Below are 1,031,474 nucleotides of genomic sequence, written 5' to 3' on the forward strand. Positions count from 1 at the left end.
TATATATAATATATATAAGTAACTATATACTTGACTAGCTGTATGATTTAACTTTTATAACTTCTTAATTTTAAAACAAATTAATTTTCAAAAAGTGTTAATTCAACCTTACAATTTTCAATACAATTAAATATTTAGCAGTTAAAATGCAATAGAAATCTCAGATACCTTCATAAGTCGGTCAGACAGTATTAATGAGCCAACTTTGTAGGATATAATAAGTGTTAGAAATGGTACAGTTTCCACTAACACACTTATCTGAACAACTCTTTGGTATTAGAGAGTTCATGTCTGTGACTGATGCGTGTGCCGGCACATGCACTCGACCACCACTCCCGTCAAAGGGATTCCTTACTCAGTTCTCATCAGTTTTCCCATATAGGAACATGAGTACTAAGAAGCCAGATTTTTGGACTGTTCAAAAAGCAAAAATATAGACTTCTGAAATCTTTGGATTGCTACTTTTTGGAACTGAAAGTGTAAAATCCAGGGCCTCAAGTAATGACTTCATAGTTCTAAAACCTGTTTGTATCTGATTAGGGAACTAAGGGACAGTAAGTAAGGCTAAGAAATATATCTGAGTTTACACAGCATCAAACTCGACTGCTACACTACTGTTCATTACATCAGAGTAGCTCAAATTTATTAAGTTTAAAAAAAAAAGGCAAGTGTCACTCCTTATAGCATTCACTTGAATAGAGAATTTACAGAGTAAAAATAGTCTTGGGAAACAAGTAAGTCAGCACAGCATTAACGTGTACTAAGCAGGAGCTGGCAAACTATACGACCTGCTTTTTTATGGTGGTACAAAAGCATATCAGTAGAAACTATGCAGTTTGGATTTTGAACTGTGATCTTTTCCCAGGCTACTGAACATTAGTACAATACTCTCAACCCAGGGCAATGGCAGCTATTAGTCAGCCATAGCATCACAAGGGTAAACAAAAGATACTTAAGTGTACTATGTTCCTATGATATTCCATAGTTCATTTCTATAAACTGTGGCTTTGACACATAATTTCAATTTACTTCAAGGTTACCTCAGGGTAAACCATTGTAACTCCGTCATAAATTAAAGAACATCTTTACTTCAAATGCCATGCTCTTAATGCTTTTAAGGTGGTGTGTGGATTACTTTGTTATTGAGTTAAAATAGTGAACTATTGAAGTATGCAATGACACTGTAGTTAAAGTAGAAAAAAATACACCACATTATGCACTCATAGAAAAGCTTCTATCATGAGAGAAATGAGGAAATGTAAAACAAAGTATCTTATCACAGCAGAATTTCTTCACAAAAATGAAAATGAAGCTGCAAAAAAAAAGTTTCTGAGTGGCTCATTTATTATCCAAACAAGGAAAGCTTTTTACACATGGTGAGTTAATTAAATATTTGACTACAACAACCAATATTTCTAGAGAAAATAAACTTGTTTAAGAATAACCTTTCAGGGAGATTAGCTCCTCCAGGTAAGGATACTGGAAGCAACATCATCAACACTACAACTAAATCAGAACGCAAAAGACTGAGAGGTTTCCTTGGCTCTTGATGTATTGACAGATACTAATGATACTGCATATTTTTTCAAGAAGTCAATTCCAAGTGACTGAAAAATCTGCCGCTATGAAGAGTCTACATAGGACAATAAGAATATTTTCAAAGACAGCTGGGTGTGGTGTTGCACACTTGTAATCCTAGCATTCAGAAGGTGGAGACAGGAGGATCACGGTTTGTGGACAGCCTCAACTACTACTTAGTGAGGCCCTTTGCAACTCAGTGAGACCCTGTTTCAAAATAAAGAATTAAAAAAAAAAAAGGGCTGAGGGGGTAGCTCAGAGGCAGGCTATGCCTGGGTTCCATCCCAAGTACCACACACACAAAAAGAATATTTTCAAAGATGAGAAAATGCCAATTCCATGAAGAGGAATCTGCCAAGATGTATTACCACTGACGGTACAAAACCCACAAAAAAACAAAAAGAGGCTAGATGAACAAATTCAGTTTGTGAAAATATGAGGTGTTTAAAGCCTATGGTTCGTATTCTTTTACTCATCAGTAAGGGTTTGTTGCTTTCTGTTTTGTTTTAATATGGGAGGCTGAGCCCTAGGAGTATTTTACCTCAGAACTATACCCCAGACCTGTACTTTGAGACAGAGACTCAGTAAATTGCTGAGGATCCCCCTAAAATGCCCAGGCTGGCCTCAAACCTGCAACACTCCTGCCTCAGACTCCCAAGTAGGATTACAGGCATGTGCCACCATGCTCAGTTCCTTTTTAGAGGGAAAATATTGTAATCTATCATCTGTCAATGAATCAGTACCATCACCAATGCACTTCATCTACTTTCTCAGATAGTTCTATGCATTTTAATCAGAAACTGAATATCCTAATTTGTCATATCACATAAAAACTGAATAGCTTAACACTTGTAGGATTTTACTGTAGCTTTCTGTGCTCAGGGCACAAATGAAATTTTCTGAACAAAAAGAAATGCCTTCAACCACTAGCATCAAACGATAAAGGTCTTCAAAATAAATTTTGCTGTAGATTTGATGTTTCTACTGAATCTAACCTAAAATTCAAGGCAAAACAGTGCTTATATGAAAAATTTATCTTATGATAAAGTCGTGTGTGTGTGTGTGTGTGTGTGTGTGTGTGTGTGTGTGTATTACCATGGATTGCACTCTACCACTGAGGTACACCCTGAGCCCTACTCTCTTTATTTTGAAACAGGGTCTTACTAAGTTACAGCACACTGGCCTTGAGCCTGCAATCCTCTTGCCTCAGCCTCTAGACAACTGGGATTACAGACACGCACACTAGGCCCAGCTATGATAAATTCACTAGAACGATGTTCAAATAATAATTGGTCTGTTTTATATACTTCCTATGTTGTCAAAAATTAAAATAAGATCTCCACTTATACACCAATTTTTCTCAAATGTATTATGCAAGCTCAGACTACAGTTTCAGCATTGCTTTTCAGATCATACTGCAAGTACAAAGGAAATTTCCACATGCTAAAACCCACTGAACCATCCAGTTTAGGAGCGCCCACCTAGCATTCTGTTAGAAGTGGCTAATCTGCATGATAAACAGCAAATTATGAGAAGAATCTAAAATAATTTCATAAATGCCTATCAAAATTTAATGAATATGCTTAATAAGTGATATCTCCATGGTAGAGCACTTGCCTAGCATGTATAAGGCCCTCAGCTAACCATCACTACAACCGTAACTACAAAAACACGTAACCAACTAGCCATAACTATCTGTGTGAAAAAGGTTTCAAAGATGAAATTCATAAAATTGCATTACAGACCTACATTGGCAGATGAGCATCTACAATCAATTCTAAATTCAATATTCTGATGATTACTGTGAACCATAATTAAGTAAAATGTTACCCCTCCCAAATATAATTCTGGTCTTCTCATTTGTATTACAATAAACTGCGTTCAATTAATGTTTTCATGTCTTGAATCTGGTAAAAATGTGTAGAAGCAAGGCATCCCTAATAATCCCCATATTTGGGAGACTAAGACAACAGGATTGTATGTATGAGGCCAGTCTCAGCAATTTGGTGAGAGCCTGTTTTTAAAACTAAAAATAAAATGGGCCAAGCTGGGCATGGTGGTGCATGCTTGTAATCCCAGCACTTGGGAAGCTGAGACAGGATGATTGTGCAGGTTCGAAGCCAGCCTCAGCTACTTAGTGAGGCTCTCAGCAACTTAGTGGGACCCTGTTTACTAATAAAATATAAAATAGGTCTGGGAATGTAGCCCAGAGGTAGAAGGCCCCTGGGTTCCGTCCTCAGCACCACAAAAAAACAAAAAAAAATAAATAAAAATAAAATGGGCCAGCATATAACCCCAATACTTGGGAGGCTGAGATAGGAGGATTATAGATTCTCAACCTAGTTCTCAAAAACTTAGTGAGGCCCTCAGCAATTTAGCAAGAACCTGTTTCAAAATAAAAAATATAAAAGGGCTGGGGATGTAACAGCTCAGAGGTAGAACACCCCCGGGTTCAATGCCCAGTACCACAAAATAAAGTAAATGAATGAATAGATAGATGCCTGGGGATGCAGCTCAGAGGTAGAATGCCCCTAGATTAAATCCTCACTATCAAAAATAATGTGGTTATTTGTTTTCTCTCATCATGAATTTTTTTCTGTATAATACCCGATTTTGCCTTTTGCCTGTACTATTTACCATCTGGTCCTTTATGGAAAAGGTCTGTTAACCTCTGCTTGATGGTGCTACCAGTGCAGCATCACCTGAGAACATCTTAACAATGTAAATTCTCAACCCACTTTACGTGTACAAAATCAGAATTTTTGAAGGTGGGCCCAATAATCGTTTTTTGCGTGTATGTGGTACTGGGGATGGAACCCAGGGACATTCTACCTCTGAGCTACACTCCCAGACCTATTTTATATTTTATTTGTTTTTTCTTTTTTTTTTTTTTTTGGGGGGGGGGTTGGGGATGGAACCCAGGGGATTTAACCTCCAAGCTACACCCCCTGCCCTGTTTTTCTTTATTTTGAAACAGGGTCTCACAAAATTGCAGAGGGCCTAAGTAGCTAAGGCTGTCCACGAACCACGATCCTCCGGTCTCAACCTCCCAAACGCTGGGATTACAAGCATGCGCCACCACCACGCCCGGCTATATTTTATTTAGAAACAGGGTCTCACTAAGTTGCTGACAGCCTCCTTAAGTAGCTGAGGCTGGCTTCGAACCCTTGCAATACTCCTGACTCAGCCTCCCAAGTACTGGGATTATAAGCATACAACACCACACCTGGCTTTAATAATCTTTTTAACAACCCCTCCACATGATTCATGTGCAAGCTCAAGTTTGAAAATCACTGCATTAAATAGAAATTTTAGAGTGTTAGTTGTCTCCTTGAATTTCTTACTTTTTTGAATCAGTAAGAAATTGGGAGTTACTCAATTCATAGAAAACTACTGAAAAAATTAAATTACATTCTAAAAAAATAAGAAAGTATAGCATGATAACTGACAAATAATTCTTAACAAAGAGTAATTATTAACTCAATGATTTTCTGAAGACTCCTGTTCTAGCCCATGAAAAGTGATTATTAAAGTCTTAGAAGTTTTATGAGTTATTAAAACCATATTAAAAATTAAATTTTATCCACCTTAAATTAAATGTATTTATTAAAAGATTTAATACTCAAAACCACCATTAATTACTACATTTTATTATTATCTGTATCCATGAGATTATTTCTATATGGTGGCTATATTATATAATAGTGTGCTGGATCTCATCTCTTCCCAGCTCTGTATTTGATAATACTTTTAGTAGCTTGAAATTGGCCATGGTGAGAGTATTTATAACACAGGAAATTCACAACTGCCACAAATCAAAGATTTTTGTGGAGAAGGGCTTTTGGCTAAACATTTGCCAGTCTACCTCTGGTTATCATTAATAAAATTATACAATAAGCTCAGTTTTAAACTTACTGAATTTGAATTATGTATGCAAAAAGTCTAATAATCTGCTAGATAAAAAGATGCAGACCAAAAAATATATATATACCTATAAATACCTACAGTCATTCTTTGAAGAAAACTAAAAAAAAAAAAAAAAATTAGAATAATTTTGAAATTTACAAGAACAAATAATCACAGCTAGCTGCTTAACTTAACTATTTCCATTCATCACTATCCTAGTCTTTGGTTTTAACTCCTGGGATGTTTGTAGTAACAACTGTATAAACAGATGCGCTGAAAAAATTATTTTGCCGTTTAAATCCAGCATCCATACCTTAACCAGAAGGGTAAATGGAGTTTTAGGCTATTTATTGTGACAAAGAAACTGGTTCAAAACCTTTAAGTTTTTACCTCAAGTAGAGATGATGTGAACACTAAAGAAAAAAATTATATAGAAATGAATATCACACATCAGTGATACTATGTCAACTTCAAACTTTAGTGTCAGTCACAGAATTTTGAAATCAAATTAAGACTTTATAACTGGTAATATATAAAGTTTTTGTTCACACCAAAGCTTGTTTTGAAGCATAATCATCAATGACGGATATTACTACAGAAAGAAAAAATTGTTCTAGGCTAAGTCACAAAGACATAAGAAAGTAGAATGTCAAAGAAATGTGAGGCACTATGGTGAAATTACAAATTGTTCTCAGGCAAGAAAACAGCACCTGTCATTCCCTATAAAGTGCAAAATTTTACTGCATAAAAGTGTTTAATGGTTTCACAATAGACAAACCCAAACTCTTCTTCAGCTTGGCATTTATGATGTTCCAGTATCTAGTTGTTATCTGAATATTTTCCCCATCTCTGTCACCCACTGTCACCCTTTGCTCTAGCCAAACATGGTTAATCATATCCTAGAAACTCCTCAAAGGATCCCTATCTCTCTATCTTCATGGATATTATTTCTAACCCCTATTCAAATTAAGTCTCATTTCTACCTTTCAGAAGCTTACCTGATCTTGCATTCAAACAGTATTTCTCTAAAACCTTCTCTCTAACCCCCAAATCTGTAACATATGCAAAGGTTTTTTTATATATTTCTTTCATTTATACCTTTGCTCCTATTACAATTATTTGTGTATCTGTCATATTGTTCCTGTTAAGATTCTAAGAAACTTGAAACATGAATGTCTTATTCATCTGTGTCCTCCCACAGTACATTGCATATCCTTGACATTAATAAATAAATGTTGAATTTATAATAAAATATACTCATAAAAAGTAACAGATCCACAAGATTAATAATTTCCTCACTTTCTTGTGGAGAAATCACTGCATATTTTTTTAAATCACCTTATTTTTTGAGAAGATAAATTAAGTGATTTTACCCTCGTGATTAACCAGTATATCTTATAAATTGTTAAATTTATAAGTTAATTAACTTTTCAAGGTCTCAACTCAACATTATTGTATGTACCTACCAATCATACACAAAACCACCTTACCATTGAAATCAGCAGTTTAAAAGGAAATGGCTTGCCTGAGGTTAACCTAAAACCCATACATCTGAGACAACCCATTTTTTTTTAAGTAAGGTCACACTGAATTAATTGCATTTCTCTGTTCCGGCTTCTTCTATACCTCCATAATAGCTACCAACCCAAATGTTTGTTCCCAGCTTATACTTTTCAGTTGAAAAGATAAGACTTCTGAATACCAACCGTGGAATAAAGCACTATGAGAGACACAAAAATATAAGACAGAATTTTCATATTCTGGAACTCAAGTGCACAACGTACACATAAGCAACTCAATGTTGAGGTAGACTATGCATTAAACTTCTAACGAGGTTCAACAGACTACTGAGGAAAAAGATTAACTTGAAGAGTTTCTGAGAAGCTTCAAGAGATAGGTTTCTATTTCTTTCTAAATCAAGCAATACATTCAAGATTTTCAGAATTATTTTAAGTAGATAATTTTATATTTTAGACATTTTATTCACTAGATTTGTAACAACTAAAAATTTTTTGCACTAAAAAAGTAATGATTCGACTTTTAAAATTTTGGTTAAATGAATTTTTAAAGCTTGCCTTGAAATGTGGAGAAACGTATTTTGCTGGCCAAACTTGTGGCTTATCATTTTAAAAACCTGTGCATGTTCAAAAGGAAGAGTATGTTCAATAATTTGATTTAATATTAAAAATTCAACTCCTAGAAAAAGATACATAAATATATGGATCATATTTTTACAGAAATTTGTTCAGCATATGAATAGTAATCACATTAAAAGGAAAACAATAAAATTCAAGGCCCTGGAGCATTTTCCATACATACCCGCTCCTACCACACAGTCATCTTCCCACTACATGGCCAAAGATCTGAATCAGAATTGGAGCACTGGCTTTTTCAGGAAGCTTCACACCATTTCCAGATTTAGATACTTCCTTGAAGGTTCCGAATAGCTGTGACCCAACACTGGACGTGTTGAGCACTGAACTGACAGTTCAAAGGACCACATTCATCTCAAGCCTGAAATAACTTGCACGAGAGTGGGAAAAGTCCGAGTGGACAGATGCCAATGAAGCAATTTTTAGAAAGAGGAAATTATGATAGGAAGGGAAGCAAACGGTGGGGGGGGGCATGCAGAAGTAAGGTGTTCCAAGTTGCTCCTATTAAAAGAAACTTTCGGCTCTTTAATTACAGTAATCACCCGACGTGTTTGTAACTCCTGAACAGCTAACAAACGCATGATGAAATTTTTTAGGTTAAACTGTGTGTCGTTTAATAAAAACACGTTTGCTTTTAAATGTCTCATCCCAACCACTCTCTCGAGATTAACTATAAATACAATGGAACTAAAATCAGATTATGCAGATTTAGGCAGGGGAAGCTGGGAATGAATAACTAGCATGTAAATTCGGTAACAATATGTTGCAGGGGGCAGTTTCCTGCTACTGTAACACGGACGGAGGAACCTAGAAAACCGGCTGAGGACAGGAAAACTGCTCGCTGTAGTCCCCGGCGCCAATTCAACAGGAGCGGCTGGACCCCTCGCCGCGCTCCCGGCCCCGGGCTCGCCGTCCTCGCGGCCGAGGCCGCCCGCCCGCCCGGGGGTCGCAGCTTGAACCCCTCGCAGTCCCGCCCGCGCGGGTGTCGGGCGCGGTCCCCGGCCGGGGCGGGAGGTCCCCGGCGGCTCCCGGGCGCCCTCGGGCGGGGACGCGGCTCGCCGGGGTGGAGGAGGGGAGCGCGGCCCGCCCGCCCCGCGCCGACCCCGCCCGGCCGGCGTGCGCTCGGCTCCCCGGGGAAGAGCCGCCGCCCGGCGCCCGGGGACCCGAGAAATCGGCAACTTTGCGCGAGGAACGCCCGCCGCCCTGCAGCACGCGGGGAGAGGGAAACATGTCAGGCGACGACGGGGGCAGGACGACTCACCCATGTTCCTCCCGGGGCGCGAGGACCGGCAGGCAGGGCGCGGCGAGGTGTCCGGCGCGGCGCGTCCTCTCTCCGCCTCTCGCCGCTCGCTCTCCGCAGCAGGGAGGGACCGCGCGGGGCGCCGCGGGAGCAGCTGCGGCGGGGACGAGCGCGGGGGCGGGGCGGGCGGGCGCGGCTCCGGCCCAGGCCCCGCCCTCGGCGCTGCGCGTGCGCAGTGAGCCCCGCCGGCGCGGTGGGCGTGGACGGGGCGGGCGCGGCTCCGAGCCCAGGCCCCGCCCACCGCGCCGCGCGTGCGCAGTGAGCCCCGCCGGGCGCGGTGGGCGTGGACGGGGCGGGCGCCGCCGCAGCTGCGGGACGTTGTGGCGGGCGGCGGTCTGCGGGGCGGTTGGCGGCTGGATGGCGGCCGCCGGCTTTCCCCGACACCGCGCACTGCAGCCAGGAGAAGCCTCCGCCCGTGGGGTGGTGGGAAGCCGAGCTAGTGGGCGCCCCGCGGCTGGGCGCACGTGTCGGCGCCGGCGCTTCTGGGGACACCCGAGGGCTCCTGCCGCGCACGGGCGGGCGTTGCCGAACGGAGCGGTGGTCCGAGCCGTGAGGGTAAATCGGATCCCCGCAGCAGAGGAGACCCGAGGGGGAGTCGCTCTCCCCAGATGAGCGCGGCCCACGCCCCGGCCGTCGGGCTCCACGCGCAGGGAGGGGCCGGCTCCGCCCCGCTGGCTTCCAGCGCCCGAGGAACCACCTCCTCAGGCCAGAAAATACAGGTCCATTTGGGTTGGGTGGGGCGCCCTGACCCTGGGGACACCCACCGGCCCGGACGCCTGTCACCCCGTTGGTAGCATAGCGCCTGGACCCCAGCGGGGACGCGCACTCCGACGGCCACCGGGCATGCGCGCTGGGTTTGGGTCCTCTGTCCTGGAGGAAGAGACTAGAAGAAACCCTTGATTTCCTTGCCCCTGGTCTTGCCCTGAGCCCGAGATGATTGGGATAAGGAATCAGGATATTCTCCCGAGGCTGCAGTGACCACCGTCCTTCAGGGCAGAGTAGCTCGGGCATCAGTCCAATCTGTAGGAGGAAGCAGAGCTGAATCTAGGTGTCTTTCAACTTTTTCAATTGCATGTTGAGAATGATCTGTGGCTCATGCCCAGATTAGTTTCTGCTTATACCAATGTTACAGGCCACAAGTCCTTAATTTGTTAAGTTTCATGTGATTTTTTTCTAAAGTAAAAAAAAAAAAAAGGCAAAACAGGAAAATGAAATATACAGAAGCCAAAGAATTGTACTTTTTGAAGTGTAAGTCGTTTAGGCTTCTCACTCTAAGAATGCTCTTCCTGTTTACCTCAAAATCATACTGAATTAGTTTTCTAAGGCTGTTGAAATAAAACAAACCAAGTGGTTTAGAACAATTAGTTATCAGTTCTGGATGCCAGAAATTTGAAATCAAGGTGTTGGCAGGGCCCTGCTCCATCTGAAATCACCAGAAGGACCTCTTCCAGCCCTCTTCTAGTTTCTTGTAGTTCTTTAGCTCGTGGCAGCATAGTTGCAACTTCTACGTGGTCATCTCCCTGTGTGCTTGTATAATCAAATTTTCCTTTACTGTAAGGACACCAGTTATTGGATTGTGGGCCTACTCCAGTATGACCTCATTAACTTTGATGATATCTGCAATTACCCTATTTCCATGTAAGGTCACCTTCTGAGATACTAAGGGTTGGGACCTCAACATAAAAATGGGGACGGGGCACAGTTCAACCTGTAAGGCAGTAATGCAAGTTACACACACACACACACACCTTGCCATTGTTCTGCGTTCATTATGTCTCCAAGACTACCTTGGTCCTTTGTTTCGTTGTTGTTCAATTTTTGTCCCTTTCTCTTTCCTGAACCTTGACTAATCCCGTCTGGATTCTCAAGTTCACCTGCTTCATGTTTTCCCCTGCTACTTTTCTAATGATATAGTAATGATATAGTAATTACATAAAGCATCTTTCATTTATATGTATCAATTGCAAAAAAAAAAAAATCAGCTGAAGTAACTTTGTGAGCACCCACCTGACACTAATTTAAGCACCTTTTTGTGTTGCTTAAATCCATAAGCCCCCCCTTTAGCCTTGCTTGTGGCCCACATCTGTAGTACCTGCTATTCAGAGGACAAGGCAGGAGGATAGCAAATTAGAGGTCAGCCTGAGCAACTTTGCAAGAAATTGTTTCAAGACAAAAAAGAAAAGAAAAAAAAGAGGGGGCTATGGATGTTACTCAGTGATAGAGCACCACTAGGTTCAATCCCCAGTACTGAAAAAAAAAAAAAGTAAACCACAGGGCTGTTCAGAGGTGCATAACCAAAGAAAGACTCAGTGCTGACTGCTACATGCATAAGTGGATCACGTATGGACTCCTATCATTCCCACTTCTTGAACACACAACATAGAGAACGTAGAACATATTTCTTACCCCTTAATAGAAATATAACTTTTATTGTCTCTTTTCCAAAGTTACCTGTTTGAGGCCTGACCTGGCAATCTTTTCTTAAATTTTTTCGCTTTCCCATTTCATATCCCCACTTCTTCTACTTTATTTTTCCATAACACATCATTTCGATAATTTTGTATCTACATATACAAATATAAAAATCCTTTTGGAGAAATACATACGTGTATATTTACCTTATTTTCCACTATACCCCCAGTGCTGAGAACAATGCTAGTACAATAGAAAATACTTAGCTATATGAATAAATCTTTTCATACTTTTTATTCAGAGATTGATGCTGAAAGAGAGCAAGAATGGTGTTAAAATTGTCTTTACAGGCTATATAGTACTTCATTAAGTAAAATTAATTATTCAATAAATATAATGATGATGATGACAGCTACTCTGCATTGTTTTTGTCTTAAACTATGAACTCCCTCGTGGGTGGAGTCTTTGTACTAATTTGTTCACTCACTCTGTCCATTGAGGTTTACTGAGTGCCTTTTACATACCAGGCACTACGATAAACACTAGTGACATGAAATCAAACTGATCTCTGCCCCAGCTCATATACTAGAAAAATTGTTTTGCTATAACTTGTGGTCATTGACTACAGAAATAACAAAAAATCCTGACACCAAAAGACCTTTCTAGAAACTAATCTACTAGTGCCCGTGCTGTAGGTTAGGCAATGATCAGAATTTGATTAGGCCTGCTTCAAAATAAAGAAATTCTGGCTCCATGAGGAAGTTTTCAAATTCTATCCATGAAAGACTATATTCATAAAATATCATGTATTTATTTGAATAACAAGTTATGTTGAAAATTGGTTTATGGTTTGCTAAGTAGCTCTCATTTGGGGGAAATTATCAAAGAAAATGACTATTAAAGAAGATCAGAAGCAATACATTTTGGCAAGGCTTATAACATAATTTACTTCATTTGCTGCATATAACCTCAAAGAGGTTAGGAGGTGACTTAAATTCTTTAAAGGAAATATGCTGAAAGGGACAGTGTAAAAAGAAATGAGAAGAAAGAAAATGTCTTTAAAAGAATAATAGAAATCTGATTGCCTTTTCTTTGCCATGATGATCTGAATATCATTTAAGGGAATCTTATTGGAGTAGTGAACTGAATTTTGCAGTGATGACTGATTTGGTAGTGAACTGTCTTCCTACTATTTAAACTATTTTTAAAAAGCCTCATTGGTGAAGTTAGGTCTGTCCAGGTTGAACAACTAAACATCTTCACCTTGCTTAACCCCTCTACCCACTCCATTTACTTAATATATCAATTTTGTACATCTTGCAAAATTTAACTTTTCTTTTTCTTTTTTGCGGTACTGGAGGTGGAACTCAGTTGCATTTTACCTTTGAGCTACACCCCCAGCCCTATTTGTTAATCATTTTATTTTTTTTATTTTATTTTTTAAATTGGTGCATTGTATTTATACATCATAATGGGGTAAAAAGCTTGTGTAGACATAAATGCACACATCACCCAGCCAGCCTCCAAGTCCCCACTCCATTCCAGTACATGCTGTGCTTTAAAGAGTTTCCTTCTTCCCCCTCCCATCCCCACAGTTAGGTTGCCTTATTTGCTCCTGTATAGGATCTCCTTTTTAACCTGGAGTTCCTCCTATGAACCATTTCGCCTTAGCATTCACATATTAGTGAAAACATCTGATTTCTTACTTTTTGCGACTGACTAATCTCGCTTAGCATAATATCCTCCAGTTCCATCCATTTTCCTGTAAATGCTGCAATTGTGTTTTTTATGGCTGAGTAAAATTCCATTGTGTACATATCCCACAGTTTTGTAACCCATTCATCTGTTGGTGGACACCTTGGCTGATTCCATAGTTTGGCTGTGGTGAATTGTGCAGCTATGAACATAGATACACATGCATTAGTTTGGTAGCTTGGTTCCCTTTCTTTTGGGTAGATACCTAGAAGTGGTACTACTGGCTCGAATGGTAGATTTGTTTCCATTCTTCTGAGGATTTTCCAAACTAAAAGGTGAATCAGTACGTGTGATTGCATGAAATCGAAGATCTTCTGTACAGCAAAGGAAACTGTCAAGAAACTAATTCGAGAGCCAACAGAATGGGAGAAGATTTTCACCATCTACTCCTCCAATAGAGGACTAATATCTAGAATATACAGAGAACTCAATAAACTCAACACTATAAAAACAAATAATTCAATAAAAAATGAGCAAGTGAAGTAAATAGACACTTCACAGAAGAAGAAATTCAAATGGCCAATAAATGCATGAAAAGCCAGGTGTGGTGGCACACACTTGTAAGTGTGCGCTTGGGAGGCAGAGACAGGAGGATCACGCAGGTTTGAAGCCAGCCTTGCTGGCTTAAGAGACTCCGTTTCCAAATAAAAATATAAAAAATGGGCATGGGGTGTAGCCCGGAGGTAGAAGGGTTTCCAGGAACCCCAGTACCAACATGAATATATATATATATATATATATATATATATATATATATATATATATATGTGCTCAGCATCATTGGCAATCAGAGAGATGCAAATCGAAACTACCCTCAGATTTCTCCTTACCCCAACTAGAAATGGCAACCATTCAAAACACAACAACAAATGCTGGTGAGGATGTGAAGAAATGGGAACTCTAAAACATTGTTGATGGGATTGCAAATTAGTGCAACCACTTTGAAAAACAGTCTTTTTATTTTTTGAAACAGGGTGTCACTGAGCTGTGAAGGTCTCGCTAAGTAGCTGAGGCAGTCCCTGAACCGCGATCCTCAGGTCTCTGCCTCCCGAATGCTGGGATTATATGCATCCCACCACGCCCAGCCTAATTTTTTTTTATTTTTACCTATTCTCTCACCTCAAACTAATGTCTACATATTTCAAAAGCACTAAACCTAGATTATATACACATGCGCGCGCACACACACACACACACACACACACACACACATACACACACTACATGCATATATATTTAGATGAGACATAACACCTCAAAAGTCAGTCGATTAGCCAGGCATGGTGCCACACACTTGTAATCCCCGCGCTTGGGAGGCAGAGACAGGAGGATCAGGCAGGTTCGAAGCCAGCCACGCTGGCTTAAGAGACCCAGTTTCCAAATAAAAAGTATAAAATAGGTCTGGGAGTGTAGCCCGGAGGTAGAAGGGCTTCCAGGGATCCCAGTACCACACACACACACAAAAAAAAAATCAGTCGATTAGTTATTGACCATCTCCTTGTAGCTCAGTACTGTGCTAGAAATAACCATTGGTACATATCACACAAAACAGAATAAAACCAGTCTATTTTTAGTTTCTTCCTATCAAAAAATCCTACCAGCATTTGGGAGGCTGAGACCAGAGGATCGTGGTTCGCAGACAGCCTCAGCTACTTACTAAGGCACTCCGTAACTTAGTGAGACCCTGTTTCAAAATAAAGAATTAAAAAATATATATGGTAGGGGGTGTAGCTCAGAGGTCAAATGTTTCATCCCCAGACACACACACACACACACACACACACACACACACACACACCTAAATCTGTGAATGAAAACATCAATAAAAGTAATCAAGGAAGTAAAAACTTGCTGTATAAGGAGAGATTATTTAATGGATGGGTTAAAACCTTTTGGAGATTATGGGGTGAAAAAATCTGTTCAAAGACAAGGAAACAGCATGAGATATGACACAGATATGTCATATTTATCAGACCATAATAAGAGTAATATTTGGGTAATAGGATTAGAAGTTTAGTAGAAAGATTGTGAAATTAAAAATATAAAACGAAAGAGCCAGGCAGAGGAATTTAAACTTGATAAATAAGAAATGGGGCACCATTGAATGGTACAGAGAAGTAAAATATCATGGTTAAAACAGTATTGAGGAAGAAGTACTGGACTAAAGAAAAAAACATTTAACAAATTTTAACAATATTGGTAGTACGTGTCATTCTAGTAGGAATTAGGTGCGCAGAGATGTGGGCAAAGGGAGGTCATGAGACAGGAGTGAGTGAGTAAGAGGGATCACGTCTTGTAGGACCTTGATGTCTGAACCAAGATCTTAGCTATATTATCCTGAGGGCAATTGGGAGCCACTAGAGAGTTGTTAAGTTTGAAAATGATATTGTTAAGTTTATATTTTAGTAGCTATAAAGTAAAAAATGTCTAAGAATGGGCTCTAGACTTTAAGCTAGGGACGATTAGAGAAATTCTTAGAACAGTGTGTCCTCGACTGAAGTGAAAGCAATAGGGTTAAAGCATAATGGGCAGTCTTGAGAAATATTAAGTATGGTTTGGTGATTTATTAGAGGTTGTATAGGATTATTTGTTTTTAATAATAAAACAGCACTATATGTTAGATATTATCTCAGCTTTAAAAATGAGTTTTAAGAAGCCGGGTGTAGCAGTGCATGCTTGTAATCCCAGAATTTGGGAGGCTGAGACAGGAGGATTAAGGTTCACAGCCAGCCTCAGCTACTTAGTGAGGCATTTGCAATTCAGTGAGACCCTGTTTCAAAATAAAGAATAAAAAATAGAGCTTGGGGTGTAGCTTAGAGGTAGAATGTCCCTGGGTTCTATCTCCAGTACTGCAAAAAATAAATAAATAAATAAATAAAAATAAAAACATAGTCGGAGGTTAAATTGTTTAACTAATGACATATCACTAATAAGTAAAGGAAATCAAAGCCTCTAACTAAAATCCTCATTACAATCATGTGTAGATAAATATATTGCTTTATATTTTGTGTGACATCAAGTGATTAATAAAACAATACAGCCGGGCATGGTGGTGCACACTTGTAATCCCCAGGCTTGGGAGGCGGAGACACGAGGATCGCACAGGTTCAAAGTCAGCCGCACTGGCTTAAGAGAGCCTGTTTCCAAATTAAAAAAAAAATTATATACATATATATATATGGTCTGGGACTGTAACCCGGAGGTAGAAGGGTTTCCAGGAACCCCAGTACCACCAAAAAATAAATAAATAAATAATAATAATAAAAAAACAATACAATGTTATAAAGTTTTTAAATTTGTATCAAGTTTTATGTCTTCAAAATTATTTTTGCTCCTGTTTCTCTGACATTCCCAAATATAAAGGACAGAATCTCTACATCACTATTATAATATTTTATTTATGGATATTTAACATAACTACTTTGGGTTAGGATATAGGTTGAGTTATTCTTAAAATAACAGATGTCTTACCAAGTTGCCTAACTTCATTTTATCTTCTGCATTCCATAATAACAAAGTTTTGCCAAAGTAAAGTAAATAAGTAGCTTGAGAACACCAAGAGACCTAGTGGTTGAGAACATTACCATGGAAAGAAAGAGTTCAAGAGATAAGAATGCTGAGTCCTGTCTCATCACCCCTGTGGCAGTTAACTTTGTCTTTCTGGACAGCTTACTTGTCTTTCAAATTTCCTTCTTGTAAACACTGTGTGAATTATCACTCTGTCAAGGGTCAAAGTCATAAACTATCTTTTAAATGTAAAGAATATAGTTTTTATCAAGTTTGTTCTGCAGGAAGCATTTAGCTCTACCACCTAAAATTATCTTCCCTCCCCACCCCACCCACCCACATGTAGACATCCTCACAGGCTCACTGAAGAAATCCTCCAAATCTTAAAACACCCATTCCAACAGCAAAGCTGGGAAGTAAGTGAAATTAGTTCTTGACACTCTTAGTGTTATGTATGTGTCAGAAACTCTCATGTAATACTAACCATATGAGTTGGGTGTTTTACAGATAAGGAAATGGAGAATCTGAATATTGAATTCATTTGCCCAGTGTCATGTGACCAATAAAGGTAGAGCTGGAATTTAAACTGGGCCAGTTTGATTTCAAAATCGATGTTCCTTCCATTTTACTACAATGCTTCTTATAAATTTGTCTCCTCACCATTAATCTCATCTCCACTGTGACATTCCATGAGCAACACCTCTAGCTTATCTTACCTACTTCTCTATCCTGCCAAGGATATCTGTCTGGTTTGGTTTCTATCTAAAAATTCTTTCCTTTTCAGAGTGATAGGAAATGAAGTGATCTATGCCAACAGATTCATAACTATACTTTCCAAATTCTTGTGATATATATATATATATATATATATATATATATATATATATAAGCATTTAGAGTCTCTATATAAAAATAAAATAATTCAAAACACTGTTCTGCTAAGATTATCTTGCTTTATATATATGTAGTCCAAGTCACTGGTGCTCTTTCTCCCTACTCTTAGGATTTTTCCAGCGTGTGTGTGTGTGTGTGTGTGTGTGTGTGTGTGTGTGTGTGTTATTGGGGATTGAACCCTGGGTATTCCACCAGTGATCTACACCCCCAGCCCTCTTTAATTTTTTTTATTTGCTGAGGGCCTTGCTAAGTTGCTGAGGCTGCAACCCTCCTGTCTCAGCCTCCCAAGTACTAGAAGTATAGGCATGTACCATTACACCATCTTCTTTTCAAGAGTTCTCTTTTATCTTCTTGAAAGTGCACCTAAATACTCACTTCCTTTGGGAGACATTTTCTAATTTAATTTCATACAGTACTGATTAAGGAATTCTAAATATTTTTAAAGCTTCTGGTATAAAAATTGGCTCATTCAGCCTTCTGAATAGAAAAGCTCAGCTGGATGTGGTGTCACAAGCCTGTAATCCCAATACGTGGGAGGCTGAGACAGGAGGATTGAAGATAGTGAGGCCTTTAGCAATTTACCAAAACACTGTTTCAAAATAAAAAATAAAATTGGGTTGGAGGCATAGCTAAGAAGTATAATGCCCCTGGATACAGTCCCCAGTACTGGATGGAGGAGGAAAAGAAGGAGGAGGAGGAGAAGGAAAAACCTCATTAATCAGCATATCTGTTTACTTATAGTTCACTAATAATTGCCTTTTATCATAACCCCGAGGGACTGTACCCTGAAATACTAAAGGATGAACAAAGTTTGCTTAATATAGTTGTATTAGTTTCTATGGGTGTTGTAATAAATTATTCCAAATTTGTGGCTTAAAACAACACAAATTTGTTATCTTATGGTTGTGGAGGTCAGAAGTCTAAAAGAGTTTCTCTGGGACAAAATCAAGGTGTGGACAGGACTGCATTTTTTTCTAGAGGCTTTGAGGCAGAATTTCTCTCCGCATCTTTCCCACCTTCTAGAGAGTACCCACGTTCCTCGACTTGTGTCTGCCTTGTAGCCAGCAATCACATCACTCAACTCCACCCCTGCCATCACCTCTCCTGTCTCTTTCTTTTCCTTTTAAGGAGTCTTGTGATTATACTGAGCCCGCTCAGATAATCCAGGACAATCATCCCATCTCACGGTCCATCTGCAAAATCTTTTTTTGCCACATAAGGTTCCATATTCACAAGTTCCAGGGATTAGAACAATGACGTAATCATATTATGGGTGGGAATTATTCTGCCTATCTCAGTAGCTAATATTAAATTAATTTTGTTTCATTAAAATTTTGAAAATTAGCTGGGCGTGGCGGCACACGCTTGTAACCCCAGCATTCAGGAGGCTGAGACAGGAGGATTGCAGTTCGCTGACAGCCTCAGCTACTTAGTGAGGTCCTTTACCACTCAATGAGAACCTGTTTCAAAATAAAGAATAAAAAATAGGCTGGGGTGCCTCTGCCTCTCCGAGTTAGAATGTCCCCTGGATTCTATCCCCAGTACCGCAAAAAAATTTTAATTAGTAAGAGTCTATATGTATAGATAATGTGTATGTGATATGTATATGCAAATTTACTTGATAAATTGATTAGCTCTCTAATGCTCCTTAAACCACTATTATTAGTTTTTGTGTTATATATGTACTTTAGCTATTTCATTGATCTAAATATTTTTCTTCCCAGATTGATTCATTTTTCATGTCCTTTTTTCCTTCTGTATACTTTCCTGTTGTCCCAGGCAGAGCTGAACTGCAGGGTCCCCCACAGGCCCACACAACCTTAGGGTTGGGGTTGGAGAGTCAAGTTACTAAATAGCTAAGAAAATTAAGACCAGGAGAAAAGCACAAGAAGAATATGAGCCATACATACTTAGTTTCTGTTCCTCATCTCACTGAGAGAATTTTCTCTCCTTGGCAGAGAAAGAGGAATTCCAGGGGAGGAGAGGAGAGTAGGCAGCTGCTGAAAGAGGCCAGGAGGTTTCTATGATTTTCTTCCTGTGGAGAGAATGCTTTCTCCCCTCTATGACATTTGTGGAGTGGGGGGATAAATATTACCCTGACACTCCCAACCAATCGACCTTATAGGCGGGGGTCTGAATTTCATAGTAAGTATAAGCAGGAAGCACTGAACGCTGCTCAGCAGTAGAACTACCTAGTCTGATTTATGAGTTGGAGCAATCACTTTGGCTGTGGTGGAGACAAGTGGAAGAAAAGAATCCTAGGAGGCTGCTGCAGTCAGTGTGAGATCCACCACAACAACACCAGAGTAACTGAGGTAGAAATGAAGAAAAGCAAGGGGTGTGCAGCTCTACAGGAGCGGGATAGGTTTCTGCTGATGAATTAGATTTAGAAGAGAACATCAAGGAGGAATTCAGACCAAGTATGGGATTTCTGCTTTGCTCGACTGGATGGATAGAGATGCTATGCATTGAAAGGAGGAAAACTGGGAGAAAAATGGGATGGCAACGATTCATACTCCTTGGGTTTGGCCATGTGAAGATCATTGGTGATTTGGCAGGAAGCATTTTTACGAGTACTGGAAAGGAACATAGTATTAAAAGAAGTTTGAAGATTGCTTGTACACATTTTTAAAAGACACTTTTCTGTGGAAATAAGCAGAGAAATGGGATAATAAGAGAAACGTGACTTTAAATTTTGTTTGGTTTTGTTTTTACATTGAAGGGAAGGACCCACTGATAAAAAAAAAAAAAACAAGATAGATAGAATAACTAGAGATACAAAACCTTTGGAAAGGCAAAGGGGGAAGTGACCTAGCCTTAGTAGGGTGGTGGGCCTGGGGGAGGACCCCTGACATGAACTTTTATAATTGGACGAAAAATGAAACCGATAGAGATGGGCAAGTAGATGTGATGATAGCAAGCTCAGAGTCCCACTGAGTAACATCTTCTTTATTTCTGAAGCATGGAGAATTTTCATTAATGGAGAGAAAAAGAAAGGGAAGAGGAGAAAGGAGATCCGAGGAGAGAGGAGAGCATGACGTACTTATGTCCAAATATGTAAGTTTAAATCTAATTGTAGAAATTAAAGCTCTCGCTGGACATCATTGAATGTCTATTTGAATTTGAGTGTAATTATTGATTAAAAGCATAAAGATGTCAGCCTGGTTGTGTAATTTCCCTCGAAGACATCTTCTTGCTTATTTTTAGACCTGTCGTGTTCAGAGGATGGCTGCAGCACAGGCAATAATAGCTCAAATGAACTGAGAGGACCAAAGGTTCCACGTGTGTATCTCAGAGATGGTTTACTTTATAAGTTATATGGCATGACATGGGAGCAGGTGGCTGAAAAGGAGAAAAGAAACAATGATGTCAAGAAACTGAGAGGAAGGACATAGGCTGGGGCATTCCCATGCTTGTTGAAATCACACAGAGTGCTGGAAAAAGTAGGAGTGGAACAGGAGCCAGGTTATTTTGGAGTAAAAAGGAATGACCAAGAGATCTGCAGATGGCAGCAACAAGATTTAGAGGCAGCCAGATGGCATGAACTTCGAGAGAGCAGAGGTCTCTGCGAGAAGACAGTGGGGAACAAGGAGAAAAGCTACTCTCTCCAGTGCCCTGTAATAGTGAGCTGTGAGGGAAAAATCAGGCATCATTTGGGAGAACTATAGGATAAAATATTGTCCTCCAGTTGGGTGTGGTGGTGCATGCTTGTAATCTGAGTGCTTGGGAGGCTGAGACAAGAGGATCTCATGTTCAAGGACAGCCTCAGCAAGTATTGAGACTATCATCAACCTAGCAAGACCTTGTTTCAAAATAAAAATAAAATAGGGCTGGGGTGTGGCTCAGAGGTAGCCCCTATGGGTTAAATCCCCAATACCAAAAGAAAAGAGTCATCATCTGGTGAAAATTACTCTACAGTTAAAAAATGGGAGAAGTTCACAAAAGATGGAGTATGTGAGAGAAGATTTTATTTATTGCTGCTTAATAAACCATGCCCAAACTACTCAATGTCTTAAACATTTTGTTATCTTTCAAAATATTGTAGATTGACCAGACCCAACTGGGTGATTCTTTTGATTTCATAGGACATTGGAGGTGACTAACATCTTCTGGGGCTTTGAATGAGTTGGAATATTCCGGATGGCTCATTTCCATATCTGGTACCTTCTTAGAAGTATCTAGAGAGCTGGGCTCAGCCAGTAAGGATAGCACATGCTCTCTCCCCCTCTTCCTCTCCCCATCTCCTTCTCTTTATCCTTCCCTCTACCTCTCTCTTCTCTCTCCTCCTCCCTCATTCCTCAGAGGCTCTCCCTCCCCGCAAGAACTTTTCAGTAGTGTTTCTGGACCTTTAATTGAAGTTCAGGATTCTTAAAAGTGTAAAAGCAGAAGTTCCTGGGACTTCTTGAGGTTCAGATGTAGAATTGGCACAGTATCCCGTCTACTATATTCTCTTTATTAAAGTGAGTTACAGGGCCAGTCCAGACCCAAGGGGGTGGGGTGGAGACTCACAATAATCTCAGTACCAGGAAGTATGACCTCCCTGGGCCAGATCCATGGAGATTAGCTACAAATTGAAGTTTATTAATTCTAGACCCAGAATATTTTGAGTAGAGTGAAAGCTTGAAATGGAAATGGGGATTCAGTTAGTACAAAAGATTACAGAGCAGTATTGGAGGTGTAATAGATGACTAGGGACTTGTATGCCTAAAGATGACTAGGTTAAACAGGAATTTGAGGCATAATGAGACTGGTTCTACCAAAACAGTGATTGTCAAATATCTCTTTGATAACATACCTCTAATAACAACAAAAAAATTTAATGCTTTTCAAGTTTAATAGTTATACAATTATTAATCTTATATTTATTAATGTTCTACTGTAATAAGCACTTTGTAAAGTAAAAATAAAAATAGAAGTTAAGGATGAGGAGATAAAGTTTAAATAATTTTGAATTATTTTATTTTGTTCATCAGTAGTTTCATATGTTTGCCCTGTCTGATGAAAACAATTTGGTTTAAGATGCCTAATTAATTTAAAAATCTTGTCTTAACACCTTGTGATATAATGGCCAGAGATCTGGTTCTAAGTTCAGGATATTCCCATGTTGGCTTTAATAGATATGTTAGCTGAGAGATCTTACAAAAATAAGTATAACCAAGTGGAAGTACTCCAGCATTGTGCTTACTAAGCCATGACACTTGTTTTTCAGTCCCATCCCCAATTATGAAAAGGTTTTGTTGAAATTTACCTACCAAGCCAGGTGTGGAGGCACATGCTTATAATCCCAGCATTTGAGAGGCTGAGACCAGAGGACTGTGGTTTGTAGATAGCCTCAGCTACTTAGTGAGGCCCTTTGTAATTCAGCGAGACCCATTTCAAATAAAGAATAAAAAATAGGGCTGGGGATATAGCTCAGAGGTAGAATGCCCCTGGGTTCCATTCCTAGTACTAAAAAAAAAGAAAGAAAGAAAGAAAGAAAAAGAAAAAGAAAAGAAAAAGAAAAAGAAAATGAAAATGAAAAGAAAATGAAAAAAGAAAAGAAAAGAAAAAAGAAATTCACCTAGCAAATATATAGCACTCCCAATATCAGCTGTCCTTGCAAACTGATAAATTATTGCAGTTTTAAAATACAATTGTATTTTTTTTTGAAAAAAGGAGTTCAAAACCCATTGAAACTACTCATTTGGAAGATTTCTTGAAATGGTTTTTAAAACTCCATTTCCAAATTTTTAAGTGTCCAGATATTGGGAGTTTTTACATATAAATTGTTTTTAGTCACAACATTACATAATAATGGAACATTTCCAAGTATCTATTTTAAAAATGATCTCTCCATAGCACAAATGTCCTGAAGATCAGTCACTTTCTCCTTTGTTATTAAAAATATTACCTTTACCTTGAAGGAAATGACTAAGCGTACTATTTTCTTTTTAAAAAATAGTCTGACAGTCACTTGTATTCATAGAAGAGGTTAGCATTTTGGGAACATTTGTCAACTTTTAAAAAAATAACAGTTATTCAGCTTTTAGTTTGACAATCCTAACTAGCGAATGTATTACTATGTGGTAAAAAGGTTTTCATGTTCAGCCTTTGTTTTATTATAAAGGCCCTATTATTATTTGAAATATATTTTTTAAAAATTAACCACAATAATAATGTTCTGTAGTACATACACTTTGGCACAACATTGTACATGGAAAAGAATGAATTTATGAGGTCTTGCTGCCAAGCCCTACTGGAGCAGATGTTAGTGCACTAAGTCACATTAAAAAATGAATCCTTTCATATTTTAGACACAAACTAAATATGAGAAAAGTCTAATATTTTCCTTGCCCCCATTGTTTATTTTGCACACCCCATTTTGGAAACCATATTCTTTGAGGAGGGTGAGAGAGGGTGGTGACTGCTTTGCTCTGGCAATATTGCTGTAACTAAAACAGCAGGATAGAAACTAAAGGGTAATTAGTTGGGTATGGTGATGCAAGCCTGTGATTCCTTGTAATCGCGGTACATGAGAGGCTGAAACAGGAAGATCGCAGTTTTGAGGTCAGCCTCAGCAACTTAGGTTCTCAGAAGCTTAGACCCTGTTTAAAAATAAAAAAATAAACCGGGCGTGGTGGCGCATGCTTGTAATCCCCACGCTTGGGAGGCTGAGACAGGAGGATTGCACAGGTTCAAAGCCAGCCTCAGTTCCTTAGTGAGGCTTTCAGCAACTTAGTGAGACCCTGTTTTCAAATAAAATATAAAAAAGGCCTGGGAGTATAGCCCAGAGGTAGAAAACCTCTGGGTTCCATCCCCAGTACCACCAAATAAATAAATAAAATAAAAAATAAAATAACGTTGAGTGTATAACTCAGAAGAACACCCTTTGGTTCAATCCCCCTAGTAAACACACACACACACACACACACACACACACACACACACACATAATAAAAGAAAAGAAAAAACTTTGGGGTGATCATTCCTTCTGGTGATACCTACAATAGTAGAGTATTCATGCCAAAAAGTCTTACTATAGCACAATTGTTAGGTACCAACTATAGACAAACAATGGTTTTAGCAATGATTGTGACACTGAGACAGAAGAATTAGAAAAGAGAAAGATTAAAAAATTGATACTAGTGGTTTATTTTTCTCACACAAAATTCTTGACCACTAAATCAGACAGAATAAAAATTATTAGTGTTGAACTAGACCTTGGATTGTAAGGAGATCTGATAGAATTTGTAATCTTCCGGTACACACATAAGCATTTATAAATGTACTCATTCATGTAACGTTTTTTTCCTACAACTTTTGGCACACATTCTGGAAGCGAAGCAAATTAGTTTCACATTAATGGTCAGTGGTGAACAGGAAACTAAGCACCCAGGTTTTCTATCTAAAACACTTTTCTTAAGAAGCACTTCAGTTACTGAGATGGAATTTAATCAAGCAAGAACTGCTAGAAGAAAAAAAAAAAAAAAAAAACCACACATACATGCCCTCCAAACAAAAGGCAAGCCAGAGACTTTTGCCATCAGGGTAAGCATGAACATCCAGTTGCTGAAATCAGGTAACTGTATGCGGAGTTAAGAAATGACTGGTGGGCAGTTTGCAGCACAAAACGGATCAGTCAAAAGGAAGTGGTTAGAAACACTTGTCTTCTTAGAACAAATAAGCATATTGGACTAGTGGCTCATAGGCAAATCCTGGAATTTCTACCAATAGGAAAATAAGAAAAGGGGATTTTTGCTAACTCTTTGGGAGTGATGATAAAATGGACAATGGATGTAGGAGTTGAAATCAGTGAATAGAGTTCATGCTCTGAGTTTCCTTCATAACTCAAAAGCTCATATTCCTCTGATGAACTCAAAAGAACAATAGGCCCTTTTCTCTTCCTTTTTTCTCTTCTCTCCTCTACAACTCTGCTGAATATCTTTAGTCCCAAGGATAGGTCATAGCTTATCTTAACATTTCTTTCTATATGTCATAAACTATTCAAATGTTTTCTAGCTGAGACAGAAATTTGGGTTGTTTTTCAATCTCTAATCTGCTCCTCTCCTGATCTTAATCACCTCATTTTGTTTAAACCCAAATCCTAGAAGTCATTTTTGATTCTTCTCTTTTCCTCTCTGTTGTCTCCAACCCCAACCAATATCCCATCCATCCCTGTCGTCTTCCAAAACATATTTCATATCTGTTCACCTCTACCATTACATAACCCTGGGCCAAGACACCATCTTCTTATGCCTAGACTTTTTCTTTTTTTTTTTTTTTAATTTTATTTTATTGGTGCACTGTATTCATACATCATAGTGGGATACAAACTTTTGTAGACATACATGCACACATCGCCCAGTCGTCCCCCACCCGATCCCCACCCCATTCTCTCCCCATCCCTCCCTCCCATGCTTGGCTTAGTGGTTGACATCTAGTATTATAGCAATTTATCCAAAATTAAAAATGATAATCTCACATAACAGTTTCATTTGTCTGATACCAAGCTTTTGATGTCTTAAAGATAACATTTCAATATTTCTTTTTGCTTTCTTTCTTACCAGAGAATATTTTTTTCTTTTTTTTTTTTAGGTGAAACTATCTTATATTTATTTTTCAGAAAAAAATCTATCCTGATATGGAATATGGACTCTAGATACCCAAAACAATCTCGAAGCAAAAACAAAGCTAGAAGATGTATATTTTTTGATTTCAAACCATATAAAGCTACAATAATTGAAACAGTGTAGTACTGTTCTAAAGGCAGATATATAGACCATTGGAGTTAAATACAAGCCTAGAGCTAAATTCTTCCCTATATTGTCAAGTTATTTTTGACAAGGTTTCCACGAACATTTGGTGGTGGAAATAATAATCTTTTAACTAAATATTGTTGAAAAATAATAATTACATGGAAAAGAATAAAATTGGACCTTTACCTAATCCCATATACAAGTATTAACTCAAACTAGATAAAAGACCTAAATATAAATCTTAAGACTATAAACTTTTAGGAGAAAATCTGGGTCATAAAACCTCGCAACATTGAAATTGGCAGTGATTTCTTGGATATGATTTCAATGGCACAGGCAACAGAAGAATATACAAACTCCCTAAAAAATAAAAGAAAATATTGTATATCCAAAGACAATGTAAACAGAGTTAAAAGTTACTAATAGAATTGGATAAAATATTTCCAAATGCTATATCTGAAGGTATATTAATATTCCAACTAGAAATCCTAAAAATTAACAACAATAAAGGCAAACAATACAATTTAGAGATAGGTAAAAGACTAACATAAATAATGAATCTCCACAGATAACCAATCTTAGTTGTCTGTTGGATGGAAACTCTTGTTTCTCTGGTTCTGGTGGGTGTTACCTATTTCTTCTTTGTAGTTAATCTCTTTGAGTATTTTCTCTAGCGCTGGTTTTGAAGACATAAATTCCTTCAGTTTCTGTTTGTCATGGAAGCTTCTTATTTCTCCATCTAATTTGATAGAAAGTTTTGCTGGATAGGAAATTTTTGGCTGGAAGTTGTTTTCTTTCAGAGTTTGGAATATGTTACTCCAAGCCCTTCTGGCTCTCATGACTTGGTTTGGGAAGTCTGGAGTGATTCTAATTGGTTTGCCTCTGAATGTCACTTGGCCCTTTGTTTTTGTTGCCTTTAAGATTCTCTGCTTGGCTTCCACATCGGTCATTTTGACAATTATATGGCGTGGGGATCCTCTTCTCGGATCCTGTCTAAAGGGAGTTCTATAAGTTTCCTGGATCTGTGTATCAACCTCTTGCTCTATATTTGGAAAATTTTCTGCTATTACTTCCTTGAAGAGATTGTTGATCCCTTTGGTATCACTTTCTTTTCCCTCCTCTATTCCAATTATTCTTAGGTTAGCTCTCTTAAGATGGGCCCATATTTCTTCAATGTCAGATTCCTGCTGTTGGATATCTTTTTCTAGATTAGAAACTATGCATTCATTTTTGGATTGCTCATCTTCTAAGAGCAAGATTCTGTTCTCCATGTGGTCTAATCGGTTGTTTGTGCTTTGAATTGAGGCCTTTACTTCATTAATTGCATCCTTTATCTCTTTTTGGCTCTCTCTGAGTTCTTTTCGAAGCACCTCTATTATTTCTACAGTTATTTTCCTGATTTGATCTTCTAGAAATCTCTGATTTTCTGTTTTATCAGGTTCTGATGTTGTGGGGTTGTGCACATTCATTACTCCAGTGTTATTCCTCTTTCCCATGATTTCGGAGGTTTGTGCCTTCTCTGGGTTCTTCCCTTGGGTCACTATGGCTTCACTTAAGGTGCTCTGGATCTCGAGTCTGTATTATCTCAGACCCTACTACTCCTTTATTGGGTTGTATCACAGAGTTTCCGACCCAGGGAGTCAATAGAGGCTGCTTTAAACTATGGGGGGGTGCCAGGTTGCACACTCTCCTATGGTGTGATATCTCTGCCACCACCACTCCCTCACTGGGTCAAGTCCCAGGAGGCACAATACTGGGATTTCTCCTCTGTGGCCCGCAATTTGACTCACTGTTCTTGAGTACGTAGATGTAGCTGTACTGGACTCGGTGAATTCACTGCTGCTGCCGCCGCCGGTGGCAATATGGCGCCTCTGCCACGCCCTCGGCCATGAGGCTGGCGTATTTTTTCTTCTCTGGTTTTTATTTCCACTCTGAATCCCTGCAGCGTGTGCTGAGCTCAGCCACTGGGAGCTTTAAATGCTGTCTGCGCCGAAAGATCCCGCCTGGCTGTTCCGCATCGGCTCACCTCGGCTTGCTGTAGCCGTCCGCTGAGTTCGCCGCTGCTGCCGCGTCCTCAGGCGCGTGTGTCTCCTCTGTGGCCCTGAGCTCTGTTCTCAGTCCGCTTTCTCTCTGGAGCCTGGTGGTTTTTTTGTTTTTCTGGTGATGGTGTTTTCTGGCTATGAAAGGCGCTCTTTTTGTGGTAATGGAGATTGGTTGTTAGCGGGACTCTTAAGCCCCGCTTTTCTCGGTCGCCATCTTCCCGGAAGTCCTAGACTTTTTCAAGAGTGCTGTTTTCCTTAATTTCTTCTTTTCCTCTTTTACAATCTAATCTGCACACAGAATTAGAGTCATTATAAAATATAAATTAGACCCATCCTTTTTGGGATTAAAATTTTTCCAAATGCTTCCTGCCTTACTTGGAAGAAAATCAAAACTCCTTGCTCTACTTATAAGACCTCAAGTATCTATTCCATGATTGCATTTATGAGATCATTTTATTTTTATTGTTTATTTTTTATTTTTGGTGGTACTGGGGTTCCTGGAAGCCCTTCTATCTCCGGGCTACACTCCCAGACCTATTTTTACATTTTTATTTGGAAACAGGGTCTCCTAAGCCAGCGAGCGCGGCTGGCTTTGAACCTGCGCGATCCTCCTGTCTCTGCCTCCCAAGCGCGGGGATTACAAGCGTGCGCCACCACGCCCGGTTATGAGATCATTTTAAATAGTTTTTCCCTTATGCCACCTTTCTATTTCCCTCCCTTCCTTCCTTCCTTCCTTCCTTCCTTCCTTCCTTCCTTCCTTCTTTCCTCTCTCTCTCTCTCTCTCCTTTCTTTTTGAGGGTCTTGGGATGGAACCCAGAGGCATTTGGCCTCTGAGCTACACCCCCTGCCTAATGTTTTTATTCTTTATTTTGAAACAGGGTCTCACTCAGTTGCAAAGGCCCTCACTAAGTAGCTGAGGCTGTCCGAGAACGGTGATCCTCTTATCCTCCTGTCTAAGCCTCCCGAATGCTGGGATTACAAGCGTGTGCCACCACAACCAGCTTGTCTTTCTGTTTTCTGAACATACCAAACTCATTCCTGCCTTAGAGCTGCTAAAACTGCTATTTCTCCATCCAGGAATTCTCTTTCCTCAGATACTTCCATGGGTACCTCCTTATTGTTCAGGTAACAAATCAAGAATTCCAGAACTTAGTTACCTCACTTCTATAATGCACACAAACAGATCTAAAATAGTCCACTACAGCACCCTGTTTTATTTTCTTCTCAGCTTGTTATCTGATTTTTTCTTGCTTTATTTAGTTGTTCATTTTCTCATTGTACCAGAATGTAACAACAACAGGAGCAGAGATTTTGTGTTTCTCGTTAATTGACACTGTAAGGACAGTGCTGGGCATGATTTTCTTTTAAACAGCAGTTGCATGTCCTAATTTGCTGCAATGGAATAGAGAGCTTTAAAGATAGAATGTCATGGGCCTCATTATAGCTGTCTCATATCTAATGCTATTTAATGGGGGAAAATGCCATATCCAACCACAGTTCTTTGTTAGCAGGAGAAACGTCTAATGGAACAACTGTTTCTTAAAGAGTCCCAATAGATTTAGACTTTGGATCAGGGAATGAGTGGTTTCAAGGAGCTCTCTGAGCATGTGCTATGCTGGTGACAGTGATAGGATTATTTAGGAGATAAGATGGTGGAAGGGAGCCAGCTCATTTGTCAGCTGATTGTACTGTGAGGGATTTTGAGGAATAGAACAGAGAGATGGCAGTTGTAAATGTAATACAGGATAGAATTCAAATCAATTTCATAAACAGAAATCAGTTACTATGAAATATGATTCATGCTCTCAAGAAAATTTACAATATGAAGGTTGGAGGCAAACATATGCATATTAAATGGAATCTAAGTTTTTTTTGGTGGTACTGGGGTGGAACCCAGAGGCTTTCTACCTCCAGGTTATATTCCCAGACCTATTTTATATTTTATTTGGAAACAGGGTCTCACTAAGTTGCTGAGAGCCTAAGTAGCTGAGGCTGGCTTCGAATCTGTGCGATTCTCCTGTCTCGGCCTCCCAAGCGCAGGGATTACAAGCGTGCGCCACCACGCCTAGCTTAAGAATCCAAGTTTTTGAATTGACTTCATCACACTTTCAGCCAGGTCATTCAGGTTTAGCCCTTAAATAAGTCCAACTATGGGAGTATTGCTGAAAAATGTAGGCTTTATGAAAATATAATGGAAAATCGGAGGAGGGAGTTATATAGAAAAACAGCCTAAAACTCTATTCTTTCTAAGAAGTTTTTCTTATAAATTGCCTTATTCCTTCTGGTTGTTGCTCAGAATATCTTCAGAAGTTTTTCTAACCATGTTGCTCAGGTCTTCTTCTGAAAACATAATCAACTTGCATGAGCTTCTTAGCAAAGCAAGGTCTAATTGTCAGCCAAACAATTGCTACCTATTGTCCCTGAAGTGCATCATAGAATGGTCAGTGCAGAAGTGTAGGTGGGGAGAATGGCTCAACTCTTCTGCCTTAGATGTGTTTGGAAAATGGAAAATACGGTTAAAGTTTCATGATGGGGTTTAGTTGGGGAAAAATAAATCTGAAAATGTAGTTCAGGCATCATTAGTCCTGAATGCTACTCCAAATAATTTTGCTTCGTAGATCAATGGGGAATCTCACAGTTCTTTGAAGAGAGATGTTTAATGATCACATCTGTATTATAGGAAGATAACTCTGATATAAATTAGAAGAGAAATAGCTAAGACAGGAACACACGTTGCAACTATTATAGTGTATCAGAAATGCCACAGCAGAGACAATTTGTAAATACATTTTAAAGTCAAGAATACTCAGAACGTTAAGTTTGGCTGGATGTAGATGGTGAGAGATTCCCCTGTATCTGGTTTTAGCAACCAGTGGGAGAGGATACAATTAGCTGAGTTAGGAATGTAAACAATGAAGAGCTGTACAATTTTCGGGTATATTTTATGACTTGTTTTTGTGGGCAGAGATAATGATTTAGATGTCAAACCAGGCAAGCGTGAGTAGGAAAGCAACATGCCCACGTGAAGACGTACAGTATTTGGAAATGCAAGCACGCAGATGTGGAGTTTGAAGGAAAGGTTAAAGTAAGAGGGAGTAAGTCATATGAATGATGGCGAAAGCTGTGAAAGTAGAAAAACAATGCATGAGCAAGTATGCAGCCGAAGAAAGAAGTGCTTAGAACATGTACAGTGGTACAGTTAAGAAATCTGTGGAAGGGGTTGTTAATCACAGAGTTTAATTACCATAAACAGTTTTCAGTCATAAGCCCTGATTTCAGTGAAGTCGTGGGGAGGGGAGGCCAGGAGGATAAGTGAGAATTTTCAGCTGTGAGGGTGGGAAAGAAGTAGCCAAAGAATTCCTGTTTTCAGGGCCATTTTGTACAAGTCCACAAATTTATTCTTTATCCATATCTTCTTTACTAGGTAGGACTCAGCAAAGCTTTTATGGAAAGGGCCATACTAAAGATTGCCATACTATCTTTGTTTAGACTGCCCAACCCCATTTTTGTAGAGCAAAAGCAGCCATAGACAATGAGTAAACAGATGGGCACAGCTGTGTTCCAATAAAATTGTATTTATAGCAGTGAGGATGGACTAGATTTGGTCCACTGCGCTGGCTGAAGTTCTGTGACCGTTGTTTCTGATCAAGTAATGCCTGTGAGATCGCCATCTGGTTAGGTCAGGCGTGTTTGATCCTGGTATATGAATTACTTAACTATAAATCTCCTACAGAGCCGGCTCAGTTTTGTCCAGATGAAAGGCATTTTTTATAATTACAGATTTTGATTTAGGTGTGGTAAACACCAATCTAGTGATCTTTGAAGACCCCCCAAAACATTAGATGATATTTTTAAGTAGCAAGGTGGCTTTTGATTTTGCTGAGCTAAAGACATGTGTGGTTAACAATAGACACAGAACTTTCATTGTTCTTTGGCATCTTGGCAGCTGTATGTAGTTTCTGTAACTTCATCACTATCTCTTTATTCCCTAATTTCATAGATTACCCAATATGTTAACTAAAAGACCAACCCCATTGAATAGTAATGGGATTTAATATATAAGATCATTACTTGTCTTATTTGTTTGCATTAGTCAATATAATTTGCTTATATGTGCTTAATAATCACTATAATCAAAATAGATTCAAAATATTAAAATTGCATTAGTTACTTTTTATTAGACTAATATTTCCTGTGTGGTTTATTCAATTTGGTTTTCTACTGAGTCACGGTTTAAATTACAATATGTATTAATTCATTTATTCATTGAAATTTCATTGAGCACGATATATCAAGCAAAATGCAATGTGCTGAAAGTACACAGATAATCCTGCTCAGTCTTTGCCCTCAAGATGTTTTCTGTAACGGGATGGTAGAGCTTTTGTAGAAAATAAATAGTTCACATTGTATTTTGCAGAAACGTTAACCTTAAGAAGGGACATATGTCATTAGATTTAGCAGTAAGAAAACCCTAGAAGGCCTCAGAGAGAGGAGTTTCAGTATAAGTGGACATAAATGGATTCTTTACACTGACAATGATGCTATCATGTTGAGATTCCCAACAATATAACATGAGGGGCAGAGTTTTGTTTCTCAACAGAGCTTGTATATTAAAATCTTTCCTTTTTTGCTAGATTGGGATTCAGAGCTATTATCAGTTAGGATTCTTATCTATAACCAATAGAAGCCAACTCTGCTAAGCATAATCTGAAAAAGAATTTAGTAAAGGATATTGGTTACCTTTCCAGATTTCCAGAAGGACAAGAGATCCAAGCTTGGCAGCTGTATAGATAACTACATGTGAAGTCCCAATCTAGTTCCACAAGGGCCATACAGCCCAGATGTTGCATCTTGCGTAGATGTCAACAGTGATAAGAAACAGTAGGTACTGTTGCTCAGACTGCTGCCACCAAGCTTCTGGATTAGGTGTGCCACAGTCCCTGCTTTCCTGTCTTACAAACTCCTGAGTCAAAGTAGAGCTCAAGAACATTGTATCCTACCTATAAAGGAGACAAGAAAAGGGAGTATCCAGCTTCTCTATTGGGCAGAGAAGCTTTTTCTCCTATCAACATTCTTCTGGTGTAGAATGCTCCGAATCCAGGAAATGACTCAAACGCCAAGCAGTCAAAAGAAATGATCAGTGCCTGTTACCCTACCACAAGAATTCAGAAAGAAAAATCCAGGTATCCTTTACTTCTTTGACTTAAACCTAAGGCTTAGGATAAATCCCAAACAATTAGTTCTCTACTTTTTCTTTCTTTATACTTTTGAGAATTAGAATTATCCAAAAAGACTCCCAAAGGCCCTCAATCTCGAAAGATATAACCTTAAAACTCACAGATTAAAATGTTTAAAGGCACAAAAGAAGGAAGACCCAAAATCCACAGCTTCCCCAGTTTTCTTTAATTCTCCTTTAAAGGGCTATAGTTCGGGTCTTCGAAGTTCCCAAAGGCCCACGTATTGAAGACTTGGTCCCTAACTCGTGATGTTATTGAGAGATGGTGGACCTTTAGGTAGGACCTAGTGGAAGGAAGCTAGATCATTAGGGGCATGTCTTTTAAGGAGATATTTTGACTCTGGCCCCTGCCTTGACTTTTTGTTTCTTACTTTCCAGCTGCCCTGAATTAAACAGGCCTCTCTGCCACACTCTACCCACCATGATGTACTGCGCTGCTACAAACCTCAAACAATAGGGCCAAGTGACCATGAACCAAAAACTTAGAAGCCATGAGCCAAAATAAACCTTTCCTTCTTATATATTTCTTCTCTCAGGTACTTTGTGGCAGTAGCAAAAAGCTGATAAACACAAAAAGTTTTACCCAAGAGATAAAGTAAGAAGAAAAAAAGAGGAAAGAATCTTCTCTCTCTCTCTCTCTCTCTCTCTCTCTCTCTCTCTCTCTCTCTCTCTCTCTTTTTGCAGGTCTGGGGATGGAACCCATGGGCATTTGACCTCCGAGCTACACCCCCTGCCCTATTTTTTATTCTTTATTTTGAAACCGGGTCTCACTGAGTTGCAGAGGCCTCACTAAGTAGCTGAGGCTGTCTGTGAACTGCGATCCTCCAGTCTCAGCCTCCTGAATGCTGGGATTACAAGCATGCGCCATTACAACTGGCTCTTCTTTATCTTTTAAGCAATGTACTCGCCCCAGTCTTTTTAGGGTGTGCTCCCATTTCTAAGGGTTCAACTGTAGCACTGTCCTAGGATTGATATATATATTGATATATATATTTGTGCAATATATATATATATGTACTGGGGATGGAACCCTTCTACCTCCGGGCTACACTCCCAGACCTAAATTTTATATTTTATTTGGAAACAGGGGCTCTTAAGCCAGCAAGGCTGGCTTCGAACATGCACGATCCTCCCGTCTCTGCCTCCCAAGCATGGGGATTACAAACGTGCGCCACCACACCCGGCAGATTGGGATATTTTTATGATGGCTCCATGTTCTCTTCATGACTTCTTCTAACCTGTCTTTGTAATGCTACCTCCCTTTGTATTTCTCTGAAGTTAATGCAAAGGGGGCAGGATGTCAGCTAAATAGTAACCATGAATTTTAGTAACACAAATTTTTAAAAAGGTATACAGCATATGTTTCCCAGATTTTTAATCCTCTTGTGGTACAAAGTGAATTAGATTGGATTAACAGGATTTTTTTTGTTGTTTCATGTCACATATAACTAACTTATAGATGGAAGTTTGTCATTGCTTTGTATGAAAGGTTCTAAATTGGCATCCCTCAGGTAAAATTCTGCTTGCAGATTTGCTTTGTGCAGCACCCATGACTTTTATTAGACATTTAAAATCTGAATACTTTCAACTAGCGTAACCTCTTCAGCTCTCTGCAGGCTTTACCATTCTCTACAGTTTCATATATTTATGTTTTCTGTCTTGATCTTTGAAAACATTTTCATTGAGCTCCTTACTGATGCTAACCTACATGCATTCAATCTTCTACATTTTTGCAGTTAGGCTTAATTGCCTTTAGGTGTTAGTATATAGACAACTTGATTTTTTATTACCCTTCTTACTCTCTGAATAATTTAGCAACAAGTATGTAAAACTGTTATTTTTTTGTTATGGTTTTTAATAACAGTTGATTTACTTTGGATTTTTTTATTCCTTTTCCATTGAATCCAACTTGGGCAACAACTTGGGCAACTTTGAAATTTCTAAAAAGTATTTTTATTTATCCTTATTGTAGATCTCCTTTTCTGCAAGATAGAGATCTTCATTCCTCGATAAACTGCAGGAAATAGGATGTATTTGATTGGACGTCATTGGTTCTTTCCCGTAGAGCCAGTGAGAGGCCTGGGCTCAACCTGAACACAGGTCCACCTGTTCCTGGAGGCTGTGCTTCTTCTGCAGTACCACTGTTTCCTGCAGGCATCTTGTGAGCACTTGTGATCACATCTGCCAGCTTTGCCACCTATCTTTAGATTTTCAATGAATTCCTTCCGTTTGGCAGTTCCCAAAGCCTTCTAAAAATGTGGATCAGCTATAGTTATTTTCATTGATTTCAGAAGAGATATTTGAAAGTAGATATATTTTGTATTTATTAATGATCATCATCATCACCATCAACAACAACAACAAATCATTTTCCCCTACTCTCTCCCTCTGCCTCCAAAGAAGAGGAGGAGTTTGCATATGGTCCAAGGATTTTAACAGCCCTGGATTAGAGCCCATGTGTTCCCAGCAATCCTCTGCATCTGCCCAGGCTCCTCCCTTGTGCCGACCATTTTTCCTGCCATGTTGTTTGAATAATAAGATGGCGGCTGGATGAGTTTTTAGGCCTCCCTTACCCTGGAAAGCAGCGTGAAACCAGATGCTGGCTTGTCTTTGATGTGGGCCTTAAGATAAAGAAGCAAAAAGAGTCCTTGAGACTTTGGTGTTGATCCAGACTATTTCATCAGAGGGAGAAACAAAAGAGTACATGCTAGAGAGTGACTGCCCGTAATGCACACTGGGATTTGAACACAGCAGCTGGCTAGGAAATAGGGCTTAGGATGCTGACCATATGTTTTCTTCAGAGATGCATCTAAAAATATATTCTGCTTTCTGAACTTTCTGTCATGGTTGATTTGCTTGCTATAAAAGACTCGTTTTGTCCTATTATTTTAGACTTTCTACTCTGCATTTCTAATTTCTATTATCAAATGATAAGGTAACTTCACCATAACTCCAATAGTGTCCTAGCTATACTATAGAGCACAATTTTCTTATCTGCTATGCTGGCATTGCAATAAAATCTCAGTGAGGCATAGACTGTTCCTTTTATTTTCTTTTAATTGTCATTATCTACATTTCTTTCCCTTTTAAAATTATAAAGGTAAGGTATTCTATTTAACATTTTTTACTTTCATGCTAAATTTCTCTTTCAAAATTGGACTTTAGACCTTTTATTGCACATTTTATATTAATCCATCTCTTTTAAATTTATGGTTTTTTTTTTATTACTGTAGGTGACCAGTTATTGTATATGAAATGATTTGGTTTTGGAGACAATTATTAGATGCATACAACTAGATTTTTTTATTGTACAAGACTCCTGGTTTAAGGTCTTTTTTTTTTTTTTAACCTCAAATTCTTTAGAGAAGCTGGGCATGGTGATGCATGTTTATGATCCCAGTACTTGGGAGGTGGAGACAGGAGGATCCAGGTTCATGGCCAGCCTCAGCAATTTAGTGAGACTCTATTTCAAAATAAGAAATAATCTACTTAGTGAGGCACTCTGCAACTTAATGAAACTGTTTCAAAATAAAGAATAAAAAATAAGGCTGGAGATGTAGCTCAGAGGTAGACTTCCCCCTGGGATCAATCCTTAGTACCACACACACACACACACACACACACACACACACACACACACAGAGCCGGGTGTGGTGGCGCATGCTTGTAATCCCAGCTCTTGGGAGGCTGAGACAGGAGGATCCCACAGGTTCGAAGCCAGCCTCAGCTACTTAGTGAGACTCTGTTTTCAAAGAAAGTATTAAAAAGGTCTGAGAGTACAGTTTGGAGGTAGAAAAGCACCTGGGTTCCACTCCCAGTACCACCAAAAAAAAAAAGAAAAGAAAAAAAAAAAAAGAATGCTCCTGGGTTCAATACTCAGTACCAATAAAAGTAAAATAAATTCTTCAAAGATAAGAGTCCTTATGGGGGATGTGAACTATAATAACACTGTCTAATAGAGTTTTCTATGGTATGAAAATCTGCCATAGCTGTGTCATCCAATACAGTAACCACCGGCCACATGTGGTTAGGGAGCATTTGGCTTGTAGCCAGTCCAACTGAAGAACTGAACATTTAACATAATTTAATTTCAATTACAATAGTCATATGTGGCTCGTGGCTTATTGTTAAGTAAAGCTGACTAGAATATACTTTCTAACATTAGTCTTTTTAGTTTATGCCTTCTGTTTCACTCCTTCCCATTTCAAACTTGATATATATAATCAATAAAATATTAACACTGTATCACTCCTGAGCCCTATAGATGATGAAGAGCAAATATCTAAGACTCTGAGAGATTAAAGGCTATCGTCTAGAAGACAAAGTTCAGATCTGAATAGGTTCTTTTGTTTCTCTGGATCCCCAGGAACATTCAGCTTCAATTGAATTTAAAAGCATGAATAACTTCATTTCAAAGGCGAGTGATACAATCAGGGTTTCAATTTTCATACCAAATCAGCATATATTTTATTTCAGTGCATTCTGTAGTGGAAAGAAGGCTGGTTGAGTATCATAAGAGTCACGTTCTACTTGCAGCTGTGCCATCTAGTAAATAGATGACTTTGGCCATATCTCTTACTCACCTCAGTTTCAGTTTTCTTTTTTAAATAATAAATCTATTTTTATTTTTATTTTATTATTTTAATTAATTAATTAAAAAAAATTTAAAATGTGGAACATATTGAAAATGGCATACTTTCAGACTGTGCTTGGTGCCCTCTCCCCTCCCCCTGCTTCCCCTCCCCCTTCCCAACAATGAGTTTTCTTTTTATCTATAACATGGGGATAATGTTACCTGTCTTGCCAGAATTCTAAACTTGGTGAAGTATTAACTGCTAGATAAACATATTATCAACATTGTTTACTATTTCTTTTCTAGTTATTGTAGTAAATAAATCAGTCTAGGAACTTTAAGGCTCTTAGTTCACAGCTACTGAATTTTCTTGGGTATTTCTCAGTCTATCTGTGGGGATAGCCAGATTTTTAAAAATTTAAGCAGTTGTAATCCAAGAGAAATGCAACAGAAATGAACTGCTAGAGAAAATAAACATTTTTTTTTTTAGATTCTAAAGACATAAAATTATTGTCAAATTGCAATAAATGTTCTCAAAGATATAGTCTTGATTTCTGAACTTACTAAGCCACGGACCTGAGCTTACTAAATCATGTACCACCAGTAACAGGTTTTTGTTTTTGGAGTGATTTGTTTTGTTTTAGCAGCTTCAGTCCTCAGGACTTTCAGTGGCACTATTCTCAGCAATCCAGGGATTTATATAATTAACAAAGTATTTAATATAATATTTTATTAAATTACTCATTACATTTAATATACTATATTACTTAGCACAAAAGTAAAAATTATAGATGAATTAAGAATTTTTATCCCTTTAAAAATAATCAATGCTTAGTGAAGTCAATTTTTTTTTTTTTTTTGGTGGTACTATGGTTCCTGGAAACCCTTCTACCTCTGGGCTACACTCCCAGACCTATTTTTATACTTTTTTAATTTGGAAACAGGGTTTCTTAAGCCAGTGCGGCTGGCTTCAAACCTGCGTGATCCTCCTATCTCCACCTCCCAAGCATGGGGATTACAAGCGTGCGCCACCATGCCCAGCATGAACTCAAATTAAAAATAATTTTTTTTTTTTGTAATAGGTATTGAACCTAGGGTCTTGTGCATGCTAAGCACACATGGATCCAGAATCTTAAAAAAAAAAAAAAAAAAAAACTTTTAAAATGAAATTTGTCACTGAAATAGGGCCACATGTATGTAAAATGAAGAAAAGTGAAATCAATAGAACTTTGGGAGCATATAGGTACTAAATATGTGATCTTCTTATTTACTATTTGTTTTAAACCATACAATCATGCCATATACAGTATTATGTTTGGTTACACAGATATAAATATGCTCAATTCATAATTTTTTTTTCTTTTATGGTGGTACTGGGGTTCCTGGAAGCCCTTCTACCTCCGGACTACACTCCCAGGCCTATTTTATATTTTTTTATTTGGAAACAGGATCTCCTAAGCCAGCATGTGCGGCTGGCTTGAACCTGCGTGATCCTCCTGTCTCTGCCTCGTGTGTGCCACCACGCCTGGCTCATAATTTTTTTTTTTTTTTTTTTGATGCTGTGGATTGAACCCAGGGGTGTTCTACTTCTGAGTGAAACTCCATCTTTATTTTATTTTGAAACAGGGTCTCACTGAGTTGCTAAAAGGTCTTGCTAAGTTTCTGAGACTGGCCTCAAACATGTGCTCCTCCTGATTCAACCTCCCAAGTATTGGGATTACAGGCATGTGCCACTGTGCCAGGCTCAATTCATAATTTTAGGCAATTGTTTGTGTAACTATTCTTAATACAGTTTCTGTTAGTTTATTAAGCAGTGTTACTTCCACCTATATTTTGTAATTCTAAGTCTAAATGAGTATTTTTATGATTAAAATTTGTAGCTGCTTTAAAAGCTTATATTTTTATTAATCATAATATAGTGGATGAAGCATATATGTATTTTTGACAGCGTGTTGATTACTTGTGAAAACCCCAGTACCAATGATTGGGAATACAAACGTTCTTTATAATTAAGATTGATGAAGTGGATACAGTTGGAGGAAATGATGCATGTGATTAATTTGAATGTTTGAATTGCTCAGTAAGTCATGTGAGTGGACGAGTTCCTTTCCTTAGATCCTCCTAGTTTTCTATCTCTAACCCTTTCTGCAAATAGCTTCTTTAAAAGGCTGCCTCTCACAAAAAGACATGTGCCAAGGTGCAAACTGTGTGGTGACCTCAGGGCAGGTTCCGCCTTCTCACATTTACTGAAGGGGGATAAGGAGCAGTAGCACATTAAGGACCTTAGCAGAACTCCAAGTTTAGCTGAATTTTAACATTTTAAAAAACATTTAAAAATTCTTTTTATCTGTGTAGGCCATTCTTCAGAGAGATTGCAGTGCCTGTTTTGTTGATTTGTAACACTATAGTTGGTAAACACTGAATTTAAATGAGAACTGCATTCGATGGCAGATACAACTAACCATCTTGTAAATAGTTTTGTCCATCAAGTCATTTTGCATATTATTATTATTATTACCCATTTACTATTCTTTTATAATGACACATTTCAAACATACAAAAACAGAGAATAACCTAATTAATACCCTCATATTCACCAACCAGAGTTCTATTTTATTTTATTTTAAAAATTCTAACATTTTGGCATATTGTACTAATTACTTTTAAACACCACATTTAAAGCTTTCTGTGAGCCGGGCATGGTGGCGCACGCTTAAATCCCCGCGCTTGGGAGGCGGAGACAGGAGGATCACGCAGGTTCCAAGCCAGACGTGCTGGCTTAAGAGACCCTGTTTCCAAATATAAAATAGGTCTAGGGCTGTAGCCCAGAGGTAGAAGGGCTTCCAGGAACCCCAGTACCACCACCAAAAAAAAAAAAAAAAGCGTTCTGTGGTCCTTCATCATCTCTTTCCTGATCTTTTCCCCTAGAGATAACCACTTTTATCCCTATGCCTACTTTTATATTTTCACTGTTGTGTCACTAGTCAGTGGTGTCCCCTTATATATTCCTTTGGTGAATTCTACATGGGCCTGTGGCCATACACATAAATTACAATTCTCAGTCTCCCTTGCAGCAAGGTGTGATTAAATTAGGGATTATTACAAGTAAGTTGAAGCAATGATACTACTTCCAGTAAACCTCCATAAAGATGGCCGCCCTCTAACTATTTCTCCATTTCACTAGCTAGAAATGCACTAATTAAAACATCTCTATGAAGCCAATATTACATTAGTACCCAAACCAAATAAAGACAGGTCAAGAAAGGAAAACTACAGGCCTCTATCATTGATGAACTTGGATGAAAAACTGCTAAACAAAATACTAGCAACATGCATTCAAAACCACATCAAGGAAATCATACACCATGAGCAAGTACCCTGAGATTTCACCTAACTTCAACTAGAATGGCAATCATACAAAACACAAACAACAACAAATGCTGGCAAGGATGTGGAGAAGTGGTAATTCTACTACATTGTTAATGGGACTGCAAATTAGTGCAACAACTTTGGAAAACTGTATGGTGAATCCTCAGAAAAATGGAAACGAACTTACCATAGGATCCAGCAATACCACTTCTGGGTATCTACCCAAAAGAATGGAAACCAAACTACCAAACTAATGCATGTGTATCTGTTCATAGCTGCACAATTCACCATAGCCAAACTATGGAACCAGCCAAGATGTTCATGAACAGAAGAATGTATTACAAAACTATAGGATATGTACACAGTGGAATTTTACTCAGCCATAAAAAACACATCATTTACAGGGAAATGGATGGAACTGAAGAACATTATGCTAAGTGAAATTAGTCAATCACAAAAAAATAAGAAATTGGACACTTTCTAATATGCAAAAACTAAGGAGAAAATGGGTCATAAGAGGAACTCTAGATGAAGGAGATAATATAGATGAACAACTAAGGTGACCTGAGGGGATGGGAGGGGGAAGGAAGAAAGAAATTCTCTAATGTTCATGATGTACATTAGCAAACATATCAAAGTCAATCATTAAGCCAAACATAAGAAGGAGGGGGGATAGGAAATGGGGCGGGAATTGGGTAAGGGCTAAATGGGTGATGTGTGCATGTATGTCTCCACCATATTGTACTCCAATAAGAAGTATGACTACAATGCACCAATTAAAAGTTAAAAAAATTAAAAATTAAAAATTAAAACATCTCTGGAAGGCATGTGTCAAAAAAAAAAATACCTCGTCAGTCTGTATTCTTTAGTAACCTCCTGGAGCAAAGTGCATCTACATTCCTTGGGCTGTTATAGAGACAGAAATAACCCCTGTTTTCCTTTTTCTTTTTAAAATTATTTTTGTGGTACTGGGATTGGAACCCAGAGGCATTCTATCTCCAAGCTATACCCCCAGCCCTATTTTTTATTCTTTATTTTGAAACAGGGTCTCACTAAGTTGCAGAGAACCTCACTAAGTAGCTGAGGCTGTCCACAAACCACAATCCTCCTGTCTTAGCCTCTGAAATTCTGGGATTACAAGGGCACACCACCACGCCCGGCTTATAGTGAATAGTTTACAGAAGCATGTGAAGACTTCAATGAGCAACTCAAAAGTCTGAAACAAGCTGGGCATGGTGGAACATGCCTGTAATCCTAGTACCTGGGAGACTGAGACAGGAGGATCACACGTTTGAGGACAGCCTCAACAACTTAGTGAAGCCCTTTGTAACTTAGCAAGAACTTGTTTCAAAATTAAAAATGTAAAAATAGGGCTGTGGTGCAGTTCAGAAGTAGAACATCCCTAGGTTCAATCTCCAGTGCCCCCCCCACACACACACACATCTGAAACATGGACTGCATAGCAAAAGGTTTTCATTAATGGAGAGGGGTATCCATGGTGCATTATCTGCTCATAAGCAAATCTATGATGGACAAAAGGAACCAAGCAAATCACCACGGATGTATTTCTGAAATTTGATATGTCTTTAAGCCTCAGGAGAGATTCCACACCAAGATATTGGTCTCATAGGAGCCAGAACCCTCTATGCATGTTTTCACCCTTGGAGAACTTCCTGTGGGCCAAGATGTGGAGACAAAGTACGTTGGTATGCTTATGTTCCTCCCTTTGTGCAGGCCTAGCCTAATGTGTGTGCTGTCTTTAGTCTTTTAAAAAATAGTATTAAAAAATGTTTATAGATTAAGGATGTAAAAACAGGAAGATATTTCTGTAGACCTATACAATGTGTTTCTGTTTAGCTAAATATGATAAAAGAGTGAAAAGTTTAAAATTAGAATGTTTGTAAAGTAAAAATATATGATAAGCTAAGGTTAACTTACTACTGGAGGAAGACAATTTTTTAAATTTTTGTGTACATCATACTGAAAATGGTATACATTCAAACTGTGCTTGGTGCCCTCTCTCCCCAACTTCCCTTTCTCACCTCCCAACAATGAGTGTCCAGGTTAACCATGCTACATTCATACTTTCACACATATTCAGATGTAGCTCCTCCATTAATCAACCTCAGCCTTCTTCTCCAGTCTCCTACCCTTCCATTTCAGCTTTGCCGAGGTTTCCCCTCCATTATTTGGAGTCCCTTTCATATCCCTACTACTCCCTCACTTAACATAATGCTCTCCAGGTCTTTCCATCTTCTTGCAAATGATATGATTGTGTTCTTCTTTATAGCTGAGTAGAATTCCATTGTGTGTACCATAATTTTGCAGTCCATTCATCTGTTGATGGAGACCTAGGTTGGTTCCATATTTTGGCTATTGTGAATTGTGCTGCTATGAACATGGGTATGCATATGTTACTATAGTTCTCTGATTTCAACCCCTTTGGAAAGATACCCAGGAGTGGTATAGCTGGATCTTATGGTGGATCCATTTCCAATTTTCTCAGGAATCTCCACACTGGTCTCCATAGTGACCTAACTAGTTTGCACTCCAACCAACAGTGTAAAAGAGTTCCTCTTTCCCCATATCCTTACCAGCATTTGTTGTTATTTTATTTCTTTATGCTTGCCACTCTGGGGTTAGAAGGAATCTCAGCGTAGTTTTGATTTGCTTCTTCCTAATGGCTAAATGATGTTGAACATCTTTTTATCTATCTATTGGCCATTTGTATCTCTTTTTTTGTGTGAAGTGTCTGTTTAATTCAGTTGCCCATTTCTTGATTGGGTTATTTGTTTTGCTAGTGTAGAGTCTTTTGAGTTCTTCGTATATTCTGGATATTAGCCTTCTATCAAAATGGTAACTGGTAAAGGTCTTCTCCCATTCTGTAGGCTTTCACTTTAGGTTCTTGGTGGTTTACTTTGAAGAGCAGAAAAGAAACTTTTTTTTTCTTTTTTGGTGTTACTGGGGTTCCTGGAAGCCCTTCTACCTCTGGGATACACTCCCAGACCTATTTTATTTTTGGAAACAGGGTCTCTTAAGCCAGTGCGGCTGGCTTCGAACCTGTGCGATCCTCCTGTCTCCCGCCCCCCAAGCACGGGGATTACAAGCGTGCACCACAATGCCTGGCGATGAGCAGAAACTTTTTAGTTTGATGCTATCCCACTTGTTAATTCTTCTTTTAATTTCCTGCACTTTGTAGGTCTTGTTGAGAAAGTTATTGCCTGTGCCTATATGCTGTAGTTCTGAGCCTTTGTCATCCTCTAATAACTTCATAGTCTCTGGTCTAATTTCTAAGTCTTTAATACATCTTGAGTTGATTCCTGTGCACGGCGACAGGTAAGGATTTAGTTCCATCTTTCTACAAATGGATAGCCAGTTCTCCCACCACCATTTGTTGAAAAGGCTGTCTTTTCTCCAGCATATGAGTTTGGCCCCTTTGTCAAAGATTAATTGACTTTAGGTGTGTGGGTTTGTTTCTGTATCTTCTATTTTGTTCCATTGGTCAGTATGCCTGTTGCTGTGCCAATACCCTGCTGTTTTTACTACTATTGCTCTATAGTATAATTTGAAGTCAGGGATTGTGATGCCTCCTGCCTGGTTCTTGTTGCTGAGAATTGCTTTGGCTATTCTGGGTCTTTTCTTTCTCTCTATAAAATTTATGACTGATTTTCTAGGTCTATGAAGAATGTTGTTGGTATTTTGCTAGGAATTGCATTGAATCTGTAGGTCACTTTTGGCTAAATGGCCATTTATTTTTATTTTTATTTTTGGTGGTACTGGGGTTCCTGGAAGCCCTTCTACCTCCGAGCTACACTCCCAGACCTATTTTTACATTTTTATTTGGAAACAGGGTCTCCTAAGCCAGCCTGCACGGCTGGCTTCAAACCTGCGCAATCCTCCTGTCTCTGCCTCCCAAGCACAGGGATAATAAGTGTGCGCCACCATGCCCGGCGCGCAAAATGGCCATTTTGATTATATTTATTCTGCCTATCCACAAGCACAGGAGATCTTTTCATCTTCCAAGGTCTTCTTCAATTTCTTTAATTTTTTAATAGTTTTGACTGTAGATGTCTTTTATGTCTTTAAGTTTATTTCTAAATTTTATGTCTTTAAGTTTATTTCTAAATTCTAAAGTCTATTTTTAGTAGCTTTGGCGTTATAGTGAATGTAATTGTTTTCTCTATTTCTTTCATTGTGGATTCATTGTTGGCATAAAGAAAAGCAACTGATTTCTTTAGATTGATTTTGTATCCTGCAACTTTGTTGAATTGGCTAATCAGCTCCAGCAGTGTTTCGGTTGAGTTCTTTGGGTCTTGTAGATAAAGGATCATGTCATTTGCAGATAAGGATAGTTTTACTTCCTCTCTTCGTATTTGAATTCCTTTGATTGGAGGAAGACAACTTTAAAATAGATTTAGTGTAGCCTAAGTGTACCATATTTATACAGTATGCAGTAGTGTCCAGGAGTGTCCTGGGCCCTCACATTCATTCACCATGATTGACTCACCCAGGCAACTTCTAGTTCCACAGGCTCCATTCCACATAAGTGCTCTATGTGGATGTGTCTTTCTATTTATTTATTTATTTATTTATTTATTTATTTATTTATTTATTTATTTATACTGGAGATTGAACCCAGATGCATTCTACCTCCATGTTATATCTCAGCCTGATTTTATTTATTTAGAAATAACGTCTCAATAAGTTGCGGAAGGCCTCACTAAGTTTGCTGAGACTGGCCTCAAACTTGTGATTCTCCTGTCTCAACTTTCCAAGTACTAGGATTATAAGTATGTACCACTATACCTGGCTTACTTTAAAAAAAAATTATTTTTATAGTTATGTGGAACATAGCAAAAATGGTATATATTCAGACTATGCTTGGTGCCCTCTCCCCCATTCTGGTTCTCTTCCACCCCCCAAACAATGAGTATCCAGATTAACCATGCTATATTCATACTTTTACACATATTGGGATGTAGCTCCTCCATTAATAAACCTCAGCTTATCATTCCTCTCCTATCCTTCCATTCTAGCTTTGCTGAGGCTGCCCCTCCATTATCTGGAGTCCCTCTGGTATTCCTAATACCCCTAGTTTGGAAATATTAGAGAAAACATATGGTCCTTCTCTTTTAGTGCCTGACTGATTTCACTTAATATAATGTTCTTTTTATCTTTATTTTTATTTAGTTATGTTTTTTGCAGTACTGAAGATGGAACCTAGGGGTATTCTCCCCTTGAGCTACATCCTCAGCCCTGTTTTGTATTCTTTATTTTTATTTTATTTATTTATTTTTAAATTTTATTTATTTATTTATTTATTTATTTATTTATTTATTTAGTGGTACTAGGGGTAGAACCCAGAGGCTTTCTACCTCCGGCCTATACTCACAGACTTATTTCATATTTTATTTTGAAACAGAGTCTCACTAAGTTGCTGAGAGATTCACTAAGTAGCTGAGCCTAGCTTTGAACATGTGTGATCCTCCTGTCTCAGCCTCCCAAGCACTGGGATTACAGGTATGTGCCACCACACCTGGCTGATTTTATTTATTTAGAAATAGTGTCTCTCTCACTAAGCAGCTGAGGCTGTCAGCAAACCACAATCCTTCTGTCTCAGCCTCCCAAATGCCGGGATTACAAGTATGTGCCACCACACCTACTTTTTATTTTTATGCCATGTCCGTAGTCCTCGTCCAGGAGAGACATACCTTTAATAAAAGGGGCCTGGTATTATACTCCTTTGCTGGATTTTGCCTCCTTTGAGACTTCCAACTCAATTTAAACATTGCATCTGGTGCTGAGACCCAGGAGGGTTTATTTATTTATTTATTTATTTATTTATTTATTTATTTTTACCCCTCTTTGAGCTTCTGTGACTTCCAGTGGTTCCCCTGAGGGGAGCCCTTCTCTTTACTCCCAGGAACCTGGACTCTCCAACCCTTAATTGGACTGATTGCTCTCGAACAGGATGAGTTCCCTTCCATTCCTCTGGTCAGCAGTCATTGCCTCTGGCTTTTTGCCTCTGGCTTCTCTGTCCAAACACTTGGTCACAGCAGGGTTGCTCCAAACAATCAGGTTGTCTTCCTCTGGACTTGAGAAAGGACTGGAGACATCCCTCCCACCTTCTTGGTTCCTCCCGCCCTTAGAAAGGAGTGGAGACATCCCTCCCATCCTCTTGGCCCCCATTCCTGGATATTGATCAGGATAATGGGGACTCCTGTCTCCTGTTCTTCATTCTCACCCGTGGACCAGATATGGGAAATCAAAATTCCAAAAACTGGGTTATAGGTTTTGGTGGCCCAAAAATGGAACTCTGGATTTTAATATTTTGACCAATCTCAGCAAATGTTGTACATGGTCTGGTAAATGGTCAGAAGTCTTTTATCTCCAGGCCTTCTTTTCCCTCCATTTGTTCCCACTGTTCCACTGCCCACGTCCTACTGGCTAGGGACACCTCCCAAACTCTCTGACCCCTCTCCCCCATCAGCTGCCATTTTTTTTTTCTTGAGGGTCTGAGCTACATGCCCTGCCCTATTTTTTATTCTTTATTTTGAAACCAAGTCTCACTAAGTTGCAGAGGGCCTCACTAGGAAGTTGAGGCTGTCCTCAAACTGAGTTCCACTGGTCTCCGCCTCCTGAATGCTGGGATTACAAGCCTGTGCCACTAAGCCAGGCTTGCTGCCATTTTCCAATTCTGCTGAGTCACAGTAGCCATCTTGTGACTTTGTCAAGTTACAGGCACCATCTTCTGATTCCACCCCTTATCCTCAGGATCTCTCCTCACCGCCCCGACCACCACCCTACCCTAAGATAGAAGGAGCCCTAACCTGCTCCTTCCCCCCTGTCATCCTCCCTTAAGGGACCAGCCCTTACCTCCCCCTTGCTTTCCCTTATAAGCCACCATACTTTCTCCAAGGACCCCACCTTCTCTCTTGGCCCCACTCTGCGAGGTGGCCATTGCAGAGGGCATGATCCGTGTCCATGTCCCTTTCTCCCTCCCAGACCTTGCTCAAATTGAAAGAAAACTGTTTTTGTTCCCCCTCCAATCCATCTGGTTTTATTAAGGAATTCCAATATATTGTTCAAGAGTATGATCTCACATGGAGAGATCTTCATGTTATTTTAACCTCTGCCTTAACTTCTGATGAATGGGATTAGATCTTAAAGGCCACCCAAGAACAGGCTGACTAGGCCCATTTGACTAACCCTGCCCACCCTACTGGAGTGGCAGTAGTACCTTCTGAAGATCTCCATTAGGATTAAAAAAGAGAGAGAGATTATATGACTATGCCCATCATGCGGCCAGGAGGGCCACTGGAAAAGTGATTGCCCTTGGAAAAGCCGTGAGCCCCAGGTGCCTCAACACGGGGGAACCAGCCTTCCAGGTCAAGCCCTGCTGCTGGCCCTACTCGGCCTGGCTGAAGACTGACAACTCCCAGACTTGTCAATCTGATTATCCTTGCAGAGCCCAGGGTAATTCTCAAGGTAGCAGGTAAGCCAGTCTCCATTTTGGTTGACACAAAGCTACCTACCCAGTTCTTTCATCCTTTTTGGGTTCCAGTTTTCCTTTTTCAATCTTGGTACAGGGGATTGATGGTAAGCTCTCCTGCATACACACTACAGGCCCTCTTTTTTGCCATTTGAAAAACCTTATGGTTGCCCATACATTCCTGATTATCCCTTCCTGCTCTACCCCCTTTTAGGTAGAGACTTTTAACCAAAATTGGGGCCAAACTTTCATTTCTTTTCCCCATTGCTTCCACCTTTCCCAGTATACTTTTAATGGCTGTTATTATAGACAATGACCAGGTAGCTAAAGGAAACAACAAAGCTGATTATACAGCAAAACAGCTGTCACAACAACCCCAACCAAGCCCACCGGCCCCTGTATTATTTTTAACTCTTCCCACAATGACCTAACTACAGTCTGGCTGAACAAAAACACCTGACCAAATTTGGGGAATCTTGCACAGAGGATGGATGGCTTATGATACAGAACAAAATTGTCCTGCCCGAGTTTCAGGCAGAAGCAGTCGTTAACTTAATACATAATTCCCTACAGGTTGGGCCTACGGCACTTATACGTTTCCTAAACCCCTTGTTTTATTCTCCCTTCTTGCAATAGTTGATTAGTAAAGTCAGTGCCTCTTGTTCTACTTATGCCACTATGTTTCCTCCTTTATGCCCCTCTTTTCCTATCTACCAAATGAGAAGACATTTGCCAAGACAGGACTGGAAAATTGATTTCACCCATATACCATATCACAAAAAACTAAAATGTCTTCTTACCACGGTCGACACCCTAACAGGCTGGGTAGAGGCCAATGTTCTATGCTCAGACATCATCTCTCAGTTTGGACTCCCCAACTCCTTACAGTCTGATAATGGACCAGCTTTTATTTCTAAGGTTACTCAGTAGGTAGCACAGGTCCTTGGCATTTCTTGGAAGCTCCACATCTCCTATTGCTTGCAGTCATCAGGAAATGTAGAAAAAACAAATGGGATTCTTCAAAACCATCTAACAAATCTTTACCCGGGACTGTGGGTGTCATGGCTTGAACTCCTACCACTGGCTCTGGCCCACATACAGGCCACCCCTTGAAGCCCCACTTTCATAAGCCCCTTTGAATTGCTGTATGATTGTCCTTTTTTGCTTAATCACTCTTTCCCTTTGGATCCCCCTCCCTTGGCTTCCTATCTCCCTTACTTGTCTTTTCTCAGGCATTTCCTTCAGAATACACTGATTGATATCTTCCCCAACCTGGATCCGAAGAAGTGGTTTCTACACCCAGCAGCCAAGGCCCTTAAGCTGGGAGACCAAGTCTTCCTCAAGTTGCTTCAACCAAATAATCTCCAGCCATGGTGGACTGGGCCCTTTACAGTGATCCTCACCACACCCACTGCAGCCAAACTGCTGGGTGACCCTAACTGGCATCACCTTACTTGGCTAAAAAGAGCTCCGTTACCACAGCCTCATGACAAATTCTCCTGTACAGTGTTGGGGCCTACTAAGCTCCATTTTTCTCAACATAATTCTCTTTAATGCTTTTATTTAAGCAGGTCCACGTGTTTAAGTCTGGAAATTCAATGCACAGGAGACCTATTTGCCCCCCTCCACAAAACGTTGGACCAACCACAAGGTGGGATCAGTGCAGTGCTCTCTCGCTCTGGATGCCAGTCAGCCATAAGTATTGAACTCTTCCTAAAATCTGTTACTGATGCTTCTGACCCAATAGCACATTTTCTATTTGACCAGACTGACCCATATTGCCTAACCCAAGTAGAGGAGACTTCGAGTGGTTCTTGAATCTACAACCTCCTCTTTGGCCTTTATTCAGTGACAAATTACCTCCCTTGCTAAAGTAGCCCTCCAAAATAGATGGATTTGCTCACTGCTGAAAAGGGTGGTGTTTGTCTCTTTTTCAGGAAAAAATGTTGCTATTACATTAATGAATCTGGTCTAGTGGATGAAAAGGTCCAAACTCTCACCAAGTTAAGCAAGGATCTAAAAACATGATATTGACAATCTACCTCATATCTGGAATGGTTCCTAGGGCCAGTAGCTGCTTGGCTCCTTCCCCTCCTGGGACCTGTTATCATGATTTACCTTTTCTTTTTGATAGCCCCTTATCTGCTAAAAGATCATTCAAACATGCATTACCAGGCTATCCAGGGTAACCTCCAATCAACTCCTGCTGCAGCCATACTCCTGCCTGCCCATTTCTCAATGACCCAACCTCTCCTGTCCAAGGGGCCCCTATAACAATGTCCCTTCTGACAGCAGAAAGTAGTTATTTACTCGGTCATCAACCAATATCACCAAAAGCCCAGGATGATAAGTCAGGTCCCTCTCCCTCCTCTCATGGTGCCCTGCAGCTGGAAAAGAAGTGGAGATGGGACAGACTCCAGATGTTGTGAGAGGGCTGGCATTCTCCTGCCTTGCTAGCCCCACCCCAAGACCCCGGTTACATAAATACCCTCACTTCCTCTCTGTGGCGCAACTTTGCTGACTGAGAGCCCCCCCCAATATCGGTCCTCAGACCTTGTCTGGGAGCAACAGACCTTTAATAAAAGGGTCCTGGTACCACACTCCTTTGTTGGTTGGATTTTGCCTCCTTTGTGACTCCGGACTCAATTTCAACATTACAGGGGTGACTTGCTTTATTTCAGAGTTAAGGACCTAGGCTTTTATTCTCTCTGCCTAAGCCCAGGGCTTTGTGTTGCTCTGAGCAAAGCAGCATAGAGAACAATGATTTTGTCACTTGATTTTAGGAGATGAGTTCCATCTCAGGCCCTCATGTTGAACGGCTGATGTGGTTTTAGTCCTCCATCTTGTGCGGTGTGTTTTTTGTCCCTGTTAGCCTTCAGAAGCTGAATCCCAGGCACCACTGTTTATTTTTGGATTTAGAGACGGGCAGAGCTTGTGGCATTTCTCTTTTTCTTATTCCTGATTATTTATCTTATGCTTGAGTCTGACTAGGTCTTTTTGGTTTTCTCTCAATAGTTTCATCTATTACTAATACATTTTTGGTGCTGCATGGATGTATGAAAGCCTAAATCTGACTGAAAATCACTCAACAGTCTTTTCAGGGCTAATATTTCATATTTTCTCTGCACCAGAAAGATGAGATAGGAAAGATGGCACATTTAGAAAGAATTGCTCTGCTTAACCTATACTTTTTGTTGACATGAGCGGTTACTCTGCCTAACCTTCATGAGGAAGAAAAATTATATATTCATATACTACTGAGGGTATAGCTCAGATGTAGGATGCACCTAAGTTTATTTTCAGTACAGAAAACAAAACAAAAAACAATAAAAGAAAACAAAGCACAGCTGGGTGTAGTGGCACATACTTGTAATCCCAGCATTTGGGAAGCAGAGACCAGAGGATCACAGTTCACAGAAAGCCTCAGCTACTTAGTGAGGCCTCTTACCACTCAGTGAGATGCTATTTCAAACATAGAAAGATTAAGAAGTAGGGCTGGAGGTGTAGCTTGGAGGTAGAATGTCCCTGGGGTCCATCCCCAGTACCACACATACACACACAAAAATCACATAAACTAAATAAAAAGTAGACAAATAGAGATATCAAAGTAAGCTTATAATGCATCAATAAAATTTTTTTAAAAATTAAAAAACAAAGCTAGGAGCTTCTGCATAGCAAAGAATATACTCAACAGAATAAAGAGACAATACAAAATGAAAAAAAATTGCAAGGCTATTCATCCGACAATTAATACCTAGAATATATAAAGAACTTAAAAACTCAATTACAAAACCCAAAATGTCCAATTAAATGAGCAAAGGATGTGACTAGATGCTTCTTAAAAGAAGGAACTCTCGCCGGGCGTGGTGGCACACGCTTGTAATCCAAGCCAGCACTGGCTTAAGAGACCCTGTTTCCAAATAAAAAGTATAAAATAGGTCTGGGAGTGTAGCCCAGAGGTAAAAGGGCTTCCAGGAATCCCAGTACCACCATAAAAAAATAAATAAATAAAAAAGAAGGAACTCTAATTGCCAAAATTTTTTTTAAAAAATTGCTCAACTTCATTAGCCATCAGGAAAATTTAAGTCAAAATCAAATTGAGATATCACCTCATCCTGGTTAGAATAGCTATTATCAAAAGGTCAAAAAATAAATGCTGGCAAGGATATGGAGAAAAGAAAATCCTTACAAACTGTTGGTGAAAATGCAACTCAGCACCGCTATCATAGAGAACAGTATGGGAATTCCTAAAAAAAAAAGAAAATAGAATTAGCATACCATCCAGATATCCTTCTTCTGGAGATATACCCAAAGGAAATTAAAACAGCATATCACAGAGAAACCTACATTACAATGCATTTTATAGCACTATTCACAAAAGCTAAGATATGGAATCAACGTAGATGTCCACCTATGGATGAATGAATAAAGAAAACATAATACATATGCACAATGGGATATTATTCAGCCACAGAGGAAAACAATGTTCTGTAGGTGTTGGAACTGTAGGCCATTATGTTTAGTGAAATAAGTCAAATACAGAAAGACAACTATTGTATGTTCTCTCTCTTATGTGGTTGTTAGGAAGTTGATTAGAAGATAAAATTGTGAAATACTAGAGGATAAGAAAAAGGAGAAACAGAGGGAACTGAATTATAGATACCAAAATATGGAAGTAATAAATTCTAGTGTTATGACATAGTGGGGTGACTATAGTTCACAATAACCTAGTATTTATTTTATGAATATCTAGAGGAGAGGAGCTTGAAGGCTCCCAAAATACTAATAATACAGAAATGTTAATTACCCTGATATTGTACATATTGTAGACATGTATTGAAATAGTATACTGTACTACCTGAATATGTGCAGTTATTACATGTTAATAAATTTTTTAAATATGTAAAAAGAGGAAAAATTTTAACTACCTGAATTTCTTATTAGACACTGTATGCATGTATGGAATTATGATACTGTACCCCATAAATTTGTACAATTAAAATATAAAATAGAAGAAAATGCAGGTAAACATTTTAAAGAACAACATGAAAATTAGAAGGCATTAAATACACAGTTCTAAAGCACTGTATAGAGTATTATGGGAAAAATAAACTCATAGATAGTAAATTGCAATCAATTAACTGCAAACTAGAAAAGCATTTGCCACACATTTGCTAAACAAAGGACTGCTATCCGTTGTAAACAAAGAGTTCTTAAATCATTGGGGAATAAAACAACATATACAACAGAAAAATAGGTGCGGGCAAAGACAAAAATGTGTGAATAAAAATTAACTATATAATATTTTTCTTCTACTTCCAGCAAGTTTGATTTCATATTTCAAAATGAGTTTTTAAAATAGGCTTCCTAGGAAGTATCTTAAAAGAGTTCTTCCTGTTCTAGCAAGGCTTCTGAGTTTTTGAAGTACTCTGTGAGAATGTTTTTTAATCAGTATAAGAAGATAGTATATAAGTATTGAATTATGCATAAGAATTTGAACTACAGAAATTATCACCAGCTTTACATATTGCTAAATTCATAGAACTAAATTTTTTACTTGATACAGTAAAATCAAGAAACAAATATCAGAGTGATTACTTTCTACCAGTAACAGAAGGTAGCCTAATTATCACATATTAACATTTTAAATTGTAAACTAAAATTAGGGTGAGGAATTTTTTAGACTAAAAAAACCTACTTAAACAACTACTTAATTTAAAAAACAAAATTAAAAAAACTACTTAAAATTGAAAATTAAAATTCTTTTTTCCATGTTAACTAGTCAATAAGAGAATTAATATAATGATTTGCTAAGTATTCAAGAATTATATTTTGGGGACTTCCGGGAAGATGGCGACGGAGAAAAGTGGGGCTTACGAGCCCCGCTAACAACCAATCTCTATTACCACAAAATCAGCGCCTTTCATAGCCAGAAAACACCATCAGCAGAGAAACAAAAAATGTAATTACAAGGGACAGAGAAAAAGAGGGCTGAAAAAACAAGACACCAGAAAGAAACCAGACCGCAGTGCTGCAGCCGGAGCCGTGGCGTGGAACGGCAAACGCCATCTTTTTTTGCAGCACCAGGCCCCAGAGAGGAGGGAGACTCAGAACGGAGCCCAGAGCCATAGAGGAGATACACCGGCCTCACGCCTGAGGATGCGGCAGCAGCGCCTTATGCCTTACTGCCGGCGGCAGCAGCGAGTTCACCGGACGGCACCAGACCAATGCTCTCAACAGCCCACCAGGCTCCAGAGAGGAGTGGCGGACAGCGAGCCGAATGCACCAATAAAAAAAAAAAAAAAAAAAAAAAAAAAATATATATATATATATATATATATATATGAATTACATTTTGACAAAATGTTTTGAATAAGTTATTTCTACCTTATTTACATTTTTGCTTTGTTATATGCAGTAGAAAAATTCAACTATTTTCTCATAGAATCTTTAATATCCAAACTCATCAAATATTTTCAAATCCAGTGGGATTCATTATGAATATTAATCTTGCTTTAATATTTAGATGAGTGAATCAAAAAAGCTATGTAAATAATATACTTTGGAGGAGTCTTTCATTTTATTATTTTTCCTAAGCAATATGTTGTTATTTTTTTTCTTCTTTTTGGTGCTTAGGATTAAATCCAGGGTCATTCTACCTCTGAGCTACACCTCCAGCCCTGTTTTTCTAATTTTTATTTTGAAACAGGTTCTGTTTAGGTTGATAAGTGTCTCACTGTTTGTTGACGCTATCCTTGAACTTCCTGTCTCAGTCTCCCAAGTACTGGAATTACAGGTATGTGCCACTACAAAGGGCTTAAAATGCTATTATAAAAACAATATTGACATCGGGCTTGGTGGCACATGCTTGTAATCCCCGCGCTTGGGAGGCAGAGACAGGAGGATCGCACAGGTTTGAAGCCAGCCGTGCTGGCTTAGGAGACCCTGTTTCCAAATAAAAATACAAAAAGTAGGTCTGGGAGTGTAGCCAGGAAGTAGAAGGGTTTCCAGGAACCCCAGTACCACCAGAAAATTTTATATATAGCTTTCAAGATTCAGATAAAGGATGTATTCTTGTAATTACCACAGTCCCCAAATAGAGAATAATTTAACATGGTAATGTGAAATCATTTTATTTTTATGATCTAGTTTTGCTTTTAGTTTTAGCACTTGGTTTTGGATTCTTGAACACAATTCATTTGATATGCTTGTTTTGTAGATGTTTTTTTCCCTGGAGGATTTTTTAGAATATTACATCAGCTTATGTTGTCCAGTTTCTCTTATCTGAGAATTTACATAAAACCTTCCAAAGAGCTAAGAGCGACCTCATTATCTAAATACATTTATTTGAATATATGCCTTAGGATATGAATCAATTTGAATCCCTTTTCTGAATCAAATTATCAAGATAGTTTAATATTTTCCACTGTCATAATTTTTAGTAATAGTAAGATATTTTTAAAGGCACACCTACCATATCAAAATGCAACTAATTTTAATTTTATTGGAACTGTAATTACATAGAATAATGGTGACGTGCTTATCTATTTGTGCCTTTACATGTTCATTATATTACTTATTAAAAATAATTGGAGTATTTTAGTACATAATTTTGTATTTATTTATTTATTTATTTATTTGTTGGTATTGGGGTTCCTGGAAACCCTTCTACCTCCGGGATACACCCCCAGACCTATTATATATTTTTTTAAATTTGGAAACAGGGTCTCTTAAGCCAGCGAGGCTGGTCGAACCAGCGCGATCCTCCTGTCTTCGCCTCCCAAGAGTGGGGATTACAAGTGTGCGCCACCACACCCGGCCCATGATTTTCTAATTAGACATCAGCACAAGTGAATTATCCTTCTTTAAATGTTTGCTAGACCCTGCCAGCTCTATAAAGAGATGCATGTATCTATAGTTTTCCAATAGTCAATGATGATAGAAAAATAGCATATTATAAATGAAAACAAAACTGTCTTTTTCATTTTGGAGAGCACTTCTATTTAATTATGATTCTAGCTGAGACAGGAGGATTGCAGGTTCACGGCCAGCCTCAGCAAGTTAGTGAGGCCCTTTGCAAATTGGTGTGACCCTGTTTCAAAATAAAATAATAAAATAGGGCTGTATCTCAGAGGAAGAATGCCTCTGGATTCAATTCCCAGTACTGCAGATAAAAATAAATTCCAAACCTTTAATATTTCATAGGCTTTCTTAACATAGCAACTGTGTGTTTATACAATGGTTGAGAGCATTATGAATTCATGTATTTTTTAGCTTTGAGATATTTCTAAAATGCAGGTAGATATTAAACTTTTTATCTCTACATTAGTCTGGATTACAGTATTTACATTTCTCTAGTAAATAAAAGCGGAGTGTGCATATATTATCATTTGGGTTATAGGGGCAAAATCCAATAATTTATCTTGATTCTATCCCTTCCAAATCCATTCACCTGTCACCAAATGTTCCCCGTGTTAGGAAAGTCATTAGCTTCCTAAAGCTCATATCAACAGCAAAACCTGACAGTAATCCATTTCTCTTTGCCTCACATCCCCGTCAGACCCATCCGCAAGACCTAGTGGTCCTACTTTAGAATATATATGCAATTCCAACAACATTTGACGTCTCCACTGTTATAGCTTTGTCTAAGCCTTTGTTATCTCTCACATTACAGTAGCTTCCTGACTGGCCTCTCTCTTTCCACCTTCGTCTCTTCTAGTCTATCCTCTATACAGCACCCAGAACTATTTACCTCATGGGTAAATCAGATCATGCCGCTCCTCTCATGCAACTCTTCAATATTTCCTCACTGTAATCATAATAAAATACAAACCCATTACTATGGCCTACAAGGCCCTATATCTTCCAGCCTCTGCCTCCCCACCAATATCCTCCTGGTTCACAGTGCTCTTCTCCCCTTCAGATTTTTCCCTAGTTCTTCATGCGCAGACTCATCGCCATTTGAGATTCATCTCTGCTGTTAAAGGGCTGGATGTGTATTCTCCCCAGACTGGTGACCATCAGAGATGCACGTTAGGTGGTGATGAGGTGGTACCCACTGCTAAAGCCTGGCTATTTCCCTGCACCTTACAGCCCTCTCACAAAATGTCCTCTTTAGCAACCTCATGCCAGGCTGCTCTGCTGGCATTCTCAGTCAGGTTTTCTTCTGAAAGCATTCAGGAATCTTGCAGATCTCTGTAGAACGGTCATCAGCTGTGAGGGGCCAGGTTCAGTTTTGTGGCCCTCATCTCCCCCAACTCCACACTATGGTTCCTATACCATGTTAGACATCACTGAACAAAAGGGCAAGAGTCTTCTAGGCCTGTGGCCTCCCCAAAACTGCTCTTACCAAGTGAGCCCCTATATTCATTGTCTTTGGCCTTTGTCATTTTTATTCTTTTTTGTACTAGGAGTTGAACCCAGGGACATTCTACCTCTGAGCTATACCCCCAGCCCTTATTTTTATTTTTTATTTGAAACAGGATCTTGCTAAGTTCTGAGGTTGGCCTCAACCTATGATGCTTTCGGTCTCCAAAGCACTAGTATTACAAGTGTGAACCACCACCGGGCTGATTTTTGTTTTGATTTTTCTAAGTTTCCTTTCCTTTCATGTTCCACTCTCCACCTCTAGGGCTTCTGAAGCTTCAGTGCATGAGCTGGAAAAAGAGGAGACATTCCCCTGAGGCTTGCCCTCTTTGCTCTTCCCATTTCATTTCTTTCTGCTATAACCCTCAAAGACTGAAAAGAGCAGCAGACTATTCCAATTTAGCTTTCCTGTAGGCTAGCTTTTTAAACATTAAGAGATAAAGGAACTTAGTAAATCCTTTTATCTCTCATAAAACCTGGATCTCTCAACTACTATGTTAAAAAAAAAGTTTGTTTAGAGACTTAAAACTAACCAAAGCTCCCTTAATTTTATAGGTTTTTTCCCTTTCCTGGGATGATAAACTCTATGGCTTGACTTTGGAAGTGAAAGAATGTAAACAAACGTGCTTTAAAAGTTTAAAATGCGCTAGTTTAGTATTTGTAAAACATTACTCTGATTACTTAAATTAAGTACCATGGCTGGATGTAGGGTTGAAAAGAATTTCCAAGATGAAAGAATAGAGCAACACACAGGTTTATTTATGTAAGCAAGACATACATAATCAAGAGAGAATGCAGGCCATCTCCAGAGAGAGAGAGAGAGCGATGCATTTGGGGGTTCATGGCTCCTCTTATAGGAGACTTTTGTGAGGAGTGGATAGGAGGAGGCATATGAAGAGGACATCAGTTTGGTAGTCACAAGATGATTGAGGGTGTTTTGATGATCTCCCAAGTCCTACAGGACATGTCCTTGGGGTTGCAGCACAATAGGTGGGGCTCATTAAAGTATGTGGCCAGATACTTTTTCTTGGGGCTCTCTGAAGCCTCTCCTGGATGCCTCCCAAGTTTAAGCAAGGTACTACACAGGCACATCATAACCTAATCCCAATCTTCTTTACCATCTTTGACTCATTTTGTACCTTTCTTCATCTTCTGTACAAACCCTATTCTTTAGGTATAATAAATTTCTTATCATTTTTCTGAACACAGAATAGTCCATGAATTAACACAGCTGTCTGTTTTGCCTAGAATATCCTTTCCTGACTTATTCTCTGCTTGGCAAAGTCTTTTCCTTTCTGATTTATTTCAAATGCCACTTCTAGTGAAGCCTTTCACAACCAACTTGTCTTCCGTAATGTCATAGCAATATATAAATATCACCACTGCAGCATGTACCACATTATGCTCTTTATATTTATGTTTGCCACTAGTTTGTTCAGCACTTAATAGCAGGGGCAGAGCTTTTTCCATATCTTTGCCATTAGCCCTAGGGTTCTGGCTAAACATGTCTTCTCTGTTTTTATTATTTAATTCAGACAGCAGAACAAATTTGATCTTATATAGGAAAAGGTTACTGAATTCCTATAATGATGGAATTTTTCCTTTAATTTGCTATGTGAAAGCAACAAAGAATAAGATGTTTTATAAATCTAGAATCTTTTCTCACATTAAGTCCCTTTTTATGCAAATGATAAAGAATTCATGTTAGGGAAAATGTGATAAATTTTTAAAAACCCACCATTTTATATAAACCTCAAAAAGAATGATAAACTAGCATTTTAAAAGCCTCACACATTCCATTCTACATTAATAAACAATCAGCATGTTTCAGATAAAGTAAAATATTCTGATCATGCCTGAATATGCTAAACTAGAAAAAGGAAAGATGAAGATAACAACTAATTGTACAATTTAAACATCAATTAACAATAAAATAAAAGGTTTTGTTTTATAAAAGAAGGAGTCAGATAACATGCCTGTGGAGTTGTAGTCTATCTTCCTTCTTTTTCTCTATTCATAATGAAATAAAAGCAGGACTTGTCTATTACAAGTACAGAAAGGCACGTAGGTAGACAGCATGTAAAAATCATTACTCAAGGGAAGACTGTTCTCAAGAGGTTGGAGCAGGAGAACTTGGGTACCTTGACTTTTCTTTAATGTGCTGTGTTGCTTTATTCAGTTCAAACATTTTTGCTCTAATCTATCCCCTCTGGAGTCTTATGGCTGTTATTTTCCTACTTGAGCCTCAGAATCAGAACACACTGCTTCTTTACCTTTGCAAAACTCAGCAACTGTAAAATTGTAGCATTTTCTTTGAGAAACATAAAAGCGGGGCTATGACATATTCTGCCCCTCCAAAAAAAAAAAAAATACACCCACCAAAACTTCCAAATATACCCTTATTTGGAAATAGAGTCTTGGCAGACACAATTAGTCAAGGATCTTGAGATAAGGTCCTACTGCATGAGGGTAGGCCCTAAATCTAATGACAGGTGTTTTCATAAGAGGGAAAAATAAGCTGGGTGTGGTGGTGCACACTTGTAATCCCCGTGCTTGGGAGGCGGATACAGGAGGATCACGCAGGTTCGAAGCCAGCCGCGCTGCCTTACGAGACCCTGTTTCCAAATAAAAAGTATAAAATAGGTTTGGGAGTGTAGCCCGGAGGTAGAAGGGCTTCCAGGAACCCCAGTACCACCACCACCAAAAAAAAAAAAAAAAAAAAAAAAAAAGAGGGAAAAATACAGTGAAACATACAGAGAAGAAGTCTATGGAAAGATGGAGGCAGAGATTGCAGCTGTGTACCTATAAACCAGGGAGCACCATGGATTTCTTGAAGTCATCAGAAACTGGGAAAAGCTAACAGTGATTCTTCCTAAAGCCATCAGAGAATGCATGACCTTTGTGACACTTTGATTTCATATTTCTAGCCTCTAAAACTGTTATAAAATACTTTTCTTTTGTTTAAACCACCAAGTTTGTGATGATTTGCTATGGCAGTCCTAGGAAGCTAATATAGCACAGCAGATAATTCTTATTCCCCATAGTTTATTAGAAAGCAGAGAGGCTCAGCTATTTGACGGAGAGGATTCTTTCTTCTATGATCTTTCCTATCACTGTTCACAGCAATATAATTTGCCTGTCTTCCCTGCTGTTTGGTAGCCAATATATGGATGTCTGTCTCCTGGGAAATTAAAGAGTCCCTGAAAATCATCCCTAAAGGCATTTTGAATGAGATGATAGCTGAGAACTGAATAAATGGGGTTTCCTCAAGTTTTTTCAATTGTTTCCAAAGATATGTAGTTAGAATGTGGCCATGGCCACTGTGCACAGTGGATATGCTGTGCACTGCACAACTTCAGGGATAGCATTTATATAAAATTCAGTATGCGAAAGAGTCAAAGAGTGCACAATGTAAATCAACCTATAGCTGTTGTGACTCATAAAATAAAATTTTACCTGCTGGGTGTGGTGACCCATACCTGTAATCCCAGTACTTGGGAGGCTAAGATAGAAGGATCACAGGCTCAGCTCAGCCACAGTCAGCCACAACAACCTAGCAAGACTCTTAGCAACCTAGTGAGACTCCGTTTCAAAATAAAAAATAAAAAGGCCTGGGGGTGTAACTTAGAGGTAGAATGCCCCTGGGTTCAATTCTTAGTACCAATGAATAAATAAATAATGGAATTTCACCTAAAGGCATTAGTGAGTTAATGGTAGTCATTTGTTATTATATGTTTTCTTTTTATTTTTTAAAATCATTGGATTTAAAAATTATAACTACTATCTTCTAAGAGGTCATGATTTTCTTAAAAAGATGTCCTTGTGCCACAAATATTGTTAACTGCTACATTAATATCTTTTATTTTGTGTTCTAGACTGGAAATATCTTTTATTTTGTGTTCTTATTTGTCACCCATCACACTCAGTTCCCAAGTTTTGCCCATTCCTCATTTGTAATATTTCTTATATGCTACTTTGGTATAGTAACCACTTTACTCCAGGCATTCAGGACCTCTGGCCACAATGACTCTGCTCATGTTTCCCTGCCATTTGGTTTTCCCAGCTCTTAACTCCTGTTTATTTGTGACAGTTGCAGTTAATCTATACAAAACTATATATTTTGTTATTATGTTAGTCCTTTGAGGAGGAATTTCCACTGATTTCCTTTTTTTTTTTGTAGAATTAAAACCCAGTTTCTCGGTTGTATTCAAACTTCTGTTTACTTGTTCTATCCAACCTCTTTTCTCACCAGTTTCCATCACTCTTCTTTTGAAGTTGGCAAATTGACTCTACAACACTATTAAATAGCAGCATAAAAATTTTAATTTCTCTCTACTGCTCCCCTTTTTCATCTTTTGGCCTGTCACCACTTCAAAGGAAGTTCTAGAAAGAGAACATATATGAGGCATACGGAAAAAAAAAATCTGGCTCAAAATTATTTATTCACTTATAGCTTTATAAAACCACTTTAAAAAGGCATTTGAGAATAAGAAACCAAATATGATCTAAGTAATTGTTCATTGTCAGGGCTGATAATGTGATATAACTACTACAGTGGCAGAAAGCCAATGTTACGTATCTATTAGCAATTAGTCTCTATATTTGATCACAAAACATGCAGGTAACAAACCAATTAATTTAAATCAAAGTTTCCATCTACATTACAAATACATATATCTTAAATTTAAGAATCTATTTTTAAAAACCATAAAAGTATTTAACTTCTCATGCAATCATATTTTTTAGACTTTATAAAGGCAATAGCATTATCATCTCTTCCCAATGTTATAACATGTAAAATTTAAGTATTTTCCTTTTACATCTCAGATAAAAATAGATCTTTACATAAAAAGCAATGATAGAAAAGAATTAATATTAGCATACCCATGTTTATTACAGAACAAATCACAATAACCAAGTTAGGGAATCAGTCTAGGTGCTTATCAACAGATGAATGGATAAAAAATGTAGTATAGACACACAATAGAATTTTCTTTTTTTCTGGTGGTACTCGGGGTGGAACCCAGCGGCTTTCTACCTCCGGGCTATACTCCCAGACCTATTTTATATTTTATTTGGAAATAGGGTCTCACTAAGTTGCTGAGAGCCTCACTAAGTAGCTGAGGCAGGAATTACAAGTATGCACCACATGCCCGGAGACACACAATAGAATTTTATTCAGTTTTAAAGAAGAACAAAATTATGTCATTTGCAGGAAAATGGACTTGATGAGAGATCGTAATTTTGAGTGAAATAAATCAGACTCAGGGACTAAAGTATTACTAGGTTTTTTTTTTTGTTGTTTTTTTTGTTTTTTTTTTTGTTTTTTTTTTTTTGCATGTGGGAGCTGAAGGGATAAAACAGGAGAAAAAGAAGATGGCACGGAAGTAGAGAGGAACCATTAGCGAGACAGGAGGAGGATTCTGTGTCAATCCTAAATATAGTCAGTCAAAACAAACTTCCTAGGGTTTTACAAAGGAAGAAAATAATGAAAGGGCAGATCATGAAATAGGGGAGGTCTTTGCTAAGACCTGCCCAAATGATCAAAAACTGAAGGCAAAAGTTACTGATTACCAGGCACAGTAATGATCCAGAATGCTTTATCTGACAATGTCTAGCAAACCACAGTAATAATCACCATAGTAATTGTTTTAGTCAGTTTTTTCTGTCACTGTGAAAAAAATACCAGATGAGCACAACTTAGGAAAAGAAAGGGTTATTGGCTCACAGTTGTAGAGGGTTAGTACATAGTCTTCCAGCTTCTAGGTAGAAATCACTTGGCAGCAGGGCTTTATAGCATGGTGGAGGAGGAAAAGCTGTTTGCACCTCATGGTGGCCAGGAAAGAGAGGGAAAGAGGGATGAGAAACAGAGAGGAGAGAGAGAGAGAGAGAGAGAGAGAGAGAGAGAGAGAGAGAGAGAGAGAGAGAGAGAGAGAATGAATATCTATCCAGGGACAGATATAGGTCACAAGGTCGTGTCCCTAGTGACCTACCTCCTCCAGCTCTGCCCCTCCACCACTCCTCTGAACCTAGCTGAATTATTTAACACATGAGGTTTGAGGGGACATTTCAAATTCAAACCAAAACAGCAATCTTTCCTTTCTGAAAGTGTTTGACTCAACCAGTTGAAGAATTTGTTTTCCATGGCACTATCTTTCAAATTCTATAATTAAAATATGAAATAGGATTTTACCAGACTACCTCAATTTCATACAGTTTTATAGGAACTCATCAATCCTTAAAGAGCAAAGTACCTGAGTAACTATTTAATGCTCTTTTAATACAATTACTAGAAAAAATAAAAAATGTGTCTTGGCAGCAACAATCCACATTTATTAACTGGAGCTGAAATACTACTACTGATATTGGCAGAGTAGGAGAAAAAAACATATGTTATTTAGTCTGGTTCTGAATAGCTGTTTTTTCCTCTTTAGTGTTTATATGATTTGAGCTCAAGAAAGTATAAAGGCCAAGTGGGAATCTGACAATTATTCAGCCAGAAGATGTCAACAAATCAGAAGGTTTTTTTTTATCTAGAAAATTGCTCAGAAATAAATGTTAGAAACAAAGGCAAAAAATAAAGGTTAGAATAAACATGAAATGAGGTTGGAAATAAAAAAAATGACAGGTACACCTCTATACATTGTTTTATTCCTTGTGAAAATGTCAGACATGCCATCCTTTATTATTGGCTACATCTTAACAATTCAGGGTAACCTATTTCAGGAGAGAGATGACAAACACTCAACTTAGACTCAGGAGGTAGGAATGAGTATTGGTCAATAATGTGGTATTTAAGACTAGCGAGAGGAGTTGGGCCTGGTGGAACATGTCTGTGATTCCAGTGCTTGGGAGGCAGAGACACGAGAATCGCAGGTTTGAGGATAGCCAGAGCAACTTTGTGAAAACCTCAGCAACTTAGTGAAAGCCTGTTTCAAAATAAAAAATAAAATAGGGCTGAGAGTATAGCTCAGAGGTACAATGCCCCTAGGTTCAATCCCCAGTACCAAAATAAATAAAATAATAAAAGAAAGAAAAGGAAAAGAAAACCAACCACGGGGTAACAGATGGATAGGAAGTTACTTTTTACAAACTACATATGGTCTCAAGTCAATCTGAATATGATCATGCATTATCTGACCTAGATGGCATTCAAAATAGCCCTAGTAAAGGCCAATAGCAAAAATATTTACCAACTTCATCTACTATTTTGCAATTATGTTTATTGCATGGTACAAGCTAATCTTTTGAGTTAAGTATGCTTCTGTTTACATGGCCCTAAACTACATGAAATCCATAATAAATAATTTCATAATAAAAACATGACAACTACCACCAGTTTTTATCATTAACTCTGAGTAGGATGCAATACAGTTATGGAGTATCTTAATAAAGCCTATTTCAATTAAATGTTACAATAGCATTTTCGGCAAAATAGTGCTGCTTATACTTGCCAGTTCTATGAGACTTTGGAGTGATTTCTTTTGTGGAAGGCCAAGTTTGGGAGCTAGGCAAATAGGCAGAAGGACCACAGGTTAGATTACATAAGATGTTCACTTGAAATGCTAGGAGGAAGAAGAACCTGAGTGAAGGCAAGTGGAATCTTAGAGAAATAAGAATAAAACCCAGAAAGAGGGTGTATGCTTGTAATTCCTGGCCGAGGCTGAGACAGGAGGACTGCAGTTCTTGGACAGCTTCAGCTACTGAGTGAGGCCCCTTGCAACTCAATGAGACCTTGTTTCAAAATAAAGAATAAAAAATAGGGCTGGTGTGTAGCTTGGAGGTAGAATGCCCCTGGGTTCCATCTCCAGTACTGCAGAAAAACAAAAGAAAACAAAACAAAACAACAACAACAAAACCCAGAAAGATCAAATATGTTGTTATGTGCAAGAAGTAACAAGAACAAGAGACAGGCCCAGGAGACAGTTCACTGTCTTAAGTAATGCTGGTTTAGGTAATGCTCATTGAACGGCACTGGATATTCAAGAAGATTCTTTTGTTTTAATTTAAATTATTAATATAATTGAATATAGGCACATGACAAAATATCAACTAATTATGTATAAAATATACATAAATTATGTATAAATTATGTATAAATTATGTATAAATATACATAAATTATGTATAAAGTATAAAATTAAATGTAAGATATCCTACTCTTTTGCTTCTACTTCCACTCTCAACCATCATTAACAGTTCTTCAGTATCCCATCTAGGAACTTTCTATCTATATGGAAACATGGAATCTTTACTTTAAAATCGTTGTTGTATTTATTATAAAATTCTACTAAGATATAAGGTCCGTTTTTTAATATTTATTTATTTATTTATTTATTTATTTATTTATTTGGTGGTACTGGGGTTCCTGGAAGCCCTTCTACCTCCGGGCTACACTCCCAGACCTATTTTTATATTTTTATTTGGAAACAGGGTCTCCTAAGCCAGCGCGTGTGGCTGGCTTCGAACCAGCGCAATCCTCCTGTCTCTGCCTCCCAAGCATGGGGATTACAAGCGTGCGCCACCACGCCTGGCTAAGGTCCTTTTTTAGTATGTTAAAAAAGCAAAGTTCCCTCAGTATAAATCTACAAAATAAGAAAAGTTCTAAAAATCAAGCATCCAAGAACAAGTCATTGTTCTTTTAGCAAAAGAACAAGTCATCAGTAAATATTTTTATTATATTCAATGAGAATTATAAGGAACAAATTAGTTCATTAAAACCAGATACAAAGAACATGATTTAATACCTAGTATTATTTTCCTTAGATTACTTTTGGAGATATTTATACATCAGCTTATATAGATTAGCTTAATGTTTTTTTTCCTGATGCTGGGGAATGAACCCAGGAACAGTTTACACCAACAGCCCTATTTTTAAATTTTTATTTGGAAACAGAGTCTCACTAAGTTGCTGAGGCTGACCTGAAGCTATGATCCTCCTGTCTCAGCATCTCAGCTTCTGGGATTACTGGCATGCACCACCTTGTCTGGCTGTATTTGCTATTTCAAACAATGATGTAATCAGTAATTTTATGATGTTTGTGCACACATATGTAAGTAGATCTATATGTTAAGTTTCTTTTTAAAGGCAATTACTGAATTCATTTTTAAATTTTAATAGGTATTGACAAACTGTCCTCCAAAGTAGTCGTACCATTTTACATCCATTAAAAGTAATGGAATGTAACTATTTCCCCAAAGATTCACCAGCACTATGTATTTATTTCCTCTTTTCTTTTCCTTCCTTCCTTCCTTCTCTCCTTCCTTCCTTTCTTCCTTTCTCTCTCTCTCTCTTTCTTCCATATTTTATTGGTGCATTCTAGTCTCACATCATAATGTAGTTCAGTGTGATAGTGACATACATGCACACAGCAGTTGGTGGCTTCCCCTCCCTCCCAACTCTCCCCATTCCCCATACAGGGTGTTGAGATTGACATTGGTAATCTCTCATATGTGCATAATGTCAACGGAAGTGATTCCTTTATTGATCCTCTCCCCCTCTCATCCCCTAGACCACCTCCCTGGCTCCACTGGAGTTTCTCTTTCATTATTTGAAATCTCTCCGGTATTCTGATTACTTCCTTGTTTCCACTTATGAGAGAAAACATGACCCTTCACTTTCTGTGACTGGCTAATCTCACTTAACATAATGTTCTCCAGGTTCTTCCATTTTCCTGCAATTTCAACTTTTTAATCTTGCTAAGGTCCCAAGTGAAAAAAGCGATATATCAAATTTTTAAAGTCCTTTGAATTAATTATAACAAAAGTTGAATAGTTTTTAACAAGATTCTTAGCTATTTTTACTCCTTTTGTTTTTCTGTTAACATAAGATAGATCCTACCAGTCTTCTTTCAAAACCCTCCTCTGACTTTTTAAATTTTATCCAAAAGTAATATTGAAATTTCTAACTGTGGCCTGTAAGATCCTATAAGATGTAGCTCTATGTTTTCTCTCTGACCTTATTATCAATCCCTTTCTTCCCCCTCCTCCTTCTTGCTCTATTATACTGGCCTTGTCACTATTCCTCAAGCATGCCAGGTACCCTCATGGTTCAGGGTCTTTGCCCTTGCTATTTCCTCTGACTGATATTCCTTTCTCTATAGCCGCATGGCTCATGCATTTCAGTTTTCTGCTCAAATGTCTTAGCAAAGAGCTCTTACCTCACCACCAAACTGAAGTGCTTTGCCTCCCTAATTCTCTTTTCATCCAACTTTAATTTTCTTTATAAGGTCTTATAATACTATACCTGGAATGATGTGTGTGTGTGTGTGTGTGTGTGTGTGTGTGTGTGTGTGTATCAGTGGATGTCAACAGACAGGCAGGCATTTGGCAAAATCTAGAAACATTTTTTATTGTTACAACTGAAGAGGGAGGATGCTTCTACTGGTACCTAGTGGGAGAGGCCAGAGATGCGGTTGAGCATGCTACAATGCCCAGGACACCCCCCCCCCAAGTAATTATCTGATCTAAAATGTCAACACTACAGAGATCAATAAACTCTGATCTATTTTTATTAGCTTATTGTCTCTGTCTACCCTGACTTGCAAAACTAATAGTTAAAATATTTAACAACTAGAACAGAAATGAAGCTAAGCAATGAGATTTTTAGTTAAATAAATTAATTAATCAACTATATTTTTCTGTTTAATATTTACACTTCCATGGAATCAGTATAACTGTGATCTAAGTTTTATACTCTGTATAGCTTATACTCAGGGACACATCCATGTGACTTATATTTAGAGATTCAAGAGAAAAGCGAAGCTGCCCAAACTCTAAATATGAGCAGAGCTGGAAACCACAACTTAATTCATCAGCTTGGCATGGGTCCATTAGCAACCTCATTCTCATATTTGCAGCAGTGCCATTATCTCTCTTTTGTGGTCTTCCCACAACATAGTGTCCACTATGGTCAGTTCAGTTCCAGAAAGAATGGAGGAGAGAGAGTTCAATTCTCTAGAAGCGTTTAGCATTAGAGATTCTGTGTCATTGCATTTGGTATCTTTCAACTATTCACTACTGCTGCAATATCCTTTCTTGTCCAGATGTCTTCAGTGCTGTAAAATTACACCATAATTAAACTTCAAGTTTCTACTTAAATGCACCCAGCCATTGACTCCCCACTGACAGTGTGCTTGGTGGGTAGGGACTGAAGTAGCCCCTGATTCTCACATGCACTCTGACAAAACTGTGTTTATTTGGATGACTAGGCTCTTGAGTAGGCTGGGTTTTGAGCCTAAATCCTCAAGGGAAAATTCTACTTCAAAACCCTTGGTGCCATTTTCCAACTAAAAATCTTGGGTAAAATCGTTTCAAATCATTAGAAATTTTCAAACAGTATTAAACCTCAAAAAGAAGTTGTTCAGATACTGATTCATTATTTCTCCAACAGGCTTCTTCATTAGTAAGCTTACCTTACTCACCTTACCCCAAAGGCAAGCTCTGTATACAAAAAAGACTTGAGGGAAAACATCAGGTTATGAGACTTTCCCCCAGGAGAACAGGTGCCTGAACATCTTACACAACTAAGAGCAAAACAAAGATCTCCAGGGGGATGGGGCAGCAGGCACCCAAGCCAAGAACTGCTGCCAACTTGTCACTCAATGTTCTAAATTCAGCCTCACCTGGAGCTCTGTTACATATGCAGATCAACAAAATCCAAAGCAGGCCAGAAGGAGGTGTGAGAATTTTGGGAGACAGGAATGGGAAAGTAGGAGGTAATTGTCTAAAACTCTGAAACTTCTCTTGGTGCTTTTGGTGTATCTGAGATGTGTGGGTGGATCAGCCAGGTGTTAAAGACTACAAACAGAAGAGACATTATATAAATCTGAGTGCAGTATGCAAGTCGTTAAGAGTCCACACAAGCTCTGTTATGATTGGAATACAAATACCACTTCTCTTCAACATTAACAAAATTATATTCCATACCCATACATTGCTTTAGGCATCTCATTTACCAACACACTTGGACTTCAGATAGGTATAAATTAAAGCGAATAATTTATGGTGCATAAAAATCACGGAAATGTTTATTGATTTCTAAATTAGGATAATATACTTTAACTGGTGCTATCTTTATCGAGAAATCTTAATTGAATTTTCAAGTTAAAGCTTGCAGGGAAATTGTACTCTAGCTTGTTTTTTTTTTTTTTTTTAAGGTTTCCCAAATGTTGTGAATATTTCCTAAGTGTAAATGGATCACTTTGCAACAAAGATGAGTCAATCCTCTTAACTTGCTCAAATAAAAATCATTCACATATTTTGGGCATAAGGTTTTCATTTACTCTGTAAAAGTAATTAGCTTTTCTTGTAAACGACATTCCAAGCAGTAGAATATTACCAAATATTACTCTCCCTTCTTTAAATGCATTCTCAAATTTCAGCACTATTTGCAGTGTGATCACACATTATACCTTTACCTCTGGGATAAACAAAAATGATGATGTATTAAAAAAGACTATTCTCTACAGGGAATTTTTTTAAGGGGGTCTTTTTGTTTTGTCTGACTGGGCAGTGCACTTGCCAGGCAAGCACTTTGCCACTGAGCTACATCCTAGTCTGTCTCTATAGGGCATTTTGCCAACTTTTTTTTGTAAAGTAAATAGCTTATGCCCAGTACACTGATGGCACAGGAAATTATAGGAAAACCCCACATTTTCAAATATAATATTCCATATTTTATCAGCTTCATTTGAAGAAAGCAATAGTTGAGGCATTACTTTTAAATGCCTCTTTTTCTGGGAAATGTTCAAAGTTAATGTGCAGTTTATTTCTTAAAATTGGGCTTCCATCAGCATGTGATGTTTTCAGTGGGTTGCCTTAAAAGCAAATGCAGATAGTGTATTTGGGAGATGATTTTATGTGGCAGGCAAATTGAGATAAGGAAGGGGGAAAGCCAATAAAGAGAGCATTATTGAGCACAGTGTAACAGAAGGCTACTGGGGATTAATTGTGTTGGGACTCCCAGAGATACTGCATATTCTGTGTATGAAAATAAACAAAGGCTAACAAACGAAGAGCAGGCAAAGGCTGTATTCAGAGGTTGCCATAGCAAAAGAGTCAGGCATCATCACTTGCGTTTGTAAGAGGCAGGCAGAGAAGAGGGAAAGCTTTATATGGGGGTTAAAGGAAGGCTTAGAGGATGGGGAATGAATCCATTGTATGACTCAGCTATACCACTTCTGGGTATCTTTCCATGGAAATTGATGTCAGAAAACTATAGTGATACATTCATATCCACGTTTATAGCAGCACAATTCACAATAGCGAAGTTATGGAAGCAACCTAGTTGTCCATGAAGAGATGAATGGATTACAAAATTATGGGATATACACACAGTGGGATTCTACTCAGCCAGAAAGAACAAAATTATGTCATCTACAGTAAAATGAATGGGACTAGAGAAAATTATGCTAAATGAGATAAACCAGTTTTAGAACGTGAAGAGTTGTATATTTTCTCTCCTATATGGAAGCTAAAGTGAAAATTGAAAACAAAAGGGATTTCAAAAGAATGAGGAGAAGCTGGGTGTAACAGAGCACACCTGTAGTCCCAGTACTTGGAAAGGTGAGACAGGAGGATCACAGGTTTGAGGTTAGCCTCAGCAATTTCGCAAAACCTTTTTTCAAAATAAAAAACAAAACAGGGTTGGGCATGTATCTCAGAGTTAAAGTGTCCCTGGGTTCAATCCCCCAGCATATAAATAAGTAAATAAGTAAATAAGTGGGAGATACCAGTAGGACAGTGGAGGAGACTTGGGGAGATGAAAAAGATTTGATGAAGGAAACAGATTAAATAATGTTATGTACATATGTGAAGTTACTTTTAGGTGCCCAAGTAGATATTTATTAGTAATCATTGGCATGGTGTTAGGTATGGGTAGCCTGTGGACTGATTATAGCCCATGTTTAAAAACCAAGGCATTTCCCATAAATCCACATTTTCAGCTTCTTTCAGCAGGGATGTTTGGTTGTTTATCGGTTCTGGTTTCCTCAGCCCCCAGTACACCTTGTCCCTTAGCTGCCTAACTCCTGGAAGCACTTGAGCTTATGGTCTCCAGGTTAGATGCAGAGGGAACCACGTCTGCTTCCTCAGCTAAGGCATGGTTCTGGTGCTCCAGAGCTCAGTTTCCTCCTTGGGAGAAACACCTCATTTAAAAGGCTGCAGAATCCTTTTACTGACCCACATCTCAGGTGGCCACTGAGAAGAAATCGCTCAAGCCCCACCTTGACCAGATCTTCCGTCTTTCCTCTTCTGTTCTTCCCTTTGGCTCTCTGGTCAGTGTGGACTCCAGCTCTTTCCTCCTTTGGTTGCTGCTGCCTCGTCTTCTTTCCTCTGTTTTGTTTCCCAAGTCCTGCCATCCTCTTCTCCACTGCTTGCATCTAAGACCACCTTCTCTTCCAACACTGCTGAGTTTTCTTCTTGCTTATTCTGTCCCCATGTGTTCTTTCTGCTTCTCTGGTCCCATCGCCTAAAGCAGTCTAGTCCCCTTCTTCATCCTCTGTGTTGGGGTCTTTGTCACACTGCTTCCTCCTCTTGTTTCTTCTGCGTGGGTTGGGGTGTGCTCTTCTATTTGCCCCCTTTTCCCTAGCACCACCGCAGCCTCCTTCACCCATCACAACATCCTCCTCCTCCTCCTCCTTCTCATGGTGCTGCCTCTCCTTTTTCTTCCTTTTTATCAGGGACTGATGGGACCGCTCTCTGCCATTCAGTTCCCCCAACCCGCTTGCTCCTCATGCTCCCTCTTCTTCACTCCCCTGCAGTTGGCCCCATTCTCTCCTTTAATGTCACCTTTTCTTCTTTTTGCTTTTCCTGATGCTCTGCTCAATGTGTTCTGAGTGCTCTTCATCCACAGTCTTCTCAGTTGCTCTAGCCTCTTCCTCTTTCTGCTTTCTTTTCTTTTTCTTTGGGGGGGGGGGCTTGCTATCACACTCTGGTTGAGGGGCCACAGGGCCTGGCCTTTAAGAAGAGCCAGGAAGGCCTGCTTCAGGGCTTCTAGCCAAGCAAGCTTGGCCTTCATTTTGATCCCAAGATGGGCAGCCTTGTGTGCTATTCATACCTTATAGGCTTGGAACAGCATCTCATCGGTCAAGATCTTGGCAGGCCTGGGCTCCTGGTTGTCCTCACTGCCACTCTCTGAGTCTTTTTCTGGCTTCGTTCCGTGTGGCCATCTTCACAAACCACAAACTTCGGATACAGCAAGTTTGGCTTGGGACAGTGAGTGTTCTCCTTGGAAAGGCAGCATGTCTGTAATCCAGTCTGTCTGGATTCCATTACTGAGCCGGCCACAGTCATGGTGAAGAACTCATTCTACCAGTGGTCTGGGAATTTCTTGGCAAGGTCCTGTCTCACCCCATGAATATGTTGCTTGGGTGTCACCACGAGGGCCTCAGTGATTCCGTTCTTTTTCCAGCCCAGGCCTTGACACCCTCCATTCTTTAGCAGTTGCTCCTTAGCAAATTTCTTGGTCTCTGGAGTGATGCTCATGGTGGACAAGAGGTTCTGTCGTCAGGCTCGCCAGAAAGCAGAGTGACACCATCCTTATGAAAGGGAAGGAGAAAGTGTCCAAGGCAGCATCAAACCCTACCTGGTTAGTCAGGTAAGAATTCTCTTTCCTGAGTCCATTATTGAAGGGTCCTCTCTGCAGAAACATGTGGCACATCAAACCTGGGTACCACCATCTTTCTGGAAGTTCCCTCAAAACCAATATCAATAATGTGTAGAGAGGGGAGAAGGAGGGAGCAGAGTGGGATCTAGAGGTAAACACACCAAGTGCTGTGTACATGTATGCTTTTATCATTCTGAATCTCATCATGATGTGTAACTAAAATCCACCAATAAAAGTATATTTATTAAAAAGATATGCTTTGATTGGAGGCTATTGGTATGGGGAAACTGTAGAAAGGCCAACTGCAAGTAAGGCATCCTATATGATTGGGGCCCTACGTCCCCTAAGCAGGAAAAAAAAATTAGGGAAGCTGTCAATTATTGAGTTCAGGCCATTTTGGGGCTAATTGTTATGAAGATTATTATTTGATTTCTTGGATTGTTTGATGGAGATGGCGGTCTGACTTCCTATAAGTTTAACTTGTAGAGAGGTAGGCTGGCTTTCTGTAGATAATGAGTTGGTTTCCAGGGCTGGTTGCTCCATATTATAGGTCAGAGGTCTATTTTTATGTATGATCTAGCCATTTATATATATTCAGCCTCTTGCACACTATAGAATTATGCTAAATTCTGAGAAGCCTGTGGGCACTTATTAACCTATTTCAGCCCTCATTGATTGGTGTTGCTTTGAGTAACTACAGTAGAAGAATATCATAGTATTAGAGAAAATCCTTGGATAGAAAAGAGAGACAGAAGCACTTGGCATGGGAAGCTCTCTGCATGTTGGGACTGTCTTCTACAGTTGGCCTCACTGTAACTTGATTATGACTGCAAAGCCCTATTTCCAAGAGAACATTCTGAAGTTCTGTGGATAAGAATGTTGGGGGCATACTATTCAATCCATTCCAAGAGGCAAGGATAAACTTCCCCTAAACTGATTAACCTGTAGGCTGGCTCCAAGAAAAGGGAGTTTGCTTTCTTCAGAGTTCCCTAAAAACTGGCCACAACTAAATCTTAAGGCACACATTCCTGGTCAACAGAAGGCCTACACTTGAACCCCTGGCCATATCAGGACAAAGGCTCATGCTCTCTAGGTAGATCAGGAGCCAAGGTTCTGCCATGCCATCTTGTTAACTGTATTCTAGTCCATGACTACCCGAGAGCAGGGGCTAATACTTTCTTGATGCATCTTAAAAACTCATACAACAGAAATTAAGGTCCCTCTTCCACAGTGTGACATCAGACCATGCTAATACTCTTTTCTACCTTACAACATAGCAGGTTACCTACATGCCTATTACCGCTCCTGTCTCTATGATGCTTCCCCAATAGATTTTGCTCTAATAGGTCTTGAATGTATGCTATTAGCCCTTTGTTAATGTGCCTTTATTGGTGCATTATAGTCTCACATCATAATGTAAATTATGTTAACAATGATACACAGTACTTGGTGGGCTCCCTGCCTCCCCATTTTCTCCCTTCCCAATACAGAGTACTAAGATTGATGTTGGCATATATATATATATATATATATATATATATATATATATATATATACACACACACACACATATATAGTAGATGGTAGTATTTCCATGAATATACCTCAGTCTTCTTCTTCCCCTTTCCTTAGACCTCCTTCTTGGCACCATTGAGGTTTCTCCTCCCATTAGTTCTTTTTCCATGACAATATAGTATTTTAATTTAATCCCAATCCCAACTTTCTGGTGTTGATATGCAGTCATCACCCTTAACTTTAAGCATCACTCTTAATTTCAAGCAAACAAACCTAGCTCACTTTAATTGATTGTATAAAAAAAGGAACTTTTTTTGGTGGTACTGTAGGTGGAACACAGGAGCTTTCCTATCTTTGGGCTATACTCCAGACCTATTTTATGCTTTATTTGGAAACAGGGTCTCACTAAGTTGCTGAGAGCCTCACTAAGTAGCTAAAGTTGGCTTCGAACCTGTGCGATCCTCCTGTCTCAGCCTCCCAACCGCTGGGATTACAAGCATGCGCCACCACACCTGGCGGAACTTTTTTTTTTTTTTTAAGGAATATTGGTTAGCTCATAGAAGTGTTTGGAGGCCTGAAGGATCAGTCTTGAATTCAGATTCCTAGGAACAGTTTTGAAAACCACATGGCAGGGTTGCCTATAGGGGAAATTGTCCCACAGATCTCCAGGGAGAGTGATGCCAACTCTCAGCTCTACCTAGGCCACTTCTGTGCCAGGGACTTGACCTTGAAACCACTGAGAAGACGCATGTACCATTGCTGCTACTACCAAAGGAGGTGGTGTTGCTGCACCATGCCAGAAATGGATTCTGACTGGGTCTCCTTCCTTTTGTTGCTCACAGTCTAATTCTCACGTGTATGACTCTGGCTGAAAAAGCCAAAGCCACTGTCGTATTTGTGGGTTGGCTAAAAGAGAGGCTGTGAACTTGGTTTTATTTGCATTGTACATTGAGGAAACAGGACTCTTGAGACTGGAAAATTTCCAACATAGTAATGATGTTTTCACAATGTGCTTGTTAGTCAAAATACATATCCATGTTCAAGAGAGTAAACAACCGTATTTTACCTATGAAGAAATTGCAGATCAAGATATTTCAATGCCATGTTTAGTGCTCTCACTCACTGTTCCTGTGCTATCAGAAGGAGGAGAATCAGCCTATAAATTCAAATCCTTTAATCCTATTTCTTTCTTTTTCTTTCTCTCTCTCCCTCTCTCTTGTCCAAACTAAAAACATACAGAAAAGTAAAAACTCTCATATATAGAATTTTAAAAAGAAGAACTGTTCTGTTTATTATTACCAAAGTTTGTTGACAAAGTGGTTCAAATGGGAATATGTTGTGGGTACCTGTTTGGGCACCTGTTGGTGTCTGTTTTTTTGTGTGAGTTGTTTTGCTGCGGTTGTTTTGTTCTACACACCATTTTACCCCCCTGTTGACAACACAGGGTAGCTATCTCATTTTCAAATTTGTAAAATATAAGAAAAATGAGAGTATAAAACAAATTTCTTTTCTGTTTTGCACATTGGTAAATGGATTAACTGAGGAAAGAAGAGTGTTTGGGGAACAATAAACAATATAATAGCTCCCTTAAGCAAGTAAAAGCAAATGTCAGAATTTCAAACTAACAAAAGAATCCTTCAAAAATAAAATAAGATGAATCACAGACCTCAATGTGAAAGTTAAATATAGTTTTAAAGTTATCTTGTCAACATTAAATTTCTAGACTAAGTAATAAGAAAACTATCTTCATGGTCTTAGGGTTAGCAATTATTTCTTAAACAGAACATTATGTCTATAACATAACACTGAAAAAGAATTAGACCTATTTCTTTTTTTTTTTTTTTACGAATTTAATTGCTTCTTTTTAGATGGATCTTTAATATTGACTTGACCATAAGGACAGTGTCTGCAGGCGGAGCCGCAGCAGCAACCTCTCTGCAAGTGGGTGAGCCGTTAGCACCAAGTAGCCGGTAGCTGGGTCCACGTAGTTCAGCTGATCTGCCTTGCCTCACGGCAGGCTCCAATCCGAGAGCACCCTCTTCACCCAGCAGGTTGTCTCACATTCCTGAGGTGCGTTGTGGTAGTATTCCACCTCTGAGGTAATTTCTTCAAAAGTTCCAGGTGTATTACGTCAGATCTCTGCCTTCCCTGAGTACTTGCCGCTGCCATGCGACTGTCTCCACCATTTCAAATCTTTCCCAAGCTCTTTTCCCATACCGCATAATGTCCAGTGTTCCTAAGCATGCGGGACAGTAGCATTCGACCTTTGGGGTAATTTCTTCAGAGGATCAGGGTGGGTTGGATCAGATGTCTGCCTCTCCCAAAGACAAGTCTCCACCGCCATCTCAGTCACTGCTACCGCCACCGCCTTCCTCCTAGGTCTCTGCTAGACTCTCTCCTTACAGGTGATGTCCAGAAATCTTCAAGATGTAGAGAAGCCTCAGTCCTCCTTGGAGGGGAATTTTTCCAAAAGTTCCAGTTCAGATGTATATGTTTTGCCTGCATCTCCAATATTCTAGCTGCCGCCTCAGCCATCTTAACCCCTCTCAAATATTTCTTTCTTTCCCCTTTTTTTTTTTTTTTAATAGAAGAGAGTATATGTGGTTTGGGGAGGATGTGGTGCCGAAAGCCAGCTAGTCCAATGGGGCGCGAGTTCGCTCGCGGTTGAGGGTCTCAGTAAAGGTGGGGAAGGACAGAGTGATTTTCTACAGATTCTTATCTGTAGCGGTTTTTTCCTAGGAAAATAATCCTATGATCGGCGCTTTAAAAAGAACCTGACATGGATCGATGCTTCTTGTGCAATCGAACATTTTATTTTGGACACAAGATTTTTTATATATTCCCCTCTCCCAGTGAATTTCTAGTAAAAAGAAGTGCAAAACACCCAAGGTACAAAAGAGAGATACACATGCAAATTACGAACCCTGAACAAGACAAAAGTAAAGCCTGGGATATTCCAGGTCTTTGTGTTTGAAATCAGTCCCATTATCTCAGGTGGGCCTTGGGCTTGGGAGCCCAGCCCCCTTTGGCCTTGCAGCTGCAGAGGCTTCTATTTGGCTAAAAGTCACACCCAAAATCACTTGAAGAATTTAGTTTTTAAGATCACTCGAAGAATCCAGTTTTTAAGAGTTTTCATTCCTAGGGCTTAGTCCAATGTCCTCCTTTATATATAATGGGGGACGAAGTCCGAGATTCCAGCTTTCATATAGTTATCGTAAGGAAAATCCGTGTTCCTTTATGATGATTTAAGGAACTTCGATGAATGTCTGCTGGATTTTGTCTGCAATACTATCCGCTGTCTGAAAACTTAAACAAACTCATGACACAGTTTAAACACCAAGAAATAACATGAGGTCTTTAGATTTAGTTGTCAGAAATATTTCTCTAGCAGCTGAGCATTTTTCCTCTTTTAATAATCCATATCCCTATCACTAACCTTCTGCAACTTTCTTTTCTTTTCTGATTACCCTAATTCTCTCTTTCCCATTCGGGCCAATCTCAGGATAAGCTCTTCTTCATACAAAATACTTTCTTATTCTCACCATATTTTCTTTCTTTCTTTCATCTTTACACATCTATTTTTATCTGTCCTTTGTTTTGACATAGCTATTTTTTAACCAGGTGGTGTCGCTGTATTGAAGGTCGAAGGTGGACTGGAATGCTGCTTCTAATTACCATTTGAACAAGGCTCATCTAATTACCATTTGAGCAAGGCTGAAAGTTTACTGGAAGGACATGGATTCAATTTTCACTCACAGTCCTGATCTTTTTTCCACCGGAGCAATTTCATGTGGAAAGTTAAAAGAATCATTACTAAAAGAATAATAGTTATGAAAGAATATCTAAGAGTGGAGGAGTTTTTTGGCCAGAGACCATGACCTCTCTCGGGGCTAATCGCCGATGACTACATGGATTCTCACACATGTAGATGCCGAGATGGAGTGGGCAGCAAAGTCTTGGCAATGTGGGATCAGGCACTCGGTAGCGATGAAAAATTTTTTTCATTCCTGGTGTGTGGGGTGGGGGTCGCCTTAGGGTGCCCCGCCCACACGCCCAGGGTCGGGGCCTTGCAGCCTGGACCTCAGGGTCCTTCCGGGTGGGGAGGGGGTCGCCTAAGGGTGCCCCACCAGCGCCTGCAACCCGCCCAGGGTCGGGGCCTGGCGGGCCCCTAGACCTAATTCTTTTGATGAACAAAAGTCATCAAAAATCACCGATAAGAGTAAAAGGGAAACCAGGCGTGGTGGTGCACACTTGTAATCCCCGCGCTTGAGAGGTGGGGACAGGAGGATGGCATAGGTTTGAAGCCAGCCGCTTTGGCTTAAGAGACCCTGTTTCCAAAAATAAAAAAGTATAAAATATGTCTGGGAGTGTAGCCTGGAGGTAGAAGGGCTTTCAGGAACCACCAAAAAAAAAAAAAAAAAAAAAAAAAAAAAGTAAAAGGGAGAGAATAAAATTGCTGGGTCATGTAGTAAACATTCTAATAGATACTGCCGAATAAATTTCCAAAGGGATCTTAAAAACTAATATTGACACTAGCACAACCACTTTGATATGTATTATGTCATATATCCCCCCAAAGATTGTTGTCCACCAGATAGCTAAGAATAAAAAAAGCTGAGTATAGCAAAATGTTAGGGAGGCTGTGGAGAAGCTGGAGCTCTCATACATTGGTGATGAGAACGTTAATTAGTACAACCCTGTCAGCCGTGGTAGCACAGGCCTGTAATCCCAGCACTTGGGAGGCTGAGACAAGGTTCAAGGGCTGCTTCAGCAATTTAGCTAGACTTTCAGCAACCTAGAGAGATCTTGTTTAAAAGCAAAAAATAAAATATAAAATAGGGCTGTGGGTATACCTCAGAGGTTAAATGTCTCTGGATTTAATCAGCAGTACCTGAATAAGTAAATTAAATTAAATGCAAAAAAATTAGTACAAGCATCTTGGAAATTTATTTGGTAGAATCTATTAAAGGGTGTGACCCAGCAATTTTATTCCTAATAGAATGAGTGCTATTTTCACCAAATATATTTACAAAAACATCCTTAGCAGCTTTATTCATAATTGAAAACATTTGGAAGCAACCCAAATCTACATCAATATAATGATGAAGAAACTAACTGGTATATTCATGCCATGGAATGTTTTCAAGAAAACTACTGCTCCATGCAACAAAATGAATTTTCACAGATATATTGTACAAAATAAACTGGGCATGACAGGTGTAGTGGTGCATACTTGTAATCCCAGCATTTGGGAGGCTGAGACAGGAGGATCACAGGTTCAAGGCCAGCTTCAACAACTTAGTGAGACCCTGTTTACAAATAAAAAATAAAAAGGGCTGGGAGTGTAGCTCAGAGGTAGACTGCTTCTGGGTTCCATTCCCAGTACCACAAACAAAACAAGGCAAAACAAAAAACTGGGCACAGAAGAGTTAACTTACATAAAGAACAAAAGAAACAAAACTAATTTATAGTTATAGAAGTCAGGAAAGCTTTACCTCTGGGGAAGAACTGACTAGAGAGGCAGAAGGAGCCTTTGCATTTGTGGAAATGTTTCATCTCTTGATCTGGATTGTGGTTATGAGCATATTTGTTAGTCAGCTTTCCATTGTGGTGACAAAAATACCTGCAATGAAAAACATGAAGGAAGAAAGCTTTGCTTCAGCTAATAGTTTCAGAGGCTTTAGACTGTGGTCAGATGGCTCTGCTGGTTCTGGGCCTATGGTGAGGCAGTAGATCATGATAGGGAGTGCATGGTGGACAAATCTGCTCATCTCATAGCTACTAGGAAGGAGAGAGAGAGGGAGAGAGGGAGAGAGGGAGAGAGGGAGAGGGAGAGGGAGAGGGAGAGGGAGAGGGAGAGGGAGAGGGAGAGAGAGAGAGAGAGAGAGAGAGAGAGAGAGAGAGAGAGAGAGAGAGAGACAACCCTCAGAAAAATGGGAATGAATTTACCATATGATCAAACAATACCACTTCTGGGTATCCACCCAAAAGAATGGAAACCAAACTAGCAAACTAATGTATTCATATCTATTTTCATAGTTATGCATTTCACAATTGCCAAACTATGGAACCAGCTAAAATTTCCATCAACAGATGAATGGATTATAAGACTATGGGATATGTACACAATGAAATTTTACTCAGCCATAAAGAAGATCAAAATTACATCATTTAAAGGGAAATGGATGGAACTGGGAAACATTATGCTAAGTGAGATTAGTGGGTCACAAATAGTAAAAAATCGACGGTCTCCCTAATATCTAGAAGCTAGGGTGAAAAAAGAGTCATAGGAGGAACTGTATACAAAGAAGGAAAAACCATAGATGAGCAAATAAGGTGACCTAACTGAGGGGGACAGGAGAGAGGAAGAGAAAAATTCCCTAACGTACATGAAGTACATGCATAAACATATCAAAGTCAATCGGTAAGCCAAACATCAAAAGGAATTGGGGAAGGGCTAAATAAGTTATGTGTACATGTATGCTTCTACCATCTTGTACCCCATTAAGATGTATGACTACAATGCGCCAATAAAAAATTAAAATAGAAAAAAAAAAGAATGAGTGACATTCAGGGGAAAAAAATCAAAAAATCACTGCAGACTTCACAACTCAAGTCATGAATGCCAGGAGAGACTGGTATGAAGTACTCCAGGCCCCGGAAGAAAACAACTTACAACCAAGACTGTTATATTCAGCAAAAATATCATTCAAAATTAATGGATAAATAAAAACATTTCAAGATAAGCAGAAGCTTAAAAAAATTCATGACTTCCAAGCCACACTTGGGAAAATACTTAAAAGAAATAAATTATAAAGAAGAGAAATGAAGCAAATTCCATAACCAGAGAAGAGGCAAATTCAAAGAGGCAAATAAAGGAGAAATAACAGTACATCAAACAGAATATAGGACACAAATGACAGGAAACAAAAGTCAATTTTAATAATAACACTGAATGTCAAGGGGCTTAATTCCCCAATTAAAAGACATAGACTGCAATTTGTTTTTGTTTTTTGTTTTGTTTTGTTTTGTTTTTGGTGGTACTGGAGGTGGAACCCAGAGGCTTTCTACCTCCGGGCTATACTCCCAGACCTATTTTATATTTTATTTAGAAACAGGGTCTCAATACGTTGCTGAGAGCCTCACTAAGTAGCTGAGGCTGGCTTTGAACCTGTGAGATCCTCCTGTCTCAGTCTCCCAAGTGCAGGAATTACAAGCATGCGCCACCATGCCTGGCTGGCAATTTGGATTAAAAAACATAATCCAAATATATGCTGCTTGCAAAAAACTCACCTTACAGCCAAAGATATCCATAGGCTAAAGGTGAAAGGATGGACATATATATCATGTAAATAGAGACTGAAAACAAGCAGGAGTAGCAACGCTGATATCTAATAAAACAGACTTTAAGCCTAAGACACATCAGAAGAGACAAAGCGGGGAACTTCTTATTAATTAAAAAAAAAAACCCAGTCAGCTAGAGCTGATTAACCAATTCAGCAAAGTAGCTGGATACAAAATCAACCTAAAGAAGTCAGTAGCTTTTCTATTTTCTAACCATGAATCCACAGAGAAATAAATACAGAAATCAATTTAAATCACAGTAACCTCAAAACCAATAAAATACCTAGTAATAAGCCTAACTGAAGAAGTAAAAGACCTCTACAAAAAAATTATAAAACACTAGAGAAAGAAATTGAAAAAGACCTTGGAAGACGGAAAGATCTCCCTTGCTCTTGGATAGGCAGAATAAATATCATCAAAATGGTCATTTTAACAAAAGTGATGTACAGAATCAATGCAATCTCTATCAAAGTACCAATGTCATTCTTCATAGACCTAGAAAAATTAGTCACAAACTCCATATAGAGGAACAAAAGACCCAGAATAACCAAAGCAATTCTCAGCAATAAGAACCACGCAGGAAGCATCATAATTCCTTATTCAAATTATACTGCAGAGCTATAATAATTAAAACAGCAGGGCATTAGCACAAAAGTAGGCATACAGACTAATGGAACAGAATAAAAGATATGGAAACGAATCCATGCACTTATAGTTCATTGATCTTTCACAAAGGGGCCAAATACATATGCTGGAGAAAAGACGGCCTTTTCAACAAATGGCGCTGAGAAAACTGGTTATCCATTTGTAGAAAAATGGAACTACATTCTTACTTTTCACCTTGTATAGGAATCAACTGGAGTTGAATCAAAGTCCAGAAAGTTAGAACAGAGACCATGACGCTATTAGAAGAGGGCCTAGCTGGAGCAGGGCGTGGTGGTCCACGCTTGTAATCCCCAAGCTTGGGAGGCGGAGACAAGAGGATCGCAGGTTCAAAGCCAGTGTGTGCTGGTTTAAGAGACCCTGTTTCCAAATGAAAAGTATAAAATAGGTCTGGGAGTGTAGCCCGGAGGTAGAAGGGTTTCCAGGAACCCCAGTACCACCAAAAAAAAATAGAGAGAGAGAGAGAGAGAGAGAGAGAGAGAGAGAGAGAGAGATTGATTGATTACAGGCATGTCCCACCACTCCTGGCTTTATTTTATATTTTGAAATAGAGTCTCATTAAGTTATCGCATGCTGGCCTTCAACCTGCAATCCCCTGACCTCAGTCTCCCAAATTCTGAGTTTAATTAGTATTTTAAGTCTCATTATTCTTTTCTCATTTTATTAATTTTACACATCTGAAAGGAGTCATATGAAAATTAATAGCACTAGATAAACTGGTAGAATATCTGAGAAATATAAAGATTTATATTGTTCATGTTAGTTATAGGGTATTTGATTTTTTTCATAGTATTTTAGTTTATTGGGTTGACTTAGCCAAATTGTAATCAATACATAAATTGTCTTATAAATTTTTCATTTTATATATTTTTTTTTTTTTTTTTTTGCGGGTCTGGGGATGGAACCCAGAGGCATTTGACCTCTGAGCTACACTCTCTGCCCAATTTTTTATTCTTTATTTTGAAACAGGGTCTCACTGAGTTGCAGAGGGCCTCACTAAGTAGCTGAGGCTGTCCGCGAACCGTGATCCTCCTGTCTCAGCCTCCCAAATGCTGAGATTATAAGCATGTGCCACCATGCCCAGTTTTATATATTCTTATAAAATATAAATCCATACTTTTTGAGAATTAAATTTTATTTGGGGTACTGGAGGTTGAACCCAAAGATATTCTATTTCTGAGCTCACCCCCAGCCCTGTTTTATTTTTTTAAGTAGCATCTCACTAAGTTGCTAAGGGTTTTGCTAATTTCTGAGGCTGGCCTCAAACCTGTGATGCTCCTGTCTCAGCCTCCAAAGTATTGGGATTACAGGCATTGGACCACCATGCCCAGCTCTCCTTTTGAGAAATAAGAGTAGTAAGTACCCCCCAATAATGAGCCAACATAAGAGATATAACTACATAATATCAATAAATCATATAGTCAATTAAAAGGCCTATTTTATACATACCATGTATCTATGTGCTAATAATAAGTAAGCAATAATTTAGTAAGCAGTGGGTTATATATTTTATTATGTTATTTAAATTTTATCTCATTTTAAATAACTTTGGGAGTTAGGTATAATGTCCTTATGTTACATATAAGTTAACTGAGGTTCAGAGCATTTATACCCAAAGTTATATATTCTGTATTTTAACATGATTCTCTAAAGCAGATATTTTAATGTCAAGACTATTTTGGTGAAGCCTATAAAAGCAAATCTTTAAACTTTCTGTTTTACTCTGCAAAATAAAAATAGGTTTTACTATGCTCCTTTCAAATAAAAAAAAAAACCACATGTTGAAAACAATTCAAGCAATTCAAGAAGATATAAGAATCACCTATAATTTTGCCACTGAAAGGTAGTCACAGTTAATGTATCTGGTAAATCTAAACACCAGCAGACACTTCTAGTTGCCTATTAAATACTCTTTCTTTCCTTCCTTTCTCTTTCTTTCTTTCTTTCTTTCTTTCTTTCTTTCTTTCTTTCTTTCTTTCTTTCTTTCTTTCTTTCTTTCTTTCTTTCGGTGGTACTGGGGTTCCTGAAAGCCCTTCTACTGCCGGGCTACACTCCCAGACCTATTTTTTATATTTTTATATTTGGAAATAGGGTCTCCTAAGCCAGCGCACGCGGCTGGCTTCGAACCTGCGTGATCCTCCTGTCTCCGCCTCCCAAGCGCAGGGATTACAAGCATGCGCCACCATGCCCGGTGCCTTTCTTTATTTCTTAATAATAGATCAAGTTAAAATGCTCACCTCTCCAAATAAGCAGTGGTCCTCTGAACTAGATCTAGCCAAGGAGGTTTGAGCAGAGATTTCTGGATAGGCATTTGTTGGCAAGATATCTGACTTGTCTGGCAATCACCTTTTGCATTTTCCACTTTTCTTTTCCCCTACTACATGGATAACAAATATATTGGGTTTAGCCATTGTGTGACTTAAAGGAAGAAAATTGCTAGACTCTGGCATAATGAAGCCCAAGCCCCTGGCAGCATCTCGGAGTCATTCTTTCAGTACTGAACTGCTTCCTTTGTAAATTTGTTATAAGGGAAGAAATAAAGACTTTTTTTTTATTAATCTATACGAATCTTGCTTCTGTTGCATATAATTAAATACAATCTTAACTGATACACTTTTTCTGGGATTTTTAATTAAATATTAAAAATAACATAATGCTTATAAAAATTAAGCTTATTTTATAAGTATAATTTTTATGTCATTCAGGTTGGCATGGTTGACTGCCTGCCCAACTATCATTTCTCCCAGTTTATTAACAGATTTTCAATTTTGTTGAGTTGGCATTTTTCCAACTCCTGAGATGAATCTTGGTATTTTTCAAATTATAGTTATCCATTCTCTTGTCAATAATTTGTCTAGAAATTAAATTGTGATGCCGTTCTGGCCAATAAGACCTAAGAGGAGAGTGTACTGAATACATCTGGAAATATTACCATCCTAAAAAGAGACATGTGAGAAAAACATTATATTTTTCCTCCTCCACAGTTTCTTCTGCTAAGGATACTGTTACATGAAGACATAAAGTCTGTAGCTACAGTAGCTACTTGCAAACAACAAAAATAAGAGGGGAGATACCAAATGATGAAACTGTGCATAGAGTCTCTAACACTAACCAAGTTTTCCCAAGACAGACCATATATGTATATGTTTTAAGGTTCTATTTTTTTTGTTTGTAGACAAAAGCATTACTAATGGCATATTTATTTTTTAAAACAATTATGCACCTTCTTTGTGTTGGTGCTGGTTTATGCAGTGGGAATATGGCAGCAAACAAAACAGTCACAAAGGGATGCTCCTATTTTGGAATTTGAGAGTATTTTGGTATTTGTGAGTTTTTGTTTTGTCACAATGATTGGGTGGCACTACTGACATTCAGTGATTGGGAGTGAGACTTGTTAGATAGTCTGTACTATGCGAGATAGTCTAACTCAACAAAGAACTGCATTGTGTTTTGCATCACTTTTATTTTATTTTTTATTTATTTATTTTTTTGTGTGTGGTGGTACTGGGGTTCCTGGAAGCCCTTCTACCTCTGGGCTACACTCCCAGACCTATTTTATATTTTTATTTGGAAACAGGGTCTCTTAAGCCAGCATGGCTGGCTTCGAACCTGTGTGATCCTCCTGTCTCCGCCTCCCAAGTGCGGGGATTACAAGCGTGTGCCACCACGCCCGGCTTTGCATCACTTTTAAAGATTTCACTGCATATTCATTAATTGGAAAGCCTGTTTATAATTTTCTGAGCCTGGAATCCAACACAATTTTACATATGAACAAAAGTATTTTCAGAAGGTTTTTTTTGCTTTGAATTTTTTTTAGGAGTGTAACTACTGGACAAATTTGTGGTAAACTACTTTTTTCTTGTAAACTTTACCAAGAGTTGTAATAATTGTGGAAAATCATGTCACTGACACTGAACACTACTCATACATTTAAATTGCTAGTATAATGTCGGGAATCCAGCCCGACAGCTGACGTGGCTTGAGGAGATGATGAGTACCGACGACTCGAACACAAACCCACGAGCCGGGAGTCAAGTCAAACAAGATCTCATTTATTTCTCTTCAAGCAGTCCTATATATAGCTCCAAGCCACGAGGGGAATTTCCATGAGAAATAGCCTATCCTATCCGGGATAAAGATCACTAGCACGTAGTTTACAGTCAATCCCAGGCCAGTACATGAGCCATTCATGTGTGCAGGAAGCTCCTTTAAAGGAAGAAAGGGAAAAACCGCTCAGTCTCCCCACCCATAATGAATGGGAAAACCACGCCTTCCTAGCTTCCTCCAGGCGCCATCTTTGCCCCTTTTTTGCTGAATCACTTTACTTAAAGTTTTGCCTTAGGCCGTAGGCCGCTCAGGCCGAATCTCCTTAGGCGCTGTATGGACATACCCCATCAGTATAACTTACTCTAATTGGTTCACATTTGTTCTTTTCGTGGTGATTTCAAATATCAAACAAATATAAAGAAAAGTGTTCATAATATTCTGCCAAATATTCTCTTATGTCTTTCAATTGCAAACTATCTAGTTTGTACCTAGTAAGTAGGTGCATGTATCTACTTGCTTTATATTTTTTCTTGTCTAGTTGTGTTCATACATTTATGACAATAAAATATTCATTATTTTATTTTAAACTAAGTTCCTTTTGTTTTATAGTTGGGAGAAATTATGTATTTGTTGGTCATGCCACAAATGAATTGCATTTTTTTTTTTTTTTTTTGGTGGTACTGGGGTTCCTGGAAGCCCTTCTACCTCTGAGTTACACTCCCAGACCTATTTTATATTTTTATTTGGAAACAGGGTCTCTTAAGCCAGTGCGGCTGACTTTGAATCTGCGTGATCCTCATGTCTCTGCCTCCCAAGAGCGGGGATTACAAGTGTGCGCCACCACGCTTGGCCAAATGAATTCCATTTCAGGATGATGATAAAGTGTTCATTTCAGAGTATTTGTTCTAAAGAAAGTTTTTTGGTTCTGATAGGCTTAAGAACCGCTTGTGTAATTACTTTTTCTCTTATCGCCATCAAGAGTTCTAAATAGCTGAGCAGGGATGTGTGGCTCAATGCTAGAGTGGTTGCCTATCATGCATAGGGATCCTGGGTTTGATCCCTAGCACTACAAAGAAAAAAAGTTCTAAATAATCTTAATATCCAGTCTCAATTTAGAATTATCTTATCATAAATACAAAACATCTTAATGTATGAATACAGTGCACCAATAAAAAAAAACAAAAATTTTTTTTTCAATATATTTGGGTAGGTAAAACAAAAACATAGAACATCAAACAATAATGAGTGCTAACTGATTCTTATCCATGATATCTACATTTTTTAAATAACTGTGGGCAGATGATTATGCAACATGAAGAAAAAATTGACAACCAAGATTTCAGAACTAGCACATGGAATTTGCAAAAGTAAATTTGACGCATACTTAATCATAATGTGTAATTGTTGCTGCCCTGGAATGATAATTAGATATCTGTGGTAAGCACTGTTTTAAAATGACTGTAATTATATTACTGTTACAGAGTCAAACTGTTTTTTTCTCCATGGTACAAAAGTATTTAAAGAGAGACACACTAGTACAGAAAAACACAGAGCGTGTCATTTATCCTTTAAAATCTGAATAGCCAAGTGAAAGTCAATATGTATTATTTTTATTTACAAAATCAAGTTTATACATTGGAATTGAAGTACTATATTTTTTCTTCTTTACAGAGATGAAATATATATATATATAATACATATAATATATAGATGCATAACATAATATATAATATATATTGCAGAGATGCAATATATATACATTTATATAGTGTATCTCCCATCACTAATATTTTACTGAACATTGTGCTAAACCATGAAGCAGAGAGATAATCAGATAAAGCTGTTCATTCTGTTCTACTCATGCTGAGTTATCCGAGTTGAATACCATATTGACAGGAGCAATTATGATGAAAAAAGAAATACAGAGTCCCTACCTACCCAACAAAACTGGTTTATACAGAAAGAATTTTAAGCAAATGTGCACAAATACACTTAACATGCTATAAGATCTAGGCAGCTTTTAGCTCATTTCTAGCACACAACACAGCATTCGCTCATTGGTGTCCAGTCGAATAGAAAAGACAATGTAGAAAATATATATTTTTTATCTTCATAGCACTAGCAATTAAAAAACACACAGCATACAACACTGATCTTTAAGTGCTGGATTAGTCAGTTTTCCATAATTACTGTGACAAGTACTTGAGGTAATTTTCTTAGGTTTATTTTGGCTCACAGTTTTTGGAGGTTTCAGTTCATGATCAGTTGTTCCTGTTGCTTTTGAGTGAGGCAGCACATCATGAGGGCCACAGTGTCCTTTATGGGCATGTCCCCAGTCACTTAAACATGTCCTAGTAGGCCCACTTCTTAATGGTCCCACTACTTCCAATAGTACCACTGAAGAGATAGAGCTTTTCACACATGGGCCTTTGGAAGCCATTTAAGATTCAAACTATAGTGAGCCGGGCGTGGTGGCGCACGCTTGTAATCCCAGCATTCGGGAGGCTGAGACCAGAGGATTGTGGTTCGCGGACAGCCTCAGCTACTTAGTGAGGCCCTCTGCATCTCAGTGAGACCTAGTTTCAAAATAAAGAATAAAAAATAGGGCAGGGGGTGTGGCTCAGAGGCTGAATGCCCCTGGGTTCCATCCCCAGACCCGCAAAAAAAAAAAAAAAAAAAAAAAAAGATTCAAACTATAGCAAGTGGTTATCACAGAAGTTCCCAAACCATATCCACTAGGTTAGCCTGAGTAATCTATAAATTAAAGTAATCTATAATCTGAGTAATCTATAATCTGAGTAATCTATAATCTGAGTAATCTATAATCTGAGTGATCTGAGTAATCTATAATATGAGTGATCTGAGTAATCTATAAATTGAAAAAAATGACTTTAAGCCAGGTACACATCTATAATCCCAGTTACTTGGGAGGCTGAGGCAGGATAGTCACTAGTTTAAATCAAGCCTCAGTAGCTTGGTGAGACCTTATCTCAAAATAAAAAGTGCTAGGAGTATAACTTGGTGATAAAGTGTGGAAAGTTCTGGGTTCAATCCCCAGTAGTCTCCAAAATTAAAATAAAATAATGCTTAACGGAGACTTCTAGAAGCAGTAGGACTACATGGAGACCACAGTGATACAAGGATTGTGAATGTAAGATTTAAGAGGTGATCTTCCAATGCAGATTTTAGGTTATGTATATCTCGTCTCTCTCAGTTTATATCTACAGTCAAGACAAGCTGCGATTATAGGTAATCCAAGACTCGAGGACACATAGAATCGCAGACTCGAGGACCTCAGCAATTTAGTGAGGCCCTCAGCGACCTGGAAAGATCCTGTTTCAAAGCAAAAAATTAAAAAGGGGTGGGAGGTGTAACTCAGAGGCAGAATGCTCCAGGGTTCAATCTCCAGCATACACACACACACACACACACACACACACACACACACACATATAGTATGCAAGCAACAACAATAACAACAACAAAAAAAGACATCTGCCTTTAGTAACTCCTGAGATTAATACTCCCAACAAAAATTCCATTGGGGCTGAAAGACGGAAACTCCGATGCAGGTATTAAAAGAGCTTTTTGAGTACACAAAAGATTCATATAAAACCATTGTTAACAGAGAGGTTTCCTGAAGGTGGGTTATCCTACACTGTTGACACAAAAACGTCTATACTGGGGGAAGGGTCCCCCAGGTAGAATGCTTGACTTGGGCTTGCTCCAGAGGAGTCTGACGCAAAAGCACCTGAGAGACAAGTCTACTCTAGGAGGGGAGGAATACTCAGGTTACTGAACATAAGAAGTTGTCTCAGGAAAAACAGGTCTAAGGAGGGTTAGGTTACTTTGTTTTTGGCCCACAATGCTTAACATAAAAGACCGGAAATGTAACTAAGTGGTAAAACACTAGCCTAGCATGTGCAAAAATAAGTAAGTAAATAAATAAATATAAAAACAAAATGAATGAAGAGTCGTAGAACAAGCCAGGCTTGGTGGCAAATACCTGCAATGCCTATACTTGGGAAGCTTAGACAGGAGAATTGTAGGTTTGTGTCAGCCTCAAAGACCTAACAGACTCTCAGCAACTTTGTGAGATCTTGCCTCAAATAAAAAAAAATTAAATAGGGCTTGGGGGGGGGGGTGTAGCTCAAAGGTAGAATGCCTTGGGTTTAGACCCCAATTTACCTTTCAAAAATAATTGTTGAACAGAGTCAGTCTTTACCAGTGGATCCTGTCATTAGCTGAGATCTCTCAGCCTACTGGGACAGTGACATCCACAATGATTCCATTTGTTGCCTAGAGGTGAGCCCTAGTGCCACACATAGTTCTGGAAAGCCGATGTACACAATGAAATCATTATGAAACTAGTGGAAGCATCCAGCCCCCCAGCCTTCTTTTTATGCTTGTAGAAAAGAAGAATTAAAATTATCCTTGTTTGCAGATAACATGATCCTATATCTAGCAGACCCTAAAAAACTCGTCCAAAAGACTGCTGGAGCTGATTAACCAGCTCAGCAAAGTTGCAGGATCCAAAATCAACCCAAAGAAAGGGCTTATCTGACTCTATAGGTAATTTAAACTTGATCACACACCAACACATTTTGAAATCCCAGATCTTGGATTTCTATTTTACAGACTTATAAGGATTAAAGGGGCCAAGTCCATGATGTTGAAGATAATTGTGTCCCAAAAATCTCTTGTTTTTGTGAGCCACATCTCAGGGCAGACAAAATCACATGGCTCTTACCTGTGTCTGTTGATACAGGTGACCACCCCAAACAAAGAAGAGTAGCAAGGAGGACAAAGTAGCTGCTGCGAAGGTCCAGGATTAGGAAAAGATGCCTCAGGATTTTCATTTATTCTTTCACTCAACTATTTGTGGGCTCTTCTTAGTGCTAAAGTTTGGGCACCCGGACAAATCTACTCCTTCTTACCTAAAGGACTTGTCTCACAAGGCTGCACAGATGCGGCCCTGTCTCAGTCAGCATTCTCACCACTGTGACCCGAATCCCTGATATGCAAAACCTAGAGGAAGAAGGGTTTATTTACTCATGGTTCTATAGATTTCAGAAGTCACAGTCCGTTTTGGGACTGGCTTCTAAGTAGGATCCCAGGCTAAAAGTACTTAGGGCATAAAGGTGGGATCAGAGAGCAAGGAATCAGAAAGACAAGCTCAGCTGGACAGGTGGGACACACACTGTACCCAGCCACCCCAAGGGATTCATCCCCATCAGTCCTACCCCACTCTGAGCATGGTTGTCTCCAGTCCATGAGAGCTGGGGGATAGGTATATGTGTATATGGCCAGGAGGAGGGGGTGGGTACTGATTGAACCCAGGGGCATTCTACCTCTGAGTAACACCCTCAGTCCTTTTTATTTTGAAATATGGTCTTGCTAAGTTACAGTGTGCCAGCCTTGAACCTGTGATTCTATTGTTTCAACCTCCCAAGTACTGGAATTATAGGTACATATCACCACACCCAGTTCAAAGAAACATTTTATTTATTTTTATTTTTTTGGTGGTACTGGGGATAGAACCCTTCTACCTCCGAGCTACACTCCCAGACCTATTTTATATATATATATATATATATATATATATATATTTGGAAACAGGGTCTCTTAAGCCAGAAAAGCTGGCTTTGAACCTGAGCGATACTCCTGTCTCCGCCTCCCAAGCGCGGGGATTACAAGCGTGCGCCACCATGCCTGGCTCAAGGAAACATTTTCAATACAAACCAGAGCAGGTCCTGAAGCTGAGGATATATGCCCAGAACTCAGATCTAAGTCTTACTCAACTTTTCACATAACGCAAGTGCTCGGTATTGTTTTAGCTGCCAAATATGCTTAGCCAGATTACCAGCCAACTCCCATTCCTTCTTCTACTGACAAATTTCATATCCCTGTGCATGTGGCTTGGACCAGGTCCTTGAAGACACTTAGGTATCGTCTCCTTAGATGCTTCTTCCTCTGCTGAGGGAGGCTATGTGACCCTCTTCACACTATTTCACCAGTCTTGTTATGGATGGAGCTAACCAGGAAGGCCTGGATTTTAGATATTAAAGTCAGAAGTTTGTAAAAATAGATGATAATGGTCCCATGGTTCTATATCTTGGTTTTGTGGAGAATATTTGCTCTCAGTAGGAGATAATAAAGCCACCAGTGGTGGCAGATATTAGAGAAGGAGAGAGAGAGAGAGAGAGAGAGAGAGAGAAAGAGAGAGAGAGAGAGAGAGAGAGAGATCTGAGGTTCTAAAAGCTGACAAGGCTCCTCAGGGGTGTTAGTTGGTGAAAGATTCTGTGCAGAGGAGGCCGCCTCCTCGACTCTGTGACCCTTCACCATCTGGAGTTCAGAGCAGCCTTGTTTCTGCCCAGAGCTCAGAATGTGTCATCTGTAAATGGTTCCTTCAACCTCTGCCCCCTGGTTCTTATTTTCTGCCAGTGATGTCCTCAACACACATCTTCTGAGAAAAGCAACCATATTAAGGCATAGAAAAGCCATAATCTCTAGGGAGACATTACTTCAAGGAAACAAATTTGTGGAAATGTGACTCTTCTCTACCAAGCAAACAATCTTTCATATAATTAAACAACACCCCCCCCCTTTGTAAAAACTGCAGTCTTTGCTGTTTGTTTGTTTGTTTATTTATTTATTTATTTATTGGTGGTTCTGGGGTTCCTGGAAGCACTTCTACCTCCGGTCTACATTCCCAGACCTATTTTATATTTTTGAAACAGGGTCTCTTAGGCCAGCACGGCTGGCTTCGAACCTGCGCGATCCTCCTGTCTCCGCCTCCCAAGCGCGGGGATTACAAGCGTGCGCCACCACGCCCGGCTCCTTGGCTGTATATTTAGATAACAAAAGCATTCGAGAGGTTCAATTAGAACAAAGGAGAAATTTGTCTCAAATTTGTTTCCATATTTTTGTAGGAAAAAAAAAGCGCTAGCAACTTCTAAATGGCAATATTTTTAGGTCCTAAATTTCTAAATCCAGGAGCCAAGATTTAGTCCAGACTCAAGCTCAGGCACCCTGCACCTTTCTTATTAGTTGTCCGTGCAAGACACTCTTCCCAGTTTATGTCCTACAAATGTTTCTGAGCCCACAGGGACGGCAGCACGGGTGACTCTCTTTTTTATTTTGATCCAAATTTTAACTCTAATGTTCCTGTGAAGATCATAAATATCTGAGTGGGGTTATTCTGTGACCATTTAGAAATTTAAGATTGAAACCTAGTGAAATGCCAAGGAAAGAGATAGAAATTTAGGAGCAACTCCAGTGCAGGCAAGAGTTGACTTAATCTGTCATGTAGTGGGTTCAGAATGCTGTGACTTTAAGAACAATGGTGGCGTGTTTCTTGGGGGAAGGGCTAGAGTCTACCAAAGAGACCAGGTTAGAGCATAACATAATCTTTTTTTTTTTGCGGGTCTGGGGATGGAACCTAGGGGCATTCGACCTCCGAGCTACATCCCCTGCCCTATTTTTTTTTTTAATTCTTTTTATTTTGAAACCGGGTCTTAACTGAGTTGCAGAGGGCCTCACTAAGTAGCTGAGGTTGTCCGAGAACCGTGATCCTCAGGTCTTAGCCTCCCGAATGCTGGTATTACAAGTGTGCGCCACCACGCCCAGTTTAAGAATAACATAATCTTCATAGCTCTAATTGGTTGTACTTGAAGCTCTTTTAAATCCTTGCCCCATCTCTTTACATCAGTGCCAAATAACAGATGTAGTTTCCATCAGCCCTTTTCAGCTTGAATTCTCACAATAGCTCTCTCCTAAGTCATAATGCTTTGCCACCTTACTGGGTTCCTGAACTGGCTCACCTGTTATTTCTGCTTTTATTATTGGTATTAATAGTATAAAGGGGATTTTGAAGCTGGGCATGGTGATGCATGCCTGTAATCCCAGGGCTTGGGAGGCTGAGATAGGAGGAACATAGGCTTGTCAACAGCCTCAGCAATTTAGCAAAGCCCTCACTAACTTCGTGAGACTGATACTGTTTCAAAATAAGAAATAAAATAGGGCCGGGCATGGTGGCAAACGCATGTAATCCCCGAGCTTGGGAGGCGGAGACAGGAGGATTGTGGAGGTTCAAAGTCAGCCGTGCTATCTTAAGAGACCCTGTTTCCAAATAAAAATATATAAAAAAAGTAGGTCTGGGAGTGTAGCCTGGAGGTAGAAGGGTTTCCAGGAACCCCAGTACCACACACACACACACACACACACACACACACACACACACACACACACACACAATTCTAGCTGGTTCTGGTGGCACACGCTTATAATTCCAGCATTCGGGAGGCTGAGACAGGAGGATTGTGGTTTGTGGACAGCCTCAGCTACTTAGTGAGGCCCTTTGCAACTCAGTGAGACTCTGTTTGAAAATAAAAAAGGGGCTCACCTGCTGCATGGTCGGATTTTTATAACTCCCAGAAATTCTACTCCTTTTGTGTGTGTGTATGGTACTGGGGGTGGAACCCAAGAGGCTTTCTACCTCCGGGCTATACTCCCAGACCTTTTAAAAAATATTTTATTTGGAAACAGGGTCTCACTAAGTTGCTGAGAGCCTCACTAAGTAGCTGAGGCTGGCTTCGAACCTATGCTATCCTCCTGTCTCAGCCTCCCAAGCACGGGGATTACAAGCGTGCGCCACCACACCTGGCTTCCTTTTTATGTATAATAACTTTGGTTACCCATCATGGTTTAGTGTAACTGGGTAAGATTGTGTCATGTGAAAAATCTAAAGGTGCAATGTAATAGGCTAGAAGTCTCTGACCACAGCTGGGTGGGACATTCCTGTACTTCCTTTTGGGAAGGCTTTTCTGTGCCCTGTTTGTTTCTATATAGCTACCTAATACACTGACCTATTTCTACCAATTAGTCCTACCTCCTAAATTTTTCTCCTCCTCTCACTAATGTCATCAAATTATTAATTTACCAATAGGGTAATCTACTGATGAGGTCGGAGTCTTCATGATACAATTAATTTCCAAAAGCTCCTCCTCTGTATGTTACTGCAGTGGGAGCTCAGGCTTCAGCACATGAGCCTTGGGAGACATTCCAGAGCCAAACTATGGCAGAGGATCTGCTTTATTTGAACTGTTTCCTTTCTCTATCCTCCTTTCCTTCTTCCTATTTATTTCCCCCATTCTCCTCTACTATTCTACTGGTCTATCTCCTCATTTATTTAAATTCCTTTTTGTTTCCCAATTTCTCTCTAGAACCCAGGGTCTTTTCTACCTCCGGGCTATACTACCAGACCTATTTTATATTTTATTTGGAAACAGGGTCTCACTAAGTTGCTGAGAGCCTCACTAAGTAGCCGAGGCTGGCTTCGAACTTTTGTGATCCTCCTGTCTCAGCCTCCCAAGTGCTGGGATTACAAATGTGTGCCACCACACCTAGCTCTGAAACATTTTTTTATTAACCTCTATTAACCTTCTATAAAATGGACCCCTTCCCCCAAAACTATGCAGACAGTGGAACAACATCCAATACTTTTTGTATCTGACACAATTCTAAGCTGTATCACCCATTCCCCAGTCTTCAGTGCTACCGTTTAAGAAAACCAAATATCTGCTAGATAACTGAGAAGTGACTATGATACAAAGTGATTACAGTTTTTAAGAGACTTTTCAATAATATATTTTTGGTTTCAATAGTGAGAGGCCACTTAAAACCTAAACAACAAGAAAAATAAACATTGCTCTCTGGGGAAGCAACTCCCAATGGCTATAAACAAAACCCCCAAAGACAGAAACTGTGCCTGCCTAGGTAGTAGGTTCTTCCCAGAGTGTCAGATAGTGCTTCATATAGGGTAAGTATTCAACTATTTGCTGAAATGTGTGAGTAAACTTGGACAATGTATAGAATTGCAGGACTAAAGTCTTTGGGAATATCCTAGATTCCAATCAAAATCACCTGGGTACCATAAAAAGAGGCAGGTCTGCAATATGATTACAATTTAATAAGTAAAACCCTAAGCGGCAGTATTAAGCTTTACTTAGAGAGTTTATGTAAACAAAAAGAGTATGGAAAATAAAAACCTCCAATAAAAAGTTGCTAATATCCATCTAAACATTGTCCAGACAAAGAATATTCAGACTGAAGAAAATGGCCTGTGGAGGTGAGAGCTCCCAGCCTTAATCTGATTCCTTTAGCCATTTGAATTGCATAATTAATGTTCCTATTCTAATTCCATGCTTATTAAGCAATATTGTAACTCTAATTTGCCTTCCTGTAGCTGTCCTAGGAAGAAATCTTGGATGTAGTGAGATTTGTATTGTCTGTATTACTGTGGCCGAATTGAACTGCAACCATGCATTTAGCTATTTCTTTACAGCTATATCATTAACTTCTCCACCTTGGAAACTGAGCAGCTGAGAAACCCAAGCACTAATTTGGCTATAATTATATTTTAGAAATATATCCGAAGCTTTAGTGTGGAGACAGGATTTAAGAAATGTAAGAGTAGGATCAGGCAAACAAGATAGAATTGAGTTCCTGAGATTGTCTAGGCAGGAGATAATGGGGACATTAACTAGGGGTGTGCAGGGCTTTAAGTATGTGAAATAGAAACAGGAAACATTTCTCTGCACCCTCACCACTATTGGGTATTGCTTTCTAAATCTGCTCCCTAATAGGTGACCAATATACTCTTGTTTAGGTTTTAAGGTCTCTCATTACTAATGAAGATGAAAATCTATTACTTGGTTAATTCTTTTGTTTCACTGTTTTTTAATTTAATTCATTTTGTTTGCTGTAGTGGAGATCAAACTCAGGGGCTGGCACATGTTAAGCATGTGCTTCTTCCCTGAGCTACATACCCAGTCTCCTGTTTAATATTTTGAAGTTAATTTTTTATAAAATTTTAGACATTAAATTTATTAGAGATTCAAACTACTGAGAATAACTAGAACTGACAATAGAGGCATTTAAAGATATAAAACCAAATAGAACAAATTGAAATGCAAAGCATTCCTATTTTAGTTTAATGTAATGCATTAACATTGGTCTGACCTTCAGCTTTGATTGACACAAAGTTGCTTAGGAAACAGAATTTACTGACTCAGCATAGAATAAGACTCCAAAAAATTAATTCTAAGGAACAGAGTAAGGTCTTCCAGAATTCAATCAGTTTTAAGACTCAGGAAAATAATTTATTAAGTGAGACTAGAACCATTCGTAAGAGCAAATTCCACTGAAATAATTTTCTTCCCGGTGTTTATTTATTGCAAACATAATGACAATAGTCAAAGCAAAAATCCTAACAATAAAGGACACTTTTAAATAAAAAGTTAAATTATCCACCTTCCCATCACCATGTCTGTCTTATTTTACTTTTCGTAAATGTCCGTTTTTATGTTTGTGTAGTTGGTGTGAGTTTGATGCCTCTCTCAGTGTTTGAGAATTCATTCAAATGGATTTCTTTCCTGTTAAGTGTCTCTTAAATGCTTACCTACATTAATGCTTAAATGCTCTACAGAAGCTGCTGGATTTCCTGGAGCAGTAATAGCCCTTATTCCATTACAATTGCAGTGGTATGTGGAACAATTTCTTTCCTTGGACCAAAGATTTTTACAACCCAAATTTAAGTTTGAAAGATGTGCAAATAACATCTTTAATCACATTACAAATCATTTGCCCTTAGTCATTTCCTTTTCTTTTGTTGCTTTCAAATACTTGTTACTATAAAAGTAATGGCTGCAAGCACTGTAGCATTGTAAAAAGGATTCTTGAATCAGATTTTAGTCCTACAACTTATAAATCACACATTTAGAGCAACAATTTTGAACTTCAGTCTTCTCTTCATGTAAATAAAAAATTTACATTCTTCTTCTAAGGATTAGATGGTGCCGAGTCATAGATTATGCATTCAGTGAATCTTAATTTGCTCTTAATCTTTGAGTTATTTTAAAATATGATGTTCCTTTATACTGAATTAAGATTGACTTTATGGAGGTAGCCAAAGAGATCAATGCAGAGAAATTTATTTCTATTTTACACATAAAATAGACATAATGTGAGACTGTTCTTTGTTTAATCCTATAGTTAATATCTAAGATACTTTGATCTTTATTTTTTCAGTACTGCATCCAACTCCTTCAACTCAATTGCTTGATCAACTGAAAAGACTAAAAAATAAAACACAAGCAAAGAGGAATTTATGAAGTTACAAAAATCTTTAAAGCTATGAATACAATACCAGTTATCTTTAAAATGTATGAAAGTGTTCTCATTTTATAATTCCTTTGTTGTTTTCTAGCACCGTGCTCTTCCCAACACACCAGATATAACTTAAATGCTATTTAGCGCATTGCATAAAGGAAAAGGGGAAAAAATATCCAGCTTTATTTGCAGAACTGGGTGCCGGCAATCTGAAATGGATTTTGGTTCTACTGCTGCTACACCCAATAGAATGCCTACTCCCTTGTAGACATCCTCTTATCTGAGCATAAACCACATATGGGCCCCTTCTCAACTTGGGTTGGGTTCACGTCAACCTTGGACCTGTGGTCACCTGCTTTTTTTTCTTTTTTTTTTTTAACTTTAAACCTCAAAACTTTTAGGTTCATCTTAAGATAAACACTTAGTTCTAACATTTCTTTTATTCTCTTTGTTTTTTTGAGTCTATGTTTTTTGGTGGTACCGAGGTTCCTGGAAACCCTTTTCCCTCTGGGCTACACTCCCAGACCTATTTTATATTATTTTATTTGGAAACAGGGTCTCTTAAGCCAGCATGGCTGGCTTCAAACCTGCGCGATCCTCCTGTCTCTGCCTCCCAAGCGCAGGGATTACAAGCGTGTGCCGCCACGCAGGGCTTTTTTGAGTCATTTTTTTGCAATGATGACAATTGATTTAGGCAATCAACTAGATGCTAAAGCTATTCTAGTGATAAAGAGCAGGATCTCAAGGTATCTAATCACATTACTAATTAACCACATAAAGAAAACAAGGAACTGTGCAGTGATGAAACCCAGCAGATACCACCTTCATTGAGTGATCAAAATTAACATCAATAATAATGAGACAAATAGACATTAAGTACCTCCTGTTAGAAATACAAATAAGAACATAGTAACACTTCCAAAGTATTTCTGCCAAAAGTGCATAACCTGAATTAAATCATGTGAAAACATCACTAATGAATCTAAAGTGAGGAATATCCTACAAAAATATCAGTGTTATTAAGGTTAATGATTATTCCAAATTAAAGTAGGAAATAAAGAGACATTAAAAACTAGGCATAAGGCTGGACTATAACTCAGTGGTAGATCACTGATCTAGCATGCGAGGGGCCCTAGGTTCAATGCCCAGTGCCACAAAAACAAAACAAGAAAAAAAAAACCCAAAAAGTGAAAGTGTGACCCAGGGCTGGATATATAGCTCAGTAGTAGAGTGCCTACTTAGCATGTAGAAGGCCCTGAGTTAGATACCACTACCACATAACAATCAAAATACACACAGAAACACAGGAAAACTCACACACCAGAGCATTCAAAGGCAATGGGGCATGATTGCACCTTTTTCTCAAATGGTTCAAAAAAATTGTGTGTGTGTGTGTGTGTGTGTGTGCATGTGTGTGTGTGTAACTCACATGTCACAAAAGATTAGTAACCATATATACATATGTATATGATTACAAAGTATATTAGATTTTTGTACTGCACTTATCATTTTTCTGTATATTTGATATTTCTAAAAACTAGAAATATGCCAGGCATGGTAGCGCACACTTGTAATTCCCGCGCTTGGGAGGCAGAGACAGGAGGATCGCGCAGGTTCGAAGCCAGCCGCGCGCGCTGGCTTAGGAGACCCTGTTTCCAAATAAAAATGTAAAAATAAGTCTGGGAGTATAGCCCGGAGGTAGAAGGGCTTCCAGGAACCCCAGTACCACCAAAATAAATAAATAAATAAATACATACATAAATATAAAAAAAATAAAAACTAGAAATATACTAGTAATATTTAATAACATCAGTATGTGTGTGTGTGTTACTGAGTATTGAGCCCAGAGGCATTCTACCCCTGAGCTACATGCCCAGCCTTATTTTTTTTTTTTTTTGAAACAGGGTTTCACTAAGTTACAAAGTTTTTCACCAAGTTGCTGAGGCTGGCTGAGAACCTGCAATCCTCCTGTCTCAGCCTCCCAAGTACTGGGATTACAGGCATCTACCATGGCAATAACAATATTTTTAAAAACCTGCGCGATTACACACTGTGTGCCACCACACTTGTAATCCCTGTGCTTGGGAGGCGGAGACAGGAGGATCGCGCAGGTTTGAAGCCAGCCTCCTTGGCTTAAGAGACCCTGTTTCCAAATTTAAAAAAGGATAAATAGGTTTGGGAGTGTAGCCTGGAGTTAGAACGGCTTCTAGGAACCCCAGTACCACTAAAATAAATAAATAAATAAATAAATAAATAAATAAATAAATAAATAAATAAATAAAAATAGCAGACACAATTTCCATGGTGAGAGCATGGAACCAAGAAATTATCAAGCCAGGAACTAATAGGCTTTTGTGTGTGAAGAATCGGATAGTACATTTTAGGCTTTGCAGGCCCTGTGATCTCTGTTGCAGCTATTTTAACTTGCTGTTAGAAAGCAGTCATTGACAATACAAAAGCTAATGAGCATGGCTGTGTTGCAGTACGACTACTGGCAAAAACAGATTGTGGAATGAATTTGACCTGAGGACTGCTGTTTGCCAACTCCTGCATAGACTGTCAGATGCTTTCTTCTTATTTATCTCTGCTTCTCTAGTGCCCAGAACAAGGCCTGGCACTCAGGAAATCCTCAACAAATGTTTGCTAGCTAAATGAAGAAGTCCCTCTCTAGCTTGGCTCTAGGCCATTGATTCTAGTAGAGGTAAAACCCTCACCAAATCACTTTCTACTTCATTTCCTGGCAGCAATATCTTACCTTTAAATAGGAAGAGTAAAATGATATCAGCTGTGCTTACCTTTAAGCCGGCTGGAAAAAAAAAAACAAAAAAAAACAGTATCCTACTCATGTGTAGACACAAACTGGTCATGGAAAGGGGAACATTCCCTCTTTGCTGGTAAACATGAACATTTACTTATAATCCCTCTATAGAACATGTAATTTTGAGATTTTCTTTTTCATTATTATCTTATTATGGACCCCTGACCAGACAGAATTTGGTAACCTAGCTGGGAAGATGAAATATAGAAATTAAAAAACAGTAGCAAATTCTTTCATATATCTGAAAATATATATTTTCTTCCTTCCTGCCTCAAAGTTCATGTGTTATTGATTAATTAGAAATCATTTTCATTTTCTCTTAATAGTACTCTTTTCATTTGATTGAATTTTATCCCTGATAATCCTAACTCCAAATGTGATTGTGTTTGGAAGTAGGAGGTAATTAAAATTAAATGAGGTAATAAAGTTGGAGCTCGTAAGAAGAAAACCCTTCTCTTTCTCTCTCTGGCTTCTTCCCTCCACGCCCACAAGGTAAGGGTACAGTGATTCGGCAGCTACCATGGGCTGGGAGGAGAGTCCTTGCCAGGAGCAAAATAAACAAGCACCGTTTGTTTTTTCACTTCCCAGCTTCCAGAACTATGAGAAAAATTTATTGTTAAAGCTACTCGATCTATGATATTTTATTATGGCATTCTGTGCAGACAGACACATCTGCCTATTCCTGGAGATATATAGATTCTCCCTTTATCCACACGGGATACATGCTAAGACCTCCAGTGGATACTTGAAACTTCAGACAGTATCAAACTCTCTATATACTATGTATTTTCTTCTATGTGTACATACCTATGACAAAGCTTAACTTATAATGTAGGCACAATAAGAAATTAACAATAACTAAACAATTGTTAACTATGTGCAATAATAAAATTATGTGAATGTAGTCTGTCTTCCATTTTTTGTAATTTTACATTTAATACATTTAAACTGTGGTTGATCTCAGGTAACTGAACAGCAGAAAGTAAAATCTTAGATAAAAGAGGACTCCTGTAATAATTTTGTGCGTATATATATATATTTTTTTTAATTAATTTATTTTTTAAATTGGTGCATTGTAGTCATATATCAATCACATTGGAGTACAAGATTTGAGAGGATATACAAGCACACATCATCCAATTAGCCCTCCTCCAGCCCCCGTCCCATTCCCTCCCCCTCCCTCCATCCCACACTTCTTTGGTGATTTACTTTGATACATTTGTTTATGTACCTCCTGCGTTTTAAAGAGGCTCCGTCCTCCAGTATTACATACCCTCTGATTGGTCACATTAGTTGCTTCACTATAGGGCCCTTTCTATAGCTCAACCTCTTCCTGTTGCCCTTTTCCTCCTAGTTATTGCTGATTAAGAGAAGCGTCTGATTTATATTTTCTGCGATATTTCTCTGTGCATGCTGCGTTGCAAGTACCAATCCCACTCTTGATGGTCCCAGTAGTGGCCTGGCTACTCAGTGGACTGATCCAGACCTCGCTGGCTCAAGCAGCGGCCTTGCCTCATGGGAGGACCCAGTTCTGGTCTCGCTGGCCCCTGAACCGGTCAAACCCCTAAGCTGGCTTTGGTCCCGACCTTGGAGGCCGCAGGAGTGAACTTGCCTCACGCCAGGCTCCGATGCTGGCCATTGGCCCCTGCACCGGTCTAACCCTTTGGCAGGATTCCAATCCCGGCCTCGGAGGCCCCAACACTGGTAGTGCCTCACGGCAGGCTCCGATGCCGGCCTCGCTGGCCCCAGCACCGGCCTAACCCCTCGGCAGGCTCCGATCCCGGCCTCGGAGGCCCCAGCACTGGTCATGCCTCAAGGCAGGCTCCGATGCCGGCCTCGCTGGCCCCAGCACCGGCCTAACCCCTCGGCAGGCTCTTATCCTGGCCTTGGAGGCCCCAGTACCGGCCTTGCCTCACGGCAGGCTCCGATGCCGGCCTCGCTGGCCCCAGCACCTGCCTAACCCCTCGGCATGCTCCGATCCCGGCCTCGGAGGCCCCAGCACTGGTCATGCCTCACGGCAGGCTCCGCTGCCAGCCTCGTTGGCCCCAGCACCGGCCTAACCCCTCGGCAAGCTCTTATCCTGGCCTTGGAGGCCCCAGTACCGGCCTTGCCTCAAGGCAGGCTCCGATGCCGGCCTCGCTGGCCCCAGCACCGGCCTAACCCCTCGGCAGGCTCTTATCCTGGCCTCGGAGGCCCCGGTACCGGCCTTGCCTAACGGCAGGCTACGATGCCGGCCTCACTGGCCCCAGCAGCGGCCTAACCCCTCGGCAGGCTCCGATCCCGGCCTCAGAGGCCCCAGTACCGGCCTAACCCCTTGGCAGGCTCTTATCCTGGCCTCGGAGGCCCCAGTACCGGCCTTGCCTCACGGCAGGCTCTGATGCCGGCCTCGCTGTCCCCATCACCGGCCTAACCCCTCGGCATGCTCCGATCCTGGCCTCGGAGGCCCCAGCACTGGTCATGCCTCACGGCAGGCTCCGCTGCCGGCCTCGTTGGCCCCAGCACCGGCCTAACCCCTCGGCAGGCTCTTATCCTGGCCTCGGAGGCCCCAGTAGCGGTCTTGCCTCACGGCAGGCTCCGATGCCGGCCTCGCTGGCCCCAGCACCGGCCTAACCCCTCGGCAGGCTCTTGTCCTGGCCTCGGAGGCCCTAGTACCGGCCTTGCCTCAAGGCAGGCTCCGATGCCGGCCTCGCTGGCCCCAGCACCGGCCTAACCCCTCGGCAGGCTCTTATCCTGGCCTCGGAGGCCCAAGTACCGGCCTTGCCTCATGGCAGGCTCTGATGCCAGCCTCGCTGGCCCCAGCACCGGCCTAACCCCTCGGCAGGCTCTGGTCCCGTCCTCGGGGGCCCAACACTGGCCTTGCCTCACGGCAGGCTCCGATGCCGGCCTCGCTGACCCCAGCACCGGCCTAACCCCTCAGCAAGTTCCGGACCCGACCTCGGAGGCCCTAGCACAAGCCTTGCATCATGGCAGGCTCCAATGCCGGCCTCGCTGGCCCCAGCATCGGTCTAACCCCTCTGCAGGTTCTAATCCCGGCCACGGAGGCCTCAGTAGTGGCCTTGCCTCACAGCAAGCTCCGATGTCGGCCACTGGCCCCGGCGCCCGCCTAACCCCTAAGCAGGTTCTGATCACTGTCTCTGTGGTTATTATTTCAAAGGTTCCAGTTGTAATGTATCAGATCTCTGCCTCCCCCGAATATTGGCCACTGGCATTGCCACTGCCTCCACCGTTTCAAATCCTTCCCAGGCTCTTTTTCCACTCTGAATGTTGTCCAGTGTTCCTAAGCATGCGTGATGGTAGCATTTGACATTTGGTGTAATTTCTCCAAAAAAATAAAGTTGGTAAGATCCGGTTTCTGCTTCTCCTGAATACAAGTCTCCACCACCATCGCGGAGAACTCTTTCAACACCGCATTTCTCCTTGGTCTCCGCTAAACTCTCTCCTTATATGTGATGTCTGAGATTCTTAACAATATAGAGAAATAGCAGTCCTCTTTCACAGCGAATTTTTCCATAAGTTCCAGTGCATTTAGATAAGTTTTGTCTGCATTCCAGTGTCCTGGCATCCATAACGGCTTTCTTACCACCTCTCCGATATTTTTCTTTATCTTTTTCTGTTCTGGGCCCGGTTTCTCCAGGGGTCTGGCGTGCTACTCGCAGTTCGGCCTGGGGCCCTGAGTCCCGCGACCCGGGCCCCATCTGGCGTGCCCAGCCCGCGACCCCCGCCCAGAACCCAGCGTCTTACTGGGTCTGGTTTCTCCAGGGGTCTGGCGTGCTACGCGCAGTTCGGCCGGGGCCCAGAGTCTTGTGCGTATATTTAATGATAAATTTTTATGTGTCAGCTATTTGGTCAAACACTATTACATTATTTTAGATATGTTTGTAAAAACTTTTTTAGATAATGTAAACATTTAAATTAGTAGACTTTTTTTGTGGCCCTACAGGTTGAACCCAGAGGTATTCTACTTCTGATCTATAATCCAGCCCTATTTATTTTATGTATTTGTTTGAAACAGGGTCTTCTAAGTTGCAGGTCTTGTTATGCTGCTGAGGCTGGCTGTGAATCTCCAATCCTCCTGTCTCAACCTCCCAAGTACTAAACTCGATTACAAGTGTGTTCCACCATGCCTGACTTAAATCAGTAGACTTAGACTTATGCAGATTCTCTTTGTAATGTAAGTGGGCTTCATCCAATCAGTTGCAGGCTATAAGAGAAAAAAGACTAAGGTCTCCTGAGGAGGGAATTCTGCTAGCAGAGCCAAAGACTTTAGACTAAAACTCTTTCTGGCAATTCCTCCCTGAGTCTGTGGTCTACCCTACAGATTTTGAATGTGCCAGATCACACAGTTCCTTGGATAGGTCTACATGCACATCCCATTGGTTCTGCTTCTCTAGAGAACCCTGAATAAAATAGGTCTTCCAATCAGAATAGCCCCACCAGTGGGAGAAACTTACCCCTGTGCTTAGGTCTGCCTATCTGGGTGATTCTCCTTTTACTCTACTTCATAGTCAATCTACCCCTCCCTTGGCTTGTATGTATCTTTGATCATTAGTTATGCTAATATATCTGATAAGGTATAGTCAGAACTTGCTGATTTGTCTTGGCAGGAATTCTTTCAAGTGACTTTGCCTATAAATCGATTCTATGAAAGTACATACTTTAACTCTTAGAGGACAGTCTTATTTACCCAATGTTGAAATTCTTGTGGAACCACCCACTGCAGCATTCTGTACTGACAAATGTATAAAGTAAATAAATGTGTTGCTTATACTGCACTTGAGGTCTGTGTATCAACCATTTCCTGAACATCCAGAGCTATTTGGATTGGGAAAGATAGTATTTCAGGAAATCTCTTCAGTATTTTTCTTCCTTATAATTATTTCACTTGAGCGTAGGTACCCTGCTGTGGTATTATTTTCATGTGCCCACATTTGCGTATTTCCATTGTGATAAACATCTGCACTCATCCTTACTTCCTCCTCTTTTGTCTCACAAGACCAAGTGTCCCTCCTACTGCTCAGCCCCTGCAATCTGGCTGCTGCTTATTCCCACCCTCTTCACCTCAAGAGTGAAGTTGTCTTTACTGAAATAAAATAATACATTAAACGGGCCAAATTCAGAAGAGCCTTTTTATCTTTTTTTCTTTTTCTTTTTCTTTTCTTTTTAAAAAATTTTTATTGGTGCACTGTATTCATACATCATAGTGGGATACAAAAAAACTTTTGTAGACATACATGCACACATCGCCCAGTCAGCCCCCACCCGATCCCCACCCCATTCCCTCCCCATCCCTCCCTCCCATGCTTGGCTTAGTGGTTGACATCTAGTATTATAGCAATTTATCCAAAATTAAAAATGATAATCTCACATAACAGTTTCAGAAGAGCCTTTTTAAATCTTCATCTTACTGAATCCTTTTCTACTTTAGATTTTTAGATAGGCACTTCTCAAAATTCTATCTGCTCTCAGCTTCCCTGACATTACTTTCTCTGTTTCTAATCACATAGGCCCGTATGACTAACTAATTTTATTATTTTTATTTTTTACGACAATTTATTATTGTCTTTAGATGCTGCTCTTCTCTTACTATCTCATGTCAAATGATCACTAGCATATTTTTTTTCAAAAAGACTGGGGATGGAACCCAGGATCATTGAACCTCTGAGCTACATCCCCAGCTCTAATTTTTAGTATTTTTATTTTTGAAACAGGGTCTTACCGAATTGTGAAGGGCCTCACTAAGTAGCTGAGGCTCTTTGTGAACTGTGATCCTCCCGCATCAGCCTCCAGAATGCTAATTACAAGTGTGTGGCACCACACCTGGCCCTATAACATGGTCTTTGTTATGGTTTGAACTGTTATGGTTTAGGGGGAAACTGTTCCTGGGGACCTCTGTTAGGCTCCTGGAGACTAGTCCCATAACCGTGGGTCTTTGTCCAGACTAAGGATAGATATGCAGTTGTCTGGAATCTTGCTGAAGACTTAAATGAGCTTATTATTAAAGAGTTAGAAATAAGCCGGGCGTGGTGGTGCACACTTGTAATCCCAGCATCTGGGTGGCTGAGACCTGAGGATCGTGGTAGTGAGGCCCTTTGCAACTCAGTGAGACCCAGTTTCAAAATAAAGAATAAAAAATAGGGCTGGGGGTGCAGCTCAGAGGTAGAAAGCCCCTGGGTTCTATCCCCAGTACTGGAAAAATAAAAAGATAGAGATAGCCAGGCATGGTGGCGCACGCTTGTAATCCCCATGCTTGGGAGGCGGAGACAGGAGGATCACTCAGGTTCGAAGCCAGCCATGCTGGTTTAAGAGACCCTGTTTCCAAATAAAAAAGTATACAAAATAGGTCTGGGAGTGCAGCCCGGAGATAGAAGGGCTTCCAGGAACCCTAGTACCACCAAACAAAACAAAACAAAAAGATAGAAATACACAAGACAGTTACAGCCCCATGCTATGGTGGCCAGAACAAAATCACTAGAATACAAAGTATAAAACAGCCTTTTATAGATACAAAGTCCTCCATCTTGCTCAACTACGTAATCCTATGACCCAGGAGTAATTTGTCCCCTTAACTTCCCAACTAACCTAGGTTTCTTTGTTCTAAAGAACAATTCACAAGGTCAAGGGCCATGTGGTATCTACTTTCCTTTCACAAATTTCAATCCCTTCCTCTCATACTCTTGGGGACTCCTTAACTCCTTGCTAGATATTCTTTAATTATGCAAATCTGTTTTGTTTTTTTTTAGAATGTGAAAGTCATTGGTCCCATATCCTCTATCCATTTTCTAATTACTTTTAGCAAGGGTACTTTCCATTATAATGACTCCTGGCAGTACCTAAACCCTAACCGCTCTTCCCTTTTATAGGTCTGCACTCCACTTTCTATAAACCGATATATTTTAATAACCAAAACTTATTTTTTCGAATCTTTTTAGGCCATTCCTAATACTGGTACAGTTTTTAATACCTCTTGGGATATGAGGGCGATCTGGCTGCAACATCTGTCACCCCATTGATTGCCAGGTTTGAATTGGCTGATCTGGCTGGCTAGGCAGGTGTCCCCTTCCTCCCTCACCACTCCATGTGTGTCCCTCCCCAAGCTGTGACCCTCTCGAAGCTGTGCTCTTGGTTGAGGACGACTTTCTGCAATAGACGAAGACTGGTCTTTGGTCAAGGACATATGAATAGCTGCGCTTCCCCACTAGAACCTTCAAACAAGCTCTCAAGGTCCAGTTATAGGAGGTAGGGTAGTCAAGCTTCCAAGACTCCAGACGTATCCAAATGAGACACTGCACATGGCAGTCTGCCTTTTTTTTTTTTTTAAATAATACCTCTTGTATTGTGACTTCTAAATCCATATCTCAACCCTGATCTGTACTCAGACTTATGTAACTAACTAGATTCAAATACCTAGTCTTGCAATGTTTTGACGTGTCATACTATAAAAACAAAACATTTGTTGAATAAAGTTTACATTTCTTGGCCACACACATTAACATTAGGTAGAACATTTTCATGCCATCACAGACATACATATTCCACATAATCTTCTTTTGAATTTTTTCAATTTAATTAGGAATGTGGATTAAAAAAGGGAAAAATTAGACACTTCATTTTTTTTGGACTGAATATTGAACCCAGTTGATTTGACCTAGGGTCTTGCTCAGTTGCCCAGAATAGCCCCGAATTTACCACCTTCCCATCTCCAGAGTAGCTGGAATTACAGTCATGTGCCACCATGCCTAGTTTAGACACTTTATTAAACTTGTGATAAATTAAATATATAACTATGGCTGGATACATATAGATTTAAATAAATTACCCAAGATAAAAGGAATAATAATTCAACTCAAGTATATATTGAGATTTAGGATTAAGCTTATTATTTTTGAAAAGTATTAACTTAATATTGTACCAAACACCTGAGAATACAATTGATAAAATGTGACTACCTAACATTATCATTATTACAAAAGCAATTTTTTTCTTTTCTCTTAAAAGTTTATTAAATACCAAAGAATAAATTTGTATGTCATATTTTAGTTTGAAAATTCCTTAAGGTCAGAGAATGTGTCTTAGTGTTATGGGTTGAATTGTGTCCTTATCAAATTTGTATATTGAATCCCTAACTCCCAGTAACTCAAAATTGACTTTATTTGGAGAGAGGGGTCTTACGGAGGTAAATGAGTAAAAACAAAGATCATCAGAATCAGAGTTGTTTCTGATCCAGTATGATTGGGTTAGTTATAAGAGGAAGAAATTTGACATAGACCCATAGGGGAAAGATGATATGAAAAGCCACAGAGAGAAGATAACTACAAAAGGAGTGGAACAGACCTCAGAAGGAACCCACCCTGCTGGCTCCTTGATTTGGGACTTTTAGCCTCAAGAACTATGAAGCAATATATTTCTGTTGCATAAGCCATCAAGTCTGTGGTACTTTGTTATAGTATCCTTAGAAAATGAATATGGATAATTGGGGCACATACTAATCTCAGTTCTTGAAGCAGAATTGTTGCTTTATAATTGCATTTTATAGGTTGAAACCTCACTTTTTAATCTCAAAACAACAAGTGAAGTTTTTAAAATTTAAGTAAGACAATCAGACAAGATGATGGAAAAATAATCAGTTGATATAAATTAATTGCTTTGTTGCAGCCTGTATCTATGATTTTAGTATATTATTTTCTCTTTTTCTTAACATTGAAATTTGTTTCCTAACAAATAGTACTTAAACATTTTCTCTTTTTGATGGTTTGGTACACTTTAATAGTTAACCATATTAGATAATGTAACTATAAAATTCTGTTATTTTGCTCTAATATTTAATAGCAATCCTTTACTATAGCTTAAAAATTTTTTAATCTGGGTGTAGTGATGCACACCTATAATCCTGATACTTGGGAGGCTAAGACAGGAGGATTGCTGGTTTGAGGCCAACCTTAGCAACCTATTGGGACTTTATTTCAAAATAAAAAATACAAAAGAACTGGGGGTTATTCCTCAGATTAGAATACCCATGGGCTCAATTCCTAGTACAAAACAAACCCAACAAACAAACCAACAAAAAAACAAAAACAAACCCCAACATTTTTGCATTTTTTTGATTGACTTTTTTCTCCCTGAACATATTTTCCTCTTTTGCTTTATATTTTACTTGGGAGGTAAAGGCCTCATTGAATAATTGAATAATTTTTGTACTTCAAACACTGTAATTTGCAGTATAACTTACTATTTTATGTCATATTTAGTTTTTACAATAACCCAGTGAACTGGTTATTGTTTTCATTCTCTGTGTGTGTGTGTGTGTGTGTGTGTGTGTGTGTGTTACTGAGGACTTATCCCAGGGGCATTCTGTCTTTGAGCTGTATTCCCAGGCCTTTTTGTTTTGAAACAGGGTTTCACTAAGTTGCTAAGAGTATTACTAAGTTGCTGAGGCTGGTCTCAAAACTGTGGTTCTCCTGTTTCAGCCTCCCCAGTACAAGAGGCCTGTGTCACCAGACACAGAATTGAATTGAATTGAAATGTAATTTCAATCTTTCTAGTGTTTTCAGCTAATATGTATTTCTAGATATAATTATACTCGTTTTATATGAAGCAACCTACTGGTTAAAACACTTTACCTGTAAGTGAGAGCAACCTTGACTCAAACTGATTTAACCAATAAACACATTTATTATTTCACTTAACAATAATTCCAGAGGGATGATGGGTTTCAGGATGAATCTCTGCTGTGGCTTATGAGGACCTAGATTTTTTTCCAACTTCTAATCTATTCATGTCCTACATATTATTACCATACAGGGTTATTCTGTGTTTATAATTACAATCTAGTTTTCAAAAATTCCATCAATGTAATCCTTTACATCACAAACCAGCCATAGCCATGAAGTCTAGACAGAATCATCCAAAAAGAGGCATTATTTCATCATGTGGCTCTTTCTTAGGAGTAAAAATTTTCCCGTAATTACTATCAGTTTATATTTCAATAGCTTTTTGGCCACTGTATTGGTTTTCTACTGCTGTTATAACAAATTACCACAAATTTAGTAGCTTTCACACAACAGTACTCAGTATCCCATAGTTCTGTAGGTTGGAAGCACCAGCAGGCTTGACTGGGTTCTCTTCACAGGGTTGAAGTCAAGGTGTGGACTGGCCGGCCTTAGCTTCTATCTGGAGGACTGAGAGATAATTACTTCTTAGCTCAGCCAGGTCATTGACAAAATCCATTTCCCTGTGGCTATAAGACTGCAGTCTTTGTCTGCTTGCTGGTTATCAGTTGTGGGTTACTGGAGCCAGCTCCTCTGAGCTGAGTGCATTATGCACCAAGTGCTCCCCCTGAATCCTTTTTATGCTTCAAATCTCTCTGGAATTACCTTCCTTCTGTCATCAGCTTAGAAACCTCTCTGCTTTCCAGTGCTTTCATGATAAAATTAGGCCTACTTGCCAGGCGTGGTGGTGCATGCTTGTAATCCCCGCGCTTGGGAGGCAGAGATAGGAGGATCGAACAGGTTCGAAGCCCGCCTCGCTGGCTTAAGAGACCCTGTTTCCAAATAAAAATATAAAATAGGTCTGGGAGTGTAGCCCGTAGGTATAAGGGTTTCCAGGAACCCCAGTACAACAACAACAACAACAACACCAACAAAAATTTAGGCCTATCCACATAGTCTCCCAATTAAAAGATCAACTGTACCTTATAACTTAGTTTAATCATCAGAATGACATCTTTTCATGTTCATAGTTTTCAGGGACTAGGGTGAAACATTATTGGGGTAGCATTTTAGATGTGGGTACCACAGCTACAAATGGATCACATGCCCTTCTCTGAGCTCATAACTGGCAAGGGGAATGAATTACTGTAATTTGCTTATACAGTCTTCTAGGATGGAATGGGAACATTGGGAAATAAACAACAATGTTTATTACATGCCCACATAATGCTTCTCTTAAAGAATGCTATCTTCTAGGTAGTTTTCTATTTTTGCTTTCATATGTCATAATGCATAGTATATGTTGGTTAGGGTATTGGTTAACCATTATTTTAGGGAATACAAAAGAGAGACTTTTGATGTTAAGCCTAGTCTTCGATAACAAAAAACATCTTTCCCTGTCCTATCATAGTCAATTATCTTAAAAAGAAAGAGAATTGATTAACTGGTTGATAGATGATAGCATTATGATTAGAACTTGGGGATTGGACTGTCTGCCCAGCATGGTGGCACACAGCTGTAATCCCAGTAGGAAGGAGGTGGAGAGAGGAGGATCCCAGGTTCAAGGCCTATCTTAGCAACATAGCCAGACTCAACAACTTGGTGAGCCCTGTTTCAAATTAAAAAATAAAAAGGATTGAGGATATAGCTTGGTGGCAGAATGGTCCTGGGTTCAAATTTTTTTTTTTTTTTTTTTTTTTTTTGTGTGTGTGTGTGGTACTGGGGTTCCTGGAAGCCCTTCTACCTCCGGGCTGCACTCCCAGACCTATTTTATATTTTTGAAAAAGGGTCTCTTAAACCAGCATGGCTGGCTACTAACCTGCGCGATCCTCCTGTCTCCGTCTCCCAAGCGCGGGGATTACAAGTGTGCGCCACTATGCCTGGCTCTCCTGAGTTCAATTTTAAGTACACAAACAAATACACAAACAAAACAACCCCATAAACAAAAATCAGAAAAAGATACCACTGTCCACCCAGCATTTGCTTTGGGAATCTACTTATAGACTCTTCTAGCACTGCTTTAAGAGTTGGTCTGCAGGAATTGACTGACATCTCTCCCTCCCTCTCACCCACTATTCTGTTATGTCTAGTCTGTGGAATGAAACCTGGCTATAGCTTATCACTCTATTAATATCCAGTGTGGCTTGGGAAGTATAGCTGGCCAGGTAGAAGTAATTTTTCCTACTTCCTTCTTCATATATGATCTTTCAGAAGCTGTTACTTTTGCCTAAAATGATGACATTCTTTATTAGGCAAGAGTATCTTTTCTTGAAGCAAGAGTTTCTAAGTCCGGGCATTTCTCTCTCAGAATCTCTTATGTAATAATCTACCACTGTTAATTGTACCACCTGACTGGACTGGTCATCAAAACTAGGGGTGGGATTTAGTATAGGTGAGGTGTGCATTTTGCTTGCTTGACTGATGTACTTTGACTTATATGCCAAAATGTAGCTCAAGAGCTGGTGAGCTTTCTGAAGTATAGATAATTTCAGGAAATGAAGGGATAGTAAAAACATCACAGACATTTTGGGGACTTTGGCAATAAGCATGGTAATTTTAATGAATAAGAGGTGAACTAGATGCTAAATCTGGTAGATTTTTATTAATCTCTATTGTTTCTGAATTAATTTTATTCTTTATTAAGCATAAGAAAATTTTGGTCCTAATTGGACATAATTAAGTTAAGCAGTTAGGTAAAAACAATTTAGATATTTGAGCTCCTAGTCTTTTTAGTACCTGGTATTAGGCATTCATTGTCAGCAAAATCATTAGTTGGATTTATTCTTTTTGTTTTGGGTGGTACTGGGGTTCCTGGAAACCCTTCTACCTCCAGGCTACACTTCCAGACCTATTTTTATATTTTTATTTGGAAACAGGGTCTCCTAAGCCAGCGCGCGCGGCTGGCTTCGAACCTGCGTGATCCTCCTGTCTCTGCCTCCCAAGCGCAGGGATTACAAGCATGCGCCATGCCTGGCTGATTTATTCTTTTATAGGGTTTTATTATGTATAAGTAATACTATAAAATGTACAATTGATGTATATTAATTTAATAACTATATGCTTTGATTTTATTATATAAAGACCACTATTTTCTTTGTGTTACTTAAATTATTAATTCAGTTTTGGAATTATTATTACTGTGTTCAAGAATAAGAATATAAAACATAGCATATTAAAAATATATTCTTAAGAATTTTTCTATTAATTTTGTATAAGTTTCTTCTTGAATTATTTAGGTGTAACTATTATAAAGATAAATTATTTTATATGTGACTTAAGTGGATAAATGCCTTATTAGCATAAATTGGTGAAATTGTGCCATCTAGTGCCCTTTACTAAAAAGCATTTATTTTATGATTTATTTTTCATTTGCTATAATCTTAAACAGATTAAAATGGTCTAAAACAGATTAAAAGGGTTCTCCATAACCTTATAAAACAGTTGTGCAATAACTTAATGAATTCCTTGTAACCACAAATATGTTATAAATTTCTACATCCTTGGGGCTAGTTATCATGCTTGCTCAATTAGTACTAATTAGGTTATCCAGTAACCTTCATTTGAATATTAATCATTTACTTCTATTGTTTTCTTTACATTGAATTGCTGCATAACTTATGTTGGGGGGACTTGCATCAACAACTGTATATGCGTAACTTTAGATCTAGAAAAATGTGCTAGATACTTCTCAGTGTCTTGTCTTAGTAGGTATATACTTGTTATTTAGTAGATACATACTTTACCCTGGTAAAGATAGGTTGTCAATAAGTCCTTTATCTTATAGTCAAAAAAAAGAAAGTGCACTTTATTAAACACATCTGAGATTTCACAAAGCAGTTGTATAACTTAAGATAATTATTTTATTTTTAGTTGTGGTAAAAAAAAAAAAAACATGAAATTTAATGCCTTACCCCTTTTACTTTTTTTCTTTTGTGGTACTGGGGAATGGAACTCAGGGCATTCTACCTCCAAGCTACACCTCCAGCTCTATTTTCTATTCTTTATTTTTGAAAAAAGGGTCTCACTGAGTTGCAAAGGGCCTCACTAAGTAGTAGCTGAGGCTGTCCACAAACTCGGATCCTCCTGTCTCAGCCTCCCAAATGCTGGGATTACAAGCTTGTGCCAGCTTGCCAGGCCACTTTACCCATTTTTAAGAGTACGGTATTGTTAGCACTATTGTATTGTTAATGCTATTGTACTATTGTGCATTGGATCTCCAGATATTTTTTAAAATTGTGAAACTGAAACTCTCTAACCCCTTAAACAGCAACTCCTTTTCCTTTTCCTCAGTCCCTAGTGACTGCCATTGAACTTTTTTGTTGTATGAATTCGATTCCTTTAATCCAAGTTATACTTTATGACAAGATTTCCTTCGTGTGTGTGTGTGTGTGTGTGTGTGTGTGTGTGTGTGCGTGCACGCAACTGGGGATTGAATTCAGGGTCATTCTACTTCTGAGCTACACCCCCAGCCTTTGTTATTTTGAATAGGATCTTGCTAGGTTGCTGAACGAACGTCTCATTACATTTCTGAGGCTGATCTCAAAACTGTAATCCTCTTGTCTCAGTCTCCCAAATACTGGTATTACAGGTGTGTGTCATTGTACCTGGTGATTCCATCGCCTTTCTTTTCTTCCCTCCCTCCCTCCCTCCCTCCCTCCCTCCCTCCCTCCCTCCCTCCCTCCCTCCCTCCCTCTCTCTCTTTCTTTCTTTCCTTTCTTCCTTTCTTTTGTACTAGGAATTGAACCCAGGAGCATTCTACCTGAGCTACACCCCCAGCCTTATTTTTTTATCCTTTATTTTGAAACAGGGTCTCACTAAGTTGTGGAGGGCCTCCCTAAGTAGCTGAGGCTGGCAATGAACCTGTGATCCTCCTGTATAGGCTTCCCAAGTACTGGGATTACAAGTGCACATGTACCACCACGCTCAGCTGATTTCTTTCCTTTTTTAAAGGTGGTACATGCCTATAATCCTAGTATTTGAGAGACTGAGACAGGAGGGTCCTAGGTTTGAGGGAAGTCTCAGAAACTTGGACAGGCCTTAAGCAATTTAGTGAGATCTTGTTCCAAAATAAACAATGAAATAGGGCTTAGGGTATAGATCAGAGTTGGATGTCCTTGGGTTCAATCCCCAGTTACACACACACACACACACACACACACACACACACACACACACAACCTGAATAATATTATTCAAGGCAATTATTTTTAAAATATTTAGATTGTAGCCAGAAGAATTATTTTAATCACTAAGAACTATAAATGACACATATATGCAACAGAAAAATATAGCTACCTCTATTTAGTAAAACTTGGTACAATGCTGAGATAGAATTCCAATAATCTAAAATGTAAAAGTATAATAGACTCCTTAGGGACCCTTGTCAAAGACAATTTTTTTAAATGTCATGAAAAATGCTCTTAAATTTTTATTAACAATTTATAAGCCACACGTGATTTGAGCCACATAAGATTTGAACTTAATCCCACACAGCTTCCATTTTTAACATACAGAATTTAAATAAGTGTCAAATTTACCAGTTTTCTTTCTTTCTTCCTTTCTTTCTTTCTTTCTTTCTTTCTTTCTTTCTTTCTTTCTTTCTTTCTTTCTTTTGTGGTACTGGGGATGGAACGCAGGGAATTTTCTACTTCCAGGCTATGTTCCCAGAATGATTTTATACTTTATCTGGAAGGAGGGTCTCACTAAGTTACTGAGAGCCTCACTAAGTAGTTGAGGCTGGCTTTGAACCTGTGCAATCCTCCTATCTCAGCCTCCCAAGTGCTGGGATTACAAGCGTGCACCACCACGCCCAGCTTACCACTTTTCAATTTTTTAAAAGCACATGCCATATTTTCAACAGCATTTCATTTAGTCTTCATTTTAATTTCTTAGAAGGGAAAATAAAATGTTGTATCATTCCATTCACACATTTTAAAAGAACTAGTACTTTTCTTTCCAATACATTGATTTTGGTAATATAATATGAATAAATTTGGTATTATTTTCCTTCAATTCATACTATAAGAAGTAAGTAATTAGTAAACTGAACTGGAGCTACCTGGCCTAGGAGGACCTAGCCCATAATAACTCATGAGATGGGCAGGGGGAACAAATAACAAATCAGGCTGTTGCAGCTGCCTGAATTTCCAATCCAGTTTCTTCAGGGCACAGAACAGAAGAACTAGCCAGCTGCCATTTCTCCCAGTAGATGATTTACTATATACATTGATTTTGGTTCAAGTTAGTAAAAGAAATATATGCCTTCTTTGAGCCACTCCTATGTGTACAAACTTCATTTAACTTTTTATTTTTTTAATAAAATGAATTGTAGTTCCCTTCATGACCTTACATTTTCTAATAAAACCACTCCTAACCACTTCTATATATCTTCCTCCTCCAGGATGAATCACATGCAGCTCTGCCTCCAGATACTGTTAACTTCATTTGGCTTTGGGGTTTTACTCTCAGAGTCCTGTAGATCAGGCAAGTGGGATGAGATGTTGTTTCTCAAATCAGCCTAAAGGTGTCTGCATACACGGTGCACCATTTGTTGCGTACTCTACCTGATCTGATTCTTGCCATTGCTCTTGCTTTACCTCGTTCATGGCAATGAAACAATACTAATCTCTACCTGATTTCATTCCCTGTTTTGTTTCTTCTGACCAAAGTGTCACACACTAAATTTTATTAATCCTGATGAATTTTTCCCACTTTATAGATAGCACATAATTGTGATTATTATTTATTCCTTTCTCACTGTCTCCTTCCCTCCTCTACCCACTTTTTGATAACTGTCTTAGGTAATTTATATTAATAGCCTAAAATATGCATCCTTCCATATTTTCTCCATGCTTATATCATGCATGCATATGCACATTATAATTGATATGCAGGAGTTGCTTTTAATTTTTGTTCCTGGGTCCTACAGAGTTTGCATCATACACACTTCTCCATCACCCCAGAACAATATCTCGTGAAATCATGCTTATTAACTATAATGACTAATTCAATCTTTAAAATGTCTACAATAGTGTTCAGTGCTGAGTAATTCCCCTTAATAATAGGTATTTTATTCATTTTTCTCTTTTTGACACTTTGCATGAACAGAAACAAAAATTGTGTTTAAATTATGGATACATGTATACATGTTTATCATTTTATGGTTTATATATGGGATATTCACAGATAACTTGCCCCAACAATAAAAATTTACATTTAAATTGTATGTAATTGTAAACTTCTAATGTTTTTGCATTCTTCCAGAAAGGAGATTTTATTAGCCTTTTTAAATCTTAGCAATTTTGTTGAGTAAAATAGCTATATTTTATTGTAATTCTGATAAAAATTTTCTTATGATTAGTGGGTTAAATATCTATTTTTGGCTATTTTGCTTAGTTCTTCAGTAAATTCATCTTTATATTCTTTCCCCTTTTTTCTATTGGGTTTTCTTTCTCTTTTTGACAATTTGTGAGATGGTTTGTACTTTGGGTTGGATATGTTTTGCAATTTTATGTACTTGACGCTTGGTCCCTGCATGGCAGTGTTGGGGTTGGTAGAACCTTTAAGGGGTGGGGCCAGCTGGGAGGTGGTGTAGCCATTGGAGACTCTGCCTTGGAAAGTGATAATGTTGTTCTTACAGGACTCTAGTCAATTTTTGTGAGAGTGGGTTGCTATAAAAGGAACAAGTCTGGTCCCTGAAATCCTCTTGCTCTGATTGCCCTGTGACTGCTCTCTAAATGTATGTGTTCCCACCATGATACTATTTGCCATGTGATGACCTGGTCAAAAAGGCCCTTGCCAGATGTAAGCACATGCTGGTGCTGTGCCTTCTGGAGATTTAAATCCCCACAATTGAGATTTAGCTAAACTTCTTTTTTGTGTGTGAGGGCATTCTAGATCCGAACCACACTCCTAGTCATTTTTTTTTTTTTTTAAACAGGGTCTCTGTAGGTTGCTAAGAATCTTGCTAAGTTACTGAGGCTGGTCTTGAACCTGCAAGTCTTCACAGACTCCTAAGTACTTGGATTACTGGCATGTACCGGCATTCCTGGCTCTAAACCCTTTTTATACAGTACTGCCCTTGATTACCTTGTTATAGCAACAGAAAATAAAGACAATGATACAGTACAGACATTAAACTTGTTTCTATCCTCTGCATTACATATATTCTTTTAAAGTTTTTGCTTATCAATTTTTATTTATGACATCTTATAAAATGCAAAGCTTTAAATTTTTTTAATTTTTTTTTTACTGGTGCATTGTATTTATACATCATGATGGAGCAAAAAACTTATAGACATTAATGCACACATCACCCAGCCAGCCCCCACTCAGTCCCACCTCATTCCCTCTCCATCCCTTCCTCTCATGCTTGGCTTAGTGGTTGACTATAATATGAATTAGTACATCATGTGCTTTAAGGAGTTTCCTTCCTCCCCCCTCCCATCCCCTCAGTTAGGTTGCCTTATTTGTTCCTCTATAGGATCTCCAGTTTCACCTGGAGTTCCTCCTATGACCCATTTCACCTTAGCTTTCACATATTAGGGAAAGCATCTGGTTCCTTACTTTTTGGGACCGACTAATCTTGCTTAGCATAATGTCCTCAAGATTCGTCCATTTCCCTGTAAATGCTGCAATTGTGTGTTTTTTTTTTAATGAATGAGTAAAATTTCATTGTGTACATATCCCACAGTTTTGTAATCCATTAATCTTTTGATGGAATATCTCTGTCTGGTTTCGTGCTCTGCTCTGAATCCCGGGAGAACACGAAGGGCTTGGCCACTAAAAATTTTAGCTCGTCTTCTCGCTGAAAAAACTGCTGGATTACATCCAACTGGACTGCAACTGGCCACTTCAGCTCCTTTGCTTTTCCTCTCTGGAGTCTCGTTCTGTGATGCAAGATGGCGGCGGCGGCGGGCTTGTTTCTTTTCTGCTTCTCTGGTTGTTCTAGTCTTTTTTTCTGTCTCTTATATGTATAGCTTTTATTTCTCTATTGATAGTATTTTCTGTCTCTGTAAGGTGTTATTTTTGATGCTATCGAGATCGAGTGTCAGCAGTACTCGTAGAAGCTCCTTTACTCGGTCGCCATCTTCCTCTATCTTCAAACCTTTAAATTTTGATATTGTCATATAATGCTCATCTTTTCTCTTAAAGCTTCTACATCTCCAGAGTTAAGAAACTCTTCCTTGCCAATACATGTAGCTTTCTAGATTTTACGCATGCATTTTATTATTTTGTTTTTATATTTAAGTCTTAAAGCATGTAAATTTTTTCTAAACATACAATATATAGGTGAATTCTATTTTCTTAAAATGGGTAGTCAGTTATGCCAGCAGAATTATTGAAGAGTTCATTCTCTTCCCACTTAATAAGAATATCATGTCTTATATTAAATGTTTATATATACTGAGAAACATTCTGGATTCTTCTATCAATGTTCCTGATCTCTTTATTTCTACGTTGACAGTGCATTAATTTGATGATAATGGTTTTATATATCTTTTGATACTTAAGAATGTGAGTTCTTAACCCTTCTACTTTTTCAAAATTTTCTCTTTCCTCACACTGATTATTGCCAAAAAATAAAAATTAACTGAGATTCTAACTGAAATTTTGAATTGTCTAAGATTATATATTGATTCTTAGTGAAGTTGTTTAAAACATTGGAATATATAAGATTTTGGCATTTTTTGAAAAGTTTTGGAATTTTTTGATATTTTATGACATTGTTTTACTATTTACCTTTGATGTCTTTCTATCTGCCTATATTTTCCTTATGTTCTATGTCTTTTATATTATATAATTTTATGTAACCATTTTTATTATCAATGGGCTATTTTTCAATTTCATTTTTGAGGTAGATGAAGTGACTGCTTTTATATATGTATGTTGAATCCAGTCACTTCATTAAGTTTTCTTATTAATTCTAGGGTAATTTTGACATTTTTTTTTTGTTGTGCTTCTTTGGTATTCGATCACATCATAAGCAAAAAGAAATATTATTTAATCTGTTTTCCCATTTAATACTAGTTGCTTTATTTTGTTATATCAAATAAACACAAAATGGCTCTTTTATTTTATAACACAATTACAAAATTGTTAATGTAGAAGATTATGACAGTGGTTTTCCGAAACTGAATCACTCTTTCAATCAAGAACATATCTGTTTGATTTTACTCTTTTATCTTTTTTGGGGAAGTACTGGGGATGAAACTCAGGGGCATTCTACCTCCAAGTTACACCCCTAGCCCTATTTTTTTATTCTTTATTTTTGAAACAGGGTCTCACTGAGCTGCAGAGGGCCTCACTAAGTAGCTGAGGCTGTGGGTGAACAGCAATCCTTACGTCTCAGCCTCCCAAATGCTGGGAATTATAAGCATAAAATAAAAACATCTTTGGGATATGGAATATTTTAAATTATAGTTGAATTACCTTTTTAAAGTTCACCTATTATTTTTATTTCGTTTTTATGCCTCTTTTTAAAATAAACTTTTGAGCTGGGTGTGGTGGCATATGCTTATAATTCCAGTACTTGGGAGGTTAAGATAGAAGGATTGGAGGTTTGAGGCCAGCCTTGGCAAAGAGACCCTCTTAGCCAGACTGTTTCAAAAATAAAAAAAATAAAAAGGTGTATAACTCAGAAGTAGAATGTTCATGGGTTCAATCTCTAGTACAATAAAATAAAATAAAAGCTTAATATTAGAATAGATTTAGATTCCCAGAAAGGTTGTAAAGTACTGAGAGATATTTTGTTTATACCACATATACTCATTTCCCTTATTATTAACAACTTACATTAGCATGTTATATTTGCTATAATTAATGAACCAACATTAGTACCTTATTATTAATTAAAGTCCAAGCTTCATTTGTATTTCTTTAATTTTTATCTATTCTCTTTTCTACATTAATAAGGAAAAATGGAATGTATAATCAGTAGGCAGAGACCTGAAGACATCGGCTGGGTTTCAGAAATCCTTTTTTTCTTTCTTCTTATTCCCCTCTCGTCTTTATTTTTTTCACATGCTTATTATAGGCATATTAGTTCTTCTGGACCTATCTTCCAATTCTGTTATTTCTTCCCTTAGATTTTTCTGTGCTTTCTGTTTATTGCTCTCTATTTTGATATATTTCTTTCAGCTGATCTTCCAAAGTAATTTGGGTCTCAACAATGAATTTCCTTCGTTTAATCTGTATAATTGTTTTTCCGGGCAATCATATGTTTAGCTACAGAATCTCTTTCCAGTACTGCACTTGAACCTTCTTATGTGTTCTTTTTATTTTGTTAATTCTCATCTGTTTCCTCTAGCAACTTTATTTCATGTTATAAACTCTACTTGATAAGACCTTTCTGTCTTTGGAAATGGTATCTATATTAGGAAAGGAGTCAAGTCTGCTTGTTGGCAAATCTTCAGTGGCAGCCATTTGAAAGTGGTGGAAGGTAAAGTCTATCCTATGTGGAAAGAAGCTTTCCTCTCATCTCACTTAATGGGAACATCCTTAGAATCCAGGGCTTAGCTTCTAGAAGGGCATAGTTTCTAGAAGCCTCAGAAGCTGTTTTACTTAGGACAGTTCAATATATTGAAATTGGCATAATGGAGGGGAGGAAAACCATATTTTAGTTACTATATTTTCAGATTCCCTGTATAAGATTGTTTTTTTTCACTTAATTTTTAAAACCATATGATTTCATTGAACTTCCTGGAAATTCAACTCAATTTAATAAACATTTATTAAGTTTTCTCTTACACTTTAAGATTCACAATGACAGCATGATGATAAGTTGATATCATCAGTTGATTCTCTAATACATCACTACTTAGACATATGACCTCATACATTTTTAGATTCTTGGTAGTAGTTATAAAAAGTTGGTTTCCTAAATTTTTCCAACTTTTCTTCTTGGTTTGTCTCTTTCTGTGTGACAGAGCAAAAATTGAAAAAAGGTAACAGAAACTATTGGCAAACATGAGTGATTAATTACTGTAATTGTGATCCATTCTTTTCTTGAAGAATAGCTACTAATGTTTGGTTGTTCCATTTCTTTTTCCTTTTTTTTTGTGGTACTGGATAGATTGAACCCAGGGGTTTGTGCATGCTAGGTAAGTACTTTCCACTGATTTACACGCCTCTCCTATCCCATTCCATAACATTTTAAAGAACTGGTTATTTCTCATAAAATTTAAAATACTAAGCTGGCATCAAAAGCAGTATTGTTTGGGATACTATACTTCAAATATTCCAATAAGCATTAAAAATATGCTATGCTAACTACTATGAGTATTTAAATATGATGTTCTCTAGAATTCAGCATTTGTAGATGAAAAGTAGAGAGAGGGCATTTCCAAGCAGAGAAAAATCTTGACAAAAACAACAACACCAACAACACAGATAGATGGGAAATGCAATGTTTGCTTGACCAATATATTATATGGATAATTGGAGATAGTGGACAATACAGAATAGAAATGCAAACTGTCTTGTTTTAAACACTCAATGCCAAACTTGTTCAGTAAGCACAGATTTCTGAGCAGGAGAGCAACATTCTCAAAACTGTATTTGGGATGATTAACCTAGCTGCACTGTGTGGGATAAACTGCAGTGGAGAGATTGGAAGAAGAAATTCCAATCGAGATATTAGAATAGAGCAAATTCTCAGGGTTGAAAGTATCAACAAAATGACAGTAAGAACAGGGTGAGGAGGTAGATTTCAGAAAGATTGCTGAGGTAGAAACAGTAGAACTTGGCAACTGTTTGGATGTGGGAATAAAGGGAGGAAGAGAAGTATAAGAGGTTTCAAGTTTTATGTATGGGAAAATGCTGCTCTTTTAAACAGAAGTAGGGAATGAGAAGGAGGATCAGGCTTTTCAACGAGAAAAATGAATTAAGGTTTGGGCATATTCCATTTGAAGTGGTAGTGGGGCACTTATTAGGTGTTAAGCAGATCGTTATAAATGCATACATCTCAAAGAAAATATATGTATTATAAGACTACATAAAACTATCAAGGATAGAAGAAAGGATAAGAAATAAAAATTAGATCAAGAAAAAGGAAGTATTTTTTAATTTGTGGTACTGGGAATTGAACCCAGGGGCATTCTATCTTTGAGCTACACCTCCCCATCCCAGTACTTAAATTTTTTTTTCATTTGTTTTGAAACAGGGTCTCATTAGGTTGCTGAGAGTTTTGCTATGTTATTGAGGCTGTCAATGGTTCTCCTGTCTCAGGCTCCCAAGTACTAGAATTATAGACATGTGCCAACATGCAGGGCAGAAAGAGGAAGTCTTCCTTAAGGGAAAGAGATCACTTATTCTCCCTTCCTGCTGCCTATAGTGACTGGAACCCAGCAGATTACTTCTGGATTATGAAATGATCTCAAGAATGAAGCCACACATCAGGATATGGCACACTGTAATGAGACATCTGGGTTCCCACTACCCTCAAAAGACTACCTCTAAACGTGTGTGTGTGTGTGTGTGTGTGTGTGTGTGTGTGTGTGTGTGTAATCCCGGGGATGGAACTCAGGGGCATTCTACCTCTGAGCTACACTCCCAGCCCTATTTTTTATTCTTTATTTTTAAAACAGGATCTCACTGAGCTGTGGAGGGCCTCACTAAGTAGCTGAGGCTGTCCACGAACTGTGATCCTCATGTCTCAGCCTCCGGAATCAATGCTGGGATTACAAGCATGCACCACCAAGCCTAGCCCCCCAGATCAATTTAAAACATTTTTTTAAATTTGCAAACAGGGTCTTGCTAAGTTACAAAGAGACTCGGTATAATACTGAGGTTGGCTTCAAACCTGCAATCTTCCTGTTTTAGCCCCCCAAGTACTGGCATGCACCACCAAACCTGGCTTTTGTTTCCCAGAAGAATAAATAAACCCAAAGAAAGTTTCAAATTCAAACAAGAAATTAGGAACAACATGATTTGGTATGTGATTAGAGCATAGGTAGAAATATTTTTCTCTTAATGACTCTGAAGAGAAGTCAAACTGATGGGCTTTACATCCAGGCCCATCACTCATTTACTGTGTGACCCTGAGGAAGACATTTAGTGGACTTTATGCTTTAGTATATTTCTAGATAAAAGAGAGAGATTGGGTGGGGAGTGGTGGTGCATGCCTGTAATCCCAGTACTTGGGAGGCTGAGATAGGAGGATCACGTAGATTCGAAGCCAGCCTCAGCTACTTAGTGAGGCTCTCAGAAACTTAGAGAGACCCTGTTTCCAAATAAAATATAAAATAGGTCTGGGGGTGTAGCCCAGAGGTAGAAGATCCCTGGGTTCCATCCCCGGTACCATACACACACACACACACACACACACACACACACACTATATATATATATATATATATATATATATATATATATATATATATATAGAGAGAGAGAGAGAGAGAGAGAGAGAGAGAGAGAGAGAGAGATTGGTAGAACTTACTCTATTGTGTGAGAAATGAATTCAATTATTCATGTAATGCTTCACACAATGCCTTGCCCTTAGTTGGAGCTCAATAAATATATGTGAAAAAAGACTGAGGTAGTCACTGATGATACTGTGTACTGATAATAAGGCCTAATTTTTAAAACACATTTCCTGAAATCTGGTGATTTCAAAGTCCTAGTAAGTCTATAGTTTAGAGAAACACAAATTTATATTAAACAAAATGACATGAAATATCATTTGAGATATGAAATATGAGATATACCTTGCAACCTTCAAATCATTATATAAATTTTTACCATTTTAACTTAAGTGTATATTATTTTACAATGTGACTTCTGATAACACTAAAGTATATTTATTGCGTTTTTTTTACTGCCAGATAACATTATCACTTTTTTTTACAATGAAATATTTTATTTATTTATTTATTTTTTAATTTATTTTTTAAATTGGTGCATTGTAGTCATATATCAATCACATTGGAGTACAAGACTTGAGAGGATATACAAGCACACATCATCCAATTAGCCCTCCTCCAGCCCCCATCCCATTCCCTCCCCCTCCCTCCATCCCACGCTTCTTTGGTGATTTACTTTGATACATTTGTTTATGTACCTCCTGCGTTTTAAAGAGGCTTCGTCCTCCAGTATTACATACCCTCTGATTGGTCACATTAGTTGCTTCACTATAGGGCCCTTTCTATAGCTCAACCTCTTCCTGTTGCCCTTTTCCTCCTAGTTATTGCTGATTAAGAGAAGCGTCTGATTTATATTTTCTGTGATATTTCTCTGTGCATGCTATGTTGCAGGTACCGATCCCACTCTTGATGGTCCCAGTAGTGGCCTGGCTACTCAGTGGACTGATCCAGACCTCGCTGGCTCAAGCAGCGGCCTTGCCTCATGGGAGGCTCCAGTTCTGGTCTCGCTGGCCCCTGCACCGGTCTAACCCCTAAGCTGGCTTTGGTCCCGGCCTTGGAGGCCGCAGGAGTGAACTTGCCTCACGCCAGGCTCCGATGCTGGCCATTGGCCCCTGCACCGGCCTAACCCCTTGGCAGGATTCCAATCCTGGCCTCGGAGGCCCCAGCACCGGCCTAGCCTCACGGCAGGCTCCAATGCCGGCCTCGTTGGCCCCAGCACCGGCCTAACCCCTCGGCAGGTTCTGTTCCCAGCCTAGGAGGCCCCAGCACTGGCCATGCCTCACAGCAGACTCCAATGCTGGCCTCACCTCACGGCAGACTCCGATGCCGGCCTTGCTGGCCCCAGCACCGGTCTAACCCTTCGGTAGGTTGTTATCCTGGCCTCGGAGGCCCCAGGACCGGCCTTGCCTCACGGCAGGCTCCGATGCCAGCCTCGGAGGCCCCAGCACCGGCCTTGCCTCATGGCAGGCTCCGATGCCGGCCTCGCTGGCCCCAGCACCGGCCAAACCCCTCGGCAGGCTCTTATCCTGGCCTCGGAGGCCCCAGCACCGGCCATGCCTCACGGCAGGCTCCGATGCCGGCCTCGCTGGCCCCAGCACCAGCCTAACCCCTCGGCAGGCTCTTATCCCGGACTCGGATGCCCCAGTACTGGCCTTGCCTCAAGGCAGGCTCCGATCCCGGCCTCGGAGGCCCCAGCACCGGCCTTGCCTTATGGCAGGCTCTGATCCCGGCCTAGGAGGCCCCAGCACCGGCCATGCCTCACGGCAGGCTGCGATGCCGGCCTCACTGGCCCCAGCACCACCCTAACCCCTCGGCAGGCTCTTATCCTGGCCTCAGAGGCCCCAGCACCGGCCATGCCTCACGGCAGGCTGCGATGCCGGCCTCACTGGCCCCAGCACCACCCTAACCCCTCGGCAGGCTCTTATCCTGACCGCGGAAGCCCCAGTATCGGCCCTGCCTCACGGCAGGCTCCGATGCCAGCCTCGCTGGCCCCAGCACCAGCCTAACCCCTCAGCAGGCTCTTATCCTGGCCTCGGAGGCACCAGTACCGGCCTTGCCTCAAGGCAGGCTCCTATGCCGGCCTCGCTGGCCCCAACACCAGCCTAACCCCTCGGCAGGCTCCGATCCCGGCCTTGGAGGCCCCAGCACCGGCCTTGCCTCACGGCAGGCTCCGATGCCGGACTTGCTGCCCCCAGAACCGGCCTAACCCTTCGGCAGGCTCTTATCCTGGCCTCGGAGGCCCCAGTACCGGCCTTGCCTCAAGGCAGGCTCTGATCCCGGCCTAGGAGGCCCCAGTACCGGCCTTGCCTCACGGCAGGCTCCGATGCCAGGCTTGCTGGCCCCAGCACCGGCCTAACCCCTCAGCAGGTTCCGGACCAGACCTCGGAGGCCCCAGCACAAGCCTTGCCTCATGGCAGGCTCCAATGCCGGCCTCGCTGGCCCCAGCATCGGTCTAACCCCTCGGCAGGTTCCAATCCCGGCCATGGACGCCTCAGTAGTGGCCTTGCTTCACAGCAAGCTCCGATGTCGGTCACTGGCCCCGGCGCCCGCCTAACCCCTAAGCAGATTCCGATCACTGTCTCTGTGGTTATTATTTCAAAGGTTCCAGGTGTAATGTATCAGATCTCTGCCTCCCCCGAATATTGGCCACTGACATTGCCACTGCCTCCACCGTTTCAAATCCTTCCCAGGCTCTTTTTCCACTCTGAATGTTGTCCAGTGTTCCTAAGCATGCGTGATGGTAGCATTCGATATTTGGTGTAATTTCTCCAAAAAAATAAAGTTGGTAGGATCCGGTTTCTGCTTCTCCTGAATACAAGTCTCCACCACCATCGCGGAGAACTCTTTCAACACCGCATTTCTCCTTGGTCTCCTCTAAACTCTCTCCTTACAGGTGATGTCTGAGATTCTTAACAATATAGAGAAAAAGCAGTCCTCTTTCACGGTGAATTTTTCCATAAGTTCCAGTGCATTTAGATAAGTTTTGTCTGCATCTTCAGTGTCCTGGCATCCATAACGGCTTTCTTACCTCCTCTCCGATATTTTTCTTTATCTTTTCCTGTTCTGGACCAGGTTTCTCCAGGGGTCTGGCATGCTACTCGCAGTTCGGCCCGGGGCCCAGAGTCCCGCGACCTGGGCCCCATCTGGCGTGCCCCGCGCGCGACCCCTGCCCAGAACCCAGCGTCTTACTGGGCCCGGTTTCTCCAGGGGTCTGGCGTGCTACGCGCAGTTCGGCCCGGGGCCCAGGGTCCTGCGACCCGGGCCCCGGCTGGTGTGCGCCGCGTACCAACATTATCACTTTTTAAACAAAAAACAAAACAATGGAAAAAGCAATAAGTCATAATGGGCCAAAGAAATTAGTTTTAAAGCCAATTTGGAAAAAAAATTTTTGCTTTATAATACTTATTTATAAAGTGTTTAATAGCTATTTAAGGCAGAGTTCCTACCCTTCATTTGATACTCTAGATGTCATCTGTTACCTGCTCAATCTTCAAAGTTTTATAAAGAAAAGTTGATATCTATAGTTCCTTATTGCAACTAACATATGTGATAGATACTGAATTCTATTTCTTGAGGCTTTTTCTTGTTCATTGTAAAGTTTTTTTTTTTTTTTTTTTTTTGTGGGAGCCAGAATGTAGAAATGTAGAAAACCCCAAATATGAAGTCAAATAAAATCTTAGATCAAACATAACTTCCATCTCTTGCTAAGACTGTGTAAATTGTCAGCTAGTATGTACTTAGTATTAAAACTGACAGGGATTATGAAATACTGAACTCACATATTTGTGTTTATAGATAATTAAGAGTTTGTGTTAACATATTAATTATTTTCTTTAGCAGCACACTCATCCCAGACTATTCAAGAGATAATTTATTACAATGAGAAACCATAAAAACGATTCACTTTTTTCATTTACAAATATGTTTTAGTCCTGAAATACTGTGTACTGTTCTGGTTACTGAGCCATAAAAAGGAAATAATAGCTCAGTAAATGTAGAGGAGAACAACCACAGTGTTCAAGTAAATAGATATTTTTATACTGAACACTTTTAAAAGACTTTTTGTTAAGAATGTAGAATTCTGAGAGAATATTAAAAAATTATGAAGAATCTGTAGGTTGTACTTTGGTACAACTTTGGAACTTGCTAGATATCCCAGAATCACTGGAGTTCTGCCATTGATCAGCACTAAAGTCCTTGTGGAAAGAACAGTCACTCAGAGAGGCAGGGACAGTAAAGAAACACTGCATTCCCAGTTGGCACTTCAGATACAATTTGCTCTTTAGAGATTTATAAAGGAACTGGGAGAGATCCTATAAAGAATTCCATTCATCTAAGTGAGGCACAAAGGCCTCCAAAATCAAATTAGACTGAAAGTGGGTAAAGCATTCTACTATCGTTCCCAATTTTAAACTCAAGCCAAGCGTGGTGGCACAGGCCTGTAAACCCAGAATTTGGAAGGCTGAAACAGGAGGATTGCAGGTTTGAAGCCAGACTCAATAACTTAGACTCTGTTTCAAACTAAAAATAAAAAGGTCTGGGTATAGCTCAGAGGTAGAATGCCCCTGAGTTCAATCCCAAAAAGCAAAAAACCTGCCGGGTGTGGTGGCGCACGCTTGTAATCCCCGCACTTGGGAGGCGGAGACAGGAGGATCGCGCAGGTTCGAAGCCAGCCGTGCTGGCGTAAGAGACCCTGTTTCAAAAATATAAAATAGGTCTGGGAGCGTAGCCCGGAGGTAGAAGGGCTTCCAGGAACCCCAGTACCACCAAAAAAAAAAAAAAAAAAAAAAAAGCAAAAAACCAAAACAAGCAATAAAGTCTAATGTATCAAGGAAAAGCAATCTAGGATGTTGAAGAGAACAGAGGAGGGTGTGAAAGTCGACACCAGTGTCTATGGCAACCATGGCCTTGATACGAACTTACTCCTGGGTTGATATCCCAGTTTGGATCAAGGAAAAATGATATTCTAAGGAATGTCCAATAGGAAGCTGATACAAGCACTACTGGGTGATCCTTTAACATATATATTTTTTTCTTCTTTTACCTCTGTGACTCTTTTCTTTCTCATATGTCACAGTAAATAAACTTTCAATCTGAATGGGTATCCGTGGAAGCTTGAGAAATTAAGGTTAAAATGAAACTGAGAGAGCACGAGGGTTTTTGTAAGAGTGCAGGGATAACTGAAGATAATTGAACAAAGGGTTATTGATCATTATCTAGTTTCCCAGTAGGAAGGTTTCCAAAATACTCCATTATTAGATCTCTATTTTAAACATCTCACTCATCACTTCTTGTTCTGGATAGATATTCATGCATTTTCCCACTAGAAGACGTCGGAGGATTCCTATCTTTGTATTCTCATAACTTATCTGAGTATGGGACCTATAGATACAGCAATAAATTTGCTTTAAAAGTGAATAAATAAGTATTCAGATAGCTATTGAATAGGAAAATTTAAAAAAATTAAGAGACACATCCTTAAGCATATAGTCTTCTTTGGAAATACTTTTAACAGATACAGTACAATTTAAGCCGCAGTAAATGACGCACAGAATTGAGTAGCAAATCGTGCATTAAAGAGTAAAAATACATTAAAGTTTGTAGTAGGGACTAATTAAAACACTGTCGCTCTCTAGGGGGCAAGGCATGGTCAAGATAGGGTTTGTCTAAGCCTTGAATGATGTTTAGAAGCTGGATAGGATTCTTGATGAAAAAACAGCTTAAGCCAAGCAGAGGTAGTCTGACCTTGCAGACATCTTTTGCTTAAGTTTGACTCATTGCTTCAGAGGGGTAGACTGGGGCTTTTCTTTTTCTTTTTTTTTTTTTGGTGGTACTGGGGTTCCTGGAAGCCCTTCTACCTCCGGGATACACTCCCACGGGCTACACTTCCAGACCTATTTTATATTTTTTATTTGGAAACAGGGTCTCTTAAGCCAGCGCGGCTGGCTCCGCGATCCTCCTGTCTCCGCCTCCCAAGCGCGGGGATTACAAGCGTGCGCCACCACGCCCGGCTAGACTGGGGCTTTTCAATGGCTTCATTTTGTTTTATAAACAGAGATGAATCAATATAGCCTTTGCCTCGCATCTCACAACAGAAACCTTGCCTTGCTGCATCTGGTGAACTTTTCTCTGGCTTCAGATTTCTTGTCACCCAGACCATCCAACGCGGTTCCTCTTAGCACTTTGGACCACCCGCGGCTCCCTTCAGAGGTGCTTTTTTTTTTTTTTAATTATTGGTGCATTGGTACATTGTGGCCATATATCTTAATGCAGTACAAAATGGTGCTTTTCCTCACCTAAATTCGTGGGTGAGAACTTAGCTATGGCAGGAATGGAGGGAAAGCTTGCGAACCCAGGCTTTGCCCTCCCTTCTTTCATGGTACTGGGGACTGAATTGGGCTTTTCCATCATAATTTTTGCTGTCTCTCTCCTGACACCCTAGCTGATTTAGGGTCGAGTCATCCCTCATTCCCTTCTAACGCGTTTCCTTGGCCTCTGCGCGGGGTGAACACACCAGCAGAAGCTGCGAAGCCCAAAGGATCCGCCACTCCGGCTGGACCGGAGCTCAGCACAGGCGCTGCGCTGAGTGCGCATGCGCCGAGGAAGTCGGGGCTCGAGGGCCAGGTCCCGCCCCCCAGCTTCCGGTGTGCTAAGGAAGGGGCGGGGCCAGGGCCGGAAGCACCTGGGCGGGCCCCCACTTCCTACTGTCCTGACTGGGAGGAGCGCTAGAGCTCTTCCCTGGTGAACTGATGTTTGGGTGGGGTTTCTCTGGTTGTTGTCCCTTCCACTTTACCCTGGGGCTAGAGATTGACCCTGGGGAAATCTGACTCTAATTAGCGGGCCGTCAGGTAGTTCCTCCTCTAGCTCTGGGTTTAGGCGAGTTCTTCTCAGGCTTCAGGTTGCTGTCGCCTGTCTTTGGCTCCACACTTCTGTAGCTTTATTCCTCTGGTTCATTGCTGTTCAGCCTCGCCCACCCTCGCTATGTATGATCGGCCCCCCCGCCTGTTCAGGTGGGCAGAAGGTGGCAGCACTGGGGAGCTTGTGGGTCCTGGGTCCTACCAGGTACCTTCGCCCAAGCCGCGGGCAACAGGTAAGGGGTAGGAAAGGCCCCTTTACTAGGACGGGCGCCTCTCCTTCAGCCTGCCCTGATGTGTGAGGTAAAAATAAGGCGAAATAGTGCCACTTCATAAGTAGAAGAAAACACGAAGTAAGCAGGGAAAATGATAGGTCTAGGATTTTCATTTCTTGGATCCATTGACTATGTAAAATCCAAATGCTGTGTACTTCTAGAAGGTCCTGCTATCTTTTTGTAAATAATCCTATGTGCATCATACACCTTTCTTTCTATTAATCAGAAAGATATTTGCCAAGATGTAATTTTTATATTTATTTTGCAATATTATTTAAGTATAACCCCATCAAAATTTTCAGGCAGATACTTAATCCGATCACCACATCTCTTCAAAAATCCGAGAACCGGGCATAGCGGCACATGCTTGTAATCCCAGGATTTAGGCGGCTGAGACATTAAGATCGCAGGTTGGAGGACAGCCTCAGCAAGTAATGAGACTCAATAACCTAGTGAGACCCTGTTTCCAAATAAAAATAAAATCCTAGGTCTGGGGACAGAGCTTGGAGGTAGAATTCTTCTGGGTTAAATCCCCAGTACCCAAAATAATAAATACATAACTTCATGAGAACATGTTAAGGTTATGTTCTTGAGAAGTGAAATGAGGATGGATAATTTAAGTAGTTATTTGTTCTTACTTGTTTGCATCTAATGACTTAGACCAAACTTTTAATAAACATTTCCAGTTTGCTTCCTACTTTTTCTATTCTGATTATTTTTCTGGAGCTTAATGACACACAAATTAAAGTTTTTTTTTTTAACCCCGTTGTTAACGTGCAATTTGTGTGTGTGTGTGTGTGTGTGTGTGTGTGTGTGTGTGTGTGTGTGTGTTAGGTATTAACCTAGGAGCAATTCATCTCAGAGCTACCTCCCTTGCAGCTCTTTAAAAAAATTTTTTTTTTTCTGAAACAGGATTTTTCTAAGTTGCTGAGCGTTACTTAGACTGGCCACCAACCTGTGATCTTCCTGTCTCAGCCTCTCAAGTACTGGGATTACAGGTGTGTGCCACCACGCCTTGCTATGTCTGTATTTTATAAAAAGAATGTCAAGATTAATTATTCTGTTGACATGACTGGTCAATTCGGGTCTGTTTAGGGTTCTTTAAGTGTAGTAGAATTTATCATTTGTCAGTGTTTTAAATCTTGGATTTTACTGCTTTTCAGCATGTGATCTCAGTATTTTGGGAGGTTTTTATTGGCTGTATTTTAATCCTGTTGAGCTAGTATAATTATACATTTACTCCTCAACAACTTATTGGGCACCAGTGACCACCTAAAATGCTTATGCGCATGATATTTTTGATCCTTATTTTATTTTGATACAAATTACCACTTTTTAAAAAAAAATAGAAACAGTTCTTCTACTGGGAGCTGTTAACAGCATTATTTACTCCTGGCTCTTTTTTTTTTTTTTTTTTTTTTTTTTTTTTTTTTTTTTTTTTTTACTGTTGTTTTGGAGAGTATCTGACACGTGGTTAAATGCTGAATCAGGGAATCACTTTTCTCTCTCTTGTACCAACTCTTTGTAGATTTAAAAAAATATATTTTTCTAAATACTTTAAAAATATTTAGATACTGTAATTTCAATCCCTTGTTTGTTGTTCTTATTGTGGTTTTTCCATTCACATCTATCACTTCAACCATTTTTTATATTCTCATTCTGATTATTCCCAGGTGAAAATTTTAGAGATTTAGGTAATTTCTATGCCCAAGGTAAGCTTTTTCCTGATCTTAAGGCCTTCAGCATTGTTAAAGCTTCTTTTTAAAACGTCTCAATCTGGGTGGTCTTTGGCGCCTGAGATTCCAAGGATTTGAACTCATCGTTTTTCCTACCAATACTGGTTCCTTAAAAAAAAAAAAAAATTCCTTTCAGTTTACCAGACACTTTAAGCTGTGGAGTGATTCTAGCCTCCTTCTCTGCCACGTCTTTCCTGCTGATCAATATGCTCATTAAATCAATCCTCAAAATATTTCTGAAATTGATCCCTCTCCACTTTTTTTTTGGAAACAGGGGTTGCTGCTGAAAGCTTCACCAAGTTGCTGAGGCTGGCTTCAGACCTGTAATCCTCCTATCTCAGCCTCCCAAGTTCTGGATTATAGTCTCATGCCATGACACCTAGCTTGTAATAAGTACTAACATTTAGTGGAAAGTCCCACTAAAATGTGAGCTGTTTGAGGGCAATAATGATTTTTACTCCATTAGTCTTAGTTTTTTTTTTTTTTGCCAATACCATAACACAAAAGTATGCAATTAAAAAGCTAATCTTGGCCCATCAGGGTAGCGTATACTTGTAATTCCAGTGCGTGGGAAGCTGAGATAGGAGGATCATAGGTCTGAGGTCAATTTCAGCAACTTAGCAAGGTCCTTGGCAACTTAGACCTTGTTTCAAAATAAAATGGGGCTAGGAGGATATATCAGAGGTAGAAATCCCCTGGGTTCAATCCCCAGTACCACCCCCCAAAAAAATACTTTACAGAATAACAACAAAAAGTAAATTTAAAGTCTAATGAACCACATATAATGAATTAAAAACCGCTATAACTTGTGTTAACTCTGCTTAGAGGGCAATAAAAATAACATGACTAGGCCCCTCATATACTGTTTTAAAGGATTTATTAAACAAGGAAATTCCATGCTTGTGAACTCTGAGCAGCTTCACTGTTTCAATGATACTCAAGGATGACATGCTGATAACTGATAGGAGGAGTAGCTATTTCCTGAATCATTTCTCTGCTGGATTCCCTGGCAAGATAATGTAAAAGCAGCTACTACCCCTTTCCTAAGTGTATTCTATCTCACCTGTCTTGAAGACCACAAAACACTGGGCTATGTGGAAATATGCACAGTTACCGGGCGTGGTGGCGCACGCTTGTAATCCCCGCGCTTGGGAGGCGGAGACAGGAGGATCGCGCAGGTTCGAAGCCAGCCGCGCGCTGGCTTAAGAGACCCTGTTTCCAAATAAAAATATAAAAAATAGGTCTGGGAGTGTAGCCCGGAGGTAGAAGGGTTTCCAGAAACCCAAGTACCACACACACACACACACACACACACACACACACACACACACGAAAGAAATATGCACAGTTATTTTAATTAAGGACCAGGTAGATTGTATAAAATATGATGTTGGAAGAGCACTTGTTGAGGCATTAACTTTCTTGTTATGTTGAATTGCACAAGTGGAGAGGACCTTAGAGCTTTAGATGCAGACACTCTTCATTCCCAACCTTTCTCTTTCTCCTAACTACTCCACTCTTCTTCCAGCACCCTTCTTGGTCAGCCTCCAGTATAATGTCTCCACATTTTACTCAGGAAAATCTTCCTACCCTCATTTGCGAACTCCATTGCCTTCACAAGGGAGAGTCTCTTCCGCCTGGGATTTGCAACCTCAAAGGCCCAGGATTGAGCTATGCTTTCATGAGTAGGAAAAATAATGGATATTCAAATTCTAGATTAGTGAGAGCTGTGTCTGTTTTCCCCACAGGTATGTGGGAAGCCAACATAGCTTATCAAAGTAAATTTTTGCTGGAGACAACTAGCCTAGTACGATGTGATAAAACATATTGTAATAAGGTGATTGCTTTTGGCATTATTGTACTAATGAGTATGTCACCACTTTTAATGTTTATTTACATAATAAATGGAATCCTCATTAGTTCTATATTAGTTATCTATATTGCTTCAACAATCTGAGCTTAGTGATACCATCTCCTAAATATTTTCTTTCTCTAATTTTTTTTGATGGGGGAACTTTATCTGTCGCCGAAGCTCTGGGGATCCACAGTCCTGTATGTGCCATTGTGCTTATGCCAATGGTGATCATTTTTTATCTCATTAGCAAATCAGGGAGGCTCCAGCAGGAAATGAAATTTACCTTAATATAGTTTCAGTGATATGTATATGATTGCTTTATAGGTTGATATTCCTAATGAGTACACATTTCCAAGACCTCGTCATTTCTCATATGTGAAGAATGCTTTTGTTTTGTGGTGGTTGTGGCTGTAGAACTTGATTATTTATCACATACTGCCCACCTTGTTTCTCAGAGTGAACTTTATTGCTTCATGCCAGTTTGATTTGCTTTTGCTTTGAAGCTTCAAACTCATTCTTTCTCAAACTGAACTCAGTTGTTCTTTTCTCTCAAATCTTTTCCTCTAACATATTCCTTTTTTAAAAAAATATACTTGAGTTTAAACCCAGGGGCATTCTACTAAGCTACAATTCTAGTCCTGTCTCATTTTTATTTTGAAACCGTTTTCTTTTTCTTTTTTTTTTTTTCAGGGAAAATATATATTTTTTTTTATTGGTGCACTGTATTCATACATCATAGTAGGATACATACTTTTGTAGACATACATGCACACTTTTCCCAGTCAGCCCCCACCCAATCCCCACCCCATTCTCTCCCCATCCCTCCCTCCCATGCTTGGCTTAGTAGTTGACATCTAGTATTATGGCAATTTATCTAAAATTAAAAATGATAATCTCACATAACAGTTTCATTTGTCTGATACCAAGCTTTTGATGACTTAAAGATAACATTTCAATATTTCTTTGTGCTTTCTTTCTTACCAGAGAATATTTTTTTCTATTTTTTAGGTGAAACTATCATATATTTGTTTATTTATTTTTCAGAAAAAAATCTATCATAATATGGAATATGGAGTCTAGGTACCCAAAACGATCTTGAAAAAGAACAAAGCTAGAAGATATATATTTTCTGATTTCAAACCATATAAAGCTACAATAATTGAAACAGTGTAGTACTATTCTAAAGGCAGATATATAAACCATTGGAGTTAAATAAAAGCCTAGAGCTAAATTCTTCCCTATATTGTCAAGTTATTTTTAACAAGGTTTCCACGGACATTTGGTGGTGGAAATGATAATCTTTTAACTAAATATTGTTAAAAAAATAATTACATGGAAAAGAATAAAATTGGACCCTTACCTAATCCCATATACAAATATTAACTCAAAATAGATAATAGACCTAAATATAAATCTTAAGACTATAAACTTTTAGGAGAAAATCTGGGTCATAAAACCTCACAACATTGAAATTGGCAGTGATTTCTTGGTTATGATTTCAATGGCACAGGCAACAGAGGAGTATACAGGCTCCCTAAAAAATAAAAAAAAAAAATTGTATATCCAAAGACAATGTAAACAGAGTTAACAGTTACTAATAGAATGGGATAAAATATTTCCAAATGCTATATCTGAAGGTATATTAATATTCCAACTAGAAATCCTAAAAATTAACAACAATAAAGGCAAACAATACCATTTAGAGATAGGTAAAAGACTAACATAAATAATGAATCTCCACAGATAACCAATCTTAATTGTCTGTTGGATGGAAACTCTTGTTTCTCTGGTTCTGGTGTGTGTTACCTATTTCTTCTTTGTAGTTAATCTCTTTAAGTACCTTCTCTAGTGCTGGTTTTGAAGACATAAATTCCTTCAGTTTCTGTTTGTCATGGAAGCTTCTTATTTTTCCATCTAATTTGATAGAAAGTTTTGCTGGGTAGGAAATTTTTGGCTGGAAGTTGTTTTCCTTCAGAGTTTGGAATATGTTACTCCAAGCCCTTCTGGCTCTCATGACTTGGTTTGGGAAGTCTGGAGTGATTCTAATTGGTTTGCCTCTGAATGTCACTTGGCCATTTGTTTTTGTTGCCTTTAAGATTCTCTGCTTGGCTTCCACATTGGTCATTTTGACAATTATGTGGCGTGGGGATCCTCTTCTCCAATCCTGTCTAAAGGGAGTTCTATAAGTTTCCTAGACCTTTGTATCAACCTCTTGCTCTATGTTTGGAAAATTTTCTGCTATTACTCCTTTGAAGAGATTGTTGATCCCTTTGGTTTCACTTTCTTTTCCCTCCTCTATTCCAATTATTCTTAGGTTAGCTCTCTTAAAATGGGCCCATATTTCTTCAATATCAGATTCCTGTTGTCTGATATTTTTTTCTAGATTAGAAACTATGCGTTCATTTTTGGATTGCTCATCTTCTAAGAGCGAGATTCTGTTCTCCATGTGTTCTAATCGGTTGTTTGTGCTTTGAATTGAGGCCTTTACTTCATTAATTGCATCCTTTATCTCTTTTTGGCTCTCTCTGAGTTCTTTTCGAAGCACCTCTATTATTTCTACAGTTATTTTCCTGATTTGATCTTCTAGAAATCTCTGATTTTCTGTTTTATCGGGTTCTGATGTTGTGGGGTTGTGGGCATTAATTGCTCCAGTATTATTCCTCTTTCCCATGATTTCCGATGTTTGTGCCTTCTCTGGGTTCTTCCCTTGGGTCACTATGACTTCCCTTAAAGTGTTCTGGATCTCGAGTCAGTAGTATCTCCGACCCCACTACTCCTTTACTGGGTTTTATCACAGAGTCTCCGACCCAGAGAGTCGATAGAGGCTGCTTTAGACTGTGGGGGGTGCCAGGTTGCATGTTCTCCTATGGTGTGATATCTCTGCCACCGCCCCTCCCCCACTGGGTCAAGTCCCAGGGAGTACAGTACTGGGATTTCTCCGCAGTGGCCCGCAATTTGACTCACTGTTCTTGAGTATGCAGATGTAGCTGTACTGGCCTCGCTGAATTCGCTGCTGCTGCCGCCGGTGGCAATATGGCGCCGCTGCTACGCCCTCGGCTATGGGGCTGGCGTTTTTCTTCTTGATTTTGATTTCTACTCTGAATCCCTGCAGCGTGTGCTGAGCTCGGCCACTGGGAGCTTTAGATGCTCTCTGCGCGGAGAAATCCCGCCTGGCTGTTCCGCAGTGGCTCACCTCGCCTTGCTGTAGCCGTCCGTGAATTCGCCGGTGCCTCCGGCAGTATGGCGCTGCTGCCGCGTCTGCCGCGTCCTCGGGCGCAAGGCCGGTTATCTCCTCTGTGGCTCTGTTCTCAGTCCGCTTTCTCTCTGGAGCCTGGTGATTTTTTGTTTCACTGGTGATGGTGTTTTCTGGCTATGAAAGGCGCTGATTTTGTGGTAATGGATATTTGTTGTTAGCGGGGCTCTTAAGCCCCGCTTTTCTCGGTCGCCATCCTGAAACCGTTTTCTTAATTGCCAAGGGTCTTGTTGAGTTGTGGAGGCCAGCCTCAAACTTGTGAATCTCCTATCTCAGCCTCCCAAGTTCTGGGATTATAGGCATGCACCACCATGCCTTGTGTCCTCTCCCATATATATATATATATTTTTTTTTGGTACTGGGGGTGGAACTTAGGGGCTTTCTATCTAGGGGCTATACTTCCAGCCCTATTTTATATTTTATTTGGAAACAGGGTCTCACTAAGTTGCAAAGAGCCTCACTAAGTAGCTGAGGCTAGCTTCGAACCTGCGCAATCCTCCTGTCTCAGCTTCCCAAGCACGGGGATTACAAGTGTGCGCCACCACGCCCGGCATCTCTTCCATATTCTTAATGCCTTCTCTCAGTGATTTATCATTTGCAGTTTGCGTGTTATATGTGAATTTATTTATATATTTAAAATCAAACTCTACTAACCCTAATCCCCCCGAAACCTTTTTTACATTTTATGTCATAGTTATTGGCAGCATTATTTGTAGTTTATTACTTATTTGTCTTATTTCCTCACTATTTAAAAATCTATCTTATTTATTATTGTACCTTTGCTGCCTATCATACATGCATATTATATAACAAAGCATACAGTATTGTGGAATAAATGACTAAGTGTTTAGAATATTAGTTATAAATTATATATATATTTTTTGGTGGTACTGGGGTTCCTGGAAGCCCTTCTACCTCCAGGCTACAAATACTTTTATTTAGAAACAGGGTCTCTTAAGCCAGCGCAGCTGACTTCGAACCTGCGCGATCCTCCTGTCTCCGCCTCCCAAGCGCGGGGATTACTAGCGTGCGCCACCACGCCCGGCAGTTATAAATTCTATATCTGTTTATTGTTTACTATGCAGAACACTGTGATAAGGTGACAACCATCCTGGTTTGTCTGAAACTATCCTAGATTTAACTTTAAAAGTCCCTTGTCTAGTTGGTCACTCTAATTTTAAGTATTTAGGTATAGTTTAGCAAGTCCCTGTCTCAAAATAAAATTTGAAAAGGGCCTGAGTAGCTCAGTGATAGAGCTCTTGCCTAGCATGTACAAGGCCCTGGGTTCACTCCCCAGTATTGCTAACATAACATAACATACATATGATACTGTATGATACAATGAAGTATGGGAAAATATACCATGTGTTCAGGAATGAAAGAAAGCTAGAGTGACTATATTAAACAGACAAAAAAGATTTTAGAACAAAGAGTAACAGGGATAATAAAAACAATTCATAATGACAAAAGGATTTAACAGTCCACACAGAAAAGCAAGTAAATGGTTACTGTACAAAGGAAGACAGTGATAACCTGTAAGATAGTGCTTGCTTGTGGAGGGAAGAGGAGTAAAAAGGAAATTTTGGCAATATTCTGTTTCTTGACTTTTATTTTATTTATTTATTTATTTATTTATTTATTTATTTATTTATTTTGGCAGTACTAGGAATTGAACCCAGGGGCATTCTACCTCTGAGCTACACCCCCCACCCCAGCCCTTTTTCTTATTCTTTATTTTGAAACAGCATTTCACTAAGTTGTGGAGGGCCTCACTAAGTAGCTGAGGCTGTCCTTGAACTGCAATTCTCCTAAGTACTGGGGATATAAGTGTGTGCCACCATGCCCAACATTGACTTGACTTTTAAAACTCTTAAGACTTTTAGAATTCTTGACTTTTTAAACTTTACATTTATATTTATGTGTTTTTATGTACAACAATGATTGCATCTCACAGCTTTTTATGTTTTTAAAATTCTTGCATTCAGCCAGGCGTGGTGCCACATGCTTGTAATCCCCGTGTTTGGGAGGCTGAGACAAGAGGATCGCGCAAGTTCGAAGCCAGCCCCAGCTGGCTTAAGAGAACCTGTTTCCAAGTAAAATATAAAATAGGTCTGAGAGTGTAGCCCGGAGGTAGAAGGCCCCTGGGTTCCATCCCCAGTACCACCAAAAAAAAAAAAAAAAAAAAAAAAATCACGCATTCATTAAAGTTGTATGAGATACATGATATGAAAAGCGAGAAGCTAATCTCAGGTCAGTTCTGAGGCAGTTGTCATCAGAACATGGCAGAGTGCCTAACTGAATTTTACTTAAAAGTGGAAGAAATAAGCACACAGCCCCCATGTATTCAACATATTATTGATGGAGACTAAATCTATTCTATACAAGAGAAAGTGGGCAACAAAGAAAATTGTGAAAGCCAGAATTCATAAAATCTTCACGGAGGTATTCCAAAAGAACAGACTCTTCTGACAATAAACTGAAAGTGTATGTGAATATACTGATAAAGATGAAATATGTAAGTGTATATGGATTAACTAAGTATATACCAAATATAAATACAAATTCTGATCTTATAATAGAATTTTTTAGATATAATAACTTTTGTGGCTAGCCATTAGCTCTGAAAATATAGTTTCAGTATTGAGGGTACTAAATAATTATGTATATTTTGAGTGTTTTTTCCTGGAGTCCTATCTTATCTGCTAATGATATGATTCTTTTTTATAGGCGGCTATGCACCATTTCTATCTTTGAGTATCAGAGAAAGTGCTTTTACTATTGACTGTGACACTGAAAAATATGTTCCAGGTCCAGGACACTATAATGTTTCAGAAGCACAGGTACATTTATAAAGTTATTATAATTGCCTTAGTTAATAAAAATCACATTTTCTTCCTCTCATCATCCAAAATGTTGTTTGACATATTTTATTTCCCCCTTGTATCAGCTTATTGCTCTTTTCAATCTATATTTTATAATTCAAATAATAGAAAATGAGTACATTTGATATTGATTGCATGATTGGGTATTCTTCATTGCTCTATAAATCCTGTCAGACACAAAAGATTGTTACATGGTGCATAGACCATGGGAATAGGAGCACGGGTCTCTTGAATGAATTATGGGTCCTTGAAGATACTCTGTTTACAGATTTTTGAGACTGTGTAGAATTAAGAGGCAGATTGTGTGGAGAAGGTTATAGCTTTAGAGTAGAGCACAGAAACCAGTTTCTGGTTAAGATATGTAGAAGAGGATGGCAGCAGAATGAAGGACCTGGTTTTTGTGCTCTAATGCTGTAGTCGTTGCCCTTGTCTTATCTGTCTCCTATTTCTGTGCAGTCTCAAAAGTCAGTGACAAGAAGGGTTCCCTTTATGTTTAGAAATGGTGGATATATTTCCATAATTATGAATATAATTTTTTGCTCTTTGGTAATTTTGTTTTAATTAACTGGCTGTTAGTTGATAATTTTCTGATTCTAGAGAATCCAGACATGTGCATGTTGAGTCATGGAAGATTCCTTCCATTGTGTTCTATGCAATAAATAAAGTATAAAACTAACTTGAGTACAAAACCCAGTGTTATCAATAAGCCTATATAAATTTCTCTGGAAGTGACCAATATGTTATTTGTGAAAATAACTATTCCTAAGTAGGCTTAGAAGGTTTGATTTTTCACTGCAATACAAATGCCAGCCACTTTAAACCTCATTTTAGAAGTATAAATTTTTCCATGGCCTGCAGAGCACACAGAGCTTTGGGAATTCCTGACTTTAGTTCTGTTTTTAAATTGCTTTTTATTATATTCTCTGACAGGGCCCTATGTAGAGTAAATTTTAGTTTGAGTTAAAAGTTATGACTGACAACTATCTTATTATCTTTTTTTACTAGAACTGTGTGTGTGTGTGTGTGTGTGTGTGTGTGTTACTGGGTATAAAACCCAGGGCCCAGCACATGCTAGACAATCACTCTTAACACTAAGCAACATCCCCAGTCCCCCCTCCCCCCAGGTTGGGTTTTAAAACTATTTATAATATTTAATATTTATCAAATAGGAATTAATTACAAAATACTTCTTTTAATTATTTTACAATTTTTAACTTTCCTATTTAGTATACTATAAAAGGAGGCCAGAGTCTACAAAACCGAGAGAAACGTTTTAAGAAGTTTAATTCAGATAATCCAGGCCCTGCAAGCTATGATCTGTCTTATCCTGGAACGCTAGAAAAAATGAACAGAGAAATTCTAAAAGCTAAAGAGCATCTTCAATCAGTATGTTATTATTTTAAATTATGCTTCTAATGATATTTATTTAAAATAAAATAGAAAAAGTTTAATATCATGTGTGATGTTAAGTCCATTTAAAAATCCATACTCTAAAAATGAGTAGTTTGTATGAATTTTGTAGCTAGTTTATCATTGAGAATATTCACTCAGTGATGTTTATAAACTTTATTATTGTTTACTAAAAATATTTTTGTGGTTTTGGGGATCAGTCTCAGGACTTCATGAATGCTACCAAGTGCTCTACCACTGAGATGCATCTCTGACTCTAAACTTTAGTTTTTAATGTATTCGCTTCTGACTTCATGTTTTTTTTTTTTGCATTAAGCAATTCTTTTATTGCACTTTAACACCTTTTGCTTAAAACTTCAGCTATTGTTTCATTCCAATATTCTCAATATTCTTGGTGCTAACACTTAAGTCTCAATCTATATTTAAAAGTAACTATATATATATATAGTTACTTTAAAAAAAAATATATATATATATTCCCCCTCCCTTGGACAAAATAACCAAAACCAAAAATAATATAAATATAGTTAATTTAGGAACGAGGCTTCTGCAATGAAAAGTGCCATGCAGTCTTGAGCTCAAGCCCTCAGCAGAGGAAGGCTGTGGGATAAACCCAGTAGGTTCCTGGTCAGCTGTGGTCCTTTTGCACAGAGATGGGTGGACAGCATCACTTGGAGTACTCTACCTGGCAATGCAGCACTGTAGCCACACCTGTGGGGCCAGTGGTCTAGTAGCTGTATCCACACCAGTTCATAATCATTAGCCATAGGGCAAAGCTATGCTATTTTCTTTTGCTGTTGGATCTCAACTGGGCTGCTGGCTTATGACAGGTCATCCTGGCCAGCGATCACACAATGAGCAGGTTCACAGTCACCTTCCTGCCCAAGGCCTTAACAGTTCCTTACTGGTGCTTAGTTTCCAGTGGAAAACTCCCTGTGTTATCAGTGGCTCCAGTAGCCTGACTTCATTTTTGCTCTTAATAAATCTATAATTGCTTCTAGTGTGGTGAATAGGAAGCAAAGGAGGTCTTTAAAAAATACTTTTGTCAGCTGGGCATGGTGTTGCACGCTTGTAATCCCAGCATTTGAGAGGCTGAAACAGGAGGATCGCGGTTTGCAGACAGCCTACTTAGCCCTTTGCAACTCAGTGACACGCTGTTTCAAATAAAGAATAGCTGGGCGTGGTGGCTCACGCTTGTAATCCCCGCGCTTGGGAGGTGGAGACAGGAGGATTGCGCAGGTTTGACTCCAGCCTCACTGGCTTAAGAGACCCTGTTTCCAAATAAAAATATAAAGAATAGGTGTCTGGGAGTGTATCCCGGAGGCAGAATGGTTTCCAGGAACCTCGGTACCACCAAGAAAAAAGAAATAATAGGGCTGGGGGTGTAGCTCAGAGGTAGAATACCCCTGGGTTATATCACCAGTACTGAAAAAAAAAAAGGAATTGTTGCTTCTTATGATAATTTTAATATATGTATGTGGTGTGTGTGTGTGTGTGTGTGTGTGTGTGTGTGTGTGTGTGTGCCTTTGGTCTATAATATAAGTTGAGACATGAATTCACCCCTTTAAGGTGCTTCTACTTTTTGGTTTATATTGTAAAATTCACTAAGTCAATATTTAATAGTTGCCTTCTGGTAAATTTTAATATTTGGTTTTTATTCTTTTTCTACTTGCCTTTGAATAAATAACATAAAGTCTTTTCCTTACAGAAAATTTCAAGAGCACCTACAGTAAGCAGAAGTGTTGATGTTCCTTCCATTCCTTCTTGTGGACACGCATATGGTTATCATATTAATGAGGATGACAGTATTATAAAATGCTTTCCACCTGATATTGACCACACACTAGGTCCTGCATACTACAAACCTCAGTTTGTAAGTGGAAGACATTTCATAATAACAATTGTGAGCCTGTGATTAAATATGTTTTCATTCATGTAACACTAACTTCAATAACAAAAGATCCCCAAATTTCAGTAGCTTCATATAGTAGAATTTCTTTTCCTCATGCATATGGACATCTACACTTAGTGGGTGGGAGAGGATGTAATATTATGAGTGAGAGTTTTTTTTCAGGTCATGCTGGGTTTGAAATTTAAGATCTTTATGAGATGAATCTGCTTTACTGTGTTTAGTATTACAATCAAACTCCTCATAGTTTTTTGTGGATTAAATTATATTCACAAATTTAAATTCTTTTGTAAATAAAATCCTTATGTTTCCTTTTAAACTCAGGGAAAATATTGATGTATTTCCTATGATTATTCCCTGTGAAAGGGATTTGTAGTAACTGTTACCTGTTTCTTCCTAGATATGTGAGACTGTTTGTAGCCTCTTTGTTAAGTCTGGCCATATGACTGAGCTTCAGCTCTCAGGCCTGAGAATGCCTATTCTTTAGCCAAACTGAAGGGACATTATTACTATACTATAGTTATTTGTATTTGTCTTTGGATGTAGGTCCAAACACCTTAGAAACCATTTAGTTTGTGGCAGTTTATACTGAGGAGTTTCAAGGTCTTTGATCCTTTGTATTGTTAATATCTTTTTTTCTTAAAATATTTTTATTGACCAGGCATTTTTATTGATGACTAGTGGTGTACACTAGTAGTCCTAGTACTTAGGAGACTGAAGTACAGGAAGATCTCAGATTCAGGGACAGCCTCAGCAATGTAGTGAGCTTCTCAGTAACTTAGTGAGATCTTGTTTCAAAACTAAAAATACAAGGGCTGGATGTGTAATTTGGAGGTATAAAGCCCATGAGTTCAATCCCTAGTACAACACATAAACATTATTATAATTTACATGCTATATTGAACCATAGATAATTAAACAATAATAATAGACACCATGTACCCATCAGAAAATACATATTAAAATTTTGTCATGCTGAATTAGGTATATTTAAAAATATATTATTATAACGTTTACTCCCCCTGCCCCCTCTCTACACTAAAAAATTAACCTAATCAAGAAATGGGCAATTAAACTAAATAGACATTTCACAAAAGAAGAAATGCAAATGGTTAATAACTACATGAAAAAATGTTCAACATCATTAGCAATCAGGGAATAATAAATGCTGGGAAATAGGAACTCTTCTACACTGCAAATTAGTGCAGGCACTATGAAGATGAGTGTGGATATTCCTCAGAAAACTGGGAATAAATACACTTATACATTCCAGAGTATCTTTCCAAAGGGTTTGAAATCAGAATATTATAATGATATATACATATTCGTGTTTATAGCAGTACAATTCACAATATTCAGATCATGGAAACAGCCTAGGTATCCATCAACAGATGTATGGATCACAAACTTATGGGATATATACACTGAGGAATCCTTCTCAGCAATAATGAATAAGAGAATTATGTCATTTGCAGAAAATGAACAGAGTTGGATAACATTATGTTAAGTGAGATTAGCCAGCTACAGAAATTGAAGGATCATATGTTTACTCTTATATATGGAAGCCAGGGAGTATTTGGGATATAAGAAGGACTTTAGATAATGGAGGAGAGAGGGAGGGGTTTAGGGAAAGGTGGTTGTAGGTGGAGAGAGAATTAATTAAAGAAACACATAAAATCCATTGATTTTATGTACAGGTGTGAAATTATAAATGCCAATCTCAGTATCAGGTATGGGGAAGGGGAGGGAGTGGGGAGGGAGAGGAAGGGAAGCTTACCAAGTGCTGTGTGCATATCACTCATATCCCCATCACTCTAAACTACATTATGATGTAAAAATACAGTGCATCAATAAAAGTATATTTGGTGGGTGTGGTGGCGCACGCTTGTAATCCCCGCTGAACCCATAGCATTCTACCTCTCAGGTATGTATACCCCAGGTATTTTTATTTATTTAAAAATAATTTTTTTTGTGGTACTGGGGGTGGAATCCAGAGGCTTTCTACCTCCGGGCTATACTCCCAGACCTATTTTATATTTTTTATTTGGAAACAGGGTCTCACTAAGTTGCTGAGAGCCTCACTCAGTAGCTGAAGATGGCTTCGAATCTGTGCGATCCTCCTGTCTCAGCCTACCAAGCGCTGGATTTATAAGCATGTGCCACCACGCCCGGCTATTTTTTAAAATTTTGAAACAGGGTCTCACTAATTTGCTGAGGGCCTTGCTAAGTTGTTGAGACTGGCCTCAAACCTGGAATCCTCCTGTCTCATCTCCAAGTTCTGGGATTACAAACATGTGCCACTCAGACTCCCTGATTCCTCTTAATTTAGACCTATGAATGCAATTCTTACTTTAAGATTATATTTTATACATAAAATATGTCTTTTTAAACTTTTACTGGTGCACTGTAATTATAGCTCATAATGATGTATATAGAATGATAGGAATATACATACAACACTTAGGGTGTTTCCCTCTGGATCCCACTCTATCCACCCCTGTTCCCCTATATGTCCCCGTTCCTCCTCTTTCTTCCTTTAAACCCCTTCGACCACTTCACTGGCATCTCTACTCCTTTATCTGAGGTCTCTTTTATTACTAAATTTCTAGATTCTAGACATGAGAGAAAACACAACTATTTGCTTGCTTTTTTTTTTTTTTGTGGTACTGGGGATGGAACCCAGGGCTCCACCTCCAGTCCTACTTTTTAAAAAATTTTTTGTTGATGCACTGTATTTATATATCATAATGGGGTAAAAATCTTGTGTAGACATAAATGCACACATTACCCAGCTAGCCCCCACCCAATCCCCACCTCACTCCCTCCCCATCACTCTCTCCCATGCTTGGTTTAGTGGTTGACTATGATCTGAATAAGTATCTCCTGTGCTTCAAAGAGTTTCCTTTCTCCCCCCTCCCATCCTCACAGTTAGGTTGCCTTATTTGCTCCTCTATAGGATCTCCTTTTTAACCTGGAATTCCTCCTATGGCCCATTTCACTTTAGCTTTCACATATTAGGGATAGCCCTATTTTTTATTCTTTAATTCGAAACAGGGTCTCACTGAGTTGCAAAGGGCCTCACTATGTAGCTGAGGCTGTCTGTGAACTGGGATCCTGTTTCGGCCTCCTGAATATTGGGATTACAAGTGCGCCCCACCATGCCCAGATATGTTTTTGAGATATTACTTGCTTTCTGGGTCATGCTAAGCTCATTTAGCATAATAGTCTCTAGTTCTGTCCATTTTCCTGCAAATGATATATATTTTTTTCTTTTTTTATGGCTGAGTAAAATTCCCTTGTGTGTATTTACCACAGTTTTGTAATCCATTCATCTGTGGGTGAAAACCTAGGCTGGTTCCATAACTTAACTATTATGATTATGCTGTGGATATACATGTATTGCTATAATATTCTAACTTCAGTTTCTTTGGAAAGATACCCAGGAGTTGTATAACTGGGTCATATTGTGGTTCCATTCCCAGTTTTCTGAGAAAATTCCATACTAATCTGTGGAGTCGCTGCACTATTTCTTTGTTTTGGAATAATATATTTTCTATTAGAAGACCAAATTAATGTCTCCAAGCTTTCCTAGATGTGTAAAATCTTCACTGGGTATGATGTACCATTCCAATAATCCCAGATACTCTGGAGGCTGAAGCAGGAGAATCAAATTCAAAGCCAGTTGGGCAATGGATGTGGTGGTTTACACGTGTAATCCCATTATTTGGGAAGCTGAGACATGAGGACTGCAGGTCCCAGGCTAGTCTCAGCGACTTAACAAGGCCCTCAGCAACTTAATGAGACCCTCCTTCAAAATAAATAAAATACAATAGGGCTGGGGTGGAATGTAAAGCATGCTTGAATCCAATCCTCTGTCTGTCTGTCTGTCTGTCTGTCTCACACACACACACACACACACACACACACACACACACACACACACTGGGCAACTTAGACCCTATCTTAAAAACAAATAAAATTTAAAATTAATAAAAAGGGCTGAGGATATAGGTCAGTGGTAAAGTACCTCTAGGTTTAACCCCTGTACTGGGATGGGGGGATTAGAAAAGTATCAAACAAAAATCTTTTATCCATTTGACTATAACTTTGTTATATAAACTTTATATCTTTCTGGATGAATTATTCATAGAAAACAGAAAGAAGAAAGTTCATCCCATGGGGCCTCCGAGGCCAGGACAAGAGCCTGCCGAGGGGTTAGGCCGGTGCTGGGGCCAGCGAGGCCAGCATCGGAGCCTGCCTTGAGGCAATTCCGGTACTGGGGCCTCTGAGGCCAGGATAAGAGCCTGCTGAGGGGTTAGGCCGGTGCTGGGGCCAGCAAGGCCAGCATCGGAGCCTGCCTTGATGCATGACCAGTGCTGGGGCCTCCAAATACGGGATCGGAGCCTGCCAAGGGGTTAGGCCGGTGCTGGGGCCAGCGTGGCCGGCATCAGAGCCTGCCTTGAGGCAATGCCGGTACTGGGGCCTCTGAGGCTGGGATCGGAGCCTGCTGAGGGGTTAGGCCGCTGCTGGGGCCAGTGAGGCCGGCATCGGAGCCTGCCGTGATGCAAGGCCAGTACTGGGGTCTCCGAGGCCAGGATAAGAGCCTGCCGAGGGGTTAGGCCGGTACTGGGGCCAGCGAGGCCGGCATCGGAGCCTGCCTTGAGGCAAGGCCGGTACTGGGGCCTCGAGGCCAGGATAAGAGCCTGCCGAGGGGTTAGGCCGGTGCTGGGGCCAGCGAGGCCAGCATCGGAGCCTGCCTTGAGGCAATTCCGGTACTGGGGCCTCTGAGGCCAGGATAAGAGCCTGCCGAGGGGTTAGGCCGGTGCTGGGGCCAGCGAGGCCGGCATCGGAGCCTGCTATGAGGCAAGGCCGGTACTGGGCCTCCGAGGCCAGGATAAGAGCCTGCTGAGGGGTTAGGCTGGTGCTGGGGCCAGCGAGGCCGGCATCGGAGCCTGCCTTGAGGCAAGGCCGGTACTGGGGCCTCGAGGCCAGGATAAGAGCCTGCCGAGGGGTTAGGCCGGTGCTGGGGCCAGCGAGGCCGGCATCGGAGCCTGCCTTGAGGCATGACCAGTGCTGGGGCCTCCAAATACGGGATCGGAGCCTGCCAAGGGGTTAGGCCGGTGCTGGGGCCAGCGTGGCCGGCATCAGAGCCTGCCTTGAGGCAATGCCGGTACTGGGGCCTCTGAGGCTGGGATCGGAGCCTGCCGAGGGGTTAGGCCGCTGCTGGGGCCAGTGAGGCCGGCATCGGAGCCTGCCGTGATGCAAGGCCGGTACTGGGGTCTCCGAGGCCAGGATAAGAGCCTGCCGAGGGGTTAGGCCGGTGCTGGGGCCAGCGAGGCCAGCATCGGAGCCTGCCTTGAGGCAAGGCCGGTACTGGGGCCTCGAGGCCAGGATAAGAGCCTGCCGAGGGGTTAGGCCGGTGCTGGGGCCAGCGAGGCCGGCATCGGAGCCTGCCTTGAGGCAATTCCGGTACTGGGGCCTCTGAGGCCAGGATAAGAGCCTGCCGAGGGGTTACGCCGGTGCTGGGGCCAACGAGGCCGGCAGTGGAGCCTGCCGTGAGGCATGACCAGTGCTGGGGCCTCCGAGGCCGGGATCGGAACATGCCGAGGGGTTAGGCCGGTGCTGGGGCCAGCGAGGCCGGCATCGGAGCCTGCTGTGAGGCAAGGCCGGTACTGGGGCCTCCGAGGCCGGGATCAGAGCCTGCCGAGGGGTTAGGCCGGTGCTGGGGCCAGTGAGGCCAGCATCGGAGCCTGCCTTGAGGCAAGGCCGGTACTGGGGCCTTGAGGCCAGGATAAGAGCCTGTCGAGGGGTTAGGCCGGTTCTGGGGCCAGTGAGGCCGGCATCGGAGCCTGCCGTGAGGCATTACCAGTGTTGGGGCCTCCGCGGCCGGGATCGGAGCCTGCCGAGGGGTTAGGCTGGTGCTGGGGCCAGTGAGGCCGGCATCGGAGCCTGCCTTGAGGCAAGGCCGGTACTGGGGCCTCCGAGGCCGGGATTGGAATCCTGCCAAGGGGTTAGACCGGTGCAGGGGCCAATGGCCAGCATCGGAGCCTGGCGTGAGGCAAGTTCACTCCTGCGGCCTCCAAGGTCAGGACCAAAGCCAGCTTAGGGGTTCAACCAGTTCAGGGGCCAGCGAGACCAGAACTGGGGCCTCCCATGAGGCAAGGCCGCTGCTTGAGCCAGCGAAGTCTGGATCAGTCCACTGAGTAGCCAGGCCACTACTGGGACCATCAAGAGTGGGATTGGTACTTGCAACGCAGCATGCACAGAGAAATATCGCAGAAAATATAAATCAGACGCTTCTCTTAATCAGCAATAACTAGGAGGAAAAGGGCAACAGGAAGAGGTTGAGCTATAGAAAGGGCCCTATAGTGAAGCAACTAATGTGACCAATCAGAGGGTATGTAATACTGGAGGACGGAGCCTCTTTAAAACGCAGGAGGTACATAAACAAATGTATCAAAGTAAATCACCAAAGAAGTGTGGGATGGAGGGAGGGGGAGGGAATGGGATGGGGGCTGGAGGAGGGCTGATTGGATGATGTGTGCTTGTATATCCTCTCAAGTCTTGTACTCCAATGTGATTGATATATGACTACAATGCACCAATTTAAAAAATAAATTAATTAAAAAAAAAAAAGTTCATCCCATAATATTAATAGGTCCAATTTATTTGATGACTGATTTTATTTAAGTCTAGTTAACTAACACGTACTAGAATAAAAATCCAAATCTAATCTTCAAAATTAGTTATGTAGAAACATAGATTTTCATATAAAATAAAGGCATAATTTAATATTCAAGATTTAGAAAAGTTTATTATGATTGAATTATGATTTTTATGAAATCTGTATCTTGAATTTGAGAGAGAAGCCAGAGGTGTAGTGGCAAAGCCTAGGTGCTGAAGACTTTTATTTTCTTCTGTTTTCCCTGCAGGAAAACAGATTTTTCAAAGACTACTGCATAAAAAATTCTGTAGTATGGTTAAATCATATATTCTCCATAGTTCTTATAATTCTACATAGTTCTTTAGCTGTGTTTTGAGATAGTACTATATGTGGGTTCAGTTTCTAGATGTGAATATTAGTAGAAAATAAAAAATCTAAAATAATATAGAAATATAAAATAAATATATAATATAAAATAAACATTTAGTTAACAAATATATAAAATATAAATAAGTATCTAGATGAGTATATAAAATTCAAACAAAAATACAAATATAAAATAAAATAATCTGAAAGATGCGTATGAGTAATTATGTGATTTTGTCCTAACTGGTGATTCACATCTACTGGAAGTATCTGATAAAGCTTAATATAGAACTGAGAGTTATATAGCAGTCTAGCTAACAAACTTTAGCTAAATTTAATCTTTAAGAGAAATTTTCTATATAAATTATTTTGTGTAACATTTTGAATGATACAATCCAGGTATTCTCTATTAGCTGGATGTGGTGGGCTACACCTGTAACCCCAGTACTTGGGAGGGAGAGACAGGAGGACTGCAGATTCTAGACTAGCTACAGCAACAGTGATGTAGTAAGATCTTGTTTAAAAATAAAAAAATAAAGTTGGGCGTGGTGATGCATGCTTGTAATCTCGGTACTTGGAAGGCTGAGACAGGAGGATGGCATGTTCAAAGCCAGCCTCAGCTACTTAGTGAGGCTTCAAAATAAAGAATAAAAAATAGGCTGAAGGGGTAGCTTGAAGGTAGACTGCCCCTGGATTCAATCCCCAGAACTGCAGAAAAAAATAAAAAATAAAAAGAGCTGGGGTATAATATAGAGGCAGAATGCCTCTGGGCTCAATCCTAAATACCTTAAAACAACAACAACAACAACAACAACAACAACAACCACACACACACACACACACACACACACACACACACACACACACACACACGGAACTGTTAGAAGTACATCCCCCCCCAGAGGTAGATTTCCCAAGTAAAATTTGCAGTTGGAATTATGATACTGACATATTTGGTAATGATAACATGCTGTGCACTCCCTGTGTGCTGCCATACTAGAAAGCAGTCCATTAGTGTTTAAAATGATGCACTTTTGGACTTTGGACTTTTAATTCTTCACAAATTCTACTTCCATATTTAATTATAGAAGGATATTAGGGGAAAGGTTACATAACTTCTTCTTCATTCATTTGTCAATTAGAGTGGCATTTAAGTAATTTTTCTTCAAGTTTTATTACAGCATTCACCTAGAATAATGCAGCACCATGCTGAGTTTGCTTCAATTAAGTCATATTTTATTTGCTAAAGACTTTCCAAGTTGACAGTGACCTTGAAGGTGCTATTGTCAACACTCCTGGCATAATAAAGCATGTAATTTAGAAATTAAGAATTCATCAATTTATTCTTCATTTGATCTATATTTTTATAAAGCTTTTATTTATTTTTTATTTTACTTTTTTGTGGGCATGGAATCCAGAGGTATTTGACCTCCGAGCTACACCCCATGCCCTATTTTTTATTTTTTATTTTTTTATTTTTATTTTTTTGGTGGTACTGGGGTTCCTGGTAGCCCTTCTACCTCTGCTACACTCCCAGACCTATTTTTACATTTTTATTTGGAAACGGTCTCCTAAGCCAGCACACGCAGCTGGCTTCGAACCTGCGTGATCCTCCTGTCTCTGCCTCCCAAGCGCGGGGATTACAAGCGTGCGCCACCACGCCTGGCCTTATTCTTTATTTTGAAACAGAGCCTCACTAAGTAGCTGAGGCTGTCTGCAAACCGTGATCCTCCGGTCTCAACCTCTCCAGTGTTGAGATTACAAGTGTGTGCCACCACGTCTAGCTTTTATAAAGCTTTTAAATTAAATTTTAGATTGAATAATTCACCTGAGTACTATAGAGGTTAGTGGTTAAATAATTGTTAATCCATATCGTTTATATTAAGTAAATTTTATTGTATAGAAAGGAAAAGGATTTTGATAATGTCCTGAAATTTGTGTTTATATATGCACATATGTATGCACGCATACATAATGTTTCCTTTTACCAGATTGCCTTTAGAATTGTTCAATAGTTGAACCATAAAAATATTAATAATATAAGCTCATCTTAAGAAAGCTTCTTGGTCATAATTCTCTTTAGACCCTGAAATGCTATGTTGAATGCTATGTTACTATAAAATATTAACATGGAACTGGATGGGGGGGGAGTTCTCAGTGTTAGAGCAATTTCCTAGCATGTGAGAGGCCCTGAGTTTAATCCCCTAGACTGGGAAAAAAAAATAGCTTAACATAATGTTTTAGGCTAAAAAAAAATGATGTAAAAGAGGACTTATCAAAATGATCTTTTAAAATATTGAATTTTTTGATACATCCATAGGATATAGTAAATAAACATGTTCCTGCATGTAACATGCAAAGTGTTTAATATATTTAGCATGGCTATATTGAAGAACAATAGTAAAACAAATTTGCACAATTATGAAATTCTAATTTATTTTTAGGTAAAAGTTAAGTATAACGTAAATGAAAAGTGTTTTCTTTCTACCATCAAAGTTGCCTGTGTACTTTAAAATCCTTGTATCTCTCAAGTACTTTCGTTTGAAAGATGCCCAGAATATTTTAGCAAAAGAAAGGCTTGTATGGAGAGGCATTCCTATTTTTTTTTTTTTTTTTTTTTTGTGGCACTGGGGATGGAACCCAGGGACATTCTACCTCTGAGCCACACCCTCAGCCCTATTTTTTATTCCTTATTTTGAAACAGCACTGCATTACAAAGGGCCTCACTAAGTAAGGCTGGCTGCAAATCAGATCCTCCTGTCTCAGCCTCTCAAATACTAGGATTGTAAGCATTGACCAGTTGCTCTCTTCCTCAGCTCTGTGAAATGTAGTATCTTTGGAGTTACTAGTGACCCTATAGGAACTAGTTGCTTTTTGGCTTCTCTAGTGGAACCTGGTTTGTGCCAGTAGTCCTCTATTGGCATCTGCTACTCTGTTGGACATGCCAGGCTTTGCCACTTCCTTATGTCATTCTGTTACACATTGTGACATTTGTCTCTGTACCTTAAATGCAAAGACTTTGGTCTGTTTTATTTCCTTTTATGTTATACTTAGAAGTCCTAAAGCAACATATACATACCTTATGTCTTAGAGAGGTTGGTGGGATAGCTCTTTGACTATATATTCATAGCTTTGTTCCTTCAAGGATGCAACATGGGGTGGAGCTTCAAAATTGTGTATTCATTAGAATTTCTACTTGTAATACTAATAGCAACAATAATATATTACTTTAACACAGTGCTTTATAGGATTAATTTGCCTGTTACCCATAGTGTTCACACTGATTATATTAATGAGGAGATTAAAATGCCACTCTACCATTTGTGTTATAATTTATTAGAATGGATCTGCAGATCAATAATCCAAGTACACCGAGACTACATATAATACTGGACTTATTCCCAGAAGAAGTAAGGATTAATCCTTTACATTTATGTAATAAGTTTTCCCAGGCTTCACTGGATTATAGGTGCTAAAGAGAATAATAACAGTAAAAATAATGTTTGTAGCACAAATATCAATGCTTCTTGTCTCCACTTATCAATATAGAGCACCTCCAGCCTTCTGTAGTTCACCTTTCTAGAAGTCCTCAGGGGTTGTCTCAACTGTGCTCCTCAGCAAGTTTGTTTCTGTGGAGCACAGCAGCTGCTCCACCAGGAACGTGTCTCTTGCCAGATGGTGCTCTCTGCTGGGCATTCCACTGTTCTCCATCACAACTGAAGCTGTAGGATGAGCAGGGGTAAAGGTGAGGGGGACAATGCCCTTATGTTATCCTCTACTAGAAGGGTCTAGTAGATTTTTACTGGTGCTTTTTTTTTTTCTGTATTGGGGATGGAACCCAGGTGCATTGTACCGTTGAGCTATACCCCCAGTCCTGCTTTTTAGTCTTTTTATTTTTGAAACAGGGGCTCGCTGAGTTGTAGCTTTTTTTTTTTTTTTTGTACTGGGGATGGAACCCAGGGGAATTCTACCTCCAAGCTACACCCTCTGCCCTATATTTTATTCTTTATTTTGAAACAGGGTCTCACTAAGTTGCGGAGAGCTTCACTAAGTAGCTGAGGCTGTCTGCAAACCGGGATCCTCCTGTCTCAGACTCCCAAATGCAGGGATTACAAGCATGCACCACCACACCTGGATCTTTACTGGTTCTTTTAACAAAATTTTATTTTCTTAGATTTTTTGTCATAGCCCATTTGTACATCACAAAACATAGGTATAAATCTAGTGGGAATTGTCTGTAGTAGGAGGCAAATTCAATCAACAGAAAATTCTCAGTATTTGACATCACCATCTTTTTTACATTCACCTTCTGGCTGATTTGTTCTATTAGTTCCAAAACATCCCAGTAAATATATGAATCCTACCTGGGCTTACCTGGCGACTCCCTGTTTCTCTACCTTTAGCATCCAGCTATGCTAGTTTCTATTTACATTTTGTTGTGATATCCCTAAGCTTTTTGGAATGTTGCCTCTCTAACTAGAAACAATTTGCCTACTTACTACCCTAAGAGTCTTTTGTTATCTCCAATTTCTTTCTCTCTGGGGATGTTAATAAGAGTTTAGCATAGGATCCTCTCAAAATGTATAGGCTACTTTTCTGGTTTTAGTCTCTGTTTCTCTGTTCTATATCTTCCAGAAACTCTAGTGTCTGGCATGTGAATGATACCTTGTAGATTCTACCACCACTAATATTTGTATCTATTTTATACATTCCTTTTGAAATTTTGAGATAAGGAAGGGAAGATATGATTTTGATCTGAAACTATGCTTTTTATTACTAATATTTCTATTTATTGCATTATATTATTTATAATAGTAATTGAGAGAAGTGGATTACACTGCTATTAAACAGTATGTCACCTAAAACACCTAATACACTCTTTTATATAAATTATACATTTATGTTATTAAAATTTTACTCAGTATGTGTTAATTGTTTAATAAACCAAGCTTATTTTAAAACAACATACACACTGTGTTAGTGGGGATTGAACCTAGGGCTTTCTTGTGTATGCTAGGCAAGAACTCTACCACTGAGCTATACTCTCAGCCTCTAAAACTGTATTTTTATAAATATATGTTTCAAATGACTTAAAAGTAAGTAAACTAGAATTTATCTTCTACCATTAGTTAAAAAGGAGTTTTAATGCTGGGGTGGTGGTCACGCTTGTAATCCCCATGCTTGGGAGGCGGAGACAGGAGGATTGCACAGCTTTGAAGTGAGCCGCGCTGGCTTAAGAGACCCTGTTTCCAAATAAAAATATAAAATAGGTCTGGGAGTGTAGCCCGGAAGTAGAAGGGTTCCATCCCCAGTACCACACACACACACACACACACACACACACACACACACACACAAAAAGAGTTTTAAAAGTTTAAACAATTAAGTATGTACTAGATCAAGAGAAAAGAATTTCAGTAAGAGAAACTACTGTTATTGTTATACTTCATTATTTTAGTTTCTGATGAAACCAAGTGCTTTAATTTTTTTAATGGCTGATGCTTGATTTTGACATTTATTATAGTGGATATAAAAGAAGAATAATGGTTGATTTCTCATGTCACAAATAATTTGGCATCAAAAGACTAATTCTATCCTCAAGTATTAGCAATAAAATGGACTGGGGTAGTGTTTAACATATTGTTAGCTATTTGTTACTCTTTAAAAAATTTATATAAATTTGTTTTTAAATACCAGGCAATTAGAAGTGATTTAATGTCTGTTGATGATGTTTACATTTTCTCAGTCTGTTTAATTAAGCTAATTTTTTTTTTTTTTTTTGGTGGTACTGGGGTTCCTGGAAGCCCTTCTACCTCCGGGCTACACTCCCAGACCTATTTTTACATTTTTATTTGGAAACAGGGTCTCCTAAGCCAGCGCACGCGGCTGGCTTCGAACCTGCGCGATCCTCCTGTCTCTGCCTCCCAAGCGCGGGGATTACAAGCGTGCGCCACCACGCCCGGCTAATTAAGCTAATTTTTAATAGATTTGCCTTTCCCTAAATAATATAACTCTTTCCTTTTTTTAAAAAAAGAAGAGAAGCTAATTTCATTGCCCTCAGTATTTTTTACATTGCTGATTATGCTCCCAAAAGTAAAGCTATTCATATGTTTTGAGGATATACTAATGGTACTAAGATACTTCTCTGAGACTCCTGGCTGATTAGTGGCACAGACACTAGCTTTTACCAGTAGAACCCTTTTGACTGAGGTTGTCTGTACTTTAGATTTAGATTTAAGTAAAAGGTAAACATTGTTTTATGACTTATATAAAATATGTCTCCTCTTCATTTTTTTTTTAGGATTCCAATGCAACTGTAAAATACAAAGGTATACATTTTGGCAACTCTTTAGGAAGACTAGAGTTTCCTACAAAGTCAGGTCCTGGTCCTGGATATTATAATATAGTCCAGTAAGTAGATATAAAGTAGTCCAGTAAGTAGATATAAAAATATACATATACATATCTTTAATGTAGTTCTTGACTATAAAGCGTTCTACTAATTTAGACTAGGTTATTCTGGTAAGAAGGAAAAGTTAGTGTGAAAGCTCAAAGAAAACTTGCTTTTTTGTGATCCTGATCTTTGTCACCTATTTTTTTAAATTTTTTTGGTACTGAGGATGGAACCCAGGGGCCTTCTATTTCTGGGCTACCCCCATGGACCCATTTTATTTTTTATTTGTAAACAAGGTCTCACTAAGTTGCTGAGAGCCTCACTAAGTTGCTAAGGCTGGCTTCAAACCTGTGATCCTCCTGTCTCAGCCTCCCAAGTATCAGGATTACAATCATGTGTCACCACACTTGGCCTGTGTCACCTATTTTATATGTATTACCTCATTAATCTTCACAAGTTTTCTGTGTAGTTATTATTGTTATACTTATTTTATTAGTAAAAATCTAAGGACCAAAGAGGATAAAGAACATACTAAAGACCATGTGGCCATGTAAATGGTAGAGCTAGACCTTAACTGAGGCCTGTTTGATTATATAGCTTTATGTATCTAAGTGCTAAAATATACTATGCTTAATAATAAAGTAGATGAAAGGTTAGCGAAAATATAAAATTCAGACTCTCCCATTTTGTTTCTGGCTCCTCTCACCTAAATCTACACAGTAGTTTTATTTATTTATTATTGTACTGGAATTTGAACCCACAGACATTCTACCTCTGAGCTACACACACAGTCTTATTTTATTTTGAAAGAGAGTCTTGCTAACTTGTGAAAGGTCTCAAGTTGCTGAAGCTAGCCTTGATTCAGTGATCCTCCTGTCTTGGCCTCCTAAGTACTAGAATCACAAGGCATGTGCCAGAATGCCCAGCTATGAAAAGTTTTAGAAAGCATTCTTAGTGTGAGTCAGAGCTATAACATTAGGTTGGAGGTAACAGTTACAAAGGCTAACTGGTAAATATATTTCTAGTAAAATAGCTCTTTCTGCCTTTATTTTCCCCTTCCTCTACCTACAGTAAGTCTATAGATATGAATCCATAAAGGTAAAGTTAACCAATACCATGATGTCCTTATAATCTGCTATTTCTTCAGTGATTAACTTTTTCAAACAGATACCAGCTTATCTACATGATTATCCCCCATAGTATGAGTTTTCTCCTTAGAAGTCCCATAATGATTACATACTCAATTCGATTTCTAGACACATTTAGACATTTTTATATACCATCAATGGACATAGTTTAAGACCTTACTTAGGCCCTCTGGTTAAACTAATTCATTACACAAACATTGAATTTTTACTATGTCAGTGCTGAAGTTAGTAACAGAATAAAAAGAATAAAACATGGCCTGTTTGGGGGTATTTCTATGCAAGTCCAATATCCTCTGCATTTTTTTCTATCTCCTAGTATGGAAAGTAAAACTTTGTTTTTTTGTTCTTTTAGTAGTTATCCTAGAAACTAACCATGCATATTTAGCTTAATGTAGTATATATTTATATCATTATTATTGTTCCAAATAAGATAATGTCTATAGACTATTCTAACTCTGAACACAACCTTTCTGATATAAGCTTTTGCTGTTTACTTTGATCCTATTATTTTCTTCTCCAGATTGGCTTGCGTGCTAAGTTCCTACTCCCCTCTGTCTCATTTAAGGTTTAATAAAATAAAGCAAAAGATAAAAAAAAAAGGACCCTACTTGGTTCTGATTTTGCTTGGTAGTTTTTCCTATCAGCCCTTTTTACTTTCCTAATCTGGACCTACTTCCATTTTCCCCATTTTTATGCTATTCCTTTCTCTGATCTTTTTAATTTCCCTATTCTCTTCTACTTTTGCTTGCCAGAATGAATGAATTCATGAAGACTGCATTACTGACTGCTTCAGTTACTTCTCCATTTTCATAATTATCTACTCTTTAGTTTGGCTGTCTTTATTTCTTATTTTGGAGTTGTCTTGGTTCCTTCTGGCAGTTGACATTTTCTCCTTTGACTTTTTCTTTTATTGGTTGTGTCAGAATTATTCTTTTTTTAAAATTTATTTTTATTGGTGCATTGTAATCATACATCACATTGGAATACAAGAGTTGAGAGGATATACAAGCACACATCATCCAATTAGCCCTCATCCAGTCCCCATCCCATTCCCTCCCCCTCCCTCGATCCCATGCTTGTTTGGTGATTAACTTTGATACATATGTTTATGTACCTCCTGCTTTTTAAAGAGGCTCCATCCTCCCCTATCCATACCCTCTGATTGGTCACTTTAATTGCTTCACTATAGGGCCCTTTCTATAGCTCGACCACTTCCTGTTGCCCCTTTCCTAGTAGTTATTGCTGATTAGGGGAAGCATCTGGTTTTAATTTTCTGTGATATTTCTCTGTGCATGCCACGTTGCAAATACCGATCGCACTCTTGACGGCCCCAGTTGTGGCCTGGCTACCCGGTGGACTGATCCAGACCTCGCTGGCTCAAGCAGTGGCCTTGCCTCATGGGAGGCCCTGATTCTGGTCTCGCTGGCCCCAACACCGGCCTAGCCCCTCAGCTGGCTCCGATCCCGGCCTCGGAGGCCCCAGTGCCGACCTTCCTCACAGCAGGATCCGATGCTGGCCAATGGCCCCGGCATTGGCCTAACCCCTCCGTAGGCTCCGATCCCAGCCTCGGAGGCCTCAGTAGCGGCCTTGCTTCATGGAAGGCTCTGATGCCGGCCGCTGTCCCCGGCACTGGCCTAACCCCTCAGCAGGCTCCGATCCCAGCCTCTGAGACCCCGGCACCAGCCTTGCCTCGCGGCAGGCTTCAATGCTGGTCGCTGGTCCCAGCATCGGCCCAACCCCTCAGCAGGCTCCGATCCTGGCCTCGGAGGCCTCAATAGTGACCTTGCCTCAAAGAAGGCTCCGATGCCGGCCGCTGGCCCCGGCACCGGCCTAACCCCTTGGCAGGATCCAATCCCAGCCTCGGAGGCCTCAATAGCAGCCTTGCCTCACAGAAGGCTCTGATGCCAGCCACTGGCCCCGGCACCAGCCTAACCCCTTGGCAGACTCCAATCCCGGCCTCGGAGGCCCCGGCACTGGCCTTGCCTCACAGCAGGCTCCAATGCATGCCGCTGGTCCGGGCATCGGCCTAACCCCTCGGCAGGCTCTGATCCCGGCCTCAGAGGCCCCAATAGCAGCCTTGCCTCATGGCAGGCTCCAATGCTGGCCATTGGGCCTGGCACTGGCCTAACCCCTCGGCAGGCTCCGATCCCGGCCTCCGAGGCCCCAGCACTGGCTTTGCCTCATGGCAGGCTCCGATCCCGGCCTCGCTGGCCCCAGCATTGGCCTAACCTCTCGGCAGGCTCCGATCCTGGCCTCGGAGGCCTCAACAGCGGCCTTGCCTCATGGAAGGCTCCGATGCTGGCCGCTGGCCCTGGCACCAGCCTAACCCCTCGGCAGGCTCTGATCCCAGCTACGGAGGTCTCAATAATGTCCTTGCCTCATGGCAGGCTCCAATCCCAGCCTCGCTGGCCTTGTCACCGGCCTAACCCCTCGGCAGACTCCGATCCCGGCCTCGGAGGCTCCAGCATTGGCCTTGCCTCACAGCAGGCTCCTATGCCGGCCTCACTGGCCCCAGCACCGTCCTAACCCCTTGGCAGGTTCTGGCCCAGGCCTCGGGGCCCCAGCACCGGCCTTGCTCATGGCAGTCTCCAATGCTGGCCGCTGGCCCCGGCACTGGCCTACCCCTCGGCAGGCTCCGATCCCGGACTCGGAGGCCCCAGCACCGGCCTTGCCTCACAGCAGGCTCTGATTCCAGCCTCACTGGCCCTGGCACCGGCCTAACCCCTCGGCAGGCTCCAATCCCAGCCTCGGAGGTCCCAGTAGCAGCCTTGCCTCACGGCAGGCCCCGATGTCGGTCATTGACACCGGCACCGGCCTAACCCCTCAGCAGGCTCCGATCCCGGCCTCAAAGGCCCCAGCACCAGCTTTGCCTCGCGGCATGATCTGATCCTGGCTTCACTGGCCCCAGCACCGGCCTAACCACTCGGCAGGCTCCGATCCCAGCCTCGAAGGCTCCAGCACCGGTCTTGCCTCATGACAGGCTCCAATCCCAGCTTTGTTGTGTTCGTCACCGGCCTCACCCCTTGGCAGGCTCAAATCCGAGCACCCTCTTTGCCCAACCATTTGTCCCACATTCTCGAGGGTGCGTGGTAGTAGCATTCTGCCTCTGTGGTCATTACTTCAAAGGTTCTAGGTATAATGCATCAGATCTCTGCCTCCCCTGAGTACTGGCCACTGCCACTGCCACTGCCTCCACCATTTCAAATCTTTCCCAAGCTCTTTTTCCACTTTGAATGCTGTCCAGTGTTCCTAAGCATGTGCGACAGTAATATTGACCTTTGGTGTAATTTCTCCAAACAAAAAATAAGGTTGGTAGGCTCCGATTTCTGCTTCTCCTGAATACAAGTCTCCACCGCCAATGCGGAACCCGCTTTCAGCACCGCCTTTCTCCTTGGTCTCTGCTAAACTCTCTCTCCTTACAGGTGATGTCCAAGATTCTTAACAATGTAGAGAAGAAGCAGTCCTCCTTAGTGGGTAATTTTTCCAATAATTCCAGTTCATTTGGATAAGTTTTGTCTGCATCTCCAGTATCCTGGCATCTGCCATGGCCTCCTTGATCCCTCTCTGATATTTTCCTTTTTTCTTTTTCTTTTCCTTTTTTAAAGGGTCCTTCCGGGTTGGGAGGGGGTCGCTTAGGGGTGCCCCGCCAGTGCCTGCCCACCCGCCCAGGGTCGGGGCCCGGACCACAGGGCCCTTCCGGGTGGAAAGGGGGTCGCCTAGGGGTGCCCCGCCAGCGCCTTCCCACCCTCCCAGGGTCGGGGCCAGAGGCCCAGACCACAGGGTCCTTCTGGGTGGAAAGGGGGTCACCGAAGGGTGCCCCACCAGCGCCTGCCCACCTGCCCAGGGTCGGGGCCGGACCACAGGGCCCTTTCGGGTGGGGAGGGGATCGCCTAAGGGTGACCTGCCAGTGCCTGTCCACCCACCCAGGGTCGGGGCAAGAGGCCCGGACCACAGAATCCTTCCGGGTGGGAAGGGGGTCGCCGAAGGGTGCCCCACCAGCGCCTGTCCACCCGCCCAGGGTCGGGGCCAGAGGCCCCGACCGCGTCAGAATTATTCTAAGAGACTTTAATACAGTCCCAAAGTAGAGATAATTGGCCTCCTAAATGGAAATATAATCCTATCTTATTTTTCTTAAGTATCAGACTTCAGTGATATTAGACATTAGTGATATCCAAAATATAAATTTGTTTTTGATAAATACATTTGAGGTTTTGAAAAAATCCATTTGTTGAATTTTATTTGAATAATACTCCTTGAGCAAGTGATCATTTAATAGTGAGCTGTGTGGTAAATGCATATTTAAATTATAGCACTGCTGAACAAAGAAAACAACAATTATTATGAAATTTAAATGGTTTATGTTTTTCTATTATCTATTTCTAATCTTTGTATGTTTATTTGTTGGAATGTTGGATTATCAGATTTCTTTGAAAACATTTCTTTTTTCTTTTGGTGAATTGAACCCAGGGGCATTCTATCTCCAAGCTCCAGCCCCAGCTCCAGTCCCAGCTCCAGCCCTTTTTATGTTTTGTTTTGAAATAGGGTCTATCATGATAGGTTACAGAGTCTTTCTATGTTGCTGATACTGTCACCGAATCTGGGATCCTTTGTCTCTGCTTCTCAAGCACTGAGATTCCAGGCATGTGCCACCTGGCTGAAATTCTGTTTAATAAATGGAGAACATTATGTTAAGTGAGATCAGTTAAGCACAGAAAGAGAAAGGGCATATGTTTTCTCTAATATGCCCAAACTAGGGAGTATTGGGGATACCAGAGGGATTCCAGGTAATGGAGGGGAAACCTCAGCAAAGCTAGAATGGAAGAGTAGGAGAGGAAGAAGGTTGAGGATGATTAATGGATGAGCTACATTCAAATATGTGTATAAATGTGAATGTAGCACGGTCAACCTGGACACTCATTTTTTAGTGGGGGAAGGGGAAGTGGGGGGAGGGGGGCACCAAGCACAGTCTGAATGTATGCCATTTTCAATATGATCCACATAAAAATTTAAAAAAGAAAAAAGGAAAAGAAAAAAAAAGAAATGAAAAAAATAGTGTAGTCAGTATAGGCTGTTTAAATATTTTTAAAATAATTTATAGTTAACAGTTATTGTGGTATTATTATGGACAATGTGTGGCACTAACCATTTTACATATATTGTCTACTTTAGTCATTGCATCTATGAGAGTTGGCTATTAGTATTTCCAATTACAGATGAAGAACCTGAAATGTAGAGAAGTTGGATGAGTTACATAAGGTTACACAGCTAAAGGTAGCAATGCTGAGATTCCTCTCAGGCTGGCTGGCTCCAAAGCTTGGGCTTTTAATCACTGCTAAATTCTTTCTTGAGTTGTTTAAATTTCAAAGAAAGTAAGATTCCCTTTTATTCTCAAAAATCTTTATGTTTTTTACTTGGTGTTTTATGATATAAATAGTAGAGGGGTGGTTTTCTTTTATTTTAGTAGTAATTAAAACACCAAGAGATTTGGAGTTTAAAAAACTTTTACAGTAAATAGAGTATAGAAGAAAGTTTTTGATAGTTTTTAATTTTAGTTCATGATATAACTCTCACATCCTATTTTCTTTATAGAATCATTATTAGAAGAGGTGATAATACTTTGACTAGAAATCAGAACTAACCAAAATAAAAATACATTTTTATAAAATTTTGAGTATATTAGTCTAATCTAACCTATTGATCCTATCACATATTTCTAAAGGAGGAAACATTGCTGTAAAAATATTCATTTTGCTTACATAAAATATTTATATATATATATATAATTGAGAACTCAATTTCTTTTTGAATTTTCTAAAGGGAAAAGAAAATACATTATGAAAATATTAACATCAAGAAAGATCAGCAGCAAAATTATTGCTTATTTCTCCCAAGATTTTATGATGTAATACTATTGCAGGAGGAAAAAAAGGTAAGTTGAAAAGAGGCAATTTCATCTCTTTTCCAGATTTTAAGGTCATTGGGTTCCTTGTCACAAGGTTGTGAGTTCTTTTAGACCTACTGTACCTGACAGCTATGTTACTTAATGAACATTGTAGAAAGAACTGTATTAAGTATCTCTGTCAAGTGGTTGCTGTCTGCTTGCTTGAATACTTCTTGTCATAAGAAACTCAACTACTTTTAAGTTTTTTTGTTTCTATAGAAGACATACCTTTTCTTAAAATGCCCTTCTTAAACTGACCCAAATTTCCCTTCCTCCTGCCTTCTGCCTACTTATTATTCACCCTTTCTTATTATTCCATTTTCAATCTCCCTTTTTTTTTTTCTAGTAAGGATGAATGGTACAGGTTCCTTTCACTGTTATTTGACTTCAAGGTCACTTATTTTCCTTTGAAGTCATACAGGGACCTTCTTTAGTTTGTGAGTCTCTCTCACTCTTTAAATACAGTATCTACAGTGAAGCATAATACTCTGGGTGTAGTTTATTTGTACATAGTATGACTCTTCATAGTTTTTAGAGAATAAGAATCGTATATCATGTTTGTATACCTATAATTAGTGAAGTACATATAATTTATAATGTTTTTGAGTAATTTATTGAAGATATGAACAGTTTTATTTTAAAATTGGAATTAGGGAAAGAATACTTAGGGTTTCTCTCCAGTTTATACTATTGCATAAATAAATTTTTTTTCTTTTTGGTGCATTATAATTGTGTATAATAGTGAGATAACATAGTTATATATCAATATATGCATATGACATTCTTTGGTCTGTTTTATTTGTAATTTAAGCTTTAAATTAAGAAAATGATTTAAAAGTTCTATTAAGTTTTGGATTTAAGCATTTTTTGAATGCACAACAAAATATAAGATGAATATATTTTAATGAATGATGAGTTTTTAATCACCATAACTATATTTCTAATCTATTATGAAACAAAATATGTTTCAACACATATTTTGAAAATATGTGACATTCTGATCTACTGAGAACTTCTGACTAAACCACAATTATATTAACTTTTATTCAACCTGAATATTTTCCTCAAGTGTTTGTCTTGCTTTTGGTAATGAAAACAATTTTTACTGTATTTCTTAATAGTAATGAAATTTTAAAGAAAAAACTCTTTACTCTGCCAAAACACTTAGCAACTGTTTCCATTGAAGTAATACAAAATGTGTGAAATTAACTTTACATAAATTTTTCAAAATATTGAGGAAAATTTCACTAGGTGGCGCCAATACGTTGGATCTTTACCAAAAAAATACCTTATTCATTTATTTCATATATTTATTAAAACACACGTTTAAAAATTACATGGCAAGATATGAAAATTTTCTTTGCAGTTCATTTGAGTTTTTTTTTTTTTGGAAATTCTATCCAATGAAAATAGCTTGCAACTGTTTATTTTAAATTTTATTGAAATTCTAGTTGCAAACTAAGTTATTTCCATCAAACTTTTGTGATGTTAAGGATTAAATTTAGGGCTTCACACTTGCTAAGCAAATGCTTTACCACTGAGCTATGTCTCCTGCCATCTTTTAATTTTTTTTCTTTTGGTGGTATTGAGGATTGAACCCAAGGGCGTTCTACCTCTAAGCCATACCACCCATACCACCAACTCCTTTTTTTTTTTTTTTTTGGTGGTACTGGGGTTCCTGGAAGCCCTTCTACCTACGGGATACACTTCCAGACCTATTTTATACCTTTTTATTTGGAAACAGGGTCTCTTAAAGCCAGCCAGCGCGACTGGCTTCAACCTGCGTGATACTCTTGTCTCCGCCTCCCAAGCGGGGATTACAATCCTGCGCCACCACTTCCGGCTTTTTTTTTTTTTTTTTTTTTTTGTTTTTAAACACAGGGTGTCATTAATTTCTGAGGGCCTTGGCATCTATTAATTTTTTAACATAATTTATCAAAATTGTTAGATTTTCTTTTTTATGGCACTACAGAGTGGAACCCAGGGGCTTTCTACCTCAGGGGTACACCCCCAGGCCTATTTTTATAATTTATTTGGAAACACGGTCTCACTAAATTGTTGAGGCTGGCTTCGAACCTGTGAGATCCTTCTGTCTTAGCTTCCCAAGTGCTGGGATTACAAGTGTGAGCCACCACGCCCGACAATTGTTAGGTTTTCAAAGCTACATTTTAATATGAACTAGGTTTTTCTCTGGATTTATATAAGATTGCCTAAGAATAGTTTATTAATATTAAGTAGATCTTAGGTAGAAAGTTATGTATTTAAATTAATATTTTGCTTTTAGAAATATTGATGGTAAGAATATAAAAGCAGAAAACATTTATAGCATTTTATTGTATTTTTGGTTTACTATTCTGGGTGGATTGTTTCATTACTTCAAAACTGCAAAAATTTTACCTTTTGCTTATCATCACTAGCTTTTAATGCTTACTAAATTACCTGATTGCTTGGCTTTATAACAGGCACTTAGACATTTATTGCAGTTAGTAATTTATGGTGGTGGCCTTGAAAAGGAGCATGGCTTTGAAAATAAATATTTAAAAAGACTTGTATACAATTAAAAATACTTTTCCCCACCCACAAATTAGTTGTTCATATTTGAGTTATAGAATCTGAAAAGTCCGAGGGATACTTTTCATTTTCTAAGAAAACTTTTCCAAAAGAAGTTATGGATTTCATATAGGAGAAAAAGGTTTTTAAGACAGATAGGAGGAAAGGATTGAGTTATTAAAAATAAATGAACAAGTTTATGATGAGAAGGAAGAGGTTGAAAATATTTAGTTATTGAGCTGGGCTTGGTGGCACACACTTGTAATCACAGTACTTGGGAGGCTGAAACAGGAGAATTCGGGTTTGCTGACAGCCTCAGTTACTCAGTGAGGCTCTTTGCAACTCAGACCCTGTTTCAAAATAAAGAATACAAAAGTAGGGTTGGGGGTATAACTTGGAGGCAGAATACCCCTGGGTTTCATCCCCAGTGCCACAAAAAAAGAAAATATTTAGTTATTGATTAAACAAAGATTCAGTATCCTTTGGAAGAGTACCAGATGTCTTCAGGTTAATCCGCTAAATAGTTTGTCCTATTATTGGTGAAGTTAATCTGGGGAAGTCAGACTTATTCATGAAAATGTTAGGAGCTACATAAAATACATAAAGATAGGAGGGTCACCTGTGAGTCAAACGGATAGGATCTGGGAAATGGTAGAAAGGTCACTAGTTGAGGCACAGTGGCTCACTTAAGCCAATGGCTGTGTTGACATAGTGAAATGAGACTGGAAACGAAGGGAAGGTAGCATGCAAATAGTTGTTAGCATTGATTTTTATCTAGTGATTAATTTTATGTGTGTGAAGGAAATATTGTTATGCCTCATAAATTTCTAGCTAAGAATAGTAGATAAAAAATATGGAGAGATGGAGAGGGAGAATAGAGAAAGCATGCCACATTGTTTATGTACCACTGGGAATCAAATTATTTTAAGCATTTATTTGTTATATAGGCAGAAATATCAGGAAGGAAGTCAGAAAATTGGAAATATGGATAAGACATTTAGTATCTGTTTTTGCTATACATTGAATAATCGAAATAATCTACAGGGAGTGATGACTGACTCTGATATACTGGCAGTATTCAATAGTAGATGGAGGAAGGGAAAGCAAAGAAAAATTGAGGATAAATAAGTGACAGGATTAGAATGAAGATGGCTTGATCACACAAAAACCAGAGGAGGACTGAATTCAAGTTGTTAACTGGGAGTGATGGTGCAGGTCTGTAATCCCAGGACATTAAAGGCAGAGAGAGGAGGAATGTAGGTTTGCGGCCAGCTTTAGCAATTTAGTTTCCAAATAAAAAATAAAATAGGGCTGGGGTGTAGCTCAGATAGAATGACCCTGGGTTCAGTCTCCAATACTACACATACACACACACACACACACACACACACACACACACACACACACACTGGTTGCCATCTATTTTATTACTTTGGGTATGTTATGAATGAAAAATGATAATAAATGATAATTATCCAATGAATGATGCCAAATTTTGAGATTCTTGGCTTACTTTAGCATGGCCTAGGTTAACGCTACTAGGTGGCAGAGAATATGCTCTTGAATGGCTAGATTTTTCTTCCATAAAAGAGTGTCTTTATAATCCTTGCAAGTATAATCTTGTATATGTGTTATTTATCTTTTGCTAATTTAAGATTGTTGTAAAAATAATGTACAGGTTAATGATTTTAAATAACCTGATAATGATTAAGTTAATATTTCAATTCAAGAAGTACTAATTGATGTGAGTACTGTGTTTTCAGTATTATACTAGGTATATTAGGAATTTAGAATTAAAAAAAATAGAACCTGCTTTTTGTCCTCTAACTTGAAATGCAAACCACACAAAGAACACAGAGAAAATACATGGTGTCTCCCCTAAAAATTGCTGAATAAATAAATGATGTAAGTCTGTTATAGTAAAAAATAGCCATCTATGAGCTGGATGTGGCAGTGCCTGCTTATAATCCTAGTGTTTGGAAGGCTGAGACAGGAGGATTGCAGGTACATGGCCAACCTCAGCTACTTAGTGAGGCCTTCTGCAACTTAGACTTTGTTTCAAAATAAAGAGAAAAAATAGGGCTGGGGTTATAGCTCAGAGGTAGAATGCCTTTGGGTTTAATGCCGAGTAACACACACACACACACACACACACACACACACACACTGAAAAACACATGTATGTGAACTCTAGGGATAGACTGAATGAATAAGTCAGAGAATACTTATCATGACACAAAACTATTGTAATCTGCCTTTTTTCCTTTTTAACTTCATGTTTCACATTTCTTCTGTTTGCATTTCTAGATTCTAATCATATTGAACAATTTCAGTCTCCTGATTTCATTATTCTTTTCCCTCATCCATCACCTTTATCCCTCTGTATAGGCCAGTGCTTTTCCTGGAATGTCCCCCTTCTCATCATGTGGCTAACTCTTACTCATCCTGTGAGATTCAACCCATGGTGGTTTATGTATACTTTAATCAGGGCATCTATAAAGTTGTATTTATCATGGTTTATTTCTTTGTTTTTGCCACCAACCATGCCATTCTTGAAGTTGAAGATTATGTCTTACTATTTTAAATTTCTAATATATGCTAGATTAAGATAATTATTGGATAAAGGAATAAAAGTATTTCAAGCTGGTTTTTAAAGGAAATATTGTATTGGTGGAGATAGTAGAAGAGGGCATTTTGAGTAGAAGTTGAAACAAAATATATTTATAGCTGGCCGATTAATTTTAGTGGCCAGTGGGATTGTCTCCATGAGTACAAAGAACTTGTGCAGGTTCAAAATAAATTTTGATAGTCATTCTTCCTTTTTTTTTTTTTTTTGGTGGTACTGGGGTTCCTGGAAACCCTTCTACTTCCAGGCTACACTCCCAGACCTATTTTATACTCTTTTTTTTTTTTTTTTAATTTGGAAACAGGGTTTCTTAAGCCATCGCGGCTGGCTTCGAACCTGTGTGATCTTCCTGTCTCTGCCTCCCAAGCAAGGGGATTATAAGCATGTGCCACCACGCCTGGCCTTTAATAGTCATTCTTAAGCAGGAATATGTGAAGTTTTCAGGTTACTTATTCTAATAGTAGTTCATTTTACTGAGCTCTCTTGATTAAATCTAATCCATTCTTGAAAAGATACTGGAATGTGAAGATTGGAGTGGCAGATTCCTGCATTATGTTAACTTATGTGAGAAAATAATAATGAAATAATAATGTAAAATCCTAGAGTAACTTCTAAAATAAAATACTCTTCTACATATTTGTATAATAGTTGCCAAAGGATTTCTGCAAAATATTAAAACACTAGTTACTTAATTTTTCTAAGACATCTAGAGCTTATTAGTATGTTTATGGTGAATGATATTGTTCTAGACCAATAATAATCATGCTATATATCAGATATTACTTTTTAATTTGCAAAAATAATGTTCTATAATATAAATAAATAGTGATATTGTATGCTATGGATTCTAAAATATATCAATTGTTTGGGTTGACTGCATTCTTACCCCCTGGCAGAAATGAAAGTTGGGACCAATGAAGTACTAAGCCTGAAATGGGATGCATGGGAGGAGATGGGAGATGATAAGATGGTGCAGCAATGCATTGTACTTAAAAAACCAGTTGTGATATCTGAGATGAGACTGCAAACCACTTTACATTCCTTAGTCAGATTTATTAAGGTGCTTTGTTTTCCTAGCATGTAAAACAGATCCATTATTGTATATTGAATTTTGAATAAGAAGTTTCACAGTTTATTATTTAAATATTTGGACTTAGGTAGTGAGAATTTGGATAATCATAGAGACCTATGTTTAATTATATTCTTCTTTTAGTGGTACTAGGGGTTGAACCTGGGGGGCATTTTATCACTGAGCAACGCCCCTGTCCTTATTTTATTTTAAATTTTGAAACAGGGTCTCATTACAATTCCCTTGTCATAGCCTCCCAAGTACAGGGATTACATGAGTGTGCTACTGTACACAGCTTAATTATGTTCTTTAAAAACATTAAATGCTTTATTTTTTTCTGGAATTGTGGGGTTTTATTTTTAAGAAGTTGCTATAAATCTTGTTTTTTTTTGTGTGTATTTGTGTGTGTTTGAATTTGTGTGTGTGTGTGTGTGTGTGTGTGTGTGTGTGTGTGTGTTACTAGGGATTGAATTCAGGGGCATATTGCCTCCAGGCTATAGCCCCAACTCTTTTTATTTAAATTTTTGGTTTGAAACAGGGTCTTGCTAAGTTGCTGAAAGTCTCCTGAAGTTGCTGAGGCTGGTCTCAGACCAGTGATCTTCCTGTCTCAGCCTCCCAAGTGCTACTGTGATTATAATACTTGTGTACCACTGCTCCTGAATTCAGATTTTGGGTTCTGCTGTGTTTGGTAGCCAGGGACCCTTTGGAAAATATTTACCTTAAAAGCCTTTTCTGTAAAATGAAGACTACTTTATAGTTTGTTGGGAGAATTAAACAACAATGCAGGACAATGCAGGAGATGTGCATATAATAGTGCTTATTATATTAACAAATATATAATATTCTACTTGATTATTTTCTAAAATACCCAAAACATAGTATGTTTATTTTTTAAATTTTATTTATTTTTTTGGTGGTACTAGGGTTCCTGGAAGCCATTCTACTTCCAGGCTATACTCCCAGACCTATCTTATATTTTTTTATTTGGAAACAGGGTCTCTTAAACCAGCACGGCATTCTATCTCCAACCTACACCCCAGCCCTAGTTTTTATTCTTTATTTGGAAACAGTGTCTCACTGAGTTACTGAGAGCCCCAGTAAGTAGCCGAAACTGGCCCTGAACCTATGCAATCCTCCTGTCTCAGCTTCCAAAGTACTGGGATTACAAGCATCACCATGCCCGGCAGACTTTCACTTTTTTAAAAAAATTATTGCATATGTGAGGTTTCTGAGATGGAAGAGTAGAATTTATACTGTTTTTTTTTTGTTGTTGTTTGTTTGTTTTTGAAACAGGGTATCTTAAGCCAGCGCGGCTGACTTTGAACCTGTGTGATCCTCCTGTCTTCGCCTCCCAAGCACGGGGATTACAAGTGTGTGCCAGCACACCCGGCTTGGAACAGTAGGATTTAAAAGAAATCAGAAAGACTGCAAGTAAACTATCTAATGATGCATTTCAAGGCCATAGATAAACAAAACAAAACAAAAACTAATCTCAAAGCCAGTAGAAGGAAGGAAATAATTAAAAGCAGAGCAAAATTTAGTGAAATAGACATATTGTGCCAGTACCATGCTGTTTTTACTACTATTGCTCTATAGTATAATTTGAAGTCTGGGATCGTGATGCCTCCTGCACGTTTCTTATTGCTGAGAATTGCTTTGGCTATTCTGGATCTTTTCTTTCTCCATATAAAGTTTATGATTGATTTTTCTAGGTCTCTGAAGAATGTCGCTGATATTTTAATAAGAATTGCATTGAATCTATAGATCAGTTTTGGCAGAATGGCCATTTTGACCAGTGGATTAGAATAGAAGATACAGAAACAAACCCACACATCTTTAGTCAATTAATCTTTGACAAAGGGGCCAAACTCATATGCTGGAGAAAAGACAGCCTTTTCAACAAATGGTGCTAGGAGAACTGGCTAACCATTTGTAAAAAGATGAATCTAAACCCCTATATCTCACCATGCACAGGAATCATCTCAAGATGGATCAAAGACTTAGAAATTAGACCCGAGACTGTGAAGTTAGTAGAGGAGAGCATAGGTTCAACATTACAACATATTGGCACAGGCAGTAACTTTCTCAACAAAACCTCCAAAACTCAGGAAATTAAAGCAAGAATTAACAAGTGGGATAGCATCAAACTAAAAAGTTTCTTCTCATCAAAGGAAACTATCAATAACCTAAAGAGGAAGCCTACAGAATGGGAAAGATCTTTACCAGCCACCACTCTGATAGGGGGCTAATATCCAGAATATACAAAGAACCCAAAAGACTCTACACTAGCAAAACAAACAACCCAATCAAGAAATGGGCTAATGAACTAAATAGACACTTCACAAAAGAAGAGATACAAAGGCCCAATAGATACATGAAAAGATGTTCTACATCATTGGCCATCAGGGAGATGCAAATCAAAACCACACTGAGATTCCATCTAACACCAGTCAGAGTGGCAAGCATAAAGAAATCAAATAACAACAAATTCTGGTGAGGATGTGGGGAAAGAGGAACACTTTTACACTGTTGGTGGGAGTGCAAACTAGTTCAGCCACTATGGAGATCTGTGTGGAGACTCCTAAGAAAGTTAGGAATAGATCCATCATATGATCCAGCTCTACCACTTCTGGGTATTTTTCCAAAAGGGTTGAATCCAGAGAACTATAGCAACATATGCTTACCTCTGTTCATAGCAGCACAATTCGTAATAGCCAAAATATGGAACCAACCCAGGTCTCCATCAACAGATGAATGGATTGCAAAACTCTGGGAAATACACACAATGGAATTCTACTCAGCCATAAAGAAGAACAAAATCATATCATTTTCAAGTAGATGGAAAGTCCTGGAGAGCATTATGTTAAGTGAGATTAGCCAAGCACAGAAGGAGAAGGTATATATGTTCCCTCTAATATGCCCAGACTAGGGAACGCAGAGGATACCAGTGGTACTCCAGGTAATGGAGGGGAAATACCAGCAAAGTTTGAATGGAAAGATAGAGGAGGAGGAAGACTGAACTTGATTAATGAGGGTCTACATCCGAATATGTGTAAAATTATGAATATGGCATGGTTACCCTGGACAATCATTGATGGGAGGGGGGAAGGGAAAATGGGGGCGGGGGGAGGGCACCAAGTATAGTTTAAATGTATACCATTTATGTTCAATAAAAATTTTTAAAAAATAAAATATAAAATACAAACGATCAATAAAATAAAAAGTTGTTTAGAGAAATTAAAGAAGATTGATAGCCAACCTAACCAAAAGCTATAGAGAAATGACCTAAATTACCAAAGTAAGAGATGAAAAAGGTGATGTCTTCACAGACAGCATAGAAATCTAGGGGATTATTAGAAAATATTTTTAAAATTTATACTCCAATAATCCAGAAAACCTAGAACAGATACAGTCTACCTAAATTGAACAAAGAGGATATAGAAAACCTAAACAGATCACTATCAAGCAAAGAAACCAAAGTAACAATTAATAATCTTTAAAAAGGAGCCCGGGATCAGACTTTATTTCTTAATTCTATATGACCTTTAAGAAAGAACTAAGTCCAATGCTACTCAAATTGTTTTTATGAAATAGAAAGAGATAGAGTATTCCCCATTTTATTCTACAAAGCCAGTGTCACCTTGTTACCAAAACTAAATAAGGATATTTTAAGGAAAGAAAATTATAGACCAATATCCTTGAACATAGATGCAAAGATTCTTAATTACTGGCAATTTTCATTTAAAACCACATCAAGAAGACTGTGTACCATGATCAAGTCCTGGTTTCATTTCAGGGATGTGAGGCTGGTTAAACATACACAAATCAGTAAATGTAATTTTCACATAAGGAAACTCAAGGGCAAAAACTACATGATCTTCTCAATAGATGCAGAAAAAGCATCTGAAAAAAACTAACACCCACTCATATTAAAAACACTGAAGGCCGGGCGTGGTGGCGCACGCTTGTAATCCCCGTGCTTGGGAGGCAGAGACAGGAGGATCACGCAGGTTCGAAGCTAGCCGCGCGCGCTGGCTTAGGAGACCCTGTTTCCAAATAAAAATGTAAAAATAGGTCTGGGAGTGTAGCCCGGAGATAGAAGGGCTTCCAGGAACCCCAGTACCACCAAAAAAAAAAAAAAAAAAAAAAAAAAAACCACTGAAGAAATTGAGTATGTAATGAATTTACCTCAACATCATAAAGGCAATATGAAATAGCCCCAGGTCTAACATCATATGGAATAGGGAAAAACTGAAAGTATTTCTCTAAAACCAGGAACAAGACACGTATGCCTATTGTCACTAGTCCTATTTAATATATACTTGAAATTTTAGCCAGAACAGTAAAAGGGATACAAAGGGCAAAAGAAGAAGCAAAATTATCTTTGTTTGCAGATGACATGACCCTATACTTAGAAGATAAAAGAAAACTCAGCTGAAATATTTCTAAATCTGATATACAAATTCAGCAACATAGGTACAAAATCAACTTAAAAATCAATATTTTTTATACTCTAACCATGAATCTATTGATAAAGCAATTTCAAAAACAGTTCCATTTAGAATAGCCTCAAGAAATAAAAAAAACACAAAACAAAAACAAATTTAGGAATAAATCAAATGAGAGAAATAAAGGACCTCTACAGTAGAAATTACAGAACCTTGAAGAAAGAAATTGAAGACTTTAGAAGATGAAAAGACTTCCCATATTCTTGGGTAGCAGAATAAATTTTGTCAAAATGGCCATACTAACCAAAAGTGAATCTATAGATCCAATGCAATCCCTACCAAAATACCAATGTCATTTTCAGAGAGATAGAAAAAAAAATTCCTAAAATTCATATGGGGGAACAAAAGACCCAAAATAGCCAAAGCAATTCTGAGCAATAAGAGCCATGCTGGTGACATCATAATACCCTATTTCAAATTAGACTACAATTCTATAGTAAGTAACAAAAGTAGTATGGTATTGGCACAGAAAAGATACATAGACCAATGGAATAGAAGATACAGAGCAAAATCCTCACACTGATAGCCAGTTGATTGTTTTTATACAAAGGAGGAAAAGACATACACTGCAGAAAATATATTCTTTTCCATAAATGGTTCTGGGAAAACTAGATAATCATATTTAGAAGAATGAAATTAGACCACTATTTCACAAGAGTCAACTCAAGATGGACTAAAGTTTTAGGAATTAGAACAGAAACTTTGCAATTACTAGATGAAAACATAGGACAAATTTTTCCAACAAATAGGCACTGGTAGACTCTTCCTTGATATGATTCCCCAAGTTCATGTAATAAAACCAAGAATCAATAAATGGGATGACATCAAATAAAAAAGCTTCTGTATGGCAAAGGGAACAAGAGTCTAAAGAGAGCCTACAGACTGAGGCTCTCTTTCTACCAGTGCCTATAATATATATATATATATATATATATATGGAACATTATTAGTAGTCAGGGAAATGCAAATCAAAATTACAGTGAGTTTTCATATAACTCCAATTAGAATGTCAATCATTAAGAATGCAAACAGAGCTTGGCCTGTGGCACATGCTTGTAATCTAAGCATTTGGGAGGCTGAGACAAGAGGATCCTGGTTTATGGAGAGCCTCAGCTACTTAGTGAGCCCTTTGCAACTCAGTGAGACCCTGTTTCAAATTAAGAATAAAAAATAGGGCTAGGGGTGTACCCCAGTACCTAAAAAAAAAAAAAAAAAAGAATGCAAACAATAATACATACTGGCCAGAATATGGGAAATAGGAATTCTTAAACAGTGTGGGTAGGTTAACAAATAAGTACAACGACTATGGAGATCAGTTTGGAGGTTCCTCAGAAGACTAGGAATTAAACCACCATATGTCCCAACTCCTTGGTATCTATTCAAAAGAATCTCAGAATGCTATAATGAGACACGCATATTCATGTTTTTTAACAGCATGAGTCACAATTACCAAATTATGGAGGCAAACTAAAGTGTTTGTCAACAGATGAGTGAATAAGGAAAATGATACATACACTGGAAATTTACTCAGTCATAAAGAGGAGCAAAATATGTCACTTGGAGATAAATGAATGGAACTAGAGAATATTGTGCTAAGATCAACAAGTCTCAGAAAATCAAGGGTCAGGTTTTCTCTCATATGTAGAAGCTAGAGAGAATGTAGGGAAAAAAAGTCTAGATAAAAGAGAGGAAAGACCATATGAATGGTGTAAGAGAATTGGGAGAGGGAACTGGGGAGAGGAAAAAGAACTGGTGAAAGGCACAGTTCAAATAATGCTATGCATATGATGGCATTACTACCAATCCCACTGACCATGTATGCGGGGGAAGTAGGGTGTGAACTTGGGGGAAACACCAAAAGTTCTGTATGCATGTATCCTTGTATCATTTTGAACCATGCTATGATGTATAATCAAAATGTACCAAAAAAGTATATTTTAAAAAAGAAAGTCAGTGGAGCTGGTGTTCAGTGAGGGAGGGGGAATAGTTCAGAATGATGTTGGGGAGGTAGAGGGAGGCCAAATTGGGCAGGATTTATAGGCCTTGATATGAAGTTTAGATTTTATTCTTAGGGCTTTAGAGTATTTCAGGTATGGGGTAACATGATCTTTTTGCCATAGGGATGCTACATTAGAGAGAGCAGGAGTGGAAGATCATGTAAATGTGACAATAGACGTGAGTAGATTTATTTGGGATCGACTGAATTGTGACAGAGAGCTCTGCATGCCAGTGTAAAAATCGACTTTAGTATTACAAAAAGGAATCAACAAAGAGTTAATCAAGGGAGTGACAGGATTAGATCTGTCATCTGATCATGACAAATCATTTCTGTGTTAGTCTATAAAAATCAAATTTTGCTGGGTGTGGTGCTCATGTTTGTAATTCCAGCACTTGGGAGGCTGAGGCAAGAGGATCCAGGTTTGCGGCCAGCCTCAGCTACTTAGTGAGGCCCTCCACAGCTTAGTGAGATTCTGTTTCAAAATAAAGAAAAAAAATCAGGCTGGGTATGTAGCTCAGAGGTAATAAGCCCATGGGTTCAATCTTCAGTACCGCAAAAAAATCAAATTTTTATTTTAGCTTTCCATATTTTGATGTTTTTCATTGGAGGAGTTTTCGCCATGCAAACTATTTTCAAGATTGAAATGTTTTTAAGGGTTAAGAATATTGACTTTTGGACAAAGAATCTAGGCCTGTTGTCCAAGATGCAGGGGATTTTGACTCATGAATACAAGCTATGCTCCTAGAATAAATTGTTTAAAGACATTGTTAGCTTTTAATAAAGTGATGCCTTGTTAGAAAAGTAGGTCTCATATAAATGAATCAGAGTTTTCAGAAAATTTTATGGTTATTACCAGTGCTTTATTTTGAGATTCTTGGAATGGCAGTTTTCCTTCAAGTGTGTTTTAAAAGAATTAATTATAAAGACATATTGATCATAATTTCACAAGGTTATTAAGTTATGCCTCTCATTTTACCTTGCCTCCTTGCATCCAGAAAGAGAAAGTGAATGGACAATGACTACCTTGTATGGGGGGAGGGGGAGGGCTGTATCTTCTGACTTTGAAGAAACTGCAGTTTCAGAAGAAGGGCTCAGCACCCACTGATATTAAACAATGACCCACATACAAAAGTGTCACGAAGAGACTTAGTGTTTGATCAATATGGTAGTTCTTTTTTAAAAAATGTAATGTTTCAAGCTTTTAATATAGAACCCCTAATTCTATGTGAATATCCTGTCTCAGTTTTCAGAGTACTCTGACCTTCACAGAACACCATTCACTTCAAATGATTCTTTAATCTAAGAGCCTTGCAATCACTTATTTGATACTCCTCTCAGAACTGAAGAGATGTGGTGTAGGGCAGGAGCTTTGAGAGCCAGGGAAAAGGCACAAAAGTGGCCAGGGTAGCTTCTAAAATATAGATAAGGAGGGAAGGTAAAGTCCAAAGGTTGAAACTGATTACTAGGTCTGAGGAGTGAAGTTAGATTATAAGTAAGTAAGGAAATGGTTTATAGTATCCAGGAAGATCCATAATCAGAGTCAGAACAGAGATCACAAAGAGTATAAATAAGTGGAGACCCATTTTAACACACTGCTGCCTGTATGTTCTAGAGATGGACATAATGTCTTAAAGGCAAGACTGCATATCACTCTACTAAACTTGCCCTTCACCTTTTTTTTTTTTCAAAATCACTAATACACAACCTACTTTCTAATGTTTCCAGCTCCATTTATTACTTGAACTGGGCCTTTCTTGTGAATTATTTTCTATGCATGTACCCCAGTGCTTAAAATTTACCTATGCCTTTCAGTGAGTAATTAGAAAATATCAACATCTTCCAGTTATTTTCAGACTTTGGCTAGTCTTTCAGCCAAAAATTTGTCTTGAAATATAGTTTATTATAAGTTGAGATTTCTGTGCATAATGGAAATGTTGTCCTAGCAATACTGAAAGTTTCAATTTTGTCCTGCCATTATAGAGGCTAACTGAAAATTCTACAACTCGTTTGAGTCTTAAAACTAATGGCTTCTTACACCAACTCCAAGAAAGTATACTTTCCCAATCTGTAAATTCACCAAGGAGTCTCTTATCTTTAGTCGACTGCAGCAGTAATAAAACAGACTATTTAATCTTTGATTTCCCCACCTTTGAAAACTTGCTCCTTCTCCAAACTAATTTAATGATCTCCGTAGAAAGGAACCGTGGAGTGTTTTTGTTCCTATTGATGCTCATCTCAAGGAATGTCATTACCAAAAGAAAAACAAATCATAGACATTAACTTTATTAACCCTCTTTCCTACCCTCTTCATTCCCTTCTATCTTTCTTCCATTTTTTCCTCCCTCCCTCTTTCCTTTGTTTTATTACTTTTTAAAATTGACAAATAAAAGTTGTAATGAAGCTGGGTGTGTTGGGACATTTCTGTAATCCCTGTAATTGGGAGGCTAAGAAATGAGGATGGCACATTTGGGACCAATCTGAACACTTAGTGAATCCTCCAAAACTTAGTGAGACCTGTTTCAAAATAAAAAATAAAATAAGGCTGGAGGTGCAACTCAGATGTAGAATGCTTCTGGATTTAATCCCCAGAACAACAAAAAAGTCTATTAATGGTGTTAATGATATTTCAACATTGTATAAATATGTATATAGTGCAAAATAGCTAAACCAAGCTAATTAACATCTACATTATGTTATATACTTGCTTGGACAATTCCTACTCTGCAAGATTGTAAAATAAATGAGATAATGCATATGAAAACATTGCTTTTAAGCCATATAAGTAGCAGTTGTTATTTGAAAAAGTTTATGTTTACTTTTCTAACTGTAATACACTAATATTATTTCAGTGACATAAGCAATTATGTATAACTTATCATGGTACATTGTTTCTAAAAATAAAATTTGTGAGAAAAATATAGCATAAATAAAATTAATATTATTGCATTTAGGGTTACGGTTACATGATTACTTTGATACTTTTTTAAAAATTGCACCTTGAATTTGCTGAGCTTTAAATTGAGTGGCATTATTCCATTTTTATTTTCAAAAATTCATATTTAGGACTTTTTTTTACTGAATAATTTAGATTTATTAGTCTAAAGGAACACTTTTCTAAAAGCATTTGTTGAGAAAGAGTGTGTGTGTGTGCATGCACTCCTGTGTGCATGCCTGTGGATGTATGTGTATGTATGCTGTGTACATGTATTCATGTTGAATTATAACTGTTAAGAATTGCCAGGCTGGGTGTTGTGGTGCACACTTGTAATCCCAGTGCTTGGGAGACTGAGACACAGGGATCACAGGTTCAAGGCCAGCCTCAGCTACTTAGTGAGGCCCTCTGCAACTTAGTGAGACCCTGTTTAAGAATAAAAAATATAAAATAGGACTGGGGATGCAGCTTGGACATAGATGCCCCTGGGTTTAATCCCCAGTACTGCAAAAAAAAAAAAGTTAGAAAATTTTAATGAAGTTCACAATTGGTTGCCCACTCTAGAAAATCAATTTGCTATAAGAATAAATAGCACCTTTGTGACTGAAACAAGTTATTTTAAATATCTATATAAAAAGTAAAGTTTTAAAAAATTTATTGGTGCACTGAAATCATACATTTTTTTTGTGGTACCCACCCAGGGCAGGATACAAAATCAACCTAAAGAAATCAGTTGCTTTTCTATATGCCAACAATAAATTCATGAAGAAAAAAAAAACAATTCCATTTACAATAACCTCAAAACCAATAAAATACCTAGGAATAAACTTAACCAAAGATGTAAAAGAACTCTATAATGAAAACTGTAAAACATTAAAGAAATAAATTAAAGAAGACCTTTGAAGATGGAAAGATCTCTTTTGCTCATGCATAGGCAGAACAAATATTATCAAAATGGCCAATTTGCCAAAAGTGACCTACAAATTCAATACAATTCCTATCAAAATACCAACGACATTCTTCATAGACCTAGAAAAAAATCAATCATGAATTTCATATGGAGAAAGAAAAGACCCAGAATAGCCAAAATAATTCTCAGCAATAAGAACCATGCAGGAGGCATTACAATCCCTGACTTCAAATTATACTATAGAGCAATAGTAGTTAAAACAGCATATTGGCACAATATGCTGGATCAAAGACCTGGAAATCAGATCAGAGACTGTGAAGCTATTAGAGGAGGGCATAGGTTCAACACTTCAACACATAGGCACTTCCTCAAGAAGACCTCCAAAGCTCAGGAAATTAAAGCAAGAATTACAAGTGGGATGGCATCAATTTCTTTCTTTCTTTAATGTTTTACAGTTTTTTTTATAAATTTACATTTATTTCTTTAATGTTTTACAGTTTTCATTATAGAGGTCTTTTACATCTTTGGTTAAGTTTATTCCTAGGTATTTTATTGGTTTTGAGGTAAATGGAATTGTTTTTTTATTTTTTTCTTCGTGAAAAAAGTTTCTGCTCATCAAAAGAAACCATCAAGAATCTAAAAAGAAAGCCTACAGAATGGGAGATGATCTTTACCAGCTACCACTTTGATAGAAGGCTAATATCCAGAAACAAAGAGCTCTACACTAATAAAAAAAAAAACACAATTAAGAAATGGGCAACTGAATCGGATAGACACTTCACAAAAAAAGATACAAATAGTTGATAGATACATGAAAAAATGTTCAATATCACTAGCAATCAGGCAGATTCAAATTAAAACTACACTAAGATGCAAATTAAAACTACACTAAGATTTCATCTAGGCCCAATCAGAGTGGCATGCAAATAGAAGTCAAATAACAACAAATGCTGGTGAGGATGTGGGGAAGTAGGAAATCTTTTATACTGTTTGTGGGAGTGCAAACTAGTGTAGCCATGATGGAGATCACTGTGGAGATTCCTTAGAAAACTGGAAATGGATCCACCATACGATCCCGCTATTTCACTACTGGGTATCTTTACCAAAGGGGGTGAAATTAGAGAACTACTGTAACATATGCATACCCAATGTTCATAGCAGCACAATTTACAATAGCCAAAACATGAAACCAACCTAGGTCTCCATCAGCAGATGAATGGATTAACATAATGGATCTCATGTTAAATGAAATTAGCCAAGCACAGAAAGAAAAAGGATATATGTTTTGTCTAATATACTCAAGCTAGGGAGTATTAGAGATACCAGAGAGACTTCAGATAATGGAGGGGAAACCTCAGCAAAGCCATAAAGGAAGAGTAGGGGAGGAAGAAGACTGAGGTTAATTAATGAAAAAGCTACACTCAAATATATGTACACATGTGAATATAACATTGTTAACCTGGACACTCAGTGTTGAGAGGGAGGGAAAAGGGGAAACATGGGGGAAGGGCACTAAGTACTATGTGAACATATGCCATTTTCAACATGGTTCACATTATTATGTGAGACTATAGTGCACCAATAAAAAATTTATCTAATTTGTAGTCATATATCTTTTATTTTTTTGTTGGTACTAGGGATGGAACCCAGGAACATTCTACCTCTGAGCCTCAAACTTAATACAATATTTTACATTAAACAATATTTATTAGTTTTATTTATATATAAGATGTGCATATGTTTTTAAAGGTATATGTTTTCTTTTTTAGATTGTATATATTTGCATTTCATAAATACTAGTCTTCTAAAAATGAATTTCAACATTATATTTTCTTAAAGGGCTTAGATAAAAGTAAAATATATTTTTATTCTGAAAAACAACAGCATAAGTTATATTCCTGAGTCTTATCCATACTATATTTTAGAAAGTAAAATGATCTTCATAAGTTTTTATAGATACCAAATATTTCATAAATTGGTCCCTATTAGTGAGTATTCCTTTTAGAATCTGGAGTGAAATAACTTTTTTTTTCAAAAAAGCTAGTGACATTTGATAATATTTCAATAGTAACATTATAGGGAGATAGATATTGATTATAAAATTATGTGTAAATATACCTAAGAGTTTTATGAGAGGAAAATATCTTCTGTGTTCCATGTGTATAGTATTTATGTATCTTAATATAGAGTTGATAGCTTGTGAGTTAATGGAAAAATTTAGGAGGAATTAATTTCTTAGAAGTACTAGCAAGGTTATTTTAAAAGACTGAGTCCAATAAGTAATAATACTATTTTCTAAGAATTAATAAAGACAAGCAGTGAAGAGTGAGCATGCAAGAGAAAGTAAGAGCAGTGTCTTGGTAAGACTAATGAATACCTGAAGAACTTATCTTTGCTTTTCAAACTAAACCTTATAGGTCATCAATCAGTCAAGAATGACAGGTAGTGACCATTAGGTGGACTCATTAACACCCTGCTGCCTGCTTGTACAGGGTGACCCACATCTGTCTTCATTAGAAGTTTTCTAGTTGCCAGTAGTGAACAGATGGGTCATTATTGCCAACATTGCCCTCTGGGCCTACCTGGAGGACACACAAAGTCATCCCATACAGAACACATATCCACATTTACCTACTATGATGAGAAAAAGATTTTGAGTAATGGTGATGCATTAAAATATTTTATACCAACAGGCTGCCCATGTAGATTTATATTTGTAAATACTTTATGGAAGGATATTATTTTGGAGGAGAGGGAAATTATTTAAATGTATATTTAAAATATAACTATTGTGGATATGTAGAAAAGATAGGCTATACTCAAATGGTAAATTAGGTATAGGTTGATTATAAATTTATGTTCATATTATTTAAATTTAACAGTATATTAAAAGAAAGACTAGTGGATCATAAATATGTAATAGGATGGTTATTATTGATGGCATTTCTACATAAAAACACTTAGAATTTCAAGATCTTGATCTAATGCACTTCAACTAGGACTATACCTTGTAAAATCTGATATTAAATTCCAAATTTAAGACATTAAAAGCTTAAAGGTCTCTATATATGATTCATCTGATTTATATTGTAGCAATCACTTTTGTAAGAGCAAAATAATTATATTCATTGTAGCATTCTAGGTATAAATGACAAGATATTGACGGTGCATATTTATCTTTCTATTTGTTTTATTGGTGCACTGTATTCATACATCATAATGGGATAAAAAAATATTTTGTAGACATACATGCACACATCGCCCAATTAGCCCCTACCCGATTCTCACCCCGTTCCCTCCCCATCCCTCCTTTCCATGCTTGGCTTAGTGGTTGACATCTAGTATTATAGCAGTTTATCCAAAATTAACAATGATAATCTCACAGAATAGTTTCATTTGTCTGATACCAAGCTTTTGATGACTTAAAGATAACATTTCAATATTTCTTTTTGCTTTCTTTCTTACCAGAGAATATTTTTTTTAGGTGAAACTATCATACATTTATTTATTTATTTTTCAGAAAAAATCTATCCTAATATGGAATATGGACTATAGATACCCAAAACGATCTCGAAAAAGAACAAAGCTAGATGTATTTTTTTTATTTCAAACCATATAAAGCTACAATAATTGAAACAGTGTAGTACTGTTATAAAGGCAGATATATAAACCATTGGAGTTAAATACAAGCCTAGAGATAAATTCTTCCATATATTGTCAAGTTATTTTTGACAAGGTTTCCACAAACATTTGGTGGAGGAAATAATAATCTTTTAACTAAATATTGTTGAAAAATAATAATTACACAAAAAAGAATAAAATTGGACCCTTAACTAACACCATATACAAATATTAACTCAAAATAGATGAAAGACCTAAATATAAATCTTAAGACTATAATCTTTTAGAAGAAAATCTGGGTCATAAAACCTCACAACATTGAATTTGTCAGTGATTTTTTGGATATGATTTCAATGGTACAGGCAACAGAAGGGTAAAAAAACTCCCTACAAATTAAAAAAAATACTGTATATCCAAAGACAATGTAAACAGAGTTAAAAGTTCCTGATAGAATGGGATAAAATATTTCCAAATGCTATATCTGAAGGTATATTAATATTCCAAATAGAAATCCTAAAAATTAGCAACAATAAAAGCAAACAATACAATTTAGAAATAGGTAAAAGACTAATATAAGTAATGAATCTCCCCAGATAACCAATCTTAGTTGTCTGTTGGATGGAAAATCCTGTTTCTCTGGTTCTGATGTGGGTTACCTAATTCTTTTTTGTAGTTAATCTCTTTGAGTATTTTCTCTAGCACTGGTTTTGAAGACATAAATTCCTTCAGTTTCTGTTTTTCATGGAAGCTTCTTATTTCCCCATCTAATTTGATAGAAAGTTTTGCTGCGTAGGAAATGTTTGGCTGGAAGTTGTTTTCTTTCAGAGTTTGGAATATGTTACTCCAAGACCTTCTGGCTCTCATGACTTGGTTTGGGAAGTCTGGAGTGATTCTAATTGGTTTGCCTCTGAATGTCACTTGGCCCTTTGTTTTTATTGCCTTTAAGATTCTCTGCTTGGCTTCCACATTGGTCATTTTGACAATTATGTGGCGTGGGGATCCTCTTCTCTGATCCTGTCTAAAGGGAGTTCTATAAGTTTCCTGGACCTGTGTATCAACCTCTTGCTCTACGTTTGGAAAATTTTCTGCTATTACTTCCTTGAAGAGATTGTTGATCCCTTTGGTTTCACCTTCTTTTCCCTCCTCTATTCCAATTATTCTTAGGTTAGCTCTCTTAAGATGGGCCCATATTTCTTCAATGTCAGATTCCTGCTGTCCGATTTTTTTTTCTAAATTAGAAACTATGCGTTCATTTTTGGTGTGATCATCTTCTAAGAGCGAAATTCTATTCTCCATGTGGTCTAATCAGTTGTTTGTACTTTGAATTGAGGACTTCATTAATTACATCCTTTATTTTGTTTTGGCTCTCTCTGAGTTCTTTTTGAAGCACCTCTATTATTTCTACAGTTATTTTCCTGATTTGATCTTCTAGTGCTCTGGATCTCAGTCCCCACTACTCCTTTACTGGGTTTTATCTCAGAGTCTCAGACCCAGGGAGTCAAATGAGGCTGCTTTAGACCATGGGGGGGGGGTGCCAGGTTGGGCATTCTCTTATGGTGTGATATCTCTGTCACTGCCACTCCCCCACTGGGTCAAGTCCCTGGGAGTGCAGTACTGGGATTTTTCTTCTAGGGGCTGCAATTGGACTTACTGTTGAGTGCGCCGATGGAGCTGTAGTGGACTCAGTGAATTTCTGCTGTTGCCACCGCCAGCAATATGGCACTGCTGCCACACCCTCAGCCGTGAGGCTGAAGTATTTCTTCTCTGGTTTTAAGCTCTGCTCTGAGTCCCTGCTGGGTGTGCTGAGCCCAGCCACTGGGAGCTTTAGATGCTCCCTGCGCCAAAAAATCTGCCAAATTCTGCCCGGCTGATCCGCAGCGGCTCAACTCGGCTCGCTGTCCGCTGCTCCTGTCTGGAGCCTGTTGGGCTGTTGAGTGCTTTGGTCTAGTGCCATCTGGTGAACTTGCCGCTGCTGCCGGCAGTAAGGCGCTGCTGTTGCGTCCTCGGGCATGAGGCCGGCGTATCTCCTCTGTGGCTCTGAGCTCCGTTCTGAGTCCCCCTCCTCTCTGGGCCCTGGTGCTGCAAGGGGAGATGGCGCCTGCCGCTTCATGCCGCGGCTCCAGTTGCTGCACTGTGGTCTGGTTTCTTTCTGGTGTCTCGTTTTTCCAGCCTTCTTTTTCTCTGTCCCTTGTAATTACATTTTTTGTTTCTCTGCTGATGGTGTTTTCTGACTATGAAAGGCGCTGATTTTGTAGTAATAGAGATTGGTTGTTAGTGGGGCTCATAAGCCCCTCTTTTCTCCATCGCCATCTTCCTGGAAGTCCTTATCTTTCTATTTTTGATTTTTCTTTTTTTAAAGTCTATGGAGTAGAATTTTGTTAGTTAGTACTAAGAATCACCAAAAGTACAGGTTACTTGTATTTACTTAGAACATTGAAATTATTAAAAATATTCTATGAAATGGACACATTTCATACAATACGGTAAGACCATGGTTTTTTAAAAATCTAGTATTCTTTTTTTAGAAACTTGGAGGCTAGGATTTGAGGAATTGGGGTAGTTAGCAATTCTAGAAATTTATTATTTGATTAAATATAGCTAGTGGTAAATTTAGTTTCTTTCACACAAGTTTCCAAGAGAAATAAATCATAAGGACTTTCAAACAACAACAACAACAACAACAATATCAGAGGGCTATAAATTCATTCAAAATATTCTTAGATGAAGATACTCCTTGATTAAGTAGTCTCATGAAGATATAGTAGCAATACAGTGACCTGCTTTTTGTTAAAATATATTTTTAGCTGGGCGTGGTGGTGCACGCTTCTAATCCCCACGCTTGGGAGGTGGAGACAGGAGAATTGCACAGGTTTGAAGCCAGCCTTGCTGGCTTAAGAGACCCTGTTTCCAAATAAAAAATATAAATAGGTCTGGGAGTGTAGCCTGGAGGTAGAAGGGTCCCATCCCCAGTACAACAACAACAACAAAAAAACCAAAAAACAACAACAACAACAACAACAAATATATATATATATATACCAAATTACTTTACAATGAAAGAGAAAGTGTTTTAAGGATAATATCTGAAGTGATACTCAAACTACATATCTGAGATAATGTTTATTTTATTTTGTGAAAACAATTCTTGCACACAGTTTCAAGCTACCCAATATTCAGAGAGAATTAAAAGCTGAGAATATGTTATGGGCCACTTGCACAGTATATTTCTTATACAATCATGACTCTCACTGAGATAGCTGAAAAGGACAGATATCAGATTGTTAATATGGATAATTTTTGTTTAATATTGGTGAAGTTTGCTTTTTTAGTTTTAAAAAATTTTTTATTGGTACATCGTAATCATACATCTTAATGGAATACAAGATGGTGGAGACATACATGCACACATTACCCATTTAGCCCTTACCCAATTCCCACCAATTTCCTCCCCCTCTTTCTTTCTCATTTTGGACTTAATGATTGATTTGATATGTTTGTTAATGTGCATCATGAACATTAAAGAATTTCCCTCTTCCTCACTTCCATCCCCTCAGTTAGGTCACCTTATTTGCTCATCTATAGTATCTCCTTCTTAATCTAGAATTCCTCTTATGACTCATTTTCTTCCTAGCTTCCACATATTAGAGAAAGTATCCAATTTCTTATTTGTTGTGTCTGACTAATCTCACTTAGCATAATGTTCTCCAATTCCAGCCATTTTCCTGTAAATGATATAATTGTATTTTTTCTTATTTCTGAGTAAAATTCCATTGTGTACATATCTCATAATTTTGCAATCCATTCATCTGTTGATGGACATCTTAGCTGGTTCCATAGTTTTGCAATGGTGAATTATGCAGCTATAAACATAGATACACATGTATTAGTTTGGTAGTTTGGTTTTCATTTTTTTGGGGGGTAGATGCCCAGAAATGGTATTGCTGGGTCATATGGTAAGTTCTTTTTAATTCTTCTGAGGATCTTCCATATAGTTTTTCAACATGTTTGCACTAATTTGCAATCCCACCAACAGTGTTTTAGAGTTCCTACTTCTTCACATCCTGGCCAGCACTTGTTGATTGTATTTTTAGTGATTGACATTCTAGTTGGAATTAGGTGAAATCTCAGGGTAGTTTTGTTTGCATCTCTCTGATTGCCAGTGATGTTGAGCATTTTTTGTGCATTTATTGGCCATTTGAATATCTTCTTTTGGGAAGTGTCTATTAAGTTCACTTGCCCATTTTTTGATTAGGTCATTTGTTTTCTTAGTGCTGAGTTTCTTGAATTCTCTGTATAATGTAGATGTTAGTCCTCTATTGGATGAGTAGGTTGCAAAATCTTTTCCCATGCTGTTGGCTCGTGGTTGAGGTTCTTGATAGTTTCCTTTGCTGTAAAGAAGCTGTTCAGTTCAATGAAATCTCATGTATCGATCCACCTTTTAGTTTCTTGTGCCTCTGGAGTCTTGTTGAGAAAGCTTTTACCTATGTCTATGTGTTGCAGTTTTGGACCTATGCCCTCTTTAAGAAGCCTCAAGGTCTCTTGTCTAATTTCCAAGTCTTTGATTCATTTTGAGTTGATTCTTGTGCAGGGTGAGAAAGATTTCCATTTTTCTGTATATAGTTAACCAGTTTTGCCAACACCATTTGTTGAACAGGCAATCTTTTTTTCCACTGTATGTTTTTGGCCCCCTTGTCAAAAATCAATTGGCTGCAAGTGTGCAGATTTGTTTCTGAGTTATCTATTCTTCTCCATACATCTATGTATCTGTTTTTGTGCCAGTACCATGCTGTTTTTAATTACAATGGCTTTGTAGTATAAATTCAGGTATTGTTATTCCTCCTGCATGGTTTTTGTTGTTGATAACTACTTTCACTATTCTGGGCTTTTTGTTGTTCCAAATGAATGTAAGGACTGATTTTTTTGTATGTCTGTGGGGAATGACCTTGGTAATTTTTTTTTTTTGTGTGTGTGTGTGGTACTGGGGTTCCTAGAAGCCCTTCTTCCTCCGGGCTATACTCCCAGACCTATTTTATATTTTTGAAACAGGGTCTCTTACACCAGCTCAGCTGGCATTGAACCTGCACGATCCTCCTGTCTCTGTCTCCCAAGCATGGGGATTACAAGCGTGTGCCACCATGCCCGGCAACCTTGGTAATTTAATGTGGGTATTACATTGAAACTGTAGATATTTTTTGGAAGTATGGCCACTTGATGATACTTATTCTGCCTATCCATGAACATGGCAGATCTTTCTATCTTCTAAGGTTTTCTTCAATTTCTTTTTTCAATGTTTTATAATTTTCTTTGTAGAGATCTATTACCTCCTTGGTTAAGTTTATTCCTAAGTATTTTATTTTTTTGTGGGCTATCCTGAGTTGAAGTGTTTTCTGAATTCCTTTTTCAGTGGATTTACAGTTGGTGTACAGAAAAGCTTCTGATTTTTGAAGATTGATTTTTGTATCCAGACACTATGCTGTATTTGTTGATCAGTTCTATAGGTCTTTTGGTTGAGTTTAAGTATAACATCATGTCATCTGCAAATAGTGAAAGTTTGAGTTCTTTTCCTATTTGTACTCCTTTGATTTCCTTTTTTTCCCTTATTGCTCTGGCTAGAGTCTCAAGTACTATATTGAAAAGAAGTGATGATAATGGACATCCTTGTCTTGTTCCCATTTTTAGGAGGAATTCTTGCAGTTTTTCCCCATTTAATATGATGTTGACTGTGGGCCTATTGTAAATTGCCTTTATGATGTTGAGGTATGTGTTACAGTGGTAGAGAAAACCTGTACCCGCGTGAGATGTAGCCCTGGGTTCTTGTTCTGAGTTATTTTAGAAAAAGAATAGCCTGAACTCTTCTGATGTAAACTTAAGTAATTTTATTATTACAAAGACAGAAAGAAGGAATATAAATTAGATTAAAGTACTATACTAGAGGGGGTGTAGTAGAGTAACTTGAAAATAGGTTACTGAAGTTTTTTGATATAGAACAATTATTATAAAGAAATTTTTTCCCATATCTTTGCTAAACCAATCATCTTTCTGACCTGACTAGATCTGCCCCTACTCCAGGGCAAGTCTTTGATGTGGGGATTCACTATCTTACATCTTGTTTGACCAAAAGTCTTCTTCCTATAGGTGTAAGCTCAAATATTTAAGACCCCAAAATATGTTACTTTGATAAACCCTGATTTAAGGCTTATGCCCTCCTACCACATCCTAGCTGTCTGCTAGAAGTTACTTGTCTTTAAAATGCAAGGCCTTGGGATACCTCTATAGTTTTCCTTGGTGCTGGGAACTCTCCAGGGTTCCTTTTCTGTCTGAGTGCCTGCCCGCACCCAAGCTCTGACTTTCTAATACCAAAGCTATTTTCAAATACATTTTGAAGCCATTTCCAAATACCAGAACAGTATATTCCTTCTATTCCAATTCTCTTCAGTGCTTTTAGCATAAATTGATGATGGATTTTTTCAAATGATATTTCAGTGTCTATTGAAATGATCATATGATTTTTGTCTTTTTTCTGTTTATGTGATTAATTACATGGATAAATTTTTGTATGTTGCACCAGCCTTGCATCCATGGGATGAATCCTACTTGGTCATGGCATATGATTTTCTTGATGTGGATTTGAATGTGTATTGCTAGTATTTTGTTTAGTAGTTTTGCATCCAAGTTTATCAAAGATATAGGGCTGTAGTTTTCCTTCCTTGAGCTGTATTTATTTGGTTTTGGTCTTAATGTGATGTTGACTTCACAGAATGTATTTAGGAGAGTCTTTTTATTTCATGAAATAAATTGAGGAATATCAGTATTAGCTCTTCTATAAAGGTTTTTATAAAAATCACTTGGAAAGCCATCTGGTCCTGGGCTTTTCTTTGATGGTAGACTTTTTATTGCTGCTTCAATATCTTTGATTGCTATTGGTTGGTATAAATGTTCTATATCTTCCTGACTCAGTTTAGGAAGATTGTATTTATCTAGAAATTGTTGATTTCCTCCAGATTTCCATTTTGTTGGAGTATAGTTTTTCAAAATAGATTCTGATAGTCCTCTGGATTTCTTCACTGTCAGTAGTGATATTTCCTTTTTCATCTCTTATCCTCCTAAAATGGTTGATTCTCTCTTTTTCTTAGTTAGGTTGGCTAATGGTTTATTTATTTTATTTTTTACAAGAAACCAGTTTTTAGTTTTGTTGATTTACTGTATTTTGTTTTTGTTTTCTACTTTGTTGACTTCTGCTCTGATTTTTAATAATTTCCTGTCTTCTACTGGCTTTGGAGTTAGACTGTTTTTTGTTTCTCAGGGACTTTGAGGTGTGTCACTAGGTTATTTATATGGTGATTTTCTGTTCTTATGTGGTCACTCAGTGCTATAAATTTTCCTCTTAATATTGCCTTCAAAGTGTCTCAGAAGGTTTGGTACTTTGTATCTCTATTTTCATTTGTTTCTAGAAATTTCTTGATTTCATCCCTTACTTCTTCTATGACCCATTCATCATTCAGCAGTGTGATGTTCAGTATCCATATGTTTATGTGGTTTCTCTGGGTCTTCTTTTTTATTTCTTTTTTTTCCATTTTTAAATTGTTTATTGGTACACTGTATTCATACATCATAATGGGATAAAAACTTGTGTAGACAACCATGCACACATTGCCCAGTTAGCCCCAATCCCCACCTCATTCCCTCCCCATCCCTTCTTCCCATGCTTGGCTTAGTGGTTGACATCTAATATTATAGCAATTTATCCAAAATTAACAATGATAATCTCACATAACAGATTCATTTGTCTGATATAAAGCTTTTGATCACTTAGAGATAACATTTCAATATTTCTTTTTCCTTTCTTTCTTATTTTATTTTATTTTATTTTTTAATTTATTTATTTATTTTTATTGGTGCACTGTATTCATACATCATAGTAGGATACATATTTTTGTAGACATACATGCACACTTTTCCCAGTCAGCCCCTACCCAATCCCCACCCCATTCTCTCCCTATCCCTCCCTCCCATGCTTGGCTTAGTAGTTGACATCTAGTATTATGGCAATTTATCTAAAATTAAAAATGATAATCTTACATAACAGTTTCATTTGTCTGATACCAAGCTTTTGATGACTTAAAGATAACATTTCAATATTTCTTTTTGCTTTCTTTCTTACCAGAGAATATTTTTTAGGTGAAACTATCATACATTTATTTATTTATTTTTCAGAAAAAATCTATCCTAATATGGAATATGGACTATAGATACCCAAAACAATCTTGAAAAAGAACAAAGCTAGAAGATATATATTTTCTGATTTCAAACCATATAAAGCTACAATAATTGAAACAGTATAGTACTATTCTAAAGGCAGATATATAAACCATTGGAGTTAAATAAAAGCCTAGAGCTAAATTCTTCCCTATATTGTCAAGTTATTTTTGACAAGGTTTCCACGAACATTTGGTGGTGGAAATAATAATCTTTTAACTAAATATTGTTAAAAATAATAATTACATGGAAAAGAATAAAATTGGACCCTTACCTAATCCCATATACAAATATTAACTCAAAATAGATAATAGACCTAAATATAAATCTTAAGACTATAAAATTTTAGGAGAAAATCTGGGTCATTAAACCTCACAACATTGAAATTGGCAGTGATTTCTTGGTTATGATTTCAATGGCACAGGCAACAGAGGAGTATACAAACTCCCTAAAAAATAAAAAAAATTGTATATCCAAAGACAATGTAAACAGAGTTAACAGTTACTAATAGAATGGGATAAAATATTTCCAAATGCTATATCTGAAGGTATATTAATATTCCAACTAGAAATCCTAGAAATTAACAACAATAAAGGCAAACAATACCCTTTAGAGATAGGTAAAAGACTAACATAAATAATGAATCTCCACAGATAACCAATCTTAGTTGTCTGCTGGATGGAAAATCTTGTTTCTCTGGTTCTGGTGTGTATTACCTATTTCTTCTTTGTAGTTAATCTCCTTGAGTATTTTCTCTAGCGCTGGTTTTGAAGACATAAATTCCTTCAGTTTCTGTTTTTCACGGAAGCTTCTTATTTCCCCATCTAATTTGATAGATAGTTTTGCTGGGTAGGAAATTTTTGGCTGGAAATTGTTTTCTTTCAGAGTTTGGAATATGTTACTCCAAGCCCTTCTGGCTCTCATAACTTGGTTTGGGAAGTCTGGAGTGATTCTAATTGGTTTGCCTCTGAATGCCACTTGGCCCTTTGCTTTTGTTGCCTTTAAGATTCTCTGCTTGGCTTCCACATTGGTCATTTGGACAATTATGTGGCGTGGGGATCCTCTTCTCCGATCCTGTCTGAAGGGAGTTCTATAAGTTTCCTGGACCTGTGTATCGACCTCTTGCTCTATGTCTGGAAAATTTTCTGCTATTACTTCCTTGAAGAGATTGTTGATCCCTTTGGTTTCACTTTCTTTTCCCTCCTCTATTCCAATTATTCTTAGGTTAGCTCTCTTAAAATGGGACCATATTTCTTCAATATCACATTCCTGCTGTCGGATATTTTTTTCTAGATTAGAAACTATGCGTTCATTTTTGGATTGCTCATCTTCTAAGAGTGAGATTCTGTTCTCCATGGGCCCATATTTCTTCAATATCACATTCCTGCTGTTGGATATTTTTTTCTAGATTAGAAACTATGCGTTCATTTTTGGAATGATCATCTTCTCAGAGCGAGATTCTGTTCTCCATGTGTTCTAATCGGTTGTTAGTGCTTTGAATTGAGGCCTTTACTTCATTAATTGCATCCTTTATCTCTTTTTGGCTCTCTCTGAGATCTTTTTGAAGCACCTCTATTATTTCTACAGTTATTTTCCTGATTTGATCTTCTAGAAATCTCTGATTTTCAGTTTTATCGGGTTCTGATGTTGTTGGGTTGTGGGCATTTATTGCTCCAGTATTATTCCTCTTTCCCATGATTTCAGATGTTTGTGCCTTCTCTGGGTTCTTCCCTTGGGTCACTATGACTTCACTTAAGGTGTTCTGGATCTTGAGTCTGTGGTATCTCAGACTCCACTACTTCTTTACTGGGTTTTATCACAGAGTCTCTGACCCAGAGAGTCGATAGAGGCTGCTTTAGACTGTGGGGGGTGCCAGGTTGCACGTTCTCCTATGGTGTGATATCTCTGCCACCGCCCCTCCCCCACTGGGTCAAGTCCCAGGGAGTACAGTACTGGGATTTCTCCTCTGTGGCCCGCAATTTGACTCACTGTTCTTGAGTAAGCAGATGTAGCTGTACTGGCCTCGCTGAATTCGGTGCTGCTGCCGCCGGTGGCAATATGGCGCCGCTGCTACGCCCTCGGCTGTGGGGCTGGTGTTTTTCTTCTTGGTTTTGATTTCCACTCTGAATCCCTGCAGCGTGTGCTGAGCTTGGCCACTGGGAGCTTTAGATGCTCTCTGCGCAGAGAAATCCCACCTGGCTGTTCTGCAGTGGCTCACCTCGGCTTGCTGTGAATTCGCCAGTGCCGCCGGCAGTATGGCGCTGCTGCCGCGTCCTCGGGCGTGAGGCCGGTTATCTCCTCTGTGGCTCTGTTCTCAGTCCGCTTTCTCTCTGGAGCCTGTTGATTTTTTGTTTCACTGGTGATGGTGTTTTCTGGCTATGAAAGGCGCTGATTTTGTGGTAATGGAGATTTTTTGTTAGCGGGGCTCTTAAGCCCCACTTTTCTCGGTCACCATCTTCCCGGAAGTCTCTCCTTTCTTTCTTACCAGAGAATATTTTTTTCTCTTTTTTTAAGGTGAAACTATCATACATTTCTTTTTTTATTTTTCAGAAAAAAATCTATCCTAACATGAAATATGAGCTCTAAATATCCAAAACCATCTCAAAAAAGAACAAAGCTAAAAGATGTACACTTTCTGATTTCAAACCTTATAAAGATACAATAATTGAAACAGTGTAGTACTGCTATAAAGGCAGATATATAAATGAGTGGAGTAAAATAAAATGCCTAGAAATAAATTCTTCCATATATAGTCAAGTTATTTTTGGCAAGGTTTCCAAGAATATTTGGTGAAGGAAATAATAATCTTTTCACTAAATATTGATGAAAAATAATAATTACATGAAAAAGAATAAAATTGGACCCTTACCTAACACCATATACAAATATTAACTCAAAATAGATAAAACACCTAACTGTAAATCTTAAGACTATAAACTTTTAGAAGAAAACCTGGGTCATGAAACTTCACAACATTGAAATTATCAGTGATTTCTTGGATATGATTTCAAGGGCACAGGCAAAAAAAAGAATAAACAAACCAACTTCCTAAAAGAAAATATTGTACATCAAAAGACAATGTAAACAGAGTTAAAAGTTCCTGATAGAATGGCATAAAATATTTCCAAATGCTATATCTGAAGGTATATTAATATTCCAAATAGAAATCCTTAAAATTAGCAACAATAAAAGCAAATACTACAATTTAGAAATAGGTAAAAGACTAAAATAAATAATGAATCTTCAGAGATAACCAATCTTAGTTGTCTGCTGGATGGAAAATCTTGTTTCTCTGGTTCTGGTGTGTATTACCTATTTCTTCTTTGTAGTTAATCTCCTTGAGTATTTTCTCTAGCACTGGTTTTGAAGACATAAATTCCTTCAGTTTCTGTTTTTCATGGAAGCTTCTTATTTCCCCATCTAATTTGATAGATAGTTTTGCTGGGTAGGAAATTTTTGGCTGGAAGTTGTTTTCTTTCAGAGTTTGGGATATGTTACTCCAAGCCCTTCTGGATTTCATGACTTGGTTTGGGAAGTCTGAGTGATTCTAATTGGTTTGCCTCTGAGTGTCACTTGGCCTTTTGTTTTTGTTGCCTTTAAGATTCTCTGCTTGGCTTCCACATTGGTCATTTTGACAATTATGTGGCATGGGGAACCTCTTCTCTGATCCTGTCTGAAGGGAGTTCTATAAGTTTCCTGGACCTGTGTATTGACCTCTTGCTCTATGTTTGGAAAAATTTCTGCTATTATTTCTTTGAAAATATTATTGATCCCTTTGGTTTCACCTTCTTTTACCTACTCAATTTCGATTTTTCTTAGGTTAGCTCTCTTAAAATGGGCCCATATTTCTTCAATGTCATATTCCTGATGTCTGATTTTTTTTTCTAAGTTATAAATTATGTGTTCATTTTTGGAGTGATCATCTTCTAGGAGCGAGATTCTATTCTCCATGTGGTCTAATCGATTGTTTATACTTTGAATTGAGGCCTTTACCTCAATGATTGCATCCTTTATTTCTTTTAGACTCTCTCTAAATTCTTTTAGAAGGTTCTGTATTATTTCTACAATTATTTTCCTGATTTGATCTTCTGGAGATCTCTGAATTTCTGTGTTATCAGGTTCTGATAATATGGGGTTGTGGGCATTCATTGCTCTCTTGTTCCTCTTTCCCATGATTTCAGAATTTTGTGCCTTCCATGGGCCACTACGACTTCACTTAGGATGCTCTGTATCTCAAGTCTGTGATAATCTCAGCCACCACTACTCCTTTTCTGGGTTGTATTGCAAAGTCTCAGACCCAGGGAGTTAATCGAGGCTGCGTGAGACTGTGTGTATGTGGAGGTGCCGGGCTGGATGTTTTCCCACAGGGAGCTGCAACAAGGGTATGTTAACTCTGCCACTGCTACTCCTTCACTAGGTTGGACTGAAAAATCTCAGACCCAAGGAGATTATCAAAGCTGTGCAAGTCCCTGGTAGTGCAGTACAGGGATTTCTCCTTTAGGGGCTGCAATTTCACTCATGGTTATTGTGCGTGCTGATCAGGAGCTGTCATGGGGTGTGGTGAACTCACTGTCGCTGCTGGCAATATGGCGCCACTGCCACATCCTCGGCCATGAGGCTGGTGTATTTCTTTTCTGGTTTTGAGCTCCGTTCTGAGTCCCTGGAAAGTGTGATGAGCTTGGCCACTGGGAGTTTTATGCATTCTTTGTGCTGAAAGAACTGTTGAATTATACCCGAATGATCTGCAGCTACTCACTTCAGCTCCTTGTTTACCTTTCTTCTCTGGAGCCTGGTGCTTTTAGAGAAGATGGTACCAGCGCGGCTCTGCCACCACATTGAAGGCTTGATTTCTTTTCTGGTCTCTGGTTGTTCTTCTAGTCTTTTTTTCTCTGTCCCTTGTGTTTACATTTTTTATTTCTCTGTTGCTAGTGTTTTCTGGCTATGAAAAGCACTGATTTTGTGGCAATTGAGATCGAGTTTTAGCAGGACTCATAAATGCTGCTTTTCTCGGTTGCCATCTTCCCAGAAGTCTGGGTCTTCTTATAGTTGACTTCTAGTTTCATTCCATAATGGTCTAAAAAGACAAAGGGAAATACGTCACATTTTTTGAATTTGCTAGTGCCTACTTTGTGACCCAGGATGTGATCTATTTTGGAGAAGGTTCCATGAGCATCTAAGAAAAATATAAACTCTTCTGTAGTTGGGTGGAATATTCTATATGTGTCTAATAGGTCCATTTGGTTAATGGTGTTATTTAGATATGAGGCATTTTTACTGATTTTTTGTCTAGGAGATTGGTCTAATGGTATGAGAGAGGTGTTGACATCTACCAGTATTATTTTATTGGGACTTACGTGTGACTTAATGTCACAAAGAGTTTGTTTTATAAATGTAGCTGTACCTAAGTTTGGGACATAAATTTTGACCATCATTATTTCCTTTTGTTGCATTGTTCCTTTCACCAGAAAAAAAAAAAATGACCTGCTTTGTCTCTTCTAATAAGCTTGGGCTTGAAGTCTAACTCATCTGATATCATAGTTGCTATTCCTGCTTGTTTTGATTTCTGTTGGCATGGATTACCTTGCTCCAGCCGTTTACCTTTAATTTTTTTTTTTACTATCTTTACTTGTAAGGTTTGTTTCTTGCAGGCTTATATAGAATGATTCTGGTTTTTAATTCAATTTCCACCTTATGTCTTTTTATTGGTGAATTTAGGCCATTTATGTTCAGTGTGATTATTGAGAGATTGTTTTTAATTCTTAACATATTGAGATTTAACTTCTTTTTGAGGTAGCATTTGTTCTTCTTTGCTTAGATTTTTGCTGAGTGGAGATTTTTGTTTCTCTGATTCTGGCATGTATTAATATTTCTTCTTTGCAATTAATCTCTTTGAGTATTTTCTCTAGTGCTAATTTGAAAGATATAAATTCCTTCAGCTTCTGTTTGTTGTGGAAGATTTTTATATCCCCATCTAATTTGAGAAATAGTTTTGCTGGGTAGAAAACTTGGGGCTGCAATTTGTTTCCCTTCAGCGTTTGGAATATGCCACTCTAGGCCTTTCTGGCTTTCATGACTTGGTATAGGAAGTCTGGAGTGATTCTAATTGGTTTGCCTCTCAATGTCACTTGGCCTTTTGTATTTGTTGCCTTTATGATTCTTTCCTTGGCTTCTACATTGATCAGTTTGACTATTTTGTGGTATGGAGAACCTTTTCTCTGATCTTGTCTAAGAGGGGTTCTATAAGTTTCCTGTACCTGTTTATCGACTCTCGTTCTATGTTTGAAAATTTTTCTGATATTGCTTCTTTGAGAAAATTGTTGATCCCCTTAGTTTGACTTTCTATTCCCTCTTCTATGCCGAACATTCCTAAGTTAGCTCTTTTAAAATGGGTCCATATTTAACTTTTATTATTATATAATGAATTTTTGTTTCATTTTACATTTTTTACTTAAATTTAATTTTATTTAATATAAGTATAGCTATTGCTGTCTTCTTGCATAAATATCTTTCTCCTTTTTTTTAGATTAATTCTGTGCATTTCTTTAAATGTCCAATGAGCCTATTATAGGTATCATATAGTTAGGTTTTATTTTTCTATCTTTTTGGGCCACTCTATGTCTTTTTACTGGATACTTTAATACATTTACATTCAAAATAATTATTAATAGTTAAGGACTTATTGCTAACATTTTGTTAATTATATTTTGAATTGTTTTATAGACCCTTTATTTCTTTTATTCTTATGGTATTTCTTTGTGATGAAATTATTTTCTCTGCTAGTTTATTTTGATTTTTTTTTTTACTTTTCATTTTGAGTGTATCTACTAGGAACACCCACTGGACATTTGTTGACTTTTAAGCTATGGAGGCAGGATGCCAATAATGTAACAAGAAAATGTCAGTTAAAAATATAAGCTAGAATTGTCAGTCTTACGGAGCTTTGTAAGAGATATAATGTGAGGGGTATTACTCAAAAAGGGTCTGATAAACAAGCCAGAGTTTCAGGAATAAGGAAAAATATGAAATACATCAAACTTTACAGAGATTTAAATTTAGTCTCAAACTTTCTCAGTCTTTGATAGACCATATATGTTCTACACAATTTAACTGCAAGATAGAGATAGAAAAATTTTCTTTGGAAAAGCAACATTATTCAGAGTTTATATGTTTTATATGTAATATCTAGCATTCAATTATAATTGAAGAGAATATCACACCCCATACTTAACTAAGATGTTTGACTTTTTAGAATTTAAATAATTTTTTCAATATGCTGAAGAGAGGAATGAAATGCAGAAGTTAACAGAGAATTGAGTTTATAAAATAATCAAATGGACACTTTAGTACTAAAATATAACATGAAATTAATAACTCAGTTGATGGTTTTAACAGAAAATTAGAAATGGAAACTACTTTTTCATTTTACTAATCCTAGAGAAAAAGATAATTAGTAAGCTTGGGAGCCAATTGAGTGGAAAATATTCAGACTAAAACCAGAGAGTACAAGAACTAAAGATACAGGAAGAAGTACAAATGACATATGAACATGTAAACATGTGTATAATGAGAGTTCCAGAAGGAGAGAAGAAAGAATATTTGACAGAAGCACTATGTGTAGAAATACTGGATGGGAATTTTACCAAAAGTGATTAAGAACATCGACTCATAAATTCAAGAAACTAACAACTTCAAGCAGGTAAACATAAAGTAAATCACATTAAGATACAACATGTTAATGTTGCCAGAAGCCAGATTCAAACAGAAATTCTTACAAGTGATGGAAGAAAAATACCTTCAAAGGAGCAAAGACAACCTTCAGATGATTATTCAATGGGGAGTAATGGGAAGCTAGAAGACAATGACATATTTTTAATGTGGCAGAAAGAACCCCAACTGGTAAACTTTTATGTGTGTTCTGAGATAAAATGAAGATGAATGAAGATATTTTTATTTTCAATTACATTTTTAAATTTATTTTTTAATTGGTGCATTGTAGTCATATATCAATCACATTGGCTAATTAGCCCTCATCCAGCCCCCATCCCATTCCCTCTCCCTCCCTCGATCCCATGCTTGTTTGGTGATTAACTCTGATACATTTGTTTATGTACCTCCTGCGTTTTAAAGAGGCTCTGTCCTCCACTATTCTATACCCTCTGATTGGTCACATTAGTTGCTTCACTATAGGGCCCTTTCTATAGCTCAACCTCTTCCTGTTGATTAGGGGAAGCATCTGATTTATATTTTCTGCGATATTTCTCTGTGCATGCCGAGTTGCAAGTACCGATCCCACTCTTGACAGCCCCAGTAGTGGCCTGGCTACCCGGTGGACTGATCCAGACCTCGCTGGCTCAAGCAGTGGCCTTGCCTCATGGGAGGCCCCAATTCTGGTCTTGCTGGCCCCGACACCAGCCTAACTTCTCAGCTGGCTCCAATCCTGGCCTCGGAGGCCACAGTATTGGCCTTGCCTCACAGCAGGCTCCGATGCCGGCCATTAGCCTCAGCACCGGCCATTGGCCTCAGAGGCCCCAGTAGCGGCCTTGCCTCCTGTCAGGCTCTGATGCTGGCCATTGACCCCAGCACCGGCCTAACCCCTCGGCAGTCTCCGATCCCGGCCTCGGGGGCCCCAGCACTGGCCTTGCCTCATGGCAGACTCCGATGACGACCTCGTTGGCCCCAGCCCCCGTCTAACCCCTCGGCAGGCTCCGATCCGGCCTCGGAGGCCTCAGTAGCAGCCTCGCCTCACGGAAGGCTCCGATGATGCCGGCTATTGGTCCCGGCACTGGCTTAACCCCTCAGCGGGTTCCGATCCCGGCCTCGGAGGCCCCAGCACCGGCCTTGCCTCACAGCAGGCTCTGATGCTGGCCATTGGCCCCGGCATTGGCCTAACCCCTAGGCTGGCTCTTATCTTGGCCTCGGAGGCCCCAGCACTGGCATTGCCTCACGGCAGGCTCCGATGCCGGCATCGCTGGCCCCAGCACCGGCCTAACCCCACGGCAGGCTCTGATTCTGGCCTCGGAGGCCTCCATAGCGGCCTTGCCTCACAGAAGGCTCCGATGCCAGCCACTGGCTCCGGCACCAGCATAACCCCTCGGCAGACTCTTATCCTGGCCTCGGAGGCCCCAGCATCAGCCTAACCCCTCGGCAGGCTCCGATCCCAGTCTTGGAGGCCCCAGCCCCGGCCTTGCCTCACAGCAGGCTCCGATAACGGTCTCACTGGCCCCAGCACCGGTTTAAACCCCTTGGTAGGCTCTGATCTGGCCTCAGAGGCCTCAGCACTGGCCTTACCTCACAGCAGGCTCCGTTGCTGGCCACTGGCCCCGGCACCAGCCTTACCCCTCGGCAGGCTCTAATCCTGGCCTCAGAGGCCCCAGTACCGGCCTTGCCTCACGGCAGGCTCTGATGCCGGACATTGGTCCCGGCACTGGCCTAACCCCTCGGCAGGCTCTGATCCCGGCCTCGGAGGCCCCAGCACCAGCCTTGCCTCACAGCAGGCTCCGATGCTGGCCTCACTTGCCCCAGCACCGGTCTAACCCCTTGGTAGGCTCCAATCCCAGCCTCCGAGGCCTCAGTAGTGTCCTTGCCTCATGGAAGGCTCTGATGCCGGCCATTGGCCCTGGCACTGACCTAATCCCTTGGCAGGCTCTTATCCCGGCCTCGGAGGCCCCAGCACCGGCCTTGCCTCACAGCAGGTTCTGATGCCGGCCATTGGCCCCAGCACTGGCCTAACCAACCCCTCAGCAGGCTCTTATCCTGGCCTCGGAGGCCCCAGCACCGGCCTTGCCTCATGGCAAACTCTGATGCTGGACTCACTGGCCTCAGCACTGGCCTAACCCCTTGGCAGGCTCTGATCCTGGCCTTGGAGGCCTCAGTAGCGGCCTTGTCTCATGGAAGGCTCCGATGCTGGCCGCTGGCCTTCAATTACATTTTAACAAAATAATCTGAAGCATTATTATAGGTATAGTTTCAGTTGTAAATTTGGGGTCAGTGCTTTTTAGTAGGAGGTGGGAGAAATAAGCATATTATAATGCACACAGAAAGACCCCTTGATGTGATATTGGATAGGGAGAAGGAAAATCTTTATAAATAACATGCAAGAATTAAAAACACAGCTTTCTAGAGCTACTGATCATGGCAGAGGAATTCACTTATCAGTCATTTCTGAGATAATTATTATTCAACATATACAAATACTTAAATACTTAAAGACAATTACATAAAGGATAATTTCAATTATTCAGAAAATCTGTATGTACAATATGACATTTTCTAATGAAGAAAAATAAATTAGATATTACAGTGCATGTGCTTTTTTAAAAGTTATGATTGCTGGCCATGATGACACATGACTTTAATCCCAATACTTGACAGGCTGAGACAGGAGGATTGCAGCAAGACCCTATTCCAAATACAAAATTGAAAAAAAAAGAGTTTTGGAAGAGATTCAAAATGGTGACTATGGGAAATAGCACATCTCAGGAGCTGAAACAAATAAAGTTCAGCACTCAGAAGGCAGTGTCTTAATAAACAAAACAAATATAGCTCAGGACCCCAAACAGATCCGAGAACCATGGCAGCAGGAATCCAGTAACTCTGAACTGCGGGATTCACTGCCAAGAAGCCCGAGCATGTGATGAACCTGCTGCAGACACAGCATGGAAACTGAATGATACACTATTGAACAACGAGTAGATAAGTAGATAAGATTGGAAACGGGAGAAATAAATTTCTGGAAATAAATGAAAATAGAGAAACAAATTTACGAAAATCTATGGAACACTAATTTTTTTTTTTTTTTTTGTGGTACTGGGGTTCCTGGAAACCCTTCTACCTCTGGGCTACACTCCCAGACCTATTTTATACTTTTTGAAATTTGGAAACAGGAACTCTTAAGCCAGTGCGGCTGGCTTTGAACCTGCCTGATCTTCCTGTCTCTGCCTCCCAAGCATGGGGAATACAAGCATGAGCCACCATGCCCGGCTTCTATGGGACACTTTGAAGGCAGTGTTAAGAAGAAAGTTTATAGCATTGAGTGCCCATATAAGAAGAACATAGAGTTGCCGAGTAAGCAACCTAATGACACAACTCAAGGACCTAAAAAAACTGCAAAAGTCTAATCCCAAAGCCAGCTGAAGGAAGAAAATTATTAAAATCAGAGAAGAAATAAATGAAATAGAGAACAAAACAGAAAACAAAGAAATAACAAAACAAAAAGCTGGTTCTTTGAAAAAGATTAATAGGATTGACAAACGCCTGGCCAAACAAACTAAAAGAAAGAGAAACTAAACTAAAATTATTAAAATCAGAAATGAAAAAGGAGACATCACCACAGACAATGGGGAAATTCAAAGGATTATCAGAAACTATTTTGAAAATTTATACTCCAATAGAATAGAAAACATGGAAGAAATAGATTTTAAAGCACATATAACCTACCTAAACTGAACCAAGAGAACATACCAAGCATAAACCATCCAATAGTAAGCAAAAAACAGAAACAGTAATAAAAATTCTGCCATCAAAAGAAAAAAGCCCAGGCCCTGATGGGTTCCCAGCTGAATTCTACAAAACATTCAGTGAAGAACTAATACCAATACTTCACAAATTGTTCCACAAAATCAAAAGAGATGGAATTCTTCCAAATTCCTTCTATGAGGTCAGTATCACATTAATCCCCAAACCAAATAAATATACCTCAAGAAATAAAAATTACAGACCAATATCCTTGATGAACATAGATGCAACAATTTTAAATGAAATACTACTATACAAATTCAAAACCACATCAAGAGAATTGTACATCACGACCAAGTTAGTTTTATTCCAAGAAAGCAAGGCTGGTTTAACATATGCAAATCAATACATGTTATTCACCACATAAATACAACTGAGAACAAAAATCACATGATCATATCAATAGATGCTGAAAAAGCATTTGATAAAATTCAACACTCATTTATGTTAAAAAAAACTGCAGAAAATTGGAATAGAAGGAACATATTTCAACATCATTAAGGCAATATACAATAAACCCAAAGCCAACATCATATTGAATGGGGAAAAACTGCAAGCATTTACTCTAAAATCAGGAACAAGACAAGGATGCTCACTATCACCACTCCTCTTCAGTATAGTCCTTGAGACTCCAAGAGAAGGAAATCAAAGGAATTCAAATAGGAAGAGAGGAATTAAAATTATCCCTATCTGCATATTACATGATCCTTTATCTAGAAGACCTAAAGAACTCAACCAAAAGACTTCTGGAGCTGATTAACCAATTCAGCAAAGTTATAGGATACAAAACCAACCTAAGGAAATAGGTTGCTTTTCTTTATGCCAACAATGAATTCATAATGAAAAAAAAATAAAGAAAACAATTCCATTTACAATAACCTCAAAACCGATAAAATATCTAGAAATAAACCTAACGAAAGATGTAAAAGACCTCTACAAAGATAGCTATAAAATATTCAAGAAAGAAATTGAAGAAGACCTTGGAGGATGGATAGATCTCCCGTGCTCATTGATAAGCAGAATAAATATCATCAAAATGGCCATTCTGCCAAAAGTGATCTATAGATTCAATGCAATTCCCATTAAAATATCAACAATATTCTTCATAGACCTAGAAAAATCAGTCATGAATTTTATATGGTGCTGGAGCCAGCCAACAAGAGTACGGGTTCTGAAGTGAGGCATGAGGATGAAGAGTTTTTCACCCTAACATGGGAGAGCCGCCAGCCTACTATCTCTACTGGTCTACCCCTGTTCATGGGTCAATATTCCTATGGGTCGACGACTATGCCTGGGTCAGTATTCTCTATTGCACGGACGCTCCTGGCCAATGCAGTTTCTGGGTCAATCTCATCTTTATTGTGCTGACGCCGACCTCGGGTTTGTTTTTCCAGAGGTATATATACAGCTACAGGTCAATCAACATTCTCATGCTACCACCACCAGAATACAATAAAGACCAAAACAAAACACATCATTACACATAGGCCTATCAGTACCCTCGTGTCATCACCACCTGATCCTCTCTCAGACCTCTTTGAACTTTCCATAACCCCAAACCTTGTTGACTCTGGGCGAAAGACAATCAGCTGAGTTAGAGACACCAATCTAGGGGAAGGCCTTAATGGCTCCCAACAATATGGAGAAAGAAAAGATCTAGAATAGCCAAAGCAATTCTCAGCAACAAGAACCAGGCAGGAGGCATTACAATCCCAGACTTCAAATTATACTATAGAGCAATAGTAGTAAAAACAGCATGGTATTGGCACAATAGGCAGACTGATCAGTGGAACAGAATAGAAGATACAGAAACAAACCCACACATCTTTAGTCAATTAATCTTTGACAAAGGGGCCAAACTCATACGCAGGAGAAAAGACAGCCTTTTCAACAAATGGTGCTGGGAGAAATGGATATCCTTTTGTAAAAAGATGGATCTAAATCTGTATCTCTCACCATGCCCAGGAATCAACTTGAGATGGATCAAAGACTTAGAAATTATACCTGAGACTGTGAAGTTATTAGAGGTGGGCATAATCTCAATACTACAGCATATAGGCACAGGCAGTAACTTTCTCAATAAGACCCCCAAAGTGCAGGAAATTAAAGCAAGAATTAACAAGTGGGATGGCATCAAACTAAAAGTTTCTTCTCATCAAAGGAAACCACCAAAAACCTAAAGAGAAAGGCTACAGAATGGGAGATCTTTACTAGCCAGGACCCAGGTAGAGGGCTAATATCGAGAATATACAACAAGTTCAAAAGACTCTACACTAGCAAAACAAATAACCCAATCAAGAAATGGGCAACTGAACTGAATAGACACTTCACAAAAGAAGAAATACAAATGGCCAATAGATGCATGAAAAGATATTCAACATCATTAGCCATCAGGGAGATGCAAATCAAAACTATGCTGAGATTCCATCTAACCCCAACCAGAGTGGCAAGCATAAAGAAATCAAATAACAACAAATTCTGGTGAGGATGTGGGGAAAGAGGAACTCTTTCACACTGTTGGTGGGAGTGCAAACTAGTTCAGATGCTATGGAGATCAGTGTGGAGATTTCTTAGAAACCTGAGAATAGATCCACAATATGATTCAGCTCTACCATTCTTGTGTGTATTTCCAAAGGGGTTGAAATCAGAGAACTACAGAAAATATGCATACCCATGTTCATAGCAGAACAATTTGTAATAACCAACATATGGAATCAACCCAGGTCTCCATCAACAGATAAATTGATTGCAAAACTATGGGGAATACATACAATGGAATTCTATTCAGCTATAAAGAACAAAATCATGGAATTCACAAGAAGATAGAAAGTTTTGGAGAACATTATGTTAAGTGAGATCAGCCAAGCACAGAAAGAGAAGAGACATATGTTTTCTCTAATATGCCCAAACTAGGGAGCATTGGGGATACCAGAGGGACTCCAGATAATAGAGGGGAAATCCCAGCAAAGCTAGAATGGAAGGATAAGAGAGGATGAATGCTGAGATTGATTAAAGGAGGAGCAACATCTGAATATGTGTAAAAGTATGAATATAGAATGGATAATCTCTGGACATTCAGTGTTGGGAGGAGAAAGAGGAACTGGGGGAGTGGGAGAGGGCACCAAGCACAGTCTAAATGTACATTATTTTCAATTTGTTCCACTTACAAATAAAAGTAAAAAAATACTGCAATAAATGTCCATCAATTATAACATAGTATTATAAACTAGTCTATCTCCATTAAACAAAATGATATAGGGCCAATTTTAAAAATGAGAAAGAGATATGTCTACTGTCCTGTAAACATACTGTTATATTGATATTAAAGTGTATAGAACATTAAAAAAAGAAAAAAAGGGTTTTGGGTGTTTCTTCGTGGTAGAATGCCTCTGGGTTCAATTTCCAGCACCACTGAAATAACAAAAGAAGAAAGAAAGAAAGAAAAAAGAAAGAAAGAAAGAAAGAAGTAGAGAAAGAAAGAAATAGAGAAAAACAAAAAGATGATAGACACATATAGATTGCAAATTATAGTAGAACAAACATTTCTGCATATACAATTAAATTTAAAGATATTTGGTACTTACATCCATAAGTGCAGCAGCATGTAATGGTTGCCACTCTTCTTACACACATACACACAATGTCTGGAATTCATTATGAGCCTGGATCCCAAGAACCAATAGATATCAAATAATTTTTCTCTTGATTTTGTTTTAGTATTTTTATAAAACTCAAGAGCCATTCAGGTTAGTGGCCATTTTTAAATATTAGTGCTTCAGTCAATGATTTATTCAACAGATATTGAATAAGCATCTACCAAATTAGAGATGCAATAGTAAATAAAAGTATGGGTAGCCTCTGATCTCAGGAATTTTATAGTCATTCTAACAAAAAAAATCATAGAAATAAGTGGCAGGGAGGAGAGATATCTGGCATTTTGAGAGTTTAAATAAAGGAATTTGGTTAGCCATGGAGATGAGGAAAGAAACGTTGTCCATTAGAAGAAGTGTGATTAGAGCTAAGCTCAAGGGGATCATAAAATAGAAGAGGTATGGAAATTATATTCTAGGCAGAGGGAATGTCAAAGACCCTGTGGTGACAAGAGGCATAAGGTAATCAAAAGGTCACAGTCTAGATGTTTCTTGATGTACATATACATAAGGAATATGAAAAAGATTCTGAATTATTTCATACAACAAACACCTTGTGAAATAACAGGTTTAGACAACCTTGGTTTACTAGAGCACATCATCAGGAATACTTTTATCAGAGATGTGGAAAAATCTGCTTTTGTTTTCTTCTAATTTAGTGAGAAATAATGGTATTCTGGATGATAAAAAATATGAGTTTAAGAAAAAGGTTAATTTTAATGTACCACTGATTTTGTCTTTTAATTAATTTTTATCGAGGCATTGTAAGTATATTTAATAGTGGGATTCATTATGACATATTTGTACATGCACATAACATAATTTGCTCATTTTCATTACTCAGTATGTCTTATTTCCTCCCCTCCTCTCTTCTCTGCTCCTCTTCCTCTTCTATACTGGTCTCATGGATCATCCTCCATCTTATGAAACTTGTTTTTTTACAGGTCTGGAGATGGAACTCAGGGGAATTTGACCTCTGAGCCACACCCTCTGCCATATTTTTTATTCTTTATTTTTGAAACAGGGTCTCACTAAGTTGCAGAGGGCCTCACTAATTAGCTGAGGCTGTCCACAAACCACAATTCTCTGGTCTCAGCCTCCTGAATGCTGGGATTACAAACATGCGCCACCACGCCCAGCTATGAAAAGGTTTTTGTATATAATAACCAATAAGATTAAATAAATAAAATAGAATATTTGTATATAACATACAAATAAAATATTTACAAATAAAATAAATTTGTAAAAATTTACAAATATAATAACCAAAAAGGCTAAATAACCCTGCTTGACAGATTGAATTAATTTTTTATGAATTGAATATTAGAGGAGGTATTTTAAAAATTCTACTATAAGTTGATTTCAGGATCCAAAAATTTCTACAGTGTTTATGTTGTAAAATTTGAGGCTTTTTATAAACACTTGTTTAAATGTATTTTCAGTATTGTCTTCTGTGAAAATTGACCTCTCAGCCAGCTATAGTGGTGTATGACTGTAATACTAGTATTGAGATAGGAGAATGAGATAGGAAGATTTCAGGTGTTATATGCCAGCCTTATCAATTTAGCAAGACCCTTAGCAAATTAGTAAGACCCTGTTTCAAAATAAAAAATAAGAAGGGCTAAAGGTGTATCTCAAAAGTAGAATGCTTCTGGGTTTAATGGCCAGTGCCAAAAAAAACCAAAACAAAATACAAAACACAAATGAACCAAAACCTAACAAACTTTCTGTCTCTAAAATCAAATATAGTTTTAGCTTTCCATAGTATAATTGTTTTTATTTGAGGAGAGTGATTGACTCTTTCAGATCAAGATAAATTGTTTAGATTTCTTAAAAAGAGAGGTGAGAGGGAAATATTTTAAAATGTCATTAAAATTGATTAGTTTGAATGTTGAATTTTCTGCAGTTTTAAATGCTAACCTCTTTACAAATAAATTTAATGTCTTCATGTTTTGAAATATATATTATACATTTAATAAAAAGAATTATAACTGATATTATCAGAAATAATAAGCCTGTGAATAAAGGAGTCATTTGTATGCCTATAGCCAGAAATAATGAATTAAGTAATTTGAGTACATGCAATACATTTAATAGTGAAAGTGATTTATGGATATTTCATCTTTCTGACTCATGATGACCTAGTGGAAAGGAATATATATTTGCTGTCATTTCTGCTGTCTTTTATCAGTTCCTACAGATGAAGATTAATATTTCTTGTTAGATATGGGGAAGGAAATGTGACATAAACTTCTTTGCAAATGGAGTATATATTAAAGTATACGTTTCTGTTTATATTTTGACAAATAACTTCTGTGTTACTGTACACCACATCTCATACTAGATTTGGTTTTATCAGTCAGGTTGGATTAAGTTTCCGCCAAATATGCAATTTTGTAAAGCTCTTAGCCACTAAAGTAATTATGTGTTTAAATAGATTATATATTTAAATATATTATAAACACTGCTTTTTAAATTTATTAACTTTTATTAATTTTGTGTACATTTCGAGAATCATTAACCCTTCCATTTAGAAGAAATATGAAAGATACTATCTTTTTTTTGTTTTATTTTTGGTGGTACTGGGGTTCCTGGAAACCCTTCTACCTCCGGGCTACACTCCCAGACCTATTTTATATTTTTATTTGAAAACAAGGTCTCTTAAGCCAGTGCAGCTGGGTTCGAACTTGCGTGATCCTCCTGTCTCCGCCTCCCAAGCGCGGGGATTACAAGCCTGCGCCATAACGCCTGTCTAAATACTGCTTTTGATATCTGAGACAAATTCTCTCAAATCTGATAGATGTATTCAAGTTTATCTCATTTTATTTTAAGAAAACTGAAGACTCAGATATCAGATTATTGAGTTATGTTCAAGTCATAGCATAATTCAGTAGATTTTTTTATTGGTCACCTTATTTTGTCATCTATATTTTTCTTTATCTAGTGTTCCTCCTATGACCCATTTTCTTCCTAGCTACCACATATTAGGTTGTGTGTGTGTGTGTGTGTGTGTGTGTGTGTGTGTGTGTTTTGGTGGTACTGGGGTTCCTAGAAGCCCTTCTACCTCCGGGATACACTCCCAGACCTATTTTGTATTTTGGAAACAGGGTCTCTTAAGCCAGTGGCTTCGAACCTGCGCGATCCTCCTGTCTCCGCCTCCCAAGCGCGGGGATTACAAGCATGCACCACCACACCCGGCCACTTCCACATATTAGGAAAAGCATCTGATTTCTTACTTTTTGTGACCCTTGGCATAATTTCCCCCAGTTTCATCCATTTCTTTATAAATGACATTATTGTGTTCTTCTTTATGGCTGAGTAAAATTTCATTGTGTCTATATCTTATAGTTTTGTAATCCATTAATTTGTTGATAGACATCTTGGCTGGTTCCAGAGTTTGGCAATTGCATGTCTCTGATTGCTAATGATGTTGAGCATTTATGTTTTCATACATTTATTGGCTATTTGAATTTCTTCTTTTGTGAAGTGTTTGTTTAGCTCACTTGCCCGTTTTTTTTTTTTGTTTTTTTTTTTGTTTTTTTTTGGTGGTGGTGATACTGGGGTTCCTGGAAACCCTTCTACCTACAGGGCTACACTCCCAGACCCATTTTTAAAACTATATTTTTATTTGGAAACATGGTCTCTCAAGCCAGTGAGGCTTTTTTTTTTTTTTTTTTTTTTTTTTTTTTTTTAACCTGGGTGATCCTCCTGTCTCCACCTCCCATGTGCGTGGATTACAAGCATGTGCCACCACTCCCGGCTGTCACTTGCCCATTTTTGATGGGCTATTTGTTTTTCTTAATGCTGAGTTTCTTGTGTTCTCTGTATATTCTAGATATTAGTCTTCTATGAGAGGAATAGTTGGCAAAAATCTTCTCCCATGCTCTTGGCTCTCTGTTGAGGTTCTTGATAGTTTCCTTTGCTGTACATAGGCTCTTTAGTTTAATGCAGTCTCACATATTCATCCTCCTTTTAATTTATTGTGCCTTTGGGGTCTTGTTGAAAAAGTTTTTACCTGTGCCTATGTTTAAATGTTGGACCTATGCCCTCTTCAAGGAGCTGTAAGGTCTCTGGCCTGATTTCCAAGTCTTTGATCCATCTTGAATTACACTTGTATAGGGTGAAAAAGTGGGGTTTATTTCCATTTTCTGCATATGGTTAACCAGTTTTGGCAACACAATTTGTTGAAAAGGCTTTTTTTCTTAGTGTATGTTTTTGGCAATCCAACACCAATTTATGCTAAAAGCACTGCAGAGAATTGGAATAGAAGGAACATACCTTAACATCATAAGGCCAGTATACAGTAGGCCTACAGCCAATATCAGAATAAATGGGGAAAACCTGTGAGAAGTCCCACTAAAAATAGGATAAAGACAAGGATGTCCATTTCACCTCTTCTTTTCAATATAGTACTTGAGACTCTAGCAAGAGCAAAGGCAAAAGATGAAACTCAAATAGTAAAAGAGTAAAAATAGGAAAAGAAGAATTAAAACTATTCCTATTTGCAGATGACATAATGTTATACTTAGAAGACCCAGCAAACTCAACCCAAAAGCCTATAGAACTAATCAACAAATTCAGCAACATGTCTGGATACAAAATCAATCTTAAAAAAATTAGAAGCTTTCCTGTATGCTGACCATAAATCCACTGAAAATAAATTCAGAAAACACTTCTACTCAGGATATCCTGCAAAAAATAAAATACTTAGGAATAAAGCTAACCAAGGAGGTAAAATATTTTTACAAAGAAAAATTATAAAACACTGAAAACAGAAATTGAAGAAGACCTTAGGAGATGGAAAGATCGTCCGTGCTCTTGTATAGGCAGAATAAATATCAAAATGGCCATACTTCCAAAAGTGATCTGCAGGTACAATGAATTAAATTACCAATATCATTTCTCACATATACAGACAGTCTTTAAATTCATTTGTAACAATATAAAACCCAGAATATCTAAAGTAGTTCTCAGCAACCCAGAACCATGCAGGAGGCATCACAATACCTGACTTTAAACTATACTACAAAGTCATAGTAATAAAAACAGCATGGTATTGTCACAAAAAACAGATACATAGACCAATAGACCAGAATAGAAGTCTCAGAAACAAATTGGTAGTTACAGCTAATTGAATTTTGATGTGGTTTTTGAATGCATGTTGCTAGTATTTTATTTAGAAGTTTTGCATCTAAATTCATCAGTGATATTTGTCTGCAGTTTTATTTCCGTTAGCTGTCATTATTTGGATCTAGTTTTAATGTAATGTTGGCTTCATAGTATGGTTTGGGAGAGTCCTGTCTCTCTTTACTTCATGGAATAAATTGAAAAGTACTGGGATTAGCTCTTCCACTCTTCCATAAAGGCTTTATAAAATTTAGCTGGGAAACCATCTTGACTGGGGCCTTTCTCTTTCTTTCTTTCTTTCTTTCTTTCTTTCTTTCTTTCTTTCTTTCTTTCTTTCTTTCTTTCTTTCTTTCTGTCCTAGAGATGGAATCCAGTGGCATCCTACCTCCAAGCTATACACTCAGTCCTAATTTTTATTCTTTATTTTGAAACAGGGTCTCACTGAGTTGCAGAGGGTCTCACAAATTGCTGAGGCTGTCCTTGAACTGGATCATCCTGTTTCAGCTTCCCAAGTACTGGGATTACAAATGTGCACCACCATGCCCAGCTTACTAGGGCTTTTCTTTGATGGTAATCTCTTTATTGCTGTTTTTATCTCTTTGACTGTTATTGTGTTTAAATGTTATATATCTTCTTGATTAGATTTAGGAAGGTTGTATGTGTCTAGAAAATTTTCAATTTCTTTTAGGTTTTCCCCATTGTGTTAGAATATAGTTTTTTAAAGTAGTTTCTGATAATCCTCTGGATTTTACATGCTATCTGTGTAATATCACCTTTTTCATGTTATTTTAGTTATTTATGTTGATTCTTTCTGTTGTTTTTGTTAGTGGTTTATCTCTTTTTTTTTGAAACGTAGCTTTTGGTTTTGTTGATATTTTGTATTATTTTTTGTTCTCTATTGATTTCTGTTCTGATGTTAATATTTTTTTTTTTATCTTCTACTGGCTCTGGGATTAGACTGTTCCTGCTTTATAAGGGGTTTGAGATGTGTCATTAGGTTATTTGTTTGTTGATTTTCTGTTCTACTTATGTGAGCACTTGATGTGGTGATTTTTTTCTGAATACTGCCTTCAACATATACCAGAGATTTTGATAGGTTATACCTATATTTATATTTTTATCACAATTTATTTTTTCCTCTCATTTTTTGTATGACCCATTCCTCATGAAGCAGTTTGGTGTTCAGTCTCCATGTATTTATGAAGTTTCTCTGGTTCTTCTTATAGTTGATTTTTAGAATCATTCTCCTATGGCCTGAAAAAATGAAGGGTTTTTTATTTTATTTTATTTTATTTTTATTTTTTGCAGTACTGGGATGGAACCCAAAAGCATTCTACCTCTGAGATATACCCCAAGCTATATTTTGAGTCTTTATTTTGAAACAGGGTCTCACTGAGTTGCAAAGGGTCTCAATAAGTAGTAGGCTGAGGGTGTCTGCAAACCCAGATATTTCTGTCTCTGCCTCCCAAATGCTGGGATTACAAGCATGCATCACCATGCCTGACTAAAGGGGGTTATATTTTACATTTTTTTGAATTTGCTAGTCTTTGCTTTGTGGCCAATGATATGATCTATTTTGAAGATGGTTCTGTGAGCAACTGAAAATATGTGTATTCAGCTGTATTTGAATGAAATATTCTGTATATGTCTGACAGGTCCAGTCCATCAGTGGCGGGGCTGGGAAGATGATGAGTACCGACAGCCCCAAACAACAACACACGGAGCTGGGAGACATGTCAAGCAGGATGTGGTTTATTTTTCTTTAGGCAATCCAATTTAAAGCAAAAAACCGCAAGGGGGAGTTCCAACAGGAAACTATTCTAACCTATCAAGCTAAAGGTCACTCTTACAGCCAATCATTATCCAGTGCACAAGGGGTTCACGAGCACGAAAGCATTAGTTGAGCCAATAATGCTCAACATTATCAAATTGAGCTAGTGGGGGCAAGGAGAGTAGTTACGCCCTCTGTATCGACTCGGCACTATTTGTTGCAGGTTTATTCATTGGAAGTTCTGGCGGTTGTGTAGACCCATGCTCGCCACATGTAACTCATTGATTGGAAGTTTTGTCAGACGGTTATGCAGATGCCAACGCACTTTAGGCGGTTATGCAGATGCCAACGTGCTTGGCGCTACATGTCATCAGGCGGTTGAGCAGACCCCAACATCTCCCCCTTTCTTTTTATGTATGAGGGTGAAATGTATGGCCCCTGTCTTAGGTTGTCCTCTTTTGAGGATCTTATCAAGCATGAGGTACTCATGCTTGATAGCCGCTCATAAGTCACCCCAGCCCATGTCTTAGGTTGTCCTCCTCTGAGGATCTTACCCGTCATTGGGTGCATGGGGGACAGAGGAGGGATGTTTATGGTCAGAATGTCAGTCATATTGGATCTCTACTTTATGTATTTTAATTGCCTACAAACTGAACTAATCTATTGAGGATACAGGGGCCCAGGGTACAAACAATCAGGAGAGATCTTGTCCATAGTGGGTTGTTTTGTAGATCTTGCCGGCGTTATCTAAGGTCTTCTTGGAGTTGCTTTATCTTGTCCTGAACTAAGCCCGATTTCATAAAAACAGCATCTTTCCTGTAAAAATAAGCAGATGCCTCCCTTTTTGGCTGTTAATAAATCCAATCTCCGTCCTTTTTGTAATACCACATTGGCTAGAGAATCCAATTGGGCTTGTTAAGTCTAGGATGGTTTCTGAGACAGCCTTAATATCCTTGATCATTTGGAGGGAGAGTTTCCTATGTAACTCCAAGGCCATTCAAAGTCAGCCGCACCCAAGGCAGTTCTGGCAGTAATCCCCAGGCCAATTTTGGGGATCGAGTGCCAAGTTCCCTCTGTTGTCGGGCAGAGCTATGGGATGATAATTTACCTTAGGGTATTGGGAAAGGATCATTTGTTTAATTTTTTTTTAATTTTTTGTTTTTGAACCTCATCTTGGACTCCACTACCATCTGTAAAATGGATAGCGGGGGCAAAATTCTCCCCAAGGGTTATAAGGAATGCCCATGGTATGGGCAATTTTCCAGCGTTGCAAAAAAGCAATAAATTGTCGGCTGACAAAACATGGGCCATTATCAGTCTTAACTTGATGAGGTAGGCCTAAAATAGCAAAAGATTGTAGGAAATGGCTTATGGCATGTTTGGTCTTTTCTCCAGCATGGGCTGATGTCCAACATACCCAGGAGAAGGTATCAACTGAAATAAAGATATATTTTAGTCTGCCAAAGGAGGAATAATGGGTAACATCAATTTGCCAAAGATTGTTGGGGCATAATCCTCAAGGGTTGCTGCCTGAGATTTGTAGGGGAGGTATTTGAAGGAAGGGTTGGCAGGATCGACAGGCACACACAATCCGATGCCTGTGGGTATTTATGTTTTAAGCCCCTTCAATTGACGTGAGTAAATTGATGGAATTTGATGGTCTCTGTTATGGAGAAAATAGAGGAGGCTAATTTGTCTGCAGTTTGATTGCGTTTAGGGAGAAGGCCCAGTATATTTTGGTGGCCTTGTAAATGTTGTAAAAATATAGGATGTAAAATTGTTTGTGTTTGAATCATTAGAGGGGTAATAGGATTGGAATTTAGTTTAATATGGGCCTCCGCCAATAAAGGTAACAGATTAGCCACATATTGGTTATCTGAAAATAAATTGATGGGTTTATGAATGGCATTTAATATTAATATTTTTTTGAACTGGGGGGAGCCTTCTATTGGATGGGATATTGTTTGAATTGGCTGTGGGTCTTGTCCATTGACAAATGAAGGATATATAACCATGGCTGCCCCCATATGCCCCCCATTGGTAAATACCGTCAGGAAATTTGGATTAGGCTCTCAGATAAAGATTTTGGGGGGCCTCCACTCTAATCTAGTAAAAGAGCTTATCCATTTATATGGACAATAATGACAATCAACATTACCCAAAAATCCCTCTAAAATTACATTATTATTATTATTATTATTATTATTATTATTATTAGAACCAGGTGAAATCAGATAATTGGTAGGGGATAATTATATCATGAGGATCCATTTTAAAAAGCCGATTTGTTATGTCTCTTCCTTTAATAATGTAATCTGTTACTTGATCAATTATAGAATATACCTGGGGTGCTCCTCCTATGGAGAAGTATATCCAATGAATGGGCTCTCCCTTCTGGGCCAAAAGAGCCATGCATAGGGTGCTTCCCATGAAAACACATAAAATTAAAGGCAGCTTGGGATTAAATCACCTTACGGATGCCGTATTGACTTTTGTATTTTTGCCTTTTGGGTTATCCCAGCAATAGGGGCTTCAGTAGGTCCTTTATCTAATTTCCTCCATGCTGTCAAAGTGGCTGTCTGTACCTGGTCTTGTGGTTTCCAGGGGTCCCAGGCGGCTGAATGGTTTCTCCCCAGATTTATGTTGATAGTTCCTCTGGCTCCCGCTTCGCCCGCATATGGCAGCGGAGCAGAGGGTACGGAGAAGGAATTGGCCAGGGAAAGGACTGTGGGGAGTCCTTAGCGTCCCCAAAGGGATCAGAGGGATCGGGAAGTTTCTTAGGGGCTTTGGGACCAGAGGAGGGTGTATGTTTGGCGGCCCCTTTTTTGCTGGCTTGGGGCCACGGTCAGCGAGTTTTGTTTTTTTTCAGGGGGTTGTGGGGGAAAACAACTTTTAAGCATGGAGATGGTTAACCCCCCCAGGGTTAACGGTCACAGGGAAGAGTTGGGTTTGCTTCCCCTCATAGTTAACTCCCTGATATAGGGGAGGTGCTGAGGGAGTCACGGGGTGGGGGCAGAAGGGGCTATGGGAGGAGAAAGACACCGGGGGATCCTTTTCTTCCAGGGGGCAGCCCCAAAGGGATCGAGAGAGGGATACAGGGGTGGAAAATTGGGGGGGCTTCCCCAGAGAGAAAGGCCTGCAGGGGGTTTTGGACATCTTTCCTCTTTACCTTAGGGGGGCATAAGTCTTTATTAGAGCACTTCTCCGAGGGTTGGGGAGGAAAACAGCCCTTTAGTGCTGAGATGGTGGGGAGGACCCCGAGAGGGAGAGTCTCTCCTTTATCCATTTGAACATGCTTGATTAGTGCTTCTACACGGTCCCATGTATCCTGGTCTAAAAGGTTCCCCTCGGGGAGCCAGGGGGCAATTTTTAAAAGACAACCCCAAGCTTGTCTGGCCTGATTATCAGAGAGATCAAGCCCATGACTCTTTAAGAGAAATCTCAAAGATTCAAGAGAAGGATCAGGCTTGGAGCTAGACTTCCCCATGCTAAAATACGGGGGGGGGATACTCACCCACAGACCGATTGACTTGCCAGCAATTTCTTTCGTTAGAGGATGGGGGGGGGGCTCACACAGGGCACCAGACTGATGCGTTCAGCCTGTCAGTGGCAAGGCTGGGAAAAATGATGAGTACCGACAGCCCGAACAACAGCACACGGAGCCGGGGACATGTCAAGCAGGATCTGGTTTATTTTTCTTCAGGCAACCCAATTTAAAGCAAAAAACCGCAACGGGGAGTTCCAACAGGAAACTATTCTAACCTATCAAGCTAAAGGTCACTCTTACAGCCAATCATTATCCAATGCACGAGGGGTTCACGAGCACGAAAGCATTAGTTGAGCCAATAAGGCTCAACATTATCAAATTGAGCTAGTGGGGGCAAGGAGAGTAGTTATGCCCTCTGTATCCACTTGGCGCTATTTGTTGCAGGTTTATTCATCAGAAGTTCTGGCGGTTGTGCAGACCCGCGCTTGCCACATGTAGCTCATTGATCGGAAGTTTTGTCAGGCAGTTATGCAGACGCCAACGTGCTTGGCGCTACATGTCATCAGGCGGTTGAGCAGACCCCAACATGTGTCTAGTAGTTCCATTTAATTCATGGTGTTCCTTAGGTCTCAGGCTTCTTTAATGACTTTTTTTTCTGGAAGATTGGTGAGAGAGTGTTGAAGTCTCTCAACATTATTGTATTAGATCTTACAATACAATTAGACTTAATGTCATAAGAAGTTTGTTATATAAAAGAGGCTCTACTTATATTTGGAGCATAAATTTTGAATTTGTTATATCCTTTTGTTGGATATTTTTCTCTTACCAGTAAAAAATTACGTTGTTTGTCTCTTCTGGTAAGTTTAAGCTTGGAGTCTATTTTGTCTGATATGGAGTTGCTACTCCTGCTTGTCCTTGAGTTCTATCACTATGGATCAACTTGCTCCAGTCTTTCTCCATTAGTTTGTGACTATCTTTACCAATAAGTTATGTTTCTTGCAGATAGAATATAGATGAATTTCCGGGCATGGTAGTGCACACTTATAATCCCTGCACTTGGGAGGTGGAGACAGGAGGATCATGCAGGTTCGAAGCCAGCCTCGCGGCCTAAGAGTCCATGTTTCCAAATAAAAATATAAAATAGGTATGGGAGTGTAGCCTGGAGGTAGAAGGGTATCCAGGAACCCCAGTACCACCACCAAAAACAAAAGAATATTGATGAATTATGATTTTTGAATCAATTTTGCAACCTCATTTATTTTGATTGGGCAGTTGAGGCCATTGATATTAAGTATGACTATTGAGAGATGATTTTGATTCCTACCATTTGCATTTACTTGAGGTGATATTTGTTCATCTTTGGTTAGTTGTTTGGTGGAAATCATTCTTTCTCTAGCTCTGGTATTTATTTTTTATTTCTTCTTTGTGATTTACCTCTTTGAATATTTTCTCTATTGCTGGTTTGTAGAACATAAATTCTTTCAGCTTCTCTTTGTCATTGAAGATTTTTGTTTCTTCATCAGATTTCAAAGATATATTTGCTGGGTAGAGTAATATTGGCTGAAAGTTGTCTCTTTCATAGTTTGGAATATGTCTTTCCAGGCACTCCTGACCTTCATAACTTGGTTGAGAAGTCTAGAGTGATTCTTATTGTTTTATCTCTGTCACTCAGTATTTTACTCTTGTTGCATTTAAAAATTTCTCCTTCACCTCTAGTATGTGGCATGCTGTACTGTTTCTCTGATCTTCTCTAATGTGGTTTTTATATGTTTCTTGTACTGGTGTTTTGGGAAATTCTCTGATATTTTTCTGATAAGATTTTTTATTCCTTTTGTTTCAGCTTTTATTCCCCTCTTTTATACCTGTTATTCTTTCATTTCCTTTTTTAAATTTATTCCTTATCTCTTGAATAGCTCATGCTGTCAAATTGATATTTCTAAATTATATACTATGTGTTCATTTTTTGGAGTGGTTATCTTGTATTTTTTTTTTAAAAATATTGGTGCATTGTAGTCATATATCTTAATGGAGTACAAGATGGTAGAGGCATACGTGCACACAACACTCAAATAGACCTTACCCAATTCCCACCCTATTTCCTCTCCCTTCCTCTTCTTATGTTTGGCTTAGTGATTGACTTTGATATGTTTGTAACTGTACATCATGTACATTAGGGAGTTTCCTTCTTTCCCCCTCCCATCCCCCTTTAGGTCACATTATTTGCTTATCTATAGTTTCTCCTTCTTCATCTCTTTCTTCTCCATGATCAATTTTCTCCCTAGTTTTCACTTATTAGGGAGAGCATCCAATTTCTTATTTTTTTGTGACTGACTAATCTCATTTAGCATAATATTCTCCAGTTCCATCTATTTCCCTATAAATCATGTAATTTTGTTCTTTTTTATGGTTGCGTAAAATTCCATTGTGCACATATTTCATAGTTTTCTAATCCTTTCATTGGTTGATGGATATCTTGGCTGGTTCCATAGTTGGCAATTGTGAATTGTATTGCTATGAACATAGATACACATACATTAGTTTGTTAGTTTGGTTTCCATTCTTTTGGGTAGATACCCAGAAGTGGTATTGCTGGGTCATATGGTAAGTTTGTTCCCTTTCTTCTGAGGATCCTCCATACTGTTTTCTAAAGTGGTTGAACTAATTTGCAGTCCCACCAACAATGTATTAGAGTTATTACTTCTCCACATCCTTGCCAGCATTTGTTGTTGCTTGTGTTTTGAATGATTGCCATTTAAATTGGAGCTAGGTAAAATCTCAGGGTTTGCATGTCTCTGCTAATGATCTTGAGCATTATTTCATACATTTATCGGCCATTTAAATTTTTTTTTTGTGAAGTGTTTATTTAGTTCACTTGCACATTTTTTGATTGGGTTAGTCTCAGTGCTGAGTTTCTTGAGTTCTCTGTCTATTCTAGATATTAGTCCTCTATCAGAAGACTAATTAGCAAAAATCTCCCATTCTGTTGGTTCTATGTTGAGGTTCTTGATAGTTTCCTTTACTGTGCAGAAACTCTTCAGTTTAATGCAATCCTACATATTAATCCACCTTCTAAAAATGATATTCTGTCTTTCATGTGGTCTAGTTTACCAGGGATGATTTGTATTAATGTTTTAATTTTATTTATCACATTCTTCACTTATTTTAGAGCTTCTTTTTAATTTTTATTCAGGGTAACAGATTATTTTCTGATTTTTTTTGTGTGTGGTACTAGGGTTCCTGGAAACCCTTCTACCTCTGGACTACATTTCCATACCGATTTTTTTATATTTTTATTTGGAAACAGGGTATCTTAAGCCAGTGAGGCTGGCTTTGCACCTGTGTAATCCTCCTGTCTCCACCTCCCAAGCATGGGGATTACAAGCATGAGCCACCATACCCAGCTATTTTCTGATTTGATACTTGATCTTTTATTTTTCTCAGGCTATCTTTGAACCCTTTTCAGAAATCCTGTGTCATTTTTACTCTTAAATTTCTAAATTCTCCTATTGGCATCCTCTGCAACTCTGGTATGGTAGGATCTGTTGTAGAATGTGTGGACTCACTGTTTTCTTGATATTCTTCTTTCTCATGATTTCAGTTTTTTAAGAAGATATACACTTAAGTTTATATCTTTGTTGCTTTTGATAGCTTTCTTTCACTCTATGGATTTCCTATGTCTAATTCTTCTCCCTTTATAGTATCTTCTTCTGGAGGTAAATGTTTACCTTAAGGTATGCTTTAAATCTGAATAGCCTCTATTGTTTGGGTGTTTGCAGCTTTCGAGTATTGATCACCCTATAATGTTGACTTTGAGATCTGTGCTCTGTATCATCTGTCTGTTGTTCTGTCAGTAGATCTCTAGTACTGGGTTGCAGTTACTTCAGGACTCTGTCTTCCTACTTCAGTGGTTGAACTGATAGGTTGTAGGTGTTACAGACCACCAACCTCTCTGTCAGCTCCATAATACGGGGTAGTCTCTGAGGTGTGGGCAGAACAGTTTGTGTCCTGTGCATTTTTAAACTTGTATGTGTGGGATATTGGGTGTTTTCCTCTGTTAGCTGTGTTTGGTATGTACTTAGTGTCTGATAGTATTTCCTATTGGTTTACCTATTCAGTACAGCCTCAGCAGTAGGAGTTTGGAGGATTAAGCTCATATACACAAGGGTAAACTGTATGGTAATTAATGGTGAAGGGTGAGTGAGAAGGAAGGGGTATAGTGATGAGTACAAGCATAGGATAAAGTAGAAAATAGGGTTAAGTAGAATGAGAGTTTGCATGTGATTAGGTAACATAATAAATATAGTGAAAATAAAGGAAAACTTTACTAACCAGTGTAGAATATCTATATATAGTGATAGAAAATAGATATAAAGAAGGAACTGGCAGACAGGTTCACTAGGTGTCAGAGAAACGAAACAACACATATCATTGCTCACATGTACACATTCAAGAGGAGAGGAAGAGGAAAAAGGACAGAAAAAATTAAAAAAAAAACCTTAAGAATTGCTTAACCAATAATGAGTAAAATTTACTGTTGGAAGAGAATTGATTTTTTTGTGGTTTTGCATATTTCTTTGCCTTTTTTCCCCTTTTTTGTTTGAGGCTTGCTTAGAAGTGATGTGAAAGCTGCTCCAAAGTTCTGGTTCAAACCTGTTCACCTGCCTATTGTTTTCTACCTTGTTAAAGAGGCAGATTGGGATGGAGGTGCAGGGAAGATTTGGCTTTGACTGTTGGCTGCTTGTAGGAGGCTTTTCTAGGCTGGAGTTGGGATTGTAGTCCAGGGTACTTTCCCAGCATTAGCTAAAGTCCTAGGTTTGATTCCCTGCACTGATAAAATATAAATAAAATTTAAAAAATAAAAAAGAGGATAGAAGAAAGGAGAGAGGAAAGAGAAACACACAAAAGGATAAAACAACAACAACAACAACAACAACAAACAATCTACAAATACACAAGCACAGAGCAGAATAAAACAACAACAAAAACAAAGAGACAGAATAGAAAGGCAAACAGGAAGACGGCAATTTCCTAGTATACATCACATGCACTCATAAACATATCAAAGTCAATCAGTAAGCCAAACATGAGAAGGAGGGAGGGTGAGGGAATGGGGTGGGAATTGGGGAAGGGCTAAATGAGTGATGTGTGCATGTCTACCTTTACCATTTTGTACCCCATTAAAATGCATAACTACAATGCACCAATAAAAAATAAAAAAGAAAGGGAAACAGAAAACAACAACAATAATAAAAAACTCTCCCACTTAAGCCTGGCATGGTGGCACATGCTTGTAATCCCAGTGCTTGGGAGGCTGAGACAGGAGAATCATACAGGTTCAAAGCCAGCCTCAGCTACTTAGTGAGGCTCTCAGCAACTTATTGAGACCTTGTTTTCAAATAAAGTATAAAATTGGTCTGGGAGTATAGCCTAGAGGTAGAAAAGCTCCTGGGTTCCACCCCCAGTACCACACACACACACACACACACAACCTCCCACTTGGCTTCTTTAGCCCTCAAGTCTCTTTAAGGTCCATCCACTTATTACATTGGGTTACCCAGCATGTTCCATGCATTCTTGCTTGCTCAGAAATCTGTAACAGAGATGTCTTTCTGAAGCCCCAATACTATGGCCTCCTGCCCAGGCGTCTCGTTCTCTCTGTGTAGGGACTGAGCACAAGGCCCTAGGTCCAAATTTCATTTCAAAACACTGCATTTTCAAAAGATAAGGCTATGTTTGTCAGTGGCTTCCAAGCCTGGTCTTTTCCTCAGAGTTCTGTGGTGTACAGCCATGCTCTGTGTGAATTCTCACTTCCTTTTTATGCTCTTTTCAGTTACCCTGTGAGAAGACTGTGCTCACCTCCCTGGAGTTTCCACATTCACCTCTGCAGCCAGGCATATGGTGGGATGGGGGTGTAGAGAGTGATTTGGTCATCCTTCTCTGTCCTGTCTCAGATTGCTGTATATATGAATTTTGTGGATTTCCAAAGTTCCCGCTGGCCACGGTGCATGCTATTGTTCAGGGATTTTTGTTTCTTTTTACTTTTTCATACTGGGTGTTTAAAATTAGCCTTGTAGATATTATGAAGTTTCTCTGTCCATAGTTCTCACCTCCCATGAAGATAGCCTGGGATGTGGGATGTTTTTCAGTTTGGAGCTCTCATGACAAGTTAGAGACAGACTTGCCTTACGCCGTTGCCAACTTTCTCCCCCTCCCTGTGTTTAGTATTTAATGCAGCCATTTGAAACCCTAAGTAGGTGAAATCAGATCTAGTGTTTGGTCATCTGTACCATGTCACTGTCAAGAGACCATCTTACTGCTTTCAAAATACTTAGTAATATGCTAAGATGTTTGATTACTTTATCTAAGTATAAATGATGCATTTAACTAATCAGAGGTCATTCAACCTTATGAAGTCTTGCCTAGCAATCCAGTGGAGGAGTTGTGGTGGCTCATGCTTGTAATCCCAGCACTTGGGAAGCTGAGACAGGAGGATCGTGCAGGTTCAAAGCCAGCCCCAGCTACTTAGTGAGGCTCTCAGCAACTTAGTGAGACCCTGTTTCAAATTAAATATAAAATAGGTCTGGTAGTATAGCCTGGAAGTAGAAAGCCCCTGGGTTTCATCCCCTGTACCATAAAAAAAATAATTCAGTGGAATTTTCTCTTTTCAAACTTTTAGGGGAATAAAGATGTATTACTGTAAATTATTTTGCCCATGGTTTTCTCTTTGTCCTTTGGTTAGCAATATTTACACAGAAAGAAACAACCCGCCATTTTATGACCACTGGTATTTTCATTATTCAATGAGGCATTGATGTTCATTGTCTACCTTAATCAATTGGCATAGTCATTTAGACAATTAGTTTTATGAATCCCACTATATCTTTTTACTTTGTGGGCCACAGGTAAATTTATCACAGGGAACAATACATGATGATGTTTAGTCATAAGCAAACAAACTAATATAGTGACTTATAATTACCCTTTAAGCAAAAATGTCTATTTTATGTTTGGTAATACATTTAAAAATGAACATCAGTAAACCTGGAGATTTAGGCATTCTGCAATAATAGTCAAGGTCGCAAGACTTGGTATTCTTGGCCTAGGCTTTTCAAACAGTCATGGTAAAGTTATTTTAGAAAATATATATTTTTTGTTTTATTAATCACAGCAAAGCAGCACTGGATATTGAACTCAGACTGCCCTGTAGTCTTCCTTGGTTTTGTTGCTTAACATATATAAAAACATTTCTCTAGCAAAGATCACAGATAAAAGACCTCTTCTTTTGAGTAGTCACAAATATTGGTTCTTTAGGCTTGGTATTCAACCTTACTCTCTAGCCAGGCATCATTAAACCTAGCTAGAGTTTAATTTGATCAGAAGCCATCATTCCTGCCGGCCCACCTATGTTTAGGTTCTTGACCAGGTCCATTTCATGGGTCATTTTTGTTTTTCTTGGCATAAACTTAGATTCACTCTAATCTATGTTGGAAGACATTTTCAAAAAGCAAAAAACTTATTTTCAGTTATGTGTCATAGAATTTTGATATCACTAAAGGTAAATATGATCTCCCACCTGAATCCATATCTCATTAGCCTTTTCCTCCTTATTTTTTTAAAATCTTTTTTGATACTAGGAATTAAACCTAGGAGTATTCTATCTCTGAGATACATCCACAGAACTTGTTCATTTTTTATTTTTTGAAAGTTTATGGCTTTCATGTATCTTGGTTAAAGCCATAATAATTTCTTTATTTATTCTGGTATTCTTATGATTTTTCCCCATTTTCATCTTTCACTCTTATATATTCAACATATAGTACTTAGAGGTGTTTTTTAAAAATAAATATCAGAGCCGGGCGTGGTGGCGCACACTTGTAATCCCTGTGCTTGGGAAGCTGAGACAGGAGGATTGCACAGGTTCGAAGCCAGCCTTGGCTACTTAGTGAGACCCTGTTTCCAAATAAAATATAAAATAGATATGGTAGTATAGTCCGGATGTAGAAAGCCTCTGGGTTCTAACCCTAGTACCACCCAATAAAATAAAAAAATAAATAAATATCAGATTATGCTTTACTCAAAACTCTCTTAATTTTTACCCCTCAGAATAAAACCCATATATTTTATCATGTCTATAATGATATACACCGAACCCACCTCTTCAATTTGTTGTTTGCCACATTTCTCATACTTTTTGTTATGTGTTCCACTAGTCTTTTTCTCTGTCTCTCATCTTTCTCTCACTCATGCTGGGGGTTGAACTCAAGAACATTCTATCTTCAAGCTATAACCTAACAATATCTTATATTTTATTTGGAAGCAAAGTTTTGAAAAGTTGATGTGAGCCCCCCTGAGTTGCTGAAGCTGGATTCAAACCTGCAATCCTCCTGTTTCAACCCACCAAGTATTGGGATTACAGGTGTGCACCACCAAAACCAGGATTTTTTCATTTTCTTTGAATATGTCAAGCTGGTTACTGACTCTACCTATTTGAATTTATTATTTATTCTGCCTGAATGCCTTTGGTGTTGAAAGCTTACCCCTTATTTTATTCAGATTTTATTTCAAAATTTACCTTTTTACCTTTTCCAGAGGCCTTTCTTGACCATCCAATCTAGTCAACCCACCTTTATGTAGCATTTTTATTTTTGACATTATATATTATATTTTTCATTTATACTTATATGTTTGCTTAAAATTCAAGCTCCATGAGGAAAAGCATTTTATTTGTTAATTTTATTTATGGCATTTAGGAAACAGTCTTGGAATAGTAGACTTTCAGTAACCATTTGTTAAAAGAATTGGAGATAATAAATTTGATTTAAATCATAATTAAAGAATAAATTCAGGAATAATTAAAAAGTGGTTCATGTATTAGAAGTATATCATCCAACATTTGAACTTTCAGATTAAAGAATCCAAAAAATCACATATATAACTATTCTTACTTATTTTTAAAAATAAGATATATGCATAGTATTTATATATCTTTAGCTTTCAGGAGAATGAACAGCACAAATTTTTTATAAAATGTTGGAAAAGAAGCTAATAAATACTTATCAATGGTTGATAAACTTATAGTTGATTATCAATACTTATAAAAACTAATAAAAACTAATCATAAAGCCAGTTCCTGCTAGAAACCAAAATACTAAAGCTATGGGATGCTATGTACCTATAATTTTTTTAATTATTTATTGAACATAAATGGTATACATTTAAGATATACTTGGTGCCCTCTCTCCCTCGCCCCTGTTTTCCCTTCCCCCCTCCCATCAATGATTGTCCAGGATAACCATGCCATATTCATAATTTTACACATATTCGGATGTAGACCCTCATTAATCAAGTTAAGCCTTCCCCTTCCCCTATCTTTCCATTCAAGCTTTGCTGGTATTTCCCCTCCATTACCTGGAGTACCACTGGTATCCTCTATGTTCCCTAGTTTGGGCATATTAGAGGAAACATATGTCATTTCTCCACTATTCCTGGTTCTTATATTTTCAAAGTTCTCAGGCCTGTTCTTCTGTTGTCTTTCCATTCATTGTGGGTATTGTGTATAGACCAGTCTTAGTAGTAGGGATTTAGAAGAGTCAACAGGTAAGCAGTACTTTTTTGAGTGATGAGGATTGGGTGATGGTGGAGTAGCTAGGGTGATGGGTGCAGTAGTTGGGTAAGGTAGAGAATATAATTAGGTTGTGGAGGAATTTAAGTATGATGGGGTTGAATCAGGTTGAGAATGGGAGGTTAGATAGTAGGACTCTTGTATTTATCAGAATATTTAAGTATGGAGATGTGAGAAACTTTGTGTGTTAAAGAAAGAGCTACAGTTAGGGAACAAAGGGAAAGATTTGAAGGAAGCTAGTTGATAGTCTGAATTGTAGACTTTTGTAGAGGGAGTGGGGGAAGGCTCACATACAGATGGATAAATTAACAAAATAAGGTAGACTATTATACATCAAATATAAACAGCTGCATCGACAACAAAATAATGGACCACCAGAAGAGAACAAGAAGGGTTAAGAGAGTAAACAGGATAAACATAAGGCAAAATAAAACAACCTAACAACCATGTGATATGAAGTGAAAGATGCAAACAAACAAAAAATCCAAATAAAAGTAAAAAAAGAAGAAAGAAAAAAAGAAAAAAAAGGAATAACCCCCCAAAAACCCCTGAAAAACCAAAAAAAAAAAAAAAAACACCCAGAAACCAAAAAAGAGAAAAACCCAACAACAATAAAACAAAAATTGGCAACAAAAAAGAAAAAAAGCTAAATTAAAAAAAATAAGAAAACAGTACTACTATTTTACTAACATATGGTGTGGCTCTGTGCAAGTGTCATGCCTTAAGCGGCCTTGCTGTGTCAGTGTGTGCGGACACTAGCACCCTCAGTTGTTGCAGTGTCTAGTGACACTCGCTGCGTGCCCACTGGCTTCCGTGGCTCATCTGAGTGCGAGCTGTTACCTGGCAGCCCAATCAGAAGCTCTGACAGGCTGGCAGTTTTTCCATATCTGGTTTTCCGGGGGGATGGCAGGTCTGTGTCGGGGACCCTGCAGGTCTCCCAGTGTCTCTGTGGGTGCCTCTTCTGTTGCACCAACAATGCCGCTCAGGGGTTTGGCTAATCTCAAAGTTTGGGATGTTAAAGCTCTATGTTCACTTTCAGACTCTTAGACAGTTCATAGGGCTGCCAGTGTTGCCATTCCCTCAAACCCTTTTTGGGTCGGAGGCTCAATATGGTACCTTTTGTGGGTGTTGCAGGGACTCTCTCAGGTCAAAATTACTGGATTTTTTTTCTGCAGTTGTCCCAGAGTCTGTTTTGGGAGGTAAATTGGGTTGAGCCACGCCTTCTCCTGGCTGTGCCTTGGATCGTCCAGATGGGACTGCGCAGGTTTGGGCTTGGGCTGGGTCTGTGCTGGGGCCTGAGGCTGCAGCCTCTGAGAAGGTGCTCAGCTGGGGCTGGGCTGGGGCCAGAGGTGGTAGCAGCCCAGCGGGTGCTGTGGGGAGCAGAGCCTGAGCCTCGGCCCGGGGCAGCTTACCGGAGGTGGGCGGTCTGGCGCGGAGGTGACTCGGCTCGCTGACACCTGTGTCCCTAAAAGACTTTTCTGTTGGGGATTTGTTGCCACGTTGGTGTAAGTCAGGTCTCGGTACTACAGTTTTGGCGGACAGCCTGTGCTGGCGCCGGTGGCCCGGCTGTTGGTGCAGCAGATCCAATACTTGACCTTTTTTTCCCTGCAGTTCAGGGTTCCTGGATTTCTTCCGCCAAGATTCCTGGATCAGTTTTGGTTTCAGAGATATATTTATTTTGTTGGTTAAGACACTGCTTTCTCGGTAGTTGAACTTTATTTATTTCAACTACTGAGAAGTGCGGTGTCCCTCAGTCGCCATTTTGAATCTCCAAAAACAATTTTAATTTTAATACAAAAGAAAGGGAACCTGAGCTTTGATTTGAGAAATTCAAGGATATTTACAATCCTTTCTCATATCAAGAGATCCATAATAGGAGCAATAAGAAAGTTCTGTTCAAGAGACATATGAAGTAATCAGTGATTAAACTGTAATGGATTAACTGGGTGGTCATCTAGGATGGTGGGATGTGGCTGGAGAAGGTGGGTCCCTGAAGTGCGGCCTTAGGGACTGTGATTTTGTCTTTGGATCCTCTTGCTTGCTTTGTTGCTTCTGGCCATCACGAAGTGAAAGCAGAGCTTTGCTCTCTCCCTCTTTCTGCTTCCTACTGCCATGCCCTTAGATCCTCAGGCTCTGACCTTACATGGACTGATCTTTGGAATCTCTAAAAAACTGAGCAAATACATCTTCCTAATTTTATGTTGTGTGGTCTTTCATTTTGCATTACAGCAATGAGAAGGTGGACCATTTTGCAGTCCAGAAAATTGTGCATAGGTATTCACATGCATAAAAAAAGGCATGGCTATTCCATCTGCATTCTTAATGAAATTCTTTCTCACCAGTCTGTGTGGTATATTTGGAGTTATTTATTGCTTATATAGCACAATGTTTGTAGGCTTTGTACTTGCAGATTTCATAAGAAAATCTTTAGCAGATAATAAACTATGGTCCATGGACCAAAACATGACCTTGCTTTTGTTTAGGTTTATGAGCTAACAGTGGATTATTTGGTTTTTGAAGGGCTATAAAATAAAACAGAAGTATAAGCAACAGAAGCCTGCAAAGCCTAAAATATTTACTTTTGGCCATTTATAGAAAAGTTGCCCACTACTGATCTATATGGTATGACCCTGGAATCAACTTCTTGACACAAATTACAACACATTGGCTGAGCATGTGCACAAGCATACCAATTATGTATTCCTTAGAATGATACATCTTGTTCTGAGGAGGCTTAAAATATTTCCTGTTCTGACTGGTTTTCAGTGGTTCAGTGTAATATTTCATTAATTTTTGTTATCAGCACATAAGATGAAATTCTTACATGGAATATTACTGCAAATTTATTAGTATTGGATTCAACTACAGTAGTCCCTCTCAAATCTACCTCACTGAAAATGGTTCCCTTTGGCATTTTTTGCCTAGTAAACGCATCCTTAAAGCTTCAAGTATTTTCCCACTTAGTCTGTTTTTTTATGTTATAACAGAATACTACAAACTGGATAAATTATAAACAATAGAAATTTATTTTATTTATGGTTCTGGAGGCTGAGAATTTCAAGATCAAGAGGCCACATCTGGTGAGGATATTACTGCTGAATCATACTATAGTAGAAGGCATCACATGGCAATAGAGCACACAACAGAGAAAAAGTGAGGGCCAAGTTTATTGATTTATTATATTCTCATTCCTTTGACATCTAACACACTTTTGTCATAATAGCTCTGCTTCTTGGCCTAAATCATTTCTTAAAATTCCAGTTTCTCAAACTGTTATAGTGGCAATTGAGTTTTGAAATAAATTTTGGAGGGAATATTCAAACCATAGCACCACCTCCTCTCTCCCCTTTAAAACAAAGCATATTAAAAAAAAGAAATAGAATAGTAAAAAAGAAAACATTAGGTATGGATTTTTTCTGTTTTATTAGCACCACTTTTCTGATAACTGCTTTTATCTGTCCTGGCTCAAGGTGGAAAACTTAGAGATGAACTGCAGAAACCCAGGCTTTGGCTTGAACTCTCTCTCAACTTCCTTGAGGGTGACAAAGCTGCAGCTCATTCTCTGAGGGTTAACTTCTTACGGGCAAGAAACCTAGAATTCTGTAAGCAAGACCTGCTCTGTAGGAACATGGCAAGATCCCCATTTTTAATTTTAATTTTTTATTAACATGCATTAATTGAACGTATTAGTGGGTTTCAGAGTGATATGTCAACACATGCATATAAGCAAGCTCTGATTGAATAAGGCTAAATTTAGCAATTTCCCTTTTTTGGGGATACTGAGAATTGAACCCAGGGGTATATACCTCTGAGCTACATCTCTACCTCTATTTTATATTTTGTTTTAAAACAGGGCCTTTCTAAGTTGCTGAGACTAGCCTTGAACTTGAAATACAGTTGGCCCAGTCTCCCATGTACTTCCTGGATTTCTTATTATTTATGTTTGGAGCTTTTTTGAGATTTTTATAAAATATATAATAATTATAGTTCTATTATTATATGTAAGGTGAACTATTGTCATCTTGCTGTGATGTGAAATAGTAGAGGTTATTTCTTCCGTGTTTTAGAGCTTGTTATCTAACTTCCCTTTATCCATTCTTATCCTTGTCCTCATTTTTTAATTAAACAATGTGATTAATATAAAACATATACAACAGAAGAGAGAATATTATAATGAGTCTGTATGTGCCTGTCCCCCAGATTCAGCAATTTTCAACTCATGGTCAGCTATACTTTATTTCTTTATTCTCCCTCTTGAACTATTCTGATGCAGATACAAGACACCACATATTTTATTTTATGTTACTGGGGATGAAACCCAGGGGGATTCTAGCTTCGAGCTACAGCCTCAACCCTATTTTTTATTATTTATTTTTTGAAACAGGGTATCACTAAGTTGCAAAGAGCCTCACTAAGTAGCTGAGGCTGTCTAAGAACCACGATCCTCCTGTCTCAGACCCCCAAATGCTGGGATTGCAAGTGTGTGCCACCACTCCTGGCAACACCACATATTTAAAATCTGTAAACATTTTCATGTATAACTGAAACACAGTCACATCTCATTATTCCAGCTACAAAGTGAAAATAGTTTAGTATTCTCATCTAACTATTTGGTGTTTAAATTTTCCAAGTTGCCTCATATTTAAAAAATTTTGTTTTAATAATAATTCAAGTAATATCTATATATTAAAGTTGGTTAAGATGTTTCTTTCATTTGCTTTGATAGACAGTCTCCCTCTATTTCTCTTTATATATTTATATTTTTTAAAACCCAAGTTATTCTTTTCTTGAATTTCTCACAAACTCATTTTGATGAACATTTACAAATGATAACCTACAATATATTCTTTTGTCTTTTGTATTTTCTGTAAATTTTTAGACCTGGAGATATAATCAGGTTAATGTTCAATCTTTTTAGCAAAATGAATCCATAGGTAGTATTATGTACTTTGGTCAGGATGCACATCAGATATATTCTTTCTTTTTTCTGATTTTGGTGCCATTGATGGTCATAATCTGGATCTAGTTATTTTTTTAGATGTTGTGAAATAACGGTATTCTGTAATTTGTTTAATTATTAGATGAAATACATAAAACTGTTTGATTGATGTTGGAATTATGACATGGTTCATACCGAGGAGGCAAGCTAAATGTTTGATTCTTTTGCTCTATTTATTGCTTTTCAAAATAACACATTGTTGCATTGCATCCTCCAATGGGAACCAATTATTTTTTTCAGATACTGTTATGAATTTGTGGAGTTAAACATAGTATGTGTGTTCTAATCAGTATTCTTATAGCTGTTCATTATATTATATTCTTGGTAGTTAGCAGCCTATTTTACTTAGCTGCTAAATTCTTATACAAACCCAGAAGCCTTTTATTCTTCTATTGTTTTCTGGCATAATAAAATGTTTACTGTTATTCTTTGTGTTTATCCTTATTTTAAAGCTAAGGAAACTGAAGCTTATATGGTTTAAGTGACATGGTCAAGGTTTTACAGCTAGTTAATTATGGACCTGATATTCTGATCCATATTCATTTTATTCCCAAACAAGTAAAATATCCATTAGAGAGACTTCTCCATGAACTCAATTTTTTTTTTAGCATTGTTTAATCAATTTAAGTTTTGGAAAATTCTGCTTAAAGGGACAAAGAAAAAACTTTCTGTGTGCACTTTTCTCTTTGTTTTATACATAGAGAACCTACCTATAACTTATCTGCTCTTTTCACTTAAGTTTAAGATAAATTTTGTTCTTCAGATAGGATTAATTGCTTTGTGGCTATCTCTAATTATACCAACTGTTATCCAGGATAGTGTCTCATTATTCGCAAGAATCTAGAGTACATTTTTGTAGCTACTTTATCTTCTTATATCATGTGAGCTAAAAGAGAAAGCCAAGAGAAACTGGGCCAGACTACAATGTATTGCTTCATCCTTTCCAGCCTCTTGCTGGAAGGTTACTCCTCTTGCTCCCTTGCTCTGTATGTTCCCCAGTGCTTTTGTTCTTAAAATGGGTGCATTAGAATAACACTTTATTTTAAACATACTTTGGTCACAGCTTCTAGGTCAGTAGGGTTGGTAGATGGGCTCATGTGTATTTTTAGAGAATTTTTCTGGTGACATTGTTATTACATTTAGTTGAGAACTACTGTTTCAGGTGATCTGCAATCGCTATGAAAATTTCTTTCCCATCAGGAATAACTTGATCAGCTACATTTACATATCACATATCTATTCACTTTTGAACTGATGCTTAACCTGTATTTCATTATCATTCTGAGATCATAGAATAAATTTTTGAAAGTTTGCAATATAGAAAATATAAAGAATAATGTAACAATTTTTTACATATTCAAAATACAGGACACTGTTTTGATTATTTTCTAAAAATACAAGATATACTTCCCTCTGGCTGTCTCCAGCAATAAAAATCAAGTCTCTAGCTTTTTCCCGGAGTGTTGCCACTTTCATAGCACCTACCTGAGGGATGGGCACCTAAGTCACCTAGCTGTGGGAGCAGGGTTTTGTATTCATGAATCCCTCAGGGACTTGCATTTATGAATCCCTTGTGACTGACCACGGAGAACAAAAAGTGATGTTTTAACTAGAATATGAACACTTCTAGCATCTATTCCCTGGATCCAGTATACAATGAACAGGCAGTTTGTTCCTAGATGGGGTTTGTTTGCACACTTTTCTGGTTGCTGCCCAAGGGTTGGGATTTGTAACTAGTCTAAAAAATGGGAGCTGATGGGTTAGGTAATTAGAAGACCTCCAGGAAACATAAATGGATGTGTGAGCATTTCCTACATCATCTCTCCCCCAGCTTGCTCCAGCAATAAAATCAGGTGCTCAGCTTCTTCCTGGAAGGAGTTTGTTCACATGCAAGCACTGTAGTTTTCCAAGTTTATATGTGAGTCCCTGAATAAACAAGCCCTGGGAACTAAATGGAGCTTGAGATTCTGAATTTCCTGAAACAAAGAAGAGCAAAGAGGTAAACTGTTATACAATCACTTTCAGCGGTTATTCTTCCTGGCTCAGTACAGAACAAACAGACAAAAACATCCAGTTCTTAGTATTTTCCTAAAAGGGATTTGACTGCACATCTAACGCCCTCACATTACCAGCTGCTATCTGTTGATTAGGCATTTACTGAGCTTGTGTCTGACAGCTGATGAAGCAGCCAATCAATAATTGTCTCAGAACCTGAATGGGTGCATGGAAAATTCTTAAAGCTTTTGTCCCTGGCTTGTACAAGAGGTAAAAAACAATTCTTCAGCTAACTCTCTGACTGTTAGTGCTAAGATATGTGTGGTGAAAATCAGATTTGAGGAGTGGCAAAGAACAAAATAACAGGTTAAAAGAATGAGAGGCCTGAGTCAGCATGTAGGTATCTGCCACACATTCTCTTCTCAACTCGGTACAGAGCAAATGTGCAATAAATTAGCTCCTAGCTTCTCCCTGAGAATAGAAAGAAATGGAAAATATATCCAGTACCCCAATTTTTTCAGCTATATCTTTGGGGACTATCTTTCCTGTCTTTGGAAACTGACATTCTAGGGGTCACTAAGAAAAAAAAATCAACAAAAAGTCAAGGAAGCAGGTGAAACATGGAAATATATTTCTTTCTTTCTTTCTTTCTTTTTCTTTTTTGAGGTACTAGGGATAGAACCCAGGGGCACTCTGCCTCTGAGCTACACTGCCAGTTTTTTTTTAAATTTATTTTGAAACAGGATCTTACTGAGTTGCAAAGAGCCTCACTAAGTAGCTGAAGCTGTCCAAGAATCATGAATCTCTCAGCCTCCCAAATCCTGGGATTACAAGCATGTGCCACCACACCCAGGTTCAGAAATATACTTCAAATCTTCAAATGAAAGAACAAGATAAATATTTAGAAGTAGGCCTTAGTGAAAATGAGGTAAGTGATTTACCTGAAATTAATTAAAAATATCAGCCATCAAGATACTCAATGATGGGAGGGGAGCATTGCATGAACAAAGTAAGAGTATTAACAGTGATAGAGAAAAAGTGCCAAATAGAAGTCATAGAAATGAATAAAACAATAAGTAAACTGAAAATCTTAGAGGCACTCAACAGCAGACTAGATAAAGCAGAAGAAATGATTTGTGAGGCCAGGAAATGTCATTGGAAAGTATCTAATCGGAGAAACAAAGAATGGAAAAAAAAAGATTGAAGGTTGCCGAAAGACTTGGAACAACATCAGGTGGATTAATATACATATTACTAGAATTTTAGAAGAAAGAGAGAGGAAGGGGAAAAAACTTATTCAAAGAAATAAAGGATAAAAGCTTCCCAAACCTGGGTAAGAAAATAGAAATACAGATCCCCAAATCACATAGGACATCAAGTAAGATGACTCCAAAGAGATGTTCATCAACAGATGTTCATCTGTTGATGGACATCTTGGCTGGTTTCATAGTTTGGCTATGATGAAATGTGCAGCTATGAACATAGATACACATGCATTAGTTTTTTATTTTGGCTTCCTATCTTTTGGGTAGATACCCAGAAGTGGTATTGCTGGATCAAATGGTAGATTTGTTCCCATTCTTCTGAGGTTTCTCCATACTGTTTTCCAAAGTGGTTGCACTTATTTGCAACGCCACCAACAATGTCTTAGAGTTCCCACTTCTCCACATCCTTGCCAGCATCTGTTGTTGTTTGTGTTTGGAATGATTGTCATTCTAGTTGGAGTTAGGTGAAATCTCAGGGTAGTTTTGATTTGCATCTCTCTGATTGCCAGTGATGTTGAGCATTTTTTCATGCATTTATTGACCATTTGAATTTCTTCTTTTGTGAACTGTCTATTTAGTTCATTTGCCCATTTTGTTATTGGATGCTTTGTTTTCTTAGTGTTGAGTTTCTTGAATTCTCTGTATATTCTAGATATTAGTCCTCTATCGGTGGTGTAGGTGGCAAAAATCTTCTCCTATTCTGTTGGTTCTCGATTGAGGTTCTTGATAGTTTCCTTTGCTGAACAGAAGCTCTTCAGTTTCATGCAATCCCATGTATTGATTCTTCTTTTAATTTGTTGTGCCTTTGGGGTCTTGTTGAGGAAATGTTTATCTGTGCCTATGTGTTGCAGTGTTGGACCTATGCCCTCTTCAAGGAGCTTCAAGGTCTCTGGTTTAATTTCCAAGTCTTTGATGCATCGTGAGTTGACTTTTGTACAGGGTGAAATAGTGGGATTAATTTCCAGTTTTCTGCATATGGTTAAGCAGTTTTGCCAACACCATTTGTTGAAGAGGCTATCTTTTTTTCCAGTGTATGTTTTTGGCCCCTTTGTCAAAAATCAATTGGCTGAAAGTGTGTGGACTTGTTTCTGGGTTTTCTATTCTGCTCCATTGGTCTATATATCTGTTCTTTTGCCAGTACCATGCTGTTTTTTTTTTTATTACAATGGCTTTGTAGTATAGTTTAAAGTCAGTTATTGTGATTCCTCCTGCGTGGATTTTGTTGCTGAGAACTACCTTGGCTATTCTGGGCTTTTTGTTATTCCATATAAATTTAAGGACTGATTTTTCTATGTCTGTGAGGAATGATCTTGTTAGTTTAATGGGCATTGCATTAAATCTGTAGATCACTTTTGGGAGGATGGCCATTTTAATGATATTTATTCTACCAATTCATGAACATGGAAAGTCCTTCCATCTTCTAAGATCTTTTTTGATTTCTTCTTTCAGTGTTTTATAATTTTCTTTGTAGAGATCTTTTACCTCCTTGGTCAAGTTTATTCCTAGGTATCTTATTTTTTTTGTGGGAGATCCTGAGTGGAAGTGTTTTCTGAATTTCTTTTTCAGTGGATTTATGGTTGCTGTACAGGAAAGCTTCTGATTTTTTAAGATTGATTTTGTATCCAGATACTTTGCTGAATTTGTTGATCAGTTCTATAAGCCTTTTGGTTGAGTTTATTGGGTTTTCTAAATATAGTATCATGTCATCTGCAAATAGTGAAAGCTTGAGTTCTTTTTTTCCTATTTGTAATTCTTTTTTTTTTTTTTTGGTGGTACTGGGGTTCCTGGGAGCCCTTCTACCGCCGGGCTACACTCCCAGACCTATTTTTACATTTTTTATTTGGAAACAGGGTCTCCTAAGCCAGCGCACGCGGCTGGCTTCGAACCTGCGCGATCCTCCTGTCTCTGCCTCCCAAGCGCGGGGATTACAAGCGTGCGCCACCATGCCCGGCTTCCTATTTGTAATCCTTTGATTTCCTTTTCTTGCCTTATTGCTCTGTCTAGAGTCTCTAGTACTATATTGAAGAGAAGTAGTGATAATGGACATCCTTGTCTCGTTCCAGTTTTTACGGAGAATTCTTGAAGTTTTCCTCCATTTAATATGATGTTGGCAGTGGGCTTATTGTAGATTGCCTTAATAATGTTGATTTATGTTCCTTCTATTCCAATTCTCTGCAGTGTTTTTATCATAAATGGATGTTGAATTTTATCAAATGCTTTTTCAGTGTCTATTGAGATGGTCATGTGATTTTTGTCTTTGATTCTGTTTATATGATGAATTACATGGATTGATTTTTGTATATTGAGCCAGCCTTGCATCCCTGGGATGAACTCTACTTGGTCATGGTGTATGATTTTCTTGATGTGGTTTTGAATGCGTGTTGCTAGTATTTTTTTTAATAGTTTTGCATCCAAGTTCATCAGAGATATAGGCTTGTAGTTTTTCTTCCTTGAACTGTCTTTATTTGGTTTGTGTATTAGTGTGATGTTGGTTTCATAGAATGTATTTGGGCGAGTCCCAGTTTTTTCTATTTCGCGAAATAGTTTGAGTAGTATTGGGGTTAGCTTTTCTATAAAGGTTTTATAGAATTCACTTGGGAAACCATCTGATCTTGGGCTTTTCTTTGATGGTAAGCTCTTTATTGCTGTTTCAATATCTTTGATTGTTATTGGTTGGTTTAAGTATTCTATATCTTCTTGACTCAGTTTAGGAAGGTTGTATTTATCTAGGAAGTTGTTGATTTCCTCCAGATTTTCCATTTTGTTGGAGTATAGTTTTTCAAAGTAGTTTCTGATAATCCTCTGGATTTCTACACTGTTAGTAGGAATCTCTCCTTTTTCATCTCTTATGTTCATAATTTGGGTTGATTCTCTCTTTTTTTTAGTTAGGTTGGCTAGTGGTTTATCAATCTTGTTAATTTTTTCAAGAAACCAGCTTTTGGTTTTGTTGATTTTCTGTGTTTTTTTTTTATTCTCTATTTCGGTAATTTTTGCTCTAATTTTAATAATTTGCCATCTTCTCCTGGCTTTGGGGTTCAATTGTTCCTGCTTTTCAAGGGCTTTGAGGTGTGTTGTTAGGCTATTTATTTGAAGATTTTCTGTTTTTCTTATGTGAGCACTCAGTGCTATAAATTTTCCTCTTAATACTGCCTTCAAAGTGTCCCTGAGGTTTTGATATGTTGTATCTTTATTTTCATTTGTTTCTAGAAATTTCTTGATTTTACCTCTTACATCTTCTATGATCCATTCTTCATTCAGAAGTGTGGTGTTCAGTCTCCACATGTTTATGTTGTTTCTCTGGGTCTTCTTATAGTTGATTTCTAGTTTCATTCCATTATGGTCTGAAATGACACAGGGAAGTATGTAACATTTTTTGAATTTTCTAGTGCTCATTTTGTATCCCAGGATGTGATCTATTTTGGAGAAGGTTCCATGAGCAGCTGAGAAAAATGTAAACTCCTCTGTAGTTGGGTGAAATATTCTATATGTGTCCAACAGGTCCATTTGGTTAATGGTGTTCTTTAGTTCTGAGTTATCTTACTGACCCTTTGTCTGGAAGATCGGTCTAGTATTGTGAGAGGTGTGTTGAAGTCTACCAGTATTATTGTGCTGGGATTTATGTGTGACTTCATGTCACAAAGAGTTTGATTTATGAAAGTAGCTGCCCCTATGTTTGGGGCATAGATGTTGATTATTGTTATTTCCTCTTGCTAGATTATTCCTTTTACCAGTAAAATATGACCTTCTTTGTCTCTTCTAATAAGTTTGAGTTTGAAGTCTAACTTGTCTGATATCATAGTTGCTAGTCCAGCTTGTCTCCGAGTACCATTAGCATGGATTACCTTGCTCCAGCCCTTTACCTTGAGTTTGTTCCTATCTTTACTTGTAAGGTGTGTTTCTTGTAAGCAGCAGATGGATGGATTCTGGCTTTTAATTCATTTTGCCACTTTATATCTTTTTATTGGAGAGTTCAGGCCATTTACATTCAGTGTAATTATAGAGAGATAATTTTTAATTCTCAACATGTTAAGATCTTATTTCTATTTGAGATACTGCTTATTCTTCTTTGCTTAGTTGTCTGATGGATGGGAATTCTTGTTTCTTTGGTTCTGGCGTGTTTTACCCATTTCCACTTTGCAGTTAATCTCCTTGAGTATTTTCTCTAGCGCTCGTTTTGAAGACATAAATTCCTTCAGTTTCTGTTTGTCATGGAAGATTCTTATTTCCCCATCTAATTTGATAGATAGTTGTGCTGGGTAGGAAACTTTTGGCTGAAAGTTGTTTTCTTTCAGAGTTTGGAATATGTTACTCCATGCCTTCTGGCTTTCATGACTTGGTTTGGGAAGTCTGGAGTGATTCTAATTGGTTTGCCTCTGAATGTCATGTGGCCTTTTGTTTTTGTTGCCTTTAAGATTCTCTCCTTGGCTTCCACATTAATTTTGACAATTAAGTCGTGTGGGGAACCTCTTCTCTGATCCTGTCTAAAGGGAGTTCTATGTTTCCTGGACCTGTGTATTGACCTCTTGCTCTATGTTTGGAAAATTTTCTGCTATTACTTCCTTGAAGAGATTATTGATCCCTTTGGTTTCACCTTCTTTTCCCTCCTCTATTCCAATTATTCTTAGGTTAGCTCTCTTAAAATGGGCCCATATTTCTTCAATGTCAGATTCCTGCTGTCAGATTTTTTTTTTCTAAATTAGAAACTATGCATTCATTTTTGGAGTGATCATCTTCAAGAAGCAAGATTCTATTCTCCATGTGGTCTAATCTGTTGTTTATACTTTGAATTGAGACCTTTATTTCAATGATTGAATCCTTTATCTCTTTTTAACTATCTCTGAATTCTTTTAGAAAGTCCTCTTTTATTTCTATAGTTATTTTCCTGATTTGATCTTCTGTAGATCTCTGGATTTCTGTGTTATCAGGTTCTGATGTTGTGGGGTTGTGGGCATTCACTGCTCCATTGTTATTTCTCTTTCCCACGATTTTGGAAGTTTGTGCCTTCTCTGGGTTCTTCCCTGGGTCACTACAAGTTCACTTAATGTGTTCTGAATCTCAAATCTGTGGTATCTTCGTCACCACTACTCCTTTACTGGGTTGTATCGCAAAGTCTCAGACCCAGGGAGTCAATTAAGGCTGCTTAGACCATGGGGGGTGCCAGGTTGGGCATTCTCCAGTGGGGAGTTGTGATTATGGTGTGATATCTCTGCCACTGTTACTCCCCCACTGGACTGCTAAAATTTCTGACCCAGGGAGATGATCTGTGCAAGTCCCTGGGAGTGCAGTACTGGGATTTCTACCCTAGGGGCCTCAATTTGACTCATGGTTGTTGAGTGTGCTGATGGAGCTGTGGTGGAATCAGTGAATTCACAGCTACTGCCGCTGGCAATATGGCACCACTGCCACGTCCTCGGCCGTGAGGTTGGCGTAGTGCTTCTCTGGTTTTGAGCTCTGCTGAGTCCCTGCGGCGTGTGCTGAACCCGGCCCTTGGGAGGTTTAGACGCTCCTTGCCCTGAAAAAACTGCTGACTGCCACCCGGATGTTCAGCAGCTGCTCACCTTGGCTCGCTGTCCACCCCTCCTCTCTGGTGCCTGGTGGCTGGTTGAGTGCGTTGGTCTGGAGCCGTCCAGTAAACTCGCCGTTGCCGCTGGCAGTAAGGCACTGCTGCTGCGTCCTAGGCCGTGAGGCTGGCGTACCTCCTCTCTGGATTTGAGCTCCATTCTGAGTCTCCCTCTTCTCTAGAGCCTGGTGCTGCGAGGGAAGATGTAGCCTGCCCCACTCTGCACTGCGGCTCTGGCCACTCCAGCCGCCTCATGCTGTGGCTCCAGTTTCTCCACGCCACGGTGGCCGTGGCACTGCAGTCTGGTTTCTTTCTGGTGTCTCGTTTTTCCAGCCCTCTTTTTCTCAGTCCCTTGTATTTACTGTTTTTATTTCTTTGCTGATGGTGTTTTCTGGCTCTGAAAGGCACTGGTTTTGTGGTAATGGAGATCGATTGTTACCGGGACTCATAAGTGCCGCTTTTCTCCATCGCCATCTTACCGGAAGACCAGAAAAAGAAGATCTTAAAAGAAAAAAAGAAAAGGAGATAACAGACCCAAACTCATTTTTTGAGCTCAGCATTTACCTTGATGACAAAACCAGGTAAAGATACTATTAGAGAAGAATAATATTCCAGAGCAATATCTCTAAAAATGATGAACAGAGATGTAAAAACCCTCAATGGAATACTTTGAAGCCAAATTCAGCAATACACTGAAGAATTAAATACCATAATTGTATGAGACTTATTTTGGATGCAAAGATATTTTAGTATATATAGATTAAAAATGGATGCAAAGATATTTTAGTATATATAGATTAAAAAGAACACATTACCAGAACAAAGATAAAAAAACCTTCAATAGGTGCTTAAAAAACCTTTTATAAAATTCAGCACTCATGATTAAAAACTCCTAACAAATTAAGTTTTGAAGGTTTTGGAGCTGCAGTGGCACATGTGTTGAAGCCTGGTTGCCAGTGTAGCAAGGTTCAGAGGTGGGCATAGCTGGAGGACGGAGGTAACTGGGGGTATGGCCTTGAGGACAAGATTTGTCTCTGGCCACTTTCTCTTTCTGTTTCCCAGATGCCATGAAAGGAGCAGTTGTTTCCCTCCAAACCTTGTTATCGTGATATTTTGCTTTGGAGCTGGCCAGTCATGGATTGAACCTCTGAAACTGTGAGCTGAGTAAACCTTTCCTTTTTTAAGTTGTTCCTGTCAGGAATTTTGGTCATGGGAATGAACAAGCTAATTAAAACAGGAGGAATAAGTCTCAATGTGATAAAAGCCATATATGACAGGCTCATGACTAACATCAAGTCATGAGAGAAAATTGCTCAAACCTTTTCCTTTAAGATCAGAAACAAAGCAAAGATGCCCACTCTCACCCCTTATATTTATTTTTAATACATATTTTTATTGAAAATAAATGGCATACATTTAAACTGTACTTGAGGTCCTCTCCCTCCCACCCCTGTTTTCCCTTCTCCCCCTCCCACCAATGGTTGTCCAGGATAACCATGCAATATTCATACTTTTATATATATTAGGAGTGGACCCTCATTAATCAAGTTCAGCCTTCCTCCTCTCCTATCTTTCCAATCAAACTTTGCTGAGATTTCCTTTCCATTATCTGGAGTCCCTCTGGTATCCCCTATGCTTCCTAGTTTGGGCATATTAAAGGAAACATATGTCCCTTCTCTTTCTGTGCTTGGCTGATCTCACTTAACATAATACTCTCCAAGACTTTCCATCTTCTTGCAAATGACATGATTTTGTTCTTCTTTATAGTTGAAGAGAATTCTATTGTGTGTATTTCCCATAATTTTGCAATCCATTCATCTGTTGATGGGGACCTGGGTTGGTTCCATATTTTGGCTATTACAAATTCTGCTGCTATGAACATAAGCATGCATATGTTGCTGTAGTTCTCTGATTTCAACCCCTTTGGAACAATACCCAGAAATGATAGAGTTGGATCATATGGTGGATCTATTTCCAGTTTTCTAAGGAATCTCCACATAGCTTTCCATAGTGGCTGAACTAGTCTGCACTCGCACCAACAGTGTAAAATACTTCCTCTTTCCCCACATTCTCATCAGCATTTGTTGTTATTTGATTTCTTTATGCTTGCCACTTTGACTGGGGTTAGATGGAATCTCAGTGTAGTTTTGATTTGCATCTCCCTGATGGCCAATGATGTAGAACATCTTTTCATGTATCTATTGGCCCTTTGTATCTCTTCTTTTGAAAGTGCCTATTCAGTTCAATTGCCCATTTCTTGATTAGGTTGTTTGTTTTGCTAGTGTAGAGTCTTTTGAGCTCTTTTTATATTCTGGATATTAGCCCCCTATCAGAGTGGTGGCTGGTAAAGATCTTTTCCCATTCTGTGGGCTTTCACTTTAGGTTATTGATGGTTTCCATTGACAAGAAGAAACTTTTTAGTTTGATGCTATCCCACTTGTTAATTCTTGCTTTAATTTCCTAAGCTTTGGAGGTTATGTTGACAAATTTACTGCCTGTGCCAATATGTTGTAGTGTTGAGCTTATGCTCTCCTCTAATAACTTCACAGTTTTTGGTCTAATTTCTAAGTCTTTGATCCATCTTGAGTTAATTCCTGTGCATGGTGAGAGGTAAGGATTTAGTTCCATCTTTCTACAAATGGATAGCCAGTTCTCCCAGCACCATTTGTTGAAAAGGCTGTCTTTTCTCCAGCATATGAGTTTGGCCCCTTTGTCAAAGATTAATTGACTATAGGTGTGTGGATTTGTTTCTGTATCTTCTATTCTATTCCACTGGTCAGTATATCTGTTATTGTGCCAGTACCATGCTGTTTTTTCTACTATTGCTCTATAGTATAATTTGAAGTCTGGAATTGTGATGTCTCCTGTGTGATTCTTATTGCTGAGAATTGCTTTGGCTATTCTGGGTCTTTTCTTTCTCCATATAAGGTTAATGATTGATTTTTCTAGGTCTATGAAGAATGTCACTATTATTTTAATGGGAATTGCATTGAATCTATAGATCACTTTTGGCAGAATGGCCATTTTGATGATATTTATTCTATCTATCCATGAGCACAGGAGATCTTTCCATCTTCCAAGGTCTTCTTCAATTTCTTTCTTTAATGTTTTATAGTTTTTGTTGTAGAGCTCTTTTACATCTTTGGGTAAGTTTATTTTTAGGTATTTTATTGGTTTTGAGGTTATAGTGAATGGAATTGTTTTCTTTATTTCTTTCATTGTGGTTTCATTGTGACATAAAGAAAAGCCACTGATTTCTTTAGGTTGATTTTGTATCCTGCAACTTTGCTGAATTTGTCAATCAGCTCCAGAAGTCTTTTGGTTGAGTTCTTTGGGTCTTCCAGATAAAGGATCATGTCATCTGCAAATAAGGATAATTTTAATTCCTCGCTTCCTATGTGAATTCCTTTGATTTCCTTCTCTTGTCTTATTGCTGTGGCAAGAGTCTCAAGGACTATATTGAAAAGGTGTGGTGATAGTGGGCATCATCCTTGTCTTGTTCCTGATTTTAGAGGAAATTCTTGCAGTTTTCACTCCTTCTTTTTAATACAAGCATTGAAAGTACTAGCCAGAGCCATTAGGCAATAAAATTAAATAAAATCTATCTAAATCAGAAGGAAGAAATAAATTGTTTTTGCAAATGGCATGACATGTATGTGTGTGTGTGTGTGTATATATATATATATATATATATATATATATATGAAAGTTTAAAGATCCTGTCATGTGAAAAAAAACTTAGAACTGATGAATGAATTCAAGAAAGCTGCCAAATACAAAATCAACATACAAAATTGTTGTCTTTTTATATACTAACAATTAGCTATCAAATATAATTGAGAAAATAATTTTTAATGCAATAAAATAAAATAACAATAAAGAGTTTAGTAATAAATTAAACCAAGGAGATAAAAGGTCTGTACACTGAAAACTATAATCCACTGAAGAAAGATATTGAAGAAGAAACAAATTAAAAGATATCTTTTATGAAGGAATTAATATTATTAAAATGTTTATAGTAGCACACACGTTTAATCACAGCAAAGGAATAAGAGTGAAGAGACAACCTACACAATTGGAGATAATATTTGCAAGCCATTCATCTGATATGGAATTAATACCAAAAATATAAGAATAATGTAAACAAATTAATATCAAGAAAAAACTCTTTTAACAAAAATCTGGCAAAAGACCTGAATAGACATTTCTCAAAAACAGACATGTAAGTGGCCTATAGTTATATGAAAAAATTGCTATGGTAACTGAATATGGAAATCAAAACCACCATGATATATCACTTCACTCCAGTTAGAATTGGTATTATCAAAAGTAAAATTAAATAGTAGGTATTGACAAGGATGTGGAAAAAAGGCAACCATTTAAACTATTAGTGGGAATATAAATTATATGACCATTATGGAAAACAGTATGCAAATTCCTCAAAAACCTAAAAATCAGAACTACTATATGATTCAGCAATCCCATTTCTGTGTATATATCCAAAGGAAAAGAAGTAAGGTGGTACATTCCCATCTCCACTGCACTGTTATAATGTTATTCACAATAGCCAAAATATATCAGCCTGGATATCCTTTAGTGGATGAATAGAGAACAATGAAATCTTATTTATCCATAAAATAATGAAATCCTGTTTGCAACAACATGAATGAACCTGGAGGGTATTATGTCATGTTAAATAAGCCAGGTACAATGTTTATTGTACAACCTCACTCATTTAGTATCTAAAAAGTTTTTCTCATGGAAGTACAGAATAGGGTGGTGTTTACCAAATGTTGTTGGTGAGAGTGGTAGATGTTGGTAGAAGGGTATATATTTTCAGATAGATATGAAGAATATGTTCAAAAGATCATTTGTACAGCATAGTGATTATGGTTAATGTATTGTTTTATACTGGAAAGTTGATAACAGAGTAAATCTTAAATGTTTTTCCACAACTATACTAAAATCATGCCAAATCTTATTTTCTTTTGAAATAGGTTTCTCTCACTAAGTTTCTGAGGCTGGCCTCGAACTTGAAGTCCTCATATCTCAGGTTCCCAAGTGTTGGGATTAAAGATGTGTGCCACGATACCCAGATAAGTTATTGGATTTTTAAAGTATATATGGTAAAAAAATAAGCAATTGATATAATCATTTGACTACACTAAAGAAAGAATGTTGATGAAAGAACAGATGATTGCATGAACTATTGAAATTAAATATAAAGCTAATGCCAATAGAAGCCATTAAGATTTCATGCATGTGGTCTTTTCATATGACATATCTTAGACCTGAACTAATCACCTCCAGACCAAAATACTGTGCTTTCTAATACTGAATATTTTTTTAGGATTTTAAAAGATAATCAAATGGCAGTGTAAATAGATTGAATCTAAGATTTGGACTTTTTCCCAGCTCAATGTCTTTTTTAGTCTTTGGAGAAAGAAACTGATGATGTATTATTTAGTTAATATGAACCACTTCCAAATGTTGCAACAGAGCATGAGGAAATAATTTCTAGGACTAAAAACCACTTAAGAGCAGATTAGAAATGCACTCAACTGTTGTTTCCAAGTTGAAACACCCAACCTTCCAGCTTTTGCCTATAAAATGTTATAGTTTATCATCTGTTAGAGCACTGACAGTAGTCTTCAGTGAACCATCTCTCCATAATTTCTGGGCCATTTGTGTTTAGTATGAATATCTAGATATATCTCTCAGTCACTAAATTCTTGTTGCAATTTATAATGTTATATGATTGTGAATTTAAAATTTCTAACTTTATAGAAAGTAGTATGATGAATGAATTGCAAATATAATTTAAATTACAAATTAAACTATTCATTGAGTTGCATATTGCTACCTTGGTGAAAGACTGAAAACAATATACTTTACATTGAAATAAAACTATTTTATTACTATATTTTTAGGACAAGCCCTGTTTATTAACTGACCAGATTACAAAATTACCTTAATGAGCCTGTTGATCTGGTCTTTCTTATTTTCAGTATTTCCACCTTCTACAGAATGGGTCGTCCTTTTCTCATTCCACCCCATAGAGAAGATAACTTGAAGGGCCACAGAAAGTTATTCACTTCTTTGAAATAGTTTTTCACAGTATAGATCTCATGGGTCTGATCCTTCATGCAGACAATATCATGCTTACCAAGAGATTAAGCAATCAAAGTGTTACATGTCAAGGCAATTTGTTTTTTATTGATCTTTCCATAGCCATGCTTGTAGACTAGTTTGTTTACTGACTTAAAGTTTGGGTACCCCCATGCAATATATGGTTCTAAAATCTTAAGCATGCTTATTGAAGCCTTGTTGAGCTTAATAATTGAAGATCTGGCAAAGGAAAAGAAGCTGCAACATCTTATGAACCTTTGGGCTTAGGCCATTGAAGCCTCTGGTTCTGATGACAAATGCCAGTTTGGGTTCTGCAGGTGCACAGAAGTTGCCAACTTTTTTGCCATTCTAGTGGTTTGAATCTAAGTTCAGCACATCTGCCAATATTCCTTGTGATAGTGCCTTCAGTTTTCATAGATAAGTTTTCTCTTTGCCTTTCAAAGCATCTTTTGTGCAAACTTCTTTCTCAGGTGCTTTACTTTCAGCTCTGCAAAATTATTTTGAATTTCTTAAGAGTTTCTGGCACCATAGAAATCTTTTTCTTCTTTTTGGCAGGCACCCTCCATGGTTTCCTTTTACTACTAACTTTTAAAATGTGTGGTTGATTTTTATTATCAAGAAAATTAGAAAACAGAATATACAAGACTGAATAATTTACAATGGAAAAGGTTTATTTTGATTTGTAATTCAAGAGGCTCAGAAGATCAAAATTGAGCAACCATGTCTGGTGAGGGCCTCATACTGTCAGAAAGCAGAAGGACAAGTGGGCTCATGCAGAAGGGAGAAATATGATCCAAAATTCTATAATATCTAACTCTAGACATTTATGAGGGCTCCATCACATGATGCAACATCTCTTTTCCAGGACCCAACCACCCAATGCTGCTGCATTGAGAAATTAAAGTTTTAATGCATAAGCTTGTGGGAGGACACACTTAAGCCATAGCAAATACCTGTTTGTTTCAGTGATCTTATGCAGTTAAAAGTAATCTCAATTAGGGAATCAGAATTTCCCCATTGACTTCTTGTTCCTACACCCATATGAAATTCATATTGTATTCTATCCCATAGAAGCAGAGAAGTTTCTTCTGGTGTTTTAATTTCTTGATGACTTGATCAACAATATTATACTAGGGGAGAGAACTATAAATCTGCCCACCTGAGCCTACTTTTGTACTCCTTTTTTTATTGCCAGGAACTCCACTGGTTTTGCAAAATCTGGGGATATATGCAGGAATTTATATATGGAGGTATATATTTTAAATATTTATACCTAAAGAGGAGAATGTATAATCTGGAGGCCTATAGGCTGAATGTAACCTACAGTTTATTTTATGGCCTGTTTATAGTTGATGATAATTTAATTAGTTGCCCGAATTGTGTAGCATGCAAGATTTTATAGACTTTTCAGAATTTCAGCTTTATTTTTAAGAGAAAATATCTAAATCCAGTGTGGTGGCACATACTTGTAATCCTAATACTTGAGACAGGAGAATTGGAGGTTCAAGGACAGCCTCAAAAAGTAGTGAGACTTTCATCAACCTAGCAAGACTGTTTCAAAATAAAAAATAAAAGAGGACTGGGGATGTAGTTCACAGGTAGAATGCCCCTTATTCCTAGTCACACACACACACACACACACACACACACACACACACACACACACAGACACAAACAATGTAGAGAAAAGAAAAAATATTTAACAACAATCAATTTGTGTTGATTGACTGTGGCCTTTGGAGATAATGGTGAGTGCTTTCAGTACACCATATCAATTCAACACTTACTTGTCTAACACTAGTAGGCATTTGGATTCTTTATCTTTGTGAGTATAATATTAATTAATATTATTGTTTTTTAATATCATTTAAGATGTATAACCTTTAACAGAACTTCATTTGGATGTATTCAATTGTCTGTTTATTATGTCACATAATAACTTTTTTTCCCTTAAAAAAAGGTATTTGGATTTGTGAATAGCAGGGAGAATATATTTCACTTTAGTAACTTTATGTGGAAGTTCATGTTACATTACACACTAATAAATGTTAGTGAATTCTGACCTTTTACATAACAATAATTTACCAAAATAGGTATTATAAATATTGACTGCTACTAGGTAATAAACCACATAGGATACAGTAATTACAGGAGAACAAAACAAGCTATTTGTATGTGTTTTGTCTTGGTGAAAAAATTTTCAGTACAAAAGTCTTCTATAATCTTTGATTTTTTTTTACCATTTATGACATTTTATTGCTAATCTTTGATTATTGTGGTAAGATTTCCAGGATAGTCACAATTACTTCTATCTAGTTCACCTTAGAACTTGGTAGTGTGGCTTCAGACTTGCTGTATTAAATTTTTGGCTCAGCTGAATTACAAATACCAGTGTTGACAATGTTTTTTGAAATCAAAGTAGCTTTTCATCCACATTACTCAATTTCTCGTTTGTATGGTTGATCCTGCATATTATAGTCCTCTTCTCCAAAATAAGAATACATAGTCAAACAGTAGATTACATTTAAATTTTGTCTCTCCTGATTTATTTGCTTTAAATTTGCATCAGAAAGATCATTTTGGTTTCTATTTATATTACTAAACATAACGTCAGCTAACCATTATGCTTTTGAATGAGCCAAAATTTATATTGCAAATATACAAATGAATATAATCAACTCTTTGTCTATAGTCCCAGATCAAAATTATATATTACTCAATTTAATCAATCATGAGGATTAGATCACTCCAACTGTTAATTATACTTGAACATACTTCTAAAATATATGAAAAGAGCCAGACATGGTGCCGCATGCTTATAATCTCAATATTTGGGAGGCTGAGACAGGAGAATTGCAGATTCAAGGACATTCTCAGCAACTTAGTGAGATTCTCAGGAATTTGGGGAGACCCTGTTTCAAAACAAAAAATAATATAAGAAAAAAAAGGACTGGAGTTGTAGCTCAGAGGTAGAATGCTTCTGAGTTCAATTACCAGTACCACACACAAAAAAAGACGAAAATGACTTTTTTGTGTGTGTTTATGTAGTGCTGGGGATTGAACTTGGGGCATTCTACCTCTGAGCTACATCCCTAGCCATTTAATTTTTTTTTTCTCATTTTGAAATAGGATTTCCCCAAGTTACCACACTGGCCTTGAACCTGTGGGCCTCCTGTCTTAGTCTACCAAGTACTGGGATTATAGGCATGCACCCATGCCCAGCTGGATGTTCTCTTTTATTATTGATATGACATTGAGAATCATATAAATCTTAATAATATTCATGGTACTTTTTTCTTTTTCTCTGTTTAATTTCTCTAGAAACTACCCTTAGTTTGTTTCATGGTTTCAGACACTATAACTTCCAAAGGCATGGATCACATCAGTATTTAGACCTGACTTATCCACTGAATTCCAATCTTATAAAAATTATCTATAAACATCTCTAATGATTTACAGGAACAACAAAACTAACATTTCAAAATTAAACCAATCTTCATCTTAGCTTTTCTCTTGCTTCTAATTTTTCTATCTGAAAATTGCTTATGTTTGTAAGCCAGGGCTATTTTGTGCAGTCACCCTTATCTGGAACTTGGCTAGGAAAAGGTCAAAATTGGAATTCTACTAGTAACCAATAAGATCTGGCTCAATCACTTAAATGCTACGTTGCTTTTGGAAATCATTTAATTTGTTTCATGATTTTCTTATCTGTAAATTAAAATAGTACCCAGGAAATAGTAGGTGCTTAGTATATTTTACCTGTTGTTTTAGTCATCTGTTACTACATAGCCAATCGCCCCAAAATGTAATGCTTTAAAACAACAAAAATTTGTTATTTTTCAGGATTGCACTAATAATGGCAGAAAAGGTTTGGTTACTAAAACTAAATGACAATGCTTACATCTATAGTTTATTTTAAACAACAAATACAATTAGCATCAGCATTAGGTAAGGAGATTTTTCTTCTTTTTTCTTCTGCATTAGTACCCTTGCTGTTATACATCTATATATATATATATGGATATGCCATAATTTATTTAACTATCCTTCTTTTGTTGGGCATTCAGTTTCTTTTTATTACTGAACACTTACTTTTTGTCTTGTATCAAAAACCATTGACATGTGCATGAAACACCTGAGCATCAAGGAGCAGAAAATGTAATCTAACCAAGTTTTCTTATACATTTGCTGGTTGTGTGGCATATTGTTACAAAACCAACATCAATAGTACTTCAACAGAGAGCCAACAGAATAGAATAAATTTCTTGACAACTATTCCTCTGGTAGAGAATTAATATCTAGAATATACAGAGAACTCAAGAAACTCAGCACTAAAATATCAAATAACCCAATCAGAAAATGAGCAAGTGAACTAAGTTTCAAAACAAAAAATAATATAAGAAAAAAAAGGACTGGAGTTGTAGCTCAGAGGTAGAATGCTTCTGATTCACAAAAGAAGAAATTAGAATGACCAATAAGTGCATAAAAATGCTCAATATCAGAGAGATACAAATAAAAACTACTCTGAGATTTAACCTAACTCCAATTGGAATGGCAATCATTAAATATACAAACAACAATAACAAATGCTGGTGAGGATGTGGAGAAGTGGGAACTCTAATATATTTTTGGTGAAATTGAAAATTAGTACAACCACTGTGGAAAACAGTATGGAGGATGCTCAGAAGAAAGGGAATAAACTTACCATATGATCCAGCAATACAAAAGTCTTCTATAATCTTTGATTTTTTTTTTACCACTTATGACATTTTATTGGTAATCTTCATTTTAAAAATCTTCATTTTATTGGTAATACTTCTGGGTATCTACCCAAAAGAATGGAAAGCAAAATATCAAAGTAATGCATGTATATCTATGGTGCACAATTCACAATTGTCAAACTATGGAACCAGCCAAGATGTCCATCAACAGATAAATGGGATATATACACAATGGAATTTTACTCAGCCATAAAGAAGAACAAAATTATGTCATTTACATGGATGGAAATGGATGGAACTGGAGAACATTATGCTAAGTGAGATTAGTCAGTCACAAAATATAAGAAAGTGGATGCTCTCTCTAATATGCAGAAGCTAGGGAGAAAACGGGTCATAAAATCAACTCTAGATGAAGAAGGAAAAACCATAGATGAGCAAATGAGGTGACCTAACTGAGGGTCTGGGAGGGGGAAAGAGGGAAATCCCCTAATGTACATGATGTATATTTACAAACATATCAAAGTCAATCACTAAGCCAAACATGAGAAAGAGTGATGGGGGAGGAAATGGGATGGGAATTGCATAAGGGCTAATTGAGTGATGTTTGCATGTGTACCTCTACCATCTTGTACTGCATTAATATGTATGACTACAATGGGCCAATAAAACATAAAAAGAAAATAGTAGGACCCTTCTTGAGTCTCACCAACATCATGTAAAAATAATCAATTTTACTGTTATCAACAAATAATGCTCACAAACTGTTACAAACCACCTTAAAATTAATGGAACCCATAATTACCAAGCAAGACTGTTAATTAATAATCGTATTCTGTGGCCAGGGTCAGTTCTTTATAGATAATTTAGCAAAATGGTCCATTCTGTGCCAAGCCTACTAGAGTTAACTTACACAGTACAATGGTTCTTTGAGCTCACTGGGCTCAGGCAGTTTTTCTGATTTCTGTGGTTTCACCTGGAGTCACTCATTAGGCTGCATTCATTTGGAATTGGAGGTGGGATAGTCACAATCTTTACATGTGCGGTACCTCATATGGGTTGGCAGTAAGAGCAATTTGTGTATTGGTTTACTTTTAGGTAATTGAACTTTTTTTTTTTTTTTTTTTTTTTTGGTGGTATTGGGGAATGGAACCCTTCTACCTCCAGGCTACACTCCCAGACCTATTTTATATATTTTTTGGAAACAGGATCTCTTAAGCCAGTGATGCTGGTTTTGAACCTGCATGATCCTCCTGTCTCCACCTGAACTTCTTACATAGAGTCTCAGGTCTTTGAAAATGTGAATGTGAAACATATTATGCCTATTAAGATGTAAGTGCAGAAGAGACACTATTCAATTTCCATTGAATATTCTTTGTCAAACTAAGTCACATGTCTTCTTCAATTAAAGAAAGAGAAATAAATTTTGTTTTTGATGAGTGTTAAGGCATAAAATCACAGGGATAGAAGAAAATTTTGGTGGCTGTCTTTATAGTCAATCTATCATGACTATTTATTATGATTATTGTATTATCAGCATCACAACTACTCTGTGGTCAAAGACTACATTGTTTCTTGTTTGGATTTTTGAAATATCCTTCAAACTTGTATCTCCACTACCAATATCACTCCTTTCTTTAATCTAATCATCTAGGCAGTCATATTTGACTTCTTAAAATGTAGTTTACAACAAAAAGACAACCTAATCCCCCAAATAGACAAAAAACTTGAATCCATATTCTCTAAAGAAGATATACACGTGCTAGTAAACATATGAAAAGATGCCCTATATTGTGTTTCATTAAGAAAATGTAAGTGAAAATCATGGTGACATATTATGTTACATCTACTAGAATTGTGTGTAAGATGAAAGATTTATTTTGAATCACAATTTCAGAGACATTAGTCCCAAGTTGCTTGCTCTATGTTTTGGGCCTGTGGTGGTATATTACCTCATTGTGGGAGCATGTTGGTAGAGGAAGTCTATTTACTTTATTGTGTCAGGGAAGCAAAGATAGAAGAGACAAAAAGGAACCAGTGTCTTACTATCCCTTTTAAGGGCATGCCCCCAATGACCTAACTTCCTCCACTAGGTCCTACCTCCTAAAGGTTCTATTACTTACCAATAGTGCCACCAGCTGGCCACCAACTCTTTAACAGATGGGCCTTCAAAGGATAGATATGATCCAAATTATAGCAGGTAGATATAATAAAAAAAAGGAAAATAACAAGGTATTGAGGATGTGGAGAAATTGGAATCCTCAATCTGATTTACATTGCTGGCGGGGGTATAAAATGATATAGTCTTTATGGAAAACAATTTGGTAGTTCTTCAAATAGCTAAATATAGAATTATCAAATGACCTGACATTTTCACTCCTAGACATAAACTTCTTCCTCAAATACTTTGCTTTTTATTTTGCCACTATTGCTAATTTGACCAATTTCTCCATAGTCTCTGTATATGCTTTTATAACAGAAAGCTATTCCATTCATTCTTTTCAATATAAACTCCTGCAGTCTTCTCTATCCATCTTTAAATGTTATTTTCTACCTCAGCACTTTATATTTTTATGGCACTAACTAAAGTTTATAATTCATTTATTTGATTATCTGTTATTCATCTGTGTAACTGGAATATCCATTTGATAAGGGTAGGGCTCCATCTTGTTACGTAGTCAAACCTAATATGTGCCTGACACATTAGATAGTTCAATAAGTAGGTATAAAAAGAAAGATTATGGAGCTGGGCGTGGTGGTGGTGCACACATGTAACCCCAGCATTCAGGAGGCTGAGACCAGAGGATCATGGTTTGCAGACAGCCTCAGCTACTTAGCAAGGCCCTTCACAACTGATTGAGACCCTGTTTCAAAAATAAAAAGGACTAAAATATCAGGCTGAGGGTGTAGCTTGGAGGTAGAGTGCCCCTGGGTTCCATCAACCCTGAAAAAAAAAAAGATCATGCAGTTAAAGGGATTTTTCTCTGAAATATAGAACAAGATGTGTTATTAAATAATAGGTTAATATGCATTTAATGTGTTTTTAGTCATTCTTGCATTATGTCTAAAATATTGCAATTTTGTAATATTCCTTTTAAATAGGAGGGGCTTTATAATTAGTCAGATTTTAGTTTATTTTTGTCCCTACTAGTTGTATAGATGTAAATTATGTAATCTCTAGAAATCTTATTTTCCTCATAGGGTAAATTTATGAATAATGTTTACTTTGCAAGATTTTTAAGGATTAGATAACATAAAATGTATCAAGTAGAGTGTTCAGTAAAATTACGAAGCGATGCTTATTCATTTCATTTGAAAAAAGGATCATGAATAGGAAGAACTAAAACCACTGAGTGTTGATTTCAGAGAGTTTTATAGAAAAAAGTCTAAACTAAGAAAACCTTTTTGTAATATAAAAGGGTGGATATAAGTAGAAGAAAACAAAAACAAAAAACAGTTGTTTCCCTTTCCCTGCAGCCTTCCTGTGATTTCACTGCATTATACCTTGAATATATTTAAAGTAGGTTCACTTAGTTAAAATTATACTGGAGAGATCAAGCAGTTAGGTTGGGGTATGAAACTAAAATGTAAGGGAATGATAAAAACCTTAAAATTAGACTTCCCACTATAACAAACTTCATTTGATAATCATTATAACTTCCTCTATTTTAATACTTCAAATTTGTTTTTTATTTAAATAATTACAGTTTAAGTCCACTGCATAGTTTTAGGTGCTATATCATGCTATTATATTCTGTGAAAATATCAGATTATGAAAGCATTTTCTGTATTTGAAAGAGAGAAATAGAAAAGTTGGGTTATGAAGTTAAAGAGCCATGGTGTTAGTTCCAGTTTGAGTTTGAAGTCCTGAAATAAGGACTATTGAGGGCAGAAGATAGGTGTTCTATCTAAAACAATGAGGCATAGTCTCCCTTTTTGCACTTTTTCCTCCCTACGTGATTATGTTGAAGCATTTTATTATACTGGACAGCAGAGAAGTACAAAATACTACTTGGATTTTGGAAAAGGATTGAGATATTTTCAAATAAGTACTCATTGACCAAAGATGTGATGATTTTAGCATCGATGAGCAATACAACTACAATAGATTGAAACATAAATCTGTGAGTTTAATATTAAAAATTTAAAAACTCATTGATGAGTAGTGGAGGATACAGGAATCTATGCTGGTACTTTGGAACTGGTAACTAAAAGGGCAAAAGCATTTATTTTACTTTTCTTATAGGAACTACTTTTTGAGATAATCATAGAGTTGAAAGCCAGCCTTTTCTTTCCTTTCCTTTCCTTTTTTTTCCCTTTCCTTTCCTTTCCTTTCCTTTCCTTTCCTTTCCTTTCCTTTCCTTTCTTTTCTTTTCTTGTTTTTTTTTAGTGCTGGGGATGGAACCCAGGGCATTCTACCTTTGAGCTACACACCCAACCGTAGTTTTTACTCTTTATTTTGAAACAGGGTTTCACTGAGTTGCAAAGGGCCTCACTAAGTAGCTGAGGCTGTCTGCCATGGTCCTGATTGTGTTTTAGAATCAAACAGGGAGCTTTGTCTTCCTCTGCCTTTCTTTCTCTGCAGGTGACTCTTGTGGTGCCTGGGTTGAGAATTACTAATTTAGTGTGAGCTTCTCAAAAGTAGAGCCCATGCTTTGCTTATTAACATATACTAATGATTTGCACAAGTAAGCTTTTGGTATTTTAAAAAGTAAAAATCATAATCATCACTAATAATGGCCTCAAGTTAGAAGAATAAAAGTAAAGCTGTAGGGCTTTACCCACTCCTCTGTTTCTTGCATAGCATCCGATCAAATGGATAATTATATTTCAGTTTTTATTTATTTATGCATTTATTTATTTTATTTTTTATTATTTTATTATTTTTTGGTGGTACTGGGGTTCCTGGAAGCCCTTCTACTGCCGGGCTACACTCCCAGACCTATTTTACATTTTATTTGGAAACAGGGTTTCACTAAGTTGCTGAAAGCTTCACTAAGTAGCTGAGGCTGGCTCAGAACCCGTGCGATCCTCCTGTCTCAGCCCAAGCGCGGGGATTACAAGCGTGTGCCACCACGCCCGGTGGGATAGATTACTTTGTTTTAGCTCTTTACCTTAAATTTATTACTCTTTACTTGTAAGGTGTGTTTCTTGCAGGTAGCATATACATGGATTCTGTTTTTTAATCCACTTTGCAACTTTTTGTCTTTTTTTTGTGAAGTTGAGGCCATTTACATTTAGTTTGAAATAGTGTTTGTTGTTGTTTGATTAGTTGTTTGGTGCATGGAAATTCTTGTTTCTCTGGTTCTGGCATGTGTTACTTATTTCTTTTTTGCAGTTAATCTCTTTGACTATTTTCTCTAGTATTGGTTTTGAAGAAATAAATTCCTTCAGCTTCTGTTTGTCATGGAAGATTTTTATTTCCCTGTTTAATTTGAGTGATAGTTTTTCTGGGTAGGATATTTTTGGCTACAAGTTGTTTTCTTTCAGAGTTTTTAATATGCTATTCCTGGTCCTTCTGGCTTTCATGACTTGGTTTGGCAGGTCTGGAGTGATTTTAATTGGCTTGCCTCTGAATGTCACTTGGTTTTGTTTTTTTTTGTTTTTTTTGTTTTTTTTTGCCTTTAAGAGTCATTCCTTGGCTTCTACATTGGTCAGTTTGACCATTATGTGGTATGGGGAACCTTTTCTCTCATCTTGTCTATGGGGGTTTTTATAAGTTTTCTGTACCTGTCTATCAACCTCTTGGTCTACATTTGGAAAATTTTCTCATATTACTTCTTTGAAAAAATTGTTGATACCTTTGTTTTTACTTTTTTTCTCTCTCCTCTACGTCAGTCATTCTTAGGTTAGCTCTTTTAAAATGGGCCCATATTTCTTTAATGTCCAATTCAATCTGTATAATTGTTTTTTTTATAAGTTATATAGTATGCATTTGTTTTTGGAGTTTATCTTCTAAGAGCAAGATTCTATCCTCCATGTGGTCTAATTGATTGTTTATAGTTTGAATTGATGCCTTCACTTCAATGATTGCATTTTTTATTTCTTTTAGACTCTCTCAATTCTTTTTGCATGTCCTGTATTATTTCTACAGTTACATTCCTGATATGACCCTCTGGAGAACTCTACAATTCTGTGTTCTTGGGTTCTGTTATTGTGGAGTTGTGAAAGCTCATTGCTTCCTTGTTATTCCTCCTTTTCATGATTTCAGAAGTTTGTATATGTTGCTTTTGATAGATTTCTCTCAGTCTTTAGGTGTCAGCTGGCTTGTCTATGGCAAGTTGTATTGTATTCAACAGTGAAGGTTGAGAGAGGAGGGAAGTAAATTCATAAATGGAAGAATAGGGTAAAGCCTCAGATAGGATTGAATAGGATGAGAGTATGAGTTTGGTAACGTAGTATATATTAGAGATTAGAGATAGTGAAAATGTAGTAGTATTCTAGTAACCAATGTAGAGTTTCTGGTATAGTGATATGAAGTGGATTTAATACAAGACAATGGAGAGAGAAGAAGAGAGAAAAAAGAGAAAAGAGTAGGTATGTACAAGGGAAGAAGCTTGTGAGAGGGTTTGGGTGGAACATAAATAAAAAACAGACACACACACACACACACACACACACACAAGAACAAAAAACTCAACCCCAACAACAAATTAATGCAATGCAACTCTACAAATAAATGACTATTTAGCAGACAGGGCCTCTGCAGTTTATCTCTGTGTAGAAACCGAGTGCCACCAGAACCTTTCCTGCTATAAGTTTGATTCTCTGAGTCTTTCTCAGTCTATGCTGATGATCAATATCAATGGGGCTAGACCTTTTGTTAAGCACAGATCACCCTTCATGATTTTTATACATTTGGAGTCTTGATCTCTTCCTGCCTCCGAAGGTGGTGTATGCCTTTGAGACCAAACTCAATGTAACTCTCTCTTCTCCACAGCTATGGCTGGTCTGGTCTGATTTCTCCCCATTCACCATGATAGGGTGGTCTTTGGTGATCCCGGAGATCCTATTAGTTGTGTCTAGTGTTAAGCCTAGGTCTTCCCCCACATTTTCTACTGATCAGAGCCTGAGTCTGTCTAAGCCTCTGCTATTTCCAACAGCAGACTCTAGCCCCATCTTTCCAGGTTGATTCACAAAGTCTCAGACCCAGGGAGTTTATTGCAAGTGTCTGAGTCCCTGGGGGTGCTGGGCTCGGTGTTTTCCCCAGGAACTGTGACTTCACTTATGGTGTTATTGAGTGCCACTCTGGATCTCTGGAGGGCATGGTAAGCTCAGCCTCCACTGCTCCCAGTTGCAGCCAGTGTTTGCGCAGGAGGAACTGATGATTTATAATTTCGATGAGCTGCAGCTGCTTACTTCAGGTTCTTGAATGTTTTTCTGATTGAACCTGGAGTCAGGTGCATTTAGGCAAGATGGCGCCACCATGGTGCCCTTGACCTAGAGGTGGATGGGTTTCTTTTCTGCTCTTGAGTGCCACTCTGGATTCCTGGACGGCGTGGTGAGCTTGGCCGCCACTGATGGAAATAGGAGCTAGTGTTTGCACAGGAAGAACTGATGGCTTACAACCCTGATGATCTGCAGCTGCTCACTTCAGGTCCTTGCTTGTTTTCCTTTTCATCTCGAGTTGGGTACTGTGAGGCAAAATGGCACTGCCATGGTGCCTGCTGTGGTGCCTGCCACTACTGGGTGGGTGGGTTTCCTTTCTGCTCTCTGATCAGTCTTCTAATCTTCTTTTATCTTTCTCTTATATCTATCATTTTAATTCCTTTACTGATAGTATTTTCTGGCTTTTTAGAGCATTGTTTTTGAGGCAATGGAGATCTGGTCTCAGCAGGAGTGGTGTGGTGCTTCCCTGGCTTGTCATCTTCCCAGAAGTTCTGTCTTTTTTTTTTTATTCTTTATTTTGAAACAGGTTCTCACTGAGTTGCGAAGGGCCTCACTAAGTCATTGAGGCTGTCCACAAACTGCAATCTTCTTGTTTCAGCCTCCCAAATGCTGGGATTACAAGCATGCACCACCACACCTGGCTAAACAGTACTTTTTGATATTTATTTAACATATTACTAAAATAATCAGGAACTCAATTTCAGGACTTAAATATTTTATTTCATTTATTTGGTATTGGGGATTGAACCCAGGGGAATTCTACCTTTTAGCTACACCCCCATTCATTTTGATTTTTTGTTTTGAAGTAGAGTCCCACTAAATTGCTGAGACTGGCCGTCAACCTGTGATCTTCCTATCTCAGCCTCCCAAGTACTGGGATCACAGGTATGGACCACTACACCTAGCTTAAGGTGCCATTTAATTGTCTGTATTTTGTGTTCTGGTCAGTTTTGCCTCCAACATTCTGCTGAGCAGAATTTAGTACAATCACTGTGCTGTGGGAAATGACCTGTAATATTTCGCTGCCTTTCTTGAGGCCTGGGATCCTCAGAAGTTTACTTAGTACTGGCTATTAAATTTTATCTCCTCATATATTTAACTGGATCATTATAAAATTTAATTTTATGTACTTAAATATCTAGGTAACAGCTTAATGTATTAAATCTAACATTTTCAGATAAAACATTTCATAAAGCCTATATGTTAGAAAAAACAACAGGCTATTGACTAGTGAAAATTGAAATGAGTGAGATTGTTGTTGCTGGGCCTTAACACAGGGCCTTGCACTTCTTCCTAAGCAGTAGCTCTACCACTAAGCTACAACCGCAGCCAAACAATAATTTTAGGAGAAAAGCTATTTGTATATTTTTAAGTGAAAGAACTGTAGAGGTCACTTTCTTTTCTTCATTTTATTATTTTATCATGAGAAGAGCAGGTTAGATTTTTTTCTGTGTTTAATCAGTAGAGGGCAGCAAAGTTCCAGGTTCAAAGAAAGCTTTGCTAATGAAAAATTTCCCGTTGCTTTTAAGAAGTTTGTTCTGTCTTGCCTCTTAATGAAGTGCTTTGGTAATATTGGAATTTGCTTAAAAACCTTGTAGCTTTGGTTCACGTATTTAGCCAACTCTTCCCTTAGGTGCTGTAGATCTTTTCTTAATGAGAACATGTATTTTTTTTTTCTTTCTGTAATTTAGGGAGTACCAGGGCCTGGGAGATATGACATTAAAAGTCAATTTCAGAAGACTGAAAGTATGACACCGAATGCAAATGATGCTTCCCCTGCTTTTCTTTCTCAATCCCAGGTAATGGTCTTTAGCCATTTTCATATATAGAGTCTAATGGACATAATGTGAGGCCAACAACAAATCTAGCATGCTTAAGGAAATTATAAAAATGGTATTTAAGGAAATTGGGTATGGACATGGTCTGGGAAAAACATTGCCAATGAAAGTGGATAAAATGAAATGAAATAAAATTAGAATATTAACACAGATGTATATTTGAGTTTTAACTATTAAACATATTCTATTAAGCAAATTTACATATGTGAATATTCTGTTCAGATTATAGTAAATTCCTATTTTAGCCTGAATTTTAAAATATGCTTTGCCAATGACTGTTTGGAGCATTAATGTGCAACCTATGAGGGCATGTGTATTTTTCAGAAAAGGTTCTGTGAAGCCTGGCCATAGGTCTTATCTGCAGCTGCCATTGGGATCTTCATTAACAATGCTTCAGGTATAACACATATTCCACAATAACCATTTTACGTTCTCCAAGGAACATATGAAGGGGACTTGAAGGTATATAAAATATTCCTAAGACAAGAAAATTAAAATGCTGGCAAACATTTATAATGTGGCAGCCTCTAAACGAAGGTAGTGATATTTACCCACCTATACTATTACAGTTCTAATTACTTTATTTAACTTAAGAAGGTCATTAACCTTCAGGTTACTTCAGAATACTACTTTTGTTTTACTACACTTAAGAGACACCTCCTGGAAGACAAGTAGATAGATTACAGGCATTGTTTTTGGATATAATTAAGATTACTTTTTAATGGGTTAGATGTTGTAGTAAGGCATCAGGAATAATCAAGAATGAATATTAAGTTTCTGCCTTGAACAACTTAATGGTACTTAAGGCACTATACAAGATGGGTCTGTGGGGGGCAGGATGTGTGTGTGTGTGTGTGTGTGTGTGTGTGTGTGTGTCCTTGATTTTTTGAAATGCAGTTTCATAACTAGCACTTTCCATTTTTATGCTATTAATATTCATCATATATCCCTAATTTTATCTCAGTTGGTACAATAAGACTTCAAATATATTTTCAGAAATTGAAGATAAAATGATATCAATTACATTTAATGTGATGGGGAGAAAGAATAATGGTTCTGAGGTGAAAGACATGGAAGAGTTAAAGCCAACTATGATTGCCTGGTTGGGCAATGTTAGAGTTTAGTTGAATGTCAACAGCTATCTTAATAATTATGCTAGAAAAATAAATAATATAATTAACAAGATAGACTTGGAACAAAATTTATGGTTTATAGAAATAGAAACAAATATGTTTCTGAAACAGCTTAGTCATTGGCTATTCATTGCTTAGTCACCTAAATGCATTGAATTTTCTTGTGTCTTCAAATATTAATTTTCAAGACATAATTTTTTCTGGTTCTCAGCTCTGGATGCACATTAGAAACTATTGGGGAAATTTAAAAAATATTTTTTTACTGCCTATTGAACTCGGGTATTTTTACCTCTGGGCTGTACCCCTAGCCCTATTTTATTTTTAATTTTGAAACAAGGTCTCACTAAGTTGCAGAGGGCCTAAGTGTCTGAGGCTAGCCATAAGCCTGCAGTCATCTTGTTTTAGCCTCACAAGTACTGGGAGTACATTGTGACCCAACAAACTTGGCTACCTGGAGAATTTTAATACATTTACATACCCAGGTGCCAACATGCTTTTCTACACTTGCTCTCAGACATTCCATTGGTCTAGGATAGAGACTGGGTATCAGTAAATTTTTTAACTCTTCAGGTGATTTTAATATGCATCTGGTGTTTTGGATGATCATTTTAAAACATGATACTCAGAATCTGATTAATAAAATGATATTTAGAAAAAAATAGAGTTATTTTTGGTATTTCTGATATACATAGATGTATATGTAATATGTGGTATGTGTGCATATATAATCACATATGTGTGTGTACTTGTATGTATCTGCCAAAGGAGTCAAGAAACAAAGGCCTGCAGTAGCAAGAAGCATTTTTTGTTTTCATATCTTGATCTCTAATTCCATTTCCTCTTAAAATGGAATAACAGTTCCCTAAGATATGACTGATTTTAGTGTTGGAAGATGAACATGTAATATCTTGTGTCAGAAAGTAATTATAAGAAACAAAATATATGAGAGAAAACAAAAAATATGAGAATGCATTATAGGGACACAAGAACCAATATGAACCAGTTCCATGCCACTGGGAAAAAGTTCATTAAAGCTGGCATTCATGAGTTCACATGGATAGCAAATAGACAACTAAGTAGATAGATAGATAATGAAAAAATAGTTGGAGGAGAATGGAAAATTTTGTTTGAAGAAGAATGCTGAGTGCTTACTGGAAGGTGCAGGGGAAATACTGGATTTGATCAAAATCACTGGTGAGGGACAGAGGTTCTCATGTACCTCCAACTGACACCCTCAGTAAGACACAGTATTATCTATTTAGCATTCTGTCCAGGAATGTGCAAACTGAAGTCAGGAGGGGCAAATAAATAGGGCAAATGAGGTAACATATTAATAATAGGTGAATCTAGGCAAAGATGATATAGATTTTTACGTATTATCTTTATAAAACCTTTCTATTATTTTCACATACAAAGTTAAAAGCAAGATTATACAGCATCATATTTTGTAAGTGATTCACAGTTTTTTGTTTTTTTGTTTTTTTTTTTTTTTTGCAGATCTGGGGATGGAAATCAGGGGCATTTGACCTCTGAGCTACACCCCTTGCCTTATTTTTTATTCTTTATTTTAAAACCGGGTCTCACTGAGTTGCAGAGGGCCTCACTAAGTAGCTGAGGCTGTCTGCAAACCGCGATCCTCCAGGTCTCAGCCTCCCGAATGCTGGGATTACAAGCGTGCGCCACCACTCCCGCCTGTGATTCACAGTTATACAAATAGAAGCTACATGTATATTTAATGTTAATAAGCATAAAAGTTAAACTGGATTTATATGCCACTTGAATCTAATATTTTATCTTTCTTAAGTTATTTAAAAATAATATTGTTGAGTTAACTGAACATATATGTTGGGGAATATTATTTTTTTGAGTGGTACTGGGAATTAAGCTCAGGGGCATTCTACATCTGAGTTATACCCTCAGTCCTTTTTAATTTTTGTTTTGAAACAGGTACTTGCTAGGTTACTGAGAGTCAGTAACATTGCTGAGGCTGTCCTTGAACCTGTGATCCTTTGGTATTAGCCTCCTAAATACTTGGATTACAGGCATGCACCACTATGCCCGGTGAAGGAACATTGTTAATGCAATGTAATTGGACTGTATTAAAGAAATCATATAAGAACATATAGCTTTTTATTATCTTAATTTGCAGATTATTTTAAATATGGAAATTGTCTATATACTATCATCCGGAATCTCATGTTGAGAATATTCCCTTATAAAAGTCTATTAGCTATAGTAAGGCACATAATATATTACTTTATTAACATATAGGTGATTATGTTTTATGTTTTGATGGGTATAAGATCTTAATTCATGTACATTTTTTCAGTCCATTAAGAAGTAAATTAAACTCTGGATGTTCTATTACTCAGAAGGCAGCTCTTAACTCACGAAGTATCAAAATGTACAATATTTTCTCACTGGAATTTTTTTTTGTTATTTCCTAGAGATTCATACCTATCAAATCAATCACCCCAGCTCCTGGAACATATAACGAACCTCAAACTGCTCTCAAATCCTCAAAGAAAACATCAGGACTGAAACATACCCCATTTGGTCAAAGTGCGGCTCGATTCACACAGGACTCCAAAACAGAGGAAATGCCAGGTTAGCAACTAATCCATGAATTTCTACTCTTTAGCTTATGTAGCATAATATTATTAAAAAAATGAATGCATGGGGGCAATATTTAAAAAAAATAGTATGGTTGGTGATGTCATTTTAAGTCAACATTTAAAAAATTAACTGTACTAAACTGAGACAAATAAAAATTAAGTATATTTTACTCAAATTTCACTTTTATTTTTAACTTTTTTATTGGTGCATTGTAATTATACAACCTAATAAAGTTCAGGTGACAAAGGCACACAGAGCTTGTGAGCCTTCCTCCATTTCCCACCTCCCTTCCTCTTCCTCCTTACCTTACCTTGCTCAACACAGTGATTAGCTTTGATAAGTTTGTGTATGTAAATTATGCCTATTGAGGTGTTTTCCTTTCTCCCATATCCCTCAGTGAGGTCCCCTTCTTCACTCCACCAAGGTTTCTTCTCCTTTGTCTGGAGTCCTTCCTGTGTCTCAATTTCTCCCTGGCTTCTGCAGAGTAAGAACATTCAACCTTTTAATTTTTATGGTTAACTAATCTCAGATTAATATTCTTCAGTTTCATCCATTTCTCTAAAAATGACATAATTTTGTTCTTTATGGCTGAGTAGAATTTCTGTATATATGCCATAATTTTGCAATCCATTCATCTGGATTAAATATCTTACTGAATATTCGTCTTGTTGATGAATTATCTTGGCTAGTTCCATAGTTTGACAATTGTGAATTGTGCAGCTATAAACATATGCGTGTATTAATATGGTAGTCTTGTTTCAGTTCTTTTGGGTAGGTATCCAGGAGTGGTATAACTGAGTCATATGGTAGGTTCATTCCCATTCTTCTGAGGACCCTCCACACTGTTTTTCAAAGTGGTTGCAGTAATTTCTATTCTCATCAACAATGTATCAGTTTTTTCTGCTCCTCATCTTTGCCAGGATTTTAATTGTTTGTATTTTTAATGATTGCCATTCTGATTGGGGTTAGATGATATTTCAAGGAAGTTTTGAGTTGCAGCTCTCTGATTGCTAATGATATTCAACATTTTGTATCCAGTTATTGACCATTTGTATATTGTTTTTGGGTGAAGCGTCTAGTTCAATTGCCTATTTCTTGTTTGGGTTACAGTTCTTGATAGTTTCCTTTGCTGAAAAGAAGCTCTTCAGTTTAATGTAATCTTACATATTGATCCTCCTTTTCATTTTTTGTGCCTTTGGGGTCTTGTTTAGGAAGTTTTTACCTGTGCCTATATGTTGGAGTGCTGGTCCTATGTCTTTGAACAACTGCAAGGTCTCTGGTCTAATTTCCAGGTTTTTTTTTTTTTTATCAATCTTGAATTGACTCTTGTGCAGGGTGAGAAAGTGGGGTTTATTTCTACTGTTCTTCATTGGATAAACATTTTTGCCAACACCATTTGTTGAAGAGGACATCTTTATTTTTTTACTGTGCATTTTTGGCCCTTTTGTAAATTGACTGTGTGTGGATTTATTTCTGAGTCTCTATTCTGCTCCATTGGTCTGTGTGTCTGCTGTTTTTATTACTGTAGTTTTGTAGTATAGTTTGAAATCAGGCATTGTGATGCCTCTTGAATGGTTTTTGTTGCTGAGAGCTGTCTTTATTTTATTTGGGTGTTAATGTGATGTTGGCTTTACAGAATGTGTTTCGGAGAGTCCTGATTCTTTCTACTTCATGGAATGGATTGAGAAATATTTGGATTGGCTCTTCCATAAACACTTTATAAAATTCAGCTATAAAACCATCTGCACCTGGGCTTTTCTTTAATGATAAGCTATTTATTGCTGTTTTAATTTCTTTGATTACTATTGTTCTGTTTAAATGTTTTATATTTTCTTGATTCAATTTAGAAATATTATATGTGTTTAGAAAGTTTTCAGTTTTCTCTAGATTTTTCATTTTGTTGGAGTATAGTTCTTTAAATTAGTTTCTGATAATTAATTTAAAAATCCTCTGTATTTCCATGCTATTTGAGGCAATATTACCTTTTTGATCTGTTATTTTAGTAATTTGGGTTGATTCTCCCTTTTGATTAGATTGGCTAATGGTTTATCTATCTCTTTTATTTTTTTCAGAGCCAGTTTTGGGTTTTGTTGATATTTTGTATTGTCTTTTTTTCTCTACGTCATTGATTTCTGTTCTGATTTTAATGAATTTCTTTCTTCTACTGGCTTTGGGATGAGATTGTTCCTGCTTTTCAGTGGTCTTGAGGTTTGTCATTAGGCTATTTATTTGGTGATTTTTCTGTTCTACATATGTGAGCACTCAGTGCTATGAATTTTCCTCTTAATACTGTCTTGAAAGTGTTCCAGAGATTATGATAGGTTTTGTCTCTATATTCATTTTTTTTTCCTCAGAGTTTATTTATTTCTCTCCTTATTTCTTGTATGAACCATTCCTCATGCAATAGTGTGGTGTTCAGTCTTCAAGTATTTATGAAGTTTCTCTAGCTATTATTATAATTGGTTTTCAGCATCATTCCATTATGGTCTGAAAAGATGCAGGGGGCTATGTCACATTCTACTGGTCAATTAGGTCACTCAGGGCAGCATGTATGAAAAGGAAGAACATGAAAATTCATCTCTCAATGACGGGGGGAGTGGTGTCTTTTATATAAAATGTGGTCTACTTTCTTGCTACAAAGTATTTTTATTTTTCCTATGTTTATCCATACTTTCTCAAGGATTGCAAAGCTTTATGCAATTATGACCTAATCTTGATGTCTAGGATCTTATCTATTGAGTCACGTGCAAGTGAGGATTCTTAAGGGATTCTTAAGATACTCTTGAGGTGCAATGTTTTAGGCTAAAACAGGAGCCTCAGCAACTTAGAGGCTCTCATCAACTAAGATCCTGTTTTAAAATAAAAAATAAAATTGGGTTTTGGGTAAAGCTCAAAGGTTTGCCTCAAGGTTTAATCCTTAGCACCTAAAAAAACAGACAAACAAACAAATACTATGTGTTTTGAGTGTGACTTCTTTTTAGCAGAAAATCTAGAAACCAGAGTTATGGTAATACTCTATTGCTAGTACACACAATGATGTAAGAGAGAGAGGATAATCATACTGGGATACTCAAAGAAAAAAATAAAAAACAAAAACAAAAATTGGAAGCCCCACAGAAATCATATAGCAGTTCTGGAATTCAACCGGGCATGGGTTGCTATTAGATTAAATTCTCTTCTCTGTAAATGATTTTTCATGGTTTTGTTTTGCTTTTGGGACTCTAATTAGTATTCTGTGATTTATCCTTTCTTTTCTATGAAAAATGGGCTGTACTTGCAGCTGGAGCTTTCTTTTTCTGCTTCTGACCCATAACAGATTAGGGGGTCTATAAGCTACTCTTCATTTTGTCCTGTCACTATCACTGTCATCTCAAGTTGGTAAAATTCCTTATAAACATTTTGTGAGTTTATCATTGTATAATTTGTAACTAAATTTATTAAACAAAGGCATACATATATTTTCTTTTTAGAAAAACTCTTTTCTGTGCTGGGCCTGGGTTGTGCATGCTTGTAATCCCCGCCCTTGGGAGGCGGAGAAGGGAGAGGATCGCGCGGGTTCGAAGCCGGACTCGCTGGCTTAAGAGACCCTGTTTCCAAATAAAATATAAAATGGGTCTGCGAGTGTAGCCTGGAGGTAGAAGGGTTCCATCCCCATTACCACAAGAAAAAAGAAAAAAAAAGACCTCTGTTTTGGATAAATTTTGAGGCTGCTGGTTTTAACACTTTAAAATTCTTAGGAGCATTATTGTCATAGTCAAGAGGGTCTAGGACTTTAAGATTCTTATAAGCCCTTTTATTTAACTGAGTGGTTCTATGAAGGACAAGCCTAAATATTTCTAAAAATTTAACAAAGGATCTTACAGCCAATTCCTGCCTTTGGTCTTTTGCCCTCCAGCCACTTCTTACTTGAAAGGTTTTTGTTTGGAGAGATTGAGGATGAAAACATTTTCAAATCCTGAAAAATCTTTTATATTTCCTGTAAATTCTACTTGAAAAATGGACACTTTAAATTCATTTTTTTCTATTCATACTGTCTCACAAATGAATAAAGCATATCTTGGCACTTTGACATTCAGCCTGGATATTTCCTTAGAATTCTTTTTCACTTCAAGCATTAGTTTTACTAAAATTTCTGCTGTTACATAATAAATACAAATGTTGTTTTCTCCATCCTTAAATCATTACCATCATTCTCCTCAAGGTCCTTTTGTTAAGCCTTGAGGTTGCTTTAGCTTCAGACCCATTGCCTGGAATGAAGTCATACCTGAAAATTTTAGGGTGTTGTTATGGTAATATTCTACTGCTAGTATAAATATTTTCTGTTTATTCATTGAAATATTGAGTTCTAATCTTCTTTCCTTTAATCTTGGCTACTTATGATGTCTTTCTTAACCAGCACATCAGTGGAAGTGATATTCTAGCACTTAGGTAGTCATATTATCGACCTGGGCCTCCTGAAACAACTGGTCTTTTTTTTCTTTTTTCTTTTTGGTACTGGGGATTGAATTGAGGGCCATTCTACCGCTGAGATACATACCTTGTCCTTTTATAAATTTTTGTTTTGAAACAGTGTCTCGCTAAGTTGCTGAGGATCTCTGTAAGTCGCTGTGGCTGGCCTCAAACCTGCAAGCCTCCTGTCTCATCCCCCCAAAACCCGAGATTATAGGTATGTGCCATAATGCCTGGCCATGATTATCATTTTTGAGAGGGCAGAGGTGTTCAAGAAATTAGACCCAGTTGAACCCAGGTCCTTGATATTTATCATGAGTCTGAAATTTAAATTATTTTATAAACATTAATTTATTGAGTCATCCAATGGCTTTAAGATTTGATCTTACTTTTAATTTAATGATTCCGTATGTTACAATTGAAGAATTACAAATCCCAATGATTAACTTATTTATAGGGAGAATATTAAACTAAGAATGACATTTAACTCTAATATTGAGTCATATATATTAAGGTTAGTAAGAATGGCCCTCATGTAAATTTAGTTTCTTTCCGTTAGGGCACAGTGAATTAGACCTGTCAACCAGTCTAGAACAGATTGGCCAACTAATAAACAGTTGGAAATTATTTTTAGGAGTCACCTCTAAGCTGGACATGGTGGCAGAAGCTTGTAATCACAGCATTTGAGGAGGCTGAGACAGGAGGCTCATGGTTCAAGGCTAGCATCAGCTACTTAGTGAGGCCCTTTGCAACTCAGTGAGACCCTGTTTCAAAATAAAGAATAAAAATGGAGTTGGGGGTGTAGCTCAAAGGTAGAATGTCTCTGGAGTTCCATCCCCAGTGCTGCAAAAGAAAAAAAAAAAAAAAAAAGGAAGTTACCTCTAAACCTTCTAATTCTCCCTTAGCAGATCTGATTGGGGATTCCTGTGCATTTCTTCACTTACATACCAGAAAATAAACTTGAAAAACTTCTCATGTAAGTGAATCAGATGATGAGAATGGCTTTCTAATTCAAAAACTTAAAACAAGAATTCATTTAAGATGTATATGTCATCAAGGTCCCTAGTCAGTAATAAGTAATACATAAATTATTAAATAATAAATAATAAAAAGTAACATAATTCAGGCCAAGTAATTAAGCTTGCCTGGAAAGTGTTATGCTGTACTCTTGTGCTAGAAGGAACTAGCTCTAATATTTATCTTTTAATTACTGTAAATGGCATCTCAAATGGCATTTCTTATACTTCCTGTTTATCTTTCTCCTAAACATTACCAGTTGAGGAAATGTTGGGATGCAGCAGGAATAATACACAGTTAACACTTAGGTTTTTTGAGAGTTGGTAAAACAGACTTTTGGTAGAGACATTTAAGGCATAGACTTTAGAACCAGAATATTTGAAAAATTGTGAAAAGTTGTGGGCTACTTGAGAAAAACTTTAATGCATCAGGAATATGGAGGATTCGCCTATATGGGATGATTTGATCATTTTAAATTTGGAACAAACTAAAGTATCAGGTACTTGGGCTTTTCACTGATCCCTTTTTCAATGTTTTGTTTCTCCCCTTTGAGGGGAAAGGAGATTATAACAAAGTGTAAATCAACACAGTGCATTTTTTCTTAAGAAGGACAAGTTACAAAGTGCTTAGTGAAATGATAAATTTACATAGGTGTAAGCTCTTTATCTTGTAGATTCTTCAAGGGGCAGCAGTACACAGAGCACACTTTGAAGAGTCCCAACTTAGTCATTTCCTATTATTTTTAGATAAGGAACTTGAGGCCCAGAAAAACAAGTGCAATTTAAGTTGTAGCTCATCTGTTAAGTTGCATAGCTAAGCCAGGTGTGGTGACATATAGATTTGTAATCCCAGCATTTGGGAGGCTGAGACAGGAGGATTGTGTAGGTTCGAAGCCAGCCTCAACTGCCTAGTGAGACCCTCTGAAACTCAGGGAGACCCTGTTTCAAAAAAAAGAATAAAATTTAGGGCTGGGAGTGTAGCTTGGAGGTAGAATGCCCTGAGGTTTCATCCCTGATACCGAAAAAAAAAAAAAAAATTGCCATGAAAACAACAAGTTAAATGTTCTTTCAAGCATATCATATTACAGGTAATGAATATTACTGCTCATTACAAAAAATACTTAAGTATTTGTCTCAAATATTGAACTGTTTTCAATATCACAGAAGGTTGTTTGTCTTATTTTGAATGAAAAATATATGAAACTCAGATTACTACTCTTGAAAATATTCTAGATTATAATTATGCACTCGAAGGTAAAGGGCAAAACTTAAAATAATTGCAATGATGGGTCAGATGATATGTGATTTTTATTTATTTAGTATTTTTGTCAAATTCACTTTGATAAATTGATACATCAACTTTTTAACACTTTGGCACTAAGTTTTATTTATTTCTCATTTATTGAAGTTTAATCCACATACAGTAAAAGTGATTTTTGGTAAATGTCTGGGGTCGGATATAATCTAAAGAGGCTCAGATGATATGTTAAGGCAAAAGGTATTTATCTGGAGTATTAGAATCTTAATTCAGGGAGTACAGATTCTAGTAGAAACCAGAATGTGTTCCATTAGATAGGAGTTAGAGAGTTCTTTTGAAGATAAAAAGAGAAAGTTTAAGCGAGTAACTTAGGTTGCTTATGTTTGGAGGATAAATTTATTCTAAGGTTCACTGGTTCAGTATAGACCACTCAGATCATATCATTGTTACTAGGGAAGAGTTTAATTTATACAATTGTCAGGGTCTCTTTTTAGCAAATAACTTTCTTTTGGCATGTCAGCAAGTTAGTGGAATGGTTGCCATAGCACCACATGGTGTCTGGGTCACAAAATGGAGTCACAGCTGTCAACTTTCTTTCACGTGGGCAACCACCATTACAATAACGTTTTGGAACGCTCCCATTATTCCTCAAAAGTTCTCTCGAATTCTTTAGCAGTTAATCTCTCCCCCTATTCCTGGACTCTGGCAACTGTTTCTGACCCTGTGATTTCACCTTTCTAAGGTTTTATATAAGTGGAATCATACATTATTCAGGATTTCGTAACTGCCCTCTTTTATTTAGCATCAGGTTTCTGAGGTTAATTCACATTATTTTATTTTTACTAATAAGTATTCTATTGTTTGGGATAGCACATTTTGTTTACCTACTCATCAGCTCATGCAAGTTTGGGTAGTTTTTATTTATTTTTAGGAAAACACTTGGGAGTAAAATTTCTAGGTTATATAGTAATTGTATATTTATAAGAATTTAATTTTATAAGAATTTGACAAATAAACTTTATAAGACTTTGAAAAATTTCTTAATAGTATTTATACCATTTTCCTATCATGCCAGAATATATGAGGACTGTTTCTAAGATAAAATTACCTAATGTAAAATTACTCAATCAAAAAAGTAATTAAAAGCACATTTATTCTTATATGTGGTATTTTTCATAATTTTAGGTCCTGGGTTTTATAATGTTCTAAACAATACTATATTTGCCAATGTTAGAAATATCTGTTTGAAGAAACAAAATAAAAGTGCATTTGGTTCTTCTGCTCCTCGAAATTTGTTGCTGGTTGAGAATGAAGCTTATACTACTCCTGGGCCTTCGGATTATCAGGTAATATGTTAATTCTATAATAATCTATATATGTAACACCAAGTCTTTAGGGGTCTCTTAAATTTACATGATAACAGAATTAGTAGACAAGGACCTTAAACAGTTATTATGACTATATTCTGTATGTTAAGAAAGTAGAAGAATAATTGAGCATATTCAATAGTGGAAAATGCAGAAATTAAAAATGCAGAAACAACTTGAAGTTTCATATATGACATATTTAACATTTAAAAACTATGAACTGAGCCGGGTGTGGTGGCTCACACTTGCAATCTCAGCGTTTGGGAGGTTGAGACAGGAGGATCACGCAGGTTTGAAGCCAGCCTCAGCTACTTAGTGAGGCTCTCAGCAACTTAGTGAGACCCTGTTTCCAAATAAAACATTAAAAAAAAAATTTTTCAGTTTCTTAGCAGCAGCCAATCCTCTAGGTTTAAGCTGGATTCTTGTGGTGTTGCCTATTATCAGAAAATGTCTGCAATGAGAAGACAGCTGCATTTAGATAGCTTTTAGAGGTTCTGCCTTCTTCAGAATCTTAGCCCTCTGATATGTGTTATTTCTGCAACTCTTTGAGGTCTTTAAAAAAGGATTTTGTTATATTTTATCTGGATTTATTTATTTTTTCATGGCTAGAAATGTGGTCAACTGCAAGCTATTCATTATTTTTTCAACCAAAATTATTTAAATGAGAATTCATTTCTCAGTGGTTTTATTCAAGCTTGTATACTTCTACTCCCTAAATAGTGAAAGTTGAAAAAAGCTCTTGAATTTCCTTCTAGAACAATTTCTGGTACCTTGTAAATGGCAATAATAAGATTATTATAAAAGCAAATTGTTTTTCAGCTTTAAAAACATAAAAACCACACAATAATAATTCTAGCTTAGATATTTTCTATTTGAAGAATTTTGCATATTTTATAAGATGTGACTGTGATTGTTCTATTTTTGAAAGTGATAGAATCTATCTTTTTTTTGAATGGCTATATGGAAGTAATATGAGGAAAGTTTAAAAGTGACAACATTTAAAGTATATAAGCAGATAGTTTCACACATAAGACATATGGGGAATAGATTATTTTAATAAATTAGTATTACCAAAAAATAAAGAAAAAGATGTCTAATTATTTGCTACTATGTATCTAATAAAATTCTAAAATTCTAAAACATTAAACACAAATATAAGATTATGAAGTAAAAATAGTGAGGTTATATTAAAATGGAAAAATAGGCCGGGCGTGGTGGCGCACGCTTGTAATCCCCGCACTTGGGAGGCAGAGACAGGAGGATCGCGCAGGTTTGAAGCCAGCCGCGCTGGCTTAAGAGACCCTGTTTCCAAATAAAAAGTATAAAATGGGTCTGGGAGTGTAGCCCAGAGTTAGAGGGGTTTCCAGGAACCCCAGTAACACCAAAAAAAAAAAAAAAAAAAGAAAAAATAAATCCTCATACATTTTTATAATAAAAGAATGTTGCTATAGTTTATGCAGTTTAAATTATTAAATGAATATGAATGAATAAGTTATAAGTGAGAAAGAATATCATATTACAAAAATAAATTTCAAATAAAATTTTTTATTTTTTATTTTTTATTTTTATTTTTATTTTTATTTTTTGGTGGTACTGGGGTTCCTGGAAGCCCTTCTTCCTCCGGGCTACACTCCCAGACCTATTTTTTTAAATATATTTTTGAAACAGGGTCTCTTACGCCAGCACGGCTGGCTTCGAACCTGTGCGATCCTCCTGTCTCCGCCTCCCAAGCGCGGGGATTACAAGCATGCGCCACAACGCCCGGCCAAATAAAATTTTTTAGATTACCATTTTTTCTAGCTTATTATATGTTCAATGCATGTGACATTGTTCTATTTAAGAGTCTTGTGGTTTTGCTTAGAAAATGTATTAGCCCAGAATTACCACAGAATTAAGGTATAGTTAATATGTTATTTTGTATACTAATAATAAAGCATTAAAAATACTATATAACTCAACAAATACTTTATACTCACATATTGTTGCGATTATAAAGTATAGCAAGAATTGATATTATAATATAGCTAAAAATTTACCCATAATATGTTTAAATAATATACATAGATTCATCTTTCTTATAAGTTTATGTAATGAGTTGTTTTCATTGTAATATTTCATTGACTTAAAGCTTTTTGCTTCTATGTTCTATTTAAAATTTTATTTTTAATCAATTATAAATTTATTAAATTTTATTTTAAATAAAGTATATAATCAATGAATACATGAATCTCTTTGTAATGAAAGAAAAATATTATTAATAAACTTTAACTCTATACTCTTTTAACTCTTCCTTTCAATGTGTTTTTGGATTTTACAGGTTGGCAGAATTTCTGATAAATTACCAAACTTGACTAGCCAGTATGCTGCTTTCTTGTCAAGAGCAGAAAAAACTACTAAAGTATCAGATGTGGTAAGAAGACTTCTATAATCAAACTTATTTGTAACAAAATTCTTGAAGCTTAGCAAAAAGTCCAGTGTTGGTCTATGAGAAGATAATATGTGGGGCGTCATTGTAGGATCAGAGAGCATATATTCATAGGACATATATGAAAGCTGAACTTAGGTGTATTGAGTATGGAGAAGATTTACTTTAGGTTTGACTCAATTTATTCATAGTATAATTTTTTTTCTTTTCAATTAGAATCTATCTTGAAACCTATGACTCTTCAATGATTTTGTTTTACTACTATTAACCTGTATTTTTAATTAATTAATTAATTTTTTTGGTGGTACTGGGGTTCCTGGAAACCCTTCTCCGGGCTATGATCCCAGACCTATTTTATATTTTTATTTGGAAACAGGGTCTCTTAAGCCAGTGAGGCTGGCTTTGAACCAGCGTGATCCTCTTGACTCCGCCTCCCAGGTGCAGGGATTACAAGCGTGTGCCACCACGCCCGGCCTCTTAACCTGTATTTTAAATTGAGTTTATGTGATTTTTCTAACTAAAGTGCTTTTTAAATAAATAGTTAATATTGATTAAATTGAAAATTGTAAAGCAGAATAAGTTTAAAAATAATACTTAACTATTTCATTCAGATCAAATTAAGATCAGAGTAGAATTTACAGTTAAAAAGCTATATATATTGAAAATGATGAATTACCAAACTTCGTGCCCTGTATACCATTTTCAATATGTTCCACTTATAAATAAAATAAAATATGGAAAAATAAATAAGTAAAGCTATATATAATGATAATATTGCTATTGTCTGATACTTATCTCCCCTCACCCCCAAATTCACGTATTGAAATCCTAAAACCCAATGTGATAGCAGTAGGAGATGAGATTTTTTTGGAAAGTGATTAATTAGGTCATGAGGTCTTATGAATGGGATTAGTGTCCTAGTTTAAAAAATATTTGCAATGATGATTAATTGTGAATCTCTAGGAAATAATAGGGATTAGATTAATTTGGTGAAAGACATTGAGAAATGAATTTTTTCCCTGAGGTATTAAATGACTTAAATCTGAGATAGGGCCAAATTATCATCAGGTTCTATAACATTTTTCTGTAGCTCTTCATTCAAAACACAGTTTAAAATAATCTAGCAGTGCTCTTGATTGTAGTAGATTCTCACTAATTGTGAGGCAAGTGTATTTTAAAAGATCATTTCTTCATCTTAGTTTGGGATGTATTTTTCCAATGAATCATTTTTGTACATACCTTAGGATCCACAATGACATATGTCATAAGTAATTTATTACTAATAAAGATTTTAAATATAAAAATGTTTAGATTGGATTTAAAATTTCTATCATAATATTAGAGATATTAAGAATGAAAAATGGAAATCTCTGATGGTGTTCATAGGAGTGCATATGTATATATTATACTTTATATATTTTTTGTGGAGGAAAATAATAGTGCAGATATGTTCTAACAAAAGAAGAGTTGTTCATGCCGGGCGTGGTGGCACACGCTTGTAATCCCCGCGCTTGGGAGGTGGAGACAGGAGGATTACGCAGGTTTGAAGTCAGCCACGCTGGCTTGAACGACCCTGTTTCCAAATAAAAAAAAGTATAAAAATAGGTCTGGGAATGTATCCCGGAGGTAGAAGGGTTTCCAGGAAGCCCAGAACCACCAAACAACAACAACAACAACAAACAAAACAAAACAAACAAACAAACAAAAAAAAGCCAAAAAAGAAAAAAAACACAAAGAGTTGTTCTACCAATTGCTGTTACCTAATTTATATTTTTATTTCCTCACATCATCTGTTCTTGGATATGGAAATTTCTTTTTAGTGTTGTATTTTGTGGGCATAATGTCAATTAAAAGTATTGAGTATGACTGTTTATCCAAGAAGGAAAATAGTGTAGTCACATAGAGATCCTTAGTTTTTAATTCTTTCTACAAATAACAATATGCTTTAAACAGGAAGGTATATAAAATGTAGATAATGAAAAATCCAAATGCTTGACCTCAAAATGGAAACAATCTCTCAAATGCATGAAATAATAAAATTAACTTTATAATTTGCACTTTGCATTAAAAATATTTAAAATTTTACCTTCTAGCTTGGTATATTCGTGTATACCTAGAATCCTAGTACTTGGGGGGCTGCAGAAGGAGGATTGCAGGTTTACCAGCTTCACTGCAATTTAGTGAGACTCTCAGCAACCTAATAAGACCCTATTTCAGAAACAAGTATGATCTCACTTAACATAATGTTCTCCAGGTCCAACCACTTTCCTGAAAATGACATGATTTTTGTTCTTCTTTATTGCTGAGTAGAAGGGTCATAGGTTTTCTTTCATATGCAGAAGCTAGGAAGTAATTGAGATACCAGAGGGACTTCAGATAATGGTGGAAAAACTGCAATGGAGCCAGGGCGGTGGTCTAGGGAAGAAGGGGAGGGAGAAGGAGGATCAGTGAAGGAATCACTCACATTGACATTATAAACACATGTGAGGATACTAATGTCAATCTCAGTATCTTATACGAGGAAGGGAACGGGGATAGGGATAGAGCAAGGGGAAAGCCCACCAGGTGCTATGCGCATGTATGTCATGAATACTATGAACAGCTTTATGATGTGAGACTATAATGCCCCAATAAAAGCACAAACAAAGGAAAAAGGCTTTGGGTGCAGTTTGGAGGTAGAATGCCTTTGGCTTCAATTGCAAGTAACATACAAAAAATTACTTTCTATATAATTTTATATATTTATATAGTTTATATGTATATATGTGTGTATGTGTGTGTGTTTATACATATGGACACTTCTATTTTCAAGTAAAACATTCTATTTTAATTTTCACATTGTATTTTCATCTAAAAACAACACAAAATAATCTTTCAGACTTTGGTTTCATATGAAAGATAGTGCCTGCCACTGTATCTCTTTTACTCCTATGAGGTCTCAATTAAATATGTTTTAATGAAAACTACAACATAAGCATTAGTTGCATATAAAAAAGATTAAAAATACGGGAAATGAAATGGATGCAAATCAAATATATGTTCTTTAGACATTTTAGAAGCAGAATACTGAGATAATAGTGGGAAGTATTTGCTATAAAAAGGTATCCTGAATGAAGACATAAGTTTTTTAAGGAACTCAACAAAATGTCAAAGAAGATGAGTTTTAAAAGGCCTATATTTTTTCACATTCTTTTATATTTTCAGTAGACCATAAATAAAATATTTTTGAAGCTTCCTAAGAAAAAAGTAACTAGGTTACCTACAAAGGGATGAGAATTAAAATGGATAACCATTTGCTTAGCAGAATTAGCAACACTTTAGAGCTAGGATATGATGGAATATGTTTTCTCATATTTCCCAGAGGAAATAATTTTGGATACAGAATTCTCCCTCTACCCCAAATTTCAATTAAATGAGTGAAGAAAATAATTTTCTGGTGTGCAAAAGCTCAGAAAGTTTATTACCTTTTTATTCCCTTGGAAAGAATTTTTCTAGCAAAATAAAAAAGGGAAACTAAAGAATAGTGACATAAACACAGAGAATAGAAATGAAGTATTTAATAGGTTAATACATGAAAGAAAAGTTAATAGAGAATGTATTTTAGCTCATGCTTGTGATATTCATCAAGAGACAGGAATTTTGTGACAATTTCATTTATTTATCTGTGTGTTTTTGTCATGCTACTTGGTTCTATCGATAGGCAATAATAATGATAATCTAAATCTTGTTTAAAATTTTTAAAACAACCTATACAATCCTGGAAAACTTTAAGGTAGACTTTAAATATTAGAAGCCTTGAGCCAGGTGTGGTGGCACACACCTATAATGACACTACTTGGGAGTCTGAGACAGGCGAATAGGAGGTTTAAGACCAGCCTTAGCAATTTAGCAAGGCTCTCAGCAACCTAGTGAGACTTTGTTTCAAAACAAAAAGTAAAAAGGGGTGAGGGTGCAGCTTGGAGGTAGAATACCTTTGGGTTCAATACTAGGTACTACCACTACTACCATCAAAGAGAAACACATACACACACACACACACACACACACACACACACACACACTTCTATCACTTGTTTAAAGAAATTATTTCTCAGAATAGAACCAGGGAGAGGGAGAGGACAGATTTTACTGTTTATTTTAGACTTTATCTAATTTGAATTTTACTTCCTAGTAAAGATATTTTAAAATAAAAGTGAAAATAGTATTCAAACAGTTAAATATGCATTTTGAACACCATTATGATATATCAGTATAAATACTGACCCACTCTGAAAATAATAAAAATTCTAGAGCAAGGAGTGGTGGTAGATGCTTGTAATCCAAGTACTTGGGCGGCTGAGACAGGAGGATTGCAGGTTTGAGGCCAGCCCTGGCAATTTAGGGAGATACTGTTTCAAAATAAAAAAATAAATAAAATAGAGCTGGGAATGTAGTCATAGGTAGAATGCCCCTGGGTTCATCTCTAGTAGCAGAAAAAAAAAAAAAACTACGTAAAATAAAAGCAAAACATATTCATGTACCTTCTGGGATTAGAATAAAAAGACTGTATAGCCTAAAAGTTAAATTAATGCAGGTCTAGAGGGAACCTCTAAAGCAGCTAGAGCTCTAAAGCTAACTCTCACCCCAAGGGCATTTGCCCACCCAGCGGAGATTGAATTCTCAGTTTTATAGTCTCAGAAACCTCCTGGGAATGAAAAAGGCCACTGACTCTCTCATGGTGAGTAGTCTCAAGGAAGATTCATTAATACATTAAAACTCTAGTGGACAAACTGTGCAGGTTAGGAGTGAAATGCAAAATAAATTTACCTTTCTTACCCATCAGGGAGTGTATGGAAAGACTGCTTATGAATCTTTTGGTTTTGAACTTATGATAGGGAAGTTACCCCTGAGAATATATCATATTTCACTTTCGTCTAATGAGATGAATTATTAAAATCATAAACACTTGTATATCACAGACATTAATGAGATTATTTTTATTAATATAAATAAAAACTAGTGCTTTATAGTATTTCTTCTATGCTAGTGCTAGTCACTATTTAAAATGCATATTCACTCATTTGAGTACTATGATTAGGGCCGTTTTCAAATATGAGGAAACTGACACAGAGTTTGAGGTTTAAAGGGCAGAGCCAGAATTCAAACTCAGCAAGAAGTTACTCTCAAAAAGGGTGTTTTTATGACATTTTTCTCTGGCGTGAAAATTTGACTTCACTAAAACATGACAGTATTAAAATGATTTTTGTAATTTAAAGCAGAAGATAGATGAACGTAAAGATTTTATATTATAATAAAGAATAGAACTTTTAAAAAGATTTCTATTGTTTTAACAGTAACTGATGGAGGATTTAGCATCAAGAATACAATTGAACTTCTTTCCTCTAGTTATTGAGAAACTAAAACTAAGCAATGGCTATGAATTTAGTGGGAAAGTCATTGTAAAGTTTGATGATCTTTATTAGATCAATTCATGGCCTATCAAGGGCCATGATTTGGCTCATGATAACTGGTATAAAAACATATTACAGCTGGGCGTGGTGGCGCACGCTTGTAATCCCCATGCTTGGGAAGTGGAGACAGGAGGATCACGCAGGTTCGAAGCCAGCCGTGCTGGCTTAAGAGACCCTGTTTCCAAATTTTAAAATGTATAAAAATAGGTCTGGGAGTGTATCCCGGAGGTAGAAGGGTTTCCAGGAACCCCAGTACCACCAAAAAAAAAAAAAAAAAAAAAAAATTACAAAGCTGAGTATGGTGGTACATGTCTGTAATCCCAGTACTTGGGAGGCTGAGACAAGAGGGTTGCAGGTTCAGGGTCAGTGTATGGGAATTTAGCAAGATCATGTTTCAACATAAAAATTAAAAGGTCTGGCAGTGTAGCTCAGAAGTAGAATGCCCCTGGGTTTAATCCCCAGTGCCATTATTTTTTCTAAAAATTATCAAATAACTTGAAACTTATTTGATGAATAATGTGTATTATTATCACTTCATTAAACAGTTATATAGACAAGAGTGAAAGAAAAATTTAATAACAAATTTTATTTAATGTTAATTTAATTTAACTTAAGGTGTTAAGTATTTTGAATATCATCTCTGACTAGGTTAATGTTTAAGAGCATAAACACCAATAAATGGCTTATATATTTACATTCTCAGTTATTAATTTGCATACACAAATAGGAACATGTGTATATACATATATATGTAAACAAAAATATATATACAGACTTTGATTTTATAAAAAAAATCTATTTCTTACAAAATAGGATTTTTTTTTCCGGTCTGGTTATGGAACCCAGGGGCATTCTACCTCTCAGCTGTATCCCATGCCCTATTTTTTATTCTTTATTTTTGAGACAGGGTCTCACTGAGTTGCGGACTAAGTAGCTGAGGCTGTCCGCGAAATGCGATCCTCCAGTCTCAGCCTCCCGAATGCTGGGATTACAAGTGTGTGTCACCATGCCCAGCTCAAAATAATTTTTTAAAAAAAATTGTGTAAGATCATAGAGAAGATGAGTTTTCCTAGTTTTGTATTTTAAACATTTTTATTGATAATTGTACATCATAGTGAGATTCATAGTGATACTGTCATATATTATTGGTCTATTTCTAGTACAGTGTTTTGTTTGAACCAAAGATTTAGAAGGTTGCACGTCACTGGGCGTGGTGGCACACACTTGTAATCCCAGCAATTGGGAGGCTGAGACAGGAGGATCACGGTTTGAAGACAACCTCGGCTACTACTTAGTGAGGCCCTCTGCAACTCTGTGAGACCCTGTTTCAAAATAAAGAATAAAAAAATTAGGGTGGGGGTGTAGCTCAGAGGTAGAATGAATGCTTTTGGGTTTCATCCCTAGTACCGGGGTGAGGGGGGTGCGGGGGGGGGAGAAGGTTGCACGGCTACATAAGTAGTATTTACTTACAATATAAACAGTTTAGAACTTGTAACCATATACCTGGCCCTTCACATATCCAATACCTGCTTAGCTTCCCTGGGCTTTTACGTTTATCATCCTGGATCCCTTTAACCTATTTCAAAATGCTTTAGAAAACATATACATGCATCAATTAATAAGTATGTTTGTACATCAAAAAAAGTTTAAGAGCAAAAGATGTGAAATTACAGAAATGCTTTTGTAATCTTACTTCTACCTTTTAAGCTGCATGAGTTTAGGCAACGTCTGTAAATCTAGACTTTCTCAACTATTAAATAAGAATAACGGACTAACCTTATCAGATTGTAATAAGAATTAAATGTACTATTGTTTATAATATTTCTCCATGTTACTTGTAGTAAGTTAAAAGTAAGCTAGCTATAAACATTATAAGTAGTAGGGTTATGGCTCAAAGTTAAATCAATCTCATGTCTATGGTCTTTTCCCATTCTATAATATTAATGAAGAACATATATTAATATTTGGTAAAATCTTTTGCTTTTTCATATTTCCTTTGTAAGTTACTGAAATCTTACACATCTTTTCTACCAGAGGCTCCTGTCTGGCGGAAGAGGATAGCTATATCAGAAATGCAAAGGGATGGAATGAAAACATGTTCAGTTCTGATTTTAGAAACATTTCTTGAAACTCATCTCATAGACAAAGCTGTTGGAGACAAGATTTTATACTGAGTATTTATATAAAAAGGAAAAGGGTTTTCTAATTTCCAAAAGACTTTTTAATATATTCTCAAACTAGGGATTGGCTCATGTTTTAATTAGCTATTACTGAATAGTAAACACAACTTTAGTAGCATACAACAAAAAATAATTGTTATTTATTCATAAGTTTTCTGGTTACCCAGAGACACTCATTATTAGGCTGTAGCATTGCTAGGGAAACTGCTTCATGCTGCCCTTTGCCCGGGATAGCTCTTGGGACCAGTAGGATTACTGAGGCATGTTCTCATGGGGATGACAGAGAACAAGAACATTACTATAAGCAAGAGAGTAGGGACATTATAGGACAAGGAAAGTTCTCTGCTACACAGAGAAAGCCCTTCCCAGATTAGAAAGTTGGAGAAGGATAAAGAGGGATAGAAGAGAAAGGGCATGGAGATCTGAGTGTGAAGCCTGTTTCATGCTTTCCCACGTTGTGGGTGAATTCTGGCAAGATTTGGGCTTGAGTATTAGTGGTAGAATAGTATATGCAAAGACTCTGGGAAATCTCAGGGATGATGAAGTATGAACTTAATTTAATATCTGAAGTTTGGGAGGATGTTTGAGCAATACCATCTTTCCCCCACACTAATGTCTCTAGCATATCACAATGCTATAATGGTACTCTAGGCAGAGATTTTATATCAGTCAGGGACTAGCCAGAAGACAGAACTATCCTAATTAGTTTGAGATAATGTCATGAATTATGGATATTGAAAACTGGAAAAGGCAAAGAAGGAACACTAAGGTAAAACAGGAGAACTGCCATTACTAGGATTTGAGAAACAACAGGAATAGGTTGGAATTATTAAAAATGGAAACATTGGAGAGACCATATAAAGCTGAGATTAAGAGTTTAGACTTCTAAAGAGAGGTCACAGGTGATAATAGTATCTCAGAAGCCCAAAATAAAAATCCCCTGAGCTTGGGATATAGATCATTAGGATCCTGAAGACAGTACAAACATATTAAGAATGTATTTCAGCTCTATAATACCTTGTTATTTTAAATCTTATATTCTACTACTGTTATACGTCTTTCTTTCCTTATGCCTTCTTAGTTGAATATTTATAGAAAATTTTTAGATGGTGGCATATTTTTTAAAGTTTGATTTATTGCTTGGTTAGTTTCTTAGTATTTATACTTAACCATTGGTGAAGAAATATACAAGAAATTTTCTTGCTGCGGTCCTATCAGATCAAGCAAAAGATTTTAGATAAATGATTTCTGATACATTGAAGAATGAATTGGTCATAGTGCAGTTATATACTTGCAGTGCCCCCATTACACTTTAAAGTCTCATAATTTTTTTATATAATTATCTAACTTTATTAGTTCAGAAATGGGTTTGATAATCAAACAGTAAGAATAAGTGCTGGCTGCCATCTTTATTAAAGCAAAGGAAGAATAGTGAAGACAACTGCTGAACAGGAAACACTGTGATAAACCAATTCTATACCCTTGCTCCTAATTAGGTGCTACTGTCTTCCAGTACGTATATAAATTATAAAGTAAATGCAGTTCTTCAGTTCTAGGTTAGTGGTCTAAACTGTGTTTTAGTTATTTTTATTTCTTCTACATTAATCTCAGAAGTAAATAATAGATTCATGAAGAAATGATTATATTCCTACTCTTTGATAAAAAGGTTTTGCACTTTCATATGTTTTGGAAAAGCAATCTCTCCTAATTTTGAAGGCACCATACTAATTCAAAATAAACAATAGCACAAAGATTTATATTTTGTACAATCTCAGAGACATAAATTATGCTACATTTGTGGCATCTATCCCAATATTATTCCTGCATCTTTTAATAACCAGTCATTGTTTTGCAGAATATGTGGGAGTTTAAAGAAGAAAAATATGTTTAAAATGATTTGGAGCCCTTTAACTTTATCATTTAAGGTCCTTATGCCAAGATGACTATATCTTCTACCTCTCCATATGGTATAAGATGGTATTAATACTATTAAACTTCTTTACGAAAATCATGACTAATGAAATATGATATGTAGAAGTTGACTTTAAATAACTAATTACTTGAGGTGAATATATTCATTAGGAGTAAAATTTGTTTGGTATATTTAAATATTTGGGAATTTATATTTCTTCTTAAAGTTACCTCTACTGATAAAGAAAGCTATTATTTGCAGTATTGGATTCATATGCAGAAATCTGATGTCACTGATGTGGTTAACACAATTATTCTTTGCTGAATTCAGAACATTAAAATTTTGAGCATTTGATCATCATTATATATAAAAGAATGTGCTAGTGATACGTGTATTGAGAGTTTTTAGGGATATACAAAGCTTCATTGTATTATTTCAACATGTCCAGGGAAACACATTTATTAACATCACATATTTTAAAATAGTTTTACTAAGTAACATTATATTACCAACTCAAGTATACAGGGAACAGATTGAGAAACTAATAGACTAAAGTGGGATTGGTAGATAAATAAAATGACATAGGTAGAGATAAAAGGAAAGCAAAAGAGGTATATGAAGAAGATAAATAATTGAAGTATTCTTGTCTAAAAACTTGACAAGGCACATAATGATAAGAAAAAAAAAGCAGAAGCATGTTGAAAAAGCTGCAAATGGATTCAGACAAATTACAACTTTGGGAAAAAACTGCTGCTTCTAAAATGAGGAAGCAGATGGAAAGGGGGATGTCCTTTCTTCCACCAGCCTTGTGTATACCTCTAGCACCTCCTTTGGCAGGGTCCAACAAGGAGCCATCTGGTAAAGCAGAGGAGTTGCTTTGTTATAATTATATGAAAAAATGTCCAACACCTTTTTTCATATAAATGTTGGCCACTTGTGTTTTGAGAAGTGTATGTTCAGTTCATTTGCCCATGTCTCAGTCAACATTGTCATTGCTGTAATCCCAAACAACTGACCACACAATTTGAGGAAAGGATATTTCTTTTCTTCTTTTAAAATCTTTTATTGGTGCATTGTAGTCATACATCTTAATGGGATAAGAGACTTGTATAGACATATGTGTGCACATCACCCAATTAGCTCTTACCCAATCCCCACCCCCATCTTTTAGAGATTTCAGGTTCAGTCCATGTGAAACCAAAGTCTGCAGAGCTCAGGCCATAGAGGCAGTAAGCAGAGAGAGGGAGAGAGCAAGGGAGAGCAAGGGCTCTGCTGTCACATCATGGAGGCTGGAAGCAAGAAAAAACAAACAAACAAGGGAATTTAAAGACAAAACCACAGTTCCCAAGGTCACACCCCCAGGGACTCAACTTCTCCAGCCACTCTACTTGCTTATGTTGCTACTCAGCAAATCCATTAGAATGGATTTTTCCACTGATGAGATTACAACCCTCATGACTTAATTACATCAACTGATTAATTCATGAACTCTTCCGGGGACATTCTGTATCTAACCATAACAGCCCACTTACTGATTTTTTTTTTTTGGTGTTAAGTTATTTGAATTCTGAATATTGATCCTCTGTTGGAAGAGTAGCTGGCAAAGATTTTTTCCAATTCTGTAGACCGTCTATTTACACTGTTGTTTATTTGGCTGTGCAGAATCTTTTTAATTTGATGCCATCCTATTTATTAATCCTGAACTATTAGAATCCTATTTAGAAATTCATTGCCTGTGCCTATATATTGAAGTGTTTCACCTCTGTTTTATTTAAGCAGTTGCAAAGAGAGAGTGAGAAATAGGAACCTAGTTTTATTCTTCAAATGGATATGCAGTTTCCCTAGCACTATTTGTTAAAGAGGTTGTCTATTCTCCAATGTATGTTTGCGGTACCTTTTCCAAGAATCAGGTGACTGTGGCTGTGTGGGTTGTCTCCATCTTCTATTCAATGCCATTTGTTTGCATGTCTGTTTTTATGCCAGTACCATGCTATTTTTGTTTCTATGGGTCTGTAATGTAATTTGGAATTGGGCATTGTGATGCCTTAACATTGCTTCTTTTGCTCAAGATTGCTTTGGCTATTCTTTTCTTCTTCCATATGTATTTTAGGACTTTTTTTTTTATAGTTCTGTGAAGAAAGTCTGATATTTTGATGATGATTGCATTCAATCTGTAGATTGATTTTAGTAAAATGACAATTTTATCAATATTAATTTTGCCTTTCTCTTGAGAATTGGAGCTTTTGTAATCTTGTAGTGTTCCTTCAATCTTTTTTCAGCATTCTGTAAAAGTCTTATACCTTGTTGGTTAGATTTATTATTAGCTATTTATTTTTTGAAGCTATCGAGAATGAAATTGTTTTCCTCATTTGCTTTTTGGTAGATTTATTATTGATGTATAGAATATCTATTGATTTTTGTATCCCTATCTTTTGCTGAATTTTTTAGTCTGGTGGAACTTTCAGGATCTTTTAAATATAGAATTACATTATCTGCAAATAGAGATAATTTGATGTCTTCTGTTCCTATTCATAAACCTTTTTAAAATTTCTTTCTCTTGCCTAATTTCTCTAGCTAAAATTTCAAGACTATACTGGATAGGAAAGGTGAGAATGGATATTCTTGTTTTGTTTCTGATTTAAATGTAAATGCTTTCAGTTCTTCCTTGTTCAATATGATGTTGACATTGGGTTTGTCATAATATACCTTCTATGATGTTGAGATAAATTTGTTCTATCTCTAATGTCTTCAGAATTTTTGTCATAAGGAGTGTTAAATTTTGTCAGAGTTTTTTTTGCATCTGTTGAAATAATCTTGCAAATTTTGTAATTCACTGTTTGTGATATGTTTTATACTTTTAAATTTGCATATGTCAAGCTGTCCTTACATTTTTGGAATGAAAACAAGTTGGTTATGGTGTACAATATTTTTGATGTGCTGTTGAATTTGTTTTACAAGTATTCTATCATTATTTTTAAATCTTTGCTCATTAGGGATATTTGTCTGTAGTTTTCTTTCCATATATATATATATATATATATTTACACACACACCTACCTAGTTTTGGTACCAGGATGATACTGACCTCTAAGAATGAGTTTGGAAGTATTTTTTTACTTTGTTTCCCATGGAATAACTTGAAGTTAATTGGTATTAGTTGTTTTGTAATGGTGTGATTGATTTTGTTGGAAATCCACTGGGTCTCAGCTTTTATTTTTGGGAAACTTAAATTATTGCTTCAATCTCATTGCTTATTGTTGGTTTATTTGTGTTTTCTATTTCTTCTTGTTTCAGTTTTATACATCATATATGCTTAGATATTTATCATTTTCATATAGATTTTCCAATTTTTGGAATATATATTTTCAAAAGAGTCCCTATATTTTCAAAAGAGTCTCAATTTCAGTGGTATTTATTATTATATCCCCATTTTTGTCTCTATTTTTTATTTTGAATCTTCTCTCTTTTTGTTATTTTTGTTAAGGATCAAGAAATATTGTTTATCATTTAAAAAGAACCATTTTATTGATTCTATGTATGTATTTATTTTCTATTTTATTAATTTCAGCTCTCATCTTTACTATTTCTTTCCTTTTAATAGTTTTGGGATTGGTTTGTTCTTCTTTTTAAGACCTTAAGATTTATCATTTGGTTATCATTTGAAAGCTCTCTTACTTTTAAAAAATATAAGAATTCATAGCTACAAACTTTCCTCTTAGTATTGTTATTGATGAATCCCATTTATTTTGGTATTTTGTATTTTATTTTTCATTAAATTCTAAGACAAGAATGCCTACTATTATCTTTACTATTCAATATAGTTCTTAAAATCTAAGCCAGAACAATTAGGCAAGAGGAAAGAAATTAAAGGAAACAAACAGGAAAAAAAGGAGTGAAATGATCTGTTTGCACATTACATGATTCTATACTTAGAAGACAGAAAAGCTCAATCAGAAGACTTCTAGAGCTTGTATATAAGTTCAGAAAAGTATACAGGTATAACGTCAACTTACAAAAATCAATAGCTTTTTATATACCAACCACAATTTAACTGAAAAAGAAATCTAGAAAACAATTCCATACAAATTAGGCTAAAAAAAACCCCACCACCTTCAATAAAAACCTTACCAATGAATCTAACCAAGGAGGTAAAAGTCTTCTACAAAGAAAAGTATGAAACAATGAAGAAAGAAATTTAAGAGGAATATTGAAAAACCTCCATGTTCTTGTATAAACAGAATTAATATTGTCAAAATGGCAATACTGCCAAAAATGATCTAGAGATTCAATGTAATTTCTATTAAAATACCAGTGTCATTCTTCACAGAACTAGGAAAAATATTTTTAATATTTGTATGGGAGAACAAAAGACCCAGAATAGCCAAAGCAGTCCTGAGCAATAAGAACCCATGCTTAAGGCATTACAATACCTGATTTCAAATTATACAGTAGAGATATAGTAACAACAACAGCATACTCTTTGCACAAAACAAACACACAGACCAATGGAATAGAATATAATCTAATAGAATATACAGATAACACATTTTCACATGATAGCCAGTTGATTTTTGACAAAGGTGCCAAAAACATACACTGGAGGAAAGACACTCTTTTCAACAAATGTAGTTAGGAAAACTTGACTTCCACATGTATAAGAATGGAACTAGACTCTAGTACTCTTTTGAGATATGATAATAATCACCAGTAACTGTGACCTATTTAGAACAAAGCATATACTAACAGGCACTAATCCGAAAGTAAGAACTAATCCAAAAGTAGAACAGGTTAGTGATAATGTAGGTTAGAACACAAAACGTTATTAAAGAAAGTAAAAATAATATTATATTGTATAAACCATGAAAAGAATAGGAAGAAAAAGAATAAAAGGGAGGAGAGGGAGAAGATATATAGAGAAAAAAGTGAAAAGAGATATAGAAAAAAGAAAAGTGTAAAACGAGAGAAAAGAAAAAATAAATTTGACATTAAATCTTGTTAACACATTAAAAAGACACAAATTGGACTAAATTATTTAATACTCTCACACTGGGGTAAAAACAATCAACAGATATGACCATACCAGTGTGTGTGTGGGGGGAAACTACCATTGAAAAGAGTAGAATTTTTCTGGCTCTGGTGTCTATCCACACAGACCTCATCCTGCCTACCTCTCGGGCTTCTCTCAGAGTTTAGTGGTGGGCCTGGGTGGTGATGTGTTCTCTTTTTGGTTGCGAGAATAAAAAGTGGCCCCAATGTGTCAGGAACAAGCAGCTACATCCCTTCCGGGGGCCCTTCTCACTCTCCTCATTTACACTGCTGGTGGTGGCACGCAGTGGCAGGCTGCAATGGGTGGTGGCAGTTGTGATAATAACAAAATGCATAGGGGTTATAAAATTGTTTTTAATAGTTTATACAAATTTGTATACAAATAATCTGAAGTAAACTACATATATTTAGCAGTGTTAAAATTTCTAGGCCTGCATTATATTTTCTTTGTGGGAAGTTTTTTTTTAAGTCTTCAATTCCCTTAACTATTAGACCAAATATATTTCCTATTTCTCCTTTAGACTAATTTCAATTATTTTTCCTGATTTTTTACTTTTACTGATTTCAATTTTTGAAAAACATTGTAGTGAGGGTAGGCCACTCTTGCAGTGTTTCTACTTGGATTTCAGAATATCTTTTGATTAGTTGTGTTTATTTTCACAATAATTTTTAAGAATTTATGACAAGTATCAGTTTAATATGAGATAAGAATTTCTAAAAACAGCTCCACAGAGGGAGGTTTCCTTGCTTGGCAGTATCAAGCATTATGTATATAAAGTTCAGATTATATTTATTTCAAAGATTTATCTTCCATGTGTATGTCTATATTTCATAACTTTTGTATATTTTGAAAATTTCATATTTAGTACCTTGTTCTAAAAGTACAGCTTTGATTTGAGCTTGAATATTCTCAGAATTTGAAATTATAATTTTATGTTATTTCTGATTAAAATAAACACTCAAAATCCAGAAATAACCTAAAACTCATATTATTGTAAATGTTAAAGTTTTTCTTAACTTGTTTCAATTTGCTTATTAAATTTAAAATATTCACACTTAAATTTCAAATTTAGCATAAAATCATATATAATCTTTTTGGGCTTATGTATGTATTCAAAAGTTTTAAATTTTAAAGTCATTGATTTTGTCTGATACTTGTTATATTTAGCTACATGATGAAACCCCTATGTTGAATGAGGGTATTTATTATTTATTTCATGCTATTTAGATGTGTTATTAATGACCTTAGTGATATTTCAAACTTGGAATTATCCATTACCATATAATGTTTAAAGCTATCCTTCTATTATCACATCCTTGAGGATTAGAAACTTCTCTATATAAGGATACAGTAGGTCATTTATGTCTGTAGCTCATCTTTTCTCTTCCAAACCAGAAGTTCCAAATTTTGTTTCTTGTACCTTCTTAATTTGCTATATATCCAGAAAAAATAGTGTAGAGCCTAAGTGGCAGGTATAGGCAGATAAAGTTTCTGAATGAAGTAAACTCTAAGCTGATTCTTAAAATTAATACAGGTAAGAAATCCCAATCTGAAAATCTGAGATTTTTAACTTTTTTATTTTTAAAAATATACTTTTATTGGCTCATGTAATTACACATTGTAATGAAGTTCAGAGTGATAGGGATCATACATGCACACAGCATTTGGTGAACTTCCCACCCCCTTTCTTCCCTTTCACCATACACAATAGATATTAAGATTGACATTGATAATTTCCTGTCTCTACAGAGTGTCAATGGTAGTGTTTCCTTCATCAATTTTCCCTGAACTCACTCCCACTGACCTTCCTTAGACACCCTCCATCTCTCTACTGGGGTTTATCTTTAGGGTTCTTCAGACATCCTGTGAAATCTGAACTCAGATGCTCCCAAGTCCTAACACTTTTTGAATGTCAACATGATGTCACAGTGTAAAATTTCATACCTGTCCTCAGGTCATGAGTTGCCATCAAAATTCAAGTGTAATAAAAATATTGTATACAATTATCTCCAAGATATGTGTCTAGATTTCAAATGTATTTGCATGAAGTTTTTCATCACATCCTCTTATTTTAATATCTCTAGTCTAACTAGAGATATTATTTAATAATATCTCTAGTCTAACTAGAGATATTATTTAATAATATCTAACTAGAGATATCTAACTAGAGATATTATTTAATAATATCTCTAGTCTAACTAGAGATATTATTTAATATCTCTAGTCTAACTAGAGATATTAAAAATATCTCTTACTGATATTTTAAATCAGTTATTAAAAATATTTCTAACTGCTTTAGAAATTCTTAGTAATGGTAACTTATGCTTTGTACTTTCTTTGTTGATCAGTTTTGTTAGATCAATTTTATTGGCCTTTAAAATAATCATCTTGTGGCTTTATTGATGTTATCTTCTATATTCATTACTTTCCTCATATTTATCATTCCCCACTTTGTTTAGGTTTAATTTTCTATTTTTCTAAATTCTTACTTGGATTCTCAGATACTTGATAATTTGAGCTACTTTTTGACCAAAAAAATTTAGGATGTTCAACTTTATTGAGATTTAATTGACAATAAAATGTGTGTTTATTGCACACAGTGTGATTTTTCAATAAACATGTAAATTGTGAAATATCTGTAACATTAAGCTAATTAATGTAGCCATCACCTCAGAGTTTTGTGTTTTGTGTAGAATACTAAAGGTCTGTTCTCTTAGAAAAAATTTAATTTTATATTACTTCATTATTTACTGTAGTCACCATACTGTACATTAGATGCCTAGAACTAATTGTCATTACTGACTCTAAGTTTGTATCCTTTGACCAACATTTCATTTCTCCCATTTTCTGACTCTTGCTAATCACTCTTCTACAGTGTCTCTACTAGCTCAACTTCTTTAGATTATATATATGTATATGTGTGAGTGTGTGTGTGTGTGTGTGTGTGTGTGTGTAGTTGTCTAATTTGATACTTCTATGGAAGAATTATGGTAGAAATCTAATGGCCATCTTGCTCATATCCCCAGCCATTCTTCTCTACAAATTTCCTTTTAATCTCTCTGTTAGTTGCATTCTACACATTTTGATACATAATATTTTTGTTATCATTTACTTTAAAATATTTTATTATTTTTATTATATTTGTTCTTCTAAAAAATGATTAGAATTTTACTGTAATCTTTAGAATATCATAGCATTGACATTAAGGCAAACATTATTTAACAAATATCCAAAGAACATTCACTTAATTTCTAAACATTTGTCTAGATTCTTGGCTTAATTTTCTTCTGTTCATAAAGTTAAGTCTTTTGGAACTTAATAATTGTTTGATAGATTATTTTATTGCCCATTTTATTTGTACTTGAAAACTATGTATATTCTGCAGTTATTAGGTGCAATATTCTAAATATGTTGACCATCCTAAATTTGTTAATTTCACAATTGAAATCTTTTATTTTTTATATAGGCTTTGTTCACATCTTCTATATGCTACAAGTACAATTGTTTTAAAATCTTGAACTTGCAAATTTATCTTTTAATTTTGCTTGTATTTGCAAAATCAAAACAAAATGAGAGTTTGTTGGTTATTTTTACTTTTTTATCCTCTTGAAGATATCTCTTCTTTTTTCTTTTATTTACCATTACATTAATTGTTAAAAATAACAATTAAGTTTTTATATGTGAAAATATGATTTATCATAAAGGGTAAAAGATTTGCTCATTACTTTTCTTCTGTTCCACACCTTTTTAGAACTTTTAAAATGTAATTTATTTTTGTTTTGATTTTCTTTCTTTCTTTCTTTCTTTCTTTCTTTCTTTCTTTCTTTCTTTCTTTCTTTCTTTCTTTCTTTCTTTCTTGGTGATACTGGGGTTCCTAGAAACCCTTCTACCTCCAGGCTACACTCCCAGACCTATTTCATATTTTTTTAAATTTGGAAACAGGGTCTCTTAAGCCAGTGAGTCTTAAAAAATATATATTTTTATATATAAAAATATATATATATTTGTGCATTGTATTTATACATCATACTGGGGTAAAAAAGTAGTTGTGTAAACATAAATGCACACATCACCCAGCCAGCCCCCACCCAGTGCCCACCTCACTCCCTCCCCATCCCTCCCTTCCAAGCTTGGTTTAGTGATTGACTTCTATATGAATAAGTATATCATGAGCTTTAAAGAGTTTCCTTCTCCCCCTCTCCAATTCCCACAGTTAGGTAGCCTTATTTGCTCCTCTGTAGGATCTCCTTTTTCACCTGAGTTTCTCCTATGACCCTTTTCACCCTAGCTTTCACATATTAGGGAAAACATCCAATTCCTTACTTTTTGCTACTGACTAATCTCGCTTAGCATAATGTCCTCAAGATCCATCCATTTCCCTGTAAATACCACAATTGTATTTTTTTATGGCTGAATAAAATTCCATTGTGTACATATCCCACAGTTTTGTAATCCATTCATCTGTTGATGGCTATCATGGCTGGTTCCATAGTTTGGCTATGATGAATTGTGCAGCTATGAACATAGATATACATGCATTAGTTTGGTAGTTTGGTTTCCTTTCTTTTTGGTAGATACCCAGAAGTGGTATTGCTTGATCGAATGGTAGATTTGTTCCCATTCTTCTGAGGATTCTCCATACTGTTTTCCAAAGTGGTTGCACTAATTTGCAATCCCACCAACAATGTTTTAGAGTTCCCACTTCTCCAAATCCTCACCAGCATTTGTTGTTGTTTCTGTTTTGAATGATTGCCATTCTAGTTGGAGTTAAATGAAATCTCTGGGTAGTTTTGATTTGCATCTCTCTGTTTGCCAATGATGTTGAGCATTTTTTCATGCATTTATTGGCCATTTGAATTTCTTCTTTCATGAAGTGTCTATTAGTTCACTTGCCCATTTTTTGATTGGCTTGTTTTTTTTTAGTATTGAATTTCTTGAGTTCTCTGTATATTCTAGATATTAGTCCTCTATCAAAGGGATTGGTGGCAAAAATCTTTTCCCATTCTGTTGGCTCTCAATTGAGGTTCTTGTCAGTTTTCTTTGCCGAACAGAAGCTCTTTAGTTTCATGCAATCCCATGTATTGATTTGCCTTTTAGTTTGTTTTAACTTTGGGGTCTTGTTGAGAAAGTTTTTATTTGTGCCTCTGTGTTGCAGTGTTGGACCTATGTTCTCTTCAAGGAGCCTCAAGGTCTCTGGTCTAATATTCGAGTCTTTGATTCATATTGAATTGACTCTTGTGCAGGGTGAGAAAGTGGGATTTATTCCATTTTTCTGCATATGGTTAACCAGTTTTGCTAACACCATTTTGTGTTTTGAATTTTATAAAAATTAGAAGAAAGAGAAGGATGAAAACTATTTCAATGAAATAAGTACACATAAGTGACATTTAGAAAGATGTAATTTTGGCTATATAATGACTCATTTTATATTGCCTAATTAATGGTGTATAAACAGGATTAGACATAAATGTTTCATATTTTTCCCCTCTTGGATAGGAAGAAAATATTTTGTATAGGATTAACTGCATATCTTGAAAGATTATGTAACCTCAGCCTTAATTTATAGGGTTTTAAAAAACTTTTTTACTTTATGGAGATTGCCTTTTAGTTTCTTTTTCATGTTCTATGTATAAATAAGGCAGTTTTAAGATGATGTCTTAGCACTGCCCCCTTTTAATGTTTTACTGGTAGGATAACATTTCTTCTTTGCTATTTGATCTTCATCAGCATCATTCTTTATTTCAGTTGCTTAAAACTGTCAGAACTGCATTTTTTATTTCTTGAGCCAAAATTGGTAAGATTCTTAAACACTATACTCTCACTATTTTTCTGTTTGAGTCGTGTAGTTAGTATTTGTTTATATTTGTTTAAGAAATTCACAGGAGTAGTTGAAAATTATAAAAAAAAACTAACAGTGCAAATGATAGGTGAAATATTCTTACTACTCTTAAGATATTTTGGGGGGATTAGGGGGTTATTGGGACCGATTTTCTTTACCAGTTTAAAGATCCATGTTTCACTTTATTTGAGCTACTTTTCTTCACTAACCCAGGCTGACTGTTGTGACCCAGCAGTTTGAGGATATCAGTATTAGAAAATTTAAGTTTGTTTCCTTGAACTGGCACAAATTTTGATTAAAAAAGATTTAATTCATACATACAAGCTAAGACTTGGAGTAGAAGTAGCCTGAAAGCCGGACGTGGTGGCGCACGCTTGTAATCCCCGCGCTTGGGAGGCTGAGACAGGAGGATCGCGCAGGTTCAAAGCCAGCCACGCGCGCTGGTTTAGGAGACCCTGTTTCCAAATAAAAATGTAAATATAGGTCTGGGAGTGTAGCCCAGAAGTAGAAGGGCTTCCAGGAACCCCAGTACCACCAAAAAAAAAAAAAAAAAAAAAAAAAGAAGTAGCCTGAAAAATTTTAGATAAATTAGCCGAGGAGGGAAATGTTGGATCCTTCAAATGATAAGAAAAGGGAGATGATGGAAAGCAAATTTATGGCCAAAGTAGACAGAAAGGGTATCTTGTGTTCTAAAGTAAAATTTCTTCTCTTTTCAAAACTCAGAGCCAGAAGCAGTGGCTTGGTTTCAATGACTGTATTATGAGTAATACAATGGGAAATATATTTACATTGAATTTTTCATTAATAGATGTTCTATAAAAATGGTAATATTTTTATAAAAGAATTTTTCTCCATAAATTCCTTTTGAAAGAAGGTGATGTATAAATAAACATTATGCCAAGTAATCTGTGAATCATACATTTTACAGGAAAGGAAGGTAAAAGAAAATTTAAACAATTAAAAAATTTAGAACTGGATTAATTTACCCAACAATTCTTCTAGAATATGGTTTATTTCTCACAGTTTTATAAGCAAAACATTTTAGAACCCAGATTTCTGAAAGATATCTTATAAATTTTTCCTAAACACATAAGCCTTTCTATTTAATATAATACAATTTTAAATTTTTATTACTAGCCTGGCGTGGTGGCGCACGCTTGTAATCCCCGCGCTTGGGAGGCAGAGACAGGAGGATCGCTCAGGTTCATAGTCAGCCTCACTGGCTTAAGAGACCCTGTTTCCAAATAAATTTAAAAAATATATAAAATAGGTCTGGGAGTGTAGCCTGGAGGTAGAAGGGCTTCCAGGAACCCCAGTACCACACACACACACACACACACATACACACACACACACACACACACAAAATATTACTAAAGGTAGAATAAAAGACATACTTTGTTTTATTTTCCTCTCTTACATTCTTTTATTTTGTATTTCTTTAATATTTCCCATTTTTTCCACAATTCCAGGACCTACCATTTTGAGTTTTCAAATTTGTAAATGATATATTTTAGGGAAATCAGAAAAATAAAACTCATGTTTGGTAGATTTTGCCTTCTCCCTCCTTCAGCATGTATTCTCACCTTCTTCCTTATTAGTAAAAGCCTGAATCTTCTGAGGTAGTAATGCACTATTTCTTGCTTTGTTTAGTTGCAGACTAAGGTTTAGCCAATGAAAGGTGAATTTAATTTACTGAGTAACTCTGATCTTGATTTTCATTTTTTGTTAAATAGGCTACTTTTTACAATTTTCTAAAATATAGCATTGAGTTTTTTTTTTTACTCTTGGACATTTATTTCAAATAGTATAGGAAACCTTTTCTAATATGTGGACAATTAGAACAAGGGCCTCCCCTAAGAACAACAGAACAGTGAATTTGAATATAGGTCTTTTACAACATCTAGGAGTGTCATCTCAGTCCTGTAGTTATATTTTTAAGAGAAACTATTTTACCTGAGCAACTGTATTTTGTATTTCTATGTTACACAAAATCTATATTTTGATTACCAAATGTTTCCATGTGAATCATATTCTTAGTTGAAATTGTTCAGTCCAAAAATATTTTATCCCTTTTTGCATATATTTTTGTGGCTTCAAATAGTCACTTATGATTCTTTAATCCCACTTATTCTCCTACTCCCAGATGAATTCTCCACTCTTTGAGTTATCCTTTTTATAGGTCATATAATATAGTTCTTATAATATTCCTATCATAAAAGTCTACTAGAGCATATTTAATTTTTCCTTCCAACTGGGAGAAGCTAAGCAGGTGATGTCTAAATATTTTGATCATAGGAGAAAGGTGAGAGTGAGAACTTCCAAACATGAATAATTTTATCTTGCTACTAGTTATATTTTCTTATTTTTTTCTGATAACCACACATATTTACAGACTCTTTACTTTTTTAAGGAGAAAAATAGAGTTCAGTGTTATGAATAAGTTTGCCCTCATTTTTATACCTAGTAAATGACTAAGTTGGAGCCTGAATTTACTCATATCTGACTCTAAAATCCATGGTTATGCCTTTATATTTTATTGCACAAATATTATGATGGAGTATGATGAATATATTAGAAGAAAAAATTTAAGTGGAAAGTAGATACCTGAGTGGAAATTATATAGATGATTTCTGGCAGTGAGGAGCCCTATAGTAAGTTATTGGAATGGGAACTCTATTCAGGCAGAGGAAATCTTCCCTGCGCATCATCTTTCCAGCATCAGGTGAGTAGGCCAATCTGGTGAAAGACAGATTTTATGATTCCTATCCTCTTGGAACTTAACAGTTTTTTTGGTTTTGTAATTAAATGTATTATTTTCCCACTCAAACAAATTATTGTTATATTATTGTTTATTCCTCCTTCAGAAACTTAATTCCAATACAGAAAATTTATTTTCTTCACCAAAAAACAAGACTGATTAAATGGCATATATGCAAATATTTATGTTCTCTTTGTATCCTAAAAGATATTTTTCTTCTTAAAGTGTAAAAAAAAAATAAGAGCAAGATATATTTTTGGATTTCAGGTGGGACTGGAAGATATCAAAGGCAAATTCAGCAAAAAACAATAAGCGATATATGTTACTAATTTTCCAAAATGACAGCATAGATTCATTCAGTTTTTGATATTTAGATATTTCATTTGTTCAGTTTTCTATTTTGGTAAATAAAGCTTTATTTCTTTTGAAGAGAATATGTCAACACAAAGTGAGAGCTAGTACTGTTTCTAAAAGGCTTGTGATGATGCAAAGTCCTCTCATAACCTTCATAGCAATGAGAATTTGGCATATGTTTCTAGTTTTCAGCTGCTGAATTTCTTACATCTTTCTTTTACAAAAGTAAATTTATGTATATACTTATTTATTTTTGAGAACTTATGTTCTTATGCAGATAAATTTATGATTATAATTTGAGATTAAGCAATCAGTTTATACTTTAGTTGGACAGGATTACATTACACTCTAGAAAGTCTTAAAAGTTTGGTAATTAGAATTCTCTGAAGACTTTCATCTCTGTAATTTTTTGTTAGAGAGAACCTAAGTCTTTGGAAACATTCTTTTTCTATCACCAGACGACAGGAAAATAATTCTTAACTTTTTGACTTTGAAGGAATCTACATACTTTAAAAATAACCTTTATTACAATTTTATTTTGCTTTACACGTGGTACCATGTAACCTCATTTATTAAAAATTTTATGTATTTCTTTTTCTTTTTCCTTTGGTACTGGGAATTGAACACAGAATCATTCTACTTCCAAGACACACCCCAGACCTGTTTTATTTTGAAGCAGTGTATCCCTAAGTTGCTGAGGGTGGCTTAGAGCCTGTGATCCTCCTGTCTCAACCTCCCAAGTACTGGAATTACAGGCATGAACCATCATGCTGGCTAACTTATGGATTTCTAATTTTTAAATAATTGTTTTAAAAGAAATCGGGATTCTAGAAATGTTGATGCATATTATGCCATCCAAAATACCTAATGAGAAATTTTTAGATATTTCAATTTATTAGTTTCACCTTGCTGTGGCTCAGGTTTTCTAAGTGTAAAAACATTGTTGTTTAATTACATATATAATGTATAGTCTTTTAACAGTGGTTATTTTGGAATACAAGCTTCTGAGAATGAGGTAGTGATCACAGTTGCATATTATATTTCATGGGATATCTAGACAATACTGAAAATAAAAATGCTACTTGTTAATCTTAATAATCATACTTATTACTAATTACTTTAACAAAGAGAATGGTAATTTGACTATGTCATTTTAAAACTGCCAATTTAATTTCTTCTTAGAACACCAAGAATCCTGGACAGGGTTTTAAGTTGACTGCTATATGTAAAATTAGCAAAAAAAAATATGGAAGATAGGTCATAGATGGAAAGAAAATTCTTGTTTGGAGGCATTTAAGTGGTAAATCATGATTCTTAGCAGTGTACTTATATTCTTGTTTTGAGAGAAAGTAGTCTATGTATTTGGTACTTTGTTGCTAGGGTCAGTACGTTTGTACTCCTATCAACTTTGTGGCTCTATTCTTTCTTTTGACTCCATTAGATAATACATTTTCAGTGAGTTTATTCAATATCTGGTTTCAGGTCTGGCTTCCTTCCATCACTCATTTTGTTGAATATTTTTTTGTGGAAATGGTGAACATTTTTGCTGAAACAGGTGAAAAGTAATGTTGCATTTATATATAGTATATATTGTTATTATCATTACTTACAGCAATTTGCATAGCACATTTTAATTTTTATTTTTTAAATTCTTTAAAATATACTTTTAATGATTCATATGATTTGAGATATAGTTTCACATCATAATATAATTGAGCATGATAGAGGCATACATGCACAGAACAATTGGTGAACCCTTGCCCTAGGATCCCTCCATACTTCCTCCCTTTCTGCATACATGAAAATGATATTGGCATTGATAAGTTTACATATGTACATGATATCAATAGAAGTGTCTAATGCATTAATTTTCCCTCCTGTCCAGCATTTTTTGGGGGGGAGTCTGGGGATGAAACCCGGAAGCATTTGACCTCTGAGCTAAACCCCCTGCCCTATTTTTTATTCTTTATTTTGAAACAGGGTCTCACTGAGTTGCAAAGGGCCTCACAAGTAGATGAGGCTGTCTGTGAACCACGATCCTCGGGTCTCAGCCTCCCCAGTGCTGGGATTACAAGCGTGGGGCACCACGCCCGACTTGTATAGCATATTTTTGAATCAAAGTATTCATTCCAAGAGCGCACACTCACATTTGCTACCAATGCTACTTTCCTTGTTTGCCTTTTGGTTGCCCTACATCTTTTGAAGTGCTCTTTATCATATCACTCAAATATATGAAGTATTGAATGGGTGAAAAACTCTGAGTTCTGAATATTTTCTCAAAAAGTGAGAAAATATTCCTATCACCTGCCATTACAGTTTGACTTCCTTCATTCAAACTCAGCTTCTGAGCCTGTCTCATGTACTACTGGTTTCTGAGTGAATGACAACCTTTCTCAAGGTAATGCCACAAAGTTCCCAAGCATTCCTGTGCTAAACAACTTTGACTCCCAAGATGAGGATTTGATGTCTGGGTAGAAATCCCAAGAGAAGTAAGATGAATGTTAAAAATGTTTGCTTTTTGTGTGTGTGGGGAGTATGCCTTTCTCCATATAGTTAGGGATTGGATTTGACAATATAGGCCATTTGTTGAAGTAGGTAAATTTAGAAAAATCAATTGAAATAACTTTAAAGTCATTTATTGACCTGGAAACCTCTCACACATAAATTAAAAGTTCTTATCTCGTATCTAACATTCTCAAAACAAGAGAATACAGTTCAAGAATTCCAAGAAGAATCTCAAAATAAACTTATCATTATTGACTTGGACCCTAACCCCATGCTATCCTGTAGACTGAGGACTAACTTCAGTCAGAGATTATATAAAGTTGAATTGTTAAGCATGTTATTAAATTACTCATGAAACCACAACTATTTCAGTGTAAATGTCAAATAACTGGTGTTATGCTTTTATTTTTTCTTCAAAATTAGTAAATAGTTTTTTTCTTATTTAGAGTAATTTTATAAGAAAACAGTTTGAGATAGCATCAACAAAGGAAATGTTAAGCTGTCATATATTAAAATTATATATACAAAAATTCTTAGCATCCTTTGAACTGGTGTAGAATGTTATGATGGACCTAAACCACATTCATTCTAAGTATAGTGTATATGTATCCCTGCTCCCAACTCAAGCATATTACCTTTCTCTTACAAGGCTCCTCTTTCCAATATAAATAAGTGCAAAACTATTTATGAAAGAAAAGTTCATTAGATGTGGAAAGTTTGAATTTTTTAGAAAATTTGCGTCTAATGTTGTCACCTCCTTGCCTATCTCACATATGAATAATTCATAAATGACTTATCTTCTTAACCACTGAGGCCATTTTTGTGCTAGGAGTATCTAACTTTGCACTTCCCTATTGTTCCAGTTGTATTATAGCAGACCCTGAACTAGATAGAGGTCAGGCATCCCAGTTGTCTTCTCAATGATTTTTGTATGCTATACTGCTTCCAAATAAAATAGATCTGTTATTTTTCCATAATGTGAAAAAATCTACTTTAATGAACTATTTTCTGTTTGTCCATATGTCCTCTCTTTTTATTCATTGCTCTTTTGCATGCTTTGCATTTTATTTTCTCTTTTTTTTCAAAAACTTACACAGAGAAATAGAAGTTCTTATTGAACTTTTTGCCACTGATGTAAAATGAAAGATCCTTTTTAGTTTCCACATGTAAGAAGTATTTATCTTTAAGTATTTATCATTAATATTTATCTTTGTGGTCTCATTTATTTCACTTAGCATAAATATTCTCCGATCAATCTATGTCACAAATGATAGCATTTTATTCATTTTTTAAGGTTGAATAGTATTTCATTGTGTATCTCTACCACATTTATTTCCCTCATCCTTTAGCTGATTGATACTTAAGTTGATTCTATCTTTTAGTTATTGCGAGTAGTATCACAATGAACATGGGAATGCACATATCTGTTCACTATACGGATTTTAATTCCTTTGTATATATATATATATATATATATCTAGAAATGGGATTGCTGGTTTATATGGCAAATCTATTTTTTAGATTTTTAAAGAAACCTTCATACTATTTTTTCAAAATGACTGTACTAACTTATATCCTCTCAATAATATATAAAGCTTTTCTTCATATCCTTACTAAATTTATTATCACTTATCTTTTTGATAATAGCCATTCTGCTATAGTTTGGGCCTCTAAACTGTATGTATGGGAAGCTTAATCTCAAGTGCAAATGTTTGGAGATGAAGTCTAATTTGAGGTGTTTAGGTCATAGGACTTCACACTGGTGAATGGATTAATGCTAACAATAAAAGGAGTTAAGGCTGTGAGTTCAATCTCTTGTTCTCTTCTTCCTCTCACCAAATTACTCTCTCTCCTTTGCCTTCCACTATGAGATGATGTAGTGGGAAAGTCCTCGCCAGTTTTAGCCCCTGTATCTTGAACTTCTCAACTTCCAGAAACATAAGTCAAATAAATATCTTTTTTGTTATGGTAAGATATAGAATGTTCCCTGAAGATCACATATATTAATGTTCAGAGTTGATATAAATTATGTCATCAGAGCTTTAATCTCATCAGAGGATAAATCCAATGTGATTAATGGATTTACTGGTGGTAACCTAGGAAGGGGGATGTGGCCTTGGGGATTAAATATGGTTCCTCCTCCCCTTGCTTTCTCTCTTGCCTCTGGTCTTTGAGTTTCTCATAGTGGATTTCTTAGAAACAAAGGAGATGGATGGGAGGCAATGGGGAGGGTTGGAGAAAGGGAAGATGTTGGTTAAATGTAACAACTTTAGACTAAAGAAATAAATTTTAGTAATCTACTGCATTGCATGTTAACCAATGTTAACATATGTTGTATGTTGCAAAATTGCTAAAAGGATAGACTTTATTTATATTATTATTATTATTATTATTATTATTATCATTATTATTATTAATGGTACTGGGGTTCCTGGAAGCCCTTCTACATCTGGGCTACACTCCCAGACCTATTTTATACTTTTTTAGTTTTGGAAACAGGGTCTCTTAAACCAGTGCGGCTGGCTTTGAACCTGCGCGATCCTCCTGTCTCCACCTCCCAAGCGCGGGGATTACAAGTGTGCGCCACCATGCCCAGCAAGGATAGACTTTATATTGTCATAAAAATAAATTGGTAAAGTGATATATATGTTAATTAGATTGATTGAATTTTTCTACATATATACATAAATCAAAACATCACATTTTACTCAATCAATACACAAAATTGCTATAGGCCAAATAAAAATAAATACAAGATCTTTCATGAGATTTTGTGCATATATTACATTCTTCTGTGCCTTAGTCCAAATATTTTCTGTTTTTTCGTGCTTATTTCCAGGCTAAGAGACTGCTGGAGTCTCTTTGCCATAGATAAATATTTTTAGAATTTTCCTCTATAAAAATGCAAACTTTTATGAAATCTTATTTAAATAATAATAGAGCCAGGCGTGGTGGTGCGCGCTTGTAATCCCTGTGCTTGGGAGGCGGAGACAGGAGGATCGCACTGGTTCGGAGCCAGCCTCGCTGGCATAAGAGACCCTGTTTCCAAATAAAAAAATATAAAAATAGGTCTGGGAGTGTAGCCCGGAGGTAGAAGGGTTTCCAGTAATCCCAGTACCACCAAAATATATAAATAAATAAATAAATAAATAAATAAATAAAATAATAATAGAAAGGAAAATGAGAGTTTATGTATTTTGCTATTTTATCTTCCCTTAAAATCTTTCACAAACTACTCTTTAGCAAGTATTTTAAACTTGCATACAGTAAAATTTTATATTTAAGTGCATATTATGACTGGAATAGAAAAGATGTTCAAATAAAAGCAGTAGTACCCTAAACACTAGAAAACAAAAAGGTAGCATATAATTTAATGATAAATGTCTCTAAGGACTTTCTAATTATCTTCTAATACGGAATTTATGTTCAGAAAACTAATTTACCCATTTTTATGGTCTCACATCCAATTTTAGAAATATGGTTTTAAGACATTATTGCTTAATTGTAAACAAAAGCATTAACAAAGTATCTTTTTAAAACCTGAATTTACATGTTTGAGCATTTCCACTAGGGTTTGAACCTTATCTAGACCTTTGATTTGCTATATAAATATGACAAACCCATATATTAGATACTTGCTAGGAAATTGCTAACGTGCACTGCAAGTACATGATTACATCTCTTTCTTCATATGAGTCTCAGTGCACACTTAGGGGGCTTTTCTTTTACTGATGTTCAATTGATTTAATTATGCAAGTCCCACTAATGTGTTAATTGGAAGAGAGAATTTTTAGCATTCATTTGAGATTAGGTTACATTCATGGAATCATAATTATTTTGATGGCTTGCCACAGTACAATAGATAAACTGTATAAAGCTAAATTTTTAATGAAGTTAACTTTTCACTTTCATTAATTTTTAAGTTCTCTCAATCTTGCATGTAAGGTTACAGTGCTTCCTCAAAGTGTTCTTAGTTTTCAATTTTCTTCTTTTATCATCATTTCCAATATGCCATTTCTCAAATACTTTGACGCTATTTCATTGTATATTTACAACACTGAGAAATGAAAGACAAAAAATATGACAGTGTTAGGAAATTACAGTAAGAATTAGAGCCCAATTGTGGCATAAAACATATTGTCTTTAAGTTTTTTTAAGCCATTTTTTTATTGGTGCATTATAGTCATACATCTTAATGAGGTGCAAGATGGTCATGTGTACATGTATACATGTACACATCACTCATTTAGCCCTTCCCCAATTCCCATCCCATTCCCTCTCCCCTCCCTCCTTCTCATGTTTGGCTTAGTGATTGACTTTGATATGCTTGTGAATGTACATCATGTATATTAGGGAATTTATTTCTCTTTTCTATCTCTCTTGTCTTATACATTTTTAATATATACATACTACTTATAATTTCTACTCAAATACCTTCTATATTTCCTTTCAGATGTTCAAAGTTGTAAAATTATCTCTATTTTGACCGATTAAAAAGTAGTTTACTTTTGATAATATCTGCTTTTACTCTTTTAGTTCTAATGTAAAATTCTGCTGAAGAGATTGACTATTTTAATATTTAAGCTTCTTTCTTATCTCCATTTATATGTATCAATTTTTTATTTTAATTAAATAATTAGATAAAATAATATAGAAAAATACTTTTTTGTTTTCATGATTTTCTTAGAATGCTCTAGTAATAAGAAATTTCAAAGGAACTGTGAACTTAAGAGTTCCAAGCTATTTATAAATTCCAAAGCTCAATATGTTTAATAGAATTACTGCCACCTAAAATTTTAATTTTACAAGAGATAAAAGTATCTCATTTTAAAGCATAGTAATGGTACTCAAGTGGGGTGATTTTTTTTTTGTTTCTGTTCCTGGTAAAGTAGGTTAGATATAAGGATGTTGATAGTGGGATGCAAGTTAGTTTGAAGTGAAATCACATGCCATGTTCCTTAAATATGACATATTATTAGTATTATGTAACACTATTCCTTAAAAAGAGAAGATACTGATGAAATAACTTTTTTGTGTTCAGCAATGCTTTTTGTTATTAGAATTTCCCTAAAATTAAAAAAAATTATAAATAGTAATCAATGTATAGTTTGACACACTATGTTTAGACTAAAGGCAAAAAAACTATAAGCAAATATTGAATTATTATTATTTTTTTTTAAATTTTATTTTATTGGTGCACTGTATTCATACATCATAGTGGGATACAAACTTTTGTAGACATACATGCACACATCGCCCAGTCAGCCCCCACCCGATCCCCATCCCATTCTCTCCCCATCCCTCCCTCCCATGCTTGGCTTAGTGGTTGACATCTAGTATTATAGCAATTTATCCAAAATTAAAAATGATAATCTCACATAACAGTTTCATTTGTCTGATACCAAGCTTTTGATGACTTAAAGATAACATTTCAATATTTCTTTTTGCTTTCTTTCTTACCAGAGAATATTTTTTTCTTTTTTTTAGGTGAAACTATCATATATTTATTTTTCAGAAAAAAATCTATCCTGATATGGAATATGGACTCTAGATACCCAAAACAATCTCGAAGCAAAAACAAAGCTAGAAGATGTATATTTTCTGATTTCAAACCATATAAAGCTACAATAATTGAAACAGTGTAGTACTGTTCTAAAGGCAGATATATAGACCATTGGAGTTAAATACAAGCCTAGAGCTAACTTCTTCCCTATATTGTCAAGTTATTTTTGACAAGGTTTCCACGAAGATTTGGTGGTGGAAATAATAATCTTTTAACTAAATATTGTTGAAAAATAATAATTACATGGAAAAGAATAAAATTGGACCCTTACCTAATCCCACATATAAGTATTAACTCAAACTAGATAAAAGACCTAAATATAAATCTTAAGACTATAAACTTTTAGGAGAAAATCTGGGTCATAAAACCTCACAACATTGAAATTGGCAGTGATTTCTTGGATATGATTTCAATGGCACAGGCAACAGAAGAATATACAAACTCCCTAAAAAATAAAAGAAAATATTGTATATCCAAAGACAATGTAAACAGAGTTAAAAGTTACTAATAGAATTGGATAAAATATTTCCAAATGCTATATCTGAAGGTATATTAATATTCCAACTAGAAATCCTAAAAATTAACAACAATAAAGGCAAACAATACAATTTAGAGATAGGTAAAAGACTAACATAAATAATGAATCTCCACAGATAACCAATCTTAGTTGTCTGTTGGATGGAAACTCTTGTTTCTCTGGTTCTGGTGAGTGTTACCTATTTCTTCTTTGTAGTTAATCTCTTTGAGTATTTTCTCTAGCGCTGGTTTTGAAGACATAAATTCCTTCAGTTTCTGTTTGTCATGGAAGCTTCTTATTTCTCCATCTAATTTGATAGAAAGTTTTGCTGGATAGGAAATTTTTGGCTGGAAGTTGTTTTCTTTCAGAGTTTGGAATATGTTACTCCAAGCCCTTCTGGCTCTCATGACTTGGTTTGGGAAGTCTGGAGTGATTCTAATTGGTTTGCCTCTGAATGTCACTTGGCCCTTTGTTTTTGTTGCCTTTAAGATTCTCTGCTTGGCTTCCACATTGGTCATTTTGACAATTATATGGCGTGGGGATCCTCTTCTCGGATCCTGTCTAAAGGGAGTTCTATAAGTTTCCTGGATCTGTGTATCAACCTCTTGCTCTATATTTGGAAAATTTTCTGCTATTACTTCCTTGAAGAGATTGTTGATCCCTTTGGTATCACTTTCTTTTCCCTCCTCTATTCCAATTATTCTTAGGTTAGCTCTCTTAAGATGGGCCCATATTTCTTCAATGTCAGATTCCTGCTGTTGGATATCTTTTTCTAGATTAGAAACTATGCATTCATTTTTGGATTGCTCATCTTCTAAGAGCGAGATTCTGTTCTCCATGTGGTCTAATCGGTTGTTTGTGCTTTGAATTGAGGCCTTTACTTCATTAATTGCATCCTTTATCTCTTTTTGGCTCTCTCTGAGTTCTTTTCAAAGCACCTCTATTATTTCTACAGTTATTTTCCTGATTTGATCTTCTAGAAATCTCTGATTTTCTGTTTTATTAGGTTCTGATGTTGTGGGGTTGTGCAAATTCATTACTTCAGTGTTATTCCTCTTTCCCATGATTTTGGAGGTTTGTGCCTTCTCTGGGTTCTTCCCTTGGGTCACTATGGCTTCACTTAAGGTGCTCTGGATCTCGAGTCTGTATTATCTCAGACCCTACTACTCCTTTACTGGGTTGTATCACAGAGTCTCCGACCCAGGGAGTCGATAGAGGCTGCTTTAAACTATGGGGGGTGCCAGGTTGCACGCTCTCCTATGGTGTGATATCTCTGCCACCACCACTCCCTCACTGGGTCAAGTCCCAGGAGGCACAATACTGGGATTTCTCCTCTGTGGCCCGCAATTTGACTCACTGTTCTTGAGTATGTAGATGTAGCTGTACTGGACTCGGTGAATTCACTGCTGCTGCTGCCGCCGGTGGCAATATGGCGCCTCTGCCACGCCCTCGGCCATGAGGCTGGCGTATTTTTTCTTCTCTGGTTTTGATTTCCACGCTGAATCCCTGCAGCGTGTGCTGAGCTCAGCCACTGGGAGCTTTAAATCCTCTCTGCGCCGAAAGATCCCGCCTGGCTGTTCCGCAGCGGCTCACCTCGGCTTGCTGTAGCCGTCCGCTGAGTTCGCCGCTGCCGCCGGCAGTATGGCGCTGCTGCCGCGTCCTCGGGCGCGTGTGTCTCCTCTGTGGCCCTGAGCTCTGTTCTCAGTTTGCTTTCTCTCTGGAGCCTGGTGGTTTTTTTGTTTTTCTGGTGATGGTGTTTTCTGGCTATGAAAGGCGCTCTTTTTGTGGTAATGGAGATTGGTTGTTAGCGGGACTCTTAAGTCCCGCTTTTCTCGGTCGCCATCTTCCCGGAAGTCTCTCTGAATTATATTTTCTAGGTCTGGTTTTCCCAGTTGTATAGGTTAGAAAATTTTAAGCTACTTTTATGTGATATAGGAGTAAATGAATGAGTGAATATGTTGAAAATAATTAAAACTGTTTTATCATTGAAATAATTTTTAAAATTATGGTACTGGGAATTGAACCTATGGGCATTCTACCTTCAAGCTATACCCCAAGCCCTATTTTTTATTCTTAATTTTGAAACAAGGTCTCACTAAGTTGCAGAGGGCCTAAGTACCAGAGGCTGGCCAAGAAACTGTGATTCTCCTGCCTCAGTCTCCCAAGTACTGAGATATAAGCATGTGCCACCACACCTGGCTTGAAGAAGAAATTTTTCAAAATTTCAAATATGCACAATATTTATTCTTATTCATTTTTATTGGTGTGTTATTAACATACATGATTCATAGTGATATAATCATAAATGCACAAAATATTATTTAGTCTGTTACCTTCTCCATAGTTCTCCTTTATTTCCAAATACATGAAAGTGAAATTCATAGTGGTACATTCATACATGCATAATTTGGTCTCTTTCTTTCCCCAACTTCCTTTTTCCCTTTTCTTCCCTCTCTTATTCCCATTCTCTGCTCTATTTGTTTCTTTCATTGCCATGAGGTCTATTCTTTGTTCCTCCTTTTTTTTTTTTTTTTCGATACTGGGGATGAAACCAGGAGCATTGTTCCTCTGAGATAAACTCCCAGCCCTACTTTTTAGTCTTTTTTCTTTTTGAAACAGGATCTCACTGAGTTATGAAGGGTCTCACTAAGTATCTGAGGGTGTCTGTGAACTGCAATCCTCCTGTCTCAGCCTCCTGAATGCTGAGATTACAAGCATGTGTCACCATGCCAGGCTTCTCTCCCCTTTTTTCTCTATGTTTCACATATGAGAAAAAAATGTGTGGTTCTAGATTTTTTGATATCACTATTATAATTAGATATAGAATATTTCTTAAAGAGCTCATGTATTAATGTTCAGAACTGATACAAGTAAGTCCTGAGGGTTGCAATCTCATCAGTATATAAATCCATTGTAATGAATTTGCTGGGTGGTTACCTAGGCAGATGGGGTGTGGCTGGAGAAAGCAAGTTCCTGGGTTTGTGGCCTGCTTTTGTCTTTGAAGTTCCTTGATTGCTCTCTTGCTTCTGGTCTTTGTGGTTTGAGAACAAAGCCTTGTTCTCCCCATATCTCTGCTTTCTGCTGCCATGGTCATGGCAGAAGATCTGTGGACCCTGGCCTCATATGGACTGAACCTGAAATTCCCCCAAACTGTGAGCAAATAAATCTTCCTCTATTTATATGATCAGTTGTTCCGGTCACTGTGAGAATATTTACTGAGACAATCACTTTGCATGATGTTCTCCAGTTCCATTCATTTTCTTGCAAGTAACATAATTTTGTTATTTTTTTTTAAGGCTGAATAAAACTCCCCTGTATATATATTCTACATTTTCTTTATCCACTCATCTGTTGATAGACACCTAGGTTAGTTGAAGAATTCGGCTACTGTGAAATGTGCAGCTATAAACATGGTTATGGAAACATCACTATAATATTCTGACTTTGTAATGAAAGATGCCAAGTAGTGCTATAGCTGGGTCATACGGTGGTTCCATTCCTAGTCATTTGAGAAACCTCTATACAGATCTCCCTTGTATTTTTACTAATATGTAATACTGCCAAAAATAAATAAACATGACCACATCCTCACCATCATTTATTATTATTATTTTTAATTTTAATATTTATGTTTTGGTGGTACTGGGGTTCCTGGAAACCCTTCTATCTCTGGGCTACGCTCCCAGACACCTATTTTTTTATAATTTTATTTGGAAACCTGCGTGATCCTCCTGTCTTCACCTCCCAAGTGTGGGGATTACAAGTGTGTGCCACCATGCCCAGCTATTATTGTTTACATTTTTGATGAGTGCCATTATATCTGGAGATGGAATCTCAGTGTAGTTTTAATTTGCATTTTCTTGACTGCTAAAGATGCTGACAGTTTTTCATGTGTGTGTTGGTCATGTATATTTATTCTTTTTTTGAGTGACGAATAGGCCCAGGGATACTCTAGCTTTGAGCTACACCACAGCCTTTCTTTACCTTTATTTTGAAAGACGCTCCTGCTAAGTTGCTGAAGATGGTCTCAAACTTGCCTTTCTCCTGCCTTATTCTCCCAAGTACTGGGATTAAAGGCATACAACAACAGGCCAAGTTATTTCTGCTTTTGAGATGTGTCTATTTAGTTCAATTGCCCATTTATTGATTATTTTATTTGGTTTCTTGGTGTTATATTTTTCAGTTTTTTAAATATATTCTGAAAACTTGTTCTGTCAGAAGAGTGGCTGGCAGGGATTTTCTTCCATTCTGTAGACTGTCTTCACACTCTTTTTTTGTTTTTTTGTTTTTTTTTGTTTTTTTTTGGTGGTACTAGGGGTGGAACCCAGAGGCTTTCTACCTCCAGGCTATACTCCCAGACCCATTTTATATTTTATTTGGAAACAGGGTCTCACTAAGTTGCTGAGAGCCTCACTAAGTAGCTGAGGCTGGCTTTGAACCTGCATGATCCTTCTGTCTCAGCCTCCCAAGTGCGGGGATTACAAATTTGCGCCACCACGCCCGGCTCTCTTCACACTCTTGATTGGATCTTTTGCTGTGCAGAAGCTTTGATTTCCTGAGCTTCAGGAGTATTACTGAGGAGTCTACCTCTGCCTATATGTTGGAAAGTTTATCTTATATTTTCTTCTGGTAATTAAAAGTTTCTGGTCTAACTTCTGGGGATTTAATACATTGTGAATTGTCTAGTTTCATTCTTCTCCTTATGGATATCCTGCCTTTCAGCCTCATTTTTCTGAAAGTCTCTTTTGTCTATAATTTATGTTTTTGGCATTTTGGCATGGATAATTTGGCAATAATTTCTTTTTTGTGTATTATTTCTTTGTGTTTGCTGTAGTTCTGCCTTAGTCATGGTTTTTTTTTCTTAAATTTATGCTTATTGTGGAAGATTTTTATTTCTACGTTGATTTTGAATAACAGTTTTTCAGGATATAGCAATCTTGATTGGAGGTTATTATCTTTCAGGGCTTGGAATGATATATTCCTGGATTTTAGAGGTTGAGTTGAGAATTCAGAAGTAATTCTTGTTGTCTTATCCTGAATGTGACCAGACCATTTTCTCTTAAGGCATTTATAATTATCTTCATGTGATTTATATTAATTTTTTACATTGTAATGTATTGTGGAGAGGCTCCATTTTGATCTTGTCTATTTGGAGTTTGGAGTGCCTCCTGAGTGTTAATATGCAATTCATTATCCACACTTGAAATATTTTCTAATATTATTTCTCTGAAGAGCTTATATATGCACTTGGCTTGTGCTTCATGATCTTCCTCAATACCAATTACCCTTATATTTACTCTCTTAATGTTTTCACAGGTTTCCTTGATGTTCTGAGCATGGCTTTTTGTCTTTATTACTAAGTGTTTGGGTTCATATACCCTGTCTTCTATGCCTACGGGTCTGTTTTTCATGTGGTATAGTCTAGTTTTCAATGGTGTGACATTTCTGCTAATTTTATAATTTGATTTACTGTGATTTTTATTTATTTCAGAATTTCTATTTGGTTCTTTCCTAGAGTTTTCATTTTTTTCTGATATGTTCTTTCATATCCTATATACTCTGAATTCATTCCTTAGATAACCTTTTAGATCTCTGATTATATTAAAACACAATTTATGGTTTCTCTTAAGGATTTCTGTACCTATATATCAGTAAATTAAGTTGGTAGATAGTTTTATGTTTTGAAGAAATCTTATTGGCTTGTTTCTTCCTGTTTTCAGAGGTTTTAGATATGCCCACCTGTTGAAATAGATTCTTCCTCTTTTATGTGGGGTTCTTTCACATCAAAGGTCTTTGCCCATTTATCTGTTTTATCCTCAGACATAAGGGCAGCTCAACAACTACCACTACCTACAGCCCTAACCAACCAGGCTCTTGGTTCCTTCCACTCATGGTATAAGTATAATGAACCCAGGCAAGCTGTCTCCATAATATATTGAGAAAGGCAGACACTAAGTAGCCCAAGTAGACACAATAAAGTGGGATATGAAACAAGGGTATCTGAGCATCACTATCACACTTCCTCAATCCCTAAAGTTTGTTTTCTACAGTCCAGTCTAATCCTTCCACTCTAGCTACTGGCTTTTCTTAAGAAAACTTGTGGAAGCAACAACCATGTTATGCCACCCCTGAGGAAAGCATACCTGCAATTTCCTCAGCATAAACCAGAACAAAATTGGAATTTTTAAACATAAATTAACATGTAAAATTAAATTGAAATTTAAGTATCGTGTGTGTATATGTATGTATGTATGTATGTATGTATGTATATGTGTATGTATTTTTCCCTAGTTCACTGTCAGATGAAAGGGCTCCCAGAGCAATGACCATACTTAGTTTTTAGACCTTGGTTTCTAAAACCTATCCTTAACTAAAAGGTTTCATAGATTTTTGTAGAAATCACCACATCCAGGGCAGGAGCAGGGATATTGTGCTGTGTTAAAAATTAACACACAGCCAGGCATGGTAGTGCATGCTTATAATCCCAGTACTTGTGAGGCTGAGACAGGAGGATCACAAGTCTGTGGCCAGCCTAGGCAATTCAGTGAGGCTTTCTGCAACTGAGTGAGACTGTTTCAAAATAAAAAATAGCCGGGTGTGATGGTGCATGCTTGTAATATCAGCATTTGGGAGACTAAGACAGGAGGATAAAGGTTTGCGGACAGCCTCAGCTACTTAGTGAGGCCCTTTGCAACTCTGTGAGATCCTGTTTCAAAATAAAATATAGGGTTGGGGGTATAGCTCTGAGGTAGAATGTCCCTGAGTTTAATACTAAATAATACACACACACACACACACACACACACACACACACACACTTAACAAATACCAAAAAATGATTGGAAATGACAGAGGCATATAGAAGCAAGCTTGAAGATGCGCTTATTGGCTATATCTGGGGATAATCTGAGCATCAAAATTAAATGACAGTAATAATTTGTTGCCCATAGAATAAAATAGGAAATAAAAATTATCCTATGTAGATTCATTACTTTATTAAATACCAATTAATGTAAATATATCTGTCATCTTTAGTACATTGATTCAGTATGTATAAATGAGAGATGTCTTCCTATATTTAGAAATCTGACCTTATAACTTCCAGAAATACTGTACACTTTTTCATGATTTGCATATTTTTGTTGTTTATTTCTAATTTTTTTTTTTTTTTTGCAGTACTGGGGTTGGATCCCAGGGTCATTCTATTTCCAAGCTACACTCCCAGCCCTTTTTATTAGTTCTTTATTTTGAAATCGGGTTTCACTAAATTGCAAAGGGACTCACTAAGTAGCTGAGGCTGTCCTCGAACCGTGATCCTCCTGTCTCAGCCTCCCAAATGCTGGGATTATAAGCATGAACCACCACGCCTGGCTCTCATATATTTTTATCCTTTCATTACCCTTTTTGTTTTTTGCAGTACTGGGGGTGGAACCTGGGGCAATTCTACTTCTGAGCTATACCCCCACACCTATTTTTTATTCTTTATTTTGAAACAGAGTTTCTCTGAGTTGCAAAGAGCCTCCCTAAGTAGCTGAGGCTGTCCATGAACCAGGATCCTTCTGTCTCAGTCTCCCAAATGCTGGGATTACAAGCATATGCCTCCAAGCCTGGCCTTAATTACCCTTCTAAGTTGTGTTTTCTCTATTTAGTATGTCTTTCAAGTGGTAATTGGTAATTGATCGGTATTATTTTCTTTGTGTTAATTTTATATCCTCTACTTTTTACTAAATTATTTTACCATTTCTTTATGATTTTTATATATGCTATTATATATTTGAAAATAGAGATAATTTTGCTTCTTTAAAAATTTTATGCCTCTCCTTATCTCTGTTGTTTTATTGCATAGGCTAGGATTTTCAGTACAACATTAAATATTATGAAGCTGATCCTTGCCTTTTCCTCAATGATGTTAGTTGAAACACCTCTAATGTTTCTTGATTGAGTGAAATGGGTACTATATTTTTTTATGTTTTATTTGGAAACAGGGTCTCACTAAGTTGCTGAGAGCTTCACTAAGTAGCTGAGGCTGGCTTTGAACTGTGCATTCATCCTGGCTCAGCCTCCCAAGTGCTGGGATAAAAAGTGCACCACCACGCCCAGCAAAATCGGTACTATATTAAAATGTATTTTTATCATGTAAAATATGTGTAGAGATAGTAACTATTCTTATTTTATTGTATATTTTTAAAATTGTGAGGCATTGATTGCATCTATACAGATAATAATATGATTGTTCTTAGATATATTAATATGATGTATTATAATTTATTTGTGATCTTCAACAAACATTATAGTCCTGAATATATCCCATTTGTTTATAGTGTACTCTTTTTTGTGTGTTTGTATGTCTGGAGATGCTGGGGATTGGACCCAGGGACATTCAACCTCTGAGTTACATTCCCAGCCTTATTTAAATTTAAATTTTGAAACATTCTTACTATGCGTCTGAGGGGCTCACTAAGTTGCTGAGGCTGGCTTTGAACCTGTGATCCTGTGGTCTTAGGTTCCCAAATAATGAGATTACAAATTTGTGTCACCATGGCTGGATATGTGCTATGGTGTATTATTAATGTGTTAGAGTCAATACACCTTTGTTTTACTTAGTATTTTTTCATAATTTTCTTAATGGTAGTTGTTCTACATTTAAAAAAATATTATCTTTGTCAGATTTAAGAATAAATGCCATACTTTTATGAAAATAATTTGTAAGTTTCTTTTTTGCTTTTTATGCCTTAGAAAAGCTTTTATAACTTTAAGAGTATGTAGTAACAACTTTATAGCTAGAATTTTCCTGTAAAATCTGGGCATGAGGCTTTTTTGATAATTTTCTGGTTTTTAATTTTTTACAAAAATTGACATTTTAAAAAGCTTTACACTTTTAACATGAGCTTGAGTAAATATATTTTCAAAGAGATTATCATTTAATTGAAATTTTCATTTATTTAAAGTTTAGAAAAATTGACTAATGTTTCTTTCATTTTTTTCTGATTGAATGGTGATTTTTCCTTTTGTCACTTATCAATTTCATTTCAAAGAATTTATGATGTTTTCCTCATTTGGTTAAGAAATACAGATGTGGTTATTTTGTTAGTTGTTTCAAAGAACTAGAAGTTGATTTTTTAAAATTAGGTTTATTATTTTGCCTCTTTTCTACCTCCTAAATTCCTGCTTTTTCTGTAATATTTAAAAAAAATTTTATTGGTGCATCGTATTTATACATCATAATGAAGCAAAAAACTTCTGTAGACATAAATGCAAACATCACTCAGCCAGCCCCCACCCAATCCCCATGCCCCTCTCTCCCCATCCCTCCTTCTCTTGCTTAGCTTAGTGGTTGACTATGATATGAATGGGTACATCGTGCTCTTTAAAGATTTTTTTTCTCCCCCAATCCCATCCCCACAGTTAGGTTGCCTTATTTACTCCTTTATAGGATCTCCTTTTTAACCTGGAGTTCTTCCTATGACCATTTTCACCTTAGCTTTCACATATTAGGGAAAGCATTTGATTCCTTACTATTTGATACTGACTAATCTCACTTAGCATAATGTCCCCAAGATCCATCCATTTCTCTGTCAATGCTGCAACTGTGTTTTTTTTTTTTAATGGCTGAGTAAAATTCCATTGTGTACATATCTCACAGTTTTTTAATCCATTCATCTGTTGATAGACATTATGGCTGGTTCCATCTTTGGCTATGGTGAATTGTGCAGCTATGAACATAGATACAGATGCATTAGTTTGGTAGTTTGTTTTTTTCCTTTCTTTTGGATAGATACCCAGAAGTGGTATTGCTGGATCGAATGGTAGATTTGTTCCCATTCTTCTGAGGGGTCTTGTTGAGAAAGTTTTTATCTGTGCCTATGTGTTGCAGTGCTGGACATATGCCCTCTTCAAGGAGCCTCAAGGTCTCTGGTCTAATTTCCAAGTGTTTGATCCATCTTGAATTGACTCTTGTGCAGGGTGAGAAAGTGGGATTAATTTCCAATTTTCTGCAAATGGTTAACCAGTTTTGCCAACACCATTTGATTTTTTTATCCAGACATTTTGCTGAATTTGTTAATCAGTTCTATAAGCCTTTTGGTTCAATTTGTTGGTTTTTCTCAATAAGCATCATGTCATTTGCAAATAGTGCACATTTGAGTTCTTCTTTCCTTATTTGTACTCCTTTGATTTCCTTTTCTTGCTTTATTGTTTTGCTAGAGTCTCAAGTATTATATTAAAGAGAAGTGGTGATAGTGGACATCCTTGTCTTATTCCTAATTTTAGGGGGAATTCTTGAAGTTTTTCCCAATTCAATATGATGTTGGCTGTAGGCCTATTGTAGATTGCCTTTATGATGTTGAGGTATGTTCCTTTTATTCCAATTCTCTGCAGTGCTTTTATAATAAATAGATGTTGGATTTTATCAAATGCTATTTTGGCATCTATTGAAATGATCATGTGATTTTTGTCTTTGGTTCTGTTTATATGATGAATTACATGGATTGATTTTTGTATGTTGAACCAGTCTTGCATCTCTGGGATAAACCCTACCTTGTCATGATGTATGATTTTTTTTAATGTGTTTTTTAATGTGTGTTGTTAGTATATTGTCTAGCAGTTTTGCATCCAACTTCATCAAAGATATAGGCCTGTAGTTCTCCTTCCTTGAACTATCTTTATTTGGTTTTGGTATTATGTTGCATGGGGAACCTTTTCTCAGATCTTTTCTATAGAGAGTTCTGTATGTTTCCTGAACCTGTATATCAACCTCTTGCTCTATGTTTGAAAAATTTTCAGCTATTACTTTTTTGAAGAGGTTGTTGATCCCTTTGTTTCACCTTCTTTTCTTCCTCTATGCCAATAATTCTTAGGTTAGCTTTTTTAAGATAAGCCCATATTTCTTCAATGTTTAATTGCTGTTGATGATTTTTTTTTCTATGTTAGAAACTATGCATTCATTTTTGGAGTGATTTTCTTCTAGGAGCAAGATTCTATTCTCCATGTGTTCTAGTCGATTGTTTATAGTTTGAATTGATGCCTTTACTTCAATGATTGCATTTTTTATTTTTTCCAGACTCTCTCTAAATTCTTTTCTAAAATCCTGAATTGTTTCTACAGTTACATTCCTGATTTGATTTTCTGGAAATCTCTGCATTTCTGTGTTATCAGGTTCTGTTACTGTGGTGTTGTGAGAACTCATTGCTCTGTTGTTGTTCCTCCTTCCCATGATTTCAGAGGTTTGTACCTATTGCTTTTGGTAGATTTCTCTCAGTCTCTAGGTGTCAGCTAGTATATTCAAGGGCAAGTTTTATTCAACAGTGAAGGTTGAATAAGGAGGGAAGTGAAGAAGTAAATGGAAGAAGTATATACTAGATATTAGAGATAGTACCAATGTAGTAGAATTTTAGTAAACAATGTAGAGTTCTGGTATAATTATATAAATTGGATTTAATACAAGACATGGAAGTGATAAAAAGAAGAGGAAAGATAGAGGGATAGAGATGAGAGAGTAGATTTGTACAATGGAAGAATTTTGGGAGAGGATTTGGTATGAGTGTTAAAAAACAACAAAAACAAACAAAGCAAAACAAAACAAAACCACAAAAAACCCACAAACCCCCTCAAAAAAAAAAAGAAACAACAAAAAAAACCCCACAGGTATATATACACACACACACACACACACACACACACACACACACAAGTAAAAAACCCAAACAATCCCAACAATGATTTGATGCAATTCTATAAATAAATTTAGCAGTCTCTCTCTCTCTGTGTAGATACTGAGTCTGATAATATGAGTCTTCTCAGTCTATGAAGATGGTTGATATCAGTGGAGTTGGATTTAATATTGAGTGAAGGTCATCCTCCACTCTTTCCAAAGATTGGGAGACTAGTCTCTCCCTGCCTCTGTTGGTATCATATGCCTCTGAGACCAAACTCAGTGTAGGAGTTTCAGTTCTACACAGCTAGGGCAGCCTACTTTTTATCTTTGTAAGTTTTTGTTCTGTGGTATTTTGCTTTGAAGTCCTGAGGATTTTTTAAATGTTTAAAGTATGATAGATTTTCTATACTTTTATTGGTGCATTATAGTCTCACATCATAATGTATTTCACAGTGATAGAGACATATATGCACACATCACTTTACTGGGATGTATTCATAATATTATTTGGTCTGTTTGAATGTATAAAGTACTTTTTTATTGATTTTTTTTTTGCGGGTCTGTGGATGGAACCCAGGGGCCTTCAACTTCCAAGCTACACCCCTTGCCCTAATTCTTATTCTTTATTTTGAAACAGGGTCTCACTAAGTTGCAGAGGGCGTCACTAAGTAGCTGAGTCTGTCTGCAAACCATGATCCTCTGGTCTCAGGCTCCTGAATGCTGGGATTACAAATGTGTGCCACCACGCCTGGCTTGTTTATTGATTTTTAATTGGGAAGCATTGTTTATATATACACTGAACCTTCTCTTCCTGTCTTATATATGAAACCACTTTTGTTTATTTATGCTTTTGTTAATATTATATTCTTATTGGTTGCTTTTCTGATTTATACTTCCATGCTTATGAATTTTTTATATGAGCTTGTTATTTTCCAGTTATTTTGTCTGTATGCTTGTGTTTGGGAAGAAACATTAATTAGCTAATTTTTTTTTTTTTTTTTTTTTTTTTTGGTGGTACTGGGGTTCCTGGAAACCCTTCTAGCTTCGGGCTACACTCCCAGACCTATTTTATACTTTTTAATTTGGAAACAGGGTCTCTTAAGCCACTGAGTCTGGCTTTGAATCCACGCGATCCTCCTGTCTCTGCCTCCCAAGCATGGGGATTATAAGCATGCGCTACCACCCCCGGTATTAGCTAATGTTTTATATATTGTTTTCTATTACTTATTTTTAGTTGTTATGGATGGAGACTAATCTCATGTATTCATTTTGTGATGAAATATATCTCAATAATTAAAAAATGCCTTAAGCCGGGCGTGGTGGGGCACACTTGTAATCCCTGTGCTTGGGAGTGGAGACAGGAGGATCCTTAGATTTCAAATAAGTTCATTTAGACTGACAATTGTTAAAAACACAACAACAAAGGTGAGGATACGGAGAAGTGGGAACTCTGATATATTTTTGTTGAGATTGCAAATTAGTGCAACCACTTGGAAAATAGTATGGAGGATTTTCAGGAAAATGGAAATAAACCTACCATATGACCCAGCAATACCACTTCTGGGTAACTACGCAAAAGAATGGAAACTAAACTACCAAACTAATGCATGCAGCCAGGCACGGTGGTACACAATTGTAATCCCAGCACTTGAGAGACTGAGACAGAAGGATATGTACACAATGGAATTTTACTTAGCCATAAAGAAAAACACAATTACATTATTTACAGGGAAATGGATGGAACTGGCAAGCATTATGCTAAGTGAGATTGGTCAGTCTCAAAAAGTAAGAAATTGGATACTCTCCCTAATATGTGAAAACTAGGGAGAAAAAGGGTCATAGGAGGAACTCTGGATGAAGAAGGAGAAGCCATAGATGAAAAAGTAAGAAGGCCTAACTGGGGGTGATGGGAGGGGGAAAGAGGGAAACTCCTTAATGTACATAATATACATTAACAAACATATCAAAGTCAATCACTAAGCCAAACATGAGAAGGAGGGAGGGGATAGGGAATGGGGTAGGAATTGTGTAAGGGTTAAAGTGATGTGTACATATATGCCTCTAACATCTCTATTATGACTTATGACTACAGTGTAACAATTAAAATATTAAGGACTTCCGGGAAGATGGCAACTGAGAAAAGCAGGGCTTAAGAGCCCCGCTAACAACCAATCTCCATTACCACAAAATCAGCACCTTTCATAGCCAGAAAACACCATCACCAGAGAAACAAAAAAATCACCAGGCTCCAGAGAGAAAGCGGACTGAGAACAGAGCTCAGAGCCACAGAGGAGATACACGGGCCTCACGCCCGAAGATGCAGAGGCAGCGTCATACTGCCGGCGGCAGCGGCGACTTCACCGGACGGCTACAGCAAGCCGAGGTGAGCCGCTGCAGAACAGCCAGGCGAGATTTCTCGCCGCAGGTAAAATCTAAAGCTCCCAGTGGCTGAGCTCAGCACACACTGCAGGGATTCAGAATGGAAATCAAAACCAAGAAGAAATACGCCAGCCTCATGGCCGAGGTGTAGCAGCGGCGCCATATTGCCACCGGCGGCAGCAGCAGAGAATTCACCGAATCCAGTACAGCTACATCTGCGTACTCAAGAACAGTGAGTCAAATTGCGGGCCACAGAGGAGAAATCCCAGTACTGTACTCCCTGGGACTTGACCCAGTGGGGGAGTGGTGGTGGCAGAGATATCACACTATAGGAGAATGTGCAACCTGGCACCCCCCACAGTCTAAAGCAGCCTCTATCGACTCTCTGGGTCGGAGACTCTGTGATACAACCCAGTAAAGGAGTAGTGGGGTCTGAGATACTACTGACTCGAGATCCAGAACACCTTAAGTGAAGTCATAGTGACCCAAGGGAAGAACCCAGAGAAGGCACAAACTTCCAAAATCATGGGAAAGAGGAATAATACTGGAGCAACAAATGCCCACAACCCCACAACATCAGAACCCAATAAAACAGAAAATCAGAGATTTCTAGAAGATCAAATCAGGAAAATAACTGTAGAAATAATAGAGGTGCTTCGAAAAGAACTCAGAGAGAGCCAAAAAGAGATAAAGGATGCAATTAATGAAGTAAAGGCCTCAATTCAAAGCACAAACAACCAATTAGACCACATGGAGAACAGAATCTCGCTCTTAGAAGATGATCATTCCAAAAATGAACGCATAGTTTCTAATCTAGGAAAAAATATCTGACAGCAGGAATCTGATATTGAACAAATATGGGCCCATTTTAGGAGAGCTAACCTAAGAATAATTGGAATAGAGGAGGGAAAAGAAAGTGACACCAAAGGGATCAACAATCTCTTCAAGGAAGTAATAGCAGAAAATTTTCCAAACATAGAGCAAGAGGTTGATACACAGGTCCAGGAAACTTATAGAACTCCCTTTAGACAGGATCGGAGAAGAGGATCCCCATGCCACATAATTGTCAAAATGACCAATGTGGAAGCCAAGCAGAGAATCTCAGAGGCAAACCAATTAGAATCACCCCAGACTTCCCAAACCAAGTCATGAGAGCCAGAAGGGCTTGGAGTAACATATTCCAAACTCTGAAAGAAAACAACTTCCAGCCAAAAATTTCCTACCCAGCAAAATTTTCTATCAAATTAGATGGAGAAATAATAAGCTTCCATGACAAACAGAAACTGAAGGAATTTATGTCCTCAAAACCAGCGCTAGAGAAAATACTCAAAGAGATTAACTACAAAGAAGAAATAGGAAACACACACCAGAACCAGAGAAACAAGAGTTTCCATCCAACAGACAACTAAGATTGGTTATCTGTGAAGATTCATTGCTTATTTTAGTCTTTTACCTATCTCCAAATGGTATTGTTTGCCTTTATTGTTGTTAATTTTTAGGATTTCTAGTTGGAATATTAATATACCTTCAGATATAGCATTTGGAAATATTTTATCCAATTCTATTAGTAACTTTTAACTCTGTTTACATTGTATTTGGATATACAATTTTTTTTATTTTTTAGGGATTTTTGTATACTCTTCTGTTGCCTGTGCCATTGAAATCATATCCAAGAAATCACTGCCAATTTCAATGTTGTGAGGTTTTATGACCCAGATTTTCTCCTAAAAGTTTATAGTGTTAAGATTTATATTTAGGTCTTTTATCTATTTTGAGTTAATACTCGTATATGGGATTAGGTAAGGGTCCAATTTTATTCTTTTCCATGTAATTATTATTTTTCAACAATATTTAGTTAAAAGATTATTATTTCCACCACCAAATGTTCGTGGAAACCTTGTCAAAAATAACTTGACAATATAGGGAAGAATTTAGCTCTAGGCTTTTATTCAACTCCAATGGTTTATATATCTGCCTTTAGAATAGTACTACACTGTTTCAATTATTGTAGCTTTATATGGTTTGAAATCAGAACATATATATCTTCAAGCTTTGTTCTTTTTCAAGATCGTTTTGGGTATCTAGAGTCCATATTCCATATTAGGATAGATTTTTTTTCTGAAAAATAAATATATAAATATATGATAGTTTCACCTAAAAAAAATAGAAAAAAATATTCTCTGGTAAGAAAGAAAGCAAAAAGAAATATTGAAATCTTATCTTTAAGTCATCAAAAGTTTGGTATCAGACAAATGAAACTATTATGTGAGATTATCATTTTTAATTTTGGATAAATTGCTATAATACTAGATGTCAACCACTAAGCCAAGCATGCGAGGGAGGGATGGGGAGAGAATGGGGTGGGTATCGGGTGGGGGCTGACTGTGCGATGTGTGCATGTATGTCTACAAAAGTTTGTATCCCACTATGATGTATGAATACAGTGCACCAATAAAAAATAAAATAAAATAGAAAGAACAAAGGAAAAAATTAAAATATTAAATAGTATTAAGGTATTTTGCTTATTAACTAAGAGTATTGAGGATTTGGTAATTTAAACTCATCCATAAATTTTGAACAAAATAACTTATGAACTCTCCATAAGAGTTCATTATTTCCAATATAATCAAATTATGAAGACCTAAATGCAGAAAACTAATTAACAATGAAAACTGTATCAAAGGACTTCTAGTTCTGCCCTAATATCAGATTTGAAAATCCTCTTACTACAAAGCTTTGAAATTTTAGTTAAATTATAATAAATATATTAAGGATGATTTTTTAAGAATTGAGGGTATTTATTAGGAATAAGAAAGAATAAGGCAAATAAATTGTTTTGGTAACACTGTGGTTTATGTATTGGTGTTTGTATAGGGTAAGAGAGTTGTTAAGTACATCTCATATATGTATTCCAACAGCTACATAGGAAAAACAAAAACATGAAAATGTTTATTTAGAGCTGTCTGAGATGGGAGTTGTAAATGGCACAGAACAAAGTCAGAAAATTTAGAGGAGTTTACTATGTGTGAAAGAAAATTTACTAACCAACCCAGAAATTTGATGAGAAAGTTTTTGCTGGTGTCTTACCTCTAAAAACCCCAAAATTTGTATAGTTGTATAAAAGATAATATCTCTGAGAATTCCAATCATGGTCCTATATTAGAAAATCAATATAAAAATTGTCCCTTTACCAGAGTTCTTATGAGAAAAATATAAATTTTCATGAAGAGACACAGTCTTAGGATTGGATGCCCAAGATAGCTGCAAATAAAATTCTGTCAAAGATGAACTCACAACTCCAAATGACAATATCAATGTAGGAATAATCCAACATAAATGTGATACAGATTGCACAATAAATAGCAAGCATAGGCACCTGTGAACTTCAATAACAAAAGAATCAGATTTAAAACTATAGAAAAGTGAACTGGCTAAATGTGTGAGCCAAAGTATTAAAATGCAAGCTGTTATACTGAATACTGAATAAAAACAGCCATATTGAAGAGAAATCAAATAGAGTAAAACTTATGGAAATTAGAATAGCATTTAAAAAATGCTCAAGGGATGTGTGGATCAGGTATATTAGTTGTTTTTTCAATATCCATTTGCCCCTTCCTTCTTATTTAAATTTACCATCCTGAGGATAATTTACATTTAGTAAAATACACAAATCTTAAATGTAGAACTACAGGACTTTGTCCTAGGTGTATAACCTGTTTATTATCCATTACTAATATCAAGATGCCGAATATTACCCCAGGCTTCTCTCAGTCATTGCCCTCCAGATTTAATGTATCCTCTATCCTGGATGTTCTTCAACAAGAACACATATATTTTGCTTTTAAAAAATTTACAAATAGCTACATTTTTGTGGGCTACAGTATAATAATTGTTTACTAATATATGTGTAATGATATAAGCAGCATAATAAGCATTTTTGTCTCCTCAAACATTTTATTTCTTTGTGTTAGGAATCTTTGAATACCTCTGTTCTAGTTCTTTAGAAAATATATAGAAAATTGGTGTCAACTATAATTACCCTAATGTGTTGTAGCGCACTTGAACTTATTCCTCCTGTCTAAGGATATTGTTTTGCCATTTTCAAACTTTACTGTATACCCTTCCTCTAACTTCCTAACCTTTAGTGGCCACTATGCTATTCTTTAATTTTGTGAAATCAGCATTTTTAGGGTTCAGTATGAGTGAGAACATATGGTATTTGTTTTTCTGTACCTGGCTTATTTCACTTTATATAACATCTTGTTGCATCCAAGTTGCTGCAATTGATAAGATTTCATATTTTTTAATGGCTGAATAATATTCCATAACCCCAAAAGTTCTTTAAAGATTTACCCATTAATGGATACCTTTGTTGATTTCAGAGTTTGGCTATTGGAGTAGTGTTGTGATAAACATGGGAGTGCAGGTTTCTCATTGATATATTTATTTCATTTTCTTTTGACATATGTTAAGTACTGGTATAGCTAAATCATATATTAGTTCTATATCCATGATTTTTTGCCTTTTAATGATTTTATTGGTGCATTGGATTATATATCAAACAGATTCAAAGTGATACAAGCATAGGAACTTTCATACTGATTCCCATAATGGCAGGACTGATTTACATTTCCATCAACAGTTTCTAAGAGTTTGTCTTTTCCGCCTCCTTGTCAGCATGTATCACTTTTCTTTATTATATTTTTAAATATATTTATCATAGTCATTCCCTATTATTAGTCTGTATTTTTTTTATCATTGTTATGAGGTGATATAAAATCTAAAATCTCATTTTTTAAATTTGTATTTCCATGAAGATTATTGATTTTGAGTAATTTTATATAACTACTGTTCATTTATAAATCTTTTGTGAAATGCTTTTTAAATCATTATCTATTTTTAAATTGTATTATTTTTTGATACTGAGTATTTTTAGTTCACTGTATATTCTTAGTATTAATCAATCTCTTGTTGGATGAGTAATTTCCAAATATTTTTTCCATCTTGTAGGTTGTTTCTTAGCTCTGTTGATTGATTCTTTTGCTGTGCAGAGGAAACTTTTCTGCATCTATTAAGATGATAATATGGATTTTGTCTCTATTGATATGATGTATACAATTATTAATTTGAGTATGTTGGACCATCCTTGCATCCTATGCTAGAGCCATCTTGACCATAGTGTATAGTTTTTTTTTTTATATGCTGTCAGATTTGATTTGCTAGTATTCTGCGGATAATTTTACATCTATGTTCATAAAGGCTATTTTTTTTTTTTTTTTTTGGTGGTACTGGGGTTTCTGGAAACCCTTCTACTTCTGGGCTACACTCCCAGACCTGTTTTTTGTACTTTTTTGATTTGGAAACAGGGTCTCTTAAACCAGTGCAGCTGGCTTCGAACCTGCACAATCCTCCTGTCTCCGCCTCCCAAGCGTGGGGATTACAAGCCTGTGCCACCACGCCCAGCCATAAAGGCTATTTGTCTGTAGTTTCTTTTGTTTGTTGTGTTCTTGTCTGGTTTCGGTATCAAGATCTTTAGAAAGGGAAAACTGATAGCATGTGTTGAACTGAAATTACTATCAAAAAATTTAAAAGTTGTATTTATATAATCACAAGCCAATTTTGCTTAAATCAGGACTATCCAAAAAATATACTGTCAGATATTCATTATCTGAATTTTGGTCTGTGAAATCAGTTAAATTATAGTACACATAAATCCACGAGACATTTTTGTTTGTAATAAAAAAGGCAGTGGCTAACTATTACCTACTAGTAGTTTTTCTTTAGATAAAGTATTATATTGGTCCTTTCTTCTTAAGGGCATAGAAGAGAATTATTTTCCTCAGGAATGTAATTCTTGAAATTCTTCAAATTCTCCATCACTCTCTTCTCTCTTAGATGATGTCTTTGTTCTTATTGGTGTCTGCCTAAGGGAATTTAATGTCCTGACCTCTCTTCCACCCAAACAGACTGTGGAAGTTTGGCCTATTCATATTCATGCCTCATATTTCCACAGTGTGGCACTTGGTATGCTTATGAAAAATAATTTGACTTTTTCAATATCACTCATTTTTTAAAATTCACTGTTTAGTTACTAGCATGACAAAGGTTCCTGTTAGGAGGCTGGACATTCTGCTCTCTATTTGGGCTCATATTCATTTGGAGACTTAATTACTATTCAATCTCATTGTCCATTATTAGTCTTTATAGGTTTTATTATGTGTTCATAGTTCAGTTTTGTGCAGGTTCCTGGTTGAACCTGTGGGTGGTGCTTGTGGTACTTGTCCATGTCCAAAGGCTCATTAGAGGCTTCTTTGGGTCTTGATGGTTGAGCATCTCAGGATGAGCTGGCCAGCCGCTTTGTGGTGTTGTGGTTGGTAGGCAGAGCTGCCTGGTTTCTTCCAGGGACCCATGGAGCTGAACCTCTCATGGCAAGTTTATTGGCTTTTAAGAGTTGTGAGTGGGTAGATAGGTCCAAGCATCTAAGCATCGTGTGTGTGTGTGTGTGTGTGTGTGTGTGTGTGTGTGTGTATGTGTGTGTGTTTAGAAAAGTGGATTGGGTCACCTGGCAAGTTCTGGAATCCACAGCATAGTGGGTAGGGTTGTCTGTATGCTTCTGAGGCTATAGGATTGGAGGTAGCACTGCCCAGCTATATCCCAGAACCATGCCAGGCCAAGCCATTCAGAACAACTTATCTCATTGCTTCCCTAAGCCATAAGGGTCATGTTTTGTGTTAATAGTTAAACTGAATGTAGAATAGTAAGAAAAGAATTCACCTACTTGGAAGATAGATTTGAAAACATATTAAGGAAATAACCTTGGAAAATGCAGTAGAAACATTAGGAAAAAAGAATGGGAGCTTTAGAATCCATCCAATAGAAATTCTACAAGGAGTAGATGGAGAACTCTAATGGCTGAGATTTTTCTAATATAAATGAAAATTTGAATTCTCAGATTCAGGGAGCTAAAATAAGTTCTAAAGAATGTAAGCAAAAATAAATATTTAAATGCAGCATGGAGAAATAGTAGAATATCAAAGAAAAAAGATTATCAAAAAGAGCAGCCAAAGTAAAAGGTTTTTAATAGCTTTAAAGAAATAATATATTCTTAGAAATGTAAATAGAAACAGCTTTACTATAGCATAGTAAGAGCTTATGTCAATATTAAGTGGACCAATAAAAGCAGAACTATTCTGAACATCAATACACCTAAAGCTATAGCTTAGGACTGGACTATACATAGGAAATTACTTGCCCAACTGAGAAGTTGCCACTATCACTGCTGGTCCCAGAACTTCTTTACTCTGACTTGATTAGAAAACCACATGGTGAAGTTATTTTGTCTTCCTATATCTCTCAATTTTCGTTGCACTGCCCCTGTTGTATTTTCCCTGGTAAAGATTTTCTCATGCCCTGTCTCCTCTTTCACATTACACAGTTTCAAATTCAAACTTACACAAATGCATTCAAATAGCAAAAACGAATCAGTTTTCAATCACCAAATGTGAAAGTTTTCAGGAAATATAATATTTAGCTTCATGGTGTCTAACCTCTAGCAAGGCAGAGCAGAAGAGAATTGAAAAAAAAATGCTAATAAGCCAATCTGCAGTCTATGCCATACTTACAAAAGAAAGATAGTGAATCAGCGGTCATCGAAGTTCTGATATTTTAGAAAATATAAAATTTACTCTAATTTACTTTCTAGGAGAACTACTAAACAATGTTCTTTACTAAGTTAAAGTACATTAAACCTAGAGCAAAGGAGTAATGTACAAGAATAAATGGATTTCTTAATAAGTATATAATATCATAAGAAAATGTTAATTTAAAAATAAATTTCTTGATTCCGGGAAGATGGCGACTGAGAAAAGCGGGGCTTAAGAGCCCCGCTAACAACCAATCTCCATTACCACAAAATCAGCGCCTTTCATAGCCAGAAAACACCATCACCAGAGAAACAAAAAAATCACCAGGCTCCAGAGAGAAAGCGGACTGAGAACAGAGCTCAGAGCCACAGAGGAGATACACGGGCCACACGCCCGAGGACACGGCAGCAGCGCCATACTGCCTGCAGCAGCGGCGACTTCACCGGACGGCTACAGCAAGCCGAGGTGAGGTGCTGCGGAACAGCCAGGCGGGATCTTTCGGCGCAGGGAGCATCTAAAGCTCCTAGTGGCTGAGCTCAGCACACACTGAGAGGACTTAGAGTGGAATTCAGAACCAAGAAGAAAAAAGCCAGCCTCACGGCCGAGGGCATAGCAGCGGTGCCATATAGCCACCGGCGGCAACAGCAGTGAATTCAATGAATCCAGTACAGCTACATCTGCGAACTCAAGAACAGTGAGTCAAATTGCGGGCCACACAAAGAGAAATCCCAGTACTGTACTTCCTGGGACTTGACCCAGTGGTGGAGGGGCGGTGGCAGAGATATCACACCATAGGAGAACGTGCAACCTAGCACCTCCCATAGTTTAAAGCAGCCTCTATCGACTCCCTGGGTCGGAGACTCTGTGATACAACCCAGTAAAGGAGTAGTGGGGTCTGAGATACTACAGACTCGAGATCCAGAGCACCTTAAGTGAAATCATAGTGATCCAAGGGAAGAACCCAGAGAAGGCACAAACTTCCGAAATCATGGGAAAGAGGAATAACACTGGAGCAATGAATGCCCACAACCCCACAACATCAGAACCCGATAAAACAGAAAATCAGAGATTTCTAGAAGATCAAATCAGGAAAATAACTGTAGAAATAATAGAGGTGCTTTGAAAAGAACTCAGAGAGAGCCAAAAAGAGATAAAGGATGCAATTAATGAAGTAAAGGCCTCAATTCAAAGCACAAATAACCGATTAGACCACATGGAGAACAGAATCTCGCTCTTAGAAGATGATCATTCCAAAAATGAACGCATAGTTTCTAATCTAGGAAAAAATATCTGACAGCAGGAATCTGATATTGAACAAATATGGGCCCATTTTAGGAGAGCTAACCTAAGAATAATTGGAATAGAGGAGGGAAAAGAAAGTGACACCAAAGGGATCAACAATCTCTTCAAGGAAGTAATAGCAGAAAATTTTCCAAACATAGAGCAAGAGGTTGATACACAGGTCCAGGAAACTTATAGAACTCCCTTTAGACAGGATCGGAGAAGAGGATCCCCATGCCACATAATTGTCAAAATGACCAATGTGGAAGCCAAGCAGAGAATCGTAAAGCCAACAAAAACAAAGGGCCAAGTGACATTCAGAGGCAAACCAATTAGAATCACCCCAGACTTCCCAAACCAAGTCATGAGAGCCAGAAGGGCTTGGAGTAACATATTCCAAACTCTGAAAGAAAACAACTTCCAGCCAAAAATTTCCTACCCAGCAAAACTTTCTATCAAATTAGATGGAGAAATAATAAGCTTCCATGACAAACAGAAACTGAAGGAATTTATGTCTTCAAAACCAGCGCTAGAGAAAATACTCAAAGAGATTAACTACAAAGAAGAAATAGGTAACACACACCAGAACCAGAGAAACAAGAGTTTCCATCCAACAGACAACTAAGATTGGTTATCTGTGAAGATTCATTACTTATTTTAGTCTTTTACCTATCTCCAAATGGTATTGTTTGCCTTTATTGTTAATTTTTAGGATTTCTAGTTGGAATATTAATATACCTTCAGATATAGCATTTGGAAATATTTTATCCCATTCTATTAGTAACTTTTGACTCTGTTTACATTGTCTTTGGAAATACAATATTTTTTTTATTTTTTAGGGATTTTGTATACTCTTATGTTGCCTGTGCCATTGAAATCATATCCAAGAAATCACTGCCAATTTCAATGTTGTGAGGTTTTATGACCCAGATTTTCTCCTAAAAGTTTATAGTCTTAAGATTTATATTTAGGTCTTTTATCTATTTTGAGTTAATACTCGTATATAGGATTAGGTAAGGGTCCAATTTTATTCTTTTCCATGTAATTATTATGTTTCAACAATATTTAGTTAAAAGATTATTATTTCCACCACCAAATGTTTGTGGAAACCTTGTCAAAAATAACTTGATAATATAGGGAAGAATTTAGCTCTAGGCTTGTATTTAACTCCAATGGTTTATATATCTGCCTTTAGAACAGTACTACACTGTTTCAATTATTATAGCTTTATAAGGTTTGAAATCAGAAAATATATATCTTCTAGCTTTGTTCTTCTTCAAGATCGTTTTGGGTATCTAGAGTCCATATTCCATATTAGGATAGATTTTTTTCTGAAAAATAAATATATAAATATATGATAGTTTCACCTAAAAAATAGAAAAAAATATTCTCTGGTAAGAAAGAAAGCAAAAAGAAATATTGAAATGTTATCTTTAAGTCATCAAAAGCTTGGCATCAGACAAATGAAACTATTATGTGAGATTATCATTTTTAATTTTGGATAAATTGCTATAATACTAGATGTCAACCACTAAGCCATGAATGGGAGGGAGGGATGGGGAGGGAATGGGGTGGGTATCGGGTGGGGGCTGACTGGGCGATGTGTGCATGTATGTCTACAAAAGTTTGTATCCCACTATGATGTATGAATACAGTGCACCAATAAAAAAAAATTAAAAAAAATTCTTATCAAAGAATGAAATCTATTTTATTACTTGAATAATCCTAGAATCCCCAAAATCATGTGTGAGCTTTCCCCTTCTTTTCTTTTCTTTTCTTTCTTTTCTTTTCTTGTTTTTTTTTTTGGGGGGGTGGCTGTGGATGAAATCCAGGGGCATTAGACCTCCAGGCTATATTCCCTGCCCTATTTTTATTCTTTATTTTGAAACAAGGTCTCACTAAGTTCAGAGGGCCTCACTAAGTAGCTGAGGCTGTCTGAGAACTGCATCCTCCTGTCTCAGCCTCCTGAATGCTGGGATTACAAGCGTGCACCACCATGCCCAGCTATGTGTGAGCTTTTTCTGATTGTAATGTATTAGTAATTTTGTGGATACCGTAATTATATTTTCTCAAGGTTCCAGATTACTTAGATTTACTATGACTACATATATACTTAAGAAAAATAGAAATCAGGGTTGTTGATACTCTACATTTTTCTCCAATCACCAATGGACATCAATAACATTTCTATACTTTCAAATCTCTTTATGTTTATGATTGTAAGAATGGCAATAGTATAATTTATATTACAATAGGTTTTCAACAAATGCTTTACTTGAAACATAAAATAAAATAGTATCTGGATGTTGAACTATTTATTAAGAGTTATCCTTAAAGAGAATGTTAGCTCAGCTTTTCAATATTAAGCCTTCTAACTCTATGATTCAAGATATGTTAACTATTAATAGACAGTGTTTGTTCTTATCTTGAAAAAATTCTCTTTGTGTTTGACATAATCAAATGTGATTTGTTAGTCATGGTAGGCAGAATTTTTAAAATGCCTTCAAAATGTTACGCACTAATTCCTGGAATCTGTGACTATGATATAATATTCCTATGATCGGTCCAGTTGATGTTAAAGAAAGATTATTCTAGAGTATTTGAATGGGTCCAATGTAATAATAAAAAGTCATTGGTTTTGGGAGATTTAGGTGAGAGCAGAAGTCAGAGAAATTGCAACTCTGAGAAGGGCTCAACAGAATATTATTGCTTTATAGATGGAGGAAAGGTACTTGGAGAAGGAAATAGAACCTCTGGGAATAGAGAACTTCTCCAACTACTAGCATGGAATATGTGCTTCAGATCTGTAGCTGTGAGGGATTGGATTTTTTTCAAAAAACGAAATTAGTCAATTGGCATATTGTTCATCCAAGTCTCAAGGTTTAATAAAATTAATCCTTGTGTAGTGATCCATACATATAATCACAGTATTTGGAAGTCTGCGATAAGAGGATTGTAAAACAATGTGTGTTAATTTAGAAGTTAGTGAGATAGATTTATAAAATTAAAAGAAAATTTAAAAAGGGCTGGGGTATAGCTCAGTGATAGAGAGCCCCTGGGTTCAATCCCCAGTACTACCAGCACCACTACCACTACCCCCCCCACACACACACACAGAGTAAGATTGGCTGACACTTTGATTTGGGGTTTATGATACTCTGAGCCATGTCCAGCCAGACTTCTAAACTACAGAACCTACTGTGAGCTAATACTAAATGGACATAGTTTTAAGTCACCAAGTTTATTGCTAATTTGTTATAAAGCCTAAGAAAATGAATACATTGATCCACAAAGTAAAACACATACCAAGTTTTTCATTCTAAATCATTTTAATGACCTTAAATAATAAGCTGACTCAATCTGCTCAAATACTGAGAGAATAAAGCACATGTATTTTGATTCTAATTCACATTTATAATACCTACTCATGAAAAGTATAATTTAATTTTCTCTCATATTTTATATAATGAAAAATTCTACTTTATAATTATATCATGAAAATTTTGATGCTTATGAACATCATTAAATGATGATGTAATCACTGATTAATGTAAGAATATCATTTGAACTGTATGAATGCTGAAATCGCAGAAATTACAATGAAATGCAGACACAGGAAAGTAAGTGTCTCTATTAATTTTATTGATTTGAAAAAATCAAAGCAGGAACAATTTTTCATACTTAATAAAACATTATAAAGAATATTCATAAAATCAAGAGTAGGAATTATTATGTATTAATTATTAGCTCTTCAAAATTTGCAAGTAATATTTAAGGATACCATATTGAGCTATTGTTTTATTAGTGCTTTCTTGCATTTTCAAATGGCACTGTACATCACTTTAATTCGCATAGTCTAGGTTTTAATGGTATACATTAAAATGATTAGTGTGAAAACATGATTTAATTTTCTTCAAATAATCAAATTTTCAGAGATCTTATGATGTTAATTGTTTGACTTAAAATACTTTCAGACTGTAATATATTCTATAAAATTAAATTTAATTTTTTTTCACAGAAAATGGGAAAAGCGTAGGCAATAGTTTTTACTGGCTTTTGGAAATAAAGCAAGGACAGAATTGAAGGAGTAATAATACTAAGAGTATTAAAAATTGGGCATATTCTTTTTAGTTTGAAAAATAATGTCACTTTGGTTTGCTACAATGAGGGTTTTAGAAGTGTTTACTAAGAACCTCAACGAAGAGCCAACAGAATGGGAGAAGATTTTTGTCACCTACTCCTCCAATAGAAAATTAATATCTAGAATATACAGAGAATTCAAGAAATTCAGCACTAAGAAAAATAATACAATAAAAGGTGTACAAGTGAACTAAATAGACACTTTATAAAAGAAGAAATTCAATTGGTCAATAAATGCATGGAAAATACTCAACATTATTAGCAACCTGAGACATGCAAATCAAAACTACCCTGAGATTTCACCTAACTCCAAGTAGAATGAAAGTCATTCAAAACACAAACAACAAATAATGGCAAGGATGTAGAGAAGTAGGAACTCTACTACACTGTTGGTGGATTTGCAAATTAGTGCAACCACTTTGGAAAACAGTATGGAGGATCCTCAGAAGAATGGGAATGAATTTACCATATGACTCAGCAATACCACTTCTGGGTATCTATCCAAAAGAATGGAAATTCAATATTGTTTACAAATAAATTAAGCTTGATCAAATGTTTATATTAAAAAATTTGGAAAACTCATATATTATTTTTTTGTGATACTGGGGATGGAACCCACAGGCATTCTACTTCCAAGCCATACCCAGCCCTATTTTTTATTCTTTATTTTCAAATAGGGTCTCACTGAGTTGCAAAGGGCCTCACTAAGTAGCTGAGGCTGTCCGTGAACTGTGATCCTCTGGTCTCAGCCTCCTAAATGTTGGGATTACAAGCATGTGCTACCACATCTGGCTACCACATCTGGCTTCATATATATATATATTTCTATTTATGTATTTTTTGTGGTACTGAGGATGAAATTCAGGGCATCATACCTTTTAGGTATACCCCCAGCCCTATTTTTCAGTCTTTTTATTTTTGAAACAGGATCTCACTGAGTTGCAAGGGGCTTCACTAAGTAGCTGAGGCTGTCTGTGAACTGTGATCCTCCAGTCTCAGCCTCCTGAAAGCTAGGATTATAAGTGTGAACCACCATGCCTGGCATTCACTTATTATTTTTAATGATGCAATCTGATAATAGAATGACCAAGAGCTTCAGAATATATAATTTGTGTTTTGTAGTGAAAAGAATATTTGTAAAAAGAATGCATTAATTTTTAATGTTAAATAATGAAATAAGGAGTAAAAAACATTTGTTTGTTTATACCATGGGAATATATTTTAATTTAAAATATTTTGTTTTTATAATTTATATTTATCAAATAACCAGTAACATTTTAACTCTAGATTATTCTGATAATCTGTTCATCTACCAGGTCTCTAATAGTAATAATACAGTTTCATTATAAAAAATATTAGAGCAATTTAAATGATTTAAAGAAAATGAGGAAATTAAAGGTTGAATATATATCTTAAACGTTTATATTTATTAAACTTTATATATACATTACACACTGAAAGCATTATGAACATATATCTTGGTATGTAACATATCTTTCTTTATATGTGTCATTTCAAACTCTAACAATACAAAACTTCTAAACTTCTAACTAGATGGGGGATAATTTCATAAGCTGTAGATTACTCATCTCTCAGCCTCCCAAGATGCCCCTATCACTCACTCAGCTTTTGTAGCTCTCCTTCTCTATTATATATATATATATCTCCTCTTTCTACATTTTAATTCTCAGTCTCTAGTTACAATCTTTGGCTTGTTTAACTTAGTTTTATTTATTATTTGGAGAAGAGAGCTTACCTAGCTGGCAGTAACCTCCTGCTTAATAGTAGTAGGAAATAGTGCCACTGATATATGGACATATATGAAATTACTAATGCCAACCTGACTATTATGTACGGGTAAGGGGAGGGAGTGGGGAGAAAGCTGAGGGAAAATTCACCAAGTACTGTGTACGTGTGTGTGTGTGTGTGTGTGTGTGTGTGTGTGTGTGTGTGTTTGGTACTTGGGATAAAACCCAAAGTTATTCTACCTCTAAGCCATATCCCCACCCCTCACCCCTTTTTCAAAATAGAATCATGCTAGATTGTTGAGAATCTCACTATTTGTAGAGTCTGTGAAACTGCCGTCCTCCTATCTCAGCCTCCTAATTACTAGAATTACAGGTGTTCATAGTGGCTGTACAGTATGGCTGTCTTTATCATTTTTTTTTTTTTTGTGGTACTGGGGGTGGAACCCAGAGGCTTTCTACCTCCAGGCTATATTCCCAGACCTATTTTTGGAAACAGGGTGTCACTAAGTTACTGAGAGCCTCACTAAGTAGCTGAGGCTGGCTTTGAATCTGTGTGGACCTCCTGTCTCAGCCTCCCAAGTGTGGGGATTACAAGCGTGAGCCACCACGCCTGGCTTGTCTTTATCATTTTTAACTACATAATGATGTGAGATTACAATGCACCAATACTTTATAAAAATCCAAATTCCAGGACAAGCTACAAAATAAAGGAAGAAAATAGCAGTAGAGTTTAGAAAAATGGTTATGAAAAAGGGTTTGAGTAGCAAAAAGAATGGGGCCAAAGGAAGGGAGAGAGATGCATTTTTTTTTTTGTATTCTTAGCGAATCAAGACTTAATTGACCCACTAAGAAAGGAGTAGGAGAATAATGAAGAATTGAGAAAATTAATTTTAATATATCATTTCCTTGCTTTTACCAAATTTTTATTGAGTGACTAGATTGGTACATTGTTGTTTTGCTTTTTTCTACCTGCCTCTGATAGAAAAGAAGTTTTAATTAATCCAAAATGCCAAAATTATATCAAGTAACTTTTTTGTGGTACTGGGGATGGAAACCAGGGGCTTTCTACCTCCAGGCTACACTCCCAGACCTATTTTATATATATTTTTGGAAACAGGGTCTCATTAAGTTACTGAGAGCCTCACTAAGCTGCTGAGGCTGTTTCTAACCTGCACGATTCTCCTCTCTTCACCTCCCAAGTACTGGGATTACATCAAGCATCTTTTATGATCATAGTCAAATGAAACTAGAAATTAGTAACATGAAAATCATGAATACATGAAAATAACATGTTTCTGAACAATCAAATGGTCAAAGAAAAAATCAAAAGGAGACTATAAAATATCTTGAAAGAAATGAAATGGAAGTACAAGATTTCAGCACTAAAGTGCTGAAGTGCATAAAATTCACTTCTAAGAAGAAAGTTTATAGAAATAAATGCCAATATTAAGAAAAAACTCAAATAATGACCTAAATTTTTATTTTATGGAACTAGAAAAAGAACAAACTAAGCTCAAAGGTAAGAGAATGAATGTAATTATAAAGATCAGAACATAAATAAGTGAGTTATGAGTAGAAAAGCATTAAAGAAGGTTAATGAAATTAAGTTAGTGTTGAAGAGATAAATAAAATTGATAACCCTTTATCTAGAATAAGAAAAATGATAAAAAATCTGGAATGAAAGAGGAGACATTATAATTGATATCACACATATGCAGAAGATTATGAAACTACTATAAATTATTAGGTGCTAACATATTAACCTAGATGTAATCAATAGGTTCTAGAAATATAAAAGTACAAACACTAACAATGAAGAAATAAAAATCAGAATAACCAATAATAAATACTTTGATTCAATAATCAAACATCTCTCATCAAATAAAAGCCTAGGGTCAGGTGGTTGTACTGATGCATTCTTTAAAACATTTAACAAGGAATTAATACCAATTATTTTCAAAGTTCTCCAAAATATGAAAGAGGATGGGACACTTCCAAATTCATTTTATGAAGCCAGTGTTACCCAGATAAAGCCAGAAAATGACATTGCAAGAACAGAAATTGTGGGCCAATATAAATGATTAATATAGATGCAAAAATCTCCAACAAGATATTAGTAAACTTTGACAGCACATCAAAAGGATCATATGCCATGATGAAGTGAGATTGTCTCTGGGATGCAAAAATGGTTCAGTTTATGTGAATCAATACATGTTATATACCTCATTGATAGAATAATGACTATATGGGTATCTCAATAGATGCAGAAAAATAATTTGACAAAATTCCAAAAATTTTAATTTATGATCAAAAATTAAGAATTCATAACTTGGTTGGGTGTGGTGGCACATGTCTATAATCCAAGTATTTGGGAGGCTGAGATAGGAAGGATTCAGGTTTGTGGCCAGGCTCAAAAATTTAGCAAGATCCTGTTTCCAAATAAAATATAAAAATTAGGCTGCGGATATAGCTTGGAGGTAGAATGCCTCTGAATTCATCCCCCAGACTACACACACACACACAAACACACACACACACAAACACACACACACACACACACACACACACACACACACACACACTCTAATAAAACATTAGGTATAGAAGAAATATACCTCAACAGAATAAAAAGCATATACTACATGCTCGAAACTAACAAAATAATGGTAGAAAGTTGAAAGCTTTTTTTCTATGATCAGGAATAAGACAATAAAGCTCAATTTTTCCACTTTCATTTGAAATACTACTGAAAATTCTATCCAGAACAATTAGGCTCAAAATAGAAATAATAGGCTTACAACTCAGAAGAGGTAAATTTGTCTCTTCTAATGACAAGATCTTATATATAGAAAACCTTGACTTCACACAAAGCTATTAAGAATTAATAAACAAATTTAATACTATTTCAGGATATCAAAACAACATGCAAATTTCATAGTTTTGCACATTAACAATAACCTATACAAAAAGAAATGATAAAAATACTCCCTTTTATAGTAGCATTAAAAAGAATAAAATTATTCAGGAATAAATTTAAGCAAAGAAGTGAAAGATCCGTACCCTGAATATTGCAAAACATTGATGAAAAGAATTGAAGACACAAAAATGAAAATATACCCCTTGTTTTATATTGGAAGAATGAATATTGTCAAAATATTGGTACTACTCAAATAAGTCTATGTATTCCATGCCATACCTATCAAAATTCCAGTGGCAGTTTTCACCAAAATGGGAAAAAATTCTAAAATCTCGATTAAAATACACTCACCAAACAAACCAAAACTCTGAAAAGCAAGAGCAAGCTTGAGACAGATAAATAAAGCTAAAACCCTCACATTGCTTTCAAATTATATGACAAACCTATTGTAATTAAACCAGGATGGCACCAGCATACACATAGATATGTAAAAGGAACAGAATTTAAAGGACAGAATAAACTCATGCATTTCAGCCAACTAATCTTTGACAAAGGTTGAAAAGTATGCCAAGAATATATAAAGGGGAAAGGATAGCTTAAAAATAGTGGGAAAATGATATCCACATGTAAAAGAAGGGAATAGCACCCCTATTTTAATACCAGGCACAAAATTCAACTCAAGCATATTAAAAATTTAAAATGTAAGATTGGAAACCCTAAAATTCCCAGAGTACAGCATAGGAGAAAATTCTCCATGATCATAGGGTCTTGACAATGATATCCAAAATATAGCCATAAAAAGCAAAGCAAAACAAAACAAATGAAGAAACAAACAAAAACCAACAAATCAAAAACAAAACAAAAAAAGCAACAAAGTGAAAAGATATATGAAATTGATGAAAATATATACAAACCATATGTTTAAGTCAATACAAGTGAAGAGTAAAACAAAAACACCTCTCTCTGATCCACCACCAAAAAACCAATTACCCAAGCTCACAAATGACCTGATTTAAAAAGGGAGAAAGAATCTGAACATATATTTTTCCAAAGAGGACCTACAAATGGTCAACCAATATATGAACAGGTTTTCAAAAGCACCAATTATCAGGAAACTACAACTCACAATGAGATATTACTTCATAACTATTAGAATGGCTATTATTAAAAAAGAAAATATAACTTTTAGAGAGGATCTGGAGAAAAAGAGATCCTTATACATTGTTGGTTGAAGTGTAAGTTGGTTGAAATTTAAATTGGTACAGCTATCATGGAAAACAGTATGGAGATTTCTTTAAAAAGTTAAAAACAGCCAGATGTGGTGGTGCACATCATCTGTGATTCCAGCACTTCAGAGGCTGAGACAGGAAGAGCAGAGGTTCTAAGAGAGCCTCAACACAGCGAGACTCTCAGCAACCTAGTGAGACCTTGTTTCAAAAATAAAAATTAAAATCAGGCTTGGGGGGGTGTACCTTAGAGGTAAAATGCCCCTAGATTCAATTCCCAGTAACACACACACACACACACACACACACACACACACACACAGTTAAAAATAGAACATAGAAAAATATGATCCAGTGATTTCAGTTCTGAGAATATATCCAAAGGAAATAAAATAGCTACCCAGAAGATATATTTGTGTCTTCACATTCATGATGTATTATTATGATAGTCAAGATATTGAAACAACCTAAATGTCTGATGAAGAATGAGTGGATAAAGTCATTGTAGGTTGTGAGGTATGTATGTGCGTGGGTGCATGTGCGTATACACACACACACACACATACATACACACACACACACACACACACACACACACACACACACACACTATTCAACCTTATAGAAAAGGAAATCCTGTCATCTGTGACATCATGGATGAACCTGGAGAATATTATACTATGTGAAACAAGCCAGACACAGAAAGACAAACACTGCATGTTTTCATTTATAGGTGGAATCTAAAGAAATTAAACCCATGGATAGAAAGTAGAATAGTTTTCACAGGCTGTGAGTGGTGAAAATGAGATGTTACTCAAAAGGTTATAATCTCAGTTATAAGTAAGTTCTGGATACCTGATTTACAGCATAGTGACTGCAGTTAACAACAGCAGATTGTATTTTTGAGATTGGCTAGCAGAAAAGATTTCAATATCTCACCACACACCTGGCAAAATAACAGTGTGAGACAGTGAAGATTAGCTTGATTATGGCAATTATTTTATAATGTATATAAATATAAAACATTAAATTATACACCATAAGTATATATAATTTTAATCAGCCAATCATAACCAAAACATTGAAAAAGAAAAAATAATTTGTGAGTTTTACTGTGAAGGTTAGTGGAAAGGGGACTTCAGTTTTTTACTTTGTATTTCAAATTCTCAGAATAAGAACGTTATAAATGCAGTGCTGTAGTGACATGAAGGGAAAATAGGATGACTCCTGTTCAGATCAGAGATCATCTGTATAGTGACAGCTGCAAGCAATTTGTGTAATGCAGACCTTAGGTCTCTGAATCAGGAAGAGATAGCAGAGGAGAAGGCAGTGCTTTTAGTGGACATGATATTCCTCAGAAAAATAATCCAAGTACTTTATATGAGTTTTGCATGTCATCTAGGAATAAATAACTTGTCAGATATTCTTCTTGTGGTTTGTTTACTTTTGTGTTCATTTCATTTTGCTTTCATTTAGTTTCTTTCTTTTCTCTACTTACCATGAGTTCCCTGAAAAATTTGGAGAAGTTGCACAAGATGTAAATTAGATGCTTTTCTATGCTAATAATCAGAACATTATCATTTTTCATTTCACATTTTTTCTTTTCATCTTTATTTATATGTTTACTTGACTTTCCCCTGTTTTATCCAAGCATTAATATAGGCATTAGAAATAAAAAATTTAGTGTTTTTGGGAAAGTCTATATCTTTAAGGTATAGACACTCTTGTATTTTACAAAACAAGAAAATAGGACTTAGATATTTGAATTTTCTTTAATTGATTGAATTGTATATTCCTTATAACTTTAACAAAGATATTTAAAATTTTTTAATATACCAAATGATTTTATTCATCTAAAATGCTTGATATAAAGTTAAATTTTTTGTATGACTTTTTTCAATAAGGTTAATAAATGTGCTTCATACTTAGTTACATCTTTTTATGCCTATTAAATATATTTATTAAACTATATTTGACCAACAATCAAGTTATAATTCTATTTCAGCCTTTGTATTTTTGTCATTTGAATCAGATATGTTGTATTTTATTCAACTGCATGTTCTACAAATAAATTTATTTCTGACACCAAAGAATAGATTTTTTTTCAATTAGTACTCATAGTTATTTGGAAAAAATAATATTGTATCTATTTTATTGATGAGGAAATTGAGACACATAACTTACTCATGGTTTTAAAGACAGCAAAAAAAGTTGAGTCAGGGCTTGAACCCAGCAACGCAATGAAGCATAAGAAAAAATTAGACAGTAAAATTATTAAATCTGAGTCAAAGCTTTTACAAATATAGTTCAATGTCCTAGATACTATCTGAAGTGGGTTTATTTTTATTTATTTTTTATTTTTTTGGTGGTACTGGGGTTCCTGGAAACCCTTCTACCTTCGGGCTACACTCCCAGACCTATTTTATTTTTGGAAACAGGGTCTCTTATGAGCTTCTATTCTCCTGTCTCCGCCTCCCAAGCGCTGGGATTACAAGCGTGCGCCACCACGCCCAGCGGGTATATTTTTTACTAGTTCTAAAGTTCTCAAAGGTGTAGAGATATTATGACTAAGGTCGTTAGTCATCTACCCCACATTATTCTTTCTTATTTCTTATTATGCCAGATGATAGTATGGAGCCCTTAACCCACTTGGATGCTTACTATTTGTTTTTATAAATTCAAGAGAATAATAAAACAAATTATTCTGCAAATTTGTAAGGTAAATGTTCTTCATCTCAGAAAACTTTGTCTTCTTATCAGACAGCTTATCCTTTTCCTCCCCTTATCATGAGTAAAGTAATAAATGTTCAAATAATTTTTTATTTATAAATTTAATATTTATATTTGTTTAATATGATATTCATGTATATGTGCTTATTCAAATGAGAAGTAATAGAAGAATTCAAAAGTGAAACATTACTTGTAACCAGGGTAATTAAGAATGGTTCATGGAGCTGAGCATGGTGGTGCATGCCTATAATCCCATTACTTGGGTGGCTGAGAAAGAAGCCACCAGAGTATCTAAAATACAACTAGTAATTTCTAGTTTTGCCTGTCATAATGAGAATCAATTTTGTAACTAAATTAAAGTATTTTTTCTAAAGTGTGATATTCTTTTTTAAGTCATTTGACTCTAGAGACATATGTTTACAACTATTAATATGAGGGATGCTGAAAAGCAGTAAGGACATTTTGTAGTTACACTTTGCAGTATGCAATCCCCAAATAGTTTGATTATAATTTGAAATGTCTCTTTTTTATTGTGGTACTGGAGATGAAACCCAGGTGCATTCTACCTCTAAGCTATACCCCCAGACCTATTTTCTATTCTTTATTTTGAAACAGGATCTCACTGAGTTGCAAAGGTCCTCACTAAGTAGTAACTGAGGCTGTCCTCGAACCATGATCCTTCTGTCTCAGCCTCCCAAATGCTGGGATTACAGGCATGCACCACCACACCCAGCAAAATGTCTTTTTTTTTTTTTTTTTTTTTTTTTTTTTTTTGCTAGAAGGCCCCAACTAAACAACTTAGGTAAGTATATTGGTAAATAGCTTTAATAAAAAGTTTTTGCACTATTAGACAAACCTCTACATTTATGACAATAACTTTTATCATGTATACTTTATTAAATATTTTGATTGAAAGCTTTGAAAGTTTGACTGAATCCTTCTTAGGTCTCTTCACTTGTATGACATTTTTTATTATGAAAGAATTTCTAAATAACTTTTATAATTATATATTTGACATCTTAAGATACATTTGAGATCGGAATATACCTAGCTATGAAACAACAGAACAAATGATAAATTGCTCAAGAAAACAAAATTAACTTTAGCACAAATCATAGGAAATGATTTTGTTATAAAATATATATTATATATACCAGTAGAAATAGAAATGATATATATCAAATGAAATAAGAACATTCATTTCATAACTCAAAGAAGTAGTTCAGTTGCCCATAATTATAACTCTAGAACATTATATGATTTTTTGTCTTTGCATTTATTTTTATTCTGAACTTATTCCCATATCATAAATTTTTGTTTCTTCAGTTTCTTCTGAAATATTTTGTTCTTTTGTGTAACCTCCTCTTCTGGCGTAGGAGCAATTTGTTCTTTTTCAGTAAGGACCAGCTCAGTGTATCATCTCAAGTGTGGGTTATCTGACCATGAGCAGCAAAAATTAAGCACTATTTTTGGGCCATTAACTCTGTTAAGTTCCACTGTTTGACCTGGGCACACCTACCAATTCTGCCATTGTAATACCAGGATGACATACTGGTTTTTTGAGTCAGACATTGCTTACATACTTGGTGACATTTTAGGAAGGGTTCTTCCCTTTTAGAATTTGGTACATAATTGAGATCGGAATATACCTAGCTATGAAACAACAGAACAAATGATAAATTGCTCAAGAAAACAAAATTAACTTTAGCACAAATCATAGGAAATGATTTTGTTATAAAATATATTATATATACCAGTAGAAATAGAAATGATATATATCAATTATACTCTTGCTTTCATAGATCACAAATATCTTTTAAACTATGATTTAGTCGGGTGTGGTGGCACATGCTTGTAATCCCCATGCTTGGGAGGCAGAGACAGGAGCATTGCACAGGTTCGAAGCCAGCCGTGCTGGCTTAAGAGACTCTTTCCAAATAAAAAGTATAAAATAGGTCTGGGAGTGTAACCCAGAGGTAGAAGGGTTTCCAGGAACCCCAGAACCACACATACACACACACACACACACACACACACAACTATGATTTGAAAAATTTACCAGTTTTGAATGGTGACTCATAAGTAGCAATGAAGTTATGAGGAAAAAAAAAACAGTTTAGAACTTCATAGACACTATCAATATTTTTCAAAGATTAAATTTTCCAGAATAAGATAATATTAAATTTGCACGCACAGCTCCATATATATGTGAAGCAAATGTTCATATAACTGCAAGGAGAAGACAAACTCAAAAGTAAAGATAAGCCTATTTTACATACCTAATAATATAGACCTACTTTATCTTTAAAGACAGAATAGAATAGGAAACTCTGTGTGTTATATAGCAAGAAAAAAAGAAATGGCATAAATAACAAATATCAGGAATAAAAACAAATTTATCTCTATAGGTTCTGGAAGAAGTAAGCAAATACTTTTTTCAATGAATGAAATTGGCATATATAAACAATAGAAATTTACCAATCAGTAAAGAAGAACAAAATTATGTAATTTTCAGAAAATGTATGTAACTGGAGAATATTATGCTGAGTGAGAGTAATTAGTTTCAGAAAGTTAAGAATTACATGTTTTCTCTCATATGTGAAAAATAGTAAATACGAAGCATAAGACACTTTAGTGCAGAAATAGACCATAAAGTAGTTGAAGGAGCTTAGGTGAGGGAGTTAGAGAAGGAAGGAGGGAGGCTTGGAGAAGGGAACAGTTCAAATAATACTATGGCAATACATGGTAGTATTATTACTGATCTCACTAACTCATATGGGGAGGAAAGGGAGAGTGGGCTGAAATGTGGAAGGAAATAATAATAAGCTGTGTGCATGTGTTTTTTTAAATCACATTGAACCTCACTGTGATACATAATTGTACTGCACTTATAAAACTAATTAAAAATAAAAATAAAATGTGTGAATCAAAGATATCAGAATCTTTGCATTTAAATGTCTAGTTATTACTCTTCTTTAGGCAAGGAAACATTATTGAGGTTTTCATATGGGTCTGCCCATCATGACAATGATGATAGCAGTGAAAGCAAACACTATGGCTTCTTATTGTGTCATATACCATTCTAAAAACTTTACAAATATTAATCATTTTAAATTTGTGAGTCTTACATTAATTTTGGGTAGGGACCTGATTTTTTAGAAAATGAAGTCAGAATACCTTAGATTTATCTTTAATTTCCATTGAGACATGTATTTTATTTTATCTGACATTTTCTGACTTTTTCCTTGAATCTCTAATTGCCTCTTTCACTTTTTTCCTCCTACTGTTTCCTCTGGGAACAGTACATGAATGTTAGTGCTCCAATCCTCTCACTAGAATAAAAATTTTTAATGTCCTGTGTTTCTTTGAATAACTGCCTGCCAATTGACAAGCTAGATTTTAAATCCATGACCTAGATTCATGTCCTAGGTAAAAGAAAAGATACTTGGAAGATGAAAATCAGATATTTTTAGCTTCTGTGTGGAATTTCCCAAACATAGAAGGAGGATTCAAATATTGTTAAAAAAAAAAAACATGAGAAATGATATCCATTCTTCATGTCTCTTTCCTATCTTCTGTTATGTATAAAAGGATTAACAATAGAGACTTAATAATCTTATCTGCATATACTAGTTTTTTTTTTCTTTTTTAGGGTACTACATATGGATATTAAGTTATTGTTTCTAGACAAAGTTTCAGATTAGTCTTACTAATAATTGGCCTGAGATTTTTACTTAAAATATCTATTATTGATCAGATAAAACACATATGGAAGATGAATAAAAAGAGGTCAATAACATTTGATAACAAAGATAAGGGAATGATGTTTCAGGGAGATACATATGTTATAAAAAGAGGTGGTCATAATAAGTAGTATATACTCAAAAGACAGGAAAGATGTGAATATGTTGAATTGTGAATATGTTGCCATAACATAACTAGTTTAATAAATCTTCCCAGGTGGGAACAAATTATTGTTGAAGAAAATCACTGACATAGTTTCTTTGTTTTGCTTCAAGGCATTTAAAAATGATTCCTGTGCCAAACTGATTAATCTTATCTAGTATGAAAGAAGGATTATGTGGTGACACCAGGCAGGTTGTTATGGGAAGCAGAAACAATAATAGGTCCTGATGAGAAAATTAATGTGTATAGTAAGTGCAATGAAGATCTTTACAGAGATTGCCAAATACTCTAGGTATGTTGTATACTCTTTTTTTTTTTTTTTTGTATTTGGGCATTCTTTTTCACACACCACAGAAGCAGCCTGAAAAGATACCCAAGTCATGCATGGAATTACTGTCACTCTTCTTATCCTTAGCCTACACTTACTGCTTCCTCTACATAATCTTGAGGCAGGCAAGAAGAAAACAGCTGGTTACTTTTTTAAGTTTTCTTACTTATGACATTTGGTTTTTGACACTGGACTCAAGCCAGAAATATGAAGTTTTCTAAAAGAATCTCCTATCCTAGTCATGATGAGTATTCTTACCTTATCTAGTTAGTAATTCTTTGGAAATAGAAGATAATGTTGGCATGTGCTTGATGTTCATTATGTGGATGTAAGAAGATAAGTGAGTTTTATAAATTAAGAATGCTAGAAGAATTTCAGTAGTATAATTTCTCAGTATACAAACTTGTTTGACTTGAAACTTTAAAATAATTTTCTATTTGTTCAATCTTCTTTTTTATATGCTTTTCTAAAACAGATTAGCTACACACTTCTATATAATCAGGTATCAATCTAAGCATTTTACTTGTTTTAGCTCATTCAGTCCTCACAAAAATCTTATAACATAATGCTATCAATTTTCTCACTTTACAGAAGACATTAAATGGTTTATCCAAGGTCGCACAGCTAGTAAGCAACAGATATTGCATTAACTACAAAAATATATGGTATTGCGCCGGGCGTGGTGGCGCACGCTTGTAATCCCCGCGCTTGGGAGGCGGAGACAGGAGGATCACGCAGGTTCGAAGCCAGCCGTGCTGGCGTAAGAGACCCTGTTTCAAAAATATAAAATAGGTCTGGGAGTGTAGCCCGGAGGAAGAAGGGCTTCCAGGAACCCCAGTACCACCAAAAAAAAAAAAAAATATATATATATATATATATATATATATATATATACATATATATATGGTATTTGTATTTAATTTAGCTTAAAATTATTATTGTAACTAATATCGATGTTGGTTCATGTTGATTAAAATGTTAATATAACTGAAATTTTATATAAAAACATAACTTATGAAAAGGGAAGCCTTTTAACTGTAATCTTTAAAGTTAAAATATGTAGTCTCATTTACAGAATTAGTTTGCTCACATAAAACAGTGAAGCAGAAATATTGCTTCTATAGGAGTGAAAGCAGAAATTGCTTTCACTCCTGTAGAAAATTTGATTTTTATTATTAAATTTTAATATGAGACCTGATCAATATCATAAAGACTATTTAAAAAAAGAATTTAATACTAAATTTTATAATTCTTTTTATTTTAATTTTTGGCAAGTAAATTTATACCTTTATTATTAAGGACATAGATTTTGGGATCCTCTTTCACATTTCTGTCTTAATGACTTATTAAAGAAAAATTTTCTACTTATACCATTGCTTAGTGTGAACATTTATCTAATATGTATTTGAATATTTTTCATATGAAGTATGATTATGCTCATCCATTAAAATTTTTTCTAGGATATTCCAGCACCAGGCAGCTATGATGTTCAAAAATCATATGAGATGTCTCAAGTTAAACATAAATACATGCCACCTCGTAGTTTGGTGGCTAAAAGAAAACATGCCTCCTTTCTTAGTACAACTCCTCGGTGCCTGGAAAAAATAACTGATGGTCCAGGTAAGTCTATATTGTCCATTTAAGTCTATTGGGGAAAGTCTAAGGATTTTTTAATATTGAAATGGTTGATTGTAAAACACATTTACATTCACTTTGCCGCTTTAAAGTGTGTAGGACAAAAATACCAAATATCAAAATACTTTATGAAGAATTTAAAATTTTTTTCTAAATATCAGAAAATTTATCTGAATTTTGTTTTTAATTTTACCAAAGTCAAAATCGAGAACTTATTATATGCTAAAATAATAATAATAATAATAATAATAATAATAATTATTATTATTATTATTGGAACTAGGGTTTCTGGAAGCACTTCTACCTCTGGGCTACACTCCCAGACTGATTTTTTATATTTTTATTTGGAAACAGGGTCTCTTAAGCCAGCGTGGCTGGCTTTGAAACTGTGAGATCCTCCTGTCTCTGCCTCCCAAGCACAGGTATTACAAGCGGGCGCCACCATGCTCAGGATATGCTAAAATTATTAAAGGAGAAAGCATATTACCAAATTTTGGTAATATGCTTTCTGTTTACACAAAATTATTTTTAGTTTTCTCAAATATCAAGCAGCTAATATAAAATAAATATTTATTTGAGGGATCAAAATCTAAAACCAAGTTTGATGCTTAAAATTGGAATTAATTCAGTTATTAGTAATGATTCTTGTCTAAAAGTGATTTAATAACTTTCTGTTAGTATGCTATTCTATACAAGAAAACTAGGTAAATATCAGGAGCAGTAATTTTCAATAATAATTTGCAAATATAATCACTAAATAGGTTGTTGAAATGAATCATCATGAGAATCTGAAGAAAAAAAATAAGTGAAACAGGGCTAGAAAATTCTTTTCCCCAAAATTTTTAATAAAAACCAAAGCAGGAAAATACAACCTGTTAAGAAAAAATAGAATATTAGGGAGCCTGAGATCCATAGAGGATTGATTTATTTTTATTGTCTTTTAAGAATCAGACATATTGCCAGCTTGAAGATCCATTTTAAGTTGAAATTTGACTTCTTTCATTTTTTTTTACTTAGTTTTTGCATCATTATTTATTTGTCAAGTTCTAGTTTTTTTATAGAGTAGAATTGAATGTTCTTCAGTGTGTCCCTAACCACACATAATATGTAATCACCAAAAGGTGCAGAGAATGTAGCTTGTTGAAGTTCTAGTACTGTCAGTATCACCAAACACAATCAAGTATCAAGTAGCCACATGACACTCTATTTAAGTAGGTTATGTTCAGTTTTATGGTGCCTAAAGAAGTTTCTCTCTCTTTTTCTTTTTCTGTTCTCTGCATAAAAATTATGTAATAATTTTTACATAATATATACATAACATATATTATGAATATATAATAAAAATTTAAGTGACATGATTGGTACTGAGACTTTAAATTGCTTCAGTATTTAGCCTAGAGCAAGTAAATTTGCTAATTGTTTCAATAGTTTCTACTTTACAATGTTGAAATAGTATTTTATGCATTGTCTCTCATAAGAATACAAAAAATTAATAAGATTGTATTTCAATCATATTCAGAACATCTTAAGCTCCTTAGTTATATAAATTTTATAAAGTAAAAATTTTTTATCATATTAAGCTAACACTAGCTTCTAAAAGACTTTGGAAGGTGAGGAGAATGTTTTCACTATAAAGATATTAATTATTCGGAAGTCAAAGATATGGTGACTGTTGAAATCATTATACGACTGCAGAATATTCAGTTTGGTAAATGAAAAGAGTTTATCACATTGGTTAATACCAGTAATTTGTCAGATTTGCCATCATGCATCTTAAAGTGGACTATACTTCAAAGAAATGGTAACAGAAATCTCACACCTGTCTTTAATCAACACATTAGAAAAAGTCATATGGATTTAAGCCATTATCTGAGGCCATGATGTATAAAATTTGGCTTTCTTTGATATGTATAGCTATCATAGTAATTATAAAATTGGTTATCATTTTAAATTTAATCTGCTACATAAGGCATACAGTCTAAAATATAGCTCTAACACAGATTTAATAGGTACCTAGGTCCAATTAGTATATATGCTTTGTTTTAATAATCAATGATTAATATTCATTTTTTCTAACTCTTCTAAATTGATGTAATTGAGGAAAAGATATTGAAGTTTGATACATCAAATTTCTATATAGGTTACTAATTTTTAATCAGCTTTTATTTCTTTTAGGTTTTATTGTTGATCAAAGAATTATTTTATGTTTTATTGATTCTTTTAGGTTTTATTGATTCTTTTAGGTTTTATTGATGACAAAGAATTCTTGATTCTTTTGAATATTTACACACTAATGTGGTTTTCTGCTCTAAAATGAAAATAGCCCATTTTTGTTTACTGATCTTGATAACATCAAATTATTTTTAATATGGGGACAACTATTATATTAAATCCTTTGATCATAAAAGTATTATGTAATCAAGATACGATGATGATGGTTCTCTTTGTTATAGGCTTCTTGCTAATGCTTATCTTAGGAATAATGTTTTTTCATATCACATGTATTTTTAGAAATGAAGTGTTTCTTTACCCTGTAATTTGTCATTTGAACATTGATAATTTTCTTTTACCTTAAAGCCAGTGGAATGAACCTTTTTATGTTAAGTGTAATATTTCTTATTTATCAAATAAAATTATTTTTAAACTTTATGTGGATATGTATATACATAACTATGTATAATATATAATATTAATACATATTTATATACATAACTGAAATTGTGAGACTGACTTAATTTATAGATCATGTGGGAGATCAAAGTGGCAGAGTTGAAGAAGGCTGCAAGTCTCAACTTCTCCACAGTCTGGAATTGGAAATAGCTAGAGAAGAGTTATGGAATGATAAGGTTGCTTGAGAGACTATACTAAGGTTCTATATTAGGCTGACAGAGACATGGAGAGATTCAGAGATTCTGATCATTGTAACAGAGAACTAGGGGGAATCCACTGGTTCTGAACCTTTCCCTGTCTCTGCCCAATAGAACTGGGGCAAGGGGTTACAAGAAGGAAGAGAATGCAACAAAGTTTGAAAAATTACTTTGGAGGCAGTGATAGAGGAGAACATCAGACTGAACTTATTGAATACAGAAACTGCATGGTGTACTGACAAGTGAGAAATGCCCTACCTCTCTTAGCTTGTGGAACTGAGGCAGGAGCCATTTTGTGATAGTTAGGCTTTAGCGTCAAGCTTTGGGAAGGGATTTCCTGAATTTTCATCTCCTCTGGATTTAGCAGCAGATTTTGTCACTGCAGAATGATTGTGAAATAAGCTGTCTAGATAATATATACAGCAAGATTTCTGTAAGCCCAAAGTCACAAAGAATCACCCTGTATTGGGGGGGCAGGAACAGAGTTTGGCAGAACGCATTCTCATTCTCAGAATTGTGGCACTTTTCTTCATGTACCAAGACCTTCCTATGTACATATACAACTAATACCCACTAGGGAGGGTTCTGCCTGCCAGGCCAAGAACTTTCCAGTATGGTCACCCCTGAATCTTCTGTTTCTTGGAGCCCAAGCCTACAGATATACTCACAAAGCTATCTTAACAACACCAGAGAAGGGCAAAGCAAGGACTGTAGTAATGGACCTTTATGTGTAAAATGTGAATTTCCTTGTATATCACATAAAATTATTTATAAAAGTATGGAAAAAAGTGACTGTGGGATGCAGCACATCTTAGGTGTAACAAACAAAAATTTACTGAGAAGGCAGCTTCTTGAAGAAGAAAAACAAAGCAGCAAAGATACATAGCAATGAAAATACAAAAAAATGGTACCATGGTTGAATAAAATTCAGGAGATAGCAGAGTCTGAGCATGTGACTGATCTGGTGAATACCACCACTGTGAAGGCCCACCTCTTCTTGGGCCACACACCTGAGCCATGTCTGCTGGCTCTGCAACATTAAGATATCCTCAGCAAGGAAGCCAAGTACTTGAGGTGAAGTAAGCTGCAGCAGAAGTCCAGCATCTGAAGCAATCAGCACCTCACTTCAGGGACCAAAAAAAAAAAAAAAAAAAAAAAAAAAAAAAAAAAAATCTGATATCCCATACACTCATCAGAATTTTGCACCTGCGGCAGTACATTGTGCCCTCAGAAACCTGGAGCCCCACAGGACAGTAAGTTAACTGCGTTTCTCAGTAAAAGACTACCCAGAGCACCTGCAGAGACCCCGGTGGTCTGAGAGTTGGGAGTCCACCCCTGAGGAGGTCAGGTTATAACCTACAGAGTTGCAGGAGAGGCCCCTAGCGCCCAGGGTACAGGTCCCACACAGGGTCACTGGGCATTGCTCCTAGATTACATTGGACACCTGCCATCAGTATTAGAAGGGAGGCTCAGGCCTAGGGCCAGAAAGCACAGATCCCTTGTACTTATACAGAACCCATTTTCAGTGACACCTGTCAACCTGAGACCCAAGCACAGTGTAGTAATAGGTGCCAGAGGGGTGCAGGCACCTCTGCTCTGGCTCTGATGGAAAGACACCAGCACAGGGTCCAAAACATTGCAGGAGAACCAAAAATGGGGCCACAATCTGACATTACTACTATAGATTTCTTAGCAAATGAGAGATAGTGGACCATGCTTGAGAACAGACTATAGTGAGTTGACATTAAGTGATTAAAAGTATCCATGCAGACCTAGGAGGTCTGCAGAGAACAAGTCATGCTTTATGTGTGTTTTTTTGTTATTGTTTTTCATTTTTTTCTGTTTTATTTTGATTTTGATTTGCTATTGTTTATTTAGTTGGTTGTTTTGTTATTTATTGCATGTTTGTTTGCTCCCTTCCCCATTTTCTTTTACAAGCTTCTTCCCTCTCTCCTATCTACTCTTTCTTCCCTCAAAACGTTTTTTCTTTTTCTTTTTGTATCTCCTTGTCTTATATTCAATTTATTTTATTTCACTATAGCTAAATACTCTACACTGACTATAAGAATCCTACTATTTATTTATTATCCCTCTTCTCTACCAGATTCTACCTCACCTTACTATATTTAAACTCTTATTCAACTCTATCATATCTTCTACCTTACTTAATTCCTGAACCCATCACTCTAGTTTCTTCCCCCTCACTTAACCCTCACTATTTAAAACACACAACTTCAAAGCCCTTGCATAAATCTGATGACATCTCTAAATACATATGGCAAAGATTGGATCAGAGAGGTAATCTAAAGGAAAGGACTGCCAGACACTAAAGATAAACTAACCATAACCAATAGAAGGAAATGCTCAACAGCTAACATTTCGAGGTTTAAAAAATGCATAGGTCACAAACTATTTTTTTCCCACCTCTTAGCTGACTTTATATAAAGGTAGTGACAGAATACCTGACTTTAACACCTGAAACCCATCAATACCACCATATCAGTGGGCAAAAGGAACCCCAGAGAAACTCAGTATTAATGATCTACAGTGTAGTCATAGTAGACACTGTCTTCAGGGTTAATATCAAAGTGTGAGTGGTAACTGGAACTGTACCTTCCAGTTGTGATATGAACCAGAACCTATCAGTAATGACTAACAAAGAGAAGTTGTCCAGACAACAGAAACATAAACCCAAGAACTCTGAAAACATGGGAATGAGGAACAGTGAAGAAACAATACTTCTACAATTAAACAACAAGGGAGATACCAATATTCATCTGCAAAAAATGCAAGGAGGATTATTTGAATCCTGAACTTCAATATGATGAAAAGCCTCATAGTAAGTGTACAGGAAATAAAAGAAGAAATTAAGACCTTAAGAATCAGAAAGAGGTCTTGAATGAAATGAAGGAGTCAATAAATGAAATGAAGATAGCAATAGAAAGAAATTTTGGAAGATTAGATAAAATAGAAAACAGAATATCACTGTTAGAAGAAGACAGTCAATTCAGCCAGGTGTGGTGGTGCGTGCTTGTAATCCCCACGCTTGGGAGGCAGAGACAGGAGGATCACGCAGGTTCAGAGCCAGTACCAGAAAAAAATAAAATAAAAAGAAGACAGTCAATTCGAAATCAAAAGCATAGTCAACAGTATACAGAAGACATTACAATAAGAGGCATTACAACAGAGCCTAAACACCCAACAATTATGGAACAATATGAAACATCATAACTTATGGATAAAAGGCATTAAAGAAGGAATAGAGGCACAGAACAAGGGTATCCATAATCTCTTCAGAGAAATGATTTCACTTACTGAATGGGATTGTGCCGGAGCCAGCCGGCAAAAGTACAGGTTCTGAAGAGAGGAGTAAGGATTAAAGAATTCATACATGGGAGGGCTACTAGTCACTACTAGTGCCAAGTTTATTCTCTCATGGCCCTTTTATACAGTTTCTAGCTTAGGGTTGCACAGGAATGCAAGAAAAGCAAGTACAAAGTACATACATCATGGGCAAGTCAAACAATACTCTGGTACAACATAAACCTAATCTTATGTAGCAGACAAAACAATTAGCATCAATCATTCCAAGAGGGCCTTATTTACTTAGACTCCATGACTCTAAACCTTGTTGACTCTGGGCAAAGGACAGTCAGAAGTATACTTTTGAGTAAGGGTGAGACAAGATAAGGTAAAAACCTTAATGGCTCCCCACGCTTTCCCCTTTTTTATTATTTTCAAAAAAGACTGCCTGTCTTAGGTTGTTTCCTTCCAATATCAAGGATTACCTGTCTTTGGTAATACAGAGATATAAGCTGTATATCCTGTCTTCGGTTTCCTTGTCCCAAGGAAATCTTATCCATCATTGACTGTTACTGAAGACAGTGATCTCCCATTTTTTCCAAACAGCCAGATGAATTATGAGAGGATCTGGAACATAAACCCAATATGTTTCAGTCATTATTGGAGCTGGGAGCATCATTGGCATTAACACTAGGGTCTTCCATTTTTGTTTGATCCACATGTTGCACCAGCTGTTCAGGTATCCACCGTGCATTATTTTCATCCTGTAAGAAAACACAAACATGTCCTTGTCCCCATATTAGTACAGGGTCGGACCTTTCCAAATTCTTGTGCAAGGATCTTTCCATTTTACTAGAGCAAAATTGGTTTTGGAGGATGGATGCCAATATCTATCTGCTGCTGTGCTATCAGTTTTATCAGCATTTTAGAAGTTAAGAATGAAAAGAGCATGATTTAAGGAATTCTATGGTGAATGGGGATATAACTCCCCATTTTTTATTATTATTATTATTTTTTTTGTGGTACTGGGGTTCCTGGAAGCCCTCCTTCCTCCGGGCTACACTCCCAGACCTATTTTATATTTTTGAAACAGGGTCTCTTACGCCAGCACGGCTGGCTTCGAACCTGCGCGATCCTCCTGTCTCCGCCTCCCAAGCGCGGGGATTACAAGCGTGCGCCACCATGCCCAGCCAGTTTTTTTTATTATTTTTAAAAGTGTTGTTTTCAAAGAATTGTGGGCACATTCTACAATACCCTGTCCTTGAGGATTAAAGGGCATACCTATAATATGCTGAATATTATATGTATTACAAAATTGTTTAAAAGCCATACTAGTATATCCTGAACCAGTATCAGTTTTAATGCAGGTAGGAAGGCCTGAGAAAGAAAAACATTTCAAATAATGGGAAATCACATGCTTAGCGGCCTCCCCAGTTTGGGCAGTAGTCATAATAAATCTTGAAAAAGTATCAATAGACACATGAACATACTTTTGCTTACCAAAAGCACAAATATGTGTAACATCCATTTGCCATAGATTATTGGGGGACCAATCCCCATGGATTCACACCTAAATGAGGAACAGGCAAATGCTCTGGACATATAGGAGATTGTTTAACAATTTGTTGTGCTGCTTCTCGAGTAATTTGAAACTGTTTATGCAGACCAGCACTATTTTGATGATGTAAAGAATGTGATCGTTGAGTTTGTTCTGAGAGGGGCAGACTAACTTTGTAGCATCGTCAGCAATTTGATTGCCTTCTGCCAAAGGACCAGGTAAGGCAGGATGTGCTTTTATGTGCCCAATAAAACAACGATGCTGGCATGATAAGATCTGAACTGGAACTCAAAGAAATAAATTACCTATCAATTTATTATGTGTATCAATATATGGTACTGTTTCCAATGCTTGAAGGGCATTAGCTATATATAAACTATCAGTATATAAATTAAAAGGGGTATCAGAGAGATGTTGAAAAACAGCTGCTACTGCATGCAATTCTACAACTTGAGCAGATGTAATAGATGTTTAATTATAGTACTATGTTTCTTAATTACATAAGATCCCTTACCGTTTGAGGAGCCATCAGTAAATACCAAGAGCGCTTGAGATATGGGAGTGGTATGAATTATTTTAGGGAATATAGGGCATCTTTATCAACAAACTGTAATAATTTATCATGAGGTAAATGATTGTCAATTTCTCCGATAAAGAATGCAAAAGCAATAGCCCATGAGTCAACATTTTGAAAAAGCCATTGTACTTGTTGTTTAGTAAAAAGAACACTAATAAGTGAAGGATCTTTACCAAAATATTTTATAGATTCTGACCTGACAGAACACACCAAGCAGGCAACTAATTCCCAATATGGCAGGAAAACTCTGCTTGTAGTAGTGGGTAAATGTATCCACATTAATGGTCCATCCTGCCACAAATCAGCAGTGGGTGTATGTGCCGATGCCAACATATAAGCAGCCCATTCTTTTGCATAATCAATGTATTGTTTTCTTTGAAATTCAGTAGCCAATTCAACTTTTTTAAGAGCAACACATCCTTCCTCTGTTAAGATCCGAGAGGAAGTTGGGTCTGGGTCACCTTTCAAGATATCAAATAAAGGTTTTAATTCTCCAGTAGTAATATTTAAGGATGGTCTTAACCAACTGATATCTTCTAAAAGTTTTTGAAAATCATTTAATGTTTTTAAATTATCTTTACATAATTGATTCTTTTGTGGCTTAATAATCTTGGGATAAAGAATGTTTCCCAAATAAGTATATGGTGGTTCTCTTTGTACTATTTTTGGAGCTATAATCAAACCATTACCTTGTGATACAGTTTGTAAGGTAGCATAAGCTGATAACAAAATTTCTTCATCTATATGTGCTAATAAAATATCATCCATACAATGTATCATATATACAGATTTACAGGATCTTCTGACAGTGACTATATCCTTTGCAACAGATTTTTGACATGGAGTTAGATTATTGGCTATTTCCTAAGATAGCACTTTCCACTCTTGTGTTATTGAAAAAGAATCTCCTGCACAGTTTTTCCTTGTAAAGCCACAGCCATAGCTAATCCCTGTATATATGCTGGTCCTATATCGGAACATAACTGAATATAATCAGACAGATTTCCATTCTTTCTAAAAGGATGTAAAGCTGTTTGACAAATAGTATTAGCATTCTCAAAGGCTAATTGTTTCACAAGCAACAACCCTGCTTCACTGTCGCCTATAAGTTGGCTAGCAGTTTGTAACAACCTAGCTACAAAATCCTGATATGGCTCATCTGGTCCTTGTCTTATTTTTGAAGATCTGCAGTTTGGTTTCCTGAAGAAGGCAACTTATTCCATGCTCAACATGCAGCAGCATTGGTCTGAGCATAAGAACTAGACTAAATTCTAATTGCTGAACAGTCTCTGTAAATCGCCCTTCTTTTGCTAACATGTCAAAATTTATGGGTATTCCCTTAGCTACATTCAAATCTGTTGTGGATTGGCATTGTTCTGAAAATTCAGACTTCCATAATAAAAAAATCACCCCTTGATAAACTGGCTCAGACTATCTGCTTCCAATCAGAAGAACACAAAGCCTCCATAGAGAGATTCCAACATGGTTTGAGTAAAAGGTGCTTTGGCCCATATTGAGCACAAGCCATTTTTAATTCTTTTAATTGTTTAAAAGGAAAGGTTCTACGTCCTCTAATAACACACCCTTGACCATCAGGGTCTTCAGTAACCAGGAGAAAACTCTGAATCCACTAGTATCTTCTTCGTTATCTGCAGCCTGATTCATAGCTTCTTGAAGTGGTGATATAAAGATAAAGGTCTGGGTTTTTCAATGCTTTGTTTAGGAAATGCTACAGTGGGAAAATTTTGAAGGGTCAAATTGCTGATAATAGGAGAATACTGTGGAAGTCGTTCCTTCTCGCTATCTGAAGGAGTTATATGATTTAATAGTTTAGTCAAAGTCTCTATGGCTTCTTATAATCATTTTGTATGAAAGTCAGGCTCCAGTGATTTAGTTTCTGGGATAACTGGAGAAGCCCTTAACTTGATGGTACCGAGCAGCAACTTCCTCAAGCTGCTCCTCTTCTTCAGGATCTAAAGTATCCTCATCTTCCTTAACAGGTGAAGGCAAAGCACCTTCATGTTCTGGTTCCAGTGGAGCTGTTGGAACACTTTTGCTTTCATCATCACTTAAGTCTATTTTTTCATGCTCATGTCTAAAATCCAAACAGTCCTTAATCAAGGCCCATGAACTGAAATCATCCACAGGCACCTTCTCAGGCCCATGGATATCATAATACTCCTATATCTTTTTTCCAACCTTTTTCCATGTTTCTATGCTAACTGTTTCTTCTTCAGGAAACTAGGGACAAACATTTTTTTACAAAATTTACAAAATGACAAAGCTGCTTATGTCCTATCTTAGTTCCCCTAGCACAAAGCATATTTTTAACATAAATACAAAAAGCAAACGACTATTCTTTTGACCCATTGTATATTACAACTCTCACATTATTTACCACCATGAGTCTTTGAGCTTGCTCCTTTTTTATTCAGCAGTGTCCTTCACTGGATCCTCAGTTTCAGAATCTCCCCGTATGGGACACCACCTGTCGGAGCCAGCCGGCAAAAGTATGGGTTCTGAAGAGAGGAGTGAGGATTAAAGAATTCATGCATGGGAGGGCTACTAGTCACTACTAGTGCCAAGTTTATTCTCTCATGGCCCTTTTATACAGTTTCTAACTTAGGGTTACACAGGAATGCAAAAAAAGGCAAGTAAAAAGTACATACATCATGAGCAAGTCAGACAAACTCTGGTATGAGGTAAACCTAATCTTATCTAGCAGACAGAACAATTAGCATCAATCATTCCAAGAGGGTCTTATTTACTTAGACTCCATGACTCCAAACCTTGTTGACCCTGGGCAAAGGACAGTCAGAAGTATACTTTTGAGTAAGGGTGAGACAAGATAAGGTAAAACCTTAATGGCTCCCCACAGGATTGAGTGGTGTTGCTAAGTGCTGGTCTGGATCTCTGGAAAGCATGGTGAGCTTGGCCGTCACTGTTACAAGTTGTAGTCGCTGTTTGCACAGGAGGAACTGATGAATTTCAATTCTAATAATCTGCAGCTGCTTATTACAAGTCCTTGGTTGTTTTCCTGTTCATCTCTAGAGCTGGGTGCAGTGAGGCATGATGGTGTTGCCATGGTGCCTACAGCTGCAAGGTGGGTGGGTTTCTTTTCTTTTTCTTTTTTCTGAGTGCTCCTCTGGATCTCTGGAGGGCATGGTGAGCTTGGCTACCACGGCTGGAAGTTGTAGCTGGTGTTTGTGCAGGAGGAACTGATGACATACAATTCAGACGATCTGTAGCCTCTTACTTCACGTCCTTGGTTGTTTTCCTGTGTGTCTCTGGAGTCAGGTGCAGTGAGGCAAGATGATGCCATTGCGGCACCAATGGCTACAAGGTGGGTGGGTTTCTTTTCTCCTCTCTGATTGGTCTTCTAGCCTTTTTCTGTCACCTTTGTTTGTTTTTTTTTAAAAGTTGTGGTGCTTTCTGGCTTTTGTAAGAATGCTCTTTTTAAGGCAATGAAGATTGAGTGTCAGCAAGACTAATATGTGCTGCTTCCCTTAGGCGCCAACTTCCTGGAAATCATTTTCATTTCTCATATGAAACTATGTTGGGATATTTAATGAAGGAAATGCTCAGAAATTAAAAAAAAAAGTGAAAATATTATTGAAAGTGTGGTAAACTGCACTCTCATACATTGAATTGGATATGGAAAAAAAAATCAGGGAACCAGGTGCTTATAAATGCTCTGGAGAAAAATAGGTGGATTGGGAATTTAGGATGGGCTGGGCATAGCATTCAAATAATGTTATAAAAGAAATTATCTTCAAAAAACATTTGAGTAATAAATAACCTTGGGTCATTAAAGAATTTTTATTTTTTTAATTTTTCAATTTTAAAATTATTCTCTACATATGAACATAGTTCTTTATGGTAAGCAAATTGTATTTTAATTTAAAATGAAATGTAAAGAATTTAGCTTAATTTAATAATTTTAGTTTCAAAATATAATTTTAAACTTAAAAAGATTTATTTTAATATTTCTTAAAGAATAGCAATAGTACTTTAGAAAAAATTTTATTTAAGCCAAATATTTAAATAAATATCAGCAGTATAGCATATAAAACAATATTCAGAGGCTGGACCTATCAGGTACTGAGACTTATTTCACTCAGAAAGTATAGATCATTTCTCATGGAAATAACATTATGATTTCTGCATCACATTCCCACTGGAAATTATTTTAGGAAACAAATATAATTTATCTTAGAAGTTAATTGAACAGATCCCATGAAGGTAGTTTTGTTCACTTTTTTAATAAACATAAGTAATACCTTTGATATAAAAATCACTGTAGTGTGAAAACTAATTATTTCTTCTATTTTCTCAGTGACATGTAATATTCTAGCTTCACAAGTAGTATAAAACTTATCAAAATGCGGTTCATCCCTCTTGTTGAGTGCCATTAACTGATTGCAATAAATGTGTAATTTTTTATTGTTTTTCTTTAGCTTCTAGAAAAGCTTCTGAGCTTAAACATGCAAGATAATTCTGAGTGAAGGCAAACATTGGTTAGATAAATTTTGAGGATTTGTTCTATATCTATACTCAAAACGATAGAGATTTATTACTGAAAATAAGTTAATTTCATTAGTTTTCAATCTAAAATTATTTTGGGGGCAACTTTAAGTATATTTTAGGTAAGTTTTCCTTATTTATATAAAACCTAAGAAGCATACCTAAGAATATTATTTGCTAATTAATATATATTGTAGATGGAATTGTCCCATATATTGTATAGATATTATAGTTTCCAGTGTTATGATGTAGTAATTTACTTTTTTCATGATAAAGAACTTTCAAAGATTATGGGGAAAAGTTAATTTGATAAGGACAAATTAAATAGTCAAGGAATGGAGAGCTAGTACTGATGAAGCACTATTTTAGAAAATATAAGGTAATAGAATCCAAGTCTAAAGATGAGTGGTTAGCCTTAAAGCAGAAAGTGACTAGAGGTTATTGAGATGGGAAGTTGTAAAGAATAACTGAAAAAGCATACATTTATATATGTATATGAACATACATATATATGTATATGTAAACATCCATGTTTATATGTAAAATAAAAAGAAGCACTTGTCTTAGATATCTTATGTGTATGGCTTTGAATAATGGAGTGATTTATTTTATTTTTATTATTTTTTTTTTGGTGGTATTGGGGTTCCTGGAAGCCTGTCTACCTCCGGGCTACACTCCCAACACTCCCAGACCTTTTTTTTTTTTTTTTTTTTGGAAACAGTATCTCTTAAGCCAGCATGGCTGGCTTGGAACCTGCGGGATCCTCCCGCAGGGGGCGGGGGGGGGGGATTACAAGCGTGCACCACCATGCCCGGCTTGGAGTGATTTATAAATTAATAAAATAAAAGCTCTTAAAGGTTTTTGTTGTTTATTTTGGTGGTACTGGGGATTGAATCTAGGGCCATTCTACCTCAAAGCCATATGGCCAGACTTTTTGTTTATTTTTTGAAACTGGGCTTTACAAAGTTACTCAAGGTCTTGTTATATTGCTGAATCTGGTCCCAAATCTGTGATCCTCCTGTCCCCAGTCTCCCAAGTACTAGATTTATAATCATGCACCACTTTGTCCAGCTAAGCTCTTAAAATTGAGAAATAATCCTATTATCTTGATCTAAGAGGGAAAGGCATATATGAAATGAAGAGAGACCTTTGGACTCTCAGATGTATACAGACTGGAAGTTGGCTGAAAAGACTTCTTACCTGCAAACATGAGCTACTTTTAGTGGAAAAGGGAGCAATTACTTAGAGGACAGACCAGGAGTCCACAGGATAGAGTTATGAAACACATTAAAAAACTCCTAGGAGGCAGGCTGAGTCCTAACCTCTGGCACCACATGACCAACTGGCTTTGAGTTGCTGTGCACCAGTGACTGCTATGTCTTGTTATTACTTTGAATATTGGTGTTATATATAGCATTTATACTATGTCTGTCTCTTATTGGTGTGTTGGATATTTGTTAGGAGATATTTGACTCTTTAGTGTAATATCTTTAGATGGAGAGAAATGGTTTACAAAGAGCTGTGACAAAAGAAGCACAACAAGGGATATTCATCCACATCTGAGCCATCTTATCTGACAAAATACTGGATTTGAGTTAATACCATAATTTTATGAAGTTTAAGAAATCTCCCAATGGGATTGTTTATATTTTTGCATGTGGAAGAAATATGAAACATTGAAGCCAGAGAGTAGGCTATAGTGATTGTATTTTCCAGAGATCCTGTATTTTCTTCACACAAAGCAACACTGTCCCTCTCCCAACAAGTACTGAAGTATGTATACAGTTCTTTGGGTGGACCTGCCATTGCTGTCTCAACCAGTGGAGTATTCAAAAGAGTTGCTATGTGAATTTTGAGACTAGATCATAAAAATTGTTGTACTTCTATATGGTCCTTTTAGAAAGTCCACTCTTGAACCTAGCCACTGAGCTATGCAGAAGGCAAGCAGCCATGGTGAAGCCAATATAGGGAACTGAGGCTTCCAAACCTCGCTGCTGGTGAGGTATTAAAATTAGGGTTCAAGGAAGGGAATAAAAAAAGAGAAAGGTGGGAAGAGGAGGAGGAAAATAGTTTTTCTTGAGCTCATTGAATAATTTAAAAAATGTATAGAAATGTGTGTGTTTGGAGAAGGGGGAGTGTTCATTCTCAGTCCATGAAAGATAATCATAAAAATTTAGGACAATGAAAGAATGAAATTGAAACAAGATGTTTCTTCTTTTAGAGTCCTTCTTTAGTGGATTTTAATGAATCAAGTTCAAGGACTAGTGAAGGGTGCAGAAATATGAAAGTTTATTTTAAATCAGGGAAAGATAAAAGACAAAGTAGCTCACTCCCAAAATGGGAGGTCCTGGAAAGAGAATGACCTTGGAGCTCTTAGGAAGTGTGTTTTAGGACTTCCTATGATTTTCTATATGTTCTTTTAAGATTGGTCAAAATTGGGTTTTGGGGAAATCAATGACTTTTGCACAGTTTTGATCCTTAATTGAATGATTATCTTGTGGGCTGGTCAGGCCCCTGATTTCCTGGTGCTGTTTATCTCCCCTACCTCACAGAAGGCATGTAGATGGCCTTGTTCCTTTCCTTTTCCCGGGTCCTCTGCCCTGCCTCAACATGTTATTAATGATGAACAAAAAAATGGTTAAAGAAATTGGGAAAGATAGGGAGACTGACAATCATGATATTCTTTAAGTGGTTTTACTTTTCATGCATAATTGTTACAACTTTTGCAGTCAGAAATGATCATTTTTTGCAACTGTTAATTTAACACTTCAGGAATTAGAAAACCTCATTTCTAATTTAAGTTTAATCATTTCCATGAAATGTACTGTTGTAGTTGAATACTTGAAAAATATGTTTCAGTCAGATATAATATTCTTTTCAAGCAATCCCTGTCTAATTTTGTAGAGCAGATCCTTTTTTAAAATGCTACACTGTTGTTCTAAAATGAAATTAAAAATCAAACACTTGGAACACAGAAAAACAACTCCTTTTATATTAGAAGATATAATGAAGGTTTTAAAATAGTTTAGTGTAGGATGATTGTTACAAAAAGTGTAGTTAGATAATGCTGTAAATTTATTAAAGTCCAACACTCTATGGTGTGATAGTTTTATATGGTAGTTTTTCAGAAGGCTCATGTCATCCAATTTGTTATACTTACTGGAGCTGCATTTCAATTAAAACACTTTGCAATTTCCTTATTCTTTTTGAAATATTTTGAAACCCATTAGTGTGTCAGTGACTTGGCATTCCTCTCTAATTGCAATAGATTTCAAGTGATAAAAATTGATTTTAGTAGCTTACTTTGTAGAGTCAGCATTGGTTACCTGAATACATTATAGTACCCTATAACTTAAAACATCAATCTGTGTTGTGGAAAGCTTTCATTGTCTGAACTTGAGATTATGTGGGCAGTTTATTCTTCAGTAAAAGGGAGATTTTCATTTAGAAAAAGTATACTGTGAAATTCTATGAAATTGTTAGATATTAAAACTTTATTTAAAAGTCTTTTTTACACATAAAGCTAAATTGTATTAACACAAGTTCAACATATCCATCTCTTAAAAATGTAGCACTTTTGGAATCATGTTTTATATGTAATTTTTGTTATAAATGTATTACAAAGCAATTAATGAGAGATAAAATTTTATATTTCTATAAATCCCTGTGGTACTCTTAATTATATTCAACAACTTTGAACAACATATGTTTTTATTTATTATTATTATTATTATTATTATTATTATTATTATTATTATTATTTTGGTGGTGGTACTGGGGTTCCTGGAAGTCCTTCTACCTCCGGGCTACACTCCCAGACCTATTTTTACATTTTTATTTGGAAACAGGGTCTCTTAAACCAGCGTGGCTGGCTTCGAACCTGCGCGATCCTCCTGTCTCCGCCTCCCAAGCGCGGGGATTACAAGCGTGCGCCACCACTCCCAGCTACAACATATGTTTTAAAATAAAAACCACATTAAAATATGCATAGAAGTTGGGTGTGGGGGCTCACACTTGTAATACCAGCATTTGAGAGGCTGAGATCAGAGGATGATGGATTGCAGACAGCCTTAGCTACTTAGCAAGGCTGTTCACAACTCACCGAGACCCTGTTTCAAACAATAAAAAGAATAAAAAATAGGACCAAGGGTGTAGCTTGGAGGTAGAATGCCCCTAGGTTTCGTCCCCAGTACCACACACACACAAAAAGCATAGAAAATAAAAATGTGTAGAGAAATACATAAATTATTAGATACAATTTAATGCATTTCTTCCAGTGATTCACCTATGTAACCACTGCCAAGAGAGAGATAGACCATTATAAGCACCCCTAGTCCCAGTGCTTCCTTGGACTCTCCTAGTCACTACTAATACTCCAAAGAAGTGACTATACTGGCTTCTGTCGCCATGATTTATTTTGTTATTTTCAATTTATAATTGAATAAGATAGTGCTGTTTTCTGTCTGGCTTTTTTCACTCATCCTTGTAATTTGTGGGCTATAATCCATGTTGTTGCAGGAAACAATAATTAGTTCATTCTCAATATAATAACATATTTCAGTTTCCTTATTCACTTTACTACTGATAGAAATTTGGTTTGTTTCCAGTTTGGTGCTTTTATGAATATTGTTATAGTGAACATTCTTGTATATATTTATTGGTACACATAAATATGCATTTATTTTGATTGTATATAGTGGAGTGGAACTTCTGGTTCATGGGGTTTGCAGATGTTTCATCATAACAACTCTTATCTACCAGTTTTTTTTTCAAGTAAATTTAGTATTTATATTTCTACCAATAGTGTATGAGACTTCAGTTGCTCTAAAACCTCACCCACATGTGGTATTTTTAGTCTCTTTTATTTGTCCATTCTGGTTTAGGAACATTGCATTGAAGTTTTACTATGTATTTTCCTTGTGACTAACAAAATGTGTTTTTTTTTTTCATATTCTTTTGCCATCTGGATAACCTCCTATAAAGTGCCTCTTCAATTCTCTTGCTCATTTATTAGTAAAGATTATTTTCTTTTCTCATTTTTTTGTGATGAAAGCATTTATTTATTTATTTATTTTGCGGGTTTGGGGATGGAACCCAGGGGCATTTGACCTCCAAGCTACAACTCCTGCCCTATTTTTTGTTTTTTGTTTTGTGGTGGTACTGGGGTTCCTGGAAGCCCTTCTACCTCCGGGCTGTACTCCCAGACTTATTTTTATATTTTTGAAACAGGGTCTCTTATGCCAGCGCGGCTGGCTTCGAACCTGCGCGATCCTCCTGTCTCCGCCTCCCAAGCGTGGGGATTACAAGCGCGAGCCACCACGCCTGGCCTTATTTTTTATTCTTTATTTTGAAACAGGGTCTCATTAAGTTGTGACGGGCCTCACTAAGTAGCTGAGACTGTCCGTGAACCATGATCCTCCAGTCTCAGTCTCCCGAATGCTGGGATTACAAGCGTGCGCCACCACTCCCAGCTTTATTTTATTTTTAAGTATACTTTTATTGGTACATTGTAGTCTCACATCATGATGTAGTCTGGAATGATAGGGACATACATGCACGCAGCAGATTGTGAGCTTCTGTAATTGTTTTCTATATATTATAATTATACTTGACAGACATATTGCATATATTGACTTTTCTGTGATTTATATTTTGCCTAAGAATTCCTGTTGATAAGCTTAACTTCTTAATTTTAATATGATAAAATTTGTCCTTCATTTATATTTACTACTTTTAGTACCTTGCAAAGTGGAAGCTTTTTTGTTTTGCTTTTTGCAATTAGATCCACAATATTATCTCAAGAAATTCCTTACATATGTTTGCAAATGAAGATAGTCTGTAATATTTTCTTGTTGAATTTTCCTTGTCTTTGTTATCAGATTTTGTTTATTTCTTTCTGGCTTCAAGAAAAAAAAGGGGGGTGGGAAGTTTTTCATCATCTATTATTCTGTCTTAAATAATTTCAAACCCGCATTGACTTAACATAATGGCATTCACTAATTTATTTTCACTACCTATCTGGTTTGCTAATAGTGTTTTCAACATTCTTCAGTTCAAAATATATCCCAATTTATATTATTGTATCTCCTTTGACCTGTAGTTTAAAATTACCTTTAAAAATTTTCATTTCTGCAGTTTTTTTTTTTTTCAGTATTGGGGATGGAACCCTGGGACATTTACTTCTGAGCTACACCCCCAGCCCTAAAAAGACTAGTATTTCAGTAACTTGTTATTAACCAAAGTGATTTTTTAGTATGGAAATGTGATCTTATCCACTGCTTAGTTTTTAAAATTTGTTAACAACTTGATTTATTCCCTAATAGTATTTTTATAAATGCTGTTTTTGCATTTAAAATGATGTGCATTTGGCAGCAGTTGGAAACAATGACCTATAGATGTCACCTAGATCAAGCTTATTAATTGAAATTTTCATATCTTCTGTATCCTGCTTAATGTATTAATTACTTTGAGTAGTGTGCTAAACTTCTGCTATCGTGATGTATTTTGCAATTAGTCTTTATGCTTCTGTTTAATTTTTGCTTAATAACTTAGAATCAATATTACTGGGTATCTATAAATTAAAACCTTCTTGAGAACTGTAACTTTATCATGTTAAAATAACTCTATCTTTACTCATACTTCTTTTTTCTTTTTTACTATATTCACATTATTTTTTATTATAATTTGTCTGGTATACCACTCTTCATCCCTTCACCCTTCATTTTCAACTACTCTCTGACCTGTTTTGAATAGGGTTCTATCTCTTACTAACATTCAGGAAACAGGAGGATTTTTTTAATAACTAGGTTGCAAAATGTCTGTTTTATATTGTTTTCTACATTTTTGTATATTTCCTCTCTCTCTTCCTTCCTCCTCCCCCCAGTCTTCTTGTCTTTCTTATTAGAATGATTCAAGTCTTTCTCACCATCTGACACTCCCACCCCTATTTCCTCTGTTTGCTGGTATGGAATATAGATACATGTACTCTAATTTTACTCTTGTAGTAAATACCTTTTGTATTGCTGCAGGCACGTATAATAAAGTTGATATTTCATTAAGATCTTTGCTTTTTTGAATAGTGCTTATTTTTAATGTTTTAATAATTGTCTTATATAAAAATCAGTATTCGGACTTAATCTACATTTCTTTCTGTATTCATTTATTCTTCTTTTACTTTTTTGGCATGTTGTGCTTCCCTTATATGGCCATTTTCCTTCTTCCTGAAGAAAAGAAGAAATATCTTTTATAAGTCCTTAAATATCTTTTAGAAATACCTTCAGCAAAAGGCTTTTAGTAACAAGTGCTTCATTCAAGTCAGTACATATTATGTTCTAGTCATAAAGTACTATATGTATAAAATTTCTATTTTCATTGAACAGAAATTCTAGGAAAGGCAACAAACCAAAAAACTGTGAAATATACAGTATATAGTATGTGACATATTTGTTAGCAGAAAAATGTGGTCTGAGATTTAGATAGGGTAATCAAAGAAAGCCTCACTGGAAAAGTGTCTTCTGAATAAAGACCAGAATAAATTGGTGGAATTGAGGAAACTGAAGATAAAGAGCACAGATACTACAAGAAGACCTGACAACTTCAAGATACAGCAAGGAAGCCAATAAGTCTACAGCAAAACAAACAAACAAAAAAAAAAACTGAGAGATTATAAGCACCCAGAGATGTGATGTGCACCTGGATACAAAGTCATGCTTCACAGTGAGATGGAAGGCTGTTAGCTGACTTTGAATGGATAATTGATATGGCCTGACATGTTTAACAAGTTTATTCTGGTTTATTCTGGTTTTTAGACTGGAGGGGACCAAAAGCAGAAATAACCAATCCTTTATTGCCGTGTATCAGTGAGAGATGACAGGTGTTTGCAGTAAATATTGGCAGTCAGGGTGGTAAGAGGTGTTATAATTTAGGTATTTCTGGAAAGCAAGAGTAATAGTATTATGCCAATAATTCTGATGTATTCTGTGAGAAAAGGGATAAGTCAAAGATTACTTTAAGGTTTTATAGCTGAACAACTAGCAGAGGAGATATGCCATTAAGTGAGACAGAGACTACTGGAAGAAATGCTGATTTTGTAGGGAGTATTAGGAGTTTAGTTTTAGGTGACTGGGTGATGTGTACATTTATGTCTACACAAGGTTTTTGCTTTATTATGATGTATAAATACAATGTACCAATAAAAAATTTAAAAATTAATCAACTTTACATTTGAAATAAACAAAACTATAACGTATACACTATACTATAATTTTTTATTTATTTATTTATTTTATTTTTTATTTTTATTTTTGGTGGTACTGGGGTTCCTGGAAGCCCATCTACCTCTGGGCTATACTCCCAGACCTATTTTTTTATATTTTGAAACAGGGTCTCTTAAGCCAGCGTGGCTGGCTTCGAACCTGCGCAATCCTCCTGTCTCCGCCTCCCGAGCGCGGGGATTAGAAGCGTGTGCCACCACACCGGGCCTATAATTTTTTAAAATAAAAATCTTAATTCCATTTTTATTGTTGGAATATAGTTTTGATGGCAATGTCATTGCATTTAGTATGTATTTTTCTTTACTATTCTAGAGAGTCAGTCTTCTCATTCCAGATTTCCATTGTCATTGCTGAAATGTGACTCTCAATTTTCATTTCTTAATGGAAAATCTGTTTTCTCTGTTTCTGAGTTCTCTTTTTCACATTGCCTGATTGTTGCTTTGCATTTATGCTAGTGTTAAATGTTCTTCTGTCTAAATAATTTTATTTCTTCTGTTGTAACCATTCAGGAATTTTTCTTTGTCCTTAATTTTTATTCACTTGAATACATATGAGGGCTTCTGCATGATTCTTTATGTGTTTATTTGTCTATCTTGGATGTAGGTAGGCCCACTCAACCTGAGTACATAGGTCTCACTCTCAGAAAACTATCAAAACTGATCTTTAAAATAAAACCAAATTTATATCATTGTTCAGTTCATTGTCTTAGAGAGGGGATTACTTTGTTTACTGTGTGAAGTATATATATCATAAAATTTAACTAGCCCAAACATGGTGAAATTGATAGCTTACACTTCTGCTGTAATGCGAACATAAGAAATATCAACTCTAAAATTGTCCAGGTTACTAAAGGGTTGAAAATTCCATGCTGTTTATTTATTTATTTATTTATTTATTTATTTATTTATTTATTTATTTATTTTTGTTTGTTTGTTTTTGTGGTACTGGGGATGGAACTCTTCTACCTCTGGGCTACACTCCCAGACCTATTTTATATTTTATTTGGAAATAGGGTCTCTTAAGCCAGTGAGGCTGGCTTTGAACCTGCAAAATCCTCCTATCTCTGCCTCCCAAGCATGGGGATTACAAGCATGTGTCACCACGCCTGGCAGAAAATGCCATGTTGTTTTTATGAATATGGCTTTGTACTACAGTTTGAAGTCAGGTCATTTTGATGCCTCCTGCATGGTTCTTGTTGCTGAGAACTATTTTGGCTATTTTTTTTTGTTCCAAATGAATTTAAGGACTTCTTTTTATATGTCTTTGAGAAATGACCTTAATAATTTAATGGGTATTGCATTGATCTATAGATCACTTTGGAAAGAATAGCCATTTTGACAATAATTTTTATTGTCTATCCAAGAGTGTGGAGATCTTTCCATCTTCTAAGGTCTTTAGTTTCTTAATTCAATGTTTTATAATTTTTCTTGTGGATGCCTTTTACCTCTATGGTTAGGTATATTCCTAAGTATTTTATTTTTTTTGTGGGATATCATGAGTGGAAGTACTTTTTTAATTTCTTTTTCAGTATATTTATAGATGGCATACAGGAAAGCTTCTGATTTTATTTTATTTTATTTTTTTTTTGTGATACTGGAGGTAGAACCCAGGGGCTTGTTACCTACAAGCTATGCTCCCAGACCTATTTTATACTTTATTTGGAAACAGGGTCTCACTAAGTTGCTGAGAGATTCACTAAGTAGCTGAGGCTGGCTTCAAACCTGTCTGATTCTCCTGTCTCAGCCTCCCAAGCACTGGGATTACAACTGTGCACTACCACGCCCGGCGCTTCTGATTTAAGATTGACTTTGTATCCAGACACTGCTGAATTTGTTGATCAGTTCTATAAGCCTTTTGGTTGAGTTTGTTGTTTCTTTTAAGTATAGTATCATTCCATCTGCAAATAGCAATAGTTTTAGTTATTCTTTTTCTACTTGTATCCTTTTATTTCCTTTTCTTTTCTTCTCCTTCCTTCCTTCCTTCCTTCCTTCCTTCCTTCCTTCCTTCCTTCCTTCCTTCCTTTTTTTCAGACCTGGGGATGAAACCCAAGGTCATTAGACCTTTGTGCTACACCCCTTGCTCTAATTTTTATCCTATTTTGAAACAGGGTCTCACTAAGTTGTGGAGGGCCTCACTAAGTACCTGAGGCTGTCTGTGAACCACGATCCTCCAGTCTCAGCCTCCCGAATCCTGGGATTACAAGTGTGTGCCACCATGCCCGGCTTTATTTATTTTTTCTTGCCTTATTGCTTTGGCTAGAGTCTCATATTGAGTACTATATAGTACTCAATATAGAGTACTATATTGAAAAGAAGTGGTGATAATGGGCATTCTTGTCTTGTTCCTGTTCTTAGGGGGAACTCTCACAGTTTCTCCCTATTTAAGGATGATATTGGCTATGAGCCTATCTTATATTGCCTTTATTATGTTGAGGTATGTTCCTTCTATTCTGATTCTCTGCAGTGCTTTTACCATAACTGGGTGTTAGATTTTATTAAATGCCTTTTCAGTGTTTATTAAAATTATAATGTAATTTTTATCTTTGATTCTGTTTATGTGGTGAATTACATGAATTATTTTTCATATGTTGAATCAGCCTTGCATCCCTGGAATGAACACTATTTTGTCATGGTGTATGATTTTCTTGATGCGGCTTTGAATACCAGTTTCTAGTGTTTTGTTTAGCATATTTACATCTGAGTTCATCAACAATAGAGGCCTATAGATTTCTTTTCTTAAGCTGTCTTTATTTGGTTTGGGTATTAATGTGATATTCATAAAATGTTATCTTTATATAATATATTTAGGAAAGTCCCATTTTTATTTCATGGAATCGATTGATGAATATTAGGATTAACTCTTCTATAAAGGTTTTATAAAATTCACTTGAGAAACCATCAGGTCCTAGGTTTTTTTTTTTTTTGATAGTAGGCTCATTATTGCTGCTTCAATATCTTTGTTATTGGTCAGTTTAAACTTTTTATATATTCCTGACTCAGTTTATGAAGTTTGAATGTATTTAAAAATTTGTCAAGTATATTTTTCATATTTTTGAAGTATAGTTTTTCAAAGTAGTTTCTGATAATCCTCTGGATTTCCATGCTGTCAGTGGGAATCTCTCCCTTTTCATATCTTATGTTAGTAATTTGCATTCTTTCTTTCTTTTGGTTAGGTTGGCTAGTGGTTTATCTATCTTCTATTTTTTGAGAAACCAGCTTTTGGTTTTATTGATTTTCTGTTTTTTATTATTTTCTATTTCATTGATTTCTGCTCTGATTTTAATAATTTCCTGTCTTCTATTGGCTTTAGGGTTAGACTTTTCCTGATTTTCAAAGGCTTTGAGGTGTGTTATTTGATTATCAATTGGTGACTTTCTATTCTTCTTTTGTGGGCATTCAGTGCTATAAATTTTCCTCTTAATACTGCCTTCAAAGGGTTCCAGAGGTTTTTATATTTTGTTTGTTTCTAGGAATTTCTAATTTCATTTGTTTCTAGGAATTTCTTAATTTCACCCTTTACTTCTTCTACAACCCATTTTTCATTTAGCAATGTTGTGTTCAGTCTTCATGTGTTTGTGAAGATTTTCTGGGTGTTCTTACAGCTGATTGCTGTATGAAATTCTGATTGTTTCTTTCACTTTATTTTTTTGGTAATAGGATTTTTAAAATTAAGCATATTAGCTGGGCGTGGTGGCGCACGCTTGTAATCCCCGCGCTTGGGAGGCAGAGACAGGAGGATCACGCAGGTTTGAAGCCTGCCTCGCTCGCTGGCTTAGGAGACCCTGTTTCCAAATAAAAATGTAAAAATAGGTCTGGGCGTGTAGCCCGGAGGTAGAAGGGCTTCCAGGAACCCCAGTACCATCAAAAAAAAAAAAAAAATTAAGCATATTATATTAATTTAATTAGGCTCTGTTTCCACAAATCCTGGGCAGTATTTGATTTTGTGCTCTTTTTTTTTTTTTTTGGTGGTACTGGGGTTCCTGGAAGCCCTTCTACCTCTGGGCTACACTCCCAGACCTATTTTATATTTTTGAAACAGGGTCTCTTAGGCCAGCGCGGCTGGCTTCGAACCTGCGTGATCCCCCTGTCTCCACCTCCCAAGCATGGGGATTATAAGTGTGCGCCACCACGCCTGGTTGTGCTCATTTTTATAATTGGGAATTCTTGCTATATGGTCTATGTGATTTATCATCCAAACTTGGCCACTATTTTCAATGACAAATTCTAAGTTAAATGAGACACCAGAATTGCAAGCATAAGCCAAAGTCCTAGGCCAACACAGTCACCCATTAATTAGTCTTTAGATTATTAGACTCTGCTTGCACAGCTGACCTATGCCAGGAGAAGATGCTGCTGCTGATAGGGCTTGCTCTTTGTTTTCTGTAAGAAAAATGCTATTATAAAAATAGCATTTTTTTAATATGCAAAATATATTTGCAGAAAAGATGGGCTGCTGTATTGAGGTTAACTTTCAAAATGGCTTCTTATATGATATCTGATGCATGCCATTAAATAAGTACATTGACACTTGGTCTTAAATTACTGTATTTCAGTAATCTCTGCACTTGGGAGGCTGAGACAAGAGGATCGCACGGGTTCGAAGCCAGCCTCAGCTACTTAGTGAGGTTCTCAGCAACTTAGTGAGACCCTGTTTCCAAATAAAATATATACATATAAAAAAGGTCTGGGAGTATAGTCCGGAGGTAGAAAGCCTCTGGGTTCTACCCCCAGTACCACCAAAAATAAAAAAATAAAAAATAAAAAAAAAGTTACTGTACTTCATTGGCCATCTGAAACATTTTCCTGGATCTCACTTTAAGGGTCTTCATATAATTTTCCTGTTCTTTCCATGGCCCTCACATATAAAAAGACTTCTTGGGAGATGTAAGTGATAATACCTACATGTTCTTATTCAGTTATCTGAGATAATGACCCTGAGTTTTCTTTACTTGTGTTTCATTTTGAATATTTGTTCTTTTTTTAGTGCATGTCCTGAATTGAGATTTTGTCCTTCAGTCTTATTACTTTCAGTCTCTCAGGAGTTTTTTATGGTTTTTTTGTGTATTATGTATTTTCTTAAATTTTTATGAATAGCTATTCAATAATGTGTGTGTGTGTGTGTGTGTGATATTTACTATGATTATGATTAAACTGGGGCTATCCATTCGTGTTATAATACATGTGAATTAGTTGAATTTTATCATATATACATTAACCCAATTAGCAAAGTAATATTATTGGTTAGATTGTGATCTTAAATATCAATTCAGTTTTATTTTAAAGAGTTAGTTTTAAACAAAGTTGTAGGTGTGGCATTTTGGTCTGCTTATTTAAAAAATCAGTAATAAAATTTTTATAATATGCAAAATATATTTGTAGAAAACATGGGCTGCTATATTGAGGTCATCTCTCAAAAATGGCTTCTTATATGATTACTATCTCCATGACTTTACAACAGTGTCATTTATCTGATCTATAATTCTGACCAAAGTAGAGGTTTTGATGTTTTGCCTAGTCCTTCTTAATTGAAATTGAATATACAAAATCATGAGTGATATATTAGACAAAATTTGGAAGAAAAGCTATCATATTGAAACTTTAATGTGAAACAAACTACCTTTTGCAGAGATTATTAATATTCTAAAGTATTTTGACTTTGACAACTTTAAAATTGTATTCAGTGCTAGGCAGAAAAGTGGTGTTACATAAAATCATAACATCAGCATAGTGTATGAGGTAGAGATTATAGTTTTTCTCATAGCAATTTTATTTCGCTATAAATGAAATTCATTGTTCAGCCTGGCCTCCTGAACTGTGTTTTCCAGTGAAGTTATTTTGTAAAGATTAAATTAAATTCATTGCAGGGTACATGCTTTCAGAGATTGTAACAATTCCTATCTGTTTGAACTATACAATGATTTTTTTTTTACTGTGGGAAAAAGTTCAGAAAGACAGTTTTCCATCTCATTGCACCTTTTCAAAACAGTTCTCATACCCCAACCATAAGGTTTTATTAAGTACAAATTGAAGTGAACCTATGTCAGTAAGAAATAATGGAACCATACTTTCAAATATCTACTTTTTTTCAGAGTCTAAACATAAGTGTACTTCCAGGACTACTTAGAAAATACATAGAAGCTTGGTAGAATTTGAGTAACTGGCTTACTTAGAATATTATGAATTCTAATTGCTATAAACCATTGCTCTTATACACAGTTAATTTCTGTCAATATTTTGTTATACAGCAAAGAGATTTTGCAGATGAAATTAAAGGCTGCTAATTAGCTGCCCTTAAAATAAGAGGATAAACCAAGTGTTTATAAGTGAGAGAGGTCAGAGAGAGAGAGAAAGAGAGGAAGGGAGAGGAGAGATTCATAGTGTGGGACTCAACCTCCCCTTTTTGGCCTTTAAGATGGAGGAAGACAAAGGTGTAGGAGGACTTGAGTAAAGATTTGAAGGCAGCTTCTAGAAGCTGAGATGACCCCTGTATGCCACTCAGAAGGGAAATGGGCGCTCCTACATCTTCATGGAGATTAATTCGGGCAAAAATCAGAATGTCTTGAAAAAAAAATTTACCTAGAATCATTCCTGACTTAAACAATACATTCTGCTCAGGTACTTCTGTATAAATATCTGTATAAATGTACTTCCATATAAATATCTTTAAAATATGCCAAATCTTGTTTCCATCTAATTTCTATTAATTAAGATAGTTACTGGAAAGTATAAGGTTCACACAATTATAGTCTTCTTTAGTGACTAGTAAAATTATGGTTCTTGTAAATTAAAATATATGTTTGTTATCTAGGCAAGATACAGCAAATCCTAAGCACTTTGTAGTGTCTGTATTATTTTTTCTCATGCAAAACATTTTCTTTTATCTTTGATCAGAAAACCCAAAAGCTTCCCTGGAAGACTTATTCATAACTTTTATAACTTATTTTCTTTTTAAAAAATACAGAAAGATAAATTAGAATGCACTTTGCCAGAATTTATAGATGCAAGTAACTTCTTATGCATTTCTCTTTCCTCTGTTGTTTAGAAATGCTACTTAAGATTTTGAAAAGCAACATTCTTTCATAATGTCTTAGGTTTTAGAAGTTCTTATATGGATTTCATGAAATGACACAATAAGGAGCACAATTTCTTTATCTTTTCTATATCTGCTATTTAGTAAGATTAATACCTTCTCTGAGTTCTTTCAATTGTTTTCTCTGTTCCAGAGTAAAAATCAACCATAAACATTTAGGGGAAAAGTAATTGTTATATTTGAAAAATAGTCTTCAAATTATTTTTGATTTTGTGGCACTAAGGATGGAACCCAGGGGAATTCTACCTCCAAGTTATCCCCCAGCCCTACTTTTTTATTCTTTATTTTGAAACAGGATCTCACTGAGATGCAAAGGGCCTCACTAAGTAGCAGAGGCTGTCAGCAAATTGCAATCCTCCTACATCAGACTCCCAAATGCTGAAATTAGAAGAGGGCACCATCAAGCCAGCTAGAATAAAATATTGATAGAAAGATTTGTATGTTTCTTCATATGTGCTTTTCAAAATTTTAGTGAAATTAATTCAGATGTCATAGGCCAATCTTGCTAATGCTTTCTCTCTATATATAATATATAATAATCTATAATAACATAATGTATATTATTATGATTACAGTTGTAAGAAGAAATGAACTGTAAATAAAATTTTTATTCATGAGCACTTATGGAGGTTAAAAATATACCTGGTGGACTGTTAAATCAGAAGTTGCATTTGATAGGCATCCAGGTCAGAGTTGATGGAATGTCATGTCATAATGAATAATTGTACAAATTGCTTTTATCAGTTTTAGTCATCTTTCATCAGAGTGACAAAAAAAGAGAGATGATTCATGTGAATGGTATCTAAGTAGCAGAAAGCCTTGGATACATTTTTAAATTGTATTTTATGCAATTGCAGATTTCTTAAAGAAGACAGGACTATATACATTACCTGATCCATTCTCTGCTTATTGTTCAGGAATGTGAAAGCACATGGGTTACATGGAATGTAATTCATCACATAGCTTTTGAAGGACAGAGCCAGGACTGAATTTGAGGTGTTCTATTATTTAGTCTAAAAAACTTTCTCTCCTTCTATAGACTTTCTGGGTGAAATTATTTAAAAAAACATGCACATACATATTATACATGCATACATATTTGTAAATGTTTCCTTTAAGTAGATATATTAAAGTTATGAATGTAGATATAAAAATATTACAAGGTAATTCAAGCATAGTGGTGCAGACCAGTAGTGCCAGTACTTGGGAGACTAAAAGAATTACAGATTTGAGGTCAGCCTTAGCAACTCAGTAGAACTGTTTCAAAATAAAATAATAAACTGGGCGTGGTGGCGCACGCTTGTAATCCCCACTCTTGGGAGGCGGAGACAGGAGGATTGCGCAGGTTTGAAGCCGGCTGTGCTGGTTTAAGAGACCCTGTTTCCAAATAAAATAGGTCTGGGAGTGTAGCCCGGAGGTAGAAGGGCTTCCAGGAACCCTAGTACCACCAATAAATAAATAAATAAATACATAAATAAATAAATAAATAAATAAAATAAAATAATAAAAAGCACTGAGAGTGTAGCTTGGAGGTAGAAGACCCTTGGGTTTAATCCCCAGTGTGTGTGTGTGTGTGTGTGTGTGTGTGTGTGTGTGTGTGTGTACTTAGTGAATTAACAGTGTGATCCCTATTGGCCTCCTAAATAGGTGGTATACCAATTTCTGATCTCCTCTCTCTCTCTCTCTCTCTCTCTCTCTCTCTCTCTCTCTCTCTCTCTCTCTTTCTCTCTCTTTCTCTCTCTCTCTCTCATCTACCTATCTAGACAGAGATACATAATCACTTATACATTATGTTGTTTATTTTAAGGAAATATGATTAAATAAATATGTTCATAAAACAAGTAAAAAGGATTTGTTCAAAGGTTATTTGTTAATTCATTGTATAGTTCTCTTTAATCATTGCTAATTGGTTAGAAAGTCTTTGCATATTTTAACTAAAAAAATTGTGTGTATGTGTAGTACTGGGGATTGAAAGCAGGGTATTCTAGCTCTGAGATACACACCATACCTATTTTCTATTCTTTATTTTGAAACAGGATCTAAAGTTGTGAAGGACCTTACTAAGTAGTTCTAAGTAGTTGAGGCTGGCCCTAAAGCTTCAATCTTCCTGCCTCAGCCTCCCAAGTACTGGGATTACAAGCTTGCACCACTAAGCCCAGCTTAGAAAAATGTTTCATATGTAAATTTTTAGCATTTTCCTTATAATAATTGTATTTAATAACATGAATCATTTGATAATAATAGATTTCAGAGTAAAAGTTTTGTTTTATTCCTATTGATTCAATGTGTATAAGGATTCCTCTTTTTCCTCTCTTCCTCTCTTTTTTTCTACCACCATTTATAGTTGTTTCATTTGGGGCATAAAAAAAGTTGGTGATGATGAATGGAAACCTTATGAGCAATATATCTTGATGGTCTAATTCTCTGAGTAATTTTTCCAATATCAATAAATTTTTATTCAATATCACATTACAATGGAAGATAAACATTATTTACATCTCTAATAGTAAAATGTTATTTTACATAATTGGTAATGACAACATAAAATGAATTAGAAAATTTAGTTCAAAAATGTAGGAAATAGCTAAGGTGTAGTAGGCACATGTGTAATCCCAATATTTGGGAGCCTAAGACAGGATGATCACAGATTCAAAGCCAGCTGTGGCAACTTAGTGAGGCTCTCAGCAACCTAGTGAAATAAAATTGGGCTGGGGGTATAGCTGGAGGGAGAATGCCTCTCTCTTACTACTACTATTATTGGTGCTGCTGCTGCTGCTGCTGCTGCTGCTGCTGCTACTCCTCCTCCTCCTCCTCCTTTTACTACTACTACTACTACTACTACTACTACTACTACTACTGTAGAAAATAGTCCTTTAATAAAATAACAAAAACTTTAATCAAGTCACTTAAATTATTTAAAGATTTTTTCCTCTTGGTATTGGGACATCCTTCAAATTTCTGACACAGAGAAAAATATTCAAATTATAAACCTATTCCATCAGACTTACCTTTATGCAATTAAAATTTAATTTTAGAAACAAGAAATAGACCAGAGATAGAGCATATAGTCCCCACCTTTTCAAAAATCTAAAATTTGATCTGTAGTAAATTGATATATTATGTTGGTATTGTTCCAGAGACTTCATAGGAAAAATAAATCCACTATAAGATGAAAAACAGAAGAGATAATTTTTATCATAATTAAAATGTATTATACTTAAAATGTATTAGAGCCTAAGGTTTTTAAAGCAATGAAAGGCAATGTAAGGCAGAATAGAGCAGTTAACTAATTATGTCTTTATTTAGCAACAGGAAGGGGTTAATATACTTTCTACAATTGGCTAAGATAAACCAATGAATAGTTTTTATATGCAGAAAGAAGGCCAAAAAATTTAATTTTAAAATTTATCATGCAATCCTTTCTTTCCTTCCCTAGTGCCAGTTACGGCAGGTATAGCAACAACTGTGGAAAAATCTTGGATTGGACCAGAAACTGCATTGTTTCTATTATGGCAGAGAGTTCACATGGGAATTACCAGATAGAAACTAGAATTTTGGGTTCAATTTTATGTTACCTAGGAGACATAATTATATTATGCCTTGGCTCAGTTTTAAAATGTATGATCTGGATTAGAACCTTTAGGTTTGACCTAAAATAAGATATTTTACAGTATAATTCTGGGTAAAACCTGACAGGAAAAAAGCTGACAAATCTATTCATATTGGTTTTGGTAAAATTTAACTATAAGCAATAAGCTGACAGCCAATATTATTCTCTGAGTTAAAGAGACACATCTGTTATTTTACTTTTATGTAGTTATTCTTTGATCAGTTTTCCAGTGTGAGTATTTTAACCCTTCTCTAAATGTTATTTACCAAGCTCATGTATAATGCTGGTGATTAATCATCGTGACCTAATCTTATGTATATTGTACTTAATCACTTTCAAAGTGTTTTAAAAATTTTGTTTCTATTAAGTTTTGAAAGTTCTTATAGGTTTATTTTGATCATACATCAAAATGAAGTTCACAGAGATAGAGACATACACTTTGCATTTGATGAGCTTCACCCAGCTCCCAGCCACTCCTTCTTCTTCTCCATACATGATATTGTATTTGGCATTATAATTTTGTATATGTATATGTGTCAACCAAAGTGTTTCCTTCATCAAATCTCCCTCCCTCTACTCATCTCCTCCCCAGATCTCCTCCATCACTTCATAGGGCTTTCTCCTCCTTTATCTGGGCTCCTTCTTAAATTGGGCAGCATAACTTGACATGATTATTTTCCTATTACTCCTAAAATTGGTAAGTAGAAGAACTGCCATAAAATTGTAAGATTTTTGGCATACACTTCAGTGCTCTCTTAATTTCAGAGTGTTGCTGCTACAAATCCCACTGTACTGAAAATAACTATGGAAATAGCCAAGATGTCCATCAACAGATGAATGGATTACAAAACTATGAGATATTTACTCAGCCATAAAGAAAAACACAATTACATCATTACAGGGAAATGGATGGAACTAGAGGACATTATGCTAAGTGAGATTAGTCAGTCACACACACACACAAAGAAATTGGATCCTTTCTCTAATATGCGAAAGCTAAGGAGAAATGGGTAGCAGGAGGAACTCTAGATGAAGAAGGAGATCCTATAGAGGAGCAAATAAGGCGACCTAACTGAGGGGATGGGAGGGGAGAAGAGGGAAACTTTCTAAAGCACATGATATACTTAAACAAACATATCAAAGTCAATCACTAAGCCAAACATGGGTAGGAGGGATGGGGAGGGAATGGGGTGGGGATCGGGTAAGGGGTAATTGGATGACCTGTGCATGTCTCCAAAAATCTTTTATCCCATTAAGATTTATGACTACAATGCATCAATTACCAAAAGAAAAAAAATAATAATAAACATTTTATATCTCTTAGAGATATTTTAGAGGTGACCATTCTATGTTTGATCAATCCACTTATTTTTACTAAAATGGTAGCTATTAATGATTTTAATTGTTTAAAAAATACTCTTATTCCCTACTGGCCATACTTCCTATTGAATTCCCACCTAGGACTCCAGAATATAATATATGCCACTTCCTTTAAACACTTGACAGCTCTCACCAAATAGAACTTTGTTTTCTTTGCTCTTCTTTAATCCATTTGGCTCCATTTAATATTTTGTACAGAGAATAGTTGCTGAGGTTAAAGAAAATTTGATACTAACAAAATTAAAATTAATGAGAGTGGAAAATAAGGTTATGAATGGTCTATGTATCCGTTTTTGTGCCAGTACCATGCTGTTTTTATTACAAGGGATTTGTATAATAGTGTAAAGTCAGGTATTGTGATTCCTCCTGCATGGTTTTTGTTGCTGAAAACTACTTTGGCTATTCTGGGCTTTTTGTTATTCCAAATAAATTTAAGGACTGATTTTTCTATGTCTGTGAGGAATGATCTTGATAGTTTAATGGGCATTGCATTGAATCTGTAGATCACTTTTGGAAGGATGGTCATTTTAATAATATATATTCTGCCTATCTATGAACATGGAAAATCTTTCAATCTTCTAAGATCTTCTTTGATTTCTTTTTTCGAAGTTTTATAATTTTCTTTGTAGAGATCTTTTACCTCCTTGGTTAAGTTTATTCCTAACTATTTGTGTGTGTGTGTGTGTGTGGGTGATCCTGAGTGGAAGTATTTTCTGAATTTCTTTTTCAGTGGATTTATAGTTGGTGTACAGAAAAGCTTCTGGTTTTTTAAGATTGATTTAGTATCTAGTTACTTTGCTGAATTTGTTGATCAGTTCTATAAGCCTTTTTGTTGAGTTTATTGGGTTTTCTAAATATAGTATCATGTCATCTGCAAATAGTGAAAGTTTGAGTTCTTCTTTTCCTATTTGTACTCCTTTGATTTCCTTTTCTTGCCTTATTGCTCCAGCTAAAGTCTCAAGTACTATATTGAGGAGAAGTGGTAATAATGGACATCCTTATCTTGTTCCTTATCTTGTTTTTAGGGGGAATTCTTGAAGTTTTCTCAGTTTACTATGATGTTGGCTGTGGGCTTATTGTAGATTGCCTTTATGATGTTGAGATATGTTCCTTCTATTCCAATTATCTGCAGTGCTTTTTATCATAAATGGATGTTGGATTTTATTAAATGCTTTTGAAATGATCATGTGATTTTTGTCTTTGATTCTGTTTATATGATGGATTACATGGATTGATTTCTGTATGTTGAACCAGCATTGCATTCCTGGGATGAACCCTACCTGGTCATAATGTATAATTTTCTTTATGTGTTTTTGAATGCATTTTGCTAGTATTTTGTTTAGTAGTTTTACATCAAAATTCATCAAAAATATAGGCCTGTAGTTCTTCCTTAAAGTGTCTTTATTTGTTTTTTGTATTAATGTGAGGTTAGCTTCATAGAATGTATTTGGGAGAGTTCCATTTTTTTCTATTTCATGAAATAGATTTAGGAGTATTGCTCTCAGCTCTTCTATAAAGTTTTTATAGAATTCACTTTGGAAACCATTTGGTCCTGGGCTTTTCCTTGATCATAGGCTCTTTATTGCTACTTCAATCTCTTTAATTGTTATTGGTTGGTTTAAGTGTTCTATATCTTCTTGACTTGGTTTAGGAAGGTTGTATTTATCTAGAAAGTTGTCAATTTTCTCTAGATTTTCCATTTTGTTGGAGTATAGTTTTTCAAAGTAGTTTCTGATAATCCTCTGGATTTCTACACTGTCCACAGGAATATTTTCTTTTTCATCTCTTATCTTCATAATTTGGGTTGATTCTCTCTTTTTTTAGTTAGGTTGGCTAGTGGTTTGTCTATCTTGTTAATTTTTTTTGAGAAACCAGCTTTTGGTTTTGTTGATTTTTTGTATTGATTTTTATTCTCTACTTTGTTAATTTCTGCTCTGACTTTAATACATTTATGTTTGTTTCTATGTTTATTTGTAAGGTGTGTTTCTTGCAAGCAGCAGATAGATGGGTTCTGTTTTTTGATTCATTTTGTCACTTTATGTCTTTTATTTGGGAATTGAGGCCATTTACATTCAGTGTGATTATTGAGAGATGATTTTTAATTCCTAAACTGTTGAGATTTTTTTTTTTCTGTTTGACATACACTTTGTTCTTTTTTGCTTAGTTGTCTGCAGGATGGAAGTTCTTGTTTCTCTGGTTCTGGTGTGTATTACTTATTTCTTCTTTGTAGTTAATATCTTTGAGTATTTTGTCTTGTGCTGGTTTTGAAGACATAAATTCTTTCAGCTTCCATTTGTCATGGTTGCTTCTTATTTCTTCATCTAATTTGAAAGATAAGTTCTGCTGGTAGGAAGTTTTTGGCTGGCAGTTGTTTTCTTTCAGAGTTTGGAATGTGTTATTCCAGGTCCTTCTGGCTTTCATGACTTGGTTTGGGAAGTCTGGAGTGATTCTAATTGGTTTGCCTCTGAATGTCACTTGGCCTTTTATTTTTGCTGTCTTTAAGATTCTCTCTTTAGCTTCTACATTGGTCATTTTGACTATTATGTGGCATGGGAAACCTTTTCTCAGATCTTGTCTAAAGGGAATTCTATATGTTTCCTGAACCTGTGTATCGACCTCTTGCTCTATGTTTGGAAAATTTTCTGGTAGTACTTCTTTGAAGAGATTGTTGATCCCTTTGGCTTCACCTTCTTTTCCCTCCTCTATGCAAATAATTCTTAGGTTAGCTCTCTTAAGTTAGGCCCATGTTTCTTCAATGTAAAATTCATGTTGACAAATTGTTTTTTCTGTGTTATAAACTATGCATTCATTTTTGGAGTGATCATCTTCTAGGTGCAAGATTCTATTCTCCATGTGGTCTAATCAATTGTTTATAGTTTGAATTGATCTCTTTACTTCAATATTGCATCATTTATTTCTTTCAGGACCTCTCTAAATTCCTTTCTACAATCCTGAATTATTTTTACAGTTACATTTCTGATTTGATCTTCTGGAAATCTCTGTATTTCTGTGTTATCAGGTTCTATTATTGTGGAGTTGTGAGGGCTCATTGCTTTGTTGTTCCTCTTTCCCATGATTTCAGAAGTTTGTACCTGTTGCTTTTGATAGATTTCTTTCAGTCTCTAGGTGTCAGCTGGTATATTCAAGAGCAAGTTGTGCTCAACAGTGAAGATTGAATAAGGAGGGAAGTGAAGGAGTAAATGGAGGCATAGGGTAAGGTCAGATAGGGTCAAATGGAATGAGCATGAGTCTCTTAAGGTAGTTTATACTAGAGATTAGAGATAGTATAAATTTAGTAGAATTCTAGTAATCAAGGTATAGTTTCTGGTATAGTGATATGAATTGGATTCAATACAGGACTAGGGAGCAATGAAAAGAAGAGAAAAGATAGAAGAGGGATAGAGGAGAGAGTAGATTTATACAAGGGAAGAAGCTTGGAGAGGATTTGGTATGAAGGTTTAAAAAACAACAAAAATAAACAAAGCAAAAAAAACCAACAACACATAATAATAAAAAAAACCCCACAAACCCCTTCCAAAACAGAAAAAAAGCAAAAAGCAATCAGATATACACACACAAAATAAAAATGAAAAAACTCAAATAATCCCAACAATGAATTGATGTGACTCTACAAAATTCAGCTGTCTTTTTCTATGTAGATACCAATTGCTATGGGGATCTTTTCCTCTGTGACTCGGGTTCTCTGAGTCTTCTCAGCCTATGCAGATGGTTGGTATCAATGGGGTTGGATTTAATATTGTGTGAAGGTCACCCTCCACATTTTCCACAGATTTGGAGTCTAGGTCTCTCCCTGCCTCTGTTGGCAGCATATGCCTCTGAGACCAAACTCAGTGTAGGAGTCTCTTTTCTACACAGCTAGGGCTGGGCTATTCTGACTTCTCCCTCTTCCCCATAATTGGGATGTCTGTGGGGTTCCTGGCAAACCTACTCATTGGATTTAGAGTTAAGCATAAGATTTCCCCCACACTTTCCACTGATCTGAGCCTGAGTCTGTCTGAACTTCTGATATGATCAACAGCATATCCCACTCCTACCTTCTCTGGGTTCTTTTCCAGTTCTCCATGACTTCATTATTGTGCTCTGGATCTCTGGGCGGGGTGTGGTAATCTCTGCTGCCACTGATCCTTCCCTGAGTTGTATTGAAAAATCTCAGACCCAGGGAGTATTTTTGCAGCTGTGCTAGACTCTGAGGCCACTGGGATGGAGGCTTTCCTTCAGGAAACTGTGATGAGGGTGTAATAATTTCTGCCACCCCTACTCTTACACTGGATTGAACTGTTAGATCTCAGACCCAGAGAGTTTATCTAAGCTGGTTCAGTCCCTGAGTGTGCAATGCTGGGATTTTTCCTGTAGAATCCACAATTTCATTTAAGATTGTAGTGGCACTGGGTCGTGTAGTTTTCACAGGAGCTTTCATGCTCATAGTGAACTCACCACTGCTGATGGCAATATGGTGTCACTGCCATGCCCTCAACACTAAGTCTGGCTTATTTCCCCTCTGGTTTTGAGCTCCACTCTGAATCCCTAGAGACTGTGATGTGGTGCTTGGCCACTGAAAATGTTAGCTCGTCTTCACACTGAAAGAACTGCTGAATTACATCCGACTGGACTGCAACTGGTCGTTTCAGCTCCTTTGCTTTTCCTTCCTGGAGTTTAGGTCTATGAGGCAAGATGAGGTAAGCACAGTGGCCGCCTCTGTGGTGGGCCATTTTCTTTTCTGCTTCTCTGGTTGTTCTAGTCTTTTTTTCTGTCTCTAATATTTATAGCTTTTATTTCTCTATGGATAGTATTTTCTGACTCTGTAAGGCATTATTTTTTCTGCTATGGAGATCGAGTGTCAGCTGTACTCATAGAAGCTACTTTACTCGGTCGCCATCTTCCCTACATGTGAGCCTCCAGTCTGGATGAGAACATTTCCCTGGAGCCTTATCTGGAAAACTTCTAGTCAAGAACCATTAGAAAATGGTAGTGACTCTTGAGGTTTAATTTTGCTTTGTTGTAGGTAATAAAATTTTTGAGGGTCATTTTATTTTGTGGCTGGTCCTTCAACCAAATATTTGGAATAATTGTGATTTTAGTACACTCAAAGTACTAGAACAGAAGTTTTTAAAAATTATTTTGTTCATGTATTGTAATCTCACATCAATGCATTTCATAGTGATATAGACATACATGCACAGTGCACTTGGTGAGCTAACCCTGACTCCAACCCTACTTTCTCCCCTTCCTCATACATGACATTAAGGAATTCCTCTAGTATTGTAGTTACTCCCTAGCTTTTACATATGAGAGAAAACATCTGATCCTTCACTTTTTATGAAAAGCTAATCTTAGTATAATGTTCTTCAGGTCCACTGATTTTCCTGCCAATGGCATAATTTTGTTCTTTATTGCTGAGTAGAATTATATTGTGTGCATATCCATAATTTTGCAATTCATTGATCTGTTGATGGATACCTAGGTTGATTCCATGATTTTGTTATTTTGAATTATGCTGCTATGAATACAGGTATTCATGTGTCATTATAACATTCTGATTCAATTCCTTTTGGAAAGATACCCAGGAGTGATATAGCTAGAGCTTATGGTAGATCCATTGCAAGTTTTAGAATATGAATTCCATTAAGGCAAGGATTATAGCTCTCTTGTTTACCATTGTATATTCAGTAATGGTGTAGTTGTTGTTAAATAGTAGGGCAAAAAAAATTGTCTACTTTGTGTTTGTCTTATTCTCTTTAATTTTATTCCATAATAAATTTCTCTGTTCATTGAAGGGCCACTCTCCGAGGGCTCTATTTGTTTTCTTTTATCTCTTTTTATTGTTCCCAGTAATGTTTTCCTATTTGTCTGTAGTATTCTTTACATCCTTTATATACTTATGAGCCTTTCTACTTCAAGAAGATACAAGTTAGAACTAATTAATTACATTTGTTTCCCTTAGTCAAAATCTAATTCTATTCACAGCAGTATGTATCTAGCTGAAAGACTACATGGTAAGTAGTTCATTACAGCTAAATGTAACCATGGTCTGTGTCTGGACACGATTCTATGAACCGCTTGAGAAGATTCAATGTGAAGACAGATAGCTTTTAGATGATAGTCTTTGCCCTATCTACCTCATGTTTCCCTCCCCATGATGTATCAGTAGCCATTTTTATGTTTGTTGTGACTTTGAGGTTAAAAAGAATGTTCTAGATATGGTAGAACTAGAATATGGGAAAGGTAGGAAAGAGCAGGATTTCTCCCTAGTGTAGACCCAACACCTGATCCATCCATCCATCCATCCTTTCTTTCTTTCTTTCTTTCTTTCTTTCTTTCTTTCTTTCTTTCTTTCTTTCTTTCTATAAGAAAGAGATAACACTAACTTTTTTTGGGGGGGGTAATTTAGAGTACTCAAATCTAATCCTAAGTGTTAAGTAAGCAAAGGAACTTCAGGAGATAGTCAAAGGAACCAGTAAGATGGTAGATAATATCAGACTCTCTGATTTAAATCTTACCTCTCACTGTAAACATAATAATTTTAATCAGGAATGTGATGATGAAGTGCTTGATGTTAATGAATTTTTAAAAAATTCCTAGTAGATGAGAGTATTAAATTGTCAAAGTATTTGTATATTTCATTTGAGGAAAAGAAAGGGCAAGGGTGAGGAAATTAAATCGTTCACCAGGCCATAAAATAAGAGAAAGGAAATCATAAGAGATGTATTTGGAGAAATGGCAGCAATTCCCCCCCCCCAGGTTGTAAGATATGGTTTTATGCTAAATTTACTTAAGACTCAGGGTAGATAGACCAGAAAGTGATACAGAGATAACATAAATTTGAGTAAGTTACAGTTACTATTTCTTAAATCTTATAGCACTTTCCAATAACCCTCAAAAGTAAGTCTGTATTATGATAGAAATTAGTATAAATAAAAGACTTTCTTAAAGGGGGAGTGATATGATCATTGATGGTCCAATGATTATTTCTGTCCAACATACTTTTAATTCCTTTAAAAGAAGATTAAACATTTAAAAATAATTGTCCAATGAAATACTGACAGTTTTTCACATTTGGTATTTATATATGTTATGAAGTCAGAATTTAGTGGAGTGTGGAAGATGGTTTTGGGAAGGGTGGGGGTGAGAAAGAATTAATGAAAGAACCACTTCCATAGATATTATGTACAGGTGTGAGAACATCAATGTCCATCTCAATATCTTGTTGGGAAAGAGGGAATGGGGAAAGAGGCAGGAAAAAGCCCACCAAGTGCTGTGTGCATGTATGTCACTATCACTATGAAAAGAATCCTGGTAATGAAATGTGTACCTTTAAGGTTTTTTTTTTTTTTTTTTTTGTGTGTGTGTGTGTGTGTGTGTGTTGTGCTGTGAATAACCCAGTTAAGGGATGATTTGATTTCTAAATGAGACTACATTAAGTGATAAAATAATGATATAAATAATTTTAATTTTCTCTTGTTGTTCTTTGATCATGTGAATGGAATTGCAAATATATTAAAATTGTGCTTATCACTGAATAATTTTAGTTTACAAGTTCTAAGTTCCTATAGGCATATAATCATTTATTTTTATGGAACTGGCTTTAAGTAATGCACTACATACTTATAGTAATGACACAGTTCTTTCAATGTCAATATTAGAAATAATACCAACTGCAATTTTATTGTCAAATCAGATAAATGTATGATTGAAAGTACCCCACTACTTCTTTCAGTCATGGAGATTAATATTTATTGTATTTTTTATGGTATTGGGGTTCCTGGAAACCCTTCTACCTCCAGGCTACACTCCCAGACCTATTTTATACTTTTTATTTGGAAACAGGGTCTCTTAAGCCAGCATGGCTGGCTTCGAACCTGCACGATCCTCCTGTCTCTGCCTCGCAAGCAAGCAAGCACGGGGATTACAAGTGTGTGCCGCCACACCTGGCTAGTATTTATTGTATTTTAAAAATATAAACACAAGAGTATTATTTCTAAAAGGAAATTAAAAGTGAACTTGAAGTAAAGCTTTTAACAGAAAAGTCATTTATAAAATTCTTTTTTGACTTTATACAAAAGCTGTGATGATGATGTAATTCTTTCATGCCCAATCCATAGATCTTTTCAAATATTTTCAAAGCTAATTTAAAATTTTTGCTCTTAATGAATATACCTACTTCACATAATCATTTGGGAAAAAATTCTTTAACCTTTTTGCTTTTGTTTCTAAAAATATGGCAATAAATAGATTTTCCAAGTAACAAATTATCTCTGAATTTCTACTTGTAGTGCTATTTTCTTAATATATTTATGTCTTCTGTTATATTTAATAGAAGATAATTTGAAATAGATGTATTTATTTTTTGGAATGTTCTACTTGGTTAAATATTAAGGTAGCAAATTTTATACTCTGTTTTTACTTCATTGTTATAATTTTGAGAATTTCCATAGAACTTATTCTTTTAGAACTCATGGTGTAGATTAAATGACAATAAACAAATATATGATGAATGGTTTATTTAATGTTATGAAGCTTGTACAGCAAACATTTAAAAAATATAATTATTATGGAAGCTAATGCTCAAATGCATTTTTACTTATTTAAATCTATTTAAGCAGTTATTTAAAAGATATTTATTCAGCTGGGTTTGGTGGCAAGTGCTGGCATTCCCAATATTGGGGAGGCTGAGACAAGAGGATTGCAGGTTTGTGGCCAGCAATTTAGTGAAGCCATCTTTAACTTACTGAGACCCTCTTTCAAAATAAAAAATAAAATAGGGCTGAGGATGTAGCTCAGAGGCAGAATGCCCCTGGGTTCAATCACAAGTAGAAGACACGCACGCACACACACACACTTATTTATTTTTAATGTTCTGTAGCTATTCAAGGACCTTGTTAGAGAGATATTGGCTGTCAGTCTATTTACTATTTAGATAATTGACACTTCTTAATTGTTTTGTGTGTAACATTGTAAATTGCAGAATTGTCATTTTTACTCTTGCTGCAATAAATAAATAATTACATTTTGATTAAATGATAAAATCTAAACATTATTACACATAGAGAGTATTACTTGAGTTATTTATTGTATGCTTGCCTAAAGTTGAGAGTGAATATTCAGATATTAGTAATAAATCTTAATGAAATGTGTGCCAGTTACCAACATATTGCCGCTCAGCTCCATATTCACCCTTGATACATGTTTTTCAAAGCACTGAATTTTTTTTTAAGAAGTTCTCCTTTACAGTGAACATGATGTTGAGCTTTTGTAGTAAGAGGTACTGAGGGGATATTGCAGTAGGAAAGATCTCTCCTGTTTCTGGCTGCTGCATGGTGGGTCAATGGTGTGGGTGAAAAGACTCTTGTGATGTACATCTGTAGCCATCTAGCCAGAATGTACAGACCCACAGCAACCTCTCAGCACAGCCTTTGTCTGTTATGATAATGGTGCTCTTATTGCTCTTTCAACAGTGATGCCTCAGTTTCAAGCCCTCCTTTTCAACTGGCACCCCATTCTTTCTTTTTCTTATTTCTATTATGTTTGTTTCTCATGGTTTGGATGCCATGGACCTCTCAACATGGATTTTCCCCAAAAGAACTTTATTTTTTAACTTCTTTTCTAAGTGATTAAGTGTTATAATAGATAGGTCTACTTTGTTTTAGTGAACACACCACTTGTGTTTAGAATATTGCAAAATTGTATCTGATAATCACGACTACAAATCCTCTGGTAATATTTTTATTTTTACTATTTAACAAACTACTTTACAATTTGGTGACACAAATTTTTGTTGTTCATTCGTTTAATTAAAAACTGAGGGACTAGCCGGGCGTGGTGGCGCACGCTTGTAATCCCGGTGCTTGGGAGGCTGAGACAGGACGATCACACAGGTTCGAAGCCAGCCTCAGCTACTTAGTGAGGCTCTCAGCAACTTAGTGAGATCCTGTTTCCAAATAAAATATATTAAAAAAAAAAGGTATGGGAGTAGAGCCTGGAGGTAGAAAGCCTCTGGGTTCCACCCCCAGTACCACCAAAAAAAAAAAAAAAAAAAAAAAAAAAACACTGAGGGACTGATGAAGAGGGCCAATCAATCATGGATGAACTTGCTCCAGTATCGCAAGTCAGCTGGCTGTTTACTGATTTAGGCTGGTCTTTCCTTGAGCAACTGGGAGGGCTTAGGTCTAGTCTATGTGGCTGTCAGTCCTCAGCAAGTTAACCTGTGCATATTCTGTGATTGGCAATGGTAAAGAGCAAAGTGCAATGTGCATATCCACTCATTTTAACCCTTTGCATGTCTTTACAATTATCACTGACTTAATTTGCATAAACCTAGAATCAAGGGTTGACTCTGTATTAACCTCTATTGAGTTTCAATCAAATTTTTGTTTTCTCAGAAATGCCGGAAAAAATTCTAGACAAAGGCTTAAACATAATTCCTTTGTTTACCTTTTAAAAGTATGACAGAAAAACACATTAAAATAATACACTGTTGAGGATTCAAAATGGCGACTGAGGGATACAGCACTTCTCAGTAGCTGAAACAAATAAAGTTCAACTACTTAGATAGCAGTGTCTTAACCAACAAAATAAATACATCCCAGGAACCAAAACAGATCCAGGTATCTCGGCAGAAACTCTGAACTCGAAGAAGAAGAACAAAGATTGGACACCAGACCTACTGCAGATACAATCGGGACCCCCGCCGGCGGGCTGCTGGCACAGGCTGCCTGCCCACCCAAACTGCACTCCTGAACCCTGACTGAAATCACTGCAGCAAGATAATCCGAGACTGAAAAAGGACATAGAGCCTCATCTTAAGCCACGAGCAGCACCCACATCAGAATTCTGTGTGCTCACCAGCGACTGGATCACAACAGCACAGAGACTCCCATGGATGCCTAGAATAAGGAAGCCAGGTATCTGAGTGCGTCCAGGGAAAGTGCGGGTACTAGCATGCGCCCCAGGCCGAGCACCGGCCCAGGGCATCTGTCCCACGCCATAGAACCCAGCACTGTCCTCACACACCCTGTATGCACCCCAGACCCCCACTAGTAGTCAGTGCCTGCGCCACCCCCACCCCTAAATCAGAGCCTATCTTGTGTGCCTAGCCCCCGCCCCCCACTGGAGCTCAGTCACCCACCTTGCCAGAGGCCTGTTTTCCAGGCGGTGAAAGCGCCTGTGATATCTCCTCGGGCCCCCAGCTTCTACAGCCCGCGGGAGGCAGAGATCATTGCTGGACACCTCGCAGCACCTGTGCCCCCAGGACACCTGTGCAACTATCCCACACTCCTGGCCCCCTGCTGGGAGTTCCCGCCCACCCGGCAGCCTGAGACTCAGTTCTAGTCTAAAACACAGCCCAATGCACCATGGAGGAGCATAGCAGCAGGCACTAGGCAGCTACACCCACTCACACCTGGGTCCAGTAATAGCAGCGCACCCAGCCTGCACTCTTGGAACTGGCAGAGCTCTGGCAGTAAGTGTGGGCATCGAGGAACCAGCAACCCTTTGCCCAGGGCACATCTTGGGACCACACGGGCTAGCTCATTTAGAATTTCCAGAGACACAGGAAAATCCATCAAGACACAATATCTGCATAGGACCACAGGGGGAGGTTCCAAGTCTACTTTGGAAATCCTCCACTCCTGCTGTAGGGAAGCACAAGCCGGAGACTAAGGTGGTGAGTGCAGAGGTGCTGACTACAGGTTGGAATTACGCAGAACCTGGGAATCATACAGAATCTAATAACAGTGACACCAGACATCCTGACACATAAACCCAAAGCAGTTAAAGGAAAGAAAGATGTCCAAACACCCAGAGTGACCTAAGAAGATAAAAATAGAGTACAAAGAAAACTAAGAGACAATGGATTATATTCTGAAAACTACCAAAGCAGTCAGATACACACATATTATATGGATCTGAACCCATATTCGTAAATAAGTAGGACTGTTTTTTTTTTTTTTTTTTTTTTTTTTTTACTGTTACTGTGAAGGTTTTGTTTTGTTTTGCTTTTACAGTGCTTTTGTTTTGTTATGGTTATTGCTGTTTTATTTTTTTTTACCCATCCTTCCTTTACTTTAACTTGTTTTTTTAATATATATTTTATAGTTTGCCTTGTTTTCTGATTTCACACAGCTGCTAGTTCCTTTTATTTTATTCTTGTCCTTTTTTCCTCTTTCTTCCTCTTTCCTTCCTTTTTTATTCTCCTCCTTTGATTGGTTTTTCCTTTCTTTTTCTTGGATTACATAACAGTCTTGGTATCTTGTATGGATTTTTTTTATGTTTGTCTGCTCCTTCCATTACCTCTCTTACAAACTTCCCCACACTAACCTATATACTCTTCTCCCCCAAAACCTTTCCCCATAATATACCTCCTTATTTAATACTCAAAGTATTTCATATCTCCTTACTTACTCTACTAACAACAAGAGTCCTATTATTTAACTCTCTATCATTCTCAGCAAGATATTACCTTATCAAACTTAAAGACTTTCTCAACCTAAACATATCCTCTACCTAATCTGACTCCTTTACCCATGACCCCAGCTCCTCCCACATCACCCACCCTCAACACTGGAAAAGCTCTGCTGACTTGCCGATACCCCTAAACTCCTAATATTAAGATTGGAATAAACATAATACTCACGAACGATGGGTAGAAATCAGAAAAAAAGGACAGAGAATGCTATAAATATGAGAACCAGGAATTATGAAGAGACAGCAGAAATCACGAATACTGACCTACTAGAAATGCAAGAAGGGGAGTTCAGAATCTTGATGTACAATATGATGAAAGGATTTAAAACAAGTCTAGAGGAGGTGAAAGGTGAATTAGAAACACTAAAAAAGAATCAGAAAGAGGTCTAGAATGAAATGAAAGAGGCAATAAGTGAAATGAAGACAGCAATAGAAAGAAATTCTGGAAGATTAGATGAAATGGAAAACAGAATATCAATATTAGAAGACAGTACATCCCAACCGAAAATATTCAGCGATATACAGAAATCTTTACAACAACAAAACCTTAACATCCAGCAAATATGGGATAATATGAAGCATCCTAATTTATGGATAATAGGCATTGAAGAAGGGACAGAGTTACAGACCAAGGGCATCTGTAATATTTTCAAGGAAATAATCTCAGAGAATTACCAAATATGGAAAGAGACTTGGACCTTCATTTCCAGGAGGCATACAGAACTCCACTAAGACAGGATCAAAGAAAGACCACTCCACGCCACATAATAACCAAAATGACCAATATAGAGGCCAAGGAAGGAATCTTAAAAGCAGTAAGTACAAAAGGATGGGTGATATATACAGGCAAAATAATAAGAATCACCCCAGAGTATACAACCCAGTTCATGAATGCCAGGAGAGACTGTTACGATGTGATTCAGACCCTGGAAGAAAACAACTTCCAACCAAAGCTTATTCATCCAGCAAAACTACGATTCAAGATCAGTGGTGATACCAAAGTCTTTCAGGATAAACAGAATCTCAAAAAATTCATGAATTCAAAGCCAACACTAGAGAAAATTCTTAAAGAAATAAACCATAAGGAAGAAAAAAAAGCAGACTTCAGAATCAGAGAAGAGAGGAAGTTAATAAGTGGGCCATTTAAGTAAAGAAGAAAAATCAAACCACCCAAGAGTAGACAGAACACAAAATGGCAGAAAACAAAAATCATATTTCAATAATATCTCTTAATGTCAAAGGACTTAACTCACCAATCAAAAGACATAGACTGGCAATGTGAATTAGGAAACATAATCCAAATATATACTGTCTGCAAGAAACTCACCTTACAGCCAAAGACATTCACAGACTGAAAGTGAAAGGATGGAAAAAGATATACCATGGCAATGGTGACCAAAAAGAGCAGGGGTATCAACCGTGATATCCAACAAAACAGACTTTAAACTAAAACACATCAAAAGAGACAAATCAGGGCACTTCTTTTTATTAAAAGGAACAATACACCAAGAAGATATAATGATAGTAAATATTTATGCCCCAAATGTGGGTGCAACCACATTTGTAAAACAAACCCTTCTGGACATAAGATCCCAAGTAGACCCAAATACAATAATTCTGGGAGACTTTAATATGCCTCCAACACCACTGGATTGATCTTCAAGGCAAAAGATGAGTGAAGATGCTTTAGAACTAATGGAAACTATAAACCAAATGGACCTAATAGACATTTTAAGATTATTTCAACCAGGAACTACAGAATACACATTCTTCTCAGCAGCCCATGGAACCTTCTCCAAAATAGACCACATCCTGGGACACAAAGAAAATACCAGCAAATTCAATAAATGTAATATAATTCCTTGCATCTTTTCAGACCACAATGGAATAAAAGTAGAAAACAACAACAGAAAACTCGAAAGAAAGTATTCAAATTTATGGAGAAGGAATGATACACTATTGAATGATGAATGGGTAAGGGAAGAAATTAAGGCAGAAATAAAGAAATTTATGGAAACAAATGAAAACAGAGACACAACCTACAAAAATCTATGGGACACCATGAAGGCAGTATTAAGAGGAAAGTTTATTGCATTGAGTGCCAACATAAGAAGGATAGAGAAACACCAAGTAAAGAACCTAATGACACAACTCAAGGACCTAGAAATTCTGCAACAGTCTATTCCCAAAGCTAGCAGAAGGCAAGAAATCATTAAAATTAGAGCAGAAATAAATGAAATAGAAAACAAAAAACAATTCAAAGAATCAATAAAAAAAAAAGTTGGTTCTTTGGAAAGGTTAATAGAATTGATAAACCCCTGGCCAACCTAACCAAAAGAAAAAGAGAATCAACTCAAATTATCAAAATTAGAAATGAAAAAGGAGATATCACCACAGATAGTGAAGAAATTCAAAGATTATCAAAAACTACTTTAAAAATTTATACTCCAATAGACTTGAAAACCTGGAAGAAATTGATAGATTTCTAAGCACAGTTAACCTTCCTACACTCAACCAAGAGGACATAGCAAGTCTAAACCAACCAATAACAACTGAAGAAATAGAAACGGCAATAAAAATTCTTCCACCAAAGAAAAGTCCAGGCCCAGATGGGTTTCCAGCTGAATTCTACAAAACCTTCAGTGAACAACTAATACCAATACTTCATAACTTGTTCCGGGAAATTGAAAGAGATGGAACTCTCCCAAATTCCTTCTATGAGGCCAGTATCACATTAATCCCAAACCAAATAAAGATACCTCAAGAAAGGAAAACTACAGACCAATATCCTTAGTGAACATAGATGCAAAAATTCTTAACAAAATACTAGCTATACGCATTCAAAACTATATCAAGAGAATAATACATCATGACCAAGTTGGTTTCATCCCAGAAAAACAAGGCTGGTTCAATATACACAAATCAATACATGTTATTTACCACATAAATAGAACCAAGAACAAAAACCACATCATCATAGCAATAGATGCTGAAAGAGCATTCGACAAAATCCAACACCCATTTATGTTAAAAACACTGCAAAAAATTGGGATAGAAAGAAAGTACTTCAACATCATTAAGGAAATATACTGTAAACCCAAAGCCAACAATATATTGAATGGGGAAAAACTGCAAGAATTTCCGCTAAAGTCAGGAAGAAGACAAGGATGCCCACTATCACCACTCCTTTTCAATATAGTTCTTGAGACTCTTGCTGCAGCAATAAGGCAAGAGAAGGAAATCAAAGGAATTCACATAGGAAGAGAGGAATTAAAATTATCCTTATTTGCAGATGACATGATCCTTTATCTGGAAGACCCAAAGAACTCAACCAAGAGACTTCTGGAGTTGATTGACAAATTCAGCAAAGTCGCAGGATACAAAATCAACCTAAAGAAATCAGTGGCTTTTCTTTATGCCAACAACGAATCCACAATGAAAGAAACAAAGAAAACAATTCTATTCACTATAACTTCAAAACCAATAAAATACCTAGGAATAAACCTAACCCAAGATGTAAAAGACCTCTACAACAAAAACTATAAAACGTTAAAGAAAGAAATTGAAGAAGACCTTGGAAAATGGAAAGATCCCCCATGCTCATGGATAGGCAGAATAAATATCATCAAAATGGCCATTCTGCCAAAACTGATCTATAGATTCAATGCAATTCCCATTAAAATACCAGCGACATTCTTCACAGACCTAGAAAAATCAATCATGAACTTTATATGGAGACCTAGAAAAATTAATCATGAACTTTATATGGAGACCTAGAAAAATCAATTATGAACTTCATATGGAGAAAGAAAAGACCTAGAATAGCCAAAGCAATTCTCAACAATAAGAAACATGCAGGAGGCATTACAATCCCAGACTTCATACTATACTATAGAGCAATAGTAGTAAAAACAGCATGATACTAGCACAATAACAGATATACTGACCAGTGGATTAGAATAGAAGATACAGAAACAAACCCACACATCTTTAGTCAATTAATCTTTGACAAAGGGGCCAAACACATACACTGGAGAAAAGACAGCCTTTTCAACAAGTGGTGCTGGGAGAACTGGCTAACCATTTGTAAAAAGATGAATCTAAACCCCTATATCTCACCAAACACAGGAATCAACTCAAGATGGATCAAAGACTTAGAAATTAGACCTGAGACTGTGAAGTTAGTAGAGGAGAGCATAGGTTCAACACTGTAACATATTGGCACAGGCAGTAACTTTCTCAACAAACCTCCAAAGCTCAGGAAAGTAAAGCAAGAATAAACAAGTGGGATAACATAAAACTAAAAAATTTCTTCTTATCAAAGGAAATCATCAATAACCTAAAGAGGAAGCCTACAGAATGGGAAAAGATCTTTACCAGCCACCATGCTGATAGGGGACTAATATCCAGAATATACAAAGAGCTAAAAAGACTCTACACTAGCAAAACAAACAACCCAATCAAGAAATGGGCAAATGAACTAAATAGACACTTCACAAAAGAAGAGATACAAGGGGCCAATAGATACATGAAAAGATGTTCTTCATCACTGGCCATCAGGGAGATGCAAATCAAAACTACACTGAGATTCCATCTAACACCAGTCAGAGTGGCAAGCATAAAGAAATCAAAGAACAACAAATGCTGGCGAGGATGTGGGGAAAAAGGAACTCTCTTACACTCTTGGTGGGAGTGCAAACTAGTTCAGCCACTATGGAGATCTGTGTGGAGATTCCTAAGAAAGGTGGGAATAGATCCACCATATGATCCAGCTATACCACTCCTGGGTATCTTTCCAAAGGGGTTGAATTCAGAGAAATACAGCAACATATGCATACCTATGTTCATAGCAGCACAATTTGTAGTAGCCAAAATATGGAACCAACCCAGATCACCATCAACAGATGAATGGATAGCAAAACTGTGGGAAATACACACAATGGAATTCTGTTCAGCCATAAAGAAGAACAACATTATATCATTTGCAAGAAGATGGAAATCCCTGGAGAACATTATGTTAAGTAAGATCAGCCAAGCACAGAAGGAGAAGAGGTACATATGTTTCCTCTAATATGCCCAAATTAGGAAACACATAGGATACCAGTGGGACTCCAGATAATGGAGGGGAAATATCAGCAAATTTTGAATTTTGGAAAGATAGGAGAGGAGGAAGGCTTATCTTGATTAATGAGGGTCTACATCTGAATATGTGTAAAATTATGAATATGACATGGTTAACCTGGACAACCATTGGTGGGAGGGGGGAAGGAAAATGGGGATGGAGGGGGGGGGGAGAGGGCACCAAATATAGTTTAAATGTATACTATTTATGTTCAATAAAAAACTGTTAGAAAATAAAAAATAAAAAATAAAATAATATACTGTTTAAATAATCATTAAATAGCCAGGTGTAGGGGCACATGCTTGTAATCCCCGTGCTTGGGAGGAGGAGACAGGAGGATCGCGCTGATTCGGAGCCTGCCTCGCTGGCTTAAGAGACCCTTTTTCCAAATTTAAAATAATAGGTCTGGGAGTGTAGCCCGGAGGTAGAAGGGCTTACAGGAACCCCAATACCACAAAAATAAATAAACAAACAAACAAATAAATAATCATTCATTAAATAAAGCTATTTCCTTAGACAAAATGCAACTATTTTCATAGAAAAATTCCTTTAAAAATTGTAATTTTATAAATTCTAAATAATTACACAGAAGCATGTTATATGGTACTTATTTCTGTTCTTACCCTTTTAAAAATTAAGTATACAAATACCATAAAATTCAAACTTTAATATAAGCTAATTTATTTAAGCATAGTATCATATTTAATTTTTATAGATACTCAGCCTCTTCTAAAATAATTATTTCTTACCACTGAGGACAAGCTATAAAACCTTAAAAATTAAGTAGGTGGAGAAAAATAAAGTAGAAATTTTTCTGGTTTAATTCTTTATTTCTTTGTGGCTTTGTTGAATATAACAGGAAGAAACAATTAAAATAATATATTTTGTATTTAGTCAACAATTTAGTAGTAGAAAAAGAAAAATCATAATGGGATAATTACTGTTAAGATGATTTTTTAAAGTTATAAACAGCTTTCTTAAATTTTCTTAAATTTACTTTCTTAAATTATTAAGACTCGAGTTTAATTTGTCTTTTAGGTCATAAAATTACTAGCTTCTAAATTTGAAGCCAAAAGTTTTTTTCTTATGAGTCTCAGAAATATATTACTGGCCTATGCTAAATATTTTGAATTTGAGAAAATATCTAGATCTTGTTCATATTTTCAAAATGGTTATTCTTTTAGTTATTTTAAAGTTGTTATTAATACTTAACAAATGTTTAGTGATGGTACATTACTTACTTGAAAAAATTGTACTGGGTGATAAAATAAATATATTATAACTATAATAACTAAGCATTAAATATAACAAAACTAATTAGGATAGAAGAAACAAATGATTGTAGTTAAAATTTTGCATATTAATTCTTTAAGGTCATTTTAAATTTATTTTTTGACAAAAGCACATGCCAGAAAACTTTGTTAAATAGATATTATTTTCCTCATAAAGGATAACATGAAAATAGATATATTCATTAATTTTTAGTTTAAAAAGTTGGCTTAGCTTGATATTAAATTCTCATAGTATAATATAACCTAATATTATAGGGCTTTTGGAAGTCACATATTAGATGGAAGATTTAATATTACTCAAATGAACTGTTAGGCTGGGTGTGGGGGTACGTGCTTGTAATCCCAGCATTCGGGAGGCTGAGACGGGAGGATCGCGGTTTGTGGACAGCCTCAGCTACTTAGTGCGGCCCTCTGCAACTTAGTTAGACCCTGTTTCAAAGAATAAAAAATAGGGCAGGAGGTGTAGCTTGGAGGTCGGATGCTCTTGGGTTCCATCCCCAGACCTGCAAAAACAAAACAAAAAAACAAAAACAAAACAAATGACCTGTTAGTTGTATTGTATAGGTAACAAATGTACCCAAACTCATATATGAAGCAGAAATTATATTCTGCATATAAGCAATGAACAATCATTTTATAAATCCTTTATACCCATTAGTAAGATTAACGTTAGAGTAATAAATATTAAGCATCAAAAATATTTTTATTTTTATTTACTATTTTAAATATTTAATTGAAATATTTGAGAATGAAATGTTTCTCATATTTGAGTGCCATTTTCAGTCCAAAACTTAATTTTGAAAGCATCTGCCTTTTTTTTTTTTTTTTTTGCAGTATTGAGGATTGAACCCAGGGACATTCTACCTCTGAGCTATACCCCCAGTCCTGTTTATTATTCTTTATTTTGAAACAGAGCCTCACTAAGTTGCAAATTGTCTTATTAAGTAGCTGAGGCTGGTGTGAACCTGCCATCCTCCTCCCTCAGCCTCCCAAGTACTTGGATTACAAGTATGAGCCACCACACCTGGATGAAAGCATATGACTTCCTTAAAAGAAATAATTTTCTCTTTGTGAATCACTGTTCATAACAGTTGCATAAGAATATAATGAGAGAAGAAAAACCAAGCTATATGATGGAGTTCTCACCTTCTTTATTTTTCTCATAGATACAACAATGCTTCCATAATCTAAATTTCAAGTTGCCTTGCTTTCCTGGGCTAGAAAACATCCAAACCAGTAGTGTTTTTATTGTTTTTATTAATGAATTGTAATCACACATCTTAATGATGTATAAGATGGTAGAAACATACATGCATACATCAGTCATTTAGCCCTTCCTCATTTCTGACCCCATTCTCTTTCCCCCTGCCTCCTTCTCATGTTCGGCTTAGTGATTGACTTTGATATGTGTGTGAATTTACATCAAGTGCATTTGGGATTTTTCCTCTTTTCTCTTTCCATTCTCCTAGTTAGGTCACCTTATTTGCCCATCTATAGTTTCTCCTTTGTGTAGAGTCCCTACTATGACTCATTTTCTCCCTAGCTTATGCATATTAAGGAAAGCATTGGATTTTTTATATTTTTGTTACTGACTAATCTACTTAGCATAATGTTCTCCAGTTCCATCCATTTTCTTGCAAATGACATAATTTTGTTCTTATTTATGGCTGAATAAAATTTTACTATATACATATTTTATAGTTTTTTAATCCATTCATCTACTGATGGATATCTTGGCTGGTTCCATAGTATGGCATTGTGAATTAAGCCACTATAAACATAGATATTCATGCATTCATTAGTTTGGTAGTTTGGTTTCCATTCTTTTGGGTAGACACCCAGAAGTGGTATTGCTGAATCATATGGTAGGTTCATTCCCATTCTTCTGAGGTTCTTCCATATTGTTTTCTAAAGTTGTTGCATTAATTTGCAATCCCACCAACAATGTACTAGAGTTCCCACTTCTCCACATCCTTTCCAGCATTTTTTGTTGTGTGTTTTTTTTTAATGATTCCCACTTTAATTGGATTAGGTAAAATCTTCAGGGTACTTTTGATTTGCATCTCTATAATTGCTAATGATGTTGAACATATTTTATACACTTATTGGCCATTTGAATTTCTTCTTTTATAAAGTGTCTATTTAGTTCACTTGCCTATTTTTTGATTGGGCTATTTGTTTTCTTAATGCTGTGTTTCTTGAATTCTCTGAATATTCTAGATATTAGTCCTGTATTGGAGGAGTAATTGGCAAAAGTTTTCTTCCATTCTGTTGGCTTTCTGTTGAGGTTCTTTATAGTGTCTAAAATTTTTTGTTTGGATTTCTAAGAAAATAGAAACTTTTCTACTTGGATTTTTATTTCTCTTACTATTAGCCCTTTTCTGCTCTTTTCAATTATCCTAATTATATCAAGCTGAGGATAATATAGACAGCTTAGTATTGGAGCCAGTTTAGATGGAAGAACTTTCATATCTCCAATTGGTGATATAAAATCAACATATCACTGATCACAAAATGATACATCTTTCTTTTGTAGATTTTTTAATACTTTAAGTTATAAGTATAATTAAAAGTTTTTTTCAAGATACTACTTATTAGGAGTTAAGCTTTTCTCATTTAATTCTTCTGGATTGGATGACCATATATGTATGATTATTCATTTAAAAAGTATAGAAAGTGGTGCTATATGGCAGGCATAAAATAATACTATCCTGTATAAACTGGGCATTTGATCCCTCTTATAGTTTTTCTATTTGTTTTTAGTTATATGACATCTTTAATAAGATTTGGGTTTAAATTCAGTTACCTAAATAACAGAAATATATTGAATGAATTGACATTTAAATAAGTTTAAAATTTTAATTTGAAATTCTTCCTGTTTAATTTAAATAATCTCTTGTTTTATAGGATTTTAGCTTATGTTTGTGTATGAAGTGATTACTTGTGAATTTTCTAAAATAGCATATTTAAATTTACCCCTTATCTATATTCTACACAAATATCTAACTCTATATAGAAAACTTTATGCTAGACTTTATTTTATTCATGGAGGGGTACTTATAATTTTCTAGTGTTAATATTTGTGTAAAAATATAGACTTATATCCTCAATATCAAAGCTGAGAGAACATCAGCAAGACTTAATCAGTAATATGAATATTAGGAAAGGGAGACATTAATATTTATGTAAAAACTAGAATGTGTTATTCCTTTTTTTAGCCATATGGTCTTTGTAGTAATATCTTTTCATAATCTGGTAATGGTAGTTAGGAAATAAAAATTTCTCAGAAGAAATTGAAGAGTTCTTTTGTTATATGTTTCACTTTTTATCTGGAGGCATTTTTTATTTTTAGTCTGAAAAATGTATGTATTCAGTCTTTGATTTAATGTAAAATACTTTTTAAATAGGAGTCAATATCTTTGATTTTCTTTTTCATTGCTATTATAAATAATATTTTTTCATTATACTTTTTTCCTGAGGAATTTTAGCTACATGTTCTTCATAATTAAAGCAAGCATTTGTTAATGGTATGCACATGTTTAAAGTAAATAGAACTCCTTTTCATAGAGAAACAGCTTTCTGTTATCCTTAAAGCTCCCTTCACATTCTTCTGTTCCTTCAGTTATCAGCTATTGGTGGAGGCAAAACAGGTTTGAGTCTAATGTTCTTATAAAGATTGGTCACCAGGGAACAGCATAGAATGTGTCTTATCTCAAAAGACAAATGTGTAATCCTATCCTAATAAAAGGAAAAAGATAAATCTCAAAGATCAAAAAATAAAAGTGTTGTTTGGCATTATTTGCACTGATTAAAAATTTAAATATGTATCTAAGACTTCCCAAATTGAAAGTAATTTTTTTCTTTTCTCAAAACTCAAGGACATTGAGGTGGCACAGGTATTTTTCTGCAGTCTACTCAGGCTTTGTCATTGTGATTAGTATGTACTTCAATTATGCATTTTCTATTTAAATTGTATGTTCACCTAAACTGAGTTTAAAATAGCCATACATATTAGGTAAGCACTTAATTAATCTAAAGCAATAAATTAGTAAAAAACAAATATGCCCCCAAAAACACTGGTTGAAAATTGTTGCTAAGTGTCCTGGAATACATAAGAGAAGTTCTAGGAAGATAAAAGTCCAGGACACTATGTAAATTATAAAAAGGAGAAGGAAAAGGAGGAGGAGGAGAAGTAAAAAATACCATCATTTTTTTCTCATTCAAAAAGATTTTTTTTTTAGAGGGCAAATATCCTCTGTTTTTATTACTGCATGACTTGGCAGAATGATATTTACTCCTAAAAATGTCCATGTATGAATTGTCAGAAACTGTGAATATATTCTCTTAAATAGTGTAGAGATTTACTAGGGTAGCTGCAACCAAGTACATAAATGGGATAACTTAAATGAACAGAAATTTGTCTCACAATTCTAGAGCCAAGACGTCCCTAGCCGAGGTGTCAAAAGGGCCATGCTCCATCAGGAACCTGTAGGGGAGACTCTTACCTTTGCTGGTTATCCTTCATGTTCTTTGACTTATAGATAACATCATTCTATAGTCACATGGACATTTTTTCTCCTCTGTGTATCTGTATCTTCACTTGGTATTGTGTGTCTCCTTTTATTTAAGTAAATGAGTCATGTTGGGTTAAGAGTCTACCTTACTCTAATATAAACTCATTCTAACTAATTACATCTGCAATAACCTTATTTCCAAATGAGGTCACATTCTGAAATAATACTGTTAGTTGGAACTTCGATGTATCTTTTTTGGGGACATGATTCAATTCATGATACATAGCAAGGGGTAATAAAGTTTTTAGGTTTCTTATCAACTGTGAAATGAGATTATCTTAGATTATTTAAGTGGATCCAATGTAATTACAAGGATTTCTATAAGTGAAGGAGATTCAGAGCCAAAATGATGCCTTTTGCGAAAAACTCAACCTGCCATTACTGGCTTTAAAAACTGAAAGAGTCCATGAGCCAATGGATGTAGATGAGTTCTAGGAACCTAAGGGAAGAAAACAAATTCTTTCCTAGAGCCTCTAAAAAAATAATACAGCTTTGCCAACACCTTTATTTTAGCCTAGTAAAATCTACTTCAATTTTCAACCTCCAGAGGTAAAACTTAATAAATATATGCTGTTTTAAGCCACTATATTTGTGGTAGTATAGCAGGAATAGGAAACTAATACACTGACCTTTGCTAATGAGGTATAGCCATAGACAGTGATGATCTAGGTTAGAGTATCTTTTTGTGTGTGTGGTATTGGCTATTGAAACTAGGGCTATTCTACCACTAAAGTATACTTCTGACCCTTTTTATTTTTATTTTGAAACAAGGTCTTGCTAAGTTGCTAAGGCTAGTCTTGAACTTGTGATACTCTTGTCTCAGTTTCCCAAGAGTATCTTTCTAATATTACCTCCTTTAAATGCTTAGGAATATATTTATTTCTTATTTTCCTATATTTCCATTCTAACTTAATTAATAAAATTAATAACATCATAAATTAATAGCCACAGAATTGTTCACTTATAAAGTTATGAGTAACTTTTAAGACTATAGTTCAGCTCACTATTCAAGCCTGTATTCTCTCTCTACAATCCCTGAGGGCTTATTATATTTCAATGTTTGTGTTATATAAAAATGAAATTACAACTTCTTAAGGAATACATATACTATATATATTATGAATAAAATAATATATATGCATATGCATATAAACACATGATACATATATGTGTGTATATGTTATATATGTATATATGTATATATACATATATGTATGTATATCTATATATATCTCCAGACATGGCCTTGCTCTTCTTCATTTATAGAGTAGAGGTACTTACAGCATTTTGGCCCATTCATTCAAAATCATTTACTGAACATCTTATTGCTAGGTTCTGGGAAAGCCAAGTTGGGTATATAAAACAAAAGCCATGGTTCCATTCTTTAAGCTTTTTGCTTGAACTGAATCTTCAGCAGCTAGCATTCTATAGTGATGAGTTTGCTTAAAAAAAAAAGAGGCATGAATGAAGATTTTGATCAATTCTATTTAAGTAAATGAAGATCAGTAGAGGAACATGAAAGGATGCAATGATTTACATGCTAGAGGGACTGCAGGTAATGTGGCAAGTGGTGCTAAGAACTGGTAGAAAATAAAGGACACTGCAGCTGTGTGGAATAAATCATGACTGATCTCGTGCCCTCTGAAATATTTTTGTATTTCCTATGGATATCTGATTTTTCTAATGTATTTGAATCTCCCAAATCTTAACTACATGAAAATCTCCCAACTTATTTTCCACATGCACGAAAAATTTATCCCTGTACTTTGTGACCATGTGATGCTGCTGCAAATTTTTGATAGACTACATTGTTTTTGACCATCTCGTTTTAACTTCCTTTTTCACCTTAACCCTTGACCAGCACTTTCTCATCTATCATCCATCCATCCTTCCTCCCTCCCTCCACTCCTTCCTCCCTTCCTTCCCTCCTTCCTTTTTTTCTTTCCTTTTCTTCCATTATTCTGAAAGTTAGACTTTAACTCTTTTTAAAAAAAATTTCCCCAAGTACACAACCAGCTTTACTAAAGGTAGGTGATAAAGAACGGTGATTATTTGAAAAAACAGTGACATTTTTGATTCTTTTTTTTTTTTTTTTAGTCTGTTTTCTTGGAAAGCTGTGATTAAGACATTTCTTTCCTTTCTCTATTAAGGTAAAGGCTAATGGCAAATGGCAAATGACCACCTTACCTTCATGTATTCTGATGCAAGATTAGTTTTATCCTTTCATATGACTCGCATAAAACTTGTATATGACTTTTTCTTTTTGTACTGGGCATTGAACTCAGAGGATTCTACCTGTGAGCTAGTTACACACCCAGGATTTTTTATTTTATTTTGTTTTGAAACAGAGTTTTGCTAAGTTTCTGAGATTGACCTCAAACCTGCAATCCTCCTGTCTCAGCCTCCCAAGTATTAGGATTACAGGCCTGTGCCACCATGCTTGACTGTTTATGACTTTTGTTCACCAACCTCTATTATACTTTAGGTTCCCTTCTTTTTCTGTGGTATTTTCTCAGTAGTACCATCTTTCTACAATGACTTGAAAAAAATATTTATAAATTTGACTAGTGCATTTTGTCTTTCTCATCGATATATAATTTAAAAATAAATATAACATCCATTTTCTCTGTCTTTTGCAGTGACCTTCTCTGGTACATTTATTATTCTTGGTTTTCTGCCCTCTTGCTAAATTCCTTTTATTTTTGTATTTTTCCATTTAAAACTTGGCTATCTCTTTATTGAATATTCTAGGTCTTTTCTTTCTCCATATGAAGTTCATGATTGATTTTTCTAGGTCTCTGAAGAATGTCACTGGTATTTTAATGGGAATTGCATTGAACCTATAGATCAGTTTTGACAGAATGGCTTTTTTGATGATATTTATTCTGCCTATCCATGAGCACGGGAGATCTTTCCATCTTCCAAGGTCTTCTTCAATTTCTTTCTTTAACGTTTTATAGTTTTTGTTGTAGAGGTCTTTTACATCTTGGGTTAGGTTTATTCCTAGGTATTTTATTGGTTTTGAGGTTATAGTGAATGGAATTGTTTTTTTTGTTTCTTTCATTGTGGATTCGTTGTTGGCATAAAGAAAAGCCACTGATTTCTTTAGATTGATTTTGTATCCTGCGACTTTGCTGAATTTGTCAATCAACTCCAGAAGTCTTTTGGTAGAGTTCTTTGGGTCTTCCAGATAAAGGATCATGTCATCTGTGAATAAGGATAATTTTAATTCCTCTCTTCCTATGTGAATTCCTTTGATTTCTTTCTCTTGTCTGATTGCTGCAGCAAGAGTCTCAAGAACTATATTGAAAAGGAGTGGTGATAGTGGGCATCCTTGTCTTGTTCCTGACTGTAGCAGAAATTCTTGCAGTTTTTCCCCATTCAATATAATGTTGGCTTTGGGTTTACAGTATATTGCCTTGATAATGTTGAAGTACTTTCCTTCTATCCCAATTTTTTTGCAGTGTTTTTAACATAAATGGGTGTTGGATTTTGTCGAATGCTTTTTCAGCATCTATTGCTATGATGATGTGGTTTTTGTTCTTGGTTCTATTTATGTGGTGAATAACATGTATTGATTTGCATACGTTGAACCAGCCTTGTTTTCATGGGATGAAACCGACTTGGTCATGATGTATTATTCTTTTGATATAGTTTTGAATGCGTATAGCTAGTATTTTGTTTAGAATTTTTGCATCTATGTTCATTAAGGATATTGGTCTGTAGTTTTCCTTTCTTGAGGTATCTTTATTTGGTTTGGGAATTAATGTGATACTGGCCTCATAGAAGTAATTTGGAAGAGTTCCATCTCTTTCAATTTCCTGGAATATGTTATGAAGTATTGGTATTAGTTGTTCACTGAAGGTTTTGTAGAATTCAGCTGGGAACCCATCTGAGCCTGGGCTTTTCTTTGGTGGAAGAATTTTTATTGCCATTTCTATTTCTTTGGTTGTTATTGGTTGGTTTAGGCTTGCTATGTCCCCTTGGTTGAGTGTAGAAAGGTTAACTGTGCTTAGAAATCTATCAATTTCTTCCAGGTTTTCAAGTCTATTGGAGTATAAATTTTTAAAGTAGTTTCTGTTAATATTTTAAATTTCTTCACTATCTGTGGTGATATCTCCTTTTTCATTTCTAATTTTGATAATTTGAGTTGATTCTCTTTTTCTTTTGGTTAGGTTGGCCAGGGGTTTATCAATTCTATTAATCTTTTCAAAGAACCAATTTTTTGTTTTATTGATTCTTTGAATTGTTTTTTTGTTTTCTATTTCATTTATTTCTGCTCTAATTTTGATGATTTCTTGTCTTCTGCTGGCTTTGGGAATAGACTGTTGCAGAATTTCTAGATCCTTGAGTTGTGTCATTAGGTTCTTTACTTGGTGGTTCTCCGTCCTTTTTATGTTGGCACTCAATGCAATAAACTTTCCTCTTAGTACTGCCTTCATGGTGTCCCATAGGTTTTGGTAGGTTGTGTCTCTGTTTTTGTTTGTTTCCATAAATTTCTTTATTTCTTCCCTAATTTCTGCTCTTACCCATTCGTAATTCAATAGTGTATCATTCATTCTCCTTGAATTTGAATACTTTCTTTTGAGTTTCCTGTTGTTGATTTCTACTTTTATTCTGTTGTGGTCTGAAAAGATGCATGGAATTATATTACATTTATTGAATTTGCTGGTATTTTCTTTGTGTCCCAGGATGTGATCTATTTTGGAGAAGAATCCATGGGCTGCTGAGAAGAAAGTGAATTCTGTAGTACCTGGTTGAAATACTCTGAAAACGTCTATTAGGTCCATTTGGTTTATGGTTTCCTTTAGTTCTAAAGCATCTTTACTCATCTTTTGCCTTGAAGATCGATCCAGTGGTGTAGAAGGCGTATTAAAGTCTCCCAGAATAATTGTATTTGGGTCTACTTGGGATCTTATGTCCAGAAGGATTTGTTTTACAAATGTGGTTGCACCCATATTTGGTGCATAAATATTTACTATCATTATATCTTCTTGGTGTAGTGTTCCTTTTAATAAAAGGAAGTACCCTGATTTGTCTCTTTTGATGTGTTTTAGTTTACAGTCTGTTTTGTTAGATATCAGGGTTGCTACCCCTGCTCTTTTTTGGTCACTGGTGGCATGGTATATCTTTTTCCATCCTTTCATGTTCAGTCTGTGAATGTCTTTGGCTGTGAGGTGAGTTTCTTGCAGATAACATATATGTGGATTATGTTTCCTAATCCACATTGCCAGTCTATGTCTTTTGATTGGTGAGTTAAGTCCTTTGGCATTAAGAGATATTATTGAAATATGATTTTTGTTTTCTGCCATTTTGTGTTCTGTCTACTCTTGGGTGGTGTGATCTTTCTTCTTTACTTAAATGGCCCACTTATTAACTTCCTCTCTTCTCTGATTCTTAAGTCTGCTTCTTTTTTCTTCCTTATGGTTTATTTCTTTAAGAACTTTCTCTAGTGTTGGCTTTGAATTCATGAATTTTTTAAGATTCTGTTTATCCTGAAAGACTTTGGTTTCTCCATTGATCTTGAATAGTAGTTTTTCTGGATAGATGAGCCTTGGATGGAAGTTATTTTCTTCCAGGGTCTGAATCACGTCGTACCAGTCTCTCCTAGCATTCCTAACCTGGGTTGTATAGTCCGGGGTGATTCTTAGTGTTTTGCCTCTATCTGTCACCCGTCCTTTTGTTCTCACTGCTTTTAAGGTTCCTTCCTTAGCCTCTATATTGGTCATTTTGGTTATTATGTGGCGTGGAGTGGTCTTTCTTTGGTCTTGTCTCAGTGGAGTTCTGTATGCCTCCTGGACTTGAAGATTCAAGTCTCTTTCCATATTTGGAAAATTCTCTGAGATTATTTCCTTGAAGATATTACAGATGCCCTTGGTATGTACCTCTATCCCTTCCTCAATGCCTATTATCCATAAATTAGGGCGCTTCATATTATCCCATAATTGCTGGATGTTAAGGTTTTGTTGCTGTAAAGATTTCTGTATATCGCTGACTGTGTTTTCGGTTTGGGATGTACTGTCTTCTAATATTGATATTCTGTTTTCCATTTCATCTAATCTTCCGGAATTTCTTTCTATTGCTGTCTTCATTTCACTTATTGCCTCTTTCATTTCATTCCAGACCTCTTTCTGATTCTTTTTCAGTGTTTCTAATTCACCTTTAACCTCCTCTAATCTTGTTTTAAATATTTTCATCATATTGAACTTCAAGATTCTGAACTCCCCTTCTTGCATTTCTAGTAGGTCAGTATTCGTGATTTCTGCTGTCTCTTCATAATTCCTGGTTCTCATATTTATAGCATTCTCTGTCCTGTTTTTCTGATTTCTACCCATCGTTTGTGAGTATTATGCTTAGTCAAATCTTAATATTAGGAATTTAGGGGTATCGGCTAGTCAGCTGAGCCTTTCCAGTGTTGAGGGTGGGTGATGTGGGAGGAGCTGGGGTGATTGGTAAAGGAGTTGGATTAGGTAGAGGATATGTTTAGGTTGAGAAAGACTTTAAGTATGATAAGGTAATATCTTGCTAGGAATGAGAGAGAGTTAACTACTAGGACTCTTGTCGTTAGTAGAGTACTTATGGATATAAGAAATACTTTGAGTATTAAACCAGGAGGTATATTATGGGGAAAAGTTTTGGGGGAGAAAAGTATGTAGGTTAATGTGGGAAGGTTTGTAAATAAGGGTGATGGAAGAAGCAGACAGACATAAAAAAAAAATCCACACAAGATACCAAGACTATTATGTAATCCAAGAAAAAGGAAGGAAAACCAATCAAAGGAGGAGAATGAAAAAAAGGAAGGAAAGAGGAAGAAAGAGGAAAAAAGAACAAGAATAATATAAAAGGAACTAGCAGCTGTGTGAAATTAAAAAATAAGGCAAACTATCATATATATATATATATATATATATATATATATATATATATATATATATATCAAGTTAAAGTAAAAGAAGTGTGGGTTAAAAGAAAAAAAAATAAAACAGCAATAACCATACCAAAACAAAAGCACTGTAAAAGCAAAATAAAACAAAACATCCACATTAAAAGTAAATCAAACAGTCCTCCTTATTTACGCATATGGGGTCAGGTCCATATAATATGTGCGTATCTGATTTCTTTGGTAGCTTTCAGAATACCATCCAATGTCTCTTAGTTTTCTTTGTACTCTATTTTTATCTTCTTAGGTCACTCTGGGTGTTTGGACACCTTTCTCTCCTTTAGCTGCTTTAGGTTTATGTGTCTGGATGTCTGGTTTCACTGTTATTTGATTCTGTACAATTCACAGGTTCTGCGAAATACTAACCTCTGGTCAGCACCTCTGCACTCACCACCCTAGACTCCAGCTTGTGCTTCCCTACAGCAGGGGTGGAGAATGACCAAAGTATAATTGGAACCTCCCCCTGAGGTTCTGTGCAGATATTGTGGCCCGATGGATTTTCCTGTGTCTCTGGAAATTCCAGCTGGGCTAGCCGATGTGGTCCCAAGTTGTACCCTGGGCAAATGGATGCTGGTTCCTGGATGCCCACACTTACTGCCAGAGCTCTGCCTATTCCGAGAGTGCAGGCTGGGTGTGCTGCTATTACTGGACCCAGGTGTGAGTGGATGCAGCTGTCTATTGCTGCTGGTATGCTCTTCCAAGGTGTATTGAGCTGTGTTCTCACTTAGAACTAAGCATCTGGCTACCAGGAGAGTGGGAACATCCAGAGGTGGGCCAGGGGTGCAGGATAGGTGCTCAAGGATCCAGTGTGCGGTGTCCAGCAATGGTCTCTGCCTCCCGCGGGACGTAGAAGCTGGGGGTGCCCCAAGGAGATTTCCAGGTCACACAGGGCTTTTGCAGCCTGGAAGGCAGGCTCTGGCAAGGTGGCGGGGGCTAGACACACATGCAGGCTCCAATTTAGGGGTGGCAGTGGCACAGGAACTGACTACTAGCAGGGGACCGGGGCGCAGACAAGGTGCACGAGGAGAGTGCTCGGTTCTGAGGCTTGGGCCAGTGCTGGGGGGTTGGGGCTGCACACACGCTAGGACCCCCACTTCCCTGGGCGCCCTCAGGTACCTGACTTGGTTCAGGATTCCGTGGGAGTCTCTATGCAGTTGTGATCCAGTTGCTGGTGAGCACACAGAATTCTGACGTGGGTGCTGCTCGCTGCTTAAGATGCGGTCCTAAGTCCGTTTTCAGTCCCGGATTATCTTGCTGCAGTAATATCAGGCAGGCAGCTCCGCAGGCAGCCGCGAAAGCAGCCCACCGATTGGCGTTCTGATCGGCGTTCCGATTGTATCTGCAGCATGTCTGGTGTCCGATCTTTGTTCTTCTTCAAGATCAGGGCTCCGCCGAGGTACCTGGATGTGTTTTGGTTCCTGGTATGTATTTATTTTGTTGATTAAGACACTGCTTTCTAAGTATTTGAACTTTATTTGCTTCAGCTACTGAGAAGTGTTGTGTCCCTCAGTCACCATTTTGAAAAAAAAAAAAAAAAAACGAGGGGCATTCTATATCTGCGTTTTACCCTCAGTCATTTTCATTTTTTATTTTGAAATAGTGGCTTGCTAAATTGTTGAGGCTAACTTAAACCTGCAATCCTCCTGTCTCAGTTAATCTTGTCTGATATCAGATGGTCTTAATTTTATATATTATGTTGGGGTTAGTATAGGATTAATTGTAGTCACAAATAGCAACCTCACGACTTACTCAAACTATTGGCTTCTACTAACAACTCTAACATGTACAAGCAAATGACAAGGAAAACATATGCTATACAGAAATAGTGTGAATTCATTGTCCATTAGTAATGCATGATACATTTGGAGGTTTTTGTTTATGTGTATACAAGGTGTTAATATTAATGAGATCTATTGTTTTGTGTTGTAAAGGGATATAACATTTAGAAGTAAAAATAGAAAATGATAATTCATTGAATGGGAAGCACTGAGAGACATAAAGAATATTTTAAGAAGGATTTCTCTTGTGACTGAAACCAGATTTAAGCCCATTTGCACTTGAGACTCATCCTTATAGCATAGTGCATTCATCTAATTGCCAACCATAGCCCCTCATTACTGTGATAGTGGTAACAAAAGGAAAAAACACATTGAGGATTAAAGTAGGCTTAATTAATGGAAGAGTTTCTTGTGATCTAGTTAACTTGGTTTTGGGGGAAGGTCTGGGAGAAATTTACAAAGGGTTTTGGTTATGAAGAAAGATGAGATAATTAGGATATGGATTCAAATTAAGAATAGAGAAACTGCACCAAGTTTTATCCTTCATGTATACTAGCTGTAGTATAGCTGTAGTCAGTGTAACTAAACCACATTTATGTGTGTCCATGTGTTTCATGTCTTTCACTGGTGTTTTTGCTGCTTGGAGAAAAGTTCAGGGGCTTTGAAATGGTGGAGTACATACTTATAGTGTCTCATACAAATGATTACTTTGGAGGCACAATCTACAATAGCAGCTAGCTTCCTTGATTACTTGCTGCCACTGTAAAGAGCAAAAGAGAATAGAATTATAGAAGCATGAGACAATGTAATGAACATGTAGAGATTAACTATATATATATATATATATATATATATATATATAGTCTATTCTTGACAGGTAAATATATTTTAAATTTTAAAATATGATAAAGAATATATATATATATATATATATATATATATATATATATATATAATTAAAAGATTTTAAACTGCTTGAATGACCTGTAACCCATTTTCTTCCATTGAAATAATAAAGGAAGCTGGGCATGGTGGTTCACGCCTGTAATCCCCGCGCTTGGGAGGCTGAGACAGGAGGATCATGCATATTTGAAGCCAGCCTCAGCTACTTAGTGAGGCTCTAAGCAACTTAGTGAGACCCTGTTTCCAAGTAAAATATAAAATGGGTCTGGGAGTATAGCCTGGAGGTAGAAAGCCTCTGGGTTTCACCCCCAGTACCACACACACACAAAAAAAGAAATAATAAAGGAAGAAAATAGAAATGGTAGAAATTCTCTTATTCTTTCTTGGAATAAGAAGAGGAAACAAAGAAATGAGGGAGTTCACCCAAGAAATACTAATTTATCCTTGAGGTAGGAGACACTGAATGTACTTTTATTTGCTGAAAGGTACAGAGCATTGGGAAAATCTGTGAAGAAAGATGATCTTCTTGGCATTTTAATAGTTTTATTTATCTAATAGTTTATTAACAAAAATAGTTCAATGTGCCAAGGATTCATTCATTAGTTCATGTCCTTCAACAGGTTGGAAACTTTGAAATAATTCTTGTGGAAAGGAAGGAAAGAGAGATGAAACAACAACCACTACACAGAAGAGTAGGGAGAACAAAGATACAGAAAGAAAATTGATTAGAAACAATAAAAAGATACTCAGGCAGTATCAGTTTGTCCCACTGGAACTGGAAACTATATTTGAAGAGTTAATTTATGTAATGATGACAGATTTTCATAATTCATATGACTCTTATGCTAGGTGTCATAATTATTTATTCTTTTTCTTTAGAGGATCTTTTATCAAGCTCTTCTAAAACTTTTATCAAAAGTCTTTTAAAATTCAAAACCAAAGAATATAGAATTAAGATAGGAACACATAAAAATAGCATAGATTCAGCATATCTTTCATAGAGGATAATTTTCTAAACATACAGAGCTATAGAAAGAGAGTTTGGATCAGTCTGCAAGAGGTTCAGTAAATACAAATTAATAAAAACTTTTAGCTGACTGGTATTAGGCAAATTTAGATATGCACACACTTGGCAGTCTATTCTTGACAGGTAAATATATTTAAAATTTTAAAATATGACTAAGAATAAATGAAGGCAATAGAAAATGTATCTGTGTTCCTTTTTCTTCAGGGAATAGGTTATTTATATTACCATGGATAAGAAAATATAGGGCTGGGAGTGGTGGTTCATGATTGTAATCCCAGCATTTGGGAGGCCTAGACAGAGGATTGTGGTTCCAGCTTCAGCTACTTAATGAAGCCCTTTGCTACTCATGAGACCCTGTTTCAAAATAAAGAATAAAAAAACAGGGCTGGGCATGTAGTTTGGAAGTAGAATGTCCCTGGGCTCCATCTTCCATACCACAAAAAAAAAAAAAAAAAAGAAAGAAGAAAGAAAATGTAAGATGTTTGTGTGTTTGTGAAAAGTAGACATATTTCAGTGTAAAATAACTCTTTTATATAACATCCTGAAATATTATAATAGAAAATTATACTAGCATATGCAATATGAGCATCCTTTTCTTTTATTAAACTGTTTTCTATTAACCTATAATTTAGGTAATCTGTTTTATGTATTAGAATCTGATTGAAGTTATAAGTATATTGTTAGTGGAAATGTTTGATATGATATACCATTCTCTGCTAGACTTAAAGGTATCTTATATCTGATAAGATATAGGGAAAGATGCCTATTTATTAGGTGTTTATGAGATAAATGAAAATAACAAAAGTGAGAAAAGTATGCTTTCACAATGAAAATGCCTCAAATAAAATATTGTTTTTTGATGTTTGAAAATAAGTAGAAGCCCTGACATAAGATAAAACCTTTATTTCCCTCTTAAGTTAATCTCACTAACCTTAATCATCCATTCACCCAGAGTAGTGTTTCCAAAAACCTGCTAAGCAAAAATAGCTACAAAATATTCCGGTGTGATAAATGTAGTAAATAGATTTCTAGAAAGTCTTCAATGGTTTCCACTTCCTCGTAGTGAAGACCTTATATATTTCTTGCCCCTTGAGTGTGGATTTGTGATATCAGGGGAAGAGTGTATAAATAAACAGGCTGGTATTTGGGAGAATGGCAGTAGAAGTCTATAGAAATCTCCAACTGCTTTTTCTCAGTCAGTTACAGAATACTGTAACTGACTGAGAGTGATGATTTAATGTGTGGTTGAAAAGAGGGAAGTTGTAAAATAGCCATTTAGGAGAGTGGAAGACTATACAGACCAGACAGATATAGTATTATTGACCAGCACCATTAGGAGTCCTTGGAAGTGGGAGTAAGATATCTGTGTCAGTAGGGAAGTCTTTAAAGAATAGCACATGTTTATTTTTCTAGACATTCCAAACAACTGCTTATATAGGGAATTAAGAAAGTCAGCAGGTGTGGTCTTTTTTATCTGGCTATTCCCAGAATGAGAAAAGACCTGAGAAGACCTTTAATTTTTACTTATGTTCAAGAAGAGGAAATCTTAACATTTTTTAACACCACAAAAAGATATGATTCAACACAATCTTTATCAAGATTTTATAGTCCTTTTCACAGAAATAAGTAGATCGATCCTCAAATTACTAAGGAATTGCAAGGATAATTTATTAGCCAAGATCACCTTACAAAAAATTAGAGAACTCATACTTATCAACTTCAAAACTTTATAGTAATGATTAATTAATTTTTGGCAAAAGTATCAAGACCATTTGCTACATAAAGAATTTCCCAAACTCAGAACACCCATAACCCAATTTAATAAAACAGTCAAGGAACTTAAAGTGGTGTTTGTACAATGTAGATAATGGTCAATAAGCACATGAAAATATGCTGTCACTAGTTATTAGGGAGATACAAATAAAAACTACTATGGCATATGTCATACCCATTAGGATGACTATCAATGTTGTCAAGAATGTATAAAAGTTGGAACCCTTGTGCATTGCTAGTGGGAATGTAAAATGGTTCAGCTGTTGTGAAAAACAATTTGGTCATTTCTCAAATGCTTAAATATAGAACTACAATGTGTCCCAAAAATTCAGTTCTTGCTATGTATCCAATAGAATTTAAAGTACTTGTTCACCAATGTCACGGCCAAAAAAAGATAGGAAAAATCCAAGTGTCCATCAACACATAATGAAAAATTAAAAAAATTTATGTACATAGGTTAGAAGGTAATAAAATTAATAATAAAATATATATAATATTAATAAAATTATATATATAATAAAATTATATATAATAATAAATAATAATAAATAAATAATAAAAATTATATATAATAAATAATAAATAAATAAAATTATATACAATAAAATTAATATATATTAATAAAATTAATTATAAAATTAATAATAAAATATATATATAAACATGGATGGACCTCAAAAATTATTCTTAGTGAAATAAGCCAGACACAGATAAATGATATAATAGGCAAATTTGTAGAGTCAGAAAGTAGAATGGAGCTTACTCGTGCTGGCAAAGGCTTGAAAGGAGTGGGGAAAGGAAGCTATTATTTAATGGGTACCTAGTTTTTATTTGGTGTGATGAAAAAGTTTTGGTTGGAGATGGTATTATTGGTAATATGCATTGTAAATGCATTCAATGCCCTCAAATATGTACTTATAAATGGTTAAAAAGTCTAATATTATTCTATGTATATTTACAGCAATAAAAAATAAGAACTCATATGTTTGCATTCATGACTTTGAAGTGAGTCAGTATAGTAGAATATATTTTTTGCATTGCTGAGAAATGCCAATGAATAATTAAGATAGTTTTCATTCAATGGGAAGATACTCCATATTCATATAAAAGGAGGCATTACAATTAACAACTAAAGAGAATCAAGTGGGGTTATATTGGTTGGAAAATATTTTATGAAAGTTACAAGGTCAGAAGAGAATCCTGAAAGAGTTTAATGTTGGTATATATGAAAGGAGGAAGAAAATATTAAATCATGGTAAGAAAAACAAGGAACATAGTCTGGGAATCTGAAATTAACAGGTTTTTATAGCAGAATGATGGTATGGTGTAAGTTTGACCAATGACTAATGCAAATAATTATAGGATAAGAACATGGTGGCACAAAGCTAATTTTTAAAGGGTCTTAAATATTTACAGGAAGTTTGAGCAATGTTTTATTTGGAGTTGGGAGTCAGAGCTCTACAGCATAGGGATAATGTGATACATAGAATATTTTTCTCAGTTGAATAAGCATTATTATGAGAGGTAGATTAAAATTATGTCAGAAAATATTAAATAAGGAATCTGGAAAAATATTTTTCTCTTCCCAAGTTTAATGTGACTAGCTCTGTGACTCTAGTCACCTTCAGATTTTTCATCTGTGAAATTAAGATATTGATGTTTCATTATGATAGATCTTAATACAGTCAATTCAAGGATAGACTTTTAAGATATATTCAGGCTCTGTTGCTAAACTATTCATTAAGTACTTTAAAAATATAAAAAATTCTGTAGAAACAGTTTCTAAATAAGAATATATGTAATAATGAATATTCATTTTAGAGGAATTAAAGCAAATGCAGAAAAATCATGTATTGTATAAGAAGAGATTTCTTCATTATATTAATATTTCCATGCTTTCTAATAATTACTATGTTAAAATATTATTAGCAAGTATTATATATAGTATTATTAAGAGTCAGGTAGTTAGAGTGGAAAATGGGCAATGTGTATACATTGAAAGAAAGAGATCTGAGAGAAAATCAGAGGGAAATTGGCAGTAAATGAAAGTTTCCATTACTTCCATTTTTTTTAACTTAAGACTTTCGGAGCTTCTTCCAAATGGATGCTCATAAATACAATTAGACTTTGACTGCCATTTGGTAATTCAATTATACTTCTCTATTTGACTCAATGAATTCTTTTCACACTGTTTTGGCTCTTTCCTTAAGATGCCTAATTTTCTACTAATTTTTGTTGTCTACATTTTCACTTCTTGCAGAAATTTCTTAGTTGAAATGTACTCAATTTGAGCTTTATTTTCTATCTTGTATTGTATGTAACTATTATTACTTCCCAGTTTGCTCAAAAAATATATCTCATTATATTATATTTATTGAGATATATTTATTGTTAAAGCTGAATGAAACTCAATTTCTAAATGAGTTGCAGAGTCACTATAACTTTGGGAAATGTATGAAGCTCTTTTGTTGTTGGGTTAGGACTCTTCAAGCCCACTTTCAGAGTTGATGATTCATTAGGACTCCTGGGACTCAGAAAAGCTCTTATCCTCACAATTACTACTTATTACAACAAGAGGATACAAACTAAAATTAGCAAAGTAAAAGGTACATGGGGCAAAGTTCAGAAGAAACGAGGCACAAAGTTCCATATGTTTCCTTTCAGTGAAGGATGCACTTAATTTTCTAGTATTTAATCTACATAGCAACAAGTGAAAAATGCTGGAAGTTACCTGACAACTATGCATTGTATTCTCCACATAGATACACTTTACAGAAAGAAATAGGTCACTATCAATAGGTATACACAGGACAAGAATTCTAATTTGACATTGACCTGGTACAACTGTGAAGTATGGCTACATGATCTAAAATAGATCATGGTAGTAGGGAAGTTGATACAAACAACTGAGTATACTAAAATTCTTTGTCTCACTCCAGGGGTTGGTGAACTAAGGCTTGCCAGCTAAATCTGGCTATTTTAACCCATGAACTTAAAATGTTTATAAAAGAACAATTCAAAATAAGAATACAATTTGTGTCATATTGATAAAGTTTAGCTTTTATTGTCTATTAAAATGTTTTACTGATTATAACTATGCTTATTTCTTTAAAAATTGTCTAGAGATGCTTTTGTGCTAGAAGCATAAAAAATGAGTAATTTCAGCAGAGACCATATGTTTTATAAAACCTAAAATATTTACTATCTGGCTCTTTACAGTAAAAGCTTGTTGACCCTTGATATGTTCAATCAGGAAAATAATATATGCCCTCTCTTTTTTGTTCTGTGACTTTTATAATTGAAAATTTTCAGAAATCAGAAATGAAATTACTCTAGTGAGGAAACCTTTGGGTTAGTATTATAAGTCACTGAGCAATTCAATTTTCTTCCAATGTACTAACCTTTCTGTTCTTTCTAGCTTATATTTCTAATTCCTGGAATCACAGTGCACTTTAATAAGATTCCCTTTTCACTAAATCATTTTAACAATGACAAAGTAATGGCATTCATATTAAAACTATGAGACATATTTTACTGTTACATATTTACTAAGAGTTTATCTTCTCACATAGCAGTGATACTCTAGTTTTGAGCTTTCAGCTTTAGGTAATTCAGCAGTATAAATCAAAGATACAGGTGCTTTCCTTCTTTCTGATTTGTAAGCCTCAGAGGAATGAGTTCCATCTTTAGACCTTTTACTTGATGGTAGTGAGGGTCTAAAGCAGCTCTGAATATGATCTCACATGCCAATGAGCAAATGTAGGAATGGGGAGGGATAATTTTTTTAACTCTTTTAAAAATGATAAAACTTCCCAAACCATTCCAGAAGATTTCCTCTTAGGTTTTATTAGTCATGGTTTAAAACATTAATATTTTAAAATATTAAAAACATTTAATATTTCCTAAATTTATTAGGAAATATTAAATAAATATAATCAAAATTAATTCTTTTGGAGTGGTGAATAAATATTGAAATAACTCAATAGAATAAAGATTCTGTAAATAAAGATGGGAACTAGTATTTGTATCTGTCCCAACTGTTAAACTTTATTTCCATTTCTGCAAATTTCCAAGTAAAATTAGACATTAAGAAAATATAAGGTTCATTAAATACTAAAAGATAACACATCTTTTTAGGTGTCAAGATTCTCCTAAAAGTTTACAAATATGAAATTGAATATGAACTCAATAAGCAAGAAGAAAAGTATTTCAATGTATTATTATAGTCATAAAATTAGCAAAGGAAGGTCTTTAAATCTGTAAAAAGTTCAAGTATACCTGTGCATATTGTTACATGCCTGTAATCCTAGTATTGGGAGGCTGAGGCAGGTGGATTCAGTTTTGAGGACCATCTCAGCAATATAGAGAGCCTCTTAGCAACTTAGTGAGATCTTGTTTCAAAATAAAAATAAAATATGGCTGGTGATGGAGCTCAAGGGTAGAATGCCTCTGGATTTAATTCCCATGACTACAGGAAAAAAAAAATAGTTCAGGTACAAACGATGTAAAGGAAAACATACAAATAAGAAATTTTGGACAAAAATCAAGTTGTAAACCTTGTGCTCATCTCTCTGATCCTCTTTAACAATTGAGTATGGTGGTTGAAATAGTTGAAAGTAAATAGTTAAGTTTGACAGCATGTATTAAAGCTCCAGCATTGAAATAGCTGTGGGACTGTTGTGGTTTGGATATGGTTTAATTTTGTCACTCTAGAGTATTCAAAATGGTGACTGAGGGACACAGCACTTCTCAGTAGCTGAAACAAATTAAGTTCAACTACTTAGAAAGCAGTGTCTTAATCAATAAAATATATACATCCCAGGAACCAAAACAGATCCAGGTACCTAGGCAGAAACCTTGAACTCGAAGAAGAAGAACAAATATCAGACACTAGACCGGCTGCAGATACAAACGGGCCACCCGCCCTGCTGGCGGGCTGCACAGGCTGCCTGCATGCCCAAACTGCACTCCTGAGCCCTGACTGATAACATTGTGGCAAGATAATCCGAGCCTGAAAATGGTCATAGAGCCTCATCTTAAGCAGCGAGCAGCAACCACGTCAGAATTCTGTGTGCACAGTAGAGACCGGATCACAGCAGCACAGGGACTTCCATGGACGCCTGGACCAAGGAAGCCAGGTACCTGAGTGCATCCAGGGAAAGTGCGGGTACTAGTGTGCGCCCCAGGCATAGCACTGGCCCGGGGCATCTGTCCCACACCTCAGAACCCAGCATTGTCCTTGTGCACCCTGTCTGCGCCCCGGACCCCTGCTAGTAGCCAGTGCCTGCACCATCCCCACCCCTAAACTCGAAGCTTACCTTGTGCGCCAATTACCCGCTCCCCACCTTTCCGGTGGCCTGCTTTCCAGGTGGTGAAAGCTCTGTGTTTCCGGGAGATCTCCTCGGGCCCCCAGCTTCTACACCCCATGGGAAGCAGAGATCATTGCTGGACACTGCGCAGCACCTGTGCCCCCGAATCCAGGTGCACCTATCCCGCACCCCTGGCCCACCGCTGGGAGTTCCCGCCCGCCCAGCAGCCTGAGACTCAGTCCTAGTATAGAGCACAGCTCAATGCACATTGGAGGAGCATAGCAGCAGGCACTAGGCATCTGCACCCACTCACCCCTGGGTCCAGTAATAGCAGTGCACCCAGCCTGCACTCTTGGAACTAGCAGAGCTCTGGCAGTAAGCGTGTGTGTGTGCATCCAGGAACCAACAACCCTTTGCCCAAGGTACATCTTGGGACCACACCGGTTAGCCCAGTTAGAATTTTCAGAGACACAGGAAAATCCATCGAGACACAATATCTGCACAGGACCTCAAAGGGAGGTTCCAAGTCTACTTTGGACATCCTCCACTCCTGCTGTAGGGAAGCACAGGCCAGAGTCTAGGGTGGTGAGTGCAGAGGTGCTGACTACAGGCTGAAATTACGCAGAACTTGGGAACTGTACAGAATCTAATAACAGTGACACCAGACATCCTGACACATAAACCCAAAGCACTTAAAGAAAAGAAAGGTGTCCAAACACCCAGAGTGACCTAAGAAGATAAAAATAGAGTACAAAGAAAACTAAGAGACATTGATTATATTCTGAAAGCTACAAAAGCAATCAGATATTCAAATATTGTATGGACCTGACCCCATATTCATAAATAAGTAGGACTGGTTTTTTTTTTTTTTTTTACTTTTACTGTTGATGTTTTGTTTTGTTTTGCTTTTACAGTGCTTTTGTTTTGGTATGGTTATTGCTGTTTTATTTTTTCCCCATCCTTCTTTTACTTTAACTTGTTGTTATTAAGTATATATATTTGATAGTTTTCCTTGTTTTCTGGTTTCACACAGCTGCTAGTTCCTTTTATTTTATTCTTGTCCTTTTTTCCTCTTTCTTCCTCTTTCCTTCTTTGTTTTGTTTTCCTCTTTTGATTGGTTTTTCTTTTCTTTTCCTTTGATTACATAACAGTCTTGGTATCTTATGTGGATATTTTTTTATGTTTGTCTGCTCCTTCCATCACCCCTCTTACAAACTTCCCCACACTAACCTATATACTCTTTTCCCCCAAAACTTTTCCCCATAATATACCTCCTTGTTTAATACTCAAAGTATTTCATATCTCCATACATACTCTACTAACTACAAGAGTCCTACTAGTTAACTCTCTCTCATTCTCAGCAAGATATTACCTTATCATACTTAAAGTCTTTCTCAACCTAAACAAATCCTCTACCTAATCCGACTCCTTTACCCACCCTCAACATTAGAAAAGTTCTGCTGATTTGCCGATACCTCTAAATTCCTAATACTAAGATTGGACTAAGCATAATACTCATGAACGATGGGTAGAAATCAGAAAAACAGGACAGAGGATGCTATAAATATGAGAACCAGGAATAATGAATTTCTGTTGTCTAACAGAAATCATGAATACTGACCTACATGAAATGCAAGAAGGGGAGTTCAGAATCTTGATTTTCAATATGATGAAAGGCTTTAAAACAAGTCTACAAGAAATGAAAGAGGAAATTGAAACACTAAGAAAGAATAAAAAAGAGGTCTAGAATGAAATGAAAGAGTCAATAAGTGAAATGAAGATAGCAATAGAAAGAAATTCTGGAAGATTAGATGAAATGGAAAACAGAATATCAATGTTAGAAGACAGTACATTCCAAACCGAAAACACAGTCAGCGATATACAGAAATCTTTACAGCAACAAAACCTTAACATCCAGCAAATATGGGATAATATGAAGCATCCTAACTTACAGATAATAGGTATTGAAGAAGGGATAGAGGCACAGACCAAGGGCATCCGTAATCTCTTCAAAGAAATAATCTCAGAAAATTACCAAATATGGAAAGAGACTTGGATCTTCATGTCCAGGAGGCATACAGAACTCCACTGAGACAGGACCAAAGAAAGACCACTCCATGCCACATAGTAACCAAAATGACCAACATAGAGGCCAAGGAAGGAGTCTTAAAAGCAGTGAGAACAAAAGGTCGAGTGACATATAGAGACAAAACAATAAGAATCACCCCAGACTATACAACCCAGGTCATGAATGCTAGGAGAGATTGGTACGACGTGATTCAGACTCTGGAAGAAAATAACTTCCAACCAAAGCTTATTTATCCAGAAAAACTACTATTCAAGATCAATGGAGAAACCAAAGTCTTCCAGGATAAACAGAATCTTAAAAAATTCATGAATTCAAAGCCAACACTAGAGAAAGTTCTTAAAGAAATAAACCACAAGGAAGAAAAAAGAAGAAGATTTCAGAATCAGAGAAGAGAGGAAGTTAATAAGTGGGCCATTTAAGTAAAAAAGAAAGACCAAACCAACCAAGAGTAGACAGAACACAAAATGGCAGAAAACAAAAATCATATTTCAATAATATCTCTTAATGTCAAAGGACTTAACTCACCAATCAAAAGACATAGACTGGCAATGTGGATTAGGAAACATAATCCACATATATGTTATCTGCAAGAAACTCACCTTACAGCCAAAGACATTCACAGACTGAAGGTGAAAGGATGGAAAAAGATATACTATGTCATTGGTGACCAAAAAAGAGCAGGGGTAGCAACTCTGATATACAACAAAACAGACTGTAAACTAAAACACATCAAAAGAGACAAATCAGGGCACTTCCTTTTATTAAAAGGAACAATACACCAAGAAGATATAATGATAGTAAATATTTATGCCCCAAATGTGGGTGCAACCACATTTGTAAAACAAACCCTTCTGGACATAAGATCCCAAGTAGACCCAAATACAATAATTCTGGGAGAGTTTAATATTCCTTTCACACCACTGGATCAATCTTCAAGGCAAAAGATGAGTAAAGATGCTTTAGAACTAAAGGAAACCATAAACTAAATGGACCTAATAGACATTTTCAGAATATTTCAACCAGGAACTACAGAATACACATTCTTCTCAGCAGTCCATGAAACCTTCTCCAAAATAGATCACATTCTGGGACACAAAGAAAATACCAGTAAATTCAAAAGATGTAATATAATTCCTTGCATCTTTTCAGACCACAATGGAATAAAAGTAGTAATGAACAACAGGAAACTCGAAAGAAAATATTCAAATACAGGTGATGCAGCCAAATGTCATCCCTTGCCACAGACACATACTATCCCTTTGCACTTTGAACTTCTAGGACCATGAGATAAATAAACCTTTTTTTCCTAAGTAGCTTGTGTCAGATATTTCATTACAGTAAAAAAAAAAAAAAAAAGCTGGCTAATAAAGAGACCTTGGACAACTCATTTAACTATCTTAACTACTGAGCTACTCATTTAATAAAGTACATTTAATAAAGTGCATAATATGAGACTTTAAAATGTAACTCAAATAAAACATTGCAGTGCATATAAAATTCTGTCGGTTGGTTAATATCTTACTTCTTTAAAATGCCCCATATCTTTTGGTCTCTCTACTATTAAGACTAGAATGCAAAATATTTTTTGTCCATCCTTTCTTACAGGTAGGGTTGATTATGTAACTCTATGAAGCCTACGGAGAAATCTTTTGGAAGCAGTTTTCTAATGAATTCTTTTTGGTGGTAGGAATCAAACCTAGGGTTAGCTAGGCAAGTGCTTTACCACTGGCCCACGCTCTAGCCCATGGTTTGCTTTTTATAAAAAATCAGAGAGATCAGTCATGCAATCCTTCTCCTACTTTTTCTGACTTTGAAATAGATTCATCAAAGTATTTAATATATATTGGTTGAGTACCTATTATGAGACCCACACTGGCCTATGTATTTGCACAGTGATGGAAAGAAGACATGACGTATTTAGTCATTTTTGAGTTCCTGTTGCAGGAAGAATTTATGGGACACATAGGAGTTACAAAGATAGTTGAAATTTCTATGCTTTTGCTATTAATTAGGAAAGAAAGTTAAATAAGATGGTGATATTAGCTGCGTATAGTGGTGTACCCCTGTAATCCTAGTACTTACATAGCTGCGATAGGAGGATCACAAATTCACAGCCACCTTCAGCAACTTAGGGAGATCCTGTTTTAAAATAAGAATGGAAAGTGCTAGAGATGTTGCTCAGATGAAGAATGCCCGTTGACTGAATCTATAGTATCCACTATCAAAAATAGCAACGTTGCTGTTGGTATAATTAATTTAAATGCATAACCATTTATTTATTTATTTATTTATTTATTTATTTGCTTATTTAGTACAGATATTGGACTCAATGGCTTTCTAAAACTCCGGCTTCTTTTATTTTTTTATTTTGAAACATTGTCTTGCTAAATTGCCAAGGGACTGGCTAAATTTCTGATACTGGCCTCGAACTTGTGATTCTCCTGTTTCAGCCTCTCAAATATTCATTGCAGGCTTGTGCCACCACACCTGGATTAAACCCTTCTACTTTTTTTTGTCCCTCTGCTAGTTATTGAAGACTTTATGGTTGAGCTGACTAGATTTTGAATATGCTCTTAACTTAGCATTTTAACCACTCTCTATTAAATCCTGACACAACCACAGCCCAGGTATTTGGCATTTTCTATGTACTGTTTGGCCGAATTAAAGTTACTTCTCAGTATTTTTGTTTGTTGGAAAATCTGTGTCATTCTTATTTCTGCCAAATGGAGAAGTCCAATTGTAAAACTTAATCATCATTTCATGAGTATGTTGCAGAGATAGCCCCATTGGGTAAAGGCTAAGAGAAAATAATTTTTTGAACTTTTAGTTTTGTTATGAGGATCACTGCAGCAAAGTTATAAACTTAAAAAAAAACTTTTTAAAAGACTTTCTCTTATCCCACATCCTTGCCAGCAATTGTTGTTGTTTGATTCTTTATGCTTGCCACTCTGATTGGGGTTAGATGGAATCTCAGCATAGTTTTGATTTGCATCTCCCTAAAGGCTAATGATGTTGAACATCTTTTCATGTATCTATTGGCCATTTGTATCTCTTCTTTTGTCAAGTGTCCATTCAGTTCAGTTGCCCATTTCTTGACTGGGTTGTCTGTTTTGCTAGTGTAGAGTCTTTTGAGCTCTTTGTATATTCTGGATATTAGCCCCCTATCAGAGTGGTGGCTGGTAAAGATAGATCTTCTCCCATTCTGTAGGCTTCCTCTTTAGGTTCTTGATGGTTTTCTTTGATGAGAAGAAACTTTTTAGTTTGAAGAGATCCCACTTATTAATTTTTTTAAATTTCCTGCACTTTGGAAGTCTTATTGAGAAAGTTACTGCCTGTGCCTATATGTTGGAGTGTTTATCCTATGCCTTTCTCTAATAACTTTACAGTCTCTGGTCTAATTTCTAAGTCTTTGATCCATCTCAAGTTGATTCCTGTGCATAGTGAGAAGTAAGGATTCAGATCCAACTTTCTACAAATGGATAGCCAGTTCTCCCAGCACCATTTGTTGAAAAGGCTGTCTTTTCTCCAGCATATGAGTTTGGCTCCTTTGTCAAAGATCAATTGACTGTAGATGTGTATGTGTGGTAGTATAAATATAACATGGTTAACCTGGACACTCTTTATTGGGAGGGGGGAAGGGAAATGGGGAAAAAAGGGAAGGAAGCACAATCTAAATGAACACCATTTATAATATGTTCCACTTATAAATAAAAAAAAACCTTTTTATGTTGCTCTTTAATTTAGGATGTTAAAAGATTCAAATAGGTATAGTTTCGTGTGGGTACAAGGTAACAGAATATATGGAAAGCTTATCAAGTAATGAGACTGTGTACAATTCCCCTGAGTATGTCTGTTTCATAACTTCATGTTCAGCCACATTTCATCTATAATTAGCAAATGACCATTGTATAGAAAGAACTAAATCTGATATAAAGATTATAATGTTAGATAGAAATCAGGTATTTGAGCATCTAAGAACTTTTAGAGGAAAAGATGAAGTTATTTACACCCTAAAGATAAATTGGTCCAAGTGACGGTCATTTTCTCTTACTGTGTATTATATATTATATTGGAAATCTAGATGTTGATATTAACCTATTATTTTAAAATAATATTAAAATTGAATGAGAATTTAACAATCTTTATTGTGTTGCTTTTTAATCTATATTTTAATTGACTCAAATAAATGCTTTGTAAAGATAAAATTATATGCATGTATGTATAAACTTTTCCCAAATTTCTTAACTACATATTTTTTTTGTGTGTGAGACACTAGAAATTGAACCCAAAGCCATTCTACCTTTGAGCCATATACTCAGCCCCCTCCATCCTATTTTATTTTTTATTTTGAAGTGTGTGGGGGTCTCACTAAGTTGTTGAAGTTCTTGCTAAGTTGCTGAGGCTGCAATCCTCCTTTCTCAGCTTTTCAAGTACTGAGATTAAAGGTATGTGCCACTACACCCAACTCTTATTTTTTTTTTCTTTTGAGGTACTTGGGATGGAACCCAGGGGCATTGTACCTCCAAGCTTTATTCTCAGTCCCATTTTTTTATTCTTTATTTTGAAACAGGGTCTCACTGAGTTGCAAAGGGCCTCACTTAGTAGCTGAGGTTGTCCAAAAACTGCAATTGTCCTTTCTCAGACTCCCAAATGTTGGGATTACAATGGTTTGCCACCATGCCTGGCTTTACACCTAACTCTTAAGTACATTTTAATGTAGGTTCATTGTCATATATAAATAAGTATAATAGTATAAGTCTATTTTATTCACCCAAGTCTTTGATAAATTCTTAGCATGTTTTTCCATAGATAATAGTAATATAAATCTTTTTGACATTTTATTTATATTGTTAATTTTACTAAAGATTGTATGTTATAAATATTTATTTTAATGGCTATATCAAGAAATGATAGTTAAGAATTTTAACAGCTTTGTGAATGTATATATGAATTGATTTTTCATGAAATCAATAGATTAAGGTGGAAAATTAAAATGAATATTTTTAGTTATTAAAATATCTTTTGTACAGTGTTTAACATAGAATCTTATACATTGTCTTAATATAGAATGCAATTAATTATGCCATAATTGTTCCTAACCAATGTAAATTTGTTTTATTGGAATAATTATGGATATGTTTTTGGTTGGTTTTATGGGTTTTAGTTTTGGGCAATGAACTCTGAAAGAGAAGGGAAGGTAGAGTTCAATTTGACTGAAAACAGTTCTGGCTTGGGTCTGTGTTCTGAAGTGTCGATACAAGTACATAAATTATACCATACTGCAAGCACATTTCTTGAATCTCTTCTTAAACTGTTGAGAGTTCATTTCTGGATTGACTGAATAGATGATTTTATCAGAAACGGTTTCTGGAAATAACACTCAGCCTAACCATGGAGAAGGGACATTTTATTGGCAATCGGAATAACATTTTTAAAGCATTACTATCCTCTTTTATGTGGAGAACAGATGACAAGAAAAAGAAATTTATTGTAGTTGTCCATTTGAATCTTATGATTTGATTTATTTTTTGACTAGAGTAATAGCAATCTAATTATCAGCTCAGTCAATTAGAACTATTATTAAAATAAAACTTAGCTATCTTGGCAAATGTTTAATATTATTAAAGTACCACCATTTAAATATAAATGTATATGCATTATACATATGTAACTATGCATATATTTTTTTAAATTTTTTTTATTGGTCTCTATATTCATACATCATATTGGATTAAAAAAAAAACTTTTGTAGACATACATGCACACATTGCCCAATTAGCCCCTACCCGATCCCCACCCCATTCCCTCCCCATCCCTCCTTCCCATGCTTGGCTTAGTGGTTGACATCTAGTATTATAGCAATTTATCCAAATTTAACAATGATAATCTCACAGAACACTTTCATTTGTCTGATACCAAGCTTTTGATGACTTAAAGACAACATTTCAATATTTCTTTTTGCTTTTTTTCTTACCAGAGAATATTTTTTCTTTTTTTTGGTGAAACTATCATACATTTACTTATTTATTTTTCAGAAAAAATCTACCCTAATGTGAAATATGGACTCTAGATACCCAAAACGATCTCGGAAAAGAAAAAAGCTAGAAGATGTATTTTTTCTGATTTCAAACCTTATAAAGAGATTAAATAATGTAAAATAATTGAAAACAAAATAATTGAAGCAGTGTAGTACTGTTATAAAGGCAGATATATAAACCATTTTGTTGATATTAAATAATTAAATAGCAACCACTCTGTAGGAAGGCTAAGTGTCAAGAATAATAGCTAGCATTTTGGTAATATGAATCTAAAAACTATTTTCACAGTGTAACCAAAGTCTTCTAGGTATCTGCTCTTGATACTTTGTAAGGCATATCTTAAGAGAAAACAATCTTTTTAAATATTTTAATGCTTTATTAAATTGAACATTGCTCAAATTTGTTAAATTAATAAAATGGCATAGATATTTTAATATTTTAATGACAAGCATATCATTGAAATATAATCTTATGATTTACTCTACTACTCATCATTATGTATATAAGGACTTTTAAAGTAGTTATTTGGAATTCATTATTAAAAGTTTTTTCAGATAATAGTGTTTTACCAAGCTTTGTATAAATGTTGTACATATATTTACATAAAACATTAATTTTTAAACTTATCCATAGATTTTAAATATTGGGAAGGTATAGGTGATGGTTATGTGCTACAAACATCTAATCCACCCTCTACAAAGTGATTTTATAATGTTATTTTACTTAGTGAGAAAAGTGAATGCTTGCTTAGGAATTTATAATCAACAAATAATAGATGTATCCCATCTTTTTTAATAGATGAAACCAGTAAAGAAAATTCATTATTTTTTCATATACCATACCACTATTATAGCTGACACTGGTGTGTGCAATGTAGGGAAAATAAGTAGAAAGCCTGTGTAAACAAAGAAATGGAAGAGAAATGGGAGAAATCAGCCCACTTTTTACTCGAATAATCAACACACACGCACACACACACACACACACACACACACACACACAACTCTTTCATTAAGTTTATGAATAGAAAATTGATTAGGGAGACACCAACTTGATGTTATGACATAAAACTTGTAAAACAATGAGCTAAGAAAGCTGTTTTTGAAAAATTACTATTATGAAACAACTTATGAATCTTAAAGAGGATAAGAGATGTGAGTACCCACTAGACAATACTATCTATTTTTTAAAAATTTTTATTTGTGCATTGTAGTCATACGTCTTGATGGGATAAGAGATGGTAGAGACATACATGCACACATCACCCAATTAGCCTTTACCCAATTCCCACTCCATTCCCTCCGCCTCCCTCCTTCACATGCTTGTCTCAATGATTGACTTTGATATGTTTGTTTAAGTACTTCATGTGCTGTAGAGAGTTTCCCTCTTCCCCTCTCCCATCCCCTCAGTTAGGTCGCCTTATTTGCTCCTCTATAGGATCTCCTTCATCTAGAGTTCCTCCTATGACCCATTTTCCCCTAGCTTTCACATATTAGGGAAAGCATCTGATTTCTTATTTTTTGTGGCTGACTAATCACTTAGCATAATGTCCTTAAGTTCTTTCCATTTTCCTATAAATGATGTAATTGAGTTTTTTTTAATGGCTGAGTAAAATTCTGTTGTGTACATATCCCACAGTAGATAGATACCCAGAAGTGGTATTGCTGGATAAAAATGTTAAGTTTGTTCCCATTTTTCTGAGGATCCTCCATACTGTTTTTTCAAATGGTTGTACTAGTTTGCAATCCCAACAGCAATGTAATAGAGTTCCTACTTCTTCACATCCTTGCCAGAATTGTTCTTGTTTGTGTTTTGAATGATTGCCACTCTAGTTGGAGTTAGGTGTAATCTCAGGATAGTTTTGATTTGCATCTCTCTGATTGCTAATGATGCTGAGCATTTTTTTATTGCATTTATTGGGCATTTGAATTTCTTTCTTCGTGAAGTGTCTATTTAACTCACTTGCCCATCTTTTTTTTTTTTTTTTTTCTTTTTTCCTGTGGTGCTGGAGATGAAAGCCAGAGATGTTCTACCTCTGGGCTATACTCCCAGACCTATTTTCTATTTTATTTGGAAACAGGATCTCACTAAGTTGCTGAGAGCCTCACTTAGTAGCTTAGGCTAGCCTCAAACCTGTGCAATCCTGCTGTCTCAGCTTCCCAAGTACTGCATTACAAGTGTGTGCCACCACACCCGACCACTTGCCCAATTTTTGACTGGTTTATTTGTGTTCTTAGTGTTGAGTTTCTTGAGTTCTCTTTATATTCTAGATATTAGTCCTCTATCAGAGGAGTAGCTGGCAAAAATCTTCTCCCATTCTGTTGGCTCTTGATTGAGGTTCTTGACAGTTTCCTTTGCTGAACAGAAGCTCTTCAGTTTCATGCAATTCCACACATTGATTCGCCTTTTAATTTCTTGTGCCTTTGGAGTCTTGTTGAGAAAGATTTTATCTGTGCCTATGTGTTGCCGTGTTTGACCTAGGCCCTCTTCAGGCACCTCAAGGTCTCTGGTCTAATTCCCAGGTCTTTGATCCATCTTGAATTGACTCTTGTGCAGGGTGGGAAAGTGTAATTTATTTGTATTTTTCTGTATATGGTTAAACTGTTTTGCCAACACCATTTGTTGAACAGGCTTTTTTTTTTCTTTTTTCCCAGTGTATGTTTTTGGTTCCTTTGTCAAAAATCAATTGGCTGTATGTGTGGATTTGTTTCTGAGTCTTGTATTTTGCTCCATTGGTCTATGTATCTGTTTTTTGGCCAGTATCATTCTTTTTTTTTTTTTTTATTACAGTGGCTGTGTAGTATAGTTTAAAGTCAGGTATTGTGATTCCTCCTACACTTAAAAATATTTTTTATTACTATCTCTCATGAATGCCTCAAAAATGCACTTTATTTTTAATACATTTTTGTTTGTGTTATAATTTTACATCATACAATTCATACGACTTTGAGGTTCAAAGTGATACAAACACACATGTACACAGTACTTGGTGTTTTTCCTTCGGGATACCTCTTTGTCCCCCTGCCTTGTACATGTTAGTGAAATTTCTAGTGATATGTTTGTAAGTGGACATAGAATTATTTGAACTGTTTCCTTCATTGAGCCTTCTTTTCCCCCAGGCCTCTTCCACTGTTCTGCTGGTCTCTCTCATCTTTTATCCGAAGTAGCTTTTGTTTCCCATTTTCTCTCTAGTGTTCACATATGAGACAAAACATATGATCCTTGAGTTTCTCAGATTGGTTGATCTCACTTAGCTTTATTCTTAATGACATAATAGCTTTGTTTTATTAAAATATGTTTAATTGTATACTTTATGATATATGTTTTGCTATTTATACTCAGAGTATAATGGATACTGTCCCTCATCTTTTGTGTGTGTGGTAAATAGATTTTAGACTAACTAAAATCTATTCTCTTAGCAAATTTCTAGTATACAGTGTGATATTATTCATCCTATCTCATTACAACTTTGTACCCTTTGATATGCGTGTTCTCTGGGTTCAACCCTCTGCTCCTCTTTTCACACTGTTGCCCCTGCCTCAGCTTACTGCCATTTTGCTCTGTTTCTATTTGGCTTTTTAGTTTTTAAGATTCAATGTATAAGAGAGAATATGTAATAATTGTGACTGGTATATTCTCTTTGAAATATTCTCCATGTGGTTGCAAATGGAACTCTTTCCTTTTTCAAGGTTGAATAATATTCTGTTATATGTATATGTGTATTTTTTCACACATACACACACAATGGGAGAGTATATATGTACACACACAATATATTCAGATGACCACAAATTATGAACCAATGAATTTCATTAATAGTGAATAGCATTGTCTGTAATTGGCAATAGCTGCAAGAAACTTATTCATTTATATTCTCTTCAACCTATCTTCTAGTAAAACAAAATTCTCTATTATTTTCTCTATTTTTTTTATAATGGCTATCCCAGCAGTGTACAAGAGTACTTTTTTTATTTACACTCTCAACAGTACTTATTTTTTATTTTTAATAAGTCATCCTAACAAATGTGGGATGATATTTCACTGTGGTTTTGATCTGTCTTTTTCTAATGATTAATGCTGCATAAAAATACAAATTTAATAGGTGTTTAATGAATTTATTATCTATTTGTATGTCTTCATTTGAAAAATATTTATTCAGGTCCTTTACCCATTTTATAATTAGGTTTTTGTTTTGTTTTGTTCTTAGATGTTTTCTTTCTGTATTTTCAACATTAACTCTATATAAACATATTCTTTTTTTTTTGGTGGTGGTACTGGGGTTCTTGGAAGCCCTTCTACCCCCAGGCTATACTCCCAGACCTATTTTTATATTTTAATTTGGAAACAGGGTTTTTAAGCCAGCGCGTCTGGCTTTGAACCTGCGCGATCCTCCTGTCTCTGCCTCCCAAGTGCGTGGATTATAGGCATGTGCCACCACACTTGGCTTATATAAATATATTCTTCACAAATATATTTTTATAGCTTAATGTTGATGTAGTATTTCTATGAGATCTACTTAGAGATTTGTTCAAGTTTACCAAGTAGGTTCTTTAACTCCAAATAAAATGTTTTCTCATGCAAAAATTGGTTTAACCTCTGTTCTGGGTCCACTACTTCAACAGGTGTTCTCAGATTTGATAGTGACTCTTTCCTGAGCCAAATAAGTCTTTCACCAAAATATAGTCTGTTAATGAGGACCTTGAATAAGTTAGTCTGACATTATAGAAAAGAAAATAAATAAATTGTCAAGATTAAAACATCAAATAAAATCTTAGTTGACTTATTTGTATGTGAAACAACAAATATTAATAACTAAAATGTTATCAATGGAATGGAAGGCATTTTATCAATATTTATAAGTAAGTAAACTTCAAAACTTTAAACGTATTTTATTTCTTTGCTCACTTTTTTTTACTGTATAGTATGATTATATCATGCAATTTTCAAACTTCTTATATCCACTATGCTGCTGAGATTTTTTTTTTACTAGAAGATAGGTTGAAGAGAATATAGATGAATACGTTTCTTGCAGCTGTTGCCAATTATAGGCAATGCTGTTCACTATTAATGAAATTCATTGGTTCATAATTTATGGTCATCTGAATATTTTGTAAGTTGAACTAATGAAACTATTGTTTGACTAGATAATAACATGCATTTTCCAAAGATGAGCAGTTATGCAAACTAGAGAGAACCCAGTTCCATCATATACAAGAGCAAGGATAATATTAATGGCTTTTTGATGTGAACTATTAAGCCTTAATTTAATTTGTATTTTTTCATAGCACTAAAAAGTCTGTTGCAATTCCAACTCTGCTTTCTTTCATTTGCGCTGTTTAACCAGCATCATAACTAAGACTTAAATTATAATTTGGAATTAGTACATGAAAATATTACTAAAAATTGAGTAATGTGACTATCCCATAAATCAATAATAGGAATTCCTAAAGTATTTTACATAAATATTAGTTCCTCAAAAATTATAGACAAAGAAAAAGCAATCCACAGTTAAACATATATTGAAAATTCCCATACTTGTTCTTTATGCATCAATTCATATATCACAGGTTCTTATATAACCTGCAATAAAAAACCTGTTTTAACCATGTTTATTCTAAATTTCTCCTAATTTATTTGCCCACAGAATACTTTACAATGTTTGATAGCAATTAATATCTGTGAAAATGTTCATTAATCAGAAAAAATCTGGGAGAAATAATGCTTAAATGCTTAGAAAAACTTGAGTTTTAGTCTATTTGTGTCTGATAAGTGATAAAATAGACATTCTCATTTTTACTTGTTTTTAGGATTTTTAAATGACAAACATTTTTGCTGAGATACAATAAAACCCATGATGGAAAATTAGATATGCATAGTTATATAAAAATAGTTTGTTTTAATTTTTAAATGATTTATCAAATAATATAAATATTGAAAAAGATAAACATAAAGCCAATATGGAATTATTAGATTTTTTTTGTTGTTACATAAGAATATATATATGTGCATACATATTTCTTTTTTTACTTTTGGTACTTGGGGTGGAGCCCAGGGGCTTTTCTAACTCTGGGATATACTCCCAGACCTATTTTTATATTTTATTTGGAAACAGGGTCTCATTAAGTTGCTGAGAGCCTCAGTAAGTAGGTAAGGCTGGCTTCAAAACTGTGCGATCCTCCTGTCTCAGACTCCCAAGTGCTGGAATTACAAGAGTGCACCACCATGCCTGGCTTATGCAAACATATTTCTAATATATTTGTTTGCAAAATTTTACATTTACAGTATTTTACTATACATATCAAACTATATATAATTAAATATATAAATTTCACATTTCCTTCTGACTATGAATTTTGGATACATTTAAAGACTCAGATATTTTAGTGTGAAGCTTCGGTGAGGGTCATACCAGTTTTCTTTTCAGTGAGGTTCTTTTCAAATCTGTGTGCCTCCATGCCATGATCTTTAGTTTTCTCAAAGTAAACTATCTTGGCATAGAAAAATCACTTGAATTTTCTGTTCTACAACTTAATGAAAATTACTTGGCTAAATTGTGTCACATTTAGCTTCAAATACACATTATTACATTCTTACACAGTTATCTGGAACCTAAAATTAAAAAAAAAACAAACTTCTGGTAAAATACCCATAACAGAAAGTTTACAATCTTAGCCATTTTAAAGTATACAGTTCCATAGAATTAGGTATATTTAAATGGTACACTGTCATTACCATTATTTGTCCATACAAACTTTATTTTTATCTTGAAAAACTTAAAATTCTTGTTACATTATTAAATAATAATTGTGATTTGTAAAACTGTGGGTTGGCAGAGGCAGGGATACATTGATTAGTAGACTTTGTGTAGGATAAATAAGGAGAACACCCGATGGCCTTCCCGCTATGTTGCCTCATCTTCATATCCCTATTGTCTTTCTCCTTTGTGGCCATTATCAAGCAAAATGAGGAGTGATGGTAAAGGAATGTCGCATCCCAAACTGCTAGTCATCTAAGCGCAAAGATAAATTAATAGGCCAGAGTTAAGAAGAGTTTTGGTGAAAGTACATTCTTGAGTATTTTCCTTTTCTTGTATTGTATTCCTTAAGAAGTACTTTAGTAAAGAACTACAAAAACAATGCTTTAATTAAATCCACTTATTTGTTAAAAGAAAATACAAAACCCCAGAAAATTATGAATACTGATAACTTCTTTAGTAAAAATTCTAAAATAAGACCCATATTCTTTTTCTTAAAATAAGGAAGATACCCACTATTACCACACTTTCTTAACAAAATAGGTACTTTACATAAATACTTAAGGATATAATACCTAAGAACACAGAATAAAAGGAAAGAGAAGAAGAAAATTCTTAAAATATCTTAGGTGGCAGATTATAGCATTTGATAGCAATTCAGAAACTACCAGAACTAATGGGAAAATTAATCACACTTTCTAAGTGGAAGAATGACTTACATGATTAGTAATATTTCTCCATGCCAATATAGGTTATTTACAAAAATAAAATAAGTACAATTCACAATATGAAAAAATTTTAGGAATAAACTAAATCCTAATAATGGACATAAATAATGATCTGTATAATCAAAGAGCTATCAGAGCCTTTTGAATATTGATCACTTTGCACAATAAGTATATCAGTTTTCTGTCTTAATCTATAAATATAATAGCACTTAAGATTCCAGTTGGGCTTTTTGAAGAAATTAATCAACACACTCAAATGCATATGAGAACAGAGGTATGTGAGGAGCTAAGAAAAATATGAGTAAGGAAGAAGAGGAAATTCTATACTGTTTATTAATGTATGTGACAAATCTATATTAATAAAAGCATTCTGGTTTGGGCACAAAATCAAGACAAATGGATTATAAAACAGAAAAATAACTCAGATAAAGTTATACATATGTGAAGACAAAAGTGTCATTGTGAGTGAATGGGTAAAAAACAGTTATTTAGTAGAACATACTGGGAACACTGACTTAATTACTGAAGAAAATAAGATTAGATCCTTAAAAAATATCATGTACGAATATGGACTCCCATTGAATACCTAAATACAAAGGTAAAACTAAAATAATTATAGGCTGTCATTGCAATCTAAAAAGTATAGAAAGACTTCATACCAAATATCTCAAAAGCAAAAAAAAAAAAAATGTATCTCAAAATTAGGCAAAATGAAGTAATTGACAGAAGAAATATCTGCAATGCTTAAAATCGATGTGGGTTCAAATTTGCACTAAAGAAGAAATATATGTACTAAAGAATAACAAAACAAGTAACCCCAACAGAAAAGGGCAAGGCATTTGAAATTATTTTATAGGTCTAATGCTTGTCGCTTATTTTATTTTTATAGATATTTCAATTTTTATGAAGATTCATGATTGTTCTTAAAACTCATTTATTTGTATATGCTTAAAGTATGAAAAACAATGTTGATATCTTAAACCTCAAGAAATATTTATTATAACAGAGCAAAAACACTCCCTCCAAAGTCAGGCAATTATGTGATAAACACACGAGACTTTGATTTCAGTGATGAAGTTCTCTAAAAAGACTCACTAGAGTTACATTTGTCATTTTTAAGGAAAGGATAAATGCATTTTGTAAAACAAATTGGCATGGGAAATAATGTAGTATCAAGTTTCATCTACGTGTAGAACTCACCATTTCCCCTCGAGGCTTAAACAAATATTACATGAGTGAGGGCTCTTGTAAAATGTTATGTTTTGAAATAGATTTCATTAATGGCTTCTAGTGATAATTTATTTCTCCCTTTATGCACAAGTCTCTTCTCATACTAATAATGAATAGCTTATTTGCATATAAATAGATTTTAGCGGTTGCTGAAGCAGAGACCAAATATGTCCCCCCCCCCCCCCCGGACATTGTTAAAAAGAAAAAAAAAGAAAGAAGATATTTGCAGTAATTAGCAATCAGGGATTATCATAATTTTCATCAGAAAAATTTTGCAAACAACTTTCTTTGATGCTTTTCTTGATGTATTTTAAGTAGAAGGTCTTGACTTCTATTAATACCATAAAGAAAAATCATCTTCAGTTTTCTCACTGATGCTCCTTGGTATATCTATGGTTAAAAACACACATCTTGATATTGATTCTTAAAAGGTTTATTATCACCCTCTGGGTATCTTTTCCTAATTAGTTTTTACTGTTTCTGATAAGGTAACATTTTATTTTAGAGAAGGTAAATGTCAGTTCTGTGCTATATTGCTTAATTGAATAAATCCTTGAGATATGACAGGACATATGCTTATGATGGAGAAACATTTTGTTCCTTTCAGTTAAACATGTACAAATATTAATATCACAGTTGTTATATGGTTAAAATATCAAATTCTTATATTTTTTTATTTTGGAATATATTTCCTTCTTAAATAAATCTTACATTAAGAAAAAACTACTGAGACTACTTTCATTTTACCTAAAAGTGGACATTAGTGGGAAATAAAACTCTTTTTTTAAAGTAATACATTTGATTTTTACTGCTTGACTTGTATTATTTGAAATATGTATTTCTGTACTTTTGTGCTGTAAGTGGATTGCAGGCATCATCTTATGACACACAATATATATGAGTAATTCCTTGAGGAAATTAAGATAACAGCTGCTTTCTGGTAGGTATGATGTCTATTAATGTGTGCCTTTCTGACCAGCAGAGGTCACTCAGTGTAAAGTGAATAATGACTTCAGCTTTCAAAAGAGACAGCACACAAGACCACACTATCTGAGCAATTCTATTTTACTTGATTCTGCTACTTGCAGAAATGTATTTTTATCTTTTGTAATACATGTTTGCCTGGGTGAATGAGGCTGTTTGGGGGGGTCCAAAGACCTAAACATGAAGCCAAAAATATAATACTGAATGAAATAGTTAGAATATTGTATTTAAATCTCTATACTTTTGAATATTACTATTATCCAGATTTTGAGAGAGAGAGTGTGAAAGAGAGAGAGAGAGAGAGAGAGAGAGAAGTAATTACCCTTAGAGAAAATGACACATTGCTTTTTACCACAGAGAGGCAGCCTCTGCCAAAAGATGGGAAATAGGACTATTGGATGCTAAGATAATATGATTTAATCCTAATTTTTAAAATTGTTATTTGAACCAGCTTAGCAAGTGAGAGTGTGTGGCAACCTTGACACCTAGTAGTTTGGCAGTATGGAGATTTGAAAATGAGTTAATATTGGGAATTGTGACATATTTGTTTCCCTTAAATATTTTTACACTTATATTTTACAATATAGGTATAAAATTACATACATTTTTGGTATGCTAATGATTTAATAATCTAGGAAAAAAATCTTTGAATTTATTAACTAGACTTCAAATTTATCAATTAGTCTTCTATACTCAGTTTACTTGTTAGAAAAATGTCATGTTCAGGTAGGGGCATAACATTCTTGTTTAATTAATCTGGACTTTGGGGATTTTTGATGTTTGGGGAGGTGCTAAAGATTAAGAAGGCAGCATAAAGTAGTGAAAAGTGCTGTTAAAAGCCTAAAGCCAAGCTGGAGTTCTGCTACTTAATTCAGTTGCCCGTAAAAGTTAAATAATTTATTCCTTCCTCTTCTAAGGAATGTTTAAGAATTCAAAGCATTTGGATGTTTCAGTACTTACTTGTTGTGTATCTTCAAAAAAATTTCTTAACTTCTCTGGGCCATTCTTCCCTCTACCCCCTTTTACAAAGGAGGAAACTAAAGAGTATCAAGGTTGAGAGAATTTACCAAAGTCACATCAGGTAGCGAGTGTAGAGAAAGCTTAAACTCAAATTTAGGTTTAAGATTTATTCTGAAAAATAATAGGCTAAAGGAAAATAGAGATGAAAATGCATTTTTCCTTGAAAGAAATATATCTTTCATGATTGTGAATTAAGTTTTACAAAATTGGCCCAGGATTGTAATAGTGTGACATGCCCTTGACAAAACGCAGGCTATGTTAAAGGACATACACTGAAAGCAAGTCTCTTTCTTATTTTTCTAATACCCATCTTCTATTAATCCTTTTTTCCTCAGGTTAACAATTGTTCTAAACATAATTACAAACAATTAGGTGCTATATCATCTAAATGCCATTTATTGTGCTCCATGATGGGCAGGCACAGGGACATGAATGATTCAGGTGGCATTCTAGAGGAAATTACAGTATCAACCACGATTTCAGAACATTTATTCCCTGAATTACTAGTTCTTGAGATAACTTAATAAGAAAATAATTTTTATTTAAATATATTTGAGAATAACATCATACTAAATGGTTGTAGTTTAGAGATTTAAAGCAATGGATATTTTTGAAATTATTTTTCTTGTCCAACTATCAGAGAATATGAGTTATTTTGACATAAATAATCTACATTTTAGCACTAATTTGGATGGTTTTGATGCCTGTTTTTCATGAACCTTACTTTAGAAAAGTCTAATTTAAAATAAATATATGATACTACATATGATTTTTTTCTTTCTTTTGCCTAATATTACAAGTCATGTCACAAATTCAGCTGGAAGCCTGTGAACTAATATGTCCAAAGCTATGGAAAAGTAATAAAGGGTCCTTGTAGGTTGTGGTATATTGCCAGATAAAGAAACCCTTAACTATTTGGAGGTAGACATTTATGTAAAATATTCCACTGTTATTAGTGTTGCTTAAATTTAACCAGTGGTAGTCTATGAGATGCCAAAAAAAAAAAAAAAGAATTTTGCCAAATTCTCAGAGTAGTTTATTGTTTGTTATTCCAAAAGACCTGAAAACAGTGTTAGAGAATATTAAGATTATATGCTCAGGATCATAGTAAATGAAGACCACTGTTAGAATGAAGTTAAAATATTATTTACACTTAAATCTATAAGAGACTTAGGTTATTAAAAGCAGCACAAAACTTCCTGAGATATTCAATGATAACCTATTAGTTTCTAAAGAATGTAAAAAAATTTTTTTGACATCAAATCATGAAAACTATTCTATCACTCCTTTGATCTATAAAATACATTTGCTTTAAGATGCAGAATATGTTAATAAAAGTTATAAATTATGTCTTTACTTTGGCTTATCTTTATTTTATTTTTATTTTTTTGGTGGTACTAGGGTTCCTGAAAGCCCTTCTGCCTCTGGGCTACACTCCCATGGGCTACACTCCCAAACCTATTTTTTACTTTTTTATGTGAAAAGAGGGTCTCAAGCCAGGGAGGCTGGCTCTGAACCAGCGCGATCCTCCTGTCTCCGCCTCCCAAGCTCCGGGAGTGTGTGCCACCACACCCCGCTTGGCTTATCTTTAAATAAATCATGTAGGCTCCTCTCTGAGGAGATTCAACTCTGTGAACCAGCTTTATCATAGAAAACTTCAAATAAAGATGGTAGCAGCAGATTCAAATCCAAACATACTTAGGAGCCTTACAGTATTTAGAAAGTTAAGAAAAGGGAAATAGTTACAATGGAAATGATAAAATATTAGTCTTTAATATTTTATATAAATCATAGCTCGTTTACTCTAGCTTTCTTGAACAATTCTATTGCTTAATATTAATCAAATGTTTTGATTTTCTTAGTATATTATTTAAAGAACATACATCACTTAATTTATGACATGACATTTTTACAGACATATGACATTATCTTGATTTTATATATAATATTACAAGAGATAAGTGATGTTATTAAGAGGGAATGTGTTAGTTAAATCTTTATTATTATTAATTTTTAATGGTACTGGGGATGGAACCCAGGGGCCTTCTACCTCCAGGCTACACTCCCAGACCTATTTTATATTTTATTTGGAAACAGGGTCTCTTAAACCAGCAGAGGCTGGCTTCGAACCTGCATGATTCTCCTGTCTCAGCCTCCCAAGCGCAGGGATTACAAGCGTGCGCCACCACTCCCGGCTAGTTAAATATTAACTGAGTGTTAAAATAATGATGGTGATCTGAGAGAACAAGTACATGTTGAGACTTGTTCTACTTCTTATGAGTGTAGATGGTATCCTTTTCATTCAGACTCCAAACAGTAAAGTGTGAACAATATATGAAATCAAAGTCATTTCTTTCTTATGAAAGAAAAAGCTTGCTACTAATATTTCAGGCTATATTATTTACTATGAAGATGATTTTATGTATTAATTACTTGATAATTTTGCTGATTCATTAAGAAAAATTATTCATATCTTAGATATTTTATACTGCTTACATAATGTGTTTTAGATGGTTATCCATCCTTGAAGTTGTTTTTTTTTATAATTCATACAGAAACTGTATTATATCTACATTTTTCAGACTAGTTAAAGTCATCTAAATATACCCGCAATGTACTTATGTTAGCAGAGAGTAAAATAATCTTTTTTTATGGCAACAGTTCAAAGACTTCATTTGACAAGGCTTATGAATGCACAATTTTGATAAGTATGTACTTAGAGGTACACAGATAAACAGACATTGCTGTCTGAACGATATTTAAGTCAAGCTAAATCTTTGTGATTTTGTACTTATGTGTTATAACAATGACAGCCCTATTGCATATTCAGAACTAGGAGCACAGGTTTTAACAGGTACATGGTTTAAGTAAACTCCAATAAATACATTTCTCAATCTACTTAGAGTATAATGTCTGATTTCTTAGTGACTATATTGGCGATAATTTGTGGGTAGTGTAGCAACTTTAAGATACCACTCTTAAGTATTTAAAGATGAAAAATTTAAAGAATAAGTATATTTCTCGAAATATGCAATACTTATTTTGTTTTTAGGCAAAGAATCTAATTGGATGATTAAAGCATACATGAAAAATTTGGTTAAACTTTATGCAGTATTAGAGTCTGTTTTTTATCTTATTACATATAAACTGAATTTCATAGACTGTAATTCATTGGTCATAATCTGAAGGTGCCATTAAATCAAACCAAGTCTTAAACACAGGAAAAGATCACTAAACCTACATTTGGCTCTGGCTTTGATAATATGTGTGTACTAATCTTGTGTTTTTGTTTTAAATCATTTGTAAACATGAAAAATAAAATCAATGAAAGAAAATGTGTTCAATAGAAATACAAACTCTCTAGATGATATTTTAAAGCCATGCCATTTCAGTGTACAATTTCCTAAATGTTTTTAATTCCTAAAGATACGCTCACATATGGGATATTTACTTTAAGTGAATTTCTGTCATTATCACATTAAAAAGTACAGTATTCATAATAAAGAATTACTACATGATATATAAATTTTAGCTCATTATGAAGACCGCCATTTATTAATCTGAGATTTTTCCAGCTCTATACAAGTAATTTCTGAGTCCACTCTAATGTAATGAAATGGTAACATCGAAGACCAAAAGATTTTTTTGAAATTACTTAATTTTTTTTCCCTTCCATTTTTGCCCTATAGCATTGGTTGACATTTGATAGAGACTGAGTTAGCATAGGCCTAGAAAATATGTAATTATTAGAATCACTTGCTCTTGAATTTTCCATTATATACTAGTCATGATTCAGTCCGACTTTTCATAGGTGTTTGATTTGCAATGAGAAGTTTTCTTCTTCCATGACCTGTGATTAAAATGTGACATTTTGGTATATAAATAGGAAATAGTTACTGTATAATCTAGCTATGAATAAGAGTTTGTGAAGCAATGTAAGTCTTTGACCTGTATCATTTAAGCAATAGTATATGTAAATGGAAATATACTTTAAAATAAATGAACAAACTTTTACAATATACTCTGTAGCTTAAAACAGACTTGGTGCTAAAATGCAGAAAGATGCACATGAAGTTTTGCTTTGCTTAATGCTCCTGTATGGAACACAAATAAAAAACCCCACTGCAAGTACATTTTAATAATTTCCTTTGTTCTAATAAGTCATAACCATAAAGGTATATATTTATTAGTTGTTTCTGCATGATGGTAAGGGCAGAGGATAGACTATATTTCTTTATAATAGAAAATGAAATCATTATACCACTGTTTGGATAATAGCCCTACCTGTTGCATTAACCTTTGTAAATTTTTATGGCTATTGCTGCAGTTTTCAATGAACTGTGGAATTATGCACCCAGTGCCTGATGCTAGTTTCTGTTCTTTTCTGGATACTATGGTAACGGATATAATTTCCAATGCATTCTTTTACTTTATACTAAGATAGCATTTGCTAAAATGCTTTGCCTCTTGATGGATCAAAATTCATTAGCTTCCTACAAACTTTATAATTTTGGGTATCTGGATACCACTTATTGAATTGATATTAGAATAATTACACTAGAGCCTAGATGTTATCTTCTGTTTTAAAATTTGAAGTGTTCTCTTTTAATGAGAAACCCATTAAAATGATTCATATGAACCTATCAATTCTAAAAATGTATATCTTAATCATCAACAGAATTGTATCCTTCAGAGTAGGTAGTTTTAAATTGCATGTTGATTAGAAAGTTAGAGGCATTAAATTTGTATTACATTAATGTTATTATATCTACTCTAGTATTGACTATTTATGTTCAATGTCAATATTCTGCACCCAAATTTTATTTTCTTTTTCCATTCAGTGTCTCTTGAATTCCTCTTAATTTCATTCCCTACCACAGTTACATATGCTCTATAGTGAAGACAAGCCTTCCTATGAGGATTTCTCTCTTGAAATATTTGATTTGTAGAACTCTAGCACTCTCTCAAAACACAAAGTTTGGCATGTGACAAATGTTTGTTGAACTATGACAGGAGAAAATTTGACCTCTACTATTTTGTTTATGTAAAGTTGTACCAAAGCCAGGAATGGTGGTGCACGCTTGTAATCCCAGCACTTGGGAGGCTGAGACAGGAGGATCACACAGGTTCGAAGCCAGCCTCAGCTACTTAGTAAGGCTCTCAGCAACTCAGTGAGACCCTATTTCAAATAAAATATAAAATAGGTCTGGGAGTGTAGCCCAGAGGTAGAAAGCCCCTGGGTTCCATTCCTGGTACCAATCAATGAATCAATCATTAAAGTAAAGTTGTACTAATCAGATTCTATTCACTAGACTACCTTCCTCTTTGACTCTCTTCCTTTCTATAGCCTGGAATGTTTTAGGCTTTGGTTGTTTAGGTTTCTCTTTTCATACTTTTTCACTTAGAAAACTTGAACTATTTTCCCTACATGATTAGCTGCTTTCTTTTACTCCTGACCAGTTTTTTTTTTTTTTTTTCTGAACCTTTCAAATAGTTTCCAATTTTCTTCTGGATATTTCTCTTTGGATCATTTTTTTTTTACACATAATTGGCTTATAACCAAACTCATAATGCATAAAATGCTATAGAATCCAAAACTTTTAATAGCTACCCTCTTGTCAGAAAAAATGGTTTTCAGATTTTTCTTTTAATGTTTGTTTTTCATTTAGATTTAGATTTTTTTTTTAACTAGAAGGCTTTCATTAATCTTACATGGGATCCAAACAAGTAAAACATTTGACTCTATAGATATTTTGAATGAAAATAAATAAAGCTTCTTTTACTTGGGCATTATGTACAAACTACCCTCTGATCATTCCCATAGTATTTGTAGTGTTATAGGATACAACCCACTGACTTAAGTACACAAAAATTCTTATTCAGCTTCAGAACCTGTTCCACTCAATCTGTTTACTACATCCAGTTTTTCCATTTAAATTTCATTTTTTATGCCTTGGTTCCTATTATATTAGTGCCCAGAATGCTGTTAAATTACCTTTTTGCTTATAAAAATCTTATTTATATTTCCAAATGTAGTTCAAGCACTACCTCCTCACTGAACATGTGAATGAATATTTGGGAAATACAGGAGTTTGGTATGCTTTTTCATGAAATATCTGTAACTTGAATAAATACTATTTACTCTTTTATTGAAATTGCTACACTACATTAAATTTTTAAATTGTTTTTATACACTTTTTATAATACACTTTTAGTGTATTAATATTATACAACGTAGTGAGATTCATATTGATACAAATATACATGCACACCTCAGTTGGTAAATTTTCTTCCCCATCCTACCCCTTACCCCCACCTCCTCCCTCCCCATACAAGTTAGTGAGGTCAGTAGTGATACCTTTATTATGTTTCCTTTCTCAGTCATCGGTTTTTCCATTCCCATTCCCATTCCCATCCCCATCTCCATTCCCCAATTTTTACTTTATTATTACCTCTATATTTCTTTTCTCTTAGGGCCTGGAGAGTACAATCCTGTCTTAAAGACATCTTGTCCCATACCTGTATTTGTTAAAACATCAAAGCGGTTTGAAGATCCCAAAGAGGATACTCCTGGCCCGTCAACATATGAGGTTTGTAAATATTTCTCTCTTAGCAGTGACACAAGAATAAGATATTTCTACCAACCAAGATGCCCATCAACAGATGAATGGATTACAAAACTGTGGGATATGTACACAATGGAATTTTACTCAGCCATAAAATTCACAATTACATCATTCTCAGGGAAATGAATGGAAATAGAGAATATTATGCTAAGTGAGATTAGTCAGTCACAAAAAATAAGAAATCGGATGCTTTCCCTAATATGTGAAAGCTAAGGAGAAATGGATCATAGGTGGAACTCTAGATGAAAAAGGAGATCCTATAGAGGAGCAAATAAGGCAACCTAAGTGAGAGGATGGGAGGAGGGAAGAAGGAAACTCTCTAAAGCACATGATGCACTTAAACAAACATACTGATACCAACCACTAATCCAAGCATGGGTAGGAGGGATGGGGAGGGAATGGGGTGGAGACTGGGTAGGGGCTAACTGGGCAATGTGTGCATGTATGTCTACACAAGTTTTTTTTTACTCCGTTATGATGTATGAATACAATGCACAAATAAAAAAACTTAAAAAAATTTCTAGAGACTACTGAAAATGTATACATTAATCTCCCCATATATTTTATTCACACTTTAGCTAACCAAAATCTTTTACTTAAGGAAGATATTTTTGAAGATATATTTCGACATTTTAAAAAGAAATATTAGACAATTATTTAATTTTAATAATCTATTCTCTAAATGTCCTCTATAGATTAGCCAGTCATAGAAAGTTAAAATCATATGTTTTATCTTATACGCAGTAGCTCAGGAGCAATTGTGATATAAGAGGGACTTTAGATATTGGAGAAGAAACTCCAGTCGAGTGAGGGAGGGAGGAGGTTTGAAGGGAATGGGAGAGGGAGAATTAATGAAGGAATCACTTCCGCTGACATTATGTATATGCGTGAAACTACCAAGTGCTGTATGCCTATGTGCCACTATTACTGTGAACTATACAATGATGTGAGACTGTAATCCACCAATAATGTTATAAAAATGATTATGAGTTACTAATAAAAATAAATGCCACTTATGGCATTTATATTTATTTTATATTCCTGCAAATTAATTAAAATTAAAATTTAGTTGTAAATATATTTTTTTTATTTTTTAAATAAATGTTGATACTGTACTTTAGATATATAAAGGTTTTTTAAGCTATGGGACTTCTGATTCTAAAAAAGAGGTCTATAGAAACCTGCAAGATTTTGGAAATTGTGTTTGTAATATTTTTAGCAATTAATTTAATAGTTAATCCTTAAGAGTGCAAAACAGAAATTAATGTTATTTTGGGGGGTTAGTTAATCACAGGCCTATTGTGATTAAATGTGTATTTTCAATTTATATGTCATTCCCAGCATTTTGTTAAATGTCTTATAAAATAATATTAAAAAGTGAAAGTTAAAAGACAGTGAATAACAAAAACTTAATATTTAATTGCTTGCTGATTAAGCAGATTAATTGTAGTAAACTTTGGATGACTTTTCATGGATGACTTTGAATATGTCATCCATGAACTGTAAAGTTTATACTGAGAAATCTTTTAGTATAATTGGAATTCCCATATATATGACTTGATGGCTTTCTCTTCTGTTTTTAGAATAGTCTGACTTAAACTTTTGCCAGTTAGACTATAGAGTATCTCCAAGAGGACCTTTTTATCTGAATACAATTGGAGTCCTCTGAACATCTTGGACCTGCATGTCAATGTTTTTTCTAAGATTTAGAATATTTTCAGCTATTATTTTATTAAATATGTCTTCTATCACTTTTTCTTCCTTTTTTTTTCTTTTGAAATACTAATAATGAAAATGCTTAGTATTGTATTGGAAGACTTCTTAGTCATCAGCTTTGAGATCACCTTGGTCTGGCTTGGCAGGGGTACAAATTGCCCATTCAAGGACAAATGAGGCCGATAATCAGGAACGCTGATCATAAGCAAAGACCCTGACAATTTCCTTTTTTCCAGAATTTTACCCTTTCATTCTCTGATTCATCTGTTACTATTTTGATGTTTTTCCCTGACTTACTCCATGACATATTTTGTGGTTAAAACACTCAATAAAAGCAAGATGCTAGTGCAAGGACTGGTTGGAGAAATCTCTTTTACCCAGCTCCCATTTTCTCTAAAAATAATTTTGACTCCATTGTCATTCATACTAGAGACTCTTAATCAATCAACATCAACTCTATATGCTACAGTATCACATGAAACTTTCTTCATTTCATTTCTTTATTTTTTGTCTAATTTGGTTATGTCAAAAATACCTGCTGCTTTTGAGTCTTTAGGTTGGTAGATGGAGCCAGCAGACAGTTTTCCAGGGCCCTGAGAGTATGCTGGTGGTACTTGATATCTTTCCAGTATAGGCAGAGTGGGCAAGCTCACATTGCAAAATTGTGAGTACGTACGGTTTCAAGATGGCACTGTGTATCTGAAACCTGGGTGATAGCACAGCAGGACCTGGGCTCTTTCTCTGTGATAATGCAATGCCATGTGTTCCCTGGTAGCTCCCCAACCTGGGTCAAGGACTGTGATGACTGTAGTTTTCCTCATCAGCCACCTCTTCTGTTATATTAGTGAGGGCTGTTTAGGGACTACAGCTTACCCATTACCTGCTGTGGGAATCCCCTTTTGGTTCAGGGTTGATCTCAGTTAGGTGTGGGATAGTTGATACCGTGTTCTTTGTTACCTTTTTATAATGCCATTCTGAGTCTTCCTGCTCTGTGATGTCTCTGCCACATCACTACTATACCCTGGTGCGCTCCCTCAAATATTCCAGTGCAATAGTACACTTTTCCCCTAGTTTTGTTTTTTTTTTATTAACTTAAATCTTTTGGAGGGAAGCATTTCAGGCACTTCTAGTTGTCCATCTTGCTGACATCCATCTCCTATAGTAAATTTTTAAATATTTTATTTGGAAATAGCAGAATTGGGTAGGACAATAAACATGAGGCAAACTATTAAGCAAATATAAATTATAATATGTAGAGAATTGGAATCACATTATATACTTAGTTTATTAAATATTTTCTTTTCTAAATTTTAAAACTGAGAATTTTTAGGATTTATTACTCTTGACTATCAGTCTTTGAAGTCTGCTATATTTTAATACAAAATTAAAATTTGGCTGTTATGAACTATGAATTAATGCAAATATATACATATATTATAGAATTGATAATTTATATTCATTTGTTTATATTACTTTGAAAATATTTTGACCAAAATTATTATTCATTGGTTTGAGTTCAGAACTTATATTATAGTTTGGACAGGTATATTTTCTATATTTTCCATGAGTATTAGAGTTTAGAAAAAGAAGAGATAAAATTTATTTATTTATTTATTTATTTATTTATTTATTTTATTTTTATTTTTTGGTGGTACTGGGGTTCCTGGAAGCCCTTCTACCTCTGGGCTACACTCCCAGACCTATTTTTTTTTAATATATATTTTTTGGAAACAGGGTCTCTTAAGCCAGCAAGGCTGGCTCCCAACCAGCGCGATCCTCCTGTCTCCGCCTCCCAAGCGTGAGGATTACAAGCGTGTGCCACCATGCCCGGCAAGAAGAGATAAAATTTTAATGAGTTAATTTTACTTACACTTTCATTCAAATATTATAGAAAGCACATTTATATGTCTATGAAAATAAAATTCTACTAAAATTAAATAAAATATTATAAAATAAATTTGCTTAAAATTATTTTTACAGATTCATCAGTGGTATAAAACCCTCAATTTTAGGTAATTTTAATAAGCTAGTTAATAAGTATAATTTCTTTAGAAATTATGGAATATAATAATTTGTTCTATAGGAACATAGAAATGTACTAACATATATAATTATATTTTACCCAAAATAGAGAAAAATATTTTCTCTGTAAAGTCTGAAAATATAATATTTTAAGCATTACCAAGGTAATTTGTTGAATAATAAACCATGATATACAGACTTCTCTTGACATAAAATGATTTGAATTATAGTAGTTCAACTTTGCAATAATGGAAAAATAATATACATTCAGTAAGAATAGTATTTTGAATTCTGGCAGTCTACCTCTGAGCTGTATCCATAGACCTATTTTTATTCCTTATTTTAAAACAGGGTCTCACTAAGTTGCAGAGTGAGCCTCCTGTCTCAACCTCTCAAGTACTGGGATTCCAAGCATGTACCACCATGCCCAACTGGAAATATTAGTTTTCAAAAACGTATATATTTATCGAGGTCTTAAAATGTATTGTGTAGAAATACATTTAGATGCATTATTTAAACTCTCTTGTATCTATAATTATAACATTGAAAATTTATTCTTACATTGCTTCAGTTGTGTTCCTGTCTCTTTTAATCATTAGGTTTAACTAATGATTAAAAAGCTACATTTTAACATTTGTTTTTAATGTATCAGAGATAGTATAATTTCTTTAGAAAACTGTCTTGTAATAGCACTCATGCCATTAACATAAATTATTGAGATGAGGCAGTAGAGCCTCAGACCAAGCTACCTATATTTGAATATCAAACATTTATTTGCTAAATGGTAATGTTTACCAGTTATAAAGTTATTTTATATGTGACATTTTACCATGATTCATATTTTTATTTATTAAGTTTATTATTATTCCTTATTTTTTAAAACCCTTTTTTGTGTGCTTAGAAAGGGCTTTCTTATATCCAAGTTTTAGTCCTTCTACATTTTTTTATTTAAGTGTCTATACTACTTTATTTATTTACCCAAGACTAGATTTTACACATCAGTTTTTCCCTGTTTTTACTAATGATTTGAATTGTTAACTTTACCATGTATCAATTACCTTTCAGAAGGCTCTAGTTGATTCCTAGAAATCATAATAAATCTTCTTACTGAAGTTACTCTCACATTCTCAGAGGATATTGAACACATTAAGCATTAGCAATCCAAATATGCAAACTCTGAAATAGACAAAGGCTGAAATGTTTTGAGTACCACCATGACACCATAAATAGAAAATTCTACAACAGATCTCATGTGGTTGCAATCAAAATATGCACTAAAATATGGTATAAATTGCTTTCAGTATATGTGTATATGATATATATGCAAGATAAATACATTTTGTCTTTAAGTTTGGGTTCCATCCCCAAGATATTTCATTATTTTGCAAATATTCCAAAATTAAAAAAAATTCAGAAATCAAATACTTCTAGTTCCAAGTGTTTTGTTTGCCTGCTTGTTTTGGAGATATAGATATTTACTTAGGAAATCAAGAAATAAATACACATCTAAGGAAGAATGTGGGCCATCTCTAGAGTGAGAGTACTTGACATGTACCAGCAATTTTTCATCATTGCTTTATTGATTTTTCTTCTCCACTGAATTATTCACATCAATGTACCGTAGTTGCATTTATACTAATTTAAAAACATTTCTCTTGGTTTAATTTCTCCCCTCAATGAAATGTATATTTCTGTTTTATTCTTTTAAAAATATTCAAAATATGAGTCTACATTCACTGTTTCCATTTCCTTTTTTCTTGTTCTTTCTTATTCTGTCTCTTATAAGGCCTTCTCTCCACTACTACACGGAAATGGCTAATCAGTGATTTTGATAAATGCATTGCTGAATCCTGTGGTAGATCATGTGATGAATCTCATCTTATTTGAGATAGAAACAGCATTTATTATGGTGGATTTTTCTTCTTGAAAACATTCCCCCTATGCACAACTAGTTTCCAGACTTCCATTCTCTCTGCTTCTTACTTAATTTAGGTTGCAATAACAAACTACCAGAAATAAGGTGGTCTATAAACAACAGAAATTTATATTTGACAGATCTGGAGACTGGGAAGTCCTAGCTAAAAGTAGTAGAAAATGTCTTGATATTATAACCTCAAATCAACTATTAAATACCCCGCTCCCCAATTCTATTCCAATGGGGCTTAAGATTTTAACATACGAACTGACAGTAAATAAAATGGAACAAAATACAGATCAGAAGTATTGAAAACAGATTTTCTAGGGAGTTAGATTTTTTATATGGGTTCCAAGAATCACTTGCCAGCAATACGAAGATGCTTATTATATGTGTCTAGACCTTCATTGTTTGCTTTTACTGGAATGACTCCATTTCCTATGCTTAATCTATCACACATTTGTTTAAATTACACAGAGAAAGTTCCATTGTTTAAATATGAAAAAGAAAAACTTAAGGTCACATTTATAGGTAAAATGTAGAATTCTTGGATTAAGAGAAAACTGAGCATAAACCTCACTTTAATCTTCTAAAAAAGGTAGTACAAATGTAGTACATGGAACGTACCCATGCTTTTATCTAAAATATCTTGATATATAGTTGGAGATATAAATTATAGTTATTGGATATATAAATTATAGCTATTGTTGCTATTACTTTTATTTCATGACTGTATTCATTCATTTCTCATTTTAAAATATATACTCAATTTGGTTTAGGCTCTGTGAATTAAAAAATGACCAATCTCTATATTAATATATGTAGCAATCTAGTGAGAAGATAAGTATATAAATTATAATAAAATAATCATATGGATAATAGGTTATAGATACCAAGAAGTATGAGGAAAGCAATTCCTAAGTCAATCAGAAGAGTCAGGAAAACTTCACAAAGTATTTTTTTTTATAAAATAGGAAAGAATAATGGGATTTTTTTTCTTCAGACAAGCCAGAAGAGCATATTCTAGGCAAAGGAAACAATATACACAATTTTAGAGTGTCACTAGAGAAGAGAATATTCTTTCAAGCTTTTACTGTCATTATCACAAAAATATACAATAAATGGGATGATATTAGATGTATCAATAGTATTAAATCACAAAGTATATTAAATAATATATAGTCTTTATTTTTCTCTATGAACTATAGGTAGACACTGAAGATTTCTGCATGAAATTATAGTTTCAAATACTAATAAAAATCAAGTCAAATTCAAATTTTACTTTTAATATATTAAAACATTTTTCATTTTCTTTATTATTAACAAAGAATGTTAAAAAAGCATGATTTAAATATATATTCTTTTGATATTGGATAAAAGTTAATTCTCAAATTCACTTTCAAATGTTTATATTATTTTCATAGAAAACATTTGCTTTAGTTATTATACTCCTGTTTCTAAATGTGCCTTACACTTCTGCTTTTAAAAATCCAATTTTATTCCTTCATCTTAAAGTTTGTGAGACAGTATTTTATATCCTTTGGAAATGTGATTTAAACTTTTGCTTTTAGAAATTGGTTTTGCACTTCAATTGTAAAGGTCATAGCATATTACTTAATACCCCAAAGTGAATGCTTAAAAGATACCTGTCATTTGCCATTCTAAAAAGAAGGTCTTTGGCTCTCCATGGACTATAGCCTCACTTTAATTCTCCCCTTTTATTTCTGCTTACAAAAGTCTTGCTATTCTGTTAAACTTTCTAAGTTACTAAGTTTGGGAAGATTTGTTGAGTTCTGTCCTAGAAAATGTTTTCAGCCTATGCTATTGGCACGCTGTGTAAGGTAGGATGTGCTTTATGTTGTGTTGAGAGGATCGAGGCTCATCATTTAAGTAGCTGTTATATTAGAATAGAGATGGGTCTTTGGACCTAAGGGAAAATTTCAACTTAGAATCATTGGGGTGATTAGATTTTATGGATAATGTTCCTAAATGTGTATTTTTCTGAAATAGTTTGCTTAAGGCTCTCAAAGGGAGCTATAAATATTTCCCTTGTGGTGGCACACACTTGTAATCCAAGTATTTAGGAGGCTGAGACTGGAGGATCATGGTTTGCAGACTGCCTCAGTTACTTAGTGAGGTCCTTTGCAACTCAGTGAGACCCTATTTCAAAATAAAGAATAAAAAATAGGGCTGGGAGTATAGCTTTGAGATAGAATACCCCTGGGTTCAATCCCCAATACTACACACACACAAAATCTTCCCTTCACTAAGTAAGTAAATAAATAAATTTAAGAATCACTGATTTTTTATTAAAAGATTTCATCTAACTACTAACAATTCAGAGCAGGAACAAAGGATCAAAATTCCTACCTTACATGAGGAATGCTATCAAGAAAACCAGCTGCAGACTTCTTCAGGTACTATCCATTGCTTTCATATATATGTATGCTTAATTGAGACACAAAACTTGTTTACTGAATTGCCTATATAATATATTTTTAAAACTGGAAAAGTTACAGAGGCTATTTTAGATAATGGATTACTGTGGTAATATATGATTTTTCCATGATATTGAGTGATTATTTGAATGTCACAATGCCAAATATTATATATATACAAAAAAATTAAAAATTTCTGTTTGAGTTTGATTTTAAACAAGATAAAATTGTATATAGGGAGAATACACATAGTTTTGGAGTTATCTCTCCTACTTAAAATTTTAAGGTAGAAAAGTTGCCAGTTTGAAATTTTTTAACTTATATTTATGAAAACTAAATTGTGTTCACAATGGAAATTATCATAACCATTATCAATTATTTCAACATGTTTCCCTTTAACAATAAGCATTTATACTTGAGAAAGAGAAAAATATAAAAGTAAATATAAATGTATAAAAGTAAATATAAATGTATAAAAGTAAATATAAATGTATATATATACACAAATATAAATATTTGTATATATATGTATATATGTATATATATATATATATATACAAACATGTATATACACATGAACACATTAATTTTAAAAAACAATTTTCTATGTGGATCAAATACTGCTTTGTAGTTGGTCAAAACATTTATCATGTTTATCGTAAGTAAATATGAATGTACTTATGTTTATTAGGTTTTTGATGATAGAAGGGAGATAGAGACCTAGCTTTATATAAATGCCAATAACTTCATGTCATTCATTTTAAAACCTTGAATACCTTGTTTTTAATCTTGTATTATTCTTTGTGGTGGCCAAAAGTTTGACTAGAAGAGGAAAGCCAAAATCAGGTAGCAGCTTCCATGGAAAGGGAATGCTATTTAGTTAGCCCATTGTGAGTACAGGTCACATATGTCTTTGATCATTTCATTAGACAAAGAAAATTATTAGAAAACAAAAAATTACTATGACAGGATAAACTAGCACAAATGGTCATTTTTAAGAAATTCTTGAATTATTTTATTAGAAATCAAGCATTTTTCTAACTTATGTCTATTTTTAATGTGCATTTGAGCTAATTAAAATTAATTATAATTAATGTCTTTGATGAATATTTATAATTTTGCTTACATTTTAGGTAGTTTACTCAATAATTTGGTATATGTAGTAACTAGAAAAGCTGATTTTGGGAATTTTATTTATCACAATTTAGATTAACAAACTTTTACAAGTTTATTACACTTTTTTATCATTTGAGCTTGTTTTTATTTTATTTTTTATTTTTTTAAGATGCAAAACCTAGATTTATTTATTTATTTATTTTTTAGGAAGACTCTCAAATTTTATTTATTTATTTATTTTTTAATTGGTGCATTGTAGTCATATATCACATTGGAATACAAGACTTGAGAGGATATACAAGCACACATCATCCACTTAGCCCTCATCCAGCCCTCATCCTATTCCCTCCCCCTCCCTCGATCCCATGCTTGTTTGGTGATTAACTTTGATACATTTGTTTATGTACCTCCTGCGTTTTAAAGAGGCTCCATCCTCCCCTATTCCATGCCCTCTGATTGGTCACCTTAGTTGCTTCACTATAGGGCCATTTCTATAGCTCGACCTCTTCCTGTTGCCCCTTTCCTCCTGGTTATTGCTGATTAAGGGAAGCATCTGATTTTATTTTCTGTGACATTTCTCTGTGCATGCCGCGTTGCAAGTACCAATCCCACTCTTGACGGCCCCAGTAGTGGCCTGGCTACCCGGTGGACTGATCCAGACCTCGCTGGCTCAAGCAGCGGCCTTGCCTCATGGGAGGCCCCAATTCTGGTCTCGCTGGCCCCGACACCAGCCTAACCCCTCAGCTGACTCCGATCCTGGCCTCGGAGGCCCCAGCACTGGCCTTGCCTCATGGCAGGCTCCAATGCCAGCCATTGGCCCCAGCACTGGCCTAAACCCTCGGCAGGCTCCGATCCCAGCCTCAGAGGTCCCAGTGGCGGCCTTGCCTCCTGTCAGGCTCTGATGCTGGCCGTTGGCCCCGGCATTGGCCCAACCCCTCGGCAGGCTCTGATCCTGGCTTCGGAGGCCCAGCACCGGCCTTGCCTCAGGGTAGGCTCCAATGACGGCCTCCTGACCCCAGCCCCGGTCTAACCCCTCAGCAGGTTCCGATCTGGCCTTGGAGGCCTCAGTAGCGGCCTTGCCTCACGGAAGGCTCCGATGCTGGCTGCTGGTCCCGGCACTGGCCTAACCCCTCGGCAGGCTCTTATCCTGGCCTCAGAGGCCACAGCACCGGCCTTGCCTCATGGCAGGCTCCGATGCCGGCCATTGGCCCTGGCACCAGCTTAACCCCTCGGCTGGCTCTTATCCCAGCCTCAGAGGCCCCAGCACCAATCTCTCCTCTCGGCAGGCTCCAATTCCGTCCTTGGAGGCCTCAGTAGCGGCCTTGCCTCATGGAAGGCTCCAATGCCGGCCATTCGCCCCGGCACTGGCCTAACCCCTTGGCAGGCTCTTATCCTGGCCTCAGAGGCCCCAGCACTGGCCTTGCCTGACAGCAGGCTCCACTGCTGGCCGCTGGTCCCGGCATTGACCTAACCCCTTGGCAGGCTCCGATCCCAGCCTTGGAGGCCCCAGTAGTGGCCTTGCCTAATGGCAGTCTCCAATGCCAACCATTGGCCCCGGCACTGGCCCAACCCCTCGGCAGGCTCTTATCCTGGCCTCGGAGGCCCCAGCACCGGCCTTGCCTCATGGCAAACTCTGATGCTGGCCTCGCTGGCCCCAGCACTGGCCTAACCCCTCGGCAGGCTCTGATCCTGGCCTCGGAGGCCTCAGTAGCGGCCTTACCTCACAGAAGGCTACATTGCCAGCCACTGGCCCCAGTACCGGCCTAAGCCCTTGGCAGGCTCCAATCCAGGCCTCGGAGGCCCCAGCACTGGCCTTTCCTCATGGAGAGCTCCGATCCTGGCCTTGCTGGCCCTGACACCAGCCTAACCCCTTGGCAGGCTCCAATCCTGGCCTTGAAGGCCCCAGCACCTGCCTTGCCTCACGGCAGGCTCCGATCCCGGCCTCACTGGCCCCAGCATCGGCCTAACCCCTAGGCAGGCTCTGATCTTGGCCTCAGAGGCCCCAGTAGTGTTCTTTCTTCATGGCAGGCTCCGATGTCGGCCATTGGCCCCGGCACCGGCCTAACTCCTCAACAGGCTCCGATTACTGTCTCGAAGCTCCAGCACCGGCCTTGCCTCATGGCAGGCTCCAATCCCACCCTTGCTGTCCCCAGCACCAGCCTAACCCCTCGGCAGGCTCCGATCCTGGCCTCGAAGGCCCCAGCACCGGCCTTGCCTCACGGCAGGCTCCGATCCTGGCCTCACTGGCCCCAGCACCGGTCTAACCCCTCGGCAGGCTCCAATCCTGGCTTCGGAGGCTCCAGCACCAGCTTTGCCTCACGGCAGGTCCCAATCCCAGCTTTGCTGTTCTGTCGCCGGCCTTACCCCTCGGCAGGCTCTTCGCCCAACCAATTGTCCCATGTTTTCGAGGGCACATGGTGGTAACATTTTGCCTCTGGGGTTATTATTTCAAAAGTTCCAGGTGTAATGCATCAGATCTCTGCCTCCCCTGAGTACTGGCCACTGCCATTGCCATTGCCTCCGCCATTTCAAATCCTTTCCAAGCTCTTTTTCCACTCTGAATGTTGTCCAGTGTTCCTAAGCATACGTGACGGTAGCATTTGACATTTGGTGTAATTTTTCCAAAAAAAATAAGGTTGGTAGGATCCGATTTCTGCTTCTCCTGAATACAAGTCTCCACCGCCATTGCAGAGACCGCTTTCAGCACTGCCTTTCTCCTTGGTCTCTGCTAAACTCTCTCCATACAGGTGATGTCCAAGATTCTTAACAACATAGAGAAACAGCAGTCTTCCTTCACGGGGAATTTTTCCATAAGTTCCAGTGCATTTGGATAAGTTTTGTCTGCATCTCCAGTGTCCTGGCATCTGCCATGGCTTTCTTAACTCCTCTTGGATATTTTTCCTTTTTCTTTTTCTTTTTCTTTTCCTTTTTTTTTTTTTTTTTTTTAATAAGAGAAGACAGTATATATGGTTTGAGGAGGTAGTGGGATCAGGCACTCAGTAGCACTGTGACCCGGTCGGTTTTCCCATGGGTCCAGCATGCTCCGCACTACTCCGCCTGGGGCCCAGAGTCCTGCAACCCGGGCCCTGGCTGGCGTGCCCCGCGCAACCCCTGCCCGGGACCCAGGGTACTGGGCCCAGTTTCTCCAGGGGTCTGGCGTGCTACGTGCGGTCTGGCCCGGGGCCCAGAGTCTCATGACCCGAGCCCTGGCTGGCGTGCCCCGCGTGACCCCCGCCCGGGATCCAGCGTCTTACTGTGCCCGCCTTCTCCAGAGGTCTGGCGTGCTACCTTGAGCTTGTTTTTAAACAAGTACTTGCTCAGATTATATCTTGATGTTTGAACAAATTATATAAATTAAACTCAGAAGTAGATTATCAGTTTGATCAACTTCTTGATAATATACATATCACATTCACATAAAGCTTGCTTTTAGATCATAAAATTTGGGAGTTGGATATTAAAACATTTTATAATTTAATTATTTAATATATTATCTAATTTTATTCTTTTATTGAACATCTACAGCATGGAAAGGACTAAGCTAGGCACTGCCAGGGAGGAGAGCTAGTAAATTTAGAACATATGCCAAATTCTTTTTTATGTTATATATAAGTTATAATATATTAAAAATGTATTTTTAGTCCAGATATTGTCACTGCTAATTTTTAAAGTAGCAGACTTCTCAAATCTCTCACTCAAGCCAGGTAGAAGGAAAAAAAGTTAAGAATCTTCAGTTTCAATGCATATACTTTCACTTGTTCTCTTTCTTCTGGATTTAGAGAACAGATTAAGATCTCAATTTTATAATTTGAAAAAAGATAAAAATTTACATTTATCATGTAAAACAATAAGTTTAGAGGAAAAGTAAATGTCAATTTATAACGTGTATAAATGCAATGCATTTGCCACTGTGATATATTTTTTCTAGCAGTAGAAAAAGATCCTTAGTTAATTAAAAATGATTTGAATTTATGAATTAAAAATCACCAAGGAAATAAAACTATTATTTGCCAACAAATGATTTAACATTATCAAAATTAAAAAGAGAGGAGTATCATATAAAAAAAGGAGGAAAGTAAATGTTCATTACAACTTGAGAATGACAGCTTTATTTTACTTTACTCTCAGAGGGCTAGCATCCAGGACTCCAACCTCTAGCAGGAACTGAGGAAATAATTGGTCCTGAATAACGAAAGGGAAAAACAAAACAATGTAAAGTTACTGACATTGAGGTTTTGCTAAGCCATATCATCCAAGATCAGATTGACAAGCCTTTGCTATTCCCAGAGAGCTTATAACCAGAGGATATTGCAAGCATTTTGGCAAAAAGATACTGCCTGGCATATAATAACTACTGGTAATATTAATACTTTTTTCTTAAAATCATCAGTAGGTACTTCTTTTAAAATATATTTTATATGTATAACCTAATCTAATAATTTACATTCTATTCTATATTAATTTTATTATTTAAAGGAATCTTTCTTTAGTTTCATCTCTACATGTTAACAGAAACCATTGTTAGTTTAGTGTATAGCTAATGTTGCATTACTCACTAATGACACATCTCAGTGATCTCATAGTTTGCTCAATCAGAAAACTGACAAAAGATAACTCTGAGTTCCAAATAGTATGTAAAAAGTATGTTTGATTAAAAATGAATTTTAGATATTTTCTGATGTCTATACTTCCTGTAATATCTAGCATTTCTATTTGCTATCATTTTCTTCCGGAATATTCACACATAAATCATAACATCTACAAAACATTTAAAGAGATAGTTATATAGATTTTTCCTCCAAAGAATTCTATCTAATGATAGCATTCTATATCTATCTATCTATCTATCTATCTATCTATCTAGATACCTATATCTATCTATATCTATCTATATATCTATCTATCTAGATACCTATATCTATCTATATCTATCTATATATCTATATCTCTCTCTATATATGGGCTTTTAATGGTTTTGAAAGAAAAATTTTATTTCAATAAGAAAATAATCTCCTAATCTTAAAAATGCTTATGCTGATTAAGAATAGGCTCACCATGCATATAAAATAAAACCCCAAATAGCTATAGAAATTGTATCTTCTTTTATACAAAATAAATTGAACTAATAGGGAAGCTATGAAGTCACCAGGATTATGAACTTCAGCCAGCCTATTTAGACATTATATTCTAGCTCCATGTGTCAAGAAGGAGCAAAAGGAAAGGACATCTCTTTTTGAAGACAGAAGGCCAAATCTGCTACAAAAAGTTACTTTTGTAATTTGATAACAATTTTCTTTACTGGCTATTACCTTTATAACCATTACAGGTTACCTGTAGCTGTTAGGGATTTAGTTAAAAGTTGGGATATTAAGATCATTTAGCAGTCTCTGCCACATATCTCTTAAAAGAATGCAGGCATACACTCAAAAGTGTTAAAGACTACTATTACATATGGCCTTATAAACTATAGAAAATTGGTCAGGCTATTACAACCTACTTGTCATTTGTTTTTCATGACTAAATTATTATAACAGCTATAATTGGTTATGCATCATCTACTAAGAAAATGGTACAGTTATTAAAAACAGAAAATGTCATGTCGTAGTGATCAACTGTCCAATACATCAAACCACTTTAGAGTTCCTTTAAGGGATTTTTACTGAGTAAAGGACAACCTTCAGTTGCCAAGTGTTTTATGGTTTATGAGCATATAGTGCCTGGCTGTCCATTAGGAGTATTGCTTTAGGAAAATATTCATATTAAGTAAAATGCTTCAGTAATTGGCTTTAAAGAGAAAATTTTTTACCTCATAATTCTTTTTTTTAAAAATAACAACTAAAAACCTATAAGTTCATTAAGGATTTAACTTGATATGGCTATCTAATTCAGAAAGTTGCTCCTTTGAGTAATTGTCTACATGTTCTTACTTGATCAAAGTATTGCGATGTAGGAGAAGATATCAGAGTGTTTTATAATGCAGGTTTTTGTCTGATTTGGTTACAGGGACCCAGTTACTTGCCTTTAAATTTAAGACCCTTGTGGCAGTACAGCTGAAGATTTTAATTTCATTTATTAAGGCATACAATTTTAGGATTTTTGGAAATTCTTGTGAATGCATCCCTCATTGCTATCATTTTATGGGTAATACCCTGAGGTCTGAAAAGTTTAAGTGACTTGGCATGGTCACATTAATGGATTACTTCTGAAATCAGGGTGAGGATTTTACTGCCTTTAATCTAGCTCATTCTTTATCCCTCTGCCCCTCCCTTGCCCCTCCCTCCCTTCCTTCCTTCTCTTCTAAACTGCATTATACATTTTTATAGTGTTAGCATTAAAATCTTTGTATATCATACAGATTTCAGATGAAGACAAATTTCTTTTGGCAAAAATCAATTTAATAGAGGGAATAAAGTGCTTATAATATTGTTGAGAAAGTTGATATAGGGAACTACATGCTGGGCTTCCAATAACTTATAGAACACTGTGATGTAATCTAGCAGAGGAGCTAAGGTGGCTGCCACACACTTCTCCCCATATCCTTAAAAACTAGTGATTGGAATCTGGAACCAGTACTGATAGGTTATTTGCTGTCACTAATTTTATAAGTGCCAGTTGACATACATAAAGCTACTAAATGGACCCTGAAATATTATATCAGAAAACTCCATCTATCAACTATGATAGTCAGCAGAAATTTTTCACCCTAAGTGAAAAAATACTGGTTTCCACTTTGGTATTCCTACAATTCCATTTGTGTGCACTTAATTGTTGGGACCCTAAATTTACATCCAGAATCTCAACAAAAGGAAAACCTGATAAATGTTTTCTTTAAATATGTATCCTCAAAAGTACAAAGAAATCACCCCAGAAAGGGTGTAAGAAGGAAACTGGCTATTTATTTAAAGCATGCTCACACAAACACACTCACATAAATAAGCCCACAAATGGAGAAAAAATGAGCCAAGAAGTAAATACTGTTATGATTTCAGTTGGGGAGCCCCTTCCCTTCCTTTTTCTCCTCATCCCCCTCCCCCTCCTCCTCCATTCCTCTCCTACTCCTCCTTCTTCTCCTTGAACCCAACAGTCTACCTCCAAACTACATCCCAAGCCCTTTATATTTGTTACTTTGGAATAAGGTCTAAGTTCCTGAGAGATACACTAAGATGCCAAGGCTGGCCTTAAACCTGTGATACTCCTGTCCCAGACTCTCTGTGCCTCAGTTTCCCAATGGAGGGCCTTCTTTTATTCTTGGAATATGCAAGCAGACCACTTTAAAAACAGTGCAAAGCAGCAAATTAAAATATGAAATATATTCCATCTAACCCCAATCAGAGTGGCAAGCATAAAGAAGTCAATTAACAACAAATGCTGGCAAGGACGTGGAGAAAGAGGAACTTTTTAACACTGTTGGTGGGAATTCAAACTAGTTCAACTACTATGGAGATCAGTGTGGAGATTCCTTAGAAAACTGGGAATGGATCCACTGTATGATCCAGCTATACCACTGCTGGGTATCTTTCCAAAGGGGTTGAAATCAGAAAACTATAGTAACATATGAATATCCATGTTCGTAGCAGCACAATTCGTAATAGCCAAAATATGGAACCAATGTAGGTCTTCATCAACAGATGAATGGATTGCAAAATTATGGAAAATACACACAATGGAATTCCACTCAGCTATAAAGAAGAACAAAATTATGTTCTTTGCAAGAAGATGGAAAGACCTGGAGAACATTATGTTAAGTGAGATCAGTCAAGCACAGAAAGAGAAGGGACATATGTTTTTTCTTCTATGCCCAAACTAGGGAGTATAAGGAATATCAGAGGGCCCCAGATAATGGAGGAGAAACCTCAGGAAAGCTAGAATGGAAGGGTAGGAGAGGAAGAAGGCTAAATATGAATGTAGCTTGGTTAACCTGGACACTCATTGTTGGGAGGGGTGAGGGGAAAAAGAGGGCACCAAGCACAGTCTGAATGTATGTCATTTACAATATGATCCACATAAAAATAAAAAATAAAGTAAAAATATGGAATATAATGCTTAAAAATCCAAAGAGGTGGAATAAGATGTGTGTGATAGGGATTATAGAGATGAGTTGTTTTATGTTGTTTGTGTTTTCTGCACTAGATCAGTTTAATCCTGAGTTTTTATACAGGTAACAGGCCTTGAATTTTCATGAAGTTCTTTCTAGGCTTGCAAGTAATTAATTCAAAAATCATAGAAACTTAGACCTCATGGAAACCTTGGAGAAAATGTATTCCAGTGTTCTCAATATATATACTAGGAACAGTAGAGGCCAAAAGAGGTTGTGCAGCTTTAACATTGATCATAAGGCTTATTTAATGGCAGTACAGAGGGTATGATAAATATCTTCCCCCTAATACTTTTTAATTCTATTGTTCCTCCTAAATGTATTATTATTGATACTTTAAAATTTTTATTTTATGCAGTGTTTTAATTTCAGATTTAGATAAAAATCACACTTTAAAATTTTAAGACCCTGTAACATATTTTTAAATTTGTTATTGCTCCTTCTCTTTCTTCCTTTTCTTCTCTTTTTTTTATTGTCAATACCTTATAACATTTCTTGAACTTCTGTTATGTTAAAGATCTATTACTATACCCAGCTGGGGATATGAAAAGTAAGGTACCCTTGCCTTCAAAAAATTTTCTTTCTAATTGGAAGAATAAGACCTATCCTAGAAAAGATAATTTAGTTAAAAATTGGCTTGGCTGATAAGCAATAGAGAAGATCAGAGAAAGAAGAGGTTGCTTGTAAGTGATCTCACTAAACTTGAGTGATTTATAAAGTGTATATTGTGTTAAACCCCTTGAGTCAGTGTTAGAGCTTGATGGGGAATTTGAATAAATTTGTGGTAAACTACTTGCAATTTTTAATTTATGATGAAATAAATCATTTAAAGAATTAAATTCAAAACATAAAATTAGGATTTTTATTCAAATGATATAACCCATTTTCAAAAAATACTTTAAATGTGTGTATATACATATTGCAACTGCCAGAGATAGGATGTGACAGAAAAATCACATATGTTTCTTCATTTTTATTCTTTCAAACTTAATTATTGGAACTTACCAATGTAGAAAGAAAAATAATATAAACCTCATATTCTTTAATCCTGTAAATATATAATTGAAGCTGGAGACTCCATGCCTCAGTTGACAATTTAATAAAGACTTGAAAAAAAATGGGAGACTTTGGGTGCATTGGGAAGAAAAATTCTGAGTTAGTCCAGGCTTTTCTGTGTCGACAAAGAAAAGAGAATATTTATGTTATCAGTTGCTAAAATATTTAAGTTAATTATATGTTTAATTTGTGTATAGTTACCATGAATTTGAATTTTTTAAAAAATCTACTTGTTGTGAATGTAAAAGATCCTTCCAATATTATTGAATTACTCTTTTCAACTTCTACCTCTGGCCTACACTCCCAGACCTATTTTATATTTTTATTTGGAAACAGGGTCTCACTAAGTTGCTGAGAGCCTCACAAAGTAGCTGAGATTGGCTTTGAACCTGCACGATCCTCCTGTCTTAGTCTCCCAAGTACTGAGATTACAAGCATGCACCACCATGCCCAGCAAAATACTTGTGTTTAAAATCCCAATGACTTTGTGACTGTTAAACCATAAATATTCATTATAGAAGACTATGTGCTGAAATGTTTGTTGTTGTGGAATATCTATCTTTTCATTTAAAATCATATATTCTTTAGTTTTTTGTGTGATAATTTTACCCAACACACTTGTAACATCAACAGTGGAATTACTGACATTTTATTCTATAATTTTCTTAGTATATAAGTAGCTTGAGTTTGCCTATTAGATTCCATCACAGTTTTCTTGCAGGCTTCTGCTTACAATAATCCTAATGACTCTAATACATTATTTCAGAGAAACATCACAGCTGTGAATTTTTCTCAGACATTGTGGGATATTTCTTACAATATAAGTCATTACTCAGATTCAGTTTCACAAACTGCTGCTAATATGAAGATTACCTGGGAATTTAAAAAAGGCAGTTTTCCCCTATTTAATATGATGTTGGCTGAGGGCCTACTGTAGATTGCCTTTATGATGTTGAGGTATGTTTCTTCTATTATGATTCTCTGCAGGGCTTTTAGCATAAATGAATGTTGGATTTTGTCAAATGCTTTTTCAGCATCTATTAAAATGATTATATGAAACTGCGTATAATGATGCATGGTTGTAATCCCAGCATTTGGAAGGCTGAGACAGTAGGATCACAGTTGGAGGACAGCCTCAGCTACTTAGTGAGGCCCTTTGCAACTCAGTGAGACTCTGTTTCAAAATAAAGAATAAAAAAATGAGATTGGAGCTATAGTTCAGAGGTAGAATGCACCTGGGTTCCATTTCCAGTACTGCAAAAAAAATTTAAAAAGTAAAATGATCATATGATTTTTGTCTTTGATTCTGATGAATAACATAGACTGATTTTCATATGAAGCAGCCTTGCATCTCTAAAATGAACCCTCCTTGGTAATAGTGTATGATTTTTTTGATGTGGTTTTGAATGTTTGTTGCTAGTATTTTGTTTAGTAGTATTGCATCCAAGTTTATCAACAATATAGGCCTATAATTTTTCTTCCTTGAACTGTCTTTATTTCGTTTTGGTATTAATGTGATGTCAAAAAATGGGCACATGAACCAAATAGACACTTCAAGAAAGAAGATATTTAAATAGTCAATAAATGTATGAAAAAATGCTCAACATCTAGAAATCAGAGAGATGCAAATCAAAACTACCCTGAAATTTTACCTAACGCAAACTAGAATGGCAGTCATTCAAAACACAAACAAATGCTGGAAAGGTTGTGGAGAAGTGGGAACTCTCATATATTGCTGGTAGGATTACAAATTAGGGCATCCACTTTGGAAAACTGTATGGAGGATCTTCAGAAGAACAGAAAACACCTTATCATTTGATCCAGTAATACCACATCTGGGTTTCTACTCAAAAGAATGGAAACTAAACTACCAAACTAATGCATGCATATTTATGTTCATATCTGCACAAATCACAATTGCCAGACTATAGAACCAGCCAAGATGTCCATCAACAGGTGAATAAATTACAAAACTATGGAATATGTATACAATGGAATTTTACTCAGCCATAAAGACAAACACAATTACTTTATTTACAGGGAAATGGACGGAACTGGAGGATATTATGCTAAGTGAGATTAGTCAGTCACAAAAAATAAGAAATCAGATGCTGTCCCTAATATGCGGAAGCTAGGGAGAAAAGGGTCATAGGAGGAACTCTGAACAAAGAAGATGATACTATAGATGAGCAAATAAGGACACCTAACTGAGGGTGATGAAAGGACGAAGAGGGAAATTCCCTAATGTGCATGATGCACATTAACAAATATATCAATCACTAAGCCAAACATGAGAAAGAGGGAGGAGGCAAATGGGGCTGGAAATGAATAAGGGCTAATTGGGTGATGTGTGCATGTATGCCTCTACCATCTTGTACTCCACTAAGATGTATGACTACAATGCACCAATATTAAAAAGGAAGTAATTTGCTGCATTAAAAAAAACAGCCGTTAAATTCATTTAGAGCAACAAAATCTAAGAATAGCCAAAAAAGTTCTCAGCAACAAAAAACATGCAGGAGGCATCACAATACCTGACCTCAAACTATACTGCAAAGCCATAGCAATAAAACCAGCAAGATATCAGTACAAAAACAGACACATAGATCAAATAGAATAGAAGGCTCAGAAACAAATTCACACACTTATGGCTTATTGATTTTTGACAAAGTGGCCAAAAAATATACTGGAAAATAGCCTTTTGAACAAATGATGTTGGCAAAACTGTTTAAATATTTGCAGCACAATGGAAATAAACTCCACTTTCTCATCCTGCACAAGAGTAAATTCAAGATGGATCAAAGACTTGGAAATCAGACCAGAAACCTTGCACCTCCTTGAAGAGGGCATAGGTCCATACACATAAGCACAGGTAAAAATTTTCTCAACAAGAACCCAAAGACAGAAGAAATTAAAAGGTGGGTCAATATGTGGGATTGCATTAAACTGAAAAGAGCAAAGGAAACTATCAAAAACTTCAACAGAGAGCTGACAGAATGGAAGAAGATTTTTACCACTTACTCCTCCAATAGGACAAATATTTAGAATATATACAAAGACCTAAGGTAACTCAGCATTAAGAAAACAATTAACTCAATAAGAATGGGCAAGTGAATTAAGTAGACACTTCATGAAGGAAGAAATTCAAATGGCCAATAAATGTATGAAAAATGCTCAATATCATTTGCAATCAGAGAGATGCAAATCAAAACTACCCTGAGATTTCACCTAACTTCCACTACAATGGCAATCATTCAAAACACAAACAACAACAAATGCTGGTGAGGATCTGGAGAAGTGGAAACTCTAAAACATTGGTGGGAATGCAATTTAGTTCATCTACTTTGGAAAGCAGTATGGAGGATCCTCAGAAGAATGGGAATAAAATTGCCATATGACCCAGCAATACCACTTCTGGGTATCTACCCCAAAGAGTGGAAACCAAACTACCAAACTAATGCATGCATATCTATGATCATAGCTGCACAATTCACAATTGCCAATCCACAGAACCAACCAAGATGTTCATCAACAGGTGAATGGATGCCAAAACTATGGAATATGTATACAGTGGAATTTTACTCCGCCATAAAGAACAAAATTATGTCATTTATATGAAAATGGATGGAACTGGAAAACATAATGCCAAGTGATATCAGTCAGTCACAAAAAGCAAAAAATTGTATGCTGTCCCTAATATGCAAAAGTTATGGAGAAAGGGGTCATAGGAGGAACTTTAGATGAAGGAGGAGAGACAATAGATAAGTAAATAAAGAAGCCTAACTGAGGGTGATGGGAGGGGAGAAGAGGGAAATTCCCTAATGTAGATAATGTACATTTATAAACATATCAAAGTCAATCACTAAGCCAAACATGAGAAGGAGGGAGAGGTGAGGGAATGGGTGGGAACTGGGAAAGGGCTAAAATGATGTGTGCATATATACCTGTAACATCTTGTACTCTTTTAACATGTGTGACTAAAATGAACCAATACAAAATAAAATAAAATAAAAACCAGCATATATAAACCTGTAACAAGCAACCTCCAACTACTTCTCTCTTTTTTCTACCAGCAAGTCTTAACATGAATTTTACAGCCTATTGTCATTTTGCATACATGGTTATCACATGTCTTCCTGTGATGCCATAGGATAATTCTCTCCAGGAAGTCAAATATGTATTGATTTCTTTCTTTTGACCCTTCTGTATCTTTTATTTCCTAAAACTTTAATACTTTGAGCATCTGTAATTTGAACTTTAAGTATTTTTGATAAGAGATACTCAAAACTTTATATGTACACCTTCCTTATGTCATAGCTATTATTTTTATACTTTTATTGGTACATTATAGTCTCACATCATAATGCAATTCATAGTCATAGTAACATAAATGCACACATCACTTGTTGGACTTTTCTCTAGCTTCTTCCCCATTACCCCTTCCCCATACACAATATTGAGAGTGGCAGTGGTATTCTCACACATGTCCATAATGTCAATGGAAGTGATTCCTTCATTGATCCTGTCTCCACCTCCCAAGCGCGGGGATTACAAGCGTGCGCCACCACACCCGGCGATGAATATATTTTATATTATTTGATTTATTTAAGATTTATTGTAAGATTTGTAATTGATAGAAAACAGATTGTATTAATTTTTGTATTAGCTATCATTCTTAATTCTGAGTAAAGACTTCAAAAATCCTGTTTTTGCAAATAATTCAATCTCTCTGAGATTGTTTCTTACTATGTAAAATGGCAATAAAAACAATCTACTGCTTAAGTTGTTTGTAGCAATAAAATTATTGAAATTACCTTTTCAGTACTTGACATATAATATAGCAGCAGAAGGAACAGTAGCAATTTACAAACAATAGGAAGGAATAATGGTAATGGTAGTGCTAGCAATAGTGACAGCTATAGCTGCTGAATAGAGTTTTTAATGTTATAAACTATATATGTATTTCATCTCATTTTTAGGAATATAGTAATAATTTAAAAATACTGTTTAAGGTCTTTGTTCTCGGCTATTGGTCTAGGTGCTCTTCATAATAATCTTATGAGATGGAAGCCATCATTATACTCTCTTAAAGATGTGAAACCTGAAACACAGAGAGGTGAAGTTATTTTTTTGAGTCCATTTAGGTTATAAGTGACAAGGCAAGGATTTAGCCCCATGCAGCCAAATTCTTTTGTAGGCAAACTGTCACCTGATAGTTACTCAGTAAGTATGGTGAATGATTGATCTGCATTTGATGTCAAATTATCTGTTTGACATTACTCTTTTATGTTCTTTCTATACTAATATGTTTATGGTCATATAAATTAAGGTGTTTTGGCATTCTACCTCTGAGTTACACCTCTGGGCATTTTATTATTATTTTATTTTGAAACAAGTTCTGGCTAAATTTCTGAGGTTCTTGCTAAATTGCTAAAGCTAGCCTTCAGTCTGCAATCCTCCTGTCTCATCTTCCAAGTACCTGGATTATAGGTGTGTGCCACCGTGCTTGGTGTGTTATTTATTTATTTATTTATTTATTATTTATTTATATTTAATGGAGAAAACAATGTGTAATGCTAGATTCATAGTTGATTGCTAAGAGACATTAATACTTTGTTGATGGGAAGCCATGGTAACACACAGCTTCAAATTAAAAAGCTACTGGTAAATGCAACAGCTACATATGTGTGTTTGTACAAATGTATAGATATATACTTACCATTGGTTGCTGCTGCTTGTATAATCCACATAAGAATTTATCCCTTTACTTTTAGTCACATCTTCCATCCAAATATTGGTAGATATTCATGACATGAACAAGGAGAGCAAAATATGTGAGATGGTACAAAAATATTACTTGTCTTTCTGATGAAATCCTCTGATCCTTTTTGTCTCAATTGAGCCAATTTTTAGAAAAGCTGAGTATAAAAGGTTGGGGTAGAGTATCTATTGTTTGCTCTTATTACAGTCATTAACTGCAGTCAAGGTGCCTTTCAGGAAGAAAGGATGATAGATAGGCTGCATTCTCATGATCACATTCACTGTCATGGAAAACAAAAGTCAGGAAGGCGGGAGGTAGCAGAAGACAGAGTGCGTTGGGATACAGGTGCGCCTTTTCTGGAGAAGAACAAGATGAATGTCCCCATTGTCACTGCTCTCTGCATTTCCTTAGTCATTAGCGTGACAGTCTGTAATTGATGACATGACATAGGACCTGTTGTGAAGCTTCTTGCCCCTCCTTTGAAGCTACTCCTGTGTCCTTTAAACAGTATATGGTTATCTAATGTGTCAGGACATCTGCTTTCATATCTCAATCTATGCTATCTTGGTAATGGCAGAAAATCACACCACTTATAAAAAAGAAAGATGATATTAAAGTTTCATAGCTATGTTAACTGCAATTCTCAGCAGTGGTTTCTTATGTAATAATAGGCAAGGTCAAGAATAAATTTATCAGAGTAAGAGAAAATCATATAATATGAGCTCTCAATCTGCTGCAGGACAATGCTTTGTAGTCTAAAGAACATCTTTTTACTTATGTGATTTCTGCAATTGTGCTATTTAGATTAGAGAGGGTTTCAAAGTTCTGTTTTAAGAAATACACTATATTCAAAATTTGAATGGTTTAGGGTAAACACTTGAAAATAATAACTGAATTTGCAAATTATGACTAACCACTTTTTATTCAATTTAATAATTATTTTAAAATTAAAAGTTTTTTGGGAACTTCTGAAATACATTTGTTTTGATTATATATTTAGAATTATTTTATAATGACTTATTAAACAGTAGTATCCATCTAGGAATGTATTGAAAAATCATTATAAGATACCACAGAGGTATAATATATATGCCATTTCAGTAAATAAATGTTAAAATTTTCTAATATGCATCTTGAAGATTGGAACTTTATTACTCATCTGGAAATGTTTTTAATGAGGTTTTCTTGGATAGAGATTTTAAAAACATGTTACAATAATCCTTTTTCTTTTTCAGTTGTTAGGAATAATGCAAAAACATACTTTTAAGAGAAATCATCTATAATGAAAAACCTTCCATGTTGGGAATAAATCCTAATTGTTGTACATTAAGTCTGGGTATAGCAAATGTAAATTTGCTTTACTATAGCTCCTTTAGTGTGCATAATCTTGTTAGTGTTATAAAGATATCATGCTGAAGCTTGATGCAATAAGCTTCCAAATAAAAGTTTTGATAAAAACCAAATAGAACATTAATGGTGATGAACATCGAAGTTATGCCTGATCAGTTTATTTCTAGTTCCTTCATCATTCTTGAAGTATGTTCCCATGTCTGAGTCTACAAGACTTTGTTGTCAGTGAAGCATATCAGTCACCTCCTTCAGACATATACCTATTAATATACTGGGCATGAGACAAGAACATATGATATCCAGGTGACCTCTAAGAGTAATAAAACTTTATATGACAGGGCTAGTTACATCAGAGTTTGTGAAGTTTTGCCTTAACTAAAAGCTCACCTAGTGAATATTTCATAACTATTTAGAAAGACTCTTCAAATATATTTGGCTAGTCTCTTTATTTGCCAAGCATACATTTTGTTCACCTCTCTGGTCATTCTTTCTGCTCTCCATGATGTCTCTCCTTCCTTTGTCTGAAATTTAAATGCCAACCAATAGCTGTTCCTTGGGGTTCCATCCTGTCCTGTTTCCTTCCCAGGTACTGTAGATTCATTCTGTTTTACACCACTTAATGCAAACTTTAAAAAATAATCTCTTTTCTCTTATAAGTACTGAATACATGTTTCTAGTATTCTACTAAGATATTCTCTGAAAGACATGTTGATAATGCAAATTCTGCTTCCCCCACTAAATCTCATCTTTTTGCTCATTATTTTAAATTAGAAATCTTGATGTCATCTTTAATTTCTTTTGGTCTTTCTCATTCTTTAATTCTTTTGACCATTATGCCCCATGAATGTGAAACTCCACAACTATTATTGAATTCATGTCATTCTTATTCTTCTCAGAGAGAGTCACTTAGTATCTTTTACCTGGATTATTTCAATAAGCTTAAAATTCTGTTACTGACTTCTCCATCTGATAAACCTAAGCCATAGAGCTGACAATTTTATTCTTCTATTAAACCACTTTTCTTGTTCTCCAGTTTTAATGTGGTAAAGTTCAGGTTCTTCAGCTCAATCATCATGATGCTTCACAGTCTGGCTACTGTATCTTTCCACCCTCCTTCACAATTTCCAATGGAGGAGTACCATCTAATCCCAGAATATGTCATATACTTCTGTGTTTCTTCCTTTACTTAGATACTTTTTTACAGGTGTGGTTCTGGTGAGCAAAACCAGTGGAATTCTACCTCTAAGCTACACCTTCAACATGATTTTTTTTTGAAACAAGGTCTTGCTTAGTTTTTGTGTACTGGTTGTGAATCTGCAATCCTCCTGTCTCAGCCTCCTAAGTACTGGGATTACAGGCATGCACCACTGTGGTCAGTTTCTTTACTTTGATTTTGACTGCTCCTTGAATGCTTTACCCATTTTTTCCCTATCATCCTTCCCCTTATTCTTAAATCCAGTCCTCAAATTTTTTTATTGTGCTTTATATATTTAATTATTGACACAGATTGACACCACGTATAAATTTTGGAACTAAATTTTAACTCAAGTTTAAATTATATATATATATATATATATATATATATATATATATATAATCTTAGTTTTCAATCTTAATTGCTGATAACATTCAGTTACATAAATAAATCAGTTTCCATCCATTCTGCTGTGGAACAAATAGATTGCTATTACTTGTTTTCTTTTTATATAAAGAATGCTGTAATAAACAGTCTTCCCATTGTATCTTTGAGCATATGTGCACAATTCATTAAGTAATTAATGAATTAGTTTCAAATGGCTGATCTGGAGACCTGTGGAGAGTAATGACCGGATGGCGAAAAGTAGACACCTGCCATCACTTTCCAAATTTTCTTCACTTGAAATGTCCTTGTATGAAATATGATAGTGTCAAAATGCCCATGATATGCTTGGCTTGGCATGTAGTTATAGAATGCAAATAAATGTAAGGAATGAAATGTTTGAAAAGTATCTAATAATACAAGTATTTTTTCTATGCCATATCAGGATGCGATATTAATCTACTTAATAAGGCTGCCATTAACATGCCTTATCTGCAGGTCGAAATACAAAATTTGAAAAGTCAATCAATACTGCTTTATTTATTTTGTTCTAAATTATGGGAATAAGTTAGGGTACTTCTATTTATTTATTTATTTTACCATAAAAACTACTCTCTGCTTGCCTGAATATTGTGCTACGTTATACTCTTTCAAATGCTACAAAATAAAAAGATAACAAGTTTCATCTGTACTTACAATTCATTCTTTATATACTTTATTGTATATTATAATGGTCTTTTCATGTTATTCTGTGTATGAATTTCCTGATTAATGTGTTAAAGTATATATTTCTAGTTTTCACATCAGAATATTTTTGGAATATTTATTTTATGTTTTTAGATTCCTGTACTTAACATACCAACAACAATCCCATTTGTGCTCTGGGAACTGACTACTTTAGAATTGTATGTTCAGGGTAGGCAGTAGAGTGGTGGTGGTGATGGTTAAAGGGATTGTGGTGGTGATGGTGGAGGTGGTAGTAGTGATAATTATAGCAGAGATAGTTTTGATGGTTATGGAAATGGTGGAAGTGGTTTTGATGTTGGTTCTAATGGTAATTTCAGAAGTGATGATTTGGAGATGGTGACATCATAGAACCTTAATTGTTCAGGACTCTGGAACCAAATACAACTAAATTTGAATCTCAGCTCTGATTCTATTTTTATTATCTTTGTCAGATTAATTAATTACTCCAAACTTTGAGGTTCTTGTCTATATACCAGAGGTAATAATTTGCCTAATTCACAAGGTTTAGCACCATTCCTACTCTGTCAGCATGCCAATTATTGTTAATGTTAAATATAGAATGTTCCCTGAAGAACTTAGGTACAAAATGTTCAGAGTTGATGCAATTAAATCCTGAGTGTTGTAATATCATCAGTGGATTATTCTATTATAATGGATTTACTGCGTGGTAACCTCAGTCAGTGGGAATCAGCTGGAGAAAGTGGGTCCCTGGGAGTGTGGCCTTAGGAGTTGTGTTTTTGTCTTTGAATCTCCTTGCTTGTTTACTCTCTTGCTTCTGGCCTTCATGATATGAGAGCAGACCCTTTGCTCTCTCCTTTCTTTGTTTCCTGCTGCCATGCCCTGAGACTTACAGACCTTGGCTTCAATGTACTGAAACTGAAATTTCTAAAACCTTTGACAAAATTAATCTTCCTTCCCCTAGGTTGTATGGTCAGGTTATTTTCTGTGAAATATTATCCAAGATAATTTTTGTATGTTCCTAAAGTATCCTTGTTTTGATTTTTCCTAATTTTTAAAAATAATTTTATTGGTGCATTGTGGTCATACATTTTAATGGGATAAGAGATGGTGGAAACATACATGCACACATCATCCAATTAGCCCTTACCCAATTCCTGTCCCATTATCTTCCCCTACCTTCTTTCTATGCTTAGCTTAGTGATTGACTTTGATATGTATGTTTAAGTACATCATGTGCTTTAGAGAGTTTCCCTTTTACCCCTCTGTTACCTTAGTTAGGTCGCCTTATTTGCTCATACCAACAAGAATCCCATTTGTGCTCTGAGAACTTACTACTTTAGAATCTTATGTTCTAAACCAGGAGCCAACAGAATGGGAGATAGAATCTCCTTCTTCATCTAGAGTTCCTCTTGTTAACCATTTCTCCCTAGCTTTCACATATTAGGGAAAGCATCCGATTTCTTATTTTTTTTTATGACTGACTAATCTCACTTAGCATAATGTCCTCCAATTCCATCCATTTCCGTGTAAATGATGTAATTGTGTCTTTTCTGGCTGAGTAAAATTCCATTGTGGACATATTCCATGGCTTTGTAATCCATTCATCTGTTGATGGACATCTTGGCCGGTTCCATAGTTTGGCAATGATGAATTGTGCAGCTATGAACATAGATACACATGTATTAGTTTGGTAGTGTGGTTTCTTTTCTTTTCGGTACATACCTAGAAGTGGTATTGCTGGATCAAATGGTAAGTTCATTTCCATTCTTTTGAGAATCCTAAGTACTGTTTTCCAAAGTGGTTGCATTAATTTGCAATCTCACCAACAATGTTTTAGAGTTCCCACTTCTCCACGTCCTCACCAGTGTTATTGTTTGTGTTTTGAATTATTACCAGTCTAGTTGGAGTTAGGTGAAATCTCAGGGTAGTTTTGATTTGCATCTCTCTGATTGCTAATGATGTTGAGCATTTTTTCATACATTTATTGGCCATTTGAATTTCTTCCTTCGTGAAGTGTCTATTTAATTCACTTGCCCATTTTTATTGAGTTATTTGTTTTCTCAGTGCTGAGTTTCTTGAGTTCTTTGTATGGTCTTGATATTAGTCCTCTATCAGAGGAGTACCTGGAAAAAATCTCCCATTCTGTTGGCTCTTGGTTGAGGTTTATGATAGTTTCCTCATTTTTAAAAAATAACAGTTTGAGAGTAGATTTTCTATGGAATAATAGAAATAAGTCTGAAATCTAGGTCTCTGAGTCTTATAAACAAAAGAAAAACAATATTTGAGCCTGTTACTATCTCTACTTCTATAAATATTACTTTCTGGCCCTTTATTTATTAAATATGCTTTTATTGGTGTATTAGAATCTCACCTTATAATGCGCATCATGTTTGACAGTGATATACATGCACACATCACTTGGTTGACACTCTACATCCTTTAAAATCACAAAATTTCGCCGGGTATGGTGGTGCACGCTTGTAATCCCCGCGCTTGGGAGGCGGAGACAGGAGGATTGCGCTGTTTCAGAGCCAGCCTCACTGGCTTAAGAGACCCTGTTTCCAAATAAAAAAATATTAAATAGGTATGGACGTGTAGCCCGGAGGTAGAAGGGCTTCCAGGAACCCCAGTACCACAAAAAAAAATCACAAAATTTCAAAGACATTTTTATAAAATATTGTTAAATATTCTTTGTAATTATTTTGAATGAATGAAAATAGTTCACATGTTAGCATTTCATGTTCTGGAAAATAAATTGTACCTTTTTTTTGCCAGTCTAGGAGATACTGAGGCTAAACATTAGGGAGCTTCTTTATACACACACACACACACACACACACACACACACACACACACATGCACACACACACACTACAAACTATGAATTACCTTACAGGGAAAGTTGTTAATAGTTCTTTTTCATTGATGTGTTAAGTTTCTTTCTTGAGAACTAATCCCCAAGAATGTGATTTTTTAAAGAGCATCTAGTGCTTTTGATGTAGATGATTTGTAGATCATACTTTGATAAAACTGGGGAAGTAGAGAAAGAACTCTATAACTTCACTACTTACTTAGAAATAACTTTTGTGAATTTCTTCATCTGTAAAATGAGAAAATACATGAAGTGCCTGTCACATATGAGACTGTCATTAATTTCATTCTCCTTATGGAAGGCAGTGTGCTTATTGAAATAAAAAAGACTCAAGCTTAAATTCTAGTTCTGCCACTGCTGAGTTAAGTCATTTTAAATAATATTTATGTTCTCTGTGTGCAGTATTTTTGCTTATGAAGTGGGAGTAATAACTGTACCAACATTTAGAATTTTTTTGAAGATTAATTGAGATAAAATATGCAAAACACTTCTAAAAGATTACTGTATAGTATTAATAAATAAATTATATATTTCTATGAGCAATAAAATTACTATCATTTTCTGAGTATACTAAGACATATGTATATAACATACTATCATACTATATATTCACACATATAAATAAGTTTACAAATTCATGGCATACTATTTTAATAACAGCATAAAGAACTATTTCACATAGGATACATTATATCATTAATAATTTAAACTAAATATTAAAATGGTTATTTTGATTACCTATGGAATTAGTGTCAGATTTTAAGAATAAAATGTCATTGTTTTATAGGAGTTTCTCACTGTTTTAATTCTGTCTTTTTTGGCTGATGTTTGAAATAACATAAACAGATATATTTTTTATAAGAAGACTAACACCATTCAGACATAATAAGTAGCTTACAGAAGAGGCCCAATATTATAGAACTGTCTTTGGTATGGGAAAGATTTATACATATTCCAGTGGTGGTTACTTTCAGTATGATATTGATTTGAAGATAAGGTTTTCAATATGTCCTTTTTCAGAAGGTTTCTTACACTTTTATTGGTGCATCATAATTGTATAATTATACATCATGCTAAGGTATATACATGCACAAAATACTTGTTATGTTTCCGTCTGGATCCCACTCCCTCCCTCCCCTTCTTATACATGTGACTAAGATTGGTATTGGTAATTTCATATACATACATAATATTATTTATACTGTTATCTTCATTATGTCTCTATGCCCTATCCTCCCTCTTCTAAACCCACTCTATAACTCCACTGGCATCCCTATTCCTTTATCTTAGGTCTCTTTTGTTACCCAATATATATACCTACTATTCACTTTCTGAGACTGGCTAATCTCACTTATAATGATAATCTGAAATTCCATCAATTTTCCTGTGAAGATACAATTTTGTTCTTCTTTATGGCTGAGTAAAAGTCCATTGTGTATCTAAACCACAGTTTTGTGATCTATTCATCTGTTGATGGACACCTAAGCTGTTCCTATAATTTAGCTATTGTGAATTGTGCTGGTATTGTTAAAAAAATAGATTAAACTATCAAACCTAGAAAGGAGCACAGACTGTAGACATTGTGGAAATTATGACTTGCCACAAATTCTGTGAAGCTTCTTCTAGTTGATAAGGGAATCTATATATCCTTTCTAATTTGGATGGGATTGAAATTGTTTATCACCGATAGAATACAACAGAAATAACACTGTAGTATGACCTCAGAATTTGTATCATAAACAATACTACAGCTACCACTTTATTCTCTAGAATATTTGTCTTAAGAGGGCAGAGATTACATGTTAGAAGTCTGATTTCTTTGAGGCCAACATGCTGTGAGGAGGTCTGGTCATATAAAGGCCTAGAGATGCCTCCAGTTAGCAGTCATAGACTCTGAGATACTCTGTCCTAGGTACCAGACATTCAAGTGAAGGAGAACTAGTGTGAATCTAGCTCTCAGACAACAAGTGAGTCTTAGCTTCAAACGTTCCTAGCTGAGATATAATAAAGACATTTCTTCTCTTGACTATCTTTGAGATCCATAGGATTCATAGATTCAAACTACTAAGTTTTGTGTGACATAGTAAATGTAACAGGTGTTAAGTTAAATTACATCTAATTTTTGAACTAAAATTATGACACATTCTGTTTTAAAGATAATGCTATTATCTATTTATCTTTCAAATTACTATAAATATATATATATATCAAATCAATACATATATAATTTAAAAAATGATAGGTAGAGGGTGCTATAGGATGGGATATTTTGTGGTTTTACATGGAGAAGATTAGTATAACACTTTTGCATGAGCACAAATTGATTTTAGTTTTACTTGTATATTCAGTTAGATTGCCTTCACAGCTCATAATTTATCAGCTATTAAAAGATACACCTTAAAATTATAAGTAAACCGTGCCTTCAGTTTCAAATCCCTAAAATCTTCTTGCTTAAAGTGGTATTTTGTATTGTTTTGCCTTTCACTACACTAAATTCCCTAATTCCATAAATTGTTTTTTTTTCAATTGTCAAAGATTATACCATATTACCCATGGATTCATTACTATATTTATGCTAGCTACAAATAATATTCATATGAGTTTCCTTTCATCATCTTTGACAAGTTTGGCAGTTAGGACATTTGTACCCTCATAGAAATATTTTGTGAATACCAGTTTTATGGAGTAAGCTTTCCATCTAAAAGTATATTTTTGTATATTTCCAGTGGCTTAGTCAAGTGTACTTCATTCTTTCAGGATTTTGAACACCTAATTCAAATAAATCTCATTAGTCATAATATATCTAATAAAAATTTAGAGATGTACATATATATATGTTAACTTTTGAAATGATTGTAATTAATATATTAATTATATAATGCCTTTCAATTTATTAACTTTAAGCTTAGCTCAATTTATTTAATCTTTTGGAAATTGGGATTATGGAAGTAAACTATTTCTATGATTTCTCAGAATCTTATGAAATAAAATATATAAACGACCTATACCATCCCTGACCCAGAGTAAATGATCAATAATCTCCTAACCAGACTGTACTTGTGTTATATGTGGATTGAACAATGATAGCAATATCCTCAGATCTGGAAATGTTTCTATACTTAGTAGATGTAAAAGAAACTTTTAGGTAAAATAAATGTTTCCATCCAATCTGGGAGATAAGGAATCTCTAATACTATGTTACATTTCCTCTTTAATGCTGATAGAATTATTGTAGTATTCTTGTTCTGATAACTGTACACGATGAAGAATACAATAATTCTTTTTAAAGTATATGTGTGAGTGGGGGGGGCTATCTTAGTACCTCATTTGCTCAATAGCTACCAGGCAAAACCTAATTTAAGAAATCCATCAATATAATATAAAGCTTCAACTACAAATGCCTCTCTCCCATAGGAAAATCATGTTCAAATTACTGGTCAGAAGCTGAAAGGAACCATATTGTGATGAATTGTTGTTGAGATGATAGATGCAGTCTGTTTCAAGTTAACAGAATGTACACTGGTGTTCTATAGCTTTCTTTTCAGTTTTTTTTTTAAATGTGTATGTAGTAGGTCAGCTAAGCTTTAGCAACTCAACTTTTTTATTCTCTCCTTAGTATTTATTTTGCAACAAAAGGGGTCATGCCCAGTATTCTAAATAAACTGTTCAGAAGCCCCACATAGTCATTATTGTATTACTGAACTAGCACTGAAACTCCTAAGTATATGTAGTATGCCAAAGCACTCTTTGCTTGCTCTCCTTATTGTGCAGATAAAAGCTTTATCTGGAATAGATACTTCAAATATAAAAAGGTCATTTGTTCCCACTTTTGCCAGCCACCTTCATGAGCTGACATAAAGTGTGAGAGTATAAGAGCATACTGCCTTGTGAGAGTCAGCCTATAAAAGACTACTTTGCTTCTTTTTGTGAGGTGGATTCCTCTCCAATTCTATAGGGATCTAAGGTTTATTTTTGTATATGAAACAGGAAGACTTTTAGATTAAGCTATAATTCTGTCTTCAATAGTTTACAGTAGTTAGTTAAGAGCCTGTATTTGCTGAATTTAACACAAATAACAAATAAAATATTACACACATGCTGAAGTTATTTTGTTGTTTGTTATACATAATATATATGCAATCCTGGGGATGGAATCCAGGGGCACTCAAGCTCTGAGCTACACCCTGGTCCTAATTTTTAGTCTTTTTTATTTATTGAAACAGTGTCTCACTGAGTTATAAAGGGCCTCCCTAAGTCTGAGGCTGTCTGCAAATGATCCTCAGGTCTCCGCCTCCCAAATTTTGGGATTACAAGCATGCACCACCATGACCGGCATGAATTTGTAGTTTTTAAAGATTATCTCTAATAGGCCCTTTTTAGTTTCAGGCAAGAAAAGATAAAGAAAAAAACCTTGTTTTCTGAAGAAGTGATTCAAACAAAAATATTTTTTTCTTTTTCAAGACTACTTTATACTATTAGAAGCTATTGAGAAACTCAAAGATCTTTTCTTTATGTGGGTTATATCTATTAATACATAGAATTTAAAAGATAATTTAAAAATTTTAAAGCATTATTTTTTGCTGGGTTATTATTCCCCAAAGGAAGATGTACTGCCATATAAAAAAATAGGAGATGAAAAATGGGGTAGAAAATAATAATAGGGACAGAAAACTCCAGGATTTACATTTATAAAAATGTTATGGCTACTTCATAGGCATTTATTTGTGGATATTTGTGAAGGTTTTTTAATATTCTCACTGGCTACAATAGGCCCTGCTGTCTTATAATGTAAATCTAGTATATATTTCTGTACATATGTATGTGCCTTTAATAATGCCTGATCTCAGACTTTTTAAAAAAATTAATTTTTTATCAAGAGCAATTCTCTAAATTCTCCTTACATTTTTATGGCCAGTGCTTCTTGCAATGCAAAATTTCCATTAATGCCTGCATTCTCTTAGGCCTGATACTGGTCTCTTAGCATCTTTTGTTATCTAGGAAATATGACCATTGCTGAGATATCCTTTATTATTTCATGCTTTAAATAAAGGATAGACTTACTTTAAAAACAACAGCTGGGGCAGTTACTCTGCAGTTTACTCTGCCATGAAGGTTCAGTGTCGGGAATCCAGCCCAACAGCAGCGGGGCTCGGAGAGATGATGAGTACCAATGACTCGAACACACACAACCATGAGCCGGGAGTCAAGTCAAGCAAGATCTCATTTATTTCTCTCCAAACAATCATATATATAGCACCAAGCCACGAGGGGAATTCCCATGAGAAATAGCCTAGCCTATCCGGGATACTAGCACGTAGTTTACAGCCAATCCCAGGCCAGTACATGAGCCATTCATGTGTGCAGAAAGCTCCTTTAAAGGTAGAAAGGGAAAAACCGCTCAGTCTCCCCACCCATAATGAATGGGGAAACCACGCCTTCGTAGCTTCCTCCAGGCACCATCTTTAGCCCATTTTCTGCTGAATCACTTAATGTTTTGCCTTAGGCTGCAGGCCGCTCAGGCCAAGTGAGGCTGCATTTCCTTAGGCGCTGTATGGACACACCCCATCAGTTCAGGAACCTATTTTTAGGAATTGGTTTTTCCATCCATGTCTTACTTCCCTGCTATGTCACAGGGCATGTCAGTCTCCTTATCAAGGCATAACAATATTTTCTACATATTATCAAAACCAGGTGATTTTGCTTTATCTTGCATCTTCCAAAAATTTAGTTGTATGTAATATACTCATAGAATTAAGAAAGTTATTAATGATTCATATATTGAAAACAATGGCTAAAATTCACATTATAGCAACTGTTTGCTTATCATCTTAAAATACTGTCATTCTAATTGATTGAAATTATACCTGTGACATAGCAAAAGGGATTTGATAAAATCTGGATATTTTAGAATAATCCAACATTATTGAATTCTCCATCTTTGAATTGAAAAAATAAGTACATATGTGATTCCTAAAGAACTTTATCATTGTTTACAATTACATTTCTTGAAAAAAAAAGCAGTCTTGACCACATCTCACATGATATGTAGTAGTTAATATGGTGGCCTACACAAATGCATACTGAAAGCTAATATATGTGTTACATACTAGACTTTCATTATTTTAGTTGGTTTTGAAATTATGCCTTTACATAACAGTCTGTTTACAAATGCTCTAGTTGATACATTTTAGGTATAACTCAGCATTTATGGAATACCATGAAAGTAATTTATTTAAACTCTACAGTAGAAGAAAAACTTTTCCTCCACCTTCTGAGAGTTTCGTAATTGCCTATGAAATCTAACAGTACACAGATTAACAAGAGAAAAGCTACACAGATTTATTACATATATGAGGTCATCATATGAAAAAAATACCTCAAAACCCAAAAAAGCTTATGTATGTTTTGACAGGACAGAAGAAAATGGGATAAGGCATGAAGGTAACTAGAGGAAAATAAATGATTTGCAAGGGAGATGAATGGGCCCTCAGAAGAATCAGTGAGTCTATGGCCAGGTGTATGGGCAGAGTGTCAACTTCTTGTTTGCTCTCCTGTGATCCAGTTACTCCTCCATGGTTGATGAGATCCCTCAAAAGAGGATTCATCACAATTGAATTCACTTCAGAGTCTACCTCTAAGCAGATAGAAGAGCTTAATTAAAGTTTCTGCCTACACTAGCCAAAGGAATCAACATACCAAAGTGGTATGTTTTGTGGTATATTTTCTAAACTCCTTTAACTAGTTTGGATGAAATAATACTTTGAGTTTACACTAATCAGTGTGGCAAACCTAAAATGTGCAAGTAAACTACTTTAGTAACTTATTATTTGAAGACGAGATATAGGTTGATTTTTAAGCAAAGGCAGAATGAAGGGAAGCAGCCTAAGAGAGTTTACCTCTTGGGTTCAGGATCTGCAAGTCCATCTCTGAGGGGGACCACAAATAGAGTCTTATAGTCCTTATTTCTAAATATTTTAAAGTTGTATAGCAAACAAACTTTTAAATACAGTATATTATGACATCCTGCCTTAACAGATATACCTTTTTATTTTTTTTTAACTAGTGCATTTTAGGCATACATCTTAATGGGATAAAAGATGGTGGAGACATACATGCACACATCACCCAATTAGCCCTTACCCAATTCCTGCCCCATTCTTTGCCCCTCCCTCCTTCCCACGCTTGGCTTAGTGATTGACTATGATATGTTTGTTTAAGTACATGATGTGCTTTAGAGAGTTTTTCTTTTTTCCCCCCATCCCCTCAGACCCCCTTATTTGCTCCTCTATAGAATTTCCTTCATTATCTAGAGTTTTTCCTGTTACCCATTTCTCCCTAGATTTTGCATATTAGGGAAGGCATCTGATTTCTTATTTTTTGTGTCTGTTTAATCTCACTTAGCATAATGTTCTCCACTTCCATCAAATTTCCTGTAAATGATGTAATTGTATCTTTCTTTATGGCTAAGTAAAATTCCATTGTGTACATATCCCACAGTTTTGTAATCCATTTATCATTGATGGACATCTTAGCTGGTTCCATAGTTTGGCAATGGTGAATTGTGCAGCTATGAACATAGATGCACATGCATTAGTTTGGTAGTTTGGTTTCTTTTCTTTTAGGTAGATACCCAGAAGTGGTATTGCTGGATCAAATGGTAGGTTCATTTCCATTCTTCTGAGGATCCTAAGTATTGTTTTCCACAGTGGCTGCATTAATTTGCAATCCCACCAACAATGTTTTAGAGTTTACATTTCTCCACATCCTCACCAGCATTTGTTGTTGTTTGTTTTTTGAATGATCGCCAGTCTAGTTGGAGTTAGATGAAATCTCAGGGTAGTTTTGATTTGCATCTCTCTGATTGCTAATGATGTTGAACATTTTTTCATGCATTTATTGGCCATTTGAATTTCTTCCTTTATCAAGTGTCGATGTAATTCACTTGCCCACTTTTGCTTGGGTTATTTGTTTTCTTAGTGCTGAGTTTCTTGAGTTTTCTGTATATTCTAGATATTAGTCCTCTATCAGAGGAGTACCTGGCAAAAATCTCCTATTCTGTTGGCTCTTGGTAGAGGTTCTTAATAGTTTCCTTTGCTGTACAGAAGTTCTTCAGTTTTGTGCAGTCCCTCGTATTGATTCGCCTTTTAGTTTCTTGTTCCTTTGGGGTCTTATTGAGAAAGTTTTTACCTGTGCTGATGTGTTGCAGTGTTGGACCTATGCTGTATTCAAAAAGCCTCAAGGTCTCTGATCTAATTTCCAAGTGTTGATCCATCTTGAATTGACTCTTGTGCGGGGTGATAATTGTGATTTATTTGCATTTTTCTGCATATGGTTAACCAGTTTTACCAACACCATTTGTTGAACAGGCTATCTTTTTTTCCAGTGTATGTTTTTGGCCCACCCCTGTAAGTGTGTGGATTTATTTCTGAGGTTTCTATTTTTTTTCATTGGTCTATGTATCTGATTTTGTGCCAATAACATGCTATTTTTATTACAATGGCTTTGTAGTATAAAGTCAGATATTGTTATTCCCTTTGCATGTCTTTTGTTGCTACTAGCTACTTTTACTAGCTACTTTGGCTAGTCTGTTTTTTTTGTTGTTCCAAATGAATTTAAGAATTAATTTTTCTATTTTGTTAGGAATTATCATGATAATTTAATGGGCATTGTGTTAAAACTGTACATCACTTTTGGAAGTATGGCCATTTTGATGATATTTATTCTGCCTATCCATGAGCATGGAAGATCTTTCAATCTTCTAAGATCTTCAATTTTTTAAAAAAAATGTTTTATAATTTTCTTCATAGAGGTCTTTTGCCTCCTTGGTTAAATTTATTCCTAAGTTTTTTTTTTTTTTTTTTTTTTGTGGGAGATCCTGAGTAAAAGTGTTTTCTGGATTTCTTTTCCAGTGGCTTTATGGTTTGTGCACAGGAAGGCTCCTGATTTTTTAAGATTGATTTTGTATTCAGACACTTTGCTGAATTCATTGATCAGTTCTATAAGCCTTTTGGTTGAGTTTGTTGGGTCTTCTAAGTATAGTGTCATGTCATCTGCAAATAGTGAAAGTTTGAGTTATTCTTTTCCTATTTGTACTCCTTTGATTTCCTTCTCTTGCCTTATTGCTCCGGCTTGAGTCTCAGGTACTATATTGAAGAGAATTGGTAATAATGGTCATCCTTATCTTATTCCTGTTTTTAGGGGGAATTCTCAAAGATTTTCCCTATTTAATGTGATGTTGACTGTGGGCTTATTGTAGATTGGCTTTATAATAAGAGGTTTGTTCCTTCTATTCTGATTCTCAGTAGTACTTTTAACAAAAATGAATGTTGGATTTTATCAAATGCTTTTTCAGCATCTATTGAAATGTTCATGTGATTTTTGTCTTTGGTTCTGTTTATATGATGAATTACATGAACTGACTTTTATATGTTTAACCACCTTTGCATCCCTGGGATGAAACCTACCTGGTCATGATGTATGAGATTTTTGATATTGTTTTGAATGTGTGTTGCTAGTATTTTGTTTTGCAGTTTTGCATCCAAGTTTATCAAAGATAAAGGCCTGTAGTTTTCCTTCCTTGAACTGTCTTTATTTGGTTTGGTATTAATGTGATATTGGCTTAATAGAATATACTTGGGAGAGTCCCATTTTTTTTCTATTTCATGAAATAGATTGAGGAGTATCAGGATTAGTTCTTCTATAAAAGTTTTATAAAATACACTTGGGAAACCATCTGGTCCTGGGCTTTTCTTTGATGGCAATCTCTTTATTACTGTTTAAATCTCTTTGGTGTTTACTGGTTGGATTAAATTTTCTATATCTTCTTGACTCAATTTAGGCAGGTTGTATTTATCTAGAAAATTGTCAATTTCCTCCAGATTTTCCATTTTGTTGGAGTATAGTTTTTCAAAGTAGTTTCTGATAAAAGCTCTGGATTTCTACACTGTTTGTAGTGATATTTCCTTTTTCATGTCTTATCTTTGTCATTTGGGTTCTCTCTTTTTTTTTGGTTATGTTGGATAGTGGTTTATCTATCTTGTTAATTTTTTTGAGAAACCAGTTTTTTGTTTTATTGATTTTCTGTATTTTTTATTTTCTATTTTGTTGATTTCTGCTCTGACTTTAATAATTACTGACTTCTACTGGCTTTGGTGTTAGATTGTTCTTATTTTTCAAGGGCTTTGAGCTGTATTCTTATATTATTTATTTGATGATTTTCTGTTTTTCATTTGTGAGCACTCAGTGTTATGAATTTTCCTCTTAATACTGCCTTGATTGTGTCCCAGAGATTTTGATATGCTATATATCTATTTTCATTTGTTTCTAGAAGTTTCTTGATTTTTACCCCTTATTCTTTTATTACACATTCTTTATTCAGCAGTATGGTGTTCAGTCTTCACATGTGTATGTGGGTCTTCTTATAGTTGATATCTACTTTCATTCCACATGGTCTGAAAAGACATAAGGAAGTATGTCATATTTTTTGAATTTGCTAGTGCCCACTTTGTGGCCTAAGATGTGATCTATTTTAGAGAAGGTTCCATGAGCACTTAAGAAAAATGTAAACTCTGTTGTAGTTGGGTGGAATATTCTATATGTATCTAACAGGTTCATTTGATTAATGGTGTTCTTTAGGTCTGAGGTATCTTTACTGACCTTTTGTCTAGAAGATCAGTCTCATGGTGTGAGAAGGGTGTCAAAGTCTCCCAGTATTACTGTACTGGGATTTATGTGTGACTTAATGTCACTAAGAGTTTGTTTTGTGAAAGTAGCTGCACCTATGTTTGAGGCATAAATGTTGATTATCATTATTTCTCTTGCTGGATTGTTCCTTTTACCAGTAAAAAAAAAATGACCTTGTTTCTTCTAATAAGCAAGGGCTTGAAGTCTAACTTATCTGATATCATAGTTGCTACTCCTGTTTGTTTTTGCATTCCATTGGCATGGATTACCTTGCTCTAGTCCTTTGTCTTAAGTTTGTTGCTATCTTTACTTTTAAGGTGTACTTCTTGCAGGCATCAGATAAATGGATTCTGGATTTAATCCATTTTGCCACTGTATGTCTTTTTTTGGGGAGTTGAGGCCATTTACATTCAGTGTGATTATTGAGAGATGGTTTTTAATTCTTAACATGTGGAGATTTACTTCTGTTTGAAATACTGTTTGTTCTTTTTTGCTTAGTTGTCTGCTGGATAGAAGTTCTTGTTTCTCTGGTTCTGGCATGTATCACTTATTTCTTCTTTGCATTTATTCTCTTTGAGTATTTTCTCTAATGCTGGTTTTGAAGATATAAATTCCTTCAGCTTCAGTTTGTCATGAAATATTTTTATTTCCCCATCTAATTTGAGAGATAATTTTGTTGGGTAGGAATATTTTGGCTGCAAGTTTTTTCTTTCAGAATTTGAAATATGTTATTCCAGGCCCTTCTCACCTTCATGACTTGATTTGGGAAGTCTGGAATGATTCTAATTGGTTTGCCTCTGCATGCCACTTGGTCTTTTGCTTTTGTTGCCTTTAAGATTCTCTCATTGGAGTTGGGCGTGGTAGCGCACACTTGTGATCCCTGTGCTTGGGAGGTGGAGACAGGACGATCACACAAGTTTGAAGCTAGCCTTGCTAGATTAAGAGACCCTGTTTCCAAATAAAAATATATATAAAAAATAAATAGGTCTGGGTGTGTAGCCCAGAGGTAGAAGAGTTTCCAGGAACTCCAGTACCACCAAAAAAAAAAAAAAAAAAAAAGATTCTCTAATTGGCTTCAGTTTTACTATTTTGTGGCATGGTGTACCTTTTCTCTGATCTTGTCTAAAGGCATTTTTATAAGTTTACTGTACCTGTGTATTGACCTCTTGCTCTACATTTGGAAAATTTTCTGTAATTAATTTTTTGAAAAGATTGTTGATCTCTTTGGTTTCACCTTCTTTTCCCTCCTCTATGCCAATTATTCTTAGATTAGCTCTTTTAAGATGGTTCCATATTTTTTCAATATCCAATTCATACTGTGGAATTTTTATGTCTAAGTTATAAAATGTGCATTCATTTTTGGAGTGGTCATCTTCTAGGAAGGAGATTCTATTTTCTATGTGGTTTAATCAGTTGTTTATAGTTTGAATTGATGCCTTCACTTCAATGATTACATCTTTTTTTTTTTCCCAGACTCTCTCTAATTTCTTTTGTGGAAGTCCTGTATTATTTCTACAGTTACATTTCTGATTTGACCTTCTGGAGATCTCTGAAATTATTTTTTATCAGGTTATGTTATTGTGGGGTTGTGGGAGCTCATTGCTCCCTTGTTGTTCTTCCTTCTCATGATTTCAGAAGTTTGTATCTGTTGCTTTTGAAGATTTAGCTCAGTCTCTAGGTTTCAGCTGGTATATCCAAGGGCAAGTTGTATTGTGTTCAAGAGTAAAGATTGAGTGAGGAGGAAGTGAAAGAGTAAATGGAAGAATAGGGTAAAGCCTCAGATAGGGTTTAATAGAATGAGAGTATGAGTTTGCTAAGGTGTTATATTTTAGAGATTAGAAATACTAAAAATATAGTAGTCTTCTAGTAAAAAAGGTAGAGTTTCTGGTATGGTAATATAAAGTGGATTTAATACAAGACAGGGGAAAGAATAAAAGAAGAAAAAAGATAGAAAAGGGATAGAGATAAGAGAGTAGGTATGTACAAGGGAAGAAGCTTGGGAGAGGGTTTAGAAAGAGGGCTAAAAGAAGGCATACACACTCACACACACATAAAGAACAAAAATCCAAAACAACCCCATCAACTAATTAATGCAATTCTACAAATAAATGACTAGTCAGCAGACAGGAGCCTCTGCAGTCTCTGTGCAGATACCAAGCGATTCTTTTCTGGTGTTGAGCTCTGTTCTGGAACCCTAGAGGCCAGGGTGAGCTTGTTGGCGGGACATTGTAGCCAGTGTTTACACAGGAGGAACTGATGACTTACAACCCTGTTGATCTGCAGCGGTTCACTTCAGGTCTTCATTTTCCTTTTCATCTCTGGTGTAGGGTGCTGGGAGACAAGATGGTGACATAGTAGTGTCCACTGCCGCAAGGCAGGCAGGTTTCTTTTCTGCTCTCTGGTAGGGTCTTCTAATCTTTTTCTCTGTCCCTTGTATTTATCATTTTTATTCCTCTACAGATATTGTTTTATGGCTATGTAGAATGCTGTTTTTAAAGCAATGGTGATCAGGTGTCAGCAGGACTGATAAGTGCTGCTTACTTCAGTCGCCATCTTCCCAGAAGTCCCCAGATATACCTTTCTAACCACCAAATTTAAAAAATAATGTGTAAAACCCTGGTTTTATATTTTGGTTTTGGCATAAGAGCAAAGATAATGGAATTCAATTACTATGCCTATATGAGTGATCTGCTGATTGGCCAGCAGTGTTTGTTTGAATACAAATGACATACATAAATAAAAAAGATTGTAATCCCAGCATTTGGGAGGCTGAGACAGGAGGATCAGTGTTCAAAGACAGCCTTAGCTATGTAGTGAGGCCCTTTGCAACTCAGTGAGACCATATTTCAAAATAAAAATAAGGGTTGGGGTGTGGTTTGGAGGTAGAATGCCTCTGGATTCTATCCTCATTACTGCAAAAAAATTTATACTTTTTATTCATTTAAAATTTATTTTTTGTTTTTATTTCAACAAAACCTCTCAATTATATTGTTATAATCAAAATCTTTCATGTAGTTTTTTCTATTTACAATAATGATTTAAACTAGGGTTACTGAATGAACCATAATTACATTCAAATATATACTGAATATGGTTATGTTTTAACTTTTAAATTATTTTTATTTTATTTTTTGTAGTTATAGGGATTGAACTTAGGGTCATTATACCTCTAAGCTATACTCCCAAACTTATTGCATTTTTAAATTTTTAAACAAATTCTTACTAGGTTGATGAGTCTCACTGCTTGATGAGATTGTCCTTGAACCTGTGATCTTCTTGTCTCAGCCTTCAAAGTACTGGGATTACAAGTGTGTGCTACCACTTATAGAAGATGACATCATAATGTAGTTTAAGATATGTATCTATATGGCTATTTTGATTAGTACCGATGAGTCATCTTAAAAATAAATACTACTTAATAATTAGATAAAATGTATATCTATAATTAAATTGTAGCTTTGCATCAATATTTGATCTTAAAGTTTTCTCTCTCTATATATGTATATATATATATGTGTATATAATGACAGATCATATGGTTATATTACACATATATAATGTAATATATATACTTTATCTTTCATGGCATTCTATTATTCTTTAGGGCATAGATTTAATTATATTTTTAATTATCTCCCCAACATAGAGTTTAGAATAAGATAGGAATATTATTCCATAATTTTTAAGTAAGACATATTTAAAAGATTTAAAATCAAATGTTTTATGCTATGAAATATTATTCATCCTAAAATAATTAATTTATGGATATATGTCAAATTCTAACTTTTTTCTGTAAGAGTGTACATACAGCAATTTTCACTTCTTTATTTTTAAAGTCACAAATACAGCATTCAGTGCTCAGTAATAAAGGCTGATTCTAAAGGTGTGCTGTATAAAGAAAAAAGATTAGGCCAATATTGTTTACATTAATCAAATTTTCAGTTTTCTCCCTACAAGTTAAAAAACAGTTACAAAAAGGAATAAATTTGTTGGAAAAGGTAGAGGACATGCTAGCAATTTTAACAGGCTTTTCTATGTTTTGCTTTCTTCATTATAATGTGCAATGGAAGTATTTGTATAAATCCCATAAAACTTTTATTATAAGTGATATCTCAAGGCCTTTAAATAAAAACTCATTTGGGTTTGGGCAAATCTGTAATATTAATAGTACCATCAGTGTATCCATTTATTTGTTTAAGATTATATACTGTTTTTACTATATGTCAGGCAGTGCAATTCACATTCATAAGCATTACCAAAAATCTCACTCAGTATATTTGTAGCTTAACTATATTCATAAATGTGAGCCCTTTCTATCGTTAAGAATGGTTTTCTGTGAATTTACTAGTATTCAGGAATGAAACTTTAAGTGTATTTTACATTATGCAAAAGGCAACATTTTTAAAATGTAAAAAATTCTTTTTAAATAACTAGTTTTTTATTTTTCTTTGTTTACTACTCTTTTTGAGTTTATACAACTTTCATCAGTTTACTCATTCCTACTTATTTCTCATTACTCACTGCTCTATCACCTATCTCTTTTTGCTTTTGTCTACTATGTATAAAATGATAAAAGAAGGGAAATTGCACTATATATTGCTTAGAGAATAAGAAATTTAAAACAAACCTTAAAATGTAAGTTTATGTGATCAAAGTGTATGATTCTGTTGTTTAAAGTTTTTTTGTACATTTGTCTCCATTGAAGGGCTAAATGAGTGATGTGTGCATGTATGCCTCTACCATCTTGTTCTCCATTAAGATGTATGACTACAATCCACCAATAAAAAATAAAAAATACAAAGAAACCAAATTCTACCTTGATATTAATTTTAAGTATTCTATGTAGCTTAATTAGTTATATAAATTATAGCACTATAATTTATTTAAATTTTTCTCATTATTTTAAGTTCGGAGCTCTTTATATTTAAGACTGATTTTTATAATAATAATTTAGCCTGTTAGTATCAGATGCTGAGTTTATGTGTATACTTTTTTTTTTTGCATGTCTGTGGATGGAACATAGGGTCATTCAACCTCTGAGCTACACCCCTGCCCTAATTTTTATTCTTTATTTTGAAATGGAGTCTTGCTAACTTACAGAGGGCCTCACTAAGTAGCTGAGGCTGTCTGAGAACTCCCATCCTCTGGTCTTAGCCTCCCAAATACTGGGATTACAAGTGTGTGCCACTAACCCTGGCTTATGTGTGTTCTTTCCAAACTAGATTTTCTTCATATTTTTTGGATTAGGAAGTTTGATTTTTTATTTAAATCCAGTGTAGTGGTATATGTCTGTAATTTCAGTACTTGGGAGGCTAAAATAGGAGGATCTCCATTTCAAGGCCAGCCTCAGCAACTTGTGAGGCCCTATTTCAAAATAAAAACTAAGAAGGGCTAGTGGTATGGCTCAGAGGTAAAATGTCCCTGGGTTCCATGCCTAGTACTTATCAGCAATAACAAATGAAATATTTTTTAAATAAGGAGAACAATAAACAATAATATCTCCTCTGTATTGTGAAATTATACTTTTCTAATGACTGGTCAATGCCCTTACTGGCCAAACTCTCAAATCAGCCCTCGAACCTCAGAGTAGGAACCACTGAGGGTCACATTAACCACTGATGAACTGTCAGACTGTATAGCACTAGGACTGGCCCATCTTCTTCTGTTTATCTTTGCCAAGAAAAGACTCAAATACAAAAAGGAAAGATGGTTTCCTTCCCATTGTGGTGACTAAGTATTTTTAGTGTCCTCCTCCTCATGAGGTTATGGTCACCCTTCACTAACTAGTTCTACCCTAGCCATCCTCATATACTTGGTGGATTGCCTCTATAGGACTGAAAAAAATTCCTCAAAATGGTTCTTTTGCCTCTGTAAGATTTTTGAAAAAGCAGGTGGAAATGGAGCATGCAGATGGATAGAAATTAGTGAGCAAAGCCTCAGGCAAAGCAGAGAGACCGTGGCCATTCTGGCAGAGTGGGGATTTCTGCAAAGGAAGAGGAAACCTCCTTTGAGAAAGGAGGAGAGAAACCCTCAAGAGTGACATAGGACCAAAAGAAGATAGGAGTGAAAATGCTCAGTTTTAACCTTCTCTGTTCAGTATCATGTCTATTTCATTCACTGCATGAAAGAAATTAATAGCAGTAATATTAAAACAAATGAGGACCAGACACCATCCCAGGGCAGCCAAGTCTTCCTTAGTCAATAAGTAAAGAAACAGAAACAATGGCAGCTTACTTAAAATTTGAACAGCAGAGCCAGAATTTTTATGTTCAGCAGCCTGGAAATGTGTCCATGTTCTCAGCTACCACATGATAACAGCTCTCACCTGACCTGAGTGATTAATTTAATTCTCTTAAATATGAGATTAAGATTTATTGTTGTTATATTTTAGTTGATAATTGAAAATTGAACATAAAAAGATACCTTAAATAGAGCTAGAAAATATTTAAATTCCATTTCTATTAATTAATTGAAAGCAGAAGAAATGGGCACTAACAATATTATTGCTCTACAGAGAAATTCTCTACTTAGATACTCAATGACTGTTGTGATGACACTATCAATTTAATGGAAGAAATTGTTAGAAAAGTTTCTCTGTGTTGAATCATGGACTATACAGTCATTATTTAGTGATAGTCATATCAAAAGATTCTAAAAATCAAGTGTGTAAGATAATTAGAATTATTTTAACAATTTTCATTATTTATTAAGCAATTGTATGGGTCTACTTTAAGAAAGAAAAAGTTTGCAGTTAATTACACACAGGAAGCTCACAGAAACATGGATTTTCTAGTTACAAAGGATGTTATCATACAGCCCCAAATCTTCATCTTTACCATCTTTACCATTGTGTGTGTATGCCAGGGGAATTGGATCCAGGAGATACTGTATGCTAACTAAGCACATGCCCTACTATTAGTCTGAACCCCCAGCCCTACTATCTTTATAAAGAACTGAGTCCCAGAAGAGACTGAAAGAGTGTGTTTGTGGAGGGTTTGGACTGGCATATGTGAATTAGGAAAACACTTTTTTTTTCTAGTATCTTATGCTACATTTTCACCAAGAGCAATATAAAAGATTAAATGTGTGCCTCTATGTCTACACAAGTCTTTTGAACTAATAGGCATTATCTGAAGTTTAATTTTCTCTTCCTCTCTTTTGGTTATTTTCTTTTTTCTGAAATTTCAGTTGATATATTACACTGCAAGTTAAGATGTACATGTACTATAGATGCATGTCATAAGAAGAGTTCATATATAATGAGGATTTTCTTACATTTTATCAACTTTGTAATTTGTTTTGTATTCAACAATTCTGAAATGGAGCATTAAGACTGCATGTAAATTCATTGCTAATAACTGAATCTAGCAAAGTAATGTTATTACTCAGTAGGACAACTTGCCAATTTTTCTATGATCTCCATAAGAACATGTTTTATAATGTTTTGATTTTCTAGAAAATGACTTACTATTAGCATAGACATGAACACAAAGTATTTTTCTTTAATCCTAAAACAGTAATAAAATACATTTTCTTATGGATTGTGTAATTGATAGTATTTATAGATTAAAATTTACCTGGAAGCATGTGATATATATTATGAGTGCTATCAGTAGTATTTTCTTATTGTTAAATATATAAATATATTTATCACAAATTACTTGATATTTAACATAACAATATATTTTATAGTTATTTAAATGGTATACTCTAGATATTAAATATATGTTTATGATGTTTATTGAGATAATACATAGAATAGCTTATAGTATTAGAGCATCTTAATCTTTTTTATTCTGATTTGTAGTTTACATTTTTTAAAAACACTCTAATAGGTAATAATTTATTTTCTATGAATCTGTTTATGTTCAACAGTAGAAGTCAGAGGCAAGTCACTTTCATTTGTCATTATTTTATTGCCAATAAAGTCATTTAGGGAAGATAACAGGTTTACAGTTTATTGTTTAAAGCACAAATAAGTAAAATGATAATTAAGTTGAGGAGAAATGTGTGTCATTCTTTTAATGTAATCCTACATTGTTCAAAAAGACTATGTCTGTAATTATGTTGTATTAGCTCTTCCCTATTGGTGAAGGTGAGTTATTAAATAAAGAGACAAAAAGAAAAATGTGTAGTAGGCACTATTTCATCTTTTAGCAAGCATTGCTTATTTAGGAAAAAATAAGACACCAAAAAATGAATTGTTTAAAAGAACTCAATGAATTTTGTATTCTTTATAATACAAGATACTATTTATATAATATTTATCTGTTAAATTTTTTCATTTTGTTCATTTGTACATATATAATATGAAATAAATGAGTTGTAGGTTTTTAAAAAATCTTTGTATAAATATCTTTGTACAAAGATCTCTTTGTATAAAGATCTTTTTGTGTGTGCGTGTGTGAATCTGGGGATGGAACCCAGGGGCATTTGACCTCCGAGCTCCAACCCCTGCCCTATTTTTTATTCTTTATTTTAAAACAGGGTCTCACTAAGTTATGGAGGGCTTCACTAATTAGCTGAGGTTGTCCGCGAACTGCGATGCTCCATTTTCAGCCTCCCAAATTCTGGGATTACAAGTGTGAGCCACCTCGCCTGGCTATATAAAGACCTTTGTATAAATTTATCTTTGCCTGCTCTGCTCTTATGGTCAATGAAAGATGAAATAAATAAAAAATTATTTTCTATATCTTTATATTTATTATAACATGTACTCCATGTATATAACAGAAATATTAAAACATAACTGATAGATTGCATACACATATACATTTTCATAGATATCTGTGTATATATGTCTTCATATGCAAATTGATATTCTATGATTCATCATTAATTCTGAAGGATCAATTAATGCCAATTAGAAATAGATTTTTAAAATTTTAGTTATTTGCTAATAATATGTAGAAATATGTACTATTTGTTTATGTTTATTTCAAATCTTATAGTATTGCCAAATTTACTTATTAGTTCTAGCATTTGCCTTATATATTCCTTAAAGATTTTTAAACTTTGATAATAATATTGTGTCCAAAGAGAGTATTACTCCTTGTTTTGAATATGGTATGCTTTTTATTTTTATTTCTTTTCTTTTTTTTTTTTTTTTTTTGGTGGTACTGGGGTTCCTGGAAGCCCTTCTACCTCCGGGCTTCACTCCCAGACCCATTTTTTTTTTTTTTTAAACAGGGTCTCCTAAACCAGCACACGCGGCTGGCTTCGAACCTGCGATATCCTCCTGTCTCCGCCTCCCAAGCGCGGGGATTACAAGCGTGCGCCACCACGCTTTTTAAATTATTTCTTTATTTGTTGAACTGGCTATCACTCTCAGAAAATTATTAAATACAAATAACAACAGGCAATGTCTTTGCCTTTTCCTCAAATTAGAAGAAAAATGCCAATATTTCATTTTATTTATGATGTAGGTTTTATGTAAATTTGGGGTCACATCAATATTCTATATCTGTTATAAAATTAACTCTTTTAAAAGCTGAGTCCTTTGTCCCATGAGAGACAAAATGCTTTTGGCTTTGCTTGCTACTTTGTCTGATATTATGTTTATTTCTAACTTTATTTACATTGGGATGCTGAGAATAACTTGGCTTCTAAACTATTAACTCTCAACCCAACTTTTGCTATTTATATTCATTGTTGTTTTTAAGTTTTTTATTGGTGCATTATAATTGTATACAATAGTGAGGTTCATAGTGATACATTCATATAGGCACATAACAGTACTAGATCTATTTCTTCTCCAAACTTCTCTTTTTTTCTCCGTTCTTTCTTTCCCTGGCTCCCTTCCACTGTTCTACTGTCTTCTCTCCTAATTTTTATCAGATCCCCTTTTCTTTTTATTCTTGAAAGAATCATGTGACCCTTGGTTTTCTGAGTCTGACTGACCTCATTTGATGTTTTCCACTTCTACCCATTTTCTTTCAAATGATGTAATTTTGTTCTTTATGGCTGAGTAAAACACCATTGTATGTATATACCACATTTCTTTATCCTCTCATCTGTACAGGGACACCTATGCTGATTTGACAACTTGTCTATGCTGCTATAAACATGGGTGTGCATAGATCACTACAGTGCCCTGAATTTAATTCCTTTGGAAAGATACAGAGGGGTGGTATAGCAGGATAATATGGTGATTCCATTCCTGGTCTTTTGAGGAACTTCCATACTGCTCTTCATAGTAGTTATACTAATATATGATCCCACCAACTATGTAGAAGAGTTCCTATTTCCCCTCATCCTTGCCAGCATTTATTATTGTTTGTGTTCTTGATAATTGTCATTCTGTCCGCAGTTGGAAACATTCCCAGTGTAATTTTGGTTTTCATTTCCCTAATTGCTAAGGATATTATATACTTTTTATATATTTATTGGGCAATTGTATTTTTTGTTATTAAAAATGTCTACTTAATTTAAATGCCCATTTACTGACTAGATTATTGGTGTTTATGTTAAGTTTTTGAGTTCTTTATGTATTGGTGCTCTGTCAGAGGTGTAGCTGAAAAAAATTTCTTTCATGCTGTAGGCTCAGTTGAAAATTATTTTCTTTGCTGTGCAGAAGCTTTTTAATTTGATGCAATTCTCTATTGTTTGCTTTACATAAATATTTTGAAACATATCAGAACTTTTACTTCAATATGAAAGCTTAAATGTTTTACATGTATTCTGTATATTTTAAGCCTTATCTTTTAATTTTTTAATTTTTTAATTTATTATTTATTTTTTGGTGGTTCTGGGGTTCCCGGAAGCCCTTCTACCTCCGGGCTACACTTCCAGACCTATTTTTACATTTTTATTTGGAAACAGGGTCTCCAAAGCCAGCGCGTGCTGCTGGCTTCAAACCTGCACGATCCTCCTGTCTTTGCCTCTCAAGCGCGGGGATTACAAGCGTGGGCCACCACGCCCGGCGAGCCTTATCTTTTTAATATTTTTACTTTAAAAATTGTATTGGTGCCTTGTAATCATACATCTTAATGGGGTACAAGATGGTAGAGGCATGCATGCACACATCACTCATTAGCCCTTCTCCATTTCCCACCCCATTCCCACCTTCCTTCTTTTAGTGTTTGACTTAGTGATTGACTTGGATATGTTTGTGAATGTACATCATGTACAGTAGGGAATTTCCATCTTTCCCCTTCCATCACCCTCAGATAAGTCACCTTAATTGCTCATCTAAGGTTTCTATTATTATGGCTTTGTAATATACTTTAAAGTCAGGTATCGTGATTCCTCCTTCACGATTTTTGTTGTTGAGGACTACTTTGGCTATTCTGCATTTTTTTGTTGTTCCAAAGGAATTTAAGGACTGATTGTTTAGCTTTTTTATATTCCAAGTTGGTAAGCCACATGGCTTGTTTTTTCATCCTAGTTTTAAAACTGATTTATATAACATAAAATATTAGGCCCATATTTTAAAATTATCAATATCAAAAATAGAATATGACTGATTTTCCTTATATGAAGTGAAAAATAAGGGTGATTCATTAAATATTCATTGACTAATTTCTTACTGTAGGGCAGTTCATCTTTCTCTACCAGTTTTTTTTTCCCCATTTTGGAGGATTTAAACCAGGGCATTCTACTCTGAGCTACACCCCAGCCCTATTTTTAACTCTTTATTTTAAAATAGTGTCTCACTAAGTTGTGGAGCACCTCGTTAAAAAGCTGAGGCTGGCTTTGATGGTTCCTTCAAAGCCACCATTTCATCTCTAGTTCTATTTATTATTCTTTTCTTGGAAGAGTTCTCATTTGGTTAATATACATTTTGAAAATGTTGTATATAGATATAACTTTCTGCTGCTTTCATAAATTAGTGGCAAACTCACCTTTCTTCCTACTGAGTTCATAGTATAGACTACAAATAAACAACCCCCCCCCCTTTTTGTGGTACTGGGGTTCCAGGAAACCCTTCTACCCTGGGCTACACTCCCAGACCTATTTTATATTTTATTTGGAAACAGGGTCTCTTAAGCCAGCGCTGCTGGCTTTGAGCCTGCGTGATCCTCCTGTCTCTGCCTCTCAAGTGTGGGAATTATAAGCGTGCGCCACCACGCCCGGAAACAACCCCCTTTTTATAATTTATTCACATATCTCTTATACTATATAGTTAACATATTAACACATATGAACCTATCTTATATTGTTACAAAATTAGATAGGTTAATATATATAAACAGAAAAAATTCTGGCACATAGTAAGTGCTAGATAGCTAATGCTTTCTATTATTATTGTAATTATTACTATTACTATTTATGTTGCTGTTAGTAGTATATTAATAATTAATGTCATTGTTATTTTCAGATGATTTTGCTTTAATTTGGTCTTTTGGAATCTACTCTTGATATTTTTCAATGCTTCTATAGATTCCCATATATAAATCACTAAAATATACATTTTGTAAAATTTCATATCAAAGAAATTCTTAAAAATTCTGGAAAATTTTGGAATAATTTATTGCATTAAATATCATATATATACATATATGTACACAGAATGTGTGTGTGTGTGTGTGTGTGTGTGTGTGTGTGTGTTACTGAGGATGGAACCCAGGGGCATTCTACTATTGACTTAGAGCCCCTAGTCATACTTTGTATTTAAATCAGTTCTCACCAAGTTTCTGAGGGCCTCACTAAGTTTCTGAGTCTGGCCTTGAACCTGCTATATTACTATCCAGCCTCCCAAATACTTGGATTACAGGCATGTACCATGACACCCAGATAAATATTGTATATGTTAAAGTGTTTATTCTTTTCAACTATGATATATAGCTATGCTTGGTCTTAACTATTATAGTTTACTAATTATCAAATTCAACATTGCTGATTTAAGGCTAAGTATTTATAGTGAATATTTTGTTTTAAATCTTGTTTCCCATTTATAAATTAAAACATTTGCATAAAATTTTGTTACCTAATGAGGTGAATACCAGTCCTGGTATTTATTTTTTACTGTATCTTGTTACATCATATTTCCAAAATATAAACTTATCTATTTTACTTTTCTTCATTCCAGTATTAAACAGAAATAAAAATAGGAATTTTAAAATTTCTTTAAAGTTTAATAAGTCTAAAAATAAAACAAAATACAATAATTCTTTTGTGTATTTCAAACTTAGTAGTGGTTTTAAGAATGGTATGGGATTTATTCTCATATAAAGGAAAACATATTTTTCATTAGAATTAATAATTTTTGGTAGTAGCAGTTAATGGTATTATAAAAGAAGGGCAGATTTTGTTCTTAAATGTATTTGAGGTTAAGAAATATTTTAATGTTTATCTCTTTTAAATAAAGATTAAATTTATGTAATTTAATATTTTTATTGGTACATTGTAGTCATACATTTTAATGGGGTACAATATGGTAGAGGCATACAGGCACACATATGATATATTTTGTTAATGTATTCCATTTTGATAATGCATTTTTTGCATATAATGGAAAATCATCTGTTACTTAAGAGAGGCTTCTGATCTGTTTCTGTCTTTCATTAAAATATTTCATCTATCTTTTCTTTTTTTATTATAAATTGAAAGATAACAAAGAAAAAAAGCCAGTCTACTTTTCTCACAGCACATAGCCTTGCACTGTCAAAAATGTCACAGGTTAATGGTACAGCTCAACTCCATTTATCTTATTCTGACAACTCAACCAACCTAGCACAATCTAACAAAAACATCCTTCCTAGACCAGGTGACAGTTTTGGCCTTTGTTCCTTTAATATGGTGGCTGTGAGAGCATTTAGAGTGCAATAACTTTGTAGACAAACTTTTTGCCTTAGGATATTCTTCAGGACCATCTTCATTTTATTTCAGGAATTTTCATTGAGAGGAAGATATTTTAGATTTTTTAAATCATTCTTCAACTATAAATTAACACTACATTTTTACTTTCAGTGATCTAAAGATTATCTAAAAACTAGCATGATATTTAAAAATTTTATATTGAATATATTTCTCTGTTCACTGTGCAAATTTAGTTATATTAAAAATAATATTTAATATTTTTATTTTAATATTTAATATTTTAAACCAATTTCCTTTAATCTTGCTATCATTTTCAGTATTTTTCACTTTCTTTTGTACTTTTGTTGGTACACTGTAATTATACATCAGACTGAGGTTCAAGGTGATACAAACATACATGTACACAGGACTTGGTGTGTTTTCTTCTGGATCCCACCCTGCTCCCCATTTCCTGGTAGATGTCAGTGAAATTGGTAGTGATAACTTCATATATAGACATAACATTATTTGAACAATTTCCTTTATCTAGTTTTCTTTTTCACCTCCTCACCTTCCTACTCCAATCCCCTTCCACTATTCTACCAGAAGAGGAGACTCTTCTATCTGCAGTCCCTTGACTTTCTGAGAATGGCTGATTTCACTTAGCATAATATCCTTTGGTTCCATCCACTTTTATACAAATGACAAAATTTTGTTCTTCTTTATGGCTGAGTAAAACATCATTGTGAGTATACATCACATTCATTTTATCCATTCAGGCGTTGATAGATTACTTAGGTTGTTTTCCATAATTTGGCAATTGTGGATAGTGCTACTATAAACATACATGTATCACTATAGTGACTTTAATTCTTTTCAAAAGATGCAAAGAGCCGGGCATGGTGGCGCATGGTTGTAATCCCAGCATTCGGGAGGCTGAGACCGGAGGATCATGGTTCACGAACAGCCTCAGCTAATTTGTGAGGCCCTCTGCAACTTAGTGAGACCCGGTTTCAAATTAAAGAATAAAAACGGGACAAGGGAATGTAGCTCGGAGGTCGAATGCCCCTGAGTTCCATCCCCAGACCTGCAACAAAAACAAAACAAAACACCAAAAGATACGAAGGAACCTCCTTACAGATTTCCATAGTAATTATGCTAATATATAATCATACCAACATTGTATGAGTTCCTATTTCCCCACATCCTTGACAGTATTTATCATTGTGTGTATTATGGATGATTATCATTTTAACTGAAGTTAGATAGAATCTCAATGTTGTTTTGTTTTGCATTTCACTAATTGCTCAGTATATTGAATACTGTTCATATATTTATTGGTCATTTGTATTTCTTCTTTAGAGAAGGGTCTATTCAGCCCACTTTTAAAAATTTATTATTTTAGAGTTTTTTGTATATTCTGAATATTAGTTTTCTATCATAGTAGCTGGTAAAGATTTTCTCCCCATTCTCTAGGCTATCTCATATGGTTCTTATTGCTCACTCACAATGGCTTTGGCTATTGTGGATTTTTTTGTTCCTTCATGTCCATTTTAGAACTGTTATTTTCAAACTCTGATAATAATGACATTGGTGTTTTATTAGGGATGGCATTGAATCTGTAGGTTACTTTTGGTAGTGTGGCCATTTTGACAATATTTATTCTGCCTACCCAAGAGCATGAGAGATTTGTGTTATCTTTATTATGCAACCCTAATTCCTTATACTAATTTTTTATCCCATTACTCCTCTCATATTCGAAATTCTGCTTGAAGATGCTCCTCTCATATTTTATTCCAGGATACTGCAACTAATTCCAGGTTTTGGAGATGAAGTTCTATAGTTGCCAAACATATTTTTCTTGATTAGTGCTGTTTATAGTCCTTTCATTGTTCAGACATTCATTCTACCAATAGCTGTTGAGTACCTGGTTGGTACAAATTAATGTTTTCATTAATTTACTGCAATTGCTTAAGTCATTCCTAGAATATATTTCTTTTATTTGATATGAGCATTGGCATCCTTTACATATTTGAGATTGACAACTGAGTGTTGGGAAAAGCTGCTTCTTTTTTGTCTTGTTTTGTTTCTAAAAGGACTTCTCACCTATAAAACTTTCTATGGCATGCTTCTGTGTGTATTTTAGTACAATTTTAACCTCAAATTTATCAGCAATGCATTTGTGCATCAAAACCATTTAAAATTACTTTTTTCAATTATTAATGAAAGTTATTAATTATATATGCTCTCTCTGTGTGTATATACATATAATATACATATATAACATATATATATATGTATATATATGACTTGTTACTAATATACCTTCACATAGTAGGTTGATTTCTTATATAATATTTACATTTGAAATAATTATTTCAGTAGCTCATGTTATCAGTATATTTTCAAGGCCTATTTATTATTATTACTGAAAGTTTTTTAATTCAAAGTTTCTTTGTTCCTTTATACCCTGTGCTGCACAAAACATATAAAGTAGTTAGCTTACTGAATTAAAGTTTATACATATATAAATAAATATTAGAGATCAAAGTCAGATAACACTGTTTTATTTACAGATTTGAATGTCTAGGCTGAGACAAAATATCCATTCAGTTTTCCATTAGAAATCTAGATATGACTTTTTCTTTAAGAAAGAAATTATAAACAATTATTATTGCTACCCCCTCAATATGTATACAGATTCTGCTTTTTTAGCAAGTGTTTAATCTAGAAACAATTTGATTGCATGTGAGAATATAAAATTCACCATTATTTTATCAACCACTAAGAAGAAAAGATACACTGTCCATTCAAGTCTGGTTCTTGGATAACTTTGTGTGTGTGTGTGTGTGTGTGTGTGTGTGTGTGTGTGTGTGTGACTGCAGATTGAAAACAGAGGCATTCTACCTTCCGGCTACACTCTCAGCCTGATTTTATTTCCTATTTTGAAACAGGGTTTTGCTAAGTTGACAAGGATCTCACTTCTTGCTGAGACTATCCATGAACCTGGGATCCTTCTATTTCAGCCTAAGTACAAGTTTTACAGGCATGCACCATCATGCCAGGCTTTTGGATAACTTTTTGACTGAGTGGAATTTTGTATCAATATGTCATATCTAACAGTGATTGTAAAATAATTTAGGTTTAGAGGTTTAAAATATGAAAAAATAACTTTAGTAGAATAGGTGAAATATAGTAATGCATACTAAGTGCTAAGCAAAATGCCTGACATGAAATATTTAATTAATATTACAGTAATATTAAAAATAGGAATCACAAAGATTGGGAGTATATTTTTTCTATTGCTGTCAATTTTAAATTCCGTATTAGTAATATTTTATTTATTGGGATTGTGAAAGGTGGGCATGGTAGTGCATACTTGTAATTCTAGTACTTGGGAGGCTGAGACAGGATTGCAAGCTTTCAGCTAGCCTCTGCAACTTAGGGAAACCCTCATCAACTTAGTGGGGACCTGTTTCAAAATAAAAGTAAAATAGGTCCAGGGTGTAACTCAGAAGTAGAATATCTCTGGGTTCAATCTCTAACACTAAAATAAATGAATAAATAAATAAGTAAATAAATAAATCTATACTTGTCAGTTAGAACTATATAATTAAGTTATTCATTCTGGCTTAGCTTTATTTTTATTTTTATTTATTATTGTTTTGTGGTACTGGGGATCCGACTCTGGACCTCACCCATGTTAGGTAAACACTGTCACTGAACTTTATCTCCAGCCCAGCTTTATTTTTGAGTAAGTTAAAATGATTGGTGAAAAATAGACTTAAGCAAACATTTTATCCTCCAACTTAAAAAGGTTTCATAGTGTCCTGTTTAGTCCTGCTAAAATTAGGAGCAACATCTCTTAACTGAAAGTTCTCAGAGATTATGTTTCTTTTATTTATTTATTTATTATTAATTAATTAATTTATTTATATGTGGATCATATTGAAATTTGCATGCATTCAGACTGTGCTTGGTGCCCTAAGACTATAAAATACACTGTAGAATGCAAAATTGTGATGGCTAATTTTTTGTGTCAACTTGATGGAAACATGGGGTGTCTAGAATAAGCATTATTTCTGCATATGTCTGTGAAGATGTTTCTGGGTGTGATTAGCATTTGCATTGGTGGTGTTGAGTAAGGCAGATGGTTTTTCCCAGTATGAATGTGTATCATCTAATCTATTGAAGATATAAATAAAACAATACTTCAGAGGAAAAGAATTTATTCCTTCATCCTGATTTTTAGATTTTGGTCATTTATCTTTATTCTGCTCTCAACTGGGACATATAACATCAACTTTATGTTTCTTACAACTATACCATTGGCTTTTCTGGGTCTTCAGGTTTTACAGAAGCTCATGAAACTTCTCAGCCTTCTAAATTATGTGAACCAGTTTTTTTTTAGTAAATCATATTCTGTGGGTTATATTTCTTAGGAGAACCATTAAAATACACAAAATTCTCTATATACTTATAAACAATTATGTCCTTTAAATATTTTCTTCTGAAATGTAGAAAGAGATAGGAAATCCATTTTTGTAACTATTGAATAATTATAGAATTTTTCTCAATAAATATGTATAACAGAACTTGTCAACATACTTAGTATTATATATTTTATTCTCTGTCTTAAACCAGAGTGTAAGAAATGAACAATTCTCAACTTTTTTTTTCAATTTTATCCCAATTAGGTTAAGTTTCTTAGTTTCAATAAATGAATTAACATTGAAAATTACTTTTCAAAATACATTAGAAAACTCTGTTTTACTAAAATAAAGATTTCTATAGTTTTAGAACTTTAAAATAAGCTGTGCAATGAATCACAAGGCGATTAAAACTTTAATCCTATTGATCCCTTATATGTTTTGACTGAATAGAGAATGATGATTTTTATATTCTTAAATTTTTCAAATATAGACTTTTACATTTATCAGATAACTTGTTTTTTAATTTTATAAATCAGCTGAATTGAAAACTATGAGGTTAAATAAAATAAAAAACTAAATAAGATAAAGTAAAAAAATAAAATTGAGTAAAATAAAGTACATAAAATAAATAAAATAAAAATTATTTTAAATAAAATAAAAAAAAGAAATAAAAGGAGAAGGTGAAGGAAAAGAAGATAGAAAAAAGCAACCAAACATATGTGATTAAAAATAATAAACATGTTTGTTTTTATTTATTTTATAATAGTAAGACTCCCAGTGAATATTTGAGTATTTGGGGACATTACAAACTCTGATATGAATGAGATAGACCTTGTACTGGAAAGTCATAGGTAAAAGAAAACTAATTACTAACATAAATTATAACAAACAAAACTCTGTATGCTGAGCTGATTTATACAAAGAAATGGAAGACACCAATTCTATTTAGGTGGAAATATGAAAAAGCTAAGTAAGGGAAGTATTAATAAAGGAAATGTTAATTTTTCTCAGCTTCAAAGAATAAGTAGTTATTTATGATATTGATAAAGGAAGACAGTTCATTTCAGATAATACACTGAGTAGTACCTGAATATATAGTATTCTGTATATCACCATTTGAGTACTTTTATCTATATTATCTGAGTATATTATGATATGAAATGTGAAGGAACATGAAATATATTGAATACTACAAGTCAAGGTTATTAAGGCATACCTAAATTTTACTAAAACATTCTAATAAAAAGCTTACGATATATTTGATGGTAATAATTCAAAATATTATTTAATATTAAGACAAAGAGCTAGGATGTAGATGTGGTAGAGCATTAGTCTTCATAAAGCCCTGAGTTTGTTCTCAACATCAACCCTTTTCTGCCCCTAAAATATCTCAAACAAAATTACAAATATATATGAAGTGGAGAATATTATTTATGTGATCTCAGATAAAGATAAATTGTATACTTGAATATAACATGTCTGTCCATATAATTAATCTCAAACTTTATGTTAAGGTAAACTTTTCTCAGCAGTTAATAGATATTTTACAATCAAACTATAGGAATTTTAAATGTATGTGATAAACCCATTTGCAGTGTTAGAAAATCATTATTTCAACAGGATCAGTAATACCCACAGACCAGGATGTACCTAAGGGTATGTGAAGGGTATTCACAAATATTTGGTAGGTTTTATGCTGGTGGGAGGTTTGCTTTATGGAGTCATACTAGGTCACAATTATAATTATTCCAACTCTAGCTAGAGGAAAGGAGAGCATAAATCCATAGTCAGAGATTCTTTCATATACTCATGTCTATTAAATACATTTTATTTGAAAAAGCATACATACATGAACCACATATATCTATGAGAGACTTCAAAATGCAAGAGCCTTGTACCCAAAATGAAAGAAAGATTTGCTAGATACCTTACCCTGATCTACCTCAAATGATGCAATGATAGAGATTCTTGGTTAGATCATTTTATGTTAATTATAAATAGTCCTGTTTTTATAGCCAAATTCATTTAAGTGTATCTGCCAAATTATCATTATTTTCCATATTAAAGGATAAAGCAGCATTTTCTAAGATGACTGTTATATTCACCTATTTTTCTGCCATAACAAAATACCTCCCTGATATCTACTCATGTTATGCTTTCATATACATTGGAATACACATTTGAGCAAGCTCTCTTATATTTAGTGTTGGCTAACATTATGAAGTTTAGCAGCTTAGGATAATGTTAACGCTTCTAGATGAAATAGGCATTGTCATAGTCTCTTTTGTGCTAATGTAACAAATATTTGAGACAGGGTAGTTTATAAAGAACAGAAATTCATCTGTTGAATTCTTGGCTGGTTCCGTAGTTTGGCAGGAGTGAATTATGCAGCTATGAACATAGATATACATGCATTAATTTGGTAGTTTGGTTTCCATTCTTTTGGGTAGATACCCAGATATGGTATTGCTAGATCATATGTTTAGTTCATTCCTATTCTTCTGAGGATCATCTGTATGGTTTTCTAAAGTGGTCGCTCTAATTTGCAATCCCATCAACAATGTATTAGAGTTCCCGCTTCTCCACATCCTCATCAGCATTTGTAGGGGATATATACACAATGGAATTTTACTCAGCCATAAAGAAGAATAAAATGAAATCATTTACAGAGGAATGGATGAAACTTGAGAACAATATGCTTTTTTTGTGAGACTAGTCAGTCACACACAAAAAATAAGAAATCAGATGCTTTCCCTAATATGCAGAAGTTGGGATGAAAATGGGTCATAGGAGGAACACTAGACGAAGAAGTAGAAACTGTAGATGAGCAAATAAGGTGACCTGAGAGGGATAGGAGAGAGGAAGAGGGAAATTCTCTAGTGTACATGAGGTACATTCATAAACATAGCAAAGTCAACCACTAACACAAGCATGAGAAGGAGGGAGGGGGAGAAAATGGGGTGGGAATTGGGTAAGGGCTGATTGGATGATATGTGCATGTCTGCCTTTACCATCTTGTACTCAATTAAGATGTATGACTACAATGCACCAATAAAAAATTTAAAAATAAGGAACAGAAATTTATTTCTCATAGTTCTGGAGGCTGGGAGGTACACTCTCAGATTCAGTTGTCTGCCTTGGGACACATGTTTCAGAGGGGAGGAGCACTGTCCTCACAAGACAGTAAGTAGGAAAGCACCCTACCTAAATTCTGGGTGAAGCCTCTTTTACAAAGGCCTTAACCCCCTGCATGAGAGGGGAATCCCAGTGTCCTAATCATGTCTTACAGGCCCCTCCTCTTAATGCTGTCACATTGACAACATCTGAGTTGTAGCAGGTGCACATTTAAACCATAGTTGATATCAGACATGACTACAAAAGTGCATTGATACACTTTAGTTTTTTTCCCCTTGTCTCACCCACTTACTAGTATATGAACAGAAACAATGTGTGATGATGCTGTGATTTATTCAAAAACAGTATGTAGAGAGTCTTTAACACTTTTTAATCTTCAGTAAACAGGATCTGTGCAGTTTTAGGATAGGTGAGAAGAAGCATCTGTGATCAGAAGAAATAAGAAAAGTAGAACCAGTGACTCTCTGGTTAGGTCCTGCACTAAGTTACATGTCATTTTTGAACTGATAGTTTAAATATTTTAGTAATGAATCATTGTGCTATGATAAAATGTGTGCCTTGCTTATATATCCATCACTCTGTTGATGGATGTCAAATAACAACTCATAACAATAAAAGAGTTACTAGTAGTGAGTAACACTGCAGCTCTTCTAGGAACCTAACAACAAACGAGAATATAAAATGTGCAATAAAACAGCCACTGCATCAGGCATCCTCAAAATGATTCTAGCAGGTAAGCTCCTTGTAGTGAACGAGAACCACCTGATTAACAAGAAACCAGAATTCTATTGAAAAACAGTGCATTGTGTATTTATATCAGTTTACTCATTTAGATAATATTGAAATTTTATGGATAAACTGTTCTCTGAAGGAGTTGGAGCTATGTATGAACTCATTTATTCGAGGTTTCTTCATACCCTGGAAAACTTTAGATTCTTAATGACTTAAAAGCACTTTGTTTCTGTATCTATTGCCTAGTGCTATTTATCAAGCTACCCAAATGTTTAATGGCTTTAAAACAAATTTTAATCTTTTATGAACCTTTGAATTGACTTCTTTCAGGTAGGATGTTTTCACTGGGGTCTTCCACTGAGTTTTACTAGGATGTGGGCTATACCTGCTGTAATTTAAAAGCTTGATAGAGCCGGATGTCCATGAAGGATCAGTTATGGTGGCTTCTTATAGCATGCTGTCTGAGTTCCCAGAGGAAGTTTTCTATGTTGTAGTATTCTAAGAGACTCAGGAAAAACTGTAGGATTCTTGGGATTTATTTTTGAAAGTCTCAAAATATTTCTTCTTTCACATTCTATTGGTAAGGCAAATCATGAAAGCCTGCCTTGAGTCAAGTACATGAGGATTAAATCATACTCTTGTTGAAGAAATGGAAAGGTCATATTGCAGAAGAGCATGTTGGATGCTCTATGAAAAATACAGTCTTCTACAATTAGGGTTACTTACTTTGATTTGGCAAATGAGTCTAGATTTTTATAGCAAAAAATTATGTCCTACCAATGCTGAACTTTACAGTCTAAAGGAAAGATTCAGTTTATATATATTTGTATTTAAATATATATGATATAAACATTTAATCTAAATAGGCCCTTCAATCCTTCACTTAATGCTTCAGTGGGAGTAGAAATATAATAATTTGATTAGAAAGTTTTATAAACCAATATAATAAATAATATCAGATTCAAAAATTGTAATTGAAAAATATAGGTAGGCTTTATTAATTGTATTTATAATGTTTTAAGCCTCATGTATTTAAAGTAGTAAGTCCTGATTTTTCTTCCAACAAAATCATCTTTACCTCATGATTATGCTTTAATAAGAGTCTTTAGATGACAAATATGAATTGGTATACACTAGTATAATAAATAAACTTCTAAAATGTAACCTTTGTTATTGCAAAAATGCAAATCATTTTGGGGGAAAGGGAATTTAGAGGTAACACATAGTTGATCCTAAGTTAGCAAATGCTATTCCCCAAGCCATACTGAGGTTTTTGACAACAACAAATTAAACAATCAATCCTCATGCAATTCTGTGCTCAGGAATAAATGGAGTAGAAACAAATCAATAATGCCAAATAGAAAAAGACAAAACAATAATAAAATAAAATAATTTTCTAGTCTCCAAGAGAATGTTACACATAATGAAAAGATGACTCATAAGTATGACTAAAGCATTCTCTTTCAAGAAAGGTGGAAAATCATGCTATTTTCAGAATTTGTTATGGATAGTTACTGCTCATTGCTACTTTGCCTGTGAAAATAGTACTATAAAAATTGAAACCTTTGTAAAAGAAAATGAAAAGTTATGACAGTATCAATCCCCTTTCTTTCCTTAATAATTAAGGATAATATATTATAATTAAGGATAATATATTATAATAATAACATATTCTTTAATATTTTTTCTTCCTGACCTCATTAAAAGGATATAGAAAATAATATGAATTTTTTCCAAAACAAACATTAACTGAGTATTTTAATCAGCATAGCTTTTGAAGGTACCTTCATATTTCTCTATGGTTTTCCAAATTATCTCATCTTTATATCATTATATATTAAAATTGCAGATAAAATGGGTCGATTTTGTCTTGCTGTTGAAGAGTTGCCAGTTCAATATAAAGTATGTAATTACTTACACACTAACTGCTCCAAATTTCTTTAATATGTGGCAAAAAACCTTGATATGTCAATATATACATATATATATATTATCTACAACATGTGTACACACTGTGGTAAGGTTATAGTTTTAAAATACTATAATTAAAATAATGAATGAGAAAAAATAGAAATGAAATAATTTTATCAAGTGATTTTTTTTCAACATATTGTCAAATCTTTTAAATATAAAAAACATTTACACATACAATACACATTCATTTCAAGGTAGTGAGTTATCATTGTTGATTCATTTTCTGTTACCATAATAATCAGAAAAGACTTGTATTAGTTGTATCTGTAATTTATAAACCAAAGTACAGATCTTAATTTACAAATGCCATTTTTCAATAAAATAAACTGGAGTTCCTTGGAAAAACTATTGATTTGGAGAATATGGCAAGAACAATGCAGCATGAATCTAGAAAATCATGTAGTGCCAGAAGGTAAGAGAGTGCTGAAAAACACTCAGAAGGCTAGAGCCACCACAATGGCTAAAACTGAAAAATTTTATTTGAGCAATAAATATAATAAGTTTTTAGATTGTATTAGATCAAAATCCATAGTATAAAATTAATATATATCAGTTCAGTACTTCCCAACTCCCTCCCTTTCCCTATATATGACATTGGGGTTGGCATTTTTATTCTCACATATGTACATAAAGTTATTGGAAATGTCTCCTTTATTAATTCTCCCCCCATCCACCATCACCTTCCCCTGGACTACCATCCTCACTTCAGTGTCTACCCTCCAGTATCTAAAGTCCTTCCTGTATCCTGATTACTCCAGAGCTTTCCGCATATGAGAGAAAACATAAGACCTTTCACTTTCTATGACTGGTTAATCTCATGCTATAAATATGGGTATGCACACATCACTATACTAATCTGACTGAAGCCCCTTTGGAAAGAACCCCAGGTGTGGTATAGCTGGATCAGATGTTGAATCTATAGTTTTCCAAAGAATTGCCACACTGATCTCCATAGCACCTGCACTAATTTGCATAAAACAGTATTTTAAATCATGAAAACAAATACCTCATATTGCTGTTTATAACAATTTGTAAAATAATTCATTATTATTTATTTGGCACATCCTACCCCCTCCATTTGCATCTGCATATCATTATCTGTAATTGGGGAAAATGCTGCAGCAGGTTTTCCTTTGTGTTAACGAGCACCTGTTTGGTCCTCTCTCCTGGTCATACCTGGTCCATGTAACCTGGCCTTTGGCAGTTGGATGAGGGCATGTGACTGCTTTCTGGCCAACTCAGTATGGTCATAGGTGATATGATGATGCTTTTATTTTTATTTTCAAGATAACTAAAGTTTCAATGTTACAAGTAGTATAGTAATTTGCACACATTGCCTAATTATTTTGTAAACTGTATCAATTATATTCTGGCCAGCAGTAAATGAATTGTTCTGCTACAAAATTCACATTTTATTAAAAATTGTTTTCCTTTTTATATTTTATATATTTTGTTAGGCAAAGGAAATGTGTCTTGTTATAGTCTATGAAATTAATAAATAATAACAATTTTCTTAAATACTAACTACTCAATTTATTCTAGTTGGGCACAATTTATTTCCCCCTTTAAGTTGGCATTTTATTTTTTTTATTTTAAAGACCTTCAGTTATGATAAGCATGGTAAATTATTTTCAGTCTGATATTTTCAAGTGTATCATCACAACTTGTCAGTTAAATTTTAAATTGGTTTGCAGTATATGATTTACATAATTTTAGAGATTCACTATTACTTTTTGTGAATGCTTCTTCTACTTTGTTCTTACAAGAACCTTTGATAACCTAAAATTAAATACATATTTGTCAAAACTTTCTTCCAGTTTTAGTATTACCATTTTTATATGAGAAGTATAATTTATTAAATTTATGCTTCTATTTTGAAGCAAAGAGTTAAATTTTTGACAAATAATACTTTAATGCGTGATTATTGGATATGTTCCTCACTCATATATAATGTCACTTTACTGTATATTATGTTAGATATGTTTATTTCTAATTTCACAATGCTCAGTTTTTACATTATTACTTTTGACCTTATTTTGTGAAAATTCTAGTTGATTTAGTAATTTACTTTTGTATATTTAATTTTGCCAAATGTAAAATCTTTTATTTGACTATACCATGGTTTGATATAATTATGTACGATATTTTCTTTTTACTGAGACATTAATATTGGAATGAACTAAACTTGCTCATGGAATAATGTTTTTATTATGACAAGGCTACCCTACACATTGTTTACTTGCATTTTATTTCTCAATTCACCACTTTTTAGATACATGAGTTTTATCTGCTGTTGATATGTTATTATTAAAAGGTTATATATTATGGTTATACAAGTGATGATATATGAAGTGTCCCATATTTTTCTGTACTCTAGATCTGTGGTTTTTTTACACACTCCATTGTAAGCTCCAGGAAAATACAGCTCATGACTTTTTTAACCATCACCTATTCTTCATGCCTAGCAACACTTAATAGGTAGTAATGCATGGATGAATTTACTAAGTTTATATATTACTTGCTAGTTGAATAATTAAAAGAATTCATGGTTAAAATTATTTTGAGCTAAGATCCTTGTGAAGACAGAAATTTTATGCCGTTTAATAAAAACAATACTTTCTGATTTTTTTTTTTTTTTTTTTTTTTTGGTGGTACTGGGGATAGAACCCTTCTACCTCCAGGCTACACTCCCAGACCTATTTTTTATATTTTATTTGGAAACAGGGTCTCTTAGGCCAGTGAGGCTGGCTTCAAACCTGTGCAATTTTCCTGTCTCTGCCTCCCAAGCACAGGGATTACAAGCGTGTGCTACCACGCCCAGCATACTTTCTGAATTTTAAAATTTTATTTGACAATTTGATTACTCTCCCAGAAAATATTGTTTAATTTAAAATAAAATTCAGTAGATCAAATTTGTAAATTGTATTATATATAAAATATTCATTTATCTGTATTTACTATAGTTGTTATATATGTATGTATATTTGATGCTGGAGATCATATCCAGGAGCATTCTACCTCAAAATGTATACCACTTAGCCCTGTTTTATTTTTTATTTGGAAACAAATTCTTGCTAAATTGCTGAGGCTTACTTAGAACCTGTGATCCTCCTGTTTTAGCTTCCCAAGAACTGGGATAACGGGTATGTACCACTATGCTGGGTACAAGAAGAACATTTTATTTTCACCAAATTAGGTTCATTGTTCTTCTTTTTGTATCATAACTGGCATGTTGTTTTTATTCTCAGAATTGAATGAAAACAATCATATTTGCCAGTCATCAAATACAATAGTCTTATTTGCTCTTACTCACTAATACCTGATGCTGTCAGAAACTTCCTGCCAAATCTAATACTAAAGGTCTTTGCTATTTAGTCTTTAGAAAGTTTTGCTGGACCAGGGATGAATTTTTTATTTTCACTACCTGATTTGCTATATGATTATGTACATAGGACTTAATTTTGTAAAATATGAAGCAGTCATGAAAATTATAGCCAGATAGTTTGTACTCTTTTCATGCCCATGATTGCCTTAAATTCCCTGTTAATGACTAGTTTGGGAGATATACTTTTATATTTTGGGTTCCATTTATTATCCGGTGTGTCATCAGTTTTTGTTTTTGTGGTACTAGAGACTGAACTCAGGAGCATTCTACTTCTGAACTACACCCCTTTTTATTTTCTTATTTGGAAACAAGATCCTCTATATATGTTGCTGAGGCTGTCCTCAAACCTGCAGTTCTCCTGTCTCAGCCTTGCAAAGTACTGGAATTATAGGTGTATGCTACCATATTTAACTGATTATTTGATTTTTAGTTGCATTTTTATAGTGGAAAGTAACAGAAAATATCTTTGATTTGCTTTGAACATGGTTTTACTCATTAAAACAATAATTTTCTTCTCAGTGATGGTACCATGTCTCTGATGTAAAAATATGAAGTAAGATTTGATGAACATAATTTATTACTTCCTTCCTAAGTAATTTCACTTAATGGTTCCATCTAACCTTTAGTTCTTACGAATTCCCTCTGAAGTCAGGCAAATACTTGACCACTCATCCTGATTTTCACTGCTTTGGAAGCTTTATTTAGTTTTTAGTTTATATATATATATTTCTATGCAAATATTGGCAAAGAAAAATTAGAACTTCTAACTCACCAACATTTAAACCTGAATCTTCTCAAAGTAATTTTTTTCAATTGCTTACTGAGCTATAAGTAGTATCATATATGCCTGTAATCCCAGTACTTAGGAGGCTGGTCAAAAGATCAGTGTTGAGGCCAGCCTCAGCAACTTAATGAGACTCTGTTTCACAGTAAACAATAAAAAGGGCCAGGGATATAGCTCAGAGGTAGAATATATTCATGGGTTCAATCCCCAATATCAAAACCAAAAACAGAATAAAACAAAGCTTAAGAATGTTTATGACTTTTCTAAAGTCATTTTGAAGTTGTATTAAAATGTATTTCTAAACATATAATATTTAAAAAGAAAAATTCTCTTGTAACTAATGATTTAATATTTACAAACATAAACAGATGCTATAAAATTCATACCATTGGAAACTTTAATGATATTGTTAATGTTAATGATATTATTAAAAATGTTAATGATATTTCATGAGTAGTATCGTACTCATGAAACAAAAATCTTCCTGTCATTTTATAGCTTCTCATCCATTTCAGGGATCTGAGTATCTGGTATACTGAAAGTGACAAGAATCACATAGCCCTTGTATACTGAAAGTGACAAGAATCACATAGCCCTTTTAGAATATTTATTTATTTATTTATTTATTTATTTATTTATTTATTTATTTATTTATTATTTGTGTGGTACTGGGAATTTAACCCAGGAGCATTCTACAACTAAGCTACACCTCACAGTCCTATTTTAGTTTTATTTTGAAACAGGCTCTCACTAAGATGCAGAGAGCCTCAGTAGCTTAGGCTGGCCACAAACTTGAAATCATTCTATCTCAGCCTTCTAAGCACTGGGATTACAAGTGCATGTGCCACCATGTTTAGCTTAGAATACATATATTAAAAATGTCCTGCTGCAGATGACTCAGATAAAAGGGAAACAATTTAGCATTTTCCCAGTTCAAAGTGAAAGATATTTCATTTTAGTATTTTAAATGAAGATATCAAACGCAAAACTGAGAGTGAAACATTGGACACATCTCTCCTGCTGAGCTGACTGAAAAAGAGGCTGCTTCAAGTCTTGGCCTACTTAGGTAAATGTTCTAAAATGCAGCCTTTGAAAAGCCAGTTTAAAGTGCTTAACTTTGTTCAGATCTTAACATTTTAGACACTTGAAATATAGTATTCTTGGTTCTAAAGGGACTTTAAACACAACTGAAGAAAATCAGAGGTAGACAGGAAACATATGCTCAGCAGCAAAAGTGCATAGAGGACAGACACCCTGCTCTGATTCCTGAGTCCTCAGTGCTGCCCGGCCCAGCCCGCTCCTGTCGCTGCCAGCTATATTCTTCTCAGAGTTGCAGTATGATGCCTGATTTTGCTTTTTAAGCAGTTAGACACCTGCAATTTCATGTTGCATTATGAATAATACAACAGCAGAAATGAACCTATGACTTTTCTGACCATACTTAGAAAATAAGAAAATAGATAATGCTATACCAGATCCAGTATATACTGAAACAAGACACAAATGAAAGATTAAAATGTTTCAGTTCCATTTGCAGTCACCAAACTGTGAAAATTACTTGGCTGTAATTTTTCTTTTCTTCTTTTCTCCAGCAGGAACCTGCGGTTGAAAGGGAATATTGTGTGGTTGACATCTCTTTTTCTTTGATTTGAGATTCTCCTTGCCTCCCTTCTCTCTACCTTGTGCTTGTGGTTTTGGGCTTTACAAGAATGAGAAATATGGAGAGGGAAAGTAAGCTGAATTGAACAATTCCTACCAGAGAATTGCCTTCAAGCTTCCTCAGCTGACAATTGTATGAACCCGAGTCTCATGTTACTTTTGTGTGTGATTTAGGGGTTCACCCTTGGATCTCCTTTTATTTTCTTGACTCGGGCAGATAGCTATCTTTTCTCCTTCTGCAGACACTGGGTAATCTTTATTGCTTTTCTGTGGATATCCTCTTGCTAGTCTAGACGGTTCTATTAGACATCACTCAAGAGAACTTCATTCTGCTTTCCCCTTTTCCTAACACAAACCTGATAGATGAGAACAACTTTTGCATTTCTATCCCATCCAAAGTGCGGCAGAGTAAGCCAGTGCCAGTGTCCTACAAAGGAGTCTAGTGAGTTCAAGGAATGCTTTTAAAAAATCTCTAAGTGTCTCTAAGATTTTTTAAAAGTTTTTTTTTTGTTGTTTAGATTTGTTATAAGGATGCATCTCTCATCCTTCCTCTAAATAGGTAGAATGTGAGAGTCATAGCACAGTGATAGCTCTTTTTCATCAATATCTTTTTCTCCCCTCTATGATGCCTTCTGTATCCTTTATTTGTTTGTTGACTGTAAGAATCATGTAACAGGCTTGTCATCATTGCTTTTGTAAGTATTTTCTATTTACAATACAGTATCCAGAAGAGCACCACTTTATTTAAGTCTGGGTTGCTGAGAGAAAAAAGAAGGGGGGACACGCTCACGTGTGTGTGCTAGATTCAATATAAGTGATAATATATAATATGATATGATATAATTTAATGGTACATCGTGATTTAATGAATATCTTTCACAAAAAGTGTTGAGGTAGTTTAAACATAAAAACAACTCGTGCATGTATCAAATATTTATTTAGTACATTTAATTAGTTCTCCTGTTAAAGCACATTTATACTAGAAACTAACAGAATTTGTGGTTCTGTACTTGGTCTGTATATTAATGGGGTATTTTTGCCTTTTGCAATAAAATTTTTGTATTTAGTTTAGTTTTGGTCTAATGCAGCTGATAGAAAATATCACTAATATGACTTGAAAAAATATGCAGCCTAGGAGAATGGGCTCTCTAAGTGCTCACTGGTCTTCATATTTTGTAAGATTATAGGCTCAGGACTAAAATCAAATAAATAAACATTATTTTAAAATAGAAATATTTAACAGAATCTTGATTTAGAAAACAGTGTCCACCTATGAAGCATTGCTATTATTAGGAATACATACCATAATGTGATTGCAAAGGTCACATAATAGCATCAAAAAGTCAGAATGGCAAAATGCCTCGTGTGATTGGAAGAGCAAACATTTAAAAATAGACACCATCACATTCTGTATTCTGGAAGGTCCTAGACCATTTCAAATCATTCTGAAGAAGGTGCATAGAGCTGGCTGCTGTTTAAAAGTAATTTGTCTTTCAGTTCTTTTCTAGGAATGAAAATTAGATCTAAAAATTCCATAGCAGGAGGCTTTATGACACACATAAAACTCACAGCAATAAGACTGCCATGGCTTTGAACTAGTTTTTCAAATGATTCTTTATAGAGGAATATTTTGAGATAAGACTGAGGTGGTTTTCCTCCTTTTACGTGTGGTCTTGGGATTGAACCCAGGGGCAGTCTACTTCTGATCAACACCTCCATTTTATTTTTTCTTTTGAAACAGGGCCTCACTAAGTTGCTGAGATTGGCCTTCAAACTGTGATCCTGTCTCAACCTCCCAAGTACTAGGATTACAAATGTTCATGCCACAATTTTTTTTATAAATAATTTACTATTGAAAACAATACCTTTTAGTCAGGTATGGTGCCACATGCTTGTAATCCCAGTTCTTGGGAGACTGAGACAGAGGATGGCAGGTTTGCAGCCAGCCTTGGATACCTAGCAAGGCCTTTGCAACTTAGTGAGAAATTGTTTCAAAATAAGAAAAAGTAGTCCTGGGGCTATAGCATAGAAGTATAATTTCCCTAAATTCAATCTCAAGTGCCACAAAAAAGAGAATAATTTTTTTCTGTGCAATACTTTCAATCACGATTACTTTCCAAAATACTCATTTAATTGTTACAAGATATTAACAACTGGCAACATAGGTCATTCAATTTTTAAAAATTGCAGGTCTCAGAATTATAAACTGGAAAGTATTTCCAGAGGCATCATTTAGTATTTTTGTAATTCGAGACAATATGTTTGGTAGGCCCCTGATAATTACTACGTGTTTATGGTACTGGGGATTGAATGAAGGGCCATTCTACTTCCACGCTACACCCTTAGTCCTATTTTATTTTTATTTCAAAACAGTATCTTGCTAAGTTGTGAGAGTCTCACTAAGTTACTGGCCTCAAACCTTCAATCCTCCTGTCTCAGCCTCCTAAGTATTGGATTACAGGTGTATATTACCATGCCTAGCAATCACTAGAGTTTCGATATGTCATTTTCTTCTAGTCAAATTTCTGTACTAAACTCAAAAAACTTGCAACGTATTATGGTGTTCCTTTAGAATGTTGATCCCATTGAGAATATAATATGGAATATTGGCTACCATTTAGAATATAAAACTACTCTAGAGTAAAATTGAATCCAAAGTCCAGTATAAGAATATACCCAGCTCCTACCTTCCAAATTGAGTCTTTTGTTTTAATATGAAAAGGTTTTCCCCATGTGAAGTTTTCAGAAATAGATAAGGTAAGATTGTTTCTAATTGTAGTAAAACATATACAACACAAAATTTATCATCTTAACAGTGTTGAAGTGTGTACCTTAGTAGCATTAAGTAAATTTATATTATTACTGTAACCACTCAATAACTGTTTTCATCCTGTAAAACAGAAATTCTATACCTACTTGAAATTCACCATTCCTCTCTCCAGCCAGCCCATAACAATCACCATTATACCTTCTGTCTCTCTGACTTTTACTACCCGATTACCTCATATAAGTAGAATCATACACTATCTGTGTTTTTGTGACTGACTTGTTTCATTTAACATGAAACCATCAAGGTTCATGCATGATGTAGTATGTGTCAAAATTTTCTTCCTGAATAATATTGCATCATAACCATGTAATACATTTTGCTTATCGATTGATTTCTTGGTGGATGTTTGAGTTGCTTTTATGTTTCAGCTATTGTGAATAATGCTATGAATATGAGTATTTTGATATCTTAAGACTCTGCTTTAAGTTCTGTTGGATATATGGTTTAGAAAGAACATTGTTGGATGATACAATTCTACTTTTCATATTTTGAAAAAGTGGCTATATTGTTTCCCATACATAGTAGTTGTATCATTTGACATTTCTACTCTTAATATCTAAGTATTCCAGAATCTCAACATCTTTGCCACCACTAATTTTCTGTTCTTTTGATAGTATCCATCCTCTTCAGTGTGAAGTGGGATCTCATTATGGTTTTGATGTGTATTTCCATGATCATTAGTGACAGCGAGTATCTTTTTCATGTGTTTGTTGGTAATTTGTATAACTTTGTTGAAGAAATATCTGGCTAAAATTTTTTTTTCATAATTTTAAAAACCATTCCACTTTTTCACTTAATATATTGTAAAACATTTTTATACATTAAATTCTTATTTACGGCAACTACATAACATAAATGTGTTTGTGTGTTTGTGTATGTGTGTTCAGAGAATAGCTATTTATTTTAGGTCATTAAAATTGCATCCATATTTTTGTTAGCATTACTAATATTCCTTATGTACTCAATTTATATGGTGTAGTTTTATCTTAACAGTTTAAGTTCTTAAAAGTAGGACCATTGATTCAAAGTGTATACACATTTTATATTTCAATAGAAAGGACTATATACCTTTGAAATAAGTGGTATGAACTAAAAGATAGTCACCTAAAATGTATAAAAGTGCTTATATCCTCATTATAATAAGGCATTAGGTATTACTAATATTCCTTATATACTCAATTTATATGGTGTAGTTTTATCTTAACAGTTTAAGTTCTTAAAAGTAGGACTATTGATTCAAAGTGTATACACATTTTATATTTCAATAGAAATGACTATACCTTTGAAATAAGTGGTATGAACTAAAAGATAGTCACCTAAAATGTATAAAATCGCTTATATCCTCATTATAATAAGGCATTAGGCATATCAGTTTTACAATTTGTTCTAATAAAGTGAAAACTGGAAACACCTTTAATTTACATTGTTTTTCTGAAGCTTTGTATCTTTTTTATATATTTTCAATTTGTATTTTTTCTTAAAGTTACATGAATATTTTTGCCTAACTTTTTGGCTTTTGACCATTTAATGACAAAGAGCTTGTCATATAGTTAACATATGACATATATTCTTTTGAATAAATTTTGAGTTATTCTTTGTTTTGGTGTCTCTTGACATTCAGAAAATTTAATTTTTAAGACTAGATCTATTACTTTATAGTTCCTGAGTTTTACTCTTTTTGAAGGGCTGTTTTATTCAAGAAATAGAAAAACATTGCACTAATTTAAAAATATTAGATTGTTATATCTTTGCTTTAATAGGTGTGTGGCTTAAGGTAATATTGTTTTTTCTTTGATGTATATATAGACATTTATGCCAAAACATTATAATGTAGCCATTCTTCTCATAGTTTTCAAATTATGTGATTATTATATTTAATTGAATCTGTTTCTGAAATCTATTCTGTGCCACTGATTTATTTCTATTTTTATGTCAAAGGATAATCAAATTTAGTTCTCCACTCAATCAGATAACTATCTTTGGGTAGGCAAAACCATGAAGATTTGACCCTTCTAAAAAGGAAGTCACATATCTGAAGAGAAACACACCAAGAACTGTATGCATATATGTTTGTATCACTTTGAACCTCACTATGATGTGTAATTACAATATGCCAATAAAACTATGTTAAAATGGCATATAACTAGAGTCACAGGTATGGTAGAACAGTGAGGAAAGAAAAGGAATACTTTCATTTTTCCCCTTTATAGGTTTTATTTTTTTAAATATTGTTTTGTATTCACTATGAGAGACATGGACATGTGTCATTCACCTTTCATATACCTTAGTGAATGTGAGGAGTGCATTTTATTTTGGAAATTCAAAAAATCAAAACCTATTTTGCAACTTTGTTGCTCTTGCTTAATTTGTCCTTTCTTTTTCATTTATGTCTGTTTTTGTTCCTTTATCTCTCATGAGCAATAGTGCCTGTTACAGAGCAAAAATAGAAAAACTTGATATACAATTTATTTGCTGTACAAGAACATTTTATGCAGTGCCTATAACTAGGACCCCTATGAAATGTTTTATGAATGTTATGGTAACACTTTAACAACATAGCTCCTGCTATATAGCTCATATAGAGAGGATAGAAGAATATTTTGATTCAAGTTTTGATATTCAAGTCACTCAGATGTCTTTAGGTTAGAACTTTTACTTGTCTAGTCTTTCATGGTCAGGAAGCCTCCCTGTAGGTCTTTTTAAAGATTAGCACAAACACCATAGCTGACTTTACATTAATCCAAGTTATAGAAAACCTTTGGCCTGCATCAATCGATTTTATCTAGTAAATTTCTTCCCCTAAGAATTGAATGGACATGATTATTTCTTCAGCCCAAATCATAGGCCTTTCTCTCTTTTAATAAAGAGCTCTGTAAACTTTTTCCTTTTCCTTTTTTTTCTCTCTAGAGACCAAAGTCAAAATATTATTTCAGTTTTTGTTTTGTGTTCAGATAATTTTTAAAGTATTTCAAAGTCATCACTAAGATAGTTTAAAATTTTGTTAAAACGTTCCTGGAAGCCCGATTTTATTTAATATTCAATAGTTGGCTAATTTCATATTTATGACAAGTTTGATAATTATGAACAGCAAACTATAACACTTTGATTCCATTTCAACTAATGATGGTATAATAACAAATTAATCATTATTCATGATGAGTAGGTTAAATCATTATTATTACTTAAATATTTTAAAGAAAGGAGCCATCTCATAAGTCCTTTTCATTGACTAACTTTTTAGATTTTTCCTAAAAGAGTGCCTTCCGATGACACAAGTCCCTAATATGGTAATTTGACAGATATATTAATAATAATTATAGATTAATTTATGTTGTTTACATAAGTACTTGAAATGTAATGTTCTTTAATCCTGAAACAATAATTGGGTTTTCTTAAGTGTAGTGTAAGGCATGCTGATTTAAAGTTTATTTTATGATTAGAGAAGTAGTATATAATTCATATAAACATTTCAAAATAAGAAAATAATATTGAAAAAGAACAAATCATTCATTTTCTCATCACTGAGAAGCAAGGATTACTTATATTTTAGTGTATATTTTTCCAACCTTCTGTGCAGTGAAGAGCATATATTTTATATTTTATTTATTAATCTTTTGCTTTTATTGGTACATTATAGTCTCACATCATGATGTAAATTATGTTGATAATGGCATACATGTATACAGCACTTAGTGCCCTCTCATCGCCATCTCTTCATTTTCCTCTCTCCCAATACCAGGTACCCAGATTGATAATAATAAATTCATATATACACATAGTCAAGGGTAATATTTATATTAATGGACTTCAGTCTTCCTCCTCCCCTACACTTCCTTCCTGACTCCACTGAGATTATTCTCTGTTATCTGGAGACCCTCTGGTATCCAAATACTTCCTAGCTTGTACATATTAGGTAAAACATATACCCTTTCACTTTCTGTGTTTTGATAATCTCAATTAACATAATGTTCTCCAGGTCCTTTCATCTTCTTGCAAGTGACATAATTTTGAGTAGAATTCCATTGTGTGTATTTCCTATAATTTTGTAATCTATTCATCTCTTGATGCATACCTAGGTTGGTTCCATAGTTTGGCTATTGTAAATTGTGCTGCTATGAACATGACTATGCATATATTACTATAGTTTTCTGGTTTCAATTCCTTTGGGAAAATACCCAGTAATGATATAGCCAGATCATATAGTGGATTCATTACCAGTTTTCTAAGGAATCTTCACAGTGATCCATAGTGGCTGAACTAGTTTGCATTCTCACCAAAAGTGTAGAAGAGTTCCTATTTTCCCACATGCCCCCCAACATTCAGTGTTATTCGATTCTTTTTTTTTTTTTTTTTTTTTTTTTGGTACTGGGGTTCCCGGAAACCTTCTACCTCTGGGCTACACTCTCAGACCTATTTTATATTTTTATTTGGAAACAGGGTCGCTTAAGCCAGCGCGGCTGGCTTCGATCCTGCGTGATCCTCCTGTCTCTGCCTCCTAAGTGCAGGGATTACAAGCATGTGCCACCACACCCAGAGTTATTAGATTCTTTTGTGTGTGTGTGTGTGGTACTGTGGTTTGAACCCAGCCATATTATACCACTGAGCTATGCCCCTGTCCTATTTTTAATATTTTATTTTAAAACAGGGTCTTACTAAGTTGAAGTAAGACCCTGTTTTAAAATAAAATAATTAATTAAGCACTGAGGCTGATCACCAACCTGAGATCCTTTTGTCTTTGCCTCCCAAATACTGGGATTACAAGTGTGTACCACCATACCTGGCTAGTTATTCAACTTCTTTATGATTAGCATTCTGATTGGGGTTAGATGGAATCTCAGTGTTGTTTTGATTTGCATCTCCCTGATTGCTAATGATGTTGAATTTTTTTATGTATCTGTTAGCCATTTGTATCTCTTCTTTTGCGAAAGGTCTATTCAATTCAGTTGCTCACTTCTTGATTGGGTTAGTTGCTATTGTAATGTAAAGTCTTTTAAGATCTTTTTATAATCTGGATATTAGCCCTCTCTCTCTCTACCAGAGAGAGAGAGGGCTAATATAGATCTTCTCTAATAGCCAATAAAGATCTTCTTCCATTTAGAAGGTTTTCTTTTTAGACTCTTGATTTCCTTTGATGAGCAGAAACTTTTTAGTTTGATGCCATCCCAGTTATTAATTCTTGTTTTTTTTGTGTGTGTATAGTACTGGGGTTCCTGGAAGCCCTTCTACCATAGGGCTACACTCCACTCCCAACCTAAATATATATATTCCCTTAAACCAGTGTGGTTGGCTTCGAACCTGTGCAATCCTCCTGTCTCCGCCTACCAAGCACGGGGATTACAAGCATGTGCCACCACGCCTGGCTAATTCTTGTTTTAATTTCCAAAGCTTTGGGGATCTTATTGAGGAAGTTACTTCCTGTACCTATATGTTGGAGTGTTGAACCTATGTCCTCCTGAAATAGTTTCAGAATCTTTGGTCTAACTTTCAGGTCTTTGATCCATCTCAACCTGATTCCTATGCAGGATGAGAGGTAAATATTTAGTTTCATTTTTTGTACAAATGGATAGTAAATTTTCCTAGCACCATTTGTTGAAAGGTTATCTTTTCTTCAGCATATATATTTGGCCTCTTTGATGAAGATCAATTGACTATAAATGTGTGTACTTCTTTCTGTATATTCTATTCTGTTCCATTTTTCTGTGTGCCTGATTTTATGCCAATACCATGCTATTTTAATTACTATATCTTTTTAGTATAATTTGAAGTCAATAATTTTGATGCCTCCTGCATGGTTCATATTGCTGAGAATTGCTTTAGCTATTATGGGTCTTTTGTTTCTCCATATGAAATTTATGACTAATTTTTTTAGGTCTATGAAGAATGACATTGGTATTTCAATAGGGATTGTATTGATTCTGTAGACCACTTTTGCCTATCCAAGAGCAAGAGAAATCTTTTTATCTTCCAAGGTTTTCTTCAATTTCTCTCTTTGTTTTATAATTTTCATTGTAGAGGTCTTTTACCTGTTTGGTTATGTTTTTTTTTTTTTTTTTTTTTTTTTTTTTTTGGTGGTACTGGGGTTCCTGGAAGCCCTTCTACTTCTGGGCTACACTCCCAGACCTATTTTTACATTTTTATTTGGAAACAGGGTCTCCTAAGCCAGCGCGCGCGGCTGGCTTCGAACCTGCGCTATCCTCCTGTCTCAGCCTCCCAAGCGCGGGGATTACAAGCGTGCGCCACCACGCCCGGTTTTTGGTTATGTTTTTAATTCACATTGTTGGCCTATGTCTTTTGATTGGCGAGTTAAGCTCTTTGAGGTTCAGTGTTGAAATATAATTTTTGTTTCCGGTTATTTTGCATTTTATAATGTTTGTTTTGATGTAGTGTTATTTGTCTTTTTCTTAGTTGCTTATCTATTGGAATTGGCCTCTTCTCTTCTTCTGGAATTTGGTTCTTTTTTCTCCTTTATGATTTATTTCTTTAAGTTTTTTCTCAAGTACTGGCTTTGTAGTCATGAATTTTTTTAAGATTGTTCTTATTTTGGAGCATTTTTATTTCTCCATCAATTTTGAATGACATGTTACCTGAATGTAGCACTCATATTTGGCAGTTGTTTTCTTCCAGGGTCTGGAATACTTTATACTAGTCTCTTCTCCTAGTGTTCATTACTTAAGTTGTGAAGTCTAGAGTGATTTTTATTTTTTTGTCCCTGAATGTCACCAGTTATTTTGGTCTCACTGCTTTTAAGATTTTTTTTCCCCTTGGCCTTTTGTTATCTATTTTGATTATTATTAGGCCTGGGGAGATCCTCCTTTGATCTTGTCTTAAATGGTGTTCTGTATGTCTCCTGTAACTGAATGTCCAAGTCTTTTTTCATGTTAGGATAATTCTCTGAAATTATTTCTCTAAGAGATTATGAATACCCTTGTTCTATGTCTTTATCCCTTCTTCAATGCATTTTATCTATAAGTTAGGTTGTTTTGTAATGTCCCACAATTGTTGGATGTTTAGGTACTCTTGTTGTAATGTCACCTGTATTCTGTTAACTATGATTTTGGATTTGAAATGACTGTATTGTAAGAGTGACATTCTCTTTTGCATTTTATATAGCCTGCCATATTTTTTAAATTGCTGTGTTCATTTATTTTCTCCTTTATTTCATTCAAGGTCTCTTTATGATTCTTTCTTAATGTCTAAATTCTTTCTTTCATTTTCTACATACTTACTCTGAGGCCTTTCATCATATTGAAGAAAATAATTAAATATACTCCTTCTTGTATTACTTCTAGATCAGTGTTGGTCTTCTCCCTTATTGTTGATTTGCAGTTATTCATTGTTTTCTTACTGTTCTTTGTTCTCATATTTTCAAAATTCTCTGGTTTGTGTTTCTGTTCTGTTGGGCATATCCTTCCTCTTTGTGTATAAATCATTGTTGATAGGTGCTACTCCAAGTTGTTGCTGGAAAAGATGGGTCCAACTGCTGCTCACACTTTGATACTAACCTTACAAATTTAATCTACTATCACCCCACTCTTCTCCTACCTGCTGATCATTAATATTTGGTTGCTCTAGGATTTCTTCTGTCAACTGCTATGGTAGCATTAATGGTTTTCACGTGTTAAGGCAAGTATTCTGCCTTCCACAACCTTAAAGAGAGTCAGCTTACAGGTGTGAGCAGAACAGTTTGTGACCTATGCATTTTTAAACCTTTATGTGCGAATTGTTAGGTGTTTCCTTCTATCAGAGAAATGAAATGATCTATAAAACTTATGTAAAGACTCTAAAATGATCTAAATAAGTGAAAAAACATACTATGTTCATTAATAAGAAAATTCTCAAATTTTCATTATTTTAACTTGATCTAAGAATTTACAAACTAAAGCTTATTTCAAGAAATTTGAAAAGATTATTTAAATTCTTCCCACTATCACAATGAACTACATTATTATGTGAGACTGTAATGCAGCAATAAAAGTAGAAATATAAAATTAATTACAACCAAAAACTAAACTAAAATAAAATAAAGTAATAAAGAATATATAAGTCACTCCTAAGGAAGATCACTGTGAGGGAATTCCTATACCACATAACAAGATTTTATATTGTATCAATAACTAAATCAGAATACTACTTGAGTCCAATGGGATAGAATATAATACCTCAAAACACACTTATATGCTTGTGGACACTTGGTATAGGAGAGAGGTGGCTTTATATATAACTCAGGAAAATTAGACTTTTTGAAGCCAAAAATAATAATCACCCATATGGAAAAAAAGAAAGTTGGATTTCTATGATAGGCCATTTACAAAAAATAAATTCTGGTTAGCTTAAATATTTAACTTAAAAAGCAAAATTAACATTTTTAGAAAATTATGCAGGAGATATCACATAGTGTGCTTATTTTTTGTAAACAATTAAAAAACACATATAAATAAATGTTGGATACCAAATATATAATTAGCAGGATCTCCAGAATGGGAACAGAGCAAGTAAAGGTAAGGAATATATTTAAAAATTTTTATGAAAAAAATTATCCATGATATAAAGGCATGGATCTCTAGAATGAAAGGACATACCAATCTCCCATCATAAATAGAAAAGCAAACAAAATTAAATACTCAAAGAAACACAAAGGCATATTTCTGAAGTTCTTAGAACAATTGGAATATTGGAATGACCAAAATTTTAAGGTCAGTTTTGGCTTTGTCTCATCTAAGTATTTCCATCCCTAATGAACGTGGCTGCTCAGTGTCCTAGGTTTTATTTGTACCACATTTTTCATATAATCTCTCCCTTTTCATTTATTCTACTGTCATGTGACTCAAGTTGTTATCCTCACAATTCCTAGATTACTTTAGTAGCCTCTAAATTAATATTTGCCTAAAATCTCTCTTCCTTCCATTTGATCACTCCTATCTATCTAGACATTCAGATTAACTATGACCATAATTACTGAGTGACTTTTTATTACTCTTTAAAATATGTCCAGATTTCCTATCATGGGTTTTAAGAGTCTGTATAAAATACTTTACACCTATTTTTGTTATTTTCTTTAATATGCATATGCATAACCTGTCCTCCAGTGTGAGTGTGTGTGTGTGTGTGTGTGTGTGTGTGTGTGTGTGTGTGTGTGAGAGAGAGACTCTATCTTTGGTCACTGCCTCATTACTCATCCTGTGTCATCCACATAGCATATTTATAATTTTTTCTGTAGACATTCCATCTAGTCTTCAAAGCTCAATTCAAATTCTATATTCATTTTTTTTTTGTGTGTGTGTGTGTGTGTATGTGTGGTACTGGGGATGGAACACAGGGGCATTTTACCTCTGAACAACACCCCTAGTCTTATTTTTTTTAATTCTTTGTTTTGAAACAGGGTCTCACTGAATTGCAAAGGGCCTCACTAAGTAGCTGAGGCTGTCCTTGAACTGTGATCCTCCAGGCTCAGCCTACCAAATGCTGGGATTACAAGCATTTGTAATTGTATTTTCCTATTTGTATTGTATTTTCCTATTACTATTTCTTTTGAACATTTATACAACTCAGTTCACTTATTAAAAATATATATTTTAGAGCTGGGCATGGTGTTGCACACACTTGTAATCCCAGAACTTGGGAGGCTGAAACAGGAGGATCACACAGGTTCGAAGCCAGCCTCAGCTACTAAGTGAGGCTCTCAGCAAGTTAGTGAGACCCTGTTTCCAAATAAAGTATAAAATAGGTCTGGGAGTATAGCCCAGAGGTAAAAAATCCCCTGGGTTCCACTCCACTATTATTAAAATTGCTTGAGTTTTATATATTTTAGCTCAGAAAATGATTTTCACCAAAATGGCTAATAAGCTTAGAGAAATTATTTCAAAGTGCAGGTATATATATATAGGTAAGAGGATATTTTCAAGCATTTCTTAAGATTTAGAAATCTTAATGTAGATCCTATGAGAAACCAACATGGCTTATCTACCAATATTCTGACTGATGACATTCACAGGATTAATGAGAAGGTTAGAGTATGCCTTCTGAGAAAACCATGATTTGGATATTGATACAAGAGTAGAAAACCAATTTGGTTGCAGTGAACCATGGCAGACTAGGGTACAACATGTACTGGAAAGAAATAAAAGGTACATTGTTCAGAATTTTATCCCCTTATCTCTTATTTCACAACATTTTTCATCTTCAAGTGTGATGATCTGTGGAAGAACCAGGTTATCCAAAAAGTGTACCATTTATTTATAACTACAAAAGTTTTCCAAATTGCTAAAACTTTCTTTCCTTTTATTAAAAAATCAAGCAAGTCACTTGTGGGCTGGCTCACTTTAACATTATATGGCATAACTTGTTTTTCATTATTATATAAACTGATTCATGTTAGAGAAAACAGAAGAGTAATTTTCTTCCTTTGCTGCCAAATTTGTATTTTTTCTGTTTTATATTCAACTATTTTTCTAGTGGAATTCTAATTAGGGATTGTTAATTTGTAAAACACTAATGTTGTAATTTTATTTAAATTTTTAAAAAACTTATGATAAATGTATCTGTTCTTAGTTTTATTTTATTATGTAGTTATTTATTTGTTTTTTATTACTTTATTGACTTAAATTTATTTATTTTGTTTTGAACTATTTTTACTATTAATTTTGAATATTTTATGGATTTATTCTATATGCTTCTGATTCTAAGATATGTACCTAAAATAAATATTCTAGACAAAACTCAACATAATTCCTTAGTGAAGAATTTCACCTCATTGTTTGAAATGTGATATCTTATATTTATCCCAAAATAGCAAGGACATATTTTGATGCATTTGAATGCAAAGCTAGACAGAAATTATTTTGATTTTCAGAAAGCCTCCCTAAGTTTCTGTTGCTGGCCTTAAAGTAGCAATGCTTTTGCCTCAGCTTTTCAACTAGCTAAGATTATAGGTCATGCATCACCATACTTGGTTTCAAATTATTTTTAAAAGTAGGCGGAGTCCAGACTTAACATGAAATTATCATCTGTATTAGTTAAGTATAAATTAATCTAAGCTTGCTTTGGTTAATCTACTCTTAAAATATGTCTACCTTGCTCTGTAGCTCCCAAGTCAGGTAAAATATAATTTTTTAGCTGGACATGGTGGCGCACACTTGTAATCCCCATGCTTGGGAAGCTGAGACAGGAGAATCATGCAGGTTTGAAGCCAGCCACGCTGGCTTAAGAGACCCTCTTTCCAAATAAAATATAAAATAGGTCTGGGAGTGTAGCCCAGAGGTAGAATGGCTTCCAGGAACCCCAGTACCAATATATATAATTTTTTAATTGTTTTGTCACTATTATACATGTATACGTTTTGCTGAACCTGTAGCATTAAGCAGGGTATTTTTGGCTAATGGCTAATATTGGTTGTCAAACACCTGGTAGAGAAGCATGAGCAGAGACAGAAGATAGACTTGGCTGAATCCTGGCTATATCACTTAAGGGTGCTAATTATCCAAACTTCTGATCTTTTAACTCTTTGTGATACTTCTAGAGCATCATTGCTCAAAGGAACTTTCTTAGATAATGAAAGGGTTCCTTATTCTCTGTCAACTGAACAACAGTGATGTATGGTTAGTGGAAACATTTAATTTTTAATTTTAAGTAATTTAAATTTACATAGTCATTGACAGCTAATGGCTTCTTTGTTAGATGCCATACCTTCAGAGTGTACAAGTAAAAACATAATCACCATTATATTCACACCCTAAATAAATAAGGTGAAGGGTTAAAAAAACTAAGTGTAAATAAAAACTGTTTATGATTTCATTTTTTCTTGATTCTAAAAATATATTTATTAGTAGGTAAATACTAAGGAAAGCATGTTTTTACAATGTAAGTTGAAAAATGAGCTTTAATGCCTATTTGAAATACTCATAACTATGAAAATTCAATTATATCTCATAATAAATCAGATCCTCCTTTAATATATATGAAGAATTAGTGAGAATGAAGTATTTTATTAAATGAATCAAACCACATCAAATTGTGATTGTTTTACACTTAACTATTTACCAAGGATAAAGCAAGATTTATATTCATACAATTTTCTTTTCCTCTAAAGCAGTCTGTAGTTATCTGGAAGCGGGAAGCATTTATTCTTAATTAGGAATTTAAATTGTGTGTGTGTGTGTGTGTGTGTGTGTGTGTGTGTGTGTGTTTTAGAGAGGAAGGGAGAAATTTTATCACAGTTTGTAATTATCCATGTAGGAAACTATCAATGATTGAACTTAAATAATCAAGTGGAGAGGGAGAAGAATCATCAGTTTTCTTCAGAGATGAGCACTCAATATTTATCCTAAGTAATGGTCTATCAGATAATCTGTATGACTTATTAAGTAATAGTTATTATTAAATCAATAATTATATCTGATAACTATAATTTAAAAGTATGTCTCACTTGGTGACTCTGATAGGGTGTCTTCTAAAATAAATGAGTCATTGCTGTCTTGGGACTTCATTGCAGAGCAACCTATGATAAGTCTCTTATTTTGACTATTGCTAAAGAGTTGCATATTTTTTATGTTATGGGGTACTAATTATGTAGAATGGTATTATTTTGACATTAGTCAGTCAGTTTACTTTTCTTCACACTAGTGTATTAGATCCATTTATATGTTAACATTCTTACCAGAGTGATGAAGTTTGGGTTTACCATTAATTCAAACTTGCTTTTCACTCTATTTGCTGAGTTTGACTGGACATTTATAATTAATGATAAAAATATTTATATGTAATGCTTGATATTGATTGGCTTTATATATATTATATATACATATACATATATATACAATTTATGGAGAATAATGTTTTCAAGAAAAGATTTGGTTAATTATAAAATATAATTGTTTTTTTAAATTAGGCAGTTCGCCTCAACTCTTCTGCAAAATTTTTGTAAATCTGATATAATGAGAGAAAAATCAAACTTTACTACTGAAAATCAAAGCCTGAGCTTAATGTCTACAAATCTCCTTAGTGTGGTTACATTTTAAAATACAGACAGAGGAGTGAGCTTTACAGTTAAATAGATGAATTAACATAAATTCAAAGTTAGTTTCCTTGCAAAGGGGGAAGCTGAGACTTAACTTACATGGCAAGAAAATAGACTCACAGGGGGCCTGAGACCTTGGGGCTTACTATCAGACACAGCAGAAATGTGAATTAGTACACAGCCCCTAGAGACAGATGGGAGGGAACTATAGCCTACAGTTTACAGAGTTGTTGTAGAGATTGTAGGGAATACCTTGGGATACTGACTAGGGGAAAGAGAGAATTTGATAAGCTAAAAATGTTTACTTGTGCCAGGCGTGGTGGTGTATGCTTGTAATCCCTGTACTTGGGAGGTGGAGACAATAGGATCGTGCTGGTTTGAAGCCAGCCTTGCTGGCTTAACAGACCCTGTCTCCAAATAAAAATATAAAAATAGGTCTGGGATTGTAGCCTGAAGGTAGAAGGGTTCCATCCTCAGTACCATTAAAAAAAAATTTTACTTGTTAGAAATAAAATTAAATATAATTGATTTAGCTTCTAATTAGATGTAATTTCCACTCAACCATGCTATTGGTAGATGAAGAAAATAATGAATTAATATGAATGGATACAGGAGATATTGAGAACATTTAAAGATTACATACTTTTTTAATTCTCAGGTTGTTGTTGTTGTGGATGTTATTGTTTTTTTTTTTTGTTTTGTTTTGTTTTTTTCTGTTCTTATAGTGTTGGGAAATGAACCCAGGGCCTTGCACAAACCAGGCAAGTACTCTACCACTGAGCTACACTCTAGGCCAAGAGTCAGTTTTAAATCTCTTTTTTCACTAATAGTAGAGTACACAAAAATTTAAACTAATTGAAAATACAAAACTTTTTAGTTTTGTTTGTACTGAAATTTTCTTTATTAAAAGATAATTTTATTTTTTGTGGGAAATCCTGAGTGTAAGTGTTTTCTAAATTTCTTTTTCAGTGGATTTGTGGTTGGTATACAGAAAAGCTTCTGAAGATATAGGCTTGTAGTTTCCTTCCTTGAACTGTTTTTATTTGGCTTTGGTATTAATTTGATGTTGGCTTTATAGAATGTATTTGGGAGAGTCCTATTTTTTTCTATTTCACCAAATAGATAGAGAAGTATCAGGATTAGCTCTTCTATAAAGGTTTTATAAAATTCACTTGGAAAACCATCTAGTCCTGGGCTTTTCTTTGATGGTAAACTCTTTATTGCTTATTCAATCACTTTGATTGCTATTGGTTAGTTTAAATTTTCTATATCTTCTTGGCAGAGTTTAGGAAGGTTGTATTTATCTAGAAAGTTGTCAGTTTTCTCCAGATTTTCCATTTTTGGGGGGTATAGTTTTTCAAAGTAGTTTCTGATAATCCTCTGGATTTTTATACTGTCAGTAGTGATATCTTCTTTATTATCTCTTTTCTTCATAATTTGGGTTGATTTTCTTTTTTTAAGTTAAGTTGGCTAGTGGTTTATCTATCTTGTTAATTTTTTTTTGAGGAACCAACTTTTGGTATTATTATCTGTATTGTTTTTTGATTCACTACTTCATTGATTTCTGCTCTGATTTTAATAATTTCCTATCTTCAACTGTCTTTGGAGTTAGATTGTTTCTGTTTTTCAAGCACTTTGAGGTGTGTCATTAGGTTATTTATTTGAAGATTTTTCTATTTTACTTATGTGAACACTCAGAATAAACTTATCCAAGGAGGTAAAAGACCTCTACAAATAAAATTATAATACACTGAAAAATAAATTGAGGAAGATCTTAGAAAATGGAAAGATCTTCCATGTTCATGGATAGGCAGGAAAAATATCATCAAAATGGCTATTCTTCCAAAAGTGATCTACAGATTCAATGAAATACCCATTAAATTTCCAAGATCATTCCTCACAGCTATAAAAAAAATCTGTCCTTAAATTCATTTGGAACAACAAAAAATCCAGAATAGCCAAAGTACTTCTCAGCAACAAAACCCACGCAGGAGGAATCACAATACCTGACTTTAAACTATACTACAAAGCTGTTGTAATAAAAACATCATGATACTGGCATAAAAACAGATACATAGACCAATGGAGCACAATAGAAGACTCAGAAACAAATCCACACACTTATAGCCAATTGATATTGACAAAGGGGCCAAAAACATACACTGGAAGAAAGATAGTCTGTTCAACAAATGCTGTTGGAAAAACTGGTTAACCATATGCAAAAAATAGAAATAAAATCCACTTTCTCACCCTGCACAAAAGTTAATTCAAGATGGATCAAAGACTTAGAAATTAGACGAGAGTCCTTGAGGCTCCTTGAAGAGGTTCCTAGAATATATAGATAACTCAAGGAACTCAACACTAATAAAACAAATCATCCAATCAAAAAATGGGTAAGTGAACTAAATAGACACTTCATGAAAAAAGAAATTCAAATGGCCAATAAATGCATGAAAAAATGCTCAACATAATTGGCAATCAGGGAGATGCAAATCAAAACTACCCTGAGATTTCACCTGAGTACAAATAGAATGGAAATCATTCAAAACACAAACAATAACAAATGCTGATGAGGATTTGGAGAAGTGGGAACTCTAAATCATTGTTGGTGGGGTTGTAATTTATTGCAACCACTTTGGAAAACAGTAAGGAGGATCCTCAGAAGAATGGGAATGAACCTATCATTTGATCCAGCAATTCCACTTCTGGGTATCTACCCAAAAGAAAGGAAAACAAACTACCAAATTAATGCCTGTGTATCTATGTTCATAGCTGCATAATTCACCATTGCCAAACTATGGAACCAGCCAAGATGCCCATCAACAGATGAATGGATTACAAAACTGTGGGATATCTACACAATGAAAATTTACTCAGCCATAAAGAAAAACACAATTACATCATTTACAGGGAAATAGATGGAACTGGAGGACATATTATGGTAAGTGAGATTAGTCAGTCACACACACAAAAAACCCCCAAGAAATTGGATGCGTTTTCTAATATGAAAAAGCTAAGGAAAAATTGGTAACAAGAGGAACTCTCTAGTTGAAGGAGATCCTATAGAGGAGCAAATAAGGCAACCTAACTGAGGGATGGGAAGGTGGAAGAAGGAAATTCTCTAAAGCACATGATGTACTTAAACAAACATATCAAAGACAATCAGTAAGCCAATCATGGGATGGAGGGATGAAGAGGGAGTAGGGTGGGGATTGGATAATGGCTAATTGGGTGATGTGTACATGTATTTCCACAAAAGTCTTTTATCCCATTAAGATGTATGACAAAATGCACCAATAAAAAAATTTAAAAAGTAAATGATAATTTTACAATCCTTGTGGTGAAGAGATAGGAAGAAGAAGCAGATAGAGCCAGAGGGCTATAGTGGAAAGACCTTATTTCCTGAGAGGCAACAAATGATAACTTAGCTTCAAAACTCAGCAGACCTCCTGAATGTAAGTGCTAACAAGATCAAAGGCCTCCTGAGAGTGTAAACCTGAGGTTTACAAAACTGCATCCCAGGACATAGCATCTGGGACTCCAACTAGGAGAAGGAGATGCAAAGAAGGACATTATCTAAGTCCCAGGAAACCACCTCTGGGACTCCCAAGCATATAAATCTCTCAACAAGCCACTCTAAAAACTCCCTTTGGGAGCTTTTCTCTCCTGCACAGGTTGTGTTGTTTTTCACAGAAAGTGGTGTGTATTTAATGGCACTTGGCCTGGGAAACTCCCAGGTAGTGACCAGAAGATACCTGCTGGGCATCAAGGCCCATGGAGGTCCCCAGGGGTCACCTGTACCTCTCTTTTTAGGTCATCTGGACTTTGAAAGAAAGCAGTTTGCAGTTGACCATGTGTGGTTTGGGCTATACCCAATTAGTGTCCAGAAGGCAATTGCCGGACACCCCTGATCCCACTGCCCACAAAGGCAATCTGCATCTTTTTTTCCTTATCTATTCTCTTTACAATAAACTCCCATCTCACCCTTCCTTTGTTTGCAAATGTCATTCTTTGTACTTCATAGACAAGAACCCTGTTAGAAAAATGTCTGTTTCAGTAGTGCTAGTGAGTATATAATAAAACATTATTTCTGGCATATAACCTACATAGCTAGCACTCAGATGCGACGGACTGGCTCAGCTGGGCACTGAATATGGGCACTGAGTCTGCTCGGGACCGAAGTTCTCAGAAAGGTGGGCAAAGGCTTCAGTTGCGGTTCTGCAGGGGTTAAGTCCTACAGCGATTCCTTTCCCTTAGCAAGTAACAGATTCTTCAAGTCCCTGTAAGCATGGGGTCTCATCCCTGGGGGCTTGGGAGAGAGGAATCTGAAGAAATGATGTGGACAACCGCCTCTTGTGCAATTGACACTTTGTTACAACAGGAACCCAGGAAAATTTATATCCTTCACTAGTGAGATTAATAGTAAAAAAAAAAAAAAAAGAAGTGTAATCACCACAAAACAATAGTGAAGGTCATGTAAACAAAGTAAAAAGACACTAGTCCTGCATTCAAGATTAGCTCTGAATCCTGTGACCAAATCCAGCCCCCTGCCCTTGCAGACAGGTTGCTCCAAAGGGCAAATTCCAGAAGGCACAGGCACACCCAGGGCTTGGAGAATATGGCCTCTCATGGAATCTCCTTTAAATCTTTTTGGAACTTTCCATTCCTAGGGCTTAGTTCATATGGCATGGGGAAATATGGTGATCCAAGGGGCTGCGATGGAGGTCTCCCAGGTTTTGTCTGCATTGCCATCTAAAGTCCGAAAGCTTAAACAAGCTCACAACACAGTTTAGCAGATAAACACCAAAAAGCAACATGAAGTTTTTAGATTTAGTTTTCAGATGTACTTCTCTAGCTGCTGAGCACTTTTCCTCAAATGATAGGCTTATTAGAAGCCTATTCCTCTTTTAATAATCCATTTTCCTATCACAAACCTTCTGCAACTTCCTTTTAATCTTCTCTGATTACCCTGATTCTCTTTTTCCCATTTGGGACAATCTTAGGATAAGCTCTTCTTCATACAAAAATGCTTTCTTATTCTTACCATACTTCCTTTTTTCACACTTACACATTTATTATATCTGTCATTTGTTCTGACATATTCATTTCTTAACCACATGGTGCCTCCCTGTCTCGGGCAGTGCACATACTGGGTGTAAAGGTCAAGAATCTTTTTAGCCTTTCAGCTCTATTGTATCGGGCACTATTGGCTGCTCATCAACTAGGCTGCTTTGAAGTCACACACAAAGTTTATCTTCTCTGTATCTAGGCCAGATCACAAGGAGAGGGGGGTAAACAGAGGCACTGGTTGCCTCGCTTGCAAGTTTTTAGGGCTAATGGCTTCATCTGACTCTTAAAACTTTTACTATAGGTTAATGATTAGAATGAAGGTCAGAGATAGAGAGAAATTCTGTGTTTGTAATTGCTGTAGCTGGAATGCTACCACAACATCTGAATTCTGACTAGATTTTATTACCATTTGAGCAAAGCCGAGGGCATTTAAAGGCTCAGACAAATTACTAGAAAATTTATTTTCCATGGACTCAGTTTCTCCCACAGTCCTGATCTTACATCACCAGAGCAATTTGTGTGAAAAGTTAAAAGAATCATTACCAAAAGAATAATAGTTATGAAAGAATAAGAGTGGGGGAGTACTTTGGCCAGAGACAACACTCTCCCTCAGGGCACTGCTTTCTTTAAGCAATCAGCCAATTTTGTGGGAATATCTTCATGAAAATGCCGAGGAAAAGGAAGTAGAGGCGGCACTCAGACTTTTTTCTACTTTCCTCTTTAGATTCTTTACATTATATTTTAAAGCTATCCTATGTTTAATTTGACTTTAGGCCTCTGACAGAATTACCAATATTGGTATAAGGATTCCTTGAGTAAATGAATATGCTATTGTGTTGTAGAGTATATTGAAAAGATTATATTAGCTATAGTTTTTATTTCAAAATACTCATATTTTTATTTTATCAAAATATGTTTATATGTGTAGGTTTGTTTCAGCTATAAAAACAATTATTTATAAAATTATGAAAAATTATAGAAAAATAATAAATTAAGAAATGCAAAGTAAAGAATAAAATTAAAATTACTCACATAGAAGACTGAGACTTCCCATTGTATTTAAGTTTAGAAAATGTCTGCAACATTTTTACTAAGCCACTGCAGAGGGGAGATAACAAAATAGGATTTTGTGTTAACAACTATAAATTACCCTGAGGATTTTCATAGTGTTAAAGATCAAATACCTAACTCTAAGTGGTATAAAACTTGTTAAAATTTCATTGAATTCATTTTAATTTACATATGAATTTGATTAATAGTAGTTGAAATTGTAATTACTATCTTCTATGTAAACATGTCTTCTCATTTCACACACTATTTAAAGCAAAATTCTGATACCCATATAAAGTAGATATGGATAGAAATTTGAATTCTGTTTTGGAATTCTATTAAGATTCTAAATGGGTAAAATATACTAGTTAGCCAAGGCTTTGCATCTCATGCTTTGGAGGATAGAATGAGCAAATGCTTATTTAAAAGTTAGTTCTGATATCCTTGAACTTATCACCAGACTCTAGTCCATGTACTTGCTTGCTACTGGAAAATTAATACTTGGGAGATAGGAGTTGGTGAGAAGAAAATCAGATTTTTTCAAGAGTAGCACACCCTGGATGGTGGGGGAAAGCAAATGTCTCAGAGCTTCATCTTAGGGTACTCAGGTATGCAAAAGAGCCTTTTAGGTCAGCAGAATGTTGTTCAGGGTACAATGGGCAGAAATACTGAATTCTAGGTTCGTGTAGTAATCTGGTCTTGACTTCTTTTATTGGAACATGTTGGGTAAGCGTCAACCACTGGGATCTAGTTTCTGTAATGCTATAGACAAACACATCATTTTCCTGCAAGTTAAACATTATTTATACTTCTGCTTTTAGTTAAAGGACAGAATTTACAAGTAACAAGCTTCATGCTTCATGAATAATTACTAATCCTACGGTGGTTTATTTCTTTGACACACATGCTGTTGTTATCCAAAAGTCACCTGGTGGTTTGAATTCTGTAATTCTTAAAAAAAAGTTGATTAAAATAATTTGCATTCCCACCAACAGGAAAGAGTTCCTATTTCCCCACATTATTGCCAGCATTGGTTATTATTTGATTTCTTTATGCTTGCCACTCTGATTGGGGTTAGATGGAATCTCAGTATAGTTTTGATTTGCATCTCTGTGATGGCTAATGATGTTGAACATTTTTTCATGTATGTATTGGCCATTTTTATCTCTTCTTTTGTGGAGTCTATTCAATTCAGTTGCCCATTTTTTTATTGGGTTATCTGATTTGCTAGTGTAGAATCTTTGGGGCTCTTTGTATATTCTGGATATTAACCCTCTCTCAGAGTGGTTGCTGGCAAAAATCTCCTATTCTGTAGGATTTCTCTTTAGGTTCTTGATGGTTTCCTTTGATGAGCATAAATTTTTAGTTTGATGCCAACCCACTTGTTAATTTTTGTTTTAATTTCCTGAGCTTTGGAGGTCTTGTTGAGAAAGTTACTGCCTGTGTCTATATGTTGGAGTGTTGAGCCTATGCCCTCATTTAATAGCTTCCCAGTCTCTGGTCTAATTTCCATGTCTTTGATCTATTTTGTGTTGATTCCTGTGCAAGGTGAGAGTTAAGAATTTAGTTAAGTGAGATCAGCCAAGCACAGAAAGAGAAGGGACATATGTTTTCTCTTATATGCACAAATTTGGGAGTATTAGGGATACCAGAGGGACTCCAGTTAATGGTAGGGAAATCTCAGCAAAGCTAGAAAGGAAGGGGAGAGGAGGAAGAAGGCTGAGGTTGATTAATGGAGAAACTACATTCAAATATGTGTACAAGTGTGAATGTAGCATGGTTAACCTAGACACTCATTGATTGGGGGAAGGGGAAGTGGGGAGAGCATACTAGGTTCTGTTTGAATGTATTCCATTGTCGATATGATCCACATTATGATGTGAAGCTATATTGCACTAATAAAATAGAAAAATAAAAATTTAATTTAATTTAAAAGTTGGTTATTAGAAAATATATTTTCTCTAGGAATAGCTAAATTTGTAGTTAACTATTAAGATACAGAACAAGAAAAGAATGAAAAGGCAACTTTTGCAGAACAGTTTTAACTCACCTGGAAGCTAGTCGGAGACTAAAAATATATTGTTCAGCTGAGTGACTGCTGAGAGTAGTAATTTTTTTAAAAGTGAACTAAAGAAAGTGAAGCTAGGGGGCTTATTTAGGTTTTCCTTTCCTACAACTAGTAGTCATAGGATCATGCCTGTTTATGAAAGTAGAATATCTTTAGCACAAATGTGTGCTATTTGCCTGTATGTTCATATACAAAAATTCTTTTTTTTTTTTTTTAGTGGTACTGGGATACCTGGAAATCCTTTTATCTCCGGCTACACTCCCAGACCTATTTTATATTTTTTTATATTTGGAAACAGGGTCTCTTAAGCCAATGATAGTGGCTTTGAATCTGCATGATCCTCCAGTCTCTGCCTCCCAAGCGTGGGGATTACAAGTGTGCGCCACCATGCCCGGCTAAAATTCATTTTTAAGTAGATATAAATATACAAGATATAGTTTAGATTATGTTTAACATTTTGAAATTATAGCATAAGAGATTTGGAAACTCTTCAGATGTTCAGCTTGGCCAGTGTTGCTTGAAATAAAAAGAAAAAATATTATCAAGTTCAGCATAATAGGAATAAATAAAAGACAGTAGTGGCTAGAGAGAGAGAGTAGAGTTTTTTGTTTTGTTGCTGTTTTTCTTTGCTGGAAACTGTTGAAGAAGTAACTATGGGTTCCTAAAATAAGATAGTTTGAGATACATGTCTTTGATTTTGACATATATTGAAATGGCTATTCAGAGAAAACTGTGACAAGATTAGCTCTAAAAGACTGTCTTTTGTAAAAAGAAATTTATATTAATATATAACTTTTTAATATTTACAATTATTATTTAATATATATTTGTTAGGTAAATAGCAAATATAAACAGATTTTCTTTCCTGAATTTGTACTTCTGCAAAAAAATTGCTATCATAGAAAGAAAGAGATTAGAGGTCACATCTGAGATTTCCTCCTTTATTGAAAAGATTTTATATGCATAATAAGACAACCTTTGTGTGTTCAGGCATTTCTCTCTTCAATCCTTTTCAACTTGTCACCTCCTTCCCCCAAAAGCCACAACTGCAATTTGTATTTCTTTTCTGTAACTCAGAATCCATAGAAGATTCATCCATCTTCCCCCTCCTTTGAGTCTCATATTTTATATATAGCTCTCATGGTCTTGCATGTTAATGAATTTATAAATTTTTTCCCTGTTAATCTGTCAGTTACCTGTTCATTTCATATACTAACATTATCAGATCTTCAGAGAAAAAGACTTAATTTAAAACTTCTTTCATAACCAACTGGCTATGCCTTGAGAGGACAGGTTACTTCTTATATGATAAATTCTGCACAGATTCTCCTGTCATTTGACTCCATAGTCATCCTAAAAATATGCATAAAATGAAAATTAAAATATGGGCAAGTGATTGTGCAAAAAAGCAAGCATATGCAAAAGTATTGCAAATAAAGTACTAAATTTTTTTTCATAGAAAACTCTACTCAATTTTGAAAGAAGAATAGGTTTTAGATAATAGGTTAAATGACCAATAGAAGATAAAGAAAAAATGTATATACTTAGTGAAAATATCCATTAAGCATGAATTCAATAACCTCTTGCCATGCATCTTAAGTCTCTGGGTACAATGTAATTATCAGGTCATTCCCGGAGTTTCAGATTCCTGTACTCAAAAGGAGGTGACCAAAAGTTCACATTCCCTGGCAGCAGCTTGAGACATTCATAAGTCTTATCCCCTTAATGGCTTTCTTACTTCAATTTCAAAAGCTCTCTGAGTGGTGCTTTCATCATGATTTCCCTTTTATTTTCACAGCTCTCATCCACATTTAATGTATGTACTGTAGCATAACAAACTTATACTTGATATTGATGAGAAATTGTTTTCCCCACAATATTATGCCAAACTTTTTAGTTAATATTTAAAATTGTAGGTAAACTAATAATATGGATTTAATTACATTTCAATTATATTCTGCCATGTATAGGTAATCATTTGTTAGTTTATGTTAATTGAATGTGGCTTTGGTTTCACCTTTATGTTGGGTATTTTTCTTTTTTATACTTTTATTAGTGCATTATAGTCTCACATAATAGTATAGTTCATAGAGATATTGACATACATGCACACAGCACTTGGTGGACGTCCCCCTGACTCCCTTCCCATTCCTCTCTCCCTTGCCCAGGTATTGAGGTGTTGAGATTGACACTGGTATTCATAATGCACATAATGTCCATGATGTGATTCCTTCATTGATCCTCCCTTTCTCTCCTCCCTTCCCCTAGACTATCTCCCTGGCTCCCTCACTCCACTGGAATTTCTCTGCTATTATCTGAAGTCTCTGTGGTATCTTGATTACTTCTTAGCTTATGAATGTGTGAGAAATCATATGACCCTTTACTTTCTGTGACTGGGTAAACTCATTGAGCATAATGTCCTCCAAGTCTATCCATTTTCCAGAAAATTATATTATTTTGTTCTTCATTTTAATCTTTATTTTGAAATATTATTATACTTACAGAAAGCTCCAGTTCCTGGGATTCCAACAGTCTAAGTTTGGTCAATTGTTCCAGTTTGCCAATCAAAAAGAGATACTATGATTCAGGGCAAGAAAGGAAGTTTAATCAGCCAGGCGTGGTGATCCACGCTTGTAATCCCCGCGCTTGGGAGGCAGAGACAGGAGGACCGCTCAGGTTCGAAGCCAGTCACGCGTGCTGGCTTAGGAGACCCTGTTTCCAAATAAAAATACAAAAATAGGTCTGGGAGTATAGCCTGGAGTTAGAAGGGCTTCCAGGAACCCCAGTACCACAAAAAAAAAAGAAAAGAAAGGAAGTTTAATCAGTGTAGCCATGCTAGGAAAAACAGATATAGCTGGTACAGTGACCAAATGTCTGTCTTCAATGGGCTGGCATACACTTTAAGGCTTTTTAGAAAAAGGCAGAGGTTGGGGCCTTGTATGGCTGAACTGTACATAGCTGGCTGAGTAGGTCATCTTAGTCAGGCCATGGTCTGTCTCAGAACTAGTTTTCTAAAGCTTTGAGAATGTCTCTATTGCTTCAAAGGGGAATTTGCTTCCCATTATGACACGAATGCACCCCTTCTTTCCCCCTCCCTTCTTCCCATGCTTGGTTTCCTGATTAATATGTTTAAGTACATCATGTACTTTAAAGAGTTTCCCTCTTCCCCCCTCCCATCCCCTTAGATAGGTCACTTTAATTGTTCCTCTATAGGGTCACTTCTTCATCTAGAGTTCCTCCTGTTACCCATTTCTCCCTAGTTTTTGGACATTAGGAAAAGCATCTGATTTCTTATTTTTTGTGACATTTCACTGTAAATGCCATAATTTTATTTTCCACTATGGCTGTGCAAAATTCCATTGTGTACACATACCATAGTTTTGTAATCCACTCATCCATTGAAGGACATCTTGGCTGGTTCCACAGTTTGGCAATGATGAACTGTCAGCTATGAACATGGTTGTTCATTCATTCGTTTGGTATTTTGGTTTTCATTCTTTTTAGTAGACACCCAGAGGTGGTACTCTTGGATCATATGGTACGTTTGTTTTTCTTCTTCTGAGAATCTTCCATACTGTTTTCCAAAGTGGTTGTACCAACTTGCAATCCCACCAACAATGTATTAGAGCTTCTATTTCTCCACATCTGATCAATTACAGTTCATTTCTTCCTTAGAAGTCCTTCTTTAAATTTTCACACTTATTTCCACTTACTGAAATCCTGAAAGCCAGAAGGTGAGTAACTTTGACAAGATGGTCCACTCATAACCAATGTTTTTTAATATAGGTCACCTAGATCTGGGAATCTGCTGAGAGATGAGGTGAGGCAGAAGTAGCTTCTAGTGCTTCCTGGCTACTTGTTTGCAAAGACCCGCTGGCCCTTTGCTGTGGGGCAGGCCCCAGTCCCAGCCCCACCTCCAGACCCAGCCTTGCAGCATGGCAGGCTCCAGCCCGGCCTTCCTGGCTTCAGAACCAGCCTTGCCAGGCAGGCTAAGCCAAGCAATTTTCACTATGACATACTGCTTAGAAAAACAAGTTACCCTAGAGGTCAGGTGATGAATCTGAGATTCATAAGAATTGTTCATCTTTAGTAATGTTTAAATTATAGTCAGATATTAGCTTCAACTTCTTGAATTTTTCCTGAGAAATGTATAGAAAATCTTATTGGTAAAATGGATACTAATGATGAAGGACAAAAGCCTCCAAATTTTATAGAATTCAATTGTTCATTTCTCAGTAATTTTAATATGCTTTATTTCAAATATGTTATATCAGTAATAAAGACATATTTTTGCTGGATATGGTGGTGCATGCTTGTAATCCTAGACTTTGGGAGGCTGAGACCAGACAATCACAGGTTTAAGACCTGTGTATAGGAATTTAGTGAAGCCCTATTTCAAAATAAAAAAGGGCTGGGGCCTAGCTTAGGCTAGTGATAGATCACCACTGGGTCTAATCCGCAGTACCACAAACAATTTTTTTTTTTTTTTTTTTACTTTTTGAGGCATTTCTTCAAGCTTTAGTGACTAAGTAGCACAATCATAAGGGAAATAAGCCTACTTTGACAAATTAGCTTTACAAATGACACTGTATTATTTATCTGTCATTGCTTGACAGTTTACCCTAACATTTAGTGGCTTATGGCAATAGGATTTACTTCCTCATGGGATATTGGACTAAGACCTCAATTTCAATCTGGTTGTTGGCTGGAGGCTGACCTCAGTTCCTTGCCATATAAGCCTTTCTATGCACCTGCCCATAACGAGACACCTACCACCATCTTTCAGGGAAATTGTGCAAGGAGGGTCAGATGTAGTATAAGTTAAGATAGAAGACATGGCCTTTTATAACATTCTTAGAAGTGACATCCTATCACTTTCTTCTTTAAAAGAGTCACTAGGTATAGCCCATACTCAAGGAAGGTATTATATAAGGTTCTGAATATGGATAGGTGAGTATTATTAGAACCATTTTAAAAGGATGGCTATGATATAAGTTTTACTATAGCCCCTTGCTCCTTAGTATGGGATTTTTTATAATACATAATACACAAGATATAAGTAACATTATCTTTTTTTTTTTTTTGGTGGTACTTGGGTATAACCCAGGGGTTTTTAACCTCTGGGCTATACTCCCAGACCTATTTTATATTTTATTTGGAAACAGTGTCTCACTAAGTTGCCCAGAGCTTCACTAAGTAGCTGAGGCTGGCTTCGAACCTGTGTGATCCTCCTGTCTCAGCCTCCCAAGCGCTGTGATTACAAGCATTTGCTACCACACTTGGCTCAATAAGTAACATTATCTTGACTGGCATGTTAATTCTTATCTTCATTAATTCATAGGCCATAAATATTTGTTGGAAAACTCTGAACCTACGCTATGGAATAACACTGTATAGATTTTATCAAATGTATATTTAACAATATGTATATGACTTCTGATATAAAGTAACAATTGCTCCTTGTTTCAGTCAGCATTCTTACTGCTGTAATCTACAACAACTGATAACTTAGAGGAAGGTAGAATTATTTGCTTACAGTTCTGGAGATTTCAGGTTAAGCCTATGACAGGTCAGGTCTGTGGAACTCAGGGCATTGTGGTGGAAAGCAGACAAGGAGAGAGGTAGGGCTCTGCTCTTATAAAATTGAGGTGGAATGCAAGAGAAAACAAGGAAGGAGATTCGGAAACACAAGCATTCCCCACTTCCTTCATCCCTTCCCATTTCCTCCATCCCCACCCCAACTGCCTAGTTTAACACCCAGTAAATCTATCACAATGGATATATTCACTGATGATATTACAGTGGTCATGGGCTCATTATATTAACTATGAACAGTAATACATGAGCTTTTTAGGGGACATTTTATATTCAGACCATTATATTCCTTGTTAAGAAAAAAAATAGAAGGCTAGTTTTGTTTAAAAAGCAATCTGTAGTTTGATTTAATTTAGATTCTTTATTTGTCTTTGTTTTATGCCTTTGTTCTCTGTGTTGATGTCTATTTTACCAGGACCCTTTTTCTATTTTTTTTTTAAGTCTCAGTCCTTGCTAATGCAATTGCTCAAAGGTCATTTTAAGCACAGTCTTTATAAATTGATTTCTGCAAAGTCTTTGCTTCCTTTGCTCCAATATGCCCTGCAAAATGGTTGCTGTCTGCATTAGTTGTTAACCTCAGGAATGACTTTTGTCTATTTGCTTGGCCCTGCAGCTCCTTCTCTTGCCTGAGAAATATGTGTCTGAGTTTATGTCTTTTCTGCCATTTTAATTCTCTTTCTGATGCAGAGGTTAAGGAGATGTTTTACATTCTATTCCCTTTGGCAAGATGAGTTAGTTTTTGAGTGTCTGAGTTGCAAAGTGACCCTGCCACATTTATGGTACCATGACATCAGAAAAATCTAAGAAGAAATCCTCTTTACAGCATTTTATTATTGGTGTTGTTTTTTTTTTTCTCATCTCATTTAAAATTTTGGAAAACTTGTATTATTTATCATGGTGGTAATGGTTTCATTCATTTGACTCCTTTTCTTCCTCTCTCTGATGGCTGACTAGGGAATTAAAAATCAAGAATATGCCTTTCTTAGAAGTTTAATTCTCTGAATGAGGCATTATATTTACTTTATACAATTTACTTTTATACTGACAAAAAACTTCCTAACAAAATGAGGTATTTTTTTCTAAAGGGAAATGAATATATTCTATTGATATATAAATCTCTTCTCTTTGGTCCTGTTATATAGTAACCTTGAATTCAAAAGTGTGCACTTCATAAAATATATACATAATTTTAAGTTTTAAAATTTAATATTTTTATTTCTTCTGATTTACAAAATAGTAACCATAGAAACAAACGAAACTTATAACTTTTATTCCAAAATGGGAGATTAAAGATTATAGTGTTTTATATTTAGTGTTTGTTTCTCAAATTGAGCTAGATATCTTATCTTTCTGTTTTCGTTTAATGCAATAAATTCTTTAAGTTAGTGTTCTGGCTTATTAAGGGCATGAGACTTTGCTAAGGGAACTGCATAAAAATATGCAGATTGTGTGAATTCAGGTGTGTGATGTTTTTAACAGCCTACAAATCATAAAATGCAATTTTCCCCTTTTAGTGCCAAGTTCATGATACTAAATGGCTTAGAAAATTGTATTAGGTAATTTTCTCTAGTGCATTTGATGCAAATTGCACTAATATTGTGAAGTGCCTTTGTTTAACACATTTCTTTTAAGTTAGATAAATTAAAATTTCTGAAAGATAGAATTGGATCAGGATGATTATGATTAGGAAGATGGCTTATTCCTCTTTAATAACATTAAATATGGTTAAACCCAAGCATTACTGATGTAAACCTAAGTAACTTCACCATTTACTCTAATGACCACTTTCTTGCATATCTATTAGCAAATGAGGAGTGCTTTTTCTAATATTTATGCAATTAAGTCTCTTTCTGCAGCTATAAATAGGAGATATGAGCAGTATTTCCATAAAAATGTTTTTATTACTCAAAATAGCTATTGTTAGAGATATATAATAATGATTCTTTTAGGGTTTTTAAAATATTATGCTGGAATCTGAAGCAAAATAAGATGATTATATCTTATAAATATCAGAAAAAGGATATATGCTATATTGAAAAATGTTTATAGAATAATAAAGACCATGTCGGATCAGATGATAAGCATTTGTAGATGATTGCATGGTATAGGCATAAGAGAATATCATATTCAGGACAAGAGTTAATCTTTGTTGTCTTTTAATTGTTCTAATTTATTAGCTTATTTCTAGAAGACTGTTTTTTTCAGGCTGCTTCCAGTCTCTTCTGTTTCCTGTTTGTGGTTCTACTTAATTAGGTAGGACATGCATTTGATGAATGCTTAGCATAAAGTGAATACTTAATACAAGTTGATCTGTTGGGTGTGGTGCCACACACCTGTAATCCCAGTACTTGGGAGGCTGAGACAGGAGAATTGAAGGTTGAGGACAGCCTTAGCAATGTAGCAGGACTCTTGGCATCCTAGAAAGACTATGTTTCAAATAAATAAAATGGACTGAGGATGTTGTTCAGAGGTTGAACGACCCTAGGTTTAATCTCTAGTTTCATAGAAAAAATAAAAATAAAATTAATTTTACAAATTATCTCTGGAATTATCATTTACCCATGCTAAATAATGTATTACCTACCTCTTTTCTCACAATGATTTCTTCTACGAGAAGAACTCTAACATAGTAATTAACCTTATAGAAATTTCAGTACCTTAGATAGACTAAGGGAGATCTCACTAGTATCTTCAATATCACATTAACTAGTATAGAGTAGGAAAAGTAATTTTCTCTTTTCTGTCCTTTATGACTTCTTAGCTGATATTCATAATAACAAAAGAGAGATTAACATGAGAAAGAGAAAAACAAACAGAAGTTTTAATAATATATATACTTCATATATACATGGAAACTCACCCAGAGAAATGAGTAAATCTCTAGAGTAGATTTCAAAGAGTTGTCTTTTTTTCTTTTGCTACTGGAGATTGAACCCAGAGGCATTCTAACTCTGAGATATACCTACATTTCTGTTTCATTTTTTATTTTAAAATAGGGCCTTACTAAGTTGTTGAGGGCCATTCTAAGTTACTGAGGGTAGCCTTGATGAATCTGTGATTCTCCACTTCCTAAGAACTGGTATTATAGGCCTGTGCCACCACACCTGGCTTCAGAGAGTTGTCTTAAACTTCAGCCTTAATTATCATAGTTCTCTGAAACAAAGAAGGAGAGGATAAAGAACTTCCTAAGATATGATAGGCAGAAAAAGCACAAGGGTAAAGTTTGTTTTGAAATCTTAAGTGGTGCTTTCTCCACTGATTGTCTACAGTGATTTATTCATCACTTCTCTTCATGATTCAGAGAGAAGACATAAGTATAAGTAGACATTTACTTTATAGATGTTAATTTCTGTTATAAAAGAATAACTTTTCAGAGATTCTTTTGTATCTTTAGTTTTTTTCAAAATAATTTACTCAAAATAATTCTTAATGCTACAGAGGCCTATTTGGGGTGGCATATTCTGATTTCTTACAGTCATATTCTGCGGTGGCATATTCTCAATTTCTTCAATAGCCAGTGTCATATATTCCAAAGAAATTAGATAAAAGACAGTTTGCAACCAAACCTGTTCAAGCATAAAGTGACTATTTTACATAAATAGATGTTTTTGAGTACATCAGTTAAATTTTTTATCTAATTATAGTAGCATTATTGAAATTTTAAACTCTTCCTTGACCATTTCTGAAGGTTTAGAAAACATAGGTTTACATCTGAATATTTTTCACAGCTCAAAAAGTTTGATTGTTTTATAACTTTGTTTAGAGATAATTTAAAAATCAGACAGAGGAGAATCTTTGATATATGAATAGAACAGTGAGCCAGGTGTGGTAGCTTTGCCTATAATTTGAGTACTTGGGAAGCTGAAACAGGTGGATCTCAACTTGGAGGACAACGTCAGCAATTTAAGGAGAACTTCAGCAACTTATTAAGACCCTGTTTCAAAAAATAAACTAAATAAACAATGAACTAGGGGGTATAATTTAGAAATGAATTCCCCAGGGTTCAATAAGCAGTGCCACAAACAAACAAACAAACAAACAAACAAACAAACAGACAGACACATATGTAAACCAACAAACAACAAAGAATACAAAAATGAGAGCAACATCCCCAAGATGGTACTCTAAGAAATCCTGTACTTCATCTTTCTTTCAAACATACTGATTGAGTAACAGTTCATGGGTAAATTTCTTTTGTGAGAAATCAATAATCTTCTATTGTAAAGGCTCCTGAATATCCAGTGAACACAAAATATGGCACACTGTAGCTTGTAAGGGTATTTGGAACACTCTCACCAGAATCGCTAGCCAGGCACAGTGCCTTCCAATCAGGAACGAATACGAATACTCTAACTCCCATCTTCTTCCAGAAGAGGAAGTTTGCTTGATAAGTCCAGTGCCTTTTCCAAATGGACTTTCTAGAGGACTGGCTCTTATTTTGCTATTTTTGGAGCTTCATTAATAATGGCATAGTCTATCTGATTGTGATAGAACAAATAGGACAATTTAGGACTACTAGACACCATAGATCCTCCTTACTGACCAATCAGTTAAAAATTCCAGTTCTTACCTCCTTCTGGGGAAGAAAGGAGTTGATACATGTATCTAACACCCCAACTTCAACAAGTTTGCCTAAAGAATGTACAAATGAAATTAAATTAGTATTAGTAGAAGGTATTTATGACATTTTAGAAGACAAAATTAAATACAGATATGTAGAGCTCTTAAGATAGAGGGAGCTCAAGTTGGAACTTGAATATTTAAGTATCTTCTACCAGATTTTTCAATAACACAAGCCTTAAATTTATGATAATAAGATTGAACTGGTTCTTGACCAAAATGGTACATTATTGTTTCTCCCATAAATTTGGTTTGCAAGTGATATTGAATAAACTAATTCAAAGACAGACTAAGCCAAAGGAAAGAGAGGAGATTGTACATGTAGATGATCAGAACTGTATGTATTGCCCAAGAAGACATTGGGGTAAGAAAAAATGCTCCTACCAGATGAGAAAGTGTCAGCAACAGTGGAAGGATTTTCCAGACATTGCAGAGCCTGAATAGCAGAGTAAATTTTAACCCTGTTTACCAGACACATAGTTTAATATTCTTTTCTGTATGTCCAGAAAAATTTTTATAAAAATCTAAGTAAATATTAAGCATTTATAATTGAAAAAGAAACTCAGAAATAGTGTGTTTAGATAAAAGTACTTTTGGTAGTTATTAAAATTGTTATGGTTTAGAGTTAATATTTATAATATTGTTTGTATAGCCAGTTTCACATAATGAAATTTAGTAATATTTGATAGTGATAAAAATAGATGACTTACTTTCACTGTATCTATGGTAATTATTTTCCTGAGAATTAGTAGCATTATAATATAGCAATTTGGTAAAAAGTAGAAGAAAACATAAACCATTTTGTTTTCTGCCATGATTACAAATATTTCTAACAAAATTTTTCACTTCATATTTAGTCATTTATCTCACATATACTTGCAGTTAACATTCATGTCATAATTAAATAGAATGTAAGCCATTAACTACTTCCATAATAGAAAATTGGGATTGTACTTGAAAACTACAGAGGAGAACATTGCAATCTACTTCCATTATGGAGCTAGATTATTCAGAAAAAAACTTTATTAAAGAATCTCATGATTGCAGGTTATTACTCTAATAGAAAGTGATTAAGTGCTAAAAGTATCATTGTGATCTGATTTGCTTCAGAACATATCTCATAGCATAGCCTAATCATTCTTAAGACTGGGTCCAGATATTGGTAGTGTTGATATTTGAACTGCTACTTTCAAGGAAAAAACTTAGGCATGCTTTTGAGAACTTGAAAAATATATTCTTATATTTATCCTACTGTTAATATTTCTATTTTAAAACTCAATATTTTTCATTTTTCTGCTTTATATTAGGTTTCTTCCAAAATATGTTTAAATGTATAGTTATCACAAATTTTAAAAACTCAAAATCTAAAATAATTTCAAGTTTTAACAGATACCTGCTGTTTCTTCTAGCCTATCATTATAGGCTTACTGCTTATGAAAAGAATTCAGTAGCAGAAAAATCACATTTTGATAACTTAAGCACCAGTTTGTCCTTTGCTATCATGTTTAGTAACAGAGAGATGGGATTTCTTAAATTCAGAATCAGAACTGGTCAAAATGTGTCAAGAAAGAGAAAGAAGTAAATACCAATTGGAAGTAAAGTTACTTACGGCTCCATATATTTATATACTCATCATGGTTCTAATTGTTAATATAGCTATTTATCTGATGAACATCATTTTTAAAATGCTTGTCTTATGTAAAAAACTACTCCAAGTGCTTCTCATATATTGGCTCACTTCTTATAACTTTGTGAGGTAAAAGCTTTTACTAGCCATATTTTACAAAGGAGGTAACTGAGACCAAGAGGCCTGAAATACCTTTCCCAAGTTAACCTTGGTTGTCTGAGCTACGCAAAAGAGAACAGAATACACAACAGTCTTGATGTGAATATTGGCTATACAAAGCTTTCATTAATTAAGTAGCATAAGATTAGCTTATCTTTCTTGTCTGTCATACGCATCCACAGCACCAGTAGGGCTTGTATACAACATAATTCCCAAGTCTTTTTACATGATCTGAACTAACATAGATATCAACTATGTTTTGCTTGTATTTTTAAAAATGCCTGTGTTTAAAACTACCCCATTCAATTTTACATTGTCTTTATTAAATGTCATCCAAGCTTACTGAAATATTAGAAATGTAGATAATAATTATATAAGGTTGATTAGAACACTGTGCTTCTGGCAGCTCTTGAATTCATTTAATGAATACAATAAGGTACCTCAATCTTTTACTGATAGTGAAAGTGACCAGAAGCAAATAAGTAGGATCTGAGAGACTTACCAGTTCCAGGTACTAGCTTGACTGCTATTTTAAATCAATATCTACATATTTGAAGGTTGCCAAGTACATCTAGAAAAATATTTTTGTAGCAATCTTAAGTGTTTTTATGTTTAGGTAACTGAGCAGTATCTCCTGATTTTGAAATGATAATTTGCACAATAATAACTATAATCGCATAGCTACTAATGAAAGAGCAAAGACTAGAGTTTAGGTATCCCATGGAGACATTCAATGAGATTGATATTTGCTTTGTCCTAAAACACAAAGAAGAAATCAACAATAGACGATGATCAAAAATAATTAGGAAACCACATTCTGAGAAGAAAATATAAGTGAAAAACTCTGAAATGACAGTGTGTTATTTACTTGTGGCAATTATTGGAGCAAATTGGAAGCCCTGTTTTATATAGATAGAATTTAACATGTGATTCTATTTAAAATAGCTTTATTTACTACCTGAACTTTGTAATCACAGAAGCATTTGGATTTTTATTAATCTCAAATGATTTAACTTCCTTTGGAAATCATAGAGGATACATTATTCTATATAGTTATTATGAGTGTAAGATATTCCTAAACTAAGCTATTCCATATTATAAGCCCAAATCAATGTTCTCTGTGCTGTTTATACATTACATATGTCATTGAATTTACTTTTAAGTTATAAACTGTCTTGTTCTAAATAGTTAAATTTGTTTATTCTTTTCTTTACTTATCTCTTAGGCATATTCTTCTCCCACTAGATTTCACCTTACGACAGCATTCTTTTTTTTTTCTTTCTTCATATCCTTCTAACCCAAACGTTTATTAAAAGTTTCATGCCACAGATTAGAAAGCATAATAAATCTTTAGGACTAAGTAGCATTCAAAATACTTTCATATACATCACTTCATTTAATCAGTGCAACAACCCTATATGACAGGACGCAATTTTACTGCTTTATTGAGAAGGAAATTGGAGTTCATCTAGGTTAAACGGCTTGATCAAAGCCATAAATATACTGTATTGGTTTCTTAGTGCTGTCATAATAAATTACCACAAACTTGATGACTTACAATATAGAAATTTATTCTTTCAGAGCTCCAGAGGCAGAAAGTCAGAGATCAAGAGATCAGCAAGGCCATACTCCCTCTCAGAATCAGAGGAATCTTTTCTTCTTTTCTCAGCTTCTTTAACTTTTCTGTCTTTTAGTGGCTCCTGAAATTCTTTGACTTGTGGAAGTTTAACTCCAAGCTCTACCTCCATCCTCACATGGTCATTTTTTCTTACTAGCATCACTTGATTTAGGGTCCATCCTAATCCAAGATGATCTTGATATCTTTAACTTAATTATAACTGCAAAGACTCTTTTTTCAAATAAGGTCAATTTACAGGTTCTGGCTGGATTAATCTTTTGGGGTGCCACAGTTCAACCCACTATCTCTGTTTATATTAAAGAGACATGAAAGGTCTTGAACTTAGGTTTTCACACTCCAAATCCAATGCTATTTCTTAATTTTCAGGCTTCAAAAGCTATGACAAAATAAAAAGGGTTATTTTGGAGTGGCTTTTATCAGTTAGACATAGAAAAGTTAATTTTGAGCATGTCAGAGGACATATGTATTGTTGTTCTTATTTAGTTCTAACTAGGCCTAGGCATTGTGCTAGTGAACTAAATAGATATAAGCAAGATGTTATTTCATTTAATTCTCATATGATTGGTATAATATATTCTTTGTCTTGACTTTTAAAATAGAGACATTGATATTCAGCTTGGCTAAATAACACAAAAAGGCTATAAGTTAGTAAATAGCAATGATTAAATTTGTACTTTGATGTGTGCTTAAAACATCATCCATGATACTATATCTGAACTTACTCTATTACATTTTATATTATGATTACAGTCTATGTTAGATGTATCATAACCTCTCAAGGTTAATTTGAGTGAGTGACAATTCTCTTTAAACTAATCAAATGTCTTCTGGGGTTCCTATCTCACAATCCCTTCTGCCATCCTTGTGTTATGTGGACTTTGCATAAGCTCTCTAAATAGATCACGCCCCTCCTACAACAGGCCCTTTTTATCTGCTTCATCTACCTGATTAGCCACTGTTTTCTGATTCTAAGAATTTAAAGCCTAATCTAAAATGTAAAATAAAGTACGGATTCCAAATAAATAAAACAATTACATAATGAGGAAGAGTTTATTTTTTAAATAACAACTCGGTGTCTATTTTCTTCTGCTCAGTTCAAAGCATTGGGGTTGTAGTGTCAAACAAAATGATTAAATAACCGCTCAGTAGAGCTGACATCTGGTGGGAAAACAGTAACTTCTTTGTAACAGCCATGGCGATGTTTTCTCTTGTTCTTTTTTTTTTATTGTCTTGCTACAATCACATCTATCACATCAATACCGCATTCTGCTAATTTTTCTCCTATCTGGCTACGTTTTCTTAGTCTCATTTACTACGTACTTTGAAGGTTGGTATTTATCTGAGCTCTTTAAAGGCTCCCTTATTTCATTTCACAAAATTCTGAGGATAGTCTACCCAGGCTACCTATGTTTTATTATACAGCTAAATCTTCATATTCAAGGCGCTGGCTTTTTGACTTGCACCACAACTCTAACTCAATATATCTTTGTTCCTTTTCCCCCTCTCAATTTGTTTTCCACTGTGATTTTCTATTTAATCAAATGATACTAAACTTAAACTGGGGAATTATTTTCCATTTTTATGCACCACTATCCTAGTCTATCAATTAAAAAATTGTTGATTTTGCTTACTAAATATTCCCTAATTTATCTGTATTTATCCATGCTTAATATCAACTCTTATCATCATCTGTCTCACAGAAAATGTATAAACTTCCTACTTTCAGTCTTTTCCCCATTTTTACCTCTGTTTGTGATTTACATTGCAGCCAGAGTACTTCATATAATTAAAACGTGTGTGTGTGTGTGTGTGTGTGTGTGTGTACATGTGTGTATGTGTGTACACACATCTACCACTAAAGAGTCATTCAAGAGCTCATTTTTTTTAAGGATAAGGCCAACTTTTATCATGGCTTGCTTTATCTCTCTACTTTCTTTTTATTGTTTTTCTTTTTAATTTGGACACACTGAACTTCTTTTGTAAGAGTATTCCATTTAATTCCTCCCTTTGAACAAGTTAGCTTTGCTGTCCTTTACTTGAATAACGTCTTTCAAGCTTTATATGATGCCTTAAGTTTGTGTTATGTGTCTCTTCTATCTCTTCTTAAATTATTTATACTCATCTACTTGCTCTGCTGTTCTGCCTCTTACTTTGTGTGTAGGTGGCTTAATGAAGTCAAGAACAGCATCTTTTCTGTTTATAAGTTTATTTCCAGCCACTAATACAGAGTGTGTAATATTTAATCAATGAGTTTCTTGACTTAGGCTTTTTCAGTGACATCTACATAATACTAAATATATTTCATTTATAAGACTTGTTTTTAAAGTGTCCTATTTTAAAAAGAAATACACATGAAAAGTACTAGATATATCCTATTTGTCAGGTTGAATACAAAATTTTTTGTCCTCTCTTTTTTGCTTTCCAATTCTATATTGCAAAATGCAGGAATAAAGAAGAAACTGCCTTCCTACTTCCAACTATTGTATTATTTAATATACTGCATATCAACATCATATGTAGCCATAGGCCATTATTTTTAAACACTGATAATAGTTTTCTGCCATTTTATTTACCTTGATAATATAATACCCTTTACAATGGACATTTCATAGAAAGACATTAATAGCCACTATACCTTTCATCTGTAATATTTGTCTATTTTCTAATATAATTGGATTATATTTTTTCTATTACCAGAAAATGGTCTTTAGAAATATAAGTAAATTAGAGTGCCCAATTGGTTTTCCCATTAGTGTTCACTAGCTATGTACTATTACATATCCTTTTAATTTTTCCCTTTCTCAACAAAATGTGTCCTTCAATCTTTTATCATCATAGAGTGGCTCATTTTCCTTATGAGTATAATAGTTTCTCATTGCCTTCCTGGTTCTCTCTTTTCTCATAGCTTCTAAAAGATGAGATGACTAAGCTGACTACTGCAGTATTAGAGTTAAGATAGAGAGATATTATTGATTCAGAAATTGAGGTATTATCCTATGTGTGTCCTATTTCTGGCCTCTTTTAATATGGTTTAATAACCTCATTCCATTTCTATTGCCTCTAGGTAGTGAACAAATGTCTTCATTGAATTGTACAAAGAGATACATAAATCTTATTCCTGAGAAAATTACATTTAGTTCAGAGCTCATCAATGTGTATGAGTAATTTGAATTTATTTTCAAATGTGCTTTGCCTTTACATATTTTAAATGGATTTTATCAACCTTTGTGTTCCTTAATTACATTATATTGTTAGGTCTTTTTGGAATTCAACCAATTTTTCTAATCTCAAAAAAAAATTAAAACAAATTTTTCTTTAAATTTTACAATTTTACCTTCTTTTCCAGATCATTAACAAAAGTATTAAATAAAAGGAACAGGGTTCTGGATCCTAACCTAACCCTGCTAATTAACCTCTTTGCTTCCTGAGGATTTAAAAGTTATTTCCACTCAATTTCTATCACTTAACTTGTTTTTAATGGCATAGGGCCACCCCCAGTGGGGTAGAGGGCCTTGAGCAAATCATTTTGCATTCTTATTGCTTAACATTTTTATTCATATGAAATCCTAGGAAAGTTAACATCACGGGCATCCTTAAAATGTAAAGCTCCTAGGAGCTATATATAAAAATTAATATTGTTTATACTAGAAAATATTTTCCCAAACCCTCCTCCAGTTATTTATTATTTATTTATTTATTTATTTTTGAGCCAATACATCTCAAATTTTAAAATTTAGAGTCACCTGGGAGGGGGAGGGGGGAGAATATGTTAATAATGTAGATTTATATGATTTCCCTTAGATGTACTGAGTCAGAGTTTAGCAGGGGTTGGTAAGACATTTTTACCTGAAAAAAAATCTAGATAAATCCCAGTTGCTTAAGCCTCTGTGCAAACTATAGTGCAAGGATCAAAAGAATCAAAGCACCTGAGAGCTGTTTGGAAGTACATAATCTTTGCCACCTCCCCAGGCTGATGAATCAGAATTTTTGTTATTGTTGTTGATGTTTTGTTTTATTGTTTTGGCAAAACTGGGGATTGAATCCAGGGACATTCTATCTCCAAGCTATACCTTCAGCCCTATTGTTTTTTTTTATTCTTTATTTTGAAACAGGGTCTCACGAAGTTGCAGAGAGCCTCAGTAAGTAGCTGAGGCTAGTTGTGAACCTGCAATCCTCTTGTCTCCACCTCCCAAGTACTGGGATTATAAGCATGCACCACCTTACCCAGTTCAGGATCTGTATTTTTGACAATACTCTTTGTTGTTTCCCTTGAAATTTGAGAAGCACTCTATGGACCACACTATGAGAAACCATAGTATAAGAAAACAACCAGTTGGGTCACTTTGTGGTATCAACTATTGATTTTATTTCCTCCTCAACTCCATTTTCTCCACTAGCATTTACCAGTTTTTTTTTTTTATATTTATGTGGATTACCTATGTTATTGTCTTCTTTCTTCTGGGCACTGAGCAACATACTGAACATATGTAATCCTCGCATGACAGAATTTACTACATAGGCAATTAGGTTTCATTTCCTTTTATGATTTTTAATAAGATTTAAGTAGATATTAGATATCATGTATCCTTTATCCTGATGTTGCCTACATATTTTTGTAGTCTTTAATAAATTGGAAAGTGTTATGCAGGTGTGCATGTGATCCCAGTACTTGGGAGGCTGAGACCGGAGGATTGCAGTTTTGTAGCCAGCTTCAGCAACTTAGTGAGGCCCTCTGCAACTTACAGAGAGCCTGTTTCAAAATAAAAAGAGTAATAAAATAAAATAGGCCTGGGATGTGGCTTAGAGGTAGAATGCCCTTGGGTTCAATCATCAGGGTGAGTATGCACACACACACACACACACACACACACACACACACACACACACTCATACACACACATACAAAAATACGTGTATATATTATATGTATATAATATATATGTATATAACATATGCAAATATATGTATGTAATATATCATATATAATGCATATATTATATGTATATAATTATATAAAAATTATATGTATGTATATATATATATGTTCATAATATATATGTAAAAAGCCACGCTAGTTTTCTGCTTGCATAATATCGTGATTATTGGAAATTGTTATATAAAACAGCTTTGATTGCTGCAGGCTATTTTTACACAATTTCCTTCTTCACAACTTTTTAAATTTTTTCTGGTTCTCTGGAGCAGTTCACAAGACTTCTCTGCTTCTCTAATGAATGTCCTTTGAATATTTTAAGATAACTATATTTTTATCATTATCCTTTTTAAAATTATTTAATCCATTACTTTCAACACATGAATCCCACAATAAACACTTTAGCATATAGATAGAATCTGCAAAGCCCAAATAGCCAATGGTGCTGTTATCTGATTCTGAACTGTATACTTTTATGGATATCTTCATAGATTCCATTAACTTTGAAATAATACATTCTGAGATATTGGCTTGTGATGTAATTAATTGGAATTGATCATTATCATTTTGTATGCATAGTACTTTCTTTTAAAATTTATTTTCCAATTAAGTGTACTTACTTAGATAAATTTATTAAGAAGTTATTTTACAAAAAATTTATTTTTAATTTAAACTTCCCATAACCTCTTTTCAGAACTTTTCTTTTGAGAAATAATATTATATTATTATTAGGAGAAAGAGTTTTCAGTTTTTAAACTTTTCTCAGGAATTTTTCTCACTGTGGTATATTAATGTAGGGGGCACATATATCAAGGAACTCTTAATCATGCAGCTATTGGAGCCTCACCAGTATCTACTGAAGGGAGTCATCTATATGTTTCATAAATTCTCCAGGTGATTCTTATGAAAATTTGATAATTTAAAAGCCTTTATGCTTTCACAAAGACAGTACCAAAAATAAAATAACAAAGAAGACAAAAGTAATATTAAGGATCATAATAAATTTATTTGTTATAGAATAAAATTCTAAGCAATGTGGATCTTAAAACATGAAACAAATATGGCTTTAGTAAATCATATGTAGTTTTGATTATCATAAAATCTAGGTAAGACATTTTCTCTCATCAGTATTTTACCATCCATTATGGTAGCCTAAATAAAAAAGATAAAAATACTAGACAAAATGAGGGCTTGAATAAGTGCCTGGTGTGTTTATTTATAATGAAGACTATCTGAGTTTTAAAGTTCTTTTAAGCTTAATATTTTATTAAAATTATTCTCAGAGTTGAAACAGAATCTACTTTGAGTAGAAAACTTAGCTACGTAGACTTAATGTGCCTTTCTTTTTTTCATAAGCACTTTTCTAAGCTATAAACAGTCACTCTCTTTAATAACAAGTGAGAAAAACTGATTTATTTTTCTACCTCTGCCAAAGGAATTTTTTTCTTTGAACACTAAATTTCTTCTCCAGACAACATTGCCTCAAGTGATTATAAGATTTCCCCAGACCACTGATGTGAGATTCATCAGTTTCTGCTAATAAAGGTTCCTTAAACTTTAGAAAACTTGTTTTCCAAAACAAACTTCTTGGAAATACATTTGCATGAACTTTCAAATGGGCCTTCTAGGAAAACAGAGGCAAGGAATTGCTGATGATGAATGAAACACTAGAGGTAATGCTCTCAGAAGAGAAGGTACAAAACGACCCCCTTCACTCTTTCCAAGGGTGTTCTGGTTGGGCAGATATTTTATACTAAATTAGGAGATAGTTATGATAACTAGGTGCTGAGATGGGATACATCTTACATTATGATTATGGGAAGACTAGGTATAAAGGACCAAGCTAATGTCTTACGGTTTAGTCACAGAGCTAGACCATCCCATGTTCTCAATGTTTCCCCTAAAAGACAAAGTATATGTTATAATAAAATCCAACTTTGATAATGTGTTTTTCAAGGTTCTACATAATATAGCTCCTACTAAATCTTAGACTTATTTCCTCACTCATCATGTACAGTCACTGTGAACTCTGAAAGGCTTTGTTCTGTTTCTGTTACCATACAGGTCCCTCCCAGCATCTTTGCAGGCTGATTCTTTCATGTTTTTAGTGTCTCTGCTCAACTATCAATTCCTCAGAGAGACATTTCCTTTCAACAACTGAAAGTAGCCTCTGTTGGGTCACCTTATTTATTTATTATATTAATAACCATTTTGCTAAATTATTTGTTTTTTACTTATATAATTCATTTATTTTTCATTTGTCTATTTTTTTCCACTAATTCTTAAGACTTATGAGGGCATATTTATAAAATAAACCTACAAAATAAAACAAGAATAATTGTCTCATACAAAATAAAAATTTGATTTCCAATTTTCTAACATTCTAATGTGATCTTTCTGCTTGTGAGAGGGCCTCCCTCTGCGAGTCATGGACCTAGACACCTTGCCACTTGTGACATTGCTGCTTTCTTTTTCTTTTTCTTTTTATTGGTGCATTTAAGTCATACATCTTAATAGAGTACAAAATGATAGAGACATATATGCACACATCACCCAAATAGCCCTTATCAATTCCCACCCGATTCTCTCCCCCTCCCTCCTTTTCATGTTTGACTTAGTGATTGACTTTGAAATTTTTGTGAATGAATGCACATCATCAAAAATAGGGAATGTCCCTCTTGCCCCTCCCATTCCCCTCAGTTAGGTCACCTTATTTTCTCACCTATATTTTCTACTTCTTTGTTTAGTGTTGTTCCTCCTATTACAATTTCCTCCCTAGCTTCTGCATATTCAGTAAAACATGTGATTTCTTATTTTTTGTGACTGAAAAATCTCACTTAGCATAATGGAGAAGTAGGAACTCTAATACATAGATTGTGGGATTGCAAATTAGTGCAATCACTTTGGAAAACATCATTGCCACTTAAAAAAATTTTTTTTGTCTATATGCAGTGACTTTTTATGTGCATCATATTAAAAATGGCATGGTGCTTTTTAAGAACTCAGAGTCTTCCACTGGATTCTTCTACAATAGTACTGATTAGGTTCAGAAATATATGATTATCTTTCTTTGTTTTATTTTAGCTGACATAGTCTGGAAAACCAAGGGCTATTCTGTACTGAGTTCATAATTGCTTGAAAGAATGAGTATACTTTTTATCAATAAGAGTTCATAAACTAATATGTAAGTCAATGCTTAGTAAATGTCCTACTTATGCTAAGTCTCTTAGGGACGTTTTATTGAAATAGCCACAAAAAAGTAATCCTTCTTCAATTGACATCTAAAATTAATTACTGTACCTATATGCATATTTGAGTAATATATATACATGTGTTCATATACAGAAATACACATCAAATGGAGGGAGAGAGAGGTAGTGTATAGATGGAGAAAGTGAATTACTCATTGAAATACACTTTGACAGTTGAGCATGGTGGTGCACGCTTGTAATCCCAGGATTTGGGAGATTGAGACAGAGGATTGTGGTTCACAGCCAGCTGCAGCTACTTAGTGAGGCCCTTTGCAAGTCAGTGAGATCTTGTTTCAAAATAAAGAATAAAAAATAGGGCTGGGGGTGTCGCTCAGAGGTAGAATGCCCCTGGGTTCCATCCCCAGTACACACACACACACACACACACACACACACACACACACACACACACACAAAATACACACTTTGACTCCTTTAGTGTTTGAATAATAAGGGAGTTGTAATGATCTAACAATAACTTATAGAATTTGATTCATTAGGAAATATTATCTAGGTATTTTCTAATAATTTCATAGGTATGTTTTGGCTTGAAATTTTTGGTACTGTGATTAAATAAACATAATTTTAATCTAGGAATAATTATTTTAATAGAAGTATATTTGGTATTTTAGTGAGTTAAAATTACTTGGCTTAAAATTTATTTTATATATTTGATATATCTTTTTTTGGTGGTATTGGGGTTCCTAGAAACCCTTCTACCTCCGGGCTACACTCCCAGACCTATTTTATACTTTTTTATTTGGAAACAGGATCTCTTAAGCCAGCGCAGCTGGCTTCGAACCTGTGTGATCCTCCTGTCTCCGCCTCCCAAGCATGGGGATTACAAGCATGCACCACCACACCCGGCCTTGATATTTCCTTTTTATTGGTGCATTGTATTTATGCATCTTAATGGGATGCAAGATGGTGGAAATATACATCTACACATCACACATTTAGCCCTTACTCAGTTCCCACCCCATTCCCACCCCCTCAGTCATTCTCATGTTTGGCTTAGTGCATTGATATGCTTGTTAAAGTAGATCTTGTGCATTAGAGAACTTCTCTCTTCCCCCCTCCCATCCCCTCAGTTACGTCACCTTATTTGCTCATCTATAGTATCTACTTCTTCGTCTAGAGTTCCTTCTATAACCCATTTTCTTACTAGCTTTCACATATTAGGGAGAGCATCCAATTTCTTATTTTTTGTGACTGACTAATCTCACTGCATCTATAAATCTCACTATAAATCTCAATGTATCTATAAATCTCAATGTATCTATAGTTGTTCATATATAAAATAATTAGAAATATGTTAGTTTATTTGATTTATTTTGCTATCAACCAAAACAGCATTGTATTTATTCTAGTTTTAAAGTTTCTCTTTCGAAGTTTTTAAAATATGACTGTATCCTCTAAGGAAAACAAGTAAGAAAGATTTCTTCTAGTTGATGATATGAGACAGCATACAACTAAAGACAAAATAAACTGCTCTGTCATCAGACATATAGCCAAAATCAAAGTTTGCTTTCCTTAAATTAAGAACACCAAGAAGAAATAGTGCTTTGTGAAAGACATGTTGAAATATAATACAGATTAATTATGCTCATTACCGTGTGGGAGGGAAATGGAACATGGCTCGAAGCAGTGATAGAAATGATTTGATTCACTGAAATGTGCTTGTACTAGGTTAGATTTGATTAAATATGCTTACACCACTAAAATAATGGGTAAAAAGCAAGCTTAATTTCTTATAAAGAAGATAAACATTTAAACAGTAGTAAAAAATATATGATACAGTTCAGTAACTTTATAAATACCAATTTTATTTAGCACATTTCATATAGAATTGGGAAATTTGGAAATTTAATCACATAAAGAGTCATAAAAGTACATGTTAGAGATTCACAACACTATTAGAGAATGAATAAATAAAATAACTAGTAGGATAATAAACTCCTACTTCAACTTACTATCTATAGATACCTGGAGTACCTAATTTTTCAGTGAATGGGTATATATTTCCTAATTTATCAAGTTATATTTTTCTGAGCTATCATTATTGTTTCTTAAATAGTTTTATTAAAATTATATGTATAAAATGCATCTTAAGTATATAATTTAATAAGTTTTGACAAATGCTAACATCCAGGTAAACAAGATACATTGAGATAGTTTTATTCTTTCTGGTACTTATGGGCATGGAGCCTGGGGGTTTTCTACCTCTGAGCTATATACATAGCCCTGTTTTCTTTGTTTTTTTTTTTTTTTTTTTTTTTTTTTGGTGGTACTGGGGTTCCTGGAAACCCTTCTACCTACAGACTACACTCCCAGACAGACCTATTTTATATTTTTTATTTGGAAACAGGGTATCTTAAACCAGCGCAGTTGGCTTCGAACCTGCGCGATCCTCCTGTCTCTGCCTCCCAAGCATGGGATTACAAGCTTATGGCACCACACCCAGCAAGCCCTGTTTTTTTTTTTTTTTTTTTTTTTTTTTTTTTGTGTGTGTGTGTGTGTGTGGTACTGGGGATGGAACCCAGAGGCTTTCTACCTCTGGGATGTACTCCCAGACCCATTTTTATATTTTATTTGGAAACAGAAACCCTGTGTTTCTGAAACAGGGTCTTGATAAGTTGTAGAGGCCCTTGCTAAATTTCTTAGGTTGGCTTGGAACCTGTGATCTTCCTACCTTAGCCTCCCAAGAACTAAGATTATAGGTGTGATCCACCATGCCCAGCAATAAGATAAATAATATTTTCTTTATGCCAAACATTATTGTGTCATACCCCTTTACAGTTTGCTCTTGCTGGACACAGGAAACATCTTTACTGTGGTAATCACCACTAAGGGTTATTGTCACGAAATCATACAGTACAGTGAGGATTATTATGCCAAGATTTTGATGTTGTTGCATATATTAAAAAGCCCCTTTCTTTTTATTGCCCAAGTAGTCTTGTGTGTATTAGCCATACTTTATTCTTTCTATTGCATTCTTTTATATTTTCATTGGTGTATTATATTCTTCCATAGGTATTTGAGCTGGTTTGAGTTTGGTGATCTCTGAATAAAGGAGTATGAATATTTGTATACAAGCTTATTTGTATGTATGTATGTATATATATTTTTTTTCTTTTTTTTTTTTTGGTGGTACTGGGGGTGAAACCCAGAGGCTTTCTACCTCTGGGCTATACTCCCAGACTTATTTTATCTTTTATTTGGAAACAGGGTCTCACTAAGTTGCTGAGAGCCTCACTAAGTAGCTGAGGCTGGCTTCGAACCTGTGGGATCCTCCTGGCTCAGCCTCCCAAGCGTGGGGATTACAAGTGTGTGCCACCATGCCCGGCATTGTAGATAATTTTATATTTCTTGATAAATAACTTGAAATACAACCTCCAGATCATTTAATGAGTATTTCTTTATTAAATGGAAACTGAAAAAATATTTTCCTTAGAGGTTTTCCAATTTTACATACCTATCAGAAATGTATGAGAGTTTCATTTCTTCCACCTTCTAAGCCAATACTCTGAGTACTTTTAAATTTAGCCATGGCACATGGGGGGTGTATATTGATATATTATTGTGGTTTTAATTTACATACTTCTTTTAAAGATGCTGAGAATATTTTATGTTGTTTATTGGTTATACATATGTCTTTTGTAAGGTATTTATTCAAATATTATATATAATTTTAATGTTTCTTTTATTATTGATTTAGAGGAATTCTATAAATGCTCTTAATTATATTTATGTAGATAAATGCAATATTTTTCCACATCTGGAAAAATCTTATTCTATCGAAGATAACAAAAACTTTTGCCTAAGTCTTCTAGAAGTTGTATATTAATAACTTTTACATATAAGCCTCTTATCTACTTCAATTTAAATTTTTATATGGTGTGACTTAGGGATGTATATTCAGGAGTGTTATTCATATTCTTCTATATGTATATTCAGTAGTTCTTCTATCTGTATATTCTTCTATATGTATATTCAGTAGTTTCAGTAACATATTTTGAAAAGACTTATCCTTATTTAGTTTTTTCAAATACTTTCCTTAGAATCCTTTGCACAGATTAATTTAACATATGCCTGTAGAACTATTACTATATCCTGCTTTTAATTTACTTTTATTAAGGTACAATTGGCATAAGTTAACATTTATCCTTTTACATGTAATTTTATGACTGTGGTCATATAACTACTGCCACAGCCAAGATATCTAGCAGTGTTTTAGACAAAAAAACTTTCCCAGTGTGCCCTTTATAAACTAGCCTTCTCTACACCTATAGCCCCTGACAACCACTAGTGTATATTTAGTGTTCATAGTTTTGCCTTTGTCAAAATACTTTTATATGGAATCATGAAGTATGGTTTTAAAGCCATTAGGTTTTTTTTTATTAAGATAGAATATTTTAAATTACTACTTTGATCTACTTTTGCATTACCAGTTGTTTAAATTTTCTAGAGTATTTTTCATTCAATTTTTGTTAAGACTTACATATTTAGGAATTTATCCATCTCTTCTAGATTTGGATAAAGTTTTTTATATCATATAAATGATCATAGATTTTTACTGAATTCTTTGACTTTGTGTTATCAGTTATAATATTTCTCTTTTTATCCTTTTATTTTATTTATTTGGGTCTTTGTTTTATTGGTTAGTTTGTCTAAAACTCTATCAATTTTGTTCATTCTTTCAAAAACGGCAATTATTTCATTGATATTTTATGTTATTCATTTATTTTTTCTTTAAAAATTTTAATTGGTGCATTGTACTCACACATTTTAATGAAGTACAAGTTTGTAGAGGCATATATGTGCACATCACTAATTTAGCCCTTTCCCAATCTCCACCTCATTCCTTCCCCCCTCCATCCTTTTTATGTTCGGCTTTGATTGTTTGTGAATGTACATCATGTACATTAGGGAGTTTCCCTTTCCCCTTCTCCCATCTCCCTCAGTTAACTTGCCTTATTTACTCAACTAAGCTTTCTTCATCTTTCTCTAGAGTCTCTCTTATTACTCCATTTCCTTCTGTGTATTAGGGAAAGCATCCAATTTTTTTACTTTTTGTGACTAATTAATCTCATTTAGCATAATGTTCTTCAGTTTTATCCATTTCCCTACAAATGATGTAATTTTGTTCTTTATGGCTGAGTAAAATTTCATTGTGCACATATCCCACAGTTTTGTAATCCATTCATTTGTTGATGGACATCTTGGCTGTTTCCATATTTTGGCATTTGTGAATTGTGTGGCTATACATATACATACACATACATTGGTCTAGTAGTTTGCTTTCCATTCTATCTATTGGTAGATACCCAGAAGTAGTATTGCTATTTATTTATATTTCATTTTACTTATTCCTACTATTATTTTTTATGTCTGTATTTCTACTAGCTTTTGAGTTCGGTTTGTTCTTGCTGTTCTAAGTCCTTGAGGTATATTGTTAAGTTGTTAACTTGAAATTTAGTGTTTCTGATATATGCATTTATTGCTGTAAGTTGACCTCTCCATACTGCTTGTACTGTTTCCCACAGATAATATGTGTTGCATAGTACTTTTCATTTATTTCCAGATTTTTTCTTTTAATTTCTTCAACTAGTATTCATTTAGGAGTACATTATTTAAATCCCATAAGATTTTATTCTTTATATTCTTGTTATTGTTGACTTATAGTTTCATTCTATTGTTGTCTGAAAAAGCACATGATAATAATGGAACTTTTAAAAAATTATTGAAACCTTGTTGTGGAATAATCTATGATCTGTCCTGGAAAATGACCAGTGTGAAAAATGTGTACTCTGCTGCTCTTGGGTGTAATGTCCTGTAAATATATATTAGGTGCATCCTCTATATTATGGCTCAACTCAGATGTTCCTTTGTTGATTTTTTGTCTGCATAATCTGTTGATTGAGGAAAGTGATATTTTAAATTCCTCCACTGTCATTTAGCTCCACTCCCTTTAGCTTTAATAATATTTTCTGTATGTATTTGTCTCATCCCGTGTTTGGTGCATATATATTTACAGTTGTTATATGTTTCTGTTGAATTGACCTTTTTCAATATACAATGAGCTTCTTGGTGTCTTTTTAAAGTTTCTGATTTAAAGTCTGCTTTATCTGATGAGTATAGTTATTCCTATTGATTTTTTATTTCCATTTACATGACATGTCTTTTTCTCAACCTTCATTTTTAGTTTATGTATATCTTAATAAACGAAGTGAGATTCTTGTAGGAAGAATAGCATCATTTGTTCATCCATTCATCCAATCTATATCTTTGGATTGGTGGATTTAATCCAGTTATATTCACGGTTATTATTGATAAGCATGAACTTCTTTCTGTCATTTAAAAATGCATTCTGCTTTCTTGGTACATTGTTTTCCTCCTCACTTCTTTTCTTAATTACTTTGTGACTTGGTAACTGTGTGATATGTTGAATTTTAATTCTATTCCTTTCTCTTTAGTGTAATTGTTCTTCTAGCAAATATTGCATTTTCATGTGTTTTAAAGATGGTAGCTTTCTTTCATGTCTAGAGTAGAACTCTCTTAAGTCTGATGGTGATAAATTCTCTCAGCTTCTGCTTATCTGGGAAATAATTTATTTCTCCTTCAGTTATAGTACTCTAGCTTGACAGTAGTTTGAATATATCTTCCCATATTTCTCTGTCCTACAAGGTTTCTGATGAGAAATATATTTGATGGGCCTTCATTTATATGTTACTTTATGCTTTTCTCTTGCTTTCTTTGGAATTCTTTCATTATATTGTACTTTTAACACTGGCTTCAATATGCCTTCATGAAAAGATGATTTGCTTGATTCTATCTGAAACTCATTGAGCTTAGTAGAACTAAATGGCCACATCTTTTTGAATATTTGAGAAATATTTAAACATTATTTTATAAAATAGGTTTTCAATGACCTTCTTATATTTTTCACCTTCTGGGGTTCTCACAATGTAAAAATTAGGTCACTTGTCTGTGTCCCATAAGTTTCTAAGATATCTTCATTTTTTAAAATTGTATTTATTTTCTTTCTTGTTATTTTTGGTTTGATTGTGTTAATTTATTGAAATGGTCCTCAAGTATAAAAATTATTTCTTCTGCTCTTTCTAATTTGTTGTAGAAGAACTCTTGTATTTTCCTTTCCCTGACTGAAGTTTTTGTTCTAAGATTTCAAATTGATTATTTTTATTATTTCCATGTCTTTGGTGATATTTTCACTCATATCACACATTGTTTTTCTCATTTTTTGGTATTACTTAACTATATTCTTTTGTATCTCACTGATTTTCTGTATAATCATTGTTCACCAAAGTATCAGGCATCTCAGATTTATTTCAAATTGAGATCTATTTTATGAGAGTTAATGCTCTCTTTTGGAGGCTTCAGCCTTCATATTTCTTCTTTTCTAATGTTGATGTTTACATATCTGGTGTGACATTTATTTCTTTCAGTTTTATGAGGTGGAGTCCTGGAGCTGAAGGACATAGAAAAGTTCTTCACTTGGTCCTTAGGCACAAACTTCAGTGAAGACAAGGCTTTTTGCACTTGCAACTGTAGTTCAAGGGTTGTCACCTGGTTAGGATTAGGAGACATTCCCTAGATCTTGCCAATAAAACGGACATATAATAAGGGTTGTGGTTTCTGTTTGCTAGATTTTCAGAGTTTCGGGGCCCCAGTAGAAACCCTTCCACTTCCCCATTCACAAGTGTAAAAGAAATGGTGACCTCACAGCCATGTACACTATCCTCAGGTGCACTGAGGAAGAGAGTTGTCCCTGGGGAGCAAAGGTTCTTTTGAGGACCTAGAGCATCAGGAATCAGTAGAGACTTTTTTCAGGTCTGGACAGAAAGATGGTTAAAAACAGGACCTTCTAGCTGTATTCACCTTCATGAGAATTTAGTTTAGATAAGGGACCTCTCCTACGCTGTTCCCTGGGACTACATGCAACATCAGAAAGTTGGAGCCATGGGGGTTAGCTGGGAATTATTCCCAGCTCTGTATGCACAGTGCAGGTAAAACCTAAATTTTATAGTGGTGGTTCCTGAAATTGTGATCTGGGGTGGAGACTCTCTATTTCCTTCTTGGCAAGCAGCAAAAATCTCACTAGTCTTGGCATTGCCCCTGACTCTTGACATTGATTCTCTTCCTCAGTGCACCTGAGGATAGTATACACGGCTGTGATATCACCATTTCTTTTAAACTTGCGAATGGGGAGATGGAAGGGTTTCTACTAGGGCCCTGCAACTCTTAAAACACTCATATTTTTTTCCTTTTTTTTTCCTTCTGTCTAGTAAGGCACTCACTGGCCCAAGTCTTCTGGTGGGGCTCAATGCTCTTCTTTTAGTCTCTAAGCCAAGATGTTATCTAGCAGTGGCTGTTGAGAAAAATCTGTGCTCTGGAAATTGGGGGAGATCCAAAGCAACTACTTTCTTTGGAGTTCTTGTATCACTTTTAAATCAAATGCCGGAACTGAATTTAGTTTCTAAGACCATGGGTTTCTGTGGATTTAGGACTGCTATTAAGCTGTTATTATCAGGATTGTTTGCATTTTTAGCTTACCTATGCTTGCAGAATGGAAATCTTATCCCTGACTGGGGAGGTGAGGTTGAGTTCTGAATTAATTTATTCTTTTGTCTGTGCTGTATTTCCATTTCTTGGTATTGTTTGATGTTCTCATCACTTTATTTTGGTTTCTAGGGTTTTTTCCATTCCACCCACCAGAGTATAATTTTCTTTTGATGCTCTGACTTCTCTTTTTCTTTCAGATTTATGTGAAGGATACTTATATTCAGCCATCTTGGTTACTCTATTTGGGATTTAGTTTAATAATTTTTATTCCTATGTCTTCAATGTTATGAATATTTTCTTCTGTAGTACCTTTATGTTTAACCTGCTCATGATTTCTTGAATACTTTGATCTATGAATTTATATCTTTTAAATGAAAATTAGAAAATTGGCCATTAAATAGAAAATATTTTCTGACTTTTTGTTAGTATTACTTATTACTTGTGTGTGTTTGTGTGTGTATGTGTATGTTTGTGTGTATGTGTGTCTCTGTGTTACTAGGCATGGAACAAACCCAGGGACATTCTACCTCTAAGATACATCCCCATCCTATTTTATTTCTATTTGAAAACATAGTCTCACTGAGTTGCAGAAGGCCTCACTAAGTTACTGAGGCTGGTCTTAATCTGCTATCCTCTTGTCTCAGCCTCCTAAGTACTAGTAAGCATGCATCACAATGCCTGGTTAGGATTACTTATTATATCTCCTTTTATCTTTAAATCTTTGAATATACTTATAATAGTTATTTATATGTTCTTGTATGCCAAAATCAATGTAGACATTTCTGGGTTCATGTCCATGGACTGATTTTCTTTTGCTAGTTATGAATCATAGTTTTCTTCCTTCTTCATATATATGGTAATTTTTATATACTGAGAAGTATGATTATTATATTGTTTAATACCTCAATATTCTTATTTTATCAGAGTATTGATATTTATTCTTATAAGCAGCTGATTAATTTGTGGATCAGATTTTTGCTTTCTCTTTTAGGATTTCTGAATAATTTTTTCAAGACAGAATAGCCTTTATGCTAAGGTTACTATCCTTGCTAATGAAGCAAAACTTCTGCATTCTATCAATTAACCCAGTTGGTAGAACATTTGGCTTGTTTGAACTTTAGCTTCTCTTAGTATTGCATGAACTCTGTATACTGTTGAGGTTATAGCTAGTTCACAATTTTTTCTTTCCTGGTGGTTCTTTGCATGTATTTCTGGAGTCTTAGCATAGGCATGCACAATTGACTTTTAGACAAAGATTCAAAAGACTATATTCATATTTTTGGAGCCCTCTCCATATTTCCCACCTGTCTCTCTCTCTTTTCTTTTTTGACTTCCATTGTCTAGCTGATTCAGAGTCTTTGGCAGCACCATCATTGTCCTCAGTTTTGTGAGCCCTCAGTCAGTGCCCTACTGGGTTTGTTTCTTGCACTAGAGTCTAGTAAATGTCTCCAGGTAGCAACCTAGATAACTACTAAGTTCACTTTGTTTCTCTTCCATAAGTGTCTCGTTTCTTTTTGGCTATCTTTCAATGCCTATAAAGAGTGGTTTTATATATATTTTCAGGGTTTTTTTTTTTTTTTTTTTTTTGCGGGCCTGGGGATGGAACCCAGGGGCATTTGACCTCCGAGCCGAGCTACACCCCCTGCCCTATTTTTTATTCTTTATTTTGAAACCGGGTCTCACTGAGTTGCAGAGGGCCTCACTAAGTAGCTGAGGCTGTCCGCGAACCGCGATCCTCCAGTCTCAGCCTCCCGAATGCTGGGATTACAAGCATGCGCCACCACGCCTGGCTCTATTTTCAGTTATTGACATCAACCAGTTGTACTAGTCTCATACTGGTTGCTGGCCATTCATTTAATTTTTATCTAAAATGTCTACCAAAATTTTTGAGAAGTTTTATCAAGTTTTATATATTTTTCTCTGTCATAAGTCAAATATCAGCTTTATAATTTATTTTTGAATATAGTTATTTATGCCCAAAATCATAGTTGCCAACATTTATACATTGTTTTTAGGCCAAATGAGCTTAAATATAATCACTATATTTCAAGGGAAAAGAATTTATAGATGAGTTGGCTGTTGAAAAATGCCATCTTTGAATAACTTAATCTTAACTTCTGAAATAGATACAGTGATGACCCAAAGTATTTTCAATGTCTAATTATATTGCCATTGTAATATAATTTAAAAATTAATTAAATTAGGTATTTTAAGTGATAGCAAATTATACTATAGTTTAAAATATTCCATATAAAAGAAAATGATGATTTGAATATTTATAGTTGGGTTTTATTAATCATATCACAGTATTAGAGGAAAATGCTAGTGTGATCCAAATGTTCATCTTTCTGTAAATAATGTCTTCAAATAATTACTCTTATAATTTAGACGGAAATGATCTTTCAATAATGTGGTTTTAGAGACAGTAAGAAGATCTCTTATAAAACATAATTTGTCTTAAATTGTTAAATAGTTCATTTTTATTCAATATGCAAGTTCTATTTTAAGATAGGTTTATAATTTGAAAGTCAACTTGTTATTTCACTCAGCTAGAGGTATTGAAGTTGAATTTTTAAAAAGGAAAAAGCATGAGTGTGGGCCTCTATTTATGAAGAGAAGGTATTAGTGTAAAAGTCATTCTCAGAATGTTAGCTTGCTGTAGCTCAAAAATCTAGTGCTTGGTTATAAAATACTTTTTCAGAAAGAAACTCAGAGGTGATGATAGATGACTTTCAGTCAGAAAAAAAGTGATTATTCTTCAAAGAAAAAAGTTGCTCTGGATGAGGAATATGTTAGTCTTCCATTGAAAGGACATAATAATGGACTAACTTATTTGAATTTCTTAAGAATATGATGCCCAGAATAAAAGCATTACTCTTCTGTTGGATTTTGACAAAATAATAAGATGTATGGTATCATTAATATAACTAGAACATGATAAGAAGTTAAGGAAGGTGAAAGGAGGAGCCACCTGCATGTTGAGAAAAGAATCATAATATTAAAGAATCATTATCATTAAAAAAAGTTTTAGCCGGGCATGGTGGTACACGCTTGTAATCCTAGTACTTAGGAGGCTGAGACAGGAGGATTGCAGGTTCCTGGCCAGCCTCATTTACCTAGTGAGGCTTTCTGCAATTTAGTGAGACCCTGTTTCCAAATAAAAATGTATAAAAATAGGTCTGGGAGTATAGCCCAGAGGTAGAAGGGTTTCCAGGAACTCCAGTACCACCAAATAATTAAATAATAATAATAATAATACAATAATATTTTTATTTATACTGTATTACAAATTTAAGAGCCCCCAATAAAAAATCAACAAGTCTAACACAAGTATAATGATAGATTTAGGTTATTAATTGAAGCATAATATTGTTTAAGTTAAGTCATTAAGTAGGAGTCAGCCAAGTTTATCTTAATTTTCTTTGATCTATATTTTTACTAGATTTTATATTGTGGAATAAATAACTTCTTACATAGTTTTCCAGAGTTGAAGTTCTTATGTATACTTAGGGAAGTCTCCATTATCTATTCTAATCACTACAACTTTATTACTGTTTAGGATGCCTGATCAACAAAGGTTTATTCAGAATGTTTTCCTTTTCCTTGAAACCCAAATCTCATTCTTTGGCTAGATACTTAGATTTCTTAATTCAGGACTTAATTCGGTAGTCATTGTCATAACTATTTTAACCTCATTCATGGCTCTCATTAAGACAATGTTCATGCCACTAGATTCTGTGCCTGTGTTGGTTACTGTTCAGAGTGCAGTGATGGCCACATAATAGGTGCTGAATAAATGAATGGTAAATGAATATTGCCCAACTAACCCCCTTTGTTGAAAAAGTATTTCTCTAAACTCTTTTGTATTAGAATTTTGTATAAAATCTAATAATTATATGGTGAACTACATTTCTATCTAATGAACAATTTTGGGACTATCCATTCACTCTTTAGTGCTACTGGTTTGCTGACAGTCACCCATTACATTTTACATAACTGTCTTCAGATGACATGGAAAATGTAGTAAAATTTTAAAAAAAGCTCATATTTATTGAGCATGATTTTATACTTGCTAGGCCTTTACATAATGATATTTAATTTAATCATTACAAATAGCCTAAGACATGTGCATATGGCTTCTATTTTTTGTAGATTATGAAAAGAGTAAATATATAAACATTTATCCAGCTGATAAGTAGAAGAGGCCTATATTACAATCCAGACCTATCTGATACCAAAGCTTCAAGTATAGTGAACTAAATTTTTGTACTGAAAATTTTAGGCTATGTATTTAAAGTCATAAAATAGTAGAAAAATGTCAAATACCATGTGCTATTTATACAGTGGATGGAAATGCTTTGCATTACATTAAAGTTGTAACTTTAAAGCAGCATGACATTTTAAATTGTTTGACTAGCTGGCTTATTCAAGGAGCTACTTCACTATAGTGTAAGAAACTGCTCCATTCACATGTGACAAACATCCTAGGTAGTACATGAATACGTGGTATTTTAAAAAATTAAAATTGTAATATCATAGCTGAGAGAATTTATGAACGATTATTCTTACCAGGCCTCTTCCTTGAGACACAAGATTGTTTAATTTATTCAGTACAGGCACTAACCATCGTCCTTAAGGTTATAATACTTCTCAGTCATGTTAGTATTTGATGTATTCTCCATGTGTCAAATGAAAACTTCTGCCAGTTTAATTTAAATTTGTTTGTTTTGGTTTGTTTTTGGAAATAGGAATTAAAACCAGAGGAATTTTACCCCTAGTTCTTTTTATTTTTATTTTTTTGTTTTGAAACAAAAACTCACTAGGTTCCTGAAAGTGTTGGTAAATTGTGGAGGCTGGTCACAAACCTTTGATCTTTCTGACTCAGCCTTCCAAATACTGGGATTACAGGCCTGCATGGCTAATTTAAACCTTTTAATGTCTATATGTAGGAAAACTTCCTAGCATCTCTATGTGTGTGTATTTAAATCAGAACTATTTACTGGGCTAAGACTATTGTTTAAGATAATAAAGACTAGCTGGATATGGTGGCACATACCTGTAATTCCAATACTTGGGAAGCTGAGACAGGAGGATCTCAGGATCCTAGCTGGCCTCAGCAACTTAGTGAGGCCCTATTTCAAAAAACTAAAAATAGGGCAAATGGTCTAGCTCAATTTAGAATGTCCCTGTGTTCAATTCCAGTATCAAATATACATATATTCATGAGAATGAGACAAAACCTGAACATCCTCTGCTAGATGGTTTGTCAGTTGTGCCAAATTATATCTGTGGTTATAAATAACTCCTTTGCCAATAGTGACCCATAAAAAAGTATATGTTAATATATTAAATTTAAATATCCATGTGAATATTACTGCATAGTGAAAAATTAATTTTAACAAAATTCAGTATGCTATGATTTAATTTTGTACTACATTCTATTATAGCAGGACACTATGAATAGTGTTTAGCTACTTGCAATTATAAAAATCCAAAATACTTTTCTTAAATTTCACACTAAAAGAAAACCAGTAATAATTATGTCAAAATAGAACTTTTTCTTATTAATTCCTCAGTGGAAGGAACAAGCATGGAAAATATAATTATAGTGCTACAATTCTGTTGGTATGTGCTTGAGCACTGATAATTTTTTCCTATTTTAGTATTTCCATCATATCAGTTTTATATCACATACTAGTGACTTGAATTAGTATTATTCAATTAATTCTACATCTATCATTATTAAATATTGCTGTCCCTGTCCTCCCTACCATTGCTGTAGATATCCAGGTTTAAATAAAATTTATCCTTTGACTATAGAAGATAACACAATTTGGGCTTTAGTTTTAAAAGATATTTACTCCAGTGTTTATTTCTATTGTATTCATAACAAGATTGGTCTTATTATTTCTTTTGTTTCACATTTGTGCATACTCTACAGCAAAACCCCAAAACTTTGTTTGTGTGTGTGTGTGTGTGTGTGTGTGTGTGTGTGTGTGTGTGTGTGGTACTGGGGTTCCTGGAAGCCCTTCTATCTCCGGGATATATTCCCATGGGCCACACTCCCAGACCTATTTTTTTTTTTTTTTTTACTTTTTATGTGGAAATAGGGTCTCTTAAACCAGCAACGCTGGCTCCAAACCAGCGCGATCCTCCTGTCTCTGCCTCCCAAGCGCGGGGATTACAAGCATGTGCCACCACGCCCGGCATCAAAACTTTGTTATTTGAAATTAAAGCTTACCTTTTAAATTCATATATAATTATTATTATTATTATTATTATTATTATTATTATTATTAGTGGTGGTGGTACTCGGGTTTCTGGAAACACTTCTACATCTGAGCTACACTCCCAGACCTATTTTATATATTTTTTAAATTTGGAAACAGGGTCTCTTAAGCCAGCGAGGCTGGCTTTGAATCTGTGCGATACTCCTGTCTCCAAGGAGTTCCAAGCGCAGGGATTACAAGCGTGCGCCACCACGCCCGGCTCATATACAACTCTTTTATTATTAACTTTCTATTGCATATATGGGAAATTTTCTTAATAGATAAAGAGTATTTGTATTTCTTATAAGTATATGTGAAGATTAATTAAATTTTACAATAGATCTCTGAAGTGGAAATATCATAATCACTTTTTTTCTGGAATATTGTCTTCTCCAAAGCACAAAATAAAACTTTCTTGACAGGTTGGGTGGCATTCCTTAATATTCTAAACAAGGTGCTGAAAAGGATTCTATAATAAGTTCATACACAGAGGAAATATGTAAGAGCTTAATTACATGTGACTAAACATTATGATACAATTTCAACATTTTCTTATTCTTATAAGAGGATGTGAAGGTAGTTATGATTTGAGTTTATCTAACTTGTTCACTTAATCAAAAAAGTTTTCAAAAAGTGATTAGTACAAGCAATTATACCATCGACTTGGGGATTGGTTAAGGATAGTCCATAGCACACAATTTAAACATTTAAATTATATATATGTATAGCTTTATTTTAGATACATGTATAAAAATATATATTCAGTGTTGAAGAGTATGTTTTTCTTATTTTTCTTTTCTTTTTAATCTGTGTAAATCATGGTATTTGGATCATAGAATTGTCGCTGCTATTTTTGTTATGATTATTTGTTTTTCTGATTTACAATTCTTATGATGAATTCCTTTTAATTCCAATGCTAATACTTTTTGAATGTTCTTAGCATATTATTATGAAAAGTTATGTGTATCATATATAATATCTACTTCTTTCAAGCCAGTCTCCTATTTTCCATCTAACTTTGAAAGATAATATTACAAAATCTAGTGCTTTACTTACATTTCTTCTTGTATAAAAAGCTTCAGGGATTTCCCACTGTCCAATTGTACCCACAGTCATCAAATATCTACTCATACTAAACCCTCTGCATGTAGAGTACAGAATCTAGACTTAAGCTTTTGTTCTGCCCTTTTATATTAGATTTCATTTGAGTACACATAGTAAGCTTGTTTTCTTCTCTATAAAATTATTCCATTTCAGCCAACTGTCTTTTGCTTTTTGGCTAGAAATGTCATAACCATTCAGACAGATTGCCTTGGTCGGAATGTTTCCTCCACCTGCTTAAAAGAATTACCTTTCTTATGCTTTTTAAACTCCTCAAATGCATTTATTCATTTCCTTTTAAAGCATCTCTATAAAGTAGGTATTACTGTTTTCCATTTATAAATAAATACATAGTGAGGCACAATGTTAAGTAACTTGTTCAGCATTACAAAGCAAATAGGAAAGAGCGCAAACTGAACTTTGACATTCTCACTCAAGAGTGTGCTTGCAAATGGTTTATTTCAGGATTTTCCCATCCCTCTTCCATTCTCTTTTCTTCCTCTTTTCATTCCTCCCCATTTTTTCCTTCTTATGTTTTGGAACTCTCTAAGTTCCCAGATGTGTTGTATCCCAGCTAGAGATACAATGTATTATTTGCTTTAATGCCATCTTCTGTTCTGGGCTTTCATTTCCTGAGTTAGTATATTCTTGACTGGGGTCATGCCTCTATGCCAGCATGTGCAGAGGTTCCCACATCCACTTCTGATACTTCTTTATTCTATTGTTTATTTCCTTATGATAATGCCCCTTTAGTGTCTGTTAAACAAATATATACCTCTTGTCTTTTTTCCTTTTTAAAGTCGTTCTCATAACAGGGGAGGTTTAACAGCCCTTCCATACTTCACTGGATTTCTGAGCATCTCAGTAGGTTTGCTTACACCTATCTCTCTTTATACCTATATCAATTCTGTTTTCCTATGACATGAAATCATTTGGAACTTTCTCACCTTGATGCCTCCTAGGGAAAAATAGATGGGAGGAGAATACAACTTTGGGTTCTCAGATTTATCTGGGATAATAACCCAGATAAGTGAGAGGCAGGACCGGAGGTCTTTATCAGTTTCTAATATTCACAATTCTCTAATTCTTGTATTCACTTCCCATTAATTTACCTGTTCTGATTGGCAGTTCTTCAATCATCATCATCATTAATAAGTATCTGTCTTAAAGCACTGTCTTATTAGTTTGCTGGTTTAAATTTTTTTTCAAAGTCAAGATTTTAATGTCTCTATTTTGAGTTCCACGTTCTTGGCATACTGAAGATCTACATATAGCTGGATTACTCCCAGCATAAAGAGAAAGTGGAGATAAAAACACTTCTATGCTTTTTTATGATTATGATGTCATTCTCTCAGATTAGCATCAGATTGGAAACAAAGATAATACTGTTGAGACTGAATTGGTAGGGAGTCAGGATGGTAAAAAATGTTCTAATGTAATAAAGTAGATAATATAAAGACTTTAAATATGTTCAAAAGAAGTAACCTAAAAGAAAGTTAATTTGGAGAAAATTTGTTTTTTTTTAGTTTGAGATAGAATAAAATGAAGGAGGTATACTAGAAATGGCAGATTATTAAGTACTGCATTACTAGTAGTCTATTTTTTTCTGAATGAATCTATTTACTAATTTCTATTAATATATTCATTTTTTTCAAATAAGAATTGTTTCTATCTTCTGACTAATGGTGAGATATTTATTGTATTTAAAAATACAATTTCATATATATATACATAAATATATATATGTCTTAACATATATTCATTTACTTTAAAACTGCCAATTACTCATAAAATTTTAATATGTGATCTGTGTTATCATGTCACAACTCTTAGCCTTGTTTTGTAAAAAAGAAAATGAATACTTGAATGTACCTCCCCTCACTTTTAAGTGACTGTCTCTTTTATTTATGGTTTGTTTCCTCTGATGAGTTTCTTAGCAGGCAAGTTTTTATCTTGATGTTTTTATAGTTTCTTAATTATTCACTGTCAATTTTAAATGGATGCTTCAGGAATACTTGAGTATTTACATACTCTTTGTCACCTTGCTTAACTTTGCACATCTCATAGAAGGGTCCTGATAATTATTGTAATAGAACTTGAGAGAAGTTATGTCAGCCTGCACATACCATTAGTGCATTAATGTGTCAAAATAGCAGTGAATGACACAGCTCTAGGCAGTCTTAAAAGCTACTAATGGCAGACCAACTCTAAGGAATTGATTTGTAAGCAATACCAAAGCTATAAAACTTTCTCCTTGATATATAGTTTCAGAAAGCCTTGTTCTATTATTCACCTTATTTTAGTAGATGAGTAATAGCTATTTGAATAAGTGAGTAATATCTAAATACAACATAGCTGATATTCTTTTTGCTGAAGTAGCAATAGAAAACTTCAAATAGAAAAACTAACAAGGTAGCATCATACTAAAGTTAATTCAGTTGTTGACATTTAAAGTGTAATTTAATCCTGAGTCAAATTTTTAAATTATTGTTTTGTGGTTAATAGAAATGGATCTGTTAATGCAGTTTGTCGAACTAATAGCTTTTCGACAGTTAGAGTTATTGAAGAAAAGAGTACTTGAAAATGGAAGCAAACATAAATAGAAATTTATGATAAGTAATATAACAAATATAATTATAGGTATTAGTTTTAAAACTGAAAAAAATTAAGCTAAGGGCACACAAAGTTCAAAAGCTAAATGACCTGATACAGTTAATGTTGTGTAGTTATAGGTAAAACTTACTGGTCTTATTTTCCATACAGTAGTTAGGAAGGAGCTGCCTTCATCATTCTTGCCATTGTAGTTTCCAGAACTAAACCAAATGTCTAGAATGAATTAAAGACTAAATACATATTTTTAAACAAATAAATGTATGTTCTTTCAAAGATCAAACCATATCATTTTAATAAAATGCAGTTTTATATGTGTTATAAGAATTGTGTAATGGGTAATTCAAATTAGAGTAACATTGTCTCAGATTTCCTAAAATATGTTCCAAATGGACAGCTGTTGAAAGAAAAAATTGAAAAACCACTCTAGGGAAGTACACTCCTCATTACAGTTGACATTTTAATTTGCATAAAGATGAATAGGCGAAATCAGACTATAAGGTTTTTATCATTCTTTAAAATTTGTGACTTTGATATATATCTGAGGTCACGGTCAAGGTTAATGTAAATATAAAAACAAAGGCTACTTAAAAAATGTTGCTAATGTAAAAGAATCCAGAAATACCTTTATAAGTGGAAAGTTAGTTGAGCTCAAAATCAGGAAAGTTTCATAGCACAAGGATTTTATTCTATTATGAGTGACAAGGAAGAAGGAATGTTAGAGACCCTAAAGAACTTCATAATTTCCTAGAATGCCTTTGAGGACAATGTTAGACCAAAAAAGTGACTTATTTTATTGTATTTCTACCCTTCCTTTCCACTTCCATCTTCTGATTCAATGGCTTTTTATTTAGTGTTAAAAAATATAGTCACTTCTTAAAGAAATTTCTTTAGTCAGGCTGGAAAATATATTTTTCAGGATAAGAACATAGGTAAAAATATTTACACAATATCTTCAATTCAACATGGCATCATTCCAAAAATTTCATACCTTAAAAATTACTTTAAATTCCTATTCTAACTTTACAATATTTTAACTTTACAAACTGTGATTATATCCCAACTTTCTGTTTAAAATTGCTCCCTCAACTTATAATTTACTACTCTGGAGACAGTAGTTGACTTTTTATGGGGTGATTATTTTCCAGTTGTTTCTTCTTTCAATTCCCTTTTCTGCTTTTTCCTTCTAAGCACCTACAAACACATGTACGTGTCTTTTCTCATTTACTTGATATGTGGTCTTTACAATGAGGCTGTCTTTCTGTGAAAATGAAATTTAAATCTTGTTAAAAATTTCAGAGTGCTATGTCCCAAATGAGTATACATTTCTGACTACAAGATCCTAAATCTGAAAAGTCAAAAGGACAAATGACTTGTTTGTAATATCCATGACTACTTATAATAAGGCAACCTTATAGATTTACTAAGGTCATGATTTACAGGCATGGTAAATTCCTATAAGTAAGGTTTTCATCTTTGAAAGTGTTTTCCATCGCAACAAAATAGATTTGTAGTTCAATTAATTATAACTGTATATCTTCATAGCACTTATTAGTCACTTTTCACCTTCAGCTTAGGGAGATCATGTCCCAGATAAATTTTCAAAATTTCATCCAAAGGCCTTATTGTTTTGTACTTGGATTGATTTCAGTGATGCCTTAGGCTTAAAGACCATGCATCGTTTAAAAAAATCTCAGTTTCCTTTTCTTTTAAAGGAAGATGATTATTATCTATTTTATAGGGCTAAGATTAAATTTTTGAAATAATTATTAAAGGGACTTTTATAGTAAGATATATAAGATAGGTAAGATAAATGATATCAGTAAATATTATGTACGTATCCTACTGTATCATATATATGCTATATAATATATTCATATACATATATATATGTATATTCATATACATATATATGTATATATACATATATATATGTATATATGTATATACATATATATGTATATATTCATATTCATATATATGTATATTCATATACATATATATGTATATGAATATATTATATAGCATATATATATGTACAAGTATATATATATATACACTTGTACATACACACATATGGAGGGAGAAAAAGAGAGAGAAGAGAGAACACAGGTGCGTGCATATGAGAGCATCCTTATCCTATTTCCTGGCATATAAATCCTAGAAACCTTGGAATCTCCAGAATAATAAGAATGTCTTTTATACATTTTTGAGATGACTGATAACTAGTAGTGCCTATATAGCTTCAGGATGAGGACTTGAAAGACCGAAGCAGACTATAGGGTGGGACATCAGCCTTATTCCTCAACCTCTGGTGAGAAAGTTGTCACTGTAGGTTCAACTGATCACCAGTGGTCAATGATTTAATTTTAATCAACTATGGCTATATAATATTGCCTTTGTAAAAACCCAAAGCACAGTGAAGGTTCGGATGAGTTTCTGGATAGTTGAACCTTTGGAGGTTCCTGGATTGTCTGCCTGGAAAAGGCCCAGATTTTCTCCATCCTTTTCCCCCTTTCTTACCTGTTTCTGCATCTCTTGCATCTGGCTACTAATATGTGTCTGTTGACATATTCTTTTTTTTCTTTCTTGCGGTACTGGGGATGGAACCCAGGGGCATTCTACCTCTGAGCTACACCCCAGTCCTATTTTTTAGTCTTTATATTTTTTGAAACAGGGTCTCACTGAGTTGAGAGGAGCATTGCTAAGCAGCTGAGGCTGTCCGTGAACTGCGATCCTCCAGTCTCCACCTCTCGAATGCTGGAATGACAAGCATGCTTCCCCATACCTGGCGTTGTTGACATATTTTTATTGCAAATATGTAGATTAAATAAAGAATTTCCCTGAATTCAGCGAGCCATTCTAACAAATTGGTAGTACCCAAGAAGATGATCATGGTAATCCTGATTTACAGCTGGTCAGATGCATCTGAAATTTCATAGGATTGAGTCCTCAACCTGTGGGATTTGATAATATCAGAATGAATTGAATTAGAGGGCACTCAGCTCTTGTCTGTGAAAAATCATCTGCAGAATTTCTTGGTAAGTGTGTGGGACTTTTCTGGGGTCAGAGAAGAGTTCTGTGTTGTGAAAATTAGTGAGAGAAAACAAAACTTTTTATTTATAAGGGCTCATGCTGAGTCTTTAGTAAGTGATAGCTATTATTGATGTTTTTAAGTTGTGAGTACACTTTCTCCAAATCAGTACTTGCCTTCTCTTTATCATTCACTTTCCTCCTTCATATTTCTGTGTCCTCATATTTAAAGCATATTTCTTATAAATAGCATGTAGTTTGAGCTTTTTAAACCTATTCTGACAGTCTTTGTGTTTTAATTTTAGTTTTATGTGATTACAAATATAGTTGTGTTTAAACCTGCTATCTTGTTATACATATTACATGTATTCCATGTACTTTTTGTTATATTTATTTCTCCTGTTTAGTTTAAAATTTTTATTGGTGCATTATAGTCATACATCTAAATGGAGTACAAAATGGTAGAGGCATCAATGCACATATCACTCATTTAGCCCTTCCCCAAATCCCACCCCATTCCTTCTCCCTCCCTCTAATGTTTGGCTTAGTGATTGACTTTGACATGTTTATGAAGGTACATCATGTACCTTAGAGTTCCCGTTCCTTTTCATGTTGGTTGGAGGAATAAAAATAACAAAATTATATGAAATACATAGAAAATTTATAGCAAGGGAGCAGATTTAAACACAGCTATATTAATAATTATATTTTAAAGTGCTAAAAACTACAATCAAGTGTGTTTTCTTTATGTGTTAATCAGTATTTTTACTCCACTTTTTCTAACTTTTTTGCTTTTATTATATCTTGTTATCATTTCTGATTTCTTCTTTGCATTGATTTTCAGGGCTTATACTTGAGACTTCAATATTCATTTCTGACCTATTAAAGTCCATCTAAGTTTATTCAATTAGAATGTTCTAAAATGCAAAACCATGCAACAATTTAGCTTTATTTAATTTTTTTTTACCTTTTATAATATATTATCTTTCTATTTGAAATTATTTTTCTTCCAGCCTATAATTTTTTTCCTGTAGTATTTTTTATTTAGCAACAAATTTCTCAAATGGTAAGTAATTTTCTTTTTTTTTGAAAATATTTTTATTGCATGCTTTTCCTTGAAGGATATTTTCACTACATTAAAATCTATTTTGTATTGTTTGAAAGATCTTTAAAATCTTCCAATGATCAGCACATTTTATACCTATTACCATTGATAAATCAGCTGTCAACTTTACTGTTACTGTTTTTTATGATTTTTTTTTAGTCTTTGGATAATTTTTTTTTTTTTTTTTGCAGTACTGGGGATAGAACCCAGAGGCATTTTACCTCCAAGCTACACCCCCAGCCCTGTTTTTCATTCCTCATCTTGAAACAGGGTCTCACTAAGTTACAGGGGCCTCAATTTAGAATTTGCAATTCTCCTGTATCAGCCTCTCAAGTATTAGAATTATAAGCAATTTCCACCATGCCTGGCTAGTCTTTGGATTTCTATAGCTTAATTTTAAGAGTAGTTGTGATCTTTATTTATTCTGTTTGCTGGTAGCTGATATTCTAAAAGATATGAGGTGATACATTTTAAGCAGTTCTGGAAAATTTTTGTGATTGTTCAAAGATTGCTTTTGCTAAAATCTATTATTTCCTTTCAGAAGTCTAATTAGAAATATGTCAGACCTCCCTTGTATTCCACATGACTCTTGCACTCTATTTTTCATGTTTTTTTTTTAATATTTTATGTTCCAATTTACTTTTTTCAGTATTAAGAATTGAACCCAGGGGCACTCTACCAATGATTTACATTCCTAGCCTTTTCATTTTTTTACTTTGAGACAGGGGCTTGCTAAGTTACCCAGACTGGCCTCAAATTTGTGATCCTTCTGCTTTAACTTCCCAAGTAGCTGGGATAACAGGACTATGTCTTTGTACCTAGGTAAATTTACAATTTTTTATTGACCAGTTTGTTAGTTCCTTAAACCTGTTTTCCTCTGTATATAGTTTATTCCTAACCTAATTTCGGTGAGTTTAACAAATTTTATGGTTTTTTTAATGGTTTTTTTTTTTTTTGGTGGTGGTATTGGGGTTCCTGGAAACCCTTCTACCTCCGGGCTACACTCCCAGACCTATTTTTATTTGGAAACAGGGTCTATTAAGCCAGCACAGCTGGCTTCGAATCTGTGCTATCCTCCTGTCTCCGCCTCCCAAGCGCGGGTATTACAAGCGTGCGCCACTACACCTGGCGCCAAATTTTATGTTTTTCAAAAATGTAAATGTCCACTTAATGCTTATTTTATAGATTCTACTTCCCTATAAAAGTTTTAGTTTTTCCATCAGTTTTGTGAGTTTTTAACTTTTCACAACATATTGATCTTAGTTATTTTAGTGTTCTTCTTGGATAACCCTAATATCTGGTTCATTGGTTCATGTGCTTATATTGTCTGCTTCTTGTCTTGATTGACGGTCACATTTTCTTGCCTCTTTGCATGAGTAGTAACTTTTGATTGTATGTCAGAGATTTTATATAAAACAATTATAAAAGCTTCAGCTATATAATTTAGTTGACAGTGAGGAGAGTTTTCCCATGAGAAGCTAATTATTTCATCCCAATTAGGACGGAGCAGTATCAACGCTGGGTTCCAGTTTTCCTTAAGATGGAATTAACCTTTGGTCTATCTCTGTTCCTTGGATCTGACCCTTGTGAAATTTGATCGAAAGTCTGGTAGATTTTTGTCTTCATACCCCTGAAATATTGGAAGAATTAGCTTTGGCATTTTACTCTGGAAAGTTTCAAAATATGTCACATATGTATAGGTGTTTGGAGTCTTCCCTTAGCAGCAGTTACTTCAAAAACACAGTCAGAGTGGGCGTGGTGGCGCACATTTGTAATCCCAGCATTTAGGAGGCTGAGTCCAGAGAATCGTGGTTCGTGGGCAGCCTCAGCTACTTAGTGAGGGCCTCTGCAACTCATTGAGACCCTGTTTCAAAATAAAAAATAAAAAATAGGGCAGGGGGTATAATACCCAGGTCAAATACCCCTGGGCTCCATCCCCAGACCTACAAAACAAACAAACAAACAAACAAACAAAGCCAGATATAAGATATTTCATTTGTCTTTTGGACCCAGTCTCATTTTTATCCAGTATCCCATGTGAACTGACCATGGATAAATTTCCATGCTTTTGTGGCTTCTCTAGTTTTTAATCACATTAGATCTATGTACCCACCAAATAGCCTTCTGTTTTGTCTTTATTTTAGTTAGATCCTTTTTGTATACTGATTCTCAGGTTGTACCCAGAATTAAATACTCTAGAGAAAAAAGAGTGATTGTCAGATCGCTTAGAAAAGGCTCCTACCTCTGGAATTTTAATTTATCTAGTCATTATTCCTTTAGGACTTCAGTAGTTTAAAATATGCAACTCTTTAAAATTATTTATTTTATTGTTGCAGTGTGAGAATTAGGCTTCTATAATTTATTGCATATTAAACATAAATGAAAGTTCACATCAACACTTTTTGAAGACTTTTGTTTGTGCTTTCCTAGGTTTCTTTTAACACTGTAATAATCTATATTTATCTTTGTCATACAACTCTTCATTTGATAATAATTATCATGTGTGTATATGAGTGTGTGTGTGTGTGTGTGTGTGTGTGTGTGTGTCCAGTAGCTAGAGGAGATTGGTTGTGTGTGTGAGTTGTGTTATCTGTCTCTAGGGTCAGTATCTACAGCTTTGCATAAGTGATGAACAGGTGAAGTATGCAGATGGAATGAATCAGTGATTGGCAGTTATTTAAATACTAGCACGAGAGTGTTAGAATTTAGCATCTTATGTGCCATACTTTTATTCCTTTCAGGCTTCATAGTCACAATACAAGCTTTAATCAGTTATTACCTCAAACACTTCAAATGTCTAATTGAAAAGGCTTGCAGGGAACACTATCTCTATATATGTCAATATATAATTTAGTGCCAAAGATGCATTTTGACATTGGCAAAAATTTGTCAAATTATCTTTATCTGGTAATGATAACATGTCTATTTCTTAATTTTTTTAAAATAAAATCTCTGTTGTATCTTTTACAATAGCACTTTGTTCTTAGTAGGCACTTGATGATATATGGAAAGTGATTGTTAAAGTTTCAGCATTCTTACGTTTGCAAAAACTAATTCTAAAGACCAGTTGAAATAACATTTGTTACATGGTGTACATGATAATGAACTTCAAAGTCAATGCTCTTTCTCATTTCATTAAAGTATGGTGTAAATCTTGAAAACAATAGTAGTATATTATATATTGTTTGCTCTTATAAAACTATCAAAGTACAGATTAATCTTCATTTAAGATGGCATTCTATGGCTAACCTTCTAGTGTTAACACTTAAAAATGCATTATTTAATTTTTTTATATTGTATACCACAAATCCTCATTAAGCTATTCTTCATCACATTTTTCTACCTTATTTGTAACTTCTCTATGATTCCCTTAACAATGTGCTAATGAATCTCACTGTTCTTTACAGTTTATTTTAAGGTAAGACACTATCACAATTTCTTGTAAGATTTTTCTGAAACTAATTAAAATTTAGAACATCAATCCTCATCTTTAGATTGGTTGTCTAATTTAAATATGTATGGAAAAAGTTTCATTTTCAAAACTTAAGTAGAAAATTTTGCTGTATTTTGTAAATTTACATCTGAAGCTACTTAAAATTTTCTCATGAATTAGAATTAATTGGGAGAATTGTTTTTGGCTTCATATCTCTTGTGTAGTCAGATATACTTAATGAATGTTTTTCTTCTAAAACTCTTTTGTTAATTTAAATAATAAAGTCCTGTATTGTTACTTAGTAAAATAAATCATAATGAGCTAGTGATTAATAATGAGATATTACAAAGAAAAGTAATGAGATATCACAAATATATCAAAGCTTAGGTTCTAGGAACTTTTTATGAAGCTTTCTACTTTCTATTTATTCAAATATTATTTTAATTTAAATAATTCTAATAGCCTATAGAGTTTGGTTTTATTTTTTAAAATCAATAAAATATAAATGCCTATCAAATTAAAAACACAGTAAATCTTCATGAAATATTACTTCATATTTTTAAATTCTGCAATTATATACAGAGTTGCATATACATGCCATAATATTGATATATGATCTATTCAAATCCTCCAAAGATGATGACCCACTTTATCAGAAATCAATTGTTATTTTTAGATAGATGAATTTGTAGTATCATTATTTTCTCTATAGTGTTGTCTCTGATGATTTTTGTGGTCTACTTCCATATACATATTATATACATATTTCTTTTAATTTTCACATAAAATGATAATAATAATTTGCTTCTATCTTCTATAACTATCATTAAAAGCATAGAGAATTAGTTTTTTCCCCAACCTTATGACTCTTTTTTCACTCTGGCTTAAACACACACACACACACACACACACACACACACACACACACACACACACACCACAGATACCTTCTTGATAAAGTCTTAAGGAACACTAAAGCCATATTAAAGACTTACCATTCCCACAAAGTTCTTATTATTCTAACCACATTATTTTGAAATTTCTTTAAAAAAACTATTTATGTTTCACCTTTGGGAAAGAACTATGGACAGAAACAAGGAGGATCCTGATTGAAAAATAGTAGTGTTATAAGCCTACAGATACAGGTATGGGTCAGATTGTTCACTTGTGAAGATTATGCTAGAAAATTTAAATTTTGTTCTAAGTACATTTATAACACACTAAAGAGTTAATAATAGCCAATAATAAAAAAATGGGTACTGAATTAGAGTTAATTCATTCAGAAGACTACTATGCAGACTTTAAAAAGAAAATGGAAACTAAATAGAAATGTGAAAAATCCCCATGATGAAATACCCTCTCTTAAAAAGTTATATATATATATATATATATATATATATATATATATATATATATATTCAAGTTGATTTAAAAAATTTATTGGTGCATTATATTCATACATCATATTGGGGTAAAAAACTTGTGTGGACATACATGTACACATCACTGATTTAACCTCTACCCAATTCCCACCCCATTCCCTCCCCATCCCTCCTTCCCTGGTTGGCTTAGTGGTTGACTTCGATATGTTTAAGTACATTGTGTGTTTTAGAGATTTTCTTTCTTCCTCCCTCCTTTCTCCACCTTTAGGTTGTCTTGCTTGCTCCTCTATAGGATTTCCTTTTTCATCTAGAGTTCCTCCTATGACCCATTTCTCCTCAGCTCTCATATATTAGGGAAAGAATCTGGTTTCTTATTTTTTATGACTAATCCTACTTAGCAAAATGTCCTACAGTTCTATCCATTTCCGTGAAAATGATGTAGCTGAGTTTTTTTTTTTTTAATGGCTGAGTAAAATTTCATTGTGTAAATATTCCACAGTTTTGTAATCCATTCATCTGTTGATGGACATCTTGGCTGGTTCCATAGTTAGACTATGGTAAATTGTGCAGCTATGAACATAGATACACATGCATTAGTTTGGTAGTTTGGTTTCCTTTCTTTTGGGTAGATACCCAGAAGTGGTATTGCTGGATCAAATGGTAGATTTGTTCCCATTCTTCTGAGGATTCTCCATACTATTTTCCAAAGTAGTTGCACTAATTTGCAATCCCACCAACAATGTTTTAGAGTTCCCACTTCGCCACATCCTCACCAGCATTTGTTGTTGTTTATGTTTTGAATGATTGCCATTCTAGTTGGAGTTAGGTGAAATCTCAGGGTAGTTTTGATTTGCATCTCTCTGATTGCCAATGATGTTGGCATTTGTAGTGCATTTATTGGCCATTTGAATTTCTTCTTCCATGAAGTGTCTGTGGAGTTTTCTTGCCCATTTTCTTATTGGATGCTTTGTTTTCTTAGTGTTGAGTTTCTTGTGTTCTTTGTATATTCTAGATATTAGTCCTCTATCGGAGGGGTAGGTGGCAAAAATATTCTCCCATTCTGTTTGCTCTTGATTGAGGTTCTTGACAGTTTCCTTTGCTGAATAGAAGCTCTTCAGCTTCATGCAATCCCATGTATTGATTCACCTTTGAATTTGTTGTGGCTTCGGCATCTTGTTGAGAAAGGGTTTATCTGTGCCTATATGCTTGCCTTCGAGTTCTGTTAGTATGGATTACCTTGCTCTAGCCCTTTACCTTGAGTTTGTTCTTATTTTTACTTGTAAGGTGGGATGGATGTAAGCAGCAAACCCACCTTGTAAGCAGCAGATGGATGGATTCTGGGTTTTAATCCATTTTGCCACTTTATGTCATTTTATTGGGGAGCTGAGGTCATTTACATTCAATGTGATAACTGAGAGATAATCTTTAATTTCTAATATGTTAAGACTTTATATCTTTTTGAGATACTGTTTATTCTTCCATTTTTAGTTGTCTGCTGAATGGGAAATCTCGATTCTTTGCTTCTGGCGTGCATTACCTATTTCTTCATTGTAGTTAATCTCCTTGAGTATTTTCTCTAGCACTGGTTTTGAAGACATAAATTCCTTCAGTTTCTGTTTGTCATGGAAGCTTCTTATTTCTCCATCTAATTTGATAGATAGTTTTTCTGGGTAGGAAATTTTTGGCTGGAAGTTGTTTTCTTTCAGAGTTTGGAATGTTACTCCAAGCCCTCCTGGCTTTCATGACTTGGTTTGGGAAGTCTCGAGTGATTCTAATTGGCTTGCCTCTGAATGTCACTTGGCCTTTTGTTTTTGCTGCCTATAAGATTCTCTGTTTGGCTTCCACTTTGGTCATTTTGACAATTATGTGGCATGGGAAATCTCTTCTCTGATGCTGTCTAAAGGGAGTTCTATAAGTTTCCTGGACCTGTGTATTGACCTTTTGCTCTATGTTTTGAAAAATTTCTGCTATTACTTCCTTTAAGAGATTATTGATCCCTTTAGTTTCACCTTCTTTTCCCTCCTCTATTCCAATTATTCTTAGGCTAGATCTCTTAAAATGGGCCCGTATTTCTTCAATTTCAAATTTCTGCTGTCAGATTTTTTTTTCTAGATTATAAACTATGAGTTCATTTTTTGGAGTGATCATCTTCAAGGAGTGAGATTCTATTCTCCATGTTGTCTAATCAATTGTTTATACTTTGAATTGAGGCCTTTACTTCAATTATTGCATCCTTTCTTTCTTTTAGACTCTCTCTGAATTCTTTTCATAGGTCCTGTATTATTTCTACAGTTATTTTCCTGATTTGATCTTCTAGAGATCTCTAAATTTCTGTGTTATCAGGTTCTGTTGTTGTGGGGTTGTGGGCATTTATTGCTCCATTGTTGTTCCTCTTTCCCATGATTTCAGAAGTTTGTGCCTTCTCTGGGTTCTTCCCTGGGTCACTAAAACTTCACTTATGGTGCTCTGGATCTGGAGTCTGTGGTAATCTCAGTCACCACTACTCCTTTACTGGGTTGTATCGCAAAGACTCAGACCCATGGAGTTAATCTAGGATGCTTGAGTCCATGGGGGTGCCAGGTTAGGTGTTTTCCCATGGGGAGCTGCAACTAGAGTGTGGTGTCTCTACCACCACTACTCCTTCACTGGGTTGGACTGCAAAATCCCATACCTAGGGAGATTATCAAAGCTGTGAAAATCCTTGGGGGTACAGTACTGGGATTTATCCTTTAGTGGCTGCAATTTGACTCACAGTTGTTGAGTGCGCTGCTCTGTAGCTGTCACAGACTCAGTGAACTCGCTGCTGTCACTGCTGACAATATGGCGCTGCTGCCATGCCTCCAACTGTGAGGCTGGTATATTTCTTTTCTGGTTTTGAGCTCAGTTCTGAGTCCCTGGAGGGCATGCTGAGCCTGGCCTCTGGGAGTTTTAGAAGCTCCTTGTGCTGAATTATACCCAGTTGTTCCGCAGCTGCTCACCTCAGCTCCCTGTCCACCCCTCCTCTCTGGAGCCTGGTGGGTTGTTGAGTGTGCTGATCTGGAGCTGTCCCGGGCCAGGTGAACTCGCCACAGCCTCTGGCAGTATGGCGCTGTTGCTGCACCCTCAGCGGTGAGGCTGAAGTATCTCCTCTCTGGTTTTGAGCTCTGTTCTGAGTCCTCCTCCTCCTCTCTGGAGCCTGGTGCTGTGAGGGAAGATGGTGCTGGCACAGCTGGTTTCTTTTCTAGTGTCTGGTTGTTCTTCTAGCCTTCTTTTTCTCTGTCTCTTGTATTTATAGGTTTTATTTCTCTGGTGATGGTGTTTTCTGGCTATAAAAAGCGCTGATTTTGTGGTAATAAAGATCGATTGTTAGCGGGACTCATAAACACTACTTTTCTCCATCGCCATCTTCCCGGAAGTCTCAAGATGATTTTTAATAAAATAAATTTTAGTTCATAATACTGCATTTATATTTTTTGTGCTATATTTTAGAAATTTGTTCAATATATTCTACTTATTTTGGTTACATCTTTATGTTATTTTATTATTTTTACAAGTACTGATACTTAACTCAGGAACATTCTACCTCTGAGCTACACCTCAGCTCAATTATTTTATTCTTTATTTTGAAACAAGGCCTCACTAAGTTCCAAAGGACCTCACTAAGAGGCAGAGGCTGGCCACAAACCTGTGATCCTCCTGTCTAAGTCTCCCAAGTATTGGGATTACAAGCATGTGCCATCATGCCTAGCTCTTATGTTATTTTAAATTGTATTTATTTATTTATTTATTTATTTATTTATTTATTTATTTATTTATTTATTTTGCGGTACTGAGAATGGAGCCCAGGGACATTCTACCTCCAAGCTATACACCCAGTCCTATTTTTTAGTCTTTTTATTTATTTATTTTGAAACAAGGTCTCACTGAGTTGTAAATGCCCTCACTAAGTAGCTGAGGTTGTTTGCCAAATGCAATCTCCAGTCTCTGCCTCCTGAATGCTGAAATTACAAGTGTGCACCACCATGCCTGGCCATTTTTAAATTTTAAAAACATTTTTATTAATATAACCAAATTGAAAATAAATATTTTAATAGATGATACTGAGTTGATTTTTGTTGATATGTTGCATTTTCATTATTATTATTATTATTATTATTATTATTCAATTCCTGTGAGGATTTAAGATATATATTGCTTATTCAAACATTTTTGGGGAAAGTTCTAGTTATATTTTTTTTTTTGAAGATTTAAGAAAGTTTATTAGAAAGATAGAAAATAGAAATACAGCCCCATGCCAAAATGGCATGGAGGGGTGACTCAAAATGAATACACCCTCTAGTTATCTTTTAATGATTAATTTTCATGTTTATTCTAAGTAAAAAGTGACTGTATTTTGAATAATTTTAGTATTTTGAAGCTTGTTGTGGACATGGCATATGTTCACCATCTCTAATAGACAAAAAGTGGTCAACCTTGATGAATGTTTGATGTGGATTTGAATATAGTGTGTCCATTTTTGTTTAGACAGAGTGAGTATTCTTGATATATCAATTAAATAAATTCATTAAATCATGTTGTGATTTTCTATATTTTTACTGATGGTTTTCATTCACATTGCATGAAGGGAGCTCTTCCTTACTGTGGTACTAATTCAGATGTCAGTGGTTTCGCAGATATGCCCAGAAATAAGTGTTACCAGCTGTCCTGGTTGTTCCTCAGACCAGTCAAGTTGACACCTAAAATTAACCATCACAATGAATAGGGATGTTGAACACATTTCTATATACCTGCTGGCTATTCATGACTTTTGTAGAAAAATCTCTATTTAGGTTCTTTAGCTATTTTTATTTTGTTTTTTCTTATTTTTATTCATTTAAATTATTTATTTATTTTTATCCTTTAATTTTTTATGTGGATCATATTGAAAATGGCATATATTCAGATTGTGCATGGTTCCCTCTCCCATCCTCACTTCCCCTTCACCCCACCCAACAATGAGTGTCCAGGTTGACCATGATACATTCATACTTTTATACATATTCCAATGTAGCTCCTTCATTAATCAACCTCAGCCTTCTTCCTCCCCTTACCTTCCATTCTAGCTTTGCTGAGGTTTCTTCTCCACTATGTGGAGCCCCACTGGTATTCCTACTACTCTCTAGTTTGGGCATTTTAGAGAAAACATATGCCCCTTCTCTTTCTGTGATTGGCTGATCTCACTTAACATAATGTTCTCCAGGTCTTTTTATCTTCTTGTGAATGACATGATTTTGTTCTTCTTTATAGCTGAGTAGAATTCCTTTTGTGTATTTCCCATAATTTTACAATCTATTTAGTTATTTTTAAATGTGATTATTTGGTTTGTTTTTTGGTATTAATTTCTATGAGTTCCTTATATATTTTGGATAGCAACCTCTTATTAGATATATTGATCATAGCCATATTCTTCCATTCTGTGGAATGTCTTTCATGTTGTTCTTTATTTTCTTTGCTGTGCAGAGAGGAATTTTAATTGATATAGTCCTACTTGTTTATTTTACTTGTGCTTTGGTTACCTGTGCTTTTTATGTTAAATCTAAGAAATGATTGCAGAGATCAATATTAAGGAGTTTTTTTCTTGTTTTCTTCTAATTGTTTTATAATTTTAGGTCTTATCTGGGCCTAAGGATTATAAGTGGTAGGCTGGAGAGAGGCAGGTGGCTGAGCCTGTTTTTCAAATGTTTTTGTTAAAAATATATTAATATTTAAAAAGAAATAATTCAAGTGGTTATAATTTTATATGCATATATTAGGATTGGTTTAAAATCCTAGTATTTAACTGAATATTTTGATTTGTTTACTATCAATTGTGTAATTGGTACAACTAATTTAACAGTAGAAATAGATTCCCAAGGAAAGTCTGGGTGGACAAATCCCAATATGTTTTACATATGGCATTAATTTAGTAAGTTTACTATCACATAGGACCCAACTCTCAGATAGTCTATTTCAGAAGTTTTATTTTCTAGTACCCCAGTGACGGATAAAATTTATAGACAGTCATGTTAAGCAAATTCACAAAAATGATATATAAAACTCAAATATCAATTTACAAGAAAAAACAAGCAAGCTGCAGGGGAATCTTAATTATAATCAAGGTATTAGTTTATAAATTTACAATGAAAAATACAAATATTAAGGAGACCAAACCCTGGAGTTTTCTAAGATATACATTTTCTCTATATATACAATATGAAAAACTATGCTGTAATTGAAATGTAGTTTGCTGAGAATATAATCAGAATAAGGCAAATTAGTTATGTGATTTGAAGTTTGATCTGTTCAAGTTGCAATGCTTTCGAGGACAGTGAAGGTACCACTCATTTCTGTATCTTGATTACATGGAACATGACAGGGGTTAAAAAGGGCCATTGATTAAATGAACACTCTATGAAAGAGAAACAACACACACACACACACACACACACACACACACACACACACACACACCCCAGGTGCTAAAACTTATTTGCTGCATTGAACACAATTTCTTAAAAAAATATTGTTAACAAGGAGAAAATATTTACAAAAATAATAGCTCATCAATTTTAAACACAATCTCTTCAAAATATACATATAAGTCCATTGCTCAACTAAATATAATTAATTAGTAAGCAGTTAATAAATCTACTAGTAAATATATGTCCATTGCCCAACTCAGGAATACCACTTGGAATACAGTGAGTTCCCTGGAGTTGCAAGATGCAATAGTACTATTCACTAGCCCGTTCATATTTTATTTGGGGGGATGAGGAATAAGAAAGGTAGAGTAGATTATTCAAAATAGGAGTAACTGCCAAACACCATGTTTTGAAAATAAATGTGACAAAAGACAATTCATTAAGATAGTATCTGTGCAAAGTTTCAGTGCTTAGAAGTCAAAACAATGCCACTGAAAATTAAGGACCTTAGTATTCTCTAGCAATCAAACCTACCTTTCTCATCCTAAATCCTTTTTATCTGAATTCTTCCATTCAATTCTTTTTTGAATTCCAATTCTTTTTGGTTATTTTTCCTTTCTTCCCAACTATTTGCTTTCCAATGTCCCTAGAAATCTTCAGTCAAGTACTACTCAAGTCTATTTTCATCTCCTGGGTTACATAAATGAAGTCTGTTGAAAGTTACCTATTACTGATGCTGTCCATTGTAGAGCGAGAGTAAGCAAAGAGCATCTGGTGCTAAACAGTAAAGTTGCAGTGCTACTTGGGAAGAATGGAACCATTTGAAATATAAGGTTTTTTCCAAAGTATAAGATTTTTCCAAAGTATGAAAAACCAAGAGGATTAAAAAGAGAAAAAGAAAACTTTAAGCCCTTTGGGTTTATCTTGAGCTAATGCTTTGACCTCTTGTTGAATTGACACTTGAGTACTGGCTTATTTTATTTGCTATTTCTAGGGTACATATCCTACTTTGATTATCTAAATGAAGAAATAACTATGGTATATACCACCACCATTTGTGACTTCCTTTTAGTCATACTTCTACTTGTTAGCTATTTTATCTTGGTCAAGGCTAAGTCCTGTAAATGTCAGTCCTGCCTTATCTATGCCAAGATAATAACAACTTCCTTTGAAAATTGTAAAAAGAAAAACATATTACATTATATCATAGTTGCCACTACATAGACCCTGGGGCATGATGAGGTTTTGTTTTTGTTTTGGGCATTCAGCTACTCATTAGACAGAATGATTCAGTTCTCTCTCTCTCTCTCTCTCTCTCTCTCTCTCTCTCTCTCTCTCTCTCCTTCTTTCATGCGTGACACTGGAAATTGAACACTCAGTGGCACTCCACCAGTGAGCAACACACTCAGCCCTTTTCATTATTTTATTTGGATACACTGTTTCACTAAGTTGCAGAGGCTGACCTCTAACTTGCTATCCTCTTACCTCAGCCTCCCTAGTACTGTGACTATAAGCATGTGCCACCATCCCTTGCAAGCATTTTTGTCAATTAAAATGCCAATAACATTTTTTAAAAAAGGTATTGGTGCATTGTAGTCATACATCTAAATGGAGTACAAAATGGAAGAGGCATACATGCACACATCACTCATTTAGCCCTTCTGCAATCCCTAACCCATTCTCGCCCCCTTCCCTCCTTCTTATGTTTGGCTTAGTGATTGACTTTGACATGTTTGTGAATGTACGTCATGTACATTAGGGGATTTTCTTCTTCCTCCCTCCCATCCCCCTCAGGTCGCTTTATTTGCTTATCCGTCTTTTCTCCTTCTTCATCTAGCGCTCCTCCTATGACTCTTTTTCTCCCTAGCTTCTGCATATCAGAGAAAACATTCAATTTTTTACTTTTTGTGACTGACTAATCTCACAAATGACCACTGTACTCTTATCTACATCACTGTTTGTAATTTTGGTTGTCGTTTTGCTACTTTATAAATGTTAGTATAGATGGAGAAAATGAAACATTCAGACATTAAGATTTTAAAGAAGAAATTTTATGAAAAGTATGTATTTTTCTACTAGGTATAATACTTGGTTCTATGGAATAAAGTTTAAAACTTCAACAATACATGTTATTTTTCTCATATTATTTCCCATGGTTAGGATACAAAATTCTTTTGATGTCAATACTAGAATCAGTTGAATATAGTGTAAACTGTAGATCAGTTTTAGTTAGCAGCAATTTTGAAAATATTCCTTTCTCATGTATTCTAAATTTCAGGATACATTTTAAGAAAATAAGAGAAAAAAGAGGTATAATTACAGATATTTTAAAAATACTTAAACATTTCATAAACTTAAGAATAGTATGCACTGGCATTTACATAGGGTAAAATAGTTTATTGAAATGTTTCTTATTGTATTATATTGGGAAACAGGGTCTCTTAAGCCAGCTGAGGCTGGCTTCGAAACTGCATGATCCTCCTGTCTCAGCCTCCAAAGCGCGGGGATTACAAGCGTGCACTTGGAGATAGAAGGCCCCTGGGTTGCATCCCCAGTAACACACACACAAAAAATGTTTCTTATTGTATAAGCATAATAAGATATTATTAAATGCATGAGTGCAAAGTTAAAAAACAATTAAAATTGCAGTTTAACTTTAAAAGCATATATATCAAAATATAAAGAAATATACCAAAATATTGACAGCAGTTATGATTAAGTATTGCATTTTGACATATACTTTCTTTTTCCTGATTTTCTAATTGTTTTCAAGGGTATTCTTTTTCAGATTAAGCACTATTTAAAAATATGGAATCTGCTCATTGGAAGCAAATCTAAAACATTATTGAATATATTATCTATAAGATATTCTCATAGCATTGACAATATCTTTGGTATGAATACTTCCATGATGAATGATCTAAAGTGGAAGCAAGTAGCTGGTAGAAATTCTAAAATCTGACAATTGATAAGTGAGCTTACTTGAATCATCTTAACATATCATTACAGAGATTCAATTGATAATTCTAACTACTATGTAAATAAAAGAGAATAATTAAATATTTATAATCCCATTACACTTGATTTATCCCCTGGGTGGCTAAACAGTATAAGAAATATATCCTTATAAATAATTACTCTAGCTATAAATGAATGCAAAATATAGAATTAAGTGTGATAAATTGTCTATTATATCCTTAATGAATGAATGGATTTGTGCTTTGAGTATCAGTTGGGTGGAGATGGTGGTAAGGGGACTATTATCTACAGTATAATAAGTGAGAAAACAGTTATTCAAGAATAAAGAAATGGAGAGTAAGGGAGGGAATGGGGTGGGAATTGGAGAAGGGCTAACTAGGTCATGTGTGTATGTATGCCTCTACCATCTTGTTCCCCATTAAGATGGATGACAGCATTTGGGAGGCCGAGATGGGAGGATCATGGTTCGTAGCCAGCCTCAGCTACTTAGGTATTCTGCAACTTAGTGAGACCCCATTTCAAAATGAAGATTATAAAATAGGGCTGGGGTATAGCTCAGAGGTAGAATGCCCCTGGGTTCCATCCCCAGTACCCCTCCCCACACACACAAAAGACAGTGCACCAAAAATTTTTAAAAAATAAAAGGCAAAATAAAAAAATAACATACATGACTTTAGCTAATTCGTGTGTGTGCATGCGTGCGTGCGTGCGTGCGTGCGTGCGTGTGTGTGTGTATGTGTAGTACTGGGGATTGAAGAGTTGAAGAGGCACACTCCCAGATCAGTTTTCTTATTTGGAAACAGAGTCATCCTGTGTTGCTGAAAGCCTCCCTAAGTTGCTGAGGCTGGCTTCGAACCTGTAATTTTCCAGTTTCAGCCTCACAAGTACTGGGACTACAGGCCTGTGCCACCACACCTAGCTATGTCTTTAAATTTAATAAATATACATTGACTCCCTGCTTTAAAAATTAAATGTTTTGCTATTCTTCACATTTTCTAAATATGTAGCTATTATTTATCAGTGTTTATTTATAGACTCCTTTGCAATCCTAATTTTTCTAGTTTCCATATTTTCTAATGAATTTGTTATTTACCCAATTCCTTTACTGACTATGGCTAAGTTTTGCTCTCTTGACTTTTGATTCATATTTTGCTTGATATTTTGATCTGAAAAAAAACCACGTAAGTGTTCTCATTGGTTGTCTCAAATATGTGAATCTTTGCTATTGCCTTTTTTCTTTTTTTGCCAAGCAGGTTCTTCTTTTTTTTTATTATTGCATTGTAGTCATACATCTTAATGGGATAAAAGACTTGTGGAGACATACATGCATAGATCATCCAATTAGCCCTTACCGATCCCCATCCCATTCCCTCCCCATCCCTCCTTCCCATGCTTGACTTAGTAATTGACTTTGATATGTTTGTTTAAGTACATCATGTGCTTTAGAGAGTTTCCCTCTTCTCCCCTCCCATCCCCTCAGTTAGGTTGCCTCATTTGCTCATCTATAGGATCTCCTTCTTCATCTAGAGTTCCTCCTGTTACCCATTTCTCCCTAGCTTTTGCATATAAGGGAAAGCATCCGATTTCTTATTTTTTGCTATTGTCTTTATATTTGAAAGTCAGTTTGCTGGGAAATAATAATCTTCATTTGTACTTGTTTTTCACCATAGAAATTTGAGAAAGCCTTTTTCTATATTCTGATATTAAATGTTACTGTGATAAAATTTGAGGCCAGTTTTTCTTCCTCTCCTTGAAGTTGACTTTCTTTTTCTTCTTGAATGTTTGACTAATTATCGTGAGCACACAATAATTTAGCTATCATTTATATAATTTCTGAATGTTCTGTTGAAATTATTTGCTGTATGATATAGCTTCTTCAGATTCTGTTGATGCCAGAGATTTTTATTGTATTTTATTTCTTAATTTTTTTCCACTTATCAGATTTCTACTAAGTAGTTTTCCATGTATTCAGAATCCTTGGGTATCTATCATCCTATGTAAATAAGAATCTGTAAGACGTTTATAGTTACTATAAATTTTCTACAAACTTTTTTATATCATTTATTTGACTTTTATTGTTTTTGTTGTTTCTTGCTATTTGTATCTTCAGTTAATTTCCATATCTCTGTGATCCATGTTATTGATTCCTTACTCTTGTCAAATTCATCTCTGTATCCTTTAGTTCTTGAATAAAGTTGGATTATTTTATATATGCTATTTCATTATTTTTATTGTTTCTCTATCAACTCTAACCTTTTCATTCTCTTTTTGCCCCTATGGTAAATGTTTACATAGCTTATATATGGTATTTCCCTTATTTTTTTTCCCCTTCTTACTTTTTCTAAAAATGTTTATTGGTGCACTGTAGTCAGACATCAATAATGGAGTACAATATGGTAGAGGCATACATGCACACATCACTCATGAGCAACTTTGTTCAGATATTATATTTGCCTGACTTCATGTGATTACGTTATCCATTGATACATTTTGAATCTTTTAAAACTATTTTCTCTATTTAATGATTATAGATTCTGACTTACACATTTTCTTTTGCTTATATGTTTGGTAGTATTCATGAATATTTTCTGTACCTATCTAGGGGCTCCTCTCTCTCAGTTGACTCCATTTTAACACCTCTATTTCCATAAGGAAGTTTATTCTAAACTTCCTTAATATTTTTTACACTCACTCTCTCCAACTCCTCCTACCCTCCTTTCACTTTCTATGCTGCACAGAAACCCTTTTTTTCATGGCCAATGATAATTATATGTCTAAACCCAGTATTTAATTCTCAACCCTGCTTTTCTGATTATTAGCAGCATTTAGCATAGAGCTGACATTTTTTGTACATTCATTTTAACCTAAAATTTCTGTGCTTAACATCCAGTACACAATTCTACCTCACTGCACACTCATGTTCAATTTCCTTTTCTGATTCCTTTCAATTTTTTTAACATTAAAGTTGGAACACCTGTAGGGTCTGCATTGAAACTTCATTTCTTTTTCTCACATTTCTCCTTAGATCTTTTCTCTCTTCTCATTTAATTTTCTGCATGCCATGTACTGTATTCTTTCTATTATACTTATTTTCATTTTCATTTTTATTTGGTGCACTGTAGTCATGCATATCAATAATTGTATTATTGATATTAGTATTGATAACTACATATATGCACATAGCATTATTTAAACTGTTTACATCATCATATCTCACTTTTCCTCTTCCCATTTCTTCTCCAAATCCTCTTTCACTATTCTACTGGTCTCTCTCTCTTTCTTTATTAAAAGTCCCTTTTTTTGGCCATTTTCTTTCTAGTTTCCATATGTGAGAAAAATAATATGCCCTTCGATTTCTGGGATTGGCTAATCTAACTTAGCATATATTGTTTAGTTCCATCTATTTTCTTACAAATGGCATAATTTTGTTCTTTATAACTGAGTATAATCCCATTGTGTGTGTGTACACCACAGTTTCATTATCCATTTATCTGCTGATGGACACGTAGGCTGGTCCCACAATTTGGAACTTGGATCTTGTGAATTGTGCTGCTCTAAACATGAATGTGCATGTATCATCATAGATGCAGCTATGCCACTCCTGTATATCTTTCCATTTGCCATACTCTAATAAGTTGTAGACTTATTTAGTTTGTTTTTTATAATATCTGTCTCTTACTAGTACAATATAAATTCCATAAAACTAGAAGTTTTTGTTTAATTTGTTTATTGCTGTTTCTTCAGTGACTAGAATAGTGCCAGATATATAATAGACTCTCAATAAAAAGTGACTGAATAAATGAGTAAAAAAATGGACAAATGAATCATGGAAAGGCTCAGTCCATGAAGCAGCTGAATGGCATATATGCTGGGTGGCCTGGACTCTTCTCAGTATTGTTTCACTAATTGCTATATCAGGGCACATTCATTCTCACTAAAAGTGTGACACGATCTCAGATTTCTTATTCCTAACTCAGTAGAAGATAGAAACTAACAAGAGAAGATAGAAACTCCTAGTGATACTTCTTGATGTTTCTGTATCATGCAAGTTATTTGTACTTTCTTTTATGTATCCTGATTTTTCTGATGAATCACTACCTTAGTCAATATTACTACTTTCGTCAGTACTAATGAGAATTTGCAGAATTTTCTTGACTCATGTTTGAGGGAATAAAGGGCAAGAGGTGATTCAGGTATTTACTGACACCATCTTGCCTTAGCTTCTTTTCTCGGGTTGAATATTCTTGAGGGTAGAAGATTTTCAGCCTTGTTTTCATCCTCTTCTTTGCAGAGGTCTATGCATTATGTTTTATTTAAAAAACAAAATAATGTTTAAAAATTAATCAACAATTTGTACTATTAGCATGAGTTTATTTCTGATTTTCTTTAAAATGTTCAACAGTTTAGTTCACTAGTATTTCTTTTACATTTTTAGCTGTAGAGTTTACTGTGAGAATTTCTAGGTAACGTCTTTCTAAACTGCATAATTATACATTTTTATTCTGTTTCAATTTAAATAAATTTAGTTTGTGATTTATAAAGCCTTTCAAATCAAACAACAGCAGTATTGAGCAATATTATCTGTACCAGTATTGAGAAGAGGCTTCAAAATGTATTAATGCACCAGTATTGGGAAACATTTCCAATTTTTAAAATATATCTTTGGTAGTAAAAAATGCCAGGAGCTTCAAGTAAAGGGCTGCAGATCTCCAGGTGCCAAGGGTGATTAGAAAAAGAATAGAAGTCTAGGGCCTTTTTACATTTCTAAAGAGAAGGGGACCTCCTCAAAGGATGAGGGAATCCCAGACTCCAGATAAACAACACATTTTGGAGTGTAACAAAAAGCATGGGCTCTGTGCTGGAGACAGAGGAGGTAATCTACACATCAAATGACCTGGCAGAAAAGATCTAGTCAGGTCAGAAGACTGGTTATAGTTCAAACTGTAACATTATCTATAATGAAGAATGAAAGTAGTCTTCTCAAATGCTAAAGTAAATCTCTAGGAAGTTTTTCCTAACCTTAGACTCACTAAGATAAAAGGAGAACCTTTTATTAAACATTTTTTAATACTTTACATGGAAATGATACATGTCATTAAAAGTACTACAGCAACATAAGCAACATTGTACCTTATGAAGACATTCTTTGCTATTTATAGGTGGTCAGCATGGTTTGCTTCAGAAATGAGAACTGAGTCATCTTTTGAAAATCTGACTAACTCAGAAGGACTAGATTAATCCTTCCCAGGAATTCTTTCACTTTACTGAACATGTAACCATATACTAACCATTTTCAGAGAAGAGACAATGTCAGAGATCTGAATTCTTATCTTTTCCATGCTCAAGTAGTAAGGGCTGGCTATAACTAATTCTTCCTTTTCCACTTTCTGTATACATTCAGAGGAATTGATTCTGGGCCTATAAACATTAAAATTTGTTAATTTTCAACATAAATAAATTACACTGAGGCAATGAGAAAAGGGTATGTTTATTGAGCTGAAGATTTTAAGTAAAGAACATATATATTCTCTACTAATTAGAAAATTTCTATTGGTAGATTGTTTCTTAAAACTTAAAAACAATAATTTGGAAAACAGATGATAGGGCAGAAAATCACTGCATTTTTGTGAAAACTTAAGAGGAATATTTATAACAAAGTTACATATTTTATTCCTAAAACCCAATCAGTAATATTAAAAAATTGACATTTATTAAATTTCCATTTCCCTTAAACTTTATAGTGAAATGATTATAATTGGTAATGTAGTAAAGTTTGCATTTATTAACAGTTTTGTGTAATTAATTTCTAGCATTTATTGAATAAAGTAGGCAAGAAGTCGTAATTGTAGATGCTGCCTATACATAAGAATATTCTGATTCTCCTTAATATTTGATAGTAATAAAATCTGGTAAAATTTCTAAACAACTTACTTATTTTAAATAATGCTTATTTCTCCTGTACAAGTTATATTGAAAAATACTTCTTTGTGCTTTTAAAACAGTCACAGAAACTTCTGTTTTTTAACAAAAACAGTGGAATTTAACATGAAAAATTTGCTGAAATATTTATCTTAGCTCTGCAGTATGAACATTGCTTTCTCTCCTTTCATGGAGTCATGAACTTCTATCCAAAGTGTAACAGTAGCAAAACAAACAACTTCTAAAGAAATATGTGGTAGACAAAATGAATTTCCCATGGTGAGTCTCACCTTTTAGGAAAGTCAAACAAGCGAAGGTACATTTTCAGGAGATTATTAGATAAGAGAAATGATTCACATACTGCTGGGAGACACACACTGCTCTGTGGGAACTTCCTTCAGACTTAGGATGCTTCTGAGAAAATTCACTAAACTGTAGAGTCGCATACCCAAGCACAGAGGGCATGCCCATGACTTTCCAACAGAAGATCGTTTTATTTTCCCAAACCAATGTTTTCTTGCTAACTTCTAAATTATGCAATCTATTTCACTGGGGAACCATAGCAGTGCAGTAATTCTCAGGTTAAAGCTTTTCACGAAACAAAGCTTATATTTTTTTCTATCAGCAGGAAACGTTTGACTGAAAAGCAAATCACAGTCTTTGAGACTAGATGCATGCTGTGTAATTCTGAGTTCAGCATGTGTCTTGGGGGCATGTTTAATTTTTTTTCTCCCAGGAAGCTATATTTTGTTTGACTAGAGATACAAAAGACAGTTTGTTCAGTGGCTAAATCTCCATATTGATCTAGGTTAAAAACTTATAATTGTTAAAATCAAATGAAAAGTTGTAATTATACTACTCTCTACAATATATTCTGGTTGAAAATTTTTCTTCCTTTTGAGGCATGTAAGTAGGTTCTAAAGTATTTTCAAGTTTAATATAATATAATAGAAGCAGAAAATGAGGCTGCTGAAGAAATCTGCCACTGTTATATCTTTACACTGAGATCTTTTTTATCTCCACAATGAGGTTTGTTGGGAGAGATTGGGTTTGAAAACAATTTTATCTTTGATCCCAGCAACTACTGACTCTTATATTCTTTTATAAAATTCTGCTTGAGAATGGAACAATTTTTCCCTTAGTGCATCTTATTTGTCATATTCTTTGTTATGAGTAGTTAATATAAGACAATTAGCACTTTTAATAATTTGCATAAAAATATCAATCACATCTGCAGCCTCATTTGGTAACACTTTTATTCTTTCATGTTATTGTTAGCCACACTTTTGCTAATTTTGCTTCTAGTATATAGTTTATATATTCCTTTTCCTATAATTTTCCAAGGTGCACACAGTAGCACTTTTCATACTTCCCTTAAAACTCTACCAACAGTCTCTTTGACTGACTTTAGAACCCGTTTTCAATAACAAGACTTAAAGCCAATGATACATGTTTTAGTTTCTTCTATCGTAGTGTTCCATGTACTTATATTAATTTGAGTTTCCATTATATAGTGCTGTATTACAACTTCACAACTTAGTGACTTCAAATAATAGCAATATACAGTTTATTGGTACACATTTCCCCTATCTAGGCTGGACTCAATTTCATTTTCCTGAGGCTTTTAAATTGTGTCTTTTTTTTTTTTTTTTTTTGATGGTACTGGGGTTCCTGGAAGCCCTTCTACCTCCGGGCTACACTCCCAGACCTATTTTACATTTTTTAAAATTTGGAAATAGGATCTCTTAAGCCAGCGAGGCTGGCTCTGAACCAGCGCGATCCTCCTGTCTCCGCCTCTCAAGCGTGGGGGTTACAAGCGTGTGCCACCACGCCCGGCCAAATTTGTGTTATTCTTATGGCTGCATTTCAGTATCAGAAGAGGTTGAGGCTATGTTCAGTTAGAAGACTGTAAAAAAGACTATGTTTTTAACTATGTAAAAACTATGTTTTAGAACAAGGTAGCTTGTTTTAAACATCTTTCAGAATGCCCCAGTGCTACCATGAATAAATTAGTAGATCTTTCCGACTTTCGTGCCTATGCTCAGAAATCATAGAACATTATTTCTGTCATGTTCTTTGTCAAGACAGTCAAGGGAGGCATTCTAGATTCAAAGGGAGGGAATATACTCCACCTTTTGATTGTAGACTGTCAAGGTAACTTTGTAGAAAAAGAAAAATAATGGGAGATTTTATTGTAGTTATCTTAGAATTAGCATCTTCCAAATTATATACTATAATATATTACTATAGGATGGTGATGGCTAGTCTAGATTGCCACTTAATTGGATTATGAAACATCCAAGATTATACAATTTTTGGTGTCTTTCTGAAATCATTGGCTTATGTAATGGCAATCTGAAGGGGAAGTTTTTTCCCAAATGTGGGAAGAACTGTTCTGATAGGCATAAGACTTGGAAGAAAAGGGAGAAAGCTGCTTAAATGCATGTGTTGTTCTTTCTGAGGAAAGTGCATCTGCTGTCCTTTGAAATATTGGCCTTTGGCTCTTCAAACTGGACTTTCACCATCTTTTATTCAGATGGTTTCCTGGTTTTTATATCTTGAATTAGTGGTTACTTTGGTTCTGAAACTCCAGCTCTTGGATTATTGGATTGGCTGCTGGTTCCTCTGGTTCTCCACATGCAGTGGGCCACTTGGAACTACACTGATTCAAATTGTAAACTGATTTGATAAATCTCTTTTTACCATATACATATCCTGTCATTTCTGTTACTGTAGTGAACCTTGACTAATACAGAACTTTTAAACTCATAAATTCATCATATATGATTATAGTGTGGTCTCTTATAAGCTATCCAATAGAGTATTCTGTTCAGTATAGGAATCTCTTCTTCTTGGAAAATATAATAATGAATAAAATATACCAAACCAAAACTTATTCTCAACAAAATATAGGAAGAAAATTGAATGAGCATTAAACCAGCCTATGATATCCATCCAAGGAATTCCTTAAAAGGTTGCAAAGAGGAAAGAAACTAAACCCTTTATTTTAGCTACATAGATGCAAATTATTGCATATATGTTAATATTTTTATTCAAGCTAAAATAAAACTTGTATGTTTTAATAAATGTAAAGTTACATGTTAGAGTCTAATATGCAGGTTAAAACTCCCGAGGAGATGGAAAGAAAGGATATTGTCCTTCTTGACATTCATATTTCAAAAAAGTGATTTCAGTGTTCCCAGGTATAACATTCTTAGAATGTAAAACTAGCAAGAGACTTCTCAAATTTTTAAATTTTCAAAAGATTTTCATGCACCTCAAAGAAAGCACTTATATTTCAAGTGTTTTAAAGGAAGTGGAGATTAGTTCTTCAATAAGTGAGGGAAGTTTTGTACTACCATGACATTGTGAATTATACTATTATTGGATACTAATGATCACAAAAGTATTCTTAGCATTTTATAGAAAGGTTTTACCAGCATTTATCAATTTCTCCCAGGTCATTATTTATTTTCTTGCCTATCCTCTTGTTTTCTAATTGCTTGCTTACATTTTCACTTCCCAATTGAATTCATCTTCTTCATTGTCACTCAAGGATTCTTTGCAAATCTGACTATATCACTTCCCTTCTCAAGTTGTCTATCAAATCTTCCATGCTTTCAGAATGAAGTTCACACTTCTTTTGACATTACACTGAGGCTCTTGTAAGTTTTCCTTTGGCTGCCTATCTAACACACTTTCTCATGCTTCTACAATTCTTAGCCATAAGTTAAAATCTTAGCTTTGAAAGGGCATCATGCCTTCCTGCATTTTGTCTGTACTCTTACATTCAAGTTAAATATCCCTAATCCTTTCTTCAGTTGACTAATGGCTTTTCAGTATTCAAATTTAACTGGTTTGCATCTACTGAGAGGCCATATATTTACATCTATGGTTTCTGTCCAGTGACCCCTCTCTCCTCTGTCTTATGTATCTCTGTAACTTTGGTACCAAGCAAAAGCATTTGGTGTACCGATTTTATCAAATGTTTGATAACTTAATAAAGAAATGCATTTTTGAGGTAGACTATTTGATGCTCCTGGATGCCAAGAGGCAGCTAGAATTTTTTACTTAAGATCTTGTGCGTTTTATGTAGAGAAACAAAAAAGATGAGAACAAATTAAAATGAGGAGAAAAGCCCAGAATTGCCAAGATGAGGGGGGTTTATGCTCACTAGGATGAATTTGGAATCATTCATGAAAGAAAGTTTAATTTCAGAATTTGAAATGGTATACCTGGAGCTCATCCAAGTCAGCTTAATATCCCTCTAGAGTTAGAATACATTGGGAAGATGATAACCTTAGGTGTCAAATTTATGAAGAACAATTCAAAAATTTACAAGTTGGAGAATTAGAAAGGGAGTAAAAATGAAATTACCAAACAAACTGGTTATATTAATTAAATTCCCCATTCTGTAAGTGGGATTTTGCTATACTTTCTTGTCTTTTGATACATTTTATTTGGCACTTTTTGCCAATAACTAGTGTTCAGGAAGAGTGAGAGAGTTGACATCAGAAAAGAGAAAACTGGATTTTCCTAAATACAAGGTCTTATACGTTATCTACTTTGTTGTGTTAAAAGTAAAGTAAGCAAAAATGACATAGTGGAGATTGACAACTGGCAACTTAACTTTAGATTTTATGTTGCACATGTTGCCCATTTAGTACATGTAGGTAGGTAGTACTTTGTAAGTGTACCTTGTAAGTACTTACAAGGTACACTTACAAAGTACTGTTTAGTACTAAGTGATTTAGGTGTGTGTGTGTGTGTGTGTGTGTGTGTGTGTGTGGTACTGGGGTTCCTGGAAGCTCTTCTACCTCTGGGCTACACTCCCAGACCTATTTTATATTTTTATTTGGAAACAAGGTCTCTTAAGCCAGCGCAGCTGGCTTCAAACCTACAGAATCCTTCTTTCTCTGCTTTCCAAGTGCAGGAATTACAAGCGTGGGTCACCATGCCCAGATAAGTGATTTAGATGTTAAAACTGGAAACTAAAAATACATGAAAGCAAAACGAGCACTCCTGTATTAGGTTTTATGACAGTTATCCTGTTGCTTCTCAAATGTAACTGTTTATCCAGAAGGGATATAGAGATGGAAGCTGAGGATACCTATTACTTTTGAAAGAGACTCTCATAAAATGACAACCAGAGTGCAGTAGATGAGATAAATAATGGGATGAGAATTAATAGGAAAGAGAGGGGATGATTAATATTGATGATGGCTAAAACAAGGTTAATTAAAATGAAGACTGAAAGGACTCATTGACTTTACCAGCTAGTGACTATTGATGGATTTAGTAAGAACAATTTATGTAGAGAGATGCCAGTGAGAAATGTGTCAGATTACAATAAATGAAGGAGTAAATGGGGATAGGGATGATAGCACCACTTTCATGTTTATGTGTCCATAACCAATGTGTAATATTGAATTGTATTTTTAAAATTTTATAAATGATAATTTTAGTCAATATTACTACCTATTTATCAAAATTTGTTTCTCCCTTCTTCTTGAGCCAATAGCTCTAGAAAAATAAACCTTTAGATTTCTTGTTATTCCTACAAGGTCCTTGCCATTTGAGCAACATAAGTCAATATATTATGAAGATAATATTTGCTGTTATTTCCCCCAGAAAGAAATTATTTTCATATAATATGGGTCATATGAAATGTTCAATCTTTTGTCCCCCAATTGTGGTCTAGATTCTGTCTAGACAGTAACAAAATTTCTTTTAGCCAGAGCCAAATACTTACATCCCAGTTAGGGAAGAGACCTTTGGAAGAAATTAGAGAAGTCTCTCCCTGTGTATTTATGTTTCAAAAGGGAAAAACACTGAGTTGTGAACACAGGAGCACTAGTGTTATTCCCTCTAGAAGCATATTAATAGTTCAAAGTACAACAATTTAAGATTGTTCCCTTTCCTTTCTCAAAGTGAATTTGTATCCATAGCCCTGAGTTTGCTCCCCTTCTGTTATAAGTGGAGGAGTGATGACTCTTTCTTTTATAAACCCCCAGATTCATGTTTTTTTTTCCCTTCCTTCCTTCCTTCCTTCCTTCCTTCCTTCCTTCCTTCCTTCCTTCCACCCAGGGTCATTCTACCTCAGAGCTACACCCCCAGCCCTAATTTTTTTTATTTTTTATTTTTTGTTTTGAAACAGGGTTTCGCTGTGTTGCAAAGGGCCTCACTAAGTAGCTGAGGCTGTCCACAAACTGTGATCCTCCTGTCTAAGATTCCCAAATGCTGGGATTACAAGTGTGTGCCACCACACCAGGCTTCACATTTTCATAATTTCTCTCCTATTGTACAATTTGGTATGGAAGTGGGACTGTCTATCTGACAATACATGACTCTAATCCAGTAACCTAGAGATTCTAGCCACAAGACCAGTGTTATGGTATTAATCTGCCTGCTCTTATTATGAGAAAACAAAACTTTGATTTATGACCCAGCTGCCTGGTATTTCTTGTTTTTCTATTTCTTTTTATAAATGTGCAAGTATAATACCTCAGACCCTTCCCAGTTTTGGACTTACTAACAGCTAGGCCATGTTTTATTGACTCACATGTAATTATTATAGCCAAAGAACTGATTTGTAGTTAGTGGAATGTGGGTGGGAATCATGTCTGTGACTTCCAGGCTTGGCTTTTAAGCATGGTTTTGTGTTGGCCTCTGTGCTTTTGCTCTTTCTCTTCAGCCAGGCTTGCTAGAATGGTCTTGGAAGGCAGTTTTTAAAGACAACTGATTGCCAAAAGTCTAAGATCGTAAGGACCAATACCTCCTCCTCCCCTCCGCCCATTGTCGTGGAGACATTTGCTCAATGCTCTTATCTGAGGAAGACTTAGATTTCTATTTTGTCTGTTTGTGTAGCAGGTAGATTAATATTCTACTTGTATATTGTAATAGCTAACAGCTCAGGTTCTGGAGCCAAGACACATTGCATGTAAATAAGTTACTAGTTACTTTATTTTCAGCAAAATAATTAATTTTTCTGTATGTCACTTCCCTCAGATGTAAAGTGTGATAACTCATAGGGATCTTCTTTGGATTAAATCAATCAATATATTTAAAGCGCCTGGTATTTATAAAGCAATTTATACCAAAGTATTGTCATTATTATAAATTCATTGCTTGATTTTCTCTTAATATAAGTCTCAATATTAATCTTTTTAGATAAATGCAGATTTAGTTAATTTATTTTGACTATAAAATGGTATCCTATCGACTCCCATGATTATTTTAACTATAAATATTAATTGTAGCAATATGGGTATAAAGAACATGTGGCAACCTCATAGTTATAGTTATTTTGTGAAAAGTGAAGGAAGGAGGGGCAAATGGCAGCAGCTGCAATTGTAGTGGCGACCACAGCCACCGAATAGGACATGCATTCCTCGGAGAAACCCTGGATACCAGATTCTGGTCTAATATCTGATTGGGATAACTTAAGGAGGTATTTCCAGCTGTGACTTCCTATCTAGAATACAGGAGATATAGTGCATAATGGTGGAATTAGAAGCAAGATGACAACAAAGTGCCCGCCACACAAGAAAAGTGATTTTTGGAATAACATCCCAGAAGAGATTAGAGAAAAGACTGCTTTAGGTGCACATGCTGGGGAACTCTTAACAACACACCTTGTAAGAAAAATGATCTGGGTGTGGTGGAGGGAACCCAGCAGTGCCGGGATGGAAGCCCAGAAGTGCATTCCAGGGAACTCAGTGCGCTTAATCATCACGCTCCTCTATGCTGCACTGGGGGCCGTGATGTGCTTGTAGCAGCAGATCCTGCTCTATGTAAGTGAGGCTGTGGGCCTCCACCCTTGGAGGGGAGATAAAACCCATTGCTGCTCAGTGCTTTATCTTAGAGCCTCTTCAAAACACACATACTGCCTTCTTTTATTAAAAATATTGGAGAGGGGCCAAGATGGCAGCAGCAGCAGCCAGTATTCAGGAAATGCAGACAAATCCTATCCAATTCACCTTGAACTTTTGGAACAAATCTCCATGAAGGGAGGCTGCTCCTGCTGCACATGCTTAGGAATTCTGGACATTATACCCTGTAAGGAAGATGCTCAGGGGAGAACCAGGAGGAAGGCGACTGCAGCAGTGATGGTAGCAGTGGCCAGTATTTGGGAGAGGCAGAGATCTGATCCAATCCACCTTGAACTTTTGAAGAAATTGCCCCAAAGGTAGACTGCTACTGCTGTGCATGCTTGGGAATTCTGGACAATATACTGTGTGGGAAAGTTGTTTGGGAGAAGAACCGAGAAGGTGGCAGCAGCCAGTAGTTGGGAGAGGCAGAGATCTGATCCAATACACCATGAACTTTGGAAGAAATCCCCACAAAGGTAGGCTGCTACCACCAGGCATACTCAGGAATTCTGGACAACATGCTTTGTGAGAAAAGTGTGTGGGAGAGAACTAAGATGGGGGTAGCAGCAGCAGTGGTGGAAGTGGTGGTGGTATCCAGTAATGGGGAGAGGCAGAAATCTGATCCAATCCACCTTGACCTTTTGAAGAAATGTCCCCAAAGGTAGACTGCTACCGCTGCACATCCTTGGGAATTCTGGACAATATGCTGTGTGGGAAAGTTGTTTGGGATAGAACAGAGATGGCAGTGATGGCCAGTAGTAGGAAGAGGCAGAGATCCAATCCAATCCACCTTGAACTTTGAAAGAAATATCCCCAAAGTTAGGCTGCTACACCCGCACATGCTCAGGTATTCCGGATAACATGCTGTGTGGGAAAAGTGTTTGGTAGAGAACTGAGATGGTGATAGCAGTGGCGGTGGCTGTCAGGAATTGAGAGAGGCAGAGATCTGATCCAATCCACCTTGATCTTTTTAGGAAATCTCCCCAAAGGTAGACTGCTACTGCTGCACATGCTCAGGAATTCTGGACAACATGCTATGTGGGAAGTCTTTGGAAGAGAACTGAGATGGTAGTGGCAGTGGCAGTGGTGGCCAATATTTGGGAGAGGCAGAGATCCAATCCAATCCACCTTAAATTTTGAGAAAATCTCCCCAAAGGTAGACTGCTACTCCCAAACATGCTTGGGAATTCTGGAAAACATGCTGTATGGGTAAAGTGTTCAGGAGGGAACTGAGATGGCAGTGGCAGTGGTGGCAGTGGTGGTGGGGGCAGCAGTGACTAGTATTTGTTTTTTTTTAATTAATTAATTTATTTTTTAAATTGGTGCATTGTAGTCATATATCAATCACATTGGAGTACAAGACTTGAGAGGTTATACAAGCACACATCATCCAATTATCCCTCATCCAGCCCCCATCCCATTCCCTCCCCCTCCCTCGATCCCATGCTTCTTTGGTGATTAACTTTGATACATTTGTTTATGTACCTCCTGCGTTTTAAAGAGGCTCCATCTTCCACTATTCCATACCTTCTGATTGGTCACATTAGTTGCTTCACTATAGGGCCCTTTCTATAGCTCAACCTCTTCCTGTTGCCCCTTTGCTCCTAGTTATTGCTGATTAGGGGAAGCATCTGATTTATATTTTCTGCGATATTTCTCTGTGCATGCTGCGCTGCAATTACTGATACCACTCTTGACGGCCCCAGTAGTGGCCTGGCTACTCGGTGGACTGATCCAGACCTCGCTGGCTCAAGCAGCGGCCTTGCCTCATGGGAGGCCCCATTTCTCATCTCGCTGGCCCCCACACCAGCCTAACCCCTCAGCTGGCTTCAATCCCGACCTCGGAGGCCACAGTAGTGGCCTTGCCTCACAGCAGGCTTCGATGCTGGCCATTGGCCCTGGCACCAGCCTAACCCCTTGGCAGGATTCCGATCCCGGCCTCAGAGGCCCAAGCACCGGCCTTACCTCACGGCAGGCTCCGATGCCGGCCTTGCTGACCCCAGCACCAGCCTAACCCCTCAGCAGGCTCCGATCCTGGCCTCAGAGGCCCCAGCACCATCCTTGCCTCATGGCAGGCTCCGATCGCTGGCCCCAGCATCGGTCTAACCCCTCGGCAGGCTCCAATCCCGGCCTCGGAGGCCTCAGTAGTGGCCTTGCCTTACGGCAAGCTCCGATGTCGGCCATTGGCCCTGGCACCCGCCTAACCCCTCAGCAGGCTCCGATCACTGTCTCTGGGGTTATTATTTCAAAGGTTCCAGGTGTAATGTATCAGATCTCTGCCTCCCCTGAGTACTGGCCACTGTCATTGCCACTGCCTCCACCATTTCAAATCCTTCCCAGGCTCTTTTTCCACTCTGAATGTTGTCCAGTGTTCCTAAGCATGCATGACGGTAGCATTCGACATTTGGTGTAATTTCTCCAAAAAAAATAAGGTTGGTAGGATCCGGTTTCTGCTTCTCCTGAATACAAGTCTCCACCGCCATCGTGGAGACCTCTTTCAACACCGCCTTTCTCTTTGGTCTCCGCTAAACTCTCTCCATACAGGTGATGTCCAAGATTCTTAACAATATAGAGAAACAGCAGTCCTCCTTCATGGGGAATTTTTCCATAAGTTCCAGTGCATTTAGATAAGTTTTGTCTGCATCTCCAGTGTCCTGGCATCCACAAGGGCTTTCTTAACTCCTCTCTGATATTTTTTTTCTTTTTCTTTTTCTTTTCCTTTTTTTTTTTTTTTTTAATAAGAGAAGACAGTATATGTGGTTTGAGGAGGTAGTGGGATCAGGCACTCACTCAGTAGCACTGTAACCTGGTTGGTTTCCCCATGGGTCCAGAGTGCTCCACACTACTCTGCCTGGGGCCCACGGTCCCGTGACCCTGCCCAGGCTGGCGTGCCCCGCCTGACCCCCGCCTGGAACCCAGGGTACTGAGCCCGGTTTCTCCAGAGGTCTGGCTTGATACGCGCAGTTTGGCCCGGGGCCCAGAGTCCCGCGACCCGGGCCCCGGCTGGTGTGCCCCACGCGACCCCCACCCGGGACCCAGCATCTTACTGGGCTCGGTTTCTCCAGGGGTCTGGTGTGCTACGTGCAGTTCGGCCTGGGGCCCTGAGTCCCACGACCCGGGCCCCCAGCTGGCGTGCCTTGCATGCTCCCCGCCCGGAGTGACCAGTATTTGAAGGGACTGACAGATCCAGTCCAATCCACCTTGATCTTTTGAGGAAATCTCTCCAAAAGTAGACTGCTCCTATCCTACATGCTCTGGAATTCTGGACAATATGCTAAGTGGTAAAAGTGTTTGGGGCATATCAGAGGGAGCCTCACATAGCTGGGTTAGGCTGCCATGCTGTGTGTTCTGGGAGATATCAGCCCTCATGGCCACCGTGCTCCTCTGTGCAGTGCAGGAGGCCAGGGTGCAGGAGGAGCAGCAGAGCATGCTCTCTGTAGTAAAGCTGTGGACCTCTGCCTTCAGAGGGAGACAAAATTTATTGCCACAAGGTATTCAGGCTCCCACCTTTTGCAAAATACATGTACTGCTTTCTTATATTTAAAAAAATGAAAAAAAAAAAAAAGGGACATCTGTAGACAACCTGCTCACAGTGACAGAGACCAGAGTCTGCTGCACAGCAAGGCTGGTGCTGGGGCCTCTGAGGGCAGGATCAGAGCCTGCCATGAGCCAAGGCTGCTGCTGGGGCCTCCAAGGCTGGGATCATCAGAGCCTGCCATGTGGCGAGGCCAGTGTTGGGGCCACTGAGGCTGGGATGGGAGCTTGCCATTAGGCGAGGCCGGTGCCAGGGCCAGTGAAGCCAGAACTGGAGCCTGCCTTGTGGTGAGGCTGGTGCCAGGGCCTGCCAGACTAGCATCAGAGCCTGCCATAAGGCAAAGTTGGTGCTGGGGCCTCCAAGGCTGGAATCAGAGCCTGCCATGCAGTGAGGCTGATGCTGGGGCCAGCAAGGCCAGGATAAGAGCTTTCCACAAGTCAAGGCCAGTGCTGGGGCCTCCGAGGCCAGGATAGGAGACTGCCATGAGTTGATCCCAGCGCTGGGGCCAGCGAGGCCGGGATCGGAGCCTGCCATGTGGCAAGGCCAGTGCTGGTGCCAGCAAGGCTGGAATGGGAGCCTGCCATGCAGTGAGGCTGGTGCCAGGGCCAGCGAGGTCAGGATCAGAGGCTGCTGTGAGGCAAGGCCGGTGCTGTATCTTCCGAGGAACGGGATTGGAACCTGCTGTGTGGTGAGGCAGGTACCGGGACTGCGAGGCCAGGATAGGAAACTGACATAAGGCAAGGACGGTGCTGGGGCCTCTGAGGACGGCATTGGAGCCTGTCAGGAGGCAAGGCCAGTGCTGGGGCCAGTGAGGCCAGGAATGAAGCCTGCCATGAGGTGAAGCCAGTGCCCAGGCCTTTGAGAGTGGGATCAGAGCCTGCAATGCGGCATCCACAGGGATATATCACAGAAAATAAAAATCAGATGCTTCCCATAATATGCAAATCTAGGAAGAAATGGGTAATAGGAAGAAATCTAGTTGAAGAAAGGGCCCTATGGAGGAGCAATTAAAGTGACCTATCAGAGGGGATGGGAGGGGGGAAGATGGAATCTCTTTAAAGCACAGGATGTACTTAAACAAATATATCAAAGTAGATCACTAAATCAAGCATGGGATCGAGGAAGGGGGAGGGAATTAATGGGGATTGGATAAAGACTAATTGGGTGATGTGTGCTTGTATATCCTCACAAATCTTGTGTTCTATTGAGATGTTTGACTGTAATGCACCAATAAAAATATATTAGAAAACAAGCAAACAAAGTGAAAGAAAAAGGGAACAGGATAGAATTATGTATGTTTTTTAAGTAGTAGTTTTGATGATAGTAGATGATGAATACATAGATTTATCTTATATTACTATTACTATTTCTAGTTATGAAATTTATAACTAAATTAAATTCAAATTACTTGTGATCTTTTACTGTTAAAAGATAAATTTTTCAGCCGGGCATGGTGGTGCATGCTTGTAATCCCAGCATTTGGGAGGCTGAGACTGGAGGATCGCAGTTCACAGACAGCCTCAGATACTTAGTGAGGCTCTCCACAACTTAGTGAGACCTATTTCAAATTAAAAGAATAAAAACTAGGGCAGGGGTGTAGCTTGGAGTTCGAATGCTCCCAGGTTACATCCCCAGACCCGCAAAAAAAAAGATAAATTTTTCTATAAATCAGTCCAATTTATGCAAATACATACCTATTTGCTTAAGTAGTCTAAGACTGGTGTTTCTATGTATTATAATGTCATAATGCAGTTTTAAATATATCTCAAAGTATTAAATTCCTCTGATACATGGACAATATAGTCATAGCATAATGGAACTAGCTTGACCCAACTATTAATTTCTATATTTCATTAAACCTAATATGTCATTGAATGTAAGAGGGCTTCTTATTTTACATGGCACTAAGAAATTTTAAAAAATTGAATTTTAAGAAACCATGAACTGTAAGATGCATTCTAATTTTGGAGATGTTAAAATATTAGAAAAGTTTTTCTTAGAATAAATAAAATATTTTTTTCTAGTAGCAGTTTTTGTTCCTTCAAAAAAAGTATTTATAGTCAGGTGTGATGGCGCACGCTTGTAATCCCTGCACTTGGGAGGCGGAGACAGGAGGATCATGCTGGTTTGAAGCCAGCCCCGCTTGCTTAAGAGACCCTGTTTTTCCAAATTAAAATATATATTAAAAAATAGGCCTGGGAGTGTAGCCCAAAGGTAGAAGGGTTTCCAGGAACCCCAGTACCACCAAAAAAAAAAAAAAAAAAAAGTATTTATAAGCTGGGCATGGTGGCACACACTTGTAATCCCCACGCTTGGGAGGTGGAGACAGGAGGATCATGCAGGTTCGAAGCCAGGCACGCTGGCTTAAGAGACCCTGTTTCCAAATAAAAAAGTATAACATAGGTCTGGGAGTGTAGCCTGGAGGTAGAAGGGTTTCCAGGAACCCCAGTACCACCAAAAAAAAGTGTTTATAAAATAACTAATTTATTTCTAGTTTGCTTATTGAATTATATTTTAAACCAAATCTAAAAGTTCAACATGGTGAGTTTTGATAGTTACATAGCCACCACCAAAATTGTATGTTAGAGCATTTCTATCACTTCTTTATAGTAAGTTTTCTTCCCAGGACCTCTTAGCTGTAGCAGACACTGTTCTGTTTTCTGGAATTATTTTCTTTTCTAGAAATATATATAAATAGTATGATGCCAAATGTAGTCTTTTCTATCTAGTTGTTATTCACTTACTATCATGGTTTTCAGGTTCATCTATGTCATTACATGACTGGTTCTTTTTTTTATTGCTCAATAGTATTCCATTGTACAGTTATATAATATAAAGTTAATACATTCAGCAATTGATGGAGCATTAGCATAACTTTTAGTTTTAGATCATTTTGACTGAAACACTTATGAATATATTTAAGTACAAATCTTCATATAAACATATATTAATTTCTTTGGAGTAAAAAAGGTGCAGATTGGTGAGTGCTTATTTAATTTAATTATGGGATATTCACAATGAAATTACACTCAGCAATAAAAAAAACTTACATCATTTGTGGGAAAATTGAAAAAACTAGAAAATATTGTTAAGTGAGATGATCCAGTCACAGAAATGAAGGATTGTATGTTTTCTCTTATACATGAAAAGTAGGGAGTAACTAGGATACAAGATAGAATTTAGATAATATTGGGGAAACCCTAGTGGAGCGATGGAGGGAGTCTAGGGGATGTTGGTGGTAGAGGGGAGGGAGGATTAATGAAGAAAACCCTGTACATATGTAAAATTACCAATGCCAATTCCAATATCATTTATGGGAAAGGGGAGGGAACTGGGAGGAGACCCTATCACTCTGAACTACATTATGATACGAGACTGTAGTGTACCAATTAGCACATATATATATGTGTGTGTGTGTGTGTGTGTGTGTGTGTATGTGTATATATATATATATATATATATATATATATATATATACATACATATATTACAATAAATAATTGTATGAGCTAACAAAGACTATAGTGTACCAAAAATATATTTAAAATAAAAGAAATAAAATAATTTTCCACAGGGGTTAAAAATTTTACTTTCTTACTAGAAATGTATGAAATGTTCCTTGTCATCAATATTGAATTTTGTCTTTTTTATTTTAACTGTTATGGTAGGAGTGTAATATGGCCTTAATTTGCACTTTTCTTTTCATTTAATTATACTGAATACCTTTCACAACATTTGTTGTTTATAGTTTTCTGTGAAATGCCTGTTCAAATATTTTGCCAATTTTGACTGATTTTTGCTTTCTTATTATTGAGCTATAAATACTGTTCACATAATCTGGTTATAATTTTTACTAATATGTATTATATATAATTTTCTTCTAGGCTGTATATGTAATTTTGTTTTAGGCATTTTTTCTTTTTCAGTACTGAGAATTGACATCAGATATACTAATTTTTACTTTGAGATAGGGCATTTCTAAATTGCAGAATCTAGCTTTGAATTTGTATTTTTTAAATTTTTTATTGGTGAATTGTAGTCATACATTGTAATGGAATACAAGATAATAGAGGCACACGTGCACACATTACTCATTTAGCCCTTCCCCAATTCCCACCCCATTCCCTTCCTCTCCCTGCTTCTCATGTTTGGCTTAGTGATGGACTTTGATATGTTTGTTAATCCTGTACATTAGGGAATTTCCCTCTTTTCCCCTCCATCCCCCTCAGTTAGGTCGCCTTATTTGATCATCTGCAGTAGTTCCTTCTTCATCTAGAGTTCCTCCTATGACTCATTTTCTCCCTAGCTTTTGCATATGAGGGAGAATAAGTGATCCTCCTGATTCAGCCTTCCAAGTAGCTCTGATTATAAGCATTTTTCAGAACATCTGGCTTGCTAATGTTCTTTAAAAATTTACTTTGAAGAGAAATGAAAAGATATTAATGGAGTTTTTAATTGTTTGGTTTTGTTTGGCTTATAATTTTTGCTTCTCAGCCTAAAAATATTACCTTGCCTCAGAAAAAAAAAACTTTCTATTTATTTTTCAAGAACATTTTATAGTTTTATTACATTTGTATCTAAGAGTTTTTATCACATTTAATATGGCATGATATAAAGATGACTTTTTTGGCATATTGCCATAAAATTGTTGCAGCAGTATTTGCTGAAAATATTTTTATTCTCCATTGAATAATCTTGGTAACTACATAGAAAGAGCAACAGACTATATTGGTTAATTTATGAACTCTCAAGTCAGATCTGCTTATGCACATGTGTATTTTTGTTCACAAAATAAACTACTTTAATTATAATAGTTATAAAGTAAATCTAGAAATAAGGTAGTATAAGTGAAAAATTGTGTTCTTTTATTAACTTTTTCTCTAGCTATCTTAGGTAATTTGAATTTCCATATAAATTCCAGAAACAACCTATTAATTAAAAAAAAACTTTCTGGTTTTTCTTTATGATGTTTCATATTAGATCGATTTGGGGAATATTAAAATTGCAGCTTCCAATCTATAAATAACATATAAATATTTATTAGAACTTTTTAAGTTTTTCTTATCCATACATTATATTTTGCAGTATATATGACTTAAACCTTTTGTTAAATTTATCCTAATGTTATTTATATATTTTACTTTTATTTTCAAATATTTCCTGGCTAATATTTAGAGATAAAAGTGAATTTGAGTGTTGATATTCTATATTGTAACATTGATAAATTCAAATATTAATTTTAATGTTTCTGTTTTTCCACATGGATATTCACTTGTGTCTGTGGAGAAAGTTTCACATGCACTCAAATCAGAATGTTTATTTTTTTCTTGTCTTATTACAGGGCTATATCTTGCTTCTTAGTTTGAGAAAAACATTGAAAAAATATTTGAAACATTGAAAACATTGAAAAACATTGAAAAAAGTATATATATATATATATATATATGTATGCATATGTGTTTCTGTGTGTGTGTGTGTGTGTGTGTGTGTGTGTGTGTGTGTGTGTGTTGTGTGGCTGGACTTCTAGATTTCATTTTATGTTTATCATTGGTATATTTGTCTATCAACAAATTAAAAATTGATTATAAGTCTAGACTTTTAGATTCATCATGAGTCTAAAGATCTTGTTTGGCAAACTGTTTCTTATTCATTTTGTTACAGTTATTTTATCAGTTCTTTGAACTATTAAGTAATACTCAAGATAATGTAATTAAGCTGAATAGCCTAACAAAAGAGAAAAATCAAATAAATTTATTATAGATATACTTAAAATTTTATTAAAATTAAAATAAAACCAAATGAGTACAAATATAATAAGTGAAAGTTGAAAAACTCACTCTGTTCACAATTTTAAAACTATATTGCAATAGTTTAGTAGGACTCAGGACAAAATAGGATTCAAGACAAAAACAAGTACTGCTTTGTTATTTGGTGGTCATTTACGTTATTATTTGAAAAATCATTGTGCTCTTCTGCTATTAATTTTTCCATTTCATATTTTAAGTTGTTATCTTTCTAGTCTATTGAAAATAACACTGACCAGGTCAAAACAAGAAGTAAAGACTTAACTTACTCAGAACTTTCATTTTCAGATACTAACATACTTTCACTGACTATAAATTCATTTCATGTTTATAATATTGGTATAACAAAACCACTTACTGTTATTCATACTAGTTGACTCAGTATTCTCACTTTATTTAGTTTGTTTATTCTGCTCACTCTTTCTTGAGTATCAATCATCTCTACATTTCCAAAATCAATTTATGTTTCAAAACCCAGTTAAATGTTAACTTGTCTGACACTTCAAGCAGAAATATCGACCTTCTGCTTTGAACATCTATTTAATTACCTATACCTTTTATACCATAAATACATTACATACTACCTTTTATTATTATTATTTATGTGATAGCTTCACCTCTTTTATGATATTGTATATTCTTTATAAGCCATACCTATGTCTGATTCATCTTTATTTATTCAAAGTGCCTGTCTGGTGACTTACAAATGTATGTCAGGTTAATGTAAACTAAGGATCATATTTGTCAAAGGATATAGAGAAGCAATATCAAATAATGACAAGAATGAGTAAAGAATATTTTAAACATTAAAATAGAAATGACAGAAGGAATTATAAGCACACTTTATGACTGAGTGCACATAATATTATAGAAACATTTTATTATAGATTTTTCTAGGAGGTTAAATGTAGATAAATCTCTATAACTAATGGTATCCACACATTAGGAAAGTAGAGCTGAAAATGAGAAACTCATACAAAATAAGTTTCATTATAATTGATCCTTGTGCAAGAGAACAAATATGACTAGCACAAATAAAATAGTAATAGTTACTATGAAAATTAATAAAAAATAACAAAAATATAATATTTATTGAAAGCATGTACAGATACACACACACACACACACACACACACACACACACACACACACCCTGTAAATAGTATGGAAGATTCTTAGTTACTGACCACAACTCAATAAGAGGACCTTGAAGATGTTTTTTGTTATTTGCTATGGTGTAGATTTATGTAATATTTTGATTTTAGGAAACAATTGTGGGTATTACAAAGATCTATGCTGAAACTAAAATAAATTTTAAAAAACCCTATCAAACTCTTAAGTTCAGTTTTGAGTCTTTATTTTACCTAACTGCCTACCCAAATATAGCAGAACCAATCATGGCTACGAAGAAGACATATTTTCTTTATATTTTACTATCTGACCAGCTACTCATTTTAAGATTCCTATGCAAATTCCTTCTTTCCCGTCTTATTTCATACATTGGAGTGCCCCCTCAATGCATTCACTGAATCCTTTCATGTTTCTTGCTAAACTTGCTATACATGTATACCCTCTATAAGCTGATAATCCCCCCAAAATCTCCAACTGGCTATAGGAAGATTGAATATCATTATTGATTTTATTAGATGTTAAATTTCCACTGAAAAGAATTAACTAGTTCAAAAGCCCTGAGGCCAGAGCACACATGGTATGTTAGAAGACAGCAAAGCAATTAAAAATGTCTGGAGCAAAGTGATTAAGGCAGGTGGTATGAAAGAACAGTGCTGATAATCCTCAAAGACACAATCACCAGATTCCCAAATGCTGAAAAATTAGAATCTTTCAAGTCTAAAATGCCCCAAATCACAATCTCAATATATTAGTCAAGAATGTTGAAATCCTGGAAGGTGAAATTCATTCAACTATAACTCTCAGAAAAAAAGGAGGCTATATAAGAAGGATAGAAAGTCAAGTTTTAGGAAAAAGATTTCATCTTCACATAATGTCCAATATAGTATTTTATACACTAACTTTATAAAGAACTTTAATGTATTTTATTTTGTTTTATTCTTTTATTGCAAAGTTGACATCCAGAAAGTGCAATGTCACAATTGAACTGTTTTAGCTTTATGTGTATTCTTAATAATGTTAAAAATTCTTAGCTGGGCATGATGGCGCACGCTTGTAATCTCAGCATTTGGGAGGCTGAAACCGGAGGATCATGGTTTGCAGACAGCCTCAGCTACTTAGTGCAGCCCTCTGCAACTCAGTGAGACTCGGTTTCAAAATAAAGAATAAGAAATAGGGTAAGGGGTGTAGCTCGGAGGTCGAATGCCCCTGGGTTCCATCCCCAGAAACCCCCCCCCCAAATTATTCAATAAGTGAAGAGATGCCTTTTTTGTATGTCTCCATTTGTAAAATTTTAAATTTCTTAAGATTTAAGCTCTTTGAGTGATTACATATATGGTGACCCATTGTGGGTTTTGACAGATTTGATGACTTGATTGGCCATCAGGGTATTTCAGATGACCTCAGTTATAAAGTTGGGTACTATAACTATAAAAAATAGTGATGTGCATTTATACATTCCACTTCTACTTTTTTCTTATTTGTTTATGACTATGGTTCAGCTGCTTAAAACCATTATACTTGTGCAAATGCTGTTAATATACCTGAATATTTAGGCTTGCAAACAGAATAAGTGGCCAATGAAGAATTTTCTTGTATTCTTAAATGTTTCTCAAATAAATCCCTCTTTCAAACTGTAGAACAACATCATTAATTTTTTTAAATTAATTTTTCAGAATTATATTTTTGAAAGTTTGATATTTTAAGATTTTGGACTTTAGGAATTTTGATTTTTTTAAGATTTCAAGATTCAGAATTATAGTGTTTGGGATTGAATTGTTAGAAGTACAACACAAACCCACAAAAGAAGATGGATGGATAGCTATTCAAAATAAAACCCACATAGAGCTCATGCACACATACCACACACATATACATATACACCACACATGCATATATACATACATAAATATATATAAAATACACACACATAAATATATAAACATATACACATATACATATGTATGTTAGATAATATTAAATTTCTAATACATTATATTTAATAGGAAAAAATTCTTAAAACATCTGACGTATACATATGATTCACTAGAAGAAAGTAAGTGAAAACAAACATAATAAATTCAAATTCTTTAACAGAAATACAATGAACTATTATTTTTATCAAATATTTGGCACAATGAAAAAGAACAAAAACATCCAGTGTAACAATATTTTTGGAAAGAAATAGACCCTATTTCAAAAACCAAAAAGACTTTAAAATAGGGAAGGGGTTATATATGCCCTTGGGTACTGCCAGTGAAGAAGAAGAGGAAGGAGAAGGAAAAGGAGAAGGAGAAGGAGGAGAAGGAGAAGAAAAAGAGGAAGAAAATTGAATAGAAAATAAGAAATATAATTTTTGAATTAGTCATCTTTTTAAAAATATTAGTAAACAATTCTCTAGAACTGTTTTAGTTTCACAGCAAAATGAGCAGTGTATGAAGTTTCTATATATGCCCTTCTCTCCACAAACATACAAGTTCATTAACATCTTGCACAATAGTGCCACATTTGTTATAGTCAGTAAACTATGTTAGTATTCCATTACTATGAGTCCGTTGTTCTCATTTGGCTTACTTTTGGTGATATATATTCTGTAGGTTTTGATTAATATATAATTATATGTACCCATCAGTGTAGTACCATGTAGAATAGTTTCTGGGACCATAAAATCCTTGCTTACCATGTTCGTCCCTCCCTTCTGCCAACCAGAAAACCACTGATTCTTTTATTGTCTCCATAATTTTGTGTTTGTCAAAATGCCATATAAATCCAATAATTGTGATTTTAAGCTTTCTACTAGTTATTGGGATGGATTAGTGACTTCCAAGCTTCTTAAGAAGTGCAAGAAGCTCTCAACATATACATAAATATTCTCAAAATATCAGCCATCATAACATTTTGTATAATATATATTTTGGGACCATCTAACTTGAATGTTCTAAAGAAAGAAAACAATTTTCTTTAACATTGGCATTTTTCTGCTTTATAAAAATAAACATTTGCTTTTATCAAAAGTTTGTTTTATTTCAATTTTGAAGTTGAAAAAATAAAACATTATCAAGTAAATCAATAAGTGTTTTTTCAAATATTAGTGGGATTATACTTATAATATTAAACTTTAACTAATGTGAACCTTATCTTAGAATGTTAGTTTTAATTTTGGCCAGAAGTAGAATTTTGAAATAATTTTTTGGGGTGGGTTTTCTTTTGTTGTTGTTGTTGTTGTTGTTGTTTTGTTTTGGTGGTACTAGGCTTCCTGGAAACCCTTCTACCTCCGGGCTACACTCCCACACCTATATATATATATATATATATATATATATATATATATATATATATATATATATACAATTTTATTTGGAAACAGGGTCTCTTAAGCCAGTGAGGCTGGCTTTGAACCAGCACGATCTTCTGGTCTCCACCTACCAAGCACAGGATTGCAAATGTGCGCTACCACGCCCTGCAAATTTTTGTTTTTTAAATTAATTAATTAATTAATTAATTAATTGTTCTTGGTGGTACTGCGGTTTCTGGAAGCCCTTCTACCTCCGGGCTACACTCCCAGACCTTTTTAAAAATATTTTTATTTGGAAACAGGGTCTCTTAAGCCAGCACTGCTGTCTTCGAACCTGCGCGATCCTCCTGTCTCTGCCTCCCAAGCGCAGGGATTACAAGCATGCACCACCATGCCCGGATAATTAATTAATTTTTGAGATACTGGGGATGGAACCTGGGGCATTCGACCTCTGAGATACAACCCATTCCTATTTTTTATTTTTATTTTGAAACAGGGTCTCACTGAATTGCAGAGGGCCTTGCCTAGTAGCTGAGGCTGTATGAGAACCACAAGATCCTCCTGTCTCAGCCTCTGGAATCTTAGGATTACAAGTGTGTGCCACCACACCTGGCTTTAAAAATGAATTTTTAAATAAGAAACCAAGTAGGATGAACAGATACTATTGCAGCTGTTCTGAAAAATAGGCGCTAATCCAAATGGTCTCTTCTTTTTAGTCCTCCAATCCAAGACTATCTCTAAGGCACCTACTCAAAATTTCTGTGGCCATCAATTGTAGCTTTTAATTATTTTACTGTAAATTAAATATATACCATATGAAGTAATCATTTTTTAATGTTTTTATTGGTGCATTATAGTCATACATCTTAATGGGATACAAGATATTGGAGACATACATGCACACATCACCCAATTAACCCTTACCCAATTCCTGCCTCATTTCCTCCTCCTCCCTCCTTTTCATGTTTGGCTTAGTGATTAATATTAATATGTTTTTTAAAGTACATCATGTGCATTAGAGAATTTCCCTCTTCCCCCTTCCCATCCCCTCAGTTAGCTTGCCTTATTTGCTCATCTATAGTATCTCTTTCTTTTTTTAGAGTTCCTCATATGGTCCATTTTCTCCCTAGCTTCTGCATATTAGAGAAAGCATATGATTTCTTATGTTTTGTGACTGACTGATCTCATTTAGTGTAATGTTCTCTAGTTCCATCCATTACCTTGTAAATGACATAATTGTGTTCTTTTTTTCTGATTAAAAATATACTATGTACATATATTATAGTTTTGTAATCCATTCACTGGTTGATGGACATCTTGGCTGGTTCCATAGTTTGGCTATGGTGAATTGTGTAGCTGTGAACATAGATATGCATGCATTCATTTGGTAGTTTGGTTTCCTTTCTTTTGGGTAGATATTCAGAAGTGGTATTGCTGGAACATATGTTAAGTTCATTCCCATTCTTCTGAGGATCTTCCATACAGTTTGCCAAAGTACTTGCACTAATTTGCAATCCTACCAACAATGTAGTAGAGTTTCTACTTCTCTACATCCTTTCCAGCATTTGTTGTTGTTTGTGTTTTGAATTATTGCCATTCTAGTTGAAGTTAGGTAAAATCTCAGGTAGTTTGATTTGCATCTCTGATTGCTAATGATGTTGAGCATTTTTTCATGCATTTATTGGTCATTTGAATTTCTTGCTTTGTGAAGTGTCTAGTTAACTTGCCCATATTTGATTGGATTATTTGTTTTCTTAGAGCTGAGTTTCTTGAGTTCTCTATATATCCTAGATATTAGTCCTTTATCAGAAGAGTAGGTGGCAAAATCATCTCCTATTCTGTTGGCTCTTGGTTAAGGTTCTTATAGTTTCCTTTGCTGTACAGCATCTCTTCAGTTTCATGCAATCCCATATATTGATTTAACTTTTAGTTTCTTGTGCCTTTGGGGTCTTGTTGAGAAAGTTTTTACCTGTGTCTTGGTATTGCAGTGTTAAACCTATGTCCTCTCCAAGAAGCCTTAAGGTCTCTGGTCTAATTTCCAAGCCTTCGGTCCATCTTGAATTTACTTTCGTGCAAGGAATCATTTCAATAATTGAATTTTTCTGAAGCTTTTTGAGAAATGTTGAAATAATAGGAGTAGAAATATTATAGTAATATGAATATGACTATTTCCTTATAATGTCTCCACTAGAGTCTATGATAAAAATACATTTACTCAGATAAGTGACATTAAAATTTCACCTATGTGGTAATCAATACATGTGCATGATAAAATAGTATATAAAAATTCTTTAGGAAGTACTATATATAATAAATAAATTATATTGAGAATTAAATGTCTCATAATGTATATTGAAAAATACTATATGAAATAAAAGATATACAACATATCAAATTCTCCTTTGAAAAATAATGAAAATTTCTCCTAAAGCATAAATTACAGACCATGTTTGTTGAAAAACTTTGATGAAGTAGCACAAATCAGGAAAAGAATGAGCCTCAGGTCTTAGTCTGCCATTTGTATTTTAAAATCACCTAGTTCTCATTAAGAGAATTTATTTATTATGTTTTCATAATTCCACTGATGATTTTTATTGTTAATTTTCTATCCCCTGAAGGAAAAGCTTATAGTACAAAATCACAAAAGAGTTGCACTGAATCTTACTTTTATTAATTTTATAAGATTAAAATTTGTTATTTTATAAGCACCAAGCATCCCTAGTCATAGCTAATTGTATATGGTGTTTATAATGGTATCTAATGCTATAGTTGTATTTTTACCTATGTTTTAATTTCTATTTCTTTACATACCCATGTCTCCTAGAAATGGGGGCATTCTAAAAGTAGAACTCTCCTAATTATCCACTCCTTTTGTTATTGTACTTTTAAATTTTGTTAGATCCTTCTCACACTATGCCCTGACCTACATATAAGACTAATATAAAAGTAGGAATAGCAAAACCTTTTTTATGCACTTGTGCTCATGGAATAGAGATTCCTGAAATAGGGATTCCTGCCTCTACTTCTCAGCTCATGTGCTTGGCTTTATGTGGCTCTTCTTCAGATGTCCTTTATGGTACTTTCTTTTTAAGTTTTTTGTATGTCAGGATTTTTGTGTTTCTTGTAGTCATGAATCACAAACAACTAATTTGATCTTTCCTGAGTTCCAGAATGAAATGAACTACTGCTATTATCTTCCATGCCCTACCTCTTTCTCAGAATTCTCATACTCATCAGGTCTAGAACTGAACCCAATCACTTTCTTGGATTCTGCTCTTCACTGTGTCTTCTCTTTTGGTGAATTATGGCAACATCCTAACAGCTTACTTTGGTTCCTTTCTTTACATCACTGCCATATCTAATTGGGTAACCCAATGTTTCTTTCAAACCTATTCCCAAAATTTTCTTCCACCCACTAAAGATTACCTTGAGAAATACAAGTTTTAGTTCATTTTATTCCAAAAGAAGTAAAAATTGACCATAGTTATTTCATAACCAAATTCTTTAGAGTATACTCAGTTTTTTACTACAGCAACATACATTTAAAACATTTTATAAATGATATTGTTGTCACAGAAAACTGAGCACTTTCTTAAGCCAATGAACTGGTGGAATATCATGATGAAATATGTTTTCTTGAGTTTGAAAAAATGCTTCCAAATGTGTGGGGGTATTTCTAATCTGTGTTTTCTTACCCGAATTACCCTGAAATGTGGCAGCTAATTCAATTGCTTGACCAGCACATTATAATATTTTGAAGGTACTACATTTTGGTTGTATGTAGTATTTCTTTATTCTATTAGATTTTATTTCTGTGTAGAAAAAGAATCTACGTGGCAGAGAAGAGGAAGTATGTGGTTTTTCATTTATTTCCAAGAAACCCCAAAGTAGTTTGACTAAATAAAAGTGATTTCCTGAAATATATTTTTCTTCATTCCCCAGTTCCACTGCATAGGCCAAATTACTAAAAGGCTATTTGATATATGGAAGAACTTTCTCTGCCTAAGGGGAAGGAAATGTGATTCAACTGGATGAGGGTAGAGTTGATGTGCTGCCCTACAGTATTTATAGGGCAGAAGACAGAAATTTAGCAATCTTAAGATCATGTTTATAATGACTACCTCCAGAGAAACTGTTTGAACTATTTATTATTACTTTTATGTATCTTTTCTTTTAAAAAGTTCAAAGGCACAAAATGTAGAATTTTAGGTAGTAGTGCATGTTACACATTTAGAAAACTGAGGGAGAAAAATGGCATAAAGTATGAAAGGAGGCTGATGGTTCTAGGGAATTCTCACTCCAGGTGACATCAGCTATATCAAGTATTCCAGCTAAGTTTTCACCTACAGATAGTATAAAAGTCACTGGAATTTTTCTTTTCTTTTGAACATCAATCAGAAAATAATGGAGAGTGTTTACCCTTGACTACTTAAGATAGAATACACAAACTTAGTTGACTGTAAATACTAATTTTAAACCCCTAAGAAATAACTTACTATTATTGCCTTCAAATATTTATAAAACTTAATACACAAATGTGTCACTGTCAGAAATGTTTAAAGCAATAATTACATTGAACAAAAGGTTGTGTACTAACTTTTAGAGTTTTATATTTATCTAGAAGTAGAATTTTTTCTTTTGGTTTTTATTGGTTTTACAAAAAATGACAGGCTACTAAAGTATAATTCAATTCCAGAATTAGTCTTTAAGAGATTACAAATTAAAATCACTTAAACATGCTAGTGCCTCTTTTCCCTATTATCTTACTGATTTGTTTTTAATGTGATGCTTATTCTCTCTATTCTATAATATATTACATAAATACTTATAGATGTCTTACTTAGTAGAAAATCCATTTTTATGACAGTATATGGAGTTTTTTCTTCAAAAAAAATTGCAAAACAGTTTCAATAAGTCCATTTGCTATATTCTTATTCAAACTGTGGGATAACTTTTATTTAGATTTTCTGGCAGTGTTCCTTGGTTACAATCTAATTATTTTGCATTAGTCTACTGTGAGTTTGCATTTATCTCCTGACCCAGTCAAGAATACAGTCTAAAATTTTTAACCTATTTGCTTGCTTTTTTATTATTTTTCTCTATTCCATTTTTAGTGTAATCAGCTAGCAATCTAGACTTCTCTAATAGGTTTAAAAAATCACATTATTATTAATATGCTTTGTGGTTCATATAACATGAATACTGCATGAATGTGGAATGAATTTTTAGTCTCATTATACATATGATCTATTTTAAAGTTGAAAACTTCTTTTGGTGAATCATCATCTGGTTATTCTGTTTTACTTTTGCTATTAGTATTGAATGATGATGCTTTTGATTTTTAAAATATGAATAAAGGAAGAATATTTGATTATGGTAATATATAATTAATATTTTATATGCTTTCATTCAATTTAAAATATTAAAATTATCAAAGTAAAATATTATACTTTCAATATTTTAATTTAAGAAATAAAAAAATTTCTTATAGTTGCCATGAAAACAAAAATGGATAATATTTAAGATATTGATTATAACCAGTAAGTCTGGCTTATATCCTGAAACTATAATAATGTCTGGTTAAGGATTCCCCCACAAATGGGGTTAGATTCAGTGGCTGTGCAATTCTCATGACCTTTTTCAGATACTGGAGATAACTTAGTCATTTTCTATTTCTCAGCTATACTATTTCTTTTGAATGTTGTGAACTTTTAAAAAATGTCACTAAAATGTTAACTATTTTTTTCTTCACACATTTGTGGGTTTTTACTATACTAGCATGAGTACCAAAAAGCCTATAGCAAATATCTTTAGCAAACTCTATAACTATTTCTGAACTCATAGTTAATTCTATTTCATACTTGAATGCATGATTAATGGCATCAAATATTCTATGATGTAGTCTTCTGAAAGGATGTAGGAGATCACCAGTTTTCTGCTTATATTCATTAATTTAACAACTTTATTTACTTTATCTCATTTTTTATTCTAACACTTCACTCTGTTTATGTACTTTTTGTATGATTTGCTAAACCTCAGAAGGATTTGGATAATATCACCATAAATGCAATGGAAAAATTGAACAAAAGAAAAAATACTTATCTACATAAAAGTTAAAATTTTATAAAAAATAAATATACTTAAAACATCCAGAAATAGTAATTATTAGAAAATTCTATAGATAAGTAACAGATATAAACTGTTCATCATGTACCAAGCCTTCTTTTAAGAAATTCTCACTCCAATGAATGGAAAGAAAGCTGAGCAACTAGACCCATTTGCAAAACTATTAAGAGGCAGTGCTTGGATCTAATGCTAGACAGCCTTGCTCAAGAGAATGTGATCTTCTCAAGCAATCCACTAGTGCTAAAAGAAATTTAAAGTTTTTTCTACTCCTTATAATAAAAAAATTCCTTTTTTAAATGTGTTAAACATTTTATTTTTTATTGCAAGGCAGTGTTTATTTAAAGCATCCCATTGTATAAAACTACAAACTACAAAATCTCTTCAAAGAGCATCTTCCCTTATATCTTAATCAGTTATTTTCACTCTTTTCTTACATTTCCAAGTTGTTTGTCATGACCATCAAACTTTTAATAAAGGTGTAATCAATAGTAATTATAATAGGACTTCACAACAATAAACTATAGTGTTACCTTTCTATATAAACATATGTATTATTTTATTGGAGCACTATAGTCTCACATCATAATGTGGATCATGCTGACAATGGCATCTATTCACACAATTCTTGGTGCCTTCCCTCTCTCCCAATACTGAGTGTCCATGTGGACTATGTTATATTCACATGTATATACATATTCAAATGTAGTTTTTCCATTAATTAACCTCAGCCTTCTTCCTCCCCTATCCTTCCTTTCTGGCTTTGCTGAGGTTTCCCCTCCATTATCTGAAGTCCATCTGGTATCCCTAATACTCTCTAGCACTAAGCTATACCCCCAGCCCTATTTTTATTTATTTCTTACTTGGAAGCAGGGTCTCACTAAGTTGTATAGAGCTTCACTATTTTGCTGAGGCTGTCTTCCAACCTGTGATCCTCCTGTCTCAGCCTCCCAAGTACTGTGATTAGAGGAGTGTGCCACCATGCTCAAATTTTCAGGAACTTTTACACACACACACACACACACACACACACACACACGTATTTAAATAAAATTATAACTGTTATGCACAACTGAGTAATTAATTAAAAGTAAATGTGAGGAATCAGAATGCAATTCAGAGACAAAAAGATAAAAAATATGGAGAATTCACATATACAAACTTATCAAAGCCAATCACTGTTCTGAGTACAAAAGGTGGGGAGGGAAAGGAAGTGGGGTGGGAACTAGAAAAGGGCACAGTGAGTGCTGTGTGTATGTATTCCTCTATCACACTGAACTTCAAGATGTATTATTACAATGCACCAAAAATAAAATAAAAAATTTTGTTAAGCCCTAAAAATGAAGATTGTTCCAGAAAAGGGGGCAATAAAATTTATAATTTTTCACATTTATAAATAGAATAAGCAGGGAAATTATGTAATCTCAATAAATTCAGAAAAAAATTCATGGCCACTGAATGGTTCCGATCTTAAGTACTCCCTAAATGCCAGGAGTTGAAGGTTTGGTCTCCAGCCTGGGTCACTATTGTAGATACAAAGTAAAAGGAATTTACGTCACTGGGGTCATGCCCTTAAAGAACATATTGAAAGACTTGCCTCTTCCTCTCCCTTTCTCTCTTCGCTTTCCCACCACCATGAGGTAAATGATTCCTTTGCCTTGTGTTTTCTCGACACAGGCCCAAAAGTAAAGAGCAAGGCAACTGTGTAATCAAGTCTCTGAAATCATGAATCCAAATAATATTTCTTTCATTTAAGATTATTTTTTCAGGTATTTCTTCAAAGTCATGGAAAGCTGACCAAGATAAATGGAAGAGATGAGCACATTTGAAAAATATACTTATATATATTTATATCTATACATATATCATAAAGTATATATTATACACTTTAAAAAGTATATATTATATACCTTATGATAATGTAATATAATGCAAAAATTTATCTTATTAACAAGCAAGCTTCATTAAGCTGGCTTTTTATGTGTGAAAAAAGTGAGTTATAGAGGATTCAAAATGGCGACTAAGGGACACAGTACTTCTCAGTAGCTAAAATAAAGAAAGTTCAACTACCTAGAAGGCAGCATCATAACCAACAAAATAAATATATCTCAGTAACCAAAACAGATCCAGGAACCTCTGTGGAAGGAATCCAGAAACCCTAAACTGCGAGATCTACTGCAAAAAAAAAAAAAAAAAAATGTTCAGGCATCAGACCTGCTGCAGACACAACTGGGCTGCTCGCCAGCTCCAGTGCGAGTTGGGGTTACTGGCCCAAACCGCAATCCCTGGACCTGACTGACACCACTGGTACAAAATAACCCAAGAGTTTGAAAATGAACATAGAGCTCCAACATCTTAAGCAGCGAGTGGTGCCCGAGCCAGAAGCCTGTGTGCTCACCAAAGATGGGACCACAGGGGCAGTGAGTCCTCCAGACACCGGGATCAAGGAAGCCAGGTACCTGAGAAGCTGTGTATCTTAGCATGTGCCCCAGGTCCGGCACTAGCCCTGGGCACCTGTCCCCTGCACCAGGAGTCAGCACTATCCTTGTGTGCCCTGCCCACGCCTCAGGCCCCACACTAGTTGTCTGTGCCACCTGCACCCCTAGACTTGGCGCTCACCTTGTGCATCTAGCCCATGCGTCCTGCCCTAGCCGGGGCACTAACCTCGCTCCCCTGCTGGCGATAGCTGTGTGTGCCCCACCCACACACTGAGACCAGGAGCTCTTCTTGGGCCTCCAGACCACACACTGGGTCCAGCACTAGTTGTGCATGCCCGCCCCATGCCCTGGGACCTAGTGCTACCCTCGTATGCTCTGCCTGAGCCAGAGACCAGTGCTAGACCCTGCACTAAACCTGCGCCCCTGGAGCGTCTGTGCCCAACCCGCACCCCTGACCCACCACTGGCTGTCTGTGCCCACCCCACAGCCTGAGACTCAGCGCTAGTCTAGTGTGCCCATGCCCTGGGTCGGGCTCTTGCCCTGTGCATCCTGCCTGAGCCCAGGAGCAGGCTCTAGGTGTCTGACCTACTCATACCCGGGTCCAGTAATAACTATGCACCAAGCCTGGGACCTGGCAGTGCTCTGGAGATAATTGTGTGTGCCCAGGGACCCTTCAGCAACCCTTTGCCCAGGGTGCATCTTGGGACCCCACGGGCTAGCACAGTTAGAATTTACAGAAACACAGGAAAAGTCATCAAGAAGGAATACATGCACAGGGCCTCAGAGGGAGGTTCCAAGACTACTATGGACATCCTCCACCTCTGCTGTAGGGAAGCACAGGCCTGAATATAGGGTGGAGAGTGCAGAGGTTTTGACTACAGGCTGGAAATACACAAAACCTGGGACTTGTACAGAATTTATTTACAGTGACACCAGATGCCCTGACACCTAAACCCAAAGCTGTCAAAGGTAAGAAAGGTGTCAAAACACCCAGAGTGGCTTAAGAAGCTGACAATAGAGTATAGAGCAAATTAAGAGACATTAGATTATACTTCAAAAGCTACCACAGCAATCAGACATTCAAATATTATATGGACCTGACCCCATATTAGGACTTTTGGTTTTGTTTTTTGTTTTGTTGTTGTTGTTATTGTTGTTTTGGGGTTTTCCCCTTCTTTCTTTTACTTTTATTTGGATTTTTAAAATATATTTGATAGTTTGCATTGTTGATTAGTCTCACACAGTCACTAGTTCTTTTTATTTTATTTTATTCTTGTCCTTTTTTCTTCTTTCTTACTCTTTTTTTATTTTCCTCTTTCAGTTTTTTTCTTTGATTATATAAGAGTTAGCTTTTGTATCTTGTATTGATACTTTATTTGTGTTTGTTTGCTCGTTCCCCCACCCTCTTACAAACTTCCCCACTCTAACCTATCTACTCAAAACTTGTTTCCTCAAAACTTTTTCCCATACTATATCTCCTTGTTTAATATTCAAAGTATTTCATATCTCCATACTTAAATACTCTACTAACTACAAGAGTCCTACTATTTAACTCTCTCTCATTTTCAACAAGATATTACCTTATCATACTTAAATTCTTACTCAACCTAAATATATCCTCTGACTAACCTGACTCCTGTACCTATCAACCTGGCTCCTCCCCCATCACCCAACCCTCAACATTGGAAAAGCACTGCTGACGTGCTGCTACTTTTAAATTCCTAATACTAAGATTGGATTAGACATAATACTCACAAATGATGGGTAGACATCAGAAAAACAGGACAGAGAACATTGAAAATACAAGAACCAGAAATAATGAAGAGAAAACAGAAATCACGAATACTGACCTACAAGAAATGCAAGAAGGGGAGTTCAGAGTCTTGATCTACAATACAATGAAAGGCGTTAAAACAAGTCTCTAGGAAATAAAACATGAAATAGAAACACTAAGAAAGAATCAGAAAGAGGTCTGGAATGAAATGAAAGGGTCAATAAATAAAACGAAGACAGCAATAGAAAGAAAATCTGAAAGATTAGATGAAATGGAAAGCAGAATATCACTGTTAGAAGACAGTTCATTCAAAACCAAAAACACAGTCAACAGTACACAGAAGTCAGTACAGCAACCAAACCTATACATCTGACAACTATGGGACAATATGAATTGTCAAAACTTATAGGTAAAAGGCATTAAAGAAGACATAGAAGTACAGACCAAGTGCATCCGTAATCTCTTCAAAGAAATAATTTCAGAGAGTTTTCCAAACATGGAAAGAGACTTGGATCTTCATGTTCAGGAGACATACAGAACACCAATAAGGCAAGATCAAAGAAGAACATCTCCATGCCATATAATAATCAAAATGACCAGCATTGATGTCAAGGAAAGAATCTTAAAAGCAGTGAGAACAAAAGGATGGGTGACATATAGAGGAAAAACAATAAGAATCACTACAGACTATACATCCCAAGTCATGAATGCCAGGAGAAACTGGTATGATGTGATCCAGACCCTGGAAGAAAACAATTTCCAACCAAAACTGCTATATCCTGCAAAACCATTATTCAAAATTGATGGAGAAACAAAAAAGTGTTTCAAGATAAGCAGAACTTCAAAAAATTCATGAATTCTAAGCCAACACTAGAGAAAATACTTAAAGAAATAAACTATAAAGAAGAAAAAGAAGCAGACTCCAGAACCAGAGAAGAGATGAAGTTGATCTGCAGGGCATTAAAGTAAGAAGAAATAATACTATATCCAACAGAAGATAGAACACAAAATGACAGTAAACAAACAACACATTTGAACAATAACACTGAACATCAAAGGACTTAAATTCTCCAATCAAAAGACATAGACTGGCAATGTGGATTAAATATTATAATCCAAATATAAGCTGTTTGCAAGAAACACACCTTACAGCAAGAGACATTCACAGACTGAAAGTGAAAGGATGGAAAAAGATATATCATGCCAATGGGGACCAAAAACGGGCAGGAGTAGCAACACTGATATCAAACAAAACAGACTTTAAGTCAAAACACATCAGAAGAGACAAAAAAGGGCACTTCCTTTTATTCAAAGGAGCAATCCACCAAGAAGATATAATGATAGTAAATGTTTATGCCCCAAATGTGGGTGCACCCACATTTGTAAAACAAACCCTCTTGGACATCAGATCTCAAATAGACCCAAATATAATAATAGTGGGAGACTTCAATAGACCTATCACACCACTGGATAGACCTTCAAGGAAAAAGATGAGTAAAGACTCTTCAGAACTAATGAAAACTATAAACTAAATGGACTTAATAGACATATACAGAATATTTCAACCAGGAACAACAGAATACACATTCTTCTCAGCAGCCCATGGGACATTCTCCAAAATATATCACATTCTGGGACACAAAGCAAACACCAGCAAATTCAAAAGATGTAATATAATTCCCTGCATCTTTTCTGACCATAATGGAATATAAGTAGAAATCAACAGGAAACCCAAAAGAAACTATTTAAATACATGGGAATTGAATGATACACTATTGAATAGCGAGTGGGTAAGATCAGAAATTAGGGGAGAAATAAAGAAATTTCTGGAATTAAATGAAAATAGAGAAACAACTTAACAAAATCTGTGGGACACTTTGAAGGCAGTGTTGAGAGGAAAGTTCATAGCACTGAGTGCCCACATAAAAAGAACAGAAAATCACCAAGCAAACAACCTAATGACACAACTCAAGGACCTAGAAAGACTGCAACAGTCTAATTCCAAAGCCAGCAGAAGGCAGAAAATTGTTATAATCAGATCAGTAATAAATGTAATAGAGAACAAAATAACAATTCAAAGACTCAACAAAACAAAAAGCTGGTTATTTGAGAAGATTAATAGGATTGACAAACCCCTGGTCAACCTAATCAAAATAAAGAGAGAATCAACTCAAATTATTAAAATCAAAAATGAAAAAGGAGACATCACCACAGGCAGAGGGGAAATTCAAATGATTATCAGAAACTATTTTGAGAATTTATACTCTGACAGACTGGAAAACATGGAAGAAATTGATAGATTGCTAAGCACATATAACATACCTAAACTGAACCAAGAATATACAAAGAGCTCAAAAGATTATGCACTAGCAAAACAAACAACAAAATCAAGAAATGGGCAACGGAAATGAATAGACACTTCACAAAAGAAAGATACAAATGGCCAATAGATACATGAAAGGATGTTCAACGTCACTAGCCATCAGGGAGATGCAAATCAAAACTATCCTGAGATTCCATCTAACCCCAATCAGAGTGGCAAGTATAAAGAAATCAAAAAACAGCAATTGCTGGTGAGGATGTGGGGAAAGAGAAACTCTTTTACACTATTGGTGGGAGTGCAAAATAGTTCAGCCACTATGGAGATCAGTGTGGAGATTCCTTAGAAAACTGGGAATAGATCCACCATTTGATCCAGCTATACCACTCCTGGGTATCTTTCCAAAGGGCTTGAAATCAGAGAACTACATTAGCAAATGCATACTCATGTTCATAACAGCATAGTTTGTAATAGTTTTATATGGGACCAACCTAGATCTCCATCAACAGATGAGTGGATTGCACAATTATAGGAAATACACACAATGGAATTCTATTCAGCTATAAAGAATAATAAAATAATAGCATTTTCAAGAAGATGGAAGGAACTGGAGAACATTATGTTCAGTGAGATTAGTCAAGCACAGAAAGAGAAGGTACATATGTTTTCTGTAATATGCCCAAGCTAGGGAGTAGTGGTAATACCAGAGGGACTCCAGATGATGTAGGGGAAATTCCAGCAAACCTAGAATGGGAGGATAGCAGATGAAGGAAGCTGAGGTTGTTCAGTGGAGGAGCTACATATGAATATGTGTAATAGTATACACATAACATGGTTAACCTGCACACTCTTTATTGGGAGGGGGGAAGGGAAATGGGGGAGGAGAGGGCACGAAGCACAATCTAAATATACATTATTTTCAATATGTTCCACTTATAAATAAAATAAAATACAGAAAAAAGTGAGTGATATTTTAAATCACAAATAAAATCCACTTAATGTGTACTATAGAACTGAATGCAAAAAGTAAAACAATATTTTAGAAAAAAAATAGAATATATTCACAAACTTGTGTTTTTCAAATTCATAAATGGGGCATAAAAGAATACTTACTAATAATGAAATAATGATAAACTGGATGATATAAAGACTAAAAATTTCTGTTGATTGAAAGATTTTATTGAGAAAAACAAATATTATTGAAAGAGTGAAAAAACAATTTACAGAGAAAAGTAAAGATATTTGCAATAAATGTATCTAAGATTGAACTTATAACAATAAATTTAAAATAAACCAATAGAAGATTGACAAAAGACTTGATCAAGCACATTAAAAAAGATAACACCTAGTCAGTAAAGAGGCAAAAAAAACCCTCAACCCTACTATAAATGATAACCACATTTATTTATTTTTTATTATTTTTATTTTTAAACAATTTTTAAATTTTTTATGGTACATTGTAGTCATACATCTTAATGGGATCAAAGAATTGTGGAGACATATATGCACACATTACCCAGTTAGCCCATACTCGATCCCCACTTTATTACCTCCCCAACCCTCCTTCCCATGCTTGGTTTAGTGACTGACTTTTATATGTTTAAGTACATCGTGTGCTTTAGAGAGTTTCCCTCTTCCCCCCTCCCATCATCCTCAGTTAATTCTCCTTATTTGCTCCTCAATAGGATCTCCTTCTTCATCTAGAGTTCCTCCTATAACCCATTTCTCCCTAGCTTTTGCATATTTGGGAAAGCATCTACTTTCTTATTTTTTGTGACTGACTAATCTCACTTAGCATAATGTCTTCCAGTTCCATCCATTTTCCTGTAAATGATGTAATTGTGTTTTTCTTTATGGGTGAGAAAAATTCCATTGTGTACATATCCCATAATTTTGTAATCCATTCATCTGTTGATGGACATCTTGGCTGGTTCCATAGTTTGGTTATGGTGAATTGTGCAGCTATGAACATAGATACACATGCATTAGGTCTGTAGTTTGTTTTCCATTCTTTTGGGTAGATACCCAGAAGGGGTATTGCTAGATCAAATGGTAGTTCAATCCCATTCTTCTGAGGTTCCTCCATACTGTTTTCCAAAGTGGTTGCACTAAATTAGAATCCCACCAACAATGTTTTAGAGTTTCTACTTCTCCATATCCTCATCAGCATTTATTATTGTTTGTGTTTTGAATGACCAAATTTAAAGACTGGTTGTGTATATAGTTCAGGCTACTATAACAGAAAACTAGAGGCTGGATGGTTTAAAAGCAACAGAAATATATTTCTCATTGTTCTGGAAGAGAGAAGTCTAATATCAGGCTGCTGGTATGATTGGATTTGATGAGGGTCCTCTTTTGTGTTGGAAACTGCCAGGTTTTTTTTTTTTTTTGTATTCTCACATGGCAGAAAGAGAACAATTCTCATCCTTCCTGTAAAGGCATTAGTATCATTAAAGAAAGCTATACTTTTTTGACTTAATTACCTTCTGAAGGCCCCAGCTCCTAATACAATTATACTATAGTAGAGTTTCAGCATGTAAATTTGATGGGGATACAAACATACTGTTCACAGCAGTGTTGTACTTCATTTCCATTAGCATGGCAGAGAGAGAGAGAGAGAGAGAGAGAGAGAGAGAGAGAGAGAGAGAGAGAGAGAAAGAGAGAGAGAGAGAATTCTCATATATACTTTGGGGAATTTCTTGGTTATAGTTTATTTGTAAATGGAAAAAGAAATATAAAAAAACCTGAGAACTAATATTATATACAACCACATGTGTTCATATCATAAGCATAATATCAAATAAATGACATCAGACACAAAGGAGATGCTTTATGTGATTTCATTATGTGAGGTTTAAAGTCAGGTGAATCTCATCTAAAAATTATGCTGGCAAGCAGAAGGCCTTGTGACAGGCAGGCTCTGGAGCTGGTGGGGAGCTGTGCCTGGATGGTGCAGGGCAAAGCCTTCTGGAGGAGTGGTGATCTTTTGTTTCTTGAGTGTCTTATGTTGGGTTAGAGAGCAATCTTGAATTTTTCAATGAAGTTTCCAAGGAAATCCTTACTGAGTATAGAGGCAGAAAGAACATAGAAGTTTCACTATAAGTGGTAGTGTTGTTGGTGGTGGGTGTTTGTGCACACATGTGTGTGCCTGTATGGTGGAGGATAAGGATCAAGGGATGAAAAGTGGGGATAGGGAGTAGAAACTTCCTTTTACAAATACTATAGCTAACTCTCTATGGTTAAATCATAAATCAGTTTCTAATTACCTAACCATGAGGTATTTGCCATGATGTTATATAAATATGTAGAACTTACTTAGTGAAGCATAATATTATATCTACTAGTATTCTCTTAACTAAAATATCAAGCTGGGCATGGTGGTACACGCTTGTAATCCTAGCATTTGGGAGGCTGAGACAGGAGAATCCGGGTTCACAGCCAGCTTCAGCTACTTAGTGAGGCCCTTTGCAACTAAGTGAGACCCTGTTTCAAAATAAACAATAAAAAATAGGGCTGGGGGTATAGCTCTGAGGTAGAATGCCCCTGGGTTCCATCCCCAGTACCACAGAAAAAAAGAATGTAATATCAAAGGAATAAAGAAACATATATAATAAGACTGACAAAGAAAATAGGATCTGATTCTTCCCAGTACATCTAAGGAAATTGAATTAAATTCACATGAAAAGACTAGATGATTAGAAGTACCTATGTAACTAGTAATACAAATTCCATATATATATATATATATATATATATATATATATATATGAATACATATATCTATATCTATATCTATACATACATATATGTTTGAAACCCCCTACCATCAATGCTGACATTCTTAGGGTTGTAGGTATATCTCAATATTATACCTTCATGCATGCTAAGCTCAATGTGCTTACCATGAGTCAGGCCCTTACATAAGTTCAATTCTCTATATTGAAAAAAAACAGAGCTGACATTTAAAAGAAAAGCATCCTTTTAACATGGTAATGGACTGAATAGAGAAGGCTTATTTCAGAGAAAGAGGAATTGTAAACTCATTAACTAAAGATCAGTGAAACATTTGAATTCATAGGAAAGACACTTTGAGATTATATTTTGTTTTGGTATTTATTTTGAAAAAATTCAAATGTTGTTATACCAATTGTTAAAATAGTGTATCATTTGCTCTCTCTCTCTCTCTCTTTCTCTCTCTTTTTGTCTCTGTCTGTCTTATTCTTACACATAGATACCCATTTATTTATACATTAGTATGGGATGTATTATTATAAAATTATATATTGTATAACCATTTGAATCTATCATATATTGAATAATAATATTTCACATTTAAATACTTGTCTTTATATCCTAACAATGAAGATATTTCCTATGTAACTATAAAAATCATCAAATACAGAAAATTTTACATTTTATATTATTATCTATCATATTGATATTTGCTTAAAATAATCTGTTGCATTCAATCATCATGTTTCCTTAATCTCTTTAAATTAGGAGAGATCCCTTGTTTTTGACTTTTAGGATAGTGATACTTTTGTATCTGTTTGTTAAGCTTAGTTTCAGTATTTGTTTATTCTGTCATCTACCATTTATACTTCTGATCAGTAGTAAACAAGTTAGCAGGTCATTATCTTCTCAGACAGGGAACAAATAATGCATTTCATTAAAAATATTCTTACTGTGCTTTGAAAAGGCATTCATCACCCCATAGGAAAAAAAAATATATAGTTTTTGTCCTACCAAAAATATAAAGAAAAATGTGCTGATAGCATTTTGTGACTATGTTTTAAGTAATATATATATTGAATATATAGCATATTGCCTATTATTTCAGTGAAAACTATAAACAATGACAAATTATAATATATTTTTATTTTATTATGAGTTAAAACAAGAAACACAGACTTTACCATTGCATTGATTTTACCTCAATTGTAATTCATGTTTCAAACATATTCATCATAATTTCAATGAAAGGGCATATATAAGTTGCTCTTTAGCTCAAATTAATTTTAAATCAGTTTTCAAACCCTAGAACACAGAATATAAAAAGCTTAAGTGGACATTACACTACTCTTTGCTGTAGACAAGTACTTTCATATACTTTAGTATTCTGAAAGCTACAATCTGAAATAATTTCAATGCAGATCAAATACACTTAGGATTTAGCTCATATCTATTCCTATCTTCAGGTGGAAAATGCTTTGAATACAAAATAACTGTTTCTGTCTCTCCAGTAAGGATGTCAGACTTTTTACATCTCCCACTTGCATATGCTTTAAAAGGAAGCAAGTTGTTAATTGGATGTTTTTGCATAGTTAAGAACTTATGATTTTTTTTTTTTTTTTGTGGTACTGGGGTTCCTGGAAGCCCTTCTACCTCCGGGCTACACTCCCAGACCTCTTTTACATTTTTATATTTGGAAACAGGGTCTCCTAAGCCAGCGCGCGCGGCTGGCTTCGAACCTGCGCAATCCTGTCTCTGCCTCCCAAGCGCAGGGATTACAAGCGTGCGCCACCACGCCCGGCTAAGAACTTATGATTATGTGGTATTGTCCATGTCACTTCCTTTTCTTTCACTTGGTATAATGATGTTTAAAGTTTAGCTCTATGGTCATTGACATATCACCATGGTTGTTTAAGATATTCAGTGTTGGTTCTCTCTAGCTTCCTCTTAATTTTAATGTCTAAATATAATCTTTGATAGTTCTCTATATTACCTTTCCTTTTTTTTGTTAAAAGTCAGTTGCTGTATTTGTGTAGGTTTATTTCTGGGCTCTGTATTCTGTTTTAGTGATCTCTTTGTTGTTCTTTCACCAACAACATAGTGTCTTGATTGTACTGTGTATATATTTTGATATTAAACAGTAGCTATGTTTTGTAATTAAACATTCTAACTTCATAAAATAACAGTAGCAGCATGCTATTTTTTTCTAAGAATAATTTTTAAAACATTGTCAAAAGAGATTTTAGAAAATTTGGCAGATTTTACTGGCTTTCTTATTATATGAAACTGATATAGGATAAAAGAAATAAGTAGGTATAAAGAGAACAGACAGGAAGGGAAAGTAAAATATAACTTTAATATAAGAACCTTGACCTGAAGTGCTTCAGTCTTTACTCCACAAACCAATTCTCTTTCCCAGGGATGACTTCAAAATTTCTGAGAAACCTAGAGTTCCTAGAGTTAACTGAAAGAAACTGTAATTTCCCTGTGCATTGATAACAAGACAGGTATAATATTTTGAGAAACCCACAATTTAGGACACTCTCCAGCTTCCTCTGTCAACCAAATAATGAAAACCTCATTCAGCCCAAGAATCCTAAGGTTGACCAGACCACTGGACCACCAGAAATTGCATTGAGACTACTGGACTGAGAAATTCCTTCCTAAAGCAGACAAGACAACCAGACCATCATAAACTACATTGGGGAATGCCGGACAGAGATCATCCTCACATACCTCCTCCAACTCACCTCTCACGAAAGTTGCCCTGTACTCCCAAAATTCTTTCCAATTCTTGAGGTAGCCCAAATTCTTTTTTTTTAAATTTTTTTTATTGGTGCATTGTAGTCATACTTATTGGAGTATAAAATGGTAGAGGCATACATGCACACATCACTCATTTAGCTCTTACCCAATTCCTACCCCATTCCCTCCCCCTTCCTCCTTCTCATGTTTGGTTTAATGATTGACTTTGATATATTTGTAAATGTACATCATGTATACTAAGGAATTTCCCTCTTTCTGCCTCCCATCTCCCTCAGCTGGGTTAACAACTCATTTGCTAACCTATGGTTTCTCCTTCCTTGTACTCCTCTAACTGTTTTGCTCCAGAGCTTCCAAATAGTAGGGAGAGCATCCAATTTTTTACTTAATGTGACTGACTAATCTCACTTGGCATAATGTTCTCTAGTTCCATCAATTTACCTGTAAATGACATAATTCTTTTTCTTTATGGCTGAGTAAAATCCCATAGTTTTGTAATCCATGCATCTGTTAATGGACATCTTAGCTGTTTCCAGAGTTTGGCAATTGTGAATTGTGTGGCTATGAACATAGGTGCACAGGCAATCCTACCAACAATGTATTAGAGTTCCCACTTTTCCACATCCTCACCAACATTTGTTGTTGTTTGTGTTTTGAATGATTGCCATTATATTTGGAGTTAGGTGAAATATTAGAGTAATTTTGATTTGCATCTCTTGTATTGCTATTTCCTTTCCCCCAAATAAACCTCTGCCATGTCTCTGACTGGTGCATGCTGAAACTCCTTTCAGTTATTTTAGCCAAGGATACCACAGATCCTGAGTTTCTTTTTTTTTTTGGCTAAAGACTCACCCCAACAAAACAATAAAATAAGTACCATCTTAGGTACTTCTTTGTGCAAAAGTGAAATAACTTTCTAAAATAAAATTCTAGATCAAATATCCATTTGTATTGTCTTTCATTCTAATATTCCACTTTTCAAATGTTTAAACATTTAAATTTGCATGAGGGCCCTGGAGGTCTGGGCGCATGTCTTCAGTAGGGTGGGTGGGCGTGGGGTGGGGCACCCTTAGGCGACCCCCCACACACACCCGGAAGGCCCCGGAGGTCTGGGCCTCAATGCCCCAACCCCAGGTGGGTGGGCAGATGCGGGCAGGGAACCCTTAGGAGACCCCCCTCCCACCCGGAAAGAAAAAGAATTTTTTCATCGCTACAGAGTGCTTGATCCCACATCCTTCCCAAACCACATATACTCTCTTCTCGTATTTAAAAAAAAGGGAAACGAAAAAAGAAAAATATTCAAGAGGGGTTAAGATGGCCCCGGCGGCAGCTAGAATATTGGAGATACAGACAAAACATATCCATCTGAAATGGAACTTTTGAAAAAATTCCCCGTGAAGGAGGGATTCTCTACATTGTTAAGAATCCTGGATATCACCTGTAAGGAGAGAGTCTAGCGGAGACCTAGAAGAAAGGCGGCAGCGGCAGCAGTGGCTGAGATGGCAGTGGAGATTTGGATTTGGGAGAGGCAGACTTCTGATCCAACCCACCCTAATCCTCTGAAGAAATTATCCCAAAGGTTGAATGCTACTGTCGCACATGCATAGGAACACTGGACATTATGCGATATGGGAAAAGAGCTTGGGAAAGATTTGAAATGGTGGAGGCATTCACATCAGCAGTGGCAAGTACTCAGGGGAGGCAGAGATCTGATGTAATACACCTGGAACTTTTGAAGAAATTACCTCAGAGGTGGAATACTACCACCACGCACCCTTGGGAATGTGGGACAACCTTCTGGGTGAAGAGGGTGCTCGGATTGGAGCCTGCCAAGGGGTGAGGCCTGTGCCGGGGCCAGCGAGGCTGGGATCAGAGCCTGCTGTGAGGCAAGGCTGCTACTGAGGCTTCTGAGGCTGGGATCAGAGCCTGTCGAGGAGTTAGACCAGTCCTGGGGTCAGCAAGGCTGGGATCGGAGCCTGCCGTGATACAAGGCTGGTGCTGGGGCCTCCGAGGCCAGGACTGGAGCCTGCCAAGGGGTAAGGTCAGTGCCGGGTCCTCCGAGGCCATAATCAGAGCCTGCCGAGGGGTTAGGCTGGTGCTGGGGTCAGCGACACTGGGATCGGAGCCAGCCATGAGGCAAGGCTGGTGTTGGGGCCTCCGAGGTCAGGATTGGAGCCTGCTGAGGGGTTAGGCTAGTGTCAGGGCCATCGAGGCTGGGATTGGAGCCTGCTGTGAGGCAAAGCCAGTGCTGGGTCCTCTGAGGCCTGGATAGGAGCCTGCCGAGGGGTTAGGCCAGTGCTGGGGCCAGCGAGGCCAGGATCGGAGCCTGCCTTGAGGTATGGCCAGTGCTGGGGCCTCCGAGGCCAGGATCGGAGCCTGCCGAGGGATGAGGTCAGTGCAAGGGCCAACGAGGCCAGGATCGGAGCCTGCTGTGAGGCAAGACCAGTGCTGGGACCTAGGAGGCTGGGATCAGACTCTGTCAAGGGGTAAGGCAGGTACTGGAGCCAGCGAGGCTGGGATCGGAAACTGCTGTGAGGCAAGGACAGAGCTGGGACTTGCGAGACCAGGATAGGAGCCTGCCGAGGGGTTAGGCCGGTGCGAGGGTCAGCGTGGCCAGGATTGGAGCCTTTCGTGAGGCTAGGCTGGTGCTGCGGCCTCTGAGGCTGGGAGAGGAGCCAGCCGAGGGGTTAGTTCGGTACGGGGGCCAGTGAGGCCAGGATCGGGGCCTCCCATGAGGCAAGGCCAGTGCTCGAGCCAGCAAAGTCGGGATCAGAGTCCTCCAGGTGGCTAGGCCACTGCTGGGGCTGTTAAGAGTGGGATCAGAACTTGCAATGCAGCATGCACAGAGAAATAGCACAGAAATAAAATCCAGATGCTTCCCCTAATTAGCAAGAACTAGGAGGAAAGGGGTAAAAGGAAGAGGTCGAGTAGTAGAAAGGGCCCTATTGAGAAGCAATTAAGGTGACCAATCAGAGGGGAGGGGATGGGGGAGGATGGAATCTCTTTAAACTCATGAGGTGCATGAACAATTATATCAAAGATAATCACCAATTAAGCATGGGATCGAGGGGGGGGGATTGAATGGGGATTAGATGAGGGCTTATTGGATGATATGTGCTTGTATATCCTCTCAAGTCTTGTATTCCAAAGTGATGTATGATTACAAAAATAATAATAATAAATAATTGCCACAAAAAATAATGAAAAATAGGGCAGGGGGTTGAATAGGCTCGGAGGTCGAATGCCCTTGGGTTCAATCCCCAGTATTGCAAATAAATAAATAAAAATTAAAAAATTAAAAGAATAAATTTGCATGCGGCCATAATTTTTAGATACAATACACAGTAATTTGTCTTTAAAACTATAAAATGATCATTCTAGTACTTATGACCTTTGAATATATACTTTTCTTGGAGATTGAAATGTCAGTTTTATCATATGTTAAATGTCTGTATTTAATTTAAACCCAGCAAGTTACTTTTCTATTGAATTTACCACCCGTTTGGAGGATTGAGCCATATTCTTCTAAATGTTACAGATTAATATTATTTTATAATTATGGTGCCACCTCAGCTCCCTAAAACCTTTCTAAGATAGACTTTCAATGTCAGACACTTTCAGAGTCAGGAGTCTTTGAGGAATGGTGTAGAAAGATCTGATGTAGTGCTTAGGCACTGAAAGAATTCTATTCCTTGTCTCTACTATAGGCAAAGCCTGATACTTCCAATCTACTTTTACTCCCCTGGTGCCCAAATTTAGACATGATAGTCTCAGCTCATTCTTTTGCCTATGTCAGAAACCAAGTTATTTCTACTTACTTCTAAGATTGTGCTCAGTGCTGCGCTGGACTGAAATGTGGTCCTTTCAGTATCATGTTGAATCCAAGATTTCACTTCCAAGGATATATTACTCTACTCCCTCCTTTCTAAAGATTATAACTTTTTGAAGTCAACATTCTTGCTTAGAATTAGGTTAGGAATGGGAGATAGAAGGCCTGAATTAGCTCTCTAACCCTCTCTTCAGTCCATTACCATCCCTATTATATTTAGCAGTAATTCTTTAAAAATTTTAGCAGACCAATATCCTACCCCTGCTTTTCAACATTAATACAGGATTTTCCCCTAACTGTATATTTCTAGGTCATTTTAATGAAAATTTTCCTAGAAGAAGAATACTGGATGCTAGTAATAAAAAAGACATAAGATGGAGATTCCTTCAATTATATTTCATTTGTTTAATGACTATATATGTATGGATTTATTATATAATTTTTACAACTGTTACAATGAAAGATAACTCCTTTTTCCTAATGCCAATACTTCCAAATACTGTATGCTTTTGGAAATACTATTCTGTTCATTTGTTCTTTTAAGGGTATGCTGAAGTAATCACCTCAATGGAATTTCAGTATTTTTGCAGACTTCTGGCATCAGGGATAATTATACCTTGTCAGTTTACCCCTCTCTAACCATGATAATGGAAATTTGTTTCTAAATAATTTGATAAAAATATTTACTCTTTGGGGACAATAATCAGGATAGTAACATTAAATAAATATTAGTTTTCCTTGATAGGCTTGATATTTTTGTACATGCTAATTAATAATCCTCACAACAACATGACAATATAGGTATTATTTTATCATTCTTATTTTCCATATGTGAAAAACAAACCAAGAAAGGTAAGAACTTGCCCAAGAACACATGGAAAGCAAATGGCAGGGATGGGCTCAATCAATACAAAGTTCATTCTTTTAACCTCTAAGTGTATTGTTTCTCAAAAGCAAGGGCTTCTTTATACACGATAATTCAATTATTATGCCCACAAAATCTATAAATAGCATTGAATCCATTGAAAGAGTGAGGATATTGAAATTCAGAAAGAGGAGGCAACCTCTTGGAGGCCACAGACACTGGAAGTGTCCAATTCTAAATTTGCCCTGCTATCTGTTAATCTTCATCAAGAAATTGGCTTTAACCATAACTGTCACCTTATCACATGTAAATAAAGAATGGAAACTATAAATCTAACAAAGCAGTATTCTCAACTTAGAAACTCTCTTTTCTCAAAATCTTCATCTATCCTACTGTATGATGTTCTTGAGAAGAGTTGTATAAAATAAACAGGAGTGTTGATAGGTCTATATTTGGACTGGTTCTCATCACAAATATGGCTTTCAAATAAATATTGTTGAATGAATATTATATTAAATGTTATTTTTCTATCATCTTGTTTCCACAAGAGCTTTAGTAAATATTTTTTCATGCAAGCAATTATCAGATTTGATTTGAGCTTTAAAAATTGTTTCATATTCTTATTTCTCTTTATGTTTTCATTGGTATGTTGAATGGTGAAAGTAAATGTACTTTATATTTTATGTTCATGCTACTAAAATAGTATTGGCTAGATGATATGTATATAGTAAATGTTTGTTGTAAGGATAAATGTTGATAAGGGAAATGTATGGAAAATTAGTATCAGCTTTCATTGGAGGCAGAATTTAAGAACGAAAGATATTCACTTTATTTATTTTTTATTTTTATTTTTATTTTTTGGTGGTACTGGGGATGGAACCCAGGGGCCTTCTACCTCTGGGCTATACTCTCAGACCTATTTTATATTTTATTTGGAAACAGGGTCTCTTAAGCCAGCTGAGCCTGGCTTGGAACCTGCGTGATCCTCCTTTCTCAGCCTCCCAAGCACAAGGAATTTATTCACTTTAAATCTCACTATAGCCAGGCGTGGTGGTGCACACTTGTAATCCCCACGCTTGGGAGGCGGAGACAGGAAGATCGCACAGGTTTGAATCAGCCACGCTGGCTTAAGAAACCCCGTTTCCAAATAAAAAAATATAAAATGGGTCTGGGAGTGTAGCCCTGAGGTAGAAGGGCTTCCAGGAACCCTAATACCACCAAAATAAATAAATAAATAAAATAAATAAAATAAATAAATAAATAAATAAATAAATAAATATCACTATAGCATATAACTTATATTATACCAACAAAATTCTAAAAAATAAGGTATTTGATATTAATATATACAAAATGTACATTTTAAGGAGAGTTGCAGTTTTCACCAAAGATTTTGGTTTCTTTCAAATATGGATGACATTTTACACGAATATTAGCACAATTATGTTCCTAATAACTTTCACAATTTAAAGTAAACACACACATAGATATTAACCCTAGGGATATAAATAAACATGTTCAATATTAATAAATGGTATTGGTAAGCTAGATTTCATTAATGAAATTGGTTGAAAATGGCTCCTTATTTAATTATTTAAAATAATTTTTACAAGTTAATGAATGGCATAGTTAAAATATGGAATTCTTTTGTTTGAATCTCCACAGCTCAGTACATTTTTAAGAAATTCTGTTCTGAAAAGAACATTTAATGTCACTCTTCCAAATTTCTCGACTAAGAAAAAAAATACTCCTCCTACAGAACAGATAACCAAGCAAAACCGTCTGGGAGGCAAAATAAAAGCATCTAAATGGTAAGTGTGCCTGTTCTCACTGAATCATATGGTTGCTATATATTTACAATGCATTAACTCACTGTCCTTGCACAAGTAATAGATTAACTTTATACAGTCCTTTGGTCGGATAATGTTTCTTTGTTTTTAAAGCATATTTACATCCCTCTTCTAGAGATTGATTATGTTGATGTCCCTGAGTAAATAACAGATTATAGTAGAGGATAATCTGTATGGCTTTAAAAATAAGTGCTAATCTGGTTTTTATAAAGCCTATTATTCCTTTTGTGATAAATACCAAAATTAAAGAGTTACCTTAGTGAGATATAACAGCCTTTTTATTACCTATCATTTAATACAAAGAAAATTAATATTATGAGTTAGTGCATAGATTACCAAATTTATTGACTTACAGTCTCCTTGTTAGAAAAAAAAATTACTCATTACACTTCTGCCACCCCCTTATTTTTACCCAGTGCCCCTCAGTTGCATCTGGAGGCTACTACCAACCTCCCCAGAACACTCCAGCATCTCCTCTCCACACCCAACACACACATATTCAGTGCAAATTACCATTAGACTTCTGGAATCTATGACTTAATGATTTGTTATGGGATTGCATTTAGGCCTTTGTTGTTTTTTGCCAAATTATGCAATAAAACAAGTTTGGACTAAGAATATATATTACTATATAGTTAATAAAAATTGAATTTTGAGTTCAACAGAGTACATAATAATTATGATCATGATATAGAATTACTTTTCCTTTTGTAAGATTGTTACTATTCAAATAACCTTTTTTATACAAGAAGTTACTTATATTGATGTAGATTATCTATGAGGGGAGTGGGGTGAGAACTGAAGGAAATCTTTGTTTTATACTCTTCAACATATATATATATATATATTTCATAGAACACAGATGATTATTCTTAATGGTAAATTATTAAAGACTTTTCATAAATTATTTTAAGTGAAAAGACTAGACTTATGTGATTTGATGTTATTATATCCCAAACATTCTTATCTCAATTATGTGCATCATTAAATGTCTTTATATTTTAGGAACTACTGTGATTCTATCAATTACTAGAGAACTAGCTTTTAAGCAGATAATTATTTATTAAAGTAATAAAATTTAAGTTTAATATCATATAACATTAAGCCAATTATTAGAATGTTAGATCAAATTGATATACTTTATATACCATCTGAGTTTATTCTTGTTACAAATAAGAACTACTGCTATCCATAATGGTAGCCACTAACCATTAGTATAAAATTACCTTTGTGCCCAAACTATATTTCTGTTGGTCAGGGATATTGTAGAATACCCAAGTTTTATAATAGTAAATTTATTAGTAAATTATATAAAAGCAATGTCTTTATCTTTTTTGAAGGATATTCTTTTAAGGTGGGCACATCTTTTCCAGTATTTTGAGGATTTCATTTCATTAAGTTCTTCTTTCTTCATGTTTTCTGATGAAATTGTTTTCCTTTGAGGATAATGGCTTTTATTTATCTGTTCTCTTTTACAACTTTTCTTACTGAGTTAAAAAAAATCAGATTTCTGGTTTTTCTGCATCTTGCCTCAGTTTTTCTTTCTTTTTATTTTTATGTGGTACTGGGGTGGAACCCAGGGGCTTTCTATCTTTGGGCTACACTCCCAGACCTATCTTATATTCTTGTTTAGAAACAGAATCTAAGTTGATGAGAGCCTCACTAAGTACCTGAGAACGGCTTCAAACCTGTGTGATCCTCCTGTCTCAGTCTCCCAAGCACTGGGATTACAGGCATGCACCACCATGCTCAGCTTCAGTTTTTTCTTGAAGTTTGTTAATATTCTGTATTGTGTAGGTTGATGCCTTTTTCATACCTTCAATATGGGACAGACTCATTTTCTCAGAGTGGGATAGTGCTCTTTCAGAGATGATTTTCCTTTTATTTTTTCATTTTCCTTTTTAAAAAGTTTACATAATTTCCATTAGCCATGTTCCTATGATATAAACATTCTGGATCCTACCAGAAAATCAGTGATATTCACTACAGTCTCTTCTACACTATATTTTTTGCTTCCTTGTGAAACTACCATATATTTTCTACAGTTGTTCAATATGACTTTTCTGCCTCTTCACCTCACAACAAATAAAATTTAGTGAACGTCTTGAAAAGCAAAGCAACACAATTCCAGGTTTTCTCCATATTCTTCCCTTCTCTATGTATTCTAGCTTCTTCAAGTCCTGTTTCCTGCTTTCTTGAACTTGATTTGCAAGTTAGGTATCTATCAATCTTGAAAAAGCAAAAACAACAGCTTAGATTTCTATTCATGTTTTGGCTGTTTTCCTAACATGTTGGCTTTCTGCTCATTAGGAGCTAAAAGATTCCCAGTGGTAACATGAGGCTCACCTCTGTTGCTCCATCTGCATCTTTTCCACCAGGTTGCTGGCCCTTCAAGACCTGGTTATCTCTGTAGTTCTTCATTCACTTAAATAGACTTAGATAGAATAAATTCCCCAATTTTTCTAAGCAATATAATCTGCAAATACATTACTTTCTGCCATATATATATGGCAGAATATATATTTATATAAAATTTATATCTTTATATATCTTTATATATTTATATATATTTTATATAAAGTTATATGAAATATTTTATATTTTATATAATTTTATATATAATCTCTTCTTTACTACAATTTGTTAAACTCTTACTTATATATCTCTCAATGTCATCAATCTTCTAGCTTCAATGAAAATTTGCAACTAAAAATATTTTTTAGACATAATGCAAACTTACACACAACCAATTATTCATCAACCTACTGAAAGCACATGTTCTTTTTAAAAATATATATTTATTTGTTAAATTTACTTGCAGACTAATTCTTTTTGGGATAATTGTTGCCATATCCCAAACCAAAAAAAAAAAAAAAAATTAAGACTATGTGTTTAATCATTCAACCATTTTTACATGGTATCATAAAAAATAATTCATTCAAAAATAGTTTAGTGTTCCAGATATGTTCATGCACATTCTAAATCCACTAAAAAGAAAAATACTTCAGAGGGCAAAGCCTTCCAATTAATACAAGGATAAAAGATACCTTTCTATCTTTTCTGTTTATACACATTATTAACATTACTGTTGAAGACTCTCAAAAATATACTAGGTATGAATTCATAATTATTATGCATTTCGCTAAATATAGTACCATTTGGAGTCTTTTTCTTTTAATTAACTTTCATAAAAACAATTTTATTCCACAATTAGAAGTTTAATGCTTGGCTGAAACACTACAGTAACTCTAAAGAAAATGAGTGTTTTTAAATGTACAAAGTTCAAATGACTGCTATCAGCAGTGTAAAAAGGAAACAAGTTAAACAACAGAAGAGTGATGCATAATTAAAAATGGTGAAACAGTTAACTAATGGAAAAGGAAAATCATGTCAGGTAGCAAAAGTGACATCACCAGCACAAATTGTTTTATTAAATTGTTCTTGGTTACAGAAGAAATCAATAGAAACTATTTCTTTGTCATATGTAGTCTCATATTTATTAAACATAGTGAAAGAATGGTATTTCTTTTAATATAAAATCTAGTAGAGCCTTCTATGGGTTACAAGTATATTTTATAAGTAATTTTATTATTAAGGAGCTTCATTCCCCAAATATTCATCAGAGGTGAAACCAATGTATTAAGTTATATTGTGACAGTTTTAATAGCTCACTTTGTTACTATTTATTTTTATTACTTACTTAGTAGACTCTTCACTTATTAAATATACTACTATTATGATGTAATATCCACACAACGGCAGGTAGAATATGTACATTAATATTCACTTTTAAATTGCTCGAGTCCCTAGCACAGTCATTAGGATAATCCAAAAGCAAGGATTATGACATGAAATGAACTACTTGATGATACTTAGCTAATTTTTTTAAGAAAAATGGCATTTTATTACATTTTTGTGCCTTTTATTTGAGGTAATGAAGTTAGAGGAATAATCTGAAAGAGTATTTTGGCTCAAGTAGAGAAGTAAAATAGAGACACCATTTACTGAAACAGCTTTTCTTTTCCCACAGATATATTCTGAAGGTAATATCTATTAATATAAAGGTAGTTGGCAATTATTTTACAAAGAAGCACTTCCAGTTTGATGATGTCTTCCATCAGCTGCTCAAAGGAACATAATTGTTCTTCTAACTTCTAGAGAAAGAAAAATCTATTCATATAAAACATAGAATTCATTTTTCTCCTCAAAATTTTTCCTATTACAAAAGCATTATATCTATCTATCTATCTATCTATCTATCATTTCTTCCAAACATATATTACTGATAGTTAAACATAAAATATAATGCTGAATAAAATCATCTGATTAAAAAGCTTTCTTTGTTATTATAGAGTCTCATTCTCTAACCAGAGGATTCAGTTACTTTCCAAATACTAGGCATGCTGAAAAAAGTAAACAATGTCATTATGTATATGACATATCTGCTTGACTTACTGTATGAGGATTTGCTTCTCTGGAGTTCTAAAAGTACAGAATAAAAATCTTACAAGAACTGGGAGTGTTGGTGCACACTTGCAGTCTCACCATTCTGGAGGCAGAAACTGAAGGATGGTGGTTTGAGGACAGTCTTAGCTACTTAGGGAGACCCTTCACAACTCAGTGAAACCCTGTTTCAAAAAAAATAAAGAGTAAAAAATAGGACTGGGGGTGAGGAAGCCACTGGGTTTCAGTCCTAGTACTGCAAAAAAATCATATAAGAGCTGTTCAATATGCTTCAGTATGTGTGAATTTTATATACAATTAGGAGAACACAGAAAAAGTGATTAAATTGTAGCAACATAATTATCTTCAATAACCTGCATATTTGAGACAGATGGAGTTTATTTTCTTATTTTTAATGAAATATAATATTTATATGTCCTATGGGTACATAGTGGCAATTCTATACATGTTAAAATGTATAATAATCTGCAGGGTGTGGTAGCACATGCTTGTAATCCCCACACTTGGGAAGCGGAGACGGGAGGATCACGCAGGTTCAAAGCCAGCCTTGCTGGCTTGAGATACCCTCTTTCCAAGTAAAAAATATAAAAAATAGGTCTGGGAGTGTAGCCCAGAGGTAGAAGGGTTCCATCCCCAGTACCACCAAAATAATAAAAATAAATAAATAAATAAAAATAAAAGTAAAAATAAAATGTATAATAATCAAACCAAGGTAGTCAACATTTTTATCTCTTTCAACACTAATAATTTTTAATTTGCAGTACTGGGGATAGAACCTAGGGGCATTCTACCTCCAACCTAGACCCCAACCCTATTTTTTATTCTCTTTTGTTTTGAAACAGGATATCAATGAGTTGCAAAGGGCCTTACTGAGTAGTAGTTGAGGCTGCCTGTGAAACACAGTCCTCCTGTCTCAGCCTCCCCAATGCTGGGATTACAAGTGTGCGCCACCATTCCCAGCCACTAATAATTTTTTAAATTTATTTTTATGTAGATCATACTGAAAATGGCATATATGCACATAGTACTGGTACCCTCTCCCCACCTGCTTCCCCTTTCCCCCTCTCAACAGTGAGTGTTCAGGTTGACCATGCTACATTCACATTTATACACCTATGGGAATGTAGCTCCTCCATTAATTAACCTCAGCTGCCTTCTCCTACCCTCTCTTTCTAGCTTTGTTGAGGTTTCCCCTCCATTATCTGGGGTCCTTCTGGTATCCCTAATACTCCCAAGTTTAGGCATATTAGAAAAGACATATGTCCCTTCTCTTTCTGTGCTGGGCTGATCTCACTTAACATAATGCTCTCCAGGTCTTTCTATCTTCTTCTGAATGACAAGATTTTGTTCTTTATTACTGAGTAAAATTCCATTGTGTATATTTTCCATAATTTTACAATCCATTATTCTGTTGATGGAGATGTAGGTTAGTTCCATATTTTGGCTATTATGAATTGTGCTGCTATGAACATGGGTAGGCAAAAGTTACTGTAGTTCTCTGATCTCAACCCCTTAGGAAAGATACCTAGGAGTAGTATAGCCAGATCATATGGTGGCTCCATTGCCAGATTTCTAAGAAATGTCCACACTGATCTCCAGAGTGGCAGAAATAGTTAGCACTCCACCAACAGTATAAAAGAATTCTTCTTCCCCCATATCCTCACCAGCATTTGTTGTTATTTGACTTCTTTATGCTTGCCACTCTGATTGGGATTAGATGGAATCTCAGCATAGTTTTGATTTGCATCTTTCTGATGGCTAATGATGTGGAAAAAATTTTCACTTATCTATTGGCAATTTGTATGTCTTCTTTTGTATTCAATTATTGATTTGTTTTGCTAGTGTAGAGTCTTTTGAGCTCTTTGTATATTCTGGCTATTAGTACTCTATCAGAGTGGTGGCTGGTAAAGATCTCCCATTCTGTAGGCTTTCTCTTTAGGTTCTTGATGGTTTCCTTTGATGCGCAGAAATTTTTTAGTTTGATGCTAACCCACTTGTTAATTCTTGTTTTTATTTCCTGTGCTTTGGAGGTCTTCTTGATAAGGTTACTACCTGTGCCTATATGTTGGAGTGTTGAGCCTATGCCCCCCTATAATATTTTCACCAGTCTCTAATCTAATTTCCAAGTCTTTGATCCATCTTGAGTTGATTCCTGTGCAAGTTGAGAAGTAAGGGTTTAGTTAAGTGAGATCAGCCAAGCACAGAAAGAGAAGGGACATATATTATCTCTTATAAGCCCAAACTAGGGAGTATTAGGGATACCAGAGGGACTCCAGATAACAGAGGGGAAATCTCAGTATTGAGTGCCAACATAAGAAGGACAGAGAGTTGGTAAACAAATTAATGACATATCTCAAGGACCTATAAAAACTGCAACAATCTAATTCCAAAGCCAACAGAGGGCAGGAAATAATTAAAATCAAAGCAGAAATAAATAAAATAAAGAATAAAAAACAATTCAAAGAATCAACAAAACAAAAAGCTGGTTCTTTGAAAAGATTAATAAGATTGACAAACCCCTGCCAAACCTAATCAAAAGAAAGACAGAATCAACTCAAATCATTAAAATCAGAAAGTAAAAAGGAGACATCACTTCAGACAGTGTGGAAATTCAAAGAATTATCAGAAACTATTCTGAAAATTTATAATCCAATAGACTGGAAAATGTGGAAGAAATTGATAGATTTCTAAGCACATATAACCTACCTAAATTGAACCAAGAGACATAGCGAGCCTAAACCAACCAATAGCAAGTAAAGAAATAGAAACAGCAATAAAAATTCTGCCACCAAAGAAAAGCCCAAACCCTGAAGGGTTTCCAGCTGAATTCTACAAAACCTTCAGTAAAAACGTAATCCCAATACTTCACAACTTGTTCTGGGAAATACAAAGAGATGGAATTCTCCCAAACTTCTATGAGGCCAGTATCACATTAATACCAAATCCAAATAATGATACCTCAAGAAAAGTAAATTACAGACCAATATCCTTGATGAACATAGATGCAAAACTTCTAAACAAAATACTAGCTATACATATTCAAAATCATATCAAAAGAATTGTATACTATGGCCAATTTGGTTTCATTCCAGAAAAGCAAGGGTATTTCAACATATGTGAATCAATACACGTTATTCACCACATAAAAAAACTGAAAACAAAAACCACATGATCATATCAATACTTGTTGAAAAAGCATTTGACAAAGTCCAATGCGCATTCGTGTTAAAAACACTGCAGAAAACTGAAATAGAAGGAATGCGTTAAGGCAATATACAATAAACCCAAAGCTAACATCATACTGAATGGGGAAACACTGCAAAAATTCCCTCTAAAAGCAGGAACAAGACAAGGATGCCCACTATTACCACTCCTTTTCAATATAGTCTTTGAGATTTTTGCTACAGCAATAAAATAAGAGAAGGATATCAGAGGAATTCAAATAGAAAAAAAGGAATTAAAAACATCTTTGTTTGCAGATGGCATGGTCCTTTAGCTAGACGACCCAAAGAACTCAAACAAATGACTACTGGAGCTGATTAATGAAATCAGCAAAGTTGCAGGATATAAAATCAATCTAAAGAAATCAGTTGCTTTTCTATATGCCAACAATGAATCCACAATGAAAGAATTAAAGAAAATTCCATTCAAAACAATTCCGTTTTCAGTATCCCATAGATTTTGGTAAATTATGTCTCTATTTTCATTTAATTCTAGGAATTTATTTATTTCTCCCCTTATTTATGATCTTACCCACTCATCATTCAATAGTGTATTCGAGTGTATCATTCAATCTTCATGTATTTAAATAGTTTATTTTGTTCTTCCGGTTGTTGATTTCTATGTTTATTCCATTGTGGCCTGAAAAGATGCAGGGAATAATATTAAATCTTTTGAATTTGCTGGTGCTTGCGTTGTGGCCCAGGATGTGATCTATTTTGGAGAAGGTTCCATGGGCTGCTGAGTAGAATGTGTATTCTACTATTCTTAGTTGAAATATCCTGTATATATCTATTAGGTCCATTTGGTTTACAGTTTTCTTTAGTTCTGAAGAGACTTTCCTTATCTTTTGCCTTGAAGATTGATCTAGTGAATTGAGAGGTGTGTTGAAGTCTCCCAATATAATTGTATTTGGGTCTATTTAAGATCTGATGTCCTGAAGGTTTTGTTTTACAAATGTGGGTACACCCACCTTTGGAGTATAAAAATATATTATTATTATATTTTTTGATGAATTGTTCCTTTTAATAAAAGGAATGTCCTGCTTTGACTCTTCTGATGTGTTATAGCTTGGAGTCTGTTTTGTTAGATATCAGCATTGCTACCCCTGCCAATTTTTGGTCTACTTTAACATGATATATCTTTTTCCATTCTCTCACTTTCAGAGTATGAATGTCTGTGGCTGTAGGTGAGTTTATTGCAAGCAGCATACATTTAGATGATGTTTAAAATCTACATTGCTAGTATATATCTTTTAATTGGTGAGTTAAGTCCTTTGACATTCAGGTTTATTATTGAAATATGATTTTTGTTTCCTGTCATTTTTTGTTCTATCTTCTGTTTGATATGATGTTATTTGTTTTTTGTTTAGTTGTCCTGCTGATATACTTAATCTCTTCTCTGGTTCTGAAATTTACTTCTTTTTTCTTCTTTATGGTTTATTTCTTTAAGTATTTTCTCTAGTGTTGGCTTTGTATTCATAATTTTTTTGAGATTCTGCTTATCTTGAAACACTTTTGTTTCTTCATCAATTTTGAGTAATTACCTTGTTGGATATAGTAGTTTGGGTTGAAAGTTGTTTTCTTCAGAGTATCAGTCACATCATACTAGTCTCTCCTGGCATTCATGACTTTGGTTGTGAGATCTGGGATAATTGTTATTGCTTTGCCCCTGGATGTCACCCATTCTTTTGTTCCCACTGTTTTTAAGATTCTTTCCTTGGCTTCTATGTTGGTCTTTTTGATTATTATGTGCCGTGGGGAGGTACTTCTTTGATCTTTTCTTAATGGTGTTCTGTATGTCTTCTGTACATGTATGTTCAAGTCTCTTTCCATGTTTGGAAAATTCTCTGAAATTATTTCTCTGAAAAGTTTATGAATATTCTTGGTCTGTACCTCTCTCCCTTCTTCAACACTTTTTACTCACAAGTGAGAACATTTCATGTTGTCCCATAGTTGTTGGATGTTTAGGTTTTGTTGCTGTAATGACTTCTGTATGTTGTTGACTGTGCTTTTGAATAAACTGTCTTATAATAGTGATATCCTGTTTTCCATTTCATTTAATCTTCCAGAATTTCTTTCTAGTGCTGTCTTAATTTCATTTATTGATTCTTTCATTTCATTCCAGATCTCTTTCTGATTCTTTCTTAATGTCTCCATTTTTCTTTCATTTTCTCTATATTTGAGATGATGCCTTTCATCATATTGAAGATCAGGATTCAGAATTCTCCTTCTTGCATTTCTTGTAGGTATTCAATATTCATTATTTCTCCTATTTTCTCACTGTTCCTAGTTCTCATATTTTCAAAGTTCTCAGGCTTGTTTTTCTGATGCTTTGGCATATTCTCTTTTGTGTTTGATTCTGTGGCTAATCCATCTGATCCAATCTTAATAGTAGAAATTTAGAGGTGCCAGCAGTTTCATGCATTACCATGCATGAAAAAAGCAGTGCTTTTTTCATGGTAAGGGTTGGGTAAAGGGGGAGGAGCTGGGGTGATGGGTACAGGAGTCAGGTAGAGTATATGATTAGGTTGAGTAAAAATTTAAGTATAATAAGGTAGTATCTGGTTGATAATGAGAGGTTGTATAATAAGATTCTTGTAGTTAGTAGAGTATTTACATATGGAGATATGAAATAGCTTGAATATAAAAAGGAGATACAGTAAGGAAAAAAGTTTTGAGAGAAGAAAGTAGATAGGTTAGAGTGAGGAAGTTTGTAAAAGTAATGAGGAGAAGGATCAAACAAAAGTGAATAATGTAACAAAACAAGTTACAAAACCTAACCCTTATAAATCAAAGACAAAAAGCCAAAAAAATAAAGGAAGAAGAAAGAAAAAAGAAAACAAAGAAAGGGCAAAAATAAAAAAGAACAAAAAGAACTAGCAACAGTGTGAGAGAAAAACAAACCAAAACAAAATATAGTAGTCTGGGACTTCCGGAAAGATGGCGACAGAGAAAAGCAGGGCTTTCAAGCCCCGCTAACAACCAATCTCTATTACCACAAAATCAGCGCCTTTCATAGCCAGAAAACACCATCAGCAGAGAAACAAAAAATGTAATTTCAAGGGACAGAGAAAAAGAGGGCTGGAAAAAAAAGACACCAGAAACCAGACTGTAGTGCTGCAGCTGGAGCCTCGGCACAAAGCGGTGGGTGCCATTTTCCCTTGCAGCACCAGGCTCCAGAGAGGAGGGGAACTCATAACAGAGCTCAGAACCAGAGAGGAGATACGCCGGCCTCATGCCAGAAGACACAGCACCAGCGCCTTACTGCCAGCAGCAGTGGCAAGCTCAACGGACAGCACCAGATCAACACACTCAACAGCCCACCAGGCTCCAGAGAGGAGCAGCGGACAGCAAGCCGAGGTGAGCCGGTGCAGATCATCCGGGAGAAATTCGGCAGATTTCTCAGCGCAGGGAGCATCTAAAGCTCCAAGAGGCTGGGCTCAGCACACCCTGTAGGGACTCAGAGCAGAGCTCCAAAACAGAAAAGAAATACACCAGCCTCACGGCCGAGGGCGTTGCAACGGCGCCATATTGCCACCAGCGGCAACAGTAGCAAATTCACCGAGTCCACGACAGGTCCATCTGCGCACTCAACAACAGTGAGTCAAATTGCGGCCCCTAGAGGAGAAATCCCAGTACTGCACTCCCAGGGACTTGACCCAGTGGGGGAGTGGCGGTGGCAGAGATATCACACCATAGGAGAACGCCCAACCTGGCACTCCCCATGGTCTAAAGCAGCCTTGATTGACTCCCAGGGTCTGAGACACTGCGATACAACCCAGTAAAGGAGTAGTGGTGACTGAGATACCACAGACTCGAGATCCAGAGCACCTTAAACGAAGTCGTAGTGACCCAAGGGAAGAACCCAGAGAAGGCACAAACTTCTGAAATCATGGGAAAGAGAAATAACAATGGAGCAATGAATGCCCACAACCCCACAACATCAGAACCTGATAAAACAGAAATTCGGAGATTTCTAGAAGATCAAATCAGGAAAATAACTGTAGAAATAATAGAGGTGTTTCGAAAAGAATTCAGAGAGAGCCAAAGAGAGATAAAGGATGCAATTAATGAAGTAAAGGCCTCAATTCAAAGTACAAACAACCGATTAGACCACATGGAGAATAGAATCTTGCTCCTAGAAGATGATCATTCAAAAAATGAACGCATAGTTTCTAATTTAGAAAAAAAAAATCCGACAGCAGGAATCTGACATTGAAGAAATATGGGCCCATTTTAAAAGAGCTAACCTAAGAATAATTGAAATAGAGGAGGGAAAAAAAGGTGAAACCAAAGGGATCAACAATCTTTTCAAGGAAGTAATAGCAGAAAATTTTCCAGAGAGGAAGAGGTCGATACACAGGTCCAGGAAACTTATAGAACTCCCTTTAGAGAGGATCCCCATGCCACATAATTGTCAAAATGACCAATGTGGAAGCCAAGCAGAGAATCTTAAAGGCAACAAAAACAAAGGGCCAAGTGACATTCAGAGGCAAACCAGTTAGAATCACTCCAGACTTCCCTAACCAAGTCATGAGAGTCAGAAGGGCTTGGAGTAACATATTCCAAACTCTGAAAGAAAACAACTTCCAGCCAAAAATTTCCTACCCAGCAAAACTTTCTATCAAATTAGATGGAGAAATAAGAAGCTTCCATGTCAAACAGAAACTGAAGGAAAAAATACTCAAAGAGAAAATACTCTAGAGAAAATACTCAAAGAGATTAACTACAAAGAAGAAATAGGTAACACACACCAGAACCAGAGAAACAAGATTTTTCCATCTAACAGACAACTAAGATTTGTTATCTGTGGAGATTCATTACTTATGTTAGTCTTTTACCTATTTCTAAATTGTATTATTTGCTTTTATTGTTGCTAATTTTTAGGATTTCTAGTTGGAATATTAATATAGCTTCAGATATAGCATTTGGAAATATTTTATCCCATTCTATCAGTAACTTTTAACTCTTTTTACATTGTCTTTGTATATGCAATATTTTTTTTCATTTTTTAGGGAGTTTATTTACCCTTTTGTTGCCTGTGCCATTGAAATTATATCCAAGAAATCACTGCCAATTTCAATGTTGTGAGGTTTTATGACCCAGATTTTCTTCTAAAACTTTATAGTCTTAAGATTTATATTTAGGTATTTTATCTATTTTGAATTGATATTTGTATATGGTGTTAGGTAAGGGTTCAATTTTATTCTTTTTCATGTAATTATTATTTTTCAACAATATTTAGTTAAAAGATTAGTATTTCCTCCACCAAATGTTTGTGGAAGCCTTGTCAAAAATGACATGACAATATATAGAAGAATTAATTCTAGGTTTTTATTTAACTCCAATGGTTTATATATCTGCCTTTATAACAGTACTACACTGTTTCAATTATTGTAGCTTTATATGGTTTGAAATCAGAAAATATACATCTAGCTTTGTTCTTCTTCGAGATTGTTTTGGGTATCTAGAGTCTATATTCCATATCAGGATAGATTTCTTTTCTGAAAAACAAATAAATAAATGTATGATAGTTTCACCTAAAAAAAAGAAAAAATATTCTCTAGTAAGAAAGAAAGCAAAAAGAAATATTGAAATGTTATCTTTAAGTTATCAAAAGCTTGGTATCAGACAAATTAAAGTGTTATGTGAGATTATCATTGTTAATATTGGATAAATTGCTATAAAACTAGATGTCAACCACTAAGCCTAGCATGGGAAGGAGGGATGGGGAGGGAACGTGGTGCAGATCGGGTAGGGGCTAACTGGGAGATGTGTGCATGTATGTTTACAAAAGTATTTTCTTTATACCATTATGATGTATGAATACATTGCACCAATAAAAATAAATTAAAAAATTAAAATATAGTAGTCCTGCTAATTTATATATTTAGTGCCTGGGCTCATATAATATCTGTATATCTTTTCACTGTATGTCTGTTCACTGTTGTAAATTCTGGAGTATATTCCAGTGTCTCTCATTTGCTTCGAAACCTATTGTCAACTTTTGGACCCACTTTATGAGTGTTTGTACTCCTTTCTAGCCTCTGACAGCTTTGTGTTTAGGTGTCAGGGGTGTCAGGTATCACTGTTAATGAGATCCAGGTAAGTTCAAGGTTCTGTACTTTCCTAACCTGTGCTCCATGTGTACTCCAGCCCTGGCTCTGAGCTATCCATCATAGGTTCAGGCCCTCTGCTTCATGCCTGTGTCTCCCTACCAGCATGATAGAGGGCATCCAGTGTAGTCTTGGAGCAACCCCCTGCAACCCTGTGCAGGTACTGTGCCTTGAGCACTGTGGTCCTTTCCTTTGTCTCTGGAGGTTCTAACAGAACTACCTCTGGGATGGGCTGCCAAGTCTTAGCCAGTTAGGGTCCTGTGGCTGCTCTGGGTGCCCTTCTACTGAGTAATGAATAACACAAGTATTGACCTGGCTGTCCTGCTGCTGGGTCTCTGGAGGGCAAAGTGAACTGCCGCAGATGCTGGTTTTGATGAGCACATGAGCTTTTGGATCTTTTTGTCTGCATCCTTGAAGCATGGTGCTGTTTGTTTAAGATGTTAGAGCTCTGGGGCAGCTTTCTGCACATCAAGTTTTGTATTTTGGAGGGGATTTCTTGGGTCTTTAGCACAGGAGTTGGCCAAAGCCAACACTTTTGGGTTGGGCCAACACCCTGAAATGGCTCTGGTTGTCACACCAGGTCAGTTGCATGCTCCTTCTTTCTGCAGTGGTCACACATTCAGATTACTGGATTTCTTCCTCTGTAGTTCCCATTTGAGTTTTGGTTTGTATCTTCTGCTACTGTTTTTACTTTGTCAATATGCTGCCTTCTCAGTAGTTGAACTTTATTTGTTCCAGCTACTGAGACGTGCTGCATCCTGAGTCGACATTTTACTCTCAGAGTCCCAGTAATAAATTTTAAGTGTTGGGAATTTCATACTTTTTTGGTCATTTTCAAATGTATCATAGGTTGTTTTAAGCAATGGTTTATGTGCTACCAGAAAACTATAAAAATTTATTTATCTTCTCTATGTTTTTGTTCCCATAATTGAACTTCTTTCTGTCCCCATGCTCCCCATTGTAGTCTTCTGTGACCTCTATTCCATCCCGTTTTTCTAAAATATTGACTTATTAGTTTCCACAAGTGAATGAGAACATATGTCTGGCTTACATTACTTACTTAACACAATGACCTTTTTGGTTCTCTCATTGCAGCAAATGACAGGATTTCATTCTTTTTTATAGCTAAAATACATTTAATTGTGTACATATACCTCATATTTGATATCCATTCATCCACTGATGGGCATCTAGGTTGATTTCATATTTTTTTATTGTAGTGCTAATTTATACATGAGAGTGCAGGTATCTTGGATATATATTAAACAGTGAATTTGTTGAATCATATGGTAGTTTTAATTAGTTTTTTTGAGAAATATCCAAGTTGTTTTTCATATTGGCTATATATATATATATATATATATATATATATATATATATATATACATACATATAATCTTGCTATGCTAGGGATGAAATCCAGGGGCCTTCTACCTCTGGGCTGCACTCCCAGACATAATTTTTTATATTTTATTTGGAAACAGGGTCTCACTAAGTAGCTGAGGCTGGCTTTGAACCTGTGCAATCCTCCTGTCTCAGCCTCCTAAGTACTGGGATTACACACATGTGGCATCATGCCTGGCTATACTAAGTATATTTTAGGAGAAATATATTAAAATTTATTTTGTATTCAAACACTTTGTTGAATTTGTTGATCAATATAAGCTTTTGGTTGAGTTTTTTGGGTCTTCTTAGTATATCATCTGTGAATAGGGATAGTTTTAGTTCTTTTCCTATTTGTACTCTTTGGATTTTTTTCTTGACTTATTGCTCTGGCTAGAGTCTCAAGTACTATAAAAAGAAGTGATGATAATGGACATCATTGTCTTGTTCCTGTTTTTTAGAAGAAACTCAAATTTTTCTACATTTAATATGATGTGGGCTGTTGGCCTATTATAAATTGCCTTTATGATATTGAGGTATGTTCTTTCTATTCTGATTGTCTGCAATGCTTTTAGCATAAATGGGTGTTGGATTGTGTTGAATGCATTTGTAGTGTCTATTGAAATGATCATGTGGTTTTTGTATTTGGTTCTATATATGTGATGAATTACCTGTATTTAATTAATTAATTTATTTATTTATTGGTGGTGGTACTGGGGTTCCTGGAAACCCTTATACCTCTGGGCTACACTCCAGGACCTATTTTATACTTTTATTTGGAAACAGGGTCTCTTAAGCCAGTGTGGCTGGCTTTAAACCTGTGCGATCCTCCTGTCTCCTCCTCCCAAGCACGGGTCTTATAAGCATGAGCCACCACACCCAGCTGTATTGTTTTTTATATGTTGAAGCAGCCTTGTATCACTGGAATGAACCCTACTTGGTCATGGTATATGACTTCCTTTAAGTGGCTTTGAATGTGCATTGCTAGTATTGTTTAGCAGTTTTGATTCTATGTTCATAAACAATATAAGCCTATAGTTTTCTTTTCTTGAGCTGTCTTTATTTTGTTTTTGTATTAATATGATATTAGCTTTATAGTATTTGGGAGAGTCCTGTTTATTTTTCACATCCTATAAAAGTTTTATAAAATTCACATTGGAAACCATATGGTGCTGGGCTTTTTTTTTTTGATGGTAGGCTCTTTATTGATACTTCAATTTCTTTTATTTCTATTGGTTAGTTTAAATTTTCTATATCTTCTTGTCAGTTTAGGAAAGTTGTATGCATCTAGAAATTTGCCAATTTCATCTAGATTTTTCATTTTGTTGGAGTATAATTTTTCAAATTATTTTCTGATAATCCTCTAAATTTCTAGACTGTCAGTAGTAATATCTCCTTTTTCATCTCTTATTTTAGTAATTTGTATTGATTCTATCTTTCTTCCAGTTAGATTGCCTAGTGATTTATTTATCTGTTTATTTTTTCAAGAAACCAACTTTTTATTTTGTTGATTTTTGGTATTTTTTATTCTCTATTTCATTGATTTATGCTCTGATGTTAATAATTTTCTGTCTTCTACTGTCTCTGGGGTTAGATTGTTTCTGTTTTTCAAGAGCTTTGAGGTGTGTCATTAAGTTATTTATTTGGTGATTTTCTGTTCTTATGTGGGCACTCAGTCCTATGAAATTTTTTCTCAATACTACCTTCAAAGGTTTTGATATGTTGTGTCTCTATCTTTATTTGTTTCTAGAAATTTCTTAATTTTATTCCTTACCTTTTTTTATGACCCACTCTTCATTCAGCAGTGTGTCAGTCTCCACATGTTTATATGGTTACTCTGGATCTTCTTATAGTTGTTTTCTAGTTTTATTCCATTGTGATCTGAAAAGATGCTGGGGAGTATGTCACATTTTTTGTATTTTCTAGTGCTTACCTTTGTGACCCAGAATGTGATTTATTTTGAAAAGGTTTGGTGAGCAACTGAAAAAAATGTGAACTTGACTGTAGTTGGGTGGAATATTCTGTATATGTCCAATAGTTCCATTTGGTTTATGGTGTTCTTTAGGTCTAAGGCATCTTTACTGATCTTTTCTCTAAAAGATAGGTCTAGGAGTGTGAGAAAAGTGTTGAATTCTCTTACTATTATTGTATTGGGATCTATGTGTGACTTAATTTCAAAAAAGGTTTATTTCATGAAAGTAGCTGCACCTATGTTTGGGGCATAAATATTAACTATTGTTATTTCCTCTTGTATTGTTTCTTTTACAGGTTTTAAAAAATTACCTTCTTTGTCTCTTCTGATAAGCTTGGGCTTGAAGTCTAATTTTTCTGATATTATAGTTGCTATTATTGCTTTTCTCAGTACTTGTGAGTCTGAGACAAGATGATTTCAGGTTGGTGGCCATTCTCAGCTACATAGACCTCCTGAAACTTAGTGAGATTCTGTTTCAAAATAAAGAATAAAAAATAGGTTTGGGGTTGTACCTTGAAAGTATAATGCTCCTGGGTTCCATCCCTAGTAACACACACACACACACACACACACACACACAAACACACACACACACACACTCACAATACACGCACTCACGCAAGCACACACACACTACATTTTTAATATATATAATATAAAATATTTTAATTTAGATAGATAGATAGATAGATAGATAGAGTTGAGAGCAGGTTAGACCTTTATGAGGTGATTAGGATTCTGCTTTGATGAATGGATTTATCCACCCATTCAGTTATTGGCTTAAATAATTAATGAGCTATGTTGAGAATGATTATGCTATAAAATATTTTTCAAATTCTTTCTCATGATATTGTCTCTCACCATGTGATACCCTATGCTGTCTTCATCAGATGTAACCCATTGATATTAGGCCAGAATTATGAGCCAAAATAAGCCTTTCTTTTTAAAAAGTTACCAAGTCTGTGGTGCTGTGTTATGAGAAATTGGGCCAAGACAATCAGTGATGCTGAACATTTTTTGTATACGTCTTGGCCATTTATATGACTTACTTTGAGGAATGTACATTCAGGTCTTGTTGGTTTGGCTTTATAATATTCCCCAGACCTCATTTTGTAAAGATGGCAGCCATATTGAAGGCAGTACTTGGCTTCTGAGGAAAGATTCCTGGGGGAGTGGCCGTGAGAATGGTACATGTTCCTCATCCCCATTCCCTTGCTCTCTTTCTTTATGAGCAGAGTCCTTCTGCTTCAGTTCTCTCTTTGCTTTCTGTTGCCATGACCTGAGCTCCACTGTCAAAACCTGGCCCAACATAAACAGAAACTTCTGGAACTAAAAAAACAAAACAAAACAAAACAAAAAAAACAAAAAAAAAACTTCCTTTCACTAAGTTGTGGTCATCAGTTATTTTGGGTTTTTATAGTGAAAATGCTTACTGAAACAGGTCCTTTACCTATTTTTTTAGCCTAATTACTTGTGTTGTTTTTTGGTTTTTGCTGTTGAGTAGAAATATTTTTAATCATCTTTTGCCCATTAATGTTGCTGACCAACTTAACCTTTACTTAGTGTGTTAATGCTCCTGATGCTAATGTTATTACAAAAGAGATTTCATAAGCAGGATGATTCATTATGTGGACAGTGTCAAGATTTATGCTGTTAGTGTTACACTGTTCAGCTTTCCCCATGTCCCCCAGGGTTATCATTATCCATCGTAACATATAAAATCTGTGTTCTTACACTTTAGCATGCTACCTCAAAATTGCCATGTGAGACAGCTAAATTGCTAACTGTTGAACAATCTTCCCTTGTGATTTGTTTCTAATTTTAAAGCACTATGTATTTTTTCTATGTATGTTAATCATAATATGCTTCTCCCAATCAGCAAATATTTAAAATGATTGTTGTACCTAGGTTCTGAAAAATGATTTTCTTTCTTTTAGAAATGTCCCCAATGTTGTTGAAAGTGTATTTTATATGTCCCATTTTCAATTATATTAAATCAAACCTTCTTAATGACTATAGCTAATTTTAAAGAAAACACATTAAGCAATTTCCACAATGTAAAATTTTAATAATTTAGTAATTAGAAATGTATCTATGTAGATGATCTGTACCTCACTCCCAGGTAATGTAAGTGTCTGAACATGTTTAAGGTAGAATAAGCTAAGCTATGCTATTCAGTAGGTTAAGCATATTAATTGCATGTTGACTTATGGTCTTTCAGCTCACAATGAAATATAACCTATCACAAGTTGTGGATCATCTATATATTTGGACACTAATATTTATTTAGATATATTTAGATATATGATTTAAAATTTTGTTATTCTGTGAGCTGCCTTTTTATTCTATTGATGTTGTTTGATGTACAAAATTTTAATGAAGTCAGCTTATCTAATTTTTCTTTTCTTGACTATGACTGGTGTCATATCTAAGACAACGCAGCCAAATCCAATGTTGGGAAGCATTTTTCCTATAAAAATTGTTTTTTTTCTATAGAATTATCTTGTGGCTGTATACAAATATACACACAAAGTAGGATTTATGGTAAGCTGTTTCTAACTTTTTAAACTTAATTCTTGAAAAGATGAAAATATATTTACTGTATGCTGTGTTGAAAGTAAGGTAATCCATATGGAAGAAAGAATATAAGTTTTTCAGGGTGCTTAGGTGGAGCTTTCTAAAATTTTGAAGGATTGCAATAAACACAGTAAAGATCAAGTTTCATGGACAATATGAAAGTCACTTAGAAGAAGATAAATTCTGTGAATATATTCTGTAACAATTAAAAATTTATGCTTTTCACAACTCAGCTTATATTATGAAACAACAGACCATTTATAAAACAAAATGACACCAAGAACACATAATTTAAGATCTAAGTACTGGTCTTGGCTCCCTTAGAACTAAATCTCTTTATTAAACATCTCTGTTTGTGATTTTCCATATCAAGTAAGAAATATTATATAATTATGACTTAGATGTCCCAGAAATTTTCATTAGGCCTGTTTGAGATTAAAGAGCACAATAGATTTAATACAAATACCCATTAGAAACAATATTTTTTCATGTGCTTTTATTGGTACATTATGGTCCCATATCATAGTGTAAATCATGTCAACATGGACATACATGCACAAAGCATTTATTCCCCCTGTTCATTTCCCCCATCCCAATTGAGTACTGAGATTTCCATTGGTATATTTAGATATGTACACATAGTCGGTGGTATTATTTTCATTAATGAAATTATCTTTCCCTTCCTAGTCCCTTAGACTGCCTCCCTGGCTCCACTGATGTTTTTCCTTCATGATCTGGAGTCTCTCTTGTATCTCAAGTAATCCTTAGCTTTCTCATATTAAAGAAAGCTCATATTAGTAGCTTCACTGTGACTGGATAGTCACCTAACCTCTAACCTTTCACAGGAGTCAACTCGAGATGTATCAAAGACCTGTAAGTTAGACTAGTGTCTGTGAAGCTACTAGAGAAGGGCATAGGTCCAACATTACAATATATAGTCAAAGGACAAAGCTCAGGAAATTAAAACAAGAATTAATAAATGGGATGGCATTAAATTTAAAACTTTTTGCACATCAAAGGAACCATTCAAAGTCTAAAGAGGAAGCCTACAGAATGGAAAATCTTTGCCAGCTATTTTTCTGACAGAAGACTAATATCTAAATATACAAACAACTTCAAAGACTTTACATTAAAAAAAATCCAATCAAGAAATAGGCAGAATTTAATAGGCATTTTACAAAAGAAGAGATACAAATGGCAATAGATACATGAATAAATGTTTAATAGCATTACCAATCAGGAAGATGCAATAAAAATTATACTGAAAAATTTTAATTGATAAGTTTCCAGCCAAGCTATTTAGATAATTCATATATCCAGAATTATACACACATTATGGATTTTGACTTTATCACCTTGTGATGTAGATCTTGTTGATAACTTGCTTTAGTTCACTTTGGTGCATATACATATCTATAATTTTCTGTGTAGTTAAATAATAAAAGGTTAAATTTTGTTTAACATTCTTCTAGAAAGATAATATCATAGTGGAGATGTAAGTTCATTGATGAAACATATCTTTTCTTTATAGGTTTAAATATTCCTTAAGTATTGTAGTAAAATGACACCTAAAGAAAGACTATATTTCAAAAATACAAATTGTCTCAATTTAAATTTAACCTTATAAATCTTTTCAGAAGGGAATACAGATTTATGTAATCTATAGGATTGTGAGAAACTTGACACTAAACCCCATTTTCTTAGTGATTCTTACTGGCCTAAAAGTGATTATTATTTTTAAACAACAATAAAATAACCAATATAAAGATCATATTGCTTTTTTTTGTTTTTGGTACTGGAGTTCCTAGAAACTCTTCTACCTCTGGAATACACTCCCACACATATTTTATACTTTTATTTGGAAACAGGGTTTCTTAAGCCAGCGAGGCTGACTTCGAACCGGCGTGATCCTCCTGTCTCCACCTCCCAAGTGCAGGGATTGCAAGCGTGTGCCACCACACTCAGCCATACTACTTATTTTTATATAAGAACAATCATGTATTTCAAATTATCTGCTAGGGTTTACAGAGCAAATTTTTATTTTTATTTTTGCTGCCCAGTACAAAGTTTTCTTTATTTTATTTTTTGGTACTGGAGATTGAACCCAGGGGCTTTCTGCTCCCAAGATACACCCCCAGCCCTTTTTATTTATTAATTTTTTATTATTTTTATGTGGAACATATTGAAAATAGCATATATTCAGACTGTACTTGGTGCCCTCTCTCCCCCTCCTGCACTTCCCCCAAAAAATGAGTGTCCAGGTTAACCATGCTTTATTCATACTTTTATACATATTTGGATGTAGCTCCTCCATTAATGAACCTCAGCCTTCTTTCTCTCCTATCCTTTTATTCTAGCTTTGCTGAAGTTTCTGCTCCATTATCTGGAGTTCCTATGGTATTTCTAATACTCCCTAGTTTGGGCATATTAGAGAAAACATATGTCCCTTCTCTTTCTGTGTGAAGTTATTAGAGGAGGGCATATGTTCAACACTCCAACATATAGGCACAGGCAGTAACTTTCTCTACAAGACTTCCAAAGCCCAGGAAATTAAGGCAAGAATTAACAAGTGGGATGGCATCAAACTAAAAAGTTTATTCTCATCAAAAGAAACCATCAAGAACCTAAAGAGGAAGCCTACAGAATGGGAGATCTTTGCCAGCCACCACTCAGAGAGAGGGCTAATATGCAGAATATACAAAGAGCTCAAAAGGCTGTACATTAGCAAAACAAACTAATAAAGAAATGGGCAACTGAACTGAATAGACACTTCACAAAAGAAGAGATACAAGTGGCCAATAGATATATGAAAAGATGTTCACATCATTAGGCATCAGGGAGATGCAAATCAAAACTATGCTGAGATTCCCTCTACCCCAATCAGAGTGGAAAGCATAAAAAATCAAATAACAAATGCTGGCAAGGATGTGGGGAAAGAGGAACTCTTTACACTGTTGGTGGGAGTTCAAACTAGTTCAGCCACTATGGAGATCAGTGTGGTGGTTCCTTAGAAAACTAGGAATAGATCCACCATATGATCCAGCGATACCAATCCTGGGTATTTTTCCAAAGGGGTTGAAATCAGAGAACTACAGTAACATATGCACACCCATGTTCATAGCAGCACAATTCGTAATAACCCAAATATGGGAGCAACCTAGGTCTCCATCAACAGAAAAATGGATTGCAAACTTTTATGGGAACATACACACTGGAATTCTACTCAGCTATAATCAGCATTCGGGAGGCTGAGACCAGAGGATCTCAGCTACTGAGTGAAACCTTCCACAACTTAGTGAGACCCTGTATCAAAATAAAGAATAAAAAAAAAGGGCAGGGGATATAACTCAAAGGTCAAGTGCCCCTGGGTTCGATTACCAGACCCACAAACAAACAAACAAACAAACAAACAAACAAACAAACAAACAAACACACACACAAAAAGAACAAAATCGAAGATGGGAAGACCTGGAGAACATTATGTTAAATTAGATCAACCAAGCACAGAACAAATTTTTAGCAGAAGAAAGACTACTTTCCCAGATACCATGTCTAAAGCTGTTACTCTCACTTAAAGCCATGATTAATACCTAAAGACAATTTTCTATGTTCGTTAAATAAACATGCCAATCCTAGAACAAGAAGGATATTTACCAATTTGGAATTATATGTAATGAGTTATTATTTTACCCAGCAATAAAATTCTTTAAGTTCTCTTTAACAATTAATGAGTTTTGTGTTAGTATAGTCATTCCATATATAATTAATGACAAAATTTCACAGATTTTTAATATCAAGTACTGTTAATAACTTCTAGACCTCAAGGTTAAAATCTGAATTCAGCAATGATGAAATTTGTGCACAACTGGGGAATTGCATATTATTTTTCTTAAACAGCAGAAAGTAAACTTCTTTGTTTTTCCTTGGTGTTTTTCTAAATAAAATATTTATCTTCTAGCCAAGTATGGTGTTGTGTATGCTTGTAATCCCCATACTTGAGAGGCTTAGACAGGAGGATCTCAGGTTCATGGCCAATTTAGTGAAGCCATCTGTAAATTAATAAAACCTTGTTTCAGTATAAAAAATAAAATAGGGTTTGGGGTGTAGCACAGAGATGGAATACCCCTGGATAGAATTCCTGGTACTACAAATAAAACAGACAAAAAATATTAAAGAGAAAAGTTAGCAATTTGTATAAATTCATATTGTTTGTTTAATTTTAAAGATTTTTTTAAATTTAATCATGGACTTATTTACTCATTTGTCTGATTTAAGTATATTCCCTAAAATGCATAGCAAAATATTTTACATGTAATAGACAACCAATTATGTTGATTTACTAAGATAAATTCTTCTCATAACAGACTGATGATAAATAAGAAATTCAGCAACACAAGGTTTTTTTCATTTTCTTTTGTTAAGGTTAATTATTATAGCAATGTAATAAAAAAAAAGATCAGGCTTCCTTCAATGCACATATCATACTAGAACTTGATATAACTTTTCCATATCAAAATTATGTGCAAGTTAAACTATGTACCTCAGAAAGATGTTGAAGTCTTGTCTCCCAGTGCCAGTAAATATGAACTTCCAGGGAAATTAGGTGTTTGCAGATAATCAAAGTAAATTGTGATCATGACAATATAAGGACTCATTATAACTATGCCCTGCAAAAGAGGAATTTTGGACACAGACATATGCATGCAGAAAGAACACTGTGAAATTAAAGTCAGAAATCAAAATAGGGTAATTCATCAGAAGCAAAAGGACACTAAAGATGTCTTTTCTAAAGGACTAAAGATGGAACAGATTCTCTTTCACCCCCACAGAAAAAAAAACAACCTTCAAAGTTCTGGCCTCCAGAACCAGGAGACAATAAATATCTGCTGTTTATGTCACTCAATTTGTGATATTTTGTTATGGAAGTTATAGAAAACTAATGGAACATGCATGACTGACAAATATCTTAGAATTTAGATATAGCTACTTAGGCTATATATGGATGGATTCAGTGATTAAAAGAAACATAGGTAAACCAAAACTAAAAAGAATATAGAAGAATATAGAATTTGTTCCCTTTCATTTTTCATTTTTCTCATCCTTTTTTGCCTTTTGATGTGAGACTATATGTACCAATAAAATTATAAAAATAAATTTTCATTAATATTTCTCATTTTATCCATTAATGATAAATATAACTGAAAGTTATTTCTTTATGTATTGAAAGGAAAAGAGAAGCATCTTTTTTTACTTTCAAAAATATTCATTAAAGCTGGGAATGGTGGCACACACTTGTAATCCCAGCATTCAAGCAGCTGAGACCTGAGGATTGCGGTTCGCGGACAGCCTCAGCTAATTAGTAAGGCCCTTTGCAACTCAGTGAGACCCGGTTTCAAAAAACAAAGAATAAAAAATAGGGCAGGGTCTGTAGCTTGGAGGTCAAATTTCCCTGGGTTCCATCCCCAAACCCACACACACACAAAAGAATATTCATTAAAAGTTGAAAGAAATATACCATGTGTATATATGAATATCATTATGAATTTTACAATTTTATATAATTTTAATAACATCATTAAATTTTTAAAAATTGAAATACATATTATTCAAAGTATAGTCACACATATTTTCTTTTATACACATATTTAAATACATAAATCTTAATTGTTTTCCATATTATTATTTCATATTATTAAGTCCTTCAATGAAAATTTTTTTTCCGGATGTGAGGGCGATCTGGCTGCGACATCTGTCACCCCATTGATCGCCAGGGTTGATTCAGCTGATCTGGCTGGCTAGGTGGGTGTCCCCTTCCTCTCTCACCGCTCCATGTGCGTCCCTCCCGAAGCTGTGTGCTCGGTTGAAGAGGACGACCTTCCCCAAATAGAGGATGACAGAGGTCTTCGGTCAAGGGTATACGAGTAGCTGCGCTCCCCTGCTAGAACCTCCAAACAAGCTCTCAAGGTTCATTTGTAGGAGAACATAGAGTAGTCAAGCTTCCAAGACTCCAGACCACATCTAAATGAGGCACTGCACGTGGCAGTCTTTCTTTAAAAAGTAAAAAAAAAAAAAAGAAAAAAAATTTTTTTTCCCTTAGTACTCTATTATTTAGATATGTTGGTTATGCTCCTTGGGAAAAAGCTTCTGATATGCAGTTAAACATGGACAATTTCTTTAGCAATATTTGGTATCAATACTTATGAAGGAAAAAGGAGAAAGTGGGATGGAGCAGAGGGGTTTCCATCCAAACTGCAGCAGCCCTAGTCAGCAGCAAGGGAATACTATGGAGATAGACTATACCTTAAGAATTGTGCCCTAAAGTTAGAGCCTAAGTGGGCTGAACTTATATCTCTACATAGATCAGTCATTGGATGTGGGCCACTGTGGGAATGAGTGTGACCTTGTTTAAGGTGTCTCTCTGTGCCTGAGTCAATCTTTTGAAAATTCTGACAGTTCAAAGCTATCTGGCAACATCAATCCTCAGAAACAAAGAGAAACTAGGTCTTTCATTGAAAGGAACCTGAATACTGCATTACAATGTTAACTACATGGAAGAATTAATATCTCCAAGAGTGTAGAGTATCTCAACTTAATACATGTATGTAGGGTTTTACGATATACATACATATATACATATACATGAATATGTATGTATATATATGATTTTCCTTTTTTAATAATATATACATATAATATATAACATCATAATATAGTACTATATATGTCATAATATATAATACATAATATAGTAATATATGTTATAATATGTAATATAATAATATATACATATATATGTATAATTTTCCTAATAGTATACTAATACTCTATAGAAACTGACTTTTTAAGAAAGTTGGAGTTCAGATATTGAGATCCATCTTTATACAAATCAGCCACTAGATTTAGGCTGCCCCAGGAACAAGCATGACCTTGTGCAAGGTGAATCTCTGTCTGACTCACTTCTTTCAAGGATCTGACAGTGGAATTTTACTTAGCCACAAAGAAGAAGAACACAAATGATTTCCTACACTGATGGATGCTGACCTGAATTTTTAAACATTATTTCATCAGCATGATGTAACATACTTAACACAACCGCTAAACAGCAGACTTTTGATTATTTTATACTGCTTCTACTAATACTCAATGGAATTTGGCCTTAGAACTTAGCAAGAAGCAAGAAATTACTTAAAATAACACAATGATGATGATATAAAATTTATTTTTTCTTTACTTTCTCTAAAATATTTTCAGCCAGTTACTTTACACTTCTGCCTAGAGACCTCAGGCTCTTCCAGTGTTGCAGATAGATGCATTATAGTTTCATAATCATATTACTTAAGCTCTCAACATATTGCTTACTTAGTTCATGAAAGTCTTATTTAACTTCTGGTTCTTCTCCAAGTTTCTATCTACTGTGCTTGTGCAGAAATCATCTAGTTTCTTCAGTTTTTCCCTGTAATCATACTCATCTTTGAAACACCTTATTTTTGTCTTAAGTTCTTTTTCTTTGTTGCTACAGAATTAAATCCCTATTCCTACCATATCTAATCTTAAAATTATCTTTGAGCTAGATTGTTTCTGTGGCCTTTGGTCATTTCTCTCTTACAATTTTTATATTTTTAAATGTTTTATGAATACTTTCTGTTTAGTAATCAGATTTGCTAAACTCTTTATGACACGGATCTTGTGTATTTTTTTGTAGTGGTATATTTTATTTTCTATAACCACTATGATATTTTCACCAATAAATGGATCAAAAGAATCTACTACATTAATCATATTTAAGTGAAGTGTTAACTTAAGATAAACATGCATGAGAAATATCTACTGGTCCAAGTGGTTTAAAATGTCCATTTGTTTTTATTCAAATATATTTTGATTAACTTCTAGATTCCTTTTTATTTCTCCAGTGATTTATAGTTCTAAATTTGGCATGCTTAGTTTACCAACCATATAAGCAAAGATTTGCAACATTAAGTAATATTTATTGTGAAAGCTAGTGTGCAATTATGAATGTTTTTGTTATAGCCAAGAAGACTTTCTCTTAAATATATTTTCTATTTTATATAAATGCTGTGTGATGACAACCATTGATACAGTTTAATCTTGAATGTCCTCAAAAGGCCCATGTGTTAAAGGCTTGGTCACTAGCTTGGCACTATTGGGGGGTTATGGAATCTTTAAGAGGTAGAGTCTAGTAGAAAGTTTTATGTCTTTGAAAATGTGTTCTTTAAGGGAGATGAGGGAAGCCAGTCTCTTCCTCTTTTTCTTCCTTTTTCTCTTTCTCTTTCTTCTTTTTCTCTTTCTTGCTCTCATTACTTCCTGGCTTCCAGAGGTAAGCAACTTGTTCAACTACATGATTCCGAAGGAAATTGGGCCATGTGACCATGGGCTGAAACCTCTAGAAATGAACCAGAATAAATCTTTTCTCCTTAAAAGCTTATTACCTCAGGTCTATTTTTACATAGAAATCTTGCTAATTTGATTGTTTATAATAAAAATAGAATGAGAATGTATCATTATTTTTGAAGTATATTTGTTTCTCTTTTATAGTCTACTGTACTCACATTATCAAGCCATTCTCAAGTTTGACTAGGTACTACAATTGATTTAATAAATGAACTAAAGTTTCAAGATGAAATAACAACTTGTACCACTTAGTTATATTTCTTTTTTTTTAACTTTTCATTACTGCATTGTAGTAATACATCTTAATGGAGTACAAGATGATGGAGGCATACATGCACACATCACCCAATTAGCCCTTACCCAATTTCTGCCCCATTACCTCTCCTTCCCTCTGTCTCATGTTTGGCTTAGTGATTGACTTTGATATGTTTGTTAATATATGTCACATGAACATTAGAGAATACCCTTCTTCCCTCTTTTCAGCCCCTCAGTTAGGTCACCTTATTTACTCATCCATAGTATCTCTTTCTTTGCCTATAATTTCTTCTACGAACCATTTTCTCCATATTATTTTAGCCAGAGAAAGTCAAGAAAAGAAAAACTAAGGAACTTCATTAATATGTTTTAAAAAGAATGTAAGACTTAGGGGTATATTTAACTTAAAAGGTGGTACTGGGGATAGAATCTAGTGACATTCTACCTTTAAGCTATATCACCAGCCCCATTTTTTATTCTTTATCTTGAAACAGAGTCTCACTGAGTTTCAAAGAGCCTCAATAAGTAGCTGAGGCTGTCCATGAACTTCAATCCTCCTGTTTTAGCCCCCCAAATGCTGGGATGATACGTGTGTGCCAACACACCTGGCTGCGAAAAGATATTTAAAAAGAAAAATTAATTAAATAAAAAATATACTGGGTTCATGAATGGAAAATTTAACTTGTTAAAATAGGAATTACTTTCTATACAAATTTTTATAAATCTAGATTTATAAGGAATTTCAAATGGCTAAAACACTCTTAAAAAACAAGAATAAAGTTTTAGGACTTCACTTCTCAATTCCACAACATGTTACAAATTTACAGTAATTAAAACAGTGTTGTTATAACATAAGTATACACATATAATAAATGGAATAAAATTAATCTAGAAATAAAACCAATATGTCCAAGGTCAATTGATTTTTAATAAAGATACTGAAACCATTCAATTGGAATTAGTAGTTTCTTTAACAAGTACTGTTGGAAAAATTAAATATCCTCATGTAAAATAATGGAAATGAGCCGGGCATGGTGGCACACACTTGTAATCCCTGCGCTTGGGAGGTGGAGACAGGAGGATTGCGCAGGTTCAAAGCCAGCCGCGCTGGCGTAAGAGACCCTGTTTCAAAAATATAAAATAGGTCTGGGAGTGCAGCCTGGAGGTAGAAGGGCTTCCACAAAACCCCAGTACCACCAAAAAAAAAAAAAAAAAAAAAAAAAGAATGGAAATGAATCCTTTTCTCATATTATGTACAAAAATTAAATAAAATATAATAAAAACTTATTTATTAGCTAAAGCTATAAACTGTTAGAAGGAAGTAGAGTAGATCTTTAAAACCTTGGATTTAGCAATGGTTTCTCAGATACAAAATGCATGTAACAAAAGAAAAATAAATAATTGGAAAATATTTTATATCAAAATTATTTCAAGAATGTGAAAGGCAGCCCATATGATGTGAGAAAATATTTGTAAATCACACAAATAAAAAGGGTCCACTATCTAGTAACCATAATTCTTACAACTCAACAACAGAAAGTAAGTCTAAAATTTGGGTGACAGTCAACAAGCGTATGAAGAGATGCTCAATATTATTAGTCATTTGTAAAATACAAATAAAAACATGATGAGATACCACTTTATGCCCAATAGAAAGACAACAATCACAAAATGGTGACCACGGGACACAGCAAATCTCTGTAGCTGAAAATATCAAGAAGGCAGCATCTAGACAAGCAAAATAAATATAGTTCACAAACCAAAACAGAAACAGGAACCACGGCAGAAAGAACCCAATAACTCTGAACTGCGGGATCCACTGCAAAAGGCCCAGTGCACCACTGACCTGCTGTGGACTGGCCACCAGTGCCATCGTGGGCAGCGGGCCATGGGCCCAAACTGCTAATCTCAGTGCAGTAGCCTCAAGAAATCCAGATAAATAATTCAATCGCTTGAAATCGGCCACAGACCTCCAACATCTTAAGTGGTGAGTGGCACCTAAGCCAAAATCCTGTGTGGATTTTTCTTTGAGCCAAAATCACCAAAGTGGCACCCGCAGTGGCACAGTCCTCCAGAGACCTGGTGGAGGAACCCAGTGCACACAGGAAAGCCTTGGGATCCAGCAGTACAGCTAGCCTTCCAGTGACCCAGACCACACCCAGGTATTACTGTGCGCCCAAAGAAGGGATCCAGCAGGCTAGTCCAGTTAGAACACCCAGTGACACAGGAAAGGTGCTCAAGGCACGGTACATACACAAAGTTACAGGGGGGCATGCCAAGTGTATATTAGATGACTTCTGCACAAAGCTTTCAGGGGCCAGAGAAGAGATCACTCAGAGACTCTGTCAAAAGCTGACAATAGGGTACAGAGCAAATAAGAGATATTAGAATATCCCCTAGAATCTACAAGTGATCAGACATACAAATATTTATATGGGCCCAGGCCCATATTTGTAAATTAATAGGACCTTTCCTGTGTTTGCTTGTTTTTGTTTTGGTTCTGTTTGTGTTCTTTTATTTCTTTTTCCTTCTTTATTTTAATTAATTAATTAATTAATTTTTTTGCTGGTTTGGTTGTTGTTTTGCTTTGTTGTCTCACAGGTTTGCTAGTTCTTCTTAGTTTATTTCATTTTTGTCCTTTCTTTTTATTTTCCTTTTCTCTTTCTTGTTCCTTTTTTCTTTTCTTTTATTTTGTCCTCAAAGTATAATTGTTGGCTTTTTATCTTATTTTGTTATTTTATTCATGTTTGTTTGCTCCTTTTCCCCCCATTCCTTTTACAAAGTTCCTCACACTAGCCTATCTACTCTCTTCTCTCAAAACATTATTTTCCCTTTACTGTATCTCAATGTTTAATACTCAAGGTATTTTATATCTCCATGTTTAAATATTCTACTAACTACAAGAGTCCTACTATCTAACCTACTCTCATTCCCATCCAGATGCTACTTCATTATACTCAAATTTATACTCAACCTAATCATATCCTCTACCTTACCCAAGTACTGTAACCATCACCCAAGCTCCTCCCCAATTACCCAACCCTTATAATCTAAAAAAGCATTGCTTACTTGCTGACACCTTTAAATTTCTACTACTAAGATTGGATTAAACATAATACCCACGAACAATGGGAAGACATCAGAAAAAAGGACTGAGAACCTTGAAAATACAAGAATTAGAAATAGTAGAGACAACAGAAATCACAAATACTGACCTACAAGAAATGCAAGAAGAGGAATTCTGAATCTTGATCTACAGTATGATGAAAGGCTTTAAAACAAGTCTACAAAAATGAAAGAGAAAACAGAAACACTAGGAAAGAAACAGAAACAGGTCTGGAATGAAATGAAGGAGTCAATAAATGAAATGAAGACAGAAATAGAAAGAAATTCTTGAAGATTAGATTAAATAGAAAGTAGAATATCACTGTTAGAAGACAGTTTATTCAAAACCAAAAAAAAAAAAAAAAGTCAAAAGCATACCGAAGTCATTACAGCAACAAAACCTAAACATCCAACAACTGTGAGACAATGTGAAGTATCCAAACTTATGGATAAAAGGCATTGAAGAAGGGATAGAAGTACAGATCAAGGGCCTTCATAATTTCTTAAGAGAAATAATTTCAGAGAATTTTCCAAACATGGAAAGAGACTTGGATCTTCATGTCCAGGAGACATACAGATCACCATTAAGACAAGATCAAAGTAGAACCTCCCCATGCCATATAGTAATGAAAATGACCAACATAGACATCAAGGAAATAATCTTAAAAGTACTTAGAACAAAACAATGACTGATATATAGAGGCAAAACAATAAAAATCACTCAAGACTATACACCCAAGTCATGAATGCCAGAGGAGACTCGTATGATGTGATCCAGAGCCTGGAAGAAAACAACTTCCAAGGAAAATTGCTGTATTAAGCAAAACTATTATTCAAAATTGATGGAGAAACAAAAAAGTGTTTCAAGATAAGAAGAACCTCAAAGCATTCATGTATTCAAAGCCAACACTAGAGAAAATACTTAAAGAATTAAACTATAAAAAAGAAAAAAGAAGCAGACTTCAGAACCAGAGAAGAGATGAAGGTGATCATTGGGGCATCTAAGTAAAAAAAAAAAATAGGATACCAAACAGAAGACAGAACATAAAATGACAGAAATCAAAATTCATATTTCAATAATAACTCTGAACATCAAAGGATTTATCTCACCAGTCAAAAGACATAGACTGGCAACATGCATGAAAAAAGAATCCAAATATATGCTGTTTGCAAGAAACTCACCTTACAATCAAAGACATTCACAAACTGAAAGTGAATGAATATATAAAGATATACCATGCTAATGGAGACCAAAACAGGGCAGGGGTAGCAAGGCTGATATCCAATAAAACAGACTTTAAACTAAAACACATCAGAAGAGATAAAGCAGGACACTTCCTTTTATTAAAATGAACAATCCACCAAGAAGATATAATGATAGTAAATGTTTATGCCCCAAATGCGGGAGCAACCACATTTGTAAAACAAACCCTTCTGGACATCAGATCTAACATAGACACAAATACAATAATATTGGAAGACTTCAACACACCTCTGACATCATTAGATCAATCTTCAAGGGAAAAGATGGGCAAACACTCTTCAGAATTAAAGAAAACAATAAACCAAACAGAACTAGTAGACATATACAGAATATTTCAACCAGGAACAACAGAATACACATTCTTCTCAGCAGAACATGGAACCTTCTCCAAAATAGATCACATCCTGGGCCACAAGGCAAGCACCAGTAAATTCCAAAGATGTAATATAATTCCCTGCATCTTTTCAGAACATAATGAAAGTGGAAATCAACAACAGGAAATCCAAAAGAAATGATTTAAATGCATGGAGATTGAATGATCACTATTGAATGATGAGTGGGTAAGATCAGAAATTAGAGGAGAAATAAAGAAATTTCTGGAATTAAATAAAAATAGAGAAACAACTTACCAAAATTTATTGAACACTTTTAAGGCAGTTATAAAAAGAAAGTTTTTGTCATTGATTGCCCACATAAGAAGAACAGATAGTCGTCAAGTAAACCAATGATACATCTCAAGGACCTAGAAAGACTGCAACAGTGTAATCCCAAAGTCAACAGAAGGCAGGAAATTATTTAAATCAGAGCAGATTATGAAACAGAACAAAAAATTTTCAAAGACTCAACAAAACAAAAAGGTGGTTCTTTGAAAAGATTAATAAGATTGAAAAACCCCAGGACAACCTAACCAAAAGAAAGAATCAACTCAAATTACTAAAATCAGAAATGAGAATGGAGATATCACCACAGACAGTGAGGAAATTCAAAGGATTATCAGATAGTGTTGTGAAACTTAAAATTCCAATAGATTGGAAAACATGGAAGAAATCGACAGATTTTTAAGCACATATAACCTACCTAAACTGAACCAAGAGGGCATAAAAAAACCTAAACCAACCAATAGCAAGCAAAGAAATAGAAACAGCAATAAAAAGTCTGCCACCAAAGAAAACCCCAGGACCAGATGTGTTTTAGCCGAATTCTACAAAACCTTCAGTGAAGAACTAATCCCAATACTTCACAAATTGTTCCAGGAAATTGAAAGAGATGGAAGTTCCCCAAATTCCTTCTATGTGGCCAGTTTCACATTAAACTTCAGACCAAATAAAGATACCTCAAGAAAGAAAATTACAGACCAATATCTTTGATGAACATAGATGCAAACCTTCTAAACAAAATACTAGCTATACACATTCAAAACCATATCAAGAGAATCGTATACAGCAACCACATTGGTTTCATCCCAGAGAAGCAAGGCTGGTTCAACATATGCAAGTCAATACATGTTATTTACCACATAAATAGAACTGAGAACAAAAACTGCATGATCATATCAATAGATGCTGAAAAAGCATTTGACAAAATCCAACACCCATTTGTGTTAAAAAAAAAACTGCAAAAAAATGGAATAAAAGGAATGTATTTCAACATCATTAAGGCAATATACAATAAACCCAAAGCCAACATCATGTTGAATGGGGAAAAACTACAAGAATTTTCTCTAAAATCAGGAACAAGACAAAGATGCCCACTATTACAACTACTTTTCAATATAGTCCTCGAGACTCTTGCCACAGCAATAAGACAAGAGAAATAAATCAAAGGAAGTTCAATAGGAAGGGAAGAATTAAAACTATTCTTATTTGTAGATGACACAATCCTTTATCTAGATGACACAACAAACTCAATCAAAAGAATACTGGAGATGATTAACAATTCATCAAACAACAGAACACAAAATCAGTCTAAAGAAATCAGTTGCTTTTCTTTATGCCAACAATGAATCCACAATGAAAGAAATAAAGAAAACAATTCCATTCACTATAACCTCAAACCAATAAAATACCTAGGGATAAACCTAACCAAATATGTAAAAGACTTCTACAACAAAAACTATAAAACATTAAAGAAAGAAATTGAAAAAGACCTTGGAAGATGGAAAGATATCCCTTGCTCATGGATAGGCAGAATAAATATTATCAAAATGGCCCTTTTGCCAAAAGTGACTTACAGATTCAATGCAATTCCTATTGAAATACCTACAACATTCTTCATATACCTGGAAAAATTAGTCATGGATGTTATATGGAGGAAGAAAAGACCCAGAATAGCCAAAGCAATCCTCAGCAATAAAAACCAGGCAGCAAGCATCACAATTCTGGACTTTAAATTATACTATAGAGAAATAGTAGTAAAAACAGCATGGTATGGCACAACAATAGGCAGACTGAACAATGGAATAGAATAGAAGATGAGGAAACAAATACACACACCTATAGTAAATTGATCTTTGACAAAAGGACCAAATTTGTATGCTGGAGAAAAGACACCCTTTTCAACAAATGGTTCTGGGAGAACTGGCTATCCATTTGTAGAAAGATGGAACTAAATCCTTACCTCTCACCATGCACAGAAATCAACTCCAGATGAATCAAAGACTTAGACATTAGATCAGAGACTGTGAAGTTATTAGAGGAGGGCATATGTTCAACACTCCAACATATATGCACAGGCAGTAACTTTCTCAACAAGATTCTCAAAGCCCAGGAAATTAAAGCAAGAATTAACAAGTGGGATGCCATAAAACTAAAATGTTTTTCTCATCAGAGGAAACCATCAAGAACCTAAAGAGAAAGCCTACAGAATGGGAGAAAATCTTTACCAGCCACTACTCAGATAGAGGGCTAATATCCAGAATATACAAAGAGCTAAAAAGACTACACTAGAAAAACAAATAACTCAATCTAGAAATGGGCAACTGAACTGAACAGACACTTCACAAAAGAAGAGACATAAATGGCCAATAGATACATGAAAAGATATTCAACATCACTAGGTGTCAGGGAGATGCAAATCAAAATTATGCTGAGATTTACATCTAACCCCAATCAGAGTGGCAAGCATAAAGAAATCAAATAACAACAAATACTGGTGATGTGGGGAAATAGAAACCCTTTTACACTGTTGATGGGAGTACAAACTAGTTTAGCCACTGTGGAGTCTAGTGTGGAGATTCTTTAGAAAACTGGGAGTGGATCCACTATATGGTCCAGCTTTACCACTCCTGGGTATTTTTCCAAAGGGGTTGAAATCAGAGAACTACAGTAACATATGCATACCTATCTTCATAACAGTATAATTCTTAATAGCCAAAATATGGAACCAACCTAGGCCTCTATCAACAGATGAATGGATTGAAAACTTATAGGAAATACACATAATGGAATTCTACTTAGCTATAAATCTATAAAAAAGAACAAAATCATGTCATTTGCAGGAAGATGGAGAGCCCTGGAGAACATTATGTTAAGTGAGATCAGCCAAGCAGAGAAAGAGAAGAGACTTATATTTTCTCTAATATTCCCAAACAAGGGAGCATTAGGGTTACCAGAGGGACTCCAGACAATGAAGAAGAAACCTCATCAAAGCTAGAATGGAAGGTTAGGAGAGTAAGAAGGCTAAGGTTGATTAATGGAGCTACATTCGAATTTGTGTAAAAAAAAAAAAAAATATATATATATATATATATATATATATATATATATATATATATATAATCATGGTTAACCTGGACACTCATTTTTGGGAGAGGGAAAGGAAAAGGGGAGGATGGTACCAAGAATAGTATGAATGTATGCCATTTTCAATATGTTCCACATAAAAAAAAGAAAACAAAGAAAGACAATAATCATATGAAAATATCAAATAAGAAGTATAGGCAATGATGTAATGATGTGAAAAAATTGAAACACCTATAAGTGTTCTGAAACTAGATAGTGATAATGATTGAACAACATTTTAAATATACTAAATGTCACTGAATTGTTTATTATAGTTACAATAGTGAATATTGTGAATCAACATTAAAATCTCAACTGGTAATGTTGGACATTAGACTGCAGGGTCAGGGAGGCTTTTACAATTTTTTTCTTTGGGTCTGGGGGTGGAACCCAGGGTCATTTGACTTCTGAGCTATACCATCCCCTACCCTATTTTTTGTTCTTTATTTTGAAACAGGGTCTCACTAATTTGCAGATGGCCTCACTAAGTAGGTGAGGCTGTCCACAAACCACGATCTTCCTGTCTTAGCCTCCCAATATTGGGATTACAAGCATGCGCCACCATGCTTGGCTGGCTTTTACAAATTTTACCACAGTAAAAGAAAAAAGTCCCTCACCAAATTATGGGTTATCTACTTTCTTTTGGAGTTTAGTTTGCCTTAAAATAGAGACTTATTTCCAAATATTTGTAATGGCCATGCTTTATCTTAAAATTTAAGTAGAAGAATATCTCAAGATTCTTCTCCACTTATTGATATGATAGCATATAATGATAATAAATCTTCTTTTTGTTCTGTCAGAAAGTTACCTAGCTCAGTCCATATTATGAACTGCCACCAAAATTTAGAAGTTACAAAATTACAGAAATCCTGTAATTGTATTAAAATAATAATTTTGATTATCTAATAAAATTTAATTATGTGTCCATTCTATTAATTATAAGTTTACTAAAGTAACTTAGGTGTATTCTTTGTCATAGACTTGTGGCAGATTTTTTCACACTTGTCACTAACCAAACTGTAATTTCAGTCTGTAGGTCTTTATGACAATGGGATACTGACCTGAGTGACATCATCATAAGTAGGTCATCACACTGACTCTTCACTCTTCTGCCTCATTGTGGTATCGATCAAGCTCAGAAGGCCCACAGTTACCTAGCAGCTTGCTTTGAAAGAGCAATCACACTCACTAAGCACTGGCACTGCAATCATTGATTTTGGAGTCACTGGGACATCAGGGCATCACCTGCTCTGATTGACAGCAGGAAATTGGGTTAAACTTTATGAAATAAAAGCAAGTAAACATTAAATTACATGGAATCACATCTGCTTTGGCTGCTTGTATCTTAGGACTTACCTTGAAATAGACATGAAATGTTCAACATTCAACTTTAGAAATTTGAAATTCAGCCAGCCTCTCTGACCTCATAGCCTAAGGCTTAAGATTCCAGTTGAGACTCAAATATTTACTTATTCTGAAGTGCTCTTTTAGATAGTTCAGTTGAAATTTTTATCAGTTTTCAATACCTGGGATCTTAGGTTGTGGACTTGAATGTGAAAGTTTTTACTTAAAAGAGTCAAAAAGCCCAGCATTGGCTGTTTTACAAGTATTAATTTGGAAATTGCTGAGTTTATATGCTGCACAGTAGATAAAATAGGCTTTTTAGAATAAATGCCAAGTCACAGATCTCATTAGAGACAAAGTAGAAATTGTGATCTTTTTCAATTCATATGGATTGATAAATAAAATTATACTAAGTAATGGAATGATTTTTTTTTTTACTTTTTTCTTTTCTTTGAGGATTGAACCCAGGGGAATTTTACCTCTGAGCTAAACCACCAGCCCTATTTTTATTCTTTGTTTTAAAACTTGGTCTCACTAAATTGTGAAGGACCTCACTAAGTAGCTAAAGCTGACCACAAACTTGCAATCCTCTTGTCTCAGCCTCCCAAACACTGGAATTACAAGCAGGCACCACTACTCCCGGCTTTGACTTTTTTTTCCAAACAACTCCTGGCCCCCTTACACTCTTCTGTTTTGATGCTTTTATTTGAATTCACTTACCAAAATATTGGCAAATAGTAAAGAGTATTTGTTCTTAGTTATTTAATTTTCAGGTATCTCTGATCTTGAATTGCTAAAATTCTAACACACTGTACATAATTTCTTCTTAACTTTCTTTGTACCTTTAGACAGATGGCTGCTGCCAAGAATCAGCTTGGGTGGGGAGCTGAAGTTCCACAAAACATAAGAATTCGTATGCATAGCTAATATCCCTTAGGTTTAATCTGTGCTTCACATGATAAACAGAGACCTGAGCCAGGGCTCCTGCCTTCTGGGATGGCCCTTACCAATGATGGTTTTGTCTCTTGCCAGAGTCCCAGTTCCCTAGCCTGTAAATCAGACATAATTGTGTTTGTCATCCCTTTTACTTCACTGGGGGATTTTAAGGATTGCAAAACCACATAGCACTTGACAATATAAAATACTAAGGCAATGGTGAAAATGAAGAATGACCTTGTGCTGCCAATGAGCAATCTACTCCCAGGGAGTGTGTTAGGCATCTGGGATATGAATTAACTCTCTCTGGCCATCAGGGCCTCATTTTTAGCTGAGTGCTAGAGGGCATAAAAGAATATACTATTTGTATGTGAAGCCAAAGTATTTCTGCCCTTCCAACCATACCTGTTTTTAACATAACTTAAAATATATAAGGAGATAACTTTAAAGTCTTAGAAAATTGTAAAAAAAATAAATCTGGAAAACTCTCCCGTTCTTGTATATAATTATCAGAGTAACTAATCTTCACTGTTTATACCTTTAAAACAAAGAATTAAAATCTTGGCATGTTTTCTATCAAGTTCAGCTCAAATCAGCTTCAAAGACTAAAAGCACAAAAATAATTTTGCAATTGCCCTTCACAATTCATTGTAACTTTATGATTTATAAGTTTATGTAAGTTTCTTTTTATTCTACTGCTAAATTATAATCACTTTGTATTGATGTGTATTCCTAAGGTGTGTAGCTTACTTTCTAAGTTAATAGCCAATCTGTATTAATTTGCTAAGGCTATTGTAAATAAAGTATCAAAAACTGGGAAGATTAAAAGGAAAATATTGGGTTATAGTCTGGAGACTAGAAACCTAAACTTGAGTTGTTGGCCAGGTTATTTCCTTATGGGATAAAGAAGTCTGTTCTGTAACTTCTTCCTGGTTTCTGGTGGTTTGCCTTTGGTCTGAGGAGTTTCCAAGCTTCTGCCACATCACTCTGATCTCTGACTTCATTTTCCTTCACTATTCTTCTATATGCAGATTTTCATTTTTATGAAGAAAACCATTCAAACAGATTAAGAACCCATCTCCTTCAATATGATCTTTTTTATTAGCTTATTACATCTGCAATAAACTAATTTTTTTCTTTTGAAAATTATTTTTTTATTGGTGCACTGTATTCATACATCATAATGGGATTAAAAAAAAAAAAAACTTTTGTAGACATACATGCACACATCGCCCAGTTAGCCCCTACCAGATCCCACCCCATTCCCTCCCCATACCACCTACCCATGCTTGGCTTAGTGGTTAACATCTAGTATTATAGCAATTTATTCAAACTTAACAATGATAATCTCACATAACAGTTTAATTTGTCTGATACCAAGCTTTTGATAACTTAAAGATAACATTTCAATATTTCTTTTTGCTTTCTTTCTTACCAGAAAATATTTCTTTCTTTTTTTTTTAGGTGAAACTATCATACATTTATTTTTTTTTATTTTTCAGAAAAAAAATCTATCCTAATATGGAATATGGACTCTAGATACCCAAAACGATCTCAAAAAAGAACAAAGTTAGAAGATGTATATTTTATGATTTCAAACCATATAAAGCTACAATAATTGAAACAGTGTAGTACTGTTATAAAGGCAGATATATAAACCATTGGAGTTAAATAAAAGCCTAGAGATAAATTCTTCCATATATTGTCAAGTTATTTTTGACAAGGTTTTCACAAACATTTGGTGGAGGAAATAATAATCTTTTGACTAAATATTGTTGAAAAATAATAATTACATGAAAAAGAATAGAATTGGACCCTTACCTAACACCATATACAAATATTAACTCAAAATAGATAAAAGACCTAAATATAAATCTTAATACTATAAACTTTTAGAAGAAAATCTGGGTCATTAAACCTCACAACATTGAAATTGGCAGTGATTTCTTGGATATGATTTCAATGGCACAAGCAACAGGAGGGTAAACAAACTCCCTAAAAATTAAAAAAAAATACTGTATATCCAAAGACAATGTAAACAGACTTAAAAGTTACTGATAGAATGGGATAAAGTATTTCCAAATGCTATATCTGAAGGTATATTAATATTCCAACTAGAAATCCTAAAAATTAGCATCAATAAAAGCAAACAATACAATTTAGAGATATGTAAAAGACTAACATAAATAATGAGTCCCCACAGATAACCAATCTTCGTTGTCTTTTGGATGGAAAATCTTGTTTCTCTGGTTCTGGTGTGTGTTACCTATTTCTTCTTTGTAGTTAATCTCTTTGAGTATTTTCTCTAGCGCTGGTTTTGAAGACATAAATTCCTTCAGTTTCTGTTTGTCATGGAAGCTTCTTATTTTCCCCATCTAATTTGATAGAAAGTTTTGCTGGGTAGGAAATTTTTGGCTGGAAGTTGTTTTCTTTCAGAGTTTGGAATATGTTACTCCAAGCCCTTCTGGCTCTCATGACTTGGTTTGGGAAGTCTGGAGTGATTCTAATTGGTTTGCCTCTGAATGTCACTTGGCCCTTTGTTTTTGTTGCCTTTAAGATTCTCTGCTTGGCTTCCACATTGGTCATTTTAACAATTATGTGGCATGGGGATCCTCTTATTTGATCCTCTCTAAAGGGAGTTCTATAAGTTTCCTGGACCTGTGTATTGACCTCTTGCTCTATGTTTGGAAAATTTTCTGCTATTACTTCCTTGAAGAGATTGTTGATCCCTTTGGTTTCACCTTCTTTTCCCTTCTCTATTCCAATTATTCTTAGGTTAGCTCTCTTAAAATGGGCCCATATTTCTTCAATGTCAGGTTCTTGCTGTCGGATTTTCTTTTTTCTAAATTAGAAACTATGTGTTCATTTTTGGAGTGATCATCTTCTAAGAGCGAGATTCTATTCTCCATGTGGTCTAATCGGTTGTTTGTACTTTGAATTGAGGGCTTTACTTCATTAATTGCATCCTTTATTTCTTTTTGGCTCACTCTGATTTCTTTTCAAAACACCTCTATTATTTCTACAGTTATTTTCCTGATTTGATCTTCTAGAAATCTCCGAATTTCTGTTTTATCAGGTTCTGATGTTGTGGGGTTGTGGGCATTCATTGCTCCATTGTTATTCCTCTTTCCGTTAATTTCGGGAGTTTGTGCCTTCTCTGGGTCCTTCCCTTGGGTCACTACGACTTCACTTAAGGTGCTCTGGATATCGAGTTTGTGGTATCTCAGTCACCACTACTCCTTTACTTGGTTGTGTTGCAGAGTCTCAGATCCAGGGAGTCAATCATGGCTGCTTTAGACCATGGGGGGTGCCAGGTAGGGCGTTCTCCTATGGTGTGATATCTCTGCCACTGCCACTCCCCCACTGGGTCAAGTCCATGGGTGTGCAGTACTGGGATTTCTCCTCTAGGGGCCGCAATTTGACTCACTATTGTTGAGTGCGCTGAAGGAGCTGTAGTGGACTCGGTGAATTTGCTACTGCTGCCGCCGGTTGCAATATGGCACCGCTGCCACACCCTCGGTCATGAGGCTGGCGTATTTCTTCTCTGGTTTTGAGCTCTTCTCTGAGTCCCTGCAGGGTGTGCTGAGCCCAGCCACTGGGAGCTTTTGATGCTCCTTGTGCCGAAAACTCCGCCGAATTCTGTCCGGCTGTTCTGCAGCAGCTCACCTCGGCTCGCTGTCTGCCAGTCCTCTCTGGAGCCTGGTGGCCTGTTGAGTGGGTTGGTCTGGTGCCATCTGGTGAATTCGACGCTGCCACCTGCAGTAAGGCTCTGCTGCCGCATCCTCGGGCACGAGGCCAGCGTTTCTCCTCTGTGGCTCTGAACTCTGTTCTGAGTTCCCCTCCTCTCTGGGGCCTGTTGCCGCAAGGGAAGATGGCGCCCACGCTGCTCTGTGCCATGGCTCTGGCCGTAGCACTCTGGTCTGGTTTCTTTCTGGTGTCTCGTTTTTCAAGCCCTCTTTTTCTCTGTCTCTTGTAATTACATTTTTTGTTTCTTTGCTGATGGTGTTTTCTTGCTATAAAAGGTGCTGATTTTGTGGTAATAGAGATTGGTTGTTAGCGGGCCTTGTATGCCCTGCCTTTCTCCGTCGCCATCTTCCTGGAAGTCTCCGAAACCAATTTTTATATAAGACTACATGAGGTGCTAGAGTTCAGAAGTTCAACCTGTCATATTGAGGGATTGGAAACATAATTTGTCCTTAACATAACTTAATTAAATCAAAATTAAATAAATGTAGTCAACAAGTAACAATAACTATAGTTTAAAACTTATAATTGAGACCATTTATTTTTTATAAACTCCATAGTTTTTTATATTTTAATCAGTCAAATTTCCCTTTTCCTTTTACTTCCCATGTTTTTAGTGTTTCAGTTGACCCTACCCAGGTGTTTCATGGATGTTCTTTTCTACCATTTTGAGAGTAATTTCTTAGGTTTATAGGGTCCTCCATTTCATTACTTTTGTTTAGATTATTTTTTAGTATATTGTTAAGTATTACTTATTTTCTTTAAAGTATATTAATACTTTAAAGGCAGCCACTTAAAATCAGGTGTCTACCCTGCTTGGTGGTAGATGTGTAACCATAGGGAAGTGACTGTCTTTATTTATGAAGGGATTAACAATATTTTAATTTGAGTTTTAAATAAAACTAAAGAAATGCTAAAACACAGGAAATAATCTTAGCATAATGTTAAAAACTCAAATACTTAGGTACTTTACTTATTATTCAAAATGGCTTAGTGTTATTTATCTATATCAACGATCTGTCAATTGATCTATTATCTATCTAGCCTCTATCTTCTATCTATCATTTTGTAGTACTGGAGAGTGAACCTGGGGACATTCTACCTCTGAGCTACACTCCTAGCCCTACTTTATTTTTTATTTTGCAACAGGGTCTCACTAGGAAGAGAATCTCACTAATTCACTAATTTCTGAGGATGTTCTTGAACTGAGATCTTCCTGGCTCAGCTTTTCAAGCACTGGGTTTACAGAAGCCTACCACCATGCCATAGATGAGCTTTAATCTGAATATTTAAAGAAAAATTATGCAGCTATTTTCCAGGTCATTTAACAAAATTTACATAAGACTGTTAATTTTTGGCTGTTTTTGGTTGCTCTAACAAATATTTTCTCCCTTCTCTGAAACTCAAGTAACTTATAAGAAAAAAAATTTTTTGGTTTTGTTTTTTTTCTAGACTCATGTTTTGTATTAGCTATTTGTGAGCACGAGTTCTGTTAATGTCCTGCCCACATTTCTTCCTTATTCTAGAATCCAGGCTAAAAATAGAGCCTAAGGGCTTTATATTAGACATGCTATTCCTGTGTCAGCAGAAAAGAGATCAAATCAAAGCATGCAATATACCTTAGACCTTTTTCTGACAACTAATATATTCTTACTTCTACTCACATTACATTGACCAAAGCATATTATTTGGACCAGTGTAGGCCATGGAGATTGGCATATATGGCTTTCCATTGAAAGACACCACAGATCACAGGATGAAAGGGAGAAATCTGTAATCTTCCAACAGTAAAGGCTAGAGAAAATAATTGGAGATACAATACAGTCTACCACAGAGACTAATCTTTGTTCAAATAGCTAAATAACATCAATATTTTTCTCTTCATTGGTGTGCTGTTTTCTTTCTATAGTATCTGCCTTATCTACAGTTTCACTTTCTATTCTATGGTTTTAATCACCAGTGGTCAACTGTAATCTAAAATTCTTAAAAGAAAAAATTAAAAAATAATTCATAAGTTTTAAATTATGTATTGTTTTAGATAGCATAATGAAATTCTATTGTCCTCCTCCTTCCTCCTTCCCAGGACATGAATCATCCATGTACATCATATATCCATTAGTAATTTAGTAGCCATCTTGGTTATCAGCTTAACTATGCTTTGCAGTGCTTATGGTCAAGTAACAATTATTTCACTCAATAATGCCCAATAACACAAAAGTAGTGATTCTGGAAATTTGGATATACTAAAGGAAAGTGCTAAAGTGCTTTTTTTTTTTAAGTGAAATAGTGACAGTATAACAAGATATTCTGAGAGAGAGAGAAGGGGAATAAAGGATACATATATATACTTTTATTGTGATATTATAATTATATTTAATTACTAATTATTATTCTGTCTTTTGCTATGTGTACTTTGTAAATTAAGCTGGTTTCAGAGTTTGGAAATTATGAATTGTGTGGCTATAAACATAGGTATGCATGCATTACTTTGGTAATCAACCATGGAAAACAGTATAGAGGATCCTCAAAAGAATGGGAATGAATCTACCACATGATCCAGCAATATCACTTCTGGTTGCCTATGCAAAAAAATGGAAACCAAACTACCAAACTAATACATAGGTATCTATGTTCATAGCCACACAATTCACAAATGCCAAACTATGGAACCAGCCAAGATGTCCATTAACAGAAGAATGAATTAAATATCTATGGGACATGTACACAATGGGATTTTACTCAGTCCTAAAGAAGAACAAAATTAGGTCATTTACAAAAAGGAAATGGACAGAACTGAAGAACATAATGCTAAGTGTTATTAGTCATAAAAAGTAAAAAGTCATATTCTTTCCCTAATATACAGAAGCTAGGAAGAAAAAGGGCTATAGGAGGAACTCTAGATGAAAATGAAGAAACCATAGATGAGCAAATATGACAAACTAACTCCTGGTGATGGGAAGGGGAAAAGAGAAATCCCCAAATATACATGATGTACCTTCATAAACATATCAAAGCCAATCAGTAAGCCAAGCATAAGAAGGAGGAAGGGAAAGGGAATGGGGTGGGAATAGGGTAAGGGCTAAGTGAGTGATGTGTTCAGTATGCCTCTACCATCTTATGCTCAATTAAAATGTATGACTATAATACACCCATAAAAAATAAATAAAATAAAATATAAAAAGAAGAAACAGTTGAATATATATATATATATATATATATATATATATATATATATATATATATATACAGGAGACATTTAGAACACCAATAAGACAAAATTAAAGAATTTTTTCTCATCACATAATAATCAAAACGACCAACATAGAGGCTAAGGAAATAATCTTAAATGCATCAATGCCAAAAGAAAGGGTGACATTCAGGAACAGAACAATAAGAAATTCTCCAGACTTCAATTGAAGTTATGAAAGCCAGGAGGAAATAAGAAATTTTTTACATTCCAAATAGTAGAGCTTCTATGGAGATTAGTGTGGCAATTCCTCAGAAAACTGAGAATGGATTCACCATATGATCTAACTATACTACTCCTGGGTATCTTTCCAAAGGGATTGAAATCATAATATTACATGCATATCCATGTTTGTAACAACACAATACACAATAGCCAGATTATAAAACTTGATGAATAGATTATAAAATTATGAGAAATGTGCACAATAAAATTTTACTCAGCCATAAAAAATCAAAATAATGTCATTTTCAGGAAGATGGATGGACCTGGAGAACATTGACTTCATTTAACATATTGAGATTATCCAGTCACAGAAAGTGAAGGATCATGTTTTCTTTCATATATGGAATATAGGAAGTAATCTGAACAACAGTGGGACTTCAGATAGTGGAGGAGAAACTCAATTGATCCAGAGAATTGGTCTGGGTAGAGGAATTCGAGAGGGATATTCAATGAAGGAATCACTTCCATGGATATTATGTACACATATGAGAATACCAATATCAATCTCAGTATCCTGTATGAACATGTGTGGAAGCGGGGAGGGAGTCCAAGGAAATCTCACTAAGTGTTGTGTGCATGTATATTACTATAAACTATGTTATGATATGAGACTGTAATGCATTAATAAAGGTATAAAATTGTAAAAAAATAGTATAAAATTATCACAATAATTGCATCTCCACTGCATATATACAAATAGAAAAATCAGAAAAATGTAGATGTAAGTCTGAGAACATTTATAGGAATTATGAGGAAGGAGTTAGAGAGAAGTTGGGGTTAAACAAAAAATGTTTTTTTGGTGAAAATCAAGAGAATCTAAACTTTTCAACAGTAGAGGCTGTATAAGGGAGAGTGTTATAGTTAAAATCCACAAGGTTTATAGCATAGTGTTTAAAAGCATGGTCAGCTTTGTCTGGATTTTGAGTCTTCAACCACTACTTGCTATCTGTTTAAGTTTAAGAGAAGTTTAACCATTCTATCTCAAATATATATATTGGGAATATGTTTATGTATCTAGGTTAGTCCTTAATCTTTATCATAATAAATCTGGCTAGTTTAAACATGGAAAGAGTTACTAAAGTATCTTAAATCTTTGGAAGTATTGGTGGACTGAAGGAAACAGTTTTGAATCTAAGTTCTTTTTTTTTTTTTTTTAATGATTCCCAAAGTCACTCTGCAGACCTTGACCAGCATTGAAATACTTGGCTTCTGCCTTGATCAGGAAGCCACAGCCATATCCAAAAGACACAACAACAATTCATAGGTCCAAAATCAGTCTCTCTGCTGTAGTTCACAAATGAAAAATGGGAACTTCCAGTTTTGTATCTCTCTTGACTTGATTCAGTTTGGGTTCCAATTTTTGCTAGAATGCATTTGAACAGTCACTAAATAGTGTCTGAAATCTCAGCTGAACTAGAGTCTGGAGAATACAGTGTTTATATTGCTCACCTCCCAGCCCAGGAAGGCACATTGGTAAGTACTAAGAATAAAGATTGGAGGAGCCAATCTACATTATCATTGCTTTACTCCCAAGGTGATCTTAAGGATTAGATAAGATTTTATGTATGGAACCTTCACCATGATGATTCCTAACATACAGTAAATACTCACCAAATGTTAGCTTACATAAACTTTTAGGATCATGGAATTGAACAGTGAGAAAATAGTAATGGGGTCACTTATAACAATTTCTATAGTTTAAAAAATAAGAAATAAGGGCATAAAATGAAGACAGATTTGAAATATGAACAACTGTGTAGATGTTCATATCATTTCAAAGGTGCATCATAAAAATCAATAGAAATTGATTGTTTTGAAGTTTATTGTCAGATTGTTTATGATTTTCAGTATAAAACTACTTATTTTATTTCAAAATGCATACTATAATGGGAAACAAATTTATTTCAGATAGCAAAATTGTACATAGTCTTCTTGTGTTCAGACTGTGATATGGTTGAGGCAGACATATAAAACATATGTGGCAATTCAACATTCTAAGAGTAATTTTCAATAAATATAGATTTGAATGGTGGATATATGAAATACTTTAGAACCAAAAAATATATTTACAAAAGACCATAAATTAAATTGCTAATATTAGTTTTTTACTCATTAACTCAAAATATTACAAGACAAATTATTTGGAAAGTTCCTTAAGCTTGTTTTAAGCTGCAAGACATTTATTTCCCTGAAAAATGATTCTTAGCAAGTCCAGAGAATGTACTGAATCCAAATTCTCAGTAGGATATCAGCTTAACCACGAATCCAGTGGTAGAGTTTTTAGTGTTTTCTTAACAGTTTAGAAGGAGGAATCATCATTTACTTAGCACCTTGTTCATGTACTTAGCACATGAATAATGACCTTCTCCTTGATCTCTAGTCAGGGTCTTTGGCTCTCAATCTTCTTCTGGCTTGTGTTCATACTTCTAACTTTTTCACCCTTGTTTATACACAAACAAACAGACTAGTTATTTTAACTTATGCCTTTTTACTGATCATTGATTTCTGTCTGCTTCAAGGGTTTGATTAGCTAGTGCAAAGCAAAACTATATATCTGGCTACTCTGACTCATCCTCTGAAGGATGCTCATTCTTCAGGTAGTATATTCAAGATGTATTTGATATTATTTTAATCTCTAAATGCCTGGAAGTAGACCAGATTAGAGGAATATTTTGTCATTCCTCTTAAGAACATTTACTTTAAAACAATGAAAATCAAGGCATCGTGGTGCACATCTGTAATCCTAGTACCTGGGAGAATAAGACAGGAAAGTCATAGGTTCAAGGACAGCCTCAGCAAAAAGTGATACTTCAACCTTGCTAGGACTGTTTCAAAAATAAAGTTAAAATATGGCTAAGGTGTATCTCAGAGGTAGAATGTCCCTGGCTTCAATCACCAGTACTGCACACACCCAACACAAAAGCAATAAGAAGTGGATTTTTTGTTTCTAGACATTGTCTTTTTCTTGTACATAGGAAAATACAGTGAGAAATAGTTTTGTGATGAAAATTTAGATATCATGCAAATGAATAAAAATTTTTTTCATTGTATTCATAGACTATTATTTAATGTACTTATAAGAAAAGAAATATATAGTACAAATAAGAAATTAACATTGAGCATCTCTTCTGTACCATATATTGTATGAAATGCTTTACATATATTCTCCTAATCATTCCTTCTAACAACCAAATATGTTAAAGACTATTTTCTTTATTTTATAGACAGGAAACTGAGGCTTAGAGAAATCAAGAGACTAGTAGCCCAATGTCACACTCTTATAAGTAGGAAAAGCAGCACAGGTTTTTAAATATTCAAGTCAGGCAGCTTGATTTCAGACTGGGGAAAAATGTGTGTGTGTGTGTGTGTGTGTGTGTGTGTGTGTGTGTGTGTGTGTGTGGTGTGTGTGTGCGTGTGTGTTGAACTAAGATCTTAATTTCTTAATGCCAATATGAGATCAATTCACTAAGAAGTTTCTCAGGAAAAGTGAAATCAAATACTAAATGTCACAACAGATGGAGTGCTAGTTTTTTGTTTTATTCTACCCTTTGGATGTTTCAAACTGCTGCTTCCTGCTTCAAAATTTCAGTTAGAAAAGTCAAAGTTAGGCAAAGTATATGAGAGAGAATGCAACCATAAGGGGCAAATCCATCAGAAAAACACATTCAGGATTTCTAATAAGGAAATAAAAAAGATATGCCACTTATTTTTAAAATACTTTTTAAAGAGCAAGCATTTTAAGAAAAAAAGTGTTTGTCTCATTCTTTACACAGAATTTCAGTAATACGTATTGTAGTATCTAAATGAAGAATATATTGGTATTTATTGCTTCTACAGAAGCCAGCCATGCAGCTATGTGTTTTTAAATTTTCTTTCCTTCTTTTAATATTAGTTACACATCATGAGAGGGCAGTAGTTTGTGGTCAGTGTAATGCCTATCTCAAAGCCACTGAACATACCTAGAAGTTCCAGTTTGTTTAGGTCTCCTGGAAGGCATGCAGACACTTCAAGCAAAGAGACACATGAGCTTCCAGGCTGCATCTTAGACCTCATCCCACCAAACTAGGCTCATAAATTCTAGTGGTCACTATCAGAGAAGGTGTCTATACAACTTCCCTTTGATTTCTTACCATTTCCAGGTTTTACAATAGTTGGTGGCAGCTGAGCTAGCTAAAGGCTTTGTCTGATTAAATCCTAGGCTTCTTTTTGTCTTTCTTTGGCCCAACTTATGACAGTGAAACCAGCCTGCAGGGCTGGCCTGGCAAGGTACATCCCCAGTGATTTATGCAATGTCACTTTCTTGATGATTAACCTGAATAAATCATGCTGGTATTTTCAGCAGTGATATAGCTACCCTTTATATTCTTATCAATTTTCAGGGTGAGAAGAAATTAGCTCAGTACTCTCATTGATCTTGTGAGGAAAATTGTACTTCACAGCAGGGGTTCTACTGATAAACAATGAACACTGCAAATAACTTACTGGTTTACTTTTAATCAATAAAGTTTCTCACAATGTGTTATTCTAGCAGCCAGCCTAAATCATAGTGCCTATAACTGTTGTTTTCAAAACCTTTTAATTTAATTGGAAAATCTTCCTTTGTACTAATAATAAACACTTAGTAAACTGTCTGCACCTAATTGAGCTATGGTAATTTATGGGTGCTCCCTACTGTTTTCCCCTCTTTAATCAGACAGACTGCTTTATGTCTTTAACTAATGAAACCTAAGAATCTACCCAGAAGATATGATCAAATGTCACTAGTAAATAAATCTTCATTAACACTGGCAGGTTCAAAAAGTTGATCTGCATTTTGATTTAGTTATTGTTGCACAACTATAGTCTGGTTAGGTAGTAAGCACCTTTTCTCCATTTCTTCAAATAATTCTTCATTATCCAGATCACTGGTAGCAAGAGTCTGTGCTGGCCCTAAGAATAGAAGCAGAGCCTGCTGGCTAGAATTATCAAGACCATGTTGTCTGATTGTGAAAATTGCAACGGCTATTTCTACTTCCTCTACAACTTTTCTCCTTCCTACCTTGGCTAGTGTGAAAACATGCTTTTATCAATTCACTCAGAGTGTTCATATCTTTGTATGATTAACCTGCATGATTTATTCAGGTTAATCATCAAAACTTTAGATAGATACACCAAAATATTATTAAGAAAAATTATCTTGGAAAATGAGGTTGATATAAAAATTATGCTTGTTTAATCTATGGTCAGAGAAAATGGAGTCAGATGGCACTTTGGAGGAGTGTCACAAAGCTGGCACCTACCAGTGACAGTCTAGGTCCCTGGAAGGAGACCATATTTACAGAAAACTGGCAGAGCATTTATTTCCCTAAGCTGATGTCAGAAACATTGGGAGATGTTTACTTTGAAAATTTATTTTTTATTTTCTGTGCTTCATTTTAAATCATGTCCTTAGGATATCATTCAATCATTCCAAAATAGTATTCCACTCACCAATTACTTGGACACAGAATTAGGCCCAAGAAAGAGCTGAAGCCAAAGAGGAAACAACAATGTTAGCCATCAGAATTAGTTTAATTCTTAATTAATGCATGCTTATGTAGTATTTACTATATTCCAGATATGCCTCTCAGTGATCTTCAAAACAAGCCTGAGACATTATTCTTAAAAATTACATTTTTCAAGATGAAGGAACTGAGAAACAAAGAATTAAACATCTTGCTAGAGTCACATAGCTAACAAGTGGAAGAACTGATATTTGAGTCCAAATAGGTTATGGGGTTAATGACTTTTTCCCTATATTGATCTCTTTGCTTGAGTGAAAATGTGACTGGATTCTGAGTTCTAAGGGCAAAAATGAAGCATGATGATATCTCAGGGTATCCTTATATTTAATTATAAAATATCTCCCAGGAAACTATTCCAGAGAACCCTAGTGCTATGATCTGAGTGTTGTCTGTTCCCCCAAAGGTTTATGAGATAGAGTCTTGGTTACCAGGGTGGTAGTGTTTGGAGATGGTGTAGACATTTTATGAGGTGGAGTGTAAAAGGATTACTTAGGTCACTAGGGGTGTGCTTCGGAAGGGATTAAGGCATTTCTCTTGGGCCCCTGATTAATTCTTGTCAGAAGATGGTCACAAAAACCTGGCCCTAGCCCCTGATATTCTCTCTGGCTTCCTGTCTGACAATGGAATCCCTTGCTCCCACCTGCTGCTCCCAAGTACCATGGCATGATACAGTGCAGAGAACAGTCAACAAAACTGAGTAGGTGCTTGTGCTCTGCTAAAGGTTCTGAGAAGAGGTATGATGAGTACATGTATATAAGAAGGTATAATCTAATATTTGCAGACCTACTCAACAGATGAAAAGTGCTTTTTGGAAAATTTACTAAAATTTTGCAAAATTCATCTCTCACCATGAATCACCTTTATTGAAAAGTCATAATAATGTCTTTTTTTATGCAGGTCCTTAGAAGGGCACTGAATAATATACTAAATATTTTCTTTACACAAGTAAAGAAAAATGCCAAACAGCTTTTTCATGTCTTGAGCATCATCAATCTTTTTTTAACTGAATGTTTAACCCTAAAATTTCATGTGTTAAAGATCATCCTGAGGGAAGATAGCCACATATAATCTGCCTGTGGTCACTAGATAGGCTGAGGAAGAAATAAAGGAGCAACCTAATATAATTTCCAATATTATGGCTAATCAAATTTATGTCTCAGATTTCTAGCTTTCCCAATGAGATCGAGAAAACATTCATTATCATAGCCTTAAACATATTTAAATTGGAGCACAGATTTTTTTTATTCCACAATACAGGAGTTTTTATTTCTATAATGATGGTAATTTTTTTAGTATCAACTCTGCAATTCTTGCTTTTTTGAAACAGTTTTTGTACCTTTTTTTTTTTTTTTTGGTGGTACTGGGGTTCCTGGAAGCCCTTCTACTTCTGGGCTACACTCCCAGACCTATTTTTACATTTTTATTTGGAAACAGGGTCTCCTAAGCCAGCGCGCGTGGCTGCCTTCGAACCTGCGCGATCCTCCTGTCTCAGCCTCCCAAGCGCGGGGATTACAAGCGTGTGCCACCACGCCCGGCTTGTACCTTTATTTTAAATACATAATTGACTTTTCCATAGTTCCTAGAGTATATCTGTAGAAAATTGGGGAATATCTTGTGTTTTCATTTTGTTCTTAAATATTCTTCTGTGGTTAGAAGTGTGACCATTAGACTGATCTGAATGTGACTAGAAACAGTCTCCACTTGTCAGTTCTGTGACACTGGCCAAGTTACTTTATATTGAGAAGTCTCTGATTCTTGACCTATTCACTTATTTTGTATAGCTATTGTGATGATTATACAAAATGACTTGCTAGTCATCTTGTATGATGATGTTGCTACATCATAAAGTATCCAGTATTAATTCCTAATATAACTTTAAACTTTAGTTTGCATAAGAAATACAAAAGAGCTTGTTAAAGCATAAAGTTCTGCCAGGCGTGGTGGAGCACACTTGTAATCCCCATGCTTGGGAGGCGGAGACAGGAGGATCACGCAGGTTCGAAGCCAGCCACGCTGGCTTAAGAGACCCTGTTTCCAAATCAAAATAAAAAAAAGTAGGTGTCAGGGAGTGTAGCCCGGAGATAGAAGGGTCTCCAGGAACCCCAGTACCACCAGACCCCCCCCCAAAAAAAAACAAAAACAAAAAAACAAAAAACAAAACACAGAGTTCTAACAGAGTTCTAGACTTTCTGATTCATTGGCCCTAGGATGGAGCCTAAGAATCTGCATCTTTAGTGACCTCCCAGGTTATGGTGAGGCTGCTGGTTTGAGGACTATACTTTGAAAATAAGTGCTATGAGTAATGAAAAAAATGTTTTATACAAGAGAAGCTCTCAGAGTAATCAAGTTGTATCAGGGATATTTTTTCAGTGCCATTTGTATCGGGAACATTTTTCAGGGACATTTATCAGTTGCATATATCAGAGACACTTAGGAAAATGTTTGGCAGAGTTAATACTTTACCTAGAGTCAGCTGAGTATGACTACTGAAGAGATATACAAGAATCTTTCATTGGGTTGGTTTCCTTATCCTGAGGAGGACTGTGTTCAAGATAAATACTATGCCGTGCCATATTGTTTCATTGTTGTTATGCTTCAAATTCCCTTGCATTGAAATAATGGTCATCTGATATATTAGAGCCTATTTTCCTTTTCTCAGGTGTGTCTCAGTGGTGTGGTTAGTATGGTTGTCTCTTAAAAGTTACCATTGAGAAGTAACACTCATGAGTCATTGGGGGCCCTGAGCATGCTGCCTGAATTAGAGTCATTGAATAGTTCATCTTTCACCTTAGAACAGATGGAAGCAGCTAGAATAAATGATAGACAGAAGGGAAACAGAGTTCATTATACCTTCTGAGTTAATATTGACCTGGGAAAATATGATGATTTCAAAATTTATTCTGATAGCTGAGAAAGCCTTCTTAATTAGAGATAATATAAAAAATGTGGTTATTCCTAAAAATTCCTGCTCACCTGCCATCTGCTACAGATAAAGATTTGCCAATTAAGGAATGTTAAGAATAAGTTCTAATTGCTTTCCTACCCCTGTATTTGTTCCCTTGATGCTTTTTGATGGCCTTAATTGAAGCCCACATGTGAATCCCAACTACCGCTGCATGCCAACTCCTGCTTGAATATGCAGAAATAATATAAATGCGGTGTTGCCCTTTGGTAAGTGTCTGATGTTTAGAAACATAACCTTAGAGTTCTCCCTTTTTCTGTGGCTACTCATCATGTTTTACCTGAATCACTGTGAGCGTGGAGTTAATAGCAGTTCTAAGTCAAATTCCCTAGAAGATCACCTGTCAGTTGGCCTAATCCTCTTCTCTGATATGTTAGATGATGCAGTGGAAATGACAGCGTTTGTCACCAAGCCATGTGTATTGAGAGCTATATGGTTTCTTACTATAGGTATCAATTTTTTTTTCCTGAAAATCAGAGGAACAAATTTGGGAATCTCTATTTTTAGTAGGGAAATTTTTGCATCCTGTACCTTGGGAATTGCCAATTCAGCACATAAAAAGAAGAGCAGCACTGTTTTGGAGGTAATTAAGATTTCTGAGTTTCTGATTGTACATGAAAAAGACTTTGCTTGCTCTCCTAGTGCCAGATAAAACTAGTGACACGCAGATTATCTGTTCCTATTATGTAGAGGGGGGAGAGATGCACCTCACTGCAATGACTTGGAAAAGAACACGCACACAAAAAAATTATTTCACTGAGGCCATCATGAATGCTTCTTCATAAGTGGTGCCTAGAATCCACAGAAGATTTTTGAGTATCTGAGTTTATAAAATTTATTTATATCGAGCATCTGTTCAAGTTTTCCACTAATTATTTTAGCAAAAGCTGGGGAGCCAGATACTTATAATTTTCTACTTTATCACACAATCCAGAAAATGCTGCAAAAATATAGGCAGTTATTCTTCATGGAGCACTTATAGGAGCAAAACCATATGCTGTACTTGTTTGAGATAAATGTAAATCTTGAGAAATCTAAATGTAGTTGTTTTTAAAACTAGTATTAACTCCAGAACAAACAATTTAATCTGAACAACTCAACACCTAAAATGTCAATGTGCAAAAGAGTTAATTAGGTTTATGCATGTATTCATGGAAACAATTACAAATGGGTTTTATGTGCTTGCATGAATAATCATAGTAGGGCTATAAATTAATATACTTTTAAAATTCCACCAGGATTTGAAGTCATTTAATTTTAGAGTTAGAGATTTGAAATTGTCTTTCATTGGTTCTCAAAGTTGGCAATGCATTATGTACTTTGAAGTTTAAATGTATATACATCAGTCCTACATTTGAGAATCTCACTCAAATAGGTCTTCTCAGTTGGAATTTGGTATAAACACATTTAGATATTTTACAGAGCATTCTGATGGAAGCTACAATCATTTACTACAGCGGCTATAATAAATTAGCACAAATTGGGTAGGTTAGTACAATTAAAATTTATTATCTTACAGTTCTAGAGGTTAGAAATCTAAAACTGAGAATTTAGACAGTGACAGAGCCATGCCCTTCTCTCCTGAAAGCTCTAAAGAAGATCTTTTCCTACCTTCTGGTAATTGCTGGCAGTACTTGGCATTCCTCAGCTTGCAGCTGCATCAGCCATTTCTCTCCCTGCCTTAGTTGTCAGTTAGCCTTCTTCCCTGTGTGTGTGTGTCTCAATGTCTCTCCTTTTAAGTACATAAGTCACAAGTTGTTGGATTCAGAGACCACCCAAATCCATAATGATTTTATCTAAACTCAACAATATCTCCAGAAACCATTATCCAAATAAGGTCTCGTTCACAGGTCCAGAGGGCTAGAAATTGAACTTATTTGTCTCGTGGGCAGTGGAGTGACATGGTTTAACTCTCTGCAGCACGCACCCAAAGTGAAAAGTAGGGATACATATTCTCTAAAATTTACTGATGTTATTGAGTTTGAGATATAGAAACTAAACAATTTTAGTTCTCTATTTATCCATAAGAAAGTATTAGCCAAGTTTCTAAAAGTTAACCTTTATTTTCTAATAGTTCTCAAGGGTCAGTAATCTAGAAGTGCTTTAGTTGGGTGGTTCTAGCTTGGGTTATTTCATAGTTTTGCTTGGAATTAGAGTCTTCTGATGGTTTGAATAGTGTTTGAGGATCCACTTCCATTATCTTATTTCTTCATTCTAAGTTGGCAGTAGACTTCATTTGCTTGTTACATTGGCCTCTTCATAGAATCCCTGATATGGCAGTTAGCATCCACCAGAGTGTGTGATCTGACAGAGAGAAAAAAAGAGATTAACCAATACAGTAGCCACAATATCTTTGGTAACAAAGTCTTGGATGTGATATATCATTACTCCTGCCACTATGGTAGATCATACGGACCAATTCTGGTGCAATGCTTTTGTGTACCAATCCAGGGGACCTGGATCAGTGGGGCCATCTTGGAAGCCAGCTATCATGATACAGAGTCAGCAATTTCAACCTCAAGACTAGAAGACTAAACCACCATTACTTAAGGTGTAATCCAAGGGTTAGCATAACTTGGGAACTTAGTAGAAATGCTGAATTTCAGAACTCACATCAGACTTACTGAATCAGAACCTATATTTTAATAAGATCCCAGGTGATTTGAATGCTCATTACATTTTAAGAGGCACTAGGGTAGAATGAACTACTGATTCAAATATATTGCCCTTTTCAAAGTAATTGCCTTGAGTGAGTGGTAACCTAGTCCAAAGAGACTGCCATTGCTTGAAATCTGCCATGAACTTTGCTTTGGGCCAAACCTTATGACACGCTGGGGAATCAGTGCCTTCTCACAATGACCACACTACCTTACTGTGCTCATAATAGCACTTTACCCTTTGGTCATATTAATTTTAACAGAATTGAATCAAATACTATACATAAATTTAAAGAATAAAATTTGTTTTACAATAAGAATGTTAAAAGTGTATTGCATTTTCCAAAGCTCATCTCCAAATCACCATGCTGCTTTCAGAAACAGTGTTTGCATTTCTGGCCTCTCAAATTCTTCTGAGGCAAAGGTCATCATATTGCCCCAAAGTAATTTGAAGTCAATGGTTAGATGGATCCAACTAGAGGTACAACAAAATATAGGTTCAAATCAAATGCAAATTACATTCACTAAAGCTATCATACTAACAGCCTAATCTAAAAGAAGAATAAACTTCTTGGGTGGTAGCTCATATCTATATATACAACAAAAATATTGTTGAGTTTTCTTATAGCAATACTCATGATCAAATCACTCATGATCAAAACTTTAATGACACATTCAGAAAAAAATACATAGTTAAAAAAGAGTCAATAAAATCAAATTCACAGATGGCAAAGATGTTGAATTTTTTAGGAAAGGACTTTACAGAAATATGTAATGTGTTCTAGAGAAAAAGTAATATAAAGAAGGAAAAATGTTAGAAACAACATGAAAAATAAAATATAGATAAAAACTAAATGGTATTCCTAAGAATAAATGAAACTATGATATAAAACTTGAATGTATTAAATGAGCTAATGTGACTGGGGATAGATAAGGAAAGAGTCAGTGTATATAATCTGATGTCAGTAGAACTTATAAAATCAGAAAACTATGAGTATAGATGCAAAATTCTCAACCAAATATTAAATAAAACATGAAAAGATAATATATCATGATCAAACAGAGTTTATCTTAAGAATACTAACTTTATTCAGCACTAAAATTTTCACCAATTTAATTCAACATATTAAGAAGAAAATAGGATAAATTCACCCCAATAGTATCAGAATAGGCATTTGTTAAAATTAAATACCCACTTTTATAAAAAGCTTCAGAAAATAAGAAATAAAAAAGAACTTCCTAAATCTGATTCAGAGCATCTATGAAAGCACTAAAGCCAGCATCATCTTTAATGATAAAATATTTATTACTTTTTTTGAGACTGTAAATAAAGAATGTCAACTCTGACCAAAAAGTTATAAAATATGCTTTTTATATGTTGTAACCACAGCTTCTTCCCAAATAAACTGAGGCACTCTTATCCAGGGATGTCCTGTTCTTTAACTTCCTCACTTTCTCCCCACCCCAGCAGTGTGAAAATAAATATATTATAGTCATAGACTTCAATCATTTATGTTCTTCAGGATCTCAGGTCTTCATTCATTTTATTCAATAGGAGTCCAGATGCTTGTGTGTCAGGCACTGTGCTAAGTAATGTAGTGTCATTGACAGGTGCTCTGAGACAAAACAAACATGCAGAAAAGTGGAAGACAACATGCAAAAAAGTGGAGGAGGTAAAATAATAAATGGGAATTTTCAGTAGAGATTGGCCCATGCTACTATAGAGATAATCACAGTCATACAGAAGGGCAAGTAACCTAGACTTGGAAGAAGGGGCCAAGGGAAGTAAAGTTTTTCCAGGAGTGGGTGAACATTAATCCTCAGATATGACTGAGAACCAGTAGTTCCTTGCAATAAGATCCCAAATCACAAGCGCCAAATCCAGTGTAACTAGCTAAATTTCCCAGAGTCCTTATGTGCACTTAATCTTCTTTATTGGAAATAAGCCAGAGAGAGCACAAAGGGATTACAGTCATTTATTCCCACTTGAGACTAAGGGAATTTGTTTGATTGTACCACCGAGCCAAGGCTCAGTGGGACAGTACAACACAGTGTTGGGCTTTCTCTCAGCCCTGGTATTATGCACAGACAACTCATGCTGATCAGTTTCCTAGTCCTCATACTATCCTTACTTTATCTGGAACCATTTGACTTATAATTTTCTGTATTCACTATACCCAGTATATGCATACAGAGAGAACTAAACAGTGAGCAGATACTAACACACTGATAAGTTTCCACAGGCAAAGAAAGAGGAGTGGAGAGTTGTGATAACAGAAGACATCCCAAGTTCAAAGTTTCAGAAGTAAGTAAGAAGACTGTTCTTTCAAGAGACTGTCCATGCTTCAGAATGCTGGAATTTAAATGGTGAATGCATGAGGTGAGGGAGAGGAGCGGAGCTAGAAATGAAAGCAGGAGCCAGGTCTTAAAGAGACCTGAATGTCACACAGGGAGTTTACACATTTATTTCCTCTAGGCCAATGAAGAGCTACTGAAGGGCTTGGAAAAGAGAACTGTGTCACTGCATGATTCACTTTCAATTCAAGAAAAATTACTCTAGTGACAATGTCACAAGTGAACTTAAAGGGGCAAGATAGGAGTCTTGGAAACCATTTAGGAAATTGTTACTATAGTGGACTGCAAAATGATGACGGCATAATTCAAGGTGCTGGCGCTAAGGTGGAGAAAAAAGGACAGATGTGAGAGATTGAACAGATAGCACTTAGTGGCTAATTGGCCATGAGAAGTGACATAGGATAATTATGTTTTAGCCCTTCCTCCATCATTCATCAAAGGACATTTTTGTAACACTGTCTGTAACACTCCTACATTTTATGCTTCTTTGCAAAATCATACATTTCTCAATTACCTTGTTAAAAGCCTGAACATATTCACCCATATATAATGTTTTTATTGTAAGTTCTTAAGACAGCAAAAATAATATCTGTCTCCGAACAAACTACCATACCACTTTCTAGCACCAAAACCTGAATATAGTACTTAAGCACACACAAGATAAATACAAGAAGCAGTTTTTGTCTATTGTGAGATGGCTTCAAATGTTTGTTTCAGTGAAACTTAAGGTAAACTAAATATAAGGAAAGAGAGATTTCAAATCATTTTCTGGTTCACCCTAAATTAACCAGGATTCTCCCTTCACGTCGATGTCTATTATTGAAAATCTTGTTAAAACTAAAGTGGTTATTTCCCTGTCTTACTAATTATAACATACCAAATATAATTTAATGTTTTTGGCAAGTCAAAGGTATTTTATACCCTTAAGTCATGATTATAAATATCAATGATTAATCACCCTTCAACCCTTTTTTGCATTCAGTAATGACTTGATCCATTAAGCATACCAAAGGAAGAGTAAGATCAAATTTCTTTGAGAAACTAATGACATAATAAAGAAAATACAATCGTTTCAAGGAGAATTTTAGATTCCTCTCTTAGGAACACTATTGAATACAGACAGTATATTTGTTGGGAGGAGAGGAGCATTTTCATTTATGGGCCTAGAGAAAAGTATAGAAAAAGGTCCAAAGGAAGCTGTATGCCTATTGTGTTCCAGTAAAAGCAAGGGGGTGAGTAGAACCAGATATTAGTGGGCAAGAAAAGATAAAGAAAAGGTCTGAGAAATAATCAGGTACAGTGATTTAAAAACATGACTCCAAATTATTTGACACTCTTCCAGTTGAGAGAGAAGTCCTATATCCTACCCCTGAGTCTAGACTTTGGTGACTGCTTGACCAGTATCAGGTGGTTAAAGTGATACTGTATCCCTACATAGGTCCAGGTCTTAAGAAAACGGTTACCATTTGCTTTCTGTACTTTGAGATATTTGCTCCTAGAACACAGCTTTCAGGCTGTTGTAAGTACAGTCTACATGGAGAGGCTATCTATGGATTGTGGACAACAACACACTGACAGCCAACATCAATGGCCAGACTCATCATTGAAAAAGCCTGTCAGATAAGTCTAGCTGCACCAGCCACCACCATCAGATGCTAAGAGCAGAGAACCTGGTTGGAACCCATTGGCTGGGGTATATTAATTTAACCATGAGGTATAATATCAAAATGATGACTGTTGGTTGTTTTTTATTTTTAATTAATTATTTAATTAATTATTTAAATTATTTTGGTACTGGGGATTAAACTCAGAGACATTCTACTTCTGAGCCATGCCTCCAGCCCTATTTTATTTTTTATTTTGAAACAGGGTCTCACAAAGTTGTTGAGGGCATTGCTAAATCCTGAGGCTGGCTTCAAACCTGCAATCTTCCTGTCTCAGCCTCCCAAGTACTGGGATTACAGGTGTGTGCCCATACACCCAGCTGTAGTTGTTGTTTTAATACATTAACTTTTGGGGTGATTTGTTGCAAAGCATAGAAAAATAACCAACGTAGAAGAATCAACATGCAGCCAGGATCTTTAGGCCATTATAAAGCTTTGACTCTGAGAGAAAGGACTGCCAAGTTTGAGCTACAGATTGCTTTGCTTTGATCTATATTTTTAAAAACAACTATAAGTGCTGTTTTGACAAAATCCCTTTGAGGATAACTGGAGGAAGAAAATAAAACTTGGACACTCATGTAGCTGAGTGTGACTTCACAGTATTTGGAGCCACAGTGGCAGCACTGATTACAATCAAGATCTTTCTTTAAAATAGATTTAAGAAGATTTCCTGAAGTTAAGATGCAGGTATAGTCCACTTGTATGTACACATTTTCACAGGAGTGATTTTATTTATAAACATTTTTGTTTAGCATATAGTATATGCTCACGTGAATGGCTTTTGTGTGTCTTTTTATTAACATGTTTAATGGAAACATTCAGGTACTTGCTGTCTCTATATAGTCTATTATATTCTGTGGGGCACATCTCACCTGGTCACTGGTGGCCACTTTGACAGCTTTCTTTAAGCTTCTACAAATAAGTACTCCCTCTTCCCTCTTCATTTAAAGTAAGATAGATGAAAATTAGAGAAAGAGTGGACTGGATGCTATGTGGATTTTGCCTTGATGTTTTCACCTGATATCTCTCACCTAGGGAAGGGATTTAATTAGACATCTACTGTCATCACAATAACACTAGGAAATTTTTATTTTAGTAGATATGTTTGTTCAATATATATATGTATAATATATATGTATAATAATATATATATATATATATATATATATATATATATATATATATATATATATTTAAGGCCTCTGGGACAATGTGCATACTTGGTAGGAGTTTTCAAATTTGTTACACTTATAAAAATGTAATTGTGCATTAAAATATTGTTTTTATATGGATATTTTTAAAAAAATGAATGAGTAAGGGCATGTTCTACAGGGTAAAACATGATAGTTGAAATACGCACAAGTAATACCAAATAACAGAGGAAAGAAAGATTATGTGGGTCAGTGTAAGAATGTGTTTAGAAAAAAGAACTAATAAAGTATAAGCTGTCATCAAAAAGGTAAATTACTAACCTTTTGAGACTAGCTACTCATAAGCTATCTTCTGTCACACCAAATTAGAGCTTAGATTGTCTGTTTCTTCAGACACTCAGCCTGATTATTCAATAATTTAAATAATAATTCACAGAACTTTCAAGCACAACTTCCCAACAGGAGAACCATCAGTCTACTGGAAAACACTTAATTTTGCTATATCAGATTTCAAATTTCAACACGTGAGACACCACAATGAAAGGCTCCTTCACAACTTGAATCTAAAATCTTAATTATGGAAAATGGGAAAATGATATTTTTTATCTTGGCTATTTATTTAAAGATAAGAATAACTAAATGAGAATTTTTGTAAAATCACACAAGGAAAATCTGATGCCTGGTTACCACAGCTGATAGAACACATATGACACCATTCCAGGAGGGAGGCAGGTAGCAAATGAAGCATGAAAATACAATAGAGGCACCATCAGAGCCACCTGAAGAACTTTTTGAATCTCTAACCTAATTAGGCCTCTGGGAAGAGCATGCCTTGCCAAATGGAGGTATTCATTTATCATATTTTGAATATTGTTTTCTTCTCTTCATTATTTAAACATTTGTATTGAGAATAAGCTTTGAAATACTTGTTGTCAATTAGGGAGAAAAGTGAAGCACCATATGGTGAGAATTATTAGAGTTCTAAACCTTTCTCTGTAATTAATGTTTAACCCTGGGTAATTCATGACCTGTCTGGTCAGTTTCCCCATGAGGAAACTTTACATACTTTCCTCCCATATTCCTCTACCATCCCCTGTTTGTTTGAAGTTGACTAGCCTTAGGCTACAGTAGGAAAATGCAAGTGTTGGTCCTTGGTCTATTCAATTCACACAAGCACCCAGCATCTCTGAACCTACCTACACTCATGACAGTGCTGACCACCTTGAAGAACTTCTCTTTTAGAGTACAGGCTGCTATCCATGGAACTTACTGGATAGCTTTGAGTAGAACAGGTCTTCATTCCCATTTGTAATTTAGTTCCTTCAAATAAAATAAAGACTATAAGGTAACAGGGTCAAAGCAACTGTTTTTCTGAATAAGGGATTCCTTAAAATGGTTATGATATAAGATGGTAAAAGTCAATATTATGCTCTTTTTTTTTTTTTTGCAGAACTGGGGATGGAACCCAGGGGTATTCTACCTGTGAGCTACATACCCAGCTCTATTTTTTATTTTTTATTTTAAAACAGGGTCTCACTGAGTTGCAAAAGGCCTCACTAAGTAGCTGAGGCAGTCTGCAAACTGAGATCCTCCTGTCTCAGCCTCCCAAATGCTGGGATTACAAGTGTGCACCACCATGCCCGGAAATATTATGCCTTAAATAATATCTTTTCCAGAGTAGTGTGTATCACCCAGGGAGAAAGTACAGTGGTACCCCAACTCCCATGTATTATTTCATGTATTACTTGGTTTTAATTGTCACCAAAGAACTATGGTCCAAAATTATTAATAAGAAATCTCCAGAAACAAACCACTTTTAAGTTTTATCTTTTGTACAGTTCTGAGTAGATGATGAAACCTCATGGTATACTACCCTGTTGGACTGGGGTTGGCTCATTCCTTGTCTAGTATATCATCCTGTACATACCACCTGCCTGTCTGTCATTTACCAGCTGGCTTAGTTCTTGAATCAACTCTGATGGGATCTCTGGTGTTCAAGTAACCCTCAGGTAGTACACTAGTACTGAATCACAAGGCCTTTGCCATTATCTCACATCATCTCATCATGCAGACATTGTATCACCTCACATCACCACAGAAAGAATGGTGAGTACAGCACACGACTCTCTATATATAATATACATAGCACTATATATTATATTATATACATATATTATATATAATATATAGGTGTATATTATATATATTATATGCATAATATACACTATACATTATATATTATATACATAATATATTATATAGTATATGTATATTATATATAAAATATATGTATATGTATATTATGTGCATGTACATAATATGCAATATGTATTATATACTATATATTATATATTATATATAGGGCTATATATACTATATAGAGAGAGCACATTTATATAACTTATTATGGTATTATAATTGTGTTTTATTTTATTATTTTTTACTGTTATTATTTTTTTTACTGTGCCTAACTTATTAACTGAACATTACAATATATCTATAAATAAAGGAAAAAGAGTATATGTGGGGTTTAGTACTATCTGCAGTTTCAGGTATCTGCTGAGTGTCTTGGGTAGTACCAGGAGGTACTCTACCACCTAGGAGTGCATCTCCCTTCCTTAGCCCAGCTTCATCACCCTTTGGTTACTTAGGACCTTGAAGATGGGAGTCAGGACAGTGATGCTGAGCTTCAAGCCCCTTCAGCAAGAGTAGAAATAAGTTGTTCAGGTCCTGATGCTTTTGCTGTGGCGTAAACTGTAGTAATATTCATCTCTAGAGTTTTAACTTCTTTTTTTTAATGATTGCATCTGTGGAATTATCACATTTACTTACATCCCCACAAATTTTGTTCATTTACTCAGTAATTTACTAAGTATTTAATGAAAGCCCATTTTTGCCATGATATTAGTGAGTGAAAATAAGTTATTTAAACAATACAATTTTGATTGTAATTAGCACTCTTATAATATTAAGCAGATAGAGGAATACGAGTTTCATAGAGGGGTTTTACATTATGTAAGATATTTAAGAACAATTTATCTGGGATAAATTTTTTTTGTTAAATTAGGGTATTTTAAAATCAGGTATATTATCTACCTTGAAGATTTGGTCAGAATTAAATGGCATAGTATGTGAAATGTCATTATTTCTCTGTGACTAATAACCCTCTATAAATATTAGTAATTATGCTTATTATTATTATTATTATTATTATTATTATTATTTGTGGTACTGGTGTTACACTCAAGAGCCTTCTGCCTCTGAGCTACTCCCTCCACTGTATTTTATTTATTATTTTTAAACAGGGACTAGGTTGCTATTTATAGTCCCCAGAAAAGTTTTACCCTCTCTGAGTTATAGTTTCCTCATATGTAGAATAGAATAAATAATATCTATGTTGCTGAGGCTGTCCTCAAACCTGTATTCCTCCTGTCTCAGCCTCCCAAGTACTGGAATTACATGCATGTACCACCATGTCCAGCGTATGCATACTATATTTTTATCATTATTCTTTCTGGAAAGACAGATAAAGAAACTACTGTTTATTCTATTCTATAGATGAGGGAACTTCAGAGAAGTTAAGATTTTTCTGGGACCACACAAATATCAAGTGTACACCCAGGACTCCAGCCTTTCTTTGTCTCTTATTCCAGTGCTTTTTCAGCATACACTCACACATCACTTGAAAACAGCACTACTTACTTTATCTACACACCTCTCCATTCGCATCCATCCACCTATCCAGTTGTCCATTTATCTAGAGGGATACATTTTTCTCAGATACTAGGGATTGAGCCCAGAGGCATTCTACCACCAAGCTATACTTCTAGTCCATTTTTTACTCTTTATTTTGAAATAGGATCTCAATAAGTTGTGGAGGGTCTCACTAGGTAGCTGACGCTGGCTGAGAATCTGTGATTCTCCTGTCTTAGCCTCCCAATTACTGGAATTACTAGCATAAGCTAAGGAATTTATTTTTTATTTTTTATTTATAAAAATATTTAACAATTTTTTATTGAACATAAATAGTATACATTTAAACTATATTTGGCGCCCTCCCTGCCCCACCCCCATTTTCCCTTCCCCCCTCCCACCAATGGTTGTCCAGGTTAACCATGTCTTATTTATAATTTTACACATGTTCAGATGTAGACCCTCATTAATCAAGATCAGCCTTCCTCCTCTCCTATCTTTCCATTCAAACTTTGCTGGTATATCCCCTCCATTATCTGGAGTCCCACTGGTATCCTTTGTGTTTCCTAGTTTGGGCATATTAGAGGAAACATATGTATCTTCTCCTTCTGTGCTTGGCTGATCTCACTTAACATAATGTTCTCCAGGGCTTTCCATCTTCTTGCAAATAATATAATTTTGTTCTTCTTTATGGCTGAATAGAATTCCATTGTGTGTATTTCCCACAGTTTTGCTATCCATTCATCTGTTGATGGTGATCTGGGTTGGTTCCATATTTTGGCTATTACAAATTGTGCTGCTATTAACATAGGTATGCATATGTTGCTGTAGTTCTCTGAATTCAACCTCTTTGGAAAGATACCCAGGAGTGGTATAGCTGGATCATATGGTGGATCTATTCCCATCTTTCTTAGGAATCTCCATAGTGGTGGAACTAGTTTGCATTCCCACCAACAGTGTAAGAGAGTTCCTCTTTCCCCACATCCTCTCCAGCATTTGTTGTTGTTTGATTTCTTTATGCTTGCCACTCTGACTGGGGTTAGATGGAATCTCAGTGTAGTTTTTATTTGCATCTCCCTGATGGCCAGTGATGAAAAACATCTTTTCATGTATCTGTTGGCCCTTTGTATCTCTTCTTTTGTGAAGTGTCTATTTAGTTCATTTGCCCATTTCTTGATTGGGTTGTTTGTTTTGTTAGTGTAGAGTCTTTTGAGCTCTTTGTATATTCTGGATATTAGCCCCCTATCAGAGTGGTGGCTGGTAAAGATCCTTTCCCATTCTGTAGGCTTCCTCTTTAGGCAGAATAAATATCATCAAAATGGCCATTCTGCCAAAACTGATCTATAGGTTCAATGCAATTCCCATTAAAATACCAGTGACATTCTTCAGAGACCTAGAAAAATCAATTATGAACTTCATATGGAGAAAGAAAAGACCTAGAATAGCCAAAGAAATTCTCAACAATAAGAAACATGCAGGAGGCATTACAATCCCAGACTTCAAACTATACTATAGAGCAATAATAGTAAAAACAGCATGGTACTGGCATAATAACAGATATACTGACCAGTGGATTAGAATAGAAGATACAGAAACAAACCCACACATCTTTAGTCAATTAATCTTTGACAAAGGGGCCAAACACATATGCTGGAGAAAAGACAGCCTTTTCAACAAGTGGTGCTAGGAGAACTGGCTAACCATTTGTAAAAAGATAAATCTAAATCCCTATATCTCACCAAACACAGGAATCAACTCAAGATGGATCAAAAACTTAGAAATTAGACCTGAGACTGTGAAGTTAGTAGAGGAGAGCATAGGTTCAACACTACAACATATTGGCACAGGCAGTAACTTTCTCAACAAAACCCCCAAAGCTCAGGAAATTAAAGCAAGAATAAACAAGTGGGATAACATAAAACTAAAAAGTTTCTTCTTCAATGGAAACTATCAATAACCTAAAGAGGAATTGATTTTTTTAAATGGCTTGCATAATTGTGTGAGCTGGCAAATCTGAAATTTATAAGGCAGGCCAGCAGCCTGGAAATTGAAGCAAGAGGCCTTACAAAGTCCTTTCTCTCAAGGCCAATAATGGCCAGAGTGTTTATTCCTCAACCTCTCCCCCAGTTATTATACCTTGAAACATAATCCCCAATGTGATACTATTAAAAAGTGGGACCTTTACACAGGTAAAAACTTCCTCAATGAGTTCCCAAAGGCACAAGAAATTAAAATGGGGTCAACATGTGGGATTGCATTAAACTGAAAAGCTTCTATACAGCAAAGGAAACTACGAAGACTCTTAACAGAAAGCCTACAGAATGTGTGAAAAGTTTTGCCAGCTACCCTCTGGTAAAAGATAATATCTAGAATATACAGAGAACTTAAGAAACTAGTGGCTAAGAAAACAAATAACTCAATAGAAAATAGGAACATAAAATATATACTTCACAAAAGAAGAAATTCATATATCAAATAAATGTATGAAAAATTATTCAACATTATTAGGAATCAAAGAGATGCAAATCATAACTACCCTGATATTTCACCTAACTCCAGTTAGAATGCCAACCATTAAAAATACAAACAACAACAAATGCTGATGAGAATATGGAGAAGAGGGAACTCCAGTAATATTGTTGGTGGGATTGCAAATTAGTGCAACCACTTTAGAAAACAGTGTAGAGGATCCTCAGAAGATGGGAGTGAATCACCATATGACCCAGCTATATCACTCTACTCCAAAAAATGGAAACAAAATTACCAGAGTAATGCATGCATATCTATGTTTATAGCTGCTCAATTCACAATTACCAAACTATGGAATCAACAGAGAGACCCTTCAACAGATGAATATGAGATATGTACACAATGGAATTTTACTCAGCCACAAAGAAGAACAATATAATGCCATTTGTAGGAAGATGAATGGAACTGGAGAACATTATGCTAAGTGAGATTACTTAGTCACAAAAAGTAAAAAATCAGTTGTTCTAATATGCAGAAGCTAGGGAGAAAATGGTATATAGGAGGGACTCCAGATAAAGGAGGAAAAACCTTAGATGAATGCAGAAAATGACCTAATAGAGGAAGATGGGTGTGGAGGGACAAGAAAGAGAAAAACACCACAATGGATTTGATATACAGACACAAACATCAGCCACTGTGCTGAGCACAGGAAAGAGGGAAGGGGGAAGGAATAGGGTGAGAACTGGGGAAGGGCTAATGAATGCTGTGTGCATGTATGCCTTTATCACCTCAAGCTTCAAGATGTATGATTATAATGTACCAATAAAATAAAAAGAAGTGGGGCCTTTGAAATGTGATTAGGACAAGAGGGTGCCATTTCATTATGACCATTATAAGAGACCCCAGAGACCTAGCTAGCTCTTTTGTCATGTAAGGACACCAAAGAAGGTACCACCTGTGTGGAAGAGGACTCTTATCAGACGGGCGTGGTGGCGCATGCTTGTAATCCCAGCATTCGGGAGGCTAAGATCGGAGGATCATGGTTTGCGGACAGCCTCAGCTTCTTAGTGAGTCCTCTGCAACTCAGTGAGACCCGGTTTCAAAATAAAGAATAAAAAATAGGGCAGGGGGTGTAGCTTGGAGATCGAATGTTTCTGGGTTCCATCCCCAGACCCACAAAAAAATAATAAGGCTGAGCATGTAGCTCAGAGGTAGAATTCCCCTGGGTTCCATCCCCAGTACCAAAAAAAAAAAAAAAAGAGAGAGAGAGAAAGAAAGAAAGAAAGAAAGAAAGAAAGAAAGAAAGAAAGAAAGAAAGAGAGAAAGAAGAAAGAAAGAAAGCAAGCATCTGTCAATGTCTTGATCTTAGACTTCATAGCCTCCAGAACAATGAGAAATAAATGTCGGTTGTTATAAGCAAACCAATCTAAAATTATATATATAATGTTAGGTGAAATCTCAGGGTATATAATATATATATATAAAACTATAAATATATAATTATATTATATATATACATATATATATATATATATATATATATATATATATATATATATATATATATTTGGGTTTTTTGGAGGCTTCCTACCTCCGGGCTATACATTCAGACCTATTTTATATTTTATTTGGAAACAGAGTCTCACTAATTTGCTGAGAGCCTCAGTAAGTAGCTGAGGCTGGCTTCAAACCTCTGTGATCCTCCTGGCTCAGCCTCCTAAGGACAAGGATTACAAGTGTGCGCCACCACTGCTGGCTAAGATATTTTGTTATATCAACTTGATGAGACTAAATTGAGGTTTTCAACTGATTGTAAAAGCCTGATCACATTTTGGTGGGCAATCTGCTCACTTAGTCTCTGAATTTAAATGTTAATCATGTCTTAAAAGTACATTAACAGTAACATCTAAACTGTTACTCTGCCAAACCACTTGACCACCTTAGCTAGTCCATTGACACATAAAATTATATCACTCAAGCACTATCCATTCTCATTTATCTATCATTATCTATCATCATAATCTATTTTCTGTGAATGAATACTGTGTTTTGACATGGAATATACATTAAAATATTAAATAAAAGAAAACTTTAATTTCACCTCTGGATTTAGGAGGCAGAGGCACTCAGATTTCTGGTAAGCATTCTTCCATGGATGCTCCTTTATATTATGTACTACTTATTTCAAAATCTGTAATAAGTTATATTTTACTATGGATGTATACATCATAGTGGATGTGCACTACCATTTCAAGTATCTGGTATAACTATTTTGATTTTGTTCCTTCAGCTCAATTGAACAGACCAAGTGCTTTCACAAAATAAATTCCTATAAACTCATTCTAGCATTACCATATCAAAGCAATCCCAGAAGAAGCAAACAGTCTTCCCTTTGTATATATAGTGGTAATACTTTGATTCTCGGCTGTTCATTAAGTTATATAAAGTAATTATTTTTTGAATTTGATAAAGATGTTAGTTGTTAAAATAAGGTCTATAAGTTACATTCATTGATTCTATAATATAATGCCTACAAATTTATTCTAAGGTAATATGCAAAGTATATAATGATTTAAGCATGAAAATATAAAAAATGCTTTAATAGTTGTGTACATGTATGTTTCTATAACTCTATACCTCATTATAATGTATAATTACAATGCACCAAATAAAAGCATATAAAATAAAAATAAAAAGAAAGAAAAGAAAACAAAGTAAATTTTGGTATATGCTTTGGTCAATATTCTCACTGCTGTAATCCCAAAAGCCTGGCTACACAACTTAGATGAAGAAAGATTTGTTTGCTAACAGTTCTTGGAGATTTCGTGTTTTAGTACACATGAGGCTGGGGTCTGCAGAGCTCAGGGCATGGAAGCTTGAAGCAGAGAGAAGAAGCCCAAGAGCTCTGCTCTCACATCATGGTAGCCAGAAGCAAGATAAGCAAGCAAGGAGATTCAAAGTCAAAAGCACAGTCTCTAAGACCACAAGTCCCCTGGGACCTACCTTCTCTAGCCACACCCCACCTGCCTAGGTTACAATCCAGTAAATCTATTACAATGGATTTGACCACTGATGAGATTACAACTCTAATGACTTAATTGCATAAGCTCTTCATGGTATATTCTATAACTAATTATAACAGTATTCTATTATGTAATCAGCTTTTTGTTGTTGTGACTAAGATACAAGACAAGAAAAAATTAGAGGAGGAATGGTTTATTTTGGTTCACAGTTTCAGAGGTATCAGTTCCTGGTTGGCAAGCTTTATTGCTTTGGGCCTAAGGTGAGGCATAACATTATGGTTGATATTTGGTTGAGGAAAGCTACCCAACTCATGGCACTGAGGATACAGGTAGAGAGGTAGGTGGGATTCACCTGGAAGAAGTTAAACTTTTCCAATGCCTATCCCCAGTGACTTACTACTTCTAACTGGATCCTACCATCCTGTAGTCCATTAAGCTATTAATGGGCTGAATGGACTACAGGGAGGTGAGACCTATTTGGGACAAGTAAGTCACCTGACAGATTCATCCACTAATAAAGTCAGAGCCCTTATGATCTAATGATGAACTAAAAGCACCACCTTTCATGCTCACTATGCTGGAAATTGTACCTTAGGGCCACACATTACATCCAATCCATAATATCTATCTTAATATGATGAATTTAAGTGGTATATTTTGTGGAATATGATCCCTTTTTGATGCTGTGCTTTATATGACACCACAATAAGAAAAACATGGCAATGTGTCAAAGGCTATTCCATTGGCTATCAAACTCTTATGGTTCAATTTAACTTACTTTATAACTTTTATAGGGAAACTGGAAAAAATAGAATCACTTCTGATTAAATTTATACTGCTACATCTTCACACTACAAAGCATCTTCAAAACTGATAAGCAGTTTGTCTGACCATGATTATATCATGTCCTTGCCTGGAACAGAGAGATGCACTTTTCTCTCATAAACTTTGATCTCCCTTCAAGGTCTTGCATGTACTGTTGGCTTCCTTTTGAATGTAGTAACTTTTTATATTTAGCACATCATGTAAGGATTTGATTCTTGTAAGACTTGATCCTACACTTGAGCCCTTGATTCCACCTCAACTCTTACATTTTCTCTCATTTCTATTAACCTGTCCTTCAGTTCTTCTAATGAACCAGCCCTTTTCTGTAATGCACAGCACAAAGCCTCTTACTGAGCATCCATTCATCAAACATTCCTGATTCTCTGGTCTTCTCAGCAAGCTGGACTGCACTGCCTCCATTCTTTAAATCATGGAGGTTGAGTTTTAATTTCATAACTGGCTAAAAGTTACCCTAAATCTTCCTTCTCCAATCCAATGGGCAATCTTCAATGTTTCTTATATGACTTGCATGTAGTAGTTAATCTTGTCATCTGCCACTTTATGAAAAGCCTTTCCTCTGGTTGCTGTCCCATTTTCTTCTCATTTTCCTCCTACTCTTTAGGTTCTTTTTTTTTTTTAACTGGGAAATGACTTTCTACCCCTGAACTAGACCCCCAAAAGATTTTCTTTTTATTTTTAAACAATATTATCACACTTGTTAGAGTCTCCTTAAGTAGTTGAAGCTGTTCCTGAGAATGTGATCCTACTGTCTCAGCCTCCCCAAAACTGAGATTATTGGTATGCACCACTGTGCCCAGCTGTAGGTTATTTTTTGTAGTTCTTCTTTACTGGCTTCTTTATATCATTTTTTCATTTGAAGTTAGACTTCATTAGTATTATGTTTTTTATTCCCATTCTTATCTTCAATTTATGTTCCCTACTTTCTCTGAGTAATGCCATCTACTTTAAGGGCTTCAACTAGAATCAACATAATGACTCTCAACAATACAAGTCAGGATGCAATTTTATCCTGTGTTTATTACTTATATCGCCATCTTTCCTATGTAAATGAATACTTGAATATTCCATAGATTTCTAAATATTACATGTTGAAACTGAACTAAAGTCTACTAGAACCCCAATCCTGGTCTGTTTGAGTTTCTGTTATAAACTGGATAACTTTTTAAAAGCAGAAGTTAATTTCTGGAGGCTAGGAGGCTGAGATCTAGGCACTGGCAGATTTAAATCTGGTGAGGTCCTATTTTCTGTCCATAGATACCCTTCTTGATATGTCCTTACTTGGCATAATGAAATTTTTTATGATTTTTCTCTTATAAATGACACTAATGCCTCAATGAGTGCTCCATTCTCATGACACAATCATCTCCCTATCATCTCACCTTCTAGCACCATCATCTTGAGGGCCAGGACTTCAGCATATAAATTTAATAAGGGGGCAAAAATGCAATCTGTAGTACTCCCCCAAATTATAACTCTGATGCCTCTTTGCATTACTTTTCGTGGTTTACAGTATTACTATTCACCTAATCCCTAAGAAAGAATTCTATATTATCTTTAATTTCTCCCCATTTCCTTACCTATTTCCATAAAATCAATTATGGAGTACTCATTATTTAGCAAGATCATTGTAATAATTTCTTAACTTGTTTCCCTTTCTTTTTTCCACTCCCATCTAATCCCCTTCCATACTAAGGCCAGAGTTCTCTATTTTTAACATTTGTCACTGTCCTTGCTAACCTTTTGTTTGGCTCCTAGTACATGATACAGCTCCAGCTTTTCATATGAGGACAGAGAAATTTTCTTGACTGAACTCACTTTTCTATAACTCTATGCAGGTCATCAGGTTTAACTCTTGCTTTATGGTTAGATACTATCCTACTAGTTTCTATATTTGTTCCACTTTCTTCTTTAATCTGTGCTTCCTCCAGCTTCTGTTCTTCAGATATGCCACACACTGTAGTTTGTACACAAAATACATATTTGCCGGTAAACTTGCTAGGTATTTTCTTCTCAGAAATATTCTTCTTAAATTACCTGCCCATTAAGGACTAGGATGTTTCTGAATCTGTTCATTTTCTTCATCATCTTTATTGATATAGTGTGTGTGTGTGTGTGTGTGTGTGTGTGTGTGTGTGTATGTGTATTCACCTACATTTGTATTCATTTCTCAAATGTAAAAACGTGATGATTAACATTGTAATTGTTATAAGCACAATTGTATCTAATTATAAACAAGATTTTTGAAGATAGCCTGGTTTAGATTTTGTGGATATTTTATAAGATTTAGTAGAAAAGAGAAATATAGGTATTCTTCAATGAATATTTAATACATTAGTGGCTTAACTCAGAAATCTTCTTTACAGTTTTTCAGTTCACTTATGTATAATTTAATATATGTATTGATTTACACATGTTGAATGAATCTTGCTCTTTGAGTGAAACCAACTTAGTCACAGTGTACAATTTTATTGATATAGTTTTGAATGAATATCACAGTTATTTTGTTTAGAAATTTTGAATTTATGTATCATCAAGGATATTGGTAAGTAATTTTTTTCTTGAGATATCTTTATTCAGTTTCGGTATTAATGTGATACTTCATGGAAGGAAATTGGAAGAATTCCATTTCTTTTTATTTCTTTTTTTTTTTTTTTTTTTTTTTAATTTATTTATTTATTTTTATTGGTGCACTGTATTCATATATCACAGTGGGATACAAACTTTTGTAGACATACATGCACACATCGCCCAGTCAGCCCCCACCTGATCCCCACCTCGTTCCCTCCCCATCCCTCCTTCCCATGCTTGTCTTAGTGGTTGACATCTAGTATTATAGCAATTTATCCAAAATTAAAAATGATAATTTCACATAACAGTTTCATTTGTCTGATACCAAGCTTTTGATGACTTAAAGATAACATTTCAATATTTCTTTTTGCTTTCTTTCTTACCAGAGAATATTTCTTTTCTATTTTTTTTAGGTGAAACTATCCTATATTTATATATTTAATTTTCAGAAAAAAATCTATCCTAATATGGAATATGGACTCTAGATACCCAAAACGATCTTGAAAAAGAACAAAGCTAGAAGATATATATTTTCTGATTTCAAACCATATAAAGCTACAATAATTGAAACAGTGTAGTACTGTTCTAAAGGCAGATATATAAACCATTGGAGTTAAATAAAAGCCTAGAGCTAAATTCTTCCCTATATTGTCAAGTTATTTTTGACAAGGTTTCCATGAACATTTGGTGTTGGAAATAATAATCTTTTAACTAAATATTGTTGAAAAATAATAATTACATGGAAAAGAATAAAATTGGACCCTTACCTAATCCCATATACAAATATTAACTCAAAATAGATAAAAGACCTAAATATAAATGTTAAGACTATACACTTTTAGAAGAAAATCTGGGTCATAAAACCTCACAACATTGAAATTGGCAGTGATTTCTTGGATATGATTCTTTTTATTTCATAGAATAATTTGTGAAGGATTGAGTTTACTTCTTCTGTAAAGATTTTGCAGAGTTCAGCTAGGAATACATCTGGACCTGGACGATTTTATAATGGAAGGCTTTTTATTGCTATTTCTATCTCTTTACTTGCTATTGATTAGTTTAGATTTTCTATATCCTTTTAGTTGAGTTTAGTTAGGTTTATGTTTCTGGAAATCTGTCAATTGGTTCTATATGTTTTTAGCGTATTGGAGTATAACTTTTCAAATTAGTTACTGATGATTCTGTGGACTTCCCACTGTCTATAATAGTATCTTCCTTTTATTTCTCATTTTAGTAATTTGGGTTGGCTTTTTCTTTCTTTTGGTTAGGTTGCCTAAGGGTTTTTCAATATTGTTTATCATTTCAAAAATTCTGTTGTTTTATTGATATTTTTAAGTTTTGTTATGTATTTCATTGATTTCTGCTCTGTTTATAATTACTTTCTCTCTTCTACTCATTTGAGGAGATTCTGTTCATTTCTTTTAGGGCATTGATGTATATCATTAGGTTGTTTATTTGGTGACTTTCTGTTTTTCTTATGTGGATACTCAATGTTATTAATTTTTTTCTTAAAATAATCTTCAAAATGTCCCATAAATTTTGCTATGTGTATCTCTGTTGTCATTTAATTATAAGAATATTTGCATATCTCCCCTTATTTCTTCTACTATCCAACCCTTATTCAAAATGTATCATTCAGGCTGGGCTGGGGGCGGGCCACCCAGACCGCTCCTGGGAAGGCCCGGTTCTGGGTTGGAGACGGGTGGCCTAGCAGCTCCCTGGAAGGCCCGGTGCCAGACTGGAGGCCAGTTGCCCAGGCCACTCCCAAGAAGGCCCAGTGGTGGGAGGAAGGCTGAGCCGCGGGTACTGAGGAACTCAGCGCTGCTGTGCTATTTGGGCGTGATGTGCTTAGAACAGAGGATCCTGCTCTGTGTGGTGAGGATGTGGGACTCCGCTCTTGGAAAGGAGAAAAAATTCTTTGCTACCAAGTGCCTGATCCCACAACCTCTTCAAACCACACATACTGTCTTCTCTTATTCAGAAAAAAAAAGAAAAAGAAAGAAAGAAAAGAAAAAAAATTGGAGAGGGATCATGATGGCCATGGCAGCAGCGAGGATTCTGGAGATGCAGATAAAACATATCCAACTGACCTGGAACTTGTGGAAAAATTCCCCACAAAAGGGCACTACTTTTTTACATGCTTAAGAATCCTGGACATCATCTGTAAGGAGGGAGCTCAGTGGAGACCTAGGAGGAAGGTGTTGTTGTCAGTGGTGGCTGTGGTGGCAGTGAACACTTGTGTTTGGGAGAGGCAGAGATCTGATCTAATCCACCCTGATCTTCTGAAGAAATTGCCCCAAAGGTGGAATGTTACTGTTACACATGCTCAGGAATACTGGACAACATGCAGTGTGGGAAAAGAGTTTGGGAAAGAATTAAGTTGGTGGAGGCAGCAGCAATAGCAGTGGCCAGTACTTAGGAGAGTCAGAGATCTGATGCAACACACCTGGATCTTTTGAAGAAATAACCCCAGAGGCAGAATGCTACCACTACGCATACTTGGGAACTTGGGACAACATACAGTGTGAAGAGGGTGCTCAGATTGAAGCCTGCCAAAGGGTGAGGCTGGTGCTGGGGACAGCGAGGCCGGGATCCGAGCCTGCCTTGAGGCAAGGCCATAGCAGGGGCCTCTGAGGCTGGGATTGAAGCCTGCAGAGAGGTTAGGCCAGTGCCGTGGCTAGCGAGGCTGGGATAGGGACCTACTGTGAGACAAGAATGGAGCTCGGGGCTCTGAGACCAGGATCGGAGCATGCTGATGGATGAGGCCAGTGCTGGAGCCACCCTGGTCGGGATTGGGGCCTGCCGTGAGGCAAGGCTGTTTCTGGGGCCTCCAAGGCCGGGACTGGAGCCTAGCGAGGGGTGAGGCCTGTGCTGGGACCAGCGCAGCCAGGATTGGAGCCTGCCATGAGGCAGGGCCGGGGCTGAGGCCTCTGAGGACAGATCAGAGCCTGCTGAGGGGTTAGGCCGGTGCCGTGACCAGTGAGGCTGAGATCGGAGTCTGCCATGAGGTTAGGCTGGTGCTGGGGCCTCCAAGGCCTGGATGGGAGCCTGCTGAGGGGTTAGGCGGGTGCCAGGGCCAGCAAGGCTGGAATCAGGGCCTGCCATGAGGCAAAGCTGGTGCTGGAGCCAATGAGGCCAGCATCAGTGTCTGCCGGGTGGCCAGGCTAGTGTTGGGGCCATCAAGAGTGGGATTGGAACTTGCAATGGGGCATACACAGAGAAATATCACAGAAATAAAAAAATAGGTGCTTTCCCTAATATGCAAAAACTAGGAAGAAATAGGTAATAGGAGATCTAGTTGAAGAAACGGCCCTATAGAGGAGAAATTCAGGTGACCAATCAGAGGGGATGGGATGGGAGAGGATGGAATCTCTTTAAAACTCATGATGTAAGTAAACAAATGTATGAAAGTTCATCAACAATCAAGTATGGGTTCGAGGGAGGGGAGGGAGTGGGATGGGGATTGGATAAAGGCTAATTGGATGATGTGTGCTTATATATCCTCACAAGTCTTGTATTCCATTGTAATGTATGACTACAATGAACCAATAAAAATGTATATATAAAAATAATCTATCATTCAATCTTCATGTATTCATGTAACTTCTTTGGTTTTTCCTGTTAATGATTTCTATTTTTTTTTTTTTAGGTACTGGGAATGGAACCCAGGGAAAATCTATCTCTAAGATACACCCCCAGCCTTATTTTTTAATTCTATATCTTTTGAAAGAGTCTCACTGAGTTGCAAAGAGCTTCACTAAATAGCAGAGGCAATCCTCTAACAGCAATCTTTCTGCCTCAGCCTTCCAAATGCTCAAATTACAAGCAAGTGTCACCACACCTGGCTGATTTCTATTTTTATTTCATGATGATTTAAAAAGATACAAGAGACCGGACATTGTGGTGCATGCTTGTAATCCCAGTATTTGGTCTGAGACAGGAGGATCAAGGTTCGTGGACAGCCTCAACTACATAGTGAGTCCCATGGAAAATCACTGAGACCCTGTTTCAAAAAAAATAAATAAATAAAGGAATAAAAAATAGGGCTGAGGGTGTAGGTTGCAGGTAGAATGTTCCTGGGTTCTATTCCCAGTACTGCAAACAACAACAACAACAACAACAACAACAACAACAAGGAATTACACTACTATAATTATCTTAACTTGCTGCTACTTGCTTTGTGTTCAAGAATATGGTATATTTCAGAAAAGTTTTATTAGCAGCTGTGAAGAATGTATGTTTAGCTGCTGGTAATTTCCATTATTGTGGATTTGTGGGAGTTTATTGTTTTCCTGTTTCTCTTTACTCTCATGTTTTCAGGATTCATGGTATCTTTGTGGTGTTGACATTCTCTTTCTATTTATGTAGATGTTGTATATCTATTTGTTATCCTTTATAATGAATCCTGTGTTGAGGGTATATATTTTCTCATACAACTTTGACATATATTCAGAATTTTTTAGTTAGTTCTCTGGAATTACTTTAACAGAATATAGTACTTCACCACTGTGAAATAGCTGCAGTCTATGGTTGACTACAAGTCTTGTGCTACTGGGTCCAAATTCAGCAGCACTAGAGAATATAACCATTCAAGCCTGTGGCCTGGCTGGCTGAGCTTTAATTCTTCAGGGACCCATTACTCCTCTGGTGATTGTTAACACATGAAACTCTGTGGACCACTGGCTTTTGATCTTTTAATTGCTGGACACAAACTTCCTTGTAGGAAGATCTACAGTTTCACCGAGTTTAACTACAGCTGCCATAGTTGACTGGCTGGTTTGTCTGGAGGGTTTGATAGTTTGAAGCCTTGAGATTTTTAGCATGGAGAGAAGAAGATAATTTCTCTTTTATGCTGGTTCTCTGCAATAACTAGATTGAAAGAATTTAACTTCTTACTTGCCAGAGTTTTTTTCTAAAACCTGACAGATTCTGGCGGCCACCAGCTCACTTATTTATTAAATACTGTACTTGAAGTAAGATATAGGATGGTTGTATGAATATGCTTTAACAACATCCTAAAATTGAATATCCCATCCTAGCCGGGCGTGGTGGCACACGCTTGTAATCCCAGTACTTGGGAGGCTGAGACAGGAGTATCACACAGGTTCAAAGTCAGCCTCAGCTACTTAGTGAGGCTCTCAGCAATTTAGTGAGACCCTGTGTCTAAAAATATAAAATAGGTCTGGGAGTATAGCCCAGAGGTAGAAAGCCCCTGGGTTCCACCCCCAGTACCACCAAAAAAAAAAAAAAAAAAAAAAAAAAGAAAATACCATCCTATCATCTTATTAGCATTAATATCTGAGGGCCTTCCATGAGCCACCAAGGTAGCATAAAATACCAAATGTAGCCTAGAGACCCACTACAAAGATATACCTACTATAAAAGAAATTCCAGGATTTAAAAGATCACTACTATGATGTAGATGACTATACCTGAACATTCTTGTGTTAACAACTTAGTTCCCTAGGTAGTGCTATTGAGAGTATATAGAACATTTGATAGATGTGGCCTAATGTGAGGTCCTTAGGTCACAGATATCATATCCATGAAGGGGATTATGATAGCTTGGTATCTTCCTTTCTCTTTTTTCATTCTGCCTCATGAGGTGAAATGTTTGTTCATCCTCCTCCTTGATGCCTTCCCTTACTAGAAGCCTAAAGTAGTAGGGCCATTTAAACTTGGACTGGACACTCCACTAGTGTCAATAAAATAATCATTTTCTTTTTGTATGTTAATTGCTTCATATATGTCATCATTGTAATGGGAAGTTGACTAATACAGTTCCCTTCCAAGAGAGACCAAAAAAAATCTTGATGACATGATAACAGATACAAAAATTTTACAAATTTTCTATTGAGCAGAAGAAAATTTATCTTTCTGAATTTCAATTTGTGCATCACCAAACCATTTAAGAAAAAACTGGGTGGTTATAGTTTATAAGTGCGTATAACTTGATTCTCTACTAAAAATAAATGAGACACAATATCAAGCATATACTATTCATTATTCACATTTCTTTTTCAAACAGAAAAAGGGGAATTCTTTTCCACTGCCAATCTTTTACAAATCATAATCATGTGAGTGATTTTTGCTATCTTAATTAAAATCTTAAGAAAGTAGAAGAGTAACTATAAACTTGAGAATCTGTGAGAACTCAAAATGGGTCAAATACTCAAATTCATGAACTGAAACTATAAAAATATTAAAGAGTAAAAACAAAAAATCCATAGGAAATAATATTTATGGCCTAAGATTTGACAATAAATTTTCAATATGGACTAGATATATATACAACAAAAGGAAAAATATATCAATTGGTCTTGTAAACTAAAAAGATTTGTGTTTCAAAGGACAGTTCTAGAAAAAGTAAGGACAATACACGAAGAAGTAAAAATGTTTTGTAAATAATGTATCTGATATAAGCTTAATTTTTGTATATGTGCATGTGTGTGGTACTGGGGATTAACCCAAGGGCATTCTACCTTGGGCCATATCTCCAGCCTTATTTTATTTTGTTGATTTTGAGACAGTCTCATTAAGTTGCTGAGAACTTTACTAATTTACTGCAGCTGTCCTCAAACCTGTAGTCCTATCTCAGTCTCCTAAGTATTGGAATTACAGGCATGTACCACCACATCTGACATAGGTTTAATATTAAAAATATAGAAACACTATAATTCAACAACAACAAAAACTCAATTGAGAAATGAACAGCAATGTATGGTGTTGAACATCTGTAATCCCAGTATTTGGGAGGCTGAGACAAGAGGATCACAGTTTCTAGGCTAGCCTCAGAAATTTTGCAAAGCCCTGAACAACTTAGTGTTACCCTGTTTCAAAATAAAAATAAAAGAGCTAGGGATATAAGAGGTATAATGCTCCAAGATTCAAGATTCAATCCCCAGTGTCTGTCTGTCTGTCTGTCTGTCTCTCTCTCTCTCTCTCTGACACACACACACACACACACACACACACACACACACACACACCTGAATAAGTATTTATAGATATTTCTCCAAAAAAGATGTGCAGATGAATAACAGACACATGAAAAAATAGTCAACATCTGTACTTATCTCAATGTATTCAGGCTGCTATCACAAAACATCTTAGAGTATGTAATTTATAAATAATAAATTTAATTCTGCTAGTTTTAAAGGATTGTAAGTCCAATATCAATTTAAGTCTAAGACTTGTTAATAAATGCACAATCATTAATACACCAAAGCAAACAAAAAATATACAATCAAGACACAGATGGACCTGAAGACGTTATATTAAGTGAAATATATCAGACACAGAAAGAAAAAATATTGTAAAGTCTTACTTATATAGAGAATCTTTAAAAAGTCAAATATATAGAGATAGAGAATAAAATAGAATAGTGGTTATGGATGTGTGCATGTGGAGAGAGAGAGGGGTAGGAATGGGGAGATGCCTGTCAAAAGATACAGTATAGACCATATATAGGATGAAAGTGTCCAGAGGACGGTAGTTAATAAAACGTTTTAAAGATTTTTATTAAATACATAGGTTTGATCTGTTCTTATCACAAAAAGAAGTGACATGATATGCTGGACATGTTAATTTTCTTCACTCTAGAAACCATTTTACTGTGTATATGTATCCCATAACACCATGCTATAAATGCCCATATGCAAAATAATATTTTTATTTTTTATTTTATTTTTTGTGGTACTGAGGGTGGAATCCAGGGGCTTTTCTACCTCTGGGTTATACTCCAAGATTTATTTTATACTTTCTTTGGAAACAGGGTCTCACTAAGTTGCTGAGAATCTCACTACGTAGCTGAGGCTGGCTTTGAACCTGTGTAATCCTCCTATCTCAGCCTTCCAGATGCTGGGATTACGAGCGTGTGCCACCATGCCCTGCTACAATAATATTAAAAAAATGATCACTCTATTAAAAAAAGTTCTATGTTTTTCTACAATAAACTTTTGTTATGTGTAATTAAATTGTGTGTCAAACCCTAGGCTGATTTTATCAATTGTAAATCACGTTTATAAAAAGTATACCATCAATACTTCTTTGATACACTATTTCCTCCAATGTAAATATGTTTCTGGCTTTAGACATCTATCTATAACTTCTGTTGTTAAATTCTATTTTAATTTATCTGAAGAATCGCATGTAGACTTACTATTGGGTTTCCAAATGAGCCTAGTTTCTTATTCCCAAAATCAGAGAACATACCATGGTTACCTTGGAGATATGAGTAAGATTCTAGTACTTAAAATAGAGAAAGTAAACTGGTTTACCCAGGTGTGCTCAGTTCAGTCATATGCGCCTTAACAATTGAGAAATATTTCTGGATGTAGTCAGATTCAGCAGAAAAGTAGGAGGAAAATGAAGCAAAGAAGTTTTAACTGTGAGAAGGATCTGAATAACTGTTGCTCTCTTTGAAGATGGAGGGAGGTGGGGATGAGACAAGGTTGTGGTCAGCAACTGGAAGCTGAAAATCGCTTTCATCCAACAGTCAGCATGGGAACAGAAGCCTCAGCAGCACAACCCCATGGAGCCAAATTCTGCCAACAGATGGGTCTTTAAATGAGCCCGAAATGCTTGATCCACTAGAACCTCCAGAGAAAACAGCCTTAATAGCACCTTGGTTTTTGCTTTGTTGGTGTCAGAACAAAAAAGACTCATTGCATTTCTTACCTAATACATTTGTATTGTTGTAAGGTGTTAAGTTTGTGGTTTGCTATGGCAGCAATAGAAACTATAAATAATATATCAAGAAATGTTACAAATACATCTGTCTAAAATTTTTTAAATGCTATCCACAATTTAACAACCGAAAGAATATCACTTTTGAACATTCATAACCTTCCCTTCAGATGATTTGCTAACATTTAATGGTCTCTGAAATTAAGCAACAGGACTCCAAGTCTTTGAAATTCAGTTATATTTCTCTAAGTATGTCTTGAATTTTTATAAAAAGCATGCAAAAAACAAGAAAAATAAGAGGATATTGTTATTTTTTCTAGTGAGTTAGCAAAATCTCAACTCAAACATCGCATATTTGATGTTGAATGATAATGACTCAAGAGATGATTTTTCACTTTCAGATAAAATGCTTTAACTTGAGAAAAAAAAATATTCATCCACTTTGTTTGAGAGCACTCTGAGCACCATTTATTTTAAGATTTGCTCCAAATATCAAGGCAAAGACTATTAAGGAAACTTTAGATGTCCACAACAAATTTCTCAGGGATAGAAAATGTACATAGATACAATTCATATGCAAGTGAACTTAAATAGAAATGTCTTCTTTCCCTACTGAAGTATCACTGCCAATACTGTTTCCCATCTGAAATATTAATTTTATATTACTCAGTAACAAATTACCATAACCACAGAGGTTAAAACAACTCACATTTATTACCTCATGGTCTCCTTGGGCCAGGAGTCCTTACACAGCTGAATGGGCTTTCCACTCAAGTTTTCACAGGCTGCAATAAAAAAATTGGCTGAGCCACATTTCATCTGGAAATTCAAATGGGAAAGTATCTGCTTTCAAGCTCAGTCAGGTTGTGACAGAATCCATGTCCATGTGGCTGTATGACTGGAGGCCCTGACTTTTTCTGGCTGTCAGCCATCAGCAAAAGCTGCCCTCGGGTCCTAAAGGCAACAGCTGCTCCTTGCCCTGAAGGCTTTCTCCATGTGGCCTTTATTCCATTGATCCAGCCAGGACATGATCTATATAGTGACCTGGCTAGCTTATATCACATGAGTCATCAAGGGAGAGATATCTCAACTCTGTATTCAGATACTATCAGTTAAAAACAAGTCATGGATCCTACTACAGTTAAGGAGAGGGTATTATGCAAGGATGTGAACACCAGAAGGTAGGAGTTTTACAGTGAGGACATGGTCACCATCAGAATCTCCCTGTCACGCAGATTTCATGATTCTATGTTGATTTACTATGAAACAAAAATCTATCTTATTCAGAGGCAAATAGAACAAGCATTCTTTAGGGGCCCTGGTGCTAAACAATTTGCATAGACCTGGGATCAAATAATATTTCCTACGTGAGAATTTGGGCTAGTTGTCTAATTCCTTTAAATATGTACTTAATTGTATAAAATACAAATGAATTACCAATAAAAGTATCTGTAAAAATACAGATAATTACCTATTTACTATTTTTCCGATGAGGATTAAATGGTAGAATTCATGTAAAATATGAAGATTAAAATTTATTTCTTATATATTTCTTTTTTTTTCCTTTTTTGAATATTTTCTTTTTTTTAAATTAATTTATTTTTTAAATTGGTGCATTGTAGTCACATATCAATCACATTGGAGTACAAGACTTGAGAGGATATACAAGCACACATCATCCAATTAGCCCTCCTCCAGCCCCCATCCCATTCCCTCCCCCTCCCTCCATCCCACACTTCTTTGGTGATTTACTTTGATACATTTGTTTATGTACCTCCTGTGTTTTAAAGAGGCTCCGTCCTCCAGTATTACATACCCTCTGATTGGTCACATTAGTTGCTTCACTATAGGACCCTTTCTATAGCTCAACCTCTTCCTGTTGCCCTTTTCCTCCTAGTTATTGCTGATTAAGAGAAGCGTCTGATTTATATTTTCTGCGATATTTCTCTGTGCATGCTGCGTTGCAAGTACCGATCCCACTCTTGATGGTCCCAGTAGTGGCCTGGCTACTCAGTGGACTGATCCAGACCTCGCTGGCTCAAGCAGCGGCCTTGCCTCATGGGAGGCCCCAGTTCTGGTCTCGCTGGCCCCTGAACCGGTCTAACCCCTAAGCTGGCTTTGGTCCCGGCATTGGAGGCCGCAGGAGTGAACTTGCCTCACGGCAGGCTCCGATGCTGGCCATTGGCCCCTGCACCGGTCTAACCCCTTGGCAGGATTCCAATCCCGGCCTCGGAGGCCAGAAACCGGCCTAGCCTCATGGCAGGCTCCAATGCCGGCCTCGTTGGCCCCAGCACCAGCCTAACCCCTCGGCAGGCTTAGATCCCGGCCTCGGAGGCCCCAGCACTGGTCATGCCTCAAGGCAGGCTCCGATGCCGGCCTCACTGGCCCCAGCACCGGCCTAACCCCTCGGCAGGCTCCGATCCCGGCCTCGGAGGCCCCAGCACTGGTCATGCCTCACAGCAGGCTCCGCTGCCAGCCTCGTTGGCCCCAGCACCGGCCTAACCCCTCGGCAGGCTCTTATCCTGGCCTCGGAGGCCCCAGTACCGGCCTTGCCTCACGGCAGGCTCTGATGCCGGCCTCACTGGCCCCAGCAGCGGCCTAACCCCTCGGCAGGCTCCGATCCCGGCCTCGGAGGCCCCAGCACTGGTCATGCCTCAAGGCAGGCTCCGATGCCAGCCTCGCTGGCCCCAGCACCGGCCTAACCCCTGGGCAGGCTCTTATCCTGGCCTCAGAGGCCCAAGTACCGGCCTTGCCTCATGGCAGGCTCTGATGCCAGCCTTGCTGGCCCCAGCACCGGCCTAACCCCTCAGCAGGCTCCGGTCCCGTCCTCGGGGGCCCCAACACTGGCCTTTTCTCACGGCAGGCTCAGATGCCGGCCTTGCTGACCCCAGCACCGGCCTAATCCCTCAGCAAGTTCCGGACCCAACCTCGGAGGCCCTAGCACAAGCCTTGCCTCATGGCAGGCTCCAATGCCGGCCTCGCTGGCCCCAGCATCGGTCTAACCCCTCTGCAGGTTCCAATCCCGGCCACGGAGGCCTCAGTAGTGGCCTTGCCTCACAGCAAGCTCCAATGTCGGCCACTGGCCCCGGCGCCCGCCTAACCCCTCAGCAGGTTCCAATCACTGTCTCTGTGGTTATTATTTCAAAGGTTCCAGTTGTAATGTATCAGATCTCTGCCTCCCCCGAATATTGGCCACTGGCATTGCCACTGCCTCCACCATTTCAAATCCTTCCCAGGCTCTTTTTCCACTCTGAATGTTGTCCAGTGTTCCTAAGCATGCGTGATGGTAGCATTCGACATTTGGTGTAATTTCTCCAAAAAAATAAAGTTGGTAAGATCCGGTTTCTGCTTCTCCTGAATACAAGTCTCCACCACCATCGCGGAGAACTCTTTCAACACCGCATTTCTCCTTGGTCTCCGCTAAACTCTCTCCTTATATGTGATATCTGAGATTCTTAACAATATAGAGAAATAGCAGTCCTCTTTCACAGCGAATTTTTCCATAAGTTCCAGTGCATTTAGTTAAGTTTTGTCTGCATCTCCAGTGTCCTGGCATCCATAACGGCTTTCTTACCTCCTCTCCAATATTTTTCTTTATCTTTTTCTGTTCTGGGCCCGGTTTCTCCAGGGGTCTGGCGTGCTACTCGCAGTTCTGCCTGGGGCCCAGAGTCCCAGGACCCGGGCCCCATCTGGCGTGCCCCGCCCGCGACCCCCGCCCAGAACCCAGCGTCTTACTGGGCCCAGTTTCTCCAGGGGTCTGGCGTGCTACTCGCAATTCGGCCCGGGGCCCAGAGTCCCGCGACCCGGGCCCCAGCTGGCGTGCGACCCCTGCCCAGAACCCAGCGTCTTACTGGGCCTGGTTTCTCCAGGGGTCTGGCGTGCTACTCGCAGTTCTGCCTGGGGCCCAGAGTCCCAGGACCCGGTCCCCATTCGGCGTGCCCAGCCCGCGACCCCCGCCCAGAACCCAGCGTCTTACTGGGCCTGGTTTCTCCAGGGGTCTGGCATGCTATGCGCAGTTCGGCCGGGACCCAGAGTCCCGCTTTCTTATATATTTCTATAAAACATACATATTTCATTTTTATACAAACAACTTGTTTTATACAAAATAACACATATGCAAGTGTCAAATTAGGATAGTGGGCAAAATGATACCTGGTTTACATAGTACCTGTAGCATAACCTGCTCTGTCAAATGGATGTAATATGTGCTATATTAAGAGATTATATTTTTTATTCATTTAATTTTAGGTCATTCTTTGTTAGTTTACTAATGCAAGTTTTTGGAGGTTTGACATAATACATTTCTATTTTAAGAAATACCAAAATTAAAGTCTAAATTTTAAATAATTTCTTCTCTAAAATTGGTTTGAACTTAAATAATACTTATTTAGCAGACATACAAAAAATTGAACTTCTGAATCATTTTATTTTTGCTTCTTCATTGATCTCTCCATTAAGTAATGAGCTTGTCCGCATGACGTATGAAATCATGCAACTCTAAATACGCAAATCAAGTAACAGTGAAAGATGCAATTTTTCTAACAATTACTGTTTTCTTGTGCCATGTGGACCTCATTTAGTTTTACATAAATTGTTGAAGGATAAATCTTGGTTCATAGTATGCATTCGTGTACCAGCTAAATTTATTTTTGTCAATTAACAGCTGCATATGCTGCTGAGATCTTTAGGCTAATATTCTGCATTTCATTTATATTATAGCATCTAATACAGATCACAACAGGCCAAGTCTGTCTTTCTTTCAGAGATCATTTTTATTGAAGTCATTTTCATTGTGCGAGAATATCTCCTTGTAGATTTTGATTTTTATACTCTACCCATGGTATGCATATATATATATATATATATATATATATATATATATATATATATAATTATATATATAATTAGGTAGAGAGGTAGATAGATAGATAGATAGATAGATAAAATATATAAATATTCCTTGTGAGGAATTTTATTTTTATGCTGGATCCTTCTGATAATTGAGATATTAAATGTTCCTTACTGATTGAATTTATTAAAATGAATGTTTACAAACTGAACATTGTGTATTGAATTAGGGAAGGACCTTAATTTTTAGTTTGATGATTTTTGTCTACTCTTGTCTTTTTTTGTGTGTGTGTGGGTCTGGGATGGAACCCAGGGGCATTCGACCTCCAAGCTACATCCCCTGCCATATATTTTTATTCTTTATTTTGAAACAGGGCCTCACTAAGTAGCTGAGGCTGTCTGCGGACCGTGATCCTCCGGTCTCAGCCTCCCAAATACTGGGATTACAAGCGTGGGCCACCATGCCCCGCTTCACTCTTGTCTGTTTTAACTATTGTTTTTTTCATGGTTCTTTGCCCTTCATGACACAGAAACAAATGTAATATTTAGGGAAGAGATTTAGATTTGTGGTTCAAAGGCATGAAAGTAGGTCTCACACTTTATAACTCATAATTTTATGGTAACCACTGAATTCTTTTTATCCAGTTTTTTCTCTGTAAAAAATTGGGTTTTTAAATGTCTGACCTAACTACCACAGATAGTGTTAGAATGATTAAAATGATATAAAAATACACATTCAGTGTGTCTCACTGTTTATGCCTTAAAATTTCTTATGGTTCTAAGGGTATAAGCCTATAATCGAGGGAGTGGGTGGCTAAGTCTGAACTAGCAACAAAAACACTGAATTTCCTTAATTTTTTATATGAATAATGTAGATAACTCTAATTTTACTCCTTACTAAATGGTATTAGCTTGCCAGGAGTGGTGGTGCACGCTTGTAATCCCAGTGCTTGGGAGGCTGAGACAGGAGGATCGCGCAGGTTCGAAGCCAGCCTCAGCTACTTAGTGAGGCTCTCAGCAACTTAGTGAGACCCTGTTTCCAAATAAAATATAAAATAAGTCTGGGAGTATAGCCTGGAGGTAGAAAATCCCCTGGACTCCACACCCAGTACCACCAAAACTAACTAAATAAAAAAATGGTATTAGCTTTAATAAAAAGATTTATATTCATTTCTGAGTAAAATTGATGTCATTCAAAGATATGCTTTGGCTTTACAAATTTTCTGATATATGGCTATTTTGTAAATAAAACTACTTAATAAATTATAAATATTTTACACATTCAAATTATTATTACAGATAAAAATGTATAGCATGAATTTTCTTTGAGAAAAAGGTAATAATTTTAATTTCTTTAATAAAAGGAATATGCATGGTGAAATTTTAGAAGATCAAAATATGAGATGTAGGAATAAACATGAATGTTTTGTAATGATTACTCAAATTATCTATTAGCAGCAGACTGAAGACTATCTTAAAAATTGTATGTCAAACCTTAGGAGATAATATGTTAAGCAAGGAAATATTAAGTACTTCCTACATCTCTTTGGGCAATAGTGTTAGACATCACCATATGAAGTATAGTGAGAATTTCACTGATCATGACAAAGTAAATGAAGGGGGCAATTTAGTGGTAATTTAAATAATTCAGTCTTATCAACAGTTATCAAGGCTATTTCTAAAACCAGTGGGTATATTAACCACCTTAATTTGAGACTCAAGATGAAAGATTGGTTCAAGGTACAATGTGACTTAGGTTTGTTTGAGATCCCACCACATTATTCATGACTAATTCTTGCAGCCTGTGAAATAGCTAGGACTCTATTACTTTACAAATGTGCACATTTGTCCAGACTCCTTATTCACCCAAGAAAATCTTAGGTTAGTGAACATTTAAATGTCACTATTTGACAGATGTCCATAGAGCTTCTTTGCATTTGAAAACAATGGAGGAAATCATGAAAGGCCATCTGGCACATAGATGAGGTCATATACTTAAGTTCCTCCTCCAGAGATGCATGGTTGTATCACTGGTGCTATTCTTCTAAAAATGGACTTTCAAGAAAGCAGAATCACTTGATATATGATACAATAAATAGAGGAGAGGGCATAAATATGAAATGAAGAAAATTTACAAGGTGACTATAGTCTTTCAATTTTTATGCTTTTACATTATATCATTACAATTCCATTTGGCTGTTCATTCTTTTAAAGTTGGTTAAACTGCTCCATTTAAAGATTTATGTACTAAATTTCTTACAAATATGGAACATAATTGTCTGTGAATTATATTCTGAATATGGCACTTCTGAATCATTGTCATTCGGGCCTCAGAGATAGAAATAGGTCATATTTATGTTTGCTTGAGCTTATCACATCTAACAGATGATTTTCATAAAACATCATTAAAAATCTTATCAGGTGATCTTGTTGAAATATAAAACAAAGTGTCATTTTATTATGTCATTTTCTAACTTTTTTTGCTCACATTCCATAGCCTCAATATTGAATATACAATATCTTTCAAAAACATTTCCAGCCTAAGGTAACTGCAAGTGTAAATGACTACAAATGATCATGTTTACCCTCTTCAGTAAATTAATTCCTTATAATGTAAATTCTGACATTAAAAAATGTACCTTCATGTCCAGATATTGTTGGGGAGCTCCCTTTTTAATTCATTAGATGGAAGCAATGTGTTATGAGAGCAATTTTGTTGTGACTGCAAGAAACTACCAGAAAAAGAAACTTGGTCTGTGATGATATTTTGCTAGTGAGGCTTGTAAATATAGAGAGTGAACCTGAAATTAGTTATTTAGTAATTTATTTTAAACACTCATTATGCCCATTTTATGTGAAAAATTACATTATACTTCCCAGATAATATTAGCAACTAACCTACCTCCTCTTCTTCCTTTCTCTTTCTTTTCTCCCTTCTTTTTTTCCTCCCCCCTTCCTCTTTCACTCTATTGAGATTTTCATCCAGGTTACCATCATCATTCCATAGGTCGTTCATTCATTAACAAATAGTTTTCATGTATCAACTACATGTCAGGAATTTCTATTAGACATCTGCGATATTGCAGGGAACAAAACAGATGAAAATAAGTTGCTTTCACGAGGTGGGATAGTGGACATTAAAATAGTTACGTTATCAGTGCAAGAAAGGAAAGTAGAGCAAAGATAATGGTTAGGGAATTCCAGTGTGGGCAGGGATTGTGACTTTGACCAGGGTAAACATGGATGGTCTTACTGAAAATAGGTCATTTGGAGGAAAATCTAAGGGAAAGAGTGGGATGTGTATGTGACACGTGATGATTAGAAAAGAACACAGTACAAATGCTCTTTCACATTAGAACGTGTGTGAGTGTGTGTGTGTGTGTGTGTGTGTGTGTGTGTGTGTGTGTTTTACTGGGGATGGAACCCAGGGGCATCCTGCTGGCTATACCCCAGCCCTATTTCTTATTCTTTATTTTTGAAACAAGGTTTCATTGAGTTGCAAAGGGCCTCACTAAGTAGCTGAAGCTGTCCTGGAACCGCAGTCCTCTTGTCTCAGTCTCCCAAATGCTGGGATTACAAGGATGTGTCACCATGCCTGCCTATTTTAGAACTATTTAAGAAATGGCAGTACAGTAGCATGTTAGAACAGAAGGAACTAGCAGAAAGTTAGTAAAAAATGATGTAAGAGATGATGTAAATGTTGACTGGGAAAGACAGATCACAGGGAACCTTAAAGAGCATTGACTGACTTCAGCTTTTGCTCTGAATGACAGGAAATCATTTAAGAGTTTTGCACATTGGTGAGGCATTTGACTTAGATTTTAACAAAAGCATTGTCCCTTTTGAAAAAAGAATGAGGAGAGGCTAAGGGCATAAAAAAAAGGAGACCACATTTTAGGTGAGAAATGGGTGATAGCAGAGGACATAGAGAAGTGGTTAGAATCAGGACACATTTTGAGGGTAGAACGCACAGGATTTGCTAACAACAGATTAGATATGGGTGTGAAGGTCTCTCTCTCTCTCTCTCTCACACACACACACACACACACACACACACACACACACTTGAAGAGAAAGTAAGTTCTACCTGAGCTTCTGGAAAAATTGAATTAAGGATGAGAGAAATAAATCTGGGAAAAGTTTCATATTTCAAGAGAGTGAACTAGACTAAATACAGAAATCTTGAAAACATGACCTCAAAGATGGTATGGAGTCTACTGAACTGTATGAGATGCCTAAAGAGTGAATACAGATAGTATAAATCCATGGATCAATTAAACTCCTTGATTAATTTTTGATTTTTCTTTTTATTTCTTAATTTTTATGTGTCTACTGGTTTTATTTTTCCTGTGTGTAGGGGAAGTAATATAAAATGCTTTCTATGATTTGTTTTTAGGTTTTTGTGGATTTCCTTCTAAAATATTATTTGGAAATTAATTAGCTAATAGATTTAATTGTATTAAATATAATAAGTACCGTTTTTTGCAGTACTGGGATGGAACCCAGGGGCATTCTTCCTCTGAGCTACACCTCCAGCTCTATTTATTTTATTCTTTATTTCGAAATAGGGTTTCACTAAGTTGCAGAGGGCCTCACGAAGTAGCTGAGGCTGGTCACGAACCTATAATCCTCCTGTGTCAGTCTCCCAAGTACTGGGATTACAAGCATGTGCTACCATACAGAGCTTAATAACTACTTCTAAAAAAAGTGCTATTCCAATTACTCCTTACAATAAGACTCTGAAAATTAACACTGAACGTTATATAATTATAACTTAATATATAATAAATTAATTAATAGATTTTATTGTGAATTTTGACATATGTAAATTATACTCTCAAATGTATATAAAAAGATAGTATACAAGATTACAATAGGCTAGTAAAAATTCCCATAGTAAATAATATGGCAAGTCATGTTTTATTATTGCAAAATTCGTATAGGGAAAATTCCTGACTCAAAGCCTTGCATTTTGGATAGCATCGAGTACATTGTCTCCTATAAAGAATTTGTTCAATACATATTGATCAAGTGAAAGGATGTATATGTAATTTTATTTGGCATATATGAAGTTTGAAGAAGAAATTTTATAAGTAGAATTAAAGAAGTAATATTCCAATTATTCCTTACAATAAGACTATGAAAATTATCTTTAGTTTTGAAAATTAAAAAAAGCTTTGAAAATTATAAAATTATAAAACTAGTTAAAAAGAACTATAAAAGGAAAATAACAGTAAAAAACTACTATTATTATTCTTCTCTATTGTCTTCTAATTATTTTATATGTTTTAAAATTACTTATGAGACTTCCGGAAAGATGGCGACCGAGAAAAGCGGGGCTTAAGAGCCCCGCTAACAACAAATCTCCATTACCACAAAATCAGTGCCTTTCATAGCCAGAAAACACCATCACCAGAGGAAAAAAAAATCACCAGGCTCCAGAAGGAAAGAGGACTGAGAACAGAGCCACAGAGGAGATCCTCAAGCCCGAGGACACGGCCTCACACCCGAGGACGCGGCAGCAGTGCCATACTGCCGGTGGCACGGGCGAATTCACGGGACGGCTACAGCAAGCCAAGGTGAGCCACTGCGGAACAGCCAGGCAGGATTTCTCGGCTCAGAGATCACCTAAAGCTCCCAGTGGCCGAGCTCAGCACAAGCTGCAGGGATTCAGAGTGGAAATCAAAACCAAGAAGAAAAACTCCAGCCCCACAGCTGAGGGCGTAGCAGCGGCGCCATATTGCCACCAGCGGCAGCAGCAGCAAATTCACCGAATTCAGTACAGCTACATCTGCGTATTCAACAACAGTGAGTCAAATTACAGGCCACAGAGGAGAAATCCCAGTACTGTACTCCCTGGGACTTGACCAGTGGGAGAGGGGCGGTGGCAGAGATATCACACCATAGGAGAACGTGCAACCTGGCACCCCACACAGTCTAAAGCAGCCTCTATCGACTCTCTGGGTCGGAGACTCTGTGATACAACCCAGTAAAGGAGTAGTGGGGTCTGAGATACTACTGACTCGAGATCCAGAACACCTTAAGTGAAGTCATAGTGACCCAAGGGAAGAACCCAGAGAAGGCACAAACATCCGAAATCATGGGAAAGAGGAATAATACTGGAGCAATGAATGCACACAACCCCACAACATCAGAACCCGATAAAACAGAAAATCAAAGATTTCTAGAAGATCAAATCAGGAAAATAACTGTAGAAATAATAGAGGTGCTGCGAAAAGAACTTAGAGAGAGCCAAAAAGAGATAAAGGATGCAATTAATGAAGTAAAGGCCTCAATTCAAAGCACAAACAACCAATTAGATCACATGGAGAACAGAATCTCGCTCTTAGAAGATGATCATTCCAAAAATGAACGCATAGTTTCTAATCTAGAAAAAAATATCCAACAGCAGGAATCTGATATTGAAGAAATATGGGCCCATTTTAAGAGAGCTAACCTAAGAATAATTGGAATAGAGGAGGGAAAAGAAAGTGAAACCAAAGGGATCAACAATCTCTTCAAGGAAGTAATAGCAGAAAATTTTCCAGACATAGAGCAAGAGGTCGATACACAGGTCCAGGAAACATATAGAACTCCCTTTAGACAGGATCGGAGAAGAGGATCCCCACGCCACATAATTGTCAAAATGACCAATGTGGAAGCCAAGCAGAGAATCTTAAAGGCAACAAAAACAAAGGGCCAAGTGACATTCAGAGGCAAACCAATTAGAATCACTCCAGACTTCCCAAACCAAGTTATGAGAGCCAGAAGGGCTTGGAGTAACATTCCCAATTCTGAAAGAAAACAACTTCCAGCCAAAATTTCCTACCCAGCAAAACTTTCTATCAAATTAGATGGAGAAATAAGAAGCTTCCATGACAAACAGAAACTGAAGGAATTTATGTCTTCAAAACCAGCGCTAGAGAAAATACTCAAAGAGATTAACTACAAAGAAGAAATAGGTAACACACATCAGAACTAGAGAAACAAGATTTTCCTTCCAACAGACAACTAAGATTGGTTATCTGTGGAGATTCATTATTTATGTTAGTCTGTTACCTATCTCTAAAGGGTATTGTTTGCCTTTATTGTTGTTAATTTTTAGGATTTCTAGTTAGAATATTAATATACCTTCAGATATAGCATTTGGAAATATTTTATCCCATTCTATTAGCAACTGTTAACTCTGTTTACATTGTCTTTGGATATACAATATTTTTTTTATTTTTTAGGGAGTTTGTATACTCTTCTGTTGCCTGTGCTATTGAAATCATAACCAAGAAATCACTGCCAATTTCAAAGTTGTGAGGTTTTATGACCCAGATTTTCTCCTAAAAGTTTATAGTCTTAAGATTTATATTTAGGTCTTTTATCTATTTTGAGTTAATATTTGTATATGGGATTAGGTAAGGGTCCAATTTTATTCTTTTCCATGTAATTATTATTTTTCAACAATATTTAGTTAAAAGATTATTATTTCAACCACCAAATGTTCATGGAAACCTTGCCAAAAATAACTTGACAATATAGGGAAGAATTTAGCTCTAGGCTTTTATTTAACTCCAATGGTTTATATATCTGCCTTTAGAATAGTACTACACTGTTTCAATTATTGTAGCTTTATATGGTTTGAAATCAGAAAATATAATCTTCTAGCTTTGTTCTTTTTCAAGATCGTTTTGGGTACCTAGAGTCCATATTCCATATTAGGATAGATTTTTTTTTCTGAAAAATAAATATATAAATATATGATAGTTTCACCTAAAAAAATAGAAAAAAATATTCTCTGGTAAGAAAGAAAGCAAAAAGAAATATTGAAATGTTATCTTTAAGTCATCAAAAGCTTGGTATCAGACAAATGAAACTGTTATGTGAGATTATCATTTTTAATTTTGGATAAATTGCTATAATACTAGATGTCAACCACTAAGCCAAGCATGGTCGAGAGGGATGGGGAGAGAATGGGGTGGGGGCTGACTGGGCATTGTGTGCATGTATGTCTACAAAAGTATGTATCCCACTATGATGTATGAATACAGTGCACCAATAAAAAATAAATAAAAAAATTAATTAATTAATTAAAAAAAAAGAAATTTTGCAGTTTGAACATTAGAATAGGAACTCCAAACGTGGCTTCTCACTCCAGCTTCTTAGCTAATCACTATGTGAATATGACCCTGTATAGTATCACAGGGTCTCAATCTCCCTGTTAAGAATCTCATGCTCCCCATAGTTTCATGAATCTACTAATTTAATCCATATAAAGCGATTTTCCCCACCCTGTCCAGAGTAACAGAGGGGCTTAGTTTGTTCAAATGCTTGAAATTAGCATGGGAGCATCTCTCCCTCAATTTCATACTTAAACATGTATGAAATGTCGCTATCCCCAGAGAGCCCACCTTAGACTTCCACTGTGGTCCTGTCCCAGAGCTTGGCTTGCTCACATCCTCTTACCACTCAACCTTCTTTGTTGCAGGTAAAATTCAAGTGTACATCACTACAGTTTTAGAATTCTGTAATTTGGTTCAAACTTTTTTTCATTAAACTGAGTTTAAACAGAAAAAATAAAATAAAATAAAATTACTTATGAGCCGGGCAATGGTAGCACACGCCTGTAATCCCCCCACTTGGTAGGTGGAGACAGGAGGATTGCGCAGGTTCGAAGCCAGCCTCTCTGGTTTAAGAGAACTTGTTTCCAAATAAAATATAAAGTAGGTCTGGGAGTATAGCCCAACGGTAGAAGGGTTCTATCCCCAGTACCACCAAAACATAAAAACAAAAATAAAAATAAATAAAATTATTTATGATTTTTATATATTATTATAGTGTACTTAGTACTGTATTTCAGCAATATAACTTAAAAAATTTCTGGCTATTTTAAGGCTATACAAATTTTATTAAACTACTATTCTTTTCTAAAGGATACTGTGATCATTTCCAATTTTTTAATTTTTCATTGTAAAAATGCTCAATTATCATCTTTGCATATAAATTAATTTTTGGTGATATTCTAGAATTAGAACATAATAAAACTTAAAGTCATTTTAAACTGCTTTAGATCCTCAATATCAGGAACTATATATCTTGTTTCATGTAGTAGCTATCAGGTTCTATAAACAAAGCTTTGTAATCATTCTCAACAATAAAATCTAATGTTCTGATTTACATGTTGACTACATCCATGCCTATATTTTTCTACACTATCTATAGTTTGATATATATTCAAGGTAACACAAGTATATTAGTGCTTTTCAGTGAAAGTAGTAATTAAAATAATCTAAGGCTATGATTTGGAAATACCAATAAGAAATTAATATTATTTAGATTTAGAATGTCACCTAGACCTCATGCCATAGACAAGGCAGCCATGTTGGAGATAAAGTTTGATTGGTGAGGAGAGGTGCCTGGGAGTGTGACCTTGGCGATTATATGTATAGTTCCTCTTCCTCCTTTCTCTCCCCCTACCCCATCTCTGTCTGATCTCTATGATATGAGAGTACAGTCCATCTGCTTGGGCTGTCTCTCTGCTTTCTGCCACCACATTCTGAGCTCTGCAGACCTTCACCCAGCCTAACATGGACTGAAACCTCTAAAACCTCCAGAACTGTGAGCAAATAAATCCATCTTTCTTCAAGTTGTGGTTGTCAGGTATTCTGGACAACAGTGAGAATGTTGTCTGAAATAGGAATCTTAGATAAGTGTAGAATTAATCACTTAATTATTTAGTGATGGCTAGAAATTAAAAATGAATAAAATAGAACATTCCTCAAGAGGTAGACTACAAAGTACTATAAGCTGAGTACTTTGTTATAGCCCATAACTCCACAGTTAGAGAAGCACTATCTATAATCCATGGAAGTAAAAAGATCTTTCATGCATGGACATTTTTTTAAATTAACTTTATCAGTGCATTGAAATTATACATGGTAGTGAGAGCCAAAGTGATACAAATACCCATGCACACAGCACTTGGTGTATTTATTTCTGTATCCCACCCTCTGCGCCTTCCTTCCTCCTCATAATTGTTAGTGATATTGGTAGTGATATCTTTATGTATGGACATAATCTTATTTGTACTGTTCCGTTTATGAAACCGTGCTTTTCATCTCCCCACCTCTCCCCTAGCCCTCTTCATTATTCTACTATCTCTGTCATTTGACTATGAGTCTCTCTTGCTTCCTTTTTGTTCTAGCTTCCATAAGAGATAAACCATATGACCTTTGACTTTTTGAGACTGGCTAATCTCGCTTAGCATAATATTCTCCAGTTCTATTCATTTTTTTTGCAAATGATATAATTTTGTACTTTAGGGGTGAATAAAATTCCATTGTGTGTGTGTGTGTGTGTGTGTGTGTGTGTGTGTGTGTGTATACAACAGTTTTGTTATTTATTCATCTGTTGACACTTAGGTTGGTGTCTTATTGGCTATTGTGAATTGTGCTGCTATAAACATGATCTAAATGTATTACTATAATATTCTAACTTGAATTCTTTTAAAAAGATACTGAGGAGAGGCATAGGTGAGTAATATTGTGTTTCTATTCTTAATCTTTTGAGGAAATTTTATACTGATCCACAGTGGTTATACTAATTCACAATTCTGCCAACAGTATATAAGAGTTCTTATTTTCCAACATCTTTGCCAGAATTTATTATTGTTTATATTCTTAATTATTGGTCTTCTAATTATAGTTAAATTTAATTTCTGTGTAGTTTTTATTTGTACTTTTTTGATTGCTAATTATTGCATATGTTTGTTGGCCATTTGTATATCTTCTTTTAAGAACTTGAGGAATCTGTTTTTTAATTGGGTTATTTTATTTTTTGATTTTTTTAAATTTTTATATATTGTAAATATTAGACCTCTCTAGGAGAAGTAGTTGTCAAAAATTTTCTTTCAATTTGTAGATTCTCTCATCAGATACTTGATTGTATTTGCTGCAAAGAGTATTTTTTTAATTTGATAGAATACCATTAATTTATTTTTTTTATGTACTGAAGATGGAACCCAGGGACATTCTATCTATGAGATACAGACCCAGACCAATTTTTTATTCTTTATTTTGAAACAGGATCTCATTGAGTTTCAAATGGCCTCACTAAGTCACTGAGGTTGTCTGAGAACTGCGATCTTCCTGTCTCATCCTTTCAAATGCTGGGATTACAAGCGTGAGCTACCATGCCTGGCTTTATTGATTTTTTATTTTATTCCCTGAGCTTTATGAATCTTGTAAGAAAGTGTCTAAAAGTAGCTATATGTTGGAGAGTTAGTCTTATGTTGCCCAGGACTACATATCTCAAACGCCCTATCCATCACCATAGTTTATTTGTAAACTTTCACATCCCCAATCAATCTTTCCATCCCAAGTTTTCATCTTCTCAGTTTTCCTTTGTACTCCCAACTCTTTATTATATTGACTGATATAGCTTTTATAATCAAGTTCTTCATTTTTGCTTCCAGCCTCTCCTGATATCTTATTTCTTCATTTCCAGATTTTTCAACAAGGTATATCCTTTCCTTGCAGAAAGGAGGAGAACGAAGTAGGGAAGGGCGCAGAAAAATCCGTGTGATAATGAATCTAGTTCCTATCTCATTTTTCTCTCATCATTATTGAAAGTGTATATAAAAAAGCTCAATATTTTCTTGTGCCATTACAACCTCATTGCTCCTTTCTTTTAGTGTAAACGAAATTTCACATGATCATTTCAGGAGGTGCTACCAAGCTTGGACTGTTTGTGATAATCAAGATCTTTTCTCTGAAATCTTGGAGATGGATATTCAGGTGAGAAAAGGAAAGAGTTTTAAGAGTTTAAGGACTGCAGTTCTTCAGGAAGGCAACCTGCCATCATAGGTCCCTCATAAAAATGAGTACACACAGCTATATGCCCAGCCCTGAGACTCTGCCACTTTTTAAAGCACATTGTCACTTGTGAAGCAAATAAATAGGAAACAAATGAGCTGTCCATGACTGACTCAAGAACTCCCAACTGGCTCTTCTGTTCTTTTAACCACCTCACGTCATTTAAGTCTAACTTCATGTCTTAGAACCATCTAAGAATCCTTAATGCGGGTAGTTTCCTTCATTGATGGCTCACATTCAGATAAACCATTGATTGCACAAAACTGGATTTAAAAAACCCTCAAATTCCTGTTTTGTTTTGTTTTTTACTCTGTTTTCTTTTTTCTTTTTTTTTTATTGGTGCACTGTATTCATACATCATAGTAGGATACATACTTTTGTAGACATACATGCACACTTTTCCCAGTCAGCCCCCACCCAATCCCCACCCCATTCTCTCCCTATTCCTCCCTCCCATGCTTGGCTTAGTAGTTGACATCTAGTATTATGGCAATTTATCTAAAATTAAAAATGATAATCTCACATAACAGTTTCATTTGTCTGATACCAAGCTTTTGATGACTTAAAGATAACATTTCAATATTTCTTTTTGCTTTCTTTCTTACCAGAGAATATTTTTTTTTCTATTTTTTAGGTGAAACTATCATATATTTATATATTTATTTTTCAGAAAAAAATCTATCCTAATATGGAATATGGAGTCTAGGTACCCAAAATGATCTTGAAAAAGAACAAAGCTAGAAGATATATATTTTCTGATTTCAAACCATATAAAGCTACAATAATTGAAACAGTGTAGTACTATTCTAAAGGCAGATATATAAACCATTGGAGTTAAATAAAAGCCTAGAGCTAAATTCTTCCCTATATTGTCAAGTTATTTTTGACAAGGTTTCCACGAACATTTGGTGGTGGAAATGATAATCTTTTAACTAAATATTGTTAAAAAATAATAATTACATGGAAATGAATAAAATTGGACCCTTACCTAATCCCATATACAAATATTAACTCAAAATAGATAATAGACCTAAATATAAATCTTAAGACTATAAACTTTTAGGAGAAAATCTGGGTCATAAAACCTCACAACATTGAAATTGGCAGTGATTTCTTGGTTATGATTTCAATAGCACAGGCAACAGAGGAGTATACAGACTCCCTAAAAAATAAAAAAAAAATTGTATATCCAAAGACAATGTAAATAGAGTTAACAGTTACTAATAGAATGGGATAAAATATTTCCAATTGCTATATCTGAAGGTATATTAATATTCCAACTAGAAATCCTAAAATTTAACAACAATAAAGGCAAACAATACCATTTAGAGATAGGCAAAAGACTAACATAAATAATGAATCTCCACAGATAACCAATCTTAATTGTCTGTTGGATGGAAACTCTTGTTTCTCTGGTTCTGGTGTGTGTTACCTATTTCTTCTTTGTAGTTAATCTCTTTGAGTATTTTCTCTAGTGCTGGTTTTGAAGACATAAATTCCTTCAGTTTCTGTTTGTCATGGAAGCTTCTTATTTTTCCATCTAATTTGATAGAAAGTTTTGCTGGGTAGGAAATTTTTGGCTGGAAGTTGTTTTCTTTCAGAGTTTGGAATATGTTACTCCAAGCCCTTCTGGCTCTCATGACTTGGTTTGGGAAGTCTGGAGTGATTCTAATTGGTTTGCCTCTGAATGTCACTTGGCCCTTTGTTTTTGTTGCCTTTAAGATTCTCTGCTTGGCTTCTCTGTTTTCTTTTGCTATAAGAGTTTATAGCAAATCCACTAAGACTGTACACTGGTTAAATTCTAGGTCCTTAAGCTCTGAACATTTATGTATTTATTTATTTATTTATTTATTTATTTAGGTGGCACTGGGGTTCCTGGAAGCCCTTCTACCTCCGGGCTACACTCCCAGACCTATTTTTACATTTTTATTTGGAAACAGGGTCTCCTAAGCCAGCGCGCGCGGCTCGCTTCAAACCTGAACGATCCTCCTGTCTCTGCCTCCCAAGTGTGGGGATTACAAGCGTGCGCCACCACGCCCAGTGCTCTGAACATTTTAAAATAACTATGGGAAAACAAAAGCAATGTACATACCTGTAATCCCAGTACTTGGGATGACGAGATGGGAGAATCACAGGTTCCAGGCCAGCATGTGGTAACTAGGTAATACTTCCTTTCAATATAATAAATAAATAAATAAATAAATAAATAAATAAATAAAGCTGGAAGTGTAACTCAGAGGTAGAATGATCCTAGTTCAATTCCCAGTATCACAAAAGAAACAAAATAAAATTAATTGGAGAATATTAAGAGTGGCTTTAAAGAGGCCAAAAGGAGCCTTGACAGTGTGGAAATCTTTAGAATAATTTTTAAAAGAAAATTCAGTAATAAAAATGGAAATGGGCAGCAAAAGGTTAAGCCTTATGGCTTTGTACCATATGAGGAATTATTAAATGGCTTGCCATGGGATTCTGTAAATGTTACTTTAGTAAACAAATTAATCTTCTACCACAATTAAAACAATTTTCTTTTGTAAGTTTACATGACTAGAATATTCAAATTTTCTATGAAGAATTTGAACGTCTACTGTGCATGATGTACTTTAACAGACATATCAAAGTCAATCACTAAGCCAAGCATGAGAAGGAGGGATGGGGAGGGAATGGGCAGGAATTCGGTGAGGGCTAATTGGGTGATGTTTGCATGTATGTCTCTACCATTTTGTATTCCATTAAGATGTATGACTACAATGCACCAATAAAAAATTTAAAAAGAGAATTTGAGGTTTTTTTCTGAGAAAGAAAAAAAAATAAAGATGCTCATCCTGAAGTCTTATTTAGCCTAATGGTTTTATGTATATATTCATCTTTATTTCTTTATTAGCATGTCTGAGTAACTTTCTAGGAGCAGATGTTGATTTGTCAGAATTTTTTTTAACATCTCAAAATGATTTGCAGGCTTGCTTCCTATTTGCATTTGTTAGCAACTATGAATTTTTCATATTTGTTTTTAATGTACAATTTTATAACAAATAAGTTGTTATAGAAAAAAATAGTTCTAAGCATAGAGAAATAACTTTTATTTATCTTTCCTATAAATGGTAACAGGATTTTAATATTGTAATTATCTCAGAACCCTGCCCACTTACATATAGCAATGAAAAAATTGGAAATGTTAATTGGTAACCATCTAGGCTGTTGTGAATTGATTATCCTAGTACTAAGTTCTGACACCCAGTGGATGTTCAATAAACATTTGTGAATTTAAGTGAATTGATTCAGTGAACTTTAGTTGAGCCTCCTGTGGTTTGTTCATTTCTTTTCAAAAGTTTGCATTTTATAAAGAAAGCAACCTATTCAGTAAAGAAAAGTCACAATGTCCCCCATTTCACAAATTCTAGCACAGCCTGGTATAATAAGCATGGAACTTTTTGTTATTGAGGTTACTAACAATACACCATAATTCTGAGATATACAATATGTATTTTATGTTGGATTCTCCAATAAGTACTATGATAGTTTCAACCTTCTATATTGTCTTTCTTCCTGCTGTGTGTATGACTAATGGAAATGCTATTAGTGTCCCCTTTTAAAATAATATTCAAATCAAATCTAGTAGTCAAAAGAGAAAATAAACAGTAAAATAGAAAAAAATATTCTTCAATAAATTTAGAGCAATAGGATCCCTAAATAAGTATTTTATTGTATTTCTTTGAATTTCTTATTGTATAATATCCTCTTAAAGTGATTGAAAATAAGAGTCATTGAATTTGCATTTTTTTCTTTCATTATCAAGTTCTTTTAATTATTCGTAAGATTTAGTTTTAGATATAGGCTGACCTATGTAGTTTCTTTCACATTTAGGCTTCAACTCCAGGTCTGTGCCTGACATACTAGATATTCCACTAACTTTTCTAGGATCAATAAATGAAAGAGCAAGCTAGCACTGGATTATTTGATCTTTGAGTCAAAAGTAGGAAATTTTAGCATATTAAAGCTTTCATTTTTCTGTACCCTGATGATGTGTTTTACAATCGTTTTCAAAATACAAAAAATTAGCTAGATAATTTTCAATAAGGGAAAAGGCAGACTTAAAAGGAAGACTTCAAATTTCAAAAGTTTTTTTCTTCTTTTTCATAGTTCACCCTGCCAATGACAATGGGAACATAACTTGATAAATTATTAGGAGGGCTGGGGGTATAGCTCAAAGGCACAATGCTTGCTTAGCCTGTGCAAGGCCTGATATTTGAGCCTGAGCAACACACACATACACAAACTTCTTAAGAAATCAGTAGCTCAGTAACAGTTATTTTACCTATCAGGAAATTATGAAGCCTCTAAATAATGTAGGAAAATCCAAATTTTCACTCTGAAGACTTAATAATTGAATCTATGAAAGTATATTAACAGGAGAAAAGACATACAAATTTATTAATGTCAATGGAAGTCATTCAAAATATAAAACTCAAAGTGAGCATGCTCATTAGCATTCCATCACAGTGAGGAATACCTAGATGAATGAGTTAAGGGAGCAGAGATTTATTTTGGCAGCTCATGATTTCAGAGGTTTTAGTCATGGTCACTTGGCTTCATTGCTTCAGGCCTGTGGCACAAGTCATGGTGAAGTGCTTTCCTTATGGTTGCTAGGAAACTAAAAAGAAGCTAAACAGACATCCCAATAGCTCCTTCAATGCATGCCTGCAATACTTGCAATCATCTTTCTCCAAGGAGGCTCTGCCTCTTATGGGTTTTACCACGTCTCCAAAGCACCACAAGCAGATGACCAAGCCTTTAACACATGGGTTCTTTTTTTCTTTTTTTTTTGGTGGTGGTACTGGGGTTCATGGAAATCCTTCTACCTCCTGGCTACTCTCTCAGACCTATTTTATACTTTTTATTTGGAAATAGAGTCTCTTAAACCAGCAAGGCTGACTTAGAACCTGAGCAATCCTCCTATCTCCGCCTTCCAAGCATGGGGATTACAAGCATGCGCCACCACGCCAGGCATTGCACATGGGTCTTTGAAAGACATTTCAGCTCAAAACTATAGCAAACAGTCACATGGTTTCCTCTTACCCTATGCATAGAAGAATGCAGGCAATTGTAGTGGGGGTTGTCAGTTATTTTAGGGGAGATGAACAGGTCAAAAGTACAGACATTATTACCGACAAAAATATTCCTCTAGACTCTAAGTGTGATGTTTGATTTTCAGTCCTTTCTTCTGTGATAGAAATTTAATATTTATTTGTAATGAAATTATAGTAAAAAGAGTGGAGGCAACTGTATTTCTCTTCTGCGGTGTGATTGATGATAGGCTGGGTTCTTGCCCACATGGCCCCTGGAGGGGACAGGAGGCAGAACCCTGGAAGCCAGAAGCAGAGATATTGTGAGAATTGCAAGTGATTGGAGACTCCAAACATCGCGAGAAATACCCGAGGTCGTGAGACTACAGATGTCTAGAAAATAGGTGTTCCCGCAGCTTACCCCCACCTCTTGAACCTCCCGCTTAAAAACAGGAACACCCGCCCTGCCACATGGGGCAACTCAGCCTGCCATCAGGAGTACATGTGACTCTGCAGATGGATGGCTCTTCGGTCCCTTCCCCCACAACCAGCTGACCTCATTCTGAACCCTCAACCCCAAAGGTGCTGAGATGCTGGGTTCTTCCTGCTTAAAAGCAGATTTTCCAGTACCTCGCTGGGTGCTTGCCTCCTTCGCAATCTCCCCAAACCCCTATTTTCAAAATTACAATCATTAAGTAGATAAAGGAACATCAGAGGACTTATTCACTATCTGCTAATGTGCTATATTTTGGAGTGTCTTTTTATGAACCCTAGCAATAGGCATTAACATATACCACTTTAAACAGCAGAGTGTGCTGTTATTATAATAAGGTGATATATACAGATACTCTATAACTCATGAGGGGATTATGTCCTGATAAACTCATTGTAAGTTGAAAATACCACAAGTTGGCAATGCTTTAATATACCAAGCCTACCAAACATCATGGCTAAGTGTGATGTCACTGTCCAGTATCCCAGCATCTTAAGAGAGTATTATATAGTATCATATTCATATCACTAGCCTGAAAAAGATTAAAATTCAAAATGTGAAGGATGGTTTCTACTGAATACACTTTCCTTTTGTGAGTCATTGACTGTATAATGTGGTATGGCTATTTCTCAAAATCATGTAATATTGAATAGTATAATTTAAATTTTTGACTAAATAAAACTCATTATTATTTAATGCTCAATTTATATTAGCATATTTTTAATATTTGCCATATGTTAGCCACCAATATATTTATCTAAAAATTTTTACAGAACCCTATGAGGTAAGAACTAATAGTATAATACTAATACAGTTTTTCTTTTATGAAAGAGAGAGAGAGAAGTGAGAGACAGACAGACAGACAGAAGAGAGAGCGCGAGAGAGAGAGGTTCGGAATGCCTTAAATATTTTTCTATTGGATTTTCTCACCCATAACCTGCTGCTCTCAACTCTGCAATTGGCCTCTTTTACTGAAAATAAACATTCACAAATTCCTTGATCCTGGTATTTTATAACATCTATTTTCTATTTTTTATATTTTTGCCTTTTCCTTTTTCCTTTTGAATGGCCTTTTATTTTTCCTAGTAGTTTGAAAGAAATATTTAAATGGAAGGCAATAATTCTGTTTGACTACATTTTGGTTTGCATTTGGATTTTATTCAACTTTGGGCAATAATTTAGTAATCCCCAGGATTCAGCAAGATTTCCATATGTTGGAAATCACTGGTTTATAGTGCTCAGGATTTGTAGCTTTAATTAAGTAAAATGCTACTTGAACTGATATAGTTTAACATATCAATTCCTTCTGAAGAATCTCTTTTAATTATGATGCATTTTAAGATTATTTCAGGTTAAAATTTATACATTACAAAGTCAATTTCTCTTCCATTTTTTCCTTCTATAAAAAGTGAATTTTATGACTGAATTTAAATTTCTCTAGATAAATTTATTCTGTATTAATGCCTTTAGTGCTAAGAACTATAACCACCACCACTAGATAAGAATAGCACTTTGTTTTGTCTTTGTAAGGCATCCATTTTTAGATCCAGCAATTTTAATCATTTTTAAAATTCTTTTGCATAAGACTGAAAACAGACCACTAATAAATATCTATCTATATCTATCTATCTATATCTATCTATCTCTATCTATCATCTATCTATCTATCTATCTATCTATCTATCTATCTATCTAATTTCTATACAAAAAGCAAAGAAATCCACACTATTACCAGATCAGAAGATGTATTGATGAAATAGCCACATGAAGGGAAAATGACTGACAGCAAGGGTTTTAAGAACTGCTCAGCCTTTACATGAGCTCTTGAATGCAATTTCTAGATAGAATTAGGTTTTTCCTTTATAGGGTACTACCTTAAATTTATTGAAAAGCTTCCTGAAGTTATTCAGCAGGAGTTCTATGAAATGTATCTTTAACCCCATTTTCTCTTCTTTTCTCTCATCACAAACAGCTTGAGGGTACTTGCCCAGTTGGTTGTCATTTTGAGAGGGTCCTTTAGTAAACATTGTCTTTGCAGGAACTCTGCCTCTTGTAGGAGACAGCTGGCTCTTATTAACAAACTTTGCATTACAAAAACAGGCAAGCACATCACACTTGGGGACTCTGCCATCCATGTTTTTTGCATTCCAGGCAGGTGTTCTTCCCACAGAAGCCAGCTCCCAGGCACTTTCACTTCAACTATAGATGAGTTATAGGAAATGCTGTTCTTTTGAGAGCAAGAACACCCTGGAAGCATACTGTCTTCAACCATCAGCATGTAATGATCATCCCCCACAGCAGAGGAAGTATAGAATTAAATACTCTTGAGAAAAAAATAAATTAGTTAATAAATAGCAAATAAGCAGGATGGATGTATTATTAATAACATTAATGATAAAAGGCAGTCTGAAGTGTTTTGTGAAGTTATTTATTTATATTTTTGCAAAGATAATTGTTAAAGATATATAAGGAGAAACTTTCTCATGTGTACTTGTAAAATTTAAATATAGGAAGGTGATTGAGTGACCACACAGAGAAATTCTACCAGTGAAAAAAGAATTTATTATCTGTTTCCTTGAAAGAAAGGGACACGCCTCTTACTTCATACAGAAGCACAAAGAAAATACCAGGTTGGGCAGGAGACAGAAGACAGATGCTAGAAGGCACAGATCAGAACCTTTTGGGGATTTTTCCACAGAAAGAGAGGCAGAGAAGTGGAAGAGGTCTAGGATAGGCTAGTTTGACTAAATCCCCATCAGACTTTGGGCTATGGTTGTGATCTCTTTGCTTGGTATCTAGCTGTGGAATCATATACGGCAAGAGAAATATTAGCTTAGTGTGGGCGGTGGGTAAGGAAGTGGTTGGGGCTATAGATTCTTCATTGTTTGATTTTCAAATATAATACATGGCCTCTAGTAAGTTGTTTACAATCTATAGAAATTAGCTAATCATGAGAGGTACAGTCTTCCCCAGGTCAATTATGCCTTTAAATGGCAGAGAATGAGAAATGTTTATTGCAACATGTAATAACAGAAATAGTTTAAATGATAATCCATATGAAATTAATTAAATAAGTCAAGACCCATCTATGCAGAATAGACTACTAGGTAACTGTTAAGGATGAGGCCTGTTATTCTGCTTTTAAGTGATGGAACCTTAGACAATCTATATGACCTCTTTGTGTTTCATTTTTCTAACATGTAAATGAGGATAATATATCTAACATATTTGTTATTGAAAAGATGAAATTAGTTAATTTCAGTCAAGTATTGAGAAATATGCCCAGCATATAACCATTATAAATGCCAGACTTTATTATCTATAATACATTATAAAATATGGCTGCATTATATAGTTAGTAATATGGATAAATCAGATTATAGGACAATATGTGTATGTAGATATATACTTATTTATAACTACATGCTGCATAATGAATATTTTATACAGACACATAATTTGTTTATGTACATAAACAAGTCTGAATAGATATTTGCTGATTGTTAAATGTGACGATCTCTGGGATGATTTAAGAAGCAACTTCATTTTCTCCTTCATGCATTACTTCAGATTAGACTCTTCCATATATGATATGTTTAGTAATCTCCAAGCATTTCTATAAATAAAACAACAAGGTTACTTTGATTATAGAAACAGTCTAGAGAGCAAAAACATTTTTCAAATAAAGGAGAAAATTAAATTACATATGCAAAACAGGCCCTGTACTTGCTAGTAAATTAAGAGAAATATTTGTTACTAAATATTATTTTGTACATGCAGGTATTATAATCAGATACAAAATCTTTTGATATTTGTATACTTCCTCATTTTCATCAAGTATTCTTGAAGTCAAAGTAAAATATTTTATGTGCATTTTTTATGAAATTGTACTTATTCAACAACTCATGGTTTTTATGATTTGTCCATTTTAATATGATATATGTATGAATATGTTTGAGTTTGTTTTCTTCATATTTTTTATATTTTTATTTGCTTTTTGTACTTTATCTTCTGCAATATAAGTCAAGTATTTCTTGTTATGCTATTTTATCAACTTTATCTGCATTATAGTCACAGCTCCATGTGTTACAGTATGACTCTACTACAGCATACCTTCAAATATCATTATATTCATTAATATAAAACGTACATATAGTTTTCTCTTATTATCATACATTTTATTTCTCTATATGATAGAAACATGTTACTTTAGTAAATATTTTTTCAAATATTTAAAGCTTGAGGTCTGTTAGGAATGGGTGTTCTTACTTCTTTTGGTATGAAAGTGTCTTTTTTGCCTATTAGAAGAATATTTTCACTTGATATGGAATTCTGATTTGACATTTTTGTTTTTATTTTTTCAGCACTTTAAGGATGTTTCAGCACTCCAACAATAGGCACAGATAGAAACTTCCTCAACAAGATAAACACAGCTCAGGATTTTAAAATAAAAATTAATAAGTAGGATGGCATCAAACTAAAAAGTTTCTGTACATAAAAGAAAATCATCAAGAGTCTAAAGGGAAAACCTACAAAATGGAAGATCTTTACTAGTTATCCCTCTGATAGAGGACCGATATCTAGAATATACAAAGAGCTTAAAAGACATTACACTAAGAAAGCAAATAATATATCCAAGAGATGGATAATTGAATTGAATAGACACTTCACAAAAAAAAGAGATAACAAATGGCCAATAGATACATGAAAAAAAAAAAAAAACTAACATCATTAGCAATCAGGGAGATGCAAATCAAAACTACACTGAGATTCCATCTAATCTAAATCAGAATGTCAATCATCAGGAAGTCAAACAACAATAAATCTTGATGAGGATATGAGAAAATAGGAACTCATCTACACTGTTGGTAAGGTTACAAATTAGTTTGGCTACTATGGAGATCAGTGTGGCCATTCCTCAGAAAACATATGGAAATGGATCCACCATATGATCCATCTATACCACTACTGGATATCTTTCCCAAAGGGTTGAAACTAGAGAACTACAGTAATATATGCATATCCATGTTCATAGCAGCATAATTCACAATAGTCAAACTAAGGAACCAACTTAGGTGTCCATCAATAGATGAGTGAATTACAAAATTATGATAAATACACACAGTAGAATTCTACTCAGCAATAAAAAAAAACAAAATTATGTAATTTGCAAGAAAATGGAAGGACCTGGAAAGTATTATGTTAAGTGAGATTAGCCAATCACAGAAAGTGAAGGGTCATATGTTTTCTCTAATGTATGCAAGCTAGGAAGTATCTGGATACCAGAGAGATTCCAGAAAATGGAGGAGGAACCTCAGTGGAGCCAGTGAGGTGGTCTAAGGAAAGGGGTGGGGGAAGACTAAGGTTCATTAATGGAAATACTACCATCCACCATGTGTACATATGTGAATATACCAAAGGCAATCTCAGTATTCTCATCATTATTTTTAAGTGACAGACATTGTAAGAGACCAAAGTTAGTAATATTTGTTTCCAGAAAATTTCTTTTTTCAGCTCTTGGTAATGAGGACTAAATCAGCATACTCTATGTTTGAGCTTTATGTGGATTTTCTTGCAGCTTTAGAGCTAATCTTCAGAAACTCCTTTCATCACTGTCTTAAAATGCTTTGAAGAGCTCACCTAAGATGCCTCCCTGTAGCAGGGCTTATGATGAGCCCTGGAACTAGGCAGGTAGTGTTGTTCCAGCTTTCCAGGTCACTGGCGGGTTCTCTTTGCTCCCCAGGTCAGCTCCTTGGGAGATCTCTCTCTATCCTGATGTTCAGGCTTTAGGCTTTGGAGGCCTGCTGTTGCACATTTGTGGAAAAGCCAGATTTTTACAGAGGAAATTCTGTTCTATTGCTTTGTCCTTAAACTTTAGCATGTTAAAGTGCAGTCAGCAAAATCTCAGTCTTTATGAATTTCACTTATTCTTATTCCCAGGTCTGCTTTCAGGGGTAGCTTCTTTGCTCTTGAAAAAGACCTCATGTACCTTTGATAGTATCTCTCTCTGCTTTCTTCTTCGTCCCTAGGCATAGATATACCTTATCATGCTGAAAAAAGAGGCAAAGATTTAACAAATGGGTACTAACAGTGGCTGAAACTCCATGTGCTTCTCATCAGACCCACTAGTTTCCATGCTACTGTGAAAGTTCCTTAAAGATTTGTCAAGCTTCTATATAATTGCTCTTATCACTGGAAATTTCTTTCTCATGTCATCCCTCTGTCAGGGATGAAAGCAGCTGCCCAAGTGCTCACAGCTTATAACTTTCTAGATCTTGGTTCATTTTGGTTTCTTTACATACTCAATTCTCTGATTTTTGTTAAAAAAAGACTTTTTATTTAGATTGTATTGGATAAATGGACCATCATATGGGATAAAATGTAAGATTAAGTTCTCTACTTTAGCACAATAAAAAAAATTATGAAATTAAAGGTTGTGTAAATTACAGTAATGCAAATTGTTATAACATACAAATGTCTAAATTTCAGTCATTCAACAAAGGGTAAGTTTATTTTTTTAAAAAATGATTTTTCAGTTTACTCACGTCATTCTAGTTGTTTGAAAGGTATAACTTTCAACATACAAATTTCAGTTTATGATGTTTTGGGAAGTTAAGTCTTAAAATTAGTGTTAATTTGAACTCTAGTACTCTGGGAGGCTATGAAATTCACAGCCAACCTCAGGAAATTTTAAAGAAGATATTAAGCATGCAAATTAGTCTTTCTTTGTTTCACACACCATGTTACTTTTTCATACTAGGTATTTGCCTTTATGGTCTCTGATTCATTTCTTTAGTATTTTTCTTTGTGCTGATTTTCTCAATTAATTTGAATTAACAGTTTTCTTCTTTAGGGCAGCTAATTTTTTTATATCAACATATGACTCTAGCTGATCTTAATTCTGGATCTTATAGAAATTCTCTTTTAAACCTCTTCCCATCTCTTTGGCAATGTCATGCAGTTAGATAACTCAGGACAGTTTCTACTGTGATATATAGATTTATCATATAAGTATTAGGCTATACTTAACATATATTTCCTCAATTGTTTTTTATTTTCCCTGAATGTTTTTGCTAAGAATTACAAAAAATGATTTGTTCTAGGGAGTTTTTTTATATCTTACTGTTATATTTTCATATTTCCCTAAATTTCATGAATGTATCCTGTAGTTGAGCACTGAGCACTGATTATTTGATGATTTATAGATGAATAATTTTTAATTTTTAGTATTATTGAAGTGATTAAATATTTGATTCACTATTACAAATGTAGATCTTTAATCATTGTATACAGTTTTAATTAGGTGTAAATTTGTCAAAATGAATATGAAAAAATGATTTCTCTTTTCATTAAAGTTAAAACAGTCTGTCGGAAAGTTTATTCCACAATATGGAAAGGATAGTTTCTAAAATATAGTAGCAAGATTTAGAGATTAAGCTGTTCATAATCAGTAGTACTGCCTAAATATGTGATTTACTTACACAATTCAGAAGAAAAATATGGATTTAATTAGGAGAAAGACTATATAATTTCATTCAATAAAACATCACTGATAATTCTTATTCCAAATAAATACTGAAATTCATTTCCTCTACAGAGTTTACTATCACTTATTTTCCTTAAACAAATACTCTAGATATATGCAATACTTGAAACACATTTGGTAAAAATGTGAAGTTTGTCTAAAATCCAGATGTTTGAACTCTACTGATTACTATTCAAGTAGTTATTTGAAAGTATGTGTGTGTTTTAATCATATGACAGTGCTGTGCTAGTTAGAGAGTAGGTTGTCTTATGGTTCCTATACTGTTTCTAATTCCTCAATTTTCAGAAAAGGGAAGAAAAATCTCACTTCTCTGTATTGAAGAGAATATTTTGAGATGAACAGCTTCTTAATGAAGACCAGAGAAAGAGTTGTCATACATTATCATCTAGGGAAATGTCCTAGCAAGGAAAATGGAGGTTGAAAAAACATCTGGGTTGGATTTTTGCCACAAGCAACAAAACAATGTGCTCATGAAGAACAAACCTTCCCAAAGAAAACACAACTGAAGCTGTCTGTTTTTATTAATGTGCCTCACTGGTGAATCTTCGGTGGTGATGGATCACCCTCATTTAAGGAATGATGTGCTGGAAAAATGCATTATTTTCAAGAGTAAGAGTGTGGATTAATGCAAGTGTATGCTAAAAAAAATTCAAAACTCTGTCATGATATATGCTGATTTTTGGGTGTTTCCCATTTGCACGGCTGTTTAAGCAAGCACTCTAAATGGAAATGCACTTGACATTTTTGCAACTGGATGTGATCAAACAACATTAGAATTTAGCTGATTTTTCAGAAAATGATTAAACCAATTTCTTCCTTATTTTCAATACTTGAAAAGGAAAAAGATGAATAAAAGATATATTAACAAAATAGACCCTCTAAATGAAAAACTGCCTGGAAACATGTAAGGAGGTTGATATCTTTTTCCCCCCTCCCTCCCCGTCCCTTGCTCCTTCTGTTACAATAGTCCTGGACTGCATGCTTCATCAGAGGAAAATGTTGATCACCTGTTTCCAGACCTTGGTAAAGCAATTCAGGATAAATGTTCCATAAGGTACCTTGATACTAAATTATGTTTTCCATTAATGTTTATGTCACAAGGACTTGTTAATACAGAAATATTCTTAAGCATTCTATAACAAATGATTTTGGCCTTGCAGTGCCCGATAGTAGACAACTGAGCTTTAAATTCTGCCAGGGAGGTAAAAGACAACACAGTAAGATTACTATGTCTGCTTCACAAGATTGCCAGTCACGAGTGCTTAGTATAGGACCCAGTACAAGCTAAGAAAGCATATGAAAGAAGAGGAGGATAAACACAATTTTTAGATCTGTTGGTAGCTTTTACCTAGTGCAGGATTACTATCGTATTATTGGAAAGAAAATGAACAAATTACTATCTAGCTATCTGTTGCTATGTATTAAATTGCCACAGATTAGTGGCTAAAACAACACATGATTTTTTTTACCTAACAGCTTTTGTGGTTAGGAATCGGTGCCTGTCTTACCTGGGGACTCTGTTTTTGGGTGTTTCACTAGGATGCAATCAAGGTGTCCATCTTCATCTTCAGACTTCATCTGAGAACACAGTGAGGAAAGATCCACATTCAAGTTCCTGTGGTTGTTGGCAGATTCCAGTTCCTTTCCGGCTGTTGACTAATGGTCTCCTTCGGTTTCTTGCCATGTAGCCCTTCATATGGCAGTTTGTTTCATCAATGCCAGCAAGAAAGAGAGCCAATGAAAGTCTGCCAGGAAATGAAAATTATAGTCTTATATAATGTGAAAATGGACTTGATATCTATCATCTTTACCTAATTTGTTTGATAGAAGCAAGTTATATGTTTTTTTCCAAACTCAATGGAAAGGATTTATGGAGAATGTGAGTATCAGGAGACTGAGGACCTTGAAAGGCATCTTTCAAGTCTGCCCACCATGATTACCAAACCCAAAAGTATTTATTTTTAATCCAGTTATATATTAAAAACTTTGTATTCCTTCAAAGTTTCATATAAATATCTGTGAAAGGGAATTTGTGGCTTTTTTTTTTTTTTTCGGGTCTGGGAATGGAACCCAGGGGCATTTGACCTCCGAGCCACACCTCCTGCCCTATTTTTTTATTTTTTTATTTTGAAACCGGGTCTCACTGAGTTTCAGGGGGCCTCACTAAGTAGCTGAGGCTGTCCGCAAACCACGATCCTCCAGTCTCAGCCTCCCAAATGCTGGGATTACAAGCGTGTGCCACCACGCCCGACTGAATTTGTGGCTTTGAGGAAAAGCGGTATATTACTAAGTCTAGAATTCAGAATATACATATCTTTCTAATTCTTCTTTACTTCCTGATAGCTATATTACATAATGTCATTAATTCTGAGCCTTCTGTACCTCAGTTTCCAAAGTGTAGAATAACAGAATTTTGGCTCTTGTCCATTTCATAGACATATTCTTGTAATTAAGGGCATAAATAAAAGTGCTTTGAACATATAAGTTGCTTATAACTATGATAAGGCAACTCAAATCTCCCAGATTTCACTAGTCTGAGACTCCATATACAATGATAATTTGATGTGCTTTTGACCTACAGAATATAAGTTCATGCCCCATTTTGAAATTTTCCCTTTGACTTTCTCAGTGAGCTTTGATTTCTCACATTCTCATAAATAATTTAAGTCAGGTACCAAAGGCTATCCACTATTCTGAGTTTTTCTCTCACCCTGGGAAAAGTACCCTGGAGTTTTGGAAATAGCAGAACTGTGAGTACACCCTTCCTTTTCCCCTTAGGTTTGACACTGAATAAAAAGAGGCACAGGGTATAGGGCATGGTGACACACGTAATCCCAGTAGTAGGGAGGATGATGTAGGAGGATCACAGGTTCGAGGAGAGCCTCGGCAATTTAGCAAGATCCTCAGAAACTTAGTGCGATCCTGTTTCAAAAGTTAAAAATAAAATGAGCTGAGAATATAGCTTAGAGAAGTATAATGTCCCTGGGTTCAATCCCCAGAAACATAAAAAATGCAGAGGAACTTCATATACACTAAAATACCTGCTTTATTGTTATGGAGGTGGCTTACTAAATACAAGGTGAACTTGTGACTATACAAGGACTTCCCATAATCATTGTCTGAGTCCAAAACTTTGGGAACTCCTTTTAGGAATACAGGAGGTGCAGGTTGTTTACACAAGGGAAAAATCACAATCTCATATCTGTAAGGCCAAGCGAGGTAGGACTTAGGACATGGGCCTTCCTAAAGAGTTGAGGAACACAGACCTTGGTAGGGGATCAGATCCTTCTCATCTCACCAATCAAACCAGTCAATCTTTTTTCTATGAGGAGGAGAGACTAAAGGAAAGACAGGCGAGCTAGAGGAAGAAACCTATATAAACACCGAATAACACATCCCCTAGTGCTTTGACATACTTTTAGGGAAAGCTGGGGATTAATTAGTTTCCCCTTGTATTTGGTTGCTATATGAGAGAAGGTACCAAGCACTGCTACTGTTGTGCTATGAAGATACTAAGAAGAGTGTGTAAGACAGGACCTAGCTCTGCCATCTATGTGTTATAGAAATAATATATTCCTAGTGATATGATATTTGCTCTGTGAAATAAAAAACTGGGCCCTGACATAAACTAAGTCAAAAAGCCACAATGAGCCGGGCATGGTGGTGCACGCTTGTAATCCCCACACTTGGGAGGCGGAGACAGGAAGATCACGCAGGTTCAAAGCCAGCCGCGGTGCCTTAAGAGACCCTGTTTCCAAATAAAAATGTAAAAATAGGTCTGGGAGTGTAGCCCGGAGGTAGAAGGGTTTCCAGGAACCCCAGTACCACCAAAAAAAAAAAAAAAAAAAAAAAAAGCCACAATGATCCACAATGATGTGGCAAAAGGCATAACTCTTACTACAACAGATAAACCTGTGTTGATTAATTTCATAAGATCAAAAACCTTGATTAATCAAAAGTCAGTGGTAACAGTCAGTTAAAAACCTGAATCCAATAATGTGTGGCATGGTGCTGGTGACTGGGAGTAATTTTCCTTTTTTATTATCTAGGATATAGGTGGTTTAATGTGCCTCTCAATAAGTTTTGAAAATTCACAACAATGCTAAATAAGAATAAGTACTAAAAAAAATTAGATGTTTCCTAAGCTATTTTCAGAGTACTAGGTCTGACTCAGACATTGGGAAAAAATAAGTGAACTAAAATTTAAAACAATATAAAAGAGAAAATCAATTTGATTTTTCCCTTATTAAATATACACTGAATAGCTCTGTGTGGTGGTGCACGCTTGTAATCCCAGCATTTGGGAGGCTGAGACCAGAGAATCGTGGTTCGAGGACACCCTCAGCTACTTAGTGAGGTCCTCTGCAAGTAAGTGAGACCCGGTTTTAAAATAAAGAATAATAAAAAAAAATAAGGCAGGGGCTGTAACTTGGAGGTTGAATGCCCCTGCGTTCCATCCCCAGACCTGCAAAAATAAATAAATAAATAAATAAATAAATAAATAGTGAATAGAACAATATTTTAAACCTCTTTGAAGAAGCATCTTCAAACCAGTCAAGGAACTCATATGTCCCACTCTAGTCTCTCTGTTTCTGATCTTTCCAAGGTTTTAGTCAAACATATTTTGATTTTTAATTTTGGACATTCCATTTACCTACATACCCATTGCATGCAATCCTCTCTTAGATTCTCCTCTCTAAGGAATGATGGTTGACTCTAAATCTAAACTATTTCTCAGGAAAAGTTTAGTTTCATAAAATTAGACTTCTCTGCTCTTTAAGTTTCCTAGTTATGACCAAAACCTTTAGCAGCTTAGGCTCAAGTTAGAATTTCTGTTACACTCCCATAATTCTTCTCTACTTCTTTCAATAGTACCTTGGGTATATGATAATATTAACAAAACTGAAATCACTAATTAGGAATAAAATGTACTTAGAATTTTTTGTGGATGGGATTAAGAGAATTAAAGTTCTATCATTTTGTTTAGATAATTTTGTCAAACTATATGTAAGCAGGTTGGGATTACCATATTCTAAGAGTTGGCCATAATTTGGTGTACTCTCTCCTGTGAGGTCTACTGTATAGCACATGTTTTTTCCATAGTTATTTAAACATAGGGCTCCACAAAGCCAAAGGAGATCTAATGTAGCAGGTTCTGCTTATGCAGGGTGATCTTGCCTTTGAAATTTAAAATGCATTATATTGCAGGTGTTGACCCAACCCTTGCTAATGCGGAGAAAAATGCACCCCATGACAGGAAAGGGAGCTAAAAATGTTTCCTGCTGTGCTTATAGCTCTCTCATCACTGTCCATTAGTCTTTGTAGATGGTTTTATTGGCTTCTTTGCTCCATAACTCTTCTGCTAAGCAGTTCTTGACTCAAAACAACTCAATCATCCACCTGTCCATCATCCATCAGAGTCCTATTGTGCTATGACTGGATGGAAATTGCTGAATTAAATACTTCATGTTTAATATAGAATGAAAGCAAGGAAATGATGATTATGTTTTGATCTTTTCCTAAAAGTAATGATGCTGATTCTAACCAATCACTACAAGAAATATTGCCACAGCTAATAATATTTATACTAATAGTATAACCCTTTGGATTGGATTCCAGATTTATATCTCTTCCCTAATGCTGTCAGGGCAATTATGACAGTAGGAAGGTCATACAAGAATGATGACAGTGCATTGTCTTAGGGTTTCAAAGTTTTTATTTGTTTCTTGTCACCTAAAACCAAATGTGTAAAAGACATATGTGGGCCGAGATGATAAAATGGTCAGGTCTAATTTTTTATAAGTCACTCCTGCTGTGAGTTTTTTTATTAGATAATATTGGACATTTGAGATAAGTTTGCTGAAAAATAAGGTAGGTTGGTAATTATTACAAAATGTTTTACTTGTAAAAAGTCAATATTGAGTTGGGAATGGTGGTGCATGCTTGTAATCCCAGCATTTGGGAGGCTGAGACCAGAGGATCGTGGTTCACTGACAGCCTCAGCTACTTAGTAAGGCCCTCTGCCAACTCAGTGAGACCCTGTTTCAAAATAAAGAATAAAAAATTGGGCAGGGGGTGTAGCTCGGAGGTCAAATGCCTCTGGGTTCCATCCCCAAACACACACACAGAAAAGGAAATATTCATTTTTAATTTTTATCCAGATCACAAGTCAGATAATTGAATTTATGTGTTACATACTCTCTTTGCAAAGTCTTATTTTCTAGTACTCAAATAAAGATGGCAGTCATCAGAGTTGTAGAACCTGATTGGGGTTCTCCAGGGTGGGCCCTCAAGTAATTGTAGAGTGTGTGAAGTTTGTCCAGGCCCATCACAAATAATTCATATGTTAACTTGAATTCCTAATTCTTTCCATAGGTAGTACACAGACATTGGCTAGATATGTTGAATAATATGCCCAGAGCAAATTGATTAATTATAGGCTCTAGGAAATTATTTTATTTATTTAAAAATAGAGATAATACTTTGATTAAAATTGGTTTATAAATCTCAGGCCACAGTAATCTGATACCTGGTCATATTCTGTTGCCACTTGGGACTGGAATTACCTGGGACATTTATTACCTAAAAAAAAATTTTTTTTCCTATACTGGGGATTGAACCCATGGCCTCACTCATGTTAGGCAAGTACTCCATTACTGAGCTACATTCTTAGTCTTTTTAAATTTTCGTTTCGAGATAGGAGCTTCCTAAATTACCTCGGCCAGCTTTGAACTTGTGATCCTTCTGCCTCAGCCTCCTGAGTAGCTTGGATTATAGGCATGTACCACCACACCTGGGAACTGAAAAAATCCTTGTAATTTGTGGGGTTTTTTAGCTTAATTGTAACAAATTTATTGTGAATTTGTTTGTGTGCTGTTTACCCCAACACACATATATACACAGACAGGCATGTATTTTGTACATTTTGCATAGTAGAAACGTTTTGTATTAAATTGTGCAATTATTAATTTATTAAATAGCTAATTAATTAATTTGCTAGAGGCATACCAATGGTATAATGCAAATAACCCTCCCATGTAAATTGTGTCTTTTTCGACTGCCTTGTTTGAAATCTCCTGATAGATGGTGCTGGTGCTTTATTTTCTTAGGCTATAAAAGGGTCAAATACTTCATTGTTTTTTTCTCTTAAATCTCATGGGTTTGGTTTGGCTTAATAGGTACTGTCACAAAGGTGGGATCTTGCCCTTGGTTTCTAAGGAAGCCTTTTGTTAAGTTCAAGCCCAGTAATCACAGATAATGTACAAAGTAATGGAGTGTGGTAGACACAGTTTGCTCTCCTAAGGATTTGAGTTGCACTTCAGCGTTTTATATGCAGCAAATGAGAATGTCTTTAAAACCTCTCATCTGTATATAAAAGTGAGTAAAAAAACTAGAAAAAAAGAGGAGCAGAAGCCACAGAATTTGTGAAAGAAATACAGAAAGCATTGGTCCGTGAAACAAAGAGAAATGCATTTTTAATACTTTAATAGGAAAAAAAGCTCTCAAGATTACAATTTGCATCACACATGTTTAGTATAGATAATTTAAGTGATGTTTGATCATGGTGTTATCATAATCAGCTTGTGCTTGTGTAGAAGGAAAGGTAATGATATGATTCCTTCCTCTCTCCCTGTGGCCCTAGCCCAGACCTGCCAGCCACTGTCTGAAGGTCCCTCCATCCTCCAGTGCCCAAAAGCGCTGGCAGCTCTCTGCAGCTGAGGGCCTTGTATTTGGCTCTCTCTGCATGGCCTTCCCAGGCTGGCTGCTCACAGCATGCATGCTTTCTGCCTGCTACACAGTGCTATATTGTTGTGCTTAGGTTTGAACGTTCTGATTAAAGTTTCTTAACTTTACCAACTACAGATGTATGTGTGTAAGTGTGTGTGTGTGTGTGTGTGTGTGTGTGTGTGTGTGTGTGTGTGCAGTGCTGGGGATCTAACCCAGGATCTTGTGCTTGCTAGAGTTGTACTCTCTATCCCTGAGTTTTCCTAAACCACAAAGTTCATTAGAAAATAATGGAGATAAAGAGGATTGGGGCTAATTTAAAAGCAAGGAGAAATAAAGGTGGAGAAGAACAAGAACAGAAGCTGCTAGCAAATTATTTCCCAACTTAAAACATGTAGGTAAATAACCTATCATTAAACACTCTCCTAATGTGGCAGCCACCCAATTAGAAAGTGAGATCAGAAGATTGAGGAATTCCTTGAAGCCTTAGGGTACTCGGCACAGAATAAAAGTCCCATCACTCCCGCTTTTCTGTTAAACCCTATACCCATCTTTCTCTCTTCAAGGTCAAAAGGATCCAGAACGAGTTACTGTAGTATAAAAATTATTTTGAGTTGAAGGCATTTGGATTCTGAAAATACTTTATCTAAGAGCAAAGTCTCCCCACAAAACTTAAAAGGGTTGGATTGACTTCCTGAGAGCAACCAGGGAGGACTAAGTTACCAGAGACCATCAGAAGTCAGACATACCTAAACAGACATGCGCTGAGTGGCCCTATCTCCCATCTGTTTTTCTAAGCGCCCATTTATCTTTCCAAAGAGTAATTTGTTTTCTCCTAAGTATGCCCTCTCTCCCTGCTCCTCACCTTCTATGAAGCCATTTGTTTTCCCACACACGCCCTTCTTTTCTCCCCTTTGTGTATTTAGAGGGTATTTAGGGTGTATTTAGAGTGAAATAGGCTGTATGTTTTGTATTTAGGGTGTATTTAGAGGCCTAAAAGGCCCCAAATCCTAACTACCCATTCTTTATCACATTTCTGTGTGAACTCTCCTATGTATATGCCTGGGTTAAACTCTGCCTTTTCTCTTATTGATCAGTTCTTTTGATAGTTTAATGTACAGGCCCCCAGTTTAAGGACCTGAGTACAGAAGAAAAGAGCTTCCTTCCTTACCAAGTTTTATGATTATGCTTATCGATGTTAGCAAAGGTTTCCCTGTGAACTTTTAATTGGCTTTCATAACTTCAAAATATACATACATATATGTATGTACATATATAATGTTATAAAGTATAGATGTGTGCATATAAATATACATGTACACATTATAACATGTATACATATGTAGGCATAAAATTGTTCTCTAAATTTTCACATATATCAACTCATATAAAACTATTTTTGAGGCACCCTTGAAACAAAAGGAGGATCACAAGAAGAATGTGTTTATTAAAATTTGTGCCTTCTGGTAAATGAGGATTTTCTACAAATCCTTTCGTACAGCAGAGCCTGATGATTCAAAAGGAGATTATTTTATTTCAAATGCATAGAAAAACTTGAAACTTAAGTTTATATTAACAAATAATTTTTTATTTAATACTTTCTTTCCCTTTCTATTTTTAATAGTTTGATGCCTCTGGGAATGATAGAAACTTAATTCTATTTATTTATTTCTTATCATCTGTTTGTTTAGACCCTGGGTGGCTAATTTATGGATAATGATAAAAGCACAAAATGTAAACAATACTTAGCAAGGACTCATGGATATAGATTCATGTAAATCCAGATTTAGGGTAAGAAAATGATTGACATATCTCTGACGTATTCTTCATGCTGCAACAGCATGATGTAGAGGAGTCTTTAAAAAAATGGCAAAATATTCAATCACTTTCCTTTCCTAGATAATTGTCTTTATGACATTGTCAGGTCATTTAACATGGTATTCAAGCCTATTTATTTCTCTTATTCTGCTCTTTTATAGCTTTTAGTACTTATCGTATTCTATTATCTTCTTTCCTTGCTAAATTAATATTCCATTAAGACAGGAACATATAATGTGTGTATCCCCAGGCACCATACCCTTTATATTTGTATGCCAGCTCCTACTTCTTATGTTTAGCACACAGCAGGTGCCCAATAAATGTGTGTTGAGTGGACTGGTATATGGACTGTCCACTCTGATCTTTCTGCCTGGCTAACTCTTATGCTTCCATTAGTATTAAGTTAAAAAATCATCCTGTAATGCCTTGTCTGATCTCACAGGCTTGATTACTCACACCTTAGTCTCTGTTTCCAGGACACTATTTTTGCTAGTATCACATTTAAATGTGGTATTTTAAGTATTTAAGTATTTATTCTATATCTCCTTATAGGTAAAAAAAATAGACCTAGTTAATTTGTATTACTCAGAATAAGGCATTGTATCCAGTAAAAAAAAAAAAAAAAAAAAAAAAAAAGAGTTGCTAAATCAATTACTTTGACATGAATAAAGGAAAAACCTCCAATGGAGGGAAATTTATCAGGTTTTGTTTCCCTAGTGTATGGCTTAAATTGTGTTCTGCAAATAATATGCTGAAGTCCTGAGTCTCATTACCTCAGAACATAACCTTATTTGTAAATAAGGTAATTGCAAGTGTAATTAGTTAAAGTGAAGTCATAGTGAAGGGGGTGGGTTCATAATCCTATTTGACTAGTGTCCTTAGAAGACACGGGAGTCAGACACAAAGGGAACAGATAAAATCAGAGGCAGAGATATCCAGAAGAAATATGGAGCCATCAGAAGCTGCTAGAAACAAGAAAAGGGGCTTTATGGGATTCAGGGGAATAGGGCCCTGCCAGCTACCTGAATTTAGATTCTAGTCTCCAGAACTGGGATAGAATAAATTTCTGCTACCTAAAACTATTCAGTTCATGGTACTTTTTATGGTGGTAGGCAGTCTAGGAAACCAATATACCTACTATATTTAAGTAATCTTATTTTTATTACTCAGGGTTATCACTAAATTAAACTTGATTAAAGTAAGAGAATAAAAGCAAATTAAGAATCACTTAGGCTCTACAAGGCACTTTGTAGTGTTAATGGCTTCCTACTGTGACATTCAACTGGAATGTAAACTTCTTACAATGAACCAATTAATGAATTTGTATGTATATAATTTATAGGATGAAATGATCTTTGTTTCCAAATGTCTCAAAGTTAGGAGCAAACTCTTTTCACAACCATAAAAATGTAAGGATATTTTAGTGCATTTTAACTTGGGTTCTATAGAGGAGGGGCACACAAAAGGAAGGGTAATATCTATCCATCTATTCATCCACTGATTTATTCACTTATTCACTAAACCCTGTTTCAGGGATATAGCAATGGCCCAAACAGTCAAAATCTCTTCTCATGGAGATTCCATTCTATTTTAGTTGAGTGGAAAACAATTAACATATAGTATAAATTTTATGAGGTTGTGGAACAAAATTAAGTAGGATAAGTGGATGGATATTGAAGAGGGATTATTCTTTTATTTGGGGTTGTTGGATGAGATATAATTCATAAGATGTTATTAAGTAAACTGAAGTTATGGATCCTATCTATATATCTTTTCATAACCTATCATCTATCTATCTAGTATGGATTTAGAGCATGACACCTCAAATTATGACACATTAACATATTATTTTTAGTTAAAGGCACTAGAAAAAAACAGCAGATGAATGAAGGGTTCTTTGTTCTACACTTTTCTTATGAGAGGTGTCCTCCTTGTACCAGGAGGGAGCTATGCTAAGATGGAAATATATTGCTGGAAGAACAAAGGAATGATCGTTGCCGATGTAGTATGACAGGGGAAGAAACATGACAGACTAGAGGTAATTAGAAACCAGATCATGTGACTGCGTAGAGCATTGTAAGGATTTGGCTTCTGAGTTCATTGATAAGATATAGAAAGAGAAGTATAGTAACTCACCCTTATTCATGGATTTGTATTCTATGGTTTTAGTTCCCCATGGTCATTTGTGGTTTAACAATATTAAATAAAAAGTTCCATATATAAATAATTCATTAACTTTTAAATTATATGCTGTCCTGAGCAGCATGATAGATCTTACTGTTCTACTCCATCTTGCCTGGGACATAAATCATTTTTGTCCATGTTGTACATGCCACCTAGCTATTAGATACTTAGTAGCCATCTTGATTATTGAATCAATTGTCCTTATATTGTGTTTGTGTTCAAGTAACATTCATTCAATCTAACAATGGCAACAGAGCACAAAATTAGAGATGCTTGCAATTTGGATATGCCAAAGATAAACCATAAATCACATCTTTTAACTAAAAAGGTAAACATATAATATGATTTTAAGAGAGAGAGGGTTCATTCAAATACTTTTTATTATAGTATATTGTTGTAATTATTCTATTTTGCCCTTAGCTACTATAAATCTCTTACTGTGCCTAATTTATAAACTAAACTTTATTATAGGTGTGTAAGCATAGGTAAAAGAAAACCGTATATATTTGGTTTCATACTGCCTACAGAATCAAGCATCTACTGAGGATCTTGGAATGTATCTCCCACTGATAAAAAGGGGACATAATTTGATCTGACATAGAATTTTAAAGGCTTTTCTGGTTGCTGTTTGTGGAAGGAATACACCCGGGGGTGAGTAAGGGTAGCAGTCAACAGACTAGTTAAGTGAATATCTCAACAATCTATTTGGAAGGGCATGGTGACCTGGATTTGGTTGTTAGGAGAAAAGTTTGTAAAGAAGTCTTTGAAGTCTGAATATGCTCTGAAAATAGAATTTGTAAGGTTTGCAGATAGAATATGAGGATAGAACTAATCAGAATTGTAGTAGACTAGTTAATATAACAGTGAAGGTGCAATTATAAATGAAAAGGATTCTACATATATTAGAAGGCATAGAGTCTAAGGTAGTACATGCTTGAAGAATTACATATCCTTCAAGAATTAGAAAGAAGGAGAAAAACAAATAGCAAATGAGGTTTCAGAGCTCAGTGGCACCCTGCTTATCTTGAATCTGTTGCTATGTTATGGAAGTTGGAGTTTATCTCAGAGATGATGAGAAGCCATTGGAGAATCTTGTAGGAGTAAGGCAGTGGCATATTTACATTTTAAGATGCTGATGATGGCAGTAGAGTACAGAATGAACTGGAGTGACCAGGGAGAATGAAGTTAGAGATGAAACTGAAAACTTTTGCAGTTACTCATCTGAGAGATGTTGGTGGTAATAACATTGAAATCAGACAAGACTAGATAGGTAAGAGACAGAGCAAGGAATATTCCCAATTTTCCAACTTGGATAATTGAGTTGTGGTGGGCCATGACTATGTGTGCCCCAAAATTGAGCCTAAGAGGACATAAATGTTAGTGGAGGCTTAGATCAAGGAACATTGGTGGAGTGCTAGCCCAGCAAGACTGACAATCTCTGGGAGTCCAGGTAACACATGAACCTTATGAGGTATCTGTTTCAGAGTGCTAATTTAGCAATAGGTAAGGAGCTGAGAGACCAGATTTCTGTTTTTCCACGACCTGACAGATATTTCCCTCTTCATGGGTGGCCAACAACACCAAATTTTTGGTATTCCTCATGAAAAAAGGGAAGAGATAGAGAGACATTTCTATCACTTGCATCCTTTCTACTTATTATCACTTCCTACATAGATCAGAGAAAAATGCACCTGGGCCAAATTCAACTAATTAACATCACTAGTTTTTTGGTGTAACCAGACTTTATAATCTAGCCTACCTCATGGGTGGCTATTGATAACATTATGTTTGTGACTAATAAAGGAACAAAATACTTGGGTGCAGGTGGAGGAGGTAGAAAAACCAAGGACAGGATACCCACAAAGAGATGTCCTAGGTGTGTAATCCAGGCTTAAAACCCATGTATGGAGCTCAAAAATGAGGCTTAACTTCAAGAATGATTGGTTGCCACTGGGAAGCAGGAGATTCAAGTAAAAAGTCAATATGAAAAGGGAAAAGTCAAGGATTAAGGCTAGGAAACATCAGAGTTCAAGAAAGACATCCTAGAAAAGGAGAATGGGATTCAACTACCACCAAGATAAGAAAGCAAGGAGTGAATTTTGGTATCCAAGGAAGAAAAGATGTGTGTTAACCCAGTGTGGCGGTGGTGCACACTTAAATTCCAGCATTTGGGAGGCTGAGACAGGAGAATTATGGTTCCCTGACAGCCTCAGCTACTTACAGAGGTCCTTTGAAACTTAGTGAGACCATGTTTCAAAACAAAGAAGAAAAAAATTGAGCTGTGGGTGTATCTCAGAGGTAGAATGTTCCTGGGTTCCATCCTCAGTACCAAAAAATAAAAATAAAAATAAGTAAAAGAAAGAAAAAATGAAAAGAAAAGGAAATGAAGAAAGAAAAGAAGAAAGAAAAAGAAAGAAAGGAAGGAAGAAAGGAAGAAAGAAAGAAAGAAAAGAAAGAAAGAAAGAACAGAAAAATATGGAGATATGCATTGAGTTGCAGAGGGCAATTGAGGTGAAAAGGAAGGCTTGCCATTGGATTTAACAATTAGGAGGACACTATGATGCTAGCTATAGTCATTGTGAAACAGATACAGAAATCAGTTCAGTGGGCTTGTTCAAGGTTAGGCGAAACATTGGAGAAAATGTGTAAAACTGTTTCTGAAATACAGGCTTTTAGTGAAAGAATAGATTGAATGATGGTGTGATATTTCAAAGACATGTTAAGCTTGGTGGAGACTATAGGAGATTTACGTGTTGGAAGAAATAGATCTCAAACAAGTTTTAATAAGGATCATTTAAATATATTCTCAATAGGAATAGGAGAAGCTATAGAGGGAAGCATTGGGGAATGCAGATATTTACACTGTTTTAAGGTTTGGATTTTATCTAGTGATTTTGGTGGAAAATATTTGCATTTGATGTTAAAAAATAGATGTAGAAAGGTTTTTTTTTTAAGTGATGGAATACCAAGTTTAGGCAAGTAGAAGTTGAAACTAGATGACATTCTTAGAGTTGCCAATGCTCCCTGGTGACAGACTAACTAATTAAAATTTTTCTTTCATTCAACAAATACCAGGATGTTTAAGTGATTAAAATAATATTATGGCACCACACAGTATGTATTCCATTAATGCTAGTTCTTTTCTTTTCTGATTATTCAGAAATAGATAAAAGAATATGAGACACTAAAATGTGTCAAAATTAGAGAGCTTATTACCAGCTCTAAGCAAACTGTCTCAAATAGGACACTGTAGAAATGGGACAGAGGCAACTTAACAAAGGCAAATCAGTAATACACAGCTCCTTCATGCACCTTAATAAAAGAAAGGGCATGAGGAAATCTGAGGTACAATGGCACATGATTCAGACAGCTTATCAAGAGTTCATGAAATGCTGTACTTTAGAGTTCTCTTCAAATAGGTACTATAAATGCTAGACTTAGGAGAAAAAGAAGTGCTAGAAATATATCAAGTGATCTTTGGGAGAAATGGAACAGACCAACTTTGTGACTGATTTAGGTTTTATTTCTATCTCAGGATAGATGCCACTAAATAGGAACCCATTTACAGTCAATAATGAATTCATTTTATCATATATGCATTTTAATATAGGCTTTCCTAGTTTTTACTCATCTTTACATTTCATACTTTCATTTCTTTAAGTTTTCTTGAAAGCTCTGAAGAATGGACTTTTGTTGAAAGTATCTAGATTTCAAGTCACCTTTCTCTCCTCCTCTAGTTTGGAATACTTTTTCTGTCTTTGGTCTTCCCAGCTCTCTTGGAGACTTCAAGGCTTTGCCCTTTGCACTTTTCAGGATTTCATTAGTCCTTTCAAAGATTTTACATAGAATGATGATGAAAACAGTTATTCCAAGGATTTGGAACTCTGATTTTTTTTTTCCCCTTGTTAATGAAGACTTCAAAAGGCCTTCATTAGAACCCCCCCCCCCCAAAAAAAAAAGAAATGGTGGGAAAGTTAATTACCTGGAGCCAAAAATTCTATTTTCACTTTAACAACCCAGGACTGCACTTTAAAGGCAATCAAATGCAGGGCTGTTTGGCAAATAGTCAGCTTTCTTGAAATGCTGAGCATAATTAGATGCTCTCTTGTCTGTCATTAAAGACAAATTGTTTGCAAATGGTTAACATTTGAGTACTGCACTGTGTCTTCAACCTTTATCATAATTATATTTTCAATATTGAATGGAGTATTCTAAACTAAGAAATGGGAGCTTATTACAAGGCTAATTGCTTGATAATGAATAACTGCTGCTCTTAAGAAAACTTGCACTATTTATTTATTATTTTGGCTTTATTTTCTTTAGGGGTTTTGACATTTGCAATTCAAATATACTCAGAAGAAGTCTTCTGTGAAAAGAATCATCCATCCTGTGATAGTGGCTAATTTTGTTCCTAAATGGGGCTATGAACCATTCAAAGACAAAACTCTCAACCCTGTCCAAAATCTACTGGCTTGAAAGAAACCCAGATGGCATTAGAGTTGTTGATGCTCCCTGGTGACAGATAAAGAAGAATAATGCATTTTTGACTTTTAGGAAATGTTTTGAGACTGTGATGTCACCAGCTTCTTCTATGCTTCATAGCTATTTACTTCATTACATTCTAATCTAATTATTTTGATGCATGATTCAGTCACTAGTAACCCTACACAAAAGGACACTAGATTCAGGCTTCTGACCATGTTACAGTGATACCAAATTAGACTTTTCTGCCTATTTCAAATTATAGCTTTCCAATAGTCTCTATATTGTGCACACTTGTAATTCCAGCATTTGTGAGGCTGAGACAGGAGGATCGCAGTTTGTCGACAGCCTACACCTCTTAGTGAGGCCCTCTGCAACTCAGGGAGAGCCTGTTTCAAAATAAAGAATTAAAACTAAGGCTGGGAGTTTAGCTCAGAGGTAGAATGCCTCAGAGTTCCATCCCTAGTACCACAAAAAGTAAAAAGAATAATATGGACATGTTCCTGCTTATAGGATATGTTGTCTGTAAGTGTAATTATTGTTATTAAAATAGTGTGTTCCGAGGTATCATGTCTATTATAGAGATATTAGTAGTACCTAAACGTATATTTTTCGATGATCAGCCCAGTAAAACTACTTAACAATAATAAACTATAGCCGGGCGTGGTGGCGCACGCTTGTAATCCCCGCGCTTGGGAGGCGGAGACAGGAGGATCGCGCAGGTTCGAAGCCAGCCGCGCTGGTGTAAGAGACCCTGTTTCAAAAATATAAAATAGGTCTGGGAGTGTAGCCCAGAGGTAGAAGGGCTTCCAGGAACCCCAGTACCACCAAAAAAAAAAAAAAAAAAAAAACCAAAAAACAAAACAAAACAAAAAAAAAAAAAATAAAAAAAATAAACTATAAGCAATAATTTAGCCATTCGTCATTTAGTGGTTACTACATGCTAGAAAATGTGCTAGCTTTTATGCATTTTATCTAATTTTCACAATAACTATGTAAAGTAGATATCATTTTTTATTTTAGAAATGAAGAAAGCTTAGAAACATTTTTCTTTCACCATAGCTGGTGGGTACTCCCTATCAATGAGAACATAGAGAGTTATTTCTTGCCTAAGGAAAGTTACTACATCACTACTATAAAAGTTCTTTTTATCAAATGTGTCTAATTTAAATTCCAATCTGATATATAGTGTGTATATGATACAATCAATACTTAGTGGTTTATATCCACAGAGTTTTAATTTGTTTTTTAATTTTTACATGTTTGATCATTTAATGCTAAGCATGCTTCCTCTTCTATGAATAGTCTGTTCAAATCTTATGAATGCATACATTGTTGAAGTTCTGCTTTTAATGCTAAATGCTTCTTTTGTGGAAAGAAAAAATATTTTAATACTAGTAACATTTATTTATTTTCCTTTTACATTTTTGTCATTTTGGCTTTAAAATTTTCTTAATTTATCCTGTAATTTTCTGTTATCTTTCCTTATCGATTTTTTAAAATTTTTATTAGTTCTTTATAAATACATATGGAATTTATGTAGGTAAGTAGAATGAACTACTACACATGCATACACATATTTTACCTTTCCTCTGTCACCAAAGAAAAACACTAGAACCACCACCAAATAGCTTAAGCAATGCAATTGGTGAACAGGTTTGGCGGAGGACTGAAAAGTTGGTAGGAATTCTAAGGAAATGATGGGAGGTAACATAGGGGTCAGGGAAGGTGGAAAAAAGCTGTAAGTCAATCTGATACTATTTTCTTCATCCTTTGCACAGTAGAATAGATCCTTATATGTACTGATGTTATGGTTTCATAAATTAATTTCAGTCCTTATAACAGGGAGACACAACAGGCATAATGAAAACCTGATTTCCATTCCTTTTACAAAACTAAAAAAGTACTCTTGTCTGTGTCTACTTTGGGACTCCTCAACTGCCAACACACCTTTCCTCCTCTATGTCTATATCCATGCCACTCAAGACTTGGAGTTCTGGGTCATTGCTAAAGTGCTCTTTCTGAGCTGTGGTGTTATCTATCAAAACAATTAGACACATTTGTCCGAGGATGACTTTTCTGCCTAAAGGCGCTCAGAGCCACTGCCTTCTTTGCCTCTGAAGGTCACACATGTATTCTTTACCAAATCATTATCTTTCCTTCCCATAGCTTCCAGAGCTCATGACGCATCACACTTTTCTCATGTTGCTTCCCTCCTGACTCCAATAGCCCCATAACCTTTTAAGGTGTGGGAATGTAAGATGTGCTGAAGACAGGCCAATATCTATGCTGACTCTAGATATTTCTACCATATCATACACTCCCATGCCTTAATCTGGCAAGAAAAAGGATACCTCACAACTAAGGGCAGCCCATAGTTAATGGGAAGCTTATTCACACACTCCTAGAAGCTGCCAAAATTCCTTAGGCAACTGTAGTCATTTGTTGTAAGGGACACCAAAAAATTATCCAACCCTAATACAAAGGGTAATCATTTTGCAGACACCAAGGCTAAATGAGCTCCTTTGACTTCCCACATCCCATCTTCCCAGTTACCCATCTTTTCCAATTACCACTCCCCCCTTCATATTCAGACAGGAAAATCTCCTGGACCTTGGCCACTACCATCCAACAAGGGGACTGGCTATATACTAATAAACACCTTATTATTCCACAAATTCAACTTAGATTATTCTCATAGTCTTACACAACCCTCCTTACATAATCAATTTCATGCAAGATTCATCCCCTATCCTCAAATTAATACAGGATCAGGTACATGCATCCTTCTACTCCACCCTCAAAAATGTCACTGCAACTTGTCATATCTTGTAATCAAACTTCCCCATAGAGTAGCATCTGCCTCCCACTTTTTTCTACCCATCAGAGAAGAGGACACCTTACAGGATAAGACTTACAGACTGTATTCATGTGCATTTTCTCCCCCCAAAATCAATATATCTTAACTATGTTAGATACTTTCACTGAGTCAATTGAGGCCTTCTCACCTCCAAAAGGATGAAAGAGATGGATTACTCACTTTTGACACAAATAATTTTCCATTTTGGGCTCCCAACCTCCCTACACTCTGACAATAGGTTCTCATTTACTTCTTGAGTCACCAAGGAGATATCAATAGGATTAAACATCAAATGAGCCCTCGATATTTCATATAGACCCCAACCCTCAGAGATAGAGAAGGCGAATTCTCTCCTAAACTAACTTAACCCTCTTTAGAAACCCAGAAGTCTTGGGTTTCTCTGTTGCCTATCGCCCTCATGTACTTACAAGCCCCCTCCCCCCAAAAAAAATTAAATGTCAGTCCATTTGAATTGATGTATAACCATAGGTTAATCATTAGAACAAAGAGCAGAAAAAGAGAGAGAGAGAGAGAAAAAGAGAGAGAGAGAGAAAGAGAGAGAGAGAGACAGAGACAGAGACAGAGAGAGAGACAGAGAGAGAGAGGAACTCTGCATTGTAACAGCCATTACTCCTCCCTGCCTGAGCATCTGTGTAGCACCCAGGCTCTGACTACTTTTTAAATTTTGGAAATTAATACCAAATCAATTTTCCAATACCGGCATAATAGAGCCTCCAGAAGTCTGACAGCAACCCCCTAGAATTGTGGAGCACTTTGTTAATAAGACTAAATTAAGCCTTCTGGATTCTCTCACTAGTGGGTCCTTTGATGGTCTTCTTTGTACCTCTCATTTGGGGCCCTTGAATTTTAGACATACTCTCTCATTTTGTTTCACAGGCTCAACAGTCTTCCAAGCTGCCACTCAAAAACACATGAACACTGCTTTCCTTCTCTGGCAATACAGACCCCAAAGGATACCCTACCCAAATGACCTCTCCATTTCAATTCCACAAGAAGCAGATATAAAAGAGACTTGACATTTTTTGCCCCAACCTTAAGTACCTCTTTGCTTCTTTTCTTTAAGAGAGTAAAATGTTAGCCTTGAAAGAAAGTGACCCCATTTTATAAAAATGTGTCACTTTGTAGTCCTTTTTGCTGACCAGAAAATTCTCAATACTTACTCAAATACATACAACCCCCCTGCTTACCTAAATGTCTCTATATTTTTGTTTAAGATGTGTCTGACAAACCCCTTCCTTATTGTGTCCCTATGCTTGCAGAAATTTCCCAGTGTTCTGCTTAACTCAGCTGTAACAACCCAACTAATTCCTCTTAATAGCCCCTTAGCAATGCTTAACTACTACCCCCTCCTTGCCCCATAGAGGCTACCCTTAAACAACCTATATAAACTTCTAGTCTGTAATCTGACACAGGTTTCAACCTTTCCTGGACAACCCTCCTCTGCAAGTTTTATTCCAATGAAGCCTGTTCTGCCATTGAGCTATCTTTCATCTTTTTTTCCTCTAACCTTTTAATATAGCTATAGTAATTAATGCTGTGTGGTTTTGTCAGAGGGATAGATTATTGATCAATGGAAAGAAAAAGAGAATCAAAGAGACATTCTGAATAAACATGTTTATGATATGTGCTATAAAAAGATGTTTGATGTCTGTCCCTGGCTCCTTTGTGGCCTGGCATACAACTTCTAAATTTCTTGGAATTTTCTGGGTGATAAGATATATTTTGTTCTAATGTGAGTCTAGTGGGCTCATGGATAGTCCCACGATGAGGGATGGTTGCCAATGGAATCAACACTGAAATTTTCAGTCTCACCCCTGACCTCTTGGGAGGCGATAGGTCTGAGGTTGAGTTGAACACCACTGGTGTATGAAGTAATCAATTATGACTAATAATTCCTCCATGGAGCCCCAGTAGGACAGGGTTTGGAGGTATTTCAGATTGCTGAACAAGTGTAGCTGCATGAAAGGGTGTGTGTCCAGAAAGGGCCTGGAGGCTTAGAACCTCTTCGCCTATACCTGGTCCTATCTACCTCTTCAAACTGGCTGTTCATCTGTATCATTTATAATATTTTTAGTAATACATTAGCAAACATTAATAAATGTTTCAAACTGGCTGTTCAAACTGGCTGTTCATCTGTATCATTTATAATATTTTTAGTAATACATTAGCAAACATTAATAAAGTGTTTTTATGAGTTCTGTGAGCCAGTCTAGCAAAGTAATTGAACCCAAACAGGAGGTTGTGGAAAGCCCAATTTATGTCTCCTTGTCTAGAAGAGGCATAGGCCACAACCCAGGGCTGAGACTGACACCCAAAGTAGGGTGCAGTCTTCTGGGACTGAGGACTTGCCCTGTGGAATCTGATGCTATATCTATACAAATAGTATCAGAATTTAATTAGAATACATTTGGCTCATGCCTGATAGAGAATTATTTGGTATGTGTGGAATCTCCCCTCATCATCTGGTATTAGAAGTTCTATATTGAGTAGTGTGTGAGAATAAAGGAGGAAAGTGCTATGAATATTTTCTTCTGAGCTCCCCAAATGACATTTAACAATGGTGCAAAAATAATTTATTAGAGATAAAAAAATAATTCATTAATTTGAAAATGGTGTTGAGGCAATTGAACATCCATAGGCATAGGCAAAACAACAACTATAACTACCACAACAAAAACCTTCAACCTAAGTCTTACATCTTATGTAAAAAATCAGTTCAGAATGAATCATGGACCAAAATTTAAATCTGAAAACTATTTTGAGAAGAACAAAATTTAGGACTAGATAGAGAGTTTTTAGTTTTAACACCTAAAGTATAATCCTACTAGGAAAAGAATGATAAGTTGATTTTTATCTAAATTAAATTTTCTTGATACACAAAAGACTATCAAGATGATAAAATAGCTGGATCATATGGTGGATCTATTCCACCTTTCTTAGGAATCTCCACACAGATCTCTATAGTGGCTGAACTAGTTTGCATTCCCATCAACAGTGTAAAAGAGTTCCTCTTTCCCCACATCCTCACTGGCATTTGTTGTTATTTGATTTCTTTATGCTCGCCACTCTGATTGGGGTTAGATGGAATCTCAGTGTAGTTTTGATTTGCATCTCCCTGATGGCCAGTGATGTAGAACATCTTTTCATGTATCTATTGGCCCTTTGTATCTCTTCTTTTGTGAAGTGTCTATTTAGTTCATTTGCCCATTTCTTGACTGGGTTGTTTGTTTTGCTAGTGTAGAGTCTTTTGAGCTCTTTGTATATTCTGGATATTAGCCCCCTATCAGAGTGGTGGCTGGTAACGATCTTTTCCCATTCTGTAGGCTTCCCCTTTAGGTTATTTATAGTTTCCTTTGATGAGAAGAAACTTTTTAGTTTGATGCTATCCCACTTGTTAATTCTTGCTTTAATTTCCTGAGCTTTGGAGGTTTTGTTGAGAAAGTTACTGCCTGTGCCAATATGTTGTTGTGTTGAACCTATGCTCTCCTCTAATAACTTCACAGTCTTAGGTCTAATTTCTAAGTCTTTGATCCATCTTGAGTTGATTCCTGTATAATCCAGCTATACCACTCCTGGGTATCTTTCCAAAGGGGTTGAATTCAGAGAACTGCAGCAACATATGCATACCTATGTTCATAGCAGCACAATTCGTAATAGCCAAAATATGGAACCAACCCAGATCTCCATCAACAGATGAATGGATAGCAAAACTTTGGGAAATACACACAATGGAATTCTATTTAGCCATAAAGAAGACCAAAATTATATCATTTGCAAGAAGATGGAAAGCCCTGGAGAACATTATGTTAAGTGAGATCAGCCAAGCACAGAAGGAGAAGGTACATATGTTTCCTCTAATATGCCCAAACTAGGAAACACAGAGGATACCAGTGGGACTCCAGATAATGGAGGGGAAATATCAGCAAAGTTTGAATGGAAAGATAGGAGAGGAGGAAGGCTGATCTTGATTAATGAGGGTCTACATCTGAATATGTGTAAAATTATGAATATGACATGGTTAACCTGGACAACCATTGGTGGGAGGGGGGGAGGGAAAATGTGGGTGGGGCAGAGAGGGCACCAAATATAGTTTAAATGTATACCATTTATGTTCAATAAAAAATTTGTTTAAAAAAATAAATAATTATAAAAAGATGATAGAATAATCAGCTATAGACTAGGTAAAAATATTTGCCAATGATATATTGTCAAAAGAAAATTTGTAATATATAAAAAATCACTAAAACACAAAAGTAAAAACAAAATAACAAAAAAGTAAAGAAAAAAACTAATTAGAAAATCAGTCAAAGAAATGGAAATACATTTTAGAAGAGGATATGTAAATAGCAAACAAGGCCAGAAAAGACTGTTGTAATATAATTCATCTTTAGGGAAATGTAAACTAAAACCACAGTTAGACACTAATGCCTGTTAGAAAGGCTAAAATAATAACAGTAACAACAACAACTACTACTACTACTACAACAACAAGAAAAAAAATAATGCTACAACATTAAGTACTGACAAACATTTATAGAAATAATTACTAATAGGAATATAAAATGGTTTAATCTCTCTTTGAAACAATTTGGCAGGTCCAGTATGAACAATATAATTTCAGATTATATGCATTGCTTGAATTTTTTTTTAAGAAAGTGATTTTATAGTATGAAACTTATATAAATTTATCTACAAATATATCTGTACCACTCACAGCTTTATATTCATAGGTAGTAACAGATGCTTATGGGTGTGGACTAGAAACTTAAGTTTAGAAACAAGAATTAGAAAATACACAAATGTGAAAGTATTAATGTCATTTCTGGTATAAACCAGAGATATTTTTATATTTCGGATATTGAATGTCCTCCAAAGGCCCATATGTTAAAAGGCTGGTTCCCATGGTAAAATATTGGGAGGGAAGAACCTTTAGGAAGGTGGGGCCTAAAGGTAGATCCTTAGGTCATTTGGGGTATGCCTTTGAAGGTGATGTGAGTTGGGTCTTTTTCTGTCCCTCTGCTTTGTTTTAAGATATTACTATTTGCTCCTACATCTGCTACCACGTTGGTGTATTATCATCTACTGTCCTCACCAGAGGTCAAACCAATGGAACCACCTGATCTTGGACTTTGAGCCTCCCAACATATGAATTACATGTTTTCTCTTTATAAATTAGCTTCCCCAGCTGGATGTGGTGTTGTGTATGCCTATCCTCTCAGTACTTGACAGGCTGAGACAGGATGATCACAGGTTGGAACCCAGCTTCAGCAACCTACTGAGACTCTGTTTCAAGATTTAAAAATAAGGCCGGGGTTATAGCTCAGAGGAAGAATATATCAACTTCCAGTACCAAATAATCAAATAAATTATAAATAGATATATATACACTCATAAAAATAAATTTATCTCTACATATTTCATTGTAATAACAGAAAGCTGACTAAAGGAGATATTAATAAATGGGTATTGAATGAATAAAATCATGTTTTTTATAGAGTTGAAGGTGATATGCAGATTTTTCCTTTCTACTTCCTTCTACCAGCTCTAGTCTAAATTTCATGATAATTATTCTTCTTTTGAGGCAACATATAAATATAATCCCCTCTGAATATATAATATATAGTCACTCATATTATTCCAGTTACTTTAAATTATCCTTGGAAGACATTGCTAATATCTTAAATTGTGAGCTCTGTGTGAATAGTATTAATTTTATTGTTATAGCAAAAATGACAAATATATAAATTTTAGATATATAGTATATTTCTAAAATACTATATACTATATTTTATGTATTTCAAATACTTTATTTTAAAACTTCTAGACAAGTAATTTTTTTCTGTAGGCAACTGATACTCTTAAAATATAGTCCAGAGAATTAAAAAAAAATCTTGATAAATATACATCAATTGAAGTAAGCTAAGTCCATATTAGCTATTTGATAAATTATATTTAGGTTAATTATACATCCATGTTCACAAACTGATTTCTAAATATTTAGCTAATTACTGAATAATTACACACTAATGAAAATTTAAATAGATATAAAATTATGTGATTTTTACCACACTAATCTCCCAATGTCTTTGATCCTAGTGTACATTTGAATGTCTTAGAACATCTTAAACATTCTAGAAAAAAAAAGAAAATATTAAAAAAAGGTTAAATATGTTGATGTTTTATCTGGTGATATAAATCAAACTTAAAACACCAGAGGAAACATTTAAATTTTGCCTGCCTCCTCTATTTGACCTGTGTTATCCACCATTTATGCTTTTCAGTTTTTAAGGGTCAATGAGATAGATCCTCAGGAATAAAATAATTATGTTTAGCTGCTTAAGCATATGTTTAATTATATTTCTATGTTAAATCTAAAAATACTTAATTAGGGTTATTTCCCTTTCATTATATATTGGCTCTAATATAAATTGTATATTTTTAGATGGATAGGTAGTTAGATAAATAGGTGTAGATAGATCAGTATATCAATTTGTCTAATTATAATATATATATATTATGATATATATATTATAGATAGATAGATATAGAGAGAGAGCAAAAGAGAGAAAGCAACCTGTTTTTCATCTATCTGAAAATCTCCATATCACCTGTTCTTTTAATATAAATGGCTTAAAAAAACCTAAACAATTGACAGAATATCCTTTGCACATTCCTGCTGGACTTTGTACTTTTTTAAATGTTGATCTCCATATCCAGTTCTGGCATCTGTGCTGTCAGCCTTCATACTGGCTTCTGATCACGCACACCTTTTGACTGTATATAACCAGACGATACATCCATGGATGAGCACACAAGAAGCATGAAAAGAGTTTATGCTTGTATTTGCATAGTTCTACTTCCAAAGGACATAATGCAGATGAAGAGGACACTAACGTTAATAAACTTCATAATAGTTTTCTCTGAGGCATTTTGGATTTTTTGAATCTGATTTTGTTTTTATATTTCATATCCTTAAAATTCTTACCTAGAGAACTAGCAGATAATAGTATAAGAATCATAGGATAAGATGGTAAAGAAAATAATTTTTTTGAACTTAAATAATTTTCTAAAGAATAGATTTTAATGAGTGAAAGCAGTTTTCTGAGTGTATTTATTTATTTATTTATTTATTTATTTATATTCATTTATTTGTGGTGCTAGGGATTAAACCAAGGAGCATTCTACCTCTGGGCTACACCCTCAGCCCTATTTTTTATTTTTTTAATTTGAAATAGGGTCTCACTAAGTTGCAGAGGGCCTCACTAAGTAGCTGAGGCTGGCCGTGAGCCTGCGATCCTCCTGTCTCAGCCTCCCAAGTACTGGGATTACAAGTATGCATCACTACACCCGGCTTGAGTTTTGTTTATTAATAACAAAATATATATTAAAATTTATAATATTGTCCTTCAAGTAGCTAAAATTATCTCACACTTATTATATAATATCAACTTCCGGGAAGATGGTGACTGAAGGAAGCAGCTTATACTAGTCCTGCTGACACCGGATCTACACTGCCTTAAAAACAGCATTCTACAAAGCTAGAAAATACTATCCATAGAGGAATAAAACAATAGGTACAAGGCTGGAGGGGAAAAAAGGGTTAGAAGACCAATTAGAGAGCAGAAAAAAAACCTGCCTGCCTTGCGGCAGCAGGCACCATAACAACACCACCTTGCTTCACTGCATCCAACTCCAGAGACAAACAGGAAAACAACCAAGGACCTGAAGTAAGCAGCTGCAGATCATTGGAATTGTAACCCATCAGTTTTTTCTGTGCAAACTTCTGCTACCATTTCCAACAGAGGCAGCCGAGATCACCACACCCTCCAGAGATCCAGACTGGCACTCAACAAGATGGTAAGTGAAGCAGCAGTCCCTGCAGAAGAATGCCCAGCACAGTGCCCCCAGGGATTCATGCAGCCACAATAAATGCCCTGGGTCTGAAACTTTGCGGTTCAACCCGGAGAAGGTGGGGCTGGTGTCTACAGTTTGCAGCAGTCATTTTATTTCTTTATGAAACCACAACATTTCAAGAATGACTTGATCAGCTATGTGTAATTATGCCTGGACAATAGATATATACCCAGATTACTCCAGCTAAATGAACACATGATTATACCCTGACAGTGTTCTATAACTATGAGGTAATTACTAAATTCAACCATAATTCAAAATTTGTTTATTTACTTTTCTTCATTTCTTCCTCTCTTGTTCCAGTATTTTGTACTGCCTGGAATGTTTGTTTCCTCAGATCCGCTTGTGATAACTCCTTGTCACTCAAATTCTATTTCTAAATAGCTCATTTTTAAGACACTTTCTTAGATGCTGTCAGTGGCCCTGTCAGTGGCTAGCTATTGTTGCAGGCAGTAAGATTTCCATGATGAAGAAAGCATGGGGAGCCACCATTTAGAGGAGAATAAACAGGAAACATTAACTTTATTTCATAGACCCAACTCTTATATCGGGCATATGTTCACATCAGTGTGACATGCACATGTGCATTACACTTTGATTAGTCTCTGCGCATAACTATATACAATGTGTATGTGCAAAATGCACATGCATCTGATGTATGCATGCATGGGATTCATACAAATCCACAATGGTGTAAAGCCATGCCACCACCACCAGCCTGTACTCCCTCTGGGACCCCTCACTTCACCCCTTACATGGTGGCAGTGTGAAATTGATGTACAGAGCATTACATTGGGCCCAAATACCATAACAATAAAGGGAACAACAGGTAACTATTATTAATCCAGTCACACAGGCAAGGACAGTCAATATTCATCTCCTGGAGGAGTGGGAGATGTAAGTGGGTCCTCCCATAAGGCCTGAATACCTGCACCTCTGCATCCATTTTCTCTAAGCTGCAGCTGGTGGTCTGGAATATACACAGAACACTCTTCATGAAGAGTGTTCCACTTTGGGCATCATTGAACATATCTAATGCCAATCTATTTTGCAAAATCACTTTTTGCATTTGGGTGTTTTTATACATTAAAAGGAAAAGAGCCCATAGGATATATTTAAAGTGTCTGCAATATGGGCTAAGGCCTCCACCTGCAGCTCTGTATCTATAGCACAACCCCCTGGAATAAACAAATTTAATGTAGTTTTTGGGCAACCATCCAACAATTCGATTGGTCATTGATTGGTTTACCTATTCTATACAAAAGGTGTATGCTTACAAGCTCTACATATTGCCTTGTTACCCAGCCCCACCAATTTTCTATAGAATATCCCAACAAGGAAGTTGGAGTATTATTACAGTCTTGGCACAATAGGTCTTCTAACATCAGGTGTCATTCATCCTATTATGGGCTGCTGTGGTTTCAGGTTCATAAGGTAGTCTAGTTGTCTGCAGTAGCAGGGTCAGTTTACCATAGAACTTTGACTATCTCTACTGGTAGCTCAATGCAAGCTTACCAATGGGAAGTGTTGTACAGTCTTGGAAAGGTATATGGTCAAGAAAGAAGTCTATTCCTTGCTATAACCTTGATGATAGGAGAGGGCAGAAAGAGAGACAACCATACAGCCTCAGGCTTCAGCCAGGAGGCTACAAAATAATGACATTGTCCCAGTTCGTGTGACAGTTTGTCTATTAGTTCAAAATGTTGCTACTGCTACATGAAAGGGCGGTGCCACATGATTTAGCTCCAAATAGCCCACTGTCACATGCCAGGAACCATTAGATTTTTGTACTAGCCCCATGGGAGAGTTGAACAGGCTATGAGTCAGTCCTCTTCTAGCTTTAGTATAGTTTTTCCAATTTCCTCATGTTCTGCTGGTAATTTGCACTGTATTACATTCACGATCCTGACTTAAGAGAAGTTGTGAGGGAACATGATGGGAATGCCCTTTAGTAATAATCTTTACAACATGCACTCATACTGAGAATTCTCTGATAGTTCTCAGCACAGTCAATTCCTGGAATATGTCTACTCCAAGATGTACTCAACTAGGGATGATATATATACATCATATTGCATAGAAGGAAAATGTCCAATTCCTAAAATCACAGGGGCATGTCCAACTGTCACATTGTGGGAGAACCAGGAAATAGTCAATTCCACATGTGGCTTGTGCCCCTGCTAACAAGGTAACCTGGCTGAGTCACTGGTGTGGAAGAAAGTCATAGCTGCCATATTGCAACCCCACCAGGAACATCTAGGTCCCCTGTTTGGGCACTTCTCCATGTGCCATCAGAATGTTCAGCTCTAGTACCTCCAGAGACCTCCAAATCTTTTCTAGTTGGGGATATATATCATCCCAATCCTCTGGTGGGAAGAGTTCCATGCTTTCAGATATGCCACTGCAGGAAACCACAGAGAGGCCAACATTCACATCTCCTTCAACCCAGGTTGTTTCTCTTGTGGCTGCTCCTTTGGAGGGGATCCTGGAAACACTCACTTCCTCCTGATGATTATGTTAATTTTCAGAGGCATGATGAGGGGCTAGCAGTGGTTGCATGAAAAAATGTCTCACTCAATAATGCATGTGGTTCAGGAACAGTTAACAAAGTGGCATTACTAGATTAGATTATTATTTAGATCTGTAACTAGAAAGAATAATTTGGTTACAGTGATGAAAAGCTAATAGAAGTTTGCGATAATTTAAATATAAGGTTATCATTGGATTGGAGCATCTAATGTTATCATTTTCATTAGATGTTAGCATCTATTTTTCAGATTATGATTTACTTTTATGTTAGGTAAAAATAGTCACAGAAATAACATATGAAGCAATCCACAGAGAAATGTCTTCCACCTGAGAATCTTTACAACAAATAAAAATCATTTCATGCTGTTAAGGAGGTATATACATTGCTACATATAATGCCATACAGGGATGGGGGGTGCTAGATTTAACATTACACTTTCAATACCCAGGATATTTCTTTTCTTTTACTTTTGTGGTATTGAGGATTAAACTCAAGAGCACTCTATCTCTAAGCTACTCCTTCACCTCTTTTTATTTTTTATTTTAAAACAGGGTCTTGATGAGTTGCTGAGGCTGGTACCAAACTTGCAATTATCCTTTCTCAGCCTCCAAAATACTGAGATTGCAGTCATGTATCATTGTTTCTGCCCCCAAGATCTCTCTAAGTTAGTATTAATCAGTATGCAATTATAAACTTGCAACTCATCTGTCATTTATTGTTAGTGAGAAACAACTCAGGATTCTAAGTGGTAGATTCCCTTTTCTGTTCTTGAACATGAGACACAACTAACTCTACAAACATGTCCCTGTTATATCAATAATAATAACATCAAAAGCCCTTGATAAGAATATAACATGCTATTGAAAGAAAGAAAAACATTCTGAGATGAATTGATTTTTCTGGAGACTTTGGTCAATTTTTATGGGTTTTAGGATTCTTAAAACAGCTATAAGAGAAAGACCACTGGAAATAAACTTCATCTTTTCCATGACATAATTTTCTAGCTTGTTCTAAACCTAGAAACAATACTAGACTCTGAATAAACAAAGTAGGCAATACTCAACATTTAAAGGAACATTAGAATGACAATCCATCTAAAAGTTTCTTAAGCCACATTATCATTACTTTCTCATTTTTTTCTCATAAAATCTTACCTCTAGTTAATATTTTACCCACAATTTGTCTTTGAAAATAGACTGTTCTTTTTTACTGTGCTTTTCTCCCAAATCCTTTCTTTTCATACTCTCATCATTAATGAAACTATTATAAGTTGCAATTCTGCCATAAATCCCTGGTGGCATCTTTGTAAACCACATTTTAAAGGTTACTTTTAGATTCTAGCTAAATGTTATTAAGCAATTATGAAAATGACAAGGATATTTAGTGACACAGAATAAGAATCTTTCAAATATGGTAAGATTTCCAGAAATTATTAGCAGGAAAAAATCCTTCAAATTCCAGACAAATTGAGCTACTTTGTCTGCTGGATTGCCCTTCAAACATCAACCAGAAATAGAAAAGAACAATAATACTGATGAATTCTATGACCTATCACAAATGGTAGGGGACCTCTGGGAAAGAAAGACATTTGGGACTCCATCTGTAATGGAAACACTAAGAGTTGAGGTCAGAGAATAAGAAGCCACAAATGAGGTGAGAGCTTTACAGTTGTGTCTCCCCCCTTACTATGGAGGATAGTTGTCTGTATTTGTACCATGTGGACATAAATGATACCACATCAGAACTACCTGGAGGTGAGCAGCCAGAGATGATGGTGTCAGGGCACAGCTGAGATTATGAGAACATTGAGAGCAAATAAATGCCTTACACCTGAGAATTTTCTTCTCCTCATTCTTTACCCATATGACTCTGAGAGTAACAATTCAGGGCAAATAATAAAGTCAGGAATCAAAATAGACATGTAGAAACATATTAATTCATAGGGAAGCTGTACTATTGACATTAAACTTAATCAAAACAGGGGAAGAACATTGGTCAAAGTACAGAAATTTTGGTTTGAGATAGGGTAACTTTGTGAAGGTGTAGGCAGAAATTGAATCAGAGGTGGCTAAGCAGATTATAATAGCAGAAACTCTCTTCTGTTAGAGGTGTTCACCCTGCATTTTACTCTACATCACCAAAAGAAAGAAAGAAAAAAACCCTCTGTACAATGTTTGGTTTCTTTCCTAGATGATAAGTAACCATTCAATGTGGCTGACATACTTAGAGAGATATACACTCACAAGAGAATATGAACTTATACATAAAAATGCATTAATTGAAGAAATGAATATATTAAAGATTTAATCTAATTTTTCAAAGAATATTTATTAATTTTTATCATGTTATAAATATAACATTGGAAAACTGAAAGAACATTTCAGAGAATAGAGAAAAAATTTATAAACATTTATGTGATTTTAAGTAGTATATGTTGTAGAATATATATACATATATAAAAACCCAATTTGATTAAAAATGAAAATATAATCTAATTTGAAAATATACAAATAGTCAAGGCACATGAAATATGTCTAACATCATTAGACATTAGAAAAATGCAAATTAACCCCTCAAAGTGACATCACTTCCTATTTATCAGAATGGCTATACTAAAAACAGATAATAGGTACTGATAAGAATGTGGAAAAATTAAAAGCCTCATACTTAGCTGGTGGGAATAAAAAATAGAAATCTGGCAGACTATTTAAATACAGTTAGCTAGGCATAGTGGCACATACCTGTAATCCCAGTACTGGGGAGACTGAGAGAGGAGGATCACAGGTGTGAAGAGAGGCTCAGCAAGTGTAAAAGTCTCATCAACCTAATGAGAAGCTGTTTCAAAATAATAATAAAATAGAGGTGGGGTGCAACTCAGAGGTAAAATGCCCCTAGGCTCAATCACCAGTCCTTTCCTACAAAATATATAGATAAGATGGATTTTGCATAAAACTCAATAGTTACACTCATAGGTATTTATCCAAATAATTAAAGAAACATGTCCAAATAAAAGTTGCACATTAATATTAATAGCAAATGGGATGTGATTATTCATCCCTATAATTCCAGTACTTGGGAGGCTGAGAGAAGGATCTCAGATTTGAAGTCAGTCTCAGCAATTTAGTGTGATCTTCAGCAACGTAGCAAGACAGATTCAAACTAAAAAAAAAAAAAAAAAAAAATTAAAAGGCTGGGGGTGAATGCCCCTGGATTAAATTTCTAATATCAATATCCATAATAGCCCAAATGCATATATAATCTGTGTTGATAAATTGGTGAGAGAATAAGTACAATGTGAAATATCTATACAATGGAATATTATTCAGGATTAAAAACAAGCAATGAAATACTGATACATAATACAGCATCTAAGACCTTTAAAACCATTATGCCAAATATAACCAAAATGCCTAGAATTGAGGAGTTGTGGAGAAATTGGGAGTGAAAATGGGTTTAAAGGTTTCTTGTTGGCAGAATGAAAATGTTCTAAATTGTTTGTGGTGATAGTTGCACAACTGTAAACATGACAAACAATACTATTGAGTTTTGTAACTTAACCATTTTCTGTTTGACAAAAAAGGAAGTGTAGTTCACTGCCATGTTCATTTAATTTTTATTCTTTTTCATTTATTATTATTTTTCAACAATATTTAGTTAAAAGACTAGTATTTCCTCCACCAAAAGTTCATGAAAACCTTGTCAAAAATAACTTGACAATATATGGAAGAATTTATCTCTAGGCTTTTATTTAGCTCCAATGGTTTATATATCTGCCTTTAGAACAGTACTACACTGTTTCAATTATTGTAGCTTTATATGATTTGAAATCAGAAAATATACATCTTCTAGCTTTGTTCTTCTTTGAGACTGTTTTGGGTATCTAGAGTCCATATTCCATATCAGGATAGATTTTTTCTGAAAAATAAATAAATAAATGTATGATAGTTTCACCTAAAAAAAAAAAAGAAAAAAATATTCTCTGGTAAGAAAGAAAGCAAAAAGAAATATTGAAATGTTATCTTTAAGTCATCAAAAGTTTGGTACCAGACAAATGAAACTGTTATGTGAGATTATCAATGTTAATATTGTATAAATTGCTATAATACTAGATGTCAACCAGTAAACCAAGCGTGGGAAGGAGGGATGGGGAGGGAATGGGGTGGGGATCGTGGTAGGGGCTAACTGGGCGAGATGTGCATGTATGTCTACAAAAGTATTTTCTTTATACCACTATGATGTATGAATACATTGCACCAATAAAAAATAAATTAAAAAAATAATTTTACATACAGATGCTCCTTAAGCCTGAAGCAAATTTGACTGGCTTTCAATGTGACAATAAAATATACAACTGGTTTTTGGATAAATTACTTGTAATTATTTTTTTGTGTGTGTGGTTTTGGGGATGAAATTCAGGGGCATTCAACCTCCGAGCTACACCCCCTGCCCTACTTTTTATTCTTTATTTTGAAACAGGGTCTCACTATGTTGTGGAGGACATCTCTGAGTAGCTGAGGCTGTCCAGGCATGGTGATCCTCCTTGGGTCTCAGCCTCCCGAATGGTGGGATTACAAGCGTGCATCACCATGCCTGGCTGGATGGATTATTTTTAAACATAATTTGTCTCTAATCTTAATGCAACAAAATGTACATGATGATTAGTCATGTGTGTGTGTGTGTGTGTGTGTGTGTGTGTGTGTGTGTAGTAAATTTGAAAGCACAAAACAACACAAAGCAGAAAATGTTGGTGTGGACTATGGGAACATACAGCAGAATTCTGTATAAAAGTACTCTTTCTTATTTTAATCTTCTTTCCATCTTTATCAATGTGTGAGCAGCTCAAGTTTCTGCATAATACCTTGCAGTAACATTACTGCAAAAATGACTTTTGGTTTACTACTGTCAGTGTTTCATCCATTCACAAAATTCCTTTAAGAATGTATGTAATCCATAAATTATTTACAAGTAAATGCTACAGTCATAAGCACTGTCTGTGAGTCTTCTTAAATCAAATGAGAAATGAGCTTAAAAGTGAATTGTTTGATATATACATTATATCTTAATAAGTTATATTTAAAAAGTACTAGTAGAGCTGGCATGTTGGTGCACACTTGTAATCCCAGTACTTGGGAGGCTGAGATAGGAGAATCTGGGTTCATGGCTAGCCCCAGCTACTTAGTGAGGCCCTCTGCAACTCAGTGATACCCTGTTTCGAAATAAAGAATAAAAAAATTGGGCTGGGAGTGTTACTTGGTGGTAGAATGCCTCTGGGGTTCAATTCCCAGTACCACAAAAGATAAATAAATAAAATAAAGTACTAAAAAGAATTAATAAAGTCAAAATGCAAGTTAGTAACCTGGGAGGTTAGGTTGAGAAATTTTCACCGAAGGCACCAGGAACAAATAATAGATAAAAATTTTGGAATATGAAAAGTATGGAGAATAAACTTGAACAGACAAAGATTTAGATACAGAAGTTCTAGAAAGGTAAAAGTATATAAGGTATATATGGGCATTTTTCAAGAAGAACAGAAAGACAAAGAAGGTGAGAATTTGCAAAGATACTTGGTTTGTTTGAGGAGATAGGTAATTCAACAAGCTAAGGGGAGAATATACACCAACAGAAGTATTAATACATCATTAATTAATAAGAATAAAATCACATGTATAATTAAAACTATTAGTAAAAACGACACTAATACAGAGAAGAAGAAAAGGAGAAAATAGAAATATGCTAAAAAGAAATATGAGTTATAAAATAAGATAATGAGATATCAAGAACAAATCCCAAATAAAACAATAATTACAATGAAAAAATGTAAATTATCCTCAGTAACATAAACATAGATATATTTACAAACGAATTAAAGTCAGAACACTACAGTGACACATACATATACATGTTTAGAACAGCACATTTCACAACAGATAAGTTATGAAACCAAACTACAGCTCTCTGTCAACAGATGAATGGATAAGGAAAATCTGGTATATGCATACAATGGGAATTTCAGCCACAAAGAAGAACAAAATTATGTTATTTGCAAGAAAATGGACAAAAGTAGAGAGCATGCTAAGATGCTTCAGGCTCAATGAAAGACAACATATTTTCTCATATGTGAAAGTTAGAGAAAGAAAAAATAAAAAGGAAAGGAAATATAGAAATTAGAAGAAAGGCCAGTACAATAATGAAAAAATAAACCAAATAATATTATGTGCTTATATGAATGTATTACTATGACTCTGACTCTATTATATAATTACAATGCACCAATAAAATATTTTAAAAACACAAGAGATTCCCATATGGAGTATGAAATAAAAAACATGATCCAGCAATATATTTATCATAAAAGATAGATTTAGAATTACAGAATGAAGAAAGTTGGAAGTGAAGAATGAACTTAGTTTTAACTCACTATTTTTTTCAAAAATCTGTTCTTTGATATTGGGTTGTCTTAGACATTGAAAGGGCAAATAGCTGACTTCTCACTTCAATATCATTCTGCCATCCCATCTTCATTTATATTCATAAAAGATTTTCAAACAAGATGAAATATCAGGTTTTACATATCTAAAAGACTGCTTGAGGGAAATATATTCTTTAATACCAACTTAACAGAACTTATTAATGATGAAGCATGACTTGCATTAAAAGTAGGTTGGTGTTGGTATCTGGTGAAATTTCTCTACTTGATGGTTTAGATATTTTTACATTAGTCCAAGCAGGTATTCTTGTGAGAAAAGATTCAGAGTCATATCTGTCTATCTCTTTCCATCTATTTATCTATCTATCTATATCTATCTATCTATCTATCTATCTATTATTTATATTCCATCATATCAATCTCCTTCCTATATACATGTGTATATTTTATATGTAAAAATCTTAAATATGTATTTTAAATATTTAAAATATTATTCAAAAATGCACAAAGCATTTGCAGAATTGCATAAATAATATTGCACCACCTTGTTTAAATCTGAATTGGAAAATGAACGATGATTTGAATCTGGTAAAATAATTGTTCAAGATTCCTACCTAAAGCAGAAGTCCACCATATGATAGGTTGCTTCTCTACCAGGCTCAGTGGGCTGAAGAAAATATAGTGCACATAATATTTTAAATCTATAAGGCCATACTATTTGAAAAACAAAAGTGATAGCTAAGAAAATGTTATTTATCTAGAAACTGAAAAAAAAACCTACTAATAATACTGGGTTTAAAATGTAAAGTTAAGCCAGGCGTGGTGGTGCACGCTTGTAATCCCCATGCAGGTTAGAAGCCAGCCCCGCTGGCTTAAGAGACCCTGGTTCCAAATAAAAATATAAAAAAAAAATAGGTGTCTGGGAGTGTATCCTGGAGGTAGAAGGGTTTCCAAGAACCCCCGTACCACCAAATAAATAAATAAATAAATAAATAAATAAATAAATAAATAAATAAAATGTGAAGTTAAGGATACTAAAATTGAATAACAATTGAAAATATCAGAGACTTCCGGGAAGATGGCGACTGAGAAAAGCGGGGCTTAAGAGCCCCGCTAACAACAAATATCCATTACCACAAAATCAGCGCCTTTCAAAGCCAGAAAACAACATCACCAGAGAAACAACAAAAAAAAATCACCAGGCTCCAGAGAGAAAGCGGACTGAGAACAGAGCCACAGAGGAGATCCTCAAGCCCGAGGACGCGGCAGACGCGGCAGACGCGACATACTGCCGACGAATTCACGGGACGGCCACAGCAAGCCGAGGGGAGCCGCTGCGGAACAGACAGGCGGGATTTCTCGGCGCAGAGGACATCTAAAGCTCCCAGTGTCTGAGCTCAACACACGCTGCAGGGATTCAGAGTGGAAATCAAAACCAAGAAAAAAAAAAACGCCAGCCCAACAGCCGAGGGCGTAGCAGCGGCGCCATATTGCCACCGGCGGCAGCAACACCGAATTCACTACAGCTACATCTGCGTACTCAAGAACAGTGAGTCAAATTGCGGGCCACAGCGGAGAAATCCCAGTACTGTACTCACTGGGACTTGACCCAGTGGGAGAGGGGTGGTGGCAGTGATATCACACCATAGGAGAACGTGCAACCTGGCACCCCCCACGGTCTAAAGCAGCCTCTATCGACTCTCTGGGTCGGAGACTCTGTGATACAACCCAGTAAAGGAGTAGTGGGGTCTGAGATACTACTGACTCGAGATCCAGAGCACCTTAAGTGAAGTCATAGTGACCCAAGGGAAGAACCCAGAGAAGGTACAAACTTCCAAATTCATGGGAAAGAGGAATAATACTGGAGCAATTAATGCCCACAACCCCACAACATCAGAACCCGATAAAACAGAAAATCAGAGATTTCTAGAAGATCAAATCAGGAAAATAACTGTAGAAATAATAGAGGTGCTTCGAAAAGAACTCAGAGAGAGCCAAAAAGAGATAAAGGATGCAATTAATGAAGTAAAGGCCTCAATTCAAAGCACAAACAACCGATTAGAACACATGGAGAACAGAATCTCGCTCTTAGAAGATGATCATTCCAAAAATGAACGCATAGTTTCTAATCTAAGAAAAAATATCCGACAGCAGGAATCTGATATTGAAGAAATATGGGCCCATTTTAAGAGAGCTAACCTAAGAATAATTGGAATAGAGGAGGGAAAAGAAAGTGAAACTAAAGGGATCAACAATCTCTTCAAGGAAGTAATAGCAGAAAATTTTCCAGACATAGAGCAAGAGGTCGATACACAGGTCCAGGAAACTTATAGAACTCCCTTTAGACAGGATCGGAGAAGAGGATCCCCACGCCACATAATTGTCAAAATGACCAATGTGGAAGCCAAGCAGAGAATCTTAAAGGCAACAAAAACAAAGGGCCAAGTGACATTCAGAGGCAAACCAATTAGAATCACTCCAGACTTCCCAAACCAAGTTATGAGAGCCAGAAGGGCTTGGAGTAACATATTCCCAATTTTGAAAGAAAACAACTTCCAGCCAAAAATTTCCTACCCAGCAAAACTTTCTATCAAATTAGATGGAGAAATAAGAAGCTTCCATGACAAACAGAAACTGAAGGAATTTATGTCTTCAAAACCAGCACTAGAGAAAATACTCAAAGAGATTAACTACAAAGAAGAAATAGGTAACACACATCAGAACTAGAGAAACAAGATTTTCCATCCAACAGACAACTAAGATTGGTTATCTGTGGAGATTCATTATTTATGTTAGTCTGTTACCTATCTCTAAAGGGTATTGTTTGCCTTTATTGTTGTTAATTTTTAGGATTTCTAGTTGGAATATTAATATACCTTCAGATATAGCATTTTGAAATATTTTATCCCATTCTATTAGTAACTGTTAACTCTGTTTACATTGTCTTTGGATATATAATATGTTTTTTATTTTTTAGGGAGGTTGTATACTCTTCTGTTGCCTGTGCCACTGAAATCATAACCAAGAAATCACTGCCAAGTTCAATGTTGTGAGGTTCTATGACCCAGATTTTCTCCTAAAAGTTTATAGTCTTAAGATTTTTTTTTTTTTTTTTTTTTAATTTTATTTTATTGGTGCACTGTATTCATACATCATAGTGGGATACAAACTTTTGTAGACACACATGCACACATCTCCCAGTCAGCCCCCACCCGATCCCCACCCCATTCTCTCCCCATCCCTCCCTCCCATGCTTGGCTTAGTGGTTGACATCTAGTATTATAGCAATTTATCCAAAATTAAAAATGATAATCTCACATAACAGTTTCATTTGTCTGATACCAAGCTTTTGATGACTTAAAGATAACATTTCAATATTTCTTTTTGCTTTCTTTCGTACCAGAGAATATTTTTTTCTTTTTTTTTAGGTGAAACTATCATATATTTATTTTTCAGAAAAAAATCTATCCTAATATGGAATATGGACTCTAGATACCCAAAACAATCTCGAAGCAAAAACAAAGCTAGAAGATGTATATTTTCTGATTTCAAACCATATAAAGCTACAATAATTGAAACAGTGTAGTACTGTTCTAAAGGCAGATATATAGACCATTGGAGTTAAATACAAGCCTAGAGCTAACTTCTTCCCTATATTGTCAAGTTATTTTTGACAAGGTTTCCACGAAGATTTGGTGGTGGAAATAATAATCTTTTAACTAAATATTGTTGAAAAATAATAATTACATGGAAAAGAATAAAATTGGACCCTTACCTAATCCCACATACAAGTATTAACTCAAACTAGATAAAAGACCTAAATATAAATCTTAAGACTATAAACTTTTAGGAGAAAATCTGTGTCATAAAACCTCACAACATTGAAATTGGCAGTGATTCCTTGGATATGATTTCAATGGCACAGGCAACAGAAGAATATACAAACTCCCTAAAAAATAAAAGAAAATATTGTATATCCAAAGACAATGTAAACAGAGTTAAAAGTTACTAATAGAATTGGATAAAATATTTCCAAATGCTATATCTGAAGGTATATTAATATTCTAACTAGAAATCCTAAAAATTAACAACAATAAAGGCAAACAATACAATTTAGAGATAGGTAAAAGACTAACATAAATAATGAATCTCCACAGATAACCAATCTTAGTTGTCTGTTGGATGGAAACTCTTGTTTCTCTGGTTCTGGTGAGTGTTACCTATTTCTTCTTTGTAGTTAATCTCTTTGAGTATTTTCTCTAGCGCTGGTTTTGAAGACATAAATTCCTTCAGTTTCTGTTTGTCATGGAAGCTTCTTATTTCTCCATCTAATTTGATAGAAAGTTTTGCTGGATAGGAAATTTTTGGCTGGAAGTTGTTTTCTTTCAGAGTTTGGAATATGTTACTCCAAGCCCTTCTGGCTCTCATGACTTGGTTTGGGAAGTCTGGAGTGATTCTAATTGGTTTGCCTCTGAATGTCACTTGGCCCTTTGTTTTTGTTGCCTTTAAGATTCTCTGCTTGGCTTCCACATTGGTCATTTTGACAATTATATGGCGTGGGGATCCTCTTCTCCGATCCTGTCTAAAGGGAGTTCTATAAGTTTCCTGGATCTGTGTATCAACCTCTTGCTCTATATTTGGAAAATTTTCTGCTATTACTTCCTTGAAGAGATTGTTGATCCCTTTGGTATCACTTTCTTTTCCCTCCTCTATTCCAATTATTCTTAGGTTAGCTCTCTTAAGATGGGCCCATATTTCTTCAATGTCAGATTCCTGCTGTTGGATATCTTTTTCTAGATTAGAAACTATGCATTCATTTTTGGATTGCTCATCTTCTAAGAGCGAGATTCTGTTCTCCATGTGGTCTAATCGGTTGTTTGTGCTTTGAATTGAGGCCTTTACTTCATTAATTGCATCCTTTATCTCTTTTTGGCTCTCTCTGAGTTCTTTTCGAAGCACCTCTATTATTTCTACAGTTATTTTCCTGATTTGATCTTCTAGAAATCTCTGATTTTCTGTTTTATCAGGTTCTGATGTTGTGGGGTTGTGCACATTCATTACTTCAGTGTTATTCCTCTTTCCCATGATTTCGGAGGTTTGTGCCTTCTCTGGGTTCTTCCCTTGGGTCACTATGGCTTCACTTAAGGTGCTCTGGATCTCGAGTCTGTATTATCTCAGACCCTACTACTCCTTTACTGGGTTGTATCACAGAGTCTCCGACCCAGGGAGTCGATAGAGGCTGCTTTAAACTATGGGGGGTGCCAGGTTGCACGCTCTCCTATGGTGTGATATCTCTGCCACCACCACTCCCTCACTGGGTCAAGTCCCAGGAGGCACAATACTGGGATTTCTCCTCTGTGGCCCGCAATTTGACTCACTGTTCTTGAGTACGTAGATGTAGCTGTACTGGACTCGGTGAATTCACTGCTACTGCCGCCGCCGGTGGCAATATGGCGCCTCTGCCACGCCCTCGGCCATGAGGCTGGCGTATTTTTTCTTCTCTGGTTTTGATTTCCACTCTGAATCTCTGCAGCGTGTGCTGAGCTCAGCCACTGGGAGCTTTAAATGCTGTCTGCGCCGAAAGATCCCGCCTGGCTGTTCCGCAGCGGCTCACCTGGCTTGCTGTAGCCGTCCGCTGAGTTCGCCGCTGCTGCCGGCAGTATGGCGCTGCTGCCGCGTCCTCGGGCGCGTGTGTCTCCTCTGTGGCCCTGAGCTCTGTTCTCAGTCCGCTTTCTCTCTGTATCCTGGTGGTTTTTTTGTTTTTCTGGTGATGGTGTTTTCTGGCTATGAAAGGCGCTCTTTTTGTGGTAATGGAGATTGGTTGTTAGCGGGACTCTTAAGCCCCGCTTTTCTCGGTCGCCATCTTCCCGGAAGTCTCCCTTAAGATTTATATTTAGGTCTTTTATCTATTTTGAGTTAATATTTGTATATGGGATTAGGTAAGGGTCCAATTTTATTCTTTTCCACGTAATTATTATGTTTCAACAATATTTAGTTAAAAGATTATTATTTCTACCACCAAATGTTCGTGGAAACCTTGTCAAAAATGACATGACAATATATAGAAGAATTCATCTCTAGGTTTTTATTTAACTCCAATGGTTTATATATCTGCCTTTAGAATAGTACTACACTGTTTCAATTATTGTAGCTTTATATGGTTTGAAATCAGAAAATATATATCTTCTAGCTTTGTTCTTTTTCAAGATTGATGTGGGTACCTAGAGTCCATATTCCATATTAGGATAGATTTTTTTTTCTGAAAAATAAATATATAAATATATGATAGTTTCACCTAAAAAATAGAAAAAAATAGATTCTCTGGTAAGAAAGAAAGCAAAAAGAAATATTGAAATGTTATCTTTAAGTCATCAAAAGCTTGGTATCAGACAAATGAAACTGTTATGTGAGATTATCATTTTTAATTTTGGATAAGTTGCTATAATACTAGATGTCAACTACTAAGCCAAGCATAGGAGGGGGGGATAGGGAGAGAACGGGGTGGGGATCTGGTAGGGGCTGACTGGGCGATGTGTGCATGTATGTCTACAAAAGTTTGTATCCCACTATGATGTATGAATACAGTGCACCAATTAAAAATAAATATGAAAAAAAAAGAAAATATCAACTGTTAAATGTTAATGGACACATGAAACAGTGAGTAGAAAAATTTATATCTTCAAATTTTTAAAGACTGGAAGCAAAAGAACCAGAAATAAGAAAATAACAACCAAATTATCTAACAAAATATAACAGAAAAAATTTGGCATATGTTCAAGCTATTTAAAAATAGCTTCTTGAAAATAGTTCTAGGCAAGACTATATAGCAAAAAGGATAAAAACTATAACTAACATTTTATATTACAGAGAACTTGCCAGCTAAAACAATGTTAAAATATATATGTTAAAATTCAGAAAAATATGTATATATTTGGTTCTAGAGATTGAATGCAGAGGCATTCTATCTCTGAACTACACTCTCAGCCTCTTTTTTAATTTTAAAATCATCTTTTTAAATTGTTAAGGGTCTCACTAAATTGGTGAAGCTGGCCTTGAACCTGGGTTCCTGTCACATAAAAAGCAGGAAAGCTTTGAACTATTTATAATCATAGTAAGATTTTTATTAAAAACTGATTTGTTGAGAAAGTTTCTACATGTGTATATATGTTGGATTATTGGACCTATGCCCTCCTCTAGTAACTTCCCAGTCTCTAGTCAAACTTTCAGGTCTTTGATCCACTTCAAGTTGACGCCTGTAAAGTATTTAGGATTTAGTTCCATTTTTCTATAAATGGTTAACCAGTTTTTCCTACACAATTTGTTTTAAAGGCTGTTTATTCTCCAAAGTGTGTGTCTGGCACCTTTGTCTATAGTCAATTTGCCATAAGTATATGGATTTGTTTCTGTATCTTTCATTCTGTTTTATTGGTCTGTCTATTTTGTGTAAACATTACACTGTTTTTTATTACTATAGCTCTTTAGTATAACTTGAATTTGGGAATTATAATGCCCCCTGGATAGTTATTATGGCTGAGAATTGCTTTGACTTTTCTGGGCTTTTTGTTTCTTTATATAAATTTATGACTGATTTTTCTAGGTCTGTGAAGAATGACGTTGGTATTTTGACAGGGATTCCATTGACTCTTTAGATCACTTTTGGTAAAATGGCCATTGTGATGATTTTTATTCTGACTATCTGAAATCAAGGAAGATCTTTAAATCTTTCAAGAATTTCTTCAATTTCTTTCCTTTGTGCTTTATAATTTTTTATTGGTACATATTTTATTGGTGGATTATATTGGCAATGGCATATATTCACACAGTGCTTGGTGCCATCCCCACCCCACCCTCTTTCACTTCCCTTCCCTACCTCTCAGAAATGAGTGTCAAGGTTGATTATGCTACATTCACACTTATACACATATTTGAATGTAGTTCCTTTTTCCTGGCCTTACCCCTCAGCAGGCTCCATTGCAGGCCTTGGAGGCCCCAGTACTGGCCTTGCCTCATAGCAGGCTCTGATCCTGGCCTCACTGGCCCTGGCATCAGCCTAACCCCTTAGCAGGCTCCGATCCCAGCCTTGGAGGCCTCAGTATCGGTCTTGCCTCACAGCAGGCTCTGATCTCGACCTCGCTGGCCCCAGCACCAGCCTAACCCCTCAGCAGGTTCCGATCCTGGCGTTGAAGGCCTCAGCTCCCGCCATGCCTCATGGCAGGCTCCAATCCCGGCCTTGCTGGCCCTGGCACCGGCCTTACCCCTTGGCAGGCTCCAATCCAGGCCTCAAAGGCCCCAGCACTGGCCTTGCCTCACAGTAGGCTTCAATCCCATTCTCACTGTCCCTGGCACCAGCATAACCCATCAGCAGGCTCTGATCCCAGCCTCAGAGGCCCCAGCACTGGCCTTGCCTCATGGCAGGCTCTGATCCCGGCATTGCTGAGCCCAGCACTGGCCTAACCCCTTGTCAGGCTCCGATCCCGGCCTCGGAGGCCCCAATACTGGCCTTGCCTCATGGCAGGTGACAATCCAGGCCTCGCTGGCCCCGGCACCTGCCTAATCCCTCAGCAGGCTCCAATCCTGGCCTCGGAGGCCTCAGTAGTGGCCTTGCCTCATCGCAGGCTCTGATCCCGGCATTGCTGACCCCAGCACTGGCCTAACCCCTCAGCAGGCTCCGATCCCAGCCTCAGAGGCTCCAGCACTGGCCCTGCCTCAGGGCAGGCTCCAATCCCAGCCTTGCTGGCCCCAGCACCAGCCTAACCACTCAGCAGGCTCCAATCCCAGCCTCAGATGCCCCATCACTGGCCTTGCCTCACGGACAGACAACAATCCTGGCCTCGCTGGCCCTGGCACCTGCCTAACCCCTCGGCAGGCTCTGATCCCAGCCTCAGAGGCCCCAGCACTGGCCTTGCCTCATGGCAGGCTCCAGTCCTGGCCTTGCTGGCCCCAGCACCGGCCTAACCCCTCGGCAGGCTCCGATCCCAGCCTTGGAGGCCCCAGCACTGGCCTTGCCCCACGGCAGGCAAAAATCCCGGCCTCGCTGGCCCTGGCACCAGCCTCACTACTCGGCAGGCTCCAATCCCAGCTTCAGAGGCCTAGCACTGGCCTTGCCTCACAGCAGGTGACAATCCCAGTCTCACTAGCCTGGGCATCGGCCTAACCCCTTGGCAGGCTTCATTCGGCTTCAGAAGCCCCAGCACCGGGCTTGCCTCACAGCAGGCTCTGATCTCAACCTCGCTGGCCCCAGTACTGGCCTAACCCCTCGGCAGGTTCTGATTCCAGCCTTGTGGGCCCCAGCACCAACCTTGTCTCACAGCAGGCTCAGATCCCGGCCTCACTGGCCCCAGCACCAGCCTCACCCCTTGGCAGGCTCTGATCTGAGCACCCTCTTCACCCAGCATGTTGTCCCACATTCCCGAGGGTGTGTAGTGGTAGCATTCTGCCTCTGAGGTTATTTCTTCAAAAGTTCCAAGTGTAATGCATCAGATCTCTGACTTCCCTGAGTGCTGGCCACTGCCATTGCCACTGCCTCCACCATTTTAAAACTTTCTCAAGCTCTTTTTCCACTCTGCATGTTGTCCAGTGTTCCTAACCATGTGTGATGGTATCATTCAATGTTTGGGGTAATTTCTCCAGAAGATAAGGTTGGTAAGATCAGATTTCTGCCTCTCCGGAACACAAGTCTCCACCGCCATTGCAACGACCACTTCCAACACCGCCTTCCTCCTAGGTCTCTGCTAAACTCTCTCTTTACAGGTCATGTCCAGGATTCTTAAGGATGGAGAGAAGAAATAGTCCTCCTTCATGGGGAATTTTTCCAAAAGTTCCAGTTCAGATGGATACGTTTTGTCTGCATCTCCAGTATCCTGGCAGCCATCACAGCCCTCTTGACCCCTCTCCAACATTTTTATTTACTTTTCTTTTCTTTTCTTTTAAATAAAAGACAACAGTATGTGTGGTTTAAGGAGATCGTGGGATCAGACATTTGGTAGCACTGCGACCTGCTTATTTGGTTACTTAATGAAATAAGAGATGCATTATCATTTCACTCTTGTTATCTTAGTGGGTTTACTTTTATTCTCACTCTTGTAATCTCGTGGTTGAAGGCTGCTATTGCTGTTCTTATAACTATCTATAAGCTAGGCATAGTGTTTAACACTTGTAATCCCATTTCTTGGGAGGCTGAGACAGGAGCATTACAGGTTTGTGGCTAGCCTCAGCTATTTAATGAGGACCTCTTAATGAGACCCTGTTTAAAAATAAAGAATAAAAAAAATAGGCCTGGGGTACAGCTTGAAGGTAGAATGCCCCTGAGTTTAATCTCCATTACTGAAAAGAAAAATCTATCTGCAAGACAATGAAAGAAGAGAAAGAAAAAGTCAGGCAAGCAGGGCATGGTTGCTCACACTTGTAATCCCCATGCTTGGGAGGTGGAAACAGGAGGATCACGCAGGTTCGAAAACAGCCACGCAGGCTTAAGAGACCTTGTTTCCAAATAAAAATATAAAATAGGTCTGGGAGTGTAGCCTGGAGGTAGAAGGGCTTCCAGGAACCCCAGTACCACAAAAAAAAAAAAAGTCAGGCATTAATCTTCTTTTTTATCATTACAGTAAGAGCTCTCCTAGAAAGCTCCCTAGTTGACTTCCACATAAATCCCAGTGGCCAGAAGCACATCAGAGAGCACACCTAATTTAATTAGATATGGAAAATGAGAGTTATGGCTATTTTGATTTTCTTTCATCAGTGGTTCTTATAGTATAATCTGGAAACTTCTCATTTTCAGGTATATGAAAGATCAAAATGATGTTCATAATATTTATGTTATTTCCATTTTCCAGAAATTGCATGATATGTGATAATTCCATTGCTCTACAGGATATGGAGTGTATGTTCATGCACTTTTGTGTTTTAAACATCTCTCAGTTTTCATTTATAATACAACAGTTACTAATAGCCTTTGCCCACATAAGTAAAAGCCCTTTGAAGTTCTCTAGGCTTCTTATAAATATAGGCTCTGAGGAAAAAGGTTTAAATTTTGCTGGCTTACATTGATCATGTTCTATGAACTTTCAAAGAAAAATCACTGGGTTGAACAAATTAGAGTTTTATTGGCAACAAAGGCATGAGGGTTTGGTATTGAGCTGGAGCTAATGAAGTCTGACCAGTCCATATAAAAGACCAAAATTATAGGACTACTCCACATGAAAACATAGACAATTATTAAATACAATTTTAGAAAGATAACTATATAATATAAACTTGTTATTGTGATCAAGCAAAATTTACTTCTGAAATGAACAAGGTGTTAATTATCAAAAAATGTATTAATATAATTTAACATATAAATGATCTAAGTTATTAAAATCATATGACTACTTTAAGGCATGAGCTGAAGTACAAAATCAACTTTATAATAAAAATCATCAAAAAATATAAATAAAAAGAACATTTGATTTGATAAATATTATTTACCAAAGCATTTAAATAAAACATATTAATTGCATTTTTAAAAGATCTGGACTGAGCCAGGTGTGGTGGCACACGCTTGTAATCCCTGCGCTTGGGAGGCTGAGACAGGAGGATCTCGCAGGTTCGAATCCAGCCTCAGCTACTTAGTGAGACTTTCAGCAACTTAGTGAGACCCTGTTTCCAAATATAAAATAGGTCTGGGAGTATAGCCCGGAGGTAGAAAGCCCCTGGGTTCCACTCCCAGGACCGCCAAAAAAAAAAAAAAAAAAAGAAAAGAAAAATAAATAAATAAATCCAGGCTAATAATTTATAAAAAAAAAACAGATCTGGACTGAGATAAAGATGTACTCTATCACTGGAACTATGCAATATAGGTTTGGAGAACCTGACTAAAACTTTTTTTTTTCTGTCCCTTTGTCTGTCTGTCTCTCTCTCTCTGTTTTACACTCTCCTTCCACCCATACACATTTTTCTTTTTTCAGATGATATGACTATCTACATAGAAAGTTCAATAAAATCAACAAATTACTAATGCTAAAGAGAGACAATGTTCTATAAAAAAATCTTACAAATATTGTTTGCGTTAATCCATTCTAGCAGTAACAAACTAGAAACTAAAATTGCAACACAAAAACTGATCGAGGTGAATATGGGAATTCTAAAATTTGGTCTTTTGCTGCTAATGTGGCTATTAAGAAATATCTAATATGGCATTTAATGAATATTCATCAACACATGAATACTGCAAAGCACCATGCTAGGTGATTGGTATACAAAATTGTACAAAAATAAAATATCGACCTTGCTTCAAGAAATCTGCCTAGTAAAATGAAGAAAGTATGTACCAAAGAAAAGGTTTTATGTTGATATATAATAATAGTAAAGCATATTTTTCTTAGTATGATTGTTTTTGAAACTATGTTTTGATTTCATTAAAATTTTTAGAATAATATATTAGTTTTTCTCTTGCAAATACTAGTAATTTTCTTTAAATTATGTAACAATTATCTGCCATCAATTGATCTTTCATTGTAATATTACAGATGGTAATACATGAAGGTCTTTAAGACAAGAAGTAGAAAATCTGATTTTTCACTATGAGGCCCTTAGAAAGTAGCTGAGGAGATAGGACTCGGCACATAGAGCAACTTGATAGTAATGACAAAACAACTTTGTCCTGCGCAGTGAAGCCTGTGTAGTGAGAGCTCAGTCAAGGTAATCACATCTAAATGTTTTAAGTTTGTAGTTTCTTCTTCCAAGTACATACAACAACTCTTTTTAGGCTACATAATGCTTCATATGTTAAAATTGTGCTAAGCAACTGTGCATGAATAAAAATAGTTTAGTTTCAAAGTATTTAGTCACATGTGAGGATATTTTTCCCAATTTTTAAAACTATAATGCTATATCTAATAGGTATTAAAATACAATATTTATTTGAATGAGCTAATTTAAGTGTAACAATATGCACCCAACAACTTTCATATTCCTTATTCATATGCATTTCTCTTCCTCCAAAAATTGTTTCTAAAGACTGAGACAGAAGAATTGTAGACTTCAGGACATCCTCAGCAACTTAGCAAGGCCCTGTTTAGAAATTAACAAAGGTGCTGGGAGTATAGCTCAAATTGACCTTGGGTGGTTCAATTTTCAGTATTAATAAAACAAAACAAAACACACATTAGCCTCTATATTTTCTCGGACATAATTGATCATATTGTGGTGAAATCCAACTAAAAGTAGTTTCACTTTTGTATAAGTTAAAATTGTACAATGCAGAATATCTGAATTTTGTTTAGAATAGTATTACCTGTTTTTATGTATACTTATACCATGATATTAATCAAAATATTGTTTCATTTTCCATAAATTGAATAAGAAGCAAAATCAGTTACATTTCTCTTTTCTAGTCTTTGTGATTTGCTCTTAAGCTGATAGGCATGAAGTAGGCAGTGAAGTACATGAGTACTTTGCTGATTTTCCTGATGCAAACACCCACATTGTGGCAAATTTCAAGCTACCAATATTATATAGAATTTCTTAATATTTACAGAATTTCCTCAACCATCACAATCCCCCATATTACAATATATGAAAGCATATTCTTCATTATTCTTTTGTATTACTGCTTCCTTTCCCACTCTGATTATCAGAGCAAGATGTGGAGATGTGTTCTTTATAGATAGAAAAATTGTCCAAATGTCTTATTTTACATATATTCTGTAAGAAGTGTCTATGAGAAATTTAAAACCTTACAATCTTTGAAAACTTTCCCTTGAACACTGTTTGTATTTAAATCAAATTTTAAATTTTGTGACAAGATAAATGCCCAAGTTTTATATTTGTAATGATATGTTTTCAGCATTTTACTGATACTATATCATACATCAGAGAGTAGCCTCAGCTGAGAATACACTTCATCTTCTCAGTATCCTCCAGTCAAATTCATTTTTAACAAATGTTCTTTTCATATGAGCTTTGAAAACTCTTCAGTGATTCATAAAAACTAAGCGCTTCGTTGTTATAAAACATCCTAGACTTGATTTATCTAAGACACCACAATGTGGGTTGTGATAGGAATGTCAGCAAGTTGGAACTGGATACTGTTCTTTGTGACGGTTACTGTGTTGGTGTTTTCCCCAGGCTTCAGTAAAGCTGCCAGCTCTCTGGGGGCCTTTGGTGTATCTGTGTTAGTACCATAAGCAAGCAGTAGTGTCACTGGCTTTGAGCTTCGGGCTTGCTGAAAGAGGGGGAAATGTAGACAGTTTGACTGCCTGATAATCTAGCTGTCTACCTCCTGTGAACATGGAGAAGTAAGGTTGACACCCAGATTGTTTTAGTTTCCAGAAAAGACTATGGGAAATTCACTTTTTTAAATTGCAAAGACAATTTCACATCACATTTTTATTAATGTCTTTACTAAATAGTTTTCTTCAGTCTTAATAGACCACTAGATAAAATAAGTATATGACATATGGTAATATAAAGTAGGCAGCAAAAGGTAAGGATATATAGAGATAAAAAATTTGAGAAAGAAAAATGTATTGAAAATTCATTTATATAAAAAGGCACATTTAAACTGTTCAGTTTTTATAGAGAAAGGCCAAATAACTAATTTATATTCAGAACCACAGATACTACATGCAAGATACAGTAAAATCTCAGGAAAACTGAGCTCTGGAAGAAATTTTATTTGATGCATTATGGTATAACCTAAACCAAGGTAATGAGGAAAGGGATGATTTAACATGTATGACTTAAAAGCATATGGATAGATGTGCATACCTTTAAAGACACAATTTGATAGAAATAAAGTCAGTAATGATGAGTTGAAAATTTCAGCTTAAATCAAGCAATAATTTGGTAAATATGTAATATATACAAGTTACCCTATAGGTTGTATGATGACCAAAATTAAGAAGCAATAAATGAGCAGAGAAAATAAAACAATATATAATTAGTTTACTATGTGTCAGGTCAAGAGTTTTTGTTTTTGTACATTTATTGCTGCATTACAGTTTTATAATGTAGTTCATATATCATAATGTTCATAGTATACTGACATACATGCACAAAACACTTGGTGAGCTTTCCTTCGACCCTTCCTCCCTTCCCCATACAGGATATTGAAATTGACATTGGTATTCTCACATATGTGCATGATGTCAATGGAAGTGATTCCTTCGTTGATTGTCTCTCTCTCCCTTCCCCATCTTCCCCCAGACAAATTCCCTCACTCACTGGAGTTTCTTCTTTATGATTTAAAGTCCTTATGATATTCCAACTCCCTAGCTTCTGCATATGAGAGAACACAAATGACCCTTCACTTTCTGTGACTGGCTAATTTCACTTAACATAATGTTGTCCAGGTTTATCCATTTTCCTGAAAATGACATTATTTGTTCTTCTTTATTGCTGGGTAGAATTTTATACATGCATATCCCATAATCTTATAATCCATTCATCTTTTGATATATACCTAGATTGGTTTTATAATTTAGCTATTGTGAATTGTGCTGCTATAAAAAAGGATATGCATGCACTACTATACTATTCTGATTTTAGTCCCTTTGGAAGATACCCAGTAGTGGAATAGCTGGATAATATGGTCATCTGGATCATACACTGATCTCCATTGCTGCTACCACAAATTCAATCCCACCAACAGTGTAGAAGAGTTCCTATTTCCCTACATCATCACCAGCATTTATTGTTGTTTGATTTTTGATAATAGACAAAGTTTTATCATGGTATGAGTAGGTCATAAGAATTCAAAAGAGAAAGAACTTAGTTCTGGGCAGAGGATAATAAGAAAAATCTTGTTGGACATCTATCTTTGAGGTAGAATATTCAAAGACATGTAGGAGTTATCTAGGAGATATCTGGTGATCAGGGACATTTAAAGTATAAAACAGTTTTTATTGTTAATTTATTTGTTAAACTTTGTTTATTGATCTATTAGATTCCAGATAGTATATATAATGTTGGGGGGGGTAAGGCATGTTCTTTTTCCTCAGAGAAATAATAGTAACAGTTTATGTTACTAAAGCAATTTATCTTTTCTCCTTTTTCTCTTACAGTGTAAAGATGCTGACACAAATAAAAAATGTGTAGATCCCAGTCAGTTAGGGTTATAAATGGAGAATATAAGGGAAGCAGAGGTAGGAAATTAATGAATCAGAGTGCATATTATAGAAATATGTAGAAGGAAAAAGAACCAAAGAACGTGCCTCTTGATGCTAACAAAATTATTAAACATAATCTCTAGTGCTATAATAAATTGAGCATACCTGGCATGTGTTATTTATTTTGAGTAATAGTTATGTTATATTTAGAAATTTTAATTATGTTTATTTGTCTTTTATTAAGAAGACATTAGCATTTTTAAAAGAGAATTACTGTCAATTTTAAAGCTATTTCAACAAGAAACATTAGTTCCTTGTTGCTGTTATAACAAATTACCACATATTTTATAACTTAAAACAACATAAATTTATAATCTTATAGTTCTGGAGACCAGTAACACAAAATGGATATTATGGGGATAATAGCAAACTACTCTGAGCTATGTGCCTTCTCAAGCCTTTAAAAGAGAATCCTTTTCTCGAAGGGCATGGTGGCGCACACTTGTAATCCCAGCACTTGGGAGGTGGAGACAGGAGGATCACGCTGATTCGGAGCCAGACTTGCTGGTTTAAGAGACTCTATTTCCAAATTTAAAAAAGTATAAAATAGGTCTGGTAGTGTAGCCTGGAGGTAGAAGAGTTTCCAGGAACACCAGTACCACAATAAAAAAAAAAAAAAGAGTGCCCTTTTCTTACTTTTTCCTCCTTCTAGGGGCTGATCTTTCCTTCTCTAAATTCAGCAGTAATATTATCTCAAGTTCTGCTTCTCTGTTACCTTCTTCACTCTTCTGACCCCCCTTCTTTACTTATAAAGGCCCTTGTGATTGCACTGAGCCCACCTGGATACTATATGATGCTCTCCCATCTCAAGGTCCTTAAGAATGCCTGCAGAAGTCCTTTTGCCATGTAAAGCAATATATTCACATATTCTAGGGGTTAAGGTAAGAACATGGGTGTGGGAGATTGGAATCATTCAACCAATGATTCCAATCTAAGAAACTCAGTCTCATAATTCACCCTTTGTTTAACTGCCCTACATTTGATTGAGATGCTCACATGGTTGACAGAATTTTTTAAAACTCAAGTACCATTCCTTCTTTTTACATTTATCAGTACCCTGTAAATATATATCATAGTGAGATTCAAACTGACATAAATATATATGCTCACAGAACTTGGTGTGTTTTTCTCTGTATCCCACCCTGTTTCCCCCCATACATGTTATGAGATTGGTAATGATTCCTTCATATATGGACTTAGCATTATTTCAACTTTTTTCTTCATCAGCTCTCTTTTTACCCCTCCTCAGCTCCACCTCCTATCTCATTCATCTATTAATCTACTGTACTCTCTCCTAATCAATCAAAAGTCTCTTTTGTTTTCTCTTTTCTCTTTCTTCCATGTATAAGAGAAAACATGTTTCTTTGCCTTTATACTCACTGTGCTTTATTTGTTTATTTCTCTCTCTCTCTCTTTTTTTTTTTTTTTGGTAGAACTGGGTTTCCTGGAAGCCCTTCTACCTCCGGGCTACACTCCCAGACCTATTTTTACATTTTTATTTGGAAACAGGGTCTCCTAGGCCAACACGCGCGGCTGGCTTTGAACCTGCGCGATCCTCCTGTCTCTGCCTCCCAAGCGCGGGGATTACAAGCGTGTGACACCATGCCTGGCTATTTGTTTATTTCTAACACAAGTTAAGTCCAAGAGTATGTATATTTCTAATCTAACTGGACATAAGGGTTTTCATAGGAAATAGAGAGATGATCTGTACCAAAAATCAGTTTAAAAATTCTGAACAGCTATGTGTTTAGACTTGAAGTAAATATGTATTGTTCAGTCCATATGTATCAGTGCCAATTGTATAAACAAAATTTGCCTGCAATCTCTTTAATGTAGAAAACAATATTTATTCATGAACAAGCAATAAAATTGTGCTAATACTAAATTTATTTGTACTTTACTAAAATTAATGTCAGCAATTATTTAAAATTTAGGTCACCAAAAGAAATTTTTTCATGGAGAAGTAATTTACCAATTTTATTATTTAGAATTATTGATAGATAATAAAAATAGACTTATTATTTTATTATTAAGGCCTATTTATTTTTAATAGCTGTATCCAAGGGGACTGTTCCTGTTACCCTATTCTTGGTTTACCACAGAATCCATTATATTATTTTCAGGCATGTATTTTATAAGGCACTTTAATTAAAATTTTGTGAGCTTTTTGACACAAACAACTTAAAGAAGGAAATATTTATTTTGGTTCACAGTTTTAGTAGCTTCACCTCATAGTCAGCTGGCATTGTTGCCCTGGGCCAGAGATGAGGCACAACATCATACCAGAAGGGTACAGCCAAGAATAGCTGCTAAGCTAATAGTGGTTGGGGAGAGAAGGAGAGAGGTAAAGAGGGAGGGAGGGAGAGAGAGAGAGGAGAGAGAGAGAGAGAGAGAGAGAGAGAGAGAGAGAGAGAGAGAAGAAAGAAGGGGAGAAGAAGAGGGGCCAGGACAAATATATAACCTTTATGAGCATGTTCCCAGTGACCCACATTATTCAAACATGTCCCATTTGACTACTGTTTCTACCATGTCTCAGTATCCATTCATCCTCAGTAGATTAACCTACTGATGAAGTGAATCCTCATGACCAAATCACTTGTTTCAACATTCTATCTCTGGACAATTCTGAATTGGGACAAGGCCTTTAACACATGAGTTTATAGGGAACATATTATATGCAAAAGTTAACAAAGTCTATTCTGGGTTTTTATACATATCAAAGTGCTGCTATTGTATTCCTAAAAAGTACTATGAAAATTCCCATGATCAAAATCCCAGAGCTTATGAGACTAATAGGGTTAAAGGTACAACACTAAAAAAATTTTTCACTTACATATAAAATATTAAAGGACCTTTATAAGCATAGTACCAGAGCTTATACATTTTAGATAATTAAAATAAACATAAACAATTTAGTGTGGCACTTCACATTGACATAGACATGAAATTTTCTTGGAAGTTGTCCTTGGAAGCATTGTAGCCTGAGAATTACTGAGAAATTGTGAAGGGATGATTATCTGAAATTAGTTGAAAAGTGGTAACACCAGATGTGAACAGGTGTGGAGCCACACAGTTGTAAACTAGCTGGTAGATGTTTCATAAGAATATATGTATAACTTCCGGGAAGATGGCGACGGAGGAAAGTGGCACTTACAAGTCCCGCTAAAAATCCAACTCTACTACCACAAAACCAGTGCCTTTCAGAGCCAGAAAACACCACCAGCAAAGAAATAAAAATGGTAAATACAAGGGACAGAGAAAAAGGGCTGGAAAAACAAGACACCGGAAAAAAACCAGCCCGAAGTGCCGCGCCTGCACAGTGGCTGGAGCAGCCAGAGCAGCCAGAGCCGCAGCGCGGATTGGGGGGAGCCTCGGAGTGGAGCGGCCTGAGCAGCCAGAGCAGCCAGAGCCACGTCGGGGAACGGCCGGAGTGACCAGAGTGGCCAGACCCGCGGTGCAGAGCAGCCGGAGCCACGGTTCAGAGCAGCTGAGCAGAGCGGCGAGAACAGCCGAAACAGCCAGAGCCGCAGCACGGATTGGCTGGAGCGGCAGCGCAAAGTGGCCGGAGCCGCGGAGCGGAGCGGCCAGAACAGCTGAGTGGAGCGGCCAGAGCAGCCGGAGAGGAGCGGCCAGAATAGCCGGAGCAGCCAGAGCCGCGTCGCAGAACGGCCGGAGCGGCCAGAGTGGCCAGACCCACGGTGCAGAGCAGCCAGAGCCGCGGTGCAGAGTGGCCGGAGCAGCCGGAGTGGCCAGAGCCGTGGTACAGAGCAGCCAGAACCGAGGCGCAGAGCGGCCGGAGCGGCGCGGCCTACATCTCCCCTAGCAGCACCAGGCTCCAGAGAGGAGGGAGACTCAAAACAGAGCTCAAATCCAGAGAGGAGGTACTCTGTCCTCGCGGCTTAGGATGCAGAAGCAGCGTCTTACTGCTGGCGGCAGCGGCGAGTTCACCAGACGGCCCTAGACCAACCCACGCAACCAGCCACCAGGCGCCTGAGAGGACGGGTGGACAGCGAGCCGAGGTGAGCAGGTGCTGAACAGCCGGGTGGCAGTCAGCAGTTTTGTTGGTGCAGAGAACATCTAAAGCTCCCAAGGGCCGGGCACAGCACAACTGGCAAGGACTCAGAGTGGAGTTCAAAACCAGAGAAGAAATACGCCGCATCACGGCCGAGGGCATGGCAGTGGTGCTATATTGCCAGTGGCGGCAGCAGCGAATCCACCGAGTTCACTATAGCTCCATCAGCGCACTCAACAACCGTGAGTCAAATTGCGGCCCCTAGGGGAGAAATCCCAGTACTGCACTTCCAGGGACTTGAAAAGATAGTCTCCCTGGGTTGGAGATTTTAGCAGCGCAGCCCAGTGGGGAAGTGGCAGTGGCAGAGATATCATACCATAGTCACAAATCCCCACTGGAGAACGCCCAACTTGGCTCCCCCACAGTCCAAGCAGCCTCGATTGACTCCCTGGGTCTGAGACTTTGTGATACAACCCAGTAAAGGAGTAGTGGTGACTGAGATACCACAGACTCAAGATCCAGAGCATCTTAAGTGAACTCATAGTGACTCAGGGAAGAACCCAGAGAAGGCACAAACTTCCAAAATCATGGGAAAGAGAAATAACAATGGAGCAGTGAATGCCAACAACCCCACGACATCAGAATCTGATTACACAGAAATCCAAAGATATCTAGAAGATCAAATTAGGAAAATAACTTTAGAAATAATAGAGGACTTTCGAAAAGAATTTAGAGAGAGTCAAAAAGAGATAAAGGATGCAATTAATGAAGTAAAGGCCTCAATTCAAAGTATAAACAACAGATTAGACCACATGGAGACTAGAATCTCGCTTCTTGAAGATGATCATTCTAAAAATGAATGCATAGTTTCTAATTTAGAAATAAAAACTTGACAGCAGGAATCTGACATTGAAGAAATATGGGCCCATTTAAAGAGAGCTAACCTAAGAATAATTGGAATAAAGGAGGGAAAAGAAGGTGAAACCAAAGGAATCAACAATCTCTTCAAGGAAGTAATAGCATAAAATTTTCCAAACATAGAGCAAGAGGTCGATACACAGATCCAGGAAACTTATAGAACTCCCTTTAGACAGGATCAGAGAAGAGAATCCCCACGCCACATAATTGTCAAAATGACTAATGTGGAAGCCAAGGAGAGAATCTTAAAGGCAACAAAAACAAAAGGCCACGTGACATACAGAGGCAAACCAATTAGAATCACTCCAGACTTCCCAAACCAAGTTATGAAAGCCAGAAGGGCTTGGAGTAATATATTCCAAACTCTGAAAGAAAACAACTTCCAGCCAAAAATTTCCTACCCAGCAAAACTATCCATCAAATTAGATGGGGAAATAAGAAGCTTCCATGACAAACAGCAACTGAAGGAATTTATGTCTTCAAAACCAGCGCTAGAGGAAATACTCAAGGAGATTAACTGCAAAGAGGAAATGGGTAATACATGCCAGAACCAAAGAAACAAGAATTCCCATCTAGCAGAAAACTAAGCAAAGAAGAATAAACAGTATCTCAAACAGAAATAAGATCTTAACATTTTGGGAATTAAAAATTATCTCTCTCTAATCACACTGAATGTAAATGGCCTCAACTCCCCAATAAAAAGACATAAAGTGGGAAAATGGATTAAAAGCCAGAATCCATCCATCTGCTGCTTACAAGAAACACACCTTACCAGTAAAGATAGGAACAAACTCAAGGTAAAGGGCTGGAGCAAGGTAATCCGTGCTAATGGTACTCAAAGACAAGCAGGAGTAGCAACTATGATATCAGACAAGTTAGACTTCAAACCCAAACTTATTAGAAGAGACAAAGAAGGTCACATTTTACTGGTAAAAGGAATAGTCCAGCAAGAGGAAATAACAATAATCAACATCTATGCCCCAAATATAGGGGCAGCTACTTTCATAAATCAAACTCTTTGTGACATGAAGTCACACATAAATCCCAACACAATAATACTGGGAGACTTCAACACACCTCTCACAATACTAGACCGATCTTCCAGACAAAGGGTCAGTAAAGATGTCTCAGAAATAAAGAACACCATTAACCAAATGGACCTGTTGGACACATATAGAATATTTCACCCAACTACAGCAGAGATTACATTTTTCTCAGCTGCTCACGGAACCTTCTCCAAAATAGATCACATCCTGGGACACAAAATGAGCACTAGCAAATTTAAAAAATGTTACATACTTCCCTGTGTCATTTCAGACCATAATGGAATGAAACTAGAAATCAACTATAAGAAGACCCAGAGAAACAACATAAACATGTGGAGACTGAACACCACACTTCTGAAAGAAGAATGGGTCATAGAAGATGTAAGAGGTGAAATCAAGAAATTTCTAGAAACAAATGAAAATAAAGAAACAACATATCAAAACCTCTGGGACACTTTGAAGGCACTATTAAGAGGAAAATTTATAGCACTGAGTGCTCACATAAGAAAAACAGAAAATCTTCAAATAAATAGCCTTACGACACACCTCAAAGCCCTTGAAAAGCACGAACAATTGAACCCCAAAGCCAGCAGAAGACAGGAAATTATTAAAATTAGAGCAGAAATTAATGAAATAGAGAATAAAAAAACAATACAGAAAATCAACAAAACCAAAAGCTGGTTACTTGAAAAAATTAACAATATCGATAAACCACTAGCCAACCTAACTAAAAAAAAAGAGATAATCAACCCAAATTATGAAGATAAGGGATGAAAAAGGACACATTACTACTGATAGCGTAGAAATCCAGAGGATTATTAGAAACTACTTTGAAAAACTATACTCCAACAAAATGGAAAATCTGGAGGAAATCAACAACTTCCTAGATAAATACAACCTTCCTAAACTGAGTCAAGAAGATATAGAACACTTAAACCAACCAATAACAATCAAAGAGATTGAAATAGCAATAAATAGCTTACCATCAAAGAAAAGCCCAGGACTAGATGGTTTCCCAAGTGAATTCTATAAAAACTTTATAGAAGAGCTAATCCCAATACTACTCAAAATATTTCAGGAAATAGAAAAAAACTGAGACTCTCCCAAATACATTCTATGAAGCCAACATCACACTAATACCCAAACTGAATAAAGACAGTTCAAAGAAGGAAAACTACAGGCCTATATCTCTGATGAACTTGGATGCAAAACTATTAAACAAAATACTAGCAACACGCATTAAAAACCACATCAAGAAACTCATTCACCATGACCAGGTAGGGTTCATCCCAGGGATGCAAGGCTGGTTCAATATACGAAAATCAATCCATGTAATTCATCATATAAACAGAATCAAAGACAAAAACCACATGATCATCTCGATAGATGCTGAAAAAGCATTTGTTAAAATTCAACATCCATTTATGATAAAAACACTGCAGAAAATTGGAATAGAAGGCACATATCTCAACATTATTAAGGCAATCTACACTAAGCCCACTGCCAACATCATATTAAATGGGGAAAAACTTCAAGAATTCCCCCTAAAAACTGGAACGAGACAAGGATGTCCACTATCACCACTTCTCTTCAATATAGTACTAGAGACTCTAGCCAGAGCAATAAGGCAAGAAAAGGAAATCAAATGAGTACAAATAGAAAAAGAAGAACTTAAGCTTTCACTATTTGCAGATGACATGATACTATATTTAGAAAACCCAACAAACTCAACCAAAAGGTTTATAGAACTGATCAACAAATTCAGCAAGGTATCTGGATACAAAATCAATCTTAAAAAATCAGAAGCTTTCCTGTACACCAACCATAAATCCACTGAAAAAGAAATTCAGAAAACACTTCGACTCAGGATCTCCCACAAAAAAATAAAATATCTAGGTATAAACTTGACCAAGGAGGTAAAAGATCTCTACAAAGAAAATTATAAAACACTGAAAAAAGAAATCGAAGAAGATCTTAGAAGATGGAAAGACCTTCCATGTTCATGGATTGGCAGAATACATATCATTAAAATGGCCATCCTCCCAAAAGTGATCTACAGATTTAATGTAATGCTCATTAAACTACCAAGATCATTCCTCACAGACATAGAAAAATCAGTCCTTAAATTTATCTGGAATAACAAAATGCCCAGAATAGCCAATGTAGTTCTCAGCAACAAAAACCACACAGGAGGAATTACAATACCTGACTTTAAACTATACTACAAAGCCATTGTAATAAAAACAGCATGATCCTGGCAAAAGAATAGATATATAGACCAATGGAGCAGAATAGAAGCCCCAGAAACATGTCCACACACTTTCTTCAGCCAATTGATTTTTGACAAAGAGGCCAAAAACATACACTGGAAAAAAGATAGCCTCTTCAACAAATGGTGTTGGCAAAACTGGTTAACCATATGCAGAAAATTGGATGTTAATCCCACTTTTTTCACCCTGTACAAAAGTGAACTCACGATGGATCAAAGACTTGGAAATTAAACCAGAGACTTTGAAGCTCCTTGAAGAGGGCATAGGTCCAACACTACAACACATAGGAACAGACAAACATTTCCTCAACAAGACCCCAAAGGCACAACAAATTAAAAGGACAATCAATACATGGGATTGCATGAAACTGAAGAGCTTCTGTTCAGCAAAGGAAACTATCAAGAATCTCAATCGAGAGCCAACAGAATGGGAGAAGATTTTTGCCACCTACCCCTCCGATAGAGGACTAATATCTAGAATATACAGAGAACTCAAGAAACTCAACACTAAGAAAACAAAGCATCCAATAACAAAATGGGCAAATGAACTAAATAGACACTTCATAAAAGAAGAATTTCAAATGGCCAATAAATGCATGAAAAAATGCTCAACATCACTGGCAATCAGAGAGATGCAAATCAAAACTACCCTGAGATTTCACCTAACTCCAACTGGAATGGCCATCATTCAAAACACAAACAACAACAGATGCTGGTGAGGATGTGGAGAAGTGGGAACTCTAAGACATTGTTGGTGGGATTGCAAATTAGTGCAACCACTTTGGAAAACAGTATGGAGAATCCTCAGAAGAATGGGAACAAATCTACCATTTGATCCAGCAATACCACTGTTGGGTATCTACCCAAAAGAAAAGAACCCAAACTACCAAACTAATGCATGTGTATCTATGTTCATAGCTGCACAATTCACCAGAGCCAAACTATGGAAGCAGCCAAGATGTCCATCAACAGATGAATGGATTACAAAACTGTGGGATATGTACACAATGGAATTTTATTCAGCCATCAAAAAAAAAACTCAATTACATCATTTTCAGGGAAATGGATGGAAGTGGAGGACATTATGCTAAGTGAGATTAGTCAGGCACAAAAAATAAGAAATCAGATGCTTTCCCTAATATGTGAGAGTTAGGGAGAAAAGAGGAGCAAACAAGACAACCTAAAGGAGGAGAAATGAGGGGGGAAGAGGAAAATCTCTAAAGCTCACAATGTACTTAAACATATCGAAGTCAATCACTAAGCCAAGCAAGGGAGGGAGGGATGGGGAGGGAATGGGGTGGGATTTGGGTAGGGGTTAAATCAGCGATGAGTACATGTTTGTACACACGTTTTTTACCCCAATAAGTTGTATGAATATAATGCACCAATAAAAAAAATTTAAAAAAAGAATATATGTATATTTTATATAGGCCTATTTATTGGCCAACATTCTCAGTGATGTAATACAAAATGACTGACCATGCAATTTAGCAAAAAATATTTGCTCACAGTTTTGAAGATTTAGAAGTTCAGTCCATATCAGACAAGGTCTTCAGAATTTAAGGCATGAATGCAGGAAGTAGAAAGAGAGGGGAGAGTGTTAGGCTCCACTCTCACATATTGGAGACTGTAAGCAGAGAGAGAAATCAGGGAAAGGAAGAACCATATAAGTTACAAAGCCACACCCTCAGGGACCCCTCCGTAGCAACTAAGTCTCACTTCCAACATTACTACCTTGTTTCTGTAATGGCCAGGGAGACATTCTAAGTCCAAACCACTATACTGCACACTGTCCCCCTAGACCATATAACCACCTCACAATTCAGAATGTGTCCCTCAAAAGTCCAAAGTTGTCTCTGAGACTTAAAGTAAAATCTTGGCTGTAAACCCCTATAAAGACAGAAATGAGTTATGTGTATTTACTGTACAATGACACAAAATAAACATTTCCATTCCAAAATGGAGAAATATGACTGTAGAAAGAAGGGAGGGGATCAAAATTTATCAGGGCAAGCATTTGATCCTGCAGTTTCAATTCTTGTATAGAGGTATACAGTGAAGAGATTTGATCCCCAGGGGGCCTTGGCATCCCTACTCCTAAGTTCTAGTTAATTACAATGGGCAGTATACTGAAAGTATACTGAGTCTTCTTGCCTGTCTCCATGGCTCACAGTGTGAGGCATTTTCTCATGATCATTCCACTTTTCTGGCATCTCTAAATCTCAGGGGTTTTTTTTTGTTTGTTTGTTTGTTTGTTTTGCAACCTTGGATTCACCTTCACAAATTGCCCCACTTGGGCCTGATTGCTGGCATCTCAAGCCTGTCACTCATTGCCTAGCTTCGAGACCTTCCTATGAAATCTGGAAGGAAGTCTTCATGACTACTTTTGTCCAGCAAAGCCAGTATTATATGAGTGCCCAAATACAACGCCAGCAGGAAAGGTAGCTATGTCATTTTCAATCATTGCTGCTGGGCCCACTCTAACATGGGCTGCTGCTTAGCCTGCCTCCATCTAGGCTGCTGCTGGTCCCATCTCCCTCATGGATACCACTGGCTGTTCTTTCATCATGGCCATTGTTTCCTCCTTCTTTCGTTGATCTTATTTTCTTTCACAACATAATCTCTCTATCTCTCTGGATGCCAGCTTTACAGATACCTTGCTGTGCAAACTGAAAATCTATAAAGTCTCTCGGTTTTACTTTTTGCTCCTAAAGTTCTATGTACAATTAAATTGACACCAATAGATATAAAATATTCATAATTCAGTTTAGATACTTTCCTTTTTTGAAATTTCTTATGCCATGGTAAGCAGCCCATCATCTTTAAATTTAGCCTCATGCAAAGTTTTAGGATATAAAAAATGCTAAGTTCTTTGCCAGAATGTAACACATATAGTCTCTCCTCTACTTACCGATGGAGTCCCCTTTGCCCTCTAAATTAATCTTCTGAACACACTCTTTACTCCCCACCTTCCTAGCCACTTTCTGGCACTTCCAATTTCCTCTCCCAAATGAATTCCAAAGACTGAGAATCCACATGGTTAGACATAAAAATATCTAAGACCCCATTTCTCTGGTATTAATTTATTTTTAGGTCAACACTCTCACTGCTGTAATCCAAAACAACTGGCCATGCAACATATAGGAAAGTATTTTCTCACACTTTTGGAAATTTAAAGGCTGAGTCTATGTCAGGCCAAGTCTGTGGAGTTCTGGACATGGCTGTGGGAATCAGAGAGAGAGGGAGAGGGCTAAGCCACACTTTCACATTCTGGAGGTCAGAAGAAGAGAGACAACAAGGAGAAGAGGAGCTATATGATTCCCAAGACCACACCCCAAGGACTCCTACCAAGCAACAAAGCTCCATTTCCAACATTGTTATATTGTTTGGGTGATGGCTAGGGGTACATTCTATAGGTTTTCATTGCAGCCTATATGTCTCTGTCCAGTGTTACACCTTTCTGCCTTCATTTTACTTTTTCCAATGATAAGACTGTGCATAAGAAAATGTGAATTACATTATACTTAAGTTGTTTCTCAATCTATCAATTTCATTGAAAAAAATGTATTTTCAAAAAGAACATTGTAGCTGTACCCACATTTGTCATTTTAACTGCTGAGTGTCAACATGGAGAAATACAAAATTCTGTTCTTCAAGATGTAGACTAAAGAACCAGCCTGGTACTGGAAGACCAAATGATGTCATATCAACAACACTGCTCCTGTTTCCCCTCCTCAAAATATTCAGATCCCAGCATTTTTTCTTCTTGGGCTTTCATTTGATTTCAGAATGCTTTTAAAGACAAACTTCTAGAAAGCCACTGTGAATCACTTGGAGTTAGTATCAAAGATAGAAAACTGTGTTACCATCATTGATAGTAGGGAACAAAACAAAAGAAAAAAACAATATAAGTTCTGAAATAATTTAGAAATAGGTTCAATTCTTGTTTCTTTTCTTATACTTGTGAGTTTATGTCTTGAAGGGCTACTTACTTTTTCTTAGCCTTTGGGTCTTCAACTATAAATTTGAGCAAATATTGCCAATTTCAAGTGATTGTCATGAGCTTATGCTCATGTACATATAGTAACACTATATGTATGGAATACCTGATAAAGTGCTTTTATCTGTCCATTTTAAAATAACTTTCCTAACTTTCCTTTGGCCAAAGGGGCAGAGATACACAACTAATTTGGGCCTGAGATTGAAGGAAGATGGAAAGATGGCAGCATGTTAGGAAACACATAAACCCAAATGGCTGTTGTTCTTTCAGAGTGCATGGTTACTGTATGTAATGGATAAAGACAGTCCAAGCTAATAGAATGTTCTCAAACCATAGACACACAAAATATGTTGCCTGGCAATCCTGAGTGATATACAAATAAACCACACTATTGCTTGTCACATTGTGTCATCTATTGTAGGCACCAGTCAACTTGAATGTGAATAAAACATATTGGCTTCCTTTCATGGCAGGCAGGGATACATAACATGAATTTGTACTCAATCCAAAGGCAAAGCTGCCAGTGGAGAATGCTTGATTCTCTTCTCTCTAAATATGTTGATAATTTATGACATAAACCAGGGCATAATGTGTTGATCATAAAGGTCACAGTCATTTCTTAATAATATAACACACACACACACACACACACACACACACACACACACACACACAGAGTACAAAAATCAGGGGAGCACCTATTTTATAAAAAAAAATACCAAAGCAGCTAGAAATTATTATGAGTAATGAGGCATTATATAGCCTCATCTAGAGAGAATCATTTTATTAAGATCTAAAAATTACCAAAATAAAATTATTTAAATTAAGCTGTTCATATTTCCCCAAATAATTAAAAATACTATTGAAAGGTAAAAGGCAATCTACATGTATCTTTCAGCTAGTAAAATAGAGACCATTTTGAAATTGATTATAATCTGGCTAAAAGGCAAGTACTCTTGCTCCAGGATGTAAATTGTCCAGCTACATATTTTACTATCAAAGCCACCACTATATTCTGAAGATTTAGGTCTTTTTTCTTTTTCCAGAGGCAGAGACCTGTTTCTTTTGTGCTGTAATGTTTAGACAAGAAAATCCATGCCTGTAAACATATGCACAATAATAAAGCTGCCCAGGAAAGATGAAACAAAATATTGGCACAGCACAGCATTGTATCTGCCATGGTGATATCAGTTACATGATACCTACTGGAATTGTTGGCTGAGACTTTATTTAAATTCAAAGGAATTGAATACCAATGAGGGCTCATGTTGTGGTATAAAATGGCAGTGCTGAACTAAACTCAAAAGCCAGAGCTCTGGGAAAGCAGGAAATTTTTTATGCTTCAAATTAGTGCTAAGGATGTATAAGTTCAGTCATATTTAACCAGAGTTTAAACTGAATAAGGTGTTGAGTATGTTTTCATTTAAGAATATAGTATTGATGAAGAAATTTGTACATTATTTTTGTATTATTTTACTGTAAAAGTACAAATTTTCAATTAGTCTCAGGGTAAAGGGAATGTTGTATCACTGTTTCTTCAGCCTTGATGAAAGTTATGGATTGTTTGTTTCATGCTAAAGAAAAAATCCATTCTAGTCTGTTAAAATAATAGTTCATTCAGAGTGTGGAGTGGAACTATACTCCCTTCTCTCTTTGAACAGTTACAGAGCAGAAATTTACCCGATAGCTATGGTGTTGTTGTTTTTTTTTTTTTTTGTAATAAATCTCCAGGAGAATACTGTCCCAGTGACTGCCCATGATTCTCAATTTTCATGTATTAGCGTCAACAAGTCTGATGGAAAGCAGTCAATAGCCTGGTAGTGTGTCATTGTGGCACCAGTGTCCAATGAAATTGACTTCCTGCTGAAGGATGTCACTTAATATGGCATTATCTAGACGATCTACCTAAACCCAGTTGACTTGCCATCTGCTACACAGTGGAACTGGCACAGTCTCTGTGAGGAAACATACTGCGATCCTATATAATGGCCTTTGGGATACAAAGCCAATTGACCATGATAAGTTGTGTTGATTAATTGTTCATGTTATCATGATTGCAAGTCAAAAAAAAAAAAGAAAGAAACTCTAAGAATTTTGTTCATTTTGTCATTCTAAATTTTTATTCTGAAAATGATCAGGTTGTCTGCTAAGAAACTGCATTTTTAGAATTCATATTTAAAATAAGACACCTATATCTATAGATATTTTCAATTAATAAGTAAAGTTAATTATGAAGTCATAATTTTTCCACATAGCTCTCATAAAGACTGCTCATGAACATATATTTGTGCTTATACTAACTATCCTATGACTTATATAAATATTCTAAGATATCTCAGTAGGAAAGTATTCATCTGCTGAGAAAAAAAAGATATTTGTAACTATTCCATTAATTTACATTAGGGTACTCTCAATACAAATTCCTTACAAAGGGATCACCATGTCAGAACTAACATAGCACTAGGTATACAAAATAACTTTGTGATTATAATTCTTATTGAATACTAATAAAAGTATTTCCATGAAATTCTCAGAATATAGTTTGATAAAACCTGGATTTTGAATCCACCATAGTGTCAATTTCTGTCAGTGAGTGCTCTTTATCCATTTTTCTATGATGTGATGTTGTATTTAATTTTATATTTATCCTATAGGTTATGGTCAGATTATAGTTATGCCAATCTTATAATTTAAATCTATATCAATTTTATAGTTTAAATGTATGCTCATATTAAAGTTCATAGAGTTGTTTTTCTTTAACCTGTATAATGCTTAAAGTTGGCTATATTGGTTTCTTTATGAATTTTCTGGTGACTCCATATTTCATCATAATGGGGGAGGTGAACCTCTTTTTGAAGTTGGAGACAGCTCTTAGTCTACAAGGACAGTAGAGAAACAAAAACAAATCTGAATGGCCCTTGGTCAGACATGGACAGGTGCTCCAATCAGCCCCACAGTGAGAAAGCTATAATGATGAGATATGTTATAGACTTGTTGGCTTCAACTCCATCAATTGTGGGAAATAGAGCAATTAGGGTTGACATTGATTTACCCTCCTTCTCAAAAGTAAGGGGGAGGAATCCTCCCCACTGCCACTGCTTTCTAAACATAACCCTTGCTTGTTTATATAAAATGTCATGCTCCTTAAATTGTGAAATTTTCCAAATTAAATCTAAGCAAGGGTCTGTATTAATTCTGAAATGTAGCTTTACTCTGAGCAAGAAGGCAAGTGACATTTGGAAGGGATTGTGAAATGATCTTTGAAAATGTTTCTGTGCTTTGTTTTCCCAGAATGCAGATAGAAATGTATAAAACTTAAGGGAGGCAAATTGTATTGGCAATTTACTAAATTGCTTCTCTAGTTTTATCAGTACCTTTGACCTTTACAATCCTGCAATCTGTGGAGTATAAAAATTTCTATTCTTGTTTTGTATTTGTAGATGCACAGTTGTTTTTCCTTCTTTATATTACAGGATATTTGTGAATCATATTTGCAATACTTACTTACATAAAATATATAAATGCATTATGAAATAAAGACAAAACAAGCAGAAAAAACATCTGAGGTAATTTCCAAATTTATACACAGTATATATTTCAGTTTAATCATTACCATGAAAATATTGTGAATTTTTTGCACATGAAAAAAATACTTTAGTAAGTTTGGATTTCAAACATTTAAAAATTATTTATTCTAAAAAAGCAAATATAAAAATATAATCCTAAGAATTACTTCATTTGTTGTTTGCTTATTAAAACTCTCTACATAAGCTAAATTATATTGTATCAAGGGTTGAAAGATCATATGAATTTCTTTTAACATGATCTTTATGAAGTTTTTTAAAAGAAACTGTATTGGCCAGATATGGTGGTACATGCCTATAATATTAGTACTTGGGATGTTCAAGGCCACTTTCAGCAATTTAGTGAGACCCTCAGCACTTAGTGAGACTGTTTCAAAATAAAGAAATAAAAAGAGCTGTGGTGTAGCTCAGAGGCAGAATGCCTCTGAATCTCCATACCAAACAAATCCACAACCAAAATAGCTGCTTTATTATTTCTATTGGTTAAATACTTTGAATATATGCTTCCTCATATATTCTTCTGTCTTTTATATGATCCTATTTTGTTAGGTTAAATCCTATCCAAAGATATTTATTGATTTTAAACAAATTTGGGACAAAGGATATAATATTAAAACTATTTATAATCACTCAAACTTTTCAGCAAGGCAACATGTGAATTTTCCTCCATGTTATCAATTAAAAGAAAACAAAACCAATCCAAGTTAATGTAACTTTGGAGTAATATTCATGCATCTTCTCTAGGGTGGAATCCCTGATATATTATAATATACTATAATACATCACACTCTTATATTGGGATATTCTCTCAGCATGATATCCACTGCAGGATTTTGAAAATGTACATATAAATATTCTTCTTTTTTTTTTTTTTTTTTTTGGTGGTACTGGGTTTCCTGGAAATCATTCTACTTCCGGGCTACACTCCTAGACCTATTTTTTTATTTGGAAACAGGGTCTCTTAAGCCAGCGCGGCTGGCTTCAAACCTACGCGATCCTCCTGTCTCCACCTCCCAAGCACGGGGATTACAAGTGTGAGCCACCATGCCCGGCTTAATATTCTGACACTATTTCTACTTCTAGCTTCAACAGTAAGTCTGACAAAAAAGAAATATATTCATTGATGGGTACACCTAAGTTCGACAGAATATCTGTTTCTCTGGTATCAGGTGAGGAGTCCTGTTTAATCACTCAAACCAGTCAGACCATTAGGGTAGTGAACCCTGACCATGGTGTCTCTTAGATTTACCTGAAGGGATTCTCATAACATAGTATTTATTGCATGAAGAATGAAAAATAAAAGAAAAACAGAAAAAATTTTTAAGAAGGATTGAGTTGCTGTTTCATTATGTACTTATTTCATCCTGGGGATGTAACTTAAGATATTCTACCTGTAAGCTACACCTCCTGCCTATTTTATTCTTTTTTTTAAAAAAAACATATTCTCACTAAATTGCAGAAAGCCTCACTTAGTTGCTGAAGCTGGCTGCAAACCTTTAATTCTCCTATCTCAGCCTCCTAAGCACTGGAATTTAAAAAACTCCACCACCACATTCAGCTTGGAAAAACTTAAAAAAAAAATCTATAATGGCAAAGTCTGGAAGATACTACTGTTAATATTTAGAGGTTAATGGATGTTTCTTAATTTTTGCACATTCAAGTTATATATTTTACAAATGTCATTTGAAAGCCTATATATTAATATAAATATTCTGAAAATAGTCATTCAATAAATATTTATTGTCTACTCTATGCTAGACATATTGCTTTGTCATGAAAGTATAAAAATTGCTAGCATGTCATTGAATTTAAAGTGCAAGTAAGAGTGGTATTCATAATGTAGTCATTAAATAAGGCACTGTTCCTAAGCTAATTGTTATAAAGGAAACACACATAATGCTAAAAGTGCTTTAAATAATGGAAACAAAACCTACTAATCAGTCATGGAAAGCTTTGGTGAAATAACTAGCGAGCCAAGATTTGAAGAATTATATCACAGAGTAGGTAGGCAAGAGTATCTTCTAATCTCTATGGCTGTGGGGCTTGCAGTACCTCCGAGCTATTGGAACAAGGTCAGTAAAATTGAATCACAAGGAAGAATTTTATACCAGGGGAAGTAGGCAGAGTTTGATCATACAGGACTTAGAAGAAAGCTTCTCTTTATTAAATGATCAATGGAGAACTACTTAAAGTTTGAGGTTAGAGGTAGGGGAAGGGATATGATTATATTTTTTTAAAAAGATTCTGGTTTCATTGTAGAAGCTGTAAGAGAGAGAGGAAGGAAAGTTCAGGTGGGAGGAAAACTGAAGATGAAAAGAAATTCAATTTGATAAAGAAAAATGGGGGGTTAAAATTGGAACTAAGTTGGTGAAAAGGAAATGCTGATGACTCAGGTTTTGTTTTCTAGAAAAGAATAGCGGTGCATTTTGTTCGCTAGACAAATATATCAATCTTCTCCTCTTGATCTTTCTACACTGTTTATATGATTCTCAAATGTAATAACAAAATTTTCCCTATGCTATTATTGCATATTGTTTATAAAATCTTAGATCATTAATATATTTCAAAATTACTCAAATTTCTAAGAGCCAAAGCTATACTTTAAAAAATAAAATGTATTGAAGTTTTGTCTAATTATGTTAATTGTTCACGATTTTTTAAAATAAAAGTAGAAAAATATATAGATGATTTAAATTAACACATTATGTAAACAATTACTATTCTGTGGTTTTCTAAATGTATTTCTATTATATAAGCTAATCTTTAGAAAGTTAAAGCCTTGTAAATATTCTATTTTATTTTTACTTATTTTATGTTATAAGGGATTTTTTCTTTGCAGTACTCTTTAATATCATGTTTATTATCCTATATTTCCAGTAATATCTTAAGTCATTGAAGGGGGGTGTTTGGGACCAATGAAGGGGGGGGTCAGTGCAGGAAAGACCCAAGACCAGCCATCGGAGATAAGCAAACAAGCAAACAAGAACAAGCTTTATTAAGACAGCCCAGCTCCCTTTTATATCAGACATCTGGGGATTTTCTGAAAGGAAGGGGCTTCTGCTCACAGCAAAAGATTGCACAAAGTATGGGGCATTTACTGATTGGATGGTTCATACCCCAGTGAGTGTGTTATCAGTGGACTGGTTGTTGGGCATCCCGTGGCCCCTTTGGCAAGCTATGAGGTAACCAGCACAATCCGGAAGAGAAGCCGGAGAGGCGCCATTTTTGGCATGACTGGGCTACTTATCCTAACATTCCTCCCTTTTTGTTTTTTTAGGGGCAGGGGGTGTCGGATCATTCTGACTACTTCCTGCTGAAAGGGGGCAGCAATGAGAAGGGGCTGGGAGGAGTAGGGAAAGCAGCCCCCAAGTCCATGCCATAAAAAGTAAATTTTGTCTCAGCAAAAGTTGACGAATGTTCCCTGAAGATGCAGATCCCACAGGGACATGATCCAGTCGTCGGTATGGTGGATAGGAGGTATCATCCAGCTGTCTTCCAGGAGGGCTTGTATCATGAGTCTCCATCACGAAGGGATCTGTCTCTGTATACTGTCAGTCATCCCTGGGAATCGGTATCTTCCGAGTTTTGAAGCTGGTAGTTTCTAAGGAGAAGCTGGTTAAAAGTCTGATTAGATATTTTATTTATCTGGTTTTGTATGAGCTTAGTTATGCAGAGTAAGAACATGCAGGCAACAAATATAATAAAAAGTGGGCCCAGGATGGGCCATATCTAAGTAAGTATTGGGGACTGAAACCATGTGGAAAGAGATGTTTTTTGAGATCCTTTTAAGCCTGAGTATATTTTGCTCTACTATGCCTGATTTATTAACATAATAGCAACAGTCTTCCTGTAAGAAAACACAGGTTCTACCCTTTTCAGCTGTCAAGAGATCAAGGGCCCCATGGTTTTGACATGTTACCTGGGCCAGAAATGTAACCTCTTTCTGTAATGCTGAGAGTGATTCGGCAGTTGATGTGAGGGCACTTTTAAGTTTATTGCCTAAATCATCAGTGGCCCATAAGGCATAGCCCAGGGGCCCTCCTGCAAGTCTTTTTCTGATGAGGGAGGAGGTTAAGGATACCCCAACCAGAATAGGGAGAAAAGTAGTCGTTTTTGTGAGCTTGGGTGGGGTAATCAGATATTGTAGTTTGGCATAGTTGTAGAGAGTCAGTTGTGGGCCACTGTGACCAAGAAACAGGAAGTGGTGGAGTTGGGATATATGATGTTGCTGAGAGTTCCATTGCACCAGAAGAAATGTCCCAGCTGGGTATAACTGGGACTGGCAAGAGTGATAATGTACTGACAAGTGGGATCTCAGGAGGAAGGTAATGTCACAAAAATGCAAACTCTATTTGGCTGGGTGATATTGTCTTCTTTGGGTTTCCATAAGGGAATATTTTGGAGAATATGAAATGAATTAGTTTGAGAGGTGAAGGCGTACTGAGAGACATTTATAAGTATTGCTGTGAACAAGAGCCGGGCTAGCGATGTGTAAAGGAAACAATTTGAAGGGCTCAGGGCAGGAGAGCTGAGGTTTAGAAATGACAGTATTTAAGTAATTAACTGAAACCACGTATATGTAGAGGAAGACAGAGCAGAGTTTGAGACTTTTTGGAGAGAGTTTAGTATCACCTGAGATGAGTGTTGGATATCTGTGGAAACTTGTGAGATTTGGGTGCCAGTGGATATATATTCACAGAAGAAATAAAGTGAACTGTAAAGGGTAGAGGCATATCCGTTACAGTAAACCTTGGCTGTAACTCCAGAAGCCCATCTTGGATCCTAAGGGTCAGGAATAGTATATAGGTAGGTCTTAGTTTGGGGATTGAATTTAAAATTTTCTGATCCTAGTTGTCCTAGATTGGCATCATGGATTTTGCATAACCAGTATGGGCATCCACCATATACATTATCCCAATTTGGGTTGCAGCAAAAACTTTCAGTTTGGTTAAAAAGAAAACAAAGATAAGGGTGGCTAGCTTGAAGAAACAGCTTAATGGTAGGAGGGAAGGCTAGTTGTATACTATGAGAGTATCCCACCAGGGGACAATCAGCCATTGTGGCTAGTTTGTTGACCATTATAGTCTTCAGTGTAGGTTTGCTGAACCTAGAATCTCCAGACAAAAGGGAAGGAAAAGATTATGGAAAAGCATATGAAACTAGTGAATACAAAAAGGTAGTTATTCATTTTCAGGTATGGGAGAAGCCAAAGTTGAGATATTTGGAATTTTAGAGGATTATTGGGGGAGATATTAGACATATAAGTTGTTCTATTATCTTGAGGTGTCCGGGTTTTTTGTGAAGCTGCTGAATCAGGTGGTCAGATATATCCTGGAGCCAGTTAGAGCTTAGAAATATGAATCCAAGGAGTATATTGGTTATCATTCAAATTAAGTTTTGCAGCAGTAGGAGTACATAGGATAACCTGAGTCAGGCCATCCCATTTTGGTTGTGAGGTAGGTTTGTCTCTTGGGGGGTTGAAATAGACCTGTTGTCCTATGGTTAATGAGAAGATGGTGGGTGCTTCTTGAGGTCTTGTTTTAATATTGATTTATGTATAGATAACCATAGAAAACAGAAACATAAGAAATTATCTTACTATCACTGTAAACCTTTTGAATGATTTTTAAATATAACCATCTTTATCACATGCAATATTCCTTACATAAACTTAATTCTACACAATCACTTTTAACATGCTCAGATCTTCTGCGACTTGCTTTTGCCTTCTGATTCTATTTTTTCCTTTCCCATTTGGGACAATCTTAGGATAAACCTTTCCTTTTGTCCTTCCTTACCAAAATTTCCCTGCTTCATATCTTTGTCTCATCCCTACATACTGGTTCCTTTCTGCCATAATTCCTTTCTTGAATTTACATTTTGAATGATCCTGCATAATTTTTAACAGAATAGGTTTCCATAGAAGAGAACTCTAGGAGAGACAAAGCAAGCAGAGAACTAAGTCCTGTATAAAAATATCAATATTCTGACTGACACCTCAAGAGCTACCCAGGCTTTCTCTTGCTGGTTAGAGGGCTGATCAGAGGGGCCTTGCTGAGCCTCAGACATCTTCAGTCTTCAGTCTTCAAGGGCAGCCATAATGGGAGCACATTACCTCACTTTCCTTCAGAGGTGAGGGCGACATGCTTTCCAGTATTTTTCTCTTTACAGAGATGGCAGAGCCCAGATGCAGATGGACTCCTTTCAGGAGTGGAGGAAATCAGGCACCTTTGTACTGGCAGGTACTAAGCCATCAGCCCCTTTCTCTCTCTGTATGAGAAGCCTTTAGTATCTCAGAGGGGGCAAAGACTTATTACCCAATGCAGGGCTATTAAATGGGCTTGTCCCTGTGTTTGCGTTTGTCTCCTCTGATGCTTAATAATCAGTCAATAGATTAAACCATCGTTTAAATAAAACAAATTCTCAGAATGATATTACAATTTGAACATCTATTACCAGGAAGCCAATGGTAGTTGTCTTAGCCTGAAGAAAACAAAGTATTAAACTTTAGTGATAATTTTGAAAATTTTAATAAACTTAAACCTTTAAAAATTTAAGCCACATGAACTAATATGTAATAAGAGTAAACTTCTGATAGCCAAGAGCTTCAGCCAGGGTTGACCTTGGTCAGATAAAAGTTGGCTGTTATACCAGCTGACAAACAGTGGCACTTTTAAAGTTTATGTCAAGTGAGGCTGTAGGCTTGAGTGATATAATGGAAGGTTCTCATATAAATATCAGGGTTGGAGGTATAGGAGGTGAGGGAGAAGAGGGACGGTGTAGGGAGGGAAGCAGCCGCTCTAATGTCTTTTCTTATGAGTACATGAATCCTGTTGGATGAGGATCCCAACTTTATAACCCCATTTAACCTTAAATGCTTTCTTGGAGGCCGTCTCCAAATATAGTCACACCGCTGAAGGGAGGGTGAGGGAATCAACATGTGAATTTGAGGGGACCTCAAACACTATGTAATACTTGCCAAATAATTTCTCTGCATTATATATTCTGTAACAACCACATGAATATAGAAAAATAAGATCAATTAATTGTAAACAAGATAAAAAATGAAAGAACAAACAAATGTTAGAAAAGAACAAACTGATAATTACTTAAGATTTTACTAACAGGTAATTTTTTTCAAGTCATTTCTTCTATTAATTTTTAAAATTTTCTGTAAAGTTATAATTTTGTATGATGCACATTTATATGCATATAAAATTTTATTTTAAATATAATGCTATTTGCTGCAATTATTCTCAATGATGTTGAAAAATGGCTTTTTATTGATGATAACATATATAGTTTGTTTTAATCAGCTGTGTTTTGGACGTCTAGCATTTGTATACTATCTTCTAGTGGGACAGATAAATAACACATAAATATAAAATATGAATCTTTTTGATATACTTGTCTTTATATATTTTTATTAGTGCATTTTTAAATTTTTTAATATATTTTTATTATTGCATTGTATTTATACATCATAATGGGGTAAAAAACTTGTGTAGACATAAATGCACATATCACCAAGCCAGTCCCCATATAGTCCTCATCTAACTTTCTCTCCATCCCTCCTTCCCATGCTTTTTTTAGTGGTTGACTTTGATATGAATAAGTACATCAAGCACTTTAAAGAATTTCCTTCTCCCCACCTCTCATCCCCACAGTTAGGTTGTCTTATTTGCTCCTCTACAGGATCTCCTTTTTCATCTGGAGTTCCTCCTATGACCCCTTTCACCCTAGCTTTCACATATTAGGGAAAGCATCTGATTCCTTACTTTTTATGATCAACTAATCTCACTTAGCATACTATCCTCAAGACCATTCATTTTCTTGTAAATACCACAATTGTATTTTTTTAATAGATGAGTAAAATTCCATTGTGTACATATCCCACAGTTTTGAAATTCATTCATCTGTTGATGGACATCTTGGCTGGTTCCATGGTTTGGCTATGGTGAATATTGCAGCTATGAACATAGATACACATGTATTAGTTTGGTAGTTTGGTTTCCTTACTTTTGGGTAGATACCCAGAAGTGGTATTGCTGGATCGAATGATAGATTTGTTCCCATTCTTCTGAGGATTCACTACACTGTTTTCCAAAGTGGTTGGACTAATTTGCAGTCCCACCAACAATGTTTTAGAATTCCTACTTCTCTGCACCCTTGCCAGCACTGTTGTTGTTTGTGTTTTGAATGATTGCCATTCTAGTTGGAGTTAGGTGAAATCTCAGGGTAGTTTTGATTTGCACCTCTCTGATTGCCAATGATGTTGTACATTTTTTCATGCATTTATTGGCCATTTGAATTTTTTCTTTCATGAATTGTCTATTTAGTTCACTTGTCTATTTTTTGATTGGATGATTTGTTTTTTTTTTAGTGTTGAGTTTCTTGAGTTCTCTGTATATTCTAGCTATTAGTCCTCTATTGGAGGGCTAGGTGGCAAAAATCTTCTCCCATTCTGTTGGCTCTCGATTGAGGTTCTTGACAGTTTCCTTTGCTGAACAGAAGCTATTTAGTTTCATGGTTTCCCATGTATTGATTTGCCTTTCAGGTTGTTGTGCCTTTGGGGTCTTGTTGAGAAAGTGTTTATCTGTGCCTATATGTTGCAGTGTTAGACCTATGCCCTCTTTAAGGAGCCACAAGTTCTCTGATCTAGTTTCCAAATCTTTGATCTATCTTAAATTGACTCTTGTGCAGGGTTAAAAAGTGGGGTTAATTTCCAATTTTCTGCATATGGTTAACCAGTTTTGCCAACACCATTTGTTGAACAGGCTATCTTTTTTCCAGTGTATGTTTTTGACCCCTTTGTCAAAAATCAATTAGCTGAAAGTGTGTGGACTTATTTCTAAGTCTATTCTGCTCCATTGGTCTGTGTATCTGTTTTTGTGCCAGTACCATGCTGTTTTTATTATGACGGCTTTGAAGTATAGTTTAAAGTCAGATATGGTAATTCCTCCTGCATGTTTTTTGTTGCTGAGAACTACTTTGGCTATTCTGGGCTTTTTGTTATTCCAAATAAACTTAAGGACTGAATTTTCTATGTGTGCGAGCAATGATCTTGGTAGTTTAATGGGCATTGTGTTGAATTTGTAGATCACTTTTGGAAGGTTGGACATTTTAATGATATTTATTCTACCTATCCAGGAACATGGCAGATCTTTTCATCTTCTAAGATCTTCTTCGATTTCTTTTTTCAATGTTTTATAATTTTCTTTGTAGAGATCTTTTACCTCCTTGGTTAAGTTTATTCCTAAGTATTTTTTTTTTTTGGGGGGGTGATCCTGAAAGGAAATGTTTTCTGAATTTCTTTTTCCATGGATTTATGATTTGTGTTCAGAAAAACTTCTGATTTTTTTAAGATTGATTTTGTATCCAGACACTTTGCTGAATTTGTTGATCAGTTCTGTAAGCCTTTTGGTTGAGTTTGTTGGGTTATCTAAATATAGTATCATGTTGTCTTCAAATAGTGAAAGTTTGAGTTCTTCTTTCCCTATTTGTACTCCTTTGATTTTCTTTTCTTGCCTTATTCCTCTGGCGAGAGTCTCTAGTACTATATTGAAGAGAAGAGGTGATATGGACATCCTTGTCTCATTCCTGTTTTTGGAGGGAATTCTTGAAATTTTTCCCCATTTAATATGATGTTGGCTGTGGGCTTATTGTAGATTGTCTTAATGATGATGAGATATGTTCTTTCTATTCCAATTCTCTGCAGTGCTTTATTTTTATCATGGATGGATGTTGTATTTTATCAAATGCCTTTTCAGTGTCTTTTGAAATGATCATGTGATTTTTGTCTTTGGCTTTCTGTTTATGTGATAAATTACATGGATTGATTTTGGTATGTTGAACCAGCCTTGCATCCCTGGGAGAAAACCTACCTAGTCATGATATATGATTTTTTTTTATGTGCTTTTGAATGCGTCTTGCTAATATTTTGTTTAGCAGTTTTGCACCCAAATTCATAAAAGATATAGGCCTATAGTTCTCCATCCTTGAACTTTCTTTATTTGGTTTTGGTATTAGTGTGATGTTGGCTTCATAGAATGTATTTGGGAGAGTTCCATTTTTTTCTATTTTACAAAATAGATTGAGGAGTATTGGTATTAGCTCTTCTATAAAGGTTTTATAGAATTTACATGGGAAACCATCTGGCCCTGGGTTTTTCTTTGTTGGTAGGCTCTTTATTGCTGTTTCAATCTCTTTTATTGTTACTGGTTGGTTTAAGTTTAAGTTTGACTCAGTTTAGGAAGGTTGTATTCATCTAGAAAGTTGTCTATTTCCTCCAGATTTTTCATTTTGTTGGAGTATAGTTTTTTCAAAGTAGTTTCTGATAATTCTCTGGATTTTTACATTGTCAGTAGCATCTTCTTTTTTTTATCTCTTATCTTCATATTTTGGATTGATTCTCTCTTTTTTTTTTTAATTAGGTTGGCTACTGGTTTGTTTATCTTGTTAATTTTTTCAAGAAACCAGCTTTTGGTTTTGTTGATTTTCTGTATTTTTTTTTTTTATTCTCTACTTCTTTAATTTCTGCTCTGATTTATGGTTTTTTTTTTTTTTTTTTTTCGTGGTACTGGGGTTTCTAGAAGCCTTTCCCCCGGGCTACACTCCCAGACCTATTTTACATTTTTTTATTTGGAAACAGGGTGTCTTAAGTCAGTGAGGCTGGCTCCTAACCAGCGCGATCCTCCTGTCTCTGCCTCCCAAGCATGAGGATTACAAGCGTGCACCACCACGCCTGGTTCTGCTCTGATTTTAATAATTTCCTGTCTTCTATTTGCTTTGGGGTTAGATTGTTCCTGTTTTTCATGGGTTTTGAGGTGTGTCATTAGGTTATTTATTTGAAGATTTTCTGTTTTTCTTATGTGAGCACTCAGTGCTATAAATATTCCTCTTAATACTGCCTTCAAAGTGTCCCAGAGCTTTTGATATGTTCTATCTTTATTTTTGTTTATTTCCAGAAATTTCTTGATTTCACCTCTTATATCTTCTATGACCCATTCTTCATTCAGAAGTGTGGTGTTCAGCCTCCACATGTTCATGTGGTTTCTTTAGGTCTTTGTATAGTTGATTTCTAACTTCATTCTGTTATGGTCTAAAAAGACACAGGGAAGTATGTGACATTTTTTAAATTTGGTAGTGCTCACTTTGTGGCTCAGGATGTGATCTATTTTGGAGAAGGTTCTGTGAGCAGCTGAGAAAAATGTGTACTTTGATGTAGTTGGGTAAAATATTCTATATGTGTCTAAAGGTCTATTGGATTAATGGTGTTCTTTAGTTCTGAGGTCTCTTTATTTACCTTTTATCTAGAAGATTGGTCTAATGGTGTGAGATGGGTATTGAAGTCTCCCAATATTATTGTTTTGGGATTTATGTGTGTTTTAATGTCACAGTTTGTTTTATGAAAGTAGCTGCACCTACGTTTGAGGCATAAAGGTTGATTATTTTTATTTCCCATTGTTGGATTGTTCCTTTTACCAGTATAAAAAATTACCTTCTTTGTCTCTTCTAATAAGCTTGGGCTTGAAATATAACTCGTCTGATATCATATTTGCTACTCCTGCTTGTCTTAGAGTTCCATTGGCATGGGATGACTTACTCCAGCCCTTTAACTTAAGTTTGTTTTTATTTTTACTTGTAAGGTGTGTTTCTTGCAAGTAAAACATAGATGGGTTCTGTTTTTTTAATCCATTTTCCAAGTTTATGTCTTTTTATTGGGGAGTTGAGGCCATTTACATTCAGTGTTATTTTTTTTTAATTGGTGCATTATATTCATATAACTTTTTGGGGTAAAATACTTGTGTGTACAAACATGTACTCATCGCTGATTTAACCCCTACCCAATTCCCACCCCATTCCCTCCCCGTCCCTCCCTCCCTTGCTTGGCTTAGTGATTGACTTTGATATGTTTAAATACATTGTGTGCTTTAGAGATTTTCCTCTTCCCCCCTCCTTTCTTCTCCTTTAGGTTGTCTTGTTTGCTCCTCTATAGGATTTCCTCTTTCAAGAGTTCCTCCTATGACCCATTTCTCCCTAACTCTCACATATTAGGGAAAGCATCGGATTTCTTATTTTTTGTAACTGACTAATCTCACTTAGCATAATGTCCTCCAGTTCCATCCATTTCCCTGAAAATGATATAATTGAGTTTTTTTTTTTTTTGATGGCTGAGTAAAATTCCATTGTGTACATATCCCACAGTTTTGTAATCCATTCATCTGTTGATGGACATCTTGGCTGGTTCCATAGTTTGACTATGGTGTTCTCTGTATATTCCAGATATTAGTTCTCTATCAGTGGTGTAGGTGGCAAAAATCTTCTCCCATTCTGTTGGCTCTCGATTGAGGTTCTTGATAGTTTCCTTTGCTGAACAGAAGCTCTTCAGTTTCATTCAATCCCATGTATTGATTCTCCTTTTAATTTGTTGTGCCTTTGGGGTCTTGTTGAGGAAATGTTTGTCTGTGCCTATGTGTTGTAGTGTTGGACCTATGCCCTCTTCAAGGAGCTTCAAGGTCTCTGGTTTAATTTCCAAGTCTTTGATCCATCGTGAGTTGACTTTTGTACAGGGTGAAAAAGTGGGATTAATTTCGAATTTTCTGCATGTGGTTAACCAGTTTTGCCAACACCATTTGTTGAAGAGGCTATCTTTTTTCCAGTGTGTGTTTTTTGCCCCTTTGTCAAAAATCAATTGGCTGAAAGTATGTGGACATGTTTCTGGGTCTTCTATTCTGCTCCATTGGTCTATATATCTGTTTTTTTGCCAGTATCATGCTGTTTTTATTACAATGGCTTTGTAGTATAGTTTAAAGTCAGGTATTGTGATTCCTCCTGCGTGGTTTTTGTTTCTTAGAACTACCTTGGCTATTCGGGGCTTTTTGTTATTCCAGATAAATTTAAGGACTGATTTTTCTATGTCTGTGAGGAATGATCTTGGTAGTTTAATGGGCGTTGCATAAATCTGTAGATCACTTTTGGGAGCATGGCCTTTTTAATGATATTTAATCTGCCAATCCATGAAAATGGAAGATCTTTCCATCTTCTAAGATGTTCTTCGATTTCTTTTTTCATTGTTTTATAATTTTCTTTGTAGAGATCTTTTACCTCCTTGGTCAACTTTATTCCTAGGTATTTTATTTTCTTGTGGGAGATCCTGAGTGGAAGTGTTTTCTGAATTTCTTTTTCAGTGGATTTATGGTTGGTGTACAGGAAAGCTTCTGATTTTTTAAGATTGATTTTGTATCCAGATACTTTGCTGAATTTATTGATCAGTTCTATAAGCCTTTTGGTTGAGTTTGTTGGGTTTTCTTAATATAGTATCATGTCATCTGCAAATAGTGAAAGCTTAAGTTCTTCTTTTCCTATTTGTACTCTTTTGATTTCCTTTTCTTGCCTTATTGCTCTGGCTAGAGTCTCTAGTACTATATTGAAGAGAAGTGGTGATAGTGGACATCCTTGTCTCGTTCCAGTTTTTAGGGGGAATTCTTGAAGATTTTCCCCATTTAATATGATGTTGGCAGTGGGCTTATTGTAGATTGCCTTAATAATGTTGAGATATGTTCCTTCTATTCCAATTCTCTGCAGTGTTTTTATCATAAATGGATGTTGAATTTTATCAAATGCTTTTTCAGCATCTATTGAGATGATCATGTGGTTTTTGTCTTTGATTTTGTTTCTATGATGAATTACATGGATTGATTTTCATATATTGAGCCAGCCTTGCATCCCTGGGATGAACCCTACCTGGTCATGGTGAATGAGTTTCTTGATGTGGTTTTTAATGCGTGTTGCTAGTATTTTGTTTAATAGTTTTGCATCCAAGTTCATCAGAGATATAGGCCTGTAGTTTTCCTTCTTTGAACTGTCTTTATTCGGTTTGGGTATTAGTGTGATGTTGGCTTCATAGAATGTATTTTGGAGAGTCCCAGTTTTTTTCTATTTTCTGAAATAGTTTGAGTAGTATTGGGATTAGCTCTTCTATAAAGGTTTTATAGAATTCACTTGGGAAACCATCTGGTCCTGGGCTTTTCTTTGATGGTAAGCTCTTTATTGCTGTTACAATCTCTTTGATTGTTATTGGTTGGTTTAAGTGTTCTATATCTTCTTGACTCAGTTTAGGAAGGTTGTATTTATCTAGGAAGTTGTCGATTTCCTCCAGATTTTCCATTTTGTTGGAGTATATTTTTTCAAAGTAGTTTCTGATAATCCTCTGGATTTCTACACTGTCAGTAGTAATGTCTATTTTTTCATCCCTTATCTTCATAATTTAAGTTGATTCTCTTTTTTTTAGTTAGGTTGGCTAGTGGTTTATCAATCTTGTTAATTTTTTCAAGAAACCAGCTTTTGGTTTTGTTGATTTTCTGTATTTTTTTTATTCTCTATTTTGTTAATTTCTGCTCTAATTTTAATAATTTCCCATCTTCTGCTGGCTTTGGGGTTCAATTGTTCGTGCTTTTCAAGGGCTTTGAGGTGTGTCGTAAGGCTATTTATTTGAAGATTTTCTGTTTTTCTTATGTGAGCATTCAGTGTTATAAAATTTCCTCTTAATACTGCCTTCAAAGTGTCCCAGAGGTTTTGATATGTTGTTTCTTTATTTTCATTTGTTTCTAGAAATTTCTTGATTTTACCTCTTACATCTTCTATGACCCATTCTTCTTTCAGAAGTGTGGTGTTCAGTCTCCACATGTTTATGTTGTTTCTCTGGGTCTTCTTATAGTTGATTTCTAGTTTCATTCCATTATGGTCTGAAATGACACAGGGAAGTATGTAACATTTTTTAAATTTGCTAGTGCTCATTTTGTGTCCCAGGATGTGATCTATTTTGGAGAAGGTTCCATGAACAGCTGAGAAAAATGTAATCTCTGCTGTCGTTGGGTGAAATATTCTATATGTGTCCAACAGGTCCATTTGGTTAATGGTGTTCTTTAGTTCTGAGACATCTTTACTGACCCTTTGTCTGGAAGATCGGTCTAGTATTGTGAGAGGTGTGTTGAAGTCTCCCAGTATTATTGTGTTGGGATTTATGTGTGACTTCATGTCACAAAGAGTTTGTTTTATGAAAGTAGCTCCCCCTATGTTTGGGGCATAGATGTTGATTATTGTTATTTCCTCTTGCTGGACTATTCCTTTTACCAGTAAAATATGACCTTCTTTATCTCTTCTAATAAGTTTGGGTTTGAAGTCTAACTTGTCTGATATCATAGTTGCTACTCCTGCTTGTCTTCGAGTACCATTAGCATGGATTACCTTGCTCCAGCCCTTTACCTTGAGTTTGTTCCTATCTTTACTGGTAAGGTGTGTTTCTTGTAAGCAGCAGATGGATGGATTCTGACTTTTAATCCATTTTGCCACTTTATGTCTTTTTATTGGGGAGTTGAGGCCGTTTACATTCAGTGTGATTACAGAGAGATAATTTTTAATTCCCAACATGTTAAGATCTTATTTCTGTTTGAGATACTGTTTATTCTTCTTTGCTTAGTTTTCTGCTGGATGGGAATTCTTGTTTCTTTGGTTCTGGCGTGTATTACCCATTTCCTCTTTGTAGTTAATCTCCTTGAGTATTTCCTCTAGCGCTGGTTTTGAAGACATAAATTCCTTCAGTTGCTGTTTGTCATGGAAGCTTCTTATTTCCCCATCTAATTTGATGGATAGTTTTGCTGGGTAGGAAATTTTTGGCTGGAAGTTGTTTTCTTTCAGAGTTTGGAATATGTTATTTCATGCCCTTCTGGCTTTCATAACTTGGTTTTTGAAGTCTGGAGTGATTCTAATTGGTTTTCCTCTGAATGTCACATGGCCTTTTGTTTTTGTTGCCTTTAAGATTCTCTCCTTGGCTTTCACATTAGTCATTTTGACAATTATGTGGTGTGGGGATCCTCTTCTCTGATCCTGTCTAAAGAGAGTTCTATAAGTTTCTTGGACCTGTGTATAGACCTCTTGCTCTATGTTTGGAAAATTTTATGCTATTACTTCCTTGAAGAGATTGTTGATCTCTTTGGTTTCACCTTCTTTTCCCTCCTATATTCCAATTATTCTTAGGTTAGCTCTCTTGAAATGGGCCCATATTTCTTCAATGTCAGATTCCTGCTGTCAGGTTCTTTTTTCTAAATTAGAAACTATGCATTCATTTTTGGAATGATCATCTTCAAGAAGCGAGATTCTATTCTCCATGTGGTCTAATCTGTTGTTTATACTTTGAATTGAGGGCTTTATTTCAATGATTGCATCCTTTGTCTCTTTTTACTCTTTCTAAATTCTTTTCAAAAGTCCTCTATTATTTCTAAAGTCATTTTCCTAATTTGATCTTCTAGAGATCTTTGGATTTCTGTGTTATCAGATTCTGATGTTGTTGGGTTGTGGGCATTCACTGCTCCATTGTTATTTCTCTTTCCCATGATTTTGGAAGTCTGTGCCTTCTCTGGGTTCTTCCCTGAGTCACTATGAGTTCACTTAAGATGCTCTGGATCTCGAGTCTGTGGTATCTCAGTCACCACTACTCCTTTACTGGGTTGTATCACAAAGACTCAGACCCAGGGAGTCAATCGAGGCTGCTTGGACCATGGGGGGTGCCAAGTTGGGCGTTCTCCAGTGGGGAGTTGTGACTTTGGTATGATATCTCTGCCACTGCCTCTCTCTCACTGGGCTGCACTGCTAAAATCTCCAACCCAGGGAGACTATCTGCGCAAGTCCCTGGGAGTGCAGTACTGGGATTTCTCCCCTAGGGGCCACAGTTTGACTCACAGTTGCTGAGTGCGCTGATGGAGCTGTAGTGAACTCGGTGGATTTGCTGCTTCCACCACTGGCAATATGGCACCACTGCCAAGCCCTCGGCAATGATGCAGAATATTTCTTCTCCGCTGCCACCACTGGCAATATGGCACCACTGCCAAGCCCTCAGCAATGATGCAGAATATTTCTTCTCTGGTTTTGAGCTCTGCTCTGAGTCCCTGCCAGGTGTGCTGTGCCCGGCCCTTGGGAGCATTAGATGTTTCCTGCACTGACAAAACTGCTGACTGCCGCCCGGCTGTTCAGCACCTGCTCACCTCGGCTTTCTGTCCACCTCTCCTCTCAGGCGCCTGGTAGCTGGTTGAGTACGTTGGTCTAGGGCCGTCTGGTGAACTCGCTGCTTCTGCCAGCAGTAAGGCTCTGCTTCTGCATCCTAGGCCTCGAGGCTAGAGTACCTTCTCTCTGAATTTAAGCTCTTTTCTGTGTCAGGCTCCTCTCTGGAGCCTGATGTTACTAGGGAAGATGTAGGCTGCGCCGCTCCTCGCCGCTGCTCCGGTCGCTCTGGCCGCTCGTGGCTCTGGCTGCTCCGCGCTGGAGTTCTGGCCGCTCTGGCCACTCTGGCTGCTCTGCGACGCGGCTCTGGCTGCTCTGGCTGCTCTGGCTGCTTTGCGCCGTGGCTCTGGCTGCTCAGTGCCGCGGCTCAGGCTGCTCCATGCCGCGGCTCTGGCCTCTCCGGCTGCTCTGGCCGCTCCACACTGCGGCGGGCGCAGCACTTCGGGCTGGTTTTTTTTCTGGTGTCTTGTTTTTCTAGCCCTTTTTCTCTGTCCCATGTATTTACAGTTTTTATTTCTTTGCTGGTGGTGTTTTCTGGCTCTGAAAGGCACTGGTTTTGTGGTAATAGAGTTCGATTGTTAGTGGGACTTGTAAGTGCCGCTTTCCTTTGTCGCCATCTTCACGGAAGTGTTCAGTGTTATTATTGACAGATGATTTTTAATTCCTAACATGTTAAGTTTTTATTTCAGTTTGAAATACTATTTGTTCTTTTTTGCTTAGTAGTCTCCTGATGGAAGTTCTTGTTTCTGTGGTTCTGGCGTGTATTTCTTATTTCTTCTTTGTAGTTAATTTCATTGAGTATTTTCTCTAGTGCTATTTTTTGTTTTGTTTTGTTTTGCTTTTTGTAACAGTGGGGTTTCTGGAAACGCTTCTACATCTGGGTTATACTCCCATACCTATTTTATATTTTTTAAATTTGGAAACAGTCTTTTAAGCCAGCGAGGCTGGCTTCGTACCTGCATGATCCTCCTGTCTCTGCCTCCCAAGTGCTGGGATTACAAGCATGTACCACCACGCCTGGCTTCTAGTGATGGTTTTGAAGACATAAATTCCTTAAGCTTCTGTTTGTCACGGAAGCTTCTTTTTTCCCCATATAATTTGAAAGATAGTTTTTCTGAGTAGGATATTTTTGGCTGGAAGTTGTTTTCTTTCAGAGTTTGGAATGTATTACTCCAGGTCCTTCTGGTTTTCATGATTTCATTTGGGATTACAAGTGTGGGCCACCATGACCATCTTTAAAAAGTATTTTTCAGTCAGGCATTGTGGTGCAGATTCGTAGCCAGCCGCACTGGCTTAAGAGACCCTGTTTAAAAAAAAAAAAAAAAAAAAAAATATATATATATATATATATATATATATATATATATATATATATATATATGTGTAGTCTGGGAGTGTAGCCTGGAGGTATAGAAGGGCTTCCAGGATCCCCAGTACCACCAAAATCAGATGATTATGCTTCTTCATTAACTCCCATTGCTACCTTGTAAATGGAGCTAAATACCCTAGCATGCTTAGAGAAGCAAATGTATTCCATTACCAGGATTTACCTGCTAATAAAACAAAACTATTAGCCAGGGTGGTGGTGCACTTGTAATCCCAGCACTTGGGAGGTGGAGACAGGAGGATCCCACAGGTTCAAAGCCAGCTGTGCTGGCTTAAGAGACCCTGTTTCCAAATAAAACAGTATAAAATATGTCTGGGAGTGTAGCCCAGAGGTAGAAGGGTTTCCAGAAACCCCAGTACCATAAAAAAGTACTTTTCAGAATATGAAGTTCTTTTCCCAACATTATTTTTTAGAAACACAATTCTTTTCAAAATATGAACTTTATGAAGTTAGCTGTTTATAAATTTTAAGAGAGTTGAATAACAAAATCGCTAAGAACATCTAGAATTCGGGCATACAAATTATGTCTTTGACTCTAATCATATGTTTAATTTCTGGTAAACAAACTCTTTGTTCCTCAGTTCCAAAATCTGTAAGATGGGGGTTATGTATCATTGTTTTATTTTGAATATTACTGAAGTAAGACATTTAGAATAATTCCTATAGTATAACATGTGTCCAATAAATATTAACTTACCAGGATAGTATCAGCTCTATGGAGTAGAGCTAGCCTCAAACTTGCAAATAGTCTCACAGTAGAATTCTTTCCATTTCCAAAAGCTAATAGAAATACAATCACAAAGGGCATGCTAAATAATTTGCTCTAGTTCAATGTTCTCATGTGAAAGAGATAATGAATGTTTAACACTTTGCAGAGTCACTGGCACATAAGTGTTATGGTTATTATAAGAGCATTTAGCTAATTTAAGGACCTAATTCAAGGCTGAAGCATTTATATAAATACATCAGGTTGTTAGAGAGACCATGGAAAGCTATCCAAAAGCCAGAGATTTGTTACTTTTCTCTTCTATCTACAGGCATTTTTTTCCACAACACAGCTTGATGTGTCTCCTAAAAGCTATTCAACCCCACTTTCCTCCAGGTACCCATATGGATGATGGTATTTTGCAGTGTTACTCACTGGATCAGAAGACAATGTTATTTTCAGAGACTGGAGATTACTGTGTTATCTGGCCAAGGTTGTTTTTCACTGCATTACATTAATCAGTTAGCATGGAAAGAGGGTATTCTGCAGACAGTGGCAATTGGCAATTGTGTATTCAAAAGCTTCCCCTCCCCTTTGCTCAGAATTTGGAAGCATGTCCAAGCTTTAAAAGTCACATAGCAGCTGGGAGGGAGGAGAAGATAAAAGTGAGGTGAGACAAATTCATCCCAGACCACCTGAAGATAGATTTCTCAACAAAACATGTGACCTGAAAATGTTCTCCCTGAGATGAAAGCATGTAGTACATGCCATGAATGAATAAAGCAGCATATTTTTATAGTATAATAAAATTAAATTCAAGACTATGAATAGTTAGCCTTGCTTATCCTATAATCTGAGTATTTGTGAATGATAGTTATAGTTCCTCTAACTAGAAACTCATATGTGAAAAGTTCAGTGTGTGTGTGTGTGTGTGTGTGTGTGTGTGTGTGTGTGTTCACATATATCCCCATTTCAACTGAATATGTAGCTTCTAGAGGTATGTCTCTTTCTTTTATGAGGTAGAGAGTACTAAGCATTTCAAATTTTTATTATTGATACTGAGGTATTGTATTTTGTGGTAGATTTTTTATAATGTACTTTTGATACTCTGTTAATACTGAATTGATGCATTTGATTTAAATTAAAAATAAAGGAACAAACTGAGACCGGTTTTTAAATATATAGTTTTTAAAAATATACATCCTAATATAAAACCTCAAAGCATTCTCCATTACTCATTCTTCTCTACAGAAAAATAATTTATCCAATAAACCCTCATGCAAAAATGAAGTCTGTCTCTACTACTCAGTGATCTTGTTTTTAAATTTAGTTACTTTTTGTCCTTTTTAAAATAAACTTTTTTAAAACTGTTTTACTTGTAAGGGAATTAGGTGAACTGTCTAAAACACTTTAGAGAAGAGTCTGCAATGTCTGGCATCATATTTTGTGAGCAGTTCTGCCTTAGAAGATGATTTATTAACCAGAGTTCAGCTGCCTTTTGCTTTTGTTGTTGATGACAAAAGGCATGTTTAAGCATGTTAAATTGGCTGAACATAGTGGACATAAATGATGCTTTACTGTAGGAGAATTTGCTGCCAATGCATATTTTTTTTTCTTTGTGTTGCATATAAGGAATAGTTAATCTGACCTCAAAGAAAAGAAACATGTGCTCCCCCAGATAAGGTTCTAGAGATGAATGAGTCTGTCTGCTCTACAGCATTTGTTGGTCAGGGAGAAGGAAAAAAAGGATGGTGGAAAATAAGTGAAAAGCGAGTCACTGAAAGCCTGATTCTAAAGGGAAAAACCGAAGTAAAACAGAGGCTTGGCACAGAAAAAAGAATGGAAGTGGGGACATGTATGGGGAATGTCCAATAAGCACAGGTATATTGGCAGTCAGGAGTCTCTTGGGGGGTCATATTTGTTATTTGTCCCTTAGCAAATGATTCTGGAATGTTAAACAGTCAATGTGCTTGTTCTAATAAATTAGGCTGTCAAAAATAAATAAATAAGCTCAACTGAGAGACCATGGTCCATCAATTATATAATTCCAAAAGGCACAGACATTATCCAGTTTCTATTTGGGGCTCTGTCTACATGTACCAAATAAACTGAATTAAGACTGAAGATTCTTGGCCCAGTTTGTTGTGGTTCACATAGCTGGAAGCTGAAAGGTTTGATTTCATAGCATTAGGACAATCCAGGATGGCTGTATTCAAAATTTACAACTATTTTGCCTTTAATGACATTGTCTCATTGTGTGCCTGAATCTTTTAGTTGCCTTTCCCCATTTTATTCCATTCCACCCCATTGACTTAACTGGTTATATTTTGGCAGAATACCTATGCTTGTCAAATTTCCCTTGATCTTCCAACATTACTCAATTTGTTAAACACTACTTTACTTTAAAAATTAAACCATTTATTTTAAGATTTTTTTAACCTGGTTATCTTTTTCCCTTTTTAATATTTTGCTTAATTTTTTCTTTTCCTATTTCCCTTTCAATACTTATAAGCAAATAATGGTTAGTGAGAAAAATGTTCTTTGATCAAACAAATTTAGAAGACACTGCAAATTATTATTTTTTATTTTTAGACATACTTTTATTGATACATTATAATCTCACATCATAATGTAGTTGAGAGTGATAGTGACATACATGGCACATAGCACTTGGTGAGTGTTCTCCTGGCTTCCTCCCCAGTCCCTCCCCTTAACCATACATAGTATTGAGATTGGCATAGGTATTCTCACATATATATGTAGCATCAGTAAATGTGTTTCCTTCATTAATTCTCCCCCCTAACTCTCCATTAGAGCACCTTCCTTATTCCACTCTCTCCTCCATTATCAACAAAACCAAAAGCTGGTTTCTCAAAAAAAAAAAAAAATCCAGATAGATAAAACACTAGCCAACCTAACTAAAAGAGAGAATCAATCCAAATTATTAAATAAGAAATAAAGAAAAATACATTACCACTGACAGCACAGAAATCCAGAGGCTTATTAGAAGCTACTTGGAAAAACTATGCTTCAACAAAACAAAAACTTAGAAAAAATCGACAACTTTCTAGATACATACAACCTTCCTAAAATGAACCAAGAACATATAGAAAATTTAAGCTGACCAATACCAATCAAAGAAATTGAGGCAGAAATAAAGAGCCTATCATCAAACAAAAGTTCAAGAACCAGATGGTTTCCCAAGTGAATTTTATAAAACCATTTAGACACAAAACTGCTAAACAAAATACTAGCAAGAAATATTCAAAAGCACGTGAAGAGCTGGGCATGGTGGTGCACGCTTGTAATCCCCTCACTTAGGAGGTGGAGATAGGAGGATTGAGCAGGTTTGAAGCCAGCCATGCTGGCTTAAGAGACCCTGTTTCCAAATAAAAAAGTATAAAAGTAGGTCTGGGAGGTAGAAGGGTTTCCAGGAACCCCAGTACCACCAAAAAAAAAAAAAAAAAAAGCACATCAAGAAAATTGTTATGGTTATGGTTTGGAGGTGAGGGTTACCATCTGGGGGAATGGAACTGTTCCCAGGGAACTTTGTTAGACCCCTGGGAATAATTCCCCCCCAAAACACAAAAAGAATAAAAAGCACGGGTTCTTGTCCTGAGCTAAGGATCGATATGCAATAGCCCAGACTCTTGCTGAAGATTTAAAGAAGTTTATTAAAAAGATAGAAATACAGAAGACATTTACAGCCTCATGTTACCCATATGTAACATTAGGGGGTGGTTCGAACGAATTCACCAAAGTACAAAACACGGAACAGACTTTTTAGACACATGGCCTCCATCTTGTTCATGTAATTCTGAAATAGTAAAAGTCCCTGTAAGGTATCTCCCCCGGCAAGGTGTCTCCTTTCATGAAGGTGGAAGGTCAACCCCCCCCTCCCATTCTAGCTAGATTATCCAATTATTATGTAGATCTGTCTTTAGAAAGATGAAGTCCTAAAGTCCTAGTTCCCCTCTCCTATTGACTTGCTAATTACTTTTAGCTAAGTCAATTTAAGTTTCAATAGCTGTTTGGCTCCTGATCAAAACCAATACCAAGTCTTTCCCCAGGTCTGCCATTTTTACACAATTATTTTTGAAATATATCTATTAATAATCAGTTCTCAAATCTTCCTAGGCCATTCCCAATACTGGTACAAAAGTCATGCACCATAACCAAATAGGGTTCGTTCCAGTGATGCAAGGCTTATTTAACATACAATAAACAATTCATGTAGCTCACCACATAAACAGAATCAAAGCCATAAAATCACATGATTATTTCAGTAGATGCTGAAAAAGTATTTACAAAACCCAATACCAATTTATGTTAAAATCACTGCAGATAATCAGAAAAGAAGGAACATACCTCAGTATCATAAAGGCAATACAATAGGCCCACAGCCAACATCATATTAAACAGGAAAAACTGTTAGCATTCCCCCTTAAAACAGGAAGAAGACAAGGATGTCCATTATAACCACTTTTTAAAAATATAATACTTGAGATTCTAAGAAGAACAATAAAGCAAGATAAGAAAATCAAAGAAGTACAAATAGGAGAAAAGAACTAAAAGTATCCTTGTTTGCAGATAACATGAAACTATTTATAGAAGTCACAAAAAACACAACCAAAAGGCTGGTAGAACTGATCAACAAATTCAGCAAAGTGTCAGGATACAAAATCAATCTTAAAAAAATCAGAAGCTTTCCTATATGCCAAACATAAAACCACTGAAAAAGAAATCCAGGAAACACTTCTACTCAGGATATCCCACAGTAAAATAAAATACTTAATATACCTAACTAAGGAAGTAAAAAGCCTCTACAGAAATTATAAAACGTTGAAAAAAGCAAATAGAACAAGACCGTAGGAGTTGGAAAGATCTTCCATGTTCTTGAATAGGCAAAATAAATATAATCAGATAGCCATTTTCAGATGGGTGGGGTGGAGCACGCTTGTAATCCCAGCATCTGGAAGGCTGAGACAGGAGGATTGTGGTCCACAGACAGCCTCAGCTACTTAGTGAGGCCCTCTCCAACTTAGTGAGAACCTGTTTCAAAATAAAGAATAAAAAATAGGGGAGAGAGTATAGCTTGGAGGTCGAATGCCCCTGGGTTCCATCCCTAGACCTGCAAAAAAAAAAAAAAAAAATAGCCATTCTTCCAAAACTGATCTACAGATTCAATGGAATGCCCATTAAATTAACAAGGTCATTTCTCACAGACAGAAAAATCAGTTCTTAAATTCATTTGGAACAACAACAACAAAAAACTCCAGAATAGACAAAGTAGTTCTCAGCAACAAGAATCATGTGCATGCACACACACACACACACACACACACACACACACACACACACACACAAATAGAGCAGAATAGAAGGCTCAGGAAAAAATCCACACGTTTATAGCCAATTGATTTTTGACAAAGGGGCCAAAAACATACATTGGCAAAAAGACAGCCTCTTCAGGTGTCAGGTGTGGTGGGTCATGCCTGTCATTCCAGTACTTGGGAGACTGAAGTAGGAGGATTGCAGATTCAAGGTGAGTCTCAGAAATTTAGGAAAATCCATAACAATGGAGCAAGAAGGTGTATTTCCAAATAAAAAATAAAAAAGGGCTTGAAATGTAGCTCAGAGGTAAAACATTCTTGGGTTTAATCTCTAGTATCAAAAAGAAAAAAAATTAAAATATAGCCTCTTCAATAAATGGTGTTGGTAAAACTGGTTAACCATATGAAGAAAAATGGAAATAAACCCCACTTTCTCACCCTGCACAAGAGTCAATTCAAAATGAATCAAAGACTTGGAAATCAGACCAGAGGCCTTGAAGCTTCTTGAAGAGGGCATAGGTCCAATGCTTTAACACATAGGCACAGGTACAAACTTTCTCAAAAAGACCCCCAAAGGTACAAGAAATCAAAAGTAGGATCAATACATTAAACTCAAAAGTTTCTGTATAGCAAAAAAAAAAAAAAACTGTCAAAAATCTTAACAGAGAGCAAAAAGAATGGGAGAAAATTTTTATCAACTACTCCTCTGATAGAGCACTAATATCTAGAATATATAGAGAACTCAAGAAACTTACCACTAAGAAAACAAAAAATTCTCCATTATCTAAATTCTCTCTTGTATTCTGATTACTCCCTAGTTTCCACATGGGAGAGAAAACATTTGTGATTAGCTAGTCACAGAAAGCTTTCTGTGACTTGCTAATCTCACCTAACACAATATTCACTGGGTCCATCCATTTTCCTGCAAGCATCTTAATTTTGTTCTTTATTGCTGAGTAGAATTCCATTGTGTGTATATCTAATTTTAAGTAACTCATTCATCTATTAATGAACACCTCAGCTAGTTTGACCATTGAAAACTGTGGTGTTACAAACATGAATATGCATGTATCACTATAATATTCTGATTCCATTTTTTTGGAAAGCTAGCAAGAAGTGATATAACTGCATAATTTTGTGTATCCATGCCCAATTTTATGAGGAATCTCTACCCTGATTTCCATAGTAGCTGCATTAATTTGCAATCCCACCAATAGCATATAAAAGTTTCTATTTCTCTACATCCTTACCAGCACTTATTATTTGGCTTCTTGCTGTTTGTCAGTCTATTTGGGGTTAGATGGAATCTTAGTGTAGTTTTAATTTGTCTTTTATTGCTAATTATGTAGAACAATTTTTCATGTATTTATTGGCTATTTGTCTTTCTTCTTTTTTGTCTATTTAGTTCACTTGCCAATTTTTGATTAGCTTGTTTCTTTTTTAGTAGTAAGTTTTGTAAGTTCTTTTGTATGCTCTGATAAAGTACTTTACCAGAGGAGCAGAAGGAAAAGATCTTCTCCCATTCTGTTTTCTTTCTTTAGATTCTTGATGTTCTCCTCTGACGTACAGAGGTCTTTAATTTAATGTAATCCCATTTATTAATCTTTATTTTAATTTCTAATGCACTGGGTTATTATTGAGGAAGTGTCTACTTCTGTCTATATGTTAGAGTATTGGATCTGTGACCTCCTCTGATAATTTCAGAGCCTCTTGTCTGAGTTCCAGGTCTTTAATTCATCTTAAGTTGACTTGTTTTTTTGGTGCCAGTTGAGCAGATTCACCATAAAATATCAGATTCCTGCCAAGTCCTATAATAACTAAACCTGCTTTTAGCACTATTTTAAATTCTCTTTTTGATTTCGTGTTTGTTTCTATGCTTCAAAGAATCATGTGTTTACAGGTAACCACAATAAATAAATAATAAACCCCAGCTTCTCTCTTATGCATCAACTCAATATTTCCAGTTACCTATTAGATCAATAGGCCTGAATATTGGGCCAGACTTTAAATTCAATATTTTAAATAAAGACTCACCCTCCCTTAAGGAAAATAGTTATGGATATGCTCCACTAAGGCAGGTCAAGCCAGATGCTAAAGATAACACAACAAAGAAAACATTGTGTTTTTGGTGGAGACAAGGAAACTAAAAATAGAGGTTTGAGAAACTGGAGAGAGAAACCAGGAACAAATTATGGAAAGCACTGAATATCTATGGACTTTGAAGTTTGTCTTGATAGCAAATGGAGCCACTGAAGGCTTTTAAAGTAAGCAATGATCTGATTTGCATCTTTGAGTCCAGGATGACTCCAGAATGAGATATGCATTAAAGCAGGGTAACTGACTACAAAATCAGTTACCATAAGTCAATGAGATGATAACTTTATGGAACTTACCAGAATATGACCTATATTATTCTTTGGTATGAGTCCTTTGCTATTTTTTATATTAAATATGAGATCCTTAAGAACAGTAACTTTATCTTTTTTATCCTATACTTGCCCATCTTTAGCACATTTTTTTGCACATTGTAGATGCATTTTTAATGTTTTCATGGGAACAGAAATTTATAAATATAGGTTTGCTACTATTTAGGACATTATTTCCTCAAAGGACTAATAAGCAAAAAGATATAAAGAAAACAGTTAATAAGAACCAGGAGGGATAAAAACAGTGATAGGTAAAATACAATCATAATGAAAGAAAATAAAACTTTATGAGAGGAATTTTATCTAGGAGACATACAGTTCAAAGGACAGGTGATCTAACACAAAGACGATTTTTCCTAAGTCTCAGAAGCCCAGACCTCCAATGAAGGTAACAGCAAGTAAATAATATCCTTCCTTACATTTGATGAGTATCCCGGTAAACCCTGAGTTAATTATGTCTTCTGATAAAGCTTTTCAAAAATTCTTCTATGTTTAGTTTTAAATATGGTCTTGGCCTCTGGGTAAATAAATCTGCTATGATGATGAGCATTGTATACTATGCTCAAAATGAAACAAACACTGTTTTAAAGTGTCAGCAGGGAGATATGTAAAGACAGTAAGTGAAAAAAAAAAAAAGACAGTAAGTGAATTACTTTTATGAAAACAGAAGTCAAACTGCCCCAAGTTGACTTGTTAAAACCAGTCTTATCTAGTATTACTACCAGTACTCTGAGGGCGGGGTGGGGGGGTCTGTGGTATTTATTTTGTGGGCAAGAAATAGCCATGTCACATTTTAAAGGGAAGCCACTGATGTTGTTTATTTTTATTTTTTAATCTTGAAATACATAATAAAGTATGGAAAAGAGAAAAGTAAGTTGTCCTGATTATTTTTCAAGACAGGGAGTGGAAAGGCCTAGATCTAACAGGGCAGCTTGATTTGGAAATTCTATGACTTTCAATTTCAATGTTTTGTGAATAGGTACTCAGCCTTGAACAGCTTGAATGAAACACTGCAGAACTTCTGGACACTCAGGGGGCACATACAGAAAACTCAATGAAAAAAGTCTTTCAGTAGAGGTAGCCCATACATTTTTTTCCTTAAATTTTCTGCTGAAGCTGAAGGCTAAAGTAGGATAAAAATAGACAATTTTCACCTTGGTGACATTTACTGACAGCAAAAATATATTATGAGTAAAGCTGATTCTGCAAGCTATCAGGAACCAAGCCTTTTACTTTTAACTGGGGATTATTTGTATAGGCAGAGGCTATGTTGAGTAAATATATATAGCAAAGACTAAATTCTTTTATAATACTATCCTTGTTAAAAGTGGTCTTTTGTAGAGGTTTTTTAGAATACAAAATTTTACTGTCTCCCTATTTAATAAACTTTTATGTTTCTTAATGAAGTACTGAAAAATTTTTTTCATAATAGGAGAAATGGTTTAAGTATCTATGGAAGCATAATTTATATTAACCTTAAGTTGATCTATTTTTACTTTGCCTACTGAATACGATGAAATTAGAAATATTTGAACCTTCTTTGGTTCTGATGTTGAATGAAAGTGATGATAATAAATAAGAAAAAGCATGTCGAAAAGAAATTCACCTTCTTAATATGGGGGTAATGTGTTTTTCTCTAGTGCTTGTAAAGGAATTTTCCATGCAGAGTCTTACTTTTGTGCTAGATTTAAGACCACTGAGTGGATAAGCCAATGGAAGAGGCAAAGTTTAAATGGTTCACCTATTGCTCACAGAGGTCAAATTTTCTTTAAAATGAGGATATACTCTTATAATGTCAAAATAAACTTTTGCCAGCTTAATTCCTAGGCAGACTTTTTTTTCCCCATGGCAATATCAACAGGCAGTACTCTCCAAAAGAAATAAGCTAAAGCTGATAGCCATGTGAGAACACAAATCCCCATCCCATATTCTAAATATAAATTGCTGCATAAGTGACTAAGAAAACATGGCTATTTACCTAAAAATATTAAAATGTAATATGATGGAAAGGCAATATTTCTACTGTACTTTAAAAAGCTTACTAATAAAAGATGACCCTGAATAGTTTGAACTTCACTGAAAATTTACAAGTTAATCATTTCTTTTTTATTTAATATTAAGAGTAAAAAGATATATTACGTTTTATTTTAAAAGCAATCATAAGAAGGTATATGTATAGATTGGTCTAACATGTTATATTCAAAAGTGAACACTGATCTTATTCTAAATCATTTTTGGCTTAGATTTGGGAAATGTTATCTATGATTCTATCTGAATTAAATGCACATTTTTTTTAGCCCTAAGTTGTCATTTTTTGAAGCTGTTTGCCCAGGAGGATTCCAGCTGGTGCATCTGGCTTCATGACAGAGTGTGTCACCTTGCATCAGCCATGATGCTCCACATGACATCATGGATCAGAGAAGAGAATGAATGATGAAAGGCATCAGTGTCACCTCACAATATGTGATCTCGGCTGGGGAACGTCTCAAAAAACTTCCAAACCCATTATTAAAAGGAACACAACTGGACATAAAGAGTTCAGCTGCTAAGCTCTATGAATTTACTTGGTTCAAAATTTTATATAATAAATTGAGAGTGTGCCAGAATAAACAAAGATTATAAAAGGGGCTTGAGAAATGTTGGTTAATTTGGAGCTGGATTGTAGAATGCTTCCACAAACTCAGCCTAGGTCTCATCTCAAAGAACATTTGAAAAATGCTTTGATTTATTTGAAAATTATTTAAAAAATATATTTCAAGTTAGGAAGACATATCTTGGTTTCCCAACTTATTGTACTCTATTCTGGTATGTTTGAATCAATATAGAATTTATTTTTTTCAGAAACAAATGCTTTAGTTTTGAATTTTTTAAACTACTTGTGCTGTGTGTCACCTATAATCTTCATAATAACATTTTGCTTATGTAATATACTTTCACATGGAAGAAACTGAGTTGTGGCTTGGTCAAGAAGCAAACCTAGATTTTTTAAAAAAGAGAGATCCTATTAATACAATTAGATATAAAGCCATAGGATATTAGATTTGGAAAATTTCATAGAAATTATATAGTTCATAAACTTTACAGATTTAAAATACTATATACACAAGATTATCTGAAAAGAAAATAGTCTTACTACCAAATAAATATGAGTAATGAGGCATTATACAGCCTCATCTAGAGAGACTTATTTTATTAAGATCTAAAAATTACTAAAAAATACTGGAAAATAAAAATATTTAAACTAATTTATTCAAATTTCCCCAAAGTACTATACTATGATGTTGATAATTCTAATATATTTGACTCAGAATACTAATTTTAGTTTTTATTAATTTATATACATGATAAATTGATCTGCCCACTGAAATCTCAATTTCTTTATCAACTTCCCCTTAAGTGAGAGATAATATTTGCCACCAAGGACTGGGGTGAGGATTAAGTGAGAAAATAATGAAAGAGTCCCCATATTTTTTAGAATATCTGGGATGGTAGGCCCTCTTAAAATGGTAGCCATATACCTGTGATGATAATGTCCTAGTAGAGGAGAAGTCTTGTGGGAAGAGACTGCAGTACATAATTCTCAAAGAAAACAGTAACATATATAGTGAAATAAAGGCCATTTGTGACACATCAGGTCACTAGATAGATACAAAATCCTTTGACTTTTAATATTGTCCTTTATTAACATTTCATCACTTATGAGTTATGGGCAAGGTTGCATATAGTAATAATAAAACTATAAAATTTTGTACTATATAATGTAAGCTTAGATTCTAACCTTCCAATTATAATGACCAGAGCTTAGGCAAGTTACTTGATATTTTGTAGTTTTGTAGTGCTTTTTTTTGAACCATATGTTACAATACAATTTCTTCTTATTTTATGAGTTGTTGAATAAAACTGGACATTCAAAAATGATCATTTTAGGTCCGTACCTTAGGGATATTTCCAAGTGTTTTGTATACCTCAAGGTGAAAAGCTCTTTCTAAAAATTATGTATAACCAGAAAGCTAGCTTAAATATGAGTTATGAAGTCAGAAATGCTGTTAGTTATCTTGTAGTTTCTGTGTAATTAACTAAGTATCCATATGACTTCATTGGTAATTGTGGCGAGCCGCCATTAGAAGATGGCGCCGGCTTCCTGCCTCTGAACTAGAAAATGGCGCCGGCTTCCTGCCTCTGAGCTTGATTGACACATGGCTGTGCAGGAAGCAACTCCATATTTGGAGGCTAAGGTTATGTAACGCATGACGTGGTGGTGGCCTGACGAGCATGAGCCAATGAGTGAGTGAGACGTGGCAGGGAGTGATTGGGAGGGTTAATGTTTATAATCCCCTGCGCAAGGCAGATCTTTGCCAGGCCATGCCATTCTGCCATTCCGCCATTACTAGTATCCTGAATAAACGGCTTGCAAGAAGAGCTTCGTGTTGCGTCTTAATCGCTGGTCGAGGGACGCGACAGGTAATAATGGAGTGGAAGAAAAGAGAATGTAGTCAATCATAAATAATTTTTAAACTCTTAAGAATGTTAAAAATTCATTCTAATAGTAAATCCCAAACAATCCAAGAATCCAGGTTCATTCTGTTCTGTGTTTCACTAAGTTTCTTCTGTTTGTAGCTCAAACATTTAGGGCATCTGTTTCTAAGCAACTCTGGACATATATTTGTCAGGATTGTCTCAAGTTCTTATGAATGGCCCCATAGGAATTACAACATGTATTATCATACCAATTTTTTCTTATAATGGGACTGAGTTTCCCATAAGCCAACCAACATAAAGTTGTGAAGAGAGGACATAAGTATAATTTTTAAATTTGAGAGTTAACCCTTCTTCTACCATGTTTGAGTTATGAAGAAGTAAAGATAATGTAACAGATGATTTATGCATCTCAGTCTCTACCAGATCACTTTTATTTAATTTACTTTAAAAATTGTCCTTGTGTATATATTATGAATATATATATATTCCATGCTGGGCATGGTAGTGCATATTTGTAATCTCAGTACTTGGGAGACTGAGACAGGAGGATCTCAGGTTAGCAGCCAGCTTCAGCTACTTAGGCTCTTCGCAACTTAGTAAGAGCCTGTTTCAAAATAAAGAATAAGAAATAGTAGGGCTCGGGGTGTAGCTTGTAGGTAGAATGCCCCTAGGTTCAATCCTGAGTACCACAAAAATATATATTCTAAAAAATAAATTCATTATTTTATAAGTGGTACTAAATTCATATTTTATAAGGTACTAAAATCACTTAAGAAATAGTATACACATTTTTTGAGAAAAAGAATTATTACAACCTATAGTACTCTTATAGATAGGAGGCAAGCTGGTTAAGTCTTTGTTCAACTATGGGGCTATGCTTATTTTTTAAAATATACTTTATTTTTAGTTTTAAGTTTTGGGTTCACAGGGAAATGGAGAGGAAAGTGGAGATTATCTATATACTCCCAGCACACATGTATAGTCTTCCTTCCCTATTATCAATATCCACAGCACAATGATAGACTTATTACAACTGATGAGCCTACACTAAAATATCATCACCCAAAGTCCATAGTTTACACTTTTGTTCATTCTTGGTGTTGTATGTTTTATGGGTGTTGTATGTTTTATGGGTTTGAACAATTGTATAATGGCATATATCTATCATTATAGAATCATACACTCCTTCCTTTCCTGCTTTCTCTGAAAACCACTGATTTTGTACTATCTCCATAGTTTTGCCTTTTTAAGAATGGCATAGCTTTTTACAGATTGACTTCTTTCACTTAGTAATATGCATTTAATTTTCTCTAAGTAGTTTTGTGTCTTGATAGCTCATTTCTTCTTAATGCTGAATAATTAATAGTTGTCTGAATGATTTATTTATCAATGCATCTACTAATGAACATTTTGTTTGCTCCTATGCTTTGGTAATTATGAATGAAATTTCTATAAACATCCTTGTGCAGGACTTTGTGTGGACATAATTTTCAACTGCTTGGACATAGGGCAGAGAATGTGATTTCTAGATCATATGGTAGGAGTATGGTTATTTTGTAAGAAACTGCCAAATTACCCTCCTAAAAGCCTGTATTATTTTGTATTCCCACTTTCAAAGAATAATAGTTTTTGCCACTCTACTTCCTCAACAGCACTTGATATTATTAGTATTCTAAAATTTGACAAATGATATAAAGCATCTTTTATATACTAGTTTTGCATTTGTTCCTCTTCTTTGATGTGGTATCAAAATTTATGATCCATTATTTTAGTTATTTTGTTTTGAAATACATAGAACTATTGAAAAGTTCTATGTATATTTTAGATAATAATCCTTCACATCAGATTTTTGCAAATATTTTCTCAGTCAGTGACTTTTATTTTGCATAGCAGAAGTTTTAAATTTTAATTCAGCCAAGCTTATTCTTTCATGGATCATGGTTCATAGATATAGTGTTGTATTGAAAAGTTCATCACTAAACCAAAGGCTATCTAGATTTTCTGTTGTGTTATTTTCTAGGAACTTTATAGTTTTGTGTTTAAATTTAAATCTTTGCTTCATTTCAGGTTAAATTTGATAAGAAACATAAAGTCTGTGACTAGATTTAATATTTTGCATTTGGAAGCCGGGCGTGGTGGCTCATGCTTGTAATCCCAGCATTCGGGAGTCTGAGACCTGAGGATCGTGGTTCGCGGACAACCTCAGCTACTTAGTGAGGCCCTCTGTAACTCAGTGAGACCCGGTTTCAAATTAAAGAATAAAAAATAGGGCAGGGTATATAGCCCAGAGGTCGAATACCCCTGGGTTCCAACCCCAAACCCTCAAAAAAATTTTTTTGCATTTAGGGTCCAGTTATTCTACCTTATATAGAAAAGACTATCTTTGCTTTATTCTGTTACCTTTGCTCCCTTTTTAAAATTAATTTTACCATATTTGTGTGTCTGTTTGTACACTAGCAATCCTGAATAATGACTTCTGTTTTGAAGAATAATTAATGATAGATTCAATTTTTAACAAATACAGGCTACTTAGGATATTTGTTTTTGTGTAAGTTTTAGGAGACAGTATCTTTCAAAATATTAGTCAATTTCAGCTAGTATCTCTACCCTCTTTCACTGATCTAATTGTCCATTCCTTCAATAATCCTGTACAATCTTGATTACTGTAGTTTCATAATCAGTCTTGAAGTCAAGTTGTGTTAACAGTGTTAACTTCCAACTTTGTTCTTGATTATTGTGTTGTGCATTCTGGGGTTTTTGTCTCTTCATATAAATTTTAAATCAGTTTTCAATATTCACATACTAAGTTGTTAATTTTTGTTTGAGATTTCATTGAACCTGTAGTTCAATTTGGGAAGGGCTTTCTTTATAAGATTGAGGTTCTTGATCATAAACATGAAATAGTTCCAAAATTATAATTCTTCAATTTTTTTTTCATTTTTGATAGTTTTTCTAGTGAAAATCCTATACATATATTTTGGGATTTAAACTTAAAGGGTTTATATTTTTGTGCTAATGAAAATGGAAATATGTTTTTCATTTAAATTCCACTTATTAATTTCTATTGTACAGGAAAGCAGTTGTTGTTTATAAATTTATCTTGTCTCCTGAAATTTTGCTATAGTTCCTTGTTAATTTCATGATTTTTAAAATATTTTTCTGATTTTCTATATGATTATTAAGTTATCTGCAAATAAAATGCATTGATTTTTTCACAATCTTATTCACTTTTCCCATTTTATTTACTTTTCTTGTCTTATTGCATTAGTAAGAATTTCCAGTATAGTGTTAAAAAGCACCAGTACGACTTTCATTGTTCCTGATTTTAGCAGAAAAGCTTAGTATTTTAACATTAAGTATGACATTATCTGGAAGTCTTTATCAAGCTGAGAGACTTTCTTCTTTTATATTGTTAAGTATTTCTTCTACATCTATTGATATAATAATTTCTTGATTTTTTGTTACAGAAACCTGAATGGACTAAGATGGTGAGCATAAAGTTATTCACAATATTCCTGTTTTAATGTCCATGGTATTTGAAGTGAATTTTTATTTTAACATCTGGTTTTAGTAATTTGTATTTTCTTCCTCTTTGTTAGTGTGGCCAAAAGCTTATTGATTTTAATCTTATCAAAGAATAATAATCTTATAATAATCTTTGATAATAATCTTATCAAATAATCGGCTTTTGCTTTTGACTTTCTTCATTGATATACTATTTTTAATTTTATTGATATTATTATTATTATTATTAGTTATTATTATTATTATTATTGTGCTACTTGAGATTGCACTCAGGATTATTTTACCTCTGGGCTCCACTCCTAGCTCTATTTTATTATGATACAGGGTCTTTTTTTTGTTTGTTTTTGGTGGTACTGGGGATGGAACCCTTCTACCTCTGGGCTATACTCTCAGACCTATTTTATATTTTATTTGGAAACAGGAACTCTTAAGCCAGCAAGGCTGGCTTTGAACCTGCGTGATTCTCCTGTCTCTGCCTCCTGAGTGCAGGGATTACAAGTGTGGGCCACCATGCCTGGATGATACAGGGTCTTTTCAATTATTGTATGATGGCCTTGAACCTGCAATCTTTCTGTCTCAGCCTCCCAAGTACTGAGATTACACATATATGCCACTGCCCCTGGCTTTATTATTATTTTTTTCTGCTTGCATTGGACTTAGTTTGCTCTTTCTTAGATTGTTCCCTGAAGTAAAGTCTTAGATTCACTTTATATCTTATTTTATAATATATACATTCAAAGTTGTAATTTTCAGTCTAATCACTGCTTTCATTGTAAACCACACATTTATGTAAGTTGTATTTTCTTGCCATTTAGCTCAAAATATTAAAAAGTCGTAAAATTTTCTCTGATCTATATGATATTTAGAAGTGTTTTTCAATTTATGAGTATATTTAAGATTTTTGTTATGAGCTCTTATTTAATTTCATTGAACCCTTAAAATAATCATTATGTAATTTCCATTTTTAAAGTTTTTAAGCTGTGTTTATTTTCTCAGAATGTGGTATATCTTGGTGAATACTATCTGTGAGGTTGAGAAGGATATGTATTCTATTGTGGGATGAACTTGTCTACATGTCAGCTAAATTTAGTTGACTAATGATATTTTCCCCTTCAACTCTGTACTCCCTGATTTTCTGCCTGTTGAATCAGTTCATTTCTTTTCTTTTCTTTCTTTATTTTTTTGGGGTGGGTGGGTCTGGGGATGGAACCCAGGGGAATTCGGCCTCCGAGCTACAGCCCCTACCCTATTTTTTATTCTTTGTTTTAAAACTGGGTCTCACTGAGTTGCAGAGGGCCTCACTCAGTAGCTGAGGCTGTCGCGAACCATGATCCTCAGGTCTCAGCCTCTAGATACCGAGATTACAAGTGTGCACCATCATGCCTGGCTGAATCAGCTCATTTCTGACAGAGGAGTTTTTAATTCTCCAGCTATAATAGTGAGTTAATCTCTATTTCCTCAAAGTTCTACCATTCTAAAAAACTAAATTTATTTTAATTGATACATGGAAACACAAAAATTGTGTAAATTAATAGAGTACCAGTAGATATTTTGCTCCATCTATACATTGTGTAACATTTAAATAAGATTAAACATATCTACTCCAGCAGTTGACATTTCTGTGTGGTGAAAATTTTAAAAATTCTTTCTTGCATCTCTTTGAAATGTACAGTACATTGTTTCTGTCTATAATCATCTTGCTTTATAATAGCAAACCAAAATTCCTATTATTTTTTTGCCTTACATATTTTGTTGCTCTGTCATTAAGTGTGGCCATATTAGACTGATATCTTGTTGGAGACTTGACCCTTTTAGTATTAGGTAATTTTTCTCTTTTATAACCTGATAACTTTCCCTGCATGGAAGTCTGGTCAGCCCTGAAATTTGCTCAGTCTAAAGTTAATATGGGTACTCTCAGTTTTTTTTTTTTTTTGATTAGTGTTAGCATGGTTTATATTTCTCCATCCTTTAACTTTTCATTTATATGCTTCTTTTTTGAGTATATAATATTTTGAATTTATAATGTACCCCTAGCCCTCATGGAAATAAGGTAGCAGTCTTGGGACATGCCTGTGTTACTAAGAAAGAGACCTGAGGGTGTATCCTTGGCCATTATTATATAACGTCCTTCCTCTCCCTGCTTTCTCGCTCTAGCTTCTGGCTTCCATGATATGAAAACAGAGCAGTTGTTTTATCTCTCTCTCTGCTTCCTGCTACCATTTCCCGCACTCTGCAGATCCAGCATAATGTGGACAGAATCCTGAAATCTCCCAGATCTGTGAGCAAATAAATTTTTCTTTCTTGAACTTGTGTGATTAAGTTTTTTGGATCACGGAAGTGAAAATATTGACTAAGACAAAGTGGTATTGGGAATTAAACCCAGGGTCATTCATCCTTTGAGCTATTCCTCCCCACCCTACTTTCTAATTTTATTTTAAAATAATCGTGTTTGTTTGTTGGTTGTGTGTATGTATATGGCAGTGTGTGTGCCTGTGCGTGTGTCTGTATATACTGAGGACTGAGCCCAGGGACATTCTAATTCTAAGCTATACCACCAGCCCTTTTTATTTTTTATTTTGAAACATGCTTTTGTTAAGTTTGTGAAGGTCTTGCTACATTGCTTAGGCTGGCTTTGAATCTGTGTTGCTCCTATCTCACCTCCCAAGTACTAAGATTACAGGTATATGCCACTGTGACATATATTTACCTCTTTATAATTGAATTTTGTTTCCTATAGACAACATAAAATTGGTTCTCATGTTTTTTTTTTTTTTAGATTCTGACAATTTTTGTCTTTTAATTTGTAGTTTTAGATCAATAACATAATTTTGTTTTTGGGAGAATATACTGGAGATCAAACCCGGGGGAATTCTACCTTTAAGCTAAAGACTAAGCCCATTTATATTTCAGTTGGAAACAGAGTCTTGTTAAGGTACAAAGGGCCTCACTAAGTTTCTCAGGCTGACCTTCACCTGCAATCCTGCCTCAGCCTTCTGTGTAGTGAGATTACAGGTATGTGCCACTGAGCCCAGCTGAAAATTAATATTTAAAGTGATTATTGATATACTTGGATTAGTGGCGTTTTTATTTTTTACTGATTTTTGCTCATGTTCTTTGTTTCTATTTTTGTCATTACTTTTATTTCTGCCCATTGTGATTAAAATGATGCATTATATATGGGCACATAAAATGCTTTCTTCAATTTTTATCTTTCTGCTTATATTGTTCACTTCTTCTTGCATGCTGTTTACTTTATTCACTATAGCTGTTAGCATAGTAATTGCACTTTTCAAAAATAGTTCCTACATCTGTACAATATTTGAATGTGCCTGTTACTTTATGTGTCACTTTGATCTGCATTTTTTGCATTTTAGTAATTTTTCTTGATACCTAGACATAATACATTGAATAAAAGAAGCTGCTGTACCTTGTTAGTAATGTAGCACTGAGGTATAGGGGAGAGAGGAAGTAGTCCCATGATTAGGATCTAGTGTTTCACCTAGACTGGGTCTTGGGACACTGAATTTCAAAACTGCTTCTCAGTATTTTTATCTCTTTATAGGTGGGATAGGAAGTTTGAGAATTCTATAGCTAAGAAATTTCTTTCCTCAGGTAGTTGAGGTCATGATAAAAGTCTAGGAGGTTAGGCCTTGTTTACATAGTTTCTCCTAACAAGACACTTTATGAAGAAGAGCAGACTCTTCTGGCTTATTTCAAAGTGGTTCCTTTTGCCCTTCCCTGATGAAAACACAAAGGGATTTTTCTTCTATATTTACTCAGATATTCAACCTTGTAAAGCTCCAGAAGGCCAAATTCACAAAAGTGTGAGGACACTCCAGACTGAGTTCCTGTGGAGGTTTGAACTCTCAGACTTCACACTGGTCCCAATAACTTAGCAAGTAGAGTTTAAAATTTTTTATCCTGGCACTGGTTCTCACTGAACTTCCTGCTTGTGTGTTTCTATTCTTAGGACTTTTAAGTGATCAGAAATGTTTAAAGCAGCAACATGGTTATCTAACAAGCAGCTGATAGAACTGGTTCCATCTACCAGGACTCTTCCTAAAGAACTTTTTCTATTTTATTTCCTGGGGATGATGCCTGGATAAACGAAACTAAATAAAAAGAGCTGATGCTTGTCTGCTTTGCAATTTCTTTTTACTTCTTTTTTTTTGTATTGCTCTCTTTAACCCCCCACTTACTTTTGATTATTCATTGTCTCTCACCCTGAATATGAGTTTCAGAGGGTCATGGCCATCTTGTTGCAGATGAAGGAGCTGTCTCCCTTGAGTTCCCCAGCACCTGCAGCACTGAGTTAACACTGATTCGGATTAGCTCTGGGTCACTTGTGCTGCCAGAAGAAGGTTTTAACCCCTTGTAGACTTGGTTTCTTTCTTGGGGTGAGTCAGGAAAACCTAGTGATAGGATTCCCAGTTTTCTGATATTCCTACCCCGCTCTCTGTCCCCTCTCCCAAGAAGGCCACATTTTCCCTCCTCAGCCCATGAGCTTGTGTTTTCTGCCTGACTGCACTCACCGCCTTCCTATGGCACCTCGGGGAATTGCCCTCTTATTACCACAATTACAATCTGTACACATTTCATTAAACTAATATCGCTTTGCACAGGCTTTCTCCACAGAACCGCACAGCTGGAGGCCCATTTCTTTTCCTCAGCTTAAACACTTTGACAGGTTAAGAAAGCTATTATGGCTGAATAACAGGTGTTGCAAAACAATGTGCATTTGATGTTTAAATGAGAGAGCTTCTTTATTGACTGCCTTTATTGCAGCTAAGGCTCTCCTTTTTCACCATGACTGGATTTTTATTGTTTTTACTGCTTTTTAAAGTGTAGTCTGTTGTTTCTGAATAGGTCCAAAGTGACTATGTATGGTTACTTGTTATTCTGCTGTCCTTTCCTTTATTATTATTATTATTATTATTATTATTATTATTATTATTTGTGATTCCTGCTTTCCTTACCAGGTGAAGGATAGTTGCAGAAAGGAAGGATTTTATTGGGTCTCTCTCAAAAAGAAGCACACCCACTTTACCAACAGTTCCCCATGGCCTCTGAAGTCTCCTCCATTATTTTGTCTTTGTTTATATTGTCTCCAACAGTCCACTCATCTACCTTCCAGTGACCCAATGAATTGGCTCCCAAATGAGAAACGATAAAAAACAGACAGAGAATGGATTACTGTTAGAGCTTCCTTATCTGAATGCTACTGTCTCATTCTTTGTTCAGAACCACAGTGCATAGAAGACACACACTGCAGCATAGTTTGGATATTTATCCTTTATCTCTTGACATTTTGTTTTCCCTTATACTCATCAACATTAAAGCAAGTATTTATTCCTTTTCTTTATTTCCTTGCAGAATATCATGCTCAGCAGGATATAGTCTGTTTTATTATTTCCATAAGATGACTTTTGCTGAAGAGACAGTCAAGTGTTAAAATACCATTTTTCAAAGGCAAGTGCTCAGTGAAAGAGAACATAAGATTATGAAAGCATAGAAATGGATGAAAATAAAAGACGGCTTTGAAATATTTAGATGTGTGCTTAAAAAATACCCACTGTAGTTCTTGTGTATTGTAAGCACTCAAAAATGCTTGCTAACTTAACTATAAGCCATAACATACTTTTAAAAGCAAAATTTAGATTTCGTGTTTACTTAAATTTTATGCTAGTTAAATGTAAGAATAAAGAAGAAATCCAAGGGAAAAGAAAAAGCTAATTGTCACCTTTAGCTGAGTATTTCAAATCTCTTATTGTATTAAAAATGTAATCATTATAATTGCTTACTGTTTATGTGAAACTAAGTGAAGTCATTTCTATAATAAGGTAAGATCCACGTTTTATCCAACATGTATATAGAATTAAGACAGTGCATATTTCTCTGCATGCCTTCAGTATCTAGATTATATCTTATCATAAAGTGACTATTTCTAGAATTAGCCTTATTCACTTTGGAAAAGAGGAATTCTTCATGTAGATTTAAGATGGTTTGATTATCTCTTCAAATTCTAATACAATCTTGTCCCTGTGCATAGATGTGAGTGTAGTGATGATTCTTGTTTTTTATTTGATTCTCAAAGAAACCTATGACTCTAAAAAGTTTCTGAATTTTAGAAAGGAATGCTCTGAGTGATAATTTGATAAACATTTGGTAAATAATAAAATATTTTTCTATTGTAAAGTTATGACAAGTTGAATCCAGGACTTAGGAAACTATGTCTTCTTTATTTGAGCCTATAAACATATATTCTTAATTTGCCCAATGCTTTCCCCTGCAGAACCAGAGATTATCATCCCCGACCTATAACTATGACTCCAATGTATATTTTTAATAATAACAATAAAACTTGCACTCTCTATAAGCTCTTCACAGTTTAAAATGTGTTTTCTTATTTGAAAGATGACCAACGTTCATCCCATTAGACTACTGATTCACCAGTACCCCTGGGGACTGGGAGGTCAGTTCCACTTACAAAGATTTCCAAAGGCATTGTGTGTCTAAATCCCTGTGGTGTCTAACTCAATGCTTTTAAAAAATGATGTGAGTAACCTTACATTGATGAGGCACATTTCTCCTAAGAATTCTAATACATGTCATAATGTAAAGTAGAACTGTTACTCTCCTTACTTAACAGCTATAGAAATTCAAATGCAGATATTGCTCAGAGACTTTTCTCATGGTTATTTGGGCCAACAGTAGAAATGCAAATAAAAAATATTTGCCCTGAACTTTTAGTTGGATACTTGTTCCAAAATAATAAATGCAGAAAATTATTTTAAATATATGTGTATGCTATGAGTATCTTTGCAATAAAGCACTAAAATAAGTATATTTCCTTCTCTAGCTTCAAACTGAGGAATAAAGTTTTCCTTAGAAAATTGATTTTAGGATAAAAGAAAAATTTTTTATGATTGAGTTGAAGTTTTACAAATACCTATCAATATATCAAAGAATAGTAAAACAATATATGATACATTATAATAAGCATTAAAATTATCTGCCATCTTCATGTGATTCTATAGCTGTTGATTATACCTAGATTTTCAAGAAGAGACTTTGTTTCAATGAAAGACAACTATCAGATTGAGAGAATTTTTTTCTTTAAGTTTTAGCTATGATAAACTTTTAGCATAACATGGATTCCATTAATCAGTTTTATATAATAGGACATTCCAAAACTTCTAGATATAGATATTTATGTGAAAGGGTATGGAAAAGTTAAATTCAAAAAAGTTAAATTCAGTTTCATCACTGTTTCTCCCTTTTGAATACCATTTCAAGGTATGACTGTTGGAACAGATTCTCTGATTCAGTCTATTGAAAATAATAGAAGCAGTTGCCCATAACTGTCTGTCAGTTAGACTGCATTTGCGCTTTCTCTTGTCCTGGAAATTCATCTTCTTGAAAGCATTTGTGTTATTGAAAGCAACAGACCCTGGTAATGCTGGCCATTACCTTTACTTCATTTACATTTTGCCCAATATTTTTCCCCTGGGTTCCTTTCTCTCCCCTGAAGTCTCCATCACTCCACTGCATTTCATCAAGCGCCATTTCAGCCACACAGTGGCAGCTTGCTGCGTGAAAATGAACAGGATACAAAACACAGGTTTTCAAGAGTCTGGGGCTTCCCGAGCTTGTTCCTAAGCCAACGGCAGCTGAGATGACCCAGATACAGGAATGGCTTTCCCCTCTCTGTGTTTTACCATTTCCAGGAATGACCATTGTTGCATTACCACTAGGATATGAAAACGCAGCATGATTTCTGTGGGTGGTACAATTTCCTCTGCGGGAAGAATGAAGGCACCATAGGAAACTTAAAGCCCTAAAGAGCAAGAAGGTGAGGGTAACAAAGCAGAAAATATTTGCCCAGGGTTCCATTGTGCCAGCAAGTGTCTCTGCATGTGTGCGTGAATAGCAAGAGAACTACACACTCACCTGCCCAGTTTCGGGCAACAGGCACCAAGAGGCAATGCAGCTTTCAGATACAACATGGGGAACTGGAGCATTTACTCAATCCTAGAATTAAATCTAAACAGAAAATTTAATGTCAGAAAAAATAAAATTATTTGTTTATTTAATGATTAAATTTTTATATCCAGAAAAGTGATATATAACCTTTGTAAAATAATTTTTATTGATGTCCTATAATTGTACACAGAAGTGAAATTCATACTGATACATTCATATAGGCATTGGACTTTGTTTAGTTTGTCCCTAGTCATAGAACAAAGAAAAAGAAATATCTTTCTTTTCTGCTTGAAAAATTACTTTAGCTATTAATCAACATCCTGCAAAGGTTTTGTTTATCTAAAACAGTAGTTATAAGCTTGGTATGATAGTGTACATTTGTAATCCCAGCATTTGGGAGATTGAGACTGCAGGGTTCATGCATAGCCACAGCTACTTAGTGAGGGCCTTTGCAACTCAGTGAGACCCTATTTAAAATACAGAATAAAAAATAGGTCGGGGGTTGCAGCTCAGAGGTTAAATTCCCCTGGGTTCCTTCCTCACTACCGCAAAATAAATAAATAAATAATAAATAAATAAATAAGAAATAAATAAAGCAGTGGTTCTTCAACTCAGGCATATATAAAATCACTGGAGAACTTGGCAAAACCACAGAGACTCAGTCCTCTCCTGGACCAATGAGCCTAGGTATATGCACAGCCTATTAGATATTCAGGTGATTCTGCCACACACTCACTTCTCAGAACTACTGATCTAAGCAAGGGGAAAGAACCAAAACTGTTTTACACTGATTTTTTTTTTTTCAGTACTGAAAACTAAACACTGGGGCTTTCTACCTCCAACCTACACCTCCATCCCTATTTTTTATTCTTTATTTTGAAGCATGGTCTCACTGAGTTGTAAAGGGCCTCATTAAGTAGTGAAGGTTGACTTCAAACATATTCTGTCTCAGCTTCCCAAGTACTGGGATTACAAGCATGTGCCACCAAGCTCAGCTCACTGATTTCTTTTTAAAAAATTTATATCATTTTAACATTTTTATTTTTATGTGGATCATATTGAAAACGGCATACATTCAGACTGTGCTTGGTGCTCTTTCCTGACCCCCACATGCCCTTCCCCCCTATCAATAATGAATGTCCAGGTTAACCATGCTACATTCATACTTTTACACATATTCAAATGTAGCTCCTCCATTAATCAGCCTCAACCTTCTTCCTCTCCTACCCTTACAGTCTAGCTTTGCTGAGGTTTTTCCCTCCATTATCTGGAATCCCTCTGGTATCCCCAGTGCTCCCTAGTTTGGGCATATTAGAGAAAACATATGTCCCTTCTCTTTCTGTTCCTGGCTGATCTCACTTAACATAATGTTCTCCAGGTCTTTCCATCTTCCTGCGAATGACATGATTTTGTTCTTTATAGCTGAGTAGAATTCCGTTGTATTTCCCATAATTTTTGAATCCATTCATCTGTTGATGAAGACTTAGGTTGGTTTCATATTTTGGCTAATATGAATTGTGCTGCTATGAACATGGGTATGCATAATGTTACACTAGTTCTCTGATTTCAGCCCCTTTGGAAAGATAACCAGGAGTGGTATAGCTGGATCATATGGTGGATACATTCCCAGTTTTCTAAGAAATCTCCACACTGATCTCCATAGCAGCTAAACTAGTTTGCTAGTTTAAAATAAAATAAGTCCTCTTTCCTCACATCTTTACCAGAATTTGTTGTTATTTGATTTTTTTATGCTTACCACTCTGGGGTTAGATGGAATCTCAGCGTAGTTTTGATTTGCATCTCCCTGATGACTAATGATGTTGAACATCTTTTCATGTATCTATTGGCCATTTGTATCTTTTTATTGGTGCACTGTACTCATGCATCTTAATGGAGTAAAAGATGGTAGAGGTATCATGCACATAACACTCATTTAGCGCTTACTCAATTCCCACCCCATCTCCTCCCCCTCCCTCTTTCTTGTGTTTGGCTTAGTGATTGACTTTGATATGTTTGTGAATGTACATCATGTACATTAGGGGATTTCCATCCTTGCCCCTCCCATCCCCTTCAGTTAGATCACCTCATTTGCTCATCTATAGTTTCTCTTTTTTCATCTAGGGTTTCTTCTATGACCCATTTTTCCCTAGCTTCCAAATATTAAGGAGAACAGAACATCCAATTTCTTTTAGGGACTGACTAATGTCACTTAGCCTAATGTTTTTAATTTCCATCTATTTCCCTGTAAATGGCATAATTGTGTTTTTTATGGCTGAGTAAAATTTTATTGTGTACATATCCCATAGTTTTGTAATCCTTTCATCTGTTGATGGACATCTTGGTTGGTTCCACAGGTTGGCAATTGTGAATTGTGTATCTATTCAGTAACTAATGACTAAATGATGAAAAATAACAAATCTTTCACCTAATATTTTTATTTTGTGGTGAGAATGTATAAAATTTACTTTCTTGGCAATTTTGAAATATACAATATATTATTGTTAACTAGAGTTCTTATGCTGTGCAATAGAACTCAAAAAACTAACTCCTCTTATCTGGCTGGAAATTTCATTCATCTTGACTAACTTGTTTCTATTACCCTCAATTCCCTTCTCTGGTAACCACCATTCTACTCTTTTCTTCTGAGTTCAGATGTTTTAAACTCCACATAAAAGTGTGTAAAGTGACATTTGTCTTTTTGTGCCTGGTTTATTCCACTTGGCATGATGCCCTTTGGGTTCAACTGTCTCACAGATAAAATAATTTTTTTCATTATAAGGCTGAATATTATTCCACTTTGTATGTAAACTCCACTTTTCTGTATATACATGACATTTTCTTTATGCATTTATTTATTAATGAACACTTGGTTTGATTCTATAATTTGGCTGACATGAATGATGCTGCAATAAACATAGGAATCTGGACATTCTGATTTAAATCCTTTGCATATATAGGATGGAGGCATAAGTGGAATAGTTGGATCATATGTTAAAATTAAGATATCTATCTTAATTTACTAAGAAAACTCTAGGGAGTTTGTCATAATGGCTATACTGATTTATATTTCTATCAACAGGGTACAAAGGTCACCTTTTCCACATCCTCACCTATACTTGTTATTTTTCATCTTTTTAATTATACCCATTCTGATAGATATTGGGTGAAATATAATTGTGTTTTTTTTGTTTATTTATTTATTTTTGTGTGTGGTACTGGGTGTGGAACCCAGGGGCTTTCTACCTCTGGGCTATACTCCCAGACCTATTTTTATATATTTTTTGGAAACAGGGTCTCACTAAGTTGCTGAGGGCCTCACTAAGTAGCTGAGGCAGGAAATTTTCCTATTCTCTCCTACCATCATCCTCAGTTAGATCTCCTTATTTGCTCAACTATGGTTTTTCCTTCTTCTTCTAGAGTTTCCCCTATGATCAGTTTTCACCCTAACTTCTCCGTATTAGAAAAAGCACCTGATTTCTTACTTTTTGTGACATACTAATCTCAATTAGCATAATGTTCTCCAGTTTCATTCATTTTCCTGTAAATGATGCACTTGTATTCTTCTTTATGGCTGAGTAAAATTCCACTGTGTACATATCCCATAGTTTTGTAATCCATTTATCTGTTGATTAACATCTTGGCTGGTTTCATATTTTGGCAATTGTGCACTATGCAGCTATGAACATAGATATGCATGCATTACAAATTAAGCAAAGTATCTGGATACAAAATCAATCTTAAAAAATCTGAAATTTACCTGTATGCCAACCATCAACTCACTGAAAAAAAATCCAGAAAACACTTCCACTCAGGATATCCCACAAAAAAATAAAATATCTAGGAATAAACTTAATCAAGGAGGTAAAAATCAACTACAAAGAAAATTATAAAACCTTGAAAAAGGAAATCAAAGAATATCTTAGAAGATGGAAAGATGTTCTATATTCTTGGATAGGGAGAATAAGTATAATCAAAATGGCCATTCTTTCAAAAGTAATCTACATATTTAAAATGTTATACTATTAAATTACCAAGGTCATTCTTCACAGACATAGAAAAATCAGTCCATAAATTCATTTATAATGATAAAAAAAAGATTAGCCAAAGTAGTTTTCAGTAAAAAAAGTATTTGGATGGGATCACAGTATCTGACTTCAAACTATATTACAAAGCCTTAGTGTTTTTTATCACTGTTTTTATCATGGTACTGGCATAAAAACAGACACATAGACCAGTGAACCAGAATAGAAGACTCAGAAACAAATCTATATACTTATGGCCAATTGATTTTTGACAAAGGGGGCAAAAACATAAACTAGAAAAGAGATTGCCTGCCTAACAAATGGTGTTGGCAAAACTGGTTAACCATTTGCAGAAAAATAGAAATAAACCCCATTTTCTCACCCTGCACAAGAATCAATTCAAAATGAATCAAAGATTTGGAAATCAGACCAGAGAATTTCCAGCTCCTTCAAGATGGCATAGGTCCAACACTGCAACACATAGGCACAGGTAAAAACTTTCTCAGCAAGACCTTTAAGGCACAAGAAACTAAAAGGCAAATCAATACATGGGATTGCATGACACTGAAGAGCTCTGTATAGCAAAAGAAATTATCAAGAACCTCAATAGAGAGCCAACAGAATGAGAGAAAAATTTTTGCCAACTATTCCTCTGATAGAGGACTAATATCTAGAATATATGAAGAACTCAAGAAACTCACAGCTAAAAAAATAATCCAATCAAAATAGACAAGTGAACTAATTAGACACTTCACAAAAGAAGAAATATAAATGGCCAATAAATCTATGAAAAAATGCTCAACATCATTAGCAATCAGAGAGATTCAAATCAAAACTACCCTGAGATTTCACCTAACTCCAACTATAATGGCAATTATTCAAAACACAAATAACAACAAATGCTGATGAGGATATGGAGAAGTGGGAACTCTAATACATTGTTGGTGGGATTGCAAATTAGTGCAACCACTTTTGAAAACTATGTGAAGGATCCTTAGAAGAATGGAGATGAACCTCTCATATGATCCAGCAATGCCATTTTTGAATATTTACCCAAAAGAGTGGAAACTGAACTACCAAACAAATGAAATATATTATTGAAATATTTATTTACATTTATCATATTTATGAATCAGCTGATTAAAATACAATTTATTAATAGCAATTTTCTTAGTGGATAAAATTGATATTTTCTCTCTAATGGAAGCTTTTCACATAAAGCCTGCCTGCTTTAGGAGAGTATATTTATAATGCTTAATGTTGTCTTCTTCTGAATGTATTTATAATTGTGAAAGATCACGTGTATTCTTCAAGCTGATGCTCTGCCATGAATAAGGCAATGGAGAGGTGGAGGTGGAAAGATAGCCTTGAAATTGTGCCACTCAAGTAAACATTTGAGTAGAGATCTCCAGCACAAAGTGCCCACCATTTTCTAAGAAGTATTATTGGTTTCAACCTGTCCCATGTCCTTCCTTTTCTCTTCCATACTCCTTATAGTTTTAGTGCACAGAAAACCCAGAAAGAAACAACAGACATAGTAGGTGTGGTGGTGCATGCTTATAATCCCAGCATTTGGGAGGCTGAGACAGGAGGATATTGGTTTGCAGCCAGCTTCAGGCACTACTTAGTGAGGTCCTTTGCAACTCAGAGACCCGGTTTCAAAAAATAAAGAATAAAAAAATAGGACTGGAGGTGTAGCTTGGAGATAGAATGCCCCTGTGTTCCATCCCTGGTACCACACACACACACACACACACACACACACACACACACACATACACACACCACAAAAAAAAGAAGCAACAGACATACTCAGAATTAGAGTTCAGTAAATTTTCTTCATGTATGATTAACATAAAAAGTGCCTTCTATATATGAATAATAGTTATAAAATGCAATTTATATTAAAAGGGCAACAAAAAATATAAAATGCCTAAGAAAAATATAACTGAAGACATGCATTAAATGACAACAGTTTACTAATTTGTGGCATAATACTAATTTTTGTAAATTTTCTATTTGCTTATGAGAAGTGTATTTCTGTGCCATTTTTGTGCCTTTCCTACTTTTTGCATAATATATTATTTTCAGGTAAACATCTGTGTTTATTTTTAAATGCCAAGTATATAGTTCAATAAATACTTTGGAGGAAACACAGATATTGATAGTATCATTATCATTGTAAACCTGACCTAAAATTAATCAGAACTGGAATACAACCATCCATGGTGGAGAGAAAGCAAGACAGAAACATGAGAAAAGAAGCTAACTTTTTTTTCAGGTGCATTGCTAATAAAACCTGAATATAAATCCATTGACATATTTCCATTTATTAAGACAAAAATATGGCTTTGAAACAAAGTAAGAACTTTCTTTATACCCTTATTGATCTTTAAATGTGCATAAGTTTTATAGCATCTCAAATCTCACCCAAGCTGTTTACCAGTTTGAAGTTTTAGGAGTCAGAAGAAACCCAGTGAAAAGCAATTATAAAATGGGCCATGTTCAATTCCCATTCCAGTCAAAATTTTTCCACATAGCAATGAATAACTTACTGATTTTGATAATAAGTAATTACTCTAGATAATAAGTTTTAGGCAGCTTAACAAGCCTTGAGGTTTAAAAATTGGTCTACCTTTTAAAGGAGAAGTGAGTAAAGACTGCAGTGACTCCTCTGGCTATCCAAGATAGTTATGTTAAAGTAAGATAAGTAGGAAAAAGGAATTAGGTTTAAGTAGTTTGTGTCAAATTCATAAGATTCCTTTTTTCCATGTATTTCTAGTATAAAAGTATAGCATGTTGCATTTTCCATAGAGAGGGCATGGCAGTATTTTTAGTACAATATACTATCTAGACTTGCCACTTCCTCATACAAAAATAGAGACTTAGCCAAGTACAGTGGTGCATGCCTATAAATCCAGTACTTGTGGGTGTGGGCACTGGTAATTTAGTAAGATTCTGTTTCAAACTAAAAAAATTAAAAAAAAGGGCTGGAATTGTGGGAGTGGTTCAGTGGCAAAACACTTTTTGGCTTTTGCTTTAGCACATGTAGCGCATCTGAGAATGCACACACACACACACACACACACACACACACACACACACACACACCCCAAACACAATAGAGGCTATTTTCTCTCCACTTAAATTTGGTCAGGATTTTGTGACTGCTTTGTCAAATAGAAACAATGCTGTAGAAATTTCAAGGACAGGTGACAAAAATTATTTCCGCTGAAATAATTAAATTTCTTCTGACGACTTCTTCTTCTTCTTCTTCTTCTTCTTCTTCTTCTTCTTCTTCTTCTTCTTCTTCTTCTTCTTCTTCTCTTTCTCTCTCTCTCTCTCTCTCTCTCTCTCTCTCTCTCTCTCTCTCTCTCTCTCTCCTCCCCCCCTCTCTATTTCTCTTTCTCTCTCCTCTCTCTCTCTTTCTCCCCTTACCTCTGGGATCCAGACATACCATGTTGTGATGAATTTCATTAACTATATAGATGACCTGTCCAATATCCCAGCTTAGCTTTCAACTGACTGGCAGTATCAATTTCCAAACATGCAGACATAAACATTCTCAAGCCTTCGTATGACCCACTCCACATGCTTATGAGAGCAGATAAAGGCTATTTCTGCTGAGCCCTATTGAAGCTGCATAGTCAAGAAGAAAATAAATATTTTATGTAGCCAAGATTTGACATGGTTTATTGCATAATATAAAATAATTAAAATGAGAAGATAAGAAATCTTAAATCAAAAACCTTAAATATAAACTTTCCAGTGTTTTTATATGTTACAAATTAATATTTTCCCTTAATTCTGTTAACTTTTGTTTTACATTTGAAGTTATGTTACTTGTATATTTAGGATTATATTCCTAGCAATTAAATTAATGTTTATTTAAGTCAAAATTTTTATTCCCAGTTGATATTTTTGGTACTAGTGATGAAACCCAGGGCCATTCTACTTTCAAGCTACACCCCCATCCCTTTTTATTTTTATTTTTATTTTGAAACAGGGTCTCACCTGGTTGCTGAGGCTGGCCTTGAAACTGTAATTCTCCTGTCTCCATTTATTTGATATTTTCTACAAGCATAACAGTTGTAATCGAGATAGCATTTACCCAGTCTATTTTGCCCATTCTATTTTTTGTGTTTATGATTTAGTTGTGTCTTTTATAAACAAACAGAAAGGATATCATTGGATTTTTAAAAACCAACAATCTGTGATTCCAACTGGTAAATTTAATCCTTTTGTATTTATGGTCATTATCAAAATATTTGTATTAATATACAATTTTTTTCTACTAGCTCCTTATCCAGCTATGTCCACTTTCTCACTCCTTAGTCCTTGTTATCTTTTCTATAATTTTTAATTTAGAAATTGTGCATTCTTTTTCTACTTTTCATATATATATAGACATTTTTAGGTTATATTTGTAGCAAAGTTTAAAATGAATCCATATCATAACCCAATGATTTAACAATACAAGAAATGTTGGGTTTTACCTTCTTCATTTCTTAGTACTTTTCATGTCATTACTTTTCTTGTACTTCCATCTTGTTATTCTAATTCAATAGACTGGTCACACTTTGCCATTGTTTTATGCTTTAAATATTTTGCACATGCAAGCCAATGTTTTGATATTATTTCTTCTTAACTCTCATTAAACTTTCGAGATTTAATTTCCAACTTCCTAACATGGAACTTTTAGAAAATTCTTTTGGTAGAATTTAGAGACATTCTACCTCTGAGCTACACCATCAGCTCCTTGTATTTTTTTTTTTTTTTAATTTTGAAACAGAACAGGCTCTCATTAAGTTTCTGACAGTATTGCTAAATTGCTGACCCTGGCATTGAACCTGTGAGTCTCCTCTCTCAGCCTCTCAAATACTGAAATTACAGATGTAGATTACTGAATTCAGCTTTTAAAAAGTTTTTAATTGATTCTTTTAGTATATTTTCCCTGTTCCTTAATTGTAAAATAACTTTAATTTATCCTTGAGAAATAGTTATGATCAAGATTGTTAATATTAACCAAATGTCCAAGCCATCTTGACCTTACATCTAAGTTACCATGTAGATATAATAATCCATCTAAAACATTTATCTCATCTATATATCTTGCTTCATCAAATTCTAACCCCTAGTCAAGTTCATTTTTTTAATTGCCTACATTATTATAGTACTTTCAGAACTGTTCAACATTGCACATATATGTTGGAGATACTCTTGCATTTGTATGTTGTCAACTACAATGTATCATGTCAAAAAATCACTATAGGAGACCAGAATATGATGTCCCTAAAATATGCCTTTTGGCAAAATAATTATTTTGAATGGGAGGCAATTAAGGCACTGAAACTAGAGGAAATCTCTCCTTTGCCTAAAGGCAGGATACAAATTCTAGACTCTTATTAAGCCAGACATGGTACCTGAAGAATCTGCAAACAAATATTACTCCAAAGTGTCTGAATTTCCTCTCACAAATTTAATTGCCGATAGTTTACTATCCTGAAATACACAAATACACAGAACTTTTTTTTTTTTTGGTCCTGTCATTTTTTGTTGCCATACGTATCACTGAAGAGATATAGAAACTGGATTTCTAAGTTATTTGTTTTAGTTATTCATTTCTTAGTGTTCCTATGTATTCCAAGGGTGATATTCATATTAATAAACTTGTTTGTTTTATTCTTTCTAATCTATCATTTGCTACAGGGGACCCAATTGAGAATTCAGATGGATTTTTTTGTCCCCTTATATCTCTAATTCCTAAGAGTGATTTTAAAAAATGTATAATATTTTTGTAGAAACCCTTTAGTAGCTTAGAATAAAATGCACTTAGGGAAAAATCCCAATGTTTAAATTTGACTTATAAGTTACTGCATAATCAGTTCTTCCAGAATGCCATTGTCAGACTCAAAATGAAAACTGAAATGTTTTAAATATCCCAAGAAAACACACCAATGAAAAACAAATAAAAATGACTCTTGTGTCTTTGATACTACTATTCAATCCACAATCTGATTTCTCATATTTATTTTTATTTCAGACTTGGCCTTAATATATATCATTAATAGTAGAACCATAACAATTTGGATCTTAGAATAAACATAATTATAATGTTCTTGGGGCAGCCTTTATATGTTCATGTTGATGATTCCATTCCTTAGGGCTTCAATAGTTATCACTGTGATTCCTAAAATGTGTCTAATTAATTCAGCTTGAATACTAAAAGATAATATAGTCTATATCTAAAATAGTCTAGCTTCATAACATTATACAGTCCTCAGTTTAATTATTTTTGCCCTAAAGTATCTTTCTTAAACATGATAGGCTTAGTATTGCAATATGTCTTTTTATACTTTTACTGGTACATTATAGTCACATATCATAATGGAGTTCACAGTAATAGTGGCATACATGCACAAGTCCTTAAATTTATTTGGAATAACAAAAAGCCCAGAATAGCTAAAGTAGTTCTCAGCAAAAAAAAAAAAAAAAAAAAAAAAAAAAAAAAAAAAAAACATGCAGGAGGAATTACCATACCTGACTTTAATCTATACTTCAAAACCGTTGTAATAGAAACAGCATGGTACTGAAACAAAAACAGATACATAGACCAATGGAGCAGAATAGAAGACCCAGAAATAAGTCCACACACTTTCAGCCAATTGATTTTTGACCAAGGGGCCAAAAACATACACTGGAAAAAAGCCTGTTCAACAAATTGTGTTGGCAAAACTGGTTAAACATATGCAGAAAATTGGAAATTAATCCCACTTTCTCACCCTGTACAAGAGTCAATTCAAGAAGGATCAAAGACTTGGAAATCAAACAAGAGACCTTGAAGCTCCTTGACAAGGGCATAGGTCTAACACTGCAACACATAGGCACAGAAAAACACGTTCTCAACAAGACCCCAAAGGCACAACAAATTAAAAGGACAATCAATACATGGGATTGCATGAAACTGAAGAGCTTCTGTTCAGCAAAGGAAACTATCAAGAACCTCAATCGAGAGCCAACAGAATGGGAGAAGATTTTTGCCACCTACACCTCTGATAGAGGACTAATATCTAGAATATACAGAGAACTCAAGAAACTCAACACTAAGAAAACAAAGTATCCAATAACAAAATGGGCAAGCGAGCTAAATAGACACTTCACGAAAGAAGAAATTCAAATTGCCAATAAATACATGAAAAAATGCTCAACATCATTGGCAATCAGAGAGGTGCAAATCAAAACTACCCTGAGATTTCACCTAATTCCAACTAGAATGGCAATCATTCAAAACACAAACAACAACAGATGCTATCGAGGATGTGGAGAAGTGGGAACTCTAAAACACTGTTGGTGGGATTGCAAATTAGTGCAACCACTTTGGAAAACAGTATGGAGAATGCTCAGAAGAATGGAACAAATCTACTGTTTGATCCAGCAATACCACTTCTGAGTATCTACCCAAAAGATGAGTGAAATAAATGACGCATCTCTAAGACTGAGGTTCTCAAAACTCAAAGTATATTCAACTTCATGATTACTTTAAAATTTATCATCAAATTTCTCTCTTATTGAATGCTATTGAATTTTTTTACCTGGTTTTGCTGTGGTCCTCTTCTTTTATCACGTGACTATTCCAATTTTGTAACTACCCATTTCCTAGTGGAGCTAATATTTTTAAGTTGGTCACATTCTTTTTTAAATTTTATTTATTTATTTTTATTTTTATGTGGATCATATTGAAATTGGCATACATTCAGGATGTGCTTGGTGCCCTCTCCCCTTCCACTTCCCTTCTCCCTCAAAATGAGTGTCCAGGTTAACCACACTACATTCAAACTTTTATACATATTCAGATATAGCTCCTCCATTAATCAACCTCAGCCTTCTTTGTCTCCTATCCTTCCATTTCAGCTATGCTGAGGTTTCCCCTCAATTATCTGGAGTCCCTCTGGTATTCCTAATAGTCCCTAATTTGGGCATATTAGAGTCACTTTCTAATATTTGTGCAGCATTCTTTGGGCATAAATTGGAACAATATGGCCTGAATTCATCTGCTCATGAGAATTACTTAACACTAATTAAGTAATTATAAACATAAACTAGTATTTTAAATAGTAATTCCAATTTCCTTTTCTGGAAAATATGTTTAGCAGACACATCAGTACCCAAGTCATATCCATTCAGCACTCACTACCCTAGCCCACATTTACTATATAAGTACTGTATGTAGAAGCTCATTTTGGGGGAGATGGTTAAGATGGCAGCAGCCGCGGTCACACTGGCAATTGCGGCTGCTATTAAGGATAAGCTTTCCTCGGGGAAACCCTGGACACCAGATTTCGGTTTAATATCGGATTGGGACTACTTAAGGAGACACTTCCAGCCTCAACTTCCTGTATAGAATACAGGAGAGAGTGGATAATTGTGGAATTAGAAGCAAGATTACAATGATGTGCCTGCCACGCAAGAAAAGTGATTTTTGGAAGATCATCCCAGAAGGGATTAGAGAAAAGACTACTTCAGCCACACATGCTGGGGACTCTTAACATCATACCTTGTAAGAAAAATCACCCGGGCATGGTGGAGGGAGCTGAGCAGCACCGGACGAGGAGCCCAGCCACACATCCCGGGAACGCAGCACGCCTGGCTGCCGCACTCCTCTATGCTGCGCCAGGGGCTGCAGTGCGCACAGAACAGCAGATCCTGCTCTATGAGGTGAAGCTGTGGGCCTCTGCTTTTGGAAGGGAGATGAAATTCATTGCTGCTGAGTGCTTGATCTCACAACCTCTTCAAAAAAAAAAATGTTGGAGAGGAGCCAAGATGGCGTCGTCATCAGCCAGGACTCAGGAGATGCATACAAACTCTATCCTATTTACCTGAAACTTTTGGGGAAAAAAATCCCCACGAAGGGAGACTGCCCCTGCCACACAGGCTTAAGAATTCTGGACATCATATCAGGTAAGGAAGGAGCTCAGCAGAGAACCAGGCAGAAGGCAGCCGCGTGAAGGCACCCATGGCGCAGTGGTGCCAGTGGAGAGGCGGAGTGGTGGTGCACTGGCAGGGCGGCGCCAGTGTCGGGAGCCAGTGAGGCCTGGATCAGAGCCTGCCATGATGCAAGGCCAGTGCTGGGGCCCATGAGGCCAGGATTGGAGCCTGCTTAGGGGTTAGGCCGGTGCTGGGGACAGGAAGGCCGAGATCGGAGCCCGCCATGAGGCAAGGCTGGTGCTGCGGCCTCCAAGGCTGGGATCGGAGTCTGCGGAGGGGTTAGGCCAGTGCAGGGACCAGCAAGGACAGGATCGAGGCCTGCCATGAGGCAAGGTGGGTGCTGGAGCCAGCAAGGCTGGGATCAGAGTCTCCCGGGTGGCCAGGCCAGTGCCGGGGCCTTCAAGAGTGGGGTCGGTACTTGCAATGAAGCATACACAGAGAAATATCACAGAAAATTAAAAAAAAAAACAGATGCTTTTCCTAATATGCAAAAAAACTAGGAAGAAATAGGTAATAGGAGGAGATCTAGTTGTAGAAAGGGCCCTATAGAGGAGCAATTAAGGTGACTAATCAGAAGGGATGGGATGGGGGAGGATGAAATCTCTTTAAAACTCATGATGTACGTAAACAAATATATCAGTGTTAATCACCAAATCAAGCCATGATCAAGGGAGGGGGAGGGAATGGGATGGGGATTGAATAAAGGCTAATTGGATGATGTGTACTTGTATATCCTCGCAAGTCTTGTATTCCATTGTGATGTATGACTACAATGCACCAATAAAAATATATATTAAAAAAAGAAGTTCATTTTGGTTATACAGTTCAGACCAGAAGTTCTGAAGACATTAATATTTCTTAGAACACTGCATTCCCAATGAATAATGGGAGTAGATTTTCCTTGCCCATTAGGTGAAGTAACCACAGCAGGCATTTTATAATAATATGCAATGATATTGAAGCTCAGCTGTCTAATAATATCTTAATATGGTAATATCTTATTATAATGGTAAGTTGTACAGTAATGCAATAATGCACACTTTGTTGCCTCCTTTTCCTCTTTTCTTCCCTCTGTTTCATTTCTATGTTTCCCTACTACTGTTCCTTAGGAGCACCTACCAATTATACAAATGACACTCAGATAAATGCATCAAGAATTTTTACTGGGCATGGTGGCACACGCTTTCAATCCCAGCATTTGGGAGGCTGAGACAGGAGGATTGAAGTTCCCAGCCGGCCTCTGCTAGTGCATTTTTTTTGCAACTCAGTATGATCCTGTTTCAAAATAAAGAATAAAAAATAGGGCTGGGTGTGTAGCTTGGAGCTAGAATGCTGGGGTTCCATCCCCTGTACTGCAAAACACAAAACAACCAAAAAAAGGACTTTTCTTCAGGGAATTCCAACCTAAGAAAGTTTAATTCTATAGATTTTGAATGGGATAAGATATATTTGTATATAACAAGCATCTCATGATTTTCTTTTCTTTTCTTTTTGAAACAGGGTCTTACTAAGTTGCTGAGGCTGGCTTTGACCAAAGCAAAAAGGAATGTATTTATGATCAGAGAACCAGTATCATTAAGAAGCTCAGTTTGGCCGGGCGTGGTGGCACACGCTTGTAATCCCCGTGCTTGGGATGCAGAGACAGGAGGATCACGCAGGTTCGAAGCCAGCTGCGCTGGCTTAAGAGACCCTGTTTCCAAAAATAAAAAAAAATGTATAAAATAGGTCTGGGAGTAGCCCGGAGGTAGAAGGGCTTCCAGGAGCCCCAGTACCACACACACACACACACAAAAAAAAAAAAAAAAAAAAAGAAGAAGCTCAGTTTGTCTCTTTTCTTCTAGGCCAAGGCCTATGGTAATTTATGCCATTAAAGGCTGAATTCTCTGATGACAAAACTTTGAATAATAGAAGACAGGTGTGGAGGCTTGACCAACAGAATCCAGGTGGATGTAATTATTGTAATTATTGGCATAGCCATGGTTAGAGAAGGAAAGGGCTGTTTTGAAACACAGAGAGCTATGGAAATGGTTAATAGGACATGACTTTTTTAAGATCAACAAGACAGATGGTATCCAAAACAGTATGACTCAATATAATAACCAAAAGAATCAAAGGTGATGATCAGGAAGTTGAGAACAGTTTTCCTAATAAAGTTTCATGATGTCTTTTCAGTTTTAGGATAAGAACCAATTGCTTCATCATGTCACATACCACTCCATCCAGAAGGTTCTAGCCTGAAACAATGATGGACTGTTGAAGGAACTGTAAAAGTACCAGCATATAGATAATACCTTAAAGTTGTGGGGTGCCATCCCTCAGTATTCCATATATACTGAAAGCACTGTCTCCAATCAGCAGGATATATAAGCTCAGGACCCAAAGGGTGGAAGCAGGAGTGGCTTTCCCTTCCATCACCACCTGTAACTCTCTCAGGAAATTTCTCTTTATTGTTTCATCAACTTTTGTCTTCTTTGAGTTAAAGTTTCTGTTTCCCAAAAGGAGACTGCCTTTTGTGCCAAGCGTACAGCAAATTTCCCATTGAGCTATGTAAGTTATGGGTCTTACTTGAGAATCTGAGGCTCCTTAAGCCAAAAGACTAGAGAGTAAGGGAGAAAGTTAACATCTTCCATGGGTAGTTGACTCTAATAATCAGGCCATTATCACACAAGAAGGCAAGGGGGAAAGCGTTTGGCACCAGGCAATTCACGTTGATACCTATTGCTGTTTCCCTTGCTCATTGTTGATAATGAATAGATTACTGCATACATAAATCAGGGCCGAAGAAGGCCTACTCATATCCCATCAGAGTCAGTGTCATGAGCATATTACTTAGTTACTAAGCACCCTAAGATACTGAAGTGCTAGATAAAGGTAGTAAAATCTAGAATGTAGTATATGAGGAAGCTCAGGAATATCAGGTCAGGAATGTCAGGTGTAGTTTCTGAAACCAAGTGCAGCAGTGGGGCTGTAGTATGTCCCACCAACCTTCCATTTTAAGGTTTCCTAAGAAATATAGGTATACTAGAGTTCTACAGTATCTGTTGTAATAGTTTATACATAAAACTAGATTTGAGAGCTATAAGAACTGTATTACAGCAGATGCTATAATATTGTTTATGTTCTCTCTAGACCTGAAGACTGAATCTTCCATCTTTCTGCCAGCTGCCAGAACTCTTTGAAAATTGTCCTCTTTTCCTAGAATTGCATTGAATGGATGAGTCTGTATAAAATTATAAATACTCAGTCCTGTTGCTGTAGCTCTGAAGGTAATCCTAGGTCCAGAGTTTCCTTTAGGACAGATGTAGAGTTCATCCTTTCCCCTTTCTCACTATTTTTCCTTTTTTTTTTTGTCATATATGCTGAGCCCCAGAATGCCCTCAGTAAATTTTCTGAATGCCAATCTCCATCTATGTTTAAGGATTTCCTTTCTTGGAAACTCAACACCCTCAAATTCTCTTTCACTTTTAGACAATGTCAGGTTGAATTAGTTTCCTGCTTTAAAAATGTGCCACAATAATCTTCTAATTCATAACTTTTGCTCAGAATGGCTAGCTTTATTTCTTGCTTTTTCTTTTGTGTTAGTCCAAAGCACACCTCACTGACAAGGCACAAAGATATTTGTATGCTTCTATTATCTACAGGGTCATTTGTATCCCTCCTTGCCATTTTACATGGGAATATATTTTCAAGTTAATGATGTGCTTTTCTGAATGATATGAAAATAACTTCTTAAACTTTGTGATTATGTTTTAAATTTTTCTAGAGTTCCATAATGAATCTTGTGTAAAACTAGGCAAATTGTAAAAGAAAAGAAGTATTTAATTCATAAATTATCCAAATGAATTTAATCTAGACTTTTCCTCTTCCCCTGTAGCTCATTGTTACATTTGAGTCTTGCCTTTAGATATATGCTCCCCCTCCAAACTATTCTCCCCATTACCCATCTCCATAATAAATTAATAATCAATTTCTGGTAGAAAGAACCTTCTACATAGGCCTTTCAATAATTTTTCACATTTAAATTATCATATGAATGAAAAATGATTATAATTAAGTTAAATTTACCTAGACCTTGAATCCGGATTAATATATCTTTTTTAAAACCTCTATATCCACTTTAATACACCTTACCCCTCTATCAATTCTCCAAGGTACTATATATATCAATGATACTCATTGATAATGATACTCATGTATGCCATTGGGATAGAAGATCTGATTTACTACTAAGGTGAATGGTAAATCAGAAAGAAGCAGGGTTTATTCAGCTCCTGGGTTAAAGCATGTTCTAGCTCCACATGAAACTGGAAATACCCTTGTTCTCTATTCTAGACTTCTTCATAATCAAGAATAGTGGTCTTGCCCTAAGCTTTAATCAGTACCTAAAGGGCCTGATATTTTATGAGTGCCTGCCAACTCCTTTTCTCTAGACCTAAATTCTCCTTGACTTACCTCAGCCCCATGACAGAAAATTCTTCTCTTCATAGACACACTGCCTGACACTGAACAGCACCTAAACCTTATTTCAGGATTGATTTTCTGCTTAATCTCTCTACATTGCTATATGTCAGAATGTAGATGAGGAGGATTGGTATGCAACGTTGCCCAAGTTTATACTCCTTGGCGCAGAGATTCAAAAGCAGCCTCACTCTCTTATGCTCTTTCTTTCCTCCTGATTTTGTGTATGGGTAGACAAAACTTCAGCAAATATTACTTTCTCAGCTCCATTGTGGATGCCACTGCATTGATTTCTATGGGCTTTGGCCTTTCCTAGTGTATTAGTTTGCTAGTGATAGAAGCCCAAAACTGGCTGCCTTAACAAACAAAAACTTAGTTTTGTTTATTCTCACAATTCTGGGGGTTAGAAATTTCAGTCAAGATTTTGCCTCATGTCATTTCTTCTAAGGCCTCTCCCTTTGGCCTGTGGATGGTTGCCATTTGCTCTGTCCTCATGTGGTCTTTTCTGTGTAGGTACACCCCTGGTATCTTTTTTTGTGTCCTAATCTCCTTTCCTTAGAAAGAATGTTTGGATTAGTGCTCATCCTAAAGGCTTCCATTGTATTTATTTATTTATTTATTTATTTATTTATTTATTTACTTATTGTGGTACTGAGGGTGGAACCCAGGGACTTTTATACCTCCAGGAAATACTCTCAGACCTATTTTATACTTAATTTTGAAAAAATTCTCACTAAGTTGCTGAGATCTTCACTCAGTAGCAGAGGCTGGCTTCGAACCTGTGCGATCCTCCTGTCTCAGCCCCCAAGTGCTGGGATTACAAGCGTGCACCACCATGCCTGGCTTAATTTTCTCTTTAAAATTTATCCAAATTTTGTTACATTCTGAGGTTATGTGAGTTAGGGTATTGACATGAGATTTTTTTTGTTGTTGTTGGTTGTTGTTTTTTGCTTGTGTTTTTTCTTAATTTTTTTACTAGGGGTTGGACTCAGAGACATTCTACTTCTAAGCTACATCCCCAGCTCTTTTTAGTCTTTAGTTTAAAACACAGTTTTGTTAAGTTGCTGAGGGCATCACTAAATTGCTAAGGTTGGCCTTGAACCTGTGATTCTTTTGTCTCAGCCTCCCAAGTATTGAGATAACAGGCATGTACCACTATGCCTGGCTGATGACATAGGGTTTTTGAGAGGACCTGGTTCAGCTATGATGCTCAGCATGCACCCTACTCTGTGTATCTCAGGTTTTAGCAGTTCTCACCTGCAAGTCATCCCACTAGATAACAATTAATCTCTTCCAAAGCAGACTGTCACTACAAAAATCCAAAATAAATAGCTTCCCAAATGCTTTGGGAGAATTGTTCATTTCAGTTGAATATTATTCTTGTAAATACATTAGATTAATTTGAAAGCCTCCATTCTGATTTGTCAAATACAAGCTGTTAACAATTTAAAAATACAAAACTCACACCCTTCAGATCATAACTAGTTCCATACAGTCCAAGGGAATATATATATATATATATATATATATATATATATATATATATATTTCAGACAGTAAACTCTTAACTGTTTAAATTTGTAGCTTTGATCACTTCCTCTTTACTCATTTCAAAATCTTTATTCATTCTTACTATGCTATGTCTAGGATATTATGCTTTTCCATATGAGAAAAAATTGGCTATATAGTCAAATTATGCATAAGAGATTTCTAACAACATAATGAGAATTTGAGAGACCATAGAGATCCTGAAGATTTAAACATATTAGTCTCAAATAGCATATGCTTATACATTCTTTCACAAGTTTATCAAATCTATGGCTGAATTGTAATCCTAGAGTATTCAGATACCCAGACATAGGTAAGGTTATAATAATATGAAGCCACAAAAGAATCTATAAAGATTGTCTCTTTCTTACAATGCTAAGAGAAGTACCAACCAGGATTTGTGCTACTTTATTGCTGTTCAGAGACAGACTATCCCGATGGTAAATTTTAGATGATAGATTTGTCAGGAAATTAAAATACCCAGGAGTGGATATCAAAAGGCTATTTGAAGGATCCCCATTATTGATATCAAGAAGAGAAAACTTGCAATGATATATAATTTTAATTGGACTTTGTTATGACAGGCTGACCGCTTGTCGATGGCTATCCTAAGAAAAAATAACATGATGGGCTGTAAAATTTGCTATATGTCTTCTCAGGTTGCTTAGAACAGTTGTGACAGTTTTTAATTTGTTTAAAATGCCCTTTGTCCTGAGCTTTCACTTGAAAAAAATTATTTGACAAAGAAGTAATGGAGGGTCTGTCTAGCCAGTGTGAAATTGTCTAACGAGGAAACTACACCAGATTTTATTTGAGCAATGAAAACAGACCTGAGTCTGTGTACTGTAAAAGTATGTTTTCTTATTTCACATTTTAGTATGTGTCAGATAGAGGAAATACTTTAAAATTTCTCTTCCCAAACTTGTTATTTCAAGATTGAAGACCAAAGATGGAATTCTGTTAAATAAAACACTGAATTTACATTGATAACATTGATTTTACTGAGGCCCTAGCAATGCTTAACCCTGGTGAATTTAATTAATTAATTATTTCTCTGGCAGTTGCTAGAGAACAGAGATGGTTTTTCAGACTTCATGTCCATTGTTTTCGACCCTCAAGAATCTGTCCCTTGTATAATTTTTTGAAAAATACTATTTTTGCCAACAATTTCAGATAGGGCCCATTTATCATGAAAAAGAAAACTGAAAGATTTGATGATGCTTATTTCTCATTCCTGTATCACTCATAAAGACATCATCTGTGACTTAGTCCTTAGAAAACTCAAGTTAAAATGAGTCTTGCTTTCCTTTTCAAATATAAACTTGTCCAACTCTTAAAAAGTTACTAATAATCACATCTGAATTTTAATTTAGTTTACATTTTCTAGATATAGCTATAAGTGAAAGATAAGAAGGTGTTTATTACCCTAAGATAGTCTACCTGAAATCATGCATGAGTCCATTAATGGAAGCTCAGAGATTCTAATTATGGGTTTGATCATCACATGTGTTTTCTTTTCATTTCAACATTCTGTTATTGAACACCTGTGCTGAGGTCAAAACTGTGCAATGGTTTTAAGAGATGCAAAAAGGATGTGACAGTATTTTTAAATGAAGATATTAAAAGCTTTATAGAGAAATAACAAATGTACAAATGGAATGGTACTAAAATAATATGAGAGCCTGCCTATCTAAAACCACACTTTACAGAATGTTATAGCCCCCGAAAAGGATGGTGTCAACAAAAGCAGAGTGAATAGCAAAACTTCAAAGAAGTGCTGACTTGTAAATTGTGTATGTTAGGCCTGAATTCTTATAAAACATGAAAATATACAGTAGAAACCTGAAAGCTCTGCAGCAAAAATCTGTCATTGGAAAATTCATAAATAACCCAAAGAAGTCTGATAAATCTCTTAAACTCTATCTTAAACACCTGTGATGGGGTGGGTATGATATATGGTATGAAATATATGACGTGATATAATATAGAAGATACATTAATACTCCTGTCTTTGTTTCTGACATCTAGACTCCAAGATTGATGGAAATTATTTTCTCACAAACCATTCAGGTTATGTTACAAAAATAACAATATACATATTATTATTACTGTGCACAGGTATTCATTAAAAATATGCTTACTTTCAAGTATTTCACAATTGTGTAAGGAGAGGCAAACATTCACATACATGTTAAAGTTCTCTGTATATAAAGACAAAGACATGATTATTTTAATATGATTTTATTGGTGCATTGCAATCTCACAGCATAATGTAATTCAGATAGGGACATAAATGCACACAGCACTTAGTGAGCTTCCCCCCGGCTCCCTCCCCACCCACTGCCCTTCCCTACAGGATATTGAAATTGGCATTGGTTATTTCACATGAGTACACAATGTCAATGGAAGTGTTTCCTACATTAATTCTCCCCCACCCTCATCCACCACCTTCTCCCCACCCTGAATCACCTCTTTTGCTCCACTGGGATTTATCCTCCATTATCCAGATTCCTTCCCATGTCTTGATTACTCCCTATCTTCTGTATATGAGAAAAAAACATATGACCCTTTACTTTTTTGTGACTGGCCAATCTCACTTAACATAATGTTTTCTAGGTTCATCTACACTTCTTACAATAATATTAATTTTTTTTAATGTGACTGGCCAATCTCACTTAACATAATGTTTTCTAGGTTCATCTACACTTCTTACAATAATATTAATTTTTTTTAATGTGACTGGCCAATCTCACTTAACATAATGTTTTCGAGGTTCATCTACACTTCTTACAATAATATTAATTTTTTTTAATGTAAGACATGGGCCAGTATAGAAGTGCCAGTCTTTCTGGGGTAGGGTATAAATGCTTCATTGGAAGATGTTATCTAAAATTAGAATTTAAACCAAGGAATACAATTGTATAAGATACACTGAAACTAAAAGGATGATATAGGCAAGATAAAGGAAAAGATAAAGGAAAAGACACAGGCTCGAATAAAGGCAGAGAGCCAAGCAATACTTATAATGTTAAAAGAACTAGTTATTTGGTTTTAGAATTTGGGAAATAAGTAGGAGAGTAGTGCTGAGAAGTCAGAGACCAGATCATTTATTAAGAGTCACAGCTTCATTCCTGAGGTCACAGAGATCCATGGAAGTACTTAACCCAGGAAGAAGCATGGACATGTTTACTTGTTGGGAACATCATTCTGCCTGCAGTGAAGGAAAAGATTAAATACAGTCCAGTCTAAAGTCAGAAAACCCAACTCGGTATCTATTGCAAGAATCCAAGTAAGAGATAATAAGGGCTTGAATCTGGTCACAGTGGTTATGGACAGGAAAGGATATATAAGAGACTTATTTAGGAAATCAAATTGACAGGACTTGATTAATTAGAAATTATAATAATGAAGGTGGTAATGATCACAGTAGTAACTAATATTTATTAAATACATATTATACACCAGACTCATATGAATGATTTTATGTTAACATTAAAGCAAAGTGAGAGACACTTGTAATGCCCCTAAAACTTGTTTCCCATTAATGTGTCTTAGCTTACTCACTAGGGCCACATTTTACCCAAAAGTTTAGGCCAATGTTCTCACTCTTGAATATCTTCCCCTTCCATTTATGTACAACCCACCAAAGAATATGATAACTCCTCACTACTTCCATGGCAGCAACAATGGCCGAATCCACTGTCATCTCTCTAAGAATTACTTATTCACTAACCAATTGACTTTCCTGGTGATGTAGGCAGGGTTTAGATTTGTCTTGTTCTTTATTATATTCCTAGGGCTGAGAGCAGTGTCCCACATACTATGAGTGTGTAATACTTGCTGACTAAATGTGAATAAATCAATGAATACTCTTTTATCAGTGAAGAAACTAAGGTTCAGAGAAGTAAGTAACTCTCCTAAGTTTATGCTGCTACTAGGTGTCAGGAACAGGGTTTCAAACCCAGCAGTGTCATCACAGAACAAGAATGTTTAAAGACCAAGTAACTCTTAAGAGGAATCTCCAGCTCAGAAAAGGAGGTAGTAAAAAAAAAAGATAAAATCTTTTTCCTATATATTTTAGTTGAAAATTTCCTATATATTTTAGTTGAAAATTTAAAACTCGATGTGAGTTCATCAAAAGTGCATATTCACTGTGGCAAAATGGAAGAGGATTGAAGATGAAGTTGGTCATTGTGGTATTCTGGGAGGATAATAACTTGGAGAAAGTGTTTCTTTATATAAATCTGGACTGTGTGGTCATATAGGTGAGCCTCTTCTCCAAACATATAAAATGGATATTTATAATAATTCTTACCTTAGATATTATGAGACTAGATGAGCTATTCTACATAAAATAATTCATTAAACATTATTAAAGGGATGGGATTTTTTATTGTAAAGAGATGATCTTGTCTAGATATATACCATGATAGTGGGTGACTGCTTATCATCTATTAGATTTTTCTAATGTGCAATATAGTCTATATATATATGTGTGTGTGTGTGTGTGTGTGTGTGTGTGTGTGTGTGTTAGATGGCTGAATAACACTTGCTTAGATGCTTTTGGCTCTTGCAAACTCAGCGGGTCCCCTAAGGAACTACATCCATACTGTGGAAATTTGGCTCAATATGTGCTAACTAGGTGATGTAATTGACCTTCTGTCTTACATTGTGTAATTGCAGTCTTTGTATGGGGACTTGCTAAGAGCGAGATTCACAAAGAAGTTCAGACTGACCCTTTTTTGCTTTTTTCCCCCACTTTATTGAATTCACTGCAAATTGTTTTGGCTAGATAATTTAACCAAGCTGAGAAAGACCCTCTTATGTATACAAAAGACACAAAAAGTAAAGTGGTGTCTCTAGAATTGTTCAATGTTTATTCAAATCAGTTTTTTTTTTTAAAGGACTTGTTTCATAAGAAGTAAAGGGAACGTTTCAAAGCTTAGCCTGGCTATTACAGGGAACATGTTTTCTGTCTCTTCTTGTAGAAACGCATGCATCTTATCCTCAATGGCTGCCAGCCTTCTTGTCAGACCAATTACTTTAAAACAATTGTTTCATTTGGAATAGATGCCGCAGACCAAGTGATTGTCCCTTGTCAGTGACACATTCAATTAAAATAGTTCGGAATAGGAATTCTGGAGGGCTTACTGTGCCTTGTCCAATCTTATCAGTCAACAAAGAACAACCTCAGAGACTTCAGCACTGACTGGTTCCACTGTCAGGTGGTTTGAACATGTTGCACCTTCCCAGGGTTCCTCAGAGTCTTTCGTCCTGTGCCTTTTACAGCCAATGACAGGCGCCATCTCAGCAGTGTCTGGGTCCACAATGCCAAGAAAGCTTATGGCAGTAAATAAGATGGCAGCTGTGACAGTCCTGACAGCTGGCTAGAGCTCAGGGTGGCGGACTGAACCGGACTGTGAGCAGTTGGAGTAGCAGTGAGGTATGACCACCATTACTGGTTGGCAGATGTCAGTTTCCACACTACTAGTTCCAACATGATGTGACGGACACACTCACATCATTACACAGGCAGGCAGAACTTTAAACAAACTCTGGGAACCAAGCAGGTTCTACACCTTCTTTGGAGTGCAAGCAAATTTAAACATTCCCAATAGCACAAACATTCTTCTCCTTTGTAGCACTGGTAAAATTTGAGAATATTATGAAATCTCAGTAGGAGAGCATTGACTCTTCCACATTAGAGCTGGAATCAGGAATAAAACTGATTAAAAAAAAAGTTTTTCTGTGCTGGCACTACTTTATAATAACTACTCTACATTCACACTTATAAAGCTAAGGATTCCTTTGTGTAAAAATTGTATGTGTTCATATATTTTCCCATACTTTCTTTTCTTAGACAACTTCCCATATCTCTGCCTTGTGATTATCTTTTTTATTTTATGAATAGCTGATGGTAAAATTACCTCCGTTCCACATAGGTAAAATGGGAAAAAAACAGTTATATTAAATAACGTACACTGTTATGTACAGGGCAAGATGGATTTGTATGGTCTGGTCAATTCTGTACAGAGCAGATTTTTGGTAGTTGAGCAGAATACATGTCTGGAAATTCCCTATGGATCGAAAGTTGGAATCTGTCATCAAAGATCTGGCTGTGAGTAGTGACAGAACTGAATCTACTCACAGAAAGAAGTCAGCAAAACAAAATTGGCACAAACTGATGACACTGCTTTCACACTCAGTTCTTTAAGAGATTTGAGGTCAGTTCACCTAAAACCAATTCTCTTAATGTCCAATCTCTGGAAATTCCCATTAGCATAAGAGGCATATTCCTAATAAAAAAATTGTCATCGATATATCATTTATATATAAAATATGCTACTCTAAGCATTTTTGAGATAGGTTGTTTTGGGTTTTTAAGTGTATTTTACAATACATTAAACATTCAGTCAAATGGATGAGATGCCTTGAAACACTCAAAAATAGGCAAAACAGTCATTATGAAAGTTTACAAAGATGCCTCTGAGCCAACACTATTTTAGCACAGATTAAAAGCATATTTGATAAATGAGCATTTTAGATGAATATGTCATTAGGCAAATTGATAATTATGCCGATAGATTTTAAGTAAATTAGCTTAAGGCAATTTGACATTCTCTTCCTAAAGGTGCCTTCACACTCTGAAATTCTAGGACTCCTGATGTACACAATAAACTCACTGCCTAGGCAAAGATTTACTAAGAAGAGTAGCAGCTTTTGCTTGGCTCTATCTCCAAGTGAAGCCAAAATTTCTAACATAAAGCAATAATAAGAAATGATAACTGAAATAATCGATCACTTGCTGGGGGCCGAGTATAGATCTATGCACTTTGTTTATTCAGTGAATATATATGGATAGCTCCTATATGCTGTTCTGAATCAACTCTTGTAATGCTCACACTGACCTTGTGGATCATCCCTAAATATAGCTGGAGACAGAACTGGGAAGTGAAGCAAAGAGAAGTTAAATAATTGCCTAATTAAGTGGTAGAGGTGGGCTTTGAACCCGGGCAGCTTGGGTCAGTGCTTTCCTGCACCAGCAGACAGTCTCTGCTGCTAAGTCATTAACTACGTCACTATAGGTGATTTTTCAAGTGGGTTGAATCACAAGGGCAGGTTGCGGGGATGAAGATGATAGCCCCTGAATAGTTAAAAAGCTTAAGGGCTAGCTATGCCTTCTCAGTGATAGCATTACTGGAAGACCAGAAATCATTTCTTGAGAAGGGTTCAGATTTTCTCTGAGTGTGCCTAAGAATCTGCAGGTGCTAAGACTGAGAAGAACCTCACTATCAAAAGAAGAGAGTAATGAGTGAAAGTTCTAGACAAATACTCTGAACCGAGTATCAATAAGACATGCTGGAAATGTTTGTTTATTTTCTCTCCTGACTGGTTGATGCCCAACTCTATTTCCTTACCTCTTTACCTCAATATTTCTGTAATATATGGAAGTGGAATGTTTGGAGGATGTAAATTAAAGAAGGGCTTTCTTTTTCTAGTGCTATGAGTAATGTGCCACCAGCAGAAGCTAGTGAGAGGGATTATTTCCATGATTTTTGTGCCATTGAACAGAAAAATGACCAGAAACAGCAGGAATCATTTACGTAGATGCAGTATCCAGCACTTGGTGCTCAGCATCAGACACTCTTTTTTTTTTTTTTTGTATTGGGGATGGAACCCAGGGGCATTCTACCTCCGAGCTGCACCTCTGGTCCTATTACTTAGTCTTTATTTTGAAACAGTGTCTCACTGAGTGGCTAAGGGCCTCACTAAGTAGGTGAGGCTGTCTGAGAACCACGATCCTCTGGCCTCTGCTTCCCGAATGCTGGGTTTACAAGCGTGCACCACCAGGTCTGGCTACACCATTCTTGACAGTAAAAATTGTTTAGTTTCAATATTACCATTGATAGTAGTTTTGGTGTCTTATTCAAAGAGATAGTCTATTACTAAGTGATAATAATAAATTTTAATATGCAGTTCTCATATAAATATGTTAGTAAAATAATAAATATTAATTATGAATTTAGGAAACAATTATTTATTTATTATTTATTTACTTATTTATTATTTATTTATTTATTGGTGGTACTGGGGTTCCTGGAAGCCCTTCTACCTCCGGGCTACACTCCTAGACCCATTTTTACATTTTTATTTGGAAACAGGGAAACAATTTTTAAAAAAGAAAAAGAAAACCTCATTTTCAAATTATTTAAATCCCTATGTTTTTTTTAGTATTGCATGATGATTTGAATATTTGCAAGATGAAGAAAATAGAATATTGATGCTTTAATATGGTAAAAAAAAATTATCCAAAGTGAAACATACTCTAGTACAACTGACTCAACCAGAAGAGGCTTTCCACTGAAGTAAAATGTCTTCCTGAGCTCAGCTGGTGATCAGTTGATGCCCCAAAGCATGATTATGTTAACCTTGAAAGGTCCTAATGAAATGAGTTTGGTGGTCTCAGCCTATATATTTTTATATGCACTGGTGCATGCCTTGGAACATATCTTGATGGACTATCTGCAAAATAGCACAGCATGTTTCTGAGATTACGGTGTGACCCATAGTCTCCACACCATAACTCCTATTTTTCCCACATGATGCACCTCTCAAAATTCAGCCCAGAAGGAAGAAATGACTTCTTAATGACAGTCTGTACATTATTGATGGGGCAATAGCGCAGCAAAGAGATAACCCTAGGTGTCTTGTTTGCCAGTTGATTAACCAGAGTGAGAGCATTCCCTAGGGAAAACATGCTTTGCAGAAATCCAGTTATCCATTCTGTCTCACCAATAACAGTCTTGTGGAATTTGAGATGCATTTCCCTACCTTTTTTCCTCAAAAGTTTAGTGGAGTCTGACTCCTTAAAGGCTATAAATTAAGGCATAAAATTAAAATGGAGATACATGCATATAATAATTTGGGTCAATAGAGTACTATTAAGTCGGTAGGTTGAAGTAAACAACAATTCTATTATATGCATTTCATAAGGACATGACAGGTCTCCTGAATGATCTTCCTAATTTTTAAGGCAAACTATCTTTATATATCAGTAAGGGTTGAAGGATACTCCACCTATAATATTAGATTGAGAAAAAATATTTAAAAGTGAAGTAATCCCTTGGGACCATTACAGGTTAAAGCCTTAGAATTTGAGGGATTGTCTAGGGAAGTTCTAATGTGACAATGCTACTCTTTCACAAAAGCAGAGGCAGTCAGCTATAGCTGTCCCCTCTTTTGTATCAACTTGATAATCAGTTTGGCAACATCAGCAGTTTATTCTGTCTCCAAGAAGAAGAGACATTTAACTTTTTTTTCCAGTACTGGAGATTGAACCCAGGGTCATTCTACTTCGCAGTTACATCCCACCCCTATGTTTTATTCTTTAGTTGGAAACAGGGCTTCACTAAGTAACTGAGGCTGCCCCTGAATGTGCAGTCCTTCTCTTTAAAGCCTCCACCCAACTACTGGGATTACAAGCATGCACCCCCTCCCAACATTTAATTTCTCTTGAACTACTTCATCACACAAATCACTTCTGGATGCACTCCTGTTATATTAAACAAGATGAGAATGTTGGGAGAAATTCTGTAGCAAAACTTTTCCCACCACTTAAAACTTTCTCTCTTGCTTCTTTGGATGTGAGCATCAGACTGATAAACAGCTGGCATTCTTTATGTATAACTTCTCTGAATGAAAGTCAAAAAACATTTTTCCTTCAAGACCATTGGTAATTTATGAACCATTTTTCCTCTAGTTTTCAAAGAAGAATCTACTTGTACAGAGAAGACTCAAAGGTATTTGAAATTTTTACAGAGCAAACCTAGTTAGCCAGTATTAAAAAGAAAAAAATTTAGTAGTTCTCAGGAGCTGTGGAACAGATGTGTGTATATATATATATATATATATATATATATATATATATATATATATATTTTTTTTTTTTTTTAAGGAATTTAGACTAAGCATAAAACCTTTTATTCTCTCTCAGTGAGCATCATGTTTTTCTGTGTCTTGCAAAAATATAATTGCAAACTTCTTCCTATATTAACAATTTCTTGGATAATCTCCATTGATTATCCTGTATTAGTAGTGGTATCTCCACACACCACTCCTGTTTCTCAACTCTTAACATATTTAATGAGTGTTGGGTTAAAAAGTCCCCTGTGACTTTAGCATTTATCCTCCTGGCTAATGCAAGAAGCTCGGGCAAGACTAAAGTACAAAAGGGAGATTAATTATTTACCCTGCAGAAGAAAAGGCTAAGTGGTTTGAGGATCACGAAGGAGATTTAATAATAGTCTCTCTGTAAGGAACAGATATAGTACAAAGATTGATGATTAAGTGTGTCTTACATGTACTGAGATCATAATTAGAAGAAATAAAATTGGAAGAACCTAGAGTCACAATGAGGAAGCACTTCCTAATGTTGAAGTTTGTTGATTATGAATGAGTTCAGTTTATCATTCAATATTTACTAAGTTTCTATTATATGAAGTTGTACTTGCTCAAGATAAAATGGTTTACTTGGTCGTCTTTCTGAAATACATTTACATTTCATCTGAAATGATTTAGCTGGTCTTGTTTAGAGATAGAGCAATCCATCAGAGGCTGTAGGATTTTTGTATTGTCTTTAAATACACAACCGAAAAAGTGTGATGCTAATACAAAGGTTCACACTAACAGAACATGTTTTTTTAATCAATGTTCATCTTTGGAAGCACAGGGGAAAAATTAGTGTGTGACAGAGTTAGCACCAAAGATACAGTATGTGGACCACAGATAAGGCATTCTATGATAGGAAACAACTGCACACATTATAAGGACATGGAGTTAGAAGGTTGTAGAATGAAAGCATAATTTGCACAAAGTTAGGTAGCCTTTTGAGACTAAGGGATTCTTGGTATACATCATACATGTGTGCAGTGTTCACACACACACTTAGAGACATGAGAGGGAGGGAGGAAGGGAGAGAGAGAGAGAGAGAGAGAGAGAGAGAGAGAGAGAGAGAGAGAGAGAGAGAGAGAGAGAATATTGAGATGTGGTGGCACAGACCACTCAAGATAAGCTCCAGATGAAAATTTTAAAACAAAAGCTGAAGATTGCTTTTGATTTCACATTAATATGTAGATTCAACTGGGTTTGTTTGAGAATTTCTTTTGGGCTGCAAATGAGCTGATCTCCTTTCTTGCAGAGGCTCCAACATCACACCATTCCCACCCAGTTTGGGAAGCTAGAGCGTTCTCATTAGTAGCCTGTTCTGTAACTTACCTGCTACCTTTAACCTGTGTTTCACAGAGGAAGCGCATATAGAACAGGAAGACAGAAGAGCCTGTCACAGTGTGTGTGGACTTGTCCTCAAAAATAGACTGGGGCCTGAGGGCATGTGACCTGGAAGACATTTCTTTCTTTTTTTTTCTTTTTCTTCTTTTTTTTTTTTTTTTGGTACTGGGAATGGAACCCAGAGGCATTTTACCTCCTATCTACACCCCCAGCCTTATTTTTTATTCTTTACCTTGAAACAGGGTCTCACTGAGTTGCAAAGGGCCTCACTAAGTAGCTGAGGCTGGCCTGGAACCTGGATCCTCCTGTCTCAGCCTCTCAAATGCTAGGATTACAAGCCTGTGCCACCACGCCCTGCTCCTGAAGGATATTTCTAACTATACATGGCCAACCTTTTTCTTTTGAATGTATTAGCTGGTTGGAGAAGGGGATGAGAGGGTTTAAACTAAGAATCAAGTTCTATGAACAGAATCATCTACCCGCTGTGTTAAGCAAGTGACATCTTTCTCTTTCACTCTTGGTAACTGCACAGTGAGCATGAACATTGACCAAGGATTATTGACCTTAAGTGTTGTGTTTTTTGCCTTTGTCTTTCAGTGACTACTTTTATTGATGTATATCCATATTGAACAGTACGGTCTACAACAAACACACTACTCCATTTGTCTACATTCAAGTTGAAAGCAAAAAAGTTAACACACCCATATATTTGGATGATTTGGGCTTTTTCTGACACCTCAGTGCCTCCACACTGGAAATTGACTTAATTTACTGTTTATTTAACTTTTATATAGTCAATCAATTTTTCTTTACAGTATTATTTCTCCTATGTAGCTAACTCACTATGTCTTCCACATATCAACTCACCATTCAACTCCCAAATTCTGTCATTTATTTTTGACATTTTCTGGTATGCCTCCATTATGTACCTCTATAGCTCAGTTTCTGGCATCTTATTTACACAACAAAAGTTTCTACTTTGTGAATAAGAAATATATGGATAATAGTCTTAGATTATCATATGACAAAGAATCAAACATGGTTACAATCAAGTTCTAAGATTTAATAAAAATTGATTATGCCCTGACATAAATGACATAAACACTGATTTATTCTCTTTAATTTCTTTTAGTATAGTTAATAATAATACACATAAGAATACTAAAATGCATTATGCATGTTTGTCATTTTCTACTTCTGTATGTATAATTGATTTTTAAGAAAATATTAACAAAGGTTATAAGTTTATATATTTGTCATTTTACTTTCTTAATATTATCTAAATGTTTTATATTTATTAATATTTTTGTCTGTTTATTTTAATAATTTTGTATTAAAATAAGTTTAAAGATATTTGTGACAGAATTTTAGAGGCCAGCCAATAATTTATAAAATTTAGTAATTAATAAAAGGCTAAAGGATCTGAGATAGTGTTCTGGACCTATAGTTGAGAAAACAGTCTACCTGAAATATTTTGCTGGGTTATGAGTTAAAAACAACCAATTCACAACACAATATCTGTTCTCCATTTTGGAACTGTGAAATTGATCATGTCCACTTTTAGGATATATTCTTAGGCAATATTCACCTGTCTTCTCTCCTTTGTTAATATCTGTGTGTTGTTTGCATGCATTTCTGCCCTTCTTTACAGAAAACAAAAATATTTATTCTCCTGCCCAATAGCTAACATAATATTTTGTGTAAAATAAATGGTGAATCAATTTGATTAAATAAATTATACATAATCTGTAGAGTAAAATTAATATTGTACTATTTCCACTAAAATTTATAATTTTCTAGCATGCTGCCAAATTGCCAAATCTATTCTTCATTGATTTCCTATCAATCATTAAATTAATATTTTATTGTTCCACTTTAGTCCATTGTTCAGAATATTCCACTTTAGCCATAAATTATGGCTTATTGTATGCTATTTAGGTCTGCTTTCTGGTTCTGAATGACCACAATATCATTTTACAGACATAATTCACACTAGATAGAAGGTTTAATATGGATTCTCTACATTTGATCACTTCATAATGTCATGTTTTTTAATTAATGATATATTGTATTCTATTTCACTAAAATGAGAGTCTAATAAAATGTCGTGGCTAGAAAGTATGATCTTAGTATTTAAAATAACTAAGATGGTATATATCTAAGAGTAATTTTTTCACTTTAATTGATTACTGTATGAACATTCTGATAAAACTGATGTTGAAGCCAGGTGTGTTGGTGCATGCTCATAATTCCAGAACTTGGGAGGCTGAAACAGGAGGATCTGGGTTCACAGCCAGCCTCAGCTACTTAGTGAGGCCCTCTACAACTTAGTGAAACCCTGTTTCAAATTAAAAAAAAAAAATGGTCTGGGGGTGTAGCTCAGAGGTAGAATGCCCCTGGGTTCAATCCCCAGCACCAAAAAACAAACAAAAAAACTGTTGTTGAAATGTCACTGTTACCGGATGTTGTAGCGCACACTTGTAATACCAGCATTTGGGAGGCTAAGACAGGAGCATCATGGTTCACAGCCTGCCTCAGCTACTACTTAGTGAGGCCCTTTGCAACTCAATGAGACCCTGTTTCAAAATAAAAAAATAAAAAAATTGGGGCTTGGCGTGTAACTTGGAGGTAGAATGCCCCTGGGTTCCATCCTTAGTATCACACACACACACACACACACACACACACACACACACACATACACACACACACACACACACACACACACAGAAATGTCACTGTCAAAGACCATGATTTAATAAAATATTGCATGACATAAGCATATCTAAGTTAAAAGTGACTTTTCTAGAACTTTCTATTTTCCTGTCTTTCATCACAAATAGATGTTAAGTACTTAATTACATTTTCTTTTTCAATTTTCTATTAACTTTATGTACTCAGGACTATAGAATTTGGCTGAGAACACGATAGAATTACTTTTTTGATATTTGGTCAATTCACTTGCTATAATATACTATTAATATCAAATTGAGCCAATTTCAGTTAGATATGTTATTATGACAGAAGCTCAACAGATAAGTCCATAAAACTGTAGCTTTAGTGAAAAAAATAGATTAAATGATTATGAAAAACAGAATATTAAAGCAAGAGTAGAATGATAAGGAAAATTTAGCATAAACTGATAAAAAGAAAGATGGGTGCCAGGTTTAACAAACCAATTAACTTTCACCAGACAAGAGAGTCAATGAGTTCTTGACAAGTGAGGTACTGTGCTTAATTTGTTTGCAGATTAAGAAAGTCTCTTTGACGTGCTACCACATAATATCTAGGGATATAAAATTAGCAAGTTATGTATGGAGGTATTACATATTGACTGAAAAAAATACAGTGCATAGCAGAGAACATTGACAGGCATTTCATATTAGACAGGATGAAGATCTAAATAGAAGGAAAGAGGAGACTGCAGACACGCCCACATACCATCTCTGTTCAGACATCTACCTAAGGGAACAAAATTAAAATCTAGGAGGATACTAGCATTGCCAATATTATTGTCAAATATATTAGGATCCAATTAGATGTATTATTAGAAATTTATTTCCATAATTTTTCATTGCCTTTGAATTCCTTAGGAAATACAGAGTCTTACAGCAATGATAGCTATATCTTTCATGCTAAACAGACTTCACCTTAATGAATAGTTAGAAAATTCTGTTCAAGAGCGTGCACAAGCCGGGCGTGGCAAAAAAAAAAAAAAAAAAGAGCGCGCACAAACAATGCCAGGTCAAATCTTTGTTGTATTCTTTCAATAAAGAATTACATATTTATACATTACTTTCATACACTTTAGTCAGGCACGTGTGTGTGTGTGTGTGTGTGTGTGTGTGTGTGTGTGCGTGTGTGTTTTCTTCACCTCATGTTTCCCCACCTATGTACGAGCCCAGCACAGCTCATCTTTAAGTCTTATACATTCTATATAAGCAGATACCAAGAGTCACATTTTTCATGTTGGTATTAGATAAGATTTTAGTATTTCAATATTTCTAATATCCACTGTCAGTAAAATTCTTAAGTTTGTAACTTCAAGATTAGTTCCTTTCCCAATAATTCCAAACTGGATTAATGACATCATCTTTTAGTAGATTGGATCTTCCTTAATTTTATATACTTTTTTCCCCACATTTTCTTCATTATTTTATTACTTTATTTTATTTTAGGAACTAGGGATTGAACCCAGGGTTATTCTACCTCCAAGTTATACCCCAGCCAATTTTTTATTGTATTGTATTGTATTTATTTGTTCATTTTGAAATAGAATGCTCACTACTTACTGAGTCTCTTCTTGAACCTGTCATCCTCCTGTCTCAACCTCCCAAATACTGGGATTATAGGCATGTGCCATAACAACTAACTCCATTAATTAATTAATTAATTAATTTGTTATGCAGTAATGAGGATTGAACCCAGGGGCATTTTATCTTTTATTTTTATTCTTTACTTTTTCTTTATTTTTATTCTTTATTTTATTCTTTATTTTTATTCTTTATTTTAATTTTTATTCTTTTATTTTTTTATTTTGAAACAAGGGATCCTCCTGTCTTGGCTTTCCAAGTACTGAGATTATAGGCATATAGTACCAAGTTGAGATCTCCACTATTTTCAAACTAATTTATTAATGTCTCCAATACTTCTAACCAGTATTGTTATAGCCAGTATTAACAGCTTTTAATTATATATGTCTTCTTTAAAATATGCATTGAGCTAGCAATTTTATGAGCATTACCCTCCAAAATTTTTATAAGTGGCTACATCAGGGAAAATATTATTATTCACAAAGAGTAATGCTTTTATAATAAATAAGTCTAAATCAAGGATTCAGAACGCTAATACTTAAATGCTAATTTTTGGAGTTGTTTCCCATAATTATTTTCTACATGTTGTTTTTGCTTTATTTAATTGATCTTTTATATTTTAATCAATTATTTTTCTATGCTGGGAATTGAACTCAGAACCTCATTCATACTAGATAAGTGCTCTAAAGCTGAACTAAATTCCTAGTCCCCCAAATATTTAAAATAAATTGTTTGACTTGGAATTTAAATTTCCTCCAAGTAATTCACCTTCTGACTTTACCTTTTGGATAAAATCTCAGCTCCTTAGCATGTCATATCAAGCTCTTTGTGATCTGGTCTATTTGGTTGCACTTCTCTCTCTGTGCCCCATCAAACAGTTCCAGCCATACTAAACTCCCTACTTCTGTCATGGAGAATATTCTGATCTTCATGATGTTACTGCCCTCTTTCCCTTCATGTCCACAGGGAGATGTGCCGTAAATGCATTTTCTCTAACATGTTCTAGTGTTTCCTGTCAGGTTTGTTCAAGAAAAGGCTCTCATTTATTTCTGTGTCCTTGATACCTAGCACAGTGACTTTCACATAGGAGATGACCAATAAGAGACTGTTGATTTAATGTATGAACATACTCCAGTGGTTCCCCTTTGTCTTAATTATATGAATTTTTAAGATTTTTTACTTCTATTTATACTTTAACCTTTTAAAATATTTTGGCCTTATGAATTTTTCTTTGTCTTTTCTTATGTATATGCATTTTTGAAGAGTAAATTTCAATGTTTTTAATGCATTTTTAACCATTTTATTTAGGTAGATGCACGATGTTACTTCTAGTTAATATTTGACTATTTCTTTGTTGTTGGGCATTAGGTAATCAAAATCTTTTTTCCCATTACAGATAATATTGTAACAAGCACTAGGGGGCAAATAGTTTTTAAAAATTATTCTTACACCGGGCGTGGTGGTGCACACTTGTAATCCCCGCGCTTGGGAGGCGGAGACAGGATAGTGCTGGTTAGGAGCCAGCCTTGCTGGCTTAAGAGACCCTGTTTCCAAATTAAAAAAATATAAAATAGGTCTGGGAGTGCAGCCCGGAGGTAGAAGGGGCTTCCAGGAACCCCAGTACCACCAAAAAAAATTTTATATATATATATATATATATATATATATATATATATATATATATATATATATATTCTTGCAAATGTCTTGCTTAGGACACAACCCAGCAATAGGATTAGTAGATTGAATCATTAACTTTTACATGCATTAGAGAAGGGGGAGGTCAATGAAGTGCAGTCTACAGGTCACAACATACATTTGTAAATAAAAATTTTATAGTAGCACATCTAGACTCATTTACTCTGACACTATTTATGGCTGCTTTCAAAAGGTATAGTTTATGGTTCCCTTTATAAAACTAAAAATATTTACTATCTGGCTCTTCATAGAAAAAATTGCTAACCCCTGAATAGAAACATATTATTCAACTTATTTCTATGGTGCAGTTTTTACTCCAAGAACAACAGCAAAAAATAAGTGTTGACTGACTTCACTCTACTCTCATCAGTGATGGGAATCATGACCACAATAAAACATTTACGAACTGTGTTTTCTCCATGATATCTTACAGTCGTGCCCCAAAAGATTTATTGAGGTTTAGACTCTAGGTAGAGATATATGTACTGTGGGGCCTAGCAGCTTAGAATCTGCCCTGAAGCTTGGTAATGCATGCTTCCAAGAAAGTCTACTGCATTTGGAGTCACCATTAGTATTTCAGTGACTTCCAGGTGTTTCCTACCACTAGCTAATGAGTTCTTTGGAGATCACAACCTCAGCTAGTTTGCAATGCCAACAAATTCAAGAAAAATATAAAAGCTCTGCCTATCAGACTTGGTTACATTATCTGCTTTAGTGTGTTGAATGGTTGCAGATGTTTTGCCTTCTAAGAGCACAGTTTAATAACCACAGAAGTGCCTTAAAGCAAAATTTGGGTTACTGCATAAAGGTCTGCTGACTTGTTTCAGCTTGGAATTATGCTGATATTGCAAACCAGGTGTAAAGGGGCTATCGCATTCCATCATTTCTGTTTTGCAAAATCAAGTAACAGGAGCGTATTACAGGGCAGATTATCTCCTTGTAATACAATGTGACCCAATTTGCCAAATAAAAATGGAATGAAAACAGCAGCTTGTAGCGACACCTAAAATATCTTTTGAGTTATTATCTCTTTAATGAAAAGCAACACTGGACAATTTCAACGCAAATTGTAGTTTAGCATCTCATTAACTGAATAATAGCTTATGTGCACCATGGATTTCTAAGCACCTGAAGTATTGTAAAAATGTACACCAGAATGAATCAACAGTCCATTCTTCTGCCAGTGCTCCCATGTCAATTAAGATCTTTCTGTCCTTCATTATTTCATAATTTTAATTTACTTTTTTATTTTTCTCAGATGTTCAGTAAACAAAAATATGATTTCTAAGAGCCTATTTATTACATTCCTAGACATTTAAATAATTTGTCCCACTGTGGGTTATGTGGATATTAGATTCTGATTTGCTATTTGACTGGCATATTATTTTCTTTGGGAAGATGAGGGGGTCTAAAAATAAAGTCGAGGTGGACTTTGCATAAGAAAGTCCTCCTGGCCAATAAAAAATTAAAAAAAAAAAGTTCTCCTGGCACATAACTTGCTAAAGGGCATCTCTTAGGGCCAGGAAAACAAATCTTGCATCTTTTAAATTGACACCTACTGAGACCAGAATGTCTCTCATTTTTAGTTCCTTTAAAACATTTCCCTCCATAAGTATTATCTTCTTTCCAGTAATCAAGTAATTAGTAGGCTGATTTCACTTCTTTTGTACAAATTTTGCCTTGTGTTCATCAGCTTGGATCTTTCACCCTGAAAACCCTGGGCTATAGGGGCTGAAATGGCTGATCCCTACCAGGCTTGACTATCTGCAGGCCTTTTCCTCCTGTTTCACACTGAGATAGCAATCAATCCCATCTGTTCATTATCATTAGGAATTCACAGTGTACCCAAAGCCATTCTTCATTAAGGTTCCAACTTTCAAGACAGGTTTCTAGATAGATACATAAACACAGAGGATTATCTAACTGTATCTGTATACATATGCTTTTTAATATCATAGAAAATTTAGAAATTATTATTTGTGAATATACCTCATTTTTTTATACTGATACACTTGATGAGGCAGAGAATGGTTTTCTATCAACTTTATTATTTTCCATGCAATAGTATCAGATGACTAGTTGTGAGATACACCATATTTATGCTATTAGTAAAAGGCATCAAGTTGTTTTTAAAAATACTTATGAATCTAGACCAGATAATCAATCAGACATTAGCATTCTTTGATTTTTGCTTCAAGCAACTGTTCATTGTCTTAGACAGCATTCTTGTATTTGATAGGTTGTCAAAGTAAAAAATAATCAGTACTAAATTTTTCACAGTCCATTTAGTTAGGATATCAATATTAAAATATAAAAGGATCTAAATTAGCCAGTATACTAAATGTTATTTTAATAGCTACAAGAAAATATGAAATAAAATTTCTACAAAATTGTATTTTTCTGCCTTACAATATAATTGAAAAAAAATCCCTTGGATGCATACTTTAAAATATAGACCAAACTGAGCTGTTACAAATCCTTTTAAGCACTGATCTATTGTGTGTGGTGTGAAGGCCATTTAATCTAATATTTTGTTTGATAAAATGAGCACTGCCTGCTTTCACAAGCTAATATGTTTCAAGTAAATAAAATGACTTAATGACTTTAGTGTATCTTAAGGATTACCACTCAATGATCTTAAATCCACCTTCCAAAACTATATAAGTGCTTTTTTTTTTTTTGGTGGTATTGGGGTGCCTGGAAACACTTCTACTTCCAGGCTACACTCCCAGACATATTTGGAAACAGCATCTCTTAAGCCAGAGAGGCTGGCTTCGAACCTGCACAATCCTCCTGTCTCCGTCTCCCGAGCGCGGGGATTACAAGCGTGCACCACCCCTCCCGGCACTATATAAGCTTTGATCAAAATACTAACTATATTTTCTTAAGAGGTTTGATAGCAGTTCTATTAAAATATCATTGCTTATTTTAATTTTTCAATATTTTACTTAAACCATGAAACTAATTTTACTACTTACTAAATCATAACAAGATGTCCTATGTTTAAAAAATAATTTCAACGAATTGCATAAGCTTCTTAAAATCATAAACACAAGTACGGAAAAATTCAAAATGTAAAAATGTATCAACTTTATACAATTTATATTTCTTTCTTGTTAATTTTTTTGCTCTATAAGTGATACAGATATATATGTATATATATATGTGTATATATATATATATATATATATATATATATATATATATACACTTTACTATATCAGAGTGAAAATGTGAGTTAATGTGAGTTTTTTCCTAAATATGGAAAATTACAAACCAAACTTCCCTTAGTAATTGCTAATATGTGACTCTCAAATATGTCTTAATAAAAAAAAGAACAAATGTAAAAGCCCTTGAAATAAGAGCAAAAATTTTTAAGGCATGCCTTTTGTATAATATCATTAAAGCATAATAATTGAAACCCTTTAAAGTCAATTTACCTAAAAGTAACAATTATGAATGCATGAACAGAAATTTTAATTGTAAAATATCTAAGGTTTCCACTGGCATTTTAGCTCAAGGGGACAAAGCAGATTTATTTATATTTTCTTTGATGTTTCATATCCTTTCCCATTATATAATTTATTTGGCATTTTTCCTTCATTGATCTTTTAGTTACTTTAAAATATGAAACTTAGGAAAAATGTGATCTGAAAGTGCAGTGGAATCTGTGACAAAAAAGTCTATTAAAAGCAGTTAGCACAATTTGTCCAAAATTCCATTACAAAAGTGGGAATAGAACAGAGAGAAACAGAAGAGAATAATAAAGGCAGAATAGCAGGAGTCTATAGAATTTTTCTTGTTGTGATTTTATGTTTCAACACTTGAAGATAAAAAAATAGGTTGAGTCAGCATTCGGTTTACTTTCAAGTTCTAATGGAGAGGAAGATAGACGTTGTAAACTGTTTTTCTTTCTAGCTTGTTGCATTTTGGGTAGCTATATTTTTTGAAAAATTATTATCTCTTAGTTTTCATTCAAGCTAGTCAGGCAATCTCCAAATTTTAAGTGATATGTGACATCCTAATCCATTCATAAAGATCCAATAGTTTGCCTAACTCTCTTAATTTTCTTTCAAGATATCTTTTATGCAAGTTTTTTTTCACTTTGTCTTTATTTTCAATATCCTAATCCATAATATCATCAACTCATAAGAGATAAAGAACTTCTTTTTAACTTTGGTCTCCTTCAACTGACCATCGCGTATATAACTCATAAACAATAAACATTGCATAATTTCTTTAAAAATTGTTATCTTTTTATTTTATTGGTGCATTGTAATTAAGAATCTTGATGCGATTCAGAGTTGTGGAAGCATATATGCACACAGCAATCCTTTAGCCCTTCTTCCATTCCCACTCTACTCTCTCCCTCTTTCTTCCTTCTCATCCTCAGGATAGTGTTTGACTGATAAGTTTGCATATGTACCTCATGTCCATTGAGGTGTTTCCCTCTTCCCCCTCCCATCATCCTCAGTTAGGTCGAGCTTTCTTCACTCATCTAAGGTTTCTCCTCTGTTTTCTGGAGTCCTGCACATGTCCAGTTTTCTCCCTAGCTTTTGTAAATTAGGGAGAAATTCTACTTTTCACCTTTTGTGACTAACTAATCTCACTTAGCTTAATGCTTTTCAGTTCTACCTATTTCCCTGCAAATGACATAATTATGTTCTTTTAATGGCTGAGTAAAATTTTATTGTGTACATATCCCATAGTTTTGTAATCCATCCATTTGCTGATAGACATCATGGCTACTTCCATAGTTTGGCAATGGTGAATTGTATGGCTATGAACATACACAGGCATTAGTTTGGTAGTTTGGTTTCCATTCTTTTGGGTAGATATCCAGAAGTGGTATTGGTGGCTTATAGGGTAGGTTCCTTCCCATTCTTCTGAGGATCCTCCACACTGTTTTCCAGAGTAGTTGCACTAATTTGCAATCCCACCAATAACGTATTAAAGTTTTACTTCTCTACATCCTTGCCAGCATTTATTATTTTAATGACTTCCATTTGCATAGGGGTTGTTAGGTGAAATCTCAGTATAAAAAAGAAAAAAAATATGTTATTATATACTCACTCTTCAAAATGAACATCACAAGTACATTCTATTATGTCTCTCCAAGTGCACAGTCATATATCATATGATATCTCAAATATAACTTTAGCTTAACTGACATTGGCCTTTACTTTTTTAGGGTTTTGACATCTACTGAGCCTGGTTTGGATTGGTGTTTGAATTGAATTTTATATATTGACCTAAATGTACAAACATTTAAGTAGCTTTGTAGTATGCATTGCTAGTTTCCTTCTGATTATCAATATTCTCCTCTACTTGGAACTTCCTTTGAGTATATAAAACTACCAAATAATATTATATATTTTCTCTTTGCTCAAAATCACGAATTATGATTATAGGAATGTATCTTATCATTGAAATACATTTGGATTTGTTGTATGAACTTGCAGTCACTATGTTAAAAGGAGGCATTGCTGTTTTCTGTCATACTTGATTCTATTTGCTGGTACACATGCGCATGATTGCTGGAGTTCAGTCATCATCTTGATAACTGGGCAGCAACTACATTCTCTACTGAGAGGGGCAGAGCAAAAGCTGGGAGAGAGATTAGTTAATTATAGTTTCTGTGGTAGTTAACTAACACTTAATGGTTGTCAGTTTACCAATAAGTTGAGAATACTTAAATCTTAATACAATTTTTGTATAAACACTTAAGTGTATAACTATAAATGAATTGGATACAGGGACATTCTGTATGTGCAATCATATTTAACTATTGGACCCTACACATTTATGATTACATTCTTGATAAATATGGAACCTTCAAACATGTCCCAAAGTGCAAACCCTAATTTCCTCCTAGAAAGGAGGAAATTTTTCTTATTTAGAAAGAAGTTGAACTAATCTCTTTAATTTCTAATTTAGATATTCTTATATGTAAAGGAAAAATATGCATAGTTAACTTCAGAGTCTTCTGTAAGTTTCTCAGATCATCAGTTAACAAGTTCTCTGTAAAAGGAACTAGTATTGCCCTTTAGTCATTGAAAAGAGCGAGTTTTCAACAATTTTAGATTGGCTTTGATTTGCTGTGCATTCTTGAAAAAAGGTCTCATGTTGCTTGTGAATAATTAAGAGTGGGCTCTGATTCACTCTACTTTGGTTTTCTAAAGTTTTGGAGTTGTCTATTGTAAGGGCATGAAATAATTTAGGCTTTTTGCAGTTTCCCTATTTCCCTATTTCTATGCTCATATCCCCCCCCCCTGTATATAATCCTAAGTGGAATGAGTAACACACATACATACACATACATACTCACACATATGTCATAATTTCTCTGTCATCATCCTTGTTCACTGTAGAAGTGTAAAGTTTTCTAGAAATAACCTTTATTCAAAAACATTTCTATAAAATATTTTATTGTTATTTTTTAGGTATGTGTCTTAAATAAAAGAAGATCAACTTGCCCTTGGGTCTGGGCCATGGCCAGCTCCCATCTAAGTTTTGTTTACTCTTTGCTCAATTCAGTTATACCTGCTTGTGTTTAGACACATGCTGTGCTTTCTGCTAGGTAGGTGTGTGAGATTACCCCTGTGCTTTCATAAATTACAGAAGTTTGCCTTTGAGCATTTTGTCTATCAGATGCAACTGAGAAAAAAATCTATATAGCCAGGCGTGGTGGCGCATGCTTGTAATCCCAGCATTCGGGAGGCTGAGACAGGAGGATAGTGGTTCACAGACAGTCTCAGGTACTTAGTGAGGCCCTCCGCAACTCAGTGAGACCCTATTTCAAAATAAAGAATAAAAAAGAGGGCATGGGTTGTAGCTTGGAGGTCAAATGGCCCTGGGTTCCATCCTCAGACCCACCAAAAACAAAAAACAAAAAACAAAACAAAACAAGAAATCTATCTATGTGACAAGGAATAATAAGCACAGTAAATAAATTGGCTTAAATAGAAAGAGAATTCATTAATTGATCATCAAATGCCAATCAGCATACTGTGTCTATCAATTATTACCTTTTTGCATATTCTTCAAAAGAAAAAAATGAACAGAACATTTCTTTCAACTACCAGAATCTTGAAAAAAACATTAAAAACAAACAATGAAATTTTTTAGGTATTATATATGAGTATCATAAAACTAGATAGTGCTCACAAATATACTATTATATTTATCAATTAATTACATATATTAGATATGTAGATTCTATAATATAACATTATATACTACATAGATATATAACATAACATTATCTATTAATATAGGTAATTATTGTACTGGTTACATTCAAGTATATAACTATTTAAATATTTGGCAAAAGAAACCACAAAATAAATGCTTCTTGATATTGAGAAAATATCAAGCATTAGCAATATGATGAGAAAATGTTTGTTATAGTGAAAAACACAATACTGTATTTAAGACCAAATCTCCCATTGATTCCTGAATTATTTATAATACTTTTCTTTTCAAAAAGTTTATTCCAGCAATTCTATCATGTTTTTTCTATATCATAATGTTTTTACATTTCACTGAGCATTTTGTTTGAAAAATTTTATTAAAAATAAAAGGCTTTCTTGACCCTATGTTTTATCTGAACGACTTTCTATTTTCCCCTCTCTTTTACAGTAAAACTTTGTAAATCTGACAATGTCTCAAGATATGTATTATCACTGGTAGAGCACCTCTGTTCTCGTTCCTCTTTGCTGGTAGTTGGTAGTCTTCCCAACATTTTGTAGGAAAGACTTTCATTATCAGTGATTTTGTTGCCTCTCCTCTATTATATACTTCTTTTGTTCTCATCTTATTTGATCTCTCAGAAGTCTTCAGCAAAATTGATATTGACTTTCATAACACAATCATAGTTTCTCAACTCATTTGTGTTCAGTTTTAGTCTTCCTGTCTTGACTCTTCCTGTGGATGTCCTCTAACTCATGGAGGCCCTGGGTGTTTGACCATGGTATCATATTTTTCTGTTTAAGCACTGACTTCTTCAGGATGTAAAGTGGTCTCATGATTTCATAAGTGCCTAACATGCCTTTATGTCCCAACTTAAAAAAAATATTAATTAAAAATTTTTTAATTTTTTATTGGTGCATTATATTCATACATCATATTGGAGTAAAATACTTGTGTGGACATACATGTACACATCACCCATTTAGCCCCTACCCAGTTCCCACCCCATTCCCTCCCCATCCCTGAAAATCCAATTCGTAACTTTATATTTCAATCTAATGGCATCATTCATGAACCCTCTGTCAGTACTAGGTATCTTCAGTTGAATATCTATTAAATTTTGAAAATTTAGCATGATCCACAGAGAACTTTGAATCCTCCTTCTCTTATATTCCATCTGAACACTGCTTTTCGCCAGTATTCTGCATCATACCAAGTACCACAAACACGTCTATCCATCTAATTTGGTCCAAGTTCCAAAAGTCACTCTTCTTCCTATTCTTGTTTTTTCTATCATGTGCAACTATAACTCATCAAAAATAACTATTGGCTCCACTTGAAAATCACCTTGAATTTCTCTATTTCTCATCATCTCTACTATTACCATCCTCATACAGTGTTCTATTATTTCTTTCCTAAACCATGTCATTATCCCAAGATGATCTTCCTGCTTTTGCTTTTGCGGTCTACCATGCTTATTATATTCATGGTAACTTGAATCTCCTTTTGAAAATAATGGGTCAGGTCTGAGGATGTAGCTCAGTGGAAGCTCAGGGCACTTCTCACATGTTGTTAAGTTCCTTGGTTTCTTCTCTAGCACCACAAAAATTATTAAATAAATAAACAAATACTAAATCAAATGATATATTAATGACTTCCATTGCATATATATATCAAAATCTCTACATTTTTTATAAACTACTTGTTGGTATGACCTGGTTTTATCATTGAGTCATCTTATATATTTCTTACATATTATATACACTCACCGCAGACTAATTTTCATTTGTCACATGTACAAATCTTCTATTCTGTTACTTTTCTTATTTTTCTTACCTTTCTTTTTATTTATTTATTTTTATATATTTATAAAAGGAGCCCAGGGACATTTTACCTCTTAGCTACACCTACAGCCCTATATTTTATTCTTTTTTTTGCAGTACTAGGGAAGAAATCCAGGGACATTGTAACTCCAAGCAATACTCCCAGACCTATTTTTTAGTCTTTTTATATTTGAAATAGGTCTCACTGAGTTGCAAAGAGCCTCACTAAGTAGCTGAGGCTTTCCTCAATCTGTGATCCTCCTATCTCAGCCTCCTAGAAGCTGAGATTACAAGCACGCACCACCATGCCCAGCATATGTTGCTTTCTAAAGATAATTTATTATTCAAAATTATCTTCTTCAAATGCACATGCCTCATTCACTATACTAATAATATATGTCAATATAGTGTGTTATATTTTGTAGACACAGTATTTGTATAGTTTCTAAATTGTCATGTATACATATACATGATATATATATCATATATGTATATATATATATATACAGATTATATATATTTCACGACTGTATGTTTATTCATATCACTCCTAACTATAATACAAGCTTCATTAGAACAGAATATTATCTATAAAATTTATCTCTGTATCAAAGTTCCTAGAACACTGACTGGCATATAATATATTATAAATATCTGATGAATGAATAAACTCAAACTAAGTCTTACAAGAAATTCTTAAGAGTTCTGGGAATGGTTAGCCTGCACAAAGAAGATTGTGAGAATACATCTGAGTAGTTGTTATAAAGTAAATAAATCTGAGGTGTAAAAAGAATTATACTTTTTTTGTATAACTTAAAGATTTTGGTATATATTCCTGATTTTAAAGAAAAAAATTCTAAAAATTAAAGATGTGAAAATTCCCAATGAGTTTTTCATGAATTTATTTTAATCTAGATGACTACAGAGAGGGTTACTATAGAAAGGATTTAGGCTTAAGATAGACAGTTTCATTAAATAATTTGTAAGAGACCCTCTTATACATAAATGCTTCCTTCTCATTAGCTATAATAACCTGGTGTATTATCAAGTTACCCTAATAAAACACAAGCAATCAAATTGAATAAACCTTATTTTACTCATCAAACCAATAGTTGTTCTGGATACTGCACTTTTGTTTCAGACCTATCTCAGTGGTGTAAAAGGGTTACATGAGTCACAAGAAATTCAATTCTTCAAGAAAATTTTATATTCTATTCCCATTTTTCTTAATGTACCATCATACTTACTGCATCTTTTTTAAGTAATGTGGAAGAAATGTTATTAAGAGAGGCAGTATAAATAAGCTCACTCCTGGGACCATTATATTTTTTCCAAGAAGTTTCTTTTTATATTTCTATTATGGATACGTATTATATTCAGCACATGACCATACACACCAGGAAATGTAGCATCTAATGTGCATATTGTCCTTCTGGCCCTACTCAGAATCAGTAATGTAGGGGAGAAAAAAATATTTCTTCTATTCTCATAGGTTCAATAGCTAGAGCTATGAAATAAGTTGACAGTGGGGAGACTAACAGGTGAAAATGTATACACATGCATTAATTTTTCATGTTAAATGATGGGGAGAGAAATATGTGATTACCTCAAAATGTAATGTTGAAATTTGAGAATTTGTATGTCATCTTACTAAGAGAATATTCGAGGGGACATAGGCCACGTTGAGGGAACAAATGATTTTGAGGAAAAACAAATGGGCCCTTTGAGAGTTCGTGGTAACATTTGTCTGGGTGTAGTGTCCGCTTCTACTTGCTTCTTCTGTGGTAAGGATCAGTCTTCCCTGATTGATGATTTATGACAAGTGAGTTCTTTTTGGAGTCTCTGTCCTTAGGTATATAAAGAGAGTTCAGAGAGAGCTCCGCCCAATTCGCCATTTATCAAGTGTCTTTGCCTCAAAGTAATCAATATATCAAGGTGACACATTTTGGACTCTAACAATATTAATTACCCAGTAGTCACGTAGCTATAGACTTTGTATTGTATATAAACTGGGAGAAAGGTGAAAAGCACAGGAAAGTTTTCTATGAACTGTATGGTACAAATATAGAAGATAAGGCGCTTCCAGGAGAGTACTCTGATAGTGCTGCATATCCAATTATGCAACAATTTAGAAAATTTAATTTCTCTCATTTATTATACCTAATGATGGAGCTCATATTACTTTAAGGAAAAGCAAATAAGTTTCATAAAAATCACTTATAAAGGTGCATGATGTATCATAAATGGGCCACAGGTATTAGTCTATGCTATACATGCTTTACAAAGGCTTTCCTAAACCTTTACCCTTTCTCTGAGTGGCTATCTCTTGTCAATTGGGAATAAAGAAATGGTAGATTTTAACATTTAAAAATTAGGATAGAGGAAGGACAGAAAAATAAAATACAGGTTTAAAATAAGAAAGCCCATATAGTGATTCTAAAGTAATGAGGTCAATAATTTTCTTCCACAGTAAATTATAAAAGAAAACTCATAAGATAAATTTCATTCTAAAAATGCTCTGAGTGAAATAGAATAAATTGTGTCCCACCTAAGAGGACTTTTTGAAGTAAAATGCTTATTTTGGGGTATGTATCATGTAAAATGTATAAAAATAAAAAGCCCACTTGTTACTTTATAGACAACCTATTTAATCCTTAAACTTGCATTAGAATAATTTGCAAATAAAGGACATGTGTGTGTGTGTGTGTGTGTGTGTATGCACACATACAAGCACATTCTTTTCCAGAGTAATTGTCAAAATCCCTATCATTAGCCAGAGATCAGAGTTTAGATGGAAGCCTGTTTGATGTTATAGATCAGAATGAAATTACACCGCAAGCTTTTCAGTTGGGCCACATTCAAACAATTGCTTTGATATTTCAACAAACATTTATTGAGTTTTTCGTCTATTCAGGCATTGCAGTAGGTGTAAAGGGAGATTAAACAAAAAATCTATTTGATATAGTCTCTGTATGATCTAGTGAGTGAATGAAACACATAAACAACTGAAGCAGTGCGGCTGAGGGCTGCTCCTGTTAGCCATGGGACGTGTGTGCTAAGAGGGAACAATGGAAGGGGACAAGGTTCATGACAGTAAAGAAGGTTTGAGGTTTCCTTCAGGAAGTGTGATTGAGCCATGCTTTGAAGAATGGCTGGTTCTCTGTTAAGCAGAAAGACTGAGAGAATAGCAATGGAAGGTTTTAAAGAAATAAACATGTTTCCATTGAAGCCACTGTTCACTGACAGTCTTATCTTTGATGCCTTTGATGCTAATCCCAGGGTACCTGTTGCCCTATTACAAGAAGTCATTCCAATAACTCATCCCACCATTCCTATATTTATGGTTAGTGGTTAGTAATATTTTCAAATAATTGAATTGGCCAATGAATAGGTGGTCTGAGACCATTTTGAGAGCCAAACTTTTGATTCTGAAGAAACTCTGGACCTGATATGAAAAAAAAAAATAACTATGAAAACATTCAAGTAAGAACCTTCCTAGAATTGGTGGTAGCACAGATTTGTGTAGCATCTCCTGCTTTCAGCCAGCACCCACCAGAAAATTCCTATTATTACTCTACTTCAGAACCTGCACACTGATTCATCAATGACCGACCAGGTCTAGCAAGAGGCTCTGAAGTAATTTTCAGATGCTCTGTCATTGCAATCCTGAGCTAAGCACTGAGTCTGTTCAATGCATATGCTCTCCTTATTATGCCATGGCTCATTCTAATTAAAAGGAATGTATCTCCTGTTTTCAGCTGGCAGGACATGCTGTTTAGTTTTTCTTCAAGTAAACAAGACAGAGCAAAACCCATGTGTACTGAGGATATAAACATTGAGCATGGGGGTGATGAAATAACTTCTTTCCTTTAGAAATGACTAGGAAAAAAATAAAAGCTTAGTCTAAGGGTTCTGTTTTAAAGAAAGATCAAATGCTTGACCAAGTAATTTATCATTGGAGTGAGCTAAATGAGTAAAGTAGTACAGTGGATCATGTGACAATATTAAACAATAAAAAAACGAGTGACTAAGAAGTGACAGATTGAGAGAAAAAACGATTTGAGAGACGGCAAAAAGAACTCATCCAAGAAAGTGACCAAGATTTTCCTTTGTCTTAGCTGTAGAATTTTAAATAAGCATGATTATTGTATTTTCAAAGAATTCTGTAAATATGATGTGGTGATATTTTATGTGATTTTAATAATTAAGGATTATAAGTATATTTAATGGCTTTGTGGATTTAATGAACTAAATTTTATGCAAATTGTGTTACAATTATTTGGACTGAATTAAAGTAGAAGAAAAATTGTTAAGTGCTTTGATAAGTAGAAATGTAATTAATTATAGTTTATTTAATTTAATTGGTAACTTATAAATATAGATTTACATTAAACCTAGTAAGACTATATGTACAAACATGTTTTATTTTGTGGGGGGTTCAGCAAGAGGTCTTATTTACTTTTTTATCGATGCAGTATATTCATACATCTTAGGAAGTTCAGGGTGATAGAGGGATACATGCACACAGTACTCATTGAGCTCTGGCCCAGTTTCCGCCCTCCTCCCCCTGCCTCCTCACTTCCCCATGTACAACACATTGATGGGCTTTGATAAGTTTGTATATGTACATATGTCTGTTCTTCAAGTCTACCTTCCCCTTCTATCTCCTTTAGTTAGGTCCCCTCCTTCACTTCAATAAGGTTAGAGCATGTATAATAGAATTGTTTTAATTCATAGCATTTTTTATTTTCTTTCCTTCTTATGCCTTATAAACAGAAAAGTATGTACAATGTTTTAATAGATTTAAGTTGGAGCATTATATTATGGGAAGGATTTTGACCTTAGGAGAACTGGTCATGAATTTAAATGCTCAGTACTGTTATTTTCTAACTATGTGACATTAAGAACAATTTTCTCAACTTTCTGAGACTGCATTCACTCATAGTCAGACTCGACTTGCCACACTCTTCCATAATTATCTTGAAGAATTAATAAGATAATGTCTGAGACAGAAACAAATTAAAAAACAAAGCATAGGACCTGTCATAGAACGCACATTCACAATGTAATTTCCTCCCAATATGCCATTACATAGTCTCAACAGAAAGTTAAAAAATCTGAGCTCATCCAAGATTCCATTAATATTAATAAGAATTAGAGAAGTCAGTTAAATTGGTTTCCAGTGGCTTCGAGTGCAAGCTGTGTTGCACACTCATGGGATTTATGTGATGTAGAAGACCAGATTTGAATGGTGTTTGCCAAGCACAAATAATATAAATGTTGTTTTCTATGAGGAAGCTAACAATTATGTTAAATAAATAAAACATTAATGCCTACTCAGTCATGTGATCCATATGTCTAATCTGGCTAGATTTTTTTTTTTGAGGGGGGGTGTCAGGGATTCTGAGGTTTGAACCCAGGGCCTTACACATGCAAGGAAAGTCCTCTACCATTGAGATATATCCCTAGCTCTGGTTAAATTGTTAAGTACGGAAAAGTTTAATTAGAATACTTATGTTTTGGGTTTCTATTTGTAACACACATAAGAACCATAATACTACATGATTTTCAGTAAAATTTTATGCATTTCAAACTGTCTATATGTGAATATATTGACTAAAAATGAGATACTGTGATATAGGTTTTTTATTACTATTTTTATTTCTGAAAATGAAAACAAGATTATCTCTACAGTCAATATGCATGCATTCAATAGAAAAAAAATACTTTTTTGACTTTGCCTAAGCGACTCCCTCAAAGCTGAGGCTCCAAGTTCACTTTTTTTATTGCATTTTGAACAATGACTGCTTAATATATATGATACTCTTGTAGAAAAGCATAAGCTACTTAGCATATGTAATAGCCATTTTGAGTTAGGGCTTAAAACTAAAACTGAACATCTTCAGCATTTTAAGATAACAAATAATGCTGGGAATTGAGAAGTAAATGATGGACTGAAGAGTGAGGATGGGGTTCAGCGCTAGGATGATAAACGGAAAGCTTCCAGGATGGATCTGATGTTCTGAGTAGGGCCCAAGTCATCTGAATCCTGACCTAATTATTTTCTATATAATCAATGTTTATATTCTTGGCACAGAAAACATGTAGATATGCATATATGATAGTGAATTCTGTTACACTTTATTTTTAGGGAAATTATTTTCTAATAACTGGTTACTTCTCTGAGTTGTAATCTAGTAAAATATTTGAGCGGTATTGGGTAGTTTTGCTTTAAGCATAAATGATCCCATGCTGTCATTTTGCTCACAGTGTTTAATCCTGCAGGATTTAGTTCTTTCTTGAAGTCAAGCTGTCAGGAGTCATCTTGTGTCAGTATACCTGCCAGAACAGTCTCTTCTTTTCTTCCCATGGGAGTCAGGATATAAACTTACAGTGAAAACAGAATGAAGCTCAGAGATGGACAGACCTTAGCAGTCCCCTAGGTCCCTTATGGTAGACAGGTTACTCCAAATGAGGCCCACTATCTTTACGTATAAAATGAGAAATTCACATTCCTTTTATGTGAATTAAGAAAACAACATCTATGAAATATATAACACATAAGAGCCCCGATAAATGTTATCTCCCTCCATATCCTCTCATAGAGGTGAAATTGTGGCTTTGCTGTTGTTGAGAGCGCTGAGATAGCTCCATAGAATGCTGCCTGAAATAACTGCGATTTGGCTCTGATCAAATTGCCTCTGTTTGAAGCCAGAGACCAGATTTACATTGGTCTACTCTGGCTGCCTACTTCTAGGTTTTTGGAGATATTCCAAAGAACTAAGATTATTTGAATAATGAACTGTCACCACAGTATTGCAAAATCTTAACACTTAATGTTCTTTATGTTTCTCTTTTAAGACGAAAAGCCTATGTGCTTTAAATTGAGAGTTTAAGTTTTTCTAGTCACATAAGCCATAAGAAAATTAGTGGAAATATAATATGTATCAGTCATTTACTGTGTAGACTAGAGAATTATCCAGATTACTTATTGTATTAAATATTTTACCTAATACTAATATTATAACTTATACTGGTTTCATATATTTTTATGAAACATACTTCAAATGGTATATGTTTCACATTATACATTTACTTTTTCTAGATTATGAAAATATGTTCTAAATTATATCATTGTTATCAACTTCTACATTTTGAATAAATTTAAGAAATTTTGAGCCAGGCCTTTTGGCACATTTATTTAATCCCAGCCTGGGCAATTTAGTGAGACCCTGTCTAAAAATAAAGTTTTAAGAAAAAAAGGGTCAGACATGTGGGCCAGTGGTAAAGTTCTTGCCTAGCATGCCTGAAACAACAGGTTCAACTGGCAGCATAGCAAAAAGGAAAAAAAAAAAAAAAAACATTAAGCTAAAAAAAAGAAAAAAAATTAAAAATATTTCCCCCCTTTTTTTTTTTTTTTTTTTTGCTGGTACTGGAGTTCCTACTTTCTACCTCCGGGCTACACTTACACTCCCAGACCTATATTTTTTTTATATTTTTGAAACAGGGTCTCTTATGCCAGCGCGGCTGGCTTTGAACCTGCGCGATCCTCCTGTCTCCACCTCCCAAGCGCAGGGATTACAAACAAGTGTCACCATGCCCGGCTCCCCCATTTTTTTATGACTAAAATCTTATTTTAGGATTGTTAATGTTTGAATGTGACACGTCTTGCAAAGGTCCAAGGGTTAAGGCTCACTTGCCAGCTGATGGTGTTGCAAGGAGGTGGTAGAGCTGTTAGGACATGGGATCTAGTAGAAAGAAGGTAGATTATTGAGAGTGTGTCCTTGAAGGAAATGTTTGGGACCCTTCCCTCTATTTTTTTCTTGGCTACCATAAGGTACCTGGATTCCTCTGCCAGATACTTGCAGCCATAGAGGTATGCATCACCGCAGGCCTAAAACAATATAATCAAGTGACCAACCTCTGAAATTGTGAGCTAAAATAAATCTTTACTTTTTTAAAAAAATTTACTTCATGTATTTTGTCATCCTATGGTAAGTTGATTAACAGAAAAATGGAGCTCAAAAGTAGGGTCATTGCTGTGACTACACCTGACAATGAGGTTCAGAAGTCTTTAGAAATGGTATGTGGGAAGAATTTGGAAAAGTTTGGAAAGTTGGATAGAGAAAGCCTAAATGCTAAAAGAAGAGAACAACGAGCAATTCTGGGGAGGGTTTAGAAGAACAGAATGGTGATAAGAATGGACAGTATAGGCTATGCTGACCAGGTTTCAGATGGAAAGAAGGATTCTGTGGGGTTTGGATAAGAGGCTGCTGATGTTACCTTCTGGAAAATTTGTCCACATTTTGCCCATTGCACATTTTTCTGTTATGATATGATTTTTTCCTGTCTTTTGTCGATTGGTGAAATTCCCTATCCTTGGATCTGAATGTAACTATGTCTGCAGCTGAAACAAGGCTTTGTAATGTCTATGTCTTTGCCATAAACAGTGCTGAAATGCTGTATTGCTTTTCTTAAATACTTGCTCTTGGAAGCTAACCACCGCTCTGTGGGGCAGCACAAACAGCAAATGGGGAGGTATGCAGAGAGAAAAATGGAGCCCTCCTGGCCCACAGCCCCAGCTGGACGGCCTGATGACAACCTGCACTAACTTGCCAGCCATGTGCATAAGCCATCTCAACAGTACATTTTCCAGCTTCTAGTTTGGCCACCCGTGCTGATGATGATCAATCCCTCAGAAACCTGCTCTAACTGCAGATTTGTGAGCAAATTAAATGATCACTATTATTTTAAGCCACTAAGTTTTAAGATAACTGTCTCACACAATTTTCATTAGAAATAATACCTAATATTCTATTAATTTTGTATGAGTTAAGAAGGATCACTGGCTTCTTTCCCAGTTGTGAGTCAACCAATTTGTCTTTATAAGCTTTAACAGAGGGTTTTCATATATGTTTTTCTATTACTGACTTACATATTTTTCTATTAGTGACATCCCATTTAAATGTGTCAATGTTTATTTCTATTCACAAAAATTTCTAGTAAAGTCACATTACCTATTTGAATAACAGTTTTACTTGAAACCATCAAGCCAAGCTCAGCATTATGCAAAAACCGTCAATGCCAGGAGTTTTCTCTTAGCACATTTTGTCAAGTACAAACTTAAAAACTTTCTATCCTAAAGAATGTAGCCTTAAAGAGTCACTTTCTGCAACTGTGACTCAACAGCAACAAATGTAAAGGTAAATTCATAAGAAATGATGTGGGTCAAAAAGTTAACCATGCTCTTCTCTTACTAAGACAGCTTTATTAGTGACAGATGGAATGTAATCACTGCCTAATGAAATAAGGTGCCTTAACTTAGTGATATTTTTCCAAACATGTGGGCTTATAAAATGTTAAAAGTCAAACAATCCCAAATATTATTATTATCTCATCATCTTCAGGCAGCTAAAAGACAGACTAGATTGAATAAACCCATACAATTCTGAATTAATATCCTAATTTTTAGGGGGAGTTAAGTTAGCAGAAAGAACAACACAGAACATTAAAAAATAGAATCATCATATAATTTAGAGGATCACAAGCAGAGAAGGAATCAATAAATAAAATGAATACAGTAATAAAAAGAAATTCTGGAAGATTAGATAAAATGAAAAACAGAACATCACTGTTAGTACACAGTTCATTCAAAACTGAAAGTACAGTCAACAGTATACAACTAAAACAACATAACAACAGCAGAACCTAAACATACAACAATTATGGGACAATATAAAGTGTCTTAATTTATGGATAAAAGCTTTTGAAGAAGGGATAGAGGCGCAGAACAAGGGTATCTGTATTCTAAATTGGTAATTCTATCTGTTCATGCTATTTGCACATTTGATATTAGATCACTCAGCTTTTTTTAAATCAATGTAACTAAAATTATATATATATATATTACATTATATATATACTACATATATATTACACTGTACACCTTCTACCAGTGTAGGTAGGAAGGCAGGTGCAGGCCTATGGCTGGGAAGTGCATAGCCCCGGGCCAAGAAAGTTCAGAGCGCTGTGCTTACACAGAACCCATTTACAGTGAAACTTGCACCCCTGAGACCTAAGTGCAGAGCAGTGAGAGGCAAGAGAGGGGTGCAGACTCCTCTGTGCTGGCTCTGAAGAAGAGGCATCAGCACAGGGTCTCAAATCTTGGAGGAAACCCAAAAGTTGGGCATCAAACTGACAAAAGGTTACTGAACAATTCAGAGATATTGGAACATGCTCCAGAACTTACTATAATGAGCAGACATTAAAGAGCTGAAAGTATCCACACAGACCCAGGAGAACTGCAGAGGCCAAGTGGGCTCTTGATATACATATATATATATATATATGTATACATATATATATATATATACATATATACATACACACACACACACACACACACACACACACATATATATATATATATATGCAGGATTGTTTTTTCATTGTTGTTTTGTTTTTATTTTTTTGCTTTTGACTTGTTATTGTTGTTGTTCTTGTTTTTGTTTAGTTATTTTGTTACTTATTGCATGTTTGTTTGCTCCTTTCCCCATTTTTTTACAAGCTTCCTCTCACTCTCCTATCTACTTTCTTTTCTCAAAACTTTTCTTTTCTTGCTCTAACTCCTTTTCTAATATTCAGTCTATTTCATATTACTATACCTCAATATTCTACACTAACTGCAAAAACTTCTCTTCTCTACCAGGTGCTACCTTATCTTGCTATAGTTAAATTCTTATTCAACTCGATCATATCTTCTACCTTACTTAATTCAATCACTTCAGCTCCTCCCCCCTCACCTAACACTCATTATTGAAAATTACATAACTTTAAAGCCCTTGCATAAATCTGATGATAACACTACATCCATATGGCAAAGATTGAATCAGAGAGGTGATCCATAGGAAAGGACTGCTAGACAATAAAGATAAACCAACCACAGCCAATAAAAGAAAAATGCTTGACAGCCCATGCATTTAGGTTTAAAAAGCGCATAGGTCACACATTATTCTGCTCCCACCACTGAGCTGACTCTTTATAAAGGTAGTGACAGAATACCTGACCTTAAAACCTGAAAACAATCAACACCACCATAGCAGCAAGCAGAAATAACCCCGGAACTAGTCAGTATTGATGATTTACAGGTAGAACAAAAGTGGGGGTGATACTAGACACAGTCTTCAGGGTTAATATCAAAGTGTGAGTGGCAGCTGGAATAATTTCTTTAATACCAATCTGGAATAACACCTATCAACAACTCACAAAGAGAAAAAAGATGCCAAGGCAACAGAAACGTAAACCCAAGAACCCTGAAAATATGAGAACAGGGAATAGTGAGGAAAGAATAAATTTTCACAACTCAACATGGGTGAATATTAATGCTGACCTATAAGAAAATCAAGAAGGAGAATTATGAATTCTGATACTCAATATAATGAAATGCCTTATAGTAAATGTACAGGAAATAAAAGAGGAGATTGTGACCTTAAGAAAGAATTATAAAGAGGCCTAAAATAAAATAAAGGAGTCAATAAATGAAGTGGCAATGGATAAAAATTCTGGAAGATTAGATGAAATACAAAACAGAATATCACTGTTAGAAGACAGTTCATTCAAAACTGAAAGCGCAGTTAACAGTATACAAAAGACATAACAAAAAAAAGAACCTAAACACCCAACAATTATGGGACGATATGAAACATCCTAACTTATGGATAAAAGCTACTAAAGAAGGGATAAAGGCATAGACCAAGGGTATCTGTAATCTCTTCAGAGAAATAATTTCAGAAAAATTTCAACCGCAGAAAAAGACTTGGACATCCATGTACAAGAGACATACAGAGCACCATTAAGACAAGATCAAAGAAGGACCTCTTCATGCCATATGATAATCAAAATGACTCGCATTGAGGCTAAGGAAAGAATCTTAAAAGAAGTGAGAACAAAATAATGGATGACGTTCAGGGGCAAAACAATAAAAAACACTCCAGACTTTACAACTCAAGTTATGAATGCCAGAAGAGATTGTTATCATGTAATGCAAACTCTGGAAGAAAACAACTTCCAGCCAGACTGATATATTCAGCAAAAATAGCATTTAAAATTGATTGATTGATAAATAAAAATTCCAAGATAAGCAGAATCTTTAAAACAATCATGAATACTAAGCTAGCACTAGAGAGAATACTTAAAGAAATAAATCATAAAGAAAAGAGAAACAAATTTTAGAACTAGAGAAGAAATGAATTCAAACATCAGGGCAACTAAATAAAGAAGAAATAACACTACCTCAAACAATATAGAACACAAAATGACAGAAAACAAAAACCATACTTCAGTAATAACACTGAATGTCAAAGGACTTAACTGACCAATTAAAAGTCATAAACTGGCAATGGGAATTAAAAACTGTAATCCAAATTTATTCTGCCCCCTTTCCTCCCTAACCCTCTCTCCCTTACTTGGCCTAGTGATTGATATCAATACATTTGTCTAAATACATCATGTGCCTCAGAGAGCTTTTTACCCTCCTGTCCTCCCCTTAGTCAGATTGCCCTATTTGCTCCTCCATAGGTTCTTCTTTTTGCCTGGGTTTCCTCCTATGACCATTTCACTTTTGCTTTCACATATTAGTGAAAGCATCCAATTTCTTACTTTTTGCGACTGACTAATCTCGCTTAGCCACTATGATGTATGAATATAATGCACCAAAAAATAAATAAAAAGCAAAGTCTAATTTATTTATACCTCTAGTAGTAATAATCAAAACCAAAGTATTTATCATAACCTTAGAAGAAATTCTATCATATTTTTATTATTTTGAATCTTCCCAAATGTCTTTCCTTGTTCTACTTAAGCCACTAAAGAAATATTTGTATTGAATTATGTGAGTGCTAGTTGTTCTTTCTAAATCTTAGGATTTTAACATGCTATTCCATCCAATTAGAACAGGTTCCCATTTCTAATGTCACCTTTCTTGTCTAATTTTCATTCAACCTTCAAGGACCAGCCTAAACTTTATGCTCTGGAAACCCATTCCTATAGCTCTTTGCTGTGAATACTGGGTAGGGTTTTCTAAGCTGTTTGTAGTCTCCTAACATTCTATACATATTTGGAATGCAATATTTTCTAATCTTTTTTGTGATTATTTGTCTTTGTCTTTCTGAATTACATACACTTTGAATGTAGGATTCATATTCTGGTCATTCTGTCTCTGAAATCTAGCATTGCAAGCCCTTAATAAATAATATTTGAAGAAAATATTGCACTCATGAATAAATGGATGAATGAAATTTTAAATTGCATGATAGAGAATTAAATTTAATTTTCATGCTTCATTGCATAATATAGCCAGAGCTATAACAAAGAAATTCCTTAATAAGAGGCAAACCTGATAATATTTTTAAATCTTTCTTTTTAGAGCCTACATTTTGTCAATTTGCTGAATAGTTTCCCAGAGAATTTTCCTATATTTTAACAAATTGTATGTGTATAATTCTTATTTTTTGAATATATTATCGTGGAAAAATGTATATTTTATCAATAATAGATATAAAACAACATAATTATAATACATGTTATATAGAATATAAATAATTATTTGTTTGTTGAATAAATACTACAATATACTCTTTCTAGACACCATTCCAAGTACTTTGCATGTTTTAATTCCTTACAAGACTATTAGATATTATCATTATTAGTATTACTATTATTACTATTATTATTATTTTTTGTGGTACTGAAGATTGAACCTAGGAGATTCTACCTCTGAGCTATACCCCAGTATTTTTTTTTTTTGAAATAGGATCTCACTAAGTTGCTTGTCTTAATTCCCTAAGTAATGGGACTACAAGCATGTGCCACCACACTTGGTGGGTAATATCAATACTCTCATTTTATATATAAGAAAAATAAGACACTGAGAGGTTAAGTAACTTTTCAAGTTCACACATTTGGTATGGACTAGAGCCATAATTTCATCTGAATAGGCTTTCTCAGGAGTCTGTGCTTTGATACCCTATTTATATTACCTCTCAACTTCAAAAATGATGTGGAATAAATAATCAGAGAAAATTTGTATCATGTTAATCTCAGTAGAAAGCACAAGAAATATGCAGAGAATTAGATAACATTAGTGCATGATTTTCCCAAATGGATGATTGGTATGTTTTTGTATAATTTCACTTGTTACAAGCATTTCCATAATGTCTAAATACAGTCAAAGAACAAAAATGGAATTTTGTCCAGAACCTAGTATAAGAAAACAATGAGTGAAACATATGAATATGAAAGGAAGGAAAATAGAAACATAAATTAAAAGAGCTTGTGGTGGAAATTTGAATTCCTTTATACATCAGGCACCAACAACATATGAAGTAGGAACAGTTATGTGTCTATTTTATTTGAGGCAATACTTGATGAAAACACAGCGATAATATTTCAAAAAGCAACAATCATTTCCTATATATGTCAAGGCCTATGGCTCCATTCTAATTTTTAGACTATATAAAGTGAGTAGAAAGAATGGTTTGGTGATATCATTCTTCTTTGTAATATAATTATTACCTATCATAATTATAAATATTATCTATATGCAAATATTATATGATGGCAATAGGTTTGTCAGCAAAAGGCAGTTTCTGGCAGTAAACACTATTCCAATTACTTATTCAGCAAATTTTAGAGGAACTATAAAGGCCTTTTGTTTTCCTTCCTTGCCCATATATTTACTTCTATATGGAAAATAAGACTAATTTCACATTGGCTAGATAGTTTTCATGTCTCGTGATGTGTTTCTTCAAGTAATAAATAACATTATAATGCTACAATTTACAAGGACAGTTAAGAAAATATGAATTTCCTGCTTGTCTAGACTTGATTATTTATTGAATTACTTATAAAATCACCACAACTTACTGAATACCTTTTATGTCCTAGGCACTCTTCTTGGTGATAGGCATCCAGTGGCTCACTAGGCAGACTTACCCTCATGATTCCTGGTGGAAAAGACAGGCAGCAAACAAAATAAGTAAAATCTATAGTACACTAGACAGTGATGAATTCTAAGCAGAACAACACAACAAAGTAAAAGGCTAGAGAATACTAGTGGAAAGAGAAGTGATTTTTAAAGTGGTCAGGGAAGGTATATGGATAACGATGTAAAGAAGAGTGAACAGTACCAATAAATGAGGAAAGAACTTTCCAGGAATAGCAAAGAGCACGTACTATTCCCAATGTGTTAGTACAAGGGTGCTGGGGTACTTAAGCAGAAAGCACAGGGAGAGAACAGAAAGAAATGAGATGGAGAAATAATGAATCTCTTGATCTTAGACCTTTATATTATTGTCAGTGAGATGGTATGCCATTGGAGAGTTTTGCATAGTGACACCTCTGATAATATTTAATCAAGGTCACCCTACTTGCTGCATAGGGAGATAGGTAAGGGAGAAAAAGGGAGATTAGTTGGGATACTAAGAACACCAACATAGGCAAGGTGTGACAACCTTTAAACTTGGATTTAATTGACCAAATTCTGGAAATATATTGAGTTTAAAACCAACAAGACTAAATATAAAAATAAAAAGGTTTTTGTGTGTAAGCAAAAGCAAATCAAGAATGACTTCATTTCTTTTAGTGAAATAACTGAAATCCTGGCATTTGCTATAAGCTAAAATGGGAAAGAATATAAGACGTCTTGAAAGGATTTTTATATACGTGTAGGAAGAACATCAGGAGTTTCTTTTTGGCTGTGTTAAGTCTCAGATGAGTATTAAGAATTCAAATTCGAATATCTTGCAGTTTGTATTAAAGTTGTGGGTCTGAGAAGAGATCTGGCTTTATAAAATTAGAAGTCATCATAATATAGATGATATTTAACACCAGGAAACAGGACAGGAAACATGGGCATGTAGATATAAAACTGCATTGTCTAATATGTTAACCACAACCACATGTTTCTGTTGAGCACTTGAAATGCAGCCAGCTATTTCCAATTGAGATGTGCTGTTAACTCTTAAATACACACTATATGTCAAAGACTTACCTTAAAAAATGTAAAATGTTTTACTAACATGTCTATATTGTTAAATGTTAAAAATTGATGTAAAATAGAAGAAACAAGTAAGTAGAAAGAAGACAGACAGGAAGGAAAAGTAAAATATGTCTTTAATATAAGAGCCTGGAGCTGAAGTGCTTCAGCTTCTAGTCCACAAACCAGTTCTCTTTTTCAGGCCTGACTCCTAAATTCCTGGGAAACCTATAGATCCTAGAGTTAACTAAAAGAAACTCTATTTGCCCTGTACATTGATAACAAGACAAATACTATATTTCTAGAAACATAAAATTTAGGACAGTTTAGCTTATCTGTCAATCAGCTAATGAGGACCCCAATCAGTCTGAGGACCCTAAGGTTGAACAGATCGCCAGACCACCAGAAAGCACCTTGGGGCTACTGGACTGAGATCATTCACATTGAAGCTGACCAGACTTCCAGATCAACATAAACTGCCTTAGAGACTACTTGATTTAGATCATCCTCGCCTACCTTCTCTAGCCCACCCCTCCTGAAAGTCCCTATAAGAAGAGAGCCCTGAACTTCCCAATATGCCTTACTCATTTTGAGGTGGCCTGTGTTCTCTCTTGAATGTGTATTTCCTCCCTTTCCCCCAAATAAACCTTTCTCAATGTCTCTGATTGGCACACACTGATATTTTTTTCTGTCACGTTAGCCAAGGACCCTACAGATCCTGAGTTACTGAGCTGAGGACTCACTCTGACAAAATGATATCTATATACATTGGAGTAAACATATTACTAAAATTGTTTTAAGCTGTTTATTTTTACATTTTAATGCAGCTACTCAATATTTTAAACTTATACATGTGACTCATTATTGTAGCTCATATTTCAATTGGAGAGTGAAATATATACATACATAGATACATACATATATGTATTTATATGTGTATACACACATATATGCATTCATCTATATTTATTATAAGAATTGAGTCCTAGGAAATTTCCAGATAAAGATATTCAGAAGATGAGGGAAAACAAAGAAACAGAGAAAGATTGGGACAGCCAGTGATTTGGGAATGATGTAAGGATATAGGTGCATCCAGAAAGTCAAATAAAGAAAATTTCTCAAGAAGAAATACGTGATTTGCCACATCAAATTTATCATCGACTATGGTACCTCAAATAAAAATGAGTTTGAGGCTTAACAATTAGAACAGCAGCATCAGGATCATTAATATTTAGGCAAGATTAATTTCCATTGAACTCTAGAGTGAAAGTCTAGTTGAAATGATTATAAAAGAAATTTAAAGGAAAGAGATTGGAGAACATTGAGATGGCAAATTCTTTTGCAGTATTTTGTGGTGAAGGAAAGGATAGAAATAAAGAGATGGTTGAATAGGAAAGTGTAGGTGGAATTGAGAGATGTCTTTTTAGGAAGAGAGAAATAGCAGAATGTTTTTATGCTGATATGGGTGTTCCAGAAAGAGAAAGTTAAATGTACAAGGAGTGTAACTCCTTTCATGATTTTCTTTTTGGTCCATAGGGGTTTCCTTGTTAGTCTAAAGGAATAGACTTTATTCTCCATCTTGTAGGCTGCTCTACATTCTAAATATTTTCAGAAACTGATAATTTATCACCAGCCCAACTTTGATAACAAAGTTTAGATGAACACAATCAACTAACTTTCTCACATAATATACAAATTATAGGGGAAATTGTGAAAAAGCAAATCAGAATAGAGAAGATTGTTTTACTTAAGGATAAAATTCAAGCTAGTGATGAGAGTTTTAGTTCCCACTTAAGATGTGAAGAGATTAAATAGGAAAGCAGGTTGACAAATAGCCAAAAATTGAAAGCTTTTATGTGAAAATGTGCCTTTAATTAACAAACATTAAAAGTTATTCTTGAAGAATAACAGATTAGTGTGCTCTAAAATACTGTTTTATTTGCCCATGTGATGAACTCTAATAGAGGAAAGTATTAAAAAGAACAATGGTGTTTCATTTTAGCAGTGATGGATGATATTTGGCTTTTATTCTTTTTGCTTTACTTGCATTAGTATACTTTGAAGATTTTGTTTTTACTACTTATTGGAATTACATAAAGTAACTGATAATATAATTTTATAAGATCAACATAAAAATTATGGCTGCTTGAACACCAAGGAAAATTGATAGAATGCATTTCAAAACAAACACTTCTAACTTTTGTATAAAGAAATAGGGTCTGTGTTCTGTTTCTTCATTGCCCACTAGAAAATAACTAAGAATCTAAATCACTCTATGTGCCTGTTTGTTTATTTATTTATTTATTTTTTAATTTATTGTGCTACTGGGACTTAACCCAGGGACATTCTGCCTCTGAGCTATACCTCCAGCCCTATTTTTATTCTTCATTTTGAAACAGAATCTCACTAAGTTGCAGAAGGCCTCACTAAGTAACTGAGGCTGAATGGGAACCTGTGATCCTCTTGTCTTATCCTCCTAAGAGTGTGCCACCAAGCCCGGCTCATATGCACTTTGGTTTTTTGGTGGTACTGGGGTTCCTGGAAGCCCTTCTACCTCCGGGCTACACTCCCAGACCTATTTTATACGTTTTTTATTTTTGGAAACGGGGTCTCTTAAGCCAGCGCGGCTGGTTTCAAACCCGTGCAATCTTCCTGTCTCTACCTCCCAAGCATGGGGATCAGATGCACTTTTTAAACAAGGTATCAGAACCATAATTTATTTCAGTTTGCTTTAGTTACAAATCTCATAGCCTTTTCTCTAATCCATATTACTCTTGACCAGCAAATAATATTTAATATACATATTACAAATACACATATGTACAAATACAGATATACAAATGACATTATATATATTTATGTGTATTCCATTATTGAATAACAAATTACTTCAAAACTTAGTGGACGTAAAACAGCAACATTCATTCTTTCAAATTCCTGTGGGACAGGATCTGGGGATGATTTTGCTGGGCTCTCTAACTCTGGTTCATCACAGAATGCAGCCCAGTGTCAGCTGAAGCTGCAGGTATCTCAAGGCTCCACTGACCAGGAAGCCATCTTCAGGCTCACTCATGTGGTGGTTGACAGGATTCAATTCTTGGAATGCTGGATTAAGGGAATCAGTGCCTCATGAGTTGGTTGTCTGAGGACAATCTCAGTTCTTTGACTCATGCACCGCTTCACTGAGCATTTCACAATATGGCAACTTTCTTCAACAGAATGAACACATGAGAAAGCAAGAGAGAGGCCAGTAGATGTGCTGGGGTCAGCACAAGAGTTCAAAAGAAACAAGGGGTTCCTGAATTCTGGGTTGGAGATTGTATAGTCGTTAAGAAGTAACTTTGTGAAAGTAGGAGTCCTAACACAAAGTAATTCACAAGCTGTCCTATCAAGACCAAATGACAATAGTGAGCTGTAATGGATATGACAGATATATATTATATGCTTCATTATTAGATTTCTACATGGTGTATATATGTGTCTTTGTGTTTATTTATAAGTAGATTTGAAGATTTCTACCTTGTGTTTTGGCCAATCTTAAATTTACTGTTATTTTTATCTTCTAATCTGATATTGTGGTAAATTATATTAATAGATTTTTTTATTTTTAGGGTTTTTTTGGTGGTACATTGTAGTCATACTCTCAAATTAAAAGCCAAACTCAAATTTTTAGCATTTCTTGGAGCTAGACTCAATCTAGGTACATAGTAAATACCAATCACACACACACACACACACACACACACACACACACACACACACACACAGAGGAACATCTCACAGTAAACTTCAATTCAAAAATAACAATATGAGGAATTAATTTTGCTGATACAAGTGGTGGCAAAGGCATCTTTTTTAAGTAGCATAGATTGACCACTAAACACAAAATGATTATTAACCTCAAAGATAGTCAGGAAATTGCAAATAATTTAATCACATACCATTTCATACTCATCAGTGTCAAAAATTGGGTAAGGGCTAATTGGGTGATGTGTGAATGTATGTCTCCACCATCTTGTATCTCATTAAGATGTATGACCAAAAAGCACCAATAAGATTTTTTGTTTTATGAGTTTTTTAAAAATATTAATGGAGATATCATTAAAACAAAATGGAAGAGAAATTTACTCCTGGAATCTGGAATGATATAGGAAAGCATGCTGAATTATCGAGGTAAGAAAGAAAATTGCAGATGAAATTATAGAACCACAGACTTTAAATTTTTGAGATGATGTGAATGTACATGAATAGATGATAAAATAATGATAATATTTTCAGAAAAATATTGTACATAAATACAGTACTTCCTACTTTTTGGTGAATTTCCATGGAATTAATTTTAAAACAAAAATCCTAAACTAGCCGGGCATGGTGGCACATGCTTGTAATCCCCACTCTTGGTAGGCGGAGACAGGAGGATTGCGCAGGTTCGAAGTCAGCTGCGCTGGCCTAAGAGACTCTGTTTCCAAAAATAAAAAAGTATAAAATAGGTCTGGGAGTGTAGCCTGGAGGTAGAAGGGCTTCCAGGAACCCCAGCAATCCCCCACACACATCCTAAATTAAGCCTGCAGAAGTTTTTAAAGAACATACTTATAAGGAAGTTAGCATTTTATCCTACAAAGTAATGGTCAGCCTCCAAAAAAAGTTTATGAAAGGGATGAGTTGATAATATTCATTAGCAATGAATGTAATGCCTCTTCTTGATTAGGGAAAAAGGAGCAGGTTATTAAGCTTTTATGTAATCAAGGTGATAAGATAAAGAGACCTGAACAAGGCAAGGATGATTCAGTAGAGAAAATTTAATCTCCAGGAGATAGAAGTAAATGAACTCCCTAAATTAAAGCACAGGTGATATAGAAAAGAAAATGGCTTTAGATTTCTAGATTTAGAAGCTATATAATTTTTTAATGATATGATACTCTGGGAATAAAAAGAAAAAAATAATCAGCATATAGTATGCACATTAACAAACATACCAATTTTTGTTATAAGTAAATTAGTAAGTGTAATACTGGTGAAAATGGATATTCTGATAGCAACTATTTGTATGTATCTGTTTAAGTGCATTTTCCTGAAATAAAAATAAAAATCATACTACATAGTGGTACTCAGAGGAACTTAAAGAATACAGGGATAACGTACAACAGAAATCAGAAATGAAAGTGCTAAGAATGTCTATTGGGTCTATTAGAATATTGATTGCAATCTAAATTAATTAATGAAATTGTACTTCTTAATTTAATTAATAAGGTTTGATCCATGAGGTGTTTCTGTTTTTTGCTATTACTGTTAAAGTCAAGTTTTTTTTTTTTTTGCATCACTGGGAATGGAACCTATTTTTTTTTTTTATTTTGAAATAGGGCTCCACTGAGTTCCAAAGGACCTCACTAAGTAGCTGAGACTGGCTGTGAACTATGTGTGATCCTCCTGTCTCAGCCCCACTAATGCTGGGATTACAAACATGTGCCACCACGCCATGCCCGGCCTCAAAGAACTCAAAGAATATTTCAAGTCACTTTAGGGTCGTTGTCATTCCCCTCATTTCATTATTGCTTTTTGTTCTTTCTCCTTCAACCCCTTTTGGAAAAAACGACTGAGATATGATATAAAAGAAGGAGAAGAAATAGGGAGATGTGAATTATTTTCTATCTTTTGGCAATGAAAAACTGGTGATTTTTTAAAAATCATGGCCAGAAGTATGACCAGAAGGTCTAAGCTTTGGAAATCAGTTCTGTGCCCTTCTGTTCTCTGACCACTTTTCTTAACCCTAGCATATTTAGGGTCATAATTTAGAGAGCGGCACATTGGCCCTTATAAAATCATGTCATCATGACAAAATGCCATATGAATTCTGGTGTTCTTTCATTTGAGCTTTGGCCTGATGATGACTTCAATTTAATTCACTAAGAATATTAGGGCCACTTGGCTGAACCATCAATAATAAAACATATGTTTACTGAGTTGTAGTGTCAGGAGTACAGAAAAGAATTTAACATATTTATTAGCTATGGCCACTCTCTTTAAGGACTATGAACCTAGCATATGAGTAAATAAATAATTATGGAGAAAATTATAATAATAACATTTTAATATAAATTATTATGGAAGTCCAGAAAAATGAATATGTATTGTTAAGAATCCAAAACTTCTCATTTAACAGGTGGCATCAGAGATAGCAATAAGCAATTGAATTACTGAGAATTAGTGATAAAGCAGAAGAAATAGGAAAAACCATAATCATAAAACTCTATTGTTTAGGAAAGGTTTTTAAAGGAATAATGAAAGATAATATTGTAAAGGTAGACCTGAAGTAAAATAAATTTAGCCCAGCTAAATTTTCAATACAAATAAAGCATTATTGAGTTTAGTCCCAGACGCTGGCTGTTACCCTAACATAGCTCCTCTGCCTCCCTTGAATAGAGCTTAGCTACATTTGTCAGCATCCCTTCCAGTTGGGGATTTAGCTGATTTAATTTTGATAGTGATGTGAAATAGAGTACTTCTAGCTTTGGCCCATATAAAATACTAAATATTTTCCTTCATGTTGTTTTGCCTTCAAAACAAATTTTAAATGCTCCTATTTCCTAATTTCAAGATTTCGAGTTAGATTAATCAAAACAATGTGTTATTTGTTAAAAGAAACAAAAACCAATGGAACAGAACATATCATTCAAAATTGACTCAAACAAATAATACACTGACACTTCACAAAGTTTTAAAGGTAATTTAGTGGAGATATTTTGGTGATAAAAAGAAAATATTAAAACGTTATTCTACAAACAATGGTAAGCATACAAATCTCTTCATGGAAGATAGTGATTTGATTATATTCACTATCATGTGATGTCACTAATTGATTAAATCAAGGGTAGTAGGTTATGAAGATATTATAGTAATGAAAATATTATAACCATCAATAAATGATGATGTAGCAACTGGACAATAACATGCAATCAAACAAACATGCAAATATAGACCTCAACACATAGCTCACATCTTTAAAAACATTTAAGTCAAATGATAAGACTAAGTGTAAAATGTAAAACTCTCAAGCTTCTAGAAAAAAATCATAGGTGAAAATCATCATGATCTTGGTTCAGGCAGACATCAGAAGCATGATATAACAAAAGATAATTGAGCCAGACCTGGTGTTGCACACTTGTAATGCCAGCATTTGGGAGGCTGAGACATGAGGATCCCTGTTTGCGAACAGCCTCAGCTATTACTTAGTGAGGCCCTTTGCAACTAATAGGGTTGGGGGTGTAGCTCTGAGGTAGAATGCACTGGATTTCATACATATTACCAAAAAATAAAAAGAATTGATAAATTAAATTAGGGCTAATTAGGTGATGTGTTCATGTATGTCTCCACCATCTTTATCTCATTAAGATGTATGACTACAATGAACCAATCAAAAAATTTAAAAACTATTTTATAAAAGTTAAAGCTTTTTTGTTCTGTGAAAGAACTATTAAGAAAATAAAAAGATTAAACACAGAACTGAAGAATATATTTGTAGATCATATTTCTGCCAAGAATTCTAAAGTTTAAATAATTAAACAAGCTGGGTGTGGTGGCGCATGCTTGTAATCCCTGAGTTTGGGAGGCAGAGACAGGAGGATTGCGCAGGTTCGAAGCCAGGGGCGCTGGCGTAAGAGATCCTGTTTCCAAATAAAAATATAAAAATAGGTCTGGGAGTGTAGCCCGGAGATAGAAGTGCTTCCAGGAACCCCAGTACCACACACACACAAAATAATAATTAAACAATAAAAAAAATGTAATGAATGATTGAGAGATCTGGTTGTTACCCTAAGGAAAATATTTTGGTGACACAAGAGAAAATAAAAGGATGTTTAAAAAAAATGTTAGGTAAAAGCAACTTAAAAAACAACCTGAAATACTGGTATACAGTTATTAGCATTGTTAGAACAAAAGCAGAAATGAAGACTAACAATAGCGAGTGCTGGTGAAAATGAGCAATACTAGGAATTCTTTGCTAGTAGGAATAAAAAATGACACTATTGTTATAGAAAACAACTTTAAAAAATGTTTAACAATTTCTTGCAAAGTTTAACATATATTTGCTAGATGGCCCAATAATCCTTCTAAGGGTATTTTTTCTAGAAGGAGATGAAAATTTTTATTCACACAAAAACCTGTTTCTGAACATATAGCAGCTTTGTTCTTAATTATCAGAAAGCTATGAGAAAATACTTTGTATTTCAATTGTTGAATGATAAAACAAATTGTGATAAATTAACATAGAATTTTTTTCTCAGAAGTAAAAGGCACAAAATACTGATCTGTGAAATGATAGACATATCTCAAATGCATTTTGCTTAGTGAAAAAAAGTTAAACCTCTAAGGTATATATTATATAATTTTATTTACAAACATTCTAGAAAATACAAAACCATTGTGATGAGAGCATATCAGTGCTTTGCAGTGATTTGGAACAGGGAAGGTAGGTGGACCATAAAAGAAAATTTTGAAGGTAATAAAACTATTCTATATTATGACTTTGGTGGTGAATATATAGCTCTAATGCATTTATCAAAACCTATAGAAGTTTATAGTATGAAGGGTGAATTTTGCTATATGTAAGTTGAAAATTAATAATGCAAATATTTGCTTGGCGTGGTGGCGCACGCTTGTAATCCCGGGGCTTGGGAGGCAGAGAGAGGAGAATCACTCAGGTTTGAAGCCACCCTTTCTGGTTTAAGAGACCCTGTTTCTAAATTAAAAAAAAAAAAAAAACATGTAAAATAGGTCTGGGAGTGTAGCATGGAGGTAGAAGGGTTCCATCCCTAGTACCCTAGTAGCACACACACACACACAAAAATATATATATATATATTTGAAATGTAAGGACAGAAAATTCTGCAGCTTCAACTTTCCTGATACTAGAAAACCCATTACATTGCTACAAAACCAATTCACATATACCATTGATACATTCTAACTGACAAATATTGGCAACCAAGTGAATTCCTGGGACTATACTCTTGTTTTCATGATAGATTAATGATGTCAATATAAACAAAATGATCTAGGAGATAGAATACTTGTCTGTGAGTAGCAAGACATGGAAAAGCCTGTCCTGAAACTTTTTCTTCACATGACCTGGAGGAAACATTTTAAGCCTGTTTTTTCACCTATAAAATAGTGTAATACAATCCTTAGAGCATTCATGAAGACCTAAATGATCCATTGTACTTGCAGGCATTTAGGAGAATGCCAGGTATTATGAAGCTCATCAATTAGAGTTTTGTCGAACCTGAATCTGACCATATTTGTGAATGATATAGTTTCCTTAAGGGTCATGCAATCTGTAAGGGAGAGACTCTCATTGGAAACATGGATTAATCTATTAAATCTGCATTATAGCCTCACTTCCAAATGCCATGATATCGAAGCTTAGACCTTTAAAAATATAAATTTTAGGGAAACATAAATATTTAGCCAAAAGCACACCCTATGTCTTGTCATAATCTTTGACAATAAATGCCACCAGAAATACTTCCAACTTATGTGACAAAATAAAACAAAAGCAAGCAAGCAAACAAACAAACAAACAAAAAACAGAAAAGGAACATTATCCAGCTGAATTTTAACTTTCTCAACTTTGTCACATTTTTTTTTTTTCTTCTCGGTACTGGAGATTGAACCCAGGGGCATTCTACCTCTGAGCTACACCTCCAGCCCTATTTTTTTTTATTCTTTATTTTGAAACAGGGTCTCACTGAGTTGGAAAGGGCCTCACTAAGTACCTGAGGCTGTCTGTGAACTGTGATCCTCCTGTATCAGCCTCCCAAATGCTGGGATTACAAGTGTCTGCCACCACGCCTGGTGTAACTTTGTCACTTTAAGTAAAGAAACTAATATTAACTTGAAGATCTTTATAGGATGGACATAATAATGTCTACATTAAAAGTTGCTTCTAAGTAAAATGACAAGTAATCAATAAAGTGGTATTATTGAAAAAGTAATTTTCTATAATAACTTTTACTAATAATATCTGTATTCTTGAGTATATATATGCAATATTATACTTTTCTAAACCATAAAATATAACATTGAGATAAAATTTTAAAAGCATATTTCTATAATTTTAGAAATAATGTATTTTAAATAACTATTTTCATGTATTCTTATGGTCAAAGCTGAGTTTATCAACATAAAAATAAGTTGTAAGACAGTTAATATGAATTTGGTGAAGGAACTTTCTATTTGGAAACCAACTGTAGGACTGCAAGTATGGAAAGCTATATCTTTTATAATAATAGCAATGCCCTTATTTACCATTACATTTTCTTGCAGCTGGACCTTTTATCAGTACATTTATTTGAACAATGTGTGTGCATGATCACACTTTTAGAACAATCTTTGGTAATATATACGATCAAACTCTAATATGCAGATGATACTCTGGTGACATTATGAATACTAAACTAATCAAAGAAGCAAAAATGATCCAAAGGAATAGCCAAGCTTTGATAATAAAATGCTCTTTGGCATACATTTGTCTTTCTTTTCCTAAGATGAATATCTATGTGTTTTGAATCAATTTCCTGGAAAAACACTTTAGTATTAATTTCCATGCATAATTCAACGAGGTCAATTCTGACATTTAAATATCTGACAGTAGGTGCTAAAAAAGGTTTTAGGAATTATATTACCACATCTAAGAAAGCTACAGTCATCACTTACTATTAGAAATTTTGTTTGTTCCACATTTTACCCAAGCACAAGACATGCAAATGAATTAGAAATCATGAATTTTGTATTTCTAAAATTACCATTCTCATTTATAGGTTCATAGGTATTTTTTTTCACACAAAGGAGAGAGCAGTAGAGAGCAGGAGGGAAAAAGAGAGAAACCTAAATTAGAAATTTAACACTCACCTCTAAGTTAAGTTTTGACTTGCCAACATCTTGATTGAAACTAAAATGCCCATCACAAATATGAATATCTTTTGCTCCCAACAATTTACAGCATTTATGGCCTATTTCATTGCATCATAAATGTCATAATGACCAAATGTTCCATGAAATGTCATAAAATTACATGAATTACAGCTATCATCTAGGTCTATGCATGGAAAACCAAGTTTCTGGCTTGTGTTCAGGTAGCATCGGATTTTTTTATGTTTCAAAATCTCTGTGTACTGTAAGACTGAGTTAATTAATTTTACCTCATCATCCAAATATACTGTGGTTCTCTCTCATAGGTAATTCATTAATCTGAAGAGTGCATACTTAACTGAATTAAGAATCTTCCAATCATAAGCAATTATTTCTTTAAATATTAGCTATTTAAAGATTCTTAAAATCTTGTTTGAGGAAAGTATCTTTATGATAGCACAACAACTGTTTTATTTCCAATATTAGAACATGTGTAACTATGGGATTGATTAAGGTGTACGAGGGTTTATCAAATTGTTCCAGTTCAGTAATGACTGCCATGTTCTTTGGCCATACCACTCCCCCATTTTCCTGTGCATGCCAGTATCTAATTTGATAGCTTCCTATATATGAGTATGGAAAGAAAAGATCATATTAGTGGTGTTCAGAGAACTATGCATTCATTACTAAATGCATTTCACAAGTTGGTTTTACTAAATAACTTTGATTCAGCCAGAAATCTAGATAAAAAACAGTTGTGTGTGTGTGTGTGTTTGTGTGTGTGTGTGTGTGTGTGTGTGTGTGTGTGTGTAGTACTGGGGATGAAACCCAGAGACATTTTACACTCCCAGATCCATTTTTTATATTATTTATTTTTAAACAGGGTCTCAGTCAGTTGCAAAGGGCCTCAATCAGTAGCTGAGGCTGCCCTTGAACCATGATCCTCCTGTCTCAGACTTCCAAATCCTGGGATTACAAACATCCACCACCATGCCCTACTTAAACACTATTTAAAATATTAATTTTCTGTGCATATATGTTGGAGAGTTGAGCCTATGCTCTGCTTCACAGTCTCTGGTCTAATTTCTAAGTCTTTGATCCATCTAGAGTTGATCCCTGTGAAATGTAAGGATTTAGTTCTATCTTTCTACAAATGGATAGCCAGTACTCCCAGCAACATTTGTTGAAAAGGCTGTCTTTTCTACAGCATATGAGTTTGGCCTCTTTGTCAAAGATCAATTGACTATAGGTGTGTGGGTTTGTTTTTGTATTTTCTCTTCTGTTCCACTGGTCAGTATGCCTGTTGTTGTGCCAATACCATGCTGTTTTTATTACTATTGCTCTATAGTATAATTTGAAGTCAGGGATTGTGATGCCTCCTGCCTGGTTCTTATTGCTAAGGATTGTTTTGGCTGTTCTGGGTCTTTTCTTTCTTCTTTAGGTCAATGAAGAATGTCATTGATACTTTGATAGGAATTGCATTGGATCTCTAGATCACTTTGGGCAGAATGGCCATTTTGCTATTTATTCTGCTTATCCATGAGCAAGAGAGATCTTTCCATCTTCCAAGGTCTTCTTCAATTTCTTTTTTTTTAATGTTTTATAGTTTTCATTGTATAGGTCTTTTACATTTTTGTTTAGGTTTATTCCTAGGTATTTTATTGGTTTTGAGGTTATAATGAATGGAATTGCTTTCTTTATTTCTTTCATTATGGATTCATTGTTGGCATAAAGAAAACCAACTGATTTCTTTAGATTTATTTTGTATCCTGCAACTTTGCTGAATTGGTTAATCAGCTCCAGTAGTCTTTTGGTTGAATTCTTTGGGTCTTCTAGTTACAGTATCATGTCATCTGCAGAAAATTAATCAACAAGTGGGGTGCAATCAAACTAAAAAGTTTCTTCTCATCAAAAGAAACAATTAAGAACCTAAAGAGAAAGCCTACAGAATGAAAGAAGATATTTACCAGACACCACTCAGATAGAGGGCTAATATCCAGAATATACAAAGAGCTCAAAAGACTAAATTAGCAAAACAACCCAATCAAGAAATGGGCAACTGGACTGAATAGATACTTCACAAAAGAAGAGATACAAGTGGCCAATAGATACATGAAAAGATGTTCAAGATCATTAGCCATCAGGGAGATGCAAATCAAAACTATGCTGAGATTCCATCTAACCCCAATCAGAGTGGCAAGCATAAAGAAATCAAATAACAACAAATGCTGGTGAGGATGTGGGGAAAGACGAACTCTTTTTACACTGTTGGTGGGAGTGCAAACTAGTTTAGCTGCTATGGAAATCAGTGTGGAGATACCTTAGAAAACTGGGAATAGATCTACCACATGATCTGGGTATACCACTCCTGTGAATTTTTTCAAAAGGGTTGAAATCAGAGAACTACAGTAACATATGCATACCGATGTTCATAGCAGCACAATTCGTAATAGCTAAAATATGGAACAACCTAAGTCTCCATCAACAAATGAATGAATCGTAAAATTATGGAAAATACACACAATGGAATTCTACTCAGCAATAAAGAAAAACAAAATCATGTCATTTGCAAGAAGATGGAAAGACCTGGAAAACATTATGTTAAGTGAGATCAGTCAGGCATAGAAAGAGAAGGGACATATATTTTTTTCTCTAATAAGCCCAAACTAGGAAGTATTAGGAATACCAGAGGGACTCCAAATAATGGAGGGGAAACCTCAGCAAAGCTAGAATGGAAGAATAGGAGAGGAAGAAGGCTGAGGTTGATTAATGGAGTAGCTACATTCAAATATGTGCAAAAGTATGAATATAGCATGCTTAATCTCTACACTCATTGTTGGGAGGAGCGGAAGGTGAAGCAGGGAGAGGAGAGGGTACCAAGCACAGTTTGAATATATGCCAATTTCAATATGTTCCACATAAAAATAAATAAATAAATAAAATATTAATTTTCAATTTATATAAACACTTTAAAGATTTACTTGTTTTTTCTTTTCTTAATCCAAACAAGGAAATGATGAAATTCAAGAGTCTGGTAATATGCTTATTCATTTATTCAACAAGTATTTATTGAGCCCCTACTGAATATGGCAATTCTTAATTAGAGGAGGACAGAGCATGGCAATTTCATTCTCCCTATGACCCTTATCCAGGAGCTCAGAAAGCAAATATAAACTACTAGTCTAGTTCCAAGTGTCTGACTTTGGTAAAGTAGATATAGAATATACAGAATACCATATTTTTTGTGGTTCTGGGGTCTCTGGAAACCCTTCTACCTGCAGGCTACACTCCCAGACATAATCATATATATATATATATATATATATATATATATATATATATATATATAATGGAAACAGGGTCTCTTAAGCCAACAACCTGCGCAATCTTCCCAAGTGCAGGGATTACAAGTGTGCACCACCAAGCCCAACTTAGAATGCCATTTTTTAAATCCACAGAGGAATAAAAAATGTAAGTATGTGATCCAGAATTTTATTTGCAATCTGAAGTCTATCTCATTCCATTCTGGTTTTGACTGAATATATCCTATTCTTTATCATTGAATAAATTACAGAAAAACTAATCAATCCTTCCTTTCTTTTTTTTTTAATTTTTATTATGTTTTTGGCAGTACTGGGGTTCCTGGAAGCCCTTCTACCTCTTGGCTACACTCCCAAACCTATCTTTATATTTTTATTTGGAAACAGGGTTTCTTAAGCCAGCTGAGGCTGGCTTCGAACCTGCGCCATCCTCCTGTCTCCGCCTCCCAAGTGCAGGGATTACAAGCGTGCACCACCACGCCTGGCTCAATCCTTCCTTTCTAATAGGAGTGTATTCTGTGGACAACCAATGTAATGGTAATAATGGTCAGATTTCACTCTTGATTTTTCAGTGTCACTTTGTGCATTTCTGGAGAAAATGAATAAAGAAGCAGAGACACTAAAGACTCTGAATACATAGGGTTTGCTAAGTCTCTTTCATCTCCCAGTTTAGTAGCACAGGATCATAACCTTTTGTGCTTTAAACATATTTCTGCATGACTATCCATAAAAATGCTATTTTTCTTGTTTCTTTGAGTATTCATTTCTGAAGATCTGTGTCATGTAAAATTTATTTTAAGTAAATTTGTATGCTTTTTTCTTGTTAATCTCTTGTTATAGGGGCCTTAGCCATGAACTTTTTAATGAATGAGATAAAGATATTAGCTCTCGCCCTCATCATGCTTTTATGTAGAAAAAATATAAAATGACTTTTTAACTTTTTTTAGCATTTAGAAAAACTATTTATAGAATAATGAGAGTTGTCATATTAAAGGTTTATAGGGTTAGACAATGAATTTTAAGGCAAATATAGGTGCTTAACTTGCTATAATGCCCCAAGAGAACATTCTAAAGCCCAACTCAGCAACATTAGCTAGGTAGATAAGGCAATTTATATATTCCAAGAAGAATATTTACTACAGAGCTTGGGGCATTTTATAATGTTAAAAAAAAAACAGTGCAAAACTTGTCAACTCAATGTTTTAAAATTACAGAGTAGGTATGCGAATAATTTTCTTGCCATCAATCTCTATTAAATGAATCTAATCACTAAAGAAGAAAGGCAAGAGAAAAAAATGTTTCTTTATGAATTTTGTAAAATTCTGAAACTTTTCATCTTTGTCTATTTGCCTAAAATCTGCCAATATAATTTATAATTTACTTCTCAAGGTTCTTTTGGAAAGCTTAACTATCATGAAAATTTTCTACACTTATTTAAATTATGTAAATCTAAGACTGAACATATATTTTTCTAATTGATGGTTCCACTGATGATGTATTTTTCTAAGTGATGATTCCAATTTGAAGAAATTTTAATCCAGAAACAAAACAAATAACCCTGTGGAAACATTTAAGCATTTGTATAAAAGGTGTTGAAAAAATATAAAAGATATTTAGTCTTGTGTGACTAAATCAATGAGGAATATTTACATTATACAAAGAAAGTGTGTGCTCTTGGTCATGTTTTCTACACAGCTTATTAAGATCTGTGAACCAGCTAGGTGTGGTGGTTTACATTTGTAATCCCAGCATTTGAGAGGCTGAGACAGGAGGATTTCGGTTCACTGACTGCCTGAGCTACTGAGTGAGGCTCTTTGCAACTCAATGAGACTGTTTCAAAATTAAGAATAAAACTTAGGGTTGGGGATGTATCTTGGAGGCAGAATGCTCCTGGGTTCAATCCCCAGTATTGAAAAAAAATCGGTGTATCTTTTAACCTTTCTATGTAATTCGGTCTCTTGATGGTATGGTTTTACACTGATACACACACACACACACACACACACACACAAATATGTGTGTGTGTTTACATGTATACTACATGATAATTTTTAGAAAATTCAACTTCATTTATAGAATACTTTGCTTGTAAATGATATTTTACTAAGCATATTAAAGGATATAAAGATAAATGAAACATAGTCTATTACAAGAAAGAGCTTAAGCTGTCCATAAGGAGAAATGAGCTGAGTGTACTTAATAGAAGAAAAATGTATAGGGGAATATGGTAGAATGGTGTTTTGAATTTAAATTTTTCTCATATTTTTATATTCAAGTGAATACAAAACATTTCAGCATCATTAATAATAGAGAAAAGAAACATTGAGTTCATCTATCTACAAAACGAGCAACATGTATATATGCATTCATTAAACTCTCAGTTCCTTTGTTTAGGGAAGAGTAAAATATAAGTAGAAATGTTCAGACCTTTAGAAACCTTTTATGCCTTTATATATATTCTCTATCTTAATGTTTCTTGGGGGCAACCTGTCATTTCTTTAAAGACTAAATTAACATTTCAATTTTTAATGTATAACTATACCTTGTGATATTCAAGACTTATTAAAACTGAATGAAATTCAGAGTGAAGAGATGTCCAGGAAGCTGCAGAATTTGAACTTTGAACTTTGTACACTGATGTTCATCTGTTATCTAGTACATTTTACCCTCTTTTGTTACATCATTGGCATGAAATACTATCATACAGTCCTATTCCTCATTGATTTCATCAGGTTACTGCTACTGGTGTTTTGCTGTGATGATTGGACTTGAGCTGACATGGGTTGACTGACTGTAGGGTACAGTGAGCTAACTTGTTTGAATTGTGATATGGCTTATTTCCTGAGTTACAGAGGAAGATTATTTCACATGACAAATTTTAGGAGAAGCAGAAACCAGAAACTTTTATAGGAGTGAGACATGACATCTAGCTAATGGTATTCTACGTTGGAGCTACACCACCCAGCTCCTTTAAAATTGTTTTTTAATTTTTTGAAACAGGTTCTTGAAAAGTTTCTGAAGGTATCACTAAATTGATGGGGCTGGCCTCCAATCTGCTATCATCTTATCTTGGCTGGAATTAGAGATGCTGACCACTGTGACCAGCAACAATATTGTTATAAGAAAATATTTCAGCTTGCAGATTCACTTTTAAAGTAAAGAGATCATTTGTTATCTGAGAGAAAATTTACATGGAGTTTCATAAGCTGTTTTGTTGAAATATAAAATGGGGACCAAGTCTGTGACTACTCTAAGCAGGCATTTCCAGGTCACATAAAAAAGGTCACATAAAAAAGCTTAACCTTGCTTGATTTATGAATGTAAGCAAAACTAAACTTGAACAATTTCTGGTAAATGTGTCTGTCATAAAATGTAAGATGTCGGGGCCCACTCGGCTAGACCGAGATGGCGCCTAGGCTTGTTGCCAGCGTTGACTCAAGATGGTGCCTAGGCTTGCTGCCAAGTCATAAGACTCACAAGATTGACGTCTCCTTGAGCATGTGCAGTGTGTCATATTATGTGCCTGCAGGATGATCAGTGACGCAGCGCCTCGTGCTACCACCAGCCTGCCTATGAGAGGGTTAAAAATGTGCATGCCCTAGCTGTGAGAAGTTTGGGGTTGGTAGGGTAAAGAGGGAGGGGTTATGATGCTGATATATATTTGCTTGCTGTATGCATTAAAGAAGAAGCATTAAAGAAGAAGTATCATCAGCAGACTCGGTGTTTGTGTCTTCTTTCCTGGGGCTCTGCAGGTCGGAGCCTTAGGGACAGGACAGTAAGCAACCCTCAAAATTGATAAAAATAATTATTATTAATTGATCACCTCTTACCTAGAAATTCTGTTCTAATCATTAGTCATTATAAAAGTTAAAGAGCTCCCCTACTTTTACTACCTAAGCTAATCTCAATCAGCCCACTTTTGAGATTCAACTCATTGAAAATAGAGAACTACCAGTTCAAAATTCTTACTTACTCATTGTGACAAAAATGTTTGACATTTTGATATTATCTTTGCCACGGACTTTTTGCTCAGTTGGGGGCACAAGTCCACTCGCGATCGATCTCAGAAAAGATGGGGGAGGATAGGGTGACGTACTGCAGATTCTTATGTGCAGCGATTCTTTCCCTTCTAGGAAATAAATTTCTATAAGTTCCTATTAGCGGCGCTTCTGAAAAGAACCTGACATGGATCAATGCTTCTTATGCAATCAAACACTTTATTCTAGACACAAGATTTTTAATATATTCCCATCTCCCAGTGATTCTCTAGTAAAAAAGTGTAAAACACCCAAGGTACAATAGAGATATACACATGCAGATTACCAACCCTGAACAGGACAAAAGTAAAGCCTGTGATATCACAGGTCTTTGTGATTGAAATCAGTCCCATTACCCCAGGTGGGTCTTGTGCTCGAATTAGCCCCTTTGGCCTTGCAGCTGCAGAGGCTTTTAATGGGCTAATTCCAGAAGAACAAAACACATGCCCAAAATCTCTTGAGGAGTCCAGTTTGTAAGAGTTTCTATAACCCTTTCGGAACTTTTATTCATAGGGCTTAGTCCAATGTCCTTCTCTATCTAGCAACCTCCTTTGAGCTGAATGGGGGATGAAGTCCGAGATTCCAGCTTTATTTTGATGAATGTCTGCTGGATTTTTTTTGCAATACAATCTGCTGTCTGAAAGCTTAAGCAAACTCACAACACAGTTTAGCAGACAAACACCAAAAATACCATGTAGTTTTTAGATTTAGTTGTCAGATATACTTCCTTAGCTGTGAAACACTTTTCCCCAAACGATAGGCTTATTAGAAACCTATTCATCTTATAAATAATCCACATTCCTGTCCCAGACCCTTTGCAATATCCTTTCCTTGGCCACGTGGTGCCTCTCCCATCTCGGGCAGGGCTCATACTGGGTGTAAAGGTCAAGAATCTTCCTAGCCTTCAGCTCCATTGTATTGGGAAGTATTAGTTGCTCATAAACTGTGTTGCTTTGATGTTACACCCAACGTTTGTCTTCCCGTATCTTGGCAGGATCACAAAGAGAGGTAAATAGAGGCATCGGGTCACCTCCCCCTCTAGGTTAGTTAGTGTTTATGTTGAAGGTCAGAGATTGAGAGGGAAATCTGCATTTGTAATTACTGACAGGAATGCCACCATGGCATCTAATTTCTAACTAAGTTCTATTACCATTTGAACAAAGCCAAGGACATTTAGAGGTTTGGACAAATTACCAGAAATTTTATTTTCCACGGACTCAGTTTCTCTCACAGTCCTGATCTTACACCACCGGAGCAATTCATGTGGAGAGTTAAAAGAATCATTACTAAAAGAGTAATAGTTATGAAAGAATATCTAAAAGTGGAGAGTACTTTCAGCCAGCGATCACACCTTCTCTCGGGGCTATTTCTCACTTTGAGATTTTGCCTATGGACCGCATGAATAAGAATTTACATGCAGATGCCAAGAGGGCGTGGCTGTAGCTGGTATCTGCATCTGCATATCTTCACTAACTTTATTTAATTTTTATTTTTGACAACAAAAATACATTTTTGTCTCAGTCAATATTCTCATTTCTATAATCTAAGATTGCACAATTTAGAGTAAGATTTATTTCTTGCAATTTTTTTGAGATCTCAAAGCTTTATTCCATGTCAGGGCATAGCAATGGAAGTCAGAAAGAGGCAAAGAGAATAAGTCTCCACAGTGACTTTTTGGAGGCTAGAAGCAGAGAGAAGCAGGGTGAAGAGGAAGGATATATCATCCCCTAGACCACTCCCAAGGAACACCTCCTTAGCAACCAAGCCCTTCTTCCAACAGTGTTGCCTTGTTTCCATGAGAGCTAGGAGGACATTCTAAATCCAAATACTATGCTCTTCTCTAACCCCATAGATCTCACAACCACCTCACAATGCAAAATGTGTTCGGTTTATTTCCTAGAGTTTCCATAGTCTTATCAGTTCAGCATCACTCAAAAATCCAAAGCCCAACATCTCCTGTGAGATCTCTTGGCTGTGAGCACTTGTTAAAAAAAATTAAGTTATATAATTCAGTGTACATTGGTATAGAGTAAACATTTGAATTAAAAAAGGAGGAATAGGAACATAGAAAAGAGAATGAAACTAAATCTGTTTTGAAATTCAGCAGGGTAACCATTTGATCCTGAAGCACTACTTCTGGTACTTGGGGCACATGGTGGTGAAAACTATTGCAAAAATCCTATATCTTTTGACATATTAAGTTGTCTTCTTGCAGTGAGGATGTATCTCCCTTCACATGCCATCCCTGTTGTACTGGATAACTCACTACAACTTAAGTACAGTTGATATGTCAACACATCCCAAAGTTGCATAAAACTCAATCTTCCCTTTGTAATCCATTACTTTATTCTTAATCTTTGAATTATTGAAATTATTTTGACCTTCTTTATGGTCATGTATAATTACATTGAACCATTTATCCAAAACATTCTCAATTAAGGATGTTTGTAGTCTGAAAGACTTAATCAGATTTTTTATATTTGGAATACATTTTCTATAGAAAATGTTTCTACACTAGGACACAAAACCTTATTGATTCTATGAAATTGATTTGATGTGAGTGAAAGAACTATGCTTTTTTGAATATAAGTAAAACGCAAAAGTAAACTGAAATAGTGTAAGAGTGTGTGTGCATGTGTATGTGTGTGTATAAATATATAATGAAAAATTTTCAATTTTCAATGCTTCTCTTGGAGTAATTGGTGAGGTTCTCAGACCTCATATTACATTAGAAATCAACAATGTTTGTTTTGTTTTGTTTATTCTCCATGTAAAACTTCACAAAAAGGTGAAAAATATTTAATTAATAAAAAATATCATTTTTTGTAGTACTTGGGGTGAAACCCAGGGGCATTCTACCTCCAAGCTACACCTTCCAGCCCTATATTTTAGTATTTTTATTTTTTTGAGACAGGGTCTCACTGAGTTGCAAAGGGCCTTGCTAAGTAGCTGAGGGTGTCTGTGAATAGCAATCCTCCAGTTTCCACCTCTTAAATGTTGGAATTACAAGCATGTGCCACCATCCCCAGCAAAAATTATTTTAATAATTTAAAGATGAGTCTGAGCCCGGCAGGGTGGTGCATGCTTATAACCCCAGCATTTAGGAGGCTGAGGCAGGAAGATCACAGTTTGCAGACAGCCTCAGCTACTTAGTGAGACCCTTTGCAACTCAGTGAGACCCTGTTTCAAAATAAAGAATAAAAATAGGGTTGTGGGTGTAGCTCAGAGTTAGAATGTCCCTGAATTCCATCCCCAGTATCACAAAAATAAATAAATAAATAAATTAATTAATTAATCTGTAGTGATTCTTTGTGACTTATGCATTTTGATGACATACAAATTACTTCTAAAGAAAAATAAGCAAATGATTGAAATTAGAAAGTCTAGCAAAAGTTTGAGGACAGAAGACAAAGAGGATATACACTGACATTAAAAGATGAGATAACTGTGTGCAGTAATGAACTGAGAGAAATTGGCAGAGTGTGTATAGACCATCTCCATGAAGGTAACACAGAAATAATGAGTTGGTTTTCCTACCAGGCACTAGGATACCTTATTCATTATCTAAATCAGGTGTGAATAATGGTGAGCTGAAGTTGGAGATCTACAAAGAGTCATTTAAAATTACAGAACATTAACTAAATTAAAACTGGCCCCAATGTTTTGAAAACTGCATAAATAAATGGTAAAATACCACTTAATATGCTACTGAAAATAAATGTATAAATCACTATTCTTTAGCTAAATTTATTGGTACGTTCACCAGCTTTAGATTTACCAGAAAATGAGAGAACTTCATAATAATTTGTTGTTTGGGAATAACACTTTTGAAGTAAAAACTAACTTCAGTATAATGTATTTCATCTTTCCTCTATGTTGTACAGGACTATATTTATTTTTAAAAAATTAATCCCCACACTCCTAAAATGCATTCAACATACAATTTTAGAGTATATACCAATGATATTCAACAAAACACATAGTTTTGGAATGACATTCAGCAAGTGTCAGCCCACAGTTGAAACCTGTGAAAAGTGCAACGGAAGAAAAGAATTGAATGTGGTGGCAGAGAATAGCAAGGAGTGACACAAAAGGAGGCGACTGCACTAGGATTTGCTCAAAATGGCATTTAAGCTGTGATGAGAAGGGTGACCAGGAATTGTCCATGTGAGGAAAGAGAGGTTGTGGATTTCAGGCAGGTTGATTAGCACGTTAAATAATAATAATTAACTCTGGTAAAGGAAGGGCTTATGTTGTGAGGATATTAAAAAAAATCAGTTTGGCTGGAGAGTATTTTAGTAAGAGAGCCAATAGCATGAATTGAGATTTGAGCCAAATCATGAAGTTTTCACATCCTGTTGAATATGATGAGGAGATTAGGGATATGATGATTTTACATCCATGACACACATCTTTCTATTTCAGAGGATCAAATAACTGGATCATAAGTTATATATAGAATTATCAATTTATCTCAGATCAGTAAGTCCAAAAAAATCGGGGGAGTAGAACCATAGGCACTTAAAAGGAAGATAGACCATGTGCCAGTTTACTACAACTGCGGAATCTGCCCCTGCAGATGACCAAAACACAACAGAGGGAATTTATGGATACATGAAACAGAAAAGGCAGTGTCAATTCTAGCTTCAGACACAGCAGGAAACAAATGTTCAAACAATGGCTACAGAAAGCTATTGTTGGGGCTCAGAAAATGATGCCCTCAAATGTGCCACTCTGGCCTGCCAACTGAGAACACCTGGGGAAGAGCAAATGCAAGAAAGACTGAGTTCCCTTGTATACTTGAAGATTCTTTCTGAGATTTCATTAGCCAAGGAAGATTAAACTCATCTTATAAAGTGAAACATCAAATACCACACTTAGAGCGCAGAGAAACTTTGTCCCAGCCTATTGTCCTATTGTCTGTTCTTTGAATGCATTCGTCTTCCCTAAAAGTTATTTACTCCCCCCTCTAAAAGTGGATATGGCCTCCACTTTTGCCTATGAAAAAGGCATGTAAGCCTCAAACCTCTGGCCCCTTTTGACTTCTCTCTCTCTCTCTCTCTCTCAATCTCTCTCTCTCTCTCTCTCTCTCTCTCTCTCTCTCTCTCTCTCTCTCTTTTGTGGTACTGGCTCTCTCTCTCTCTCTCTCTCTCTCTCTCTCTCTCAATCTCTCTCTCTCTCTCTCTCTCTCTCTCTCTCTCTCTCTCTCTCTCTCTCTCTTTTGTGGTACTGGGAGTGGAACCCAGGGGCTTTCTACCTCCAGGCTATACTCCCACCCATTTTGCATTTTATTTGAAAATGGGGTTGCACTAAGTTGATAAGAATTTAAGTAGCCAAGGCTGGCTTTGAACCTGCATGATCCTCCTGTTTCAGCGTCCCAAGTACTGGGATTCCAAGCGTACGCCATCACGCCCATCAAAAGTTTCATATTTTGTGTGGTTCCCTGCATAGCTGAATGCTCATAAATTCCTATGCCTTTTCTTATGTTAGTCTCTTGGCTATTTATTTCATCAGACTCAGTTGTCAAATCTTTAGAAGGAGAGTTGGAACTTTCTTACACAGTGCTTCACTGTCTCTTAGCTTTGATTTTCTGAGCATGATTTTCTTTTTCCTATGGAGTAACACAGATGACTAGTAGCATCCCCAACGTCATGTTCTTCCAGTTAAATGAATCCAAGGAGTTAGTTGTTCTTCTTTGCTATTCTCACAATAAACAGGATCCTATAATTTAAAATCAACTACCCATCCTTAAATCAGTCACTGTGAGCTGGGAAATAGAATGCCCTGTTTATCCAGGTCTGGTTTACATGCCCAGTTTTCTTTTTTCTTTTTCTTTTTTTGGTGGTACTGGGGTTCCTGGAAGCCCGTCTATCTCCGGGCTACACTCCCAGACCTATTTTATTTTTGGAAACAGAGTCTCCTAAGCCAGCGTGGCTGGCTTCGAACCTGCGCGATCCTCCTGTCTCTGCCTCCCAAGTGCGGGGATTACAAGCGTGCGCCACCACGCCCGGCTACATGCCCAGTTTTCAAATAGGCAGGATATTGGGTTTTTCTGATTCCAACTGGCTAAGCATAACTGAGGTTGCAGAGGTGTTCATTAGAGAAAAATCATAATGATATTATTGGAAAAATAGAGATGGGTTAATGGTAAATGACATATAAGAAAGGGAAATTACAGAGATAATTATGATATTGGGAATCCAAGAAGTGCCAGAAGAAATTGAAGAATGGAAGATGGATTCAAATGGGAGTTTTAAAATCTAGTTCAAGAATAGTATAAAAGTATGTACATATTCCAGATCTCCACCAAATACTGAATCAAGTTGCTCTAGTTGTAGGTCCTGTTCATCTACATTTATTTTTAAAATGTGGTGATTTATCAGTACTTTAATGTTTGAGAACCACTGGATAAAATGATAATCATGGAAAGTACAACCTTCTAGCTGTGAACATATAAAAATTTTATATTGCTTTTAATCTGGAAAAATAGTAACTAGACCCAAAACAGGCATCTATCACATAATACTGAAATTTAAAGCATGCTGGTACCTTTATTAGTCCCTGTAGAGGAAGATGGGATAAAAATGTATTTAAGATCAACTAAGACTTCTTGGTGTTTTTCTTTAACCATTACTTTTTTCAGATTTTATCCACATAGTAACTTATAGCAAATGAACTAAGTTCTTAAAAACCCATTTTCAAGTGTGTGGAAACTTGAAAATAAATACCCACTGAGAGTCTTTGAACATGAAAAAAAATTGCAAAGTGATGCTTTGGCTTTGAATTTCTTGCCCCACTAGACTAAAGTATTCAGTGCCCCTCAGCAGTGTGTTGCAAGCCCTGGACAGTTACTAGTGGAGAAGAAAAGCTCATCTTTATTTATTGTGGTCTGTCAAGATTTAGCCACAAGGTGTCAGTAACACTTGAAAAACAATAGGATTTTTTCTAAGTCCAGTGATTTTTGTTCATTCAGTTTCTAGAAACAAATTAATATAATCTTTGGTTATATCTTTTTATTTACTTCTTTTTTACTTTTTGGTTGCAGGAAAAATAAATGATGCAATTCATTGACAAATACACTGAAGCACAGACCAAATTTAAATCTTTTTTTGTCTTTTGCTTTGCATCAAGGCCTTGCCTTACCACACTTAGAAAATATGGACTCTCTTTTAATTTCCAGTAATTGAGTACTTCAAGATTCAAAATGAATGTGATATTTTAGCACCTCTAGAATAAATAGGATCATTTGAGGAATTTGATGTGCAGGGAGGATATCTTGCCAATCACAGAAAACCTACTAAACAAGGGTGTTTGACAACAAAAATGTAGCAAAGGTGACCGTTATTATCCAATTTATAATATTACCAAAATCAACATCCTGGGGAAGTGTTGAAACTTAACTGAAAAGCAGTCTTTTTAAAAAATAATTATCTAGCTGTTTGTGTTAGCATTCTCACTTACTATTATTAGCATTATTTTTTCTCTGCTATTATTGTTTATAGAAGTTGAAGATCAGTTCATTTGACCTTGCAGCAAGATACCCAAACACCTTGAAGTTATTATCTATTTATATAAACCTTTAATTAAAACTAATACTCAATTAAAACTTAGAGCCAAATGTCACAGCATATCATTGATATCATCAAAAATTACTTTAGTATCTATTATTCTGGGTCCCAGAAGAGAGGTGTGTGTGTGTGTGTGTGTGTGTGTGTGTGTGTGTGTCCAAATGCGTGCGCTCACGTGTGCTCTATTAAATAGTTTCTTTTAATATTGCTTCACTTGAAGTTTCTTCTGAGGCAGATATTTCAAGAGCTCGATATAGCAGCCCGTCTAGTCAAAGTCTGAGCAAGGTCACAAAGTCTGTTGACTCATATGGCAATTCTTGTGTAGAAGAGAAAAATTCTACATCATCTTTGAATCAAATCCAATAGATCCTAGCTGTCCTGCTATCTGTTGAAAACGTAGGATTGACCTAGTTTAAATGGGTTCTCAGCATTATTTTGGAAGGTATATTTTTTTCAAGGCTGCAAGGATAATGCAAGTTTATTTTAGGAAATTTGAAAAGCATCAAGAAAAATAAAGAGACAGTGGCTATTATTATATTGCCCTATGATCCTCGAGATTTTATTGTGTCATTTCACTTGTTTCAGTGTTCACAATTTTTACAAACAAGATGCGATGGTTTCTTCTAATTTCATATCAGAAATTACCTATTTGTCAGTAAACTGAAATACTTTATAGAGTTTCTTCTCCCATGATAATACATGGTAACCTACCATGGTCAGATTGTATTGTTCCTCCCCTATGCAAGGCTCAGGTCCTTACAGCTGTTGCCAGCTACAAAGCACTGACATACATTTTCTTTCCTTCAAATACAGCCCGTTTCTAGAAATTAAAGTAGAAAATAAGTATTATAAAGAGAGATATGAGGAGTGAGGGTTGAAATAGCTTTTGATGCTAATATTCGGTATGAAGTCCAATATTACAAAAAAGAAACTAATTTTCCTCCATTGCAGGAATGTCTGGGTCTGCAGGGGCATAAGGGGATGTTGTGGTGGTGAGTGATTGCAGACCTTGTAAATGAACAGAAATGGTTCCTGTACTTGACATTTCTTTGTTTATACCTGCTGATTTTCCTCAAGGCTTCACCAGAACTTTGGTTAGTAAATGTTCTATTGGTATTTACTATAGTTTTAGAAGTAATTATTTTTAGTGAGGTTAAATCTTTCCATACACCCCTTGTTTGTTGCGGGTTTTGTTGTGAATATAGGGGTTGTCGTTAAGGTGTCCTGACTTACTGCACATTAACTCAGAAGGCCTTCATCATGGTCACTGTGTTTGTTCTCATTCCAAGTCATTAGTGGACATTTTTTAGTGTAAGTCCATCATATATAATTTCAGTGCCTAAGAGTGCCTAGGATATAGTTACTTAAAAATATATTAAAAGTGTCAATATATTCAACTTTTAAAAAAACAGTAGTCAATTGCTATGTTTTAATGATATAAAATAAAACCTATTTTTCAAATGTCACATGTAATCAATATAGTTTGGACATAAGTAGAGTCCAAGGCAGACACTATTAATAGATATTGGTGATAGAGGAAATGGATACATTCCAATGATGAATTTTGAATAGAATTATAAAAATAGAATATTGCAATTTGATTTACATGCAGCGTAATACAGTTTTTGTTTAGAGTAACGAATAATGAACTGGTAGAGTTCAATGTTGTGTAGGAGTGAGTCATGGAACCCCAGTTAACAAAAAGTGATACTGTCAAGAAGAAAACCATAATTTGGTAGTGTGTAGGAGAGAAATTGAATCACGAATTGAACTTTGGTTATACTCAAACTGTGAAGTTGGAACATGACCTGAGAATATCACTAGATTTATCACTTTTGATGGTTTTCAGATTGCTTAGGCAGCCAGGATGCCCTTTTAAACTCTCCATCTGACTGACTGTCTGCATCCTTTCCTACAGAGCACAGGACTCTGCTACAGTGATCCCTACATTTATCATGTTCAGCTGTGTCTATTGCAATGTGTTTTTCTGAAACTAGAGCAGAAAACCATGTGGAGATTGCAGCTGGTACCAAATGCAGTGCTTCACCTCATAGTATAAGACAATCTTCAAGAGAACATTACTCAGACTTCCATATACACAAATAGAAAGCCTGCCCAAAAGAGAATTATTTAGCTCTCTGCACAAATAATATAATTGCAAATTTTTTCCAAAGTGATATAGAACTTCCAAATAGCCCCACAGATATCTTGAAATATTATTCATGGTACACGGGTACTTTCAAGATGTTTGCATCATAACAGAAAATATCATTACTAAACTATTTAGATTGAAATATAGGAGGGAATCAGTTTTGATATTAACAACTTTCTTGACTGCAGGCATGAGTGCTCTCTCTTGTAATGTACTTTTGTTCTAATAGACATTGGTTATTTTGACTTCACCAAGTAAATACATAATATTTGATGACTTACTCTTTTCTTGTTTGTTTGTTGAACAAATATTTACTAAGCACCTCTGCCTATAAGCAAGTTCAGTATGCCCTATGAGAGACATAAAACGTTTTCAGCACATAAAAATAAGCAGATCCTTCAGGAACTAACAGGGAACCCCAGAAAAGAAGCACAAATATCTGAAATATAAGATATGAAGCAGTCAGCTACCTGAGAAAAGAGTACATCAGTTATTCTTACCTGGACCAGAGTAGTTAGTAAACTTTCTAAAGCTCTTTTCTTATAAAGCCACACATTTGATTCCTTAAAAGGTGATGAATTTGAAGTCACGCCAAGAATTAATTGAAGTTGAAACCAGTAAGCAACAGTCCCTGGTAGTGAGGCTTATGTGTTCATATTTAGCTGGCCAAAGGTGCCTGATTGAAAGCCTGTCAATTATGGCAATATGAATGACTGATTCAATCACCTGAGTGACTGATGCAGCATTCAAGGAAGAGCACTGTCATTATAGTAACTGGAAAAAGTGTCAGATATCAATAAACCAATTAGTTGGATTGGAATACTCTGTCTCAAACTTATATAGCAGATAGAATCTCTGTTTAACAAAAAATTTATTGTCTATAACTCAAATAATGATAGAAATATGATTTTATTCCAGATATAAACAAACTCTGCCTTTTCTCTGAGCTAGTACTAAGTTTTGGAAAGGTTCCATAAGGCAAGACATTGGAGGTGCTCACTGTGTCTTCCATGTCTCTTTTTATGGGGGCACGATCCATTGTTCTGTCTGAGTAACAGATCTGCTTACTACCGAGTTGTCACATAGGGCATCTCACATGTCTCTTTCCTCCCTCCCTCATCTATCTGTTCTATTTTCTCTGCTCCCATGACATATTCATAGGCACAGCCATCATGCTGGCATTTCCACGCAAAGTTAGAGTGCAAAAATCTCTGGAAGGCTGAGGCACTGTCTTGTTTCTCCATCATCGTGTTGGTACCTGCAAAGTAAGGCTTAGGCTTTCCCTTGAAGGGAGCCACTCATTTTAATATCAGATCCTCAGTGAAGTCCCATCTCTTACTTGACTCTTTTTCAAAGGAATTATTTTTATTTAGAGCAAGAGTGAATATTCCTTTTTTAATTTACCCCTCTTAAATATTTATAGCAATTCTTCATTTACTGAGGATCTTGGTTACTGGAAGATAAGAGGAAGGAAAAGTCTTTAGTCTGCCTTGCTTCATCGCTTCCAAAATATATTAAGTAACCAAAGGTCTAGAAGCTTGAAATGAAGAACAAAATAAAGTAAAAAGAAAGATATCCAAGAAAAAAGTCCATAATATATTTTACAAATATGTATATTTTTATATTTGTGTACATTATAATTAAGATTTTTGGTCAAATAAAAATAAAATACACCCTAAAATAAGCTATAAAAGCAGAATAAAATATCAGAACATGTATTTTTTTATTTTAGCACCAGTCCTCGAATGGACATTTAGTACACTCTTTCTAGGTATTCAATGTCCAAAAAATACTTTGTTTTTAGATTATATGACCTATTTGGAGATAGCAACACATAAATAAGTTTTACAAAAATGATGAAAATATGTAGAAAGATTTTCAGTAAGTGTCTAGGAGTAATCAATTCTACTTGGGAAAGGAATGGTTAGTAAGTCTTCACATAAGTGAAAAATCTTGAGTTAAATATTGAAAGATGACTGGGGACTTTCTCCAGCTGGACAGGGCAATGAAGATCTTCCAAGATGTAGATATAAACAGAAAAAAAAAAAAAACAGTGGCCCACATAGCCAGGTTAGATACAGAGGGAACCTGACTGTTACAGGAAATATAAACACTTGCAAAAAGCAATAGGTCAGAGAGGAGGAAAAAATTGACTCAAGGACTTTGCATGACATTTTTTAGCAAACTGAATGTTATTTCAAAGTGCTAAAATTTTAGTAGAAAGGTACTGAGAAACAATGAATGACTTTAGAGGAGGTGGGTTAATAAGAATGAACTCCATCTCAGGAATATCATATTGACTTCAGTTGTGGAGGAAAGGCATAAGAGAAGCAAAGAGAGAAGCAGGGAGATCACTGTGTAAACTATTTGAGAAGTGGAGGCCAACCATATTTGAATAAAATGTGGAATAGCACTGGGGAAGCTCTTCATTCTCAGAGTTGTAAGGAGGCTGAACAGATCTTGACACCTTAAATATGTTGGTGAAAGAGGAAATAAACCCATAGAATAACTTTACATCTCTAGTTTGGGTCTCAGGTATATAGTGATATTTTTTTCACAGATAAAATATCAAAACAAGGAAGTCTATTTGGGGAGAAAAACAGTCCAGCATATAAATAAAATCGATTAAAATGTGAAGTTGACTTTTTTTATGGTACTGGGGTTCCTGGAAGCCCTTCTATCTCCGGGCTACACTCCCAGACCTATTTTTATATATTTTTTTGAAACAGGGTCTCTTAAGCCACCAAGACTGGCTTCGAACATGCGTGATCCTCCTATCTCCGCCTCCCAAGCACAGGGATTATAAGCGTGCACCACCACGCCCGGCGAAGTTGACATTTTTAATCCTGAGAAAGACTGTTTTATATCCTTATAATAAATGAAGGTTTTGAAATGCCAAATTTAGAGCATATAAACCTAAACTGGCCATATATTATTTTCTGGTTATCCAATATGCATAATTTCAGAATTTTATGTTAAATTCTAACAGCCACTTGGAGGTGATAGATCTGGTTAGACCTTAACATTTTGAATCTTTTTTTTTAACTTGCAGCATAACATACCAATGAATATATTTTTTTAAGTTGGAGGACAAGATTTCAATTTTTCTAAAGTTGATCATCTCTTAAAGTTTTATTAGTTTTATAAAAAACTTTTATTTCAGCTGGAAAATTGGCCTGTAAATGCTCTGGACTGTGTTTTTTTTATGTTAGGCCTCAGTAATATTAAGCAAATGCTGCCAACAGCAACAACACCTTATAAGAAAAAGTAGTAAAATATTTAAAGTATTTTGTTAGTGCATTGCAATTATATATCATAGTGGGATCCATTTTGATGAAAACATACATGAACATAGTTCTTGCTATATATCTCTCCACACCCTAACCCTGTTTCCCTCTTTACCCTCCCTGAATATGTGGTGAAATATTGCCATAGCATTATTTGTACTTTTCTACCCTCAATCCTTTCTTTTCTTTTATAACTTCCTCTAAAATCCCCTTCCACAACTCTACAGATCTCTCTCCATAGTACTTAAAGTTTCTTATGTTCCCAGTTTTCTCTCTCATGTCCACATGTGAGAAAAAATGTACACCTCTTGACCTTCTGAGACTGGCTGATTTCACATAGCATCTATTTTCCAGTTCCATCTATTTTTTCTGTAAATTAAATAATTTTATTCTTCCTCATGGCTGAGTGTAATTCCATTGTGTGCATATAACACATTTATTTTATCCATTCATCTATCAGTGGACACCTTGATTGGGTCCATAATTTGATTATTGTGAATTGTGTTGCTACAAACATGAATAAAATATTTTAGGTTTCAATTACATTTATGCATATAATAGTGTTATGCTCTTTATGATGTTTTTAGACTAACAGAAGTTAGCCTCAACTCAACAAACAGGTAGTATCTATAGTATTGAATTATGATAGTACTGATCAATATGATTAAGTAAATGGAACAATTTTTTATAAATGAGTTACCACAGCATTTATGCAAGATGATCTGCCTCTAGACCTGTTAAAGCCTGAGTAAGTGATATTAACATAAAGTCAGTTTCGGTTTGCATTATCTGTCACTTTAAATGTTAGGGCAGATTTTCTTTTCAGGAAAAGGAAGAAAAGACAGTATGGTGCTGTGTTTTGCATGTGAATGCTCGCTCTCTCTCTCGTCTCTCTCTCTCTCTCTCTCTCTCTCTCTCTCTCTCTCTCTCTCAACTTTACCTTTCTCTAGTGTGCTTTCCTTTCTAATCCTTGTCAGTATCCAGCAATCTCCTTTCAAAAGGACATCAATCAATTTACCTTTTTATTTTTTTACTAAACAAACATTCATTGAGCCACTGAGTAAAAGGTGAAAAAGCAAATATAAGTTGGCTTAAAGCTACAAAGACTTTAGCAAGAGAATACAAAGTCATAGCTGCACACTGGTGATTGCCATTTGACTACTAAACTGAATTTTCTTAGGTTATTGTGTGTTATTCTTCCACTTGTGTGTAAGTATGTGTCATGAGCAACAGCCACAAGTCCTAAGACCAATAATTCACATCACACACAATTTGTGTCTTTCCACAATGGCATGAGTTTTATTCAACACCCGAAGGCTAAAACACACAGAAACTTACCAGGAAATTCTCTGAGTTAAGCTAACTATGAATGAGCATGAAAAAATACACTTCACATTAGAAAATATCACAGTAGAAGCTCTATACATTTACAACACTTCAAGTACTTGGGAAAATAACATGATACAAAAAAAAAAAAACAGGTAGAAGGGGGATAAGGAACAAACTCCAGGAATGGAAGAGGAGATTCTGAAGTTGGCCCTGGCATCTAGAAGGCTATAGTCATGCTGATCCTCTGTCAGTGAGAAGAGAAGAGCAGGACAGGAGCAAGTCACTTGACCAGAGTCATACACCCAGGCTGACTTGTCGTGGCATAGGCAAAGCTTAGTGTGCTGCTCATAGGAAAAGCTTTCCCTTTAAAAGGTTCCTGTGAGTGCTCTCATGTGTCATTGATAAGCCCATTTAGGTTTATCAAGCCCTCTCATATACCTGTCAGATATATTGATGATGTAAGTCCATCAAAGCTGAGAAGATATTTTAGATCCAAGGGTCTGTTATCAACTGCAACACAGGCGTGCTGGTCTGAGCCCTATGCTGACATGTCCAGACAACTTGTTTGAGTTTTTGAAGTTGTTTGAGCTATATGCTGGCATGTCTGAACAAGCTGTTTATGAGTTCTTGATCTATACAGTATGCCTGTGATTCTAAGAAAAAAAAATGCCATGAAATCAGACTTATAGTTATGTGTTTCTAGTTTTAATGGTGTGTAATGTGTGGTGTATGAGTCAGTGGGAATGAAGTAACTGCTTCTCGTGTAGGAGTCTCTGGAGAGGTGGTCCACTGAAGAGCAGGAGAGGATAGCATAACTGTGTGAGATGGAGCCCCATGTAGGGGCGCCAAAACTGTAACGGTATGAGATGGAGCTGCAGGTTCTTGTTCTTAGTTAATTTTAGAAAAAAATAGCCAGAACTATTCTGCTGTAAGTCTAAGCAATTTTTATTATTACAAAGGTAAAAAGAAAGGACAGAAATTATTAAAGTACTACATCAGAGGAATGTAGTGGAATGCCTTGAAAATAAAACATTGAAGTTTTTGAATATAGAACGGTTTTATAAAAAAAAAATTATCCCCCATCTTTTCTTAACCAATAGTCTTCTTGACCCAAAATAGGTATGTATCCACCTATTAACTCTGGGGCAAGTCTTTTGATATGATTATGAGGATTCACTATCTTATATCCTGTTTAGTCTTTCCATTTGCTCTTGACCTAATGCAGGTGTAGGCCCACCCCTGTCTCCTGTGCAAGCCCAATCTAAGATGAAAATGTGTTACTTGATTAACAAAGTCAGGGATCCCATGGTCCCTGCCCTCTTTGAAGGAGGCCTGTCCCATCTTCTTGGTCCTTGGGGAGTTTTAGCCAATCTGCTAGAAGTTATTATGTAAACTTGTCTTTAAAGTATGAAGTCCTGGGCTACAACTCTTTTGTGTTCTTGCTAATCACTTTTGGTGCAGACAACTCTGCAGTGTAACAGCTGGCTCCCTCTCCTTGCCTGAGTGTCTGTGCAACACCAAGGCTCTGACTACATTTTACATTTGAAATTAATACCAAAGGAATTTTCCAATACATTTTGAAATTAGTACCAAAGCCTTTTCCCAATACCAACACAGACAGAGTCACGCTTAATCACTGGATGATATCATGATTACTTCAGAAAGGCATCACAACATTTTCAACTTGATTTTTGGGAGAGATTCAGCTATCAGCCATAATTTTAACAAGGGTATGGTACGTGCAGCTTCAAAAAAATATTCAGGCTGTGGAAATGTTCCCCTTGAATCAGAGATAGACTAATTGTAGGGAAAATTTTATTGGTGCCAAAACATCACAATTATAATGCCACCATGGCCAATATACATGCCCTCTTACTATTTACACAAGTCATCTATTGTTACACAGAAAATTATTACAGATCTATTGGCTAAAACTAGCCCATATTTGTTATCTCATACATTCTGTGTGTCAGGAATCCAGACCTGTTTAAGTGGTTTCTGTTTCAGAGCCACTCATGGGGCAGGTAACTTATGAGAGAAAGATCAACATTTAAACTCAAATGGTTACTGGCTGGCTTCAGAGCCCTGTTAACCTTCAGCTTGGGGGCCTTAGCCCTTTGCTTAATGCTGGCCTGAGGCCATTCTCAGTTCCCTGTTAGGTGGGCCTTTATAACAGCCAACATGCTTCATGAATATTGGCAAGGGAGAAAGTCAATAAATATCTCCTAGCAGGATGGTAAGTATAACCCTACGTAATATAACCATGGAATTGCTACTCTAAGCATGTGTTGTATTTAATTGGCTAAAAACAAATAATGGAGCCATATGTGATGTCACACATCTGTAATCCCAGTACTTGGGATGCTTAGACAGGAGGATTTCAGGTTTGAGGCTGGCCTCAACAATTTAGCAGACACTCAGAAACTTAGCAAGACCCTGCTTAAGAAATAAAAATAAAAATAAAAAGGGTTAAGTATATAGTTAAGAGATAGAATGCCCCTGTGTGCCATCCCCAATACCAAAAAAAGAAAATAATAAGTCCCTTCCACACTCAAGGTAAAGGGATAGATAACACAGGCAGTGAATGCAAAGAGAAGCAGAAATAATTTGGGGTCACATTAATGTCTGTTTGATAAATTACTTCTATATATTATTCAAAGTATAACAAACATACAGTAGAGTTCTGGAGGCATCAATAATATCTTTAGAAGTACAAACTTTAAAGCCGGGCGTGGTGGCGCACGCTTGTAATCCCCGCGCTTGGGAGGCGGAGACAGGAGGATCGCGCAGGTTCAAAGCCAGCCGTGCTGGCTTAAGAGACCCTGTTTCAAAAATAGGTCTGGGAGTGTAGCCCGGAGGAAGAAGGGCTTCCAGGAACCCCAGTACCACCAAAAAAAAAAAAAAAAAGAAGTACAAACTTTAAAGACAAATCATCTGGGTTCAAATCCCAACTGTGCTACTAACTATCTGTGTACTTGATATTGGGTTAATTCTTTGCTTCTCAATTTCCCTACTCATAAAATAAGTAAAGTAATCATGTTCGCCTTTTAAGATTGTTTTGAGAATTAAATAAGCTCATACATTTAACTAGCAATTCAGTTCCATCAAGTATTCCTCGCCTGGCCAGACCTTAGAACATGCACATTCAGGACTGTGTTTGAGTTGCACAGGAGGCCTGGATATCTAGAGTCACTGCTTCACAGAGAGAGCCAACTTACAGATCTGGCTCTAGAACACAGGCCTGGAATCTGGCTACCCTCTACCCGGCAGGGTATGGAGGGAATTGCACCTGCCTCCAAGCTCTCCTGCCAAAAAATAGATGCAGAAGAGACTGAGTCCAATACACTTCTATATTTCTTCTCAGGTAAAGTGATCTGAGCCTTCATGGCATATTTTCCTTCTAGGAAGTGGAAACACCCAGCTTTCTATGGAACTATGGTGAATAGGAATCATGGATTAACTATGCCCCCCACCTAGACACTCACCAGGATCTGAATCTACTGCCTCAATCTGACAAGAGTCACCCCCATCATCACACCAACACCCCTCTTACCTCACTCACTCTCACCAGCAACTCACCAATTTGTTCCTCAAAGGATTCAGGATATTTCTTGTCCTAAAAATTTTACAAGTACTCCATCTTCTGACTAAAACACACTCTCCACACTTCTCTCTGTCAGCAATTGGTCTCAACTTCAATGTTAAGGGGAACTTTGCCAAGAGAGAAGTTTCGCCTCTCCAGAAGACTGTTTAGTACATATCTTTTTATTGCCTGCCTTCTTTTTCTTTCTTCCTTTCTTCATGTCTTTTTTTCTTTCTTCCTCTTCTTTCTTTCTTTCTTTCTTTCTTTCTTTCTTTCTTTCTTTCTTTCTTTCTTTCTTTCTTTCTTTCTTTCTTTCTTTCTTCTCTGCAGAACTGGGGATTGAATCCAAAGGCATTCCACCTCTGAGCTACATACACAGCTATATATTTTTATTCTTTATTTTGAAACAGGGTTTCACTAAGTTGTGAAGGGCTTTACTAAGTAGCTGAGTCTGGCTGTGAACCTGTGATCTCCTGTCTCAGCCTTCCAAGTACTGGAATTACAAGTATGTACCACCATGTCTGGGTTTCTACTTTCTTTATTTCTCTCTTTACTGGAATGTAAGGTACACAAGCATCAGACACCTTTCCATTGCTTTCCACTACACCTAGCTGGGTTTCTAGTAAGAAATACTTATTGACTAAGGTAATCCATAAATGAACTACTACATCATTACAAAGGGGGAGAAAAACTTTGAAACAGTTTAAACTCTATTTAAAGAGATGGTCACATCAAGATACAGTTCATTATTTATTCCTTAGCAATGATGTAATGCTGTATCTTATTCTTCATATGGAGGGAATTTTATTTATTTTATTTATTTTTTTATTGGTGCACTGTATTCATACATCATATTGGGATAAAAAAAAAAAAAACTTTTGTAGACAGACATACATGCACACATCACCCAGTTAGCCCCTACCTAATCCCCATCCCGTTCCTTGCCCTTCCCATGCTTGGCTTTGTGATTGACATCTAGTATTATAGCAATTTACCAAAAATTAACAATGATAATCTCACATAACAGTTTCATTTGTCTGATACCAAGCTTTTGATGACTTAAAGATAACATTTATATATATCTTTTTGCTTTCTTTCTTTCCAGAGAATATTTTTTTCTTCTTTTAGGTGAAGCTATCATACATGTATTTATTTATTTTTCAGAAAAAAATCTATCCTAATATGGAATATGGACTCTAGATACCCAAAACGATCTCGAAAGAGAACAAAGCTAGAAGATGTATATTTTCTGATTTCAAACAATTTAAAGCTACAATTGAAACAGTGTAGTACTGTTATAAAGGCAGATATATAAACCATTGGAGTTAAATAAAAGCCTAGAGCTAAATTCTTCCCTATATTGTCAAGTTATTTTTGACAAGGTTTCCACGAACATTTGGTGGAGGAAATACTAATCTTTTAACAAAATATTGTTGAAAACTAATAATTACATGAAAAAGAATTAAACTGGATCCTTATCTAACACCATATACAAATATTAACTCAAAATAGATAAAAGACCAAAATATAAATCTTAAGACTATGAACTTTTAGAAAAAAATCTGGGTCATAAAACATCACAACATTGAAATTGGCAGTGATTTCTTGGATATGATTTCAATGGCACAGGCAACAGAAGGGTAAACAAACTCCCTAAAAAATATTGTATATACAAGGACAATGTAAACAGAGTTAAAAGTTACTGATAGAATGGGATAAAATATTTCCAAATGCTATATGTGAAGGTGTATTAATATTCCAAATAGAAATCCTAAAAATTAGCAAAAATAAAAGCAAACAATACAATTTAGAAATAGGTAAAAGACTACCATAAATAATGAATCTCCAAAGATAACCAATCTTAGTTGTCTGTTGGATGGAAAATCTTGTTTCTCTGGTTCTGGTGTGTGTTACCTACTTCTTTGTAGTTAATCTCTTTGAGTATTTTCTCTAGCGCTGGTTTTGAAAACTTAAATTCCTTCAGTTTCTGTTTGTCATGGAAGCTTCTTATTTCTCCATCTAATTTGATAGAAAGTTTTGCTGGGTAGGAGATTTTTGGCTGGAAGTTGTTTTATTCAGAGTTTGGAATATGTTACTCCAAGCCCTTCTGGCTCTCATGACTTGGTTAGGGAAGTCTGGAGTGATTCTAATTGGTTTGTCTCTGAATGTCACTTGGCCCTTTGTTTTTGTTGCCTTTAAGATTCTCTGCTTGGCTTCCACATTGGTCATTTTGACAATCATGTGGTGTGGGGATCCTCTTCTCTGAACCTGTCTAAAGGGAGTTCTATAAGTTTTCTGGACCTGTGTATCGACCTCTTGCTCTATGTTTGGAAAATTTTCTGCTATTACTTCCTTTGGTTTCACCTTCTTTTCCCTCCTCTATTCCAATTATTCTTAGGTTAGCTCTCTCAAAACGGGCCCATATTTCTTCAATGTCAGATTCCTGCTGTCGGATTTTTTTTTCTAAATTAGAAGCTGTGCATTCATTTTTGGAGTGATTCTCTTCTAGGGGCAAGATTCTATTCTCCATGTGGTCTAATCAGTTGTTTATACTTTGAATTGAGGCCTTTACTTCATTGATTGCATCCTTCATCTCTTTTTGGCTCTCTCTGAATTCTTTTAGAAACACCTCTATTATTTCTAAAGTTATTTTCCTGATTTGATCATCTAGAAATCTCTGAATTTCTGTTTTATCAGGTTCTGATGTTCTGGGGTTGTGGGCATTCATTGCTCCATTGTTATTCCTCTTTCCCATGATTTTGGAAGTTTGTGTCTTCTCTGGGTTCTTTCCTGGGTCACTATGACTTCACTTAAGGTGCTCTGGATCTCGTGTCTGTGGTATCTCAGTCACCACTATTCCTTTACTGGGTTGTATTGCAAAGTCTCAGACCCAGGGAGTCAATCAAGGCTGCTTTAGACCATGGGGGTGCCAGGTTGGGCGTTCTCTTGTGGGGAGTTGTGACTATGGTGAGATATCTCTGCCACCGCCCCTCCTCCACTGGGTCAAGTCCCTAGGAGTGCAGTACTGGGATTTCTCCTCTAGGGGCCTCAATTTGACTCACTGTTGTTGAGTGCGCTGATGGAGCTGTAGTGGACTCGGTGTATTTGCTGCTGCTGCCAGTGGCAATATGGCACCACTGCTATGCCCTTGGCCGTGAGGCTGGTGTATTTCTTCTCTGTTTTTGAGCTCTGCTCTGAGTCCCTGCAGGGTGTACTGAGCCCAGCCCCTGGGAGCTTTAGACACTCCCTGCGCTGAAAATTCTGCCGAATTCCACCCGGCTGATCCTCAGCCGCTAACCTCTGCTCGCTGTCCGCTGCTCCTTTCTGGAGCCTGGTGGGCTGTTGAGTGCATTGGTCTGGTGCCGTCTTGTGAGCTCACTGCTGCCGTCGGCAGTATGGCTCTGTTGCCATGTCCTCGGCCGTGAGGCCAGCATATCTCATCTCTGGCTCTGAGCTCCGTTCTGAGTCCCCTCCTCTCTGGAGCCTGGTGCTGCAAGGGAAGATGGTGCCCATGCTGCTCCGTGCCGCAGGTCCCACCACAGCAATGTGGTCTGGTTTCTTTTTGGTGTCTCGTTTTTCCAGCCCTCTTTTTCTTTGTCCTTTGTATTTACATTTTTTGTTTCTCTGCTGATGGTGTTTTCTGGCTATGAAAGGCACTGATTTTGTGGTAATAGAGATTGGTTGTTAGCAGAGCTCGTAAGCCCAGCTTTTCTCCATTGCCATGTTCCCGGAAGTCCCTGGGAATTTTAATAACTTAAACTTTTTTTTAAATTTTTATTTTTTGCATGTCTGGGGATGGAATTCAGGGGCCTTTGACCTCTAAGCTACACCCCCTGCCCTATTTTTTATTCTTTATTTTGAAACTTGGTCTCACTAAGTTGCAGAGGGCCTCCCTAATTAGCTGAGGCTGTCCGTGAACCACGATCCTCTATTCTCAGCCTCCCAAATGCTGGGATTACAAGCATGTGCCACCATGCCTGGCTAATAACTTAAAAATTAGTTAAATTAAAATTTTGATTGAATTGATTAGAAACAATGATTTATCAATTCTTATAACCAGTTCACTTATTAACAAGGAGGCTAAATTTGTTATTTAACTCTTAATCAAGTGTTGATTGGTTTTGTAATAACTAATTGTTTGATCTAATCATTATCATTTGGAATCTCTTTTGGAGAACCACATTCTGCATGTTCAAAACTGGATTGTTGCCAGTTATAATCATGTCCCCAATATCACAGGGAAATTCTCAAAACTTATTGTTAAATAAAAAGTATAATATAATTCTTTGTAAACCTAATTTCTTTTTAGAAAGATCATTTAGTAATATAAACAACTCTTAAAAGTGAGTATTTCTAGGGGACATTGGCTGTTAGGTGTTTTTATTTTTATTTCATCTGCTTTTAGATTTTTTTTTGTGTGTGTGTATGTGTGTGTGTGGTACTGGGGGTGGAACTCAGGGGTTTTTCTAACTCCAGACTATACTTCCAGACCTATTTTATATTTTATTTGGAAACAGGGTCTCATTAAGTTGCTAAGAGCCTCACTCAGTAGCTGAGGCTGGCTTTGAACATGTACAATCCTCCTGTCTCAGGCTCCCAAGTGCTGGGATTACAAGCATGTGCCACTGCACCCTCCCTTCCAATGATTTTTAATAAGGAAATTTTCTTTTTTCTTTTCTCCTTTTTTTTTTTTTTTGCATGTCTGGGATAGAACCAAGGGCCATTAGACCACTGAGCTACACCCCCTGCCCTATTTTTTATTCTTTATTTTGAAACCGGGTCTCACTGAGTTGCAGAGGGCCTCACTAAGTAGCTGAGGCTGTCTGCAAACCACAATCCTCTGCTCTCAGCCTCCCAAATGCTGGGATTACAAGCGTGAGCCAACACGCCCAGCTAATAAGGGATTTTTCTAATGCAATGACAAAATTTATCACTGTGTGTGAACATCTGCATAGTTGGAAATCAATGACTAGTGGAGACCAGTGTAGATTTCAGTACTAAAATCCTTGTAAAATGAGGAAGGGTTCTGAACCAGCTTTATTCATTAAGCCTCCAGGGCAGGGCCAAATGGACTAGCAACAGTTAAACAAAGTTTTGACAGGAATCTCAAGGAAGCATTTCAAGCAGTGGGTGGTGTCTGTGTGAAAAACACCCTGCAAGAGGGGCAGTGGAGCCGTCCCCTGGCGCCACTTCGGAAGAACAAAAAGAGCACTTAACAGGAGAGACCCCTGAGGACTGTTGGAGTATTAATGGCTACACTCACTGCGGACCTCAGGTAGGAAGTGTCAAGAACTCTGCCAAGTCTTGATGCTTGACGTAGCTGTGTTCAGACAAAAATGACACATCTCCCACAAATTGTGCAGGCCAAGTGCACAATTTGGTGGATATTTCTTTCCTGAAGGATTTCTCCATTCCAAAGATCTAGTTCCCTACATCCATTTGAAATGATTTCTCAACCTTCATATTTGCTAATTAATTTTCTAGGATGGGACACAAAGGAAGAAAAGAGCCCTTCTTTTTTATAGCTCATTCATTTGTGCATTTCTTCCTCTGTCCTACCCCTTCTATATTAACATAAAGATTCATTCTATTTTATATAGCTGTAAAAACCAGCAGGCTTCTCTCTTAATCAGAGCTGTCTAAGTTAGTTCATTGCTCCAGGGCCCAGGTTGTTAGTAATAAAGGTCATTAGTTGATGTTTCCAGCAAACAGAGACTGTCAAATGATCCCCTCATTTAATCTCCCTATGATTAGAAACAGGCCTATGGCTTTTAGTATTTAGTAATTTTATTTTCCTATTTTGTGAGAGGTAAAAGGCTACCTCTTGGAAACAAATGCCTTTTACAACTAATAGCTGCTTCTCAGTAGACTTGAAGGAATAACAGTCTCTATAAAGGCATTCAAAGCCAGAGGGGGGGGGGGAGGCGGGGAGGGAAGGAGAGAGAGAGAGAGAGAGAGAGAGAGAGAGAGAGAGAGAGAGAGAGAGAGAGAGAGAGGATATATGAATGCAAAGAACTGGTTTCTGCTACACCATAGGATTCTTGAAGGAGCTGAGTGAATCCTGAAAGGAGTCTTCCTATGGAGCCCTACACCCCTAACGCGCCTGCCCTCTTTGCCTTATATCTTCCCACTGTCTGATTTCCAGCATTCTAATTGAAAAGGCACTTTGAGGTAAAAAGCTCTGTTTGAGTCACTTTGAAATCATGATTCTCAGGTTTTCTTTCTGGCAAATGTTTCTTAAAGATCACTGAGCTTATTAAATGGTTCTGTGTTCAGAAGGTTCTAATGTTGGAACCGGCGTAATCCAGAGACCTCGAAATAGAAAAAAAGAACAGTCAATTACCCATGGGCTCTTTAGAAAAGGGCCGTGTGCCAGTCTCCCTCTCTTGACATATTTCTTTGGGGCCTCAATGGGACAAATGCAGGAAGCACCTGGTAAATGTCTAAGGTGTTAGGTCACAATTACACAGACCAAGCTCTCTTCTTTGCTGGAAGTCATCTTATTTCTTCCACACACCCTTAGGAAGAATGGAAACTTGTAGACTATTAGAAACTTTGTAAGGGAAGAAAAAAAATCATTATATTTGTCTGTAATTTAAACAATCTTTAGGGAGATAAAGCATTTATGAAGTCTGGACCTAATAAACTTTTTTCTGCAATTCATTTTCAAATGTTGAAAATGAGATTAATGAATGTAATTAGTTTTGTTTCTCTATTCTTCTAATACTTTCCTCAGCATATGTTATGCAGTGAATTTTGTCATATAATAATTGTCCTAAGAAAGTGATTTTTAATGAAAAGTCTTTGTTTGCATAATTCTTTTTCAATATAGAAAAATTGCCCATTTCATTTTTTAAAGTATCTTGAGAGTGGACAATACATTAGCCAATTAAAAAGAAAATGGCAAACATAAAGGATTTAAAACTCAACTTAATATAAAAAGTAGTTAGTTTCACCATAAGTGACCACCTTTGAATAAGTGCTTGGCTGAATTAGCTGTTCTGGAAATGTGCTGCACTCTGCATAATCAACACATTGTGAGCATTCTGGGCTTCACTAGCCTGAAAGTGAGGAAAAGAAATATAGTTATCTTGTTGATACGCATCTCTTATCTGGGTGAGGTCTTGAAGCATTTGAATCAGTAACTGAGTGTAAAAGATCTATCCTTGCTAACATCATGCAATTCATTGAGAGCCCAAATAAAACAAAAAGGTGGAGAGGTAAATTTTCTCTCTGTTTAAGCAGGTGCATCCATTTTTCCTGGCCTTGGACATCAGCACTCCTTGTTTGGGGGCTTTGGAGCTTAAATCTAGACTTACACCATTAGTTACCCTTTGGGCTCAAGCTGATTACATTACTGGCCAATTTGGTTCTCTGGCTAATAGACAGGTAGCAGATATTATAACCTCTTGGACTCTGTGATCTCATGAGTCAACTAAGATATTCTCTCTTTACTCCCTCTCTATATAGATAATATAAATATAGTTACACACACGTACACACACACACACACACACACACACACACACACATAAAACACTGCTAATACATGACCATTCAATGATTATAATTTTTGGAAAAGAAAATGAGGGAAAGAAAACATGTTGTGTTTTGTGTACCAGGCATTTTTTCCTTTTAACTCTTAGTATTCTTAAGAGTTAAACCCCAGAGTACTCTTCCATTGTGTCCATTTTACAGGTAAAAAGGGTTAAATTAGAGAATTTTGACTTCCATAGAACCATAAAGCTGGAAAGGAGGGGGGACAGATTTCAACACTACATTTATCTGATTGAAAATCTCATACTCTTTCCTTCATACTATATTGATAAAAGTTCTTTGAAAAGATATGTCCACGGCATTTTATGCCCTCATTTAAAATTTTTTATATAATACTTTCTTAATTCTTAGTAATTAGATATATTGTATTAATTTTTTTGCAGTACAAATTTTCCCTCTCTTACTTTATTTTCTTTCAATTTTATTTTTTCTATTTTTCTTTCTTCTTTGCACCATTTCTTCTACTGGAGATGGGGACATACTGTGCCAGTATATGGTACCTTGACGGTTGAAAAAAAACAATAGAAACAAGAAAATCCCTCTGACCTCCCACCCTTCTCCCCTGAGATAGGCCATGAATGAATTCTCTGGCCTTCCTCTGAAGTGGATTATGAGATACTCTCTAGGACAGGTGCCCACCTTGTACTCAGAGGAAAGCAATGTCTTTCCCTCTGAAGACACAGGAACACAGAGAAAAATATGATCAAATAGCTCTTGCCAAACCCCTCACTTAGTTTATTAGCATTATATTGTACATCTTAGTGCAATCATAGTTTCCAACAACTAGCCATTTGATCAAGATGCCCATAAAATGCATACATTTTTCCTTTTCCTTTTGGTTTTCATTCTGAGACTTGCATGCCATATAATACTTGCTAACAAAATTTTCCAGTTCAATCTGCTTTTCATTATAGGATCCTCAGCTTGAACCTCATAATGGGTAGGGAAAGGCATGTCTCTCTTCTCATTTTCATCCTTTTTTAAAAAAAAATGCAATTGGTAAGAAAATGGAAAGAAATCAATAAAATTCCCAATGGTCTGAATGAAGAAAGAAAGGGGTATATGAGAGTAAGAACGTTCTTTTGGAAAATTAGCAAACAGGATGGGATGTGTGTCCAGGCCAATGACTATTCGTATCTGTGGTTACTTGTTAAATTCCTATATTTAGTGCCTTGTTCTAAACTCAGAGTTTAATATCAAGAAATAATAGAACATGTTTGAAAAATTCATTTGGAAAATGAAAAGACTCAGTATAGCAAAAGCAGTTCTGAGCAATAAGAATAATTCTGGAGACATCATACTACCTGATTTCAAATTATACTACAGAATTATAAAAATAAAAGCAGCATCATATTGTCATGAACATAGTAAGACAGACCGATGGAATAGAACAGCAGGTACAGAAGCAAATCCACACACAGCCAGTTTATTTTTAACAAAGACACCAGAAACATATGCTAGAGAAAAGACAGCCTTTCAACAGGTGATGATGGGAAAGAGTTAACTCGAGATGAACAAAAGATAGAAATTAAACCAGAAATTGCAATTACTAGAAGAGGGCACAGGACCATCTCTCCAATGTACAGCTACTGGTAGAGACTCCCCAGTAAGAGCCCTAAAGCTCAAGAAATAAAACTGAGAATCAATAAATGGGATGGCATCAAATTAAAAAGCTTCTATGCAGTCAAGAAAACAATCAGAATCTGAAGGAAGAGACTACATAATGGGAGAAAATCTGTACCAGTTATTCCTCTGAACTAAAAAACTTAACACTAAGAAAACCCCAGTGAGAAAAATTGGCACTGAATCAAATAGATACTTCTCAAAAACACTATAAAACAAGTAGTCGCATTTTCAAAAAAGGTCTTAATAGACAAATTTTGAATATATTTCTTAAATGACAATGATGGGACTATAGCTCAGTGATAGACTTCTTGCCTTACATATGCAAAGATCTGGATTTGATTCCAGGAGTGTGAAAAAGAAACTAATCTTACTTCATTTCTAGATAAGCAGGATATTGATTATATGAAGCCAATAATCAGGATTCTGGTTATATAGAATTGTTTAAAATAGCCAAGTAGAACCGGGCATGGTGGCTCATGCTTGTAATCCCAGCACTTGGGAGGCTGAGACAGGAGGATCGTGCAGGTTTGAAGCCAGCCTCAGCTACTTAGTGAGGCTCTCAGCAACTTTGTGAAACCCTGATCCCAAATAAAATATAAAATAGGTCTGGAGGTGTAACTCAGAGGTAGAAAGCCTGGGGATTCTATCCCAGTACCACTAAATAAATAAATAAATAAATAATAAAATAAAATTGCCAAGTATTCATATGAACCTTCCTATGGATTTAGAATTAATGTTAATTTAACTTGCTATCCATTGTTATGAAAATACTTAATTAAATATATGTATGAACTTTACATATGTATATATTTTGTCTATAAGTATATATATATACATACATATATATATATATATATATATATATATATCTTAATATGTTTCAAAACTAAGTTTTTTATCATCTCCCCCAAATGTGGTCTACTTTTAATCTCTTTCCAGGTTAAAGCAGCAACTTTATTCTTACAAGGTTTTGGACTAAGAATTTTGAAGTCATCTGTGACACCCCAAAATCCTATCAGTTATATTATCAGGTAAGTTCAGAGTCTGACTACTTTTTATCACTTGGAGGAATAGAAGTTGGTATTAGTTACCAGAAAGAATGAGATAATTCTATTAATAATAATGCAGAAAGTTCAATGTTATATATTAAGTATAATCATCAGTTTGCAAATTAATTTTATCTTATGCTATCACTTGTGTTTTATAATTTGTGTAATTAATTAATTTTACTTATATATGTATTTGTTTTGCTTATGTGAATAATAGATAATAAATTATCTTTGAGAAACTTCTAGAAAAATTGATCAGTGCAATGAATTGCTTTGTGACTGCATGTGAGAGACTTTTTAGTTGTTTTTTTTTTTTACTTTTTGTAGTTTCCAAAATTTACATCAGGTGAATGTATTACCAGGTTGTTAAAATGACTTTTAGAAGACTACAGTTATCCAAGAAAAAATTCTGTTTGTTTTCCCCTCAGAAGTAATTGTAACTAGTGGAAGGCAGCGGGGACTGAGCTGCACTGCTCCGACTTGCTGGGAGAAGTTCTTTCAGTAACATATGACTGTTATTTCAAATTAACCTGAGTGGAAAATAAAATGGCCTTCTCCTCTTGCCCCCTCTCCTCTCCCTGCGGGGCCGGTGCGATGGTGGAAGCCAGGGCAGGAATCTGCAGAGAGGCAAAGGCGCGATTGTGCTGAAGGGCCCTCACGGTACTGACGGGCCTCGGGCGGTAGGCTTGTCCCACGCCAGCTGGCTGCTGACAGGCTTGTCCCACATGAAGGGCTGAGGTTGTAAAATCTTCCAGAAGACGCTGTCCAAACTCCTGGTGGGACTGACATGGCCCAATGGCCCAGGTCAGAGGCCAGGAAGAGGCGCCCAGGAGCCGGCCTGCCATCCCCGCAGGCCCCAGCCCTATCTTTCCATTCCTGAGCATTTGCATGGACCCCAGCATCATACCTCTGAGACACGGGGGCCTCTTGTGCATACCACTGACTTTTTTTACCCCTTGGTAGACGATTGACGATTGACAGGATGGGGCAGAATTCTTGTGCCAACGTGCTGAGAGACCTCTATGCCAGGGGCATCCCAGAATATCATGTTGATGTTGCTCAGTGTCAGCCAGAGCATGAGTGAGGAGGAACAAGAAAAGGTAATGCTGCTCATGGCCAAAGGCTTTCGGGATGGTGCTGAGGACGAAGGAACTGCAGTGATAGGAGGACAACCCTTGGATTATCATCCTTGAGGTTGCCACCAAGGTGCATCAGCCAAATGAATTCATAATGCATGGCAACGTAATTGCAGGGGATTTGCTTGTGTTAACCAAATCCTTAGACACCCAAGTTTCTGCCAGTGCCCATCAATGGTGGGATAATCCTGGAACATGGAGTAAGATAAAGATGGTGGTCTCCAGAAAAGAGGTAGAGCTGGCCTATCAGGAAGTCATGTTCACTATAGCTGGTCTAAATAGGATTGCAGCTGGGCTAATGCACACATTTAATGCCCATGAAGCAACAGATATCTCAGAACCTCGCCAAAATGCAAAGAAATGAGGTGTTCTTTGCCATTCATCATCTGGCAATTATTGCCAAGGGGGCTGCCATCAGCAAAGACAGAGGGAGGTTTGGACTTCTTGAAGAAATTTCAGCTGAAACCTCTGGAGGATTACTAATTTGCCAAGAGAACAGGCTGTGAGATTTTGTTCTGAAATCAAATCCTCCAAGTATGGAGAAGATCACCAAGCATGGATCATTGGCATTGTGGAAAAGGGAAACCAGATGGTCCGTATCATTGACAAGCCTTGAGTAATTGAGTTTCCACCTCATGGGGCCGTGGATGCTACTGTTGCTCCAATAATTCCAATGTCTTCTCTGAGCCTAGTTAGTGAAGTGCAATAGCAGAAGTTGCTGAGTCTTTGTGTACAACCATGTACAATTTTCCAGGGCTGATTTTAAGAAACTTCCAAAGAAGACTGCCTGCATAGTGTTCTAGCTGCTCTTTCTTGGGGAACTGAGTCAGCCCAACAAAAGCTGCATGTAATTACATTCCAAGACCAGAAGTACTTTGAACTTTGGGGAAACATGTGTTCATCTTTCAGGTCGACAAGTTGCAAAAACCCGTTTCCTCTTAACAAAGCAAGAGGAGGCTCTTTGACTCTGAGGGGTTTTTCTTTGCACTGAGTTAATTCATTCTGCCCAGGGAGTGAGTGAGATTATTAAACTTGCATACTCATAAAGCAAGTTTGCAAAATGAAAAAAAAAAAGAAAACCAAATGAGTTTGGACCAAAACTGTTGCTAAATCTTGTTAAGAGAGAGCTTACAATGCAATTTCAAATTCTTTATTAGATTGTTTTCTAATGAATTGACTCTTTCCTACTTTGAACAAAAATTGAACAGCTTGTACAATGACTGGGAAAGAAATACCTGCAACTATCTGACTTGGTCTCTGTTAATGATGTCTTTCCCTCTAAACTCATTAAAGATTAGGAGTGGCAGAGCCAACCCCAGATCCCAGTCCTTGGTGGTCATTAAGATGTTAAATCTTATGCTGAATATTTCTGGTGACTTAATAATTTCTTATAGTTAAAATAAAAGTGATTGTTGAAAAAAATGAGTCATTGTAACTATATGGTACTTTTGAAATTAAAGTATTTTAAGATATAGTTCCATTTTCACAATAAAATTGGTGAAAAGCAATTTAGTAATATATGGGTATAGATAAAATTATACTATGATCATTTTATGTCACTATCTTTTGTAGAGAATGTAGTTGTTAGAAAATGGAAAGAAATTGCTTAGGCCATGATAAGGTCTTGTATCCAGTGAAAATGAGATCAAATTAAGAAAATGGATTGTATGTTTTGTGTATAAAAGGAAAAAAATCACAAAATCCATTAAACTAATAATGGGTCAAATGATGCTTCAAGGAAAATGATAGAAACCCTCTCTCTGGAGACAATCATAACTGAAATGGACAATGTGTTAGAAGTAACCTTTTGGGAATAATCCTGCAGGGGGAATACATGGTTTTAGAAAATGGTTTCTTTCTTCTTTCTCAATGATCCAGTACAACGGTTATGAACAGTAATTAACTTTAAAACAACAGAGAGGCTGGATGGATGGAAAGCACCATACCTAAAATGTTAGATAATTAAAGAGAATGGAACAGGAAGCATCCACTGGGGACATAAAGTGTGCTACTGTAGCTGAGCTATTAACCATCGCATTAGAGGCTCTAAATCATATGCACTTTTTGCCTGCAATGACTTAGGGCAAACTGGATCTTTCCACTAAAGGAGTCAAAAGAGCTTAATGTTTCAGCTGCTTGATGCCAATAGTCAAGAGACCTTAAGATATACTTCAAAGAAGATGTATGATAAAGGGAGCATATGCTTTTCTCCATTACTGTAGTAGGTCAAAATATCATTTAACTGATTTCTGAAAGTGTGTTTTTATTGTAACACATACTGACCATCATTTAACTCAGTACACTACCCATCATACACTGCATTTTATGATAGCTTAAGGAAGAGAAAGGGAAGACCTTCCAGAAATGATTCATTGACATTTTTAAAAAAGGAGGTCATTGCTTCAGAATTCTTAAAATGCTAAGTATGGGTTTGAATATATGCAGGTTTAATTAAGGCTTCCTGTTGCTGTTTTAAGTACATAGGATATAATAAATGTTTACAGAATCTACATAAAATATATTTCAAAAATTTCAAAACTTATAAAAATAGCAATAATGCTACCAATGAATGTTGAAGAGAGAAAATTAAAGGGAAATCAAAGACCAGGAATATGCTAATGAATACTAATATAATATTGCTAAGTACTACTTAGTTATTAAGCTATATGTACATTAATGCCATTTTCTCACACCACAGATTGATTTCATGAGACAAATCAGTGTTCCTCATATAAAATTGGGCTTCATGAAGAAAATCTGATTACGAGTTCATTTTTCATAGTTTTATTTTTATATTTTAATGACATATATAATAAGAACACTGTGGTATCTTTTGGGTGGAAACAAGTTTCGGGACATAGATGAACAAGTAACATAGTTTAAAGTGAAGTAGGGAGATGAAGTAGAGTGTGAATCTAGAAGATAAAATTGGCATTGACATACAAAGAAATGATATTGCATAAACACCACAATTATTGGGTAACGGCAATATTTTGGGGATATAATTTCTCTAGAAATAAGAGCATATAAAATTATAATAAAAATCTTTAGCTATCTTATTCCACTCTTGTATTTTGGAAATTGAGCAAGCCATTAAATACTTTTGAACCTCCATTTACTTACTTATGAGGAATTTGGAACACTAGTGACAATAACCCCTCTACAATATGTATATTAAAGATGTTAAGTGATGTACAGCACCTGATATAAAATGAGTGCTCAGTAGCCATTGTGCTGTGTGAATTTTGCTATGGTAAGCATCCCTTAAAATGTAATTGCTAACACGTTTTATTTCTTTTGATGGTTAGTAACTTAATGATAACTATTATCCAGGCCTTAGCCTGGTGATGTATGTGTATGAGATAAGCTTGCGTTCAAGAAAGCAGATGGTCATTAGGCTGCACACAGAAGAGTTTTGGATCTGGCTCAACAGTGAGGTTGGCCCACTTTTACCCATCATTCTTTTTGCCAAGATTTGCGCTTTTGCCTTGTAAATGCACCTTGCCAGCTACCTGGAATCCTTCAGGTGTGTCACATCACTGTTAGAGAAGGTACTTTGGTCAGAGTCTTGACTGTCAATCTCACGTATTATATTTTTCATCTTTGATCAAGTGGCTTTTCTGTAGTTTGGCTTCATTGCACTAAAATGAGGATAACAACAGTACAAAACTCATAGTTTTATTTGAAGATTGCATGAGTTGTTACATGTAAAAATAATTCAGAAAGACCCCTCACACAGCCGGGCATGGTGGCATACACTTGTAATCCCCACGCTTGGGAGGCGGAGACAGGAGGATCACACAGGTTCAAAGCCAGCTGCGCTGGCTTAAGAGACCCTGTCTCCACATATTAGGGTGAGAGCTAGGGTGAAAGGGGTCATAGGAGAAACTCCAGGTGAAAAAAGAGATCCTATAGAGGAGCAAATAAGACAACCTAACTGTGGGGATGGGAAGTGGGGAGAGGGAAACGTTTTAAAGAGCATGATGTTCTTATTCATATCGAAGTCAACCACTAAACCAAGCATGGGAGGGAGGGATGGGGAGGGAGTGAGGTGGGAACTGGGTGGGGGCTGACTGGGTGATGTGTGCATTTATGCCCACACATGTATTTTATCGCATTATGATGTATAATACAATGCACCAATAAAAAATTAATAAAAAAAGAAAAGAGATGCTGTTTCCAAAAATAATATATGTCTGGGAGTGTAGTCCGAAGGTAGAAGGGTTTCCAGGAACCCCAGTACCACCACCAAAAAAAAAAAAAGACCCATCACACAAAAAATGTAAATATTAGTTATCACTACAGTGATAGAGAAGCATCTGATTTTTGTCAATCACTGAAAATTGAATTTTAGAGTCTGAATTACTTTCTAGTTGAGAGTTTAGCTCAGTAGTAAAGTTTGTACTAAGCATACATGTGGTTTTGGGTTCAATTACCAGCACCAAAAACAAAAGAGGAAAAGAAAATGAAATCACTTTTTCCCCCTGAAACCTATGTTCAAATTTTTATGAAGTTGCATTTGTGTGTTGGAGAGATAAATTTTTTATTAATAAAATTAACATATTTTAAATCTTTTAGCAACACTACTACCAAAAATTAACTATATAGCCCCATACTCTATCTGGCTTAGAGTTTTATAAAGTTTGTTTCCACCAATCTACTGAATCAAGTGTTGCTCACACTATCTTCCAACGTTGGTCATTTGCAAAATATCTGGTGAACTGAATTATAATAACTTTTATTTTTACGATTTTATTTTATTTTTGTACTAGGGATTGAACCTAGAGGCATTGTACCTCCAAGCTACACTGCTAGCCCTTTTAGAGAATATTATGCTAAGTGAGATCAGCCAGTCACAAAAAATGAAGGGTAATATGTTTTCCCTCATATGTGGAAGCTAGGGAGAAACTGGGATTTAAAAGGGACTTCAGACAAAGAAGGAGAAAGCCCAGTGGAGTGATGGAGAGGGTCTAGGGAGGGAGGCTGGTGGGTGGGTGGCTGATGAAGAAAACATTTCAATAGACAAGATGTGCAAATACAAAATCATCATGTGCCAATCTCAATGTCAGGGATGGGAAGAGAAGGGACAGGAGCCAGAGGGAAGCTCTCCAAGTGCTGTCTGCATATATGTCTCTGTCACTCTGAACTTTATCATGATGCATGATTATGATGCACAGATAAAAAATGAAAAGAAAAGGGAATGAGACAGGGTCTTTATAGGTTTTTTTTTTAATTTAGTGGAGGTCTCACTAAGTTACTAAAGCTAGCCTCCAACCTGCAATCCTCCTGTCTTAGCTCCAAGTACAAAGATTATAGATTTGTGCCACCACAGCTGGCTTATAATAACTTAAAAATAAACTGAACATACAGGCATACTCTTGCATGCTTTATGCATAGAACGGGTTGATTTAGAAATAACAAATAAATTGAAATGTGTTGTTCACATCCCTCTGGTGCTGTCTCCAGATTGATAAAGGCTTAAAGTCATCCCCAGTCCTTATGATCAACTTTTCTCCTCCTTTGTAGAGAGAAGAGGAGGGCTATCTTTGTAACTTTACCCTGTTTTACAACAAATAGGAGAGAGACTTCCTCCTTTCTGGTCTTTCTCAATTGTCATTAGCTCCAAATAACCAATGCCCAAATGGCATATTTTGGGGTAGCATATTCTGGTCTCCTATACTACTATACCTCTTCCATTAAAATGTAATGTGTCTTTTTAAAATATTTTTTATTGGTGCATTATATTCATACATCATATTGGGGTAAAAAACTTGTTTGTACATACATGTACACATCACTGATTTAACCCCTACCCAATTCCACCCCATTCCCTCCCCATCCCTCCTTCCCTTGCTTGGCTTAGTGGTTGACTTCAATATGTTTAAGTACATTGTGTGTTTTAGAGATTTTCCTTCTTCCCCCTCCTTTCTCCTCCTTTAGGTTGTCTTGTTTGCTCCTCCATAGGATTTCCATTTTCATCTAGAGTTCCTCCTATGACCCATTTCTCCCTAGCTCTCACATATTAGGGACATCTGATTTCTTATTTTTCGTGACTGTCTTAATTCTAACTTTTTTCTCGATTATTTTTATAACCATAGCTTAGCTACACAATTTGGAGAATGTGTGTTTCTGAACATGTGAGCAAATGCCCTGAGCCCATGATCTTGCCTAGCTTACTGCCTCTGCAAGTAGAACAAGCTGCAGGCATCAGACTTCCATCCCTGCTCCTAGTATATCTATGTTTAACTGCATAATAGTAGTTGTTTTTATACTAGCAATAGTTACATATACTGAAAGCAGACCAAAGAAACCAAAGTTTTGAAAATTGTTTCATTAATATAGTCACCAGTTAGGCGTGGTTTTCTATTCTCCCATCCCATCATATTAAACAGTTACATTATTTCCCCAAATGTTTGTGCACTGCACTATAAACACCAGTTTAATGAACCTTCATAAAGTAAACAAAATACTTCCTTCAGGCCAGGAGAAGCCTGTCGTGTGTGGATGTAATTAGCCGTGTGCATTTTCTGAATCCTATTACATTCTAAGCAAGGATTCATTTCTCTTTTGGTCTCTCTCGCTTAAAACAGACAGATAAAATTAACAGCAGTATTCCATGAAAATAAACTTGTCTTAAAATTTCTCAAGTAACCTCTAGTACTTTAACACAGTCCAATGTGTAGCTTACATTTTATTAAATACAGGGTGAAAAGATTTTCTTTCCATCCTCACATAATTTACCTTGAGCGAAAGAGTTGTCTTCAGCACATCTGGTTGCAAGACAAAACAGGGCAATATTTATAACAAATAATGTTGCATAATGAAGCATTTCAGGTATGTGAGAAGTGAATCTCTGTGGAGATTAGAGCTGTAATTTGTATTTGGTTCTGAGGATGAATATCTGTAGTAGACACATTTTCCCGTGGTAACTAGGTTCATAAAATTAATAGGGAGTCAGATTAATATTTGAAGATTAATCCAAATTAAATTCGAGCGCTACAGCAATTTCAAGTAAAAACTGCCTTTTTCTAAGTCAAAAACAAATATTGTGATTGTACAATACTATCTTTAAGACGAGGAGGCAAGTGTTAGAAAAGTGACATCCATCTCTGGCAAACAAGTTTCTTTTTGGACATGCAAATGTCTACAAAGAAAGGAAAAATGTTTTGTTTTTGTATTTGTTTCTTTTTCCTTAGCACCTTATTATGTTTTAGGTAAGCCAGATGCTTTCTTCTATATATCTAGTTTAGGTAATGTTGAGAAATTTTGGTGAAATATCTTTGCTGCTTTTTAAATAATATATTAAGTCTCTTTAACATTACACTAAATCTCTCCTTATGTCCAAACACATTTGAGTTTTTATTGATGTAAGAGATGAATACGTGGGCTATTCGTAAGTAGGTAAGAGATAAATAAAAATTATTATGATATCTGCTATAGTTGATAAAGCAATTCACTATGGAGCCTGAACTTGACTATACAACTTTATATATGATCACTTAGAATCAGCATAGCACAATGATTAGAAGCATTGTGTCTAGAGTCTGCTAATATGTATTTAAATCCAGTCTAGATTTAGATCTGTGACCCAATGAAAATACTTAGCTTTTCATTTCCTCTTTCTTTCTTTCTTTCTTTCTTTCTTTCTTTCTTTCTTTCTTTCTTTCTTTCTTTCTTGTCATTCTGGCGATAGAACCCAGGGGCATTCTATCTCCTTTAAAAATATATATATATATATATTTGTGATACTGGGGATGGAAGCCAGAGGCACCTATTTTTATATTTTATTTGTAAACGGGGTCTTACTAGGTTGCTGAGAGCCTCACTAAGTAGCTGAGGTTGGCGTTGAGCCTGCTCAATTTTCCTGTTGCAGCCTCCCAAAAACTGGGATTACAAGTGTGTGCTATCACACCTAGCTTCCTTTTTTTTAAATGTTGAAACACTGTTTCCCTATATTAGTTGCTAAGTGTCTGGCTAAATTGCTGAGGTTAACCTTGAAACTGATTCTCCTGTCTCAGCCTCCCAAATACTGAAATTACAAATGTGTGCCAATATGCGCAGCTTCAGTGTCCCCACTTCTAAGACAAGGATAATGATATCTTCCACTCAGTGAGGGAATGGTTGTAATTCTATGTGTTAGTAAAAAGACCTCAGAACAATGCCCAGTATATAAGAGCAATTGCTAAGTAGTAGATATTGTGATTATTTTCAGGGCTTATAAACACAATTCCCCGAATGTTGCATCTTGGCATACCGAATGTCTTATGCTGAAAGAAACTATGTAAACTGCAAAAGCATGAAAAACTCTCTGACCTTCTTCCACTCCCTTTCTCCCTGAGGTGGAGCAGAGAAAGTCATTTGATGACCTTCTTTCTTTCAACTTTCTCCCCTGAAGACTCTCATGACACAAGTATTCTGCTCTATATCCATAGGGGAGAAATGTCACACAGGAATACCAAAACAAATCTGAATAAAAAGTCCTTGTCAGGCTCTCCTAATTACTATTATTATTATTATTATTATTATTATTATTATTATTATAGTACTGGGATGGAACCCAGGAGCATTCTACCTCCAACCTATACCCCCAGTCCTATTTTTTTAATTTTGAAACAGGGTCTCACTGAGTTGCAAAAGGCCTCACTAAGTAGCTGAGGCTGTCTAGGAACTAAGATCCTCAGGTCTCAGCCTCTGAAATGCTGGGGTTATAAGCATGAGATACCATATCTGCATAGTTCATTACTATCAGATCATAGTCTTTTGTCCTCCATTCAGACTTCTGTTTGACCATTTATCCAGAGACATCATTTTGAGTCTTTTTGTAAACGTAGGCAGTGCTTGACCCTCTGTTAAGTGGAAATCACCATAAACACAACCAGGACATGGAAGACTGAAGGAAGGTTTGTTGCTTTTAGCAAGTAATAATTTTCAAAGTAGCATATGTATTGCCGTTAAAAAAACAACAACAACAACAACAACAACTAAGTGGCTCACATTAGGGAGACTTAATTATTCAGAGAGGAAAGATTCATCGTCACATGTAGAAGTGGACACATTCCAGAGCATATTCGGTTCAAGGTCATACACTGCATGTTTAAAAAAAAATGGCAAGGTGTGGTGGCGCACGCTTGTAATCCCAGCATTTGGGAGGCTGAAACCATAGGATTGAGGTTCACGTACAGCCTCAGCTACTTAGCGAGGCCCTCTGCAACTCAGTGAGACCCGGTTTGAAAATAAAGAATGAAAAATAGGGCAGGGGGTGTAGCTCGGAGGTTGAATGCCCCTGGGTTCCATCCCCAGACCTGCAAAAAAAAAAAAAAAAAAAAAAAAAAAAAAAAAATGGCAACCAGGAGCGCCACTTGGTGGAGAATTTAGTATTATAATGAGGAGTGTTTACTCTAGGTCACCTAAATAGTGAATCAGTTACCTGGCAGTTTTAGCTGGTTTCTTGTAAATTTGTCTCGAGGACCTAATCTGAAACAAAAGAATAAGTCTGAAGGAAAGTAAACAGTCATGTATGGAGGGAAGGACCTCCTCTCCCCCAACACACACGCACGCTCACACACACACACACACACACACACACACACAAAACACCTACATTCAGGCTTAGGGAATTGTTCCCACGAGTACCTGCCTAGTGGCTATTATTTGGGTCTTTTTTCTGAAGGATCCCATATCACCTAAAATTTATATTAAATAAATTTGCATATATTCTCCTTGTTAATTTGTCTTTTGTTAAAGAGGAGGCAGCTAAGATTACATCAAGAGAGGAAAAAAATACTAATTTTTCCCCTATGTTATGATTTTAATAATGGCAACTAGGAAAAACATAATGAGATATCATGTATTTATCATGACTAAATTAATTGAAAAGTAATGACAATAAGGAAAAATCAATACTTAAGGGAACCACAAGATATTTAAAGTTCCAGATCTAGACTATGATATAAAATTAAACACAAACATTTGCTTTGTAGTTTAGACAATAATTCTATAAGCCTTAGGTCTTTTAATTTTGTTTGTTGTTGAGGTTTTATTATAATATTTCATCTTTTACAGAAAAGAGTAGACACATAAGCAATGAGTTAAGCAATAACTGAAGGAACTAACTATAATGCCAGTGATTAATAAAATTACCATATCATCTCTGGAATTTATAATAGATATATAAGCAAATCAAATCTATACTCATATATGCAAGTTAGACTTTAGAACAACTGGCCTCAGAGGTAGATCGATCCTTCCTTTCTTTATTTCTATAGAAATTTGGTCTCTACAAAAGACAAATGAGCTTTTCAACAACTTAATAAAAATACACACACAAACAATAAAATATTTCACATGGCACACATTTCTTATATTAATAGTTTACTAAAAATCTACTTATTATTACATAAGATGACCTGAATAGATGGGGTTCCTGGTATTTTAATCTACAAATACTACTTAGTTTTTTAATGGCCTTGAATTTCACTCACATTTATTATTTTATAATTTTTATTTGAGGAGTCAACATTTACACTATATCAGTTATATTTATTGAATTTAAATAAATACAATGTCAAGTATAAAGTCATTTTTCCATATTAAATGATCATATAAGGATAAAATCATTAACAGATTTCCCATTTATTCTTCAATGAAACATAATTCATCACTGAAACATAATTATTTTCTCCATGATTCATAATATTATTTTTAGATCTTTAATGCAATGTTATCAATCTCTTTACAATCTGACTCATTATTTGTGCAAGAAGGTTTTAGATTTCTGCCTGTATCACTTGATTAAAAGAAGTTTGCAGAGTTTATTGCATTCTTCTTTTAGGTATATTGTCATTCTTCTTTTAATGTCAAATAATTTGATTAAATTTGTCTCCATTCATTAAAAAATATACACATACATGGAGTAACAATTTCCTGCATATCACTGAGCCCATATTTGGCATTCTATCAACTATGTTGCCCATAGATATGCAGAGTTAGGGAAGAGTATAATTTAGGTACTACACACACACACACACACACACACACACACACACACACACACACCCTGAAGCCATAAAAATAATAACAAAATAAAACACTTGGTAAACTGTAGGCCAATTATCAAAAATTGCTATCATCTTCTTAGTATCTTTTTGTCTCCTTTGTTAGGTAATGAACAGCTAAAAGACTAGATTCAAAGATCTCTTCTCTACTATTTGTAGCTATATTAGTAAATTCTGACTAATGAGATATGCACACCAGCTGTTGGTGGGAATTCTTAAAGACCTGAAATGGAGCTAGCTTAACTAGCTAAGGTGGAGCCCTTTGGGCCCTTGTCCTTTCCTTCTTACCCTCCTTCCTGCAGCAACTTTCACATAGTATTTGGGGTCTTGATGCCATATTCTTCCTTTATAGGTGTAGGATGCAGAGCTGAAAAATCAAAGAATCATGAGTGCTTGATGACATTATGAAATTGCCTCGTTCTGCAATGCCTTCTGCTGTTTCTGGTCTTCTGTGAGGCAATTAAACACTGATTTATTTCTGCTGTTGGAGTCTTTTTTTTATGAGTGTTCAAACATAGCTCCTAACTGACACAGACACTCAGGGACATAATAAGTGTGTGGACCTAACTCTTGTATCTATATATAGTGGTGGTGAAATTATTTTGCTCATGAAACCAAAATGCAGAAAGTCTTTTAAGGGAGGCATGAGAATACTAAAAATCATTTAAACATAATATAATAAATTGATTTTCATGAAATATATACATATACATATATGTGTATATGTGTGTGTAATATTTGTGATTAATTACTCTTTTCTTAAGTATCAACCATAGATAAAATTAAAAACAATTGTGTCACAGATTGGTTTCTAGAGTACTCATCTATAAGTTCTTAAATATTTCTGCTGAGAAAAATATGGCAATGAAGGACTTCTCACAGAGCAGAGATGACCATGAACAATGAAATAGAAATGCAGATCTACTCTTTGAAGACCTTATAGCATGCTTCTCAGAACAGGACTTAACAGACAGTACTGTCCATAATGGATTCTATGTTGCTTTTTTTTGTCATAAGACTTAACTAGACTTGGGAAGTAATAGCAAATATTCAACAAAAAAGTGAGGTCAGTAGATTAAAAATGTCTAGTCTAATATTTGGCACAACAAAAATATCCTGTGATGCACAAGATTAAATTCTAAAATTTAACAATTTTAGGTACTACTCTTGTTTCCCAGTTTCCACTTTTCTTCTGGACAAGAGAAAAAAAACTGATAAAATGTAGTGTCAAATTTTAAAAATTTATTCATTTATGTTTGTACCCATTAAGCAGTAATTCTTAAACTTGTAATTATGGACACCTTGATGTGGCATTTGAGCCTTTTCTTTTTATTCTTTCTTAAACTTCTGTGTGGTTCTATCTCTAAGGAAATGAAGCTATGAAGGTTACATCTGATTCCAGTTGCATTGTGATAGAGACCAGAAGACTGTCAGAGATGTGTTCTGTTTCCTCTGATCTGGACATCTCATCTCCATGGTCACAGGCTCAGCCTCTACTATGTGGCCTTCAAGGGCTCGACCTGTATGGTCCTCTACGTATGGGCCTGGCTGCTGCGTAGGCAGAAGTCAGAAGTAAAATGTGAGAAGTAAAATAAGCAAATCAGTCCTTTATCTTCTCAGAGACCATGAACATCAGTGTCTCAGTAATAATACATAGCTGAAAAGTTCAAAATAATATAGTTCCACAGGTTAAAAAATATGGCAGTGAATCTTTTCAAAGGAATGCTAATACCTAAAACAATATTTAGTTAAAAGATTATTATTTCCACCACCAAATGTTCGTGGAAACCTTGTCAAAAATAACTTGACAATATAGGGAAGAATTTAGCTCTAGGCTTGTACTTAACTCCAATGTTTTATATATCTGCCTTTAGAACAGTACTACACTGTTTCAATTATTGTAGCTTTATATGGTTTGAAATCAGAAAATATATATCTTCTAGCTTTGTTCTTTTTCAAGATCGTTTTGGGTATCTAGAATCCATATTCCATATTAGGATAGATTTTTTCTGAAAAATAAATATATAAATATATGATAGTTTCACCTAAAAAAATAGAAAAAAATATTCTCTGGTAAGAAAGAAAGCAAAAAGAAATATTGATATATTATCTTTAAGTCATCAAAAGCTTGGTATCAGACAAATGAAACTGTTATGTGAGATTATCATTTTTAATTTTGGATAAATTGCTATAATACTAGATGTCAAACACTAAGCCAAGCATGGGAAGGAGGGATGGAGAGAGAATGGGGTGGGGATCGGGTGGGGGCTGACTGAGTGATGTGTGCATGTATGTCTACAAAAGTTTGTATCCCACTATGATGTATGAATACAGTGCACCAATAAAAATAAATAAATAAATAAATAAAATAAATAAAAAAGAAACTTAAAAAAAAAGAAAAAAAGAAAACTGGTAACAGCCAATAAAAATGGAGCTCCTCTGGCTAAAGTTTAAAAGTAAATAAACCTTTCCCTGCCTAGTCTTCCACTTTGCCCAAGGCAACTGGTTAGGTTGTCTAAGGAAGCTATGAGTTTCAAAGTCCCCTTAGAATGGACAGAACACAGTTTTGAAGTTTCTTGCCTCCTTCATCTCCTCTACCTTTTCACAACTTGGGTCTTGACGAAGAAATTAAGACCAGACAGTTTCAGTAATTTCCCCGAGGTCAGAGAAATCGGAGAAATTAGATTACTAAAGTATTTTTTTTTCATTATACAATAATGTCTGGATACAAAGGGAATGATTCTTAATACCATTTGAAACTGATTTTCAAATCATTTCCCACCAGAATATTTTCAACTGCACAGAGAGTGGAATTTGTCACATAATTTGAATTACTTTAGGAACTAAAGGATATTAACCATGGCTCATCATTGAGGGAATAATTTAGGAGAATGGTCTTAGACTGCATGAACATTTAAGGCAATGGTGGACCTTTCAATTAATCAGATTATTATTTATTTATCATCATTAGAGTTCTGGATTTTGGAATATATAAATAAGAAGCATAAAACATGGTACTTGGCTCTTAAGAATTAATTATTTGGCTAGGCATATAATGCACATCTGGGTATATTGTATATTTAGAAGAGATAGATAGATAGCAGTTGAACTCTTTCTTTTTTAATGACCAGGAAGAATAAGAGTGATTTCAAGTTTGTCTTCTATCTTTAAATTTATGTAATGCTAGAGCTGAATCAAAGGCCTGGTATTATCTGAAATTATCTTTCAAATTTGTCTTATGAAATTTTCATGCATAAACCTGTATGACTTTGAAATAGCAAGGAAATAAATTTTTCTCAATTTGAGTTTTTTAAAATATCAACTTCTCAGCTTTATATGTATGTAAACCAATTTCAAAGATTTCCAAGTAATTACTATCAATTAAGGGCCAAAGGCAATTTAGTTTCTAAATCATAACATGTGGGAAGTATATGCTTATTTTTCCCGACATTAAAAGTATCTTAATTCCGTCTCAAAAGCTGACTTTCACACAGGTTTAAACTTGTATTTGTGTTATTATTGAAAATGAATCTTCTTTAACATTTGATATAAAATATGATTGTGTTCTGATGGGAGTGACATTTAAATTTGGTTTCCTAGATCCAGTGTATCCACAGAAACCTCACAGATGGAAGAGGAGAAAAATGTCAGAGAAGCTCACATACTTGGATTTGTTTCCATGGCCTACAATTTCTCCTGATACCTGCTTCTTGGCATCTCCTCTAGTGCCTCAGAAGGAAAACATGTTACAAAATGATATATTGCAGGATTGTCCAATATGTTAATACCTTTTAAAAGGGAACAGGTTTTTTCCTGCTCTCCTGCTCATCTGCTTTCCTTTCCTTGATTCTTTAGGACACTATATTGTTTTCCTGGGAGATCAAACCAAAAGGAGAGTTAGTGCTTTAACAAGGCTTAGATATTGCAGGGAATTCTCATTTCTCAACATGCCCTCCTCAACGGCAGTTCAAGGACTAACTGTTCCGAAAACTGATGTATATATTTTGAACAAAATCACAGAGGAAAAACAAGCTGAGCTATACTCTGTAAGTCTCAGTATTTTTAGAATTGTCCCTCACTTGATGGACGACTGTATCTTCTCTAAAACAAAACTTTAGGGGCTCAACTTTACAGATAAACCTAAAACAAGTGACTTCTATGGCTTTAGTGGTTAAAATTGTTATAGCCTCTAAGTCACACAACACTAGTAAAAAAAAAAAAAAATTCAGCCTACAAGTAAAAGGTTGTTCTATTTATTAGATAATCTCTATTTGAAGAACTAAATTAGAACAAATTGATTTAATCTGCCAAAATTATGGTTCATTTTGAATTCATGTATTCTCCAGTAATGATTTTATTTTTTCTTTTATATTCCTTATCATTCTATTTTCTGGGTCTTGGATGTGAAATCCATATGTATCTATTCATTTTCAGCAACATTAATCTAAAAAAATGTTCATGTTAAATTTATATGGAATATTAATCTTATTACAACTTCCTTAAAACATAATAGTCAATATTAACATTTCTATCTTTTTTGCAATAGAAAACTGTGTTAAGTGTGGTTTCCTAAAAGTGCAAATGTGTATTTCTTAGTCAGTTTTCCAGCAGTAGCATTCTTACAATTGTGACTTAGTGAGAGTCTTAAACCATGCTGGACTAAAATAGCCGTTTCTGGGCTAAATGCTGTAAATAACAAGAATCAGAGGAATAATATTGAAATGGCATTGTTCCTTAGAAATCAGTGGCACTCAATATGAGAAAATTAACCACCGAGAATGGTGAAAAGTCATCACTGTTAGGATTGTAAAGCAGGAGGAGACAAAGGATTACAAATTAAATGATGTTTTTCCTTCAAGAACTGAAAATCAAGTTAATCCAAGTGACAAATTGGATGGACATTCTTACAAAACTGTGGACTCCCCATTACTGGAAGTATTCAGAGAACAGATGGGCACTAATCTATGGGAATCCTGCACTGGGAGGAAATTGCACCAGGTGAGTGCTAAGCCCTGTCTGATGCTGAGGTGCTGTGGTTCTAGGAACCATATGGTGAGGGTATTAAAAACAGGACAGAGAGAAAAAAGTCACCTTAGTTTTCTTCTAGGCTTTCTACTTCCTTGTTATTGGAAAGGCAATCTTCATTTGCAACAGAGATAACAAATTTAACTGGCATTTCTAATCTGGTCTGTAATGTGCTAACCTATTTTTTTTAAAGTTTGTTTCTATATCATTAGAGCATCATTAAAAAACCATCAATTGTGCCTTCTAAATGTTCTGGGACAGAGTCATTTCACAGGGCTGAGGCTTGGGATGAAGACGGATATGAATGGTACTCAGTTTGCAGAAGAAGGGAAAGCACAGGAACTTATTCCCCAGTTCACTTGATTTTTACCTGGTGATTTACAAGGTATGTAAATGAGAAGACAACCACAGAAGGTACATTTAATGACATCTTAATGCATCATGGAATTTACGACAAGGCATGAATAGCTTGCGCACTCAACCATTGGAAGCAGATGCTGCAATAATTCTACTTAATACTTAGAAGCAAAGTAAAGCATATTGTTTTTTGTACAACGGTTTATGAAACATTAATAAGAATAATATGCACCATTCAATGCTGAACATATAATCTGAAATTCTTTCCTATAAATATTTATAAAGGAGACATTTTTGTTCTCAACATAAATTGATTTCAAGCCCAGGTTTTAAGATGCTATATGATTTTCTTTCACTTGGTATGTATTTAACTAGAGTAAGACTAACTGACTCACAGGGCAGCATTACTTTTTACTGTACCTACTTAGTGAGCGCCTAAAAGGGATTGCTTTGAATCAATTCATAAAACATACTCTCCACGATAATAGCTCAGTCAGTGGCTTGGAAATGGAACTTTTACTATTGTGTTAGCTAGTAACTACTGTGTTTGGAAGAAATAATGAGCTTCATTAAGTCTGAGGAAGTTCACAGTTTCTAAATCATGTGGTAATACTTAATATTTACAATATAAATAATTTTAAAAATTCCTTTTTATCAATGCCTAAAATGTTGGCTTGGTTATTCACAATGACCATTGATGGGTATCAAAGGAGGTAAAATATATTTGAGAAGAAATATCTCCATTTCAGTATTACAGTAAACTTGATTTACTGTTCAAAGTGCTATAGTTCTTCACTGTTAACTACATTTTCAGGGCTCTTAGTCACCCCATTTGCTTTCTGGAAGTATTCTTTCCTATTTGCAGTTGTATTAAGTTTATTTTAATGATTATTACTAGCCAATGCCAGATTCACCCCACCCTCTTTAATGGAGGAACTATTTTAGAGAAATAGAATACTCTGATTTTCTTCCAGTTAAAATGATCTTAATTGCTAATTATTCTTCAACACTGTAATACTTTAGTTTCCTGATTTTGGTCAAAAATGTCAAGATAATAAAATGAATCATTTTTATAACATTATTTTTGTAACTAGTTAAGTATAGAGTAAGTTTAACATGGCAAATTTAGCCTTCTCAAGCAATACCGTGAATTTATTGAAAAGCATCAGAAGAAACATGACTTGTGAAAAATGAAAAAGGCTTTATGGTCTAAAGGCTATCCCACAGAAACCAAAGGACAGATTGAAGGTGGTTATCCATGCATAGGAATGATTTTAAAAGTAATGCTTATTTCGCCTTATTAATATGACTTAAATCTATCTAACTCATTTGAACACAATGTGGTTGGTTATTTAAATTAGCTTTGAGACATTTGATCCAAGTAGAATGATGTCCCTAACTCTCTAACCCATCATCTCCTGTCTTATTATTTAAGTATGCTGAGATTTATAAAATCCCTTAGTGTTTGCCTTAGATTTTCATATACTGTTATGCACATGAAATGCCCAAACCTAAAGACATCTCTAATCATGTATTAGAAAATTATGCCACATCTTAGATTATTAAAAAAGCTAAGTTTGACCCACTTGTGTCCTCCTAACTTTCAGGAATTTAGAAATTTTAAAACAAAATTAGTGAAAAAAAATTTCTTCTATTGCTGTAGATCTACAGTATTTTAAGAAATTTTTTTTAACATTTTGAAAGCTTTTAACAAATTTCATCTCAACTGTACCTAGAATATCCCTGTGAAATAAACTTTAACACTAAAGTAAATGTTTACAAGAATATAGTACTAAAAATAATATAGTCATGAGTGATTAGGCAGATATTTGTTTTAATTGTAAAAAACTAGGATAAATTGAATTTGTGCTAGAAAATAACAATGGTTATCTTAAACTAAAAATTTTATGTTAAAATAAAAGATTCATAAATATTTATTTTTTAGAATAACAAATTTTGTTTTGCAATGGGAAGAAAAAAATAATGGCAAATAATAAATTGCTTGCATAGCTCATTTGAAGTGGAGAAAGACAGATTGTAATTAGAACAAGTTCTACAGTAAACCTAGAATAATAATATTACAGAACTCAATCATATCCTAGTCTTAAATGTCTTTCTTTATCGCTATATTCTTAAATCCTTCATTAGACTCCATACTTATGACATTACCAGAAATTTCCATATTAACAACTTTATGGGATTGAACAGTATGCCAGCCCTTGCTTATTCACAAATACTCGATCATATGACTCCAACACTCACGAAAATACTATTCTCTTCTGTATTGTTGCTATCATTTGTGATCTGGGTGAGAAAACCTTCTGTCCCCCAGCCCTTGTTCCTAGCCCTTCCTGAGTATGTGCTCTACCTGCCGCTTTCATCTGGAATGTGCCAGAGATCAGAATGGCAATACTAAAAGGTGGAAGAAATGATGAATTTTATATATTATATTGAATTTAATATTAGCCACAAACTCATTTAGAGAGATCAGAGAAAATGTGTTGGGAGGTTAAATACCTTGTTCAGAGTCACACATTGTTGTGGCATGATGAAGCTGGTGTAGAGAGGGGTTTCTGATGGCAAAGCTTGTGTCTTCTCGGTACATCAGAGAGGTAGCAGTTTGAATGCCCAGGGTTGATGGCTCTCCTTGCGCATGGAAACCTCTGAGAACATTCCCATGATCATTGCCATATCTGTTATGATTTCTAGCTTCATCTTGGATGTTGTCAAAGACGATCAGGGCATTACATCATATAATTTGATAAGAGATTATAAGCTAATCCTAAAATCTTAAATTAATCTAGGAAATGAACTATTTAATGGAAATTGCAAATATTTTTTTAAAGATAGCTTTAACTGAATAGTTTTCAAATATAAAATCTAATACTCAAGGTTCTGTGGGCTAAAGTTTCTGATTAATTACTTCTCTAGAAGTTTATCTTCTGTGAAAACCTATCTTTATACTTGACATTTGGCATATGAATCGGAGTTTGAAAGAGAGAATGAGCTGGGGGTGATAAAGGAATAAATGATTTGAGAAGAAAGCTTGAGGAAATGTCAAACAGATTATAGATTGCTGGGGCTGCTATTTCTTTAACTGATTTTCCTGTATATACACTTTGACATGCTTTCATAAATATTGTCTTTGTCTCTTAAAATGAAGTTCCAAGTCCTGAAGCTTAGAGGGTAAATAACGTGTTTCATCATCACAGTATCTACAATGTCTTATATATACTTGCTACTTCATAAATATTTAATGAACAAATGAACACGAATAGGAGAGTAAACTTTAACTCCTCTATATTGTATATTACAACATATTTGCTTAATGAAGAATTGTCCTTTGAATCATGAGAATAAAGAACAATAATAAAACCTATATATCAAAAATAAGTTAATCAGAACAAAGTTGTAAAGAGCTGTTTTCAAGTTTGTGCATTTGTATGTAAGAGTATGTATGTAAGTTTTGTGTCTATAGGCATGTCTCCTACAAAGTAGGTTTTCTTTTTCTTTTTTTTCCCTTTGTTTTTGGTGGTATTTGAGGTTGAACCCAGGAACATTTTATCTCTGAGCTTCACACCCCATCTTATTTTATTTTTTATTTTAAGATTCGGTCTCCACCAGCCATGGTGGCGCACACTTGTAATCCCAGCATTTTGGAGGCTGAGACAGGAGGATTGTGGTTTGCAGACAGCCTAGGCTACTTAGTGAGGCCCTTTGAAACTCAGTGAGATCCTGTTTCAAAATAAAGAATAAAAAATAGGGCTGGGGGTATAGCTCAGAGGCAGAATGCCCCTGGGTTCCATTCCCAGTACCTCATAAAAGAAAAAAAAAATAGTCATCTAAATTTCTGCACACTGCAATCCTCCTTTCTCACATCCCAGATTCTGGTATTATAGGCTTGTACCATCACACCTGGATATGTAGTGAGTTTTTTAATGTTCATTTTTGGTATCATGTTATTTAACAACATTAATATGCTTGTATTTTCATCAAAATGCATAGGCTATCTATAACTAGTTCCTTAGAGACCTAAGAATAAAGTTCCTAGATGCTGTTTTATCATACAAATGGCTGATAATAGTGAAAACAGTGATAAGAAAGTGTCAGAACTCCTGAGCTCTGCTATTGCTACAGCTGATAAGAAAAGTAAGGCCATTACTCTTCAGCAGGAGCTGGAAGCCTTTAATGCTGATTTTATACACAAATACCTAAATTTCATTCTTGTGTCAGCTTTTAACAAATCTTATTATTGAAATTCTAACCAGTAATTACTGTTTGTAATGAAACAAACATTTTTGGCAAAATAGTTTTTATTATAAATGCATTATACTTTCAAAATTAGTCAAACTAAGAACGTCTTATTCTGAGCAAAGATGCTGTATATTTGCATCTCTCACATCTCCATATTGATGCTCATAGGTACAGTTGGAAACCCTGAGCATTATATACAAATCAAACATACAAAAACTCTGAAGGGTTTCAGAGACAAGGGCAGATCAACTATGGACCCTGAGGCCCATGGGATGACAGGGAGAGCTCACAGGTTTTTCTTTTGTTTAAAGTTTTGCTTTATATGCAAGAATGAACATCGAAAATGCCAGCAGCTTGGTACTATCAAAGGGAGATTTAAAAAAAAGCAAATAATGTGACCTATCTGAGAGGTATAGGAGGGAGGAAAGGAAAAGTTTCTAATGTACATGGTGTACATTCGCAAACATATCAAAGTCAATCACTAAGACAAACATGAAAAGGAGGGAGGGAGGAGGAAATGGGGTGGGAATTGGAAAAGGGCTAAAGGAGAGATGTGTGTATGTATGCTTCGGCTACTTTTTGCCCTACTAAGATGCATGACTACAATGCAACAATAAAAATGCAAGAAATGATGAAATAAAAGAAAATCTATTCCTTTAAGCCAAAGCACCAGATAAAAGGTCTACTTGCAAGAAAGAAAACTTCTTGACAACAACTCTCCTATACAAGTCAAACATCACTGCAAAAATCCACACTCTAACCCACTTCTGTCAGCAAAAGCTGAGAGGGGAGTGTAGACTAGCCTCACTGTCTATAAGGAGTATTCCCCTGCAACCTGCCCAGGGCTAAGACATCATCAGCAAACACAGCATGGAAAGTTGGAACTTCCATCCTTGCCTAGTGGCAGTGAATCCCTGGTAACCGTGGTATCAGCATATGTCACATGAGAATATTCACTCTCCTGTGCTGGCACGGTGTTAAAAGAGACCCATTAAAGAGAAGATTTAAGTAATATCCAGAGTCTAGCAACAGAGACCCAAACTATTTAGGATACAACCAAAACTCACTTTGTCACACCAACGGTCAAGAAAGTATTAACAAAAATTAGAAAAGATGCCAATTTTAAGATGATACAGATGCTAAAATTACCTGACAAATATTTTAAAGCAGCCATTTTAGGAAGTCCTCAAGAAGTAAGAAGTAACAAACCATAGAGACAAAAAACACCTTCAAAATCCTCAATAAATGAGCTCAACAGTAAAAAAAAAAAAAGGGAAAGAATTGGTGAACTTGAAGATAAAATAATAAAAATTACCCAATGTAAATAAGAGAGAGAGAAAAGACTGCAAAACAAAATGAAAATAACCTCAGGCATCTCTGAGACTATAAGAAAATATGTGACATTTCTGTCATAGGATTTTTAGAAGAAAGAAAATGGAAAATCATGAAAAGAAATATTGATAAATTTTCTCCACATTTAGCTAAATACACATACCTATAGATTCAAGAAGTGGAGTAAACCCTCCATAGCATAATCCCAAAGAAAGTCTTGTCAGAACAAATTACAATAAAACAAGGACAAACAAATTAAAATAACAACAAAGAAAACAATACTGGATGAATCAAAAGAGAAAGAACATCTTTTATATAATAGAAAATCTGAAATGAAAAGGAGATCAAGAAATTCTCAAGTGAAAAAATCTATAAATATTTGTCATGGTGCATTTTCCTTAAAGGAATGGCCAATAGTAGTTTTTGAAACAAAATGTGCCCAGCAAAAAGAATAAAAAATATGAAGAAGACAAAAGGCAATGGAAAAAAATAAAAGTATGGGTGACTACAATAAACTTAACTGCTTAGAAGTATCTAAATTGTGTCTGAAGGTTGAAGCAAAATTATGACATTTATTTGATATGGTTATCCATATATGTAGAGGAAATATTTAGACAATTATCAAATGAAAAGAATGAAGGAACTTAAAGGAAGATAATTTTTATGGGTATAAAGCAGTTGATTTGGTTACACAAATGTGATAAAATGGCATGAAACTATATACCTACAGGTTAGTTTTCTGGTTTTCCTATTTGCTGTATTTAGTGAGGTAAATATAATCATTGGGAAAAGTTGGGTGACCAGTATAACAGATCTCTATAATATTTCACAACTTCCTCTAAATCTGTAGTTATTATGAAATGATATTTAAATGACAAGTTTCAAGTAATATATATTTGTTACACATTTTCTCCCTTGAAAAGTATATATATTCCATGCTACACACAGAGACCTATTGCTGAGTCCATCTCACATCAATAGTTGGCCCTGATCTATCACATCATCTTTAGAGATCACAGCTTAGATATTTCTCATAGGACATCTTTCAAATCCATTCAACCTAATCTTTATAAATATAAGATGTGAGGAAGCTGGGCGTGGTGGCTCATGCTTGAAATCTCAGCTCTTGGCAGGCTGAGACAGGAGGATCACGCAGGCTTGAAGCCAGCCTCAGCTACTTAGTGAGGTTCTCAGCAACTTAGTGAGACCCTGTTTCCAAATAACATATAAAAAATAGTTCCGAGAGTATAGCTCGGAGGTAGAAAGTCTCTGGGTTCCACCCCCAGTACCACCAAAAATAAATAAATAAGTAAATAAACATAAAATGCCAGGATGAAATACAACCATTAAATAAAATTTTAAAATGAGAAGGATAATTTCCAAGCCAGCACTGAATGAGATGAATTAACTTTTGTGCTTCACAGAAAGTATTAACTCACTAAACTTTTGCTGTTATATATACAATCAATATATTAGACATTAAAAAAAATGAAATTGAAATATATATCATTAAGATAGCTCCTAATAATAATGTTTGAGGGCTACTACATGCCTTCATCATGAAATATACCGACTTATTATTTTATTTATTTATTTTTATTGGTGCATTGTCATTATACATCTTAATGGGCTACAAGATGGTAGAGATATACATACAAACATCACTCATTTAACCCTTTTCTACTTCCCACTTCCCACCTCATTTCCTCCCCCTTAGTAAAATTTGCAACAGTTCTTCAATGTAGGGATTATTTTTTTTGTCATCAAAGACAAAGATGAAGGTAAAATAATTAAATAATAAACTCAGAATTACTCATGTAGTTAGTGGCCAATGACAACATTTAAAACCTAAGTTTTTATCAGTCAACTTATAATCAGGAAAAGAAAAATTGTAGTAGATATTTCAGATATAAAAGATTTAGCGTGGTGTGTTTTCTCTTGAGAGATTTGGAAAATAGAAAATAACAGAAATTGAAACATGAGTTAGGAACTATAAAAAGCAGGCACTTTCTGAAGAGCTGGAAAAGTGTAGTAAAGAAGTATGAGTCCCAGAACCGTGGACAACAGAGAAACACCCTGACCTTTGGTGGTCAGTGCTCTAGAAGCAATGACATTACAAGGAAAACTTAGAGTGAGGATGAATGTGAGAGGGAATGACCAGGAGAACAAGAAGGGGAGAGATAATTATGTCTGTTTTTCTTCCAGAAATGGCTCTTATTCATCATACTCCAAGACTTAACCTAGTAGAAAAATATCCTTGGAAGCCCCAGTGTAGATAGGAATGGGTATAAAAACAAAAACAAAAGTACAGGTTTATTTTTAAGCCATAATATTTATACCATAGCATGCTACATTCAAAACTTTAAACCCTGCAAGCTAAATTTCTTCATTATATTTTATTCCTAAGGGTTCAAAAACAATGCAATATATATTTCAGCTCTTTTTTTCAACTCCCCATAAGTCTTTCATAAATGTAGAGGCATGCAATTTTATCTTTCTATTTAAGTATTGGATAGGGAACTTTAATATTAAGAGACACTTCGAGCTTTGACATGATCCAAAAGACAAAAAATGCTGAACTGCTTCATTTTCTTTTCATAAATCACTGGTTAGCAATGAACGTGCTACTGAGGCCAAGTTTTCCAGTCCAAATCTTTAATGGGCTAGTTAATATCACTGCCCTCCAAGTCTGTATATGATGTTCTTGAAATTGCACATCACAGGTTTAACAGATTTAGTTGCTCACCTGAATTACCTGGGTGGTTGCCTAGTAGATGTAAAACTCACTGGTCGTATTGGTAGAAACTTAGACATGCAAATTAATAAACAGTTAAACATTCAGAAATTACACTCCTCTATACTGTATTAAAATTTATTGAGAAAGAATAAATCTAGTTACTTCTTGTGAAAATATAGTCATTATAAATATGACTTATAAAGATGATCATCTTTCTCTATTTTTGTTATCTTTTGTGCTAATATTGATTCAATAAAAATAAAATTTCTTTCTTTTTGCAAAATGATTGTGTAAAATGTTAATGCCCTAAGAATACAGTTTTCATTCTGTAAATAGTTTTATGGGAAAATGAGTAAAGTATTGTAGAGATGGAAATGCTGAAGTTTATACCTTGGAAGTGTACTTTAATGGATCATTAAGAAGCAGAAATTAAAAAAACAAAAATACAGTTGGATTTTCAATGGCTGAAAGGAGAGAGAAAAGGATAAAATATCAATTTTAGTAAAAAAAACAGACTTATTAACAATGCTAAATTATAATACATAAAGAAGATAAATTGGTGGAAGAAAAAGCTTTTCTCTCACTTCAGCTTCTAAAACAGTCCTACCTAGAGGTCCACAAGGGCAACACGTAATGGGAGATTGTTTTTATGTCTTTAGACTGAGTCAATATTGTGGATATGATTACTTATGGGACAGAACTTGAGCAACTTGGAGTGGGTGAGTGATTTCAAAACAGACAGTCAATATCAATTAGTTGGACACAAAATCAATTTAATGATTCAGTAGATTTTGACCATCATTTTTGAAAATGAAATAGAATATAATGAGATAAAAATAAGAAGATCAGACTAGACTAGAATAGAATCAGAATAGGTTGGGTATGTTTGTGTAATATTTTATGAAATATTTGCTTGAGTTTTGTGTGTGTATATGTGTGTGTGTATGTGTGTGTGGTATTTATTCTGGGTAATGATATAAAATGTGATATCTAACTATATCTTGTGATTTTTAAAAAATGTTTGAATTTGTAAAATTCAGGGAAAGAGACCTAGCTGAAACAACTGTGAAATTACTTGCTGTCTAAGGCAATCACTCTTCTGTGTGCTCAAGAGCAAAGGGAATGTATTTGAAGCCCTAAAATTCTAATTCTCAGAAAAATATTTATCTCGACTTAGCTGTATTCATATATAGATTTGCAAACTGAACAATACTGTCCTTGGGCGGGGGGCAGGATGAAACAATCCATGTTGCTGGTAGTAGTATTGGTGCAACTGAGGAGAGGGGAATTGAATAAAAATAAGAGGATGGTGGAAATGAGCAGGAAGGCACTGAGTAATTTTTTTTCTGTAAAGGGAGTAGTAAGCCAATAAATTTGGGAATCTAACATCTAGATAGAAGTAAAATTCTAAGCCTATTGAAAAGCTAGCATTTTTTCATCACTCTGTGTGATTATTTCCTCTGCAGATTGTTTAGATATATCTTGCTGATCTGAAATTTCTTTTACTTGGTGATAATTTTTATACTGTTCTTATATCCTAATTGTTCAGTGTATACATACCTAGAGTGGATATGGAGGTCAGTTGTGACTATTCCAGAAGACTTTATAGAATAACTTAACTATCAGCTTTTGCCAACTTGATTTCTGTAGGCAAACTCTAAGGTGACAATCCCAAATATAACTGATCTAGACAAACTCCTCAGTTTGATTCTTACTGATAGAATTTAATACCCAACAATGAAGAAATGCTTTTTAAGTTAGAGAACAAAATATTGTAGCTTCTGTCTTGCTAGGAAACCCTCAATATTGCCTTCTCAGATTGTATAGTGTGACAAAGAAAGTTCCCATGTGGGAGAGATAATGGAGAAAGACCTAAGGGTGCGCTCCGTCAGCAGTGGACAGGGACCTGAGGCCATCACTGTTTCCAGGAGTAGCTGGAATACAGAACTGAACACTGCCAATGAACAGATGAGCACGGAGGTAGCTCCTTCTTGGGTTGAACCATCAAGTGAAATTCCAGATGTGGCCAACAATCCAAATGAGTCTTTTGAGAGATTCTTACATAGTGACCCACCTATGCCATAACTAAATTCCAAATTAATGAAAACTATGTGATAATAAATTTGTCTTGTTTTAAACAGCTAATCTGGGGAAGGTAATTTGTTATATAGCTATTGATAACTAATGGATCGGAGGGTTATCATTTGATTCTGTCAATCTTTGTAAATATTTTGCTTTTCACAATGATCAGAGATGCTGCTACAATTCCATAATGTCTAGGACAGCCTCCCAACAGAGAAGCAGTTTCTTACCCAAAATGTCAGTAGTGCTGAGGTTGAGAAAATATGGTTTATACTCTAAAGTGCATTTCAGTACCTTTAGACAATAGGTCTTAGATGCCCATAGTCTACCTACTATGTCTACTCTCTACCAATAAAAATAGAATTATTTGTAAATATATTTTTGTAAATCCTGTTATATTATCGATGAAATTTCAGTAATTTTTAATGGAATAAAGATATTTTTTAGAAATGTACCAGAAAGAAAAATAGAAAGTGCACTTCCATTAAAACACTTTTGTTTATTACAGAGATATGTCCATTCTGAAATGTATGGACAAGGTAAATGCTGATAATAAAACACCAAAATAAGCTAGAGAAATTTTTACACATTAATCTCTCTATGGTAGCACCTGAGCAGCCAAGTTTATCTTTCTCTATATTTGGCAAGTTCTTCTCCCCCCTCAGGCTAAGTCTCATTATGCCAAGTTATATCTTACACTGAAATGGTTGACATACAAGGAAAGGAGCTCCTAAAATCCTGGTGGGTGTGTCTGTAACTTTTCACACTCAAACTAAAGTGCTTCATGAATAAATCAATGGAGTTGTCACAGAGACGGCATATGGTTTTCACAAATTAAACTGTAAGCCACTGGTGTGCATTGTGAACAGCTAGGATGTTTCATTTATGACCTGTCCTGTCAGAGGAACAGCATAATTTGTATCACTCACAATATGATATATTTTCAGCACATAAAAACAATCTGAAAGGTAAGGAAATAAATACTGATACGTTTGTGCCTTCTTTCCTCTTCAGAGCAATGCTATGATTGCCAATTGTGTTTTTTATTTCATAAGAAAATAAAGGTGCTAACCAATATTTTATGGAAGAAATACTTTTTTACAGGCTAAAGGCAAAAATTGTCACATGTAAGGACCATAAAGTATACAGATTCAGTGTTGCCACACCCCTATCACCTTCATTAAATAAGCTAGGGGTAGACCAGAAGTCTTGAATAAACATGGTACCATTCACTTCGGCCACATAAACTGGGAAATACTGGTTAAAAATATTGCTGGCAGGGTCTGTTACCTTCCTTGAACATTTCTATCTTTAATTTATTATCTAGACTAGAGAGTTTAAATGTTGGTTTGCATCCACATTATGGCTTTGCTTTGACCATGAATATGAATAATTAATTGTGATTGATCAGCATAGACCTAAAAAAGGTTGAAGTGTGCAATGCAAAGTTAAAAATAGTGTCTAAATATCTTCTCTTTTATTTACTATGCAAACACATCAATGGCTCCTTGTTCCCTATGAAAATTTCAGTCTCTACCTATCATTTTATAATTTGCTTCAATCACTTATTTAAGATAAATATTTATTAGTACTTCTTATCATGAATCTTTATCATGAGCCAAATTCAACCAAACTCTTTTCTCCTTACATTCATGACACAGCTCATGGAGTCCTCTGCACTTGAACTAACCTTTTGTTTTTGTGTACAACTGTTAACCACCTTCCAAAGTTTAGTTAATATTTCTCTCCTTCAATGATATTTCTTAAATCTCTAGCAGAAAGTCTTCTTCTTTCTCTAAAATTACAGAATGTTACTTGTTTGTCAATTATTTGCATTGAATTGAATATCTGCATTCTTTGCATTTCGCCAGTGTACAGTGTCCACGAGATACGAGTGAAATAAAAAGTGCTTAATTGAGTTTTCAAATGTGGACCTTTGCTACCCAATTATTATATCTATGCTTCTACTTTGACAGGTTTGACTTGACTATACCTACAGTGTATCATTTATTTTGTAGAAAAATTGTATAATCCAACAGTGGTAATTCCATGGTGATTAATTAATAAACTCTTAGTCTGGACCCATCTAAGACACATACTGATCTTTCTTATTTCTTTCTTTTTTTTCTGGTTATATTTTCTACTTAATCTCAAAGATGCATTTGATGTTGAAAGTCTAAACAGTCGATATGCCTGGAATGAAGCTTTCTTTTCTAGAACAGAAAGGCAATGTGGTTAGTGTGCAATTGTTTTAATACGAGGGAAAACACAATTAAATTTAATTAAGCAGGTTTAATGACCAAAATGCTAATACAGTTCTAGTTTATAATATCCAGCCTTAATGTGTGTTTTGTCTGTTGAATTCATAGTGCCTCTCAACCTTCGTTTGGCTTGGCTCTGCCACCTGTCACAGAAGAAAGTTGAATGGTTCAGAGGGAGGAATAAACATCCTTCTTGTAGAAAATGTTTATTTATGGCATATTTGGTTAATAATAAAATAGAAGAGGTGGGCAAAATATCATATATCATGAAAAATAAGACGTAAATTTTTTTAAATCAAAATGAAAGGAAGAGAATATAAACACAAATCAGATGATTATGCTTCTTCATTAACTCTCATTGCAATCTTGTAAATGGAGCTAAATACCTCTAGCATGCTTGGAAAAGCAAATGTATTCCATTACCAGGATTTACCTGCTAATAAAACAAAAAATATTCTGTTTTATAGAACTTCAGGTTAATTCTTATGGTCTTACCATTACATACTAATGATACCAGGCAATTCATACTTACTAACGGCATCAAAGTTATCTTCTGAGAATAAGCACAAGATCACGAATGCTTTATAAACTGCACTACCAATATTGTCTATACTTCTTTGCTGTATTTGTCTATTACAATGTAGAGTTTAAATATGTGGCACTAAAGATAATTCCACAATATGTGTATCTCCTTGTGGAGAAATATCCAACAAAGATGATAAAAATATTGTGTTATTTTTCTTTTTGGAAGGCAACAGTTCCTGAAATATATAGCCCTTTGCATAAATAAGTAGCTCCAGTTTTAAAACAATTTATTTAAATATTGTTTTCTCCTTTTGAAATTTAGACATATGGCTCATAGATGATTAGATATAGGATGATTAGAGAGATAATTTGTACTTGGGCTTACATGATATTATATGTAGTAAATGTATATAGTGATTACAAATAAGATTTGGTTTTGGGGAAGTGGTTACCTGATGGTAGTTGAGAAAGTACCTGGAAGAAAGGCGCTTAAAGGAAGGAGTGCAGTAGAAACATGACCCAATGCAGCACTTTTCAGCTAGTGGTCCTCATGCCACCTGCACTAGGATTTTATGGGATGCTAAGATATATGTCCATTTCTGGGCTAACTCAAAACATGCGGGTTATAAAACTTTCAGGGATGAAGAGAAGTATCTGAATATTTAACAGATATGTTCATTTATTCTGAGATACTAAAAATTGAGACTGATAATGAAGAGTTTATATTATTTTCATATATGTAATGAAATATTTTTAAAAGCACTGGAGAGCTCTTCTTTAGAACTTTGCTCATCTCTTCTTACCTTTTTGTCATGTCTACCTCATGGTCCTTAGCACACTATGTTTGTCTGCTACAGAGTCTACCAGGCAGAAGACAGCCACATAATCAAGTCCTTATTTGTGTTTCTGGTACTGGGGTTTGAACCCAGGGGCATTCTACCTATGAAAGGGTATTCTACCTATGAAAGGCTAAGGGGCTATCCCCTTAGCCTTATTTTAATTTTTATTTTGAAACAGAATCTTGCTAGGTTGATGAGAATCTCACCACTTGATGAGGCTGTTTTTTTTTGTTGTTGTTGTTTTGTTTTTTGTTTTTTTTTTTTGGTGGTACTGGGGGCGGAACCCGGATGCTTTCTACCTCCGTGCTATGCTCCCAGACCTATTTTATATTTTATTTGGAAACAGGGTCTAATTAAGTTGCTTAGAGTTTCATTAGGTAGCTAAGGCTGGCTGCAAACCTGTGCGATCCTCCTGTCTCAGCCTCCCAAGTGCGGGGATTACAAGCAGGTGCCACCACTCTCGACTTGGATGAGACTGGTTTTAAAACCTGCAATCCCAGTCAGGTGTGGTGGCGCACGCTTGTCATCCAGCATTTGGGAGGCTGAGACTTCATGGACAGCCTCAGTTATTTTGGCTCTTTGCAACTCAGTGAGACCCTGTTTCAAAATAAAGAATAAAAAACAGGGTTGGGGGTGTAGCTTAGAGGTAGAATGTCCCCTGGATTCCATCCATAGTACAGCAAAATATAAAATAAAAATAAAAAATAAAAAACTGCAATCCTCTTGTCACAAACTTCCAAGAACTGGGATTATAGTCATATGCCACCATAGCTGGCTCCATGTCCATATTTTTACACATCTTTTCTTTTTTTTTTTTTGTGGGTCTGGGAATGGAACCTAGCGGCATTCAACCTCCAAGCTACACCCCCTGCCCTATTTTTTAATCTTTATTTTGAAACCGGGTCTCACTGAGTTGCAGAGGGCCTCCCTAAGTAGCTGAGGCTGTCACGAACTGTGATCCTCAGGTCTCAGCCTCTAGATGCCGAGATTACAAGTGTGCATTAGGGAGGCTGAGACCGGAGGGTCGTGGCCACTGTGCCCGGCACACATCTTTTCAAGAATCTAGCCAATTATGAGATTACCTTCACACTGATTTTATTCCAAATTTCTAGGAAAAGAATTGTCATTGCCTAAGTATGATAAGTGCTTATCTCTGGTTCAATAAGTTTTGGCCAGTAAGACAGAACCATGCAGTAAAACATGGTTACAACTTTCTAAGGGTTTGTTCAAAAAATATTGAGTAGAAATTTTTGACAGAAACAGGACACTACATCAGCTAGTAAAAGAGTGAACAACTAGGAGTAAGAAAGGAATATTCCCAAAGATGGGCAAATCATTGTAGTCTGGGCAGATAACTTAAAACATGTCAGCCCAAAGCAGCAAACTAGTGGTAAAAATTTATGTCCAACAATAAGGCTTAAAGAATGAGACTTATCTGTAAAGCAAAAAAGCAAAAAGAAATGTGTTGGAAGAATATAGAATGGAAGAAAACTGTTTAAGATATATTATTATGGCAAAACATTTGCAAATTATAAAATGTCTGTAATATTACCTTGTTTAAAAATGAACACAAAACCTAAAAATATTCAAGAAGATATATCAAAGTGGCAAGATGCATGCTACTGTATTTCTTTTTCGTGTGTGTGGTACTGGGGGTAGAAACCAGGGGCTTTTCTACTTCCGGGCTATACTCCCAGACCTATTTTATATTTTATTTGGAAACAGGGTCTCACTAAGTTGCTGAAGCTGACTTCGAACCTGTGCAATCCTCCTGTCTCAACCTTGGTAGTGCTAGGATTACAAGGGTGCGCCACCATGCCCGGCTTGTATTGGGAGCTATTAAGGCTTTCCCCTAGATTGGTGTCTCTGACTCAGCTGACTGTCCTTCGCCCAGAGTCAACAAGGTTTGGGGTTATGGAAAGTTCAAAAAGGTCTGAGAGAAGATCAGGTGGTGATGACACGAGGGTACTGATTGACCTATCTGTAATATGTGTTTTGTATTGGTCTGTATTGTATTCTGGTGGTGGTAGCACAAGAATGTTGATTGACCTGTAGCTGTGTATAAATACCTCTGGAAAAACAAAGTCGGGGTTGGCACAATAAAGATGAGATTGATCCAGAAGTTGCGTTAGCCAGGAGCGTTGGCGCAATAGAGAATACAGACCCAGGCATAGTCATCAATCCGTAGGAAATATTGACCCACGAACAGAGGTCGACCAGTAGAGATAGTAAGCTGGCGGCTCCCCCACGTTAGGGTTTAAAACTCTTCATCCTAACGCCTCACTTCAGAACCCCTACCCTTGCCGGCTGGCTCCGACAGTCTTGTTACTGTATTTAAAATGTTTTTTCTTTTCTTCAAATATTTCGAATTTTTACAAATGTATACATGTTATATACATAAATGTGTGTCATGTACATATATACATTTATATTGCATACATATATACACACATATGTAGGTATACATATGTCAATACTTACTGCTTTTATAAATGGTATAAAATAATAGATGAAGGAATAATATTTACTTTGCCACCTATTAGGCAGTTGTGATGTTAGATGACCCACTACTGTTAAGTCTAATAGCCACTAGAGGCAGTACTGGCTTCCAGGGTTTTAGAACCCACTCATTACTTGCTGAATCAATCTCTTCCTGAAGCCAACCATGGGCAAAGAACTTGGACTTTCTGCAGAGCATAGGTTAACCACTGAAGCTATACTAGTATAAACAATTCTCAGTATTTCATCCTCATGGTAGTAAAACTACATGTCTTTTTCCTAAATAAACATAGTTTGTGGGTTGATATCATCATGAAAATTACCTCTATTTAATTGAACACACAAAAACATATCAATTAGATTATAGTGATTATCTGTGGGCTTTTGCCATTATCATTTACATATTTTTTTTATTTGTAGGAAACACCAAGATAGGTGGGTGGTAATATACTATTTTCCACTGCAAAGGTAAAATGAAATAAATGTTTCTCTCTCATTCCAGAGGCATATGTCATGTAGACAAGAGGTCTTATTGGATGGAACTACTCGCTCCTATTCAGAATTTTAACTTGTGAGATAACTTTACAAGGTGCAAGGACACTCATGAATGTTCAGCCACTTCACTGACTGTTCTAGTTATGAGTGGCATTTGGTTAGGACCTGATGGTGAGAGCATAAGAGCTGTGCCCCGCAATGGCAATGTGACCTTTGGCAAAAAAAATGGCAAAGTTCTACCCCCTGGCTCTTGAATGAGACATGTGTTTACACATCTTTTCAAGAATCTTCATCTTGTTCAGTGAGCCAGTCTTCCTGAGGATTCTGTAGAGTAGACATAGTTATAATACTAAGCATGATTGATACTCAAGAAGATTGAATATGTATTAAATATTAAATTCTATTTAATGACAACTGGATTTCATCTTCACATTTTAAGCCTAACTTTCAATAAAGCCTCACTAACAATTTTTCTACTCATTTTTATCTTAATAAGCAAAACAAAAGCCATTTTTAGTTTGTTTTCTTGAAAAGAAAGTATCAGAAATAGTCCCCAAAAAATATATCAGAAATTAACCAAGAAACAACTTTAATTGCATCAAAATTATTAAGTAAAGTAATCCTTTTATTAGAGAAAATACTGTATAAAGATATAGAACAAACTAAAATAATATTTCAGCTAGACGTGGTGGCACACACTTGTAATCCCAGAATTTGGGAGGCTGAGACTGGAGGATAACGGTTCGCGGATAGCCTCAGCTACTTAGTGGGCCCTCTGCAACTCAGTGAGACCCTGTCTCAGAATAAAGAATAAAAAAATCATGCTGGGGATGGGCGTGGTGGCGTACGCTTCTAATTCCCACCCTTGGGAGGTGGAGATAGGAGGATGGCACAGGTTCATAGCCAGCCTCGCTGACTTAAGAGACCATGTTTCCAAATAAAAATATAAAAATAGGTCTGGGAGTGTAGCCCGGAGGTAGAAGGGTTTCCAGGAACCCCAGTACCACACACACACAAAAATCATGCTGGGGGTGTAGCTCTGAAGTAGAATGCCCAGTACTGGTTCCATCCCCAGTACTGCAAAATGAAAAAAAAAATGTCACAATTTATAGAGAGAGTAAGTGATTAGTATTGAGAACTCATAAAGATCTTCTGCAAATGAATTTTATGAGTAGAAAAAATGGACAATTATAACAACAGTTAGTTCCCCAAAATGAAAAAAAACCAAATTGCTGATGAAAATAACAAAAGGTTCTCAAAACAAGGAAAATGTGCTGATATCATATTATTATTTTCCCATGAAATAACAGTATAAATTAATTAAAGTGGCAAGTGTTGGTGACATGGGTAACCATCATCTTTTATGAAGAATATCAATTAGTAGAACAAATTTGAAGATTTGTCAATATGTATGGGGTTAAAGATGTGAATACCATATACTCTATCAAATGTATCTGTAGAATAGTGTTTCTTAAAAGTTTTTTATTGATCGCGCAGGTTCGAAGCCAGCCGTGCTGGCATAAGAGACCCTGTTTCAAAAATATAAAATAGGTCTGGGAGTGTAGCCCGGAGGTAGAAGGGCTTCCAGGAACCCCAGTACCACCAAAAAAAAAAAAAGTTTTTTATCACTATTCAGAGTAAGAAGTACATTTTTATTGGCATTTAGAATATCTATGAATAATATAGATATATGTGTGTATGCAGTTTCATAAGACAATAAATATATATTCTGTGATGTACTTTGAAATTTTTATTTATTTAATATCCTTAAAAATTTATAATTATTACTTGTCTTGAGAATTAGCTTTCTGTCACTGTAACAAACACCTGAGATAACTTATAAACAGAAAAGGCTTATATTTGGCTCATAGTTTTCTTTTTATCTTTGGTACTGGGGATGAAACCCTTTGTGCTATTCCCAACCCCTTAATTCTTTAGTCTTTTTAATTTTTGAAACAGGGTCTTACTGTGTTGTGAAGGGCCTCGCTAAGTAGCTGAGGCTGTCCATGAACCACGACGTCAGCCTCCGGAATGCTGAGATTACAAGTATACAAGTGTGTGCCACCACGCTCAGCTATGGCTCACAGTTTTGAAGGCAATCTTGTGGCCCCATTGATTTTGGTCCTGTGGTGGGTAGCGCCATGGCAGCAGAGCAGGTGGAGCAGAGCCTATCACCTTGTGGCCAGGAAGAGAAAGAAAGGAAGAGGAAGGCGCTGATGTCCCCTTCACGGGAATGCCTTCAATGACTTGAAGACTTCCTGCTACAGTCAGACTGCCTCACTACAGCAACAGACTCAGTACCAAGTCTTTATCACATAGAGTTTGGCGAACTTAAGCTTCAAACCATAGCATTTTACCCCTGGTTACAGAATTTCAAGTCTATTTCACAATGTAATATATACTCAGTATTTCCCCAAGAGTTTGCAAAGTATTAACTGTTCTAGCATTGCTTAAGAGTCCAAGTGCAAAGGTTCCTCAGAGATTCACAACAAACTGCGAACTCCTGTAAAAATAAAGACATTAAATACTTCCATGATACAATGGTGGGACAAGCACTGAGTATGCATTTTCATTACAAGAGGGAGAAAAAGGCAGTAGAAAGGAACTGGCCAAAGGCAAGGCTAGAATCCAGAAGAGCAAACAATAAATTTTAAGGCTGGTGTCGGGCATATGGGGCACACTGTGGTAGGATGTAGCCTTCCAGGGGACAGGCCAGCCTCACCACTGTGGCCTTGTTGGTAGAAGCCATATGGCTACTCTCCTGGCAGACTTCCATACCTCCTATAATTTTCGTTTGCAGGTGTTCCACATAGCCCTTCCAGGAGTCTTCACTGTAGGTTTGACTTGAATTTTACCGTTTACTATATTTTACTTCACTGGGAAATGTGTTCAGGGAATACATCCTTGCAATACCAAAGAATGAGTTTCATGAGGCAAAATTGGGAAAATACCAAAATGGAGCCCAAGATATAAATATGTGTATCAGGCAGAAAAAATGTCACTCTAAAAATGTCTGCTTCTTAATTCTATGATGATGTTAACTTATATGGCAAAGGAACTTTATGCATGTAATTAAGACCCTGAGATAGAGCTGGGTACAGTGAAGCACTCCAAAATACCAGTACTGGGAAGTCGATACAGGAGGATCACAGGTGCAAGAAAAGCCTCAGTAATTTAGCAAGGCTTTCAGTAATCTAGTTAAAATTAAATAGTTAAAATTAGTCCCTGTTTCAAAACAAAAAAATAAAAAGTCTGGAGCAAGAGCTAATGTAGAACATGCCTGGATCAATCCCCAGCACCACAAAACAAAAAATTCAAGACAAAAAAAACACACATAAAAACCTCATGAGATAGAGGTTCCTGAATTATCCAGGTGTGCCCAATAGAATCATATAAATCCTTGAACATGAAGAACTTTTCTGAGGTGCACAGAACCAGAGACATGGTTGCTTGAGAAAGACTTGACTCTTAATTGCTAGTTTTGAAAATAGAGCAGGCATAACCCCAAGAATGAAAGTGATCTCTAGAGGCTGGAAGAGACAAAGAAACCAGCCTGTGCCCATCTTGAGTTTAGCTCAGTGAGGCCCACATTAGACTTCTGAATTCAGGAAATGTAAGGTAATGTATTTGCATTGTTTAAAACCACTAAATCGGTGATAGTTCATTATAGCATGAATAGAAAATTAACACAATCAGTGTAATGTGGTATAGCTAGATTGATAACATAGTTATAGTACTGTAGTTAGCATGCATATGTGTGATAATTGTGGCATTATTTAACTGCAATTTAAATGATAAGGAAATGATACATAATAGTATATTTGTTTGATATGCTATATATCAATTTGTGAAATATATTTAAGTTAGAACACTAAATATTGTATATGAATTCTCATATTTAGTAAGAGTCATTAAAAAATTATCAAGTTAATCATTATGTTTGCCACTGTGAATATAGAAAAAATGAGTCTGAAGATAATTCCAAAGATAATTTCAGATTTAAATGAAATATTTAAGGTTTTCATCAACCCAGAAGCATCCCTACCCCCAAAACATCATCATTGAAAGTAGTTTTAAATAAAAATTTTATTAGAGAAATATGATTTTATAAGCCATTGGCCACTGGTGAATGAACCCAGTATCTACTTCCATTTCCTGGAACTTGAGGTGGTGGTGCTGAAAGTTTCAAACTTGTAATCACATGATTGGTTGGTTTCTCTGCCAACCAGTCCCTACTCTGAAACTGTCTATGGCTGCAACTATGAATCAACTTATTAACATAAACCCAGGAGTGATCCAAAGGAGCTCCTTATGAGTAACAAAAGATCCTCCAATCTATCAGGAAGTCCCAAGAGTTGTATACAAGAGTTGTATAGGCTCTGTGCCAGGAATAAATATATTCTTTATTACACCACAAGATCCTTCCCTGAAGTTCCAGAGGTGACATACAAACCAGCCAGCCCCTCCATCACTCCCATAAACCCTTTTTTATGCTTGGGTCTTCATTGCTGATTAGTAATTTTAGGTGGAAAGAAAAGTCTCCTTATAAAAACTTTACAAAACTAAAATGTAAAATTCTTTCTTTCTTTCTTTCTTTCTTTCATTCTTTCTTTCTTTCTTTCTTTTTTATTTTTTTTTTTTGCTGTACTTGGATGGAACCCAGGGGCATTCCACCTCTGAGCAACACCACTAGCCCTATTTTTTTTTATTTTTTATATTTTGAAACAGGGTCTCGCTGAGTTGCAAAGGGTTTCACTAAGTAGCTGAGGCTGTCTGTGAACCACAATCCTCCGACTTCAGCCTCCCAAATTCTGAGATTACAAGTGTGTGCCACCACGCCCAGCAATGTAAAAATGTAAATGTAAAATTTTTTACCATTTTTGCAATTTTTGGTTATAACTAACCATCATATTTACAAATGTGTAATAATCCTAAAGAACTGCCTTAGTCATTTCCCTTTGGCTGCCTTTGTTCAGTGCCTCTCTTTTTGTGTTATTGGCCTGTTATGGTTTCACACTTTCAGTTGGTGTTTCCAAAGTTGCT

General features: G+C 35.6%; 1 protein-coding gene and 2 pseudogenes across 3 annotated transcripts; 2 read left to right on the plus strand and 1 right to left on the minus strand.

Moving 5' to 3' along the window:
• Positions 1-133,531: 133,531 nt before the first annotated feature.
• STPG2 (sperm tail PG-rich repeat containing 2) lies at positions 133,532-659,727 on the plus strand (the record flags this gene model as incomplete). The annotated part of the gene is made up of 13 exons (XM_080697195.1): positions 133,532-133,640; positions 143,251-143,363; positions 144,633-144,791; positions 146,524-146,688; positions 160,056-160,165; positions 167,114-167,225; positions 264,626-264,733; positions 268,353-268,512; positions 276,430-276,590; positions 278,929-279,021; positions 352,576-352,735; positions 452,447-452,562; positions 659,578-659,727. 13 exons carry the CDS (start codon positions 133,532-133,534, stop codon positions 659,725-659,727), a joined length of 1,716 nt encoding a protein of 571 aa, XP_080553321.1.
• On the minus strand, positions 231,716-251,393 carry LOC308264492 (large ribosomal subunit protein uL30-like; annotated as a pseudogene). The gene is made up of 3 exons: positions 250,669-251,393; positions 232,292-232,523; positions 231,716-231,873 (listed from the first exon to the last, which is right to left on the minus strand). The product of its transcript is annotated as a large ribosomal subunit protein uL30-like (transcript).
• A 332,833-nt stretch (positions 659,728-992,560) lies between the features above and the next one.
• LOC308264051 (selenide, water dikinase 2-like) lies at positions 992,561-993,587 on the plus strand (annotated as a pseudogene). Its single transcript has one exon. The product of its transcript is annotated as a selenide, water dikinase 2-like (transcript).
• Positions 993,588-1,031,474: the final 37,887 nt, after the last annotated feature.

The sequence above is a fragment of the Muscardinus avellanarius genome (genome assembly GCF_963383645.1).
Source record: "Muscardinus avellanarius genome assembly, chromosome: 6".
Lineage (NCBI taxonomy): Eukaryota > Metazoa > Chordata > Mammalia > Rodentia > Gliridae > Muscardinus > Muscardinus avellanarius.